Source organism: Lissotriton helveticus, chromosome 1_1, assembly GCF_964261635.1.
Source record: "Lissotriton helveticus chromosome 1_1, aLisHel1.1, whole genome shotgun sequence".
Taxonomy (NCBI): Eukaryota; Metazoa; Chordata; class Amphibia; order Caudata; family Salamandridae; genus Lissotriton; species Lissotriton helveticus.
The window spans coordinates 265,787,985-266,941,417 of record NC_136057.1 but is presented as its reverse complement, the minus strand read 5'-3'; the positions used below and the strand labels follow the sequence as shown (position 1 = coordinate 266,941,417).

Below are 1,153,433 nucleotides of genomic sequence, written 5' to 3'. Positions count from 1 at the left end.
AAGCCATGTCTTTCCCAGACCGGAATCAAGCATCCAAGGACCGGTTTCTGGCTATCAGCCTTCATTCAGCCTGGATAGCTTGACTCCAGTGGTGTGGAGAGCCTGGGACTCACGTCTGAGCATACCCAGCTCACTCGGGGTGAAAATTGCAAAAAACACCTTTGATGGACAGAATGTAGAACAATGTCATACATTCACCCCAGTACAAGGATCTGGGCCTAAATCCATCATTTTTTTTGCACTCCACACCACCCTGGGTTAGACACTAGCTATATGCAAATCAGCTCTGACCCTGTGCCTCATGGGAACAGTCCAGTCCGAACTACCAAGCCATGTCTTTCCCAGACCGGAATCAAGCATCCAAGGACCGGTTTCTGGCTATCAGCCTTCATTCAGCCTGGATAGCTTGACTCCAGTGGTGTGGAGAGCCTGGGACTCACGTCTGAGCATACCCAGCCCACTCGGGGTGAAAATTGCAAAAAACACAGTTGATGGACAGAATGTAGAACAATGTCATACATTCAGCCCAGTACAAGGATCTGGGCCTAAATCCATCATTTTTTTGCACTCCACACCACCCTGGGTTAGACACTGGCTATATGCAAATCAGCTCTGACCCTGTGCCTCATGGGAACAGTCCAGTCCGAACTACCAAGCCATGTCTTTCCCAGACCGGAATCAAGCATCCAAGGACCGGTTTCTGGCTATCAGCCTTCATTCAGCCTGGATAGCTTGACTCCAGTGGTGTGGAGAGCCTGGGACTCACGTCTGAGCATACCCAGCCCACTCGGGTGAAAATTGCAAAAAACACAGTTGATGGACAGAATGTAGAACAATGTCATACATTCACCCCAGTACAAGGATCTGGGCCTAAATCCATCATTTTTTTGCACTTTACACCACCCTGGGTTAGACACTGGCTATATGCAAATCAGCTCTGACCCTGTGCCTCATGGGAACAGTCCAGTCCGAACTACCAAGCCATGTCTTTCCCAGACCGGAATCAAGCATCCAAGGACCGGTTTCTGGCTATCAGCCTTCATTCAGCCTGGATAGCTTGACTCCAGTGGTGTGGAGAGCCTGGGACTCACGTCTGAGCATACCCAGCCCACTCGGGGTGAAAATTGCAAAAAACACAGTTGATGGACAGAATGTAGAACAATGTCATACATTCACCCCAGTACAAGGATCTGGGCCTAAATCCATCATTTTTTTGCACTCCACACCACCCTGGGTTAGACACTGGCTATATGCAAATCAGCTCGGACCCTGTGCCTCATGGGAACAGTCCAGTCCGAACTACCAAGCCATGTCTTTCCCAGACCGGAATCAAGCAACCAAGGACCGGTTTCTGGCTATCAGCCTTCATTCAGCCTGGATAGCTTGACTCCAGTGGTGTGGAGAGCCTGGGACTCACGTCTGAGCATACCCAGCCCACTCGGGGTGAAAATTGCAAAAAACACAGTTGATGGACAGAATGTAGAACAATGTCATACATTCAGCCCAGTACAAGGATCTGGGCCTAAATCCATCATTTTTTTTGCACTCCACACCACCCTGGGTTAGACACTGGCTATATGCAAATCAGCTCTGACCCTGTGCCTCATGGGAACAGTCCAGTCCGAACTACCAAGCCATGTCTTTCCCAGACCGGAATCAAGCATCCAAGGACCGGTTTCTGGCTATCAGCCTTCATTCAGCCTGGATAGTTTGACTCCAGTGGTGTGGAGAGCCTGGGACTCACGTCTGAGCATACCCAGCCCACTCGGGGTGAAATTTGCAAAAAACACAGTTGATGGACAGAATGTAGAACAATGTCATACATTCAGCCCAGTACAAGGATCTGGGCCTAAATCCATCATTTTTTTGCACTCCACACCACCCTGGGTTAGACACTGGCTATATGCAAATCAGCTCTGACCCTGTGCCTCATGGGAACAGTCCAGTCCGAACTACCAAGCCATGTCTTTCCCAGACCGGAATCAAGCATCCAAGGACCGGTTTCTGGCTATCAGCCTTCATTCAGCCTGGATAGCTTGACTCCAGTGGTGTGGAGAGCCTGGGACTCACGTCTGAGCATACCCAGCCCACTCGGGTGAAAATTGCAAAAAACACAGTTGATGGACAGAATGTAGAACAATGTCATACATTCACCCCAGTACAAGGATCTGGGCCTAAATCCATCATTTTTTTGCACTTTACACCACCCTGGGTTAGACACTGGCTATATGCAAATCAGCTCTGACCCTGTGCCTCATGGGAACAGTCCAGTCCGAACTACCAAGCCATGTCTTTCCCAGACCGGAATCAAGCATCCAAGGACCGGTTTCTGGCTATCAGCCTTCATTCAGCCTGGATAGCTTGACTCCAGTGGTGTGGAGAGCCTGGGACTCACGTCTGAGCATACCCAGCCCACTCGGGGTGAAAATTGCAAAAAACACAGTTGATGGACAGAATGTAGAACAATGTCATACATTCACCCCAGTACAAGGATCTGGGCCTAAATCCATCATTTTTTTGCACTCCACACCACCCTGGGTTAGACACTGGCTATATGCAAATCAGCTCGGACCCTGTGCCTCATGGGAACAGTCCAGTCCGAACTACCAAGCCATGTCTTTCCCAGACCGGAATCAAGCAACCAAGGACCGGTTTCTGGCTATCAGCCTTCATTCAGCCTGGATAGCTTGACTCCAGTGGTGTGGAGAGCCTGGGACTCACGTCTGAGCATACCCAGCCCACTCGGGGTGAAAATTGCAAAAAACACAGTTGATGGACAGAATGTAGAACAATGTCATACATTCAGCCCAGTACAAGGATCTGGGCCTAAATCCATCATTTTTTTTGCACTCCACACCACCCTGGGTTAGACACTGGCTATATGCAAATCAGCTCTGACCCTGTGCCTCATGGGAACAGTCCAGTCCGAACTACCAAGCCATGTCTTTCCCAGACCGGAATCAAGCATCCAAGGACCGGTTTCTGGCTATCAGCCTTCATTCAGCCTGGATAGTTTGACTCCAGTGGTGTGGAGAGCCTGGGACTCACGTCTGAGCATACCCAGCCCACTCGGGGTGAAATTTGCAAAAAACACAGTTGATGGACAGAATGTAGAACAATGTCATACATTCACCCCAGTACAAGGATCTGGGCCTAAATCCATCATTTTTTTGCACTCCACACCACCCTGGGTTAGACACTGGCTATATGCAAATCAGCTCTGACCCTGTGCCTCATGGGAACAGTCCAGTCCGAACTACCAAGCCATGTCTTTCCCAGACCGGAATCAAGCATCCAAGGACCGGTTTCTGGCTATCAGCCTTCATTCAGCCTGGATAGCTTGACTCCAGTGGTGTGGAGAGCCTGGGACTCACGTCTGAGCATACCCAGCCCACTCGGGGTGAAAATTGCAAAAAAACACAGTTGATGGACAGAATGTAGAACAATGTCATACATTCACCCCAGTACAAGGATCTGGGCCTAAATCCATCATTTTTTTGCACTCCACACCACCCTGGGTTAGACACTGGCTATATGCAAATCAGCTCTGAGCCTGTGCCTCATGGGAACAGTCCAGTCCGAACTACCAAGCCATGTCTTTCCCAGACCGGAATCAAGCATCCAAGGACCGGTTTCTGGCTATCAGCCTTCATTCAGCCTGGATAGCTTGACTCCAGTGGTGTGGAGAGCCTGGGACTCACGTCTGAGCATACCCAGCTCACTCGGGGTGAAAATTGCAAAAAACACAGTTGATGGACAGAATGTAGAACAATGTCATACATTCACCCCAGTACAAGGATCTGGGCCTAAATCCATCATTTTTTTGCACTCCACACCACCCTGGGTTAGACACTGGCTATATGCAAATCAGCTCTGACCCTGTGCCCCATGGGAACAGTCCAGTCCGAACTACCAAGCCATGTCTTTCCCAGACCGGAATCAAGCATCCAAGGACCGGTTTCTGGCTATCAGCCTTCATTCAGCCTGGCTAGCTTGACTCCAGTGGTGTGGAGAGCCTGGGACTCACGTCTGAGCATACCCAGCCCACTTGGGGTGAAAATTGCAAAAAGCACAGTTGATGGACAGAATGTAGAACAATGTCATACATTCACCCCAGTACAAAGATCTGGGCCTAAATTCATCATTTTTTTGCACTCCACACCACCCTGGGTTAGACACTGGCTATATGCAAATCAGCTCTGACCCTGTGCCTCATGGGAACAGTCCAGTCCGAACTACCAAGCCATGTCTTTCCCAGACCGGAATCAAGCATCCAAGGACCGGTTTCTGGCTATCAGCCTTCATTCAGCCTGGATAGCTTGACTCCAGTGGTGTGGAGAGCCTGGGACTCACGTCTGAGCATACCCAGCCCACTCGGGGTGAAAATTGCAAAAAACACAGTTGATGGACAGAATGTAGAACAATGTCATACATTCACCCCAGTACAAGGATCTGGGCCTAAATCCATCATTTTTTTGCACTCCACACCACCCTGGGTTAGACACTGGCTATATGCAAATCAGCTCTGACCCTGTGCCTCATGGGAACAGTCCAGTCCGAACTACCAAGCCATGTCTTTCCCAGACCGGAATCAAGCATCCAAGGACCGGTTTCTGGCTATCAGCCTTCATTCAGCCTGGATAGCTTGACTCCAGTGGTGTGGAGAGCCTGGGACTCACGTCTGAGCATACCCAGCCCACTCGGGGTGAAACTTGCAAAAAACACAGTTGATGGACAGAATGTAGAACAATGTCATACATTCACCCCAGTACAAGGATCTGGGCCTAAATCCATCATTTTTTTGCACTCCACACCACCCTGGGTTAGACACTGGCTATATGCAAATCAGCTCTGACCCTGTGCCTCATGGGAACAGTCCAGTCCGAACTACCAAGCCATGTCTTTCCCAGACCGGAATCAAGCATCCAAGGACCGGTTTCTGGCTATCAGCCTTCATTCAGCCTGGATAGCTTGACTCCAGTGGTGTGGAGAGCCTGGGACTCACGTCTGAGCATACCCAGCCCACTCGGGGTGAAACTTGCAAAAAACACAGTTGATGGACAGAATGTAGAACAATGTCATAAATTCACCCCAGTACAAGGATCTGGGCCTAAATCCATCATTTTTTTGCACTCCACACCACCCTGGGTTAGACACTGGCTATATGCAAATCAGCTCTGACCCTGTGCCTCATGGGAACAGTCCAGTCTGAACTACCAAGCCATGTCTTTCCCAGACCGGAATCAAGCATCCAAGGACCGGTTTCTGGCTATCAGCCTTCATTCAGCCTGGATAGCTTGACTCCAGTGGTGTGGAGAGCCTGGGACTCACGTCTGAGCATACCCAGCCCACTCGGGGTGAAAATTGCAAAAAACACAGTTGATGGACAGAATGTAGAACAATGTCATACATTCACCCCAGTACAAGGATCTGGGCCTAAATCCATCATTTTTTTGCACTCCACACCACCCTGGGTTAGACACTGGCTATATGCAAATCAGCTCTGACCCTGTCCCTCATGGGAACAGTCCAGTCCGAACTACCAAGCCATGTCTTTCCCAGACCGGAATCAAGCATCCAAGGACCGGTTTCTGGCTATCAGCCTTCATTCAGCCTGGATAGCTTGACTCCAGTGGTGTGGAGAGCCTGGGACTCACGTCTGAGCATACCCAGCCCACTCGGGGTGAAAATTGCAAAAAACACAGTTGATGGACAGAATGTAGAACAATGTCATACATTCACCCCAGTACAAGGATCTGGGCCTAAATCCATCATTTTTTTGCACTCCACACCACCCTGGGTTAGACACTGGCTATATGCAAATCAGCTCTGACCCTGTGCCTCATGGGAACAGTCCAGTCCGAACTACCAAGCCATGTCTTTCCCAGCCTGGAATCAAGCATCCAAGGACCGGTTTCTGGCTATCAGCCTTCATTCAGCCTGGATAGCTTGACTTCAGTGGTGTGGAGAGCCTGGGACTCACGTCTGAGCATACCCAGCCCACTCGGGGTGAAAATTGCAAAAAACACAGTTGATGGACAGAATGTAGAACAATGTCATACATTCACCCCAGTACAAGGATCTGGGCCTAAATCCATCATTTTTTTGCACTCCACACCACCCTGGGTTAGACACTGGCTATATGCAAATCAGCTCGGACCCTGTGCCTCATGGGAACAGTCCAGTCCGAACTACCAAGCCATGTCTTTCCCAGACCGGAATCAAGCAACCAAGGACCGGTTTCTGGCTATCAGCCTTCATTCAGCCTGGATAGCTTGACTCCAGTGGTGTGGAGAGCCTGGGACTCACGTCTGAGCATACCCAGCCCACTCGGGGTGAAAATTGCAAAAAACACAGTTGATGGACAGAATGTAGAACAATGTCATACATTCAGCCCAGTACAAGGATCTGGGCCTAAATCCATCATTTTTTTTGCACTCTACACCACCCTGGGTTAGACACTGGCTATATGCAAATCAGCTCTGACCCTGTGCCTCATGGGAACAGTCCAGTCCGAACTACCAAGCCATGTCTTTCCCAGACCGGAATCAAGCATCCAAGGACCGGTTTCTGGCTATCAGCCTTCATTCAGCCTGGATAGTTTGACTCCAGTGGTGTGGAGAGCCTGGGACTCACGTCTGAGCATACCCAGCCCACTCGGGGTGAAATTTGCAAAAAACACAGTTGATGGACAGAATGTAGAACAATGTCATACATTCACCCCAGTACAAGGATCTGGGCCTAAATCCATCATTTTTTTGCACTCCACACCACCCTGGGTTAGACACTGGCTATATGCAAATCAGCTCTGACCCTGTGCCTCATGGGAACAGTCCAGTCCGAACTACCAAGCCATGTCTTTCCCAGACCGGAATCAAGCATCCAAGGACCGGTTTCTGGCTATCAGCCTTCATTCAGCCTGGATAGCTTGACTCCAGTGGTGTGGAGAGCCTGGGACTCACGTCTGAGCATACCCAGCCCACTCGGGGTGAAAATTGCAAAAAAACACAGTTGATGGACAGAATGTAGAACAATGTCATACATTCACCCCAGTACAAGGATCTGGGCCTAAATCCATCATTTTTTTGCACTCCACACCACCCTGGGTTAGACACTGGCTATATGCAAATCAGCTCTGAGCCTGTGCCTCATGGGAACAGTCCAGTCCGAACTACCAAGCCATGTCTTTCCCAGACCGGAATCAAGCATCCAAGGACCGGTTTCTGGCTATCAGCCTTCATTCAGCCTGGATAGCTTGACTCCAGTGGTGTGGAGAGCCTGGGACTCACGTCTGAGCATACCCAGCTCACTCGGGGTGAAAATTGCAAAAAACACAGTTGATGGACAGAATGTAGAACAATGTCATACATTCACCCCAGTACAAGGATCTGGGCCTAAATCCATCATTTTTTTGCACTCCACACCACCCTGGGTTAGACACTGGCTATATGCAAATCAGCTCTGACCCTGTGCCCCATGGGAACAGTCCAGTCCGAACTACCAAGCCATGTCTTTCCCAGACCGGAATCAAGCATCCAAGGACCGGTTTCTGGCTATCAGCCTTCATTCAGCCTGGATAGCTTGACTCCAGTGGTGTGGAGAGCCTGGGACTCACGTTTGAGCATACCCAGCCCACTTGGGGTGAAAATTGCAAAAAGCACAGTTGATGGACAGAATGTAGAACAATGTCATACATTCACCCCAGTACAAAGATCTGGGCCTAAATTCATCATTTTTTTGCACTCCACACCACCCTGGGTTAGACACTGGCTATATGCAAATCAGCTCTGACCCTGTGCCTCATGGGAACAGTCCAGTCCGAACTACCAAGCCATGTCTTTCCCAGACCGGAATCAAGCATCCAAGGACCGGTTTCTGGCTATCAGCCTTCATTCAGCCTGGATAGCTTGACTCCAGTGGTGTGGAGAGCCTGGGACTCACGTCTGAGCATACCCAGCCCACTCGGGGTGAAAATTGCAAAAAACACAGTTGATGGACAGAATGTAGAACAATGTCATACATTCACCCCAGTACAAGGATCTGGGCCTAAATCCATCATTTTTTTGCACTCCACACCACCCTGGGTTAGACACTGGCTATATGCAAATCAGCTCTGACCCTGTGCCTCATGGGAACAGTCCAGTCCGAACTACCAAGCCATGTCTTTCCCAGACCGGAATCAAGCATCCAAAGACCGGTTTCTGGCTATCAGCCTTCATTCAGCCTGGATAGCTTGACTCCAGTGGTGTGGAGAGCCTGGGACTCACGTCTGAGCATACCCAGCCCACTCGGGGTGAAACTTGCAAAAAACACAGTTGATGGACAGAATGTAGAACAATGTCATACATTCACCCCAGTACAAGGATCTGGGCCTAAATCCATCATTTTGTTGCACTCCACACCACCCTGGGTTAGACACTGGCTATATGCAAATCAGCTCTGACCCTGTGCCTCATGGGAACAGTCCAGTCCGAACTACCAAGCCATGTCTTTCCCAGACCGGAATCAAGCATCCAAGGACCGGTTTCTGGCTATCAGCCTTCATTCAGCCTGGATAGCTTGACTCCAGTGGTGTGGAGAGCCTGGGACTCACGTCTGAGCATACCCAGCCCACTCGGGGTGAAAATTGCAAAAAACACAGTTGATGGACAGAATGTAGAACAATGTCATACATTCACCCCAGTACAAGGATCTGGGCCTAAATCCATCATTTTTTTGCACTCCACACCACCCTGGGTTAGACACTGGCTATATGCAAATCAGCTCTGACCCTGTGCCTCATGGGAACAGTCCAGTCCGAACTACCAATCCATGTCTTTCCCAGACCGGAATCAAGCATCCAAGGACCGGTTTCTGGCTATCAGCCTTCATTCAGCCTGGATAGCTTGACTCCAGTGGTGTGGAGAGCCTGGGACTCACGTCTGAGCATACCCAGCCCACTCGGGGTGAAAATTGCAAAAAACACAGTTGATGGACAGAATGTAGAACAATGTCATACATTCACCCCAGTACAAGGATCTGGGCCTAAATCCATCATTTATTTGCACTCCACACCACCCTGGGTTAGACACTGGCTATATGCAAATCAGCTCTGACCCTGTCCCTCATGGGAACAGTCCAGTCCGAACTACCAAGCCATGTCTTTCCCAGACCGGAATCAAGCATCCAAGGACCGGTTTCTGGCTATCAGCCTTCATTCAGCCTGGATAGCTTGACTCCAGTGGTGTGGAGAGCCTGGGACTCACGTCTGAGCATACCCAGCCCACTCGGGGTGAAAATTGCAAAAAACACAGTTGATGGACAGAATGTAGAACAATGTCATACATTCACCCCAGTACAAGGATCTGGGCCTAAATCCATCATTTTTTTGCACTCCACACCACCCTGGGTTAGACACTGGCTATATGCAAATCAGCTCTGACCCTGTGCCTCATGGGAACAGTCCAGTCCGAACTACCAAGCCATGTCTTTCCCAGACCGGAATCAAGCATCCAAGGACCGGTTTCGGGCTATCAGCCTTCATTCAGCCTGGATAGCTTGACTCCAGTGGTGTGGAGAGCCTGGGACTCACGTCTGAGCATACCCAGCCCACTCGGGGTGAAAATTGCAAAAAACACAGTTGATGGACAGAATGTAGAACAATGTCATACATTCACCCCAGTACAAGGATCTGGGCCTAAATCCATCATTTTTTTGCACTCCACACCACCCTGGGTTAGACACTGGCTATATGCAAATCAGCTCTGACCCTGTGCCTCATGGGAACAGTCCAGTCCGAACTACCAAGCCATGTCTTTCCCAGACCGGAATCAAGCATCCAAGGACCGGTTTCTGGCTATCAGCCTTCATTCAGCCTGGATAGCTTGACTCCAGTGGTGTGGAGAGCCTGGGACTCACTTCTGAGCATACCCAGCCCACTCGGGGTGAAAATTGCAAAAAACACAGTTGATGGACAGAATGTAGAACAATGTCATACATTCACCCTAGTACAAGGATCTGGACCTAAATCCATCATTTTTTTTTTTTTGCACTCCACACCACCCTGGGTTAGACACTGGCTATATGCAAATCAGCTCTGACCCTGTGCCTCATGGGAACAGTCCAGTCCGAACTACCAAGCCATGTCTTTCCCAGACTGGAATCAAGCATCCAAGGACCGGTTTCTGGCTATCAGCCTTCATTCAGCCTGGATAGCTTGACTCCAGTGGTGTGGAGAGCCTGGGACTCACGTCTGAGCATACCCAGCCCACTCGGGGTGAAAATTGCAAAAAACACAGTTGATGGACAGAATGTAGAACAATGTCATACATTCACCCCAGTACAAGGATCTGGGCCTAAATCCATCATTTTTTTGCACTCCACACCACCCTGGGTTAGACACTGGCTATATGCAAATCAGCTCTGACCCTGTGCCTCATGGGAACAGTCCAGTCCGAACTACCAAGCCATGTCTTTCCCAGACCGGAATCAAGCATCCAAGGACCGGTTTCTGGCTATCAGCCTTCATTCAGCCTGGATAGCTTGACTCCAGTGGTGTGGAGAGCCTGGGACTCACGTCTGAGCATACCCAGCCCACTCGGGGTGAAAATTACAAAAAACACAGTTGATGGACAGAATGTAGAACAATGTCATACATTCACCCCAGTACAAGGATCTGGGCCTAAATCCATCATTTTTTTGCACTCCACACCACCCTGGGTTAGACACTGGCTTTATGCAAATCAGCTCTGACCCTGTGCCTCATGGGAACAGTCCAGTCCGAACTACCAAGCCATGTCTTTCCCAGACCGGAATTAAGCATCCAAGAACCGGTTTCTGGCTATCAGCCTTCATTCAGCCTGGATAGCTTGACTCCAGTGGTGTGGAGAGCCTGGGACTCACGTCTGAGCATACCCAGCCCACTCGGGGTGAAAATTGCAAAAAACACAGTTGATGGACAGAATGTAGAACAATGTCATACATTCACCCCAGTACAAGGATCTGGGCCTAAATCCATCATTTTTTTGCACTCCACACCACCCTGGGTTAGACACTGGCTATATGCAAATCAGCTCTGACCCTGTGCCTCATGGGAACAGTCCATTCCGAACTACCAAGCCATGTCTTTCCCAGACCGGAATCAAGCATCCAAGGACCGGTTTCTGGCTATCAGCCTTCATTCAGCCTGGATAGCTTGACTCCAGTGGTGTGGAGAGCCTGGGACTCACGTCTGAGCATACCCAGCCCACTCGGGGTGAAAATTGCAAAAAACACAGTTGATGGACAGAATGTAGAACAATGTCATACATTCACCCCAGTACAAGGATCTGGGCCTAAATCCATCATTTTTTTGCACTCCACACCACCCTGGGTTAGACACTGGCTATATGCAAATCAGCTCTGACCCTGTGCCTCATGGGAACAGTCCAGTCCGAACTACCAAGCCATGTCTTTCCCAGACCGGAATCAAGAATCCAAGGACCGGTTTCTGGCTATCAGCCTTCATTCAGCCTGGATAGCTTGACTCCAGTGGTGTGGAGAGCCTGGGACTCACGTCTGAGCATACCCAGCCCACTCGGGGTGAAAATTGCAAAAAACACAGTTGATGGACAGAATGTAGAACAATGTCATACATTCACCCCAGTACAAGGATCTGGGCCTAAATCCATCATTTTTTTGCACTCCACACCACCCTGGGTTAGACACTGGCTATATGCAAATCAGCTCTGACCCTGTGCCTCATGGGAACAGTCCAATCCGAACTACCAAGCCATGTCTTTCCCAGACCGGAATCAAGCATCCAAGGACCGGTTTCTGGCTATCAGCCTTCATTCAGCCTGGATAGCTTGACTCCAGTGGTGTGGAGAGCCTGGGACTCACGTCTGAGCATACCCAGCCCACTCGGGGTGAAAATTGCAAAAAACACAGTTGATGGACAGAATGTAGAACAATGTCATACATTCACCCCAGTACAAGGATCTGGGCCTAAATCCATCATTTTTTTGCACTCCACACCACCCTGGGTTAGACACTGGCTATATGCAAATCAGCTCTGACCCTGTGCCTCATGGGAACAGTCCAGTCCGAACTACCAAGCCATGTCTTTCCCAGACCGGAATCAAGCATCCAAGGACCGGTTTCTGGCTATCAGCCTTCATTCAGCCTGGATAGCTTGACTCCAGTGGTGTGGAGAGCCTGGGACTCACGTCTGAGCATACCCAGCCCACTCGGGGTGAAAATTACAAAAAACACAGTTGATGGACAGAATGTAGAACAATGTCATACATTCACCCCAGTACAAGGATCTGGGCCTAAATCCATCATTTTTTTGCACTCCACACCACCCTGGGTTAGACACTGGCTTTATGCAAATCAGCTCTGACCCTGTGCCTCATGGGAACAGTCCAGTCCGAACTACCAAGCCATGTCTTTCCCAGACCGGAATTAAGCATCCAAGAACCGGTTTCTGGCTATCAGCCTTCATTCAGCCTGGATAGCTTGACTCCAGTGGTGTGGAGAGCCTGGGACTCACGTCTGAGCATACCCAGCCCACTCGGGGTGAAAATTGCAAAAAACACAGTTGATGGACAGAATGTAGAACAATGTCATACATTCACCCCAGTACAAGGATCTGGGCCTAAATCCATCATTTTTTTGCACTCCACACCACCCTGGGTTAGACACTGGCTATATGCAAATCAGCTCTGACCCTGTGCCTCATGGGAACAGTCCATTCCGAACTACCAAGCCATGTCTTTCCCAGACCGGAATCAAGCATCCAAGGACCGGTTTCTGGCTATCAGCCTTCATTCAGCCTGGATAGCTTGACTCCAGTGGTGTGGAGAGCCTGGGACTCACGTCTGAGCATACCCAGCCCACTCGGGGTGAAAATTGCAAAAAACACAGTTGATGGACAGAATGTAGAACAATGTCATACATTCACCCCAGTACAAGGATCTGGGCCTAAATCCATCATTTTTTTGCACTCCACACCACCCTGGGTTAGACACTGGCTATATGCAAATCAGCTCTGACCCTGTGCCTCATGGGAACAGTCCAGTCCGAACTACCAAGCCATGTCTTTCCCAGACCGGAATCAAGAATCCAAGGACCGGTTTCTGGCTATCAGCCTTCATTCAGCCTGGATAGCTTGACTCCAGTGGTGTGGAGAGCCTGGGACTCACGTCTGAGCATACCCAGCCCACTCGGGGTGAAAATTGCAAAAAACACAGTTGATGGACAGAATGTAGAACAATGTCATACATTCACCCCAGTACAAGGATCTGGGCCTAAATCCATCATTTTTTTGCACTCCACACCACCCTGGGTTAGACACTGGCTATATGCAAATCAGCTCTGACCCTGTGCCTCATGGGAACAGTCCAATCCGAACTACCAAGCCATGTCTTTCCCAGACCGGAATCAAGCATCCAAGGACCGGTTTCTGGCTATCAGCCTTCATTCAGCCTGGATAGCTTGACTCCAGTGGTGTGGAGAGCCTGGGACTCACGTCTGAGCATACCCAGCCCACTTGGGGTGAAAATTGCAAAAAACACAGTTGATGGACAGAATGTAGAACAATGTCATACATTCACCCCAGTACAAGGATCTGGGCCTAAATCCATCATTTTTTTGCACTCCACACCACCCTGGGTTAGACACTGGCTATATGCAAATCAGCTCTGACCCTGTGCCTCATGGGAACAGTCCAGTCCGAACTACCAAGCCATGTCTTTCCCAGACCGGAATCAAGCATCCAAGGACCGGTTTCTGGCTATCAGCCTTCATTCAGCCTGGATAGCTTGACTCCAGTGGTGTGGAGAGCCTGGGACTCACGTCTGAGCATACCCAGCCCACTCGGGGTGAAAATTGCAAAAAACACAGTTGATGGACAGAATGTAGAACAATGTCATACATTCACCCCAGTACAAGGATCTGGGCCTAAATCCATCATTTTTTTGCACTCCACACCACCCTGGGTTAGACACTGGCTATATGCAAATCAGCTCTGACCCTGTGCCTCATGGGAACAGTCCAGTCCGAACTACCAAGCCATGTCTTTCCCAGACCGGAATCAAGCATCCAAGGACCGGTTTCTGGCTATCAGCCTTCATTCAGCCTGGATAGCTTGACTCCAGTGGTGTGGAGAGCCTGGGACTCACGTCTGAGCAAACCCAGCCCACTCGGGGTGAAATTTGCAAAAAACACAGTTGATGGACAGAATGTAGAACAATGTCATACATTCACCCCAGTACAAGGATCTGGGCCTAAATCCATCATTTTTTTGCACTCCACACCACCCTGGGTTAGACACTGGCTATATGCAAATCAGCTCTGACCCTGTGCCTCATGGGAACAGTCCAGTCCGAACTACCAAGCCATGTCTTTCCCAGACTGGAATCAAGCATCCAAGGACCGGTTTCTGGCTATCAGCCTTCATTCAGCCTGGATAGCTTGACTCCAGTGGTGTGGAGAGCCTGGGACTCACGTCTGAGCATACCCAGCCCACTCGGGGTGAAAATTTCAAAAAACACAGTTGATGGACAGAATGTAGAACAATGTCATACATTCACCCCAGTGCAAGGATCTGGGCCTAAATCCATCATTTCTTTGCACTCCACACCACCCTGGGTTAGACACTGGCTATATGCAAATCAGCTCTGACCCTGTGCCTCATGGGAACAGTCCAGTCCGAACTACCAAGCCATGTCTTTCCCAGACCGGAATCAAGCATCCAAGGACCGGTTTCTGGCTATCAGCCTTCATTCAGCCTGGATAGCTTGACTCCAGTGGTGTGGAGAGCCTGGGACTCACGTCTGAGCATACCCAGCCCACTCGGGGTGAAAATTGCAAAAAACACAGTTGATGGACAGAATGTAGAACAATGTCATACATTCACCCCAGTACAAGGATCTGGGCCTAAATCCATCATTTTTTTGCACTCCACACCACCCTGGGTTAGACACTGGCTATATGCAAATCAGCTCTGACCCTGTGCCTCATGGGAACAGTCCAGTCCGAACTACCAAGCCATGTCTTTCCCAGACCGGAATCAAGCATCCAAGGACCGGTTTCTGGCTATCAGCCTTCATTCAGCCTGGATAGCTTGACTCCAGTGGTGTGGAGAGCCTGGGACTCACGTCTGAGCATACCCAGCCCACTCGGGGTGAAAATTGCAAAAAACACAGTTGATGGACAGAATGTAGAACAATGTCATACATTCACCCCAGTACAAGGATCTGGGCCTAAATCCATCATTTTTTTGCACTCCACACCACCCTGGGTTAGACACTGGCTATATGCAAATCAGCTCTGACCCTGTGCCTCATGGGAACAGTCCAGTCCGAACTACCAAGCCATGTCTTTCCCAGACCGGAATCAAGCATCCAAGGACCGGTTTCTGGCTATCAGCCTTCATTCAGCCTGGATAGCTTGACTCCAGTGGTGTGGAGAGCCTGGGACTCACGTCTGAGCATACCCAGCCCACTCGGGGTGAAAATTGCAAAAAACACAGTTGATGGACAGAATGTAGAACAATGTCATACATTCACCCCAGTACAAGGATCTGGGCCTAAATCCATCATTTTTTTTGCACTCCACACCACCCTGGGTTAGACACTAGCTATATGCAAATCAGCTCTGACCCTGTGCCTCATGGGAACAGTCCAGTCTGAACTACCAAGCCATGTCTTTCCCAGACCGGAATCAAGCATCCAAGGACCGGTTTCTGGCTATCAGCCTTCATTCAGCCTGGATAGCTTGACTCCAGTGGTGTGGAGAGCCTGGGACTCACGTCTGAGCATACCCAGCCCACTCGGGGTGAAAATTGCAAAAAACACAGTTGATGGACAGAATGTAGAACAATGTCATACATTCACCCCAGTACAAGGACAGGGCCTAAATCCATCATTTTTTTGCACTCCACACCACCCTGGGTTAGACACTGGCTATATGCAAATCAGCTCTGACCCTGTGCCTCATGGGAACAGTCCAGTCCGAACTACCAAGCCATGTCTTTCCCAGACCGGAATCAAGCATCCAAGGACCGGTTTCTGGCTATCAGCCTTCATTCAGCCTGGATAGCTTGACTCCAGTGGTGTGGAGACCCTGGGACTCACGTCTGAGCATACCCAGCCCACTCGGGGTGAAAATTACAAAAAACACAGTTGATGGACAGAATGTAGAACAATGTCATACATTCACCCCAGTACAAGGATCTGGGCCTAAATCCATCATTTTTTTGCACTCCACACCACCCTGGGTTAGACACTGGCTATATGCAAATCAGCTCTGACCCTGTGCCTCATGGGAACAGTCCAGTCCGAACTACCAAGCCATGTCTTTCCCAGACCGGAATTAAGCATCCAAGAACCGGTTTCTGGCTATCAGCCTTCATTCAGCCTGGATAGCTTGACTCCAGTGGTGTGGAGAGCCTGGGACTCACGTCTGAGCATACCCAGCCCACTCGGGGTGAAAATTGCAAAAAACACAGTTGATGGACAGAATGTAGAACAATGTCATACATTCACCCCAGTACAAGGATCTGGGCCTAAATCCATCATTTTTTTGCACTCCACACCACCCTGGGTTAGACACTGGCTATATGCAAATCAGCTCTGACCCTGTGCCTCATGGGAACAGTCCATTCCGAACTACCAAGCCATGTCTTTCCCAGACCGGAATCAAGCATCCAAGGACCGGTTTCTGGCTATCAGCCTTCATTCAGCCTGGATAGCTTGACTCCAGTGGTGTGGAGAGCCTGGGACTCACGTCTGAGCATACCCAGCCCACTCGGGGTGAAAATTGCAAAAAACACAGTTGATGGACAGAATGTAGAACAATGTCATACATTCACCCCAGTACAAGGATCTGGGCCTAAATCCATCATTTTTTTGCACTCCACACCACCCTGGGTTAGACACTGGCTATATGCAAATCAGCTCTGACCCTGTGCCTCATGGGAACAGTCCAGTCCGAACTACCAAGCCATGTCTTTCCCAGACCGGAATCAAGAATCCAAGGACCGGTTTCTGGCTATCAGCCTTCATTCAGCCTGGATAGCTTGACTCCAGTGGTGTGGAGAGCCTGGGACTCACGTCTGAGCATACCCAGCCCACTCGGGGTGAAAATTGCAAAAAACACAGTTGATGGACAGAATGTAGAACAATGTCATACATTCACCCCAGTACAAGGATCTGGGCCTAAATCCATCATTTTTTTGCACTCCACACCACCCTGGGTTAGACACTGGCTATATGCAAATCAGCTCTGACCCTGTGCCGCATGGGAACAGTCCAGTCCGAACTACCAAGCCATGTCTTTCCCAGACCGGAATCAAGCATCCAAGGACCGGTTTCTGGCTATCAGCCTTCATTCAGCCTGGATAGCTTGACTCCAGTGGTGTGGAGAGCCTGGGACTCACGTCTGAGCATACCCAGCCCACTTGGGGTGAAAATTGCAAAAAACACAGTTGATGGACAGAATGTAGAACAATGTCATACATTCACCCCAGTACAAGGATCTGGGCCTAAATCCATCATTTTTTTGCACTCCACACCACCCTGGGTTAGACACTGGCTATATGCAAATCAGCTCTGACCCTGTGCCTCATGGGAACAGTCCAGTCCGAACTACCAAGCCATGTCTTTCCCAGACCGGAATCAAGCATCCAAGGACCGGTTTCTGGCTATCAGCCTTCATTCAGCCTGGATAGCTTGACTCCAGTGGTGTGGAGAGCCTGGGACTCACGTCTGAGCATACCCAGCCCACTCGGGGTGAAAATTGCAAAAAACACAGTTGATGGACAGAATGTAGAACAATGTCATACATTCACCCCAGTACAAGGATCTGGGCCTAAATCCATCATTTTTTTGCACTCCACACCACCCTGGGTTAGACACTGGCTATATGCAAATCAGCTCTGACCCTGTGCCTCATGGGAACAGTCCAGTCCGAACTACCAAGCCATGTCTTTCCCAGACCGGAATCAAGCATCCAAGGACCGGTTTCTGGCTATCAGCCTTCATTCAGCCTGGATAGCTTGACTCCAGTGGTGTGGAGAGCCTGGGACTCACGTCTGAGCAAACCCAGCCCACTCGGGGTGAAATTTGCAAAAAACACAGTTGATGGACAGAATGTAGAACAATGTCATACATTCACCCCAGTACAAGGATCTGGGCCTAAATCCATCATTTTTTTGCACTCCACACCACCCTGGGTTAGACACTGGCTATATGCAAATCAGCTCTGACCCTGTGCCTCATGGGAACAGTCCAGTCCGAACTACCAAGCCATGTCTTTCCCAGACCGGAATCAAGCATCCAAGGACCGGTTTCTGGCTATCAGCCTTCATTCAGCCTGGATAGCTTGACTCCAGTGGTGTGGCGAGCCTGGGACTCACGTCTGAGCATACCCAGCCCACTCGGGGTGAAAATTTCAAAAAACACAGTTGATGGACAGAATGTAGAACAATGTCATACATTCACCCCAGTACAAGGATCTGGGCCTAAATCCATCATTTTTTTGCACTCCACACCACCCTGGGTTAGACACTGGCTATATGCAAATCAGCTCTGACCCTGTGCCTCATGGGAACAGTCCAGTCCGAACTACCAAGCCATGTCTTTCCCAGACCGGAATCAAGCATCCAAGGACCGGTTTCTGGCTATCAGCCTTCATTCAGCCTGGATAGCTTGACTCCAGTGGTGTGGAGAGCCTGGGACTCACGTCTGAGCATACCCAGCCCACTCGGGGTGAAAATTGCAAAAAACACAGTTGATGGACAGAATGTAGAACAATGTCATACATTCACCCCAGTACAAGGATCTGGGCCTAAATCCATCATTTTTTTGCACTCCACACCACCCTGGGTTAGACACTGGCTATATGCAAATCAGCTCTGACCCTGTGCCTCATGGGAACAGTCCAGTCCGAACTACCAAGCCATGTCTTTCCCAGACCGGAATCAAGCATCCAAGGACCGGTTTCTGGCTATCAGCCTTCATTCAGCCTGGATAGCTTGACTCCAGTGGTGTGGAGAGCCTGGGACTCACGTCTGAGCATACCCAGCCCACTCGGGGTGAAACTTGCAAAAAACACAGTTGATGGACAGAATGTAGAACAATGTCATACATTCACCCCAGTACAAGGATCTGGGCCTAAATCCATCATTTTTTTGCACTCCACACCACCCTGGGTTAGACACTGGCTATATGCAAATCAGCTCTGACCCTGTGCCTCATGGGAACAGTCCAGTCCGAACTACCAAGCCATGTCTTTCCCAGACCGGAATCAAGCATCCAAGGACCGGTTTCTGGCTATCAGCCTTCATTCAGCCTGGATAGCTTGACTCCAGTGGTGTGGAGAGCCTGGGACTCACGTCTGAGCATACCCAGCCCACTCGGGGTGAAAATTGCAAAAAACACAGTTGATGGACAGAATGTAGAACAATGTCATACATTCACCCCAGTACAAGGATCTGGGCCTAAATCCATCATTTTTTTGCACTCCACACCACCCTGGGTTAGACACTGGCTATATGCAAATCAGCTCTGACCCTGTGCCTCATGGGAACAGTCCAGTCCGAACTACCAAGCCATGTCTTTCCCAGACCGGAATCAAGCATCCAAGGACCGGTTTCTGGCTATCAGCCTTCATTCAGCCTGGATAGCTTGACTCCAGTGGTGTGGAGAGCCTGGGACTCACGTCTGAGCATACCCAGCCCACTCGGGGTGAAACTTGCAAAAAACACAGTTGATGGACAGAATGTAGAACAATGTCATACATTCACCCCAGTACAAGGATCTGGGCCTAAATCCATCATTTTTTTGCACTCCACACCACCCTGGGTTAGACACTGGCTATATGCAAATCAGCTCTGACCCTGTGCCTCATGGGAACAGTCCAGTCCGAACTACCAAGCCATGTCTTTCCCAGACCGGAATCAAGCATCCAAGGACCGGTTTCTGGCTATCAGCCTTCATTCAGCCTGGATAGCTTGACTCCAGTGGTGTGGAGAGCCTGGGACTCACGTCTGAGCATACCCAGCCCACTCGGGGTGAAAATTGCAAAAAACACAGTTGATGGACAGAATGTAGAACAATGTCATACATTCACCCCAGTACAAGGATCTGGGCCTAAATCCATCATTTTTTTGCACTCCACACCACCCTGGGTTAGACACTGGCTATATGCAAATCAGCTCTGACCCTGTGCCTCATGGGAACAGTCCAGTCCGAACTACCAAGCCATGTCTTTCCCAGACCGGAATCAAGCATCCAAGGACCGGTTTCTGGCTATCAGCCTTCATTCAGCCTGGATAGCTTGACTCCAGTGGTGTGGAGAGCCTGGGACTCACGTCTGAGCATACCCAGCCCACTCGGGGTGAAAATTGCAAAAAACACAGTTGATCGACAGAATGTAGAACAATGTCATACATTCACCCCAGTACAAGGATCTGGGCCTAAATCCATCATTTTTTTGCACTCCACACCACCCTGGGTTAGACACTGGCTATATGCAAATCAGCTCTGACCCTGTCCCTCATGGGAACAGTCCAGTCCGAACTACCAAGCCATGTCTTTCCCAGACCGGAATCAAGCATCCAAGGACCGGTTTCTGGCTATCAGCCTTCATTCAGCCTGGATAGCTTGACTCCAGTGGTGTGGAGAGCCTGGGACTCACGTCTGAGCATACCCAGCCCACTCGGGGTGAAAATTGCAAAAAACACAGTTGATGGACAGAATGTAGAACAATGTCATACATTCACCCCAGTACAAGGATCTGGGCCTAAATCCATCATTTTTTTGCACTCCACACCACCCTGGGTTAGACACTGGCTATATGCAAATCAGCTCTGACCCTGTGCCTCATGGGAACAGTCCAGTCCGAACTACCAAGCCATGTCTTTCCCAGACCGGAATCAAGCATCCAAGGACCGGTTTCGGGCTATCAGCCTTCATTCAGCCTGGATAGCTTGACTCCAGTGGTGTGGAGAGCCTGGGACTCACGTCTGAGCATACCCAGCCCACTCGGGGTGAAAATTGCAAAAAACACAGTTGATGGACAGAATGTAGAACAATGTCATACATTCACCCCAGTACAAGGATCTGGGCCTAAATCCATCATTTTTTTGCACTCCACACCACCCTGGGTTAGACACTGGCTATATGCAAATCAGCTCTGACCCTGTGCCTCATGGGAACAGTCCAGTCCGAACTACCAAGCCATGTCTTTCCCAGACCGGAATCAAGCATCCAAGGACCGGTTTCTGGCTATCAGCCTTCATTCAGCCTGGATAGCTTGACTCCAGTGGTGTGGAGAGCCTGGGACTCACGTCTGAGCATACCCAGCTCACTCGGGGTGAAAATTGCAAAAAACACAGTTGATGGACAGAATGTAGAACAATGTCATACATTCACCCCAGTACAAGGATCTGGGCCTAAATCCATCATTTTTTTGCACTCCACACCACCCTGGGTTAGACACTGGCTATATGCAAATCAGCTCTGACCCTGTGCCTCATGGGAACAGTCCAGTCCGAACTACCAAGCCATGTCTTTCCCAGACCGGAATCAAGCATCCAAGGACCGGTTTCTGGCTATCAGCCTTCATTCAGCCTGGATAGCTTGACTCCAGTGGTGTGGAGAGCCTGGGACTCACGTCTGAGCATACCCAGCCCACTCGGGGTGAAAATTGCAAAAAACACAGTTGATGGACAGAATGTAGAACAATGTCATACATTCACCCTAGTACAAGGATCTGGACCTAAATCCATCATTTTTTATTTTTTTTGCACTCCACACCACCCTGGGTTAGACACTGGCTATATGCAAATCAGCTCTGACCCTGTGCCTCATGGGAACAGTCCAGTCCGAACTACCAAGCCATGTCTTTCCCAGACCGGAATCAAGCATCCAAGGACCGGTTTCTGGCTATCAGCCTTCATTCAGCCTGGATAGCTTGACTCCAGTGGTGTGGAGAGCCTGGGACTCACGTCTGAGCATACCCAGCCCACTCGGGGTGAAAATTGCAAAAAACACAGTTGATGGACAGAATGTAGAACAATGTCATACATTCACCCCAGTACAAGGATCTGGGCCTAAATCCATCATTTTTTTGCACTCCACACCACCCTGGGTTAGACACTGGCTTTATGCAAATCAGCTCTGACCCTGTGCCTCATGGGAACAGTCCAGTCCGAACTACCAAGCCATGTCTTTCCCAGACCGGAATCAAGCATCCAAGGACCGGTTTCTGGCTATCAGCCTTCATTCAGCCTGGATAGCTTGACTCCAGTGGTGTGGAGAGCCTGGGACTCACGTCTGAGCATACCCAGCCCACTCGGGGTGAAAATTGCAAAAAACACAGTTGATGGACAGAATGTAGAACAATGTCATACATTCACCCCAGTACAAGGATCTGGGCCTAAATCCATTATTTTTTTGCACTCCACACCACCCTGGGTTAGACACTGGCTATATGCAAATCAGCTCTGACCCTGTGCCTCATGGGAACAGTCCATTCCGAACTACCAAGCCATGTCTTTCCCAGACCGGAATCAAGCATCCAAGGACCGGTTTCTGGCTATCAGCCTTCATTCAGCCTGGATAGCTTGACTCCAGTGGTGTGGAGAGCCTGGGACTCACGTCTGAGCATACCCAGCCCACTCGGGGTGAAAATTGCAAAAAACACAGTTGATGGACAGAATGTAGAACAATGTCATACATTCACCCCAGTACAAGGATCTGGGCCTAAATCCATCATTTTTTTGCACTCCACACCACCCTGGGTTAGACACTGGCTATATGCAAATCAGCTCTGACCCTGTGCCTCATGGGAACAGTCCAGTCCGAACTACCAAGCCATGTCTTTCCCAGACCGGAATCAAGAATCCAAGGACCGGTTTCTGGCTATCAGCCTTCATTCAGCCTGGATAGCTTGACTCCAGTGGTGTGGAGAGCCTGGGACTCACGTCTGAGCATACCCAGCCCACTCGGGGTGAAAATTGCAAAAAACACAGTTGATGGACAGAATGTAGAACAATGTCATACATTCACCCCAGTACAAGGATCTGGGCCTAAATCCATCATTTTTTTGCACTCCACACCACCCTGGGTTAGACACTGGCTATATGCAAATCAGCTCTGACCCTGTGCCCCATGGGAACAGTCCAGTCCGAACTACCAAGCCATGTCTTTCCCAGACCGGAATCAAGCATCCAAGGACCGGTTTCTGGCTATCAGCCTTCATTCAGCCTGGATAGCTTGACTCCAGTGGTGTGGAGAGCCTGGGACTCACGTCTGAGCATACCCAGCCCACTTGGGGTGAAAATTGCAAAAAACACAGTTGATGGACAGAATGTAGAACACTGTCATACATTCACCCCAGTACAAGGATCTGGGCCTAAATCCATCATTGTTTTGCACTCCACACCACCCTGGGTTAGACACTGGCTATATGCAAATCAGCTCTGACCCTGTGCCTCATGGGAACAGTCCAGTCCAAACTACCAAGCCATGTCTTTCCCAGACCGGAATCAAGCATCCAAGGACCGGTTTCTGGCTATCAGCCTTCATTCAGCCTGGATAGCTTGACTCCAGTGGTGTGGAGAGCCTGGGACTCACGTCTGAGCATACCCAGCCCACTCGGGGTGAAAATTGCAAAAAACACAGTTGATGGACAGAATGTAGAACAATGTCATACATTCACCCCAGTACAAGGATCTGGGCCTAAATCCATCATTTTTTTGCACTCCACACCACCCTGGGTTAGACACTGGCTATATGCAAATCAGCTCTGACCCTGTGCCTCATGGGAACAGTCCAGTCCGAACTACCAAGCCATGTCTTTCCCAGACCGGAATCAAGCATCCAAGGACCGGTTTCTGGCTATCAGCCTTCATTCAGCCTGGATAGCTTGACTCCAGTGGTGTGGAGAGCCTGGGACTCACGTCTGAGCATACCCAGCCCACTCGGGGTGAAATTTGCAAAAAACACAGTTGATGGACAGAATGTAGAACAATGTCATACATTCACCCCAGTACAAGGATCTGGGCCTAAATCCATCATTTTTTTGCACTCCACACCACCCTGGGTTAGACACTGGCTATATGCAAATCAGCTCTGACCCTGTGCCTCATGGGAACAGTCCAGTCCGAACTACCAAGCCATGTCTTTCCCAGACCGGAATCAAGCAACCAAGGACCGGTTTCTGGCTATCAGCCTTCATTCAGCCTGGATAGCTTGACTCCAGTGGTGTGGAGAGCCTGGGACTCACGTCTGAGCATACCCAGCCCACTCGGGGTGAAAATTGCAAAAAACACAGTTGATGGACAGAATGTAGAACAATGTCATACATTCAGCCCAGTACAAGGATCTGGGCCTAAATCCATCATTTTTTTTGCACTACACACCACCCTGGGTTAGACACTGGCTATATGCAAATCAGCTCTGACCCTGTGCCTCATGGGAACAGTCCAGTCCGAACTACCAAGCCATGTCTTTCCCAGACCGGAATCAAGCATCCAAGGACCGGTTTCTGGCTATCAGCCTTCATTCAGCCTGGATAGCTTGACTCCAGTGGTGTGGAGAGCCTGGGACTCACGTCTGAGCATACCCAGCCCACTCGGGGTGAAATTTGCAAAAAACACAGTTGATGGACAGAATGTAGAACAATGTCATACATTCACCCCAGTACAAGGATCTGGGCCTAAATCCATCATTTTTTTGCACTCCACACCACCCTGGGTTAGACACTGGCTATATGCAAATCAGCTCTGACCCTGTGCCTCATGGGAACAGTCCAGTCCGAACTACCAAGCCATGTCTTTCCCAGACCGGAATCAAGCATCCAAGGACCGGTTTCTGGCTATCAGCCGTCATTCAGCCTGGATAGCTTGACTCCAGTGGTGTGGAGAGCCTGGGACTCACGTCTGAGCATACCCAGCCCACTCGGGGTGAAAATTGCAAAAAACACAGTTGATGGACAGAATGTAGAACAATGTCATACATTCACCACAGTACAAGGATCTGGGCCTAAATCCATCATTTTTTTGCACTCCACACCACCCTGGGTTAGACACTGGCTATATGCAAATCAGCTCTGACCCTGTGCCTCATGGGAACAGTCCAGTCCGAACTACCAAGCCATGTCTTTCCCAGACCGGAATCAAGCATCCAAGGACCGGTTTCTGGCTATCAGCCTTCATTCAGCCTGGATAGCTTGACTCCAGTGGTGTGGAGAGCCTGGGACTCACGTCTGAGCATACCCAGCCCACTCGGGGTGAAAATTGCAAAAAACACAGTTGATGGACAGAATGTAGAACAATGTCATACATTCACCCCAGTACAAGGATCTGGGCCTAAATCCATCATTTTTTTGCACTCCACACCACCCTGGGTTAGACACTGGCTATATGCAAATCAGCTATGACCCTGTCCCTCATGGGAACAGTCCAGTCCGAACTACCAAGCCATGTCTTTCCCAGACCGGAATCAAGCATCCAAGGACCGGTTTCTGGCTATCAGCCTTCATTCAGCCTGGATAGCTTGACTCCAGTGGTGTGGAGAGCCTGGGACTCACGTCTGAGCATACCCAGCCCACTCGGGGTGAAAATTGCAAAAAACACAGTTGATGGACAGAATGTAGAACAATGTCATACATTCACCCCAGTACAAGGATCTGGGCCTAAATCCATCATTTTTTTGCACTCCACACCACCCTGGGTTAGACACTGGCTATATGCAAATCAGCTCTGACCCTGTGCCTCATGGGAACAGTCCAGTCCGAACTACCAAGCCATGTCTTTCCCAGACCGGAATCAAGCATCCAAGGACCGGTTTCGGGCTATCAGCCTTCATTCAGCCTGGATAGCTTGACTCCAGTGGTGTGGAGAGCCTGGGACTCACGTCTGAGCATACCCAGCCCACTCGGGGTGAAAATTGCAAAAAACACAGTTGATGGACAGAATGTAGAACAATGTCATACATTCACCCCAGTACAAGGATCTGGGCCTAAATCCATCATTTTTTTGCACTCCACACCACCCTGGGTTAGACACTGGCTATATGCAAATCAGCTCTGACCCTGTGCCTCATGGGAACAGTCCAGTCCGAACTACCAAGCCATGTCTTTCCCAGACCGGAATCAAGCATCCAAGGACCGGTTTCTGGCTATCAGCCTTCATTCAGCCTGGATAGCTTGACTCCAGTGGTGTGGAGAGCCTGGGACTCACGTCTGAGCATACCCAGCTCACTCGGGGTGAAAATTGCAAAAAACACAGTTGATGGACAGAATGTAGAACAATGTCATACATTCACCCCAGTACAAGGATCTGGGCCTAAATCCATCATTTTTTTGCACTCCACACCACCCTGGGTTAGACACTGGCTATATGCAAATCAGCTCTGACCCTGTGCCTCATGGGAACAGTCCAGTCCGAACTACCAAGCCATGTCTTTCCCAGACCGGAATCAAGCATTCAAGGACCGGTTTCTGGCTATCAGCCTTCATTCAGCCTGGATAGCTTGACTCCAGTGGTGTGGAGAGCCTGGGACTCACGTCTGAGCATACCCAGCCCACTCGGGGTGAAAATTGCAAAAAACACAGTTGATGGACAGAATGTAGAACAATGTCATACATTCACCCTAGTACAAGGATCTGGACCTAAATCCATCATTTTTTTTTTTTTTTGCACTCCACACCACCCTGGGTTAGACACTGGCTATATGCAAATCAGCTCTGACCCTGTGCCTCATGGGAACAGTCCATTCCGAACTACCAAGCCATGTCTTTCCCAGACCGGAATCAAGCATCCAAGGACCGGTTTCTGGCTATCAGCCTTCATTCAGCCTGGATAGCTTGACTCCAGTGGTGTGGAGAGCCTGGGACTCACGTCTGAGCATACCCAGCCCACTCGGGGTGAAAATTGCAAAAAACACAGTTGATGGACAGAATGTAGAACAATGTCATACATTCACCCCAGTACAAGGATCTGGGCCTAAATCCATCATTTTTTTGCACTCCACACCACCCTGGGTTAGACACTGGCTATATGCAAATCAGCTCTGACCCTGTGCCTCATGGGAACAGTCCAGTCCGAACTACCAAGCCATGTCTTTCCCAGACCGGAATCAAGAATCCAAGGACCGGTTTCTGGCTATCAGCCTTCATTCAGCCTGGATAGCTTGACTCCAGTGGTGTGGAGAGCCTGGGACTCACGTCTGAGCATACCCAGCCCACTCGGGGTGAAAATTGCAAAAAACACAGTTGATGGACAGAATGTAGAACAATGTCATACATTCACCCCAGTACAAGGATCTGGGCCTAAATCCATCATTTTTTTGCACTCCACACCACCCTGGGTTAGACACTGGCTATATGCAAATCAGCTCTGACCCTGTGCATCATGGGAACAGTCCAATCCGAACTACCAAGCCATGTCTTTCCCAGACCGGAATCAAGCATCCAAGGACCGGTTTCTGGCTATCAGCCTTCATTCAGCCTGGATAGCTTGACTCCAGTGGTGTGGAGAGCCTGGGACTCACGTCTGAGCATACCCAGCCCACTTGGGTGTGAAAATTGCAAAAAACACAGTTGATGGACAGAATGTAGAACAATGTCATACATTCACCCCAGTACAAGGATCTGGGCCTAAATCCATCATTTTTTTGCACTCCACACCACCCTGGGTTAGACACTGGCTATATGCAAATCAGCTCTGACCCTGTGCCTCATGGGAACAGTCCAGTCCGAACTACCAAGCCATGTCTTTCCCAGACCGGAATCAAGCATCCAAGGACCGGTTTCTGGCTATCAGCCTTCATTCAGCCTGGATAGCTTGACTCCAGTGGTGTGGAGAGCCTGGGACTCACGTCTGAGCATACCCAGCCCACTCGGGGTGAAAATTGCAAAAAACACAGTTGATGGACAGAATGTAGAACAATGTCATACATTCACCCCAGTACAAGGATCTGGGCCTAAATCCATCATTTTTTTGCACTCCACACCACCCTGGGTTAGACACTGGCTATATGCAAATCAGCTCTGACCCTGTGCCTCATGGGAACAGTCCAGTCCGAACTACCAAGCCATGTCTTTCCCAGACCGGAATCAAGCATCCAAGGACCGGTTTCTGGCTATCAGCCTTCATTCAGCCTGGATAGCTTGACTCCAGTGGTGTGGAGAGCCTGGGACTCACGTCTGAGCAAACCCAGCCCACTCGGGGTGAAATTTGCAAAAAACACAGTTGATGGACAGAATGTAGAACAATGTCATACATTCACCCCAGTACAAGGATCTGGGCCTAAATCCATCATTTTTTTGCACTCCACACCACCCTGGGTTAGACACTGGCTATATGCAAATCAGCTCTGACCCTGTGCCTCATGGGAACAGTCCAGTCCGAACTACCAAGCCATGTCTTTCCCAGACCGGAATCAAGCATCCAAGGACCGGTTTCTGGCTATCAGCCTTCATTCAGCCTGGATAGCTTGACTCCAGTGGTGTGGAGAGCCTGGGACTCACGTCTGAGCATACCCAGCCCACTCGGGGTGAAAATTTCAAAAAACACAGTTGATGGACAGAATGTAGAACAATGTCATACATTCACCCCAGTGCAAGGATCTGGGCCTAAATCCATCATTTCTTTGCACTCCACACCACCCTGGGTTAGACACTGGCTATATGCAAATCAGCTCTGACCCTGTGCCTCATGGGAACAGTCCAGTCCGAACTACCAACCCATGTCTTTCCCAGACCGGAATCAAGCATCCAAGGACCGGTTTCTGGCTATCAGCCTTCATTCAGCCTGGATAGCTTGACTCCAGTGGTGTGGAGAGCCTGGGACTCACGTCTGAGCATACCCAGCCCACTCGGGGTGAAAATTGCAAAAAACACAGTTGATGGACAGAATGTAGAACAATGTCATACATTCACCCCAGTACAAGGATCTGGGCCTAAATCCATCATTTTTTTGCACTCCACACCACCCTGGGTTAGACACTGGCTATATGCAAATCAGCTCTGACCCTGTGCCTCATGGGAACAGTCCAGTCCGAACTACCAAGCCATGTCTTTCCCAGACCGGAATCAAGCATCCAAGGACCGGTTTCTGGCTATCAGCCTTCATTCAGCCTGGATAGCTTGACTCCAGTGGTGTGGAGAGCCTGGGACTCACGTCTGAGCATACCCAGCCCACTCGGGGTGAAAATTGCAAAAAACACAGTTGATGGACAGAATGTAGAACAATGTCATACATTCACCCCAGTACAAGGATCTGGGCCTAAATCCATCATTTTTTTGCACTCCACACCACCCTGGGTTAGACACTGGCTATATGCAAATCAGCTCTGACCCTGTGCCTCATGGGAACAGTCCAGTCCGAACTACCAAGCCATGTCTTTCCCAGACCGGAATCAAGCATCCAAGGACCGGTTTCTGGCTATCAGCCTTCATTCAGCCTGGATAGCTTGACTCCAGTGGTGTGGAGAGCCTGGGACTCACGTCTGAGCATACCCAGCCCACTCGGGGTGAAACTTGCAAAAAACACAGTTGATGGACAGAATGTAGAACAATGTCATACATTCACCCCAGTACAAGGATCTGGGCCTAAATCCATCATTTTTTTGCACTCCACACCACCCTGGGTTAGACACTGGCTATATGCAAATCAGCTCTGACCCTGTGCCTCATGGGAACAGTCCAGTCCGAACTACCAAGCCATGTCTTTCCCAGACCGGAATCAAGCATCCAAGGACCGGTTTCTGGCTATCAGCCTTCATTCAGCCTGGATAGCTTGACTCCAGTGGTGTGGAGAGCCTGGGACTCACGTCTGAGCATACCCAGCCCACTCGGGGTGAAAATTGCAAAAAACACAGTTGATGGACAGAATGTAGAACAATGTCATACATTCACCCCAGTACAAGGATCTGGGCCTAAATCCATCATTTTTTTGCACTCCACACCACCCTGGGTTAGACACTGGCTATATGCAAATCAGCTCTGACCCTGTGCCTCATGGGAACAGTCCAGTCCGAACTACCAAGCCATGTCTTTCCCAGACCGGAATCAAGCATCCAAGGACCGGTTTCTGGCTATCAGCCTTCATTCAGCCTGGATAGCTTGACTCCAGTGGTGTGGAGAGCCTGGGACTCACGTCTGAGCATACCCAGCCCACTCGGGGTGAAAATTACAAAAAACACAGTTGATGGACAGAATGTAGAACAATGTCATACATTCACCCCAGTACAAGGATCTGGGCCTAAATCCATCATTTTTTTGCACTCCACACCACCCTGGGTTAGACACTGGCTATATGCAAATCAGCTCTGACCCTGTGCCTCATGGGAACAGTCCAGTCCGAACTACCAAGCCATGTCTTTCCCAGACCGGAATTAAGCATCCAAGAACCGGTTTCTGGCTATCAGCCTTCATTCAGCCTGGATAGCTTGACTCCAGTGGTGTGGAGAGCCTGGGACTCACGTCTGAGCATACCCAGCCCACTCGGGGTGAAAATTGCAAAAAACACAGTTGATGGACAGAATGTAGAACAATGTCATACATTCACCCCAGTACAAGGATCTGGGCCTAAATCCATCATTTTTTTGCACTCCACACCACCCTGGGTTAGACACTGGCTATATGCAAATCAGCTCTGACCCTGTGCCTCATGGGAACAGTCCAGTCCGAACTACCAAGCCATGTCTTTCCCAGACCGGAATCAAGCAACCAAGGACCGGTTTCTGGCTATCAGCCTTCATTCAGCCTGGATAGCTTGACTCCAGTGGTGTGGAGAGCCTGGGACTCACGTCTGAGCATACCCAGCCCACTCGGGGTGAAAATTGCAAAAAACACAGTTGATGGACAGAATGTAGAACAATGTCATACATTCAGCCCAGTACAAGGATCTGGGCCTAAATCCATCATTTTTTTTGCACTACACACCACCCTGGGTTAGACACTGGCTATATGCAAATCAGCTCTGACCCTGTGCCTCATGGGAACAGTCCAGTCCGAACTACCAAGCCATGTCTTTCCCAGACCGGAATCAAGCATCCAAGGACCGGTTTCTGGCTATCAGCCTTCATTCAGCCTGGATAGCTTGACTCCAGTGGTGTGGAGAGCCTGGGACTCACGTCTGAGCATACCCAGCCCACTCGGGGTGAAATTTGCAAAAAACACAGTTGATGGACAGAATGTAGAACAATGTCATACATTCACCCCAGTACAAGGATCTGGGCCTAAATCCATCATTTTTTTGCACTCCACACCACCCTGGGTTAGACACTGGCTATATGCAAATCAGCTCTGACCCTGTGCCTCATGGGAACAGTCCAGTCCGAACTACCAAGCCATGTCTTTCCCAGACCGGAATCAAGCATCCAAGGACCGGTTTCTGGCTATCAGCCGTCATTCAGCCTGGATAGCTTGACTCCAGTGGTGTGGAGAGCCTGGGACTCACGTCTGAGCATACCCAGCCCACTCGGGGTGAAAATTGCAAAAAACACAGTTGATGGACAGAATGTAGAACAATGTCATACATTCACCACAGTACAAGGATCTGGGCCTAAATCCATCATTTTTTTGCACTCCACACCACCCTGGGTTAGACACTGGCTATATGCAAATCAGCTCTGACCCTGTGCCTCATGGGAACAGTCCAGTCCGAACTACCAAGCCATGTCTTTCCCAGACCGGAATCAAGCATCCAAGGACCGGTTTCTGGCTATCAGCCTTCATTCAGCCTGGATAGCTTGACTCCAGTGGTGTGGAGAGCCTGGGACTCACGTCTGAGCATACCCAGCCCACTCGGGGTGAAAATTGCAAAAAACACAGTTGATGGACAGAATGTAGAACAATGTCATACATTCACCCCAGTACAAGGATCTGGGCCTAAATCCATCATTTTTTTGCACTCCACACCACCCTGGGTTAGACACTGGCTATATGCAAATCAGCTATGACCCTGTCCCTCATGGGAACAGTCCAGTCCGAACTACCAAGCCATGTCTTTCCCAGACCGGAATCAAGCATCCAAGGACCGGTTTCTGGCTATCAGCCTTCATTCAGCCTGGATAGCTTGACTCCAGTGGTGTGGAGAGCCTGGGACTCACGTCTGAGCATACCCAGCCCACTCGGGGTGAAAATTGCAAAAAACACAGTTGATGGACAGAATGTAGAACAATGTCATACATTCACCCCAGTACAAGGATCTGGGCCTAAATCCATCATTTTTTTGCACTCCACACCACCCTGGGTTAGACACTGGCTATATGCAAATCAGCTCTGACCCTGTGCCTCATGGGAACAGTCCAGTCCGAACTACCAAGCCATGTCTTTCCCAGACCGGAATCAAGCATCCAAGGACCGGTTTCTGGCTATCAGCCGTCATTCAGCCTGGATAGCTTGACTCCAGTGGTGTGGAGAGCCTGGGACTCACGTCTGAGCATACCCAGCCCACTCGGGGTGAAAATTGCAAAAAACACAGTTGATGGACAGAATGTAGAACAATGTCATACATTCACCACAGTACAAGGATCTGGGCCTAAATCCATCATTTTTTTGCACTCCACACCACCCTGGGTTAGACACTGGCTATATGCAAATCAGCTCTGACCCTGTGCCTCATGGGAACAGTCCAGTCCGAACTACCAAGCCATGTCTTTCCCAGACCGGAATCAAGCATCCAAGGACCGGTTTCTGGCTATCAGCCTTCATTCAGCCTGGATAGCTTGACTCCAGTGGTGTGGAGAGCCTGGGACTCACGTCTGAGCATACCCAGCCCACTCGGGGTGAAAATTGCAAAAAACACAGTTGATGGACAGAATGTAGAACAATGTCATACATTCACCCCAGTACAAGGATCTGGGCCTAAATCCATCATTTTTTTGCACTCCACACCACCCTGGGTTAGACACTGGCTATATGCAAATCAGCTATGACCCTGTCCCTCATGGGAACAGTCCAGTCCGAACTACCAAGCCATGTCTTTCCCAGACCGGAATCAAGCATCCAAGGACCGGTTTCTGGCTATCAGCCTTCATTCAGCCTGGATAGCTTGACTCCAGTGGTGTGGAGAGCCTGGGACTCACGTCTGAGCATACCCAGCCCACTCGGGGTGAAAATTGCAAAAAACACAGTTGATGGACAGAATGTAGAACAATGTCATACATTCACCCCAGTACAAGGATCTGGGCCTAAATCCATCATTTTTTTGCACTCCACACCACCCTGGGTTAGACACTGGCTATATGCAAATCAGCTATGACCCTGTCCCTCATGGGAACAGTCCAGTCCGAACTACCAAGCCATGTCTTTCCCAGACCGGAATCAAGCATCCAAGGACCGGTTTCTGGCTATCAGCCTTCATTCAGCCTGGATAGCTTGACTCCAGTGGTGTGGAGAGCCTGGGACTCACGTCTGAGCATACCCAGCCCACTCGGGGTGAAAATTGCAAAAAAGCACAGTTGATGGACAGAATGTAGAACAATGTCATACATTCACCCCAGTACAAGGATCTGGGCCTAAATCCATCATTTTTTTGCACTCCACACCACCCTGGGTTAGACACTGGCTATATGCAAATCAGCTCTGACCCTGTGCCTCATGGGAACAGTCCAGTCCGAACTACCAAGCCATGTCTTTCCCAGACCGGAATCAAGCATCCAAGGACCGGTTTCTGGCTATCAGCCTTCATTCAGCCTGGATAGCTTGACTCCAGTGGTGTGGAGAGCCTGGGACTCACGTCTGAGCATACCCAGCCCACTCGGGGTGAAAATTGCAAAAAACACAGTTGATGGACAGAATGTAGAACAATGTCATACATTCACCCCAGTACAAGGATCTGGGCCTAAATCCATCATTTTTTTGCACTCCACACCACCCTGGGTTAGACACTGGCTATATGCAAATCAGCTATGACCCTGTCCCTCATGGGAACAGTCCAGTCCGAACTACCAAGCCATGTCTTTCCCAGACCGGAATCAAGCATCCAAGGACCGGTTTCTGGCTATCAGCCTTCATTCAGCCTGGATAGCTTGACTCCAGTGGTGTGGAGAGCCTGGGACTCACGTCTGAGCATACCCAGCCCACTCGGGGTGAAAATTGCAAAAAACACAGTTGATGGACAGAATGTAGAACAATGTCATACATTCACCCCAGTACAAGGATCTGGGCCTAAATCCATCATTTTTTTGCACTCCACACCACCCTGGGTTAGACACTGGCTATATGCAAATCAGCTCTGACCCTGTGCCTCATGGGAACAGTCCAGTCCGAACTACCAAGCCATGTCTTTCCCAGACCGGAATCAAGCATCCAAGGACCGGTTTCGGGCTATCAGCCTTCATTCAGCCTGGATAGCTTGACTCCAGTGGTGTGGAGAGCCTGGGACTCACGTCTGAGCATACCCAGCCCACTCGGGGTGAAAATTGCAAAAAAGCACAGTTGATGGACAGAATGTAGAACAATGTCATACATTCACCCCAGTACAAGGATCTGGGCCTAAATCCATCATTTTTTTGCACTCCACACCACCCTGGGTTAGACACTGGCTATATGCAAATCAGCTCTGACCCTGTGCCTCATGGGAACAGTCCAGTCCGAACTACCAAGCCATGTCTTTCCCAGACCGGAATCAAGCATCCAAGGACCGGTTTCTGGCTATCAGCCTTCATTCAGCCTGGATAGCTTGACTCCAGTGGTGTGGAGAGCCTGGGACTCACGTCTGAGCATACCCAGCTCACTCGGGGTGAAAATTGCAAAAAACACAGTTGATGGACAGAATGTAGAACAATGTCATACATTCACCCCAGTACAAGGATCTGGGCCTAAATCCATCATTTTTTTGCACTCCACACCACCCTGGGTTAGACACTGGCTATATGCAAATCAGCTCTGACCCTGTGCCTCATGGGAACAGTCCAGTCCGAACTACCAAGCCATGTCTTTCCCAGACCGGAATCAAGCATTCAAGGACCGGTTTCTGGCTATCAGCCTTCATTCAGCCTGGATAGCTTGACTCCAGTGGTGTGGAGAGCCTGGGACTCACGTCTGAGCATACCCAGCCCACTCGGGGTGAAAATTGCAAAAAACACAGTTGATGGACAGAATGTAGAACAATGTCATACATTCACCCTAGTACAAGGATCTGGACCTAAATCCATCATTTTTTTTTTTTTGCACTCCACACCACCCTGGGTTAGACACTGGCTATATGCAAATCAGCTCTGACCCTGTGCCTCATGGGAACAGTCCAGTCCGAACTACCAAGCCATGTCTTTCCCAGACCAGAATCAAGCATCCAAGGACCGGTTTCTGGCTATCAGCCTTCATTCAGCCTGGATAGCTTGACTCCAGTGGTGTGGAGAGCCTGGGACTCACGTCTGAGCATACCCAGCCCACTCGGGGTGAAAATTGCAAAAAACACAGTTGATGGACAGAATGTAGAACAATGTCATACATTCACCCCAGTACAAGGATCTGGGCCTAAATCCATCATTTTTTTGCACTCCACACCACCCTGGGTTAGACACTGGCTATATGCAAATCAGCTCTGACCCTGTGCCTCATGGGAACAGTCCAGTCCGAACTACCAAGCCATGTCTTTCCCAGACCGGAATCAAGCATCCAAGGACCGGTTTCTGGCTATCAGCCTTCATTCAGCCTGGATAGCTTGACTCCAGTGGTGTGGAGAGCCTGGGACTCACGTCTGAGCATACCCAGCCCACTCGGGGTGAAAATTACAAAAAACACAGTTGATGGACAGAATGTAGAACAATGTCATACATTCACCCCAGTACAAGGATCTGGGCCTAAATCCATCATTTTTTTGCACTCCACACCACCCTGGGTTAGACACTGGCTATATGCAAATCAGCTCTGACCCTCTGCCTCATGGGAACAGTCCAGTCCGAACTACCAAGCCATGTCTTTCCCAGACCGGAATTAAGCATCCAAGAACCGGTTTCTGGCTATCAGCCTTCATTCAGCCTGGATAGCTTGACTCCAGTGGTGTGGAGAGCCTGGGACTCACGTCTGAGCATACCCAGCCCACTCGGGGTGAAAATTGCAAAAAACACAGTTGATGGACAGAATGTAGAACAATGTCATACATTCACCCCAGTACAAGGATCTGGGCCTAAATCCATCATTTTTTTGCACTCCACACCACCCTGGGTTAGACACTGGCTATATGCAAATCAGCTCTGACCCTGTGCCTCATGGGAACAGTCCATTCCGAACTACCAAGCCATGTCTTTCCCAGACCGGAATCAAGCATCCAAGGACCGGTTTCTGGCTATCAGCCTTCATTCAGCCTGGATAGCTTGACTCCAGTGGTGTGGAGAGCCTGGGACTCACGTCTGAGCATACCCAGCCCACTCGGGGTGAAAATTGCAAAAAACACAGTTGATGGACAGAATGTAGAACAATGTCATACATTCACCCCAGTACAAGGATCTGGGCCTAAATCCATCATTTTTTTGCACTCCACACCACCCTGGGTTAGACACTGGCTATATGCAAATCAGCTCTGACCCTGTGCCTCATGGGAACAGTCCAGTCCGAACTACCAAGCCATGTCTTTCCCAGACCGGAATCAAGAATCCAAGGACCGGTTTCTGGCTATCAGCCTTCATTCAGCCTGGATAGCTTGACTCCAGTGGTGTGGAGAGCCTGGGACTCACGTCTGAGCATACCCAGCCCACTCGGGGTGAAAATTGCAAAAAACACAGTTGATGGACAGAATGTAGAACAATGTCATACATTCACCCCAGTACAAGGATCTGGGCCTAAATCCATCATTTTTTTGCACTCCACACCACCCTGGGTTAGACACTGGCTATATGCAAATCAGCTCTGACCCTGTGCATCATGGGAACAGTCCAATCCGAACTACCAAGCCATGTCTTTCCCAGACCGGAATCAAGCATCCAAGGACCGGTTTCTGGCTATCAGCCTTCATTCAGCCTGGATAGCTTGACTCCAGTGGTGTGGAGAGCCTGGGACTCACGTCTGAGCATACCCAGCCCACTTGGGTGTGAAAATTGCAAAAAACACAGTTGATGGACAGAATGTAGAACAATGTCATACATTCACCCCAGTACAAGGATCTGGGCCTAAATCCATCATTTTTTTGCACTCCACACCACCCTGGGTTAGACACTGGCTATATGCAAATCAGCTCTGACCCTGTGCCTCATGGGAACAGTCCAGTCCGAACTACCAAGCCATGTCTTTCCCAGACCGGAATCAAGCATCCAAGGACCGGTTTCTGGCTATCAGCCTTCATTCAGCCTGGATAGCTTGACTCCAGTGGTGTGGAGAGCCTGGGACTCACGGCTGAGCATACCCAGCCCACTCGGGGTGAAAATTGCAAAAAACACAGTTGATGGACAGAATGTAGAACAATGTCATACATTCACCCCAGTACAAGGATCTGGGCCTAAATCCATCATTTGTTTGCACTCCACACCACCCTGGGTTAGACACTGGCTATATGCAAATCAGCTCTGACTCTGTGCCTCATGGGAACAGTCCAGTCCGAACTACCAAGCCATGTCTTTCCCAGACCGGAATCAAGCATCCAAGGACCGGTTTCTGGCTATCAGCCTTCATTCAGCCTGGATAGCTTGACTCCAGTGGTGTGGAGAGCCTGGGACTCACGTCTGAGCAAACCCAGCCCACTCGGGGTGAAATTTGCAAAAAACACAGTTGATGGACAGAATGTAGAACAATGTCATACATTCACCCCAGTACAAGGATCTGGGCCTAAATCCATCATTTTTTTGCACTCCACACCACCCTGGGTTAGACACTGGCTATATGCAAATCAGCTCTGACCCTGTGCCTCATGGGAACAGTCCAGTCCGAACTACCAAGCCATGTCTTTCCCAGACCGGAATCAAGCATCCAAGGACCGGTTTCTGGCTATCAGCCTTCATTCAGCCTGGATAGCTTGACTCCAGTGGTGTGGAGAGCCTGGGACTCACGTCTGAGCATACCCAGCCCACTCGGGGTGAAAATTTCAAAAAACACAGTTGATGGACAGAATGTAGAACAATGTCATACATTCACCCCAGTGCAAGGATCTGGGCCTAAATCCATCATTTCTTTGCACTCCACACCACCCTGGGTTAGACACTGGCTATATGCAAATCAGCTCTGACCCTGTGCCTCATGGGAACAGTCCAGTCCGAACTACCAAGCCATGTCTTTCCCAGACCGGAATCAAGCATCCAAGGACCGGTTTCTGGCTATCAGCCTTCATTCAGCCTGGATAGCTTGACTCCAGTGGTGTGGAGAGCCTGGGACTCACGTCTGAGCATACCCAGCCCACTCGGGGTCAAAATTGCAAAAAACACAGTTGATGGACAGAATGTAGAACAATGTCATACATTCACCCCAGTACAAGGATCTGGGCCTAAATCCATCATTTTTTTGCACTCCACACCACCCTGGGTTAGACACTGGCTATATGCAAATCAGCTCTGACCCTGTGCCTCATGGGAACAGTCCAGTCCGAACTACCAAGCCATGTCTTTCCCAGACCGGAATCAAGCATCCAAGGACCGGTTTCTGGCTATCAGCCTTCATTCAGCCTGGATAGCTTGACTCCAGTGGTGTGGAGAGCCTGGGACTCACGTCTGAGCATACCCAGCCCACTCGGGGTGAAAATTGCAAAAAACACAGTTGATGGACAGAATGTAGAACAATGTCATACATTCACCCCAGTACAAGGATCTGGGCCTAAATCCATCATTTTTTTGCACTCCACACCACCCTGGGTTAGACACTGGCTATATGCAAATCAGCTCTGACCCTGTGCCTCATGGGAACAGTCCAGTCCGAACTACCAAGCCATGTCTTTCCCAGACCGGAATCAAGCATCCAAGGACCGGTTTCTGGCTATCAGCCTTCATTCGCCTGGATAGCTTGACTCCAGTGGTGTGGAGAGCCTGGGACTCACGTCTGAGCATACCCAGCCCACTCGGGGTGAAACTTGCAAAAAACACAGTTGATGGACAGAATGTAGAACAATGTCATACATTCACCCCAGTACAAGGATCTGGGCCTAAATCCATCATTTTTTTGCACTCCACACCACCCTGGGTTAGACACTGGCTATATGCAAATCAGCTCTGACCCTGTGCCTCATGGGAACAGTCCAGTCCGAACTACCAAGCCATGTCTTTCCCAGACCGGAATCAAGCATCCAAGGACCGGTTTCTGGCTATCAGCCTTCATTCAGCCTGGATAGCTTGACTCCAGTGGTGTGGAGAGCCTGGGACTCACGTCTGAGCATACCCAGCCCACTCGGGGTGAAAATTGCAAAAAACACAGTTGATGGACAGAATGTAGAACAATGTCATACATTCACCCCAGTACAAGGATCTGGGCCTAAATCCATCATTTTTTTGCACTCCACACCACCCTGGGTTAGACACTGGCTATATGCAAATCAGCTCTGACCCTGTGCCTCATGGGAACAGTCCAGTCCGAACTACCAAGCCATGTCTTTCCCAGACCGGAATCAAGCATCCAAGGACCGGTTTCTGGCTATCAGCCTTCATTCAGCCTGGATAGCTTGACTCCAGTGGTGTGGAGAGCCTGGGACTCACGTCTGAGCATACCCAGCCCACTCGGGGTGAAAATTACAAAAAACACAGTTGATGGGCAGAATGTAGAACAATGTCATACATTCACCCCAGTACAAGGATCTGGGCCTAAATCCATCATTTTTTTGCACTCCACACCACCCTGGGTTAGACACTGGCTATATGCAAATCAGCTCTGACCCTGTGCCTCATGGGAACAGTCCAGTCCGAACTACCAAGCCATGTCTTTCCCAGACCGGAATTAAGCATCCAAGAACCGGTTTCTGGCTATCAGCCTTCATTCAGCCTGGATAGCTTGACTCCAGTGGTGTGGAGAGCCTGGGACTCACGTCTGAGCATACCCAGCCCACTCGGGGTGAAAATTGCAAAAAACACAGTTGATGGACAGAATGTAGAACAATGTCATACATTCACCCCAGTACAAGGATCTGGGCCTAAATCCATCATTTTTTTGCACTCCACACCACCCTGGGTTAGACACTGGCTATATGCAAATCAGCTCTGACCCTGTGCCTCATGGGAACAGTCCATTCCGAACTACCAAGCCATGTCTTTCCCAGACCGGAATCAAGCATCCAAGGACCGGTTTCTGGCTATCAGCCTTCATTCAGCCTGGATAGCTTGACTCCAGTGGTGTGGAGAGCCTGGGACTCACGTCTGAGCATACCCAGCCCACTCGGGGTGAAAATTGCAAAAAACACAGTTGATGGACAGAATGTAGAACAATGTCATACATTCACCCCAGTACAAGGATCTGGGCCTAAATCCATCATTTTTTTGCACTCCACACCACCCTGGGTTAGACACTGGCTATATGCAAATCAGCTCTGACCCTGTGCCTCATGGGAACAGTCCAGTCCGAACTACCAAGCCATGTCTTTCCCAGACCGGAATCAAGAATCCAAGGACCGGTTTCTGGCTATCAGCCTTCATTCAGCCTGGATAGCTTGACTCCAGTGGTGTGGAGAGCCTGGGACTCACGTCTGAGCATACCCAGCCCACTCGGGGTGAAAATTGCAAAAAACACAGTTGATGGACAGAATGTAGAACAATGTCATACATTCACCCCAGTACAAGGATCTGGGCCTAAATCCATCATTTTTTTGCACTCCACACCACCCTGGGTTAGACACTGGCTATATGCAAATCAGCTCTGACCCTGTGCCGCATGGGAACAGTCCAGTCCGAACTACCAAGCCATGTCTTTCCCAGACCGGAATCAAGCATCCAAGGACCGGTTTCTGGCTATCAGCCTTCATTCAGCCTGGATAGCTTGACTCCAGTGGTGTGGAGAGCCTGGGACTCACGTCTGAGCATACCCAGCCCACTTGGGGTGAAAATTGCAAAAAACACAGTTGATGGACAGAATGTAGAACAATGTCATACATTCACCCCAGTACAAGGATCTGGGCCTAAATCCATCATTTTTTTGCACTCCACACCACCCTGGGTTAGACACTGGCTATATGCAAATCAGCTCTGACCCTGTGCCTCATGGGAACAGTCCAGTCCGAACTACCAAGCCATGTCTTTCCCAGACCGGAATCAAGCATCCAAGGACCGGTTTCTGGCTATCAGCCTTCATTCAGCCTGGATAGCTTGACTCCAGTGGTGTGGAGAGCCTGGGACTCACGTCTGAGCATACCCAGCCCACTCGGGGTGAAAATTGCAAAAAACACAGTTGATGGACAGAATGTAGAACAATGTCATACATTCACCCCAGTACAAGGATCTGGGCCTAAATCCATCATTTTTTTGCACTCCACACCACCCTGGGTTAGACACTGGCTATATGCAAATCAGCTCTGACCCTGTGCCTCATGGGAACAGTCCAGTCCGAACTACCAAGCCATGTCTTTCCCAGACCGGAATCAAGCATCCAAGGACCGGTTTCTGGCTATCAGCCTTCATTCAGCCTGGATAGCTTGACTCCAGTGGTGTGGAGAGCCTGGGACTCACGTCTGAGCATACCCAGCCCACTCGGGGTGAAAATTACAAAAAACACAGTTGATGGACAGAATGTAGAACAATGTCATACATTCACCCCAGTACAAGGATCTGGGCCTAAATCCATCATTTTTTTGCACTCCACACCACCCTGGGTTAGACACTGGCTATATGCAAATCAGCTCTGACCCTGTGCCTCATGGGAACAGTCCAGTCCGAACTACCAAGCCATGTCTTTCCCAGACCGGAATCAAGCATCCAAGGACCGGTTTCTGGCTATCAGCCTTCATTCAGCCTGGATAGCTTGACTCCAGTGGTGTGGAGAGCCTGGGACTCACGTCTGAGCATACCCAGCCCACTCGGGGTGAAAATTGCAAAAAACACAGTTGATGGACAGAATGTAGAACAATGTCATACATTCACCCCAGTACAAGGATCTGGGCCTAAATCCATCATTTTTTTGCACTCCACACCACCCTGGGTTAGACACTGGCTATATGCAAATCAGCTCTGACCCTGTGCCTCATGGGAACAGTCCAGTCCGAACTACCAAGCCATGTCTTTCCCAGACCGGAATCAAGCATCCAAGGACCGGTTTCTGGCTATCAGCCTTCATTCAGCCTGGATAGCTTGACTCCAGTGGTGTGGAGAGCCTGGGACTCACGTCTGAGCAAACCCAGCCCACTCGGGGTGAAATTTGCAAAAAACACAGTTGATGGACAGAATGTAGAACAATGTCATACATTCACCCCAGTACAAGGATCTGGGCCTAAATCCATCATTTTTTTGCACTCCACACCACCCTGGGTTAGACACTGGCTATATGCAAATCAGCTCTGACCCTGTGCCTCATGGGAACAGTCCAGTCCGAACTACCAAGCCATGTCTTTCCCAGACCGGAATCAAGCATCCAAGGACCGGTTTCTGGCTATCAGCCTTCATTCAGCCTGGATAGCTTGACTCCAGTGGTGTGGCGAGCCTGGGACTCACGTCTGAGCATACCCAGCCCACTCGGGGTGAAAATTTCAAAAAACACAGTTGATGGACAGAATGTAGAACAATGTCATACATTCACCCCAGTACAAGGATCTGGGCCTAAATCCATCATTTTTTTGCACTCCACACCACCCTGGGTTAGACACTGGCTATATGCAAATCAGCTCTGACCCTGTGCCTCATGGGAACAGTCCAGTCCGAACTACCAAGCCATGTCTTTCCCAGACCGGAATCAAGCATCCAAGGACCGGTTTCTGGCTATCAGCCTTCATTCAGCCTGGATAGCTTGACTCCAGTGGTGTGGAGAGCCTGGGACTCACGTCTGAGCATACCCAGCCCACTCGGGGTGAAAATTGCAAAAAACACAGTTGATGGACAGAATGTAGAACAATGTCATACATTCACCCCAGTACAAGGATCTGGGCCTAAATCCAACATTTTTTTGCACTCCACACCACCCTGGGTTAGACACTGGCTATATGCAAATCAGCTCTGACCCTGTGCCTCATGGGAACAGTCCAGTCCGAACTACCAAGCCATGTCTTTCCCAGACCGGAATCAAGCATCCAAGGACCGGTTTCTGGCTATCAGCCTTCATTCAGCCTGGATAGCTTGACTCCAGTGGTGTGGAGAGCCTGGGACTCACGTCTGAGCATACCCAGCCCACTCGGGGTGAAACTTGCAAAAAACACAGTTGATGGACAGAATGTAGAACAATGTCATACATTCACCCCAGTACAAGGATCTGGGCCTAAATCCATCATTTTTTTGCACTCCACACCACCCTGGGTTAGACACTGGCTATATGCAAATCAGCTCTGACCCTGTGCCTCATGGGAACAGTCCAGTCCGAACTACCAAGCCATGTCTTTCCCAGACCGCAATCAAGCATCCAAGGACCGGTTTCTGGCTATCAGCCTTCATTCAGCCTGGATAGCTTGACTCCAGTGGTGTGGAGAGCCTGGGACTCACGTCTGAGCATACCCAGCCCACTCGGGGTGAAAATTGCAAAAAACACAGTTGATGGACAGAATGTAGAACAATGTCATACATTCACCCCAGTACAAGGATCTGGGCCTAAATCCATCTTTTTTTTGCACTCCACACCACCCTGGGTTAGACACTGGCTATATGCAAATCAGCTCTGACCCTGTGCCTCATGGGAACAGTCCAGTCCGAACTACCAAGCCATGTCTTTCCCAGACCGGAATCAAGCATCCAAGGACCGGTTTCTGGCTATCAGCCTTCATTCAGCCTGGATAGCTTGACTCCAGTAGTGTGGAGAGCCTGGGACTCACGTCTGAGCATACCCAGCCCACTCGGGGTGAAAATTGCAAAAAACACAGTTGATCGACAGAATGTAGAACAATGTCATACATTCACCCCAGTACAAGGATCTGGGCCTAAATCCATCATTTTTTTGCACTCCACACCACCCTGGGTTAGACACTGGCTATATGCAAATCAGCTCTGACCCTGTCCCTCATGGGAACAGTCCAGTCCGAACTACCAAGCCATGTCTTTCCCAGACCGGAATCAAGCATCCAAGGACCGGTTTCTGGCTATCAGCCTTCATTCAGCCTGGATAGCTTGACTCCAGTGGTGTGGAGAGCCTGGGACTCACGTCTGAGCATACCCAGCCCACTCGGGGTGAAAATTGCAAAAAACACAGTTGATGGACAGAATGTAGAACAATGTCATACATTCACCCCAGTACAAGGATCTGGGCCTAAATCCATCATTTTTTTGCACTCCACACCACCCTGGGTTAGACACTGGCTATATGCAAATCAGCTCTGACCCTGTGCCTCATGGGAACAGTCCAGTCCGAACTACCAAGCCATGTCTTTCCCAGACCGGAATCAAGCATCCAAGGACCGGTTTCAGGCTATCAGCCTTCATTCAGCCTGGATAGCTTGACTCCAGTGGTGTGGAGAGCCTGGGACTCACGTCTGAGCATACCCAGCCCACTCGGGGTGAAAATTGCAAAAAACACAGTTGATGGACAGAATGTAGAACAATGTCATACATTCACCCCAGTACAAGGATCTGGGCCTAAATCCATCATTTTTTTGCACTCCACACCACCCTGGGTTAGACACTGGCTATATGCAAATCAGCTCTGACCCTGTGCCTCATGGGAACAGTCCAGTCCGAACTACCAAGCCATGTCTTTCCCAGACCGGAATCAAGCATCCAAGGACCGGTTTCTGGCTATCAGCCTTCATTCAGCCTGGATAGCTTGACTCCAGTAGTGTGGAGAGCCTGGGACTCACGTCTGAGCATACCCAGCTCACTCGGGGTGAAAATTGCAAAAAACACAGTTGATGGACAGAATGTAGAACAATGTCATACATTCACCCCAGTACAAGGATCTGGGCCTAAATCCATCATTTTTTTGCACTCCACACCACCCTGGGTTAGACACTGGCTATATGCAAATCAGCTCTGACCCTGTGCCTCATGGGAACAGTCCAGTCCGAACTACCAAGCCATGTCTTTCCCAGACCGGAATCAAGCATCCAAGGACCGGTTTCTGGCTATCAGCCTTCATTCAGCCTGGATAGCTTGACTCCAGTGGTGTGGAGAGCCTGGGACTCACGTCTGAGCATACCCAGCCCACTCGGGGTGAAAATTGCAAAAAACACAGTTGATGGACAGAATGTAGAACAATGTCATACATTCACCCTAGTACAAGGATCTGGACCTAAATCCATCATTTTTTTTTTTTTTTTTGCACTCCACACCACCCTGGGTTAGACACTGGCTATATGCAAATCAGCTCTGACCCTGTGCCTCATGGGAACAGTCCAGTCCGAACTACCAAGCCATGTCTTTCCCAGACCGGAATCAAGCATCCAAGGACCGGTTTCTGGCTATCAGCCTTCATTCAGCCTGGATAGCTTGACTCCAGTGGTGTGGAGAGCCTGGGACTCACGTCTGAGCATACCCAGCCCACTCGGGGTGAAAATTGCAAAAAACACAGTTGATGGACAGAATGTAGAACAATGTCATACATTCACCCCAGTACAAGGATCTGGGCCTAAATCCATAATTTTTTTGCACTCCACACCACCCTGGGTTAGACACTGGCTATATGCAAATCAGCTCTGACCCTGTGCCTCATGGGAACAGTCCAGTCCGAACTACCAAGCCATGTCTTTCCCAGACCGGAATTAAGCATCCAAGAACCGGTTTCTGGCTATCAGCCTTCATTCAGCCTGGATAGCTTGACTCCAGTGGTGTGGAGAGCCTGGGACTCACGTCTGAGCATACCCAGCCCACTCGGGGTGAAAATTGCAAAAAACACAGTTGATGGACAGAATGTAGAACAATGTCATACATTCACCCCAGTACAAAGATCTGGGCCTAAATCCATCATTTTTTTGCACTCCACACCACCCTGGGTTAGACACTGGCTATATGCAAATCAGCTCTGACCCTGTGCCTCATGGGTACAGTCCATTCCGAACTACCAAGCCATGTCTTTCCCAGACCGGAATCAAGCATCCAAGGACCGGTTTCTGGCTATCAGCCTTCATTCAGCCTGGATAGCTTGACTCCAGTGGTGTGGAGAGCCTGGGACTCACGTCTGAGCATACCCAGCCCACTCGGGGTGAAAATTGCAAAAAACACAGTTGATGGACAGAATGTAGAACAATGTCATACATTCACCCCAGTACAAGGATCTGGGCCTAAATCCATCATTTTTTTGCACTCCACACCACCCTGGGTTAGACACTGGCTATATGCAAATCAGCTCTGACCCTGTGCCTCATGGGAACAGTCCAGTCCGAACTACCAAGCCATGTCTTTCCCAGACCGGAATCAAGAATCCAAGGACCGGTTTCTGGCTATCAGCCTTCATTCAGCCTGGATAGCTTGACTCCAGTGGTGTGGAGAGCCTGGGACTCACGTCTGAGCATACCCAGCCCACTCGGGGTGAAAATTGCAAAAAACACAGTTGATGGACAGAATGTAGAACAATGTCATACATTCACCCCAGTACAAGGATCTGGGCCTAAATCCATCATTTTTTTGCACTCCACACCACCCTGGGTTAGACACTGGCTATATGCAAATCAGCTCTGACCCTGTGCCTCATGGGAACAGTCCAGTCCGAACTACCAAGCCATGTCTTTCCCAGACCGGAATCAAGCATCCAAGGACCGGTTTCTGGCTATCAGCCTTCATTCAGCCTGGATAGCTTGACTCCAGTGGTGTGGAGAGCCTGGGACTCACGTCTGAGCATACCCAGCCCACTTGGGGTGAAAATTGCAAAAAACACAGTTGATGGACAGAATGTAGAACACTGTCATACATTCACCCTAGTACAAGGATCTGGGCCTAAATCCATCATTGTTTTGCACTCCACACCACCCTGGGTTAGACACTGGCTATATGCAAATCAGCTCTGACCCTGTGCCTCATGGGAACAGTCCAGTCCGAACTACCAAGCCATGTCTTTCCCAGACCGGAATCAAGCATCCAAGGACCGGTTTCTGGCTATCAGCCTTCATTCAGCCTGGATAGCTTGACTCCAGTGGTGTGGAGAGCCTGGGACTCACGTCTGAGCATACCCAGCCCACTCGGGGTGAAAATTGCAAAAAACACAGTTGATGGACAGAATGTAGAACAATGTCATACATTCACCCCAGTACAAGGATCTGGGCCTAAATCCATCATTTTTTTGCACTCCACACCACCCTGGGTTAGACACTGGCTATATGCAAATCAGCTCTGACCCTGTGCCTCATGGGAACAGTCCAGTCCGAACTACCAAGCCATGTCTTTCCCAGACCGGAATCAAGCATCCAAGGACCGGTTTCTGGCTATCAGCCTTCATTCAGCCTGGATAGCTTGACTCCAGTGGTGTGGAGAGCCTGGGACTCACGTCTGAGCATACCCAGCCCACTCGGGGTGAAATTTGCAAAAAACACAGTTGATGGACAGAATGTAGAACAATGTCATACATTCACCCCAGTACAAGGATCTGGGCCTAAATCCATCATTTTTTTGCACTCCACACCACCCTGGGTTAGACACTGGCTATATGCAAATCAGCTCTGACCCTGTGCCTCATGGGAACAGTCCAGTCCGAACTACCAAGCCATGTCTTTCCCAGACCGGAATCAAGCATCCAAGGACCGGTTTCTGGCTATCAGCCTTCATTCAGCCTGGATAGCTTGACTCCAGTGGTGTGGAGAGCCTGGGACTCACGTCTGAGCATACCCAGCTCACTCGGGATGAAAATTGCAAAAAACACAGTTGATGGACAGAATGTAGAACAATGTCATACATTCACCCCAGTACAAGGATCTGGGCCTAAATCCATCATTTTTTTGCACTCCACACCACCCTGGGTTAGACACTGGCTATATGCAAATCAGCTCTGACCCTGTGCCTCATGGGAACAGTCCAGTCCGAACTACCAAGCCATGTCTTTCCCAGACCGGAATCAAGCATCCAAGGACCGGTTTCTGGCTATCAGCCTTCATTCAGCCTGGATAGCTTGACTCCAGTGGTGTGGAGAGCCTGGGACTCACGTCTGAGCATACCCAGCCCACTCGGGGTGAAAATTGCAAAAAACACAGTTGATGGACAGAATGTAGAACAATGTCATACATTCACCCTAGTACAAGGATCTGGACCTAAATCCATCATTTTTTTTTTTTTTTGCACTCCACACCACCCTGGGTTAGACACTGGCTATATGCAAATCAGCTCTGACCCTGTGCCTCATGGGAACAGTCCAGTCCGAACTACCAAGCCATGTCTTTCCCAGACCGGAATCAAGCATCCAAGGACCGGTTTCTGGCTATCAGCCTTCATTCAGCCTGGATAGCTTGACTCCAGTGGTGTGGAGAGCCTGGGACTCACGTCTGAGCATACCCAGCCCACTCGGGGTGAAAATTGCAAAAAACACAGTTGATGGACAGAATGTAGAACAATGTCATACATTCACCCCAGTACAAGGATCTGGGCCTAAATCCATCATTTTTTTGCACTCCACACCACCCTGGGTTAGACACTGGCTTTATGCAAATCAGCTCTGACCCTGTGCCTCATGGGAACAGTCCAGTCCGAACTACCAAGCCATGTCTTTCCCAGACCGGAATCAAGCATCCAAGGACCGGTTTCTGGCTATCAGCCTTCATTCAGCCTGGATAGCTTGACTCCAGTGGTGTGGAGAGCCTGGGACTCACGTCTGAGCATACCCAGCCCACTCGGGGTGAAAATTGCAAAAAACACAGTTGATGGACAGAATGTAGAACAATGTCATACATTCACCCCAGTACAAGGATCTGGGCCTAAATCCATAATTTTTTTGCACTCCACACCACCCTGGGTTAGACACTGGCTATATGCAAATCAGCTCTGACCCTGTGCCTCATGGGAACAGTCCAGTCCGAACTACCAAGCCATGTCTTTCCCAGACCGGAATTAAGCATCCAAGAACCGGTTTCTGGCTATCAGCCTTCATTCAGCCTGGATAGCTTGACTCCAGTGGTGTGGAGAGCCTGGGACTCACGTCTGAGCATACCCAGCCCACTCGGGGTGAAAATTGCAAAAAACACAGTTGATGGACAGAATGTAGAACAATGTCATACATTCACCCCAGTACAAAGATCTGGGCCTAAATCCATCATTTTTTTGCACTCCACACCACCCTGGGTTAGACACTGGCTATATGCAAATCAGCTCTGACCCTGTGCCTCATGGGAACAGTCCATTCCGAACTACCAAGCCATGTCTTTCCCAGACCGGAATCAAGCATCCAAGGACCGGTTTCTGGCTATCAGCCTTCATTCAGCCTGGATAGCTTGACTCCAGTGGTGTGGAGAGCCTGGGACTCACGTCTGAGCATACCCAGCCCACTCGGGGTGAAAATTGCAAAAAACACAGTTGATGGACAGAATGTAGAACAATGTCATACATTCACCCCAGTACAAGGATCTGGGCCTAAATCCATCATTTTTTTGCACTCCACACCACCCTGGGTTAGACACTGGCTATATGCAAATCAGCTCTGACCCTGTGCCTCATGGGAACAGTCCAGTCCGAACTACCAAGCCATGTCTTTCCCGACCGGAATCAAGAATCCAAGGACCGGTTTCTGGCTATCAGCCTTCATTCAGCCTGGATAGCTTGACTCCAGTGGTGTGGAGAGCCTGGGACTCACGTCTGAGCATACCCAGCCCACTCGGGGTGAAAATTGCAAAAAACACAGTTGATGGACAGAATGTAGAACAATGTCATACATTCACCCCAGTACAAGGATCTGGGCCTAAATCCATCATTTTTTTGCACTCCACACCACCCTGGGTTAGACACTGGCTATATGCAAATCAGCTCTGACCCTGTGCCTCATGGGAACAGTCCAGTCCGAACTACCAAGCCATGTCTTTCCCAGACCGGAATCAAGCATCCAAGGACCGGTTTCTGGCTATCAGCCTTCATTCAGCCTGGATAGCTTGACTCCAGTGGTGTGGAGAGCTTGGGACTCACGTCTGAGCATACCCAGCCCACTTGGGGTGAAAATTGCAAAAAACACAGTTGATGGACAGAATGTAGAACACTGTCATACATTCACCCCAGTACAAGGATCTGGGCCTAAATCCATCATTGTTTTGCACTCCACACCACCCTGGGTTAGACACTGGCTATATGCAAATCAGCTCTGACCCTGTGCCTCATGGGAACAGTCCAGTCCGAACTACCAAGCCATGTCTTTCCCAGACCGGAATCAAGCATCCAAGGACCGGTTTCTGGCTATCAGCCTTCATTCAGCCTGGATAGCTTGACTCCAGTGGTGTGGAGAGCCTGGGACTCACGTCTGAGCATACCCAGCCCACTCGGGGTGAAAATTGCAAAAAACACAGTTGATGGACAGAATGTAGAACAATGTCATACATTCACCCCAGTACAAGGATCTGGGCCTAAATCCATCATTTTTTTGCACTCCACACCACCCTGGGTTAGACACTGGCTATATGCAAATCAGCTCTGACCCTGTGCCTCATGGGAACAGTCCAGTCCGAACTACCAAGCCATGTCTTTCCCAGACCGGAATCAAGCATCCAAGGACCGGTTTCTGGCTATCAGCCTTCATTCAGCCTGGATAGCTTGACTCCAGTGGTGTGGAGAGCCTGGGACTCACGTCTGAGCATACCCAGCCCACTCGGGGTGAAATTTGCAAAAAACACAGTTGATGGACAGAATGTAGAACAATGTCATACATTCACCCCAGTACAAGGATCTGGGCCTAAATCCATCATTTTTTTGCACTCCACACCACCCTGGGTTAGACACTGGCTATATGCAAATCAGCTCTGACCCTGTGCCTCATGGGAACAGTCCAGTCCGAACTACCAAGCCATGTCTTTCCCAGACCGGAATCAAGCATCCAAGGACCGGTTTCTGGCTATCAGCCTTCATTCAGCCTGGATAGCTTGACTCCAGTGGTGTGGAGAGCCTGGGACTCACGTCTGAGCATACCCAGCCCACTCGGGGTGAAAATTGCAAAAAACACAGTTGATGGACAGAATGTAGAACAATGTCATACATTCACCCCAGTACAAGGATCTGGGCCTAAATCCATCATTTTTTTGCACTCCACACCACCCTGGGTTAGACACTGGCTATATGCAAATCAGCTCTGACCCTGTGCCTCATGGGAACAGTCCAGTCCGAACTACCAAGCCATGTCTTTCCCAGACCGGAATCAAGCAACCAAGGACCGGTTTCTGGCTATCAGCCTTCATTCAGCCTGGATAGCTTGACTCCAGTGGTGTGGAGAGCCTGGGACTCACGTCTGAGCATACCCAGCCCACTCGGGGTGAAAATTGCAAAAAACACAGTTGATGGACAGAATGTAGAACAATGTCATACATTCAGCCCAGTACAAGGATCTGGGCCTAAATCCATCATTTTTTTTGCACTACACACCACCCTGGGTTAGACACTGGCTATATGCAAATCAGCTCTGACCCTGTGCCTCATGGGAACAGTCCAGTCCGAACTACCAAGCCATGTCTTTCCCAGACCGGAATCAAGCATCCAAGGACCGGTTTCTGGCTATCAGCCTTCATTCAGCCTGGATAGCTTGACTCCAGTGGTGTGGAGAGCCTGGGACTCACGTCTGAGCATACCCAGCCCACTCGGGGTGAAATTTGCAAAAAACACAGTTGATGGACAGAATGTAGAACAATGTCATACATTCACCCCAGTACAAGGATCTGGGCCTAAATCCATCATTTTTTTGCACTCCACACCACCCTGGGTTAGACACTGGCTATATGCAAATCAGCTCTGACCCTGTGCCTCATGGGAACAGTCCAGTCCGAACTACCAAGCCATGTCTTTCCCAGACCGGAATCAAGCATCCAAGGACCGGTTTCTGGCTATCAGCCGTCATTCAGACTGGATAGCTTGACTCCAGTGGTGTGGAGAGCCTGGGACTCACGTCTGAGCATACCCAGCCCACTCGGGGTGAAAATTGCAAAAAACACAGTTGATGGACAGAATGTAGAACAATGTCATACATTCACCACAGTACAAGGATCTGGGCCTAAATCCATCATTTTTTTGCACTCCACACCACCCTGGGTTAGACACTGGCTATATGCAAATCAGCTCTGACCCTGTGCCTCATGGGAACAGTCCAGTCCGAACTACCAAGCCATGTCTTTCCCAGACCGGAATCAAGCATCCAAGGACCGGTTTCTGGCTATCAGCCTTCATTCAGCCTGGATAGCTTGACTCCAGTGGTGTGGAGAGCCTGGGACTCACGTCTGAGCATACCCAGCCCACTCGGGGTGAAAATTGCAAAAAACACAGTTGATGGACAGAATGTAGAACAATGTCATACATTCACCCCAGTACAAGGATCTGGGCCTAAATCCATCATTTTTTTGCACTCCACACCACCCTGGGTTAGACACTGGCTATATGCAAATCAGCTCTGACCCTGTGCCTCATGGGAACAGTCCAGTCCGAACTACCAAGCCATGTCTTTCCCAGACCGGAATCAAGCATCCAAGGACCGGTTTCAGGCTATCAGCCTTCATTCAGCCTGGATAGCTTGACTCCAGTGGTGTGGAGAGCCTGGGACTCACGTCTGAGCATACCCAGCTCACTCGGGGTGAAAATTGCAAAAAACACAGTTGATGGACAGAATGTAGAACAATGTCATACATTCACCCCAGTACAATGATCTGGGCCTAAATCCATCATTTTTTTGCACTCCACACCACCCTGGGTTAGACACTGGCTATATGCAAATCAGCTCTGACCCTGTGCCTCATGGGAACAGTCCAGTCCGAACTACCAAGCCATGTCTTTCCCAGACCGGAATCAAGCATCCAAGGACCGGTTTCTGGCTATCAGCCTTCATTCAGCCTGGATAGCTTGACTCCAGTGGTGTGTAGAGCCTGGGACTCACGTCTGAGCATACCCAGCCCACTCGGGGTGAAAATTGCAAAAAACACAGTTGATGGACAGAATGTAGAACAATGTCATACATTCACCCTAGTACAAGGATCTGGACCTAAATCCATCATTTTTTTTTTTTTTGCACTCCACACCACCCTGGGTTAGACACTGGCTATATGCAAATCAGCTCTGACCCTGTGCCTCATGGGAACAGTCCAGTCCGAACTACCAAGCCATGTCTTTCCCAGACCGGAATCAAGCATCCAAGGACCGGTTTCTGGCTATCAGCCTTCATTCAGCCTGGATAGCTTGACTCCAGTGGTGTGGAGAGCCTGGGACTCACGTCTGAGCATACCCAGCCCACTCGGGGTGAAAATTGCAAAAAACACAGTTGATGGACAGAATGTAGAACAATGTCATACATTCACCCCAGTACAAGGATCTGGGCCTAAATCCATCATTTTTTTGCACTCCACACCACCCTGGGTTAGACACTGGCTATATGCAAATCAGCTCTGACCCTGTGCCTCATGGGAACAGTCCAGTCCGAACTACCAAGCCATGTCTTTCCCAGACCGGAATTAAGCATCCAAGAACCGGTTTCTGGCTATCAGCCTTCATTCAGCCTGGATAGCTTGACTCCAGTGGTGTGGAGAGCCTGGGACTCACGTCTGAGCATACCCAGCCCACTCGGGGTGAAAATTGCAAAAAACACAGTTGATGGACAGAATGTAGAACAATGTCATACATTCACCCCAGTACAAGGATCTGGGCCTAAATCCATCATTTTTTTGCACTCCACACCACCCTGGGTTAGACACTGGTTATATGCAAATCAGCTCTGACCCTGTGCCTCATGGGAACAGTCCATTCTGAACTACCAAGCCATGTCTTTCCCAGACCGGAATCAAGCATCCAAGGACCGGTTTCTGGCTATCAGCCTTCATTCAGCCTGGATAGCTTGACTCCAGTGGTGTGGAGAGCCTGGGACTCACGTCTGAGCATACCCAGCCCACTCGGGGTGAAAATTGCAAAAAACACAGTTGATGGACAGAATGTAGAACAATGTCATACATTCACCCCAGTACAAGGATCTGGGCCTAAATCCATCATTTTTTTGCACTCCACACCACCCTGGGTTAGACACTGGCTATATGCAAATCAGCTCTGACCCTGTGCCTCATTGGAACAGTCCAGTCCGAACTACCAAGCCATGTCTTTCCCAGACCGGAATCAAGCATCCAAGGACCGGTTTCTGGCTATCAGCCATCATTCAGCCTGGATAGCTTGACTCCAGTGGTGTGGAGAGCCTGGGACTCACGTCTGAGCATACCCAGCCCACTCGGGGTGAAAATTGCAAAAAACACAGTTGATGGACAGAATGTAGAACAATGTCATACATTCACCCCAGTACAAGGATCTGGGCCTAAATCCATCATTTTTTTGCACTCCACACCACCCTGGGTTAGACACTGGCTATATGCAAATCAGCTCTGACCCTGTGCCTCATGGGAACAGTCCAGTCCGAACTACCAAGCCATGTCTTTCCCAGACCGGAATCAAGCATCCAAGGACCGGTTTCTGGCTATCAGCCTTCATTCAGCCTGGATAGCTTGACTCCAGTGGTGTGGAGAGCCTGGGACTCACGTCTGAGCATACCCAGCCCACTTGGGGTGAAAATTGCAAAAAACACAGTTGATGGACAGAATGTAGAACAATGTCATACATTCACCCCAGTACAAGGATCTGGGCCTAAATCCATCATTTTTTTGCACTCCACACCACCCTGGGTTAGACACTGGCTATATGCAAATCAGCTCTGACCCTGTGCCTCATGGGAACAGTCCAGTCCGAACTACCAAGCCATGTCTTTCCCAGACCGGAATCAAGCATCCAAGGACCGGTTTCTGGCTATCAGCCTTCATTCAGCCTGGATAGCTTGACTCCAGTGGTGTGGAGAGCCTGGGACTCACGTCTGAGCATACCCAGCCCACTCGGGGTGAAAATTGCAAAAAACACAGTTGATGGACAGAATGTAGAACAATGTCATACATTCAGCCCAGTACAAGGATCTGGGCCTAAATCCATCATTTTTTTTGCACTACACACCACCCTGGGTTAGACACTGGCTATATGCAAATCAGCTCTGACCCTGTGCCTCATGGGAACAGTCCATTCCGAACTACCAAGCCATGTCTTTCCCAGACCGGAATCAAGCATCCAAGGACCGGTTTCTGGCTATAAGCCTTCATTCAGCCTGGATAGCTTGACCCCAGTGGTGTGGAGAGCCTGGGACTCACGTCTGAGCATACCCAGCCCACTCGGGGTGAAAATTGCAAAAAACACAGTTGATGGACAGAATGTAGAACAATGTCATACATTCACCCCAGTACAAGGATCTGGGCCTAAATCCATCATTTTTTTGCACTCCACACCACCCTGGGTTAGACACTGGCTATATGCAAATCAGCTCTGACCCTGTGCCTCAATGGAACAGTCCAGTCCGAACTACCAAGCCATGTCTTTCCCAGACCGGAATCAAGAATCCAAGGACCGGTTTCTGGCTATCAGCCTTCATTCAGCCTGGATAGCTTGACTCCAGTGGTGTGGAGAGCCTGGGACTCACGTCTGAGCATACCCAGCCCACTCGGGGTGAAAATTGCAAAAAACACAGTTGATGGACAGAATGTAGAACAATGTCATACATTCACCCCAGTACAAGGATCTGGGCCTAAATCCATCATTTTTTTGCACTCCACACCACCCTGGGTTAGACACTGGCTATATGCAAATCAGCTCTGACCCTGTGCCTCATGGGAACAGTCCAGTCCAAACTACCAAGCCATGTCTTTCCCAGACCGGAATCAAGCATCCAAGGACCGGTTTCTGGCTATCAGCCTTCATTCAGCCTGGATAGCTTGACTCCAGTGGTGTGGAGAGCCTGGGACTCACATCTGAGCATACCCAGCCCACTTGGGGTGAAAATTGCAAAAAACACAGTTGATGGACAGAATGTAGAACAATGTCATACATTCACCCCAGTACAAGGATCTGGGCCTAAATCCATCATTTTTTTGCACTCCACACCACCCTGGGTTAGACACTGGCTATATGCAAATCAGCTCTGACCCTGTGCCTCATGGGAACAGTCCAGTCCGAACTACCAAGCCATGTCTTTCCCAGACCGGAATCAAGCATCCAAGGGCCGGTTCCTGGCTATCAGCCTTCATTCAGCCTGGATAGCTTGACTCCAGTGGTGTGGAGAGCCTGGGACTCACGTCTGAGCATACCCAGCCCACTCGGGGTGAAAATTGCAAAAACACAGTTGATGGACAGAATGTAGAACAATGTCATACATTCACCCCAGTACAAGGATCTGGGCCTAAATCCATCATTTTTTTGCACTCCACACCACCCTGGGTTAGACACTGGCTATATGCAAATCAGCTCTGACCCTGTGCCTCATGGGAACAGTCCAGTCCGAACTACCAAGCCATGTCTTTCCCAGACCGGAATCAAGCATCCAAGGACCGGTTTCTGGCTATCAGCCTTCATTCAGCCTGGATAGCTTGACTCCAGTGGTGTGGAGAGCCTGGGACTCACGTCTGAGCATACCCAGCCCACTCGGGGTGAAAATTGCAAAAAACACAGTTGATGGACAGAATGTAGAACAATGTCATACATTCAGCCCAGTACAAGGATCTGGGCCTAAATCCATCATTTTTTTTGCACTACACACCACCCTGGGTTAGACACTGGCTATATGCAAATCAGCTCTGACCCTGTGCCTCATGGGAACAGTCCAGTCCGAACTACCAAGCCATGTCTTTCCCAGACCAGAATCAAGCATCCAAGGACCGGTTTCTGGCTATCAGCCTTCATTCAGCCTGGATAGCTTGACTCCAGTGGTGTGGAGAGCCTGGGACTCACGTCTGAGCATACCCAGCCCACTCGGGGTGAAATTTGCAAAAAACACAGTTGATGGACAGAATGTAGAACAATGTCATACATTCACCCCAGTACAAGGATCTGGGCCTAAATCCATCATTTTTTTGCACTCCACACCACCCTGGGTTAGACACTGGCTATATGCAAATCAGCTCTGACCCTGTGCCTCATGGGAACAGTCCAGTCCGAACTACCAAGCCATGTCTTTCCCAGACCGGAATCAAGCATCCAAGGACCGGTTTCTGGCTATCAGCCGTCATTCAGCCTGGATAGCTTGACTCCAGTGGTGTGGAGAGCCTGGGACTCACGTCTGAGCATACCCAGCCCACTCGGGGTGAAAATTGCAAAAAACACAGTTGATGGACAGAATGTAGAACAATGTCATACATTCACCCCAGTACAAGGATCTGGGCCTAAATCCATCATTTTTTTGCACTCCACACCACCCTGGGTTAGACACTGGCTATATGCAAATCAGCTCTGACCCTGTGCCTCATGGGAACAGTCCAGTCCGAACTACCAAGCCATGTCTTTCCCAGACCGGAATCAAGCATCCAAGGACCGGTTTCTGGCTATCAGCCTTCATTCAGCCTGGATAGCTTGACTCCAGTGGTGTGGAGAGCCTGGGACTCACGTCTGAGCATACCCAGCCCACTCGGGGTGAAAATTGCAAAAAACACAGTTGATGGACAGAATGTAGAACAATGTCATACATTCACCCCAGTACAAGGATCTGGGCCTAAATCCATCATTTTTTTGCACTCCACACCACCCTGGGTTAGACACTGGCTATATGCAAATCAGCTCTGACCCTGTGCCTCATGGGAACAGTCCAGTCCGAACTACCAAGCCATGTCTTTCCCAGACCGGAATCAAGCATCCAAGGACCGGTTTCTGGCTATCAGCCTTCATTCAGCCTGGATAGCTTGACTCCAGTGGTGTGGAGAGCCTGGGACTCACGTCTGAGCATACCCAGCTCACTCGGGGTGAAAATTGCAAAAAACACAGTTGATGGACAGAATGTAGAACAATGTCATACATTCACCCCAGTACAAGGATCTGGGCCTAAATCCATCATTTTTTTGCACTCCACACCACCCTGGGTTAGACACTGGCTATATGCAAATCAGCTCTGACCCTGTGCCTCATGGGAACAGTCCAGTCCGAACTACCAAGCCATGTCTTTCCCAGACCGGAATCAAGCATCCAAGGACCGGTTTCTGGCTATCAGCCTTCATTCAGCCTGGATAGCTTGACTCCAGTGGTGTGGAGAGCCTGGGACTCACGTCTGAGCATACCCAGCCCACTCGGGGTGAAATTTGCAAAAAACACAGTTGATGGACAGAATGTAGAACAATGTCATACATTCACCCCAGTACAAGGATCTGGGCCTAAATCCATCATTTTTTTGCACTCCACACCACCCTGGGTTAGACACTGGCTATATGCAAATCAGCTCTGACCCTGTGCCTCATGGGAACAGTCCAGTCCGAACTACCAAGCCATGTCTTTCCCAGACCGGAATCAAGCATCCAAGGACCGGTTTCTGGCTATCAGCCGTCATTCAGCCTGGATAGCTTGACTCCAGTGGTGTGGAGAGCCTGGGACTCACGTCTGAGCATACCCAGCCCACTCGGGGTGAAAATTGCAAAAAACACAGTTGATGGACAGAATGTAGAACAATGTCATACATTCACCCCAGTACAAGGATCTGGGCCTAAATCCATCATTTTTTTGCACTCCACACCACCCTGGGTTAGACACTGGCTATATGCAAATCAGCTCTGACCCTGTGCCTCATGGGAACAGTCCAGTCCGAACTACCAAGCCATGTCTTTCCCAGACCGGAATCAAGCATCCAAGGACCGGTTTCTGGCTATCAGCCTTCATTCAGCCTGGATAGCTTGACTCCAGTGGTGTGGAGAGCCTGGGACTCACGTCTGAGCATACCCAGCCCACTCGGGGTGAAAATTGCAAAAAACACAGTTGATGGACAGAATGTAGAACAATGTCATACATTCACCCCAGTACAAGGATCTGGGCCTAAATCCATCATTTTTTTGCACTCCACACCACCCTGGGTTAGACACTGGCTATATGCAAATCAGCTCTGACCCTGTGCCTCATGGGAACAGTCCAGTCCGAACTACCAAGCCATGTCTTTCCCAGACCGGAATCAAGCATCCAAGGACCGGTTTCTGGCTATCAGCCTTCATTCAGCCTGGATAGCTTGACTCCAGTGGTGTGGAGAGCCTGGGACTCACGTCTGAGCATACCCAGCTCACTCGGGGTGAAAATTGCAAAAAACACAGTTGATGGACAGAATGTAGAACAATGTCATACATTCACCCCAGTACAAGGATCTGGGCCTAAATCCATCATTTTTTTGCACTCCACACCACCCTGGTTAGACACTGGCTATATGCAAATCAGCTCTGACCCTGTGCCTCATGGGAACAGTCCAGTCCGAACTACCAAGCCATGTCTTTCCCAGACCGGAATCAAGCATCCAAGGACCGGTTTCTGGCTATCAGCCTTCATTCAGCCTGGATAGCTTGACTCCAGTGGTGTGGAGAGCCTGGGACTCACGTCTGAGCATACCCAGCCCACTCGGGGTGAAAATTGCAAAAAACACAGTTGATGGACAGAATGTAGAACAATGTCATACATTCACCCTAGTACAAGGATCTGGACCTAAATCCATCATTTTTTTTTTTTTTGCACTCCACACCACCCTGGGTTAGACACTGGCTATATGCAAATCAGCTCTGACCCTGTGCCTCATGGGAACAGTCCAGTCCGAACTACCAAGCCATGTCTTTCCCAGACCGGAATCAAGCATCCAAGGACCGGTTTCTGGCTATCAGCCTTCATTCAGCCTGGATAGCTTGACTCCAGTGGTGTGGAGAGCCTGGGACTCACGTCTGAGCATACCCAGCCCACTCGGGGTGAAAATTGCAAAAAACACAGTTGATGGACAGAATGTAGAACAATGTCATACATTCACCCCAGTACAAGGATCTGGGCCTAAATCCATCATTTTTTTGCACTCCACACCACCCTGGGTTAGACACTGGCTATATGCAAATCAGCTCTGACCCTGTGCCTCATGGGAACAGTCCAGTCCGAACTACCAAGCCATGTCTTTCCCAGACCGGAATTAAGCATCCAAGAACCGGTTTCTGGCTATCAGCCTTCATTCAGCCTGGATAGCTTGACTCCAGTGGTGTGGAGAGCCTGGGACTCACGTCTGAGCATACCCAGCCCACTCGGGGTGAAAATTGCAAAAAACACAGTTGATGGACAGAATGTAGAACAATGTCATACATTCACCCCAGTACAAGGATCTGGGCCTAAATCCATCATTTTTTTGCACTCCACACCACCCTGGGTTAGACACTGGCTATATGCAAATCAGCTCTGACCCTGTGCCTCATGGGAACAGTCCATTCTGAACTACCAAGCCATGTCTTTCCCAGACCGGAATCAAGCATCCAAGGACCGGTTTCTGGCTATCAGCCTTCATTCAGCCTGGATAGCTTGACTCCAGTGGTGTGGAGAGCCTGGGACTCACGTCTGAGCATACCCAGCCCACTCGGGGTGAAAATTGCAAAAAACACAGTTGATGGACAGAATGTAGAACAATGTCATACATTCACCCCAGTACAAGGATCTGGGCCTAAATCCATCATTTTTTTGCACTCCACACCACCCTGGGTTAGACACTGGCTATATGCAAATCAGCTCTGACCCTGTGCCTCATGGGAACAGTCCATTCTGAACTACCAAGCCATGTCTTTCCCAGACCGGAATCAAGCATCCAAGGACCGGTTTCTGGCTATCAGCCTTCATTCAGCCTGGATAGCTTGACTCCAGTGGTGTGGAGAGCCTGGGACTCACGTCTGAGCATACCCAGCCCACTCGGGGTGAAAATTGCAAAAAACACAGTTGATGGACAGAATGTAGAACAATGTCATACATTCACCCCAGTACAAGGATCTGGGCCTAAATCCATCATTTTTTTGCACTCCACACCACCCTGGGTTAGACACTGGCTATATGCAAATCAGCTCTGACCCTGTGCCTCATGGGAACAGTCCAGTCCGAACTACCAAGCCATGTCTTTCCCAGACCGGAATCAAGCATCCAAGGACCGGTTTCTGGCTATCAGCCTTCATTCAGCCTGGATAGCTTGACTCCAGTGGTGTGGAGAGCCTGGGACTCACGTCTGAGCATACCCAGCCCACTTGGGGTGAAAATTGCAAAAAACACAGTTGATGGACAGAATGTAGAACAATGTCATACATTCACCCCAGTACAAGGATCTGGGCCTAAATCCATCATTTTTTTGCACTCCACACCACCCTGGGTTAGACACTGGCTATATGCAAATCAGCTCTGACCCTGTGCCTCATGGGAACAGTCCAGTCCGAACTACCAAGCCATGTCTTTCCCAGACCGGAATCAAGCATCCAAGGACCGGTTTCTGGCTATCAGCCTTCATTCAGCCTGGATAGCTTGACTCCAGTGGTGTGGAGAGCCTGGGACTCACGTCTGAGCATACCCAGCCCACTCGGGGTGAAAATTGCAAAAAACACAGTTGATGGACAGAATGTAGAACAATGTCATACATTCAGCCCAGTACAAGGATCTGGGCCTAAATCCATCATTTTTTTTGCACTACACACCACCCTGGGTTAGACACTGGCTATATGCAAATCAGCTCTGACCCTGTGCCTCATGGGAACAGTCCATTCCGAACTACCAAGCCATGTCTTTCCCAGACCGGAATCAAGCATCCAAGGACCGGTTTCTGGCTATCAGCCTTCATTCAGCCTGGATAGCTTGACCCCAGTGGTGTGGAGAGCCTGGGACTCACGTCTGAGCATACCCAGCCCACTCGGGGTGAAAATTGCAAAAAACACAGTTGATGGACAGAATGTAGAACAATGTCATACATTCACCCCAGTACAAGGATCTGGGCCTAAATCCATCATTTTTTTGCACTCCACACCACCCTGGGTTAGACACTGGCTATATGCAAATCAGCTCTGACCCTGTGCCTCAATGGAACAGTCCAGTCCGAACTACCAAGCCATGTCTTTCCCAGACCGGAATCAAGAATCCAAGGACCGGTTTCTGGCTATCAGCCTTCATTCAGCCTGGATAGCTTGACTCCAGTGGTGTGGAGAGCCTGGGACTCACGTCTGAGCATACCTAGCCCACTCGGGGTGAAAATTGCAAAAAACACAGTTGATGGACAGAATGTAGAACAATGTCATACATTCACCCCAGTACAAGGATCTGGGCCTAAATCCATCATTTTTTTGCACTCCACACCACCCTGGGTTAGACACTGGCTATATGCAAATCAGCTCTGACCCTGTGCCTCATGGGAACAGTCCAGTCCGAACTACCAAGCCATGTCTTTCCCAGACCGGAATCAAGCATCCAAGGACCGGTTTCTGGCTATCAGCCTTCATTCAGCCTGGATAGCTTGACTCCAGTGGTGTGGAGAGCCTGGGACTCACGTCTGAGCATACCCAGCCCACTTGCGGTGAAAATTGCAAAAAACACAGTTGATGGACAGAATGTAGAACAATGTCATACATTCACCCCAGTACAAGGATCTGGGCCTAAATCCATCATTTTTTTGCACTCCACACCACCCTGGGTTAGACACTGGCTATATGCAAATCAGCTCTGACCCTGTGCCTCATGGGAACAGTCCAGTCCGAACTACCAAGCCATGTCTTTCCCAGACCGGAATCAAGCATCCAAGGGCCGGTTCCTGGCTATCAGCCTTCATTCAGCCTGGATAGCTTGACTCCAGTGGTGTGGAGAGCCTGGGACTCACGTCTGAGCATACCCAGCCCACTCGGGGTGAAAATTGCAAAAAACACAGTTGATGGACAGAATGTAGAACAATGTCATACATTCACCCCAGTACAAGGATCTGGGCCTAAATCCATCATTTTTTTGCACTCCACACCACCCTGGGTTAGACACTGGCTATATGCAAATCAGCTCTGACCCTGTGCCTCATGGGAACAGTCCAGTCCGAACTACCAAGCCATGTCTTTCCCAGACCGGAATCAAGCATCCAAGGACCGGTTTCTGGCTATCAGCCTTCATTCAGCCTGGATAGCTTGACTCCAGTGGTGTGGAGAGCCTGGGACTCACGTCTGAGCATACCCAGCCCACTCGGGGTGAAAATTGCAAAAAACACAGTTGATGGACGGAATGTAGAACAATGTCATACATTCAGCCCAGTACAAGGATCTGGGCCTAAATCCATCATTTTTTTTGCACTACACACCACCCTGGGTTAGACACTGGCTATATGCAAATCAGCTCTGACCCTGTGCCTCATGGGAACAGTCCAGTCCGAACTACCAAGCCATGTCTTTCCCAGACCGGAATCAAGCATCCAAGGACCGGTTTCTGGCTATCAGTCTTCATTCAGCCTGGATAGCTTGACTCCAGTGGTGTGGAGAGCCTGGGACTCACGTCTGAGCATACCCAGCCCACTCGGGGTGAAATTTGCAAAAAACACAGTTGATGGACAGAATGTAGAACAATGTCATACATTCACCCCAGTACAAGGATCTGGGCCTAAATCCATCATTTTTTTGCACTCCACACCACCCTGGGTTAGACACTGGCTATATGCAAATCAGCTCTGACCCTGTGCCTCATGGGAACAGTCCAGTCCGAACTACCAAGCCATGTCTTTCCCAGACCGGAATCAAGCATCCAAGGACCGGTTTCTGGCTATCAGCCGTCATTCAGCCTGGATAGCTTGACTCCAGTGGTGTGGAGAGCCTGGGACTCACGTCTGAGCATACCCAGCCCACTCGGGGTGAAAATTGCAAAAAACACAGTTGATGGACAGAATGTAGAACAATGTCATACATTCACCCCAGTACAAGGATCTGGGCCTAAATCCATCATTTTTTTGCACTCCACACCACCCTGGGTTAGACACTGGCTATATGCAAATCAGCTCTGACCCTGTGCCTCATGGGAACAGTCCAGTCCGAACTACCAAGCCATGTCTTTCCCAGACCGGAATCAAGCATCCAAGGACCGGTTTCTGGCTATCAGCCTTCATTCAGCCTGGATAGCTTGACTCCAGTGGTGTGGAGAGCCTGGGACTCACGTCTGAGCATACCCAGCCCACTCGGGGTGAAAATTGCAAAAAACACAGTTGATGGACAGAATGTAGAACAATGTCATACATTCACCCCAGTACAAGGATCTGGGCCTAAATCCATCATTTTTTTGCACTCCACACCACCCTGGGTTAGACACTGGCTATATGCAAATCAGCTCTGACCCTGTGCCTCATGGGAACAGTCCAGTCCGAACTACCAAGCCATGTCTTTCCCAGACCGGAATCAAGCATCCAAGGACCGGTTTCTGGCTATCAGCCTTCATTCAGCCTGGATAGCTTGACTCCAGTGGTGTGGAGAGCCTGGGACTCACGTCTGAGCATACCCAGCCCACTCGGGGTGAAAATTGCAAAAAACACAGTTGATGGACAGAATGTAGAACAATGTCATACATTCACCCCAGTACAAGGATCTGGGCCTAAATCCATCATTTTTTTGCACTCCACACCACCCTGGGTTAGACACTGGCTATATGCAAATCAGCTCTGACCCTGTGCCTCAATGGAACAGTCCAGTCCGAACTACCAAGCCATGTCTTTCCCAGACCGGAATCAAGAATCCAAGGACCGGTTTCTGGCTATCAGCCTTCATTCAGCCTGGATAGCTTGACTCCAGTGGTGTGGAGAGCCTGGGACTCACGTCTGAGCATACCCAGCCCACTCGGGGTGAAAATTGCAAAAAACACAGTTGATGGACAGAATGTAGAACAATGTCATACATTCACCCCAGTACAAGGATCTGGGCCTAAATCCATCATTTTTTTGCACTCCACACCACCCTGGGTTAGACACTGGCTATATGCAAATCAGCTCTGACCCTGTGCCTCATGGGAACAGTCCAGTCCGAACTACCAAGCCATGTCTTTCCCAGACCGGAATCAAGCATCCAAGGACCGGTTTCTGGCTATCAGCCTTCATTCAGCCTGGATAGCTTGACTCCAGTGGTGTGGAGAGCCTGGGACTCACGTCTGAGCATACCCAGCCCACTCGGGGTGAAAATTGCAAAAAACACAGTTGATGGACAGAATGTAGAACAATGTCATACATTCAGCCCAGTACAAGGATCTGGGCCTAAATCCATCATTTTTTTTGCACTACACACCACCCTGGGTTAGACACTGGCTATATGCAAATCAGCTCTGACCCTGTGCCTCATGGGAACAGTCCAGTCCGAACTACCAAGCCATGTCTTTCCCAGACCGGAATCAAGCATCCAAGGACCGGTTTCTGGCTATCAGCCTTCATTCAGCCTGGATAGCTTGACTCCAGTGGTGTGGAGAGCCTGGGACTCACGTCTGAGCATACCCAGCCCACTCGGGGCGAAAATTGCAAAAAACACAGTTGATGGACAGAATGTAGAACAATGTCATACATTCAGCCCAGTACAAGGATCTGGGCCTAAATCCATCATTTTTTTTGCACTACACACCACCCTGGGTTAGACACTGGCTATATGCAAATCAGCTCTGACCCTGTGCCTCATGGGAACAGTCCATTCCGAACTACCAAGCCATGTCTTTCCCAGACCGGAATCAAGCATCCAAGGACCGGTTTCTGGCTATCAGCCTTCATTCAGCCTGGATAGCTTGACCCCAGTGGTGTGGAGAGCCTGGGACTCACGTCTGAGCATACCCAGCCCACTCGGGGTGAAAATTGCAAAAAACACAGTTGATGGACAGAATGTAGAACAATGTCATACATTCACCCCAGTACAAGGATCTGGGCCTAAATCCATCATTTTTTTGCACTCCACACCACCCTGGGTTAGACACTGGCTATATGCAAATCAGCTCTGACCCTGTGCCTCAATGGAACAGTCCAGTCCGAACTACCAAGCCATGTCTTTCCCAGACCGGAATCAAGCATCCAAGGACCGGTTTCTGGCTATCAGCCTTCATTCAGCCTGGATAGCTTGACTCCAGTGGTGTGGAGAGCCTGGGACTCACGTCTGAGCATACCCAGCCCACTTGCGGTGAAAATTGCAAAAAACACAGTTGATGGACAGAATGTAGAACAATGTCATACATTCACCCCAGTACAAGGATCTGGGCCTAAATCCATCATTTTTTTGCACTCCACACCACCCTGGGTTAGACACTGGCTATATGCAAATCAGCTCTGACCCTGTGCCTCATGGGAACAGTCCAGTCCGAACTACCAAGCCATGTCTTTCCCAGACCGGAATCAAGCATCCAAGGGCCGGTTCCTGGCTATCAGCCTTCATTCAGCCTGGATAGCTTGACTCCAGTGGTGTGGAGAGCCTGGGACTCACGTCTGAGCATACCCAGCCCACTCTGGGTGAAAATTGCAAAAAACACAGTTGATGGACAGAATGTAGAACAATGTCATACATTCACCCCAGTACAAGGATCTGGGCCTAAATCCATCATTTTTTTGCACTCCACACCACCCTGGGTTAGACACTGGCTATATGCAAATCAGCTCTGACCCTGTGCCTCATGGGAACAGTCCAGTCCGAACTACCAAGCCATGTCTTTCCCAGACCGGAATCAAGCATCCAAGGACCGGTTTCTGGCTATCAGCCTTCATTCAGCCTGGATAGCTTGACTCCAGTGGTGTGGAGAGCCTGGGACTCACGTCTGAGCATACCCAGCCCACTCGGGGTGAAAATTGCAAAAAACACAGTTGATGGACAGAATGTAGAACAATGTCATACATTCAGCCCAGTACAAGGATCTGGGCCTAAATCCATCATTTTTTTTGCACTACACACCACCCTGGGTTAGACACTGGCTATATGCAAATCAGCTCTGACCCTGTGCCTCATGGGAACAGTCCAGTCCGAACTACCAAGCCATGTCTTTCCCAGACCGGAATCAAGCATCCAAGGACCGGTTTCTGGCTATCAGTCTTCATTCAGCCTGGATAGCTTGACTCCAGTGGTGTGGAGAGCCTGGGACTCACGTCTGAGCATACCCAGCCCACTCGGGGTGAAATTTGCAAAAAACACAGTTGATGGACAGAATGTAGAACAATGTCATACATTCACCCCAGTACAAGGATCTGGGCCTAAATCCATCATTTTTTTGCACTCCACACCACCCTGGGTTAGACACTGGCTATATGCAAATCAGCTCTGACCCTGTGCCTCATGGGAACAGTCCAGTCCGAACTACCAAGCCATGTCTTTCCCAGACCGGAATCAAGCATCCAAGGACCGGTTTCTGGCTATCAGCCGTCATTCAGCCTGGATAGCTTGACTCCAGTGGTGTGGAGAGCCTGGGACTCACGTCTGAGCATACCCAGCCCACTCGGGGTGAAAATTGCAAAAAACACAGTTGATGGACAGAATGTAGAACAATGTCATACATTCACCCCAGTACAAGGATCTGGGCCTAAATCCATCATTTTTTTGCACTCCACACCACCCTGGGTTAGACACTGGCTATATGCAAATCAGCTCTGACCCTGTGCCTCATGGGAACAGTCCAGTCCGAACTACCAAGCCATGTCTTTCCCAGACCGGAATCAAGCATCCAAGGACCGGTTTCTGGCTATCAGCCTTCATTCAGCCTGGATAGCTTGACTCCAGTGGTGTGGAGAGCCTGGGACTCACGTCTGAGCATACCCAGCCCACTCGGGGTGAAAATTGCAAAAAACACAGTTGATGGACAGAATGTAGAACAATGTCATACATTCACCCCAGTACAAGGATCTGGGCCTAAATCCATCATTTTTTTGCACTCCACACCACCCTGGGTTAGACACTGGCTATATGCAAATCAGCTCTGACCCTGTGCCTCATGGGAACAGTCCAGTCCGAACTACCAAGCCATGTCTTTCCCAGACCGGAATCAAGCATCCAAGGACCGGTTTCTGGCTATCAGCCTTCATTCAGCCTGGATAGCTTGACTCCAGTGGTGTGGAGAGCCTGGGACTCACGTCTGAGCATACCCAGCCCACTCGGGGTGAAAATTGCAAAAAACACAGTTGATGGACAGAATGTAGAACAATGTCATACATTCACCCCAGTACAAGGATCTGGGCCTAAATCCATCATTTTTTTGCACTCCACACCACCCTGGGTTAGACACTGGCTATATGCAAATCAGCTCTGACCCTGTGCCTCAATGGAACAGTCCAGTCCAAACTACCAAGCCATGTCTTTCCCAGACCGGAATCAAGAATCCAAGGACCGGTTTCTGGCTATCAGCCTTCATTCAGCCTGGATAGCTTGACTCCAGTGGTGTGGAGAGCCTGGGACTCACGTCTGAGCATACCCAGCCCACTCGGGGTGAAAATTGCAAAAAACACAGTTGATGGACAGAATGTAGAACAATGTCATACATTCACCCCAGTACAAGGATCTGGGCCTAAATCCATCATTTTTTTGCACTCCACACCACCCTGGGTTAGACACTGGCTATATGCAAATCAGCTCTGACCCTGTGCCTCATGGGAACAGTCCAGTCCGAACTACCAAGCCATGTCTTTCCCAGACCGGAATCAAGCATCCAAGGACCGGTTTCTGGCTATCAGCCTTCATTCAGCCTGGATAGCTTGACTCCAGTGGTGTGGAGAGCCTGGGACTCACGTCTGAGCATACCCAGCCCACTCGGGGTGAAAATTGCAAAAAACACAGTTGATGGACCGAATGTAGAACAATGTCATACATTCAGCCCAGTACAAGGATCTGGGCCTAAATCCATCATTTTTTTTGCACTACACACCACCCTGGGTTAGACACTGGCTATATGCAAATCAGCTCTGACCCTGTGCCTCATGGGAACAGTCCAGTCCGAACTACCAAGCCATGTCTTTCCCAGACCGGAATCAAGCATCCAAGGACCGGTTTCTGGCTATCAGCCTTCATTCAGCCTGGATAGCTTGACTCCAGTGGTGTGGAGAGCCTGGGACTCACGTCTGAGCATACCCAGCCCACTCGGGGCGAAAATTGCAAAAAACACAGTTGATGGACAGAATGTAGAACAATGTCATACATTCAGCCCAGTACAAGGATCTGGGCCTAAATCCATCATTTTTTTTGCACTACACACCACCCTGGGTTAGACACTGGCTATATGCAAATCAGCTCTGACCCTGTGCCTCATGGGAACAGTCCATTCCGAACTACCAAGCCATGTCTTTCCCAGACCGGAATCAAGCATCCAAGGACCGGTTTCTGGCTATCAGCCTTCATTCAGCCTGGATAGCTTGACCCCAGTGGTGTGGAGAGCCTGGGACTCACGTCTGAGCATACCCAGCCCACTCGGGGTGAAAATTGCAAAAAACACAGTTGATGGACAGAATGTAGAACAATGTCATACATTCACCCCAGTACAAGGATCTGGGCCTAAATCCATCATTTTTTTGCACTCCACACCACCCTGGGTTAGACACTGGCTATATGCAAATCAGCTCTGACCCTGTGCCTCAATGGAACAGTCCAGTCCGAACTACCAAGCCATGTCTTTCCCAGACCGGAATCAAGAATCCAAGGACCGGTTTCTGGCTATCAGCCTTCATTCAGCCTGGATAGCTTGACTCCAGTGGTGTGGAGAGCCTGGGACTCACGTCTGAGCATACCCAGCCCACTCGGGGTGAAAATTGCAAAAAACACAGTTGATGGACAGAATGTAGAACAATGTCATACATTCACCCCAGTACAAGGATCTGGGCCTAAATCCATCATTTTTTTGCACTCCACACCACCCTGGGTTAGACACTGGCTATATGCAAATCAGCTCTGACCCTGTGCCTCATGGGAACAGTCCAGTCCGAACTACCAAGCCATGTCTTTCCCAGACCGGAATCAAGCATCCAAGGACCGGTTTCTGGCTATCAGCCTTCATTCAGCCTGGATAGCTTGACTCCAGTGGTGTGGAGAGCCTGGGACTCACGTCTGAGCATACCCAGCCCACTTGCGGTGAAAATTGCAAAAAACACAGTTGATGGACAGAATGTAGAACAATGTCATACATTCACCCCAGTACAAGGATCTGGGCCTAAATCCATCATTTTTTTGCACTCCACACCACCCTGGGTTAGACACTGGCTATATGCAAATCAGCTCTGACCCTGTGCCTCATGGGAACAGTCCAGTCCGAACTACCAAGCCATGTCTTTCCCAGACCGGAATCAAGCATCCAAGGGCCGGTTCCTGGCTATCAGCCTTCATTCAGCCTGGATAGCTTGACTCCAGTGGTGTGGAGAGCCTGGGACTCACGTCTGAGCATACCCAGCCCACTCGGGGTGAAAATTGCAAAAAACACAGTTGATGGACAGAATGTAGAACAATGTCATACATTCACCCCAGTACAAGGATCTGGGCCTAAATCCATCATTTTTTTGCACTCCACACCACCCTGGGTTAGACACTGGCTATATGCAAATCAGCTCTGACCCTGTGCCTCATGGGAACAGTCCAGTCCGAACTACCAAGCCATGTCTTTCCCAGACCGGAATCAAGCATCCAAGGACCGGTTTCTGGCTATCAGCCTTCATTCAGCCTGGATAGCTTGACTCCAGTGGTGTGGAGAGCCTGGGACTCACGTCTGAGCATACCCAGCCCACTCGGGGTGAAAATTGCAAAAAACACAGTTGATGGACAGAATGTAGAACAATGTCATACATTCACCCCAGTACAAGGATCTGGGCCTAAATCCATCATTTTTTTGCACTCCACACCACCCTGGGTTAGACACTGGCTATATGCAAATCAGCTCTGACCCTGTGCCTCAATGGAACAGTCCAGTCCAAACTACCAAGCCATGTCTTTCCCAGACCGGAATCAAGAATCCAAGGACCGGTTTCTGGCTATCAGCCTTCATTCAGCCTGGATAGCTTGACTCCAGTGGTGTGGAGAGCCTGGGACTCACGTCTGAGCATACCCAGCCCACTCGGGGTGAAAATTGCAAAAAACACAGTTGATGGACAGAATGTAGAACAATGTCATACATTCACCCCAGTACAAGGATCTGGGCCTAAATCCATCATTTTTTTGCACTCCACACCACCCTGGGTTAGACACTGGCTATATGCAAATCAGCTCTGACCCTGTGCCTCATGGGAACAGTCCAGTCCGAACTACCAAGCCATGTCTTTCCCAGACCGGAATCAAGCATCCAAGGACCGGTTTCTGGCTATCAGCCTTCATTCAGCCTGGATAGCTTGACTCCAGTGGTGTGGAGAGCCTGGGACTCACGTCTGAGCATACCCAGCCCACTCGGGGTGAAAATTGCAAAAAACACAGTTGATGGACCGAATGTAGAACAATGTCATACATTCAGCCCAGTACAAGGATCTGGGCCTAAATCCATCATTTTTTTTGCACTACACACCACCCTGGGTTAGACACTGGCTATATGCAAATCAGCTCTGACCCTGTGCCTCATGGGAACAGTCCAGTCCGAACTACCAAGCCATGTCTTTCCCAGACCGGAATCAAGCATCCAAGGACCGGTTTCTGGCTATCAGCCTTCATTCAGCCTGGATAGCTTGACTCCAGTGGTGTGGAGAGCCTGGGACTCACGTCTGAGCATACCCAGCCCACTCGGGGCGAAAATTGCAAAAAACACAGTTGATGGACAGAATGTAGAACAATGTCATACATTCAGCCCAGTACAAGGATCTGGGCCTAAATCCATCATTTTTTTTGCACTACACACCACCCTGGGTTAGACACTGGCTATATGCAAATCAGCTCTGACCCTGTGCCTCATGGGAACAGTCCATTCCGAACTACCAAGCCATGTCTTTCCCAGACCGGAATCAAGCATCCAAGGACCGGTTTCTGGCTATCAGCCTTCATTCAGCCTGGATAGCTTGACCCCAGTGGTGTGGAGAGCCTGGGACTCACGTCTGAGCATACCCAGCCCACTCGGGGTGAAAATTGCAAAAAACACAGTTGATGGACAGAATGTAGAACAATGTCATACATTCACCCCAGTACAAGGATCTGGGCCTAAATCCATCATTTTTTTGCACTCCACACCACCCTGGGTTAGACACTGGCTATATGCAAATCAGCTCTGACCCTGTGCCTCAATGGAACAGTCCAGTCCGAACTACCAAGCCATGTCTTTCCCAGACCGGAATCAAGAATCCAAGGACCGGTTTCTGGCTATCAGCCTTCATTCAGCCTGGATAGCTTGACTCCAGTGGTGTGGAGAGCCTGGGACTCACGTCTGAGCATACCCAGCCCACTCGGGGTGAAAATTGCAAAAAACACAGTTGATGGACAGAATGTAGAACAATGTCATACATTCACCCCAGTACAAGGATCTGGGCCTAAATCCATCATTTTTTTGCACTCCACACCACCCTGGGTTAGACACTGGCTATATGCAAATCAGCTCTGACCCTGTGCCTCATGGGAACAGTCCAGTCCGAACTACCAAGCCATGTCTTTCCCAGACCGGAATCAAGCATCCAAGGACCGGTTTCTGGCTATCAGCCTTCATTCAGCCTGGATAGCTTGACTCCAGTGGTGTGGAGAGCCTGGGACTCACGTCTGAGCATACCCAGCCCACTTGCGGTGAAAATTGCAAAAAACACAGTTGATGGACAGAATGTAGAACAATGTCATACATTCACCCCAGTACAAGGATCTGGGCCTAAATCCATCATTTTTTTGCACTCCACACCACCCTGGGTTAGACACTGGCTATATGCAAATCAGCTCTGACCCTGTGCCTCATGGGAACAGTCCAGTCCGAACTACCAAGCCATGTCTTTCCCAGACCGGAATCAAGCATCCAAGGGCCGGTTCCTGGCTATCAGCCTTCATTCAGCCTGGATAGCTTGACTCCAGTGGTGTGGAGAGCCTGGGACTCACGTCTGAGCATACCCAGCCCACTCGGGGTGAAAATTGCAAAAAACACAGTTGATGGACAGAATGTAGAACAATGTCATACATTCACCCCAGTACAAGGATCTGGGCCTAAATCCATCATTTTTTTGCACTCCACACCACCCTGGGTTAGACACTGGCTATATGCAAATCAGCTCTGACCCTGTGCCTCATGGGAACAGTCCAGTCCGAACTACCAAGCCATGTCTTTCCCAGACCGGAATCAAGCATCCAAGGACCGGTTTCTGGCTATCAGCCTTCATTCAGCCTGGATAGCTTGACTCCAGTGGTGTGGAGAGCCTGGGACTCACGTCTGAGCATACCCAGCCCACTCGGGGTGAAAATTGCAAAAAACACAGTTGATGGACAGAATGTAGAACAATGTCATACATTCAGCCCAGTACAAGGATCTGGGCCTAAATCCATCATTTTTTTTGCACTACACACCACCCTGGGTTAGACACTGGCTATATGCAAATCAGCTCTGACCCAGTGCCTCATGGGAACAGTCCAGTCCGAACTACCAAGCCATGTCTTTCCCAGACCGGAATCAAGCATCCAAGGACCGGTTTCTGGCTATCAGTCTTCATTCAGCCTGGATAGCTTGACTCCAGTGGTGTGGAGAGCCTGGGACTCACGTCTGAGCATACCCAGCCCACTCGGGGTGAAATTTGCAAAAAACACAGTTGATGGACAGAATGTAGAACAATGTCATACATTCACCCCAGTACAACGATCTGGGCCTAAATCCATCATTTTTTTGCACTCCACACCACCCTGGGTTAGACACTGGCTATATGCAAATCAGCTCTGACCCTGTGCCTCATGGGAACAGTCCAGTCCGAACTACCAAGCCATGTCTTTCCCAGACCGGAATCAAGCATCCAAGGACCGGTTTCTGGCTATCAGCCGTCATTCAGCCTGGATAGCTTGACTCCAGTGGTGTGGAGAGCCTGGGACTCACGTCTGAGCATACCCAGCCCACTCGGGGTGAAAATTGCAAAAAACACAGTTGATGGACAGAATGTAGAACAATGTCATACATTCACCCCAGTACAAGGATCTGGGCCTAAATCCATCATTTTTTTGCACTCCACACCACCCTGGGTTAGACACTGGCTATATGCAAATCAGCTCTGACCCTGTGCCTCATGGGAACAGTCCAGTCCGAACTACCAAGCCATGTCTTTCCCAGACCGGAATCAAGCATCCAAGGACCGGTTTCTGGCTATCAGCCTTCATTCAGCCTGGATAGCTTGACTCCAGTGGTGTGGAGAGCCTGGGACTCACGTCTGAGCATACCCAGCCCACTCGGGGTGAAAATTGCAAAAAACACAGTTGATGGACAGAATGTAGAACAATGTCATACATTCACCCCAGTACAAGGATCTGGGCCTAAATCCATCATTTTTTTGCACTCCACACCACCCTGGGTTAGACACTGGCTATATGCAAATCAGCTCTGACCCTGTGCCTCATGGGAACAGTCCAGTCCGAACTACCAAGCCATGTCTTTCCCAGACCGGAATCAAGCATCCAAGGACCGGTTTCTGGCTATCAGCCTTCATTCAGCCTGGATAGCTTGACTCCAGTGGTGTGGAGAGCCTGGGACTCACGTCTGAGCATACCCAGCCCACTCGGGGTGAAAATTGCAAAAAACACAGTTGATGGACAGAATGTAGAACAATGTCATACATTCACCCTAGTACAAGGATCTGGACCTAAATCCATAATTTTTTATTTTTTTTTGCACTCCACACCACCCTGGGTTAGACACTGGCTATATGCAAATCAGCTCTGACCCTGTGCCTCATGGGAACAGTCCAGTCCGAACTACCAAGCCATGTCTTTCCCAGACCGGAATCAAGCATCCAAGGACCGGTTTCTGGCTATCAGCCTTCATTCAGCCTGGATAGCTTGACTCCAGTGGTGGGGAGAGCCTGGGACTCACGTCTGAGCATACCCAGCCCACTCGGGGTGAAAATTGCAAAAAACACAGTTGATGGACAGAATGTAGAACAATGTCATACATTCACCCCAGTACAAGGATCTGGGCCTAAATCCATCATTTTTTTGCACTCCACACCACCCTGGGTTAGACACTGGCTATATGCAAATCAGCTCTGACCCTGTGCCTCATGGGAACAGTCCAGTCCGAACTACCAAGCCATGTCTTTCCCAGACCGGAATCAAGCATCCAAGGACCGGTTTCTGGCTATCAGCCTTCATTCAGCCTGGATAGCTTGACTCCAGTGGTGTGGAGAGCCTGGGACTCACGTCTGAGCATACCCAGCCCACTTGGGGTGAAAATTGCAAAAAACACAGTTGATGGACAGAATGTAGAACAATGTCATACATTCACCCCAGTACAAGGATCTGGGCCTAAATCCATCATTTTTTTGCACTCCACACCACCCTGGGTTAGACACTGGCTATATGCAAATCAGCTCTGACCCTGTGCCTCATGGGAACAGTCCAGTCCGAACTACCAAGCCATGTCTTTCCCAGACCGGAATCAAGCATCCAAGGACCGGTTTCTGGCTATCAGCCTTCATTCAGCCTGGATAGCTTGACTCCAGTGGTGTGGAGAGCCTGGGACTCACGTCTGAGCATACCCAGCCCACTCGGGGTGAAAATTGCAAAAAACACAGTTGATGGACAGAATGTAGAACAATGTCATGCATTCACCCCAGTACAAGGATCTGGGCCTAAATCCATCATTTTTTTGCACTCCACACCACCCTGGGTTAGACACTGGCTATATGCAAATCAGCTCTGACCCTGTGCCTCATGGGAACAGTCCAGTCCGAACTACCAAGCCATGTCTTTCCCAGACCGGAATCAAGCATCCAAGGACCGGTTTCTGGCTATCAGCCTTCATTCAGCCTGGATAGCTTGACTCCAGTGGTGTGGAGAGCCTGGGACTCACGTCTGAGCATACCCAGCCCACTCGGGTGAAAATTGCAAAAAACACAGTTGATGGACAGAATGTAGAACAATGTCATACATTCACCCCAGTACAAGGATCTGGGCCTAAATCCATCATTTTTTTGCACTCCACACCACCCTGGGTTAGACACTGGCTATATGCAAATCAGCTCTGACCCTGTGCCTCATGGGAACAGTCCAGTCCGAACTACCAAGCCATGTCTTTCCCAGACCGGAATCAAGCAACCAAGGACCGGTTTCTGGCTATCAGCCTTCATTCAGCCTGGATAGCTTGACTCCAGTGGTGTGGAGAGCCTGGGACTCACGTCTGAGCATACCCAGCCCACTCGGGGTGAAAATTGCAAAAAACACAGTTGATGGACAGAATGTAGAACAATGTCATACATTCAGCCCAGTACAAGGATCTGGGCCTAAATCCATCAATTTTTTTTGCACTACACACCACCCGGGGTTAGACACTGGCTATATGCAAATCAGCTCTGACCCTGTGCCTCATGGGAACAGTCCAGTCCGAACTACCAAGCCATGTCTTTCCCAGACCGGAATCAAGCATCCAAGGACCGGTTTCTGGCTATCAGCCTTCATTCAGCCTGGATAGCTTGACTCCAGTGGTGTGGAGAGCCTGGGACTCACGTCTGAGCATACCCAGCCCACTCGGGGTGAAAATTGCAAAAAACACAGTTGATCGACAGAATGTAGAACAATGTCATACATTCACCCCAGTACAAGGATCTGGGCCTAAATCCATCATTTTTTTGCACTCCACACCACCCTGGGTTAGACACTGGCTATATGCAAATCAGCTCTGACCCTGTGCCTCATGGGAACAGTCCAGTCCGAACTACCAAGCCATGTCTTTCCCAGACCGGAATCAAGCATCCAAGGACCGGTTTCTGGCTATCAGCCTTCATTCAGCCTGGATAGCTTGACTCCAGTGGTGTGGAGAGCCTGGGACTCACGTCTGAGCATACCCAGCCCACTCGGGGTGAAAATTGCAAAAAACACAGTTGATGGACAGAATGTAGAACAATGTCATACATTCACCCCAGTACAAGGATCTGGGCCTAAATCCATCATTTTTTTAGACTCCACACCACCCGGGGTTAGACACTGGCTATATGCAAATCAGCTCTGACCCTGTGCCTCATGGGAACAGTCCAGTCCGAACTACCAAGCCATGTCTTTCCCAGACCGGAATCAAGCATCCAAGGACCGGTTTCTGGCTATCAGCCTTCATTCAGCCTGGATAGCTTGACTCCAGTGGTGTGGAGAGCCTGGGACTCACGTCTGAGCATACCCAGCCCACTCGGGGTGAAAATTGCAAAAAACACAGTTGATGGACAGAATGTAGAACAATGTCATACATTCACCCCAGTACAAGGATCTGGGCCTAAATCCATCATTTTTTTGCACTCCACACCACCCTGGGTTAGACACTGGCTATATGCAAATCAGCTCTGACCCTGTGCCTCATGGGAACAGTCCAGTCCGAACTACCAAGCCATGTCTTTCCCAGACCGGAATCAAGCATCCAAGGGCCGGTTCCTGGCTATCAGCCTTCATTCAGCCTGGATAGCTTGACTCCAGTGGTGTGGAGAGCCTGGGACTCACGTCTGAGCATACCCAGCCCACTCGGGGTGAAAATTGCAAAAAACACAGTTGATGGACAGAATGTAGAACAATGTCATACATTCACCCCAGTACAAGGATCTGGGCCTAAATCCATCATTTTTTTGCACTCCACACCACCCTGGGTTAGACACTGGCTATATGCAAATCAGCTCTGACCCTGTGCCTCATGGGAACAGTCCAGTCCGAACTACCAAGCCATGTCTTTCCCAGACCGGAATCAAGCATCCAAGGACCGGTTTCTGGCTATCAGCCTTCATTCAGCCTGGATAGCTTGACTCCAGTGGTGTGGAGAGCCTGGGACTCACGTCTGAGCATACCCAGCCCACTCGGGGTGAAAATTGCAAAAAACACAGTTGATGGACAGAATGTAGAACAATGTCATACATTCAGCCCAGTACAAGGATCTGGGCCTAAATCCATCATTTTTTTTGCACTACACACCACCGTGGGTTAGACACTGGCTATATGCAAATCAGCTCTGACCCTGTGCCTCATGGGAACAGTCCAGTCCGAACTACCAAGCCATGCCTTTCCCAGACCGGAATCAAGCATCCAAGGACCGGTTTCTGGCTATCAGTCTTCATTCAGCCTGGATAGCTTGACTCCAGTGGTGTGGAGAGCCTGGGACTCACGTCTGAGCATACCCAGCCCACTCGGGGTGAAATTTGCAAAAAACACAGTTGATGGACAGAATGTAGAACAATGTCATACATTCACCCCAGTACAACGATCTGGGCCTAAATCCATCATTTTTTTGCACTCCACACCACCCTGGGTTAGACACTGGCTATATGCAAATCAGCTCTGACCCTGTGCCTCATGGGAACAGTCCAGTCCGAACTACCAAGCCATGTCTTTCCCAGACCGGAATCAAGCATCCAAGGACCGGTTTCTGGCTATCAGCCGTCATTCAGCCTGGATAGCTTGACTCCAGTGGTGTGGAGAGCCTGGGACTCACGTCTGAGCATACCCAGCCCACTCGGGGTGAAAATTGCAAAAAACACAGTTGATGGACAGAATGTAGAACAATGTCATACATTCACCCCAGTACAAGGATCTGGGCCTAAATCCATCATTTTTTTGCACTCCACACCACCCTGGGTTAGACACTGGCTATATGCAAATCAGCTCTGACCCTGTGCCTCATGGGAACAGTCCAGTCCGAACTACCAAGCCATGTCTTTCCCAGACCGGAATCAAGCATCCAAGGACCGGTTTCTGGCTATCAGCCTTCATTCAGCCTGGATAGCTTGACTCCAGTGGTGTGGAGAGCCTGGGACTCACGTCTGAGCATACCCAGCCCACTCGGGGTGAAAATTGCAAAAAACACAGTTGATGGACAGAATGTAGAACAATGTCATACATTCACCCCAGTACAAGGATCTGGGCCTAAATCCATCATTTTTTTGCACTCCACACCACCCTGGGTTAGACACTGGCTATATGCAAATCAGCTCTGACCCTGTGCCTCATGGGAACAGTCCAGTCCGAACTACAAAGCCATGTCTTTCCCAGACCGGAATCAAGCATCCAAGGACCGGTTTCTGGCTATCAGCCTTCATTCAGCCTGGATAGCTTGACTCCAGTGGTGTGGAGAGCCTGGGACTCACGTCTGAGCATACCCAGCCCACTCGGGGTGAAAATTGCAAAAAACACAGTTGATGGACAGAATGTAGAACAATGTCATACATTCACCCTAGTACAAGGAACTGGACCTAAATCCATAATTTTTTATTTTTTTTTGCACTCCACACCACCCTGGGTTAGACACTGGCTATATGCAAATCAGCTCTGACCCTGTGCCTCATGGGAACAGTCCAGTCCGAACTACCAAGCCATGTCTTTCCCAGACCGGAATCAAGCATCCAAGGACCGGTTTCTGGCTATCAGCCTTCATTCAGCCTGGATAGCTTGACTCCAGTGGTGGGGAGAGCCTGGGACTCACGTCTGAGCATACCCAGCCCACTCGGGGTGAAAATTGCAAAAAACACAGTTGATGGACAGAATGTAGAACAATGTCATACATTCACCCCAGTACAAAGATCTGGGCCTAAATCCATCATTTTTTTGCACTCCACACCACCCTGGGTTAGACACTGGCTATATGCAAATCAGCTCTGACCCTGTGCCTCATGGGAACAGTCCAGTCCGAACTACCAAGCCATGTCTTTTCCAGACCGGAATTAAGCATCCAAGAACCGGTTTCTGGCTATCAGCCTTCATTCAGCCTGGATAGCTTGACTCCAGTGGTGTGGAGAGCCTGGGACTCACGTCTGAGCATACCCAGCCCACTCGGGGTGAAAATTGCAAAAAACACAGTTGATGGACAGAATGTAGAACAATGTCATACATTCACCCCAGTACAAGGATCTGGGCCTAAATCCATCATTTTTTTGCACTCCACACCACCCTGGGTTAGACACTGGCTATATGCAAATCAGCTCTGACCCTGTGCCTCATGGGAACAGTCCATTCTGAACTACCAAGCCATGTCTTTCCCAGACCGGAATCAAGCATCCAAGGACCGGTTTCTGGCTATCAGCCTTCATTCAGCCTGGATAGCTTGACTCCAGTGGTGTGGAGAGCCTGGGACTCACGTCTGAGCATACCCAGCCCACTCGGGGTGAAAATTGCAAAAAACACAGTTGATGGACAGAATGTAGAACAATGTCATACATTCACCCCAGTACAAGGATCTGGGCCTAAATCCATCATTTTTTTGCACTCCACACCACCCTGGGTTAGACACTGGCTATATGCAAATCAGCTCTGACCCTGTGCCTCATGGGAACAGTCCAGTCCGAACTACCAAGCCATGTCTTTCCCAGACCGGAATCAAGCATCCAAGGACCGGTTTCTGGCTATCAGCCTTCATTCAGCCTGGATAGCTTGACTCCAGTGGTGTGGAGAGCCTGGGACTCACGTCTGAGCATACCCAGCCCACTCGGGGTGAAAATTGCAAAAAACACAGTTGATGGACAGAATGTAGAACAATGTCATACATTCACCCCAGTACAAGGATCTGGGCCTAAATCCATCATTTTTTTGCACTCCACACCACCCTGGGTTAGACACTGGCTATATGCAAATCAGCTCTGACCCTGTGCCTCATGGGAACAGTCCAGTCCGAACTACCAAGCCATGTCTTTCCCAGACCGGAATCAAGCATCCAAGGACCGGTTTCTGGCTATCAGCCTTCATTCAGCCTGGATAGCTTGACTCCAGTGGTGTGGAGAGCCTGGGACTCACGTCTGAGCATACCCAGCCCACTCGGGGTGAAAATTGCAAAAAACACAGTTGATGGACAGAATGTAGAACAATGTCATGCATTCACCCCAGTACAAGGATCTGGGCCTAAATCCATCATTTTTTTGCACTCCACACCACCCTGGGTTAGACACTGGCTATATGCAAATCAGCTCTGACCCTGTGCCTCATGGGAACAGTCCAGTCCGAACTACCAAGCCATGTCTTTCCCAGACCGGAATCAAGCATCCAAGGACCGGTTTCTGGCTATCAGCCTTCATTCAGCCTGGATAGCTTGACTCCAGTGGTGTGGAGAGCCTGGGACTCACGTCTGAGCATACCCAGCCCACTCGGGTGAAAATTGCAAAAAACACAGTTGATGGACAGAATGTAGAACAATGTCATACATTCACCCCAGTACAAGGATCTGGGCCTAAATCCATCATTTTTTTGCACTCCACACCACCCTGGGTTAGACACTGGCTATATGCAAATCAGCTCTGACCCTGTGCCTCATGGGAACAGTCCAGTCCGAACTACCAAGCCATGTCTTTCCCAGACCGGAATCAAGCAACCAAGGACCGGTTTCTGGCTATCAGCCTTCATTCAGCCTGGATAGCTTGACTCCAGTGGTGTGGAGAGCCTGGGACTCACGTCTGAGCATACCCAGCCCACTCGGGGTGAAAATTGCAAAAAACACAGTTGATGGACAGAATGTAGAACAATGTCATACATTCAGCCCAGTACAAGGATCTGGGCCTAAATCCATCAATTTTTTTTGCACTACACACCACCCGGGGTTAGACACTGGCTATATGCAAATCAGCTCTGACCCTGTGCCTCATGGGAACAGTCCAGTCCGAACTACCAAGCCATGTCTTTCCCAGACCAGAATCAAGCATCCAAGGACTGGTTTCTGGCTATCAGCCTTCATTCAGCCTGGATAGCTTGACTCCAGTGGTGTGGAGAGCCTGGGACTCACGTCTGAGCATACCCAGCCCACTCGGGGTGAAAATTGCAAAAAACACAGTTGATGGACAGAATGTAGAACAATGTCATACATTCACCCCAGTACAAGGATCTGGGCCTAAATCCATCATTTTTTTGCACTCCACACCACCCTGGGTTAGACACTGGCTATATGCAAATCAGCTCTGACCCTGTGCCTCATGGGAACAGTCCAGTCCGAACTACCAAGCCATGTCTTTCCCAGACCGGAATCAAGCATCCAAGGACCGGTTTCTGGCTATCAGCCTTCATTCAGCCTGGATAGCTTGACTCCAGTGGTGTGGAGAGCCTGGGACTCACGTCTGAGCATACCCAGCCCACTCGGGGTGAAACTTGCAAAAAACACAGTTGATGGACAGAATGTAGAACAATGTCATACATTCACCCCAGTACAAGGATCTGGGCCTAAATCCATCATTTTTTTGCACTCCACACCACCCTGGGTTAGACACTGGCTATATGCAAATCAGCTCTGACCCTGTGCCTCATGGGAACAGTCCAGTCCGAACTACCAAGCCATGTCTTTCCCAGACCGGAATCAAGCATCCAAGGACCGGTTTCTGGCTATCAGCCTTCATTCAGCCTGGATAGCTTGACTCCAGTGGTGTGGAGAGCCTGGGACTCACGTCTGAGCATACCCAGCCCACTCGGGGTGAAAATTGCAAAAAACACAGTTGATGGACAGAATGTAGAACAATGTCATACATTCACCCCAGTACAAGGATCTGGGCCTAAATCCATCATTTTTTTGCACTCCACACCACCCTGGGTTAGACACTGGCTATATGCAAATCAGCTCTGACCCTGTGCCTCATGGGAACAGTCCAGTCCGAACTACCAAGCCATGTCTTTCCCAGACCGGAATCAAGCATCCAAGGACCGGTTTCTGGCTATCAGCCTTCATTCAGCCTGGATAGCTTGACTCCAGTGGTGTGGAGAGCCTGGGACTCACGTCTGAGCATACCCAGCCCACTCGGGGTGAAAATTGCAAAAAACACAGTTGATCGACAGAATGTAGAACAATGTCATACATTCACCCCAGTACAAGGATCTGGGCCTAAATCCATCATTTTTTTGCACTCCACACCACCCTGGGTTAGACACTGGCTATATGCAAATCAGCTCTGACCCTGTGCCTCATGGGAACAGTCCAGTCCGAACTACCAAGCCATGTCTTTCCCAGACCGGAATCAAGCATCCAAGGACCGGTTTCTGGCTATCAGCCTTCATTCAGCCTGGATAGCTTGACTCCAGTGGTGTGGAGAGCCTGGGACTCACGTCTGAGCATACCCAGCCCACTCGGGGTGAAAATTGCAAAAAACACAGTTGATGGACAGAATGTAGAACAATGTCATACATTCACCCCAGTACAAGGATCTGGGCCTAAATCCATCATTTTTTTGCACTCCACACCACCCTGGGTTAGACACTGGCTATATGCAAATCAGCTCTGACCCTGTGCCTCATGGGAACAGTCCAGTCCGAACTACCAAGCCATGTCTTTCCCAGACCGGAATCAAGCATCCAAGGACCGGTTTCGGGCTATCAGCCTTCATTCAGCCTGGATAGCTTGACTCCAGTGGTGTGGAGAGCCTGGGACTCACGTCTGAGCATACCCAGCCCACTCGGGGTGAAAATTGCAAAAAACACAGTTGATGGACAGAATGTAGAACAATGTCATACATTCACCCCAGTACAAGGATCTGGGCCTAAATCCATCATTTTTTGCACTCCACACCACCCTGGGTTAGACACTGGCTATATGCAAATCAGCTCTGACCATGTGCCTCATGGGAACAGTCCAGTCCGAACTACCAAGCCATGTCTTTCCCAGACCGGAATCAAGCATCCAAGGACCGGTTTCTGGCTATCAGCCTTCATTCAGCCTGGATAGCTTGACTCCAGTGGTGTGGAGAGCCTGGGACTCACGTCTGAGCATACCCAGCTCACTCGGGGTGAAAATTGCAAAAAACACAGTTGATGGACAGAATGTAGAACAATGTCATACATTCACCCCAGTACAAGGATCTGGGCCTAAATCCATCATTTTTTTGCACTCCACACCACCCTGGGTTAGACACTGGCTATATGCAAATCAGCTCTGACCCTGTGCCTCATGGGAACAGTCCAGTCCGAAGTACCAAGCCATGTCTTTCCCAGACTGGAATCAAGCATCCAAGGACCGGTTTCTGGCTATCAGCCTTCATTCAGCCTGGATAGCTTGACTCCAGTGGTGTGGAGAGCCTGGGACTCACGTCTGAGCATACCCAGCCCACTCGGGGTGAAAATTGCAAAAAACACAGTTGATGGACAGAATGTAGAACAATGTCATACATTCACCCCAGTACAAGGATCTGGGCCTACATCCATCATTTTTTTGCACTCCACACCACCCTGGGTTAGACACTGGCTATATGCAAATCAGCTCTGACCCTGTGCCTCATGGGAACAGTCTAGTCCGAACCACCAAGCCATGTCTTTCCCAGACCGGAATCAAGCATCCAAGGACCGGTTTCTGGCTATCAGCCTTCATTCAGCCTGGATAGCTTGACTCCAGTGGTGTGGAGAGCCTGGGACTCACGTCTGAGCATACCCAGCCCACTCGGGGTGAAAATTGCAAAAAACACAGTTGATGGACAGAATGTAGAACAATGTCATACATTCACCCCAGTACAAGGATCTGGGCCTAAATCCATCATTTTTTTGCACTCCACACCACCCTGGGTTAGACACTGGCTATATGCAAATCAGCTCTGACCCTGTGCCTCATGGGAACAGTCCAGTCCGAACTACCAAGCCATGTCTTTCCCAGACCGGAATCAAGCATCCAAGGACCGGTTTCTGGCTATCAGCCTTCATTCAGCCTGGATAGCTTGACTCCAGTGGTGTGGAGAGCCTGGGACTCACGTCTGAGCATACCCAGCCCACTTGGGGTGAAAATTGCAAAAAACACAGTTGATGGACAGAATGTAGAACAATGTCATACATTCACCCCAGTACAAGGATCTGGGCCTAAATCCATCATTTTTTTGCACTCCACACCACCCTGGGTTAGACACTGGCTATATGCAAATCAGCTCTGACCCTGTGCCTCATGGGAACAGTCCAGTCCGAACTACCAAGCCATGTCTTTCCCAGACCGGAATCAAGCATCCAAGGGCCGGTTCCTGGCTATCAGCCTTCATTCAGCCTGGATAGCTTGACTCCAGTGGTGTGGAGAGCCTGGGACTCACGTCTGAGCATACCCAGCCCACTCGGGGTGAAAATTGCAAAAACACAGTTGATGGACAGAATGTAGAACAATGTCATACATTCACCCCAGTACAAGGGTCTGGGCCTAAATCCATCATTTTTTTGCACTCCACACCACCCTGGGTTAGACACTGGCTATATGCAAATCAGCTCTGACCCTGTGCCTCATGGGAACAGTCCAGTCCGAACTACCAAGCCATGTCTTTCCCAGACCGGAATCAAGCATCCAAGGACCGGTTTCTGGCTATCAGCCTTCATTCAGCCTGGATAGCTTGACTCCAGTGGTGTGGAGAGCCTGGGACTCACGTCTGAGCATACCCAGCCCACTCGGGGTGAAAATTGCAAAAAACACAGTTGATGGACAGAATGTAGAACAATGTCATACATTCAGCCCAGTACAAGGATCTGGGCCTAAATCCATCATTTTTTTTGCACTACACACCACCCTGGGTTAGACACTGGCTATATGCAAATCAGCTCTGACCCTGTGCCTCATGGGAACAGTCCAGTCCGAACTACCAAGCCATGTCTTTCCCAGACCGGAATCAAGCATCCAAGGACCGGTTTCTGGCTATCAGCCTTCATTCAGCCTGGATAGCTTGACTCCAGTGGTGTGGAGAGCCTGGGACTCACGTCTGAGCATACCCAGCCCACTCGGGGTGAAATTTGCAAAAAACACAGTTGATGGACAGAATGTAGAACAATGTCATACATTCACCCCAGTACAAGGATCTGGGCCTAAATCCATCATTTTTTTGCACTCCACACCACCCTGGGTTAGACACTGGCTATATGCAAATCAGCTCTGACCCTGTGCCTCATGGGAACAGTCCAGTCCGAACTACCAAGCCATGTCTTTCCCAGACCGGAATCAAGCATCCAAGGACCGGTTTCTGGCTATCAGCCGTCATTCAGCCTGGATAGCTTGACTCCAGTGGTGTGGAGAGCCTGGGACTCACGTCTGAGCATACCCAGCCCACTCGGGGTGAAAATTGCAAAAAACACAGTTGATGGACAGAATGTAGAACAATGTCATACATTCACCCCAGTACAAGGATCTGGGCCTAAATCCATCATTTTTTTGCACTCCACACCACCCTGGGTTAGACACTGGCTATATGCAAATCAGCTCTGACCCTGTGCCTCATGGGAACAGTCCAGTCCGAACTACCAAGCCATGTCTTTCCCAGACCGGAATCAAGCATCCAAGGACCGGTTTCTGGCTATCAGCCTTCATTCAGCCTGGATAGCTTGACTCCAGTGGTGTGGAGAGCCTGGGACTCACGTCTGAGCATACCCAGCCCACTCGGGGTGAAAATTGCAAAAAACACAGTTGATGGACAGAATGTAGAACAATGTCATACATTCACCCCAGTACAAGGATCTGGGCCTAAATCCATCATTTTTTTGCACTCCACACCACCCTGGGTTAGACACTGGCTATATGCAAATCAGCTCTGACCCTGTGCCTCATGGGAACAGTCCAGTCCGAACTACCAAGCCATGTCTTTCCCAGACCGGAATCAAGCATCCAAGGACCGGTTTCTGGCTATCAGCCTTCATTCAGCCTGGATAGCTTGACTCCAGTGGTGTGGAGAGCCTGGGACTCACGTCTGAGCATACCCAGCTCACTCGGGGTGAAAATTGCAAAAAACACAGTTGATGGACAGAATGTAGAACAATGTCATACATTCACCCCAGTACAAGGATCTGGGCCTAAATCCATCATTTTTTTGCACTCCACACCACCCTGGGTTAGACACTGGCTATATGCAAATCAGCTCTGACCCTGTGCCTCATGGGAACAGTCCAGTCCGAACTACCAAGCCATGTCTTTCCCAGACCGGAATCAAGCATCCAAGGACCGGTTTCTGGCTATCAGCCTTCATTCAGCCTGGATAGCTTGACTCCAGTGGTGTGGAGAGCCTGGGACTCACGTCTGAGCATACCCAGCCCACTCGGGGTGAAAATTGCAAAAAACACAGTTGATGGACAGAATGTAGAACAATGTCATACATTCACCCTAGTACAAGGATCTGGACCTAAATCCATCATTTTTTTTTTTTTTGCACTCCAGACCACCCTGGGTTAGACACTGGCTATATGCAAATCAGCTCTGACCCTGTGCCTCATGGGAACAGTCCAGTCCGAACTACCAAGCCATGTCTTTCCCAGACCGGAATCAAGCATCCAAGGACCGGTTTCTGGCTATCAGCCTTCATTCAGCCTGGATAGCTTGACTCCAGTGGTGTGGAGAGCCTGGGACTCACGTCTGAGCATACCCAGCCCACTCGGGGTGAAAATTGCAAAAAACACAGTTGATGGACAGAATGTAGAACAATGTCATACATTCACCCCAGTACAAGGATCTGGGCCTAAATCCATCATTTTTTTGCACTCCACACCACCCTGGGTTAGACACTGGCTATATGCAAATCAGCTCTGACCCTGTGCCTCATGGGAACAGTCCAGTCCGAACTACCAAGCAATGTCTTTCCCAGACCGGAATTAAGCATCCAAGAACCGGTTTCTGGCTATCAGCCTTCATTCAGCCTGGATAGCTTGACTCCAGTGGTGTGGAGAGCCTGGGACTCACGTCTGAGCATACCCAGCCCACTCGGGGTGAAAATTGCAAAAAACACAGTTGATGGACAGAATGTAGAACAATGTCATACATTCACCCCAGTACAAGGATCTGGGCCTAAATCCATCATTTTTTTGCACTCCACACCACCCTGGGTTAGACACTGGCTATATGCAAATCAGCTCTGACCCTGTGCCTCATGGGAACAGTCCATTCTGAACTACCAAGCCATGTCTTTCCCAGACCGGAATCAAGCATCCAAGGACCGGTTTCTGGCTATCAGCCTTCATTCAGCCTGGATAGCTTGACTCCAGTGGTGTGGAGAGCCTGGGACTCACGTCTGAGCATACCCAGCCCACTCGGGGTGAAAATTGCAAAAAACACAGTTGATGGACAGAATGTAGAACAATGTCATACATTCACCCCAGTACAAGGATCTGGGCCTAAATCCATCATTTTTTTGCACTCCACACCACCCTGGGTTAGACACTGGCTATATGCAAATCAGCTCTGACCCTGTGCCTCATTGGAACAGTCCAGTCCGAACTACCAAGCCATGTCTTTCCCAGACCGGAATCAAGCATCCAAGGACCGGTTTCTGGCTATCAGCCATCATTCAGCCTGGATAGCTTGACTCCAGTGGTGTGGAGAGCCTGGGACTCACGTCTGAGCATACCCAGCCCACTCGGGGTGAAAATTGCAAAAAACACAGTTGATGGACAGAATGTAGAACAATGTCATACATTCACCCCAGTACAAGGATCTGGGCCTAAATCCATCATTTTTTTGCACTCCACACCACCCTGGGTTAGACACTGGCTATATGCAAATCAGCTCTGACCCTGTGCCTCATGGGAACAGTCCAGTCCGAACTACCAAGCCATGTCTTTCCCAGACCGGAATCAAGCATCCAAGGACCGGTTTCTGGCTATCAGCCTTCATTCAGCCTGGATAGCTTGACTCCAGTGGTGTGGAGAGCCTGGGACTCACGTCTGAGCATACCCAGCCCACTTGGGGTGAAAATTGCAAAAAACACAGTTGATGGACAGAATGTAGAACAATGTCATACATTCACCCCAGTACAAGGATCTGGGCCTAAATCCATCATTTTTTTGCACTCCACACCACCCTGGGTTAGACACTGGCTATATGCAAATCAGCTCTGACCCTGTGCCTCATGGGAACAGTCCAGTCCGAACTACCAAGCCATGTCTTTCCCAGACCGGAATCAAGCATCCAAGGACCGGTTTCTGGCTATCAGCCTTCATTCAGCCTGGATAGCTTGACTCCAGTGGTGTGGAGAGCCTGGGACTCACGTCTGAGCATACCCAGCCCACTCGGGGTGAAAATTGCAAAAAACACAGTTGATGGACAGAATGTAGAACAATGTCATACATTCAGCCCAGTACAAGGATCTGGGCCTAAATCCATCATTTTTTTTGCACTACACACCACCCTGGGTTAGACACTGGCTATATGCAAATCAGCTCTGACCCTGTGCCTCATGGGAACAGTCCATTCCGAACTACCAAGCCATGTCTTTCCCAGACCGGAATCAAGCATCCAAGGACCGGTTTCTGGCTATCAGCCTTCATTCAGCCTGGATAGCTTGACCCCAGTGGTGTGGAGAGCCTGGGACTCACGTCTGAGCATACCCAGCCCACTCGGGGTGAAAATTGCAAAAAACACAGTTGATGGACAGAATGTAGAACAATGTCATACATTCACCCCAGTACAAGGATCTGGGCCTAAATCCATCATTTTTTTGCACTCCACACCACCCTGGGTTAGACACTGGCTATATGCAAATCAGCTCTGACCCTGTGCCTCAATGGAACAGTCCAGTCCGAACTACCAAGCCATGTCTTTCCCAGACCGGAATCAAGAATCCAAGGACCGGTTTCTGGCTATCAGCCTTCATTCAGCCTGGATAGCTTGACTCCAGTGGTGTGGAGAGCCTGGGACTCACGTCTGAGCATACCCAGCCCACTCGGGGTGAAAATTGCAAAAAACACAGTTGATGGACAGAATGTAGAACAATGTCATACATTCACCCCAGTACAAGGATCTGGGCCTAAATCCATCATTTTTTTGCACTCCACACCACCCTGGGTTAGACACTGGCTATATGCAAATCAGCTCTGACCCTGTGCCTCATGGGAACAGTCCAGTCCGAACTACCAAGCCATGTCTTTCCCAGACCGGAATCAAGCATCCAAGGACCGGTTTCTGGCTATCAGCCTTCATTCAGCCTGGATAGCTTGACTCCAGTGGTGTGGAGAGCCTGGGACTCACGTCTGAGCATACCCAGCCCACTTGGGGTGAAAATTGCAAAAAACACAGTTGATGGACAGAATGTAGAACAATGTCATACATTCACCCCAGTACAAGGATCTGGGCCTAAATCCATCATTTTTTTGCACTACACACCACCCTGGGTTAGACACTGGCTATATGCAAATCAGCTCTGACCCTGTGCCTCATGGGAACAGTCCAGTCCGAACTACCAAGCCATGTCTTTCCCAGACCGGAATCAAGCATCCAAGGGCCGGTTCCTGGCTATCAGCCTTCATTCAGCCTGGATAGCTTGACTCCAGTGGTGTGGAGAGCCTGGGACTCACGTCTGAGCATACCCAGCCCACTCGGGGTGAAAATTGCAAAAAACACAGTTGATGGACAGAATGTAGAACAATGTCATACATTCACCCCAGTACAAGGATCTGGGCCTAAATCCATCATTTTTTTGCACTCCACACCACCCTGGGTTAGACACTGGCTATATGCAAATCAGCTCTGACCCTGTGCCTCATGGGAACAGTCCAGTCCGAACTACCAAGCCATGTCTTTCCCAGACCGGAATCAAGCATCCAAGGACCGGTTTCTGGCTATCAGCCTTCATTCAGCCTGGATAGCTTGACTCCAGTGGTGTGGAGAGCCTGGGACTCACGTCTGAGCATACCCAGCCCACTCGGGGTGAAAATTGCAAAAAACACAGTTGATGGACAGAATGTAGAACAATGTCATACATTCAGCCCAGTACAAGGATCTGGGCCTAAATCCATCATTTTTTTTGCACTACACACCACCCTGGGTTAGACACTGGCTATATGCAAATCAGCTCTGACCCTGTGCCTCATGGGAACAGTCCAGTCCGAACTACCAAGCCATGTCTTTCCCAGACCGGAATCAAGCATCCAAGGACCGGTTTCTGGCTATCAGCCTTCATTCAGCCTGGATAGCTTGACTCCAGTTGTGTGGAGAGCCTGGGACTCACGTCTGAGCATACCCAGCCCACTCGGGGTGAAATTTGCAAAAAACACAGTTGATGGACAGAATGTAGAACAATGTCATACATTCACCCCAGTACAAGGATCTGGGCCTAAATCCATCATTTTTTTGCACTCCACACCACCCTGGGTTAGACACTGGCTATATGCAAATCAGCTCTGACCCTGTGCCTCATGGGAACAGTCCAGTCCGAACTACCAAGCCATGTCTTTCCCAGACCGGAATCAAGCATCCAAGGACCGGTTTCTGGCTATCAGCCGTCATTCAGCCTGGATAGCTTGACTCCAGTGGTGTGGAGAGCCTGGGACTCACGTCTGAGCATACCCAGCCCACTCGGGGTGAAAATTGCAAAAAACACAGTTGATGGACAGAATGTAGAACAATGTCATACATTCACCCCAGTACAAGGATCTGGGCCTAAATCCATCATTTTTTTGCACTCCACACCACCCTGGGTTAGACACTTGCTATATGCAAATCAGCTCTGACCCTGTGCCTCATGGGAACAGTCCAGTCCGAACTACCAAGCCATGTCTTTCCCAGACCGGAATCAAGCATCCAAGGACCGGTTTCTGGCTATCAGCCTTCATTCAGCCTGGATAGCTTGACTCCAGTGGTGTGGAGAGCCTGGGACTCACGTCTGAGCATACCCAGCCCACTCGGGGTGAAAATTGCAAAAAACACAGTTGATGGACAGAATGTAGAACAATGTCATACATTCACCCCAGTACAAGGATCTGGGCCTAAATCCATCATTTTTTTGCACTCCACACCACCCTGGGTTAGACACTGGCTATATGCAAATCAGCTCTGACCCTGTGCCTCATGGGAACAGTCCAGTCCGAACTACCAAGCCATGTCTTTCCCAGACCGGAATCAAGCATCCAAGGACCGGTTTCTGGCTATCAGCCTTCATTCAGCCTGGATAGCTTGACTCCAGTGGTGTGGAGAGCCTGGGACTCACGTCTGAGCATACCCAGCCCACTCGGGGTGAAAATTGCAAAAAACACAGTTGATGGACAGAATGTAGAACAATGTCATACATTCACCCTAGTACAAGGATCTGGACCTAAATCCATCATTTTTTATTTTTTTTTGCACTCCACACCACCCTGGGTTAGACACTGGCTATATGCAAATCAGCTCTGACCCTGTGCCTCATGGGAACAGTCCAGTCCGAACTACCAAGCCATGTCTTTCCCAGACCGGAATCAAGCATCCAAGGACCGGTTTCTGGCTATCAGCCTTCATTCAGCCTGGATAGCTTGACTCCAGTGGTGTGGAGAGCCTGGGACTCACTTCTGAGCATACCCAGCCCACTCGGGGTGAAAATTGCAAAAAACACAGTTGATGGACAGAATGTAGAACAATGTCATACATTCACCCCAGTACAAGGATCTGGGCCTAAATCCATCATTTTTTTGCACTCCACACCACCCTGGGTTAGACACTGGCTATATGCAAATCAGCTCTGACCCTGTGCCTCATGGGAACAGTCCAGTCCGAACTACCAAGCCATGTCTTTCCCAGACCGGAATCAAGCATCCAAGGACCGGTTTCGGGCTATCAGCCTTCATTCAGCCTGGATAGCTTGACTCCAGTGGTGTGGAGAGCCTGGGACTCACGTCTGAGCATACCCAGCCCACTCGGGGTGAAAATTGCAAAAAACACAGTTGATGGACAGAATGTAGAACAATGTCATACATTCACCCCAGTACAAGGATCTGGGCCTAAATCCATCATTTTTTGCACTCCACACCACCCTGGGTTAGACACTGGCTATATGCAAATCAGCTCTGACCCTGTGCCTCATGGGAACAGTCCAGTCCGAACTACCAAGCCATGTCTTTCCCAGACCGGAATCAAGCATCCAAGGACCGGTTTCTGGCTATCAGCCTTCATTCAGCCTGGATAGCTTGACTCCAGTGGTGTGGAGAGCCTGGGACTCACGTCTGAGCATACCCAGCTCACTCGGGGTGAAAATTGCAAAAAACACAGTTGATGGACAGAATGCAGAACAATGTCATACATTCACCCCAGTACAAGGATCTGGGCCTAAATCCATCATTTTTTTGCACTCCACACCACCCTGGGTTAGACACTGGCTATATGCAAATCAGCTCTGACCCTGTGCCTCATGGTAACAGTCCAGTCCGAACTACCAAGCCATGTCTTTCCCAGACCGGAATCAAGCATCCAAGGACCGGTTTCTGGCTATCAGCCTTCATTCAGCCTGGATAGCTTGACTCCAGTGGTGTGGAGAGCCTGGGACTCACGTCTGAGCATACCCAGCCCACTCGGGGTGAAAATTGCAAAAAACACAGTTGATGGACAGAATGTAGAACAATGTCATACATTCACCCCAGTACAAGGATCTGGGCCTACATCCATCATTTTTTTGCACTCCACACCACCCTGGGTTAGACACTGGCTATATGCAAATCAGCTCTGACCCTGTGCCTCATGGGAACAGTCCAGTCCGAACCACCAAGCCATGTCTTTCCCAGACCGGAATCAAGCATCCAAGGACCGGTTTCTGGCTATCAGCCTTCATTCAGCCTGGATAGCTTGACTCCAGTGGTGTGGAGAGCCTGGGACTCACGTCTGAGCATACCCAGCCCACTCGGGGTGAAAATTGCAAAAAACACAGTTGATGGACAGAATGTAGAACAATGTCATACATTCACCCCAGTACAAGGATCTGGGCCTAAATCCATCATTTTTTTGCACTCCACACCACCCTGGGTTAGACACTGGCTATATGCAAATCAGCTCTGACCCTGTGCCTCATGGGAACAGTCCAGTCCGAACTACCAAGCCATGTCTTTCCCAGACCGGAATTAAGCATCCAAGAACCGGTTTCTGGCTATCAGCCTTCATTCAGCCTGGATAGCTTGACTCCAGTGGTGTGGAGAGCCTGGGACTCACGTCTGAGCATACCCAGCCCACTCGGGGTGAAAATTGCAAAAAACACAGTTGATGGACAGAATGTAGAACAATGTCATACATTCACCCCAGTACAAGGATCTGGGCCTAAATCCATCATTTTTTTGCACTCCACACCACCCTGGGTTAGACACTGGCTATATGCAAATCAGCTCTGACCCTGTGCCTCATGGGAACAGTCCAGTCCGAACTACCAAGCCATGTCTTTCCCAGACCGGAATCAAGAATCCAAGGACCGGTTTCTGGCTATCAGCCTTCATTCAGCCTGGATAGCTTGACTCCAGTGGTGTGGAGAGCCTGGGACTCACGTCTGAGCATACCCAGCCCACTCGGGGTGAAAATTGCAAAAAACACAGTTGATGGACAGAATGTAGAACAATGTCATACATTCACCCCAGTACAAGGATCTGGGCCTAAATCCATCATTTTTTTGCACTCCACACCACCCTGGGTTAGACACTGGCTATATGCAAATCAGCTCTGACCCTGTGCCTCATGGGAACAGTCCAGTCCGAACTACCAAGCCATGTCTTTCCCAGACCGGAATCAAGCATCCAAGGACCGGTTTCTGGCTATCAGCCTTCATTCAGCCTGGATAGCTTGACTCCAGTGGTGTGGAGAGCCTGGGACTCACGTCTGAGCATACCCAGCCCACTTGGGGTGAAAATTGCAAAAAACACAGTTGATGGACAGAATGTAGAACACTGTCATACATTCACCCCAGTACAAGGATCTGGGCCTAAATCCATCATTGTTTTGCACTCCACACCACCCTGGGTTAGACACTGGCTATATGCAAATCAGCTCTGACCCTGTGCCTCATGGGAACAGTCCAGTCCGAACTACCAAGCCATGTCTTTCCCAGACCGGAATCAAGCATCCAAGGACCGGTTTCTGGCTATCAGCCTTCATTCAGCCTGGATAGCTTGACTCCAGTGGTGTGGAGAGCCTGGGACTCACGTCTGAGCATACCCAGCCCACTCGGGGTGAAAATTGCAAAAAACACAGTTGATGGACAGAATGTAGAACAATGTCATACATTCACCCCAGTACAAGGATCTGGGCCTAAATCCATCATTTGTTTGCACTCCACACCACCCTGGGTTAGACACTGGCTATATGCAAATCAGCTCTGACCCTGTGCCTCATGGGAACAGTCCAGTCCGAACTACCAAGCCATGTCTTTCCCAGACCGGAATCAAGCATCCAAGGACCGGTTTCTGGCTATCAGCCTTCATTCAGCCTGGATAGCTTGACTCCAGTGGTGTGGAGAGCCTGGGACTCACGTCTGAGCATACCCAGCCCACTCGGGGAGAAATTTGCAAAAAACACAGTTGATGGACAGAATGTAGAACAATGTCATACATTCACCCCAGTACAAGGATCTGGGCCTAAATCCATCATTTTTTTGCACTCCACACCACCCTGGGTTAGACACTGGCTATATGCAAATCAGCTCTGACCCTGTGCCTCATGGGAACAGTCCAGTCCGAACTACCAAGCCATGTCTTTCCCAGACCGGAATCAAGCATCCAAGGACCGGTTTCTGGCTATCAGCCTTCATTCAGCCTGGATAGCTTGACTCCAGTGGTGTGGAGAGCCTGGGACTCACGTCTGAGCATACCCAGCCCACTCGGGGTGAAAATTGCAAAAAACACAGTTGATGGACAGAATGTAGAACAATGTCATACATTCACCCCAGTACAAGGATCTGGGCCTAAATCCATCAGTTTTTTTGCACTCCACACCACCCTGGGTTAGACACTGGCTATATGCAAATCAGCTCTGACCCTGTGCCTCATGGGAACAGTCCAGTCCGAACTACCAAGCCATGTCTTTCCCAGACCGGAATCAAGCAACCAAGGACCGGTTTCTGGCTATCAGCCTTCATTCAGCCTGGATAGCTTGACTCCAGTGGTGTGGAGAGCCTGGGACTCACGTCTGAGCATACCCAGCCCACTCGGGGTGAAAATTGCAAAAAACACAGTTGATGGACAGAATGTAGAACAATGTCATACATTGAGCCCAGTACAAGGATCTGGGCCTAAATCCATCATTTTTTTTGCACTACACACCACCCTGGGTTAGACACTGGCTATATGCAAATCAGCTCTGACCCTGTGCCTCATGGGAACAGTCCAGTCCGAACTACCAAGCCATGTCTTTCCCAGACCGGAATCAAGCATCCAAGGACCGGTTTCTGGCTATCAGCCTTCATTCAGCCTGGATAGCTTGACTCCAGTGGTGTGGAGAGCCTGGGACTCACGTCTGAGCATACCCAGCCCACTCGGGGTGAAATTTGCAAAAAACACAGTTGATGGACAGAATGTAGAACAATGTCATACATTCACCCCAGTACAAGGATCTGGGCCTAAATCCATCATTTTTTTGCACTCCACACCACCCTGGGTTAGACACTGGCTATATGCAAATCAGCTCTGACCCTGTGCCTCATGGGAACAGTCCAGTCCGAACTACCAAGCCATGTCTTTCCCAGACCGGAATCAAGCATCCAAGGACCGGTTTCTGGCTATCAGCCGTCATTCAGCCTGGATAGCTTGACTCCAGTGGTGTGGAGAGCCTGGGACTCACGTCTGAGCATACCCAGCCCACTCGGGGTGAAAATTGCAAAAAACACAGTTGATGGACAGAATGTAGAACAATGTCATACATTCACCCCAGTACAAGGATCTGGGCCTAAATCCATCATTTATTTGCACTCCACACCACCCTGGGTTAGACACTGGCTATATGCAAATCAGCTCTGACCCTGTGCCTCATGGGAACAGTCCAGTCCGAACTACCAAGCCATGTCTTTCGCAGACCGGAATCAAGCATCCAAGGACCGGTTTCTGGCTATCAGCCTTCATTCAGCCTGGATAGCTTGACTCCAGTGGTGTGGAGAGCCTGGGACTCACGTCTGAGCATACCCAGCCCACTCGGGGTGAAAATTGCAAAAAACACAGTTGATGGACAGAATGTAGAACAATGTCATACATTCACCCCAGTACAAGGATCTGGGCCTAAATCCATCATTTTTTTGCACTCCACACCACCCTGGGTTAGACACTGGCTATATGCAAATCAGCTCTGACCCTGTGCCTCATGGGAACAGTCCAGTCCGAACTACCAAGCCATGTCTTTCCCAGACCGGAATCAAGCATCCAAGGACCGGTTTCTGGCTATCAGCCTTCATTCAGCCTGGATAGCTTGACTCCAGTGGTGTGGAGAGCCTGGGACTCACGTCTGAGCATACCCAGCCCACTCGGGGTGAAAATTGCAAAAAACACAGTTGATGGACAGAATGTAGAACAATGTCATACATTCACCCCAGTACAAGGATCTGGGCCTAAATCCATCATTTATTTGCACTCCACACCACCCTGGGTTAGACACTGGCTATATGCAAATCAGCTCTGACCCTGTGCCTCATGGGAACAGTCCAGTCCGAACTACCAAGCCATGTCTTTCCCAGACCGGAATCAAGCATCCAAGGACCGGTTTCTGGCTATCAGCCTTCATTCAGCCTGGATAGCTTGACTCCAGTGGTGTGGAGAGCCTGGGACTCACGTCTGAGCATACCCAGCCCACTCGGGGTGAAAATTGCAAAAAACACAGTTGATGGACAGAATGTAGAACAATATCATACATTCACCCTAGTACAAGGATCTGGACCTAAATCCATCATTTTTTATTTTTTTTTGCACTCCACACCACCCTGGGTTAGACACTGGCTATATGCAAATCAGCTCTGACCCTGTGCCTCATGGGAACAGTCCAGTCCGAACTACCAAGCCATGTCTTTCCCAGACCGGAATCAAGCATCCAAGGACCGGTTTCTGGCTATCAGCCTTCATTCAGCCTGGATAGCTTGACTCCAGTGGTGTGGAGAGCCTGGGACTCACGTCTGAGCATACCCAGCCCACTCGGGGTGAAAATTGCAAAAAACACAGTTGATGGACAGAATGTAGAACAATGTCATACATTCACCCCAGTACAAGGATCTGGGCCTAAATCCATCATTTTTTTGCACTCCACACCACCCTGGGTTAGACACTGGCTATATGCAAATCAGCTCTGACCCTGTGCCTCATGGGAACAGTCCAGTCCGAACTACCAAGCCATGTCTTTCCCAGACCGGAATCAAGCATCCAAGGACCGGTTTCGGGCTATCAGCCTTCATTCAGCCTGGATAGCTTGACTCCAGTGGTGTGGAGAGCCTGGGACTCACGTCTGAGCATACCCAGCCCACTCGGGGTGAAAATTGCAAAAAACACAGTTGATGGACAGAATGTAGAACAATGTCATACATTCACCCCAGTACAAGGATCTGGGCCTAAATCCATCATTTTTTGCACTCCACACCACCCTGGGTTAGACACTGGCTATATGCAAATCAGCTCTGACCCTGTGCCTCATGGGAACAGTCCAGTCCGAACTACCAAGCCATGTCTTTCCCAGACCGGAATCAAGCATCCAAGGACCGGTTTCTGGCTATCAGCCTTCATTCAGCCTGGATAGCTTGACTCCAGTGGTGTGGAGAGCCTGGGACTCACGTCTGAGCATACCCAGCTCACTCGGGGTGAAAATTGCAAAAAACACAGTTGATGGACAGAATGCAGAACAATGTCATACATTCACCCCAGTACAAGGATCTGGGCCTAAATCCATCATTTTTTTGCACTCCACACCACCCTGGGTTAGACACTGGCTATATGCAAATCAGCTCTGACCCTGTGCCTCATGGTAACAGTCCAGTCCGAACTACCAAGCCATGTCTTTCCCAGACCGGAATCAAGCATCCAAGGACCGGTTTCTGGCTATCAGCCTTCATTCAGCCTGGATAGCTTGACTCCAGTGGTGTGGAGAGCCTGGGACTCACGTCTGAGCATACCCAGCCCACTCGGGGTGAAAATTGCAAAAAACACAGTTGATGGACAGAATGTAGAACAATGTCATACATTCACCCCAGTACAAGGATCTGGGCCTACATCCATCATTTTTTTGCACTCCACACCACCCTGGGTTAGACACTGGCTATATGCAAATCAGCTCTGACCCTGTGCCTCATGGGAACAGTCCAGTCCGAACCACCAAGCCATGTCTTTCCCAGACCGGAATCAAGCATCCAAGGACCGGTTTCTGGCTATCAGCCTTCATTCAGCCTGGATAGCTTGACTCCAGTGGTGTGGAGAGCCTGGGACTCACGTCTGAGCATACCCAGCCCACTCGGGGTGAAAATTGCAAAAAACACAGTTGATGGACAGAATGTAGAACAATGTCATACATTCACCCCAGTACAAGGATCTGGGCCTAAATCCATCATTTTTTTGCACTCCACACCACCCTGGGTTAGACACTGGCTATATGCAAATCAGCTCTGACCCTGTGCCTCATGGGAACAGTCCAGTCCGAACTACCAAGCCATGTCTTTCCCAGACCGGAATTAAGCATCCAAGAACCGGTTTCTGGCTATCAGCCTTCATTCAGCCTGGATAGCTTGACTCCAGTGGTGTGGAGAGCCTGGGACTCACGTCTGAGCATACCCAGCCCACTCGGGGTGAAAATTGCAAAAAACACAGTTGATGGACAGAATGTAGAACAATGTCATACATTCACCCCAGTACAAGGATCTGGGCCTAAATCCATCATTTTTTTGCACTCCACACCACCCTGGGTTAGACACTGGCTATATGCAAATCAGCTCTGACCCTGTGCCTCATGGGAACAGTCCAGTCCGAACTACCAAGCCATGTCTTTCCCAGACCGGAATCAAGAATCCAAGGACCGGTTTCTGGCTATCAGCCTTCATTCAGCCTGGATAGCTTGACTCCAGTGGTGTGGAGAGCCTGGGACTCACGTCTGAGCATACCCAGCCCACTCGGGGTGAAAATTGCAAAAAACACAGTTGATGGACAGAATGTAGAACAATGTCATACATTCACCCCAGTACAAGGATCTGGGCCTAAATCCATCATTTTTTTGCACTCCACACCACCCTGGGTTAGACACTGGCTATATGCAAATCAGCTCTGACCCTGTGCCTCATGGGAACAGTCCAGTCCGAACTACCAAGCCATGTCTTTCCCAGACCGGAATCAAGCATCCAAGGACCGGTTTCTGGCTATCAGCCTTCATTCAGCCTGGATAGCTTGACTCCAGTGGTGTGGAGAGCCTGGGACTCACGTCTGAGCATACCCAGCCCACTTGGGGTGAAAATTGCAAAAAACACAGTTGATGGACAGAATGTAGAACACTGTCATACATTCACCCCAGTACAAGGATCTGGGCCTAAATCCATCATTGTTTTGCACTCCACACCACCCTGGGTTAGACACTGGCTATATGCAAATCAGCTCTGACCCTGTGCCTCATGGGAACAGTCCAGTCCGAACTACCAAGCCATGTCTTTCCCAGACCGGAATCAAGCATCCAAGGACCGGTTTCTGGCTATCAGCCTTCATTCAGCCTGGATAGCTTGACTCCAGTGGTGTGGAGAGCCTGGGACTCACGTCTGAGCATACCCAGCCCACTCGGGGTGAAAATTGCAAAAAACACAGTTGATGGACAGAATGTAGAACAATGTCATACATTCACCCCAGTACAAGGATCTGGGCCTAAATCCATCATTTGTTTGCACTCCACACCACCCTGGGTTAGACACTGGCTATATGCAAATCAGCTCTGACCCTGTGCCTCATGGGAACAGTCCAGTCCGAACTACCAAGCCATGTCTTTCCCAGACCGGAATCAAGCATCCAAGGACCGGTTTCTGGCTATCAGCCTTCATTCAGCCTGGATAGCTTGACTCCAGTGGTGTGGAGAGCCTGGGACTCACGTCTGAGCATACCCAGCCCACTCGGGGAGAAATTTGCAAAAAACACAGTTGATGGACAGAATGTAGAACAATGTCATACATTCACCCCAGTACAAGGATCTGGGCCTAAATCCATCATTTTTTTGCACTCCACACCACCCTGGGTTAGACACTGGCTATATGCAAATCAGCTCTGACCCTGTGCCTCATGGGAACAGTCCAGTCCGAACTACCAAGCCATGTCTTTCCCAGACCGGAATCAAGCATCCAAGGACCGGTTTCTGGCTATCAGCCTTCATTCAGCCTGGATAGCTTGACTCCAGTGGTGTGGAGAGCCTGGGACTCACGTCTGAGCATACCCAGCCCACTCGGGGTGAAAATTGCAAAAAACACAGTTGATGGACAGAATGTAGAACAATGTCATACATTCACCCCAGTACAAGGATCTGGGCCTAAATCCATCAGTTTTTTTGCACTCCACACCACCCTGGGTTAGACACTGGCTATATGCAAATCAGCTCTGACCCTGTGCCTCATGGGAACAGTCCAGTCCGAACTACCAAGCCATGTCTTTCCCAGACCGGAATCAAGCAACCAAGGACCGGTTTCTGGCTATCAGCCTTCATTCAGCCTGGATAGCTTGACTCCAGTGGTGTGGAGAGCCTGGGACTCACGTCTGAGCATACCCAGCCCACTCGGGGTGAAAATTGCAAAAAACACAGTTGATGGACAGAATGTAGAACAATGTCATACATTGAGCCCAGTACAAGGATCTGGGCCTAAATCCATCATTTTTTTTGCACTACACACCACCCTGGGTTAGACACTGGCTATATGCAAATCAGCTCTGACCCTGTGCCTCATGGGAACAGTCCAGTCCGAACTACCAAGCCATGTCTTTCCCAGACCGGAATCAAGCATCCAAGGACCGGTTTCTGGCTATCAGCCTTCATTCAGCCTGGATAGCTTGACTCCAGTGGTGTGGAGAGCCTGGGACTCACGTCTGAGCATACCCAGCCCACTCGGGGTGAAATTTGCAAAAAACACAGTTGATGGACAGAATGTAGAACAATGTCATACATTCACCCCAGTACAAGGATCTGGGCCTAAATCCATCATTTTTTTGCACTCCACACCACCCTGGGTTAGACACTGGCTATATGCAAATCAGCTCTGACCCTGTGCCTCATGGGAACAGTCCAGTCCGAACTACCAAGCCATGTCTTTCCCAGACCGGAATCAAGCATCCAAGGACCGGTTTCTGGCTATCAGCCGTCATTCAGCCTGGATAGCTTGACTCCAGTGGTGTGGAGAGCCTGGGACTCACGTCTGAGCATACCCAGCCCACTCGGGGTGAAAATTGCAAAAAACACAGTTGATGGACAGAATGTAGAACAATGTCATACATTCACCCCAGTACAAGGATCTGGGCCTAAATCCATCATTTATTTGCACTCCACACCACCCTGGGTTAGACACTGGCTATATGCAAATCAGCTCTGACCCTGTGCCTCATGGGAACAGTCCAGTCCGAACTACCAAGCCATGTCTTTCCCAGACCGGAATCAAGCATCCAAGGACCGGTTTCTGGCTATCAGCCTTCATTCAGCCTGGATAGCTTGACTCCAGTGGTGTGGAGAGCCTGGGACTCACGTCTGAGCATACCCAGCCCACTCGGGGTGAAAATTGCAAAAAACACAGTTGATGGACAGAATGTAGAACAATGTCATACATTCACCCCAGTACAAGGATCTGGGCCTAAATCCATCATTTTTTTGCACTCCACACCACCCTGGGTTAGACACTGGCTATATGCAAATCAGCTCTGACCCTGTGCCTCATGGGAACAGTCCAGTCCGAACTACCAAGCCATGTCTTTACCAGACCGGAATCAAGCATCCAAGGACCGGTTTCTGGCTATCAGCCTTCATTCAGCCTGGATAGCTTGACTCCAGTGGTGTGGAGAGCCTGGGACTCACGTCTGAGCATACCCAGCTCACTCGGGGTGAAAATTGCAAAAAACACAGTTGATGGACAGAATGTAGAACAATGTCATACATTCACCCAAGTACAAGGATCTGGGCCTAAATCCATCATTTTTTTGCACTCCACACCACCCTGGGTTAGACACTGGCTATATGCAAATCAGCTCTGACCCTGTGCCTCATGGGAACAGTCCAGTCCGAACTACCAAGCCATGTCTTTCCCAGACCGGAATCAAGCATCCAAGGACCGGTTTCTGGCTATCAGCCTTCATTCAGCCTGGATAGCTTGACTCCAGTGGTGTGGAGAGCCTGGGACTCACGTCTGAGCATACCCAGCCCACTCGGGGTGAAAATTGCAAAAAACACAGTTGATGGACAGAATGTAGAACAATGTCATACATTCACCCTAGTACAAGGATCTGGACCTAAATCCATCATTTTTTTTTTTTTTTGCACTCCACACCACCCTGGGTTAGACACTGGCTATATGCAAATCAGCTCTGACCCTGTGCCTCATGGGAACAGTCCAGTCCGAACTACCAAGCCATGTCTTTCCCAGACCGGAATCAAGCATCCAAGGACCGGTTTCTGGCTATCAGCCTTCATTCAGCCTGGATAGCTTGACTCCAGTGGTGTGGAGAGCCTGGGACTCACGTCTGAGCATACCCAGCCCACTCGGGGTGAAAATTGCAAAAAACACAGTTGATGGACAGAATGTAGAACAATGTCATACATTCACCCCAGTACAAGGATCTGGGCCTAAATCCATCATTTTTTTGCACTCCACACCACCCTGGGTTAGACACTGGCTATATGCAAATCAGCTCTGACCCTGTGCCTCATGGGAACAGTCCAGTCCGAACTACCAAGCCATGTCTTTCCCAGACCGGAATTAAGCATCCAAGAACCGGTTTCTGGCTATCAGCCTTCATTCAGCCTGGATAGCTTGACTCCAGTGGTGTGGAGAGCCTGGGACTCACGTCTGAGCATACCCAGCCCACTCGGGGTGAAAATTGCAAAAAACACAGTTGATGGACAGAATGTAGAACAATGTCATACATTCACCCCAGTACAAGGATCTGGGCCTAAATCCATCATTTTTTTGCACTCCACACCACCCTGGGTTAGACACTGGCTATATGCAAATCAGCTCTGACCCTGTGCCTCATGGGAACAGTCCATTCTGAACTACCAAGCCATGTCTTTCCCAGACCGGAATCAAGCATCCAAGGACCGGTTTCTGGCTATCAGCCTTCATTCAGCCTGGATAGCTTGACTCCAGTGGTGTGGAGAGCCTGGGACTCACGTCTGAGCATACCCAGCCCACTCGGGGTGAAAATTGCAAAAAACACAGTTGATGGACAGAATGTAGAACAATGTCATACATTCACCCCAGTACAAGGATCTGGGCCTAAATCCATCATTTTTTTGCACTCCACACCACCCTGGGTTAGACACTGGCTATATGCAAATCAGCTCTGACCCTGTGCCTCATTGGAACAGTCCAGTCCGAACTACCAAGCCATGTCTTTCCCAGACCGGAATCAAGCATCCAAGGACCGGTTTCTGGCTATCAGCCATCATTCAGCCTGGATAGCTTGACTCCAGTGGTGTGGAGAGCCTGGGACTCACGTCTGAGCATACCCAGCCCACTCGGGGTGAAAATTGCAAAAAACACAGTTGATGGACAGAATGTAGAACAATGTCATACATTCACCCCAGTACAAGGATCTGGGCCTAAATCCATCATTTTTTTGCACTCCACACCACCCTGGGTTAGACACTGGCTATATGCAAATCAGCTCTGACCCTGTGCCTCATGGGAACAGTCCAGTCCGAACTACCAAGCCATGTCTTTCCCAGACCGGAATCAAGCATCCAAGGACCGGTTTCTGGCTATCAGCCTTCATTCAGCCTGGATAGCTTGACTCCAGTGGTGTGGAGAGCCTGGGACTCACGTCTGAGCATACCCAGCCCACTTGGGGTGAAAATTGCAAAAAACACAGTTGATGGACAGAATGTAGAACAATGTCATACATTCACCCCAGTACAAGGATCTGGGCCTAAATCCATCATTTTTTTGCACTCCACACCACCCTGGGTTAGACACTGGCTATATGCAAATCAGCTCTGACCCTGTGCCTCATGGGAACAGTCCAGTCCGAACTACCAAGCCATGTCTTTCCCAGACCGGAATCAAGCATCCAAGGACCGGTTTCTGGCTATCAGCCTTCATTCAGCCTGGATAGCTTGACTCCAGTGGTGTGGAGAGCCTGGGACTCACGTCTGAGCATACCCAGCCCACTCGGGGTGAAAATTGCAAAAAACACAGTTGATGGACAGAATGTAGAACAATGTCATACATTCACCCCAGTACAAGGATCTGGGCCTAAATCCATCATTTTTTTGCACTCCACACCACCCTGGGTTAGACACTGGCTATATGCAAATCAGCTCTGACCCTGTGCCTCATGGGAACAGTCCATTCCGAACTACCAAGCCATGTCTTTCCCAGACCGGAATCAAGCATCCAAGGACCGGTTTCTGGCTATCAGCCTTCATTCAGCCTGGATAGCTTGACTCCAGTGGTGTGGAGAGCCTGGGACTCACGTCTGAGCATACCCAGCCCACTCGGGGTGAAAATTGCAAAAAACACAGTTGATGGACAGAATGTAGAACAATGTCATACATTCACCCCAGTACAAGGATCTGGGCCTAAATCCATCATTTTTTTGCACTCCACACCACCCTGGGTTAGACACTGGCTATATGCAAATCAGCTCTGACCCTGTGCCTCATGGGAACAGTCCAGTCCGAACTACCAAGCCATGTCTTTCCCAGACCGGAATCAAGAATCCAAGGACCGGTTTCTGGCTATCAGCCTTCATTCAGCCTGGATAGCTTGACTCCAGTGGTGTGGAGAGCCTGGGACTCACGTCTGAGCATACCCAGCCCACTCGGGGTGAAAATTGCAAAAAACACAGTTGATGGACAGAATGTAGAACAATGTCATACATTCACCCCAGTACAAAGATCTGGGCCTAAATCCATCATTTTTTTGCACTCCACACCACCCTGGGTTAGACACTGGCTATATGCAAATCAGCTCTGACCCTGTGCCTCATGGGAACAGTCCAGTCCGAACTACCAAGCCATGTCTTTCCCAGACCGGAATCAAGCATCCAAGGACCGGTTTCTGGCTATCAGCCTTCATTCAGCCTGGATAGCTTGACTCCAGTGGTGTGGAGAGCCTGGGACTCACGTCTGAGCATACCCAGCCCACTTGGGGTGAAAATTGCAAAAAACACAGTTGATGGACAGAATGTAGAACACTGTCATACATTCACCCCAGTACAAGGATCTGGGCCTAAATCCATCATTGTTTTGCACTCCACACCACCCTGGGTTAGACACTGGCTATATGCAAATCAGCTCTGACCCTGTGCCTCATGGGAACAGTCCAGTCCGAACTACCAAGCCATGTCTTTCCCAGACCGGAATCAAGCATCCAAGGACCGGTTTCTGGCTATCAGCCTTCATTCAGCCTGGATAGCTTGACTCCAGTGGTGTGGAGAGCCTGGGACTCACGTCTGAGCATACCCAGCCCACTCGGGGTGAAAATTGCAAAAAACACAGTTGATGGACAGAATGTAGAACAATGTCATACATTCACCCCAGTACAAGGATCTGGGCCTAAATCCATCATTTTTTTGCACTCCACACCACCCTGGGTTAGACACTGGCTATATGCAAATCAGCTCTGACCCTGTGCCTCATGGGAACAGTCCAGTCCGAACTACCAAGCCATGTCTTTCCCAGACCGGAATCAAGCATCCAAGGACCGGTTTCTGGCTATCAGCCTTCATTCAGCCTGGATAGCTTGACTCCAGTGGTGTGGAGAGCCTGGGACTCACGTCTGAGCATACCCAGCCCACTCGGGGAGAAATTTGCAAAAAACACAGTTGATGGACAGAATGTAGAACAATGTCATACATTCACCCCAGTACAAGGATCTGGGCCTAAATCCATCATTTTTTTGCACTCCACACCACCCTGGGTTAGACACTGGCTATATGCAAATCAGCTCTGACCCTGTGCCTCATGGGAACAGTCCAGTCCGAACTACCAAGCCATGTCTTTCCCAGACCGGAATCAAGCATCCAAGGACCGGTTTCTGGCTATCAGCCTTCATTCAGCCTGGATAGCTTGACTCCAGTGGTGTGGAGAGCCTGGGACTCACGTCTGAGCATACCCAGCCCACTCGGGGTGAAAATTGCAAAAAACACAGTTGATGGACAGAATGTAGAACAATGTCATACATTCACCCCAGTACAAGGATCTGGGCCTAAATCCATCAGTTTTTTTGCACTCCACACCACCCTGGGTTAGACACTGGCTATATGCAAATCAGCTCTGACCCTGTGCCTCATGGGAACAGTCCAGTCCGAACTACCAAGCCATGTCTTTCCCAGACCGGAATCAAGCAACCAAGGACCGGTTTCTGGCTATCAGCCTTCATTCAGCCTGGATAGCTTGACTCCAGTGGTGTGGAGAGCCTGGGACTCACGTCTGAGCATACCCAGCCCACTCGGGGTGAAAATTGCAAAAAACACAGTTGATGGACAGAATGTAGAACAATGTCATACATTGAGCCCAGTACAAGGATCTGGGCCTAAATCCATCATTTTTTTTGCACTAGACACCACCCTGGGTTAGACACTGGCTATATGCAATTCAGCTCTGACCCTGTGCCTCATGGGAACAGTCCAGTCCGAACTACCAAGCCATGTCTTTCCCAGACCGGAATCAAGCATCCAAGGACCGGTTTCTGGCTATCAGCCTTCATTCAGCCTGGATAGCTTGACTCCAGTGGTGTGGAGAGCCTGGGACTCACGTCTGAGCATACCCAGCCCACTCGGGGTGAAATTTGCAAAAAACACAGTTGATGGACAGAATGTAGAACAATGTCATACATTCACCCCAGTACAAGGATCTGGGCCTAAATCCATCATTTTTTTGCACTCCACACCACCCTGGGTTAGACACTGGCTATATGCAAATCAGCTCTGACCCTGTGCCTCATGGGAACAGTCCAGTCCGAACTACCAAGCCATGTCTTTCCCAGACCGGAATCAAGCATCCAAGGACCGGTTTCTGGCTATCAGCCGTCATTCAGCCTGGATAGCTTGACTCCAGTGGTGTGGAGAGCCTGGGACTCACGTCTGAGCATACCCAGCCCACTCGGGGTGAAAATTGCAAAAAACACAGTTGATGGACAGAATGTAGAACAATGTCATACATTCACCCCAGTACAAGGATCTGGGCCTAAATCCATCATTTTTTTGCACTCCACACCACCCTGGGTTAGACACTGGCTATATGCAAATCAGCTCTGACCCTGTGCCTCATGGGAACAGTCCAGTCCGAACTACCAAGCCATGTCTTTCCCAGACCGGAATCAAGCATCCAAGGACCGGTTTCTGGCTATCAGCCTTCATTCAGCCTGGATAGCTTGACTCCAGTGGTGTGGAGAGCCTGGGACTCACGTCTGAGCATACCCAGCCCACTCGGGGTGAAATTTGCAAAAAACACAGTTGATGGACAGAATGTAGAACAATGTCATACATTCACCCCAGTACAAGGATCTGGGCCTAAATCCATCATTTTTTTGCACTCCACACCACCCTGGGTTAGACACTGGCTATATGCAAATCAGCTCTGACCCTGTGCCTCATGGGAACAGTCCAGTCCGAACTACCAAGCCATGTCTTTCCCAGACCGGAATCAAGCATCCAAGGACCGGTTTCTGGCTATCAGCCGTCATTCAGCCTGGATAGCTTGACTCCAGTGGTGTGGAGAGCCTGGGACTCACGTCTGAGCATACCCAGCCCACTCGGGGTGAAAATTGCAAAAAACACAGTTGATGGACAGAATGTAGAACAATGTCATACATTCACCCCAGTACAAGGATCTGGGCCTAAATCCATCATTTATTTGCACTCCACACCACCCTGGGTTAGACACTGGCTATATGCAAATCAGCTCTGACCCTGTGCCTCATGGGAACAGTCCAGTCCGAACTACCAAGCCATGTCTTTCCCAGACCGGAATCAAGCATCCAAGGACCGGTTTCTGGCTATCAGCCTTCATTCAGCCTGGATAGCTTGACTCCAGTGGTGTGGAGAGCCTGGGACTCACGTCTGAGCATACCCAGCCCACTCGGGGTGAAAATTGCAAAAAACACAGTTGATGGACAGAATGTAGAACAATGTCATACATTCACCCCAGTACAAGGATCTGGGCCTAAATCCATCATTTTTTTGCACTCCACACCACCCTGGGTTAGACACTGGCTATATGCAAATCAGCTCTGACCCTGTGCCTCATGGGAACAGTCCAGTCCGAACTACCAAGCCATGTCTTTACCAGACCGGAATCAAGCATCCAAGGACCGGTTTCTGGCTATCAGCCTTCATTCAGCCTGGATAGCTTGACTCCAGTGGTGTGGAGAGCCTGGGACTCACGTCTGAGCATACCCAGCTCACTCGGGGTGAAAATTGCAAAAAACACAGTTGATGGACAGAATGTAGAACAATGTCATACATTCACCCCAGTACAAGGATCTGGGCCTAAATCCATCATTTTTTTGCACTCCACACCACCCTGGGTTAGACACTGGCTATATGCAAATCAGCTCTGACCCTGTGCCTCATGGGAACAGTCCAGTCCGAACTACCAAGCCATGTCTTTCCCAGACCGGAATCAAGCATCCAAGGACCGGTTTCTGGCTATCAGCCTTCATTCAGCCTGGATAGCTTGACTCCAGTGGTGTGGAGAGCCTGGGACTCACGTCTGAGCATACCCAGCCCACTCGGGGTGAAAATTGCAAAAAACACAGTTGATGGACAGAATGTAGAACAATGTCATACATTCACCCTAGTACAAGGATCTGGACCTAAATCCATCATTTTTTTTTTTTTTTGCACTCCACACCACCCTGGGTTAGACACTGGCTATATGCAAATCAGCTCTGACCCTGTGCCTCATGGGAACAGTCCAGTCCGAACTACCAAGCCATGTCTTTCCCAGACCGGAATCAAGCATCCAAGGACCGGTTTCTGGCTATCAGCCTTCATTCAGCCTGGATAGCTTGACTCCAGTGGTGTGGAGAGCCTGGGACTCACGTCTGAGCATACCCAGCCCACTCGGGGTGAAAATTGCAAAAAACACAGTTGATGGACAGAATGTAGAACAATGTCATACATTCACCCCAGTACAAGGATCTGGGCCTAAATCCATCATTTTTTTGCACTCCACACCACCCTGGGTTAGACACTGGCTATATGCAAATCAGCTCTGACCCTGTGCCTCATGGGAACAGTCCAGTCCGAACTACCAAGCCATGTCTTTCCCAGACCGGAATTAAGCATCCAAGAACCGGTTTCTGGCTATCAGCCTTCATTCAGCCTGGATAGCTTGACTCCAGTGGTGTGGAGAGCCTGGGACTCACGTCTGAGCATACCCAGCCCACTCGGGGTGAAAATTGCAAAAAACACAGTTGATGGACAGAATGTAGAACAATGTCATACATTCACCCCAGTACAAGGATCTGGGCCTAAATCCATCATTTTTTTGCACTCCACACCACCCTGGGTTAGACACTGGCTATATGCAAATCAGCTCTGACCCTGTGCCTCATGGGAACAGTCCATTCTGAACTACCAAGCCATGTCTTTCCCAGACCGGAATCAAGCATCCAAGGACCGGTTTCTGGCTATCAGCCTTCATTCAGCCTGGATAGCTTGACTCCAGTGGTGTGGAGAGCCTGGGACTCACGTCTGAGCATACCCAGCCCACTCGGGGTGAAAATTGCAAAAAACACAGTTGATGGACAGAATGTAGAACAATGTCATACATTCACCCCAGTACAAGGATCTGGGCCTAAATCCATCATTTTTTTGCACTCCACACCACCCTGGGTTAGACACTGGCTATATGCAAATCAGCTCTGACCCTGTGCCTCATTGGAACAGTCCAGTCCGAACTACCAAGCCATGTCTTTCCCAGACCGGAATCAAGCATCCAAGGACCGGTTTCTGGCTATCAGCCATCATTCAGCCTGGATAGCTTGACTCCAGTGGTGTGGAGAGCCTGGGACTCACGTCTGAGCATACCCAGCCCACTCGGGGTGAAAATTGCAAAAAACACAGTTGATGGACAGAATGTAGAACAATGTCATACATTCACCCCAGTACAAGGATCTGGGCCTAAATCCATCATTTTTTTGCACTCCACACCACCCTGGGTTAGACACTGGCTATATGCAAATCAGCTCTGACCCTGTGCCTCATGGGAACAGTCCAGTCCGAACTACCAAGCCATGTCTTTCCCAGACCGGAATCAAGCATCCAAGGACCGGTTTCTGGCTATCAGCCTTCATTCAGCCTGGATAGCTTGACTCCAGTGGTGTGGAGAGCCTGGGACTCACGTCTGAGCATACCCAGCCCACTTGGGGTGAAAATTGCAAAAAACACAGTTGATGGACAGAATGTAGAACAATGTCATACATTCACCCCAGTACAAGGATCTGGGCCTAAATCCATCATTTTTTTGCACTCCACACCACCCTGGGTTAGACACTGGCTATATGCAAATCAGCTCTGACCCTGTGCCTCATGGGAACAGTCCAGTCCGAACTACCAAGCCATGTCTTTCCCAGACCGGAATCAAGCATCCAAGGACCGGTTTCTGGCTATCAGCCTTCATTCAGCCTGGATAGCTTGACTCCAGTGGTGTGGAGAGCCTGGGACTCACGTCTGAGCATACCCAGCCCACTCGGGGTGAAAATTGCAAAAAACACAGTTGATGGACAGAATGTAGAACAATGTCATACATTCACCCCAGTACAAGGATCTGGGCCTAAATCCATCATTTTTTTGCACTCCACACCACCCTGGGTTAGACACTGGCTATATGCAAATCAGCTCTGACCCTGTGCCTCATGGGAACAGTCCATTCCGAACTACCAAGCCATGTCTTTCCCAGACCGGAATCAAGCATCCAAGGACCGGTTTCTGGCTATCAGCCTTCATTCAGCCTGGATAGCTTGACTCCAGTGGTGTGGAGAGCCTGGGACTCACGTCTGAGCATACCCAGCCCACTCGGGGTGAAAATTGCAAAAAACACAGTTGATGGACAGAATGTAGAACAATGTCATACATTCACCCCAGTACAAGGATCTGGGCCTAAATCCATCATTTTTTTGCACTCCACACCACCCTGGGTTAGACACTGGCTATATGCAAATCAGCTCTGACCCTGTGCCTCATGGGAACAGTCCAGTCCGAACTACCAAGCCATGTCTTTCCCAGACCGGAATCAAGAATCCAAGGACCGGTTTCTGGCTATCAGCCTTCATTCAGCCTGGATAGCTTGACTCCAGTGGTGTGGAGAGCCTGGGACTCACGTCTGAGCATACCCAGCCCACTCGGGGTGAAAATTGCAAAAAACACAGTTGATGGACAGAATGTAGAACAATGTCATACATTCACCCCAGTACAAAGATCTGGGCCTAAATCCATCATTTTTTTGCACTCCACACCACCCTGGGTTAGACACTGGCTATATGCAAATCAGCTCTGACCCTGTGCCTCATGGGAACAGTCCAGTCCGAACTACCAAGCCATGTCTTTCCCAGACCGGAATCAAGCATCCAAGGACCGGTTTCTGGCTATCAGCCTTCATTCAGCCTGGATAGCTTGACTCCAGTGGTGTGGAGAGCCTGGGACTCACGTCTGAGCATACCCAGCCCACTTGGGGTGAAAATTGCAAAAAACACAGTTGATGGACAGAATGTAGAACACTGTCATACATTCACCCCAGTACAAGGATCTGGGCCTAAATCCATCATTGTTTTGCACTCCACACCACCCTGGGTTAGACACTGGCTATATGCAAATCAGCTCTGACCCTGTGCCTCATGGGAACAGTCCAGTCCGAACTACCAAGCCATGTCTTTCCCAGACCGGAATCAAGCATCCAAGGACCGGTTTCTGGCTATCAGCCTTCATTCAGCCTGGATAGCTTGACTCCAGTGGTGTGGAGAGCCTGGGACTCACGTCTGAGCATACCCAGCCCACTCGGGGTGAAAATTGCAAAAAACACAGTTGATGGACAGAATGTAGAACAATGTCATACATTCACCCCAGTACAAGGATCTGGGCCTAAATCCATCATTTTTTTGCACTCCACACCACCCTGGGTTAGACACTGGCTATATGCAAATCAGCTCTGACCCTGTGCCTCATGGGAACAGTCCAGTCCGAACTACCAAGCCATGTCTTTCCCAGACCGGAATCAAGCATCCAAGGACCGGTTTCTGGCTATCAGCCTTCATTCAGCCTGGATAGCTTGACTCCAGTGGTGTGGAGAGCCTGGGACTCACGTCTGAGCATACCCAGCCCACTCGGGGAGAAATTTGCAAAAAACACAGTTGATGGACAGAATGTAGAACAATGTCATACATTCACCCCAGTACAAGGATCTGGGCCTAAATCCATCATTTTTTTGCACTCCACACCACCCTGGGTTAGACACTGGCTATATGCAAATCAGCTCTGACCCTGTGCCTCATGGGAACAGTCCAGTCCGAACTACCAAGCCATGTCTTTCCCAGACCGGAATCAAGCATCCAAGGACCGGTTTCTGGCTATCAGCCTTCATTCAGCCTGGATAGCTTGACTCCAGTGGTGTGGAGAGCCTGGGACTCACGTCTGAGCATACCCAGCCCACTCGGGGTGAAAATTGCAAAAAACACAGTTGATGGACAGAATGTAGAACAATGTCATACATTCACCCCAGTACAAGGATCTGGGCCTAAATCCATCAGTTTTTTTGCACTCCACACCACCCTGGGTTAGACACTGGCTATATGCAAATCAGCTCTGACCCTGTGCCTCATGGGAACAGTCCAGTCCGAACTACCAAGCCATGTCTTTCCCAGACCGGAATCAAGCAACCAAGGACCGGTTTCTGGCTATCAGCCTTCATTCAGCCTGGATAGCTTGACTCCAGTGGTGTGGAGAGCCTGGGACTCACGTCTGAGCATACCCAGCCCACTCGGGGTGAAAATTGCAAAAAACACAGTTGATGGACAGAATGTAGAACAATGTCATACATTGAGCCCAGTACAAGGATCTGGGCCTAAATCCATCATTTTTTTTGCACTAGACACCACCCTGGGTTAGACACTGGCTATATGCAAATCAGCTCTGACCCTGTGCCTCATGGGAACAGTCCAGTCCGAACTACCAAGCCATGTCTTTCCCAGACCGGAATCAAGCATCCAAGGACCGGTTTCTGGCTATCAGCCTTCATTCAGCCTGGATAGCTTGACTCCAGTGGTGTGGAGAGCCTGGGACTCACGTCTGAGCATACCCAGCCCACTCGGGGTGAAATTTGCAAAAAACACAGTTGATGGACAGAATGTAGAACAATGTCATACATTCACCCCAGTACAAGGATCTGGGCCTAAATCCATCATTTTTTTGCACTCCACACCACCCTGGGTTAGACACTGGCTATATGCAAATCAGCTCTGACCCTGTGCCTCATGGGAACAGTCCAGTCCGAACTACCAAGCCATGTCTTTCCCAGACCGGAATCAAGCATCCAAGGACCGGTTTCTGGCTATCAGCCGTCATTCAGCCTGGATAGCTTGACTCCAGTGGTGTGGAGAGCCTGGGACTCACGTCTGAGCATACCCAGCCCACTCGGGGTGAAAATTGCAAAAAACACAGTTGATGGACAGAATGTAGAACAATGTCATACATTCACCCCAGTACAAGGATCTGGGCCTAAATCCATCATTTTTTTGCACTCCACACCACCCTGGGTTAGACACTGGCTATATGCAAATCAGCTCTGACCCTGTGCCTCATGGGAACAGTCCAGTCCGAACTACCAAGCCATGTCTTTCCCAGACCGGAATCAAGCATCCAAGGACCGGTTTCTGGCTATCAGCCTTCATTCAGCCTGGATAGCTTGACTCCAGTGGTGTGGAGAGCCTGGGACTCACGTCTGAGCATACCCAGCCCACTCGGGGTGAAAATTGCAAAAAACACAGTTGATGGACAGAATGTAGAACAATGTCATACATTCACCCCAGTACAAGGATCTGGGCCTAAATCCATCATTTTTTTGCACTCCACACCACCCTGGGTTAGACACTGGCTATATGCAAATCAGCTCTGACCCTGTGCCTCATGGGAACAGTCCAGTCCGAACTACCAAGCCATGTCTTTCCCAGACCGGAATCAAGCATCCAAGGACCGGTTTCTGGCTATCAGCCTTCATTCAGCCTGGATAGCTTGACTCCAGTGGTGTGGAGAGCCTGGGACTCACGTCTGAGCATACCCAGCTCACTCGGGGTGAAAATTGCAAAAAACACAGTTGATGGACAGAATGTAGAACAATGTCATACATTCACCCCAGTACAAGGATCTGGGCCTAAATCCATCATTTTTTTGCACTCCACACCACCCTGGGTTAGACACTGGCTATATGCAAATCAGCTCTGACCCTGTGCCTCATGGGAACAGTCCAGTCCGAACTACCAAGCCATGTCTTTCCCAGACCGCAATCAAGCATCCAAGGACCGGTTTCTGGCTATCAGCCTTCATTCAGCCTGGATAGCCTGACTCCAGTGGTGTGGAGAGCCTGGGACTCACGTCTGAGCATACCCAGCCCACTCGGGGTGAAATTTGCAAAAAACACAGTTGATGGACAGAATGTAGAACAATGTCATACATTCACCCCAGTACAAGGATCTGGGCCTAAATCCATCATTTTTTTGCACTCCACACCACCCTGGGTTAGACACTGGCTATATGCAAATCAGCTCTGACCCTGTGCCTCATGGGAACAGTCCAGTCCGAACTACCAAGCCATGTCTTTCCCAGACCGGAATCAAGCATCCAAGGACCGGTTTCTGGCTATCAGCCGTCATTCAGCCTGGATAGCTTGACTCCAGTGGTGTGGAGAGCCTGGGACTCACGTCTGAGCATACCCAGCCCACTCGGGGTGAAAATTGCAAAAAACACAGTTGATGGACAGAATGTAGAACAATGTCATACATTCACCCCAGTACAAGGATCTGGGCCTAAATCCATCATTTTTTTGCACTCCACACCACCCTGGGTTAGACACTGGCTATATGCAAATCAGCTCTGACCCTGTGCCTCATGGGAACAGTCCAGTCCGAACTACCAAGCCATGTCTTTCCCAGACCGGAATCAAGCATCCAAGGACCGGTTTCTGGCTATCAGCCTTCATTCAGCCTGGATAGCTTGACTCCAGTGGTGTGGAGAGCCTGGGACTCACGTCTGAGCATACCCAGCCCACTCGGGGTGAAAATTGCAAAAAACACAGTTGATGGACAGAATGTAGAACAATGTCATACATTCACCCCAGTACAAGGATCTGGGCCTAAATCCATCATTTTTTTGCACTCCACACCACCCTGGGTTAGACACTGGCTATATGCAAATCAGCTCTGACCCTGTGCCTCATGGGAACAGTCCAGTCCGAACTACCAAGCCATGTCTTTCCCAGACCGGAATCAAGCATCCAAGGACCGGTTTCTGGCTATCAGCCTTCATTCAGCCTGGATAGCTTGACTACAGTGGTGTGGAGAGCCTGGGACTCACGTCTGAGCATACCCAGCTCACTCGGGGTGAAAATTGCAAAAAACACAGTTGATGGACAGAATGTAGAACAATGTCATACATTCACCCCAGTACAAGGATCTGGGCCTAAATCCATCATTTTTTTGCACTCCACACCACCCTGGGTTAGACACTGGCTATATGCAAATCAGCTCTGACCCTGTGCCTCATGGGAACAGTCCAGTCCGAACTACCAAGCCATGTCTTTCCCAGACCGGAATCAAGCATCCAAGGACCGGTTTCTGGCTATCAGCCTTCATTCAGCCTGGATAGCTTGACTCCAGTGGTGTGGAGAGCCTGGGACTCACGTCTGAGCATACCCAGCCCACTCGGGGTGAAAATTGCAAAAAACACAGTTGATGGACAGAATGTAGAACAATGTCATACATTCACCCTAGTACAAGGATCTGGACCTAAATCCATCATTTTTTATTTTTTTTTTTGCACTCCACACCACCCTGGGTTAGACACTGGCTATATGCAAATCAGCTCTGACCCTGTGCCTCATGGGAACAGTCCAGTCCGAACTACCAAGCCATGTCTTTCCCAGACCGGAATCAAGCATCCAAGGACCGGTTTCTGGCTATCAGCCTTCATTCAGCCTTGATAGCTTGACTCCAGTGGTGTGGAGAGCCTGGGACTCACGTCTGAGCATACCCAGCCCACTCGGGGTGACAATTGCAAAAAACACAGTTGATGGACAGAATGTAGAACAATGTCATACATTCACCCCAGTACAAAGATCTGGGCCTAAATCCATCATTTTTTTGCACTCCACACCACCCTGGGTTAGACACTGGCTATATGCAAATCAGCTCTGACCCTGTGCCTCATGGGAACAGTCCAGTCCGAACTACCAAGCCATGTCTTTCCCAGACCGGAATTAAGCATCCAAGAACCGGTTTCTGGCTATCAGCCTTCATTCAGCCTGGATAGCTTGACTCCAGTGGTGTGGAGAGCCTGGGACTCACGTCTGAGCATACCCAGCCCACTCGGGGTGAAAATTGCAAAAAACACAGTTGATGGACAGAATGTAGAACAATGTCATACATTCACCCCAGTACAAGGATCTGGGCCTAAATCCATCATTTTTTTGCACTCCACACCACCCTGGGTTAGACACTGGCTATATGCAAATCAGCTCTGACCCTGTGCCTCATGGGAACAGTCCATTCTGAACTACCAAGCCATGTCTTTCCCAGACCGGAATCAAGCATCCAAGGACCGGTTTCTGGCTATCAGCCTTCATTCAGCCTGGATAGCTTGACTCCAGTGGTGTGGAGAGCCTGGGACTCACGTCTGAGCATACCCAGCCCACTCGGGGTGAAAATTGCAAAAAACACAGTTGATGGACAGAATGTAGAACAATGTCATACATTCACCCCAGTACAAGGATCTGGGCCTAAATCCATCATTTTTTTGCACTCCACACCACCCTGGGTTAGACACTGGCTATATGCAAATCAGCTCTGACCCTGTGCCTCATGGGAACAGTCCAGTCCGAACTACCAAGCCATGTCTTTCCCAGACCGGAATCAAGCATCCAAGGACCGGTTTCTGGCTATCAGCCTTCATTCAGCCTGGATAGCTTGACTCCAGTGGTGTGGAGAGCCTGGGACTCACGTCTGAGCATACCCAGCCCACTCGGGGTGAAAATTGCAAAAAACACAGTTGATGGACAGAATGTAGAACAATGTCATACATTCACCCCAGTACAAGGATCTGGGCCTAAATCCATCATTTTTTTGCACTCCACACCACCCTGGGTTAGACACTGGCTATATGCAAATCAGCTCTGACCCTGTGCCTCATGGGAACAGTCCAGTCCGAACTACCAAGCCATGTCTTTCCCAGACCGGAATCAAGCATCCAAGGACCGGTTTCTGGCTATCAGCCGTCATTCAGCCTGGATAGCTTGACTCCAGTGGTGTGGAGAGCCTGGGACTCACGTCTGAGCATACCCAGCCCACTCGGGGTGAAAATTGCAAAAAACACAGTTGATGGACAGAATGTAGAACAATGTCATACATTCACCCCAGTACAAGGATCTGGGCCTAAATCCATCATTTTTTTGCACTCCACACCACCCTGGGTTAGACACTGGCTATATGCAAATCAGCTCTGACCCTGTGCCTCATGGGAACAGTCCAGTCCGAACTACCAAGCCATGTCTTTCCCAGACCGGAATCAAGCATCCAAGGACCGGTTTCTGGCTATCAGCCTTCATTCAGCCTGGATAGCTTGACTCCAGTGGTGTGGAGAGCCTGGGACTCACGTCTGAGCATACCCAGCCCACTCGGGGTGAAAATTGCAAAAAACACAGTTGATGGACAGAATGTAGAACAATGTCATACATTCACCCCAGTACAAGGATCTGGGCCTAAATCCATCATTTTTTTGCACTCCACACCACCCTGGGTTAGACACTGGCTATATGCAAATCAGCTCTGACCCTGTGCCTCATGGGAACAGTCCAGTCCGAACTACCAAGCCATGTCTTTCCCAGACCGGAATCAAGCATCCAAGGACCGGTTTCTGGCTATCAGCCTTCATTCAGCCTGGATAGCTTGACTACAGTGGTGTGGAGAGCCTGGGACTCACGTCTGAGCATACCCAGCTCACTCGGGGTGAAAATTGCAAAAAACACAGTTGATGGACAGAATGTAGAACAATGTCATACATTCACCCCAGTACAAGGATCTGGGCCTAAATCCATCATTTTTTTGCACTCCACACCACCCTGGGTTAGACACTGGCTATATGCAAATCAGCTCTGACCCTGTGCCTCATGGGAACAGTCCAGTCCGAACTACCAAGCCATGTCTTTCCCAGACCGGAATCAAGCATCCAAGGACCGGTTTCTGGCTATCAGCCTTCATTCAGCCTGGATAGCTTGACTCCAGTGGTGTGGAGAGCCTGGGACTCACGTCTGAGCATACCCAGCCCACTCGGGGTGAAAATTGCAAAAAACACAGTTGATGGACAGAATGTAGAACAATGTCATACATTCACCCTAGTACAAGGATCTGGACCTAAATCCATCATTTTTTATTTTTTTTTTTGCACTCCACACCACCCTGGGTTAGACACTGGCTATATGCAAATCAGCTCTGACCCTGTGCCTCATGGGAACAGTCCAGTCCGAACTACCAAGCCATGTCTTTCCCAGACCGGAATCAAGCATCCAAGGACCGGTTTCTGGCTATCAGCCTTCATTCAGCCTTGATAGCTTGACTCCAGTGGTGTGGAGAGCCTGGGACTCACGTCTGAGCATACCCAGCCCACTCGGGGTGACAATTGCAAAAAACACAGTTGATGGACAGAATGTAGAACAATGTCATACATTCACCCCAGTACAAAGATCTGGGCCTAAATCCATCATTTTTTTGCACTCCACACCACCCTGGGTTAGACACTGGCTATATGCAAATCAGCTCTGACCCTGTGCCTCATGGGAACAGTCCAGTCCGAACTACCAAGCCATGTCTTTCCCAGACCGGAATTAAGCATCCAAGAACCGGTTTCTGGCTATCAGCCTTCATTCAGCCTGGATAGCTTGACTCCAGTGGTGTGGAGAGCCTGGGACTCACGTCTGAGCATACCCAGCCCACTCGGGGTGAAAATTGCAAAAAACACAGTTGATGGACAGAATGTAGAACAATGTCATACATTCACCCCAGTACAAGGATCTGGGCCTAAATCCATCATTTTTTTGCACTCCACACCACCCTGGGTTAGACACTGGCTATATGCAAATCAGCTCTGACCCTGTGCCTCATGGGAACAGTCCATTCTGAACTACCAAGCCATGTCTTTCCCAGACCGGAATCAAGCATCCAAGGACCGGTTTCTGGCTATCAGCCTTCATTCAGCCTGGATAGCTTGACTCCAGTGGTGTGGAGAGCCTGGGACTCACGTCTGAGCATACCCAGCCCACTCGGGGTGAAAATTGCAAAAAACACAGTTGATGGACAGAATGTAGAACAATGTCATACATTCACCCCAGTACAAGGATCTGGGCCTAAATCCATCATTTTTTTGCACTCCACACCACCCTGGGTTAGACACTGGCTATATGCAAATCAGCTCTGACCCTGTGCCTCATGGGAACAGTCCAGTCCGAACTACCAAGCCATGTCTTTCCCAGACCGGAATCAAGCATCCAAGGACCGGTTTCTGGCTATCAGCCTTCATTCAGCCTGGATAGCTTGACTCCAGTGGTGTGGAGAGCCTGGGACTCACGTCTGAGCATACCCAGCCCACTCGGGGTGAAAATTGCAAAAAACACAGTTGATGGACAGAATGTAGAACAATGTCATACATTCACCCCAGTACAAGGATCTGGGCCTAAATCCATCATTTTTTTGCACTCCACACCACCCTGGGTTAGACACTGGCTATATGCAAATCAGCTCTGACCCTGTGCCTCATGGGAACAGTCCAGTCCGAACTACCAAGCCATGTCTTTCCCAGACCGGAATCAAGCATCCAAGGACCGGTTTCTGGCTATCAGCCTTCATTCAGCCTGGATAGCTTGACTCCAGTGGTGTGGAGAGCCTGGGACTCACGTCTGAGCATACCCAGCCCACTTGGGGTGAAAATTGCAAAAAACACAGTTGATGGACAGAATGTAGAACAATGTCATACATTCACCCCAGTACAAGGATCTGGGCCTAAATCCATCATTTTTTTGCACTCCACACCACCCTGGGTTAGACACTGGCTATATGCAAATCAGCTCTGACCCTGTGCCTCATGGGAACAGTCCAGTCCGAACTACCAAGCCATGTCTTTCCCAGACCGGAATCAAGCATCCAAGGACCGGTTTCTGGCTATCAGCCTTCATTCAGCCTGGATAGCTTGACTCCAGTGGTGTGGAGAGCCTGGGACTCACGTCTGAGCATACCCAGCCCACTCGGGGTGAAAATTGCAAAAAACACAGTTGATGGACAGAATGTAGAACAATGTCATACATTCACCCCAGTACAAGGATCTGGGCCTAAATCCATCATTTTTTTGCACTCCACACCACCCTGGGTTAGACACTGGCTATATGCAAATCAGCTCTGACCCTGTGCCTCATGGGAACAGTCCAGTCCGAACTACCAAGCCATGTCTTTCCCAGACCGGAATCAAGCATCCAAGGACCGGTTTCTGGCTATCAGCCTTCATTCAGCCTGGATAGCTTGACTCCAGTGGTGTGGAGAGCCTGGGACTCACGTCTGAGCATACCCAGCCCACTCGGGTGAAAATTGCAAAAAACACAGTTGATGGACAGAATGTAGAACAATGTCATACATTCACCCCAGTACAAGGATCTGGGCCTAAATCCATCATTTTTTTGCACTCCACACCACCCTGGGTTAGACACTGGCTATATGCAAATCAGCTCTGACCCTGTGCCTCATGGGAACAGTCCAGTCCGAACTACCAAGCCATGTCTTTCCCAGACCGGAATCAAGCAACCAAGGACCGGTTTCTGGCTATCAGCCTTCATTCAGCCTGGATAGCTTGACTCCAGTGGTGTGGAGAGCCTGGGACTCACGTCTGAGCATACCCAGCCCACTCGGGGTGAAAATTGCAAAAAACACAGTTGATGGACAGAATGTAGAACAATGTCATACATTCAGCCCAGTACAAGGATCTGGGCCTAAATCCATCAATTTTTTTTGCACTACACACCACCCGGGGTTAGACACTGGCTATATGCAAATCAGCTCTGACCCTGTGCCTCATGGGAACAGTCCAGTCCGAACTACCAAGCCATGTCTTTCCCAGACCAGAATCAAGCATCCAAGGACCGGTTTCTGGCTATCAGCCTTCATTCAGCCTGGATAGCTTGACTCCAGTGGTGTGGAGAGCCTGGGACTCACGTCTGAGCATACCCAGCCCACTCGGGGTGAAATTTGCAAAAAACACAGTTGATGGACAGAATGTAGAACAATGTCATACATTCACCCCAGTACAAGGATCTGGGCCTAAATCCATCATTTTTTTGCACTCCACACCACCCTGGGTTAGACACTGGCTATATGCAAATCAGCTCTGACCCTGTGCCTCATGGGAACAGTCCAGTCCGAACTACCAAGCCATGTATTTCCCAGACCGGAACAAAGCATCCAAGGACCGGTTTCTGGCTATCAGCCTTCATTCAGCCTGGATAGCTTGACTCCAGTGGTGTGGAGAGCCTGGGACTCACGTCTGAGCATACCCAGCCCACTCGGGGTGAAAATTGCAAAAAACACAGTTGATGGACAGAATGTAGAACAATGTCATACATTCACCCCAGTACAAGGATCTGGGCCTAAATCCATCATTTTTTTGCACTCCACACCACCCTGGGTTAGACACTGGCTATATGCAAATCAGCTCTGACCCTGTGCCTCATGGGAACAGTCCAGTCCGAACTACCAAGCCATGTCTTTCCCAGATCGGAATCAAGCATCCAAGGACCGTTTTCTGGCTATCAGCCTTCATTCAGCCTGGATAGCTTGACTCCAGTGGTGTGGAGAGCCTGGGACTCACGTCTGAGCATACCCAGCCCACTCGGGGTGAAAATTGCAAAAAACACAGTTGATGGACAGAATGTAGAACAATGTCATACATTCACCCCAGTACAAGGATCTGGGCCTAAATCCATTATTTTTTTGCACTCCACACCACCCTGGGTTAGACACTGGGTATATGCAAATCAGCTCTGACCCTGTGCCTCATGGGAACAGTCCAGTCCGAACTACCAAGCCATGTCTTTCCCAGACCGGAATCAAGCATCCAAGGACCGGTTTCTGGCTATCAGCCTTCATTCAGCCTGGATAGCTTGACTCCAGTGGTGTGGAGAGCCTGGGACTCACGTCTGAGCATACCCAGCCCACTCGGGGTGAAAATTGCAAAAAACACAGTTGATGGACAGAATGTAGAACAATGTCATACATTCACCCCAGTACAAGGATCTGGGCCTAAATCCATCATTTTTTTGCACTCCACACCACCCTGGGTTAGACACTGGCTATATGCAAATCAGCTCTGACCCTGTGCCTCATGGGAACAGTCCAGTCCGAACTACCAAGCCATGTCTTTCCCAGACCGGAATCAAGCATCCAAGGACCGGTTTCTGGCTATCAGCCTTCATTCAGCCTGGATAGCTTGACTCCAGTGGTGTGGAGAGCCTGGGACTCACGTCTGAGCATACCCAGCCCACTCGGGGTGAAAATTGCAAAAAACACAGTTGATGGACAGAATGTAGAACAATGTCATACATTCACCCCAGTACAAGGATCTGGGCATAAATCCATCATTTTTTTGCACTCCACACCACCCTGGGTTAGACACTGGCTATATGCAAATCAGCTCTGACCCTGTGCCTCATGGGAACAGTCCAGTCCGAACTACCAAGCCATGTCTTTCCCAGACCGGAATCAAGCATCCAAGGACCGGTTTCTGGCTATCAGCCTTCATTCAGCCTGGATAGCTTGACTCCAGTGGTGTGGAGAGCCTGGGACTCACGTCTGAGCATACCCAGCCCACTCGGGGTGAAAATTGCAAAAAACACAGTTGATGGACAGAATGTAGAACAATGTCATACATTCACCCCAGTACAAGGATCTGGGCCTAAATCCATCATTTTTTTGCACTCCACACCACCCTGGGTTAGACACTGGCTATATGCAAATCAGCTCTGACCCTGTGCCTCATGGGAACAGTCCAGTCCGAACTACCAAGCCATGTCTTTCCCAGACCGGAATCAAGCATCCAAGGACCGGTTTCTGGCTATCAGCCTTCATTCAGCCTGGATAGCTTGACTCCAGTGGTGTGGAGAGCCTGGGACTCACGTCTGAGCATACCCAGCCCACTCGGGTGAAAATTGCAAAAAACACAGTTGATGGACAGAATGTAGAACAATGTCATACATTCACCCCAGTACAAGGATCTGGGCCTAAATCCATCATTTTTTTGCACTCCACACCACCCTGGGTTAGACACTGGCTATATGCAAATCAGCTCTGACCCTGTGCCTCATGGGAACAGTCCAGTCCGAACTACCAAGCTATGTCTTTCCCAGACCGGAATCAAGCAACCAAGGACCGGTTTCTGGTTATCAGCCTTCATTCAGCCTGGATAGCTTGACTCCAGTGGTGTGGAGAGCCTGGGACTCACGTCTGAGCATACCCAGCCCACTCGGGGTGAAAATTGCAAAAAACACAGTTGATGGACAGAATGTAGAACAATGTCATACATTCAGCCCAGTACAAGGATCTGGGCCTAAATCCATCAATTTTTTTTGCACTACACACCACCCGGGGTTAGACACTGGCTATATGCAAATCAGCTCTGACCCTGTGCCTCATGGGAACAGTCCAGTCCGAACTACCAAGCCATGTCTTTCCCAGACCAGAATCAAGCATCCAAGGACCGGTTTCTGGCTATCAGCCTTCATTCAGCCTGGATAGCTTGACTCCAGTGGTGTGGAGAGCCTGGGACTCACGTCTGAGCATACCCAGCCCACTCGGGGTGAAATTTGCAAAAAACACAGTTGATGGACAGAATGTAGAACAATGTCATACATTCACCCCAGTACAAGGATCTGGGCCTAAATCCATCATTTTTTTGCACTCCACACCACCCTGGGTTAGACACTGGCTATATGCAAATCAGCTCTGACCCTGTGCCTCATGGGAACAGTCCAGTCCGAACTACCAAGCCATGTATTTCCCAGACCGGAACAAAGCATCCAAGGACCGGTTTCTGGCTATCAGCCTTCATTCAGCCTGGATAGCTTGACTCCAGTGGTGTGGAGAGCCTGGGACTCACGTCTGAGCATACCCAGCCCACTCGGGGTGAAAATTGCAAAAAACACAGTTGATGGACAGAATGTAGAACAATGTCATACATTCACCCCAGTACAAGGATCTGGGCCTAAATCCATCATTTTTTTGCACTCCACACCACCCTGGGTTAGACACTGGCTATATGCAAATCAGCTCTGACCCTGTGCCTCATGGGAACAGTCCAGTCCGAACTACCAAGCCATGTCTTTCCCAGATCGGAATCAAGCATCCAAGGACCGGTTTCTGGCTATCAGCCTTCATTCAGCCTGGATAGCTTGACTCCAGTGGTGTGGAGAGCCTGGGACTCACGTCTGAGCATACCCAGCCCACTCGGGGTGAAAATTGCAAAAAACACAGTTGATGGACAGAATGTAGAACAATGTCATACATTCACCCCCGTACAAGGATCTGGGCCTAAATCCATCATTTTTTTGCACTCCACACCACCCTGGGTTAGACACTGGGTATATGCAAATCAGCTCTGACCCTGTGCCTCATGGGAACAGTCCAGTCCGAACTACCAAGCCATGTCTTTCCCAGACCGGAATCAAGCATCCAAGGACCGGTTTCTGGCTATCAGCCTTCATTCAGCCTGGATAGCTTGACTCCAGTGGTGTGGAGAGCCTGGGACTCACGTCTGAGCATACCCAGCCCACTCGGGGTGAAAATTGCAAAAAACACAGTTGATGGACAGAATGTAGAACAATGTCATACATTCACCCCAGTACAAGGATCTGGGCCTAAATCCATCATTTTTTTGCACTCCACACCACCCTGGGTTAGACACTGGCTATATGCAAATCAGCTCTGACCCTGTGCCTCATGGGAACAGTCCAGTCCGAACTACCAAGCCATGTCTTTCCCAGACCGGAATCAAGCATCCAAGGACCGGTTTCTGGCTATCAGCCTTCATTCAGCCTGGATAGCTTGACTCCAGTGGTGTGGAGAGCCTGGGACTCACGTCTGAGCATACCCAGCCCACTCGGGGTGAAAATTGCAAAAAACACAGTTGATGGACAGAATGTAGAACAATGTCATACATTCACCCCCGTACAAGGATCTGGGCCTAAATCCATCATTTTTTTGCACTCCACACCACCCTGGGTTAGACACTGGGTATATGCAAATCAGCTCTGACCCTGTGCCTCATGGGAACAGTCCAGTCCGAACTACCAAGCCATGTCTTTCCCAGACCGGAATCAAGCATCCAAGGACCGGTTTCTGGCTATCAGCCTTCATTCAGCCTGGATAGCTTGACTCCAGTGGTGTGGAGAGCCTGGGACTCACGTCTGAGCATACCCAGCCCACTCGGGGTGAAAATTGCAAAAAACACAGTTGATGGACAGAATGTAGAACAATGTCATACATTCACCCCAGTACAAGGATCTGGGCCTAAATCCATCATTTTTTTGCACTCCACACCACCCTGGGTTAGACACTGGCTATATGCAAATCAGCTCTGACCCTGTGCCTCATGGGAACAGTCCATTCTGAACTACCAAGCCATGTCTTTCCCAGACCGGAATCAAGCATCCAAGGACCGGTTTCTGGCTATCAGCCTTCATTCAGCCTGGATAGCTTGACTCCAGTGGTGTGGAGAGCCTGGGACTCACGTCTGAGCATACCCAGCCCACTCGGGGTGAAAATTGCAAAAAACACAGTTGATGGACAGAATGTAGAACAATGTCATACATTCACCCCAGTACAAGGATCTGGGCCTAAATCCATCATTTTTTTGCACTCCACACCACCCTGGGTTAGACACTGGCTATATGCAAATCAGCTCTGACCCTGTGCCTCATGGGAACAGTCCAGACCGAACTACCAAGCCATGTCTTTCCCAGACCGGAATCAAGCATCCAAGGACCGGTTTCTGGCTATCAGCCTTCATTCAGCCTGGATAGCTTGACTCCAGTGGTGTGGAGAGCCTGGGACTCACGTCTGAGCATACCCAGCCCACTCGGGGTGAAAATTGCAAAAAACACAGTTGATGGACAGAATGTAGAACAATGTCATACATTCACCCCAGTACAAGGATCTGGGCCTAAATCCATCATTTTTTTGCACTCCACACCACCCTGGGTTAGACACTGGCTATATGCAAATCAGCTCTGACCCTGTGCCTCATGGGAACAGTCCAGTCCGAACTACCAAGCCATGTCTTTCCCAGACCGGAATCAAGCATCCAAGGACCGGTTTCTGGCTATCAGCCTTCATTCAGCCTGGATAGCTTGACTCCAGTGGTGTGGAGAGCCTGGGACTCACGTCTGAGCATACCCAGCCCACTCGGGGTGAAAATTGCAAAAAACACAGTTGATGGACAGAATGTAGAACAATGTCATACATTCACCCCAGTACAAGGATCTGGGCCTAAATCCATCATTTTTTTGCACTCCACACCACCCTGGGTTAGACACTGGCTATATGCAAATCAGCTCTGACCCTGTGCCTCATGGGAACAGTCCAGTCCGAACTACCAAGCCATGTCTTTCCCAGACCGGAATCAAGCATCCAAGGACCGGTTTCTGGCTATCAGCCTTCATTCAGCCTGGATAGCTTGACTCCAGTGGTGTGGAGAGCCTGGGACTCACGTCTGAGCATACCCAGCCCACTCGGGTGAAAATTGCAAAAAACACAGTTGATGGACAGAATGTAGAACAATGTCATACATTCACCCCCAGTACAAGGATCTGGGCCTAAATCCATCATTTTTTTGCACTCCACACCACCCTGGGTTAGACACTGGCTATATGCAAATCAGCTCTGACCCTGTGCCTCATGGGAACAGTCCAGTCCGAACTACCAAGCCATGTCTTTCCCAGACCGGAATCAAGCAACCAAGGACCGGTTTCTGGCTATCAGCCTTCATTCAGCCTGGATAGCTTGACTCCAGTGGTGTGGAGAGCCTGGGACTCACGTCTGAGCATACCCAGCCCACTCGGGGTGAAAATTGCAAAAACACAGTTGATGGACAGAATGTAGAACAATGTCATACATTCAGCCCAGTACAAGGATCTGGGCCTAAATCCATCAATTTTTTTTGCACTACACACCACCCGGGGTTAGACACTGGCTATATGCAAATCAGCTCTGACCCTGTGCCTCATGGGAACAGTCCAGTCCGAACTACCAAGCCATGTCTTTCCCAGACCAGAATCAAGCATCCAAGGACCGGTTTCTGGCTATCAGCCTTCATTCAGCTGGATAGCTTGACTCCAGTGGTGTGGAGAGCCTGGGACTCACGTCTGAGCATACCCAGCCCACTCGGGGTGAAATTTGCAAAAAACACAGTTGATGGACAGAATGTAGAACAATGTCATACATTCACCCCAGTACAAGGATCTGGGCCTAAATCCATCATTTTTTTGCACTCCACACCACCCTGGGTTAGACACTGGCTATATGCAAATCAGCTCTGACCCTGTGCCTCATGGGAACAGTCCAGTCCGAACTACCAAGCCATGTATTTCCCAGACCGGAACAAAGCATCCAAGGACCGGTTTCTGGCTATCAGCCTTCATTCAGCCTGGATAGCTTGACTCCAGTGGTGTGGAGAGCCTGGGACTCACGTCTGAGCATACCCAGCCCACTCGGGGTGAAAATTGCAAAAAACACAGTTGATGGACAGAATGTAGAACAATGTCATACATTCACCCCAGTACAAGGATCTGGGCCTAAATCCATCATTTTTTTGCACTCCACACCACCCTGGGTTAGACACTGGCTATATGCAAATCAGCTCTGACCCTGTGCCTCATGGGAACAGTCCAGTCCGAACTACCAAGCCATGTCTTTCCCAGATCGGAATCAAGCATCCAAGGACCGTTTTCTGGCTATCAGCCTTCATTCAGCCTGGATAGCTTGACTCCAGTGGTGTGGAGAGCCTGGGACTCACGTCTGAGCATACCCAGCCCACTCGGGGTGAAAATTGCAAAAAACACAGTTGATGGACAGAATGTAGAACAATGTCATACATTCACCCCAGTACAAGGATCTGGGCCTAAATCCATTATTTTTTTGCACTCCACACCACCCTGGGTTAGACACTGGGTATATGCAAATCAGCTCTGACCCTGTGCCTCATGGGAACAGTCCAGTCCGAACTACCAAGCCATGTCTTTCCCAGACCGGAATCAAGCATCCAAGGACCGGTTTCTGGCTATCAGCCTTCATTCAGCCTGGATAGCTTGACTCCAGTGGTGTGGAGAGCCTGGGACTCACGTCTGAGCATACCCAGCCCACTCGGGGTGAAAATTGCAAAAAACACAGTTGATGGACAGAATGTAGAACAATGTCATACATTCACCCCAGTACAAGGATCTGGGCATAAATCCATCATTTTTTTGCACTCCACACCACCCTGGGTTAGACACTGGCTATATGCAAATCAGCTCTGACCCTGTGCCTCATGGGAACAGTCCAGTCCGAACTACCAAGCCATGTCTTTCCCAGACCGGAATCAAGCATCCAAGGACCGGTTTCTGGCTATCAGCCTTCATTCAGCCTGGATAGCTTGACTCCAGTGGTGTGGAGAGCCTGGGACTCACGTCTGAGCATACCCAGCCCACTCGGGGTGAAAATTGCAAAAAACACAGTTGATGGACAGAATGTAGAACAATGTCATACATTCACCCCAGTACAAGGATCTGGGCCTAAATCCATCATTTTTTTGCACTCCACACCACCCTGGGTTAGACACTGGCTATATGCAAATCAGCTCTGACCCTGTGCCTCATGGGAACAGTCCAGTCCGAACTACCAAGCCATGTCTTTCCCAGACCGGAATCAAGCATCCAAGGACCGGTTTCTGGCTATCAGCCTTCATTCAGCCTGGATAGCTTGACTCCAGTGGTGTGGAGAGCCTGGGACTCACGTCTGAGCATACCCAGCCCACTCGGGTGAAAATTGCAAAAAACACAGTTGATGGACAGAATGTAGAACAATGTCATACATTCACCCCAGTACAAGGATCTGGGCCTAAATCCATCATTTTTTTGCACTCCACACCACCCTGGGTTAGACACTGGCTATATGCAAATCAGCTCTGACCCTGTGCCTCATGGGAACAGTCCAGTCCGAACTACCAAGCCATGTCTTTCCCAGACCGGAATCAAGCAACCAAGGACCGGTTTCTGGCTATCAGCCTTCATTCAGCCTGGATAGCTTGACTCCAGTGGTGTGGAGAGCCTGGGACTCACGTCTGAGCATACCCAGCCCACTCGGGGTGAAAATTGCAAAAAACACAGTTGATGGACAGAATGTAGAACAATGTCATACATTCAGCCCAGTACAAGGATCTGGGCCTAAATCCATCAATTTTTTTTGCACTACACACCACCCGGGGTTAGACACTGGCTATATGCAAATCAGCTCTGACCCTGTGCCTCATGGGAACAGTCCAGTCCGAACTACCAAGCCATGTCTTTCCCAGACCGGAATCAAGCATCCAAGGACCGGTTTCTGGCTATCAGCCTTCATTCAGCCTGGATAGCTTGACTCCAGTGGTGTGGAGAGCCTGGGACTCACGTCTGAGCATACCCAGCCCACTCGGGGTGAAAATTGCAAAAAACACAGTTGATGGACAGAATGTAGAACAATGTCATACATTCACCCCAGTACAAGGATCTGGGCCTAAATCCATCATTTTTTTGCACTCCACACCACCCTGGGTTAGACACTGGCTATATGCAAATCAGCTCTGACCCTGTGCCTCATGGGAACAGTCCATTCTGAACTACCAAGCCATGTCTTTCCCAGACCGGAATCAAGCATCCAAGGACCGGTTTCTGGCTATCAGCCTTCATTCAGCCTGGATAGCTTGACTCCAGTGGTGTGGAGAGCCTGGGACTCACGTCTGAGCATACCCAGCCCACTCGGGGTGAAAATTGCAAAAAACACAGTTGATGGACAGAATGTAGAACAATGTCATACATTCACCCCAGTACAAGGATCTGGGCCTAAATCCATCATTTTTTGCACTCCACACCACCCTGGGTTAGACACTGGCTATATGCAAATCAGCTCTGACCCTGTGCCTCATGGGAACAGTCCAGACCGAACTACCAAGCCATGTCTTTCCCAGACCGGAATCAAGCATCCAAGGACCGGTTTCTGGCTATCAGCCTTCATTCAGCCTGGATAGCTTGACTCCAGTGGTGTGGAGAGCCTGGGACTCACGTCTGAGCATACCCAGCCCACTCGGGGTGAAAATTGCAAAAAACACAGTTGATGGACAGAATGTAGAACAATGTCATACATTCACCCCAGTACAAGGATCTGGGCCTAAATCCATCATTTTTTTGCACTCCACACCACCCTGGGTTAGACACTGGCTATATGCAAATCAGCTCTGACCCTGTGCCTCATGGGAACAGTCCAGTCCGAACTACCAAGCCATGTCTTTCCCAGACCGGAATCAAGCATCCAAGGACCGGTTTCTGGCTATCAGCCTTCATTCAGCCTGGATAGCTTGACTCCAGTGGTGTGGAGAGCCTGGGACTCACGTCTGAGCATACCCAGCCCACTCGGGGTGAAAATTGCAAAAAACACAGTTGATGGACAGAATGTAGAACAATGTCATACATTCACCCCAGTACAAGGATCTGGGCCTAAATCCATCATTTTTTTGCACTCCACACCACCCTGGGTTAGACACTGGCTATATGCAAATCAGCTCTGACCCTGTGCCTCATGGGAACAGTCCAGTCCGAACTACCAAGCCATGTCTTTCCCAGACCGGAATCAAGCATCCAAGGACCGGTTTCTGGCTATCAGCCTTCATTCAGCCTGGATAGCTTGACTCCAGTGGTGTGGAGAGCCTGGGACTCACGTCTGAGCATACCCAGCCCACTCGGGGTGAAAATTGCAAAAAACACAGTTGATGGACAGAATGTAGAACAATGTCATACATTCACCCCAGTACAAGGATCTGGGCCTAAATCCATCATTTTTTTGCACTCCACACCACCCTGGGTTAGACACTGGCTATATGCAAATCAGCTCTGACCCTGTGCCTCATGGGAACAGTCCAGACCGAACTACCAAGCCATGTCTTTCCCAGACCGGAATCAAGCATCCAAGGACCGGTTTCTGGCTATCAGCCTTCATTCAGCCTGGATAGCTTGACTCCAGTGGTGTGGAGAGCCTGGGACTCACGTCTGAGCATACCCAGCCCACTCGGGGTGAAAATTGCAAAAAACACAGTTGATGGACAGAATGTAGAACAATGTCATACATTCACCCCAGTACAAGGATCTGGGCCTAAATCCATCATTTTTTTGCACTCCACACCACCCTGGGTTAGACACTGGCTATATGCAAATCAGCTCTGACCCTGTGCCTCATGGGAACAGTCCAGTCCGAACTACCAAGCCATGTCTTTCCCAGACCGGAATCAAGCATCCAAGGACCGGTTTCTGGCTATCAGCCTTCATTCAGCCTGGATAGCTTGACTCCAGTGGTGTGGAGAGCCTGGGACTCACGTCTGAGCATACCCAGCCCACTCGGGGTGAAAATTGCAAAAAACACAGTTGATGGACAGAATGTAGAACAATGTCATACATTCACCCCAGTACAAGGATCTGGGCCTAAATCCATCATTTTTTTGCACTCCACACCACCCTGGGTTAGACACTGGCTATATGCAAATCAGCTCTGACCCTGTGCCTCATGGGAACAGTCCAGTCCGAACTACCAAGCCATGTCTTTCCCAGACCGGAATCAAGCATCCAAGGACCGGTTTCTGGCTATCAGCCTTCATTCAGCCTGGATAGCTTGACTCCAGTGGTGTGGAGAGCCTGGGACTCACGTCTGAGCATACCCAGCCCACTCGGGTGAAAATTGCAAAAAACACAGTTGATGGACAGAATGTAGAACAATGTCATACATTCACCCCAGTACAAGGATCTGGGCCTAAATCCATCATTTTTTTGCACTCCACACCACCCTGGGTTAGACACTGGCTATATGCAAATCAGCTCTGACCCTGTGCCTCATGGGAACAGTCCAGTCCGAACTACCAAGCCATGTCTTTCCCAGACCGGAATCAAGCAACCAAGGACCGGTTTCTGGCTATCAGCCTTCATTCAGCCTGGATAGCTTGACTCCAGTGGTGTGGAGAGCCTGGGACTCACGTCTGAGCATACCCAGCCCACTCGGGGTGAAAATTGCAAAAAACACAGTTGATGGACAGAATGTAGAACAATGTCATACATTCAGCCCAGTACAAGGATCTGGGCCTAAATCCATCAATTTTTTTTGCACTACACACCACCCGGGGTTAGACACTGGCTATATGCAAATCAGCTCTGACCCTGTGCCTCATGGGAACAGTCCAGTCCGAACTACCAAGCCATGTCTTTCCCAGACCAGAATCAAGCATCCAAGGACCGGTTTCTGGCTATCAGCCTTCATTCAGCCTGGATAGCTTGACTCCAGTGGTGTGGAGAGCCTGGGACTCACGTCTGAGCATACCCAGCCCACTCGGGGTGAAATTTGCAAAAAACACAGTTGATGGACAGAATGTAGAACAATGTCATACATTCACCCCAGTACAAGGATCTGGGCCTAAATCCATCATTTTTTTGCACTCCACACCACCCTGGGTTAGACACTGGCTATATGCAAATCAGCTCTGACCCTGTGCCTCATGGGAACAGTCCAGTCCGAACTACCAAGCCATGTATTTCCCAGACCGGAACAAAGCATCCAAGGACCGGTTTCTGGCTATCAGCCTTCATTCAGCCTGGATAGCTTGACTCCAGTGGTGTGGAGAGCCTGGGACTCACGTCTGAGCATACCCAGCCCACTCGGGGTGAAAATTGCAAAAAACACAGTTGATGGACAGAATGTAGAACAATGTCATACATTCACCCCAGTACAAGGATCTGGGCCTAAATCCATCATTTTTTTTGCACTCCACACCACCCTGGGTTAGACACTGGCTATATGCAAATCAGCTCTGACCCTGTGCCTCATGGGAACAGTCCAGTCCGAACTACCAAGCCATGTCTTTCCCAGATCGGAATCAAGCATCCAAGGACCGTTTTCTGGCTATCAGCCTTCATTCAGCCTGGATAGCTTGACTCCAGTGGTGTGGAGAGCCTGGGACTCACGTCTGAGCATACCCAGCCCACTCGGGGTGAAAATTGCAAAAAACACAGTTGATGGACAGAATGTAGAACAATGTCATACATTCACCCCAGTACAAGGATCTGGGCCTAAATCCATTATTTTTTTGCACTCCACACCACCCTGGGTTAGACACTGGGTATATGCAAATCAGCTCTGACCCTGTGCCTCATGGGAACAGTCCAGTCCGAACTACCAAGCCATGTCTTTCCCAGACCGGAATCAAGCATCCAAGGACCGGTTTCTGGCTATCAGCCTTCATTCAGCCTGGATAGCTTGACTCCAGTGGTGTGGAGAGCCTGGGACTCACGTCTGAGCATACCCAGCCCACTCGGGGTGAAAATTGCAAAAAACACAGTTGATGGACAGAATGTAGAACAATGTCATACATTCACCCCAGTACAAGGATCTGGGCATAAATCCATCATTTTTTTGCACTCCACACCACCCTGGGTTAGACACTGGCTATATGCAAATCAGCTCTGACCCTGTGCCTCATGGGAACAGTCCAGTCCGAACTACCAAGCCATGTCTTTCCCAGACCGGAATCAAGCATCCAAGGACCGGTTTCTGGCTATCAGCCTTCATTCAGCCTGGATAGCTTGACTCCAGTGGTGTGGAGAGCCTGGGACTCACGTCTGAGCATACCCAGCCCACTCGGGGTGAAAATTGCAAAAAACACAGTTGATGGACAGAATGTAGAACAATGTCATACATTCACCCCAGTACAAGGATCTGGGCCTAAATCCATCATTTTTTTGCACTCCACACCACCCTGGGTTAGACACTGGCTATATGCAAATCAGCTCTGACCCTGTGCCTCATGGGAACAGTCCAGTCCGAACTACCAAGCCATGTCTTTCCCAGACCGGAATCAAGCATCCAAGGACCGGTTTCTGGCTATCAGCCTTCATTCAGCCTGGATAGCTTGACTCCAGTGGTGTGGAGAGCCTGGGACTCACGTCTGAGCATACCCAGCCCACTCGGGTGAAAATTGCAAAAAACACAGTTGATGGACAGAATGTAGAACAATGTCATACATTCACCCCAGTACAAGGATCTGGGCCTAAATCCATCATTTTTTTGCACTCCACACCACCCTGGGTTAGACACTGGCTATATGCAAATCAGCTCTGACCCTGTGCCTCATGGGAACAGTCCAGTCCGAACTACCAAGCCATGTCTTTCCCAGACCGGAATCAAGCAACCAAGGACCGGTTTCTGGCTATCAGCCTTCATTCAGCCTGGATAGCTTGACTCCAGTGGTGTGGAGAGCCTGGGACTCACGTCTGAGCATACCCAGCCCACTCGGGGTGAAAATTGCAAAAAACACAGTTGATGGACAGAATGTAGAACAATGTCATACATTCAGCCCAGTACAAGGATCTGGGCCTAAATCCATCAATTTTTTTTGCACTACACACCACCCGGGGTTAGACACTGGCTATATGCAAATCAGCTCTGACCCTGTGCCTCATGGGAACAGTCCAGTCCGAACTACCAAGCCATGTCTTTCCCAGACCGGAATCAAGCATCCAAGGACCGGTTTCTGGCTATCAGCCTTCATTCAGCCTGGATAGCTTGACTCCAGTGGTGTGGAGAGCCTGGGACTCACGTCTGAGCATACCCAGCCCACTCGGGGTGAAAATTGCAAAAAACACAGTTGATGGACAGAATGTAGAACAATGTCATACATTCACCCCAGTACAAGGATCTGGGCCTAAATCCATCATTTTTTTGCACTCCACACCACCCTGGGTTAGACACTGGCTATATGCAAATCAGCTCTGACCCTGTGCCTCATGGGAACAGTCCATTCTGAACTACCAAGCCATGTCTTTCCCAGACCGGAATCAAGCATCCAAGGACCGGTTTCTGGCTATCAGCCTTCATTCAGCCTGGATAGCTTGACTCCAGTGGTGTGGAGAGCCTGGGACTCACGTCTGAGCATACCCAGCCCACTCGGGGTGAAAATTGCAAAAAACACAGTTGATGGACAGAATGTAGAACAATGTCATACATTCACCCCAGTACAAGGATCTGGGCCTAAATCCATCATTTTTTTGCACTCCACACCACCCTGGGTTAGACACTGGCTATATGCAAATCAGCTCTGACCCTGTGCCTCATGGGAACAGTCCAGACCGAACTACCAAGCCATGTCTTTCCCAGACCGGAATCAAGCATCCAAGGACCGGTTTCTGGCTATCAGCCTTCATTCAGCCTGGATAGCTTGACTCCAGTGGTGTGGAGAGCCTGGGACTCACGTCTGAGCATACCCAGCCCACTCGGGGTGAAAATTGCAAAAAACACAGTTGATGGACAGAATGTAGAACAATGTCATACATTCACCCCAGTACAAGGATCTGGGCCTAAATCCATCATTTTTTTGCACTCCACACCACCCTGGGTTAGACACTGGCTATATGCAAATCAGCTCTGACCCTGTGCCTCATGGGAACAGTCCAGTCCGAACTACCAAGCCATGTCTTTCCCAGACCGGAATCAAGCATCCAAGGACCGGTTTCTGGCTATCAGCCTTCATTCAGCCTGGATAGCTTGACTCCAGTGGTGTGGAGAGCCTGGGACTCACGTCTGAGCATACCCAGCCCACTCGGGGTGAAAATTGCAAAAAACACAGTTGATGGACAGAATGTAGAACAATGTCATACATTCACCCCAGTACAAGGATCTGGGCCTAAATCCATCATTTTTTTGCACTCCACACCACCCTGGGTTAGACACTGGCTATATGCAAATCAGCTCTGACCCTGTGCCTCATGGGAACAGTCCAGTCCGAACTACCAAGCCATGTCTTTCCCAGACCGGAATCAAGCATCCAAGGACCGGTTTCTGGCTATCAGCCTTCATTCAGCCTGGATAGCTTGACTCCAGTGGTGTGGAGAGCCTGGGACTCACGTCTGAGCATACCCAGCCCACTCGGGTGAAAATTGCAAAAAACACAGTTGATGGACAGAATGTAGAACAATGTCATACATTCACCCCAGTACAAGGATCTGGGCCTAAATCCATCATTTTTTTGCACTCCACACCACCCTGGGTTAGACACTGGCTATATGCAAATCAGCTCTGACCCTGTGCCTCATGGGAACAGTCCAGTCCGAACTACCAAGCCATGTCTTTCCCAGACCGGAATCAAGCAACCAAGGACCGGTTTCTGGCTATCAGCCTTCATTCAGCCTGGATAGCTTGACTCCAGTGGTGTGGAGAGCCTGGGACTCACGTCTGAGCATACCCAGCCCACTCGGGGTGAAAATTGCAAAAAACACAGTTGATGGACAGAATGTAGAACAATGTCATACATTCAGCCCAGTACAAGGATCTGGGCCTAAATCCATCAATTTTTTTTGCACTACACACCACCCGGGGTTAGACACTGGCTATATGCAAATCAGCTCTGACCCTGTGCCTCATGGGAACAGTCCAGTCCGAACTACCAAGCCATGTCTTTCCCAGACCAGAATCAAGCATCCAAGGACCGGTTTCTGGCTATCAGCCTTCATTGAGCCTGGATAGCTTGACTCCAGTGGTGTGGAGAGCCTGGGACTCACGTCTGAGCATACCCAGCCCACTCGGGGTGAAATTTGCAAAAAACACAGTTGATGGACAGAATGTAGAACAATGTCATACATTCACCCCAGTACAAGGATCTGGGCCTAAATCCATCATTTTTTTGCACTCCACACCACCCTGGGTTAGACACTGGCTATATGCAAATCAGCTCTGACCCTGTGCCTCATGGGAACAGTCCAGTCCGAACTACCAAGCCATGTATTTCCCAGACCGGAACAAAGCATCCAAGGACCGGTTTCTGGCTATCAGCCTTCATTCAGCCTGGATAGCTTGACTCCAGTGGTGTGGAGAGCCTGGGACTCACGTCTGAGCATACCCAGCCCACTCGGGGTGAAAATTGCAAAAAACACAGTTGATGGACAGAATGTAGAACAATGTCATACATTCACCCCAGTACAAGGATCTGGGCCTAAATCCATCATTTTTTTTGCACTCCACACCACCCTGGGTTAGACACTGGCTATATGCAAATCAGCTCTGACCCTGTGCCTCATGGGAACAGTCCAGTCCGAACTACCAAGCCATGTCTTTCCCAGATCGGAATCAAGCATCCAAGGACCGTTTTCTGGCTATCAGCCTTCATTCAGCCTGGATAGCTTGACTCCAGTGGTGTGGAGAGCCTGGGACTCACGTCTGAGCATACCCAGCCCACTCGGGGTGAAAATTGCAAAAAACACAGTTGATGGACAGAATGTAGAACAATGTCATACATTCACCCCAGTACAAGGATCTGGGCCTAAATCCATTATTTTTTTGCACTCCACACCACCCTGGGTTAGACACTGGGTATATGCAAATCAGCTCTGACCCTGTGCCTCATGGGAACAGTCCAGTCCGAACTACCAAGCCATGTCTTTCCCAGACCGGAATCAAGCATCCAAGGACCGGTTTCTGGCTATCAGCCTTCATTCAGCCTGGATAGCTTGACTCCAGTGGTGTGGAGAGCCTGGGACTCACGTCTGAGCATACCCAGCCCACTCGGGGTGAAAATTGCAAAAAACACAGTTGATGGACAGAATGTAGAACAATGTCATACATTCACCCCAGTACAAGGATCTGGGCATAAATCCATCATTTTTTTGCACTCCACACCACCCTGGGTTAGACACTGGCTATATGCAAATCAGCTCTGACCCTGTGCCTCATGGGAACAGTCCAGTCCGAACTACCAAGCCATGTCTTTCCCAGACCGGAATCAAGCATCCAAGGACCGGTTTCTGGCTATCAGCCTTCATTCAGCCTGGATAGCTTGACTCCAGTGGTGTGGAGAGCCTGGGACTCACGTCTGAGCATACCCAGCCCACTCGGGGTGAAAATTGCAAAAAACACAGTTGATGGACAGAATGTAGAACAATGTCATACATTCACCCCAGTACAAGGATCTGGGCCTAAATCCATCATTTTTTTGCACTCCACACCACCCTGGGTTAGACACTGGCTATATGCAAATCAGCTCTGACCCTGTGCCTCATGGGAACAGTCCAGTCCGAACTACCAAGCCATGTCTTTCCCAGACCGGAATCAAGCATCCAAGGACCGGTTTCTGGCTATCAGCCTTCATTCAGCCTGGATAGCTTGACTCCAGTGGTGTGGAGAGCCTGGGACTCACGTCTGAGCATACCCAGCCCACTCGGGTGAAAATTGCAAAAAACACAGTTGATGGACAGAATGTAGAACAATGTCATACATTCACCCCAGTACAAGGATCTGGGCCTAAATCCATCATTTTTTTGCACTCCACACCACCCTGGGTTAGACACTGGCTATATGCAAATCAGCTCTGACCCTGTGCCTCATGGGAACAGTCCAGTCCGAACTACCAAGCCATGTCTTTCCCAGACCGGAATCAAGCAACCAAGGACCGGTTTCTGGCTATCAGCCTTCATTCAGCCTGGATAGCTTGACTCCAGTGGTGTGGAGAGCCTGGGACTCACGTCTGAGCATACCCAGCCCACTCGGGGTGAAAATTGCAAAAAACACAGTTGATGGACAGAATGTAGAACAATGTCATACATTCAGCCCAGTACAAGGATCTGGGCCTAAATCCATCAATTTTTTTTGCACTACACACCACCCGGGGTTAGACACTGGCTATATGCAAATCAGCTCTGACCCTGTGCCTCATGGGAACAGTCCAGTCCGAACTACCAAGCCATGTCTTTCCCAGACCAGAATCAAGCATCCAAGGACCGGTTTCTGGCTATCAGCCTTCATTCAGCCTGGATAGCTTGACTCCAGTGGTGTGGAGAGCCTGGGACTCACGTCTGAGCATACCCAGCCCACTCGGGGTGAAATTTGCAAAAAACACAGTTGATGGACAGAATGTAGAACAATGTCATACATTCACCCCAGTACAAGGATCTGGGCCTAAATCCATCATTTTTTTGCACTCCACACCACCCTGGGTTAGACACTGGCTATATGCAAATCAGCTCTGACCCTGTGCCTCATGGGAACAGTCCAGTCCGAACTACCAAGCCATGTATTTCCCAGACCGGAACAAAGCATCCAAGGACCGGTTTCTGGCTATCAGCCTTCATTCAGCCTGGATAGCTTGACTCCAGTGGTGTGGAGAGCCTGGGACTCACGTCTGAGCATACCCAGCCCACTCGGGGTGAAAATTGCAAAAAACACAGTTGATGGACAGAATGTAGAACAATGTCATACATTCACCCCAGTACAAGGATCTGGGCCTAAATCCATTATTTTTTTGCACTCCACACCACCCTGGGTTAGACACTGGCTATATGCAAATCAGCTCTGACCCTGTGCCTCATGGGAACAGTCCAGTCCGAACTACCAAGCCATGTCTTTCCCAGATCGGAATCAAGCATCCAAGGACCGGTTTCTGGCTATCAGCCTTCATTCAGCCTGGATAGCTTGACTCCAGTGGTGTGGAGAGCCTGGGACTCACGTCTGAGCATACCCAGCCCACTCGGGGTGAAAATTGCAAAAAACACAGTTGATGGACAGAATGTAGAACAATGTCATACATTCACCCCCGTACAAGGATCTGGGCCTAAATCCATCATTTTTTTGCACTCCACACCACCCTGGGTTAGACACTGGGTATATGCAAATCAGCTCTGACCCTGTGCCTCATGGGAACAGTCCAGTCCGAACTACCAAGCCATGTCTTTCCCAGACCGGAATCAAGCATCCAAGGACCGGTTTCTGGCTATCAGCCTTCATTCAGCCTGGATAGCTTGACTCCAGTGGTGTGGAGAGCCTGGGACTCACGTCTGAGCATACCCAGCCCACTCGGGGTGAAAATTGCAAAAAACACAGTTGATGGACAGAATGTAGAACAATGTCATACATTCACCCCAGTACAAGGATCTGGGCCTAAATCCATCATTTTTTTGCACTCCACACCACCCTGGGTTAGACACTGGCTATATGCAAATCAGCTCTGACCCTGTGCCTCATGGGAACAGTCCAGTCCGAACTACCAAGCCATGTCTTTCCCAGACCGGAATCAAGCATCCAAGGACCGGTTTCTGGCTATCAGCCTTCATTCAGCCTGGATAGCTTGACTCCAGTGGTGTGGAGAGCCTGGGACTCACGTCTGAGCATACCCAGCCCACTCGGGGTGAAAATTGCAAAAAACACAGTTGATGGACAGAATGTAGAACAATGTCATACATTCACCCCAGTACAAGGATCTGGGCATAAATCCATCATTTTTTTGCACTCCACACCACCCTGGGTTAGACACTGGCTATATGCAAATCAGCTCTGACCCTGTGCCTCATGGGAACAGTCCAGTCCGAACTACCAAGCCATGTCTTTCCCAGACCGGAATCAAGCATCCAAGGACCGGTTTCTGGCTATCAGCCTTCATTCAGCCTGGATAGCTTGACTCCAGTGGTGTGGAGAGCCTGGGACTCACGTCTGAGCATACCCAGCTCACTCGGGGTGAAAATTGCAAAAAACACAGTTGATGGACAGAATGTAGAACAATGTCATACATTCACCCCAGTACAAGGATCTGGGCCTAAATCCATCATTTTTTTGCACTCCACACCACCCTGGGTTAGACACTGGCTATATGCAAATCAGCTCTGACCCTGTGCCTCATGGGAACAGTCCAGTCCGAACTACCAAGCCATGTCTTTCCCAGACCGGAATCAAGCATCCAAGGACCGGTTTCTGGCTATCAGCCTTCATTCAGCCTGGATAGCTTGACTCCAGTGGTGTGGAGAGCCTGGGACTCACGTCTGAGCATACCCAGCCCACTCGGGGTGAAAATTGCAAAAAACACAGTTGATGGACAGAATGTAGAACAATGTCATACATTCACCCTAGTACAAGGATCTGGACCTAAATCCATCATTTTTTTTTATTTTTTTTTTGCACTCCACACCACCCTGGGTTAGACACTGGCTATATGCAAATCAGCTCTGACCCTGTGCCTCATGGGAACAGTCCAGTCCGAACTACCAAGCCATGTCTTTCCCAGACCGGAATCAAGCATCCAAGGACCAGTTTCTGGCTATCAGCCTTCATTCAGCCTGGATAGCTTGACTCCAGTGGTGTGGAGAGCCTGGGACTCACGTCTGAGCATACCCAGCCCACTCGGGTGAAAATTGCAAAAAACACAGTTGATGGACAGAATGTAGAACAATGTCATACATTCACCCCAGTACAAGGATCTGGGCCTAAATCCATCATTTTTTTGCACTCCACACCACCCTGGGTTAGACACTGGCTATATGCAAATCAGCTCTGACCCTGTGCCTCATGGGAACAGTCCATTCCGAACTACCAAGCCATGTCTTTCCCAGACCGGAATCAAGCATCCAAGGACCGGTTTCTGGCTATCAGCCTTCATTCAGCCTGGATAGCTTAACTCCAGTGGTGTGGAGAGCCTGGGACTCACGTCTGAGCATACCCAGCCCACTCGGGGTGAAAATTGCAAAAAACACAGTTGATGGACAGAATGTAGAACAATGTCATACATTCACCCCAGTACAAGGATCTGGGCCTAAATCCATCATTTTTTTGCACTCCACACCACCCTGGGTTAGACACTGGCTATATGCAAATCAGCTCTGACCCTGTGCCTCATGGGAACAGTCCAGTCCGAACTACCAAGCCATGTCTTTCCCAGACCGGAATCAAGCATCCAAGGACCAGTTTCTGGCTATCAGCCTTCATTCAGCCTGGATAGCTTGACTCCAGTGGTGTGGAGAGCCTGGGACTCACGTCTGAGCATACCCAGCTCACTCGGGGTGAAAATTGCAAAAAACACAGTTGATGGACAGAATGTAGAACAATGTCATACATTCACCCCAGTACAAGGATCTGGGCCTAAATCCATCATTTTTTTGCACTCCACACCACCCTGGGTTAGACACTGGCTATATGCAAATCAGCTCTGACCCTGTGCCTCATGGGAACAGTCCAGTCCGAACTACCAAGCCATGTCTTTCCCAGACCGGAATCAAGCATCCAAGGACCGGTTTCTGGCTATCAGCCTTCATTCAGCCTGGATAGCTTGACTCCAGTGGTGTGGAGAGCCTGGGACTCACGTCTGAGCATACCCAGCCCACTCGGGTGAAAATTGCAAAAAACACAGTTGATGGACAGAATGTAGAACAATGTCATACATTCACCCTAGTACAAGGATCTGGACCTAAATCCATCATTTTTTTTTTTTTTGCACTCCACACCACCCTGGGTTAGACACTGGCTATATGCAAATCAGCTCTGACCCTGTGCCTCATGGGAACAGTCCAGTCCGAACTACCAAGCCATGTCTTTCCCAGACCGGAATCAAGCATCCAAGGACCGGTTTCTGGCTATCAGCCTTCATTCAGCCTGGATAGCTTGACTCCAGTGGTGTGGAGAGCCTGGGACTCACGTCTGAGCATACCCAGCCCACTCGGGGTGAAAATTGCAAAAAACACAGTTGATGGACAGAATGTAGAACAATGTCATACATTCACCCCAGTACAAGGATCTGGGCATAAATCCATCATTTTTTTGCACTCCACACCACCCTGGGTTAGACACTGGCTATATGCAAATCAGCTCTGACCCTGTGCCTCATGGGAACAGTCCAGTCCGAACTACCAAGCCATGTCTTTCCCAGACCGGAATCAAGCATCCAAGGACCGGTTTCTGGCTATCAGCCTTCATTCAGCCTGGATAGCTTGACTCCAGTGGTGTGGAGAGCCTGGGACTCACGTCTGAGCATACCCAGCTCACTCGGGGTGAAAATTGCAAAAAACACAGTTGATGGACAGAATGTAGAACAATGTCATACATTCACCCCAGTACAAGGATCTGGGCCTAAATCCATCATTTTTTTGCACTCCACACCACCCTGGGTTAGACACTGGCTATATGCAAATCAGCTCTGACCCTGTGCCTCATGGGAACAGTCCAGTCCGAACTACCAAGCCATGTCTTTCCCAGACCGGAATCAAGCATCCAAGGACCGGTTTCTGGCTATCAGCCTTCATTCAGCCTGGATAGCTTGACTCCAGTGGTGTGGAGAGCCTGGGACTCACGTCTGAGCATACCCAGCCCACTCGGGGTGAAAATTGCAAAAAACACAGTTGATGGACAGAATGTAGAACAATGTCATACATTCACCCTAGTACAAGGATCTGGACCTAAATCCATCATTTTTTTTTATTTTTTTTTTGCACTCCACACCACCCTGGGTTAGACACTGGCTATATGCAAATCAGCTCTGACCCTGTGCCTCATGGGAACAGTCCAGTCCGAACTACCAAGCCATGTCTTTCCCAGACCGGAATCAAGCATCCAAGGACCAGTTTCTGGCTATCAGCCTTCATTCAGCCTGGATAGCTTGACTCCAGTGGTGTGGAGAGCCTGGGACTCACGTCTGAGCATACCCAGCCCACTCGGGTGAAAATTGCAAAAAACACAGTTGATGGACAGAATGTAGAACAATGTCATACATTCACCCCAGTACAAGGATCTGGGCCTAAATCCATCATTTTTTTGCACTCCACACCACCCTGGGTTAGACACTGGCTATATGCAAATCAGCTCTGACCCTGTGCCTCATGGGAACAGTCCATTCCGAACTACCAAGCCATGTCTTTCCCAGACCGGAATCAAGCATCCAAGGACCGGTTTCTGGCTATCAGCCTTCATTCAGCCTGGATAGCTTAACTCCAGTGGTGTGGAGAGCCTGGGACTCACGTCTGAGCATACCCAGCCCACTCGGGGTGAAAATTGCAAAAAACACAGTTGATGGACAGAATGTAGAACAATGTCATACATTCACCCCAGTACAAGGATCTGGGCCTAAATCCATCATTTTTTTGCACTCCACACCACCCTGGGTTAGACACTGGCTATATGCAAATCAGCTCTGACCCTGTGCCTCATGGGAACAGTCCAGTCCGAACTACCAAGCCATGTCTTTCCCAGACCGGAATCAAGCATCCAAGGACCAGTTTCTGGCTATCAGCCTTCATTCAGCCTGGATAGCTTGACTCCAGTGGTGTGGAGAGCCTGGGACTCACGTCTGAGCATACCCAGCTCACTCGGGGTGAAAATTGCAAAAAACACAGTTGATGGACAGAATGTAGAACAATGTCATACATTCACCCCAGTACAAGGATCTGGGCCTAAATCCATCATTTTTTTGCACTCCACACCACCCTGGGTTAGACACTGGCTATATGCAAATCAGCTCTGACCCTGTGCCTCATGGGAACAGTCCAGTCCGAACTACCAAGCCATGTCTTTCCCAGACCGGAATCAAGCATCCAAGGACCGGTTTCTGGCTATCAGCCTTCATTCAGCCTGGATAGCTTGACTCCAGTGGTGTGGAGAGCCTGGGACTCACGTCTGAGCATACCCAGCCCACTCGGGTGAAAATTGCAAAAAACACAGTTGATGGACAGAATGTAGAACAATGTCATACATTCACCCTAGTACAAGGATCTGGACCTAAATCCATCATTTTTTTTTTTTTTGCACTCCACACCACCCTGGGTTAGACACTGGCTATATGCAAATCAGCTCTGACCCTGTGCCTCATGGGAACAGTCCAGTCCGAACTACCAAGCCATGTCTTTCCCAGACCGGAATCAAGCATCCAAGGACCGGTTTCTGGCTATCAGCCTTCATTCAGCCTGGATAGCTTGACTCCAGTGGTGTGGAGAGCCTGGGACTCACGTCTGAGCATACCCAGCCCACTCGGGGTGAAAATTGCAAAAAACACAGTTGATGGACAGAATGTAGAACAATGTCATACATTCACCCCAGTACAAGGATCTGGGCCTAAATCCATCATTTTTTTGCACTCCACACCACCCTGGGTTAGACACTGGCTATATGCAAATCAGCTCTGACCCTGTGCCTCATGGGAACAGTCCAGTCCGAACTACCAAGCCATGTCTTTCCCAGACCGGAATCAAGCATCCAAGGACCGGTTTCTGGCTATCAGCCTTCATTCAGCCTGGATAGCTTGACTCCAGTGGTGTGGAGAGCCTGGGACTCACGTCTGAGCATACCCAGCCCACTCGGGGTGAAAATTGCAAAAAACACAGTTGATGGACAGAATGTAGAACAATGTCATACATTCACCCCAGTACAAGGATCTGGGCCTAAATCCATCATTTTTTTGCACTCCACACCACCCTGGGTTAGACACTGGCTATATGCAAATCAGCTCTGACCCTGTGCCTCATGGGAACAGTCCAGTCCGAACTACCAAGCCATGTCTTTCCCAGACCGGAATTAAGCATCCAAGGACCGGTTTCTGGCTATCAGCCTTCATTCAGCCTGGATAGCTTGACTCCAGTGGTGTGGAGAGCCTGGGACTCACGTCTGAGCATACCCAGCCCACTCGGGGTGAAAATTGCAAAAAACACAGTTGATGGACAGAATGTAGAACAATGTCATACATTCACTGCAGTACAAGGATCTGGGCCTAAATCCATCATTTTTTTGCACTCCACACCACCCTGGGTTAGACACTGGCTGTATGCAAATCAGCTCTGACCCTGTGCCTCATGGGAACAGTCCATTCCGAACTACCAAGCCATGTCTTTCCCAGACCGGAATCAAGCATCCAAGGACCGGTTTCTGGCTATCAGACTTCATTCAGCCTGGATAGCTTGACTCCAGTGGTGTGGAGAGCCTGGGACTCACGTCTGAGCATACCCAGCCCACTCGGGGTGAAAATTGCAAAAAACACAGTTGATGGACAGAATGTAGAACAATGTCATACATTCACCCCAGTACAAGGATCTGGGCCTAAATCCATCATTTTTTTGCACTCCACACCACCCTGGGTTAGACACTGGCTATATGCAAATCAGCTCTGACCCTGTGCCTCATGGGAACAGTCCAGTCCGAACTACCAAGCCATGTCTTTCCCAGACCGGAATCAAGCATCCAAGGACCGGTTTCTGGCTATCAGCCTTCATTCAGCTTGTATAGCTTGACTCCAGTGGTGTGGAGAGCCTGGGACTCACGTCTGAGCATACCCAGCCCACTCGGGGTGAAAATTGCAAAAAACACAGTTGATGGACAGAATGTAGAACAATGTCATACATTCACCCCAGTACAAGGATCTGGGCCTAAATCCATCATTTTTTTGCACTCCACACCACCCTGGGTTAGACACTGGCTATATGCAAATCAGCTCTGACCCTGTGCCTCATGGGAACAGTCCAGTCCGAACTACCAAGCCATGTCTTTCCCAGACCGGAATCAAGCATCCAAGGACCGGTTTCTGGCTATCAGCCTTCATTCAGCCTGGATAGCTTGACTCCAGTGGTGTGGAGAGCCTGGGACTCACGTCTGAGCATACCCAGCCCACTTGGGGTGAAAATTGCAAAAAACACAGTTGATGGACAGAATGTAGAACAATGTCATACATTCACCCCAGTACAAGGATCTGGGCCTAAATCCATCATTTTTTTGCACTCCACACCACCCTGGGTTAGACACTGGCTATATGCAAATCAGCTTTGACCCTGTGCCTCATGGGAACAGTCCAGTCCGAACTACCAAGCCATGTCTTTCCCAGACTGGAATCAAGCATCCGAGGACCGGTTTCTGGCTATCAGCCTTCATTCAGCCTGGATAGCTTGACTCCAGTGGTGTGGAGAGCCTGGGACTCACGTCTGAGCATACCCAGCCCACTCGGGGTGAAAATTGCAAAAAACACAGTTGATGCACAGAATGTAGAACAATGTCATACATTCAGCCCAGTACAAGGATCTGGGCCTAAATCCATCATTTTTTTTGCACTACACACCACCCTGGGTTAGACACTGGCTATATGCAAATCAGCTCTGACCCTGTGCCTCATGGGAACAGTCCAGTCCGAACTACCAAGCCATGTCTTTCCCAGACCGGAATCAAGCATCCAAGGACCGGTTTCTGGCTATCAGCCTTCATTCAGCCTGGATAGCTTGACTCCAGTGGTGTGGAGAGCCTGGGACTCACGTCTGAGCATACCCAGCCCACTTGGGGTGAAATTTGCAAAAAACACAGTTGATGGACAGAATGTAGAACAATGTCATACATTCACCCCAGTACAAGGATCTGGGCCTAAATCCATCATTTTTTTGAACTCCACACCACCCTGGGTTAGACACTGGCTATATGCAAATCAGCTCTGACCCTGTGCCTCATGGGAACAGTCCAGTCCGAACTACCAAGCCATGTCTTTCCCAGACCGGACTCAAGCATCCAAGGACTGGTTTCTGGCTATCAGCCTTCATTCAGCCTGAATAGCTTGACTTCAGTGGTGTGGAGAGCCTGGGACTCACGTCTGAGCATACCCAGCCCACTCGGGGTGAAAATTGCAAAAAACACAGTTGATGGACAGAATGTAGAACAATGTCATACATTCAGCCCAGTACAAGGATCTGGGCCTAAATCCATCAATTTTTTTTGCACTACACACCACCCGGGGTTAGACACTGGCTATATGCAAATCAGCTCTGACCCTGTGCCTCATGGGAACAGTCCAGTCCGAACTACCAAGCCATGTCTTTCCCAGACCAGAATCAAGCATCCAAGGACCGGTTTCTGGCTATCAGCCTTCATTCAGCCTGGATAGCTTGACTCCAGTGGTGTGGAGAGCCTGGGACTCACGTCTGAGCATACCCAGCCCACTCGGGGTGAAATTTGCAAAAAACACAGTTGATGGACAGAATGTAGAACAATGTCATACATTCACCCCAGTACAAGGATCTGGGCCTAAATCCATCATTTTTTTGCACTCCACACCACCCTGGGTTAGACACTGGCTATATGCAAATCAGCTCTGACCCTGTGCCTCATGGGAACAGTCCAGTCCGAACTACCAAGCCATGTATTTCCCAGACCGGAACAAAGCATCCAAGGACCGGTTTCTGGCTATCAGCCTTCATTCAGCCTGGATAGCTTGACTCCAGTGGTGTGGAGAGCCTGGGACTCACGTCTGAGCATACCCAGCCCACTCGGGGTGAAAATTGCAAAAAACACAGTTGATGGACAGAATGTAGAACAATGTCATACATTCACCCCAGTACAAGGATCTGGGCCTAAATCCATTATTTTTTTGCACTCCACACCACCCTGGGTTAGACACTGGCTATATGCAAATCAGCTCTGACCCTGTGCCTCATGGGAACAGTCCAGTCCGAACTACCAAGCCATGTCTTTCCCAGATCGGAATCAAGCATCCAAGGACCGGTTTCTGGCTATCAGCCTTCATTCAGCCTGGATAGCTTGACTCCAGTGGTGTGGAGAGCCTGGGACTCACGTCTGAGCATACCCAGCCCACTCGGGGTGAAAATTGCAAAAAACACAGTTGATGGACAGAATGTAGAACAATGTCATACATTCACCCCCGTACAAGGATCTGGGCCTAAATCCATCATTTTTTTGCACTCCACACCACCCTGGGTTAGACACTGGGTATATGCAAATCAGCTCTGACCCTGTGCCTCATGGGAACAGTCCAGTCCGAACTACCAAGCCATGTCTTTCCCAGACCGGAATCAAGCATCCAAGGACCGGTTTCTGGCTATCAGCCTTCATTCAGCCTGGATAGCTTGACTCCAGTGGTGTGGAGAGCCTGGGACTCACGTCTGAGCATACCCAGCCCACTCGGGGTGAAAATTGCAAAAAACACAGTTGATGGACAGAATGTAGAACAATGTCATACATTCACCCCAGTACAAGGATCTGGGCCTAAATCCATCATTTTTTTGCACTCCACACCACCCTGGGTTAGACACTGGCTATATGCAAATCAGCTCTGACCCTGTGCCTCATGGGAACAGTCCAGTCCGAACTACCAAGCCATGTCTTTCCCAGACCGGAATCAAGCATCCAAGGACCGGTTTCTGGCTATCAGCCTTCATTCAGCCTGGATAGCTTGACTCCAGTGGTGTGGAGAGCCTGGGACTCACGTCTGAGCATACCCAGCCCACTCGGGGTGAAAATTGCAAAAAACACAGTTGATGGACAGAATGTAGAACAATGTCATACATTCACCCCAGTACAAGGATCTGGGCATAAATCCATCATTTTTTTGCACTCCACACCACCCTGGGTTAGACACTGGCTATATGCAAATCAGCTCTGACCCTGTGCCTCATGGGAACAGTCCAGTCCGAACTACCAAGCCATGTCTTTCCCAGACCGGAATCAAGCATCCAAGGACCGGTTTCTGGCTATCAGCCTTCATTCAGCCTGGATAGCTTGACTCCAGTGGTGTGGAGAGCCTGGGACTCACGTCTGAGCATACCCAGCTCACTCGGGGTGAAAATTGCAAAAAACACAGTTGATGGACAGAATGTAGAACAATGTCATACATTCACCCCAGTACAAGGATCTGGGCCTAAATCCATCATTTTTTTGCACTCCACACCACCCTGGGTTAGACACTGGCTATATGCAAATCAGCTCTGACCCTGTGCCTCATGGGAACAGTCCAGTCCGAACTACCAAGCCATGTCTTTCCCAGACCGGAATCAAGCATCCAAGGACCGGTTTCTGGCTATCAGCCTTCATTCAGCCTGGATAGCTTGACTCCAGTGGTGTGGAGAGCCTGGGACTCACGTCTGAGCATACCCAGCCCACTCGGGGTGAAAATTGCAAAAAACACAGTTGATGGACAGAATGTAGAACAATGTCATACATTCACCCTAGTACAAGGATCTGGACCTAAATCCATCATTTTTTTTTATTTTATTTTTGCACTCCACACCACCCTGGGTTAGACACTGGCTATATGCAAATCAGCTCTGACCCTGTGCCTCATGGGAACAGTCCAGTCCGAACTACCAAGCCATGTCTTTCCCAGACCGGAATCAAGCATCCAAGGACCAGTTTCTGGCTATCAGCCTTCATTCAGCCTGGATAGCTTGACTCCAGTGGTGTGGAGAGCCTGGGACTCACGTCTGAGCATACCCAGCCCACTCGGGTGAAAATTGCAAAAAACACAGTTGATGGACAGAATGTAGAACAATGTCATACATTCACCCCAGTACAAGGATCTGGGCCTAAATCCATCATTTTTTTGCACTCCACACCACCCTGGGTTAGACACTGGCTATATGCAAATCAGCTCTGACCCTGTGCCTCATGGGAACAGTCCATTCCGAACTACCAAGCCATGTCTTTCCCAGACCGGAATCAAGCATCCAAGGACCGGTTTCTGGCTATCAGCCTTCATTCAGCCTGGATAGCTTAACTCCAGTGGTGTGGAGAGCCTGGGACTCACGTCTGAGCATACCCAGCCCACTCGGGGTGAAAATTGCAAAAAACACAGTTGATGGACAGAATGTAGAACAATGTCATACATTCACCCCAGTACAAGGATCTGGGCCTAAATCCATCCTTTTTTTGCACTCCACACCACCCTGGGTTAGACACTGGCTATATGCAAATCAGCTCTGACCCTGTGCCTCATGGGAACAGTCCAGTCCGAACTACCAAGCCATGTCTTTCCCAGACCGGAATCAAGCATCCAAGGACCGGTTTCTGGCTATCAGCCTTCATTCAGCCTGGATAGCTTGACTCCAGTGGTGTGGAGAGCCTGGGACTCACGTCTGAGCATACCCAGCCCACTCGGGGTGAAAATTGCAAAAAACACAGTTGATGGACAGAATGTAGAACAATGTCATACATTCACCCCAGTACAAGGATCTGGGCCTAAATCCATCATTTTTTTGCACTCCACACCACCCTGGGTTAGACACTGGCTATATGCAAATCAGCTCTGACCCTGTGCCTCATGGGAACAGTCCAGTCCGAACTACCAAGCCATGTCTTTCCCAGACCGGAATCAAGCATCCAAGGACCAGTTTCTGGCTATCAGCCTTCATTCAGCCTGGATAGCTTGACTCCAGTGGTGTGGAGAGCCTGGGACTCACGTCTGAGCATACCCAGCTCACTCGGGGTGAAAATTGCAAAAAACACAGTTGATGGACAGAATGTAGAACAATGTCATACATTCACCCCAGTACAAGGATCTGGGCCTAAATCCATCATTTTTTTGCACTCCACACCACCCTGGGTTAGACACTGGCTATATGCAAATCAGCTCTGACCCTGTGCCTCATGGGAACAGTCCAGTCCGAACTACCAAGCCATGTCTTTCCCAGACCGGAATCAAGCATCCAAGGACCGGTTTCTGGCTATCAGCCTTCATTCAGCCTGGATAGCTTGACTCCAGTGGTGTGGAGAGCCTGGGACTCACGTCTGAGCATACCCAGCCCACTCGGGTGAAAATTGCAAAAAACACAGTTGATGGACAGAATGTAGAACAATGTCATACATTCACCCTAGTACAAGGATCTGGACCTAAATCCATCATTTTTTTTTTTTTTGCACTCCACACCACCCTGGGTTAGACACTGGCTATATGCAAATCAGCTCTGACCCTGTGCCTCATGGGAACAGTCCAGTCCGAACTACCAAGCCATGTCTTTCCCAGACCGGAATCAAGCATCCAAGGACCGGTTTCTGGCTATCAGCCTTCATTCAGCCTGGATAGCTTGACTCCAGTGGTGTGGAGAGCCTGGGACTCACGTCTGAGCATACCCAGCCCACTCGGGGTGAAAATTGCAAAAAACACAGTTGATGGACAGAATGTAGAACAATGTCATACATTCACCCCAGTACAAGGATCTGGGCCTAAATCCATCATTTTTTTGCACTCCACACCACCCTGGGTTAGACACTGGCTATATGCAAATCAGCTCTGACCCTGTGCCTCATGGGAACAGTCCAGTCCGAACTACCAAGCCATGTCTTTCCCAGACCGGAATCAAGCATCCAAGGACCGGTTTCTGGCTATCAGCCTTCATTCAGCCTGGATAGCTTGACTCCAGTGGTGTGGAGAGCCTGGGACTCACGTCTGAGCATACCCAGCCCACTCGGGGTGAAAATTGCAAAAAACACAGTTGATGGACAGAATGTAGAACAATGTCATACATTCACCCCAGTACAAGGATCTGGGCCTAAATCCATCATTTTTTTGCACTCCACACCACCCTGGGTTAGACACTGGCTATATGCAAATCAGCTCTGACCCTGTGCCTCATGGGAACAGTCCAGTCCGAACTACCAAGCCATGTCTTTCCCAGACCGGAATTAAGCATCCAAGGACCGGTTTCTGGCTATCAGCCTTCATTCAGCCTGGATAGCTTGACTCCAGTGGTGTGGAGAGCCTGGGACTCACGTCTGAGCATACCCAGCCCACTCGGGGTGAAAATTGCAAAAAACACAGTTGATGGACAGAATGTAGAACAATGTCATACATTCACTGCAGTACAAGGATCTGGGCCTAAATCCATCATTTTTTTGCACTCCACACCACCCTGGGTTAGACACTGGCTGTATGCAAATCAGCTCTGACCCTGTGCCTCATGGGAACAGTCCATTCCGAACTACCAAGCCATGTCTTTCCCAGACCGGAATCAAGCATCCAAGGACCGGTTTCTGGCTATCAGACTTCATTCAGCCTGGATAGCTTGACTCCAGTGGTGTGGAGAGCCTGGGACTCACGTCTGAGCATACCCAGCCCACTCGGGGTGAAAATTGCAAAAAACACAGTTGATGGACAGAATGTAGAACAATGTCATACATTCACCCCAGTACAAGGATCTGGGCCTAAATCCATCATTTTTTTGCACTCCACACCACCCTGGGTTAGACACTGGCTATATGCAAATCAGCTCTGACCCTGTGCCTCATGGGAACAGTCCAGTCCGAACTACCAAGCCATGTCTTTCCCAGACCGGAATCAAGCATCCAAGGACCGGTTTCTGGCTATCAGCCTTCATTCAGCTTGTATAGCTTGACTCCAGTGGTGTGGAGAGCCTGGGACTCACGTCTGAGCATACCCAGCCCACTCGGGGTGAAAATTGCAAAAAACACAGTTGATGGACAGAATGTAGAACAATGTCATACATTCACCCCAGTACAAGGATCTGGGCCTAAATCCATCATTTTTTTGCACTCCACACCACCCTGGGTTAGACACTGGCTATATGCAAATCAGCTCTGACCCTGTGCCTCATGGGAACAGTCCAGTCCGAACTACCAAGCCATGTCTTTCCCAGACCGGAATCAAGCATCCAAGGACCGGTTTCTGGCTATCAGCCTTCATTCAGCCTGGATAGCTTGACTCCAGTGGTGTGGAGAGCCTGGGACTCACGTCTGAGCATACCCAGCCCACTTGGGGTGAAAATTGCAAAAAACACAGTTGATGGACAGAATGTAGAACAATGTCATACATTCACCCCAGTACAAGGATCTGGGCCTAAATCCATCATTTTTTTGCACTCCACACCACCCTGGGTTAGACACTGGCTATATGCAAATCAGCTTTGACCCTGTGCCTCATGGGAACAGTCCAGTCCGAACTACCAAGCCATGTCTTTCCCAGACTGGAATCAAGCATCCGAGGACCGGTTTCTGGCTATCAGCCTTCATTCAGCCTGGATAGCTTGACTCCAGTGGTGTGGAGAGCCTGGGACTCACGTCTGAGCATACCCAGCCCACTCGGGGTGAAAATTGCAAAAAACACAGTTGATGCACAGAATGTAGAACAATGTCATACATTCAGCCCAGTACAAGGATCTGGGCCTAAATCCATCATTTTTTTTGCACTACACACCACCCTGGGTTAGACACTGGCTATATGCAAATCAGCTCTGACCCTGTGCCTCATGGGAACAGTCCAGTCCGAACTACCAAGCCATGTCTTTCCCAGACCGGAATCAAGCATCCAAGGACCGGTTTCTGGCTATCAGCCTTCATTCAGCCTGGATAGCTTGACTCCAGTGGTGTGGAGAGCCTGGGACTCACGTCTGAGCATACCCAGCCCACTTGGGGTGAAATTTGCAAAAAACACAGTTGATGGACAGAATGTAGAACAATGTCATACATTCACCCCAGTACAAGGATCTGGGCCTAAATCCATCATTTTTTTGAACTCCACACCACCCTGGGTTAGACACTGGCTATATGCAAATCAGCTCTGACCCTGTGCCTCATGGGAACAGTCCAGTCCGAACTACCAAGCCATGTCTTTCCCAGACCGGACTCAAGCATCCAAGGACTGGTTTCTGGCTATCAGCCTTCATTCAGCCTGAATAGCTTGACTTCAGTGGTGTGGAGAGCCTGGGACTCACGTCTGAGCATACCCAGCCCACTCGGGGTGAAAATTGCAAAAAACACAGTTGATGGACAGAATGTAGAACAATGTCATACATTCACCCCAGTACAAGGATCTGGGCCTAAATCCATCATTTTTTTGCACTCCACACCACCCTGGGTTAGACACTGGCTATATGCAAATCAGCTCTGACCCTGTGCCTCATGGGAACAGTCCAGTCCGAACTACCAAGCCATGTCTTTCCCAGACCGGAATCAAGCATCCAAGGACCGGTTTCTGGCTATCAGCCTTCATTCAGCCTGGATAGCTTGACTCCAGTGGTGTGGAGAGCCTGGGACTCACGTCTGAGCATACCCAGCCCACTCGGGGTGAAAATTGCAAAAAACACAGTTGATGGACAGAATGTAGAACAATGTCGTACATTCACCCCAGTACAAGGATCTGGGCCTAAATCCATCATTTTTTTGCACTCCACACCACCCTGGGTTAGACACTGGCTATATGCAAATCAGCTCTGACCCTGTGACTCATGGGAACAGTCCAGTCCGAACTACCAAGCCATGTCTTTCCCAGACCGGTATCAAGCATCCAAGGACCGGTTTCTGGCTATCAGCCTTCATTCAGCCTGGATAGCTTGACTCCAGTGGTGTGGAGAGCCTGGGACTCACGTCTGAGCATACCCAGCCCACTCGGGGTGAAAATTGCAAAAAACACAGTTGATGGACAGAATGTAGAACAATATCATACATTCACCCCAGTACAAGGATCTGGGCCTAAATCCATCATTTTTTTGCACTCCACACCACCCTGGGTTAGACACTGGCTATATGCAAATCAGCTCTGACCCTGTGCCTCATGGGAACAGTCCAGTCTGAACTACCAAGCCATGTCTTTCCCAGACCGGAATCAAGCATCCAAGGACCGGTTTCTGGCTATCAGCCTTCATTCAGCCTGGATAGCTTGACTCCAGTGGTGTGGAGAGCCTGGGACTCACGTCTGAGCATACCCAGCCCACTCGGGGTGAAAATTGCAAAAAACACAGTTGATGGACAGAATGTAGAACAATGTCATACATTCACCCTAGTACAAGGATCTGGACCTAAATCCATCTTTTTTTTTTTTTTTTTTTTGCACTCCACACCACCCTGGGTTAGACACTGGCTATATGCAAATCAGCTCTGACCCTGTGCCTCATGGGAACAGTCCAGTCCGAACTACCAAGCCATGTCTTTCCCAGACCGGAATCAAGCATCCAAGGACCGGTTTCTGGCTATCAGCCTTCATTCAGCCTGGATAGCTTGACTCCAGTGGTGTGGAGAGCCTGGGACTCACGTCTGAGCATACCCAGCCCACTCGGGGTGAAAATTGCAAAAAACACAGTTGATGGACAGAATGTAGAACAATGTCATACATTCACACCAGTACAAGGATCTGGGCCTAAATCCATCATTTTTTTGCACTCCACACCACCCTGGGTTAGACACTGGCTATATGCAAATCAGCTCTGACCCTGTGCCTCATGGGAACAGTCCAGTCCGAACTACCAAGCCATGTCTTTCCCAGACCGGTATCAAGCATCCAAGGACCGGTTTCTGGCTATCAGCCTTCATTCAGCCTGGATAGCTTCACTCCAGTGGTGTGGAGAGCCTGGGACTCACGTCTGAGCATACCCAGCTCACTCGGGGTGAAAATTGCAAAAAACACAGTTGATGGACAGAATGTAGAACAATATCATACATTCACCCCAGTACAAGGATCTGGGCCTAAATCCATCATTTTTTTGCACTCCACACCACCCTGGGTTAGACACTGGCTATATGCAAATCAGCTCTGACCCTGTGCCTCATGGGAACAGTCCAGTCCGAACTACCAAGCCATGTCTTTCCCAGACCGGAATCAAGCATCCAAGGACCGGTTTCTGGCTATCAGCCTTCATTCAGCCTGGATAGCTTGACTCCAGTGGTGTGGAGAGCCTGGGACTCACGTCTGAGCATACCCAGCCCACTCGGGGTGAAAATTGCAAAAAACACAGTTGATGGACAGAATGTAGAACAATGTCATACATTCACCCCAGTACAAGGATCTGGGCCTAAATCCATCATTTTTTTTGCACTCCACACCACCCTGGGTTAGACACTGGCTATATGCAAATCAGCTCTGACCCTGTGCCTCATGGGAACAGTCCAGTCCGAACTACCAAGCCATGTCTTTCCCAGAACGGAATCAAGCATCCAAGGACCGGTTTCTGGCTATCAGCCTTCATTCAGCCTGGATAGCTTGACTCCAGTGGTGTGGAGAGCCTGGGACTCACGTCTGAGCATACCCAGCCCACTCGGGGTGAAAATTGCAAAAAACACAGTTGATGGACAGAATGTAGAACAATGTCATACATTCACCCCAGTACAAGGATCTGGGCCTAAATCCATCATTTTTTTGCACTCCACACCACCCTGGGTTAGACACTGGCTATATGCAAATCAGCTCTGACCCTGTGCCTCATGGGAACAGTCCAGTCCGAACTACCAAGCCATGTCTTTCCCAGACCGGAATCAAGCATCCAAGGACCGGTTTCTGGCTATCAGCCTTCATTCAGCCTGGATAGCTTGACTCCAGTGGTGTGGAGAGCCTGGGACTCACGTCTGAGCATACCCAGCCCACTCGGGGTGAAAATTGCAAAAAACACAGTTGATGGACAGAATGTAGAACAATGTCATACATTCACCCCAGTACAAGGATCTGGGCCTAAATCCATCATTTTTTTGCACTCCACACCACCCTGGGTTAGACACTGGCTATATGCAAATCAGCTCTGACCCTGTGCCTCATGGGAACAGTCCAGTCCGAACTACCAAGCCATGTCTTTCCCAGACCGGAATCGAGCATCCAAGGACCGGTTTCTCGCTATCAGCCTTCATTCAGCCTGGATAGCTTGACTCCAGTGGTGTGGAGAGCCTGGGACTCACGTCTGAGCATACCCAGCCCACTCGGGGTGAAAATTGCAAAAAACACAGTTGATGGACAGAATGTAGAACAATGTCATACATTCACCCCAGTACAAGGATCTGGGCTTAAATCCATCATTTTTTTGCACTCCACACCACCCTGGGTTAGACACTGGCTATATGCAAATCAGCTCTGACCCTGTGCCTCATGGGAACTGTCCAGTCCGAACTACCAAGCCATGTCTTTCCCAGACCGGAATCAAGCATCCAAGGACCGGTTTCTGGCTATCAGCCTTCATTCAGCCTGGATAGCTTGACTCTAGTGGTGTGGAGAGCCTGGGACTCACGTCTGAGCATACCCAGCCCACTCGGGGTGAAAATTGCAAAAAACACAGTTGATGGACAGAATGTAGAACAATGTCATACATTCACCCCAGTACAAGGATCTGGGCCTAAATCCATCATTCTTTTGCACTCCACACCACCCTGGGTTAGACACTGGCTATATGCAAATCAGCTCTGACCCTGTGCCTCATGGGAACAGTCCAGTCCGAACTACCAAGCCATGTCTTTCCCAGACCGGAATCAAGCATCCAAGGACCGGTTTCTGGCTATCAGCTTTCATTCAGCCTGGATAGCTTGACTCCAGTGGTGTGGAGAGCCTGGGACTCACGTCTGAGCATACCCAGCCCACTCGGTGTGAAAATTGCAAAAAACACAGTTGATGGACAGAATGTAGAACAATGTCATACATTCACCCCAGTACAAGGATCTGGGCCTAAATCCATCATTTTTTTGCACTCCACACCACCCTGGGTTAGACACTGGCTATATGCAAATCTGCTCTGACCCTGTGCCTCATGGGAACAGTCCAGTCCGAACTACCAAGCCATGTCTTTCCCAGACCGGAATCAAGCATCCAAGGACCGGTTTCTGGCTATCAGCCTTCATTCAGCCTGGATAGCTTGACTCCAGTGGTGTGGAGAGCCTGGGACTCATGTCTGAGCATACCCAGCCCACTCGGGGTGAAAATTGCAAAAAACACAGTTGATGGACAGAATGTAGAACAATGTCATACATTCACCCCAGTACAAGGATCTGGGCCTAAATCCATCATTTTTTTTTTTTTTGCACTCCATACCACCCTGGGTTAGACACTGGCTATATGCAAATCAGCTCTGACCCTGTGCCTCATGGGAACAGTCCAGTCCGAACTACCAAGCCATGTCTTTCCCAGACCGGAATCAAGCATCCAAGGACCGGTTTCTGGCTATCAGCCTTCATTCAGCCTGGATAGCTTGACTCCAGTGGTGTGGAGAGCCTGGGACTCACGTCTGAGCATACCCAGCCCACTCGGGTTGAAAATTGCAAAAAACACAGTTGATGGACAGAATGTAGAACAATGTCATACATTCACCCCAGTACAAGGATCTGGGCCTAAATCCATCATTTTTTGCACTCCACACCACCCTGGGTTAGACACTGGCTATATGCAAATCAGCCCTGACCCTGTGCCTCATGGGAACAGTCCAGTCCGAACTACCAAGCCATGTCTTTCCCAGACCGGAATCAAGCATCCAAGGACCGGTTTCTGGCTATCAGCCTTCATTCAGCCTGGATAGCTTGACTCCAGTGGTGTGGAGAGCATGGGACTCACGTCTGAGCATACCCAGCCCACTCGGGGTGAAAATTGCAAAAAACACAGTTGATGGACAGAATGTAGAACAATGTCATACATTCACCCCAGTACAAGGATCTGGGCCTAAATCCATCATTTTTTTGCACTCCACACCACCCTGGGTTAGACACTGGCTATATGCAAATCAGCTCTGACCCTGTGCCTCATGGGAACAGTCCAGTCCGAACTACCAAGCCATGTCTTTCCCAGACCGGAATCAAGCATCCAAGCACCGGTTTCTGGCTATCAGCCTTCATTCAGCCTGGATAGCTTGACTACAGTGGTGTGGAGAGCCTGGGACTCACGTCTGAGCATACCCAGCCCACTCGGGGTGAAAATTGCAAAAAACACAGTTGATGGACAGAATGTAGAACAATGTCATACATTCACCCCAGTACAAGGATCTGGGCCTAAATCCATCATTTTTGTGCACTCCACACCACCCTGGGTTAGACACTGGCTATATGCAAATCAGCTCTGACCCTGTGCCTCATGGGAACAGTCCAGTCCGAACTACCAAGCCATGTCTTTCCCAGACCCGAATCAAGCATCCAAGGACTGGTTTCTGGCTATCAGCCTTCATTCAGCCTGGATAGCTTGACTCCAGTGGTGTGGAGAGCCTGGGACTCACGTCTGAGCATACCCAGCCCACTCGGGGTGAAAATTGCAAAAAACACAGTTGATGGACAGAATGTAGAACAATGTCATACATTCACCCCAGTACAAGGATCTGGGCCTAAATCCATCATTTTTTTGCACTCCACACCACCCTGGGTTAGACACTGGCTATATGCAAATCAGCTCTGACCCTGTGACTCATGGGAACAGTCCAGTCCGAACTACCAAGCCATGTCTTTCCCAGACCGGTATCAAGCATCCAAGGACCGGTTTCTGGCTATCAGCCTTCATTCAGCCTGGATAGCTTGACTCCAGTGGTGTGGAGAGCCTGGGACTCACGTCTGAGCATACCCAGCCCACTCGGGGTGAAAATTGCAAAAAACACAGTTGATGGACAGAATGTAGAACAATATCATACATTCACCCCAGTACAAGGATCTGGGCCTAAATCCATCATTTTTTTGCACTCCACACCACCCTGGGTTAGACACTGGCTATATGCAAATCAGCTCTGACCCTGTGCCTCATGGGAACAGTCCAGTCCGAACTACCAAGCCATGTCTTTCCCAGACCGGAATCAAGCATCCAAGGACCGGTTTCTGGCTATCAGCCTTCATTCAGCCTGGATAGCTTGACTCCAGTGGTGTGGAGAGCCTGGGACTCACGTCTGAGCATACCCAGCCCACTCGGGGTGAAAATTGCAAAAAACACAGTTGATGGACAGAATGTAGAACAATGTCATACATTCACCCTAGTACAAGGATCTGGACCTAAATCCATCTTTTTTTGTTTTTTTTTTTTGCACTCCACACCACCCTGGGTTAGACACTGGCTATATGCAAATCAGCTCTGACCCTGTGCCTCATGGGAACAGTCCAGTCCGAACTACCAAGCCATGTCTTTCCCAGACCGGAATCAAGCATCCAAGGACCGGTTTCTGGCTATCAGCCTTCATTCAGCCTGGATAGCTTGACTCCAGTGGTGTGGAGAGCCTGGGACTCACGTCTGAGCATACCCAGCCCACTCGGGTTGAAAATTGCAAAAAACACAGTTGATGGACAGAATGTAGAACAATGTCATACATTCACCCCAGTACAAGGATCTGGGCCTAAATCCATCATTTTTTGCACTCCACACCACCCTGGGTTAGACACTGGCTATATGCAAATCAGCCCTGACCCTGTGCCTCATGGGAACAGTCCAGTCCGAACTACCAAGCCATGTCTTTCCCAGACCGGAATCAAGCATCCAAGGACCGGTTTCTGGCTATCAGCCTTCATTCAGCCTGGATAGCTTGACTCCAGTGGTGTGGAGAGCATGGGACTCACGTCTGAGCATACCCAGCCCACTCGGGGTGAAAATTGCAAAAAACACAGTTGATGGACAGAATGTAGAACAATGTCATACATTCACCCCAGTACAAGGATCTGGGCCTAAATCCATCATTTTTTTGCACTCCACACCACCCTGGGTTAGACACTGGCTATATGCAAATCAGCTCTGACCCTGTGCCTCATGGGAACAGTCCAGTCCGAACTACCAAGCCATGTCTTTCCCAGACCGGAATCAAGCATCCAAGCACCGGTTTCTGGCTATCAGCCTTCATTCAGCCTGGATAGCTTGACTACAGTGGTGTGGAGAGCCTGGGACTCACGTCTGAGCATACCCAGCCCACTCGGGGTGAAAATTGCAAAAAACACAGTTGATGGACAGAATGTAGAACAATGTCATACATTCACCCCAGTACAAGGATCTGGGCCTAAATCCATCATTTTTGTGCACTCCACACCACCCTGGGTTAGACACTGGCTATATGCAAATCAGCTCTGACCCTGTGCCTCATGGGAACAGTCCAGTCCGAACTACCAAGCCATGTCTTTCCCAGACCCGAATCAAGCATCCAAGGACTGGTTTCTGGCTATCAGCCTTCATTCAGCCTGGATAGCTTGACTCCAGTGGTGTGGAGAGCCTGGGACTCACGTCTGAGCATACCCAGCCCACTCGGGGTGAAAATTGCAAAAAACACAGTTGATGGACAGAATGTAGAACAATGTCATACATTCACCCCAGTACAAGGATCTGGGCCTAAATCCATCATTTTTTTGCACTCCACACCACCCTGGGTTAGACACTGGCTATATGCAAATCAGCTCTGACCCTGTGACTCATGGGAACAGTCCAGTCCGAACTACCAAGCCATGTCTTTCCCAGACCGGTATCAAGCATCCAAGGACCGGTTTCTGGCTATCAGCCTTCATTCAGCCTGGATAGCTTGACTCCAGTGGTGTGGAGAGCCTGGGACTCACGTCTGAGCATACCCAGCCCACTCGGGGTGAAAATTGCAAAAAACACAGTTGATGGACAGAATGTAGAACAATATCATACATTCACCCCAGTACAAGGATCTGGGCCTAAATCCATCATTTTTTTGCACTCCACACCACCCTGGGTTAGACACTGGCTATATGCAAATCAGCTCTGACCCTGTGCCTCATGGGAACAGTCCAGTCCGAACTACCAAGCCATGTCTTTCCCAGACCGGAATCAAGCATCCAAGGACCGGTTTCTGGCTATCAGCCTTCATTCAGCCTGGATAGCTTGACTCCAGTGGTGTGGAGAGCCTGGGACTCACGTCTGAGCATACCCAGCCCACTCGGGGTGAAAATTGCAAAAAACACAGTTGATGGACAGAATGTAGAACAATGTCATACATTCACCCTAGTACAAGGATCTGGACCTAAATCCATCTTTTTTTGTTTTTTTTTTTTGCACTCCACACCACCCTGGGTTAGACACTGGCTATATGCAAATCAGCTCTGACCCTGTGCCTCATGGGAACAGTCCAGTCCGAACTACCAAGCCATGTCTTTCCCAGACCGGAATCAAGCATCCAAGGACCGGTTTCTGGCTATCAGCCTTCATTCAGCCTGGATAGCTTGACTCCAGTGGTGTGGAGAGCCTGGGACTCACGTCTGAGCATACCCAGCCCACTCGGGGTGAAAATTGCAAAAAACACAGTTGATGGACAGAATGTAGAACAATGTCATACATTCACCCCAGTACAAGGATCTGGGCCTAAATCCATCATTTTTTTGCACTCCACACCACCCTGGGTTAGACACTGGCTATATGCAAATCAGCTCTGACCCTGTGCCTCATGGGAACAGTCCAGTCCGAACTACCAAGCCATGTCTTTCCCAGACCGGTATCAAGCATCCAAGGACCGGTTTCTGGCTATCAGCCTTCATTCAGCCTGGATAGCTTGACTCCAGTGGTGTGGAGAGCCTGGGACTCACGTCTGAGCATACCCAGCTCACTCGGGGTGAAAATTGCAAAAAACACAGTTGATGGACAGAATGTAGAACAATATCATACATTCACCCCAGTACAAGGATCTGGGCCTAAATCCATCATTTATTTGCACTCCACACCACCCTGGGTTAGACACTGGCTATATGCAAATCAGCTCTGACCCTGTGCCTCATGGGAACAGTCCAGTCCGAACTACCAAGCCATGTCTTTCCCAGACCGGAATCAAGCATCCAAGGACCGGTTTCTGGCTATCAGCCTTCATTCAGCCTGGATAGCTTGACTCCAGTGGTGTGGAGAGCCTGGGACTCACGTCTGAGCATACCCAGCCCACTCGGGGTGAAAATTGCAAAAAACACAGTTGATGGACAGAATGTAGAACAATGTCATACATTCACCCCAGTACAAGGATCTGGGCCTAAATCCATCATTTTTTTTGCACTCCACACCACCCTGGGTTAGACACTGGCTATATGCAAATCAGCTCTGACCCTGTGCCTCATGGGAACAGTCCAGTCCGAACTACCAAGCCATGTCTTTCCCAGAACGGAATCAAGCATCCAAGGACCGGTTTCTGGCTATCAGCCTTCATTCAGCCTGGATAGCTTGACTCCAGTGGTGTGGAGAGCCTGGGACTCACGTCTGAGCATACCCAGCCCACTCGGGGTGAAAATTGCAAAAAACACAGTTGATGGACAGAATGTAGAACAATGTCATACATTCACCCCAGTACAAGGATCTGGGCCTAAATCCATCATTTTTTTGCACTCCACACCACCCTGGGTTAGACACTGGCTATATGCAAATCAGCTCTGACCCTGTGCCTCATGGGAACAGTCCAGTCCGAACTACCAAGCCATGTCTTTCCCAGACCGGAATCAAGCATCCAAGGACCGGTTTCTGGCTATCAGCCTTCATTCAGCTTGTATAGCTTGACTCCAGTGGTGTGGAGAGCCTGGGACTCACGTCTGAGCATACCCAGCCCACTCGGGGTGAAAATTGCAAAAAACACAGTTGATGGACAGAATGTAGAACAATGTCATACATTCACCCCAGTACAAGGATCTGGGCCTAAATCCATCATTTTTTTGCACTCCACACCACCCTGGGTTAGACACTGGCTATATGCAAATCAGCTCTGACCCTGTGCCTCATGGGAACAGTCCAGTCCGAACTACCAAGCCATGTCTTTCCCAGACCGGAATCAAGCATCCAAGGACCGGTTTCTGGCTATCAGCCTTCATTCAGCCTGGATAGCTTGACTCCAGTGGTGTGGAGAGCCTGGGACTCACGTCTGAGCATACCCAGCCCACTTGGGGTGAAAATTGCAAAAAACACAGTTGATGGACAGAATGTAGAACAATGTCATACATTCACCCCAGTACAAGGATCTGGGCCTAAATCCATCATTTTTTTGCACTCCACACCACCCTGGGTTAGACACTGGCTATATGCAAATCAGCTTTGACCCTGTGCCTCATGGGAACAGTCCAGTCCGAACTACCAAGCCATGTCTTTCCCAGACTGGAATCAAGCATCCGAGGACCGGTTTCTGGCTATCAGCCTTCATTCAGCCTGGATAGCTTGACTCCAGTGGTGTGGAGAGCCTGGGACTCACGTCTGAGCATACCCAGCCCACTCGGGGTGAAAATTGCAAAAAACACAGTTGATGCACAGAATGTAGAACAATGTCATACATTCAGCCCAGTACAAGGATCTGGGCCTAAATCCATCATTTTTTTTGCACTACACACCACCCTGGGTTAGACACTGGCTATATGCAAATCAGCTCTGACCCTGTGCCTCATGGGAACAGTCCAGTCCGAACTACCAAGCCATGTCTTTCCCAGACCGGAATCAAGCATCCAAGGACCGGTTTCTGGCTATCAGCCTTCATTCAGCCTGGATAGCTTGACTCCAGTGGTGTGGAGAGCCTGGGACTCACGTCTGAGCATACCCAGCCCACTTGGGGTGAAATTTGCAAAAAACACAGTTGATGGACAGAATGTAGAACAATGTCATACATTCACCCCAGTACAAGGATCTGGGCCTAAATCCATCATTTTTTTGCACTCCACACCACCCTGGGTTAGACACTGGCTATATGCAAATCAGCTCTGACCCTGTGCCTCATGGGAACAGTCCAGTCCGAACTACCAAGCCATGTCTTTCCCAGACCGGAATCAAGCATCCAAGGACCGGTTTCTGGCTATCAGCCTTCATTCAGCCTGGATAGCTTGACTCCAGTGGTGTGGAGAGCCTGGGACTCACGTCTGAGCATACCCAGCCCACTTGGGGTGAAAATTGCAAAAAACACAGTTGATGGACAGAATGTAGAACAATGTCATACATTCACCCCAGTACAAGGATCTGGGCCTAAATCCATCATTTTTTTGCACTCCACACCACCCTGGGTTAGACACTGGCTATATGCAAATCAGCTTTGACCCTGTGCCTCATGGGAACAGTCCAGTCCGAACTACCAAGCCATGTCTTTCCCAGACTGGAATCAAGCATCCGAGGACCGGTTTCTGGCTATCAGCCTTCATTCAGCCTGGATAGCTTGACTCCAGTGGTGTGGAGAGCCTGGGACTCACGTCTGAGCATACCCAGCCCACTCGGGGTGAAAATTGCAAAAAACACAGTTGATGCACAGAATGTAGAACAATGTCATACATTCAGCCCAGTACAAGGATCTGGGCCTAAATCCATCATTTTTTTTGCACTACACACCACCCTGGGTTAGACACTGGCTATATGCAAATCAGCTCTGACCCTGTGCCTCATGGGAACAGTCCAGTCCGAACTACCAAGCCATGTCTTTCCCAGACCGGAATCAAGCATCCAAGGACCGGTTTCTGGCTATCAGCCTTCATTCAGCCTGGATAGCTTGACTCCAGTGGTGTGGAGAGCCTGGGACTCACGTCTGAGCATACCCAGCCCACTTGGGGTGAAATTTGCAAAAAACACAGTTGATGGACAGAATGTAGAACAATGTCATACATTCACCCCAGTACAAGGATCTGGGCCTAAATCCATCATTTTTTTGAACTCCACACCACCCTGGGTTAGACACTGGCTATATGCAAATCAGCTCTGACCCTGTGCCTCATGGGAACAGTCCAGTCCGAACTACCAAGCCATGTCTTTCCCAGACCGGACTCAAGCATCCAAGGACTGGTTTCTGGCTATCAGCCTTCATTCAGCCTGAATAGCTTGACTTCAGTGGTGTGGAGAGCCTGGGACTCACGTCTGAGCATACCCAGCCCACTCGGGGTGAAAATTGCAAAAAACACAGTTGATGGACAGAATGTAGAACAATGTCATACATTCACCCCAGTACAAGGATCTGGGCCTAAATCCATCATTTTTTTGCACTCCACACCACCCTGGGTTAGACACTGGCTATATGCAAATCAGCTCTGACCCTGTGCCTCATGGGAACAGTCCAGTCCGAACTACCAAGCCATGTCTTTCCCAGACCGGAATCAAGCATCCAAGGACCGGTTTCTGGCTATCAGCCTTCATTCAGCCTGGATAGCTTGACTCCAGTGGTGTGGAGAGCCTGGGACTCACGTCTGAGCATACCCAGCCCACTCGGGGTGAAAATTGCAAAAAACACAGTTGATGGACAGAATGTAGAACAATGTCGTACATTCACCCCAGTACAAGGATCTGGGCCTAAATCCATCATTTTTTTGCACTCCACACCACCCTGGGTTAGACACTGGCTATATGCAAATCAGCTCTGACCCTGTGACTCATGGGAACAGTCCAGTCCGAACTACCAAGCCATGTCTTTCCCAGACCGGTATCAAGCATCCAAGGACCGGTTTCTGGCTATCAGCCTTCATTCAGCCTGGATAGCTTGACTCCAGTGGTGTGGAGAGCCTGGGACTCACGTCTGAGCATACCCAGCCCACTCGGGGTGAAAATTGCAAAAAACACAGTTGATGGACAGAATGTAGAACAATATCATACATTCACCCCAGTACAAGGATCTGGGCCTAAATCCATCATTTTTTTGCACTCCACACCACCCTGGGTTAGACACTGGCTATATGCAAATCAGCTCTGACCCTGTGCCTCATGGGAACAGTCCAGTCTGAACTACCAAGCCATGTCTTTCCCAGACCGGAATCAAGCATCCAAGGACCGGTTTCTGGCTATCAGCCTTCATTCAGCCTGGATAGCTTGACTCCAGTGGTGTGGAGAGCCTGGGACTCACGTCTGAGCATACCCAGCCCACTCGGGGTGAAAATTGCAAAAAACACAGTTGATGGACAGAATGTAGAACAATGTCATACATTCACCCTAGTACAAGGATCTGGACCTAAATCCATCTTTTTTTTTTTTTTTTTTTTGCACTCCACACCACCCTGGGTTAGACACTGGCTATATGCAAATCAGCTCTGACCCTGTGCCTCATGGGAACAGTCCAGTCCGAACTACCAAGCCATGTCTTTCCCAGACCGGAATCAAGCATCCAAGGACCGGTTTCTGGCTATCAGCCTTCATTCAGCCTGGATAGCTTGACTCCAGTGGTGTGGAGAGCCTGGGACTCACGTCTGAGCATACCCAGCCCACTCGGGGTGAAAATTGCAAAAAACACAGTTGATGGACAGAATGTAGAACAATGTCATACATTCACACCAGTACAAGGATCTGGGCCTAAATCCATCATTTTTTTGCACTCCACACCACCCTGGGTTAGACACTGGCTATATGCAAATCAGCTCTGACCCTGTGCCTCATGGGAACAGTCCAGTCCGAACTACCAAGCCATGTCTTTCCCAGACCGGTATCAAGCATCCAAGGACCGGTTTCTGGCTATCAGCCTTCATTCAGCCTGGATAGCTTCACTCCAGTGGTGTGGAGAGCCTGGGACTCACGTCTGAGCATACCCAGCTCACTCGGGGTGAAAATTGCAAAAAACACAGTTGATGGACAGAATGTAGAACAATATCATACATTCACCCCAGTACAAGGATCTGGGCCTAAATCCATCATTTTTTTGCACTCCACACCACCCTGGGTTAGACACTGGCTATATGCAAATCAGCTCTGACCCTGTGCCTCATGGGAACAGTCCAGTCCGAACTACCAAGCCATGTCTTTCCCAGACCGGAATCAAGCATCCAAGGACCGGTTTCTGGCTATCAGCCTTCATTCAGCCTGGATAGCTTGACTCCAGTGGTGTGGAGAGCCTGGGACTCACGTCTGAGCATACCCAGCCCACTCGGGGTGAAAATTGCAAAAAACACAGTTGATGGACAGAATGTAGAACAATGTCATACATTCACCCCAGTACAAGGATCTGGGCCTAAATCCATCATTTTTTTTGCACTCCACACCACCCTGGGTTAGACACTGGCTATATGCAAATCAGCTCTGACCCTGTGCCTCATGGGAACAGTCCAGTCCGAACTACCAAGCCATGTCTTTCCCAGAACGGAATCAAGCATCCAAGGACCGGTTTCTGGCTATCAGCCTTCATTCAGCCTGGATAGCTTGACTCCAGTGGTGTGGAGAGCCTGGGACTCACGTCTGAGCATACCCAGCCCACTCGGGGTGAAAATTGCAAAAAACACAGTTGATGGACAGAATGTAGAACAATGTCATACATTCACCCCAGTACAAGGATCTGGGCCTAAATCCATCATTTTTTTGCACTCCACACCACCCTGGGTTAGACACTGGCTATATGCAAATCAGCTCTGACCCTGTGCCTCATGGGAACAGTCCAGTCCGAACTACCAAGCCATGTCTTTCCCAGACCGGAATCGAGCATCCAAGGACCGGTTTCTGGCTATCAGCCTTCATTCAGCCTGGATAGCTTGACTCCAGTGGTGTGGAGAGCCTGGGACTCACGTCTGAGCATACCCAGCCCACTCGGGGTGAAAATTGCAAAAAACACAGTTGATGGACAGAATGTAGAACAATGTCATACATTCACCGCAGTACAAGGATCTGGGCTTAAATCCATCATTTTTTTGCACTCCACACCACCCTGGGTTAGACACTGGCTATATGCAAATCAGCTCTGACCCTGTGCCTCATGGGAACTGTCCAGTCCGAACTACCAAGCCATGTCTTTCCCAGACCGGAATCAAGCATCCAAGGACCGGTTTCTGGCTATCAGCCTTCATTCAGCCTGGATAGCTTGACTCTAGTGGTGTGGAGAGCCTGGGACTCACGTCTGAGCATACCCAGCCCACTCGGGGTGAAAATTGCAAAAAACACAGTTGATGGACAGAATGTAGAACAATGTCATACATTCACCCCAGTACAAGGATCTGGGCCTAAATCCATCATTCTTTTGCACTCCACACCACCCTGGGTTAGACACTGGCTATATGCAAATCAGCTCTGACCCTGTGCCTCATGGGAACAGTCCAGTCCGAACTACCAAGCCATGTCTTTCCCAGACCGGAATCAAGCATCCAAGGACCGGTTTCTGGCTATCAGCTTTCATTCAGCCTGGATAGCTTGACTCCAGTGGTGTGGAGAGCCTGGGACTCACGTCTGAGCATACCCAGCCCACTCGGTGTGAAAATTGCAAAAAACACAGTTGATGGACAGAATGTAGAACAATGTCATACATTCACCCCAGTACAAGGATCTGGGCCTAAATCCATCATTTTTTTGCACTCCACACCACCCTGGGTTAGACACTGGCTATATGCAAATCTGCTCTGACCCTGTGCCTCATGGGAACAGTCCAGTCCGAACTACCAAGCCATGTCTTTCCCAGACCGGAATCAAGCATCCAAGGACCGGTTTCTGGCTATCAGCCTTCATTCAGCCTGGATAGCTTGACTCCAGTGGTGTGGAGAGCCTGGGACTCATGTCTGAGCATACCCAGCCCACTCGGGGTGAAAATTGCAAAAAACACAGTTGATGGACAGAATGTAGAACAATGTCATACATTCACCCCAGTACAAGGATCTGGGCCTAAATCCATCATTTTTTTTTTTTTTGCACTCCATACCACCCTGGGTTAGACACTGGCTATATGCAAATCAGCTCTGACCCTGTGCCTCATGGGAACAGTCCAGTCCGAACTACCAAGCCATGTCTTTCCCAGACCGGAATCAAGCATCCAAGGACCGGTTTCTGGCTATCAGCCTTCATTCAGCCTGGATAGCTTGACTCCAGTGGTGTGGAGAGCCTGGGACTCACGTCTGAGCATACCCAGCCCACTCGGGTTGAAAATTGCAAAAAACACAGTTGATGGACAGAATGTAGAACAATGTCATACATTCACCCCAGTACAAGGATCTGGGCCTAAATCCATCATTTTTTGCACTCCACACCACCCTGGGTTAGACACTGGCTATATGCAAATCAGCCCTGACCCTGTGCCTCATGGGAACAGTCCAGTCCGAACTACCAAGCCATGTCTTTCCCAGACCGGAATCAAGCATCCAAGGACCGGTTTCTGGCTATCAGCCTTCATTCAGCCTGGATAGCTTGACTCCAGTGGTGTGGAGAGCATGGGACTCACGTCTGAGCATACCCAGCCCACTCGGGGTGAAAATTGCAAAAAACACAGTTGATGGACAGAATGTAGAACAATGTCATACATTCACCCCAGTACAAGGATCTGGGCCTAAATCCATCATTTTTTTGCACTCCACACCACCCTGGGTTAGACACTGGCTATATGCAAATCAGCTCTGACCCTGTGCCTCATGGGAACAGTCCAGTCCGAACTACCAAGCCATGTCTTTCCCAGACCGGAATCAAGCATCCAAGCACCGGTTTCTGGCTATCAGCCTTCATTCAGCCTGGATAGCTTGACTACAGTGGTGTGGAGAGCCTGGGACTCACGTCTGAGCATACCCAGCCCACTCGGGGTGAAAATTGCAAAAAACACAGTTGATGGACAGAATGTAGAACAATGTCATACATTCACCCCAGTACAAGGATCTGGGCCTAAATCCATCATTTTTGTGCACTCCACACCACCCTGGGTTAGACACTGGCTATATGCAAATCAGCTCTGACCCTGTGCCTCATGGGAACAGTCCAGTCCGAACTACCAAGCCATGTCTTTCCCAGACCCGAATCAAGCATCCAAGGACTGGTTTCTGGCTATCAGCCTTCATTCAGCCTGGATAGCTTGACTCCAGTGGTGTGGAGAGCCTGGGACTCACGTCTGAGCATACCCTGCCCACTCGGGGTGAAAATTGCAAAAAACACAGTTGATGGACAGAATGTAGAACAATGTCATACATTCACCCCAGTACAAGGATCTGGGCCTAAATCCATCATTTTTTTGCACTCCACACCACCCTGGGTTAGACACTGGCTATATGCAAATCAGCTCTGACCCTGTGACTCATGGGAACAGTCCAGTCCGAACTACCAAGCCATGTCTTTCCCAGACCGGTATCAAGCATCCAAGGACCGGTTTCTGGCTATCAGCCTTCATTCAGCCTGGATAGCTTGACTCCAGTGGTGTGGAGAGCCTGGGACTCACGTCTGAGCATACCCAGCCCACTCGGGGTGAAAATTGCAAAAAACACAGTTGATGGACAGAATGTAGAACAATATCATACATTCACCCCAGTACAAGGATCTGGGCCTAAATCCATCATTTTTTTGCACTCCACACCACCCTGGGTTAGACACTGGCTATATGCAAATCAGCTCTGACCCTGTGCCTCATGGGAACAGTCCAGTCCGAACTACCAAGCCATGTCTTTCCCAGACCGGAATCAAGCATCCAAGGACCGGTTTCTGGCTATCAGCCTTCATTCAGCCTGGATAGCTTGACTCCAGTGGTGTGGAGAGCCTGGGACTCACGTCTGAGCATACCCAGCCCACTCGGGGTGAAAATTGCAAAAAACACAGTTGATGGACAGAATGTAGAACAATGTCATACATTCACCCTAGTACAAGGATCTGGACCTAAATCCATCTTTTTTTGTTTTTTTTTTTTGCACTCCACACCACCCTGGGTTAGACACTGGCTATATGCAAATCAGCTCTGACCCTGTGCCTCATGGGAACAGTCCAGTCCGAACTACCAAGCCATGTCTTTCCCAGACCGGAATCAAGCATCCAAGGACCGGTTTCTGGCTATCAGCCTTCATTCAGCCTGGATAGCTTGACTCCAGTGGTGTGGAGAGCCTGGGACTCACGTCTGAGCATACCCAGCCCACTCGGGGTGAAAATTGCAAAAAACACAGTTGATGGACAGAATGTAGAACAATGTCATACATTCACCCCAGTACAAGGATCTGGGCCTAAATCCATCATTTTTTTGCACTCCACACCACCCTGGGTTAGACACTGGCTATATGCAAATCAGCTCTGACCCTGTGCCTCATGGGAACAGTCCAGTCCGAACTACCAAGCCATGTCTTTCCCAGACCGGTATCAAGCATCCAAGGACCGGTTTCTGGCTATCAGCCTTCATTCAGCCTGGATAGCTTGACTCCAGTGGTGTGGAGAGCCTGGGACTCACGTCTGAGCATACCCAGCTCACTCGGGGTGAAAATTGCAAAAAACACAGTTGATGGACAGAATGTAGAACAATATCATACATTCACCCCAGTACAAGGATCTGGGCCTAAATCCATCATTTATTTGCACTCCACACCACCCTGGGTTAGACACTGGCTATATGCAAATCAGCTCTGACCCTGTGCCTCATGGGAACAGTCCAGTCCGAACTACCAAGCCATGTCTTTCCCAGACCGGAATCAAGCATCCAAGGACCGGTTTCTGGCTATCAGCCTTCATTCAGCCTGGATAGCTTGACTCCAGTGGTGTGGAGAGCCTGGGACTCACGTCTGAGCATACCCAGCCCACTCGGGGTGAAAATTGCAAAAAACACAGTTGATGGACAGAATGTAGAACAATGTCATACATTCACCCCAGTACAAGGATCTGGGCCTAAATCCATCATTTTTTTTGCACTCCACACCACCCTGGGTTAGACACTGGCTATATGCAAATCAGCTCTGACCCTGTGCCTCATGGGAACAGTCCAGTCCGAACTACCAAGCCATGTCTTTCCCAGAACGGAATCAAGCATCCAAGGACCGGTTTCTGGCTATCAGCCTTCATTCAGCCTGGATAGCTTGACTCCAGTGGTGTGGAGAGCCTGGGACTCACGTCTGAGCATACCCAGCCCACTCGGGGTGAAAATTGCAAAAAACACAGTTGATGGACAGAATGTAGAACAATGTCATACATTCACCCCAGTACAAGGATCTGGGCCTAAATCCATCATTTTTTTGCACTCCACACCACCCTGGGTTAGACACTGGCTATATGCAAATCAGCTCTGACCCTGTGCCTCATGGGAACAGTCCAGTCCGAACTACCAAGCCATGTCTTTCCCAGACCGGAATCAAGCATCCAAGGACCGGTTTCTGGCTATCAGCCTTCATTCAGCCTGGATAGCTTGACTCCAGTGGTGTGGAGAGCCTGGGACTCACGTCTGAGCATACCCAGCCCACTCGGGGTGAAAATTGCAAAAAACACAGTTGATGGACAGAATGTAGAACAATGTCATACATTCACCCCAGTACAAGGATCTGGGACTAAATCCATCATTTTTTTGCACTCCACACCACCCTGGGTTAGACACTGGCTATATGCAAATCAGCTCTGACCCTGTGCCTCATGGGAACAGTCCAGTCCGAACTACCAAGCCATGTCTTTCCCAGACCGGAATCAAGCATCCAAGGACCGGTTTCTGGCTATCAGCCTTCATTCAGCCTGGATAGCTTGACTCCAGTGGTGTGGAGAGCCTGGGATTCACGTCTGAGCATACCCAGCCCACTCGGGGTGAAAATTGCAAAAAACACAGTTGATGGACAGAATGTAGAACAATGTCATATATTCACCCCAGTACAAGGATCTGGACCTAAATCCATCATTTTTTTGCACTCCACACCACCCTGGGTTAGACACTGGCTATATGCAAATCAGCTCTGACCCTGTGCCTCATGGGAACAGTCCAGTCCGAACTACCAAGCCATGTCTTTCCCAGACCGGAATCGAGCATCCAAGGACCGGTTTCTGGCTATCAGCCTTCATTCAGCCTGGATAGCTTGACTCCAGTGGTGTGGAGAGCCTGGGACTCACGTCTGAGCATACCCAGCCCACTCGGGGTGAAAATTGCAAAAAACACAGTTGATGGACAGAATGTAGAACAATGTCATACATTCACCCCAGTACAAGGATCTGGGCTTAAATCCATCATTTTTTTGCACTCCACACCACCCTGGGTTAGACACTGGCTATATGCAAATCAGCTCTGACCCTGTGCCTCATGGGAACTGTCCAGTCCGAACTACCAAGCCATGTCTTTCCCAGACCGGAATCAAGCATCCAAGGACCGGTTTCTGGCTATCAGCCTTCATTCAGCCTGGATAGCTTGACTCTAGTGGTGTGGAGAGCCTGGGACTCACGTCTGAGCATACCCAGCCCACTCGGGGTGAAAATTGCAAAAAACACAGTTGATGGACAGAATGTAGAACAATGTCATACATTCACCCCAGTACAAGGATCTGGGCCTAAATCCATCATTCTTTTGCACTCCACACCACCCTGGGTTAGACACTGGCTATATGCAAATCAGCTCTGACCCTGTGCCTCATGGGAACAGTCCAGTCCGAACTACCAAGCCATGTCTTTCCCAGACCGGAATCAAGCATCCAAGGACCGGTTTCTGGCTATCAGCTTTCATTCAGCCTGAATAGCTTGACTCCAGTGGTGTGGAGAGCCTGGGACTCACGTCTGAGCATACCCAGCCCACTCGGTGTGAAAATTGCAAAAAACACAGTTGATGGACAGAATGTAGAACAATGTCATACATTCACCCCAGTACAAGGATCTGGGCCTAAATCCATCATTTTTTTGCACTCCACACCACCCTGGGTTAGACACTGGCTATATGCAAATCTGCTCTGACCCTGTGCCTCATGGGAACAGTCCAGTCCGAACTACCAAGCCATGTCTTTCCCAGACCGGAATCAAGCATCCAAGGACCGGTTTCTGGCTATCAGCCTTCATTCAGCCTGGATAGCTTGACTCCAGTGGTGTGGAGAGCCTGGGACTCATGTCTGAGCATACCCAGCCCACTCGGGGTGAAAATTGCAAAAAACACAGTTGATGGACAGAATGTAGAACAATGTCATACATTCACCCCAGTACAAGGATCTGGGCCTAAATCCATCATTTATTTATTTTTTGCACTCCATACCACCCTGGGTTAGACACTGGCTATATGCAAATCAGCTCTGACCCTGTGCCTCATGGGAACAGTCCAGTCCGAACTACCAAGCCATGTCTTTCCCAGACCGGAATCAAGCATCCAAGGACCGGTTTCTGGCTATCAGCCTTCATTCAGCCTGGATAGCTTGACTCCAGTGGTGTGGAGAGCCTGGGACTCACGTCTGAGCATACCCAGCCCACTCGGGTTGAAAATTGCAAAAAACACAGTTGATGGACAGAATGTAGAACAATGTCATACATTCACCCCAGTACAAGGATCTGGGCCTAAATCCATCATTTTTTGCACTCCACACCACCCTGGGTTAGACACTGGCTATATGCAAATCAGCCCTGACCCTGTGCCTCATGGGAACAGTCCAGTCCGAACTACCAAGCCATGTCTTTCCCAGACCGGAATCAAGCATCCAAGGACCGGTTTCTGGCTATCAGCCTTCATTCAGCCTGGATAGCTTGACTCCAGTGGTGTGGAGAGCATGGGACTCACGTCTGAGCATACCCAGCCCACTCGGGGTGAAAATTGCAAAAAACACAGTTGATGGACAGAATGTAGAACAATGTCATACATTCACCCCAGTACAAGGATCTGGGCCTAAATCCATCATTTTTTTGCATTCCACACCACCCTGGGTTAGACACTGGCTATATGCAAATCAGCTCTGACCCTGTGCCTCATGGGAACAGTCCAGTCCGAACTACCAAGCCATGTCTTTCCCAGACCAGAATCAAGCATCCAAGGACCGGTTTCTGGCTATCAGCCTTCATTCAGCCTGGATAGCTTGACTCCAGTGGTGTGGAGAGCCTGGGACTCACGTCTGAGCATACCCAGCCCACTCGGGGTGAAAATTGCAAAAAACACAGTTGATGGACAGAATGTAGAACAATGTCATACATTCACCCCAGTACAAGGATCTGGGCCTAAATCCATCATTTTTTTGCACTCCACACCACCCTGGGTTAGACACTGGCTATATGCAAATCAGCTCTGACCCTGTGCCTCATGGGAACAGTCCAGTCCGAACTACCAAGCCATGTCTTTCCCAGACCGGAATCAAGCATCCAAGGACCGGTTTCTGGCTATCAGCCTTCATTCAGCCTGGATAGCTTGACTACAGTGGTGTGGAGAGCCTGGGACTCACGTCTGAGCATACCCAGCCCACTCGGGGTGAAAATTGCAAAAAACACAGTTGATGGACAGAATGTAGAACAATGTCATACATTCACCCCAGTACAAGGATCTGGGCCTAAATCCATCATTTTTTTGCACTCCACACCACCCTGGGTTAGACACTGGCTATATGCAAATCAGCTCTGACCCTGTGCCTCATGGGAACAGTCCAGTCCGAACTACCAAGCCATGTCTTTCCCAGACCCGAATCAAGCATCCAAGGACTGGTTTCTGGCTATCAGCCTTCATTCAGCCTGGATAGCTTGACTCCAGTGGTGTGGAGAGCCTGGGACTCACGTCTGAGCATACCCAGCCCACTCGGGGTGAAAATTGCAAAAAACACAGTTGATGGACAGAATGTAGAACAATGTCATACATTCACCCCAGTACAAGGATCTGGGCCTAAATCCATCATTTTTTTGCATTCCACACCACCCTGGGTTAGACACTGGCTATATGCAAATCTGCTCTGACCCTGTGCCTCATGGGAACAGTCCAGTCCGAACTACCAAGCCATGTCTTTCCCAGACCGGAATCAAGCATCCAAGGACCGGTTTCTGGCTATCAGCCTTCATTCAGCCTGGATAGCTTGACTCCAGTGGTGTGGAGAGCCTGGGACTCATGTCTGAGCATACCCAGCCCACTCGGGGTGAAAATTGCAAAAAACACAGTTGATGGACAGAATGTAGAACAATGTCATACATTCACCCCAGTACAAGGATCTGGGCCTAAATCCATCATTTATTTATTTTTTGCACTCCATACCACCCTGGGTTAGACACTGGCTATATGCAAATCAGCTCTGACCCTGTGCCTCATGGGAACAGTCCAGTCCGAACTACCAAGCCATGTCTTTCCCAGACCGGAATCAAGCATCCAAGGACCGGTTTCTGGCTATCAGCCTTCATTCAGCCTGGATAGCTTGACTCCAGTGGTGTGGAGAGCCTGGGACTCACGTCTGAGCATACCCAGCCCACTCGGGTTGAAAATTGCAAAAAACACAGTTGATGGACAGAATGTAGAACAATGTCATACATTCACCCCAGTACAAGGATCTGGGCCTAAATCCATCATTTTTTGCACTCCACACCACCCTGGGTTAGACACTGGCTATATGCAAATCAGCCCTGACCCTGTGCCTCATGGGAACAGTCCAGTCCGAACTACCAAGCCATGTCTTTCCCAGACCGGAATCAAGCATCCAAGGACCGGTTTCTGGCTATCAGCCTTCATTCAGCCTGGATAGCTTGACTCCAGTGGTGTGGAGAGCATGGGACTCACGTCTGAGCATACCCAGCCCACTCGGGGTGAAAATTGCAAAAAACACAGTTGATGGACAGAATGTAGAACAATGTCATACATTCACCCCAGTACAAGGATCTGGGCCTAAATCCATCATTTTTTTGCATTCCACACCACCCTGGGTTAGACACTGGCTATATGCAAATCAGCTCTGACCCTGTGCCTCATGGGAACAGTCCAGTCCGAACTACCAAGCCATGTCTTTCCCAGACCAGAATCAAGCATCCAAGGACCGGTTTCTGGCTATCAGCCTTCATTCAGCCTGGATAGCTTGACTCCAGTGGTGTGGAGAGCCTGGGACTCACGTCTGAGCATACCCAGCCCACTCGGGGTGAAAATTGCAAAAAACACAGTTGATGGACAGAATGTAGAACAATGTCATACATTCACCCCAGTACAAGGATCTGGGCCTAAATCCATCATTTTTTTGCACTCCACACCACCCTGGGTTAGACACTGGCTATATGCAAATCAGCTCTGACCCTGTGCCTCATGGGAACAGTCCAGTCCGAACTACCAAGCCATGTCTTTCCCAGACCGGAATCAAGCATCCAAGGACCGGTTTCTGGCTATCAGCCTTCATTCAGCCTGGATAGCTTGACTACAGTGGTGTGGAGAGCCTGGGACTCACGTCTGAGCATACCCAGCCCACTCGGGGTGAAAATTGCAAAAAACACAGTTGATGGACAGAATGTAGAACAATGTCATACATTCACCCCAGTACAAGGATCTGGGCCTAAATCCATCATTTTTTTGCACTCCACACCACCCTGGGTTAGACACTGGCTATATGCAAATCAGCTCTGACCCTGTGCCTCATGGGAACAGTCCAGTCCGAACTACCAAGCCATGTCTTTCCCAGACCCGAATCAAGCATCCAAGGACTGGTTTCTGGCTATCAGCCTTCATTCAGCCTGGATAGCTTGACTCCAGTGGTGTGGAGAGCCTGGGACTCACGTCTGAGCATACCCAGCCCACTCGGGGTGAAAATTGCAAAAAACACAGTTGATGGACAGAATGTAGAACAATGTCATACATTCACCCCAGTACAAGGATCTGGGCCTAAATCCATCATTTTTTTGCATTCCACACCACCCTGGGTTAGGCACTGGCTATATGCAAATCAGCTCTGACCCTGTGCCTCATGGGAACAGTCCAGTCCGAACTACCAAGCCATGTCTTTCCCAGACCAGAATCAAGCATCCAAGGACCGGTTTCTGGCTATCAGCCTTCATTCAGCCTGGATAGCTTGACTCCAGTGGTGTGGAGAGCCTGGGACTCACGTCTGAGCATACCCAGCCCACTCGGGGTGAAAATTGCAAAAAACACAGTTGATGAACAGAATGTAGAACAATGTCATACATTCACCCCAGTACAAGGATCTGGGCCTAAATCCATCATTTTTTTGCACTCCACACCACCCTGGGTTAGACACTGGCTATATGCAAATCAGCTCTGACCCTGTGCCTCTTGGGAACAGTCCAGTCCGAACTACCAAGCCATGTCTTTCCCAGACCGGAATCAAGCATCCAAGGACTGGTTTCTGGCTATCAGCCTTCATTCAGCCTGGATAGCTTGACTCCAGTGGTGTGGAGAGCCTGGGACCACGTCTGAGCATACCCAGCCCACTCGGGGTGAAAATTGCAAAAAACACAGTTGATGGACAGAATGTAGAACAATGTCATACATTCACCCCAGTACAAGGATCTGGGCCTAAATCCATCATTTTTTTGCACTCCACACCACCCTGGGTTAGACACTGGCTATATGCAAATCAGCTCTGACCCTGTGCCTCATGGGAACAGTCCAGTCCGAACTACCAAGCCATGTCTTTCCCAGACCGGAATCAAGCATCCAAGGACCGGTTTCTGGCTATCAGCTTTCATTCAGCCTGGATAGCTTGACTCCAGTGGTGTGGAGAGCCTGGGACTCACGTCTGAGCATACCCAGCCCACTCGGTGTGAAAATTGCAAAAAACACAGTTGATGGACAGAATGTAGAACAATGTCATACATTCACCCCAGTACAAGGATCTGGGCCTAAATCCATCATTTTTTTGCACTCCACACCACCCTGGGTTAGACACTGGCTATATGCAAATCTGCTCTGACCCTGTGCCTCATGGGAACAGTCCAGTCCGAACTACCAAGCCATGTCTTTCCCAGACCGGAATCAAGCATCCAAGGACCGGTTTCTGGCTATCAGCCTTCATTCAGCCTGGATAGCTTGACTCCAGTGGTGTGGAGAGCCTGGGACTCATGTCTGAGCATACCCAGCCCACTCGGGGTGAAAATTGCAAAAAACACAGTTGATGGACAGAATGTAGAACAATGTCATACATTCACCCCAGTACAAGGATCTGGGCCTAAATCCATCATTTTTTTTTTTTTGCACTCCATACCACCCTGGGTTAGACACTGGCTATATGCAAATCAGCTCTGACCCTGTGCCTCATGGGAACAGTCCAGTCCGAACTACCAAGCCATGTCTTTCCCAGACCGGAATCAAGCATCCAAGGACCGGTTTCTGGCTATCAGCCTTCATTCAGCCTGGATAGCTTGACTCCAGTGGTGTGGAGAGCCTGGGACTCACGTCTGAGCATACCCAGCCCACTCGGGTTGAAAATTGCAAAAAACACAGTTGATGGACAGAATGTAGAACAATGTCATACATTCACCCCAGTACAAGGATCTGGGCCTAAATCCATCATTTTTTGCACTCCACACCACCCTGGGTTAGACACTGGCTATATGCAAATCAGCCCTGACCCTGTGCCTCATGGGAACAGTCCAGTCCGAACTACCAAGCCATGTCTTTCCCAGACCGGAATCAAGCATCCAAGGACCGGTTTCTGGCTATCAGCCTTCATTCAGCCTGGATAGCTTGACTCCAGTGGTGTGGAGAGCCTGGGACTCACGTCTGAGCATACCCAGCCCACTCGGGGTGAAAATTGCAAAAAACACAGTTGATGGACAGAATGTAGAACAATGTCATACATTCACCCCAGTACAAGGATCTGGGCCTAAATCCATCATTTTTTTGCATTCCACACCACCCTGGGTTAGACACTGGCTATATGCAAATCAGCTCTGACCCTGTGCCTCATGGGAACAGTCCAGTCCGAACTACCAAGCCATGTCTTTCCCAGACCAGAATCAAGCATCCAAGGACCGGTTTCTGGCTATCAGCCTTCATTCAGCCTGGATAGCTTGACTCCAGTGGTGTGGAGAGCCTGGGACTCACGTCTGAGCATACCCAGCCCACTCGGGGTGAAAATTGCAAAAAACACAGTTGATGGACAGAATGTAGAACAATGTCATACATTCACCCCAGTACAAGGATCTGGGCCTAAATCCATCATTTTTTTGCACTCCACACCACCCTGGGTTAGACACTGGCTATATGCAAATCAGCTCTGACCCTGTGCCTCATGGGAACAGTCCAGTCCGAACTACCAAGCCATGTCTTTCCCAGACCGGAATCAAGCATCCAAGGACCGGTTTCTGGCTATCAGCCTTCATTCAGCCTGGATAGCTTGACTACAGTGGTGTGGAGAGCCTGGGACTCACGTCTGAGCATACCCAGCCCACTCGGGGTGAAAATTGCAAAAAACACAGTTGATGGACAGAATGTAGAACAATGTCATACATTCACCCCAGTACAAGGATCTGGGCCTAAATCCATCATTTTTTTGCACTCCACACCACCCTGGGTTAGACACTGGCTATATGCAAATCAGCTCTGACCCTGTGCCTCATGGGAACAGTCCAGTCCGAACTACCAAGCCATGTCTTTCCCAGACCCGAATCAAGCATCCAAGGACTGGTTTCTGGCTATCAGCCTTCATTCAGCCTGGATAGCTTGACTCCAGTGGTGTGGAGAGCCTGGGACTCACGTCTGAGCATACCCAGCCCACTCGGGGTGAAAATTGCAAAAAACACAGTTGATGGACAGAATGTAGAACAATGTCATACATTCACCCCAGTACAAGGATCTGGGCCTAAATCCATCATTTTATTTGCATTCCACACCACCCTGGGTTAGACACTGGCTATATGCAAATCAGCTCTGACCCTGTGCCTCATGGGAACAGTCCAGTCCGAACTACCAAGCCATGTCTTTCCCAGACCAGAATCAAGCATCCAAGGACCGGTTTCTGGCTATCAGCCTTCATTCAGCCTGGATAGCTTGACTCCAGTGGTGTGGAGAGCCTGGGACTCACGTCTGAGCATACCCAGCCCACTCGGGGTGAAAATTGCAAAAAACACAGTTGATGAACAGAATGTAGAACAATGTCATACATTCACCCCAGTACAAGGATCTGGGCCTAAATCCATCATTTTTTTGCACTCCACACCACCCTGGGTTAGACACTGGCTATATGCAAATCAGCTCTGACCCTGTGCCTCATGGGAACAGTCCAGTCCGAACTACCAAGCCATGTCTTTCCCAGACCGGAATCAAGCATCCAAGGACCGGTTTCTGGCTATCAGCCTTCATTCAGCCTGGATAGCTTGACTCCAGTGGTGTGGAGAGCCTGGGACTCACGTCTGAGCATACCCAGCCCACTCGGGGTGAAAATTGCAAAAAACACAGTTGATGGACAGAATGTAGAACAATGTCATACATTCACCCCAGTACAAGGATCTGGGCCTAAATCCATCATTTTTTTGCACTCCACACCACCCTGGGTTAGACACTGGCTATATGCAAATCAGCTCTGACCCTGTGCCTCATGGGAACAGTCCAGTCCGAACTACCAAGCCATGTCTTTCCCAGACCCGAATCAAGCATCCAAGGACTGGTTTCTGGCTATCAGCCTTCATTCAGCCTGGATAGCTTGACTCCAGTGGTGTGGAGAGCCTGGGACTCACGTCTGAGCATACCCAGCCCACTTGGGGTGAAAATTGCAAAAAGCACAGTAGATGGACAGAATGTAGAACAATGTCATACATTCACCCCAGTACAAGGATCTGGGCCTAAATCCATCATTTTTTTGCACTCCACACCACCCTGGGTTAGACACTGGCTATATGCAAATCAGCTCTGACCCTGTGCCTCATGGGAACAGTCCAGTCCGAACTACCAAGCCATGTCTTTCCCAGACCGGAATCAAGCATCCAAGGACCGGTTTCTGGCTATCAGCCTTCATTCAGCCTGGATAGCTTGACTCCAGTGGTGTGGAGAGCCTGGGACACACGTCTGAGCATACCCAGCCCACTCGGGGTGAAAATTGCAAAAAACACAGTTGATGGACAGAATGTAGAACAATGTCATACATTCACCCCAGTACAAGGATCTGGGCCTAAATCCATCATTTCTTTGCACTCCACACCACCCTGGGTTAGACACTGGCTATATGCAAATCAGCTCTGACCCTGTGCCTCATGGGAACAGTCCAGTCCGAACTACCAAGCCATGTCTTTCCCAGACCAGAATCAAGCATCCAAGGACCGGTTTCTGGCTATCAGCCTTCATTCAGCCTGGATAGCTTGACTCCAGTGGTGTGGAGAGCCTGGGACTCACGTCTGAGCATACCCAGCCCACTCGGGGTGAAAATTGCAAAAAACACAGTTGATGGACAGAATGTAGAACAATGTCATACATTCACCCCAGTACAAGGATCTGGGCCTAAATCCATCATTTTTTTGCACTCCACACCACCCTGGGTTAGACACTGGCTATATGCAAATCAGCTCTGACCCTGTGCCTCATGGGAACAGTCCAGTCCGAACTACCAAGCCATGTCTTTCCCAGACCGGAATCAAGCATCCAAGGACCGGTTTCTGGCTATCAGCCTTCATTCAGCCTGGATAGCTTGACTACAGTGGTGTGGAGAGCCTGGGACTCACGTCTGAGCATACCCAGCCCACTCGGGGTGAAAATTGCAAAAAACACAGTTGATGGACAGAATGTAGAACAATGTCATACATTCACCCCAGTACAAGGATCTGGGCCTAAATCCATCATTTTTTTGCACTCCACACCACCCTGGGTTAGACACTGGCTATATGCAAATCAGCTCTGACCCTGTGCCTCATGGGAACAGTCCAGTCCGAACTACCAAGCCATGTCTTTCCCAGACCCGAATCAAGCATCCAAGGACTGGTTTCTGGCTATCAGCCTTCATTCAGCCTGGATAGCTTGACTCCAGTGGTGTGGAGAGCCTGGGACTCACGTCTGAGCATACCCAGCCCACTCGGGGTGAAAATTGCAAAAAACACAGTTGATGGACAGAATGTAGAACAATGTCATACATTCACCCCAGTACAAGGATCTGGGCCTAAATCCATCATTTTATTTGCATTCCACACCACCCTGGGTTAGACACTGGCTATATGCAAATCAGCTCTGACCCTGTGCCTCATGGGAACAGTCCAGTCCGAACTACCAAGCCATGTCTTTCCCAGACCAGAATCAAGCATCCAAGGACCGGTTTCTGGCTATCAGCCTTCATTCAGCCTGGATAGCTTGACTCCAGTGGTGTGGAGAGCCTGGGACTCACGTCTGAGCATACCCAGCCCACTCGGGGTGAAAATTGCAAAAAACACAGTTGATGAACAGAATGTAGAACAATGTCATACATTCACCCCAGTACAAGGATCTGGGCCTAAATCCATCATTTTTTTGCACTCCACACCACCCTGGGTTAGACACTGGCTATATGCAAATCAGCTCTGACCCTGTGCCTCATGGGAACAGTCCAGTCCGAACTACCAAGCCATGTCTTTCCCAGACCGGAATCAAGCATCCAAGGACCGGTTTCTGGCTATCAGCCTTCATTCAGCCTGGATAGCTTGACTCCAGTGGTGTGGAGAGCCTGGGACTCACGTCTGAGCATACCCAGCCCACTCGGGGTGAAAATTGCAAAAAACACAGTTGATGGACAGAATGTAGAACAATGTCATACATTCACCCCAGTACAAGGATCTGGGCCTAAATCCATCATTTTTTTGCACTCCACACCACCCTGGGTTAGACACTGGCTATATGCAAATCAGCTCTGACCCTGTGCCTCATGGGAACAGTCCAGTCCGAACTACCAAGCCATGTCTTTCCCAGACCCGAATCAAGCATCCAAGGACTGGTTTCTGGCTATCAGCCTTCATTCAGCCTGGATAGCTTGACTCCAGTGGTGTGGAGAGCCTGGGACTCACGTCTGAGCATACCCAGCCCACTTGGGGTGAAAATTGCAAAAAGCACAGTAGATGGACAGAATGTAGAACAATGTCATACATTCACCCCAGTACAAGGATCTGGGCCTAAATCCATCATTTTTTTGCACTCCACACCACCCTGGGTTAGACACTGGCTATATGCAAATCAGCTCTGACCCTGTGCCTCATGGGAACAGTCCAGTCCGAACTACCAAGCCATGTCTTTCCCAGACCGGAATCAAGCATCCAAGGACCGGTTTCTGGCTATCAGCCTTCATTCAGCCTGGATAGCTTGACTCCAGTGGTGTGGAGAGCCTGGGACACACGTCTGAGCATACCCAGCCCACTCGGGGTGAAAATTGCAAAAAACACAGTTGATGGACAGAATGTAGAACAATGTCATACATTCACCCCAGTACAAGGATCTGGGCCTAAATCCATCATTTCTTTGCACTCCACACCACCCTGGGTTAGACACTGGCTATATGCAAATCAGCTCTGACCCTGTGCCTCATGGGAACAGTCCAGTCCGAACTACCAAGCCATGTCTTTCCCAGACCGGAATCAAGCATCCAAGGACCGGTTTCTGGCTATCAGCCTTCATTCAGCCTGGATAGCTTGACTCCAGTGGTGTGGAGAGCCTGGGACTCACGTCTGAGCATGCCCAGCCCATATAGATTGGCCAGACTAGGAGCAAAAACGCTTCCCATGCTGGTCCCAGATGTTTGTAAAAAAATGGTCCCCTCAAAACGAAAAAAATTCTGTTTCGTTGCCAAGCTGGCACAGCTCATTATAAAATAAACTGGGGCTATAGACCCAAGAACCCTTCCATGCTATAAAGTAGCTATTACCTCCAGGGTGTCATCCTGGGGAATCGAGGTGTACAACGATTCGACATCGAACGACACCAAGAGATCGGTCATGATGTTAAATTCGATGTCTGGTAATATTGTAAAACATTATTGGTATCTTCAAGGAATGTAGGCTTTTCTTTAACCGTAGGGCGAAGAAAAAAGACTACAAAGGTAGACAGTGGTTCTAGGACAGAACCGATCCATGATATTATGGGACGCCCTGGAGGAGGTCCCTGTTTCTTATGAACTTTAGGAAGAACATAAAAGTACAGCATCGTAGGATGGGTGGTCTGCAGGTAGTTTCCTTCTTGAGATGTGATCCAACCTTCAGAAAGTGCTTCTTCCACCATATCGCCAATATTAGGTAGACACGACGCATGCATGATAAACCCAAGACAATATAAACAAATGACAGACCATACTGAATATAGAAAATGCACCCGACGGACTGATGCTGCCAGCCATCTTAGAAGTCTGTTCTATTAATCAACTGAAACATGGCTCGAGATATGCTTGAAAACTCCATATTATCAAATCATCCTAAAACATACTATATCGAACAACAACAAAAATAAAAAATAAAGAAAAATGAAAAAAATGAATGAAGTGCATTATGTGACGTGTCAACAAATATGTACGATGTAACCACAGTAATATCACTGACAGTATTAATGTACATGAAAACACATTGCAACTTAATGCGATATTAATGAACTAACCTCAAACCTTGCAAGTCTGTATCCTAAAGTGCAGATTCTATAGGTAACATCCGAAATCTACTCTTTCATTGATCCCTTTGGGATCTTTTGTATCTAAACGCCTTATCCAGAAAACTTCCCTCTGGAGAAGAATTTTAGTTATGTCTTTTCCTGGTGCGGACCCCACTACTTCGAGGACCTGAAATTTTAACTGAGCAATGGTATGTCTGTTTGTGGTCCAATGTACTGCTAAGCTACTATTTAGGATTGTTATTCCGAATAGTGCTTTTATGCTCCGAAATGCGAATCTTTATCTTGCGTTCAGTCTTACCTATGTATAATAGGCCACAAGGAAATTTTATCGCGTAAATTAAATTGTTAGCATTGTAGTCAGCATTATGTTTCGTGATAATAGTCTCTCCTGTATGGGTATGTTTAAAAACATTGCTGACTATGACATTATTGCAATGCACACAGTTCTGGCACTTCCTGGTAATAGATATCTCATCAGTGGAAATAACCAAGCAACAAACAAATGTTTTGAATAAAGGTTTAAGATATTTACCTACTTACCACACTAATTCTTTGGAAATTGAGATAGATTTTTTTAAGTTCATGAGAGTACTACGTTTGAAATATTTCTTTTCCACTTTGCCAAAAGAAAGCATTGAACATACGGAACCCGAGTTTCTAGAATTTAAACCCAAATCTACTTTTCAGGCTCCAATAACGCACAAAATCCTAGATGCTTTTGAGAATCTGGTCTTAAATGACTTGAAGAAAATCCAAACTAGGAAAACTATTTCCACCAATCTAACCAGACAAGAAAAACAAACTTTTTATAGCAAAGGATGGTGCACCAGAATTTAGTAGTCCAAACAAGCTGTTGAATTTTTCAAAAAAGTCCTTTATTATTTTCAATCATTAAAAAGGCCATCAGCCAACGCGTTTCGTTCCCATACGGGCTAGAGAAAAAACCTGGAGACAAGTAAGGCAACCAAGCGCAGTTTATATGACTTAAGACCTCCACGTCATCAGAACGTCAAGATCTCCCAATATATGGATGAGACGTATTAAGAAAAATTCCTTAGCGCCAATAGGCGTCACTGGGTAGGAGACTTTATGATCCGGACACGACAGGACCACACCGTGATGACATGTGTCAATCCAAATAACAAATTGGGCCAAGTTCCAATGTTGTGCCAGGTGTGAATCAGTGGGACTGCTCTAGTAAAAAGTGGAGGTCATCCCTCATCAACTTTTAGAATAGCACATAGAGAACTGGTATTAATAGGGGGTAGAAACTGCAAATTTTAAACAGGCGCTGTGGTAGAAGACATATATAAAGACCTGAACCACTAGTAATGATCTCCCCAATAAGACAGATCGTCATCTCCGTAATCGCCGAGTCCGTGTCTCCAAACCCGTTCGAAAGGAACGCGTTTGGAGACACGGACTCAGCGATTACGGAGATTCAGTTTTTGTGCACACTGACTTAACATGCAACAGACGATGTAATTTCTTTAATCATCATATAGAATGTTTAATTTTCGTAACATGTACATGATGTTTCTTTGAGATATGTATTGGTTTTCTTTTTTGGACATTGAAATGTTCACACAAATGCGTATGTATAAGAGAGTTTATGTTTATCTTTCAGATTGAGCCCCGGACGAAGGGCCTCATGGCCCGAAATGCATAGGGCAACATTTCAAATATGTCATGGAACCTAAACATGTTATGGAATCCAAGTGTCATAAACGATTTGTAATTGTTTAATTATGTTGTTCATATCGTATAAGTAAAAATCACCAGTCGATGGTTTACTACTATGATCTGGGTTTGTGTTGTTAATTACACAGATTGATTATCGTTTAATTTTGTATAAAAAAAGAGAAATTTGTAACACCTGAGGGTGGATTAGAGACAGTGCGCTCAGGTCAAGTGGTTTCACTTGTTTTCATTATAGTCTGATATACACAATTGGGACATTGTGTACGCCTAGGCAGCACGCTGTGTTTAAAGATATTTGAAAAGGTACATTTATTTAAAGTTAGTGAATACAAAGGTGTGCCCCTCCTTATATGTAAAATATAGCTCTTCTAGAACCAGCCACTCCAAAAGAGAAAACTCAGAGGATGACGTTTGTAAACACATATAGCACAATGTCCAACCAGATACAGAAGATCGTTAGGAGATATTGGTTCATCTTGAATACTGGCACAGACATCTTACTGAAACCACTGTTTGCATTCAAAACAGGCCCCAATCTGAAAGATAAATTGGTGCACACGAGACCAAAAAGTAAAATGGCTTGCGCTGTCGGTACCCTTTGGGATTTACCGGCAGTGGAAGGTCACCATCCTTGTGGTACGTGTGCTGCATGCCCACAAACCTACAAATCAGTGAGTATAGACATTGGGATTAACCGCACTTGGCAACAGAAAAGATTCACCAATTGCAATAGCGAGAAGGTGATTTATCTGATAACATGCCCTTGCCAACTCAAATATGTTGGCATGACAACAAGAAAAATTAAAGTTCGAATCTCTGAAAATAAGAGCACGATTCGATGTAAAAAACAGGCTACTCGTCTCACGAGCCGTTTTCTTGAGGCAGGTCATGGCCCCACAGAATTCACATGGGCCGTAGTGGAGCAACCTTTTATTCCTGAACATGTAACTGATATTGGCAAGTACCTATTTGCAAAAGAACAGAAGTGGGTATACAGACTCAACACAGACAAAGATGGTTTAAACGAGGATATCCCGTGTATGTCATTGTAATGGCACGGAATTACAGTTTCTTAGCACCTGATATATGAGTCTAGATATGCTCCTCAATGTCACCCATGCTCCATATACTTATATATAAGGCTTTAGTGGGCAATCACGCACCGAGATAATCAGGTTGCGGACAATCTGACCCACGGCACTAAGATCCATACAGTACACAAATTCGTTTATGTTTGTTATTGAATTTAGACATGGAGATACACTGTAATTCTCACTAAAACCCTCACTGATCCTTATCGTGCTGCTTCGTGTTTTACATGAGCTTTCTGCTTTATATGCTATATACTTCGCTTTTACTTTTAACAAGTGCAGTAATTTGATCAAGCATATTTGCAGTCATGAAACTCCACCAGTTGTATAGCTGTACTATAAAGAGTGAATGCAGAACAATATTACTTTTCTCAACTTGCTTTGGTTTGAAAGCGTAATCCGATATACTCCCGTGTGATGAGTACAAGCTAGATCGTGTAACCATAGTGGCTTCAATCGCGCGATGCAGGCATGGCTAGTACATCTCAACATCCTGACATTGTGACATCACTATACACATGCGAGATGGTGAAGTCTGCCGCCGCTTTTTTAATATGAGTTGTTTGCGGTATTGAAATTGAGCGTTTCTGCGTCTATTACATGTTTTGGGTCTATCCCATTGCTCTTATCGTTACAAATACGGATATTGTATAAACACACAGATGGTTACGATACACCTTGCGGTCTTGATCTGTACTCTGAAACAACATGCTATATAAAAAATCTACATTTCCCTAGTTGCCCTGCTTTGGGACGTAATACGGCGCACCCACGTGACACGGGTATACGTCGGTTCTCAAAATAAAGATGGCGGCAGCTCTGCACTCCTCACCTCCCTGAATCGGCTCGGAGGGACGCCCGGAGTACCAACGGAGAGGTAGGAGAGTTTGTGTAGACATAGTCACTGAGTTACGCTGTTTGTCCTCCCCATTTCCGAGTTAGTGTGCCTTGGATTTGTTTATGCTCGTTCATTTTGCATAAACGACTGCACGAGCACCATTGTTCCTCGGATCAGGGTAAAATATCTGTTTACTTGTATTGACACCCTCGGCGGCGTTAGGCGAAGGAGGCTGCCCGGTGAGATGCTTTTTCACATCCGTATGATCTCAGATGTGATAATCAGAGACTGCATAAATAATAAGACTCATAAGAGACTCTCGTTTTATCCACATCAGTGTGCAGTCTTCTATGTATTTTAATATGTCGAGAGTCACTGGGCTGACGTTGTGTTCTCTGATTCCTTGAAGCTGCCAGCTTGAATCAAAAGCTTTATTTGTTTTTTTCATGCAAATTACAGCAACAAATTATTATGACAATTTTTCTAGAGCCTATAACAGTTTAATACATCCTGAATAATCTGGAATGCCAGACTGTGTTTGCTGTAAACATATTTGCTACGTTTACTGTTCGCCCCACAAAGATCATATGTGTGTGTGGATGTACTGTGCATAGTTGAGGTTATGTGTGGTGACTCTATGATCCCTCACATTCCTCCTCATTTGTTCTTACTAGAGCAGTGCTCCAACTTACCTGAGCCGTAGCCAGGTGGTGCGAAGCCTATTCCTCCTACCTAATAGGTAAGAGCGTACATGAGATTCCTGTACACATATTTGGAACTATCAGCTTTTGCTGCAGTTTGTTGATGTTATGAAATTTATGACACCAATGTTTTTTCTTTTCTCTTTCTTTGTTTCCTGACAACTTTGGCATGACTTCTTCTGCTTCTGGACATGATCCAGTAATACGGCGGATATACCCTATGCACATAGGGTTCCAGGTGACATGGTTGTTAAACTTATTTTTCCTTTTATTGCACCTTTACAATATTCTTTTGCAGTAGCGAGTAATAGGTCCTGAAGAAGGCAGCGGACAATCCAGTCCCCTCACTGCTGAAACATGTTGAGCTTTAGTTCTTATTAGCAGATATTTGTTAAACCTGCCTAATTCTCTGCTTTGTTTTATATATTGGAAGACAGAGGGGCATCATTAAAACAATGTTCCCTCTCATCTATCCAATTTTATTCACATCATCTAATACATATCACCTCTTTCTCACTATTTCTTACGCACTGCAAATCAGTTATCTTTACACATTTGCTCAGATACCCCCATACTCACCTGATATCACTGGCCCAATAGTACCCACTTTCACACATAGTGGCTACAATCATATTCTCCTTAGTGTGAGGAGACCCAGATGATGACAAGAGCGGTATCGTAAGGTAACTGATGGGTATATTTCATGCCCTAGAGACATCTTATTGTGCCATATTCACATGGGATAGACTTTCTTCCTCCCTTACAGTTTAATATCTGTTGATTTCATGCCATAGATAGGACTATCTGAGACCCACAGGCACCTTTTGTTGGTTTATGTTTCTGATAGGGGGCTGTGTCGTTGTGCAGGTCTATAAATATGCCCTGGGACCCACTTCTTATCGTATGTTCTAGACATTTTCATTAATCAACATGGCGTTTGGGTCTCCTTGAGCATTTCTTTCACACCAGGTGAAGGCTGTGTGGGACTTTCACTCCCTGAATAGTTCTCTATCAAAACGCCTGTCTCACACTCTTTGAAATCTGTTTGTGGCCATAAGCACTTCATGCAGTACAAAATAATTTCTAGAAAGCATTTGTTTGTCTCTTGCTCTAATGCTTTTGCTGCGAGAGGGTTCGTTTTGTAGAAATGCAGCATTTAGAATACAACTGCACAGCTACTTGTACTTCCTGCAGTTTATGAACATTTTTCAGAGTGTCAAAATACTTGCATTATTTAATTTACCTGCTAAAGATAAATCAGAGGATTTAGGATTGGCAGTAATAGTTGATATAATATAGCGCCGAGGGTTAGTATACCTGCAGCTAACAACATGTACAATGCCGTTCACAGAATATGGCCAAACATGCAAGACCGTGAAAAACAGTAATAAATGAACCATACAGAAAAGTGATTATGTTCCCTGTTTTTTGGGGCAGAAAATAAATTGGTAACATTGCATTCCTACAAGCATCCTGTGGCATTCGATGTTAATGCCTGAAAACAGATAACACATGATCCATATTATTAAAGTCTATCTTGGGCGGACACGTCAGTGAAAATAGCTCACACCTTCCATTTGATCAAACCCAGATGGCTGCAAAACAAAAGAGTGTAAAATGAAGGGAAATGTCAAAAGGAACAATAAAGAACGCTGTCTCCATTGTGACCAGATGTGTACGTAATTCACACACAGTCCTAAAACACAACAGAAAAGTCTTCCAAACGAGAATAGATACTATTTCCCAAGCTTGCGAAATGTTTGATGTAACTACAAAGCAACATCTGTTGTTGTTTTCTTTTTTTACATTGAACATAAAAGACAAAAACATGCTCACTAGAGAACCCCTTAACTAGACTAATAAACTGCACAACGCTACTATATGCCAGTTGAATATATACAGTTTACTATACGCCACTAAACTCTGCACCACTTCACTCTACTGTAAACAACTCTACACCACTTTGCATCAATATACTTACAACACTCAAATCTACAACATTCACTACTGGACTTTTACACTACGCTGCTTTACTCTATTATCAACCACTCAATGATAAATGCCATTTCACTTTTACCCATTCAACTGTATACAACTGCACTCTACATAACTACCCTATAAACCCCTACACTCATCACCACTCAATGCCACACTACACTCTCTGCCTCTACACTCTATACATTCCACTTTACACTACGCCTCTGTACTTTACACAACTGCACTCTACGCTATGCCACTCTACTCAAAGCCACTGCACGCTACAACACTTCACTCTACACCACTTAAAATAAATGAACTCCACCCCACTATACCTACACCAACTACATTGCACCACTACACTTTACATCAACATACCCTACAAGATTCTTCTATATGCCACTGCTACCTACGTCACTATACACTATTTCACTCCACACCACTACAGTCTACACCACTTCACCATAAAGTAAAGCAAACTACTTTACACCACAGCACTCTACAACTACAAAACATTCAAGTCTATGCCACTGCACTATACGCTTCGTAACTCTATGCCTCTACAGACTACTCTAATCCACTACAGTCTAAAACTGCACTCTAAACCAAAACACTCAACATGAATGTACTCAAAACTAATATATCCTATGCCACTGCACCTACACCAACTACTCTGTTCCACTGATTGCATATGTAACTTTATTGGTTGGTTAAAATAAAAAAAAACATTTACAATTTAAACCACAACTAATTCATACAATAAAAGTGACAAAAACTCCCTAAAAATTAGGGAGATTGTTATGAGCTAATATTGTTCCACTGAAGGGCCTAACTCTGGTTTTCTGATATTATTGTCTTTAATTTAATTGTTGAGCCTTTTACCTAGGCCGCCTTGCTAAGATGAGGAAAGTTTGGATGCGGTTGTGGCTTCCAGTAGTTTTGATGCTTTGTGGACAAATTCTGTAAGCCCAATGTTCAACTTAGTGTTGTCAGGATTTAGAGCAACCATTATTGCTTGGCGGCAAGATCGAACTCCCAACCCGATCCATTGGTCCCGCAATAATGATCGTCTGGCCATGAACAATGCAGGGCATACACAAACGATGTGTTCCATTGCTTCACAGAGATAGCCACACAACCTGCATTCGATACTGCTACCTAGATGACGCCATTCGGGAAGGTTCTTCAGAAAGGGCCAGTCACCCATCCTCATGGCTAAAATAAAGTGCATATGTGCTTGGTAGGTAGGGCAGCTGAACACCCAGTTTAAAAGTAGAGATTACAGCCCAAGCGTGTTTCCTTTTTGACAGTATTGCTCTGTCCAAGTGAAAGGACCACAGTCTAACAGTTTTTTTTAATGGCGATCTTTAACACCGGGTGGGTGGGATTTGTTTTCCAAAGGTCATTTACTCCTAATAAATGTAAACTGCGATCCAGGAGTTGCCTATACTTTTGGCTGGTCTGATTTTTCTGTATTTCCTGCCATAGTCGGGCCTCCAGGGAACCCTCCCGAGCACAACACAGTCTATGACACAGTTTTAAAAAAGGCCTGCCTCTACTCCATGTAGATCTTGTAGTCCCTGTTTGAGTCTAACTTGGGCTGGCGAGGCAGAACTTGACAACTGGAAAGCTTGTTTAAAGATTTTAGTTGTTAGTTTGTTTAATGTACTGGTTGTGCTCTTGGTGATCTCGTGCCCTTACGTCAAAGAATGAATTACCTTAGCCTTCATCACTTTGAGCATGGGAGTTATGCTTGGGCCAAGTAGCTGTTTTGATTGTTTTGCGGCAGCAGCTTCTAACGACAGGGCTTTAGTTTTTAACGCTTCTCTATGCTTGATGAATGTACATCTGGTGTCTAAAAAGATGCCCAAATATTTATAACTGGAGGTTGGTTCTAGCTTTGTGTCATTGAAATACCACATTTCTGTTCACCTCTTTTGCTTCCCAAAAGATGTTAATTTGGTTTTTGACAACTTCAGTTCTAAGCAATTCCTTGTCGTGTAGGGAAGCAGTTTGTCCAATAACCTCTGGAGACCTACCTTTGAGTAGCTTAACAACACCAAGTCAATGGCGTACAGCAAGTTGCTGATGCGGGTTCCATCTAATTGAGGAGGATGGCAATTTATACTGTCGAGTACTGGAGATAGGTTGGACATAAACAAATTAAATTAAAATGAAATGGGGCCATCATGCAACCTTGTTTGACGCCATTTTCAGTTCGTATCTTCCCGGAGACATGAGGGCCTTCACCCAGCTTGATGCTAATCTGTGTGTTGGAGTTGTACTATTGCATGTAGAAGAGGCAGGGGTATGCCCGACGTTTTTAATTTCTGCCATAACAGATTCCTGGGCACACGGTCGAAGGCCACTTTAAAGTCTACAAAGCAACAATGCTGCTGGGTTTGTTGGACTGTTGCTTTCTCCATCAGGACCGTTAGCGTTAGTGCTAACAAATTGGTTGTAGTACCAGAGTTAGCCACACTGCCCATCTTATTAAAAGGAAGGCGCAAGGTTATTTCAGCCCAAGCCTGTAACTCTTCCAATAGAATGCTTGCATAATACTTGGACTCCACGCCGAGAAGTGTAATCATTCGATAATTTGTAGGCTTGTTTCTGTTCCCTCTTCCCACTTTTGTAGATAGGTTGAATGATTCAACCTCGCCAAGACTCTGAAACAGTGTTATTTAGTCAACAATAGAGAAACAAGTGGGTCAGGTAGTCTGACCCTAGATTGACATTGAATTTAAACATGGCCTGGGGGGAGACCATTAGGGCCTGGGGCTCCTTCAGCTCTGGCTTTCATTATAAAGCCCGAGAACATATTTTTTAAGTCGTCTGGTGTCACCGTGGTCTCTAAAATTATATTGTTCTTTTTCGCTGGTGCCTTATGTGTTGGTTCTTCAGACGGTATTTTTACAGGATGAGCTCGTCTCGGGCTTTCCAGTCCCTAAGGCAAGATGGTAAATGTAACCGGACTGGGGGATTTGGTGTAAACCTGTTTTATATTGATGTCCCTAAAGTGAAGTGATAAAAACGTACTCCATACGGCTCCACTGATATTTGCACTGCCGTAACCACTTGTACTTTGTGGGCTCCTATTTACGAGGGACCAAAATTGCTTTGAGTTAGGATGTTTACTTTCATAGATGAGCTTCAGCCAGAATTGATCCAAGGCCACTTGTTTTTCCCTTTGTGTTGAGATCCTAAAAGCTGCTTGAGCTAGCTTATTGTTGTTAAAGTTGATTTTATTACTGGGGTTCTTTCTTGTCAATCGAAGCACTCGGTTTCTGTCAGTTCTTAATTTCCTTGTGGCTTTCGAAAGGCAGAATTGAAGGATTTGTTTTCTTGGGCCCCTCCTAAGTGGCAATTCATTGAGTAGTTGATTTATAAGGGCGGTGCAGCCACTGACAACATGGGTATGTGATTCTAGGGATTGATGTATTAAGGCTTTACTTTTTTCAATCAAAAAAGGAGCCGTCGTGTCCGACCACTTTATCTGCTTTAGGTCCTCTGTATAGCTGCCTGAGTGAGTATGAGCAAGTTCTTGATAGCATGGGGTGGAGGTGGATAATGTTATGAATGTGCTCGGTGATCACTCTCACCTTGTGGTGCAATTGATAACTCGCGATCAGAGGCAGTGTTTCTCTACTCCCTCGAGTGAAGCCCAGAAACGAGTAGGGTCGACCATCTAACTCGGTCCATGAAGGTGGGATGTCAGTGGGGAGCCACCTATTCAATACTGTAAATCCATACCTGCTAAACTGCATTACCACATATTAACCTGATGTTGAAGGTTTGTTTCCAGCAGGAGTCGACTGAGGTGTGAAGTGTGAAGGAGCTCTTGGGGGATCCAACTCTATGTCTTCAGCAAGATTACAATAGAGGTTGGTGTTACAATCTCCTAAAATGATGCTTGGTATGCTGCTGTACTTGCCAAGTAAGTTACAGAGCATATTAATCAAGCTGTCCATTTAGGATTTTTAGTGGTGCAGGGAGATATATAGACGTTGAGGATGAGCAACTGAGTATCCATAAGTAAACTTCCCAGCATAAAACCAGAGAGCCAATCCTCCTCAAATTTAATCTGTTTAATGCATTGGGATAATTTTGTTGATGCATATATCGAGAGGCCGCCACTTGGTCTACCAAACTTGGACTGTCTTGTAGAAGGTGTCATAAACTCCAGGTAGCCTACTATTGGGATGCTTTCTCCTGCCCATGTGTCCTGTAGAAGGACGATGTCATATTCTTTTAAAAAGTCCAGAGTGGCAGCAGATTGTTTTTCCTGCCCAAATCCGTCAATGTTCCAGGAGCATATTGTTAGACCGTGATTAACGGTGGTTCAATCGGTCCAGTTTCTGGATAGGGCCCCTGGCAACCATAACCAATCTACTCCGTCAAGGTTTTGCTGATCAGTTGTAGGCTCTGGTATTACTGTTGGGGAGCTGCTACTCGCAGACCTCTGTACTGAAAAGGGGGCCGAAGAGGTGCTAGAAATACAGGCCTGATTCATTTCCAGTATTGAGGGGTAGCGAGGAGTGCTTAGTGTTGTGGTTGTTATACCCCAGGATTTAAATTGATCTGTTTTTGTCAAAACCAGGTCCCGGGTTGCCGGGGATGCCAGTGTTACTTGCGTTGCTTCACCCGTTTTGGATCCAGTAGTTGGAATTAATTCACTAGCAATTATGTCTCTCGATTGTAGGTGACTTAGGTCTGGAAGTGATTTAAAGAGTCTTAGTACTATATTCCCTCGATTCAGGATGTCATGAAAGCCTCTGGAGGTGTATTCTGGAATGAGCAACAGTTTGGCACTTTGGCTGTTGCTTAAGTGCTCACAGAACTCATTAGTCGTTACCGGCTTTATTTGCTTTGGTTTTTCTTCGATGGGCTTTTCCGATGTAAATATGGCAAGCGATGGAAGGGACGATTCTCTATGATGAGGCAAAAAGACTTGTGACAGCTTGATAAATTCATGGGGTTCTTACAACCAGATTCTGTGGCTAAACACTGTATGTGCAATGTGTTGTCCTCAGCAATAGGGAGACCGGAGGAACAAGCTTCTCAGACTGGCATCTGGGAAGTTGCGGGTTCCTATTGCCCTACTTCGAGTACTTTGCCCCACTGCAATCTACACCACTATAAGAAACTGTGTTCTACTCTACACATGATCACTTCACACCACTGTGCGCTTCATCACTCTACACCATTATGTTATGTTATGTTATGTTATGGGGCATTTGTATAGCGCATTATCACCAAATGGTCTCTAAGCGTTGTCAGAGAGGAGCCCATAAAGAAAGAGAAAAAAAACAACCATGAGGGGTGCTTTAAGGGGATCTCCAGAATTCAAGGAGGAGGACAGTTTTTAGCCTCCTCCTGAATGTAAGGAGGTTGGTTTCTTTACGCAAACTTTCCGGAAGCCTGTTCCAAACTGGCGCTATTGCGGTTGAAAGAGCTCTTCCACCCATCGATGACCGCTTGAAACACGGGCATACCAGATGACACGCTTCTGTTGACCGGAGCCTCCTGCTAGGTACATATTTGGTCAGTCTGTCCTTAATATAGCTCGGGGCTGAGCCATAGATGGCGTTGTGAACGATACAGAGGCCTTTAAATTTGGATCTCTGTAGTATAGGAAGCCAGTGTAGGTCCTGCAACAGAGGAGTAGCGCGGGTCCGCCTCGGTTTTTTGAAAATTAGTCTGGCTGCATCGTTCATGACGACTTGTAGCCTGGCCAAGGATTTTTTTGGAAGCCCTTAATATAGGGAACTGCCATAATCCAGGCGAGCCAGGATTAAGGCTGAGACCACAAGCCTGAGAGTAGAGAAAGACAGCAATGGGGATAATTTACGCAATTGACGCAGTAATCCCACGCAGGTTCCCAACACTGCTGAGACCTGTTGAGACATCGGCAACAATGGTCAATTTTGATACCGAGACTTTTTACTGTTGACCCTGGTTCAGGGAACTGCTCAAGTTCAATAGGCCAGAACAGCTCATTCCAGGGGTTTGCCACCGTGGTAACGGCCAACACCTCCGTTTTAACTGTATTCAATTTTAATGAGTTTGCCGACAGCCAATTTACGGTAAATCTCAAGATATCTTGCATTCTCGCCTGTGAAGTTGGCGACTGGTCAATTTGGATGAGAATTTGGGTATCATCAGCATAGTTATATACCCTACATTACACTATGTCACTACACTTAAAAAACTGCACTACTTAGCATACTTAGCTATTGTCCAGCACAGTACTCTACCACACTTCTCTCTTCACCACAATACTCTACAACACAGCACTGTACAAACATAAACTTTACTGCTCTATTCTGAATAACTACACTCTACCACTATATTCTATATTACTGCACTCAACACCTCTCAACTCTAATGCACTCTATGCCACTGCACTCTACACCACTACACTCTACCTTGCACTACTCCACTCTACCCTGCCGCACTCCGCTCTATACCACTATTTTTCACTTTACTGCACTCCACTCTACACCATTGCACTATATGAAACTGCATTATACTCTACACCACTATAGTCCATACCAAAGCACTCTACTCTAGCTCACTATTCAAAAACATTAATACACTCTACACCGCTTTACTCAAAACAAATGCTCTATACACCACTAAGCCCTATGCCAATATAATGTGCAACACGGTACTTTAGGCCACTCAACTCTAAGGCAGACTGCTAAAATATACAGCACTCTACAATACTAAACTCTATAATACCATACTCCACTATAATCCACTATACAACACTCTATGCAGCTCCATCTATACACCACATATCACTTTACTCCACTATATTCTATAACACTATACTTCTGCACTACATAATAATAGAATCCACTCTACGTCACTGTACTCTACAATACTCTAAACAATACCCTTTACACTACTACACTATACTCTATACCACTACACAATACTATGAAACACTCCACTCTACAACAATATACTGAATTCTAATACTATACTCCACTCTACAACACTATACTCCCCCCACAACACCTCATAACATGTTAAGCAACTTGATAACACTACTCTTTAATCCTATCCACACCACTAAACTCCAAAACAGGGCAGACCTATTGTTTTTGCCAATGCTTGTTGTTGTTTGCTGCAGTTATACACCAGTACATTTACATACATTGATGCAGTATTGCACACAACTGCATAATTTCTATTGTTTGCTTAATTTTTTTAATTCTATTATTAAACAAAGCGTACTGTCATTGTTATCTGTTTACACATCTGTTGTGTTTTGTCTGCATTTAGTTATGTTGCTATATAATGACTTTGCAATTTGCTTCTGCATATAGTCTTACTGCTTCTATAATTCTAATACACGGTACTCGCTTTTTACTGTGTCAGATGTAAGCCTTCCCCCAAAAGTGCTCCTTATTATTGGATTAGTGTATTGATTCACTTATAATATTATGAAATGTTATTAAAGTTTTAGCTCAATATATTTATAGACTCTGATAATGGTATGCGAATTTTCACATGAAATATTACATTTAATATGCATGTCTATAGGGAAACACACTTCTTTGTGTGGAATAGCTTTTTGTGGCCAATCTGCTACAGCATTCGTGCTACAATTTTTCATATATAGAAGGACAGAGGACAAGCCAGCATACATACTGTTGATATGTTCATCATCGTTACTTAGAGAGGTTGTAGTGCAAGAATGATTAAACAAATCATTTTTTATTCATTTACATGTGCATGTCCTTCAATATATTAACACATTCAAGATTATACAATGGCATTGCTATGTTCATATAACAAAATGCAACACATTGGATGACACATTTAAATGTTCTATGATGATTTTTATTGTGTTACGAAATTAAATTCAGATTCTGTGTCAATGATGAGAGGGACCGCCCCCAGTCAGTCATTTATAGTGCATTGACAGGATCCTTTGCAATGCATTTCACTGTTTGGCATTGGGCTGTGTCATGCTTACCCACCCCTGAACCAAACAGGATTTCCTTTTTGAAAATAAAAAATGTAATGCTTCCTTCGCCATTGGAGTCATCACCCAAGTTGGTCAGGGAGCTCATGAGATATGTTTACGAGGTATTTTTGCATGTTTACTGGTGATACTACTGGTTTGTAGGGGTTGCTAATGTGGATAATAGACCAGTACCTCAAACAATAGATTTTGGTGCATCTTTTGTTCATGAGGAAGTAGTAACTGGTTTTAGTGATAGATATAATCCATTTCCTCTGGTGTGTTTTTCACTGGTATATGTGGCGCTCTATATTACATTTGCTCTCTCGTTTCGTGTTTGCTGGTCTTCAGTCATTTGTATTTTGTTTGCAGACATGCGGCTTAATTTCTAGGTTTCTATATTGCTTCCAGTATACGATCCCTCCTTCAGGTGTTTTTCACGTACTGTATGCACCCAGGAGATGGATCCTGCGTGTTTTGGACTCTAACCAAGTCAAACCATTTCAAGTGTTGTTATTGGATGAGTGGCCAATACTCTTTTTATCACATTGCCCAAAATGTGGGATGGGCTTCAACTGCTGACCTCCAGTACTCTGTACCCTTCTGTCCAATGCCCCAAAATCTAGGAACCTGGGGATAGTCTTTAACTTCGTACGGTTGTTCGTGCTACAGGTCATTGCATTAGTCAAATATATCAGTCTCCAGCTAGCCATGCTCCCCTTTCCATGATTACTGTTGCACTGGTCTCTCCAAACACAATGCTTTACGGATTACAAAAGCAAGCTGCTGGTGTGTGTTTTAGCATGCGTAAATGGGACCACAACAAATAAGCTCCTAAAGCGCTTCACTGGCTATCAGCAGAAAACTCGAAGCAAAAATAAGGTTTTATGCACTATTCGCAAAGTGTGCAGGAAAAACTTTACAATTTGCTCTAGGCCAAATCACAGCTAAGAAACTCAGGGGCATATTATCAAGAGAAGTATTGCTGCTTTTTCGGCACATATCGCCAAAAAGCGGCAATGTTTCTATTGCTCTATTAACAAGGACTTGCTAACAAGCATTAGCGCTTGTTACCTTGAGTTAGCAGCCGTTTTTTTGCCACTTTGCATGTCAGCGTTATTTATCGCTAATGACAGTGGGCATTCCTTCACACAACTTCATGACAAACACTCACTAAGACAGCTTTGGGATATTAACAAGGCTGCACTGGACCCGCGATGCGAGAATGAAAGCCGCGCTAAGCCCCCTTTATTGCAGGTTTTTAACTCCTGGTAAAAATACAACTTAGCCATCTTTTATATGGGAGGTGGATTGCAAAGCTTAGTCCAAACCTGCCTATTAGCAAGGTTTCACTATCGCAGAAAAATTATTGCTTGTTTTCTCACGATAAAGCATGTTCTCACGGCTATGGCTGGATTTTATATCGCCTTGGAGCAAAGCGTTGTTAATACCGCGCTACCACGGCAATGAAATCCAGCGATAATAAAAAACACACTAAGCGCGCTTTGCGATAATTATCGCAATCTGTTGATAATATACCCCTCAGATCTTCTGCTGCTAACTCAAAACATGTTCAAGTGGGAAAAACGAAACTATTCTGCTTGCTTAATAACAGACCTTCACAAACCTCCAAGGACCATGACCACAGAACACCCTTCTTAAAAGATTGGACAAGCTCTTCCCCTTCATATATTTTTATGTTGTCCAGAGATATCTTGGTGCAAATGTACATACATGTGAATGTCAAATAAATGAAGTTCATATGAAAACCAAAATCCAATTAAAAATCCAAATCGTAAATGTCGTTTTAGAAAAGGATTTGTAATTTCAGCTTAAATCACTGTGTGATACTGAAAAACCTAAGTGGATTAATATAGGGGTGGGCAGCCCAATAATGGCACCAACTCACTAGGTTAAAGCCCAATGGTCAATACATTAGCCCTGGTAGGTACGTCATAGGGCACTCTGTAAAGTGTTTATCCATTGGCAAAACAGTCATAAAGCTAAAACACCAACCAATAGAATTCTCAAATGTAAATATTAACACCGAAATGACAAAAATCAATAAGGGAAACCGAAGATATTAGTATTTAACGGATATGTAGCATAGATTCGGAAATTTTGTGGCACAATAAATAGACTTTTTGTGGAACAATACTCAGTTTTGTTGCCGGACTTCATACTGCACTTTAATTTTCCTAAATTCATTAGTTATTACAAAAAAAATTCTTTGTTTATATCGGTAACATCATAAAAACTAGTTTTATCTTCAGTAAAAGACATGAACACAAACAATGCATAAAACAGCATAAATAATCTGATAGATAAAAACGAATAATATATACATTAGGGGGTCCATTAGGATGTCGGGCGGATTGCCTCCGCCAGGGTGACGGTGGCCACCGCCACCCTGGCGGAGGCAATCCGCCCGACAAGCACTCCCGTTTTCCCCTCCGCCAGATTAGGATGGCGGAGGGCACAGCGGCGGACGGAAAGACCGTCCGCCGCTTTACCGCCGCGGTCGCAGGGCGACCGCGGCGGTAATGGATTAATATGGTGGTGGTGTCCAATGGACACCGCCAGCCATATTACAATGGCACAAAGTAGAGGCCTTTCCGCGGCGGCAATGCTGCCACAGAAAGGCAGGCGGGGATTGTTGTGGGGGCCCCCTGCAGGGCCCCCAGGTTCACACCACTGTCAGGGGGCACATGGGGGGTACCTATGGTACCCCCCCACATTTGCATATGCAAAGCGGCAGGCACCGCGCGGTGCCTGCCGCTTTGCATATGCAAATGCAAAAAAGCATTTTTAGCATTGTGGCGGGCGGTGCAGAGTGCACCGCCCACCACAATGCTAAAACTACAGGATGTGCCCGCCACTGTGGCGGGCACATCCTAATTCCCAAAGTCCGCCCGTCATCATAATGACCCCCAAGGACTTAATCAGAGAGTAAAATGTTGCTTTATTGTCCTTACTTTTTCTGGATTTTCTTTCCCCATGTCAAAAGGTGTCACACATGAAAATGGGGTGCTTTGCAGCTACGTAGATTGCAAACCAAAAGGATATCTAATAACAAAATTGATTTTAACGCATTGTGAAAAAACACTGCTGTACTGAACTTTGAGAACGTGACAAGGATCCACTGGAAGTGGTGGTTGCAATTTTGTTTGGAGCACTTTGTCTGCTGGGGAAACACAGTATCTACAACCCCATGCAGTTTAGATTAACACCGACCAGGTGCAGCTCCTCAATAAGGGCGGAGGAGCGTCGCCCCACTGCTTTCTCACAGTGCAAGAAGCTGAAACATATAATGGTATTTTAAATACCATTTTATGTTCTGCTTCTCGTGCTGTGAGAAAGCAGATGGCAGGGTATGCCTGGCAGGGAGCGGGTGGGGGAGTATGCCTGGTTGGGGGCGGGCAGGAAGGCGGGTCTGGGAGAAGTGGCTTGCCCACTATTGTGGGCTCTGACTGTTTGGTCGACCCTCTGGGGCTGAGCAAACCGGTCATGCGCACTCTACATTTTCTGCAGCCTACATAGAGAAAATGGCCTCCCTACAGGTGCCCGGCTGACCGCTTTTGTGCACTAATCATAACGCTGCTATTGCAGCATTGTGAGTGGCTTAGGGGAGGGGAGGAAGGTTGATGCTTCCTGTTCCAGGAAATGGGACCCGACGAGGGTCAGAGGCGGCGTGGGATCCTGTAAGGTCCCAACCCTGCGCGACCCTCCCTCTCGCCCCCCCCTCACACCCGCGGTTCATGCAAGCCATGTGTCCAGGGTCCATCAGAGGCATAAAATGGCTGGTTCTGACCTCTTTGATTTGAAGTGATTTGTTGTTCATTGTCTACTTACCCTATGGAGAAATGCAAGGCTACATCTCCCCGACCAGAAGCAGCAGATGGTAACAAGCATTTGCAATGCAATCGGTCTTGCCTTTGGGACCGTATAAGTATTTAGCGGTGCAGTGGGACCACTCCAGGGGGTTGTGGACGATAGGGATGCACATTGTTTGATAGGAAAGTTGAGGAAGGGCAACCCACAGGGGCTACAGGTAGTAGGGCTCATAGAGGCATTGCAAAGTGTCAGAGGTGCAAAGAAAGGCTGGACGTGCAGGTAGGCAAAAAAGAAAGTGCTGAAGGGGGGTGAGAGACACAGAGTAGCATCAAGACAGTTGCAGGGGCGTAACACAGGCCCCCGCAGCCTTTGCGGTGCAGGGGACCTCAGCATGGTGTACCCCCTTTTATGTACTTTATCATTTAAGCACGGCATTCATATAATAAGTGTCAGCTCGTTAAAGAAGCTTAATAATGCAGTTAGTTTGCTCTTAATTTGGATCTGTGCTTGCTTGTCTTCAGCACAGTGATATCTCTAGGACCGGATCCGACATGACAGCACTAACCATGTGAATATTTCAAGGGTGCCTCCGCAAGCACTGTTACTGGTTCTGGCAGCCCTCACTATACATTCCGAGCTCTTCAGAGTGAAGCAGTTTATTTGAGATTTCAAACCATAACAAGAGATATGTCATTGAATTAGCCCCTCTGGGGAAATGACTGGCAAACACATTATACCTCGGGCTTCCTCTAAAATAAATGGTATCCTTCTGAGATGAAATCATGGCTTCCACGTAATATTCCCATTGTAGTGTAGTTCCTATATTCCCAAAAGGCTCTGCGCATTGGAATAATATAAACAGCAGTGTAGACTTAGGACTGAGGTCGACTAGGTCTTTGCTGACTATATTAGACTTCATTAGTTCTGCCAGCTAGCTCAGAGGTCACTAGAAACTTTCTCGAATGTTCAGGAAAGAGTTAACTCTCCTGATTTAGACAAGAAGGGATTAGTTTCTGACAACCGCATAAACATGACAACTTTGCTCCCTCAGAATAAAGAGTATATCTCTAGAGTCGTGTGAAAACAATAGACGGTTATTTCACTAAGTCAATCGTGCATACTTAGTTTCACCAGAGTGCAGAGAAATAGAGAGACGGGCGTTTTCAATAAAAGGTGTTATTTATTGAGCAGTCTTCTTTCTCATGCAAGAGAAATGAATTGCCACAATTGCAATATTTATCATGAAGTAAAGTACGTACAGTAAAAGTAGTATTATGAAATAATACTGTGAAAGCATTGATATGGTGTCTTAGCCATATGATACTTTAAAATGGATAAAATATATACATACATAAAACATTGACTAATGTACTCAACTGGTGCTTCTAAGATACGCCTAACCCCGGTGTACCTGACCTAAGCCTAATACGTGGGAAGGAGTAAGTAAGTAGCAGTTTAAGTTAAGTTGTTTTTTGTCAAGGAATCTGAATCAAGAATTCTCTTAAGGGTTTAGTCAGCTCCGTACTGTGGTAATAGAATGTAGGAGGTCTTGTATCTCTCACTCAGGACTCGATCTCCCAGCAACCCGCAAGGTTGACTGGAAACACCGGAGCTGGAATTTTCTCAGCTGGAGAAAAAGACAGCGTCTTTCTCAGTGCGTTAAAAGGGAGGGGCGGCTTCCTTCGGCTCTCGCATCAGCTGGGCTTCGGGTAAGTAGATAGCCGCTCTGCTCCAAACCACCGTGTGTTTGCTTAAGGCAATGTTGGTATATTTATACCTGAAAGGTGCCGGGTTTGACGTAAGGTTGGACATAAGACGTCACTAAGAACTAACAGTTCTTTCTGGACTCCAGGAGTTCTTGTGCAAATCAAAACAAGAGCAGGGGGATTTCCCGGGCTCCTGGAGGCTTGGTTTGTTTAAAGAACGCGTTGTACTTTCTAGGAGTCTATGGGAGTAGCCTTGCCGTATTTGGACTGCATGGGCTATTACTAAATATGGATATGATTCTTATGCCTTTATAAGGATATTATTTGTTATAACCATATAAGGGCATAAATCGGGAATATCGAATTAGGGTCCTAGATAGAATCACAACACCCACTCCACGTATTAATGTCTATCATTACTAAAAACTAAGCAATATTAAACATATAACGATGCATGTGTGTTTCCAACCCACCCCAAAATACATAATTCGCATTTAAAATGGTATATGGTAAATACACGAAAATGAGTATTGGTACTTTACGCTTTTCAAGCAGTGTTATCATTCAGGTAAATGCATATATATATCAGCTGAATGAATTGCGAAAATTACACATGAAATGGCTCTGAATACAGAGAAGAAAGTCGAGACCATTTCATCACATATGTATACAATACTGTACATATGCTGGAGGCTAAGGTAAAATATTGACTCTAGAGTTCCTAAAATAGAAGCTCTATTCTCTAAGAATAGTTCTACTTTAAGCAGAGTACCATGTGCCAGAAAAAAAGGTAAATATTTTGGAAGTGAATTTTTTTTTTTCGCTTTCAGGGGAAAAAATAGTTCCAACTGTTTTCAGTAGCTGTGTTTATCAAAAACTGAAGGCCGAATTCAGAGTTCAGGGAACGCTGTGTGCTCGTTGTTTTAAAAGTTATTCTCGTTGACTGGAGAGAACATCATATCAGACAGGCTTGCAAAAAATTGGTCTACTACATCACGTGAAAGTTCGACCAAGTTCGAAAATGCTGAAACAGTGCATATGTGAGAGTGATTGCTATCATCGATGTCAGGATCAGCAATGCTCACAGAAGGTTGTACCTGTTTGGTGCTGCTTTCCTCTCGTACTTCACCGCCACCTACTCGTAATGGTGAAGTCTCAACGAATGCCGTCATCAGAATAGGTAGCCGCTGGTGACAACACGTTGCATGAGTCGTTACCGGACCTAGCAAAGTATCGATATCCATTGGTACTGCTGATGGTAGTGTAAGACAGACGTCCAACACGCATTCTTCTCCACATAGCAGACATCGAAGCACAGGTAAGATGCAATTTTGCCAGATTGGTCTGAATGAAAGAAACCAAGTTGCACTCGGATCTCTTAGCCGGGCTAATCCCGGCTAAGAGACCGAAACCAGGGAGACGGTCACCCAGGCCCTTGTCACCAGCTGTCTGGACTACGGCAACTCCCTCTACGCCGGAACCACAGCCAAACTCCAGAACAGGCTCCAGCGCATCCAGAACGCCTCAGCACGACTCATCATGGACATCCCCCGACGCAGCCACATCCCCGGACGCCTGAGAGACCTGCACTGGCTCACCGTCAGCAAGAGAATCACGTACCAACTCCTCACCCACGCACACAATGCTCTCCACAACCAAGGACTCAGATACCTCAACGACCGCCTGACCTTCTACACCCCCACCCGGAAACTACGATCAACCAGCCACGCCCTCGCCGTCGTTCCCCGCATCCGAAGAGCCTCAACGGGAGGAAGATCCTTCTCCTACCTGGCTGCCAAGACATGGAACTCCCTCCCCATCCACCTCCGCCTGACCCAAGACCACCTCTCCTTCAGGAAGCAACTCAAGACCTGGCTGTTCGAACAGTAGAGGACCCCCCCCGCCCCCAAGCGCCTTGAGACCCTCCGGGTGAGTAGCGCGCTATACAAATGTCTGATTGATTGATTGATTAATCAAAGGACTTTAGTTATCTGGTCTCGGTAGCGTATAGCTAGGATCGTTTCTTCCATCATAGCTGGAGTCTTGTCTGTGGCTTGGCTTGCCATATCGGAGCAGAAGTATCAAAAATAAAATTCCTGCTACGATTCCCAAAAGAAGAGGCAGGCCGCCGAAGAATGAATGAACAAAATTCGGGAAAATGCCTAGAACTGTTTCAAAGGGTGCTAACAGTCCAGAAAAAATTGTCTTAAATACATGTGCGATGCCACTGGTATCAGACATGTTTAAGATTTGACTTAACATTTCTACAAAATGCACGGGGCAATTTGTTGATAATAGGGAATGTGTCTCTGCAGCTGTCCTTGCAACTTGCAGATCATACGTTTCTTTGGACGAGGTTAAAGGCACAGTTGTCTGTAAAAGAATAGACTTCATTATCAATTTGAATAGAAGAGATATTCAAAGAAGGCCATATTGCCGCCTCCATGTCTGGATTGCTGTTTGGATACAATACTTGCATACAACAAGTGACCATGGAAGTAACGCTCACGAGATAGGCTTTTCCTGGCACCATGCCACAACAGCTGTGGTCACTTATTAGAACATAACTGCCGTTGGAAAGCTGTCTAAAGAATGGTTCTATCTGTGTTGCAGGAGTGCCATGCAGGTGACATGAAAGGTTATTTGAAGACCCTTCGCAGGCTCCATGCAAGTTAATACCTTGACACAGAAGTGTACCGCTTAGTGATTTTTTACAATTGTTACCACTAAGGAATACCTCCTTTTTTCCTTCACTATAACATTTGTGTGTATTAGGTAAGCTCCATGTTGACTTGATGTATCCTTTACTCAACCTTTCATACAGGCCTGCTGGTATATATTTTTGGCAATACTTAAACTGGAAAGTTGTTATCCAAATTGTAATTGTTCCGTGTATTATCCATTCATTGACAGGTCTCTCTGACATTGTCAATGGTAATCTCTCAAGTTTTTCAATGCTCAGAATCGTATACTCTGCTCCTTTTTGTGCCAAACTGATACATCTATCTCCACATCTGTAGTGCTATTACTATCAGGTATGGGCTTCGGAATAGACGGTTTATTTAAGTCTTTTATCTTGGCTAAACCAAGACAGGTTGTTTGCTGAATTGTGTCATTCAGGAATATTATCTGTTCTCGGATCATGCAGGCTCTAAATATTGCTTCTAGACCTTCTACCTGCCAGTCTTTGGAACCCCAGATGGTTTTTGTTTCAATGTTGTTTTTTAAAAATTCAAAACCAAATGTAGACATTTTGTCATAACATTCTTCAGATTAAATCAATTTAGTATTTGTCAACATTGTTTTCATTCCTGTATTATTTAACATTTTAAAATAAAATGTTTCTGGATCACTGTTGTTAAACCCTGAGAAGTATGGGAATTTCTCATAAAATGTTTTCGAGCTGCCTTTTGGCGGAGTTGGACAATGTTCCCATTGGTTATAATTAAAAACATTTCTAGGTTGTGCAGATTTATGCAAATAGTGATGACCAAAATGATTATAACAACATAACTCTTCATAATTTGATGAACCCTGTAAATAATCATGTTCTGTGAATTTAGCTGACATTACTAAGTCTGACATAATATTATTAATGTTTTTAAAGTCCCAATCATCAGAGAAAGTACTTGGTGTCACAAAGTCACTTAAGGAAACCTTAAACTGGTGTGGATATTTCAAGAGCTCAATCGGGCCATAGATTTCATAATCCGTTTTGTCCCATGCTACCCCACCGGGTATTGGATTGGCTGTGATGTTCACTGATGACAGTTCCCTTTTCTCGATGTGAGAGGATGTGTGAGGCTTTAGGACCAAGTTGATGTTCTGACTTGCTGTGTCCATTGTACTATATTTTCCATCAATGAATCTACCCAAACATAAAACCATGATGAGCCAAAGCAGGAGGAAAAGTACACCTAACACAATCCAAAATTCAATCCATGTTGAAATCAGATATGTTTCTTTCAGTTGATGAAAAAGTTCAGTCATTTTGTCTTTGAAAGTTTTTGTTGCTGGCGTTTCTTCATGCTCGCTTGGATCTTCAGAAAAGTCATCGAAATTGATGAAGTAGCCAGATGCAGTTCTGTCAATTGTTGGAATTGCTTCCGGATTTTCATTTGCTTTTGGATTTGTCTTTGTTTCATTAGCATAGTCTGAGGCTACATTGTTGTAGACAGGTGTTTCTTGACGAACTGTTGCAATTTGGGTTTCAAGAGGCACAAGTTCCATGGCTTTGTTGCATAGTGCTTTTTTATTCACTGCAGGTTTATCAAATGTGATTAGTCATTCAGTTTGAACCTCTTGGATTGTAGCAAGATTTGGTCTTCTTCTATTTCTTGGGAGTCCACTAGGTCTACTACTTATTATTGGCCACATGATTGTGGTTTTACCAGGTCGATGGATACAACTCGGTTCTCCTTTTTACCAACAAGGGGCGGTAGTACTACTGATCTTGTTCCGCTGACAGCTAAGACAGGTACTGCTTTTCTGTAAGAAGGCCCAAATTCCTTCTTCACTGCGATCTTCTCTCTGACTAGATCCCCAATCTTTGGAATCCAGAGAGGTCTTGCTGGGACAGTTGGTTTTTCTTCAGTGGCTGTTGGCTTTAACTTTATATTACTCAGACTTCTTCTTGTTTCATTTAAGTCCTGTAAAACAGCCAAACAGTCTTTGATACCAAAGGCTTTTTCTTCTACCACTGAAGTGTGACTATCTGAGTCCTGAATGTACATTCTAGTACCGAACAATAGTTCGTAGGGAGTGATACCTTTTAGAGTATTTCTTGGCAGATTGTTAAGACTACGTTTGACACTTGTTAAATGTTCGACCCACCCATCACCTGAACCTAATACCCTCGCCGTTAAAGATTGTTTTATGTCACTTTTTTTTCTTTCCACTACCGCATTTTTCTCAGGATGGCAGGGAGAAGAGTACTGCAATGCAATACCCATGCTGGCCATTGCCTCCTTGTAAGCTCGAGAGCTAAACGCAGGACCCTGGTCAGAATGTAGAATGCCAATTGCGTATGTGCCGATAAAGACTCGCAAATCTTTTATAACAGTTCTGGCGTCAGCCGAGTGCTGGGGTTTACATTTTAAGTGAATATAGTCTTAATTTTTATGGGAACACGTTTCTCCGGCTGGATTTTTTGCTTATAGATAGCCTGATGCTTTAAAGGAAATAAAGGAGTCCTGGCAGTAGTCTGGTGCGGTTCACAACTGTGATCTCTGTTGCAGTCTGGACAATCCTTTGCAAATTTGTAATTTTGCAGGCTCATCCCCGGCCACCAGTATTCTGATTGTAATTCTTTTAGAGATTTCACGATCTCTTGGTGCCTAAGACCCTCTCCCATGTGTGCGTCTGCTATCAATAAGACTCTCCTGTTCGTGTTTGGAATTACTCTGTCCCCCACTCCAGGGATTTGAGCAAAAGGAACGGAGTTTGCATTATTTATGTATGTATTATTGAGTGGATAGTCGGGAGGTAATGTTGCATAGTCGCCTTTTAATGAGGCTTTTACCGTCAGCATGGTTTCTCTATCTATGTGTTTTTTAGAACGCTTTTTTGTGGCTACGGAAGCCGGTTGAACCGCTTCCGCTGTGGCTCTGTTAGCCAATAAATTCCCTGCAACGTGAACGCCATCACGTCGATGACTCAGTGTATCTATCACATGAGTCTTTCGTAGTTCTTTCTGCAAAAGAACTACTTGTTCCCATAGCTTTGTATGCTTGATTGTGCCACCTTTTGCATCTTTGAAATCCGTTTTGAACCCAGTTCTGCAAGTATTCATTATAAGACTGAACGCAGTAATAGGAATCGCACACTATTAGTGTGGAGAATTCGCGATCAGTATTTTCAAGCGCCATCTTAAATGCTAGTAGTTCAGCTCGCTGAGCTGTACAATCTCATAGAGATTGGGTTTTAGTGACCAGTGGTCTAAATTTTCCTTCGTGCCAACGACCTTTAACAATCGCGCACGCAGTACTATATGCTTGTTTACCCCCAACTGTGGGTTGTGCTGATCCGTCTGTATATATTATACAGCCGTAATGTTCCAGAGGCAGAATTTCAGTCTGCAGAGGACATTCATATTCATATTGGAGAAATTCTTGTGTTTTTAAATTAAGTTCAAATTCGTATACTACGTCTGTTGCAGCAAGAGAATTAACCCATTGTATCCATCTCGGATGTAGAGCTTTAGCATTTGGAATGCTTGCTCTTGTTACTGCTTCTAGGGCAGGTACTGGTGTAACGATTATTATTCGTTTACCTTGTGCTAGGGCTCTTTCTTTTGCTACAGCAGTTTGAACCGCAGTTAGAATTTTTTCAGTAGAACTGATTTTCATTTCAGCTTGCGTGTACAAATGTGATTTGTAAGCTATTGGTACCGTTTCTCCCTCATTAGAGGTCAGGTATGTGAATCCGCATCTTCCTGGGATGACTCGGATTACAAGGTTGCGTATGTTTTCGCGAGTTTGCAATTTTGTTTTGGTTAACATGTCTGTTTGTAATGATCTTTGAATTTCTGTGTGTTTCGGAGTCCAATTTATTGGTTTGAAATCAGGTTTTATTAATTCATAGAGAGGTTTCACCCTCTCTGTATAATTTAGAATGTATGTTCTTCCGAAATTCAGGAAACCTAGTATTGATTGTAAATTCTTCAGCGTTTTAGGTGCTTGGAGTACAGCGCACTTCTCTAAGAAATTGTCTGCCAGGCTTTTGCCATCACTTGATAATTCATATCCTAAAAACAGGACAGTTAGATGGGCAATTCGTGACTTTTTAAAGTTGAATTTGTACCCATCAGCTACGAACCCAGTATTATGGTGTTCACTCTTTTCAAGTGTGTCTCCAGGTCATCATCTGTGAGATAGGTGTCATCGACATAGGATAATGCCTTATCATCATATATTTGTAGTAACTCTGTTACCCTTGCTGAGAATAATTCTGGGCTGTTCTTGAATCCCTGTGGGAGTCGACAGAATTGTTTTTTTGACCCCATTATTGAGAAAGCGGTTAAATACCTGCTTTCAGGTGCAATGTTTTGACAAAAGAATCCATTAGAGATATCTAATGTCGTTTTATATTTTTTGCGCATGATGTTATTCATTAGTGGTGCACTGTGTGAGTTTTGTACTGCAAATGTTTTGCATCAGGAGTTTAGGTGTCTGTAATCCAAAACTAGATGATATGAGTCCTCTGGCTTGGAGACAGGAAACAAAGGATTGTTCATTTGTGAGGAGCATGTTTTAATCACCCCCTGATATTCAAGTTGATCTAAGATCTCCCTGACTTGCTTTTTAGCTTCTTGTTTAACTGGGTACTGCCTTTGTGCAGTGGGTTGATTTTTTAACTGGATTTTGTGGGGAGGAGAATCCTCATCCCATCCTACATGATTTTTATATAATGCAGGGGCTTGGGCCACTGCCCATTTTCTTGCAAATGTATATTTTTTTATGGATTGGAATATGATTCGAGAAGGCAGGCATAATCATTTCTTCACCATGAGGGCACTCCCTGACAAACTCTGGTGGCCAGTCTTTCTCAGCCAACAGGATGTCATAGCTTTTCGAAAGGTTATCCCAAAAGTGACCCCTTACTTTCCTAGTTTTTTCCCCCTCTATACGCAATGTTATTTCGTATAATTTATGAGGTTTGCTAACTCTGGTGTCTGCAGTTTCCACTTGAATGTATTCATTCGTGTCCACTGTCTCCAGAAGATTCATCAGGATCTTGCGAGCTACGGTCACCTCCGCAGCGCTGTCTAGCATTGTCTGGGCCCCTCTCCGTTTTTCAGTTGTGTCCTCAGTATCCTCGGCATGTTTTATTCTAATACTTGCTACCTTCTTTTCTGGAAATTGTAATTTTTTACTTTGGTGAGCAGGTTCCTTGTCTTTGGACTTGACGTGCTCTTTCTTGTGTTCTGACCGCCCTCTTCTTTCTGATTTCTGTGAGAAAGTCTGAAAAGATCGAGAGGGACGTGTATCAATATCTTGATATCTATCAGGTTTTCTCAATTCATCCCTATCTCTAAGGTTGTATCTTTTCTCAGAGGGCTCCCTCTGGGGAGAGTTGTTTCCTTGGTCTGGAGATCGAACTCTCCGTTGAGGAGACCTTCCTCTGGACTGGAATCGTTTTTCTCTGGGAGTGAATTGTTTATTACCATCCCAACTCTTTTTTGGAGTATTCAGATTATTTTTAATAAAGGTTTTTTCAGGATTTTCAGTTAGTTGGGGTTTTACTGGTTTCCCACCCAAACTATGTCTACCTAGTTCTTAATAGGATTTTTCTATGATTTTGGCAAGTTCAAATGGTTGTTCTGCTATATCTGTTTCTTTCAATTTCTGACGGATCGCCACAGATGCTGCTTCTCCTTTTATGTTGGGTAATAATATAGCCGAGACCTGCTTGAAGTCTTTCAGTTATTTCATACCCAGGGTTAAAGCAGGTTCTGGACCGTATTCATTTTGAATCTGTCTTAGCACATCTGGTATTATCGCCATAGACCGAACACCATGTGTTTTTGTGTATATTGAAGCAAAGACTGTGCCCCAAGTGTCACAGTCCTCCACATGTGGTGCGGCCCCCATTGGACGACAGATAGTCAAAATTCTGTGTTTCTCATGAGGTGTTGTATCAGGAAATACTGCCTCTATCTGAGTGATTTTTTGTGCTAACCAGAATGGAATTTGTTCCCGTTTTGCGGGTATTTTGCCAATGGCTGATTGTATATTCTGTGGTGTGATTTTATTTGTGTTCCCCTGGTGAGGGGTTTGTTGTGGAATTTTTATTGCTGGTTGGACTGTTGAAATCCGCATTACATATTGGACCAATTGTCTATGTATTTTAATTAGTAGTTTTAGCTGAGCTAAAAGTTCCCGGTCTGACATTGTTTCAATGTCTGGATGTGGTGTGTAGCTGGCTAAACCGGCCACGTGGCTCCTGGTCTACCTAGTGGGCCGAGCCTGGTGATGTGATTTTGATGTTTTAGGGCGCCATTAAACCAGAGCAGGTGCTCTTCGTAAGTTAGTGGGATTTCAACATCCTCGAAAGGAGCGTATTCATCCGGAGGTTCCTCTATTTCATAATAGTGGAAGTCTAGTGTTACAGCGTTTGCTGCTGGAACGTGTATCCATGAAAAGAATACCTCTGTTTGCCGATATTCATGGGCCTCTACCACAAATATCACGGTACCAACTCTTGGTGATAGTCTATTTGCTATAAGTTTAAGAGTTATAGTTCTTCTTACATTGACCGGAATGAGTGTAACATTCGGGTCATTTTGCTGGATAGTTGTGTCATCCGCTAGGAGTTGAGCTGCTATTCTAGCTCTCTCCCTTTCTTCTCCATTATCTGACATTTTAATGACAGAAAGCTTTTTGCAGAGCAAGTTTAAAGGAAACAAAGATTAGGTGCACAATATTTTGGAACACTGTATCCTTCAACGTTGACTAAACCAAAAACTAATACATAGGAATCTCTTCTTACTAAGTTCCGGCGGATTTTATCCTTTTACCCACTCCAGACGTCTTTTGGAGTTTTTACGGGAAAAAGGGTTCTGTGTGAAAAAGCACGACTGAGTTACTCCAATGTCTTGCGTTCGATTATCGACTTACCAAACGTTAGGCGCCATGTAGTGTAGTTCCTATATTCCCAATAGGCTCTGCGCATTGGAATAATATAAACAGCAGTGTAGATGTAGGACTGAGGTCGACTAGGTCTATACTGACTATATTAGACTTAATTAGTTTTGCCAGCTAGCTCAGAGGTCACTAGAAACGTTCTCGAATGTTCAGGAAAGAGTTAACTCTCCTGATTTAGACAAGAAGGGATTCGTTTCTGACAACCGCATAAACATGACAACATTGCTCCCTCAGAATAAAGAGTAAATCTCTAGAGTCGTGTGAAAGCAATAGACGGTTATTTCACTCAGTCAATCGTGCATACTTAGTCTCACCAGAGTGCAGAGAAATAGAGAGACGGGCATTTTCATTAAAAGGTGTTATTTATTGAGCAGTCTTCTTTCTCATGCAAGATAAATGAAATGCCACAATTGCAATATTTATCATGAAGTAAAGTGCGTACAGTAAAAGTAGTATTATGAAATAATACTGTAAAAAAATTGATATGGTTTCTTAGCCATATGATACTTTAACATGGATAAAATATATACATACATAAAACATTGACTAACGTACTCAACTGGTGCTTCTAAGATACGCCTACCCCGGTGTACCTGACTTAAGCCTAATACGTGGGCAGGAGTAAGTAAGTAGCAGTTTAAGTTAAGTTGTTTTTTGTCAAGGAATCTGAATCAAGAATTCTCTTAAGGGTTTAGTCAGCTCCGTACCTTGGTAATAGAATGTAGGAGGTCTTGTATCTCTCTCTCAGGACTCGATCTCCCAGCAACCCGCAAGGGTGACTGGAAACACCGGAGCTGGAATTTTCTCGGCTGGAGAAAAAGACAACGTCTTTCTCAGTGTGCCAAAAGGGAGATGCGGTTCCTTCGGCTCTCGCATCAGCTGGGCTTTGGGTAAGTAGATAGCCGCTCTGCTCCAAACCACCGTGTGTTTGCTTAAGGCAACGTTGGTATATTTATACCTGAAAGGTGCCGGGTTTGACGTAAGGTTGGACATAAGACGTCACTAAGAACTAACAGTTCTTTCTGGACTCCAGGAGTTCTTGTGCAAATCAAAACAAGAGCAGGGGGATTTCCCGGGCTCCTGGAGGCTTGGTTTGTTTAAAGAACGCGTTGTACTTTTTAGGAGTCTATGGGAGTAGCCTTGCCGTATTTGGACTGCATGGGCTATTACTAAATATGGATATGATTCTTATGCCTTTATAAGGATAGTATTTGTTATAACCATATAAGGGCATAAATCGGGAATATCGAATTAGGGTCCTAGATAGAATCACAACACCATGACATCTCCATTGCATCATTTTAAGTGCCGGTTGAAAATAGAGCATTGCTTAGAAAAAGTAAAAACTGGAAATTGCCCCACAGCAGGTACCTCCTCGCAACTATTGCTTCAGTCGTCTGTGTACGTTTTCCTGATGCAGCCGGTGGTGGTTCAAACCCTATTAGCTCTCGTCTTTTCCATCTTAGCAGCATCAAAGTGAATCAGCCAGCTTTTCGCACAGTGATCCATTTCAAACTGTGACATGAATAGGAAAATAATACTCCCACCTATGTGAATCCAGCTAGGACAAGCAAGTACCAATGTCCACAAGCATATCCATAGTGAAGCCTCAGGACACTTCAGTCTTCCACCACGCGACCCATTTACCCCACAAACGTTTGAAACTTTTTTGGACAACATACATTGGTCGTTTCTCCACTGCACACCAGTCCACCCCCCCTGCGCCACAGTGTCATGGAAGGGACAGACGAGTCCAGCCAAAGGGCTGCTATATATATTGTTTTGCTACCATCAGTGCCGTGTTGAGACAGAGCTTCTCAGCCCTATTCCCGTCCAAACCATCAGTAACACCTAAACGTATGGTCATCGGGTTACGCGGGGCCTCCCAGCCCAGGAACTCAGTAAGTTCAGCCATCACTAGTTCCCAATAGCGCATAATAGCGGGACAGAGCCATACCATGTGACAAAAATCTGCTTGGGAGCAGTGACAGTGGGGACAGGCGTGAGGTAAGCCGCATCCAAATAGTATATTTAAACGAAGCGGAGCCGCGCCGAAGCTGTAACAGTTTTAGGGGCCATCAATGCGTCTCTCCAATCTGCGTCATCTAGTGAGCCTATCCAACCCTACCACTTATCCCGGAGAGAGGCGAGGGAATTGTGGGTGTTGTTTGTGAGGGATCAATAAATGCAAGAAATCCCCCCCTTACCCAGGTTGCCAGTTATGACCTGAGCCTCAAGTGGGCTATATGTCGGCAAGGAGTTCCCCTCTGAGATGTGTATATGAAGTGCATGGCGCAGCTGAAGACAGCGGTAGAACTGCAAAGCGTGGAGGGAGAACCGGGTCTGCATGTCTGAGAATTCGCAAATATGGCTTCTGTGCCAGACATCTCCCAGCAGAGAAATGCCATTGAGATCCCCGGATTTAAGACCAGAGAGAGAGCCATGTTCCGCACCACAAAAGGGTGCATTGAGTTAGTCTGCCTGACCAGCGTGTGTGGCGCAGGGCAGCTCACCAGGCCAAAAACACCCCACCTGTAATCTCTGGCAGGGTGTGAGGGATAGCCGTTCTGTACAGAATTTCATGAATACTGGAAAAACCCAGGGCATTTAATTCCAGGCGTAGGCCGGGTCCGTCCAGCCACCATTAAACCAGTCATACAAGGTGAGAAGCCTGGTCGCCAGATAATGTAGATGGAGGTTCGTCATTCCCCATCAAAGGGCGGAACACTACCTTGATTAAGTGCCAATCTCGGCCTCCGACCCCCCCCCATAGAAATTTAGTGGCCAAACCATCCATCTCTCGGAACCAGGACAGCGGGAAGGCGAGGGGCGTGTTTTGGAGCATATAGAGGAACTGCGGTAGGACCATCATCTTATAAAGAGCAATCCTGCCCATAAGGTTCAGTGGCAGAGTTTGCCATCGAAGGAGGTCAGCGCGTACCCGCTTCACCAGGGGTGCAATGTTAAGAGACCAGGCGAGATCAGGAAGGAGCGTCACCCAGATTACCAAGTATTTAAATGATTTTTCGTCGGAGAGGAATCGAGGACTGCCAATCGAAGCATCCTCTCAATAAATTTAGGGGGACCAGGACGGACTTGGCCGCATTCAATCTGAGACCAGAGACACGCTCAAAGAGACGAAAGGTGCAGAGACACCGAGGCCGTGAATGAGGTGGGTCCAACAGAAAGATCAGGAATTCGAGGGCAATCTTGTCCTCCGCCAGACCGGGCCATCACCACCGCGTGAGCAGCGGATCAGCATGGACAAGAGAGGCAAAGGGCTCCATCGCTAACACGAAGATGAGGGGCGAGAGGGGGCAGCCCTGCCTTATGCCCCTTCCAATGGGGAAGGGGTGGGAAAGGGCTCCATTAACCATCACCCAGGCCCGCGCCTTGCAGTAAAGGGTCTTGATCAAATTACGAAATGGGGATCCAACTCCCATCTCTGACAACACTGCCTCCAGATACTGCCAGTCCACAGAATCAAATGCATTCTCGAAATCCACGAGGAGCAAGGGGAGATAAGGAGTTAGTTGTTGTCGGTGTGCCAGAGCCAGGTAGAGCCGTGTGAGGCAGTGCCTGGTGTCCCGGGCACTGCCTCGTAGAATGGTGGTTTGGTGACTCTGCTACCCTTCCCTCTCTCCAACCAGACCAGAACGAGTGGAGTACGGACAGATACCCACTATGGTCCACACAAGAGGAAGAAATGTGGGAAGGCTCCTTTAACTAGGCGTATGAGGGAGAAGAGGACACGCCCCCAGCTGACGTATGATCAGTAGGATTGGCCAAAAGGGAGGAAGACCAGAGAACGGTGTGTGAGATCACCCAGGAGGAGTTTACAGCGTGTAGCAGAGTTCGAATGGCATTCAGAGAAGGAAAAGAGTACCGGAACAGAGAGGCGAACGGAGAACCACGCGAGGGAGTTGCAGCGCCAGGAGTCCAACGTCCCCACGAGTCCCCGAGCCACACTCCAGGAGGAGTGTGGCTTAAGCAGGTACTGCAGTGGGTGTCGGGCTGGGAGGCAGGGTGACTCGTCTCGATCATAACACAACCGGCCTGCTAGTGCCTGTTTTCCCTTTGCAAATAATCTTTCCAACCCTCCTCTTTCCCGTTATCCCTATCACGCTCTCGTCACAACCGCTTACCTCACTCCTCATGTATATAGCTTTGCTGTGTAATTACATGACCTCAGCGGTGCTCCCATCACTCCCTGGTACCCCCCGGGCATTTTCAAGAAGAGAATCGTGTCCTGACCGGCCATTTTATATTTAATTTCTGCATGTCCTACGGTGTGGAAACTGAGGAGGAGCCGTACTCATATACCGGAGGGAGAAGAGTAACGCCGAAGAGACTCCTCAGAGGGCTTTATCTACGCCCGGAACCATGATGCGGGGACATGGAGTAAACTAGAACTACCATGAAACGCATCTAGGTCCCTAACCAATGCGCGGTGACAAAGGAAATGACCCTAACCAATGGTGGGCGATAAGGCATTAACAATAGTGACGCTAGTACCTTAACAACAGTATCTAGCACAGCTTATATTTTAGCCTATCAGAGACAGCGAAAAATGCGCCCAATTAGAACACGGTTTGCATTTAAAACGCAGGGACATGGAGCAGACTAGAACTCCATGGAAACGCATCCAGGTCTGTAACCAATGCGCGCTGACGAAGGAAATGACCCTAACCAATGGGCGGGTGTTAAGGCATTTACAACAGTGACGCTTGTACCTTCACAACAGTATTTAGCACAGCTTATTGTTCCACCTATCAGAGACAGCGAAAAGCGCGCCCAATTAGAACACGGCTGGCATTTAAAACAGGAAAGGAGGCGGCAATCACTCATTTCATTTTCGGGAAATCTACCGGAGGTGACTGATGTGACGGGCTGCCAGGAGAAAGGAGCAGGGAGGCCGACCATAATCTGAAAGGTAATAAGGAGAGCAATAATGACTAACCTAACTTAGGTAACATGTCCTGAGGAGGCTGGCATTGTGCTATTAATATAGATCGAGATGGGGACAAGATAGGGAACCCAAGTATAGCGCGCCGAGCTCTGAAGGGTGGCGGAGTAAGAAGAATAGACTACCTTCGTGATAGACTAAACTAAAAACGCAGACAGGAGTAACCACATAGGATATAGTAGGAAGATCTGATTACTAATATCTGAACGATATATTCACAGATAACTACACAGTCACGTGATCATCCTCAAGTCAGGTGACAAGTTGTGCGCTGTCCTACGATCATACCAAAGAAGATCGAGATATCAGCGGGGTTCGATTCCCTATTTACCTGGTAAGGGAAATGATGCAAGCAAAGTTGATCATAGTGTACAACAAATACTGAATAAGCGAGTGATCAATTAAATTTTGCAGGTAAAGAACCGCTCCATTTAACGGTGGCTCCTCCTGGCAGCGATACCCAACAAGAACAAAACAGACCAACAGGTATATGGTTAATTGTAATAACACCTTCAATAACAGAGGGAGGATAATCTATATAAAATATAAAGCACTAAGGGTTAAACGTATGCCCCTAGGCCCAGAGACACGACCTGAAGCACGCCTGTCAATACAGATGGCTAGTTAATGAACATTGGTCCAGTACCCAAACCAAAGAGGTAGGGAACCATGACAAAACCGATCTGGGAATCATGAATAACCAGGTAGAACTTAAAGTAAAAACAAAAAAGGATGAATGACTAAAAATAAAAATAAATGTCTTTTATCCAGGGCTTTCACACCTGTTAATTGAACACGGCAGATGGTGATTTTTCCTTTCTGGGATAGTCAGTACCCTCCAGCAGAGCCATTTTTACTTGTCTGAAATAAGGTAGGCTGACTCTAATAGTTGTTTTGAACAAGATAATGTAACAGCAGTGGAATAGTGAATTCCAAGGGAAAGGCAAACAAAGTTGATAGGTTGAAGTTGTGTAAGATAAGTCAGTAGATGTTGATAACCCGAATGGGAATTTGTACAGGATACCATGGAAAAACATTGTTTGAATGTTAAAAAAAGAAGGGCTAGCATGTCTGGGCAAGATGTACAAAAAGGCTGATAAAAAACAGATGCAACTATGACTACATGTAGAGTATAAGATTGCATGAAGATACAGTAATGTGACAATGTATGGTAATTTTGTGTTTCTTAACTGTTTAGAATCAGTCCTGAAGAAGGTGTTCAAAGAAAAAAACCGAAACGCCGCGTCGACCTTTGTGATTCTTTGTGTTTTTAATGATGTTGCATAAAAGTTTAAAAATTTTTATGATGAGTAAATAATTGCCTATATGTAATATGGGGTTTTAACCTGTTTTTTAATGGTGTTCATAAATTACAATTGATTGTGTGAACTGTTTTTGATAATAAAAATATCTTTGAAACAAGATTTTTACCAAACAAGTGTTACTATATGCCTTAAAATACGACTACAGCCTAAATTTTCTATGTAGTGATATGTCTCAGACATTTTTATAGCCTGCTACACACCGATGAACCTTTGTCCTATATGTGCATTTGTACCTTTGCCTTTCCCGCCTATTGAATGGGCATGCTGTCTATAGTGAGATACCTTCAGGAATTATACTGAGTTTGGATATACTTTTGGATGTCCATTGTTTTACTCAGGACAATTTTTTACCTTTGACTCCTCAGAGGGCACCAGTAACCACGGATCCAGCATATTCCCGAGAAAGACTTACTTCAGGTAGTAAAAGGACATTTACTAAAATAAAGCTGTACATATCCAGATCCAAGCTCCGACTCATTTCTGCAACCCCGCCACACATTGTTAATTTCTTCCGGAGTATTCAGGAGATCAAGGTCCTTTGCCTCATTGTCAGTGAGCTGTGGGAGGGAGAATCTTTCACTCCGGAGGAGTTCCGACAGAGCGAGGTCTGGAGGCCGGGTAGATTACAGAGAGGCGTAATATGAGGCAAAACACTGGGCCACCACCATGGGGGTCTGGTGGGTCCCCCCCTGGGAGTCCATCACTTCTAGAATAATACGGTTAGCCATAGGATAAGTGGCCAAACGGTGGAGGAGCTTCCCATTTTTATCCCCCCATCCATACACTCTCGCCACAGAGGACCTCCACAACAGCTTAGGGGATTCCATTGAGGCCTGTCTGAGCTAGTCTCTGAGAAATGTGAGTCTCTGATCTTGGCATTCCGTTCTGTCCCCTGGCGGGTGGGCCTCCAACTGGGCAGATTGGGCCTCCAGGAGTGCGAGCCGGGCCTCCTGCTTCGTGCGTTGATTTTGAGTTGGCCTTGGGCAAAGCTGCAAATAGTTGCCTTAGCGGCCTCCCACAAGGTACTAGGGGACGAAACCGAGTCTTGGTTAGTGGTGCAGCTCAAGCCCTACATGTTTCCTGAAGTCTTTGTCCTGACAAAAACAGGCGTAAAGACTCCAGATCTGTCATGAAGAGGCCGGGAGGCTACCCAGGTGCCTAGAATGGTCCGATAGGCCTCTGGGAAAGATAGTGATGGCTTTGATCGAACGACAATCCAGGGCAGGGAGAAACAGATAGTCCAGTCTGGCATGAGTGTGGTGGGTGGTTGATGTGTGAGTGAACATACGAGTGGAACCAAAGTCGCCAAGCATCACCAAGCCCCAGAGTTGCAGCCCAGTTCGAAAGGACGGTGGATTTGGAAACCCGAAAGGCAAAAGGGGCTGCAGCAGAGTCAAGGTCTGGGGCCATAATGGCATTATATATCCCCCCCCCACTACGGTGTCCCCGGGGCAGGGCGGCAACTCGGGTGGGTATTTTCAAAGCTTTTTTCTGTTGTAGTATATCAAAGATCTGCAGATGTGTCCAAAAATCACATATGCTCTGTTTTGTCTAACCTCTTTGACGCTTATGATGAGCTGAGCTCGTCATGAGCCATGGCGCTCCGGTGCTCATGACGAGCTCAGCTCGCCATGAGCCGTGGAACGCTCAGGTGCGGGGAGAATTCCCCTCCTGTGCTGAGCGTTCCACGGGAGGCAATGCACCTGTGACGAGCTGAGCTCGTCATGAGCACAGGAGCGCCGTGCCTCATGACGAGCTCAGCTCGTCATGAGCATGCGGGTGCTGTGCGCGCCCCCCTCCCCCCCAGCACAGCGGGGGAATAACCCCCGCAGCCAAGGGGCTAAAGTCCAATCCATTGATCCTTGTATCTTTTGCTAGAACTGCTTGACAAAAATATGTGCTTCATACGTCAATCGGAGCTCTTGATTTAGCACTTTCGAAGAAGCAGAGAAACACATCAACAAGTTGTTCCTGTTTCTCTTAGGTTTTGAACACTGAGCAGTTACATTTGTAATTGCATATATTATGAGTATAATAGTAATGATAGACTTAGCAAGTTAAAGTTGATTATAGGGGTACGTAATATTTCTGTCTCTAGTATCTTGGAAAGAAATGGTAAATTGTGAATCTTTCTTCAACCACTGTTGAGGGGGAGAAGATGTGTAAGTCTACTCTTTTGTGAAACTTTACACTCAGGATTTGTGAATAGTCCAAAGTAGTAAAATACAAAGTGAAATGGTAAACTTATATAAGTAAGGTACTCACATGTGTAAGTTACCTTTGTGAATAGCCCCCTGTATGCTTCAGGCTGGGGGAGTTCAGAAGGTAGGATAATGCCATCATCCTGCAGGAAGGTATCATATCTAGCTTTCAATCGCAATCTAAGCCTGCTGTGTAGGAAGATAGGTGGACTTCTTGTTTTTTGTGCCGCAGATAGATTTGATGGGATAAATTGTTTCTCTCTGTAAATGTCCCTTAATGTTTGCATTTCAATGTTTTTGAGTTGTTGGCATGCTTCGTCATCCATTGTGGGTGAAATGGATGCAGTTTTCTAATTGGCATATGAGTTGAATACATTACTAAGGCCTCCCAACGTTTTCCAGGCAATTCTTGTGCAGATAGCAGGACTTTCATCTCAAGTGCCCCTGAGATTTACATTATAGCCTGCTGCGGAGGACTATACCGATTGTTAAAGGCCCTGAACCCGAGTCATTGGCCTGAGCCATAGGCGAGAACATGGGCGTAACACAGGCCCTACAGCCCCCGCATTGTGAGAGGTGGCCTGAGCTCCAGGGGCCACCTTGGCTACCAACTATTTGTAGAACCGACCTATTGCTTTCTTATAGATGGCTTAATGAAGTCTGCTTACATTGATGTGAAAAAAAGTTTATTATTTTGTTTTTTTAAAACAAAATTCTGAATTTTGCCCGAGGACCTCTGATTTCCCTGGCAGGATAGCTATAGTTAGTCACAAGTTATTGTGAATGTGCGTCTTGTTTAGTTTGCTACTGCTTCCATGTTTGGGCACTTAATATTGGTAACCTGTAGACATCATACGAGCTGTCACATCCCCCGTCTGAGTCAACGTAGGTGCAGTCTGTCGAGGAATGCAGATCCAAAGAGAATTTTTGTGGGTCCTTAGCCGGCTGCGTTTTTGCTAATAGCTAATTCCAATACCAAACCACAGCCAACTGTTTCCCTTATCTTGAAATTCTGCTTTTATAGCCACAAAGAATGGAATTCCAATACCTGCCTTTCACATCAGGTAGGCATGTGGCTTACCTAAAAAGGGCCCTGATAGTTGGTTTTTTATTGTTTTCCATGATGAGGATAAACTAAAGACACACTTTTATGTAAGGCAATGGAAAAACGATTGATGCAGTTAATCGGTGGTACTTTCCATGGCTTAGACGTCTGCACCAAGAAAGAAAGAACAGTTACATTTATGGCGGCAAAGAACAAGTGGGTTTTGTTTATCATTGATCAGGGCTTGGCATTCAGGACATACTCTTCTTGCCAATGGCTGACCGCACAGTGTTCAGCGCTTTGACAGAGAACACTCTATATTAACACCTACAGCGTATGCCAGAACTGTTAACATTTGGAAAATAGAAAGAATAATGTTAACAAAAATGTGAAAAAAACATGAGTTTGCAAATACTAAAGTAACTCTTGAACACCTTAAATGGTTTGATTATCTCACACACGTTTATTGTCAAATTATTCTGGGAGAGAATAACTTTATAAAACCATACACAATGTGAAGACTGTACTGCATGTAAAAGACGTGCCTCTGTTCCAAGGTCATCTCTTTCTAATCCCAGTACTGGTTCTGGATGTAAATTAGAGCACTGATTATGATGAACACATGTTCCATGACAATGACACATCTCTGATGGGCACGTCTTCCCGTGGATGTGTTTTGATTATTTGTAGGTAACAGACTGGATCCACCTACTCTTTACAAAGCAGTAGCTTTCCGTTGCTGCCAGATGGCGCTGTGGGTCTCCAGATGTGACAACATTCTGCCTTATAATGCACCATGGTACACCTCATATCTGTTTCTTTCTGGCACTACGTTCTTGAAGTTAAAAATCAGCTTCAAAGGAGTAGAACCAAATGTTTCTGTTGTGTTGTATTGAAGGATTTATATTGTGCTTACTACCCCTATATATGGTTCTATAGTGCTTACCTACATGGACAGCAAGCTACGTCATATAGGATGTATGCCTGAAAGGGCGTTATCTTTGTTGCACCCCATGCCTGAAATCTTGGTGGCGGTCTAGGTGTTCTTAGCCAAGCATGAATACAAGTCTTATTCTGCTAAGTTTCCAAAGGTCAAGCAAGGGACACAGTCCCAGAAACCATGGGACCTGAACAATGCATGGCTGCACAAGGTAACTGACTCACATCCAGCCCCTCCGCCCTGCCTGAAGGCAAGAGGTTGACTGGAGCCAGGAGTTATGCAGTCCACCTTTTAATGGGAATGGTGTTTTGCAATGCTATACCTTCGTAGTGACGGATCCAATGTTTGTTGTTTTGTTCCTGTTTTAATCACAACATATTTTCTGATGTTACTAAATAGATCTGGGATCATTTACTGAGAGATTTTTTTATTCTGCTGTTGTGCTGATACTACTAGTCAATGACAAACATGTTCCAAAGTAGCCTACCAACTCAAATTTTCACTATTAAGGGGTAGACAAAGCTGTCTTAGAGAAATAGTGTTTGCCTGACTATGGGCTAATTTGAATTGTGGCTGGAGAATTTGCCCCACCAAATGCACGGCTTCCTAAACATCTTATACTACGTAGTTGTGTTGTTTTTTTTTGTATTGTGAAAAGGGTTTTCCGAAGACCCAATAATTTGACCTTTCAAGTGGACTTTATCTCAGCTTACCTGATAGTTATCTCCAGCTTGTGCAGAACACAGCAGCCAGTTGAACCAGGGCATTACCTGGAGAGATCATATATCTCATCTGTGAAAACTATGAAGCTCTACTGTCCCTCGATTCCATCAGTCAAGATGTGGAAGTCGTTCATGCTCTGTATTGCAGGGAGTGGCTTGGGATCGACTTCCCCATGGGCTGCGTAGGATCTCACATGATTTAGCCATCTGTAGCAATTTCTTGTTTTCCCTTCTGAGGTCATAACATAAGTGTTTGGAATTGTAGCTGATGCCAGCATGAAAATCTGTGGTGCATGCACTAATCACATCCAGATTGGACTTTGCCAATGGACTTTATCGCAGTTTACCTGATAGGTTGATCTAAAATCTTCAGGTTGTGCAGAATGTTTCTGGCCAGTTGATCCTGGGCACTTCCTGGTAGAAATCATATTTCTCATCATCAGTGAAAACTACAAAGCTCCACTCCAGTTATGCTTCCCTTGGTTCCTCAATTTCATCGATAACGATGTGGAGGTCATTCCTGTTCGGTACTGCATGGGGCTGCTTCGATTCAACTTTCCCTTGGGCTGCATAGGATATCACATGAATTAGCCTTCAGTGAAACCTTAAAAACTCACCCATTAATGTATTACCTCGGGGGCTATTTCCATTCTCCTCATGTTCCTGCACTATAGCACCAGGACACTCCTTGGAGTAGCCATGCACTTTATAAATCTCTTTATTCATTCATTCATTCATTTATTCATTTATTCTCTATGGTCAGAAACTCATTCCCCCAGGGTCAATCTCTACAAGGTGCACAGTCAATCTCTTAATCTTCATTTATAACAATTGTGAGATCCTGATCTAAGAAATAGGTGCCAACCTTGAACAAATGGATCTGCACTTCAAAACCCATTATTGATCTCTAAAAACCCCCAACCCAGCAATGTCTCCTAACACTCCTGCCCCCTGAACTTTTATCCCAACTCCAGTCCCTACTCTTTTTGCACACATCATCCACCTCTAATTTCATAATTCCCAATGCACAGATTATTAGCTAATAGGAAACAAATGATCTCCTTGTTACTAACACAGGCTGCTTAAAACTCTTAATAAAGCTTAAATTGTCCCCCTCTTTACAACTCACACTATTGCAAGTACTTCTTCTTCCTGGTGTGTGATCTGATCAACAATTACCTACTCCACCCACCCACCTCTGTTCTTCTAATATTACCACTAATTTCACCCCACTACCTTATTCTAAGTCATTCTAGCCCCCCAACTTTGCAATCCAAACAAACAGTCAATATACACTGTCTACAGGCATCCAATAGCTGCTCATCTACTACTAACTCATGTGTCCACCTCCCCTTAACATCATGCCTAGCATGAAAAGTTCCAGACCATCACAATGATGGGATTGCCAATGGTTTTTCTAGTTTTCATAAAGAGAGAGCATCTGCCCTCTACAAGTGAGCATAGTAACACGTCTAGACAACCCAAACCATCTGCTTGAAGCTGCTACATAAAGACGTTTAGAGATTTTACTGAAATACACATGCATCAAAGCCAAATTGGCCTATTACGTGTGGAAGGGCTATCTTCGTAAGAGATACTTAGTACAGGCAAGCCAGGCCTGATTGTATGTAACATGAGCGCCACTAAATATGTAGAGTGAACTTCTGTAAGGTTTGGGGCAATAAAACTAATGTACCAAATGGTGAAAGGTCAACATATTATTCTAGCTGCAGCTTGACAATAGTCCCACTAACATAAATTACAAACTCTGCAGAAAGGAATCCTGCATTCTTTCACCTGAAGCACTATGTGTGTTTGTATTGATTAGCACTGCAAGGTTATACAGCCTCACACGGAACAAGCTTGGAAGAAAAAAGTTATGAAAGCTGACTACAGTCAATTTACTTTTGAGTGTAACTCTACCAGAGACATTGTTTGTGCAGATAGGTTGTACACAAATGCCCCCTCTTCTCTCCATATAGAAGCATTGGGAAAAAGGTATAAAAAGGCTTGGGACTTTGGGTGAGACAGACATAGAGACTAATTGCAAGAAAGGACGGTATACAGCCATTACAACGAAACTTTTACAACGACATACCATTACAACGCAATTTTTACAACGCAAACTCTTACAACGCATTGCTCTGGGGGCGCTCTATGATAGGGAATAGGTTAATTTACTATCCAATAACCTTCCCTACTATCCTCGGGGACTGGAGTTGGAATAGTAAATTAAACTATTTACTATCCAGCGCCTAAAAGCATTATGCGTTGTAAAAGTATGCGTTGTAAAAACTGCGTTGTAAAAGCATGCGTTGTAAAAGCATGCGTTGTAACGTCATATATCCGAAAGGACATGTAAGCACTCCATTATCTGACGGAAGGAAGGTCATCTTTAGGTGGTAAGTGGTAATAGTTACATGGCTTGTCATAAAATAGCTATGGAGAGTACTAATAGCTCAGCCTATACCATAACAATGAGGCTAACATCATATATTTATAGGTCCTCGGTAGGAGTTACATTTATTTATTAGGGATGTGTGGTGAAAATTGCTTTGGATTTTTTAAATATTAATATTTTTTATACAATGACGGCTGAGATTGCCATAATAATTAGCATCATTCGGATACATGAGATTTATGTGCTGAGACTATATAATAAATAATCTACTATTGTGCAATTCGCAATAGTTGTATGTGTCTTTGTTATTGAGTGCCAGGGTAAAGGACTTTCCACCTGAAGATAAGAGATTCCCTTGCCAGGTTGTATAACTCATAATATTCTCAATCTGGATGAGCCTAACATCTCCTAGAGAAACGTGAGAGACACATGTCTATTGTAGTTTTCTCCAAAGATGGTCCAGGACACATTTTCTCATGGGTGGGCCCCCTCTAAATTGGCAGGTTTTAGGCCTACCAGATATATTAAGAATTAGCAATTTCAACTTTTTACACACTTAGGGGCATATTATCAAGAACGGCGTTACATTTTCGCCGGTTTAGCGGCAGAAAACTGCAGCTAGAATGGCGAAAATGGGCTTGATAATATGCCCTGGAGAATTCCAATAGAAGTTCATGTTCTAGTGTGCACATGGGCTTCTATTGGAATTCTCCACGGCATATTATCAAGCCAATTATCGCCGCTTTAGCGTCAGTTCTCTGCTGCTAAACCGGCGATAATTTTAACGCCGTCTCCTAAATCCACATTCAAAACTAGACCCTACATGAATATAGAACAAAAACTGAAGAGAACAATGTAACGAATACCCTACTAATAAGGGCATAAGAGACCACCTAAAAGAATTTGATTTGAACATGAGTTAAGATACATCTCTAGACGTTCATTTCATCCATACAATAACAAGCAATTTTAAAAAGGTCGACACCAACCAAGAAGAAAAGGGATTTACCTGGAAACATTTGCTCTAATCAAGGCATTTTACTCTCTTTTAGCATGAATAGTCAATTCACTCTTACAAACCCTATGCATAAATGTTGAATGGCTGTAAACAGGAAAAGCGAGATTTCAAATTTAAACATTTCAAATGAGTTATTTCTTATATTCTTTACTGAAACATTAGTTGAATGAATCATCGCAACTTGCCAAAGACATAAAAGTCCTTTCAAAATTCGCTGTCACCCTCTTGAACAGATCAGCCAAGATACAGACAGATAAGATGGATGTATGACGTTACAACGCATGCTTTTACCACGCATGCTGTTACAACGTAAGTATTACAACGCAAACCTTTACAACGCATTACACTTGGTGGTGCTGGATAGTGAATAGTTTAATTTACTATTCCAACTCCAGTCCCCGTGGACACTAGGGAAGGTGTTGGATAGTAAATTAAAACTATTCCCTATCCTAGAGCGCCCCCCAGTGTAATGCGTTGTAAAGGTTTTCGTTGTAATACTTGCGTTGTAACAGCACTGTGTGGTAAAAGTTTCGTTGTAAAGGATGTGTCCCGATAAGATAGATGATAAGAGCAAAATCAATCAAGATGCACAGATCAATTGTCATTTTACACAATGCCAATGACTCTCAATTGCCATAAAGAACACTGATTCTCACGCACCAAAAGATTTTACATTTTTTTGAAGAACAACTGTTTGAACCCAGCACGAGTTCCCTATCCAGGTAAGAATACAACATTTTCTTCCGAGACCTTATTTTCTATTGGGTAGATGAACAAAAATGTCATACCTCCTCCATTACTGTGTAGGTTTGTATCATTTGGTGTCACTCACCTCTCCACAAATTCCACATAAATTTGACAGTTTAGACTTTGTCATCCCGCAAGACATTATACTCAAGATCGCCCCTCTTCACAGGTTCATTGCTAAGACTGCATGCTCATCCATTTTTCTCCACAATTCTTGTTACTGATTATGACTGAGTAACCTAGAAGACCAAAACATCATGTTATATTACAGACTTAGCAGAGATACTCCCCCAAGGTAAGAAAACATTATATCCGATTATAGACATACAAGCCCAAAAAGCTACTAAAGAACTAAAAGATGGCAAAGTAACTCCTAGAACCTGGAAAAGAATATTATATGAAAACCCAAAGTCAAACAATCAGTTGTGAGTTGAAAGAAGTAAATAATGCACTAGATAAAATAAAATAATCTCAAAGAAAACTATAGGGAGTCTCCCTGCTCCTTTGTAGGGACAATGAAAAAGATTGAACTCTCCTTCACTCAGCCTATGAATCCACAAATGTACAACAGGAGTCTGCATAAAGCAACATGTTCCCGGGCTAAAATCATTGAAGTCTCATGTTCAGAAATAGCTGAACTTATTGCCAAGATGAAACAGACTTCCCACACCTCGTTACCCATCCCCACAACTCTTATTTGTTCACCTTAGTTATAACCAGGAACCCAGGGGATGAGGACTGTTTACAGTAGGATTACCTAGGTTTCCATTATGATCAAGAAGAGATTTCCAGAGCATATTTGAATTGTTTGCATGATTACTAATAGCTCTTTTCAAGTGTTTTGTGTACCTTGGATAATCAGTATTAAATGCCAATTTCAGTCACTAAGATTAAAGAAGAATTTACATTTTTCTGTGTTTCTGCCAAGGATACTTTCCTTACATTTGGCACTGAGTTTATTACTTAGTCGTCTCTGTTGATTGCCTCTGGGTCCAAGCACAAGATTATGGATAGGGGTGACACTGCAGCTTTGCTGCTATTGGATCTCAGTGTGGCCTTCCACACCACATCTAACAACTGACTGTTGGAGAGCCTGGGAGGTTATGGGGTTGTCATAGTGCTTTAACCCCTTGCATGCGCCGGACGCGGCCCCTGGCCGTCCGACGTCACAGTGGGTGTGTGCAGAGGACGGCCGGGGGCTGTCCGAACCCCGCCCACTCATTATTTCCCCAGCACTGCAGTGGAATTTGCACCGCGGTCAAGGAGTGGTTGGTGTCTGTTAGAAATGGGTTAGCTAGGGTATGCACCTAAGCCAGGCTGAGTCCACCACTCTAGTCAGGATACAGGGATTACAGGTCTAAAATAACTCCTTCTCACCCCCTTTGTAGCTTTGGCCGAGCAGTCAGGCTTATTTCAGAGGCAATGTGTAAGGCATTTGCACATAATAAACATAAAAACTGTGAAAGCACTATAAAAGAACACCACACCAGTTTTAGAAAAATATCCAATGTTTATCTGTGTAAACAAGACCAAAGCGATAAAAATCCAACATACAGTAATCCATAACACCTATACACCAAAAATAGACTTTATATACAGTTTCTTGAAGTTGCTTTCGAAGTCCATTCCGAGCTATCACAGTGTCATGAACAACGAATCCATCAGTTCTGGTTGACCGTGGCGTTGCAGGCCTGCTACAGTGTCAGGGACACCTATAAAACAGTACCTTTGGAGATGCAGGATGTTGAACCATGTAGTGAGCTCTGGAGGTGTGGTGTCGGCTGGTGTCAGTTCCGGAAGTCGGTGCAGGAGTCCTCGGGTCCTCGAAGTCACACACGTTACAGGTCAAACTCTGAAAGTTTGAAGTCAGGAGCAACGGCAGGTGTCATAGCTGTGGTATGAAGCAGAGCTGTGTGATGTGCTGTGCCCTTAGGTCATGGTACAGGCAGTGGCTCGTGACAGTTGTCCAGCAGTGTCAGTGAGGCCAGGGCTACAGTGCAAAGCCAAGTGGTGCTCAATGCTGTGCTGACAGCTCATGGCGCAAGCAGCAGCATTGTCATTGCTGAAGCGCTGTAGTCTGTAGACCCAAGGCTGCCTTGTGAGATGGGGCAATGCAGTGTGCAGGGCCCACAGGCCGCGGTGCAGGTAGTGGTGTCGGTTGACAATCTGTAGTCAATGGAACTGGTGTTGGTAGTCCAAGGCTGCATAGTGGGAAAGAGCAGTGCATCTTGTAACTTACAAGCGGTGCCTCCAAAGCACAGTGCAGGCAGGTGCATCGATCATCCTCTTCAACCTCTTCTCGAAACCTCTAGCTAGAGCATTAAACTCCACGAACATTTTCCTTCACATGTATGCCGATGACATACAACTCTACCTGAGAATTTCATCCCTGGAAAATATTATCTCGCTCAATACTATCATTTATTTATTATTTTTGGTTTTGTATAGCGCCTGATTCAATTCCCGAAGGGATATCTCTGCGCTTGTGCTTCTACTGGTAGTCTCTGACAGAGTATTGTGGTTGGTTGATTATGGCTGTGGTATGAGGAGGCTATGCCTATGGCATGGTGTAAAGGTAGGTTTTTAGATTTTTTCTAAAGGATTCAAGGCTTGTGATTTGTTTCAGACCTGGTGGTAGGGAGTTCCAGAGGGCAGGGCCCTTATAGGAGAGGGGCCGTCCTCCCTGTCTGGCTCTTCTGAACTTTGGAACCAGGAGTAGGTGATGGCTGCTGGATCGTAGCGTGCGTCCAGGAGTGTATGGAATGAATTTTTCCTTTAGATATCTGGGACCGGAGCCAAACAGGCATGTATGGTGACACATATCTTGAATTTTATGCGTTGCTTTACTGGTAGCCAGTGAAGTTGGTGAAGAAGGGGGCGGGAGGGGGTTCTGGGAGGGGCATTGAGGATTAACCTTGCTGCAGTGTTTTGCACTATTTGCAATTTCTTCAGTTGTTCCTAATTAGCTGATATATAGAGGCCATTGCAGTAATCCATCCTGCTTATTATTAGGGTCTGAACAAGCGTTTTTCTGTGGTTGTCTGGTAGAAATGGGAAAACACGTCGGAGCAGCCCAACCACACGGAAACATGCCCCTGTGACTTGGGTAGTGTGTTCCTTAAGTAGGAGAGCCTGATCCAGACGGATGCAAAGATTTTTAACTATTTGTTTCGGGGTAGGGACAGGTCCCAGCTCTAAGGGCCACCAGTCAGGGGACCACGTTAGAGTTGCCCCTCCAAACAAAATAACCTCAGTTTTGGACACGTTGCATTGTAGGTAGTTTTGTGACATCCAGTGTGCCTCTGCTCTCATACCGTCCGCAAATGATTTTTGGACTGCAGGTGTGAGAGTGTGGAAAGGAAATAAAAGCTGTGTGTCATCAGCGTATGACACCAGGGTCATAACATCTACTCAAAATTGGTTAACCAAGAATCATCTTCTACTCAACTCCGCCAAAACAGAGTTCCTGCTCATCTCCCCTCTGAAATACATCCCCAAACTAGATCTCTGGCTGACTCACTTCACTGCCTTCAACAGCACTCCGATTATCATAGATTCAGCCAAATCGCTCGGAATCACTATGGACAATAACCTGAATATGAACAATCACTCAGCAATGTTTGTAAAGGGACAGACTGCTTGATAAGGACTCTTAGAAATATCAAACCTTTCCTGTCACAAAATTACTTCAATCAGGTGGTACAAGCGCTTGTCCTGCCAAGGTTAGACTATGGCAGTGCTACTCTCCGCAGCCTTCCCAAATACGCCTTGACGCCACTAAGGGCCTCACTGAACTCTGCGGCAAGACTAGTTACTGGCCCCAAACGAAAAAAGCACATTTCACCAGTCCTTACATCTTTAAACTGGCTACCCTATGAAGCACAAATTCAGCTGAAGATTGCAGTTCTAGCATACAAAGCCCTTCACTTCCATACTCCCAGGTACTTGGCTCAACAACTTGAACTATCTTGTGGGTGAAGAGCATCAAAAAGTACCTCTACTTGAAACCTTGCATCCTAAGCAAAAAGAGAACTGTCTCCGAGCTTTCTTAGGTGCTGCCCCAAAGATTTGGAACTCTCTACCACCGGAAGTATGCAAACTCACTTTGACGACGTCATTCAAACTGGAAACCAAAAGATTCCTAATGAGCAAATTCTTACCCTAGTGGGTTAGATTCACAGGATCGTGTGACTTTTGTTATTATTACAATGGTTCCTTCATTTGATACAGATCTTCTACTATGCATATTACTGCCGCCCCCTCATGGCCCGCTTACTCCTGTTTATTATATGATCCCTGTTTTTTTTTTACTATGCATATTATTGGCCCCCTCATGGCCCGCTTACTTCTGTTTACTGTATGATCCCCGTCTTTTACTAATTTGTTGTTGTCATAACACTCTTGGTCTCTCTTGTAAAGCGCTCAGATATCCTTCGGGATCTACTTTGCACTATATAAAACTTTATAAATAAATAAATAACATAAATCAATGTTAGCTTTTAGCATCATAATTTTTGAGATCAGGGCGGCATCAGTGACGGTGTTGCGTTGTCGTCAGGGATACCAGGGCAGTAGTGTGAAGTGAGGCGGAGAGGAGTGCGGTGCAAGCAGCAGCTCAGTGGCGGCATTGAACTGCATTGTCCGAAAGACAAGGGTTGGGTGAGAAGTGCAGTGGTGCCCTCTGCTGTGCCCTCAGGTCACGTAGCTTGCAGCTTCATCGTTGACGGCGTCAGGTTATCTTTTTCCTCTGTGGCAGCTGAAACATCCAGTTCCAGAAGCCAGTACCCAGAAGATGTGCAAGTCTTTGATTTCCCAGAGATGCAAACTCTACATCGAGCCCTTGGAGACACTTAGAATCCAGATAGAACAGTCCAATCCTTTCCCTGCCCAAGACAGAAGCAGCAGCTGCAGGCCAATCCAGCAAAGCACACAGCAAAATGGCAGTTTCTCCTCACAGTTCTTCCAGGTCTTCCTCTTGGCAGGTCCAGCAATAATCTAAAGTTCTGTGGGTCAGGGCCCCAATATTTATACCACCTTTTCTTTTGAAGTTGGCACAAACAAAGTTCCTCTGGCACACATAAACCAGTTCAGCCTGGCTCAGCCTAGGCTCACCTCAGGAGGTGGAGACAGCATTGTGAGAGGCAGCCACAGTCCATTCAGGTGTAAGCAACACCTCATCCTACTGTAAATGCAGCCAGGTCTATTCAGCATGGCTATGGGTAACCCAGGAAAAAACAGGACACACCTCAATCCTCACCCCCTTGTGTCCGTCTGGTGTGAATGCATATCCCCGGTCCTGTCACTCTTAACCCAGGTGGTGAATAAACAAATGGCAGAGGCACACCTGATTATTAAGCAAGAAAATGCACATTTTCTAAAAGTGGCATTTTCAAACGCACAATATAAAAATCATCTTTACTAAAATATTTATCTTTAAATACAGTAAGCCTAAACTCCATTTCTCTATCCTGTCTCAATGGCAAGTTATGCTTGTAGTGAAAAATGAAATACACTGTATTTCACTATCAGGAAATGTAAAACACACCAGTACATATCCTACCTTTCACATACACTTCACCCTGCCCAGAGGGGTTCCTTAGGCCTCCCTGAGGGGTGCATTACATCTAAGGGAAGGTTATGGTATGGCAAGTGCACTTGCCAGGTCGACAAGGCAGTAGAAATGCGCACAGACAAGGCAGTGGCATTTCTCAAACATTTGATTTACAGGCCCTGGGCACACACAGAGCACTGTACTAGAGACATAGTAGTAAATCAAATAATTCAATAATGGAAACACCAATCTATAAACACAATATACATGGAAAGCACTGAATAGCAGTGGTAAAGTGCCCAAAGTGCTAAAACCAACAAAAAGAGGAGGGCAAAAATCAAACAGTCTGCGGCTGAACCCGCTGACAAAGCCAAGTCCAACAGTGTCCTTTTTACTAAGCTGCACTAGCACTATCTCCTCCAGAAGCTTTTCCACTCACAGGTTGCTACACTGTCGCAGGGGCTGCCACAGGGCTCCTTGCTGAGCCCTACCCTTTTTAACCTTTACATGCGCCCCCTGGCTGATATCATCAAGTATTATGGTTTTGATATCATATCATACGATGATGATACTCAGCTGATTGTCACCATATCACAGAATTATGCTACTGGGACCACATGTCAGAGGTAGTTCAAGTGCCTGAAACTAAATTCAGGTAAGTCTGAGGCCCTGATCCTTGGCAGGCAGCCCTCAATCTGATCTCCTAACTGGTGACCGGCATTATTTGGGTTCTTTTCCACTGCCAAAGCCAAGGGTTAGACATCTAGGCATTTGGTTTGATGAAAACTCACCCTTGACAGTGAAAACACAACCTTAGCAGGAAGGTACTTTTGGATCCTGAAAATTCTCAAAAACACCATTATCCCTCTATCTGTACCTGCCCAGAAGAAAGTGACCCACGCTTTAGATATCTCTCAGCTAGATTACTGCAACATCTTATATGTGGGAGTATGAGGCTCAAATGTGTCCAGAACGCTGCAGCCCAGCTTTTGTTAAACCTTCTGAAATGCGCATGCATGGGCTTGGCACTTCACATACTCCAATGGCTACCCAAGACAAAAACACCATGCTTTCAAAGCCCTCTGTTTCTGTTACAGAATCTTTAGGAAGACAAGTGTGGCTTATTTGCAACCATTTATTATACTCTATTCTTATCTGACAAGTCTCAGGTCTTCTTATGCCTTGTTAGCGCAGGTCCCGAGAGAGAAGAAAGTTTGCACTGGTGGAAGCTCTTTTAGATTCTTTGCATCCAAGTTATGAAACTCTCTTCTGCTTGAGTTGAAACTATCTAAAACAGAGTTTCTGTTCCAGAAACATTTAAAAACCTGGCTCTTCAGATAGGTTGTTTCCCTTTCCTTGGGTTTTGCAACCACTTTGGGAGTTCTACCTATTAGCGCAGTCGGAGTAGCTGAGTGCTTGAAAGTTTCTTTTATTCATTAACTTTGAGTAAACCTCTAGACAGCAATATGGGGGCCGTAATGTGGTAGCTGTAATGATTTTCTCCACACCGCCCTTCATGATGATGTGATTATCTGCTGGTTTTACACCCCCCAAGGACTATGATTATGAGGAATTGAACCATTGTTACTTTACTTACCAACACAGGCATTTCGAGCCAAACAGGAGACTGTGTGGGCTGTGGCACATCTATTACTCACAGGAAGATGATTTTTGTGGAGTGTGGTGTAGCAACTCCAATGCAGGTTTGACGCGATGCCTCCCAAGACCGCAAGGGGTAGGAAACGCCATAGTAAAGACTCAGACGCTGCGGGCAATCTCAGCCACTCAGCCTGCTTCTGGGAACTATGGGAGAAAAAATGACTGCCAAAGCTATGTCTCTGTAGCCCAGGATAGTACAGAAACACAGAACAAGCCTGAAAAATGCTTTGCCAATGTTTTTGGCCAAATCCCCTTCTTATGGCGACCGGCACAAAAAGAATATGACCGTTTGGGTGGAAAGCAAAAAGGAAGCTACTGATCTGAAGGCTGTGGATTTCCCTGAAGCTCTTTCTGGAGACATTTCAGCATGTACGGAATAGGGGCCTAAAGGGTATACTGAACTGCTGGTTACACTTCCCACTCCCTTGACTGTTGAGAGAGGGCTACCTTTAAGTAACATTAGTCTTAATAATAGTTCAGAGGTGGGGACTGGCCTTAATAAGGGAAATTATCAAAGATTCTGACGACAATGGGAAATTAGCACAATCTCCTGCACAGACTCAAGCACCAGAGGGAGCTGGATTATTGATTAAATCTGGGGATACTGTTTTCTCTCTCTCAGATCCCTCCAACAGATCAGAGGAAGAGGAGCTGGAACTGAGTGATTACTCTTTTAAGAAAAGCTCCATAGGAAGTATAATAAGTGATGAGAGCTACCTGGGGGGAGAGAAACATTCATATAAGATCTCAGAAACATCAGGGAAGCAGTCTGGCACAGTAAGGAAAAAGAAAGCTAAGATAATGGCAAAAAAAAAAAGTCAAATTCAGAAGTCAGTTGGACAAGACCTACTGTGGAATTATTTGGCTACTCTGTCTTTGGGGGGGAAGCCACTGGTGAAGCTCCCACAGAAGACATAATTTTGGGGATGATAGATCGAAGTATCATGTCCCATCATGAGGAGTTTAAAATTGAGAGCCGATGAGTACTAAGTGCCTGCCATAAATTGCAGGGGAATGTTAGGCAAATATCTAAATCATACTCTAAATTTGTTAATAGAATGGGAGAGGTTGAAACTAGAACATCCAAACTTAAAGATGACGCCTCAGCTCAGAAAAAAACAATTAGGATGATGAAAGTTTATGAAAAAGATACCCAATGGAAACTTGAAGAATCTTAAAATAGAATAAGGAGACAGAACTGAAGGGTTTTGGGTATTCCAGAAAGGGAAGAAGGGTCAGATATTCAGAAATATGTGATTGAGGTATGTAAAGCGGCTTTCCCAGAATTGGTGCAGTGGAACTGGGAAAATGAAATTCAAAGAGCGCATAGGTTCCCATTTAAATTAAAACCCCAAGCAGGGCAAACACAGGTTAAACTAAGGGCTATCTTGGTTTTCTTAGGCAATTTTTTGGCATGGCAGGCTCTCCATGATTTTGCTTGGCCAAATTGGAAACAATCAGCAAAAGGGCAGGAGTTTTTTGTCAGGCCAGATTACTGCCATGTAACTGTAGAAAATAAATTGCGCCTGAGCCAATTTATACCGCAGTATAAATTGACATTATATGGAGACTTCAAAATTAATTTAGATATGGGTTACAAATATTTTAATGAACAGGTGTATGTACTGTGGAAGCCAAGGGTTTACAGGCCTTGAAAGCGTGGTGGAAGATTACGACTTTGTAGATGTATGGGATGAGTGCAGGGCACCTGATCCGGCCTTTACCTTTTATTCTCATTCACATATTAGGATAGCCCGAAATTGCTAGAAAAATACATTATATGTAGAAAACAATTTTTAGAGGTCACTAGAGGAACAGCTTCTAAGAGGGTGGTTTGGAACACCTTGAAGGTGGGAATTAGGGGGAAACTTTCAGTTTTAATTTACACCTTCAAACAGTGAAAAAGAGGAAATACAAGATATGTAGATTGGCAGAATATGATGAGGAATTGACACAGAACCTCAGGAATGGCCAGGACTTTCATAAAGCCCAGCAGGAAATAGCCAGAAGGAAATCTAAAATGAATAGATATTTTAGCAAACAAATGGCACTCAAATATCATACTTAAAACTAGACTGCTACGAGTATGTGAAGGCAACTGGCAGGTTACTGGCCAAATATATCCGATCAAAGCAGGGCAGAGGAACTATAAAAGCCATCAAGTATCCTCAAGGAAAAATCATAGAAATGCTGGTAGACGTTATTAAAGTTTTTAAAGATCTGTGGCTAAATTCAATGCGAAAGAGGTCGGATCCTCACCAGTAGAAATCGGAAATTCCCATAGCCAATTAGGAGGTTGTTGAAAGTGAAGAAGATCAAATGGCACAGCACAGTAATTTTCAGATGCCATAATGTTGATGGCCTCAGGAAAAGTTTCTGGGCCTGATACTCCCCTTTGGAATGAATTTAGATATTTTTCTCTGAGCTATGGGAAGATATTCAGCTAACGTTCAAAGAGGCACATCAGGGATTTATCCCTCGCTCATGAAAAGATGCACATTTTTTTATTTTTTTTAAATAGATAAGCCACCCCTGTTACTTGGTTCCTATAGACTTATATTGCTGCTAAATTGTGATGGCAAGGTATATGCAAAAGTGCCGGTGAATAGGTTGGGCAAGGTCATAGCTCCTCTGTTTTAATGCAAACAGTATGGATTTACCCCTGGGAGGGGGACCGTAGACCATGTACGGAGAGTACACTTTTGGACTTAGCAGCAGCCCAAAAGACACCACTTGGACTCATATTATTGGACGCTGAGAAAGCGTATGACTGACTGAAGTGGGAATATCTATGGTTAGTTCTAGAAGGGTCGAGTTTTGCAAGTGGATGTATGCAGGCCATTAAGGGATTATATAAAAAACACTACTGCCAGGATGCAGATAAATGGTCTTCAATCAGAAACTATATCCATCTCTAGGAGAACAAGGAAAGGTTGCCCTGGTTCCCAATTATTATTTGCACTTCATATCAACTCATTTTTGATCCAATTGGAGAAGAACAGGATTAGTAAACCAATAATTCGTGATAAAGTGGATTACACTGATGATGTGGCAGTGACCAATATAGAGATAACAACTGCTCTAATGGAAATAGAAAATTAGCTGAACAGTTTGGCCATCAGTCAGGATAGAAACTAAAGAGTGCCAAAACACAGATAGTCTGCACAAAGCAAGCTCATATAGGTGATCAGTGGGTGGTCACAAGTGCAAGTTATTTGGCTATAGAAATCACGGCAGCTATGGACCATAAGCTTGGGAGTACTTTGGGCCCAATGACAGTTACATTGGATCGTATTAATCATTTGCACCTCTGATTAATAGGGCGATGTAATGTATTGAAGATAAACCTTCTTCCCACGTTATTATATTTATTCCTTTTTCAAAAAAAAATATTTTTATTGGTATTTTTCCCCCTTTTTTGTACAGGGCACAGTAAGTCATGAAAAAAAAAAGTGAAATCAAAAATGCACAAGGACATCCACATTTAGAGACGAACAGAAATAAATCCATGTTGGAATCTTCATCTTAACTACATATATGTACATACGAAGATAAATAAAGTCAAATCCCACATAGAGTTCGTACATATACTCTCCAGGAAGACATTACAATGTACACAAATTTTCCTAAAATAACAGAAAATTAAGCACTCATACAGTGGTCTAGAAGGTTTAACTAATCAGTGGAAGCTTGCCTTTCTCTCCAGTTGTGCATAGGCTCCCATATGTGCAATCCTAATGTTCTTCCCCTTTTACCCTTCCTAGCGTATATTCCCTTCTCGAGATTTAAACAGAGAGCAGTCTGGCCAACCACTGATGAAAGGTGGGTGGTAATCGATCAAGCCACGCCGAAGCAATACATATTCTTAAGACTGCCATAGCCAAGAATATAAAATGGCCTGATTGAACCTGCGTGCCTTCACCATTTACCCCAAGCAGAATTCTTGCTGGGGTTAAAGTTGTTTCTACACCCAATGATCTCTTCAAAAATAATTCTATTGCACCATGCAGTGTCTGCAAATGGGGGCATGTTGCAAAAATATGTACCATATCAGCGTCTGAGCTGTCACAGCTCGGGCGGTTAATTCCATCTGTTCCTACCCATTGTGCAATCCTGGCAGGCGTATGATATAATGAATACATTGTTTTGTAATACTGAGCCTTAATGGCCGCTGAACAGAGAGTTTTTCGACCTAGGTCTAGTGACATGCGAAAAGATTCCTGCTCTATCCCTAACTTGTCTACCCATTTGCGTTTGTACTTCTCGAGGTCCTCCTCTTTGCTATCGATCAGCTTAGCATAAAAACTTTTAATCTTCCAACCAGCTCTGCATTGGATTATTTCCATAATTGGTTTCTTCCCAAACCCAGCCGGACCCCCTTTTTTTGTAACTAAAAAACTCCTAACCTGTAAGTACTTAAAAAAATGTCTTGCTTCAAGACCATATAACGACGGAATATCAGAAAACTGGTGCACTCCCTCGGCCCCCATGAAATCCCCCACCTTTGTTATCCCTCTCCGTCCCCACTCAACGAACACTGTGTCTGCAAATATTTCTAGCGGGAGTGTGGGATTCTCGAATAACCTGGTGTATATATTAACCCTCCCTAGCCCAAATTTTTTCATGAATGCTAGCCAAATTCTATGCGCCGCAGTTACTCCTTTAAACGTTGTTCTCTTAAAGTAACTAGGGTCAGTGTATTTCAGAAAGGCATTCTCTACCTCCTCCCCGAGGACCAGTGTATATATAGCTAAAGATCCTATTGTGTCCTCTGTTTCCGCCTCTGCTCCTCCTATTAATTCAGTCATGTACTGCAGAGCTGCTGCCCAGTAGTATAATTTCAAGTCGGGTAAAGCCCACCCGACTCTTTGCCTTGGAAGTGACATATACCTCAAAGCCCTTCTGGTCTTGCCGTGTGCCCAAACAAATCTGTTTATCATTTGTTCTAATAGAGTGAACCATTTTGCCTCAAACATAAGCGGAATTGCCCTAAAAAGGAAGAGGAACTTTGGCAGAAGAATCATTTTAACTATATTAGTACGCCCTACGATAGACAAATGAAAGTTATGAAGTCTATCCAAATCCTTCCTGGCTTTATTAATTGGGCCAATATTTGCCTCTACCAGACTATCCAGGTCTGCTGAGATCCTTACCCCCAGGTACACTCCGGACTGCACCACCCTAATATCCGAGCAAGCTGCTTTCTGGTTCTTGATAATCTGGGTCTTTGACCTGTTCAATGCATATCCTGAAACCTTGCCAAAATACACAGCTTCCAGCTCCACCTCTGTAATGGCCTCTGTGGGTGCTGGGGTGATGACTGCCACGTCAACGGCATAAGCTAGAATCTTACAGTGTCCTCTATGTGTCTCTACCGGGGGATTCTATCATTCACCTCCATTCTGCGGATTAAGGGGTCTATATACATGGCAAAAAGAAGCACGGACACCTCTGCTTTGTGCCTTGTTTGATTTGGAGCGGCAGCGTATAACCAGCAGTATAACCAGCATTCACACGGATTCTAGCTGTGGGCGCTATGTAAAGTGCTTGTAATGCTCTGATAAAATCCTTGCTGAAACCAGATCTTCTCAGGACTGACCAGAGGTATTCCCAGGAGACCCGATCAAATGCTTTCTCAGCATCTAATAACATAACTGCCATCTGGTCTCCTGGTACCTCCTTGGCGTCAAACAGAGTAATTACTTTACGGTTATGGTGCGTGGTACCCCTTCCCAGGATAAATCTGTGCTGATTTATGCTAACCAATGCACCAATTACCCTTGAAAACCTGTTTGCTAAAGCTTTAGAAAATATATTCACATCAGAGTTCATGAGTGGCACAAGAGGATGACCAGGGCTACATCTTGAGTATCCATCCCACTTGTGTAGCTGAGGCTGTAGAAGGAGAAGCTTATTACCAGCCTTGACTTACTTGGAAGCAGGGGCATCAGTGGAGTGGATACCATAAGAGCTCCAAAATAGGAGGTCACCTCATTACAGACATTCCATGTGCTAATGTGCATGCATAGGGTAGGATGAAAGTAAGAATAATGTCTTCTGACATGGTAGACTCGATTGGTAAAGAGGAGTATTAGATGGCTGCATGTGGCAATAATTTCCACAGGATGCTTCATCATTTGACACACACAAAGGTTGCCATCCACAAGGATACCAGCCAATGGGGATGGCGATAGAAAGGTACATGATGAGACGAATGGACGTGCCAGGCATGGACTGATACTACCATCCAGAATACCTGTGCAAGAGCCAGGGCGGCCCTGGAGGGTGAGCCTGCCTAGCATGTTAGAGGGTGACCTTGCTAGAAGGGGGCAAAGAAAAGTAATTTTCGAACTAACATACAAGTTCCAGAATTAAATCTGGCACTGAGACATACTTATGAGTATAACAATACATTCACCCAAATCCACATTGTCCTGCTGAATAGCTCAAATAATGCACTGCTTGTAAACGTAGCACCCAAGACATAACTAATGGTCAGGGACTAAGAAGATTAAATTTGCACGGTAGTTATTAGCTTCTGTATCTACATCTGCAAATATTTAATCTAAAGGGCTTTACCAAAGCCCATGAAACTGTCAGCACTGACATTTCAGTACATGTCTGCCTCGAGACCCTGAGGGACCAGTGACATTTCAATTCAGTGATAACAAAGTAGTTTGTCTCCGGTGACTCATTAGTGATTCATTAGTATCTAGGAGTAGCCAACATAGGTGTCACGGTACAACCTCTGCTCCTTCTGATGACTTGTCCCCTGAGTCCACTAGAAGACATTTAAACCGTCTTACCCGGTCCCTGCAACTGTCATCAACTTCACAATCAGGAAAGGAAAGGCTTAGTGAAAATGTGCAGGTAAGTGTCTTGTACCTACTACAATGGCGTCCTCCTAGTGACTGTTGTTGCTTTGTTGCCTTGAATAGCTGTGTTGATTTTAAAGTAACAACTCTTAACATGCTTGGTCTATTTCCCTTCGCATTTGCAGTGGAAATTTCCCATACATGATTTTGCATGTCCTAGGTCAATATGAAGAGGTGACAGAACCCATGGTGTCCCATCTGCCGTTTCGTTTGGGAGTTTGATGACAGTTTCGGAATTCCTGCAATAGTTTGTTCTGAGCTAGAAAGCCAGAGAGCCATCTTTATCCCCATGACTGTTTATTGGGTCTTGATGACAGCGACTTGATGAGATTATAGAAAAGCCCAGGCTGCGCCTTATTCATAGGTGAACGTCTTATACTGACCACTCTTAAGATCACATGCAGACGTTTTGATAGTAAAGTAAAGACATTGATTCATCAATTATGCAATCAAAGAAAGGTTCATCGCCCTACACGAAAAAGGAATGTTAGGCAGTGCAGTGCATGTGAGAAGGGGTCCTTGTTATGAGGAAAATGTCATTGTCAAATAAACTCACGGGGCCAGGCTAAGAAACCTGCAACACAGGGAGTGCTGCATAGTAGCCTTTGACCCAAAGCGAAGACATTATCACATACAAGACTGCGATGTGTGCTCAGTTCTGAAGATTTTTATTCAGTGCTGAAAGAAAACCCGGATGTTTTCAACAGACAACGTATGAAACTTTCTGAAATAAAGTTTAGATAAAGGTTCTGTAACTTTCTGAAAGTGAGGTTAAAAAAAGGTTTCAGAAATTCTGAAGGATGTTTCAGTAGTATGTTGTACATATTTTAAATCCCTCTCGTCTATTTAAATAGATGTTTTTTGTTTAAAATGCTGTGAACGGGACTTTATAAAAGATCTCCAATACATGGCTGTTCCCGCATTAAGGCTCCTGTGACCTTCTGACAAGGTGCGGTTGCTGAAGATTTCCTGTAGTGCTTTTAGCAGGGCTGCTGCAGACCTGTACCTGACACGTGCTCAGTCGATCTGAGCAGCCACACGATACACGCTGGATTTCTCATTTAACTTACTGTCTGGCTTTCAACATCCCCTGTATGAAGGAATACTCTAGCAAAATGAGTTACACCAACTTACTTCACCCAGTCTTTTGCTCTTGATCACACAGTTTTTGGACCTTTACTGTGGGTGAGTCGCAGTGCTCGAGCCTCACTCTCAGTAATTTCATAGTAATTGGGCTAGGCATGTTTACGACTAGGGTCCTTCTTTCAAGTTAAGGCCTCTGCAGTTTACCTTGGGCAAGGGGCAGAGGACTTGTTTCATGTGTGTACACGGATTTGCGGACTGAGCTTCTTAAACTAGCATTGTGCCCAGCCTGGTAATTGTGCACAGGTAGCCTATCACTGAAGAGACTCTGCCAGGGATAAATGGGGCAGGCCCTATATTATAGAGCTGAAGTGTGCAACAAAGTAAAGTAATGGATGGAATGCTTGAATTCATCTCAGCCACTAATGATTACCTGGGCTGCAACTAGCCATATGCAAATCAGTCTTCACTCTTCTCCAATAGGATCAGTCCATTGAGAACTGCCAGTTCAGGTCCTCCCTGAATCAGAACACAAGAAACCCAAAAGCAGTTTGCCATTATTAGGGTTCATCAGTCATGCATAGCTTGGACATACCCATCCCACGTATGATGTTCCATGGATGTATACAAAAAAGTGCAAGCTGGAATGCTTGCATTAATCTCAGCCATTGGTAATTACTGGTGATTGTGTTTCAGTCCATCCTTATTTTGTACACAATGCCACCTCCATTGGAACCCAGTCATATGCAAATTAGTCTTGACCTGGCTCCAGTAGGAGAAGTCCAATCTGAACTGCCAAATCAGGTCCTCACTGACCTAGAACACAAGTAGCATGAAGGAAACTCAATGAGGATTAGACCAAATGAATATTGCAGACTAAACACCCCAGCTTACATATTTTCTCCTTTGGAAATCCTAATAGTTTCCATACCTTTTTCCACTGTTTTCTGAAGGAGCAATCACTAAAATAGAACACACAGTTTAAACATTATCAAATATAAAATACTTTATAGTGAGTCAATGATGAGAGTTTGTGAGTAATGTAAAGGGTTCTATTTTATAAGTTAAGATAGCGGTTTCTCTGAGTCTTTATTCATCAGTCAAATATCAATCAAGTAAGAGAAAAATATAATTTGTGCAGATCATATTACAGTAAACATACAGTGCGTTCCATTTAGGAAATAATCCCTATTCTAAGAATTAGGGCAAAACTGATGTCAGTCAGAACCCATGAAGATTTACAAAATGACGGCAAGATTGAGATTAGCATGAAGCTAATTATTCAATAATTAATCATTGCTGTGTTTTCCCATAATGAGAACGTTAAGTCTAGAGCAAATAAGCCTTGGTTAAGACAATTAGTCAAAACAGAAAGCTTGGGGGTTTAATAGATGTCACATGGACATAAAGCTTGTCATATTGCACAGCAGCTCTGCCTCCCACTCTCCAGCTGAATATGTTCTCCGTCTAACGGTATCTCTGTTCTCCCCTGCTCTTGTCTTCATAAAAGTCTGCACTGCATCTCCTCTCCTCAAAGGCAGTTTTCCCACTAGCCAGTTGTCTCCCATCCAGTTCAAGTTCTGAATCTCCTAATCTAGGAACATGCTTATAAATCTGTACATGTTGCATAAAGTATGACATGTTTCTTCATTTCTTTCAATAAATATCCAGCATTCACCAATTGCACTTCTTGAATGTTATTTAAAATCATCTCATTACCTAACCTTCTGATAGAGAACTTGTTATTCTAACTAAACACTTTTTATTAGCTGTTTGAGGAACATATTATTTACTCAGGAAAAACATTATAAACATATTGTGGCAATGCTTTTTAAAATATGTATGCTGTTTGTCACTCTACAGCAAACAAATAAAATTTTAAGTCAGTTCATGAATAGAGCTCTGTTTAAGATAACATTCTACCAGCAACTAACACAATATCAAGAAGAGCTCTGAGGTCACATTCTGAGCTTCTCTATTTCACAACACATTTCTACTGTTTAGGCAAGGTCAAATGAAGCTTCTTCCTAGCAAGCTGCAAGATTAATCCTAACTTTAAGACTTTTGGTATTCACATTTCTGCGGACAGGATATGTGTAACCTTTGTGATGGAGTAACCCATCCGTCAAGATCTAAATCAGGCCCTTATTCACTTTATGGAAGTTGAAAAACTATTGTGGGATGAGGCAAGTGGCTAAGCCAATGAGAGATTCAGGAGACCAGATACTCCTTTGGCGAAGAACCCCTGAACAGGAGTTGGTGCTGCACGAATGAAGGAGTAGCCACAAAGTTATGCCAATCGGCTATGCACTTTGGATGGATAAACAACCAGGTTAGACCTGGTCTTCCCTCCATTCTCAGAGCAGTTTTTAGCCAAACATTTTCCCAAGTTTTGGACTTTGGCTATTTGGGCACCTTTAACATGTCTGGAGGGGTACCATTTGGGTGGTTCGGACTCACTCAGGTTGGGTCCAGGTGCAGGTTGAAGATAGTGGGAGCCTGTTATGTCCTTGCGGCTCTGAACAGGATGCCATAAAACAATTCCTGGTGTCACTCTCATAGTCCTGGGTTCAGGTGGAGATTCAGGGCTCAAGCTGCTGGGCAGGCCTCTGAGGGGTCAAGGCAGGCTGAAGGTAGCAAAGCAGTCTTTCAAGGTGCAGCAAAGCAGTCTTGTGGAGTAGGCAGTCCTCTGAGAGTCCTTCCATCGGTCCAGAAAGAGAACTGAAGAGTGGGTCTGAGGGCCCTATTTTTATAACTGTTGCCTTCTTTGACGTTATAAGTTTCTCCTTGAAATGCATGGAATTTCCTGTGTACCCTCCACTGGCTCCATGCTGGCTGCAGTAAAAATGTAGTATCACTACATTGTGTGAAGGCAGAACATAGCTATGCAGTTGCAAGTGGGGCTGACCCCAACTCCTCCCCCTAATCCTGCCAGCAGATGGCCCATTCGGGCACATCAAATCTCCCTATTGTGTAGCTGTCTGCAAAAAATGTAAAAAGTCCTTACTGTCAACTACAAACAGTCATGTGAACAAGGGAAGGCTGCAGGCACCAAATGGCGGAGGACAGGAACATTTCCACTTTCAAATTAAAATTCCGACTTTACCATTAAAGAGGATTTTTAATTACAGTTTCATACCAAACATGAAATGGTTATCTGCCCCAATCAAAAGCTAGACACATATTAAATGTAATAAGGCAACCCAATGTTATCCTATATGACATGTAGACCTCACAATACTGCAAAACGATTTTAGGAGTTTTTCACTACAAGGACATGTCAAACTGAAATGAAATTACAGTGCACGCTGCCCTATTGGCTACCTAGGGTAGGGTTGATGCATATGGAATGAAAGGGGAGTTTAAGCTTTGGCAAAGGATTATACTGCTAAGTCAAATTGGCAGTTTAAAACTGCATTTAGACTGCAAAGGCAGAGGTGGGACAGGTTTTACCTCTTTTACTGCTAGTTCTTTTCCCCTGCTGTGCTAATCCTTTGTTGGGCTATTTGGGGTAGTTCTCACTTAGGCCTCCATACCTTTTTTTCCACATGAGACATCCATGCCAATTTGCTTCCTTTTTCCAACATCCCTGGGATTCTAAAGATAACTAGGGTTTTTGGATTCTCCCGGAGGGGACCAAGAAATAGAGCAACATGTTTTTTTAGGAAAAATTTGGATAAAAGTGCTGCAAATGGCATCAAAGAAGGCTTTGTGGTGCCAAAATGACCATCTTCTCAGCTTTCAGGAACAGGCAGACTTTTGTCAAAAAACACATTTTTCAACACAGTTCTTGCATTTTACTGTGACATAGGCGATTTTTATTATTTTATGTGCTTTCGACCTCATTCCAGGTTGTGGTAGAAATGGATGTGAAACCAATGGTGGAACCCGGAAATCTATACATTTCTGAAAAGTAGATCTATTTCTTAATTCAGCAAGGGATCATTTGTGTAGATATTTCAAAGTTTTCCTATAGAAAGTAACAGATTAGGCGCCTGGACACCTCAGGGCAGCTGTAGCGCTCAATAAAACCCCTTTTCATTTCATTTCATTTCAAATAAATAAAATATTGAGATTGAGTTAAAAGAAAACAGCCATTTGTGACAACGTTTTCATGTATAATTTTTTCAAACTATGGCAGACTTTCAAAAGCAATATACCGTTACGCCTGCTGGATCCTTCTGGTTGTGGGGATATATAGGGCTTGTAGGTTAATCAAGAACCTCCAGGTTTTCCTATAGAAAGTAAAAGTTGAAATTAAAAAATATTGATATTGAGTCGAAAAAAAACAGCCATTGGTGTCTATGTTTTCATCTATAACTTCTTCTAACTATGACAGACTTTAAAAAGCAATATATCATTAGGTCTGATGGACCCTTCTGGTTGTGATGATATATAGGGCTTGTAGTTTCACCAAGGACCCGAGGTACCCTGAGCCAATCCCAGAGCTGCACCTTGCAATGGTTTTTCATTGTGTACAGGTTATACAACAATTCATTTGGAAACATATCGAGAGGTAAAATAGGTATCAAGGAAACCAATGCATTTCCAAAATGAGCACAAGATATGGAGTTTAGAAGCAGTGGGTACCCATATTAGCATGTGAATTAGAGGGCATTTTTCGAAATAACTTCTTTTGTACACACTGCCTTGCATTTGGAAGGCGTAAATGCAGAGAAAGACAATTGGTAATAACACTAGTTCTACTATTCTGGTTTTCCCTTAGTCTCCAAATAAAAATGGTACCTCACGTTTGTGAGTAGGCATTATGCCCGCAACAGGAAATGGCTCAAAATGCTACATGGACATGTCATATTTTTCCACTGAAAACTTACACTTTTTCTTCAATGTGCCTACCTGTGGATTTTGGACCCTAGCTAAGGGGGAACCTAAGAATTCTAGCAATTCATTACATTTTTGGAATCTAGACACCCTGAGGCATCCCGTATGTGTGACTCTTGTGGCTCTCACCAAATTATGTTACCCAGAATCCCCTGCAAACCTCACAATTCATCAAAAAAACACATTTTACTCTTATGTCTGTGATGGAAATCTGAGGAGTACCACATACTTCCTTCCACCCAGCATTCCACCAAGTCTGTTAATAAAAATGGTACCTCATTTGTGTGGGTAGGCCTAGGGACCGCAAGAGGAAATGCCCCAAAACTCAACATACGCACATCACCCTTTTTATGTCGAGCTCTGATCGATCTGTTATATCTCTTCTATGGAGTTTGGCAAACACATCCATTGCTACTGGATACTCCCTGTGGCATTCAGAAATGCTGGCTTCTTATTGGTGTATTTTTGTAAGAGTCCCTCCTTTGTATGTTTAGTTCTCTTTTTGGCGATTTTACTCAGAGCATTTTCGTTGGCCATCACACAGTACCAGTACCGGATGGCCTCTCTGTCCTCCTTCCATCTGGCTCTTGCAGGCCAGGTGCTTTTTTTGTTGCACTTTTATATAGCCTAAATTAGACCCGAACGTATTGGAGAGCTTTACATGAGCACCAGTTCCGTTACACGAGGACACATTCATTTTTGGGTATGAAAGAGGAGAGTAAGTGATTTGCCCAGAATCACCGATGTTGAGCCGACGCTGAGGTACCCCAGCTCCAAAGCTGGCAGTTTTGGACGTAAGGCCACATCATCTCTCCTCACCCTCTTTTCAGCAACAGAAACAAAAGCGCTCTTTCACGCTGATTATTTTCTTTAGGCTTGTTAGGTAAGCGTCTTAACAGACTCCGTCTGCAACATATTCTTAAATATTTTATAGCAAGCTCTCTTTATCTCCAAGGAAAACCAAAGCACCCATGCACTGATTCAAGTTCGTTCACATTTAGTTCCCGGTGTTTCTTAGAAGGCATAGGTCATCATTTAGTTTTCACGCTTTGGTACTTATGAGAACTTACTGCATGCAGAACATCTGTGCATCTTTCCGAGGCATATTCATGGAATCCTCGATAACTTAGAACAGCTTCCCGTTCTCTGCGCTACGCACGCTGAGTTAAAGACGAGGATGTGCCATGAAGTGAAGAGAAGTTATTAAACATGAATGACTTGTGTATAGTGATATTTGTGCAATTAGTGTCTGACTGACACAAAAGCTGCATTAATGAATCGTTGGTGGGGAGGCTACAGGTTCAAGTCTCTTAGGGGCATATTATCAAGGGGGTTTATCTCCGCTTTTTTGGCTTTAAAAGCCAAGAAAGCGGAGATAAAATTATCTCCCTATTACCTAGCTGTCGCTAACACCAGTTAGCGACAGCTAGTAGGAGATAGCGACCATCTTGGGCCCCACTTCGCATGTCAGTGATATTTATCACTAATGACATGCAAAGTGGGCTTGCCAAGATGTTAGCGACTGGAAACAGTCGCTAACATCGCTATCTCCTATTACCAACTTTTGGAGATATTCGCGCTAAGCGCGAATATCTCCAAAAGCTAACACCTGCCCTGAGCAGTTCTTAGCCATGTTATCCAATGGGAGGTGGATAACATGGCTAAGAGCATTAGCTCGGTAATGCATGAATATCGCTGACTTTTCAGCGCTATTCATGCATTGCGGCTGATTTTTATCGCATTTGCGATAAACCTTGGTAATAACAAGGTTTATCTGCGATAAAAATCGCCGCAGCTCAGCGGTAAATTTTGTCTCTAACCAAGCAATAGCGATAATTATCGCTATTGCTTGGTAATATGCCCCTAAGTGTTATTTATTTATATAGTTTTATATAGCGTGAACAAGATCCCGAAGGATATCAGAACGCTTTAAAAGAGGGTGGAAGGAAGGTCATAAACCCAACATCGACATCAAGTACGAATACACAACATGAATAATCGCATGATTCACAGACAAATGACACAAAGGATTGTAATAGTTAATTTCCTTGGATGGAACTATCCAGTCTTTCTCTTTTTCTTGACTGCAGAGAGAAATCACCTGTAGGCTGTAGCTGAGTTAATAATTTAGTTGTGGCTTAATAATTCATATTTGCAGCATACATGCTACCTCTTTTTTGCATTGTATAATTATTTTTTTGCTATAGAGTGGGACACAAAGTAAAGCATAATGCATAGAGTTTAGATCTTGTGCTCTGCTATTGTGGCATTCGCTGTTGTATGTGAGGTAATTAAAGGGCTCCTGTCTGGCAAGGACCTATTTGAAGCCAGCTCCTTGCAGTGACAGAAATTATAGATGCTACTGTCTTACTAGACTGGAGTAAATCAGTTTTAAAGTGGCACACCTTGTCTTTTCTGCCTTACTACAAAGATGTATTCCATCACACCCATCTCATCTGTAAGGAAATGTAAATGCAGGGTTATCAGAAAGTTTGAGAAATGTGCAAAGTAAAATAATTTGGTAAGCAAAATAACTTTTTTCATTTGCCATTGGAAATTAAACGTAATTCCTTTACGGTTAGAAAATGAAAATATGTGAAATGGTCAATATCTTAAACACCAAACATATCTTCTAATTAAAAAACTTAGCCTGTTAATGTTGATGCATGTAGAACGCATTGTAACTATGATCACCAGATCGCCCTCATGGAAGCACAATGGTTTAAGTATGCGCTTTGAATCATTAATTGTACTCTGGGATCAGCCGCCATCGGTAGTGGGTGTACCTGCGGGGCGGTGACGTGGGCGGGGGAGGGGCAGGGTGTGGGTAAGTAATCTATGGATTACGGAGCTTTACAGGTAAGTAAACATATAAATGAATAAAACGAATTTGTTGCGCACACTACATCACATTTGGGGATGCAGTGCATGCAACAAAATTAGTTTTATTTATTTATATGTTTACTTACCTTTAAAGCTCCGTAATCCATACATTACTACCCCCCACCCTGCCCCTTCCCCTCCCCACGTCACCACGCTGCAGGTACTCCCACTACCGACCGCAGCTGTATGGGATTTTTTAGGCTTTGCTTCAATTGACTTAACTCATCTAATAACATTCGTTTGTGAAAGCTCCTATCTGGGTACATGGAGTGATCCAGAATCCCTATGGGTTACTATTAAAGAGATACTGATACTGGATAGCAGTGCTGCTTGAACCCACTTATACCAGGTACACCAGTGATTGAATGGGCATGGTGAGGTTTGTTGCTTCCAGGTGATCATTTCAGAGAGTGTGAGGCATGGATGGGCATTGAGACCGAAGCACTCCATTTCCCTGTAGAAGGACTTCTACCAGTGACAATTTAAATGATGAATGGGTGTTCTCTGCCTTGGAAACCATTTTCCATCAGCCCCGCACCAATGTTGAATACATTAGCTGTCCATTCATGTTTCCATCCTTCGTATCGCTTTTTGTGTTCAAACCTACCATCTATGAGTGCCTGTATGTGGGCCTTTATCAGTGCTTTATGTGAGCAGATGTGTACAATTCTGTGTCGTGTCTATGGATGTTGTGTTGCCACGCTTTTTTGTTCTCTCTGTGCATAGGTACATCTATGCCTGTTGATAAGTGTGCAACAATTCCTCTATACTGGGTGCATGGGTGCCAGATGTGTGTCTGATTATGCGTGGAACTACATTTAATGTTTGTGGGAGTAAGTACCTATTTGTCATGCATGGAGGTGTTCTTGATTATCTGTTGGCTTCTATGTATGGTTGAGCACCTGCATGTTTGTCTCTGCACATGGATACTTGAATGCTGAATGTCTGTGTGTCCAGGTGCTTGTCTGACTGTGTTTGTTGGCCTGTATGCAGAGGTGTCTCCAGGCATGTTCATCTGCATGTGTTTATAAGTTGCCTGTAGATGTGTTATCACCACCAACCCCCTCTCCATTTGCTCAACTGTCAATCCATATCTGCTTTATTATTGTGTTTGTGAATAGACGCGTAATGTATGTTGCAATATGTCTTTGTATGTGTGTTTTTAGGTCATGCCTGAGCAGGGCATGCACTGCTCTGCGAAGCATGCTGTATTCAGGTAGGGACTTGATGCTCCACCCACTTTCTGCTCATATTTTTTATTGGCTTGTGTCATTGTCCACTGTAAACTGTGGCTGCTCATTGGTCAACAGGCTTGGTAGTCCCTACTTAGTCCCACCTTGTCCTATTTTGTAACCTCCTGAGGCAACATCCCCCGTTACATGTGTTGTTACTCAGTGGGCTTTGAAGCAGCAGCCTCCGAACACTATTTTCTTAAATTGCTTTGTAATGCCTGCAACTGCAGGCAGGACATGCTCTCTCCTGATGCTTTATTTTTTATTTTTGTAGCACGGGCGCAGGATTTGCAATGCATTAGCTCTCGCATTTGCGAGAGTTTAAGCTATTGGCATTGTAAATGACAATGCCTTTCATTTATCTGTTTTAAAAGCAACACATAGATAAAATGCATTGTTATTTACAATTGGGAAAACAAATTTGCGGAGGGTCAAGAGGAGAAATAGTTTTATGACCTGTCAACTCATGCCCCTTACAACAACATGAAAAACACAGAAAGAGAAGACCAGGTCAAAGGTGGTGTACTGACTTGAATAGTGAGCGGGAATCACACGGGTACAAGTGTGAAAAAGAGTATTGAGTCTAGCTGGGCTGAAAAAATCCCATCAGACCACCCTTATGGCGGCATATCATCATATGGGGATTGGTAGTCGCTCCAGCCTCCGCCTAAACCTTCAAGTGGCGGTGCCTAAGTGGAGAGCGGCAACTTTAGCCACAGTAGTGCTCAAAGAAAAATGTAGAAAAAAGTGCAGTGCTGTGGAGAAAGTGCTTGTTAAAATTGGCTACCTAGATTGAAGGAATTACTTGCAGGAATTCATCTAGGTGTCAAAATTAAAAACACGCCTGGTAGTGGGTAAATAAGACTACATTATGGCGCTGTGCAAAGTGGTCGACTAGTTTCAGCTAGAAGGAGGATTGCTCCAGCTTTCATCAGGACCTTGAAAAAAATAATAAGCTACTGCAACACAGTGTAGGGGGTGTATACACATGTAAAAGAGAATACGTTGTATCAATATCATGTAATATACTCAAGAGAGTCATGTCTCCCCTTCAAAACTTGCAACCCCAGTGTCCACTGATAACTGGAAAAAATCTTCTTCCTGTCAAAAAACAAGAAATAAAAATACAATGTATTCATTTGCACACATGAATCCATATAACACCACAAACACCACCAAGACAGAAAACACCTGCAAGAACAATTTGCGTTCTGCACAAAAATTAAGCATGCTGTGGGGCCTGTATCTGTGGCTGGTGGAACCTAATGACATTCTCTATGGTATGGAGGTTGCATGCCAGAATTTTGCCTTGGAAGTGTGCCCATTACCGACCAATGTGAGGGTTATGGTGTGGCTGGTAGAATGACTGCTTAAGATGCAGTGGACATTCACTGGAAAGTCTGACACACCACAAAGCCTATTTTTGAGGAATACTTTTAAGCCTGAGTCCCCAGCTAGACATTAGGGGTTGCATTGGCTGGATGAGGATATATCCTTCTCTTCAGCTAGTTTTTGCTTTTGCTGAATGCCACTATGGTGTGGACCTGTGTGTGCCATAGTTTGTGGGAAAGGACTGTGGTTTCACCTGTATGTCAGTGAACATTGGGTGTGTTTGTGGGTCAACTTTTGGACTCATCATAGGCTGGTGAGGCTTGACTGGGGAAAGGGGGGTAGACGGCTCTCTGCTAAATGCTGCATACAATTGTATTTGTGATGGAATACTGCAGTACATATCTAAGGGAACCTTGCCTGATGCCTATGTCAGCCTAAGTGTTGAAGTTACAGTGTGATCTGGCTTTGTGATATGCTCTGGTGCCGTCCTTGGCCTTTTCACTGTTCCTATTCTACTTCTGTGCCACAGTGGACAAACTAGACTCAAGACAATGAAAGCTTTCATTTCATCCCGGAAACTCCACTCATGCAGCTGATAGGAATCAGGGTCCCTAAATGGGATGACTCAGGACCCTTTGCCTTTTTTAGAAGATCACAACATTAAAAGTATTCTGCAGGATATGAGGCACAGTCTTAAACGATTGGTGGGAAAAGTTACTGTAGCAAGGTGGATATCTGACTATGGTTACCCCCAACGTTTTGCCTAGTGTTTTGCTGGTTTTCGACTTAGTTGGCCTGGGATCCTGCTATTCAGGACCCCAGGCTTCCTGCTCTCTCTGTTAAAATGGACACCATGTACCTTAGGTGCATCTACCAATTGGTACTGGGCCACCTTATCAGTCCCTGTACAGTATACCTTAGGTATCCAGGGCATAGGTGTACCCAGGGCCTACCAGGGGCTGAAGCATGTATTATACCACCCCTGGCTGGCCATCTAAACAGACACAACTGGCTGCACGACAGCTGGGGCAAGATGGTGTAATCACCCTTTGCTTTAGATATAGTTACCTATATCTAAACCTAAAATGGACACATATATTCCTATCAGTCACTCCTATGGAAGGCCTTATCAATCCCGAAACTGGAAGAAAATAGGGGGGTTTGGCCCATGGGACAGGGGGCGGGTAGGGCCTAAATATCAAGGAAAAAAAGATTTACCCACACCTCCTATTGTTTGGATCAAATTTATGATCACAATCGAAAGATAAACAAAAAGTTACTATGCTTATCTTGGCAATGATTTTTGCCCATTAATCTTTTTATTTTTTAGAAAAAAGTACTTTTTTTTGTCCGAGATGAACGCACTATCAACTACACAAACATCACACATGAATCAGAAAATGCACAAAAAAATTAATTATATGACTCAAGACACCTATGTACAATACATTTTACATATACAGTGAAAAACCCAAATACATTTGTGAGCCTTATTCTAAAACATTCGGTGTGTCAAAAACAATTAATATACACATGGACTAAATGTCAGAAAACAATATCAAGAGAACAATAAATGTCTTGTTTCTCAGACTGAAACTATGGATGTAATCAAGCAATTTTGTGACACATTCTACGCCAGAGATCAACTAATTCAAATACTCTGCGCATTCAAAAATTGTTACAGAGGATTAAATCACACATTGCCGACGCGTTTCGAGTTATGGCTGTATGGATTGCCAAACTCTCCTCAGGGCTGAATTAATCTGTAGGAACTGTTTCTGACAACAAAAAACAAAAAATGAAAAATCTTATTAGTATTTAGCTTCCCTAAAACCCTTCAGCTCAACTTTTAAAAGACAAGAATGGAAAGGGTAACTATGTACCTGGGACTGAAGCCATTAGTTCATATCTGTACAGACATTTGTACGCAGTGGCTGCCGTTCTGCAAAAAGATACCAGGAAAATTCAATGTGTCATCAGGTCAGCGTTGGATGTGACAGACAATTGGACAAAGGGCGCAAAGTTACCTTTACGTGCGGCAGGTCCCCCGCTTGCTTTGGATTGAAGGTGCTACTGGATCGTTAATCCTAAAAGGACGAGTGATCACAGAGTTATTGTGAAACTCTGTGGGCATTTATAATATTTTGAAAGTCTCTTAGGGAGCACACCAACTACTTACTCGGCTTGCAGCCCATGTTTGCAATTCGATGGCCGGGTATGCTGTGATGCACGCAATCAATGTTGTCTTCTGCAGCGTTAGCTGGAAGAAAGCAACAAAGCCTATGTTTTAGCTTTACGGTGCAGTGATGTTGGACGCGCTTTCAGTAGCGGCATAGCTCGCGGAGACTCACCCAACTAATCTTTGCAACTGTTCGCGTATTCCAGTGAAACCGCTCCGTGTGCAACTCCGCTTTAGACAAGTGGAGCAACCAAGCTTGATTGTGCGAATGCTGGTCGGGTCCTCGGGACACGTGATGGTCACATGTACCAATGAACATACAGGTGCATTAGACACCTCCCTTGGTGCATTCTGGTAGTTGTATTCACATTAATTAACGCGAGCATTTCAGATGAAGGAAATGCAATGTGGTGCTTGGGGACCGATAAATACGTGTAAGTTCATGTTCAGGGGCATAAAATTATGTTAAGGGGCACAAAATTATGTCCTGCTCAACTCACTCATACAGTTTAACCCGTTATTAATACTGTCAAATTTCATTATGAGATACGCTTCCTTGCGTAACAGTGCACTGTCAATGTTGGGAGATTTGTGTTTCGGATCTATCCCTGTCAGAATTGTCCAATTGAAATCATTTTCAGTGTGGTTAGCGGACACAAAATGGTCGACCATTGGTGCAGTCGATACTTTTCGCTTGATACGTGATCTGTGCTGTGTAATTCTTGTGTTGATTTGTTGGCAAGTCTTGCCAATGTATATCTTTTTACACTTGCAAACCACTGCGTACACAACGTTTCTTGTCTTACAGTTTGTGAAACTGTCATGTCTCCATTTGGTACCATTGTGCTCGAACACGGAACCCTCCAACGTGGTGGGACAGGCCACACAATTGCCACATTTGTGATGGCCACACACCGGTTTAAGGTTCCACTGAGTGATTAAATCACTTTTGGGTTTAGGAATATAGCTGTCTGCTCGTACCAGCTGCTGTCCTATGCTCTGGTTTTTTTTCATTGCAAAGATGGGCTTCTCAAGTGGGTATTCCAGAGACTCCAACAGGTGCCAATTCTTTAAAATTATCTGTCGAAATTTGTTGGTGTGTGCACCATAGGTTGTCACACACACGAGTTTGTTGATTTCAGCCTTCTCTCTTTTCAGCAATAGGCTTTCTCTCGGGGTGAATCTAGCTCTTTTCCTACAATGGTTAAGCAATTTCTTGGGGTATCCCCTCATCCTCATTTCGCTACAGAAAGATTGGGCATGAGTGTCGAATTCAGATACTTCAGTACAATTTCTCCTGATCCTTAACATTTGGCCAAATGGGAGGTTCTGTTTCAAACACTGTGGGTGTGCACTATTATAGTGGAGGATGGTATTTCTGTCCGTCCCCTTCTTGTACAGTGTTGTGCTGAGTCTCTGGTCCACGGGGCTAACAGATACATCCAGAAATGTCATCTTGGATGTGCTTGATTGCATGGAAAAATCAATGTCAGGATGTCTAGTGTTGACCCAATCAACGAAACCATTCAACTCGGTCTGGCTCCCCTGCCACAAGAGCCAGACGTCGTCTATGTATCTCCACCATTGGATGATATTATTGAAGAACGGGTTATTGTTGTAAATTAACCTTTCCTCATATTGGGCCATAAACAGAACCGCCATTTCCGGCGCATAAGGACAACCCATTGCTGTGCCCTTGACTTGTACAAAAAAGTCGTTCTCAAACTTAAAATAGTTGCTACGGAGTGATATCTCGGCCAATTGTATGATAAAGGATGTGGGTACCCGATGAGGTCTCTCCCTTAATTCCAAATACACTTCCATTACTTGTAATGCCTCATCTTGAGGGATTTGGGTGTATAAGGATTTAACATCCAGTGTGGCCATGATTTGTGTTTCTTCATTGAACTCGGAGCCCTCCACTTTTAGGATGAAATCTGTCGTGTCCCTCAGGTATGATCGAACACCGACAATAAAGGGTTTTAAAAAGAAGTCTATGTACTTCGAGACTGGCTCCAAGACCGAGTCACACCCCGAGACAATCGGTCTCCCTGGTGGTGTTTGGCTGTTCTTATGTATTTTCGGTAAACAATACAAAATGGGTGTCCTTGGTTGTTTTCTGTTTAAGTATTCAAACTCCTTTGTGCATTTTCTGATTCATGTGTGATGTTTGTGTAGTTGATAGTGCGTCCATCTCGGACAAAAAAAAGTACTTTTTTCTAAAAAATAAAAAGATTAATGGGCAAAAATCATTGCCAAGATAAGCATAGTAACTTTTTGTTTATCTTTCGATTGTGATCATAAATTTGATCCAAACAATAGGAGGTGTGGGTAAATCTTTTTTTCCTTGATATTTAGGCCCTACCCGCCCCCTGTCCCATGGGCCAAACCCCCCTATTTTCTTCCAGTTTCAGAGCGGGTAATTACCCGAGTGGGTGTGGACTGACATTAAGGTCCATCACATATTTATAACAATTGAGTTGCTAGCAGTGGTCTCTCCACTGCAGAATATGGCCGAAAAGGACACATTGTCCTTCACAGAAACTCACATCCAAAATCTTATTGGTTCCAGCCCCTTTTCAGCGTTATCATTAAGCTCCTCGGCAAAACAACAGAACGAGGCAGACAAATTAACTCGACTACAGAAAAAACATATAAGAACTGAACTCCATGGGTACTTTTTGCTCCAACATCTACGCGCTGGCACTATTCCTTGGGGCCTTCAAATTAAAAATATTCCTGTGATATTCACAGAAGATTCGGAGTACAAAAAAGGCTTCAGTTTCATCAACACGAAGTGCAGTCGGGACCTTATGGTCCACACCATAGAGACTGCTCAGAGACTTTGTAGTCAGGAAGAGAAGGAAATCGAGGCACTCACTAAGGCTATTTCAGAGAATCCATCGATAACAGATGCCAAGGCTCTAATTGATAAAATAGAAAAAGAAATCCAGTCCTTTAAGGATTATACGGTTAATGCAAAAACTGCACAGTTTGAAAGGGACTCTAAGTCTTTCAAAATTGAGCAGGTGTACCCATTCCTAAAGGAAGATTACTACACTGCGGCTGACTCTAGAAAAGCTCTTACTACCTACCAAGGCCGATCTAAGAACAGATTCATAGGGTTTTCAGACACCTCATCATCAGATTCCTCACCAGAGTCTAGACCTGGGAATTCGAAAAAACAGGGAAATTCCAACCAGTCTTTTTTGGCAAAGGGAGGTCAATCAAGGGTTCGCTTCAAGCAACCATGGGAAATGAGGACACGCAGCAGGTATTACAACAACTAGATTCGTCCACCATCGTGAACCTTTCAGCTAAACAACTTACCCCCGATGAAACAATGATCCTCAGCTTGGGGCTTAAATTTGTTCCCACACGTCGCACTGACTTTACAAAATTGAAACTAGAGGCATTAGAGTTTTGCCGTAAGATCAGGCTTAAATCATATTTTGCTGGGAGTGAATCATCATTAACAGAAGAAACAACAGGCCTTCGAGTCAAATCGAGATTCACTCCAACCCAGAATATACCTAAGCAAATTTATGCCTTTGAGCAAACTGTACTATCATCTATTAGTAAACTTGAAAAATCGAAATGCTTTGTCCAGAACAATTTAGGCAGGGATCACATTAAAGCCATTCAGGATCTTAAAGCTGACAATTCTATTGTTATAAAGCAGGCGGATAAAGGTGGGGCGGTGGTGATCTGGCCACGCTCGATGTATTTAACTGAGGGTAAATCACATGTTGAAAACCGAGAATGGTACAGACCGGTTAGGGAAGATCCTGTTCAAGAGATACAAGACAAAATTGCCAAAATTACCAAAACAGCCATGGACCAAGGCTTTCTAGGGCTTAAGGAGTTTGAATACTTAAACAGAAAACAACCAAGGACACCCATTTTGTATTTTTTACCGAAAATACATAAGAACAGCCAAACACCACCAGGGAGACCGATTGTCTCGGGGTGTGACTCGGTCTTGGAGCCAGTCTCGAAGTACATAGACTTCTTTTTAAAACCCTTTATTGTCGGTGTTCGATCATACCTGAGGGACACGACAGATTTCATCCTAAAAGTGGAGGGCTCCGAGTTCAATGAAGAAACACAAATCATGGCCACACTGGATGTTAAATCCTTATACACCCAAATCCCTCAAGATGAGGCATTACAAGTAATGGAAGTGTATTTGGAATTAAGGGAGAGACCTCATCGGGTACCCACATCCTTTATCATACAATTGGCCGAGATATCACTCCGTAGCAACTATTTTAAGTTTGAGAACGACTTTTTTGTACAGGTCAAGGGCACAGCAATGGGTTGTCCTTATGTGCCGGAAATGGCGGTTCTGTTTATGGCCCAATATGAGGAAAGGTTAATTTACAACAATAACCCGTTCTTCAATAATATCATCCAATGGTGGAGATACATAGACGACGTCTGGCTCTTGTGGCAGGGGAGCCAGACCGAGTTGAATGGTTTCGTTGATTGGGTCAACACTAGACATCCTGACATTGATTTTTCCATGCAATCAAGCACATCCAAGATGACATTTCTGGATGTATCTGTTAGCCCCGTGGACCAGAGACTCAGCACGACACTGTACAAGAAGGGGACGGACAGAAATACCATCCTCCACTATAATAGTGCACACCCACAGTGTTTGAAACAGAACCTCCCATTTGGCCAAATGTTAAGGATCAGGAGAAATTGTACTGAAGTATCTGAATTCGACACTCATGCCCAATCTTTCTGTAGCGAAATGAGGATGAGGGGATACCCCAAGAAATTGCTTAACCATTGTAGGAAAAGAGCTAGATTCACCCCGAGAGAAAGCCTATTGCTGAAAAGAGAGAAGGCTGAAATCAACAAACTCGTGTGTGTGACAACCTATGGTGCACACACCAACAAATTTCGACAGATAATTTTAAAGAATTGGCACCTGTTGGAGTCTCTGGAATACCCACTTGAGAAGCCCATCTTTGCAATGAAAAAAAACCAGAGCATAGGACAGCAGCTGGTACGAGCAGACAGCTATATTCCTAAACCCAAAAGTGATTTAATCACTCAGTGGAACCTTAAACCGGTGTGTGGCCATCACAAATGTGGCAATTGTGTGGCCTGTCCCACCACGTTGGAGGGTTCCGTGTTCGAGCACAATGGTACCAAATGGAGACATGACAGTTTCACAAACTGTAAGACAAGAAACGTTGTGTACGCAGTGGTTTGCAAGTGTAAAAAGATATACATTGGCAAGACTTGCCAACAAATCAACACAAGAATTACACAGCACAGATCACGTATCAAGCGAAAAGTATCGACTGCACCAATGGTCGACCATTTTGTGTCCGCTAACCACACTGAAAATGATTTCAATTGGACAATTCTGACAGGGATAGATCCGAAACACAAATCTCCCAACATTGACAGTGCACTGTTACGCAAGGAAGCGTATCTCATAATGAAATTTGACAGTATTAATAACGGGTTAAACTGTATGAGTGAGTTGAGCAGGACATAATTTTGTGCCCCTTAACATAATTTTATGCCCCTGAACATGAACTTACACGTATTTATCGGTCCCCAAGCACCACATTGCATTTCCTTCATCTGAAATGCTCACGTTAATTAATGTGAATACAACTACCAGAATGCACCAAGGGAGGTGTCTAATGCACCTGTATGTTCATTGGTACATGTGACCATCACGTGTCCCGAGGACCCGACCAGCATTCGCACAATCAAGCTTGGTTGCTCCACTTGTCTAAAGCGGAGTTGCACACGGAGCGGTTTCACTGGAATACGCGAACAGTTGCAAAGATTAGTTGGGTGAGTCTCCGCGAGCTATGCCGCTACTGAAAGCGCGTCCAATATCACTGCACCGTAAAGCTAAAACATAGGCTTTGTTGCTTTCTTCCAGCTAACGCTGCAGAAGACAACATTGATTGCGTGCATCACAGCATACCCGGCCATCGAATTGCAAACATGGGCTGCAAGCCGAGTAAGTAGTTGGTGTGCTCCCTAAGAGACTTTCAAAATATTATAAATGCCCACAGAGTTTCACAATAACTCTGTGATCACTCGTCCTTTTAGGATTAACGATCCAGTAGCACCTTCAATCCAAAGCAAGCGGGGGACCTGCCGCACGTAAAGGTAACTTTGCGCCCTTTGTCCAATTGTCTGTCACATTCAACGCTGACCTGATGACACATTGAATTTTCCTGGTATCTTTTTGCAGAACGGCAGCCACTGCGTACAAATGTCTGTACAGATATGAACTAATGGCTTCAGTCCCAGGTACATAGTTACCCTTTCCATTCTTGTCTTTTAAAAGTTGAGCTGAAGGGTTTTAGGGAAGCTAAATACTAATAAGATTTTTCATTTTTTGTTTTTTGTTGTCGGAAACAGTTCCTACAGATTAATTCAGCCCTGAGGAGAGTTTGGCAATCCATACAGCCATAACTCGAAACACGTCGGCAATGTGTGATTTAATCCTCTGTAACAATTTTTGAATGCGCAGAGTATTTGAATTAGTTGATCTCTGGCGTAGAATGTGTCACAAAATTGCTTGATTACATCCATAGTTTCAGTCTGAGAAACAAGACATTTATTGTTCTCTTGATATTGTTTTCTGACATTTAGTCCATGTGTATATTAATTGTTTTTGACACACCGAATGTTTTAGAATAAGGCTCACAAATGTATTTGGGGTTTTCACTGTATATGTAAAATGTATTGTACATAGGTGTCTTGAGTCATATAATTAATTTTTTTTGTGCATTTTCTGATTCATGTGTGATGTTTGTGTAGTTGATAGTGCGTCCATCTCGGACAAAAAAAAGTACTTTTTTCTAAAAAATAAAAAGATTAATGGGCAAAAATCATTGCCAAGATAAGCATAGTAACTTTTTGTTTATCTTTCGATTGTGATCATAAATTTGATCCAAACAATAGGAGGTGTGGGTAAATCTTTATTTCCTTTATCAATCCTGAAGGCAGAGTGCTTGCAATTATGTGAGATGGCGCTCTGGCATGAGCTGAGCCCATTTTCAGCTTGTGGAATCAAGTCTTAATAGCTGTTCCATGATAACGCTATACCATATACTCGAAGCCCCAGCCCCGAGCAGCGCTTGCACCGAAGATCACCCCTCCAGCATCCACGAGATCTGCGTGGGGCCCTTCTGCTTGTCTGCTGCTCGACGCGTTGTCTGGTCACTTGCCGGCTGGCTAGTGGCCTTCTAGACGACGAACTTTGAAATCTTTGCTGCTGGTCTGGTTGCTCCAGACTGGCCCTTGCTCCCTTCCAAAAGAGGGGCACCTCGGACTCTCCTAGTCCGCACCAGACGCTTTTCCTCCTCACCGCGTGGGTTGCCTTTGCCAAGGCCTGTTGACGCCGATTCTGGATCCAACACCGCCGACAGCGAGAGCCTGCGTGGGACAGGTCGTGCCTCCATTCTGGTCATCGAAGACACCTCCTGGTCCACGTGGCTGCAGAGTCAAGCGTCCACTCTTCACCTGATCGCGACGACGACATCTGGTTCCCTCCTGGTTCCACTCCAGTCACTGGCTAGTGACTGTGAACATTGTCCCCTCTGCTTTCAGGTCCTCTTCTTCATCAATCCACCCTTGGATTGCACCGGGCATCTTCCTCCTGGTCGCCTGCAGCGTCTTTTCTTCCAGGCTCCATAGACTTCAACTCGAGAACCCGACACACTTTGACACCTATGCACCCGCAGCCCGTGGGTGAGGTAACGAGAGAAATTCGGTGCTCAAGGGTAGTTTAACTGTCCTAGTGTCCAGTTCCACAGTCGTTTTAGTCCTAACAAGTCAGGATTGTCCGTACTCACCTTTAACTTGAACTGTACTGTCCATAGACGTTGGTACGCATCTCGTGTGTGAGTTCACACTCTGCACACGCGTTCCGTGGTTCTCCTATTACTTACCTAGAGTTAGTGTAGCGTGGTCCCATCGATCCTACAGCCTTTGGACAGCTCCATTCTTTCTATCGAATTTCACATTCCACTTACTTAGTATATGGTTTGTCGTGCCCCTATGGCACCATTGTAATTTTGTGCAACTTATCGTATTTTTCCTAAGAGATTGTCATGTGCTTAGCCCTCTGACCTCATGAAGAGTTCAGAGGTGTTTGTTATTAATAAATATACTGTTTATTTTCATAACAACCTGTGTGGTGTCCTTTCATCTGGTATTCAAGGGGTTATATTGTGGTAAAACAGCTGGCTTCACATGCCAAAAGAGTTTAGCCTAAGACTGCTTTGTTAATGCTACCACTAGGATAGCTGGTCTATAAGGTTGACTTACAACCAATCACCATAAGGGTTGTTTGGACTGATACAAGGTGATCACTAGAACTAGTGAGCATCATATATCAGGCCAACTTCTCACATTGGTGTGCAGCGGGTGGGATTTGAGCTTGCTGTTGTTTTTACCAAATATAATCTTGAACTATCAGTTGAAAGATCACATAAGGTACATATAACAAGCTTAGAAATACTCTGAGTTCTACTGAACCAGCTGTTGTAGTAGAAAGGGCCTAGCACACCCTGACTACAACTCTTAGCAAGGGATTAGTAGGAAAACCCATAGTGTAGGCACCTCACTAGAAAGCATGTCTACCCATGGAAAGTCTTCAGAGACTCCCCTAGTGGTTAGTGACCCTCCACAGGTCTTTTCCAGATATGCAGCTCTCAGTTTCCAGGAGATGAGACAATTGTGTACCTCCAGGAAATTGAAACAGGGTTCTAACCCTACCACTCCTTTTCTGTTAGGTCTCTTAGAAACATATGATGCAAGAAGGGCTGCTAACACAGACCCCTCTAATCCAGATAGGAGCATGCCCCCCTTAGAAGGTACTCTTGGTGATCCAGACCTCCCTGAGACAGAGAATGTAGCGGAGGAGGAGGAGGAGGAATCATCTGGGGATGAGGCAGACAGAGGGCCTGTAGTAGTCAGCAGGCTCACCAGGACCAACTTAGACCTACATAGGGAAGGATCTGGGGGACCCCCAGTACTGACCCTGAGCAGGCCTAACTTTGGAGCTAGAAGGGATAGGTCTCATTCTAGGGACTCCAATAGATCTGTGCACTCTCATGGCTCTGCTCAGAGGAGAATGACTTCTCCCCAGAGGAGAATGACTTCCCTTCAGAGGAGAGAGCATGAAGCAAAGATGAAGGAAGTTAATCTGAGGATCCAAAGGGAAGAACTTTCCCTTGCCAAAGAGAAGCTTGCCTTTGCTAGAGAGCAACAGATGAGTGGGTTAGCACCCACTGGTGGCAGCAATATCCCTAAGGATAAAGACAGGAGTTTTGATAATAGACACCTGAGTAAAATAGTGCCCTCCTATAAGACAGGAGATGATATCCACAAGTGGATAACTGCTCTGGAGAGGGCCTGCAAAGTACAGCAGGTACCCCAGAGTCAGTGGGCAGCTATTTTGTGGGCTCTCCTTTGAAGGTAAAGGCAGAGATAAGCTCCTCACTGTTAGAGATGAGGATGCTAACAACTACCAAGTCCTGAAAAATGCACTGGTTGATGGGTTTGGCTTAACCACTGAACAGTACAGGTTAATGTTCAGAGACACCCAGAAACCTCAGGCTCAGGATTGGACTGATTTTGTAGATTGTGCTACTAAGGCTCTGGAGGGCTGGTTATTGGGTAGTAAAGTTACTGATTACACAGGATTGTACAATCTCATTATGAGAGAGCAAATATTACTTAACTGTCAAAACCAGCTTTTACACCAGCACCTGGTAGACTTTGATCTGACCTCTCCACAAGAATTGGGTAAGAGGGCAGACAAATGAGTCAGAACCAGGATTAGGCCTAAGAATCAGGGTGGTGACCTAAAGAAAGAGACTACCAAGCCTCAAGAGAAAGGTGGGGATAAATCCACAGATAAGTCTTCCCCAGGGCCCCCAAACTCCAAGAATGGGGGTGGGTCCCAAGACACTTCCTCTACCCAGAAGAAACCTTATTGCCATGCCTACAAACAGGTAGATCATTGGCAAACTGACAGCAGTTGCCCAAAGAACCACAATAAGGAGAACATACCCCCAAGTAACATTCCCAAGCCTCCTGTTACTACTAGTAGTAATTCCCCAGGTGGTGGGAGTGCCCCCAAGAATTTGGGTGGTTTTACTTTGGGAGTTCCTGGGGACTCTGGCCTAACCAGGTCCCCTAACTCAGATACTCTTGTCTGTGAACCTGGCATGGGGTTTGCTAACTTTACTGATTATCCCAATACTTTGGGCAAATACAGACAAGAACCCCTCATCAATGGTTTGAAAGTTGAGGCCTATAGAGACACAGGGGCTAGCATCACCATGGTGACTGAGAATCTAGTCCCCTCAAGGCAACTTTTACCTGGTGCCACATACCAGGTGACAAACATTGATGGAGTGCAGAAAAATCATCCCATTGCAGTGGTAAATCTCAGCTGGGGAGGTGTCACTGGCCCGTAGAGAGTGGCAATGTCAGCAAACTTGCCTGTAGATTGCCTACTGGGGAATGATTTAGAAATCTCAGCCTGGGCTGAGGTAGAAGAAGAAACCCATTCTAAAATGGTAAATCTTCCTGAACAGGTTAGGAGGGCTGTGCCAGTCTCAGCCCAATCTCAAATAGATTCCTTCCCTGAAAAGGTTAGAAGGGCTATGATGGTAACAGCCCTTACCCAAACTGAGTCCCTTCCTGAAAAGGTTGGTGGGGCTGTGATGGCCACAGCCCAAACTCAAACTGATTCCTGTGTTGTGAAGCCTGAAACTATGGATCACTCCACACAAACAGAGAGCATTGAGGAGGAAGAGAAATCTCCCTCCCCCCAGACATTAGGAAAGGATCAGCCTCCTCAGGGAACTGATCTTACCCCTTGTGAAGAAACTGCCACAGAGGTAGTCAGGCCTAGCCTGGCAGAGCCCCTGATGTCAGTGGACCCTTCCAAGGTGGGACCCAGTCTGGAGCAGGTAACCTGCCCCTCTCTATCTTGCCTCAGGCAGCCCAGGGCTACAGAGGTCAAGGAGGCAGTGAGCCCCAAAGGGCCCCCTGTCCAATAAAACAACCCCATCAGCAGATTAGGGACACCAAAGCTAGTAGCCCTAGCAAGGTGAAAAAGTTAGAAACTCCTGAGGGATCCCCTTAAACTTAGTTAGGGACCTCCCCCAGATGGACTCTGTTGGGCACAGCCAAACTTGGGACCTAAGGGCCCCAGACCTGACCTGTCCCTCCAGTAAGCCAAACAGAGGGACCCAGCCTCCAGCTTTAGGTAGCCAGAGGTTGACCCTGAGAGCTCAACACAACTCAGTAGTGGAAAGAAAGGCATATATGGTGGATGATGATTGGAGGAAGTTGAGCCCAACAGTAGTGGAGCCTCACTTCAGTACTCCATCTCAGCACCAGCCTTTTACTTTGCCAAGACACACCACAGGTAGAGATTCCCTATGGTGGAGACCCTCAGATACCCTTAGGGTGAGGGATTGCTTAGTGGACCATGAGATAGGGGGTAACCATGCCAGTGCATGCACCTCCTCATATGGCCACTCAGGCAATATAGGCTTGCCTGGTCGAGGATAGCCTAATCTCCTTTCGTTTGGGGGGGGGGTTATGTAGGAAGGTGGATATCTGACTATGGTTACCCCCAACTTTTTGCCTAGTGTTTTGCTGGTTTTCGACTCAGTTGGCCTGGGATCCTGCTATTCAGGACCCCAGGCTTCCTGCTCTCTCTGTTAAAATGGACGCCATGTACGTTAGGTGCATCTACCAATTGGTACTGGGCCACCTTATCAGTCCCGGTACAGTATACCTTAGGTATCCAGGGCATAGGTGTACCCAGGGCCTACCAGGGGCTGAAGCATGTATTATGCCACCCCTGGCTGGCCATGTAAATAGACACAACTGGCTGCACGACAGCTGGGGCAAGGTGGTGTAATCACCCTTTGCTTTAGATATAGTTACCTATATCTAAACCTAAAATGGACACATATATTCCTATCAGTCACTCCTATGGAAGGCCTTATCAATCCTGAAGGCAGAGTGCTTGGAATTATGTGAGATGGCGCTCTGGCATGAGCTGAGCCCGTTTGCAGCTTGCGGAATCAAGTCCTAATAGCTGTTCCATGATAACGCTATACCATATACTCTTAAGTGCATTATAATCCTCGCGGTTAAATGCTAACTCTGGTATAACATTATCAAAACATGTCGAGTAAGGTGTCATACGAATTGGAATACTACCCCCTCGCCAATTCTGGTGACGGGGGTAGCATTCCACCCTTCTAGAGGGACACGACATGTATGTAACTGAGAACCCCGGTTAAAGTAAACTCGAGCCTTGGCATCAAAAAATGGATGCTGCCACCACAGACACAATACTGACCTCCTGCTGCTGGGAGTCCTTCCAGCGAGGGAGGCTTGGACAAAGGGTTTCCTGCCTTGGGAGGTGCTAGCACCACCCCAGGCAGGATTTTGTGTATTGGGTAGGATAGGCCTGAAAGGAATGAGACATGCCCGGGGCACACAAGGTGTCCTGTGCATACACCGGTTCAAACCAGTTGCTGGGGCATACCTGCCCCAGCTCAGGCGGGAAACCGGACAAAGGATAGGGGGTGTAGCCACCCTCCTTCCTGGTCCCACCCAGGGGAGGGACCTAGTCAGTAGTGCAGCCCCCTTTAGCAGGATAAAGGTAGGAGCTGGTCCCGTTCCAAATTAGATTCCTGATTTGAAACTTAACAAGAAGAAACTCTGGACTTCGACGTTCTGCTCCACAGAAGACTTAAGAAAATATCCCTTGTGGACAAGGAGTGTCCACCCTGCAACTGCAGGCACCATCAAGCGTCCAGCGGCTTCACTTTTTCGTCTTCCCTCGAGGATCCAGACTTCAGAGCCCGACGAGACCCGGACTTCCAGACCTCTCCGACCTCAACTCACATCTGCAGCACAGCTGAGATCCGTGGGTGCGACGAGACACGTGGGACCGGCCATCTTGAACGAACCTGCACTTCGCATCCACCACGACTCCCGAGGTAAACTCGACCAAGTGCTTTGGGGACTGAGAAGCCCCAGCCCCGAGCAGCTCCTGCACCGAAGATCAGCCCTGCAGCATCCACGAGATCTGTGTGGGGCCCTTCTGCTTGTCTGCTGCTCAACGCGTTGTCTGGTCACTTGCCGGCTGGCTAGTGGCCTCCTAGACGACGAACTTTGAAATCTTTGCTGCTGGTCTGGTTGCTCCAGACTGGCCCTTGCTCCCTCCCAAAAGAGGGGCACCTCGGACTCTCCTAGTCCGCACCAGACGCTTTTCCTCCTCACCGCGTGGGTTGCCTTTGCCAAGGCCTGTTGACGCCGATTCCGGATCCAACACCGCCAACAGCGAGAGCCTGCATGGGACAGCTCGTGCCTCCATCCTGGTCGTCGAAGACACCTCCTGGTCCACGTGGCTGCAGAGTCCAGCGTCCACTCTTCACCTTATCGCGACGACGACATCTGGTTCCCTCCTGGTTCCACTCCAGTCACTGGCTAGTGACTGTGAACATTGTCCCCTCTGCTTTCAGGTCCTCTTCTTCATCAATCCACCCTTAGATTGCACCGGACATCTTCCTCCTGGTCGCCTGCAGCATCTTTTCTTCCAGGCTCCATAGACTTCAACGCGAGAACCCAACACACTTTGACACCTATGCACCCGCAGCCCATGGGCGAGGTAACGAGAGCATTTCGGTGCTCAAGGGTAGTTTAACTGTCCTAGTGTCCAGTTCCACAGTCGTTTTAGTCCTAACTAGTCAGGATTGTCCGTACTCACCTTTAACTTGAACTGTACTGCCCATAGACGTTGTTACGCATCTCGCGTGTGAGTTCACACTCTGCACACGCGTTCCGTGGGTCTCCTATTACTTACCTTGAGTTAGTGTAGCGTGGTCCCATCGATCCTACAGCCTCTGGACAGCTCCATTCTTTCTATCGACTTTCACATTCCACTTACTTAGTATATGGTTTGTCGTGCCCCTAGGGCACCATTGTAATTTTGTGCAACTTATCGTATTTTTCCTAAGAGATTGTCATGTGATAAGCCCTCTGACCTCATAAAGAGTTCAGAGGTGTTTGGTATTAATAAATATACTGTTTATTTTCATAACAACCTGTGTGGTGTCCTTTCATCTGGTATTCAAGGGGTTATATTGTGGTAAAACAGCTGGCTTCACATGCCAAAAGAGTTTAGCCTAAGACTGCTTTGTCCATGCTACCACTAGGATAGCTGGTCTATAAGGTTGACTTACAACCAATCACCATAAGGGTTGTTTGGACTGATACAAGGTGATCACTAGAACTAGTGAGCATCATATATCAGGCCAACTTCTCACATTTACACCTTGTCTTCTTGCCTAGTCTGGATGTCTTAATGTTTTGACAAACATGCATCTAGGAGAGATCTTGCAAAACATCACATCTCAGGCATTAAGGATGTCGATGAACAGAAAAGGGCCTTAAAGTGGAATGAGTCTTTGAGGCTATTAAAGATAAAATGAAGATTTTGAGGCATGTTCCAGTTGCAACAATTTCAGGATTACTTGTATACTGGAATCAAGTAACACGGGCAACATATAGTTCTTCCTGGAGAACCTCCTTTCTGACTTACTTGATAGTCTCAGTTTTTGTATGTATGGGTAAGCATATGCAAAAGTCACTGGCACCTGGACAAGTGCCTGGGGTTCCCTCACGGCCATGAGCCCCCTTCATGTAAAGAAGCCTGCTGTAGTCCTGAGGGTTGCTCTTCAAAAGCATTATCTTAACTATGCAGAGGCTAGAATCTCACTCTTCTTAGATATTACAATTAGATCATTGAATGGTCTCAAGTAGAAATACAAGCTCTAAGTATTCCATATGCCATGCTGCAACTGGCTTACCTCAGTTCCCCATGTATGACTAGGTCCTCATATTATGAGATCCACTGTCAGAATCTTAATTTCTTGATAAATGTTCTAGAGACAGGTCTAATGACCTGATTTGGAAGTTGGCAGGACTTTAACGAATTGACCTTTTTAGGCGTTTTCCCACCTGTTCTTTTTAGATGTTGACTGCCAATGGGAGAAAAGATCACAGCGGTCCCTTACGACTCCACCAGGACTTCACTCCCCACTCCTACGGTGGGATGGGGTGCAACAGGCAGCAGTGGGGCTCCAGGCAGGATTTCAGCCTTCCATATTTCGATGTGGTCTTTTTCAAGTGGAATTCCAGTGGGAATCGCTTCTACTGCAAATGGTAGGAAAAGGGGTTAAAACTCACCTTTTTATGGGGGTACAGGCTGCTATTTGGTACTCTTTGCCGTTGTTCAGGTCCTCCCTGTCCTGTTGCACCTTGACCACAACTGACCAGCATCCCATTTTGACAAAATTGAAGTTAGGTGTTCGTGGTGTATGCGGGTATACAATGCATGGTGTGTATTTGTTGGTGCAACGCACAATGTACAAATGTACAAAATATGCTGACCCAAATACAAGGGGAAGGAGGAGCACTCAACTACTCGTAATAATAATCTCTAAATCCTAACTTAACTAAAGGGTGCATCAATATTCATTGTGTTGGCTGCACAATCTGTGAATACTAAGCAAAAATGTAGACAGCGGCCTACATGCAGTGTGCACTGTTCCTGGAGAATCGAAATTCTCAATAAGTAAACTATACTTTTTCAATCTGAATAAGTAACACACAAAAACAATTTATATGCTTTCAAATTCTTTTTTTAGTGATAGATAAAAAATCTCACTAATTAAGTATCACACTTCTGTTATGTTCATTAACACAATTATTAATTTTGTAATTGACAGATCTATACAAGTATCACTATACATTAAACATCATGACATGATACTGAAGGCATTGGCATTAATCCTATGTATAGTCCATAACATACTGTACATCACATGTTATCTCATTTATGTACAACAAATCTGATTTTGGAGAAGCGCTGCCCAATGCATTTCGGCAACCGACGTTCCCTTCTTCAGGGGAAAAACCTAAAAAAAACAAATAAATCAAGTAACCATCTATACTATGTGCGTAATTTTACCTGGTAGATAAACACAAGGGGTATAATTCTCTATGACGTATTCAATAAACAACCATGTTAAAATCCCAAGGAGAATCAGTCTTGTAAATAACATATCACAGACCTACGAGATACTATTATCGTGTACTACAATTAAACTACCATGTACACTCTTTCATGTGTCAGATAATCATCACTTGGAATACTGTAATAAAAATTCTAACATAGTTATAATGAAAATTATAACGTTATAGTATACTCAATCGGTAATAATAAAATTATCTAACCATTAATTTTCACGATGTATATCCCTATGGTTCTACTCCATACTCAATTTGCCATATGACAAACTTAAAAGTTATCATATTACTCGTTGGTACTCTTACATTCACTTTAAAACTGTAACAAATGAGCATTGAAATTCCACACTATCACTGACCTGCAGCGATATAATGTCTCAATGGTAGTAGATGTTCCGCTCAATGAAATGTACTGGACGGTTCTGCAGCAATTAAACCTATTAAATATTAATATATTTAACTTCACCAGTCCTTATGCCATAGATACTTTCAAAGAGATTAGCGGGTAAGTATATCAACATACCTACTAACGTGAAAATGGCCCAAGATTCGTCTTTCAATGTCTTGATAGAAGTTCCAAGTCTCTGTTTATTTCTACAATAAACATATATGTCAAAATGAAATGTATTATATATATAGTTCCTTTTAGAAAATTAACTGTGAAAGGCATTCTAATTATTACTACGCGTACCTTCAAGGTTTCGTATCTCCAACTTGAACGTTTCTTGCTGTCTAGAGGATAGTTTATCGCGCTGATAATATCTAGAATAAATGTAAAGGACTCATAAATAATACTGCCCTGTCATGTCATAGATTCCAGTACTGACGTTAATATTACCAGAACCTTTCGGATATTTAATGTAGCAGGCTTACCTCCTTCCCTCCTGTTTTCTTGTTGTAGTTGTCTTCCGTGGTTCTCCCAAAGGAGCCGCGGAAGGATACCATACAACGTTAAAGGAGTTCCTACCTTCATTACCATCACATGATGTGCCGGTATCTATGGGACTTGTAGTTTTAATAAACTAGCTATCACTGTGCGCACACAAGGTTTTCTAATTACCCAGTGACTTTTACCTGAGGATTGAAATATTCGTCAATTGCTAAGAATGAGCCTACCCCTACCACGCTAACGCCGTGATGGATTTTAATCAATGAGTCCCTTAACTGTATACCTCCATTGAGAGGCCCCACGTCCGTCTAACCTGGAATAACCTTCCTCCTGGGTTATTCTCATTCTGAGACAATGTCAGTCATTTAATCATTGCTAAAAACATATGCTAAATACTGTGGCTATACGCGTAACCATATTTGAACTGTGGTTGGTATCTCAACCTCCATAATCTACATCATCATTGTCGGTGGTTTATCCAATACAATATTACTAGGTGGTACCTTACAGTTATAAAAGTCATGTAAACACTAGCTTCCTTACAGCATCACTGATAGTGAATAATAAATGAAATGATAAACTAGTGAAATGTAGATCAATAATTGCAATAGGTGTTTGCCCGAAGTTCCAGTACAACTCACTGTGAGGAACCCACAGTATTAATAACTAGTGACATATGTTGTATAACACAAATATTCTGTATAAACATGGAGTGAATAATGATGTACATGTAACCTTACCAACACTAACTGCCCTTGATAATAATATACATAACATGTTGACATGCACGTAATGCTATATTATAATCCTTTTGTCACACCAGTTAAGAGTGAAACTATTATCATCATATTTCCTGTGATAATATTCATGATGACCTCATTTAAATACATAAATTGACATACAATATACAGTTGCTGAGTCATAAGATATTAAACAATCATAGGTGCTAGTGATTAGACAATAACAACTGACTATTGTTGTATGTTCATGGTCTGTCAAAGTCATAGTACATATCATTAATGGATCATAAGAAGCAACTGAAATCTACTCTGTCATTTAGACCTCGTGGTATCAATATACACAAATAATAAATCCAGAATACCTCCCTTTGAAGTAGTTTGGCACTATTGTCCTGTCCCTCTTTTCTGACAACCACCTCTACTATTTGTGCTCTTAGTTGAGCAATATTGTGTTTCTCATCCAACCAATGACTTGCAATGGATGTTGTTCTTTTCTTACACCTGAAATTGCTTTTATGTTCTGTCAGTCTGGTTTTAAGTTTACGCTCAGTTTTCCCTATATATAACTTTCCGCACGGTCATTTTAGGCAGTAAACTATGTTGGTAGTGTTACAATCCGATGAATGTTTTAATGCTATTCTTTTGCCTGAAGTGGGGTGTACAAGAATGTTGCCCGTTATTATGTTATTACAGTGCACACAATTTTGACATCTCATGGTTCCCTTATATTCTTGCGGTTCAAGAGGTTTACTAGGAGTTCTTACTATATCCATCAGATTCCTACCTCTAGTGTAAGCAAAAATCGGTTTGTCCATAAATATACCCTTGAAGTCATTTTCGTTTTGTAATAGCTCCCATCTATTCAAGATGATACTTTTAATTTTGTTGGATGCTGTCGTGTACTTGAATACAAATGTGATCCCTTTTTTTGTTGTTGAGAAGTGGGGGATAATAATGATTACCTGTCTCGGATTTCCAGTCTGTCAATGCTTTGATCAAGAATCTCCGTGGAGTACCCTCTCTCTTCAAATTTAGTGCGATGTGTCTGCAAGTGTCTGGCAAATATCCCTTCAGTCGCACAGATCCTTTTGATCCTCAAGAAATGAGAATACGGAAGGTTGGTAATGAGACTTTTCGGGTAAAAACTTGTGAATAGTAATGTGCTGTTGCGATCAGTCGGTTTAGTATAAATATCTGTTACTAATCTCTTCAGTTGGTGATCTTTTTGGATTTTCACATTCAGGTATGTGACTTCACTCGTACTGATAGAATATGTAAATTGGATTCTTGGGTTCTTCTCATTTAACTGTGTTATCAGTTTTGGTAGATCCCTCTGTTCCTTGGCCCAAATCAAAAATATGTCTTCTATGAAGCGACAGTATTGAACAAGACCTTTGTTCCACATATCATTAGTTAATATATAGTCATGCTCAAATTTGGACATAAAAATATTCGCATAAGCTGGTGCCCCAGAAAATCCCATTCTTGTTCCAGTCATTTGTCTGTAGAAATCATCCTTCCATTTAAAATAACTGTTGTTCAAACAGAAGTGCAGTAATTTCAGGATAAATATGCTTTTTTCTTGTGGAAGTTCAAGTTGAAGTAATGCATATTCCGTGGCTTCCAGTCCCTGTTCATGGTTTATTGATGTATACAACGCAGTCACGTCTATGGTGCACAGTAACCAATTTTGACTGTATACATCTTGAATGGTCTCGATTTTATTGAGAAAGTGCGTTGTGTCCTTGATATAGATGCACCATGTTTGAACGAACTTTTGCAGGTAGTAGTCAAGATACTTTCCAAGAGGATCAAATATAGAACCACACCCTGCCACTATGGGGTGGAATGGTGGATCTGATGGATGCTTGTGGATTTTTGGAGTCATGTAAAGCTTGGGTCTCTTGGGATTATGCGTGATAAGATAGTATTGTTGATCATCTGTGATAATTCCACCATTTTTTGCAGTATTTCATGTAGAGTAGTAGTGGGATCCATATCTAGCATTATGTACGTGTTGGTATCATTAACATGTTCATCCACTTTGTGTGTGTAGTAATCAGTATCCATGATTACTAGGGCGCCGCCCTTGTCAGCTGGTTTCAAGGTTAGGTTTTTGTTCTGTATTATAGTTTGGATCGTTCTTTGATCATGTTTAGTGAAGTTTGTTTTTTTGGTTGATTTGAACTGAATCTTCATTAAATCACGTTTCACTTTTTTCCTCAAAGAAATCAATTATTTTGTGTGAGAAAGGTGCCTGATATTTGTTTTTAGGTCTAAAAATACTGTCAGTAGTGTCTCTTGATTCATCTTCCTGTAGTTCCAACACATTAGAAAAATAATGACGAAGTCTAGGTTTTCGTGTAAACTTATACAGTGCCACATTAGTTTCTAGCATGGTAGTATCATTGGTTGGTACGAAACTCATCCCTTTATTTAAGGTCATAAGTTGTTGCTTGGTTAACAACGTTGAGGAGATGTTGATAATCAGGCTACATTCTTTCCACTGCGAAGTGTTCTTCCCTTGTCCTCTCCTTGTGGGCCGCTTGCCTGCTCTGGTGCAGACTGTTGTTTCTGTGTTGGGGTGGTTGCCCTGATGTTGGGAAGGCACTATATATAATACATTTCATTTTGACATATATGTTTATTGTGGAAATAAACAGAGACTTGGAACTTCTACCAAGACATTGAAAGACGAATCTTGGGCCGTTTTCACGTTGGTAGGTATGTTGATATATTTACCCGCTAATCTCCTTGAAAGTATCTATGGCATATGGACTGGTGAAGTTAAATATATTAATATTTAATAGGTTTAATTGCTGCAGAACCATCCAGTACATTTTATTGAGCGGAACATCTACTACCATTAGGACATTATATCGCTGCAGGTCAGTGATAGTATGGAATTTCTATGCTCATTTGTTACAGTTTTAAAGTGAATGTAAGAGTACCAATGAGTAATATGATAACTTTTAAGTATGTCATATGGCAAATTGAGTATGGAGTAGAACCATAGGGATATACATCGTGAAAAATAATGGTTAGATCATTTTATTATTACCGATTGAGTATACTATAACGTTATAATTGTCATTATAACCATGTTAAAATTTTTATTACAGTATTCCAGGTGATGATTATCTGACACATGGAAGAGTGTACATGGTAGTTTAATTGTAGTACACGATAATAGTATCTTGTAGGTCTGTGATATGTTATTTACAAGACTGATTCTCCTTGGGATTTTAACATGGTTGTTTATTGAGTACGTCATAGAGAATTGGGACAGAGCTCTTGAGGCGGAAAGCCGAGAGCAAGGACGCAATTTTTTAAAGATTACTTTTAAATATTGTGACTGCGATAACCTGTGATTTTACGCAATTTTAAAGATTACTTTTAAACATTGTGACTGTGATAACTTGTGATTTTAAAAAAGTTCTTACTGATTGCCTCCCCGCGCAGCCGAGTCAGGCGCTGAAGCGGGTCGGAGGACAACCGCCGTGACCCCCCGGGCAACGCCCACTGACTTAGGCCACGCCCCCCCCTCGCTATAAGTAGGCGCGCTTTGTTGACCAGCGCTCGTATGGGACAGAGCTCTTGAGGCGGAAAGCCGAGAGCAAGGACGCAATTTTTTAAAGATTACTTTTAAATATTGTGACTGCGATAACCTGTGATTTTACGCAATTTTAAAGATTACTTTAAACATTGTGACTGTGATAACTTGTGATTTAAAAAAATTCCTACTGACTGCTCCCCTGGTGATTGCCTCCCCGCGCAGCCGAGTCAGGCGCTGAAGCGGGTCGGAGGACAACCGCCGTGACCCCCCGGGCAACGCCCACTGACTTAGGCCACGCCCCCCCCTCGCTATAAGTAGGCGCGCTTTGTTGATCAGCGCTCGTATGGGACAGAGCTCTTGAGGCGGAAAGCCGAGAGCAAGGACGCAATTTTTTAAAGATTACTTTTAAATATTGTGACTGCGATAACCTGTGATTTTACGCAATTTTAAAGATTACTTTTAAACATTGTGACTGTGATAACTTGTGATTTTAAAAAATTCTTACTGATTGCTCCCCTGGTGATTGCCTCCCCGCGCAGCCGAGTCAGGCGCTGAAGCGGGTCGGAGGACAACTGCCGTGACCCCCCGGGCAACGCCCACTGACTTAGGCCACGCCCCCCCTCGCTATAAGTAGGCGCGCTTTGTTGACCAGCGCTCGTATGGGACAGAGCTCTTGAGGCGGAAAGCCGAGAGCAAGGACGCAATTTTTTAAAGATTACTTTTAAATATTGTGACTGCGATAACCTGTGATTTTACGCAATTTTAAAGATTACTTTTAAACATTGTGACTGTGATAACTTGTGATTTAAAAAAATTCCTACTGATTGCTCCCCTGGTGATTGCCTCCCCGCGCAGCCGAGTCAGGCGCTGAAGCGGGTCGGAGGACAACCGCCGTGACCCCCCGGGCAACGCCCACTGACTTAGGCCACGCCCCCCCTCGCTATAAGTAGGCGCGCTTTGTTGACCAGCGCTCGTATGGGACAGAGCTCTTGAGGCGGAAAGCCGAGAGCAAGGAGGCAATTTTTTAAAGATTACTTTTAAATATTGTGACTGCGATAACCTGTGATTTTACGCAATTTTAAAGATTACTTTTAAACATTGTGACTGTGATAACTTGTGATTTTAAAAAATTCTTACTGATTGCTCCCCTGGTGATTGCCTCCCCGCGCAGCCGAGTCAGGCGCTGAAGCGGGTCGGAGGACAACCGCCGTGACCCCCCGGGCAACGCTCACTGACTTAGGCCACGCCCCCCCTCTGACATTTAAGAATGTGCTGCTTCCGGAGGCGCAGCGGACGGGCGCAGCGGGCGTGCCGGCGGTGCGCCGAAGGCATGCCAAAGGCAAGCCCGTCAGCGCCCGTCCGCGACCAGACGGGACCAGGGGCCACAACCCCTGCCCCCCACTCCACCCAGGTCAGGACATATAGCCCGGCGGCCATCAAAAATATAAGGAACTCCACCACTGCACAATGTCCGCTCTCCTACCACCCAGCTGAACTTCCCACTCGTTGCACCGGCTGTAAACACCCCTTTGACACCACTGCGCCGCCAGCCACGTCCCAGAAATACCATATGTTTATGTTAAATTGCCGTTCCCTACCACGGCACAGCACACAAATGTTCCTATTATTAGAAGAATATAATCCAGATGCTATCTTCCTGACCGAGACATGGCTCATGTCTCATTCAGAGCCAGACATCGTCTCAGCCCTACCCCCCGGGTTTCAAATCCATAGACTAGACCGGACTAAGGGGAGAGGTGGAGGCCTGGCCATTATCCTAAAAGACAAGTATCGTTGCCGCACCATTATCGAACCTATCCCTGAGTGCGAGAGCCTAGCATTTAGCATAGACTTCACTGCGAACAGCTCCTTCTCTGGCACCTTGATATATCGCCCCCCAGACCCAGGGAAGCTGTTTCACAGATCTCTCCCAGGTATTATTGCTAATCGAATTCTAACCTCGGCTAACTACACGGTCCTAGGAGATCTTAATTTCCATTTCAACTCCCCCACAGATCTTGCCGCCGGGGAATTAACAGAGGACCTAGCAGCCCTTCAGCTGATCCAGCTGGTTAAAGCCCCCACCCATGAAAAGGGCAACCTCCTTGACCCGATATTCAGTAACTGCACTGAATTAATGGTAGGGCAACCCACCTGCCTTCCATGGTCGGACCATTTTTTAGTTCCACTTACCTGGTCTACCCTCAAGCCCCCTTCATCGACCCCCCAACCCATAACCAAGAGAAACTGGAAAGAACTTCCCATAGAACCATGGATAACCAACCTAGAATGCTCTTGCCCACTACCCTGCACAGACCCCAACCAAGCAAATAAAACTATGAGGGTTGGATCAGGGAGTCATTGGACACGATCCTCCCTCTACGGAAATCCATCCCTACGAGGTCGCATAAATCTGTGCCCTGGTTTTCAGACTCCTTGAGAGACCAAAAACGCCTCTGCATGAAAAAAGAGAGAGCTTGGCGACTCGATTTTCTTCCTGGAAAAAAATCCCAATACAAAAAGGCAATCAAGGACTACAGAAATGGGGTCAGAGCGGCCCAGGCATCCTACTTCGCAGACCAAATAATGGCAGCCAAATCAAAACCTAAGGAAATTTTCCACTTAGTTAAAAAATGTATTAACGTGAACACTGCTCCCCCTGTTACAAAAACGCTAGAACAATGTAACGAACTCGCAGACTTCTTTCATAATAAAGTCACTCAGATCTACTCCTCCTTTCCGACAGTAGCCAGCAATTCAGAAATACCCAATCATATTTCTCCGAGCAACCCTCCCCCCCCCAGGGCAGCCAATTCTGGAACGTTTCCCTCCATTAAACCTGGACACACTGCACCAACTGGCACGTCAAGTTAAATCCGGCTCTCCCCTTGACCCTGCCCCACCAGAGATACTGCTCCAGGCAAGCCAAGCCACTCTCCCCGTGGTGTTGGACCTCCTTAACGCCTCCATATCCTCTTGTACAGTACCCACTGGATGGAAGAGAGCTCTGGTACGGGCACTGTTGAAAAAACCCACCCTCAACCCAGAAGATAACTCCAGTTACCGCCCAATCTCACTACTTCCTTGGGTAAGTAAGGTGCTGGAGAAGCACATAAACACCCAGCTTGTACAATTTCTGGAAAACAACTCACTCCTCGACCCAACCCAGACAGGATTCAGGCCCAAGCACGGCACTGAAACTGCCCTGCTCGCGGTCACCGAAGAGTCACGAAAGATACTAGATCAGGGAGGATCAGTGGCAGTGATCCTCCTTGATCTAAGTGCGGCCTTCGACACGGTCAGTTGTGCCACCTTGCTGAACCGTCTGTGCAACATCGGCGTCACAGGTGATGCTTTAAGATGGCTTGACTCATTCCTGAACAATAGATCCTTTCAGATCTTTGACGGGGACACAAGATCAGCCAGTAAACCCCTGAACTGCGGGGTACAGCAGGGCTCTTCACTGAGTCCTGCGTTGTTCAATGTATACATGAAGCCGTTGGCTGGGATCGTCGAACCTTATGGCATAAAAATTGTATCATAAGCTGACGATACCCAGCTAGTGGTTATACTGGCTCAAGAGGGTACCAGACATACTTCAGGAAGTCTGATGAACTGCCTAGAGGATATCAAGAAGTGGATGACATGCTCCTCCTTAAAACTTAATGGAGACAAAACCAAGCTCTTGCTCCTAGGTCCAGCATCACCAATGTCATTCACCTCCCTATGGCCTCCGTGCCTGGGCCCCCCTCGCACCCCCAAAGAAAGCGTAAAAAGCCTAGGAGTATGGCTTGACAAAAAACTCTCCTTTTCCACTCAGGCCACCAAACTATCCGCCATCTGCTTTGGCCTACTAAGAACACTAGGGAAAGTCCTTCACCTCCTCCCAATGGAAGCCAAACAAGTGGCAGTACAGGGCCTGATTCAGTCCCGGCTGGACTCGAACAACGCCCTGTATGTTGGAGCCCCCGAGACAACCCTACGAAAGCTACAAGTGGTGCAGAATAGTGCAGCCCGCACCCTGCTACAGATTACACGGATGCAGTCTGCCAAACCCGCATTGAACAGCTTACACTGGCTCCCAGTGAGACAGAGAGTGGCATTTAAGGCACTATGCATTGCCCACCAGGCCTTCTGGAAGACAGGTCCAGCTATCACTGATAAGCTAGTCACCCAATATCATCCGAAAAGAAACCTCCGGTCCACGGAGGCCTTCCTGGCCGTAGTACCCAGAGTAAGGAGAGCCAGGACCGGAGGAAGGCTGTTCTCCTTAAACACCTCTAGGATGTGGAATTCACTCCCACTACATCTCCGGACCAATTCAAACTTGCTCTCGTTTCGCAAACAATTGAAAACCTACCTGTTTGCGAGGTCCACTGAAACCTAATCCTCCGTCACTCCCAGTTCTGTCTTCATGCTTCAGCGCTTGGACGCCCATTGGGCAGCAACCGCGCTATATAAATAACAATACAATACAATACAATTATACCCCTTGTGTTTATCTACCAGGTAAAATTACGCATATAGTATAGATGGTTACTTGATTTATTTGTTTTTTAGGTTTTTGCCCCTGAAGAAGGGAACGTCAGTTCCCGAAATGCATTGGGCGGCGCTTCTCTAAAATCAGATTTGTTGTACATAAATGAGATAACATGTGATGTAGAGTATGTTATGGACTATACATAGGATTAATGCCAACGCCTTCAGTATCATGTCATGAGGTTTAATGTATAGTGATACTTGTATAGATCTATCAATTACAAAATGAATAATTGTGTTAATGAACATAACAGAAGTGTGATACTTAATTAGTGAGATTTTTTAGCTATCACTAAAAAAAGAATTTGAAAGCATATAAATTGTTTTTGTGTGTTACTTATTCAAAATGAAAAAGTATAGTTTACTTATTGAGAATTTTGATTCTCCAGGAACCGTGCACACTGCATGTAGGCCGCTGTCTACATTTTTGCTCAAAATATGCTGACTACACATAACCTACATACACATATGCACACACACACAACATATATCTGTTTTACGTTAAACTTAAATATTTGAAACTGCATATCTTCGGCTCTACTGATTGGAAATGTGTCATTTTGTTGTCAAATATTTACTGGATTTTCCTCTATTTTCTGAATTGGTGTTGCATTGCCTCTACCTTAAGCCTGACTGTTTTTGTGCCAAGCGCCCAGCCAATTATGTACAGGTAATTAATGAGTTTTTGTCCATCTCAAGAATCGTAGCTGTTGCTTGAGTAGAGTTTCATTACCCTCAAACATCAACCCAATTTCTCACTCTAGGAGAGAAGAAACTGTACGCACCTGTCTCAGCATCAAAAATGTAAAGAAGTTGCACCACACACTAGACTCTGGTACCAGCGCTTAGCAGCAGATTCGTAATAGTGCTGGAAATGGAGTGTCCATCATCCCTGAAAGTCCATGTGGTCAGTATCAGGGATCGTTGCTGTACACAAGAGGTGAAGTGCCACAGGTGTGTGTACTGATCGTGGACTCTGGTTGTCATCCTCAAATGGGTCAGTTGATCATTAGCTACAGTAATAATGGGGCACTTTTTGTTCAGTACATCAGTCACACTGTGCTATCAAAGTGCTGACATAGATGAGTTAAAATAGCTTTCAGTGGTATACTAATAATGAAGCTGTGGACATTTTTAGTGACAACGAGAAACTTACACCAGGATATGGGGCAGAGGTGACATGGGCAGGTGCATGACCCTAGGCCACATGCGTAAAACAGCAAGAGAGATAGCCGGGCACATACAACATTTAGAATGTGACAAACAAATGTTTTTGTATGGAAATAAAACAGCAGTAACCAGAGTGGCCTGAGTGCAGCCAATCTAAGCAGTTATCAGTAGGGACTTCGATGTATATTGAAAAATAGGATGACTGCAGAGAACAGTGGTATAGACAAAGGCCCTAAAGGAATTAAGGAAAATACTCCTCCTAGTCCTTAGTTGGGTATTAAATAGCTGATGGGGCATGGCCGCACTGATGTCCACCTCCTAGAAGGCCATTTCAGGAGAGGTGTTGCTTGCCTCCCGAAGGACTGTGCTGCACTCAGCTCATGCTTGACAGCGCTGCAGCTCTTTGAACTCCTCCTGCCCTGGGCACTTTCTTTATTTTGGCACAGTATGCAGTTTTTAACCGCATATTCTACATAGTTTTTGGTGTGCACATTACCTCACTGGAATTGTGCCCGCCATTTTGTTTTCTCATTTCTACATGTCACTGCACTTACAGTCATTCTCAATGGCGGTTTTGACTACTGCCTGTTCTTTTATTGACATTTTTCCCTGCATGTTACCTGGAGCATCTGCAAAGGCACCGGAAGCAGGATTATTGTTGCTTTAATGCTGAAGTATCTCCATAATTACAGCTTTAATACTTACCTGGAGGAATTTACATCACTTCTAATACAGTGCATAATTGAGAATCAACAAGTTTTCCATCTTCTTCATCACTATTTTCAGCAGCTGCGTGTATTCATTCAATTATCTGATCTATATTCGCCTAATGTACTATTTCTGGGACAGTCTTTTGTTCTTATCTTGATAGTGCACTTGACTTTTGCAATCCTGTCAGAAGCTTTGCAGAGAGAGATGGGTGCTCTATTGAACTTGCCACAGCATCATTGCTTTTTACCACATCACCTCCCATGCAAATGAACTGCCATATTTATTTCTCCTCACATGCTGACATATCTATAACTTATTATGAATGACTAATATCCCTGCTAATTTAGCCTGTTCACGTCACTCAACATATTGTTAACTCTTGAAGGTTTTCTTTTGGGTGCTAGTGATTCCCTTATGCTTTAGTTGACACAATAGCTCGCTAGGTGTGAGTGAAACTCTGCCACATGATTTCGTGTCGTTGTTTTAACTGTCTAGCATTTTAAACATGAGACTTTTAACTGGGTAATGAATTTGGGGGGCTTTTATTGCTAATTCCTAAGCGCATTTGCACTTTTCCTGATTCTCCGACGCGGGCGGCCATTAGCGGGCTATCACTCAGTCAGGGAGTCAGCAGTCTATCTTTGCACGCTGCCTGGTACTTCCTCTATTTTAGAGGTTTTGGAGCGTTCGCACAGCGGGCGCGCCGTAGGCGCGCCAAAGGCAAGCCCGGCTGCGCCCGTCAGAGCCAAGATCGCGACAGGCACAGGACATTATGCCCAAAAATGCCACAATTACACTTATGATGCAGCCACACTTAAGGACTTAAATACCGGCAGCCATGCTAACTGTGGCCTTGCCATGGACAAGATCTGGGGGCCTCTGAACCTGCAGAAACTGCGCATGGCAAATGACCAAACGTCTGTTGCATGCTCCCGACCAAATGCCTGTAGCCGAAACTAGGATCAGGCCTGTTTGATTAACGCTAACTCTCTGGGTAAACATAGCCATGATATTAATGATCTGATTACTGATAATAATCTTGACTTCCTTCTGATAACGGAAACTTGGCTCAAGGAACAGAGTAATTCCGACTTAGCCGTCGCTCTTCCCCCTAATGATGCCATTTTCCGTGTCGATAGGAAAGCTGACAGGGACGGCGGAATTGCCATCATAGTGTGTTGTTCACTTTGTTGTACCTCTTTTCAGCTTGACCAACTTAAAGGGGCGGAAAATATTGTTTTTTGTGTTTCCCTAAATGCCTCCACTACATTCGCGGGAGTCCGGATCTAACGTCCTCCGGGGAATGCCACATTGTTTTTGGAATCCTTAGGAGAATCATTAAGCCACCTTGTGCTCAAATACGCGAACTTCACACTTTTGGGTGACTTTATTTTGTACCTTGACTCACACACCAATCCTAATGGGGAGAATTTTGTCCACACTATTGAAATGTTTGGCCTTACCCAAAGGATTGGGAAAGCTACTCATCAAGCAGGCCACACCCTTGATGGTGTGTGCTCTAACTTTGCATATCTTAAGACCTCTCTGCCTACTCATTATTTTATCCCTTTCCAGATTATCCTCTCCTTACTACCTAAATCTGATAAAGTCAAGCGGCTCATGACATCTAGTCATAATTGGGGAACAATTGCTAGGAACCCCCTTTTGAACAAGCTTGCAGTCTCCCACGTCCCTATTTTTACAGGTAAAGTGGAAAAAGGCTCTCAATTATTCCATGACTGGATGAATACTGTAGTTTCTGAGTGTGCAGGGCCTGAGGTTACAAGCAAGGAACTTAAATCTAGAAAATGCAAAAACAAGCTTAATGCCCCGTGGTACACTCAAGCCCTCACTGAATCCCACTTGCTCTGTAAAAAGAGTGAGCGCAAGTGGGGGAAGACATATGACCCTAGGGCCAAATCGTCCTTCATTGAACTTAGGAAATCTTATCATTCACTCATAAAAAACACCAAGAGGGAATATTTAAAAAAAAAAAATAATGATGCACAGCATGGAGAAAAAATATCTTTTCTATAGTGAAATCTTTTAATCACCCAAAAATTATTTAGCCGGTAATACCCCCTTCTCAGTCCCTCTGTGATCAAATCGCGGACTAATTCGACAATAAAATAAAAAACATTCAGAAGGTTTTTCCGCCTAATCACACTACAGCGGTGTTGGACTCCGGTATATGGGCCGTGGCTCGGCCGGATACGTTAAGGTGCTTCCAACCGGCAAGTAAATCAGGATTCCCCGACGACGCCTGCCCCCCACTTATTCTGCATCAAATTGTGGACATCGTCAATCTGATTATAAATGATTTAGTTAATCTATCCATCCAGTCCGGTATTGTGCCCTCTGATTGGAAAAAGGCGTCAGTCATACCTCTTATGAAAAACCTCAAATTTGAGCACACTTCGCTCTCTAATCTTCATCCCATTTCACTTTTACCGGTTCTTGGTAAAATAACGGAACGTAAGGTCCATCAGGAATTGTCTAACAATGTCGAAACGCATAATATCCTTCACCCCCAACAATCTGGGTTTTGCGCGGTGCACTCTACTGAGACTGCCCTGATCGAACTGACTGATACCATTAAATTTATCCAGGATGAAGGCAAAAATGCTGTCTTGATTCTTTTAGACCTCTCGGCAGCGTTCAATACTATCTCACACCCTATTCTCCTTGAAAGACTAAAGGCGTGTGGGATAGGGGGTACCGCCCTCAACTGGATTAAGTCATTTCTTTCTGACTGAAAGCAAACAATCTCTCTTGGTCCGTTCACCGCGCCTGCAAAAGAAATTACGGTGGGCGTTCCTCAAGGCGCTTCTTTAAGTCCTCTTTTGTTCAATATATACATGGCCCCTTTGATAACATTGATTTCCTCTTATGGCATAAAAGTAACTTCCTATGCCGACGACACTCAATTGGTCATGGCACTGGATAAATACTCAGCATTGGCTGAACAAAACTTTCATAACTGCCTAACCAATGTTTTCATCTGGATGAATGAGAATCATTTAAAGTGCAACCCAACAAAAACTGAAATCCTATCTATGGGTAAAAACACCCAATTCCTACCACAGGATTGGTGGCCAACGGGCACATCCCCCCGCCCCCCCGGAAACTGTAGAATCAGCGAAAAACCTGGGTGTCAAATTTGACTCGGCTCTGGCCTTTGATTCTCATGCACGAGCCACTGCTGGGACATGCTTTGGCATTATTTAATCCCAAAAAAGACGTGAGTGAGTACCTTGCTCACTTTGCCACTGGATTCAAGCAAGGCTGGCTGAAGACGGCTGAAATGCTAGAAACCGGTCCTCGGAAGATGGTTTCCGGTCCAGGGAAGGCATGGCTTGGCAGTTTGGGCTGGACTGTTCCCATGAGGCACAGGGTCAGACTGATTTGCATATGGCCATGTCTGAACCTGGGTGGCAGAGTGGGCTAAAGAACGGTGATGGATTAAACCCAGATCTGTTGCCTGGGTGTGGGTGTTTGATTGATTCAGATGCTCCGTCCATCACCACCCCCTTTTGTACCACTTTGTTCACCATAAGTTAGCAGGGTATGCTCAGACGTGAGTCCCTTGCTCACTTTGCCACTGGATTCAAGCAAGCCGGGCTGAAGACGGCTGAAATGCCAGAAACTGGTCCTCGGAAGCTTGTTTCCGGTCCAGGGAAGGCATACCTTGGCAGTTCGGGCTGGACTGTTCCCATGAGGCACAGGGTCAGACTGATTTGCATATGGCCATGTCTGAACTGGGGTGGCAGAGTGGGCTAAAGAACGGTGATGGATTAAACCCAGATCTGTTGACTGGGTGTGAGTGTTTGATTGGTTCAGATGCTCCGTCCATCACCACCCCCTTTTGTACCACTTTGAATTTAATCCTAGCAACAAGGGGTTTGGCCCTAGGCGTGTGGACGGGGCCATATTAAACTAAGAGCAAGAAGTCTCCTAGCATGCCAACCTCCAACTGCTCCGGCCACGCTCTAGGGTAGAGAGGGATAACACTACCTCTCTACATCTTTATGGTTAAGGACCTGCTGTGACCTGCCATGAATGTCATTATGATGCATGCTCACCGAACGGTAAGAGTCATAGCAAACTACTAAAAGTTATAAAATAGATGTTAAGATTGCCAACAGAATAAAAGTAAAATCTAGTGAGTTTTAAAATAGCAGCATTTCTCTTGGTACATCTCTCTTCCTGTGCCACCTATAGTGAATTTCCGGAGTGCTCATTGACTAGGGCATAGTCTATGCACCACCTCTTCTTCTCATAAACCAAGACGTTTCATACTCACTTTTTTGAGAATATACTGACTGATAGAAAGTCCTGCAGGCAGCTAAACTTAAAGTTTGAATATCTTGGCATTGATCTTCCCTGTTCTTTTTTCATGACCTTCCCAAGACAACAGCAGACATGAGAAAGAAGTTTCTGGATATGCAAGCAGCTCTTTGGAACCTTAATGCTAGATTTGCCACCTTTGTCTTTTGAAAGTAACTTATAAAAACAAAACTAAGACAATCTGAAGGCCCCCTAAATACCTATCGGATTCGTCTACTGATTCCTCGCCTCTTTGGAAAGATATTGAATTATCTTTTCCTACTCCTTTCTCTTTTCACCTATTCACAAAATTACGTTTAAGTAACTAAGACCAATACTCTTCTCCCATCTCTCAGATGAAGAGCAATTTCTTCAATCCTCTATTTGGCATAACAAGCTCCTCCGAATGAATAATAAACCTATTTTTGGGGAAACCTTGTAGAGATAAAGATTAAGTTTGGATTCACCAGCTTCTGTCAAATGACTCTTTTCTTACATTTCCACAAGCACAACTACTATACAATCTCACAAAAACATGTTTTAGCTAATTTAGGGACATATTAGCAAGAACCTCGTTAAAATGATCGTCGTTTTAGCGGTAGGAAATTGCCGCTAAAATTGAGATAATGGGCTTGCTAATTATAGAATTCCAATAGAAGCCCAGGTTAGATGTCCTGCACATCAAACCTGGGTTTCTATTGGAATTCTATAACGCATATTAGCAAGCCCATTATCGCCGTTTTAGCAGAAGTGTCCGGCTGCTAAAACGGCGATAATTTTAACGAGGTTCTTGCTAATATGCCCCTTAGTACTTTCATTCAAGCCATCACTCATACTTTAACGACAGTGACTTCACATATTCCTACCCCAATTTACGATACTCACCTCACTCCTTTACTTTCCAATTCCCCCACTGCTTCATCTGTCAACAAAATACCTACCGAGGCCCCAGACAACAGAAATAATTTGGCAGTTGAAGCACAATGGGAAACAGATCTCCAAGTATCATGGCCTATCAACCTTTGGGATAAAATATGGTTAAAACTGTGGAAAACATCATGATCTGATAACACCACTAAAATGAATTGTTTTAAATATAGAATTGACCTTTAAAGAATCCAATTACTTTACACAAGATACATCCTGAATCCTTTTCACACTGCTGGAAATGCAGTGTCCTCCTCCAGATTTATCCCATTGTGCCTTCTCCTGCCTATCCACACATCAATTATGGCTGAAAGTTTGGCCCAAATAATTTTCTATTTTTCCTAGAAACATTATTATGTTTTTTCAAATGATTTTCTTGGTAAAATACTGCTTGTAAAAGTGTTATACTTGATTTATTAATTTCTGTTACTTTTCAGCAAATTAATAAACACTGGAATATCCCCTCAGAACTTGCCTGGTGGTACAGCGTTTGTTATAATCACAGATTCGACAGAGCATAGCTCAACCCCACTTCACTCGCTATTAAAAGGGACATTATTTGGTCTCCTATTACCAACTATTATTCTGCTTCAGGTCGAAATTCTATCACCTGCCAGCCTCTACTGAAAGAAAAACCTGAAGCTCCATGAACTATATTGTTGTCCTACCTCAATCGTGATATACATGTTTTTTTGCTGATAATGTCTTGATATTGACAATCTATTTCTACACTAGTCCTCCCACTCTCCTTCCTTTTCCTCATATCAAATATTGTTTTACATCTATCATGCTTCCTCTTATCTCTCTCTATTTCTTCTCTTACTCATAGCCACTGAATATTCATTTGCAGCTTATTTTATGCCAATATGTTATTTTATTTCGTCAATAATAACCTTGTTGACTCCTTGTGTTCATTACTGTTGCTACAATTATGTAACACCTGTTGCAACCTTGTTTAATAAACTTATTCTTTTTAAACTCAAAAAATGTATTAAAAAGCTCTCATGATCAAGGTGCACTTTATTGCAGTGCCACTGCACCGACTGCACTAATGATAGCTATGCCCTTGGTTACATATTTCATCATCTCTAATCCTCATCAGCAAGCAGAGTGAGATCCAGGGACTAGAATGACTCTATTCTCCCTCCTAAATATGAGGATTATCAGGCAGACTCTTTTGCTTGTTAGGACATGCCCGGTACGCGGGAAAAAGGTCACCACTCAGAATGATTGCAGCAGACCGGTTGTTGCTGAAATGTGGCTCTATAACTCCAGAATCCTCTGTAGAGGAATCTATGGCACACTTGATATTTTCTGCAAAATAGTTGATAGCCCAGGGACAAATTCTAGAAATAGCCTAAAAATTCCTATCAGCCACTTCCATGTTTTTTTTTAAATAGAGCCAGTGATATTTTATCATACAATCAATTATGCTGCCTCAATTTGTATGATACTTCTTTACTTTCATTTGAATATTCCTGCTGCTCGTGTTTCTTAGGCTCTGTACTTTTAATTGTGTGACCCACAACATTGAGAACAAGCCTGGTTTCATGTCCCTGTCCCATGCGGCACATATATGATTAAGGTACTGTTCATCTCTTTAGGATTTTGAAATACAACATCATTATAAAGAAGATCCGGACACCAATAGGACCAAATGCACACTTCACATTAGTGTCAAAACATGGATGTCTATGGAATAATTTAATTTAAAAATGGCAGACATAATTTGACAATGTTTTAATTGTGAACCTGACAGACAGTTAAACTGCGGAGCCCTTTTTGGCTGTATGAGGTAGTTTGTGCTTAGGAGTCTATAACTTTTTTCCAAATAATGCATCCACACAAAATGTATGTCCATTTTTTCCAACATCCTGGGGATTCTAAAGGTACCCATGGTCTGTGAATTGCCCTTGAGGAACCTCTGCTAATGAAGGAGCAACTGAAGAGACTACGGTGGAAAAAACAATCTTTGCTTAGTGATCTGGTGCTGGTCTGCAGTTTGTATAAAAGTGCCTGTTTTGTTTTCCTGAAAAATGGCATCAGTGAATGGTGTGCCATCTTCCAAAACTATTTTTTTACCACAGTTTTTGTATTTTTCAAAGAGGTAGCTCATTCTCAATATTATTTTTTTGTGCTCACAGCTTACTTGCAGTTTGTGGTGGAAACTACTATGAAACCAATGGGTCATTCAGGAAGCTATACATTTCTGGAAAGTAGACAAAACTTGAATTCATCAAGGGAAATATGTCAAGATTTTCCCAAAGAAACGATGGACACGATTAGGATGCCAGGTGGACCGCTACCGACAGTCACATTATGATGCAGTCGGTTGGAGTGTAGCACTCAAAGGGGCCGACCAATGCCTCTGACTGGCTTAAGGAGCCCTTTGGGGCGTTGGCCAGACCGTAATCCCTACAATGGGGGTGATGCGTGCGGAGGCACCAACCCATGGATTACAATGTCCCATTTCCCTGTACCTTTACATGGTGGTCCATCCTCCTTGGGTCTCTGCTATGGGGCAAGGGGGACACATGGGATGCCCACCAAACATCCATGTACTATGTGCCAGGTACCACAGGGTGATTGGCACACAGTGCATTATGTTTGGAAAATGCATTGCTGCAGTCCATTTCTCGGCTGCAGCACAAGGCGCAATGGAAAAGGGCATTTTCCCACCCCACCTGCACAGCGGTCACATTGTACTTTGGCCCGTGGAACTGCCTCCTACATGCAAGGTGGTTTTATTCCCATGGCTAACTAGTGAAATAAAGAAATATTGAACATGAGTATGAAAAAAAGACAGTCATTTGTGATGTTTTCATCAATAACGTTTTGGCACCATTGCTGATTTACAAAAGCAATATACTCTGGCAAAAGGACTCTCATTGACTTCAGTTAGATCGATTCCTGTTGTATGCCTTATTACTAACCACAGCCTTTTTATTGGCATAAGTGGAGCAATACTGGGTAGCAGGAATTTTTTATTGGAATCCTGTGGATTGCGGAAGTTTCCATCATAGAATTGTACGTAAAATGTGTGATTTCAGGCAAGGTTTGTGGTATGCAGGGCATTGTGGGTAAGAAAACCTTGTGGGATTTATACAGTGCACACCATCCGGGAATCCACTGGTAGTCTAATTTAAAAAAATGTATGTGTTGCTCGGTTTCAATGGGTGGGAGCTGAGCACTGCCTCAAATCCTGCAGCTACCCCTAATACTGATCTTTCCAGGGAGCAACTTAGGGACTTTTATGTCGAGGTGTCTTAGCCCATACACACATTTGGCAGCATTTTTGTCAAAAGGCTTGGGAAAATGCTGTGTGGTAAGAAATATGTGGTTCCCCACATTTTCCAGACATTTTTCTCGTGGGTATGGAAAGGAAATGAATGGTATTAGTCATAGTTTGAGGTTTGCATGGCACTGTGGGTAAGAAAATGGAGTGGGATGCATGCAATTCACACCATACTGGACTCCCCCGGATGTCCAGTGCTCAGAACAATCTGGGTCTGGTAGGTTTACCAGGTGGAAGCCTACCCAAGCCCACAAAAATCAAATGTCCTCTCACTTGCTGTTGTGATGGGATGCTTTAGTCAACATGAGAGCAGAAGGATTGCTGAGGTCTTAGGGGTGAGGGGGGCCTGGTGTTAGAAAGGCCAAGACCCACCCCAATATTTAAAAAATATATATAAATTACTATCATGCAGTTGGCTTTGTGCCCCCCACAGGCAAACTGGGGGCACACCTCCGATTTGTCCCTGGGAGGGAAAAAAGACAGGTTTGCCCCTTCTACAGTGGGATGTGGGCTATGCCAGAGTGTGACAGTCACATCAATATCTTTTGCCCCAAAAAGCAAAATTCCTGGTGTCAGGTGGATTTTTATCCCCTGAGGGCAAGCTTGGGGCGACTGCATGGGGCAGAATGACACTGTTAAACCCACTGGTGTAGGGGTATGTATCAATGGTCAGGTAAGCCTCCCTATCCTTTTATTTTGGTGCCATTTTCAAATACCTGGTGTCTAGTGAGGCTTCTGCCTCCCGGGAGAGGGTAACAAAGCAAACACAAGAGAGTGGCAGTTTGGGGTGAATATCCCTGGGGTGGAGGGCATGGGTCCATGCCCAGAGAGTGCTGCTCTCTCCCCACAAAGATTGCATGAATTCAGTACGTAGTGTCCAGTGGCCTTTCTGCGGATGCGATCAGGGGAAACTACCACATTTGCCACCCAGGGAGCAGAAAGACTGCTGCCCCATTTAGTTGGGGTGGGGAAATCGTCATGCCCATGGTGGGCAGCCCCCACCCTTATATTTATAAAGAAAACTTTCTCTGGCATCTAGTGGGATCTCTGCCCACCCTGAGGGTTAGATCGAAAGTGATTGCCCATATGTGCCTCCCCCGGGGGAGCAGAAACACTGTAACCTAATTTACTTGGGATGGGGTCATGGTCATGCCCATGTTGGGTGCCCTACTACATTTAAAAGTATAGGAACACTCCCTGGTGTCTAAAAGGCTTTCTTTGCTGTTGGGTACAGATCGGGGTAATTACCCCGAATGTTGCCACATTTAGTTACGGTGGGGGAATATCCATTTCCATGGTAGGCATCCCCCCTATACTTTTCCTGGTGTTTAGTGGGCTTGCTGCCCCTCATGGAGGGAAAATCAGAGGTAGTTACCCCAGCAGGGAGAAGAAAGACTGGTGCTCCATTAACATGGGGTGGGGACATGGCCATGCCCATGCTAGACAGCATCTATGTCTATATTTGAAAACATTAAAACACCCCTTAGTGTCTAGTGGGCAGATCAGAGGGACATTCCTCACCTACTCCCCAGAAGACACAGAAAGTCTGTTGCTTCATTTAGATTTGCGATGCTCCGCTCGGGGAGTTTGCGAAATTCAGGCACTCCTCGTGGAGTTTCAGGCACTCTGCGTGGAGTTCCTAACTCTGCCTTCCAGGCATGAAGCAGCAGTTTATTTCCCATTCATGCTCTTGAGATTTGTTTTGGCGCTCTCTTGCAAGTGCCACAATATCCTCTAGCTGCTAGCAAGCCTGTGTAAGCATTTGTGCCGGCTCTTCCAATGCTGATGGCGTTAATGTAGTACCCATCATGATTGCAAATGTACCACTCGAATAGCTTTTCTGCTCGAGAAGTAGCTACATCTACAAAAATAGTTTTTTCAAGTGGATTTTCTTCTCCAATGAACCGTTTGAGTTGATTTTAGTGCAAGCAGTCTGAAAAAAAAATCTAAGAGGAAGTGCCCCAGAGACTCCAACTTCCTGATGTTATCCAGCAGGCTCCTCCCAGTTCTTTGTCCATCTCCTGGTCAGTTTTCATTTGGATTTGGAGCTGGAAAGATCACTCTCTTTGTCTGCTGCATACATACCATTAGATTTAAAAAACTTTGCATTTGAGATTTCACAGGTTAGTTCAAAATCTCTTGCATAAGGGTGTTTGTAAGAGGGCATGTACCAGTATGTATTTGTACATTTATTCACATTTCCAAATGTATTGTGGTGGGTGGTCTGCAGTTTCAGTAGGGCCCTGGTTATATGTTTGCATGTATTTGTTCTTTTTTTGTAAAGCAACGGTGTTGAACAGTTCAGTACATTTTCTCTATGTTTGTTAAATTTGCAATATTTATTTATTTGACAAATTGCCTAGTCTGCCAATGGACAATCCAGTCAGTTGGCCCAGGTCAGTACTAGTAATGGGTGAATTACAACAAATCTTTCTGTGGTATATGTTGTTTTAAAACAGCTATGATGGGTGGGGTGGCATTGGATAAAATTAAAAATGTAGTGTTTTTTTTTCATTTCATGCATTTCATGTTTTCTTTAACAAAAAGAGTATATGTGGGGGGATATTTGATGCCTTGAGAGGATATGTGTTGTTGCAAAACTTTTATACCCCAGTTAATTTTCGTTTTTGGTACTGAATTAATGGCAGTCAAACTGTTCTGGACTTTGAATATGAATTTGCGTTCATATAATAACATGGAGTGTGGTGCCCCACTATCTATCTATCTATCTATCTATCTATCTATCTATCTATCTATCTATCTATCTATCTATCTATCTATCTATCTATCTATCTATCTATCTATCTATCTATCTATCTATCTATCTATCTATCTATCTATCTATCTATCTATCTATCTATCTATCTATCTATCTGTCTATCTGTCTATCTGTCTATCTATCTATCTATCTATCTATCTATCTATCTACCTACCTATCTATCTATCTCTCTATCTATCTATCTGCGCCTTGAGACCCTCATAGGCGAGTAGCGCGCTCACAATTCCCGGATTGATTGATCTAGTATTACTGTAATGTCCTTTTCAAAGGTTGCACCTTGGCAGCATGTGCTTTAAGTAGTGCTTGCAGATAGGAATTGAGTTGTGGATGTCTACTTTGTTGGAACAAAAGGTAGGTACGATGGCCTTTGGTCTGCTGCCTTTTGTTTTTGGTGTATTGACGAACAAATGTTATAGGTGCTCACATATTTGGCATTTTTCAATTAGATCTAGGTCTAACTTGCACTGTCAAATGAACATATGTGTTCATATGTAATTAATGCAACTCAGTCTTGTCAGGATAATAGCATCCTATTTGCACCTATGTGTGAAAAACTAAAGTACATGAATGCATCTCTTTTTCATGTGCCATTACTGTTTGAGCACTTTTTAGCCCAAACAATTACTACCAAGAAACCAGGGTTTTAAGTGCCTAACGGCATAGACGTTTAATTGGTGCATAGATTGTATATCGGGGACAATATGCATCCACAGGGCCTCTAGTGAATTTAGTTCATTAATCATAAACCAAATTTCTATAAATGCAGGTATAAGAACACTACAAATCAGGCAAACATGATTCTGTTTAAAGTCAACAATGAAATAAGTAGTCTTAGAACAATGGAATGTTGAGAGCCCCATTGAAGACAAGTGGAGTAGCTCCTTGGTTATAATGGGTGGTATAAACCTTGATGTCAATCCAATGCTTGTCTTCATGTTTCTCCCTTTTTGATTTAGAACACTCTACAGGTCGTTGGTGGAATGTTCTAATAGCCTTATAGACCATCTGCCTTCGGCTATATGCTTGTAAAAGGCCCTCTTCAACATCTGTGGCTTGGGCCGCTGCAGTTTCAGGCATTTAGCAGCCGGTATCGCTCTTGGCATATGACTATTAAAGTATATTGAAGATTCAGGTACTTTAATAGGAGTTAATGACTTTTGGATTGAGGACAATCAGGCACTGAATTGGTGATCTGCCTGACATTTGAAAGAAAGAAGACTATGAATATTATGGATTTACACCTTCATCAATGACTTAAAATAACCACTGTTAATATTCCAGCACTCTAGATAATGCATCAGATAACCAGAAGAAGACTGAATGAAACCCTTGCATCTGAATTCCTTCTCCTTGGTTTCTCTGATTACCCACGTCTTCAGTCCACATTTTTCACCTTGTTCCTGTTGATCTATTTAATAGCCCTCAAAGGTAACCTTTTGATTATCACCATCATAGGTGCTGATGCTCATCTGCATACACCCATGTACTTTTTCCTGGGGAACCTTGCTACCTTGGACATCTGCTGCACCACTTCCATCATCCCCAAGATGCTGGAGACCTTGCTGTCAGAGACAAAGTCAATTTCCTATTCGAGCTGCCTCACGCAGCTTTTTCTTCTTTCATCATTCCTTGGCACAGAGCTTCTCATTCTGGCACTTATGGCCTTTGATAGGTATGTGGCTATCTGTCTCCCTCTTCGCTATACCAACATCATGAGTATGAAGTTCTGCACCACTACAGTGATGGCCATGTGGTTTTCTGCTTTGGTTTGCTCCATTGCCCTCACCACCCTAATCACAAGGCTGTCTTTCTATGGAAGGATTGCCCTGGACCACTTCTTTTGTGAAATACCCCCAATCCTCAAGGTTTCTTCCTCTGACACCCACATTAATGACATTGTGATAGTTGTAGCTGATGTGTTTTATGGCATGTTTTGTTTTCTACTCATTATCCTTTCGTACAGCTACATCCTCTCCTCTGTTTTGAAGATGCGCTCAGCTGCCAACAAAAGAAAGGCCTTTTCCACTTGTTCATCCCACCTCTTGGTGGTTGCCTTGTTCTATGGAGGCGTTATCTACACCTATGTGCGTCCTGCCCTCAATGTCACTGGTGAAAAGGACAAGGTGGCATCTGTTGTATATGCTGTTGTTTCACCAGTGATGAACCCAATAATCTACGGTCTAAGGAACAAGGAGGTGAAAGGGGCACTTTCTAAAATGATGTTTATGAAAAGACGTTCTTTAAAAATGTAACATGCTATGAAAAAGGGCAAGTTATCCAACAATCGCATACTGTTACATTTCACAGACCTTGTTCTATCAACACCATATCACAAACAAATATATATACATAGGGAGGCAGGAAGCTACAGTGCCTATCTAGATTTGGTCATTACATTATATTTTTATTTCTCGATACCTTTCGCTTAGTTGGACACAGTGACATGAAAACTTTTGCAGCCATAAGAGTGACTTTTTACAGTTTAATTAACATAAGATACTTAGCACACAAAGAAACAGCTGAATCGAATTACACCAAACTTGGCCTGAAAGCGGAACTGTCCTCAAGAAAAGGTCTTTATTTAGTTCGGCGTAAGTCAGTTCAGTGTATTTCGAGATATCAGTATATTGTTGCTCTGCATGAAGAACTTAAATTATAGCTATATATGGACCATCACTTTGCAACATTGCGTGGACCTTTATAGACCCTGACATTCAACAGTCATTGGACGAGGAAGCTTCTTTTCCTGTGGTGCATTTCAGATCAACAAACTGAAAGCCTGGCCTGCTGAACTTGAGTTATGATTGGCTGGCTGCACATTCAGAAAAAAATATTGTTGCCACCAGGAAAGAATGTAGGCACTCAGTCCTGCATCCTGATATAAAACCTAAACGCCAAATAAGGGGCAGGGTAAGTACACCCCAAAGAGACCCTCCTGTGAATAAATGATTAAAAAATCATATTTTACGAGAGCTTTAGGGAAAGGGTAGTGGCTTTGGGGCCTGTTGTGCACCTCCAAGTGATATGTGGAATTGACTAGGAACCAAAAACCTGGAGAAGCTGATAAAGCTTCAGGAACGGGAACTGCAACCTTTGGCCAGGCCATATGCCACACCCCACTACACACAGCCAAAAGCCAAACACAGAAGGGGTTGAGCACCTGTGGCGGATTGGGTGCAGGACCTGCTGCACACATCTGCAAACCATGTGCAGTTAGGCATGACTGCACACAGCTGATTGGAAAACTATTGGGAGTGGTATATGATAAAAAAGAAAATACTGATAAAACAAATGTGTACTTATGGTTAGCTATTACTGTGACAACTTAATGTAGGCATACAAAAGAAGCAGCTATTTATCTAGCCACTAGGTAAATAGTGACTTTTCTGTGCTCTTTACTTAGCCTCTGACTAAATAGCCGAAATTATTTACTATTTGGCCAGGAGCCTTGAAAATAGAAGAGGAACATCACTGCACACCTGGTTGTTGGCTAATTACTAGAGATTCTGCACGGTTTAGTCAGCGGCCAAGCCAACAGCAGTCCTGGCTAACTAGCAGAGATCCAGCACTTTTTAGCCAGTGGCTATGCCAATAGCAGAAAAACGTCACTATTTACCCAGCTCCTGGCTAAATTGTCAGGATTCTGCATTGTTTGGCTGACAGCCAGGCAAATAACAATGCAACTTCACTATTTTCTCAGCCATTGACTAAATAGAAGTGATTGTGCACTATCTAGCCAGAAGACATGCTAATAGCAAATAATCTGTACTATTTACCTGATCTGTGGCAACTATTAGACTTTATGGACTGCTTGACCAGCGATCAACCAAACAGCAAAAAAACGTCACTCATTTCCTGGCTGAAGGGAAAACAGCCAACATTACATACAAATTAACCAGCAGCCATGCAAATAGAAAATAAACTTTATTTACTCGACTGCTCATTAAATAGCAGAAATAATGTGCCATTTGCAGGTGTGCCGGTAAGTGATTGTCATTTCTCATACGATCAATCCTTTTCGATGACTTAGAGGCTAAGGGAGTCAATATTATTAAAACAATGTAACTTCCCTGAAGCCAATGTGGCCACACAAAGAGGACTAGGAATCAGTAAGGAAACTAATTGGGTTTATTACAAGTTAATAATCAATCCAATATATACGCAAATCAAAAACATTATACAGGTACTGAATTAAAATGGGCAAGGCGAAACAACGGAAGGGATTCTGATTCAATAGCAAAAGACATGCAATGAATGCATTCACAGCACCACAGATAGTGAGAAATAGAAATTGGTATCTTAAATAAACTCCAATCATACTTTCTAAACATGAATAGATTCTAAAGTTATCTAACCCAAGTTCTTAGTCTAAGAGTCAAGTGAGGCATTGGGGAAAGGCCTCAAGGTATATCAGAGGTGCAGCAAGGTTTCAACATAGTGAATCCTCCAGTAGAGGTTTTCTAATAAGTGGGTAGCATAAAGGTACACACTTGCAAAGGAAATAGAGAAGTCTGTACCTGTCAGAGTCGAGAACGATCTGATTTGAACTATAATGATGTGAGACTAAACATAACCAAGAATTTTGAAGAACAGCATATGTTTCCACACGTCACCAGAAACCCAGTTATTCTCCTCCCCACAGTAAGAATCAGCAGCATCTTTTGACTTTCCCCGCCCATGAACTTGGACAATGTCTGCAACCTTGAATATCTTCTTGTTCCTGATATGTGATGAATAGGAGGATTCGTCTGCTCATTAGTTCTTCATGTCCTTGCCAAGATTTCTCTTCTCAGGCTTCGGTATCAGTAATACAACAATATTCCTTTCACTAGCTATCAAACCATGAGAACACATCTGCAAAAGAAAGAACATACAAGGCCAGCAAAATACATTTTAAAATTAAGGCCTTTTACCAAGCTAACTTTAGTCAAGTATTTCAATGTGGATTTGGATATATGATTATATACTTCAAAATACATGCAAACGTGAATAAATCGGTTCATGATTACATATGCAGTGCATGTTAATAAATGCAGTATAACTGGAAACAAAGTGTAAATGTGAATAAGAATTATGTCTTCACAGTTTTAACTTACATTAGTTTATGAGTCTCTAGGTTCCACAATGAATACATATCAATAATGTAGTTAAATGCTTCTTTTCATGTAAATAAAGCTAAGACGCACCATGTATATTGTGTTAGGTGCCCCTCTGATGACGAATTTAGCCATCAAATCTTATTAGATTGACCAAGTCAAAAGCCCATGGTTTTAATAAAGTCTCGTATCGAATCCTCCAGATGTTTCATGTCATCATTCTATCGACACCAACTCTCTTCTAATTCGACATCCTAAGCAGAACAACGGTAGATAGTAGGTTATAGGCTTGCGCTCAAATGTAATATGTAATTATGGAACATATAAGGCTGCTTCTAGGGATAAAGATGACGTCTATCAAACCGTCACCATTAGATGTAGACAATCCACATCAACAAATATATACACGTTGTATCCCGAGCAAAATGAAAAGTGTAATAAGGCAAAATATGAGTCCAAAAGAAACATTACAGTCCGCATGAGTGTTTTATCTTCTTCTTTAATGTTCAAAACAGCATCCTTGTGAGTTCTAGCCTTCTAGCCAACACGTGTTTCATCTATTTAGCAGTATATGCATACAGACTTCATCAGGGCAACTCAATGTAGTGAAATACTGGTATCACAAGTAAATACCAGTTGCTCAAGGCGCGTTAAGAAGTAAAATATTTTTTTTAATGGAAATCCACATAAAATTCAAAACTCCAAATGTAAAACTGGTAATCCCCCATTAGGGAATGATCAAGTCACGCAATCAAGTATATTGCAGGCTCAAGTGAGAGTGACCACAAGAGTTCAGCGTCTAAATGCTTCTTTTAATGTAAATAAAGCTAAGACGCACCATGTATATTGTGTTAGGTGCCCCTCTGATGACGAATGTAGCCATCAAATCTTATTAGATTGACCAAGACAAAAGCCCATGGTTTTCATAAAGTCTCGTCTCGAATCCTCCAGATGTTTCATGTCATCATACTATCGACACCAACTCTCTTCTAATTTTACATCCTCTCTTTTTTTCACTGCCTTCCTTGCTCGTATACTCTTGTACCCCTCAAAGAACATAACCATGGATATTGCACAAAGAGAATTTATCACAAGCGGTTTCAAATTGGAACCCAATATTCCACTTCTCAAGTTTCCAAATCATCTGCCAACTGCCGCTAATCAATTCCTAATTGCTTCCCAAGCGCCTGCAGCTTCCAAGTCCTACACCTCTTCCTTCAGATCAGTAATATTTTTGATATATTTCTTCAAGCATTTCCTTTTGTCAGGTATATATGTGCAGCATTCCTGGACTCTTAACATCCTGCAGACTCTGCCCTCTTTCATGAGGAGTATGTCTGAAGCAAGGCGATTTTTGACAACCATGGATCTCATAGCTACTATAACTACAACCAGTAAGGCACCTGCTGTACTCGTGGGCCTGTGCAAATGGCAAATCAGATTTGAGGCAATATATAATAAAACAATTTAGAAGATCCTTTTGAGACTTTCCCAGCCTGACTTTCCTAGCCCTACTCCATACTCTGCTAAATGACACCGTTACGCTCCTTCAGCAGCCTCGGGCCTTGGTAATCTTCTTAACTCTTTCGACAAAGTGTATTTACATGTCTCTAGTGAATGCATAGTTTAAAGTTACATGAGCAATCATGTCAGTGATAAATCATGTCAGTTTGTTCAATGGCAAGGGAAATTCACAACGCAGTCCAGCCACAATATTCATTTCATGGAGGTTACGTTGGATTTGCAATATTATCCTCCGAATCCCAAACTTTTCTTTGTCTGTCATCAGCAACAAAGTGTGTCCATTCGATGAAAGTGTACCTTCAACAGAGTACTCTTGCTCTCTTCGACCTCCTGAGTGCCGATCCTTCGCCTTCACTGTCACTCAAGTCAGAATTCTCAGTATCCTCCAGAATGGTATGGGGCACATGTACCTCTGGCAAACTCAGTCTCTATCTCTCTTGTCTTCTTGGCCAACTTTCTCCCGCCCCCCCCACTCATGCCACTGCATCACTAGTCCCTTCCTTAGCTTCAATGGTTGATTCAACAAGACTCCCTCAGGCCACACATGTGCTGTTTTGGTCCCCTACACCTTGTCTGACCTGCTCCTGCTGTCTCTCAGTCACAGCTGGCACTTCTGGAAGAGTGCTGGCACATTGTCAAGGGGACCATCAACTCTACGAGCATGGGCAGCATGGATCCGGTTAGGAGAACCTCCAAATCTGACAGCCATGGTTGTCACGAGAGTCACTTGGTAAGGGCGACACCATAGAGATTCCAGGTACATTTCCCAAACATGTTTCTTCACCAGAACCCAGCCAGCTGGCAATCTAATCCCTATGCCCACGATTATCTCATGGGGGATTGACCTGTCCTCTGATCAGAAACACTGTGAAGACTGATCAATAGAAGAGGCAAAGCATCCGGCCACTTCAATGATGTTGCAGCACACACTTCGGCTAGGATATACTTCAGCGCGCCATTCACTTGTTCAACTGTGCCAGACGTCTCTGTCCGATAACTGCAATTTAGTCTTTGCTCCACTTGTAATGCTGCACACAGCAATTTTAGGATCTCATTATTGAAATGATTCAATTGTTCTCACTCCAGAGAAGTAGGGAAGCCAAACCTAGGGATCAGCTCCCTCAACAACAACTTGGCTACAGTAAGACTGTTGTTTCTCCTGGTCGGGTAAGCTTCGACCCAATGCAAGAAGATGCCCACAACCTCCAGGACATATCTCAACACATTACACATAGGCATTTCAATAAAGTCCAACTGCATCATATTGAATCGACCACCTGGTCTGCCTATGTAGCTTAGTGTCACCGCAGTTCTTTTTCCCTACCTTTTTTTGTTGACACACAACACATCTGTGACACAATCCTTCATCCATCAATGTAAGTCTAGAAACCAAGCCTGTTGAAAAAGTCTGACCATGGCACCCCTTCCTACATGAGTGGGACGATGATGATGTCTAGCCTCCTCCCATGTACCTGCTGTTGTTAACGAAAGGTTGTAATTAGTCTCATCTGCAGTCTCATTGGAATATTCACCAATAAATGTGCAAGCTTTATGGGCACAATATCGTGCAACTTCAACAGTGTATCTGTAGCCGAATGTCACAAAGTCATCTCCACCCCGGTATGCAGAACACTTCATAACTGCAACCTGGGCAGGCAACTGTAATGTATCAAGTGACCTCATAACAACTTCACGATTACAGACAGAAGTCATAAATACCCTTTGAGTCCATTACTGTCCGAAATCACGAACAACACCACTGCCATACTGACTATCAGGGAAAATTGCCACTTTCAGCTGTTCAGAAACACAGCATGCCCTAGTAAGAGTGATCAATTCAGCCACTTGTGCACAGAATACTCTTTGAAGCCAGAAAGCTTTGATTATGGTTGAGACTGTGTAAAATGTATATCCAGCTCTCAGAATTTCCTTCAGTGTCTCGCTTCAACAAACAATATAAAATCAGACTCAGGCAGTGGCTCGTATTGTATATCTTTGTCTAGGCTTGGCACACAGCTCAGTAACATCGAAACAGTCATGTTGTACTTCCCCTTGCTCAGCCTCAACTTCAGGTAAAGGTAAAAGTGTAGCAGAGTTCAAGGAAATACATCTTTTCAAAGTAAAATTCTTGGCTGCCAGTATGATGTGCTCCTGGACAGACAGCTATTATTCAAGTGTTGAATATGGGTACGGGTCAACAATATCACCACAGAGTGGGGAACGAACACAGTAAGGGGATGACCCATCGCAATACTTTCACACTGTTCTATGCTGACACTTATGGCTCTCACTGCGTTAGGGCATCCAGGCAGTCCTGTAGCTACGGGGTCAAGTGTAGCAGAAAATTAGGCTGCTGGCCTCTGGGCACTTCCCTATAATTGTTTAAGCACTGAGGGAGTGCAGCCCTGCCTCTCTCTGAAGAAGAGAACAAATGTTTTAATGTAATCGGGTATTTCTTGTGCTGGGGCATGACAAATTATTTTTCTCAGCTCTAGGAAGGCAATCAAGCAATCTTTTTCCCAGGGTACCGGACAAGCTAGACTCTTGTGTGTCAGCCTCTGTAAAGGCTTGGACACTAGAGAAAAGCTGACAATCCACTGATGATAGTAGCCCAATATTATCAAAACATTCTGACTTCCCTCTGAGTTTTAGGAATTGTGAGATTCTCTTTTGCAGCACCTTCCTCTCTCCCTTCTCAGTGTGATGTCCAAGATACAAGACTTCCTTCTGACAATAATGTAACTTACTCAGGAATACGTTATGTACATTCTCTGGCAAGTAGTTCAACAGAACAATGATGTCTTATTCGCAAGCTTCTTGTGTGTTTGACGTGATCCGTAGGTCAGCAATGTACCTGCACTAAAACTGAATTACAGGGCATAATTCAGTACTCAAGATTCTTTTTGAGGATCTGAATAAAGATTGACTTCTCTCTGTATATCCTATTGGGACTCAGGGCCCTGCCAAAACAAAGTTCTGGAACCAAAAAGCAAAGAGGAACTGTCCATGTGCAAAGGTGTAGAGAATAAGGCCTGACACAAATCGATGACAGTTAACCACTCAGCCTCACATGGAACTTAAAACAAAATGACAGCTAGATCCAGTTACTAGGGGACAACAGGGAACAACTGTTTTGTTTATCTTTCTGAAATCTTGGACATTGCGGTACTTACGGCAAGGCTACTGTAAGCCCATAATGGGTGAATTACATGGACTTCCCATTATTTACTTCAAAAAGCCTTGTTGTATAATTGAGTCAAGCACAGGAGTAATCCCAGCAGTTGTGAGGGAGTCAGAATATATTGCTAGGTTCTTGGATACTCAACATTTGGTTTCATTTTTCTGCAGACTGGCTCAACTCCCTTGATGAGACAAATATCCTTTCCTGAAAAGTCGCAGACTTCAAGCTTCACCGTTTCCCAAGATCTGGTGGTAAATCATAATTTTTCACTAAAGAGTACAATACAATGGTTGTTCCTAGACTCACTACTTTAAAAGTGACATCCTTGTCATAGGTTTGAAATTCCACTCCTTTCGGAGTACAATAGCTAGTACAGTTTAAGGTATCCCAGAGATCATGCCCAAGTAAACTCACTTGACTTTAATAACTCCCCACAAACTGGTGATTCTCCTCAAAGGGCCCTACTCTAACAAGATACTTCTACTGTCACAGAGTATGTCATGTGTTTATTTGAGAATACTACAACTTTGATCATTTTTACCAAGAGGGGTAGGTTTGGAACATACACTGTTCCAAACAGAATGGCTAGCACCAGTATCAATGAAGAGGAATACGGGTGGCCATTCACCTCAGGTTCTATGAATGGACCACTCTGGTATACCTCCAAGACTGCGCCACAAATGCAATCTTCCTCCCTCCTCAGGCACCATCATAATGCCTGGTCAGAACTGTAATCCTTGAATGATGCTTCAAGCATAAGACATTGTTTAACCACACCCAGAATCCAAAGCAAATTCTGATTTAAATTTAGAACTTGATTTGAATTAAACTGGGGATCACCAGCATTTTGCTGTGGCATCGGGCTTGTGGAATGGAACCTGCATCACTGGAGCTTGGGACACATTGAAGTTCTGCATTTTTGATCTTGGCACATTCAATGACTTTACAAAGTTATTACCCTCAGGTTGTGAAAACCCTGAATTCTGCATTTGATTCTCATTCACCATTCAGTTGGGATTAAGACGGCACTCCTGCTTCTAATGCTCCAACTTATTGTATAATGACAAGTATTCATCTTCTTCAAAGTTGCCACTTCAATCCCTCTACGCGGGTCAGTTGGAATACCATGTCCTCTACCCTGTTGTGAAAAAACCTGTCCAACATGCATCACAGGGGTTCCCTGCTAATACACTGCTTGCAGAGTACTAGCATTCCCTCACTAAAGGCTAACCCTAACCTCCTCTCTATGAGGTTTTCATCTGTGCCACCATCAATTTTTCATACATACTCTTCTGCTTCATTTCCAATTCATTTCTACAGTATTTCTCATATTTCAAAATACCATCAACTGATCCATTCTGCAAACAAATCAATTGCTGCTGAATCATCAAGATCATTTCAGGTCTCAGTCCCACCACAAACCGGGACACAAAATTCCCCATGCCATTATGTTGAGAGTATCCTTTCCACTGTGCTATTTAAACACCTGCAACAGTCTTTCATAATAGGTATGCACTAACTCTTTGGGCTCTTGTGTCGTTGTGTCAACCTTAACCCAATCAATGTCTTTAGCTGATATTTTCCCTTTCAAAAGGTTGTCACCTGTTCATACTTTTCCATCGCTATCGGTGACAGAGCATTCAATACCCCTTGGCTGTTTTTGCTCTTACTTATTTGCCCGTTTGCCTTCCCACATATCTAGCTCACTCTATTGTCGGATGTTACTGATTATTTCTTTAAACTACACTTTCATTCCTGATTTGCTATTTATGACATTCTCATCAAAACATATCTGGTAACTTTTCTGTAGGGACTTTGTCCTATTCAAATCAACCTCATATTTCCGAGCTGATTGAGATAGCTTTTCATGGGTTAGCCCCAAGCGTTTGGTAACATTTTTACATATAACTACAAATACATTTTCCTATTTTGAATTAATTCGTTTTTATTGTCATTTTTCAACATGAATACATGAACAAAATGGCATTTATGATATGTCAATATTGCAATATTCAACAATTCTGGGATTGTCAAAAATAGAGATATAAAAGAAAAGTTACAAAAACATAAATATGATTAATGTCACATTTAACTAAATACAACAAATATACTTAATTAAAAAATATATAAACACACAAACATAATAGTTTATACATATATTTACTTAAAAATAATTTATTAGCTATTATCTTTATTTAATTTTTAACTGTTAACATTATATATATATATATAAAAAAAATATATATATATATATATATATATATATATATATATATATATATATATATATATATATATATATATATATATATATATATATATATATATTACCTACTGGTAGTTATAGTTAGGACCTAGTTTCCTAGTTTCCATAGGAAATTCGCAATATTCTATTTGGAATAACTTTGGCGCCGGTTGACGAATCTTTGCCAAATTCTCAAAGAAGATGCGGCACTCCGCTCCTTCCCTTAAGGTTTCGGGGTGATTCGTGAAGTGGAGGCCAAAAAAAAGGGGGGTTCCAAAACGTGTTTTCCCCATGCAATTTTCTATAGGGACCTTTATACACGGCTACAGTCCGAACTGCTGAACGGAATTACACCAAATTTCGCAAAAAGGTAGAGTTTGGTTGGTAGATTGTGCTTTTTGTTAAATGGTGTAAATCCGTTCAGTAGTTCCTGAGAAAATCAAAAGTAAAACCATAGATATATTTGCAAAGTTGTACTGTACGTGTGCCGTCTGAGGATTATACGCGTACCATTATGAGCACGAGCTGCATGCTAATTGGCTGTAAACTGTCTGTCCAAACCAGGAAGTGTTGACAGGGGACCTCAGGATTGAGGAGGAATTAATTCCCCAACTTAAAACGCACCACAGGGTGTGTTTGCACAGATGTCACCTCAGGCCCCGCCCCCTTACTTCACTATTGAGCAAAATATTCCTTTAAAATCAGCCGAACTACGAAATTTTACTCACCTGTCATCAGGAGAGACCTCAGTGCTGCATCTTTCAGCCCACTACTGATACTGAAAAGTAATTCTAACCATACTTCAGTAACTTGAATTTCCTTCCATAGGCTAACATTGACTGGTTTCACTTGGAAATTCTTCTAAGTGTGAAGTTTTGGAACTGTAAAAAACTCCTCTAAAATCAGCCGAACTACGAATTCCGATTTACTCACCTGTTATCAGGAGAGACCTCGAGTGATGCATATTTCAGCCCATTACTGATTCTGAAAAGTAATTCTAACCATACTTACAGTAACTTGAATTTCCTTCCATAGGCTAACATTGACTGGTTTCTCTTGGAAATTCTTTTAAGTGTGGAGTTTTGGAACTTTAAAAAATTCCTCTAAAATAAGCCAAAGTACGAATTCTGATTTACTCACCTGTTATCAGGAGAGACCTCAGTGCTGCATCTCTCAGCCCACTACTGATACTGAAAAGTAATTCTAACCATACTAACAGTAACTTGAATTTCCTTCCATAGGCTAACATTGACTGGTTTCACTTGGAAATTCTTCTAAGTCTGGAGTTTTGGAACTTTAAAAAATTCCTCTAAAATCAGCCAAACTACGAAATCCAATTTACTCACCTGTTAACAAGAGAGATCTCAGTGCTGCATCTTTCAGCCCAGTACTGATTCTGAAAAGTAATTTTCACCGTACTTACCAGTAAATTGAAATTCCTTCCATAGGATATCATTGCCTGCTATATAAAATATATATAAATTAAAAAATATATAAAATAAAACAAAATATATTACAATTTCAATATTTTTTAAAAAAAATGTTTTCAATTTATATTAAAAATATGTAATGTAATTAAAAAATACAATATCTACAAATAAATACTTTAAAACAATGTAGTAAATCAGCATAAAAAAATATAACAATTAATACATTTAAAATTATCATTTACAAAACCTTTGAAATTACCTGAAAAAACCATAGGTTTCAGCCACGTTATAATTAGGAATTAGCATTTAAAAAACCTTAGAATGTCACTAAAAAAAACATAGGTTTCACACATGTAATAGCTGGACATTTCACTCATACAAAACAATTGAAATTTCCCCGTTATAAATAGTTCAGCTAACTATAACTCGTGTGCCCGCAATGCACTGCTGATGACATCACATATTACATCACTCATAACATGTTCAGTGACATCACTCATGACATCACTCATGACATGATGACATCACTGATGACATCATCCTTGTGAAAGAGTGGCAGATCTCCTCTCACCCTATTATAACCTTTGATACACACATTCAAAAATAGAAACTAAAACTTATTAAAAAATGGAGATACCAATACCAGTTACAACAACCTATTAGGTAATTCCAACATCTACATACACATCCACTAATTCACCAACAGTTCTATATAGTCACTCATACATGTACTCACTCATCATATGTACTCATACACCTATTCATCCTGTAACACACCAATACTCATCCATAGAGTTACTCACACACATACTCACACATGCAAATACATTATCAAACATCCATTTACTTTCATATACAGCTATACACACACCACTACACTTACTTTTACAGAAACGTACACATACTTACTCTCTTAAACAATCACTTATAGAAACATATACTTATTTATACAGGAACTCTTCCAATCTCTCACTCTCACATATACTCACTTATTTACATCAATACTCACATATACTAGTTTAAAACATATATAGTTACTCATAAAGATACTATTGGGACAGTCATTCACTCACTAACACATCCATACACACACTCATCCACCCATACAGTCCTGCACACATGCTGTCTTCAAAACACATACAAACAGTGAGTCAGTCATTCATGCATCTGTGCTCTAAGTAATACCCCCCACCAAACCATGAAGACACTCATTCTGATACTCAAAAAACCAACTAATAACCCATATATACACTCATGTAGCTACTCACCAACCCATGCAGCCACTTACACACAAAGTGAGACACTGATACAGATATTTACATATTTAAACATTACTCGCTAATACATGTATTCACTAAGATATTCTTAATAAGTCAGTTATACAATCAATTTTACAAAAACATCCATTTAGACACGTATTTACCCATTTATGCTTCCATCGACCTTTAGATATACATATATAAAAAATATTTATTTTTCAGAAAGACACACATTCACTGGATGATGTCATCAGTGATGTCATCAGTGATGTCATTTGTCACTGACCATGTCATGAGTGATGTAATATGTGACGTCATCAGCAGTGCATTGCGGGCGCTCGAGTTATAGTTAGCTGAACTAAGTATAACAGGGAAATTTCAATGGGTTTGTATGAGGGAAATGTGCAGCTAACTATAACGTGTGAAACCTATGGTTTTTTCAGTGAATTTCTAAAGTTTTTTAAATGCTCATTCCTAACTATAACGTGGCTGAAACCTATGGTTTTTTCAATGATTATATATATATTTTTATATATATATATATATATATATATATTCACTGAAAAAACCATAGGTTTCACACCAGTTATAGTTAGCTGGACATTTTACTCATACAAAACCATTGAAATTCCCCTGTTATAGTTAGTTGTACTCACTATAACTCGCGCGCCCGCAATCCACTGCTGATGATGTCACATATTACATCATTCTTGACATGGTCAGTGACATCACTGATGACATCACTGATGACATCTCAAATGACATCACTGATGACTGATGACTTATGTGCATTTCTGCTGCGAAGGTATGAATAGATTACTTAGCGGCACGTGGGGGTATCAATGCCCCGTTCCTGGTAAAAATATTGGTTGTAGCCATTGGAAGGAGGATGGAAGGAGAGTAGCCAAGATCATTGGTGGTATGAAATATGAAGGTGGGGCAGGTGTGAGTAAAGAGAAAGAGTGAGTAATATGAGAGGAAGAAGTTGAATACATTACAATATAAAAAAAAGTAAATACTATTAAGAACAGGTTCATAACAGACGTCCGGTCAAACAAGTAAAATGTAAAAGCGAGAACTGGCGTGAAAGGACCAGTCTGGGGTCTGCTAAAGCAAGGTAGGTGATGGGGACAGCTAGTGTCTCTTATAATTTAATTTGCGGCAGTCCGGGCAGTTACCCGAGTCTCCACCAATGGGGAAAACCTAGCAGCCACAGGGAGTGTACTCAGGGGGTCCATTAAGAAGTTCAGGACATGACGCAAACAGGAGGGTAGTGTCATGTATCTATTGCAACAAGAATATATGAGCACATATCAAACAAGTAATGCAGCATGTAGAAACAAGTCATAGGAGTACAAAGTTTTACCTTTTTAAAGGATATCATGAGAAGACTGGTGAGTCATCACAGGCATCCTGTCTGCACTTCGGGGATGACATGAGGTATGGGAGATCCATCGTCGTCCAAAGGTTCAAGTCCATGTCCGTCTGCTGGGGATTGCTGCATCACATTTTATAGTTCAGCAGCCACCTGCAGGGCCCTGTGGCATTCTTGAATGAGGTCTTCCAAATTGGTAGAACTATGCATCCCTGGGGCAGCAGAGCACGAGTGGCAGGCATGTCTTCTGCCTTGCATATCCAGCGACGGTGATCCCTTGTGTGGTATTGATGTGGGGCCTGTGGCGGCCAGTCCCTTGAGTTCCATCCATGCCCAAACTTCTTTGGGATCAGTGAAGATGGAGATTTTTCCCTCATAATTAATACAAAGATGGGCTTGGAAGAGAAGTGTGTATTGAATGTGATGTTTACACAATTTGCGTTTCGCTTCCAGTGTATAGTCAGGCAACACCAGTATTCGGGAGCTATCAATTTCCAGTTTGTGGTTCACACAGGCTTCCTTGTGTCCAGAGAGTGTCCATGTCATGGTAATTCTGGTGGGCATTCTTTGGGCAAGTTCCAATGAGAAATAGGGTGACAACAGCTCAGCGGAATCGAAGGTGAGTATCCAAGTGTCTATGTAGGACTCTACATCATTGCCTTCCGTACCTACCCTTACGCGACGTCCCGAGGCGGAAGCCGGGACTTATCTGTGAGCATATGCTTGTATTGTAGATATTTCCTTTGTATTTTTAGCTTACTTGCACTAGCAACTTCACTTTGCACCGCTAGTTAATTTAAAAAAACTTGGGGCTACTGAGGCTATCGCGCTCTCTGTGCTAACTTACCCACGAAAATACGTTGTTGCTGACCCCCATCGCAGCCGATTAGGTGCTGCTCGGGGTGTTTTCACTCAGGCGCCATCTTAGGAGAGGCGAGGAGCAGGCGAGCGGTCTAGTGCTTGGCCCCTCCCGCCCTCGCAACCATAAAAATCTGACAGCAGCAGCGTTCTCCGATTAATAGGTGAACGCGACGTCCTGAGGCGGAAGCCGGGACTTATCTGTGAGTGTATGCTTGTATTGTAGATATTTCCTTTGTATTTTTAACTTACTTGCACTAGCGACTTCACTTTGCACCACTAGTTGATTTTAAAAAACTTGGGGCTACGGAGGCTATCGCGCTCTCTGTGCTAACTTACCCACGAAAATACGTTGTTGCTGACCCCCATTGCTGCTCGGGGTGTTTTCACTCGGGCGCCATCTTAGGTGAGGCGAGGAGCAGGCGAGCGGTCTAGTGCTCGGCCCCTCCCGTTCTCACAATCATAAAATGGTCCCCTTACCCAGGAAGCGCAGCGGACGTGCGCAGCGGGCGCGCCCGTCTGCGTCCCGGGGCGAGGCATGCTGCCCGGTTGTGCCCTTATTCTCGCTCTGACCTTCTATCCTATAACGATGGCCATGGTCATATATCAAGACACACTCACAACAGAGCTAAGAACTTGGGGGTCCTGGCGGGCTGCCCATCCTCTGGAGAGATGCCTTTTACATCTGGCTCGGACCACCTCAGTCGGGCGGAGCCCACTCCCCAACCTCGCTCCCTGACCCTCTTCTATTTAAATACACGCTCTCTTGTTAAACACCAGCAGGACATTTTTCTATTCTTGACTACGGAGCACACTGATGTGCTTCTACTAACGGAGACCTGGTTGGCTCCAGACTCTGCGCCCGATATAATAGCTGCTCTTCCCCAAACTACTATATCATACACGCCGATCGGGCCGCTGGCAGGTCTGGTGGGGGGGTGGCAGCAATTATTCACTTCTCCTTAAAAGCTACTACTCTTACCGGTATGAAACTGAAAGACACTGATAACCTAGTCCTAAAGTTTGAAACCCCTAACACTACCATGCTGTGTGTCCTCCTGTATAGGCCTCCTCATTCTATGCCATCTTTCCCCTTCATGCTCAGTGAGCACATCGCGAACCTAGCCATGGAACACTCTAAGATCCTCTTTGCAGGTGATTTTAATTACTGGTTCAATGACCCTGCGGAAGGCCCCCAATCTTGCGAGCTCACTGAGCTCCTTACAAACCTGAATTTTTCCCAACAAGTCCTTTCGCCTACCCACTGTAAAGGTCATATCTTGGACCACATCTGGATCAACTTCCCGCTAACCTCAAACCCAGTCACTACTCCTTGCCTTTGGTCAGACCATTTCCTTCTTATTGCTTATACAAATTGGCTCCCTTGAGCTTTGAGCCGACGGGCTCCTGGACGACGCACCTGCGTGCCGGTTCGGGCATCGAGGCCATTGACGGTTGTTTGGCGGCCTTCTCTTCCACCCCTAACTATTTTCTCTACTGATGAGGGAAGTTATCCCGAAACCCGAGCCATGTCTCGGGCGATATCCAAAAACCCGGGACATGTATCGGGTCTAGAGATCATCAGTTTTACAAGTACCTACTTGCACCCACATGGGTGAACCACTCAAGAACACCATGTACCAAATTCCCGAGGGGCGATCCGGAGGAGGGGCTAGCGGTGTGCGCTCCATTGCGATTGCTTATACATTTCCTTCTTAAGTTTAAACTTATCTGGTCTACCACGAAGCTACCTACTGTCTTGACCCGGTGCAGAGCAAGGGAATGGAAAACCCTGGATAAACCAGATTTTATAAAAACACTAAACAACACGGTCCCACTCCCCCACTCTGATATTAATTCTGCTGAATCTAACTTGGCCGGCTGGCTTCAAAACGCAAGCGATATTCACGCACCCTATAAAGATATTAAACTGGCCCGGCGAGCGGACGCTCAACGTTGGTTCTCCCAAGATTTAAAAGATAAGAAACTATCCCTGCGCCAAATTGAGCGAAAATGGCGCCACTGCTATTCGCCCGATTTAAAATCTGAGTATACCAAGGCTAGGAAGGTGTACATGAAGGCCATACTTGCCACTAAATCTGCTTATTTTTCATCACGTATTCTTAATTCAGCAGACAGACCCAAGGAGGTCTTCTCGATCTTAAATGAGCTGACTGATCTAGACAGTGTTCGCCCTAGGGTGAGTCCAACCCAGACCTTCTGTGATGCCCTCAACACTTATTTTATTGATAAAATTGTGGACATCAAGATGAGCATTCCCAGTTCCCCTGGCGATGCCCCCTCTGCTTTCTATACTACCACCAAGACCACATTAAACAGCTTTCCTACTATGACCTCAGAGCAATTCTTAGAGTTATTGGCAAGAGTCAAGTCAGGGGCACCTTCCGACAAATGTCCACCCTACATCCTTAAAGAGTGTCTGCCTTCCGTCCCGACCCCGGCCTATACTCTGTTGAATGACTCTTTAACAGCTGGTCTAGTACCGCTTGCTTTTAAGGAAGCAACAGTCATCCCACTTTTGAAGAAACCTGGGTCAGACCCCTCCTGCATGGCAAACTATCGGCCAATCTCTTTGCTCCCTTTTTTGGCAAAAGTTTTGGAAGCCCATGTGGCGAAACACCTGTCCAACTTTTTGGAGGGCTCAAATGGCCTTGATCCCCACCAGGCAGGTTTCCGCCCCGCCCATTCAACTGAGGCAGTAGTAGTCGTGGTTCTAGACTCTCTCCATGACTACGCTGATAGACACTCTCCTCAGGCCCTGGTGCTTCTGGATCTGTCGGCCGCGTTTGACTCGGTCGACCATGATATTTTGATCGACCGTGTCAATCAGGTTGGCATCAGGGGCCTTGCTGCTGAATGGCTGCGGTCCTTTTTGGAGAATCGTTCCCAGTCGGTCCACCTTGGCAACCTGGTCGGCCCTAAACGGCCCATCTTCTGTGGAGTCCCTCAGGGCTCATCACTGTCACCCCACCTGTTCAACATTTACATTCTCCCCCTAATCAAGGCCCTAAGAGAAATGCAGGTATCTGTGTTTAACTACGCAGACGACCTGCAACTGCTCTTTACTGTTGACAATTCCACCCTCTCGATCTCTCATTTCCAGACCACCATGAGGTTCATCCAAACTTGGATGAACCAAAACCATCTAAAATTAAACCCTGGAAAAACCGAGTTGGTGCTTACAGGTGACAGTGTAAAATATTGGGGCACCCACTACTGGCCATCAGACATGGACCAAGCCCCTACTCCTACCTCCTCTGCAAAGACACTTGGAGTGATCCTGAACAGTGACCTCTCGTTAAATACTCAAGTGGTTCAAGAGGTCTCCAAGTGTTTTTTCCAGCTGAGAAAAATTCGAAAGGTACGACACTTCTTTACTCCAGAGGCCATTATCCAGGTGGTGATCAACACGGTACTGTCCCACCTGGATTATGCAAACTCCATATATCTAGGCCTACCCCTATATCTATTGAAGCGCCTCCAGATGGTCCAAAACTATGCGGCCAGACTCATTACTGCTCAACCCAGATGGCACTCTGCATTTCCTCTGCTTAGGGACCTGCTCTGGCTACCTATGGCCCAACGCTGTTCCTTTAAAACTGGCTGCATGATTTTTAAATATCTCCACTGCAAAAGTCCCGGATTCATTGACAATCTCATCGTTAGGCACACCCCCTCCCGTAATCTGCGCTCTGCCCACCAATTCCTCCTCCAGACACCCGCTTTCAATCGCAAACGTTCTGGTGGCTGCAGATTTGCTGTTCTTGCACCTCGCCTATGGAACACTTTCCCTCTTGAGATCAGGGCCTGCTCGGACCTCATGTCATTCAGGAAAGCTTTAAAAACATGGCTCTTCAGACAAGCTTTTCACTAAATCCCCATCTTTTTACGTCCCCAGGTGTCGCTCTCTGTTTTTCTTAGCGCCAGGAAACCAATCGGTGGCAGTGCGATCAAGAAATATTTTTTAGCATAACATAACATAACATAACATAACCTTCTGGAAGTGCCACTACCCGGATGCTGTTGTGCCTGGATCTGCCTTCACAATCTTAAGTGTCTTGAGTTTGTTCTTCCAGGAGGTGGCTCTTGTCCTGCAGGGTGGTGTGGTATTTCCTGTGATCCGATGTCTGCGGTTGGGGGTTCTTGATCACTTGCTCCATAGAGTGAACTCTGTCTGAGAGTTTTTGATTGGTCATCCCGCAACAGGGTGAGGTCGCTAGCAGCAGCATACATTTTTGCCTCCATGGAGGTGCATGACTTTTCTATTGCTGCCAGCACCACATCTAGTTTACCAGTAAAGTAGTCTATGTCAATCTGTTGGCCGGCGGTATCAATAGACTGGTTGGATACCAGTGGGAGTGTGGGCAGGCAGGAGCATGTAGTTGCTGTGGTAGTCTTGGGAAGCATCATTGTGGCAGTTTCCTCACAGTGCAGGTAATGTGCCAGCTGCAGTGATGATTGCGGACCTGCTTGTGAGTGTAAGTCAAGTTCGACTCGCAGCATGAGCAGTCCAGTGCATAAGTCTGGTCCTGTTTCATAGAGGAGGTTATTTAGGGGTATGGGTCTCCAAACCAGTACTTAGGACACAGAAAGACAATGTAGTCAACGATCAAGTAGATGGAGGTGTGCTTGAGCCACAGGGCCAAATAGTAGGGGTGAAATCCAGGAAGGAGGTTCAGTAAGGTCTAATGCTAGCAATGACAGATGTGCCTCAATGGGAAGTCACACTGTAGACTGGTGGACATATCCAGATGGTCTGCCAGTTCGGGTATTATGACCTTTACAGGGCACCACACAGAAGATATCAGATGATAGTTGAGGCTGTTGAAATCAATTTAATATTGTGACAGCATTGAAATCAGGATTACAAAAAAGTAGGGGTGGTCTGTTGTATGCAAGGAAATCATAATATGCAGTTACCCATCAAGTGGGCGAGTCACTGTATCCTGAAACACTCACGCCAATGCGATTAACAAGCTTCCAGAGGCAATGCACTGCTGGTAGTGATCGTGCCCCCAGGGCGTGCAGGTTGATGTTCGCCTATGTCTAGTAGGGCATGGCAGCATATGTGGCCAGGTCCTCCACTGGACTGGACCAATCAATGAATAGTTCTCTCCAGGGCCTGGCAGGGCATGAGGGATGGGCCTAGCACACAGTCCATCTCCCGGTACACACCTCACTAGCATGGTGCAACAAGGGAGAGTAGGCTGCGGTCACAGAGCCAGCAAGGCACTGTCTTGTGCGTCAACAACTCACAGGCAGTTGACACAGGAGTCGGTGAATCATACGTCTCCGGACACTGGGTGGAAGCGCAAGGGTATGCTTCAGTTCTCTGACAGTAGGTAGGAAAGGCAAAGAGGCACAAGGAATGGTGGCTTCAGGGTCCAGCAACCGGTTGGAGTTGCTAAATAATGGTGGACATTTGTGAGGGCTTCCCCCGCCGCAGGCGGTTCAACACGCTGCACATTTAAAACCCACTTTAATGGCTTTATCAGCTATTAAGATACAATTTTCAAAATGACACTGATAGAAAGTTGGCGTGCTTATGCATCACCATAATCTACCAGAGGCCTCCCTGCAGCTGCCCAAACACTGAACCTGCTTGATCAACGCTGCAGGCCTCTGCTGGAGTGAGTCCTGGTCCCCAAGAGGTGCCTCCTAGGTCCAGAACCCTTGCTGGCATCAGTGAAAAAAATTGAAAATCCTAAAGTATGGGCTCCTCACGATCGAGAAGTGACCTCTTGGCACTGTGAACCGACCTCCCAAAATGACCACCAAAACGAAGCTCCAGCGGGACCTGTACATTACGCCAACAGTGACCATACGTGATGAACAAACACTGGGAACTCATGCTAAGACCTGCTCTTTTTGTGCGAAAGCAGCGTCCGTCAAGTGCGCACAATTTCAACAGAACTTTTCATGCCAAACTTGAGAAGGCAGGACTAACATGGTCCCTGTCTCAATCCGGTGGTCATCCTGAACTTGTGACCTTCTCCCAGTCCACTATGACCAGACAACTGTGAATGGTTGCTTGAGGCTATTTTTACCTAAAACATTAAAACTAATATGTACGGTTCTTTTGATTTTTCCAAATTGGTTTGCGATTTTTCTTGTGTTGTGTTTTCTCTTTCTTACTCTTTGCGTGCTGCATATATGCGTTGCACATTGCTTCAAGTTAAGGTCAAGCTACCAAAGGATTTTTGTGAATCATCCTTACAATAGTTGGGATTGTTGCTTGAGTGGGTCATCCACCCCCCTTCAATCAAGGACCTCATTTCTTACATTTATCCTCTCGTTATTTGTTACATACATAAACCATTTTTCCCATTTGGTCACTGAGCTGAATGCATTTCATAATACCAGAGAAATTAAGGCTCATTGTGAAACCTAGACCGTGGGTCTAGGTCAGCACTCTCCCCTGCAGCTCCACCTCACCGCCGCTGCTTCCAGTCCCCTGCAGTCAGGGTGCACGCCTGCAGCCAGACCTGCCTCTGGGTGATTTTTCTTGTTGCTGTGTAAATAGTGTAAATTGTGCTCATTGTTTCTTTTCCCTGTGTTACATCTGGGATTGTATTATACTTGAGAATGAGATCACTTCTAACCCTGCCAGACTCTCTGAGTCTTTTTTCTTCTCCCCCTGCTGCCAAGCCCATTTTCCATGGCCCCACCCACCCTGACACAGTCCCTGCTCCCGCCTCCCTACCTGGTACTGCCCCCTCCCCCACTTAATGGCAACCACTGCGGGAAGCACCTGTGAAACCTAGACCGTGGGTCCAGGCCAGCAATCTCCCCTGCAGCTTCACCTCACCACCGCTGCCTCCAGTCCCCTGCAGTCAAGGTCCACGCCCGCAGCCAGACCTGCCTCGGTGTGATCTTTCTTTTAGCTGTGTAAATTGTGTTCATTGTTGCTTTTCCCTGCGTTACTTCTGGGATTTTATTATACTTGGGATTGTTATCACTTCTTTCCCCGCAGGACTCCCTGAGTCTTTTTTCTTCTCCCCTGGCCGCCAAGCCTGTTTTCTGATGCTCCTGCCCCAGAAGCCAAGAAGCAGGCCTCAGGCTCACATGCCTCAAAATCAGCACCATCCAAGGACACTCCTAGCCCAAAGGTGTCTCCCAAAGACAGGCAAACAGTTGCCGTGCATGCTGTGAAGCTGGTGCCTGGTAGGAGTCCGCAGAAAAAGCCCTCTAAGGTAGGTTCAGCCACAACCTCAACTCCCACCACACCCCTGTGTAGCTGGGGCAGGAGGGACTGTGGGGGGTTCACATGGTCTACAAGGGATGTAGGGGAAAAGGCAAGGACAGGCCAAGCGTACCGCCAGATCCAGCAGCTCCCCAGAGGGTGGGCCACCACTTGCACCTTTGGTGGAGAGTGTGTCTGTTGTGCCTTCCCCACTTCCCACTCTGCCGAAGACAGTTCTGGGATATTGAATTCCCATGAAGTGGAGAGACAGCCCTCCACATTCACCCTCACACACTGTGTCTCAGGGCAGCATGTCTCTGCCTCCCCGTGCCACCACGTCACCCGGTCCAAGTAGCCCTCCGGCTACCAAAGCCACTGATGCCTCTACCCCTACCGACTGACAGCCAAGTCTGAGGCAAAGTCCCCCTCCCAAACCTATCTCTCCCACAGCAGTGCCTGGACTGCCCATAGTTATCCCCCTAGCTGTGTTGCTGACCCTGGCAGTGTATGGTGTCATCCATTCCCTGTGCAGGTTCTCATGCACACAAGTCCTTCCTTTGCACTATGGACTGGTCACTTGCCTTGCTGTTTGTAATTTAGATGCCCATTCCCTGTGCAGGTTCTCTTGCACATATGTCCCTCCTATGCACTATGGACTGGCTACTGGCCTTACTGTTTGTAATTTGGATGCCTATTCCCTGTGCAGGTTCTCATGCAAACATGTACCTCCTTTGAACTATCAATCAATCATGGGTTTATAAAGCATGCTACTCACCCGTGAGGGTCTCAAGGTTCTACTATGGACTGGCCACTGGCCTTGCCCATGTCTAATTTTGATGCCTGTCTTGGTGATATGTAATAAAGACAGTTACTCCTGTAGTCTGCTTTGTCAGTGTCCTTGCTAAATAAAAACTTTTCTGTATGGATATGGTTTCATGTGACACATGCTCTATATGCCACTTTAATATTGCCAATTGCTTGTTTTATTTTTACAGAGTTTGCCAGAGGTGACAGGCACTTTAGTTTTCTGGACTCTGAGTCTTGAGGATGCAATGATGGATGTTTGTGATGATCTACTGTTATCCTTACCATTCTATGGGCAGGTTTGCAAAATTGTACACATGTCATGTTAGGAGGATGCACTACCAGCACAGAGGGGAATACTATCCACAGGATTATATGCGGGCTGGCCAGGGTCCATCATGTCTGTGTGATCTTTCTTAATGTGTGGACAGAAGTGTTGATGTATGTTCATCGTGCAATGGCTTGTCTTCCTAGTCACATGGGTACATTTGAATGTGTGCACTTGAGTGGTCATGAAGTGTGAAGGGGTGACTTTGTCAGTAGTGTTGATGTGTGTGTGCCCCTGTAATGCCAATTGCACACATGTATGACCCAGAAGCTGAGTGCCTGTTTGTTTGAATTGTCAGCCATGGGCTTCATATTGTGGGTACATGTAGGAGTTGTAGAGTGTGCACTGTGTTGGTGTGTCCTTGGACTCCTGGGGGACACCTACTTGTTGCTGCTGCCAATCGTGAGTATGCAGAGTGTATGACTGCCAAGTCTGTGTTGTATTTTGTTGATCAGCCATGTGTCTTGCTACTGCTTGTGCTCACTGTGCAGACCTGCTCAGCCACACTGACATTGTAGGTGAGTTTTCTCATGCATTACTGTCACTTAATCCATTTTTGGCTCCAGTATGGTATGTGGGATGTGGAGTCATACCATCCCCTTTCTGTGCTTCTGATGCCTACCCATTGTGAGTGACTCCTCTATGTGTTTGAGTACAATACACTCCTGACCTATCCACTACTGACGTACACACCACTTCAATTTCATGTCACCTGTCCCTTGTGTTTTCAGTGTGTGAGTCTTCCTACCACTTCTTTTGTTACACTATGCTTTGTGGTGCTGATGAACAGGACCAATGTGCCACTCAGGACAGTTTCACAATTAGTTATGTGTGATTTGCTTGTACTGGTTTGCAGTCATGGTTGCTCATGCTCAGTGCAATTGTTTGTGCTGCACAGTCCTCTGGTCATGTTGTTTTCACCTGAGTGTCCCCGAGTTGTTCATCTGTGGGTGTTGGGTAGGCTGTATATGTGTTTGCTGAGGTACTGCTATACTTCCTGAGTGTGATGCTGGCTGTGTGCTGTGCTGATTTGTGTTGTGGGAGTACATGTTGTGGCACTGAGATGTGTGTGCTACTGATTTGGTTGGTGTGCACACTCTAATTGCCCTGCATGCTGAGCTGTGAGTGTATGTTGCCTTGTACTTGCATAGTGTGCATCCCCCTGATGTCCAGCTGAGTTTGCAATGTGATGGATTGGTATGTGCATATGCGGTGTTTTTGTTGTGTTTGTACGAAGTGTTTGGGCTGTGTTGGCTCTTTCTGCTGACAGATGCTGTGTGTGTGTGATGTTCTATTTGCATGACATTATGTGTGAGTAGTTTGTGCATTGTGATACATTATGATGTGGGATGCAAGTGTAGTGTTCATTATGTGTGTGTCTGTCACATGCAGCAAGGTGTATTCTTGTTACTGGGCTTGTTTTGGGTGCAGAATGGTGCTATGTCCTCCAATATTTGACCCGTCACTTGTTTGTATTGTGAATGCTTGTGGTACACTATGACACCATTCTGCCTTGATGGTTGGTGTGGTGTCTCTGTCTGTGTTAGCTTATTTTCCTATTGTTCTCAGTTTGTGTTTGTGATTGTCTTGAGATGATTCAATTCTTGTTGGTGTTAGGGTATGGTGTCTGTGCATTGGCATTGAGTGACAATGGTGTGTTCTCCTGTTCTGTCTAGGGAAACATTGCCTTTCCACTGTTTGGCTGCACATGGCTAGGCTTGTTAGACCTCTGTGTATGTTGTTTGTGACATTTGTGTTTGGCTGTTGTTTTTGTGTCAGCATTGGTTCAGGTATCCCTGAGTGTGAGTCTGACATTTGTAGATGCACCCCAGGGTGTGTGATTGGTTGTCAGTGAACTCACAGGACATCATTTGCACCATTCTGTGTGTTTAACACTGGTGTTGAGTGCTGCAGATGTGAGTTGGGTAGGGGGGGTATGTGTGAAGGTCCAACTTGGGGTTGACAGTCAGGGAGTGTGACAATGATCAATGTGTGCTGTGCTGCTGACATACACATGCCAAGTAGGTTGACACAGATGTATTGCTGATCACTGTTTGACTTCAGACACTTATTATCATTCCTGTGCTTATGCATGGCTTGCTTTGATGTCTCCCTGAGTTGTTGCACAGAGGTCACTTTGGTTTAATTTCACTCACAGTGCCACCCATGGCTGGTTGTTGGCCTAAGTGTGGTGTGATAGGTTCCTTCTCTTGCATGCTTTGTAGCTTGCTCCATGGCTTTCCAGCACTGTCCACTACACTTTTGGCTATCTCTTTTCTTGTCCTCCATTGCTGCTGACATCTGGTATGTGTATGTTGTTGTGTGTCATTGTGGGGTGTGTCTGAGTGACTTGACAGGCAGTGTGGACAGTTCAGTGTATGTTCATATGCAGTGTGAGTCTTCATTTTCTGATTCGACTCAGTTTGCTAGACATTGGTGGGAGGTAGGTGTGAGGAGGATGGATGCCCTGCCCCTGAGCTTCTGTGCAGCGTGTTCCTCTTCCCTCCCATCTTCTAAGACAGGCTCACTGGATCTTTGGTGTGTGGGTTGCAGGGTATGGCTACACCTGGAAGATGAAATGTGCAGGGGGGGCACAGGAGGAGCACACAGCATGTCCCCAAATGTGTATGGGGGTGTAGTTTTTCAGAAGTAGAGGTGGGGCTCTGTAAATCTTTGTGGACAGCCCAGGCCTGAGGCCTGCCTTGCCTACTACATTGTGTGCAGGTTTTCCTCTATCTGCACCACTTGGTTGACGTGACCGGGACATTGTAGTACTTTCGCGGTTGATGGGTGACCCGGATGCAGAGGGGTAATTTTCTTAAAGATAGGACATGTGTGGGTACACTTGGAGATGTGTTACTGTCCCTACCAGAGTGTCTGATGTGGACAGGAACCCTATGTCAGCACAGGAGTTGTGTGTTGTGTTTGTGTGCAGAGTTGTGAGATTGTGTACCTGCGGTAATGTCCGCAACGGTCCATTATTTGCTGGTAGTGGAACAGGTACTGCACCGGAAAGGCTTGTAGATTTGAATCTATTGCGGTCGGGACCGGGTGGAGGAGACCGGGGGTCTGGTTCGGTGCTCCGCTGTCGTGCTTCCACAGTCTCTGGTTGGGTGGTTTCTTAGCTGCGGTGCGACTGGCTGTTTTGGGTATCCTGATTTGTACGGCCGACTGGACGACATTCCGCACGGCAGTGGGTCTCTATTGGCTCAAACCGCTGGAAATGGACTATGTGTGCCCATTGAAATATGGCGGCCGCGAGGACCGGTGCTGGTGCGTGGAAAAATACATTTTCCGCCACCGCCAGCACCACGGTTGTGCCTCTGCCCGCCATGCTAATGAGCCCCCAAGTTAGAAAAATAGAGGAAAATCTAATACATTTTTTTTCATACAAAATGACAAAAATCAAATCAGTAAAGCAAGAGTTATGCATTTTTAATGTTTTTGGTAAAAACTAGCTTTAAAAGATCAAAGCGACAAACCCAGACATCTAATTGTGCGATATCAGGTGAAAGTTAAAATATGGCCAACCAGGATAGAGCATGGTTTGGATACAAGAAGTGGACTGGTCCCAGTCAGCACTCACCTGTGGACTTAGAAGAAATTCTGAGAAAAAGTGTCTGAGAAGATAAAGTTCTACGGGGTAAGGCTGCAGGAGGTGTCTGCGGAGGGAGCGTTGTCGTCTTATGGCCAAGGGTCAAAGCCACGGTGATGGTTTCCACATTTGGACTAGTGTACAGACATAATATCAAGTTTTTATTTTCGAAGTACATCAAGAATATCGATGGCCAGAATATCGACATGAAGGTAAGAAATATTGTTTTTGTTAATATCGAAGCCAGTAATATCCTTTGTAAAAATATCGTTGTTAATAATATCGATGTTTATATTAATGTTATGTATTTTAGTATGTATTTTAAATGTATGTGTTCTACATTTTTGGTTAAGTATTGTATTTTTTTTAACATACGTATTACATTTTTAGAAGCTATTATTTTTTTTAAGTAAAGTTCACGTTTTAGTTCCATAGCGGGCTGTGGGTTTATAGGGGAATAGGGTATGAAGTAATTTAATTATAGTAAATCAAATAATACTTTTTAGAAATTAGGAATTATTTTTAATTAAATTTAGCATTTTTATTCCATAGCAGGTTGTAGGTTTATAGGGTAATAGGGTGGGAAGTAATATAATAATAATTAATTAATTATAATGTTTTATTAATGTATATATTTAATATTCACTGAAAAAACCATAGGTTATAGACCATATATAGTTAGGAATTAGCATTTAAAAAAACTTATTTTACTCACACAAAACCATTGAAATTCCATATATAGTTAGTTGCACTAACTATATATCGCGCACCCGCAATCCACTGCTGATCATGTCACATATTACATCATTCATGACATGGTCAGTGACATCACTGATGACATCACTGATGACATCTCAAATACAAAACTAGTGAGATGAACTGAACTCCACACAATGATGGCTGCAAAACAGCTTGGCTCCGCCACCCACCCCGCCCAAAATAACGATAAAGAGCGGCTGCCATGATTGGTTGCGGAATGGCCACGACGGAGCTACGAAATGGTGCTGCTCTCATGCTAACCCCAGCTTCAGTCTGAATATCCAGAAACACTGTAGACTACCAATTCGATCAGTTCCGGTAGCGCCCCAATGTAACCCGGTAGAGAAGAACTAGCCCTCCCCTCTTTGACTGATGGTTCTTGTTGCCTGTCCCTTCTGTTGTCATTTAACAGAACTATTTAGCCTGCTGAAAGGGGTTGTGTTCCAACCGCTGGTTGGTGGAGACATTTTGACTATATTCTGGACCTGCGTTGTCGCGTAATGCGTCATATGACGCGCCGCGTTAGCGCATCCGGAAGTCATCCGGGGCGCGCAGCGCGTAACGTAAGCATAACAAGTCATGTGACTTGTTAATAAAACTTTTCATTGGTTCATTTTACTTTTCTTATTCTAATGATGAAAGGCTTGGTCATATGACCTAAAAATTACCCTTTTTATTACTTCCGAACATTATTTTTTCTTAAATATATGTTATAATGTTCCAGGCTAATGTACTTTCCCGGAAAATTTACAACTGTCCTGCAAGTAAAATATATTCTTTTTTCGAGAAAAAGAGCGTTTCTTCGTCCCATGACGGAGCCGTTGAGCAAAAGAGGGTCGACCTGCTGTCTTAGTCGCCGATACGCCTGAATATGAGATTCTTATCGATCACTTTATGTTGCAGGAGTAGAAAACACAACAGCCCTTGACCATTTATCTTTACTGCGTTCCTTCGAATTATACCTTTTACCCTTCATGTAATTGGTCTGCTTTATTTCACTTGCCTTTTACTGATTCTAAAACAGTGACTATTATTAAAAACTTTACCAATGTATATACTACTACCATGTTTTCTTTTAAAAACCTTTATTGTGAAAATTTCATTATACAAATACGAGCCTATAACCACGTGGGCCAGCCACGGAGCAAACTGTAATCGTATATGATGAGTAGACATTTACACTGTAGAGGAACGTAACGGGCGGGCCATTAGGTTGCCAGAACTAAGGTGTCTAACAGTTACGGAATCGGTGGACGTACATTTTATAATTAAAATACGACAGGGCCAGTTACAATAAAATTATCTAGATATACATTTGCGGGCAAGTACCATGGGTGACGTTAATTCGAACTTTCAATAGTACAGTAATCAATAACACATCAGAACTTAATATCAATAGGGATGTCGAAATATTCAATCAATTCTCGTCCCCGCCCGCCATGTGTTTCAAAACTGCATACGTATCTCGTGATTTCAAGGTTCTGCAACCAGTACACAACAAGGAGTTACGAGTCCCATTTATTCCGGCGCCATTTTGGGCGAGGACGGGCAGGTCCAGGATATAGTCAAAATGTCTCTACCAACCATCGACTATGATGATGTTCATATGCTGTATTTATTAGAGTAACACTCATCTGTCCACATGAAATTAATTTGCCACAATCTAAACATGTCATTTTAATCTTTCCAAAGTTCTTCTAAATATTTGGGACCGTTTCCCTTGCCTCTGATGCTGTCAGTGCCACTTCTTTGATGAATGTACTAGCAGGTCAGGGGTTCTTCTCCAAATCTCTCTTTTATGCAGCACTATAATTAATTGGTGCCACCTCTCCATATGACGATGCATGGTATAGTTACCATAACTATATTTTTTTTCGGTTCCTCTGGAGAGTTCATCGTGGCAGATGAAGCGTGTAACGTACCGGGCATTTACCTTTTTTTGCATGTACGGGAAAGGAAAAAAAAAATCGAGCGTCCGAGTTCTAAGGTGTCCCAGGGCCATTTTAGTGGACCAGGCCCAAATCCAAAGAACAGGCCGCCATTTTGAGAGTCCTGTTGCAGCCGCCTGTCGCTGTAGCATCAAGAGCAGCCGAAACTCAGCTGAATGGCAACTGAAACGGTAAAGGGGCGCCCCACTACAGCAGATGAGCCTCCACCTAGGAAGGCCCGTTCACGCCGCCTCCCCCCCCCCCCCCTTCGGGCACCCCACGCCGTTATTCGGAGCAGTATTGTAGGATGGCCACACCAGTGCGGCAACTTGCTAGACATCACCTCGGTGGTAACCGAATCTCAACGCCTTGTGGTGTCTTCTATTCAGAAAACATTGTTATGCTGCCTTCGACCTATTCGCCGCAAGTGCGCACACAACTCAACTGCATAGCTTGCTAGACACCACCTCGGTGCCATCCGGATCTTGGAATCCCAGCGCCTTTTGGTGTCTTCTCTTCAGAAAATATTGTTGCGCTGCCTTTGGCCCCATTCGCACATCGGTCCGCTACTGACGCCATCTCACAGGCTAATGGGGCGCCCCACGCCGACTTTCAGCATTGTAGGATGACCACACCAGTACAGCAACTTGCTAGACATCACCTCGGTGCCATCCGGATCTCGGCGCCCCACTGCAGATGAAGTGCCTCTCAACTATGAAACCACCACGGTGACATCCGGATCTTGGCGCGTTGTGCTGCCTTCGGCCTATTCGCACATCGGTCCGCTACTGACGCCATCTCACAGGCTAATGGGGCGCCCCACGCCGACTTTCAGCATTGTAGGATGACCACACCAGTACAGCAACTTGCTAGACATCACCTCGGTGCCATCCGGATCTTGGCATCTCAGCGCCTTGTGGTGTCAGTCAGAAAATATTGTTGCGCTGCCTTTGGCCCCATTCGCACATCAGTCCGCTACTGACACCATCTCACAGGCCAACAGGGCGCCCCACGCCGACTTTTACCATTGTAGGATGGCCACACCAGTGCCACAACTTGCTAGACACCACCTCGGTGCCATCCGGATCTTGGCATCTCATCGCCTTGTGGTGTCTTCTATTCCGAAAATATTGTTGCGCTGCCTTTGGCCCCATTCGCACATCGGTCCGCTACTGCCGCCATCTCACAGGCCAACGGGGCGCCCCACGCCGACTTTCAACATTGTAGGATGGCCACACCAGTGCGGCAACTTACTAGACACCACCTCGGTGCCATCCGGATCTTGGCGCGTTGTGCTGCCTTCGGCCTATTCGCACATCGGTCCGCTACTGACGCAAACTCACAGGCCAACGGGGCGCCCCACGCCGACTTTCAGCATTGTAGGATGGCCACACCAGTGCTGCAACTTGCTGGACACCACCTCGGTGCCATCCGGATCTTGGCGCGTTGTATTGCCTTCGGCCTATTCGCACATCGGTCCGCTACTGACGCCGCCTCACGTGCCAACGTATTTTCTCCGCATTTTATACCCTATGCCGCATAACAGGTCATGTGACTTGTTTACAAACCTTTTAATTGGTTCATTTTACTTTTGGTTTCCTAATGATGGAAGGCTTGATCATATGACCTAAAAACAACACTTTTCATTGGATGAAAACTTTTTTTTTTCCCAAACGATGAAAGCCCCACCTTGGTTCTGGATGTTTCAGACTGAAGCTGGCTTCAGCATGAGAGCACCACCATCTCGTAGCTCCGTCGTGGTCATTCCGCGAGCAATCATGGCAACCGCTCCCCACCAGAAGCCTACAGGAGTCGGGGGCCCCCAAAACTTTTGATAAATCCTCAAGGCGGAGGGGACGCTTTCGAGAATGGGGTCCAAGACCTAGCAGACAAGCGTCCGATTTCCAAGGTGTCACAGGGCCATTTCAGTGGACCAGGCCCAAAAAGGAAAGAGCCTGCCGCCATTTTGAGAGTCCTGTGACAGCCGCCTATCGCTGCACCGCAAGAGTGGGCGCAACTCAGCTGAATTGCGGCTTTTGACACAGTGGACCAAAAACGGATGGAATGGCAACTGAAACAGTAAAGGGGCGCCCCACTACAACAGATGACACTCCACCTGGAGAGGCCCGTTCACGCCGCCTCCCCCGGGGCGCCCCACGCCGTTATTCGGAGCAGCATTGTAGGATACCAAAACCAGTGCGGCAACTTACTGGACATCACCTTGGTGCCATCGTTCTGCTGCCTTGGAACTATTCGCACAACAGTTTGCTACTGATGACCCACCCCCCGCGACGCCCCACGCCAGAAATCTGGACGTTGTGCTGCGTTGGGACTATTCGCACAGCCGACCGCTACTTCGTTGTTTTTCCCTAAAAATGTTTATATGTTATTACTGTTTTTGTTTTCTTGTATATATTTATAAGTTATTAAAGTTTTATAATCTTACTACTTTGTTGGAGTGCTATATATTTTTAATGTGACACATAATTGTAAAAACTTTGATGTACAAAGAGTCATCCCTGGAATCTTCCGCTTCAGGCTCGGTCCCCTCCCCAATCACAATACAGGATGGTTTTCAGATAATAGGAACGCGTCTGCTGTGACGGATCTCATCGAGTGTGGGCCTTGATCTACTATAACTCCTTTGAAGAGGGGTGATTCTTTACAGCTGGGGCCATAAACTACATCTGCAGGGCTAGCTGATACCCTAGGACCGGCCTGGACAATCGGACACAGAGGAAAAGGAGTGTCAGAGGGTGCGGTAGTGAATAGGGCGAAAGGGAGGTGTCGGGCGGGCACAGGGTGTGATTCTCAGGGAAGAGCAGCGCAGATGGGGGGTGGTTTATTACCCATGCATAAGACAGAGAGCGGGGGTGACCACTGCCTGGGGGAGATGCTTGCGAGGGTGGGGAGCCATGCTAAGGATCGACAGCGTGCACAGAGTGGGTCTGGTCAAGGCATCTAAAATGACTGCCGTGCACGACAAAAGTGTGGCATTTGAAAAAAGGCAAGATGGCGCAGACAATGTTTTTCAACACTTCCTGATTTCCTTCGAATCGAACGTTAACAGACGTTGGGGCATATTACCAAAGTTAAGCGATATTTATCCCTAACGATGCTTAGCAACGATTTTTTTACCGCTAAGCATCGTCAGAAATTATCGCAGATAAACCTTGCTATTATCAAGGTTTATCGCAAATACGATAAAAAACGACCGCAATGCATTAATATCGCTGAAAACTCAGCGATATTCATGCATTACCGAGCTAATGCTCTTAGCCATGTTATCCACCTCCCATTGGATAACATGCCTTAGAACTGCTCAGGGCAGGTGCTAGCTTTTGGAGATATTCGCGCTTATCGCGAATATTTCCAAAAGTTGATAATAGGAGATAGCGATGTTAGCGACTGTTTCCAGTCGCTAACATCTTGGCATGCCCACTTTGCATGTCATTAGTGATAAATATCACTCACATGCAAAGTGGGGCCCAAGATGGTCGCTATCTCCTACTAGCCGTCGCTAACTGGTGTTAGCAACAGCTAGGTAATACAGATATAATTTTATCTCCGCGAAGCGGAGCGCTGTTACAGATATATATCTTTTTTTGAACGTTAATTTCTCAAAATCCACTGGAGCACATATATTGAGACCTAGCAAAGGCACATCGGACTACCAGTCCCTACAATTTTGCCAAGTTTCGTGCAAATCCATTCAGCCGTTCGATTATTATTATTTTTTTTTTTTTTGCCTCGCGGGGCCCTTTTAAAACCTCCACATCAAACCTAAGAGGTCAAGGAGGATCTACTATGCCCCCTTATGGTCATTTGCCCCTTCGCTTTGGCCTCCTCTTGTCTCTCGATCCTACCGAGAGACAAGATGGCGGCCGCTACGGACTGTTTGCAATGTTTACAGACGCCGGAGAACCAATCAGCTTCGCAAACCTCCGTTACGCGAAGCGGAGCGCTGTTACAGATATATATCTTTTTTTGAACGTTAATTTCTCAAAATCCACTGGAGCACATATATTGAGACCTAGCAAAGGCACATCGGGCTACCAGTCCCTAATATTTTACCAAGTTTCGTGCAAATCCATTCAGCCGTTCGATTATTATTATTATTTTTTTTTTTTGCCCCACGGGGCCCTTTTAAAACCTCCACATCAAACCTAGGGGGTCAGCGAGGATCTACTATGCCCCCTTATGGTCATTTGCCCCTTCGCTTTGGCCTCCTCTTGTCTCTCGATCCTACCGAGAGACAAGATGGCGGCCGCTACGGACTGTTTGGAATGTTTACAGACGCCGGAGAACCAATCAGCTTCGCTTCACAAAGCTCCGTTGCGCGAAAAGTACGCGAACTGGAGCGCTGCCCGGTCCGCTGTTACAGATATATATCTTTTTTTGAACGTTAATTTCTCAAAATCCACTGAAGCACATATATTGAGACCTACAAAAGGCACATCGGGCTACCAGTCCCTACAATTTTGCCAAGTTTCGTGCAAATCCATTCAGCCGTTCGGGCTAAAAGTGAGGCCAACCGCCCTATGGAAAACTCAATGTTAAAAACACGTTTTGGGACCCCCCTTTTTTCTCGGCCCCCCCTTGACGAACCCCCCCCAAATTTTCAAGGGCTGCTCAGAAACAAAATGTGCCATTTTCCTGAAAATTTCAGCCAATTCCGTCCACAAACGCCAAAGTTATTAGACATAGAATTTTCAAAAATCCCATAGGGAAAAAATCCTAACTATATATACCTACTGGCGACCGCCAGTAGGTAATTATATATAGTTAATTGTGGTAATTAATTTATTATCAATTACTTATGAATTGGTTGTTAATTATTATGAATTATTTTGCAAATATCTTAATTGTGTTATTTTTTAGGAGCGGGTTGTGGGTTCATATGGGAATAGGGTGGGATGTAATTTAATTATAATTAATTTCAAATTATTCATAATTAAGTATTTATTGTTATATTGTTAATTGTGGTAAATAATGTATTATTAATTAGTTGTTAATTATTAATAATTAGTTGGTAAAGGAGCATGTTGTGGGTTTATAAGGGAGTAGGGTGGCAAGTAGTTTAATAATAATTTATTTATATTTTTAATGATTTAATGTTTATGTATTTAAACATTATTATTGTAAATTGTGGTAAATAATATATTGTTAATTATTTAATAATTGGTTATTAATAATTAATAATTAATTATTAAGTATGTTGTTTGTGTGATGATAGGGGAGTAGGCTGGGAAGTCATATAGGGACATATGTATCAACATTCCGTTTTGCGATTCCTAAATAGCGATTTTTAAGGAATCGCTATTTAGAAATCGCAAAATGGTATATATGTAGGAAATCGCTTCTTTTTAGCGATTCCTTAAAATTCCTAAATTGCGATTAGCAAATTGCTAATCGCAATTATGGAATAATTTCCCATTCATTTCTATGGGCCAGGAGGCCCATAGGAATGAAGGGGAAATTTGCGATTCGCAATTTGTTAATCACAAATTGTGAATATTTTCAAGGGTGCAGGTGTGTCTCAAGAACACCCTGCTGCACCCCTGAAAATGACATGTGTGCACATATGGCGCACATACATGCCCTGAGGGCATGTATGAGCGTCACATGGCACTTTTTGGTGTTTAAAAAAATGCTTTTTTAAAAGAATTCGCAACTTACCACCAACTAGAAGTTGGTGGTAATTTGCGATTCCTTAATGGCATTTTGGAATGTTTTTTTCCTTGATACATTGCATTTAAGGAATCGCAAAATTTGCAATTCCTTAAATGCAATCGCAAAATAAGGAATGGCAAATTTAGCGATTCCTTATTTTGCACCAAAAATGTTTCATACATACCATTTAGTCAAAAATGGGTTCGCAAACGCCGGAATTCTGCGAATTTCGGCGTTTGCGAACCCATTTTGCTTTGATACATATGGCCCTTAATATCGAGAATTTCTTTTATTATAAAATATATTTTACATTGATTTATGCTGTTAATTGTGTGAATTAAATGATTATTCATTGTTTTTAAGTTGCTTGTTAATTTTAAATAATTGATTAATTATTATTAATGAATTATGTTAATACTTTCATGTTGTACAACATTGCCGTGGTCATTTATAGGGGAATATAGTGGGAGGTAATTTTTTTTTTACATTAATTAATTATTTGGTAATTATTTTGAATTATCTTACTGGAGTGGGAATAGTAAAATATTCCTGTCCACTATCCAACACGTTCCCGACTGTTGCACCCTCAGGCGTGGGAATAGTAATTTTTACCCCTACGCTATCCAACACTTTTACTACTGTTGCACTCACTGGAGTGTGAATAGTCATTTTTACCCCTATGCTATCTAACACTTTCCCTACTGTTGCACTCACTGGAGTGGAAATAGTAATTTTTACCCCTCCACTATCCACACTTTCCCTACTGTTGCACTCACTGGAGTGGAAATAGTAATTTTTACCCCTCCGCTAACCAACACTTTCCCGACTGTTGTACTCACTGGAGTGGGGATAATAATTTTTAATCCACCGCTATCAAACACTTTTCCGACTGTTGCACTCACTGGAGTGGGAATAGTAATTTTTACCCCTCCGCTATCCAACACTTTCCTGACTGTTGCACTCAGTGGAGTGGGAATAGTAATTTTTATCCCTACGCTATCCAGCACTTTTCCTACTGTTGCACAGATTACAAATATTTATATATATATATATATATACATATATATATATATATTCACTGAAAAAACCATAGGTTATAGACCATATATAGTTAGGAATTAGCATTTAAAAAACCTTATTTTACTCACACAAAACCATTGAAATTCCATATATAGTTAGTTGCACTAACTATATATCGCGCACCCGCAATCCACTGCTGATCATGTCACATATTACATCATTCATGACATGGTCAGTGACATCACTGATGACATCACTGATGACATCTCAAATGACATCACTGATGACATCTCAAATGACATCACTGATGACATCATCTAGTGTCTGTGTGTTTTTGTAAAGTTTAAATATGTTTTACATATTGAAGAATGAGTGGATGTATAAGTGTCTGGATGAAGGATTTAGTAGGTGCGTGACTGACTGTATGAGTGAGTGATTAAATGTGTCTCACTGAATGCATGGGTTAGTGACTAAACTGTCTTAATTTGTGCATCATTATGTCTGTTGTTCTGTAAACTGCTGCATGTGTTGATCATTAGCTATACGAGAGGCTATATGTGTTATTAATTGGTTGCCCAAGTATTTCTATGGGAGATTGAGTTTGTGTAGGGGTGGCTGGAAGGTGTGTGACTCTATGCATAGATGTGTGAGCAGTTTATTCACTAGGTGTATGAGTTCAAGAGTGCATGTGGAAACAGCTACATGGGCAGTTGACTGTGTGCATGAGTGTATTGATGAGTGAATGGATATCTCAATGCTACATGTCATAGTAAGTACATATGTAAAACACAGTACATGTGAGAGTTGGCATATATAAATAACTGTGCATGAGAGCCACTGAATGAGTGAGTAGTTGTATCGATCATTGTGAACTTGTATCAGGGATTGTATAAGAGAGTAAATATGTGTTAGTATATGTTTCAATAAGTAAGGTGTGTTTAACTGTATAGTTGAAGAAATGGAGGTGAGATTGTTTCTTTGCATGACTGACTGGGTGTGTGAGTAACTCCATGGATGAGTGGCAGTGTGTGAGTGTCTGTATACACTGAGTGTATCTAAGGTTATATTAGAGTCTGAAGAGGTTTATCGTATTAGCACAAGAATGATGTCAAATGAGATGTCATCAGTGATGTCATCAGTGATGTCATTTGAGATGTCATCAGTGATGTCATCAGTGATGTCACTGACCATGTCATGAATGATGTAATATGTGACATGATCAGCAGTGGATTGCGGGTGCGCGATATATAGTTAGTGCAACTAACTATATATGGAATTTCAATGGTTTTGTGTGAGTAAAATAAGGTTTTTTAAATGCTAATTCCTAACTATATATGGTCTATAACCTATGGTTTTTTCAGTGAATTTTCAAGGTTTTGTAAATGCTAATTCCTAACTATATATGGTCTATAACCTATGGTTTTTTCAGTGAATTTCAATGGTTTTTTAATAGCAAATATCATAAGCTGTCGAATGTCAAGTACGTGGTAAGTGAAAACATTTTCGTGTTTATGCACACTGATCTGCTTTGAATGGTGCCCCCCCCCCTCATTTCTATTAGGTGTACTCTCTCTTTGCAGATAGTGAAAGGTAGTTAACGCAGGCCTTTGCCCCCATTGTAATCCGTCGTGCCTGCTTCTCTCTCCATTTGATTGATTGTTATCCAAGTATTTACTGTTTTAGAATTAGTTCTCTTTGGTTCATTCTCTATTTACAAACAAACACAGAGTCGCAATACTCTGTTTAGTCTTTGCAGATAACGAAAAATCGTGTAAAAAAAAAGAAAAGGAATCGAGCAAAATCAGTAGGCCACTAATGGGATCTCTTTTTGACCTCGCTAAAATAGAAACATTAGGAACAACCCCTCATGACAAATACAAAACTAGTGAGATGAACTGAACTCCACACAATGATGGCTGCAAAACAGCTCGGCTCCGCCACCCACCCCGCCCAAAATAACGATAAAGAACGGCTGCCATGATTGGTTGCGGAATGACCACGACGGAGCTACGAAATGGTGCTGCTCTCATGCTAACCCCAGCTTCAGTCTGAAACATCCAGAAACACTGTAGACTACCAATTCGATCAGTTCCGGTAGCGCCCCAATGTAACCCGGTAGAGAAGAACTAGCCCTCCCCTCTTTGACTGATGGTTCTTGTTGCCTGTCCCTTCTGTTGTCATTTAACAGAACTATTTAGCCTGCTGAAAGGGGTTGTGTTCCGACCGCTGGTTGGTGGAGACATTTTGACTATATTCTGTACCTGCGTTGTCGTGTAATGCGTCATATGACGCGCCGCGTTAGCGCATCCGGAAGTCATCCGGGGCGCGCAGCGCGTAACGTAAGCATAACAAGTCATGTGACTTGTTAATAAAACTTTTCATTGGTTCATTTTACTTTTCTTATTGTAATGATGAAAGGCTTGGTCATATGACCTAAAAATTACGCTTTTCATTACTTCCGAACATTATTTTTTCTTAAATATATGTTATAATGTTCCAGGCTAATGTACTTTCCCGGAAATTTTACAACTGTCCTGCAAGTAAAATATATTCTTTTTTCGAGAAAAAGAGCGTTTCTTCGTCCCATGACGGAGCCGTTGAGCAAAAGAGGGTCGACCTGCTGTCTTAGTCGCCGATACGCCTGAATATGAGATTCTTATCGATCACTTTATGTTGCAGGAATAGAAAACACAACAGCCCTTGACCATTTATCTTTACTGCGTTCCTTCGTATTATACCTTTTACCCTTCATGTAATTGGTCTGCTTTATTTCACTTGCCTTTTAATGATTCTAAAACAGTCACTATTATTAAAAACTTTACCAATGTATATACTACTACCATGTTTTCTTTTAAAAACCTTTATTGTGAAAATTTCATTATACAAATACGAGCCTATAACCACGTGGGCCTGCCACAGAGCAAACTGTAATCGTATATGATGAATAGACATTTACACTGTAGAGGAACGTAACGGGCGGGCCATTAGGTTGCAAGAACTAAGGTGTCTAACAGTTACGGAATCGGTGGACGTACATTTTATAATTAAAATACGACAGGGCCAGTTACAATAAAATTATCTAGATATACATTTGCGGGCAAGTACCATGGGTGACGTTAATTCGAACTTTCAACAGTACAGTAATCAATAACACATCAGAACTTAATATCAATAGGGATGTCGAAATATTCAATCAATTCTCGTCCCCGCCCGCCATGTGCTTCAAAACTGCATACGTATCTCGTGATTTCAAGGTTCTGCAACCAGTACACAACAAGGAGTTACGAGTCCCATTTATTCCGGCGCCATTTTGGGCGAGGACGGGCAGGTCCAGGATATAGTCAAAATGTCTCTACCAACCATCGACTATGATGATGTTCATATGCTGTATTTATTAGAGTAACACTCATCTGTCCACATGAAATTAATTTGCCACAATCTAAACATGTCATTTTAATCTTTCCAAAGTTCTTCTAAATATTTGGGACCGTTTCCCTTGCCTCTGAAGCTCTCAGTGCCACTTCTTTGATGAATGTACTAGCAGGTCAGGGGTTCTCCTCCAAATCTCTCTTTTATGCAGCACTATAATTAATTGGTGCCACCTCTCCATATGACGATGCATGGTATAGTTACCACAACTATATTTTTTTTCGGTTCCTCTGGAGAGTTCATCGTGGCAGATGAAGCGTGTAACGTACCGGGCATTTACCTTTTTTTGCATGTACAGGAAAGGAAAAAAAAATCGAGCGTCCGAGTTCTAAGGTGTCCCAGGGCCATTTTAGTGGACCAGGCCCAAATCCAAAGAACAGGCCGCCATTTTGAGAGTCCTCTTGCAGCCGCCTGTCGCTGTAGCATCAAGAGCAGCCGAAACTCAGCTGAATGGCAACTGAAACGGTAAAGGGGCGCCCCACTACAGCAGACGAGCCTCCACCTAGGAAGGCCCATTCACGCCGGCTCCCCCCCCCTTCGGGCACCCCACGCCGTTATTCGGAGCAGTATTGTAGGATGGCCACACCAGTGCGGCAACTTGCTAGACATCACCTCGGTGGTAACCGAATCTCAACGCCTTGTGGTGTCTCCTATTCAGAAAACATTGTTATGCTGCCTTCGACCTATTCGCCGCAAGTGCGCACACAACTCAACTGCATAGCTTGCTAGACACCACCTCGGTGCCATCCGGATCTTGGAATGTCAGCACCTTTTGGTGTCTTCTCTTCAGAAAATATTGTTGCGCTGCCTTTGGCCCCATTCGCACATCGGTCCGCTACTGACGCCATCTCACAGGCTAATGGGGCGCCCCACGCCGAGTTTCAGCATTGTAGAATAACCACACCAGTACAGCAACTTGCTAGACATCACCTCGGTGCCATCCGGATCTCGGCGCCCCACTGCAGATGAAGTGCCTCTCAACTATGAAACCACCACGGTGACATCCGGATCTTGGCGCGTTGTGCTGCCTTCGGCCTATTCGCACATCGGTCCGCTACTGACGGCATCTCACAGGCTAATGGGGCGACCCACGCCGAGTTTCAGCATTGTAGGATGACCACACCAGTACAGCAACTTGCTAGACATCACCTCGGTGCCATCCGGATCTCGGCGCCCCACTGCAGATGAAGTGCCTCTCAACTATGAAACCACCACGGTGACATCCGGATCTTGGCGCGTTGTGCTGCCTTCGGCCTATTTGCACATCGGTCCGCTACTGACGCCATCTCACAGGCTAATGGGGCGACCCACGCCGAGTTTCAGCATTGTAGGATGACCACACCAACTTGCTAGACATCACCTCAGTGCCATCCGAATCTTGGCATCTCAACGCCTAGTGGTATCTTCCATACAAAAAATATTGTTACGCTGCCTTTGGCCCCATTCGCACATCAGTCCGCAACTTAGACATCACCTCGGTGCCATCCGGATCTTGGCATCTCAGCGCCTTGTGGTGTCAGTCAGAAAATATTGTTGCGCTGCCTTTGGCCCCATTCGCACATCGGTCCGCTACTGACGCCATCTCACAGGCCAACGGGGCGCCCCACGCCGACTTTCAACATTGTAGGATGGCCACAGAAGTGCGACAACTTACTAGACACCACCTCGGTGCCATCCGGATCTTGGCGCGTTGTGCTGCCTTCGGCCTATTCGCACATCGGTCCGCTACTGACGCAAACTCACAGGCCAACGGGGCGCCCCACGCCGACTTTCAGCATTGTAGGATGGCCACACCAGTGCTGCAACTTGCTGGACACCACCTCGGTGCCATCCGGATCTTGGCGCGTTGTATTGCCTTCGGCCTATTCGCACATCGGTCCGCTACTGACGCCGCCTCACGTGCCAACGTATTTTCTCCGCATTTTATACCCTATGCCGCATAACAGGTCATGTGACTTGTTTATAAAACTTTTCATTGGTTCATTTTACTTTTGGTTTCCTAATGATGGAAGGCTTGATCATATGACCTAAAAACAACACTTTTCATTGGATGAAAACTTTTTTTTTCCCCCAAACGATGAAAGCCCCACCTTGTTTCTGGATGTTTCAGACTAAACTGGCGTCAGCATGAGAGCACCACCATCTCGTAGCTCCGTCGTGGTCATTCCGCGAGCAATCATGGCAGCCGCTCCCCACCAGAAGCCTGCAGGAGTCGGGGCCCCCAAAACTTTTGATGAATTCTCAAGGCGGAGGGGACGCTTTCGAGAATGGGGTCCAAGACCTAGCAGACAAGCGTCCGATTTCCAAGGTGTCCCAGGGCCATTTCAGTGGACCACGCCCAAAAAGGAAAGAGCCTGCCGCCATTTTGAGAGTCCTGTGGCAGCCGCCTATCGCTGCACCGCAAGAGTGGGCGCAACTCAGCTGAATGGCGGATTTTGACACAGTGGACCAAAAGCGGACGGAATGGCAACTGAAACGGTAAAGGGGCGCCCCACTAAAACAGATGAGACTCCACCTGGAGAGGCCCGTTCACGCCGCCTCCCCCGGGGCGCCCCACGCCGTTATTCGGAGCAGCATTGTAGGATACCAAAACCAGTGCGGCAACTTACTGGACATCACCTTGGTGCCATCGTTCTGCTGCCTTGGAACTATTCGCACAACAGTTTGCTACTGATGACCCACCCCCCGCGACGCCCCACGCCGTTATTTGCTGGGTGGCAACTTACTAGACATCACTTTCGTGTCATCTAGATTTCGGCGCGTTCTGCTGCCTTGGAACTATTCGCACAACAGTTTGCTACTGATGACCCACCCCCCGCGACGCCCCACGCCGGAAATCTGGACGTTGTGCTGCGTTGGGACTATTCGCACAGCCGACCGCTACTTCGTTGTTTTTCCCTAAAAATGTTTATATGTTATTACTATTTTTGTTTTCTTGTATATATTTATAAATTATTAAAGTTTTATAATCTTACTACTTTGTCGGAGTGCTATATATTTTTAATGTGACACATAATTGTAAAAACTTTGATGTACAAAGAGTCATCCCTGGAATCTTCCGCTTCACGCTCGGTCCCCTCCCCAATCACAATACAGGATGGTTTTCAGATAATAGCAACGCTTCTGCTGTGACGGATCTCATCGAGTGTGGGCCTTGATCTACTATAACTCCTTTGAAGAGGGGTGATTCTTTACAGCTGTGGCCATAAACTACATCTGCAGGGCTAGCTGATAGCCTAGGACCGGCCTGGACAATCGGACACAGAGGAAAAGGAGTGTCAGAGGGTGCGGTAGTGAATAGGGCGAAAGGGAGGTGTCGGGCGGGCACAGGGTGTGATTCTCAGGGAAGAGCAGCGCAGATGGGGGGAGGTTTATTACCCATGCATAAGACAGAGAGCGGGGGTGACCACTGCCTGGGTGAGATGCTTGCGAGGGTGGGGAGCCATGCTAAGGATCGACAGCGTGCACAGAGTGGGTCTGGTCAAGGCATCTAAAATGGCTGCCGTGCACGACAAAAGTGTGGCATTTGAAAAAAGACAAGATGGCGCACACAATGTTTTTCAACAATTCCTGATTTCCTTCGAATCGAACGTTAACAGACGTTGGGGCATATTACCAAAGTTAAGCGATATTTATCCCTAACGATGCATTGCAAAGATTTTTTTACCGTCAGAAATTATCGCAGATAAACCTTGCTATTATCAAGGTTTATCGCAAATACGATAAAAAACGACCGCAATGCATTAATATCGCTGAAAACTCAGCGATATTCATGCATTACCGAGCTAATGCTCTTAGCCATGTTATCCACCTCCCATTGGATAACATGGCTAAGAACTGCTCAGGGCAGCTGTTACTTTTTGGAGATATTCGCGCTTATCTCGAATATTTCCAAAAGTTGATAATAGGAGATAGCGATGTTAGCGACTGTTTCCAGTCGCTAACATCTTGGCATGCCCACTTTGCATGTCATTAGTGATAAATATCACTCACATGCAAAGTGGGACCCAAGATGGTCGCTATCTCCTACTAGCCGTCGCTAACTGGTGTTAGCAACAGCTAGGTAATACAGATATAATTTTATCTCCGCGAAGCGGAGCGCTGTTACAGATATATATCTTGTTTTTGAACGTTAATTTCTCAAAATGCACTGAAGCACATATATTGAGACATAGCAAAGGCACATCGGGCTACCAGTCCCTAGGAGATAGCGATGTTAGCGACTGTTTCCAGTCGCTAACATCTTGGCATGCCCACTTTGCATGTCATTAGTGATAAATATCACTCACATGCAAAGTGGGACCCAAGATGGTCGCTATCTCCTACTAGCCGTCGCTAACTGGTGTTAGCAACAGCTAGGTAATACAGATATAATTTTATCTCCGCGAAGCGGAGCGCTGTTACAGATATATATCTTGTTTTTGAACGTTAATTTCTCAAAATGCACTGAAGCACATATATTGAGACATAGCAAAGGCACATCGGGCTACCAGTCCCTAATATTTTACCAAGTTTCGTGCAAATCCATTCAGCCGTTCGATTATTATTATTATTTTTTTTTTTTGCCCCGCGGGGCCCTTTTAAAACCTCCACATCAAACCTAGGGGGTCAGCGAGGATCTACTATGCCCCCTTATGGTCATTTGCCCCTTCGCTTTGGCCTCCTCTTGTCTCTCGATCCTACCGAGAGACAAGATGGCGGCCGCTACGTACTGTTTGGAATGTTTACATACACCGGAGAGCCAATCAGCTTCGCTTCGCAAAGCTCCGTAACGCGAAAAGTACGCGAAGCGGTGCGCTGTTACAGATATATATCTTTTTTGAACGTTAATTTCTCAAAATCCACTGAAGCACATATATTGAGACCTAGCAAAGGCACATCGGGCTACCAGTCCCTACAATTTTGCCAAGTTTCGTGCAAATCCATTCAGCCGTTCGATTATTATTATTATTTTTTTTTTTTGCCCCGCGGGGCCCTTTTAAAACCTCCACATCAAACCTAGGGGGTCAGCGAGGATCTACTATTCCCCCTTATGGTCATTTGCCCCTTCGCTTTGGCCTCCTCTTGTCTCTCGATCCTACCGAGAGACAAGATGGCGGCCGCTACGGACTGTTTGGAATGTTGACAGACGCCAGAGAACCAATCAGCTTCGCTTCACAAAGCTCCGTTGCGCGAAAAGTACGCGTCCTGGGCCGCTGACCGGTCCGCTGTTACAGATATATATCTTTTTTTAAACGTTAATTTCTCAAAATCCACTGGAGCACATATATTGAGACCTACAAAAGGCACATCGGGCTACCAGTCCCTACAATTTTGCCAGTTTCGTGCAAATCCATTCAGCCGTTCGGGCTAAAAGTGAGGCCAACCGCCCTATGGAAAACTCAATGTTAAAAACACGTTTTGGGACCCCCCTTTTTTCTCGGCCCCCACTGGACGAACCCCCCCCAAATTTTCAAGGGCTGCTCAGAAACAAAATGTGCCATTTTCCTGAAAATTTCAGCCAATTCCGTCCACAAACGCCAAAGTTATTAGACATAGAATTTTCAAAAAACCCATAGAGAAAAAATCCTAACTATATATACCTACTGGCGACCGCCAGTAGGTAATATATACATAGAGAAAAAATGGGATATATTCCCATAGAGAAAAAATCCTAACTATATATACCTACTGGCGACCGCCAGTAGGTAATATATATATGTATATATTACCTACTGGCGGTCGCCAGTAGGTATATATAGTTAGGATTTTTTCTCTATGGGTTTTTTGAAAATTCTATGTCTAATAACTTTGGCGTTTGTGGACGGAATTGGCTGAAATTTTCAGGAAAATGGCACATTTTGTTTCTGAGCAGCCCTTGAAAATTTGGGGGGGGTTCGTCCAGTGGGGGCCGAGAAAAAAGGGGGGTCCCAAAACGTGTTTTTAACATTGAGAAAAACACGTTTCAAAACATTGAGAAAAAATCCTAACTATATATACCTACTGGCGACCGCCAGTAGGTAATATATACATATATATATTACCTACTGGCGGTCGCCAGTAGGTATATATAGTTAGGATTTTTTCTCTATGGGATTTTTGAAAATTCTATGTCTAATAACTTTGGCGTTTGTGGACGGAATTGGCTGAAATTTTCAGGAAAATGGCACATTTTGTTTCTGAGCAGCCCCTGAAAATTTTGGGGGGGTTCGTCAAGGGGGGGCCGAGAAAAAAGGGGGGTCCCAAAACGCGTTTTTCCCATGTTAATTTCCATAGGGCGGTTGGCCTCACTTTTAGCCCGAACGGCTGAATGGATTTGCACGAAACTTGGCAAAATTGTAGGGACTGGTAGCCCGATGTGCCTTTTGTAGGTCTCAATATATGTGCTCCAGTGGATTTTGAGAAATTAACGTTTAAAAAAAGATATATATCTGTAACAGCGGACTGGGCAGCGGCCCAGGACGCGTACTTGTCGCGCAACGGAGCTTTGTGAAGCGAAGCTGATTGGTTCTCCGGCGTCTGTCAACATTCCAAACAGTCCGTAGCGGCCGCCATCTTGTCTCTCGGTAGGATCGAGAGACAAGAGGAGGTCAAAACAAAGGGGGAAATAACTATAAGGGGGCATAGTAGATCCTCGCTGACCCCCTAGGTTTGATGTGGAGGTTTTAAAAGGGCCCCGCGGGGCAAAAAAAAAATAATAATAATAATAATCGAACGGCTGAATGGATTTGCACGAAACTTGGCAAAATATTAGGGACTGGTAGCCCGATGTGCCTTTGCTAGGTCTCAATATATGTGCTTCAGTGGATTTTAAGAAATTAACGTTCAAAAAAAGATATATATATCTGTAACAGCGCTCCGCTTCGCGTAACGGAGGTTTGCGAAGCTGATTGGTCATTCTGTCACTGGGCTATAGTTGGGCTACATCTGGCTGATATTTGGGCTACATTTGTTTTTTTGTGTGTCTGGCGGCCATCTTTGGGCTACATTGGGCTACATTTGGGCTCCAACATATATATAGGCCAATGTAGCCCAATATATATTTTTCAAAGTTAATTTTCGTAAAAACCACTGGAGCATATATCTTGAGACATAGCAAAGGCACATCGGGCTACCAGTCCCTACAATTTTGCCAAGTTTCGTGGAAATCCATTCAGCCGTTCGAGCTAAAAGTGAGTCCAACCGCCCTATGGAAATGAAGGAAATGAATGGGTAATTTGTAATTAGCAAATAGCTCATCGCAAACTAGGAATGGTAAAGAATCGCTATTTATTCCTTAAAGTTCGCTATTTAGGAAATGCAAAAAACTTTGATGATACATATGGCGGTTCATCTCTAACAAGATAAGAAGCATAGGGATACATTTATGATGACTGGCGCATCACCAGGGATGTGTTAGTCATTCTGTGCCGCTGTTCCGTCACCTATGGTGTGCTGCATTTACAATGCGGCGCATCATGGGGCAAAAACAGCACAGATGCGTGATGTATCTGTGCCGTAAAGGTGGCGCATTGCTGGAGTTGTATCGCAAGTGTGATGAAGCTCCAGCAAGGGTCGGGGGTGCCCCTGTCGCAGGGTTTCTGTTCTCACACAGAACTGTGGACAGAGGATTGGAACCTCGGCGAATTAGGGTGTCCCAAAACTCACGTTAGTAATCAAAAACTCCTTAGCAAGCTAGGTACAGTGTCACATTGGATATAACAAACTCTCAATGTTTAGACAATCCAGAATATGAACTTATAGTACCTCAGGATACGTGGAACTCATGAACAGTCGGTCGTTATATATTTCTTAGAAACCAGAACATGGAGTTAAGAAGAACACATGTGTATTTGAAATGTTTATTTACTAATGCCGTCTTCACAGGCGTAGTATCTTAGATAATATAAGTACACATATTATCAGTAGCAAAATTACCAGCATAGTTACTAGTACATAAAAAGCGAATGGTGATAGTATGTTAACATGCTGTAAATGAATAAGAGTTAGCAACACTTATAAGCAGCCGCGGGCCGTGGAGGGAGTTACGGTGGGGCAGGGAGGCGGGGAGGGGGAGGGGCAAGGTAGAGAGGGCTCCACCCTGCTTCTCCCCCTCCCCGCCTCCCTGCCTCACCGTAACTCCCTCCACGGCCCGCGGCTGCTTATATCTCACCCTCCCTAATACACATATTATATTATTTGCTAAGAAGGTCTCTTTGTGTTGGTTTAGGGCGTGCCCATACTTTAGTGTCTTAGATTTGAAGGAATCACATCAGCATACACCAGCTCTCTCTTCATGTGAGCCGCATCAACTGTTGTGTATGTGTGTTCGGCAAAGCAATATAAAACCCGCCTCATGCCCAGAATTGGCAGAAGTTGCACTTATGTTATGAGTATGAAGTCGTGGAGATCAGACCTCATAACAATTCTGTATCGTGTTGTTCTTGAAACTTTAGCACTCGCTGTACAGATATAGTTTAACAAGCAAAGCAGATAGTAGAGCAATAACATATTATTCTCATGTAAACCACGATGAACTACTAGGTGGAAAGCTAAAGCAACAACTAAGTGTCGTGTGCAGAAGTTGCAAAAAAGGAAAAATGGCGTTTAAACCGGTAATGAGCCCATGCTAACTTAACACGGTGTAAAGATATCCAGGACCTAGATGACACCTCCCCATGATCCGGAAACGAACTGAATAAGATAATAGAAGTGCCATCTCATGAGAGCAGATTGCAAGTTTATATGTGGACGGTCCGCAAGGTAAAGCATTAAAAACTAGGAAAATTTAATGCTAAAGAAAAATAAAACAGCCAAGTACTTTATCGAGTCTTAAGCCAATAGGCAAGGTAAATAATAAAAACTTGACAAATAAGTCAATGAATTGTCAATGAAATGCTAGTACTCAGCATATCAAACATGAAAAAGGTCTATGACATAACTGTGTATGCAAAATAAGCTGCAACAGCCTCCAATAGGAAGTCACCGTCTTCATCCGAAAACAGTTCAGCCATCCAATTTAAAAGCGGAAAAGAACATACGTGCTCTCCCAGCACCGGATCCTCTGTCACCATCAGAGGACAGCTCGGTGGGTTTTCAAGAAAGCTCTGTTCCAAGAAAGACTGTGCTGCCGCCAGTAAATTCCAGGGACCAAGTATTCCATGCATCAATGCCACAGCCATAATCCTTTCGCCAGGACAAACCAACTCGTGAGTAATGATAGGAGTCATCAGCTGATTAAAGTCGACGTCAGGAGAAACCGGTCCGCAGAGACACAAATCAATGGCCCAATCGAAATCACAGGTCAGGCAGTGAAATACAGGCTGGACACAGGTGAAGTAGGAGAATCGAAAAGATAATCCATATGCCGTGCTTAATATCGCCAACGGCATTGTGCCATAATATTCTAGCATGCGATTGCGGAACAGTGTCAGCAGCTGCAGGGTGGGAGGTTGCATAGGAGGGACATCCATATTTAAAAATGTAAAAAAGCACAAGAGCGTCCGCTGGTAATGCAAGTAAAAATGCCAATCCACGAACCAGAGTGGAGAAAATAGAATGAAAGGAAGCAGGGATGAGTCCAAAGATTTTCTCAAATGAAGTCACGAGACCACTGGTAACAACTTTAAAAAAGTGCGCCAGGGACTTTGCGGAGGATGCGTTAAAGATAGTCGGAACCATCTTGCTGAATTTGAAAGGCAAATCTGAATTGAAAAGTGTGTGCACCTCTGTACGGGTGTTCGCTATGTGAAGCACGAAAGTTTCACGGGCCGAACTCAAGGCCACCTCTCTCTGAGACAAAAGAGCTCTTATTCTTGCCATGCCGTTGAAATCTGTCCCAAGGTTGGTATTTGTGGCCAGATTGAAAACTCCCTATGTTCATGTGTGGGAGGAAATAGAACATTTCTGCAGCAAATAACCCGTTCACTTACTGTTACGATAAAAGGAATACTTTTAACTAACTCAGAACAATCTTCATTATTGAGCATCAAATAACTACCATTTTCCAACAACTTGAACGTGGGGATGATAGCAGGAACTGGCGTGCCTTGCAACACGCAAGCCATATTTGGTCGGTGTTTGTTGCATGAACCGTGTAACTGTATGTGCCTACACATTAGTGAATGATCTGGCGTCTCAGTGCATTCCTCTCCATTCAGATAAACTTCTTGATCATCTTTGAAACATCTGTATGTGTATGGAAGCGACCAGACCTCATGAAGAAAAGCACTACCTAAAGGTTCATAACGACCTATTGGTATATATTTCATACAATTTGAAAACTTATATAAAGCAAAAGGCAGCGTTATTAAACCGTGGATAAGGCACGTTGCCAAAAAACCCGCAATCCTCTGCTGATGATGTCACTGAGCATGTCATGAATGATGTAATATGTGACATCATCAGCAGTGGATTACGGGTAATAGTATCTCTAGTTTACTCCCCTATAGCTGTCTTTCTTTTAACATAAGTGTCTGTTTCCTTCCCTTATACTTACTGTTTTTGGTTTGCTTCCGGTTCGCGTACCGGGGAGCGAACTGGGAAGCGAACTAAGAGAAATAGAGGTTGGCACAGTTCCAAATATTGTACCAATTTTTTAATAACGGGGAGGTAGTTCTGAAAAGAACTTTTTTTTTTATTTTTCAGAATTTTTTTTTACTTTTTTTGAATTTTTCTGAACAGTTTTATATTTTTTTGGGTTTTTCTTGGAGGGGGCAATGAAAACGATTCATTGTAAAGGGCTCAACAGGAGCAACAAAACAAAAAAAAGAAGTATTTATTATTTTGGGCGTTTCGTACAAACTTGCATATGATAGTCAATAGCTCTGTTGATCAGAGTGATGCTTTTTTCTCCGTAGGAAATGAATCCATCGCAAAATACGCAGATGTGTTTTACATCACCAAATCTCATTTGTATATTTGGCACCATCTCCCTGCCCTCTGGTCCCGTTACTTCCGGTACAACAGATCTTCTGGCCATAATAGGGAGATTATCTAGGTCGTTCCGAAACTGTGCAGCACTGTAGTTGTTAGGATGCCACCTAGTCATATGGCGATGCATTGTGTAGTTTCCGAAACTGTATTTTTTGTCGGTCCCTCTGGACAGTCTATCTTGACATATAAGGCAAGTTACGTATCTTGCATTTACTTTTTTCTGACCTTTGGGAATTTTAAAAAATTGCCAAATGAAGTTTTCTTTCCGGTGAGACGTCCTGGGCTGCTCAGGCAAAAACTGCCTCTCTTCGTGCTCGTCCTCCTGTTCCTCTTCTTCCTCTCCTTGTTGAATTATAACTTGAGCAGGTGGTCCACTCTTCCTTGGATGTGGTGGAGGTGGTGGGGAAGCACCAGCTGAAGCTACTAAAGAAGCCATTGCTCAGTGATCACAAAGGGTCTTTCTCTCACAATGATGAAAGTCAGAGTGAGGAAAGAAGGAGGGATTTTCATCATTTGGGAAAAACAAGAGTTCTCAACCAATCAAAAGTGTTCATTTTAGATTATATGACCTAGTCTTACATCATTAGGAAACCAAAAGTGAAATGAACCAATGAAAAGTGGTATTACCAAGTCACATGACTTGATGTGTTTACGTTAAGCGCTTTGCAGGGCCTCCCGGTTTGCTTCCAGAAACCTGCGCTTTGCGACTCGCTTCGCGTACCAGTTCGCTAACGTTGTACGTCATATGACGTATCACGCGACAACGTGAAACGTCATGCGGACGGGAGGCGTCACGATGTTGTTTTCTAACGCGGCACTTGCGGTAAAGAAACGTTTACCGGCTCGCGGTCTATTTCGCGGCATCAAGGTCAGCTAACGGGAAGCTTCCCGATTCGCGAAGCGGGAACAAAGAAAAAAAAATATTTAAAAAAAAAATTATTCATAAACATATAAAATATATTTTTGGATTTAAAGAAGAATACATTTTACAGCTACAGATATTAGCTGTTAAAAAACCAATGAAATTCACAGAAAAAACCATAGGTTATAGACCATATATAGTTAGGAATTAGCATTTACAAAACCTTGAAAATTCACTGAAAAAACCATAGGTTATAGACCATATATAGTTAGGAATTAGCATTTAGAAAACCTTATTTTACTCACACAAAACCATTGAAATTCCATATATAGTTAGTTGCACTAACTATATATCGCGCACCCACAATCCACTGCTGATGATGTCACATATTACATCATTCATGACATGGTCAGTGACATCACTGATGACATCTCAAATGACATCACTGATGAAATCACTGATGACATCTCAAATGACATCACTGATGACATCATGACACACCAATACCAGTTACTACATAAGCACTCACTGATTCCTACGTCTACACACACATTCACTCATTCACCCATACAATCACTCATACATACAGTCACTTATTATTACAACACTATCATATGCACTCATACACCTATGCAGACAGTCACACACTGCCACTCATCCATGGAGTTACTCACACACCAAGCCAGTCCTGTAAAGAATCAATCACACTTCCATTTCTTCATCTATACAGTTAAACACAGAACACCATACTTCAGTGACATCACTGATGACATCACTAATGACATCTGAAATGACATCACTGATGACATCTCAAATGACATCACTGATGACATCATGACACACCAATACCAGTTACTACATACACACTCACTGATTCGTACGTCTACACACACATTCACTCATTCACCCATACAATTACTCATACATACAGTCACTTATTATTAGAACACTATCATATGCACTCATACACCTAGTCAGTCCTGTGAAGAATCAATCACACTTCGATTTCCTCATCTATAGTTAAACACAGAACACCATACTTTTCACACATATACTAACACATACTTACTCTCTTATACAATCACTGATACAAGTACACATTGATATGCACAGAGTCACACACCTCCCAGCCAGCCACACACACACTCAGTCTTCCATACATCCAGTCATTCTTCAATATGTAAAACGTATTTAAACTTTACAAAAACACACAGACACTAGATGATGTCATCAGTGATGTCATTTGAGATGTCATCAGTGATGTCATCAGTGATGTCACTGACCATGTCATGAATGATGTAATATGTGACATCATCAGCAGTGGATTGCGGGTGCGCGATATATAGTTAGTGCAACTAACTATATATGGAATTTCAATGGTTTTGTGTGAGTAAAATAAGGTTTTCTAAATGCTAATTCCTAACTATATATATATATATATATATATTCACAGAAAAAACCATAGGTTATAGACCATATATAGTTAGGAATTAGCATTTACAAAACCTTGAAAATTCACTGAAAAAACCATAGGTTATAGACCATATATAGTTAGGAATTAGCATTTAGAAAACCTTATTTTACTCACACAAAACCATTGAAATTCCATATATAGTTAGTTGCACTAACTATATATCGCGCACCCGCAATCCACTGCTGATGATGTCACATATTACATCATTCATGACATGGTCAGTGACATCACTGATGACATCACTGATGACATCTCAAATGACATCACTGATGACATCACTGATGACATCTCATTTGACATTACTGATCACATCACTGATGACATCATTCATGTGATGATACAATGAACCTCTTCAGACTCTAATATAACCTTAGATACACTCAGTGTAAACAGACACTCACAGACTGTCACTCATCCATGGAGTTACTCACACACCTAGTCAGTCTTGCAAAGAATCAATCACACCTCGATTTCCTCAACTATATAGTTATACACACCTTACTTATTGGAACATATAATAACACATATTTACTCTGTTATACAATCCCTGATACAAGTTCACAATAATCCATACAGCCACTCACACATTCACTGGCTCTTATGCACAGTTATTTATATATGTCAACTATCACATGTACTGTGTTTTACATATGTACTTACTTTGACATGTAGCACTGAGATATCCATTCACTCACCAATACACTCATGCACACAGTCAACCGCCCATTCAGATGTTTCCACATGCACTTTTGAACCCATACATCTAGTGAATCAACTGCTCACACATCTATGCACAGAGTCATACACCTCCCAGACACCCACACACACACTCAGTCTCCCATACAAATACTTGGGCAACTAATCAATAACCCATATAGTTAGTCATATAGCTAATGATCAACACATGCATCAGATTACAAAACAACAGACACAATGATGCACAATTTAAAACAGTTTAGTCACTAACCCATGCACTCAGTGAGACACATTTAATCACTCACTTATACAGTCAGTCATGCACCTACTAAATCCTTCATCCAGACACTTATACATCCACTCATTCTTCAATATGTAAGACATATTTTAACTTTACAGAAGCATACAGTCACTGGATGTTGTCATCAGTGATGTCATCAGTGATGTCATTTGAGATGTCATCAGTGATGTCATCAGTGATGTCACTGACCATGTCATGAATGATGTAATATGTGACATCATCAGCAGTGGATTGCGGGTGCGCGATATATAGTTAGTGCAACTAACTATATATGGAATTTCAATGGTTTTGTGTGAGTAAAATAAGGTTTTCTAAATGCTAATTCCTAACTATATATGGTCTATAACCTATGGTTTTTTCAGTGAATTTTCAAGGTTTTGTAAATGCTAATTCCTAACTATATATGGTCTATAACCTATGGTTTTTTCTGTGAATTTCATTGGTTTTTTAACAGCTAATATCTGTAGCTGTAAAATGTATTCTTCTTTAAATCCAAAAATATATTTTATATGTTTATGAATAATTTTTTTTTAAAATATTTTTTTTTCTTCGTTCCCGCTTCTCGAATCGGGAAGCTTCCCGTTAGCTGACCTTGATGCCGCGAAATAGACCGCGAGCCGGTAAACGTTTCTTTACCGCAAGTGCCGCGTTAGAAAACAACATCGTGACGCCTCCCGTCCGCATGACGTTCCACGTTGTCGCGTGATACGTCATATGACGTGCTACGTTAGCGAACTGGTACGCGAAGCGAGTGCCAAAGCGCAGGTTTCTGGAAGCAAACCGGGAGGCCCTGCAAAGCGCTTAACGTAAACACAGCAAGTCATGTGACTTGGTAATAACACTTTTCATTGGTTCATTTCACTTTTGGTTTCCTAATGATGTAAGACTAGGTCATATAATCTAAAATGAACACTTTTGATTGGTTGAGAACTCTTGTTTTTCCCAAATGATGAAAATCCCTCCTTCTTTCCTCACTCTGACTTTCATCATTGTGAGAGAAAGACCCTTTGTGATCACTGAGCAATGGCTTCTTTAGTAGCTTCAGCTGGTGCTTCCCCACCACCTCCACCACATCCAAGGAAGAGTGGACCACCTGCTCAAGTTGTAATTCAACAAGAAGAAGAAGAAGAGGAACAGGAGGACGAGCACGAAGAGAGGCAGTTTTTGCCTGAGCAGCCCAAGACGTCTCACCGGAAAGAAAACTTCATTTGGCAATTTTTTTAAATTCCCAAAGGTCAGAAAAAAGTAAATGCAAGATACGTAACTTGCCTTATATGTCAAGATAGACTGTCCAGAGGGACCGACAAAAAATACAGTTTCGGAAACTACACAATGCATCGCCATATGACTAGGTGGCATCCTAACAACTACAGTGCTGCACAGTTTCGGAACGACCTAGATAATCTCCCTATTATGGCCAGAAGATCTGTTGTACCGGAAGTAACGGGACCAGAGGGCAGGGAGATGGTGCCAAATATACAAATGAGATTTGGTGAAGTAAAACACACCTGCGTATTTTGCGATGGATTCATTTCCTACGGAGAAAGAAGCATCACTCTGATCAACAGAGCTATTGACTATCATATGCAAGTTTGTCCGAAACGCCCAAAATAATAAATACTTCTTTTTTTTGTTTTGTTGCTCCTGTTGAGCCCTTTACAATGAATCGTTTTCATTGCCCCCTCCAAGAAAAACCCAAAAAAATATAAAACTGTTCCGAAAAATTCAAAAACAGTAAAAAAATGTTCAGAAAAAAAAAAAAAAAAGTTCTTTTCAGAACTACCTCCCCGTTATTAAAAAATTGGTACAATATTTGGAACTGTGCCAACCTCTATTTCTCTTAGTTCGCTTCCTAGTTCGCTCGCTGGTACGCGAACTGGAAGCGAACCAAAAACAGTAAGTATAAGGGAAGGAAACACACACTTATGTTAAAAGAAAGACAGCTATAGGGGAGTAAAGTAGAGATACTATTACCCATAATCCACTACTGATGATGTCACATATTACATCATTCATGACATGCTCAGTGACATCATCAGCAGAGGATTGCGGGTTTTTTGGCAACATGCCTTATCCACGGTTTAATAACGCTGCCTTTTGCTTTATATAAGTTTTCAAATTGTATGAAATATATACCAATAGGTCTTTATGAACCTTTAGGTAGTGCTTTTGTTCATGAGGTCTGGTCGCTTCCATACACATACAGATGCTTCAAAGATGATCAAGAAGTTTATCTGAATGGAGAGGAATGCACTGAGACGCCAGATCATTCACTAATGTGTAGGCACATACAGTTACACGATTCATGCAACAAACACCGACCAAATATGGCTTGCGTGTTGCAAGGCACGCCAGTTCCTGCTATCATCCCCACGTTCAAGTTGTTGGAAAATGGTAGTTATTTGATGCTCAATAATGAAGATTGTTCTGAGTTAATTAAAAGTATTCCTTTTATCGTAACAGTAAGTGAACGGGTTATTTGCTGCAGAAATGTTCTATTTCCTCCCACACATGAACATAGGGAGTTTTCAATCTGGCCAAAAATACCAACCTTGGGACACGTTTCAACGGCATGACAAGAATAAGAGCTCTTTTGTCTCAGAGAGAGGTGGCCTTGAGTTCGGCCCGTGAAACTTTCGTACTTCACATAGCGAACACCCGTACACAGGTTTGCCTTTCAATTTCAGCAACATGTTTCCGACTATCTTTAACGCATCCTCCACAAAATCCCTGGCACACTTTTTTAAAGTTGTTACCAGTGGTCTCGTGACTTCATTTGAGAAAATCTTTGGAGTCATCCCTGCTCCCTTTCATTGTATTTTCTGCACTCTGGTTCGTGGATTGGCATTTTTACTTGCATTACCAGCGGACGCTCTTGTGCTTTTTTACATTTTTAAATATGGATGTCCCTCCTATGCAACCTCCGACCCTGCAGCTGCTGACACTGTTCCGCAATCGCATGCTAGAATATTATGGCACAATGCCGTTGGCGATATTAAGCACGGCATATGGATTATCTTTTCGGTTCTCCTACTTCACCTGTGTCCAGCCTGTATTTCACTGCCTGACCTGTGATTTCGATTGGGCCATTGATTTGTGTCTCTGCGGACCGGTTTCTCCTGACGTCGACTTTAATCAGCTGATGACTCCTATCATTACTCACGAGTTGATTTGTCCTGGCGAAAGGATTATGGCTGTGGCATTGATGCATGGACTACTTGGTCCCTGGAATTTACTGGCGGCAGCACAGTCTTTCTTGGAACACAGCTTTCTTGAAAACCCACCGAGCTGTCCTCTGATGGTGATAGAGGATCCGGTGCTGGGAGAGCACGTATGTTCTTTTCCGCTTTTAAATTGGATGGCTGAACTGTTTTCGGATGAAGACGGTGACTTCCTATTGGAGGCTGTTGCAGCTTATTTTGCATACACAGTTATGTCATAGACCTTTTTCATGTTTGATATGCTGAGTACTAGCATTTCATTGACAATTCATTGACTTATTTGTCAAGTTTTTATTATTTACCTTGCCTATTGGCTTAAGACTCGATAAAGTACTTGGCTGTTTTATTTTTCTTTAGCATTGAATTTTCCTAGTTTTTAATGCTTTACCTTGCGGACCGTCCACATATAAACTTGCAATCTGCTCTTGTTAGACTTGGGCCTTAGGGCAGGTTCACCCCGAATCTTTTTTGCCTTTATTTGTGACCCTGTGTAGTGATTTTTGGGTCTTGGCGCACTTTTTCCCTGTGTCCCAGAGTGAAAGTGCGTGCGTGTAGTATGGCTGGCCTGCCCTCCCATAGGAATGCATGGGGAATGTGTGTGCCCTGGTAGTTCCTGATGTGTGGGGAGTGCAGGCTCGAGTTTAGTATGTATGAACTCGTGAGAATGAATGCTGCGCAATGGTATGTGCGGCTTGTATGTGTCTAGAAGGGAAGTGCTACTTCTGGACATTGATGTATGTGTGCAGTGAGGATAGTGGAGCGTGATTGGCTGGAGCTGGCTGGCATGCCAGGCTCCAGGAAGTCTGGATGGGTCTGCCCGGTGGTGAGTGTGAGATCAGCATGAGTGATGTGTGGGAGGAGTAGATCTGTGTCCTGGATGGGCTGGGTTTTTCCCCACACAATGCTGGCTCCGCCCTCCTGTGGTTTGTCTAATGACCCTAGCCTCCCCAGTGAATGAAAGGGGTGGTTGGGCCATCAAGGGTACTCCCAAGCCAGCTGCAACTGGTTTCCCCCCACCCTGCACCTCCTAACAAAGGATTTCTCTGTATAAATATGGGGCTGTGTCCCCACAGAAATGGTTCTACTTGTGGATCCTTGCCAGAGGGGGCTGTTGCTGCTGCTGGGGCCAGGAGGACCGCCACTTGGCTTGTCTCCCTGCCTGGAGACCCAGTGTGCTGGCTCTGGCCCTGCCTTGCCCCCCTGTCTGCCTCCAGACCTTGCTGGAGCTTTGCTGTGCTGGGGGAGCGCTCTCCCTTGTCCCCCAGCGCTGGGAGCGCTTCGTTTTACTCCTAGCGCTGAAGAGCGCTTTATTTTCCCCCTAAGCGCTGGGTGCGCTTTATTTTGATTATAGCGCTTTGGCGCGCTTTGTCAGGCATAGCGAGTGCCTACCTCGCTTTATATTTTGATTTGGAAGCCGGTGCCCACCCGGCATTGCCCCGTTTTTGGATATTGTAAATACCTCGAGGGAGCCCACTCCTCGGGTACTGGGAGCCCGCCTGCCTACCTGGAACGGGCCGCCGCGCTGCCCGCGACGACCCGGAAGTGTTCTGGCCGACCGGCCAATCGCAGCGCGGCCCCTGAGAGGCCGACCGGAAGTCCCGCCTCCGCAGCCAGGCAGCGAGGAGAGAGGCGCCGCCAGCGAGGCTCCGAGGAAGAGGAGCCCCGCGCTGCAGAGGAGGAGAGCCGGCAGTGTTCCTGCCCCCGCAGCACCAGCGAGATACCGGTGAGTGCGGGGACAGGGTCCTTTGTTCGTCGAGCGGCCCCGATTGGCAGCGGGCCGCTCCAACGCTGCTGCATTTCTTTGAGGAGCCCCGAGGCTCCTGGGGGCATTTCTTCGAGCCCAAGGCTCCGTGGGGCATTCTTATTGATCCCGAGTCCCCCGTGAGGGACTCCAACGCCCCCATTTGTGTTGGCGAGCCTGCAAGGCTCCTGGGCCCCCTTTGTTCATGTAGAGCCCAGCGAGGCTCCTTGCCCCCATCGTGATTTAGAGCCCTGAGAGAGGCTCTGGGGCATTATTGATTATTTTAAGAGCGCTGGAGCTCTAATGTGCACATTTGCTTTGCGAGCCACAGAGGCTCTAGGGGGACACAGGCAGTGAGTTGGTTGCAGCCCCGAGGCTCCCACGCTGTGTCTCCCCACCATTGTTCTTGAGCCCACCTGGCTCCAACGTTGCCTACTCGCTATTTACAACTGTCCAGCACTTAGTGGACAGTTGCTACGTTTAGGCTTTTGTGTCTGTGCTGCCTGCGCAGACCCCTGACTTTGAGACTCAGGGCATTCCGCCCCTTTCGAGGCCAGTTGGCCTGAGGGACATTTTGAGTGTTGTGCTACATGCACCCTGCGCATTGTGATTTCTTTGCTATATGATTCTTGCGCAAAAGTTCTAACCTGCACCTCTGAATGTGTTTTAATGTTACATGTGCAATTCTTGTTTATTATTACCTTTGCTAAAAGTGACCTGCTTAGGTAATTCTTTATGTGTTTATCCCCTTTGCTAAAAGTGACCTGCTTAGAGGATTGTTGGTGTCATTACCTTTGCTAAAAGTGACCTGCTTAGGTAATGCCTTGTTCTTTTATTCCCCTTTGCTAAAAGTGACCTGCTGAGAGGAATGTTGATGTTTAATGGCCTTTGCTAAATGTTACTTGCCTAGGTGATTATTTTAGGTTTCCTTCCCCCTGCGTGATTTCCCTACAGAGACTAGGGTGGCGTAGGAGGTGATAGGTTTTCCTTCCATAGGTCCTAGCTCCCTGCGTGATTTCCCTACAGAGACTAGGGTGGCGTAGTAGGTGATAGGTTTTCCTTCCATAGGTCCTAGCTCCCTGCGTGATTTCCCTACAGAGACTAGGGTGGCGTAGGAGGTATTTTCCCTTTACCAGTAGTTACTGGTTGTATGCTACATTTACTATTTCTGTGTTACAGTCATTGTATGTTGATGTGCTAAAGTGTTATACCTACAAGTATTATTTCTAACAAGTGCATACCCCTGACAGTGGTCCAGGTGGCCCTGTCCTGTACATAATCCCTTGTAAATCTTGCCCGTGCCTGTTGGCACATTGTAAAGTGTGTGTGTTATCTAATGTGTTTTTATTATTATAATACAAAGGCTATTTTTGATATAACCTTGTGTGGAGTTTCCTTTGTGGTGGGCCTTTGGTTGTTGTCGCTGGGGTGCGCGCGCAAACGCTTTACACATCGCCTCTGAGATTAGCCTTGCTGCTCGCGCCACGTTACCTAGAGGGTGAGCGGGGGTTATCTTGGTGTGTGACTCCCTAGCCCTGACCTTAGAAATGGTGATCCCTGACTGACCTCGACGCGAGTCTTGGCCGGCCAGGGTCCCGTTTCTAACATTGGTGGCTAGCGGTGCGGATTGGACTTGCGTTTGCGTTGTACCACAGTGGCGACAGGCCACACTTCAAAACTCTGCAATTTTAGATAACCACATTTTTGGGATTATTGTTTTTTAGGGAAGTTCAGTTTTGCTTCTCCTGAAAGGTGTCATTTGTATTTTGTCCAGTACCTTGTTCCCCGCCCTGCTCCCAGAGTTTGGTACCTGTGTCGCTAGTGGTCAGGTTGAGATAATCAGGGGTGGTAGAAACTGCCTTACCGGTCCGAGGGGAGGGTGTGTGTGAATGAGTGGTGTGTTACACTGGACAGTGGAGTGCAAGTTCTGAGATAGGAATCTTGCTGAATTTTGTTGATTGTATACTCCTGTTTAGCTCAGACCCCCAGGTTCCCTGTGTGATCTCATCTCTAGAACGTCTGCCAAAATGGAGCCTGTTTTTGATCTCAGTGATCTAGTTTGGTACAGTATGCAGGAGTTGGAAAGGTTCTGTAGAGAGAGACACATAGGGGTGGATGAGTCAGATACTGAGAACCAACTTAGGAACCACCTGGTCCAATGGTATAAGGATCAAAGGGATCTTGAGCGCAGCGAGGAAAGGGCCCAGGCCACATGCCATGAGGGTGGTGAGTCTGTGGGGAGCCCTGAAGATTCTGATGAAGAATGTGAGTTGGATGATGACAGTGGTTGGGCCCCAGCAGATAGTGAGGACCCCAGAGATAGGGAGTCCCTTGCTAGGCCCAGTGTCAGTACCAGCGCCCCATCCCTTGTCCTGTCCCCAGAAGAGTGGGAAGATAGGGAGAAAGAAAGGGAGCATCAGTTAGCGATGGAACAGCTCATGTTAGAGCATGCCCAGGCTATGGCGCAGCTAGAGATCGAAAGACTCTTAGCGCAGGAGAGGATAGAGGTGGAGAGAAGGGCCATCATCCGTGAGAGAGCAGCCCTAGAGGATAGACTCTTCCCTGCGCACAGTTGTAATTGTCTGGATTCCCCAGGGAGGGTGGAGTCCAGTGGTGGCAGCTTTTTAAATGTCAGTGTAGACAGTCCCACTCCCAGTTCCCCGAGTATGGTTCCTGTTTCCCCAGAGGAGGAGAATAGGTTGAGGTTTAGGAACCTTAAGAAACCATCTCACCAGAAGTGGGGGTATTTTGTGGATGACTGTTCGGATGCAATGTGGGGTTGGCTGACGGCTAACTCGGACAATGAGGTGGACGGTGTGGTAAATATGTTCCTCAAAGAGCAGTTGCTCAGTGTTGTTTGTCCAGAGTTGCGCCAGCACCTGCTGAAGTTGAAGTGTTTTTGTCCTTGGGACCTTGCAGAGGAAGCAGAACGCTGGGACAGTGCGAGAGGTTCTTTTGAGTCACTAGTGAGTGATTCCAACAATAGTGGGTCAGGTGTCTTCCAGCCCAGTGTGGTGGAGGAGGGTGAGAGTAGCCCAGCTAGGTCCTTGGTTAGTGAGAAGGGTGTAGGGGCTGACTGCCTGTCTCAGTGGAGCGGGAGTGAGTGTGTGACCGAGAGTCCCCAGACGCCCGAAGCCCTGTCACAGAGCCTGGATGGTTTCTTTAGGGAACACCAGGAAAGGAACCTAGACTTGCCTGTTAGTTCACTTGAGGGAGATCTCCTAGTGTGTAGAGAACCTGGAGCATCTGTAAGCGGAGCTTCTATGGTCCTAGAAGCTGGCAGTACCGCTCCAGGAGGGAGAGTACAGAAGTCCAGTGAAAGGAGTGATTTGGGGATGTTGTGTGAATCCCCAGAAGTCCTGGAGTGCCAGGCATTGGTTCCACCGAAGGTTTTAGACCAGAGGTTGGATGGCCAGGTTCAGGATCAGCCTGACCTGAAGGGTGGGACTACTGTAATCAGTGTCCTGACCAGTTCTTTTTCCAGATGTACCGCCCCGGTTGGGAGGGAGCAGGACTCTGGAAGGGGGTGCAGAGGGTGGGAGAGCCCACCTCTGACCCCGGTACCACCTGAGGGGTTAAACCCTAGGTTGGGAGAATGTTGTTTAGAGGGGACCCCTCGCAGGAGGAGGAGGAACCCTAGGAGAAGAGGTAAGGGGAGGAGAGCCTTCCCTGAGACTCCTGGTCCACCTAAGGTTGTAGACCCTAGGCTGGAGAACCAGTGGAAGTCTAGGCCTGTCTTACAGACAGGAAGAGTGGAGCATGGCTATTATGTGCCAGGGGTTACTACCCCCCACTTTGTGAGTATACAGGATCCAGTGGTACCTGGGTGGCCTAGGGCCTGGTCCTGGCCGAGGGCAGCTGGAGAGTATCAGTGGGGTACCCCAGTTAGTCCCTACAGTAGTTTTAGAAGGAACCCTAGGGGTTCACCGTGGCGTAAAACAGGAAGGTGTCCCTGCAGTTGTGGGCCCGTGTCCTTGTTTTATCGCCCCAAGCAGGGAAGTCCATCACGGTGGTGATCGGTCTGCCCTGCGTTTTGGCTGGAAGGGGGTCGTGTTAGACTTGGGCCTTAGGGCAGGTTCACCCCGAATCTTTTTTGCCTTTATTTGTGACCCTGTGTAGTGATTTTTGGGTCTTGGCGCACTTTTTCCCTGTGTCCCAGAGTGAAAGTGCGTGCGTGTAGTATGGCTGGCCTGCCCTCCCATAGGAATGCATGGGGAATGTGTGTGCCCTGGTAGTTCCTGATGTGTGGGGAGTGCAGGCTCGAGTTTAGTATGTATGAACTCGTGAGAATGAATGCTGCGCAATGGTATGTGCGGCTTGTATGTGTCTAGAAGGGAAGTGCTACTTCTGGACATTGATGTATGTGTGCAGTGAGGATAGTGGAGCGTGATTGGCTGGAGCTGGCTGGCATGCCAGGCTCCAGGAAGTCTGGATGGGTCTGCCCGGTGGTGAGTGTGAGATCAGCATGAGTGATGTGTGGGAGGAGTAGATCTGTGTCCTGGATGGGCTGGGTTTTTCCCCACACAATGCTGGCTCCGCCCTCCTGTGGTTTGTCTAATGACCCTAGCCTCCCCAGTGAATGAAAGGGGTGGTTGGGCCATCAAGGGTACTCCCAAGCCAGCTGCAACTGGTTTCCCCCCACCCTGCACCTCCTAACAAAGGATTTCTCTGTATAAATATGGGGCTGTGTCCCCACAGAAATGGTTCTACTTGTGGATCCTTGCCAGAGGGGGCTGTTGCTGCTGCTGGGGCCAGGAGGACCGCCACTTGGCTTGTCTCCCTGCCTGGAGACCCAGTGTGCTGGCTCTGGCCCTGCCTTGCCCCCCTGTCTGCCTCCAGACCTTGCTGGAGCTTTGCTGTGCTGGGGGAGCGCTCTCCCTTGTCCCCCAGCGCTGGGAGCGCTTCGTTTTACTCCTAGCGCTGAAGAGCGCTTTATTTTCCCCCTAAGCGCTGGGTGCGCTTTATTTTGATTATAGCGCTTTGGCGCGCTTTGTCAGGCATAGCGAGTGCCTACCTCGCTTTATATTTTGATTTGGAAGCCGGTGCCCACCCGGCATTGCCCCGTTTTTGGATATTGTAAATACCTCGAGGGAGCCCACTCCTCGGGTACTGGGAGCCCGCCTGCCTACCTGGAACGGGCCGCCGCGCTGCCCGCGACGACCCGGAAGTGTTCTGGCCGACCGGCCAATCGCAGCGCGGCCCCTGAGAGGCCGACCGGAAGTCCCGCCTCCGCAGCCAGGCAGCGAGGAGAGAGGCGCCGCCAGCGAGGCTCCGAGGAAGAGGAGCCCCGCGCTGCAGAGGAGGAGAGCCGGCAGTGTTCCTGCCCCCGCAGCACCAGCGAGATACCGGTGAGTGCGGGGACAGGGTCCTTTGTTCGTCGAGCGGCCCCGATTGGCAGCGGGCCGCTCCAACGCTGCTGCATTTCTTTGAGGAGCCCCGAGGCTCCTGGGGGCATTTCTTCGAGCCCAAGGCTCCGTGGGGCATTCTTATTGATCCCGAGTCCCCCGTGAGGGACTCCAACGCCCCCATTTGTGTTGGCGAGCCTGCAAGGCTCCTGGGCCCCCTTTGTTCATGTAGAGCCCAGCGAGGCTCCTTGCCCCCATCGTGATTTAGAGCCCTGAGAGAGGCTCTGGGGCATTATTGATTATTTTAAGAGCGCTGGAGCTCTAATGTGCACATTTGCTTTGCGAGCCACAGAGGCTCTAGGGGGACACAGGCAGTGAGTTGGTTGCAGCCCCGAGGCTCCCACGCTGTGTCTCCCCACCATTGTTCTTGAGCCCACCTGGCTCCAACGTTGCCTACTCGCTATTTACAACTGTCCAGCACTTAGTGGACAGTTGCTACGTTTAGGCTTTTGTGTCTGTGCTGCCTGCGCAGACCCCTGACTTTGAGACTCAGGGCATTCCGCCCCTTTCGAGGCCAGTTGGCCTGAGGGACATTTTGAGTGTTGTGCTACATGCACCCTGCGCATTGTGATTTCTTTGCTATATGATTCTTGCGCAAAAGTTCTAACCTGCACCTCTGAATGTGTTTTAATGTTACATGTGCAATTCTTGTTTATTATTACCTTTGCTAAAAGTGACCTGCTTAGGTAATTCTTTATGTGTTTATCCCCTTTGCTAAAAGTGACCTGCTTAGAGGATTGTTGGTGTCATTACCTTTGCTAAAAGTGACCTGCTTAGGTAATGCCTTGTTCTTTTATTCCCCTTTGCTAAAAGTGACCTGCTGAGAGGAATGTTGATGTTTAATGGCCTTTGCTAAATGTTACTTGCCTAGGTGATTATTTTAGGTTTCCTTCCCCCTGCGTGATTTCCCTACAGAGACTAGGGTGGCGTAGGAGGTGATAGGTTTTCCTTCCATAGGTCCTAGCTCCCTGCGTGATTTCCCTACAGAGACTAGGGTGGCGTAGTAGGTGATAGGTTTTCCTTCCATAGGTCCTAGCTCCCTGCGTGATTTCCCTACAGAGACTAGGGTGGCGTAGGAGGTATTTTCCCTTTACCAGTAGTTACTGGTTGTATGCTACATTTACTATTTCTGTGTTACAGTCATTGTATGTTGATGTGCTAAAGTGTTATACCTACAAGTATTATTTCTAACAAGTGCATACCCCTGACAGTGGTCCAGGTGGCCCTGTCCTGTACATAATCCCTTGTAAATCTTGCCCGTGCCTGTTGGCACATTGTAAAGTGTGTGTGTTATCTAATGTGTTTTTATTATTATAATACAAAGGCTATTTTTGATATAACCTTGTGTGGAGTTTCCTTTGTGGTGGGCCTTTGGTTGTTGTCGCTGGGGTGCGCGCGCAAACGCTTTACACATCGCCTCTGAGATTAGCCTTGCTGCTCGCGCCACGTTACCTAGAGGGTGAGCGGGGGTTATCTTGGTGTGTGACTCCCTAGCCCTGACCTTAGAAATGGTGATCCCTGACTGACCTCGACGCGAGTCTTGGCCGGCCAGGGTCCCGTTTCTAACAGCTCTCATGAGATGGCACTTCTATTATCTTATTCAGTTCGTTTCCGGATCATGAGGAGGTGTCATCTAGGTCCTGGATATCTTTACACCGTGTTAAGTTAGCATGGGCTCATTACCGGTTTAAACGCCATTTTTCCTTTTTTGCAACTTCTGCACACGACACTTAGTTGTTGCTTTAGCTTTCCACCTAGTAGTTCATCGTGGTTTACATGAGAATAATATGTTATTGGTCTACTATCTGCTTTACTTGTTAAACTATATCTGTACAGCGAGTGCTAAAGTTTCAAGAACAACACGATACAGAATTTTTATGAGGTCTGATCTCCACGACTTCATACTCATAACATAAGTGCAACTTCTGCCAATTCTGGGCATGAGGCGGGTTTTATATTGCTTTGCCGAACACACATACACAACAGTTGATGCGGTTCACATGAAGAGAGAGCTGGTGTATGCTGATGTGATTTCTTCAAATCTAAGACACTAAAGTATGGACACGCCCTAAACCAACACAAAGAGACCTTCTTAGCAAATAATATAATATGTGTATTAGGGAGGGTGAGATATAAGCAGCCGCGGGCCGTGGAGGGAGTTACGATGGGGCAGGGAGGCGGGGAGGGGGAGAAGCAGGGTGGAGCCCTCTCTACCTTGTCCCTCCCCCTCCCCGCCTCCCTGCCCCACCGTAACTCCCTCCACGGCCCGCGGCTGCTTATAAGTGTTGCTAACTCTTATTCATTTACAGCATGTTAACATACTGTCACCATTCGCTTTTTATGTACTAGTAACTATGCTGGTAATTTTGCTACTGATAATATGTGTACTTTTATTATCTAAGGTACTACGCCTGAGAAGACGGCATTAGTAAATAAACATTTCAAATACACATCTGTTCTTCTTAACTCCATGTTCTGGTTTCTAAGAAATCTATAACGACCGACTGTTCATGAGTTCCACGTATCCTGAGGTACTATAAGTTCATATTCTGGATTGTCTAAACATTGAGAGTTTGTTATATCCAATGTGACACTGTACCTAGCTTGCTAAATAGTTTTTGATTACTAACGTGAGTTTTGGGACACCCTAATTCGCCGAGGTTCCAATCCTCTGTCCACAGTTCTGTGTGAGAACAGAAACCCTGCGACAGGGGCACCCCCGACCCTTGCTGGAGCTTCATCACACTTGCGATACAACTCCAGCAATGCGCCACCTTTACGGCACAGATACATCACGCATCTGTGCTGTTTTTGCCCCATGATGCGCCGCATTGTAAATGCAGCACACCATAGGTGACGGAACAGCGGCACAGAATGACTAACACATCCCTGGTGATGCGCCAGTCATCATAAATCTATCCCTATGCTTCTTATCTTGTTAGAGATGAACCGCCATATGTATCATCAAAGTTATTTGCATTTCCTAAATAGCGAACTTTAAGGAATAAATAGCGATTCTTTACCATTCCTAGTTTGCGATGAGCTATTTGCTAATTAGCCGAATGTAGCCCAATGAAGCCCAATGTAGCCCAATGTAGCCCAAAGATGGCCGCCAGACACACAAAAAAACAAATGTAGCCCAAATATCAGCCAGATGTAGCCCAACTATAGCCCAGTGACAGAATGACCAATCAGCTTCGCAAACCTCCGTTACGCGAAGCGGAGCGCTGTTACAGATATATATCTTTTTTTTAACGTTAATTTCTCAAAATCCACTGGAGCACATATATTGAGACCTAGCAAAGGCACATCGGGCTACCAGTCCCTAATATTTTGCCAAGTTTCGTGCAAATCCATTCAGCCGTTCAATTATTATTTTTATTTTTTTTTTTTGCCCCGCGGGGCCCTTTTAAAACCTCCACATCAAACCTAGGGGGTCAGCGAGGATCTACTATGCCCCCTTATAGTTATTTCCCCCTTTGTTTTGACCTCCTCTTGTCTCTCGATCCTACCGAGAGACAAGATGGCGGCCGCTACGGACTGTTTGGAATGTTGACAGACGCCGGAGAACCAATCAGCTTCGCTTCACAAAGCTCCGTTGCGCGAAAAGTCCGCGAACCAGAGCGCTAACCGGTCCGCTGTTACAGATATATATCTTTTTTTAAACGTTAATTTCTCAAAATCCACTGGAGCACATATATTGAGACCTACAAAAGGCACATCGGGCTACCAGTCCCTACAATTTTGCCAAGTTTCGTGCAAATCCATTCAGCCGTTCGGGCTAAAAGTGAGGCCAACCGCCCTATGGAAAACTCAATGTTAAAAACACGTTTTGGGACCCCCCTTTTTTCTCGGCCCCCACTGGACGAACCCCCCCCAAATTTTCAAGGGCTGCTCAGAAACAAAATGTGCCATTTTCCTGAAAATTTCAGCCAATTCCGTCCACAAACGCCAAAGTTATTAGACATAGAATTTTCAAAAAACCCATAGAGAAAAAATCCTAACTATATATACCTACTGGCGACCGCCAGTAGGTAATATGTATATATATATATTGCTTCGAATCTTCTGATTCCCACCTTGTATACAGAAGTCACGGCACCACTGCAGCAGTAGGTTTCAGTTATTTATTCTTTTTATAACACCTTGTGCATTTAGCAACAGGACGGCCTACGCGTTTCGACTATACTTAGTCTTCAACTGGACCATAGAGTCCTCAGTGTCTAGACAATTTATACAGTGCTCTGTGTAAGTACCCTCATCAGTTTCCAAACATTTTTTTAAAAAAACAGCTAGACTAACAATCCTGAGCATTTGTACAAGGCCCTATGTTGACGCCATTTTACACTAAGTTTTCAATTCCAACATTCAAGTTCCATAGTAAAGTACTATTAAATGATTTATGCGGAAGAAAAAAACTGTATGAAGTGCAGGTATGTGAACAAAGGTAAAAAAAAAATTTGTCATCCATAGATTTTCCGTTATTCCTAATAACATGTTTAAAGTGTGGTTCTGGAATTCTGTGTTGGTTGCAATCATCTACACATTTATACATTTTTGCATGTAAAACTATCGAGTCCATGTGAAGTACACATATATATTATGAATAAACACAAAATGAAAGGATTTAATTAAGTCCTCCAATTAAATGGTCTACGGCAACCGAAGTCTATTTTCTCGTTGTATATGCAGTTACACTTATCTCTAATTATTTTGTTAAACAACATTATTATTATTATTTCTTCTAGTAAGATACAGTGTTAGGAAAGTGCTAATGTGCATAAGACAATGTGTGTCCTAAGGATATATGTATCTCATATATCACATTTCTACTACAATCCATGCCAGGACCAGCGAAAAAAGGAGTTCATTCACTTGTTAGGGAGATTGCAACTACCAGAATTCCTATGAATTGTAATTATTACGATGATTGGCACAATACTGGAAAACAATGACCAAAAGGTAAAAGAAGTGAAAGGCTCGAGAGGAAGAGAGAGAGAATTGATGAATGCTAAAGTAGACTAGTTCAATTGAGTCCCAATCTAAGATGGTCATGGTCTATATTACTGGACACGATCAATAGTTCCTCAATCTCATCACAAATGGGACTTTGTGTCCTTTCTGGAGTTCCAATATGGTTTTGATTTCAGTATCTTGCCACTTCCTTCTTGTTGCTTTGCAAGGACCTCTCCAGCCATATGTTCAGATACAATAAGTACTCTTCACTCTTATCTCTCCATCTTGTCATTTCTTAGGTATAATTTCTAGTCATTTGTGTCACGACCGTGTATCCTCAGGATCAGAGCGATGCTATATAGGGGTCCACCTCCAGACTACCCTATCCTCTGAAAACAAAATCCACAGAGAATAAGGAAATCAGGCGAGGGAAAAAAGACCAGGAAGGGACTGGAACGGGACAGGAGGCTGTAAGGAAAGAAGAGACAAGAAAACAAATCTTTCATTAGTACATAACACTACTAACTACTCTCAGTATATCTCGCTAGGACACCACCTACCACGGGCACTAGCTATACTTTCTTCTCCCTCCCGGTAGGTAGTGTGGCAGCCCTCTTCCGTTTCAAAGCACCACTCTAGAAGGCAATGAACAAGGTCAGCTTTCAGTAAACCTCCTCACACCCCAAAACACTCCTCCAATGCGGTTTTCACACACACACACACCTTCCAGCCTTCCTGGGTCAACACCAAAATGATAATCCCTATAACCCTACGTGAATCCAAATACAAAAATTAGAGTGCTCCAAAATAAATGACGACTTGAATAGTCTGTACAGTCTCTCATGTGAAACACAGCTAAGCACAGTCTTGGGTTTACTATTCCACAATCCGGTTCTACTGATAAAGTTCCAAGAGTCAAAGAAAAACGCTATCGCCCAAATCGCAGCAAACAAGTTCCAAATGCTTTGTGCGTCTTATCATAGACGCTCTCGCGCTCACCGGTTCCTATTGTGTACACAACTCACGGATCCGAGGTTTTCAATGGAAGTCCAATCCTCAACTCCTCTCAAGGACTTCCTAACACCAGCCGGTGTCAGAACCGCGTACAGCAGCCGCTGTACGCACTAAAAGAGAGCTGCCACTCCCCACTCGTATTCTCTCGGCCGAGGGAACAAGGACCTGTAGGAAAGGCCGCCACAGGAATCAGCCGCGGTTCCGCACCTGTAACGCCGGGAACTTTCCAACCGGCGAAGCTGAGAATGTCAAAAAACACCGCTACAACGCTGAGGCACACGGCAGCCGCCGCACGCCCTTCTACTCGAACGAGCTCCGCCCTTGACTGACATAGCCTAAGCGAAAATCCTCTGGTTCCGAACTCCGGTCACAAACAAAATCACGTACACAGCGCCTCAGGAGGCAGGCTACTAAATAGACTATGACTCCTCCCTCCTGCTTAGCCTTCTGGTAGTTGCAGTTCTTAGTATAGGTATTCTCCAACAGAGATGGCAACCCCTCCGTAGTCCTGCTCATGACAGTATATCCCTCCTTACCAGCGCCTACTTGTTCCAGGCTTCCCCGGATGACTGGCAAAGAAGCGGCAGACAGCAATAGGAGCATAGACCTCAGAACTCAGCTCCCATGTATCTTCTTCAGCCGCATACCCCTTCCGGGAAACCAGAAACCATAGCTTCCTCTGTCGGAATCGTGAATCCAAAATCCGACGTACCTCATTCTCCCTTTGTGAGGGCAGCAATTGTTCAGCGATCTCACTCCTCGTGTTATAACAACAAGCAACCTTCTGTGGCAACCCAGCCTTTTCTTCTACTGTAGAGGCTGAAATGCTCCCTTGGGCTAGAGAAGACACCCAGGGTTCAGGGGAAAATAAACAACAAGTCATACACTCTTCAGACTCAAATCTCACTGTTCTCGCTCTCCAATCAATAGAGAGGTTGTGTTGCTTCAACCAAGGCATCCCAAGTATTAACTCATGATGAGGTGCCTCAATGATGTTAAACACAATCCTTTCTCGATGTTTACATACCACCCCAGGCACGATTAATTCTATCTCCTCAGTATGCGCGGTAACAGGACCAGACTTTGAGTGTGTGCCATCTATTGCCATAACTAGCTCTGGTTTCCCAATAGGCACCCGCACCAAACCCCATCTCTCTACCAACCTCTGAGCTATAAAATTACCTGTAGCTCCAGAATCAATCATGGACACCACAGGGTAGTTGTTGTGGCCAGTGTTCACAATCATGGGCAACTCCAGGTGGTTTTCGGTGGTCCTACACTTGGACACCTCCAATACAGGTATTTTCCACTCAAGAGGGGGTTTATGCTCGAATAATATATCATTACCACTATGAAGACCTACATGACTAGCTCCTATGTTAGTAACTGCTAACTGTTTAGCGGGAGACAAACTATTCGACTTATTAGGCCTCAAACTGCATTCCCGGACATAATGCCCCTTTTTACCACAATACATGCAGAGACCTAAAGATCTTCTGCTCTCTCTTTCTGCCTTCGTTAAAGGAGGTCGAATCGCCCCTATTTCCATGGGTTCTGGGTCCGTGTCCTTCCCACTAGAATGCTCCGCTAAAGGCCGCCCGCTCCCGATTCTATCATCTCTGTTACTATCACCCCCTCTGTCTGTCATACGGTGATCTAATCGTAAGGTGAGATTGATCAAGTCAATGCAGGTCTTAGGCTGGGGGTCTATCTGTGCTAACACATCCTTAAGTTTCTCGTTCAAACCTTAATAATACAAAGCCATCCGTTTATCTTCAGGCCAGGACGTCTCCACCACTAACCTATTGAAAGCAGTCATGTAGGTAATGAGGTCCTTCCTACCCTGACGCAACCCTAACAACTCCTTATCAGCACTAAGCGTTGTGGCACGTCTATCAAAAACTCTTTCGAACTCCGTACGGAATTCGTCCCAGTCCGACAAAAGAGCATTGTCAGTTCGCACTAGAGGCACAGCCCAGTTAGCTGCATCACCTGTCAAATACGAAATTGCAAAAGCCACCCGAGACAGATTGGAAGGAAAGGAGGCTGGTCTACACGAGAAGTGTAGAGTGATCTGAGTCAAGAAGGTCTGTATTTTATCCGGATCCCTTGAATACCTTTCCGGGGTAGCCAATGGTATAGGAGGAGACACAGTAACCTGTATAGGGGAACCGCTGACATTCGAATCAAATGGATTGCGTGTTTGTCTATCAAACCGTTCTTTTAATGCCGCAGTTTCAGCTCTAGACGCCTCTAATTCCTGTTGAACCAGACTCAACGCATGCAGCACGTCATCCATAGTGGCCATCTATATAGCACCCCCCGACCGGGAGGATGTTAATACGTGGGTACGTGATTCTGTCACGACCGTGTATCCTCAGGATCAGAGCGATGCTATATAGGGGTCCACCTCCAGACTACCCTATCCTCTGAAAACAAAATCCACAGAGAATAAGGAAATCAGGCGAGGGAAAAAAGACCAGGAAGGGACTGGAACGGGACAGGAGGCTGTAAGGAGAGAAGAGACAAGAAAACAAATCTTTCATTAGTACATAACACTACTAACTACTCTCAGTATATCTCGCTAGGACACCACCTACCACGGGCACTAGCTATACTTTCTTCTCCCTCCCGGTAGGTAGTGTGGCAGCCCTCTTCCGTTTCAAAGCACCACTCTAGAAGGCAATGAACAAGGTCAGCTTTCAGTAAACCTCCTCACACCCCAAAACACTCCTCCAATGCGGTTTTCACACACACACACCTTCCAGCCTTCCTGGGTCAACACCAAAATGATAATCCCTATAACCCTACGTGAATCCAAATACAAAAATTAGAGTGCTCCAAAATAAATGACGACTTGAATAGTCTGTACAGTCTCTCATGTGAAACACAGCTAAGCACAGTCTTGGGTTTACTATTCCACAATCCGGTTCTACTGATAAAGTTCCAAGAGTCAAAGAAAAACGCTATCGCCCAAATCGCAGCAAACAAGTTCCAAATGCTTTGTGCGTCTTATCATAGACGCTCTCGCGCTCACCGGTTCCTATTGTGTACACAACTCACGGATCCGAGGTTTTCAATGGAAGTCCAATCCTCAACTCCTCTCAAGGACTTCCTAACACCAGCCGGTGTCAGAACCGCGTACAGCAGCCGCTGTACGCACTAAAGGAGAGCTGCCACTCCCCACTCGTATTCTCTCGGCTGAGGGAACAAGGACCTGTAGGAAAGGCTGCCACAGGAATCAGCCGCGGTTCCGCACCTGTAACGCCGGGAACTTTCCAACCGGCGAAGCTGAGAATGTCAAAAAACACCGCTACAACGCTGAGGCACACGGCAGCCGCCGCACGCCCTTCTACTCGAACGAGCTCCGCCCTTGACTGACACAGCCTAAGCGAAAATCCTCTGGTTCCGAACTCCGGTCACAAACAAAATCACGTACACAGCGCCTCAGGAGGCAGGCTACTAAATAGACTATGACTCCTCCCTCCTGCTTAGCCTTCTGGTAGTTGCAGTTCTTAGTATAGGTATTCTCCAACAGAGATGGCAACCCCTCCGTAGTCCTGCTCATGACAATTTGTACATGTTCACAATGTTCCTGCACCTCTCACGGGCTTTGTTGCTGATAAGATTTTCCTATTTTGCTTGCATATCAAAGACAGGGGAAAGAGAAATGAGTTCATATGTTGTGCATAGCATTTGGTGTAATTGGCTTGCCAATGTTATTGCATAAACTGTGCAAATTGCTTGTTCTTTTATTAATCCAAGTGTACATATAACTCTGCATCCAAGTTGTGACCATGTGGGTATTCAGTTCCCATCCCAAGAATCATCCTGCTTTCCATCTTTCTTAGTTTTAAGGTGCGGTCTCCTCCTCTTTCGGATATCTTGGCAAGTTTCAACCCCGAATATGTCCATTTGGTACAATCCCCTTTACGGTGTTCATTAAAATGTTTTGCCATGGGGTAGTTCGGGTCATTGTTCTTAATTGCGCGCAGGTGTTGGAGGATCCGCAATTTCAGTATATTGATGGTGCTCCCGATGCATTCTTTTCCACATGGGCATCCCAGTCTGTAAATAACAAACTTTGATTCGCAGGTGCTATGGTCTGAGATCTTTTCAATTTTCCCATTTAGCAAAGTATATTCCTTGATGTTCTTACCATGTTCACAAGCTTTGCACTTTCTACATTTCCAAAAGCCTGGTGTGCTCAACCACGGTATTTTTTCTTTCTCTAGTTGCTTTCTCTCCAGATGGCTTTGTGTCAGGATGTCTCTAAGGGACAATGTCTTCCTATAGGTGATACTCAGAAAAGGGGTTAAATGTTCTCTAAGAGTCTCGTCTAGTAGAAGAATATTCCAGTTCTTTCTTATGATCTTCTTCAGATTTTGGCTTTGATTATCAAAGTCCATAATGAGACGTGTTACATTTTCCGATTTTTCCGTCTGTAGATTTCGCACGATCTCTTGGGCTTCCATAGTTCGTTTTCGTTCTTTCCGTGAGATCAAGAGATCTGATCTATTTTTTAGGTGCACCTTGGTTTTTGCTGACATCAGAACTTCGAGCGGGTATCCTCTGGAAAGGAACCGGCTAAACATTCTCTCTATTTCTGCATCCAAGTCTTCTTTTTCGGAGCAGTTCCTTTTCACTCTTAACATCTCTCCATACGGTATACTCCATTTCAAGTTGGAAGGATGACCGCTATTTGCATGGAGGATGCTATTGCAGGATGTGGGTTTACGGTACATCTTAGTGCATAGTTTGTTTTCCCGTATGCTCACTTCTACATCCAAATAGATTACACAAGTGTTGCTAATGGTTGATGTGAAGTGTAGGTTGTACCAGTTGTTCTCCAGAGAGTCTATGAATGTCTGTAGGTCTATTTGGTTCCCATCCCAGACCACAAAGAGGTCATCAATATAGCGACTCCAGCTTTTGATCTTCTGATGTTTTTTGTTTTCTTCCAATAGCACCTCTTTCTCCCAGATGGCCATAAGTAGGTTTGCATACGTGGGAGCAAAAGATGTTCCCATCGCCGTCCCTTGTCGCTGTAAATACAGCTTACCCTGAAAGAGGAAGATGTTGTGTGTCAGGCAGTAGGTCAACATCTCGATTAGCATGGCCGAGTGTTCTAGAAAGCTGACTGATCTTTCTTTTATAAAGGTCTGAACTGCATCTATACCGTCCTGGTGTCGTATCGACGTATAGAGCGATGAGACATCAATGGTTGCCATTAGGTAGCCCGTATCCCATTTTATATTGTCCAACTTATTCACAAAGTCCATAGTATCTCGCAAGTATGAGGGAAGTTCCATCACGTAGTTCATCAGGAAAATATCTATGAACCTTGACGTTGTTTCTAGTAGGGAGCCGATTGAGCTGACTATCGGTCTACCTGGTGGTTTGTTTGTTGATTTGTGCACTTTTGGCAAAAAGTAGATTGTTGCCGTAATGGGATTAACCGTTTTCAAGTACACATACTCGTCTAAGTCAATTAACTCCCTCTCTTTCCATCCCAGTAGGAGGGTATGGTATTCTTCCATCCATTTTTCACTCGGATTCTCATTCAAGAGTTCATAATGTTCTATAACTTCCAATTGCCGGTTAGCTTCCTCCGCATAATCTGAAATATTTTGGACCACAATATTGCCTCCCTTGTCCGAGGCTTTGATTATTATTGTGGGGTCATTGTTTAATTCAGTCATAGCTTTGTACTCATTGGGTGTTAAGTTCCAATTCTTTTTGTTTTTGGATTAATTCGTGTTGTTTTTGACTGATCTCACTGCCATTTGTGTAATTTCTTCCACCATGATTTCCTGGAACAGATCTATTTTGTTGCCAGTTTGTAGCTATGGACAGAATCTGGACTGTTTTTTGAGTCCACTCTCTCCCCCCCTATTGGTGGTTATTCCTATTCTATTGCAGAATTCTATATCCGAGTCAATGGAGTCTTGGGTCTCTTCAAAGTTGGATGCCGCCCCTCTCTCTAACGGGGTTAATGTTCTAAGGGCAGGTAGTTCTTTTTGTAGAACAAGTGATGGTTCTGATTTTTCTTTATGTCGGTTCTCGGGTAATGGTTTCTTCTCCAGATGATATTTCTTAAGTTTTACCTTTCTGCAGAATTTGTAAAGATCTATCCGTGCGTATATATATATATATATATATATATATATATATATATATATATGTTATTTTTATTTTTATGATTTTCTTGTATTTGTATATATGTATTTATAATTTTTCATATATTTGTAACATTGTATAATGTAATACAATAATCATGTATTAATATTATTAAGTATATATATATATACATATATATATATATATTATATTTATGAATGTTTGTTTTGATAATATGTGATACTTATATTTTAAACATTTTCTAATAATTCTGACTATGTTTTTTAAATTATATTTATTATTTCCTTTATTTTACATTATGTTTTAAACATAAAAAAACAATATTTTTAACAACGATATTTTAGACAACAAGATTTTTTTCTGAAATTTTTGCACTCACCATTATGTAGCTAGGACTTCGATATTCTGGACAAAGATATCTTTGCATTGATATTTTTGTGCCTCGATATTTTTGATGTTGTTTTTCTGTCGGTGATCCTTTGGACTTTGTCATTGAAATGAAAGTTGGCAATCTCCGGCTGGACAAGGCAGAGGGACATAGCCAAAGACAGTTCCTCAATATCAGATTACCCTGTGGCGAAGGTCCGCTGAAAAGGATTTGCTGCTGCAGAGAAGAACGTAACGGGAGAAGCCTCAAAGTCAATCTGAGGGCGATGCACCTCTGGGAGATAGGCAAGCAGGTTGGTCATGGAGTCCTGGTCTCCTTCTCGGAGCTGCTTTTGGCCAAAAATGTTCTATACCTCAGTTTTGGGATGTGGCCATCTGTGCACCTTTAGCATCACAATCAAGGGTCCAGGACTGGTGGGACACCTGTTGGGTTCAGGACTCATTGAAGTTGTGTCCAAGTGCTGGTTGAAGATGTAGGAGGCTTGTATGCCCCTGTGACCCTGAACAGAATGTGAGCAATGAAGCCCTTGGAGTCACACTGCAAGTCCTGGTTTCAAACGAATGCTCAATAGTAAAGGTGGCCTCTGAGGATTCAAGTCAGGCTCTATGCTCAACAGCAATGGTGGCCTCTGAGGATTCAAGTCAGGCTCTATGCAGCAAAGCAGTCCATCCAGGTATAGAAGCAGTCTGGAAAAATGTGCAGCAGGTCACAGAAGCAGGCTGTCCTCTGTAAGTCCTTCCACAGGTCCAGTAGTGAACTGAAGAGTGGTTCTGAAGGTCCTATTTTTATACGTGGTAGTGAAAAACAAATTTAGGAGTATTTCAGTACCAGGACATGTAAAACCCAGAAATACATGTCCAACCATTTAAATACACAACACCCTTCCCTATGCACTACCTAGGGCCCACCTTATGGGTGCCTTATATGTACAGAAAGGAGAGTTTAAGGCTTGGCAAGGGAGTTTTAATGCCAAGTTGACATGCCAGTTTTAAACTGCATTCAGGATGGAATGGCAGGCCTGCAACATGTTTTCCAGTGGTACGTAAGTGTGTGGCACAATATGTGCAGCAGGCCCACTGGTAGCATGTAATTTACATGCCCTGTGTATATGGTAAACCACTCGACAACTCTACAAGGTACTTAACAGAAAATGTATTCAACCAATTAGGTATATACCAATCAAACCAGATTTAGAGGAGTGAGCACAGGCACTTTAGAAATATTTAGCAGTGGTAAAGTGCACAAAGTGCTAAAACTAACAAAAACAATGTTTTGCAAATATAGGAGGTTAGTAGCAACAAAGCAACTGCACATTCACATACACATACACAATCCCTCCACACAACACACCTAAATCTTCTACCTTCAACACCATTTTTACACATAATTTTGGTGAATGTTCTATACCCTTGATGTGTTTTTAAGTCCCGTTAATAGATGCACAAGGAATTAGAGGATCATTTATAGTATACCATGCATGCAGCCAGCCTGCTAGGTCAGCAGTGTACCATGCTCCCTTGGAAGAGAACCACCCACCCTATTGCGAGAATTCCACTTACCTAATGAGGATCTTAGTGCCTTCAAGCAAGAAATGATGAAGTAAAGATCCTGTTTTGCTTGTCATTGCCATAACAAATAAAGACCCCTCCCAGTAGTCATGGTGCCAACCTTCACTTGACAAATATGTGATAGGTGTCACATGTCTCCTTCAGAGAGCCTCAGTTAGGAAGAAAATGCTATACAAACCAGAACAACCTCCTTGGCAATATGAGTATTTTGATTGAAGGTGAATAGCTTTCAAAGAGTTAGGAAATAAGACATCGAAACTGCCCTGAGTCAGATCCTAGATAGACCCTACAGTACTATTCCTGGCTGAGTAATTCAACAGTGAATACAGCTACAGGAAAAACACACAAATGAGAGTCAAAAGGTATGCAGACTGGGGGAAGAGTAATCACTGCAATGCTTCATTCTCAAATCCAAACGTCTTTCTATATGAGTGCAACATGAAATGGCCTTACAGGAAAATTATTCAATACAATCTTGGACAGGGAAGCTCTGACAACCAAACTGGGAAGAGGGCCACCTTACTTCGACTGAATATTACCCTAACCACGGCCACCTTCTCAGGATCTGGCATTCTCCTTGTATTGCAGTTTAAAAAATAGAAATTGATTGCTCTTCATCTTGCATTTGTTTCATCGAGCATCTCTAATCCACCATGCCGCTCTATTCCCTCCTCTAAACTCTCAGCCCAACATTGTATCCATGGACAGAGAAGCCCACTGCAAGGACTACACTGACCATGCCATTGCTCGAGGTACAAGTGAAATGAGATCTTCCTGTACACTTAAGGGCTGATTGTGGAGAAGTGTGACCCTGATGGCGATGTCTGGCCCGGGACCAGGGTTCAATTCCCGCCTCGGCAGGTCTTGGGCTCAATTTCCTCGGACCTGATAATTCTCGCCTCGGTGCCTCTTCTAATCATGGGTCCCACTCTGCAACTCTGGGCAATAGCTTGCTTAATCTCCACAACGGCCCCAACAGTGCTGGGATGCCTGGCTTCACCATGGGGGTGCCCAGGAGTGGGCATTTCACAGGGAAAATCCAGGAAGGTTTCCACAGTGGTATGCGTACAGCGCCAAGACACCTCAGGGTATAATTGCGCTATACAAGTGCGAATTCATTTCATTTCATTTCATTCATTCCGATGTCGTACAGACATACATTGGTCAGGAACCGGAACCGACTGACCTACTGTTGTCGGTTCCGGACCTGCAAGTATGATGCGACCAAAACCTGTTTGGTCGCACTCGTATACTTTACAATGGGAGCATGCATTCTAAATGGAATGCATGCTTACATTGTGAAATGCAGGGGTGCAGTTCATCCCTGCACCCTGTGGCAGGCACCCCAAGGTGCCCGCCACAGGGTGCAGTGTTCAACAGAGGGGCACCTATGGTGCCCCTAGGCCACCATTTGGTGGCCTCGCACCCATGGGGGCCCTACTGGGGGCCTCCAAATACAGTTTCTGACTGCCTTTTCGTGCAGGAAAGACCGAAAGGGCAGTGGGAAACTGCCATCGTACACCCTTGGTCAGAAAGAGACGGCCAGCCGAGTACTGAAGGGGTTCCGGATGGCCTCTGCGAGCCCGTCATAAGCCATGCGGGAATCCGAGTCAGAGTCCTATCCGACCGAGCCCATTGGAATGGCTCAGTCAGAAAGGAATCGGTACACCACGTTCCGATGTTCCCTGGCAACCTGCTCTTTGCTGTTGCAGGGTTCTAGAATGTGAGAGGAGGAGCAGTTGCTGGAGGGAGCTGCTGGTGTTTGATCAAGGGTCATTTTAACTTACTAATAAAGTTTCTTTTAAACATCCAGAGGGGGTCATGTCTTCAAAAACTGGCAACGAGGATGGGATAAAGACTATTCATGGAGCCCAGGACGTGTTGTGAGATTGTGCTGTTTTGTGATGACTTTTCATTGAACTTTTGTCCAACCCTTAATCGTAAAAAAGAAGAAAGAACTATGCTGTTTGTGATCTAGCAAGTGGCTTGATTGATGGTATGTGTGCAGTGCAGTTCGCATGATACCTCTTAAATACTAGCGGTGTGAAAGCGGGCATCTTACTTGTTTGGGCAACTGTCTATTGATCGCATGCTAAGTCTAACACTTCCCTGGGGGCTCGAGCTAGCCAGTGCATGTCCTGCTTGGATCTTGTCTTGTATGTGTGACTTGGATGACGTCCGCCTTTGAGAGACATTGAGCATGGGAGCATGCCGCCACCGTGGAAGTAGGGAAGCGTATATCCTTGACTGGTGAGTGCTGTCGCAATACGCACAGTTGTGTGTTCCACCATTTTAGGAGATACAAAGCTGATTTGCTCATGATGGACTAGTTGGTATGCTCGACATTGAGCAAACAGTCATCTGATCAGCCTGCTAATTGTGCACTATCCAGAGAAGTGATGCGCACACCTAATAGTGTAAGCCGGTAATACATTATCACAGCGTGTCACCAAGGATGTCCGGGGTCAGTGACACGCACATCGCATTTTGAAGTGTTGTCATGGTTTGTCAATGGATAAATATAGGACATTGACCCGGCTGACATGCCCACGGTTTACTAGTCAAGGGCACTGCATGTCCCACATTGTACTGGAATTGCTTTGGTGACATGCACACCTTTCAAGTTGCGAGGAGCAAGTACTGAACTACATTGTATTTGTTGTATTTCCACTGTCTTTCTATCTGTGTCTAGACACATGACAATGCAGTCTATTCCTGCACCACCTTTGTTCCTACAGAGTCCTGCCAGCCATGTATGGTTTGGGAGGTTTAGAGGGAAACGTTTGAGACTCATTTAAAGGCCATTGGGGATGATGTGTACATGGTGAGAATGAAGTTGGCCATCCTCACACATTGTTGGGTCTTAGAAGAGAGAAATGTTTTGAAGACATTACCGACCATAGAAGGAAGTAATGTAGATGAAAATTCAGATAAGAATGGTGGGAATGGTGGTGCTGGGGTGTGGATGTGTATGAGGTAGCTTGTAAGGCTTTGGAAGAGAATTTTGGTAAGAAAGTAAGCGTGGTAGTGAGGCCGTCCACCCCGTTCACCCCGCCACAAGCATCTCTCCCAGGACTTACCGTTCTGGGCATCGGGGGGCTCAAAAAGGACGTCCCTGCCTCCTGGTCTGCCCGGGAACCTGGAGCCGCATCGGCGCCTCCCAAGGCCGGAACAACTTCACACCGACGGAGCTGCCCGGCACAGACCTGTCCTAGGTGTGACCAGTATTCAGCCCCGCAGAAGACCGGAGCTGCAGCGGAGACCGGAGCTGAAGAGGAGACTCCCGGGGCTCCTACCAGGGATTGGCGAGATCGCACCTATCGCTGCCGAGGTGAAGGACCTTGAGTGATTGAGCTAAGATCACACAAGGCTGTTCCTGCTCAAGCTGGGGCGCGTCTCACCATCCCTTGCCCCCCATATTAAGTACCTTGATCTACCCAGAAAGTCGATTTACAAAGAGCTGGAATCCCTCACAGGATCGGCTCGGTTGATGATGCCTGGCCCTAAAATGGCTGCCGCTTGGGACCTGATTGATCACTGGATGCCACTTGAAGCTGTCCTTGCCCCCTTTCAACTCATTGACTAAACCGTAGTTGTAAGCTGATGAAAGCTCCCCCCCTTGTGACCTGCTCAATAGAAAGCACATAAATGAGCCTGTACATGCTCCAGACTGGCACGGCCCGATGCCTGGATTGAAAAATTTAAGGGCATACCAGGACTCTAAGCCAAGCACGACCTGATCTTCATATTTTCTGTCTTGATGAGAAATCAGGCCAGCCTCCCGAAGTCTAGTGATTGCCGAACCCTTTGATGGCGACCAGTAAGACTACCCTCCGCCTGCTCTAATGACGCTAGCGACTCTTGGCCCACTTTAAGGTACCAGACTGTTCCATGTCACTTTCACCCCCTGCAGTAACCACTCCTGTACCTTACCCTACTCTTTGCCCTCCCCACTACCTGCTTAATGACGCTGTCTCCCACCTGCAACAAACACTCCCATACCTTAGTCTGCTCGGTGCCCCCTCAATCACGGCTCCCATAGCAGGGTGGACCCCTAAGTCCCCACCAAACATTCGTTGTGAGTAGTCTCCCATAGCCGATGCTACTAGACCAAAGGAGTCCCGCCTCCCTATCAATCATCTCATCCCGTCTCTCCTTCACAATTCGCAATAATGTCACCAGGCACGACATTTTCCGTCGAACCTCCTATATCGATCCACATGAAACCACACATCGCGAATTCCTTCGCGATTAGCTTCCTCCCTAACCTCTCTCCGAAAGCGAGAAGAAACCACAAACATAATCTAACCAGAAACGCTATTTGTAGACACATACCACTGCTCCTCTAAAGGACAGGTTAAGTTGGATCTCATCTTCCACACAGATAGACCTGAAAGCTGGAACACTACTTTGAGAATGCAACTTCACATATCTAAAACGACGACCACCTCACACAGCTGTAAACTGACGACCTCCCTCCTCAACCAAGCAACTAGAAAAGGGAACACATCAGTGACCATTTACTCAAATGGCACAGCTTTGATACAGACAAATAATGAGAACTTAGAGGCTTTTGACTCCCTCTTCCCTAATCTTTACTCCGCACATCCTCACTCTCTTTTTCCCGCTCCTCCCCAGCCTCCTTCCCCGATCAACCTGCCCCAGCAGGAGAAGCAAATATCTACTTCCTCTCCCCTGATGAGATCCCCCAGCCTCCCCCTCAGAAACTCCTCCCACTTCTCCGTCCCCACGAACCGTGATCTTCAATCTTCCAAGGACGATCAGTCCCCTCAGCCCCCTCATTCCTATCCTCTTCAACATCACTCCATCATCCCACGGGCTCAGTTGACTGACCCCCATCAATCTGTCGATGAAGATCAATACCCATCGCCCCCTCAATCGTATCCACTTCAACAACATAACACCATCCCAAGGGCTCGGTCTATTGACCCCCTAATCACTCCAGCAGAATCACAGAGGAAAAGCCCACAACTAAATCCCCTACCGAGGGCTACTAACAGAGACTGCCAGGCTGACCTACTCAGCATTAAACCTCACAATGCAACCCTGGCCCCAAACCACACGAGATGTTCCTACTCAAAACTGCTCGCCACCAGCCCTGGAAAATATGGCCCACCGGCTGGCCTTACTAGAAAGTCAGTTAGAAATTATATTCAGTGGCCTGGAAGAAATCCTTTCTAACCTAGACAAGGCTCGAAAGCCTCATTATGCCCTATTCAGGGCGTCCTATCGGACTGACTCTACTCCTCTTAAACCCCAATTCAGGACCTCACCAACCCTCGAGAACCGGCTGCTCAGGCCCTCTAGAACGGACGCAGTGATCCCACTACAATCTCCCACAAGAATCAAAGCCCCCGCATCTGGAGCTCATACCCACACCAGTAAAGATGTGGAGATCCAAACACAAAGACCTTTCAGATCTATTGCAGCAATGTCTGATAAAGAAGCTATGGACCTAGCCTCCACCTATGTCTCCCCTCTTCCAACTGCCACCAACTCCAAGATTCAAGTGATCACGGGCTTCGGAAGAGACTTCCCTCCCTTGAAAAACACTAGACCCCCGCCCTCCCTCACCTCCATACCGAGGGCCCCTCTAGGAAAGAATATGAACAAAAATAATCTATCTACTAACTACATGCTCATTAACTGCAGATCAGCCCCCAAGCATGCAATGGAATTAGCTGAAGCCATCCTCTCCCAGGACTTAGACATTGCGTTCATCATGGAGACATGGCTAAATGAAATCTCCCCACCCTGTTTAGAAATGTTGGTGCCCCCAGGATTTAACGTCATCGAACCCATGCGAATATAGCTCCTTTGAGTGCCTATCTGTCACAAACAAGATTAAGGACAACAGCCCTTTAGTTGGTCACCTTCTCTACACCCACCGGGCAACACCCCTACTTTTGGTGAACACCTATCCACCTGATGGCCCAATGCACACTCAAAGACATTAACCACATAATCCTGGGTGATCTCAACTTCTGTTGGAACGAGGCCAACAACACACTAATTCAATTGCTCGATACTCTCCTTTGTGACAATAACCTTTCCCAACACTGTTCTGAAGAAACCCACAACAAAGGAGCCACCTTGGATGCCATCATTGCTCATCAAGACACAATTACGATTGACAACATCCTCCCAGTGGATTGGTCGGATCATTACATGATCTTATTCCACATCAACCAAAGAGCCCTATCCTTGCCTCCTGTTCAAGACCCACCCAAATGGTCCAGAAATCTCTCCCAGATCCCCCTGGACGTCATGGAAGATAGGTTAAAGTTGCTCCTACCCAGCGAAAAAGCTCTATCCACAACTGACCTCACCTCGCTCTATATCACGAATATGGTAATCCGTCTTGACCAACTAGCACCGTTGAAACTTAGAAAAAATCTAGCCATTCCGTCCAGATCTTGGTTTGAATCTGACACTAATGAAGAAAGGAGACAACTAAGAGCTGCAGAAAGATGATGGAGCAACTCGCCCACTACCTTCCATCGCGACAAACTCAGAACTATCCGGAAGAAATACAACAATCATATCAAGAACAAAAAACCAATGTGTTTCCGCTCTGCTCTGGATAACGCCAAAAAACAGACCCAAGGAGCTCTTCTGTATTATTAGACAGCAAACTTACAAACCAGATGCTTACCTTGGGCAGGTCTCTAAAGAACGTTGCGACTACTTTGCCAACTTCTTCAATGATAAAATCTCCAAGATCGAGCGCTCTCTGGTACAAACTGCTCATCCCCTCCCCTTATTAGCCTGGGTGGGGTGCTTGGTATCGCTCCCCCTCCCATTACCAAATCCTGGTCACTCTTCCAGCCCATTCTAGAAGAAGAGATAGTCAAACTTATCTCCACCTCTAAACCTTTATCTCACACCCTAGATCCCCTTCCTGCTCAACTCACCCAAAAATGTAAACTCTCCTTAGCCCCACTGTGGTGCAGGATTATTAACAGCTCCCTAAAAAACGGATTTGTCCCAGACTGTCTGAAAGTGGGACAAGTCACCCCATTGCTAAAAAAACTAGGCCTGGACATAAATGACTTAAACAACTTCAGACCCGTCTCTAACCTTCCTCTCCTTTCCAAAATCCTAGAAAGATGTGTACTCCAACAACTATCTCAGCACAGTCAGGATTCAGGAAAGGGTGCGGCACGGAAACCGCAATCCTCAACGTAATTGATGACATACACAAATCACTGGACTAAGACCAATGCTGCCTCCTCATTTTCCTTGACCTATCGGCGGCATTCGACACAGTTGATCACAATCTTCTCCTCATAGCCCTCGAAGTAAGGGCTGGTCTAGACGATGTGGTCCTCAACAGGCTCTCCTCATTCCTGCACAACCGCTCCCAAAGAATCAAAATCAGAAGCTTTGAATCCGACTTTCACCCAGTCAAGAGGGGAGTGCCCCAAGGATCAGTGATCTCCCCCCAACTCTTCAACATTCACATGGAACCCCTCTCCACTCTACTCAGAAAAGCTTACATACCCTTCTACCTCTATGCTGATGATTCCCAAATCAACTTGGAAACCTCCTCTTCTAAAGACATTCACAGACTCAATGAAACACTAAAGGAGGTGCAACGCTGGCTGTCAAGCAACCACATAAAGTTGAACCCGGACAAAACTGAACTACTCCTCATCTCGAACAAAGATGAGAATGCACAAATGATCGAGTGGTTAAAAGATATCGACACCCTCAATGGGAACCTCACCCGGGCTGACTCCGTCAAATCATTAGGCATCACGCTAGACTTCAAACTAGACTTGACCAAGCATATCAAGATCTCGGCAAAGAGCGCTTTCCTTAACCTGAAGCTACTAAACAAAATAAAACCTTTCATTCCATCCAAAGATCTCAAACAAGCCACCCAAGCATTGGTGCTGTCAAGACTTGACTATGGAAATGCAATCCTTTTGGGAATAGCCAAAACCCATCTTACTCCTCTGAAAACAACCCTCAACGCGGCTGCCAGACTGGTCACTGGAATAAAGAAATTTGACCACATCTTCCCAGCACTAAAAAACTTAAATGGCTACCATTAGAAATGCGCGCGAACTTTAGAACAGCCTGCCTTACCCACAAAGCCCTTCACACAGGCAAACCCGAATATCTGGCGTCCAAACTTAAAAAAGCAGGTCAGAACAGGAACCTCAGAAGCTCTAATACCCTACTTTTGATCCCACTAAAAGCTCAAAAACAAAAAACCACGGACAGGTCCTTTGCCAGAAATGCGGCCAAAATATGGAACTCTATCCCCCCGTCAGAACTATTCCTTCCTTCCCTAAATTCAAAAGTCAGCTCAAAATCCTTTTCCTCGATCGCTCATTATCTAACAGATAGGAGCAGCTCAGAGTGTCTAAAGTGATATTGCTCCTCTCCCGGATGCGGAATGCCAGGACCCTGTAATGGAACTCATCATCATTCTTATTACTATGATTTGTATCCTGAATGTCTCGCTTTACTTTATTGTGTTTTGCTTTCTTTTGCACTGCTCTGTAATTGTGTGAAGCACTCCGATACCTTCCGGTCAGGCTAGCGCTATATAAAACTTCCTAAATAAAATGAATAAATAAATAAATAAATGTATGCGCTCAATTACAGGGTGAGTCTATTGAACAGTACATTGCTAATCTGAGGAGGTTAGGAGTTACGTGCAAATTGTAGATCTGAGGGAGTAAATAATTAGGGATTAGATGATAAATAGAATGTTTAACATTAAGGTTCAAGAAAAGTTACTGGGCATGAAAAACCCCACGTTATATCAAGCCATAGAGGTAGCGAGAAGAATGGAAAAAATCTCTAGGTATGTGAAGGAGTTGGGAAGTGCTATATACCAGAAAAGATAACCAGGAAGAAACAGCTCACAATGTGAACAGTATAAAGTAGGGGGTTAGGAAAGGTGACAAGGCTAGAAATAGCGCACGGAAACAAGAAGGGGCGAAAGTCAACATCAAGGTTTGCTTTCAGATGTGGGAGTTCGAGGAACACGGCTGAGGCAAACCATTGTCCTGCAGATAAAGGCAGGTGTTACAAGTGCAAGAAAGTGGGGCATTTTGCAAGGGCATGCAGAGTCAATGAATTGCCTAATGATAAGAAATCTGTGAATTTGGTAAAAGAGGCAATGCTGTCTGAAAAGGAAGACATTTTGTGTGAAAGTGAAGAGAAGGAAGTGGAGAAACATATGATTGAAGCTGTCAAAGTCCTTAGTTGGGATGGGGCAGGATTAAGAGTGAAAGCTATTGCCCTCTAAAGTGTGTGATCAAGGTTAACAGGAAGGAGGTAGAGGTCTGGGCAGATTTGTGTTCCCCTTTCACAATTATTGACATAATCAATTGGGAGCGTTTGGGCTTAAATTTGGAAGGGTTGGGTACTACCGATGTGACACCTGAAGGCTATTGTGGAGACAAATTACCTGTTTTGGATTATGTCACGACAAAAACGTGCTTCCAGGAGAGAAATACTATAGGCAAACTTTATGTCATGGAAAAAGGAAGATCCCTACTTGGTTGGAGGGAACAGCGAGCATTGGATATCATTTTGGATTGGAATCATCTAGAGCAAGTATTAATGATGTCATTTCCTGACACCAACATTTGGGTTACCAAGTTTCCTGAACTTTGTAAGAACAGTTTTGGTTGTTTGAAGAAATTCAGATACCACATCATATTGAAAGATAATGCTGTGCCTAAGGTGCGCAAAGTGAGAAATGTTCAGTTGATGTTGAGAGACAAGTTAAAAGAGGAGTTACAAAGGTTGTGCAGAGAGGGGGTAATAGAGACTATAGAGGCGTTCGAGTGGTTAAGTCCAATAGTCATAGCAAGGAAGCCTAATGAGAACATCCGAATGTGCATTGATCTGGGGGATTTGAATAACAACATCCGGATCAATCGCCATCCTCTTCCTCGCATGAATGAGATGTTGGCGAGTGTGAGGGGGGTACGTTTTTTATCACTTTAGATCTGCCCAGTGCATATTATCAGATGTTATTGCATGAAGAGTCAACACACCTGTCCTCGTTCATCACTCCTGGAGGAGCTTTTCAGTTTGACTGTATGTTGTTTTAGCTAGTTTTTGCTTTTTCTGTGTTCCAAAGAGTCATGATGAGTTTATTGATGGACCCGGAAAACATCTTGGTGTTTCAGGATGACCTTTTATTGTTGGGTGTGACAAGGGTCAACATGATGAAGTATTGAAAAAGGTATTACAAAGACTATTGGATGCTGGTCTCATGATTGGCCTTGAGAAGTGTAAGTTTGGGTTGAAGGAAGTAGAGTATTTAGGTCACACTCTAACCAGTAAGGGAATCAAACCCAAGCTTAGCTTAGTGGAGTCCATTGAGAATGTACCTTCCCCAAGAGACATGGATCAATTGAGGTCTTTCCTTGGTCTCGTGGAGTATTACTCTAAGTTTGTACACCATTTTACTGATAAGGTACAAGAGTTAAGGAATCTAATGAAGAATGATGTGAAATTTGAGTGGATGGGCAATTGTCAACAGGACCTTGATGAGGTGAAGAAAAGCATTGCAGGTGAGGTCACTTTGAAGTCTTTTGATCCAGCCGATGAGACCAGTATAGTAACTGATGCAAGTAATCATGGTTTAGGTGCAGTTCTCATGCATGTTCATGAGGGCAACAAAAGGGTAGTAGCTTTTGCCTCAAAAGCTTTAAGAGGAGCTGAACACACCTACTCCACAGTGTAGAAGGAAGCATTGGCATGTTGGGGGGTACAATATTTTAGTATCTATGTGTGGAGTACTAAATATCAGTTACGCACTGATCACAAACCATTGGTAGATGTATTCTCAATGAGAGGTACGGGTATAGCCAATCCCAGGTTTGTGAACTGGCTTTATCGCCTTCAGGAATATTTGTTTGAGGTGAAGTATGTACCTGGTGGGAAAAACTTCAACGCCGGTTGTTTATCCAGATTACTGTTGGAGTGAGGGCAATATGAAGAGGAAGATGAATGGATGGTGGCAGAAGTGAAGGATGTGTGGTGTGCCATTGGTGAGGAAAAGTAGAAATTGGTGGTGGCTGAGGACAGTGTCTGCGTTAAACTATTGTAGGCATTGCACCATAAGCAAGGGTGGAAGTTGAGAAGGACTTGGAATCGTTGAAACTGATCTGGTCTGAATTAGCGGTTATTGAGGGTGTTGTGAGAAGAGGTAGTTGGTAAGTGGTGCCCACTTCGCTGAGGAATAGGTTGTTGATGCATATGCACAAACTGCACGGTGGGATGTCAGCCAGGAAAAGGAGAGTCTGGGAAGATTTCTGGTGGCTAGGAATGGACAGCCATATTGAGAGGTATGTGCAGGATTGTATTGCTTGTGCATGGTGTGGCAAATCTCATTCTACAGAAGAGATGACTATAAGTTCATCACCCTTGATGAAACGTCCATGGGAAATTATTGCCATTGACATTTGTGGGGCTTTTGAAAACCTTAATGTGAGTGAAAAAATGCCATAGACATGGTTGATTACTTTTCAAAGTGGCCTGAGGTTGAATTTGCAAGAGAAGTTAAACTAGTGTGATGATTACTTTTTGTGAAGACATCTTCCGGAGGGAGAACTGTCCTGCGGAAATTGTGACTGACAATGGCCCCCAATTTGTGTCTGAAGAATTTGACAGGTTTTTAATCAATTGGGAAATCAAGCATACCAGGGCAAATGGTTTGGTTGAACAATTTAATATTGTGTTGGTGGAATGCATCCAAATGGAGTGTGTCGATAATGTGCTGGAAACGTCAAGTCAAAGACATGTTGTGGAAGTACAGACCCCCACTCTCTATTCAGTGAACAAATAGACACCTTTAAGTTTGCTCAAAGGGAGGGTGCCGTGCACTGTAGCTGTCCCAGTATGGCATATAGTCAGGAACACAACAGGAAAATCATAAAGCCTGGAAAACGGTTTAAGATAGGCATGTCCATGAGGGTGTTTCAGGGTTACAGAGTAAGGAAAGGTTTGTCGAGGTGGTCTTGTCCCGAAGTAGTGGTAGATGCAAGAGGAAACAGTGGGAAGTTGTCTGATGGCAGATGGTGGAATACCAGAAAGGTATCCGTGTGTAGTGCGACTGAACAAGCTGAGCTTGAGGTCTCAAGGCTGTGTGGGTGTGTCTCTGAATTCAGAAGGTATCGGCCCTGCCATTAGAGAGCGAAGTAGGCACACAAAAGCAAAACCCAACAATTGGACGACTATGTGTGCACATGGAGTCCAAATAGTCTTGTATTGTAACACTCGCATTTTGTTCTTATGTAGAATGTCTGGCATTCCCTGGCAACCTGCTCTTCCTTGTTGCATGGTTCTGGAATGTGAGAGGAAGAGCAGTTGCTGGAGGGAGCTGCAGGTGTTTAATTGAGGGTTGTTTTACCATATTAGTATATTTTCTTTTAAACATCCTGAGGGGGCCCTGTCTTCCAAAACTAATCATCTGCATTACCATGTGCTAAGGCAGACCCACATGACCACACTACCACCTTCAGACAACTAAGGTCACACTCAAAAGAGATTTGGAGTACCAAGTTCTTCATTGTTTGGTTACTCTACCTGGAAATAAACAATGTCCTTTATATCAGTCCCAGATATAGGACAAGGATCTGGTGGGCCTGTGGAGAATGGACCATTATGTCAGGAGTTTCCATCATTGGAGCCAGCTGACGCTACGTAGTTCGAGATGCTGCTATCCCCACAACTGTAAATGAAGTTTGAGGGGTTTGTGAGTCGCAGATTTATTGCACCTCACCCACTTTTCAAACACTTAATAGACCCTCATTTGAGACATTGTATAATCACAAGAGGGAGGTAGAAAGACTGATCCATTCAGTTTCCTAAATTTATATACTAATCAAGTGGGGAAGGATCACTTGTCCTGCACAACCTTTGGTATGCAGGAGGAATGTGGGGTGTCCCAAATAAAAGACCCTCATGCACGTGATGGGTATGGTGGTAAACTAAGCGGTATATCTTGGTTTTCCGCTTCTTGAATCACGTGTGTGCATAATCATCAGGTCAGTGAAGTTATGCAGCCTCCACCAGGAGGTTCTTACCCAAGGTTGGTACAGTAGTGAGCCAGTGATGGGGGGTGAAGAGGGTTTAAGACAATATAAAAAGTCCCGAAAAGTCAGATAATGATTTTATTGGTACTGTATTTGGGACCAGTAAGCTCCATGGTAGTGCATCTTGAAAAACTTATTTATGAGTAATAGATGCACTCTGAGTATAGAAGTTTGTTTTTAAAAAAAGTGAACTAAAAAGACGGTCGACATGTTTCTGCCTTAACAGCCTTAGCTAGGACTTACAGGCATTCATCAGGACCTACAGGTGAATAAAGTGAGAAAGATATATACATATGGCAGTGCTCTGAAAATTGTGGTAAGAAATAGGGATATATTAAACCTGTTTCTCTGTTGGGGAGGTCGCAATGTACCTGTGAAAAGTAAAAATAAGGAAGGTTGCGTATCAACAAACAAAGGGCGGGGTACACTGGGACACATACAGAGCAGAAATCTGCTTCAACCGTCTATTCAATGATAGACACATTCACAACTGAAAAAATGGCAATACTTTATAGATCAGACAATGTATGGCAATGTCGACTCATTCATCTCCAATCCAAACTCGTGAGTGGGAACATAACATGCTTGCAGTTGGAACAGCATGCGTATACCAGCCAGTGATCCACTTATATTGCGGGTGTGCCTCGAATTATACAGATACCAGTGAGCATGCGTTTTGTCCACACTACTCGTTTCACAAAGTGAATGTAGCTAGATGGTTTACTATTGAATTATGTATGTTTTATCATACGTGGGTCCTAAATCGATCAAAGATTCCTAGGGAAGGCGGTTACCTCACGCGCTATGTTGACGCGCTCCAATCAGGTGGGGAGCTTCAGGCAGACTGAGGAAAAGAGGTATCGGGTTAGTGGTTTGTTTTTTCAGAATATACTTGCGGTTTTTTGTATATGGGGCTCGTTGTAGCTTGCACCTCTTGCGTCTAGCACCGGCAGCTTCTTTGCGCGTACTGCTCTCCCTGACCCGGAAACGGTGAACTGAGTTTCCAGGTTGGGATAAAAAACGCCGCTCTGGCGTAGGCAGAGCTGATTGGCCATTCGGGGGGTTACTATGGTAATCGTTACAACGAAAGTGACTCTTATCTTTGTATGAGTGTTTTGATCGATGTAGACATACAAAATGGAAAGAGAGGGTTCTTCTGTTATGTTAGTGCTCGTTCCATGTACAGACTACTGCGTGCTGAGTGGGGACGTAGTTCTGGTGAAGCCCTTTCTTTATCGTTGCGATTGGATTTTGGGAGCGTAATTTTAGGAGGCTCCCCCATTACCCCACTAATGTCTCTGGGAGGCAGATTTTTGGAGTGTGTTATATTTCACAGATGAATATTCGGACACTCACTTAGCTTCGTGTGAGACTGAGCCATGGAATATTATCGTTCAATCCTTCACCAAGGGTGTTAAGTCTATGTACCCATCTCTGCTCTTTTTCAAAGAGAATCTGTTCGGCATTTCTGTCTTTCGTGGACAAGGTCTCGAGGATGACCCACTGTAGATCTTCGGTGGTGTGGCCCTTCTCTAGATAGTGATTCGCCATTTTAGTGGTGCTTTTTTTGCACTTCACATTGCTTCGGTGCTCACATATTCTCTGTTTAATTTTCCTGCAGGTCATTCCGATATATCGGAGATGGCAGGGGCATGTGATCATGTAGACCACATGACTGGTGTTACAGTTTGTGTGACTCCTTAGGTACCATTTGAAATCAGGTCGTAGTTGTAACTCTTTGGTGGCTTGTGTCAGATTACAAACTGAGCATGACCCGCATGGGTAATGTCCTGTCACCTGTGGATTCCCCCATAGATTCATCATGTCTCTAGATTTCTTCGGGGCGGGTCTCGTGTGGACCAGGATGTCCTTCAGGTTTCTACTCCTTTTATTGGCGAATCTGGGTTTTGGCCAAGTCAGATCGCCCGATGTCAAAATTCTCCAGTTCTTATCAATCATTTTCTTGATATCATTCGTCATTGGACTGTATGTTGTCACACAAGTCATTATTCCTTCAGCAGGTTCCTTGTGACACAAAACCCAGATTCGCCAATAAAAGGAGTAGAAACCTGAAGGACATCCTGGTCCACACGAGACCCGCCCCGAAGAAATCTAGAGACATGATGAATCTATGGGGGAATCCACAGGTGACAGGACATTACCCATGCGGGTCATGCTCAGTTTGTAATCTGACACAAGCCACCAAAGAGTTACAACTACGACCTGATTTCAAATGGTACCTAAGGAGTCACACAAACTGTAACACCAGTCATGTGGTCTACATGATCACATGCCCCTGCCATCTCCGATATATCGGAATGACCTGCAGGAAAATTAAACAGAGAATATGTGAGCACCGAAGCAATGTGAAGTGCAAAAAAAGCACCACTAAAATGGCGAATCACTATCTAGAGAAGGGTCACACCACCGAAGATCTACAGTGGGTCATCCTCGAGACCTTGTCCACGAAAGACAGAAATGCCGAAAAGATTCTCTTTGAAAAAGAGCAGAGATGGGTACATAGACTTAACACCCATGGTGAAGGATTGAACGATAATATTCCATGGCTCAGTCTCACACGAAGCTAAGTGAGTGTCCGAATATTCATCTGTGAAATATAACACACTCCAAAAATCTGCCTCACAGAGACATTAGTGAGGTAATGTGGGAGCCTCCTAAAATTACGCTCCCAAAATCCAATCGCAACGATAAAGAAAGGGCTTCACCAGAACTACGTCCCCACTCAGCACGCAGTAGTCTGTACATGGAACGAGCACTAACATAACAGAAGAACCCTCTCTTTCCATTTTGTATGTCTACATCGATCAAAACACTCATACAAAGATAAGAGTAACTTTCGTTGTAACGATTACCATAGTAACCCCCCGAATGGCCAATCAGCTCTGCCTACGCCAGAGCGGCGTTTTTTATCCCAACCCGGAAACTCAGTTCACCGTTTCCGGGTCAGGGAGAGCAGTACGTGCAAAGAAGCTGCCGGTGCTAGACGCAAGAGGTGTAAGCTACAACGAGCCCCATATACAAAAAACCGCAAGTATATTCTGAAAAAACAAACCACTAACCCGATACCTCTTTTCCTCAGTCTGCCTGAAGCTCCCCCACCTGATTGGAGCGCGTTAACATAGCGCGTGAGGTAACCGCCTTCCCTAGGAATCTTTGATCGATTTAGGACCCACGTATGATAAAACATACATAATTCAATAGTAAACCATCTAGCTACATTCACTTTGTGAAACGAGTAGTGTGGACAAAACGCATGCTCACTGGTATCTGTATAATTCGAGGCACACCCGCAATATAAGTGGATCACTGGCTGGTATACGCATGCTGTTCCAACTGCAAGCATGTTATGTTCCCACTCACGAGTTTGGATTGGAGATGAATGAGTCGACATTGCCATACATTGTCTGATCTATAAAGTATTGCCATTTTTTCAGTTGTGAATGTGTCTATCATTGAATAGACGGTTGAAGCAGATTTCTGCTCTGTATGTGTCCCAGTGTACCCCGCCCTTTGTTTGTTGATACGCAACCTTCCTTATTTTTACTTTTCACAGGTACATTGCGACCTCCCCAACAGAGAAACAGGTTTAATATATCCCTATTTCTTACCACAATTTTCAGAGCACTGCCATATGTATATATCTTTCTCACTTTATTCACCTGTAGGTCCTGATGAATGCCTGTAAGTCCTAGCCAAGGCTGTTAAGGCAGAAACATGTCGACCGTCTTTTTAGTTCACTTTTTTTAAAAACAAACTTCTATACTCTGAGTGCATCTATTACTCATAAATAGGTTTTTCAAGATGCACTACCATGGAGCTTACTGGTCCCAAATACAGTACCAATAAAATCATTATCTGACTTTTCGGGACTTTTTATATTGTCTTAAACCCTCTTCACCCCCCATCACTGGCTCACTACTGTACCAACCTTGGGTAAGAACCTCCTGGTGGAGGCTGCATAACTTCACTGACCTGATGATTATGCACACACGTGATTCAAGAAGCGGAAAACCAAGATATACCGCTTAGTTTACCACCATACCCATCACGTGCATGAGGGTCTTTTATTTGGGACACCCCACATTCCTCCTGCATACCAAAGGTTGTGCAGGACAAGTGATCCTTCCCTCATTTGAGACAGCCAGGAAGGTGAAAATTCATGGAAAAAGCTCAGAAATTAATGAACAAGAGATTTGAGGTTGTACCAATAAACCTGGTAAGAGAAACTGAGACATAACCTTATAAGATCAGTCACAGATCTGGGTTGAATCCATCATCATTCTTTAGCTCAGTTCGCCACCTCAGTTCAGACACAGCTATATGCAAATCAGTCTTGACCCTATGCCTCATGGGAACAGTCCAGCCCGAACTGCCAAGCAAGGTCTTCCTTGAACCAGAAGCAAGCAACCTGGGACCGGTTTCTGTATAACACCCTTCATCAGCCAGGCTAGCTTGGATCCAGTGGCAAAGTGAGAAAGGGACCCACGTCTGGGGAATTGGGCCGGAACTCCGTGTTACAAGTTTAACACAGAGTGACCAAAATTCCTCCAATTCCGCTGGCGGAATGGGATATATCACCCATCCCTAATATTCATGCCGTTTAGGGTCTTGTTTTTCAGATCTTGTTCAACCTCTCAACAAGCCCACTGGTCTGAATGTGATAGAGCATGGAGAATTTATAAATTACCCCACACTCATCCCACATTTACTTGCAGACACTGGTTCTTTGGAGAACCCCAGTTGGTTAAAAAAAAGAAACATCAGGGCCCACCAAACCAGGACAAACATGTTGCCTAGGACAGTTTATTGGTCCAAAAATGTTGATAACCACATTTTCAAAGGGGGTGCCTTTAGCTTTTTTCCTTGACTTCCCACTGGTTGGCAGGTGGGGCGTGACCTACAGAATGCATCTGAAGCAGTCTTTATCCGAGGCCAATAAAAGTGGGTGAAGTAATTGGCAAAGGTCTTGACCTCCCCCAGAATAGTACCAGGGTTGTATCATGAGCTAGAGTCTGTTTTCTTGTCTGCCAACTCTTCAGGGGACAGGCCTTCAGAGGACACACTGCTCTCTTTCTTGGCAGGGGGCTCCATTGCTGCCACCACATTGCCCTCCTCTTTCTAATGCTGCTACAGTTCAGGGTCTGTGGCTAGGTTGTCCTCCTTCTCAAGGTTTTCATCCCCTGGCTCCTGTGGGGTGGACTTAATCCTCTCGTCTTCCTTCTAGGCATAGAGTGCCACCTAGAGTTTCCCCTTCGTGGCCTTCCACCCTGCATATAGCCCCCTCTTTTTGCAGAGCCTGTGAAGCTCAGGCTTAATGAGATCAACCACCTTGATCAGATTCATCTCCATTGTGAGCAAAAAAGAAAAGTAAATACAATTTTGGAGAAATTAGAAAAATGGCCATTAAAAACTAAAGAGAAAATAAAAGAAGACTAAATCTGGTATGACATTGCTTTTCTGGGATTTTAATGTTACAGCAATCATTATATGGTACTGCACAAACACAAATACTGAATCCCGCCACTGAACACCAATGCTGGAAATTGGGTTTTTGTTTGAAGAACCACAAAAGTCACTAATTTAACCTAGGCTTAATTAGCCCATATAGAACTTGTGGAGTTTAACTTCTTGCAATTATATGAAGTTACAAATAACTCCAGAACATTCCTCAAAATTCAGGGGAGGGGCAGAAATAGCATGTACCACTGCTTGCACTGTTATTTAGCGCTCAAAGCTTGTTCAATGCTGAAATATCAACACAAACAGCACCAGGCAGGGTATCAGCGAGCTCGAGTAGATGTTCAACTTGAGCAGCAGGTTTCTAGCCACGTCAAGTTAAGGACATTTGTATCGCGCACAAATCACATCCGAGGAGTCTCATGGCGCTTGCAGATGGCTCTGACGAGATAAACAGAATGGTCTAGTATGCAAATAGCCACGTCTTTAGCTTTTTGCGAAAACAGCTGTGTTCAGGAACACTACGGAGATAAAGAGGCATTTTATTCCATGAGGCAGGGGCAAGGAAAGAGAACGCACGCCCTCCGTTTCTGGAGGTCGATATTTTCCGAGGCGTCAGTCGTGACTCAGTTGCTAGATCTCAATCCTCCTTGGGGCACATACCATGTTAGCTTTTGAGACCAGTATTTGGGCCCGTTTTCATACATGTGTTTGTGGACCAAACATAAGGTTTTAAAGAGAATTCGCTTTTTCACCAGTAGGCAGTGAAGGCTTTTTAAACAGGGGGCCGATGGGGTTCTTTGCGGGAGATTGAGAGTCAGCCGGGCTGCGGTATTCTGAAGGACCTGAAGTCTGTTCAAAAGATGTTCATTTATGGATAAAAGAAGTGCATTCCCATAATCCATTCTGTTTATGATTAGACCCTGGACTAGGGGCTTCTGGGCCTCAACGGGGATCCACTTAAAATCTTTCCTCAAACCAAGCATCAGTCCAAAACAGGTGCCCACAATGTGATTGATTTGGTTTTTCATGGATAATTTATTATCCATGTAAACACCCAGATTACGGACTGATTCCTTGGGCGTTGGACAATTTCCCAGGATGTCTGGCCACCAGTCGTTGGTCCAGTGTTCTGCAGCTTTACCAAAAAGCATAATTTCTGATTTTCCTGAAAATGGCTGGTGTAGATCCATTTCTCAACATGGATCAGGCAATGTTTGAAACCTTGTTTGGTTTCATTTGGGTTTGGGCCCAGTGTGACTAAAATCTGGGTGTCATCAGCTTAGGACAGAACATCAGAGCCATAGGCTTTGATCACTCAGGCCAAAGGTGTCATATAGACATTGAAACGCGTTGGGCTCAAAATTGAACCCTGAGGTACACCCATCTTTACAGGTCTTTCATGTGCAACGTTCCTTTCGATCTGGACAGCTGTTGTACGTACTGATAGGTAGCTAGAGAACCATCTTAAAGCGGCATCTCTGACACCAATCTCCCATAGCCGTTGAATTAAAATGCGATGGGAGATGGTGTCAAAGGCTGCCGACAGGTCTAGCAGGACAAGAATGGCTGATTGGCGCTGATCTGGAGCCAATCTGATATTGTCGGCTGCCTCGACCAGTACTGTCTCTGTGCTGTCAGATGCCCTAAAGCCCGATTGCGAAGGGTCTAGCAGTCCTTGATTTTCGAGGTGACTCATGAGCTGTTTGTTAATGAGGAATTCTAGCATTTCTCCAAAATAAGGGAGTAGTGAGATGGGCCTATAGTTTAATAAGATGTTAGGATCGGCCAAGGCCTTTTTTAGGATTGGTCTAATTCTAGCTGCTTTCCATATGGTAGGAAAGTCTGCTTCCAAAAGGGATTTGTTAAAAAGACCGGTCAGGTGTTCTACCAATACAGGAGCGAGTATAGAAAAGAGTTTAGGGGTGACTTGATCAGTGGGGGACTCAGATTTTATGTTCAGCCCAGCCAACATGATCACATCACTATCTAGTCTTTCAAACTCATTTAGAACATATGGTGTGTTTGGAAGCAAGTTTGTCAGAGCTTCAGGCTGCGTTGTGTTAGAAAGAGGAGGAAAGGAGTGATTATTGGCAGTTGTTTTATCTTCAACAAATTTCGAAAGAGTGTCTGGCCACTCTTGTGAATTCGGTATTTCTAACGAGATTCTGGAAGTGGTGAATTCTTTCAGAATTTGGTAAAGTTCTCTGGAAGAATTTCCAGCTTTGTTTATCTGTTCCGTAAGGAAAGCCCTCTTTGTCGCCTTTATATCACTCATATATCTAGAATGCAATATTTTATATGCTTTTCGGTCGGCCTGATCTTTACTTTTTCGCCACTTTTTCTCAGCAGTTCTGCACAGAAACCAAGGGGCAGTTCTAGTCTTACACTTGACTTTACTCAGCGGGGCAATTTTGTCGAGTGCTATCTCTATAGCCTTTCCAATATTTCGTGCTGCTACACTTGCACTCATGGACGGGGATGCCAAATCAAAATGGAAATGTTTAATAAACATGAGTGATGTGATTTTTTTTAAAGGCCTGCGTAATATGAGCTTGCTCTTCGGTGCTACTTTGGTTTGGGCCATGGAAAAAGTAAATTTCAATAAATAGTGATCCGTCCAAAGTAATGGAATAGGGGAGGCCACCATAATGTCAGGGGAGTTTGAGAAGAGAAGGTCCAGCGTGTGGCCGGCCTGATGTGTAGGGCCTATGACCTTTTGAACAAGATCCAGGGTGTGCATGTTAGAGATTAATTTTTCAGTATCCAGATTAGATTGTATTTCCGCATGGTAATAAAGTCACCAATTAGAAGGAATTTATCGGAGGCCAGGACATGTGGTGTGATGATCTCAAGTAATTTATTTGCAAAATCACCTTTGGCGGCAGGAGGTCGGTATATTAAGGCTCCTTTCCAGACGTTGTTTGGAGATCCCCTCAATTTTGAACACAATGATTTCTAAATGGTTGGAGACAAAGTTTTCTAGATTAAGAATGTTAATCTTGTGAGCAATTAGTAGTCCACCCCCTCTACTATCAGTCCTATCGAGTGGTGTTATTTTGTACATAGGAGGGAAAGCAGGGTGGACATCGGGAGAGGCATTTTCGTGTAGCCAGGTTTCGGAGACCAGGCAGATATGCGGAGCTTCAGAATCAAGAAGACTCCAGATTTCAAGTGCATGTTTTGAAATAGATCGGGCATTAAATATATAGCGTTAAGTTGTTTGGTGGATTTGAAAGTGCTAGACAAGTTTATGCTGAGGGGTACAAAGGTCTTAGTCTGGTTAGGAGGGTGAGCAAGACGAGCGATTTCAGGACACCTAACTATTTCTGCTATTAGGGTCTCAGAGGGTTTAATCAGGGTTGTATTTATTTTATTTATTTCTTCGCTGGAATATCAAAAATCAGTCATGATTTCGAGTGTATGAAAAAAGCAACACTACATTACCAGATAGATAGGTGCAGGGGTCCTGGCAGCTGACTGCGTTCGGGCGCGGACGGGCGCAGACGGGCTTGCTTTTGGTGTCCCTCCGGCGCGCCGCTGCGCGCATCTGCTCCCTGCTCCTGTTTAAATAGGAGGTGAGCAAAAAGGACTGGAGTGTTAAATTATGCTTCTGGTAATGTAACCGGAAGTGTGGTGCCAAAGAGTCGACCCGCCGTACAAACGGCACAAGCCGTGACGGAATGGGGTCTATGGCAGATGGAAGAGGCAAAAGAAATAGAGGTGATGCTCTTTGAAGGATGCAGGATTAAAACAGTAAAAAACGTGAGTTGAAAACAGTTTCCCTCTATTTTATAAGTCTCATATAAACATACCAGCATTATCTCATCCGATTTTAAGCAAGGAACAAACAGCGAGAGCCTCAGTTAGAGGCGCCGCTGCACACGTCCGCTTCCTGCTCCTTTTTAAATAGGAGGTGAGCAAAAAGGACTGGAGCGTTATTTATGCTTCCGGTAATGTAAACGGAAGTGTGGTGCCAAAGAGTCGACCCTCCATACAAACGGCACAGGCCGTGACGGACCGGGGCATATGGCAGATGGAAGAGGCAGAAGAAATAGAGGTGATGGTCTTTGAAGGATGCTGGGTTAAAACAGTAAAAACGTGAGTTAAAAACAGTTTCCCTCTATTTTATAATTCTCATATAAACATACCAAAATTATCTCATCCGATTTTAGGCAAGGAACAAACAGCGAGAGCCTCAGTCAGAGGCACCGCAGCGCGCGTCCGCTCCCTGCCACGCCACGAATGGTCATGACCTCCTGCAGTTGCCCAGGTTGGAAAAATCTTGCCGGGTGCATTCCTAGTGACTGAAAATTGCACTATGAGATGCCAAATCTCACTCTTGCTTGCCAATGAGCGGTGCACAAGCAAAATTCCACCACAAGGTGGTTGGGGGAATTTGGCCAGAACTCGGCATTGCAAGTGTAACACAGAGTTGACAAAATTCTTGCATTTCAGCTGGCAAAACGTAATATATGAACCACCTCTAGGCTTAACCCTCTGGTAGCTAATTACAAAAGCAGTTATGCTTAACTTAGAGGCAACGTGTAAAGTATTTATGGAGCACGTAAAGAGTAATAAAGTGAAAGTACAGCGCAGGAAAAACCCCACACAATTTTTAAATATTGACCGAAATATAATGAATTATTTGACACCGGCAGGCGGGTTACTCCGTCACAAAGGTGGCGAATATCCTGTTCGCCGAAATATAAATCCCATAATATCCTTTGCCATTTTATATTTTGGTGGACAGGATATCTTTCATTGTTGTGACAGAGTACCCTGCCCGCTGACATCTAAATCTGGCCCTACCCTAAATCTCTTATAGAAGTCGAAAATCTCCAGTGGGATGAAGCGTCAGTCCTCAGCCACATCCAGTCATGTAACCCAATCAATCAATCAATCAATCACGGCATTTATATAGCGCGTTGCTCACCCGGGAGGGTCTCAAGGCGCTGGGGGAAAGGGGTGTGTTACTGCTCGAACAGCCAGGTCTTGAGTTGCTTCCTGAAGGAGAGATGGTCTTGGGTACGTCGAAGGTGAGTGGGGAGGGAGTTCCAGGTCTTTGCTGCCAGGTAGGAGAAGGATCTTCCTCCGGCGGTGGTTCTGCGGATGCGAGGTACGGTGGCGAGTGCGTGGCTGGTAGATCGTAGCTGGCGCGTGGGCGTGTAGAAGGTCATTCGGTCGTTGAGGTACTTGGGTCCCAGGTCGTGTAGGGCCTTGTGTGCGTGGGTGAGGAGTCTGAACGTGATTCTCTTGCTGACGGGGAGCCAGTGCAGTTCTCTCAGGTGTCCGGTGATGTGGCTGTGTCGGGGGATGTCCAGGATGAGTCGTGCGGAGGCGTTCTGGATTCGTTGGAGTCTTCTCTGGAGTTCGGCTGTAGTTCCGGCGTAGAGGGGGTTCCCGTAGTCCAGTCGGCTGGTGACGAGTGCCTGGGTGACGGTCTTCCTGGTTTCAGTGGGGATCCATCTGAAGATCTTACGGAGCATGCGCAGGGTGTTAAAGCACGAGGAAGAAACGGCGTTGACTTGTCTGGTCATTGACAGGGAGGAGGATGAAGCCCAGGTTGCGTGCGTGGTCTGTAGGTTTGGGGGCGGTGCCCAGGGCCGGGGGCCACCAGGAGTCATCCCAGGCGGAGGGTGATGATCCCAGGATGAGGACTTCCGTCTTGTCTGAGTTCAGTTTAAGACGGCTGTTTCTCATCCAGTCGGCGACGTCTTTCATCCCTTCGTGTAGGTTGGCTCTGGCGGTGGTGGGATCGTTGGTGAGGGAGAAGATCAGCTGGGTGTCGTCGGCGTAGGAGATGATGTTGAGGTTGTGTTGGCGTGCGATGGCTGCGAGGGGGCTCATGTAGACGTTGAAGAGGGTCGGGCTGAGAGAACATCCTTGTGGTACGCCGCAGATGACTTTGGTGGCCTCAGATCTGAACGGAGGGAGGCGGACTCTCTGCGTTCTTCCGGTGAGGAACGAGATAATCCATTCCAGCGCTTTCTCTCGGATTCCGATGTTGCTGAGGCGTTTCACTAGGGTTCGGTGGCAGACTGTCTCGAACGCTGCGGAGAGGTCCAGGAGGATGAGGGCCGCTGTTTCACCGTTGTCGATCAGGGTTCTGATGTCGTCAGTGGCTGCGATCAGGGCGGTCTCGGTGCTGTGGTTGGCCCGAAATCCGGACTGCGAGTGGTCGAGGGATCCGTTCGTTTCGAGGAAGGCGGCAAGCTGTATGCTGACGGTCTTCTCGATGACTTTGGCCGGGAAAGGAAGGAGCGAGATGGGACGGTAGTTCTTGAGGTCGGTGGGGTGCGCTGTTGGTTTCTTCAGGAGGGCGGTCAGCTCGGCGTGCTTCCAGCTCTCCGGGAAGGTGGCGGTGTGGAAGGAGGCGTTGATGGTGTCTCGGAGATGGGGTGCGATGGTGGCGGCGGCTTTGTTGAAGACGTGGTGTGGGCAGGGGTCGGTTGGTGATCCGGAGTGGATTGAGTTCATCGTGCGGGTGGTGTCTTCGGTGCTGATCGGGGTCCAGTTGCAGAGGGTGGTGGTGGCGGGCGTTGGTTCGGTGGTAGGGTGCGTGGTCTGTGAGTCGAAGCTGTTGTGTATGTCGGCGATCTTGCGGTGGAAGAACGAGGCGAGGGAGTCGCAGAGGTCTTGCGTGGGAGTGATGTCGCTGTTTCCGGCGCTGGGGTTGGAGAACTCTTTGACGATGCTGAAGAGTTCTTTGCTGTCGTGGGCGTTGTTGTCCAGTCGTTCTTTGAGTGCCGTCCTCTTGGTGGCGCGGATCAGTTGATGGTGTTTGCGGGTGGCGTACTTGAGGGCAGTCCAGTTGTCTGTGGTGCGGTTGAGCCGCCAGGCTTTCTCGAGGGTGCGGCAGTTCTTCTTGGATTCCTTGAGTTCGTCGGTGAACCAGGGGGTTTTCTTGCTGCCGGGTCTGCTGGGAGGGTTCTTGAGTGGTGCGAGGTCATCGGCGCAGGCGGTCAGCCACTGTGTGAGGTTGCTGGCTGCTACGTTGGGGTCCGTTGTGCTGGTGGGAGTGTTCTGGCTGAGGGAGGCGGTGAGTTACTCGGCGGTGATCTTGTTCCAGCTGCGGCGGGGGACCCGTTGCGGATGGAGGTGGGTCGTAGTTCTACTGAAGCTGAAGTGGACGCAGCTGTGGTCTGTCCAGTGGAGTCCGGTGGTGTGGCTGAAGGAGACGTGCTTGCTGGATGTGAAGACAGGGTCAAGCGTGTGTCCGGCGTAGTGGGTGGGGGTGTCCACCAGTTGCTTGAGTCTGAGGTTGGCGAGGTTGTCCAGCAGGGCGGTGGTGTTTCTGTCGTTGTTGTTCTCCAGGTGGAAGTTGAGGTCCCCTAGGAGGATGTAGTCGGCGGAGGGAAGGGCGTGCGGGCTGATGACGTCTGCGATGTCTTCGCTGAACTGCGTGCGTGGTCCCGGTGGTCTGTAGATGAGGGTGCCTCGGAGGGTGGTTTTGGGGTCGGTGTGTATCTGGAAGTGCAGGTGCTCGGGGGCGGAGGTTTTGTCAGAGTTAGTCGAGATGCGGATGGTGTTCTTGTGTACGATGGCGATGCCTCCTCCGTTCTGGTTGATGCGGTCCTTCCGGGTGATCTTGTAGCCGTCCGGAAGGGCTGTGGCGATGTCGGGCGCTGAGGAGGCGTTCATCCAGGTTTCGGTGAGGAAGGCGACGTCCGGTGTAGTTGCGTCGAGTAGGTCCCAGAGTTCCACGGTGTGCCTGTGGACGGATCGGCGGGGGCGGTGCAGGTCCGGTGGCAGGTGAAGCGGCAGGCTTTGCAGGCGAAGGGTCCGTTGGTGCGTCTCGGGGTGGCTCGGTAGCAGGCAGGGTTCCGGCCGGTATTGAGTGCGTTGAGAGTGGTGGCGTCGTAGGTCTGTCGTTGAGTCTTGCATCAGCGGTGGGGACCAGGGGTTCTGGTGCTGGGCGCGGTCCAGGCACAGACGGGCGAAGACGGGCTTACCTTTGGCGCTCATTCGGTGCTCCCGCTCCGCGCGTCCGCTGCGCGGTCGCTCTGGGGGCGTCATAAGAAGGGAGCCAGGAGGGAGGGTCCGCTGGGAGGCGGGAGCGTGGGAGCCTATCTGGGCCGCAGGCAGGCAGCGGCAGGAAAAACGAGTGCAGGCTGGCGGGCGGCCCTGCGGCGGCTGGGGCGCTTGTGGAAGAAGCAGTCGGCGTAGGCGAGCAGGAAGGCACAGGAGTGGGCATAGTCAGCAGGAAGGCACAGGCAGCAGGAGGCAGGTAAGGCACAGGGAGCAGGAGGCACGAGGAGCGTGGGGGCGACCAGGCCGGTGAAGGTGAACCCATGAGTTAGACTGCAGGCAATACATGGTTTGGACAAGATAAGAAAATGTCATCTTTCTAAAAAGAGCATTTTGAGAACTGTGACTTAAAATCCAACATTGGATCGGTTAGACCTGGCATCTTTTGGCGTGTTTCCCCTGTCTTTTTGCGGTCTGACCTCCCAGTTTAAACTCTGTGTTAATGTCTCTGTGCACGCTCTCACTGCTGTTCAGTGTTACAGTGCAAGTGCTCTTGGTTTAAAATGTGTTATGGATTGGTGTTTCCATGATTGGCATATTTGATTTTCTAGTAAGTCCCTAGTAAAGTGCACTGAGTGTGCCAGGACCTGTAAATCAAATGCTGCTAATGGGCCTGCTGCAACTAGTTGTGCCACCCACACAAGCAGCCCTGTAAAGGGTTCTCAGACCTGCCACTGCAGTGTCTACATGCTGTTTGTAACTGCCATGTCAACCTGGAAACTGCACCCACTTACCAGGTCCTAACCTACCATTTTCGTACATGTGAGTCACCCCTAAGGTAGTGTCAGGGTACCCTTTTGGGCAGGGTGCAGTGTTTGTGAAAGATAGGGCATGTCCTGGTACGTGTGACTGGTCCTTATCGTGAACTACAGCATCATTCATTTTTCACTGTTGAAAGGCTATCTGTCTCATAGGATAGAATGGGAAATACTCCTTCACATTTAAGTATAGCTTCCCACTGGGACGAAATAGAGAAATGGAGTTTAGTATGCCTGAGCTCAGAATGTGAAGATGCATCCTTTAGAAAAGATGATTTTTATATTCTGAGTTGGAAAATACCACCTTTAGAAATTAGATGTTTTCTTTCTTAGCCATCCTGTGTGCCTCTGCTGGGTTGTGGATTGACTGTCTGGCTTTGGAGTTACAGGGGCTTGTGATGAACATTCTCTTCAGACAGCGACTGTTGGAGTTGAGGTGTGTCCTGCCTTTCCTGGATGAGTCAGGGCTGGGCTCAATAGACCTGGGCTGCATTTAAGGCAATGGGAGGAGATCTCCTTGGACCTGAATGGGCCGGTCTGCCTTGGATAATGTTGTCTCCAGCCCCTGCAAGGAAGCTGGGCCCGGGAGGACAGAGCTGGTTTGGCCTGGGCACAGACACCCTCTGCCCAAAAGAACAAAAAGTATAAATATTGGGTCCCAGACCCCAGAATTGTAGAACTCGCTGGAATCAAGGAATCTACCAAGAAGAATAGCTGAAAGAACTGTCAGGAGGTGTACTGCCCCACTTTTGTGTTGTTGATGTGTTGGGTTGGCCTACCATTGCTGCTTCTGCCTTGGGGCAGTGAAAGCACTGGACTGAACTTTCTTAACTTGTGCTGAGTATCTTCAAGGGCTTGAAGTAGAGCTTGCCTCCTGTTCTGAAGTCTCAGGGACCGCAAAGATTTCACCGCTCTCTGGGTACTGCCTCTGGAACCATGGTTTCAGTTGCCACAGAGGGGTGGAACCTGATGGCACTGTAGAGGGCATCGCCACAACTAGCACCACAACCCTGATCTCACTAACGACACCAACACTGCCGACAATGAGCCGCTGCATGCACCTTGACCTGTTGGCACCGCACTGCCTCACTTCACTTCGCCACCCAGGTCTCACTGACTAGGTCGCTGCCTGCTGATTTTCACACCCCGAATAACATATACCTGCTGGTTCTGCCTTACTACAAGTACTGCCTGATATTCAATGCATGTATAATTTAATAATTAGATTAGGGTCAGATATATTTTGACTGTGCATCCCATCATACTCCCTGGGTATAGGAATTACCACCATCTTTGTGGTGTATCCCTGGATGTTTGCCTTTGCGTGTAAGACTACCAACTTGCACACAACGTTATCTGCACACAGGTAGTCTGTCACAGAAGTGACTCTTAAGGGATTGCCACTGAAATGAGCATTCAAAGAGTAGGTCTGTGGCGCTTATTGAAGATCCATGGTGCTTTCTTAGTATTACATAGTATAGGCAAAATCTGCACTAAAGAACAGATTTGATCCGCTTAGTCTACAGGGTTCAACATTCCACACACATACCTTAAGCCACTTTAAATGTTGTCGTATTACTTCTCTGGCTCAACTCATAATCCGATTCTAGGCCTTTGTCCCCCACTATTGGGCCAATCTAATTACTATGCTACCCAGTAGAGGGATCATCTTTCTCCCTCCCCCCCATGGAGTGATTAGCAGTTTCTGGAAAAGGATGGGGTGGAGGAAAAACTTCATTGGTAATTAACCAATGAAGATTTTCCCCCACCCCATCCTTTTGCTACACTGCACCTTTTCTGGGACAGCCTAGGCCCATAGAAACAAAGGAGGAGGGACAGATCTCTGAAGCAAACACAGGAGGAGCTCACCTTCAAATTTCTGGGTAGCTCTTTCCACCAACAACGTAGCCATATTGGAGTGTCCCAGAATGTTTTGCAGGAGGGTTGACACAGGGGTAGAAGGATGATGTGGAATCCTAGGACTGGCCTAGGATGCCTAGCTTCTTGAACATTTCACCCCCACTTGAAAATCCTTGCACACAGGATAGAGACTAGAAAACCCTGAAAAGAATGCCCAGGTGCATGAAGAAGACACCGGATGCCCTGGAAGGATGGGCTTTTACTCTAGCTGACCCCAGGGCTAGGATCGGTCATTCCAGAGACAGTGACACTGGCCCCTTTATGCCTCTGAGAAATGGACCTGCTGGGGGTCCTGGATGGTTCCCCGAGGGCTTCTGTGGACTGGTCCTTCGCTCTGCTGATACACAGGTTCTCTTCAGGGACCCAGGCTCTGGGGCCCAGGAAGTGAATCCAGGAGGGTGCCCAGCTGAATGGCAGCATAGGGGTTGCACAAGATGCTCCCATACACAGAAGAAGATCACAAAGAGCTAGTCAGAGAACAGGCCTGGCAAAGGATGTACTCAATCCAAGCTACCCAATTAAAAGAGGCAAATTTAGAGGCCAGGAGGCCTTATGGTAATACTCCTGGTAGCTAGAGATCACTGTCAGGCGCAGAACAACACCTTCAATAAGGGAATGAGCTCTCACTAGCCCTAAATATAGTCTTCTAAAGCCAAGGACCAGGCAAAGCGGAAAGAGAGATCTTGAAGTTTCTTTGGGGAGGGCCAAGACCCAGGGGTCAACACAGTAATCTTTTAAAAACGTTCTGGGGGAGGAGGCATGTGTGGTGCCCTTCTCCCCCAAATCTTTACTGTATCCAGCGAGGTACCCATCTCCTAAGGGACCATTGGAAATGTTTTCCTGTCTCAGGTAAGGCATCCCCCGTGACAGGGAACTGATTTCTGGGTGAGCTGCCTCTACCTGTAACTATGTCTGGGGGACATGCGTGCCAAGAAACCATGGTTACTGCCAATAACCGTGACATTGCCACTACTGCCACAGGTGGGAGTAGAAGATGTTGATGTTCTCTCAAGGGAGCAGCAAAGACGTGCCAGCTCCTGCAGTCTGCACCAGAGGTTAGTGTGTGAGCGGTGAGTCGACGAGTCAGCACAGGAGTTGGTTCTACGCGATGACCTAGCTTTTTGCACAACTCGGGTGCCCTGTGGGCATGAAGACCCTGTATTCAAGGTATTGAGAAATATAAATAGAAGCACAACATACATTCACACACTCACCAAATGTCTTCTGGTGCTGTGGTGGAAAGCCACGGTTTAAATATTCAAGCCTGGGGCAAGGTATGTCTATACTGCCCTGCAAGGAGACTAGAACTGGCATATTTTCCCCATTGTCTCCAAGGTGGGGCAGGGCACCACCAATGTAAATGTACTACCCAAGTGTTGTGTTGGCTGCAGAGGTTGCAGCAGTCTCCCTGAAGATGTTTCTGGAAAGTACTCCTGTAGGAAGCTGGCTCTTTATGTGGTATATCAATAATTGATCATATAGGGCCCGATTCACAGAACTAACTTAAGACAAAATCCTAAACGTACTACTTTTGGTATTCACAGAAGTTAGGATTTTGTCTTAAGACAGACTTAAGACAGACTTAAGTTAGGATTTTGTCTTAAGTCTGTCTTAAGTCTGTCTTAAGACAAACTTAAGACAAAATCCTAACTTCTGTGAATACCAAAAGTAGTAAGTTTAGGACTTTGTCTTAAGTTAGTTCTGTGAATCGGGCCCATTGTGTAAAGAGTCCAGAGATTTCCCCAGAAGTGTACATGGCTTCTATGCAAACCCAAAGTGCTCTATTTCTGGTAGTGTGGTCGAGCAGCCGTAGGCCTAACACAGAAGAGCAAAAGACATGTGCAATACACAAAGTGATTAATAAATGTCAAACAACTCAAAAACGAGATCAACATGATTTTGGAAAAATACCCTTCTTTCTAGGTGTTTTTAACATCAAGAGCCACGTTCAAAGGTAAGTATGTTTTCATAAAAACACTTCTATAAAGCGGCCATTTAGGGTCTGATTATGACTTTGGCAGTGTGGAAGTGGGCCACCATGCCAATGCCTCGCTGCCACACCGCCAAACTTGTTTGCACACCACCCACCAGATTATACGTTAATTTGTGGTCTGGCAGGCGGTGTTTGGCGATATCAAGACGGTGCCTTTTCAAAGGCTCATCACTGAGCCTTAGAAAGGCACCACAATGGGAGCACAAATCCATCAATCAATCAATGAAGACAATTGTAGAGCACGCAACTCACCCGTTAGGGTCTCTAGGCGCTGGGGGGTGGGGGTGCTGCAACTGCTTGAATAGCTAGGTCTTGAGTAGCCTCCTGAAGGTTAGTAGGTCTTTGGTCTGCCGTTGGAGAATGGGGAGGGTGTTCCAGGTCTTGGCCACAAGGTAGGATCGGACACCGGAGGTCGCTCTTTGGGTGCGAGGGACGGTAGCCAGGGCGTGGTCGGTGGAGCGGAGCTGACAGTTTGGGGTGTAGAAGGTAAGTCGTCTGTTAAGGTATGCTGGTCCGGTGTCGTGGAGTGCTTTGTGAGTGTGGGTGAGAAGCTTGAAGGGGATCCTCTTGTTGACGGGAAGCCAGTGCAGGTCTCAAAGGTGGGGGGTGATATGGCTGTGGTGAGGGATGTCAAAGATCAGGCATGCAGAGGGGTTCTGTATGCGCTGCAGTCATTTCAGCAGTTTGGCCAGGGCTGCCGCGTAGATGGCGTTTCCGTAGTCCAGCCTGCTGCTGACAAGGGCCTGGGTGACCATTCTTCTTGTGTCGGTCGGGATCCACCTGTTGGTCTTGTGGAGTATACTGAGTGTGTTGAAGCAGGAGGATGAGATGGCGTTGACTTGCTTGGTCATGAAGAGTATTGAATCGAGGATGAAACCCAGGTTGCACGCGTGGTTGGTGGGTGTCGGTGCTGCTCCCAGGGCAGTCGGCCACCAGGAGTCGTCACCGGCTGAGGGGGTGTGGCCGAGAATGAGGACCTCCGTCTTGTCTGAGTTTAGCTTGAGACGGCTGTTTTTTATCCATTCAGCGATGGCTGTCATTCCTTTGTGGAAGTTGGTTTTGGCGGTGCGATGGTCCTTGGTGAGGGAGAGGATCAGATGTGTGTTGTCGGCATAGGAGATGATGTTGAGGTTGTGCAGTCTGCGACATGAGTGAGCGGGCCATGTAGATGTTGAACAATGTCGGGCTGAGAATGATCCTTGGGGTACACCTCAGATGATCTTGGAGGCTTTGGATCAGAAAGGGGGAAGCAGTCGCTCTGAGTTCTGTCGGATGAGGGTGGAGATGGTCCAGTCCAGTGCTTTGCCTCGGATTCCTGCGTCATGGAGGCAAGTGCGTAGGGTGCGGTGACAGACCGTGTCGAAGGCGGCTGATAGGTCCAGGAGGATAAGGGGCACGGTCTAGCCGTTGTCCAGCAAGATCCTGATGTCATCGGTGGCAGTGATGAGAGCCATTTCGGTGCTGTCGTTGCTGCAGAACCTGGACTGGGACGGGTCCAGGATGTTGTTCTCCTCGAGGTAGCGGGTCAGCTGTTTGTTGACGGTTTTCTCGATGATCTTCGCCGGGAAAGGGAGTAGGGAGATGGGCCGGAAATTCTGGAGGTCCCTCGGGTCTGCCTTGGGTTTCTTGAGCAAGGCATTTCTTGAGCAAGGCCCTGATCTCAGCGTGCTGCCAGCTTTCCGCGAAAGCACATTCCTTTACGCCATTGACTGTGAAGGCTATGCTGTATGGGAACGGGGGTGTAAATAGAAAGAGGAGCACACCATGTGGCCTCCCTGAATGCATCCCAGAGGCAACAGGCAGTTTCTTCATGGCCACACTTTTGATGGTGGGCTCACCACCATGAAAACTGTGGCAGTAAAGAAACTTGTAATATGTTCGGCATTGCTGCAGTGGCACTACCAGCACATTGCAGCCTCAGACTGCTGTAAGTCTGCCACAGGATCACGGATCCCCGGTGGTTGCAGTGGTTTTGTGGCGGTACAATCACCCAAATCGCAATAGGGCGGATGGACCGCCAGTCTGGGAGGTCCCTTGGACTGCTGTAGTCGTAATAAGGCCCTTAGTGCAATTTTAAATTCAGCACTGTTAACCTATGTGAGGAAAAAACAAGAATGTAGTTTTAGAGGTAAGTACAAAACTTACACATCCAGTCTTCTGGACTCAATGTTAACCAATGAAGACTGGGGGTAATCGAAGAATCCTTGTTTACAGGCAAGTAAAAATGGTGTTGGGAGTCAATCGCTGGGGGCCACAGGACAAAACCAAACATGCAGTCAAACATGCACCTTCAGCAGCACAGTGGCAGGCAGGGTGCGGAGTGCCAACACAGTTCCGGGCACCCAATACAAACCAGTAAAGAAAACCAGTTTTATAAAAAGGCTGCAGGCCCTGGTCAGGAGGCAGGACAGCAATAACCAACACCCACCGAGGTAAGCACTCATGCTTGGAGATGGAAGGCCTTGTTAGTCAAGCTCCCCAAGTCCCAAGGGCTTTTGGTGCAAGGATGGCCATTGATGTCGGAAAAAGCTTACCGGAGCATATCGAGGTTAGGGTGGTCTTCGGCTTGAGGCTGCAGGCATCTGTGTGGGCCCAGGAAGGGTCAACGCTCATTGGACTTGGGCTCAGGACCACTGGGGAACCCTTTTAGGATTGTTGGGAAGTGAATTCAGGCCGGAGGCATTGTGTGCAGAGGTGTGTCCGATGGTCAGGTTTCGTAGTATCACAGGACTGAGAAGTCTTTGGTTGTTGGTTTCTTGTTGACAGGTCCACTGTCCTTGGAAGTTTTCAGGCATCCCTACCAGGCTTTTGGAGGTCACTGGGCTTGCAGGACAAGTTGACTTTTGTAGCAGGGGCAAAAGGCAGCAGACAGGCTGGCACGGTTGGCACTGAGCCAGTCACTGGTCCTTTTTTTCTTTCATGCTGTTGCGGCTCTTTGGTGTCTGGGCTTTGGAGGTCATCATGAATCTTCCATTCTGTGTTTTTGGGTGCCCGTAAATGCTAGATTTAGGGGCATATCAGGGGAGTGACAAGTACGGACCAATGGGTCCCTTGCCTCCTTTGGGAAGAGAGCCTAGTCCTATTCCTGATTGCATATTCAAGATGGTGGGCGCTAAAAAATATGCTCACTTTGCCTTCAGAACCTGAGAAGTGGTGTTGGCAATTGGGGGCACACCTACTATTCTCACTTAGTTTTCCTGTTGGTGGCTTAAAACTGGGGGCTTCCATCTGCTGCTAGCAGTGTAGGCTGGGGTTGCACTATAAAAGCAGCAAGGCTTTTGAAGATTCCTCTCTTGTGCATGGTGTCTGCCTGATGTAGGAGATGTGACAGGCTGCCAAAAGCTAATTAGAGACCACACCAGGGTTGGAAGGTTTTTGGGGGAACCACTGAGGCAGCCACGGCCACTGCAAGTAAGAGCGGTGGGGCCGGCTGGAGGGGGGGGGGGGGGATTTTGTGAAATGACCACAAGGAGAAGTTGAATAAATAAATAGTTTTCCCTAAGTGGTCGTCTATCAAAATCCCCCCCAGCCGGCTCACCGCTCTTACCTGCAGCAACAGCAGCTGCTCTGAGGTGCCCTCTGGGTACATGTTTTAAAATATCCAACACTGGCATCTGTGTGGATTTATTAAGAGGAGTTGTGTGGTACCAAACACTGCTGGGTTGAATGAAGCCATTATTGTGCTGGGGAACTTGAGTTGTCGAGTTTCCAGCCCATATACTCTATAGCTTTCCTGCCACTTACAACATTAAGAATAGACTTAAATATTGTACGGGCATATCTGCTCATACAGATATGCCCACATCTGATATATAGTGCACCATGCCCCAGGGCTTGTAAGGCCTGTGATGGGGGTGACTTACCTTTACCTTAGGCAGTGCTGGTTGACATGGCATACAGGCAGTGTGCCCTGTCAAATTTGTCATTTCTCTCTGGAACGCAGGCTGCAGTGGCAGTTTGCATGGCCTTGGTCCCTAGGGGACCCTCTTCAGTCCCAAAGGTCTACGTACCAGGGGTACCATTTATGAGAGACTTATAGGGGGATCTGAAGTTGTGCTAATCATGGTATAGTTTTAGGGAAAGAACACTGGTACTGGAAACCTGGTTAGCAAAGACTCATTACTCTACAGTCAAAATTGCATCAACATTTAGGCAAACATGAGCGCTACTGCAGTAGAAAGACTCTTTCCTACACACCCTATATCTCCAAGGGGCCCTGAAGCCAGCAGAGGTTTGTCTTGGTTACAAGTATTCCTGGCCCTTCAGCTTTTGCTCTTGGGCTCTGGGATGTGGGAACTCCTTGCTGTTAATCATATGACTACAGCAGCAGTCTGAAAACTTTAAAATAAAATCTGGCATGTTTTGAAATGTAATTACTTGTTTAACAAGTTGATATCCAACTGTAGAAAAGTTTACATTATAATCAATTTAGTTGATTATTAGGAATGTTCCTATTTATTTAAAGGGCGGTGAAATGCTGAACCATAAGATTTGGCTGCTTTTATTGATGTGGTGGGATAGGTGGTGGGTATTGTGATAGAGTATTCGTGACCTACTAGTGGTAAAACATGAAATGAGGGTGCTACTAAAGATATTTACACACAACTAATGTAAATATTTGCAATTTAATGCATAGTATTTAGTGGTAGTGTTTGTGTAATTAAAGTAATTTTCCTTCAAATGAAAAAGCACTGAGAATGATTTAGTGAGTGCTGTTTTTTTAAGAAAGACCGGAGCCAGGACAAGACCATACCCTGTAGTCCAAAATGCCTAAGTCTCTCCAGGACAATCGAATGGGCCACAGTATCAAAGGCTGCGGATAGATTGAGCAGCACCTGCATAGCTGTGTTGCCCTGATCAATGGTTATGCATACACTTTCTGCAACTTCCAAGAGTGCGGTCTCTGTACTACATCCTGCTCTAAAACCGGATTGAGAATCATGTAGCAATAATTAGATTCCAGAAATACAGAGTTGACTCGGAACTACTTGCTCAAGAATTTTTGAAGGTTCCGTTAGCAGAGTGATGGGTCGAAAGTTTTTTAGTTCTGCAGGATCGGCATCCGGCTTCTTGAGGATAGGCAGTAAGAATGCCTTTTTCTATGGCCTTGGATATAGACCTGAATTCAGGGAGGTGTAGTAGCGGTCTAGTGTTCCGTCCCCGGAACAGGATGTGCAGGGACGGGAAGCGGAAGGCGGCCATCTTGTCTATTGGCGCCGACCGCTGAGGGTAGAAGGCAGCTCCCGGCGCTCCGGCAATAAAGGAAATAAATACATTTTTGGCGTCAGTGTTGTGCATAATTAACACCCTACAATGGCGACGAGGAGTGGTCTCTAGACCCGCGCACGCACGCCGCCGCTCGAAGACGCATCAGGCAAGGATAATAGCCGCCGACATCCGGAGCGTGGCAGAGGAGCCACAAGCCAGCCTAGAAAAGAGCGCGAAAAGACGCCAGCGCTCCCGAGGGACATCTACATATCATTGAACCAGACGCCATCCCTGAGGGGAGCCCTGAGGCATCTATGGCCAAGGCACAGCATAGGTGAGGGTACAGCAGCGCGGTGCTACACGGGGAAAGTGCTGGGCACACAGAGCCACGTGAGGCACTCCCCATCCTTGGCTGCGGTGAAAGAGCGTCCGGCAACCTGGCGGAACAGCAGGTGGCGGAAGAAGTGCCTGGCTCGACGGACCTATCACACGGGAACAGCCTACTGGCGCTACCGGGTCCCTCAGTGACAGAGAGGGGTGTGGATAGCGACAGTGATCGCAGTGAAGGGGGCACAGCGGAGCAGCACACGCCGGGGAGTCCTCCTGGTCGGACGATTCCTGTGTATGCCAACAGGAGAGGTGCACCCAATATGGCTGCCCAGTCTTCATCCCTCACCCAATTGGTGCCTTTCCTGACGAAATGCGGAGAACCAGAGATGAAATGGGAAGACTGGAAAAGGTACTTCCTCAACTATCTGGAAGCCCTGGAAGAGGAAGGCGACACGCCGTTCTCGAGCAAAAGGAGAAAAAAAATTCTGTTACACAACTTGGGCCCAGAAGGGATCAGAGTGTATGATACCATAGTCAAAAGCGAGAGAGGTGACACGGATACAGATGTCTTCAGTCATGCCATTGCAGACCTAGACGCTCACTACAGACCGGTCGTCTGCGTCGCGATTGACTGATACAACTTCTTTCAGAGGAAGCAGAGGAGCGGAGAGACGGTGGACGAGTATGTCGTAGCCTTGCGGAAGTTGGCCCTCACGTGCAAGTTTGACACGCTTCATGACGACCTAATCAGGGACCAAATTATCATGCACACATCCAGCTCCCACATCCAGGAGAAACTGTGGGTGAATGGAGACGCCCCACTCAAAGAAATATGGGCTATGGTCAAGAAGGCGGAATTGTCAAAACGTTGCGCGCAAGCAGCCAAGAAGGAGGCGGGAGAAACACAAACGGTATGCAGGATAATGACACCGTCGAGAGGCGAACGACCTAGGCAGAAAGACACGCAAAGAAATCAAGATAGTAGAAGACCCAACAATAACTACAACCACCAGATGGACAATAGGACGAATAAAGGGAGTACGCCGAACTGCTACAGATGTGGCAGCACTACACACCTGGGTAACGATAAAGCATGCCCTGCGTTCAGGGCGAAATGCTCATACTGCAGCGTCTTCGGGCATTATGAGAAGGTGTGCCGCCGGAAACCCAAAAGTGCAGTGGTCCGTTATGTGGACCAAGAGCGAAGAGATGAGACAAGCGACCATGAAGACGCCGAAGACCTGGAGGAGTTCCTATATATCGATGTCCAGGTGTTGGAAATGGAAGGAGCGGACACGGACAAACCCAGACTGAAAATGCACCTAGGCGGGATACCAATGGAAATGATGGCGGACAGCGGAGCACCCATTTCCATCATCCAAAGACAGGTATGGGAAGATAAGTTCGCACCTAGGATCAAGGAAACACTGCAACCGATGGATTTGCGGCCGGTCACATATACTGGTCAAAGAATTCCCATGTTGGGATACTGCCCCCTCCTGTTCGAGTTCAGGGGCCGCCACGCAAATTGCAAGTTATACGTCGCGGAGAAAGGCCCCTCTGTACTGAGCTGGAAAGACCAAGGGGCGTTGGGTATACAACTCAACCCAGGGGGGCATAGAAAAAATTCTGCTAATGGACATGGAGGGGAAAGATGACGTGGAATCATGGCAGAGGGCATACCCCAAGGTATTCAATGGGCAAATTGGGGAACTAGATAAATACAAGCACCTCATAAAACTAAAGGAAGGAGCGAAACCCGTTGTGCACAAGGTGAGGAACATCCCGTTCCGCAGCAGGGAAGCAGTGCAAACGGAGCTGGACAGACTAGAAAAGGAAGGAGTGATCAGAGCCATAGAGAGCGCAGAGTGGCTTTCGCGTCTGGTGGTAGCCCAAAAGCCCAATGGTAAAGTACGGCTGTGTGTCGATCTCAGGGAACTGAACAAAAACATTGTCATTGATAAATTTCCCCTGCCCCGCATAAATGAGATGCTAGCGAAAACCAAGGACATAAAATGGTTCTCCACGGTGGATTTGTCGTCAGCATACTATCAAGTAAGACTACATCCATCGTGCAGCCATCTCACTTCTTTCATCACGCCTTTCGGATGCTATGAATTTGTGAGGATGCCGTTTGGCCTGGTATCGGCAGCGGCGGTCTTCCAGAAGTTGATGCACAGACTTCTGAAGAACGTGAAAGACGTACAGTTCTTTCAGGATGACATCCTGGTAATTGGAAGAACCAAACAGGACCACAACGAGAAACTCCACAAAGTGCTGTGAACATTGCAAGACAATGGCCTAACAGCGGAATGGTCAAAGTGCAGGTTGGGTGTGCAATCCGTCACGTACCTAGGTCATGAGGTGAGGGAAAAAGGGATAAAACCTAAAAGTTCCAACATGAAAGCCATTCTGGAAGCCCCCACTCCGGGCAAGAAAGAAGATGTTCGGTCATTCCTGGGAATGGCCGAGTACTACAGTAAATTCATTCCCCATTTCGCCACGAAAACACATTTCTTACGCCAATTGCTGAAAGAAAAGAACAAATTCCTGTGGGGCCAAGAGGAACAGGTGGAATTCGATGCCCTTAAACAGGAGATGAGCGTCACCATTCCCCTTAAAGGATTTGACCCGAGTGCGGAGTCCATCCTCACTACGGACGCCAGTGACCGTGGCCTGGGAGCAGTCCTAATGCAGAAATCGGAAAATCGGGACACATCAACGATCAGCTTTGCCTCAAGATCGCTTGCTTCCAACAAAGAGAAGTTTAGCGTTATCGAGAAGGAGATGCTGGCAGTGGTCTGGGCGATGGAGAAATTTAGACAGTACTTGTGGGGAGCGAAATTCCTAGTGAGAACGGACCACAAACCCTTGGTCCGAGTACTGACTTCCAGTGGCCATGATCACGCGACCCCAAGAATTGCCAAGATGACTCTGAGACTTTTGGACTTTGTGTACGAAGTGGAACACATTTTAGGGCCGCAGAACAAAGTGGCGGACTTCCTGAGCAGAGCAGCAGCCATGGATGAAGCAGAGAGCGGCGAGAAACAGAACTGGGAAGGATATGTGGTAGCCACCATCCAGGATACAGAAGAAGTGATCAGTGCCCAAGAATGGGAAGAAGCTTACAAGGAAGATGTCGACTTGGAGGCCATAAAGGGGTACGTGATCCATGGGTGGCCGGAAAAGAGACACCTCAAGGAAGAACTGAGGAGGTACTGGGAAGTAAGGGATGAGCTATCGCTGGCGGAGAACCCTATTTTCCTGCTCAGAGGAGACAAGGTAATTCCTCCACAAGGCATACTGGATCATCTGATGACTTTACTGCACGAAGGGCACCAGGGCATCACAAAAACAAAGGCCCTTGCCAGACAAGCATACTGGTGGCCAGCCATCGACGCGCAAATAGAACGTTATGTGCGACGATACGAGTCATGTGCCAAAGCTGACAATTCACAGAGCAAGTTGAGACCACCCCTGGGAAAATTCCCAGTACCAGATGGACCATGGGAAATGATATCGGTGGACATTATGGGCCCCATCCTTAACAAAGCAGGAACTCAGAAGTATGCTGTAGTTCTCATCGACAAATATTCAAAGTGGCCAGAAGTAGAGATCATGGAGAATGTGGACACAGATGCAGTAGTACGCTTCCTACGCGCCACGTTTGTCAGAGAGGGAATCCCAAAATTCATCACGTGTGATAATGGGCCCCAATTCACCTCGGCGAAGTGAATTGCCTTCACTGACAGGAATGGTATTGAAGTGAAGCACACGCCCATCTACCACCCAGCGGGAAACGGTCAGGTGGAACGTTTCAATCGAGTGATCATGTGCACCATTCAGGCGGCCATCAATGATGGACTGGACTGGGAAAAGGAATTGGAGAAGATGATCTGGGCCTATCGGATCACCCCGGGAAGCACGGGATACAGCCCATTTAAGGTCTTGAGGGGAAGAGAGGCCTTCACCAAGGACAACATGGCATGGAGGAAATTAGTGGTGCAGAGTAAGTGGTCACCAGCTGTGGTCAGAAGGAACTTGGAGAAAGCACAAGAAGTATACACGACACACTATAACAAAAGACGGAACACTCAGGAAGCAGGACTGGAGAAGGGCGACTGGGTCCGAGTAAAACTGGCCATCCTAAAGAAAAAGGGAGAAAGCAAATTTTCACCACCTTTGAAAGTGGTGGAGCTCTATGCCCGTTCAGCCCTGCTCAGCGAAGGGAAAGTGTGGTCACAGGACAGAATGGCTAAATGCAGCAAGATCTTGAAGTGGGGAGATGAGACTAATGAAGGAGCAGAGATGTAGGCGATGAAGGCGAAAGTGAACGTAGCGGAAGGTGCGACGAGAATGTAGAAGAAGGAGTGCAGCAAGTGGAAGACAGTGAAGGAGAAGGAGGTGCAAGAGGAAGAACGAGGAGCGGGAGCAAGGAAGAAAGCAGTGAGGACATGATAGACAGAGAAAGAGGAGGCGCAGGAAAATGGTCGGATGGAAGGGAACCGGAAGAGGAAGGAAACATTGAGGTGGTGAGAACCAGAGTGGGAAGGAGTGTGAAGGTACCAGAGAAGTTCAAGGACTATGACATGAACTGGAAGTAAGGACTGCATTATACAATGTTTGGTTATTGCATAAAGGGGGGAGATATGTAGTAGCGGTCTAGTGTTCCGTCCCCGGAACAGGATGTGCAGGGACGGGAAGCGGAAGGCGGCCATCTTGTCTACTGGCGCCGACCGCTGAGGGTAGAAGGCAGCTTCCGGCGCTCCAGCAATAAAGGAAATAAATACATTTTTGGCGTCAGTGTTGTGCATAATTAACACCCTACAGGAGGAGTTCCAAATTAGATTCCGGGGGCCTTTAAACAAGGGGCCAGCAGCCTGAAGAACTGAGCCGGGCAAGGGTCGCCCGGAGAGCCTGATTTACAGCTCTGCAGTTTCTTAAGGGACGCATCCAGAGGAACACGGTGAAACTCCGCCCAAGTAGCATTGCAATCCGGAGTGGGATTAGACTCAAGCAGAGACGTGTAAAATGGGAACGTGGAGTAAATAGATTGAATTTTATCCTGAAACAGGTTAGTTTAAAATTAGCACAAAGCGAGGATCCAATTCCATTGAGAACAGTAAATAAGATGATTATTATCTAAAACATACACAGCGTTTAAAATTGCCAAAGCTAAAGTGCACAAGTGCAAAAACAGCAGCCTTACGCTCCCCCGCTGCGGCCCCGCTTTTATGATTCCCCATGGCCGAGAAACTAGAAGGCTGCAGTTTTTGCACTATCAGGCCCCTGAGCAAATTTGAACAATGGTTACTCTCACGGGAAAACAGCAAGCAACTAATATCCGATCTATACAAACTGTTATCTCATAAGAATATTTCTGTTAAAGCATCAGGCCAACCGCGATGGAAAGAGAGACTGGAATAGTTATGTCTGAGAAAGAATGTGGGGAAGTCTACCAAAGGATGTAACATGGCCAATACATCTGTCTCAGGTGAAGCACAACATTCCTCCGTACAAGTAGAACACAACTCATAAGAAATAGAAGCTGGAAGCTTGCAGTCCGAATACATGCTGTAAAGGTTGTAAATCAAATAGTATCTTATTTCACATCTTTTGGGAATACCCCAAATTGCACAGGTATTGAACAATGCTCTAATCTAGGGCCATATGTATCAAGCCGTTTTTGAATCGCAAAGGCCGAAATTCGCAGAATTTCGGCCTTTGCGACTCGCAAACGGCCGTTTTGCATGTTTTGGAATGTATGAAACATTCCTAAAATAAGGAATTGCAAACTTGTGCGATTCCTTATTTTGCCATAGCATTTAGGGAATCGCAAATTTGCGATTCCTTAAATGCTATGGGGCACATGCATCAATATTGCATTTTGCGATTCCTTAATTGTGAAAAATAAGGAATCGCAATTAAGGAATAGCAAAATGCAATGCATCAAGAAATCACTAAAAAAATAGCGATTTCTTAAAATTCCTTAATTGCGATTCTCTAATTGAGAATCCAATTAAGGAATACCTCCCCATCCATTCCTATGGGCCTAGAGGCCAATAGGAATGAATGGAAAGACATTCTTAATTTGCAATTCACCATTAGAAATTTGCAAATTAAGAATGCAATTTCAAGGGTGCAGGGGTGTCCAAAGGAACCCTGTTGCACCCCTGAAATCTGCCTAGAAGTAAATTTTGCACACACACATGCCCCAAGGGCATGTATGTGGGTAAAATGGAACTTTGAAAAATGCACTTTAGACCTTCATGGTAATTTTCAAAGTTTTCGCAAATTACCATGAAGGTCAACTTCATGGTAATTTGCTCCCCTTATTTGCGAATTCGCAGATTTTTAAAGTTTGATGCATTGCATTTAAGGAATCTCAATTTGAGATTCCTTAAATGCAATCGCAATTTAAGAAATTGCAATTTTGCAATTTCTTAAATTGCGAAAATTACAAAAATGTTAATGCATCCCAAAAATTGGAATTGCATTCGCAAACGGCCGAATTTTGCGATTCGCACCATTTGCGAATGCAATTTCCAATGATGCATGTGCCCCTATGTATGTAGCAATTTTGGCTTGCGAATTTTGTTTAGGAATTCGCAAATTACCACCAACTTTTAGTTGATGGTAACTTGCGAATTCTTCCAGAAATGCACAATTTGGCATTTTTAAAGGTGGCATGTGATGCACACACATGCCCATAGGGCATGTATGTGCGCCATATGCACACACATGTTCTTTACAGGGGTGCAGCAGGGTATCTTTGAGACACCCCTGCACCCTTGTAATAATTCTCAAATTGCGATTAGCAAATTGCGAATTCGCAATTTAAGAATTATTTAGCATTCATTCCTATGGGCCTCCTGGCCCATAGGAATGCATTGGAAATTATTCCTTAATTGCGAATTCGCAAATTGCGAATTCGCAAATAAGGAAGCTTAAGGAATCGCAAATAATAAGCGATTTGTTCATACATACCATTTTGTAATTCCTAAATAGCGATTCCTTAAAATTCGCTATTTAGGAAATGCAAAATAGTTTGATGATACATATGGCCCCTAGTCACTATAAAATGAACTTTTCGGGTCCTAAGGTTGCCTGCATGTTTTCGTAGGGGTAGCCAACTCTGAGTCTGACCCGTTATCCTCTAGAAATGGCGCATGTATGTCCCTTATTTTATGTGCTCCAACCATAATGATCCTAATGATCCTTTGGTGGAAAGAAAGACCACACAATCTTGATGACATGGTGCTCTGGACCTGTCATATACTGGGTATGGAGAAAATATCTACCTCTGTAACAGGCGCTACTAAAGCATATGAGATCGATTGGCACTGGTTCTACACTACTGCTTTCCACTCCAACAAGATGAGGGAACTCACATGCCAAAAATATCTGTGAGCATCGACAGCTATCCCATTTGACACTGACCATGCTTGAAATATGTATGTTTACACTGATGTGAGTCGCTAAAATAATCCACAGTCCTGGTATCAGAAAAGGGAGAATTATTGTTTATTCTCATTGTTTATTGGGAAGTAAATCCTTCCAGCTGCTTGCAGGCAAGCGTATGAACTAAAAGAGTTTGAAAAAATAAAACTGCATTTGAACCTGAAAATAGAATTGAAAGCTGAATTAGTGTCAAATAATTTCTTTCACACCACATTGTGTTGCAGATCATATTGAGCAAAATGATTACTTGGATGCTGGACTGGTGGCTTTACTTGCTGCTTGTGTTGGGCAGCAACACTCCAAACCTGCTCACCCTGGGTTTCCTTCAGGGAGGGAAATGCTGGCTGTCATCGTGGATTATCAACACTGTCTCAACCTAAACTCTAGGCGAGAAAAGAATACGCTATGTGGGTGCACCCGACAATTGACTGCAATTCCCAGGTGTTAGAAATCAGGACCTTTTTGCAGTGTCCCCCCACATTTTCGCCCATTTGAGACCCCTTGTTGCCGGTTTCTGACAATGAGAGTGCCCTGGGCTCTACTGGGCAGTCCCTGAGCCAGTATTTTTCTTTTAAACTCTTTTTATTAAGCAACATAACAAGTAACACAGCAATACAAATCATCAATGACATACAATCAGATGTAATATACAGGCAGGTTATTCTCAGCACATTGTTACAAAAGCGATTCATGAATCAAGCATCTGGAACACGATATTAAATGGGCCATGCAATTCTTCTTCACTGCGTTGGAGCTCCAAAATGGGAGACAGGTAAATCTCCCCCATACATATTCCAAGCAGCCTACTTACAATCTCTTTTTTTGGGGCATCCTCTATTTTTAAAAATATCCTTCTCAGCAATCATGGCTCTATGCATGTCAGCTACCCAGTCCCTGACAGTGGAGATGTCATCCATGCCCCATTTTTGTGCAATGTTTCGTTTTGCAAGGGCCCATCCCAGTGAAACACATGTTTTCTTGGTCTGGGTAAGGTATGTGGCTTCCCGTATGTTCAATAGGCATAGTTTTGGGGTAACTGTAAATGTTTTCACCCCAGCACTCTCCAGGTGATCTGCAACTGTAGGCAGTAGGTTTGGGCAACTGGGCACTCCCAAAAAGTGTGCAAAAAGTTCCCTCCTGGCAACACTGTCTGGGGTAATGAGTCAGCTCTCCTGCCCAGTTTGAACAGAACTCCCGTGGCCAGGTAAACGTGGTGCAGGACTTTGAGTTGGGCAAGCCACAGTTTCATAGGGATGGCTACCTCCCTTGGGGAGGCCAGAGTGTCTTGCCAGTCCTCCTTCTCTAGTGCTCCCAGATCCACCTTCGAGCGCTGCCACAGGAGCGTTAAAAGATCCAGGCAGTTGTTGATCAGTTTTTTATATGTTAGGGATATGGCCTTATTGACCATGGGGTCGAGTATCAATCTATCTTCTAGTGAGGAAGCCTCAGGAAGTGGACCACCTCCGGTATTGCTGATTTGAGTGCTTGGCTAATCTGCAGGTACCTGAATGTTTTGGTTGGTGCAAGGTCATACTCTTTTTGTAAACCTGCGAATGTGACCAATCCCTTAGAATTCCACCTGTCCCCACTGTTGAAATCCCAGAACGGTACCACTTATCAAACCTGAGACACACCCTCAGACAATCCAACTGCTCGGGTTCCTAGAGAGGAGTTGCACATTTGATTTTATTCTGCCAGGCCAATCTTTTACATGCCAGATATCAGTTGTATGTGCCGTCGGGCCCGTAAGGCCCAGTTTCCTAGGGTTAGTGTACAGTGCTTTTTCATATATTCACCTTGTTCCATAAGCCACCAATTTTTGCGGAACTTTGGATCACCCCGATCCCTATATGCGCAGCGATTGATCGCCACGAGTTGAGATGCTCAGTAGTATGACCTAAGGTCGGGCAACACAATTACCCGTCATACCATCCTGCCGATAATTTCTGGAGCGATATAAGCGTTGCCCGTTCACCCCACAGAAGGGTACACACTGCGCTATCAATATTAGAAATGTAGGCGTCAGGGACCCTGTATGTAGTATTTTTTAATGCATAGAGAAAGCAAGGCAATGCCAACATTTTGAAAAGGGCTGCTTGACGGGAGAGTAGGAGGGAGGGAACGTCATTGTTTTACATCGCGCTCGGAAGCGCGTCAAGGGTCCTAGTAAATTTGCCTCCTAAAAATGAGTGGGGTCAAGCGTTATATAGATTCCTAGGTAGCGGAAGCCCTTTGAAGCCACAGGGATGTCATACTCCCTAGATATACGAGGCTGCGGGCCCCGCAGTAGGTATATTGTGACTTAGACCAATTTATTGTGTTTCCTGAATTATCCCCAAATAAACGGAAAATATGAAGGATACGATTAAGAGTAATTGTTGGAGAGGCCATATAGAATAATATGCCATCCGCATATAGTGAAATTCTGTCTTCATGATTTTTTATCTATTTATGAGAGGGTCTCTCCTCACCCATATCGCCAAGGGTTCAAGCACTAGGGCAAAAATTAAAGACGACAGGGGCAACCATGCCGAGTTCCCCAACCCAATTGAAACTGTCTGGACGTGCGTCGGTACACCACCACTTGAGCAATCGGGCTAGCATACAGTAACTTGTTCCATTTTGTGAAATTGGGTCCGAAGCCCATTCTGTCTAGGACCGCACATATGTAATTCCATTCAATGGTGTTGAAAGCCATTTTGGCATCCGGGGCAACAAGGCCACCTCTTTCCCAATTGTGTTTTGTCTATACAGCTCCCCATGTAGGCGTCTCAAGTTGAGGGCGGTGATACAGCCAGGCATAAAGCCGGACTGTATCAGCCCTGTGATCAGATGGATAAGTCTATTGGCTAATAATTTTGCTAGTATCTTAGCTTCGGCCATAAGAAGAGAGGTCTATAAGCCTTACAATCGTTGGTTGGCTTGCCCTGTTTGTGTATTACTAAAATCGTGGCTAACAGGATATCTTCTGGTAACAGTCCTTTCTCATAGCTTTCTAAATACATCTGACAAAGAGTGGGGGCTAACCTAGAGGCCGTTGACTTAAAAAGCTCCATTGGAAGTCAATTGGGTCCCATATCTTTACCCGAGTATATGTCATGTATGGCGTGCCTGATTTCTTCTACTGTGGGTTCCCCTTCAAAGGAGTCTCTTTCCTCTGGCAATAGGTAGTTAACTTTGATAGTGGAAAGAAGCTCCCACGCTGGGTGCGGCGGGACTGTCACAGTTTTTGTATATACTGAGTCAAAGTAAGTAGCAAATGTTTCTGCAATATTGCGGGGATCAGTGATCTCTTCCCCTGTGGGCACAAGCAATTGGCGTACACATCTTGATGCCTGCTCTCTTCTTTCCAGCAAGGCCATTTTCTTGCGCATTTTCTACCCGTGCTCATAGATCTTATGGTAGGTTGCCTTTTGATTTGCCTTAGTCACTTCTGTAAGGAGTTGTCTATAGTCTAAGGTCTTAACAGCCAATAATTGCTGAGCAGCATGGTCAGGGGACTGTGTCGAAGCTTTTTCCCCCACTCAGAATTTCTACTTCAAGTTGATCGATACGTTTCAATAATTCCTTCTTATGACATATCATCAAGGCGAGAGAACTACCCTTAATAGCTGCCCCAAATGAGCCCCATAGGATTGAGCTGCAGCTACTGAGCCAATATTTTTAAAAAGTATATAATTCAGTATTTTCGATAAGGGCCGCCTTGATATGGGGTATTTTAAGCATCCATGGGTTGTTAGTCAGGGTTGTACACCTGGGTTGGGAACCCACCTTCATCTTAGTCAGGATAGGGGAATTATCTGAAATCCCCTGGGCCAGGCAACCAGCTTCACTGAATTCCTACAGGTCCTCAGCAAATGTGAGCATGTAGTATATTCTAGATTGGGTGTTATGTGCCCCCAAGTGGAAGGTGAATTGTGTGGTGGTAGGGTTGAGGTGTCACCAAATATCTACAAGTCAAAGCGCCACGAAGAATTCAGCCAGTTTAGATTCAGAGCCAGGGTCTCTACACGGGGGCAGTCAGTCAAGTACATCATCTACAATAAGTTTAAATTCTCCCCCTATTGCTAACGTGCTAATTGGGAGGTCAAGGATACATTTGCTGAGGTCCTGTATAGTAGACTGTGGCAGCGCAGGGGGGACATAGACAGAGAGCACATTAAGTGTTTTCCCTTCCAAAGAGCCAGATACTGCCACAAACCTGCCCTGTTTGTCAGTCCATGTTTTCTTAACCAGATAGGGGCAGTTTCTATGCAGAAACACACCTGTCCCACGATAGCCAGAAGTAAACCTCGCATGCGCTATCAATTGATAACCCCATCTATTTAGGGCCTTGCACGTATTCCCAATCAAGTGGGTTTCTTGCAAGAGGACTATATCGGGAACCTGCCTCTTTGGGTGTTGGAGGACTAATCCTCACTTGAGTTTGTCCCCAAGCACATTTACATTCCATGTTAGAAACGAAAGTTCCGCGCTTGATCCCATTAATGGTGGAGTAAGTGTAAGCCCTGTGTATCAGTAGCAACGCACCCGTCACACAGACAATCCAATGATGGTTAACTTTTTGTGCGTTCGTGGTGTGTATTAGCCACTGGATTAAGCACGTATTGCTACATGAGAACGGGTAGGGGAGATGCATCCCATACTCGATTAGGAGGTCCTGAATACCCAGAAATGAGAATCTAACACCAGGTTTGATCTTCTATAAATGTTGTATTGCTGTGCTGAACTAAAACTACAAAACAAACTACTAACCCCCCACCCAGAACTCTCTTCAGCCCCATCCCAGCCTCCCTCCATAAGAGAATCAAATGACCACCTTCCTCAACAGTGCAGATTGCCAGTCGCCCTCCCAACCCTGAATTGGGGGAAAAGTAGGCTCTACCTACCCCACCCATCCCATCCCTGTATAATCATAGATTAAGCCACAGCAGTCATTATAAATGATAAGGTATACTCATCACAGCCCAGGACAAGATTACTCAATCTTTGGTGCAGTTCTACTCTATCTCCACCAATGGACGGCCGTATTTACCACCATTTTGTTAACAGATCCATGGCAATCTCACAGTCCATCTTGTCCCCCCAAGTCAGAGCCAACACATTTGGACATCAGAGTGATGTTCCGTAAGTTGAGTCCTGGTTGAAAATGCCAGGTGGTTTCAGGAGCCACCCGTCAAATGTTGATCTTCCAAGTCAAGGGTGGAGTCTTGTCTATTTTGCATCTTTATCCCTCGTCATTCTTGCCGCTCCGGTCCTCCCTTCTCTCCCACATTCTGCCAGTCATCGAGCCAGTTCATTGTATCTGCGGGGTCCATGAAGAACCAACATTTGCCTTCATCTTCTACATGCAGTTTTGCAGGAAACAGCATAACACACTTAATTTCTCTGTCCCTGAGGGCCTAATTTACTTCCAGAAAAGGTAGTCTTTGTTTCTGGACTTTAGCTGTGAAATCAGCAAAAAACATGATTGTGCTATTTTCACACTTGAGGGGGAGGGGGGCACATTGGGCCGCTAGGAGAACATGGGCTCGGTCTCGAAAGTTGAACACTTTTGCCAGGATAGGTTAAGGGGTCGCCCCCGGCTTGGGCCTGCCAATTGGAATATGGTGGGTTCTCTCAATAGAGAAGTAGTTGGAAAGGTACTTAGACTGCAGGTGCTTAGTCACGAGATCTTCAACTAAGAGGTCCACTACTGGACCATCGTCCCTTTCCTGCACCCCGAGGATGTGGACATTATTGCGCCGCGATCTCTCTTCATAGTCGTCAAGTTGCATCACAAGGAGCTCGGTACGCAGTTGTAGTTCATAAATGTGTTTTTCCAGATGGAAACGTTGGCCATAAGTTCTTGTGTGACATTCTCCATCTCCTTTACCTAGGGAGTCCATTTTACACAGGTCTGCTCTGAAAAAGGATATGTCTTTTTGTAACCGAATCAATGCGACCCTTCAGTGATGTACGTACGCCGTTGATGGCTGCCAGTACATCTTGGAGCATGGGTGGCTCTTGAACACTCGCCTTCTGTTGGGTGTCCTGATCCGAGCCCAAACTAGGCAGTCCCCCATCCTGTGTCTTCTGCCATGCACATTAATCAATCTTTTGCTGGTGCGCATCATGCTTCCCTTGGCCGTTGCCATTTTGGACTTGTATCTATGGGCTCCACAGTAAGGGGTACTCATCGCCGCCTACTGTGGTGAAAACCACGTGACCTGTCGGATTCCTCCTACTACTAAACCGCAGACCCCGTCAGAAGGCCTTTGGGTCTAGGCACCAGGGCAAGGGACTTTGATGCCCGGTTTTCGCTGCCAGGCAAAGGGTTGATATTATTATTATTATTATAAACCATTTTATAGCGCGCTCCGCTACTGGGGAGTATCCTGGCGCGGGAAAGAGAAAGGCAGACAGCAGAACATAGGAAGGAGTCTTAGGTTACACTTTTAAACAGATGTGTTTTCAAATGTTTTTTGAATGCAGCTACTGTAGGTGTGGAGCGCAGATGAAAAGGAAGCGCATTCCAGGCGCGCGCCACAACCACCGAGATCGACTGGCTGCCAAGTCTGGCACGTTTAAAGTGGGGAAGGGACAGTTTAAACAGAGTGGAGGATCTCAAGGTGCGTGCAGGGACATAGCTAGTAAATCTTTTTCTCAAATACTGGGGGCCTTGATTATGGGTAGCACGAAACGCTAAAACCAAAGATTTAAACAGGATGCCCTGTGCAACCGGGAGCCAGTGGAGTGTGCGCATCTCAGCGCGAACGCTCTTCCATCTAGGAATATTAAATAGTAGACGGACAGCCGCGTTCTGGATAATTTGCAGACGTTTTACCAGGTAAGAGGGGATTCCACTGAACAATGCATTTGCGTAGTCCAACCTGGCCAGTATGAGCGCTCGAGCAACAGACTCCCTGGCCTCTCTTGGGAGCAGGGGAAAAAATTTGCGGAGCATTTTTAAAGTCGCAAAGCAGGTGCCAGTAAGTTTTTTAATGTGGTGTTCAAATCTTAAATCCTCTCCGAACCAGATGCCGAGATTTTTGGCGGGTCTCCCCATCTCTTTCGGGCCTGGAATGTCAGGAGGCCATAAAGTGCTCATGAACGAGGGGGGAAAGGAGCCATAAAAAAGAACTTCAGATTTGTCCTCATTGCATTTCAACTGGGCCTTCGTTAGCCAGCGAAATACAGAGGACAAACACCGATGGACTATAGATGTATCAAGGTTATCATCTGGCCAGGTGAACAGCAGTTGGGTATCATCTGCATACCCTATGATCTTAGCCCCGAACTGTTCCGCTAGATAAACCAGGGGGGTAATGTAAACATTGAACAGTAAGGGGCTAAGAGTGGATCCTTGCGGGACACCTGTAAGCAGAGGTTTGGGCTCGGAGGCATGGGGAGGCAGCCAGACCTGCTGAGTCCTATCAGAAAGGAAGGAGGACAGCCAGTCTAACACAACCCCTCCAATGCCTATATCAGCCAGCCGGCCAAGAAGAAGCTAATGAGGGACGGTATCGAACGCGGCAGAGAGGTCCAATAGGATTAGGACCGCTCTGCCACCTCCGTCTAAACAGTCCCGAATGGCCTCGCTCATCTCCAACAGGGCTGTCTCGGTGCTGTAAGCAGCCCTAAAGCCCGATTGGGCAGGGTGGAGGGCGTTGGAGGTTTCAACAAAGCTCTCTAATTGTCGAAATGCCACCTTCTCACAGATCTTCCTGAGTGCCGGTAGAAGGGAAATGGGTCGATAATTCCCAGGGGCCGTCCAGTCCAGTCCTGGTTTCTTTAGGAGCGGCAGAAGCTTAGCCTGTTTCCAAACAGGGGGAACCTCGCCCGTAGCCAGAGAGAGGTTCACTATCTGCGTGATCTCAGTGCAGACTATTTCTGCTACCTCCGAGAGCACCCGGGCTGGACACGGATCGGCTGGAGAGCCAGATTTCAGGGACTGGATTAGAGGGAGAGTAGTATCCTCCGCAATTTGCTCAAAGTTCATGAACTGCTGTTCAGAACTAGGGCATATGGAGGGACACGTGCCCGCTGTTAGGCAATCGGTGGAAAGAGCTGCTGCGAGGTCTTGCTGGATCCTCGTTATTTTGGTAATAAAAAAGGAGGACAGTTCCTCGCACCATTGCATCGAGGATGGGTGGGAAACGGCCTCAGCGACGGGTGCCACAAAGCTTTTAACAATGGCAAAGATCTCTCTGCTACTGTTGTCTGCCTTGGCGATGCGCCCAGCATAGTAGTTCCCTTTAGCACCCTTGATGGCTGTGTAGTAATTTTTTTGGGCGAGCCGTAAAGTAGATTTAGCCTCAGGGCTATAGTCACGCCTCCACGCTCGTTCAAGCTTTTTACACCCCAGTTTTAGTTCCCTCAATTCTGGGGAAAACCAAGGTTGGGAAGGGGAACGTCTAGATCTGGTCAGCGTGGTCTGCTTAGTGGAGGCGGTAGCCGCCTGCTGTAACCACACATTAAATTCACAGACCGCATCGACCAGAGGCAATTTAGATTTTGGGCGCGTATTAGCCAGAGCCTGTCTAAACGCAGGTAGATTGATCTTTTGGGAGTGGCAAATAGATGGCGGGGGAGAGAGCTCCGCGATCTCCCATTTAAATCTGACCAAATCATGGTCGGACCAGGTCGTATTTTCAACAGCCACAGACTGAATGGGGAAATTAGAGCATACCAGGTCAAGCAGATGGCCACCCGAATGCGTCGGGGCAGTCACCCATTGCTTGAGCTGAGCGAGCTCCAGAATTTCACCAAGCCTGTGGGCATCGGGGGAGTCAGGAACATCCATATGAATATTTAAGTCCCCAACCAATAGGAACCTAGGAAAACCTAGGGCCCGTGGGACCAAATATTCTTCTAAGGAGTCCAAAAAGCGAGTAGCCAGACCCGGGGGTCTGTAGATCAGAGAACCTCCTAAGGTAAAATGGGGAGAGGTTTTGATGGAGAAGTGGAGAACCTCACCCCCTGCATCTGCAATCGGAGGCTCAGAAGCAAAGATCCACTCCTCCTTGAAAACAACCGCTAGTCCGCCCCCTCTACCCAGGGGTCGGTCCACCCTCTCTACCCAGGGGTCGGTCCACCCTAGCGATCTTAAACCCCCTGGGGACAGCAAGTTCTACGCTAGGTGCGGAGGTGCTGGTCATCCATGTCTCCGTAAGGAACAACACCTCCAGCTGGCCGTCCACCAATAATTCAAAGATCTCGGCGGCATGCCTAACTGCAGATCTGGCATTAATCAGTCCCGCCCGAATGTTCGTAACAGAGGCGTTATATACCAAATGTTGCTACACTGGAGAGGCAATGTTTATTTATTGCTCGGAATGGACACAGCACCCTTATTTGGACCCTGTCGCTTCCTTCGGGTCCCAATCCAATCTCGTAAGAGCGAACACAGTGTGGGCCCAACAGGTGACTGACTGGTGTTCAGCCACTATTCGGTGGCTCAATGCTCGGTACCTTGGGCCAGGCCATCAAAACACGCCGATGATCTTCCATCCCCCGCTCCTTTTATGATTATGCAAGTAGTCCACATGTAGGTCACTTATCACCTTGGCAGTTGAAGACTTTCTTTCTCGGGGGAAGATGGCGGCTGCTAGTTAATTGCAATCGCAGGCTCGGCAGTATGTCCAGGTGTATGCTTGAGTATACGAACGGATGAACTGTAGGTAAAAAAAGCAAAAAAGCGCCACATTTTTGATAGTGGGCTCACCACCATGAAAACTGTGGCAGTAAAGAAACTCGTAATATGTTCGGCATTGCTGCAGTGACACTACCAGCACATTGCAGCCTCAGACTGCTGCAAGTCTGCCACAGGATCATGGATTCCCGGTGGTTGCAGTGGTTTTGTGGCGGTACAATCACCCAAATCGCAATAGGGCGGGTGGACCGCCAGTCTAGGAGGTCCCTTTGACTGCTGTAGTCGTAATGAGGTCCTTAGTGCAATTTTAAATTCAGCACTGTTAACCTATGTGAGGAAAATAAGAATGTAGTTTTAGAGGTAAGTAGAAAACTTACATATCCAGTCTTCTGTGTTTCTCACATGGGCAGGGCGATGCAGAGGTCAAATTCGGAGTCGGGACTCAATGTTAACCAATGAAGACTGGGGGTAATCGAAGAATCCTTGTTTACAGGCAAGTAAAAATGGTGTTGGGGGTCAATCGCTGGGGGCCACAGGGCAACACCAATCATGCAGCCAAACATGCACCTTCAGCAGCACAGTGGCAGCCAGGGTGCAGAGTGCCAACACAGTTCCGGGCACCCAATACAAACCAATAAAGAAAACCGGTTTTAAAAAAAGACTGCAGGCTCTGGCCAGGAGCCAGGACAGCAATAACCAACACCCACCCAGGTAAGCACTCATTCTTGGAAATGGAAGGCCTTGTTAGTCAAGCTCCCCAAGTCCCATGGGCTTTTGGTGCAAAGGTGGCCATTGATGTCGGAAAGCATTACCGGAGCATAGTGAGGTTAGGGGGGTCTTCGGCTTGAGGCTGCAGGCATCGGTGTGGTGCCCAGGAAGGGTCAACCCTCATTGGACTTGGGCTCAGGACCACTGGGGAACCCTTTTAGGACTGGTGGGAAGTGAATTCAGGCCGGAGTCATTGTGTGCAGAGGTGTGTCCGATGGTCAGGTTTCGTAGTATCACAGGACTGAGAAGTCTTTGGTTGTTGGTTTCTTGTTGACAGGTCCACTGTCCTTGGAAGTTTTCAGTCATCCCTTCCAGGCTTTTGGAGGTCACTGGGCTTGCAGGACAAGTTGACTTTTGCAGCAGGGGCAAAAGGCAGCAGACAGACTGGCACGGTTGGCGCTGAGCCAGTCACTGGTCCTTTTTTTCTTTCATGCTGTTGCGGCTCTCCTGTGTCTGGGCTTTGGAGGTCATCATGAATCTCCCATTCAGGGTATGGGGTGCCCCCTAAATGCTAGATTTAAGGGAACCAACAGCAGCTGCTCTGAGGTGCCCTTTGGTTACATGTTTTATAACATCCAACACTGGCATCTGTGTGGATTTATTAAGAGGAGTTGTGTGGTACCAAACACTGCTGGGTTGAATGAAGCCATTATTGTGCTGGGGAACTTGAGTTGTCGAGTTTACAGCCGATATACTCTATAGCTTTCCTGGCACTTACAACATTAAGAATAGACTGAAATATTGTACGGGCATATCTGCTCTTTCAGATATGCCCACATTTGATATATAGTGCCCCATGCCTCAGGGCTTGTAAGGCCTGTAATGAGGGTGACTTATCTTTACCGTAGGCAGTGCTGCTTGACATGGCTCAGAGGCAGTGTGCCCTGTCGACTTTGTAATTTCACTCTGGCACGCAGGCTGCAGTGGCAGTTTGCATGGCATTGGTGAGGGGTCCCTAGGGGACCCTCTTCAGTCCCAAAGGACTACGTACCAGGGGTACCATTTATGAGGGACTTACAGGGGGATCTGAAGTTGTGCTAATCATGGTATAGTTTTATGGAAAGCACACTGGTACTGGAAACCTGGTTAGCAGAGACCCATTACTCTACAGTCAAAGTTGCATCAAAATGTAGGCAAACATGAGGGGTACTGCAGTAGAAAGCCTCTTTCCTCCACACCCTATATCTCCAAGGGGATTGCATCCCTGAAGCCAGCAGAGGTTTGTCTTGGTTACAAGTATTCCTGGCGCTTCAGCTTTTGCTCTTGGGCTCTGGGATGTGGGTACTCCTTGCTGTTAATCATATGACCACAGCAGCAGTCTGAAAACTCAAGTTGATATCCAACTTTAGAAAAGTTTACATTATAATCAATATAGTTGATTATTCGGAATGTTCCTATTTATTTAAAGGGCGGTGAAATGCTGAACCATAACATTTGGCTGCTTTTATTGATGTGGTGGGATAGGTGGTGGGTTTTGTGATAGAGTATTCATGACCTACTAGTGGTGAAACATGAAATGAGGGTGCTACTAAAGATATTTACACACAACTAATGTAAATATTTGCAATTTAATGCAGAGTATTTAGTAGTAGTGTTTGTGTAATAAAAGTAATTTTCCTTCAAATGAAAAAGCACTGAGAATGATTTAGTGAGTGCTGTTTTTTTATCAAAGACCGGAGCCAGGACAAGACCGTACCCTGTACTCCAAAATGCTTAAGTCTCTCCAGGAGAATCGAATGGGCCACAGTATCGAAGGCTGCGGATAGATTGAGCAGCACTAGCATAGCTGCGTTGCCCTGATCAATGGTTATGCATACACTTTCTGCAACTTCCAGGAGTGCGGTCTCTGTACTACATCCTGCTCTAAAGCTGGATTGAGAGTCATGTAGCAATAATTAGATTCCAGAAATACAGAGCTGACTCGGAACTACTTGCTCAAGAATTATTGAAGGTTCCGGTAGCAGAGTGATGGGTCGAAAGTTATTTAGTTCTGCAGGATCAGCATCCGGCTTCATGAGGATAGGCAGTAAGAATGCCTGTTTCTATGGCTCTGGATATATACCTGATTTCAGGGTGGAGTTCCAAATTAGATTCAGGGGGGCATTAAAACAAGGGGCCAGCAGCCTGAAGAACTGAGCTGGGCAAGGATCGCCCGGAGAGCCTGATTTACAGCGCTGCAGTTTCTTAAGGGACGCATCCAGAGGAACACGGTGAGAAGCCGAGAAGCTAGAAGCCGAGAAGCTAGAAGGCTGCAGTTTTTGCACTATCAGGCCCCTGAGCAAATTTGAACAATGGTTACTCTCACGGGAAAACAGCAAGCAACTAATAACCGATCTATACAAACTGTTATCTCATAAGAATATTCCTGTTAAAGCATCAGGCCAACCGCGAGGGAAAGAGAGACTGGAATAGTTATGTCTGAGAAAGAATGTGGGGAAGTCTACCAAAGGATGTAACATGGCCAATATATCTGTCTCTGGTGAAGCACAAAATTGTTCCGTACTAGTAGAACACACCTCATAAGAAATAGAAGCTGGAACCTTGCAGTCCGAATACATGCTGTAAAGGTTGTGAATCAAATAGTATCTTATTTCACATCTTTTGGGATCACCCCAAATTGCACAGATATTGGAACAATGCTCTAATCTAGTCACTATAAAATTAACTTTTCGGATCCCAAGGTTGCCTGCATGTTTTCATAGGGGTAGCCAACTCTGAGACTGAGGGCCCGATTCACAGAACTAATTTAAGACAAAATCCTAAACTTACTACTTTTGGTATTCACAGAAGTTAGGATTTTGTCTTAAGTTTGTCTTAAGACAGACTTAAGACAAACTGAAGACAAAATCCTAACTTAAGTCTGTCTTAAGTCTGTCTTAAGACGACAAACTTAAGACAAAATCCTAACTTCTGTGAATACCAAAAGGAGTAAGTTTAGGATTTTGTCTTAAATTAGTTCTGTGAATCGGGCCCTTACCCATTATCCTCTAGAAATGGCGCATGTATGTCCCTCATTTTATGTGCTCCTACCATAATGATCCTAATGATCCTTTGGTAGAAAGAAAGACCACACAATCTTGATGACATGGTGCTCTGGACCTGTCATATACTGGGTATTGAGAAAATATCTACCTCTGTAACAGGCGCTACTAAAGCATATGAGATCCATTGGCTCTGGTTCTACACTCCTGCTTTCCACTCCAACAGGATGAGGGATCTCACATGCGAAATATATCTGTGAGCATCGACAGCTATCCCATTTGACACTGACCATACTTGAAATATGTATGTTTACACTGATGTGAGTCGCTAAAATAATCCACAGTCCTGGTATCAGAAGAGGGAGAATTATTGTTTACTTTCATTGTTTTTTTGGTAAGTAAATCCTCCAGCTGCTTGCAGGCAAGCGTATGAACTCCATGAGTTTGAAAAATAAAAACTACATTTGAACCTTAAAATAGAATTGAAAGCTGGATTAGTGTCAAATAATTTCTATCACACCAAATTGTGTTGCAGATCATATTGAGCGAAATGATCACTTGGATGCTGGACTGGTGGCTTTTCTTGCTGCTTGTGTTGGGCAGCAACACTCCTAACCTGCTCACCCTGGGTTTCCTTCAGGGAGAGAAATGCTGGCTGTCATTGTGGATTATCAACACTGTCTCAACCTAAACTCTAGGCGAGAAGAGAATACGCTATGTGGGTGCACCCGGCAATTGACTGCAATTCCCATGTGTTAGAAATCAGGACCTTTTTGCAGTGTCCCCCGACATTTTTCCCCATTTGAGACCCCTTGTTGCCGTTTTCGGATTATGAGAGTGCCATGGGCTCTACTGATACAAAAGGGGGTGGTGATGGACGGAGCATCTGAACCAATCATACACTCACACCCAGTCAATAGAGCTGGGTTTAATCCATGTACCGCTTTTTTGCCATAAGTTGGCAGGGTATGCTCAGACGTGAGTCCCTTGCTCACTTTGCCACTGGATTCAAGCAAGCCTGCCTGAAGACGGCTGAAATGCCAGAAACCGGTCCTAGGAAGCTTGTTTCCGGACCAGGGAAGGCATGGCTTGGCAGTTCGGGCTAGACTGTTCTCATGAGGCACAGGGTCAGACCGATTTGCATATGGCCATGTCTGAACTGGGGTGGCAGAGTGGGCTAAAGAACGGTGATGGATTCAACCCAGATCTTTTGACTGGGTGTGAGTGTTGGATTGGTTCGGATGCTCCGTCCATCACCACCTCCTTTTGTACCGCTGGGCTCTTCTGGGCAATCCCAGGGCCAGTATTTTTCTTTTAAACTCTTTTTATTAAGCAACATAACAAGTAACACAGCAATACAAATCATCAATGACATACAATCAGATGTAATATACAGGCAGGTTATTCTCAGCACATTGTTACAAAAGAGATTCATGAATCAAGCATCTGGAACACGATATTTAATGGGCCATGCAATCGTTCTTCACGGCGTTGTAGCTCCACAATGGGAGACAGGTACATCTCCCCCCCATACATATTCCAAGCAGCCTACTTACAATCTTTTTTTTGGGGCATCCTCTATTTTTAAAAACATCCTTCTCAGCAATCATGGCTCTATCCATGTCAGCTACCCAGACCCTGACAGTTGGGATGTCACCCATGCCCCATTTCTGTGCAATGTTTCGTTTTGCAAGGGCCCATCCCAGTGAAACCCATGTTTTCTCGGTCTGGGTAAGGTCTGTGGCTTCCCGTATGTTCAATAGGCATAGTTTTGGGGTAACTGTAAATGTTTTCACACCAGCACTCTCCAGGTGATCTGTACATGTAGGCAGTAGGTTTGGGCAACTGGGCACTCCCACAAAGTGTGCAAAAAGTTCCCTCCTGGCAACACTGTCTGGGGCAATAAGAGTCAGCTCTCCTGCCCAGTTTGAACAGAACTCCAGTGGCCAGGTAAACGTGGTGCAGGACTTTGAGTTGGGCAAGCCGCAGTCTCATAGGGATGGCTACCTCCCTTGGAGAGGCTAGAGTGTCTTGCCAGTCCTCTTTCTCTAGTGCTCCCAGATCCACCTCCGAGCGCTGCCGCAGGAGCGTTAAAAGATCCAAGCAGTTGTTGATCAGCTTTTTATATGTTAGGGATATGGCCTTATTAACCATGGGGTCGAGTATCAATCTATCTTCTAGTGAGGAAGCCTCAGGAAGTGGACCACCTCCGGTATTGCTGATTTGAGTGCTTGGCTAATCTGCAGGTACCCAAATGTTTTGGTTGGTGCAAGGTCATACTCTTTATGTAAATCTGTGAATTTGACCAATCCCTTCGAATTCCACATGTACCCACTGTTGAAATCCCAGTCAGGTACCACTTATCAAACCCGAGACACACCCTCAGACGATCCAACTGCTCTGGTTCCTAGAGAGGAGTTGCGCATTTGATTTTATTCTGCCAAGCCAATCTTTTACTGCCCACATGCCAAATATCAGTTGTATGTGCCGTCGGGCCCGTAAGTCCCAGTTTCCTGGGGTTAGTGTACAGTGCTTTTTGATATATTCACCTTGTTCCATAAGCCACCAATTTTTGCGGAACTTTGGATCACCCTGATCCCTATATGCGCAGCGATTGATCGCCACGAGTTGAGATGCTCAGTAGTATGACCTAAGATCGGGCAACACAATTACCCGTCACACCATCCTGCCGATAATTTCTGGAGCGATATAAGCGTTGCCCGTTCACCCCACAGAAGGGTACACACTGCGCTATCAATATTAGAAATGTAGGCGTCAGGGACCCTGTATGTAGTATTTTTTAATGCATAGAGAAAGCAAGGCAATGCCAACATTTTGAAAAGGGCTGCTTGACGGGAGAGTAGGAGGGAGGGAACGCCAATGTTTTACATCGCGCTCGGAAGCGCGTCAAGGGTCCAAGTAAATTTGCCTCCTAAAAACGAGTGGGGTCCAGCGTTATATAGATTCCTAGGTAGCGGAAGCCCTTTGAAGCCACAGGGATGTCATACTCCCTAGATATACGAGGCTGCGGGCCCCGCAGTAGGTATATTGTGACTTAGACCAATTTATTGTGTTTCCTGAATTATCCCCAAATAAACGGAAAATATGAAGGATACGATTAAGAGTAATTGTTGGAGAGGCCCCCACTCAGAATTTCTACTTCAAGTTGATCGATACGTTTCAATAATTCCTTCTTATGACATATCATCAAGGCGAGAGAACTACCCTTAATAGCTGCCCCAAATGAGCCCCAAAGGATTGAGCTGCAGCTACTGAGCCAATGTTTTAAAAAAGTATATAATTCAGTATTTTCGATAAGGGCCGCCTTGATATGGGGTATTTTAAGCATCCATGGGTTGTTAGTCAGGGTTGTACACCTGGGTTGGGATCCCACCTTCATCTTAGTCAGGATAGGGGAATTATCTGAATTCCCCTGGGCCAGGCAACCAGCTTCACTGAATTCAAATGTGAGCATGTAGTATATTCTAGATTGGGTGTTATGTGCCCCCAAGTGAAAGGTGAATTGTATGGTGGTAGGGTTGAGGTGTCACCAAATATCTACAAGTCAAACCGCCACGAAGAATTCAGCCAGTTTAGATCCAGAGCCAGGGTCTCTACACGGGGGCAGTCAGTCAAGTACACCATCTACAATAAGTTAAAATTCTCCCCCTATTGCTAACGTGCTAATTGGGAGGTCAAGGATACATTTGCTGAGGTCCTGTATAGTAGACTGTGGCAGCGCAGGGGGGACATAGACAGAGAGCACATTAAGTGTTTTCCCTTCCAAAGAGCCAGATACTGCCACAAACGTGCCCGGTTTGTCAGTCCATGTTATCTTAACAAGATAGGGGCAGTTTCTACGCAGAAACACACCTGTCCCACGATAGCCAGAAGTAAACCTTGCATGCGCTATCAATTGATAACCCCATCTATTTAGGGCCTTGCACGTATTCCCAATCAATTGGGTTTCTTGCAAGAGGACTATATTGGGAACCTGCCACTTTGGGTGTTGGAGGACTAATCCTCATTTGAGTTTGTCCCCAAGCACATTTACATTCCATGTTAGAAACTTAAGTTCTGCGCTTGATCCCATTAATGGTGGAGTAAGTGTAAGCCCTGTGTATCAGTAGCAACGCACCCGTCACACAGACAATCCAATGATGGTTAACTTTTTGTGCGTTCGTGGTGTGTATTAGCCACTGGATTAAGCACGTATTGCTACATGAGAACGGGTAGGGGAGATGCATCCCATACTCGATTAAGAGATCCTGAAATACCCAGAAATGAGAATCTAACACCAAGTTTGATCTTCTATAAATGTTGTATTGCTGTGCTGAACTAAAACTACAAAACAAACTACTAACCCCCCACCCAGAACTCTCTTCAGCCCCTTCCCTGCCTCCCTCCATAAGAGAATCAAATGACCACCTTCCTCAACAGTGCAGAGTGCCAGTCGCCCTCCCAACCCTGAATTGGGGAAAAAGTAGGCTCTACCTACCCCACCCATCCCATCCCTGTATAATCATAGATTAAGCCACAGCAGTCATTATAAATGATAAGGTATACTCATCACAGCCCAGGACAAGATTACTCAATCCTTGGTGCAGTTCTACTCTATCTCCACCAATGGACGGCCGTATTTACCACCATTATGTTAACAGATCCATGGCAATCTCACAGTCCATCTTGTCCCCCCAAGTCAGAGCCAACACATTTGGACATCAGAGTGATGTTCCGTAAGTTGAGTCCTGGTTGAAAATGCCAGGTGGTTTCAGGAGCCACCCGTCAAATGTTGATCTTCCAAGTCAAGGGTGGAGTCTTGTCTATTTTGCATCTTTGTCCCTCGTCATTCTTGCCGCTCCGGTCCTCCCTTCTCTCCCACATTCTGCCAGTCATCGAGCCAGTTCATTGTATCTGCGGGGTCCATGAAGAACCAACATTTGCCTTCATCTTCTACATGCAGTTTTGCAGGAAACAGCATAGCGCACTTAATTTCTCTGTCCCTGAGGGCCTAATCTACTTCCAGAAAAGGTAGTCTTTGTTTGCTGGACTTTAGCTGTGAAATCAGCAAAAAACATGATTGTGCTATTTTCACACTTGAGGGGGAGGGGGGCACATTGGCCCGCTAGGAGAACATGGGCTCGGTCTCGAAAGTTGAACACTCTTGCCAGGATAGGTTAAGGGGTCGCCCCCGGCTTGGGCCTGCCACTTGGAATATGGTGGGTTCTCTCAATAGAGAAGTAGTTGGAAAGGTACTTAGACTGCAGGTGCTTAGTCACGAGATCTTCAACTAAGAGGTCCACTACTGGACCATCGTCCCTTTCCGGCACCCCGAGGATGTGGACATTATTGCGCCGCGATCTCTCTTCATAGTCGTCAAGTTGCATCAGAAGGAGCTCGGTACGCAGTTGTAGTTCATAAATGTGTTTTTCCAGATGGAAACGTTGGCCATAAGTTCTTGTGTGACATTCTCCATCTCCTTTACCTAGGGAGTCCATTTTACACAGGTCTGCTCTGAAAAAGGATATGTCTTTTTGCAACCGAATCAATGCGACCCTTCAGTGATGTACGTACACCGTTGATGGCTGCCAGTACATCTTGGAGCATGGGTGGCTCTTGAACACTCGCCTTCTGTTGGGTGTCCTGATCCGAGCCCAAACTAGGCAGTCCCCCATCCTGTGTCTTCTGCCATGCACATTAATCAATCTTTTGCTGGTGCGCATCATGCTTCCCTTGGCCATTGCCATTTTGGACTTGTATCTATGGGCTCCACAGTAAGGGGTACTCATCGCCGCCTACTGTGGTGAAAACCACGTGACCTGTCGGATTCCTCCTACTACTAAACCGCGGACCCCGTCAGAAGGCCTTTGGGTCTAGGCACCAGGGCAAAGCACTTTGATGCCCGGTTTTCGCTGCCAGGCAAAGGGTTGATACCAAATGTTGCTCCACTGGAGAGGCAATGTTTATTTATTGCTCAGAATGGACACAGCACCCTTATTTGGACCCTGTCGCTTCCTTCGGGTCCCAATCCAATCTCGTAAGAGCGAACACAGTGTGGGCCCAACAGGTGACTGACTGGTGTTCCGCCACTATTCGGTGGCTCAATGCTCGGTACTTGGGCCAGGCCATCAAAACACGCCGATGATCTTCCATCCCCCGCTCCTTTTATGATTATGCAAGTAGTCCACATGTAGGTCACTTATCACCTTGGCAGTTGAAGAATTTCTTTCTCGGGGGAAGATGGCGGCTGCTAGTTAGTAGCAGTCGTAGGCTCGGCAGTATGTCCAGGTGTATGCTCGAGTATACGAAGGATGAAGTGTAGGTAAAAAAAGCAAAAAAGCGCCACATTTTTGATAGTGGTCTCACCACCATGAAAACTGTGGCAGTAAAGAAACTCGTTATATGTTCGGCATTGCTGCAGTGACACTACCAGCACATTGCAGCCTCAGACTGCTGCAAGTCTGCCACAGGATCATGGATTCCCGGTGGTTGCAGTGGTTTTGTGGCGGTACAATCCCCCAAATCGCAATAGGGCGGGTGGACCGCCAGTCTGGGAGGTCCCTTGGACTGCTGTAGTCGTAATTAGGCCCTTAGTGCAATTTTAAATTCAGCACTGTTAACCTATGTGAGGAAAATAAGAATGTAGTTTTAGAGGTAAGTAGAAAACGTACATATCCAGTCTTCTGTGTTTCTCACATGGGCAGGGCGATGCCAGGTCAAATTCGGAGTCGGGACTCATGTTAACCAATGAAGACTGGGGGTGATCGAAGAATCCTTGTTTACAGGCAAGTAAAAATGGTGTTGGGGGTCAATCGCTGGGGGCCACAGGGCAACACCAATCATGCAGCCAAACATGCACTGTAGTGTAGTTCCTATTATCCCAATAGGCTCTGCGCATTGGAATAATACCTTCAATAGTATAGACCTAGGACGGAGGTTAACTAGGTCTTCTACTGACGATATTAGACTTAAAGTTTTGGGTTTGCCAGCTAGCTCAGAGTTCACTAGAAACTTTCTCGAATAGGCAAGGAGGAGTTTAACCTCCCTGGATAGACAAGAAGGGATTTAGTTTCTGACAACCATAGAACATGACAACTTTGCTCTCCCCTAATCAAGAGTGTATCTCTAGAGTCGTGTGAAAACAAAAGACAACTTATTTTACTCAGTCAGTTCAGTGCATTCTTAGTTTCACCAGAGTGTAGAGAAAAGGAAGAGACGGGCGTGTTCAATAAAAGATGTTATTTATTGATCAGTCTCTTTTCTCGTACAAGAGAAATGAATCGATATTATTGCAATACTTATGGTTAAGTAAAGTGCATACAATAAAAGCAGAATTATAAAATAATACTGTAAAAGCATTGATATGGTTTCTAAGCCATATGATATTTAAAATGGATAAAATAGATACATACATATATACATTTGACTAATCGTATCCAACTGGTGCTTCTAACTACGCCTACCCCGGTGTACCTGACCTAAGCCTAATACGTGGGCGGGAGTATATAAGTAGCAGTTTAAGTTAAGTTTGTTTTGCCAAGTGACTGACTCAAGAATTCTCTGCAAGGGGTTATTCAGTTCTGTACCTTAGATCTAGAATGGTTGAGGGCTGGTATCTCTCTTCTTTGGTCTTGATATTCCAGGCTGCCTGCAAGGGCTGCTTGGAAGCGCTGGAGCTGGATTTCTCAGCAGGAGAAAGCAGCGTCTCGTTCTCAGCGCGTCAGGAAGGCGGGGCAGCGCCAGCGGGGTCTGCTCTGTGCTGGGCTCCTCGGCAAGTCTCGCTGCTCCGATCTCGTCACCACCGCGTGTGTTTGCTTAAGGCAATGTCGGTAATATTTATACCTGTAAGGTGCCGAGCTTGACGTAAGGATGGACATAGATACGTCAATAAGGATGTTATACGAACTGGTCGTTAGCACATTCTTTACTGAAGTTCTTGGTGAAATCAAAACAATGGCCGCAGGGATTTTCCCAGGTTGTCATAGGTTTGATTTGTTTTGAGAACTCCGTATGCCTTATCAGGGGCTGAAGGAATAGTGCTTGCCTAATTAGATGGCAAGCGTTATGACCTAATCAGATAACGCGTTCCTGTGCCGTGGTGTGGCTTAATCAGATAACGGTTTTTGCATCGTGGGATGGCTGCTAGTTAATTGTTAACCAGAACAGGGTCAGGAATAGGGGGATCGATACAGAACCTATAGGAATACATCACACCCACTCCACGCAGACTATGTCCATGTTTACAAATCTAGGCATAGTAAATATACAGTGACGTATGTGTATACCGTACCACCCCAAAATACATCCATATGCATTTCGAAATTATGTAATACACGAGAAAAATATAATCCTATGCACTATATGCACATAAGCAGTAGAGGAATGCTAAATTAATCACGCATATTTATACATCATTATTAATAAGCTATGAAAATAACACATGAAATGGCTCTTAATACAGAAGAAAAAAAAAATGCGAGACCATTTCATCACAAAATAAAATATCCATGAACATGCCAGAAGACAGCTAATGTCTCTAAAGTTCCTAAAAATAGAAATTTAATTCTCTAAGAATAGTTTCTACTTTAAGCAGAAGATAAGTGTCCCGAAAAACCATAAAAATATTTTGGGAGTTTGTGAAAAAAATCTGCTGTCCGTAGACTGGAGAAAAATTGTTCACGTTACTTTATCATTAAAGTTGAAGGCCAAATTCATGGTGGTTGGAACGCCGCGTGCTAGCTTGCTCAAAAGTCATTATTTCTGCTCTGGTGAGAACATCATATCAATTAGACTGTCGAAAAAGCTGTCAACAGCTTCCTGTGAAAGTTCCACTAACTCGGAAAAAGTGGTCACCATGCATTCATGAGCATGATTGCCTCCATTGATGTTTGGATAAGTATAGCTGACAGAAGGTCGTACCTGATCGATGCTGCTTTCATCTTGAACCTCACTACCCCTCAATCGTAGTGGTGAAGTTTCCACGAATGCCGTCATCAGGATTGGTAGCCGCTGGGGACAGCACAATGCATGAGCCGTGACCGGACCCAACAAAGTTTCTGCATCCATTGGCGCATCCGATTGTAGCGTCAGACAGGTGTCCAACACGCATTCTTCTCCGCATAGCAAGCACCTTAATACAGGTAAAACACATCTTTGCCACATTGGTCTAAATGAAAGAAACCAAGTCATGTTCAGGTCTCTAAGCCGGGATAGTCCAAGGATCTTAGATATCCGGTCCCGGTATCCAATGGCTAGGATTGTTTCTTCCCTTGTCGCAGGTGTTTTGTCTGTGACACTGTCTGCCATAGCGAAATAACAGGATCAAAAATAGGATTCCTGCCACTATTCCCAAAAGGAGAGGAAGTCCACCAAAGATGGAATGGACGAAGTCCGGAAAAATACCCAGAATGGCTTTAAATGGTGTTAAAGCCCCCGAAAACACTGTCTTAAATACATTTGAGACTCCACTGGTATCAGAAATATTTAAGATTTTGTTCATGATTTCTGCGAAATGTATGGGGGAATTAGTTGATAACAATGAATGAATCTCTGCCGTTGTCCTTGCAACTTGGAGATCATACGTTTCTTTTGATGACGTGAGCCTGGTCGGCGTCTGAAGGAGCACTGTTTTCATTCTGCTTAAAGTATCAATTCGAATAGAAGCAATTTTCAAATTCGGCCATAACCTTGCCTCCCTGTCTGGCATTGCGCTGGGGAACAATACTCGTTCACAGCACATGACCTTCGCAGTCGTAGTTATGAGATAAGGTATTCCGGGCACCAAACTACAACATCTGCGGTCTACAATTACAATGTAACTCCCGTTCGATAGTCTCCTAAAGAATGGTTCTATTTGTGTTGCAGGTGTGCCTAGCTGGTGGCATGAAAGGTTGTTTGAGGACCCTTCACAGGCTCTGTGTAAACTAATACCATTACACAGAAGTGTATCGCTTAGTGACATCGCACAATTATTGCCACTAAGAAACACTTTCTGGCCTTTATTACTGACACATGCATGTGAATAGGGCAAGTTCCATGTTGACTTAATGTACCCTTTACCCAATCTTTCGTACATGCCAGCCTGTATATATTTTTGGCAATATTGAAACCTGAAAGTAGATATTGGAATATTAATTATCCCATGTATTATCCATTCACTGACAGGTCGTTCTGACATTGTCAATGGTAATCTCTCGAGTTTCTCAATGCTCAGGATTGTATAATCAGCACCCTTCTGTGCCATACTGATTTGTTTATCAGTAAGGTTAAAGATATCGAATAGTGACGTTGTGTTGATTAAACGCCAAGGCACATAGCCTGAACGCAGATTTTGTAATGTCCAGCCAAGCTGTACAATAGAACGCAATTGGGACTGACCGTGTTGTAACAACAGTAAGTCTTGCGAAATTATGTCGATTGCTGAAGACACAATGCTGTCCAAAGAGTATATTCTGGAGGACAGAGTCATTAACCCATTGTCCACTACAGAAAGTGATTTTTCCAAATGAATACGGTCAATTTCCCGTATTCTCTCTGATGTTTCAATTTGAGTTATTTTCCAGGCTTCGTTATAAGCTGCATATACAGAGGCTGCTATGAAGCGTTTCTGACGCTGTTTGCGCGGTCCCATAATGAAATCACGCAAGTCAGCACCATCAGTAAGTAAAGTTAGGTGTTGCTTAATTTCTGCCAGTGTGGATGTTTGTAGCCATTGAAGGCAGAGCTTGCCCACACTGTACGTGGTAATTATCCCTGGGTGTTGTCTTTGGGAATATCTAGGGTCTGGCCTGGTCAATGTGAACCCCTGTATTTTGTTCAGGAATCTGTCTTGACAGTTATTAGTATCTGTGGGCCAGATCAACCACTGTTTCCAATCAGGATGTGTTCTGTTTTGGCTTAATATATGGTTTACGTCTATCTCCTCATTTACAGAGCTATTACTGTTCATTGTTGGCTTTGGAATAGACGGTTTGTTTAAGTCTTTGATTTTGGCTAGGCCAAGACAGGTAGTTTGTTGAATAGTGTCATTCAAGAATATAATTTGTTCTGGGATCATGCAGGCTCTAAACAATGATTCTATACCTTGTACTTGCCATTCTTTTGTACCCCAAACACTTTTTACTTCAACATTTTTGTCCCAATAATCAAAACCAAATGTACTCATTTGCTCAAAAAATGAGTCTGAATATATCAATTTAGTGTTTGTAAGCATGGTCTTTGTACCTGTCTTATTTGACAATTTGAAATAAAATGTTTCTGCATTACTTGTGTTGAACCCTGAAAAATATGAATATTTGTCATAAAAAGTTCTTGAGCTACCTTTTGGAGGGGTTGCACAGTGTTCCCATTGATTATAATTTAAAACATTTCTAGGTTGTGCAGATTTATGCAGATACTGGTTACTAAAGTGATTATAGCAGAACATCTTATCATAATTAGACGAACCCTGCAAATAATCATGTTTTGTAAATTTAGCAGACATCACTAGGTCAGACATCATATCATTTATACTTTCAAAGTCCCAATCATCAGCAACTGAGCTTGGTTTTACAAAGTCACTCAATGAGATCTTGATTTGATGTGGATACTTCAGGATTTCAACCGGACCATAGATTTCATAATCAGTATTGTCCCATGCTACCCCACCGGGTATAGGATTGGCTGTAAAGTTGACTGAAGAAAGTTCTCTTTTCTCGACGTGTGAAGACGTGTGTGGTTTGAGGACCAAGTTGATTTTCTGGCTTGCTGTGTCCATTTTAGCATATTTTCCCTCAATGAAATGTCCCAAACATAGTACCATGATGAGCCAAAGTATGAGGATAAGTGCACCTAAGGCCACCCAGAATTCAATCCATGGAGAAATCAGATAGGTTTCTTTCAGTTCTTTAAAAAGTTCCTTAGCTTTATCTTTAAAGGTTTTTGTTGATGTCTGTTCTTTTGATTCACTCAGATCTTCAGATGAATCATTGAAGTTGATGAAGTAGCCGGATGCCGTTCTGTCTATTGTTCCAATTGCTTCAGGATTACTGTTTGCTTTATTAGTGTGTTTTGTTGCAGCAGCATAGTCATTTGTTACTTCATTATAGATTGGTGTGTCTCTGCTAAATGTTTTTATTTGGGTTTTTAGAGGTTTAAGTTCCATAGCATTGTTGCATAGTCCTTGTCGTTGTTCTGTAGGCATTTCAAATGTGAGTAGCCTCTTAGATTGAACCTCTGTGTTTGTAGCAAACCTTGGTGTTCTACTACTTATCGGGAGTCCACTTGGCCTACTGTTTGTTATCGGCCACATGATTGTGGTTTTACCAGGTCGATTGATACAACTCTGTTCTCCTTTTTACCAGCAAGGGGCGGTAGTACTACTGATCTTGTCCCGTTGATAGACAAGACAGGAACTGCTTTTCTGCAAGAAGGCCCAAATTCCTTCTTTACCGCGATCTTTTCTCTGACTAGATCCCCGACTTTTGGAATCCAGACAGGTCTTGCTGGGACAGGTGGTTTTTCTTCAGTGGTTGTTGGCTGTTGTTTCAACTTTATGTTGCTCAGGTCTTTCCTTGTTTCGTTTAAGTCCTGTAAAATAGCCAAACGATCTTTGATATCAAAGCTTTTTTCTTTTACCACTGAAGTCTGACTGTCAAGATCTAAGACCATCATTCTAGTCCCAAACAATAATTCGTACGGACTGAATCCCCTCAGAGAATTTCTTGGCAGGTTGTTTAGACTACGTTGGACACTTATTAGATGTTTGACCCACCCAGCTCCCGAACCTAATACCTTCGCTGTTATAGATTGCTCTATGCCTTTGGTTTTTTCTTTACACCATCCCGTTCCCTGAGGTAGGAAGTGAGAAGAGTCCCGCTATGCTATGCTCATTTGGCCATGTTTTTCCACACGCTTTAGGGCAAGAGGAAAAAACATTTGTCAAACGTAGCATGCTTCTAGCGTATATGCCATTATAGACTCGCAAATCTTTTTATAACAGTCCAGACGTCAGCCGAGTGCTGGGATCTACATTACAAGTGGAAACTAGTCTTTATGTGTTAATTGGACGCATTAATTTTTATTGTTGACCCATTCTGGAGTGAAACGCCATGGTAATATACCGTTTCTCTCGCCACTGCGTTCTCTGTTGCAGTCAGGGCATTTCTTTACAAAAATGTGATGCTGCAGGCTCATGCCTGGCCACCAGTACTTTGATTGTAATTCTTCCAGAGAATCTTTTAGTTTGAGGTGTCTGAGACCCTCACCCATATGTGCGTCTGCTATTAACAAGCCTCTCCTGTCCGTGTTTGGAATTACTCTATCCCCCACTCCAGGGATTCGAGCAAAAGGAACGGAGTTTGCATCGATTATGTATGTATAATTGAGTGGATAGTTGATCGGTAGCGCTGAGCAGTCGCCTTTTGATGACGTTTTCACCGCCAGCACTGTTTCACCGTCAATGTATTTTACTGCACGCTTTTTTCTAACTACGGAAGCCGATTCAGTTGCTACCGTTGTGGCTGTCTCAGCCAATGAATTCCCTGCAACGTGAACGCCATCACGCTGATGACTCAGTGAGTGTATCACGTGAGTCTTTGGTAGTTCTTTCTGTAAAAGAACTATTTGTTTCCAAAGCACTTTTTGCTTTATTGTTGCACCTGTGTCATCTTTGTAACCGTTTTGAATCCATTTCTGCAAATCGTTGTTATATGATTTGACGCAGTAATATGAATCGGACACTATAAGTGTCGGGAATTCGCGATCTGCATTATCTAGCGCCATTTTCAATGCTATTATTTCAGTTTGTTCTTCTGAATTAGTTTCTACTGAGTGTGTTTTTATTAGCAGAGGTCTCAGTTTCCCTCCGTGCCACACTTCTTTTGTGATTTCACATGTGGGGTTATATGCTTGTTCTCCCCACCCTGGTGTTTGAGCATGGCCGTCTGTATAGATTACACAGGCGTACTGTCGTAAGGGCCGAATGTCGATTGGCAGAGGGTATGTCATTTCATATTCTAGATATTTTAATTCTTTTAATTCTGGATCAAAGTAGTATTTTACTCTGTCCGTTGTAATTGAATTCACCCATTGTATCCATTCTGGATTCAACGCTGTTGTTGGTAAATTACATGGGGTTGTTAATGCCTCAAAGGTTTTTGTTGTCTCCTGAGGCAAAATAGCCGGGAGTGCTAGTTTTTTAATCAATTTTGTGTAATTTGTGAACAAATACTTGTGCTTTTAACTTACCTGGACTCCCACTGCTAAATCTCATTTTGGAGGGCGCCGTGCAGCGGATCAAACGCTCACGTGACCCCCTCCCCTCGGCCTGTTCCACGCTCGGCCACGCCCACTTTGAGGCCACGCCCCCTTCCCGCCCTTTATAAGCGCTGAGACGCTAGCGCTGGGGTGTTTGTTGTCTCCTGAGGCAAAATAGCCGGGAGTGCTAGTTTTTTAATCAATTTTGTGTAATTTGTGAACAAATACTTGTGCTTTTAACTTACCTGGACTCCCACTGCTAAATCTCATTTTGGAGGGCGCCGTGCAGCGGATCAAACGCTCACGTGACCCCCTCCCCTCGGCCTGTTCCACGCTCGGCCACGCCCACTTTGAGGCCACGCCCCCTTCCCGCCCTTTATAAGCGCTGAGACGCTAGCGCTGGGGTGTTTGTTGTCTCCTGAGGCAAAATAGCCGGGAGTGCTAGTTTTTTAATCAATTTTGTGTAATTTGTGAACAAATACTTGTGCTTTTAACTTACCTGGACTCCCACTGCTAAATCTCATTTTGGAGGGCGCCGTGCAGCGGATCAAACGCTCACGTGACCCCCTCCCCTCGGCCTGTTCCACGCTCGGCCACGCCCACTTTGAGGCCACGCCCCCTTCCCGCCCTCAAATCCCCTTTATCAAATGTGCTATCCTAGGGAGCGCAGCGGACGTGCGCAGCGGGCGCGCCGATTGCGCGCCGAAGGCGCGCCTAAGGCAAGCCCGTCTGCGCCCGTCCGCGGCCGGACGGGGCCTGGGGCACGACCCCTTGCCCAACATACCCTGTATTCATCCAAGCAGCTTACCACCCTCCAAGGAGACTGGCCTCTCCCAGAAACTATACTAAGGCACATTGCGTCCTTAGGCCTTGCCCATTCCCCCACCTCTAGGCCACGGTCCGTCCCCTCGATCCCTCCACCGCGGAACCCGCCCCTGCCTGTCCCTCCCTCCTCGCCTCCACCGCTATCTTTTCTTTTACTCAACACAAGGTCAGCGGTCAAGCACCATCATGAGTTGTTTACCCTGCTTGACACTGAGAAGCCGGATCTGTTGCTACTAACCGAAACCTGGTTCTGTGACTCCTCCCTTCCTGTTCTCCTGGCTACTCTCCCCCCTTCCTACGTTGCCCTGCGCGCCGATCGCCCGGCGGGCAGGGCCGGCGGCGGCGTGGCGCTTATCGCCCGTTCAGAATTACAGTTTCAACTTCTCTCCTATTCTCCCATTGCTCCTACTGAATTCCTTGTGGCCCGTTCCCTATCCTTCTCTCCCCCCATCACTTGTCTCCTTATGTACCGGCCCCCCCAGTCTTCTTCTTCATTCCTGCCGGCATTTCAAGACCTGTTGGCCAATTTGGTGGTCAACTACGCCTCGGTCTTGGTGCTAGGCGACTTCAACTATTGGCCTTCGGACCCCTTTGAGTGCACCGCTTCCAAAGAGTTCACCGAATCTCTCTCTTCATTGAACTTTGTCCCGCACATAACGGTCCCCACCCATTCCCACGGCCACTCGTTGGACCAGGTTTGGTCCCTCAACCTTCAATTATCCCCGGTTATGGTATCCCCCTGCTGTTGGTCTGACCACGCTCTTATTTCTTTTTCTATCTCTCACCACTCTGTACCTAAAGTTCCACATGCCAGAAACACCTGGGCGCGGAACTGGAACAGAGTTGATCTTTCCTCTTTGTCCTCCCTGCTCCGTAATTCCACCCCGTCTCTCTCCGGTCTCTCCTCCCATTCTCAGGCCACTGTCATGAACACCTGGCTGACAACAGGCTGCAACACTGTGGCCCCCTTGCGTCGTATTTCCATCCGACGGCAAAAGGACTCCAACAGATGGTTTAACGACCACCTAAAAGAGTTAAAACTATCGGCCCGACAGGCGGAGAGACAGTGGAGAAGAAACTATTCCTCTGCAGCAAAAACCCTCTATCTCAAATCACTTGCTACTTACAAAATTGCTATTCTCTCTGCTAAAACCACCTATTTTTCCTTAAAAATAGAGGCAGCGGAAAATAAATCCAAAGAAATATTCAGCATAGTTAACAACTTGGCTTACTCTGACAGAGCTTCTTCGCAAATCCTTCCATCTCAATCATTTTGCGATCAGCTCAATACCTATTTCACAGACAAAATCATTACCATCAAGGCCAACATCCCCCCCCCTTCACCTACTTTTGTGGACCCCTCTTCCCCCACTGTTCTCAATCGCCTCACCTCTATTCTTCCCCTCACTGAGGCCTCATTTCGTGAGATACTTCCCAAAGTCAAGTCGGGTTCCCCGGCAGACACTTGTCCAGCTCGTATCTTGCAACACATTTACTCCTCTTGCCCTGAAGCCCCCATCACTTTCCTCAATAACTCACTCGCTCAGGGAGTAGTGACCCCGGCACTCAAAACAGCTTTCATAGTGCCCATTTTGAAAAAGCCCGGCTCTGACCCTACCATCTCAGCCAACTACCGCCCTATCTCCCTGCTGCCCTACCTGGGCAAGGTGCTGGAACGCCATGCCACCGCGGTCCTCAGCGCCCACGTAGAGGCCAACGGTGGGTTGGCTTCCCGCCAGGCCGGCTTCCGCCCCAGACACTCGACCGAATCAGTCGTGGTATCAGTACTGGACACCCTCAGGACGGGCATGGACAGCAATAAACACCAGGCGCTGGTGCTTCTCGATCTCTCCGCCGCCTTTGACACGGTTGACCACACCATCTTATTGTCCCGTGTCAGGGCGGCGGGAATCGAGGGCTCAGCCCTGCTCTGGCTGTCCTCATTCCTGAGGGACCGCACCCAGGCGGTTCGGTCGGGTGACTTCACGTCCACTCCCATCCCTGTCACTTGTGGTGTCCCCCAGGGATCTTCTCTTTCCCCCTTGTTGTTTAACCTTTACATTTCTCCTCTTATCTTTGCTCTTCAGCAGCTGGAGGTCACCGTGTACAACTACGCGGACGACCTCCAGCTCATCTTCGATCTGTCTACTTCCCCTTCTTCTGTCTCTAATTTTCAGTCGACTATGACCTTCATCAGGGACTGGATGAACCACAACCAGCTGAAATTGAACCCGGACAAAACCGAGCTGGTTCTCACCGGTGGTTCGTCCAGTCCGTGGAACTCTCATTTCTGGCCACTCTCTCTAGGCCCCCCCCCCCTCTCCGTCACTCACAGTTAAAACATTGGGGGTTAAAATCAACAACCAGCTCACCCTCCACTCACAAATTAGCACCGTTGTATCTTCCTGCTTTCTCACCCTTCGTACTATCCGCTCTGTTTCCCGTTTTTTTTCCCCACAGGCACTTAAGGTGATCATGGCTGCACTGGTTATCTCGAGGCTAGATTACGCTAATGCCATCTACAACGGCATCCCATTATACAGCCTGCGGAGACTCCAGTTGGTCCAGAACCAGGCGGCTCGTCTGGTCTATGGTCTCCCACGGTACCACCACTCCACACCCCTCCTCAAAGAGCTTCACTGGCTCCCGGTCAAAGAACGTTCCCTGTTTAAGACCGGGTGTATGGTCTTTCAGGCCCGACAAGGCACTGCCCCTGCCTTTATTGCCTCATTACTAAAGGAATACGTTCCCTCTAGAGAGCTTCGCTCTTCCTCCAAATCCCTCCTCCTAACCCCACGTTTTAAACGTAAAAAATGGGGCGGAACCAACTTTGCCACTCTTGCCCCCACTTTTTGGAATTCCCTCCCTGATCACCTCCGTTATTCCACCCATTATCTTTCGTTCCGCAAGGATTTAAAAACATTCCTCTTCAAACAAGCCTTCCCTGTATAATGCCCCTCCCTACCCAAGACCGGTCTTATTTTCTTCCGGAGTCAAACGAACTACTAGCGCCAAGAAACCGTACGGTATACGCTGCGCTCTACAAATGTTTTAAATTAGAAATTAGAAAGGCTGACTCTGCTGTTCTGACTGTGATACGTCTACCGTCAGCTTTGTCTTTTTCTCTTGTTATAGCCGTTTGAACTGCATGAACAATGTTTTCTTTAATACTGAACTTCTTTTCAGCTTCTGTGTACACGTGTGATTTATATGCAATAGGTACCTTTTCTCCCTCATTAGAGGTCAGGTATGTGAATCCGCATCTTCCTGGGATGACTCGAATCACAAGATTGCGTGTGTTGTCACGTGTTTCTAATTTTGTTTTAATTAACATGTCTGTTTGTAAAGATCTCAAATTTTCTGTGTGTCTTTGAGTCCAATTGATTCTTTTAAAATCTGGTTTTATTAGATCATAAAGGGGTTTGACCCTTTCTGCGTAATTTGCAATGTATGTTCTTCCGAAATTTAGGAAGCCTAGAATTGATTGTACGTTTTTTAGTGTTCTAGGTGCTTGGAGTACAGCACATTTCTCTAGGAAATTGTCAGGCAGGCTTTTGCCTTCACTTGATAATTCATATCCTAAAAACAGGACTGTCAGATGGGCAATTCTTGACTTTTTAAAGTTTAATTTGTAACCCTCTGATGCGAACTCAAGTATTATGGTGTTCACTCTCTTCAAGTGAGTATCCAAGTCATCATCTGTTAGGTAAATGTCGTCGACATAGGATAATGCCTCGTCATCATATGTTTGTAGTAATTCTGTTACTCTCGCTGAGAATAATCCTGGGCTGTTCTTGTGCCCCTGGGGTAAACGGCAGAAACTTTTTTGCGAGCCATTTACCGAGAACGCAGTCAAATATTTGCTCTCTGGTGCTATATTTTGACAAAAGAATCCATTAGAGATGTCTAATATTGTTTTGTATTTTTTGCGCACTATGTTATTCATTAGCGCAGCACTATGCAAATTTTGTACTGCAAAAGTTTTGCAACATGAGTTAAGGTGTCTGTAATCCAAAACAAGACGATATGAATTGTCTGGTTTGGCGACAGGAAACAAAGGGTTGTTCATTTGTGAGGTGCAAGTTTCAATCACCCCCTGGTATTCAAGTTGATGTAGGATCTCTTTTACCTGTTTTTTAGCTTCTTGCTTAATTGGGTACTGCCTTTGTGCAGTAGGTTGTGATTTTAACTGGATTTTATGAGGAGGAGAGTCCTTATCCCATCCTACATGATTTTTATATAAAGCAGGAGCTAGAGCTACTGCCCACTTTCTTGCAAGTGTATATTTGTTATGAATTGGAATATGATTTGAGAAGGCAGGCATAATTATTTCTTCGCCATGAGGGCACTCCCTGACAAACTCGGGTGGCCAGTCTCGTTCAGCTAGAAGGATGTCATAGCCCTTGGAAAGATTATCCCAAAATAGACCCCTTATTTTTCTAGTCTTATCCCCCTCTATACGTAATGTTATTTCATATATTTTGTGAGGTTTGCTAACTCTGGTGTCTGCAGTTTCCACTTGAATGTATTCATTCGTGTCCACTGTCTCCAGATGATTCATAAGGACTTTGCGAGCTATGCTCACTTCTGCTGCGCTGTCTAGCATTGTCTGAGCCCATTCTCCGTTTTTCAGTTGTGTCCTCAGTATTCTCGGCATTGTTGATTACTTTAATGCTGGCTACCTTCTTTTTGGGAAATTGTAATTTTTTATTTGGATGAGCAGGTTCCTTGTCTTTGGACTTGACGTGCTCTTCCCTGTGTTCTGATCGTCCTCTTCTTTCCGATTTCTGCGAGGAAGTCTGAAAAGATTGAGAGGGACGTGTATCATTATCTTGATATCTATCAGGTTTCTTTATATTATCCCTATTTCTAAGGTTGTATTTTTTCACAGAGGGCTCCCTTTGGGGAGACTTGCGTCCTTGGTCAGGAGATCTTTCTCTCCGCCGAGGAGACCTTCCTCTGGTCTGGAATCTTTTTTCTTTAAGATAGGATTGTTTATTTCCTTCCCAGCTCTTTTTTTGTGTTGTTAAATTATTTTTAATAAATATTTTTTCTGGACTTTCAATTAGTTGGGGTTTCACCGGTATTCCACCCAGACTATCTCTTCCTAGTTCTTCATAGGATTTTTCTATGATTCTGGCAATTTCAGTTGGTTGGTCTGCTATATCTGTTTCTTTTAACCTTTGGCGGATCGCCACGTTTGCTGCTTCTCCCTTTATGTTGGCTAATAATATAGCCGAGACCTGCTTGAAGTCTTTCAGTAATTTCATACCAAGAGTTAAAGCGGGTTCTGGACCATATTCATCTTGAATTTGTTTTAGCACATCTGGTATTACTGACATGGATGGTACACCATGTGTTTTTGTGTAGATGGAAGCAAAGACTGTACCCCAAGTGTCACAGTCCTCCACGTGTGGTGCGATTCCCATTGGAAGACAGATAGTCAGAATCCTGTGTTTCTCAAGAGGAGTGGTGTCTGGAAACACCGCCTCTATTTGAGTGATTTTTTGTGCTAGCCAGAAAGGTATTTGTTCCCGTTTTGCGGGTACTTTACCTAGACAGGACTGTATGTTCTGTGGTGTAATTTTATTTGTGTTCCCCTGATGAGGGGTCAGCTGTGGAATTTTGATTGCCGGTTGGATTGTTGAAGTCCGCATTACATATTGGACTAATTGTCTATGTACTTTTATTAATTGTTTTAGTTGTACTAAAAGAGCTGCTGCAGACATCCCTTCGATGTCTGGATGTGGTGTGTATCCGGCTAGGACCGGCCACGTTGCTCCTGGTCTACCTAGTGGACCGAGCCTGGTGATGTGATTATTATGTTTTAGGGCACCATTAAACAAGAGCAGGTGCTCTTGGAATTTGAGTGGTACTTCCACCTCCTGGAAAGGAATGTACTCTTCAGGAGGTTCTTCTGTTTTGTAATAGTGGAAGACCTTTGTTACAGCGTTTGCTGCTGGAAAGTGTATCCATGAATAGAATACCTCTGTCTGCCGATATTCGTGTGCCTCAATTACGAATATGACTGTGCCACCTCTAGGTGTCAGTCCATTTTCTATAAGTTTTAAAGTTACAGATTTCCTTTTGTTGACCGGGATGAGTATTATATCCGGGTCTGCTTCTTGCATAGTATTATCAGCTGCTTCTAGTTCAGCTGCTATTCTAGCTGTCTCTCTTTCTTCTTCACTGTCTACCATTTTACCGACAGGAAGGTTATTCCGTTTATTTGCAGATCAGGTTTCTTATGGAAACAAAGATTTGTAGTGTAGTTCCTATCTTCCCAATAGGCTCTGCGCATTGGAATAATACCTACAGCAGTAAAGGCCTAGGCCAGACGTTAACTAGGTCTATTACTGTCGATACTAGACTTAAGTTTTGGGTTTGCCAGCGTAGCTCAGAGTTCGCTAGAAACTTTCTCGAATGTTCAGGAAAGAATTAACTCCCCTGATTAGACAAGAAGGGATTTAGTTTCTGACAACCATAGAACATGACAACTTTGCTCTCCCCTAATCAAGAGTGTATCTCCAGAGTCGTGTGAGCACAAGGCAATTATTTTACTCAGTCAGTACGTGCATTCTTAGTCTCATCAGATTGTAGAGAAAAGGAAGAGACGGGCGTGTTCAATAAAAAGGTGTTATTTATTGATCAGTCTCTTTTCTCGTACAAGAGAAATGGATCGATATTATTGCAATACTTATAGTTAAGTAAAGTGCATACATTAAAAGCAATAGTATAAAATAATACTGTAAAAACATTGACATGGTTTCTGAGCCATATGATGTTTAAAATGATTAAAATATATTTACATACACATATACATTTGACTAAACGTACTCAACTGGTGTTTCTAAATACGCCTACCCCGTGTACCTGACCTAAGTCTAATGCGTGGGCAGGAATAGAAAGTTACAGTTTAAGTTAAGTTTGTTTTTGCCAAGTGAATAGCTAAAGAATTCTCTGTGAGGGGTTGTTCAGTTCTGTACCTGGAAGTTAGGATGAATGAGGAATGGTATCTCTTTCTCTGCTCTCGATATTCCAGGCTGCCTGCGAGGGCTGCCCGAAAGCGCCGGTGCTGGGTCTCTCGGCAGGAGATAGCAGCGCGTCTCTCAGCGCGTCAGGAAGGCGGGGCTGCTGCCAGCGGGGTCTGCTCTGCTTCTTGGCTTCGGCAAGTATGGCTGCTCCGTCTCGTCACCACGCGTGTGTTTGCATAGGGCAAGATCGGCAATATTTATACCTTAAAGGTGCCGAGATTGACGTAAGGATGGACATAGATACGTCAATAAAGATGTCATACGACTTGCTCGTTAGCTCATTCTTTTACTGAAGTTCTCTGTGAAATCAAAACAATGGCCGCACGGATTTTCCAGGTTGTCATAGGTTTGATTTGTTATGAGAACGTCGTATGCCTTATCAGGGGCTGGAGGAATGTCGCTTGTCTAATTAGATCTCAAGCGTTATGACCTAATCAGATAACACGTTCCTGTGCCGTAGTGTGACTGCGTCAGATAACGGTATCTGCATCATGGGGGCTTTTCTTGCCTCATGGGCTGACTGTTAGTTAACTTGATAGTTAGTTTAACCAGAATAGGGTCAGGAATAGGGGAATCGATTCAGAACCTATAGGAATACATGACAGATTAGATGCACAATATTTTGGAACAGTGTATCCTTCAACGTTGACTAAACCAAGAACCATACATAGGAGTCTCCTCCTGCGAGGTTTGGCGGATATGACCTTTCACCCACTCCAGACGTCTTTGGAGAATTATGGGAAAAAAGGGGTTCTGTGTGAAAAAGCACGACTGAGTTACTCTAATGTCTTGCGTTAGTTTTATCGCCTTTCCAAACGTTGGGCGCCATGTAGTGTAGTTCCTATTATCCCAATAGGCTCTGCGCATTGGAATAATACCTTCAATAGTATAGACCTAGGATGGAGGTTAACTAGGTCTTCTACTGACGATATTAGACTTAAAGTTTTGGGTTTGCCAGCTAGCTCAGAGTTCACTAGAAACTTTCTCGAATAGGCAAGGAGGAGTTTAACCTCCCTGGATAGACAAGAAGGGATTTAGTTTCTGACAACCATAGAACATGACAACTTTGCTCTCCCCTAATCAAGAGTGTATCTCTAGAGTCGTGTGAAAACAAAAGACAACTTATTTTACTCAGTCAGTTCAGTGCATTCTTAGTTTCACCAGAGTGTAGAGAAAAGGAAGAGACGGGCGTGTTCAATAAAAGATGTTATTTATTGATCAGTCTCTTTTCTCGTACAAGAGAAATGAATCGATATTATTGCAATACTTATGGTTAAGTAAAGTGCATACAATAAAAGCAGAATTATAAAATAATACTGTAAAAGCATTGATATGGTTTCTAAGCCATATGATATTTAAAATGGATAAAATAGATACATACATATATACATTTGACTAATCGTACTCAACTGGTGCTTCTAACTACGCCTACCCCGGTGTACCTGACCTAAGCCTAATACGTGGGCGGGAGTATATAAGTAGCAGTTTAAGTTAAGTTTGTTTTGCCAAGTGACTGACTCAAGAATTCTCTGCAAGGGGTTATTCAGTTCTGTACCTTAGATCTAGAATGGTTGAGGGCTGGTATCTCTCTTCTTTGGTCTTGATATTCCAGGCTGCCTGCAAGGGCTGCTTGGAAGCGCTGGAGCTGGATTTCTCGGCAGGAGAAAGCAGCGTCTCATTCTCAGCGCGTCAGGAAGGCGGGGCAGCGCCAGCGGGGTCCGCTCTGTGCTGGGCTCCTCGGCAAGTCTCGCTGCTCCGATCTCGTCACCACCGCGTGTGTTTGCTTAAGGCAATGTCGGTAATATTTATACCTGTAAGGTGCCGAGATTGACGTAAGGATGGACATAGATACGTCAATAAGGATGTCATACGAACTGGTCGTTAGCACATTCTTTACTGAAGTTCTTGGTGAAATCAAAACAATGGCCGCAGGGATTTTCCCAGGTTGTCATAGGTTTGATTTGTTTTGAGAACTCCGTATGCCTTATCAGGGGCTGAAGGAATAGTGCTTGCCTAATTAGATGGCAAGCGTTATGACCTAATCAGATAACGCGTTCCTGTGCTGTGGTGTGGCTTAATCAGATAACGGTTTTTGCATCGTGGGATGGCTGCTAGTTAATTGTTAACCAGAACAGGGTCATGAATAGGGGGATTGATACAGAACCTATAGGAATACATCACAGCACCTTCAGCAGCACAGTGGCAGCCAGGGTGCAGAGTGCCAACACAGTTCCGGGTACCCAATACAAACCACTAAAGAAAACCGGTTTTAAAAAAAGACTGCAGGCTCTGGCCAGGAGCCAGGACAGCAATAACCAACACCCACCCAGGTAAGCACTCATTCTTGGAAATGGAAGGCCTTGTTAGTCAAGCTCCCCAAGTCCCAAGGGCTTTTGGTGCAAAGGTGGCCATTGATGTCGGAAAGCATTACCGGAGCATAGTGAGGTTAGGGGGGTCTTCGGCTTGAGGCTGCAGGCATCGGTGTGGTGCCCAGGAAGGGTCAACCCTCATTGGACTTGGGCTCAGGACCACTGGGGAACCCTTTTAGGACTGGTGGGAAGTGAATTCAGGCCAGAGTCATTGTGTGCAGAGGTGTGTCCGATGGTCAGGTTTCGTAGTATCACAGGACTGAGAAGTCTTTGGTTGTTGGTTTCTTGTTGACAGGTCCACTGTCCTTGGAAGTTTTCAGGCATCCCTCCCAGGCTTTTGGAGGTCACTGGGCTTGCAGGACAAGTTGACTTTTGCAGCAGGGGCAAAAGGCAGCAGACAGACCCATGGTTGGCGCTGAGCCAGTCACTGGTCCTTTTTTTCTTTCATGCTGTTGCGGCTCTTCGGTGTCTGGGATTTGGAGGTCATCATGAATCTCCCATTCAGGGTATGGGGTGCCCCCTAAATGCTAGATTTAAGGGCATATCAGGGGAGTGACAAGTACGGACCAATGGGTCCCTTGCCTCCTTTGGGAAGAGAGCCTAGTCCTATCCCTGATTGCATATTCAAGATGGTGGGCACTAAAAAATATGCTCACTTTGCCTTCAGAACCTGAAGAGTGGAGTTGGCAATGGGGGGCACACCTACTATTCTAACTTAGTTTTTCTGTTGGTGGCTTAAAACCGGGGGCTTCCATCTGCTGCTAGCAGCATAGGCTGGGGTTGCACTATAAAAGCAGCAAGGCTTTTGAAGATTCCTCTCTTGCGCATGGTGTCTGCCTGATGTAGGAGATGTAACAGGCTGCCTAAAGCTAATTAGAGACCACACCAGGGTTGGAAGGTTTTAGGGGGAACCTCTGAGGCAGCCACGGACACTGCAAGTAAGAACGGTGGGGCCGGCTGGAGGGGGGGATTTTGTGAAATGACCACAAGGAGAAATTAAATAAATGAATAATTTTCCCTAAGTGGTCGTCTATCAAAATCCCCCCCAGCCGGCCCACCGCTCTTACCTGCAGCAACAGCAGCTGCTCTGAGGTGCCCTCTGGGTACATGTTTTAAAACATCCAACACTGGCATCTGTGTGGATTTCTTAAGAGGAGTTGTGTGGTACCACACACTGCTGCGTTGAATGAAGCCATTATTGTGCTGGGGAACTTGAGTTGTTGAGTTTGCAGCCCATATACTCTATAGCTTTCCTGGCACTTACAACATTAGGAATAGACTTAAATATTGTACGGGCATATCTGCTCATACACATATGCCCACATCTGATATATAGTGCACCATGCCTCAGGGCTTGTAAGGCCTGTGATGGGGGTGACTTACCTTTACCTTAGGCAGTGCTGCTTGACATGGCTCACAGGCAGTGTGCCCTGTCAACTTTGTCATTTCTCTCTGGCACGCAGGCTGCAGTGGCAGTTTGCATAGCCTTGGTGAGGGGTCCCTAGGGGATCCTCTTCAGTCCCAAAGGCCTACGTACCAGGGGTACCATTTATGAGGGACTTACAGGGGGATCTGAATTTGTGCTAATCATGGTATAGTTTTAGGGAAAGAACACTGGTACTGGAAACCTGGTTAGAAGAGACCCATTACTCTACAATCAAAGTTGCATCAAATTTTAGGCAAACATTAGGGGTACTGCAGTAGAAAGCCTTTTTCCTACACACCCTATATCTCCAAGGGGATTGAATCCCTGAAGCCAGCAGAGGTTTGTCTTGGTTACAAGTATTCCTGGCCCTTCAGCTTTTGCTCTTGGGCTCTAGGATGTGGGAACTCCTGGCTGATATTCATATGACTACAGCAGCAGTTTGAAAACTTTAAAATAAAATCTGGCATGTTTTGAAATGTAATTACTTGTTTAACAAGTTGATATCCAACTGTAGAAGAGTTTACATTATAATCAATATAGTTGATTATTAGGAATGTTCCTATTTATTTAAAGGGCAGTGAAATGCTGAACCATAACATTTGGCTGCTCTTATTGATGTGGTGGGATAGGTGGTGGGTATTGTGATAGAGTATTCATGACCTACTAGTGGTGAAACATGAAATGAGGGTGCTACTAAATATATTTACACACAACTAATGTAAATATTTGCAATGTAATGCATAGTATTTAGTGGTAGTGTTTGTGTAATAAAAGTAATTTCCCTTCAAATGAAAAAGCACTGACATTGATTTAGTGAGTGTTGTTTTTTTAAGAAAGACCGGAGCCAGGACAAGACCGTACCCTGTACTCCAAAATGCTTAAGTCTCTCCAGGAGAATCGAATGGGCCACAGTATCAAAGGCTGCGGATAGATTGAGCAGCACCTGCATAGCTGTGTTGCCCTGATCAATGGTTATGCATACACTTTCTGCAACTTCCAAGAGTGCGGTCTCTGTACTACATCCTGCTCTAAAGCTGGATTGAGAATCATGTAGCAATAATGAGATTCCAGAAATACAGAGTTGACTCGGAACTACTTGCTCAAGATTTTTTGAAGGTTCCGTTAGCAGAGTGATGGGTTGAAAGTTTGTTAGTTCTGCAGGATTGGCATCCGGCTTCTTGAGGATAGGCAGTAAGAATGCCTTTTTCTATGGCCTTGGATATATACCTGAATTCAGGGAGGAGTTCCAAATTAGATTCATGGGCCCTTTAAACAAGTGGCCAGCAGCCTGAAGAACTGAGCCGGGCAAGGGTCGCCCGGAGAGCCTGATTTACAGCTCTGCAGTTTCTTAAGGGACGCATCCAGAGGAACACGGTGAAACTCCGACCAAGTAGCATTGCAATCCGGAGTGGGATTAGACTCAAGCAGAGAGGTGTAAAATGGGAACGTGGAGTAAATAGATTGAATTTTATCCTGAAACAGGTTAGTTTAAAATTAGCACAAAGCGAGGATCAAATTCTATTGAGAACAGTAAACAAGATGATTATTATCTAAAACATACACAGCGTTTAAAATTGCCAAAGCTAAAGTGCACAAGTGCAAAAACAGCAGCCTTATGCTCCCCCGCTGCGGCCCCGCTTTTATGATTCCCCATGGCCGAGAAGCTAGAAGGCTGCAGTTTTTGCACTATCAGGCCCCTGAGCAAATTTGAACAATATAATATTAATAACAATCCACATTTGTAAAGCGCACAATCACCCGTAAGGGTCTCTAGGCGCTGTTGGCCGTCGGGAAGATTAAGCAAGCTATTGCCCAGAGTCACATGGTGCTGGGCTAACCTGCCACCGGTGCTGGGGCTCGAACCGTGATCTCCAGATTCCGGAGTCAGTCGCCCTGGCCGCGGCGCCACACCTCTCACGGGAAAACAGCAAGCAACTAATATCCGATCTATACAAACTGTTATCTCATAAGAATATTTCTGTTAAAGCATCAGGCCAACCGCGATGGAAAGAGAGACTGGAATAGTTATGTCTGAGAAAGAATGTGGGGAAGTCTACCAAAGGATGTAACATGGCCAATACATCTGTCTCAGGTGAAGCACAACATTCCTCCGTACAAGTAGAACACAACTCATAAGAAATAGAAGCTGGAAGCTTGCAGTCCGAATACATGCTGTAAAGGTTGTGAATCAAATAGTATCTTATTTCACATCTTTTGGGAATGCCCCAAATTGCACAGGTATTGGAACAATGCTCTAATCTAGGGCCATATGTATCAAGCCGTTTTTGAATCGCAAAGGCCGAAATTCGCAGAATTTGGGCCTTTGCGACTCGCAAACGGCCGTTTTGCATGTTTTGGAATGTATGAAACGTTCCTAAAATAAGGAATTGCAAACTTGTGCGATTCCTTATTTTGCCATAGCATTTAGGGAATCGCAAATTTGCGATTCCTTAAATGCTAGGTATGTAGCAATTTTGGCTTGCGAATTTTGTTTAGGAATTCGCAAATTACCACCAACTTTTAGTTGATGGTAACTTGCGAATTCTTCCAGAAATGCACAATTTGGCATTTTTAAAGGTGGCATGGGATGCACACACATGCCCATAGGGCATGTATGTGCGCCATATGCACACACATGTTCTTTACAGTGGTGCAGCAGGGTGTCTTTGAGACACCCCTGCACCCTTGCAATAATTCTCAAATTGCGATTAGCAAATTGCGAATTCGCAATTTGAGAATTATTTTGCATTCATTCCTATGGGCCTCCTGGCCCATAGGAATGCATTGGAAATTATTCCTTAATTGCGAATTCGCAAATAAGGAAGCTTAAGGAATCGCAAATAATAAGCGATTTTGTTCATACATACCATTTTGTAATTCCTAAATAGCGATTCCTTAAAATTCGCTATTTAGGAAATGCAAAATAGTTTGATGATACATATGGCCCCTAGTCACTATAAAATGAACTTTTCGGATCCTAAGGTTGCCTGCATGTTTTCGTAGGGGTAGCCAACTCTGAGACTGACCCATTATCATCTAGAAATGGCGCATGTATGTCCCTCATTTTATGTGCTCCAACCATAATGATCCTAATGATCCTTTGGTGGAAAGAAAGACCACACAATCTTGATGACATGGTGCTCTGGACCTGTCATATACTGGGTATGGAGAAAATATCTACCTCTGTAACAGGCGCTATTAAAACATATGAGATCCATTGGCACTGTTTCTACACTACTGCTTTCCACTCCAACAAGATGAGGGAACTCACATGCCAAAAATATCCGTGAGCATCGACAGCTATCCCATTTGACACTGACAATGCTTGAAATATGTATGTTTACACTGATGTGAGTCACTAAAATAATCCACAGTCCTGGTTTCAGAAAAGGGAGAATTATTGTTTACTCTCATTGTTTTTTGGGAAGTAAGGGGCATATTACTAAGCATGGGCGGATTTTGCGAATTGGCAATCCGCGAACTTGCGTATTTACGGATTCGCAATCCGCAAAATCCGCGAACTCTCGCGAATTTGCGGATTTTTAATTTTTTTTTGTGTTCGCAAGGGTTTCTGCCAGTTCGCGAGGGTTGTGTACCAGTTCGCAATTGCGAACTTACTTGTCGGCTCGCAACGGCCGCGACTATGTTGTTTCTACGTCTGGTTCATCATCACAGGTTCACAGCACCCTCTGTTTCACCACTGCCACCCTCTGGTACATCCATGCCACCCTCTGGTACATCACTGCCACCCTCTGGTTGGTTTATCACTGTAGATTATGGGGGTGAAAAAAAGCAAGCACACCTGCCCTGCTTCAACTGACATGAATTAATTTGGGGTTGATTAATGTGTCACTGAATTTAAACTTCCAGTCTGGCTGGCACCTGCTTCCTTATCTGTAATTTGCTTTCTGTTGCAGTGCAATTTTTTTTCACAGGACCTTTGTGGCCTACTTGTAGCTATTCTCTGAGCCTGCTGTGAGGGTCAGAGCAGGGTCATAGAATAGTTGCAAGTACCAACTTAACTCTGAAGGGGCCCCTCAGGAAGCACTACAGGGAATGGTTACTAATGATAAGATTGAACTTTTGCACCTGCTGAGTGCTTTCAGTTTTGTCTGTAATTGCTTTCTGTTGCAGTGTAATTTTTTTAACAGGACCTTTGTTGTATACTTGTAGCTATTCTCTGAGCCTGCTGTGAGGGTCAGAGCAGGGTCATAGAATAGTTGCAAGTAGGCAAATGAACTCTGAAGGGGCCCCTGAGGAAGCACTACAGGGAAAGGTTACTAATGATAAGATTGAACTTTTGCACCTGCTGAGTGCTTTCAGTTTTGCAAAAATCCAAATATCCAGCAGCATCCACAAAAAGTAACCCTTCCAGGTCAAGATCCAAATCAAAGTGACTAGCACATGAAGAAAGCACTGGGAGGAGCCTGCTGGACAGGAACAGGAAGTTGGAGACTGTGGGCCACTTCCTTCCTCCCCCCCCAAAATGGACTCCTTGCAAAGAAAAAGTGCAGGCAAATGTCAACCTGAGGAGTTATTCTGATAAAAATCATAATTTTCAAGGTTTATGCTGCCTGCTGGTGGATTTCTTGTGCGAAATTGCAAATTTTGCAATCTCGCAATTGCGAGATTGTCGCTGCCCGCCGCATCTACGTGTTCACAAGTGTTTACTCCCGCGAAATTGTATAGTATTCTAGTTGGCAAGTGCGACCAAGCAAAAAATCCGCTTCGCACGGATTTTACGAATTTTCGGCAAGTTCGCGAGAGTTCGCGGATTGCGAATTTACCGAAAATCCGCAAAATCCGCGAGCGGAACGGATTTTACGCCCATGCTTACATATTACCAATGTTAAGCGATATTTATCGCTAACGATGCTTAGCAACGACTTTTTTAACGCTAAGCATCGTCAGAAAATATCGCAGATAAACCTTGCTATTATCAAGGTGTATCGCAAATGCGATAAAAAACGGCCGCAATGCATGAATATCGCTGAAAAGTCAGCGATATTCATGCATTACCGAGCTAATGCTCTTAGCCATGTTATCCACCTCCCATTGGATAACATGGCTAAGAACTGCTCAGGGCAGGTGTTAGTTTTTGGAGATATTCGCGCTTAGCGCGAATATCTCCAAAAGTTGGTAATAGGAGATAGCGATGTTAGCGACTGTTTCCAGTCGCTACCATCTTGGCACGCCCACTTTGCATGTCATTAGTGATAAATATCACTGACATGCAAAGTGGGGCCCAAGATGGTCGCTATCTCCTACTAGCTGTCGCAAACTGGTGTTAGCGACAGCTAGTTAATTAGGGAGATCATTTTAACTCCGCTTTCTTGGCTTTTAAAGCCAAAAAAGCAGAGATAAACCCCCTTGATAATATGCCCCTTAATCCTTCCAGCTGCTTGCAGGCAAGCGTATGAACTAAAAGAGTTTGAAAAATAAAAACTGCATTTGAACCTGAAAATAGAATTGAAAGCTGAATTAGTGTCAAATAATTTCTTTCACACCACATTGTGTTGCAGATCATATTGAGCAAAATGATTACTTGGATGCTGGACTGGTGGCTTTACTTGCTGCTTGTGTTGGGCAGCAACACTCCAAACCTGCTCACCCTGGGTTTCCTTCAGGGAGGGAAATGCTGGCTGTCATCGTGGATTATCAACACTTTCTCAACCTAAACTCTAGGCGAGAAAAGAATACGATATGTGGGTGCACCCGACAATTGACTGCAATTCCCAGGTGTTAGAAATCAGGACCTTTTTGCAGTGTCCCCCCACATTTTCGCCCATTTGAGACCCCTTGTTGCCGGTTTCTGACAATGAGAGTGCCCTGGGCTCTACTGGGCAGTCCCTGGGCCAGTATTTTTCTTTTAAACTCTTTTTATTAAGCAACATAACAAGTAACACAGCAATACAAATCATCAATGACATACAATCAGATGTAATATACAGGCAGGTTATTCTCAGCACATTGTTACAAAAGCTATTCATGAATCAAGCATCTGGAACACGATATTAAATGGGCCATGCAATCCTTCTTCACTGCGTTGTAGCTCCAAAATGGGAGACAGGTAAATCTCCCCCATACATATTCCAAGCAGCCTACTTACAATCTCTTTTTTTGGGGCATCCTCTATTTTTTAAAATATCCTTCTCAGCAATCATGGCTCTATGCATGTCAGCTACCCAGTCCCTGACAGTTGAGATGTCATCCATGCCCCATTTTTGTGCAATGTTTGTTTTGCAAGGGCCCATCCCAGTGAAACCCATGTTTTCTTGGTCTGGGTAAGGTATGTGGCTTCCCGTATGTTCAATAGGCATAGTTTTGGGGTAACTGTAAATGTTTTCACCCCAGCACTCTCCAGGTGATCTGCAACTGTAGGCAGTAGGTTTGGGCAACTGGGCACTCCCAAAAAGTGTGCAAAAAGTTCCCTCCTGGCAACACTGTCTGGGGCAATGATTCAGCTCTCCTGCCCAGTTTGAACAGAACTCCCACAGCCAGGTAAACGTGGTGCAGGACTTTGAGTTGGGCAAGCCACAGTTTCATAGGGATGGCTACCTCCCTTGGGGAGGCCAGAGTGTCTTGCCAGTCCTCTTTCTCTAGTGCTCCCAGATCCACCTTCGAGCGCTGCCGCAGGAGCGTTAAAAGATCCAGGCAGTTGTTGATCAGTTTTTTATATGTTAGGGATATGGCCTTATTGACCATGGGGTCGAGTATCAATCTATCTTCTAGTGAGGAAGCCTCAGGAAGTGGACCACCTCCGGTATTGCTGATTTGAGTACTTGGCTAATCCGCAGGTACCTGAATGTCTTGGTTGGTGCAAGGTCATACTCTTTTTGTAAACCTGCGAATGTGACCAATCCTTAGAATTCCACATGTCCCCTACTGTTGAAATCCCAGTAAGGTACCACTTATCAAACCCGAGACACACCCTCAGACGATCCAACTGCTCGGGTTCCTAGAGAGGAATTGCGCATGTGATTTTATTTTGCCAGGCCAATCTTTTACTGCCCACATGCCAGATATCAGTTGTATGTGCCGTCGGGCCCGTAAGGCTCAGTTTCCTGGGGTTAGTGTACAGTGCTTTTTGATATATTCACCTTGTTCCACAAGCCACCAATTTTTGTGGAACTTTGGATCACCCCGATCCCCATATGCCCAGCGATTGATCGCCACGAGTTGAGATGCTCAGTAGTATGACCTAAGGTCGGGCAACACAATTACCCGTCATACAATCCCACCGATAATTTCTGGAGCGATATACGCGGTGCCCGTTCACCCCACAGCAGGGTACACACTGCGCTATCAATATTAGAAAAGTAGGCGTCAGGGACTCTGTATGGAGTATTTTTTAACAGATAGAGAAAGCAAGGCAATGCCAACATTTTGAAAAGGGCTGCTTGACGGGAGAGTAGGAGGGAGGGAACGCCAATGTTTTGCACTCTCCAGGTGATCTGCAACTGTAGGCAGTAGGTTTGGGCAACTGGGCACTCCCAAAAAGTGTGCAAAAAGTTCCCTCCTGGCAACACTGTATGGGGCAATAGGAGTCAGCTCTCCTGCCCAGTTTGAACAGAACTCCCGCGGCCAGGTAAACGTGGTGCAGGACTTTGAGTTGGGCAAGCCGCAGTTTCATAGGGATGGCTACCTCCCATGGGGAGGCCAGAGTGTCTTGCTAGTCCTCTTTCTCTAGTGCTCCCAGATCCACCTTCGAGCGCTGCCGCAGGAGCGTTAAAAGATCCAGGCAGTTGTTGATCAGTTTTTTATATGTTAGTGATATGGCCAGATTGACCATGGGGTCGAGTATCAATCTATCTTCTAGTGAGGAAGCCTCAGGAAGTGGACCACCTCCGGTATTGCTGATTTGAGTGCTTGGCTAATCTGCAGGTACCTGAATGTTTTGGTTGGTGCAAGGTCATACTCTTTTTGTAAACCTGCGAATGTGACCAATCCCTTAGAATTCCACCTGTCCCCCACTGTTGAAATCCCAGAACGGCACCACTTATCAAACCCGAGACACACCCTCAGACGATCCAACTGCTCGGGTTCCTAGAGAGGAGTTGCGAATGTGATTTTATTCTGCCAGGCCAATCTTTTACTGCTCACATGCCAGATATCAGTTGTATGTGCCGTCGGGCCCGTAAGGCCCAGTTTCCTGTGGTTAGTGTACAGTGCTTTTTGATATATTCACCTTGTTCCACACGCCACAATTTTTTGTGGAACATTGGATCACCCCGATTCCCATATGCCCAGCGATTGATCGCCACGAGTTAAGATGCTCAGTAGTATGACCTAAGGTCGGGCAACACAATTACCCGTCATACAATCCCGCCGATAATTTCTGGAGCGATATACGCGGTGCCCATTCACCCCACAGCAGGGTACACACTGCGCTATCAATATTAGAAAAGTAGGCGTCAGGGACCCTCTAAGGAGTATTTTTTAACGCATAGAGAAAGCAAGGCAATGCCAACATTTTGAAAAGGGCTGCTTGACGGGAGAGTAGGAGGGAGGGAACGCCAATGTTTTACATCGCGCTCGGAAGCGCGTCAAGGGTCCAAGTAAATTTGCCTCCTAAAAACGAGTGGGGTCCAGCGTTATATAGATTCCTAGGTAGCGGAAGCCCATCTGAAGCCACAGGGATGTCATACTCCCTAGATATACGAGGCTGCGTGCCCCACAGTAGGTATATTGTGACTTAGACCAATTTATTGTGTTTCCTGAATTATCCACAAATAAACGTCAAATATGAAGGATATGATTAAGAGTAATTGTTGGAGAGGCCATATATAATAATATGCCATCCGAATATAGTGAAATTCTGTCTTCATGATTTTTTATCTATTTGAGTCCCTGTATGAGAGGGTCTCTCCTCACCCATATCGCCATGGGTTCAAGCACTAGGGCAAAAACTAAAGACGACAGGGGGCAACCGTGCCGAGTTCCCCAACCCAATTGAAACTGTCTGGTCGTGTGTTGGTTCACCACCACTTGAGCACTCGGGCTAGTATACAGTAACTTGTTCCATTTAATGAAATTGGGTCCAAAGCCCATTCTGTCTAGGACACCACATATGTAATTCCATTCAATGGTGTTGAAAGCCATTTTGGCATCCAGGGACAACAAGGCCACCTCTTTCCCAATTGTGTTTTGTCTACACAACACCCCATGTAGGCGTCTCAAGTTGAGGGCGGTGATACAGCCAGGCATAAAGCCGGACTGTATCAGCCCTGTGATCAGATGGATAAGTCCATTGGCTAATAATTTTGCTAGTATCTTAGCTTCGGCAATAAGAAGAGAGGTCTATAAGCCTTACAATCGTTGGTTGTCTTGCCCTGTTTGTGTATTACTAAAATCGTGGCTAACCGGATATCTTCTGGTAACAGTCCTTTCTCATAGCTTTCTAAATACATCTGACAAAGAGTGGGGGCTAACCTAGAGGCTGTTGACTTAAAAAGCTCCATTGGGAGACAATGTGGTCCCATATCTTTACCCGAGTATATGTTATGTATGGCGTGCCTGATTTCTTCTACTGTGGGTTCCCCTTCAAAGGAGTCTCTTTCCTCTGGCAATAGGTAGTTAACTTTGATAGTGGAAGGAAGCTCCCACGCTGGGTGCCGCGGGAGTGTCACAGTTGATGTATATACTGAGTCAAAGTAAGTAGGAAAGTTTTCTACAATATTGCGGGGATCAGTGATCTCTTCCCCTGTGGGCCCAAGCAATTGGTGTACACATCTCGATGCCTGCTCTCTTCTTTCCGGCAAGGCCATTTTCTTGCGCATTTTCTACCCGTGCTCATAGATCTTATGGTAGGTTGCCTTTTGATTTGCCTTACTAACTTCTGTAAGGAGTTGTCTATAGTCTAAGGTCTTAACAGCCAATAGTTGCTGAGCAGCATGGTCAGGGGACTGTGTTGAAGCTTTTTCCCCCACTCAGAATTTCTACTTCAAGTTGATCGATACGTTTCAATAATTCCTTCTTATGACATATCATCAAGGCGAGAGAACTACCCTTAATAGCTGCCCAAATGCGCCCCATAGGATTGAGCTGCAGCTACTGAGCCAATGTTTTTAAAAAAGTATATAATTCAGTATTTTCGATTAGGGCCGCCATGACATGGGGTATTTTAAGCATCCATGGGTTGTTAGTCAGGGTCGTACACCTGGGTTGGGAACCCACCTTCATCTTAGTCAGGATAGGGGAATTATCTGAAATCCCCTGGGCCAGGCAGCCAGTTTCACTGAATTCCTACTGGTCCTCAGCAAATGTGAGCATGTAGTCTATTCTAGATTGGGTGTTATGTGCCCCCAAGTGGAAGGTGAATTGTGTGGTGGTGGCATTGAGGTGTCACCAAATATCTACAAGTCAAAGCGCCACGAAGAATTCAGCCGGTTTAGATCCAGAGCCAGGGTCTCTACACGGGGGCAGTCAGTCAAGTACGCCATCTACAATAAGTTTAAATTCTCCCCCTATTGCTAATGTGCTAATTGGGAGGTCAAGGATACATTTGCTGAGGTCCCGTATATTAGACTGTGGCAGCGCAGGGGGGGACATAGACAGAGAGCACATTAAGTGTTTTCCCTTCCAAAGAGCCAGATACTGCCATAAACCTGCTCTGTTCGTCAGTCCATGTTTTCTTAACCAGTAAGGGGCAGTTTCTATGCAGAAACACACCTGTCCCACGGGAGCCAGAAGTAAACCTCGCATGCGCTATCAATTGATAACCCCATCTATTTAGGGCCTTGCACGTATTGCCAATCAAGTGGGTTTCTTGCAAGAGGACTATATAGGGAACCTGCCTCTTTGGGTATTGGAGGACTATTCCTCATTTGAGTTTCTCCCCGAGCACATTTACATTCCATGTTAGAAACGTAAGTTCCGCACTTGATCCCATTAATGGTGGGGTAAGTGTAAACCCTGTGTATCAGTAGCAATGCACCCATCACACAGACAATCCAATGCTGGTTAACTTTTTGTTCGTTCGTGGTGTGTATTAGCCACTGGATTAAGCACGTATTGTTACATGAGAACGGGTAGGGGAGATCCATTCCATACTCAATTAAGAGGTCATGAAATACCCAAAAATGAGAATCGAACACCAGGTTTGATCTATTATAAATGTTGTATTGCTGTGCTGAACTAAAACTACAAAACAAACTACTAACCCCCCACCCAGAACTCTCTCCAGCCCCATCCTAGCCAACCCTGAATTGGGGCAAAAGTAGGCTCGACCTACCCCACCCATCCCATCCCTGTATGATCATAGATTAAGCCACAGCAGTCATTATAAATGATAAGGTATAATCATCACAACCCAAGGCAAGATTACTCAATCTTGGTGCAGTTCTACTCTATCTTCACCAATGGACGGCCGTATTTACCACCATTGTGTTAACAGATCCATGACAATCTCACAGTCCATCTTGTCCCCCCAAATCAGAGCCAACACATTTGGACATCTGAGTGATGGTCCATAAGTTGAGTCCTGGTTCAAAATGCCAGGGGGGTTTCAGGAGCCCCCGTCAAATGTTGATCTTCCAAGTCAAGGGTGGTGTCTTGTCTATTTTGCATCTTTGTCCCTCGTTGTTCTTGCCGCTCCGGTCCTCCCTTCTCTCCCACATTCTGCCAGTCATCGAGCCAGTTCAAATATATCTTCGAGGTCCATGAAGAACCAACATTTGCCTTCATCTTCTACATGCAGTTTTGCAGGAAACAGCATAGCGCACTTACAGCCTGATTCATCAAAGACCCGTTTTGCGAGTCTTTAATAGCGATTCATAAGGAATCGCTATTAAGGACTTGCAAAACGGGATTCATGTAGGAATTGCAAAAAATATTGCGATTCCTACATGTTCCCTATTTGCGAGTAGAAAACTGCTAATCGCAAATAAGGAATAACTCCCCATGCATTCCTATGGGCCTACAGGCCCATAGGAATGCATGGGGAGTTATTCCTTATTTGCGATTAGCAATTAGCTAATCGCAAATAAGGATGCGATTTCAAGGGTGCAGGGGTGTCCAAAGGACACCCTGTAGCACCCCTGAAATGTAATCTACATTGGTGTTGCACACACCCATGTCCAAAGGACATGTGTGTGTGTAACATGCAACTTAGAAAAATGCATTTAAATGCATTTTTCTAAGTTTTTGCTATTTACCACGAGGTCTGACCTCTCGGTAAATAGCGGCCCAAAATTGTGATTTCGCAATTTTAAAATGATTCATGAATTGCATTTAAGGAATCTCAAATAGAGATTCCTTACATGCAATTCTTCGCAAATGTGCGAATTCTTTAATAGCGAATTTTGCATTTGGGATGATGAATCCCAAATGCAAAAATTGCACTCGCAAAAGGCAAGATTCTGAGAATCTTGCCCTTTGCGAGTGCAATTTAGCTTGATGAATCAGGCTGTTAATTTCTCTGAGGGCCTTTTTTACTTCCAGAAAAGGTAGTCTTTGTTTCTGGACTTTAGCTGTGAAATCAGCAAAAAACATGATTGTGCTATTTTCATACTTGAGGGGGAGGGGTGCACATTGGGCCGCATCGGAGAACATGGTCTCGGTCTCAAAAGTTGAACACTCTCGCCAGGATAGGTCATGGGGTCGCCCCCGGCTTGGGCCTGCCAATTGGAATATGGTGGGTTCTCTCAATAGAGAAGTAGTTGGAAAGGTGCTTAGACTGCAGGTGGTTAGTCACGAGATCTTCAACTAAGAGGTCCACTACTGGACCATTGTCCCTTTCCAGCACCCCGAGGATGCGGACATTATTGTGCCGCAATCTCTCTTCATAGTCGCCAAGTTGCATCACAAGGAGCTCGGTAAGCAGTTGTAGTTCAGAAATGTGTTTTTCTAGATGGAATCGTTGGCCATAAGTTCTTGTGTGACATTCTCCATCTCCTTTAATCGGGAGTCCATTTTACACAGGTCGCTCTGAAAAAGTTTATGTCTTTTTGCAACCGAATCAATGCGACCCTTCAGTGATGTACGTACGCCGTTGAAGGCTGGCAGTACATCTTGGAGCGTGGGTGGCTCTTGAACACTCGCCTTCTGTTGGGTGTCCTGATCCGAACCCAAACTAGGCTGTCTGCCATCCTCTGTCTTCTGCCATGCACATTAATCAATCTTTTGCTGGTGCACACCATGATTCCCTTGGCCGTTGCCATTTTGGACTTGTATCTATGGGCTCCACAGTAAGGGGTACGCATCGCCGCCTACTGTGGTGAAAACCACGTGACCTGTCGCTTCCTCCTACTACTAAACCGCGGACCCCGTCAGAAGGCCTTTGGGTCTAGGCACCAGGGCAAAGCACTTTGATGCCTGGTTTTCGCTGCCAGGCAAAGGGTTGATACCAAATGTTGCTCCACTGGAGAGGCAATGTATATTTATTGCTCAGAATGGACACATCACCCTTATTTGGACCATGTTGCTTCCTTCGGGTCCCAATCCAATCTCGTAAGAGTGAACACAGTCTGGGCCCAACAGGTGACTTACTGGCGTTCCGCCACTATTCGGTGGCTCAATGCTCAGTACCTCGGGCTAGGCCATCCAAACACGCCGATGATCTGCCATCCCGCGCTCCTTTCATGATTATGCAAGTAGTCCACATGTAGGTCACTTATCTCCTTGGCAGCCGGTAGCGCCCCGCGCTGCAAGCACTCGGGTCTAGGAAGCACTCAAGAGAAATGGCACTGCAGGAGCACACAACTATGGAGCCTTGCCTTCACTTCTCTTGCACCTACGCACTCGTGGCCCCGGGTGGAGCAATTTATGTCTCCTTCCGTGCAAGGTTTTATTGTCTGGGGGCCTGACCCAGCATCATGTTTTCTGCATCATGCCAGCACCCCACGGGGAGAGGGAACCCAGCTCGCTCGCCGAACCGACAGCTGATTATGCCCAGCCGCTTTCCAAATCCCACCGGATGCTTCCTCACATAGGGTTGATCGGCCGAGCCCCCACCAGCACAAGTCGGCTCTCTCCGTCACCGGAGCAGGACAGTTCTAGATTATGTGCCCGGACCCATCTCCATACGTCCGGGCACTCCTTTACTGGAGTTCATGGATGCTCCGCCCCTACTGGCCGCAATGTCGCAGACTGCTCCTCAGGCTTGCTGAGCGCGTTCAGGACAGGGAGAATCACCCAAACTGCCTCTGTGGTCTTGAGGAATTCTCCTCCTGTAGCCGGATAGATGGCAGGATTGATTAGGGGCTGAGAGATGCCAGGGCTAGAGCCGTGAAGTGAGCGACCTTTTTCTCCGGCAGTTGGCCAGGCCTCCCCCAAGGCCAGTTTTATGTTGAAAACACGAACTGTTATATTGAAAACGCAAACATGCACTAGGGTACTTTATGTGTTACGGTACACCAATAAGTGGCATGAACTATCCTATAAATCCCTGGGAGATAATAGGGCAAGGGGGATTAACACTACCCTTACATTTCTAGTATATAATAGGGCATGGAAGTTTAGAGGCCATCAGCCTTTGTTGCATTTGCATGTGTGCACTGCTTAGTGCCTGGGGTCCTTTTAAAAGCCTTCCTACTCTGTGGCACTGCTTTTAAATGTAAATTGTGTCCAAACTCAACTCTGGTGGTAGGGGCATTTGATAAGTGATAATCTACATTATTTTTACATGTTAGGTGGCCCCAGGGTTTCCCAAAGGGGTGAGGTGTAATTATAAGCAGGGTCGTTATAAAAGATGTTTTGTATGCCCTCAGGATAGAGAAATTGCACATTTCACTTTCCCCATTGTAGCAAAGTGCCTCCCAAAATCGAATTTTGTGCTATTAGCACTGTGGATTGAGGAGCTACATTATGTTTGCATATTCAGGACCCCCAAGGTCTCCCGTAGGAGTCTCAGGGGTGCGGTGTTATGTAACAATAAGCAGGGCCATTATATAAAATATGTATATGCCCTCGTGATGGAGAAATTGTACATTTCAGCTTCCCCATTGTAGATGCCTGGCCCCATAGGATAGCGTTGCAACAGTTTATGAACACATAACTATTGCTAGGAATTGAATGAATATTGTTCAAAGACTTAGGAGAATGGTATTGACAAATCCAACAATATGCTATTGGTGAATTTATTCTAAATTGTATTAAAAAAGTTATAAGGCTTTCTTGTTTGTAAGCCAAAATTCAGCCTTCCTGAAGTCTCTCCTGAATGGTCAGAGTTAACAGGATGAGCCAGTCTGCTTTGGTGAAGTAATAAGTGGCTCACCAGGATAGAGGCTATCTAATGGAGAGAGCTCTGCTACATTGGAATGCCAGAGCGGAGGAAGGGGGGATGAAGCATGAGGATTCATAGGGGAAATAGAGCAGGCAGGGAATGACAGGTCTGCCTACCCCCACCCCCTCTGACCCAGGCAGATAGGAGGATTAAGGAAGTAATCTGCAAATGTTAGAGGGTAGGAAGCTATGAAAATGAGCCATACTGACAGTTGGTTTTGTTAGTTCTTTATTCCCTGCTTAGATTTCTGCCATGATGAATTTCGGAGGAATAGTGCTTTTTGGGAGAACATGATGTCACACTTTGATGGAAGTGGTCATTCTCTGGGGTGTCACCTTGCACCGCATTGGACAGGAGTTCTCTTCTGCTTGACCTAAGAGAACACTGAATACATATGTGAGAGGTACAGAGCCTCTCAGATCTGCTCATTGAAACTAAGAGAAGAAGAAGGATTGCCCAGCTGGAAACTGGATTTGCGCCTGCTGCACTATCTGGAACTACAGCCCGGGGATGTACCTTCCCTCTAAAGGATTAAAGAGAGTACTCCATGCAAGCTACAGGGTAACAGAGATGACCTGCATCATCACCACCAAGAGTCCATTGCCTGGAGTGCGTCAAGTGGACTTTTAAGGGTTTTGTCCAGGGGCAATATGAGAATTGTGGTCTCAGACTTTCAAGGACCATCTTGGAGCTTCCCAACCCTTGTATTGTGCTTTGTTCCCTCTGGACCCTCAAGAGGACCTTAAGGAAGAAGTTCCAGAAGTTTGGAGCAACTTTGGAAAAAAGTTCCATAAGGTGACCAACTCAATTGTGAGGAGCAAGGCAGCCACCCATACCGCGACTCTACCAGATTCCAGGTTTGTACTGCTGAAGAGCTCTGGAGATCCTGATGGAGCAAGGATTCACACGTTACGCGACTTGCTTGTATTCATGAACCTCAAATAACGTTAATTGAACTAAATCAATATGTTTTTGTTACTAATATTGCATATTTTACACTACACGGGGTGTCCTAGTGATGCTTGCCTATGTGTTTACTTATCCTAATAGGATTGCCTCTAAAATAGCCACTGCTTTGCGGGAATTTAGACTGTGCATGCGCGGTCATACCCATGTGATGTGACGTACTCGCAGTTCTGGTGGGAAAGTGTTTGCTCATGCGCAATACAGCTAAAATGGCCGCTTTGTTTCTCATATGCTCCGAGCTTGCATTGCCGCCTTCGCAAAGCTGTCTGTTCTGCACTTATCCTAATGCTATAGTTATTATGAAGTAATGGATGTAGAGTAGCCATTCATGGTATACAGTGTAATAATTTTTTCTGTATTTCTAAATTTTTTCACTTGCTTTTCATGTATTGTATTCTTTGGGCCTGGGAGGCGCTTGCTACTCCATCTTGAAGAGCCCGTATGGTACTTATCACGTGATGAGGGAAAGAAACCCATGCAGCAGTGGAACTCAGCCAGCTGGCAGCCACAACCAGGATGCTCCTGGGAATCGACCTAAGACCCAGCCGGCGAGGCTGAACTCTACCTGATTTCGATACATTTGTAATAACTGCTGTATACTCTATTGTTCACTGTACATCTTGTGTCATGGGAAACTAGAATTTAAGGGGTGGGTACGAAAATTGAATATTAAGCCTGAGAAAGTCTAAATTTTAGGTGGTGTTATGACTCAACCTTTCCCCTTGTCCAATCAAATTTGGGAATTCTTACACTTGCAACATTGGTGGGTGGTACACTGACCAGAAAAACAGTATAACTAGCCTAGGTGTAGCTAGAGAATTTGTCCGACTTGTCCGAATAGCTGACCTGTCACTGACCCAACGCACTCTATAGGTGACTGATACAGAGAGCTGAGGAGCACTCTGTCCGAATTTTCCACAGACCCAATCAGGGTTTTGAAAACCTTAAGTGCTGGCGAAGCACTTTGCTGGGAGGTTCGAGAACCCAATCGGGGATACTGGCAGATTCCTTGCAGAGAGGGAGTAGCGCAGGCGTTGCAACCGAAGCTGCAGGTTTTGGTCGTACCCTTTGGTGAACCCGGTCCTGATCCAAAATCTTGGGGTTATCCTGTCCTGACTGACCATGAGCTGCACCTGCTCGCCTACTGGCACCTAAGTCCTTGGGGTTCCTTCCTGTCTTTTCCAACTGACCCGTGGCCAGGGTTGGTCTTCACTCTATCCTAGGTAAATATAAGTCTGTGTGGGTGTTGATATATTATCGTGTATTTCCTTTCTCTTTCCCTACCCTAAATTGTGCTAGGCTGCTTAAATTGCAAATGTTCCTTCTTTTTCCCCCGTCCTTGGGTAAATGCATATTTTCGCATGTTTTTATTGATACTAGCGTGTTCCATTTTCCCCCACCTTTAGTCAATTGATAAATTGTTTCCATATAGTATATGTTCCTTTTCTTACCTTCCCTTTAGAGAATAAGCTGAGTTTGATAGTATGTTCCAAATCTTACCTTCCCTATAGTGATTTAACTGACTCTGAATAAACGAATTGCATAAGTTTCATTTCCTTTCAAACTGCTAGTAAAATTGCGATAGTCTGCTTTGATTTAGCATGTTCCTTATTTTCCCTTCCCTTTAATTTCTGAATTCTAAATGATTGGTATTCTCTGCCTTATCCATAGCTATACATTATTCCTAATTCTAGTTATAGATAGTTTAATCTGTGTGAATTTTATGCTCATGACACATGATGATGATGATTAGATAAAGCCTTTAAAAGAATCCTGAGTCTGTGGTTATTATAAAAGTGAAACATTTTATTAAAGGTTGTATTGTATGTATTGCCTTCCTTTACAGCTAGCTCCCTGATCCATGGTGATCATAGGTACCTGTGACAGTGGATTGGTAAGTCGGGTACCTCAGAAATAAATAGGAAGGAACTGGGTTACTGGTAGTAGAGTGTAGGTTACCCGATTTATAATGTATGGTGAATTGAATTTATGGGCCCAATGTGCATATGGTAAAATTATAGTCGGGTGACCTGCGCGCTCTATCAGTAATATCCTGGTAACAGAATGCTGGTTATGGACTAGTTAAAGGTTATGGACTAGTTAGGATAGGTAGGTTAATAACTGTATGAAATAAAATTGCTGCAAAAAATTCTATTGCTGCTAAAAGTATTGATCGATCAAATGAAAGTGTTTTAATTGTTTTGAAATGTTATGAAATGTTTTGAAAATTTCTCTGAAATGCTGCTATATTGATATATGTATTAACACAACTCGTTAGTGATTGTTATATGTTTGTCTGGAATCCCCTGGGGCAGAATAGCGAGTGGTGAGGAGAATCCACTTTGCAGAGAGGTCACTTACGTCGAGGAAAATTGGTGCAAGTTATGTAGAACTGGAAGCACTAATTAGGGTTTTCTGTATGAATAATTGAATAAATGATAGCAAAGAGTTCACCGGCAAAACTTCCATTGTGATATAACCTAGTAAGGATCACACCGGAGGAGTAGCAGGTTCGTCTGAGCTTGACTGATAGCAAAGGAGTTTACTAGTGAAACTTTAAACTTAGTATATATCCCGAAAAGAGTGGATGAGTCGAAGAAGTAGCAGGTTCTCTAATACTTGAATGAAGGGTAGGCAGAAGAGGTCTATCTGTAGTGTATGAAAAGTAGACAGAAGAGGTTTACTTGCAGTGAAACAAATCTTTCCTTTCTGGACACTCGAGTACAGTGGCGAATGTATTTACGTTGTAAATTAAATAAAGCACTTGCACTTTAAGAAAAGAAATTGAGTTTCCGTTACCTTGTGAAGGAGGGAGTCAGTTGCGAAGCTGCGCTGACGTCACTCTGTGCCGCTCTGGTATTGGTCGAAACAGCGGGTGGGTAGGGGAGCCGGTATTGTAAAGGAGGGGTGAGCACAGAAGCTTGAGAACTTGTCTCACGAAAAGGCCGCGCACCCATTGGTCAAAATTGTTTGCAACCACAGAGTTGATTGGTTGGCGAAAACTAAAAGACGCGCTAGCATTGGAAGAATATAGTAAACAGGAGTACCTGTTCATGTACGAACTAGGTTTACGAAGTATGGGGCAGATGTATCAAGATACCATTTTGCACTTCTCAAATAGCGATTTTTAAGGAATCGCTATTTGAGAAGTGCAAAATGGTATGTATGTAGAAATTCGCTATTTTTTAGCAATTTCTTAAAATTCCTTAATTGCGATCAGCAAATTGCTAATCGCAATTAAGGAATAATTTCCCATTCATTTCTATGGGCCACGAGGCCCATAGGAATGAATGTGAAATTATTCTCAATTTGCGAGTAACAATTTGCTAATCGCAAATTGAGAATAATTTCAAGGGTGCAAGGGTGTCTTAAGGACGCCCTGCTGCACCCCTGAATTTTGACATGTGTGCGCATATGGCGCACATACATGCCCCAAGGGCATGTATGTGCGTCATATGGCACCTTTAGAATTTTAAAAAAGTGCATTTTGAAAAGAATTCGACAATTACCACCAACTACAAGTTGGTGGTAATTTGCGAATTCTTAGTCAAAAATCGCAACACTGAAATGCTTAATACATTTCAAATAAGAAATCGCAATTTGCCATTTCTTAAAAGCCTCGCAATATTAAGGAATCGCTAAATTTGAGATTCCTTAATATTGCGAGGCTTTTTACATGATACATTCCAAATCCCGTTTTTTTTGTCGCAAACGCTGCTATTTTGCGAATTGCAGCCTTTGCAACATAAAAAACGGATGATACATCTGCCCCTATATGTGGTATCCAGAATTCTTACCTGATCCGAAGAACTTAGGGTTTGCTAAAGCGCAGATGTTAAAAGGCAGACCTTATAATATGTACGGAAGCAAGAGAAAGATGACTTTCGAAGACAAAGTTAAAAATTATTTCAAGAAGGATAAACCCATCAAAACTAGAGAAGGTATAATTATTCCAACACCTAATACTCCCGCATCATTTATGTTATTTGACAAAGGGTATCATACCTGTGTATGGTTGGAAAATTGGGTGGAATATACCAAAGATGACGGAATTTTAGCATTTCCTTTAGACAGTACCTTTAATGGTAGAATTTTGTTTATTTTGAGGACTCGAATGAATGATTTACATCCCAGACCCAGACTGACGCAATACGAGGCTTTAGAAGAATGGGAGATTGAGGCCTTTGAGCGAGATAGATCTAGAATTGACAAAGGAATAAGTAAATGGTACCCGAAAATGCATGGAGAAGCAAAACAGAAAAAGCAGTGGAGACAGAACATGATGATAGAAGGACTGTTCCCAGTATTTACTGCAGACGAACCCATAGGAGGTAAAAGGACATAGAAAACTAGACACTTAATGACTGTTGGTGATTCTGAAGATGAATACTTGGAGGATTTATTAATGAAAAATCCACCGCCATATAATGAGGAATCTAGGTCCCTGACTACGAAAAATCCATTCTTTAGGCCTCCTTGTAATAAAGGAGCGAGCACATCTGATCCGCCTGGTCCGTGTTATAGGCCTATCGGTAATGAAGAGTTGAGCACGTCCGAGTTGACTGACATATTATAGGCCGTCCTGTAGTGAGGGACCAAGTATGACAAATCCAAGTGCACCGAATCTTTACCCTCCCTTGATTCCCCAAGTAGTACATGAAACCACCATGGAAAAGGTATTACAGGATCGAGAAAGAGAAGCTTTAGCTAAACAGATAGCTGAACTCATTCAGAACATATCCCAATTAAATTCAAGTCCTGAATCCCTGACAATTCCGGTAACTATCGGTCCAGTTGTTCCTCTATATGGGGATAAACAGGCTAGTCCAAAAACTCCAGTTATTACACCATCTGTAGTGCAGCCAAGAAAAGAGCCCTTAATAGTGGATGATCAGGCAAGTGAATGTGAATCTGGAATTTCTCTTATGGATCTACCCATTAGGGAACCAGAAAACCGTTCACAGAAAAGGAACACACCTGTTAGGTCAAGAGAAGTTCAGATTGAGTAATCTTCAGGTACTAGAAGTGCTACGGTAGTGACTCCTGAAGCAATCGAAAGATGGTCAAGAGAATTAGAAAAACCAAATCCTCAGCCAAAACCATTAGATATATACAAATTAAGAATAGAATTGGAAGAACTTATGGCTGGGAATGTGGGGTTGGACAGACTAAACACGCTTAGTGAGGAGGAGTTACTCTTCATTTGAAAAAGTATTACCCGAAACACCAGAGTGTTCCATGAGAAATTAATGGACACTGCAGCTAACATGGGAATAGGTGTCAGCAAATCTAAAGTGTTGCAAAAACCGTATAGAGCAGAATTTTCAGACAAAGATTTGGAAAACATGAATGTGTCAGGAAAAAAAGGTACAGATCAGAGAACTGTTAAACCTGTTGCAAAAATGGGGAGATTTAGAAAAATGGAAAACCAGGTGGGCCGAGAAAAAGGAAGAGAGTAGATCAAAGCAAATAACATCTGAATTTGTTCTAAAGGAAGCCGATCAGGTGGAAAAACTGTATCCTATGCGAAAGTGCCAGGTGGAGGATATGTACATGTGCCATGGTCCAGACAGGATATTGTGTCATTTACAAATGACTTCCCAAAATTACGAGAGAAACCTGTAGAATGGTACAGACAAGTTGAGAGATTTATTAAAGTCCAAAAGTGCCTCCTGAAAGATCTAGATGGGTTCTTTGACATTGTAGTTCCCGTAGATTTATGGACAGAATGTAAAATTGCTGTTGATTGGCCAAGTGAAGAATATGCCAGAGACCCAAAGACAGGAGCTCCTTCAGAAGACGTAATGAGGAAATACAATCAGGTCATACTGTACTTGAAAGGAAAGGTGCCTGCAAAAGAAACTGATTGGACCCGCATACATAGAACTACCCAAAATCGTGATGAAACTGTACATTCATACTATGAACGACTTTTACAAGTGTTCCAGACATACAGTGGGCTAGACAATATTGAGATGAAGGACATGACCCACTTCATCTATCGATTCGTGTTAGGGTTAAGACCTGAGATTCCGCAGTGGATCAAAGACAATAAAATCTGTTGGCAAGCTAAACCTATTGATGAAGTCCTAAAGTATGCCAAAGATTGCGAAGTTGAGCTGGAAAATAAACAAAAATAATTCAAAGAAAAGGTCATGTAGGCACAAGTAAAATTAGCAGAGCACCAAGAACAGCAGTTAAGTAAAATGGCAAATAATCAGAATCAAGGCACTGGGGGTGGAGGAAAGCCCAGAGTAAAAATGAGCCGAGAAGAAGCACGAAAAAAGTTCCCCTGTCACGGGTGCGGAAAGATAGGGCACTGGAGAGACGAGTGTAAGGCTGTGCAGAATGATAACGTGCAAATTAATGATTTAAATCCGCAGGCGCAGAATGAGGGACCTCGAAAAGACACAGCAACAGGTAAACCCGCATCAGTTGCCTCACGCACCTAGGCCGAATTATAAGAATAAAGCACAACAGGGGGAGGAAGCAGAGGTTTGGGAAAGAAAGGAGGATAGAAATGCAGCAACTTCGCAATTTCTGTTGAATGATACGTTCCTCTGTGATGAACCTTACTGACGGTGCCTGAGGGGGGAGGACGAGGAGTGCGTGCTTGGCGCCTCCTTGCCGGTGGACCAGTCAGGGCCATACATTGAAGGAAAGGTTGAGGGAAATGACGTCACCTTTCTGTTGGACACTGGTGCTACCCGTTCTACTGTGAGAACAGCAGACGTTCCAAACCTACCCCTCTCGGGAGAAGCATACAAGTAGTGGGTGTTTCTAATTAGTTAATTAGTACTCCAGTTACAGAACCTATGGAGATCAAAATTGGAAATTTCAAAGAAATGCATAGATTTGTTGTCTGTGATTCCAGACCAGTGAATCTATTAGGACGAGATTTGCTGTGCAAAATGAATTGCACCATCTTTTGCACACCAAAAGGCGTCGAAATTCAAACCCCAGATGAAGATGGAATATACAAATTAATGTTAATAAGACCTGACTCAGAAATGAAAAGACTGACAATACAAGACTTACCTGAAAAGCTCCAACAGACAGTGAAACCAGAGGTTTGGGATTTTACTGGAAAATATGTAGGATTTTTGGCAAATGTTGACCCAATTAAAAAAGCCATAAAAGAAGACGCAGTCTACCCGAATACCAAACAGTATAAAATGAGTGCAGAAGTAAAAGCAGGGGTTGCCATTAAAATAAAAAGATTGTTAGAAGCAAATATCATACAAGAAGTGATGAGCAGTCCTTGTAATTCGCCCATAATTGGAATCAAGAAACCTAATGGGAAGTACAGGGTAGTACAGGATCTGCGCAAGGTTAATAAAATTGTGGTTCCTTGCTGTCCTATTGTTCCAAACCCTGCAGTGATTTTGTACCAAATTCCATGGAATGCTGGATGGTTTACTGTCATTGACCTATGTCACGCATTCTTTTCAATTCCATTACATCCAGACAGCAAATTTCTTTTCTCATTTGAATTCGACAGTAATGTCTACGTCTGGAATCGTGTCCCTCAGGGGTACACAGAGAGTCCTTCAATTTTCGATCAGATTTTGAAAAAGTGCCTTGAATCTTTTGTTTTACCTGGAGAATCAGTGCTGGTGCAATACATAGACGACCTCTTGGTGGCATCTAAGAGTCGGACAGACTGTGTTGATGACACCATTGCTTTACTGAACCATTTAGGTGAAGGGGGACATAGTGTCGCCAGACAAATTACAATCTGTACCTCCTCAGTGAAATATCTGGGGCACCAGATAGAGAGAGGTATCATGAAAGTCACCACAGAAAGAATTAGAATAATTTGAAACATGGAACTACCCAATACCCAGAAAGAAATCAGAATGTTCCTTGGAGTTGTAGGATACTGCAGGCAGTGGATTGTGGGATTTGCAGTCCTAGCAAGACCATTGATAAAAATGACAAATAAAGGAGCAAAAGACCCAGTGGAGTGGGATGACGAAAGCATGACAGCTTTTACAAGAATGTCTGTGTACAGCTCCCGCATTGGGAATGCCTGATTACTCGAAAGAGTTTGCACTGTTTTGTGACACACGAGACAATTGTGCACTTTCAGTCCTGACCCAAATTCATGGTCTAACCAGACGTCCAGTGGCATATTTTTCTGCTACTTTGGATCCAGTGGCTGCTGGATTACCTGGATGTTTGAAAGCAGTAGCTGCAACTTGCATGAGTCTTGAACAGAGTGAATCCATCATTATGGGACATCCTGTAACTGTGTATGCTCCACATGCAGTTGTAATTTTACTGACCAGAACTAAAACCCAGTATCTCACACCTAGTCGGCTGACTAAGTATGAGAGAATCCTTGTAGGTGAAGCAAATGTAACCATTTCTCGATGTAATATTTAGAATCAAGCTACCCTATTACCGAATTCACTCATGGCAGAAGTGAAGGGAGAGGTAGAGCATGATTGCCTTGATCTGACTGAATTTAGTACAAAACCACGCCCAGACATAAAGGAAATACCCTTAATTGACGAAGAGTGTGAGCTGTTTGTAGACGGCTCATGCCTGAGACATGAGGATGGAGGCTTAAGTGCCGCCTATGCTATATGTACTCTAGGAGGCCCAGTAGTAGCATCCTATTTATTTGGAGTCAAGTCTGCACAAATAGCCGAATTGGTTGCTTTGACGAAAGCCTGTAAATTTGGGAGGAACATGACAATAACCATATACATTGATAGCCAGTATGGTTATGGGGTTGTGGATGACTTTGGCAAGTTGTGGCTGCAAAGAGAGTTCCTGACTTCTTCAGGTACTCCTATCACAAATGGAAATTTCGTAAAAGAATTACTGGAAGCAATCCAGTTACCAAAAGAAGTGGCAGTGGTAAAGTGTGCTGCTCACAAATCTGGTAATGACAAAGTGACAGCAGGTAATCGGTATGCTGACCAACTAGCCCAACATTGTGCTAAACATAAAATATCAATCAATACCAAATTGGGGGTAGGCGGAAACAGCTGCCAACTTATGGTGTTTGAAGAAATAAAAACGTGGGAAGAACTGAGAGATTTGCAGAATGCAGCAGGACCAAAGGAAAAGAAAAGATGGAGATATTCTGGTTGTCGAAAAAGGGATGAGGATGGTGTCATTGTTTACATTGATGATATGCCTTTGGGGAGAAAGTTCTAAACCTGGGGGGTGTTTGTTGCGCCCTCACCTTGGTCTACGAGATCACCGCCGCAGCTAGCAGCCTGCCGCAGCTTGCCGCCGCATTTCCTGCTGGCCGAGCGCCGCTCTGAGGAAGGCAGAGCCCGTGGACCCCATTGCCCAGGATCCTCAGCGGCCGGAAGCCGCGCAGCGTGAAACCGCGCCAGGAGGCGCATAAAGATCAGCGCTTCCCCCGGCAGAGCGGGGGAGAAAGTTCTAAACCTGGGGGGTGTTCGTTGCGCCCTCACCTTGGTCTACGAGATCACCGCCGCAGCTAGCAGCCTGCCGCAGCTTGCCGCCGCATTTCCTGCTGGCCGAGCGCCGCTCTGAGGAAGGCAGAGCCCGTGGACTCCATTGCCCAGGATCCTCAGTGGCCGGAAGCCGCGCAGCGTGAAACCGCGCCAGGAGGCGCATAAAGATCAGCGCTTCCCCCGGCAGAGCGGGGGAGAAAGTTCTAAACCTGGGGGGTGTTTGTTGCGCCCTCACCTTGGTCTACGAGATCACCGCCGCAGCTAGCAGCCTGCCGCAGCTTGCCGCCGCATTTCCTGCTGGCCGAGCGCCGCTCTGAGGAAGGCAGAGCCCGTGGACTCCATTGCCCAGGATCCTCAGCGGCCGGAAGCCGCGCAGCGTGAAACCGCGCCAGGAGGCGCATAAAGATCAGCGCTCCCTCCGCGTCGCGGGAGCTGCCCGGGAGAAGCCCGGGATAAGGGCGGGACAGTCTATGACAGTCATAGACAGGAAGAGGCAGGGCAGGGCCATATTCCCTGGCCTATCCTACAATGGACCTCTCGGACTTTAAAGACTCTCAAACCCGGTAAAGTGTTCCCTTGATATATTATCTATATCCCAGGTTGCATTGTATTGGATATATTTGTGGCTTCATCTTCACCTTAGTACATTAACCAAGGCCCAGGACAAACCATGCCAAGTTGCTCCAAGGAGAAATTCATATCTGGGTCAGGCCCTATTGACAATTACCTGGTAAAGATGGTAAACAAAATCAATAATGATAGGAGGGCCTCCTTGGGAAGGGACAGTTTCTCTAACAGTACACAAGTCCCCCCGATTCCTGTGGAGAGCCTTCCAGAGTCTGCTACCCCTGATTCGGATCCTACAGTGCTTACTACGGTTATTGCCCAGGTTCACACTGAGCCACCAGATGTAGATAGTCACATTGTAAGCGATGACAATGAAGAAGCTCCGCCTGTTGCCAGACCGGTTAGAAACTGCAGGAAACAACTAAACAAAAGGGGGGGGAGCATTAAAAAAAGGGTAGATACCCCCTCACAAACACAGACCAACACAGATGAGCATAATAAAGTACAGATTGAAAGCATTGTGACTAACAGCACTCTAAGTCCTGACCAATTTTCGCATCTACTTCACTCCCTGGAAGCAATGTTTGAAGCCAAAATAGAACAGTTCGTTCAACCTCTAGTGCGGAAACTCGACAGTGTTACTGCTGAAGTTAAGAGGTTAGGAGAGTTGCTTTCAAAGCATTTAACAACGGCTGACAGTACTAAGGAGGTGGGGACAAATACAGGAGGGTCAGAGCAGGTAGCTCGAGTGGGAAATCAGCTGCAAGATACCCAGCATTTAAATAATATTGACCCAGACATAACAGTTCCCACCACTGTAGCGAGTGAAGCTACACAAATAACAACAGGGCCTGCTTGTTCACCCAGTAAGAATTTGGTAAGAAGAAGTGGATCTATGAACCTACCCCCAGCGTGTTCCCCCTATGTTGTTGTTTTAACAAATGTCCCGCCACTAGAAACGCAATTAGCCCAGACACATGAGAAATCACATGATGCCCTTAAAAACAAGACTGTGTCATGGTTAAACCGGAACTGTGGTTTCCCTACAAAATTTGCCCCGGATATCATAACTACTAGGAGGGCTAACTGGATCGGGTCTTCTAAGAAGACCTGTAAAGGGGACTGTATAATCATTAATTTCAGACTTCCACAACATGTGGCCATAGTCCTGTTAAGGGCAGCCTCATTGACGCACGATGCTAACAGTATTTGGGTGCGTCCTCTTGTTTTTTTTTATAACCATTTATCTGGGATGCCCCCACATAGTGCGAGAAGGAGACCCTATACTTCCGTTATGGCTCAGACGCGGATTTCAATTCCGGGACCTGGTGGAGAGAATTATTTTAATTTTGGTATGAGAAGGAGACCCTATACTCCCATTATGGCTCAGATGCCGGCTTCTTTTCAGGGACCTGGTGGAGAGAATTATTTTAACTTTGAGCCCAACATTCCTACACACAATAGATTTGATGTGCTTTCTACCCTGGAGCTGTGCGATTGACGAGAGGCCAATAAGGGAACTGGGGAAGAGTCACATCTTGTCTCGGTCCCTCTGGTACAGGACCACCCTGGTTTGACCCCTCCCGCTACTCACTGTAACCCTGTAATTCTGTGTAATGCTAAGGGGGTAACGGTTAAGATGATAAGTTGGAACGTCGCTGGCCTGCGTTCAAAGAGAGATGATACCAACTGGTTAAATTTCGTGAAACAATATGACATTGTGGCTCTTCAAGAAACCTGGGACAGAGACTGTGACTTCTGGTTAGATGGCTTCACCTCTTATTTTGTCCCTGCATTAAAATCGACGGCCGGGAGAGATAAAGGGGGACTTGTGCTACTGGTCTCTGTGAATGTAAGAGGGACAGTTAGCAGGGTAGAATGTGCCTCTAATAATTTCTTAATCCTGGAATTGAAACTCACTAATGACACTAAATTAATTTTAGTAAACTGTTACAATTCTCAGCAAGGGGACTCCCCAAATGTATATTTGTTGTGGCTGTCAGATTTTTTAAACACCCATACTGCTAAGCAAACCCCTTTCTGCCAATTTATTTTGTTGGGTGATTTTAATGTCCATTTATGTAGTCATAATTGTTTATTAGCTGATAATGATGGGCCAGATTTCACATCCCCGCAACATTTTGAGCATACTAGTAAGGGGGAAGCACTGGAGAAACTCTTATCTAACAATGATTTGTTTGAAGCAGGGTTTTTTGATAAAAGTTCTCGTGTTCTCACATTCACAGGGAGGTATTGTGAAACCATTATTGACTACATATTTCTTTCTTCTGGACTTTTAAAATATGTTGTTTCTTATAATGCTATACCCTCCTTTTTTAGTGATCATAATCCTGTGGCAATTGAACTGGTAAACGTTTTTTCGCTTTTTAACAAAACCATCCCATCACTGGTGGTAGCTTAAGTAAAAGTAAAAGACCAGGGGAGGAGGTTAAATTGGAGCAAGGTCGTGCCAGAGGAGTTCTTTAATATCATTACTGCCAAGGCCGTTGAGATCCCCACTCATCCGGGGAGCAAGTAATATCCTCCTATGAAGCTATCTGCTCCCAAGTGGCCAAAGAACTCACGACCAAAAGTCGTCCAGCCAAAAATAATCTGGTTGCGGGCTGGTTTGACCATAAATGCACTAAATCCCATAATCTTCTGAAAAAAGCTCTCCAGGAGCGACCAAGGAATAAAGCTCTGGTTGCCCAGCTCAGAAGTGAGTACTCAAGAGTAGTCCAGGAAAGGAAAAATAAAATCAAACATGACGCGTGGGTTGAGCTTATGGACAAAGCAACCCTAAAAGATAGTGCAAAATTTTGGTCTAGTATTAATACAACCCTGTTTTCAAATAGCAAAAACAAAGTTTTAGAAGTAAACATCGCAGAGGAGGACTGGTTGAGCCACTTCAAACACATTTATGGTAGCCATTTGGAGTTAGAAATCTTTGTGGCCCCAGCCTCAGAATCTTCTGTCTTCTTCTGCAGGGAGGAGCACGGAGGACCAATGTTTGACCTTACACTTAATAACAGCTAAGTACACCAAGGCTGCCAGGGGTTCCATTTATTTGGGTTTCATGGACTTGTCCACAGCTTTTGATTTAGTTAATAGGTCAAAGCTGTGGACCATGCTCCTGGAACTGGGACTTGATCGGCCCCTTGTGTATTTTCCGGCCGAGCTGCACAAGGATTTGAATGCCTCAATCAGGAAGACAAATGAGGGGAAATGTACGTCCAGTTTTAAATCCGGCAGAGGGGTGCGCCAGGGATGCATCTTGGCCTCTATGTTATTTACACTATATGTAAATTCACTGGAGGTAAACCTGTTAACAGCGACTCCAGACATTCCGCGTATGGGAGGAACACCGGTTCCGGTACTCCTATACGCCGATGACGCTGTCCTGTTGGCAAGGACCCCGTTGGGCCTGCAAAGATTGCTGGACTCGTTTGGGGTTTTTATGAAAAGCCTGGATCTGGTAGTAAACAACGGCAAATCGCATGTTATGTCTCTGGGGCCCTCAAAAAACAAAGTTAAGACCTTTTTTTGTGGTAGTGAAGAAATCACCAGAGTGAAGGTATTTACCTACTTGGGAGTAGTCTTTGATGATAAAGGCTCTTGGTCCCCTCAACTCTCAATTAAGGTAAATTTGGTGAGAAATTCTTCAGCTGCAGTGCTAGGCTTTGCTAAAAGGCTTGGGGGGAAACCCTGTGAGGCAATTTTAACAATCTACAAAGCCAAGACTATTTCCATCGCAAGGTACGGGGCCTCAATTTGGGGATACACTAAACCCGACGCTATCCAAACTGAAGAGAACAAATTCCTACGGTCCCTCCTTGGCCTCCCTCAATCTACTGCTACCCACTCTGTACACCTAGAATTGGGGATTGGTTATCTAGCAGATACAATCAAAATTGCCCCAATGCTGCTATGGATTAAAACTTGGTTAAACCCAACCTCTCCCTAAATCATAAGATCTTAAAGGACTGCATTATGCTCGACAATATGTATAAAATCCAATGGTTGTCGTACATAAAAATGTTAGCAATGTATATGGGGCGACCAGAGATCTTTTTCAATCCGGAATCTCTTTGTAAGGCAGACCATGAGTGGGTAAAAACTAACTTCATCAAGTTAAGGGAGGCAGAACGGGAAGGAGCAGAACTATGTAAACCTTTGGTTAGGGGCCATGTTCTGGTTACCCCGTCAATAGCAATGTCACCTTATTTGACCATAGTGACAAATTCTTTTCATAGATGGTTATTGACGAAACTTCGGTTTAACCAAATTTACACAGTACTCTGGGATTTGGAGGGTTGGAGTAGACTTGAAGATGCTGCTCCATGCAAATGCGATAACTTTTTCCCGCAAGACACTATGCACTTTATGATCTTTTGCCCATTGTATCAAGATGCCAGGAAAAGGTTTATTCTTCCATTACTGAAAAAGATGAATTTTATTCAGTGTAAACCTGCTTTATTGTTTTTACAATTGTTAGAATCCCCGGTAACAATGTTTTGTGTCGCCAGCTTTCTTGCCGCGTCTGTCAGAAGCAAGAGGGTCAGACAGAAAGCTATTCTAGAACTTGAATCCTCTTAATATACAGACAATGTATTTCTATTAATTGCCCAAACATGGGATTGAATGAAATGTGTTTTATCCGATTTAGAACTGTATTTTTATCTTGTATACTACATTTTTTTTTAAATATATTTTTAATGTTTTGGTATTTGTATAGCATACTTTTATGATTTTCAATAATCGAATAAAGTGTTTTTTGACTTGACTTGATATGCCTGTGTTGCCAGATTGCTTGCTTGCTCCTATGGCCAGATTGATACATGGGGGTGCACATGTAGGAAGAAATGCAATGGTCCGTGTCTTCAGACAGACATGGTTTAATTCGAAATTCAGAAACATAGCAGAGGCTCTCTGCCAGAGATGCTTAGTATGTCAGCAATTCAATCCCGGAAAGAAAACAGTAGTGTTACCAGGTACCATCGGAAAAGCTGAAGGTCCTTTCATAAGATTACAAATTGACTTTATTCAGTTACCCCCCTGTCGTGGAATGAAGTACGTCCTTGTCATTGTCTGCCTATTTTCAAAGTGGGTAGAAGCTTATCCTGCACGCAGAAATGATAGCATCACTGTAGCTAAGTTGTTACTGAGGGAACTGATACCCAGGTACGGTTTTCCAGTCACAATTGAATCAGACAGAGGTGGGCATTTCCAAAACGAAATAATAGGCCAACTCTGTGAAGCATTCAAAATTACACAAAAACTACACTGTGCATATCGCCCAGAGGCTTCTGGAGTGGTAGAATAACTGAATGGAACTATCAAGTCACGATTGGGAAAAATGTGTGAATCTACTGGAATGGAATGGCCAGATGCTTTTCCCCTTGTCCTGATGGGACTTAGAAGTATTCCAGATCGGAAGACAGGCCTGAGTCCCCACGAGATTCTGATGGGAAGAGTAATGCAGCAGGCATGGGTGCCAGGACACAAACTGATAAACATTTCTGATGATTTAGTGCTAGAGTACTGCAAGCAACTGGGTGACCAAGTGCCTTCTATCTCTCGCCAGATTGGGGAAGACGCTGTCGCCAGGCCAGCAGCTCCAGCCTATGATTTGCAACCTGGTGATTGGGTTGTAATTAAGAAACACATTCGGAAGAGTTGCCTTGCACCGAAGTGGGGAAAGAAAAGACAAGTGATTCTTGTTACCACAACAGCGGTGAAGTGTGCAGGTGTACCACAGTCGATCCATGCCAGCCATACGAAAAAGGTGACCGAAGACAAAGAAATTGGGGCTGAAGGTTGTGCAGCTGAGGGGTCTCCAGAAGCGGATCCTGACGTAGCTGAAGAAGAACAGCCGTGCACCAGTCAAGATGATTGGGTCCCAATTATTGACCTAACACTCGATCCTATAAGCACCAAAATACAAACCAATTTAGATAGAGAGTGGGATAGTGAGGATGAGACAGGAATAGAAGGAGATAATCAGATCATCGAAATACAAGTTAAATCTGATAATGAGGAAGGTCAGATAGGGACAGAACAAGTTATTGACACACTGTTAGAAGGTGGTTCTGACACTATGGGCCGCCCTGATTTTTCGCTTTTTGAGCACCCAATTGTTGAGCTTTTACTGTGGGGGAGCCTCATAATCTGGGACTCACCCAAAGTGAACTCATAATGAAGGAGACTGCATGGAGATTTTACTGGTGTCCGCCTGGCTTGACTAGGCCGCTGCGCAGCAGCTGGAGTATGGGACACTGTGCTGGTTACATGCAGACACGGGTGTACATGCGTGTGCACATGTGTAGGAGCTGCGCAGGGGAGATTCCTACTGTGCGCAGTCCAGGAGCAGCTACAGAGTGAATGGCGTGGCCAGCTTATGCAGAATTGGGCGGTGACATGGAATAGGCTTTATACCCTGGGAAGGAACATGCCAGGGAAAGTCAGTGTGTTTTACTGTGTTTTTACTTCATTATTTCCCTATGGGGATGTGGGACCCATGGCTAAAATGACTTCCACAAAGCCTATAGATTCCAGACACGCACAAATGTCCAGTGTAGCAGATGTGAAAATGAGTATTCTGCAAAGTCCAAAGTCATATTTGTACTGCTTTTGGGTCGTCCAGAAATATCATATTTCTCTGAGTCCCTGGCTGGGGTCTGGCCATGGCAGGTTAGATTAATGACCTTTCTTCCCAGAGCAAGATCTTCCCTCCAAGGAGAAAAGATAGGTGGAGCTAAAGCCAATCCATCAACTGCTGTCGCTGGGTGCCAGGCACCAGTTTGCACCCAGGAGAGAAGGCAGTGAAGGGGGAAGGAGTTGGGTTTCAGAGGCCATGTGGCCAGAGACACTGGACGACTCCATTTTGAACAACCCAGAGGCTGGACAAGAAGGAGGGAGGGGGCATGGAAGTGATGTGTCGCTGTGTGATAGGACACAGAGACGTCCTGCCAGCCCCCTACTCAACTTTTAAAAAGTACTTGCACAAGAAGAGAAGGGCTCTCTGGGGTGTGGTCTGCGGAGGCGAAAGGTGCTGGAGCCTGGTGCAATGGGCAGTTGGAAGGAGAGACCCCCTGACTGCCCCCCAGGGCACTAACAGCGCCAGGAGAAGAGCCCAGGACCGGTGCGCAGAAGAGGCCTCTGCACAGGGAGAAGAGAGGCGCAGGGGGAGAGGCAGGTGAAAGGCTGGCGCAGGGAGCCAGTGCAGACAGCTCCCTGCAGAATGCACCCTCTTGGAGGCCCGGAGGGGGGTGGAGAGTGCTCCCAGTGGCTGGGGGGCGCCACCAGGAGCAAGAAGATGTGAAAATGGGGCAGATCGGACCTCCAGGGGCAGAGATATGGCCCCCAGAAGGTGAGCGACCTTGGACCTGTGGCCCCCTGACGGCGAAGCACGTGAGGCTCCGCCGCTGGTCCCGGAAAGGCCCCCGGGGTGGGTCAGGTCCCGTGGACTGCCCTCCAACATGGAGAGCCTGCGGGGGTCCCGGGTGGGACCGGGGCCCTGAACAAGGAAAGAGGAGCCAGGGGCCCAGGTGGGACCGGGCCCCCGACCAAAGCACGGAGCGGCCGGGTGTGGGCTCCCCGCATCACATGCCCTTACCCAGGGGTCCGGGTGGGACCGGGCCCCCCCACCAAGGCCCCAGAAAGCGTCAGGAGCTTGAAGCGCCCCATGATGCCTTGCAAGGCATGAGGAATGGATCCTTTTGGGCGTTTTGATGGCCCCCAGAGGAGAGGGGTCACCCTTGAGTGTGAAAAGGTGCTGGGGGAGCTGCTGGAGCAGCGCAGTCTCTCCCACAGCACAAAGCTAAGTCCCACCCTAAGTTTCTTGAGGATTTAAAAAGAATAACCCCTCAACTCTCAGCGAAGATTGCATCACCTCCTAGGCTGGAACTTTTGTTCTACAGCTGGGGGTTCATGGAGAAGTGCATCAAAGATTGAAGGGCTGAGTTGGAGATGTCTCGAGAAGGGCATCCCCTGGAGGTGAAATGGCGTAATTGCACTGAAATGCATTTATTAATGGTTATTTCTTTTAGAGGGACAAATGTTCAATGTGATGTACTGGTGTAAGGTGATGTCACAAGCAAAGTGGATTTAAGTGGCTAGACACTCCTGCTAGGGTGTCTGACGGTATTTACAACTTAATCCTGTGATCATCTGTGATGCCTTTAGGGGCTGTAATTGCAATGCATTTTTAATGATATCCAAATGTGCTGAGTACTGTCATTCTAAAGTGTGCGTAAACATGTAGTCTTGCTGCTGCGCTTAGGTGAAGACCCCAGACTGTTAGCCCTTAAGATGTAGAGGTGAAAACTTTACGCCCATTAATGGACACGTTGATCCCTGTTATAACCCAAATCTGCAACCTAATGTTCTGCACTGGAATCTTCCCCACTTCACTAAAAAAAACCTTACTGAAGCCACTTCTGAAAAAATCTGGCCTAGATAAAATGGAGTTAAAAAACTACAGGCCCATAGCTAACCTTCCATTCCTAGCCAAAGTGGTAGAAAAGGCCATGAACATTCAACTTGCGGAATTCATCGAACAAAACCATCTGCTCGATGAAACACAATTCGGATTCCGCAAGTTTCATGGAACGGAAACGGCGCTTATTAAAGCGGCGGACGATATCCGACTAATTCGAGATCAAGGGGGTTCAGCACTACTGGTGCTTCTAGACCTATCGGCCGCTTTCGACACGGTCGACCACAAGATTTTGGTCGACCGTGTCGAGGGGATGGGCCTGCGGGGCCTAGCCAAGAACCTATTGGCATCGTTTCTGGCAGATAGGTCCCAGGCAGTCGCCTTGGGACAATTTGAGTCAACGGAGTTGTCCTTGCCATGTGTGGTACCTCAAGGTTCATCCCTTAGTCCGACACTATTTAATATCTATGTGTCGGACCTCGCTAAAACCATCAAAGCGCACGGGATGAACCTTACCTCATATGCGGACGACACCCAGTTGATTCTGACCATCAGAAATGATGGGGAAACAGTAGCGGAGAGTTTTAAGGCAGGAATGTTGGCTATCGGACGATGGATGTCAGCAAGCCGCTTAAAACTGAACTCCGAAAAAACCGAGGTGGTAACTTTTGGTCACCTTAGCCCCAGCTGGTCTTCGGCATGGTGGCCTCCATCCTTTGGAGCCTTGCCTAAACCAACCCCGAAGGTGAGAAACCTAGGTGTCATCTTCGATGATAACCTGAATTTTGTGGCTCATGCCAACCAGACGACTTCGGCGGCATTCCATAAATTACGCCTGGTAAAAAAGATCTTGCCATTTCTTCCCAAATCAGTAGGCAGGACATTAGTAAGCGCTCTTGTCCTGTCTGCATTGGACTACTGTAATGGCTTGTTCGCCAATGCCCAAATCAGGGTCATCAGGAAAATGCAGCTAGTACAGAACGCTGCAGCCAGACTTCTCACGGGTGTCCCCAGATTTGAACCAATAACTGACACCTTGAGAGATCTCCACTGGCTTCCAGTAAGGAATAAAATCAAGTTCAAGACCTTGTGTATTGTGTATAAATCCTTGCACCAACAAGCCCCACAATTTTTGAGAGATCACCTCACGCCATATCAGCCTCCTCGGCCACTCCGTTCTGCTAAGATGAACGATCTGGTAGTGCCACGGACCAGATTAGTTAATTGGGGAGATAGACGTTTCCTGGTGGCTGCTCCGAAACTATGGAACACACTTCCCCAATCCATCAGAGCTAGCCCAAATCTCCTGTCATTCAGAAAACAGCTGAAAACATGGTTGTTTAATCTTTAAAGAGCTTGAAGCCAAAGTTAGGAGAGTCAACTAGAGTACAGCGCCGAGACGCCTGCGGGCAATTGTTCGCGCTTTATTAAATGTTAAAAATAAATAAATAAATAAATACTTTAGGGTCAGTAGGAGATGCTTAGTCGGGGTCATGTGTCACCAAGGCAGGTGTATCCCTGTTTAATGCTTGTTGAGGTAATGGGGGGGGGTCGCCACTGGGATGGTGCCAGTGCGCAGGGCCCTCGCTCCAGGATAGGTTCAACTAATTGCATTGGGGGCAAGATGATGTGCATACATGGGAGTGGTGGTACTAGACCCCACCCCCCCTGCGGGAGGGGTGGAGATGTTATGCAATGTCACAAAGTAATTCCAACAACTTATGTATATTTGTAAATTGGTGTATAGTATTGAGTGGTGTGTGTGTGTTTAATAAACGTACTCTTACTTTTATAAAGTACAGACTGGACAATCAATTATTTTTGCGAACCTGCAAATGGCGATTACTAGCCCACACCACCTCCCTTGAGTAAGCCTCAGACTGCTCGGCAACGCTACCCTCTGAGAGTCAGGCGCTGCCCTAGGGTGTTTGGTTCCCAGTGAAGGACAAATGTGTCATGTTATTTGTGCAGGCCTCACAGATACTGCCTCGTTTTCCAACATTGGTGTCTAGCGGCGGGAAACATAGTATCCCATTCTAGTGTGCAATTATAGCATTTGATAAGTCCAGTTTAGCCACACATTACCTATGCAGTAATGAGCAAATGGAAGAGCGCAAGGCTCTGAGAAGGGTCCAAAGTTTTGGTTATGTGAACTAAAAGTATGGGAAAGGAAAGCCCCGCGCCCTTATGTGTCATGGTTTAAATGTAAACTTTATTGATATGACCGCGCTATGTTGATTATCATGTGCTAGCGGGATTCTGCTTTCCAGCAAATGATTACAAACAAATGTTCTAAACCATATTGTACATCTTTGAACCCTAACACTACACGCACTACACCTGCATGAGGAGGGTGTCACCTCAAGAGATAGGGACAGCAACTGATACCTACATCACAGAGGGGGGTGTAGGGGTGGATTGACCTTTATGGGGGTCAGGTGAAAAAGGGGTCCTGGGAGGTTCCTGTGCTTTTTAAGGGCAGGGAGGGTTTCCACAGAAGGGGCCCCAGCTATCCTTCCCCCGCTGAAAGTTTCTTGCTATTGGCCACTGGAAGGGTGGGGCAGGAGGTTTCTTTACCCCAGGTAGTAACCCCCAGTGGTTCCCATGGTGGGGGACCCCAACAAACTTTTCCCACAGTGGGAGGAGGGTGTGGTAGAGTTCAGTGTCCGGCAGGTCCCCCAGGTTAACTGGTGGGGAGGTGAGCAACCCAGGGGTGGCCCCTGGTAGTGGGTGGCCCCAAAGGAGGGTAGTTCTTGAGTGATGGTGTGTAGTGGTAGCCCCTAGGTGGGCTAGGTAACTGACCCAGTGAAGATCTGAGTGGGGGGTTTGTGCTCCCTAGTTTTCAGTTGAAGGGTTAGTGGTGGACGGTGACCAGTCCGGTAGTTCCTGTGGGACTTGAACCCCAGGACCTGGAGCTGGTAGAGGGAACCTGAAGTGGTGGCTGGGGCAATGCCTAGCCGGTAACCAGTCAGGTAGGTCCTGTGGGACTTGGACCCAAGGACCAGGGGCATGGGGATGTTCCCCTAGCTCGTGGCAGGAGGTGGACTTCTGCAAGGTAGTACCACCCTGAACACAGGTGGGGCCTATCTTCAGTGAAGGGACCCTGTGTTTCGCGAAGGGGTGGTGCAGGCCTAGCCGGGATCTTTAGTGTCCCTGGCTGAGAGTGGTAGTACTACCCTGAAGGCAGGTGGGGCCTATCTTAAGTGAAGGGACCCTGCTCTTCAGAAGGGGTGGTGCAGGCCATCCAGGGACCATTTAGGTCCCTGGACGGTCTCCCAAGGCGCTGCCGGGAGATCGGGGAGAGCCATGAGAAGTGGGTCTGGGTCTAGCTAACTCGGGGCCCACAGGCTCTCTAAGGGTACTCCGGGAGGAGAGCGCGCCTCTCGGAGGGAAGGGTGCAGAGGCCCTGTTCTCACAGCGGAGAACAAGAAAGGGGTCTAGGTTCCCGGGGTAGTTTCCGTGGGGAGCTACTGACAGGGGGAATGAGCTGTAGGGGGTCTGACAAGGCACCCTCAGTGTTCCTCCCTAGCACTGCCAGTGGGGTAGTGAGACCGGTCTGAGGTCCTATTGTTGGAGTCAGGCTAGTGGGCAGAGGAGCTTTTCCGTGTGGGAAAAGCATGAGTGGCTGTGCTTTCTTTAGGGAAGACAGTCATCCCGAAAGGGTGGTGGCAGCAAATTGACCTCAGCTGCAGGCTGAGGGTGAGGGTCCAGAGAGGTGGCATCTTTAGGGTGCAAGGACCAAAACGGAGAGAGGGTACTGGTTGGAACAAACTCTGGAAGGGAGACCAGCTAGTGACCCGGGGATGGGGGTAGACCTATCCCGGGAGACCGCATCAGTGCTGAGGCACTGTCCCCTTGTCCAGAGAACGGGTAGGCATAGTGTTGCATGCCCACGGGCACAGGTGGGCCTAGTTAGGCTGAGTCAATGTAGACCATGAGTGACCTGGAGGTATCTAACCTAGAGCCTGGAAGGTTCTCAGGGTAGTGTGGGATCCCTGTCATGGGTGGAGATTTCATGGATGGGAGAAGCAGGTGGTCTGAGCGGATAACTGGTGAGTAAGGGGGGTCTGGTCAGAACCCCTTATAACTAATTATCGCTGACTACGGGAAGTGTACCCATGTAGAATGGCTACTTCTTCCCTGTAGGAATCAGCTGGGCGCGGCGTGTGTTAGAAGGTGGTTCTGACACTATGGGCCGCCCGGATTTTTCGCTTTTTGAGCACCCAATTGTTGAGCTTTTACTGTGGGGGAGCCTCATAATCTGGGACTCACCCAAAGTGAACTCATAATGAAGGAGACTGCATGGAGATTTTACTGGTGTCCGCCTGGCTTGACTAGGCCGCTGCGCAGCAGCTGGAGTATGGGACACTGTGCTGGTTACATGCAGACACGGGTGTACATGCGTGTGCACACGTGTAGGAGCTGCGCAGGGGAGATTCCTAGCGTGCGCAGTCCAGGAGCAGCTACTGAGTGAATGGCGTGGCCAGCTTATGCAGAATTGGGCGGTGACATGGAATAGGCTTTATACCCTGGGAAGGAACATGCCAGGGAAAGTCAGTGTGTTTTACTGTGTTTTTACTTCATTATTTCCCTATGGGGATGTGGGACCCATGGCTAAAATGACTTCCACAAAGCCTATAGATTCCAGACACGCACAAATGTCCAGTGTAGCAGATGTGAAAATGAGTATTCTGCAAAGTCCAAAGTCATATTTGTACTGCTTTTGGGTCGTCCAGAAATGTCATATTTCTCTGAGTCCCTGGCTGGGGTCTGGCCATGGCAGGTTAGATTAATGACCTTTCTTCCCAGAGCAAGATCTTCCCTCCAAGGAGAAAAGATAGGTGGAGCTAAAGCCAATCCATCAACTGCTGTCGCTGGGTGCCAGGCACCAGTTTGCACCCAGGAGAGAAGGCAGTGAAGGGGGAAGGAGTTGGGTTTCAGAGGCCATGTGGCCAGAGACACTGGACGACTCCATTTTGAACAACCCAGAGGCTGGACAAGAAGGAGGGAGGGGGCAGGGAAGTGATGTGTCGCTGTGTGATAGGACACAGAGACGTCCTGCCAGCCCCCTACTCATCTTTTAAAAAGTACTTGCACAAGAAGAGAAGGGCTCTCTGGGGTGTGGTCTGCGGAGGCGAAAGGTGCTGGAGCCTGGTGCAATGGGCAGTTGGAAGGAGAGACCCCCTGACTGCCCCCCAGGGCACTAACAGCGCCAGGAGAAGAGCACAGGACCGGTGCGCAGAAGAGGCCTCTGCACAGGGAGAAGAGAGGCGCAGGGGGAGAGCCAGGTGAAAGGCTGGCGCAGGGAGCCAGTGCAGACAGCTCCCTGCAGAATGCACCCTCTTGGAGACCCGGAGGGGGGTAAAGAGTGCTCCCAGTGGCTGGGGGGCGCCACCAGGAGCAAGAAGATGCAAAAATGGGGCAGATCGGACCTCCAGGGGCTGAGATATGGCCCCCAGAAGGTGAGCGACCTTGGACCTGTGGCCCCCTGACGGCGAAGCACGTGAGGCTCCGCCGCTGGTCCCGGAAAGGCCCCCGGGGTGGGTCAGGTCCCGGGGACTGCCCTCCAACATAGAGAGCCTGCGGGGGTCCCGGGTGGGACCGGGGCCCTGAACAAGGAAAGAGGAGCCAGGGGCCCAGGTGGGACCGGCCCCCGACCAAAGCACGGAGCGGCCGGGTGTGGGCTCCCCGCATCACATGCCCTTACCCAGGGGTCCGGATGGGACCGGGCCCCCCCACCGAGGCCCCAGAAAGCGGCAGGAGCTTGAAGCGCCCCATGATGCCTTGCAAGGCATGAGGAATGGATCGTTTTGGGCGTTTTGGTGGCCCCCAGAGGAGAGGGGTCACCCTTGAGTGTGAAAAGGTGCTGGGGGAGCTGCTGGAGCAGCGCAGTCTCTCCCACAGCACAAAGCTAAGTCCCACCCTAAGTTTCTTGGGGATTTAAAAAGAATAACACCTCAACTCTCAGCGAAGATTGCATCACCTCCTAGGCTGGAACTTTTGTTCTACAGCTGGGGGTTCATGGAGAAGTGCATCAAAGATTGAAGGGCTGAGTTGGAGATGTCTCGAGAAGGGCATCCCCTGGAGGTGAAATGGCGTAATTGCACTGAAATGCATTTATTAATGGTTATTTCTTTTAGAGGGACTAATGTTCAATGTGATGTACTGGTGTAAGGTGATGTCACAAGCAAAGTGGATTTAAGTGGCTAGACACTCCTGCTAGGGCGTCTGACGGTATTTACAACTTAATCCTGTGATCATCTGTGATGCCTTAAGGGGCTGTAATTGCAATGCATTTTTAATGAAATCCAAATGTGCTGAGTACTGTCATAATAAAGTGTGCGTAAACATGTAGTATTGCTGCTGCGCTTAGGTGAAGACCCCAGACTGTTAGCCCTTAAGATGTAGAGGTGTATACTTTAGGGTCAGTAGGAGATGCTTGGTCAGGGTCATGTGTCACCAAGGCAGGTGTATCCCTGTTTTATGCTTGTTGAGGTAATGGGGGGGGTCGCCACTGGGATGGTGCCAATGCGCAGGGCCCTCGCTCCAGGATAGGTTCAACTAATTGCATTGGGGGCAAGATGATGTGCATACATGGGAGTGGTGGTACTAGACCCCACCCCCCCCTGCGGGAGGGGTGGAGATGTTATGCAATGTCACAAAGTAATTCCAACAACTTATGTATATTTGTAAATTGGTGTATAGTATTGAGTGGTGTGTGTGTTTAATAAATGTACTCTTACTTTTATAAAGCAAAGTACAGACTGGACAATCAATTATTGAGTGTTATTTTTGCGCACCTGCAAATGGCGATTACTAGCCCACACCACCTCCCTTGAGTAAGCCTCAGACTGCTCGGCAACGCTACCCTCTGAGAGTCAGGCGCTGCCCTAGGGTGTTTGGTTCCCAGTGAAGGACAAATGTGTCATGTTATTTGTGCAGGCCTCACAGATACTGCCTCGTTTTCCAACACACACCTACAAAAAATCCTGAGCCTGGAAAGGGACAGTTAGGGCCCGATTCACAGAACTAACTTAAGACAAAATCCTAAACTTACTACCATTTTGGTATTCACGGAAGGCACTTACTACTTTTGGCATTCACAGAATGAACTTACTACTTTTGGTATTCACAGAAGTTAGGATTTTGTCTTAAGTGTGTCTTAAGACAAACTTAAGACAGACTTAAGACAGACTTAAGACAGACTTAAGACAAAATCCTAACTTCTGTGAATACCAAAAGTAGTAAGTTCATTCTGTGAATGCCAAAAGTAGTAAGTGCATTCTGTGAATACCAAAATAGTAGTAAGTTTAGGATTGAGTCTTAAGTTCATTCTGTGAATCGTGCCCTTAGAAATTAGGGCGGAAGTTCAAGCAGAAGGAGATACAGAGTTTGAAGTGCTTGAACAGGATCAGATAGAACTAGACGAATGCGTCCAGGAAGTAGAAGTTGAAACAACCAAAAGTCAAAATCAGCACACTCCTGAACCAGGCCAGCTTAGTAACCAGGCAGAAGAAGCTGAAGTAAGACCTGGAACTAGTCAGACAGGAAAAGAAAAGGAAGACATTGAAGCAGATGTGCCACAACTGACCGAAAATAAGAGGGCCAAAGCACAGTATCAGTTAAAAGGTTCAAGAAAAAAGACAGAGCACCTAGATTCATGAAAAGACTGAGATTGAGACTAAAGACAGACGAAGAACTTGAGCAAGAAAACCAAAGAAAATTGGATCAGTCTGAAACAAAAGCCAAAAGAAGAAGTGCCTGCATAAAAAGACTGAACAACAAGTATCGGAGTCCTGAATGGACTTATCTGGTGTTGGAGGAATTTGAAAATCTCGATATAAGTGACGAAAGTGATGAAGAATTGATTGCTGTCCAGACTGCCGAAGAAGTAGAACCAACCTGAACGTTGCCCTGTGTAAGCAACTTGTGCAAAGTTACAAAGAGGGGTTGAAAACTTCTTTTAAGCCAAAATGTCTGATTCCACTGTGAATGGAAGATCTAGACGTAATTGTTGTAAACAATGCTGCAAAGTATGTTTATGTAGTATAGCCTTAGTACTTATATTATGGATAGGACTAACTATAGCTATTCGTTACATGATGAGTCAAGATACTAATTTGTACCATACAAAGACAGTGACAAAAGACACAGAAAAGCTGCAAACGAAAGATACACCACAAAATATAGAAGGACACGAGAAAGTACTTAGCCTTAGACGAACTAGAATGGACCTAGATGCACCAGATGAGGAAAGACTACATTATCACAGAATAAAGAATAGAACTCATTTAAATGTATTTGCAAACCTTTTAGTATATTATGTAGAAGCAATGGAAATAGAAGACTGTTATGTCTGTATGAAGCTACCTACTTCTGTAGCTGAGGGAGTGACCTACCATCACTTGCGACTAACATATGGAATTTCTTGTAGTATTTTAGCTAGTTTATTCTATAAAAGAGGACCGTTACAGTACTATTATTCTAACTCAGATGTAGTATTTTCTGAACTTCCTATACGTGGAAATCTAAACCCTGTACATACTAAGAGTGATGTAACACGTTATATGGGAGATTATTTTCTAACTATAGACACAATAGATTTAGGAGAAGCTCATAGAGATAACTTGACCTGTTCATTACACGAACAAGAGAAAATGTTTCTAAATATGGCAGAGAAGAGAAGAGAAAGTTTCCAAAGAAAAGCGAATGATAAAAGGCAGAAATCTCCTAAGTGGGCTGAAAACATGGGGAGCACCTCAAATGGTGGCACAAATGCTGCATTGTTGCTGGATTTCGAAAAGAAAGGAAAACTTTGTCTTCACCGAGAAAGGACTAGTTATTATAATAACATTTTCATTGGTTCCAGTCAATGCGAACACAATTACAAAGTTATTGGAGGTTGGGGTTTCAAAAATGGGTCAGAACCTGTGTTTCCCAGAATTTATTATATATGTGGGAACAAGGCCTATTTCAAATTGCCAGATCACTGGTATGGAAGCTGCTATTTTGGAATTGTCTTCCCGAAAATATACCATGTGAGTGAAGTTTCTGGAAGCAATGAAAACACTAATGAATTAGTACGTAGTAAAAGAGAAAGTGTAGGAGAAATAATGGGTGATATATTTAGCGCATTGATACCTGCAGTGGGAGTGACTCTGAATACACACAGAATCTGCAAATTGTCTACAGTTGTAGATCGGTTATCAACTGACACTGCTGCCGGTTTTCTGTTGGTCAATACCGAAATGGTTGCGATCAGATCTATGGTTTTGCAAAATAGACTTGCTCTTTATACATTATTGGCAAAAGAGGGCGGAGTCTGCAGAATGTTGAAAGGGCAACATTGTTGCACTTACATACCTGACAAAAGTGTGGAGATCAAAGGGTATGTGAGGAACATTACAAATTTGGAAAAAGAGCTCAAACCACTGGAGGTTGACAGTGCATGGAAGAGACTTACTGATGGTCTCTCCTCTATAGCTAGTTGGTTTTCTAACCTAGGTAAAAGTCTTGTGAGTAAAATACTAATGCCAATAGTGGGAATAGGTTTATTTGTACTTACTATAATTATTTGCTGCAAATGCCGAAAACACAAAAAGAAGTATGCTGTGAATAAGAGAGGAGTGAAGAGAAATGTTGATGAACTCGAATTAGAAGAGCTGAACAATCAGATTTACAAAAGAGCAAAGAATTTCCATCCTAATAAGGATAATGGAAAAAGACATAATAGAAAGTTTGAAGAACTTGAATTGGGTGAAATATGAAAAGTTGGCATCTGGTTCCATTAATAGTGATGATAGTAAATATCATCAAAGAGGGTATTGATGGAGCAAGGATTCGCACGTTAAGCGACTTGCTTGTGCTCATGAACGTCAAATAACGTTAATTGAACTAAATCAAAATGTTCGTGTTACTAATATTGCATATATTACACTACACGGGGTGTCCTAGTGATGCTTGCCTATGTGTTTACTCATCCTAATACGCTTCCCTCTAAAATGGCCACTGCTTTGCGGGAATTTAGACTGCACATGCGTCGGTCATACCCATGTGATGTGACGTACTCGCAGTTCTGGTGGGAAAGTGTTTGCTCATGCGCAATACAGCTACAATGGCTGCTTTGTTTCTCATATGCTCCGAGCTTGCATTGCCGCCTTCGCAAAGCTGTCTGTTCTGCACTTATCCTAATGCTATAGTTATTATGAAGTACGGGATGTAGAGTAGCCATTCATGGTATACAGTGTAATCATTTTTTCTGTATTTCTAAATTGTTTTCACTTGCTTTTCATGTATCGTATTCTTTGGGCCTGGGAGGCGCTTGCTACTCCATCTTGAAGAGCCCGTATGGTACTTATCACGTGATGAGGGAAAGAAACCCATGCAGCAGTGGAACTCAGCCAGCTGGCAGCCACAGCCAAGATGCTCCTGAGAATCGACCGGCGAAGCTGAACTCTACCTGATTTCGATACATTTGTAATAACTGCTGTATACTCTATTGTTCACTGTACATCTTGTGTCATGGAAAACTAGAATTTGAGGGGTGGGTACAAAAATTGAATATTAAGCCTGAGAAAGTCTACATTTTAGGTGGTGTGATGACTTAACCTTTCCCCTTCTCCAATCAAATTTGGGAATTCTTACACTTGCAACATTGGTGGGTGGTACACTGACCGGAAAAACAGTATAACTAGCCTAGGTTTAGCTAGAGAATTTGTCCGACTTGTCCGAATAGCTGACCTGTCACTGACCCAACGCACTCTATAGGTGACTGATACAGAGAGCTGCGCAGCACTCTGTCCGAATTTACCACAGACCCAATCGGGGTTTTGAAAACCTTAAGTGCTGGCGAAGCACTTTGCTGGGAGGTTCGAGAACCCAATCGGGGTTACTGGCAGATTCCCTGCAGAGAAGGAGTAGCGCAGGCGTTGCAACCGAAGCTGCAGGTTTTGGTCGTACCCTTTGGTGAACCCAGTCCTGATCCAAAATCTTGGGGTTATCCTGTCCTGACTGTCCATGAGCTGCACCTGCTCGCCTACTGGCACCTAAGTCCTTGGGGTTCCTTCCTGTCTTTTCCAACTGACCCTTGGCCAGGGTTGGTCTTCACTCTATCCTAGGTAAATATAAGTCTGTGTGGGTGTTGATATATTATCGTGTATTTCCTTTCTCTTTCCCTACCCTAAATTGTGCTAGGCTGCCTAAATTGCATATGTTCCTTCTTTTTCCCCCGTCCTTGGGTAAATGCATATTTTCACATGTTTTTATTGATACTAGCGTGTTCCATTTCCCCCCACCTTTAGTCAATCGATAAATTGTTTCCATATAGTATATGTTCCTTTTCCTACCTTCCCTTTAGGGAATAAGCTGAATTTGATAGTATGTTCCAAATCTTACCTTCCCTATTGTGATTTAAACTGACTCTGAATAAACAAATTGCATAAGTTTCATTTCCTTTCAAACTGCTAGTAAAATTGCGAAAGTCTGCTTTGATTTAGCATGTTCCTTATTTTCCCTTCCCTTTAATTTCTGAATTCTAAATGATTGGTATTCTCTGCCTTATCCATAGCTATACGTTATTCCTAATTCTAATTATAGATAGTTTAATCTGTGTGAATTTTATGCTCATGACACATGATGATGATGATTAGATAAAGCCTTTAAAAGAATCCTGAGTCTGTGGTTATTATAAAAGTGAAACATTTTATTAAAGGTTGTATTGTATGTATTGCCTTCCTTTACAGCTAGCTCCCTGATCCATGGTGATCATAGGTACCTGTGACAGTGGATTGGTAAGTCGGGTACCTCAGAAATAAATAGGAAGGAACTGGGTTACTGGTAGTAGAGTGTAGGTTACCCGATTTATAAATTATGGTGAATTGAATTTATGGGCCCAATGTGCATATGGTAAAATTATAGTCGGGTGACCTGCGTGCTCTATCAATCCGACTTCCAGTTTGACTGAGAGCTCCCTGAAAGTCTAATTGGTAAGCTCTCACTGAATCTGGACTGGTGTTGAGCAGCGAGGGCCCTCGGAAGAAAAAGTTCCAGAAATGTTTCTAAGTGCAAAGGTAAACTTTTGAGCAGGGCATCCCACCTTGTGTATCCAAGCAGGGTTACATAATAGCCTGAAACTTTGATTTTGTCCCGGGCCACAGTGACCAGATTTCTCAGAATGGCGCTATATCTTTCTATATGCTAGAAGGTGTTTAATCTTTGAACATTCATATCTCAGGTTCCCTAAATTTGATGTTTGCTGTCATTTTAAAGATAACAATATTTTCTATTTTCATAAGCTGGTGTGGGATTTTTATTATGTGCTGTGTCTTAATTATTTACTGAATTGGTGTTTCTTAATGCTTCTCATACCTGTCTCCTAAGTTAAGTCTGACTGCTCACAGCCAAGCTTCCAAGAGTTGAGCATAGGAATAATTAATTGAGATCTATCCTAGACCCTAGACTGTGATGGTGGCCTTTTTGCCAGCGGTAGATGCAAATTTACCACTACTAATAAGCCACTTTACAACACCAGCAGGCCATCGATTCGTGCGTATTCAGGAGAAAAAGCAGCCCTCTTGATATCTAGCCATTGCTTTGCTCATCAGCCATGTGGTTTTCGCTAGGAAATTATGATAAAATGCTGCTGTTACCAGACCCTTAACAAACAGATCTCCGATTTTCTTGCCAAGACACATTGCTTTTTCTAAGGATTTATATTTAAGGACATTATTAAAGTATTTATTTTGGTTATGGAGGCTAACGTTTAACTTTCTATGAACATTTTTATAACTTCTTCTAAGACTAGGGTTGTTACGTTTGTTAAGGTTTATCAAGTTTAGGACTATGGTTTGTACACTCAACTGTGTTGCTTTTCTAATGTATGAATAGGTATTATGATTGTAGTATGAAAATACAAATTTTCTGGACAAGGAAGCAAATGCATATCAACATTGTTGTTTATCTTACAGTTCTACAAGAGTGAAATATAAACTATAACTCATTTTCCACTGAGAGTGCATGACAGCAAAGCTTGGGAAAGTAATACACATCATAGGGAGAAGTGTTATTGAATGTATACTTGAGATAGTCATTTTTTTGTGTTTAGTTTCAGACATTGCAAGTTTGACATCAAAGTACAGACAGAGATATTGATAAGGTTAACCCATTCAATATTATAGTTAAGCAAGGAACCTATCATGGCAAGTGTTAGACCTGGGGTCACAGTCCACATAGGGTAGCCTGGTACCGAGTGGGAAGATCTAACTTAGAGGCAAAAGTGTTAAGCTTGCGTCACACTCTTACAGGAACTCAGCGTCCATCCACTCAACAATAACGACACTACACCAGTTTAGAAAAATACGGGCTGTTTTATAAAATTCTCTTTGTGGTTCCTCTTAATTTCTTAGCAATATTTAGTTTTTGTTCATAAAGGAAAAATACTCTGCATTTGACTGTTAGCGCAATCACATTTACAATTAACATTAATGTCACATTCCCCTCTAGACAGAAGGAACTTAATGGTAATTCTTGGCCCTCATATGTGCACTGAATATTCCACAGTTTTACTTGAAGCAATTATAAATAATCAGGGGGCATATTATCAAGGGGGTTTATCTCCGCTTTTTTGGCTTTAAAAGCCAAGAAAGCGGAGATAAAATTATCTCCCTATTACCTAGCTGTCGCTAACACCAGTTAGTGACAGCTAGTAGGAGATAGCGACCATCTTGGGCCCCACTTTGCATGTCAGTGATATTTATCACCAATGACATGCAAAGTGGGTGTGCCAAGATGTTAGCGACTGGAAACAGTCGCTAACATTGCTATCTCCTATTACCAACTTTTGGAGATATTCGTGCTAAGCGCGAATATCTCCAAAAACTAACACCTGCCCTGAGCAGTTCTTAGCCATGGTATCCAATGGGAGGTGGATAACATGGCTAAGAGCATTAGCTCGGTAATGCATGAATATGGCTGATTTTTCAGCGATATTCATGCATTGCGGCCGTTTTTTATCGCATTTGCGATACACCTTGATAATAGCAAGGTTTATCTGCGATATTTTCTGACGATGCTTAGCGTTAAAAAATTCGTTGCTAAGCATCGTTAGCGATAAATATAGCTTAACGTTGGTAATATGCCCCCAGGTTCTTAGCTAGGTAAATATTCCCAACATTAACTTTAAATAAAGCAAGACATTTCTGTTTCATTTGCCGTAACACCTCCTCAAGCAATATTCAGTAACCAGTTCAATGTGCCCTGGGTAGCATTTTATATATAATTGCCACACGTCTTTATGGTCAATGGCTCACATAGCAGGCGTGCATGTTCAGAAAAAAAATATGACCTAACTCCTCACCCTCCTACTCAACATTAGATCATACAGGTTCATAAGCTGAGGGAACTCTAAAGAACAGTTCCTGGTACCACGCTGGGACAACAATACAAAGGAGGAAATAAGATAACTCCACCTCAGGCAGGAGGTCAGGCCCAGTTCATAATTGTAAGAAGGGCCGGTAAATATAAGCGTTATGGGTCAATTCCTTTGCTGCAGTCACTCATCAAGGTAGCTGATCCACACAAGATGCCTCATGAATCTATGCCACTGCCGAGTCACCTGAGGATCTCAAGATAACATCCACCCTTGTGATGGCAGGTTTACTCCCTTCGTTCCTTCAAACAACCGGTGAGATCTCACCCCCTTCCGACTAGCAGATTCCGCTCACGTCTTGTTAGCTGGGAGAGCAGTTCCCTCGATTTCCTCAAGACTGTGGCTAAAGCGCTAACTACGCACTTCAGCTTCGGCACGTTACCCCAAGCGCCTCACCTGTAGGTTTCGTTTCCTTCGTTAACATGCAGGAAGAAGGGCCACAGCCGCTCCGCCACTTCACCTGCTGTCCTCTTTCTGTTTCCCGGGGTGGTTTGGGCTGGCAGCAGAGGCACGGGAGAGTGACGTGACAGGGCAGAAGCCTCAGACTCCCGGTGACACTGCCCCGCGTCTCTCCCAGCACTGCCTCAGTTTCCTGTCAGCGCGGCCCGGCTTCCTCTCCACAGGCCGGTCCGCTGTGCCAACTGACTCGGCCCTGAAGCAAGACCACCGGCCGCCGCACTTCGGAACCCTCCCCCGGAATCCCGCTCATCAGGAAGCTGCTGCGGTGAGTGGAAAAGACTTGTTACGAGAGGAAGGGGGGAGGGGGTTGATACTTTCCCGCTTTGACTGCGGTGGTTACCCCGAGGGGCCCCGGCAACCTGCGTAGAACCCCAATTTCTTAGAGACCATACATGGGGACACTCAGTCTCACCGTCGCTCCGGGCAACAGTAGGGCGTCAAGGGACAACTTCGCTCAGGCTACTCTTCCAGTGGGGGCAACAGCACTCACCACCTTGACAACTGTCCTGGCTTCCCTCGCACGTCCTGGTCAGGGAAATCTCCCTCCTGTGACATAGGAGAGTGGTCCAGTGGGTCGATTAATAATCGGGTCAGGTCAACAGATGGGGGGCAACATCAACTGCAAGAGCAGCAGCCTCGAGAGGCAATCAACCCCTTTAGTGCGACATTCTCCACAATCAGCAGCCTGGACTCCAGTCCACCTCTTCAGTCGGATGTCTTCACAAAATGGCCGCCCCACAGTCCTCCTATATATAGCCTGTGTCCAAGGTTCCAGAGTGGACCAGAAGGTTCCAGAACCTCTCTCTAGACTATGGGTCAGTCCCTGAGGTAAACAGTTATGGCAGTTACTGGCCACCATTTTGTGTAGCTAAACTTGCCCTAGAAAAGGAGGGATTTCAAGGCCTATGAGGAACTATAGGGTCAAGGAGTACCTAACCCCCAGGACAACACCTAAAAATTCCAGTGGTCATCAAAATGAAAGGAATTGAGGGACAAAAAGGGGACAAAAATAAATAAATAATAGGAGGGACCACCCAAAGGGCTGACTGGTCTAATACGGGTCCCCCCCAGCTGAAAGTGGGGAGAGCTACCCAACCCCTTGGGAGTCCTCATCACTAAGGCGGAAATACCTAGAGAGACTGTCTGCATTGGCGTGGTCCACTCCAGGCCGATGTTCCACCCGGAAGTCCATTCCCTGTAGGGAGATGGACCATCTCAACAGCTTGGGATTCTCCCCCTTTATTTGCATCAGCCAACGAAGGGGTCGATGGTCGGTCTGAACCAGGAAGTGCGAGCCAAACAGGTATGGCCGCAACTTCTTCAGAGCCCAAACCACTGCACAGGCTTCCCGCTCAATTGCACTGCACTTCTGTTCCCTGGGGAAGCAGTCTCCTGGACAGGAAGACCACAGGTTGATCCAGACCCTCTTCATTGAGTTGCAATAACACTGCCCCAATGCCATGCTCTGATGCGTCTGTCTGGACAATGAATTCTTTAGAAACATCCGGAGCCCTCTGGACCGGTGCTGCACACATTACTTGTTTCAGCTTCTCAAAGGCTTGCTGACAAGCCTCCGTCCAGACTACCCGTCGAGGTTGCTTCTTAGATGTGAGCTCAGTCAGGGGTGCCACAATAGTGCCATACCCCTTTACAAAGCGACGGTAATAACCTGTGAGGCCCAGGAAGGGTCGGACCTCAGTTTGGGTCTTGGGGGGCTCCCATGCCATGATTGCCTCAATCTTTGCCTGGAGGGGCTGCACCGCTCCTCTGCCCACCAAGTGGCCTAGGTACACAACCGACCCCTGCCCGATCTGACATTTACTGGCCTTGATCGTCAAGCCAGCTTGTTTCAGGGCTTGGAGAACCGCTTGTAGATGACACAAATGATCCTCCCAACTGCTACTGAAGACAGCAATGTCATCCAGATAAGCAGCGGAGAAAGCCTCCATCCCAGAGATGACCTGGGTTACCAGCCGCTGAAAGGTGGCAGGGGCGTTCTTGAGCCCAAAGGGCATTACGCAGAACTGGTAGTGGCCCTCAGGCGTGGAGAAGGCTGACCTTTCCTTTGCTCCATCTGTAAGGGAGATCTGCCAGTACCCTGAAGTAAGGTCAAAGGTACTCAAGTATTGGGCAGCTCCCAGCCGGTCAATAAATTCATCCGCCCTAGGGATCGGATGTGCATCAGTTTTGGTCACTGAATTCAGTCCCCGGTAATCCACACAGAACCTTAGTTCTGGAGTGGTGCCCGTGGGGCAGCTTTTGGTACCAAAACCACCGGACTGGACCAGGGGCTACTAGAAGGTTCAATTACTCCTAGCTCCAGCATCTTTGTAACTTCACTGTGGATGCTGGCCTTCACCTTGTATGACAGCCGGTAGATCTTAGACTGGTGGGCTGTCTCCTGTGTCCATGGGTACACAGGTGGGTCCTTCCCGGGACAAGGGAGAACAGTGAGGAGTACTGCTCCAGGACCTGGCGGCAGTCTACTCGCTGCTCAGGAGTTAGGGATGGTGAGAAAATCACTCCCTCCACCAACCCATCCTTTTCCTGAGACGAAAAGAGATCAGGGAGAGGCTCGCTTTACGCTTCCTCTGCTCCATCAGTCACCATCATTAAGATGACCTCGGGCCTCTCATGGTGGGGTTTGAGACGATTGGCATGCAGCACCCGTAGGGGCTGTCGAGGGGTCTTAAGATCCACCAGATAAGTGGCCTTACCCTTCTTCTCCATCACCTCAAAGGGGCCTGTCCAGCGATCCTGGAGGGCACTAAGCTCTTCTGGTTCCATCACCCACACTTTCTGGCCAGGCTCCAACTCCACAGGGTGAGCGTTGTGGTCATACCACTCTTTCATCACTGCTTGGCTGGCTTCTAAGTTGTCTGAAGCTTGCTTCCACAATTTAGCCATTTGGCTCCGGAAGGCCAGCATGTAGCTCACCACATCCTGGGGAAGCTTCCTGGGAGACTTTTCCCATCTGTCTTTCACCAGGCTGAGAGGTCCACGCACAGGGTGCCCATACAGAAGTTTGAAGGGGCTGAAGCCCACTCCCTTCTGTGGAACTTCCCTGTAGGAAAACAACAGACAGGGTAGGAGGACGTCCCATTTCCTCCGCAGGCTCTCAGGCAGACTTCTTATCATGCCTTTCAAGGTTTTGTTGAACCTTTCCACTAGACCATTGGTCTGTGGGTGATAAGGAGTGGTAAACCGGTAGGTAACTCCACACTCCTTCCAAATAGCCCGCATGTATGCTGACATAAAGTTGGACCCCCTGTCGGACACAACCTCCTTGGGGAAACCCACTCGGGTAAAGATCCCCATCAGGGCCCTAGCCACTGCAGGTGCAGTAATGGTCCTCAGAGGAATTGCCTCTGAGTACCGTGTGGCGTGATCCACCAGAACCAGGATAAACCTGTGACCAGCTTTAGTTGGTGGATCCAATGGCCCCACAATGTCGATGCCCACCCTTTCAAAGGGGGTGCTAACGACAGGAAGTGGTTCCAGGGGAGCTTTCAGCTTCACCCCTGTTTTCCCACTGGCTTGGCAAGATACACATGTCCGACAGTATGTGTCGGATGCCACTCTCATCTGAGGCCAATAAAAGAGGGGGACAAGCCGGGCAAAGGTCTTGTCCTGTCCTAAGTGTCCTGCCAAGGGTATCTCATGAGTCAGTTCTAAAAGAAAGGCTCGGTAACGTTGAGGGACAACCAAGGCCCGTGATGAATCGTGCACGGGTGCCTTAGGTTCACTGTAGAGGAGTCCATCCTCCTAGTAAATATGGTAACTCCCAGTAACGTTCCCTGCTGCCTGGGCTTCAGCCTGTCACCTCAGTCCCTCAAGGGTAGGGCACTCCTTCTGGCCCTAACAAAACTCCTCCCTGGTAGGCCCTCCCTTCACATGCCACTCAACAGGGATAGGTTGGTCCTCCAGAGAGACAACTTCCCCCTCCACGGACTCCTGGTCCACCACCGCAGGTGGCCTATCTGTCTCATGGGGCGTGGAAGCCAAGGCAGGCTTCTCCTGTCCTCATTTCTTTCCCTTTTTGGCAGCTGGCTGGGCCTTTGTTCCAGGCTCCAGTCCAAGCGAACTCCCCCTCCGGGTAGTCGCGGACCTTGTGCTAGCACAGGCCCAGTCAGGTGTACACAGCATCTCAGAATGAGTCCAGTATTCCACCTCCTTCCAAGCATTGTGCTCCATATCATTCCCCAACAGACAATCGACTGGCACGGCAGGGCTTGCGGCAACTCGAAGTGAACCTGCAACCCCTTCCCACTCAAATGGAACCTCGGCCACAGGGTAGTGGCCCAATCTGCCGTCAGCCATCGCAGCGGGGTGGAGTACATGTGGAATCACCTGCTCTGGAGAGACCAGTTGACTCCTTACCATAGTCATACTGGCTCCTGTGTCTCTCAGAGCCTCCCCTCTTTGGCCATTGATGGTGACCCACTGCCCATACTTGGTAGTATTTGAGGGCACCTGGATCTTAGGAACCATCTCCTGATCTCCCAAGGACACTAAGGTGATACCCGCCCACTCCCCCCCCTTATCTAAGGGCAAATCCTCCCCGAGCACTACACTAGCTACTCCCGGGGCATTTCCTCCAGTGGGAGGGGGTGGTCTCTTTGGGCATTTGACATCTCCCTTATAGTGTCCAACGCCACCACACTCGAAGCAGTGGACAACCCTTGGCTGCTGACTTTGGCCAGGATGAGGGTTTCTGGGCGGGTTAGCCTTAGGGGTGAATCCTGTTCCCTTTCCCTGGAAACTGTTTTGGGGGCCTTTTGAGAACTCCCTCTTTTTATCTCTCCCCTCTTTCTTCTGGGGGGGCGCCCTGTCCGGTCCTTTGGGAATCCCCTCCAGTCCCCTTTGTGGACACCCGGGTACTAGCCCAGATGTCCGCCTCCTCAGCAAGCTTCCGGGGGCTGGTCAGCTTGCTGTCCACCAGGTGTTGTCGCAGCTTGGGAAAACATTTCTCGAGTAGGTGCTCCTTGATAATAAGGTCATACAACCCCTCATAGTCCCTCACCTCGCTGCCTTGCACCCAACCCTCTAATGCCTTCTTTGCGTAGTCCAAGAAATCCACCCAATTCTGTGTGCCTAGTTTGTGACTTCCCCTAAACTTCTGTCTGTATTTTTCTGGAGTCAGTCCAAACTTTCTTATTAGCGCCACTTTCATGGTGGGGTAGTGGGTCTGCTCTCCCTGCTCTAGGGCCAATAGTGTATCCCTTCCTGCAGGAGGCATGTATTTATACAAGCCACCCCCCCAGTGTTTCTCCAGTATCCCATGGGCTCTTAAGGAGACCTCATAGGCAGCCAGCCACTTGGCGATGTCATCCCCTGCGCTGTAGCTGGCGACTACATCCTTTGGTAAATAGGGTCTGGGTTCCCTGGATGTATCTTTGGATTCGCTGCCACCATTAGGAGTACTGGGAGTCCCTACTTGCAGGGCTTTAAAGTCTAACTCTCTGAGACTCAACTCATGAGCTAGCCTCTTCTCCTCCCTCTCCTTCTCTAATTTTGCCAACTCCCATCTTAACTGTCTCTCCTCCCTCCTGTCCGCTAGTTCGGCTTCAGTCAAACCTCTCACGGAAACACTGCTGCCCTCCCTTGAGAGTGTCCTAGGACCCGTTAGTAGGTTCCCCACCTCAGCTTGGTACAACACATCTACCCCGATTCTCTTTGTGGTTCCTCTTAATTTCTTAGAAATATTTAGTTTTTGTTCATAAAGGAAAAATACTCTGCATTTGACTGTTAGCAAAATCACATTTACAATTAACATTAATGTCACATTCCCCTCTAGACAGAAGGAACTTAATGGTAATTCTTGGCCCTTATATATGCACTGAATATTCCACAGTTTTACTTGAAGCAATTATAAATAATCAGGTTCTTAGCTAGGTAAATATTCCCAACATTAACTTTAAATAAAGCAAGACATTTCTGTTTCATTTGCCCTAGCACCTCCTCAAGCAATATTCAGTAACCAGTTCAATGTGCCCTGGGTAGCATTTTATATATAATTGCCACACGTCTTCATGGTCAATGGCTCACATAGCAGGCGTGCATGTTCTGAAAAAAAATATGACCTAACTCCTCACCCTCCTACTCAACATTAGATCATACAGGTTCATAAGCTGAGGGAACTCTAAAGAACAGTTCCTGGTACCACGCTGGGACAACAATACAAATGAGGAAATAAGATAACTCCACCTCAGGCAGGAGGTCAGGCCCAGTTCATAATTGTTAGAAGGGCCGATAAATATAAGCGTTATGGGCCAATTCCTTTGCTGCAGTCACTCATCAAGGTAGCTGATCCACACAAGATGCCTCATGAATCTATGCCACTGCCGAGTCACCTGAGGATCTCAAGATAACATCCACCCTCGTGATGGCAGGTTTACTCCCTTCGTTCCTTCACACAACAGGTGAGATCTCACCCCCTTTCGACTAGCAGATTCCGCTCACGTCTTGTTAGCTGGGAGAGCAGTTCCCTCGATTTCCTCAAGACTGTGGCTAAAGCGCTAACTACGCACTTCAGCTTCGGCACGTTACCCCAAGCGCCTCACCTGTAGGTTTCGTTTCTTTCGTTAACATGCAGGAAGAAGGGCCACAGCCGCTCCGCCACTTCACCCGCTGTCCTCTCTCTGTTTCCCGGGGTGGTTTGGGCTGGCAGCAGAGGCGCGGGAGAGTGACGCGTCAGGGCAGAAGCCTCAGACTCCCGGTGACTCCGCCCCGCGTCTCTCCCAGCACTGCCTCAGTTTCCTGTCAGCGCGGCCCGGCTTCCTCTCCACAGGCCGGTCCGCTGTGCCAACTGACTCGGCCCTGAAGCAAGACCACCGGCCGCCGCACTTCGGAACCCTCCCCCGGAATCCCGCTCACCAGGAAGCTGCTGCGGTGAGTGGAAAAGACTCGTTACGAGAGGAAGGGGGGAGGGGGTTGATACTTTCCCGCTTTGACTGAGGTGGTTACCCCGTGGGGCCCCGGCAACCTGCGTAGAACCCCAATTTCTTAGAGGCCATACATGGGGACACTCAGTCTCACCGTCGCTCCGGGCAACAGTAGGGCGTCAAGGGACAACTTCGCTCAGGCTACTCTTCCAGTGGGGGCAACAGCACTCACCACCTTGACAACTGTCCTGGCTTCCCTCGCACGTCCTAGTCTGGGAAATCTCCCTCCTGTGACATAGGAGAGTGGTCAAGTGGGTCGAGGGTCAGGTCAACAGATGGGGGGCAACATCAACTGCAAGAGCAGCAGCCTCGAGAGGCAATCAACCCCTTTAGTGCGACACCCTCCACAATCAGCAGCCTGGACTCCAGTCCACCTCTTCAGTCCGATGTCTTCACAAAATGGCCGCCCCACAGTCCTCCTATATATAGCCTGTGCCCAAGGTTCCAGAGTGGACCAGAAGGTTCCAGAACCTCTCCCTAGACAATGGGTCAGTCCCTGAGGTAAACAGTTATGGCAGTTACTGGCCACCACTTTGTGTAGCTAAACTTGCCCTAGAAAGGGAGGGATTTCAAGGCCTATGAGGAACTACAGGGTCAAGGAGTACCTAACCCCCCAGGACAACACCTAAAAATTCCAGTGGACATCAAAATGAAAGGAATTGAGGGGCAAAAAGGGGACAAAAATAAATAAATAATAGGAGGGACCACCCAAAGGTCTGACAGGTCTAACAGCAAGTAACTGAACATATAATTGTGCACACATCCACTACACCCTACAGCCATTGTATCTCACCACAAGTGACGGGACATGTCTGCTTTTCACGTAACCCTTTCTCCATGTCTACTACTGACCCTCTTGTTACTGTGGATGTGATAACTCATAGGGATGGTGAAAATTGTAATTGTGTATTAATCTTTCTGAATTCTGCACACAAAGTTAGTGCTTTCTGACAATGGTGCCTTTGACAGCTTGTTTGGGTCATGTTATGACTAGAGTACAAATACTTTTGGAATAGAACCAAGAAATGATAATAAAGAATAAAAACAGCTCTATGGAGTTCTAAAAGTGAGGAAAAAAAAGAGAAATGACTGGCATACCAGTAACCTTGAGAAAATAACCAAAGGAGGTTAAGCTAGGAACTGACATCTACCTGTCAATTCAGATATTCCTGTAATTTCCATTCTCACTCCTTGTAAGCTTTAAGTTCCTAAGGGAACAGTGTAATTTAGATAAACGTTGAGCAATAAGCCTCAAGCGAGCTATGCGTAACTAGGAGTAATCAACCAACAAACACCTTACTTCATGTCCATGTACTTTAGGGAACTGATAGAAACACTAGAATCAACATTGATGCAATTAAGAAATCTCTGTCTCTCCTTTCCCTGTGTTCTCTTGAAAGTAATATAAATCAGCCTACCCTAGCTATGCTCCTGCCTTCACTATCACAATCAGAAAGGAGCGGCGTAGTGGAGATATGTATGTGTAAGTCCCTTGTGTGAATTTCAACTGCTTAAAAGTTTGTATTTAATTCCTTTCAACCCTCAACCCTCAAATGTTTCAATATTTAAAAAGTAACAAATACTTTCTGCAGGAAAATAGCTCTTATGAATATGTTCAATATATTTATATGGTAATCTTGTATAAAAGAAATGACATATTTGTCAATAAAATGAGGTGAGAGAATGATGACTTCCCAAGCCATATCTTGTTTGCTAAATTATGGATTCAATGCCAGGTTCTAGAGCAAATCCAAGGAATATCTCCCATGGAAAACCAGAACCATGGGTAACTGTAATTGATTCACATAGTTACCTTCTATCGTACAGCTGTTTACTGAATTTGGTGCTATTACAGTAATTCTGTGATATATATCTTGTTTAAAGCCAAATGTCTTACCCCGAACACCATCATCAGTTGGAGCTAATGGAACACATTTTAGTAGATCACCATTCAATCAATCAATTAATCAGGGATTTGTGAAGCACAGCTACTCACCCGTGAGGGTCTCAACCACTGAAGACACCAGTGGTAACATACCTGTATTAACAGGTTCGTCACCTTCGAGCCAAGAGTAACTCTACTGCCTGGAGTAGTATTACCACACTTGTATACATGACTGATTTGTTTTGATTTGGATTCTTGTTTTGGTTGTGCCACATGCCATCAAAGTTGCTCCAGAGTAAAGAAAACAGTATAAAATGTATACTGAAATGGGTGATGAAAACTGAGTATCACGCTTGCTACTACTCTGTTTTCCAAACTTTTTTTAACTTAACTAGACTTGCTCAATCTATTAACTAGGTAGCAAAAGCCAATAAACCAGATTGTCCTCAGCCTATAATTTTCACTGAGGTATACTGATTAGAGTTTCGCTGCAGACCCTAATGATTGATTTTGTGTGATTAAGGGCCTCATATATGGAATTTTAGTTTAGGGCAGAGTAGCAAGGTTCCTTGCTGCACTGCCTTATGCCAAAGTGATAGGGCAGTGTACTGCTTTTGTTTTAGCAAGCCAGGGCCATTGTACGTACACTAGCACCATGGTGCAACGGTACCTCCATTGCAGGCACGATTGGTTTCGTGTTGTAATCCTACGAGGAAAAAGGAAAAAATTAGGAGAATTAAACAAATTTCTCCATGTTGCGCCTCACCTCGGGAGGCTTAGGGATTTAATGCTTGCCCAGGTTTACATCATCTCTGGGACAGTGTCAAATTCCATGCATGTTATGTGGGAAAACCCACCTCTTGGGTGCAGAATAAGGCAACACAGCCATTTGCTCAGATTTAGTCATGAATAATGAGGCCGTCTCAAAACCACGCACTTTATGAGAGTCGTGTACCATGCATGTACCACTTTATGTAGTGCAAAAGTGATGCAGGGCTCTCATGATTATAATATGTATAAAGTCATATAGCACGTCTACTCCAAAATGAGTGACATGAATAACAAATACTGCTTTAAATGTATAAATGATGGCAACTGATAGCCAATGTTTGGAAAAACACGTTTCCAATCCTAAATGTTTATCTCCTTTATTTTGCACCCATTGTAGATGTTGGAGGTTAAATAATGGTGCATGCATGTTCAAGAAGAACTTGTCAGATTCTCCTAAAATCCTATATCAAACATAGATTAAAGTGAATAGCGGCTGCATTAGAGAAACAAAATAGCTTTGATACTTATTATCGCCATGATAACATGTCACAATTTTTCTTGGCAAAAAAACCTCAGTTGATCAGTAATTTCTGCTGATAGATTCTGAAACACCATGTGGTAAAAATGATCTGGTCTTTCCCTGGAACCAACAATACTCATCATGATATTCAGGCCAGATTCGCACCACTTCATAGTACTGAGCCAGTGCTGGTAGCAGCCACTGACCACCGTGTATATTTACAGACTCCTGAAGTGTCAATACCCTTATTTTCTATGACATATTAGTGGCATTTGACACTGCTGACTACTACCTCCTGGAGGCTACTACACGAGAGGTCAGTTTGAGCAGGCAAGTGTTCGCTTGAATATCATACTTTGTTTCCAGCCAGCTTAGGAGAGTGTTAACAGGATGTCAACTCCATCGTCTAGGCCATCTAGTGTTGGGTTTCCAAGGCATCCATGTGCCTATCCTACCTATTTGACCTCTAATTTAAGCCTCTTTTATCTCTCATCGAATACCATTGTTTCTATATTATGCTTACACCAATTGTTTATTGTTTATTGGGCGTTTTTGTAAAGCGCGTGGTTAACAGAAGGCATCCCAGCGCTGCGAGAGAGTCAGACTCAAGAGGGGAAAGGAGACAGGGAGATCATTTCGGGAAGAGGAAGGTTTTTAGTGTCTTCCGGAAGCGCATATGGCCAGGTTCCGCACGCAGCTTCAGTGGAAGGGAGTTCCATAGCGAGGCTGCGTTCACAGAGAAACGGCGGCCTCCTGTGCATGCTTTCTTGACTCTTGGCACTGTCGCCAGGAACCCCTTGTCGGAACGCAGGGGTCTATTAGGTTTATAGGGCGTGACTAGATTTCTCATCATTGGGGGTCCTTTGCCTTGCAAGAGCTTGTGCGTAATACATAGGGATTTGAACATAATCCTCTCCCGTACGGGGAGCCAGTGAAGCGATTTAAGAGTGGGTTTAGCTGAAGACCTGAGGGAGATACCCATTAAGAGCCTAGCTGCGGCGTTTTGGATTTGTTGAAGCTTATTGATAGTAGCTTCAGGGGCTCCTAGGAAAATAGTGTTGCTAAAATCTAATCTAGAGAGAACTAGACCTTGTATCAATAGCTTCCTGGAATGCTGTGGGAGGAGAGGAAGGACTTTCCGGGCAGACCGGAGTAGACCGAAGCAGGTCCCTGCTGTCTTTTTCGCTTGTGTTTTGAGTGAGAGGTCCTGCTCCAACCAGACCCCTAAACTTTTAATTTCTTTTTTTGGGGCAGGTGGGTCCCCTAAGCAAGCAGCCAGATGGAAGAGGGCATTGAGGCCGACTTGTGGCCTAGTAACATGATCTCCATTTTTGACCCATTTAACTTAAGTGAGGAGTCACACATCCAGGGGTATATCTTCGTCAGGCATAGATGGAAGCTGTCAGGACATTGATCAAGTTGGGAGAGTGAAACGACCAGTTGAGTATCGCCGGCGTAACTTACTATTTTGATCCCAAACGGGGCAACCACGTCCTCCAGGGGGGCCATGTACACATTAACAATGTGGGGCTTAAGGATGAGCCCTGCGTCACTCCACACTAGAGGGGACTTGTGGCCTGGTAACATGATCTCCGTTTTTGACCCATTTAACTTAAGTGAGGAGTCACACATACAGGCGTATATCTTGGTCAGGCATAGATTGAAGCTGTCAGGACATTGATCAAGTTGGGAGAGTGAAACAACCAGCTGAGTATCGTTGGCGTAACTTACTATTTTGATCCCAAACGGGGCAACCACGACCTCCAGAGGGGCCATGTACACATTAACAATGTGGGGCTTAAGGATGAGCCATGCGGCACTCCACACTGGAGGGGTATTAGGGCAGATCGTGAGTTGCCTTCCCAGACTTGAAAGGTACGGTTGGAGAGATGATGCCTAGCTGCTGTTGCACCTCAGTGTCAGATCACCGACTGACACTACTATGTGACATTGTTGTTCAATCTATAAACCAGTTCCTTTTCTCATTTTTCCCTAGCCATATGGGCAGCTCCTCCTCTATAAATTAGTAGTTTACGGGAGTAGCGTAAAATCTCTTCTTGTAACCGCTGGGCTGTTTTTCTGCATCTGTTGGTTGTCTTCCTAAAATCAAGAGACATTTAGTCAAATAAAGTTTTTTGCAAAATCTCATTGAGATACCAAAATAAATCAATATTAACGGCAGCTTGCATTAAAAAAAAAGTCAAACAAATATAAAAGTGCCGAAGCACATTATGGATATTCATATTATGTGACTGGAATTCCAATTATTAGACACAAGCTTTTACCTCATGTATCCTATTCAAACCCACACATCCCATTTTTCCCAATATGAGTATTCATAAATTCAGAACAGACAAATGCAAAGTACTAAAAAAACACTTTGTTTATAAATACAAAGAAGTTGGCGTTTGCCAATTCACAGAGGGAGGGTTCTTTTGAGAGTTACTTGATTTCGACCAAAACAGTTGGGGTTTGCTGACATTCGTTTTATCAAACACAGTAGAACATCTTAAAGTATGAGAGAGTCCTAATGTAGCAGAAAACTAGTGTATATACCCTCCTGTAAGTCCCTTACCTAAGCCCACCTCGAATAATGACCATCCTGCAGCTGAAAAAAGAGAGAATGGAGCAGGGTACAGATCTGAAGATCCTCCCAGAATCCTGGACTCTCCTGTTCAGGCTCGAAAGTGCTAAAATAAGTTAAACTAACTTTTACCTTGCTTTACTCTTTTATGTTTGTTTTATTAATACCGTCTCTTAACTTGGTTTAGAGAGCGTTGCGACCCTATTCATGAAATATTATTTACTGCATTCTTGTTTTATTAGCAAAGTACCGGCTACACTAACTCGCTTTTTCTTTTATGTGTAATTGCAAAATATCATTTTTTTTTAGACATCTAGGGCCATATGTAGGTAATCCAGGTTTAACGATTCTAAAATACCGAATTTTACCGATTTGGTATTTTAAAATCGGTAAATGGGATATAGATATTCATTCGGTATTTTTTACCGAATCTGTAAGATTCATTTACCAATTCTGTAGTTCCCATTCATCCCTATGGGCCTCCAGGCCCATACGAATGAATGGGAATTACCGAATCGGTAAATACCGATTCGGTAAAAGGGGGAACACATTCAAGGGTGGCAGGGTGTCACTTTGACACCCTGTTGCAGCCCTGAATAGTGCATGGGTGCACATGTGGCACACATACATGCCCCAAGGGCATGTATGTGTGCCACATGGCACTGTCATAAATTGCAATAAATTGCTTTTTATTGGGTTTTCGATATTTACCACCAACTTGTAGTTGGTGGTAAAAAACGAATCCTGAAATGGGAAAAGCACTCATTTCAGTGCTTCCTGCATTAAGGATTCGTTAATTTACCGAATCATTATTTTAGGAATTCGGTAATTTACCGATTCCTTAAATTACCGATTCGGTAAATTACCGAATCCTTCATTTAGGCCTCCTACATCGAAAAAGCCTAATACCGGTCAGTAACGGCCGAAATTCGGTAATTTTGGCCGTTACCGACCGGTATTAGGCTTCCTTCATCTGGCCGATAATGATTTTAATGAATAGAACATGGATACAAATTACTAAAAACATACAGATCTGGTTAGATTAGACAAATACTAGGATATTGGGGATTTCTTATGGATATGGGATCACTCCTAAGAGGAGGACCAACAGCATCTTCCATGTCGGAATACATGTGAGCCATGTATCTGACTTGCATGCTTCTAATGCTGACAGACAGAGAGCTTACATAGATAAGATAAGATACAGTTGTTGCCGATCTCTGGTTTCTGCTCTTGATTCGATGGCTTGCCTCCTATTGAGTGGGAGCATTTAGGAATAACAGTGTTCTGATTGGATGAGGTTTACCTTTCCACTGCTGCACTGAGGGGACTCTTTTCCTCTGTTTATGATGTGTCTCATAGCTACCAGGGGGCTGAGCTCAGGTTAACTGGGCGATCAGACAAAAAGAGTTATTTTTCCGTGAGGTGGGCAATCCAGTGTTCACATTTACCGAATGATTATTGTTTTTCTGACAATGTATAAAAGTCACAACTTTGGGAACAGAGCATATTCAATGGTGAAAGAAGGTTACATATTATAGGTAAGGATGAGTGTCCCTGGCCCTCCATGTGGCTGTCCCACCACTGCCATTTTCCCATTTAACCTAATGGACCTCCTGCATCTTTTTTCTGTTTTCCTTGTTTGAGTGCCTTTGCTCTAGTCCTAAGGGATCTTTGGTGGCATCCGATCTGGCTAGAGACAATTTGAGCTGAATGGCAGCTCTCCGGTGATCAAGAAAAGAAGACACACAAAGGGGCTTTAGCTCGCCACCTTAATTGACAGTAAATTAGGGATTAATTGCCTAGTACATTTTGTCTGCCTTTCTATTGGTATTCTTTGAGTCCTCTTTGATGATAAAGTGGAGAGCGCCCCTTTAGTATTGGTTGTTGTCAACACCTGTTTAGTAGCCACTGAATGGAAAAAGCTGTGCACGACACATGTAGTTTAAGGGCTGCTTTTATTTGTGGAGCATTGAAAATCAGCCAGCCTGAGGAGGAGCTCCATTGCAATGGGTGGAAGTGGGACTTGGTCTGGCAGCTGTGGGTGCTGCGTGGGTGTAGTATTCTGAGTTATATTTATGTTCATGCATTTCACTGCATCTAGCTACTCAGCCAGTGTGAGTGTTCCAGGTTAGAATGTGAGTGTGATTGACATGAATGGAATGCTTGGGTGACTGGTGTGAGGTTTGACAGTTGGAGTATGGGCTGAGTAGCTAAGAGGCTGCTCCTGGTGGGGCTGCTAGTTCCAGCCTAATCCTTCATGTAAATCTACTTATGGCTTAATAAACCCCAATTTTGCCTAATTGGAAAGAGGCCGACATGGTGTGTGGAAGTTATCGCTAAAAATTGTTTTGAATGTTCGACGTGTATCAGCAGAGGGCGCTTTGGAGTTGGATTTATTTTCCACATGAGGAAGCTGTCGGTGGTAGCAAATATCACAAATTATGTTTCTTTTAATGTCGGTGGTTTTCCTTATAGTAAGACCAATAACAAAAAATAAACTGTCATTCAACGTTTAAAACTTGAAGGTTGCACGCGCTCCTCACCTCTTAGCTCCAGCCTCTGTGGAACGGTCTATGACGTTTTGCCTGCTTCGTGCTTGTCTCTGCTGCTGTCGGACGCCTTACAACAGAGACGTGCCTGCAGCCACCCGGCTAAGCGTAAGTTACGTACCTCCATTTTACGTGCCTCCATTTTATCTTCACGCAGCTGGAACGCTTTGAATCGGAGGTCCTTTGAAGCATTAATTTCCACCGCGCTTGGTTCTTCGAGCCATTGTGCCTCAGATGTCTTGTGCTACTGCGTTTTCTTTTCCACTTGTTCATTGCTGACCCGTTTTCATCCACCGTGAGGAATCCTTCCAGCAAGGTACTGTCTTTACTAGCTTTGTCACGCAAAGTACTGTTTCCTGTTTCGCCAGCAATGTACTGTATTGACTAGCTTTGTCACAAGCTACATTCTCCTGCAAGCTCCGTTCAACATCGAACGTTATGTGTTTAAACTCCTGCATTTTCCTACATGGAATATTTCACCAAAGGTTTACTTCGCTTATCCTTGTGCCACGTTTCATCTTTATCCCACATGGGCAATTTTTAATGCTTCAAAGTGCTGCAAAGTTTTATGTTTTCGTCGACATGGTTTTCATTGCTGGAAATTTTCATGCAACTTACATCTTGCCTGTCTATCATCGCGGTGACAGGCACACCTATGACTGTGGTTAATTAATTGCATATTTTTGGCACACCTATGAATGTGGTTAATTTATTTGTATATTTTTGGCATACCTATGACTGTGGTTAATTTATTTGCATATTTTCAACTTACAGTATGTTCATTTTTAAGATGCACAAGAAAAGTATTGTTTAATTTATGATGGGTTCTCTCACCCTTATGTCTACACTGCATTTATGCTTGTGTCACTCTTCACGTGTGGGTTCCCTCACCCTCTTCGTCATTATAATGTATGTGAGTTCTCCCACTCATGTCTGCGCAAAGTTTGGTTAAGGGTTCTCTCACCCTCATTTGCATCATTGATCCCTGTCTTGGGATGGGTTTAGGTTGTGATCCTATTTCCCCTCATGGTTTTACCATTAGTTAACCCTCATGTCTGGGTTATTGGGTTCTTGTCTTTGTTTAGGACTTTTACCTTCTCTACCTGTGTTGGACACCTTGCGTGCATTTCGCACTGTGCGAATTTCTCTTTTGTGTCCAGTGTGTAAGACGCCATGTGCATCACAATTTCGTTGTGCGTGTAGTCATTATTTGACTCACTATGTCTTGTGTAAGCTGGTTGTACTTCACTTCTTACCTATGTGTTAGTTTGACACATCGTGCTGCACCTGTCCGTACTGCGTGTATGCTTGGGTCCTGTCCCTTGTCACATCTCTTTCCTTTTTGGTCATGGGTAACCCCATATTTTACTGTTCCTCACTTAGGAAGTGGAATTGTTGCCACGTTGTGCTGCACAATTTTGTGCTGCGTGTGTTCTTAGGTCTTTCTTTTGTAACACACTCATTTATGAGTAACCTCATATTTTCTGTGTTCCTCACATGAGGAGTGGAATTGTTGCCACGTTGTGCTGCACAATTTTGTGCTGCGTGTGTTTTTAGGCTTGTCCTTTGTACACCTTCTCAGTTCCTCATTTGAGGCGTGGTTTTTGTCTGCCACAGTCTACCTTTATGAAGGTCCTTCCTTCATTCTAGGTCTTACTCACTTGCTTTGTGAGTATAATTTTATCTTTTGCAATATTAAAGGAGGAGGATAGTGTCAGTGTTTGTATTTACTGACTCTTTCTTCCTTCTTTACCTTGTTTGTCTGTTTTCCCTCTCGTGGTGCGGTTTCCTCCTCATCCCTGGGTTTACAGACTGTTATCTTCTATTGTAATTTTATTGTCTATAGTTTTCCTCTTTGCTGATTATTTCTTTTTTTTTTTTCTTTTTGTAAGGAAGAGGATAATGTAGTATTCTGAGTTATATTTATGTTCATGCATTTCACTGCATCTAGCTATTCAGTATTTACTGACTCTTTCTTCCTTCTTTACCTTGTTTGTCTGTTTTCCCTCTCGTGGTGCGGTTTCCTCCTCATCCCTGGGTTTACAGACTGTTATCTTCTATTGTAATTTTATTGTCTATAGTTTTCCTCTTTGCTGATTATTTCTTCTTTCTTTTCTTTTTGTAAGGAAGAGGATAATGTAGTATTCTGAGTTATATTTATGTTCATGCATTTCACTGCATCTAGCTACTCAGCCAGTGTGAGTGTTCCAGGTTAGAATGTGAGTGTGATTGACATGAATGGAATGCTTGGGTGACTGGTGTGAGGTTTGACAGTTGGAGTATGGGCTGAGTAGCTAAGAGGCTGCTCCTGGTGGGGCTGCTAGTTCCAGCCTAATCCTTCATGTAAATCTACTTATGGCTTAATAAACCTACTTCTCAACTCTACCTCATCTGCCTCGGCTACATCTCTTCAATGTATGTATGACAAAGATACTACAGTGGGCCTATGATGTCTGTGTGTGTGTGTGTTCGCTTTGCGACAGGCATCCTCTTTTTCTTTTGGGGAGCTGAAATGCCTCCAGGTCACAGTGCTGTCTATTGCTGGTGCACCGCACTGCTTACCTTGGGCTTTACCATGGCTGCGCTTCAAGACAAGATGTGTATCACTACTCACTAGCCCCTGGCGTAGGCACAGAGGGTATCAGGGCGTGAAGGTGTGGGACAAAGACTGCAGGCAAGTGTAGCAGCCAAGGCTGGAAAAGCAGCATTCCATGAAAGATGATCAATATCTGAGTAGCGCCTCATATTGTCCAAGGATGAGAAGATGTGACCCTCTTCCCATGATTCCATCTGCAGTGTGTGTGAGAGGGCTTTGTTGCTGGTGAGGTGGGCTATCTCTGTGAGTTCTTCTCATGTGTATCCTGAGTGTTGGGGTTTGATCCATAGTGTCAGTGGTAACCTGTGGCTGCCGTCTCCCTTCTCCCAACATGTTCTCATTCCAACCTCTCTGAAATGTTTGCTAAAGCTGCATGAACTTTGAGAAGTAAAGGCATTTTCTTGATGTCTAGGTCTGGTCAGAACAGTTCCAGCATACCTACCCGTGGCATGGTCAGAACAACACCTACAACAATGAATGTCCCACAGGGAAGACCAGGTAGGAACAGATGCAGAACTGGTGAACTGAAGACGGCCCGCCTTCTCCTTTCTGCATCTTGTGCGTGTGCTGCTGCCTGACTAGAAATATACAGAGACGTGTTAAGGCATTTACAAGGTGGGCTCTGGCCCAAAGCCCCTGTTTATCTGGAGCCCCCTTGAAACAGCGGCTCTGTTTTGGGGCCCCCTTGAAACAGCGGCTCTGTTTTCCACATATTTCTGCGAGGATGACCTTGAATGCCACCGAAAAATAGATTGCTTACATTTATTTCTAATTGGAGTGATGTGTGGGAGTTAATTACAGAAAGTTTGGAGACAAATGTTTGTTTTTCAACAACATGCTACATCCATGAAAAGAAAGTTCCTTTTAGATCTAAACAGCACCTCACAAATGAGAACTGGCAGTGGGTCGCAGAGATTATTTGCCATAATATTAGTGAGCTTCTGCTATGTCACAATTTTAAAAACACACATCACAATGCCTGAATAGTAGATTAAAGCATATTTAGAATTTGGACCAGTGTGCCTCTGCAGCATGGAAAAACTACTACTGGATCATACATGCAAAAATGTTCCGAACAGAGGCCCCTGAAATACGTTTGTCCCAGGGCCCAAAAAAATCCTTAAGATGTCCCTGGAAATACACAAAGGGCCTCATTTATGAAAGCCTTGCGCCACTGGTGCGTCACTTTTTCCCATGTTAAAAGTGACGCACCGGCGGCGCACGGCCTTCATAAATAAGGCCCAAAGTGAGGAGGACAGTTTCATCTCCAATTGCCTACTGGAGAGACGTGGGACACTGAAAGGTAAGTCATATTGAATCAATAGCCCAGCACAGATTGTTGGTAGACCTCTGGTTAGCAGATCCTCCTAGGACCACCCCAAGCACAGTTATGGGCAAAAATGCAATGCCAACCAAAGGCCCAGCAATGTATTATAGAGCGAGATTCTAGAGTTTAGTGAATATTATAGTATTAGCTCTCAGATGAGTCGGAGAGCATGGCCTTTGAGGAATGGTTTGATATTGGATTGAATATTTACTGAACCCTGGAATATTGTCCCATAATGCTTTGCACGGCCTTTGGTTGGGAGTGTATCTTTTGCTCATAACTGTGCTTGGGGTGGTCCTAGGAGGATGGGACCACCACCACATGTTCAGCAGGATGTGCTCTTTGTGATAAAGGTATCTGCTTGGTTCTCTCCCTAAGTTAGTGAGGACATCAAAACCATCACCTCGAAACTGCTTGTTACATTTTTATTTTCACTTGTGTGAAATGATTATATGCATTTTAGCATGTGGTGATAGATTTACTTGTCGTTTTACCAAGGGTATGTGAGGTTTCTATTTTATTAATTGTGGTGAGACGGAATGGAGTTGCGGGGTGGAATTCACTGAGTTTTTGATCAATTCTGCAGAATTCCGTGTAGTGGTACTCTGCCAACTATGCCCACCCTTAGTAATAAGGAAGGTTTAGGACTGCCTAAAGGTTACAGTGTCATATTAAAATAGCAAATTACAATTGCACTACAATCTGCAGTGACAGGCAAGAAACATGTTTGGCAATGATAGGTTAGGAGGTGGCACAATGAGTACACCAGCCCCATGGGTTAATGTATTCTAATATACAAGGAAGCTATAAGTAAACTAATTGTGATAATGGCATTTTACCATGTTTTAGTGAGAACGTAAGCACTGGTTAGTGGTTGTAAACTGCCTAGAGCACTAAAAGACAAACAAAAATGGGTTCAGCAGAGGAAGGGAGTCAAGGCAAAAAATTTGAGGTGACTCTGCAGACAGGGCCAGATCTGACACCCTCTACTTAGGAATTACTGAGGTCTCTCATACAATGTATTCAAGGGATTCTGAATACAGCAAGCAGCTTCAAGACAACTTTACATTAAACAAGCATTTGCAATGCATCAGTATCACCTTTGGGACCTTATATCTATTTAGCTATGCAGCACATTAGCCTGGGTGTTAAAACATCTACTGGTCTTTAATATGGAGGGAAAGTGAGCACTAAACTGTGTGACACACCAGGTATGGAAACACATGGAGAAAAATGTTGCCTTTCATTGGGAAATGGTATAGTCCAAACCTCTGTTTTTAATATAGAATCAGGGCCTTCGGTGGCCATATCACTCAAAATACAAGATTTGAAAAAAATATTATTATCTACGTGCAGTGTGGTATTTGTGAGAATTTCAGCATTTGGCATTGTAAATGACAATGCTTTTTATTTACATATTGGCCCCTTTACTTTCAACACTATATTCTTTCCGTAACTCCCCTCACCGAGCTCCATAAACACACATCAGACTCAGATGAATAAAAAGGTTTATCCAATTCCATGAAATTGTCAAGAATTGAAGACTTTATAATTTGTGTTTGAAAAGGGTTGACCCTAGTTGCACAATAAGCTAAAAATCTACAAATGACCTCGATTTTACAGTTCAGCAAGGGGGATTGAAAGATTACAAATTGTGCAATCTTTGAGGATTAATAAAACAGTTCAAATGTATATTTCACTGTGTGTATAATGCATAGTGTTAAAAAAGTGGACTTCTGATAGATTGAGATTAATTAAGTTTTCAAGCCGTACCTTTGTCGGACAGTTGAACCAGCCGGTCTGGGCGCAATAGCTTTACTGGGAAATCAGCTGGATGCACCAACATTAGTAGCACTTGCAGCAGGACCAGGCTACACAAAATAAATAAATGATAAGTAGTGCTAATGAAATGCCATAACTTCAGCAAACTGAAGAAAATATTGACAAAAGCATTAATGTAAAAAAAAAATTAACATGGAAATTGCTAGCAGTGTCACTTCAACGATAACATTATATTTTTAGCAAGTAGAAGACATGGGTTTACGCATACATTTAAATATATTTTTTGATACATCATTAAAAAAAGGTTATCAAAAGTAGGAAGAATATTTTAACCTGAATGAGGCACAATTTCACCAGGTAAACATCACCCAACTTACTATGTCAGATGGATTGCAGTACAAGGATATTTAATGTAAGTAATTAATGGTATTTATACAGTGCAAACCTAGGATGGCAATAAAGTGCAGAACAATGGGAAAACCCATTGAAACTTTAGTGACAACAGGCACATTGATGTGCGTGTGCTCAATTGTGGAGAAGTTACGGCATGAGCATTGTAGGGGAAGGGAAATCCTTTAAAGAGAGTCATCTTCTGTTTTTGAAACTCAGGAGCAGCAACTTTGTGGTGGTGTCACCAGGGCTTTAAGTGGAAGCTTTTTTCAATAGTATGTACAAGCTATAGTTGCTGCTTATTTATCTTATGAAACTAACAGCCATTGACAAAGACAATAGTCCTGACTTGTGGGTATGATGTTACTTGTTGTATCATATCTGGATGGAATAACAGAAACAGCAAAATACAAGTTTTGTCGCACACTATGTTAAGCGCAGATTTTTAGCTTACATGTTTTAAGCCACTCCCTTAATTACATTAGCCACGCCCAATTGAGAGACCCCCTAGTATTTTTATCCCACTTAAAGCCCTGGTAGTGGGTCCATTGCAGTCTGTTGGAGGCCGGAGAGGGGCTGTCCTTAAGCCCATAGGAGGAGTTCAAGGCGCCCCAACCAGAGTTCTGCAGAGCTCGGAGGCTTCTCGCAGAGGACGAGGGAGCTCGCTGCAATCTCCCAAATCACATATAAACAATGGACACGAGTCCCAAATAACGGACGATCACCCTGCTGGCAAATACTTTTTAAATACTTTTTAACTGCTTTCTTTATTTGTTTGCTGTTTGGAGTTTAAGAAAGACGAAAACACCATTTCCACTGCTCATCCAAATATTTAACCGCCCAGACTTAAACATACAAGTTAAATAAAATAAAACTCATCCAGATCGCAGGGCTAGTTTAGCCTGATGTGTTATTGCTTGGATGAAGGGTCCACACTACCAGCTCAGTAGTCTTCCATACTCTAACTAAAATAGGATTTAGAAAGTCAGGGCAAAGCTGGTAACAGGGCAGGAAACAATTGTTACCTCTTCCCTGAATAAAGACCAGGAGCCAGGAGTGAGGTACAGACACGTCTTTATTTTATTCGTGCCTACCTGGAACTAACTTCGCTCCTTCTCTTCCGGCGTTACCCCCGCCCTTCATGGTTCCGCCTGCCCTGTCTGTGTCCAGGGTCAGGCGATGACGATACAACACCTCCCCCTTTTGTACAAAGAGTCTTACTGTCTCTCAGATTTCTTCAATGAGGCGGGCTGGTCGTCTGACATGCTGCCGGGGGCGGCTGAGCTGTGCCGGTGTCCGGATTCGGTGGCTTGCAGCCTCTTCATATCTTACTGGACTGGAATGGTCTCTGTCACTGTTCTCACTTTGACTCACTGACTCAGTGGTAGACTCATATGGCTGAGCCTCATCATGATCGTTAAAATTACACTTCTTGAAGTACATGTGTGTTGCGAGTTATCCGTTTGTGATCTGCCTCTGCTGTGATCATTGTCCCTTTCCGGCTACTGACTCTCAAGGAATGGGCAAGATAACGACTATCCGCTTTCATGCTTCGATCACGCCTAACTATCACCCAATCTCCTTCTTGGATGTCTGCATGTCTCGCGTGTCTGCGTTGGCCGGCATAGGTCTTCATTTTTAGTTTCTTATCATGGTCCAGTCTGACCAGTGTGTCATGATCAATGTTCACAGCTTGAGGCTGTAGAGCACAGCCTAGTGTAGGCAGCCGTGTGCGAGGAATTCTCCCTAGCATCAAGGTGGCTGGGCATTGGTTGGTGGTGCGTGAGGTGTGGTGCGATATGCTCGCAGTACTTCATTTAAGGCTTGTTGTATGTCTCGATGAGCTAGTTCTGGTTGTTGGACCGCCTTCTTGAGAGTCCCCATAAAACACTCTACCATGCCGTTACCTTGAGGCCATAACGGTGTGATCTTTTTATGCTTAAAGTTGAGGTGCTTTGCAAAGTCCGCGAATTCGTGGCCATTGAACGGTGGTCCATTGTCAGATTTCACTCCCAGCGGAATACCCCACGCTGCAAAGGTCTCATCAAGGACTGGGATTACTGCAGTCGCCTTGGTGGATGACACTAGATGCGCAATCGGGAATCGGGAGTACTCATCCATGACGACGACAATGTACTTGCCCGATTTTAGGGGGCCGTAGAAGTCAATGGCTATTTGCTGCCATACTCCATCTGGTAGCTCTGACATTTGCAAAGGAGCTGGCGGTTCATCACGGCTCACCAGTTGACATGAGACACAGTCTTTGAGGGTGGCCTCCACCTTCTGATCGAGAGACGGGAAGCAGACACTCTCCCGTAGAGCCTTCTTGGTGGCACTTATTCCTCTGTGGCCTTCATGGGCGAGGTTAATCACTCCTTGCCGTAGTCTTTGTGGGATCCCTATCCTCCCCCTCTCAATAACAAACCCTCCACACTGATGGACAGTTCTTCTTGGATGTTATTGAATGCTATGAGTTCTTGGATACACTGAGTAGAGTTCTGGGGGCTGTCTTTTACGTGTCTCCACGAGTTGTTGCGTATACGAGCCATGACATCTTGGAAGACAGGGTCTTGACTGGACGCTTCACGGATCGCCTCCGGGGGCACTGTGGGCGGACATGCGGTGTCAATGACGAAGTGGATATACTCCTCAGCCAATGAGCACCTTTCACTGGTGTATGTCTGAGAGTGTCTGGACATGTAGTCCGCCGGATTTTCCAACTTCCTTGACTTGTGGATGATAGTGTACACGTAGTCCTGAAGACGCAGTCCCCACCGTTCAATGCGCGGGGGCATTTTGGCTTTGGGATTACCAAATATGGTGAGGAGGGCTTGGTGGTCCGTGATGAGAGTGAAATGTTTGCCATATATGAAGAGATGAAAATGCTCGCAGGCCCAAACCACCGCAAGACCCTCCTTTTCAGGTTGAGAGTATGCCTTCTCGGTGTCGGTGAGGCTGCGACTGGCATAGGCGATGATGTGGCGTTGGTCTGAGTCTTCATGATATTGGGCCAAAATGGCGCCCAGGCCCACCGGGCTGGCATCAACGGTAATTTCAGTTTTCTTTTTAGTGTCGAAATAGGCTAGATTGATGGCAGAGCTGACAGCTTTCTTAATTTTGTTGAAGGAGTGATCACAGGCTGGTGTCCACAGAAATTGCTGACCTTGACGGGTGAGTTCCCTGAGGGGATAGCTGATGGTAGCGTAATCCCGGATGTAACGTGCGCAGTAACTCGCCATCCCCAGAAACAATCGAAGGTCGCTGACGTCTCGTGGTGTCGGGGTGTCTGCGAGAGCGGACACTTTCTCTGGGTCTAGCTTCATGCCGTCCTTGGAGAAAATGTGACCAATGAACTTCAGGGTCGATCTGTGGAATTCGCACTTGTCTGGGTTCAAAGTTAGGTTAGCGTTCAGTAATGCGTGGCATACTCTGTCCAGAGCGGTGTCATGCTCAGTTTGATCTTTCCCGAACACTAGGATATCATCGCTATAGTTGAAAGCGTTTGGGATCCCCTGGATTACTCGCCGGATAGCCTCTTGGAAAATCTCGGCAGCCGAGGATATACCGAAGTTTAGGCGTTTGTAACGGAAGAGTCCTTGATGGGTCATGAAAGTCGTAATATAGCGTGACTTTTCGTGCAATTCCAGTTGATGATAACCCTTATTGAGGTCGAGCTTCAAGAAGACAGTAGCACCATTAAGACGAGCGATCATGTTGCTAATGTGTGGTCCTAGATGGTGCTCCCTCTCGATGGCCGTGTTGGGCGCGCACATGTCCACACACAGACGTACTTTGTTGTCCATCCCTTTCTTGGGCACTACCACCACTGGTGATACCCAAGGGGTGGGCCCTGATGTGCGTTCGATGATGTCTGTCTTCAGCAAATCTTGGAGTTCATCATCCACTGCCTGTTGTAAGTGAAAAGACACTTTCCTGTGGTGTTGCGCCACTGGGGTCACTTGTTCGTCGATACGTAACTTTACTATGAATTGGTTGAGTTTTCCTATCCCTTTGAAGAGATTTGGAAATTTGCAGACAATGTCTGGGGCATCCTCTGTCATGTAAAGGAGTTCCACAAGTCTCAGGCATTCTGCTGTTGGCAGACTAAGTAGGCAATCGGCCAGATCTGGGCCTTCAACTACATGAATATAGGCTGGAATCTGTCGATCCTTGTAGGAGAGGGTCGTGCTAAAACGACCTAAGCATGGCAGTGGTTTTCTGGACATCCAGGTGTATACCCGGACAGCTGCGGGTTCTAGTTTCGGCTTTGGCTTCATGCTTTGGTATTCAAGAGCACAGATGTAGTTCAAAGAAGCTCCTGAGTCCAATACAAACTTGGCAGGGTGATCTCCTATTCGAATATCCAATTTCGGGTACCTTTTCAGTCGGTCTGGATCTGATACCATGCAGATGTATTCGTCACTATCCTATGACACAGGTGTGGGTGATGATGACTCACTAGATGTCGATCTTCGTGAACGATATGAACTGGCGGAGCGTACACTCGATCTGGACGAGCTAGAAGAACGCCCTTCTCTTCCTTTTACTGCTCGAGCGTGGTGTTGTGTGCTTGACCGCGACGTGGACGACCTTCGCCGTGATGGTCGAGTTTGACAAGCTACTTCAAAGTGGTTCTCTCTTCCTCAACGATGACATCGTTGACCAATGGCTGGACACTGTCCCGAGTGGGGGTATTCTTGGCCGCAACGGTAGCACGTTGGTGCCGTCTTGCTGTTCTTGGTATGTCGCGACTCCTGACGTGATGACGTCTGATGTGCACAATGAAGTCACACATTTGTTCATCTTTTTCTTGGGACGCTAGGTTAAATGTGTAGCGCTCATAATCCAGGTTGCATTTGTGTAAGAATCTCCGATCAAGGGCCCCTTTTACGTCATCATAGGAGGTAGCATTTGCAGCAGGCAGTTCTTTGATGATCTGCGCAATGTCTTTTCCAACTAAGTTTCGCAAGGCTATTAGTTTTTGCTTAGGGTCTTGCACCTGAGACCCAGTCATGTAGTCTTCGAAATCTTCCGCCCAGCTTTTCCACTTGGGCCCCATGCTGTTTCCGGACGTCAGCTCTAGTGGGTCTGATGGCCGCAGGTATGGTACCCCCATGAGCACTTGGGGAGGTGGTGCGAGAGATGGTGGGGTCGGAGCCGCTGCTCCTGCTCCTGTAGCGCCTGTCGGGTTGGTGTTTGACATTGTGACTTAGGTCCAGTCACTTAACTGACTGTTGCTTGATTTATTTGGCAGTTTGGGTGCAAATTCAGGGTTGCCTCACTTCAAGATGGCCGACCCAAAGGATTCAATGGGTGTCTATGGCTGGCGCCTGACCTCAAGATGGCCACAGCTTGGAACGACTGTTTCCCACTCGAAATTAAATTTTTCTTTTTTTTTCCCGTCTTCAGCCCTTGGAAATCTATTGTGGCCGGTTGTTTCAGCGAGCGGGACTCATCCTCATGTACTCGGCTGCAGCTGGCAGGGTCAGGGACGCTCTCCGGTGCCTTTCTGTGGCTTCGCGCCGTTTTCAGGTCGGGCGGGCAGATCAGAGTCAGCTTTCAGGTCGGGCAGACTCGAGGCAGCGATCGGGGCTTCGCAGGCAATTTTCAGTATTTAGGAAGTCGTTGTGCTTCCAGGCAGCTTCAGATGTGGAGCGCAGAGCGTTCTTCACTTTTTGCGCTCTTCCACGCGATACCGATGGCAGGCTGCAGGCTCACCGTGTTTCTGGCAGTGCACGGGCGGCAGGGGTTTCCGAGGTATGAGGGGGTTTGAGGATCCCACCCTCGTCGCCAGTGTTACCTCTTCCCTGAATAAAGACCAGGAGCCAGGAGTGAGGTACAGACACGTCTTTATTTTACTCGTGCCTACCTGGAACTAACTTCACTCCTTCTCTTCCGGCGTTACCCCCGCCCTTCCTGTTCCGCCTGCCCTGTCTGTGTCCAGGGTCAGGCGATGACGATACGACTACAATGTTCTGATAAAAGAGCACTTAAGCCTGATCGCAACAGCCTGCACTTTACATACAGAACTAGGTACCCCAAAAGGTGCTCGAATAATGTGGGGGAAGCCCCCTTGTATAACGGCTGCTGCCGCACCCCCGAGTGAGGAGTCCGGGGATTAGTGTTACTCACCATGGCTGATGTCGGGGTTCATCTCTCTGACGAGACAGATGCATGGCTGCTCCTCACTTCTCTGCGCCACGGAAAAGCAGAACCCACTGTGGTGATGACGTGCCATATAGCCGCACAGTGGGGGCCCACCCTGTCCACCTCTCAGTGTGGCTGCCAAGCTAAAACAGGCGTGTGGACTTAGGAAACCTCCTCATGAATGAGAAACAACAAGCATTGCAACAGCTAGTACTTTTAACCCGTCTATGGATGTTTTTAGCTATAACGCTGGCGTGCTGCTGTCCTGTTTCCCGATTTATCCCCGCCCACAACCAGGCAACTGCTGACTGACTTTTGGCACGCATGCATACGATGTAAAGCATAGGTGCACACTACTTTAAACAACAAGCATTTGTAATGCAATAGATCTCGCATTTACATGAGTCCTATTGCATTTTAAAATGGAGTAGGGGTGGGCAAAAAGGCACAAACGGGAGTGTAGGGGGGTTAGTGGTGTCCCGAGAAATCATGGACTGTGGGAGGGGATGGGGGTGGCACGGGAACAAAATAGTGTTTACAGAAAAGGGGTAATAGCCATGGAAGGACACAAATTACAACATGCCCGTCAGTAGGAGGGACTAACATGGCTAAAACCAATGAGAAGGCTGCATGTAGGACCTAAGCCAATACAAAAGATGGTACGTGAAGTATGTGTCAGTGTTTACTTATTTCAAAATGCAAATGCTTGGTTAAAAAAAATAATAATAATTCTCAAGTGCTCACCATCAATATATTTCACTGTTCATATTTAATCATCATAAAGTTCAGGGAGAAGCAATACAAATCTTGTAGTTCCCAGGTGTATGGCTCAAAACATTTAGTTCGGAAAAACCAAAATGCATCAATAACTTTTATCAATCAAAATCATCTGTGTTACATTAAGATTGAGCATGCTCTCAGTGACAAAGAAAAGGGTATTAAGGTGAGATAGGAGTGATGAGGTAAGTGGGGGACTGGGTAAAGGTGGTGTGACAATAAAACAATCACAACGCAATTCGTAAAGATCTTTACAGTCTAGTGAGATCCATAGTTCCCTAGATCTCTTCCAACATAGGCTAGAATTACTCAATTGGATTTGCTCCTATGTTGTGAGAGGGTTGTGTAGGCTACGTTTCGACCCCGCTAGGTACAAGTGTTGTTCTACACCTCATTCTGGGTTAGGTATGTAGTGCTGGGACACCCTCGAAATAGTTTCTGTGCTTTAGAAATAATATTTCATGCATTCATTAATGATAGGTTATCATTCGGGTTCAGGCATTAGATCTGAAGCGTGCTTGCTTGTGGTTCCCAATGAACCATTCTGATTATCCCATTAAATAGTTAAAAAATGTGACGTGCCTACTGATGGACTTGGTCTCATGTTTTTCCAGAAAGCCGGAAATTAAAATCTGGCAAGAGCAGAAGAACAATGGTCCAGGTGTGACATATTACAATGGTCTATTCATTCCTATTCATCGGAGGAATATGTAAAACCTGAGAGCCTTTACATGCCGACTCAGAGATCAACAAGGAAGATAGGCATATGCCTTGTACTGATTGTCACTGAAACAGCCAGAGGATAGTGTGGTGTCAAACAGAGAGGCCATATAATTGCCTAATCCTGAAACCACCTCTACTGTCCCACCAGAACCCTTTGCCCACCCCATTGAAGGACTCCAACATGTGAAACTCAAGTCTCCTTAGCACATGGCACCTCAGCGTTCCCTCTAGAGTTTCTCTTTCCTCTTGCACAAGGAATGTACTATATGGGAAGCAAGCACTCTTGAGGGCCATTGTTGAGCTCGTTGAAGAGATCTGAGAGGGTTTTACCACTCTTTAGGAGGGACAGACTAGACTACTCGGCTCAGAAATATCACATCTGATACTAATCTCATTCAAGCACCCTTTACCCATAGCAAATGAGCAGTCATGGCACTGTGTTCACCAGCCTTCTTCCATTGTCTCTTGCTTCCATCTGAAAGTGTCGGGCCACGGTCCCCTGTACAATTCTCTGTACCTGGTGACTGCAGAGGCATGTGCATTTTAAAGGATACATGCAGCATATTTGACAAATAACAAGCTACATGGTTTATTCTTGATACAGCTGCAGGCATTTCATGCCTAACATCTTCATTTCTGGGCCTTCTTCCTAACCGCTAGCAATTCAAAACATAATGTTCTACAGCTGCTTATCTCACAGTAGCTATGGGCCATATGTAGCAAAATCCTCATTTGCGATTCTCAAATAAAGATTTCTCGTGAATCGCTATTTGAGGATCGCAAAATGCTATGTATGTAGGATTTGCAATACATTTTGCAAATCCTACATATTCCTTAATTGCGAATCTCAAATTGTGATCCGCAATTAAGGAATACTTGCCGCTCGTGCTGCGTGGATAACATTGGATTGTGTTTCTGGCCGTTCTAGGGGCATAATCTGCAGCGGAGCCCTGTGACTCTTCCTCTTACTGACCTGGGAGCATTTCGGCTCGGTCACCTCGGCTGGGGGAGTAATTGACACGCCACCTGCATAGGGAGCGGGACTGCGAGGTCCAGCAGTGCTTGCGCCGTCCACCGCGCGCACCTGGTTCCTCTTCCCGCCCCCTTCTCCCTCCGACCTCCCTGGTCCTTCCTGGAAGCTCATAAAACTCCTCGTGGCCCCCGCTGGCGCGGGTGCCGCTCGTGCTGCGTGGATAACATTGGATTGTGTTTCTGGCCGTTCTAGGGGCATAATCTGCAGCGGAGCCCTGTGACTCTTCCTCTTACGACCTGGGAGCATTTCGGCTCGGTCACCTCGGCTGGGGGAGTAATTGACACGCCACCTGCATAGGGAGCGGGACTGCGAGGTCCAGCAGTGCTTGCGCCGTCCACCGCGTGCACCTGGTTCCTCTTCCCGCCCCCTTCTCTCCTCCTCTACTTCAACCCCGCCTCGAACGCGCATGCGGGACGCGCGCGGACGAGGAAGCGGGCGAAGACCGGGCTAAGAGCGGGCCGTTGTGTGGCCGTTAGGTGGCTGGAGAGGCTGGGCTGGGCCCCGTCCCTTTGCTTCATGTGTGTAATCTACACCCGGTCTTCCCACGGTATACATTTCTTTGCATATCCTGTTTAAGTGTTCAATTGCGTCTCTGACCTACCATCGTGTGTTGGTAAAGCTCCCTTACTATTGTTGGTTAGCTTACTCTAGGATAGTTATCCCGGTATAACTATCACAGTTTTGAATACTCTGCAAAATGGACATGGCCTCTCCTGGGACAGTGGGGGCTAACCCTAATAAGGGCACTTTAGACAACTATTTTAAGAAGTCCATCTCAGAAATTGAAAAAGAAGAAGTCCTAGCGGAGAGGAGGGTGGAGCGTCGACGCTCCATCGAGGGTTATAAGGCAAGACCCCCCATGGCTACGTCCCCACATATCGTAATACCCAGTACAGAGGTGACCCCTATTACTGAGGATCCCTTTACATCCCAGGGAATCCCAGAACTTTTTAGGGATATTACCTCTACACCACCTCTCTCTGGGGGCTTATCTAACTCGCTCACTGTCGCTTCCCCACCCCCCTGCAATCCTGATGTAGCCCAGAAATTTACGCCAGCTCCCATCCCCAAGGGCAAAACCATCGCTAAAATCCAACTGAGGAAAACTGAGGCCCAGATAACTCACGGTCCTCCGCCCAATAAGAGAATGAGGAAGGGGGGTATAACACAAAAGGACAAAATTAGCCATTCTGATTTTGGCAAGGGGAAAGGGGGGGGTGCAGCCTCGGTTCCCAAACCAGCTGCAGGTACTAAACCCACTATATCTACAGTGACTGTAAGACAAACATCATCCCCTACTCTAGTTACTACCCCTCCAACTGCAATCTCGGAGGAGACTCTCCCAGTTGCCCCTACTCTGGAGTTCCTTGGGCAAATGCTCAGGACGCTCACGTCCCCTATTGTAGATAGATTATTGGCCATTGAACAACGGCTAGGGAACCTGGAACAGGCTATTTTAAATAGACCAGTCAATCAGAAGGTCCCTTTAACATCTAGTATAGCCCTTACTGCAGACAGTTTGCTTAATTGCTTAAAACCCTCTACCTCTAAGACGCCCCATTCAACTTCTATCAATCCAGCCAAGGCAGCCCAAACTAAATCCACTACCATCACAACAGCTTCATTTCCCATGCCTAACCTTCCTACTAAAACAGTGCACCATATCCCCCTAGGCACTACAACTTCCGTCACTCCCTCTAGAGCCTCTAGCAACAAGAAGGACACCAACTCGAAGGGTGGAAATAGTACAGTTACAAGACTAAGCCACCCGGTGGGAGAGAGGGTACCCCCTGGCAACACACATAAACGTAGGATCCCCCAGGTTGAACTTCCCCCAGAATCACTACCTTATGTAGTGGTACTCACGGGTGTGCCTACTCTGGACCCTGATAAGCGAGAAGGTCCAGAGCAACTCAAAAACAAAACCATGTACTGGTTGTCTAAAAATAGACCACTACCGGCTAATGTTGATGGGGACATAGTGCATGTGCGTCGACTCTCCTGGTTAGGGGGGCGGGAGAAAGATATAGAGGGTGACTTGATTGTGATTAATTTCAGGGACCCAGAAGTTGTTAGGCATATTTTGAGCAGGATGCCGGGGAACCTAGGCAAATCAATTATGCCGTGTGATCTCACCTATTTTTACCCAAGAGCCCTAGTTGCTCCCCTGTCATGCCCATGGCCCCCCATGCCCCCGGTAGGAATTAACGGCCCAAAACAGACTAACCACTATCCCCCTTCACATCCAGGCCCCATGATCCTAAAGAATGCTCATGGGTGGGAATCTGTACCACAAAGGGGCTATGGCACTAATTATAGGAGTATGGACCACTCTTCTCAATCAGGGGGGATGGATCATTTGCTTCCTTTTACACCTTTGGAAGTTAATAATAGATTTTGAGTCCTCTCTGGCCTGGACTCCTGTGATTGACGCCTGGGGTCCCCTCCTGGTTATCTCTCTGTAGAGAGGGCCCTAAGTGGACCGAATGGAAATTCTCACGTTCCTGGTGTCAATTCCCCTCGCCAGCTGTCAGGAGACCCTTATGGCACGATCCAACCCCTTCCGGTCACGCCTAATTATAGTTTACCCTCCCCTCTAGGGGTTTCCATCTCAAATGCACGCAGAGGTAGTAATACCTCAGGGGGCCAGGGTCCTAATCTGTACACTCCTTCTAGAGCCCTGAGGGTACTATCTTGGAATGTTGCAGGTATTTTCAACAAAATACACACGGAAGAATGGGACTCCTTAATAATAGACAATGATATCTGCCTCTTTCAAGAGACATGGGCGAGGGAGTCGGTCCTTAAAACTGGCTATGCCATATTTGAAATAAATGCTTCCTGGAATGGCAAGGGGAGGCCCTCGGGTGGTTTGGCAGTGTGGATAGCTTCTCACATTGGCTGCAAAGCGGAAACCATAGCCACGTCTTCTCAAGACATCCAGTGCGTTTTATTAAACTGGAAGGGCGCCCCTAAGTTAGCAATAATAAACGTTTATTCCCGCCCAGTAGGACCAACGGCGGAGTCCATCACATTAGAAGATCTTGCGTCCTTCTTGGGCCAGTGCCGACAGACATCAAGGTGATAATGGGCGGTGATTTTAACTGCCACTTCGAGCCCCTAGAGGGCTTGAGGGAAGGGGCCCTCACTAGAGAAGACGACTTTTGGGGTATACCTGTGTGTCACTCGCCACATCCTAGATCCTGGTCTCCACTTGCGGTCCAAATCATGTCATTAACTCTTAATTTTGCGTTAAGAGCTTGCAATGGACGCACCCCTTCAGACACCCCTTCTAAGTGCACATTTAATAGACCCAATCACGAGTCACGATTGGACTACATTTTTGTTGACACCAGTCTATGGCCAAAGGTGGAGGATTTTAGTATAATCCCCCGTACTGATAGCGACCACAACGCTCTCTTACTCGTTATCGCTTATCCCCCCGAACCTGCAGGACCCCCTCCCCCAGAGGAAAGAGATGAACGGGGAAATCTGGTACTAACTTCAAACAGGCGTAGGGTGAGATGGCAGAAATTTTCCAAATCGGAAGAAAATATTGGGAAAATTTATCATCTGGTGCTGCCCAAATTTGAGGCCTTGGAAGAACTAATTAGTCTATCTAGTACCCAGGCTTTGCAGAAAACCCTACCCTCTATTCACGAAGAGTTAGTGGGAGCACTGGGAGAGATCCTCTACCCAGTGGTGCCCAAGCCCAAGCACAATACTAGAACATCTACTTGGTATAACTCTGACTGTAGAAAGGCCAAAGCTGACCTTATCAATGCAATTAAAGAGGGCCTACCCCGGACCAGTGTGTCCACTTTGCGGCGACAGTACAAGGACTCAATGGCTCGCGTGAGGTCAGACTGGGACTGGGACAGATGGCAGGACCTCTCAGCAGCCCTAATAACTAGGGACTCAAAAAGATTCTGGTCCTTAGTTACTACTGGCTCAGGGGAACCCAAAGCTGCAGTTGAACCTAACATAGCAGCACAAATATGGGAAGACCATTTTGGGAAACTCTATGCAGATGTTCTTGAGAATACTGATGCCACCGTTGCAACACTCCTCTCCCTCCCTGGAGATTTTTTGGAATTCACGTTAGGGGAAGTGGCAAGCGCAATAGATGGCTTAGCGATGGGCAAGGCCCCCGGCCTTGATAAATTACCTGGTGACCTTTTTAGGTCTCATCCAGAGATCTGGGCGCCTTACCTTCACATCCTTTTTAACTCAGTTGCACGTGGTATGGCGATCCCCTGGACTTGGCTGGGGGCAGAGATAGTCCCCATCTTCAAGAAGGGCTGTCCTCTGCTCCCATCCAACTACAGGCCGATCAGCCTGATAGATGTTCCCCAGAAGATCTATTCGCGACTCCTACTGGACCAACTGTTGGACTGGATGGAGGAAAATGAAATTTTAAGTCTTCTCCAGGCTGGCTTTAGGAAAAATACGTCCACCATGGACCAAATCTTCCGCCTAGTTCTCCTCTTTTGGAAAACGGTGACCATCGAGGGCGGGAGATTGTACATGGTGTTCGTGGACCTAAGGTCAGCATTCGATCTGGTACCGCAAGGAAAGCTCTGGGAGGTCCTGAAGGAGTTGGGAGTGCCCATCAATTTACTCCAGGCTATAATCAGACTGCACCAGGGCAACTTCGCCCAGGTACGCTGTGGGCGGGGCGGCGCACTGACAAACAGGTTTCCTGTCTCCCGGGGTGTTAGGCAGGGCTGCGTCCTTGCCCCTACTCTTTTTTGCCTATATGTGAACAGCGTCATCTCACACTTAGCTAATGTTGGGGATAATGACGCCCCAGTCTTGGCAGGCAGGAGGGTACCAGCAATCATGTTTGCTGACGACACCCTCCTGCTTTCCAAATCACCCATGGGAATCCAGAGAATCCTTGATGGCTTCGACCTCTTCTGCAGGCAGCATGGCCTTGAGATAAACGCCGGGAAGACCAAATATATGATTTTTAACCCTTCCTCTACAACCAGACCTAACCCATCCCTAAATTCTACGGTCCTAGAGAGGGTTAAAACATTTCAGTATTTGGGTGTAACCCTCCAAGAGAACCTCTTATGGGGCCCTCAGATCGCAAGCTCGCGATTAAGACTCTCTCAACTCTCCGGGGCTATTTTAAAGGTTACTAATACCTCAACATATAAACCTATAGCTCCTGCAGTTGAGATGTACAAAGTGCAAGTGAAACCTTCTGCACTTTATGGGAGCGAGCTATGGGGGCACCAAGCGGCAACTGAGCTGGTAAGTGCCGAAAATAGTTTTATGAGGCGTCTTTTGGCCCTTCCAACTGCAACTCCCCTGCTCCCCTTACGTCTTGACCTGGGCTTACCTTCCATTAGGGAGGATCTCAAATCCAAACCTATAAGATTCTGGCATAGACTCTGGTCAACAAAGGAGCTTAGTCACTACAGGCAAGATCTTGCACACGTTATGAACTTAAACTACAATGACAAGATCCCCTGGCTAGCCTTTGTTAAAAAAGAATTGTATAGGCTTGGCTTTAATGAGCTGTGGGTGACTCCAGAAATTGGTTGTAACAAGGTCTCCAGGAAAAGACTAGTGGAAGTATACAAGGAACAAAATCTTGCATCCCACATGACTGCACTTAATATTGGCACCCTAACTAATTGTTTTACCCAATCCAAAAACTCTTATAAATTTGAATTTTTTTTGGATTTTATATATCCGATCATGGCAAGGAAGCTGTTCATACAGTGGCGCTTTGGCTCTCTACCTATTAAATCCTTCACTAGTAAATGGACCAACGGAGGGGATAAACTATGCCCTGGCTGCAACCTGTGTGATGAGGAGGAAATCCATGTTCTGTTTTTTTGCCCCACCTATAAATCCCCAAGGAAATACTGGTTGGTGCCCTTATGCAGGAACATGGCTATAAGGAACTGTTTGACATCTTACAGAATATTGAAATCTGACCCCTCCCCCCACATCGTTTTTGCAGTTTCAAAATTTCTCCTTGCAATGTGGCGTATTAGGTCCAAGCTGGTTAAGGATAAACCAATATAGAATGAATGTCTTTGCCTTTGCCCCACTGTAACTCATGGCTTCTGTTGGTAAATGCCTTTTATTATATTGTCTATTTTATTCTCATGACATGAACTATGCTGTTCCCTGTTTATGTATTTTAACCACATGACTTTTTTAAATATTGTTGTATATATCTGCATGTATCTTTTATGGTCTAAACGGCCGAAATAAAGATTTTTGGATTGGATTGGATTGGATTGGAATACTTCCAATTAGAGAATCGCAAATTGAGAAAGCAATTTCAAGGGTGCAAGGGTGTCAAAAGGACACCCTGTTGCACCCCTGAAATAAGCATGGGTGCACATGTGGCGCATGTATGTGCTTCACATTGCACTTTGAAAAATGCAAAAAAGTGCCTTTTTCAAAGAAATCGCAAATTACCACTAACTTCAAGTTGGTGGTAATTTGCAATTCCTTAAGGCCAAATTGCACTTTTTTGGTGATTTATACATTGCATTTAATGAATCACAAAATTTGTGATTCCTTAAATGCAATCGCAGAAATAAGGAAGCGCAAATTTTTCGATTCCTTATTTTGCACGCAGATTTGCCTCATACATACCATTAAGCAAAATTGCGATCCCAAACGCTGAAATTCTGCATTTCGGCATTTGCGATCGCAATTTTCTTGTTTCTTATGGCCCTATGTCACTACATTTTTGGTATGTCAGTGTACTCTAGCAGTAACTATGTCACTTCTAAATTGGGAACATTTCTTCCTCCTCCTTTTTGAAAAACAAAACACCCAAAAATATAAAATGTAACGATAACAATTATAAAAAGTAAAAAAATAAGTAGTTAACAATGCTCAATTACTTGTTGTGATTGTAAAGGCTCTTTCTTCCTGATTACCTGAACTAGTTGTTTTGCACTCATGTTATTATGTGCAAGCAATTCAGATGTTACTTCATCATGTAGGTCCTGTCTATTTACTGAGCCTCTCTTTCCAAGCAGTTTCTTACACTGTGTTTCAGCACACAGGTTCTAAATGGCTTCAAATATGTTTAATTGATAATCTGTGTTCTGTTCCCATCTTGTGCTGTCATTGCTGATCCTTGGATTACCGTTATTTTCAATGGGGGCGAGTGAATTCTACATTCTGAGTTCATCATTTGTTGCTCTTTCACTAAACCCAAATGCCCATATTGATAACTTTTTTTTTGTACATCTTTAATTGTTTCTACATATTTCATTGTTATTTTGGACTCTATTTCTCTCTGTACTACTTCGTCAAACTCTTCTGGGTACTTTGGAAATGTGTTTATAACGAGTTTGTCAGGATTGTCCATACATCAATTCTGCGGGAACTGCCCCAAATTGAGTTGCGTTTCTATAATCCTGTAGAATCGGACATGGTGCCTGATTTATAGATGTTTGATACAATGGGGGATATGTATAAGGAAGTGGCGGAGAGAGGAGTTAGCCTTCCTGGCTTAACGCCTCTCTCCGCCACTTCTGAAACACAAGGTTGCACCATATTTTCAAGAATGTGGTACAGCCTTACATTTCCCCCTGAGATGGCACTACGTTTAGCAACAGCACCAAAACATGCACCCTTGCATTAAAGTGCAAAGGTGTTTACGTGCAGAGGAGGATTGTTTATGTGTAGGAAGGTGTCCCTTCCTGCACATAAAAAATCCTAAAATGCCATTTTATCACTGTCATGTGTGCTGCTTTGTGCAGCACGAATGAAAGTCACAAAATGGCATTTTGTTTTAAAGGATTGTTTATGTACAGGAAGAGACAGCTTCCTGTACATAAACAATCCATGGATTTCTCTTTGTTTCGCCAACTTAAGACCAGGTTTTCCCAGGTCCTAATTGTTGGTGCTGCCTCCTTTGTACGCCACCCTTGTACGTAGGGGGCAACGTAAAAATCAATGGGTGTTGAGGTGGAACGCCCATCGCAACACCCACTGCCCACCCCTCTCACGCTAACCATAGCGTGAACAGAGGTCTTGTTTACAAGGCACCGTTCAACCACCTTATGTGGCTTAACGCTGCCGTGTAAATAAGGCTAAACCACTATCGCCACCACAACATCAGTAAAAGTGATGCTGTGGTGGCGATAGGGGTTTGTACATATTCCCCCATGTTCCTCTCTCCAAGGTTTTACTAACAGTGCGGAATAATCTTTCCACTATTGAGTTCTCTTCTGCTACTTGTTATTTTCCTGTGCATTACTCCCATATACTTTGTATTTCATCTCATAGGTGATACACCACACCTACAAGTCTTAGTTGATAGATGAAATGTATTTCCAGTAAAAAGTGGGACATTGCCTATTTTAATGTACCTGATTTGGCTTATGGTGAAAAAATATCGTTCAAGACAGAAAGTGCTACTGAGGCTGAAGTTGATGACGACAATTTTGCAACTAGGAAAAGTGAATATTGATCAATTATAACAAATAAATAATGTCCAGAATATAATGTCCCTAATCATTTGCTGCTAAAACTGACCACTTGGCATTGGGCAGTTCAGACGTGCAACTCTTCAGTATTTCTTTCCCTTGTAGTACGTTGACATAGATGACACATTTGTACAACTTCTACAACTTGAGTACCCAGCATTGGAAACCATACTCTTGTGGAAAGTGTTTTGTTGCTGATATTCTGCTGTGGCTCTCGAGTGCTATGTCAACTGCACACCCTTGCAAAACTCATTGAACAATATATCTGATACCCCCTAAAAGTATATCAGACTATCTCACAGTTTATGCAAACAGGAAATGTTTGATTTTTCTCACTCTCTCATATTGTGTTACAACACTGTACAGTGCTATACGCCCAAGTTGTCTGTCGCCCCAGATGTGTGGACATGGCGGACACTTTGATCATGGGACATAAATATGAAATTGTGTTCTTTTTTCTCATTTTTTACATTATTCTATAGTTGTTATAAAGAGTTATTTTGAGTAGTAAAACATTCTTACAAGTGTAGATAACCCCATCTACTGTGTTATTTTTAAAAACTCTGAGTTTGTGTGTCAGATTTACTACCAACTTTCACCACCTGGCACAGTGTTGTTTTTGACCTAGTACTTCATGAGATTTAACCTCTTGCATTCTTGGTACACATGGTCTCTGTTTTTCAATTAAAGTGATAAGGACAGTGGATCAGCTCCCTCTATTGAGTCAAAATGATTTCTTTATTTTACAAACCTCTGTTTTGCGATGTGCCAGTCACTGTGGCTGCGTGACAAACATGTGACCAGGACCACTCACAATAGTTTCTGGTGGCACCAGTCACATCTGGCAATAGGACAGTTTATGGTTATACTAGACAGTGACTTCAACAAGCAATGTTTCCAGATCTGTAAGTCCTAGAAAAATGGTTACAGACTACTTCCTTTAACTTGTGAAACCAGAACATGTGCTGGGGATTTGACGCCTGACTGCCTTCTAATCCCTTGTAGGCTGAAGAAGGGGGAGATATGGTTACCTTTTAAAACATGAAATAGGCTGGGGAAGATGCACTCTTACCCTTACATCAAAGTCAACCAAGGTCTAGGAATCCAACAGAGTCAGCTTTGCATTGGGATTTAAGAAAAATCTGGATGGAGAAAAGCAATCAAGCAGAGATTCTGTCTTCAGCCACAGTCTTCTCTCCTCATGCAGGCCTCCTTGGTGTCCAGATAAGAAGAAAGGAACCAAATGCAGTACTTATTCTCATGTTGCAGGGTAGATCCATCCAGAGGATCTGCCACAATGAAAAGTGTGTAGAAGGCCCTAGTCCTGAAGAAGACAGCTATCCCTGTTATTGGTTCAATCTATCACATCTGTGTCCACAGTTCATAGTCCAAGCAGTTCTGACTCGTCAAAGTGGTGCATTCATTGGCTCAGAATGAGACTTCCATCTCCACTTGTTGCAAAAGGAGATAAGCACAACATTGTACATGAGGATGGGTGTTCCTTTTCCTGCATGCATATGTGTTCATTGATGCAAGCTAGTTAAGTGCTATTGAGGAAAGCAAATTCAAGTTAGAATAAGTTACAAGATTGGATTAGGACAACAATCTAGTTCATGCTCAATTACATTTAACTTTTCTGAAATACACTAGCATAAATGTACACAAAAAGTGTGATTGTTATGTGCTGGTGGCAGCAAATTTGATGTTCTTTTGTAATGATATCATTAATACTTCTTCATGATAATATCTCCGGTACCATCATCGATTTTGAAGGCGGATGGAGGACTGGCAATGGCTAGCCAGTGATCAGTCTTCGCAGAAGAGGTAGGCACTAATTGTGTGCTGGTAGCATATTACTTGGGTTACCATGTAGGGAGATGTAATTGATGTGTACCCATTACAAAGCATTGAGTCTATCAAGTTGAAGCACTCTATGGAGCCTTTGTTGCAATTTACCCTGTTTTAGTTGATACTAGTGGCCAAATGTGCTTAAAAACACATTTGGCAAATATAGCCCCACATATTTGTGGGAGGAGAATCCCTCTTCTGTTACAGAGCTTTTTCAGCTGGACATCACAAAGAAGGTACCCATCATTGTAGAGCCTGTTTGGCTACTACTTTCAGCCTGCTCTGCTGAAGGAATCCAAACTCAAAGAAAGTGACCATTATAAAAATCTTCATCCAACTAACGCTACAAAAGGATCCAGATGGTGATAGGTAAAATGGTTGGTTTCATAAGAATCTTTCACAATATGTGCCATCATATTTACCCACAGTGAGTGGGTAAAAACCCTTGATACATGAGCCCCCAGTTTTTAGTCAGTCAGTGTTGATAGTAGGTGAATTGGCAACACCTCTGTCTTTAAACATTCAAAGCAAGGTATAGTGACCTCAAAGCAGACGCAGCCATCGCACCCCAACTACGGAAGGTCATCAACATCTCCTTCGAAACAGTGACATTCCCGGGAAAGCTGAAAGCACGCCAAAATCAACGCCCTCCTCAAGAAGCCCAAGGAGGACTCCAAGGACCTCAAGAACTTCCGGCCCATCTCCCTGCTCCCGTTCCCGGCGAAGGTCATCAAGAAAATCGTCAACATGAAATTGGCCCACCACCTCGAAGACAACAACATCTTGGACCCGTCCCAGTCCGGATTCAGATTAAACCACAGCACCGAGACAGCCCTCATCGCCGCCACAGACGACATCAGGAGCCAACTAGGCAACGGTGAAACATCAGCCCTCATCCTCCTCGATCTATCAGCCTCCTTCGATACGGTCTGCCATCGCACTCTAAAGACACGCCTCCAAGAAGCCGGAATCCAAGAGAAGGCCCTTGACTGTACCACGTCCTTCCTCTCCAGTAGAACCCAGAGCGTCCGCCTCCAACCCTTCCGATCCGATGCCATCAACATCATCTGCGGCGTCCCCCAGGGCTCATCCCTCAGCCCGTCGCTGTTCAACGTCTACATGGCCCCCGTCGTACAAGTGGCCCGCAATCACGAACTCAACATCATCTCCTATGCCGACGACACCCAGCTCATCCTCATCCTCATCCTCATCATGGACCCACACACATCCAAAACAAACCTCCACGAGGGAATGAAGGCCATCGCCTACTGGATGAGGAGCAGCCATCTGAAACTGAACTCGGACAAGATGGAGGTCCTCATCCTCGGACCCGCCCCCTCAGTCTGGGACGACTCGTGGTGGCCGAACATACTGGGAACAGCACCGACACCCACCGACCATGCTCGCAACCTAGGATTCAACCTCAACTCCTCCCTCTCCATGTCTAAGTAGGTCAACGCCGTCTCCTCCTCCTGCTACAACACCCTCCGCATGCTCCACAGGATCTACAAGTGAATCCCGACAAAACAAGAAGAACGGTGACACAGGCACTCGTCAGCAGCACACTGGACTACGGCAACGCACTCTACGCAGGAATCCCAACCAAACACCTACGACGACTACAACACATCCAAAACGCCTCCGCCCGACTGATCGTCAATGTCCCCTGCCGCAGCCACATCACCCCCCACCTGAGAGACCTACACTGGCTCCCCGTCCACAAGAGGATCACCTTCAAGCTCCTCACACACGCACACAAAGCACTCCACAACGCCGGACCAGCCTACCTGAACAGCAGACTCAGCTTCTACACCTCCGCACGCCAGCTCCGCTCCGCCAGTCTCGCCTTCGCCGCTGTCCCCCGCATCCAACGAACGACCTCCGGTGGCAGATCCTTCTCCTACCTCGACAACATCCTCCCTACCCACCTACGGCAGACCCAAGACCTACTCGCCTTCAGAAGACTCATGCGATTGATAGTCCTACTGCATGGTTCCTGAGGTGTGAGCCGGGAACAGTGGTTCATTTTTAAGACGAAAACGAAACTTTTTAAAAATGTGTAAAATTTTATTTTTTTGTGCCACTTTATTGGAAACTACCCCCTGAGCACCCCCTACCTCCGGTTCAGACCTGCGTTTGCAGCGGGGGCCACAGCAGCTGATTCGACGCTGCTCAGTGTAACATCGCCGCCATCTTGGGTGAGTGAGAGGGCGAGCAGATTACTTGCTCTGCCCTCCCACCCCGATTGCTATAAAAGCTCATCTGCTCGCCATTTCCCCATTGATAGTTCTACTGCATGGTTCCTGAGGCGTGAGCTGGGAACAGTGGTTCATTTTTAAGACGAAAACGAAACTTTTTAAAAATTTGTACAATTTTATTTTTTGTGCCACTTTATTGGAAACTACCCCCTGAGCACCCCCTACCTCCGGTTCAGACCTGCGTTTGCAGCGGGGGCCACAGCAGCTGATTCGACGCTGCTCAGTGTAACATCGCCGCCATCTTGGGTGAGTGAGAGGGCGAGCAGATTACTTGCTCTGCCCTCCCACCCCGATTGCTATAAAAGCTCATCTGGTCGCCATTTCCCCATTGATAGTTCTACTGCATGGTTCCTGAGGCGTGAGCCGGGAACAGTGGTTCATTTTTAAGACAAAAACAAAACTTTTTAAAAATTTGTAAAATTTTATTTTTTGTGACACTTTATTGGAAACTACCCCCTGAGGACCCCCTACCTCCGGTTCAGACCTGCGCTTGCAGCGGGGGCCACAGCAGCCAATTCGACGCTGCTCAGTGTAACATCGCCGCCATCTTGGGTGAGTGAGAGGGCGAGCAGATTACTTGCTCGGCCCTCCCACCCCGATTGCTATAAAATGGCACCTCCTTCCCGGAAGCGCAGCGGACGGGCGCAGCGGGCGCGCCGGCGGCGCGCCGAAGGCGAGCCAAAGGCGAGCCCGTCTGCGCCCGTCCGCGCCCAACTGGAACCAGGGGCCACCGACCCTGCGCCTTTTCTCATGTATACTTCTGCGCAGCTCCTTGCCCTTCAGGGCAATTGGTTCATCAGTCCTTCTACGCTGGAAGGTATAGCAGCCCTTGGAATTTTGATCCCTTCCCCCGTCCCTGCCAATATCTTACCACTTAAGTCCAAGCCTGTTCCTCACTTGGTATGCCCTTCCACTCCCCCCTCTCCCACACCCTCCTCGGCTTCTGCTTACCTTCTTAACACTCGCTCAGCTGGCAAACACCAACTGGAATTGTTTAATCTCCTCGACACTGAGTCCCCTGATTTTCTGTTCCTGACGGAAACGTGGTTTTCTACTGCCTCCGCGCCCGACATTCTATCCGCACAAACCTGTGCCCTACTATGCCCTTCGGGCAGATCGCCCTGATGGGAAAACTGGTGGAGGTGTGGCCATGATTATCCGGTCCCACCTCCAATTCCAACCCTTGGTTTACCCACCTATACCTAATGTGGACTTCCTAGTTGCCCGCTCAACGAACCTTTCAGCTCCCCTTTCTATTGTCCTTTTATACCGACCCCCCCAAACCATGCCCCACTTTGTGCCCGCTCTACAAGAGTTACTGGCCACTCTTGCCATTAACAATTTGTCTGTTCTCCTACTGGGTGACTTCAACTATTGGCCTGGTGACCCCAGGGAAGATCAAACTTCCAAAGATTTTTCTGATACTCTCCGCTGTTTTAATTTCACCTCCCACATTCATGCCCCGACTCACGTCCATGGCCATATTCTCGATCAAATATGGTCGGCTGGTCGAACCTTATCTCCCACTATCATTCTCCCCTGTACCTGGTCGGATCATTCCATCATCTCCTTCTCAATTGATCTTTCAGTCGTTGACAGGCCCCCTCTGCCCAAGAACATCTTAGCACGGAATTGGAACCGAGTGGACTTTAACATCCTCCACTCCTCCCTGGCAACTTCTCTTCCCAAGCTATCTGACCTTCCCCTCGATTCTCAAGTCGACGCGCTTAATTCCTGGCTGTCCTCTTCCTGCGACCTGGTTGCCCCCCTCAGAGTGGTCAAGGCTTGTCGCCTCCACGAAGCCAATAAATGGTTTTCTAGTGACCTTAAAGCACTCAAACTGGCCCTTCGGCAGTCAGAGCGCCAGTGGAGGCGCAACTATTGCCCCCTTCTGAGGGACCGATACAGGTCTCTTCTTAAAAACTATAAGAGAGCTATTCTCTCAGCCAAGTTGGAATATTTCTCGGGTAAAATTCTGTCGGCAGCTAATAAATCTAAGGAGATTTTCTCCATTGTCTATAATCTGGCCGCTTCAGACAGAGTTAATCCCAATCCCGTCCCTTTCCAATCTCTTTGCCTTTCCCTGAACGACTTTTTTCTTGAGAAGATTGCTGATATCAAACTAAACATCCCCCTGCCATCTTCTCTTCTTCCTATTGCCCCCCTTCCTCCCTTGCTTTCCTCCCTTGACCATTTTCCTCTCATCTTGCAGGAATCCTTCCTTGCCCTTCTTGGGAAGGTCAAGTCAGGCTCCCCTGCTGACTGTGGTCCGGCCCGTATCTTACGGGAGCTGTTCTCTGGCTGCCCTGACCCCCCTCTTTCCCTCCTTAATGCATCTATTTCCCAAGGTAAAGTACCCCCACTGTTTAAATCAGCTGCAGTCATTCCCATTCTAAAAAAAGCAGGTTCTGACCCCACCCTTCCCGCTAATTTTAGACCCATTTCCTTGCTCCCCTACTTAAGTAAGATCCTGGAGAGCCACATTACTTCGTGCTTATCGACTTACATAGAGGAAAATCATCTCTTAGCCTCCCACCAAGCTGGCTTTCGTCCAGCCCATTCGACCGAATCTGTGGTCATCTCCGTTCTTGATGAGCTGAAGAGCAAAGCGGATTCCAATTCTCCCCAGGCGCTGGTGCTCCTTGATCTTTCCGCTGCCTTTGACACGGTCGACCATTCCATCTCCTCGACCGTGTCAGGGCAGCGGGCATCCAGGGCACCGCCCTTTCTTGGCTCTCCTCTTTCCTCAAGGGCAGAACGCAGGCCGTCCGTCTTTCCGGTTTCTCTGCTCCCCCCGGTCCGTGCCTTGTGGGGTCCCCCAAAGCTCGTCCCTGTCCCCTCTTGTTTTTAATCTTTATATCTATCCCCTCATCATTTCTCTACTCAACATGGAGGTCTCTGTGTATAATTACGCAGACGACCTTCAGCTTGTTTTTGACCTCGCCCCTGCCTCTGATTCTCTTATCAAATTCCAATCTGTTCTTATTTTTATTTCTGACTGGATGAATCAAAATTCCCTCAAGCTTAACCCGGACAAAACGGTGCTGGTCCTGACTGGTGGTGCCAACAGTCCCTGGACGTCTGCCTTTTGGCCTCCCACCTTCGGCCCCCCTCCGGCTCCTTCAGGGATAGTTAGAACTTTGGGTATCAAAATCAGTCAGGACCTCTCCATGCGTCCCCAGGTTAGCTCTGTTGTTTCATCCTGTTTTCTTTCCCTCAGGATTATGCGCAAGATCTCCCATTTCTTCTCTACTGATGCCCTCAAAATAATTGTCTTGGCCATGATTCTCTCACGGCTGGACTATGGGAACTGCCTTTACGTGGGCATCCCTGCCTACGAACTCCGACGCCTTCAGACCATCCAGAACCAGGCCGCCCGCCTTATCCATCGGCTTCCCAAGTCCCACCATACCACCCCTCTCCTCAAATCCCTTCACTGGCTTCCCATCCTACAGAGATCTCTCTTCAAGATGGTATGCCTAGTCTTTAAGGCCCGGGACCGCACTGCCCCCGCCTTCATTAACTCCTTGATCACTCACTACCACCCTCGTCGCAATCTTCGCTCCTCCAGCCAGGCCCTCCTCTGCGTTCCCCAGAATTTGTGCTGAGTGATGAAGCCAAATGCAAGAAATGTGAGGATCGTTGGTCGCATTTTGCTAGTGATGTGAAAAAAGTACACTCTACTGCTTTCTTAGATTTGTACAGGAAAACATAACCGCTGTACCGGACAAAAAAAACTGAGTCTGAAAAAACCCTTGTCTGCCAAGTGTTTAGCATAATTGGTGTAGATGTGAAACATCTCCTTGAGAGTAGGCTGGCCAGCAACTTTAGTGACTTTAGAAATGCAACATGTTCCATGTTAGAGTGCTTGCCACTTGGTAAGCAAGGAATGTTCAAGAGCAATCCAGGAACTTTTATTTTACAATGTATGAGAAATGGCTGCAACGATGCAAAGAAATGTCCCTTCACTATCCATGGCATTTGGAGTCAATGAAACGTCACTGTGGCTCCCGCCTCCCGACCTCTGCTCCCGCCCTCTGCTCCCACCCCCTCCCTATATATGGCGACTGCAGCACGGTCGCGCCGCTGGCGCGCTGAAGGCACGACTAAGGTAAGCCCATCTGCACCCATCCGCGCCCAGCGCCAGACCCCCTGGCCCCATGTGCGCCAATGCTGCAACGAAGCCAATATTCTCCGCGCACTCAATACCGGCCAACCCTCCACCTGCTTCCGGGCCACCCCAAAGTTCACCCAGGGACCCTTCACCTGCCAAAAGTGCAGCTACACCAGCTAAGGCACACCAGCACGTCCTGCCCTTTCCACAGCAGGCCACAACAGTCTCAGATGCATACTACTCAACTCCCGCTCAGTCCATAAGAACGCCGTCAAACTCTGGAACCTTCTCGATTCATTGTCCCCAGACGTCGCTTTCCTGACAGACACCTGGATGAATGCCTCCTCGGTGCCCGACATAGCCATAGCCATCCCGGACGGCTACAAGCACACCCGCAGGGACCAAAACAACAATCCAGGAGGAGGAATCGCCATCGTCCACCGGAACACCATCAGAATTTCAACCAACATCGAAGACTCCCTCAGCATGGCTGAACACCTAACTTCCAGATCCATGTCAATCACAACACCATCCTCAGAAGAACCCTTGTCTACCAACCCCCTGGACCCCGACCGCTCCATCGCTGACCTCAGCACCACACCCTCGCCTACACAGACTACATACACCTCGGAGACCTGAACTTCCACCTCGAGAACCCCAACGACAGCAACTCAACAACCGCGATCGACAACCTAGCCAACCTCAGACTCAAACAGCTTCTCACGATGCCCACCCAGTTCTCTGGACAAGCACTCAACCTCATCTTCCCCGCCAGCAACCAAATCACCTTCAGTCACACCACCGAACTCCACTGGACTGACCACCACTGCATCCACTTCTCCTTCGAGAAACACACCACGCACGTCCAACTGCAAGGAATCCCACATCGCAACTGGAACAAAGTCACTGAATACCAGCTCCTCACCATCCTTGCCTGAGACCCTGCATACGAGCCCTCTGACACCAGTGCAGCCGCCCACAACTTCAGACAATGGATCGACGACTGAGCCAACACCGTCTCCCCAATCAGGAAACCCTCCAACAGGCGCACCGACACAAGAGCCATCTGGTTCAATGCCAACCTCCATTCTTGCAAACAAACCTGCCGAAGAACCGAGAAGCAGTGGTGCCAAGATCAGACAACTGTGCAGCCCTCAAGAATGCCAGACACCAGCACCACCAACTCTTCCGATCCGCCAAAAGGACCTCCTTCAAGGAATGCATCGACAACAACGCACACAACAGCAAAGAGCTCTTCAGCATCATAAAAGAACTCGCCTCCCCCAGCTGCAGCACGAATGACGTCCTGCTGTCGCAAGAACTCTGCGACTCCCTAACCACCTTCTTCCACTGCAAGATTGTAGACATCCACAACAGCTTCGACACCCAGACACCGATGACAGACGCCGACATTCCTGACCCAACACCCATCGAACACACCAACCTTCTGCTCTCCTGGAACCACGTCAATGACGAAGACACCATCGGAATCATCAACACCATCCACTCCGGCTCTCCTTCCGACACCTGCCCCCATCACATCTTCAACAAAGCATGCTCCATCATCGCACACCAACTCCAAAAGATCATTAACAGCTTCTTTGAGACCGCCACCTTTCCGGAGAGCTGGAAACACGCCGAGATCAACGCCCTTCTCAAGAAACCTAAGGTGGACCCAAAGGACCACAAGAACTTTTGACCCATCTCCTTGCTCTCGTTCCAGGTGAAAGTCATTGAGAAGACCGCCAACAGACAACTAACCCACTTCCTGGGAGAGAACAACATCTTGGACTCCACCAAAGCTGGCTTCCGCAGCAACCACAGCACCAAAACCACCCTCATCGCCGCCACCAGGATACTACTGGACAACGGCGAAACCGTGGCCCTCATCCTTCTGGACCTGTCGGCGGACTTCGACACCGTCTGCCACCACACCCTACGCACACGCCTTCACGATGCAGGGATCCATGAAAAAAGCCTGGACTGGATCCCCTCCTTCCTCACCGGCAGAACTCAGAAAGTCTGTCTCCCACCATTCAGATCAGAAGCCACCACGATCACCTGCGGCATACCCCAAGGATCATCTCTCAGCCCGATCCTTTTCAACATCTACATAGCACTGCTCGCCAACATCGTCCGAGCACACCACCTCAACATCTTCTCGTATGCTGACGACACCCAGCTACTCCTCTCCCTCACCAAGGAGCCGGCCACCACCAAATCCAACCTCCACGAGGGAATGAAGGCCATCGCAGAGTGGATAAAGACCAGCCGTCTGAAACTGAACTGTGACAAGATGGAAGTCTTCATCCTCAGCTCCACCTTCTCTGTATGGGACGACTCTTAATGGGCAGCTACGTTGGGAGCTGCCCCGATACCCGCCAACCATGCACGCAACCTGGGTTTCATCCTGGACTCGTCGCTCTCCATGACCCAGCAAGTCAGCAGAGCATGCAGAGGGTGTTGAAGTAGGAAGAAGAGACAGGTTTGACTTTCAGGGTCATGGAGAGCGTTGAGTCCAGGATGAAACACAGGTTGCGTGCATGGTTGGTGGCTGTCTTTTCCTCCTGCTTCAACACCCTCCCCATACTCCGCAAGATCTACAGATGGATCCTCACTGACACCAGAAGGACGGTCACCCATGCACTCGTCAGCAGCCGGCTGGACTACGACAAGGCCCTCTACGCGGGAACGACGGTCAAACTCCAGAAAAGACTCCAACTCGTACAAAACGCCTCCACACGCCTCATCCTCAGAATCCCCCACCACAGCCACATCACCGCCCACCTGAGAGACCTACCCTGGCTCCCAATCAACAAGAGGATCACCTTCAAGCTCCTCACCCATGCCCACAAAGCACTCCACAATGCTGGACCGGCATACCCCAATGAACGACTCACCTTCTACACTCCGAGCCGCCAGCTTCTCTCCCCAGACCTCACCCTCGCCCCCATCCCATGCATCCACCGAACGACCACCGGTGACAGATCATTCTCTCACCTCGCCGCCAAGAGCTGGAACACCCTCCCTATCCACCTGCGACAGACCCAGGACCTGCTGACCTTCAGGAGGCTTCTCAAGACCTGGCTGTTTGATCAGTAGCTGCTTCATCCCTCCGTCTAGTGCCTTGAGACCCTCACAGGTCAGTAGCGCACTCTGTAAATGTTCTGATTGATTAATACATGTTCTAGATCCTTTCCGTAAAGGGAAATTTTCTCTGTAGTGCTACTTCATTTTGGACCACTTCAGTAACTCTGAGGACATAAGTGCCCAGTTGAAAGCAAATGTTGCAGAACCTGCCCAGAGAATCACAATCTTCAAGTGCACCAGTATTGGCACGGACAGAGTTAGCAAATTGTGTACTAGCTGTTTCGACGTTGCCTGTCTCAAGTGCCAATGTTGAGAGGGCCTTTTAACAGATAAAAGTTTACATGGGAAGGAAAGAGCGAGCGCACATGACCAAAGACTCACTGAAGAAGTATTGTATGGTGTACTACAGTAAGTTTGAGTTGGAAAAATGTATTTGGACCTCATATACACTGTACATATACTGTCTATATGTGCAGAAAGCAAGCAATAATAAAATCAAAACTTTCCATAAACTCCATAAACAGCTGAAAAACACTGTTTCTGTTATTTTTAAAGGCACAAAAATGTGTAACAACAGATAACTAATGTTCTTTTAAGGTATTGAAATCACTTGAAAACAAAAAAAAACAGAATTTACCAAAAACAGAAACAGAAAACAGGTTTACACGATATTGATCCGGATGCTTTTTCTTATGTCAATGACATTTATTTGACTGATGACGAGTTGATATTGCATCTAGTAAGTGTTGACCGCATCATATTGTCCTTTGCTGACTTAGGATACAAATTTAATTTCGCGAAGTCTCATATCGCATATTTGGCGGTTCTCTTTTGCGGTTACGAACTCAATAATGAAGGAAAGGGGTTAGCCCCCACTTTCTGGAGAAATGTGCTCAATTCCAGCCTCCTTCCACTCTTAAGAAGTTACAATCTTTTCTGGGTAGTTTTGAATTTCGGGAGGACATATATTCCTGATTATGCTCACCATATGCTTATCTCCAATTGCTTTATGAATTGATCCAACCCTCTTTTTCATCTTCCAGCTGGCTTCCGGAACATACAGAAATTCTACGGTCTTTGCAGTCTGTTCTGCTTGCGACCAACTTCTTGTTAACTTGTGACAACACAACTAAGTCAGTCATACGGATTGTAACGGGTACAGTGGGTTTTATTTACCTGACATTCAATGAGGGAGATACAGTTCCCATTGTCTACAAATCACATTTGGAAACATCAGCAGAAATGCGTTTTCCCCCCGTACAGATGGCGAACCCGTAGGAATGCCCTTGGCTCAGGAGAAACTCATTCTTATAGTATCGCCTGTGCCTACTCTAGAGGCAAAGCACTCCACAATGCTGGACTGGCATACCTCAATGAACGGCTCACCTTCTATACTCCGAGCCGCCAGCTAGAGGCAGTCACAAAGGTGAGTGCACCGAATTCTAAAGCCTAACACCCGCGTTGGATTCAGTGGGTGAGTTCTTTGACATCGGCTGATGTTACTTTTATCTTTGACCCATCCTTGCAGATGCAGGAGTTTTTACAGTACGAACAAGTTCATCCTGCGCCAGAATTTATGCTTCCTCTTGAACAATACAAATTAATAGTTTATACCAACGGATCGACGCAGCCGGCCGGTTTGTTCCAAACCTGCTTACTCGGCCGCCTGTGCTATTGTGGTGGGCACTATGGTTGACAATGAGTTTAAGGGGGATATTCACAATGACTTATCTCCAATTTATCCCCACCTTAACACATCAAAAGTGGAGATATATTTAAAACCCCATTCACAAGCTAGTGTAAACGGCAGACGTTGCCAGTATTCCTGCGATAACTGCCCCAAAATGTATCTCCGCGGTGGACACCACCAACTAACCCTAATGAGATGCAGAGTAGGCGTTCCCGTGCAAATACACACGGAAAAACCACAACACCACTTTCACAACAAACTGCCAGATCCATGATGCGAGTCAAAACCAAACGATAAGCCGCGGTACCAGCTGGTATTTAACACCTGCCTCCAGCAGGTGTAAAACCGGAGGACTACCTGCAGTAGGCAATGGAGCCCCTGAAACAGCCACACCCGAAGATCAAAAGACGCCATGGAGCTACTCATCATGCAGCTTGGTGCCCCAACAGAGCCACAACACCCACCGCCACCACCCCCAGGACCGCCACCACCCCCCTGGACCCAGACCCCCCTCTCAGACCACCACAGAGGCAGCGCAGAGTAAGACAGCGGACCTACCAAAACCGCACCTGTCTTACAGACCTAACGCCCTAGGAAGTCACTACAGGTTCAAAAGGACAACCATCATCCGCATCATGACCCACATCGCCCACAGGTTGATGGTTCCAACACAGTGGAGAACCAACATCCCTCCGAATACAAAGCTGCTGGCTGTGCTGCACCTGTTGACCTCTGGTACCTTTCAACCATCAACTGCCAGAGTCAGAGGGGTCTCACAGCCAGCCCTATCAAATGTATTCACACCTGTCCTGGATGCCATCTTCAGCTTCATACCCCAGTACCTTCACTTCCCCCACACTGCGCAGGAACAGCAGGAGACCAAGCAAGGCTGCTACGCCATAGCTGGAATCCCTGCCTGGTTGGGGGCAATAGACTGCACACATGTCCCACTTGTGCCCCCTGCAGATACTGCACACGACTACCACCAGAAAACACATGCATTCTATCAATGTGCAGGCAATAGTGGACCACCGATGACTCTTCACCAATGTCCTCGCAAACTACTCCGGCAATGTGCACGATTCCTACATCTTCTGACAGTCCATCATCAATCAGCGATTCCAGGATGGCACATATGGCAGTGGACTGCTCGTTGATAAGTGCCAAATCAACACACCACACACCTCAAAGCCACCATCACACAACACACAACTGTGGAAATGCACATGTGACCAAACCACATACAACATATCAATCAACATGCCCACCTACCAGACACGACAACACTACTCCATGGTGATCCTGGGCTACCCCTGCACAATACAGCCATATCATGGCACCACAGCCACACAACAGCTGAACGTGTGTAGATTTGGAATGCAGCCATGTGCGAAGGATGCAAGTGACCCGTGAATGGGAATGCACACAACGACAAGGTAGGCGTGGATGTGCAGGACAGACATGGGTATGCAAACCACAGATATGTCCATGCAGACCACAACTGCTGGTGACTGGAGAGTAGTGAACAGTGTATGCAACCATGTCGCCCCAGGCTGTGGGTCAGATAGCGGAAATGTCCCTCGCTGTGTCCCCCCCTGTGTGAGTGAGTGTAGTGGGTTGGCCCTGAGTACGCCAGGGCTGCGCAGGGGTGTGGACAAAAACCCCATGGTGCAGAGCGTGGTTCTCTCCCGGAAAGGCAAATGTCACTGACAGGGCGGCGCCCCGCAGTCTGCCACAAGGCCGACGCTGTGAGCAGCGGGGCCTGCGACCCTGTGCGCCTGCTCACCCCATGACGCTGATACCCAGACCAGGCCTGCTCAACTCAGTGCCCCCAGGCCGCACTGCTCACCTGCCGACACCGTCGTGTGTCAAAGGGTGCCCACCATGTTCCGGTGCAAGCCCCAAGCTCCAGTCCCTCGACCTCTGCATCCTTGGCAGACCATCGCTGGCCCCCACGACGCTGGCCCACATTACTCCTTTCTCATTGACATACTCCACCGGCGTCCTCATCGTTCCAGTAGGTTCCACATGTGGAACTCAGTCCTGAGTCATGAATGGCAGTGACCCTAAGTCTGTGGCAGCGGTCACAGCACCAGACTCCCTTCGATCAGTGAGGCATATTTGCATGTGGCACACCGGCGACACATGATGCCACTAACCCTGTTCAACTTAAGCTAGCGACACATGGTGGCACCAATCCTTTTCAACGCTAGCCGATGACACGTGGTGTCACTGACCCTGTTCAATGCAAGCCGGCAACACGTGGTGCTACTAACCCTGTTCAAGGCAAGCCGGCGACACATGGTGCCATTAACCCTGTGCACTGTAAGTGGGCATCAGCCTCTGGTAGAACATCATTGGTGTCTGAGCCTGTGGCCCGGGGGTTGTCATCAGCAACAGGCAGGTACAGACTTGGTCTCTGGCATGAGTATGTGGCATTCATGTCTGCCATGTTGCCGGACACAGCTGGTATGTGCCCTCTGCATCGTGCCCTGGGGGTAGACCTCCTATTCTCCCCAAGACACTCTGCGGTAGGCACCTATGACACATACAAGACCTTGCTCTGTCTTGATGACCCTACCCTAGTCTCCCGCAGGTCAATGTCCCATGGCGGTGGGCTCATGCCAGGCGCCGTGCATCTGGGGCCACCAACCCTGTGCGACTCAAGTCCTCCCCCCTTGTTGTTCTGACATTGCACTGATGAGTGCCTGATAACTGTTGGAGTTTTTGCCAGCACAGCTACTCCCTGAGGGCTGGCTTACACTTACCCCACACACAGCCTGCACAGGTGTGACTGGATTAGTGGGCCTGCCATCACATCCTCCGGACCAAGTATTGACTCTTTTCTCCCTGCACTGTCACAAGTGATCAAGGATATGCACTCTGCCCTTGGATGATGACAGGCCTCCGAGACCCGAACACACCCGCCCAGAGGCAGTTCAGTGGGGCCCACATATGCACCAGGGGCATTGTCGAATGCACATTTGGCATGTTGAAGTCACGTTTCAGGGGCCTCTACGGCACAGGTGGAAAGCTCCTGTACAGCCAGGAGATTGTGTGTAAGATGATAATTGCATATTGTGTGTTGCACAACATTTGTGTACGCACCAATGCACCATGGATCCCCGTACCAGAGGTACTGGATGATGATGGGGACGATGGGGCCGGTGTCCCACATCCCACTGCAGCTGCGGCAGGAATGGCCCATAGGAACACCATCATTGACAATTACTTCTCATGAGCACGTGACATTGTGGCCGTCCCTGGCAATCATGGGACAGTACAAAATGCCCAAAAGCACAGCATGTGTGAATAAAACATATTTGCAGGTTACAGGTTGTACTTGTACATTGTCATGTCACAGTTTCCTGATGTGCCAGATGTCATTTGCCATGTTGTGCATCCGTGGTACTCCGCAGTTGATGTCGTTTTTACTGGCATTTTCCGTATGCTGTTTTTGTGCTTTTGCACGCATTACGCGTGGGTATTGCTGGCCTCTTGCTGGTTCGATTCAAAAAGGGGGGTGGTGATGGACAGAGTATCTGAATTAAGCAGAACACTCCTACCCAGTCAAAAGATCAGGGCTTGATCCATCACCGTTTTTTAGCTCACTGCACCATCCCAGTTCAGAACCTGGCTATATGCAAATTAGTCTGGCCCTGGCCCAGTGCATCATGGGAACAGAGCAGACCAAACTACCAAGCCAATTCTTTACTGGAAAGGAAACAAGCTTCCGGGGACCGGTTTCTGGCATTGCAGCCGTCTTCGGCCCGGCTTGCTTGAATCCTGATGGTGCAGTGAGCAAGGGACTCACATCTGAGCATACCCTTCCACACTTGTGGTGGCTAAAGCGATTCAAAAAGGGGGGTGGTGATGGACAGAGTATCTGAATTAAGCAGAACACTCCTACCCAGTCAAAAGATCAGGGCTTGATCCATCACCGATTTTTAGCTCACTGCACCATCCCAGTTCAGAACCTGGCTATATGCAAATTAGTCTGGCCCTGGCCCAGTGCATCATGGGAACAGAGCAGACCAAACTACCGAGCCAATTCTTTACTGGAAAGGAAACAAGCTTCCGGGGACCGGTTTCTGGCATTGCAGCCGTCTTCGGCCCGGCTTGCTTGAATCCTGATGGTGCAGTGAGCAAGGGACTCACATCTGAGCATACCCTTCCACACTTGTGGTGGCAAAAGCGATTCAAAAAGGGGGGTGGTGATGGACAGAGTATCTGAATTAAGCAGAACACTCCTACCCAGTCAAAAGATCAGGGCTTGATCCATCACCGTTTTTTAGCTCACTGCACCATCCCAGTTCAGAACCTGGCTATATGCAAATTAGTCTGGCCCTGGCCCAGTGCATCATGGGAACAGAGCAGACCAAACTACCAAGCCAATTCTTTACTGGAAAGGAAGCAAGCTTCCGGGGACCGGTTTCTGGCATTGCAGCCGTCTTCGGCCCAGCTTGCTTGAATCCTGATGGTGCAGTGAGCAAGGGACTCACATCTGAGCATACCCTTCCACACTTGTGGTGGCTAAAGCGATTCAAAAAGGGGGGTTGTGATGGACAGAGTATCTGAATTAAGCAGAACACTCCTACCCAGTCAAAAGATCAGGGCTTGATCCATCACCATTTTTTAGCTCACTGCACCATCCCAGTTCAGAACCTGGCTATATGCAAATTAGTCTGGCCCTGGCCCAGTGCATCATGGAAACAGAGCAGACCAAACTACCAAGCCAATTCTTTACTGGAAAGGAAACAAGCTTCCGGGGACCGGTTTCTGGCATTGCAGCCGTCTTCGGCCCGGCTTGCTTGAATCCTGATGGTGCAGTGAGCAAGGGACTCACATCTGTGCATACCCTTCCACACTTGTGGTGGCTAAAGCGATTCAAAAAGGGGGGTGGTGATGGACAGAGTATCTGAATTAAGCAGAACACTCCTACCCAGTCAAAAGATCAGGGCTTGATCCATCACCGTTTTTTAGCTCACTGCACCATCCCAGTTCAGAACCTGGCTATATGCAAATTAGTCTGGCCCTGGCCCAGTGCATCATGGGAACAGAGCAGACCAAACTACCAAGCCAATTCTTTACTGGAAAGGAAACAAGCTTCCGGGGACCGGTTTCTGGCATTGCAGCCGTCTTCGGCCCGGCTTGCTTGAATCCTGATGGTGCAGTGACCAAGGGACTCACATCTGAGCATACCCTTCCACACTTGTGGTGGCTAAAGCGATTCAAAAAGGGGGGTGGTGATGGACAGAGTATCTGAATTAAGCAGAACACTCCTACCCAGTCAAAAGATCAGGGCTTGATCCATCACCGTTTTTTAGCTCACTGCACCATCCCAGTTCAAAACCTGGCTATATGCAAATTAGTCTGGCCCTGGCCCAGTGCATCATGGGAACAGAGCAGACCAAACTACCAAGCCAATTCTTTACTGGAAAGGAAACAAGCTTCCGGGGACCGGTTTCTGGCATTGCAGCCGTCTTCGGCCCGGCTTGCTTGAATCCTGATGGTGCAGTGAGCAAGGGACTCACATCTGAGCATACCCTTCCACACTTTTGGTGGCTAAAGCGATTCAAAAAGGGGGGTGGTGATGGACAGAGCCTCTTGCTGGTTATCACTGTTTTCTTATCGCGTTTGGGTACATCGCGACTTGTTTACGCGTTGGGGTTTTGTTTTTATCTCCGTCGCATTGGTTGTATCGCGGACATTGACTGCGTTTTCGGCAGACTATCGCATCGTACCACTGTGTTGTGAATTCCACGTTGACACAGGGTTATTTTCCCAGAATAGGCAGCGATGTGTAAAATTGCGTTAGCATTTTTCGGTGATGTTTAGCACACGTTCTTGTGAATGTACCCCTAAGTCTTTCTCAGTACTCACAGAGTCTCTTGGTGAGTGCACGGCTCAGTTGGCTGAGCTGCAGGCTTTAGTATTGGCTCTGGAATTCACTGATCCAGATGTACTTACACTTGCAATGTGTGATTCTTTTTATTGTGTCCAGTCTTTTAATGACATTTGGTCTCAGAACGATTATCGGGACTCTAAAGGTAGGGAAATCAAGCATGAAACGCTTGGATTCGAGTGGCAGCTCTTAAAGAAACTTGCTGCTCACACATGTTATACATACTCTTGCCGATCAGTTTTTGGGAGCATATGCTGTGGGTAATTCTTTGGCTGATGAGGCGGCCAAATCTGCGCGTTCAGTAGCAGCAGTTACAAGGTCCATGACTAAAATTGATCATTTCATTCTGACAGCTATAGCTGCTACAAGGGATGGGACGACGTTCCCACAATGTTTCCCTTCTAAGTATTCTTATAATTTACCACCAGAACAAGTTCCCTTCGCATCCATTCCACCTGTTGGGGATCGGCTAATTCCTAATGAGGACCACAGGCTTCCGTTAATCATCACCACACAGAAAGGCATGACATCTGCACATGCTGGAGTTTCAGCGACGGTGTCTCTTTTGCAGCAGCATTATTGATGGTGTTGTCTGTATAGACAGACTCATAAGTATGTACTTTCTTGTGACATTTGTCAACAGCTTAGACCATCCACAATTGCACGTCCACTTCATACGCAGCTATACATTTTCAAATCAACCATTTGGATGTGTTTATCTTGATCACTGATGTCATTTGCCGTCCGACACTGCCTATAAACATATTCTCGTTGCAGTGGATTTCTGCACTATATTCATCTGGGTTTGGCTGTTACGTAGTGCTGGCGCTCAAAATGTCATTAGATATTTTTGTTTAAATTTGTTTTTATTTATTGTCATATTTGTATTGCATATCAGGTCATGCTTCTACATCACGATTCAATTTGTACACAGGGATGCTCCTGAGCAGATTTGCAACATAGTTTGTCTCAGTGGTGAACACCAGAGTCACGCTCAGCCTATTAACAGTAGCGGCAATGCCCTAGTGGTTTACATTTATAATTATTTGCTTGTCATTATCGGAACATTTGCTTGTGGTACCTTCCATTCTGTCCAAGGTCCTGCATTCGCCTCTAAGGCTTACAAGGATGCAATGAGGTCAGTGGGGGTACTATGGCAATTTTGGATTACAAACAGGCCTCAGGGCGTTTCTATAGTGGAGCGAATGAACCATGATTTCAGGTAATCTTAGACAGCTAGAGTCTTATGTACTGGAAGGGGTTAACTGACTCATTCATATGGGGTTCAAAGTACACTAAATAATCTCCCAAGAAGATCTCTAAGTGGGTGGACCCCATACAAAATACTCTTTGGCATCAAAATGTTTGTGCCAGACCTTGATGGTCTAGACATTGTGGCGACCTAGATAACCATTGTGCTATGTTTCAGAATCTACAAAAGACTCGAGACACTCTTGCTAAAGCTGAGTTGCACTCATCCGAGGACACAGCAGTGATGATCCCAGTCACAGGGTGCCTTCCTAAAGTTGGAGATCCGGTTCGGGAGAAGATAGAAAACAAAAAGGAATTTGGTCCCTCCTACTATGCACCATTCTCTGTTCTTGGATTAAAGGACATCTGAACTGTGATTTTGCCTCCACTACCTGGACGCAAGGAAAATCGCTACATCTCCATTGAACATGTCAAGGTGCAACATTTGGCTGATACTGAATAGTATGCCCAAAACCTTCCCTCCAAGAGAAGTTGCACTTCCTGTGAGGTCCTCGGCGGAGAATACCATACACCAAGTGGTTGAAGTGGAAACCTAACTTGATGTGCTGCCTGTTTTGTCATCGCCTTCAATGACTACACCTCATAAACATGTCTCGCAGCCTATGGAGCCTACTGTGGACATTTCTGGACTTGCCCTTCAATCAACTTTTAATGCTGGCCGACCACCTTTCTAATATTTAGGATCTGTGGGTTATTACATGGACAGAGATAACTTTTCTTTAACTTAGTGTTCCCCATCGAATTCTACAATGGAGGAACCCCCCCACTCGTTTTTTTCATTTTCCTTTCCTGGTTTTGCAGAGTTTATTTGGTTCCTTCTTGGACCTACATTTGGATGGTACTTACAATGGTATTTCTCTCCATGTGGATTGGGTTTGTCACTGTCTTTTTTCTTTTAACTAATGGACATTATTTTTCTGAACGCTCTAGTTTCCACTTGGTTGATGGTGTTTTGGCCCCACACACCACATCTCATATAATGAAAAGAGTTCACTCCCATGTTAACATTTCAGCTGTGCAAGTAGTAGATGGCATCGTTTGGGATAAAGTTAAAAGATTTTGATGTCCTCACTAACCTAGGGAGAGAACCAAGCAGATGCATTGAACACAAAGGGCGCATCATGCTGAATGATTGGTGGTGGTCCCATCCTCCTAGAACCACCACAGGCACAGTTATGGGCAAACAATACAATCCCAACCTGCCAAGCACTATGGGAAAATCTTCTAGGGTGCAGTGAATATTATAGTATCCAATATCAAATATTCCTCATGGGGCAGGCTCTCCGGCTCAGCTGGGAGCTAATACTATAATATTCACTAAACTCTAGAATCTCGCCCCATAATGCTTTGCTGGGCCTGTGTTTGGCCTTGGAGGATGAGACCACCACAATCATTGAGCATTATATGCTCTTTGTGTTCAAGGCACCTGCTTGGTCCACCCCCTAGGTTAGGGGGAACCCCAAAATCATCACCTCTCTCATTAACTGATATTTTTTAAGCTCACTTTTGTGCATTGGTGACATGCTTTGTAGCATGTAAAGGTCAAATTACTTTATAAATGGAATGTGGATGCCATAGCATCCCAGAGTTTTTGTATGAACTCTGTTCGGCGTGTATTAATAAAAGCTTTAAACAGAAAACTCGCATACCTTTAGTAACAAAAAAAATAATTATCGTTGCATGCTAAAATACATGTAGCCATCTCACAAAAATGAAAACATAACAAGTAGTGTCTTTAGTTAAACACTAAATAATGCTATCTCTACATGCTAAAATGCATATAGTCATCTCACAAAACGAAATGAAAAATAGCGAGTAGTGAGAGACTTGATGATTTTGGGGTCCATCCTAACCTAGGGAGAGGACCAAGCAGATGTCTTGAACACTAGGGAGCACATCATGCTGAAATGATTTGGTGGCGGTCCCATCTTCATAGGAACTCCCCAAGCACAGGTATGGGCAAAAATACAATCCCAACCAAAGGCCTTGCAAAGCATTATGGGACGAGACGAGACGAGAAGTGCAGTATGCAATATCAAAACATTCCTCAAGGGGCAGGCTCTCAAGGCTCAGCTGAGAGCTAATACTATAATATTCACTAAACTCTAGAATCTCGCCCCATAATGCTTTGGTGGGCCTTTGGTTGGCATTGCATTTTTGCCCATAACTTTGCTTGGGGTGGTCGTAGGAGTACGGGACCACCACCAAATCGTTCAGTATGATATGCTCTTTTTGATCTGCTTGCCCTCCCTCTAGGTAAGGGGTGACCCCAAAATCATCACCTCTTTCATTGCCTGATGTTTTACAAGGTTCACTTATGTGAATTGGTTATATGCTTATTTGTTTTTTTTTTGCATGAAATGGTACAGTCTATTTATCAAAGGGTTGTGTGTACAGTCTGTAACTTCCTTGCATAGTGGAGTGGCAATTCTTCTATGAATTCCGTGCTTGAATGAAATGTGTGGTTATCAAATCTTCGCAACTTCCGCTAGTGGAGCAGTGTACATTGCCCAGGGTTACCATTAGTAAATAGCTGCTTCTTGGGCTGAGGTGTTTGGGGCCTTGCTTGTGGACATATGTAAAGCTGCCACTTAGTCTTCACTATCTATGTTTGTTTCTCATTATAGAGTGGATATGGAAAATGCTGAATCCAAGAATTCTGATTTCAGAGTATTTGTGACTTCTGAACCCTGAGAAATGTATTTTTGTTTGTTATTATGTCCCAGGAAACTGGGGGGCATATTATCAAGGGGGTTTATCTCCGCTATTTTGGCTTTAAAAGCCAAGAAAGCGGAGATAAAATTATCTCCCTATTACCTAGCTGTCGCTAACACCAGTTAACGACAGCTAGTAGGAGATAGCGACCATCTTGGGCCCCACTTTGCATGTCAGTGATATTTATCACTAATGACATGCAAAGTGGGCGTGCCAAGATGTTAGCGACTGGAAACAGTCGCTAACATCGCTATCTCCTATTACCAACTTTTGGAGATGTTCGCGCTAAGCGCGAATATCTCCAAAAGCTAACACCTGCCCTGAGCAGTTCTTAGCCATGTTATCCAATGGGAGGTGGATAACATGGCTAAGAGCATTAGCTCGGTAATGCATGAATATCGCAGACTTTTCAGCGATATTCATGCATTGCGGCTGTTTTTTATCGCATTTGCGATAAACCTTGGTAATACCAAGGTTTATCTGCGATAAAAATCGCCGCAGCTCAGCGGTAAAATGTTGTCTCTAACCAAGCAATAGCGATAATTATCGCTATTGCTTGGTAATATGCCCCTAGGTTTTTTAAATTTTTTATCACATATCTTTGTAAATTAAGCAGTAGAATGAGAATTCAGGCTGAACAGTTAATGATTTAATTACTTATTGGTAATCCTCACTAATTTCTTTTACTCATAACAATACTTATAGTCCTCCCTCCTGGTTCCCATTTCACAACCTGAGTCACGTTATTTTGCTTGGAGATATACTGGAAGTGTAATGGGTTTAACCCCCCTTTATCACCATATTGGTAGGAAGAGTTTAAGGAAGGGACAGAGAATTTTTTAACTATGATATTCGATTGACTACATCTAGGTCACATGGTACAAGGGCAGAGATAAGACAACTCATAAAGTAAGTAATGGGACAAGAAAAGGGTATTCATTGTAATGAAGATCACATGTAAGTAATTGAATCATTAATGCTCAATATTAGTGTTGTTTCTTGGAGCGAACAGTGGAATGTGGAATAATGTGCATTCTACTAGTTGTTGATGTAATCCTAGTGGAATGTTACAGAGACAGATGTTGTTGGGACGGATGTATGACATTACAACGCATGCCTTTACATCGCATGCTTTTACAACGTGGTTTTTACAACGCATACCATTACAACGCATAGTGCTTTGGGGCGCTGGATAGTGAATTGTTTAATTTACTATTCCAACTCCAGTCCCCGAGGATAGTAGGGAAGGTGTTGGATAGTACATTAAACCTATTTTCTATCCTAGAGCGCCCCCCAGCGCAATGCGTTGTAATGGTTTGTGTTGTAAAAGTTGCATCTTAAAGGCACTGCGTGGTAAAAGTTGCGTTGTAAAGGATGTTTCCCTGTTGGGACACTGTTAGAGGTTAAGCTGTGCATTGAGTTTTTATATTCTGGTGACGAGGAAAATACTTTGATTTACTGTTTATGCTCCAACACAGCAATTTGTATCTGCCTGCCACTTTCTGCGATGATTTCTTGCAGCGTAAAACTCCCCATGGCTGGCGAGACTGGAGGTGAGACTCGAGTAAATAATCAACTACTCAACTTAGATCTTGTAAGTGATGTCGGATTTCGGGATTTCTTCATGATCCCACAGACTTTCCAAACTTAGGGGCATATTAGCAAGCCTCAGCGATAATCATCGCTGAACACGCTTGGCGGGTTTTGTACTAATGCCGGCAATTGCAGGAAATTCTCACCAGGCTAGCGCTGTATCAACACCGCTTAGTGCTTTGGCGATAATATTTCCAGTGATAGCGGTGATATGGGGCGACATTGCTGGAAAACTAGCGATAATCCAGCAGAATTGGAGGTGAGCTTGCTGATAGGGCCCTGTGGCCTCAACCCTAGAATCCACCTCCAATAGTACACATACAGCCACATGCATCAAGTGATTTAGGAATCGCAGACGGTGCGAATCGCAAAATGCGGCCGTTTGCGATTCCTAAATCACTATTTGGGATGCATCAATCAAAAATACAAGAAATCGCTATTTTTTGCGATTTCTAAAAATGCGATTGCATTTAAGGAATCACAATTTGCCATTCCTTAAATGCAATGCATGACACCTAAAAAAATTGCGAATTCGCAATTAGATGAAAAAAATTATCATGAGGTTGGACCTCATGGTAATTTGCGAAAAAAATGAAAAATTCAATTTTGTGCATTTTTCAAACTGTCATGTTGTGCACACACATGCCCTCAGGGCATGTGTGTGCACAACATATGTGCATAGATTGATTTCAGGGGTGCAACAGGGTGTCCTTTGGACAACCCTGCACCCTTATAATCGCAATCTCAATTTGCGATTAGCTAATTGCGAATCGCAAATTGAGATTGTCTTCCCATTCATTCCCATGGGCCTTTTGGCCCATAGGAATCAATGGGAAGGGATTCCTTAATTGCGATTCGCAAATTGTGAATCGCAAATTGAGATTGCGATTTTAAGGGTGCAGGGGTGTCCAAAGGACACCCTGTTGCACCCCTGAAATCAATCTATGCACATATTAAGGAAAAATAAGGAATCGCTAAAAAAATTGCGATTTTTTGATGCATTGCCGTTTGCGATTCCTTAATTGAGATTCCTTAATTTTCGCAATTAAGGAATCGCAAACGGCAACAATGATGCATGTACCTGATAGTGTAGTCAAGAAAAAACCAGACGTTAGGATCGAGCGTTAAGGGGCATTATCGCAACTATTACCGGCGCTTTGCGGCTCTGAGGCATCCTTGTTAATATCGCAATGCTGTGTCAGCGATGTTTTACATGGATTCTATGGGCCCGATTCACAGAACTAACTTAAGACAAAATCCTAAACTTACTATTTTTGGTATTCACAGAAGTTAGGATTTTGTCTTAAGACAGACTTAAGTTAGGATTCTGTCTTAAGTCTGTCTTAAGTCTGTCTTAAGTCTGTCTTAAGACAAAATCCTAACTTCTGTGAATACCAAAAGTAGTAAGTTTAGGATTTTGTCTTAAGTTAGTTCTGTGAATTAGCCCCTATGGAACTCCTACTTTGCATTTAATTAGTGATGCGAGGCATTCGGAAAACGGCATCTAACATGCGATATTGCCTTGATGATCTTGCGTTATTAGAATCGCCGCTTTTTCGGTACTATGTGCCGAAAAAAGCGTCGATATGTGTCTTGATGATATGCCCCTTGGAGTTATTTGGCAAAGACAAGCAGGTTTGTGTGCTGCAGCTCTCAGCAAGCACATTTGCTTACGAGCAGCATTGATGTATACGTACAGAAAGCCAGAGGGTGAGACTGCAGTTGCATCTCAGAGGTTCTTCACACAATAGGGATCTAAGAACCCATCAGTGCACACATCTCATCATGCATTTCATATTGCATATCATCATGCAGGCCATGCACAGCAGCCATCTTTGATTGGGGAGTTCTATATTCAGTATGTGAAAATCACCACGACCTGCATATCTTATAAACCTATTTTATTAGGAACTTGCTTAACTGTAATTCACACACCAGCACAGGCCATCGTGAGCCTGTTTCAAACATTGGTGATTTACACACCTATGCTATTGGATATTGACGTACCTTACTTTCAACATAGTAGAGAATCAACTGCGATTTGCGCACCAACTGGATGGAGTGTAGTTGTTTAGATTTAACAGTCCTTTTCATGGACTGTGTAATGTACTTTAATGGTTCAGTGGTTGAGTCTACTAATTTGATAGCAACTGTTATATTTAATGAGAGACTAAAGGTGTAACAGCTGTTATAAGAATCAAGCAATTAACATTCAAAACGTGTCTCCCCCACCATTTTTCCTATCATCTCCTGGAGAACCATTGATTATGTGTGAAAAATGGAAACATTTATTTTCGAGATATGTCAGAGCATGTGGACCTAGTTTGAGTGTGGAGAGGAAAGGACCATTGTTTTTCAGTATTTGGGTCCTGAAGGGCAAGAAATATTTGATCATCTTTCACAATTGTCAGGTTAAGAAATTGATGCTAAGCATGAATTTTAAGTGTGTTTAAAGAAATGGGATGGTCTTTTTGGCCCAAAGTTTAATCAATGTTAGAAAGATTTCCTTTTGGGAAATGTATGCAAGTCAAAGGGGAGAAGGTTGAAGAATAAGTTACTGCATTACAAAAGCTAGCTTGCTTGTATAAATTTAGAAATATTTTGGTTTAGTGGATAAGAGACCAAATCATGCTTGGATGTATTACTGATAAAGTCAGAGAAGAATTGTTGTCACAAGATGATCCATCATTAACAAAAGTTTTAAAGTTGGCTACAAGATTAGAACATAGTCTAGCATGTGTGGATGTAATGCAAAGAAAATCTACCCATAGTGGAACCAGCAGTGCAGTGTCTACAATAAATAAATCAAGAGCTGGGGTGATGTGGGGCAGTAGGCGACATGGCTCATCACAAGAAATGTTCAGGGTGGAAGATAAGTTGTACACTATGCTTACGGAAGGGACATATGAGAAAGAGTTGTAGGAGTAAGAACAGTGATTTGGAAAGTGAATGAACTAATGCATGATGAGGAGGAATGTGAAGAAATAATATTACAAGTGACTAGTAAACAAGGTGATGGACCACATGATGATGTGATGGTAGAGGGACAGAAAGTAAAGATGTATTTGATTCGGGAGCAAAACGTACAATCATTTCACAAGAAGTATTTCTGAATAACATTAAGAACAAAGTACTTTTTAAAGCAGACATAAGACTGACTGCTTATGTGGGTGCACCCATAAAGTTGGTGGGGAAATTTCAGGGTGTGTTGGACTGTTTGGGAAAATTGGCTGAAGGCAAGATTAATGTGGCCGGTAAAGGTGGGGTGGTGATGAGCTGGTTCCAGCAACGAAATTTAGGATCCATGTTGGATCTCAATTCTGACTCATCTATTTGATTGAGAGATGATGTAGATTTGAAAGTGGTTAAATAAAATGAGTTTTGCAAAGGAATTCTGGAAGTTTTCAGTGATTCATTAGGCTGTTTGAAGGGAAATGCACATACAATTCAAATTAGAGAAAGTTCCAGTCCCATGGTTAGCAGGATGAGGAAGCTTCTTTTTGAGGTTAAGAAAGTGTGTCTTAAAGAACTGGGAACTTGAAGCTACGGAAATGATTGAAAAGGTGGAGGTAACATATTGGTTTTCTTCAGTGGTGATAGCATGGAAGCAGAGCGGGATATCAGTGTGTGTGTGTGAAATGAAATGAAATGAAATGAATTGAAAGGAGTCTTATAAACGCACGACTTAGCCAGATGGCATCAAGGCGCCTAACAAAAAGATCAAAAAGCAATAGAACAGTGACTACAAATACGCCTTTGCAAACAGCCAGGTTTTTAAAGCTTTACGGAACCGCGGGACAGAAGGGTGGGCTTTAATTTCACAAGGAAGAGTGTTCCACAGCCTAGGGGCGATTGAGGAAAAGGCCCTACCCCTGTGTCCTTAAGGGGTTTGAACAAGGCGGTAGTATTTCATTGGTTTGTATTCTGGGTAATGTGAGAAGGTTTTCCATGCTAGACCTAGCCTCTGAGTATCACCAGATTAGGTGGTTCTCACAGGTGGTTCTCACAGGGGTTCAATAAGCACACAGATTAAATAGCAAACACGGTTGCTGCACTCACTACTTACCTTTTTACTAAATTTTTGTTTAAAAGAGAGAACACACATTTTTCTTTCTTCTTTCCCACACACAAAGAGAGAGAGCAGCCGATGATGATAAGTGGGTATACTGGCAATTACTAGCCAGCAACCCCCTTGGGTGTCGCTACCGTGAGGTACTCTCTCTTTTCCTTCAGATTTTTTTGATGAATGTGGAATTTAGCCTGTTTGATGTTGTTTTTAGAGTAGATAATAAGACACCGTGACATATCAGAGTAGTGCAAGTTGACACACTCAAGGGAATTCGGAAATTATTGAGAACCCTTAGATTGTCATTCCTGTTAGGTGTAGGTGTGATAGAGGTGAGATCCTTATTGTTTATAGGGGTGAAAGTGTACCAGGATGATATTTTAATTTTTGGAAGCACTCTCGAAGAATATGATGAAAGATTTTGTAAGGTTTTGGGAAGGTTACAGGATAAAGGATTGATTCTCCGAGTTGATACATTTCAAAGAGATCAACTTGACTTTTTTGGTCACACGTTGACTAGGGAAGGGTCGAGACCCAAACAGGCACTTATGCAAAGCATCAGATTGATACCTCAGTCACAAAACAAGGAGGAGTTAGCATATATCTTGGAATAAGTGAAAAGTTTTCAGAAAAGACGTTTGTGATGAGGAGTTTGATAAGAAAGAATGTTTAATTCAAGTGTGATAAGAAGTGGTGAGATGAATTTTTGTGATTGAAAGGAGAACTACAGAATATACCAAATTAAAAATTTTATTGTACAGAATTTAAACATGTGATATGTATAGATGCAGCATGGCTTTGTTTCAGAGACGAGGTGGGGTTAAGAGAACTGTAACTTTAATTTCACGTATCCTTAAACCAGCTGAGGTCAGTTACTTAGTTATTGACAGCAGCACACTTGTAGTTTTCTGGGCAGTGAAGAAATGGAAAAACATTATATGGGGCCAGAAATTTACAGTAAGAATGGGCCATAAACTGATAAGGTAAAATGGTATCAGATAAGGAATGTATAATATTTCTAGCAGAAATGTGATTTGGATAATGACGCTATAAGAATTCAATGTCCAGGTTGTTCACATGTGGATTGATTGTCTAGAATGGTCAATTAAACTGATGTGGAATAGGATGAGGCAGTAGATGATAAAAAAGTGTGTGTTGTGAGTGAAGGTGCTGTGGAAAGGAAACAGTAGAGGAAAGAAGTTGGTGATGATAGGGTGTTGCTAAATATGACTATAAAGATGGAAAAAGTTGGGGAGAGAAGAGGTTAATGGATGAAGAGGTGACGGATGAGTTGTCATTTGATGAAGGCATAGTGTTCAGAAAAACAATGTTAATTCCTCCTGAGTCGATTCAGAAGAAATTGGTCATCAAAGCATTTCCAGAACTAAGGAGCACTTATGTTTGAGTCACTGGTGGTCAGCAATGGATAAGGAGATAGAGCGAGAGGTGAGGGAGTGCATGGTATGTTGTCTGAGTGACAAAGCATGTAAGACCAGAGAACAACCCGAGAAAGTCTGAATAAAGCATGGGATGACATTGCTGTGGATAAAATAGGACCATTGAGTGGGGTGGCACAAGGGAAGTTCATCATTGAGCTAATAGATCTGTATTCAATATGCCAGAAGTAAAGGTAGTGAATGAGGTTAGCTCTGAGAGAGTGACTCTGTTTTTTGCTGCAGTTTTGGCAGGAGAAGGTTTGCCAGGATCTGTATTACCAGTAAACGGTGTGCAGTTCATGTCAAGAGAAATTAGCAATTTACTCAAAGAGAAACTAATGATACAGTGGGAAGACTAAATTGAACTTTAAAATATGCTTTACAGGCAAGAAAGAGTGCTGGGAAGATTGGGAAAAGGAACTTATGAATTGGTTAGAAGAGTATAAACTGTCACCTCATGCAACCACTGGTAGATCTCCTTATGAATTGTTCTGAGGGATGAGGGCTAATTCCATGTTTTCACCACCTTAGCTAAAGGAATATAAGGGTATGGCGGTAGGTGTTAAAGAGTTGAAGAGTAGAGTGAGGAGAACATTGGATGAATGGAAAAGTAAGACAGGCAAAAGATAATAAGTCAAGGTTCTGTGTGTTAAAATGTTAAAATGGTGATATTGTGAAGGTCAGAGCTCCTGTTACTCTTGGGTTGTATTCCAAGTACAGGAAGCCTCTGAAAGTCATCACAGTATTTAAAAATGCTGTGCAAACAGAATATGGTCGTATGTGGAACTTGAATACAGTTGCGAAGTTTACAAAAGGCCTTGATAAAAAAAAAATATGGATGAAGAAATTATGGAGTGAACAGAACCAATTGAGAGGATGGAATACAAATCAGAGGAGTCCTGAAAGATTCAAAGATTTTGTTATGTATAAATGAACTGTTTAGTGTATAGTATTATGTTTGCTACAGAAAGGGAGATGTGTGGTATCTTGGGGTAGAAAGTGGAATGTGAAATATGTAGATTCTACTAGTTATTAATGCATGATTAGTGGAATGTTACAGAGACAGTTGGTATTGGGACACTGTCGGAGGTGAGGTCATGGACTGAGCTTTTTCATGGAGTGCACATATACCACCAAGGTAACTGCCTCTTCTTTTCTATTCTAGTAATTGCCATAAATTGTCAACAAGAGTAAATACTAGAATCAGTGATAAATGAAATTGTGTAAGAACAGTAACTATTACACGAATGCCAGTTGTTGGCTGCCACTGTTTGCTATCACATAGCATCAGGAAGATGAGTCTGACAGTAATGTAAAATTATGCCTAGAACATTTACATCTAGAATGCAACTTTATACAGGATTCAGGGGCTGGCATTCATGAGCCTATTTTGGGAACAATTTGAGGAAATGAGCTCATTTTGATTGTTACCATGTTTTTTTCTCCATTTGCAGCAACCAAAAACAACGCCACAAGCTGGAATTTCGACAAAGAATCAGTGCTAAAGGTAGGATTATATTGAGTCAAAGTGGCATAATATGGCATGACACATACTGCAGAATGTCATCTCTTCAATGAGAACATGGGAGTTAATATGAGCATTTTAATGACACATCCAGGGTTGGTATCAAATCTGGTACTCAATTCAGGAGGACAAAATCAAGATAATAGCATATTTGTTAACAAAAATCAGGCACATGAATATACATACAAATGTTAATCACATGACTCATGACGTCGGCCTGATGAGTCTTTGTCGATGTTGTAACAAGAAATTGCAGTGGCTATTAATGAATTCCAAGTTGTTGTTTTCTATGTTTTAGATGACATTCCTCAACCTGATGGAATACCCAAACCAAACCTCGGCTGTGGAGTTCTTCATTATGGGGTTCTCCAGCTACCCCCAACTACAGACCATTTTTTTTGCTGCCTTTCTTTTGATCTACCTGCTCGCTATTTCAGGAAACCTACTTATTACGATTGTCATACATTCAGACACTCATCTTCACACTCCCATGTACTTCTTTTTGGTCAACCTGGCCCTCTTGGACATCTGTTTTACCTCAACTGTTATTCCCAACATTCTGGCCATCCTGCTCTCTGAGACCAAGTCCATGTCATATTGGAGCTGCATGGCACAAATGTTCCTGCTGTCCGCTGCTTTGGGCACTGAACTCTTGCTTGTCACAGTCATGTCTTTTGATAGGTATGTGGCCATCTGCAAACCTCTACATTATCCAATCATCATGAGTAAAACAGTATATATTTCACTGGCAGCTGCAGTATGGATTCTTGGCATTTTAAACTCCATGCTTCATGTTGGCTTGATCTTGAAGCTGTCATTCCCTGAAAAAAATGTTGTGGACCACATTTTCTGTGAAATACCAGCTGTAACCAAGGTTGCCATTTCTGATACTTATGTAATTGATCATGTGACAATGGTTGCAGATATCTTCCTTTGCATGGTATGCTTCGTCTTGATAATCATAACATACACCTACATCCTCTCATCAATTTTAAAAATGCGCTCTGCCGAAAAAATGATGAAGGCCTTTTCCACCTGTGCTTCTCACCTATTGGTGGTCTGTTTGCTCTATGGCACCACTAGCTACACCTACCTACTCCCTGCTATGGGTTTTGGAGGTAAGAAGGATAAGGTAGTGTCAGCTCTATATGCAGCTGGATGTCCAGTTTGTAACCCAATGATCTACAGCTTGAGAAACCAAGATGTTAAACAGGCCTTCCTCAAGATCTATTCCAGGTATTTTTCTTCATTTAAAAAATAGTAAGAGTTATGGGCAGCTATACTTATTAGAATTCCAGGCGTTCACATTCTTATGAATAGTATACTAATATTGTCAAGCAATGGACGTTTTAAGGTAGTATGTTCGAAGCCATGATAATGAGTGCCCAATAACATTTAGGAACTACTCATCTGTGTGGGTAATAAAGTTATGGAGAAAACATGTATAGAAACCAGTTTTAAGAATATAGGCCTGATTTAAATGTTGGCAGAGTCGAACTCCATTGCATCAGCGAACATTATAGTGCAACCCCCCTGAGTTAGAATTGAGCAGACCAGACGTTTGGTGACAGCAGGGACTACTCCGTCACCACTTTGGTCAAACCCCTCCAGTGGCCCCACTGAGTAAGGGCTCTTGGAGGTTTAGCTGTATGTCTGCCCGCCTAATTATCTGGGTGGACGTCCAGCTGATTTTTAATGCCCATCACTGCCATGAAAAGTTTGGAGGTAAGGCCATTGAGAAGAGATCAAAGCCCCTCTCGCCATAGGAGGAAACTCCCATAGAAAGGGGGGATCATTGTGTTTTTATTATCAAAAAGAAACTCCCACTTTGGGAGTTTCATTTTGAAAATAAAAAAATACATAAGTAAGTTTTCCAGATGCATCCTCTGTGACAGCAGTTTCTGCCAATGCTAGAATTGTCACTTCTGTCAGTCCCATGGGTTAATATACTCGGTTGTCCTGGGGAACAAACAAGCCACCCATCAATATTTAAATTGGGCCCTATGCTCCTATTGAGTGCTAAAGTGGCTATACTACAGTATCACAGAAAACCTCATAGACGTTATAGACCAAAACATATTTTCAGATGTTATTACTCAGATTTATCAAGATGTCCCACAGCTTAGGGCAGTAATCAAGTGTCTGCACTCCATTAATTGAAAGGGAGAGAGCAGGACAGCACCATATCTGCAAAGATGTGACGTTGTTTTTCACACTCCCTGCACTTGTGCACATTAGGTAGTCATGCGCCAATACAGACAGCCTTGTGCCATAGTGCATGGGTATCTGCATTGCATGACGCATAGGTTTTGTAATGGAAGGAGCCTCTTCCAGTAAAAACCTAGGGCCTTATTTATGAAGGCCTTGCGCCGCCGGTGCGTCACTTTTAACATGGGAAAAAGTGACGCACCGGTGGCGCAAGGCCTTCATAAATAAGGCCCCTATGCTTTAAGAGTTTTATTCCGATTGTGTGTGCTGTACAAGGTCAAGTGGAAAAACCCAATGAAGACACTTCTCCTTTGTGCGTCTATCTTGATGAGGTGTAGGATTTTGGTGGTAGTCCTTTTAGATAGGGATTTGTAACAAAACATGCGGGTGGGTGCATGGGAACGCCCATCCACCACCCATTGAATGCCCTCTAGACTCAAAGTAATGCAAGGCAGCACTTTGTGCAACAGTGCATTCATTTGGGTTACTATCAAATGCAAATCACAATTTGTGTTTTATAGTAAATCCCAACTGAACACTTTGCATCAGGTTTAAATCAGAAAAGTAACATAAACCACAGGCAAAGTATCTGTAAATCTAGGCCTATGTGTAGTCCTTTATTTGATATAGAGCGTGATGTGAGAAGATAATCTGTAGGCATTGATATGATTGTGAAGTGCTGGCTGTATTATTAAAAAAAAAATTAACGACTGATGGGCATCACATAAATTATGAACCATCACAATTCAGAGCCGAATCTACCAGTGGTGTAGCTGGTGCAATACTCAGGGGCCTAATTGGCCAGGAAAGCCAGTCTGCCCTTCACAGGCAAAGTTATGAGTTATTTGAGTTGTTTTTGAATTCTATTTTTCAATCAATCAATCAATCAATCAGGATTTAAAAGCATGTTATACACCTGATAGGGTACCCAGGCACTTCCAGGCCGTGTAGGATTATTCAAACGGCCAGGTCATGAGGGCTATTCGGAATTTCGAAAATGAGCTGGACCGGAGTTGCGTATGGAGGCTGTTTCCGGTCTTTTCTGTGATGTTGGAGAAGGACCATGCTCCACTTCTACATCGCTAAATGAGGGTAATATGCACGAGTGAAAGGGATGCAGAGCGTAGTCTTCATGATGGTTGGTGGAAGTTCAGTGGGTGGATAATGTATGTGGGTCCTTGGTTGTACAGAGCCTTGTGTGCTTGAGTCTGAAGCTTGAATTGGCATCTCTTCTATATGGTGAGCCATTTTAGTTGCCTGAGGTATGGTGCAGAATGGTTTTATCGGGGAAGGCCGAGGATGAGTCTGGCTGCAACGTTCTGTATGGTCTGAAGTCTGTGTAGGAAGTGTGTGGCGATTCCTGCGTGGAGTATGTTGCCGAAGTCCAGTCAGCTGGTGATAAAGGCCTGTGTCACGGTGTGCCTCGTGTACAGGGGTAGCCACTTGAAGATCTTACATAGCATACACAGAGTGAGGAAACAGACAGAGGAGATTGAGGTAATCTCTGATTTTATGGTGAGCTTGTTGTCAATGATGATTCAGAGTTGGGGTGGGCGGAATTTGCGTAGTCGCGCAACGCAAAGCTCAGCGAAACGGTAAAAAATCTCTGTGAGCATGCAAAAATTCCGCGAACACGTGGAACACTGTTTCTGTGCTCGGGGGGAAATATCTCATGAACAAGCATTTTGAAGGCGCGAACAAGCAGAAAATTCTGCAAAGCTGTGGATCGCGAAATTTTAGGCAATTCCATGTTCTCCGCGGGATACAAAATTATCCGAATTCCGTGAATGGAATTTACTGCCCAGGCCTAATTCAGAGGTTTCTGGTGTGTCTGGAGGGAGTGGGTGCAGGTCCTAGGTCTGATGGCCACTAGGAGTCATTCCATGTATTGCTGCCGTTGTTTGTGTTCAGCTGCACACAGTTGTTCTTCATCCAGTCAGTGACGTTTGTCATGCATCTGTGGTGGGGGTGGGGTTGTCAGTGAGTGAGAGGATGAGTTTGTGTTATCTTCATAGGAAATTATGTTGCGATCTTGGGATCTGATGATGTTTGGGTCATATATGCATTGAACAGCATGGGGCTGAGGGTTGAACCCTGAGGGGCACCACAGGTAATCTACTTGGGTTCATCATTGAAAGGTGGATAATCTGGATTCCAATGTGGTGGAGTCTTTTGATCAGTGTGTGGTGGGATACGGTGTCTGCTGAGGAAAATCAAAGATGCTATTTCTCCTCAGCTGAGGAGGGTTCGGATGTAGATGGTAGCTGCCAAACGGGTGGATTTGGTGCTGTGATTGCTGCAGAAGCTGGATTGAGCGGAGTCAAGTAGCTTGTTCTGCTCCAGATGTGTCATGAGCTGATTGTTGATGATCTTTTACAGTACCTTCATTGGAAATGCGAGCAGGGAGATTGGCCTGTAGTATTTGAGTTTACAGGGGTGGCCGGAGTTTTTTTTTTAGAAGTAGTCTGATTATGCATGTTTGCAGGTGAATGGGAATATTGAGGTGATGATAGAGGTGTTGAGTAGGGTTGTGAATTCCTTGCCGATCCTTTGGTTTCCGAGGTTGAAGATGTTGTGTGGGTATAGGTCTCTGGGAGCTCTTGAGTGGATGCATTTCATGGTGAAAGTTGTGTCCTGGGTGGAGAGGATGTTCCAGGTGGTCAGTGTGTTGTTTATATTGGTTACGGTGGTGGCTTATCTGTCAAGGAATGCTTTGGTGTGGCTTGGGGTACGATGTTTCTGTATATGATTGTGTTCTTTTTTCGGAAAAGTGGGCGAGTTTGACGCACAGCTCCTGTGAGAGTATGATGTTGTTTGCGATAGCAGCGGGGTTCGAAAATACCTTAACGATGTTGAAAAGTTCCTTGATGTTGTTGGTTCTGGTGTTGATGCATGCAGCAAGGGCTGTCTTCTTTGCTGCCTTCAGCATGTGGTGGAAGAGGTTGAGGGAGGTTTTGAAGGCTGCCCTGTCAGAGGTGAAGAGGTGATCTGCAATCCCTGCTTGGTGAACGTTGCCGTAGCCCAGTCGGCCGGAAATGATGGCCTGGGTAATGGGGCTTCTTGAACTTTGGAGTACCTGTTTGAATATCTTATGAAGAATTTGCAGGATGAAGAACCAGGAGGAGGAGATGGAGTTGACCTGAGTTGTCAAGGTTAGCGACTTGTCAAGAAAGATGCAGGGTCTTAGTTTGCACTTTGGGGATAGGAGTAGGTCTGAGTTCTGAGGGCCACCAGGATGCACCTCATGAGGAGAAGATCAGAACCTCTGTTTTGTCCATGTTGAGCTGCAGGCAGTTGTCCTTCATTCAGTTGGTGACGTCCGTCATGTAGTTGTGAAAGTTGGTCTTAGTGTTGGTGGTTTTCTTTTGGAGAGGGAGAGGATGAGTTTTGTGTAGTTAGTGTAGGATAAAATGTTGAGTCCATGGGTTTTGACGATGCTGGCCAGAGGTGTCAAATAAGTGTTGAAGAGGGTGGGGCTGAGGATCCTTGGGGTACAACACAGATTACCTGCAGTTCAGATAAAAATGCGGAAGTGAGACTTTTTTTGTTCTTCCAGTGAGTAATCAGGTGATCCATCTGAGACCAGCTGCTTGGATGCCTATGTTGTGCAGCCTTGTGATGATTGCGTGGTGGGAGACAATATCGACGACTGCCAAGAGGTCTAAGAGAATCAGAGCTGCAGTCTCTCCTCCGTCAAATAGGTTTCGAATGTCATCGGTAGCCACTATGAGGGCTGCCTCAGTGCTGTGGTTGCTGCAGAATCGGAATTGAGAGGAGTCAAGTAGGAGGTTCCATTCCAGATGTGGGGAGAGTTGTTGGTTGATTGCTTTTCCTAATATTCTAGCCAGAAACAGGAGCACAGAGATTGGTTGACATTTGGAGTTTGTCGTGGTCTGGTGATGGGTTCTTTTGTAGGACGTTGACTGCATGTTTTCAGTCCTCTGGGAAGGTTGTTGTGTCTATTGAGGCTTTGAACAGTGTGGTGAGTATGTGGCTAATTCTGGCTTCACCTAGATTGAAGATGTGGTGAGGGCATTGGTTAGTTGGGGCCCCTAGAGGACTGAGTTCATGGTGGAGCGTGTGTCCTGTGGGGCGAGCTGACTCCATTCAGGTAGTCAGATATCTGTAGTAGGGGTGGGTCATTGTGTTGTTTGAAGAAATGGGTGGCCCTGGGGCTGAGGTTTGAAGTTTCTGTAAAAGTTAGTGATCTTGTCATGAAAGAACTTTGCAAGGTTTTTGCCAAGTTCCTGTAAGGGGGTCATGTTGTTTGTTGAAGCTGATGAGTTGGAGAATTCTTTGAGGATGTTGAAGAATTCTTTGCTGTTATTGGAGCTTGATTTGATGAGTGAGGCTAAGGCCTTTTTCTTCTATTCTGTCAATTGTCTGTGATAGAGGTAGAGGGCTGTCATGAAGGCGGTCCTATCGGCGGTGTCTTGCTGGCGTGCTAACTCCTTTTCAGTACGTGTTTTAGTTTGTCATTTAGTGGTTCTAAGGGCTTGCTTGGTGGACTTTCGGTGAAGATAGGAGTGAAGCTCTTGGTGCAGTTAGCAATCCAATTGTTGAAGTTTCTGATGTTCTGGTATAGGATGTTAGAGGAAACGGCGTGGCTGGGGTTGAGGGCATTGAGCCATTTGTCCTTAGAGACTTTGCTATAACTGCGGTGGGGGCATTGGGCAGACTGGGTATGGGGGTCCATGAGCTGGTGATGTTGAAGTGGATGATGGTCGGTCCAGGTGAGAACAGTGGTGTGTTTATACCTGATGCGGTTGTTGTAAGTGAAGATGGGGTCTAGAGTGTGGCGTTTGGTGTGTGGGGTCATGGCTGAGTTGAGTGAGTCTCATGTTGCTTACGATGTTGATACGTTTGGTAATGTTAAAGTAAATGTGGTCATCGAGCTGGAAGTTGAGGTCACAAAGGAAAATTTAGTTGTTGGTTTCTAGGGGACGAGGTGGTTGATGATGTTTCAGAAGACACCTTCACTTTAGGGACATCGTTAAAAGGGACTTTTACTGCCTCTGTGCATTGTATAATTCATTCTCTCAATAGTCTTTTGCTGCAATGTGGATCCTGCTCTTTTACTGATCAGCATGGCTTATTCCATTAGCTTTTTAACTTTTCATGCAAATAACACCTCATATTTATCAGTAATGTATAGCATGGATGCCCCACTGCAGAGAGTACATTGCTTAAGGAATAAAGTGCTGAGAGTGAAGTCATCAGATCACTGAACCCTGACTGAGGACTGCATGAGGCTCAAGATAGTCAGATCTCCATATTAGTTTAGAGAATGTTGCATCCCCAGATTTTAGGCTGGAGTGCTGTGTAAAGGGAAGCATGATGTCTACCGCCCGCCTGGTGTGGCGGGACAGTTTGGCAACCAGCTCTTAGACTATATTACTCAGCCAGCACTCCGTTACAAACAATTCATCATTCTAGGCGATCTAAATCTCCATTTTGATGACAGGGAATGCAGGGAGGCACAGGATGTGGCTGTAGCATTGACATCTTTGGGACTCAATCTACAATCTACTGCCCCCTCACATCAACTTGGCCATCTCCTGGATCCCATCTTTGCTAACTGGGAGGGTATTAAAGTCTCCCCTCCTGTTAAAATAATTTGGTCAGATCACTATATTATCCCATTCTCTGTAGAAAACACCCCTCCAGAAAATAGACTCTCTAATCCCCCCCAGAACCGGAGAAAATGGAAATTTTTTAATCAAGAAGCATTTAGATGTGCATTACAAAAAAATCCTCCTCCACAAAGTAACTCTCTTCAGGAGGCCTGGAATAGCTATGAAAAATGGGTGACCACTGCATTGGACGAGATAGCTCCTTGGACATCCAAGCCCCCTGCTAGGCAATCCAAAACCGCCCCCTGGTTCTCGGAAAAACTTAAACTTGCCAGAGCCAGATGTAAAAATTTAGAGCGTAGCTGGAGAAAACATTATCATCCTGAGGATAAGTCACATTATAAAAGGGAACTGAACAAATACCATAAATTTGTGAGATCTGAAAAAAGCTGCCACCTTAAAAGCAGAATTGACTCAGCGGATAACCCCACCAGAGAACTTTTCACCATCTATAGAGAGCTTACGGTCCCAACCAGACTGGAAGCTCAAGACACCTACTCAAAAGAACTGTGTGACTCTATTGCCGATTTTTTTGTAGGCAAGATCGATACAATCCATGCCACCTTCACGGTGGATGAGACCCACCCGAGTAAACATACAGAAGCCAAAAACACCTATACGGGGAACTCTTGTCTCACTAGTTTTATTACACCTGAAAGGCAAGAGTTATTAAGCATCGTCAACAGCATACAATCTGGCTCACCTTGCGATGTCTGCCCGCCGGCTCGCTGTAAAGGAGTCATGGAGACTACAATAATCGACCAGATCAGCCTTATTGTGTCACTCTCCCTCCAAGAATGTCAGGTACTGGATGCGTGGAAAACCGCCCAGGTAATCCCCCTTAAAACGAAACCCAACATCTACATCTCCCATTTCCAAAACCTCCGTCCTATTTCCCTCCTCCCCTTTTGTGCAAAGATTGTGGAAAAAGTGGTGAATAGGCAGCTCATGAGTTATTTGGAGGAACAATCTCTCCTGCACCCCACACAATCGGGTTTCAGAGCTGGATACTCCACAGAGTCATCCCTTCTCTTCTCCACCGAGAGCCTAAGGCGCATAGTGGATGAAGGAGAGACAGCAGCGTTGGTCCTATTAGATCTCAGTGCAGCCTTTGACACCGTGCTGCACTCAACGCTGCTGTCTCGGCTCTCTGACATGGGAGTGAAGGGACGGGCTCTAGCCTGGATTGAGTCCTTCTTGGTCAACAGGAGCTTTCAGATGCACTGCCCCCCCTTTAAATCCTCCCTCAGGAAAGCAAGCCATGGGGTTCCTCAGGGCTCGAGTCTGAGCCCTACTTTGTTTAATATCTATATGGAACCCCTGGCTCGCATAGTTGAGAAATTTGGGATGGGCATTGTCAGCTACGCTGATGACACCCAATTAATGTTCAAGCTTACGCCCGACCACAGAGAAGATGCCACCAATTTCTCTAACTGCCTTTCATCAGTGGCAGCTTGGATGAACAGCAATTGCCTACGCTTTAATGGCGATAAAACCGAGCTGCTGGTGGTAGGGGAATCAGCTTCTGCATGGTCACACATGTGGTGGCCGGCGGAACTAGGCAGCCCACCTCGTCCTGTGGATTCGGTGCGTAATCTGGGCATAACACTCGACTCAGATCTTTCCTATAAGTCTCATGTCAGTAAAGTGACAGGCAGGTGCTTCAGCATACTGAAAGTTCTCCGTAAGGTTTTAGATCTCCTTCCTATCGACTCTAGAAAGACCATAGTCCACGACTTAGTAACCCCCCATCTTGACTACGGGAATGCCCTGCTTCTGGGCTAGAGCAAAAAAGGACTACACCAACTCCAATGTGCTCAGAATGCGGCTGCTCGCCTCGTGCTCAAACTCCCTTGCAGAGCATCAGGGAAATCTGCTCTGTCTAAACTTCACTGGCTCCCTGTTAAGGAGCGAATTAAATTTAAGTCCCTCTGCTTTGCTCACCGAATCGCCCATGGCACAGGTCCGGACTATTTACAAAGTCTTCTTACGAGTCATCGCCCCATTAGAAATCTGAGATCATCCGGAACGATGATGTTTAAACTCCCCAAAATCACTAGAGCTAGGATGGGTGGATGTTCGTTCAGATACTTGGCTGCCAAGTGCTGGAACGAACTCCCCCTCGATCTCCGGATGGAACCCTCTGAAAATAGGTTCCGGGGAAAACTTAAAACTCTTCTCTTTCCCCGGGCATAACCTCTGTTCCTTCTTTCGCTCCCTTTTGGCCTACCCTTGTTCTTTCCTTTGAGCAATTTTGCAGTATTTAGCGCGGGGACACACTGTTTTTGCGTAACCAGGCGCTCTATAAATGGTTTATTATTATTATTATTATTATTATTACAGGTGAGTCGAGGGTTAGGTGTGGTCTCCTTATTGTTTGTGTGGATATTTACTTCCCTCCTTCCTGGCCCCTTCTTTTGTTTGTGATTTTGTGAGATGGGAATGAATTCAATAGTACATTTCCTCACGCTATGAGCAGCTACTCCCGACTTATTCTGGTACTTGGCATTGGGGCATTGAGGCATAGAAAAACAGAAGATTTTGTCAACCTACACTGCAGCCCCCGTTGGCCAGGTAGAGATGCCTGTCATAGATGATTTCAATGCCCCTCACTCGTTACCTACATGGAAGACTACTGGTGCAGGTACCTGGCACCAAGGCTTTCAATGACTTTCCCCATTGCAGAGATAGTGGTATCTCTGGCATTGATTGTTTCTCACCCCCTTGCCATGTCCTCTTAGAAGAGTCCTGCTGAAGGGTACCTGGCACAGCATTTAATGCCCCTTTGGTTATTTGCTTACTTGCCTCTGTACCCATTACACAGATGCAAATAACTTGTTTCCTTTTGCGGTTTCATGACAAAAAGTAATGTACAAAACTATTGACACAGGAAAATCCAACCAAACCATATTGTTGATATAAATAGCAACTTCTTTTACTTATAACAAGAATGATAAACTGATTTTTAATGAATTTAAACATTCAATCAATCATTCAATCAATCAGGGGTTTGTAAAGCGTGCTACTCACCCGTCAGGGTCTCAAGGTGCTTGGGCGGGGGAGACGGCTCCGGATCATTCAAAGAGCCAGGTCTTGAGGTCCTTCCTGAACGTGCGTAAGGTAGGGGAGCGCCTGATGTTCACCGGGAGCTCATGCCAGGTCTGGGCTGCGATGTAGGAGAAGGCTCTTCTTCCGGTTTTGTTTCTGCAGATGCGGGGGACTTCTGCCAGGGCGAGTTCTTGGAGTGGAGGTTTCTCTTGAGTGCGTGGAAGGAGACTCTCTCCTTAAGGTATTTGGGTCTGATGTTGTTGAGGGCTTTGTAGGCGTGTGTGAGGAGTTTGAAAGTGACTCTCTTCTCTACGGGGAGCCAGTCGAGGCTGCGTAGGTGTTGTGTCATGTTCTCATCTAGGACTATAAAGTAATATTTTTAAAATACATTCTATCACTCAAGTATATATTCGCAGACATATACATATATATAAATATATTAAAAGGTGCATCACGTGTGAATACCTTTTGCAAACATCATCAGTAACTAGTTCTGTTATGAGAAGGAACTATGGAATAAGATAGCATTTTACATGTCGCTCAACATGCATTATTTATGTGATTCAGTTGCCAACGCCAAAACTGTAAAAAACAATATGTAGGCCAAACAGTGAATGACATCCGCACATGATGCAGGAACACAAATTGGCATTAATCAACCAAAACCTTGATCATCCTGTAGCCAATCATTTTAACCTTGTGGATCATTTACTATCGGATTTGAAAACTTTCCCTGTGGAACATGTATTAAAGGAAAAACTACTGGACTTCAAAGAAAAATCTGGATGTACCGTTTAAAATCACTGCATCAAGATGGACTGAACATTACTGACAATACCACCTGATTACTGCATATCTCAAGAACTTTCAGGACGGCATTGATTCCACATTCCAAATGGAATCTTCACTCATGATGTTTTCTGAAAATGTTGCTGTGTCATCTATGCAGCCATTGAGCAAACCATCTTGTACTACCTGAGGAAGGCAGAAGTTGAAACATTGTAGTGGAAATATATTTTTGTTCTTTGGTCAATCCATCTGATGGAGTCAGGGTTGCCAGATGGCAAAGTATAGGAATAGTTATAGTAAAGGATAGCATTTTTTGTTTTTCTAGTAACTTTTGGCGCTGCTTGACGAAGCATCACAAAGTTTTCATAAAATGTCCCATTTCTCGTATCAGTAGCTTTGGTGAAAGTTTCAGGGGAAACCGTCAAGCAGGGTCTGAGAAAACGAAGGGGGTTCCCAAAACGCATTTCACCTATGAAGATTTGTTATTTTTTTAACACGACTATAGCCCGAACAGCTAAATGGAATTACACCTAATTTGGCAGAAAGCTAGATATTGGTTTCAAGCACATATTTTTGGTGATTATTTGCAAACCTATTCAGTAGTTTTAGAGATATTTATGTTTACAAAATATAAATATCTGGGAGCCTAAATACCCACTGAAATTTGAATGGCTACCAACACTTCAACCAGGAAGTTCAGAGCCATCTTGTGACTTGGGTTTGAAGCTGAGTCCAACAAAGAAAAGGTTTTTAAAAGTTACAATAAAGAAAACGGAGCAGGTTGGAAATACCCTGATCCCCTAGTCCTCTTGGGAGGGGGGTCCCACAGGAACTCCAAAGGGTAAAACAAAGCATTTTTTTAAAAAAAATTGCCGGATCCGCCGTTCCGGTCAAAATATTTTTTGAAAGAAAAAATGCTTTACTCATTTTTGGCTGCCAGGTGGGCCAGGTCCCGGGGGCATTATGCAAATATACAAGGGGGCTCATGGCTCCCCCTCCTGGGGCTTACTAATGCCCCTGGGATGACCACCTCCCCAGGGCTTCTGTCCAAAGAAATTGGGGGGCCTGTACGGGGCTCATAATTTTATAAATGTGTGGCCCTCTTGGACCCATCCGGACCACCACCTCCCAGGGGCTTTACTTGAAAAGAATGCGGTGGCGCTCCGACTCCCCCACATCCCAGAGGGCCACCACCTCCCTGGGGCTTTAATTGGACATAATTTGGAGCCCACAGAGATGCCACTGCAGCCGTGGGGACTGCCATCTCTCCTGGGTGTTTGGTGTATTGAATTTAAGGGGGCACACCGCCCCATAGGCCATAGGAACCACCACCTCCCTGGGGCAAATAGTAAGAAAGGATAAGGGCCATGCAGCCCCTCTCTTAGAGGCAACATAGCCCTGGGGACCACCATCACCCAGGGCTGACACCTGCTATGTCCCAGGGTGCCCACACCTGGGACATAGCTGATTGATATTGCGTGGCTGGAGCATTACCATTCCTGCCAAGCCATAGCAAACGCTGCTCCGGTTTCAGCAAGCAAGAGCATTAAAAATGCTTTTGCTTGCTGAAAGCAGACCAGAATTGCTCCTGGACAGAGGGAGCTGCATGTTCACCACCTCCCTATGTCCAAAAGCAATGCCAGCTGCCGCAGGATGAGGGGAGCCAGCAGGGATGGCGGGGATCCCCAACAAAGTGTCTGGGTGCCCTGGGGGGCCCAGGGCATGCAGACTAGAGGCCAGGCCCCTGAGGATGTGGTCCCCGCAGCAAAAATAAGCCAGGGTGCGCACATCCCCCTCTCCCATTCTAAATATGATTTTCCCTTGGGGGATGGGGTCCCTGGCCCAGGGAATTGGACCATAGGGCCCCTTCCCTGAAAAAAGGAAAACATTAAACAAAAATAAAAAGACCAGCAAGACACCAGAGGCCCACCCCTTTTCTCCTCCACTATGCAAACGCGCCTCCTGGAGCACTGCTGGTTGAGGGATGACGTTCCTTTGGGTTAAGAGGGTCATTGGGGGCCAACACGCTTTCCTGTTACATCCAGTCCCACACAATACAGTACAGTGTCCTAAATCTGCATATTTACAGAAGAAAGGAGGTCTCAAGGTGTAATTAAATGCCCATGAAGGAGAAAAGTGATTTATGCTTACGTAAACATTCTAAACAAGGTGCATTGTGCATATTTCCTGTAACGCATAAAGAAAACTGAGGGAAGGTTCCTCTGGGTGGTATTCATCAACATTGAATTTATAACTAGTGTTGAGTGTGATTCTCATCCTGAGTAGATAAAAAAAAATGGCTTGAGCTCCTACTAGAGTAACCATCTTGATGAAAATGCATTCATGCCCAAGACATAAAGGTCAGCATCTGGTTGATACCATATCATTCTATCCCCAGAATTACTCATTCATTGATAACGTGCGTAATGCAATTGTACCATATTTAGGAGAAAGTGGCTTGTGCACATGTTAAAACACAGTTAAGATACTTTTCATAATGAAACATACATCCCATTAAAAGCCAGATCACGGATTCAAAAATGCAATTGAGAAATCATGTCAATGGAGTAAAAGCGAGACTCCAACTGCTGCTACGGGTTATTGGCCATGAATGACTAAATTTAAATTTAGATGTGGAAAGAAGATAAAAACACAAACACATAAAGAATTATCTATATAAGATTATAGAAATATCGTCCTCCCTTGATCCAATGTTCCCAGAGTAATTTCAGATGTCTTACAGAAAGGCATATAGTTCAGCATCTGTATTCAGGCCCCATGGGTTTTCTGTGTCCAGAGTCACTATCCATCTCGACTCTACGTGCCTCAGGGCCAATTCTCTATCCCCTCCTCTGATCTTCACCGGGATATGTTCTGTGCCAGAGAAAAAAAAGTTGTTTTTATATAAAATGCCTTCATGCTCTTTCCAAATATGCTTGGCCATCACATACGTGAAGTCCTTGTTGGTCACAGACCGCAAATGCTGGAGGATATGTAGTTTTAATTTGTTCACAGTACTTCCAACATAGCAGTGAAAGCATCCACACTCCAGCAGATAAACCACATGTGTAGTTTCATATGTGATCCTCTCTTTCTTGGGTTTCTTACAATCTTGCATAGTTGTTATATCCACCATACTGTGGCCATAGTTACAAGCTTTACATTTGGGTCATTTGACGAACCCCTTGTGTGATAGCCAGGTGTTTTTTGGGCATTTCTGTTGACAAAGTAACTCTGGGTCAGCAAGTTGCCCAGCAACTGTCCCTTTCTGTAGGTAATATTAGCATGTTCTGGAATAAAAGGTTTAAGATCTTGGTCTGGCTATAAAATATTCAAATTTTTGCTTATTACCTGTTTGACTTTGGTGTTGGACCTATTAAAAACTGTGATAAACCTCATTATTTCAGCAGTAGATTCAGTTGGTGTCACAGTACGTTTGGGCAACAGTAAAACCTCTCTTTTTAGGTTGGTGGCCCTTAAACGTGCATTTTCCAAGACATTGACTGGATATCCTCTCCTCAGAAATTGATCAAACATCGCGTCTACTTGTCTTTTGTACTCCCCCTCCTTGGAACAGTTCCTGCAAGCCCGCGGGAACTCTCCGTGTGGAATGCTCCACTTTTGGGTGTGCGCTGTTTGCTGATAGAATGCTGTTGTACAATGTGGTCTTGCGGAAAAGGGTGGTACATATTCTCTCATCCTCAATGTAGATCTGTATGTCTAGGTAATTGACAGAGGTACTACTGGATGCATAGGTAAATTGTAGGTTAAGGGCATCATCCTCTCCCTACCATTTGAGGAAGAGGTTTTCGATATAAAGGATCCAGAGCACCACAATATCCAAATTGATGTTGTTATTTTCTGACCACAAGCATTCTGCCTCCCAAAAGCCCATCGTTAGATTTGTGTATGTTGGAGTTAAAGAGTCCCCATGTCAGCTCCTTGATTCTGCCTATAGAACTTGCCATTGAAGATAAAGACATTGGGGCAGATTTACAAGCCCCTTGCGCCACTTTTGCGTCACTTTTCCTATGTTAAAAGAGACGCAAAAGTGGGGCTTCTAAATCTGCCCCATTGTTTGTGAGACAAAATGACATCATTTCGAGGATCATTTTGGTGTGACTCAATAGGTTGAGGGACTGTGATCTCATAAAGTATTCACACACTTTTAGACCATCCTCATTAATTATTGAGGTGTACAAGGAGACCACGTCGATCGTGGCCATGATGTAACTTAGTTTCTGAGGGGTATTGTTGACCCGATTTAGAAAATCAATAGAATCGTGTATGTAAGATGGTAGATCTGCAACGTAGGGGAAGATGAAAATATCTTTGAATTTAGAGGTGTTTTGAAGAAGAGATCCACACGAACTGACAAGTGGGCGGCTGGGGGATTTTCAAGATTCTTGTGTACCTTGGGCATTACATAAAGGGTCAGCATCATTGGATGATTAATCTGTAAGTATTGTAATTCATCATCATTGATAAGACCCTCTTCATGCCAATGATGCAGCTTCGCATGGTAAATGGACTTTATATTGTGATTGGATTGTTCTTTATTTTCTCATAGTTAGTTGGAAATATTTATGTATGCAAGAGGACATTGATCCCCAAACCTGACGGGACAAAGAATCCAGCCACACTGCATTTAGTAATGCGATTTTTTATTTTCAAAAGACAAACAATAATGCCTTTTGACTCCAAGGAGTCTTGATCACATGAACACAGAGGTTCTTCTGGCACATAAATAATGCATCAGGACAACGCAACAGACTTATTGAAGAAAAAGAAAAGAGTCTTGTTTAATTTTCACAAGTGTTTGCAAACAAAACACATTCACACATAGTATTAATCCTATTATAAAAAAATCATCAAATCACAATATTCTAAATTAAATCATGAAACTGGTTAGACAGCACGGCTCTGGGTGTTATTAGACCTGGTATCTGGCTGGTACTACATTTCCCATAAAACCTCCCCTCACATAATTGTGATAAGTTGGGTCAAGAGTAGTCATGTTCAACATGGGAAAAAGTCCCAAACACCATTGAGATCTCTAAAGTGGTAGGGTGTGAGCCTCAAATGGCAGTGAGTGTGTCATATTGTTATAACTCTGGGGCCAGAGGTAGACAAGAAGGGGGAAGGAAATAACTTCCTGTGCCTTTTTAGGGTAAAGTACCCAGGCAAAACATTTGATTACCAGGGGTTTAAGAGGTGAGTACCTTTGTTTCCCTCTCGTGGTTAGGACCAGCATGTATATATCTTTATAGACATCTATCAAGCACCAAGATGGACTAGGGGCTCTAAGTTACTATCTGGCATACAGAGACCCAGACTTTGTGCAACACAATGCCATGTTGGTTAGCATAGTGAAATTCTGCCTTAATAACAATGTCTTTATTTTTGAAAACTCTCCATACCAGCAACAACTAGTGGAGTAGCATTGGGGGCCAGCTTCTCTCCCAGTTATGCCTGTATGCATATGGGATGGTGGGAAGAGCTAGTCCTCCATATAGAGCACAGAATTGTGATGACTAACAATGTCAAAACATGGTATAGATATATTGATGATTTATTTTTGGTTTGGAAAGGTGCCAGAAATTATGCAGAGATATTTGTGCAAAAGTTGATTGTTAACAACTTAAACTTGAAATTTACTGCCTCACTCAGTGCAGAAACAGTAAACTTTTTGGATGTACAGATTTACATAAAAAATGGACAGGTACATACCACATTGCACAGAAAATCCACCGCGGGCAACTCCGTACGACATGCTAGCAGTGCCCACCCGCAACACTTGATTCAAAGTATTCCATTTGGAGAAATGTTGTGGTTGAAACGTGTATGCAACAGTGAGGATGACTTAAGACAGGCACATATGGCTAGTAGAGATAGATTCCTAGCACAAGGTTATTCCCGTGAATGTCTGAATACCGCCATCAGAAAAAGCAATGAGATCAGCAGAGAAAGCCTCCTTCAACACCAAACTAAGGGGCCTATTACGATGGCGGATTTTCCGCATCCAGCGGGCCGACGGAAGCCACCGCCGGCCCGGAGGATGCGGGAAAACCGCCGCGGAGGCTGAAAGACCCACCGCCAAATTAGGATGGCTGGTGGGTCTTACAATCTGTCCTCCGCTTTTCCGCCGCGGTCGCCTTCCGACCGCGGCGGGAAAGCATTAACATGGCTGGCGGTGTCTATCAGACACCGCCAGCCATATTAGGATGGAGTACAAAGTATGCTTTTCCACGGCGGCTTTTCCGCCGTGGAAAAGCAAACGGACCTTCACTTTGGGGGCCCGTTGCGGGCCCCCTGGGTGAAGGGGGGTTGGGGGAGCACATGGGGGGTACCTATAGTACCCCCTGCATTTGCGTGGACACAGCGGCAGGCACCGCGCTGTGCCTGCTGCTTTGTGCACGCCAATGCCGTGCATGCATTTTTAACATTGCGGCGGGTGCAGCTTGAAGCTGCACCCGCCACAATGTTAAAGATTGAGGATGTGACCGCCACCCTGGCGGTCACATCCTAATCTGCACGGAGGGACCGCCGCAGCCCCTGCGTATGGTCCCTCCTACTCTATGGTGGCGGACAGACTCAGGTCCGTCCGCCATCATAATCGGCCCCTAAGTCAGACTTAGAGGATAGGACCACAGATGGGACTTTCAGGTTCATCTTTGGCTACAGCAAGCAGGCCAAAACAATCAAAAACATTATAGATAGAAACTGGCCCATACTTTTGGGAGATCCCATGATTGGACAGATCCTACTAAGTAAATCTGCTATTACTTACAGTAGGGCACCCTCCATGAGGGATACGTTGGTTCGAAATAGACAATATGCCACATTACAGATGTTTTCTAAACTGGGACCCAGAATAAACACCTTAGAGACCATAGCTCATCTCACAGAGTCAGCACCAAATTGCGGCACATCGATACCTACTTCCTGCATGACCCAGCGGAACCTTCAAGCTATGGTGAGGGAAGAGAGTGCTTTGTAACATTTCTTGAGGGATATTACAAGTTGCCTCTCACCCAGAGGCTGCAATTCCTCCATCATACTCTTATATGCCTTTCGGTACCTCACCACAAACACTTTCAGCAATATAACAAATGCAGAGCAAGAGACCACCCTTGAAATAGAATTTGTTCTACAGGAAATATGGAGAGTAACTTCCTCAAGGGTAAAAACGATTCCTGTGCCATCACAGGCTTAATCATTCAAGACTTAGCAGCAGGAAACCAGACAGAGTAGCATGGCAATTTTCCCCGAAAGCTCTTTGCGAGATAAACACTTGTTTCTCTGCCAAGATTAGAAGATATGTAGGATTTTATTGACATCACATATGGAGGACTATCTAGGGTCTCGCAGCAATACCAAACCCCTCGTCAGCTTACTTACCAGCAGATATTATCTTACCTGTTAACCTTGTATCGGAACGTGCCCTGATGAAATAACCAACCTAAAGGTATTCACCGTCCTATAGGCTAGCCCCTGAGATGCCAAAGATGACAAATTCATGAACTGTACGCAAGGGATCCTCACCTTTTTGTATACACCAATGAACCCATCTAAACCACACTGATTTGTATCATTTGGCAGCACCTTCGGCCCATGCTGTTGCCAACATCCGCTCATGATCTTGTGAAAGTCAAGGGACTTTTCATCTTTCCCTGTAATCCTCCACGCCATGAGAGGCAGCTGTACCGGAAGGGTTAACAGGTGAGAGCTGCCTAGAGGATCACCAAGAAGATCTAGAGCGTGGGGTAGAAGGACTGGAAAATCGGTAGAAAGTTTCAGAAGAACTGGAAACCAAACTTCTGTGCTCCAAAATGCAGTGATGAGGGCTAACCTCACTTGTTACCACCTTACCTAGGTTGACAACCTCATAAACATTGCAAAAGGGGGAAAAGCATATCCACGCCTCAAAGATTAGTCCTATAGAAAGGCATCTGTCACTGCCTCCAAGGGGCCAGATTCCACCTGAAATATCTGTCTACCTGGTGATCCAGCCATGAAGTGAATTGATCCACCATGAACCGTCTCCACCGACTATTGATCCTATTGAAAATCTGAAAATTCAGCTGCCTTAGGCTCATACGTGACCATTCCCTTGAGCACCAATCAGCTACTTTGTTGGAGACTCCCAGGCATAGATATTGTTGGACAGGCAGAACATCCAGAACTCCTTGGCTAGGTCCATCAAGACCTGGGCCCCCCACAGGGACCGTATTACGCATTGGCATTGTTTGCACCCGGCACACCTTTCAAAAGGTGCGCTGGGCACAAACAATGCCAATGAACCCTATTATGAATTATGCGCTACCCCCAGGGCAGCTGTGACCCCGCGGTGCCCTGGGGCTAGCACTTTCAGGTGAAAACATAGAGCAGCCTTTCTCTTTTTGCAGACCCCAGGTGGCAGCCACCTGCACTTTCAAAGAAGATTAGAGATCCCCTTGCAGGCGATTGCAGTCAGTGACTCCACCTGCCTGCAAGGGGCTGTCTGAGAGGGTTTATGGGACCATGTTTACAGCCTTCAGGGGGCTGCTGTGAGAAGGCGCACTGAGAGTGCGCCACCTTTTAACCTTTTAACTGTCTCAGTTTCCTTCAGGTTTTTGTCATCTTCCGAGAAGGTAGACTGTGAATCTTGTCCAATGAGTTGAGGACAAAACTAGGGAAAGCTGTCTGTTTGGACAAGATCAAGATAGACTACTTCTTGTTTCTAACAAAAACAAGCCTTCCAGCAAATGAGTTGTCATTTGCAATTGCTCCCTCAATCTGTTGAAACATTGATCCATCAGAGGAAGGTCATATGGTAAATGATGAGAAGGAAGTCCTGAGCATGGAGGCACTCTATTGATGGCTTTAGCACCTTGGGGAAGCACCACAGTGCAGAGTAGAGTACATTCCGCGTATTGTGGGTGGACCAGAGCATCAGGATCTAGCATGTCCAAGGGATCCTCAGTCTCTTGGGCGTTGTGTGGGTGCACTGTGGGAGTAGTGACAGGGGATGGGCACCAGAGCCTAGAAGGGCCTGCCTCATCATTCAAATTCCAGTGGGAATCATCGTCCTCCCCATTTGGGAAGAAGGGGGAAAAGGTCAGGTCTTAGGGAGCAGAGCCATTACTTCTGCCAGGTCTCCATCAAGACCATAGGGGAAAGACCTGGAGAGGAACACCTTTTTTAGCCTCAACTCCTGAGTCTGCCTTGTGCCTAGAAGTGTATGTTGGCTAGGCTCTTGAGCCCTAATCAGGCGAATGGGGCAGTTGAAGCAAGCGCCTTTCTTGGGGCTCAATTGCCAAGGCTACCTCCTGGTGAATTGGGGCATCCACTGCCTTACCGAGGGAGGACCAAGATAGATATTTCCTCTATGTACTCTTTCTCCGTTCTTGCCTACATATATTGAACTCACTTTCATATATAGAGCACCACTTGGGGCTGCAATTTGGCACTGAACTAAGGCCAGTTTCCAAGGTTGCGCTAGATAACGCACACCCTATTTGCTTTATATAGGGTTGATTCAATTTCACCCTATGAGAACAGACCCGAATACACTCAGGCATCATGCCGCTATGATTTTTAAAATAATACAGACCCCTCAGGGCATTTTAGCTTTAAGGCATCAGGGGGGAACAAAGCACAGGGTTTGTGGAGGCATCAAGCTGGTTGGAAAACTTCCAATAATGAGCGCGTTCTCCATGTAGCAACAAGATGCGGCAGCTGCATGCCCCCTAGTGGGCTGCCTTGTGCACTGCACTCAAGCAATTCCTGTTTCAGTTAAGTTAACACTGGCCATAAAAGGAGCACTGACGTACTCCCACAGTGGTGATTTAGCTGCAGAGAAAAAACACCTGTTACCATAAACTCACACATTAAATAGAGGGGCACGCTCAATATGAGGGACAAGGATGACTGTTGATTGGATGATTGTAGTTTTTTTCTCATGGCTTGTTAGGAAAGGTTGTTTATTTGAATATGTTAAAGACTGCAGGAATGAGAAGAAAGGACGAAAGCAGTACACAATCCTCGACCTAAGTCCTGGCATAGAATTAAATAGTTTTGGAGCCAGGTAGGCAAAAGATCTTCTACCACTTCTTGCTTTGTTGACTTTAGGAAATGTCAGTGGATATAGAGTGGAAGAACACTATGTTCACTTAGGAAAATAGAGTTGTACCAGATTGTGTAATATCATGAGGTCCTTACTATGTGGGACCCGATGAACTGCCCATAGGGCCTTCAACCCTGTCATCTTAGTAGCAGGGAGCCAGTGTAAAGAGGTCAATGCTGCATAAACAGTGTTATGTTTGGACATTTTCTGCAAGACACAAGCAGTAGCATTTTGCACCACTTGAAGCCTTCTTACAATATACTGGGGGCTACCAAGGTGAAGAGAATAACTGAATTCTAATCATGATAGGACTAAAACTTGCACCGCCAGTCTTCATGTGGACAAAGGTTACACTTTTAATATTTTCCAAGTGTCCTCAGCAGACTAAAGCAACTGACTTCTAGCTTTCTTGCCTTTATCTCACAAAAAAGCTTGTTATCAATCAATACCCCCAGGCTTTTTACAGCAGATTTGGAGTTGGGGTGGCCACATAGTAGATCTGGCAAGTGCAACAATTGGGATCATTCTCAACCACATCCACTCCAGGTTTGTCCCCTTGAAGCTTTAGACAACTGGCTGACATTTTGCCTACCCAGGAAAATTCCTGCAGGCCATGGAGGAGTGGCCTTTGCTTGTTGGACTTTGAAAGGAAGCCTTGGAACAGGTCAGAAAAAAAGTGGTCGAGAAACACTATTTTGGCTGGGAGTTTGGCTGGTAGAGTGTCCTGGTTAATCCTTAGATAGTAACTAGCAGGAAGCTAGTGGTTCCATTGGTGGGCAGGAACTTCTTGTTGTCACTGTCCCATGAAGTGCCCTTAGGAGGGCACTTAGGGATTGGAAAAACCCATGACAAGCTGGACCCTCTGTTCTACTGTCATGAGATGCCAAGAGTCACAGAGGGGTTATGTAGAACCTTCCCCACTTGCCAAATGCGTAGTAAGAAAGGAGGGGAGATTCAGGCAAGTTAGTGCATCTACCATTTAAGGGTTTTCCATTTAAGCGGGTAGGAAAAGACATAGTTGGCCCATTCGACACCCCTTCGCAATTATGTAACAATATAACTTGGTTGTGGTGGTTCACGCCACCAGGTACCATGAAGCTGTAACTTTGAGGAGCATGACTACATGGCTGGTAGCAAAAGCTATCCTGGGGATCTTTTCCAGGGTCAAATTTCCAAGAATGGCAATTTCTGACTAGGGAAACATCGTCATCTCTTCTTAAATTAGAGAGAGGTTGTAGCAAGCTGCTGTGCTATACTACTTCTCCATAGCATACCGCCCACAAACCAATTGTTTAGTGGAGTGGCTTAACATGATACTAAATGATGAGAACTCCACCAAAGAACCTCATGAGGAAGTGGGAATCTCTCCTGTCATGTCTCTTGTTTGTCTACCAAACATATCTGCAGAAGGTGGTAGGGTTCAGCCCCTTTGAGATTATGTATGGACACTTGTTTGGGGTCCACTTCAAACCCCAAATAAAATGTTTTGAACCTTAATGGCAAGGATTGGGTGAGGGTCAGGGATGAGCTCAAGGGGAGTGGTTTATTAGATCATTTCAGGGATATTTTCTCTTGAGTATAATCCCCAAGAAGAGTGAGACTTATAAAAGAGCAAATTCATCACAAAAAAACATACGTTGTCCACAAAAACTCTGTTCCCCATGCCTGGGGAGTTGTGAGCCCATTGCACTTCTCCAGCAACTGCGGAAGTAATGATATCCATGTTCCCTCTTTCCCACTAATCCTGATCATTCCAATCTTGAAACAGGCTTGCTGTGCCTTTTTAAAATTGTTATATACTGCAAACACAGCCCAATACCCTTGGGGCACTTTATATGAGCATCAATTACATTACACAAGGTCAGACTTTTTAAGGCTCATCGAGATTAAGTGAGCTGCCTAGAATCACAGGATGTTGAGCCAATGCTGGGACTTGAATCTTCAGTTCCAAGGTCAGACACTCTCACCATGAGCCACATTTCCTCTCTTTCAGAAAATGAATGAGCTCCCATGTGCTGCGCCCCCCTCTTTAGCAGCACAGCTACGTTTCCTTCAGCCCTAATGATAGCAAGGAAAATGAGCCCCAAATCTTTACTTAAAAAAAAGACATAACAGCAGGCCTCTTCAACCCATGGATCCCAGTGCCACTGCACCTGGTTTACTGATGATAGCTACAGCCACGCCAAGTGGGATGTCTCCTTTGCCCTATGTCAAAAACATGGGCTCCCATTTTGCCCCATCCCCCTCAGTGCCACCTCTTTGATGCCAAAATTAACATGTCTCCTCTGCTTAATTTTTCTCCACCCCAGGACCATTACTCAGAGGTCCAAAACGACCCTGGCAGAGCAAGTGTGCACAGGGCCGCAATGCAAATAGGAAAAATAGTAAAACAGACAAGGAGAGCCCATCATCCCTGTGGTACCAGCAGCACCAATCAGCTGTCAAGCAGGCTGTCTATTCGGTGCAGTCCTCCGGGCCATCACTCCTAGACTTGAGACACCAAAAAGGCTTTCTGCCCCTTTATGTAAAGAAAAATAATGGCCCTCATCTCTGCAACCTACTAGGATAAATGTGTGCAATTGGTTGACCACCAAATATAAAGAGTGCTTGGGAGCCAGTACAAACTTTAACTGGTGGTATTGTAAGGATGCTACCAGATGAGTTCTACAGTGTTTCCTTTCAATGGACACATAGCATGTGTTGATTTATAGTCTGATTACTTATCAATGAAGTATATATAGATATAAATTCTGACTGACATACTCACAGTTCTTTTTGTTACTCTCTGGGATCCCGTAGAACTATAAATATACAGCCACTATTTTCCACTTCACAACTAGGATTACTTTGTGTCAAGGTCTTGTCACACACAGGGACTCTGTAGTGATTACATTAGCCAACTGAGGCTCAACATCACAAAATAGTACATATTCCATTCATTAGTGTGACTTGCATTAATGTTCATCTATCATGTGCTTGTTATTTTTATATGTGGTTACTTGAAAGTGAAAACATACCAAAATACAGATGATGTTGCTCTTTTAGCCATTTTTGACCCTATCAACCCATTCACTGACCCTGCCTCATGGCACTCGATTCAAATGCATTTTATGTAGATAAAGACAGCTTGGAATTACAAGAAATAAACAAAATCATGCTCCCAGGCCATCTTCATGTACAACTAGTTGAACGCACATTTGCGCCACCTGCAAATGCCGCCACGGAAACCCAAGGGGGGATGTGCCCCTCAGTTTAAAGAACTCTGACTTACTCAGAGAAGTGTGGCAAGGAACCTCAGGGTTTCCAATTAAGGATGTGGTGGACAATGTGATTGGACTCAGAAAGTTGAGGATTCAATAAATGAGGCAGGCAAAGGAGAAGCTTCAGGCTAAACAATCGGTGATGAAGGAAGCATACCACCAGAAAGCTACGCTTACTGAATATTAGTAAAGTTGTGAGGTGTTAGTGCTAAAGCCTATTTATCAAAGGGTTTTGGAGAACACATGGTGTGGTCTTTACAAGATAGTTCAGAAGGTTTCTGATGAAAACTATTTGGTGGGCATAGGTGCAGCAACGGAAACCAAGAGAGTGTTCCATTTGAATAGGCTGAAGCCTTACCTCCAGGCAGATTACATAGTGGATTTAATGGCTATGGAAGAGGAAGTAGAGGAAGACAGTGAGCATCTTCCTGAATTGCTGCATAGGGATATGAATGATAGCATTATGAAAGGGGTTCTGTTAGCCCATGGGTTAATGCCTGAGCATGCAGAGGAAATCTAAAGAGGTGTTGGAATGGTGTGCCAACCTCTTCTCGATGAATCTAGAGTTGACATCTGTCTGTGTGTATGACATAGACACGGGTGACAGTCTACCAATAAAAGGCAAGATATAAAGAATGTCTGATTGGGTTCAGAGATGTATTAAGGCGAAAGTTGCCAAGATGTTGGTCGATTGGGGTCACTGAGAGATCATATAGCCCTTGGTCCAGCCCTGTGGCTCTAGTACCAAAACAAAGGTCTACTAACTTACAGTTCCTTAAGGACTACCGAACTCTCAATGAGGTAACATAAACCAATGTTTATCCTATTCCAAAAGAGGATGAGCTTGTGGATCTGCTAGGTGTTATAAAGTTTGTGAACACCTTGATTCTGACTAGTGGATATTGGCCAATCACATTTGCACCAAATGCCAAGAACAAAACTGCACTCTGTATGCCAGAGGAGCTGTATCTTCATCAAGAAAGATTTATTTGGATACAATTGAAAAACCATAAAAGCATACATCACAGCACACACGTAAAGGAAAAGAAAACCACACAATAATTAAAAAGTAAAAAATACATCAGGTGAGCAACAATTCATACACTGGGAATCCAAAGAAAAATTTCTTCATCAAATCCGCTGATCCCACAGCTGCTTTTAAGAAACTGGCAATATGAAAAATGAAATCTATAGAGAGCATGCGTAAGAATTAAAGAGCTGGTTGCACCTATTTAAAACCATGCTCCTTGAGAAGCAGGATTAAATATGCCTTTATCAGGACCCCGTAATATTTTACTGAAACATTTAAAGTGCATAATGTTCTGCTGAGACTTTTGGTCACAGCGGCAGGGTGCAAGGGATAAAGGATCACGCCACCTCTAGGAAAGCCCAAAAGCGGAGGCAACAAATTCTGCCTAAATCTAATAGGCAGAAATTGTGCCTGGTTTGAGGTTACCACTGTAAGGTAGGGCTCTATGAATAGGTAAGTTTCAACAATAAATACTTTTTCCCCAAAACCTTTTTAAGAACCTCATATTCTCTTGCTGTATCATTTCAAGGTGAAGCCATTTTGGGTCGAACAATGCTCCAGTCACTTTTCAGCACTAGGAAAATGATGTTCTCCTAGTGCTAAAAGTCTTCTGTGCCGCCTACCTGGATGACACTCTGGTGTCTTGCCTTGTGGCTCTGCACTGCGCACGGCCGGCGAACCTACACAGTGTGGCTTTGGATGCATGTTGGCTGCAGGCGAGACCCTGTGGGCAACCCCCAGCTTTGCATGACCGAAGTCTCTGCACAGTGTGGGTTGGCTGTCTTTAGGGGGGTTGACTCCATGTCAGTCGTGCACAGCGGAGGGTTGGATTTATGTATCGGAATTAAATATTACTTTAGTTTAACAAAAAACATTCATAAAAAAACAAAAGTTAAAGTAACATTATAGTTTGGTGTGATAAAATGATCTGTTTTTTCTTTTAAAAAACACTTTAGAAATGCACTGAAAAAAAAGGTTAAAGTAACATCATAGTTAGGTGAATTTGTAAATGACAACATAACGCTTTGAACTAAAAAAACACAGAAATTCACCACTTACAGTCAGCAAAGCTAACTACAACTTTTGCCTCTGCCATGCACTGCCTATGACCATACATAGCATATCACTCTTGAGAACTTAAATAACACCAGTGATGACATCACTGATGACATCATTCAATGAGTTTGTTAGTTGATGGTTAACTACCATATTACTTTTCTACATAATTTAGTACAGCCTATGTCCAGCTAATTGGTATATATTTTTACAAAACGCATGTGCTTCTAAAGTACCTTTAGCCTTAGTTTTTTTCAGTGAATATCTATATCTATATGTATCTATATCTATCTATCTATCTATCTATCTACATATAATTATATATATATTTATATATACATATATATATATATATATATATATTTATTCACTGAACAAACCATAGGTTTCAGCCACGTTATTGTTAGGAATTAGCATTTAAAACACCTTAGAAATTCACTGAAAAAAAACATACCTTTCAGCCGTGTTATAGTTAGGAATTAGCATTTAAAAAACCTTAGAAATTCACAGAAAAAAACCATAGGTTTCACACATGTTATAGTTAGCTGGACATTTCACTCATACAAAACCATTGAAATTCCCCCGTTATAGTTAGTTCAGCTAACTATAACTCACGCGCCCGCAATGCACTGCTGATGACGTCACATATTACATCACTCATGACCGTCGAAAAGAGGATCACCTTCAAACTCCTCACCCACGCACACAAAGCACTCCACAACGCCGGACCAGCCTACCTGAACAGCAGACTCAGCTTCCACACACCCTCCCGCCAGCTCCGCTCTGCCAGCCTCGCCCTCGCCACCGTCCCCCGCATCCAGCGTGATACCTCCGGTGGCAGATCCTTCTCCCACCTCACCGCCAAAACCTGGAACACCCTACCTACCCACCTACGTCAGACTGAAGACCTACTCGCCTTCAGAAAACGCCTCAAGACCTGGCTTTTTGAGCAGTAACGGCGCCACCCCCCCAACACCTTGAGACCCTCACGGGTAAGTAGTGTGCTATACAAGTCCTCTGAATGATTGATTGATTGTACGTACAGTTAGAATTACTTTTCGGGGTCAGTAGTGGGCTGAAAGATGCAGCACTGAGATCTCTCCTGATAACAGGTGGGTAAATCAGAATTCGTAGTTCAGCTGATTTTAGAGGAATATTTTGCTCAATAGTGAAGGAAGGGGTGTGGCCTGAGGTGACATGTGTGCAAGCACGCCCTGTGGCGCTTTTTAAGTTGGAGAATTAATTCCTTTTCAATACTGAGGTACCCTGTGGGCCAACTAGCCCACCAGGTACCTCCAGTGTGCGCCAGGGGGCTGCGTTGCAGAGAGCTGTATAAAGGGGCGTGGCCTCCTTATACCTCTCTGTAACGCAGCCCCCAGATGCATACTGGAGATTCCTGGTGGGCTACTTGGCCAGAGGGCGCGTTTGTGGTGCAGGGAGGGGGCGTGGCCTCCTCCCCATCCCGTTTTTTAATTTTTTTAAGAAGAGGGGCTGTGTAGCCCCCCTCCTTTTTCTTTTTTTTGGGCCCTGGGGACCCCATCCCCCAGGGCCTGATCCCCAAATATATATTTTTTTATTTTTTTAACGGGAAGGGGGCTGCGAGGCCCCCCTCACAAGGTTCACTCCAGGCCCCGGGGACCCCATCCCCCGGGGCATGGCCACATTTAAAAAAAAAAAAATTAAGGAGGGGGGCTACATAGCCCCCCTCCTCAGGCCACTTAAGGCCCCGGGGACCCCATCACAGTTAGCAGTTTGCTATGGTAGGGTGGGAGCCGCGAGGCTCCTGCCCTACCCTAGCCAACTACAGTGTCCCGGGGTGGGCACCCCGGGACACTGCAGGAGCCAGCCCTGGGGGGTGGCGGTCCCCAGGGCCACCACAAGGCTCCAGGAGGGGGGCCGCGAAGCCCCCCTACCAACATTTGAAAGCCCCGGGGGTGGTGGTCCCCGGGGCTGAGGGGTCCATCACGGACCCCTCAATTTAAATATGTAGTGCCCCGGGGAGGTGGCGGTACCCGGGGCTTGAGCCTCCCACACAGGTTTTTTTTAATTTTTTTTTTTTAAAAGAAGCCTCGGGGGATGGCGGTCCCCAGGGCTGCGGGAGGGGGGCTGTGAGCCCCCCGCATACCTCATGTTAAAGCCGAGGGGGTGATGGTCCCCAAGGCTCGGGGCCTTAGAGGCCCCCCTCATTATACATTTAAGCCACTGGGGCGGCGGTCCCCGGGGCTGTGGTGGTGCCATGTGCCCCCCGCTATAATACATATATACTATGGGGCTGATTAGGATGGCGGTTTTTCCGCATCCTCCGGGCCGGCGGAAGTGTCCGCCGGCCTGGAGGATGCGGAAAAACCGCGGCGGAGACTCCAAAGACCCACCGCCAAATTAGGATGGCTGGTGGGTCTGATAATCTGTCCGCCGCTTTTCCGCCGCGGTCGGAAGGCGACCGCGGCGGAAAAGCACTAACATGTCTGGTGGTGTCTATCAGACACCGCCAGGCATATTAGGATGTCTGAAAATATATGCTTTTCCGCGGCGGCTTTACCGCCGTGGAAAAGCATACGGACCTTCACTTCGGGGGCCCGTTGCGGGCCCCCTGGGTGAAGGTGGGGTGGGGGGTGCACATGGGGGGTACCTATGGTACCCCCCTGCATTTGCGTGCACAATGCAGCAGGCACCGCGCGGTGCCTGCCGCTTTGTGCACGCAAATGCTGTGCATGGATTTTTTACATTGCGGCGGGTGCAGCTTGAAGCTGCACCCGCCGCAATGTTAGAGATAGAGGATGTGACCGCCACCCTGGCGGTCACATCCTAATTTGATCGGAGGGAACGCCGCAGCCCATGCGGACGTTCCCTCCTCCTCAGGGGTTGCGGACGGACTCAAGTCCGTCCGCGATCCTAATCGACCCCTATATTTTTATAAAGCCCCCGGGATTTGGCCCCGGGGGGCTAATTAACATTAAATCGCGGGTGCCCATTTTTGGGGGGATCGGCAGGGTACACGTACCCTACACGCATCCTGCAATTTAAAAAAAAAAAGGGTGTCAGGGTGATTCTACCCTGCCCCCTTTTCTTCTTTTTCGCGTTTCTTTTTCTGTTGTCTTGTGCCTTGGTTCTACCGAGGCACAAGATGGCTGCCGACACTTCCTGGTTTGGATTGTTGACAGTCAATTAGCATAAAGCTCGTGCTCGGGAGGATACGCGTACGATACTTCATCTATAGATATATCTATGAATTTACTTTTGATTTTCTCAGGAACTACTGCACGGATTTAAACCATTACCAAAAGGCATAAACTGCGAACCAAACTCTACTTTTTTGCCGAATTTGGTGTAATTCCGTTAAGCAGTTCGGTCCGTAGCCTCACTTAAAGGTCCCTATGGAAAATTGCATCTGGAAAACACGTTTTGGGACCCATTTTATTTTTGGCCCCCACTTCACAAATCACCCCGAAACTTTCAGGGAAGGAGCAGTCAAACGAGGTGCGGGGGAGTAGAAAACCGCTCCCTTTATGGTGTCATCGTGCTCCTCCTCCAATAGGTAGCATGCTGCCCACTCGTGCTTTCAGCCTGCCAGGCAGGAACATGCTGGTAAATGCAGTCCAGAAAGGTGTCTGTACAGTGACAAAGACACTCCTCACATTAAGTGATGTCCCAGATTGCTGGATACGGGCCGCACTCCAGCTCAAGTGCCCAGCAGTTCGACTAAAAGCCTCTCACCTGGCTCCTTAATCAGGCGAGCGACATCACCTCCTCTCTCCTCAATGCAACATATCACACTTGAATGGCAATCCAAGCTGCTAGGGGGGGGCTCCGTGTTTTTACATTTCATGCAATTGCTCCAAAAGATGTGCTGGTGTTAGCACGGTGCACCAGACCGAGAGGGTGTGCCGTTAGTCAGCGACCTGCTAGCTGAAAACACATACCCCCAATGCCTCCTCCAAGATAGGAAAAAGCATGGCACACTCCGGAGTTAAAAGCAAGAGCTTTATTAAAATATTATGCGCGCGATGCTGGCAGTCCCTTGACACGCTAAGGCATATGCGTTTCAAGCCTTCCAAAGGCTCTCATCAGTGCCTGTTCCAGGGGCTTCGTGCTCTTATGATGGTCAAAACGAGGTGCAGGTGAGTAGAAAACCACTCCCTTTATGGTTTCATTGCGCTCCTCCTCCAATAGGTTGCATGCTGCCCACTCGTGCTTTCAGCCTGCCAGGCAGGAGCATGCTGGTAAATGCAGTCCAGAAAGGTGTCCGTACAGTGACAAAGACAATCTTCACATCAAGTGATGTCACAGATTGCTGGATATGGGCCGCACTCCAGCTCAAGTGCCCGGCAGGTCGACCAAAAGCCTCTCACCTGGCTCCTTAATCAGGCAAGTGACATCACCTCCTCTCTCCTCAAAGCAACATATCAGACCTGAATGGCAATCCAAGCTGCTATGTATGATTTTAATTTTGATTTTCTCAGGAAATAATGCACAGATTAACACCATTTAACAAAAAGCGTGATCTGTGAACCAAACTCTACCTTTTTGCCATGTTTGGTGTAATTCCGCTCAGCAGTTCGGGCTGTAGCCGCGCTTTAAGGTCCCTATGGAAAATTGCATGGGGAAAACACATTTTGGGACCCCTCTTTTTTCTCGATCCCCACTTGATGAATCACCCCGAAACTTTCAGGATAGGGGTGGAGCGGAGCGCCCCAACTTCTTGGAGAATTTCACGAAGATTCGTACTATATATATATTACCTGCTGGCGGTCGCCAGTAGGTAGTCATAGTTAGGACCTAGTTTCTATAGGAAATCCACAACATTCTATTTGGAATAACTTTGGCGCTGGTGGACGAATCTTCGCGAATTTCTCCAAGAAAATGGCCTGCTCCGCTCCGGGGTGATTCGTCAAGCGGGGGCCGAGAAAAAAGGGGGGTCCCAAAAGATGTTTTCCCCATGCAATGTTCCATAGGGACCTTTAGGAAGGGCAACAGCCCGAACGGCTGAACGGAATTACACCAAATTTGGCAGAGAGGTAGAGTTCTGTTCGCAGATTGTGCTTTTTGTTAAATGGTGTAAATCGGTTCAGTAGTTCCTGAGAAAATCAAAAGCGATATCTAGAGACGAAGTACAGCACGCGTACGGAAATCCGTACAATTACGAGCACGAGCTGCATGCTGATTGGATGTCAACTGTCTGCCAACACTCCAAACCAGGAAGTGTTGGCATCCATCTTGTGCCTTGGTAGCACCGAGTCACAAGAAAACAGTAAAACAAAGTTGAAAAATAAGGAAAGGGGGTAGGGTAGAAACATGTTGACCCTCTAGGCCTGCTCAGGGGGTCTCACATGGATGGCGCAATTTTTTAAATTTTTTTTTTAAATGAAAAATCGCTTTGTACGCGTATTGTACTCTTACGCGGTGGAAAAGTTTAAAAAAAACGACGTTAGTTTTATTCCTACTTGGCTCCCATGGGGGCCAAATCCCGGGGCAATTTTTTTCTATAATGGAGGGCTTGGTAGTGTCCAACAGGAAGAAAATAATGGAAAAAAAAATAATGTCGAGGACAGTGATGCTACTGCTTCCTGCGTTTTATCAGGTCAATAGACTGTTTACCTTAACACAAAAGTTTATTGCAATAAATGTATAGAATTTTAACTTGAGCAAAACCAGGATGAATTTGTGTGCGTGGACAGCTTGCTGAAAATGCTGGTGCAGCAGTTGATGTGCTTGGTGCAGTAGCAGGTGGGTTGTCTTTCAACCTCCGTTTTGCAGCTCGAGCAAAGTTGTTGGGGTGTAAGTTCTTTACGTGTCGCTCCATATTTGCTATGCTAAAGGAGTATTTTTGAGATGGATCCCCCCTTGAAAGAGTTTGGAAAATTTTACAGGTTACTTTTGGAGCATTAACCTTTTTTTGCCTTTCTGGAAAAGTAAAAAACCGCCAAATTAGATCTTCTTTCCTCTTCTTTAGGAATTAAATATTCTTCTGAAGAATGGCTGGAAGATGAGTCCATTGCTGTTAATATCGTAAACTTCGTTTTATTTGACAAGATTCTCAGAAGAGATGTTTCTTTTTAGAAAGTCAAAGTAGAATTTTTAAAATGGGACGGAAGTTTCAACAGTTGTAATAGGAAGTGTTATGAACCAATAAAATTTCTTCTTTTAAAGTCACATGGCTTTGCGTGCGGTTACGCTGTTATTACGGTGTTCTTAGGAAGCGAGTACGCATGACTTTTCACCGCGATTGGTGTAATTGCTTTTCAAAGTAATGTACGATTATTGGAACTTAAAAAAAAATGTTTTCATAATTATCCTAGATAATGTGTTCTGTTAGTATGTTCAATAAATACATAAATATATGTTTTTAAACAATTAAAAACATTTGCGTCTTTGCGTACGGAGCGCCGTACATGACGTCACATGGAAGCTTTGATGCGACGCGTAACGTGAAAGCGTATTCGTAGCATGTGGTGAGAATGATTAGCAGTACAAACTATGGTGCGATCACTCTCTCACTGTCAAATCAGAGCACAGGGCACGCTATGAGAATGGTTAGAAGTGGTCACTCTGTGTGGCTTATCCACGGTATCATAACGTTACTTTTTAACCTGTTTAAGTTCGAGGTTTGCATGTAATACTATGGTATAGGCAGATATGGATGTTTAGGCAGCGCTTATCTCCATTAGCTTGGTTATTATCATTTAAATATAGGTGTCTGAGGGAGGGAAAAGAAGTCTATGTGAATGGCGAGGATTGCACAATAACACTGGATCACTCCTTAATTTGTAGACATATACAATTGCATGGCTCTTGAAATCAAGATGTGCCTAATTTGGGGTGAGTTTTCAAAGGCACTGCGACACCTGCTATCGTACCATTGTTCAGTTTACTGGAAACGTGAGTTATATAATTTGAAATAATGCAGATTGTGGTGCAATGTTACCAGGCATCAGTTACATGATTACGGTAACTGAGCGTGTGGTTTGCTGAAAAAAAGTTGTGTTTACTCCTCTGCATGGGAAGCTGGATGTTTCCATCTGGCCGTGGATAAAGACCTTGAAAGCAGAGTCAACCAAGTGAGCGGTATAATTTATTTATTTATTTATTTTTACCATTTATTAAGCGCACTGTTACCGGGCAGGTGTCCTGGCGCTGAAATGATGTGCTTTCTCCATGCGATGTTAGTCCCTATAGATTGAAAAGCCATGTTTTAATGTTCTTCCTAAATGTCATTAGGTCAGTGCTTTGTTTTAGGGGGAGGGGCATCTTATTCCAGATATCAGCTGCTCCGGAGATAAAACTGCGGCCTCCCCATCGAACTTTCCTAATACGATCAGTCTTGACAAGCCATTTGTTGGATGATCTTAAATGTCGGCCTGGCTTGTACAGCTGGAAGTGTTGTTGAAGGAAAGACGGACCTAGTCCATTCACTGCCTTGAACACTATGCACAATGCTTTGAACATCATACGTTTCCGTACTGGGAGCCAGTGCAATTTGCTCAGTTCCCCAGAGACGGAGGCAAACTTGGGTAGACCCGTGATTAAGCGAACAGCAGCATTTTGCAGCGTCTGTAGCTTATTCAGGATCCCTTGCTGTGCTTGTAAATACAGACTGTTGCAGTAGTCGAGGCGTGACAGCACTAATGCTGTCACGACAGTTTTCCTACTGCTAATGGAGAGAAAGGGGAGAATTTTCCTTATTGTTTTTATTATCCAGTGGACTGAGGATGAGAGGGCATTGACTTGTGCCTTAAAAGTAAGTTGTTTGTCAATGAGTATCCCTAGATTTTTTACTGTCGTGGCAGGTGTGGGAAGATCTCCCATTTCTTGAGGCCACCAGTTGGGGGTCCATAAGTTGGTCTCATTGCCAAAGAGAAGAACCTCCGTCTTCGAAGAGTTCAATTTAAGGCAATTCCTGGCCATCCATGAGCTTACTGCGGTCATGCAGTCCTGAAATCTTGCTGCTATTCCCTCCTCTCGACCTGGGAGCAGAGATACCACAATTTGTGTATCATCTGCATAAGATGTAAGTTCAAAGCCAAATGACCGAATCACCGGGGCGAGGGAGGAGATGTAAATATTAAAGAGGGTAGGGCTCAGGGAGGAGCCCTGAGGAACCCCTCCTGGGAGTGTAAAAGGAGTGGATTCAAAATCTCCCAGGGCCACCACCTGAACCCTGTCCGAGAGGAAAGACTTCAGCAAGCTCAGCGCAACTCCCCGCACTTTGCAGCCTTCAAGGCGGTCCACCAAAATGCTATGGTGGACCGTATCGAAGGCCGCGGACAGATCGAGAAGCACCAAGACCGCCCGTCCGCCCATATCCATCACCTTCCTAATTTCTTCCGTGGACTTAATGAGGGCAGTCTCAGTGCTGTGGCCCTCCCTAAATCCATGTTGCGCCATGTCAAGCCCCTGAGAGGATCTGAGGAAATCACAGAGCTGAGCATTCATGGCCCTCTATAAGAGCACTAATGTCTCAAAAAGAGGTCGCTGCTAGAGAAACATTTGTCCTTTATGGAGTAAACACCTGCACAGAAGTGTATTATTTATTAAATACAGATGTGCCTTTGTATTTTGGGGAGATAATTCAGAGTATCTTTAATGCGTCCTTGACTACGGGGTTCTTGCTTTTTTAAAGTTAGAAGCAGTGGTCTTGTGAGTTCTTTTCAAACTATAATTGGTGTCTTTTCGGCGTTTTTTCATTCGATGTTTTCCAGCATCTTTGAGATTTGAGATGTCATCAGTGATGTCACTGAACATGTCATGAATGATGTAATATGTGACATCATCAGCAGTGGATTGCGGGCGCGCGAGTTCTAGTGAGTCCAACTAACTATAACGTGGGAATTTCAATGGTTTTGTATGAGTAAAATGTTCAGCTAACTATAACTGGTGTGAAACCTATGGTTTTTTCAGTGAATTTCAAAGGTTTTTTAAATGCTAATTCCTAACTATAGCGATTGTGAAACCTATAGTTTTTTAATGAATTGCAAAGGTTTTTAAATGCTAATTCCTTACTATAACGATTGTGAAACCTATGGTTTTTTCAGTGAATTTCAAAGGTTTTTTAAATGCTAATTCCTAACTATAACGTTTGTGAAACCTATGCTTTTTTCAGTGAATTTCATAGTTTTTTAAAAGTTAATTCCTTTGTATATCGACTTTGTTACCTACGATTTTTTTTTTATTAGCTGTTTTTATAACTATTAATTATAATTTGTTTCTTTTTTTTTAAAGTATTTGTTCACTGTATTTTTCTTTTTTTTTTAATCATTTTTTCCTGGTGCGCTCAGGGTGCGTGCACCGGTAAGCTTACCCGTATCATTTTGTCTTGGAGCGCTCAGGGTGCGCGCACCGGTAAGCTCTCCCGAGAGCGCAGCGAGAGCGCTATTTCTGCGTTCGTAAAAAAAATATGTATGAAAACTAAATAATAATGCAAGACATTCAGTACCATACTTATAAAAGCAGTATTTTTGATTTTCCGAATTAAAATGATTTTGCATTTCCGTAAAGCTACCAAAACGTCACTCAGGCGCGCCGCGTAAGCGCCCCCGGAAGCGCCTACGTTCGCGCCGCGTAAGCGCCCCCGGAAGCGCTCCAGTGCGCGCAGCGTAAGCGTGTCAAGTCATGTGACCTTAAAATAACTCTTTTCATTGGTTGTTAACAGTTTTTTTTACAACTAATGAAAACCCCACCCTTTTCCTTCACTTCTTCTTTCACTTTGGTGAGAGCAAGACCTCTTTTTTTCTGTGCTAACAATTTGTGGATAGTATGGCTGCCAGAGCATCCAGCAGCAGTGAGGAGTCAGATGGATTTATTGATGAAGAGCCTCCTCAGCCGAAGGTGAAGGAACATTTTATCTGGAAAAAAAATTCTGTACCTGAGGGGCATAAAAAAGTAAATACACCAAAAGTTGAATGCAAAATCTGCCAAACTGTACTTTCTCGAGGAGACCCCAGAAAGAAGTACAGTTTTGGTAATTCAACTATGATTCGTCATGTCCAGAGGAGGCACCCCCAGAACTATGCCCGGGAGAGTGTCAGGGCTCTGGTACGAGAAGCACCAAGGGATGGTGCTTCTACTTCAACTGGAGGAGCAACTGTATCGGTGAGGGGGCGACCAGAACAGCTGATCCCAAATATTCAGCCTGTTTTTAATGAAGCCTCAATCAAATGCAAACATTGTGACCAACTACTTTGTTATGGGGAACAAAGTATTTTAAACATTGTTCGAGCATTAGAGAACCACCGCTGCCGTCCCCAGCCCTAATTTTGATACATTTTTTTTGCTCCTGTTGAGCAGTTTGCCATTCCCTGTTTTTGTTTTTGTTGAAAAAAAGAAAAAAGAAGAAAAAAAAAGTTCTTTTCAGAACTACCTCCAATTCTCAAAAAAGAGCTGTATTCTTAAAAAAATGAAAAAGAGTAACTGAAGTGGAGTGCAGTGAGAGAGGAGAGGAAAATGAGTGAGAAAGCAAAGAAAGAGACGAGAGGGGGAGGGAAGTGAGGTAGGGGGACTGAAAGAAGGTGAGTGTGGGGAAGGAGAGTGAGAAAAAGGAGAGTGAACATGGGGAATGAGGATAAGTGAAGAAAATGTAGAAAAGGAACGGGGGTGTGGAAGGATAAGAAAAGAGCAGTGATGTTTAGGAAAGAGTGGAGATACAGACTGGATAAAGACAAGTGAGTGTGAGACAAGGTGAGTAAGGGAGTGAAGAGACAGAGAAGGTGAAAGAAAAAGTGAGAGTAGAAGACTGAGGGCCTCATTTATGAGACAATGCATCACTTTTACGCCGCTGGTGCGTCACTTTTTGTGACGCACCAGTGGTGTAAAAAATGCACCTTGTTGAGTCTTATTTACAAAGTGACGCATCTAGGTAGATGCGTCACTTTGTAAACCCCTGCGCCATATTATACCTGCGCCAGGTGTAATGTATGCAAAAGGGGCGTATTGACGCAAGGAAGGGTCGTAGAAGTGACACAGTGAAATCTAAGAGATTTCACTGCGTCACTTTTAAGATACCGGTGGGTCAAAATCTTGCGCCTGCCTCACAGCAGGCGTAAGACTGACGCAGGCCCTTTCACATGGGGCTGGCCCCATGTGAAAGGATGCATTGCTGGAGTTGCGTCACTTTTGTGACACACTCCAGCAATGCATGACTTTTGCGCTTACAGATACGTCAGAAATACTGACGTATCTGTAACTCCTTGCGAGAGGGGAGATACAGACTGGATAAAGGCAAGTGAGTGTGAGACAAGGTGAGTAAGGGAGTGAAGAGACAGAGAAAGTGAAAGAAAAAGTTAGAGTAGAAGACTGAAGGCCTCATTTATGAGGCCATGCGTCACTTTTATGCTGCCGGTGCGTCACTTTTTGTGACGCACCAGTGGTGTAAAAAATGCACCTTGTTGAGTCATATTTACAAAGTTACTCTATTTTTTTACACTGTTTTCCCCCGTGGTGCGCTCAGGGTGCGCGTACCGGAGAGCGTACCCGGGAACGCACCCAGCGCTTACCCCACGAAAATAAAAAAAAATTAAAAAGTTTTTTTGCCCTTCAGGGTCCTTCTAGGCCCCCCTCAGAAAACCTAGGGGGTTAGAGGGTGTCTACTCTGCCCCCTTTTAATTATATCCCCCTTTCTTTTTCACCTCTTGTGTCTCGATTCTACCGAGACACAAGATGGCGGACTCTCCGGACTGTTTAGAATGTTGACAGACACCCGACAGCCAATCAGCTTTCTGCTCGTGCATTCTCGGGTGGGTGCGCTCCCCGATACGCGTACCGGTGAGCGCTCGGAGCGCGCCTATAGATATATATGTGTCTTTGAAGTTAGGTTTTCAAAAAAACCACTGGAGCAATTTTCACCAAATATAGCAAAGGCACATCTGCGTACCAGTCCCTACAATTTTGCCAAGTTTAGAGTAATTCCGTTCAGCGGTTCGGGCTGTAGACTTGTCAGACAGTCCTATGGAAATTAACATGGGGAAAACACGTTTTGGGACCCCCCTTTTTTCTCAGCCCCCACTTCACGAATCCCCCCAAAAACTTCCAGGGAAGGAGCGGAGCTGACCAAAAATTTGGAAAAGTACACACAAATTCCTCAACTGGCGCCAGAGTTATTCCCAATAGAATGTTGCGGATTTCCTATGGTAGCCAATCCTAACTATAACTACCTACTGGCGACCGCCAGTAAGTAATATATATATATTTCAAATACGCAACTGCCCATACCAACTAACGCTTTGGGGAAGGCGCACGCAGGCTCGGGTGCTACCCGCTACTTGGACAACCCCATGGAGCGTAATATATATATATATATATATATTTCTAACAAACACCACACAGAATTCCTCCTTTGTTGTCACAGGAAAAATGCGGAAAGCACGTTGTAAAATCTGTTGTTTTTTCGGCGCTTTCCACACCACACAGACAGAAGGACCTCCAGAAGCAGGAAAATTACTGGTGAAGATTTTTAATAGCTCGCAAGAAGTAGTATTTTTGGCATGACGCGTTTCGGTTAACAGATAACCTTGATCACAGAACGACATGGCAGTTTCGTTTGTTTTTAAATACCCATGTTTTTCAAACATTGCGATCATGTGATGAATAAACAGTGAAAAAATACTTCTGTCCATATTATGTCCTTAAACAATATTGATCTTTAGTTGTGGAATCAGCCAGTAACAAATATATATATCACTAGTCATGTATGAGTACAAATTTCCTGCATTAATGCATTTGCTTTAAATTTAAATTCAATAATTTTGCATAATAAATATTTTGAATAAACCCCTATAGATGCCTATTTAAGAGAATTAATTTTCTTTCTCTTTACAATCTTTTGCATACTTTGTATAAGCATCTGATATATAAAAAAGCGATGATTCATATCATTACAATTGTACAATATAAAAACATTTCAGCTTCAATGCCTATACAATTAATATGTGCAAAATTATGCTTATTAGTGCAAATTGAATTTTCTGTGCAAAATACCGCAAATTGTTGGAGTAGTACTCTATACATTATTCCAATCAGAACCAGCATTCCCATTTCAACTATCATGATTGTATCCCATGAGTTAACGCTGGGTTATACAGTTATGAGGATCCAAGCCTGGATATCCAACATTCACCCCACTATATAAACTCACAAGAAATTATGGTTTATAGACTAGACAGAAGGTGCATAGTGCTGTACAAAATGAAAAAATAAGTGAATACATAAATACAAAAGATTGGTATATGCGGATGCAGATATTTGATCAAATGACAATTTTTCTCACAAATTCTTTTAGCAGAAATTGTAGATTGAGTGTTTTTTGTTTTCAACTAAAATTTCTTAGAAGAATGTGTGCATATCCTCAGTGGTGTTTAAACCATTGGGAGACTTGCTATTAAGGTTAAGTATATATTTTGTCTCCAGCTGCCTTAACATGTTCTCCCGATCTCCACCTCTTTTCGGGGTTTGAACCGCATCGATAACAAACCAGGATAGACACTTGAAGTCTTTATTATGTTCAGTTTTAAAGTGTCTCGCCACCGGATAGGTGGAGTCACTATTAATGATTGCTCTGATATGCTGTAAAATTCTCACGTGTACCGGCTTGATCGTACTGCCTACATACCTTAGGCCGCAGGTGCACGTGAGAATATAAACAGCAAAATCAGTGCGGCAGTCATAGTTCCCCCTTATCTGTTGATCATTTTTACCAAAGGGTGTATTGTATTTACTGGTATTGACACCAATAGTGCAGGCTCGACATGTAGAGCACTTAAAAAATCCTTGCTTCACTGGCATCCAAGTTGGAGCAGCTGCCCCTGCCCCCGAAGGTGGTGCCAGTTGAGCGGCCATGTTTCTACACCTCCTGAATGTTACTTGTGGTTTATTTGGAAGGTCTTCTTTTAAGGGGTAGTCTGTAAGAACAATTGGCCAGTTTTTGTTTATTATGGCTCTAATTTTGCGCTCCTGCTTGCTAAATGTGGTTATTAACCTGGGCACACCATTTTCTTTAGTTGAATCCACTTCAACAGTGGATCTTGTTTGTGTAGGTAACAAATCTGATCTTAATTTTGTGTCAGCTCTATCTATAGCTCTTTTGAGTGTGTCTTCTGAGTATCCTCTAGCCCACAATCTTGCTGCGCTTTCATCTCTACACCTTTCGTATTCACTGGGGGAGCTACAGATACGTTTGAGTCGCAATACTTCTCCATACGGTATACTTGATATTAAGTGCTTTGGATGGGCACTAGACGCATGGAGAATTGCGTTGCCAGCTGTTGGTTTCCTATAGGCTGTTGTAGTTAGTTTATTGTCAACTATAGCCACCTGAACATCTAAGAACCAATTTTGCTGGTACTCTGATGTGAGGTAAAGAATAAGTTGTAATCATTTACATTGATTCTTTTTACAAAATCCACAGCACTTTGGATGTCTCCCCTCCAAATGACGAAAACGTCATCTATAAATCGTCGCCACATGCAGACTTTGCTAGTCATCTCACTTTGGTATTGGCATTCGAGGACCTGCTTCTCCCAGAACGCCACGTGTAAGCACGCATAGCTCGGGGAGAAGCAGGCCCCCATTGCCACTCCTCTTTTCTGTCTGTAGTATTCCCCGCCAAAGGTAAAGTAATTATTCTCAAGACACCATTTGATCAATGATAACAACATCTTGTTGTGAGACACATATTCAGCTGGACGACTTTTTAGAAAATGTTCAACTCCCTTCAGACCTTGTTCGTGATTTATACTAGTGTACAATGACTCTATATATTGATCTTAATAGTACCAAGTCCTCACACCAGTCAAATTCCTCAATTCGTGATAAAAAGTCCCCAGTGTCTTTTAAGTATGACGGCAAATCTTTCACTAGTTCTTGTAAAAAATGATCTATATATTCTCCAATGTGCTCTGTCATGCTTTTAATAGCTGATATTATGGGTCGTCCAGGTATAGGTATTTTGTCCTTGTGTAATTTGGGTAGCAGATATAAAAACGGCATTACAGGGTGGGTGTTATATAGGAATTTAAATTCCTCTGTTGTTATTAGGCCATCCATTTTTCATTTTGATCATTCTTTTTTGATGTTGTCCTTTGCTTTGTAGTACATTTTGAGTGTTGTTTTCTCATAGCAATCACCATTATCCAGTTGCCGCTTGGCTTCAGCCTCATAGTCTTTTTTGCTCCATAACACAATATTTCCTCCCTTATCCGATTTTTTTACTATCACGTTAGGGTCTTTTCTGATTTTTTCCATTAAATTGTTGTATTTAATTTGATGTTGATTGAAGTCTGATTTCTCACGATTTGTTTGACAGTGGAGTTTCTTTATTTCCTCGATTACGCGATCATGAAAAACGTCTATTGCATCCTTAGGCATTAAAGGAACAAAAGTGGATCTGGGTTTAAAGGGGCTTTCTCCCGCACCCTTTTGGAGTAGATCTAATTCTCTCAATTGTGATTGAGTCGATATTTCAGAATTTTCTTCCTCATTGACTAACTCATGTAGTACCCATAGTGTAGGTATATCAGCAGCTTGCAAGGCTGATTCGGCCATCGTTCTTGTTTTTGTTTTTGTTTTTGTTTTCTTGTCTTCCCAGACCTTTTTCATGGCATAGAATTTTTTCAGCTTTAATTTTCTTATAAATTTAAAGATGTCTATCCTAGTTGTTGCATAGTTAAAGTCTGTATTTGGACAATAGTTAAGTCCCAACGCTAATAGTTGTTCTTCAGCTTGTGTCAGAGTTATGGTGGTAAGATTTATTACAGTTTGTTTGTTGTTCAATTCTTTTTGCGCCAGTAGTTCTTCTTCGTTTTGCTTTTCGCGCCTGCATTTTTGCCTGTTTGCACGCCTGACTGTGTTGCGCTTTTTCCGACCTGATTTCTGTTGTTGCGAGGTCTCAGGGTTTTCAGCCTCGCTTCCACCAAAAAATCTACTTCTTCTTCCAAACTGAAGATCATATTGTCAACGTCTTTATTGCTGTTGTCGCTTCTACAGTCACTGGAGACGCTCGACAGCGACTCACCATCGGTTGTATCTTCGTGTTCCATTGCATTGGGTGCGCCACTTGGCAGCGTGTTAGGTTTTGTATTTCCTTGTCCTTTCACTTTGCGCAAGTTATCATATTTTCTAGAGAAGGTATAAATCCTCCCTCTTTGATAGTCATCCTTATCTCTTGCAAACTTTTGTACCTTCCTTGCAATGATTTTTTCCTCATGCTTTTTCAGACGCTCTTTTATTTCCTTTTTCTTTGTCGTTATCCAGTCTTGTTTGTCAGATTTACCTAAATCTTTCTCAATCTCTTCAATTTCAGCTATCAGAGCTGCGCGGTCGATATCTGCATATCTTATTAACAGGTGAATTAAGTTCATTGATGCTGATAGATTTAATTCGCCCCATTCTCGCAGCATATATATATATATGCTCTCTTGTGCCCAAAATCCATGAAACACGCTCTCCGGACAAAACGAGGTAGTCACCAAATCCAAACAGTGCTGTTTATTTCACAACGCGTTTCGCCGAAAAACGGCTTGATCACGTGAAAGAATGCTGTGACAACATTGGCTTATACCATTGTGTATACATGAACATAAACAGAGGACTGACGTTGTAAGTTCCTACACACAATATCAGTATATACGTCTAACTGTAGATGCAAAATTGCATATTGTCCCATATTATCATGAACACTCCTAATGCAAACAATAAATTATAAATTATGTCTCTGTTACACAAAATAAATGGGTAGATCAAACTCATATCCAAAACATTATTGTAAATAAAATGTCTCGAAATGAACGATATTCACAAAATAGGATCAGTTCCACATATAAGTATGTGAGACTTATTTCATGTAATCCAAATACATTTCCATGGAGCATGCCGTTCAATCCGAACCTAGCTACCGAACATGCCATAACTCCTCCCCTTCTCACACTAGATGCGTGTGGGACCGCATGTAAACTCACAATGTCAATAAAACTTGAGAGTCACGTTAAAAAAACCCACATTGCGGGTAGAAAGTTCTTATTGGCAAGTGCCCAAGAGTTCCAAACTAGTCCGTAACCACAGAGACACACAAAAGAAGGAGTGTGGGTAATGGCAAGTGCCCAAATACCAAAAAAGTATATTCACGATCAGTTACAAGTTACCGTCCATCAGTCTGCCAAACTTTCCAGCATAGAAGTGCCCATGTGATAAGGAGACAGAGATGGGGAGAAGTCCCGTGAAGTGAAGTGCTGATGGAGTGGGCCCCCTCTCTTGCTCTTGAAACATAAACAAATACATAAAATGATTAAAAACATATAATCGATGTCAAAGTACATCTATCCCTATATTTGTTAGACATAGGACTAAAAGCATCTTTAAGGTATGGAAGAATAACGAAGAGACATATGTATGTTATACAGGTTCAAATTAATTCTTTAAATGCAGGGCTAATTCCTCGTCTTGATTCAGGCCTCCAGGGACCTTACTCTGGAAGTCGATAATTAATCTCGACTCCCTCTGGCGCAGTTTAAGAACCCTATTACCCCCCCTCGGGTTCTTGATATCTGTTCCAAAATAATGAAACTCAAGTTCTTAACATTGGAGAAATGTTGTTCTCTAAAATGTCGTGCAACCGGATATTTGGGGGTCAAAGTTTGTGATGGCTCTGGTATGTTCCAGAATCCGTTTTTTTGCCATACAGGTTGTGCTGCCAATGTACCATTTGTTGCATGTGCAAACAATTGCATAAACAACAAACGTGGAACTGCATGTAAGAAAATACATGATTTTCTTGTTGACTCCATTGTACGTGACTTCTCTGCATGATTTGCTATTTGCACAGGCCTTGCAGTGCCCACAAGGAAAGAACCCTCTAGACCTTGCATGTTCGCAGAAGGATACGCTGTGATATCACTGCGAACTAGCATGTCCCTGATGCTCCTCCCGCGTCTATATGTGATGCTAGGTCTATTGGGTAATTCATTTCCAATGACATTATCTGTTTTAAGTACGTCCCAATTTTTTGTTATTATTTTCTTAACGGCTTGGGAATCAGTACTGTAGGTGAGGATGAGTCTCGTAACATCCTCTCCTTCCTCAGCTTCATTGGGTTTGTCACAGATAGTGTCAGATCTTTTGATGGTATTCGCTCTCTCCCTGGCTTTCTTGAGCACCCAGTTAGGATATTCTCTTGTTTTAAATCTGCTCAGAATGGTTTCACTTTCTTCCATATATGCACTCTCATTATTGCAATTGCGCTTGGCCCTCAGCAGTTCCCCAAACGGAATACTCCATTTTAGATTGTCTGGATGACTGCTGAGGGCATGCAATATGCTGTTCCCAGCAGTGGCTTTGCGAAAAAGATTTGTATGCACCTTGTTGTTCGCAATCTCAATTTTGACATCTAGATATTCTATGTCTGTCCTACTCTTGGTGCCACTGAGAACAATATTCAAGGCATTATGGTTTAGTCTGTCAATGAAAATGTCCGCCTCCTCCATGGTACCCCTCCATATAATGAAGAGGTCATCAATGTACCTCAGCCACATTGATACCCTTTCAAAATCTTGTTGGAGAGTAGGATCTGAACGAATGTCTTTTTCCCATTTGCCAAGGAACAAATTGGCAAAACTAGGTGAAAAACATGAGCCCATGGCAGAGCCGCTGACCTGTCTGAATAGCTCGCTATTGAATAGAAAGATGTTATTCTTTAAGCAGTATTTTACCATGTCCAAGAGCATGCGTGTATGTTCCCTATACTTTATAGGCCTCTCTTTAAGAAATTCCTCACACGCCTCTAAACCTTGGTCGTGGTCAATTATGGTGTAATTTGAAAAAGATCAAAAATTTACAGTGGGAGGCAGATTGTGTACTGATAACCCTGGATGTTCAGAGCCTTTACACCATAATTGACAAATAAAAGAAAACTGGGAAGGATTGCTTTTGTGAGTGCTGACTTTTTCCCTTAATTTAATTGATTTGTGCAATATATATATATATATATATATATATATATATATATATATATATATATATTCACTGAAAAAACCATAGGTTATAGACCATATATAGTTAGGAATTAGCATTTAGAAAACCTTATTTTACTCACACAAAACCATTGAAATTCCATATATAGTTAGTTGCACTAACTATATATCGCGCACCCGCAATCCACTGCTGATGATGTCACATATTACATCATTCATGACATGGTCAGTGACATCACTGATGACATCACTGATAACAACATCCAGTGATTTTTTGTTTCTATAAAGTTTAAATATGTCTTACATATTGAAGAATGAGTGGATGTGTAAGTGTCTGGACGAAGGATTTAGTAGGTGCATGACTGACTGTATGAGTGAGTGATTAAATGTGTCTCACTGACTGCATGGGTTAGTGACTAAACTGTCTTAATTTGTGCATCATTATGTCTGTTGTTCTGTAAACTGCTGCATGTGTTGATCAGTAGCTATATGAGTAACTATATGGGTTATTGATTGATTGCCCAAGTATTTGTATGGGAGACTGAGTGTGTGTGTGGCTAGCTGGGAGGTGTGTGACTCTGTGCAGATCAATCTGTACTTGTATCAATGATTGTATAAGAAGGTAAGTATGTGTTAGTATATGTTTGAAAATGTAAGGTGCTCTATGTTTAACTGTATAGACAAGAAAATGGAAGTGTCATTGATTCTTTACAGGACTGACTAGGTGTGTGAGTAACTCCATGGATGAGTGGCAGACTGTGAGTGTCTGTATAGGTGTATGAGTGCATATGATAGTGTTGTAAAGATGAGTGATTGTATGTATGAATGATTGTATGGGTGAATGAGTGAAGGTGTGTGTAGACGTAGCAATCAGTGAGTGCGTATGTAGTAACTAGTATTGGTGTGTCAATGGTTTCAAAAATTATACTCTCTTTTTAACACTGGGTGAAACAGAGGTTATATTAAAATGTGAGGAGATGCATTGTATTGTCACATGAATGATATCATCAGTGATGTGGTCATTGATGTCAAATGAGATGTCATCAGTGATGTCATCAGTGATGTCATTTGAGATGTCATCAGTGATGTCATCAGTGATGTCACTGACCATGTCATGAATGATGTAATATGTGACATCATCAGCAGTGGATTGCGGGTGCGCGATATATAGTTAGTGCAACTAACTATATATGGAATTTCAATGGTTTTGTGTGAGTAAAATAAGGTTTTCTAAATGCTAATTCCTAACTATATATGGTCTATAACCTATGGTTTTTTCAGTGAATTTTCAAGGTTTTGTAAATGCTAATTCCTAACTATATATGGTCTATAACCTATGGTTTTTTCTGTGAATTTCATTGGTTTTTTAACAGCTAATATCTGTAGCTGTAAAATGTATTCTTCTTTAAATCCCAAAATATATTTTATATGTTTATGAATAATTTTTTTTTTAAATATTTTTTTTTCTTCGTTCCCGCTTCGCGAATCGGGAAGCTTCCCGTTAGCTGACCTTGATGCCGCGAAATAGACCGCGAGCCGGTAAACGTTTCTTTACCGCAAGTGCCGCGTTAGAAAACAACATCGTGACGCCTCCCGTCCGCATGACGTTTCACGTTGTCGCGTGATACGTCATATGACGTGCTACGTTAGCGAACTGGTACGCGAAGCGAGTCGCAAAGCGCAGGTTTCTGGAAGCAAACCGGGAGGCCCTGCAAAGCGCTTAACGTAAACACAGCAAGTCATGTGACTTGGTAAGAACACTTTTCATTGGTTCATTTCACTTTTGGTTTCCTAATGATGTAAGACTAGGTCATATAATCTAAAATGAACACTTTTGATTGGTTGAGAACTCTTGTTTTTCCCAAATGATGAAAATCCCTCCTTCTTTCCTCACTCTGACTTTCATCATTGTGAGAGAAAGACCCTTTGTGATCACTGAGCAATGGCTTCTTTAGTAGCTTCAGCTGGTGCTTCCCCACCACCTCCACCACATCCAAGGAAGAGTGGACCACCTGCTCAAGTTATAATTCAACAAGAAGAAGAAGAAGAGGAACAGGACGACGAGCATGAAGAGAGGCAGTTTTTGCCTGAGCAGCCCAGGACGTCTCACCGGAAAGAAAACTTCATTTGGCAATTTTTTAAAATTCCCAAAGGTCAGAAAAAAGTAAATGCAAGATACGTAACTTGCCTTATATGTCAAGATAGACTGTCCAGAGGAACCGAGAAAAAATACAGTTTCGGAAACTACACAATGCATCGCCATATGACTAGGTGGCATCCTAACAACTACAGTGCTGCACAGTTTCGGAACGACCTAGATAATCTCCCTATTATTGCCAGAAGATCTGTTGTACCGGAAGTAACGGGACCAGAGGGCAGGGAGATGGTGCCAAATATACAAATGAGATTTGGTGAAGTAAAACACACCTGCGTATTTTGCGATGGATTCATTTCCTACGGAGAAAGAAGCATCACTCTGATCAACAGAGCTATTGACTATCATATGCAAGTTTGTACGAAACGCCCAAAATAATAAATACTTCTTTTTTTGTTTTGTTGCTCCTGTTGAGCCCTTTACAATGAATCGTTTTCATTGCCCCCTCCAAGAAAAACCCAAAAAAATATAAAACTGTTCAGAAAAATTCAAAAAAAGTAAAAAAATGTTCCGAAAAATAATAAAAAAAATATAAAACAACAAAAACAATAAAAAAAAAAGTTCTTTTCAGAACTACCTCCCCGTTATTAAAAAATTGGTACAATATTTGGAACTGTGCCAACCTCTATTTCTCTTAGTTCGCTTCCCAGTTCGCTCGCCGGTACGCGAACCAGAAGCGAACCAAAAACAGTAAGTATAAGGGAAGGAAACAGACACTTATGTTAAAAGAAAGACAGCTATAGGGGAGTAAACTAGAGATACTATTACCCGTAATCCACTGCTGATGATGTCACATATTACATCATTCATGACATGCTCAGTGACATCATCAGCAGAGGATTGCGGGTTTTTTGGCAACGTGCCTTATCCACGGTTTAATAACGCTGCCTTTTGCTTTATATAAGTTTTCAAATTGTATGAAATATATACCAATAGGTCGTTATGAACCTTTAGGTAGTGCTTTTCTTCATGAGGTCTGGTCGCTTCCATACACATACAGATGTTTCAAAGATGATCAAGAAGTTTATCTGAATGGAGAGGAATGCACTGAGACGCCAGATCATTCACTAATGTGTAGGCACATACAGTTACACGGTTCATGCAACAAACACCGACCAAATATGGCTTGCGTGTTGCAAGGCACGCCAGTTCCTGCTATCATCCCCACGTTCAAGTTGTTGGAAAATGGTAGTTATTTGATGCTCAATAATGAAGATTGTTCTGAGTTAATTAAAAGTATTCCTTTTATCGTAACAGTAAGTGAACGGGTTATTTGCTGCAGAAATGTTCTATTTCCTCCCACACATGAACATAGGGAGTTTTCAATCTGGCCACAAATACCAACCTTGGGACAGATTTCAACGGCATGGCAAGAATAAGAGCTCTTTTGTCTCAGAGAGAGGTGGCCTTGAGTTCGGCCCGTGAAACTTTCGTGCTTCACATAGCGAACACCCGTACAGAGGTGCAGACCCTTTTCAATTCAGATTTGCCTTTCAATTTCAGCAACATGGTTCCGACTATCTTTAACGCATCCTCCACAAAGACCCTGGCACACTTTTTTAAAGTTGTTACCAGTGGTCTCGTGACTTCATTTGAGAAAATCTTTGGAGTCATCCCTGCTTCCTTTCATTCTATTTTCTCCACTCTGGTTCGTGGATTGGCATTTTTACTTGCATTACCAGCGGACGCTCTTGTGCTTTTTTACATTTTTAAATATGGATGTCCCTCCTATGCAACCTCCCACCCTGCAGCTGCTGACACTGTTCCGCAATCGCATGCTAGAATATTATGGCACAATGCCGTTGGCGATATTAAGCACGGCATATGGATTATCTTTTCGATTCTCCTACTTCACCTGTGTCCAGCCTGTATTTCACTGCCTGACCTGTGATTTCGATTGGGCCATTGATTTGTGTCTCTGCGGACCGGTTTCTCCTGACGTCGACTTTAATCAGCTGATGACTCCTATCATTACTCACGAGTTGGTTTGTCCTGGCGAAAGGATTATGGCTGTGGCATTGATGCATGGACTACTTGGTCCCTGGAATTTACTGACGGCAGCACAGTCTTTCTTGGAACAGAGCTTTCTTGAAAACCCACCGAGCTGTCCTCTGATGGTGATAGAGGATCCGGTGCTGGGAGAGCACGTATGTTCTTTTCCGCTTTTAAATTGGATGGCTGAACTGTTTTCGGATGAAGACGGTGACTTCCTATTGGAGGCTGTTGCAGCTTATTTTGCATACACAGTTATGTCATAGACCTTTTTCATGTTTGATATGCTGAGTACTAGCATTTCATTGACAATTCATTGACTTATTTGTCAAGTTTTTATTATTTACCTTGCCTATTGGCTTAAGACTCGATAAAGTACTTGGCTGTTTTATTTTTCTTTAGCATTACATTTTCCTAGTTTTTAATGCTTTACCTTGCGGACCGTCCACATATAAACTTGCAATCTGCTTTCATGAGATGGCACTTCTATTATCTTATTCAGTTCGTTTCCGGATCATGGGGAGGTGTCATCTAGGTCCTGGATATCTTTACACCGTGTTAAGTTAGCATGGGCTCATTACCGGTTTAAACGCCATTTTTCCTTTTTTGCAACTTCTGCACACGACACTTAGTTGTTGCTTTAGCTTTCCACCTAGTAGTTCATCGTGGTTTACATGAGAATAATATGTTATTGCTCTACTATCTGCTTTGCTTGTTAAACTATATCTGTACAGCGAGTGCTAAAGTTTCAAGAACAACACGATACAGAATTGTTATGAGGTCTGATCTCCACGACTTCATACTCATAACATAAGTGCAACTTCTGCCAATTCTGGGCATGAGGCGGGTTTTATATTGCTTTGCCGAACACACATACACAACAGTTGATGCGGTTCACATGAAGAGAGAGCTGGTGTATGCTGATGTGATTCCTTCAAATCTAAGACACTAAAGTATGGGCACGCCCTAAACCAACACAAAGAGACCTTCTTAGCAAATAATATAATATGTGTATTAGGGAGGGTGAGATATAAGCAGCCGCGGGCCGTGGAGGGAGTTACGGTGAGGCAGGGAGGCGGGGAGGGGGAGAAGCAGGGTGGAGCCCTCTCTACCTTGCCCCTCCCCCTCCCCGCCTCCCTGCCCCACCGTAACTCCCTCCACGGCCCGCGGCTGCTTATAAGTGTTGCTAACTCTTATTCATTTACAGCATGTTAACATACTGTCACCATTCGCTTTTTATGTACTAGTAACTATGCTGGTAATTTTGCTACTGATAATATGTGTACTTGTATTCTCCACCCTGCTTCTCCCCCTCCCCGCCTCCCTGCCTCACCGTAACTCCCTCCACGGCCCGCGGCTGCTTATAAGTGTTGCTAACTCTTATTCATTTACAGCATGTTAACATACTATCACCATTCGCTTTTTATGTACTAGTAACTATGCTGGTAATTTTGCTACTGATAATATGTGTACTTGTATTATCTAAGATACTACGCCTGAGAAGACGGCATTAGTAAATAAACATTTCAAATACACATGTGTTCTTCTTAACTCCATGTTCTGGTTTCTAAGAAATATATAACGACCGACTGTTCATGAGTTCCACGTATCCTGAGGTACTATAAGTTCATATTCTGGATTGTCTAAACATTGAGAGTTTGTTATATCCAATGTGACACTGTACCTAGCTTGCTAAGGAGTTTTTGATTACTAACGTGAGTTTTGGGACACCCTAATTCGCCGAGGTTCCAATCCTCTGTCCACAGTTCTGTGTGAGAACAGAAACCCTGCGACAGGGGCACCCCCGACCCTTGCTGGAGCTTCATCACACTTGCGATACAACTCCAGCAATGCGCCACCTTTACGGCACATATACATCACGCATCTGTGCTGTTTTTGCCCCATGATGCGCCGCATTGTAAATGCAGCACACCATAGGTGACGGAACAGCGGCACAGAATGACTAACACATCCCTGGTGATGCGCCAGTCATCATAAATGTATCCCTATGCTTCTTTTCTTGTTAGAGATGAACCGCCATATGTATCATCAAAGTTTTTTGCATTTCCTAAATAGCGAACTTTAAGGAATAAATAGCGATTCTTTACCATTCCTAGTTTGCGATTAGCTATTTGCTAATTACAAATTACCCATTCATTTCCTTCATTTCCATAGGGCGGTTGGACTCACTTTTAGCTCGAACGGCTGAATGGATTTCCACGAAACTTGGCAAAATTGTAGGGACTGGTAGCCCGATGTGCCTTTGCTATGTCTCAAGATATATGCTCCAGTGGTTTTTACGAAAATTAACTTTGAAAAATATATATTGGGCTACATTGGCCTATATATATGTTGGAGCCCAAATGTAGCCCAATGTAGCCCAATGAAGCCCAATGTAGCCCAATGTAGCCCAAAGATGGCCGCCAGACACACAAAAAAACAAATGTAGCCCAAATATCAGCCAGATGTAGCCCAACTATAGCCCAGTGACAGAATGACCAATCAGCTTCGCAAACCTCCGTTACGCGAAGCGGAGCGCTGTTACAGATATATATCTTTTTTTGAACGTTAATTTCTCAAAATCCACTGGAGCACATATATTGAGACCTAGCAAAGGCACATCGGGCTACCAGTCCCTAATATTTTGCCAATTTTCGTGCAAATCCATTCAGCCGTTCGATTATTATTATTATTATTTTTTTTTGCCCCGCGGGGCCCTTTTAAAACCTCCACATCAAACCTAGGGGGTCAGCGAGGATCTACTATGCCCCCTTATAGTTATTTCCCCCTTTGTTTTGACCTCCTCTTGTCTCTCGATCCTACCGAGAGACAAGATGGCGGCCGCTACGGACTTTTTGGAATGTTGACAGACGCCGGAGAACCAATCAGCTTCGCTTCACAAAGCTCCGTTGCGCGTAAAGTACGCGTCCTGGGACGCTGCCAGGTCCGCTGTTACAGATATATATCTTTTTTTAAACGTTAATTTCTCAAAATCCACTGGAGCACATATATTGAGACCTACAAAAGGCACATCGGGCTACCAGTCCCTACAATTTTGCCAAGTTTCGTGCAAATCCATTCAGCCGTTCGGGCTAAAAGTGAGGCCAACCGCCCTATGGAAAACTCAATGTTAAAAACACGTTTTGGGACCCCCCTTTTTTCTCGGCCCCCCCTTGACGAACCCCCCCCAAATTTTCAAGGGCTGCTCAGAAACAAAATGTGCCATTTTCCTGAAACTTTCAGCCAATTCCGTCCACAAACGCCAAAGTTATTAGACATAGAATTTTCAAAAATCCCATAGAGAAAAAATCCTAACTATATATACCTACTGGCGACCGCAGTAGGTATATATAGTTAGGATTTTTTCTCTATGGGATTTTTGAAAATTCTATGTCTAATAACTTTGGCGTTTGTGGACGGAATTGGCTGAAATTTTCAGGAAAATGGAACATTTTGTTTCTGAGCAGCCCCTGGAAATTTGGGGGGGGGTTCGTCAAGGGGGGGCCGAGAAAAAAGGGGGGTCCCAAAACGCGTTTTTCCCATGTTAATTTCCATAGGGCGGTTGGCCTCACTTTTAGCCCGAACGGCTGAATGGATTTGCACGAAACTTGGCAAAATTGTAGGGACTGGTAGCCCGATGTGCCTTTGCTAGGTCTCAATATATGTGCTCCAGTGGATTTTGAGAAATTAACGTTCAAAAAAAGATATATATCTGTGACAGCGTCCCGGGTAGCGCTCCGTTTTGCGTACTTTTCGCGTTACGGAGCTTTGCGAAGCGCAGCTGATTGGCTCTCCGGTGTCTGTAAACATTCCAAACAGTCCGTAGCGGCCGCCATCTTGTCTCTTGGTAGGATCGAGAGACAAGAGGAGGCCAAAGCGAAGGGGCAAATGACCATAAGGGGGCATAGTAGATCCTCCCTGACCCCCTAGGTTTGATGTGGAGGCTTTAGAAGGGCCCCGCGGGGCAAAAAAAAATTAAAACAAAATTTTTTTTTTTTCGTGGGGTGCGCCCGGTTCGCGAACCTGGGAAGCGGTCTGGGGAGCGTACTACAAGGAAACAAGAATGATTGACTTTTAACTTATTGTATGTTGATAGACTTTTTTTGATGTTTTTTTTTTTTCTGCCGAGTGACGTCTCAGCCTATCTCCACGGGATGCAGTCCCTACCATCTCGGCGTTTGAGCCCAGGGGGACCGGTAGTGTGGGAGAGATAACGTCTGTTAACGTTCGATTCGAAGGAAATCAGGAAGTGTTGAAAAACATTGTCTGCGCCATCTTGCCTTTTTTCAAATGCCACACTTTTGTCGTGCACGGCAGCCATTTTAGATGCCTTGACCAGACCCACTCTCTGCACGCTGTCGATCCTTAGCATGGCTCCCCACCCTCGCAAGCATCTCCCCCAGGCACTGGTCACCCCCGCTCTCTGTCTTATGCATGGGCAATAAACCTCCCCCCATCTGCGCTGCTCTTCCTTGAGAATCACACCCTGTGCCCGCCCGACACCTCCCTTTCGCCCTATTCACTACCGCACCCTCTGACACTCCTCTTCCTCTGTGTCCGATTGTCCAGGCCGGTCCCAGGCTATCACCTAGCCCTGCAGATGTAGTTTATGGCCCCAGCTGTAAAGAATCACCCCTCTTCAAAGGAGTTACAGTAGATCAAGGCCCCCACCAGATGAGATGCGTCACACCACACGCGTTCCTACTATCTGAAAACCATCCTGTATTGTGATTGGGGAGGGGACCGAGCCTGAAGCGGAAGATTCCAGGGATGCCTCTTTGTACATCAAAGTTTTTACAATTATGTGTCACATTAAAAATATATAGCACTCCAACAAAGTAGTAGGATTATAAAACTTTAATAACTTATAAATATATACAACGCAACAAAAACAGTAAATACATTTAAAAAATTTTTTGAAAAAGAAGCAACAATGGTCAGTAGTTGTGTTTTGTGCGAATAGTCCCAAGGCAGCACAACGTGCTGAGTTCTGGACGGCACCCAGGTGATGTTACCTGGGTGCCGCACTGGTTTTGGGTATCCTACAATGCAGCTCCGAAAAACGGCGTGGGGTGTCCCGGGGGGTGCGGGGGGAGGCCTCGTCAGTAGCGGTCTGTTGTGCGAATAGTCCCAAGGCAGCAGAACGCGCTGAGATGTGGATGGCACCCAGGTGATGTCCAGTAAGTTGCCGCACTGGTTTTGGTATCCTACAATGCTGCTCCGAATAACGGCGTGGGGCGCCCCGGGGGGGGGGGCTATGGTGAGGCGGCGTGAACGGGCCTCCCCAGGTGGAGGGTGATCTGCTGTAGTGTGGCGCCCCTTTACCGTTTCAGTTGCCATTCCGCCCGCTTTTGATACACTTTGCCAAAATCCGCCATTCAGCTGAGTTGCGCCCACTCTTGCGGTGCAGCGATAGGCGGCTGCCACAGGATTCTCAAAATGGCGGCAGGCTCTTTCCTTTTTGGGCCTGGTCCACTGAAATGGCCCTGGGATACCTTGGAACTCGGTCGCTTGTCTGCTAGGTCTTGGACCCCATTCTCGAAAGCGTCCCCTCAGCCTTGAAGATTCTACAAAAGTCTTGGGGGCCCCCGACTCCTGCAGGCTTCCGGTGGGGAGCGGCTGCCATGATTGCTCGCGGAATGACCACGACGGAGCCACGAGATGATGGTGCTTTCATGCTGACGCCAGCTTCAGTCTGAAACATCCAGAAACAAGGTGGGGCTTTCATCGTTTGGGAAAAAAAAATGTTTTAATCCAATGAAAAGTGTTATTTTTAGGTCATGTGATCAAGCCTTCCATCATTAGGAAACCAAAAGTAAAATGAACCAATGAAAAGTTTTATAAACAAGTCACATGACCTGTTATGCGGCATAGGGCTATAAAAAGCGTAGAAAATCCGTTGGCACGTGAGGCGGCGTCAGTAGCGGACCGATGTGCGAATAGGCCGAAGGCAGCACAACGCGCCAAGATCCGGATGGCACCGAGGTGGTGTCCAGCAAGTTGCCGCACTGGTGTGGCCATCCTACAATGCTGCGCCGAAAGTCGGAGTGGGGCGCCCCATTGGCCTGTGAGTTCGCGTCAGTCAGTGGGGGCTGTTTGAGGATCTGACTGCATTGGAAAGCAATGTCATGCTGTGCGTCGCCCCCAAGATGGAGGTTCCTCGGCTGCAGTGGGGCGCCCCTTGGTGTTTCACTCGCTATGCAGCTGAGTTGCGTGCGTACTTGCGGCGAATAGGCCGAAGGCAGCACAACGCGCCGAGATCCGGATGACACCGAGGTGGTGTCCAGCAAGTTGCCGCACTGGTGTGGCCATCCTACAATGCTGCGCCGAAAGTCGGCGTGGGGTGCCCCGTTGGCCTGTGAGGTGGCGTCAGTAGCGGACCGATGTGCGAATAGGCCAAAGGCAGCACAACGCGCCAAGATCCGGATGGCACCGAGGTGGTGTCCAGCAAGTTGCCGCACTGGTGTGGCCATCCTACAATGCTGCGCCGAAAGTCGGCGTGGGGTGCCCCGTTGGCCTGTGAGGTGGCGTCAGTAGCGGACCGATGTGCGAATAGGCCGAAGGCAGCACAACGCGCCAAGATCCAGATGGCACCGAGGTGGTGTCCAGCAACTTGCCGCACTGGTGTGGCCATCCTACAATGCTGCGCCGAAAGTCGGCGTGGGGTGCCCCGTTGGCCTGTGAGGTGGCGTCAGTAGCGGACCGATGTGTGAATAGGCCGGAACCAGCACAAGGCGCCAAGATCCGGATGGCACCAAGGTGGTGTCCAGCAAGTTGCCGCACTGGTGTGGCCATCCTACAATGCTGCGCCGAAAGTCGGCATGGGGCGCCCCGTTGGCCTGTGAGTTCGCGTCAGTCAGTGGGGGCTGTTTGAGGATCTGACTGCATTGGAAAGCAATGTGATGCTGTGCGTCGCCCCCAAGATGGAGGTTCCTCGGCTGCAGTGGGGCGCCCCTTGGTGTTTCACTCGTTATGCAGCTGAGTTGCGTGCGCACTTGCGGCGAATAGGCGAAGGCAGCACAACGCACCGAGATCTGGATGGCACCGAGGTGGTGTCCAGCAAGTTGCCGCACTGGTGTGGCCATCCTACAATGCTGCGCCGAAAGTCGGCGTGGGGTGCCCCGTTGGCCTGTGAGGTGGCGTCAGTAGCGGACCGATGTGCGAATAGGCCAAAGGCAGCACAACGCGCCAAGATCCGGATGGCACCGAGGTGGTGTCCAGCAAGTTGCCGCACTGGTGTGGCCATCCTACAATGCTGCGCCGAAAGTCGGCGTGGGGTGCCCCGTTGGCCTGTGAGGTGGCGTCAGTAGCAGACCGATGTGCGAATAGGCCGAAGGCAGCACAACGCGCCAAGATCCGGATGGCACCGAGGTGGTGTCCAGCAACTTGCCGCACTGGTGTGGCCATCCTACAATGCTGCGCCGAAAGTCGGCGTGGGGTGCCCCGTTGGCCTGTGAGGTGGCGTCAGTAGCGGACCGATGTGTGAATAGGCCGGAACCAGCACAAGGCGCCAAGATCCGGATGGCACCGAGGTGGTGTCATAGTTGAGAGTTCTGAGACGCGGGGGGGAGGCGGCGCAAACGAGTCTCTCCCTCCATGTGGAGGCACTTCATCTGCAGTGGGGCGCCGAGATCCGGATGGCACCAAGGTGGTGTCTAGCAAGTTGCCGCACTGGTGTGTGTTGAAAAGATGAAAGGTCCACAGCAAGTCTATGTTCCTTCAGTGGAGCGCCGTCTAGCTGAGTTTCGCCCGCTCTTGCTGCTACAGCGACAGGCGGCTGCAACAGGACTCTCAAAATGGCGGCCTGTTCTTTGGATTTGGGCCTGGTCCACTAAAATGGCCCTGGGACACCTTAGAACTCGGACGCTCGAATTTTTTTTCCTTTCCTCTACATGCAAAAAAGGTAAATGTCCGGTACGTTACCTGCCTCATCTGCCACGATGTACTCTCCAGAGGAACCGAAAAAAAATATAGTTATGGTAATTGTGGCAAATTAATTTCATGTGGACAGATGAGTGTTACTCTAATAAATACAGCATATGAACATCATCATAGTCGATGGTTGGTGGAGACATTTTGACTATATCCTGGACCTGCCCGTCCTCGCCCAAAATGGCGCCGGAATAAATGGGACTCGTAACTCCTTGTTGTGTACTGGTTGCACAACCTTGATATCACGAGATACGTATGCAGTTTTGAAGCACATGGCGGGCGGGGACGAGAATTGATTGAATATTTTGACATCCCTATTGATATTAAGTTCTGATGTGTTATTGATTACTGTACTATTGAAAGTTCGAATTAACGTCACCCATGGAACTTGCCCGCAAATGTATATCTAGATAATTTTATTGTAACTGGCCCTGTCGTATTTTAATTATAAAATGTACGTCCACCGATTCCGCAACTGTTAGACACCTTAGTTCTTGCCACCTAATGGCCCGCCCGTTACGTTCCTCTACAGTGTAAATGTCTCCTCATCATATACGATTACAGTTTGCTCCGTGGCCGGCCCACGTGGTTAAAGGCCCGTATTTGTATACTGACATTTTCACAATAAAGGTTTTTAAAAGAAAACATGGTAGTAGTATTTACATTGGTAAAGTTTTTAATAATAGTCACTGTTTTCGAATCAGTAAAAGGCAAGTGAAATAAAGCAGTCCAATTACATGAAGGGTAAAAGGTATAATACGCAGTAAAGATAAATGGTCAAGGGCTGTTGTGTTTTCTACTCCTGCAACATAAAGTGATCGATAAGAATCTGATATTCAGGCGTATCGGCGACTAAGACAGCAGGCCGAGCCTCTTTTGCTCAACGGCTCCGTCATGGGACGAAGAAACGCCCTTTTTCTCGAAAAAGGAATATATTTTACTTGCAGGACAGTTGTAAATTTTCCGGGAAAGTACATTAGCCTGGAACATTATAACATATATGTTTAAGAAAAAATAATGTTCGAAAGTAATAAAAAGTGTAATTTTTAGGTCATATGACCAAGCCTTTCATCATTAGAATAAGAAAAGTAAAATGAACCAATGAAAAGTTTTATTAACAAGTCACATGACCTGTTATGCTTACGTTACGCGCTGCGCGCCACGCCCCGGATCGCTTCCGGGAAGCTGCGCACCGGAGCACTTCCGGATGCGCTAACGCGGCGCGTCATATGACGCATTACACGACAACGCAGGTCCAGAATATAGTCAAAATGTCTCCTCCAACCAGCGGTCGGAACACAACCCCTTTCAGCAGGCTAAATAGTTCTGTCAAATGACAACAGAAGGGACAGGCAACAAGAACCATCAGTCAAAGAGGGAAGGGCAAGTTCTTCTCTACCGGGTCAAGTTGGGGCGCTACCGGAACTGATCGAATTGGTAGTCTACAGTGTTTCTGGATGTTTCAGACTGAAGCTGGCGTCAGCATGAGAGCACCACCATCTCGTAGCTCCGTCATGGCCATTCCACGAGCAATCATGGCAGCCGCTCCCCACCAGAAGCCTGCGGGAGTCGGGGGCCCCCAAGACTTTTGTAGAATCTTCAAGGCTGAGGGGACGCTTTCGAGAATGGAGCCCAAGCCCTAGCAGACAAGCGTCCGAGTTCCAAGGTGTCCCAGGGCCATTTCAGTGGACCAGGCCCAAAAAGGAAAGAGCCTGCCGCCATTTTGAGAGTCCTGTGGCAGCCGCCTATCGCTGCACCGCAAGAGTGGGCGCAACTCAGCTGAATGGCGGATTTTGGCACAGTGTACCAAAAGCGGGCGGAATGGCAACTGAAACGGTAAAGGGGCGCCCCACTACAGCAGACGAGCCTCCACCTGGGGAGGCCCGTTCACGTTGCCTCACCCCCCCCCCCCCCGGGGCGCCCCACGCCGTTATTCGGAGCAGCATTGTAGGATACCAAAACCAGTGCGGCAACTTACTGGACATCACCTGGGTGCCGTCCACATCTCAGCGCGTTCTGCTGCCTTGGGACTATTCGCACAACAGACCGCTACTGACGAGGCCACCCCCCGGGACGCCCCACGCCGTTTTTCGGAGCTGCATTGTAGGATACCCAAAACCAGTGCGGCACCCAGGTAACATCACCTGGGTGCCGTCCAGAACTCAGCACGTTGTGCTGCCTTGGGACTATTCGCACAAAACACAGCTACTGACCATTGTTGCTTCTTTTTTCAACAAAATGTTTAAATGTATTTACTGTTTTTGTTGCGTTGTATATATTTATAAGTTATTAAAGTTTTATAATCCTACTACTTTGTTGGAGTGCTATATATTTTTAATGTGACACATAATTGTAAAAACTTTGATGTACAAAGAGGCATCCCTGGAATCTTCCGCTTCAGGCTCCGTCCCCTCCCCAATCACAATACAGGATGGTTTTCAGATAGTAGGAACGCGTGTGGTGTGACGGATCTCATCGGGTGGGGGCCTTGATCTACTGTAACTCCTTTGAAGAGGGGTGATTCTTTACAGCTGGGGCCATAAACTACATCTGCAGGGCTAGGTGATAGCCTGGGACCGGCCTGGACAATCGGACACAGAGGAAGAGGAGTGTCAGAGGGTACGGTAGTGAATAGGGCGAAAGGGAGGTGTCGGGCGGGCACAGGGTGTGATTCTCAAGGAAGAGCAGCGCAGATGGGGGTGACCAGTGCCTGGGGGAGATGCTTGCGAGGGTGGGGAGCCATGCTAAGGATCGACAGCGTGCAGAGAGTGGGTCTGGTCAAGGCATCTAAAATGGCTGCCATGCACGACAAAAGTGTGGCATTTGAAAAAAGGCAAGATGGCGCAGACAATGTTTTTCAACACTTCCTGATTTCCTTCGAATCGAACGTTAACAGACGTTATCTCTCTCCCACACTACCGGTCCCCCTGGGCTTAAACGCCGAGATGGTAGGGACTGCATCCCGTGGAGATAGGCCGAGACGTCACTCAGCAGAAAAAAAAATAAATCAAAAAAAGTCTATCAACATACAATAAGTTAAAAGTCAATCATTCTTGTTTCCTTGTAGTACGCTCCCCAGACCGCTTCCCGGTTCGCGAACCGGGCGCACCCCACGAAAAAAAAGATTATTATTTTTTTTTTTGCCCCGCGGGGCCCTTTTAAAGCCTCCACATCAAACCTAGGGGGTCAGGGAGGATCTACTATGCCCCCTTATGGTCATTTGCCCCTTCGCTTTGGCCTCCTCTTGTCTCTCGATCCTACCGAGAGACAAGATGGCGGCCGCTACGGACTGTTTGGAATGTTTACAGACACCGGAGAGCCAATCAGCTGCGCTTCGCAAAGCTCCGTAACGCGAAAAGTACGCAAAACGGAGCGCTACCCGGGACGCTGTCACAGATATATATCTTTTTTTGAACGTTAATTTCTCAAAATCCACTGGAGCACATATATTGAGACCTAGCAAAGGCACATCGGGCTACCAGTCCCTACAATTTTGCCAAGTTTCGTGCAAATCCATTCAGCCGTTCGGGCTAAAAGTGAGGCCAACCGCCCTATGGAAATTAACATGGGAAAAACGCGTTTTGGGACCCCCCTTTTTTCTCGGCCCCCCCTTGACGAACCCCCCCCCAAATTTCCAGGGGCTGCTCAGAAACAAAATGTTCCATTTTCCTGAAAATTTCAGCCAATTCCGTCCACAAACGCCAAAGTTATTAGACATAGAATTTTCAAAAATCCCATAGAGAAAAAAGCCATCACACCATCCCTCGGGGGCCTCCGTCAAGCGGTTCAGGGAGGCACCGCATCACATTGTTTTCAAATGCAGTCACGTCCTCAAACAGCCCCCACTTACATTGAGAATAGTGAAGCTGTAGCAGGTGCAAATAAGCTTCAGACAGTCTAACAAGCACTCCTCAAAACTTTGAACTATCAGAGTGCATGAGTTTCATGCTCGATCGATTGAGCTAGCTGGATCGGGCAACAAAAAGTATAAAATAGTTATGTAAATAGTTATTTAATAAAATGTTTTACCCTGTTACTTTGCTGGTGTGTTGTATATATTTGTAATATTTGCATAGAGTTTATCGTTATTTTGGGCGGGGTGGGTGGCGGAGCCGAGCTGTCTTGCAGCCATCATGGTGTGGAGCTCAGTTCATCTCACTAGTTTCGTATTTCTCATGAGGGGTTGTTCCTAATGTTTCTATTTTAGCGAGGTCAAAAAGAGATCCCATTAGTGGCCTACTGATTTTGCTCGATTCCTTTTGTTTTTTTACACGATTTTTCACTATCTGCAAAGACTAAACAGAGTATTGCGACTCTGTGCTTGTTTGTAAATAGAGAATGAACCAAAGGGAACCAATTCTAAAACAGTAAATGCTTGGATAACAATCAATCAAATGGAGAGAGAAGCAGGCACGACGGATTACAACGGGGGCAAAGGCCTGCGTTAACTACCCTTCACTATCTGCAAAGAGAGAGAGTACTCCTAATAGAAATGAGGGGGGGGCAGCATTCAAAGCAGATCAGTGTGCATAAACACGAAAATGTTTTTACTTACCACGTACTTGACATTCGACAGCTTATGATATTTGCTATTAAAAAACCATTGAAATTCACTGAAAAAACCATAGGTTATAGACCATATATAGTTAGGAATTAGCATTTACAATACCTTGAAAATTCACTGAAAAAACCATAGGTTATAGACTATATATAGTTAGGAATTAGCATTTACAAAACCTTGAAAATTCACTGAAAAAACCATAGGTTATAGACCATATATAGTTAGGAATTAGCATTTAAAAAACCTTATTTTACTCACACAAAACCATTGAAATTCCATATATAGTTAGTTGCACTAACTATATATCGCGCACCCGCAATCCACTGCTGATGATGTCACATATTACATCATTCATGACATGGTCAGTGACATCACTGATGACATCACTGATGACATCTCAAATGACATCACTGATGACATCACTGATGACATCTCATTTGACATCAATGACCACATCACTGATGATATCATTCATGTGACAATACAATGCATCTCCTCACATTTTAATATAACCTCTGTTACACCCAGTGTTAAATATAGAGTATAATTTTTGAAACCATTGACACAACAATACTAGTTACTACATACGCACTCACTGATTCCTACGTCTACACACACATTCACTCATTCACCCATACAATCATTCATACATACAATCACTCATCTTTACAACACTATCATATGCACTCATACACCTATACAGACACTCACACTCTGCCACTCATCCATGGAGTTACTCACACACCTAGTCAGTCCTGTAAAGAATCAATCACACTTCCATTTTCTAATCTATACAGTTAAACATAGAGCACCTTACGTTTTCAACCATATACTAACACATACTTACTCTCTTATACAATCATTGATACAAGTACACATTGATCTGCACAGTCACACACCTCCCAGCCAGCCACACACACACTCAGTCTCCCATGCAAATACTTGGGCAATCAATCAATAACCCATATAGTTACTCATATAGCTACTGATCAACACATGCAGCAGTTTACAGAACAACAGACATAATGATGCACAAATTAAGACAGTTTAGTCACTAACCCATGCATTCAGTGAGACACATTTAATCACTCACTCATACATTCAGTCATGCACCTACTAAATCCTTCGTCCAGACACTTATACATCTACTCATTCTTCAATATGTAAAACATATTTAAACTTTACAGAAACACACAGTCACTGGATGATGTCATCAGTGATGTCATCAGTGATGTCATTTGAGATGTCATCAGTGATGTCACTGACCATGTCATGAATGATGTAATATGTGACATCATCAGCAGTGGATTGCGGTTGCGCGATATATAGTTAGTGCAACTAACTATATATGGAATTTCAATGGTTTTGTGTGAGTAAAATAAGGTTTTTTAAATGCTAATTCCTAACTATATATGGTCTATAACCTATGGTTTTTTCAGTGAATATATATATATATATATATATATATATATATATATATATATATATATATATATATATGTCCAAAAGAAATCCTCAAACCTCCAACCGCACGGCATGGCGAAAGAAGGAGACAGACCCCACGGCTTCAGGCAAGATGTTGTATTTATTGGTAACCTTTCTGGCGACGCGTTTCGAGTACCCTGTACTCTTGATCACACACCAATTGCTCAAACAGCCTGTTATTTTTAAATGCTTAGATTCCCTGACCCCTCCTATGGGCCACACCTCCTAACGTGCATCACATGACCATTAGACCGTAGGCATAGAAAAGGTGCAAATTACAAAATGGAATACAAAAACAGACAATTATTCACATTTGTGTTCAGTTTAAAAAATGCTTTTTGTCTGAAACTAATTCAAGTTCTGAAACAAGTCAATCCTGTTTTCAAAATTACAGTCCGTTTTACGCATTTATGATGAATAAAATAATACATCAGAAAATTATTCCTATTTAAAAAATTGCACATTTCTCATAGATGTCCTTGACAATATCATAACTGCATGAATGCAAATGTCATGGAACTACTAAAGTGACTAGTGCTTTATCTTTGCTGCATGAATGCATATACCCGGAGGTATGTAAAGTGACTAGTACTAATTCATATACAATAACAATTTAGAAAAATGAAAAAAACGATCAAATCATGTGACAATTTAATATGTATGTGGTGGCATACCACCCTGTTACCCACAAGCTCATATCCTAAATATTTATTAAAAATTAAAAAAACCTAGAATTATATACATCATAAATTTTAAGACCTATTTGCAGTTCAAATACTCAAAATCAAAAATATATCTGCTTTTCTATACATGTGCTTACTAATAAGTGAGAAAACAATGAAAAAATTGGAAAAGAAGCCCGCTGTGAAAAAAATTAAAGCTAATGCAAAATGTATGGTTTACGATCTATATACAAAATTTACAAAAAGAGAGATAAAAATCCATTTCACACGTACAGTACTTAGTCCGGTGTGTTAATATCATAATACACCCTTCATATGTACCTGAGTGTGGCTTGATAGGTAATGTTTAAAAGACACAAGTTGGTGGTTTCGCTTTGACATACATATCAAAAGGGCCAGGACTAATAAAAATCGATACTGACCAAGTGAGAACTGCCACTGGACAATATAAAGGTGATATTTAAAGAAAGTTGTGGAGATCTTCAGTCGCGTTAAGCCCATAAGGCTGTTTACTATCCAACGCGATGATGTATTGTGTTTCCAACTTTCTTAACATTCTGTCCCTGTCTCCTCCCCTTCTTTGTGCAGGCACTGCATCTATTACATAATAACTCAAGCACGACAGGTCCCTGTCGTGTGTTGAATTAAAATGCCGTGCCACGGGGTAGGCTGTATCATGGTTCACAACCGGCCGGAGATGCTGCAAAATCCTCACGTGCACCTGCGACCTCGTGCTTCCCACATAACACAAGCCGCAGGTGCACGTCAGGACATACACAGCAAACTCCGTGCGGCAGCTGTAATTACCTTTGATTGCAATTTTGGTGCCTGAAAAGGGATTGACATAGTGTGTGGTGTTTTGCCCAAACTTGCGCGCACAGCAAGAACTGCATTTATAAAAGCCTTTTCTAATGAGCCAGTCACTCCCACTGACCAGCTCTGGACTAGGTTTAACCAGCTTGCTGTGCATGCTGAAGGCTCTTCTGAAAGTGATAATTGGCCTGTCTGAAACTCTTGAGCACAGTACACCGTCAGTTTTAAGGATGGACCAGTGTTTATTTATGATGGACTTGATCTGACGTTGTTGCTGACTGAAAGTGGTGATCAACCTGGGAGATTGGTCACCGATCTCAGCTTCAGCGGGCTTGGGCGTGAGGAGAGATTCTCTTGATCTTTCCTTGCTTTGGATCATCGCTTTAGACAGAGTAAACTCACTGTACCCCCTAGCCCCAAGGCGTTTTAAAATCAAAGTTGCTCCCTCATCAAACTTTTCAGTGCTGTTACAAATTCTTTTAAGACGCAAAAGTTCCCCCAGAGGTATACTCTCGATTACATGACGGGGGTGTCCACTGCTGGCATGCAATATGCTATTGCCAGCAGTGGGTTTGCGATATAATGATGTTATGATGTTAACTCCTTCAATATCAATTTGGACATCCAAAAATTGGGCTGTTTGTCTGCTTACATTGGATGTAAAAAATAAATTGCAAAGGCACATCTGCGTACCAGTCCCCTACAATTTTGCCAAGTTTAGCGTAATTCCGTTCAGCGGTTCGGGCTGTAGACTTGTCAGACCGTCCTAATGAAATTAACATGGGGAAAACACGTTTTGGGACCCCCTTTTTTTCTCAGCCCCCACTTTACGAATTCCCCCGAAACTTTCAGGGAAGGAGCGGAACGGAGCTGGCCAAAACTTTGGAAAATTACACACAAATTTCTCAACCGGCTCCAGAGTTATTCCCAATAGAATGTATATATATATAATTCACTGAAAAAACCATAGGTTATAGACCATATATAGTTAGGAATTAGCATTTAAAAAACCTTATTTTACTCACACAAAACCATTGAAATTCCATATATAGTTAGTTGCACTAACTATATATCGCGCACCCGCAATCCACTACTGATGATGTCACATATTACATCATTCATGACATGGTCAGTGACATCACTGATAACATCACTGGTGACATCTCAAATGACATCACTGATGACATCACTGATGACATCTCATTTGACATCAATGACCACATCACTGATGATATCATTTATGTGACAATACAATGCATCTCCTCACATGTTAATATAACCTCTGTTACACCCAGTGTTAAATACAGAGTATAATTTTTGAAACCATTGACACACCAATACTAGTAACTACATACGCACTCACTGATTCCTACGTCTACACACACATTCACTCATTCACCCATACAATCATTCATACATACAATCACTCATCTTTACAACACTATCATATGCACTCATACACCTATACAGACACTCACACTCTGCCACTCATCCATGGAGTTACTCACACACCTAGTCAGTCCTGTAAAGAATCAATCACACTTCCATTTTCTAATCTATACAGTTAAACATAGAGCACCTTACATTTTCAAACATATACTAACACATACTTACTCTCTTATACAATCATTGATACAAGTACACATTGATCTGCACAGAGTCACACACCTCCCAGCCAGCCACACACACACTCAGTCTCCCATACAAATACTTGGGCAATCAATCAATAACCCATATAGTTACTCATATAACTACTGATCAACACATGCAGCAGTTTACAGAACAACAGACATAATGATGCACAAATTAAGACAGTTTAGTCACTAACCCATGCACTCAGTGAGACACATTTAATCACTCACTCATACATTCAGTCATGCACCTACTAAATCCTTCATACAGACACTTATACATCCACTCATTCTTCAATATGTAAGACATATTTTAACTTTACAGAAACATACAGTCACTGGATGTTGTCATCAGTGATGTCATCAGTGATGTCATTTGAGATGTCATCAGTGATGTGATCAGTGATGTCACTGACCATGTCATGAATGATGTAATATGTGACATCATCAGCAGTGGATTGCGGGTGCGCGATATATAGTTAGTGCAACTAACTATATATGGAATTTCAATGGTTTTGTGTGAGTAAAATAAGGTTTTTTAAATGCTAATTCCTAACTATATATGATCTATAACCTATGGTTTTTTCAGTGAATTTTCAAGGTTTTGTAAATGCTAATTCCTAACTATATATGGTCTATAACCTATGGTTTTTTCAGTGAATTTCAATGGTTTTTTAATAGCAAATATCAAAAGCTTTTTTGTGGAAAATGACTAAAATTAGGTATACATAAGCGGCGTTCATTTATGTTCACCACAGCCACTGTTGAAAGTAAAGTGAAAGTCGCGAAACAGTGGCCACGCCATCTAGTCCCTTTTAGGCCCCATCATGCACGTAAGTGACAGCCATTTTGTGTGTCATGGCCTCTCTGCCCACTGCCAATAGCCTATGATCGTTCGGAATTGGTTCTCTTTGGGTGATTCTCTATTCACAAATAAGCACAGAGTCGCAATACTCTGTTTAGTCTTTGCGGATAGTGAAGGATAGGTAGTGCAGACTTTTGTCCCCTTTGTAACCCGTCATGCCTATCTCTGCCCCGTTTGTTGGTAGTTGGTTCAACCCGGACCGTTTATTAGAGGTAGATCATCCGACTCCACCGGAGGACACCCCTAATAAAAAGGACATATATATAAAATGCGAACTAGCCGCTGTATCGTGCAAGCAAACTATAACATAAAAATCGTTAGAAAAAACAAAAGGAATCAAGCAAAATCAGTAGGCCACTGATGGGATCTCTTTTTGACCTCGCTAAAATAGAAACATTAGGAACAACCCCTCATGAGAAATATGAAACTAGTGAGAGGAACCAAGCTCGACGCCATGATGGCTGCAAGACAGCTCGGCTCCGCCGCCCACCCCGCCCAAAATAACGACAAACCCTATGCAAATATTATAAATATATACAACACACCAGCAAAGTAACAGGGTAAAACGTTTTATTAAATAACTATTTACATGGCAGCCTGCTGCAACATCGATCCAAATGCATGACGCTGTTCCTGTCCCTCCTTCCTTAAAGTAGCATTGCTGGGCTACTTTGGGCTACTTTTTAGTAGGATGTGGGCTTTAGAAAGTCTACAAAGGCCATCAGCCGGCGAGGTAGCGGCCTAGGAGTGGAGGACCGTTGTGCAAATAGCCCGGGGGCGACACCACGCGCCAAGGCTCGTCCCCAATACACCCAGAGATGATGTCCAGCAAGTTGTGTGGGGGGATGCCGCCACCCCCCCCACCTTCTTGTTGCCTGATCCGGCCAGCTCAATCGATCGAGCATGAGACTCTTAAACCCAGGGTCGTAGGCCTGGCCATCTTAGTGATGTGTAATGCATGCCGCCGTTCCCGGGATTTCTCCCCGACTGCTCTGCGGCCTACGAGATGGAGAGGCCGGGGCGTTGACTAGGCGGGGCCTCCGGCCGCAACCACAGCGCCAACGATCGCTGCTGACGGAGGGGAGCCTTGCCGGTGAGAGCCACTGATCTGAAGAACCGCTGCCTGCGGTGCCTCCCTGAGCCGCTTGACGGAGGCCCCCGAGGGGCGGTGTGGTGACGCGGACTCGGAGGGGGCGCTTGGCTCCTGCCCCCTCCCCAAGTCTTGTTGCACTGGTGTGGCCTGAGATCGCCCCCGACATAGGCGGCCGGCTCCCGGGGTCCGGCAGGACTTTTAGCCTTTTGGTGACTCTTCCATTCTGGACCTTGTCCCACAATCCGTTTGACCTGAAGACACGTCCTGCGGTGCCCACGCAATGCGGCCTGGTCCCTGAATGTGTGCGGGGGGACGGTATTGATTGGATCAAGATGGCGGCTTCACACAAAGCTGATGCAAGTGTTGCTGCTGATGCTATGCAGACAAAAACTGGTTTTCAGTTTGTACATTCTTCAGGATTTTTCCATCCAAGGCTGGTTGAGAGTTTGTAGAACGATGGCTTCAGATTTTCAACATACTACTCTTCAACATTCTTCATAAATGTAAGAATGTGAGACTCACTAGGAGAACGGCCGTTTATCTTTCCTTTCAAAATGCTGCCAACAATATTTTCTGTACGGAAGACACCATCTTGTAGCATAAAGGGCTGCGTCAAGGGTGGTATTGCCCAGAATGTCTTGTGCTCGTAATGACGAAGCCAGGACTGTGGCAGAGCGTCCAAAATCTACAAAAAACACCACTGCCAACTCTTCAATAACTTCCATCACCCTGCACCGCATTTCCAAAGAAACAGCATAGAAAGCTTTCGTAGCCTTTAGAGTTTTCGGAAGCAGTTTCCCAAGACCATCACTGCAGCCATTGCAATCCAACAGAGGAACTTTTTCCAAGATCGGCATATTAACAGGGCTGCTGGTGTAATCGGGGCTCTTGCAGCCATTCAACTTAATTGAAGCTTTCACAATGACAGACCGCCCACTGAACTTCGTGCCATGACATTTACTTATAACATTCTGCTGGGTCTTCGCCGAACTGAAGTCTACAAATGCAAAGCATTTCATTCCGCTTTGACATTTCTTGACATGTAGTGGGTTGAAGTCTTTAAAGAGGTCCACAATTTGCTCCTCAGTCACATCACTTGAAAGATTCCCCAAGCCAGGCAGGTCCCACACCACTTGAAAGGACCTGCCTGGCCTCGACCAAAATGGCGCCAGTATGGGAGCGACTTGCAACTGCTTATGACGTTCTAGTTACTTAGCCTTGACGTTATGGGGGATGTATGCGGTCTTTGTGCACATGGCGGGCGGGTAAGGGTACTGACTGGGCATACGGACAACCCTATTGATGTCGGTTTTTCATTATTGATTATTGTATTATTAAAGCTTCGAAGTAATGTTACCCATGATACTCGCCCTTGGTGTGCGTATGGACGATTTTATTGTAACTGATCCTGTTATACTTTCGAATAAAAAATCAACCTTCACTGATCCTGCAACCGTTTGTCACGTTTATTTTTTTCAATTAAATGGCTCGCTTGTTACATACTCCTATACCCCTGGCTTTTGACCCTTTCCTACGCGCGGTCTGTACTACCGCCCTCGGGCGATCTATGTAATGAACAGACTACCATTGCCGAGACACAAGGGAATGCATCTCAGAGAGATAAGTCAAGTACGTGGTAGATAAAAACATTTTCGTGTTTATGCACGCTGATGTGCTTTGAACGCTGCCCCCCCCCTCTTTTCTTTTTCTGCAGGTTACATTGGAATTTCAGCTAAAGTATGGAGAAGACCTAAACCGCACCGTGTTCCACGCGAGGAAAAATAGGCTAGCTCTGTGAGACGGTACATTATATGTACGAGCTATCTCTGGGAGCGTGAAAGATTGTATGGTATGAATGTGCGCATGGGCCCTGATTTGTACGGTATGAATGCGTATGTGTGGCGCACGACTGGGTCAATAAAAGAATGCTTTTTGTATGACTGAGGCGTTGATCGAACGGTTAATGGAATGAGAAAAATAAGCCCGAACATGGTATCCGCATGTGAAGGACGAAAAAGAATATAGCACTTTCCTTACTTAGGAACGACTCTCTCTGGAGCTAGTGAATGGGAGAGTAGCCTACACCAGAAACTTGAAGGGTTATTTCAGTACGACGAACCCGACCCCAACCGATATTCCAAATGTACACCCAAAATAATGCGCACCAGTAAGTCAATTTATGTGCTGACTAAATAAGAGAAGTTAGCTCGGCTCCGCCGCCCACCCCGCCCAAAATAACGACAAACCCTATGCAAATATTATAAATATATACAACACACCAGCAAAGTAACAGGGTAAAACGTTTTATTAAATAACTATTTACATGGCAGCCTGCTGCAACATCGATCCAAATGCATGACGCTGTTCCTGTCGAGGTAGCATAGGTGGCAGCCTAGGGGTGGAGGACCGTTGTGCAAATAGCCCGGGGGCGACACCATGCGCCAAGGCCCGTCCCCGCGGTCAGCTGCAGCAGGGCAACCCTTAGCGTGTCACTCCCCGGTCAGCTGCACCATGACTGCCATTGGCGTTCCACTCGGTTAGATGGCCGGGTACCCGCTCCGGTGGCCGGGGTGAAGAGCGGCTGTTGCTGCGGAACGCTCAAAATGGCGGCCGACTCCCCGGATTTGGGCCTGGTCCACTAGAACGACTCTGGACTACCCTGGAACTCGAATGCTTGCCTGCTCGGGCATGAGCCCCACTCTTGAAGACGTCCTCTCAGTTTTAAAGGTTCTACGAGAGTCGTTGGCCCTCGACTCCCGCGGGCTTCCGATGGGGGCAACCGCCACTGTTGCTCCACTATCCCCCATGGATATACCGCTGCCACGGGTGTCCGCCGCCTTATCCACATCTGGTGCCGTGAGGGAGGCTGATTCAGTGCATCGGCGGAGAGATACTCCTGCTGTCCCCCTCTCCGGAAGTGGCCACAACATTGTCACAGGATGGTAGTGCTCTCATGCTGACGCCAGTTTTTGTCAGAATTACTAAGAGACACTGTAGACTGCCAACTTGATCAGCTCCGGTGGGACCTCAGCGTGACCCGGTAGGGAAGATTTTGCCTCCCTCGCCTTTGAGTCATGATTCATGCTGCCTGTTCTTTCTGTTGGCGCTAACGAACTTTTTGAACTGCCGAAAGGGATTCTGGTCCTGCCGCTACTTATTGGAGACATTGAACTATACTCTGGACCTGCCTGGCCTCGACCAAAATGGCGCCAGTATGGGAGCAACTTGCAACTCCTTATGACGTTCTAGTTACTTAGCCTTGACGTTATGGGGGATGTATGCGGTCTTTGTGCACATGGCGGGCGGGGAAGGGTACTGACTGGGCATACGGACAACCCTATTGATGTCGATTTTTCATTATTGATTATTGTATTAATAAAGCTTCGAAGTAATGTTACCCATGATACTCGCCCATGGTGTGCGTATGGACGATTTTATTGTAACTGATCCTGTTATACTTTCAATTATAAAATCAACCTTCACTGATCCTGCAACCGTTTGTCACGTTTAGTTTTTTCAATTAAATGGCTCGCTTGTTACATACTCCTATACCCCTGGCTTTTGACCCTTTCCTACGCGCGGTCTGTACTACCGCCCTCGGGCGATCTATGTAATGAACAGACTACCATTGCCGAAACACAAGGGAATGCATCTCAGAGAGATAAGTCAAGTACGTGGTAGATAAAAACATTTTCGTGTTTATGCACGCTGATGTGCTTTGAACGCTGCCCCCCCCCCTCATCATTTAGATTACCACCGCCCATTGCACAAAAGCGTACCGGGCGCTCCCCACACAAAAAAACCGTTTTTTTTTTTTTTTTGCCCCGCGGGGCCCTTTTAAAGCCTCCACATCAAACCTAGGGGGTCAGGGAGGATCTACTATGCCCCCTTATGGTCATTTCCCCCTTTGTTTTGGCCTCCTCTTGTCTCTCGATCCTACCGAGAGACAAGATGGCGGCCGCTCCGCACTGTTTAGAATGTTGACAGACACCGGAGAGCCAATCAGCTTCCCTTCGCGAAGTTCCATTACGCGTCAAGTACGCGAACCGGAGCGCTACCCGGAGCGCTGTTACAGATATATATATTTTTTTGAACGTTAATTTATCAAAATCCACTGGAGCACATATATTGAGACCTAGCAAAGGCACATCAGGCTAACAGTCCCTACAATTTTGCCTAGTTTCATGCAAATCCATTCAGCCGTTCGGGCTAAAAGTGAGGCCAACCGCCCTATGGAAATTAACATGGTAAAAACGCGTTTTGGGACCCCCCTTTTTTCTCGGCCCCCCCTTGACGAACCCCCCCCCCAAATTTTCAGGGGCTGCTCAGAAACAAAATGTTCAATTTTCCTGAATATTTCAGCCAATTCCGTCCACAAACGCAAAAGTTATTAGACATAGAATTTTCAAAAATCCCATAGAGAAAAAACTCCTAACTATATATACCTACTGGCGACCGCCAGTAGGTAATATATATATATATATATATATATATATATATATATATATATATATATATAAATATATATATATATATATATATATATATATATATTCACTGAAAAAACCATAGGTTTCACACCAGTTATAGTTAGCTGGAAATTTTACTCGCATAAAACCATTGAAATTCCCACGTTATAGTTAGTTGGACTCACTATAACTTGCGCGTGCAAAGCACTGCTGATGACGTCACATATTACATCACTCATGACATGGTCAGTGACATCACTCATGACATCACTGATGACACCATCCAGGGAATGTGTGTCTTTCTGAAAAATAAATATGTGTTATATATGTATATATAAAAGTTGATGGAAGAATAAATGTTTAAATAAGTGTTTACATGGATTTAAAAAAAAAATAATAATTGGTTAACTGGTTTATTAAGTGTATCTTAGTGAATACATATATTAGAGAGTAATGTTTAAATATTTTAATATATGTATTAGTGTTTCACTTTGTGTATAAGTGGCCGCATGGGTTGGTGAGTAGCTACATGTGTATGTATATGGGTTATTAGATGTTTTTCTTAGTATCAGTAGGAGTGTTTGTATGGTTTGGTGGGGGTATTACTTAGCACATAGATGCATGAATGACTGACTCTCTGTTTGTATGTGTTTTGAAAACAGCATATGTGCAGGACTGTATGGGTGGATGAGTGTGTATATGTGTGTGTTTGTGAGTGAATGTGTGATTATCAGTAACTACATATGTTTTAATCTAGTATATGTGAATATTAATGTACATAAGTGAGTATATGTGAGAGTAAGAGATTGTAAGAGTTCCTGTTTAAATAAGTATGTGTTTCTATAAGTGATTGTTTAAGAGAGTAAGTATGTGTAACTTTCCTTAGAAGTAAGGTGGTAGTGTGTGTATAGCTGTATATGCAAATAAATGGATGTTCAATAGTTTATTTGCCTGTGTCAGTATGTGTGAGAGCAGTGGATTGCGGGTGTGCGATATATAGTTAGTGCAACTAACTATATATGGAATTTCAATGGTTTTGTGTGAGTAAAATAAGGTTTTTTTAAATGCTAATTCCTAACTATATATGGTCTATAACCTATGGTTTTTTCAGTGAATTTTCAAGGTTTTGTAAATGCTAATTCCTAACTATATATGGTCTATAACCTATGGTTTTTTCAGTGAATTTCAATGTTTTTTTAATATCAAATATCAAAAATGTCAAGTACGTGGTAGGTAAAAACATTTTCGTGTTTATGCACGCTGATGTGCTTTGAACGCTGCCCCCCCCCCCTCTTTTCTTTTAAGAGTATTCTCTCTTTGCAGATAGTGAAGGGTAGGTAATGCAGGCCTTTGCCCCCATTGTAATCCGTCGTGCCTGCTTCCCTCTCCATTTGATTGATTGTTATCCAAGCATTTACTGTTTTGGAATTGGTTCTCTTTGGTTCATTCTCTATTTACAAACAAGCACAGAGTCGCAATACTCTGTTTAGTCTTTGCAGATAGTGAAGGATAGGTAACGCAGGCTTTAGCCCCCGTTGTAATCCGTTGTGCCTATTTTTATCCCTCATTTGATTGATTGTTTGGCCGAACATTGATCGTTCAGAATTGGTTCTCTTTGGGTGATTCTCTATTCACAAATAAGCACAGAGTCGCAATACTCTGTTTAGTCTTTGCGGATAGTGAAGGATAGGTAGTGCAGACTTTTGTCCCCTTTGTAATCCGTCATGCCTATCTCTGCCCCGTTTGTTGGTAGTTGGTTCAGCCCGGACCGTTTATTAGAGGTAGATCATCCGACTCCACCGGAGGACACCCCTAATAAAAAGGACATATATATAAAATGCGGACTAGCCGCTGTATCGTGCAAGCAAACTATAACATAAAAATTGTTAGAAAAAACAAAAGGAATCAAGCAAAATCAGTAGGCCACTGATGGGATCTCTTTTTGACCTCGCTAAAATAGAAACATTAGGAACAACCCCTCATGAAAAATATGAAACTAGTGAGAGGAACCGAGCTCGACGCCATGATGGCTGCAAGACAGCTCGGCTCCGCCGCCCACCCCGCCCAAAATAACGACAAACCCTATGCAAATATTATAAATATATACAACACACCAGCAAAGTAACAGGGTAAAATGTTTTATTAAATAACTATTTACATGGCAGCCTGCTGCAACATCGATCCAAATGCATGACGCTGTTCCTGTCCCTCCTTCCTTAAAGTAGCAATGCTGGGCTACTTTGGGCTACTTTTTAGTAGGATGTGGGCTTTAGAAAGTCTACAAAGGCCATCAGCCGGCAAGGTAGCGGCCTAGGTGTGGAGGACCATTGTGCAAATAGCCCGGGGGCGACACCACGCGCCAAGGCTCGTCCCCAATACACCCAGAGATGATGTCCAGCAAGTTGTGTGGGGGGATGCCTTGCTGATGCCGCCACCCCCCCCCCCACCTTCTTGTTGCCTGATCCGGCCAGCTCCAACGATCGCCAACGATCGCTGCTGACGGAGGGGAGCCTTGCCGGTGAGAGCCACTGATCTGAAGAACCGCTGCCTGCGGTGCCTCCCTGAGCCGCTTGACGGAGGCCCCCGAGGGGCGGTGTGGTGGCGCTTGGCTCCTGCCCCCTCCCCAAGTCTTGTTGCCCTGGTGTGGCCTGAGATCGCCCCCGACATAGGCGGCCGGCTCCCGGGGTCCGGCGGGACTTTTAGCCTTTTGGTGACTCTTCCATTCTGCACCTTGTCCCACAATCCGTTTGACCTGAAGACACGTCCTGCGGTGCCCTCGCAATGCGGCCTGGTCCCTGAATGTGTGCGGGGGGACGGTATTGATTGGATCAAGATGGCGGCTTCACACAAAGCTGACACAAGTTTTGCTGCTGATGCTATGCAGACAAAAACTGGTTTTCAGTTTGTACATTCTTCAGGATTTTTCCATCCAAGGCTGGTTGAGAGTTTGTAGAACGATGGCTTCAGATTTTCAACATACTACTCTTCAACATTCTTCATAAATGTAAGAATGTGAGACTCACTAGGAGAACGGCCGTTTATCTTTCCTTTCAAAATGCTGCCAACAATATTTTCTGTATGGAAGACACCATCTTGTAGCATAAAGGGCTGCGTCAAGGGTGGTATTGCCCAGAATGCCTTTTTTTCAAGTGCTCGTAATGACGAAGCCAGGACTGTGGCAGAGCGTCCAAAATCTACAAAAAACACCACTGCCAACTCTTCAATAACTTCCATCACCCAGCACCGCATTTCCAAAGAAACAGCATAGCAAGCTTTCGTGGCCTTTAGAGTTTTCGGAAGCAGTTTCCCAAGACCATCACTGCAGCCATTGCAATCCAACAGAGGAACTTTTTCCAAGATCGGCATATTAACAGGGCTGCTGGTGTAATCGGGGCTCTTGCAGCCATTCAACTTAATTGAAGCTTTCACAATGACAGACCGCCCACTGAACTTCGTGCCATGACATTTACTGAAGTCTACAAATGCAAAGCATTTCATTCCGCTTTGACATTTCTTGACATGTAGTGGGTTGAAGTCTTTAAAGAGGTCCACAATTTGCTCCTCAGTCACATCACTTGAAAGATTCCCCAAGCCAGGCAGGTCCCACACCACTTGAAAGGACCTGCCTGGCCTCGACCAAAATGGCGCCAGTATGGGAGCGACTTGCAACTCCTTATGACGTTCTAGTTACTTAGCCTTGACGTTATGGGGGATGTATGCGGTCTTTGTGCACATGGCGGGCGGGGAAGGGTACTGACTGGGCATACGGACAACCCTATTGATGTCGGTTTTTCATTATTGATTATTGTAATATTAAAGCTTCGAAGTAATGTTACCCATGATACTTGCCCTTGGTGTGCGTATGGACGATTTTATTGTAACTGATCCTGTTATACTTTCGAATAAAAAATCAACCTTCACTGATCCTGCAACCGTTTGTCACGTTTATTTTTTTCAATTAAATGGCTCGCTTGTTACATACTCCTATACCCCTGGCTTTTGACCCTTTCCTACGCGCGGTCTGTACTACCGCCCTTGGGCGATCTATGTAATGAACAGACTACCATTGCCGAGACACAAGGGAATGCATCTCAGAGAGATAAGTCAAGTACGTGGTAGATAAAAACATTTTCGTGTTTATGCACGCTGATGTGCTATGAACGCTGCCCCCCCTCTTTTCTTTTTCTGCAGGTTACATTGGAATTTCAGCTAAAGTATGGAGAAGACCTAAACCGCACCGTGTTCCACACGAGGAAAAATAGGCTAGCTCTGTGAGACGGTACATTATATGTACGAGCTATCTCTGGGAGCGTGAAAGATTGTATGGTATGAATGTGCGCATGGGCCCTGATTTGTACGGTATGAATATGTATGTGTGGCGCACGACTGGGTCAATAAAAGAATGCTTTTTGTATGACTGAGGAGTTGATCGAACGGTTAATGGAATGAGAAAAATAAGCCCGAACATGGTATCCGCATGTGAAGGACGAAAAAGAATATAGCACTTTCCTTACTTAGGAACGACTCTCTCTGGAGCTAGTGAATGGGAGAGTAGCCTACACCAGAAACTTGAAGGGTTATTTCAGTACGACGAATCCGACCCGAACCGATATTCCAAATGTACACCCAAAATAATGCGCACCAGTAAGTCAATTTATGTGCTGACTAAATAAGAGAAGTTAGCTCGGCTCCGCCGCCCACCCCGCTTAAAATAACGACAAACCCTATGCAAATATTATAAATATATACAACACACCAGCAAAGTAACAGGGTAAAACGTTTTATTAAATAACTATTTACATGGCAGCCTGCTGCAACATCGATCCAAATGCATGACGCTGTTCCTGTCGAGGTAGCATAGGTGGCGGCCTAGGGGTGGAGGACCGTTGTGCAAATAGCCCGGGGGCGACACCATGCACCAAGGCCCGTCCCCGCGGTCAGCTGCAGCAGGGCGACCCTTAGCGTTTCACTCCCCGGTCAGCTGCACCATGACTGCCATTGGCGTTCCACTTGGTTGGATGGCCGGGGACCCGCTCCGGTGGCCGGGGTAAAGAGCGGCTGTTGCTGCGGAACGCTCAAAATGGCGGCCGACTCCCCGGATTTGGGCCTGGTCCACTAGAACGACTCTGGACTACCCTGGAACTCGAATGCTTGCCTGCTCGGGCATGAGCCCCACTCTTGAAGACGTCCTCTCAGTTTTAAAGGTTCTACGAGAGTCGTTGGCCCTCGACTCCCGCGGGCTTCCGATGGGGGCAACCGCCACTGTTGCTCCACTATCCCCCATGGATATACCGCTGCCACGGGTGTCCGCCGCCTTATCCACATCTGGTGCCATGAGGGAGGCTGATTCAGTGCATCGGCGGAGAGATACGCCTGCTGTCCCGCTCTCCGGAAGTGGCCACAACATTGTCACAGGATGGTAGTGCTCTCATGCTGACGCCAGTTTTTGTCCAAATTACTAAGAGACACTGTAGACTGCCAACTTGATCAGCTCCGGTGGAACCTCAGCGTGACCCGGTAGGGAAGATTTTGCCTCCCTCGCCTTTGAGTCATGATTCATGCTGCCTGTTCTTTCTGTTGGCGCTAACAAACTTTTTGAACTGCCGAAAGGGATTCTGGTCCTGCCGCTACTTATTGGAGACATTGAACTATACTCTGGACCTGCCTGGCCTCGACCAAAATGGCGCCAGTATGGGAGCAACTTGCAACTCCTTATGACGTTCTAGTTACTTAGCCTTGACGTTATGGGGGATGTATGCGGTCTTTGTGCACATGGCGGGCGGGGAAGGGTACTGACTGGGAATACGGACAACCCTATTGATGTCGATTTTTCATTTTTTAAAATTTTTTTATTTTTTTTTAATTTTTTTATAAACCTTTATTTGTACAGAAAGGATATACAAATCTGGGCCTACAACCAGTCCGGCCGGCCACGACACGATAGAGCAGTCAAGAAATCCAGAAGGAAAAACATACAGAATCAATCATAATGGAGCGCAGTCAATACAGCCCAAAAAAGGGGAGGGGGGGGGGATCTGGACGGCCCGCAAACAGGAACAAAGAAGGTTAATTTTTATAATATTACGATAAGGAGTATAACAGGCTCGGTTACAGCATAAATGAATCCGGGTTCCCAAAGCAAACCAGTGGCTACAAGAAAGCTAAAGGGCAGCAATGCGGAGGAGTGTCACTACAATATACATCAGTATGAAGACAGATGCGGTTAACACAAATCAATATTCAATTAGACTCATCTTATGCACATCCGCCACCCAGTAGTACATCGGAAACAGAACAAAGGAACCGGACTATTGACATCACTAGAACTAACCCGTCATACTAACCTTTGGGAGAGAAAAAAGGAGGAGGGGAGGGGAAGGAAGAGGGGAAAAAGAAAAATACAGACTGAAAGACAAGAGCGCCGTGCCGATACAAGCACCCCGTAGCAAGGACACATAGAAGAGCAGGAATATTAGCAACGAGGAGGGGATGGGAGTCGCAATTGAAATGCAGCATAGCCACAAGAAGGAGAGCAGCGACGATACAGACCCCACCCCAATCACACCATGGGAGGCAGGGACAGACGCGGCGCTCCTATAAAGAGACACAAAAGGGCCATAGAACTAAGGAAAATAAAACAGCAGATAAGACCCATCCCACCCATCCCACCCAGCACCCCTGCAAAAGGCTACGGCCTACCCCCCCAGCAGCGTGCCTGTCGCCCTAAATCAGAACCCGAAATGTAGTAGAGACAAGAGAGAGAAGAGGAATAAAGAGACAAAAAGAAGGACATGAATACAGAAAGAAGTAGGAGGGAGGAGTAAAGGAGCAGAGACAAAACGGTCGGCCTCAGCCCTCCGCCCAACCACACAATCGTAATACGTTTAAACGAAAACGACACAATCTTGAGTGTCATAAAACTTACAAGGGGGTCACTCACAGCAATATGTATACGGGCAACTTCGCCACGGATCTGTATACCAGCAATCTACCAGGAGCAATGTATCTCACCCCAGGCCTTTCTTAGCTACAATTACCACCCACCACATGACAGCGGGAAGTGAGCAACTCGGTGCGGGGCAATCACACGAATGAAAAAAATTCTGATAAAAACGTAGGCCAGGGAGGTCAATCCATAGGCAAGAGAACAAAAGTCCGGGTATGCAGTTCAAGTGTCCCAACAACGTTAACAAGGGCAGTAAAAGACAGGAGTTCAGTCTCACCGTTCAGGAAAGCGGGGGTTCCCCTGCAGTGCAGAAACCCGATCTCATCAAGGCAAAGATATGCAGCAGTCCACCATGCTTCTCGGGCACTCGGGTAGGATCGGGCCCCAGCACGATATCCAAGTCCCCAAACTCCAAACATTGAAGCGCAGGAGGTTCCAAAGCCACTTGCTTGCAGACCTGTCGACGGACAGCGGTAGTAACCCTCGTCGCGACCGAGGGGGGCGAGGTAGTGGCATCACTGAGACGAGAGGAGACCATGAAGAACCGTCCATCTAAAATGGCGGCGGACCGCACCGATCCCCCAGGGGCACCGGGGGCCAAGGCCGCATGCAAGGATCGTAATGCTTCAAGAACGTCGCCAATTGTAGGCTCACGCTCACATGTCCAGGCCCCCGTGCAGTCCATCAACACAAGTCCGCCGTCTTGAGGATATCCACGGCCTAGTTCGATGGCCGCCATTTTGTAGATTCAGCCTCATCACCACCCTCCGCGACTCTCGGATCAGTCCCACAGATGCGGACCCCCTCAGGTACTAAGGGGGCCCCTCTAATGACACCCTTGGTGCAGAAAGGAGAGCCGCCAAAGTCGGGGGTCCGCCTGTACTATCGCTGGCTTGTCTGACGAACAGAGCCCGGGCGCGAGGCTCCAGGGTGGATGGACGGAGCAGCGGCGGGGGGACCCCTTCACACGAGCAGTCCTCGGAGCACCGCGCTCCGCACCAGCCTCACGGCCGCCAAGGCAAGCCCGGATCAGGACCACCGGGATGCTCGCACAATGGCCTCTCGCCCGTGGCTCACTCCCTCGGCCGGGGCCAACGTTCACAACAACGCCAGGCTGGGTCCAATAGGCGAGGCCCCGGTCTCATCACCGCGGAGGCCCCGGTCCCTCCGGGGGAACAACTTCGGAACCGCGGCACGCAGGAGCCTCCAGGTCAGATGGTGAGTAAGAGCAACACGTTACGTTTCTGTTTCTTCTCGAGTGTGTCGTCTCGGGGCAGGAAATGCAGCAGGATATGCGAGTCAGGCCGGAAGGCTGACGGAGCCGAGCTACAAAGCGACCATTACGATCGCGAGCTTGGCTCCTCCCCCCGATTTTTCATTATTGATTATTGTATTAATAAAGCTTCGAAGTAATGTTACCCATGATACTCGCCCATGGTGTGCGTATGGACGATTTTATTGTAACTGATCCTGTTATACTTTCAATTATAAAATCAACCTTCACTGATCCTGCAACCGTTTGTCACGTTTAGTTTTTTCAATTAAATGGCTCGCTTGTTACATACTCCTATACCCCTGGCTTTTGACCCTTTCCTACGCGCGGTCTGTACTACCGCCCTCGGGCGATCTATGTAATGAACAGACTACCATTGCCGAAACACAAGGGAATGCATCTCAGAGAGATAAGTCAAGTACGTGGTAGATAAAAACATTTTCGTGTTTATGCACGCTGATGTGCTTTGAACGCTGCCCCCCCCCCCTCATCATTTAGATTACCACCGCCCATTGCACAAAAGCGTACCGGGCGCTCCCCACGCAAAAAAAAGTTTTTTTTTTTTTTTACCCCGCGGGGCCCTTTTAAAGCCTCCACATCAAACATAGGGGGTCAGGGAGGATCTACTATGCCCCTTTATGGTCATTTCCCCCTTTGTTTTGGCCTCCTCTTGTCTCTCGATCCTACCGAGAGACAAGATGGCGGCCGCTCCGGACTGTTTAGAATGTTGACAGACACCGGAGAGCCAATCAGCTTACCTTCGCGAAGTTCCGTTACGCGTCAAGTACGCGAACCGGAGCGCTACCCGGAGCGCTGTTACAGATATATATATTTTTTTGAACGTTAATTTATCAAAATCCACTGGAGCACATATATTGAGACCTAGCAAAGGCACATCAGGCTAACAGTCCCTACACTTTTGCCAAGTTTCATGCAAATCCATTCAGCCGTTCAGGCTAAAAGTGAGGCCAACCGCCCTATGGAAATTAACATGGGAAAAATGCGTTTTGGGACCCCCCTTTTTTCTCGGCCCCCCCCTTGACGAACCCCCCCCAAATTTTCAGGGGCTGCTCAGAAACAAAATGTTCCATTTTCCTGAAAATTTCAGCCAATTCCGTCCACAAACGCAAAGGTTATTAGACATAGAATTTTCAAAAATCCCATAGAGAAAAAATCCTAACTATATATACCTACTGGCGACCGCCAGTAGGTAATATATATATATATATATATATATATATATATATATATATATATATATATATATATATATATATATATATATATATTCACTGAAAAATCCATAGGTTTCACACCAGTTATAGTTAGCTGGAAATTTTACTCGCATAAAACCATTGAAATTCCCACGTTATAGTTAGTTGGACTCACTATAACTTGCGCGTGCAAAGCACTGCTGATGACGTCACATATTACATCACTCATGACATGGTCAGTGACATCACTCATGACATCACTGATGACACCATCCAGCGAATGTGTGTCTTTCTGAAAAATAAATATGTGTTATATATGTATATATAAAAGTTGATGGAAGAATACATGTTTAAATAAGTGTTTACATGGATTTAAAAAAAAATAATAATTGGTTAACTGGTTTATTAAGTGTATCTTAGTGAATACAGATATTAGAGAGTAATGTTTAAATATTTTAATATATGTATTAGTGTTTCACTTTGTGTATAAGTGGCTGCATGGGTTGGTGAGTAGCTACATGTGTATGTATATGGGTTATTAGATGTTTTTCTTAGTATCAGTATGAGTGTTTGTATGGTTTGGTGGGGGTATTACTTAGCACATAGATGCATGAATGACTGACTCTCTGTTTGTATGTGTTTTGAAAACAGCATATGTGCAGGACTGTATGGGTGGATGAGTGTGTATATGTGTGTGTTTGTGAGTGAATGACTGTCTCACTAGTATGATTATCAGTAACTACATATGTTTTAATCTAGTATATGTGAATATTAATGTACATAAGTGAGTATATGTGAGAGTAAGAGATTGTAAGAGTTCCTGTTTAAATAAGTATGTGATTGTTTAAGAGAGTAAGTATGTGTAACTTTCCTTAGAAGTAAGGTGGTAGTGTGTGTATAGCTGTATATGCAAATAAATGGATGTTCAATAGTTTATTTGCATGTGTCAGTATGTGTGAGAGTATCTTTTGGATGACTGTCGGTGTGTAACAGGATGTATAGGTGTATCACTACATATGATGAGTGAGTATATGTATGAGTGACTATATAGAACTGTTGGTGAATGAGTGGATGTGTATATAGATGTTGGAATTATTGAATTGGTTGTTGTAACTGGTATGGGTGTCTCCATTTTTTTGAAAATTTTAGTTTCTATTACTGAATATGTGTTTCAAGGGTTACATTACAGTGAAAGGAGGTCTGTCACTCTGTCACAAGGATGGTGTCATCAGTGATGTCATGAGTGATGTCACTGACCATGTCATGAGTGATGTAATATGTGACGTCATCAGCAGTGCATTGCACGCGCAAGTTATAGTGAGTCCAACTAACTATAACGTGGGGATTTCAATGGTTTTATGCGAGTAAAATTTCCAGCTAACTAGAACTGGTGTGAAACCTATGGTTTTTTCAGTGAATTTAATAGGTTTTTTAAATGCTAATTCCTAACTATAACTGGTGTGAAACCTATGGTTTTTTCAGTGAATTTCAAAGGTTTTTTAATAGCAAATCTCTATAGGTATGAAATGTAATATTTTTTATAATGAATTTTATATTGTATATTTATGTAATAATATATATATATTTTTTTTTTTTGCCCCGGAGCGCTCCCGGGGTGCGTACCGATGCGCTCACCGGTAAGCGCAGCAAGGCCGCGCCCCGATGCGCGTACCGGTGAGCATCCCGTTAGCGCTATTGCAGCGAACGAAAACAACATCGTGACGTATCGCGTAGCCGCGTGATGCGTCTTATGACGCACGGCGTAAGCGCACCCGGAAGCGCCCGAGCGTATACGATCGCGCAACGTAAGTGCCGCCGGGTGCGCCCCGGGGCGCACGGGGGCGTGTAGCGTAAGCGCGTCGGGTCATGTGACCTGAAAATAACACTTTTCATTGGTTCAGATCAGTTTTGGTTTCCAAATGATGAAAGCCCAGATCATGTGACTTGAAAATAACACTTTTCATTGGTTCAGAACAGTTTTGTTTTCCAAATGATGAAAGCCCCCACCTTTTTTCCTCATTCTCACTTTGTTGTTTGAGTGAGGAAGACCTGCTTTTTTCTTAGAGATATGGCTACAGTACTATCAGCAGCTGGAGCATCTGCCCCACCACCACCACCACCACCACCACAAGGTCCACCAGAACGTCACATTGGTGGTCAAGAAGAAGAGGAGGAGGATGAGGAAGCGGAGGAAGAGAGAAGGCAGTTCCTGCCAGAAGACAATCCCCCATACAAACCTAGGGAGCACTTTATATGGGAGTTTTATAAAATCCCAAGGGGTTTCAAAAAAGTAAACGCTGCAAAGGTGACCTGTCTCATCTGTGGCGCGGTACTATCCAGGGGGAACCCTGCCAAAAAATATTCATTTGGCAATCACACAATGATTCGCCACATGGAACGAAAGCACCCCAATAACTATTCTGCAGCAGAGGTCAGGGAACTGACCAGAAACCCTCCCCAATCTTCTCCGAGCACCTCCAAACAACCCACTCCATCGGGTCCAGAAACTACAGAGATGGTTCCAAACATCCAACGCAAGTTTGGAGATTACAAGATTACTTGTATATTTTGTGGGGCTTTAATTTGTTATGGGGAGCAGAGCATAAAACTCATAAATCGTGCTGGAGACAACCACCAGTGCCGAAAGAAGCCTTAATTTTTTCCTGTGTTTTTTTGCTCCAGTTGAGCCGTTTATAATTCCCTGTTTTTTGTTTGTCCCCATAAGAAATACAAAAAAAATATAAAATTCTTCATAAAAGCCCAAAAAATTAAAAAATGTTCAAAAAAACAATAAAAAAATATAAAACAACAAAAAGAATAAAAAACAGTTCTTTTTAGAACTACCTCTAATTTATAAAATAAATGCTACATTTTTTGAAAGCTCTGTCATTCTTTTTTCTCCAGGGTACGCGTACCGGTACGCTTCCCGGTGCGCGTACCGGGGCGCGCACCAAAAAAATAAATAAAGGAGTGAGCATGAGGGAAGGACACAGAGAAAGTGATGTTAAGAGAAAGAGAGCTAGAGGGAGCAACACAGAGGGACTGTTTATTACATAGTAAGACAGAGAGAAGGTGTAATAAGGTGTAAGTGAGAAAAGGAAAATGAATAAGGGAGCAAAACAAGGGAAGAGAGAGGAAGAAAACTAAAGCAGAGGTACTGGGAGAATGTGAGTGGGTGTTGAAAGTAAAGGGAAGGACAGTAAAGGATGGGGAATGAGGGGTAGTGACGGAACCGGAGTAAAGGAACAACGGTGAGGGAGGGTGAGAAAAGAGCAATGACTGTAAGTAAAGAGGGGTGAAAGAGGGTGGATAAAAGTGAATAAGGGTAAGACATGGGGAGTGACAGAGAGAAAGGAGAGAGAGAGTAAAGGAAGGAGTGACTGAAAGGGAGTGAATGAAGCAGCAAAGAAAGGTAAGTGAGCGAGTGTGGGTGAGTTGTAGGGACTGAGCATGACGAAAGAGTAGTGACAGAGTGAGGGGACAGAGACAGCGACGGTAAGAGAGACAGAGTGAGGGAACGGAAGTGAGGAACTGTGAGGACAGACAGACTGAGAGAAGGAGTGAGAGGAGTGAAGTAAATGAGTAAGGGAATGAGTGAGGGAGCGAGGGAAGGGAACAGGGTAAGGGAAGTAAAGCAGGGGGACTGAAAGAAGTTGAATGCGGTAGGAGAGTAAGCATGGAGGATAAGAATAAGTGAGGGAAGCAGAGTAAGGAAACAGGAGTGAGGTAGGGTGAGAGAATAGTAGTGAGATTAAAGCAAAGGGTGATGACAAACTACATTTTTTTAGTCACACTTACCATATAATTAATGTAAATTTAATTACATGTTTTTACTACACTTTGTATCTGTGAAAGAGAGAAAAAAAATAAGTTATAATTAGTAAAATATATATTTTAAAATAGAAGAGACAAGTCAAGAGGTTACAAATCATAAAGGTGTACTAAGAAATAAAGTAAGAGTGAAGGACACAGAAAGGGAAATAAAGTAATGTAGAAGGACAAAAAGAGGGAAAAAAAATAGAAGGAGAGCAAATTACTAAGAGTAAGGCAGATACATTCAGTGACAGAGAGGAAGAGAAGAAGAGAGAAATAAACTGAAGGTAAGAAAGATACTAAAAGAATGTGAGTTAGCAAAACTAAATCAGAAAACAGGAGTAAGTAAAAAGGGAATGACTGAGAGGGAAAGGAGTCTGATTGAGGATGCATTTACAAGAATGAGGAATGGAAGATGACTGATAGTGAGTGAAGGGGAGTCACAGGGTGACGGAATGAAGGGAGAGAGGATAATATAGAAGGATTGAGGGAAAAGGAGTGAGGAAGTTAGTAGACAGAGGGACTAAGGGACTGAGTGAAGTGGAGTACAACGAGTGAGGAAAGGAAAATGAGTAAGGGAGCAAAAGAAGGAAAGAGAGGGGAAGAGGACTAAAGCAGCGGAACAGAGAGAATGAGAATTTAAATGACACAATACAAACTATAGAATAACTTGTACAAAATGTTACATAGTTTATTTTTGCTGTTGTCAGAATATATTGAATTTCACTAAAAATAGTGACTTCAAACTACTCATCATATGACAGCGGGGAAAAAAAACCACAATCTAAATGATTGTCTTCAAAAAAAACATATAAACTTGCAAATCACATATGTACACTAATCTTTGATTCACGTACTTTTCTTTTAGGCCAAATAGTACATCATGAAGGTCCTTTTCGTTGGAAAATACTCTACTGTTCTCTAAAACTTCCATTTCATCGACTTTCTATAAAAAAAATTCCAAGAACATGTGAAATATTTTTCAATGTTTTCATTTCCTTCTTGTGTTCAGTCATGACTCTTTGCTTATTCCTTCACTTTTCCATAAGGCCAAATAGTGTCAGATGTACCAGTATGTTTTCAAATAACTCAAAACAAAGTTGGAAATGACCGTTTTCCCAACGTTCTGAAAGACAAGCTCCTACAACATTTTCACAATGTTTAAATATGCATATTTCCATCTCTGGCTCACTGTTATTCAACATTTCCTATAATACTGATATCACTTTCTATGAGATCCATTTACAGTACCTATATGACAACTAGAATTTTTATATTATCTTGAACACTTTTACTCACAATATAATTTTAAACAGCAGGCTAACTTTTATAAACTGCTCCCGTCTTCATAGGCCAATTACCTTAAATTAAATTTTGTTTCAAAAAACACTAGGTATGAATTTTTTAAGTCAAAAGGCAAACGTTGTTTGAAAGTCAAATGAGTATCATTACAGGTAGTCCAACCTTTTCGACATTTTAAATAAATTGTATAATGCCCTGATGTTGTTGAAGGACTGTCATGATAAATAATAGCTACAGTTGCAAAAGTTCTTCCTGAAATTGATAACTGAGAAGCCATGAAATTTTGAATAGAAGTTGTCAATTTAGTTCCATAAGGTCTACATCGTTGGAACATTAAAATGACATACTGACCATAATTTTGTATAAATAATGTGGACAGCATTGCAGACTTACATTGGGTACACACCATATTGTGATCAGCTGCTTTAACTAGATTATTAAAAGGCACTGATTTGCAGTCTGGTAAAGTCAAATATATAAATCTTTCGGTGTCTATTGTAGTAGTACTTGATAAACTACAGTTATCGCAGTCATGCTGCCATTGATAAGAAAGGCTAAAAAGATTTCTTATATCTACACCTTCATCTTCCAATACATCAAACATATACATAAAAAATTCCTGACAATCTTGCTGAATATTCTGTGAAAATTGTTTTTGACCAGAACATATGTCTAAAAAATTTCGAATTTCTGAAACACTTTCTATTTTTGCTCTATCACTGCTACATTTCTCAAACACAGAATTCAACAAACAACAGAATCTTTGATCCCGATTTTCAACAATCTGTTCTTGTAAACTTTGAAGAAAAAAACAACATTAACCACTACATTAGCATAGCAGTTGACACCAGAACTGTTTTCAAATTGAAATCCAACAACATCTTCAACAGAATCCTTTTTCTTTCTGCTTACAATTACAGTTTCATCTACTTTTTGTCTTGTTGCTACTACCTCACTGCAATTATTCTCATTTCTTCTTTTTCGGCCTACCACACGTTTTTCAAACAGAGGATATTGAGGCAAATGTGGAGCATACTCTCTTCTTAACCTATTGTATTCTTTAACACAATCTAGATCTGCACAAATCTTTGTTTCATCACACTCAATCAAGTACAATCCTGATAAAGTTCTGACTCGTGATAATGCCACATATGCCATACCCTCTTTAAACACGGAACTTCCAATGTTCACCAAAGCGCTATCTACACTTAAACCTTGAGATTTATGAATTGTCACCGCATAAGCCAAACAAACAGGAAACTGTTTTCGGCGAACATATAAGTCTTTCACAAGCAAAAATCTAGCTGAACAACGACAAATTTGTTCTATTTCGTCAATGCCATCAAATTTAATTTTTTAAATTTCAATTCCATCTCTATTTTTGTAATTCACAAAATCAACAACATGACCCATTGCTCCATTTACCAGACCTCTTTCAACATTTAAATTCCTTCTCAAAATGATACGACAATTTAAACACACATTCAGAGTCTTTTCAAAACCAGCAGTTTTAGATATAGTCTTCTCTAATGAATCCAATTTTGATTTTAAATTTTCAGACAAAATAATTGTTGCTCCCATATACTCTATTTTATCTATAGCTTCCAGTTTCACTATCTCTTCATTTTCTAACTTTAACATTTTGTTGTTGAAGATGGAACATTCTTGCAGAGTTGGCATCAAACATATCCCAGATTTGTTCTCATTAATTTTCTTAAAAATATTCTCTGGAAGAATGTTTTCATTTGGGTACAAATTTGAAATTAATCGTGCATGTAAAGCTTCTTTCCCATGCTCACTTACTTTTCCGATTCTTACATATTGTAGAATATTTTGGAGTAGTTCTGCATATTTGAAATTTAACCATATATTAACGTTTCCAATGCTTCCTAGGCACTTCCTGGTATCTTCATGCGTGACCATTTTAAACATTGGTTGTCCTTTCACTGGAGTCAACTGCAGTAGATCTCCAAAAACAATAATGTGCTTCCCTCCAAATAACACATCATACTCTGTTCTAAGAATTTCTTGCATTCTCAAATGCACAAAAGCAAGCATTAGATTTGAGACCATGCTTACTTCATCAATGATAAGAAGTTTCATTTTCTTCAGGACTCTGGAAACTTCGGAACACGCATCTCCAGATAGCTTGTGGTATTGCAATTTGTTATCATGCTCGACTGGTAGCATCAGTAAACAATGTAAAGTAATCCCTTTAATGTTATGAGCTGCCAGCCCAGTTGGAGCAGTAAAAACACAAGATAGCGGTGATTCAGTCCTTTTCTGCAGATAAGTTGCAATTGCTTTAATCAGAAAACTTTTTACAGTTCCCGCTTCTCCACTCACGGACAGTTGGACAGGCTTAAATGATGTACATGAGCACTCTTTTTTCTCATGACTGAATCCATGTTTAATCTGTTCTGTGACTTCGTCATATATCTGTTTCTGCTCAAGGTTTAGTTGTTTCACCAAATCTTCTAAGTTAACTTCTTGAGCTTGTTCCATAGCTCTTTCCACCTCATCCATGGCAGTGGCAGCTTCATTTTGGATAATTGGTCCTCCTAGTGGATCCTGACTCAATGAAGTAGAACTCTGACTATCTTGAGAACTGTCTCTAGCAATCTCTACAGCAAATGTGGCTTCTTGCTCTATTTCTTCGTTCAACATTTGCAGATAATTTGGAAAAACAGGACATTCTATGGTATCCTTGGTTGCATTAAAAGAATCTTCGTAACAGAGAAAATCTCCAAGTAGTTCCTCTTCTGTACGCCATGGCTTAAAGAGTTGCAAAAGAGCTAAATAGTAAAATTCCCTTTTATCAGGAGATTCGCAACAAAATTTTCGAATTTGCAAAACTACCCTACCTCTAAGCACTTTAAATTATTATTTTACTGTTTCACTGGGTTTTCCCCTTGGTACGCTCCCCGGTACGCTCCCAGGTGCGCGTACCGGGCGCTCCCCCCGTGAAAATCGGATTTTTTTTTTCTGCCCCGCGGGGCCCTTTCATGCCCCCCACATCAAACCTCGGTGGTCAGGGGGGTCTACCCTGCCCCCTTTTGGTCATTTCCCCCTTTGTTTTTGCCACCTCTTGTGTCTCGTTCCTACCGAGACACAAGATGGCGGTCGCTCCGGACTGTTTGGAATGTTGACAGACACCCGATAGCCAATCAGCTTTCCGCTCGCGAACTCGAGTTACGCGCTGGTACGCGCGCTTATAGATATATATATTTTTTTTAACCTAAATTACTCAAAATCCTCTGGAGCACATATCTTGAGACATAGCAAAGGCACATCGGGCTACCAGTCCCTACAATTTTGCCAAGTTTCCTGGGAATCCATTCAGCCGTTCGGGCTAAAAGTGAGTCCAACCGCCCTATGGAAATTAACATAGGGAAAACACGTTTTGGGACCCCTCTTTTATCTCGGCCCCCGCTTAACCAATCCCCCCCAAACTTTCAGGGAAGGAGCGGACCGGAGCGGGCCATCTAATTTGAGGAATTCACAAAAATTCCTCCACCGGCGCCAAAGTTATTCCCAATAGAATGTTGCTGATTTCCTATGGAAACTAGGTCCTAACTATAACTACCTACTGGCGACCGCCAGTAGGTAATATATATATATATATATATATATATATATATATTCACTGAAAAACCATAGGTTATAGACCATATATAGTTAGGAATTAGCATTTACAAAACCTCGAAAATTCACTGAAAAAACCATGGGTTATAGACCATATATAGTTAGGAATTAGCATTTAGAAAACTTTATTTTACTCACACAAAACCATTGAAATTCCATATATAGTTAGTTGCACTAACTATATATCGCGCACCCACAATCCACTGCTGATGATGTCACATATTACATCATTCATGACATGGTCAGTGACATCACTGATGACATCACTGATGACATCTCAAATGACATCACTGATGACATCACTGATGACATCTCAAATGACATCACTGATGACATCACTGATGACATCTCAAATGACATCACTGATAACGCTTTTGCGGCAGAAAACTGCCGCTAAAACCGCTTTTGCAGCAGTTTTCTGCCGATAAAAACAGCAATAATTTTAATGGCTGTGTTCATAATATGCCCCTTAGTGTGCTTCAACTACACAGAGAAAGCATAATGAACAAGTAGTGAAAGAGTGATCAGTCAAAGACACTAAGAGTAATAGAGACGGAGTGAGTGAACAAGAGTGAGGAACTATGAGAAGAGAGGGACTGAGAAAAGGAGTGGAAGGAGTAGAGTAAGTAAGTAATAGAGAAGGAATGAGGGAAGTAGCAAAGGCAGGAAAGTGAGGGTTAAAGAAATGAAGCAGTGGAACTAATAGTAGTTAAATGTACAAAACATTTACCTTATAATTGTCGTTAACTTAGTCACTTGTTATTTTTATACTTTCAATCTGTGAAAGAGAGAACAAACATTTGAAAAATATTAAAACATGTATTTAAAAATTAGAAAAGACAAGGGAAAAGATTGAAGGACAAACAGTTTTTCAACAACTTTGACACTTACAGAAGCTTCTGCTTCTCCAGGCCCCCTACACAGTCCTGAAGATATACATTTTAAACTAACAGTATCTTGATGCAGATGAAGTGAGGCCTATCTTGGAACATGGTGCATCTTTTGCACTGCTGTTGTCTCACAAAAGTGACGCAATGGCAGCGCAAAAGAGGTGCACAATCATCATAAAACTGTCCCTAACATTTTAAATGATTGTTTCAGGATGGCAATAAGGTGTGTCCTATCCAGACGTTTGTTTCAGGTGAGGCCTACTCAGGGTTGCAGATCAAATTTAGGGTTGTTGAAGAGTACAGAGGAGATAATACATGTGCAGGCCAACCAATAAAGTTCAGACTTCCTCTGTTTCCCTGGACAGGCCTAAACTTCATCTGCACAATGTGATTCGTAATGTATTTGAAAAACGTGCAATTTCTTTTGCTCATTTCACAATCACATCACTTGTGTTTCCTTTGGTTAGGTATCTCATTGTGCAGATGTAGTCCAGCATATGAAAGAGTACGCACTGCATGCAACAACTTTGACACTTACTGAAGCCTCAGCTTCTCCATACCCCCTACACAGTCCTAATTATATACATTTTAAACTGACGGTATCTTGCTGGAAATGAACTGAGGCCTATCTTGCAACATGGTGCATCTTTTACACAAAAGTGACGGAACAGCGGCGTAAAAGAGGCACACAGCCTTCATAAAACTGCCCTTAACATTTTAAATGATTGTTTCTAGATGCTGATAAGGTGTAACCTATCCACAGATTTGTTTCAGGTAAGTCCTACTCAGGGTTGCAGATGAAATTTAGGCTTGTTGAAGAGTATAGAGGAGATAATACATGTGCAGGCCTACTAACGAAGTGAGTCATGTCCACTGCACTCTTGAACAAATGTCAGACCTCCTCTGTCTCCTGAAACAGGCCTAAACCTCATCTACACAATGTGATGTGTAATGTTAGGAAACACAGGTAATATAATTGAAAAACGTGCAATTTGTTTTGCTCATTCCACAATCACATCACCTGTGTTTCCTTTGCTTAGGTATCTCATTGTGGAAATGTAGTCTATCATATGAAAGACTATGTAGAATGTGAGCACTGTATGCAACAACTTTGACACTTACAGAAGCCTCACCTTCTCCATGCCTCCTACACAGTTCTAAATGTACATCATAAATACAAACAGTACAGAATTAATTATACATGTTAAATGGTTTATTTTTGCTGTTCTCAGAATGTATCAAATTTCACTAAAAACAGTGACTTGAAGGTATTCATCATATAACAGCGGGGAAAAAAAAACACAATCAAAATGATTGTGTTTAAAAAACCCATATAACATAACCAATCAGAAATCAGAACTCCTCAAAAGTAACTTACTTTCCATGACGTCGAAGGATGTCCTATGAACAGCTTACACTCGGTTGTGCTGTTTTTATTTTCAGCCCGCCACTTTCTGAAAGAAAACCTCCATCGTTTTGAAAAATATGTTACATACAATAAATGACTTCTCGCTCTCTACCACACGTTTCCACAAGGCCAAATCATGTAAGAGCCATTTATAACTCTTGGAATTCTTGTAAGCAAATCCCGTCATTTTCTATTTCCGCAACTTTCAGAAAGAAAACGTTCAAGATCACTTTCACAATCCTGGACTAGTAATATCTTACCCTTCTTGCTCACTCATGTTCTACATTTCCTATGACACTGATACTGCTTACTATGAAGCAGACTTACACTACCTCTATGACTACTACAATTATTTAATTCTCTAGATCACTTTTAATCACAAAGCAATATAAAACAGTAGATAAAATTATATCAACCCCTAGAATCATTATACGCCAGTTACCTACCCTAAATTCTCTTTTCTGAAAACAGAAAGTAAGAATATTTTTAAGTAAAAAGGCAACATTGTATCGTAGTCAAATGGGAATAATTTCCGAAACAGCAATTTTTTTTACATTTTCAATAAGCTGTGTAATAAGCGGATCTTGTCAAATGACCACCATGCCATATAATAGCTGCAGTTACAAATGTTCTTCCTAAAATCAATGACTGTGTAGCCACAACATTTGTAATTAAAGTTGAAGACTTACTTTCATCAGGTTTATATAGTTGGATTTTTAAAATGACATTATAATCAAAAGTTTGGACCAATAATCTAGACAGCATTGCAGACTTACATTCCCTGTACTCCATGTTTTGATTGGCTGCTTGAATTAGCTTATAAAAAGAAACAGTTTTTCTGAACTCATTCAAAGTGCAGTTATTTTTCCATGACGTCAAGTGTTATGGTAAGAACACCGTTTGCTTTGGGAAATACTCTGTTGTCCTTCAACTAATCTCTGCCCACCACTTTCTATAAGAAAATCTTCTTTTTTTCCAGGAACTATTTAAAACTCAAAAATAACTTTTGACTCTGTACTACACTTATCCTCAAGGCCAAATCGTGTAGGAGCCATTAGAACCTCTTGAAATTCCTCAGAGCAAATCCCGAGATTCCTTCTCTAAAATTTTGGTTTTAAAAACACCAGGTAAGAATTTTTAAGGTCAAAAGGCAATTTTATTTTGAAAATTAAAACAGAATCGTTGCAGAATGACCAGCCATTTCTAGACTTTAAATAAGCTGTGTAATGTCCTGATGTTATTGAAGGACCATCATGATATATAATTGCTGCAGTTACAAAAGTCCTTCCTGATATTGACAACTGCGAAGCAACAACATTTTTAATTAAAGTTGTCAATTTTGTTCCATCAGGCCTACATCGTTGGAACATTAAAATGATATACTGGCCATATGTTCGTATAAATAATGTTGACATCATTTCAGATTTACATTGGCTACACTCCATGTTGTGATCAGCTGCTTTTACTAGCTTATTAAAGGAGACTGATTTACTATCTGGCAAAGTTAAATATATAAATCTTTCTGAGTCTACACTAGTAGTACTTGATACCCTACAGTTCTCGCAGTCATGCTGCCATTGATAAGAAAGCCCAAACAGGTGATCTACATCTACACCTTCAGCATGCAATACATCAAGCATATACATTAAAAACTCCTGACAATCTTGCTGAATATTTTGAGAGAATTGTGTTTGACCTGAACATCTGTCTAACAGATTTCGAATTTCAGACACACTTTCTATTTTTGTTCTATCAGTGCTACATTTCTCTAACACAGAATTTAACAAACTGCAAAATCGTTGATCAGAATTGACCACAATCTCTTCTTTTACATTTTCTAGAGAAAACAAAACATTAACCACTACATTAGCATAGCAGTTGACACCAGAACTGTTTTCAAATTGAAAACCAACAACATCTTCAACAGAATCCTTTTTGTTTCTGCTTATAATTTCAGGTTCATCGACTTTTCGTCTTTTTGCTACAACCTCCCTAGTATTGGTCACATTTCTTCGTTTCCGGCCTACCACACGTTTCTCAAACAAAGGATATTGAGGCAAATGTGGCGCATACTCTCTTCTTAACCTATTGTATTCCTTAACACAATCTAGATCCGCACAAATGTTTGTGACATCACACTCAATCAAGTACAATCCCGATAAAGTTCTAACTCGTGACAATGCCACATATGCCATACCCTCCTTGAACACAGAACTGCCAATATTCACCAATGCACTGTCTACACTTAAACCTTGCGATTTATGGATTGTCACCGCATATGCCAAGCAAACAGGAAACTGCTTACGGCGAACATATAAGTCTTTTACAAGCAAAAATCTAGCAGAACAACGACCAATTAGCTGTACTTCCTCAATGCCATCAAATTTAATTTTTAAAAATTCAATTTCATCTCTATTTCTGTATTTCACAAAATCAACAACATTACCCATTGATCCATTTACCAGACCTCTTTCAACATGTAAATTCCTTCTTAAAATTATACGGCAGTTTAAGCACACATTCAGAGTCTTTTCAAAACCTGCAGTTTTAGATATAGTCTTCTCTAATGAATCCAATTTTGTTTTCAAATTCTCAGACAAAATAATTGTTGATCCCATATGCTCTACTCTGTCAATAGCTTCCAGTTTCTAAATGCAACATTTTGTTGTTGAAGATGGCACATTCTGCAAGAGTTGGCATCAAACATATTCCAGATTTCTTCTCAGTAATTTTCTGAAAAATATTCTCAGGCACAACGTCTTGTTCTGGATATAAATTTGACAGTAATCGTGCATGTAAAGCTTCTTTCCCATGCTCGGTCACTTTTCCAATTCTAACATCTTGTAGAATATTCTTGTAATCTTCATCCTTCGCCTGACGCATATTTTCATGCAGTTCAGCATAATTGAAGTTTAACCATATATTGACGTTGCCAATGCTCCCTAGGCACTTCCTGGTATCTTCATGCGTGAGCATTTTGAACACAGGTTGTCCTTTCACTGGTGTCAGCTGCAGAAGATCTCAGAAAACAATGATGTGTTTGCCACCAAATAACACATCATACTCTGTTTTGAGAACTTCTTGCATTCTCAAATGCACAAAGGCAAGCATGACATTGGAAACCATGCTTACTTCGTCAATGATAAGAAGTTTCATTTTCCTCAAGACTCTTGAAACTTCACAACAAGCATCTCCAGATAACTTGTGGTATTGTAATTTGTTGTCATGCTCCACTGGCAGCATCAGTAGACGATGCAAAGTAATACCTTTAATGTTATGTGCTGCCAGTCCAGTTGGAGCGGTGACAACACAAGACAGCGATGACTCAGTCATTTCCTGCAAATAACATGAAATTGCTTTAATGAGGAAACTTTTTCCAGTTCCCGCTTCTCCACTCACGTACAGTCGAACAGGCTTCAACGACGTACATGAGCACTCTTTCTTCTCATGACTTAATCCATGATCAATTTGCTTGGTAACTTCGTCATATATTTTCCTCTGCTCAACGTTGAGTTGTCTTTCCAAGTCTTCTAAGTTAACCGCATCCTCCTGAGCATGTGCCATGGCTCTTTCCACTTCATTCATGGCAGTGGCAGCTTCATTTTTGATAACAGGTCCTCCTAGTGGATCCTGACTCAATGAAACAGAACTCTGACTGTCCTGAGAACTGTCTCTGGCAATCTCGGCTGCAATCGTTGCTTCCTGCTCGATTTCCGCATTCAACATTTCTAGATATTTGGGAAAAGCAGGACATTCTATGGTCTCCTTGGCGGCAGTGAAAGAGTCTTCGTAACAGAGGAAATCTCCAAGCAGTTCCTCTTCTGCACGCCAAGGCTTGAAAAGTTGCAAAAGTGCTAAATAGAAAAACTCATTTTTTTCAGGAGATTCGCCACTCAATTTTCGATGGTTTACCAAGTGGCATTTTCTTTGCTTGACCAGACATCCCTCAATTCCAATTACAGCATACACTCCTTTCTCAATATCTTCTTTGATGTTCCTCTTGAATATGTAATTTTGTAGAACCTCATACAGACAAACATTCTCGAGGTGACTGCTTCGATTTGGATAATATGTATCCAACATGTTGGTCTTCAAAATATCGGTACTGTTCGGCTCCTTTTCCGCCAAATACTCAATTTCCCGCACAGGTTTCAGAACTCGATTACGCGTTGCAGCAAGACCAAGACTCGCCCAAACGATACTCCTGGATTTGGCATAGAGACTTGCTGAAGACAACCGGTCAGAACATTCGTAAGCTCCAATTTCTCGATGTGACAACATCTTCAGACTGAAACTGTACAACTTCTTGCTGAGGCTCTTTTCATGGGAAATGTCCTCCCACATATCCTTCAATTCTGTCTTTTCTTTTTTGGTGATGTAAGATGTCACATACCGAGCCACAGCCATACAGTTATCAGCCACAAACTGTATATCCATGTTAGCATTCCACATGGACAAAATCACTGGGTTGTAGTCGTTGATGTACTTGGACTCTTCGTTCCTTTTCAAATTGTATGTGTTTTTAGGTGATTTCTTCATCACATTATGTCGCAGCGAAGACATCAAACTGTTTACTCTTCCTTTAGAAATCACCGGTCGTGGAAAGCCGAAACGACATTTGGTGTAGAACTTGTCCTTGTTTCTGAATTTACGACGACAGTACTTTCCACAACGATGGCTTTGGAAACGTAGAACTTGTTCTCTTAGGCTTTTCTTCTCCTTTGCGTTTGGAACAGCACACGTAGAATACTGTTGTATGAAACTCATCACTAAGTCTTCTGGATCTGTTCCAAATTTAGGTGCATCCTTGATCCACAGCAGCATATGTATATGAGGAGCACCTCTTGCTTGGTACTCCTTTCTCCATAAGAAATCCAACACCTCTCCAAGAGGTGGATTCTTCTTATTCATGATGAAAGACATCATAGCTTCAAATATATGATTGAAGTACCTGCATACATTCACTGGATCCAAAGAGCACAGTTCTCCGGGTGTCTTGAATTCGATATTTTCAATGTTTCCATTTGCCTCTCGTAGAAATTCAAGTAAGTCTTCCCAGCCATACTCGGCACAGCTCAGAGTGAGGAACCATGTGGGAGTTCCTAAGTTCCTCAGCATACATTTTAAATCACCATGACGACGGTACCAGTACTCATTAGTACCACGCTGACACGCCATGAGATTAATCAGGTGAGAATCCAAAATACTGTCTTGCACATTGACTTTATCCATAAAGTCACTTGCCGAGATGTTTTGCATCTGTATACCACTTTTCAAGATGTGGTTCACTGCATATGACAGTCCAGACAGATCGCTTTCAAACAGGAGATAAAACAAATAGGGAATGCATTGTCGGAACCTAGGATCTTCTGCATACAATCGTAAAGTCCGGTATTCAGAAGCAGGAATTTGATGAGATCGCTCATCATATCTTCCTCCTTGACCTGTTGGAAATAGCTGTGGGAAACACCGAGCTTCCAAACTTTCCTCCCAAACACTAATGGGACTCCCTTTGGCTTGTTTCATTTGAAACAACTCAATAGCATTCCCCATGACTTCCTTGGAATGCAAAGGATGAACACTATAATGTTCATATATTTCTTCACTTTTAGAGGGTTCTACTTTCTCAATTTGACCAGCACACAAATTGCTATCCTCTTCTTCACTTACTTCCTCTTCTGCAATATATACATTCCTATAGTACTTATTATTTTTTTTCAAATACAATGTTGCCTTTTTGACTTTCCTAACATCCACTAAATCTTGCCATTTTTTCTTACTCTTTGTCGGAACCCCATTAACTAAGATAACCAGAGGTTCCTCTTCCACTTTTTCTACTCCAATTGTATTAATGTTTTTCTTCAAATCTAGAGGCAAATAAACAACTCTTCCCTTTAATCCTCTCTGTAAATCTGATGGAGGCAATTTCAATGTATTTGGCTCCATTCTTACAATAGCCTGAAAGGGATGGATACTTTGAATCAAAATAGATTCATAAGTATTTAAATCCTTCAATTCAGAAGGAATCTCAACCAATTCCAGATTATTATGAACCGCTCTAGCAGGCATCTGGTTTTGATTTAATTTGTTACAACAATAAGTACACACACGTTGATCTGATCCCAAATCAAAACAATTTTCTACCATCAAGTATGTTGCAAAATCCTTCCATTCACTATTATTTTCCCTTTCACTTTTTGCATATAAATTCACTAACTTAGTCTGATTCTTATAATAAGTGCGTCGACAACACACACAAGTGAAATTAGGCCTCTCACTTGATTTAACCTGAAACGTGGCAATTTCCTTCTGAAAATTATCTGTACTGGAAACCTGTACACTGTCTTCCACATTACCCTCTTCTTCTGGGTCAATTTCAACATTCTCCTCTTTACTTCCAAAGTAACAAAACTCAATTTCTTCACAAATATTCTTCACATCTATTTCAGAACCATGCAAAAGAGCAGCGCATAATTGTTTAAGCATAATTGCTGGACTCTTAGCATAATACAACATTCTAACTAATTTCCTCAATTTATTATGATGCACTGCTAGCATCCTGAAATGATGAAAAACACTCTGGCATACTCTCCTGGAAAGACAAGCCAGTGAATGACCATGCAAACCTGTCACTTCTCTCACTCTGCAAGGATCTAATTCTTGCAACCACATCATTTTCTGCTTCAAACTTTTCTTATTAAATGTCCGTACAAAATCACAAAGCAAATTGATGGAATCCTGTCGTACACTGCAAATACTACTACACTTCCAGGTGTACACAGGACCCTTAGGACGTCTTCCTAAAACCTCATTACCTAACACCTCTTCTGTCTCTGTTGTCACAAGTTTTTCTTTTTCAACTGGACAACCATCTTTCACCTCATAAGCTCGACCACTGGTGTCAACTGCATGCACCAAATCATTATCCTGGAAATAACTCTCCTCATTAAAAAATGCCTCACAACTTGAACTATGCATCCATTCTCCGGAAAAAAACTTCACAAAAATTACTACGATTAACTATTCTCTTCCATCTACTATTTCTTTTGAAATCATAAATTGCCTTGTTTAGCTTCCTAATTCTATTGATTATCAAAATAAATAACTTTCGCTTTATTTCAAATGCCTGATCAATAACTTTCTCAACTTTTTTTTTTCTCTTATAAAAAACTACTTTCTGTTGACCTTTCTTAATATTTTTTAACAAATTGCCAATTATCCTGTTGCGGAACATTCGTCTACGAATGTCCCTAAACTGTTGTTGCCTTCTACTATCATGCACAGAGTTATCTCTTGCTCTAGCAGTAACATTTTTGATTGGCCTTTCCTTTCCGTTTAAAATGCTTCTCTTTTTCTGGACTGAAACATTTTCTGTAGTAATACTTTTTGTTCTACAAATGTTTCTTATGAATGATTTAGTTGTCTTACCCGGTGCTTTCTTGGTGACTTGACGATTTTTTTTTGTAGAGGACTGCTGCAAAATTCTGTGAACCTGCTGTCTTTGACGTTTTGTAGCCTTTCTGATTCTATCCTTACTCGGCATTCTCTACTTTTGAAATGATCTGCAGTTGAATCTGTGGTAAAATATAATAAAACATTTTATTAACCACTATTACCAAACAGTAAATCAATAACAGTCGTCAAAAACTTAACACACTACTTGTCATTTTCACTTAGAATAATTTTTAGTGCATACGCAAATTTAGTATTCACAAATAGTAGCAAAGAAATGGAATGCTTCTACATTTTACCTGTGCTGTTTTATATATGAATCTGATCTCATTTTATGAGCATATTATACTATTTTATTAAAGACACTACACATAACCTGTTTTTGAAGTTGTGTTTAATTTTAAATGAACCGGTTTACATTTTTACTTTTTATTTCCGTTAAATTTTAAAAATAAATGTTTATAGTTCCATAGGCTCAAGCAGGTCCGCTTCCCACCCTATGTCATACAATTCTGACAAATCGGCATCCTCATCATGTTCTTCATCATCCTCAGGATTTAAATCATCTAAGGGATCTACTTCCACTGACGTTTCAATGACAAGTTCAACGATAAGATCGAGATCAACTGATTGCTCATTATCACTCATGCTTGATGTTGTTGTTATCTTTAAAAAAAGAGAACAACAATGAGATGTTGCAGAGTAAGACACAAATCTCAGAGACTATAATAGTAAATTTGTTTAACAAGAGTAACATTTTGCAGCTATTATTTAGCCATGTCCAGCGATGCTGAGGAGGTGAGGCCTATGTCCAAGTTTTCAGTGAACAGGACTCATCTCTTCTTAACCTTGGATAAGCCTCACCGACTCTGTGTCCCCTGCACATACTTAAATGTAAAGGGGCAGATTTATGTTAACTGGCACATCCCCAGGGATGCACCAGTTAACGTGCACCGCTGCTCTGCCACCCATGGTGTGCCGCATTTACAATGTGGAGCACCATTGAGTAAAAACAGCACAGAAGCGTCACGCATCTGTGCTGCAAAAGCAGCACATTGCAGGAATCACGTCATAAGCACGACATGTCTACTGCAATGCACAGGAGGAAGCCACACATTGCATGGTGCATCACTCCTTAGGCTATTTCAAACAGGGATAAGGATTTGATTCAGCAATGCTATAAAGCTGACTCAGTGAAATCTTCTAAATTTCACTGTGTTAGTATCACAGGGCTTTCATACAAATGAATGCCCACCCTGCAACAAAACACCTATATGAAACCTGACGCAGGTTTCATGTGGCACAGGACTTTACAGCATAACACATCTGCCTAGATGCATCAAGTTGTAAATATGTCACAACATAGCAAATGTTTTGCACCGCCGCTGCATCACAAAAGTGACGCACAGCGGCACAAAAGAGGCACACACCTATCATAAATCTATCCCTAACATTTTAAATGATTGATTCAGGATGACGATAAGGTGTAGCCTATCCAGAGGTTTGTTTGAGGTGAGGCTACTCAGGGTTGCAGATGAAATTTAGGGTTGTTGAAGAATACAGAAGAGATAATACATGTGCAGGCCTACCAATGAAGTGAGTCATATCCACTTCACTCTTGAACAAAGGCCAGACCTCTTCTGTGTCCGTGGACAGACCTAAACCTCATCTGCACAATGTCATTCGTAAACTTAGGAAACACAGGTGATGTAATTGAAAAATGTGGAGTTTCTTTTCCTCATTTCACAATCACATCACCTGTGTTTCCTTTGCTTAGGTATCTCATAGTGCAGATGGAGTCTAGCATATCAAAGAGTACACAGAAGTTCAGCAGTGTATACAACAATTTTGACATTTACAGAAAATTCAGCTTCTTATCTTGTTGGAGATGAAGTGAGGCCTGTCTTGCAACATGGTGCATCTTTTGCATCACTGCTGCATCGGTTTCATGTGGCACGGGACTTTACAGCATGACACATCTGCTTAGATGCATCAAGTTGTAAATATGTCGCCACATAGCAAATCTTTTCCACCGCCGCTGCGTCACAAAAGTGACGCACAGCGGCGCAAAAGAGGCACACACCTATCATAAATCTGTCCCTAACATTTTAAATGATTGATTCAGGATGACAATAAGGTGTGGCCTATCCAGAGGTTTGTTTAAGGTGAGGCCTACTCAGGGTTGCACATGAAATTTACGCTTGTTGAAGAGTACAGAGGAGATAATATATGTGAAGGCCTACCAATGAAGTAAGTCATATCCACTTCACTCTTGAACAAAGGCCAGAGCTCTTCTGTGTCCGTGGACAGACCTAAACCTCATCTGCACAATGTCATTCGTAAACTTAGGAAACACAGGTGATGTAATTGAAAAATGTGGAGTTTCTTTTCCTCATTTCACAATCACATCACCTGTGTTTCCTTTGCTTAGGTATCTCATAGTGCAGATGGAGTCTAGCATATCAAAGAGTACACAGAAGTTCAGCAGTGTATACAACAATTTTGACATTTACAGAAGATTCAGCTTCTTATCTTGTTGGAGATGAAGTGAGGCCTGTCTTGCAACATGGTGCATCTTTTGCATCACTGCTGCATCGGTTTCATGTGGCACGGGACTTTACAGCATGACACATCTGCTTAGATGCATCAAGTTGTAAATATGTCGCCACATAGCAAATCTTTTCCACCGCCGCTGCGTCACAAAAGTGACGCACAGCGGCGCAAAAGAGGCACACACCTATCATAAATCTGTCCCTAACATTTTAAATGATTGATTGAGGATGACAATAAGGTGTGGCCTATCCAGAGGTTTGTTTAAGGTGAGGCCTACTCAGGGTTGCACATGAAATTTACGCTTGTTGAAGAGTACAGAGGAGATAATATATGTGAAGGCCTACCAATGAAGTAAGTCATATCCACTTCACTCTTGAACAAAGGCCAGACCTCTTCTGTGTCCGTGGACAGACCTAAACCTCATCTGCACAATGTCATTCGTAAACTTAGGAAACACAGGTGATGTAATTGAAAAATGTGGAGTTTCTTTTCCTCATTTCACAATCACATCACCTGTGTTTCCTTTGCTTAGGTATCTCATAGTGCAGATGGAGTCTAGCATATCAAAGAGTACACAGAAGTTCAGCAGTGTATACAACAATTTTGACATTTACAGAAGATTCAGCTTCTTATCTTGTTGGAGATGAAGTGAGGCCTGTCTTGCAACATGGTGCATCTTTTCCATCACTGCTGCATCGGTTTCATGTGGCACGGGACTTTACAGCATGACACATCTGCCTAAATGCATCAAGTTGTAAATATGTCGCCACATAGCAAATCTTTTGCACCGCCGCTGCGTCACAAAAATGACGCACAGCGGCACAAAATAGGCACACACCTATCATAAATCTGTCCCTAACATTTTAAATGATTGATTCAGGATGACGATAAGGTGTAGCCTATCCAGAGGTTTGTTTGAGGTGAGGCCTACTCAGGGTTGCAGATGAAATTTAGGGTTGTTGAAGAATACAGAGGAGATAATACATGTGCAGGCCTACCAATGAAGTGAGTCATATCCACTTCACTCTTGAACAAAGGCCAGACCTCTTCTGTGTCCGTGGACAGACCTAAACCTCATCTGCACAATGTCATTCGTAAACTTAGGAAACACAGGTGATGTAATTGAAAAATGTGGAGTTTCTTTTCCTCATTTCACAATCACATCACCTGTGTTTCCTTTGCTTAGGTATCTCATAGTGCAGATGGAGTCTAGCATATCAAAGAGTACACAGAAGTTCAGCAGTGTATACAACAATTTTGACATTTACAGAAAATTCAGCTTCTTATCTTGTTGGAGATGAAGTGAGGCCTGTCTTGCAACATGGTGCATCTTTTGCATCACTGCTGCATCGGTTTCATGTGGCACGGGACTTTACAGCATGACACATCTGCTTAGATGCATCAAGTTGTAAATATGTCACAACATGGCAAATCTTTTGCACCGCCGCTGCGTCACAAAAGTGACGCACAGCGGCGCAAAAGAGGCACACACCTATCATAAATCAGCACACTGCAGGAATCACATCATAAGCACGACATGTCTACTGCAATGCACAGGAGGAAGCCACACATTGCATGGTGCATCACTCCTTAGGCTATTTCAAACAGGCATAAGGATTTGATTCAGCAATGCTATAAAGCTGACTCAGTGAAATCTTCTAAATTTCACTGTGTTAGTTTTACAGGGCTTTCATGCAAATGAATGCCCACCCTGCAACAAAACACCTATATGAAACCTGACGCAGGTTTCATGTGGCACAGGACTTTACAGCATAACACATCTGCCTAGATGCATCAAGTTGTAAATATGTCACAACATAGCAAATGTTTTGCACCGCCGCTGCTTCAAAAAAGTGACGCACAGCGGCACAAAAGAGGCACACACCTATCATAAATCTGTCCCTAACATTTTAAATGATTGATTCAGGATGACGATAAGGTGTAGCCTATCCAGAGGTTTGTTTGAGGTGAGGCCTACTCAGGGTTGCAGATGAAATTTAGGGTTTCTTTTCCTCATTTCACAATCACATCACCTGTGTTTCCTTTGCTTAGGTATCTCATAGTGCAGATGGAGTCTAGCATATCAAAGACTACGCAGAAGGTGAGAACTGTATGGAACATGGCTATGTAAGTCAAATAATCAAAATCTAAATTTGCCAAGCACACATGGGGGTGTATTTACAAGGACCTTCCACCACGAGGAAATGTCTTTAATTAAAATGAGAAAAATAACATCAAAGGGACTCAAATGCCTTTTAAATATACCCCAAGCAACCTATGAAACTGTAGCACTACATATCAAGAAACCTAATTGATTTCAAAAATCGTTTTTAAACACATCATCTAAATCAATTATATACCTACATTCAAGGGGAAATGACTTAAAATGGCCTAAGACACATGAAATCGTTTTTTAAAGCCCTTGCACCATTTTTGCGTCGCTTTTAACATGGCTATGTTAGTCAAAGAATTAAAATCTAAATTTGCCAAGCACAAATGGGGGCATATTTACAAGGACCTTGCACCACGGGGAAAGGTCTTAAAGTAAAATGGGAAAAATAACATCAAAGGAACTCAAAAGCCTTGAAAATATGCCCCAAGCAACCTATGAAACTCTAGCAGTACATATCAAGAAACCTAATTGATTTCAAAAAACGTTTTTAAACACATCTTGTAAACAAATTATAATCAAACATTCACGGGGAAGTGAGTTAAAATACCCTAAGACACATGAAAGCATTTTTGTAAGACCCTTGCACTATTTTTGCGTCACTTTTAACATGGCTATGTAACACAAAGAAACAAAATCTATTTGTAAAACACTTGACACAAAGCAACATTTTAAATACACAACTTTCTTCATAATTTCCTCCCTAAAGCATACTATTCTCTATTTAAATTAAATGAATCTTTTCTCACCTTAGCAAATACTTTATGAGTTTCAAAACAGTCTCAGAAACACACCAATTTGTCTTTAGCAGAGCAAAAGGTATGCACTCCAGAGTCTGCAGCCATGAAAAGCACAGAAATGCTGTAATTCATCACACATATCTCTCATGTCACCCAATCAAAACTCTTCCCTCACTTTTTTCAAATCAACACCCTTCCCCCCTCTGCCCTTTCTGCCTTTTTTGCATAGCAACCACCTCCTGAAAGACCTCTGATGTTTGCAAGTTCACACAACAATGTTTCAATTGAACTCTGAACTCTCAGTGCACCTGCATATCCAGTGCAATCTTTCATAAAATGATTTTTTCTTGACCATTCAAATTACATCTTTCAAAGAACTCATCCATGCACCCTAACTTTCTGTTTTCAGCAATCAAAATCCACCAATCACTGCTACTGCTTCCTTAACACAGAAACTCCACCGTTTTTTTCATTTTAAACTCTTATTTTTTCAACTGCCATTTCATTGCCACACTTCATCTGACTGCAGCAGAGCCTTCTCTCACCATGTTTTCTGTCTGGATTGTTGGACATAGTTACATCTACTGGGCTCAGAGGTATGCTGATAACAGAAATTTACCTAACCTCAATTTACAAAATGTGGAAATTAAGTGGATTGGCAACAGAGGATTAAAATGTCACCAATTGATACCATTGATGAAAACCTTTATGCATTTGCCTAAACCTGACCTGTTAATTTTGCACTGTGGAGGTAATGACTTGGGCACTTTGACTGGGGTAGGTCTGGAAATGCTTTTAAAGGACACCTTTGAGCAATTGATGGCACTTTTTCCTCAAACTGCCTTGGTATATTCAAATATATGCCAAAGACAGAAATGGAGGTGGTCAAACCAATTTTGTCCACAAATTGAGAAATCGAGGAAGCATGTAAACAAATCTGTTTCAGCTTACATGAGAGACCATGGAATGGGCTCCATGTACAACAATAACTTGCGTTACTACATGCAAGATATCTACAGAGGAGATGGAGTTCACTTCTCAGATGAAGGGAACAGAGTTTTCATTCTGAATTTAAGACTGTGCATTGGTACCTACTTATAAGTACCTAAATGTACCATAAACCCAAAAGCTCTTCTCAGAGCTACCCTACATCTGATCACTCACAATTATTATTTTACTCTAACTTTTTTCACTAATTTTCAACAAAGTACGCTCCACGGAGCGCTACCCGGTACGCGAACCGGAAGCTAACCGTGCGAAATTTAAAAAAAAAATGTTTTTTTTCCCGCACATATGGGCCTCCTCAGCCATCCTCAGAAAACCTAGGGGGTCAAAATACGTCTACCATGTCCCCTTCTACCCATTCTGAACATTATTTGCCCTCCATCTTGTATCTTAATTCGACCGAAACACAAAATGGTGGACTCCCGTAACGCTGCAGGTTCGCGTACCGGGGCGCTCACCGGGAAGCGCTCCATTAAAAAAGGTGGGAAAGTAATTTACAGAAGAAACCCTGGACACACTTTCACCAAATATAGATTTGCTCATACTACATACCAATCCCTACCATTTTCACAAATTTGGTTGGAATTCCATTTAGCCATTTAGCCTGTAGACCTCTCTAAATACCCTGAGGTAAATTACTTCACAAAACACATCTGAAGTGTTGGAATTGACAACCAATTAAAATGTTACTTTCATTTTCTACTTTTTTTACCTGACATTTGATTGGTTATGTACCTGAATATAAAAAAAGAGAGAGAAACACAGCCATTTTGACTACTACTTCCTGAACTACATTGCAAGATCATTTTCACTCACAACTTAAACTTGTTTTTAAAAGGTAAGATATTATTTCATAAATTTGAAAACTTTTTCAGATAGTTATATACTATCCCTCTGTAAGAGTTAGACATTGAGAAAGGCTTGTTTATTATAATTATGGATTGATTTAGGTTTCTGTGGTATAATTATGAATTTACATAGGCTTTCTCACAGGCACTTTTTAATAGTACTACTTCATGCCTCAAAAGTACCTGTCTGAACTTAAACCCAACAGTGCCCTATCTCTACTGATATATTTATTTTTTATTCAAATTTCAGCACAAAAATGCAAGGAGAACAGAACGTTTCCTTTGAAATTGTCCTAGACATGAATAATGAGGAAATAATTGAACCCATTGACTTGGAATTCATGGATGAATCATGAGACCATGAACTTCTACAATGTGTAGAATCTGTGGATTATTTACTTCATTATGATGACGGTCAAATGTGGGAAGTTATGTTCACTCAACAAGAGGACATATCGGACAGTCAAATGTTAGACTATTAAATTTTGAAAAAGAATCAGAAAAATAAAATTATATTTAATATTAAAAAATTGTTTGAGTCTTTAATCATTTTTATATGTAATTCATAAACTAGTACCAAATTGATTATAATGTAAAGTCAGACTTATAGTATACTGTGCACAATTCCAAAAATACATTTATATTTAATAATCATTAATACTGCGACTTAAATAAAAAATAAAAAAAAACAACAAAAAGAACAATCAATAAACATACAATTTTTCAAAATATCATAGTCTATCATTCTTTTTTCCTTATAGTACGCTCCCCGGACCGCTTCCCGGTGCGCGAACCAGGCGCTCCCCACGCAAAAAAAAAAAATAAACATTATTTTTTTTGCCCCGCGGGGCCCTTTTAAAACCTCCACATCAAACCTAGGGGGTCAGGGAGGATCTACTATGCCCCCTTATGGTCATTTCCCCCTTTGTTTTGGCCTCCTCATGTCTGTCGATCCTACCGAGAGACAAGATGGCGGCCGCTCCGGACTGTTTAGAATGTTGACAGGCACCGGAGAGCCAATCAGCTTCGCTTCGCGAAGTTCCGTTACGCGTCAAGTACGCGAACCGGGGCGCTGCCCGGAGCGCTGTTACAGATATATATATTTTTTTGAACCTTAATTTCTCAAAATCCACTGGAGCACATATATTGAGACCTAGCAAAGGCACATCAGGCTAACAGTCCCTACAATTTTGCCAAGTTTCGTGCAAATCCATTCAGCCGTTCGGGCTAAAAGTGAGACACACCGCCCTATGGAAATTAACATGGGAAAAACGCGTTTTGGGACCCCCCTTTTTTTCTCGGCCCCCCCTTGATGAACCCCCCCCAAATTTTTAGTGGCTGGTCAGAAACAAAATGTTCCATTTTCCTGAAAATTTCAGCCAATTCCGTCCACAAACGCCAAAGTTATTAGACATAGAATTTGCAAAAATCCCATAGGAAAAAAATCCTAACTATATATACCTACTGGCGACCGCCAGTAGGTAATATATATATATATATATATATATATATATATATATATATATATATATATATATATATATATATCCAAGATTCCTACTTCTTGTTTTACAAAAGAAGAAACAGCACTCTCGGGAGGAGGATCACGATTTTATTTAGACCCTCTGAGCACCAGACGCGTTTCGGCTACTGCCTTTGTCAATAGTACATCGGCGCGCCATTTTATCTCTTTTTTAAATACCTCTCACGTGTTAATTTGTCATGGAAGTAGAGACAAGACTGATACATTTATCGCGTGACATGTTGGAAAGGTTTTCAACATATTTACGTCATTAAACATTATTCCTATACATTTGTTTCATTTCGCCCTGTGTGGGCTCTTTGTAAATTATACAATGTATCAAAACTTATATTCCCATTATTACACCCTATATGGATAATAGCGCATGTTTTGTGTCCATTATTTCGCCCTGGATGGGCACAACCTACAACCTCTACTTCTCAGGACTTAATTCAAAACCCACACAGTGTAAATCATAAAATCCATCACCAAAACAAAATACTTATTTTTTTTTAATTATTTTTAAAACCTTACAGTTTTCCTAGAATAAATGTAGTAACTTGGGTCCAGACTGAAGGTAGCTTTTAAGTAGATTTATTAGCTTAAGTTACTAGTATACAAAAACCCCACCAGGAGCGCCTGGCTAGGTGCTCAGCCCAAGACCAACTGTGATGAATCAGGTCATATCATTCTAAATGACATCACATTTACAGAGTTCCACTGGTGGAGTAGAGGAAGACATGTGAACATATTTATTAAGATATTACATATCCTCCTTTCTCAAAAAAACACAAAGAAAGAAACTTAGGTAAGAAAATAACACACCACAGAAAAGCAAAGAGTGTGCAGAACCAGAAGTAAAAACGTACAAAAGAGAATCAAAGAGAGCTGAAGAACTAGCAGTAAAAGTAAAGAGAATAGAAGAGAGATGAGGAAGCATACTGAAGACAAATAGAGATTCCATATCAGATCCCATTATAGACATATTACTCATCCTCCTCTCTAATCACGAAAAAGAAAGGAAAGTTAAAGAATAGGCAGGAAAACCATCAATGGCAGTTCAAATCACACCTACTGGCCAGGTAAGCTAGAAAAGGACAGCACAGATCAGGGGGAAACGAATAGACAGTAAAGGAAAAGAGTAAACTCACTCAACCTTCACTATCACATACAAGAAGAAAAAAATACACAAGAAATATTCAAACTGGGCTATAGTGGAAAACACAAAACAAGTATTAAGAATAAAACGCCCAGAGTAACTTAACCCATGCGTTACGGCGACAGAGACCATACACCCATAAAGGGTAGAATTTACATAAACATGGGTAATTATGCATAGTAAAGAGAACACCCCGTGAAGAAGTCTATTGCATACTACAGAAAACTAAATTCACTTGGTATGTGAATAGACACTGGGTGTGCATCGTTGAAATCAAAAGGGAATGTAACCCTATGTGTACGGACAACTGAGATACACTAGTGCAACTTAAAGGGACTAAACCCCCACCCACCTCGAGTGGAGGTCACTAGAAATGCACAAAATATTGGGGAATACCCAAAAACACCTCACGGAGAGGAAAAACACCTTGCGGGGAGGTAAAGAGACAATGTGCATAATAAATGCGGGAAAAACCACGCAACAAGAGACACATGAAATAGGGGAAGACCCCACAACACACCTCGCGGAGAGATGAATAAATTGTGTCAATGTGAGTGGGACATAAGTCCACATAACACTTCTTGAATCTAATGAAAAACACTATGTGTCAACCATAGAATGTAAAAACCCAAAAGTCACCAAATGTCATCCATAGAACAAAATCTTCACGACACCCTAAGCAGGGTATTTCCGTAGAACTAAAGTTTGCGCACGTGAAGAAAGAAAAACACTGTGGAGTACTACAGATTAGTGTGAAAACATATTAAATGTGAGGAAAAGAAAACATTATGCACTGTCCCAAACCAAACACAACAAAAACGAATATTAATGTGAATAATTATTCCTCAAACCAACATAAAGTGAGAATAATTGCAGTTTTCACACACATACAAATATTGATGAGCAATAAACACAAGCTCTGAATAAATAGGTTTGCCAACTTGAACAAAGGTTGAATAACCTTCACTTTTCCCCAAATTGTACCACTGAAATTGCAAGCAAAACGGACTGAAAAGGGTCTATAACTAAAGTGGTGAAAATACAAAATACCAACTTGACCCAGAAGATGGCAGTAAGGTACAGTGGAATGAACACTCTAGAAATACCGGAAAACTACATTTCGACTTGACAATCGTGGATTGCACTTATGGTTTGTAGTTAATGAAGAAGGGCTCAAGTTTCATATGCTCTTAAAACCCCGGAGCTCGATCTTTGCCCCCGAGTAATGTATCTCCATTAAATAGAAGAATAAACAGCCACAAATTGCAGAGCCACAGTACCTTAATCTGAATAATGCTTGCTGTAAAAGAGAATTAAAATTTAAAACGTCCAGCTGTTCCCAAAGGACTTTCATACATGCCGAACGAATGTTCCCAGCCAGGATTGAAGGATGCACGCTGGAGAAGCATGACGAACATAGCGACACGTACAGTGACGCAGAGCCGGGTGGCTCACGGCGCTTCCCCACACCAACAGCATCGGAGGATCCGGGAGGGAAGGCAGCACGTCTTAGGAGCTCCGTGAAAGGAAGCAGGTGAGTGTGCGCAGCAAAAAGGCACGCACTGTATTTTTCAAATGAGGAAAGGCAGTTTAACTGACGCTGGGTTATGTGGCTCGATTTTTCCTCAAATACGAATAAAATATTTTAAGTGGTGCTGTCAAACAAAATGTCGAACTCGGATAACAATATACAAAGTTCAGCAGCCAAGTGTCTCCTCACTGATTGAAGACTGGAGCAGGGCAGAGTAGACTCTGGGGAGGTGCCAGGAAGCAACGTAGGTCAAATAAAAGTAACTGTCTGCTCACGATGTCAGGGAGAACTGCTTTTGAAGATCGCATGACATAAATGAAATGCCTGAAGCTGGAGCAGACGTTAAGCATAAAGACATACCTGGCAGGTTACAAACACTGCCTGTCACTCTGTGAGGGACGAGCAAATCTGAGCAGCAAGCAGGGTCACATTGGAGTTAAAAGCAGGCAGAACTGGCATGAAGGCAAGTAGAAAATAACGTCTTTGCACAAAGTAAAGTCTTTGGTAATGTGAAAGTTGGCAGAGACACAATACTGAGTTCATGCATCCAAATGATGAGTGACAGCTTGACACTGCATGCAGAAACAGGCTCACCCTCACAGAAGAGGCTGGAACAGGAACAGGAAAACAGAAATGTAGGTAGACTCACCCTGTTTTGTAGATTCAGCACGTTAACATCATAGTTGAGGAGTGGCTTGTTACCCTCATAGAAACCATCGCTGAAGACAGGGGTTGAGGAGTGTCTTGCTTACTCTCGCTGGGAGCACAGCACGGGAACCAACTTGAAGGCTGATGAGGGCGACCGGTGCAGAGGTCACTGGTGGGGCTAACTTGACAGTTGGTTGACAGCAAAGAAGATAACTTGAGGTTTCCAGACACTGCCACTTGAACTTGAGAGGTAAAATTCGCAGGTTCTTTCTTGAAATCGTCGCCAAAATAAATGTAGTAACTTGGGTCCAGACTGAAGGTAGCTTTTAAGTAGATTTATTAGCTTAAGTTACTAGTATACAAAAACCCCACCAGGAGCGCCTGGCTAGGTGCTCAGCCCAAGACCAACTGTGATGAATCAGGTCATATCATTCTAAATGATATCACATTTACAGAGTTCCACTGGTGGAGTAGAGGAAGACATGTGAACATATTTATTAAGATATTACATATTCCTAATGATCCATCCACCCACACAACTCAATGGAGCAGGGAGCCCCCTACCCCAGGTGTACTGTCATTTCCTCGTGACTATTCAGACCTCCTGGCACCTTGGTCCCTATGTCTATTATGTGCCTGGATTCTAGCCTCCTTAGTTTTAATAATCTGTCACCTCCTTGTGCACTAGCTGGTACATGATCCAATGCAAAATATACCAGTAGTTCACTATTGCTCTTATGTTTTTGCTTATAGTGCCTCGCTACTGGATATGAGGGGTCAAAGTTTTTGATTGCCCTGAGGTGCTCCAGGATACGCATCTTAGTGGGATTTACTGTGCTTCCAATAGAGCGCAGTCCGCATGGGCATACAAGGCAGTAAACTGTATACGGGGTTGAGCAAGTTAAAAACCTTTTGATTTTCCTCCTTACCCCTCTTACTTCATAAGCCAATACCTTTTTGCTGTGTTTACAGGCTTTACATCAAACCCAAATGGTTGTTCTACTGGGCGTGTTAGGTAACTGCTCGTCAAGGTATTTTTTAGTGCTCTCGCCCTTCTATATGTTACCATAGGTTGGCTTGGGATGTCCATTCCTATCACTGGATCTGTTGTTAAAAGTTTCCAGTTTTTCCTTAGAACTGTTCTCAACTCCCCTGCCCCTTCCGAAAAGGTAGTAATGAATCTGCACTTGCTCTCTTTTTCTGTATCCTTTTCTTTGTGTTTCAGCATCTCTGGTCATGAGATGTTTTTCACATTTTTCTGTGCTTCTTCCAGACACCTTTCTCCATAGCCTCGTACTCTAAATCTTTCTACACTCACCTTAGCATTTCTGATATAATCTTCTTCTGATGTACAATTACGTTTAATACCTAATAGTTCACCATAAGGAATACTTTGGATTAACTTTGATGGATGACTGCTGCTAGAGTGTAGGATTGAGTTACCAGCTGTTGGTTTTCTGAATAGTTGTGTATATATTTTCCTTTGCTCTATTCTAATCTCGAGGTCGAGGAAATTTACTTTGTTGCTGCTTATTTCCGCTGTGAAGTGTAAGGTGTGTGTGTTGGTGTTTAGTTTTTATACAGGACAGTGGTCCCTAGACAAACGCAATTTCTGAATGATAAATATAGACTAAATGAGTACTATATTCTTTGTCCAGCCGGACAGTTTTTATTTGAATAATAAAAAGTTTCAACAAATTACAAAAAATGGCAGCAGGACACCAGCCGATGTCCGACTAACACACTAAGAAAAAGACAAACAAAAGTTTCAGGCAATATGAACAGTCTGTGTAGTACAATTCACAATCAGACAATATTGGTTACACACTATTGTTGGCATACAGTAGCACAGTTCATACACATATAGTGTGACACAGTCGACGACGTTTCGAACCTATAGCAACTTAGAGGTTCATCTTCAGGACATCAATTATATGCCTTGTCTTTTATCAGAAAAAAGTCACAATTTAACTTTTTTGCCCATAATATGAGCGCTATTGCCATAACACATATAAATTACACCAAGAAAGAATTCAAGGGAAGAAAGAAGAGAACAAAATACAAGGATTAGGGCATTTTTCTTAAATGTTGGTATCACACATTTAGTATTGCTAAACAAATTAATAATCATCACGGACCAAACAAAACCTTTCCATTGTTACAAATCATTCATTTACAATTAGGCAATGTGAAAACCAAAGTGACCTAAAAGCGATAGTCGACCACCGTGAATTAATTAAGCATGACGCAGTGCACAAAGGGGACAGTGATCATGCCCAACAAGGAGGGGCCAGCCAACAATAAGAATAGGTCAGGACCGGGATACAACCTCCACCATAGACGGACACCTTATCTATGAATGACAAAAGGCGTGGGTGTACCTGCAAAACTGGTATACAAGCCGATAACCTGAATAGTTCGGAAGGCCTGTATCATAAAGTTAGTGATTAATATAGTAACCATACTAAAATCCAATGGCCACAAGACTCCCAAGAGTTATACATGCCAAATAGTTAGCTTACCGAATAACAATAATTGAAACAATTGAAACCTCCACTGAAGGGTAGGGCACTGTAGAAGGAGTAATATCGTAATTAGTATTACGTTACCCCCATCGTTTTACGCAATAGTGTTTAGAGCAGCAGCACAATTGAAACCGCTTCCTTACCGAATAATTACGGCAGACGGGCCAACAATGGGTTCCTCGTCCACACAAGGGAAATCGTCCTCCCGGATCTGAATCCGGAAACCAGGAATTACCGCGAACGAAGTCACGTGATGCGTGGACGGCCAATCACGCTACAGTATAGCGTGGCCATCTTGGAGCAGTAACCGGGCTTAGAGTAACCCAAGAGGTTAATGTAAAACCACCAAGGCCCGTACTGCCTATAAATGGAAACGGGCGTCATGTTCAATTTAAGCCTAGGAGATCGTATGTAATGAACTACCAGGGAACCAGGAACAGAATCACGTGATTCCAGGGCAGCCAATCACGCTACTTATAGCGTGGCCATCTTGGAGCAGTCACTTGGCTGATATAAACCCACCAGAGCCTGTACTACCTATAGATGGAAACCAGGCGTCATGTTCAATGATAAGCCTAGGGGGTCGATTATGAACCACCAGGGATCATAACCAAGCGGACATATTTAAATGTTCTGTGGACAAGACCCGGTGCATGCAAAAGACGTGAAATTAGGAAAGTGTGTTAAAAGTGAAGGCCTATTTATTAAAATAACAATTGAATAACAATTTAGCAATGTATCAAATTTTCAGTTAAGGAAAGTCAGAATGTATTCGGTTCTTTTTAGAATATTAAACAGCAACAGCGTATTACTTAAAATGAGGACTACATGATTTTAGTGTATCATAACCTTAGTTAAAACACGGGAGCACTGAATATCATCAAGCAGATTACAACGAGTCAGACATTGCAAGATTGACCAATACATCATAATAATGACGTCCAATCCTCAGCCCGGTTGAGCCCATTCTGAATACTTTTTGTTTTAAGTATCCAGTGCAATTCTTCCTTATTCAAAAGTTGTTGTAAATTGGCCCCTCTTGGAGGTATTTTAATTTGAGTAATAACCGTCCATTTAAAGTCCAATTCTGTGTGGGCCAGTGCATCAAAATGGTCAACCAAGGGAGCATTGGGCGTCTTACAGTGTATGCGACTTCTATGTTGACACATCCTAAGTCGTACTTTTTGGGTGGTCTGACCTATGTAGATCTTAGGACATGGACAGAGAATAGCGTAGATAACATTTACGCTGTTACAGTTTGTCAAAAAACTGCGTGTAAATTTTACATCCTCATAAATGAATTCTTTGCCATCTATACTGGCGTTGCACATAGAGCAATTGCCACATTTCACATGACCTGTCACGTTGGGAAGATGCCATAAGTCATTCAATGTGTTACTGCTGTTAGTGGGAGGTAGAGCAGCCCTCACCAAGTGATCCCTAATATTCTTGGATTTTCTGAAGGCAAACAATGGTTTATCCACATTCAGTACCCCTGCATTAACAACTGGCCAATGTTTCTTGACACTTTTAGTTACGAAATTCGATGCTGGAGAAAAAGTGGTGACACATATCAGTCGATTTTCAGTAATTTTAACTTTTGGCTCTAGTAAAGTGTCCCTCGGGCAATACCAAGCCCCTTTGAGAGAGCTCCGGATGAGTTTATGAGGATAGCCTCTAGTTTTAAGTTTCATGCTGAGACAATTTGCTTCCCGAAAATAATCCTCTTTCATGTAACAATTTCTGCGCAACCGCAAGAACTGTGAATATGGAAGAGAATCGCATAATGCACGCGGATGGTAACTCTGATAATTTAACAGAGTATTGCGCTCCGTAGGTTTTCGGTACAATCCTGTGATAAGTCTACCTTCATAGGCCTGAATATTAAGATCCAAGAAGGCAATTGACGAACGACTAGTAGATAGAGTATAAGTCAAACCGCTGCAGTTGCTATTAAGCCAATGCAAAAACTGCCCAAGAAGAATTTCTGTATCATGCCAAATTAAGAAAATGTCATCGATATACCTCTTCCATAGGGCAATGCCACTATGGAAGGGGTTAGATGAGGACAAAATCCGGCCACATTCAAGATGGTCCATGTACAAAATAGCCAGATTAGGGGCAAAAATAGCCCCCATAGAGGTACCCCTAATCTGGCCATAGTACTGTTCGTCAAATAGAAAAAAGTTTTTTGTTAAACAAATCTCAAGTAACTGTAAAATAAAAAGGGTGGGAACCTGATGGGGCCGAGGACGGTGATCGAGGACTTCCTGGATTACCAAAATCGAATAATTCTGGGGAATGTTGGTATATAATGACTCCACATCCAGAGTACAAAGTACTCCGGATGTGGGGTCATATTGAAGATCCTCGATTAAATTAATCATGTGCATACTGTCACGAATGTAACATTCAGTGACAGGCACAAAATCCTTAATAAAATGATTGACAAAAAGACCAAGAGGCTCTAAGACCGAGCCACAGCCCGATACTATCGGCCGTCCTGGTGGTCTTGCAGTGTCCTTATGAATTTTCGGTAAGGTATAAATAACCGGTATTCTGGGGGTTTTCTTATTCAGAAACTGATATTCATTACGATTAAGAAAACTGAGTGCAAGACCCTCATCAGTAACTTGAGTTATCAGTTGTTGAATATCTTTGGTGGGATTTTTACACAGTTTACAGTAATGTTCAGGATTGTTTAGTTGGCGAAGGACCTCGCACTTATACAAATCAATATTCTGCAAAATAATCCCACCACCTTTATCCGCCGGCTTGATTACCAATTGAGAATTGGTTTTCAAACTGGCTATGGCATTTAGTTTGTCAATATATTCTACAGCTTTGCTTTCTGACCCTCGCCAGACAATTATCAGATCGTCTATATATCTATACCAGGTCAGTATATGTTGGGTCCAATCTGCATGACATGTGTTCTATGCTACATTTTCCTCCCACCACCCCACAAAGATATTTGCGAAACTGGGGGAATAACTCGTGCCCATTGCCACCCCAACTAATTGTTTATAATGCTGATCCTGATATAAAAAGATGTTATTGCTAAGGCTGAAGTTCAAAAATTCTAAAAGCATAACATTGTGTTCTGCGAAGTTAGCCTCTCTGGTTGATAGGACATTCTCTATTGCCTTCATTCCATCCTCATGGCCTATACTTGTATAAAGGCTCGTGATATCCATCACTATTAATAGATCTCCTTCTCTAGGCGTTAGCTGTTCTAACTTGCATAACAAGTCTTTAGTGTCCCTTATATAACTTCGCAGAGTTTTCACATGATCAATCAGAAAAGTATATATATATATATTCACTGAAAAATAACTTAGGTTTTAGATATCTTACCGTTAGGAATTAGTATTTAAAAACCTTATTAGAGGATAAGCCTGAGCTTGCCATACCACAGGTGAAGAAAGATCAATCCCGCAAAGTAGAATCCCCCCCCACTTCGCAGTGTAAAAATCCTAATATCTCTTCCAATACCTCCTCCAAAACAACAGATAAAATTGATCTAGAAACAAAACAAGCTGAAAAACAAGTTGAAAAGTCCAGAATCCATTGCTCTCCCCAAGATATGGATGAAATAGCCCCAACAACCGGCACAACAGTCGTAACAACAGGTGAAATAGAAGATATAGAAGAGTGGGAAACCTCTAAGGAAAGAGACATTGAGATGCAGAAGAATCAGGAAATCGGGAGGGCTGGAAAAACAGGAGCTAAAAGCACTACTGATGAGTTTTTGGAGAAAATATGGACCGAAATGAGAGAAAAATTCGCCATATCTGAAGCAAAACAAGATAAGATTCAAGAAGTCTGCGAAAAATTAGACTGTAAACTAAATGCTTTAGGAGAGAGGGTTACAGCTGTGGAGGGTGAAGTAAACAGACTGAACAGCAGGGTGGAAAACAATAGGAAAGAGCTATGCACACTGAGACAGGAGGGAAAACATATGAGTGAGAAACTGGAATCTCTCGAAAATCAAGCAAGGAAAAACAATATAAGAGTCTTAAATGTTCCAGAAAATGAAGAAGGTACCGATATAAAGAAATTTATTGTAGATCTCCTGGTGGAACACTTCCCATGGAGTGACGCTGAAACTTTGGAACAAGACATACAGAGAGTCCACAGAGATCCGTTTGGAAAAGCCAAGGAGAGAAAAACACCAAGGAAGATTCTTATAAATTTCAAGACGTACACATTAAAAGAGAAGATTCTTGGTGAGGCTTTGAAAAAAGGAAATTTAAGTAAAGGCTCATGGTCCTTCAGAATTAGATCTGATATGTCCAAAGCATCCCAGGACAGGCAATGGGAGTTGGGAAAACTCATGCCAGAGTTACAAACATTAGGGGCTACAGTACAAATGAAATTTCCGCCCTCCCTACGAATCATGTGGCGCAACAAAATGAGAAATATCAGAGACCCGAAAGAAGTGAAAAATCTGCTCATTTTAATGAGAGACATAGGGCCCGATTCACAGAACTAACTTAAGACAAAATCCTAAACTTACTACTTTTGGTATTGACAGAAGTTAGGATTTTGTCTTAAGACAGACTTAAGACAGACTTAAGTTAGGATTTTGTCTTAAGTCCGTCTTAAGTCTGTCTTAAGTCTGTCTTAAGACAAACTTAAGACAAAATCCTAACTTCTGTGAATACCAAAAGTAGTAAGTTTAGGATTTTGTCTTAAGTTAGTTCTGTGAATCGGGCCCAATGTCCGGATGGAAAATCCTACAAGTTGATATGGTAGTAAAGATCAAGAAAGGAAAAAACACAACAAATATTCGTAAATAATCGTGACTAGGCGACGGCGCAGAGTATTAAAATAGTCATTCCAGGTCTAGTTTGAGGAGCCCAAAGGGGTCAAGACGAAAGCCCCAAGAAAAGAAAAAGGAGGCTTCCTCAGGGAGGGTAAGAGCGAAACACAAAATCAAAAAAGTAAAAAAAATTCACAAAATAAAAAATGGGTGGGGAGCAAAATGGGGGAAAAAAAAATAATAATAATCCTCAAAATTGGGAAAAAATGGAAAAGAATGGAACATCAATATTTCACTATCCAAGCCATTAAAATCGACAAACAAAAGTTAAAGTTAAAAGCATTAAAAATAAACAAAATTAATGGGAGACACCAGCAGAAGCGTTAAAATATTATGCTGGAATGTTAATGGCATGAGAACGAAAAGTAGGAGGAACAAAACACTAGAATACCTTAAGGCATCTGAAAGTGAAATCATGATTCTGCAGGAGACACACCTAGTGAAAGTGGAGTGGGATCAGATAATGAAAAACCAAGGATGGGTGGATATGCATATTTGCACAAATCAAGGATGCAACATCAAAGGAGTAGCCATTGTTTTTAAAAAATCCCTAAATGCAATTATGGAATTTTCAGAGGTCGACAGTAAAGGTAGGTGGGCAATAGCAAGAATAAAAGTAGGGAACACCGCTTTTACAATAGCAGGCTACTACGGCCCCAACCTTGATGACCCTGAAACCTTACAGAAACTGTATACGCAACTGCTACTAGCCAATACTCCAATAATTCTAGGAGGAGACTTCAATCTCATTTTAGATCCAAAAACTGATAGGTCTCCCCCAGGAAGAAACTCCAATTTCCCTAATCTACCAAAAATGAGGGAGTGGATTGGGTTTTATAAGAGAGATTTAGAGCTTGCAGATATATGGAAAGAAAAAGGAGACAAGAGCCAACCCTTCACACTGTATAATAAAAAACTAGGTCACAGATCTAGAATTGATTTCTTCTTAATAGACAGAAGCCTTTCTGAAAGTGTAACAAACCTGAGCCACATTCCAGCCCACCTATCAGACCACTCCGCTGTACAGTTAACACTAAAAAATAAAGTATCTCACATACATAAAAGGTTTACGGTGGAAAGAGCCATGTTTTTGGATCAGGAAATTGTACAAGCACTCAAAGAAGAAACAGAAAACTTTTTTGAAAACAATAAATCAGGAACATCAAAACAAATTGTATGGGATACGTATAAGGCCGTATTAAGGGGCAAGCTACTTAACCTTCGATCACATAAATCAAAAAAAATGAAACAGGAAATAACAGATTTAGAAAAAATTATAAACACCCTAGATACTCAAATACTAGTGGAAAAAGATCCCGACAAGAAAGAAAGCTTGCTAAAAGACAGACAAAGACAGAAGGATTCCCTAAGTGACAATTTGGAAGAAAGGGTAAGAACAAAGTGGGAAGCAAGCAAGCTAGCAAACCATGAATATGGAGAGGGATGTGGAAAATGGCTTGCATGGAAACTAAAAACCGATGTAGTAAGAAACTAGATAAAAACCCTAAGGAAACAAGATCAAACAAGCCTGACCTCAGCGGAAGAAGAAATCAGAAGCGAATTTAAAACCTTCTTCTCGGAACTGTATACTGAAGACGTCAACCCATCTAAGGAACAGATAGAGGAATATCTAAGAGACACGCCAATGTTAAAATTATCTGAAGAGGAGAAAAACGAGCTCAATATGGAAAATTCACCAACTGAGGTTAAAAACATAATAAAAACCCTGAAGAAAGGGAAAGCTGCAGGCCCAGATGCATTGCCAAATGAGTTGTACCTGTCACTACTGGAAACCCTGGTTCCACATATAACAGAGCTGATAAACTTATCCTTTAAACACAAAGAAAAGATGCCAGATACATGAAACGATGCAGTAATAACAATCATTTTAAAGCCAGGAAAAGACCCCAAAAAATGTGAATCATATCGGCCGATATCTCTGCTCAATGCAGATTATAAAATATTTACTAAAATAATGGCAAAAAGGCTGGGAAAGCTCACACCGAAAATCATACATCTAGACCAAAAGGGCTTCACAAAAGGAAGACAATTACATGAACTGTCACACGAACTCATTAGCGCTATAGACATAGCCACGTCAAAACACATCCCTCTCACAATATTAACTGTCGATGCCGCAAAGGCATTCGATAGAGTAAACTGGGCATTCCTGAATAGTATAATGATTAAAAATAACTTAGGGGACTCCTTTCAACACGCAGTAGGAGAAATCTATAAAAACCCTAGATCAAGAATCCTGGTTAATGGCAGCCTTACGAGCAATATCAAAATTGGCAGAGGCACTAGACAGGGGTGCCCACTCTCTCCCCTACTTTTCAATCTATACATAGAACCCTTGGCAAACAAACTTAGAAGTTGTAAGGAAATAACTTCATTCAAATATCAAGGGTGGGTAAAAAAGTTAGCACTATATGCTGACGATCTGATGCTATTCACTGACAATTATGTAAAATCTAAACCAGCTATCGAAAAAATCATAAATAACTTCAGACAAGTGTCAGGATATTTAGTCAACCACACAAAAACAGAAATAATGACATGGAACACACAACTTAACAGCCCCAACATAAAACAAGAGATAAAATACTTAGGTATCTTGGTAAATCAAGATTTAGATAAAATTGCACAAAACAATCTAAATAGTGTGGCCCGAGATGTAAGAACATTGCTTAAAGTATGGTCTAGCCTACCTCTCAGCTTTATAGGAAGGTCTAACATCATAAAAATGACTATACTCCCAAAATATACCTTTTTGTTCAATAATATTCCATTGGAATTCAAGAAAGTCGCATTAAAAAAACTGCAGGGAGAGCTCACGAGTTTTATATGGGCTTCCAAGGGAACCAGAATTTCGTGGAAAAAATTAAGGAGGAAAAAGGAGAAAGGAGGAATAGCAAGTCCAGACTTAACAGAATACTATAGAGCCTTTCAATTTAAAAACACACGATCTCTTCTAAAAATACACCAGTACTATCCGGAACACCTCCAAGCAATGACCCAATCTGAGGACCACTTTCTTTTTAAATTTGGTCACCAAAAATACTTCAAGAAAATCAAGCTAAAGACAATAAAGGAAGCAGTTAAACTTTGGATACAAATTAGAACAATCCTTAAAATCCCTTATTACTGTACAATAATAATAATAATAATAATCATTTATTGAGCGCCTGGCTGCACAAAACTGTGTGTCCCCGCGCTGACTGCAAGTTCAACCCGTCCAGAAGCCAGAGAACAGGTAAAGGAGCTAAACTGTGGGAAATAGATGCGTTTTGAGTTTGGCTCTAAACCTGGTTTCCGATGGCTCCATCCGGAGCTGTATCGGTAAGGCATTCCAAAGCTTGGTAGCTAAGTAGCGGAAGGATTTTCCTCCCATTTTAGCTTTAGTGATGCGAGGGATTTTAAATAGCATCGTGCCTGCTGATCTAAGATCTCTGACCGGCCTATGGATGGTAAGGAGGCCTCTCAGATAGCTAGGACCTTTGTTTTGGGCAATGCGATGTGCATAGCAGAGAGTTTTAAATATGATGCTCTCTTTAATAGGTAGCCAGTGAAGCTTGGCAAGCGCATTTTTAGTGGATGCTCTCCTGGGGAGACCAAGCACCAGTCGTGCAGCAGAGTTTTGTATGCACTGTAACTGGTGTAGACTCTTTTGATTAAGACCAAGTAGGAGAGCATTGCCATAGTCCAAATGGGATATTAAGGCATGGACTATGGTCTTTCTTGCTTCGGTTGGAAGAAGGTCTAGTACTTTACGCAGTACTTTTAAAGTGCTATAGCATTTGCCTGTCACTTTGTTTACCTGAGTTCTGCCCGAGAGATCAGTGTCAAGCATGACTCCGAGATTCTTCACTTTCTTTACAGGCATGGGCACTTCTCCCAACTCACTAGGCCACCATGCTTGCGACCAGATCGAGGTCTCCTTCCCAACTATCAATACCTCTGTTTTATCTCCGTTTAAACGGAGGCAGTTGGCGTTCATCCATGTCGCTATCTTTAACATGCAGTTAGAGAAGTTGGAAGCTAGGTCTCTACTGTCTGGCGTTATTTTGAACACCAACTGGGTGTCGTCAGCATAGCTGACAATGCCCACCCCAAATTCCTCCGCGATGTATGCCAGGGGTTCCATGTAGATGTTAAATAAGGTAGGGCTCAGACTAGAGCCCTGTGGAACCCCATGGCTGACATCGCGAGGAGATGATTTGAAGGGTGGGCAATGAAGTTGGAAGGTTCTTTCAGTGAGGTATGACTGAAACCAGGTGAGGGCAGAATCTTTTACTCCTATGTCTGAGAGCCGAGACAGCAGTGTTGAGTGCAGCACGGTGTCAAACGCTGCACTTAGGTCCAATAGGACCAGCGCTGCTGTCTCTCCCTCATCTACCAATTTCCGAATCAGTTCCGATATGGAACTCCCCCGGAACACCGGACTGTTTAAAAGACGCCATGGCCACCCCCTTAAAACTAAACAATATCAAATACTGGGGTCAACTTCTAAACGGGTCAACATTAATCTCATGGGAAGAAATGCATAGGATCTCAAATGGATCAATATCAAAATTTAAGTTTTACCAATTAAGCAGTTGGGCAAAGACAATACCAACACATGACAAGGATAGCAAGACCTTAGAAAAAGAAATGATAAAAATCCTACCCGTAAACAAGGAGATAGCCAAGTGGTACTGGTCCCTGATAACGGAAGAAGATGAAAGTTCCCAGACGGCAGATCAAATCTGGGGGAAAGACCTGATTATAGAAGATCTAATAAATGTATGGGAAGACTCAATAGAGAAATGCTGGTCAACATTAAAATCGGCAGCATTGAAAAGAAATCATCTTTACACTTTGCATAGAGCCTATTGGACACCGAAAAAACTTTCAAAATTCAAAAACGCAGGTATCAAAAAATGCCCTAAATGTGGAGAAGAAAGGGCAGATGATGTCCATGTGTTCTGGAGCTGCCCATCCCTAAGAATATTCTGGGAAGAAGTTGGTAAGACGTTAAATTCGATATTTCAGAAACATCTAAAAGTAAGTACAACTCTTATTCTCTTTGGTATTGGTAACACAACAGAGAATGTTAAATTAATGGTAATGGAAGCAAAGCTACTTTTTGTATTAATGGTGATCGCTAGAAGAGAGATCTGCATTAAGTGGATTGGCCCATCACCTCCGTCACATGGAGAGTGGATGAACTCAGCTATTAAGACAAATAAACTAGATAGAAGGGGAAAAACTAGCAAGAGGTTTAAATATTGGGAGATTATGGAAAAACATCTGACCTCTGAGGAACACACCGTCCTATGATTAAAGCGAAAGCATAATCTGGTTAAATGAGTATGATACTCATAGAGTAGCCAAGGTGGCTAGCTCCCCTCCTTTCGACTACAGATATGTTTATATGTAAATGGCAAAAGGAACTCCTCTGACTGATCAAGATAAGGGAAAACTCCCCAGACAAGAGAGAACATGGGGCAGTGACGGTACAAAAGCTTGAGAGGCAGAATCCAAATTTTCCATACACATAAAGTTTTTCGCAATATGAGGATTAAAAAAAAAAAAAAAACCTTGAAAATTCACTGAAAAAAACATTGATTTTAGCCTCGTTATAGTTAGGAATTAGCATTAAAAAAAACCTTAGAAATCCACTGAAAACACCATAGGTTTCACAAATGTTATAGTTAGGAATTAGCATATAAAAAACCTTTGAAATTCACTGAAAAAAACATAGGTTTCAGTCACGTTATAGTTAGGAATTAGCATTAAAAAAAACTTAGAAATTCACTGAAAAAATCATAGGTTCCACACATGTTATAGTTAGGAATTAGCATTTAAAAAACCTTTGACATTCACTGAAAAACCCATAGGTTTCAGGCACATTATAGTTAGGAATTAGCATTAAAAACCTTAGAAATTCACTGAAAAAAACCATAGGTTTCACACATGTTGTAGTTAGCTGAGCATTTCACTCATACAAAACCATTGAAATTCCCCCAGTATGAGGAGGAGCTACGCTAGCAGGCAAGATGGCAGCATAATCTCCCGGCTCCGCCGACCTCCGCCAGCAGCTCGTATATCCTGCAAGTTATCCTGTTTTCCAACCGCACTCCCGTATATATGAGGAGTGACTGACTCTGAAGGCGCAATCCCGAACTTTTTATCACACCGGATGACGGAGATACGCCGTGTTTCATTTTCGGCCTACCTGGGAGTGGAAGCCGGGGCCTCGATTTCTAACCCATCCGGGCTGGAATTGAACAACATCGGCTGTGAACCTTGGGCTTTGTCCGGTCTCCGGAACGGGGACATAATCTACCTGTTTTAAACGGCGATTTCGTATCCTGCCTGCAACGCACACGCCACGGCGTGACACATCGTTTGCTGCGGCCCTGTATCCGACGCCCGGAGACATAGTAAGCTTGTCGGGGGGGGGTGCGGACGGGAGCCCCGACCAGCGGCGAAGGTGCAAAATTGTGAGGTGAGAGCGCCCGTGGTTGGTGTCCGCTCCAGATTTGTCTGCTTCCCCGGAGTAGCCGGCCTCCGGGGTCTGCATCCTGATCTGTTGCTTACAAGAGGAGATGGAGGGGACGAAAGACACACCACCGCTGCGCGCCGTAATGGCGGCCATTAGAGCGCTCCACTCACAGATCATCGTCAACTGCCAGGCACTGTCGGTAACAATGAATGATCTTTGCCGGAGACCGGACAGCGGCTTTTTGCCATCATCGCAGCCAGCGGTGCCACTAGTGAAACATCGTGTATCCAACTTCGGGGTCCCTGTGCAGACGCCGGATCCCTTTCGCGCTGCTGATTCCTATGAGACAGATCGCGCGCCCGTGGACATTGTCAGCGTCCCTTGCTTGAACCCTATCTCGCCGAATATCACTATGGACAACCTTGACTGCCTTAACAAGATCACCTGTGACTATTGGAAAGTTTTATCATCCTTCCACGCTTTTCCTCACTTGCTCTGTGGAGATCGTGAACTGTTATCCTTTACTTGGCTTGCTCATACTGACTTGAACTTTCATGAAAACTTTACCTCTCTCATTGTTGCAGTGGCCTGGGTTATAAGTGCTCCAGTGGACATTCGTACTGGCCAGGGTTAACTTGTGGGACTTTTTAGGATACGTGAAAATAATTTAATCTGCTGCTGGGATTGTGACCTGTGAAATGCGGGAGTCGGGTGGTTTGTTTCGTACTTACCCGGATTGATTGTGCATCTCGCTACATTTATTTTGCACTTGTTTCCGGGTGGTCGCGTCTGGTGGAGAGTAAGGGAGTCCGGGAGTGTGTTTTTTTGTCTCTCCTCCTCCCCTTCTTTCTCTCTTTTAGGGACGTTTCTGGGCGACAGGCACGCTGCTAGTGGGTTAGGCCGTAGCCATTGCAGGGGTGCAGGGTGGTGGGGGGGTTTGTTATTTTGCCTTTGTTTTGTTCTATGGCCCCTTCTTTCTTCTCTTTCTCTCTCTTTAGGGTATTCCTCTGGGCGACAGGCACGCTGCTAGTGGGATAGGCCGTAGCCATTGCAGGGGTGCAGGGTGGGGGGTGCGGGGGGTTTGTTATTTTGCCTTTGTTGTGTTCTATGGCCCCCTTTCCTTTTTTTTGCAGGGTCCGGTAGCGATACTTTCGATCTCATCCTGCAGCATATGAGTGGGCGGGGTTTGGGGTGGGTGGTTATGATGATAGATAGGTAGCTTTGTTCTTCTCCCTTAGTGAACATACTGGCGCTTGCATTTTTACTGTTGGGCTATCTTGATCCATGACTGCCTTTTAACGCCTACCCGCATTTTTTATACCTCCAGTGTGTAGCTCCGGATATCCTGTATCTTCTTCTTTATCTTGTTTTTGGGGGGGGGGTTAAATATAAAATGAAACCTTAGGCATATCCTTGATCTCGAAATGTTTTCAATACATCGTCTATCCTCTACCGCTGCCGGACCCATGGGTTGTCGGCTGAAGAGCTGTGTTATTGGATTTCCTGATACGTTCTGCATACATGTGGTGACCGGCCCCTGTCGATGCAGGGCTACTTCTGTATCTTGTGTTGAACGATATAATAAAGGTTTTCCAAAAAAAGAAGAAAAAAAAAAAAGAAATTCACCCAGTATAGTTAGTTCAGCTAACTATAACTCCCGCGCCCGCAATGCCCTGCTGATGACTTCACATATTACTTCACTCATGACATGGTCAGTGACATCGCTCACCCACAGATACTCCTGGACCTGGCCAGCCTGGACAAGAACTAATGGCCGAACTCATTCATTTCTGGACTTTACATTAGGAAACTGTGAAATACTCCCCTTAATCAAGTGCCACTACATCGCAGCACAAGGGGAGAGTGAGCATCAACCCCAAATTATAACTTTATCACTCAACAAGCCCGACCATCAGGCAACCACTCACACACTATCAGCAAGTCACACAGAGAACCTAAGGAGAATTAAATGGTTGTCCAGTGCTGTCCCCTCCGTTTTGGAGAAATGCAGTGCTTTTCTATGTTTACTAAGCGAAAAAGACATGCCCATCATCGATGGCTGGGAAGCACTTGTAAACAGTTTAATAAAAGAATTTCCATCAAAATCTTGCACCTGGCAGGACACACCACAACCTCGCATTTTACCTGCAACAACAAAGTTAAAATCTCAAAGAAATTCGTCCCTACGCTGGGCCAGAAAAAGCCCAGAAAATGCAATCCTATTCAACCACTACCAGCAAGCTCAAAGAGCTTTCAAGGCATCCGTGCATAGAGACAAACAATCCGTGTCAGACCAGTTCTGGGTGAAGTTAGTCTACGCCAGCAAAAAGTCCACCTCAAAGCTATCTGGTCTCTCATAAATAGAGGCCCACTAGGAGGCAGAGGACACAGCAGCACAAACATAAGCACTGGTGACTGGACCGAGTTTCTATGCAATCACTTTGGTGAACATTCAAACAGGATAGAGCATCCCAGCGCCCATTCAACATCCAAATCTTGACCAGCAGTCACTGAAGCCCGCTTCACAGGTAACACTGGGTCTATCCCCGGATGAAACAATAATCGAGAGAATGGAGGCACAAAATAATCGAACAACTGAGACCCTGATGACACCATGAGTTTTAAGAAACACCATTGATCGGATAATTAGGAAAGGCAGGTCAGAAGGAGCTCCCAGCCCAATGGACAACCCCAGCGTTGTTCAAGTCAGACATAACGTCGTAGTCAGGTCTCCTCGCACCCCTGTTTTTACATTGCATGCTCAACCACCACATCCCGGATTCCTGGAAAGGCGCTATGATCCACCCCATCTACAAGAGCAGTAAAAGAAACGACCTGAAAAAATATAGAATGATAGCCCTCCTGGGCGTTGAATCTAAATACCATGCTAGCATTTTACTGGAAGAGCTGTCAACGTTGGCTGAATCAACACAGTGCCTCCCCTTCAATCAGACCGGCTTCGTGGCTAGAAGTCTGTCATATCCAACTATACTGCTGCTTCGTCGACTTCAAGGTGGCTTTTGATCGGGTGCCACGTGGCAGCCATCGCAAAAACTAGAGAGCTGGGGCATACTCCCCCTCTTTTAAAAGCCATAATCCAACTAAATACATGAAACTACATAAATACATGAACCTGGATAAGAATAAAATTGGGAGACAGTTCTCATGTCTCAAAAATGATTCAAACAGGAAGCAGTGTTAAACAAGGTTGCGTGTTGGCGCACCTTCTTTTTAATCTGTTCATCTCGGACCGATCCTCCACACTTGATAAAGTTAATTCATAAAAACTAGATGGAACCCGCATCAGCAACCTTTTATACGCTGACGATCTCATGTTACTGAGCACACAAAGGTAGGCCTGCAGAGGCTACTCGAGCCTATACAATTGACAAGGCTCTTGAACTGAATTTGTCAGAAACAACAATAATTCATTTCAGCAAACAGAAGCAGCAGAAATGTGGGTGGTTCTTCATCAATAAAATCATCGGCACAGTGCTACACTATAAATACCTGGGAATCTTCCTTGACTCCAGTGGTTCCTTTACTAAGCAAAGAGATGCCGTTAAGGCTACAGCACTGTCGCTGAAGGTTGCCTTGGCAGAACTATCAAAACATCCACTTGGGCCAAGCCTAACTCCACTGCTCAAGGTGATAAAAGCTAAGTTCACCAACTCTCTATCATATGGACATGAGATTATGATGGGCGCTGCAAGCATACTATTAAATAAATTAACCACCAGCATCTTCAAATGAGCATGGCGCCTTCCTAGGTCTTCATCCCCAGCACAGGTTGGACTATATCTTGGCCTGCTAGACCATAACAGCATTGAGGCAGGCACGTTTATCAAGATCTGCAATAGACTGCACAACTTCCGGGATGGCAGTCTGGAATGAAATATCGACCAGTACATTTAGTCAAAAATATCAGCATCACCTGGCACACTCCCTACAGCTGCTTGGAGTTATGGAATATTGGGGAACAAACCCATCACAAAACGCATTGAAGATCGTAATCAAGAGAAGGGTCTTTTCATTCCGACAGAACAAAACTATCTAGAAGGAAACTTTCCTGAGCTGTTATCTCCGAACTCAAACCGGGGGCGAGTAGTGGTGTGTGAGTATCTGTATAGGTATATAGGTGCATATATCAGTGGCTGTATTGGTTAGTGACCGTGTGTATAATTGGCTGTATGGGTGATTGAGTGGATGTGTGTAGACTGAATCAGTGAGTGAGTATGTACCAACTGGTATTGGTGTGTCTATGGTTTCAAGAATGTTAGTCTATATTTTAGAGTGGCTGTATGAAAGGTTATGTTAGGGTGTGAGGAGGTGCATCAGCTTTTAAGCAGAAGGCATCATCAGTTATGTCATCAGTGATGTCATTTGAAATGTCGTCAGTGATGTTATCAGTGATGTCACTGACCTTTTCATGAGTGATGTAATATGTGACATCATCAGCAATGCATTGTGGGGGCATGAGTTATAGTTACCACAACTGGTTTTGTACGAGAGAAATGTCCAACTAGCTGTAACGTCCCTGAAACCTATGTGTTTTTCAGTGAATATATATATATATATATATATATCTAATATACAATATATTTGATAGACAGACAGACAGACAGACAGACAGACAGACAGACAGACAGACAGACAGACAGACAGACAGACAGACAGACAGATAGATAGATAGATAGATAGATAGATAGATAGATAGATAGATAGATAGATTTACTCTCGGTCGCAGATAGATAGATAGATAGATAGATTTACTCGCGGTCGCCAGTAGGTAGTTATAGCTAGGTCCTAGTTTCCATAGGAGGAGCGTTTTTTTTTGCCAAAATCTTTGGCGTCATTTGACGAATTCCTACAAAATTGTCAAAAGGAGGGAATCCCAAAACGTGTTTTCCCTATGCTAATTCCCATAGACATCTTAGACACAACTACAGTATGGTCTGCTGAATAGAATGACACAACATTTGGCAGAAAGGTAGCTGTTAGTCCAGAAAACAACCTTTTTGTAAATTGGAAGAGATACATTTAGTAGTTTTTAAAATATTAAGGAAAATCCAAATCCAGATTTGTATGTATGGGGACATGAGGATCCGAAACCTGTCACGATCTCGTGTTGAGATCTGGTTGACTGCCAACACTTCAAACCAGAAAGTATTGCTAGCCATCTTGGGACTTGGCTTGAGACGAGTCTCAGGAAAAAACATTAAAAAAAGGGAGCAGGGTAGGAATTCCCTGATCCCGTATGCTTCCAGATGGACACTGCCAGGTAAAATAAAAAGTAAAAAAAGAAGTGCTGACTCCCGCACTTCTTTAGTAATCTGCCCTAAGGTGGGCCAAGTCCAGGGGGCATTTTAAAAATAAAGTATGGAGGGCACATGTCCCTCCCCCCTCCTGGGGCTTATTAAGGCCCCAGATACCACCACTCCCCATGGCTTATTCATTGTTAAATGGGGGTATCCCGGATACCACAGCTTCGAGGGAACCACCACCTCCCCAGGGCCACTTTCCAAATATAAATCAGGGGACCTCAGGGACACCTACATGCCCAGGGTTTATGCCATGGTATGAGGGGCCTCTCTGACCCTCCCTGGGCCCAGGGGACTGCCCCCTCCTCGGCCCAACTTCTTTTTTTTAAATGGGAGGGGGCTGCAAGGCCCTCTCTCCTGGGCCGGTATCGACCCCCAGGACTGCCACATCCCCTTAGCAGGCCCTACAAACAAGAAAGAAGGGGGGCGTGCGGCCCCCTCCTGGAGCCATAGATGACCCTGTTGACCCTATAGAGCCTGCTATGTCCCAGGTGCCCCAGGATCAAAGCAGGAGCGATTGATGACATCTCATTTGAGAAGTCATGAGTTATATCACTGATCATGTTTATGACTGATGAAATATGTGAAGTCATAAACAGTGTATTGCTGGGGCATAATTTATAGTAAGCTCAGGTAACTATAACTGCAGAATTTCCATGGTTTTTAATGAGTGCAACCATTGCCTAACTGTAATATCCATGTAACCTTTGTTTTTTTCAAGTGAATTCCAAAGGTGTTTTAATTCTATTTCCTAGCTAAAAGGTCCCTGTAACCTGGTTGTTATACTTGGGCTCACAGTTTACAAGCACACAGCCATACACATTGAGCAATTATAGTTGGAGTCATCACAAGAAAGCATAACTCATGCCCTAAAGTTACAAGGGCCTGCGCTCCTGCACTGCAAATCTTTCTCATCAATAGTTTTACAGCAAATGTTGCAGTGATATTATCAATGATGTCATAGAAGATGTCATGTGTGATGTAATATGTGGTGTCCAGATGAGAAAAACTGAACCAAATACAGTACGTATTATCGTATTGTTGCATAGATCCATCTAAAGCAGAGGTCTTCAAACTTTTGGATGCTGAGACCCCCCTGTCAACATTTTCAGGCGTGAGGACCCGCTCCTGACAAAAATGTCTAAAGCTGTAGGCAGGGCTACTGGAATTATGAGGAAGGTGAGGACCAAATTATGCGACCGGCTTGACTAAATTGTGTGGGTGGGAAATGTAAATAATGTTCTGTGATGCTGCGTATTTTGGGATAGCATTGATTTATTATTTGAAATTTTTTAAACACAGTAACACTGAGGAAAGATTTCACCCCATCACTACCAGTTTATAACGAAAATACAGCAATTAACATCACAAAGATGTCTAGTCAACCTTTGTGAAGGGCCTCCCACTCTGCCGGAATACGCGCTGCCACATTAGAAGCTCACCTGGCCCTAGCCGGGAGCAGCCAGGGTCCCTTTAAACCCTGGCAGTCTTGTGCAGAGTTAAGCAGTTTACCCATGCCCCTTGCCTCTCACCCCCTTCCTTCCATCCCTCTCTTCTCTCCTCTCCCAACCCGGATCCCTCTCTGACATTGCAGGCCATTTTCTTTCACCCCTTTTTACAACCTCTGAACTCCCCAGATTCAACCTCTCACTTCTTCTTTAATTACCTCTTGCCATTCTGTCTTTTCACTGCCCTCAACTCTAACAGTCTTTCGCATTTATCTCATGGCCTCTCTGGCCCGTCACCTCCTGTGCACCTCAGCACTTCTCATTCACCTTGAGTCTCTCCATTCAAATTTTTGTCTATTTGTATCTTACACCTCTGCAGTCCCCCCATTCATCTTTCACATCTCCCCTTTGTCTTCCACACCTTCTTGAACCAACGTCCCTCTCCCCAGTTACCTCAGCACCAGGGCCTAAATTAAGCAGGTGGTTTCCGGTGCTCCCCACTGGCACCTAATCATGCACACTGGCACTATGATGGTGGCTCTGTCTGTGTAATTTAGAGATGAGCCGAACAGCTGTTTATTAATTCAACAAACACTAAAAATGATAACCTCCTGACCCCCATGCCATTCTTTATAGCTTTAGGGGCTTAAAATAGTTTGAATAGTCGCACTTGTGCAAGTGTTATGGTTGGTCGTTGCATAGGTATTGTCATTGGCCGCACAGGCCAGGCAATGGTGGGTGGTTAAAGTTGCAGTGGCCTACTGGTGACAATACTCCCTCTCTTTCCCTATCGCTGCTGTCCCTCACCCATGTCGCATCAAATTATCTTTTTAGGTCACAGATCATCTCTCAGCTACCTTATCTCACAGTTTAACAGTAGCCCTCATCTTTTGCTCACACTCACTTCTTGCATGTTCGCGCTTTGCTTCAGAACTTCACATTTCTCCTCATCCCTGACCTCTTCAATCTAATTCTCCAACTCCCTTGCTGTTCTCTCATCTCTCCTCATGGAGCATGCGGGACAGACCCGTATGCTCCTCTCGCCCTGTGCCACTCTGCTTATTGTTCCCTAATTCGGGAAGGCATGAATTGTCTGTCTCGCTGTTTTGGTGCAGGCCGTGTAGTTATGGAACTTGCACCCTCCTTTGCTTCGCTCCTCCAAGAATCCATTATCCTTTAAGAAGATATAAAACTTCGGGGGGTTGGCGGGCAACAAAGGAAAATGAGGAATAAAACAAGACCAGGAGCACGAGCAGGAAAATAAAGTCAGTACAACAACATCTTGAGAGTAATACGGGACGGAGATCAGGCGCAAATCATCCGGCTCTGAGTTGAAAGAGAAAGCGGTCTTTCACAGTCAGGCGTGGGGTTCTTGTTACGATCGTTTTGGCCACTATAGGAGTGGCAGGGTATGCTCGGATGTGAGTCCCTTGCTCACTGCACCATCAGGATTCAAGCAAGCCGGGCCGACGGCGGCTGCAATGCCAAAAACCGGTCCCCGGAAGCTTGTTTCCTTTCCAGTAAAGAATTGGCTTGGTAGTTTGGTCTGTCCTGTTCCCATGATGCACTGGGCCAGGGACAGACTAATTTGCATGTAGCCAGGTTCTGAACTGGGATGGTGTAGTGAGCTAAAAAACTGTGATGGATCAAGCCCTGATCTTTTGACTGGGTATGAGTGTTCTGTTTAATTCAGATGCTCTGTCCATCACCACCCCCTTTTCTGAATCGTTTTGGCCACTATAGGAGTGGCAGGGTATGCTCAGATGTGAGTCCCTTGCTCACTGCACCATCAGGATTCAAGCAAGCCGGGCCGAAGATGGCTGCAATGCCAGAAACCGGTCCCCGGAAGCTTGTTTCCTTTCCAGTAAAGAATTGGCTTGGTAGTTTGGTCTGCCCTGTTCCCATGATGCACTGGGCCAGGGACAGACTAATTTGCATGTAGCCAGGTTCTGAACTGGGATGGTGTAGTGAGCTAAAAAACGGTGATGGATCAAGCCCTGATCTTTTGACTGGGTATAAGGGTTCTGTTTAATTCAGATGCTCTGTCCATCCCCACCCCCTTTTCTGAATCGTGAGTGAAGGGTGATCAGTGTGAGTGCATTGTGATCAGAGTGAGTGCATTGTGATCGCTGTGAGTGCATGGTGATCAGTGTGAGTGCATTGTGATCGCTGTGAGTGCAGGGTGAGCGTGAAAGTGAAGGCGAGAATGAGGAGTGAGTTGTCTGAATGCAGGGTGCATTCCCAGAAACTTGAAGCATAGGGTTTCAGATAAAAGTTAAACTATTGCTATAATGGCATTAATCAGGGATCGAGGGTGGAGGAAATAAATAATGTGCTGATCCTGCAACAAATTTCCAGTCTTATGATCAAGGTCACCAGCTCATTATTGTGATGGCCCAGGAATAAGCAGTCACCTCAAGCTGTATTTTTAGCACTTATCTGTGAATACTTAGAATAGCCAATATAAATAGAAAGCACTTTTAATTATGTTCTAGGCTATTAGAGACCCGTGTTCCTGAGCTGTCACACCAGTCTCAAAACTGAGTATACCGGTTAGTGAAAGAGCAGGCTGTAGGTCTGGCTGCACAACAGTAACCTGAACCGGGATGGCCAAAGTTGTATTTATTACGCCATTTTTTCTTTCGTCGTCAGACCCAATAGCTGGTCTCACACCGCTACCAAGACCAGAGTTAGCCATCGTCCCAGCTACCAAAAACAGTTTTGCTACTGAGGTTTGAGAACAACCCCCATTCTTAGGATGTCCCCCGCCAGCAGATTTGTTTTTTGTTTTTTTAAGGCCCCCCAGTCTCTTGTCTATTTTTAGGAGTTGGTTCGATATCAGGAGGGGGTGCTGCATTAGATGGGCCAGCGCTGGAATTAGGTGGAATTTAAATTTTTGTGCACCGGACCCCACGGGACATCATGCTCCACTCACCCAGGAAGGAGAGAGCCAACAGACCGGTCGAGTCCTGAAGATTCCTTGAGGGGCAACGGGCCACCACAGAAAGCAGCCAAGCAGCAAAGAGTCAGAGCAGGTAGACAGGTTTGCTCCAGCAACCAGGGAGAGAAAACAATATTTTCAAAAGGGGGGCTCCGCGCTTTGTAACACCTGCTTCCCACACCGTCTCCGGGAGCCGTCAGGTTTCTCAGCGTTCTCGGAGCACTTCGCGTAAGGCAAGAGCATCCACAGCTGCACCTGTTACAGCAATCCGGCACAGACTGATCGCAGCACAGCAGTGTCTCCGAGTCAGGCCGCATTTGCCGATGGCCTAGTGAACTCGTGGCACAGGTGCCAATGAGGCAGGGAATCAAACAGGCACCGTCTTCCCTCATGGGATGAAATTGCCAATGCTCTGACTAATCTACCCGACGGGAAAGCGGCCGGACCCTACTGCATTCCAGTAGTATTTTATATAGTTTTTCTTTTCCAAATCAAAGATATTTTGAATGCTGTAGGGACACAACTTTTCTATTCCTCTTCAATTGTGGTCCATTGCTAAGATTATTGTCCTCCTTAAAAAAATACAAATTGCCAATAGAAATGGGTTTGTACAGCCCAATCACCCTCATTAACGGTGATTCAAAGATTTACGCCAAAATACTTGCCTCACGACTCTTGGCTAAAATTGAAAGTCTTGTCTCCAGGTGGCAGCACGGGCTAATATCCACCAAGGGCACCACTGAGCATATTCGGAGCGTCATTACTCTGCTTGACACAGCACAGGTTTCAGGGGACCCGAAGGCTGTAATACTCCTTCATGCTGAAAAAGCATTCGATCCAGTCTCCTGGAACTTTAGTTGGGGCGTCATGCGGAGAATGAACTTTGGCCTAAAGCCATCCAGGCCATTAAGGCGTTATACCTTACTCCTATGGCTAGGGTGTCTATTAATGGGTCATTGACAGAGCAAGTTAAAATCTTGCGGGAGACCCGGCAAGGATTTCCTTGCTCGCCACTACTTTTTGCCCGTTTATTAAAAAATGTTAACGAAACCAGGCCATACCGGCAGTTAGCAGATTTAGCCTAGTAACTAAAATCATTGCCTATGCCGACACTTTAGCCCTGGTTACACCGGATCCTGAGAGAGACATCCCTGTAATCGATGCAGGGGCTCATATATTTGGTGCCAGTTCAGGATACAAACTAAATAAAGGAAAAACCCAAATTATAATTGATAAAAATGTCCCCTGGAATGAGAAAAGAGTAGTAGGTGTACTTATATAGCGCAAACCTGTCACCCAAAGGGCATCCTGGCGCTTGCTTAGGGAACCCGTCCTGGTATTCCCCTGTGAGAAACCCCGGCAGGGTGTCCACAAGGTGAAAGCCAGGCATCCCGCCGTGAGGGGCCGTAGTGGAGATTAAGCAAGCTATTGCCCAGAGTTGCAGAGTGTGACCCCGTGATTCGAGTAGGCACCGGAGCGAGAATTGTCGAGTCCGTGGAATTTTGAGCCCGAGACCCGCCGAGGCGGGGAATCAAACCCTGGTCCACGGTCGATCTCAGCTTCCGGGTCTGCCGCCTATAACCACTGAGCCACGCTTCTCCACAGTAGTGGCCAAAGCTAAATACCCAGGTGTTAAGATATTGGCTGATACTGACCTGATTCTTGGCCGAAATATGGATCCTCTTGTTACAGAGACAAAGAAAGCCTTGAGCCATCTCAATAATTTACACCTTTCCATTGTTGGTTGTTGTAATGTGCTTAAAAATAATTTTTTCCCCAGAATGTTGTACTTTTTTTAGATCCATTCCCCTTGAGTTTAATAAGGCAACACTTTTAAGATTTGATAGGTTATTTTCTCACTTTGTTTGGGCATTTTCCCAACCTAGGAGGGCGTATACATGTTTGTCTTTACCCCGGGAAAGTGGGGGGAGGGCTTAACCCAACCTAATAATATTAAGGGGCTACTGTTCTGCAATCGTGTCCTATATTTATGCAAGAGCTACCCCCAACTCCCGCTTCAGGTTTACCCTCACCCTTCGAACTTTTGTTAGGCCCGATTAAGGACCCTTTAAGGAGCTTATGAGGTCTTCTCTGCCATACATAGGAATCTAGGAATAGGTAGACTGAATGTTTACTCTCCTATTAGGAATAATTCCAACCTACCGGATATCTTTGGACCCTCATACTTTCGAAATTGGGCAGATAAGGAGGTAAAGAAATTAGGCAACCTTTGTTCATCCGAAGGGGTTCTGTCCTTTGAGGAACTCCAATCCCTTTTCAGCCTGAACAATGGGGACTGCTTTAAATACCTTGCTATTAAGTCCTTCTTCCTACGTAAGACAGGGGGACCCACAGGCTTTGCTAAATGTGAACTAATTTGGAAACTTTGCGCAACTGCCACCCAACGCATTGGAGCAATTTATGAATTCCTTAATAGCTTAGTGCCTGACTATCTGACAAAGGTTTCCACTAAGTGGCAGCAAAAATTGGATATATTTAACAATGTTTTCAGCCTCACGCTTAAATCAGGCACAGTTCTAGAAAACTTGTCTTTTCTTATATCTCAATCCTTCCAGGATAGTGAAATGGGGGACTGGGAAGGGTACACTCTGTCCGCGCCGTGCTGAATTCAGTGCTGACTCAAACCACATGTTTGCCACCTGTGTAAAGCTGGGGCCATTACTAAATAAGGTTCAAGCTTTCTTTGGTCAAGTGTTATTCCAAAACATACTCTTAACGTCCACCACCATCTTCCTTGGAATTCAGGATTCGATAAATAGAAAGAACAGGGGGCCCTAATATTTGTAGCCATGGCAACTGATAGGTTATGCATTGCGACTGCCTGGTTAGACCCTAACTCCTATGCAGTTCTACGCAATCTTTTCTTTTGAAAAGGCAATTTACTCAAAAAAGGGTAACCAAGCAAAAAGAAAAGGGCTAGTCATTTGGGTGCCTCTTTCTCGCTGGCTTAATTAGTCAAATCCTTTAGTAAGCGGGGAAAGCGCTTAAGCCTTGATTCTTACTCAATTTCAGACATTTTCCTCATTTAATTCTGTGTTACATATTCTGCTGCTGTGGTGTTGTATTTAATGATGTACTGTTGCACTGGTCACTTTATTCCATGCTTAGCTCAACAGAATATTTATTACTGCCCAACTGTATGCTGTTGCACTTTATATTTCTTATGGATATCCTGGACTGTGATTCTCTTGTTCTAACATGAAGCATTAGTATTGGTTTTTAAAAAAAGAAACTTGCACTCGTTGGATCCTCCCCAAAAAAAATGGAAGCCATGGGATTGCACATCCCAGACCCAACAAGGATCTAAAAAAGGGGTTGTTAGACCTGGCACCATTGGCGTGGGTTTCCCTCACATTTTTGCTGTGCCTCAGATGTTTTTGCTGGTGTTAGATGCTTTGGGCACTGCGCCACTGCTGTCCAGTGCCACAGTGCGAGTGCTCCCTACTGTAAATTGATGTATTGATTAGTGGTTCCATGATTGGATGTGTGGTTTACTTGTCAGACCCTAGTACAGTGCACTGAGTGTGCCCAGGGCGTGTAATTCCAAATGCTGCTAGTGGGCTTGCAGCACTGGTTGTGCCACCCACAGAAGCGGCCTTGTAAAATGTATGAAGGTCTGCCATTGCAGAGCCTGCATGCAGTCTGGTACTGTCATGGTGGCTGGGCAAATGCACCCACTTGCCAGTCCCTGAACCTTCCCTTTTCTTCATATCAGACACCCCTATGGTAGGCCCAAGGGCAGGGTGCATTGTAAGTATAAGGTAGGACAAGCCCTGATGTGTTGGCATGCCCTAATAGTAATTTACAGCCATTTTCGTTTTTCATTATTGCAAGGCTACCTGTTCTCCATAGGCCAGAATGGGCTGTTAGAATGATTACACTTTATAATCCTAGCAGACTCAGAAACATGGTAGAAATTTGAGTTTAGTGCTCCTGGACTCAGAATATTAAAATACATCTTTTAGTGAAGTTTAGAAAGTGGGTATTTGCTTGCCTAACCATTTAAGCCTGCCTCTGCTGGGTTGTGTATCCCTTTGTCTGGGACTGTGAGTGATAGGGCTGGGGGATTCCAGAAGACAGGCAGGGGCAGCCCAGTGGTGAAGAGAGAGATCTGCAGCTAGATGGGAGGGATGAGTTGACCTGGGACCTGAATAGGGCTGGGTCTTCCCTCTACAATGCAGGCTCCACCCCCTGTGGTGCGTCTGATGTCTCTGCCCTGCACACTGAAAGAAGAGAAGAAAGACTGTCAACAAAGTGCTCCCAGACTGTACTTGCCTTCCACAATGCTGGTGTTAGGAAATAGCGGGCCGTTTTGGTCCAGTCTCTATGTCTATGTACAAGCAGGTCACATGTCTAATGGGCGTATAAGAACTGCACCTACCTTCCTCTCGTTGCTTGGTTTTATTCCCTGTGACTTTTTGCCTGGAATCGGAAGTTACCCCCTCCCACACCTCTCTGTCTCCTTGGATCCCTGGAATCCTGCTTTGTCCCGTTTTTTCTGTTTCCTGGTTTCTTTGAGGTTCGGCGGCTGCCGAACCTGCTCTCGAAGGTACCATCTATTTTTAGACTTGGACGGGTGCGGGGCATTCTGCCTCTCCCGGGAAGTGTCTCTATAGTCAAGCTGGGACTTGCAAATATGCGGCTGCGTATTGGATTCGAATGACATTTCCGGGCGTTTTGGGTGCAATTACGGAACTCTTGAATTCTTCCGTGGTTTGGAACACTTTGAGCAGTAAACACTGCAGGGAATCTTATTTTTGTTTGCTTCCCCGGATATTTGGACTTTAGAAGGGGTTTTTTGAGTTTGATGACTCTTTTTCCCCTTAAATGACTGACGTGGGTTTTTTTTGTTCGTTTTACTGAGCAACAAATCTTGTGATTGGACTACTGTATTCTGTGAAGCTCAACTTGATGTTCCTGACAGTTTTTTTTCATACAGCCTGTTATTCGGGTAAGACAACTCCATTGGGGGATATAGGAAGCTGTTTGTACATGTTCATAGACACTGTTTATGTATCGAAGTCCCTGTCCCTAGTAATAGGCTTGTATATTTTCTTTTCTCCCCTAAACACTGCAGGTGCCTTGGCCTATTGAGACATTATCACCGCTGGGGCTATTTTATGGCAGGAATCCGTTGTCTCTCAGAAGACAAGTCAGAAGTCAAGTCAGAAATCCAGCTATCCTATTGTTTTGTTTTTTCCCCACCCTCTTCCGACGCCCTAGTGAATCGTGCGCTGTATTACTCCTTCAGTGCATTTCATGTGGGTATTGGTAGGGGATTGGACTAATCTTCGCCTCTGCAGCATTGGGCATAGCCAGATGGTAAAAGGTAACAGCAAAACCAAGCCCACAAATGTATACGCTGCCCGGGCGAAGATGAATGAGGCTGGTACTGCAATGAGTGAGGACAATGGCCCAACTATGCAAGATTTAATGGGAGCAATCAATTCACTACAGTCTCAGATGCAGGATTTAAGGCAAGAGAATGTACGTCTGAGACAGGAACTAATTGCCGTAAGAACAAGGGATCAGTCTAGGGGCCAGGGACCGATTGTACAGCCTGCGACCTTCCAGTTTGACAGAGGGCCGGGACCAGGAGCTAGTGGAGGAGCACCCATAGCTGTTACTGTAATAACTCCCGTTCCGGTGCCTTTGGCGGCGCGAGAAAGTTTTTCTGGTGACTGCAATAAGTACAGCACGTTTATGAATCATTGCAATTTGCATTTTATGTGTCGTCCAAATGCTTTCCCAGGCGATTCTGCGAAGGTGGGGTTTATCATTTCATATTTAGCAGGTACAGCGGCGTTGTGGGCAGTTCCATTAGTAGATAATGATGACAGACTGTTGTATAACTATCAGGCCTTTAAAGAGCAGATGCGTTGTCTGTTTGCCAAACACGCCTTTATGCAGGCAAGTGATGTAGAATTATTGAAACTTCGACAGGGCAAGCAGTATCTATTGACGTATATTGCTACATTAAATCGTTTGGTGTCGGAGACACAATGGCCTATGGAGAAGAGGACCTCTTTGTTTTATCAGGGTCTGAATGAAGATTTGAAAGATTTTGTGTCTCAGGTTATTGATCCGCCTATTGACTGTGTAGCTTTCATTGACTTGGTGGTGAAGTTGAACCATCGGCTTTTAGAAAGACGTGGTGAGCGGAATCGGTTTCAATACTCTCGGGCTGTTTGGGCAAGGAGTGAAGGAAAACCCTCTGTTGAGTCCAAGCCAGGGCCTCAACCGATGGAGATTGGTGGCATACGAGGTCCTTTAACGTTTGAGGAGAAAAAGAGAAGACATGAAATGAATTTGTGTTTATATTGTGGAGGAGCTGGTCATTATGCACATGAATGTCCAACAAAGCCTTCCAGTGTGACTTCACCCAAGAATACAGTGGCATTTGTAGACAAAAAAGGAATGGTTACAACATGGGAAGAACATAATATGTCCTATGAGGTAATAGGAGCCGTGCAGAGAGTCTCTAGACACTTTACCATCTCTGCATGTCTTGTGATTTCTAGTATGAATCGTGCAACTGTTTCAGTATTACTTGATTCAGGAGCAACAGGTAACTTTACGGATATTCAGTTGGCTTGTGTGAACACCCAAGCCAACTGACCTGTTGTGAACAAGGAGCAGCCAGAACCCGTACGGGCTATTGACGGAACTGAATTGTCATCTGGGTCCATAATACGACAGACTGAACCACTATGCCTATTATTTGATAATGGTCATTAAGAGTATATCTGTTTTGATTTGATCGATGCTCCTTCGTTTGGTATGGTTCTTGGTGTGCCATGGCTCGGTGCGGAGGTTCACTAGGAAGTTTGTTCTCACAAAAGGGCACGATGCGACGATCTTTGGAGTTGCGACGATCTCCGGGACGACGATGCGCGGACCAGCGGTGATCTTCTCTCTCGCAGCTCCTCGGCGCGATGGTTTCTGCGACGACACTCGCAGCGACGTGATGCGGTCCGCAAGCAAGCGGAGCGGCGATCTCACCCAGCGACGACAGGCTCTGCGACGACACTCGCAGCGATGTTAGACTTTCCCGCACCGGTCTGGTGCGTTCCGCAAATGAAGGATGCGACGGCTCTGGCAGCGGCAACAGGCGCTGCGACGATCTTGACCTTCGTAGCGGCAGGAATCTTCTTGCAAGCCTTGTCAAGCCACATGCCAAGATTCTTGGCCTCCAGACTGGGAGTGGGGGCCTCGCCTAAGCAGGGTGGCCACCACGCAGGCGACCACGCAGAGGGCCCGCCCCCCACCACGATCACCTCGGTCTTGCTACCGTTCAGTTTTAAACAGTGTGCGGACATCCAGGCTGCGAGATCTTGCATGCAGTTCCTGAAGATGTCCGCCGCAAGGCCGGGGGAACGAGACAGGGAGACGACCAACTGCGTGTCGTCGGCGTAAGACACCAGGTGGAGACCGTGGCCCTCCGCGATGGCTGCTAAAGGGGAGACGTAGATATTGAATAAGGTCGGGCTCAGGGACGAACCCTGTGGTACGCCCTGGCCCAACTCGATCTCCCTCGAATAGCATTCTCCCATCCTGACTTGGAAGCACCTGTCAGACAGGAAGGACTTGATCCAGCCAAGCGCAGCGCCTGTGACCCCACCTTCACTCAGACACTGTAGCAAGATGGTATGTGCTACAGTGTCGAATGCTGCACTTAAGTCGAGTAGGATCAGCGCCATAGTCTGGCCCTCATCCACACCCTGTCGGAGTGCCTCCACCGCCGCAAGAAGTGCAGATTCCGTTGAGTGGCGGGGACGGAAGCCAAATTGCGAGTCGTGGAGTAGCGATGCCTCCTCCACGAACTGCATCAATTGAGTGTTAGCAATTTTCTCCGCTATTTTAGCCATGTAGGGCAAAAGGGAGATGGGGCGGAGATTGTCGAATTTCTCGAAATTCACATTGGCCTTTTTTTGCAGGGGGAGTACAACTGCCCGCTTCCAAGCCTTGGGGACACTCTGGGACAAAAAAGAGGAATCGAGTAGATTGCGAACATAAGGTTCAAGCACCTGCAAGCTACCCTTAAGCCGACTAGGGGTCGTCGGGTCTCTAGGAGAACCAGATTTAATTGACCCGCAGATACGGATTAGCTCTTCTGTGGGCGGGGTGCAAAAAGAGGTAAGCTGTCGTACTCCCATCGTTTTGACACCCTTCCCCCATGTGGGAGCGTTTAGTGCCTGCCGAGGAAAGGAATTGTAGAGGTGAGTGACCTTGTTAGTGAAAAACTCTGCAACACGGTCACAGCCCTCCACCGTGCAGAGTTTCGAGGGGCATGCAGCAGACTTGCCTATGGTGATGGACTTGTAGATTGAAAAGAGCTCTTTAGTGGACTGCTCAGCTCCTTCAATCCTAGCGCAGAAGTACGCCGTTTTGCCCTTCCGTAGCAGTTTATGGTAGCTACGCCTGCAGTTAGTATACTCTACTTTAGCGGAGGCGGAATATGCTACTCTCCATTGTCTTTCAGCCTTTTTGCACGCTGCTTTTGCCACTTGCATATCAGCATTGAACCAGAGAGCAGATCTTTTTGCTCGGCCCCCCCAATTTGGCCGCACCAAGTGAAGCAACCAGATCCAAGGCCTCTGTAATACGTTGGTCTAGGTTGGAGTTGATGTCTACCACACCTATTCCGCCTGGATGACCTTTGGCAGTTAAGGCCAGATTGAATGCGGATTGGGAGAATGCTGCCCATCTCCGCCTAGGGTGTTTATCGGCTGGAGGGTCAGTCGGAGCAGGTTCTTGACTCCCTATAGTAAAGGGAATAAGGTGGTGGTCTGTCCATGGGATGGGTGTGGTATATAAATAAATAATACCCTATTTTTGACTAGACATATATCATAACAGATAGCTCAATAAATAAGAGTCAAGATTCGAGGTAGTAGGAGTTTTGCAGGTTTAATACAGCATAAGGACAGGAACAGGACAACCCGCATAGGAATAGGATGACAGGGCCCAGCAGCTGCTGGGGCTGGGTCTGGGATGAGCGCGCTGACTTTTAATAACAATACACGAGCATATATACATAACGCAAACACATAGCATTACATTGCAGTAGGCGTTGCAGTGGGTGGAGCAGAAGGCGTGACGCGTAGCAGTCGCGAAAGATAAGGGATAAAGAAGGCGTAACTCAGACATGTGATGCGAACGTAGCAGAATATGTCATGAATGGGGCGGAAACCATGGAGGGGGCTACCTAAGGAGCCGGGACCTCTAACCTGGTGGTGCGCGCAAACTGGCAATGACGTGTTACTAGGAGAAGCTGGGGGCTATGAACTCTGTGCTAGGAGCAGAGACTAAAGTCTGGAGGGTCGGAGCGACATGTACCTAAACAGTATCTAGTATCTGATGTTTAGGGAACATGTTGATATAAACTAGAAGTCATGAGGGGAAAAGCTAACTTGATTCTAAGACTGGACCATGCATTATTCTACATGTAGTGGTGATGAAGAATATTAAATGACCATTAAATACAGTATTTCTCTGAACATGGAGCCGCATAGGCTAGACAATGACGGAAACTATTGATGCAGTTCAGTAGTTTAAGAATGCAGAGAAGGAGGACTAAACTGATAACGGGAATCATAACATAGTCTTGGCAGACTCAGAGGCAGAGCCAAGCTGCACCGGGCACTGCGAGGCAGGAAGTAAGTGAAGGGTCGAGGATACAGGTGGGGGCTGTATCGCTCCTCAGCGAGGCTTCAGGAGAAAGGAGCTGAATCTGATGTCCGGGCCCTGTTGAGGCCTGGAAACGGGGACTTTATAATGAAATAACGTGCACACTGAGAAACGTGGCAACGTAGCTTTACATAGGCCTGATATTCGTAGTATTCACGAGGACTGGAAACTGGCATACTAGAGGAGGACACAACTGTAATTGCGTCTTGAATCGGACATGGGGAATAACATATGCATATTGGTCATGCACACATAACATATGATGGATGACACGTAGGGACACAGAACATGACAAAATTTACTTTTCCACATTCCCTCCTTGTCACTACGTTTCCATCAGGAAACATCAATACTCATGATACCATCTATCATTTCATACAGTACCATTTGTTCATCTCGAATTGTCTTGGAACGGGATTTAGAACGGGGCTTGGGACTAGGAATACAAGAGGTAGCACACATGCCGCAAATCGCAGGGCCACATTGTATACAGAGGCAGCAGCTGAATATGATCGCTACTGCGATACCTAGAAAGGACAGGACTTTCCATCCCCAGGCGGAAATTATATTCCAGAACCAACCGGACCATGTCCAGGTGCCTGGATCTTGGTGTAATAGATGGGCAATTTTATGAAGTCTGGTTATAGCTGAATAAACAGACGGCGCGTTATTTGGAATGAAAATGCAGCAACTGGATCCGATGACTCTACAGGCCCCGCCCCTATCGGCCAGTATGACGTCAAGGACGAGACGATTCTGGAGCACAACAATTCTCATAAAGGATTGCTCTTCGGTTAAGTTACCTAGAGCGGAGGCAGTCTCATCTACTACTGCTTCAAGGGTTCTTGTTAACCTACGGATTAGCTTACTGTTTACAACTGTACCTAAATAAGGGAACACACCTTTATCAATATCAATGAATTGCTCTGCAGCAGTTTCAGTATAATCGACAATCGGGAGGTTTCTCTTGTGTCTAGTATGTACTAGGAAGGAATTCCTATGGTAGTCAGGTGGGGCTAGGAAAACAGGTGGCAGTAGGAAGGCAATGTAACAGGTTCCCTCCCAATCGAGGGGCAGACGAACATATGCAGTATGACCACAAACGAAATAAGAATGACGTGAAGCTTTAAAAATAGATTTCCCACTGTCACTATACCTGATAATAGTAGTACAATCACTATGTCCTACGTGTACAGAACCATAATTACGGATACATAATTCGCCTTTGACTGGTAATACTGAAATAGCAGGTGAGTCTGGAGTAGTATCAGACTGAACATTCAGGACCATGAAATTCGAAGAATAGTTACCTAAATTATACACTTCATTTTCTAGATCTAAACCTGTTCTGTGGGGGAAACCTTGCTTGTCTGGGAAACATGTGCTGTTAAGAAAAGACATATCTGTTAAGGATGACGTTAACGTGGACCATGCTCCACACGAACCATTATGTGAAAAAGGATAAGGAAAGAGTGGCAGAACTCCCTTTGACGTCTGGAAAGGGGGGAGTCGACCACACACCCAACAATTAGTGGCATTGCTGGTCTGGTGTGAGTAATGTAACATGCGGATAAATGTATTGTTACGCATAGCGAGGCGGTATGAGTATTCGTGAGGAGGCAGATCACTAAACGTGTGCTCTACTGTAACATTAGAAGGCTTATTTACATGAGGAACTGGAAAACACAGGAAAAATGCGTAACTAGTGCAGGAAATCATTATGCTGAGAAATAATATGAAACTTAGAAAAACGATACATCGGTTTGAGTTTTGACTAACTCTCTCACTATGGGGGTCTATTTTATACATGTCAGAAACAGTCTAACCGTTTCACCTAGGGGAGGACTTAGACAATCAAACTGACTGACTTATTTTACTAGACCGGAGTTTCTGTTTATACTCCTGCTGCGGAGTTTTCTCTACCAAGGGAGGGGTTGTATCAATGTCATTTGCGGGACAGTCCTTAGGAACAATGTTTTGACAAGTCTTGATATCCTGGGAAATGTTTTTAAAGACCGGCTTTAATCCGTAGAATTTCTTGACGTGCGAAAGGTGCACCCAGCCGCGGCGTCCTTCCAATTTCACAGCTGTACGGGTGGTGAGGAGGACCTGACGGGGCTCCTTCCAACGTGGCTCCAGCGGACTTGATCTGTCAAAGTTCCGGACGAGCACCATCGAACCTGGAACGATCTCATGCGGTGCCACCTCGGTATTGTCTGGAAATGCGGCGGCAACCTGTGAACGACATGAGTTGAGGGCAGACATCAAGGAAGCTAGGTAATCTGTCAGCATATTACATGAAACATCGGTAATACTTCGGGGTCTAGGAGTACCCCACATGTTAGGGGGGCGGCCGAATACGACCTCATACGGGGACAGACCTGATCTGGAATGTGCGACCATGCGCATATAAAACAAAGCAACTGGCAGAGCTACTAGCCAGTCCACACCCTTATCTTTACATATTTTGGCAATTCGAATTTTCAGAGTCTGATTATGTCTCTCGACTAGACCGGCTGCTTCAGGATGGCGTACACAATGAAACTTCCACTGGTACCCTAACAACAGGGAAACGTGCTTCATCAACTCAGATGAGAATGGCTGACCGTTATCAGAATATACGACTCTAGGGAGTCCATATCGAGGGAAGAATTCACGAACCAACTGTTTGGCAGTGGTCGCGGCTGTGTAATCTGGGACTGGATATGCTTCTGTCCATCTGGACAAAGCGCATACAACTACAAGAACATACTTGAAACCTCGACATCGCTCCATCTGAATATAATCCATCTGGAGGACCTCAAAAGGGTGGTCAGGAGGCTGGAATCCACCTTGTTCCACCGGGACACTTTTACCTGGATTAAACTGACAACATATCATACAGGTACGGACTTTCTGCTTGGCTGCAGCTCGTAAATGCTTGTTGAACCAAATGTTCTGGATACTGTCTAACATTGCTTTTTCTCCTAAATGTGCTGGACTATGTGCGGTATTAATGATGACTTGAACCATAGAGTCGGGGAGAAACCATGCGGTTCTACCCTTCGTTAACCATCCTTGATCTGTCTGGACCCCTCCTTGTTCAGACCATTTCTTGATTTCATCGGGAGTAGCATGTAACTGGATATCTATGACATCTTGAGTAGGGTCCTTAACTGTCATACATGTAGTCAGATCTGGAGTGTGTGTCATGTTAACTGGACTGTCTAGAGCCTGGGCTGTAAGCTTGGCTGTGCGATCTGCTAGATCATTACCTTGAGAAATAATGTCAGTAACTTTCGTATGTGCTTTGCATTTCATGATAGCGATAGATGTCGGTAAGTGTATGGCATCTAACAGAGCTTGAATAAGGAGACCATGCTGAATCTTGGTTCCATGAGAAGTCATGAAACCTCTCTCCTGCCAGAGCACTCCAAAGTCGTGTACAACTCCAAATGCGTAACGTGAATCTGTGTAAACATTAACTTTCAGGTTCTTGGCGTGTATACAGGCTTGTGTCAGAGCAACTAGCTCTGCTGCTTGAGCGGACAGGGTATCAATACGGTGTGTTTCAATAACTTCGGTGTCAGTAGTCACTGCATACGCGGCGACTAGTTCTCCTGTACTAGTTCTCATACATGAACCATCCACATAAAGTGTCAGGTCAGGATCTGGTAACGGAATATCTGTCAGATCTTGTCTTGGCTTTGTCGTAATGTTAACTACTTCCACGCAATCATGTGTGGCTGGATTTGAATTAACTGATGGTAACAGTGTAGCAGGATTCAGGATGTTGCAGCGTCTAATTTCTATGTGTGGCTGAAACAGTGTCAATTCATAACCTGTTAAACGTGCAATTGTCAAGTGCTGTGTTTGTGTTCGGTTTAAAAGAACTTCCACGGAATGTGGAACTTGTACTGTCAAGGAATGTCCTAAAACTATGAAATCACTTTGTCTGATAGCTAGGGCTGTGGCTGCAACTGACTTGAGGCACGCAGGCAGAGCCTGGGCGACTGGATCTAATGTGCTAGAAAAGTAAGCACACGGCTTGTATTGTCCTGCTTGGTCTTGTGTGAGAACAGATAATGCTGTACCTTCACGTTCTGTGACGAAAAGTGTAAAAGGCTTACTGTAGTTCGGTGTAGCTAGAACTGGAGCTTGGCATAAAGCTTTCTTTAACTCGTTGAAACTAAGTGTATGTTCAGATGTCCAAGGGAGGACAGTCGATACGGCTGCCTCCTGTGTCGTTAACTGTATCAGTGGCTTGGCTAGAAATGCATACCGGGGAATCCATTGTCTGCAGTAAGAAGTAAGGCCGATAAAGGCACGTACCTCCTTCTGGGTCCTGGGCTGAGGAAGACTCGCTATTAACTGGATACGGTCTGGTGTCAACTGCCTACCCCTCTTGGACAGTAAGTGTCCTAAGTAGACCACTTGCTGGACACAGAATTGAAGCTTCGAAGGGGACACCTTGTGCCCCATCTCGGCTAGGAAATACAGAACCGTCAGTGACGCTCGCTCGCAGTCACGTTCAGAACGGGCTGTGATCAATAGATCATCAACATACTGGAGCAGGGCAGTGTCAGTTGGCATGTGAATATTATCTAGTTGTCTCTTGAGTGCTTGACTGTAAATACTAGGGCTTTCTGTGAAACCTTGAGGAGCTCGTGTAAACATATAGCTCCTTCCATTTAAACAAAATCCGAAAAGAAACTGGCTGTCTGGATGAATAGGAACACTAAAAAATGCGTTCTTAAGGTCGATTACTGTAAAGAACGTGGCTTCGGAATCAATGGCTGTCAATAGGGAAGAGATATCTGGGACAACTGGGTACTGCGGAATAATACATTTGTTAAGTTCCCGTAAATCAATCACTAATCGATATACTGGGGGTGCATTTGGATCAGTACGTTTCATGACTGGAATGATCGGAGAGTTACATACATTGGAGTCAGTTTCTACAACTACTCCTTGAGCCATGAGCTCGTCAACAATTTTGGATAAGGCTGCTACAGCCTCAGGTGGCAATCTATACTGCCTGATTCGTGGTAACACTACACCTGGTTTCAGGGTCACACGATGGGGTGTGATTTGCATGTAACCTACATCAGTTGGACCTTGCGCCCATAAATGCTGCGGAACTTTAGACAGTCTGGAATCAAAATCTCGTAATACATAGTGACCCTTAAAGTCACGTAGGAACAGACGTATTCCCTCTGGGGAACAACATATAACGGCACCTAACTCTTTCAGTGTTTTAATGCCTAATAGATTTTCTGGACATGACTTAGTAAGTAACAGATCAGTAGTGCGGGACAATAGACCTACTTCTAGAGTGACTGGCTTTGAAATCCCATTAACGATAGGCTTTCCTGAAAATCCAAGGGAAACATTTCTTGAGCCTGAGAGCGGAGCCCCTGGAACTTCGGCATGACTAATTGTGGTCCTACTTGCCCCTGTATCAATCAAAAACTTTCTGTCTTTCCCTAATACTTGACTGTGAACATAGGGACCTTCTTGATCTACAGGTATCTCGATGAGAGGCAAGCCTACCTCCCTCTCTAGGCTGTTTCATGAATATGGCTGGTACTCTGGATACTCAGACTGTGCATACTGGTACATCTGCGATGTAACATGCTGTGTTGCAGCAATAGGCTGCGGTGCTGTAACTGTCTGTGGTGCATTCTGTGACTGAGGAGTCTGTGAAACTTGTTCTTGTCTAGGCGGACGTGGTCTTTCTTTAGTCTTACCAGTAGCTATGTTATGTTTCAGAACTGCACACTCATTTATAAAATGACCTGGCTGTTTACAATAATTGCAGTTCCCTTTAACGGGAGCTGCAGGATGACTGGCTTGATTCGGACCCCTCTTCTGACTGTCTTGAGGAACAGATTGTGCAACTAGTACTTTCATTTTCGTGTCTTTCATACGTTTTCTCTCGTGTTCTTGCTCTTCCCTGATTCTATTCTGGTGGTACTGGAGCATCTGGAGCATCTGGGACGGAGTATTTGCTTGCCAGGTGCTTTCGACTTTCAAAACTCGGTTTTTAACTTGTGGGCTTGAATTCTCGACTAATTTAGTAACGAAAAGGTGAGGGTATGACTCACTACTTGTCTTGAGGCCACTGTTGATACTAAAACACTTTTCAAACCTAGAATAAAAATCACTAATATCTTCATCTTGTTTCTGTTTACAGGCTGAGATTGCATCCCAGTCTTCTTTTCTCGTTGTTAATAATTTGGGTAAAACTTGAATTAATAATTCTGGTAATTCTTTACATTTCTCTCCAAGACCAGTACCTGGTACACGTATCTTATCTTCTGCTTCTAGGACTGCCCAATCTATCTTTTTCTCTCCCACCTCCCATTCTTTTTCCTTTAGCTTTTCATACACCCCTGCGGGCAGCAGAACCTTTAACATTTTAATGATATCTGGGTAAGTGTATTCTCCCATACGGAGCATGTCTTTTAATTCTCTATGGAACCCTGCTGGATCTTTATCATGACAGGGAATTAATTTCTTCATTTCGAGGAGTTCCATCTTTGTGATCGGAGTGTATACAAACACTCGTTGCATTTCGCCACCCGCTCCTCTGACTGGGTGGACTTCTCGTAACGGATTCTGTCTGTCTATGTAGAATGATTTACTTTCTGGGGGTGAGACATGAACAAAATGCGGGTTCAAGAATGTTCTATATTTGTGACGCTGTTCTAGAATGACACTAATTAAATCGGTACCTAGACCTCTCCATCTATACTGGAGTAACTCGTTCAAGATATCGTGTAACGGACCTGGATCAGAGTGCTGACCCTCATACAGAGTAATGAGGTGCTGAATCATATACATACCCACCAGTCGCTGCTCGGCTGGGGGCATTTTCAGAAACATTTGTGCCACTATTTCGTCTGGAAAAGTGGTAGAATCAGTAATCCATCTGACTGCTGATCGGACTAGTTCCTGTTCATGCATAGTACTTAACTCGCTATAACCGATTCGTGATTTCAGAATGTGATCGGTAGCTTGAAATACTTGTTCTAGGGAACCTTGTTCTGGTGCTGGATGATGGAAAATAGACTTGTGTTCTAGACGTAAATGGCGATCTGGAAATCTAGATTTTCCTACATACGCTATTCTGGCAGTATTCTCGTCGTCTTCCTCTTCAGGATCAGAGATGCTTTCTTTCTCGCTTACTTGTGCTGCTTTACGCTGTTCGTGTATCTTTATTATTTCTCTACGGATTTTCTTGTACATACTTTCCATGGCACCAATGGTATTGTGCTTTCCTTCGGCTATATTATCACTCCACTTTGTTAGAGTTTTCATTTCTTCCGGGTCTTTAGACGGGTAATCCTGTTCTCTTATTAGACAGTTAATTAAGAACTTTAATATCATGCGCTGAATCTCGGCTTTCCTTTGAGACATGGCATCACTAATACTTTGTGGGTCATCCCCTGTACGGATGAAACGATATATCCTGTCTAGGTCTTCTTTCATATTTGGTAGGGTGACTAGATACTCGGTCACTCTCCTTACGCGTACGGAATATAAAACCATATTAAACTCGCCTGGGACTGGGTCATAGACACATTCGCCAAGGGTTTGCCGGATCTCTGCAACAGACTTATTACTCTTGGGAGTACGCTGTGATGCTTGAGCATGTAATTCAAGTGCTGATAAACGCTTGTATGGCGGCGGGGTTTGAGGAAGACCTCCTCCTGCGGCCCCTAAACTAGAATCATCAACTGATGCTTTCCGTCCTGGCAGGGTCGGTAATTGTAACGTGGGCTGGACTTGTATGGCGGACTGACCCGGGGGGGCTGTTAAGGGCACCCCGGTGTCTGGAGGAGCAGGAATTACCTGATTTACAGGGACTGGCGGAGTGCGAACAGGATTTGCATATTCGGGGACTGTGTCGTCCAGATAGGACGAAATAAAAATATCAGCTGCGGTCGGTTTGTGACGTAGCTTGGTCGGAACTAATGGTGGCGGGAAATTACTGGATGCCTCCGGGGTCGCTTTTGGCAAGCCTTCGGCAAGAAGAGGATACATACCCTTAATGAGGGCACTCCTCTGTCTGTCTGATTGCTCAGTTCTAACTCGTTCACCTATCTCGATTAATTCTCTTTCTTGGGCTCGTTCTTGGGATTCTCTACTTAGTTCTGACTTTCTGATTTCTCTTTCGGTTCTTTTATGAGCTTCTTTGCGCCATAACTCGATGGCATCTTTCTGTGATTGTCTGGCTTTCTTTTTCCATAATGCCTCCTCTACTCGCATGATGCATTCCGCATCCCATGTACCCGATACGGGCCATCTATACTTTTCTTCTAACTGTTTGGTATACTCTACCCATAAATCTAGATACAATATGGCACTTATGCCATGTTTCTGATACATAAAGTGACCTGGACTGTCCCTGGGCGGGACGGGAACTGCTGCTTCCAGCAGACCCTTTCTAGTCTTTAACTGACGTAACTTGGAAAATATAGGCATGACTGAACTGTAATCTAGACACAATACAATACACAATAAACACGATACTTATTTCCCATTCATACCACGACATTAGAATACATGAAAAACATTTAAAATAACAGTTCGGACAGAATACTACCTGGAAATACTTGAAATTTCTCGAGAACAGAACTGACTAGAACAGAAACTAGATGCACTGCTGAAACAGCACGAAACTTACCGGTCTCTTTAAAGAGACACGTCAGGACCCGTATCCACCGAAGTGGACACTTCGTTTGTGGGACTGTGTACCACCAACCCACAGACCAGAGTCAATTTAATTGACCCTGTCTAGATACCACCCCAGTAACGGTACTCACCGGGCAGCAAGAACGGAAGGCCTCGGACTGGACTGGACTGCTACGACGACGAACTTCGGACTTCAGTTACGGGTGGACCTCCGGATACCTCGGACCTTGGACTCTTGGCTTGGGCTCTGGTCGGGACTCGCCGCGTTCCTCCACCGTCTCGTCTGGATGCTGGACCGCCTCCTCCGTCTCCTCCGTGGGCCTGAGGGATACTTGAGCAGAAATATCTGCCACTGCGCAGAAGAGTTCCGTCACGACTGCAGAGGGTCAGGGGTCGGCGTGGCTTCACCGACGCGTGGGGAAAGGGCAAGTCCCTGTTCGGGCGCCATTATGTGGTATATAAATAAATAATACCCTATTTTTGACTAGACATATATCATAACAGATAGCTCAATAAATAAGAGTCAAGATTCGAGGTAGTAGGAGTTTTGCAGGTTTAATACAGCATAAGGACAGGAACAGGACAACCCGCATAGGAATAGGATGACAGGGCCCAGCAGCTGCTGGGGCTGGGTCTGGGATGAGCGCGCTGACTTTTAATAACAATACACGAGCATATATACATAACGCAAACACATAGCATTACATTGCAGTAGGCGTAGCAGTGGGTGGAGCAGAAGGCGTGACGCGTAGCAGTCGCGAAAGATAAGGGATAAAGAAGGCGTAACTCAGACATGTGATGCGAACGTAGCAGAATATGTCATGAATGGGGCGGAAACCATGGAGGGGGCTACCTAAGGAGCCGGGACCTCTAACCTGGTGGTGCGCGCAAACTGGCAATGACGTGTTACTAGGAGAAGCTGGGGGCTATGAACTCTGTGCTAGGAGCAGAGACTAAAGTCTGGAGGGTCGGAGCGACATGTACCTAAACAGTATCTAGTATCTGATGTTTAGGGAACATGTTGATATAAACTAGAAGTCATGAGGGGAAAAGCTAACTTGATTCTAAGACTGGACCATGCATTATTCTACATGTAGTGGTGATGAAGAATATTAAATGACCATTAAATACAGTATTTCTCTGAACATGGAGCCGCATAGGCTAGACAATGACGGAAACTATTGATGCAGTTCAGTAGTTTAAGAATGCAGAGAAGGAGGACTAAACTGATAACGGGAATCATAACATAGTCTTGGCAGACTCAGAGGCAGAGCCAAGCTGCACCGGGCACTGCGAGGCAGGAAGTAAGTGAAGGGTCGAGGATACAGGTGGGGGCTGTATCGCTCCTCAGCGAGGCTTCAGGAGAAAGGAGCTGAATCTGATGTCCGGGCCCTGTTGAGGCCTGGAAACGGGGACTTTATAATGAAATAACGTGCACACTGAGAAACGTGGCAACGTAGCTTTACATAGGCCTGATATTCGTAGTATTCACGAGGACTGGAAACTGGCATACTAGAGGAGGACACAACTGTAATTGCGTCTTGAATCGGACATGGGGAATAACATATGCATATTGGTCATGCACACATAACATATGATGGATGACACGTAGGGACACAGAACATGACAAAATTTACTTTTCCACATGGGGACCGGTGCGCATGCTTCCACTTGACTCCAATTTGCAAAGATTGGGTCGAGAAGATGACCCAAATTGTGGGTTAGCCATTGTGAGACAAAGATCGTTAACTGTCTTATCTGTTAGGGTGTCCAGATGTAGGTTCAAATCACCTAAGACTAGATACCTATCAGTGCTCAGAGCGGCTTCGGTAACTGCTTCCACTAGTTTCTCAATGAAAGCTGTGGGGGAGCCCGGTGGGCGGTAAATCAGGAGGCCTCTTAAGGTGGACTTGCCATTCAGTGAAATGGAAAAGGCACCTGCTTCACTACCTTCAATAGTGGTGCGTTCCAGCTGGCACTGGTATTCCTGTTTCGCCACTATGGCGATACCCCCACCTCTCCCTCTAAGTCTGTCTAATCTTTGAAGACAGTAACCCTCTGGGATGGCCCCAATAATTTCTGGCATGGAATCCGAGTCCAGCCATGTCTCTGTGAGGAAGAGTAGGTCCCATCGCTTTCCAGCAAGGAGGTCATGGATGTCGAGACAGTGCTTTCGCAAGGAGCGGACATTCAACAGACCGCACATCAAAGGATGGTGGGCACTAGTTTTGGTTTGCCCTGAGCAGAAGGTGAAGCCGCAGTAATTGCAATCCACGCTCTTATCCGCCTCCATGCCATGTAAGCAAGGTGCCAGATGGCCATGGCGGAGGAGAAGTAGTTCCTCTCGACTCCAGCGAATATGTGCTGCAGGAGGACCAGGGGTTCTGGCCCTGGGCCGCAATCGGCCGCGGACGGGCGCAAACGGGCTTAACTCAGGCGCAACTCCGGCGCGCCTTCGTCGCGCCCGCTGCGCTGCCTGCAACACATCCGCCTTATATCCCCCCTAGCGCCCAACAGCTAGAGCGCTGCAGGCAGCTTCCGGAAGTGCTGGCTCGGACCCTCCACGCCCTCTGCTCGAACGGTGCTAGTCACCGGCGTCAGAACGAGGCGGGAGGGAGGGACGAGTCCAGCACTCCGTTGCTAAGTGATGGTAAAATGTCTCCCAGCTATTGAAGCTCAGCCGAGCAGATTACAAATGGCGGGATCAGAAAGAGCGCAGTGAGGCTTGTGCGCGCTATCACACCGCTATGCCAGGTCAGGACAAATGCAATCTAATTTTCTGTTGTCAGGGGTGCTGTACTTATACCCCTAAAAGTCTTTGTTCTCTTTGTGCAAGTGGGCCCTGAGCCCGGTCTGACCAGTTCTGGGGGTTGCCTGAGTACTTTGTTTTTCTGGCTTCTTCTTTCCTTTCAGAGTGAGGGGCAGGGTTGTCAGCCGCCCAGCAGGAGGTGGAGCCAAGCCAGCATTGTGCAAGGCAGGCATAGCCCTATTCAGGCCCAGGTGCTCCTCCCACCACTCCAGCTGCAAATGCAGTCATTCAGCCTAGGGCTGACTCAGCCAGCCTCCTGGGGAATCCCCAGCCCCTGTCACTCTCAAACCAGACAGTCAATACACAAACAGGCCAAGGCACACAGAAGGATCAGACAAGAGTACAGCAACTTTCTAAAAGTGCTGTTCTCAAACACAGGATTTAAAAACAACCTTTCCTAAAAGATGTGTTATTAAATTCTGAGTTCAGGGATACTAGATACTTATGTCCTATCTTGTTCCTATGGGAAGAAATACTGGAAGCCACTGTAGCCAGCATCCCCCATGTTAATCTATAGAGCAAGATAGCCTTACAATAGTGAAAAACGAAAATGGCTGTAAATCACTACCAGAGCATGTTACCTGCACCAGTACATGCTCTACCTTTCACATACACTGCACCCTGCCCAGGGGGGTACCTTGGGCCTTCCATAGGGGGGACTAATGTGCATGAAAAGGGAAGGGTTAGGGCTGGTCAGTGGGGACACTGACCAGGAGGACATGGCAGTTTCTAAACTGCACGCAGGCACTGCAGTGGCAGGCCTGAGACACCATTTTAGAGCTACTCATGTGGGTGGCACAATCAGTGCTGCAGGCCCACTAGTAGCATTTGTCATCACCAGCCCTGGCACACCCAGTGCACTTTACTAGGGACTTCATGGTGATACAAATAGGCCAAACATGTATATCCAATCAGAATAACAATTTACATAGGGAGCACTTACACTCTGGCACTGATCAGCAGTGGCAGAGTGTCCAAAGCATCTAAACCAGCAAAAACCAAATCCAGCACAGCATCAAAAATACAGGAGGTAGAGGCAAAAAGATAGGGGGAAACCACACCAAAGATGCCAGGTCTAACAGTGACATTAGATTCTGTTCACTGTTTACAAGATTGTTACAAGGTAGCTACGGATTGGATATCTCCTCTAACTTGTGCTGGTAGTGAGGGTGGAGAAGTGTCACCACTACCTGCCCCTTATTCCATATTTAGGGAGGTGTTTGACAAGGGCCAAGCAGATAGTATTCCTCCTCATCGGTCATTCGATTGCCGTATTGATTTGGTGCCTGGTGCTACATTGCCATGTAGCCGCATCTATGCTTTATCTGAGCCAGAGGAGAGACATCTGAAGGTATATGTGGATGACATGTTGGCTAAGGGCTTTATCCGTCCATCTTCTTCACCTGTATCATCAGCTATCTTCTTCATACCGAAGAAGGAGGGTAGTCTGCGGGCATGTGTGGACTACAGGGCCCTTAATAAGGTCACTGTGAAAAATAAATATCCCCTTCCATTAATTCCAGTACTGTTGGATCAGTTGAAAGATGCCACCATATTTACCAAGTTGGATTTAAGGGGAGCATACCATCTCATTCGGGTAAGACTAGGAGATGATGGGAAGACTGCTTTTCGGACAAAGTTTGGTTTGTTTGAGTATTGTGTTATGCCTTTTGGTTTATGTAATGCTCCGGCAGCTTTTCAGTTTTTTATCAATGAGGTGTTGACGGATTTTTGGGATTTAAGTGTTATTGTTTACATTGATGATATTTAGATTTTTTCAAAGTCTTCTGTTGAACATGAGTCTCATGTAATCCAGGTCTTGCGGAAATTAAAGGAACATCGGTTGTTTGTTAAATTGGAAACGTGCCATTTTCATGCCTCAAGTATGGAGTTCTTGGGGTTTATTGTGTCATCTAGTGGTATCAGAATAGATCCTAGAATGATCGAATCCATTATCACATGGCCTCCACCTACATGTGTTAAGGATGTACAGGTCCTGTTAGGTTTGGCAACTTTTATCGGCGTTTTATCTCGCACTTCTCTGTTGTGGTGGCTCCCATGACCGCCTTGTTAACCCCTTCCATGCTCATGACGAGCTCAGCTCGTCATGCACTACACTGCTTGTGTGCTCATGACGAGCTGAGCTCGTCATGAACAATGGGATTCAAAGTAGTCCAGCACCCAGCAAGAATTGCTGTAGCATTGATAGTGTTAAAGAAGGGAGTTCAATTTGTTTGGTCATCTGCGGCTCAAGATTCCTTTAGTCAGCTAATAAACAGATTCACTTCTGCCCCAGTGTTGGTACATCCTGATCCTGCCTTGCAATTTTTTGTGGAGACTGATGACTCTTTGTGTGCTGTAGGAGGGGTGCTTTCACAGAGAGACCAGGAAACTGGTTTTATGCATCCTGTCGCGTTCTTTTTAAAACCTTGTTGCCAGCTGAACGCAATTATACAGTTGCAGAACGAGAACTGCTTGCACTTAAATTGTCATTTGAGGAATGGAGGCATTATTTATGGGGAGCAAGGCATTCAATAACCATTTATACTGATCATAAAAACCTAGAATTCTTCCGCTCTGCGCAAGCATGAACACCTAGGCAGATGCGTTGGGTCCTGTTTTTCAACGAATATGATTTCGTTATTACATATAGCCCAGCAGCCCAGCAGGTGAAATCAGATGCCCTGTCTCGTATTCATGTGGAACAGATTGAGGCAGGATCAGAGAAGGATATACAACCTATGATTGCTGGAGAAAGAATAGTGGGGGCAGTGTCTGCTGATGATTTCATTGCAATTGTAAAGAAAAAGATGGAAAACGTAGATCTGATACCATGGTTGTCACAGCCGCTATTTAAGGTCCGAGATGGGTTACTGTTCTGAGAAAGTCGCTTGTTTATACACCCTGAATTGAGAGAAATGGTTCTTCAATGGTGTCATTCTTCATCTTTGGTTGCACACCCTGGCATCCATATAACTAGGGAGTTCTGCTTGAGATGGTTCTGGTGGGATACGTTGGCCATTGACATACAGGTTGTTGTGTCATCTTGCCCTGTTTGTGCCATTAGTAAGCCTTCACATTTAAGCCCTTCAGGTATGTTACATCCATTGCCTGTCCCTTCGGCTCCGTGGCATACTATCAGCATGGACTTTGTAACAGATTTGCCTTTTGTTGCAGGTTATACCACGATGATGGTAGTGGTAGACCTTTTCACAAAGATGGCTCATTTTATCCCTTTGCCTAAAATCCCTACTACTAGAGAAATGGCAACTGTGTTTATAAACTCGATAGTGAAGCTTCATGGGATACCTAGTGAGTGATACCGAAATGTGTAAGTGCCTTCTGTGAATACCAAAATGAGTAAGTGCCTTCTGTGAATACGAAAATGGTAGTAAGTTTAGGATATTTTCTTAAGTTAGTTCTGTGAATCGGGCCCTATATGTCCAGATGTCCGGCATGAGAAGCGCGTGATCACTCATTGTGGTGTGCACGCCACGTCCTGATTAGGTGTTCCTATCTTCATGTGTTATCTAACTTTCTTGTATTTTTGGGAAAACTATCTTTTGACCAAATCTGTTTTATTGGGGCCGATTTTCTCTGACCTGTTTGTGGTGCAACTATCTACCTGTGTGATTGATCAGGGGTTTCCCTGGGTGTGCGTTTGTCTTTGGGCTAAGAAAGACCCCATCTGTGAACAGTTATTCGATAATCGTGGTTGTGGGTCACAGGGCCAGTCGAACAACATATCTCTGATGCAGGGTTGATGGGGAGGTTACCTTGGGTTAATCAGACAGCATTGGTTTAAGGTATCATTTTTATTGGCATTCTCAACATTGTGTGTACAGTTGCCATGGTGTACATTGGTGTTGTCTTTGCTGATATTGACATAGTTAATAATTCCTGGCTCATGTCTAAATTGACATTGCTTTTACTGGTAACAATATTGTCATTCATTGATTATGACATACATTGATATTGTTTCTGTTGGTATCAGCACAGTTGTGCGGGCTCAGTTGGTGGCACATGCTGACTTTGCATTTATTGGAATTGCCGTTGTAGGGCATTCACATTTCACAATATTCATTGATGTTGTATTTACCCATTCCAACAAGCAAATAATAATGAAGCTATAGGTAAATATTTAAGTCATAGTGAGAAGTGTTAGTGATCATATAACTGTGATACTCATTTTTTATGTTTAATTTTCAAAAGATGCACATTTGACATCAATATAAAATCTGAGGATTACGCAGAGATATTGTTGATAAGGTACATCCATTCAAAATTATAGCTAATCAAAGAATATAATATGGGAAGATACTCAAAATATCTCTTGGACTTGTACAGATCCACTGCATTCTGTGACATTGTGGATTAACAGTTGTGAGGAGTCAGATTAGTGAAGTCCGGTATTTCTGCTCATTAGCCCTCATATTAGAGAGCATGTGATTACTAAGAGGTAGAAGAGTGAATCGCTCATGCTGAATTCTGCTTGCAAAGTTAGTCAAATCTGACAGTAGTGCATTTGACTGCTTGTTGAGACAATATTATAACTGGAATATGAATGGTTTTGAAATAGAACGAGGGAATGATAAAACACATTTAAAAGATCTGGGTCAATGGTTCTAAAAGTACAGGAAAAGATGATAAAGCATTGGCACATCAGTGTTTGTTTTATTTCTATACATTTTTAAAATATAACCCGAGGAACCAAGAAAAAAACATCTTTCAATTCAGAAACGTCAGTAATTTTCATTCTCACTCCTTGTAAGGGTGGAGTTCTTAAGGGACCAGTGTAATTTCCTATGTATGGTGAGCGATAAGACTCAAGTGAGCTATGTGCAACCATGAGTAAACAATTAATATACACCTTACCTTATATTTCCATACTTTAGGGAACTAATAGCAACAATAGAATCAGCATTGCTGCAATTAAAATAAATCTATGTCCCTCCTGAGGGCTCTTCCCCTGTGTTCTTTTGAAAGAAATTTAAACCAGTCTACCCTAGCTATGCTCCTGCCTTCACTATCATGATCAGAAAGGAGCAGTGTAATGGGGAATGTATGAGTAAGTGTCTTGTCTTGATTGCAATTGTTTAATAGTTTGTATTTGTTATTTAATTTCAGCTACTATTAGTATAAATATTCAAACAGTAAAAGTAACATTACTTTCAGCAAGAACAGATCTATTTTTAATATGTTTAACATATTGTTTGTAATTCGCTCCCAACAAATATTCAAATCTGTTGTGAATAACATTAGGTGACACAATGATGGCTTCCCTAGTCATATCTAGTAAGCCAAAGTAGGAACTCTATGCCAGGTGCTATAGCAATATCAAGGCTTGTCCCTCATGGAAATCCAGGACATTGGACAACCTCACCTGGTCATTTTCTATCATAATGGCACTTACTAAGCTTGATTCTGTTACAGCAATTTAATGAGCTAGACCTTTTTTTACACGAAATATCATAATCTTCACACAATTAGTAGTTGAAGCTAATCGAAGACTTATTAGTAGATTAACATTGAGGAGAGCAGTGGTAATATAAACAGGTTAATCATCTAGAGTAACGAGGGGCGTGGCTTGCGCGCCGACGGATGTGGCCGCCATTTTAGCCGCCGACCTCGCACTTGACTTTTCCTCTGCTTCCAACTTTACTGCTGTTATGAGGGACTACTAATATGATAATATTCCACTGAGATGTCCTTCAATGACTACTGGACCCATTTCCTTGACTAAACGGCGCTGCATGTTTCTTTTTTGCCATTTTTTCTCACATTTGGTGTGTGCCTCATTGAAATGCTTGCCGCCATCTTGGGAATGCTTCATCTCCTGCTGTTGAAGTTCCCTCATGAGTACTCCTTTTCTCAACTATATCTTTCCTAAAATTGTTGTGCCTCAGGAGTTGTCACTTAATGAGTTTTCGCCTATGCTGAACCCTATGGTGGCGGTCACGATATTTAATGCCCTTTTCTGATCATTTAATATGATACTTCCTCATAATACTATTTCTACTGCGCCAGTGCTTTGAGACTTTTTGCTCTACAATTCCTGCTCTACACTACATGGTTCTAGCGGCTTGACTGAGGTGCCAGTGTTGGTGGTCCTTTGCTCTTAGTCATACCACATCCAACCGGGGCTGTGTCTACCTTGCTTCTCCAGCCTGTACGGTTCTCTTTGCTTTATTTGGTGTTGCAGACATGGCGATGGACTCTCATACCTCGAAAATGTCTCAAACAGGTACCAAGCCTAAATGACTCAAAAATGACCCGCCTTCTCCCATAAAATCTTCACCAAACCCGGTGTTAGACTCTATCCTTGAGGAGGTACGTGGTCTCCAACCATTTATGTCCGCTACTAATGATCGCCTTAAGCAAATTGAGGATCGTTGGGTGCTTATGGAGGGCAAGGTCCTAAACTTAGAGCAGAGAGTGAGTGATATCCAGGATGCTTCAGTCAAAATTCCAATATTAGAGCAGGAGATCCATAAACTTAAGCTACACACGGAGGATTTGGAAAATCGAAATCGTAGAAATAACCTACGTGTTTATGGTGTTCCGGAAAATTTGGAAGGGCCGGACATGGTGGCTTTCATACGTAAATTTTTACAGGAACTTTTGAACCTCCAACCTGCGTCACACCCTCTTAATATCCAGAGGGCTCATCGTCTGGGCCGACTTAACTCGAACTCTAATAAGCCTCGTGGCATTATTATGCTTTTCCTAGAATTCACGGAGTTGATGTCTGTCTTAAAAGCCGCTAGACTCAAGAGACACCTCCAATGGTCCGGCCATAACATTTTCATTTCACAAGATCTTTCATCAGCGACGAATGCCCGATGCAAGGAATTTCTGAACCTTCGGCCTCTCATGAGACAGCTCAACATTCAATATGGCATCCTACATCCATGCTTTTGCAAGATCACGCATAATGGCCGCACCTCTTCATATGATGATCCTCAGAAGCTCCATGAATATCTTCAGAGTATCACGCCTTCGAATATGGACAGTGCCATCTGATGTTCCGCATGCTGGCTTTCTCTTCTGATGCTCTTTCCTCCATACTGCAGCTATTCTCTTCTTCTTCTTATCCTCTTTTGTTCTTTCTTATGATCTTTATTCTCATTCTTGAGGTTTAGCTCTTACATTATGATATCTTTTTCTTTCTGTGTCCTTTTTCGGTTGCTCGTGGGGACATATCCCCTGTCTGGTGTATCCATGCCTCTTTCGTTTCGGTTCTCCTATCTTTCTCCGATCAGGCTTCTGTGCCTTGATCTGTTTATTCTTCTTTCATTTTTATTTTCTATACTTCTTTACTATCCACTTTTTTGTCTTTCTTTCCCCTTTTCCTCTTTTCTAGCTTGCTCTTTCTTCTTCTTATTCGTTCCAAGTTCCTTTGTTCCTATGCGATCTTTTCTTCAATTGTTTTCTTTCATGTTGATCTTTTTGGAATGCGGTCTGTTATGTTTTTGTACAGAGAGTTTTATGGGAATTTACATCGCATGCGTTTTTTGTCTCTGTTATTCTCATCTCCGTAGTTGCTCCCTTACCGTGTGTTTCATTCACGTGTTGCCCATCTCCTCCTCCCTCCATGGTGTGTAAATTTGTCTCATGGAACGTGCGTGGGCTTGGTCATCCTGTCAAGCGTCAAAAGGTATTGTCTCATTTATCTAAACTCAATTCGCAGGTTGTTTTCCTTCAAGAAACACATTGTTCTGATATAGAATCTTTAAAGTTGAAAAGGCAGTGGGTGGGCCAAGTTGTATTTTCTCATGCTGTTAATAAGAAAGGGGGGGTCGCTATTCTATTTCATAAAGCTTTAAATGTACAGATTATCTCTACTCAAACTGATGATGAAGGACGCTGGGCAATGGCTAAGGTGACTATCCATAATAAGACACTGGTGTTGCTCAATATTTATGGTCCGGTACGTCCTGACCCTAACTTTTGGACCGATATTAAAACACTGATTTCCTCCATTGATTCCCCTGACTTTATTATTGCCGGTGATTTTAACCAATGGTTAGATCCTTTTTCAGACAGACTTTCTTCCAGTAAATTTCAACCCGATAAATCCCATAAGAGTTTTCAATCTGCCATTGCCTCGCATCCTTTATTTGATTCATGGAAACTGTCTAATCCTGATGTGTTGGAATATACCTTTTTTTCTAATGTTCATCACACCCGATCTAGAATTGACTATATTATGGTTAGTAAATCATTAATCCCCTCCATCCAAAATTCTGTGATTGGTTCCATATTTATTTCTGACCACGCTCCTGTTTTTACCTCACTTGACGGCTCCCTTATTTCCTCCAAATTTAATCGTTGGAAATTTAACTCCTTTCTGTTATCTGACCCGGTTTTTATGAAGAAAAGTGTGGAGTTCTTTGAGGAATTTTTCTCCTTTAATATTCCTTCCGACACTTCTGTTCCTAACAATTGGGATGCCTTTAAAGCTGCTTTTAGGGTGTTCACTATCTCCTATGTTGCACACAAAAAGAAACTCAATAGGAAAAAATATGAGGAGAAACTTCTGAAAATCAAATCCCTGGAACACTTATATTTTTCCTCTAAATCCCCTTCCTCCCTTCAAGATTCAATTTCAGCCAAAACGGACTTGAATAAGATTATTACGAATGAAGCTTGTAACACCATTCTCAAAATCAAGTCCAAATTTCACGGTGGCCAAAATAAAGCGGGGAAAATGCTAGCAAATTATTTGAAAGTAAAGTCAGAACGTAAAAATGTAGGTCCAATCTTTAATGATTCTCTAAACAAACTAGTTTCAATGGATGAAGATATCGCTGACGTTTTTCACAATTATTACGAGGCCTTATATACTGATGATACGCGTCCCTCTAATATTAATTTAACATCCTTTTTTGCTGGCCTTCCTTCTCCCCCATCCATTCCAGATGAGTTTGCTCTCTTGGAAAAAGAGATTACTATCCAAGAGATAACTCGGCCATTAATTCACTTAAAAAATCTAAGGCACCAGGTCCAGATGGCCTTCCTGTGGAATTTTATTCTTCTTTTCATGCCATTTTTGCTCCAAAACTCTTACAATTATTTAACTCGTTTATTTTGGATGCAAAGGCTTCTGGATCCTTTTTGGATGCGTTAATAATTATCAGTCCCAAACCTGACAAGGATCACTCCCAATGTAAAAATTATCGCCCTATATCTCTAATTAACTATGATTGCAAAATTTTCGCAAAAATTTTGGCTTTACGTCTTGACTCCCTTATCCCTTCTCTAATTAAAACCGATCAGGTAGGTTTTGTGAAAGGTAGACTTGCCTCTGATAATGCCCGTATGTTCTCCATTGTCATTTCCCACAGTAAAAAACTTCAAATCCCTCTGGCAGCTCTTACCTTAGACGCAGAAAAGGCGTATGACCGCATCAACTGGCAATTCTTGTTCCATACCTTACAATGGTTTGGCTTTGGTCCCTCTTTTATATCGCTGGTCAAACTCCTGTATTCCTCACCACGTGCTAGTATTTTTGTTAACAATCAATTTTCTAAATTCTTTTCCCTCTCTACAGGTACCAGACAAGGATGCCCCTTGTCTCCCCTATTATTTATTCTGTGTCTTGAACCTTTTCTAGAAAGAATTAGATCTAATCCCAAGATTTCTGGTTTTAAATTATCTACTACCGAGACTAAATTGTCAGCTTATGCGGATGATGTGCTGGTTTATATGTCCAACCCTGAATCCTCTCTTCTTCCTTTTTTGGAGGAGGTCCGCTTGTATTCCTCTGTGTCGGGATATAAGCTGAACCTCTCCAAGACTGAAGTCCTACCACTTAATGCGCTATGTTACCAATACATGTTTAGTAATACTGATTTCGCATGGTGTCCAACCAAAATTAAATATCTTGGTATTTGGTTCGCACCATCCCTGAAAGAAACCCTCAAGCTTACCTTTGCTTCTCTCATACTGAAACTCCAATCCCTTCTTCAGAATTGGTCTCCTTTATTCCTCTCATGGTGGGGGCGTTTGGATACAATTAAAATGATGATTTCTCCACATGTTTTATATACTGTATCTATGCTCCCATTTAAAATCCCCTTTCCTATTTTTCCCGTATAACCTCTATTTGCTCCAAATTCCTATGGAATAATAAACACCCTCGTATAGCTATGCATAAGCTGATGCGCCCCAAGTCTGAAGGTGGCATTCACTTTCCCAATTTTAAAACGTACCATTTAGCCTTCCTGATTAGACAAGCTTTTTCTTTGGCCTATGATTTTAATGAAACACCCATACCTGCCTGGGTTCTCCTTGAACGCTCTCTATTGAAGGATTTTTCTTTTCAGCATACTGTTTTTTATGTCAAATTCTTCTTTTTTGACTAAATTCCCTATTTTAAAGTACTCTCAAAATGTGCTATCTAATGTATTTTTTTCTCACCTATCCCCATTGCAATGTTTTTTAGCCTCCGTTGTGTGGTATAACAAATTCCTTCGTTACAAAGGTAAATCGTTTTACTTCAAACATTGGAAGGAAAAGGATATTGTATTCGTTGATCAGTTTTTTGTTGATGGCTCTCTCCTTCCCTATTCTGAATTGCAAACCTTATTTGACTTACCCTCTTCTTCTGTCAATGAATACAACATTATTACGTCTGCCATTTTATCTCACTTAGCCTCCTTCTCACCTCCTGCTATTTTTCCTTCTTTTGTCCCTGTCTCCCCTTTATATCCTTTATTCTCTTGCCATCGACCTAAGGCTGCTCGTGTTTATACAATTTTGACTTCGATTGTTGGTAATCGTCCCAAATCTTCTGTTGAGATTGCATGGGAATGTGACCTGGAGACTGAATTCCCTGTTTTGTTGTGGGATCGTATTTGGTCCAAACTGTTTAAAACATCTATTGCTGCTCGAATTACTCAATCTTTGTTTTTTATTTATCATAGAGTCGTTATTACACCTGTTATAGTTCATACGTTTTCCCAGACTTCTTCTGCAATGTGTTGGTCATGTTCTAAAGAGACTGGAACACTTACACACTTATTATATGCATGCCCCCTTGTCCTTTCATTTTGGAAGGAAGTTTGGAAAACCTGTATGAGTATATTTTCTTGTTCCGCTCCGTTATCTTTACAGAACATTTTTCTAGGCTCTTTATCCGGTGATATTGATATTATATCTTCTTCTGTCAAATTGTTAGACCTGTTGATCTCTATTGCATTCAAAGTCATTCTATCGTGTTGGAAAGATAATTCTAAGCTTTCTGTTCATACTTGGTGGAATTTTGTATGCGATGAACATAGGATTTCTATTGCTGCCTCTTCTTCTATTCCCCTAAAAATTAAATCGGATCTTTTATGGCTTCCTTTCACATCATATCTTTCCTCTAATTCTCCTTCTTGACTGCTTTCTATTTACTCCCACATTCTTTTTCCCTTTTCTTTTTCTTTTTCTTTTTCTTTTCTTCTCCTTCTTCTCTTTTTCTTGTTCTTTGTCTGTTTCTTTCCCTATTTCTTTCTTTCTCTTTCCTCAATACCCCCCTTATTAATCTATTTAGTTTTTTATTGCATATGTTATGTATTTCTTATTTACTCATATTATATATTTGCTTTCTATGAATTCATAACGTATGTACTGTTATTATCTTTAAAAATGTAAAAAAAATTCTTAAACTGAAAAAAAAAATCATCTAGAGTAACTTCACTGTGTAGAGTAGTACTGCCACACATGTACAAGTGACTGATTTGGTTTGCTTTCATGTTTAGGTTGTGCTACATGCCATAAAAGTGGTCCAAAAGGTGAGAAAAAAGAAAACAAATGTCATACGAAAATGGGTGTTGAAACCCGAGTTAAAATGTTTGTTGAGTTTAACTAGGGCTGGCTCAAGCTGTTCATTCAGTAGCAAGAGCGCAATTTAGTCATTATAAAGCCTGATTGTCCTCAATCCATAATTTTGAGTGAGGTATAGAGGTTATGTTTTCTCTGCAGGGCCTTATGCTTGACTCATGAGATGAGGATTGTATATTCAGATATAAAAAGTTGTATATATTCCAAAACAGGTAATATGAATAACAAATAATGCTTTAAATTTAAAAATGATTGCAGTAGATAGGCAGTGGATGGGCACACATATTTTTCAATCTTACATTTTTATCTCCTACATTTAGCACCCATTATAGAGGTTGCAGATAATTGATGGTGAATGCATGTTCAAGAACAGTTTGTCAGGGAAACCTCAGACCCTTATCACACATAAATTAAATTGAATAACAATAGCCAAATAAGTAAAACAAAATAACTTAATTATTATTATTATTATTATTATTATTTCTAAAGCGCACTGTCACCTTGCAGGCATCCTGGCGCTACACTAACTCATGGGCAGAGGACATGTATCGGGCAGGGCAGAGACCACATATCTAATTACTCAGGAAACAGCCAGGTTTTAATCTTCTCCTAAATGGGAGAAGCTCCGCGGTTTGTCTCATATCGAGTGGGAGCAGATTCCATAATTTAGCAGCTGCCACCTCAAAGGATCTGCCTCCTGTTCTAACCTTCTTAAATCTAGGTACTTTCACCAGCTTGGCCGCTGACGACCGAAGGTGTCTGGTTGGGTGTACCAGGTAAATTTGGATTGCATGGAGGCAGGGCCTATTCCGTGTAGAGCCCTGAACACCAGACAGAGGGCTTTGAATTGTATCCTCTGTCTTACAGGTAACCAGTGCAACTTCGCACGGGCAGCCGGTCCATGTGCTCTTCTGGGGAGCCCCAGAGCCAGTCTGGCAGCTGCTGATTGCACCCTTTGGAGCCTATCCAAGAGAAACTCAGGGGAGCCCAGTAAAAGAGCATTGCTGTAATCCAATATACTGAGGATTGTGCACCTTGCCACTTGAGCTCGTGCGTGGAATGGTAAAAGTGGCAAGATTTTCCTCAGAGATTGAAGAATAGCAAAACAGCAGGCGGTCGTTTTGTTGACATGAGTCTCCATACTAAGTTTATGATCAAGCATGACCCCTAAATTACGACTGAAGCCACAGGTCGTACATTAGTCACTGTTTCAGAAGGCCAAAAGTTTTCTGGAAACGGCCGGGAGATCTTATTCCCAGCGCTAAAAAGCACCTCCGTTTTAGCAGCATTAAACTGAAGAGAATTAGCCTTTAACCACCGTGACGTATCTCGCAGACAGTTGTGGAAAACTTCCACTGATGTTGACTCCTCTCCCTCAAAGGAGAGGATCAGCTGCGTATCGTCGGCATAATTCACAGTCTTGATGTTATGAGTCTTAATAAGCGAGATCAAAGGCTTGAGATATAAATTAAAAAGTATGGGACTAATCGCCGAGCCCTGTGGGACTCTATGAGGCACCTGATTAAACACAGACTGAAAAGGGGGCAAAGACACTGCCTGCTGCCTAGCCTGAAAGAAAGATCGAAACCATGCCAGAGCGCTGCCCCTCACCCCAGCATCAAATAAACGGTTCAATAGGATCTTATGGTTTACCGTATCAAAGGCGGCAGACATGTCTAACAGAATCAGAAACGCTGTCTGTCCCTTGTCTGCACGCTTCTGAAGTTCATCCACGGCCGTCACCAGGGCTGTTTCATTCCCGTGAGCTGGGCGAAAACCAAATTGATCGTTCTCTAATAAATGATGCTGTTCTAGATGTTTCGAAAGGGTTGCACTGACCAGTCGCTCAACCACCTTAGCAGGAAAAGGCAGCAGAGAGATAGGCCTGTCATTTTTGGAGCAGTCCGGATCCAAAGAGGGCTTTTTCAGCAAGGGGGAGATCACAGCCTGTTTCCACTGAGCTGGAACAATACCAGTAGCAATAGACTGGTTACAAATTAGGTGGAGAGTGGGAAACAGTTCCTCTTTGTGCTCCTTCCAAATTTTGCATGGCACCGGATCCAGAGGAGACCCAGAGGAGATCCCCATAGCCAGCCCGCGAAATACATCATCTGTGAGAAGAGGGAAATCAGATAGCGGTTCCCCCAACACCCAGGCTGAGTCATCTAAGTACTTACCATTGTCAAAATAACATAACACAGTATTTCTTGTCAAAAAATGCTCAACTGGTTAAAAATGTCTAATGATAGATTCTGAACCGTCAGACAGCTTAGATCTTTCCTTGGAACCAACAATATTCATGACAATGCTCAAGCCAGCTTCCAACCACTTGAAAGTATGGAGCTCTTGGTAGCATCCATTAAACATCTTATTCACAGATATCTGAATTGTTAATAGGTTGATACTGTATGACATATCAGTGGCATTTGACACTGTAGACTACTACCTCCTGAAAGAAACAACAGGAAAGGTTAGACTGAGCAGGCAAGTGCTTGCTTAAGTTTCATACTTTCTTTTTAGTCATGCTAAAAGAGAGTCAGTAGGATGTCACCTCCAACATCTCTGGCCATCTGGTCCAGGGGGTTCCCAGGCTTCAATGTGCCTGTCCTATATATTTAACTTCTATTTTAAGGATCATACCCCTCTCATTGTGTATCATTGTTTCTAATGTTATACTTAAAAGGGAGCAAAACACTTAACCTTATGGACCTAGAGGCATATTTACAAGAGGAGATGCATCACTCTTGCACCACACAAGGTGGTGGTGCAAGAGAAATGCAAGCACTAAATTGGATATATTAACCAAACAAGCCAGTCTATAAATCTGCAGTAAAGTGACACCTTACGCTGCGTGCTCCTTGGGCATTGCGTGAGTGTTTCCACACAACTCCCATGTTTTTTTACGCACCCCAAGACTTACCAGAATTGGTAAACCTGGAAATGCACCAAAAAGAAATTCCTTCCCAGGCAGGCGTAATGTATCTGTGGCAAACCTTGAAAGAGGAATATATTTCTCACGTTTTTTTGTGCAGGAAGATCCTCCTACCTGCACAGAAATGATCCTGCCTGCAACACAGGCACTCTTGCACCCCTGTGCAAGGGTGCCTGCGTTGGTGCTAGGCTAACAAAAGGGCACCAGCGCAGGGGGAAAAGGAGGAATGTGCCATATTGTCTTAAATATGGTTCATTCCTGCCCATTCCAAGTGGCTTGCTTTGCTGCACTGCATGCCTAGTTTGTAAACAGGCCCCCCTAATTTGTACTTTCAACACGGTCCAACTCTGGGGCATTGTGGAAGGCATAAGATTAGACAGAGTCCTGGTTGATTTACTCTACCGATTGCATGCCCATACCTCAGCCAAAATCCGTTACAGTAGGGATGGTGATATTTCACAAAACATGTACTGTACAGTCGGGGTACGTCAAGGCTGTGTATTTGCTCCCTTTCTGGTTTTTTTAAAATTATATTTAATGGTTTAGTCCCTGAGATCTAAAGGTGAAGATCTGCTTAAGATTGTCTCCCCCCTGGTACCAGGATTAGTGAATGCGAATGATGCAGTATGCAGATCTAGAACTGCTAATGGCTTGCAGTTTCTTTTGGACGCCTTCACTTCAACACCTTCATGAGTGAACTTGGGATTAAGACAATTTTGCGAATTCATTTATACTGAAGTGCAGATCCAAGCTCTCTATATCCGATTAATTCAGGCTTTCTGGTGCAGAAATTATTAAAGTCCCTCATTTTACTTATTTGGGAATCCCGTTTGATTCTGCTTTTAACAGGACTTTTAGGAAAAATAAGAGCCCTACAATTTCAGTGATCTGTCGACTCAATCTTTTGATTTGCTAAAAAAACACAAAACTGTTAAAGAACTAGTCCATATTTTAAAATGTAAGGGGCACTTTCAGAGCAAGAGTGTGGGGTTTACACGAAGACTCTTGTCTGCCCCCATTCAGCAACTACAATCTCAGTTTTACAGAATATTCCATTAAATTACAACCTTTGCTACTATGACTTAGATCATGCAGGAAACCTGAAGCACACTTGCAGAGCTATATTGTTGGGTTGTGTTTCTTTAGATAATGTGACAGACATGCAGGGTTATTGTATGTTCAAAAAAGTGTTATTGATTTAGGGACACTAGCGGTTTTTTCTTATAGAGAATTCTTAGCATTTGCCCCCCTTTGCAGCTAAATAGCTTTTCTATAGGCGATGTTTCTTTGTGCCTGTGTCGTAACCTGGTATAACCTATTGGAATGTAACTGTGAATTCCATGCCATTATCCAGCGTATTGCTAATACGTTTACTACACTTTCTGTTGGCCTTTCCTACAGATGCGTCGTGGTTTGCTTCTCTTTCCATGTGCCCTTCTGATGGTTACTCCGCACAAAGCACACTGCACTTTATACTATCCTGCTCGCTTTACCCTGCACAAAGAAAAAGCTTTTCGCTCCTAATTGTCTGCAAATTCAATACAAGATTTTACAAGATGGGTTTTGCCTTTTTACAGCATCTAGGGAGACCTGAGTTTGCACCACAATTAACTTAGCTTAAAAGGTGCTTTTTTGATTAGGAAGCGATTCTGGAAGTCGTGCTGGCTCTTAATGCACATAACGTGCATGTTATTGTAAATTTCACTGTAATTACATTGTATAAGGGGTCTACAACATTTTCTGCAGTGAGAGCTACTTCTGATCTGTGAAAATCATTGTGAATTACTAAAGGCCAATCAACTTGTGCATTATTCCCAAAGTCCCTCCACAACCATCGTTATTGACAAGGGATAAACAGATACCCATAATGTCTGCAATGCACAATATGAAACCAGAGAGCCTGGTATTAGTCTCAGCTTCCCTCTTCAACAATCTGCGTACTCCTGACCTCTGCCATAATCAGCTTAGGAGACTACAATCATAAGGAATCATATGGACATGCATTGCTGTTGAAAGCTGCAAGCATACTAGCATACTAGCAACCATAATCTGCACATCTGTCTCTCATACCTTTTCATCAACCACACTAGTACGTTCCATAACTCGGTAATCAAACCTCGTGGTCATCACACACAACATGGAACACTTCCCACATAGGCTCACAAAATAAAGACAAGACCTTTCCCACCACAAACCCTACATAAGTTGGCTTGCAGGGTAGTAAGCACTATATACAAATACTGCGATACAATTTCTTTATTACATCATGCCTCCTTTTTCTATGTTATCACATGACTGGACCTTGAAATGCTCGAACTCAGGGTGTGCACTGTACAAATTTTCTCCTAGCATACTATACATTTGTTCCATATAATTATAACCTATTCCACATGTATGGTGCACATGCCTTGCCACTCAGTTCATTAATATAGAATTGGCCTCAGGGATGGTGGGAGTCCATTATTGTTTCATGTTCAAAAGCTATTACTTCTAAAAATGCCTCTCAATGTAGTACTATATTATGCTGTTCATGTGAAATGCATATGCATGTGGGAGAAATAAACGTGATTTTCGAAAACATTCCATCATATTTTTGAATGACTTTTGGAACACTATTTGCATTATTTTCAAGTCTTTGCTCACGCAAGGATGGGGCCACAGACCTTAGCTTGGCCCATGCTCAGCTCTCCTTGTTAATTTATTGTCCTTGTTTACAACAGGGTGAGGTACATTTTTTAAATGGGATACATTTAAAGTGAATTGGTAAGCCTTATGATCTTTGTGCTTAAAATGAACACTTTAAATTGCTCACATGATATCATGAAATTAAAAGCATCATTTTACACGTATTGTGTTTTTAAAAAAGCACCTCTTGCATATAAAACAGCCAATATGGAGGAAAAAGGAACGTATTATAAAAAAATCTCAGAGGCACTTAAAACTTCCAAGGAGCTATTCAACATCGTGAATTTTCTTTTTCCGCCCACAGCCATGGATTCAGTGGAGCCGTCACAGGAGATCTGTGATAGACTCTCTACCTTCTTTTGCTCTAAGATATCTGATATATATGTCCAGCTAGAAACCTTAAATCGGAACAAAATATTGGATGCTTGCCGGAAATCCACCTAATGGATAGCCTCAGTAAGGTGGTGCCCCCCAGTTTACTTGTTTTTCCAAATTGGCCTCCTGAAACTGTGGAGCACCTATTAGAAGGAGTTAAGTCGGGATCGCCCTTGGATCCCTGTCCTTTGAAGGTTCCTAAAACTGCCAAAACTGCGATCATTCCACATCTCACCCCAGTCCTAAATGTTGCTATTTCGGAGGGACAATATCCCTTGGCTTGGAAGGCGGCAGTAATTAGGCCACTTTTAAAAAAACCCTCATTGGTTCCGACAGAACTTAACATTTTTCGTCCTATTTCCCTTTAGCTGGTTCCAGCAAAGATTTTAGAAGCCCACCTGAATTTTCACTTAAGTGCCTAATTGAGGGACCACCAAATTTTGGATGGCTCTCAACATGGGTTTAGAAGCTGTCACAGCACATAAACTGCTCTCACTGTGGGCACAGGTGGATGCAGGTCACACCACGCTTCTAATTTAATTTGATCTTACCGCAGCGTTTGACACCCTGTCTCCCCTGAGTCTTTTGGAGTGTCTCAGGGAGATAGGTGTTTGGGGCTCGGCTTTGGATCTTCTCGCCTCCTTTCTTAGCGAGCGCTCTCAAACAGTAAAATTGGGATGTTTCTACTCTGATTCTGCCTCCCTTGTTTGCGGAGTGCCACAGGGCTCTTCCTTGAGCCCTACCTTGTTTAATAGCTCTGTGGCCCCGCTCACAAGGGTGGTGAAATCCTAAGGGCTGGATGAGTTGTCTTATGCGGACAACACTCAAATAATGGTGTCCATCAATCACAAATTCAGTTATTCCGCTCGAAATTTTTAAAACTGCATGCAAGCAGTCTCGTCATGGATGGTACAAAACTATCTAAAACTGAATGGCGAGAAGACAGAGGTTCTGAACTTTGGGGACAAGCTTGATACTTGGTCTGGGAGTGGTGGCCTGACTCTTTGGGCACGTACCCAACTCCTGTCTCCCATGGAAAAAACTTGGGAGTGGTGGTCGATAATTCCCTTTCTTTGAACTTGCAGGACAGTGGCTACCTGCTTTGGGCTAATTTGGCTCCTAAGGAAAATCTCACAGTTCCTCTCTTTTGTCGCACACAAACAAGTTGTAGTTGCATTAATACTGTCCAGATGGGAATATTGTAATGCCCTGTATTTGGGCATTAACAAAGGACAGCTAGGCAAGATGGCGGGCACGGCAGTGTCCAAGTGAGGTGGGACACTACCGCTCTCCATGATTTCCCCCTCTGCTCGCCCCTGCCCGCTGATTCCTGCGAGGAAGCTAAGGAGGCTCTAGAAAGCGTGGTGCTCGAGCTGTGAAGTGAAGTGAAAACAAACAAGGAGTCCGGCATGCTGAGGCTGTTGCTGTTGCTGTTGCTATTAACCCCCCGTCACAAATGCCGACTCTACTTACTCACCGCGGGGATCTGTGGTTGCCGTCCCGGTGTCAGCGGCGGCGGCTCTGTGACTATACAACGGCAGCTGGAGGAGGAGAAGGGGGCTGCGGCTATTGGTTTGCAGTGTAGGAGCTATCTGGAAGGTCAAGAGCGGAGCGGTGGTTCAGCCAGGATGGGGCCCAAGAATGCCAATTCCAGTGCGACTACCAAGGGACCAAAGACTTGTGCAGCGGCTGCTGTGAGTACGTCGACCACAGTGCTACCTGTTTCTTTGGCGCAGGCCTCTGGCGATTTCCACAGATTGGGCAGAATGCACTGAAAAAAAACTGGCCCCAAAACAAAGTTGGATCAAGCACTGATCCTATCTGCTCCACATGGTAATAGCACTACCTCTGCCACATTAAAAATGGTAACAAACTCTGTGGAGATTCCCCCCTTAGCTTTTCCCACTAGTGACCATTTTAATTCACTGAGTGAAAGTAGCGGAAATCAGCAGGCTAACAATGCTCACGGTTCAGTCTCTCCAGATGTTGCCACTTTGAGTGCTGCTCCTCTCCAGCCCAGAGTTGACTGTGTACCTGATAATCAGATCCACTTAGCTGAAGTGGCTACTGAGGTGGACTCCTGTGGGTCAGGGGGGAAATCTTATTCCATGTCAGATGTCTCCGTCATCTCGGAGGGCGAAAGCAAAAGTGTGGATCTTGACTGGGCAGACGATAGAAGCCTAGCCAGCTCTGCGCCTCTTGAGGAAGAGGAGAACAGCCTGTTATTGTTAGGGGGGAAAATACGGTGCGAAAAGCACAAGAGGTGTCTCGTCTATTTAATGCAATGCCAGGGCAGGTAACAAGCAATGATGGGTCACCAATCTTAGACTCCTCTACAACAGCTCAAGTTGGTGTGATAAATGACAGTAGAGGTCCTAACTTTGAAGAATCTGATAATGCCATTACCCTTACTACGATATACCAGGCCATCATGCCTCACCAAGAGGAGACGAAGGCGGAGAGCCTGCGTGTCCAGGGCACAGTGCGTAAACTACAGAACACGGTGCGACGTGTGGCTAAATCTTGTACCGAGCTGTCAGCAAGAATTGGAGAAGCTGAAGGAAGAATAACCTCAATGGAGGATAAGTTTGTGTCGCAGAAGGCTGACGTCTCCGCCCTTCACTCGATCCGTGATGACGTAAATTAGAAGCTAATTGACATTAAAAACAGGTCAAGGAGAAAGAATTTGCGTATACTGGCTATTCCTGAGGGATTAGAAGGGAAAGACATTCGTCAGTTCGTAATTGAATTATGTACTGATGCCTTTCCTGAGTTAACCAAGTGGAAATGGAAGCTCGAGCTCCAAAGGGTGCACAGATTTCCGTTTCAGGTGCGGGGGGGATCCAGAGGGGCAGAGGCCAAGCCAAGGGCAATACTGATCTCCTTGAGCAATTTCCTACTCCGTGAGCACCTATATGATCTAGCACGGCTTGATGGTAAGCGGAAAGCTAAGGGCTGTGAGTTTTTCGTGCGCCCTGACTACTGTCAGGCCACTGTACAACTTAGGTGGCATTTGCGTCAACTTATCTCGCCATTGCAAGCGAAAGGGGCGCAAGCTTTGTTATTAAATCCCTCCAGGCTCAAGGTTATATATAAAGAAAAAACCCTATTCTTTACTTCCGAGATAGCTGCAAAGGAATTTTTGGGGACACTGTAAGGAAGAATGTGCTTCTGTGGTAGCATTGAAAGTTTCCTCCATGATACCTTATTTTGGTGCTTATTCGAGGAAACAAGGGGGTGGGGAGGGCGCTTACTCCTTTCTCTCCATCACCAACAGGGACTATTCAGTCCCTTTGCCTCATTTAGGTGGGTTCAAGGGAAGGTGGGGGATAGAGGGAGCAGTAGGGAAAGGGGTGTGGGGGGCGTTCTTGGGGCAAGGAATGTAAGGAACACAGGTGGATGCACCTGAAAGTGGGCAATTCATGGTCCAATAAATATACCTCAGCTACAGATTGCTTTTTGGAGTTTTTAGCTGCAGCAAGCTTCATATATATTAACATGTGGGGACAGAAATCGTGGGGTTTCTAAGCTACGATAAAACAATTTTTGTTTAAAAATGGGTACATTCGCCATTTGCTCTTGGAATGTATGTGGACTGAATAATAAAAAAAAGAGGAATTATGGCTCAGATCCTCAAAACAATGAAGGTAGAAATCTATGTGTTCAAGAAACACATATTGCTTGGAACAACAGGGCCTGGATGAAACATTTGGGCTTGGAACTTTTGAGCTGTACACGTCAAGAATCGAATAAAAGAGGGGTTGCTATTTTGAAGAAATATGGGTGGGGCGAGTGTAAACTTGTTAAGGGGGATCAATTTGGTGGGTGGGTGATTATCGAGTTGAGGATAGACGGCCTACTAGTTACTATATGTTCATTGTACGGTCCCAATTCTGACGATCCTGATATGTTGAACGATATTAATATTGAATTGGCCTCCTTCCGTCTCCTGTAATCCCATGTGGGGACTTCAGTCTACACATGCGAGAAAATGAAGACATTCGTAGTAATATTCAGAATGAAGGGAAAAAGAATAAGGTTTTTAAAGCTACCAAGGGTCTTCTTAATGATTTTGGTCTAATAGATGTTTGGTGGCTGAAAAGACTGGGTGACCCAGGTTACACATTTTATTATTCCCCTCACCAGAAAACATGTTCGACTGGATTCTTTTTTTACATCTATAGAACTTTTGACTAACGCTAGGATCGACACTCAACCTGAAATAATATCGGATCACAATCCGATTATTTTGGAATTAGAAACAGAAACACTGTACAGACCCTCTAAAAAACCTTGGACATTTGAGGGTCATTTGCTAGTTGACTCTGCCTTTCATGAACAAATGTCTAACTGGATAGCGGAGTTTTTTTAATTCAATTGTGGATCTGCCCCAGTAGGTTTGGTATGGGACGCGTTTAAGGCCGGGGTGCGGGGAGAGTCCCTTAGCTATTCCATTAATAAACAACGCAGCTTGAGGGCAGAACAGGTTGATGAGATGAACAAACTGCGGGGTTTTGAAGTTAAGTTTATTTTGGCAGTCAGCACCAGTCAGGATTATGATCAAATAGCGACAGATTTGGCTGTTCAAAAAATTAGGGTGTATCAAAGCTTTGCCACTGAGTTAGTTGCCCAAATTGCAGTACATTGCTCTGTCCTTTATGAGCTGGGAGAGATTTCGGGCTGTTTACTTGCTACAAGGTTACAGCAGAAAGAGGTAGCTAGGAGGGTTGACTCAATTCAGGATGAGCATGGGCAAATCCACACAGAACCCGCAAAAGTACTGGAGATTTTTAATCAATTTTATAGTCAGCTGAACCTAAATGAAGATACCATTGACATAGAAAGGAAAATCGCAGGGTTTTGGGGAGATAAGGAGTTTCCTAAAGGAACTCCCGAACAAAAAGAAGAGCTACAGGCCGATATCTATTATGAGAAACTTGAGGCAGCAATTTTATCGCTCGCGGTAGGTAAGGCGGTGGGACCAGATGGGATCCCGCTTGTATTTTTTAGAACTTTCCTGTCGGCCTTAAAAGAGCAAATGTTGGTGACGTTCCTGAGTGCACAAAGGGGATCAGCCCCACTATCCTGGCGGAAATCAATAAAAATGGTGTTCTTAAAAAAAGATAAACCACCCCTTTTATCATCCTCTTACAGACCTATATCATTAATCAACGCCAACAGTAAAATCTATTCCAAAATCTTAGCTGTCCGTCTTTCGAGTATTATTTCTACCCTGGTATCACCATTTCAGCATGGGTTTATCCCCGACCACGACACGACTGACCACGTGCGGCGTGTGATAGCTTTGATGGACTGGGCAGAAGCTACGAAGACCTCTATTAGAATCACCCTGTTGGATGCCGAGTTTTTTCTATTCTAATTTGATAAAGCTATTACCAGATGATTTACAGCAATGTCAAGAAAAGTGGGAATTGATTGAAACACTTCTATCGCCTTGGCAAATGAAATCTTGTTGACCGGTAGGATGCGTACACAACATTACATGGCTATTTACGATTTATACTATGCCCCGGGCAAAATTTCTAAATGGGGCACAGGAGCTGGAACTAAATGCAATAGGTCTGGTACTCCCGCTGCAGATGCTGTGCATATGTTCTATATTGTGTTGTAAACTGGTGGACTTGTTATCTTCAATTCAACGTTTTCTTGCATTAATATTGGGATCACCTGTTTGTATCACAGGGGAGCTGGTACTGATAGGAGTCAAATCAGATTCTGAAGCGCAAATAAGATCTAAATCTATGACCTCTTTTTTGTTTATTTGCATGGCGATTTTGCGCGCTTGTATCACGAAAGATTGGATCTCCCTTGATCCTCCGTCATTTACCTCCTGGAGGGCTAGACTTCTGGCGATGTATAATCTTTAATCTGCAATTTATAAGACTAAGAGGAATAGTAAGAGAGTAATGGGGTGAAAATATGGGCTCCAGTGGATTGAAGAGACTGTGAGTTAAGGTATATTTTTATCGTAGCCTTGGTTGATTGTTCTCCATTTGTATGATTTGTCCCATCTCTTTACCTGTTCTTGTATGCTCTGTTGCTTTCTTGATTTTCCTCAATGCACTTTCTTTATTTGATTTTTATGTATTTGTGGCCATATCTGGTAAATATTGTCTTTTGTAATGTCTTGATTTTGCTTCCACTTACCCACTGCTGTATATGTTAAAGTATGATTATTCCTTGCATAAAATTTTAAAAAAGACAAAAAAAAACAAAGGACAGCTACGTCACCTGCAGCTGGTGCAGCTGGTGCAAAACGCCGCTGCAAGGCTGGTGATGGACCTTCCTAAACAACACTCAGTCTCGTCTTCCCTTCTTTCACTGCATTGGCTCCCTATGGATCGCAGAATTATGTTGAAAGCCCTGTGCCTCACTCACAATGCCTACTATGGCCTTGGCCCGGTGGGCGTTAGGGCTTTATTTCAGCAGGATGCTCCCACGAGGAATCTCAGGTCAGCAAGAAAAAATCTTCTCATTGTCACAAGGTTTAAAAGGATGAGATGGGGCAGGAGAGCTTTTTTATTTTCGGCTGCTGATTTGTGGAATTCTCTCCCTGATGAACTTCCGGGCCAATGTTCACATACATTCTTCCGAAAGACTTTCAAGACATGGTTGTTCCCTGAGTGTGACCTCGTTCGCCTGCATATTGCTCTGCATTCAGCGCCTTGATGCCCTTGGGCTGAGTTAGAGCTTTATAAATTGTATATTCATTCATTCATTCATGGAAGTTCCCCCAGGGAACACACTGGAGCCAGAACTTAATTGTGCATTACATTTCTCACATTATTTCACTCAAATGTAATGAAGAGACATATAAAATATGTTCTATGTTCTGTTTTTTTGGCTTTTTTGTGATTAAATTAAAGCAGTATTTCAGATTGATTTATTACTTATTTGAAGTATTGTTCATGTTGCCTCAAGTGACGCAGTGCACAGGCATCTTTTAAAAAAAAATAAAGTTCCTCTTACCCACAAACCTGATGCATGTCTAGTTGTGCTTAAGGTGGCTGCCACTGAATCTCCTGTGGGATGGAGACCCAATTATGCCTTCAAGACACAGAGCAAAAGGCACGCATCACTGTGGGCAGCCAGCACTGCCAATTCTGGGCAACGTCAACCACTTCGGCCCTCTCCAGATAGGTTCAAATTGCATCTGGTTCCTACGGCGGCAGAGAAGCACCAGAAAAAGGCCTGAAAAATAAACAAAACAACGTCAATAGAGTACTAAAGTGAAAGTCAGGCCGCGAGATACAGAGAGGGCGTCTGCAAGCTACCAGTAGCTCGCGATTGACTGGTTGGAGACCCCTGCAATTATTTTATTATACTTTTTACTTTTGATGGTTTTTATACTAATGTACTTTTGTCTTTGCTATGTACTTTTATGGCTCAATGTAGCCGCATAAAGTATTTTAACTGATTGACTACTTAAAACAATGATACCTAGATGCTGTTTTTCCATCTCAGTGTCAGCTCACCAACTGACCCTACTGTAAGGCATTTCTGTTCAATCTGTGATACTCTTACAACCTTGTCAGGAACTTATTATTTTATCCTGGTCTATCCTGTTCTTCCTTACTTAATCAGTTTCTTCACTAGCAGAGTTAAGAGACAGTTTCCCGCAAACAGCAACTTACATTTTAAACAAACATTAGAAATGCAAAAGAGCTATTGGTGTTGTAAATGGCAATGCCTTTTACCCTTGAGTTTTGAAGTTGATGTACGTGGTTTGAGTGGAATTATGTGGGTTCAATCAATCAATCAGGAAATTGTGAAGCAGGCTACCGTGAGGGTCTCAAAGTGCTGTGAGGGGTCAGTCAAAGAGGCATGTCCTGAGGGTCTTCCTGAAGATGTGTAGAGTAGGGGCACATCTGATTTTGATCAGGAGCTTATTCCAGGTCTTTGCCGCGATGCAGGAGAAGGCTCTTCCACCCGTTCTGGCTCTGGGGATGTGGAGGGTTTTGGTGAGGGTGAGCTTGGCAGATCAGAGGTTTCGCTTGGGTGCGTGGAAGGAGATTATTTTGTTGAGATATTGGGGCCCGGTGTTGTTCAAGCATTTTTAGGCGTGGGTGAGTATCTTGAAGATTAATCTCTTCCCGGCGGCGAGCCAGTGGTGGTCTCGCAGGTGCTGGGTTATATGTTCCTGTCAAGGGATGCCGAAGACGAGTCTGGCTGCAGTGTTCTGAATGTTCTGGAGCTTGCAGAGCAGGGATTTGTTGATCCGGGCGTAGAGGGAGTTTCTGTAGTCCAATCTGCAGTTTATGACTGCGTGGGTGACGGTCTTTCTTGATTCGGTGGGGATCCATTTGAAGGGCTTGCAAAGGAGTCAGAGGGTGATAAAGCAGGTGGAGGTGACGGCATTGATATGTTGGGTCATGGTGAGGGACAAGTCAAGAGTGATGCTAAGTTTCCAGGCATGGTTCGTGGGGGTCGGTGGGCTGCTGAGGGCGGTGGCCCACCAGGTTTTGTCCCATGCAGAGGGGGAGGGCACATGGATGAGGACTTCTGTCTTGTACGAGTCAAGCTTCGGGCAGCTGCTGCTCATCCAGGATGCAGCATCCTTCATTCCTTCCTGGAAGCTGGTGGTGAAGGGGTCCTTGGTGAGTGAGAGGATGAGCTGGTTGTCGTCGGCATAGGATACTATGCTGAGTCAAGGCAGTCTGACGATGGCAGTGAGAGGGGCCATGCAGATATTGAAGAACATGGGGTTGGATGACGATCCTTGGGATACTCTGCAGTTAAATCTCTGTGGGTCCGGAGAGGAAGGGGCGAAGTCTGACTCTTTGGGTTCCGCTAGTGATGAAGGACTGGAAACAGTCGAAGATGGCTCCCTGAATGCCGGCATCATTAACTCTGGTGGTAAGGGTGTGATGGGAGACGGTGTTGAAGGCCGCAGATAGTTTGATTAGGAAACAGGGCTGCAGTGTGGCCTTGGTCGAGGAGGGTGTGTATGTTGTCTGTGGCGGCGAGTGGGGCTGTCTCAGTGCTGCGGTGCTGTGGTTGCTGCAAAACACAGATTGGGAGGGGTCGAGGATGGAGTTCTCTTCGATGAATTTCGTTAGTTAAGTGTTGACAATCTTCTCGGTGACTTTGCACGTGAAAGGGAGGAGAGAGATGGGTCGTAGTTCTTGAGGTCTGTAGGGTGTGCTGAGGGCTTCGTGAGGAGGGGTTTGATTTCTGCATGTTTCCAGACATCGGGGAAAGTGTTGGCTTCAAAGGTTGCATCGATGGTGCGTAGTAGCTCAGGTGCAATGGTGGCTGCAGCTCTGTGGAAGATGTGGGGGGGGGCAGGGGTCCATGGGGGCTCCTGAGTAAATGCCTTTCATGGTTGATGTGGTGTCTTCGGTGGTGACTGGGGTCCAGGAGGAAATGGTATGCTGGCTGTCATTGCTGGGGGGAGGAGTAGGTTCGGTGTCCGTAGTCTGTTCATTGAAGTTGTCATAGAAGGATATTATTTTCAGGTGAAGGTAGGAGCCGAGTTTGTTGCAGAGGTCCTTGAAGGGTGTGACATCCATGGCTTCGCTGACGGGCTTGGTGAATTCCTGAATGATGCTGAAGAGTTCTTTGGAGTTGCTGGTGAATCTGATGATTTGGTGGTATTCTGTCATGGCGTCCTTGTAGGTGGTGCGATCGTCCAAAATGGTGCAGTTTCTACAGATCTTCTTGAGACATCTGCATGTGCGTCTAGATTCTTGGAGGTCGGCTGTGAACCAGGTGGCCTTCCTGGGGCTATGTCTGTTGAGGTTCCATAGGGGGTGAGCTGGTCTGCGTAGTTGGTGATCCATCTGTGAAGTTCTTTGGCTGCGGGTTGGTCGAGGTGGTGGGGCATCAACGTTGAGGGTGCAGATGAGGTGCTCCTCAGTGACCTTGCTCTATTTCCTTTGTGGAGGGTGGGTTGCAGGTTTGGGGATGGTGAGTTTGTCGACATTGAAGTGTATGCAATGGTGGTCCATCCAGGGGGGTTGCTTGGTGTTGGTGAAGTGGATGTTATTACCTCCTGCGAAGATGGGGTTGAGGGTGTGTCCTGCCTTGTGGGTAGGGGTGGTGACGAGATGTTTCAGTCCGAGGTTGTCCAGGAGGGTGGGGGAGTTGGAGTAGTTGAGGTAGTCGAGGTGGAAGTTGACGTCTCCGATAAGCATGTTGTCTGTAGAGGTAATAGCATGGGGTGCAATGAGGTTGGCGATGGTGATGGTGAACGCAGTTCGAGATCCAGGGGGTCTGTAGGCAAGGGTGCCACACAGGGTCGTTCTGCAGCTGGTCTGGATCTAGAAATCGAGTTGTTTGGTTGTGGACGGTGAGTCGCTTGTGCTGGAGGTAGTGAGTCAGATGGAGGTCTTGTGTGCAATGGCGAATCCTCCTCCTGGGCAGTTGGGCTGGTCCTTCCTCTGGATCTTGTATCCGTCAGGGATGGAGGTAGCAATGTCGGGGTGGAGCAGGGTTGGTCCATGTTTCCGTGGGTTAGATCGGAATTGTTAGTTGTGTAATTGTGTGGTGTAGAATTGTGCGGTGTGGAGTTGGTTTGTGTAGTGGATTTGTGCAGTGTAAATATGTGGTGTGCAGTGGAAACATGTGTATAGCAATTATGTGATTTAGAGAACAGTTGTGTAGAGTAAAGTCGTGTATAGTGGCACAGAGAGGGGATGCGTATATTGCAGTGGAATAGAGTACAGTGGGTTGGACTGGCACAGATTGTAAAAGAGTAGCTTAAAATGATGTAGTGTGAGTGTAGTGGCGTACAGTAGATTTTTTAGAGTGTGATGTGGTATAGAGTGGAGTAGTAAAGAGTTGAGTGGATTGGCCTAGAGTGCAGTGCCACATCTGAAGTCTTTAAAAAATAACACATAAACTCAGTGATTAGATATAACCCAAAAATTAACAATCACAAAGCAAAACTTGATATAGCTAAAGCTATGCAGCTTCTCTTTGATGACCTACACCCAACCCTAGTGCTGCTGACAGTGACCACAGTTAACCTGCTGAATGCTGCGCTGTGACAAATGTCTCAGAGAATTCTCCTGCTTTTAATGCTTAATTTAAGTGGAGAAGTAGGTGGGTGGGGGGAAGAAGGATTTGGAGCAGCGGTCATTGTACAGAACAGCCTACTTCAGGACCAAGGAACAAAGGGTTTGAGTCTCGGCTAATGCCTCAACATCCTGTGATTCTGAGCAAATCACTTAATCAAGTCCTATTAGTAAGGCCATTGCAAAAACAGTTTTTTGTCAAAGTGCTATTGCCTAGTTGTGTGTACTACCGAAAAAAGTGATGGCGTGTAATAAAAAGCTGTCTGCGTACATTTTTCACTTGTAGAAGCCTGGTTGTTTTATTCAGTCTGCACACCTGGTGTAGTATGGGATTTACGTCCGGGGCACTTCACTACTCTGAGAGGAGCTTAGTGATGCCAAAAGCTGCAGCACTGAAGAGTTTTGAGTGCATGCTGAGGCTGCTTGCAGCCCACTGCACCCGAGAGGTGCAAATTCAGTCAGCTAAAGATGTATGTTTAATGCAAGAGAAACCAACAGCCCAGAAGACCCTTCTTAAAAAGCTGTAGGTTTTTTTCTATAATGCCTCTCTGGAGTGTTGTAATCTGTAATCTGGAAGAGCGCTTTCATAAGTGGGCTTAGTATTGCTAATAAAGTTTGTTTTCACAGTAGAAAAACTCCTACATAATATAGGACTTCCTGACTTCCCAAACATGTTTGACTTACTCTCCAGGGACGTTTCCAGCAGACAAGATACTGTGTGTTTGATATCTCCCTCACAAAAAATGAGGGGCATATTACCAACCAATAGAGATAATTTTTGTCTCTAACTTGTTTAGAGACAAAAATTATCGCCGCAAATCAGCGATTTTTATCGCAGATAAACCTTGCTATTAGCAAGGTTTATCGCAAATGCGATAAAAAACGGCGGCAATGCATGAATATCGCTGAAAAGTCAGCGATATTCATGCATTATCGAGCAAATGCTCTTAGCCTTGTTATCCACCTCCCATTGGATAACATGGCTAAGAACTGCTCAGGGCAGGTGTTAGCTTTTGGAGATATTCGCGCTTAGCGCGAATATCTCCAAAAGTTGGTAATAGGAGATAGCGATGTTAGCGACTGTTTCCAGTCGCTAACATCTTGGCACGCCCACTTTGCATGTCATTAGTGATAAATATCACTGACATGCAAAGCGGGGCCCAAGATGGTCGCTATCTCCTATTAGCTGTCACTAACTGGTGTTAGCGACAGCTTGGTAATAGGGAGATCATTTTATCTCCGCTTTCTTGGCTTTTAAAGCCAAAAAAGCGGAGATAAACCCCCTTGATAATATGCCCCTGAGTTCTGACCTCCTTGTGAATAGGTCAGGTGGAGACATAGAGGAAAGTGAGAAAAAAAGAACATTTGGTTCATGGAGCCAAAAAAGGCAGATTTTTAGGATCTTTCTCATTTTGTTATACACAATTTCTAATTGAAAACAAACCTCTCTGTAAAATACATTCTGGGCTATCTTCTCTCGATGTTACGTACGCAGTTCACACCTTGTGCCTCTCGGATCAGAAAAAAACTGAAACAAATATTTTACTGTGTGAGAATGTGGAAAAAGTTGTGATGTTGCTTTGTCGAAAGTGGGATAAAGTGTCAAATTGTTACATTCTATTTGTTACCACAGTATGAAATGTTTTCGATGTCCATCCATACAGAATACAAATTGTTTTTTTTACCATCATTCATATGCAGTGAATGTACCACAATTAGACAGTGATTGCTTGCAGCTATTTATATTGTGAACGCTGCCAATGGGCACTGGAGCGCTTTAAAGGAGCACAAGTTACATTACACACAGGGGCATATTATCAAGGGGGTTTATCTCCGCTTTTTTGGCTTTAAAAGCCAAGAAAGCGGAGATAAAATTATCTCCCTATTACCTAGCTGTCGCTAACACCAGTTAGCGACAGCTAGTAGGAGATAGCGACCATCTTGGGCCCCACTTTGCATGTCAGTGATATTTATCACTAATGAGATGCAAAGTGGGCGTGCCAAGATGTTAGCGACTGGAAACAGTCGCTAACATCGCTATCTCCTATTACCAACTTTTGGAGATATTCGCGCTAAGCGCGAATATTTCCAAAAGCTAACACCTGCCCTGAGCAGTTCTTAGCCATGTTATCCAATGGGGGGTGGATAACATGGCTAAGAGCATTAGCTTGTTAATGCATGAATATCGCTGACTTTTCAGCGATATTCATGCATTGCGGCTGATTTTTATCGCATTTGCGATAAACCTTGGTAATAACAAGGTTTATCTGCGATAAAAATCGCCGCAGCTCAGCGGTAAATTTTGTCTCTAACCAAGCTCGCTATTGCTTGGTAATATGCCCCACAGTTATTTATTCATTTTTATTTTAGGCGAAGTTATTTGCCTAGAATCACAGGATGTTGCGCCAACGATGGTACTTAAATCTAGTCCTCCAGTTCAAAAGTCAGTACTTTGGTGGGAATGCCACAACCTTTCTCACATTGAGCCTAACTGGTGAAAATAAAAAAATAAAAACCGGCTTTTTCAGTTCAGAGCCAGTCTGCACATAGCAGAGTACAGAGCAGACAGTGCAAAGTGGGCCCAACTAGCACTACTGGGGCCTCTCTGTAATTTCAGGAGGTGGGGATCTGATGTGACAAAGGCACAATCATTAAAGGAGAAATAGACATGACGCCTGTGTATGCTCTTCGCACCACTGTGGCATACACTGTTCAGTAAAAAACTTCAAATCATTGTTATAGCTGTGGTTAAAGGAAACAAACAGTGGGAGCAGTGTAAAAATGAAACAAAATAAGAATATTTACTTTCTTTTCTTGGAGGCGCCATTATTAGCAATAGAATGTTCCTGCTGGGGGGGGGGGGTGGCTAGGCACCCAACGAACATGGTGGCGTTCCTGTGAGGCTCTTGGGACCGGTGTGGCGGAATCGCGCTTGAGAACCATTTCGCGCTAAGGCGCCCGGCGGTAGACCTCTCTGAGGAGCTGCTCAGCACGATGTGATCCTCCCTGCAGCCCTAAACAACGTCCCAGCGACTTATCTTTAAGGTAAACGCCCGCATTGGCAGGCGCCATTTTGGGAATCAGCATCGTGCCGCGATCGTTCCTTTCCCTCATAGCTGCGAAAATGCTTCACTTCTACAAGTACCCCAGCCTTTTCTATTGTAAGGAACTCTAATAAATATATAGCAGCGGCTCATAGTGGCACGGCAACCCTGTTTCAACTCTTTATTTCATGCACTATGTGGAGATGTGGTTGCAGCCGCGATTTTGATGAGTTTTCTTTATTCTTCTTCTGAAGAACATTCATGTTCCTATATGAATTGCAGCTACTCTCTCTGCATCTCTTCCTACACAGTATTTAAACAAGAAATTTCTCTTCTATTCCTGTGTTTCTCCAATTTGTACCTGAAATATATACCAATATGAGGATCAAGGTCCTTCAGAGAGCTTAAAAGCCATTAATGCTACTGTGGTTACAGACGCCTCAGCGTATATGGACTTCAACTGGCTCATGAAACTGGCTGTATAATTTTATCCAAGTTGCTTCATCTTTTTGACTAAACTTATTTCTCCTTTTATCAAGTCCACCTCATACACCTTCTGAGTCCGTTCTAACAAGTCCCACTTCATCCACTTGTCAAATTGATGGGTAGGACGAAGGGATCCCTCTTTATTGCATCCAAGCCAAAACGCTCTTTTATCAAAAACTCTAAGCTCTTTTCAGAAATTTCCAAACTGAAAGACTCCAGTTTACTCTCGTCGGAGAGCATTACTACAACAATGGATCCAACTCAACCACTACCAGGAAAGTCCAATGTGAAACGCTTGAAAAAGGATCCTCCTTCACCACATAAATCAACCTCTCCAGTTTCATTGGAGTTATTACTACAGGAAATAAGAGCCCTCCAGCCCTTTGTTGAGGAAACCAAATCCAAATTACAAATCCTTTCAGACAACTGGTCGCAACTTGATACGAGACTTACAGCAGTTGAGCAAAACATTTCCTCCTTTAACGACAACACTAAAAGCGTTACTTCCCTGCACTCTCAAGTATCAACACTTCAAGAACAGATTGAGGACCGTGAAAATCTAAATAGAAAAAACAACATGCGTATATACGGTCTGGTGGAAGCCGCCGAAGGTACGGACTCCCTTGCATTTTTCAAATCTTTCCTTCCCAAGATTCTTCATATGCCCGAGGACACTGTGCTGAACATACAACGCGCCCACAAATTGAGTCGCGTTCCTAACAAGCTCTTCATCCACACAGAGACCACAAGGAGTCATCCTTTACTTTCTAGAGTATACAGATTTGTTGAAAGTTTTGGCAGCTGCCCCGTCTCAATCAGCCTTGACTTACTGCCTAAATTTAACGCCCCTAGAAATTGTGTTTTAATAACTCTCTTTTTCTAGACCCAATGCTCACCGCTTCCTTCACCACCTTCTTCAGTAAGTATTTTGCAATGAACCAAAGTGAATCCATGTCATTTTTAACTATATGGGATGCTTTTAAATCTTAAGCAAGAGACTTCATTATTGGTTTTACTGCCAAAAAACAAAAAAATACACGCAAGCTTGCCAATAATTTCCTTCATGACATCAATGATATTATACTTCCCACTCGAAAGAATGTTTAACTGCTCTTATTTATGCCAAACTGCAATTCAATATAAAAAATCTACAGACAATGCTTCCTTATACTTGTTAAAAGCCAGCACAAAATTCTATGGAGGCAAAAACAAAGCAGGTAAAATTTTGGCTAATTATTTGAACATTCGACATAACAAGTTAAATATTGAATATTGAATCCATCTATGATGAACATGCTGATTTAAAATTTAAAGATGTAGAAATATTGAATGAATTTTCTCTCTTTTATAAACCAGTATATGCATCCGAAACACAATCCATAGAACACTCATTGTCACACTTCTTTTCCACAATTCAGAAACCACAACAAACCCTTCTTGATTTGTCTTCTCTGGATTTAGATCTAACATAGCAAGAACTTTTCAAAGCGCTCTAATGCCTTAAAACGGACAAAGCACCAGGTCCAGACGGTTTTACCATTGAATTTTATCTCCACTTTTCTAAACTCTTTTTACCCAAATTGCACTCCATGATACATTCTTTTTGCTCCTTCAACAGTTCCATTGGTTCTTTTTCAGAAGCTCACATATGTCTCATTCCTAAGAAGGGCAAAGGTTCTAGATATTGTAAAAACTACAGGCCTATATCTTTGGTAAACATCGACTACAAAATGTATTCCAAAGCGCTAGCCCTTTACTTAGATTCTTTTTTACCAAACTTGTTGGGTAAAGAACAATCTGGCTTACTTAAAGGCAGACTTATAACTGATAACACACAACTTTTTTTCAATGTTCTATCAACATCTTAACACCTAAAACAACCCCCTGCAGCAATATCATTAGACGCGGAAAAAGCGTTTGATAGAATTGGAATTATTTGTTTTATACTCTTAAGTGGCTTGGTTTTGCTTTATTATCTCTCCTTTATTCTAATCCACGTGCTGCAGTCTACGCTAATGGCCTGATTTCCCCGTTATTTGATTTAGGTAGAGGAGTACAACAAGGATGCCCTTCCTCTCCCTTTCCTTTCAACTTGGCATTGGAACCATTTCTCTCTAAATTACGTCAAAACCCAAATCTACATGGTTTCCTAACATCGAACTCTCACATCAAACTTGCAGCTTATGCTGATGATATTTTACTTTTTATGTCAAAACCAGATGACTCAATTCCTTCTTTCTTAGCGGAAGTGAGATCGATCATTCTCCCTCGTTTCTGGTTACAAATTGAATAATGATAAGTGTGAGATTCTGCCCTTAAGTAAATACACTTTTAAATCGGACTGTAGTACTTCTAATTTCACATGGAGTCCTAATTATATTAAATATTTAGGATTACACTTCACTTCTTCAATTACGGACACAGTAGCACTATGTATGAATACATGCATTCATACAATTTCAGAGTTAACCATTAAATGTCATTCTCTCTATTTATCCTGGTGGGGGCGCTTGGATATTATAAAGATGATGTTGACTCCCATAGCTTTATATACTATTACCAGCATTCCAGTTCCCATTTCTGCTGAACTTTTTAAGAAAGTCAATTCCATCCTCTCTTCCTTTTTATGGAATAACAAGGAATCCCGAATGTCTTTATTAAATTGACTCGCCCTAAAGCATAGAGTGGAGTTAATTTTCCCAATTTTCTGGCATACTAGAAAGCATTCCTTCTATGTCAAGCTTCTTTTTGGTTGCTTGATTCCACAGAAGACTGCTCACTTTGGACCTTAAGGGAAAGTAAATTTTTATAACCTTTCTCCTTTCATGAATACCTTTCCTTCTCATGTAAACCACAGTCCCGCTCCACTCCCATAATCAAACTGACCCCCAAACTTCTGGAATCAACCTCTTCCCCATCTCACAAAACTATAGACTCCTTCCACAATTCAACAATTTGGCACAACAAAAACTTGCTCATTCACAATAAACCCTTCTACTGGAAGACCTGGAGGCAAAAGGTATTATTATGGATACATCAATTTTTTTCAGGGTCAGACTTCTTGTCCCTTTCTTCTCTCAGTCATTCATTCAATTTGCCTGCCTCATTTCGTCATAAATATAACTTACTTAAGGACGCTGCAATGGATACATACAGCCAACTCATTAATACATCTGATATCTCAAATATTCTAGACACCTATCCACAACTTCATACCTTGTTAAACACGAAACCTAAAGCATCTACCATATATAGTTACTTACAAGGTAAGCATATTATTAGACAGAAGTCTAAAATAGAGGAGGCATGGGAGACTGACTTCAAGACATCTTGGCCACTATCATTCTGGCAGAACACATGGACTAAGATACGCAAGACTTCCAGCGCAGCAAACACAACGCAAACATTGTTTTTTGTATATAATAGGCTTTAACTAAGACTGATTGTTTTAAATAAAAGGGTTTTGACTATGTCAGACACTTGTTGGGCCTCAAATGCAGATTTATTTCATATGTTATTCTCTTGTCCATGTTTACATACTTTCTGAAACAAGTTTAGAACCAAATTAATTTAATTTTTGGTACTAAATTTTCTTTTGCCTTCATTCATATATTCTTAGGAAGTCTCTCATCTATTTGGGAAAATATTATGCTTAATGTCAAAATCATTGATTTGTTGCTAGCAGTTGCTTTTCAGCAGATCACCATGAATTGGAAAGATTCTACAAAAATCTCTTACAAGGCCTGGTGGTATGCTGTTTGTCATAATCACAGGTTGGACACTTCCTTTGTTTACCCTTTACAATTGGCAACGAAACGGCTAAGCTTGTGGCCACCCATTACAATCTACATCGACGCAAGTGCTAAAAGAAGTTCCCAGCTACAACCATCTCAACAAGAAGTTCTTAAACCACCTTGATTTATATTCTAGTGATGTTAGTATTGCACTTATATTGCTTTGCTTTATCTAATGTTATTAATTAGTCCAATTCACGTAATTTGAATGCAATGGTTTTATTTTGTATTGATGTGAGTTGTTATTATGTATCGCATATGGACACCTTTATTCTTCTTAATAACGTTTTTTCTTGAACTTAAAAAAAAATGTTTCTGCTAGAGTCAACACCAAATGTCCTGCTGCTACCATATGTATAACAGAGCAGGGGACCGTCAGACCTTCTGCAAGAGCCAAGTGGGAGAACGCCACTATCCCAGGTGAAAGTTCACGTCATATGGCCCAAAAATGTCACAGTATCACATCGCTGCCTAGTCCCATTTGCTGGGTCATTGCCCGCTCTGTCCCTTGTTTTGTGACAATGCCGTTCACAGATGTGTTGCTGCAGTCTCATTAGAGCGATATTAGAACTGTATCAGAGAGCATGTCAGCCTAATTGAGTGGTGCCGAGTTTATTATGGGGGAAATACATGAACAGAACCTTGCTCCATGAAACAGCCTGAAAACCTAAAACTATGTTAATAGTCAATACAATAAAAAAACACAGGTCAAGGACCGAGAGAATGCATGTCGTGATCTTGCAATATAAGATATGTCCACTTAGTTTGTGAAAAGCAGAGCTGTGGCCAATATGTGGGTGGTGATAGGGCGGGCAAGCAAGTGCTGTTGGAGTGGTGAGGGGGAAGCACGGGGAAAGCAAGTGAAGTGCGGCTATCTGGTGACTCTGCGTTGGGATGGCTGACCAGCAGGAACTGTGCGGTGGACGTGCTGGGATGGACAAACAGAAGCAAACAATGAGAGAAATCGCCTGCCGCGTGAACTAAGCACCCAAAGGCAGTAGAATCCGAACCAATGCACTAATAAAAAAACTGCATTTCAAAATGCACAATAAGAAACAAATGACAAGTCATGGGCATGCCAAAAGCCCACAGAGGAGATAACATCAGGTCTTGCAGACAGCGCATATGCGCTTCCTAGGCTCGATCTAAAAGGGGGCAGATAAAGGTTGATGTGCTAATACACAAAAAGGCTGTGGATGGAATTGCAATGACACAAGCTTTCACCTCATGTATTCTACTCAATCCAATAGAACCCTCCTTTCCCAATAAGAGTGCAATGATAAATTTTGAAGAATTGCAATGGAAGACAAATTAAAAAGCACTCTACACAATCACTTTGTTTGTAAACGAAAATAAGTTGGTCTTAGCCAATCTGCAGAGAGTGGGTCTTTTGAGAGCTTCTTCGTTGCGACTAAAAATAGATTATGCAACGCAGAACAGCACCCAGCAGCAGAGATTCCTCTGGTACGACACAACTAGTTCAGCTATCAGCCAACACTAAGTAGTGAGAATACCCTGTACTGCAGCTCAAAATTGAAGAGTAGAGCAGGGTACAGTTCTGATGATGTGGTCATGGACCTGTTCTGTATAGGTAGTTGGATTATCTGGGGATCACCAAATTAGATGATGCTGTGTATTTCTCATGGAAGTAGGGCACAGGATTTTAATATATCACTATAAGAATATGAACTTTATACTTACCTTCATGATATGCTGTAGTCTAGATGCTGGCAACAATATTTTATAGCAGAATATTCACAACTGTATATTGATGCAGCTCTGGGGGTCTACCCTATATATTTATTTATTTTGTTATTTATTCAGTGTTATATATACTGCAAACATGACCCAATTGGGTATCAGAGCACTTCACAATTCTATAGCATTATACTTTCGACATATAGTTTGACTAGTCCTTTAACCCCTTGGGCGCGGCCGCGGTTCTGCGCCTGTGCGGCGTTTTTCAAAGTGGGCGGGTTTATGATGGCCACCAGCCGTCATCAGCACACGAGCCCCGTGATGCATGACGGCTGGGGGCCGTCATAAGCATCGAAGGGGTTAAGCAAACTACCAAAAATATAATAAATAAATGTCCTAAAGATGACTAGAAATCAACTTGCATTACAATAGTATGTGTCCTAAATATTACAACATGTCCTAAGAATACCTAATATCATTTAGTACAGGGACTGTACATAGCAAACAGACTGGTTGTAGAATTTACAGCTAAATCCAGGAGTATGATCATTTCAGTCCTACAAGTTCTCCAATTATCCTACATTTATATATTCTTCTGGAGAGAGCAGATTATACAAAATCGAGAGATTGTCGGTTAGTCTGTGGATGTATTCAGTCTGTTGTTAGTTATGGGAGAAATGTGTTCATTACTCTTTCCATCGTTTATTCAATAGACCTTTTTTGCCGACTGAGAGGTTAAGGGAGTCAATCAATAAATGTAATTAACAGTGCAACCCATTTGGCTACACAATAAGGACTAGAACGCAATGACTATAGTTAAGAAGGTTTATCACAAGTTAGAAGTAAGGTTAAGATAAACACATCTTAGTACCATTCTCCTGGGATCCCATTCCACAGATGCCTGCCCAGGACGCTCACCACACTGAAACAATGTTTAGCTATCCCTGGGCATCGCATTTTGAACCCCTGGTTTTATCTTTTTAGAACAATTCACGTTTGGACTCGAGCATCCACCAGCTCTAGCCAAGACGCCTCTGGCCGCTTTAGGGTGAGTAACGCTGCCCTACCCCTTTTGTGCATCATCATAGAGCACACAGGCAACCTCTGGCTTACACACGCCTTTTCCACTTCTAGGCTGTCACCATTGTCCTGATGAAGACCCGTCGTGACCACTAATCGGGGCACACTTAGGGTTGAAACGTCGACGCTCGTTCTAGGTCCAGACTAAACCAAGACTCCGTATTATGGAAGATAGGAGTCGCTTGTTCAAAAGCTTCATCTGGCCTACCCCCTCCCCCTGTATATAGAAACCATAACCACATTGTACATAGCGCACACTTGTATAACACTGAGCACTTATGTCACAACATCACTTAATGTTTATTTCATGTTGACAGTTTATGTTCATTGTAATTGTAACTATCTAAGAATGAAATAATTCTGATAAAAAGAAACAGTACAAAGCAATTATCTCCTGTTTCCTTTCAATCAAATTATTGTTCTTTTTCCTCAGGCTTGTTACATAGGTCGCAAACTGATCCATTTGCATAAATGCACTATGAGCATCATAAAGTAACTTTTTTCTACCCGACAGAACCAGTTGTTTATACTTTTGAGATAATGGGGTGGCCCGTCACTTGGATGGTGCTAGTGGGAAGGATCCTTGCACTTCATTTGGGTGCAAGATTATGTGCATACATGAGTAGTGGTACTAGACCTCCACCCGTGGGAAGGGTGGGGATGATATGCAATGTAATGAAGTATTTCAAACAGCTTATGTATATTTATAAATAGATACATAGTTTTGAGTAGTGTGTGTGTAACAAATGTACTCTTACTTTTAAAAAGCAAATGACAGACAGGACAATGAATTATTGAGTGTTATTATTGCGTACCTATAAATGGCGATTACTAGCCCACACCGCCTCCCTTGAGTAAGCCTTAAACTGCTCTGCATCGCTACCCTCCGAGAGTCAAGCACTACAATGGGGTGTTTGGTTCCCAGTGAAGGACAAATGTAGACATATTGTTTGTGCAGGCTTCTCAATAGTGTCTTGTTTTCCAACAATGGTATTAACTCTCTTAACAACAGCTTAGCAACTGTAAGGCTATCAGTTGTATTGGTCGGGTACGTTTTACCACACAATCACTAGAGCATATCTCAACCCCTTGCGCATAAGCATTTCAATAAAATCCGGTTGCATCCTATTGAAGTGACCACCAGACCTCCCTATGTGACTCAGGGTTACTGCAGTTCTCCTGCCTATATTCTGTTAATGGCACACAGCACATCTATGCCACAACCCTCCAGCCATCAATCTGAAACTTGGGCTAATCCAGGTCTGCTTGAACAAATGCATTATGGCATCTCTACCTACATGTGCAGGTCCATGATAATGTCTCGCCACTGGAGGCAAAAAGCTATCTGGCAACACTGGTCTTCCATCTCCTGAAACCCAAATGTCATCCTTATCTCGTTTGATACAAACATCTCTAATCCAGCCTTGCTTTTCTGCTTCTGACACTTCCTCCTGCAACCTCTTAACTTCCTCTCAAGCGCATAAAGTACCAGCGTATTTGCTTTCCGAGTGTGTGACTGAGGACATTAGTATCTCAGTGAGTGTGTGAGTGAGTGCATGAGCTTCTGAATGTGTGCGAGGGGGCATGTGAGTGTTAGAGTGGGCCTGGGAGTAGCTCCATTAGTGTCTCACTGGGTGTGTGATTGGGTGCATGAGTGTCTGAGTGGGTCTGTGAGTAGGTGTGTGAGTGGGTAGGAGAGTGTCTTAGTGGGTTTGTGAGTGCCTTTATGTGTGTGTGAATCAGTTTGTGAGTAAGTGCATGAGTATCTAAATGGTCTATGAGTGGGTGTGTTAGGGTCTCACTGGGTCTGTGAGTGGGTGCACGAGTGTCTGAGTAGATCTATGAGTGGGTGCATGAGTCTCTGGGTGGGTCTGTGAATGGATGTGTGTGTCAGAGTACCTGAGTGGGTCTGTGAGGGGGTGGGATGAGTCTCTGAGTGGGTCTGTGAGTCAGGGTGTGATTCTCTAAGTAGATCTGTGATTGGGCGAGAGAGAGTACAAATGATTCTGGGGTCTAACTGGGCCTGTGAGCGGATGCGATAGTGTCTGAGTTGTTCTAGGAGTGAGTCCACAGGTGACTGAGGCGATTCTGCGATTCTCAGCATGTTTTCTGCTGTTTAATGCTCACTTCTGACCCTTATTTTGCCTCTTTCTGCTTGTTACTGGCCTTTATTGTGCCTCTTCTGCTCACTTCTCGCATTTATTTTGCCTTTTTCTGCTTATATCTGACCTGTATTTTGCCTCTTAACCTTCATCTTATCTCTTAATGCTTGTTGCTGACCTTTGTTCTTCCACTTCCACTTTCTGCTAGTTTCTGACCTCTATTGTGTCTGATTCTACTTGTTTATGATCTGTCTGCTTGCTGACGACCTTTATTTTGCTTCTTTCTGCTCATTGCAAAACTTCATTCCACCTCTTGCTGCTTGTTTCTGACCTTTATTTTGCCTCTTTCTGCTCACTGCTGAACTCAGTTTTGCATCTTTCTGCTTGTTGCTGGCCTCTATTTTGCCTCTTTCTGCTCATTGCTGACCTCTATTTTGCCTCTTTCTGCTCGTTGCTGAAATCTATTCTAACTTTTTATGTTCATTGCTGGCCTCTAGTTTGCTTCTTCCTGCTCTTTACTTCCCTTATTTTTCTTCATTCTGCTCGGTACTGACCTTTATTTTCCTTCTTTCTGCAAATTTTTGACGTTTATTCTGCCTCTTTATGCTTGTTTCTGACCTTTACGCTGCCTTTTACTGCTCATTGCTGACCTTGCAGCTCGTTTATGGCCCCTATTGTGTCTCTTTCTGATAATTTCTGACCATTATTATGAAACTTTCTGCTCATTTCTCACCTTTATTTCCCTTCTTTCTGCTCATTGCTGACCTTTATTCTGCCTCTTTTTGCTCATTCCCAACTTTATTCTGCCTCTTTCTGCTTGTTTAGACTTTTATACTGCCTGTTTCTAATGTTGTGTTTGCCTCTTTCTCCTCTTCCCCGCAGCTCCTTGCTTGCATGAACAATCTTTTCATCTGTTTTCCTGCACGCGTATTTTCATGCAAGGAAACAGATACAAGCTTCTGCTTGCTTGAGAGAGTTATGTTTGCTTTTGCTTGGTGGGAGCTTTCATCTCCAACCAAACAAAAGCAAATAGCTATCTCCGGAAGGTGTGCACCTTGGGAGATCCGGCTGTCCTCGAAGAAGTGCTGTACGGTCCCCCGCCAATGTTTATTTTAACCCCGGGAGGTGATAGTTCCCGGGGTCAGAGGTCCGTGTTGGACCCCCTTCTTTATTAGCCCTGTGAAGGTGGTGTTCTCCAAGGTATGGGGGCCCTGAACCCCTTACAATCTGAAGGGTTGCCCTGGGAAGGTGGTTGTCCCTGCAGCTGTAGGGGGCTACGTGGGCCCCCACAGCCCCAGAATTAATTTATTAACTTTTGTCATGGTGAGGTGGTGGTCCCCAGGGCTACCACAATGCCTAGGAGGCGGTCCCCATGCGTCCTACCATTCTTTCAGCTCCCGATGCCCCTGGGACCTGGCCCCCCTAGAGACAAAGTAAAGGAACTGCTTATGACTGAGTGTTTTTTCTTGTGTCAGACAAATTTGCCATAGCACCATGGTGTAAGGATGCCTGCGTCGCGGGGAGATTGTTTTGTGCAGGAAGGGGCACCTTCCTGCACAAAACAATCACTACAGGCATTTTCCTCCTTCAATGTGTGCTGTAGAATGCAGCACACATTGAAAGAGGAAAGAATGAGGCGAAATAAAAACATTTCTCCTCATCGCGCCTCGCTATGCCACCTCTAGGGTGGCGTAGCATTCACACACATCTCCAGATTCACAATTTCTCGTAAATCTGGAGATGTGTCTTGTTCCATGGGTGTTGCATGGGACAACCCACAGCAATACCCATGGAGCGCCCCTTCAACGCAAAGTGCTGTGTGTGAAGGGGCTGTATTTACAAGGAGAGGAAAATCCACATAGGGTAGCTTTTCATCTCCTTGTAAATCTGTCCAAAAGAATTCAATTCGATCCATATAACTGTTGATATCTTTACAAACTGGTCAGCCTGTCAGTACCATTCCACTGGGTTTCTCTCAATTTCTGAAAATCATTTGTGAATGATTCAAGATCATTCCTGCTCAAAGGTATGTGGACATAACCCCCAAGGCACTTCTCTTATTGGAAGCATGTGCATATCCTCATCCGTCACCTCAGTTCCATTCAGAGGCAGCTCTAATCTGACTTTCTTTGGTTCTTTGTTCTTAGCCCACCTGCATCCAGCTCACTCCATTTCCAAACTAATGCAATAAATTCCTTAAGATGTAATTTCATTCCTGATGGTCTCATGTTTGCGAGATCCAAAACCAGGGGCGGTGGGTGACATTTGAAAGTGGTGGGCCGCAAAGTAATTAGCATCCAGCACCGTAGCGAGCGTGCGCAGCGAGCGAGCCCGAACCCCAAAAGGGGGGTTTGGGGGGATAACCCCCCCCCCACGAAAATTTTGAAAAAAAAGAAGACAAATCGTGCATTTTCAAGCAAATTTGAGAAAGCAGGAAGGTTACTAAAGCAATTGTGAAAGCAAATTTGAGAAAGCAGGAAGGTTAATAAAGCAATTGTGAAAGTGCAGTTATTACATTAATAGATGGCATAACATAGGTAGCTGCTTATTCAGTATAACCACAGAGCTTCATACATTCCGTCCTATTACGCTCAGGTGCTGAATTCAGACTATAAGACTTTCATGAAAATCTCAGATCTAAGAGTAGAAGAAGTTGCTCAGCAGTTGGGAAACAGCCTTCACAAGCATTGGGAAAATGAGAGGCAATTACTTGAAAGCAAACTGAAAGCAATGCATCAAGTAGTAACTTAAAGCAATGCATCCAGCAAAACTGTGCATGCAGTCAACCATACAAAAGTAAACTAAAGCAAGTGTGAACCTGTGAACCTTCACTTTGAAAGCAGGGTGCTAGTCAACAGGCCAGTCACATACATTTAAACTGAAGAAGAGTACACCTCAGCATGCAGGCACCAACATAAAAGCACCAAGCAAGTCAAACAGTTTAATGAAAGAAAAATGAAAGCAATACATCCAGCAAACTAGACAGTGACTCAAAACGTAAACTGAAGCAAGTGCACACTGAAAGGAATGCGCAGTCATTAGTCAGACATTCACATAAAAGCAACTTACCAAGACACCTAATCAATTACATGGGAAAAAACTTGAGCCAATGCATCCAGAAAACCAGACCAGCACACCAAAGCATCCCACCACTGATAGGATGGCAGCTGTGCTCTTAGGGTCACCCCTCAGTTTTTTTGGCAGGGTTGAGCACCCCCCACTTTTATGCCCTGTGTGTCTGAAGGGGAGACAGGCAAAAGGGGTCATAATGGGACATCTGGCACAGCCACTTTGTAATCGAGGTCACCCACCCAGCTCAAGACTGAGTTACAGGCTGATCCTAAATCTTTAAACAACCACAAGGGTCTCCAGCTAGTTGGTTCTTGAGCCAAAAGAGTCCTCAGCTCACTGGGAGTCTTTACATCGCGCCTGAGATGACATGACAATGTCCCTTAATCCGGAGCAACTGTGGGGACTGGTCTGGGTCTGGATCTGGATCTGACTTGGTACGAGCAGGATACAAAAAGTAATGGGTAGGTGGTAACCCACTTCAAGTGAAGGAGCTGTAAGGAACCTAAGCGCACTGGTGTTGATACCACTAACAGGGCAGCTCTGGCTTTCTCAGGGTGGGTGTCAGCTGTGTGATGAAACCAGCATGTGAAGCAGTTACCTCAAACAAACTAAAACCAATGCACTCATCAAGACAAGGATTTACATGAAATCAAATAGAAAACCACCATCAAGCCAGGTAGTCACCTAAAGGCAAATTGAAGTGACTGCACACTATGGCACTTCACCAGCCAGCCTATTACACTAAAGGAAAATAAAAGCAATGCTCCCAGTAAACAAGACAACATAAATTGAAAATGTTTCCCCACAGGACCAACAGTCACAAAAAGTTAAGAAACAGAACGAAGTCAGAGGCACTCCAGGAATCCAGGTAGTCACACAAAATCATAACTGATTGAGCAAACTGTGTACTGAAAACTATTGCAAATAAGACAATTATATCAGAACAAACTAGTCACAGGAAAACAAACGCATGCACCCATCAAGCCGTGCATCACAAGTCAGCAAACTGAATCCAATTAAACCAGCAATACTTGGTGTCACCCAAAAGCAAAGTATAAAGTGCACTTCAGCACCCGAGATGCAATATGTACACACAAGGTAGTGGCACTCTTACCTGCAATAGGCGTACTTTTTGCCCTTCTTGCCCTGGACGGTTTTCGGGGAGTCGTTGGAAGCGGGGGAATGCTGCAGGAAGTAGTTCATGCATGCTTTCCAATCTTTCAAACTAAAAAGGAAGACTAAAAAGGCACGTTAAAAACATGTCCCTCTTGGCAAAAGCAAAACAAGTGTGACAACGAACTACAGTAAGCATGCACAAAGAATGACAGGGGTCACAGTGGGGGATGGGCATGCACAAGATCACATGGCGCGGCCGCAGCGCTGGAAGCAGCGTGCATCTAATTTTCACACACCCACTCACTCGCGCTCTCAGACACCCCGGACTTTTCTAGTCTATTCCAGAGCCAAGTATGCGGCACAAGCTCGAAAGAACCACCACAATCCCGGAAGTGACCTTTACACCAAGGTGCGGTGAAGGCGTCTCAAAGTAAAGCTGATAATCGCTTTTCTGCATTCTACATATCATCGCGTATTTACAGACGTTTATGTTAACCCTTTGTTCGGCTCATTTATCGGGCACTGATGGGATTTTGGGAAGGAAGGCAATGTACCCAGATGTGGGTATCGGTCGCAAAAGATATACTCGCCCCCTTAGTAAAAAAAGGAAATCTTCCTAAGTACAGAAGAACGAACCTCTTAGTCAGCCCTCTGGGGCACTTCAAATCGATCTGCACTTGCATATTTCTGCAGCAGATGTATTAACCCGCTGAGCTAAATAAAAGGGGATTTCACACCAATTTAAGTGCACTGGCGAGAAAAAAAACACCTTTCTGTTACAATGTTCTTTAGGACGACTTTGGAAATCATACAAATTCTGCTTTTCGCAGTCAACGACTAATCGATTCCATTATCATTTTAATTACATAAAAATAACTAGTTATACAGCCGCCATCGAATGCCGGGGTAGCCTAGCCAACAAGGATGCTACGTTGAGGACGGTAGTCGGAACAACTGGATACTCGCAGTGAAGCGCGCCAACGAATGGCCAGGGGTAGTAGGCGCTATATAAATGCAATTCCCAGTTTCCCTCGTAATACAATAGGTACTTTCCTGGGATTCGGCAGAACTCCCTTCCCATCCAAAACTGTTTAATATACATTTGCAACAGAGGTCAACTGACAGCAAACATGACGTACATATAAACACTGCGCAGACAGGGCTTACAGACAACTCTCGCCAGTAGTTCTGCAAACAAGAACACACCAAGCCCAGACTACTGCATGTGATCACTTTCAGATGCTGGTAACATTCCTACTCCCATGGGTCCAGCTGCCCCTGTTCCTTTAACCCTACTGCAAGACCCTCCTCCTGCCTCACAACACATGGATTTGATCAACCTCATCGCTGGTACACACATCTGCAAATTTATTTTTGCACTGCCATGTTGAAAGGCCCTGAAACGCTCTACCATAAAAATGTTGGGTATGGGGTGCGGTAGCTACAACAGCATGATGTGTGCTGAGAAGGTTCAATGGATGAGACGCAGTAACATGTACTTGGCATATAACTCGGCACGTAACTCAAAGCACATCAACATATACATTTACAGTTCTGTGCACATTGAGATAGATATGCCCCAAATCACATAATGTCACAATGGAATCTGGACCCATGTCTTGCTCAAACCAGCAGCTTTGTAGTCGCATCAAGTCGGGGCAATGGCATGACCTGGAAGTCCGTGCCCTCGCACCCGGTATTAGCGTTGCCAATATTCTGCAACTCTTTGATAACTCTAAGCCACCAGCTAGCAGCACATTTGTTAAGGTCATGTGTTTTCATTTGGCCGCTTTAATAGGGTTTGAGTAAACGTTGACCTGTAGCAGCGGACACGAGGACTCGCGCAAACGGCTATTGAGGGGAGCATGTGGTTTTCACCTTTAAGGAGGTGAAGCACAAGCATGCCTACAGAATGGTGGCTTAATCACCTGGTGTAAGAGGAAAGTGCTTTGAGGCATTCGGATCAAAGCCATTTTTGTAAACGTATCATCTGTGTACGTTCAAAATGCCAGCTTTTATCTATGAGCAGACATAATCACTTATTCTTTAAAGTCAAATTAATATTTTTTCCCTCCCCTGAGATGTTGGTCATATTATAAACATGGACATACCACAGTGTAGAAGAAACCTATTTTTTCAGTGTAATAACCATAATTTCCTTTTAATAAAGCGCTTCATACCTCCCTTGTGCTGTTTCTAAGCCGCTGTAAATACCAGCTGTTGCCATTACCCAGTTTAGTAATACTGTATTACTCACGTAATTTTTGTGCAACTAAAAGCAAACTGTATGTTGTCAAACAAACAACCTTATGTACTAAAATTTGCTCACATGCCCTATGGTAATTGTTGGGATTGGTAGAAAGAAATGATTTTTAAACCACGCTGTTAAAATCTGGCAGAAGTCTGCCAAGAGTCTCTGTACTATATATGAGATATACTATATAATATATATTCATTATTATCTAGAGGGAACATGTACTAAAACCCCTCAAGAAAGAAACCTGTGTTGTTATTTCTGCTGTCATTTCAATCATCATGTATCAGACATAAAATGCAGTGACCGAGGAAGCGGATTGATTTTACAGTGTGCTTTCCTCCACCCGTCCTAACATGTCGGTAATGGAAGATCCTCACGTGGGCTCCAGATAATCATGTTTTATCGCTGCAGAGAGCAGGCATCCGAGTGATGGCTGCCTGAACCCCAGCCGGATCAATAGCCAGCAGACAGGTCATCGAACGGGTGGAAGGCTGAGTCAGCCTTGCAGGTTTGAAATCATGCCATCCAAATCATCTCATCTCAGCAGCAGTCTTTTATTCACCAAGCAGTCCTGACAGCCCAGCCCGTGTACAACAGGCGCTACATAGGGTAGAAAGTTCTTATCCATGGAACTGCCTCGCAACAACGGACATCAGGAATATCTGTAAATGTTGGCAACGAAGGTGACTGTGGACAGTACGAACAAAAGAGGCTCCAGACAAACTGACCACCAATCCCAACAAGCAGACACACGAGCTACGAAGCGTCTTGTAACACTCTGTTTGCTACCTCGCACATTTTGTTTGCTTTAGATACTTGCACCCGGCCACCATTGCCTACGTAACGTTTGTTCTTGTGCTGGAGTGTCTGCCTTTTATTGCAGTATTATACTTCTACTTGTATTTTGTACGTTTTTGTAACCTGCACACATCACTTTTATTTCTCCTGTAATGCACCGATTGCTACCTCATGTATTTTGGTCGTTCACTAGTGTCACTTTTGATCCATGTAACTTAATGTTTGCTTTTATATTTTGTTACTCGTGTATCATTATTGGTCCTTTTGTGAAGCGCTCTGACACCTTCGGGTAAAGTCCGCGCTATATAAAATTGCATAAATAAATACATTTAAAAAGCCGGGTCAGCGCCAAAGCGATGGTGCATGCAGGGAGCAGTTCTTCATCATCCGCCGGACACTTACATGGAACCTAGTCATTATTACCGTCTAGCCTTTGCGAGCATCAATACCATCCTTTCCTGTTTTATTGCGTTTCAGAGTAAAATAGAGAGAGGCGCAGCCGTTTTTTTTTTGCTGAGCGCAGGGAATTTGTGGCACGACGTGTTCATTTATTGACGCTTAGTTTGTGTGACCTTTTCCGTCTCCGTGGCTGACTGACATAGAGGGCCGGCGTCTTCTGAGCTATGGGATTCTAATGAATAGGAGGGCCGAGCAGATAATGAAAGTAGCTGAACATTAACTTTCAATTTCATGAGTGTCTAAATGCTGCAGAGGAGATGAATAACTGGCTCTTCCTGCACTTTCCCTTTCTCGCTGTACAAAACGAAGCACTTAATTCTGCTGTACAATGGACGACGGGCTCGAGCAGCTTACACAACAGGCTGTACGTTATGGCTTTAAAAAGCATTGGTAAATGCATTAGGTTTTGGAAATACAACATTTTTTACAAGTCGTCCTGAAAAAAAAAACAATAACGGGAGAAAGGTTCCCAAAGTTTTCTTACCGCGGCGCCGACATCCTAGCAGTGCGTGCGTCAGACGGTGTGTGTGCCACCCCCAAGCGCGGCATCCAATGGGATGCTGCACCGGTGGACCAGCCAATCCTGATTGGCTAGCGTGGCATATTTGCTGCTCGCCCTGTCTCCCTCTGTAAACCCGGGCTGTGGCAGGCGAACAGCACCCCTGGGTCCCGCTGGGGACCTTACAGTGCGCATACTTGGGAAAGTTTTCAACTTTCCCAAGCATGCGCGCACTATAAGTTCCCCAGCGGGACTGCCCACTACGGTCTGCTGCAGCCTGAGTGTCTGTCACTCAAGCTGCAGCAGGCCACACCCCCCCCTGCGCATTCCCGGCGGCTGATTGTTCAGCGCAATGTCTTTTATTTAGATAGGCCGGCGGCCGCGATGCGTCCATGGTGGCTGGTGGGGCTAAGCCCCTACGCCTACGCTGCTGTCCAAAACATTACAGCTTAAACGGCAACTTCTCTGTAAAGCATTAGATTTCTAAAAGTCAATTTTATATCTGTGAGCCAATTCAGAAAATCTTTCACAAGCGTGTCCTTCCTGTCTAGTAATATGTTTACAGATGAACAATAGCTCATCATCCCTATGGACTTTTAATTGATACATGCCAAAATGTCCAGGTATCATTTCTTTTCATTCTGGTTTCAGTTTAGACACATCTATAGTCTCTTCCCTTCCTAGGGGTTGAAAATTCCTTCCACTTAATCTGTGATTCCTCTATATGTAAAACGAGTACATGCTTGATATACATAGATACGGCATGCATTTAGAATTGTCCATGGTAGAAAATTATAAGCAGCTGTCAGCAGATTGATAGTTCCAGCAATCTATGATAGCATATTGAGGAAAATAATATCAAGATTAAAAAATATTAAGAAATATTGAAAATCCTAATATTGCTTTTCAACACACTAAACAAAAGCACCGCAATACCACCTATACAATATTGCATTACAAAACGTATGAACACATAGAATATTGAGAACAAAAATGTAAAAGCCCTCAATAATGAGCACATATTAAATGGATACACCACCTAAAAACCCTCAAAAATATAGCCAACCAACATGTTCCTAAACATGCAATGTATATATGTATGCATAAAAACAGCAGCAATACTACATAAAAGCATGAAAATGAGGAATAGAGTTTCAGCCTCGTAGTGCTTCCCATCTCACTCTCAATATGCCATTCACACCTGGGAGCATGGGAGCATGATGGGAGCGTGCTTAATGCTTAATGCGCCTAGATGTGTTTCAAAAAGTCTGAAACTGCCTCAGTATTTGGCAAGTGGTCATTTTTTAATGAAGTTTCACTTTCTAACTTACTAAGGGGCATTTTACCAAGCAATAGCGATAATTATCGCTATTGCTTGGTTAGAGACAAAATGTTACCGCTGAGCTGCGGCGATTTTTATCGCAGATAAGCCTGGTATTACCAAGGTTTATCGCAAATGCGATAAAAACACGGCCGCAATGCATGAATATCGCTGAAAGGTCAGCGATATTCACGCATTACCGAGCTAATGCTCTTAGCCATGTTATCCACCTCCCATTGGATAACATGGCTAAGAACTGCTCAGGGCAGGTGTTAGCGTTTGGAGATATTCGCGCTGAGTACATATTAAATTACATTTAATGATCCTATAAGAATGAAAATAGGGAAGGGTAGTGCTGGGATAGTGAAAGAATAAAGACTAGGAAAAAAGGTCATTAAGACCAAAATACAACAGACTTTATAAAAAATTATCACAATGGAACATTTAATTAAGCAAATACTGTGGACAATCATGCCTCAGAGGAAATCAATAATAATAAATGATGAAGGAGGCTGAACACAAGAGAGAGTGTCGACGTTTCGACCCAGTTGAGATGCAGGCGTGGATAAACCTTGCTAGAGGGTCTTCATCAGGACAGGGGTTGTGGGAGGTGGGGCAATGGATCTGTATAAAAATTAAAATGTAATAATTAATTCATGGGTCACAAGGGATCCCAGAGGACTTGAATAAAATAAAAGGACGAGGGGGGAACATGCTCATAGGATGGAGAAGAGGGAATACATCATTGGTAATGCAAGTAATCTCTCTCCAGGCTAGATGATGGAAAAACCCCAAGAGGCACAATCGATCATTTAGTCATAAGGACTAATTCAGATAATATTAGGTAGTTAATACTCTTCAGGTCACAGGCTCAAAAAAGAGACAATCAGGGATACTTGCGAAAGAGCTTGTAATTCACTAAGGACCCATATACAAATGACTGATTTAGGCCCCATTGGTGACAATAGTTGCATTGATAAAAATGATATCTATGGCCCACGTTTGAAAAATTCGGCCGTTTGAGAGGTTAAAAGATCAAGCCAGCAGACGAATAAAGGCTAATCTTTCAAAAATAAACTGCTAAACAGTTACAAAACCTACAAGTGCTTAAAAACAACAGCAAATTTACCATCAAATATACGTGAAATAGGCATACCTGTCAATGAAAATGCTGGCAGTAGGGGCTATCGAGCTGTAGACAATGAATCAGTGTGTGGATTCTGTGGGGCAGCAAGGTAATATATTACGGCCCACACTATCAAAAACAACAGGCTAGTATGGGTATTAAATAAATGAATGAGCATACCTGCCGAATGCAGAGAAGGGTTCAACTGCAATTGTAAAAACAGGATATGCGAGGGGCAGTCCTCTTTGCTTCAAATTAGCGGGAATCTAAGAAAATAACGGGACAGCATGTAGGTATTCTTGTCCTCGACAATAATAGTACAAGCATGTAAACATGCCTGGATAGGTCTAACAGCATAATTGCACCACCGTTGCGCGTTCAAATAAACATACCTGCCCATGGCAGAACTGCAGCCGGAAAAGGTTCAGCTGTTGTAATGTACGTGTGGATATCACCGCTTGGTTGTCTAAAGGCGGTCGTCGTCACGCCCACAGGGCAAAATCTATGAGGGTAGCGGGACAATATATTAATACTGCTCACCATAAGGGTAAAAGACTGCTCACACAAGAATGGTATACACCTACCTAACAGAGAATTGCTGTTGAAGCACGTGGAGTTGCAATCATAGGCGTAGTGCAAGCTTCAAAACGCCCGTTAATTGCGTGGTTCTGACTTCATATACAATCAAAGGGACGTGATCTGTAAACAGCAAAATAATAATCCCTTCGTCAAAAAACGCGTCAGCTACTCATAAATTGAGTGTGCTACTCATAAAACATAAGGGGGAAAGTCCTCCCAAGCACGTACCGTGAAAGTAGAAGGGGAAGGTTCTATCCGACAACCGTCATCACTGGTCTCAGACAAAACCACTCGCAAGAGACACTTCCTATAAACTTCCGATCACGTGACCAGGACCGATCATGATCACAGAAAGGGGACTGATGTGAAAGTCGATCCATCTGTGTTAATAACAACTCCAAGATGAAGCTGGATGTAAATAATATTAAAAATGCTTCACAAACGAAGGGAGAATAGGTGAATGTACTATGTCAAGACACCAGATAAAGGAACCCAAAGTACAATTGTGTTAATGAATATTATTAGGGAGGCAAAATCAAAAACAATTACCTGCGCATAATATATTGATACCCTATAGTCTACCATTAGATGTATTGGTCCTGGAGTTAGTCTATAGATGAACATTATCATAGTCTGCATGTGCTACAGCTTGCATGTTATAAGCATAATACACATCTCGTATTGAAAACATTGCGGCGTACCTATCAAACATGATGGTAAAGGCCGTCACTGCAGGAAAATTACAAATTCAGAAATATTAGGGCAGATAACACTGACATGCAATGGCCGGTATTCACATTCACAGATTGGCCATTTGGGCAAAGGTGCTATCAGTTTCATTAAGCCCCGTTTTTACTGAGTCAAATAAAAACATCCATTTAGCTTCACGGGTATTCAAAACATTCGAGATACTGCCACCCCTCGCACCTAACGTAATCTTCTCAAGGATGACCCACCTCAGACTCTCTGGTGTATGTTGTTTGATTTTAAAATGGTCCACTAGAGGGGCTCCCACTGCCTCACAACGGATTCTGCTAGTGTATTGTAGGATCCTGACTTTGGCCTTTTGCTGAGTTTGGCCAATGTAAATGAGGTTACATTCACATAAGATCGCATAAATTACATTTTGAGTATTACAGTTAGTAAATGATTTCAGTGAGATCTTATGTTCCTTATACTCAAACACCTTTGTCTGAATTGTGTTGTCACAGGCTTTGCATTTGGTGCATCTATGGTGACCTACAACAGGTGGAAGATTCCACAATGATAGAACAGTTGTACGTTCTATTGAAAGGAGAAATGATCGAACGACATGATCCCTAATGTTCTTCCCTCTTTTGAAAGCATGTAGGGGCAGGGTTGGGTATCCAATATCATCGGATATTAGTGACCAATGTTTATTGATAATCTTTTTGATCCTATTGCTTTCTGTTGTAAAGGTGGTGACACAGACCAAGCGATTATCTTGTTCATCATTCTGTTGTTTAGGTTGTAATAAACACTCCCTAGGATTGTACCACGCTCTTTTTTTGTCCCTCTTTACCAGACGTCGGGGATATCCTCTCTGTATAAGCCTATTCATCAGATCATCGGCCTGCTCCATGTAGTGCGATTTATCCGAACAGTTTCTGCGAATTCGCAAGAATTGTCCGATAGGTAAGTTATCCCGGAGGGATCTGGGATGATGACTCCCATACTGGAGGAGCGAATTCCGCTCAGTGGGTTTACGGAATAGGGTCGTCTTCAGGATTCCATCATCATTGTAGATCGTGAGATCCAGGAAATCAACATTGGATGGGTTAGATTTAAATGTGAATTTAATATCAGCAGACTGTGAATCCAACCAAGCCTGGAAGGCAGAAAGCTCGATATCCGTTCCCTTCCAAATGAGTAAGATGTCATCTATATAGCGGACCCACACTCCAAGATGGTGTTTGTATGGGTTCCGCTCGTTAAGAATAATGTCTTCTTCGAATGCCGCCATATAGAGAATAGCCAGGTCTGGAGCAAAAGTGGCCCCCATCGCCACTCCTTTAGTTTGTAAATAGAAGTGGTCCTGGAACATGAAAAAGTTGTGCATCATGGCCAGCCTTAGGAGTCCTATGATGAACTCTGTTGGTACGGGTACTGGAGCAGTCCTCTGTTCCAAGTACCGTGTCATGATGGTAAGGGCTTCTTCTTGCAGGATGCTTGTGTAAAGCGAGGTTATGTCGCAAGTGACCAGTATTTCTTTCTCTGCGTCATAGGGTAGGCCATCTACAATACTTATAGTATGCATAGTAACGCGGAGATAAGTTGGTGTCATCTCCGCTAGAAGTTTCAGGAAAAAGTCGATATACCGGCCCAAAGGTTCCAGCATCGAGCCACATCCCGACACAATGGGTCTGCCAGGTGGTTCACTCAAGTTCTTATGTATCTTGGGCAGGGTGTATATGGTCGGTAGCCTTGGAGTCTGTTGATTTAAGTAATCGAATTCCAATTCAGTAAGGAATCCTTCATCGAGACCCATCCTGGTCAGATTTAGGATATCGGAAGCAAGGGCCAATGATGGATCAGTGTTGAGTCTTCTGTATCTGATGCCGTCATTCAACTGTTTGTAAATTTCATTTTTGTAGTTTTTAATGTCTTGAACGACAATGGCGCTGCCCTTATCTGCCGGTTTGATTATTATTTCTCTGTTGTTCCCAAGAGATTGAAGGGCCTTCTTCTCATTCCTATTGATGTTGAAAGATGGTATTGACGTTTGTCCACGATCTGATTAACATCACGTAAGACCACTGCCTCATATGCTAAGATTTTATGTGACATGCTACTCGCAGGTGGTACAAAAGTAGAGGGGATCCGTAAGCCAGTGTATGATTTGCATTGGTAAGATGGTCTGTTTTTAAAGACATATTTAAGTCGTACTTTTCTGAAAAATTTGCAGAGTTCAGATCTAATGGTAAACTGGGTGGGAATGTTGGTCGGTACATATGAAAGTCCCTTGCCCAGCACGCTCAGCTCATCATCAGAGAGTTGATAATTTGAGATATTGACCACTGGATTGGACAGATTCACCAACGATATACCTTGCGGCGGGTGGATATCTCCCCGTGCTGTTCCGACTGGAAGTGTACCTGCTTCTGTGGCCTGCCACGGCCGCGTTCCCAGTTCTGGTTCCCTGATTGCTGGCCTCGTTGGTATCCTCTTGACCAGTTGTTGCCACGATTCCTGGGGGGTTGCCATTGCCCCTGACCCTGTTCTAAAAAAGGCTGCTGGCAGGGTTGGTAGCCGTAGTCCTGTCCACTATTGGATTGACCGGATCCGGACTGGTCAAAGTCACCGTCCGAACTGTAAGAGGAGTCGGAGAATGTTTTATAATTGCGCCTCCCTCGTTGTTGACCCGCGCCCCTGTTGGTGAATCGACCCTGAGTGTCTTGATGGTAATAATCCTCCTGTAAATAGGGGTAGGTTTTCTTCTTATCGTAGAGTCTTAGGACGCGGGCCAATTTCTCGAGTTTTCTATTTTGTGTTGTCAATTCAAAATCTTTGAGAGTAGCCTCCAGAGAGGTTAGGGCTTCCTTGGCGTTCGTCAAAGCCTTGTCACCAATGATTTCTGCTCTGAGTGCTGCAATTTCTTTTGAGATGGACTGTACCTGTTGTCCTGCAGTCTCAACCCCCAGCACCATCCAGTGCCGAGAGCAGTTGTTAGCCAGGTAACTGAAGCCTTCTTTAAAGTTGGGGACTTCGACAAAAATGGCCGGTTCGATCTTATTTTGAAGACCCACTGGTATAATGTTTTCTTGAAGGTAGCGGGTAAACAGGTGGCCGTGCCACCTTGTTCGGATTAATTTCTTTTCTAACCTTTCCAGACGGGCTACCTTATCCTTCAAAGTAAAATCGATTGTCGGTACATTGGAGGAGAGAAAGGTGTGGCTGGATCTCCAAACAATTGTGTGATGTATTCCTCAGAGTATGAGAGTAGTTCCCTCTCGACCATATTAAAATGAGAGTTAATCTCACAGAATGAACCTCACAGGTATTACCTGTACAGGAAGTGTTACAAAAACACGGGTTAACCCAAGAAGTCACTGGGACCTGGGCGACGTATTGATACAAACAAAGTGGCCCCAGATAAAAATGCAATAGACACAATTGTAACAAGGATAAGTACATACACAGGTGATTAGAACAACATTGTTTTTAATCACAACGTGTTTTATATAAGATTCATTCATAAAAATGAGTAAATATTAAATTACATTTAATGCCCCTATAAGAATGAAAATAGGGAAGGGTAGTGCTGGGATAGTGAAAGAATAAAGACTAGGAAAAAAGGTCATTAAGACCAAAATACAACAGAATTTATAAAAAATTAACCCCATGGAACATTTAATTAATCAAATACTTTGGACAATCATGCCTCAGAGGAAATCAATAATAATAAATGATGAAGGAGGCTGAACACAAGAGGGAGAGTCAACGTTTCGACCCAGTTGAGATGCAGGCGTGGATAAACCTTGCTAGAGGGTCTTCATCAGGACAGGGGTTGTGGGAGGTGGGTCAATGGATCTGAATAAAAATTAAAATGTAATAATTAATTCATGGGTCACAAGGGATCCCAGAGGACTTGAATAAAATAAAAGAACGAGGGGGGAACATGCTCATAGGATGGAGAAGAGGGAATACATCATTGGTAATGCAAGTAATCTCTCTGGAGGCTAGATGATGGAAAAACCCCAAGAGGCACAATCGATTATTTAGTCATAAGGACTAATTCAGATAATATTAGGTAGTTAATACTCTTCAGGTCACAGGCTCAAAAAAGAGACAATCAGGGATACTTGCGAAAGAGGTTGTAATTCACTAAGGACCCATATACAAATGACTTATTTAGGCCCCATTGGTGACAATAGTTGCATTGATAAAAATGATATCTATGGCCCACGTTTGAAAAATTCGGCCGTTTGAGAGGTTAAAAGATCAAGCCAGCAGACGAATAAAGACTAACCTTTCAAAAATAAACTGCTAAACAGTTACAAAACCTACAAGTGCTTAAAAACAACAGCAAATTTACCATCAAATATACGTGAAATAGCCATACCTGTCAATGAAAATGCTGGCAGTAGGGGCTATCGAGCTGTAGACAATGAATCAGTGTGTGGATTCTGTGGGGCAGCAAGGTGATATATTACGGCCCACACTATCAAAAACAACAGGCTAGTATGGGTATTAAATAAATGAATGAGCATACCTGCCGAATGCAGAGAAGGGTTTAACTGCAATTGTAAAAACAGGATATGCGAGGGGCAGTCCTCTTTGCTTCAAATTAGCGGGAATCTAAGAAAATAATGGGACAGCATGTAGGTATTCTTGTCCTGGACAATAATAGTACAAGCATGTAAACATGCCTTGATAGGTCTAACAGCATAATTGCACCGCCGTTGCGCGTTCAAATAAACATACCTGCACATGGCAGAACTGCAGCCGGAAAAGGTTCAGCTGTTGTAATGTATGTGTGGATATCACCGCTTGGTTGTCTAAAGGCGGTCGTCGTCACGCCCACAGGGCAAAATCTATGAGGGTAGCGGGACAATATATTAATACTGCTCACCATAAGGGTAAAAGACTGCTCACACAAGAATGGTATACACGTACCTAACAGAGAATTGCTGTTGAAGCACGTGGAGTTGCAATCATAGGCGTAGTGCAAGCTTCAAAACGCCCATTAATTGCGTGGTTCTGACTTCATATACAATCAAAGGGACGTGATCTGTAAACAGCAAAATAATAATCCCTTCGTCAAAAAACGCGTCAGCTACTCACAAATTGAGTGTGCTACTCGTAAAACATAAGGTGGAAAGTCCTCCCAAGCACGTACCGTGAAAGTAGAAGGGGAAGGTTCTATCCGACAACCGTCATCACTGGTCTCAGACAAAACCACTCGCAAGAGACACTTCCTATAAACTTCCGATCACGCGACCAGGACCGATCATGATCACAGAAAGGGGACTGATGTGAAAGTCGATCCATCTGTGTTAATAACAACTCCAAGATGAAGCTGGATGTAAATAATATTAAAAATGCTTCACAAACGATGGGAGAATAGGTGCGTGTACTATGTCAAGTAATTAAAGAAAACAAGGGTACCCCATTAGTAGAACCTGGGGTGAATGTATTTGCAAGAATTACAATGGTTTTTAGTGGCCCCAAAGGGGTCCTGGGGAGGATACTTTAGATTATGAAGTTAATTCATGAAATTAATTCAGGGAGAAGGTCTTGGCAAGGTACCATATAGGTAAATTTTATTACAATATTATGCAAAAAATAATAACGATAATTACTTCCTTTTACAAGTGCTCACATATGTGACAAAAAGTGCTCAAAGTGACTTTAGTGAACAAATATATTAAAAAACAGTTATATACACTTATATACAAAGATGTCACCACAAGGTTATTCCCACAAAAAATATATACAATGAAAATAGGGAAGTTTTCCTTGAGTTTGTCGACGGCGTTTCGATCTAGAGTATTTTAGATCATCATCAGGACGTGAGCTTCCTTAAGGAAGTTTCTCAACAGTAATTCAAAAGCGGTGGAGAAATTAATTCTGCCGGTATGATGAATCACACTTTACGGTATCTGTGCAATAGACGTTGGGGATTGAAGAGACTAGTACTGTTTACATGTGAAGTCTCCGTCTCCAGAAGGTCATCGTGGCCGTGTTATTTCCTTAAGCCAGACGTAGTTTTCAAGGAGGGAACTGTTACGCGATGTGTAGTCCGGTTAAGTCGTGTGGCGGCGTCAGGGCGGGAGTTAATCACCGCAGGGTTCTGTGCCGAGGGGTGCCGACCGTTGTCTCAGTATTTCTGCGTTCTTCCGAGCTCGGAAATAAAATAAAATAAAATAAAATAAAAACATCCATTTAGCTTCACGGGTATTCAAAACATTCGAGATTATCAATAAACATTGGTCATTAATATCCGATGATATTGGATACCCAACCCTGCCCCTACATGCTTTCAAAAGAGGGAAGAACATTAGGGATCATGTCGTTCGATCATTTCTCCCTTCAATAGAACCTACAACTGTTCTATCATTGTGGAATCTTCCACCTGTTGTAGGTCACCATAGATGCACCAAATGCAAAGCCTGTGACAACCCAATTCAGACAAAGGTGTTTGAGTATAAGGAACATAAGATCTCACTGAAATCATTTACTAACTGTAATACTCAAAATGTAATTTATGCGATCTTATGTGAATGTAACCTCATTTACATTGGCCAAACTCAGCAAAAGGCCAAAGTCAGGATCCTACAACACACTAGCAGAATCCGTTGTGAGGTAGTGGGAGCCCCTCTAGTGGACCATTTTAAAATAAAACAACATACACCAGAGAGTCTGAGGTGGGTCATCCTTGAGAAGATTACGTTAGGTGCGAGGGCTGGCAGTATCTCGAATGTTTTGAAAACCCGTGAAGCTAAATGGATGTTTTTATTTGACTCAGTAAAAACTGATAGCACCTTTGCCCAAATGGCCAATCTGTGAATGTGAATACCGGCCATTGCATGTCAGTGTTATCTGCCCTAATATTTCTGAATTTGTAATTTTCCTGCAGTGACGGCCTTTACCATCATGTTCGATAGGTAAGCCGCAATGTTTTCAATACGAGATGTGTATTATGCTTATAACATGCAAGCTGTAGCACATGCAGACTATGATAATGTTCATCTATAGACTAACTCCAGGACCAATACATCTAATGGTAGGCTATAGGGTATCAATATATTATGCGCAGGTAATTGTTTTTGATTTTGCCTCCCTAATAATATTCATTAACACAATTGTACTTTGGGTTCCTTTATCTGGTGTCTTGACATAGTAGACGCACCTATTTTCCCTTCGTTTGTGAAGCATTTTTAATATTATTTACATCCAGCTTCATCTTGGAGTTGTTATTAACACAGATGGATCGACTTTCACATCAGTCCCCTTTCTGTGATCATGATCGGTCCTGGTCACGTGATCGGAAGTTTATAGGAAGTGTCTCTTGCGAGTGGTTTTGTCTGAGACCAATGATGACGGTTGTCGGATAGAACCTTCCCCTTCTACTTTCACGGTACGTGCTTGGGAGGACTTTCCCCCTTATGTTTTACGAGTAGCACACTCAATTTATGAGTAGCTGACGCGTTTTTTGACGAAGGGATTATTATTTTGCTGTTTACAGATCACGTCCCTTTGATTGTATATGAAGTCAGAACCACACAATTAACGGGCATTTTGAAGCTTGCACTACGCCTATGATTGCAACTCCACGTGCTTCAACAGCAATTCTCTGTTAGGTACGTGTATACCATTCTTGTGTGAGCAGTCTTTTACCCTTATGGTGAGCAGTATTAATATATTGTCCCGCTACCCTCATAGATTTTGCCCTGTGGGCGTGACGACGACCGCCTTTAGACAACCAAGCGGTGATATCCACACGTACATTACAACAGCTGAACCTTTTCCGGCTGCAGTTCTGCCATGGGCAGGTATGTTTATTTGAACGCACAACGGTGGTGCAATTATGCTGTTAGACCTATCCAGGCATGTTTACATGCTTGTACTATTATTGTCGAGGACAAGAATACCTACATGCTGTCCCGTTATTTTCTTAGATTCCCGCTAATTTGAAGCAAAGAAGACTGCCCCTCGCATATCCTGTTTTTACAATTGCAGTTGAACCCTTCTCTGCATTCGGCAGGTATGCTCATTCATTTATTTAATACCCATAGTAGCCTGTTGTATTTGATAGTGTGGGCCGTAATATATCACCTTGTTGCCCCACAGAATCCACACACTGATTCATTGTCTACAGCTCGATAGCCCCTACTGCCAGCATTTTCATTGACAGGTATGCCTATTTCACGTATATTTGATGGTAAATTTGCTGTTGTTTTTAAGCACTTGTAGGTTTTGTAATTGTTTAGCAGTTTATTTTTGAAAGGTTAGCCTTTATTCGTCTGCTGGCTTGATCTTTTAACCTCTCAAACGGCCGAATTTTTCAAACGTGGGCCATAGATATCATTTTTATCAATGCAACTATTGTCACCAATGGGGCCTAAATCAGTCATTTGTATATGGGTCCTTAGTGAATTACAAGCTCTTTCGCAAGTATCCCTGATTGTCTCTTTTTTGAGCCTGTGACCTGAAGAGTATTAACTACCTAATATTATCTGAATTAGTCCTTATGACTAAATGATCGATTGTGCCTCTTGGGGTTTTTCCATCATCTGGCCTCCAGAGAGATTACTTGCATTACCAATGATGTATTCCCTCTTCTCCATCCTATGAGCATGTTCCCCCCTCGTCCTTTTATTTTATTCAAGTCCTCTGGGATCCCTTGTGACCCATGAATTATTTATTAAATTTTAATTTTTATACAGATCCATTGCCCCACCTCCCACAAACCCTGTCCTGATGAAGACCCTCTAGCAAGGTTTATCCACGCCTGCATCTCAACTGGGTCGAAACGTCAACACTCCCTCTTGTGTTCAGCCTCCTTCATCATTTATTATTATTGATTTCCTCTGAGGCATGATTGTCCAAAGTATTTGATTAATTAAATGTTCCATTGTGTTAATTTTTTATAAATTCTGTTGTATTTTGGTCTTAATGACCTTTTTTCCTAGTCTTTATTCTTTCACTATCCCAGCACTACCCTTCCCTATTTTCATTCTTATAGGGGCATTAAATGTAATTTAATATGTACTCATTTTTATGAATGATTCTTATATAAAACACGTTGTGATTAAAAACAATGTTGTTATAATCACCTGTGTATGTACTTATCCTTGTTACAATTGTGTCCATTGCATTTTTATCTGGGGCCACTTTGGTGTTAGCGACAGCTAGGTAATAGGGAGATAATTTTATCTCTGCTTTCTTGGCTTTTAAAGCCAAAAAAGCGGAGATAAACCCCCTTGATAATATGCCCCTAAATGCTTAAACAGGGGGTGGTGGACTTCTCTACAACAGGCAGAAAAACTGCCATTTCCTCTTCAACTTGTTACAATTTTGTTTCACACTGATGATGAATAGGTTTTAAAAAAATAATCTGATTTCACTGACTGTGATGGGTGGAAAGCAAAGCCACAGCTGCTGAAGTTGTAGTTCACCTAAACAAGAAAAAGAGCACTCCCTAAAACGAGATTAGGAATTCAAGCAGAAGGTAACTAGTTGGTCGGTGCTGCACTTAAATAAAAACCATAAGGTTTCAGTGCGTGAATCATTCAGGAAGCAGCAAAGAAGAGCAACACTGCACTGAACTAATGGGAAGGGAGCAGGCAGGAGTTACGCCTTTCTCAACAACAGCAGGTCTTCCAGACTTCGGGGTCTATTAGGATGGTGATCCGCCCGCCAAACATCCGTTTTCACCACCTGCCATATTAGTATGACGAGGGGCACTGCAACGGATAGAAAGACCATCTGCCGCTTTTCCGCCGGTCGCATTGCCGGCCCGGCAGAAAAGGCAGCCAATATGGTGGCGGTGCATTGAAGGCACCGCCAACCATATTAGCATGCCTTTCCATGGTGGAGACTCCGCTATGGAAAGGTCATGCAGAGAATGGCTTTGGGGGCCTGCCAATGCACAACATGCATATGCACAACATGCATATATGACATTGTGGCGGGTGCTGCTGACAGCACCGCCCGCCACAATGTTATATATGCGTAGCACCGCCCGCCACAATGTTATATATGCATATATGACATTGTGGTGGATGTTGCTGACAGCACCGCCTGCCACAATGATATATATGCGGGATGCAACCGCCAGGGTGGCAGTCGCATCATAATTGCCATAGCGGGACAGATGCACCCCTGGCAGTCGGTCCCATTTACCATTAATGTGGCGGGCAGACAAAGTTCGACCGCCATTGTAATAGGTCCCTTAATATCTAAACATTTTTCCAAATATTTGTATTCACAGATCCCGAAATATCTGAAACTGCTACATTTGTAATATCCCCTAAAGGAAACACTTTTTTAAGCTACAAGGGCTACATTTACAGCAAATAAAGCAGCACTGATGAGAAAACAGATTGGATAGATATTAAGTACTACTCAAAAGGACATCAGAGGAGAACAAAAATAATAAATATTAGAGAAGACAATGTCAGAGAAAACCACAATCCTATAATTATTACTGATGTTCAAATATTAAACAATGTTGAAATAGACTTCAGAGCAGGCACAGCCAGTTCTTCTGCACTTGCACTTGCAGGACATATACTGAAGGGATCACTGAAATATTATCGACGGACAATATATCGACTTGCCAAAATATCGTTGAAAAATTATCGACAGCAATAATATCGAGTTTCTACACTTATTTAACAAACTACTAAAATATCGAGTAAAAAATATCGAGTCTAAAAAATATCGACATCACTAATATAGACAACCAATATATCGACTACAAATATATTGTTTTTAAGCTATTTAAACCTAACACTACAAAAATATCGACAACAAATATATAGACAACAAAAATATCGTCTTTTGATGATTATCGACTTAGGATTCTAAACATTAAATATGTAAAATACAATATAAATCTTCTTGTAAAATACATTACACAATCCAAAATAAATATAACATGTTAAATAACATTTTTTTAAGACATTTAAATGTGTAAACATTTTTCCAACATATCATGAAAACATTGCAATGAATATATAAATATTTCTAAATTATTCTACATATATTATCACATTATTATTACATATATTTAAAATTAATTAAATAACTAACCTGCTTTAATGCAGAACTCTTCACAGATCACCATTCCCACATCAACAAACAAACCAATTAATTGTAAAAAAATTCAAACTAGCCAATAAAAAGCTCCCTTTCTTAAAACATCCAATAAAATGAGAGAACACAAAAAATACACACTATGGTGCGATTCCGATCCGGTAAAAAGCGTTCCGAATTGCGGTTCGGAGCGTTTTTCCCAGTACGAATCGTACCTGTAGGCGTCCCCGTACAAATCTGCAAATACGATCACAATCTAAAGCGTCACTCCGTACGCCTCGTAAAAAACGCCGTACGAATCGAAAGTCCATACGATTTGCAGTCGGCTGACGCTCCACGCTACGTCCGAACGTAAATAGACCGCGTCTTCCGAACCAGGAAGTACGATCCGTGTAGAACACACTCCGTACAGCTCTTTTTCTACGAGAGCTAAAAACTACCGTAAAACCACACTCCGGCACGAACCGCACCCCGGTACGCGACAAGCAGGACATGAACGCCATCATCCGTCTCATCCCTATCCTGTACGGCCACCACCTCGTACTTAGAAACCGACGACGGCGCAGAAGGTGAATACAACGAAGTCCAACATACCTGTACGTGTTGCCACACGTGCACATCTCCATTGCACAACTGTAATGTCTGGGTATGTTGCGCCACACACTCCTGCACTTCACCAGTGTAATACGGAGACGTGCCGCACCTACGTCATCGACCTCGGGGTACGGTATGTCACCGAACTCCACCAGTGCAATACGTGCCGCACCTACGTCATCGACCTCGGGGTACAGTACGTCACTGCATTCCACCAGTGTAATACGTGCCGCATCTACGTCATCGAGCTCAGGGTACGGTACGTCACCGCACTCTACCAGTGTAATACATGCCGCACCTACGTCATCGACCTCGGGGTACGGTACGTCACCGCACTCCACCAGTGTAATACGTGCCGCACCTACGTCATCGACCTCGGGGTACGGTACGTCACCGCACTCCACCAGTGTAATACGTGCCGCACCGACGTCATCGACCTAGGGGTACGGTACGTCACCGCACTCCACCAGTGTAATACGTGCCGCACCGACGTCATCGACCTCGGGATACGGTACGTCACCGCACTCCACTAGTGTAATACGGAGACGTGCCGCACCTACGTCATCGAAGTACGTCACCGCACTTCACCAGTGTAATAGACGTGCGGGACATACGTCTACTATGTCAGTGTAAGTGTAAATGGTGTGTAGAAAACACACCCACCAGTGCCCAGCATCAGAGTGTGTGTGTGGATAACACCCCCACCAGTGCCCACCAGTGCCCACCAGTGCCCAGCATCAGAGTGTGTGTGTGGATAACACCCCCACCACTGCCCACCAGTGCCCACCATCAGAGTGTTTGTGTGGATAACACCCCCACCAGTGCCCACCAGTGCCCAGCATCAGAGTGTGTGTGTGGATAACACCCCCACCACTGCCCACCACTGCCCAGCATCAGAGTGTGTGTGTGGCTAACACCCCCACCACTGCCCACCAGTGCCCACCAGTGCCCTGCATCAGAGTGTGTGTGTGGCTAGCACCCCCACCACTGCCCACCAGTGCCCACCAGTGCCCAGCATCAGAGTGTCTGTGTGGATAACACCCCCACCAGTGCCCACCAGTGCCCAACAGTGCCCAGCATCAGAGTGTGTGTGTGGCTAACACCCCCACCACTGCCCACCAGTGCCCAGCATCAGAGTGTGTGTGTGGATAACACCCCCACCAGTGCCCACCAGTGCCCAGCATCAGAGTGTGTGTGTGGATAACACCCCCACCACTGCCCACCAGTGCCCAGAATCAGAGAGTGTGTGTGGCTAACACCCCCACCACTGCCCACCAGTGCCCACCAGTGCCCAGTATCAGTGTGTGTGTGTGTGCGGATAACACCCCCACCACTGCCCACCAGTGCCCACCAGTGCCCAGCATCAGAGTGTGTGTGTGGATAACACCCCCACCACTGCCCACCAGTGCCCAGCATCAGAGTGTGTGTGTGGCTAACACCCCCACCACTGCCCACCAGTGCCCAGCATCAGAGTGTGTGTGCGGATAACACCCCCACCACTGCCCACCAGTGCCCACCAGTGCCCAGCATCAGAGTGTGTGTGTAGCTAACACCCCCACCACTGCCCACCAGTGCCCAGCATCAGAGTGTGTGTGTGGCTAACACCCCCACCAGTGCCCACTGGTGCCCATCAGTGCCCACCAGTGCCCAGCATCAGAGTGTGTGTGTGTGGATAACACCCCCACCACTGCCCAACAGTGCCCACCAGTGCCCATCAGTGCCCACCAGTGCCCAGCATCAGAGTGTGTGTGTGGATAACTCCCCCACCAGTGCCCACCAGTGCCCAGCATCAGAGTGTGTGTGTGGATAACACCCCCACCACTGCCCACCAGTGCCCAGCATCAGAGTGTGTGTGTGGCTAACACCCCCACCACTGCCCACTAGTGCCCACCAGTGCCCAGCATCAGAGTGTGTGTGTGGATAACACCCCCACCACTGCCCACCAGTGCCCAGCATCAGAGTGTGTGTGTGGATAACACCCCCACCACTGCCCACCAGTGCCCAGCATCAGAGTGTGTGTGTGGATAACACCCCCACCACTGCCCACCAGTGCCCACCAGTGCCCAGCATCAGAGTGTGTGTGCGGATAACACCCCCACCACTGTCCACCAGTGCCCACCAGTGCCCAGCATCAGAGTGTGTGTGTGTGGCTAACACCCCCACCACTGTCCACCAGTGCCCACCAGTGCCCAGCATCAGAGTGTGTGTGTGGATAACACCCCCACCACTGCCCACCACCGCCCAGCATCAGAGTGTGTGTGTGGCTAACACCCCCACCACTGCCCACCAGTGCCCAGCATCAGAGTGTGTGTGTGGCTAACACCCCCACTAATGCCCACCAGTGCCCACCAGTGCCCAGCATCAGAGTGTGTGTGTGGATAACACCCCCACCACTGCCCACCAGTGCCCAGCATCAGAGTGTGTGTGTGGCTAACACCCCCACCACTGGCCACCAGTGCCCACGAGTGCCCAGCATCAGAGTGTGTGTGTGGCTAACACCCCCACCACTGCCCACCAGTGCCCAGCATCAGAGTGTGTGTGTGGATAACACCCCCACCAGTGCCCACCAGTGCCCAGCATCAGAGTGTGTGTGTGGATAACACCCCCACCACTGCCCACCAGTGCCCAGAATCAGAGAGTGTGTGTGGCTAACACCCCCACCACTGCCCACCAGTGCCCACCAGTGCCCAGTATCAGTGTGTGTGTGTGTGTGGATAACACCCCCACCACTGCCCACCAGTGCCCACCAGTGCCCAGCATCAGAGTGTGTGTGTGGATAACACCCCCACCACTGCCCACCAGTGCCCACCAGTGCCCAGCATCAGAGTGTGTGTGTGGCTAACACCCCCACCACTGCCCACCAGTGCCCAGCATCAGAGTGTGTGTGCGGATAACACCCCCACCACTGCCCACCAGTGCCCACCAGTGCCCAGCATCAGAGTGTGTGTGTAGCTAACACCCCCACCACTGCCCACCAGTGCCCAGCATCAGAGTGTGTGTGTGGCTAACACCCCCACCAGTGCCCACTGGTGCCCATCAGTGCCCACCAGTGCCCAGCATCAGAGTGTGTGTGTGTGGATAACACCCCCACCACTGCCCAACAGTGCCCACCAGTGCCCATCAGTGCCCACCAGTGCCCAGCATCAGAGTGTGTGTGTGGATAACTCCCCCACCAGTGCCCACCAGTGCCCAGCATCAGAGTGTGTGTGTGGATAACACCCCCACCACTGCCCACCAGTGCCCAGCATCAGAGTGTGTGTGTGGCTAACACCCCCACCACTGCCCACTAGTGCCCACCAGTGCCCAGCATCAGAGTGTGTGTGTGGATAACACCCCCACCACTGCCCACCAGTGCCCAGCATCAGAGTGTGTGTGTGGATAACACCCCCACCACTGCCCACTAGTGCCCACCAGTGCCCAGCATCAGAGTGTGTGTGTGGATAATACCCCCACCACTGCCCACCAGTGCCCAGCATCAGAGTGTGTGTGTGGATAACACCCCCACCACTGCCCACCAGTGCCCACCAGTGCCCAGCATCAGAGTGTGTGTGCGGATAACACCCCCACCACTGTCCACCAGTGCCCACCAGTGCCCAGCATCAGAGTGTGTGTGTGGATAACACCCCCACCACTGCCCACCACCGCCCAGCATCAGAGTGTGTGTGTGGCTAACACCCCCACCACTGCCCACCAGTGCCCAGCATCAGAGTGTGTGTGTGGCTAACACCCCCACTAATGCCCACCAGTGCCCACCAGTGCCCAGCATCAGAGTGTGTGTGTGGATAACACCCCCACCACTGCCCACGAGTGCCCAGCATCAGAGTGTGTGTGTGGATAACACCCCCACCACTGCCCACCAGTGCCCAGCATCAGAGTGTGTGTGTGGATAACACCCCCACCACTGCCCACCAGTGCCCACCAGTGCCCACCATCAGAGTGTGTGTGTGGATAACACCCCCACCAGTGCCCACCAGTGCCCAGCATCAGAGTGTGTGTGTGGATAACACCCCCACCACTACCCACCACTGCCCAGCATCAGAGTGTGTGTGTGGCTAACACCCCCACCAGTGCCCACCAGTGCCCTGCATCAGAGTGTGTGTGTGGCTAGCACCCCCACCACTGCCCACCAGTGCCCACCAGTGCGCAGCATCAGAGTGTCTGTGTGGATAACACCCCCACCAGTGCCCACCAGTGCCCAACAGTGCCCAGCATCAGAGTGTGTGTGTGGCTAACACCCCCACCACTGCCCACCAGTGCCCAGCATCAGAGTGTGTGTGTGGATAACACCCCCACCAGTGCCCACCAGTGCCCAGCATCAGAGTGTGTGTGTGGATAACACCCCCACCACTGCCCACCAGTGCCCACCAGTGCCCAGCATCAGAGTGTGTGTGCGGATAACACCCCCACCACTGTCCACCAGTGCCCACCAGTGCCCAGCATCAGAGTGTGTGTGTGGATAACACCCACACCACTGCCCACCACCGCCCAGCATCAGAGTGTGTGTGTGGCTAACACCCCCACCACTGCCCACCAGTGCCCAGCATCAGAGTGTGTGTGTGGCTAACACCCCCACTAATGCCCACCAGTGCCCACCAGTGCCCAGCATCAGAGTGTGTGTGTGGATAACACCCCCACCACTGCCCACGAGTGCCCAGCATCAGAGTGTGTGTGTGGATAACACCCCCACCACTGCCCACCAGTGCCCAGCATCAGAGTGTGTGTGTGGATAACACCCCCACCACTGCCCACCAGTGCCCACCAGTGCCCACCATCAGAGTGTGTGTGTGGATAACACCCCCACCAGTGCCCACCAGTGCCCAGCATCAGAGTGTGTGTGTGGATAACACCCCCACCACTACCCACCACTGCCCAGCATCAGAGTGTGTGTGTGGCTAACACCCCCACCAGTGCCCACCAGTGCCCTGCATCAGAGTGTGTGTGTGGCTAGCACCCCCACCACTGCCCACCAGTGCCCACCAGTGCGCAGCATCAGAGTGTCTGTGTGGATAACACCCCCACCAGTGCCCACCAGTGCCCAACAGTGCCCAGCATCAGAGTGTGTGTGTGGCTAACACCCCCACCACTGCCCACCAGTGCCCAGCATCAGAGTGTGTGTGTGGATAACACCCCCACCAGTGCCCACCAGTGCCCAGCATCAGAGTGTGTGTGTGGATAACACCCCCACCACTGCCCACCAGTGCCCAGAATCAGAGAGTGTGTGTGGCTAACACCCCCACCACTGCCCACCAGTGCCCAGTATCAGAGTGTGTGTGTGTGTGGATAACACCCCCACCACTGCCCACCAGTGCCCACCAGTGCCCAGCATCAGAGTGTGTGTGTGGATAACACCCCCACCACTGCCCACCAGTGCCCACCAGTGCCCAGCATCAGAGTGTGTGTGTGGCTAACACCCCCACCACTGCCCACCAGTGCCCAGCATCAGAGTGTGAGTGCGGATAACACCCCCACCACTGCCCACCAGTGCCCACCAGTGCCCAGCATCAGAGTGTGTGTGTAGCTAACACCCCCACCACTGCCCACCAGTGCCCAGCATCAGAGTGTGTGTGTGGCTAACACCCCCACCAGTGCCCACCAGTGCCCATCAGTGCCCACCAGTGCCCAGCATCAGAGTGTGTGTGTGTGGATAACACCCCCACCACTGCCCAACAGTGCCCACCAGTGCCCATCAGTGCCCACCAGTGCCCAGCATCAGAGTGTGTGTGTGGATAACTCCCCCACCAGTGCCCACCAGTGCCCAGCATCAGAGTGTGTGTGTGGATAACACCCCCACCACTGCCCACCAGTGCCCAGCATCAGAGTGTGTGTGTGGCTAAGACCCCCACCACTGCCCACTAGTGCCCACCAGTGCCCAGCATCAGAGTGTGTGTGTGGATAACACCCCCACCACTGCCCACCAGTGCCCAGCATCAGAGTGTGTGTGTGGATAACACCCACACCACTGCCCACCAGTGCCCACCAGTGCCCAGCATCAGAGTGTGTGTGCGGATAACACCCCCACCACTGTCCACCAGTGCCCACCAGTGCCCAGCATCAGAGTGTGTGTGTGTGGCTAACACCCCCACCACTGTCCACCAGTGCCCACCAGTGCCCAGCATCAGAGTGTGTGTGTGGATAACACCATCACCACTGCCCACCACCGCCCAGCATCAGAGTGTGTGTGTGGCTAACACCCCCACCACTGCCCACCAGTGCCCAGCATCAGAGTGTGTGTGTGGCTAACAACCCCACTAATGCCCACCAGTGCCCAGCATCAGAGTGTGTGTGTGGATAACACCCCCACCACTGCCCACTAGTGCCCACCAGTGCCCAGCATCAGAGTGTGTGTGTGGCTAACACCCCCACCACTGGCCACCAGTGCCCACGAGTGCCCAGCATCAGAGTGTGTGTGTGGATAACACCCCCACCACTGCCCACCAGTGCCCACCTGTGCCCAGCATCAGAGTGTGTGTGTGGATAACACCCCCACCACTGCCCACCAGTGCCCAGCATCAGAGTGTGTGTGTGGATAACACCCCCACCACTGCCCACCAGTGCCCACCAGTACCCAGCATCAGAGTGTGTGTGTGGCTAACACCCCCACCACTGCCCACTAGTGCCCACCAGTGCCCAGCATCAGAGTGTGTGTGTGGATAACACCCCCACCACTGCCCACCAGTGCCCACCAGTGCCCAGCATCAGAGTGTGTGTGTGGCTAACACCCCCTCCACTGCCCACCAGTGCCCAGCATCAGAGTGTGTGTGTGGCTAACACCCCCACCACTGCCGACCAGTGCCCACCAGTGCCCAGCATCAGAGTGTGTGTGTGGATAACACCCCCACCACTGCCCACCAGTGCCCAGCATTTACATCAAAAACATACCATTGTTAACCACATTACCATCAGGAGATTGACACATGTTAACATACCTATATTTGAACATCACACCAGCTCCCAGGCACACAGCAGTCACAGACATTATCACACAAACTAAAGTTCAGAAAATGAAAAGAATTGCTTTATTCAGCTGGTTCAAAATAGAAACGCAAATAAGAGTCCTTGCTCATTAAAGGCCAATGGCCAGTCCAAAAAAGTCTGAGCAACAGTTTGTGCCTCCATGGGTGCTCACACCCAAACTTGCCTGCACATGGTGTTTAATCCGCAGTGGAAACTACGGGGGCACCATCTGTGGAGTCCTCCTGCACCGCATGGACAGGAGAGGGAAGGACAGGTGGAGTGGGTGCAGCTGTAGTGGATTCATCCACACTGGTTGGTACATCGCTGAAAGTAGCTTCAAAAATCTGGCTGCACACCTCAGCCAGTGCGGAAAAACTACCACCTAAACCCGGGGACAAATTGGGGGTGGAGGTAGAGGGCTGTGAGTCTGTTCTCCTGGGTGTGTGGATGCGTGTGTGAGGTGTCTCCCCTCTCCCTGTGGGTGTGCCTACATCCCCTTGAGATTGGGTGCGTGGAGCTTTGATCTTTTTATGCTGTGTGGGTGTGCTGGGTGTGTCTGACCTGTGGCGTCTGCGTGTATGCTGTGTAGGTATGTGAGCGGCAGAGGTGGATGGGTCTGAAGGATGGGGGTGACACATTCTGCTGGGTGTACAGAGCTGCCGTCAGTGTTGACTCTATGGCAGTCACACTCCGACGTAGATCAGACATGGCCGATGACATGCTCTCAATGAACGACACCAAATGTGTAATCAGTTGTGTATGTCCATGGAGGACAGTCAGCATGGATGTCTGACCTACTGCAATCTGCCGGAGTAGGTCCACAGTCTCAGCACTGAGGGCAGCAGGGGACACAGGGGCAGGGGCTGCGGTGCCGTGAACAAAGGAGACACGGGGGCTAGCACGGACCCTAGGGACACTAACGACTGGGAGGGTGGAGATGGTACTGGAGGAGGGGAGGCCAGCCAAAGATGAAGAAGTGACCATTGCTGCATATTCCCCCTCCTCCTCAGAGTCTGACTCGGAGTTGTCGGCATGGTAAGATGTGTCAGTCACATGTCGTCCGGCCTGCAGACTCTCCTCACCCTCCGTGCCACTGCCTCCCTCTGACTCCTCAAAGCAGGTGGCACTGTCGGTGTGTCCCTCTGCCTGGTCCGCGCCTGTGTCTCCTCCAGATTCAGATGATGATGCTTGTGGGCAAGGAGAACAACAAAAACATATCAGTCACCTGTACACATCAGACATATCAGCTACAAATCATTTGGGCTCATTTCTAAACATGTCATGCATCATGAGTCACATGACACTGAACTCTGCACAATGTCTAGTTGTGGCCAATTGTGAGAGACACAACGCTCAATGTATAGTAGGATACAAGCAACAGTCAAGGCAATAACTATTATGATCGACACAATGATGATCCACTGCCTGACAACAGGATAGCTGATGATGCATCACAGCTCATTTACCCACCCTGCCACCCAAACCCAGACCTGGACATGTTTGATTTGCTTAGACCTTGTGCCACATGGGAAAAGTCCTGCCTGAACTGACATGTGATGCCATCCTGGGACCTGAACCAAGTGTAACATCACCTCACACTGGCATCACAGCTGTTGACACCCAAAGCCGCATTGTGTGGCTGACCATCATTATTAGTTACAAACAACATTCTACTTATTTGGCGAATATGCACACACTCACTGCCCAGTGTGAGTATGCATAGGCCCAAAATATTGCACATGTACATTGTGCACCTGTAGCCAACACATAACAATTCGAAAGAGTACCATGGACAAAGTCCACTGAGGCTGACTCGTGCAGAAAACACATTTTGAGACTCAAGATCAGTGCCAAAATATGAAGAATGGCAGACACAGTTCACATGTGGTGCAGCATGTAATGTACCAACAGGTGTCACAGACCCCCTCCAACATGATGATGTGCAAAGGAAGATGCATACTGAGACATTGCACCATAGGAGTACATGTGAAAATACAACCATCAGCCAAAGGTCAAATGTGGAGTAGGGCAAGGCATGTAAAGAAGCAGCTGCAGAAACTGGGACATTCTAATGCCAATGCATGGATTGCATGTCTGACCACACCACTCAAACTATGGGAGTGTTCACATGCCTTGGAGCACTGCAGGGAGCATGTGACACACATGACAACAAACAGACATGTACCTACCCCCTACTTGCTGCTATCCCTCCTGCAACTGCCTATGGAGGTCTGGGAACACCACTTCCAGGACCCGGAGCATGTGGGGGGTGAGGTGGCGGGTGCCGCCATGCCGGCGTGGAGCTTCCAGCTTCAGCTGTACTCTGGCGATGCGGCGGGTCCAGCACCGGATGTCCTGCCACCTCTTCTTGATGTTTCTGAGCCTTCTGTGAGGCCCCCCCCCTCACTCCTGACAGCCCTGGCGATGTCCAGCCAGATTTCACCCTTCTCATAGGCAGATACCTGTCACAAATGTAAAGTAAAAGAGCATCAGTACACCTGGTCCATGTTCCAAAGACACATATATGTGCACAAAATACTTGATGACAACAGGGCATCATAGGCTCCACACATTTGCATCATTGTCCAGGAGTATGTGGCCTGTGAGCAAACACTACTGCATTACATGCCATTGAAATGCTACAGATGACATGACGGGTGCTAAACACTCTTAGAGCATGGCACTCACAGAGCAATGTATGCTACATCTGGGTGCACTGCAGCACACTACAACAAAGAACCCTCTTGAAACAACACTGTACACCCTGGCACTCACTCCCAACAACATTGCATCTATACACTATACATACACAGTGGCTATAATGTCACACACACAACAGGTGCACACTCCAAGGTATTGCACACATCACTCACCTGATCCTCTGGTCTCCCATACAGCTTGCTGTAGTTGGGCAGGAGGGCATCCAGCAGGGCCTTGTTCTCACCATCAGTGAATGCAGGTGCCCTCTCCATGCTCAGCTAATCAGGGTCCAGAGGATTCAGAGACAGCAGCTGTGGTCACCACACCAATGTTGTGCAGGCAAGTGCCCTGCCACAGCCACATGCTGCCTTATATCTGTGCTGCAGAGGGTCTGTGAGTCCAAGGAGTAGTGTGTGATAGGCCACCATAGTTAGCATCCTATGTTCCATCCAATCACATCACACATAAGGCCATTACACACATATGCATGGTTTGAAAACTGAGCCTGAGCTGAACAACAACTTTTGCAACATTGTATACTTTTGCCAAACTGAATTTTCTAGAACACCTGTAGGAGGCTCAAAAAACTCTGTATCCATGACAACCTGGTTGCATTTTGATCAGTCCACTGTTCCCCTAGATGTTCCCTATGTATTTATTCAAATACCCACACAAGTACGGTGACATTGCCGTTGCTAATGCAACCCATTCAATGGTTAATGGCTCGCTTAAAGGTAATATCGGGGACTTTATGCTCAGCGCGAGTGTGATTGCGCTTTCAGCATAATTCTTGGCGCGATTTTAAAAACATCCTGTTTTGTCATTTTATTTTAATTATTTTGACTTTTCCCCTGTGTTTAGCTTGTCCATTCCGCATACGCGCATTATAATAGTTTATTTCACCGCTCTTTAAGCGGGTCCCCTCCCTTGCACTACCGAATCTGATTCAGCGGCCTTATTGGGGACAGAACGGGACGCCTGGAGGCGCCATCTTTGTATGCGCTCTAGTGGCCAGTAGGACACTCGAGAGCTGTATTTAAGGTGGACAAGATCAGTGTTAGCCCTCGCTTAAAGGTAATATCAGGGACTTTATGCTCAGCGCGAGTGTGATTGCGCTTTCAGCATAATTCTTGGCGCGATTTTAAAAACATCCTGTTTTGTCATTTTATTGTAATTATTTTGACTTGTCCCCTGTTTTTAGCTTGTCCATTCCGCATACGCTCATTATAGTAGTTTATTTCACCGCCCTTTAAGCGCGTCCCCTCCCTTGCACTACCGAATCTGATTCAGCGTCCTTATTGGGGGAAGAACGGGACGCCTGGAAGCGCCATCTTTGTATGCGCTCTAGTGGCCAGTAGGACACTCGAGAGCTGTATTTAAGATGGCCTCGCTAGCGCGCAGCGGTAGCGCGCAGTGGGTGCGCCGGTCGCACGCCGGAGTCACGCCTGAGTCCAGCCCATACGCGCTTGGACGGGCCCAGGGGCTGGACCCTCTGGATTAATTTCCGTCTCGGATGCTACTCCCACTTATGTCTACACATACACCGGTGAAGAACTCCAACTATTGAGGCAAGTTCCTCGCGCAGATTGCATTCAGTGTGTCCTACCAGCACACAATTTTATGTGCTCGGGCTGTGCTTTTTCTATGGGGAAAATGTCAAGGTGCAAAGGAATGTCTCGTACTCAAGCACGCGGTAGGCCGAGGAAAAATAAAATTACAATGGCTCGCCCCCCATTGAAGTTTTGGAACATCAACTGCAGGTCCCTCCCTAAGCATAAGTTTAATATCCATGACTTCCTTGTCGACGAGAATCCGGATGCTGTCTTTTTAACCGAGACCTGGCTCCATGAGAGCTCTGGGCAGATATTGCAGCTGCTATCCCGAATGACTATGTAATAATGAGAAAGGACAGAGACACTGGTAAAGGGGGGGGGTATAGCTATAATTTTTAAATCAATGTACACTTGCCAACTTGAAGCTTTCCCTCTCTGTGGATGTGAAGCCACCCTCTTTAAGCTTACGATCAATGCTCAATTTACCTTGTCGGGCATCTTGATATATCGCCCTCCAGGCAATGCTAATCTGTGGGTGTCTTCCCTGGTGGAAGCACTAGCCCCTCTGATGCTGAGGGTGGCTAACTTCACTATTCTTGGAGATTTGAATCTTCATCTTGAAGACTCGTCCTGCACTATAAGTCAACACTGTTGGACAGGCCACATGAAGGGCCGCTCTCCCCCGGCCCAACCAGGCCCGAACCAGCCACGCAAGTACCACACACCACCATTACACGTCCACCGTCCCCGCAGGGACCCCTACACTCGAACCTGTTGACCGCGTAGGCCGACCCACTACCGGCCTGCGCGCCCATCCTGGGCGCCATCTTGGACACTCCACCACGAGGCCGCCTGGCCCCCGATCGACCTCAACCCTGGGCCCGGCCAGGCCTCAGACATTCCGGCACCAACATCCACCCAGGAGGTGAGCGGGCTACTTGGTCAGTCAATGGGAGCAAGAGGTGTCGATGGCTCCCCCCCGCCAAGTACCGCTCGCCCATCGCCTCCCCGGGCGCTGGCTCCACCCCCCTGCTGGGTGTCTGAACCCCCTCATCCCGGACCTCCCGACCTCCAAGTGCGAGGGTCCGGACATCAAAGCACACCAGCCCTATAACTGGGGCAGCTCCAGAGCCGGACGGGAGTTGTATCTTGGAGTCGAGAGACGCAAAGAAGAACTCATCCTTGACGGACTACTGGCGCTGCCGTAGCTCTGTCTTGTGCACCTTCGTCTTGCCTGGTGGCGCTGCCGCGGCTTTGGGAACCACCCTATCCTTCATCGTCGTCGGGACCTGCTGGCGTGGCCGCGGACCGTTTGTAACCACCACCTTCATCGGGACCTGCTGGCTCTGCCGCGGACCGTCGTCTTCCTTCATCCATCTCGGGCCCTGCTGGCTCCGCCGCGGCCCGTTCATCTACACCACCGAGCTCGAGGATTGAGAGCTATTTCCATCTCTTTGGTAACAAGACTGTCCCGCTACCCTTTTCCCAAACAGAGACCAGAATAGAGGGGACCCCTGAGTCCAGACCTCCTTGTACCATTCTACCGTACCTGAAGAATTACCTATAAAGTATCGTTGAACTTTATCATTGTGTGGTGTCCGTCTGTGGGGGGGGAGTTACTTGTCTGTACGATTCACTGGAGACGGCTCTCCCCGGAGACCTCTCCCCTTATCCTCGGCCGACCCTCCCGGTCCGTCTAACATTGGTGGCCAGCGACGGGATCCGAATCACCGCATAAACCGTACAGAGAGTAGCTCACCCCACGGCGAATCACGATGTCAACTAAAGACAGCGGATCAACGGAGAAATTCCAGATGGAGAAATTGGACGAGTACAACCATCGTGAACTTAAACAGTTCTGTATCGAATTAGGTATCGCTACCACCGGACTAAATACCAAAGATGACTTTAAGCAGGCCCTGGAATCTTGGGCAGAAACCGGGGCTGCCGGAACCCCCGATCAAGACATCGCAGCACAAACCCCCATGGCCCCTGAAGAACGAAGAACGGGTCTCTCGCCAGACGAGATCCAGGAACGAGAAAGAACCCGACTACACGAGCTGGAAATGGCCCGGCTCAAAATGGACGTTGAACTAAAGTTGGCCGAACAGAAAATCAACTTAGAGCACCTGCGTCCCCGAGAAGAAAGAGAGGAGAAACAGAGACAAAGGGAGCTCGAGGAAAAGAAACTGGCATATGAACATGAGCGGAAATTAGCTGAAATCGACCTACGCAAACAGAATAAAGAAGCAGGGGTGCCCGAGCAACCCCACACTCCAGGGGCAACAGAGAAGAAGGTACACATCCCCAAGGATGTCGTTCGAGAATACTTCCGAGAGGACGACATCCAGCAATGGTTTAAGGCCTATGAAATCGCTATGACTGCACACCGGATCGATAAAAGCGATTGGGGGGCCGGTCTGTGGGGGAGATTCCTCAATGAGGGCCGCGACGCCCTGCTGCAACTCCCGGACCACCAGATGACCTCCTATGACCATATGAAAGCTGCACTCCTCACCCGCTATGGCCTCACACCCGAGATGTACCGTCAGAGGTTCCGAGACTGCACCCGCATCCCAGGTACAACTTGGGTGGACTATGTCAATTACTTTAGCCGAGCCTTCGAGGGCTGGATCAAAGGAAGCAGGGTCACAACCTACGAACAACTGTTCAATCTTATGGTATGGGAGCATCTGTCGAACAATTGCTTCATTGAACTTCGTCAGCACCTCCTCGACAGCAAGTTAACGGATCCCCGGCAGCTCGCAGCTGAAGCAGACCGGTGGGAGATCACCAGAGTGAGTCGAAATGGGTCCTCCGAACAGAACCGGAACAACAATGGTCAGCACCGTCCCCGAGGAGGTGGAGGCCAAGGACGCGGAAGAAGCAACGCTCCGGTCACCCTCACTACCAGCCCCACCCCCCCGGCCAACCGGGGCAGCACCCCAGCGCGACCGGGACATCGAGCCAATGTTACCTGCCATCGATGCCAACGAGTCGGACACTATGCAAACGACCCAAACTGCCCCCAGTACCAGAGCCCAAGACCCCGCCAAGTAGCCGCTGCTGCTCTGGGGGAGGAACAGATCTCAGAGGAACAAGAAGAATATGAACAGGACCACCAAGAATGGGAGCCAGCCGCCATGGCTCTCGCCTGCCTAGGGGGGAGAGACATGGTCCCGCGGGTCCCCCTACCCGCTAATACCCAGAAGTACAGCCAATGGGTGGGCATCAATGGACGCCGGGCTGAAGCCCTTCGTGACACTGGGGCCAGTGTAACAGCCGTCCGCTGTCACCTGGTGACCCCCGAACAATACTTACCAAACATTCTCTGCCCTGTACGTTCAGCCGATAACTCAGAAAGCCTGTGTCGGATGGCCTGCGTCCCCTTCGAATGGGGAGGGGTCTCCGGCATGTTGAAGGTGACGGTCCGAGATGATGCCCCCGTAGACTGCCTCCTGGGTAATGACCTGGAAAGCTCTCCATGGGCAGCAGTCGAACGAAAAGAGCACCTGGGGATGCTGGGCGTCCCGGACTGGGCGTGCGTCACCACCCGGTCCATGACCGCCCGTGCCAACACCCGCCCAGAGGAACTCGAATGGCCGGCGCCACCGCCTCCGGTCGCCCCCGCCGAAACCACCGACCGTGACGTCCCCCCCGAACCAGCTCAACCTCCAGACCTCGCTAACCTCGACCAGTGGCCTCAAGAGGGGGGGCCCACGCAAGAACAATTTCGCCAAGAACAAAAGACCTGTCCCTCCCTCGAGGGACTCCGCCAGCAAGCGCTAGCCCAAAGCGCAGGGGATACCTCCGGAACTCACTGGGTCTACTGGGACAATGATCTGCTGTACAGTGAGCAAAGAATCGCGGAGCTGGGGGCCAGCCGAGTCCTAGTGGTACCCCTCCGTTTTAGAGACTTTCTGCTAAACCTGGCCCACGATGTCCCCCTGGCAGGACACTTGGGTCAAGACAAAACCTATAGCCGCCTGGTGACCCACTTCTTCTGGCCCAAAATGAGGGACAATGTACACCAGCATTGCCGATCTTGCCCCACGTGCCAAGCCAGTGGGAAGAGCGGCCGCAAACTGAAAGCCCCCCTGCAACCGTTTCCCGTGGTCACCACCCCGTTCGAGAGGGTCGGAATCGATATCGTAGGGCCCCTGGACCCGCGCACAAAACAAGGCCATCGATTCATCCTGGTGCTAGTGGACCACGCCACCCGCTACCCGGAGGCTGTTCCCCTGCGGACTGTGACAGCCCCGGTAGTCGGCCGGGCTCTGATGGGGATCTTCTCCCGGGTGGGCTTCCCCCGGGAGGTCGTCAGTGACAGGGGCACGAACTTTATTTCGAAATATATGAAATCTCTCTGGCAACAGTGCGGGGTTACCTACCGGTTCACGACCCCTATCACCCTCAAGGAAACGGCCTCGTTGAGCGGTTCAACCGCACGCTCAAAGGGATGATCGGGGGGTTGGAAGAGCCCCTCCGTCGCCAGTGGGATGTGCTGCTGCCGTGCCTCCTCTTCGCATATCGAGAGGTTCCCCAGAAGTCCCTGGGCTTCAGCCCATTTGAACTGCTATATGGACACCCCGTGCGCGGGCCGCTCAGCCTAGTTAAGGAAGGCTGGGAGATGCCCCCTCTAAAGAACCCACCAGATGTTTTCCGCTACCTCCTAACACTCCGCAACCAGACCCGGCGATTCCGAGAACTAGCAAAAGCCAACCTAGAGGCCAGTCAAGAGGACATGAAAAGGTGGTATGACCGGAATGCCTCCTCCATCGAATTTGAACCTGGGCAACAGGTATGGGTGATGTCCCCCACCGAACCCTGCGCCCTACAAGACAAGTGGACCGGGCCCTTCAAAGTGGTCGAGCGCAAGGGTCCGGCTACCTATCTCATCGACTTGGAATCTTCCCGGAACCCCCTCCGGGTCCTCCACGCTAACAGACTGAAACCGCACTTTGTACGGACAGAACTCAGCCTCCTGATGGCCACAGACAATGGGGCTGAAGAGGACTCCGAGCCCCTCCCGGACCTCCTACGAACGCGGGAGAAAGATGGTTCCGTAGAGGGGGTCCGACTCTCAGAGGCCCTCACCCGAGAGCAACGCCAGGAGTGCCAAGTTCTCCTGTCACAATTCGCCAGCCTGTTCTCCCTCACCCCAGGTGTCACTTCCTGGTGTACGCACGATGTGGACACGGGGGACAGCCCCCCTATCCGCCACCGGGCCTACCGCGTGCCAGATCGGGTACGGGCCTGCATCCAGGAGGAAGTAGCCAAAATGCTCACGCTCGGGGTCATCGAGCCCTCAGACAGCCCCTGGGCCAGCCCTGTAGTACTGGTCCCCAAAGCAGCTGCCCCCGGCACCACACCAGAACTCCGGTTCTGCGTCGACTACCGGGGCTTGAATGCGGTCACCAGGACAGACGCACATCCCATCCCCCGGGCAGATGAACTAATCGACCGCATGGGAGCTGCCCGCTACCTCAGTATCTTCGACCTAACGGCGGGCCACTGGCAAATCGGCCTCACACCCCGGGCACAAGAACGTTCTGCCTTCTCCACTCCCGATGGCCATTTCCATTTCACAGTCATGCCCTTCGGCATGAAGAATGCCCCAGCAACATTCCAACGACTCGTCAATCAGGTCCTGGCGGGGCTCGAAGGATTCAGCGCCGCCTACCTAGACGACATCGCTGTATACAGCAACCAGTGGTCCGAGCACCTCCGCCACCTCCGAGCAGTGCTGCACGCCCTTCAGCAAGCTGGCCTCACTATCAAGGCCAGCAAATGTCAAATTGGGCAAGGGTCTGTAACCTACCTCGGGCACCAGGTGGGAAGCGGCCTGGTGGCCCCTCTGCAGCTAAAAATTGCCGCCATCCAGTCCTGGCAGCCCCCCATTACCCAGACCGAGGTACGGGCCTTCCTGGGCCTCACGGGCTATTACCGAAGGTTCGTGAAAGACTATGGTACTATCGTGAGGCCCCTCACAGAGCTCACGTCAAAAAATCAGCCCCAGAAAGTCAACTGGACCCCAGAGTGTCAAGCTGCATTTGAACAATTGAAAGCCGCCATGTGCTCCGCCCCTGTGCTCCAGGCCCCCGACTACAGCCGGGAGTTCATCGTCCAGACGGATGCCTCCGACCATGGCATTGGGGCAGTCCTGTCTCAAGTGAACACCGAAGGCCGTGATCAGCCGGTGGCCTTCATCAGCCGGCGACTCCTGCCACGGGAACAACGCTGGAGCACCATAGAGAGGGAGGCCTTTGCAGTGGTATGGGCCCTCAAGAAGCTCCGGCCCTACCTTTTTGGCACACCCTTTCGGGTACAGACCGACCACCGACCCCTGCAGTGGCTGATGCAGATGCGGGGGGAAAACCCGAAGTTACTACGCTGGTCCATCTCCCTACAAGGGATGGACTTCACAGTTGAACATCGGCCTGGGCCAGATCACGCCAACGCAGATGGCCTGTCCCGGTTCTTCCGCCTCGACGAAAAGAGTCCCCAAGAGAATGGGTAACTCTCCCCGCCTTCAGCTGGGGGGGACGCATGTTGGACAGGCCACATGAAGGGCCGCTCTCCCCCGGCCCAACCAGGCCCGAACCAGCCACGCAAGTACCACACACCACCATTACACGTCCACCGTCCCCGCAGGGACCCCTACACTCGAACCTGTTGACCGCGTAGGCCGACCCACTACCGGCCTGCGCGCCCATCCTGGGCGCCATCTTGGACACTCCACCACGAGGCCGCCTGGCCCCCGATCGACCTCAACCCTGGGCCCGGCCAGGCCTCAGACATTCCGGCACCAACATCCACCCAGGAGGTGAGCGGGCTACTTGGTCAGTCAATGGGAGCAAGAGGTGTCGATGGCTCCCCCCCGCCAAGTACCGCTCGCCCATCGCCTCCCCGGGCGCTGGCTCCACCCCCCTGCTGGGTGTCTGAACCCCCTCATCCCGGACCTCCCGACCTCCAAGTGCGAGGGTCCGGACATCAAAGCACACCAGCCCTATAACTGGGGCAGCTCCAGAGCCGGACGGGAGTTGTATCTTGGAGTCGAGAGACGCAAAGAAGAACTCATCCTTGACGGACTACTGGCGCTGCCGTAGCTCTGTCTTGTGCACCTTCGTCTTGCCTGCTGGCGCTGCCGCGGCTTTGGGAACCACCCTATCCTTCATCGTCGTCGGGACCTGCTGGCGTGGCCGCGGACCGTTTGTAACCACCACCTTCATCGGGACCTGCTGGCTCTGCCGCGGACCGTCGTCTTCCTTCATCCATCTCGGGCCCTGCTGGCTCCGCCGCGGCCCGTTCATCTACACCACCGAGCTCGAGGATTGAGAGCTATTTCCATCTCTTTGGTAACAAGACTGTCCCGCTACCCTTTTCCCAAACAGAGACCAGAACAGAGGGGACCCCTGAGTCCAGACCTCCTTGTACCATTCTACCGTACCTGAAGAATTACCTATAAAGTATCGTTGAACTTTATCATTGTGTGGTGTCCGTCTGTGGGGGGGGAGTTACTTGTCTGTACGATTCACTGGAGACGGCTCTCCCCGGAGACCTCTCCCCTTATCCTCGGCCGACCCTCCCGGTCCGTCTAACAAACACCTTCTATCTGACCTTGAAGTCTTTGATCTTTACTGTGTAATTCCGGACCTACTCACTACGCGGGTCATCTGTTGGATCCAATTCTTTCAAATCTTCAATATGATTGCTCACAGGAAGCTCGCCCTCTGGAGTGGTCTGATCATTATGCTGTCTTTTTTTCTTTGCCACCTAACAAGATCAAGGCCAGGAGCAGTAAGGGCAAAGATGAGCAGATACGTCGCTGGGGTAGACTTGATGCCATTAAGTTTAATCAGCATTTTTTAGGGTCTCTTCCAGAGGCCAATCTGCCCATATCAGAGTTAAATGAGGTGGTATCTAAATGGTTGAGCAATGCAGTGGACTCCATGCTCCCTTTGACATCAAAGTGTTCCATGTCACATCGTCAGCCTGTACCTTGGTTCTCAGAGGGGTTAAAGCTTCTTCGGGCCAACTGCAAGGCACTTGAAAGGAGATGGAGGCGTAATTACTCCGTCTCGCGGAAAGTGGCCTATAAGGAAGCCCTTAGAGGTTACCATAAGCAGTGCAAAAGTGCGAGAGCTGCCTATACCACGAATACGGTAACGCAAGCGCAAAATTGTCCCCGAGTTCTGTTTTCCGTTGTCAGGAAATTAACAGGAGCTCATACTACTCCAATTCCCCCTTCCTTGGATGAGGCTCAATGTCAGTTGCTGACGGAGTTTTTTATTTCAAAGGTTGAGCGCATCTATGATTCACTGAGTTCTACTCGTTCGGCAGAGAAATCCCAGACTGGATTTTCGTTTTTGCCTGAAATTCCCGTCACCTCAGTGAAGCTCACGGAATGGCAACTGTTTGATGATGCCTCCTTCCTTTCATGCTTGAATAGTGTGAAATCAGGGTCTCCCCGCGATCCTTTACCTGCCAAAATCCTGAAGACGTTAGATCCTAACTTATATCAAGTATTTACAAAATTGTTAAATGCCTCTTTAAAGGAATCTCATGTACCCCAGGCATGGAAACATGCAATGGTGGTGCCCCTTCTAAAAAAGGCTGGTGCGGATGTTTCTAATTTTTCTAATTTCAGGCCCATATCCCTGTTGCCCATCTTTTCGAAAATCCTGGAAAGGCACGTTAACACTCAACTGAACAATCTAGTGGAGAGTTCTGGTTTTTTACACTCATCCCAGTCCGGCTTCCGGGCTCACTACTCCACAGAGACAGCACTTCTCGGAGTTACGGAGAGTCTACGACACGGTATCGATCAAGGTGAAACATCGGCACTCATTCTGCTGGATTTGAGTGCCGCGTTCGATACCGTGCCCCATTCCATCCTTTTGAGATCTCTCCGCTCCCTGGGAGTGGCAGGCCCGGCTTTAGCCTGGATTGCCTCCTTTCTTAGTGGGCGTACTTTCCAGGTTTTCTCAGCCAAAACTACATCTACAGTCTGCTCATTGGCTTATGGTGTTCCCCAGGGGTCTATACTCAGCCCCTTATTGTTTAATATCTACGTAAGACCCCTGGCCACCACTGTAGAGGAAGCGGGGCTGACGCTATTCTCCTACGCCGATGACACCCAAATTGTCTTCTCTCTGTCAGGCAGAGATGAGAACAGCCCCTCTGCTCTAAAGCTCGGCCTGGTACGCGTGGCCGAGTGTATGCAGAAGAACTGTCTGAAATTAAACGGGGAGAAGACAGAGGTGGTGATATTGGGCAAGAATAAAAATCTATGGGGCCCCCAACATTGGCCTAGTGATATGGGACCACTTCCACAACCAGCCACAGTGGTTCGCAACCTTGGTTTCCTTGTTGACGACAAGTTATCTATGAGGCAGCAGGCTACAAAGGTTGCAGCGATCTGCTTTTCCATCTTAAGATGGCTCCAGAAAATGTTATGGATGCTGCCCCTATCCACTCAGAGAACTGTTGTCCAGGCGTTGGTTGTCTCCCGCCTGGACTACGGTAATGTTCTCTATTTGGGAGCTGATGCTGCAACCATTAAGATTCTTCAGGTAGTCCACAATGCGGCTGCCCGCCTGCTTCGGAAGGTTCCTAGGAGATCTTCAGCATCTTCTGCTCTGCGTGACTTACACTGGCTTAAAATCTCAAGCCGGATTAAATTTAAAGCCTTATGTTATCTGTTCAAAATTAGGCAGGGCACAGCCCCTAAATACCTACAGAACTTAGTTCAACCATACAGGACTCATCGAACCCTTAGATCTTCTGGGAATGGAGACTTTGTTATCCCAAGATTCAAACTTGCCAGAATGGGCGGGCGGTCTTTCGCTCATCTAGGGCCCAAGCTCTGGAACGCATTACCAGTTGCTCTAAAATTGGAGAATAACTTGCTGCGGTTCCGGAAGGGACTTAAGACCTTGCTTTTTGAGTGATCTGCCCGTTGTCCTGGTCTGCTCGATATTACCTGATACTTCTTTCTTCTTGAGTCTATCCCTAGCGCCGGGAAACCCACTGCGGGTAGCTGTTGCGCGTTACAAGTTAAATAAATAAATAAAAATAAAAATAAATGGTGTAACGAGGCGTACACACGCACGTACCATTGGGGTACGCTTTGCTTGCGTATGGCTGAAATGCAATAGGGAAACGAGGCGTACACACGCATGTACCATTGGGGTACGCTTTGCTCGCGTATGGCTGAAATGCAATAGGGAAACAAGGCGTACACACGCACGTACCATTGGGGTACGCTTTGCTCGCGTATGGCTGAAATGCAATAGGGAAACGAGGCGTACACACGCATGTACCATTGGGGTACGCTTTGCTCGCGTATGGCTGAAATGCAATAGGGAAACGAGGCAATACACAAGTGGCGGATTTACTATAGCACAATCAGCACATCACAAATATCTCCCTTGTTAGATTTTATAGACCATGTCTGTTCATATAACTTTGTTGGAGTGCAACCCAATATGGTGCTCATCCACCTTATAGCACCAATCAATGATCCCCTACCCACCCACGGTGTGGTGGGGTATCATATACAGTACAAACTAACACCAGGGCACATCCTTTTCAGTCACTGTTATCCAATGGGCATCCAGCCAAGTCAGATTCAATATTTCAAAAAGTCTTTTAGATCCAAAATATACGTGCACAATGTTCATTGATATTCATTGTTCTTTTATTGATATTTTTCTTGTCGCATCCGTCACAGCCGACGCGCGTTTTGCCCTCCGCGGGCTTTTTCAAGGCTGTAATTGGCACACAAGACATAGCACCATATCAGGTTTATATATTCTGGGCCACCTATTTTTGTTCATTACATTTTAAAAAAATGTTTGATCCACGAGTGGATCGTGCCACCACCACCAATGAGGTTTGCGTGTGAATCTCATCCTGATTTATTTGCTTATCAATATTTTTTAGTCAGTTCACTTTTATTCCCTGTTTTGAGGGCACACCCTCTTAGTGCGACCACCTTCGTCATGATATTGTCTTATTTTATAAACACCCATAGTGTCTAGTTAAAAAAAAACAGTTAAACAATAAGTAAGGATTTAATATTGACCAAAGGCCAATTGGAGCAAGCTATTTACAAAATGTTGTTAATCTCATTAGGATCTCTGTAAATAAACTTACCAAACTGCTATCAGATGAGTAGTATGTGTATTGCGAGTCAATACTGGTGAAGATCTTTGGTCATTAAACCTAAAATGATATGTATATACGGACGTCATTTCATCATTATAGTCAATATGTGGCTAGTAAGTCACTCGAATTGTTATTTGCACATTGATTAATCCAGGCTTACCTTCAAGCCTTTCTGTTGTAATTTCTGTATTGAATCCGACCGTGTACTCGCTATTTCAAGGTTTAGGCACACTGTATGGAGCCTTTATAAGTTCCATCTGTATTGTCAAAAAAGGTTTTTAGGCCATCAGTTTGATTTTTTATTACATACCACTCTATTTATATATTATCTTAGTCAGGAAGCGTAAATCCTCACACAATTATATCCACTATGTTTTACCTCCAATGCTCACTAGTCCACTGCACATTGCAATAGCGTTATTCCACAGCCCTAGGCGGCTGTTTGTACACTTGATAGCAATAGTTAAAACGGTATACTTCAATATACTCGAATATATAAAAACGACTGTTTCAACAATTCTATTTCATGCTCAGAAAAAATATTTCCTCGCACATAGTGCAAAAATATATCCGTCATACTTGAAACCACGTTATTGGTAACCGCGGTTTACACGTTACCACATAACAGTGATTGCGTGATGTTTCATTTTTCTATGGAAGCTTTAAATCACACATTTCGTGTGCTGGATAATCCCCACTTCTTAGTTTCGGTTAGATAACTTTGACCCAAAAGGATTTAAAGCCCAAGCCTACATCATTCTTGTTTGTTCGACTTACCGCCATTCGGCGTGTCTTGAGGTCGAAGCCGGTAGCCTACTTCCGCGTTCCCTTTCCTCGGCCCTCTCAGTATCCACTCCCATGTGTTCATGATAGAAAGCGAGGACGGACCTACTTGTGTATTTTGTATTAGATTCTATGGTAGCGTTGCGTCCATTTTAAAGAGTCCTCGTTTAATGTTGGGCTATTTTAGAGATCCTTGCTCCCAGGTGTCTTTGTTAAAAAAATATTTAAACCCTAAGGCAATGTGACTAAAAAAGAGCCATTATTAATATATACCTTGGTTCGTTCTACTCGCCCACATCCTCACTACCTTGTGGAGTGCCCCAGGGATCATCGCTAAGTCCGACACTTTTCAACATCTATGTGTCGGACTTGGCGAGGGTCATCAAAACTTATGGGCTGAATCTGACCACCTACGCAGACGACACCCAACTGGTGTTGGCGGTCCATAAAAATGGGTTGGCAGTGGCATCTAGATTCCAGGAGGCTATGCTAGCCATAGGCTCCTGGATGATGATGAACTGCCTAAAACTAAATTCTAATAAAACAGAGGTTATGACCTTTGGCAATCTGTCTCCGGTATGGTCTGACACCTGGTGGCCCATTGATTTTGGCCCCCCTCCCGTTCCGGTTGCCAAGGTGAAGAACCTTGGAGTCATATTTGACACAAAATTTACATTTATCCATCATGTTAATACAGTGACTTCATCCTCCTTCTTCACCCTTAGGAAAATTAAAAAACTTCTCCCCTACCTACCTCCGGCTGCAGGAAGAACATTGATAACTGCACTAATATTCTCAAAATTGGACTACTGCAATGCCCTCCTGATAAACGCCCAACAACAGGTTGTGGACAAACTGCAATTAGTCCAAAATGCAGCAGCTAGAGCACTTCTTGCTATTCCCAAACATCAATCTGTTTCTGCGGCCATACGTCAATTGCACTGGCTCAGAGTCAGGAGCCGCATAAAATTCAAGGCCCTCTGCATTGCGTATAAGGCTATTCACAATTCAGGCCCTCAATTTCTGATAAATGCCTTCAGGATCTATACCCCCACGAGGTCTCTCCGTTCGGCTTCCAACTACCTTCTTCCTCTTCCTCGCACCAGAACAGTTGCCTGGGGAGACAGACGCTTTTTGGTAGCCACGGCGAGACTGTGGAATACTCTCCCTCTTACTATTAGGACCAGTCCTACCCTCTGTATTTTTCGAAAACAGCTGAAAACATGGCTCTTTGACCAATAGTACCATTCTTCATTCTCTGTTCACTGTATAAATCCTCTGTGCCGAGACACCTCCGGGTATTTGTTGCGCATTACAAATCCAAAAAACATAAACATAAACATAAACATAAACATGTGTCAGGTGATCGCACTCGGTTGTTGCTCTCTTTAAAAACAACATATATCAGCCCAATGATATGTCAATTACATTGTAGTTCAATTTCTCATTAATCACCACTGATGCATTGAATATTGCGAGTTCATTTTTGAAATCATATTATTATTCAGCACAAAAAACTATTACTACCCGCCTATTGTGTATATTCAACATAGACATATTATATGTCCCATTGATCATCATCCAGATATAACCCCAAACCAAGATTTTTCTGATTAATCACAGGGTATATTTTGCGTCTTTTCATAAGACTAAATGACAACTCATTCTTACAGAAATTCATGCATCTCTTTGTCGATGTTAGCCCCCTTCTCTACAGCTCTCAGAGATATAATCCATTTGCTTTCTAGCTGGCGCAGTTGCGCTCACGATTACCTCCCCTATTTCCTGTCATTGCCACATCAATTCCATGAAATCTAATCCTATGTAGTTCATTCTGTTGATGCGTCGCATTAAAATGCACTGCAAATGGATATTGCATATTATTATTGCGTATGGCGCGAATATGCTCTTGTATCCTTTCTTTCAAAGGCCTTATTGAACTTCCAATGTATATCCAGTCATATATGCATTTAATGTAATACACTGCATGTGTCGTATTGCAATTTATGAATTGATGTATGGTGTATTGTTTCTCACTATTATATTTGAAATTGATTGCCCTGTTCTGTGCAAAGCAACATATGCAGCAATTACCACATCTGAAGAACCCTTTCGGTGTTATAGGCATCCAGTTCTGTGCTCTCTTCGGGGGAAGATAACTCGGACATAATTCCTGTCTCAGAGTTTTACCCCTACTGAAAGTGAAGGTCGGTTTCCTTCCCACTTTTGCATGTAGGCTAGGATCCTCCATTAATAGATGCCAATGTTTGTTTAGTATTTTATACAAATCAGTACTTACTGAACTGTATGGTGTTATAAACCTTATGTTTTTCCTCTTTTGGGGAGTTTTACGTTGTTTATATTTCAATAATGAGTCTCTGTTGATTTTGTCTATTCTACTCCTAGCATTGGTGACCATTTCCTTGTTATAGCCCCTAGAAAGGAATCTGTTTTCTACTTGTTTTAGTTCTGTGTCCAATCTGTCTCCATCACTGCAGTTCCTCTTGATTCTTAACATTTCCCCAAAGGGGATTGCGTGTAGCACCGAATTACACGCGGTTTCCTTTCTATAGGGAACAGTATGCAATTTGTCTTTTTTTACCACAATGGTGATGTCTAGAAAGTTGATTTTCGACACACTCTGGGGCATATTACCAACAACTAGCGATAATTTTTGTCTCTAACTTGTTTAGAGACAAAAATTATCGCCGCACATCGGCGATTTTTATCGCAGATAAACCTTGCTATTAGCAAGGTTTATCGCAAATGCGATAAAAAACGGCCGCAATGCATGAATATCGCGGAAAAGTCAGCGATATTCATGCATTATCGAGCAAATGCTCTTAGCCATGTTATCCAACTCCCATTGGATAACATGGTGAAGAACTGCTCAGGGCAGGTGTTAGCTTTTGGAGATATTCGCGCTTAGCGCGAATATCTCCAAAAGTTGGTAATAGGAGATAGCGATGTTAGCGACTGTTTCCAGTCGCTAACATCTTGGCACGCCCACTTTGCATGTCATTAGTGATAAATATCACTAACATGCAAAGCGGGGCCCAAGATGGTCGCTATCTCCTATTAGCTGTCACTAACTGGTGTTAGCGACAGCTTGGTAATAGGGAGATAATTTTATCTCCGCTTTCTTGGCTTTTAAAGCCAAAAAAGCGGAGATAAACCCCCTTGATAATATGCCCCTCTGTTCTTTTGTAAACTTCAAGTTGAAGAGGTTGTCATTTAGATGTTCAAAGAACATGTCCAACTCATCCCTACTACCTGTCCAAAACATCAATAGATCATCTATGTATCTCCCCAGATATAGGATATGTTCTGACAAGTTCACCGGGCATTTTCTCCATATGTGTATTAATTCAAAGTAGCCCATATACAGGTTGGCCAGTGAGGGCAAAAATTTCGCCCCCATTGCCACGCCCTTTATTTGACGATACCACTCCCCATCGTGCAAGAATATGTTGTTTTCAAGTACTACTTGTATCATTGCAATCAACATATTGGAGTGTGCAAAAGTTTCAATGGGTCTGCTGTCCAAAAAGTGACGTACCGCTTGTAGTCCTTTGTCACAGGGTATGCTCGTGTATAACGAGCATACATCCAGTGTTACTAGGAAGTGTCCCTCTACCCAGTCTACATCTCCAATCTTATTTAGGACATCCCCCGTATCTCGTATGTATGTGGGTAGATTGATGACAAGTTGTTGCAAGAAAAGATCGATGTATTCTGAAATTCTTTCAGTTGAGGATCCAATGTCCGCTATGATTGGCCTACCTGGAGGGAAGTCACTTTTTGTATGTACCTTAGGTAGGCAGTATATGCAGGGATATGTGGGTGAGTCATTAAACAGGTATTTCATCTCTGTGTCTGAAATTAGGCACTGTTCTTTCCAGATTTTAAGATGATCCAAAATTCTCACCTTAGTTTCTTTAATTGGATTGCTTCTCAGCTTGGTATATGTAATAGTATCCCCTAGCTGTCTATCAATCTCCCCTGTGTAATCACTGCGATTCATCAGTACTATGTTACCTCCCTTGTCAGCCTCTCGGATGACAAGGGAGTCTCTGTTTTTTAAATCCCTAACCGCCTTTGGTTCTTCAAGGGTTATGTTTTGAGTTTTATACTTTTGTGAGCTAAGATATTTATCTTCTAATCGGTACAGGTCCTGTGCTACACTCTGTTGGAATCTATCTATGTTGTTTCCTCCTTGTAGTTGTGGTGTGAATCTGGATTTCACTTTAAGACCACTATTGATTTCTGTAAATAAAAATAAATGGTGTAACGAGGCGTACACACGCACGTACCATTGGGGTACGCTTTGCTCGCGTATGGCTGAAATGCAATAGGGAAACGAGGCATACACACGCACGTACCATTGGGGTACGCTTTGCTCGCGTATGGCTGAAATGCACTAGGGAAACGAGGCGTACACACGCACGTACCATTGGGGTACGCTTTGCTCGCGTATGGCTGAAATGCACTAGGGAAACGAGGCGTACACACGCACGTACCATTGGGGTACGCTTTGCTCGCGTATGGCAGAAATGCAATAGGGAAATGAGGCATACACACGCACGTACCATTGGGGTAGAGTGCGTCAGACATGCTCAAATGAACAATTGTGTAGGCTGCGTCCCTGTCCTCCTTCATGTCACCATTGGGAGAGTGACTCCAGGAAATCACATAGCAGGGATGTAGTCTACCCACATGTCGACGATGTGGATGCATACATCAGCATGGCAGCCTTACATCAGCATGCCCCAGGTGTGGCAGACATTGAAGAAGCACAGGGACTGTGACCTTGTGCCTCAGTTGATGTGTGAAGAGCTGGCGAGACATGTCATTAATCATTTTGCACATGTGCATCACATGCATTCAACACTTAGCACCGGAGTAACGTCTGCAGCATATTGTGATGCACATCAACACTGGAATAGCACACTATTCAGTACAGGGAACTGGCACATGATGACAGCAACATGCCCACTGTCACAGAGGTGTAATAGATGCACAGCATGACCCTGTGTGACCACGTCATGTGTGTGCCATGTGCGACATTGTGCATGCTATTTGCATATGAAATGAACAGGTCAGTATCATATTACTCACCTTAGAATATCCCCACGTGTCATCCTGGATATGGCAATCTCCTCTCAGCAGTACACTTGTGTGTCGGTAGGCATGTCCTGCGGCTCAGCGTGTGTCGTTGGCATTGTGTGTGCCGTGATGACGTTGTCTAAGTACTCATACCTTACCTCTGCGTGCACACGTCAGGTCCTCTTTTTTCACAACCCCAGCGCTGGTCCCGTATAAGTGTAACCTTACTCATTTTTGGCCCAAAATTATAGTACGACCACTTCTGACCATTTCACTTGGATTGTCTGACTCAGGACGGTGCCAATAGGGATGTCCGTTTCAAAGCCTGTGAGGAATGCGACTGACTCATGTTGGTGACTGACACTCACCGTCGGTGTCTCCACTGTTTTCACGTCAAGCACGACAACAAGAGCTGCTCCGACTGCCGGGACCAGACATATGAATCCAGGTGTGATTGGTCCCACAAGCCGCTCAGACTCCAGCAGTTGGCCCTACACCACAATAGCTCATGGTCTGGACATAGGACGAGTGCCTGGGCGTGGGTGTTGAGACATCAGAGCCCCGGATTTGACATCAGTCCTCCAGGGATAAGTCAAAGATATGTCATCCCACTTCCAAATCACCACAATGCACGTGCAATGCTGCATGGGATTCGGGTGACACCGCCCACGCGGCTCTGTCAGATTTGCAGGCGTCGTAGCCTGCACCACGACCTCCGGTCCCTGCCCTGCATGTGACGCAGGAGGACTAAGTGCACTTCCTCATGTCCATGATGTCCCTCACCCCACCAACGGCCTACGTGGTGGCTTCTGGCCCAGCTGACCCGTCTGGGGGCACTAGCGCATCTGGTGATTTGCCCCTGACGCCATCACTCGCTTTGTCCCTGACGCAGGCGGCGCATTGGTCCCGGAACCGCTGGGACAGACAGGATCTGAATGTTCATCCTGGTCCTCGCTGGTTCACCTCACAACCTCACTGGCAACTGTCCCCCAGGTGTCAGCCTTGGCGCCGTTCTGGGGTGGTGCTGTCCCCGATACCACACACTGTACGGCTCCGGCGTGGGAACTGTGCGGCAGAACACCGCTATTAATGCTGCATGGGGAGTTAAACTTCAACGAGCCGGGCACAGCTCATGACAACCCTGAATATCAGGGAATGGGTGTTAATGAGTATTGGGAGGGTTATGAAGACCCACTGACACGTGAGTGTCAGTCCCAAGACGACAGGACAGGTGGACTGGGGGATGCGAGTGGTCTGGACACCTAGACAGACACTGGTGATGTCTCTACTCCAAACGTGTTTTTGGATGAGCGGGCAACGTACAGTGTTGTGTTTACGTGGGCGGCCGGAGCCTTGCCCCTTCATCTCCCCGTTGCCGCCGTGAGGACCAACCTCCTCACTGAGGCCCTTAAACTCCAGTCACGCTCCGCTGAGCCTCTGCAGGCCTATCTTGAGGAATGTACTGTATCTATATTGGCCACCATGTACAGGCACGCTGCATGTTTGGCTGTAGATAGGCACGTTGTCAGACGCCCACACCCCTACCCGGACTGACCATGTTCCCTGTCCTCCCACCCCACCCCAGAGAGCATGGGCATCCAGGCCTCCAAATCACAGACCACTTTCCCGTTAGCTCCGCTGTAGAGGGTATCCAAGAGGTATGAGCAGTACAGAAAGATGTCATCATCCTCCCTGATTCTGGGACTGAGGTCTTCCAACATCACATGCCTCCTTGTCCGCTACCCACACTCTCTGTGGGACATGGTTGTGTAACTGCTGGCAGAGTGTGCGTTGTAGGTACGGGCAATACTTGGCCAAGCCCTTGTAGGATGCCAATCAGCGTCACCGTATTTTATCCGGTGTGGGCTGGATAGCCCCGACTCACTGGGCAGATCAATGGCATCCAGGGAGGCAAATTTTTCAAAAGCTTGGTATGTATTCAAAGTCAGGAATATGCTACTAAATACTGTTCCTTACTGATATTTTGTTACAAAAGGTAAGTAACTAGTTCATACAGTTCAGTACATCTGCTGTAGGAGCATCTATGTTGTGTCCTTGGCGTGATGACAGGGTTTCTAATGTACGCACACCATGCCACTTGTGTTAATGAACCGCTCAAATGTGTGATGGCATCACAGACCATTTGTGAAAAATCAAACATTTATGCTGTATGATGATGTTCATGTAATAGTTAGGGAAATTTCACACCGCAACATGACTATGTCAGAACTGCGCAAATGATGGCACATGTGGTGTGTGTGTGTGTATTGCTGTCAGCTGTCTGGATGTGCAGACAACCTCCTACTGACATTCACATGACGTGTGTCACTGACATGATACATTGTCATGCTCACTAAGACCTTTCCATCAGATCATTTGTATGCATGTCATATCCATTCCACAGACCACAGGTCTTTTACTTTTCATGGAGGAGTGGCTGGGAGTGGCATGTTACATCAGTGTGTATCCCACGCCACACTCAAAATTGTCTAGATTTGTTGAAGCAGTGTTGCTTGTGCCATGTACATTGTTATTGTCTTAGTCAGACAGTTGAAGACATTTTCAAAAAATTGTGTATTGCAGGGCACCCCCTCTGGAAAGGCCGTTGCCTGACTTGGAAGCCATGAGGGAACGCAATTGCATCTGTCGTTATCGCTTCAACAGACAGTTGATCAAGGACCTGACGGACAGGCTGGAGGCTCACCTACAACCACGACACAGGTATCCAACTGCGCTGACACCCAATGTAAAGGTGATGGCAGCCCTCCATTTATTTGCCACAGGTACGTTCCAATTTACCATAGCTGATGTGGGAGGGATGTCTCAGACAATGTTCAGCCGTGTATTGACGGATGTATTGGCAGCTATGTTGCTCCACCTTGATGAATTCATCACATTTCCTACTCCAGAACAGTTGACAGATGTCAAGGGGGAATTCTATGCCCTGGGACGCATGCCACATGTAATTGGTGGAATTGATGGTACACATGTTACTCTGGTGCCACCACAGGCTCAGGAGCAAGCGTATCGCAACAGGAAACACTACCACTCGATAAATGCCCTGGTGGTGTGTCTTGCCAACATGATTATCTCACATGTTTGTGCACGTTTTCCAGGATCGTGCCACGATGCTTTCATCATGAGGCGTAGCAGGGTACCACAGATGATGCTGCAGCTGCACAACCACCGGGCATGTCTTGTTGGTGATCATACCCTGTCAGCTATGTATGTCAGTATGACACAACTTCAAGATCTGCATCATATTACACACTCATTTCCATGATGTCAATTTACAGGAGACGCTGGATATCCAAACATGCCGTGGCTAATGACTCCGCTACGCAACCCCAGGACAGCTGCAGACCAGCGGTACAACAATGCTGATGGGAAGACCAGGCGGGTGATCGAGCGAACATTTGGACTCCTGAAGAGCCGGTTCAGGTGCCTGGACAAGACAGGCGGAGCCCTCCAATACAGCCCACGCAAGGTGTGTGACATCTTCACCGTGTGCTGCATGCTACACAACATGGCAGTGGAGAAGGCAGTGCCACTCTACCTTGATCCTGATGAGCTGGAACATCCGCCCGTTGAGGATGAAGGCCTTGCCCAGGATGCCAGTGACGAGGAGGATGAAGATGATATCCGGAGTCACCTCATCCGCACTTCTTTTTATAAAGGTGAGTCATAGCAGCTTTTATGTAAAACATGTACTATAGAGTTGCATGGGTAGCATGCTGTGTATGCAATAGACTGTATGAAAGGTCACTTGGATGTTTTTTGTGCAGTGTCACACAAGTGCAGATGTAATGCAACACACATACGTGCCATGTGTGTACTTGGAATGTACAGGTGTACTACAACATCTGGATATTCAACAGGACATTGTCAAAATGACATTATACAGAACTTGACCCCTTGTGTGCCACTCTCATCCACAGCTTGCCCTGCCTGTTGTCCGTTGGGGTCATCGTGGTCATCCTGCTATTGGTCATTATGATTGCACCGTCAGCCGAATCAACGGAGCATGCATGGATATGTGGAGGAGTCAATTTCGGTAAGGACTCATATGAGGCTGTTTAGCGTTGGTATGTTTTGAAACGTGTGGTACATGTTCATGTGCATGTAGTGAGACCATGCATACATGCAACAACATTATGTTACTAATTACATGTATGCCCACTCCCATGACTGGATAGTCACCCCATCTGACTGTCATCTGTTGTAATTTTAGACTCTGGTGAATGCATCAATGTGTGTAGACATTGACACTGCAACATTGCATATACCATGGTTTGCCATTGTGTCAGAGGTCACAACCAAAGATTCTGTGGGGGATTGCAGACTTACTGTGCATTAGAATGTGACTGGATCCTCACCTCCACCTTGTGGGCCAGTCCAGTTTGATTGCCATCAAACCATGTCGTGTAGGTGTGGCCCAGTGTATGTTCCACATGTTAAGACAACTGTCCTGTGATTCTGTTTACATGGATGCATTGCTCTTGTTGCAGTATATCATGTCACTGTCATGTCGTTACCTCAGTGCAGGTTGCAAATACTGCTACGCCAGCCTTCACAGTGAGTAGCAGTTCTGTTTTGATTCACATGATGCCATGTATGTTTTGCATGAGACATGAAAATGTTGGGATGATGCATATGTGATTTATTGTGTTGCACCAGTGGAGTGCGGTCATTCACATGATTCTCTAGTCCTGTGCAGCATTTCTGTGCAATGGTAGGGTCTCATTATGTGGCTTGGATCAACATCACTTGCAGTTGATATTTCTTCTACCTGCATAGCATGTTTAGCATAGTAATGCAAAGTTGATAGATCAAAAGACTGGCTACAGAGTGCCTTCATTGCACGTAGGTCATTAGCTTCCTCATCATATGTGATTCTTACAGCTGTTGTGGGTGAAGTCAAGTTTGCCTACATGGCCCTTATGGGTACCCATAATCGAATACAGATATTACAGTTTGCGTAAGTAGCATTGCCATATGTTTTCATTTGTTTGTAAGTCCACCTCATCTGAGCCAGTGAATGAGTTTTTAACAACATAGATCTCATTGCATGGTAACTCACTTGTGAGCGTTACACAAGACTCTAATGGATGACAGACTGTCCTAGGTTTTATGTGTCCGTGTCATAGCATCGGATCTCATGTGATAGCATGATGACTAATCTAAAATTGTCTCCAGTCAGTACACTTCACAGGTGTGACTGGTACAGTGTATCAAATGAGGTTTTTGTAGTGTCAGTGACATGAGAATGTACTCCTAATGGTTATTTGCCTCTGTTTCAGGTCTCCCTCTCAGCAGTTCCCATCCTCTCCTTCCCTCGCCTGATCACCCTTTTGTGTCTGTCGTTTGTACTCAGACCAAGGGGCTATTTGGAGGTGGAACCCTTTGAGCATCACACCACTCTGATGAAGAAAGGTACGGCCAGTCCTTGACAGGCTTGTAGCTAATAGTACTGCTGCATTACAGGTGACATCATTAATAGTGTTATTTGGACTTCTTGCCAATGCACATGTATGTTTGATAATGCTCCATGGGCTCACAATGTAAATAATCATGTTGTGCATGATGTCTGATTTCTACTGAATATTGTGCCGCCTTGATGTCAACGCACATGTCCTTCTAATGTGCATGTATACTATTTGGCATGATGTAAGCTTATGCTTGTTATGTGTTTACGTGTACAGTGACCACATGCATGGTCTTGGGGAAGGCTAGAATACTATGTTGTGTGTGAGGTAGATGGCTTTGTAGCTGCTGTTTAGCTTTGAACACACTAGCTGTAGTCTACACCTGCTGACGCTGTGTGTCCTGTGCCCCACTTGTCCGTAAGGGCCCTGATCCAGTGACTGTGATCTTTGGTGATTACTGTGCCATTTTATTTGCAGTGACCCTGAGTGAGGCAGACACTCCTGCCTTCACATGCACATGTCACTTTGTGGCTTGCCAATGCCCTTGTGATATGTGCTTGTTTTGCAAGTTGTCACACCCCTCCTGCCATCATGTCTTCACTCATTGCTGCTGCTGCATACACAGCCACCATGCAGCGCACACTATCCAGGAACACAGACACCTACAGGATGACCCTCCTTCCATCCATTTGTAGAGCATGCTCCTGCCACCCTACACACAGACAACACCAGACAATCACCCTCCTGGTATCACAATGCTTCAAACTCAGCCATTGCAGCTTCTATGCCTGTGTGTGCAACACATACTGGCACGACTATGCAGATTCACATGACATTTGGTCTACGTACCACCAGGTCATGTGCCATGTAAAGCACACACACACACCTTCCATAGGCACAATATTGTACAGTGTTACTTTGTCAACACCACAGCAGCAAAAATCTGCTTGCTTACAGTCACGTGGCAGTACACAACCTGCTCACACCACTACAACATAGCTGTCACAGTCAGTCAAGTAGCCACAGGGGACCCACACCATGACCACGTCTCTTGGGTGTGGTGTGATTTCCCCGTTCTGGTGTAGGTATTTGTCAGACGTGGGTAGTTGTCCTGTATGCGTTGCTCCCATAACAGTAGTATAGTACTTGTAGCTACATAGGGGTAGGTCACCTATTCAGGTGTGCTTATGTAGAGTGCTACAGCCCATTGCCCACAGTCTGTCCTGCCACCCTTGTCCTGTGCGCCATTCATCACATCCACAGTACTGCATCATGATGATGACAGTTCACATACCTGAGGACACAGTTGTAGGTACTCCCTACGTGGACAACTAGTTTTGTCACACTGATCTGTACACCTCAAAGTGACTCGCCTGGGCCTGCCTGTGATAGCAGTTTTGGGATCCAAACCCCCCTCCAGGATTTACTATCCCACACAGGTGTGTCTTTCCATCCATGTATCTAGTTGTTAGGAATTTCTGACCAATGTGTGTCCTCATTCAGATTCTGATCCAAGTGTGTGAATGGCTGCTGTTTGTTGGATACCCTTGCATTTTAGACATTTGCACACACATATCAATTTATGCTGTGGTTCAAAGGTAACTCACCAAATGCGTATGAGGTTTAGAATATTTATTGGGTGATCTTGTGCAGGATACGTGAATAGGTGCTGTACAGAAAGGGGTGGAATCCAAAGTTAACTGCTGGAGATGAGATGCCTTACAGTTTCAGTCAGTCCAGGCCACAGTGCTTGGTATCATTGGGCAGACTGTGACCAGCAAGTCCATGTGGGAGAGTCTCATAGGGGATGCTGTTGCACCCAGGGGCAATATGCCAGGTCCAGTGTCCTGGGAGATGTGCATGGCCTACTGCCCCTCAAGGTCTTAGCCGTGGACGACCCACCTTCCTTGGGGGACCCTCACGTGCAGGCATGGACGATGCATGGGACGCTACGTCAGAGAGTTCCTCCTCCTCCTCCTCCCTCCCTGTGGCTGGTGTCGCACTTTGTCGTGATGTTGCTGGCCTTGTGACACAGGGAGGGTGCTGCATGTTGGCAGCTATCTGACGTAGCGATTGGCTCATTTCCCGATGCACCATCAAGAGCTGAGCCAGACTTGCCTCCACCCGTCCATAATGTAGGTCTTGCCTGGCTATTTGCTCTGCCTGCTGTTGTTTCACTTGGTTGAGGGCCTCCGCAAGCTGGCTTACCTCCCTGGTGTCCCGCTGGTATGCCTCCAGGATGTTAGCGAGTTCAGGCATACCGGGACCTGCAGCTGACTGGCCAGAATCTCGCCTCCGCCTTGCGCCACTCCCACCACCCTGACCCACACGAGCACGGCCTGCGCTTGTGGGCACATCCGATCGACGGCCCCCCTGAGTGCTGGCAGGGTGGAGGTTGTCTACAACCTCAGGGGCACCCGACAAAGGGTGTCCCTCATTTTCAGACAGTCTCTCTTGTGGATCATGGGCAGGGCTCTGACCTGTCTGCTGGGATGTGGTGGGAATGGGTCCTATGGTTGGCTGAGATGGTCATCCACAGTACGTTGAGTGCCGTCGCTGTCGGTGGGGTCTGGGTCCTGCTGAGCCAGGGACTGGGATCCTTTTCCCCCCTGGTTGGGGGGGGCTCCACACGTTGCCCTGTGTGTGGGAGAGACAGACACTGTTAAGGCACTATCAAGTGACATCTTATTTAGTTATCCATTATCAGCATCACAGTTTCACAAGCTTTACATTGTTGACATTGTTCAGTTGTGTATGTAGTGGTAGTAAATTGACATGTACTCTGGGGTATTTTCATTCTTCCATTCTCTTGACAATGACTGACACAGCCATTGCTGTGTCTTGTCTTGCCAGCACAACACATGTAAAGCATTGCTCAGGTTCACGCAACATCCAGGATACGGTGTAAATCCTTATGTCTGCGTCAAGCATGCACAGAGTTTAGATGCAGCATGTTCATGTAAGAGACAGAGCATCATTAATTTGCATACCATCTACTACTTTGGATGTCTTTTGCTGTTCCGTGATGGCCAAACAATGCAAACACCCCTGGACCTGTACACACACTTATAGATTATGGCTTTTGAACTTGGCACTTCTGAAAGACGCATCACCTTGTCAATACCCATGTCCATGTTGGTACTTAAGTGCATCCACAACGTTCATGAGATGGGGCACGTGCATTGTTTGAGAGGCACAATGGACTGGAGCATCTGCAATGCGCATGTATGAGTTGTATGTATATTCATATGAGTGAGTGTTTTGTTGTGGTACATGACAATTGGGACAGTGTTGCACTCCAATGCCTGTCCCCCGGGGATGTGTTTCTGTAAGGGGGGTGTATGACAGGCCATGCTAGTAGTTTGCATGTGATTTGCAAGCGTCCATCGTTCATGATTTGGCTGCCCCCTGATGTAGCATGCTGGCATAATCATGGTTTTGTGTTCATGCACAGGATGTGTGACCTTGTCCTGGTGTTTGTGTTTGCAGTGATCACAGGAGGGACTTGTGCTGCCTACACCTGTGCCCATTTTGTACTACAGAGCTTTCCGAGATGTGTGTCCTGACACAGTACAGTGTCGCCTGCAAATGGTGGGTGTGTTGCAGGCACTTAGTAGATGACTGCTGGTAATTAGGAGACATCCCTAAATATTCTGCTCTATGGTGTTTGTAAGGCCTGTGCAGTGTTAGGGTGCAACTGTGTGTGTGCCCAGGGAGCTGGGGTGAGGTGACAGTGGGAGGAACACTGAGGGATGGATACAGAGGGAGGCTGGCAGACAGAGGGAGGGAGGGCGACAGAGGGAGAGGGCGACAGTGGGAGAGGGTGACAGTGGGAGAGGGTGACAGAGGGAGTGGGCGACAGAGGGAGAGGGCGACAGAGGGAGAGGGCAACAGAGGGAGAGGGCGACAGAGGGAGAGGGCGACAGAGGGAGAGGGCGACAGGGATAGAGGGAGTCAGAGGGAGGGAGGGAGGGAGACAGAGGGAGGGAGGGCGAGAGTGCGACAGAGGGAGAGGGCGACAGAGGGAGAGGGCGACAGAGGGAGAGGGCGACAGGGATAGAGGGAGTCAGAGGAAGGGAGGGAGGGAGACAGAGGGAGGGGGGGCGACAGAGGGAGAGGGCGACAGGGGGAGAGGGCGACAGAGGGAGAGGGCGACAGAGGGAGAGGGCGACAGAGGGAGAGAGCGACAGGGATAGTGGGAGTCAGAGGGAGGGAGGGAGGGAGACAGAGGGAGAGGGCGACAGAGGGAGAGGGCGACAGAGGGAGAGGGCGACAGAGGGAGAGGGCGACAGAGGGAGAGGGCGATAGAGGGAGAGGGCGACATAGGGAGAGGGCGACAGAGGGAGAGGGCGACAGGGATAGAGGGAGTCAGAGGGAGGGAGGGAGGGAGACAGAGGGAGGGAGGGTGACAGAGGGAGAGGGCGACAGAGGGAGAGGGCGACAGAGGGAGAGGGCGACAGTGGGAGAGGGCGACAGAGGGGGAGGGCGACAGAGGGAGAGGGCGACAGAGGGAGAAGGCGACAGAGGGAGAGGGCGACAGAGGGAGAGGGACGACAGGGATAGTGGGACTCAGAGGGAGGGAGGGAGGGAGACAGAGGGAGGGAGGGCGAGAGGGCGACAGAGGGAGAGGGCGACAGAGGGAGAGTGCAACAGGGATAGAGGGAGTCAGAGGGAGGGAGGGAGGGAGGCAGAGGGAGGGAGGGCGACAGAGGGAGAGGGCGACAGGGGGAGAGGGCGACAGAGGGAGAGGGCAACAGAGGGAGAGGGCGACAGTGGGAGAGGGCGACAGAGGGAGAGGGTGACAGAGGGAGAGGGAGACAGGGATGGAGACCGGTTGTTTGTGCTTGCTTGCTTGCTACACTGCCTTACTGTGTCACAAAATATTGCATCTCTGGAAGGTGTGTCCGCAACATGAAATTGTTTAGAAGCTGTGGTCTACTATCTTGTGTGATATTTCCCTATCCCTGTGCATTGGGCATGGTGCTTGGGTAAGGCCCTGGGACATATGGGATGAGAGCAGCCTCCTACCCTCCACCTTCCACCCTTTGTGGCTCCCCCCTGCAACAAACCCCATTTTGTTGTGTCCTGCTGGGACTCATGGCCACCCACCCCATGCTGCTGGGCACTGTTGTAAGGCCACCCATGTAACATGTTTGTTTTGTACACTCACCAGACTCAATGCTCCTTCTATTCCATGTACTCCCACTGGTGGCAGCAGGGCCATGACTTTCTCCTCCCAGGGATAGTATACAGGAGGTCTGCGGAGACCACCACCTCCAGTGTGGTGTGCAGAGGCGTAGTCCTGGTCCATCTTCTTCTTGACTATCCTGCGCAGATCATACCACCTGGACTGGCATTCCCCCTTGGTGCGCCTGATGGGTGCAACAGCATTGACCCGGTCTACGTTCCTCTCCCACAGGCGTGTTTTTTCTGCCATGCTGGTCTGTCTGGCCAATGCGCCAAACAGCTGTGGCTCGACCCTGATGACTTCATCTGTAAGTATCTCATTCTCCGGGTTAGTGAACTTTGGATTCTTGGGTGTGGTCATGGTGTGGGGTGTATGTGATTGAGGGGGTGATGGTGTGTATGGATGAGGGTAAATGGTTCTGATTGTGAAGGGGGTGGTGTGGGTGTAGATGTGATAGGGTGTATGTGAGAAGGTATGTGGCTGCAATTGTTGGTGTGCTCTCTGTTTCTTCGCAATAATGGGTATGTTGCAAAGGATGATGGGTTGTATGTGTGGACCCTTTTATTTGTGAAATAGTTGGTGTGGCTTAATTTGAATTGGCTGTGTGTGTGTTATATGGGGTGGGTGTTAGTGTTGACCTCTGTTTGCCTGTTTGGCTGTGACCAGGACATTGATTCTCAATGGTGTGTACACAGGAGACATGTTCAGTGATGTTGTGCGACTTGTTTGCAAAGGCCTTGTGCTGGTTTGGGTGTTGGCGTTATGTGTGCGTGTCGTACTTGTGCGTACGATCGACTTGTACGGGCCGTTGGCGGGTGGGGGGGTTCGCGTAGGGGTGTGTGCGTGTCGTACTTGTGTGTGCGATTGACTGGTACGGGCTGTTGGCGGGTGGGGGTGTTCGCGTGGGCTTGTTGGGGGGTGCGTGTCGTACTTGTGCGTGCGATCGACTTGTACGGGCCGTTGGTGGGTGGGGGGGTTCGCGTGGGCTTGTTGGGGGGTGTGCGTGTCGTACTTGTGCGTGTGATTGACTGGTACGGGCCGTTGGCGGGTGGGGGTGTTCGCGTGGGCTTGTTGGGGGGTGTGCGTGTCGTACTTGTGCGTGCGATCGACTTGTATGGGTCGTTGACGGGTGGGGGGTTCGCGTAGGGGGGTGTGCGTGTCGTACTTGTGTGTGCGATCGACTTGTACGGGCCGTGGTGGGTGGGGGTGTTCGTGTGGGCTTGTTGAGGGGGTGTGCGTGTCGTACTTGTGCGTGGGATTGACTTGTACGGGCCGTTGGCGGGTGGGGGGGTTCGCGTAGGGGGTGTGCGTGTCGTACTTGTGCGTACGATTGACTTGTACGGGCCGTTGGTGGGTGGGGGTGTTCGCGTGGGCTTGTTGGGGGGGTGTGCGTGTCGTACTTATGCGTGCGATCGACTGGTACGGGCCGTTGGCGGGTGGGGGTGTTCGCGTGGGCTTGTTGGGGGATGTGCGTGTTGTACTTGTACGTGCGATCGACTTGTATGGGCCGTTGGTGGGTGGGGGGTTCGCGTAGGGGGGTGTGCGTGTCGTACTTGTGCGTGCGATCGACTTGTACGGGCCGTTGGCGGGTGGGGGGGTTCGCATAGCGGGGTGTGCGTGTCGTACTTGTGCGTGCGATTGACTGGTACGGGCCGTTGGCGGATGGGGGGGTTCGCGTGGGCTTGTTGGGGGGGTGCGTGTTGTACTTGTACTTGAGCGAGGGGTACATGTGTGGTATGTGTTGACGCTGCTTGATGTGAGCCGAATATTGCCGTACGAATCATTATTCAAGCACGAAAACTTTGTGCCGTACGAATCGCTGTCAGGCTTCTCGTACAGGATCGTACTAGTGTGTTTGTACGGCCTGGTTACGAATCGTACGGTAGGATTCCCGATGCATATTCGTACGGATCATCGACTGTGATTCGTATGGTTCGATGATATTCGTACGGCATTCGACGGAAACGGATCGGAATTCGCAGGTCGGACGGAAAGTTCCCATTCGTACGGATTCGGATACGAATTCGAATTGTACGGCGGAATATTTAACCGGATCGGAATCGAGGCCTATAAAAGAAGTACATGCCTGCTACCATTTGTTGCTGCTAACTCTATAGAAAGAAAAACGCAACACTTTGGCCAACTTGTTCCTGATGGATCTACATGACAAATCAAGATTGCTACCAAATTAATCAAGTAAGTTACACTTCCTTTTTATAATACACAAGTAAAAGGCTAAAAATGTAACTATATCTCCTATCTGTTTAAATAACATTTATTTCTCTCATTCAACATTTCTCATATAGACATCTCCTAAACACATCAAAAAACCTACTCCTATTTCTTTACCACTAATTACTGATTGTAAGTATATATAAATGTTCTGTAATACACCAACTGCTGTTGTTAAAAACTATGAATAGCCATTCATTATTTACTGTATCTTCTTAACAGATAATCAGAAAACATCCTAATTCTACTCAACTAAATTTAAAGACTACACAAGTTAAACAAGTAAGTATATGTGTACATTTCCTAAAAGGCCCTAAAATACTAAAACAATTTTCTAAACAGCATTTCTTGTTTATTCTATCTTCCTTACAGATATTCTAAACACATCCTACATCTACTATACCAAACGCAAAGAGTACACAATTTAAAAAAGTAAGTATGTTTGTACAATTCCTAAAATACCCTAAAATGCTAAAGCTATCTTCTAAACACCATTTAATATTTATTCTATCTTCTCTACAGATATTCAGAATACATCCTACATCTACTCTACCTAAAGCAAACACACCACAATTTAAACAAGTAAGTATATGTATTTACTTCCTCAAAGTCCCTAAAATTATAAATCTATTTACTAATAAGCATTTCTTGTTTATTCTATCTTATCTATAGATATTCACATTACATCCTTCATCTACTCCACCAAAGGCAAAGACTCAACAATTTAAACAAGTAAGTATATCTAATAATTTCCTAAAATACCCTAAAAAGCTAAATATAATACAGCTTTCTCCTAGAAAAAATTCAAAACATTTTTTAAAAATCGCTTATAATTTTTTACTTTTCATACCAACAGGAAAACAAGAAGAACATACAAGAAATAACTTAAAAACACAGTTTCTGCATTTCTCAAAACAAGATTTACCAACTGTAAGTATAAACAGTGAAATATAAATGTGTAAAACACAAACAAATGTTTTTTAAATTTAAACATGTTTCTTTCTAATCTTTCCTAGAACAATTAATACAAAATGACTGAAGGTGCAGAATTTGTAATGTCACAGAAAAATAAATTGCTGTTATGTTATATGGGGTATGTTTATAATCAAGAAAGAAAAACAGGAAGAAAAGTATTCTGGAAATGTACAAAATACTATTCAAACAAATGCTATGGTAGGGCTACTACTGAAGAGGCAAATGTATTATTTACCAGGGAACACAATCACCCCCCCAATGTCACAGAGATAGAGATAAGGGATGCTTTGGAAACTATAAAAACAGCTAGCACAGGGAGTGACAAACCTACCACACAAATCCTAAAAGAAGAACTGTTAAAAATTCCAGCCCATGCTTCAGGACAGCTACTCTCAATTGACTCCCTTAAACGCACAATAGCACGCACAAAAAGACTAACTACCACAACACAACCTAACCCTACAACCTTTGAAGAAATTGTAATTTCCCCAGAAATGAGCGTAACACAACTAATTTAAGGAAAATACAACAATGCGAACAATGGATGATGGATGGGACTTTTAAACCATGTCCCAAACCATTTTATCAGCTATATACGATACATGGATTATACCATCACTACAATATCCCTTTTATTTACTGTTTGTTACCTAACAAACAACAAAATACATATACTGAAATATTAAATGTAATCAAAAATTAAATCAATAATTATTTTCCCCAGAAAATAATTATTGATTTCGAGGTAGCTATGATCAATAGCATTTTGAAAACATTTCCACACACAGCAATCCAAGGTTGCTACTATCACTTCAATCAAAGTATATGGAGACATCTCCAGAAATCCACCTTAAGCATTCAATACTCAAATGACAGCAACTTTGCATACCAAATAAAAAAATAAATAGCACTAGCATATGTTCCAGTTACTGATGTAGCGGAACACTATAACTTACTAATTGACAGCGCATACTACAAAAAGTATGAAGATAAACTGGCCCCACTACTAGACTATTTTGAGGATACTTGGGTGGGAAGGTTACATAGATCTGGGCACCGACGCCAACCAAAATTCCACATACCTTGGTGGAATGTATATCTAAGTACATTAAACCAAGAGGCAAAAACGAATAACATTGTTGAAGGATGGCACAATGCATTCCAAGCTACCACTAGCAGAGCCAAACCCACCTTCCAAAATCTAATAGAAGCTTTACAAAAAGAACAAAGCTACCAAGAGCTAAGGATAGAACAATCTGTTACACAAATTGGACCTAAACTAACAAAACAAACCAAACAAATGTTCAGACTCCTGCAAAGCCAAGTGACACTATATCCTTCAACCAGAGGTCTAGAATACCTATCACTAATAGCTAAAAGCCTACTATAAAGTATCAGACCAAAATTAACTGATAATTACTTAAAATGTAACAAAAATTACCATTTTGATTTAATAATAAATAATACATATTTGTTTAACATATTTATAAAAAATTTAAAAACATTTTGTTGACAAATATGCAATATTTATAATAACATCAAACAAGCCAATGACATTTAAATCAACATTTCCCACCCAAATAAAATAAATTATAAACACTTACAATTTATGTAGCAGAAGAAGACAAGTATAATCCATAGAATCCCTTCCAATCCAGTACAAATCCAATGTTCGAAACCGTAAAAAACCCCAAAATATTTAAAATTTGTAAAAAACGATCCAGGAAATCCCGATAAAACAAGTGTGGACACTTTTTAATTTAAAGTAATAGACACACACCTTGTAAAAAACTCTAACGCATATTCTTCTCCCAATCCAATGCGACACCCTACAAAAACCCGAAAAATAGTAAAATATTACAAAATTCGCTCCAGGAAACGCGGACTAAACCAAGTGTGTTGAATTCATTTAAAATATGAACATATACACATTTAGTTTAAAAAAAAACGCAGTATGTTCTCCTAATCCATTCCAAAGGAACAACCATATAAACCCGAAAAATAGAAAAAATAATAACATTCGCTCCAGGGAATCACGAAAAAAGGCGAGAGATGTTAAAATATTACATTTATGAGTAATGTCCTATTACTTACCGGTAATCCCATTCCTTAAAATATGGAGATGACCATCTCCACGACAGAAAAAAGAAAAGGAGCATGCTGGGATACCCTACCTGCTCCCTCCCACTGGGAGTACTTAAGCGGTACCAACCCAGCATGCAGCCTGAAAACACCAAGCCAACAACAGGAAGGCCGGCCGCAAGGGAGGGAGCGAGGGAAGTAAGGAATGGGACGAGGTCAACGGGACCAGGAGTAATGAAGATTACCGGTAAGTAATAGGACATTGCCCCCAGGTCCCTCCTGACCTCGTCCCATTCCTTAAAATATGGAGAATACCAAAGCAGAGAAGCCGGCCTTCCGGAACCCCAGCAACAACAAGGGCAGAGACCTGAAAACAGAACCCCAGAGACCCGAACCAAGACCCCCAAAGGCCAGAAGGGGACTGCCACGAAAACAAGAACCACCAACCCGGCAAGCCGGAAGGGAGGTACAGAGGTAGAGCCAAGCCCCCAAGGGAGCAAGCAGAGGGGCCAAAACCAAGGACCCCCCCCCACGACCAAAGGAAGGCCAGGAGAAGCGCGCACGACCCAACGGAGAAACGAGCCAGGAAAGGCTAACCAACCCGTGAGAATCCCCCAGGGGCAAAGCCCCCGGAACCAGGCCCCAAACAACCAGAGACCAACCAGAGACCAACAGGCCAACCTAGCCCAAAGGACAAGGGCAGAAAGAACAGCCCGCACAGGGCGGAGAAGCCGAAGGACCAGGAAGGAACAAAGCAGAAGGACGACCCCCACACAGCAGGGGAAGCCCCCAGCAGAACCGAAAGACGGCAGCAACAAGGAACCAGAAAGGAACCAGGCCACAGGGCAGGGCAGACCAAAGGCCAACCGCAGCAGAACCAACCCGTCGAAGAACCCGGAGCCCCAGAAACGACCAAGACCGGGGCAAACCCCCAAAGCAGGAGACACCAGGACAAAAAACCAGCAACCACCCCAACAGAGGGCAGGGAGAGCATAAAGGCCAACGAAAAACAGACCCAGCAAAACCCAGGGCACAACCAAGAAAGACAATAAAGGTCCACACGGAACCAGGGAAACCAAAACCCCAGAACCAGAAAAGGAGGGACCGACCCCCATGAGGAAAAAGGGGGACACCACGGAACCACCGAAGGCGAAACCCAAAAGCAGAGGACCAACAACAAGGCCCACAGCCCAACCCCAAGAAACCAGCCGCAGAAGAGGCAGGCCAGCCAGCCAGGAGGCACACAACAGCGGACCACCAGGACCCAGAAGGAGAGCCAAAAAGGAACCTCCAACCAGGAAGGAGCCCAGGAAAAGCACAACAGCCAACCAGAGCCAGACCGCTCCAGAAAGCAGAACCAGAGGGAGGGAGCCCAGAGCCCACAAAACGGACCCAGTGCCAAAGCCAACCGAAGGGAGCGGACCCGGAAAGGACCGAAGACCATCCCAGGACCGCGACAAAGCACAAGAGAAGGAGCAGCCAGGAAAGGACCCCAGCAGGGACCAAAAAGGACCCAAGCAAAGAAGGGCCACACAGCACAAAGCCCAACACCACCAAGGGAGAGCACCAGCGACCCAACCGCAAAGCGAACGGGACGCCAAAACGGAGACCGGGAGGCAAAACCACAGAGGCAGAGCCCGGCCCCCAGAGCACACGGGGAAAAAAAAAGCGGCACCCGAAAGCAAAGGAGAGGAGCCCCAAGAAGCCCAAGGCGCACCACGCAAGAAGGGGGCGCAAAGGAACACCTCAGCACCAACAAGAGAGCAAAGGCCGAAAACAGCCCACGCGGCACAAGGCCAAACGCCAGGCCCACAAAGCCCCTGACCCGAAGCAAAAATCCACCGCAACCCAAGGCAGAGTGAGAGGGGCGGGAAGCAGAAACCCGGCCACACACGAGGAAATTGCAAAAAACACAGTTAATAGACAGAATGTAGAACAATGTCATACATTCACCCCAGTACAAGGATCTGGGCCTAAATCCGTCGTTTTTTTGCACTCCACACCACCCTGGGTTAGACACTGGCTATATGCAAATCAGCTCTAACCCTGTGCCTCATGGGAACAGTCCAGTCCGAACTACCAAGCCATGTCTTTCCCAGACCGGAATCAAGCATCCAAGGACCGGTTTCTGGCTATCAGCCTTCATTCAGCCTGGCTAGCTTGACTCCAGTGGCGTGGAGAGCCTGGGACTCACATCTGAGCATACCCAGCCCACTCGGGGTGACAATTGCAAAAAACACAGTTGATAGACAGAATGTAGAACAATGTCATACATTCACCCCAGTACAAGGATCTGGGCCTAAATCCATCGTTTTTTTGCACCCCACACCACCCTGGGTTAGACACTGGCTATATGCAAATCAGCTCTGACACTGTGCCTCATGGGAACAGTTCAGTCCGAACTACCAAGCCATGTCTTTCCCAGACCGGAATCAAGCATCCAAGGACCGGTTTCTGGCTATCAGCCTTCATTCAGCCTGGCTAGCTTGACTCCAATGGCGTGGAGAGCCTGGGACTCACGTCTGAGCATACCCAGCCCACTCGGGGTGAAAATTGCAAAAAACACAGTTGATAGACAGAATGTAGAACAATGTCATACATTCACCCCAGTACAAGGATCTGGGCCTAAATCCATCGTTTTTTTGCACTCCACACCACCCTGGGTTAGACACTGGCTATATGCAAATCAGCTCTGACCCTGTGCCTCATGGGAACAGTCCAGTCCGAACTACCAAGCCATGTCTTTTCCAGACCGGAATCAAGCATCCAAGGACCGGTTTCTGGCTATCAGCCTTCATTCAGCCTGGCTAGCTTGACTCCAGTGGCGTGGAGAGCCTGGGACTCACGTCTGAGCATACCCAGCCCACTCGGGGTGAAAATTGCAAAAAACACAGTTGATAGACAGAATGTAGAACAATGTCATACATTCACCCCAGTACAAGGATCTGGGCCTAAATCCATCATTTTTTTGCACTCCACACCACCCTGGGTTAGACACTGGCTATATGCAAAGCAGCTCTGACCCTGTGCCTCATGGGAACAGTCCAGTCCGAACTACCAAGCCATGTCTTTCCCAGACCGGAATTAAGCATCCAAGAACCGGTTTCTGGCTATCAGCCATCATTCAGCCTGGCTAGCTTGACTCCAGTGGCGTGGAGAGCCTGGGACTCACGTCTGAGCATACCCAGCCCACTCGGGGTGAAAATTGCAAAAAACACAGTTGATAGACAGAATGTAGAGCAATGTCATACATTCACCCCAGTACAAGGATCTGGGCCTAAATCTATTGTTTTTTTGCACTCCACACCACCCTGGGTTAGACACTGGCTATATGCAAATCAGCTCTGACCCTGTGCCTCATGGGAACAGTCCAGTCCGAACTACCAAGCCATGTCTTTCCCAGACCGGAATCAAGCATCCAAGGACCGGTTTCTGGCTATCAGCCTTCATTCAGCCTGGCTAGCTTGACTCCAGTGGCGTGGAGAGCCTGGGACTCACGTCTGAGCATACCCAGCCCACTCGGGGTGAAAATTGCAAAAAACACAGTTGATAGACAGAATGTAGAACAATGTCATATATTCACCCCAGTACAAGGATCTGGGCCCAAATCCATCGTTTTTTTGCACTCCACACCACCGTGGGTTAGACACTGGCTATATGCAAATCAGCTCTGACCCTGTGCCTCATGGGAACAGTCCAGTCCGAACTACCAAGCCATGTCGTTCCCAGACCGGAATCAAGCATCCAAGGACCGGTTTCTGGCTATCAGCCTTCATTCAGCCTGGCTAGCTTGACTCCAGTGGCGTGGAGAGCCAGGGACTAACGTCTGAGCATACCCAGCCCACTCGGGGTGAAAATTGCAAAAAACAAAGTTGATTGACAGAATGTAGAACAATGTCATACATTCACCCCAGTACAAGGATCTGGGCCTAAATCCATCGTTTTTTTGCACTCCACACCACCCTGGGTTAGACACTGGCTATATGCAAATCAGCTCTGACCCTGTGCCTCATGGGAACAGTCCAGTCCGAACTACCAAGCCATGTCTTTCCCAGACCGGAATCAAGCATCCAAGGACCGGTTTCTGGCTATCAGCCTTCATTCAGCCTGGCTAGCTTGACTCCAGTGGCGTGTGATGGATTAAACCCAGATCTTGTGACTGGGTGTGAGTGTTCGATTGATTCAGATGCTCCGTCCATCACCACCCCCTTTTGTACCGCTTTTGGCCGCCATAAGTGTGGCAGGGTATGCTCAAACGTGAGTCCCTTGCTCACTTTGCCACTGGATTCAAGCAAGCCGGGCTGAAGACGGCTGGAATGCTAGAAACCGGTCCTCAGAAGCTTGTTTCCGGTCCAGGGAAGACATGGCTTGGCAGTTCGGGCTGAACTGTTCCCATGAGGCACAGGGTCAGACTGATTTGCATATAGCCATGTCTGAACTGGGGTGGCAGAGTGGGCTAAAGAACGGTGATGGATTAAACCCAGATCTTTTGACTGGGTGTGAGTGTTCGATTGATTCAGATGCTCCGTCCATCGCCACCCCCTTTTGTACCGCTTTTGGCCGCCATAAGTGTGGCAGGGTATGCTCAGATGTGAGTCCCTTGCTCACTTTGCCACATGATTCAATCAAGCCGGGCTGAAGATGGATGGAATGCCAGAAACCGGTTCTCGGAAGCTTGTTTCCGGTCCAGGGAAGACATGGCTTGGCAGTTCGGGCTGGACTGTTCCCATGAGGCACAGGGTCAGACTGATTTGCATATAGCCATGTCTGAACTGGGGTGGCAGAGTGGGCTAAAGAACGGTGATGGATTAAACCCAGATCTTTTGACTGGGTGTGAGTGTTTGATTGATTCAGATGCTCCGTCCATCGCCACCCCCTTTTGTACCGCTTTTGGACGCCATAAGTGTGGCAGGGTATGCTCAGACGTGAGTCCCTTGCTCACTTTGCCACTGGATTCAAGCAAGCCGGGCTGAAGACGGCTGGAATACCAGAGACCGGTCCTCGGATGCTTGTTTCCGGTCCAGGGAAGACATGGCTTGGCAGTTCGGGCTGGACTGTTCCCATGAGGCACAGGGTCAGACTGACTTGCATATAGCCATGTCTGAACTGGGGTGGCAGAGTGGGCTAAAGAACGGTGATGGATTAAACCCAGATCTTTTGACTGGGTGTGAGTGTTTGATTGATTCAGATGCTCCGTCCATCGCCACCCCCTTTTGTACCACTTTTGGCCACTATAAGTGTGGCAGGGTATGCTCAGACGTGAGTCCCTTGCTCACTTTGCCACTGGATTCAAGCAAGCCGGGCTGAAGACGGCTGGAATGCCAGAAACCGGTCCTCGGACGCTTGTTTCCGGTCCAGGGAAGACATGGCTTGGCAGTTCGGGCTGGACTGTTCCCATGAGGCACAGGGTCAGACTGATTTGCATATAGCCATGTCTGAACTGGGGTGGCAGAGTGGGCTAAAGAACGGTGATGGATTAAACCCAGATCTTTTGACTGGGTGTGAGTGTTTGATTGATTCAGATGCTCCGTCCATCGCCACCCCCTTTTAGTACCGCTTTTGGCCACCATAAGTGTGGCAGGGTATGCTCAGACGTGAGTCCCTTGCTCACTTTGCCACTGGATTCAAGCAAGCCGGCTGAAGACGGCTGGAATGCCAGAAACCGGTCCTCGGACGCTTGTTTTCGGTCCAGGGAAGACATGGCTTGGCAGTTCGGGCTGGACTGTTCCCATGAGGCACAGGGTCAGACTGATTTGCATATAGCCATGTCTGAACTGGGGTGGCAGAGTGGGCTAAAGAACGGTGATGGATTAAACCCAGATATTTTGACTGGGTGTGAGTGTTTGATTGATTCAGATTCTCCGTCCATCGCCACCCCCTTTTGTACCGCTTTTGGCCACCATAAGTGTGGCAGGGTATGCTCAGACGTGAGTCCCTTGCTCACTTTGCCACTGGATTCAAGCAAGCCGGGCTGAAGACGGCTGGAATGCCAGAAACAGGTCCTCGGACGCTTGTTTCCGGTCCAGGGAAGACATGGCTTGGCAGTTCGGGCTGGACTGTTCCCATGAGGCACAGGGTCAGACTGATTTGCATATAGCCATGTCTGAACTGGGGTGGCAGAGTGGGCTAAAGAACGGTGATGGATTAAACCCAGATCTTTTGACTGGGTGTGAGTGTTTGATTGATTCAGATGCTCCGTCCATCACCACCCCCTTTTGTACCACACACCAGGAAAGGCAGACACCCAACCCTACAAGCAGGGAAAAGGCACCGCCAACAGGGCAGGGCACAAGAGCCGAACAACCCAAGAACAAGAGGCCACCCAAAGCAAAACCCAAGGACGACAAACAAATCTCAGCCACCACCGGAGGGAAACAGGACGGCAGGCGAGGAGAACCCCGAGCCAACACGACCAAAAAGGCCAAGGCCCACCAGCACAGAGGAAGGGGCCGACAAACCCACCCCCCCTCCCAGAAACCCGGGGGGGGGAGGGCACCACCAGAAGGCAGACACCCCGAGCACAGGGCAAGCAAAAGCACCCGAAGGGAGCAAGAAGCTCCCAACAGCGAAAAAACTGCAGGCAGGCAGGCAGGCCGGCACCCAGACAGGCACACACCCCGGTCGAACCAACAGAAGGGCAGGAACCAAGGGGCGAAAGGAAGAAGCAGAGAGGCCATACACCCGGGGAGACCGACACCCAAAAAGCCACCAGCAGGGAAAGTGCCCAGCCCAGCCAGGACCGGCAAACAGGGCGGGGCACAGGAGCCAGGCACACGAAGAACAAGCGCCCACCCAAGGCAGAGCCACGACCCAGCCACCACCGGAGGCAAGAGCGGCCAGCCAAGCAAAGCCCCAAAGCACAAACTAGCCAGAGAGACAAGAGGGGAGAAGGAAACCACAAAAGGAAACCAAACCCCACCAGGCAGAAGGAGAAAAGCAAATCACCCAACAACAGGACCCAAAAGGAGCCCAACCCGTCCGGCCCGGAGCCAACAGCCGAACAAGGACAAGGTGCCACCAGAACAGAGGAAGGGCCCAACAGCTCCGCCACAAGGAAACAAGGGGAGGACACAGGAACCCGCCCAAAGCCAGAAGCCCCGAGCAGAGCCCAAGCAAGGGCATCCCAGAGGGAGCAAGAAGCGACCAGCAGCGGAAAACCGCAGGAACCAGACAGGCACGCACCAGGACTGAACCCACAGGAACGCCAGGAACCAAAGGGCAGCAGGCCGCAGAAAGCGAGCCACGGCCCGCAGGAAGACACCCCACCAGGGACGGCCAGGCAGCAGGATGACCAGAAGCCAAAGCCACAGGGCAACACAGCCGCAGAGTACAAGCGGCAAACGACCAACACCAAGGGACAAGCACCAGCATGCCATACAGAAACAGGAAAGCAGAGCAGCAAGAACCCCGGAACCAGAAAGCACAGGGAACCGCAGCAGCAGGAGAAGGCCAGAAACAGGAGCCCGACAAGGGCCAACCCGAACCCCCAAAACAGCACGCAGGCCAGGGGAACAGGAAGAAACAATCCATGCCACAAGGGCAAGCCAACCAAAGAGGCACGCCAACGGAACGCAGGAGAAAACAGAGGCGACCCAGGAACACAGAGAACCAGGGCGCAGGCAGGAAGGAAGAACCGCCCAACCCCAAAGAAAAAAAGGGGGAAGGCCACCACACCAAGGGCACAAGCGCACCCCACTCGGGGCAGAACAACCGCAGAGCAGAGGGGTCCAAGCAACAGGGAACCCCCCCCCCCCGGCAAGAAAGACGGGCCGGAGAACCCCCGAGAGAGCCAAAAGGAGGAGGCCCACCCGAACCCAGGGCCACTCCAAAGCCGAAACACCAGAGGAGGAGAAAGGACTCCAAGGAGGCAGCAAGAACGCACCCCCAGCCTACCGCCTTGACCAACAGAACTCAACCAGCCGAGGAGGCACGGGGAAGGCAAACCAAGGCAGCAAGCACGTAACAGCAACCCCAGCAGCAGAAGAGCAAGGGCAGCACAGGTGACCACAGTATGGAGGAAACAGAGGAAAACAGCACACACCCCACACGACCGGCAGAGAGACGCCCAAAGGACGACTCCCACCAGCAACAGTCACGGACAACAGGCCAAAAGATGGAACCAAGCCCATCAAGGCCAACCCGTCCATACACAGCCCAACCGCCAAACAGCAAAGAAGGACAACGAACAGGATGGAAACAGGGACGTACCATACATGGCACTCACCAGGAGGGCAGGAAGAGGGCCCCAAAAGCACCCCCCCCTACCCCCAATAGACAGGCCAGGCGCCCACCAGAACACCAGCGCCGGGCAGAGAAGTCTCCCCCCCGCAGAGGCCACAGCAAGAACCACACCGGCCTCAGGGAGGGAGCCCAGGACCAGGCCCAGGAGGAACCTGCAAAAGAAAGACAGCAGGAAACACGGGACACAGCAAAAAAGAAAGAGGAACCGCTACGCGGTACTAACCAGGAGGGCAGGAGGAGCGCCCCAATGGCCCACCGCCCTCCAAGAGACCGCCCAGGCGCCCTCCAGGACATCAGCAGACCACACCTCGGAGGAAGGTCGGAAAGAGACTGCAAAGGCTCCACAGCACAAGGGGATCGCAGCACATTGGAACGGCACTGCACCTCCAGAATCCAGGTTGCCAGCCAGCCACACGGCCAAGCAGCACCAACACAGCCAGAAATGTGCGGGCGGCAGGCACAGCAAGGAAAACGCATCCAGCAATGCCAGAACAAAAATTAAGCCAACAGGACCTCGAAGACCAGCAGGCGGATCTCCATCCAGTCGAGGACACAACACGTTGTATGCGTCTCCTGGAAGTGAACCATGTGTCACCAGAACCACATGAAATGTCAGCCGGCGGCACGTCCACGACGTACTGATTGCATGTTGTGTATTCGGCATTCCAGGACAAGGCAGCATGTCAGGCACCCCACCAAGCAAGTCCCGCAAATGGCCGGAGAAACATGCTTGGGGATTAAAGGTGTAAAGTCATGGAGGCCGGAAAACCGAGGAGCAAAGCCCGGCAGAGCCCCCCAGGAACCAGCAACACTCCAGCAGCAGCGCGTCTCCCACCACCGACCAAGCCCCAGGGAGACGCGCAAAGCAACCCGGAAGTGGACCGGCAAAACCAGCGCCCCAGCCGCAAAGTGCCGGGCGGCATCCAACGCGACACCCGGCAAGCCCGGCAGGCCCGGAGACCGCGGAGCAGGAGGTCGAGAAGCCCAGCAGCCCAACGCGTCCCACAGAGAGGAGAACTTCAGGGACGGAGAGGACAGCCCAGCAGCCCGACGAGACGACCCTGAAGCCACCGCAGGCAAGAGAACAGTAAAACTCCATCCATTCTGTCGGAAGACAGAAAAAAGAACAGGCTGTCGTGGAGATGGTCATCTCAATATTTTAAGGAATGGCACGAAGTCAGGAGGAACCTGGGGGTATTACACTCTTTTCTCCCAAAAAAAACCTGCATCCTTCCATGGAATTATACTGCGATGTTCCAGAACCTGTCAAAAAGCATACATAAAGTAACCCACCCACACAAACCCCCAAACATTTCAAAATACACATTAAAAGTAATGTAAAACATTTTAAAACACATATCCTAAGCATACAATAACACTAGGTCTCAAACAAACACGACGCCTCCGTAACAACAAAATTTCACCTAAAACAGACCAAAACCACGACTACATACACACAATAACACTACAAACTTCTAATATACTCTCAAGCACTACTACTCTCTAAGAAATATTAGTTAAAATTCACCTTACCTTTGTCAACGCGAAGCAGCTCCCAACCGCGAGCTTCTCCAGTCCTGAATGAAGCAAAATAACCTTACGCGGTAAAAAAGTAGTCCCCTTAAACCATATTAGAAACGTAAACATACTAAATACAATGTTCTAATAAGAAATAAAATACATACCCACACTTATAATTTCTAATTAAATTTTGTAACACAAATTACAATTTAATTAGCTTAGATATCCTTTCTTAATTAATATTAAATAATATTTTTAGAATATTATTTAATATTAATATTACAAAAAATATAAACTTAGTAATAAATATATATTCAATATTTAATATTAATTTATATGTATTATAATTAAATTTTCCTTTATTTAAGTGAATGTAGATTTCTATTGCATTTGTAAATTAATATTATAAATAAATAAAAAATATTATTTATTTTTATTATTAATATAATTTAAATATGTCAATAGGAAATAAATAAAATTACAACTATAACATTGAGTTACTATTTTTTTAATTTGTAATTATTTTTATAAATAGTTAACAATTGTAAATACATTTTAATAATTAATATTAAATTATTAATTATTATTATTAATTATTCTAACCATGTATGTAAATATTAAAAATGTAATCAGAAACATTATATCCAACTAAGTCATTGTTTTACTATTTCATATATTATTAGGAATAATTTGTATAAATATAACAATAATTAATGTTTATTTATTGTTTATTAAGAACATTGTATTTAATATGTATCAAAGTATTTTACAGTGTTTTTTGTATTAAATCTTTAAAACTTATATTTACTTTCTTATTACTTTCTAATAATTTATATATCAAACATGTATATTTAATAATATTAATATATAATATATTAACATTATTAAATAAATATTTAACAGGCTGTTTACAAATTTGATTATAATTTTTTATAAATATTATTAATTGTTACCCAAATATAATTATGAAAACCTTTCATATTTTTTGTATAAATACAGTGAAAAATATACTTTTTGAAAATGTGCAACATTTATGAATCAAAATAAATGTAATTCAATACATCCTATTTTCCTAACTACTTATATTAAATGTTAATTTTTTTTAACATTGTACTGTGCATGTTATAAATACAATTGACAATGAACATTTTTAAAACATCCATGTGTACTTATTTTTCTAAGATTATGACACAGTTATGTTAAAATTTCTGGGAGGGTGCTGGACACTGACCAATTATAATTAACTATTCCAACTCCAGTCAGGCAAATATCAGGGAAGGTGCTGGCCACTGACCAATTATAATTTACTATTCCATCTCCAGTCAAGCAAATATCAGGGACGGTGCTGGACATTGACCAATTATAATTTACTCTTCTAACTCCAGTCAGGCATATATCAAGGAAGGTGCTGGACACTGACCATTTATAATTTACTATTCTAACTGCAGTCAAGCAAATGTCAGGGAAGGTGCTGGGCACTGACCAATTATAATTTACTATTCGAACTCCAGTCAAACATATATCAGGGAAGGTGCTGGACACTGACCAATTATAATTTACTATTCCAACTCCAGTCAGGCGTATATCAGGGAAGGTGCTGGACACTGACCAATTATAATTTACTATTTCATCTCCAGACAGGAAAATATCAGGGAAGGTGCTGGACAATGACCAATTATAATTTACTATTCCAACTCCAGTCAAGCAAATATCATGGAAGGTGCTGGACACTGACCAATTATAATTTACTATTCTAACTCCAGTCAAGCAAATATCAGGGAAGGTGCTGGACACTGACCAATTATAATTTACTATTCCAACTCCAGTCAGGCATATATTAGGGAAGGTGCTGGACACTGACCAATTATAATTTACTCTTCCAACTCCAGTCAGGCAAATATCAGGGAAGGTGCTGGACACTGACCAATTATAATTTACTATTCCAACTCCAGTCCGGCATATATCAGGGAAGGTGCTGGACACTGACCAATTATAATTTACTATTCCAACTCCAGTCAGGCAAATATCAGGGAAGGTGCTGGACAATGACCAATTATAATTTACTATTCCTACTCCAGTCAAGCCACTCACTTGACTGCTGTTCCTGTTGTGCTTAGCGAGGCAAGTCGAACATCTCTGCTGTACTCTGCGCTGCCAGAGAGAGGAAACACAAACTCTCTGTGTTCCGTGCTGCTGCCTCCCCGGGGACTCGCTGGTGTGAGCGGGAGCTGCTGTCGGCGCGCTCTGACCTTCGCTCCCAGCTTGAGTCTCCAGGGTTGAGGCCAGGGCAATATTAAGAACTGCACCTAGCCCGGGGGACTGCGAGGACCAGCAACCCCTGCCTGGAGCAGCTGGTGCCTCTTCCCCCAGGCGACACGCCCACAGACACGCCCACCGGCGATTCTACCACTTAAAATTCGTGACACCCGCTTCGCGGGCGCCACTCACTTGACTGCTGTTCCTGTTGTGCTTAGCGAGGCAAGTCGAACATCTCTGCTGTACTCTGCGCTGCCAGAGAGAGGAAACACGAACTCTCTGTGTTCCGTGCTGCTGCCTCCCCGGGGACTCGCTGGTGTGAGCGGGAGCTGCTGTCGGCACGCTCTGACCTTCGCTCCCAGCTTGAGTCTCCAGGGTTGAGGCCAGGGCAATATTAAGAACTGCACCTAGCCCGGGGGACTGCGAGGACCAGCAACCCCTGCCTGGAGCAGCTGGTGCCTCTTCCCCCAGGCGACACGCCCACGGACACGCCCACCGGCGATTCTACCACTTAAAATTCGTGACACCCGCTTCGCGGGCGCCACTCACTTGACTGCTGTTCCTGTTGTGCTTAGCGAGGCAAGTCGAACATCTCTGCTGTACTCTGCGCTGCCAGAGAGAGGAAACACGAACTCTCTGTGTTCCGTGCTGCTGCCTACCCGGGGACTCGCTGGTGTGAGCGGGAGCTGCTGTCGGCGCGCTCTGACCTTCGCTCCCAGCTTGAGTCTCCAGGGTTGAGGCCAGGGCAATATTAAGAACTGCACCTAGCCCGGGGGACTGCGAGGACCAGCAACCCCTGCCTGAAACAGCTGGTGCCTCTTCCCCCAGGCGACACGCCCATGGACACGCCCATCGGCTACACGTATAAAGCAATAAGTAGTCTCACGCGGGACGCGCGCGGGACTAAGCGCGGAGCTAAGCCCGGGCAAAGGGCGGGCCGTCTGTGGCCGTCCGAGGACGTGCCAGGACGGGACGGGCCACCCCACTAACATCGGCTCACAAAAAGTAAGGTTTACTTATACCCGATCACATCACCAAAGTTCTTTCCGGCTACTAATTACACGAGAAATAAAGCTTGAAAATAACGCCACTTGCGTGAAAGGAAATGGGGCTTAAAAAATTACGTTCACGGACCATTTTCATGAAACGTATGGGCACAGAGGATGCTGTACGGAAAACAAAAGACAAATCGGTCAAACAAGGTCGCATACTGCGGACCCCTGCCATCAGTGAATATTTTTCTGGTCTCTCAACTAAGGATGACACTGACAAAATTATAATAGATCCAGAAGCTACAGATATCTCCGTAGTACCTGTAGGGCCTGAAACTCATTTTGAAATAACACCCGGACCCAACTTGAATCTTCATCTCAGTAATGTGGTCCCTGACAATAAGCAAAAATCTATCAATTCCCTTAATAAATCAGAACTCCGGGATCAAGAAGAGTTTCATCTTGTATCCTCTACTCCTAAAAATAATACTGGAAATAAATGTCAATTACAAGAACTCTGGGCTAATAAATCAAAGATATCAGAAAAACTATCAGAGCCCAAAATATCTAATAGTTTCCCTCAGTTACTAAACCCAGCGCAACCTCTCCCACTTGAATCATCTGTTGACCCATTTAATATAAAAACTAACTATTCAGCCAACATTGTTACACCTATGTCAAAAGCCCTTTTTACACTGCAAGAGATACTTGAGTCAGTGCTCTCCTTTTTGGGAAACATATTAGAAAACTCGGACCAAACCTTGGACGTTCAAATTGGGATCCTTAAGCATCTAGTGGAGGAAAAAAAGAGAAGAAAATCACCTGAAATGGAAAACAAACATCCGGAATACAACAATGATTTGCAAAAGAATAATAATATAAGGAATTGTAACATTGAAAAGGAGACACAAAAACACGATTGTGGTACTCAGACATTAAATGCAACAAAACGAAAAAAAGGAAAGCTGGAAAATCAACTTGAAACATCAATAATCTCTTTAAAAAAACTATTCATGGAAAAACCTCCAAGTGAAAAGGAATATCCAATTTTCAAAAAAACGATCAAATCTAATAGACTAAACAACGATCTTTTGATTGAAAATACTCAAGAAATCAGTCTCAATAATACGTCTGAAAATAAAAAAGGCGGGAAATCCTGTAGTAAGATAGAATCTGAGCAAGTAGAAAGAAAAAAAAAGAGGAAAAAGCCATTAAGACGTTTCCATAAAAGAAAAAATCGCAAGTTGAAATTCCAAAAGTCCATATTTGTCAATGAAATACAAGAAGTACAAGAAGCTGAACCCGTAAAATCAGGATTGATTGAGAATATGGAAACTAGTAACAAAAAAAAGGAAGAGAAATTACAACCACTAGACCCGGTAGCAAAAGAATTTTATCCATACAAGCTCTTTGAAAAATCAGTACACCATGACATTTGTGAAAGAAATAATGAAGGAAAACACTATTATGGAGCAGAAATACGATACTTCAAAACATTACAACTTGAAGAACTTTTTCCAACGGATACGGTACCTCTCAACAGAAGTAGGGTCGTTAATCTCCTTCACTATATAAAGCCATTAGAAAGTTTAACTAGCAGTGAAATCGATCTAGTAACTTTCCCGCAAAGAGATAATACAAAAAAAGCTATAGTATCGTTTTGGTCATATGTTATCCCTGAGATCATACTCAAAGAAAAAGAGACATTGCACAAACACGGGTATGATGTTATCCCAGTAATGAACCCTAAGGAAGATAGAAACCACACAGGGTACGATGAGCAAATACGATCAATTTCTAATTCCCAATATGAAAATCAATTTAGACACACTGATTTGACTGGAGAGTCGATTTCAGGAACTAATCTCACAGGGAAAGACTTTCTACAAATAAAAATAAAAGTGGAAAATGGAGAAAGGGCAGTATGGCACCATGACTCTAAAGGAAGAGATTTTAGTGAAAGTATAAAGTCTTGGTCACGGGTATCAGGGAATTGGAACAGTAAGAGATTCTCTACATGTCTTGGGCAACTTGTTTAACAACGGCCTAAAAATAACATCGTGGAATATGGCGGGGGAAGATACGATCAAACTAAAGGAGGCCATAAGTAATCATCCAGACATCTTGTTGCTACAAGAAACCTGGGCAACTGACTAATTTTCTCTGAAAAACTATTATGTCTATGTCACCCCTGCCATACCCACAAATCGGGGCCATGCAAAAGGTGGTTTGGCCATTCTACTGTCAGAGGAATATCTGTGGGGCCAAGAAGTTATTCAAACTAAATCATACCACCTGCAATGTATAAAGGTCTCGTTAAAAATACATAACACGGCATCCGAAAAGGCAATTTTGCTCTTCAACGTATATGCCCCTCCTGGCCAGAATGAAGATCTAACGTTTGTGGAGATAATGGAAACCATTGCGCAGATAGTAGAGGACCAATTACATATTCCATACATAATAGCAGGTGACTTAAATGGCAAAATTTCTAATCTTGAAATTAGAAAATGGGCTGAATTATATAAAGAGGAATCTGTTGAATTTTCAGCCCCACAATTCCCTAAAGGTTCGAAATCCGATAAAAGAGGAAAACTACTATTATCAATATTGCCAACTTTAAATGGTGCAATCTTGAATGGCAACTTGGAAGGCGATATCCCGGCATCCTACACTAGACGGGGTAATGGAAGTCCATCCATTATAGACTACATCATCTGTAGTATGAATCTATTGGAGACTGTTACCCACCTACAAGTAAAGCTAAGCCAAGAGAGCGACCATGCGCTGATGAATTTAACTACGGAATGGAACCCTCAAACTGCACTAGATGGGCAGTTAATTTTTCATAAAAGTTCTGTCTTGATAAATGGAGAACAGAGAAGAATTTTCTGGAGCTCTAAAATTCTGGACAGAATATCGACATTGATTGAGCACACTGATCTCCTAACAACAATTTTCTCGGAGGACCCAATAGAGAATTTTGAACACATGATTAATGAGCTTAGGAATTTTCTATTGGATAAATTACATCGTGCTCCCTCAGGAGTTAACAGGTGGAATAATCAAAATTTCAATAAAAACAACCAAAATTCCATTACGAAGAAAAAACTGAACAAACTCATTCGTGTCCACTATATGAATGCCTCTATATCTACTGAGAAAGAAATTAACAAGCTAAAAAATAAACTCAGGAGAGAGAAGCTAAGAAATAAAAAAGATATTCAAGACCGCAATTGGATTGACATTCAAGTAGCAGCAAAAGACTCTAATCAACGCAAATATTGGTCCCTCATAGCAAAATTAACAGGGACGAAAAAGAAACTTCAACCAATACCTGTCCCCCCAAAGGAGTGGGAAACTTATCTCACTGATTTGTACAAAGCAAACCTGACTATATCAGACGGGAAAAGTCGGGAAAAAAGTAAAAGTAAAGTTAAAGTCGACTTACAATCTCTTAGAGTTACAGCTATTTCAGTGGAAAGGACAATTAAAAAAGCAAGAAAAACAGGTGCCTCTGGCCCAGATCAGATCCCTATAAAGATTTATCAAACAAATCCAAGGGAATGGGGTAAATCGTTATCGGATCTATTTAATTTTATCCTCAAAATCGGACAAATACCTAAATCCTGGCAGGGGAGTACGATTATTCCAATATATAAAAAGGGGAGCAAGACAACTGCCGGAAACTATAGGCAAATTGCGCTAATGGACGCTGCGGGTAAAATCTTTGCAGCAGAAGTTCTACAAAGACTAAAGGACTGGGCTTTTTCACTGGACAAAATTCCAATGTTCCAAGCTGGCTTTAGGCCAAAACATTCGGTTACAGACAATATTGCTATTATCCAAACAATATTAGATAAATATGTAACAGGAAAATCTCAGTCAGTATATGCAGTGTTCATTGATTACTCGACTGCGTTCGACCGTGTCGATCGACCAACCTTATGGCATAAACTCAGGGAACTTGGAATTTCAGAACAACTACTGCAAACCATCGAGAATCTTCACACCAATACCTGGTGTCATGGACAAATGGGGGGAGAAAAGGGACTAACAAAAAGGATACAAACAGCTAATGGTCTAAAGCAAGGGTGCTTACTGGCACCATTATTATTTTCCTTATATCTCAGCGACCTGCCTAAACAGTTACAGCAGGGCCTATGTTTATCACCTAAAATTGCTAAGCAAAGCATACAAGTACTAATGTATGCTGATGACATAGTAATGCTTGACCTAACCCCTTTCGGTTTACAAAACTCTCTGGATATACTCCATGCATATTCAAAAGCAAACTTTTTAACCCCGAATTTAAACAAAACACAAATTGTGGTTTTTTCAAGGAAGAAACTTAGAAATAAATACAGTTGGAATCTAGGTGGAAGAAAAGTAGAAATAGTGAACGAGTATCCCTATCTTGGCAGGATACTATCAAAGAACATCTCTAATGCAAAACATATTGAAAATCTAATGAGGAAATCTGATGTTCACACTGAGGCCCTTTTAAGACTCTACCGTTCCACTGGAAGTCAGCACTTCTCTTCTCTAATTAAAATTTATAAAGTAAAAATTCCACCTGTACTATCATATGCAACAGAGTATATTCCGATAAAACAGTGGACCTACATGGACCGTAAAGAGGGGAAAATCTTAAGAAAAATAATGAAGGTCTCTGATTCTGTACCTGTTCAGGCATTACGTTTGGAGTTCTCGATTACAAGTTCTTTCGCCATAGCAGTAGCCAATGTAATCAGGTGGAGCTACAATCTACTTAATGCTAAGGAGGGCACATTAAGACACCTACTGAAAAAGGAAGTCTTCAATAGTGAAACAAAAAAACAGACCTTCTCAAACAATATGAAAATTATATTCCAAATGGCAGAAATCACCTCGGATATTCTATGCAGTTGGTCAGCAGCTCAATTGAAACTGTTTCTAAGATGTTACACCCCGAAACTAAGCTATGAATTAGACTATGACCACTGCAAAAAACTGAAAACATATAAATCCTTTGTGGACTCTTTGGAATATAAGCAAATTCAACCATATATCAGGTATTCCCTGATTCATGGTGTAAGGAGGACAATCACTATGCTAAGACTGGGTATCCTACCAGTAATAACTTACACAGCAAGGTGGTCGCCAGGAGGATCACTCCTATGCCCCCTGTGTGAAGGGGGAGACCAAGACATTGAGCACTTGCTGTTTGTGTGTCCCAACATAAATGTAACTACTGCACGCACTAGATATCTTGCCCCGATCTATCAAACTTGTAGAATTGTCAAAGTGAGTGAACTATTGCAGTTGTGTAAATATCCGTCAAATGAATTTGTTTGTTATAATTTCTTTAAGTTTTTAAAATCTTTTATACCATTGTATTGATTATATGTGAAACTTATCTTTTCTTTTTCCTTGTAAATTGTATATTTGTGGTCCTCTGTCGAGTACCAATACAAATAAAATCTTTTTGACTTTTGACTTTGACTCCAGTCAAGCAAATATCAGGGAAGGTGCTGGACACTGACCAATTATAATTTACTATTCCAACTCCAGTCAAACATATATCAGGGAAGGTGCTGGACACTGGCCAATTATAATTTACTATTCCAACTCCAGTCAGGCATATATCAGGGAAGGTGCTGGACACTGACCAATTATGGAAATGGAAATGGAAATGGATGTAGATTTGTAAAGCGTGAATTGCTGCCCGGAGGCGTCCAAGCGCTAGAAAATAACCAGGAGCCTTCATGGGGAGGCTACTTGAGACTTAATGAGGCAGGTTAAAAAGGAAGGTTTTTAACTGCTTGCGCATTGCGGAGAGATTGGAGTTGGCTCTGAGATGAAGGGGAAGGGTGTTCCAGGTCCGGGATGCATTGTAGGCGAACGTCCTGCCACCAGACCTGGTCCTTTTTATTCTTGGGGCCATAGCCAGAAAGGTCTAGCTGGAGCGGAGGTTTCTGCTGGGAAGTTAATGGGTGACTAGGTCACGGGTAATTCTGAGACCTGTGTCCCAGAAGGCCTGATGGGCAATGCACATGGCCTTGAAAAGAATTCTCTGGCGCACTGGCAGCCAGTGATGGCTGACCAGCCCGCCCTCACTGATTGTCTGCGAGGGAGCTCGAGCAGTAAGCGGGCCGCGCAGTTCTGCACTGTCTGGAGTCTGCGCAGAGTGTACTCTGGGGCGCCGAGGTAGAGCACGTTGTTAAAGTCTAGGCGTGACTGTATTAGACCCTGTATAGCCACCTGCTTGGCTTCCATGGGAAGGAGAGGGAAGATTTTCTTTAGCATCCTCATGAGGCCAAAACAGGTGGCTGAGAGTTTTGTGGCCTGAGTGTTGAATGAGAGGGATCTGTCCAACCAAACCCCGAGGCACTTGATGTTGTCTTTAGGGGTTGGAGGGGGGCCTAGACAGGGGGGCCACAGAGAATTAGAGAAGCAGAGGTCAGGGGGGCCTAGGAGCATCAGCTCCGTTATGTCCCCATTCAGTTTGAGGGATGATGAGGACATCCAACTTTTTACTTCTTCTAGGCATTCTCTAAGTCCACCTGACGCAGGCATGTTGGCCTCCTGCGCCAGTGAGACCACCAGCTGCGTGTCGGCCGCATAAGAGATAATCTTGACCCCAAATGGGCGGATGACCTCAGCCAGTGGCCTCATATAGATGTTGAAAAGTGCGGGGCTTAAAGAGGAGCCCTGGGGGACTCCGCACTTTAAAGGTCTGCTGGTGGACACAGACTCACCCTCGAAGACTCGAAAGGATCTGTCCTCCAGGAAGGACTTGAACCACAGCCAGGCTTTGTCCTTGATTCCGGCGCTAGACATACGGTACAGCAAGGTGTCGTGGCTGACCGTGTCAAATGCTGCGCTGAGGTCAAGGAGGATCACTGCCACTGATCCTCCTTGATCCAGGATTTTTCTGGATTCCTCAGTGACCATAAGGAGGGCGGTCTCGGTCCCGTGTTTAGGTCTGAAGCCCGTCTGGGTGGGGTCTAATAAATGGTGATCTTCTAAGAAGTTTACCAATTGGATATTTATATATCTTTCCAGAATCTTACTCACCCATGGGAGCAGGGAGATGGGCCGGTGGTTACCAAGATCTGTCAGGTCTAGATTGGGTTTCTTCAATAATGATCTGACCATGGCCCGCTTCCAGACAGTCGGGACAGTGCCGGAAGTGATGGATGCGTTTAAGACATCCCTGATAGTAGGCAGAATGATCTGGGAGGCTGCCATTATGATGTCTGGCGGGGCTGGATCGTCAGGGGAACCGGATTTTACTTTCCGAGCTACAGATTCAAGGGTTGCAAGGTCTAGGACGGGGGAAGTGAGTCAGAATGGGTTGAGGCTGAGGGGAGGGGGGAGCTGTGACTTTATTGGATTGGGCTGAGGAGGTGATGTCTCTAGGGGGGAAAGCTGAGTAGATTGTGTTCACTTTTTGGTGGAAAAACTCAGCAACGTTATTACAGTGAGTAGTGGATTTTGTAACCTGCAGGCTGGGAGGAGGTTTTGTTAATTTTTTCACGATTTGAAAAATTTCTTTAGGTTTTGACTTGGCAAGGAGAATTCTGTTCGAAAAGTATGTAGCCTGGGCAGCTTTAACTTCTGCTTTGTATTCACTGATTGACTCTCGGTAACAGGTTTTATTATCTACAGAGTAATCTGAACGCCATCGTCTTTCAGTTTTCCTGCATTGGCGTTTCTTATCCCTGAGAGCCTCCTTGTACCAGGGGGCAGTTTTGTGGGGGCGTTTTAGCGTGATTTTATTTTTGGGGAGCGTGGCATCGAGGGTTTGTGTAATCCAGTCAGCGTAAACCTGGTTGGCTAGACCAGGATCCTCGTTATAGAGGGGTTGATTACTGGCAAGTTTGATAGACCAGTCGTCAAATGAGAGGCGAGACCAAGCTCGCATGAATCTTGTAGTGGGTCCAATCGGCTGGGGCTTAAGTGAGGTCCAACTGATGGGGACCAGTGAGTGGTCTGTCCAAGGGAGTGGGATTGGCGGTCCGGCTACAAGATCTGCACAATTGCTGAACACAGGGTCCAGCAAATGGCCCTTGACGTGTGTGGAAGTCTTAACGTGTTGGGTGAGTGGCAGGGCTGCTAGGTCGTCTGCCAAGGTAGTGGCTGTGTGATCTAATAAGGAATCGGAGTGAAGATTAAAATCACCTAGCAGAGTAAAATTGGACGTGGTGCTGACGCGTTCCGCCAAACTCGAAGGTAGGCACTCGTGGAACTGCTTCGGGGGGCCAGGGGGGCGATAAATAAGAGTACCTGAGAAGCAGCTATTTGGTGAGAGATCGATTCTAAAAGCAAGGCTCTCGCAGTCAGGGATGGTTTCAGAGGTAACTCGGCAGTGGAACTGTTCCTTATGAATAATTGCTAGGCCTCCTCCTCTCCCTTTAGGTCGGTCTTGCCGAATGATTTGGAAGCCTGGAGGGAGGGCGTCAACTAGGGCAGGGTCGGACTCAGAGGTGAGCCAAGTTTCCGTCAGAAACAGTATGTCTGGCGTATGTTCCTCTATTAAAAGTGCAATTTCAGCCCTATGTTTCGGCAGGGAGCGGCAGTTTAACAGGAACATACGAAAATCATGGGTGAGTTCAGCGGCGGGCTTGGGTTTGAGGAGAGACTTGCATTTGGGGCAGGCTTGTGGCATGAGATCAGCGCGATAGAGATGCCGAGTGCAGAAGGTGGCAGGGGGCCTGAGGCTGTAGAGGGTTTCAGCACTGTAATACCTGGGCTCTGGTGGCTGTGTTACAGGGAGTATGGCCCTAGGCCCGGACTCGGCGCGGACGAGCGCAGACGAGCTTGCCTTAAGCGCGCCTTCGGCGCGCAATCGTCGCGCCCGCTGCGCTCGTCCGCTGCGCTTCCGGTAGATGCACATGTTTATGGGACAGGGGGAGGGTGACGGGGCGTGGCCTCAAGATGGGCGTGTCCCTAGTCTCAGCGTGGGTAATGGCGGCTGGAATTGGCCCACAAAATCTCCCTCTCAGCGCTAAAATCCGCTGAGTAGGAGTGCTTGCAGACAGTAAATCGGGTGCAAGGAGAGCTAGGTGAGTGGTATTTAAAAACAAACTAACAAGATAAAAAAGGTGCAGTGAGCGATCGTAACTATAATTTACTATTCCAACTCCAGTTAGGCAAATATCGGGGAAGGTGCTGGACAATGAGCAATTATAATTTACTATTCCAAATCCAGTCAAGCAAATATCAAGGAATGTGCTGGACACTGACCAATTATAATTTACTATTCCAACTCCAGTCAGGCAAATATCAGGGAAGGTGCTGGACACTGACCAATTAAAATTTACTATTCCTACTCCAGTCAAGCAAATATCAGGAAAGGTGCTGGACACTGACCAATTATAATTTACTATTCTAACTCCAGTCAAGCAAATATCAGGGAAGGTGCTGGACACTGACCAATTATAATTTACTATTCCAACTCCAGTCAGGCAAATATCAGGGAAGGTGCTGGACACTGACCAATTATAATTTACTATTCCTAATCCAGTCAAGCAAATATCAGGGAAGGTGCTGGACACTGAAGAATTATAATTTATTATTCCAACTCTTGTCAAGCATATATCAGGGAAGGTGCTGGACACTAACCAATTAAAATGTACTATTCCAACTCCAGTAAGGCATATATCAAGGTAGGTGCTGGACATTGATCGAATATAAATGTTTCCACATATTAATTTTTCTTGCAATTTTTTTAAATTGTATTACATTTATTTATATATTTATCTATACATTTTTTACATTTTAAAAATGTAATGTTTATGTTTTAAATTAAAAATTATTTTTTTCTTAAAATTCTAAATTTGTTTAAATATTTTTAAAAAATTTTAAAAAGAGAATTAATTAAGAAATAAATATTTATAATTGTATTAAATATGATAAATGTATGTATTTATTTTAAAATATCTTAAACTTTTTATTAAAAATTAATATATGTATATTTTGTATTATTATTTTGTATATGTTTACTATATTTGAATAATACAAATAATTTTTTTTTGTGTATTTATATATTTATTATTTTGAGAATTTTAAAATTATTATTAAATTTAAAAAAAAAATAATTTAATATACATTTTATAATTTTTTTTATAAATGTTATTACATTTTTAATTTTTTAACAATTAAAATATATTTTGTACATTTATTTTTCAAAAAAAATTCTATATTTTTTATTTTTAATATTTTAAAATTATAAATTCCAATTTTTATTCAATGTATTTACAAAATTAAAATACCTAAATATTTATTTTCTTTTTTTTTTAAAGTATTTTTTTATTTGAAAATATTTAAATATTAAAATAATATTTTTAACATTTCTATCATATTTTAAATTCCTCCCCACCCTTATCCCCTATTAACCCAGCATCCCACTCCTAAACATTGACATAAAATCCAATATTTATATAATTATTATTTAAAAAATTTAAATCATTATTAATATAATTTTCTTAACATTATTCTTTTTAATTTTTTTACAATTTTAAGATTTTTAATATTTTTTTAACTTCTTATTTACATTTTATCACTACATTTTCGATATTTTTTCCTATTACTAAAAAACGATATTAATACTACTCGATATTTTTGACACAATATTTTTGTACTCGATATTTTTTTACCATTAAATATAACGATATTTTCTACCTCGATATTCTTACTGTCGATATTTACATATAATCGATATTTTTTACTTTATATTTTGTCCATTCGATATTTGGGATTCGATATTATGACTAGTTACCATACTGAAGATGTGTTATCCCAAGGTCCTGAGGATGCACTAGCTAACCTTAAAAGACTGATCAGCAGAACAGTAAGAGTAGCAAAAGGGCCCCTAAAACATTTGAAGATATAGGCATCACAGAAAACCTAAAACAAACCACACTAATAAAGACTTTGGGGCATATTACCAACAACTAGCGATAATTTTTGTCTCTAACTTGTTTAGAGACAAAAATTATCGCCGCACATCGGCGATTTTTATCGCAGATAAACCTTGCTATTAGCAAGGTTTATCGCAAATGCGATAAAAAACGGCCGCAATGCATGAATATCGCTGAAAAGTCAGCGATATTCATGCATTATCGAGCAAATGCTCTTAGCCATGTTATCCACCTCCCATTGGATAACATGGTGAAGAACTGCTCAGGGCAGGTGTTAGCTTTTGGAGATATTCGCGCTTAACGCGAATATCTCCAAAAGTTGGTAATAGGAGATAGCGATGTTAGCGACTGTTTCCAGTCGCTAACATCTTGGCACGCCCACTTTGCATGTCATTAGTGATAAATATCACTGACATGCAAAGCGGGGCCCAAGATGGTCGATATCTCCTATTAGCTGTCACTAACTGGTGTTAGCGACAGCTTGGTAATAGGGAGATAATTTTATCTCCGCTTTCTTGGCTTTTAAAGCCAAAAAAGCGGAGATAAACCCCCTTGATAATATGCCCCTTTATTTGTTATGATAGTGACAATAACAAAAAATGCATAATTATTTGTGTCACTACTAAGAACCTGCTCATAAATTCACCCAAAAGTTAAACTGAATGATACATTGTTCTTCCAAATGTCCCTCACCATTGCCCTAAATGTAGACCATCCACAGACATTTCCACAACATGTTTCCTCAATATATCCCCTATTCCATAACAAACAAGCAGCAACATCACATACTCCTAGCAGTAGTGAAAAAAAAATCAAGCAACTGTAACCACCAAAAATAATGCTTTAAATACATCACTTAAACTGCACACAGGGATGCTATTTACCCTTTAACCAAGCAATATGGTGGTATCTTCCAAAGTGAGATGAAAGCATAGGTTTTCCTTCAAATGCACAATTTGATTTTCAAACATACAAAATGCAGTAACCTATGCTCCAACTACAGGACAAACAAAATGGTTCTGTGACTAAATATCGAGGGACATAATATAGAATGCCCAAAATATCGACTCCAAAATATCGTAGTACAGAATATAGAATCCCTATCTACAAACAGGTAAGTACTAAAATATTGAATCCAAAATATAGATAGTTAACATATAGTTATTAAAATATCAAATTTTTTAAATGTATTAAAAATGATATAAAAGTATTAAATATTAAAAACAATTAAACAAAACACTTAAAATAATGTAAAAAAGCTTAAAATGTAAAAATAATAAATGTAATGTTAAAAAAGTAGAGAATTTGTTGGATAGTGAGAGGGTAAAAATTACTATTCCCACTCCAGTGAGTGCAACAGTAGGGAAAACGTTGGATAGAGTAGGGGTTACAATTACTATTTCCACTCCAAAGTGTGCAACAGTAGGGAAAGCGTTGGATAGCGGGAGGGTAAAAATTACGATTCCCACTCCAGAGAGTGTAACAGTAGGGAAAGCGTTGGATAGCGGGAGAGTAAAAATTACTGTTCCCACTCCAGTGAGTACAACAGTAGGGTAAGCTTTTGATAGCGTAGGGGTAAAAATTACTATTTCCACTCCAGTGTGTGCAACAGTATGGAAAACGTTGGATAGCGCAGGGGAAACAATTACTACTCCCACTCCAAAGAGTGCAACAGTAGGGAAAGCAGTGGATAGCGGTAAGGTGAAAATTACTATTCCCACTCCAGTGAGTGCAACAGTAGGGAAAGCGTTGGATAGCGTAGGGGTACAAATTACTATTCCCAATCTAATGAGTGCAACAGTAGGGAAAATAATGGCTAGCGTAGGGGTAAAAATTACTAATCCCACTCCAATGAGTGCAACAGTAGGGAAAGTAATGGCTAGCGGGAGGGTAAAAATTAGTATTCCCACTCCAGTGAGTGCAACAGTAGGGAAAGCATTGGATAGCGTAGGGGTAAAAATTATTATTCCCACTCCAGTGAGTGCAACAGTAGGGAACATAATGATTTAATATTAAAATAAGATTAAATTAATTATCAAACAATTAATTATGAATACATATAACACAAATACATATTTACTTTATTACAATTAAATTACCTCCTACCCTATTCCCCTATAAACCCACAACCCGCTCCAAATAATAAATAATACAATTAAGATAATTATCAATTAATCAATTAATAAAAAATTAATTAGCAATTAATAACAATTAATTAACAATTATTACAAATAATTAACAATTATTAATTAATTATCAATCAATAAATTATCAATACATATACATAAAACATAATATTTAATGTACTATGATTCAATTACTTCCCACCCTATTCCCCTATAAACCCACAAACCTTTAAGGAATTATATTACGCAAAAATTAAATTACATAACATTCATTACTTTAAAAAAATTAAACATACATTACAAAAATAATACATAATTTTATCACATACACTACACGATATTATGGAAATCAATATTTTAAATTCGATATTATGAAAATCGGTATTTCCTACCCCAATTTCGATATTCTAACTAACTATATTTTGGTGATTCGATATTCTGGCATATCTATATTTCGGAGTTGATATTCTGGCCTGTCTATATTTTAGATTCTATATTGTGGGCGTTCACCAAACAAAACACTATAATTGACTCACACAAAAACCCTTCCATCAGAAATATAACTTGAAACTTTAGCCACTACTTGACTACTTCAAAAACACTCGGTTGGGTACTTGCATTAATCAGGACATGTGGAAATCCAATTTTCAAATACCATGGAGGAAAGTGTACAACAACACAATATCACAAGAAGCCAACACAAATAATGTTGTTGAGAGGATGGAAATAGTTCCAAGGAGCACTTTGAATGAGCAACAAAACACTCTCTTAGTTTATAGAGATTCTAAAAACATAACAAATCTGCCCAGAGCTTGGAATCACAGAGTGCCTGACACTATACAAATTTAAAATTTAAAATAAACACAGATGCTTTTTGATAGTAAAGTAATGTGATTCCCAAATAATCAAGGTATATGCTACCAGAATCAATACTATAACAGTCTATAAACATATACTATCAAACAGTACTAATTCAAAATGGAAAATAACTAATTTCCCCAAAAACATTTTTTGGTTATAATTCTGAAATGCATAATACACTGCAAGTAAAAACAATAAAACATTTGGAGTAATTAAAATAAAAAAATAACATTTAGAAAAAGTAAATATTAACAACATACTCAATGTAGACAAAAAACATTTGGGCAAATAAATACATAAAACAATAATGTAAATCAAGATAAGCAATACATTTGCAACAAATACACAGTTCACTTTAAAGGCACACAAATAAAAAAACACTGATAACATGATAAATAAATGCACAAACATTTAAAATAAACACAAAACCCCAGCCCGAAATGTAAAATAATAATAATACAAATAGTTATTTTACTTTGATCAAGAATCTGTATTGGCAGTCAAAAACACAATTCCAAGGAAAAAGTGTAAAGCAAAATATATTCCCAAAAATACACAGCTATTTAGCTAAAAATAGACAATGCAAAATAAATCCATATCAAATCTATAGAAACCCTCAAGAATCAAAAAAGAATTACAAACAATCTAAGGGAAATATATCTCCTTTGAATGTAAGAATAAACACTAGCTGCATCCAAAAGCATTTGCAAGTATTATATAAAGACATTTCTATAGAATATATCCATACACCCATAACTATATAGTTTTAAAAAAAACATTATAATTATGTTGCATTTTTAAAAATATATCAAAAAAATAGTTTTATTATATTAAAAAATCATGTATATAAACAAATGCACAAACCAATCTAAAACAAAAAAATATGTTTCTATTTTACAAAGAATTAGGTTATATTAATATTTATAAATAGTGTCCTTATAAAATAATGACTTAAATATACTATAATACAATACAGATTAATTTCATGATTCAATATACAATTAATCAGTCATTATATACAAACATACAATTTAAAATACCTTCCACCCAAATCTCTAACAAACCCACTAATCCACCAACAACCACCATATTGAGCACAACACATTAATTAATATCAAAAATGAAAAACAAAACCTTGCAATATAAAAAAACTTAAATAATTACAAATGTTTTGATTAAACATTGATAGTAATTATTCAAGAAAAAAAACTTGACAATGCAAACTATTACTTTTATGTTCCTATGAATTCAACAACCATAAACATTTCCAAATATTTAAAAGAATAAAAACCATATAAAAACACCATTTACAAACAAAACTATAACCAACGCATAACAACAATAGATTTTATGGTGTATAGAGCTGTATCATCATAGTTGTAGCTCTATAGCACATAGTACCCTTGATGAGGCGTTTAAATGCTTTAAATAACACAGCATAGCTCTTTGTGACTGTAGGATCGCGGATAATACAGAGGTTATTGGGATTAGATTAATGCTCTCAAGCAAGCATTTCAAGCATTTAGTTCATTTTCTTTGTAGTAGATTACAGTATTAGGAGTTGGGTGTGATCATTAGTGGTGCGATAAGGAAGTACCTGCAGATAATTTGTGGGAATAATAGATTAACTAAATAAGCTAAGGAATTGTTTGGTTGCAGGGAAATGACTTTCAAAGAAGGAGAGGTAATCTTTGAAATCAAAGGCGGCCAATTTCCAGAAAGGAGAGGAGTTGGCCTGACGGCTAGGTCAGCTAACCTCCATTCCGGGGGAAATGGGTTTGAGTCTTGGCAATGACGCTGAACATCCTGTGATTCTGGGCAAATCACGTAATCCCTCCGTGCCTAACAAAAATGAATGTGTCCTCATGTAATGCAACTGGTGCTATGTAAAGTGCTCTGATACCCGATTCGGGTCAAGTTTGCGCTATATTACACTCTGTAAAAAAAAGAAGTACAATGACAACAGAAGTGAGATTAAGGTAAAAATGCATGTGGTTTAAAGTAATCTTTGCTGAGAGTTGGGAGGCATGACGCGGAGAGAAAGTAAGGAAATAGTAATTCAAAAGAAAAAAGGGAAAGACAACAATTGGAAGATTTAAGTCAAGGTCGATTTTAAGAATATGGAGAAGGTTGTTTGAAATATCATGGTCTTGTGCGTGTGTGTGGTACTGCTGTATTGGATACGTATATCCAGTACCCTGAAGGGCTACCCCTAGACAATGGTTTTAGCAAAGACAGCTGATCCACTCAGGGACTGAAATACATATACATTAGCCAACAGACAGCTCCTGAGGCGGAAGTCGGGAGAAACGCTTGCACTTTTAAAGCATTTAAATTCCTAAAACTGTCATTTTTACCTGTGTTTTCACTCTGCCCTGAGCACTCCCCCCTCCTCTAGAATCGCCGATCTTACCGCGCAGCCGATGTTAACGCTGCCGCGGGTCTGACCAATCTTTTTGCCGCCATTAGCGAGGGCAGTGAGGCCACGCCCACTGTCCTGAGGCCACACCCCCCGACTGCTACTTAAGTCGTGCTGTTCTTCAAGCACGCATTAGCCAACAGACAGCTCCTGAGGCGGAAGCCGGGAGAAACGCTCGCACTTTTAAAGCATTTAAATTCCTAAAACTGTCATTTTTACCTGTGTTTTCACTCTGCCCTGAGCACTCCCCCCGCCTCTAGAATCGCCGATCTTACCGCGCAGCCGATGTTAACGCTGCCGCGGGTCTGACCAATATTTTTGCCGCCATTAGCGAGGGCAGTGAGGCCACGCCTACCGTCCTGAGGCCACGCCCCCCGACTGCTACTTAAGTCGTGCTGTTCTTCAAGCACGCATTAGCCAACAGACAGCTCCTGAGGCGGAAGCCGGGAGAAACGCTCGCACTTTTAAAGCATTTAAATTCCTGGAACTGTCATTTTTACCTGTGTTTTCACTCTGCCCTGAGCACTCCCCCCTCCTCTAGAATCGCCGATCTTACCGCGCAGCCGATGTTAACGCTGCCGCGGGTCTGACCAATATTTTTGCCGCCATTAGCGAGGGCAGTGAGGCCACGCCTACCGTCCTGAGGCCACGCCCCCCTGACTGGTACTTAAGTCGCGCTGTTCTTCAAGCACGCATTAGCCAACAGACAGCTCCCGAGGCGGAAGCCGGGAGAAACGCTCGCACTTTTAAAGCATTTAAATTCCTGAAACTGTCATTTTTACCTGTGTTTTCACTCTGCCCTGAGCACTCCCCCCTCCTCTAGAATCGCCGATCTTACCGCACAGCCGATGTTAACGCTGCCACGGGTCTGACCAATCTTTTTGCCGCCATTAGCGAGGGCAGTGAGGCCACGCCCACCGTCCTGAGGCCACGCCCCCCGACTGCTACTTAAGTCGTGCTGTTCTTCAAGCACGCATTAGCCAACAGACAGCTCCTGAGGCGGAAGCCGGGAGAAACGCTGGCACTTTTAAAGCATTTAAATTCCTAAAACTGTCATTTTTACCTGTGTTTTCACTCTGCCCTGAGCACTCCCCCCTCCTCTAGAATCGCCGATCTTACCGCGCAGCCGATATTAACGCTGCCGCGGGTCTGACCAATATTTTTGCCGCCATTAGCGAGGGCAGTGAGGCCACAACTACCGTCCTGAGGCCACGCCCCCCCTGACTGCTACTTAAGTCGCGCTGTTCTTGAAGCACGCATTAGCCAACAGACAGCTCCTGAGGCGGAAGCCGGGAGAAACGCTCGCACTTTTAAAGCATTTAAATTCCTGAAATTGTCATTTTTACCTGTGTTTTCACTCTGCCCTGAGCACTCCCCCCTCCTCTAGAATCGCCGATCTTACCGCACAGCCGATGTTAACGCTGCTGCGGGTCTGACCAATCTTTTTGCCGCCATTAGCGAGGGCAGTGAGTCCACGCCCACCGTCCTGAGGACACGCCCCCCTCCCCCAATAAGTATGTGCCTGAGCTGGACGCGCAGCGGACGCGCGCCGCGGGTGCGCCGCCAGCGCGCCGAAGGCGCGCCGAAGGTAAGCCCGTCTGTGCCCGTCCGGGCCCAGCCGGGCCTTTGGCCAGAACCTATGCCCAATTTGACAGGGGGACGCTTTATCTATACACGAGGGGACCTCATGCTACTCAGATCCTCTAAAAACACGAACTGTGATCATATACATAAAGGAGAAAAGGTATTCCTCAACTGCGACTTATGCAGCTTACCTCCCACTATTAATGAACACTACTCCCTCCAAATGGCCCTCCTGAATTGTAGATCCCTCCCTAAACACTCCTTAGAGATTCATTTCCTACTTCAGGACCAGAAGTTGGATATCCTGTTTCTCACAGAGACCTGGCTGACACTCAATTCTGAGGCCGATATCGTACGTGCTCTCCCCCAAGGATTCCTAATCCACTATCAGAATAGGCCCGTTGGCAAAGGAGGTGGTCTGGACATATTATATAGGGATAAATTTGTATGTATGGCAAAAGATAGCGGCATCGCAGACTGTGAGAGCTGTCATTTCTCTTTACAAATATCACCTACAGTCTCCCTCTCTGGCCTACTCGTATACCGTCCACCGGGATGCCCTAACCACTTTGCTAGTGCCCTGATAGAAACAGTTACCGTACTGGCATCCTCACTCCTAATTTCATGATTTTGGGAGATCTCAATCTCCACTTTAATGACCCTCTGGACTTCGTGGCGACTGACCTCCACCTCGACCTTTCATCCTATGAGTTGGGACTGATCAATACAGGGGCTACACACAACAAAGGACATTTGCTTGATCCAATTTTCACCAACGCCCATGCATTGAAAGCCATACCACCCTATCCTCTCCCATGGACATACCACTTTCTGGTCCCTTTTTTCTGGCTAGTCAGGACCATGCCACAACAACCCCCCAAGACGCATGTCATGGATAGGGCCTGGTCCAAACTCTCCGTAGAGAATTGGATCTCCAAACTAGAACATTCCTACCCCCCTCCAGCTCTCGACCCTGTGGTTGCAGATACGAACTTTGAAAACTGGCTTACTAACTCTCTTGACTCTATTCTCCCCAAGAAAAACATTCAGAAAAAGGAGAAGAGAGCTGATTCTGCCCCATGGTACAAGCCCAAGCTAAAACTCCTTAGAAAAGGATGTAAGAAGCTGGAGCGCTCCTGGAGGAAAGACTGGGTGGGATCCAGCAAAGCTGAGTATCGCACCGCCATAAGAGCATACAAGGCTGCCTTGCGCAGCACCAAGAGACAATTCTTCGACGAAAGAATTAAAAACTCATCCAACTCTTCTAGAGAAACCTTCCTTATCATCAAGGAACTGCTCAAGGTGCCAGAACCCCCTCTGGCTCAAGACATCTCAGGGACCAAATGCAACGAATTGGCGAATTACTTTGACGCCAAAATTTACAACATCTTAGCCACCCTGCCCCAAGTCGATCATGGAACAGACATAAGCTGTCTGCCAGCAACACCCGACACTCAGCTCGATGCCTTTGGTCCAGTGTTTAGTGGACGAGGTACTCAAAACCCTGGCCATCATCAAAAGTGGTTCTCCTAGCGATCCGGTACCCATGCGGATCCTGAAACAGATTGCAACTACCATTGCTACACCAGTTACTGACCTTATTAATGCCTCGCTTCAGCAGGGAGTGGTCCCACCTGGCTGGAAGAGAGCTATTGTGAAAGCCCTTCTTAAAAAGCCTCTCCTAGACCCGGCGGAATTGGCCAATTATAGGCCAATCTCACTACTCCCTGGACTTAGCAAGGTTACGGAAAGACTGGTTAATCATAAACGTTCCCATTTCCTAGAGTCCAATGGCCGTCTCTGGAACTCGCAAACTGGCTTTCGTCCTGGACAGGGTACGGACACCGCCCTTCTGGCAGTCGTTGAGGAGGCCAGATGCATTTTGGATTCAGGAGGATCAGTGGCAGTGATCCTCCTGGACCTAAGTGCAGCTTTCGATACTGTTAATCATCAGGTCCTTATTCAGCGACTGACAGACATAGGTGTGGTAGGGACAGCCTTGTCCTGGCTTATTTCATTCCTTAGCAACCGCACCTTCCAGGTCTGGGAGAGTAACTCACGATCTGCGGCAATTCCCCTCCAGTGTGGGGTAACACAAGGCTCATCCTTAAGCCCCACATTATTCAATGTGTACATGGCCCCACTGGAGGAGGTGGTCGCCCCGTTTGGAATCAAAATCATGAGCTACGCTGACGACACCCAACTGGTCGTCTCTTTATCCCAACTTGCCCAGTGCCCGGACACCCTTCACTCCTGCCTATCAAAAATGTACATCTGGATGTGTGACTCCTCCCTCAAACTGAATGGGTCTAAGACCAAAATTATGCTACTAGGGCATAAAGGGTCCACTCTGCCTCCAAACATCTGGCCCACCTGTCTGGGGGAGCCCCCCTCCCCAAAAAATGAGATCAAAAGCCTGGGGGTCTGGATGGAACAGGATCTTTCATTCAAGACCCAAGCTAAAAATATGTCGGGAACCTGTTTTGGCCTCCTCCGATCGGCTCGGAAAGTTCTGCCACTTCTTCCACAGCCTTCTAGGAAGCTGCTTATCCAAGGACTGATCCTTCCAGATTGGATTATAGTAACGCTATCTTCCTTGGTGCACCGGAAACCACATTTAACAAGCTCCAACAGATCCAGAATGCTGCAGCACGGCTTCTCACGGGCACCTCAGTCAGAATGTCAGCTAAACCAGCACTTAAGCTGCTGCACTGGCTTCCGATACGAGAAAGGGTAAAATTCAAATCCCTATGTATTGCACACAAACTGCTGCAGGGTAAGGGGCCCCCCATCCTGAAGAAATTAGTCGTACCCTACAAAGCCAACAGACCACTCCGTTCAGACCATGAACGTTTGCTCACTGTACCCATTTGAAAACCCCTTCTCTTTCCTTAATCCTTTCTTTCTTTTTTTCTCTGGTATTTGCACTGGTCTCTCTGTTTTGGTTTAGCGCTGGGATGCTTCCGGGTAACTACGCGCTCTATAAATCCTCTTCATCATATACAACTTGACACAAACATAAGAAAATTATGAGAGCTTTTGGCTGTGTTCAAAGCAAGAATTGGACTCATGACCACACCAAAGTGTGAGAATATATGGGGGAAATAATTCAGACATTTAAAATTAGATTCTGCCAATGTTGGAGTAAATGTCTTCTGATCTTCACACTTTAAGTCTAACTGACAGTATTACTTAAGCTGGTTTGTGTTCCTTTCCCTGAACTGTGCCCTCAGGGAAGAAGAGTGCATGTTGGACACTCAAAGGTAAAAATGACTATTCTATCTCCAGTCCTAGAGTATTTGGGGAAAGAGAAACGTTACCCTAAATATTCCAGGAGGCTTATTCACTATTCTACCTCGAGTCCTGGAATATCTGGGGAAGTTATAAATTCCCCAACTATTTGAAAAGTAGTAATTTTGAATGGGTGAAAGAGCTGCAATGAGGGCGCTGCTCAGGGCAAAAATCGAGAAAAAACAATTATTGCCAAACAAAGTGGCATTTATTTTGCATGCCCTTGGTTTCATATGGCACAAGATGGGGTGAGAATAGCGTCCACAGACAGTGGAAGTTTACTTCTTGTATTTATAAGGTGGAAGGGTGGAGATCAAGACACTGAAGTGAGGAAGATGGAGACAGGGCAACATATAGAAATCCCATGATGACATTGATATCAAGGGGATTCTATTAATGTGAACTGTAATTGGTTGGTGGTGAGTGAGGGGTGGACCTAATAGTTCTACTGTTGAAGCTGAGGAAGTCTCCAGGCTAGGCCTGCTCCTTTTTTATCCCTCACTGTTGATAGCTGAAAGCTAAGGAACAACCAGGTACAGAGATCCCACACCCCACTGCGCCCACGCTGTGGGCAGTCCAACTGGGAGCCAGCACCAGTGCCACCCACTGTGCGAAGCCCACTATGAAAATCACCATCTCTCTTAAAGCCTGCATCCAGAGGGCAGTTCAAGAAAGGGTACATGAAAGAGAACCAAACATGTCCTGCAATATGATATTGTAGGTGTACTCTCTTATTCATGCTTTTTGCGGTACTGTGGCTGACCTGTCTCTTAACTGTTGCTATTGGGCAAATTGCTAAAGTTGTAGATGTGACAAATCCATAACACTGTGGACACAGAATCACCTAACTCTAGCAGCTTTTATCACATCTTCTATCATTCAAAGTAATGAGCATTTACTTTGTCAACTACAAGGGTCTACCTCAGCCTCTGAAAAGCATAACAAGGAAAACTACTAATAACACATGGTTGTCGGGTGAACCTTTTGCTCAAAGAATAGCTATGAAAATATTAACTTAAACAGATATTTTGTTGTGACCAGGCATCATTTTGCACTCACTAATATGATTCCACAGCAATGCTCACCTACAATGAACTGACAAGCATTCTGTATGCAGGCGCCAAAGGTGCACTTACTCATTGTGTGATAATTTCATTGCCTTCTTTCCTTATTACATGATGTTCAGTACCTGGTCTTACATCCCTTCCATTGACCCTTCTCAGCATGTACACTTTTCAGGTATGAATACCAACACATCCATATTGCATGACTTCCTAAGAGGCAGCAATATTGTAAATGATCAACTCACCTGAACCACCTGACCTCAAACCAACATCGTCAAACTGTGTCCACACACCATGACACCCTCCTTGGAAGAGGGGGACACATCCCAACATTTGAAACATAGATATTTCCACGAATAGGGAACTGAAACTGCCCTGGCTATCAATCCGGTCAATATGCAAAGTGCAAAGAAACTTTCTTTCTGATATTTCTCGACCTGAGAGCTTTTGACAGTGAAGAAGTTCAGTCTTGTCAGCATTTAGTTGAAAAATGTTATTACTCAGCCAAGTGGGGATGTCTGTGAGTAGTTACTGAAGGAGGCAGAGAGGACGAGTGCAATTTTCCCAAACATAGAAGGATCTGGGTATCATCAGCAGTACAATAGATCCCACAAACAATGAACAGATGAGGATGGCGAGTAACTGCTCACACACATCGATTTATAATACAGAGAATTTAGACCAGATGTGTTGCAGAGTAAAGGTCCGAAATTGGTCAGATAAGAACGACTGTAACCAAACTGCAGCAATTCATCCAATCCCCATGGATGACAAGCATTCAGTAACTATGTTATGATGAAATATGTCATGCCCGGCAGATAAGGTATTCTGTAAACACAGAGTTTTCAGTTCTCACCTACACTAAATGAAAACTCAGCAATAGTGCCAACCGACATATTATTAGGGTAAGTACATGTGGAGTGGGGAATAATAAATCTATACGTGTCTGTATGGTTACCTTGATGAAATGTTGGTGGCGACATAATTGAGTTGATCTGTACGGATTGATATTACTGACCTTAGTATGAGGACATACAAGATCGGTCCAGAAGGACCAATCCACAGCACCACCGCATCCTAGATAAACTGTGGGGCATATGTGCAAGCCCCTATCGCCAGCACAATGTCACCTATATTGGCAATAGGGTCTACGCCTTATGTACAATAGAGCAATAAGCCACTTAACGTGGCTTAACTCTGCCTTGTACATAAGGCTTCCTTTCACGCTGTGGGCGTTCCACCACAAGACCCATTCATTTTGATGCTGCTCCCTATGTACAAGGGTGGCATACATAGGAGGTAGAGCCAAAATTAAGACCAGGTAAAAACTGGTCTTAAGTTGGCGAACGAGGAGAAATGCATTATTTCTCCTTGTTTCTGCTTTTTCCATGTGTGCTGCCTTGTGCAGCACACATGGAAAAAGCAAAATGTCATGATTTGTTTATGTATAGGAAAGTGTCCCTTCCTGTACGTAAACAAACTTTATTAAAAAATGCCATTTTGTCACTTTCATGGGAGCTGCATGAAGCAGCACGTATGAAAGTGACAAAATGGCATTTCTAGGATTGTTTATTTGCAGGAAGGGACACCTGCCTACACATAAACAATCCTCCCTTGCACGCAGACACCCTTGCACCAGCCTTGCACTCTGGTCAAGGGTGCCTGCTTGGCGCTATGTTCCTAAACATAGCGCCATTGCAGAGGGAAGTGCAAGGTTGCACCATATCATTGTAAATACGGTGCAGCCTTGCATTTCAGAAATGGAGGTGAGAGGTGTTAAGCCAGGAAGACTAATGCCTCTATCCATCACTTCCTTGTACGTATCCCCGAGTGTCTTCTTATGCCTATGTGCTCATCTCTTGCAGTATGTTGGTAGGAACGCACCAGTGAATGTTCAATGCACACACGTGATTGGAAGAGACCTAATTCGTGCGATTCTAGATGTGTTCTGATATGCTGCAGGGACACAACTAATGTAAATCTGCATGCATGCTGCTTTGTGGTGGGCTGGCTTTAATTTTTTTTAGACCTTCTTGAGAGCTAACTCATAAATGTTTTAAACACTTGTTTTTTATCATCAATGTTATTAAAGTTTTTATGAAGGTGCGTGCATATATTTCCATTAAATTAGAAAGGAGGGACGGAGAGCCGGGTTTGGGAGGTCCTGCATATAGGCTCCGGGGTAATGTTAAGAACTATATCAGTGTGTGCAGTTCCTGTAAGGGGATGCAGAGAAAGACAGGTCTTTCTTCGTGATACCCTCACACACCCTGAGAGCGGTCATGCTTCATTACTGTGCTGTTCCCCTCGTCAAGCCGGCGCTGCAATGCCTGATGGGCTCCAGAAACCGGGGCTCTTTGGCAGGGATCTTTTGAAGAAGAAGCCGTAAGGTGGTGCGTGTGGGGGGGGCTAGGTAGTGCACAAGGAAGTGAGATAGTTAAAATAGGTAAAAAGCAGTCTTATTGGGATAACATTTTAATAAACTAGGTAGCTCCCGCCTAAATAAAAATGGTGTGCATGCCCCTGTGTGGAAGATAATGTTCCTCAAGGGTCAGTTATGTGTGAAAGGTCAACATGTTTCGTTCCTGGTTTGCCCCTAATGGGTCAATTGGCACTTCGTCAGGACCGGTAATGTGTAAAGAAGTGCACTACCACCTGGTATTCAGTATCCATACTAATATAATAAAGAGAGAGCCCAAACCTTTAAGGCAGGTAATCTCAGGAACCACAGCACCAATCACAACACCCAATACAGCGTTGGAAAGGGCAGTTGCAGCAGAAGGACATAGGCTATGCAGACACCCACCATATACATTTAAAAGCTAAAAGAACCGTGCCAGCAAAGTAGTTTCTTGTGGGCGTGTCTGCGTTGTGCTGTGGGCGTGTGCTGGGGGCGTGACAAACGCTGGGGCATGTGGTACGTTCTGCCCTTCATGCCATGTCTCATATTGTGTGCTGTGGGCGTGGGCGTGTGAGGGGCGCGGGATTACGGAAAAACAAAGCGAGCGCTTTGCCCAATATTTAATAGTTTTTTCTTCCCAGGTTCTGTACATTCCAGCTCCGGGTGTCCACCCTGCTCCCTTTAAATACCCCTGCACCCCATAATCATAACCCACCCTTACTCCTCAAAATACCCCAACACCCTTAAACACTAACCCATCTTAACCCTATAAATATACCCTGTACCCCAAAATCGAAACCTATCCCTAAACCCTAAAAATACCCCTGTACCCCAAAACCCAAACCTAGCCCCGAACCCTATAAATACCCCTGTCCCTCAAAACCCAAACCTACCCCTGAACCCTAAAAATACCCCTGTACCCCAAAACCCAAAACTAGCCCTGAACCCTAAAAATACCCCTGTACCCCAAAACCCAAACCTACCCCTGAACCCTAAAATACCCCTGTACCCCAAAACCCAAACCTAGCCCTGAACCCTTAAAACACCCATGTACCCCAAAATCCAAACCTACCCCATAACCCTAAAAATACCCCTGTACCCCAAAACCCAGACCTAGCCCTGAACCATAAAAATAACCGTGTACCCCAAAACCCAAACCTTCCCCTGAACCCTAAAATACCCCTGTACCCCAAAACCCAAACCTAGCCCTGAACCCTAAAAATACCCCTGTACCCCAAAACCCAAACCTAGCCCTGAACCCTTAAAATACCCCTGTACCCCTGTACCCCAAAACCCAAACCTACCGCTGAACCCATAAATACCCCTGTACCCCAAAACCCATTCCTATCCCTAAACCTTAAAACTACCCCTGTACCCGATAACCCAAAACTATATCTGAACCCTTAAAATACCCAAACACCCCAAAACATATACCTCAGTACTCCAAAACACATACCCCTAAACCCATACTTACCTTATCCAAACATTAAAAAAACATGCTTTTACCATTCATGCATTTACAACGAATTTCGTTGTAAATGTATGCATGGTAAACGCATATAAAATGTAATGCCATGCGTTATAATGGCAATGCGGAGTCATGGTACTTTCGTAATGAAAGTATGCGGAGTGATGGTATGCGGAAAGAAAGTTGCGGAATAATGGGTGTTTACCCTCCCCCGGTAAGTACATTGGTGGCACGGCGGCCCACATCTCCAGCAACATACTCATATTTTTTCACCACTGATTTGAAAAATGCACAGGTCTCTCTCATTGATGGCCAGCATCGACATACACAATTAGACACACCTCCCGCCACAAGATCTAGAATTGCGAACTTTAGAGCTGGGGAGCTACGTTCGAATCTCGGCATCAGCTCAACATCCTGTGATTCCAGGCAAATCGCTTTGTCTCCCCGTGCCTACCAAAAATGAATGTGTTCTTCTGTAATGTAAATTGTGCTCATGCCATGTTGTCGAGTTCGTGCTATATAATATTGCAAGGAAAAATAAAATAGGGAAACTCGAGTTCACACACTACTGAACGCGCACTCTTAAGTGCATCAGCAGTGCACTGTGAATCGGAGCGTTTCACAGGCCTGTCACAGATAAGAAATGCTATAAAAATTAAATCCTACAAAACAATATACTACTGGCCGGCAGCAATTCATACCCGGACAACGTCGGGACGGGCTGCTAGTATTAACATAAATTACAAGGAAGGTAGCAAGGCCTAGTAGACGTATACTGGGGCGATCAGTAAACCCCTAGTACGAACGTCTATGCAGGCCCGGACTGGCAATGCCGGGCACCGGGCAATCCCCCGGTAGGCTGCCAGGGGTGGGGGCCGGTTTTTCGGCCGGGGGCCGGTTTTGTTGCTAAAGGCCTATTTTTTGTACACTCAGTACAGTAGTACTCACTTACCTACTACTGTACTTTGCTGCGTGCCTGCGTTTCACTTTCTCCTAGCTCCGAGTCCGTGTGGAAAAAAGTACAATTTAATGAATCAATCTCTGCTGGATAAATAATGCATTGCAAGCAACAGTGCCATTTTAGGGGGGGTGGGTTGCGTGCGCACGCAGCGCGCAGATGACTCCAACGCAGCGTCTGCGCGGCCTTCTCTATATCTTCAGTTCACCCACTTTAGGGGTGTGGGGCGGGCCGGGCGCGGCTGTTGGAGGTGACTCATGCGCATTGGGGCTCGCACAGGACCGTGACGACAAGAGGCCCTCTCTCGCCACCCATAATTTAATTATTTCTAGCCCCCCCTACCCTGTCCCAGTGTCCCAGCTGCCGAATGTCTGCTATTGCCGGCCGCCCGCCGCCAGGTGAGTGTTGTTTCCATTTTTGCAATCTCCAGTGCCCTGGCCTGGACTTGTACTAGACTGTGAAGGAGGCAGTGGGGCCTCATTACCGTGCGAGTCGAGTCCCGGACTGCACACATTCCCAGGGGAGTGTCATCGCGGCTGGAGACCTGTAAAGGTCCATCACAGCACTCACTCAGGTATATCAAAATGTATACCTTTTAGAGGCAGAGCGCATCATTATTCCGAAGCTATAATAGTACACTATAGCTTAGTCACAGCATGCTGCTCCCAGTTGAGTTCAGGGTCAAGGCTGCGCTTCAGTACCAGGCAGGGGCCAGGTAGGCGCTGTTGCGGGCAGAGTGGATTCAAATTAAGCACTGGATAGACTTTTTGATATGACAGTGTACTACTCTGCGCTGTGTTGCCCTTAATACATTTAGGAGGCACGCGAAGGTCAGGCCGCCTGGGGGAAAGAGGGGAGGAGGGATTGGGGCTGCTGAGTATTCCCTGCCCTGGGTTCACGTGACAACGCGGCGTCACTCATGACTGCTAAAGTGTGTTTATTTTATGAGAGAGGGGAGTCTGGTAGTTAAGTTTCTCCTGAGCTGGGCGGGGCTGCGGTGGAGTTACACATGTTTATTTAGTTTTATTTCGTTTTAGTGGCAGCCACTACTCTCACCGTGCTGCCTGTGCCCACTTGGTCAGTGTGCCTCATCATGCTGCTGCCCTGCGACCGGACTTAGTCGAAAACGAAAGGTCGCATTTACCATTATAGACTGACAGTGTTATCATGGAGAGTCTGCTGTGTGGCTCACTGAAGTATTAATCGTTTTCAAACTTTACAGCCTGACAGACACTGAGCCTGTAGCTCTGCTCACTGCTCTCCCAGGCTCAGGGTGGTACCGCGGCATGTTAGGCTCCATTCATCTCTTTATTCATTTATTTATTTAAATCACTAACTACAATTTAAATATAATTTCGTGCCCAGACTGAGGGCCTCCAGTCCATGGGCGACCTCTCAGTGCTACTCTGCTGTGGAGGAGATCGCTCGCACTGACACCAGGCAGGAATGTTTTTAAGTCCTGCTGTGCCATTGCTGCCTTCCCAGTCCCTGGTCCCCAAGCAGAGATTCCCGTGGTCTGGGCAGGCCTGTAATACAAAGCATTCTTAACCTGCTCTGGGCGAGCGCTGTGTTGAATTATTTGAAGAGGCACAGCAGACCAGAGCCTGTGACTTCTTGATGACCTGAACTAGCAGCTGGGAAGGTGGATTCTGCAGCCTGTCAACTCTTTAATGCAGCACTGAGCCCCCAAAGTCAAGAGAGGCCCAGCGTCTGCTGCTATCAGAGCAATGCCAGCACCAATTCAGGCGATTGACAATTTAGCAGAACCCATTAATCCCAATAGTTGGTTAGTGGCCTGTGCAGAAGAGCTCTCAATCCGTACCCACAGAGTGACGTCTGCAGTTGGGAGAGTGATGTATAGCTGTGAAATGGTGCACGCAGTACTTTAAATGAACACATACAAAAAGTGCTGTTACTTATCCACAATCAATATTTCCTCCTCTGGAGTGGTTCTCCCATTAAATCTTACAGCACTGCTGAGAATTACAGATGCTCTGTCTTTTAAATGCAAGTAGTGCAGGTACTCAGTACCACTCATCATCTGCCCAGTTACAGCAATAGTTTACAGGGGGACGTCTGGAATTAATGATCACTCTGGTAAGGTATTGTAGCATGGAATGGCAGTTTTACACTGGGTGGAGACAAGTCCGTGATCTGCTTTACTGTAGTGCTAGCAAGTATAACGTGTAGGATTAGAGGAAATTATGCTAGTGTATGAGAGCGTTTTGAAGAGTAGAGTTGGTGTTTTGAAGGAGTATGTGCGTGGTAGAAAGCCTAAGGATGTGGTATTGCTTTTGGCACATGTTGAGGAGAACTGACCCTCCATTACCGATGCTTTGCAGGAGTTTAAAGATAATCCTAGAGGTTCTCATTGCTCAAATGGGTGTAATTTCTGAAATGTATATATTTCCCTCGTCGACGTTGCTTGATTTATGTTCGCGAGAAAGTGTCACTCATAGTCGTTGAATGTCACTCATAATTACTAGTGAAATTCTGAAAATGTCACACATATGTAATCTGAAACCTTGGCAGCTATGCATGAATGGTACTGAGTACGAATGTATGTGTAAAAATATGTTTGTGACTGCTACAGCCTGTGAGTGGAAGTGTGAGAAAATGGGAGTCTGTGGGCCAGTGTGAATGAGGGTGCGGGCCAATGTAGGAAAATGCCAGCATGCCCGAAAGCCTCCGTGTGTGTGTGTTGTGTGAGAGAGGTATTGTCTGCACGGGCGCAAATTTGTGAATGTTGGTGTTCATGAATGGTACTGAGTGCGAATGTATGTATAAAAATATGTTTGTGACTGCTACAGCCTGCTGGGAGTGGAAGTGTGAGCAAATGGGAGTGTGTGGGTGAATGGAAGTGTGATTGAAGTGAAGTGTGCTCACACTGAAGGGTAGTCGTGTGTAAGACAGCTATTGAGTGGGAATGTGAGTGCGTCGTGTGAACAAATGCAGGCGTGAGAAAGTGATCTGTAAGAACGCAGGCATCGGGCCTGCGCTTAGGCATCAGGGAAGCAGTAGGAAGCAGGGGAAGTGAGAAAGGGGGTCCTTGCACAGGAACTGACATAAGGGGGCTCATGCTGCGGTACCATCTATCATTAATTGACATACTTGCTACCATCATCAGGCTTTATGAGATGACCCTGATGAAAGCAGATAGTTTTCTCCTCTCCTAAATGATCACACCACTACAGCGAATGCTGGTTCACACAATAATTCTTTATCAGTTCACTAAGAAAATAATACCCTTGAAACCTTGTGAACGCCCTGCTTGCCCAGGTGCATACCCCAGGAAGGCAGAAGCAAGTGTAGCTGAAAGGGGCCCCCTGTCGAGGTATGGGGGTATGAAGGGCTGCAAGATTCAAAGGGTCCCTGATTCTCAGGTATGAGTACCAGAAGTCATGGGTGGGGGGTGGTTAACGTATGGATTGGACTCTTGCCCTTCTGAAGCAGCAGAATGCCTTTCTTGCCTAGGCTGGTGTCCCTTTGTGGTGCGTGTTTTCCGGCGCTCAGCACGTGCCCCTTTCGGTGCAGTCTCTCAGCACATATTCCTGAGGGTGCTGCAGGCAGAGGGTCATTGCCCAGGTACACTCAGGTATGGACACCATGGAGAGCTACAGCGGATAAAGGAAATGAAGAGTTCTTCTGGCACAGGTATGGACAGCAGCAACACTGCAGCAGAATGGGACACACAACCGTATACTGGCCGTCTATGACATACTGTGTTGCCCCCCATTCTCACATACACCACCAGGTTGGTGCTTTCTCTGACTGCCCTCAAAGTAGACCTCCCCAGTAGATGTACTACCATCAGTGTACGCTTGCCCTGCCAAGGCTGCAGCTGACCCTGCACGGGCGGATACGCACTCACGGCGCCTGCCTCCTGTGGCTACCTAGCCTGTCTGAGGCACACTTGGCATGCACAGTGCGAACGCTCAAAGTGTGACGGGGCTGTGAGGATGAGTCCTGCGGGTGGTGCTACACACTGCGAGGAGGGTTATGCGGTTGTACATGCTGAAGCAGCTCATTGATTGATTCAACAAGATAATCTGTGATCTGCCCCGAAACAGTGGCTTCTATTTCCGCACTGTTGTTTATCTCATGAGTACTGCTATCTCGCTCAGGCCGGCAGTCAAATATGTAATCAAACAAATACGCGAAATCTATAGCAATTTTACACTGACTCACTCCATTTTTGCCTCCCACTACAAAATGATATAAAGAGACCATCATGCTGCAGTAAGGAGAGCCTGAGGCCAGAGCACATTCATCACTTAAGAGGCATTGATTGGTACAGGCACCGTACAGTAGCAGAAAGCATGCAGCCTCGTAGAAATAACACTGGCCTTCCGCGTTGTAGTTTCTACCTAACTTTTCAAAACGTTCCCATTACAGTTTGCATTGCATTGCCTGCTCAGCAATCTCGTTGCTATCTCTGAATAATTGTAAAACGGATCTGTTTAGAATGGGACCAGATTTACCATACCACACTAACTGCCCACTACTGCGACCCCCCCCAACACACGAGATCACTGAATTGTACTGATAAAGCAGAAGATAATTCTATGTTATGGTTACAAGGTGTCATGTGTCTAAAACCCAGTTACGCCATTAAAGCCAGGAAATGCTGGGGAGGAGGGAAAGGAAAGGGGGGAATAATGGAAATTTGGGGGGAGGAAGTAGGGGGGAGATAACAAGAAAGACATTGTGTTCACTCATAAGCTTGATAATGGATCCATTTTTGCCCTTTATGAGAAGGTCCATGTACACCATTGTACAGTAACCCAGGTCTGTGAGGTGCAGCACTCGTAGATATTTCGTGCAAGAGAGTTCTCAAAATGCATTTGTGAGAAAATTCATGCTGGGGCCTCACTGCTTCTCAAACTGTTGCGGCTAATGTAGCTGAGTTCTTCTCCATGATCAGGGTGTGGTACAGCTTATGAAGCCAGTCAATATCTTCCGGCATGTCGCCCATACCCCAATGACCGTTCACTGTTTGCATGTGAATTACAGATGCCCAAGTTGTAGGCGTTGAAACAGCTGGGCGGAAAAGGAGAAGCTCCAGAAAAAGTCCCAGTGCCAGTAGCACATGTAAAATGTTTTGTAGATACATATTGTTCATATTGACTGCTGAGACTTGGTTAGATAAGTCCCTGTTGCCCTCAGATTCCTCCAAATTAAAATCCGGTTTCATCTGCTGTATTACATCAAAACAGGCCATTGTTGTTGGCTCTTAGGGCTCAGTGCACTTTTCCACCACTAACCAGTGCTAAAGTGCTTGTGCTCTTTCCTTTCAAACATGGTAAAATTGGCTTACACCGAATTGGCAATTTTAATTTACTTGTTAGTCCCCAGAATGTGGTTTTACATGTACCCAGGGACTGTACATTAAATGCTGCTAGTGGACCTGCAATACTTATTGTGCCACTCACTTAAGTAGGCTATTTAAAGATATGTCATGTCAAGGCCAGGGCATTTGTGTTAATTTTTCCTGCTTTCTGGCCAGGGTGTCATTTGAGACATTTCCATGCCTTCTGTCAGCCTGGGTGCTTATGTGTGACGTTCCCATGCTTTCTGGCCAGGGTGCTTAATTATGTGTGCTATTTCCATAGTTTTTTGCCTCAGTGACCTGGAGCTAGAGGCTCATGTGTGACATTTCCATGCTTACGGCCTGGGTGCTTATGTGTTACCTTTGCATGCTTACTTGCCTGATGGTGTGACCAGGCCTGGGTCAGTGCCTAGGTGCTTATGTGTGACATTTCCACAGTTTCTGGCCTCAGTCAGTGGCCTGTGTGCTCATGTGTGACATCACGTCAGTGCTTAATGTGTGACAACATGAGTGACAATTTACTATGCTTTAAAAGTTAATACAATCTAATATATAATAAAAATATGTGTTGAAAAATGTTTTGTTTTTGGCCTTTCTATCTCTCAAATAGTTTTTGGGGGGGACAAGTGCAACCCCCCAAACTCCCCCCTAGTAGTGGTTGCTCACTGCACTTGCTCGCTACACACCATGTGGGGTGCTGGTCTCACTTTTACTTTGTTCTCTCTGATTCACTACTTGTGTCTATTTTTGGTGCTTTCTGAAAGAATGTCTATGGGTACATATGAATGGGTGGGTAACCTGGTGCTCTTTAAGGTCATCATCTACTATTTACTGTGCTTTGAAGTTGATATAATTGAATATGTAATGAAAAATGTGCTGTAAAATTCACCATTTTGGTCTGTTGTTTTCCAAAATTTTCTTGGGGGGAGAACCCCCCAAATCCTCCTAGTAGCGGTCGGGCTCGCGCGCTGCGCACACTCGCTACGCGCCGGACGGGGGCTGCTCTGCTGAAATTTGCCAGGGCTGCTTTCAGTTCCCAGTCCGGCCCTGCGTCTATGGCTGACGGAGCGCGCCGGAGCACGTCGTTGCCCCGGTGATATGTTACTGGAGGCAACTTGCCTGCGTCTTACTCCTGCTCCGGGACCCGGAGCCAGGGTAGGACTGACGAAGAAAGACCTGTCTTTCTCCGCATCCCCTTACAGGAACTGCACACACTGTTATAGTTCATTCATTTCCATTGACATATGTTACTGTAACTTTGGGAGAATTAATTCTAATTAAATTAGAGTTAATTCTAATTAGATATTGTGCACCGTTTGTACACGCTGCCTTGTCCTGCAAATTCTGTCAGGTGCAGCTTTTCGAACAGATTCTCTAGGCCAAATGCGTTACTACTGGGCATACCCGCAGGGAGTGCATCCTTTCTGCAACTAGCATGCATACGTTAAAATTGAATAGGTGTGAAAAGTACAAGCCCTTTAAAGCAGGAAGTCGACACGTTCCAGTTTTCATAATTAATTCTCACAGAGCGACAAATACATTCTTCGGCATTCTGTTAAATTAAATAAAAGTGTTAATAAGATTTAGCAACATTTTAAAATTTTTCTAATTCTCAAATCTATTTGCCCATGTGCCTTAAAATATACTTCACAGGGCTATCTGCCTGAAATGATTTTCTGATCCTCTGCCACAAACATTTCTTTTTTTTTAAAGCTGACTTTGTTTTTCTTTATCACATAGGGGCACGCTAAAGAGGACCGATGGACAGGTACCCGACTAGGATAAAGGTCTCCTGGTTTTTCGCACAATGTAATGATCGTCAAAATCACTAAAAGAAGGCTATTTGAATCAGTTCATCAGTCTGGGCACGCTTAAGATGTAGAGCAGGTGGAAGACAATCACAATCGGCGTTGAGTGATCAGATGACTGTAATCTAATGTTTTGGGGGATTGTGGGCCCGATTCACAGAACTAACTTAAGACAAATTCCTAAACGTACTACTTTTGGTATTCACAGAAGTTAGGATTTTGTCTTAAGACAGACTTATGACAGACTTAAGACAGACTTAAGACAGAATCCTAACTTAAGTCTGTCTTAAGTCTGTCTTAAGTCTGTCTCAAGACAAAATCCTAACTTCTGTGAATACCAAAAGTAGTAAGTTTAGGATTTTGTCTTAAGTTAGTTCTGTGAATCGGGCCCTCACTTATTTGCTAGGATTCATGCATATATATCTTTTGTCATTCATCAACAAATCGGACAAGGTTCTCCAACAAAATAATTCCTTTAGGAATTACTTTCAAGCACAATGCTCTGCCGGTGCCTTACTTTTTTGATGCACCGGCTGCGCAGCGTGCCTGCACATATTTACAAGGCCACGTAAAGTCACTGTGCATGACTTTTCATGGCCTTGTAAATATGGGTCCCTCTCATGCATTACTTTGAGTGAAAGTGCGTTCCATCGGTGTTGCTGTGGGTGTTCCCACTCAACATCCACAGACCTTGACACATTCCTAGGGGCCTTATTTACAAGTCCGTTGCACCTCCAATGAATCACTTTTTTTGTTGCACCGGCTGCACAATGTGCCTGCCCATATTTAGGAGGCCAAGTAAAGTCCTCCTGCATTGCTTTTCATGGACTTGTTAATATGGCCCCCTTTCTTGCCTTACACGTCGTGAAAGGGGAGTTCCATGGGTGTTGCTGTGGATGTTCCCACGCAACATCCATGGAATCTGACATAATTGCAGATTTACAAAGTTTTTTAAAGCTTGGAATGTGTCAAATTCCTGCACCTAGTGAAGGCGTAAAGAAGGCGCAACGAGGAGAAATACATTTATTTCTCCTCGTTTTTCCTTTATCTATGTGTGCTGCATTCTGCAGAACACAGAGAAAGAGGAAACTTCTCTTATGATTGTTTTTGTGCAGGAAGGTGTGCCTTCCTGCACAAATACAATCACCCCCACAACGCAGACACCCTTGCACCAGGTTGCAAGGGTGCCTGCATTGGGTCATGGGAGCCCATTGTGCGCCAGAGGAGGAGAAAAGGACAGGAATGCTTTGTATCTTGTAGATATGGCACATTTCTGCCCTTTTCTTTTGATGTACGGCATCCAGCAGGAAGGCTGGCTGTGCTGCCGTGCTTCAAAATATTGTACATGAGGCACCTAATATACAGGGCCTTTACACAGGTAGAGTTTTGCACAAGGATTGTGGACTGTGTGTCAAGATGTAATGAAGCATATACATCTCGTGTATAGTGTGTAGTGGGCACTCATTTGGTGAACACCGCAAACACTGTGATTAAATATCATAGTACAGGCGCGCATATATTTTTGGGCCCATTGCACTCAAGAAATTAACCTGCCGAAAATGAAGAATATTTTCTCTTACGTTGCATAAGATCTTGTGAACTGAAACCTGGATTGCGCTCAACTTTACTTGTAAAAGTGGTGAAATTTACTTTAAAACTTTGACAGAAAAACGCCTGACATGGTTTAAGCCCAAATCCGATATTGATTCCTCCAGGTAAGTAGTAACAATAGTATTAATACATTTGTTTGCTTAACGCAAAAGAGATGGTAGCTCAAATGATTCCTTTAATTTAGAAGTGATTGGCAGCTTTTACAGCAATTGTTTGATTTAAAAGTCAGACCTTAGAGTATGATAACCACACCTGACAAATAATGGCAGTGGAAACAAAGATTTAAGCCAACGGTTCTTTATCTGTTCTCATCAAGAAAAACGGCTGCCTTTGAAAAAAAACTGTGAGCTTTATCTAAAATTATTCAAAAACATGGTGATCTGCTGACCCAAGCAGGCCAGCATCACTGTGAAGACTGCAAATCCTAGTGGGTTACAAATTGTGGCGTACCTCGCTAATATTCATGATGTATGTCTATTTGTGACACCTTAGGAAATACCGATTTGGAAATCAGGGCTAGATTTTACTTTAGTACATTAGTATTAGCAATTACCAAATAGCGATCCAACAAAAATCGTTATTTGGTAATCAATATTACTAATGTGTATACATCTAGCCCTTAGTTTTTTAATTCTAAAAGACGAACCAATATGCTAGACTCTATGATATCACTTTGATTATTTTCAGCCTGATTCATCAAAGACCCGTTTTGCGAGTCTTTAATAGCGATTCATAAGGAATCGCTATTAAGGACTTGCAAAACGGGATTCATGTAGGAATTGCAAAAAATATTGCGATTCCTACATGTTCCTTATTTGCGATTAGCAAATTGCTAATCGCAAATAAGGAATAACTCCCCATGCATTCCTATGGGCCTGTAGGCCCATAGGAATGCATGGGGAGTTATTCCTTATTTGCGATTAGCAATTAGCTAATCGCAAATAAGGATGCGATTTCAAGGGTGCAGGGGTGTCCAAAGGACACCCTGTAGCACCCCTGAAATGTAATCTACATTGGTGTTGCGCACACACATGTCCAAAGGACATGTGTGTGTGTAACATGCAACTTAGAAAAATGCATTTAAATGCATTTTTCTAAGTTTTTGCTATTTACCACGAGGTCTGACCTCTCGGTAAATAGCGGCCCAAAATTGTGATTTCGCAATTTTAAAATGATTCATGAATTGCATTTAAGGAATCTCAAATAGAGATTCCTTAAATGCAATTCTTCGCAAATGTGCGAATTCTTTAATAGCGAATTTTGCATATGGGATGATGAATCCCAAATGCAAAAATTGCACTCGCAAAAGTCAAGATTCTTTGAATCTTGCCCTTTGCGAGTGCAATTTAGCTTGATGAATCAGGCTGTTTGTTCCTAATGCATGCTCTAATTTTTTTGAACAGAAACAAGGTGATGGATCTCAGCCACTGGCAATTGCTGGGGCTGCACCTGAATTAATAATTTTCACCCACCATGCCACCTCAATTTGGACCCAGCCATATGCAAATCAGTCAATAGGAACAGTCCAGCCCACACTCCTTGGCCAGGTCGTCCCTGAACTGGAACACAAGTAACACAGGTTAGATTTAGCCCTCATTAGGGTTCATCAGCCAGGTATAGCCTGGTTCCAGTGACACAGTGAAGGAAGCTGGCTCTTTATATACTGTACCAAAGTGAGGTATAGTGTGCACAGAGTCTAGTGGAAGCCAATAGGTAGGCAGAGGTAAAGTTAGATAGCATCTCACTCTCTGTTTGTGGTAGTGCGGTCAAGACTGAACTTCAGACCAATTTATTTTGTATAAAAATATTCTTTTAGGTATGTTATTTCTTAGAACCATGCAAGCCTGGCCCAGGTAAGTGATAAGTAATTTGCAGTAAATATAGAATTGAAATACAGTATGGATTGAAATGGTATATGCACGTAGTTTTGTCTTACAGTATTGTGGCAGAGAAATGCAATCCTTTGTAAATACAGTACATAGACTTGAATAGGCTTTTCAGTAAAATACCAGGTAAGTTACTTTTTAGATTACTTTTTGTACTCAGTGTAGTATACCTGGATACTACCATGGGACATTGCCTGTAAACAGGTAAGTAAAAGTGTTTTTGTTGAACAGTACAATTTTAAAGAATTTATTTAGTTTTTCAAACTCCACACTTAGAAATGTTTCTAGGAGAAACAGTCAATGTTATCCTATGGAGGAAAATAGTGTTATCAGTTTTAATGTATGTATTTGGTAGTAGGAGTTGAGGTCTGGGGGTAGACTCAGGGGTCCCCCAGGGTCAAGGAAGCACTCTTGTTACACCCTCAGCGACACTAGGCCGGTCGGGTGCAAAGTGCTGATACCCAATGTTATAGGGATAGGGGGCCTCCGGTTGGTGGCTGCTGACGAGCAGGCCATTTGGTTGTGGGAGCAAAGCTCCTGGACTTTAGCTCAGGGCAATTGGGGAAACAAAGTAACATCTAACGTGTACCCTCAGCGGCACCAGGACGGCTGGGTGCATGGTGCTGTTTCGACTTCGAGCGGCCAGTTGTGTGCAATGGGGAACCTCCGGTTTGCATAGGCACTGCAGGCTTGGGGATGAAGGTCTTCTGGGTGCGACTACCACTTACAGAGGTAAGTTAGGGGTTGGTTAGGCACCGTTGGTTTGGCCATCCAAGGCCTTGGGGCTTTGGGTACAGGGGTGCCTTTTTATGATTGGATCTTCTTATCAGCTCCTGGTCGCGGTTGGGAGGAGCTTCCGGTTTAAGGCTGCAGGCATTGACTGGAGGTTTGAAGCAGGTCAGGGGTCACAGGATCTTGAGTTAGGATCGCTAGGGAACTTCCTTGTGGTGTTTGTCCACTCGAGTTTGGGCAGTACACGGCAGGCGCAGAGTGATGAGGATTTGCAGTGTCTGGCCAGAACCAGAGGTTACATATGAACAAATCCATGTTCACGGGAGACACAGTCTTTGTGGTTGAAGGCAGGCAGGTCCTCTAGGGTTTTCAAGGTTGCTAGCTGCAGGACACACCAGTATTTTGCAGGTTCAAGATGGAAAGAGGCTGGTAGGGCTGGGGCCAAGTCTATGGGGGTCTTCCTCTTGTTAGCTTTTGCACAGATGTTCGGTCCTTTTTCTTCTTTTCTTGTAGTCTCTTCTGGTCTGAGGAAGCAAGGTACAGGGGTGCCCCTAAATACCAGATTTTGGGGCTTTACTGGTAGATAAAAAGATTGAGACCAATGGGTCCCTTCCCTGGGATAGGAACACCACCTATTATGCCACCCTCTATTGGGAGGGGGGCATAATGGCCACAGGAGCTCCTGGCCACAGGAACTGTACAGGGATTGCGCTCGTGAAAGTGAAGGATGCACTTTGCTTCCTTCACATTCACGAGCGCAATCCCTGTGCAGTTCTTGTGACCAGGAGCTTCTTTCTCCTCGTCTGCTGCTCTGATCGGTCTCTGAACTTTTATACACACAAGAGGCATGTGAACTCGCATACAAGCCTCCCCCCCGTTTGGCCCACCACAGAAACGGTAGCCAGGGGAGAAAGCTCACCTGCCCAGCCTCGACAAAGCTCACGATTATTTTTGGGCTGATGAATGCGTTACTGAATTTGAGCATCAACTCGGGCACCTGCCTTATTTATATCTTAAGTGCTTTCTGTTGAGGTTTAATTTTTGTGACAGGAGCATCGTGCCAGAATGAACCCTGCCCTTCATATTTATCCAAGAAGGCACCATCGTTTTGTGCGATACCTCTACTCAACTGGGGTACTTTCTACTGGCTAATCAGTAAGTGCTACCTTGTTGGATAAATGTATAGTGCTTTTCCTACACTACAGCTGCGTAAAGTGCCGGAATAATTGTCTCCAGTGACCATGTGTGTGTTACTATGCCATTGCGCCGAAGGGCGCAGGGGTCCCTTGAGCTGGCCATAAAAAAAAATAATAATCCGCCCGCTCGCCAATTTGCGAATTTATGGCAATTTTGCGAGATTCGCAGACCACGAAATTCCACAAATTGCGCAAGCGTAATGGATTTTTGGCCCATGCCTAGTATTTAAACATGGTACGCTCTTAGCTCTCTGTTCTAGCTATCATATATTCGCTGAATAAAGTCCAAATGTCCCATGGCCTAGATGCACTCGGCAATTCTTCAGCATAACATGTAAGTTGGTCGCAACAATATGCTATATTTTTTTTACCAATGTTCATGCTTGGGCGCCGGTCTTCCACCCCAATGAATTGAGACTCTACGTTCTGCCAGAAGCAGAGCTATTTTCACCAGTCGCCGAGGGATTCCTGTAAGTTTGAGCACTATTCCTAACAAACATACTTTCATATTACATTTTATCCATTCACCTACCATTTTTGTCAATGTGCATCTGACTCTTCCCCAAAACGCCTGTACCCTTGATCAGTTTCACGCTAAATGCTGTAAGCCAGCACACTCCACACCGCACCTTATACAGCAATGTGAATCCCTCAGACCTTACTTATATAGTTGCGCTAGCGTATAATACATTTGGTGTATATATTTGTATTGTATGAGCCTGAGATTCCCATTTGCGGTTAGTTGGCCTGTTAGCTTACAACATTCCAGCCATTCATCTTCTACTAAGGGCTGTGGCAAAAGAGTATTCCATTTCTCCATTGGTCCCAATTTAACATTCCTCTCTTCTGCTTGTGATATTCTATATAATCGAGTAAAAAGCTTGACCCGTGTCTGAGTACTAGTAGTATATATTAACTGCAGTGCCTCTAATGTCAATGGTTCCTCCGGAAAGCATGGATATAATGCCCGCAGTGCCGCTCGCCCCTATTATAAATGAACATTAGCATTATTGACCCCTTATTTTCTCCTACAAAGTGCGGGAGCTCAATAAACTTTCCTTCAGGAAATAAATCACCTATCTTACATATACCTGCATCCTGCATAACACGTAGTGAACCTGTCTCACTTGTTACTGAGAGCGCTGCATGATGTAACAGTGGCATTGTTGGTGCGCACAGCGGCAATCACCGCGCCCTCTTCCCCAGCTCTTGCCATGCACGAGTTGTACAGCACACTGCATCTTCTTTGCCTTTCTCAAATACTGTAGTGGTGTTTACAATCATTGCTTTGAGTGGGAGTGGATCAACCGTTCCAGCCTCCACCGCCACAAGTGGGATGAATTGCGGCTCTTGCTGCCAATAGTAGGCATACTGCGCCTGCGCACAAAGATAATATAGTTGTAGATCTGGCACTGTAAAGCCACCCATCTCTAACAGTAGCATTAGCACTTCCCATTTAACTCAGGGTTTGTTACAGCCCCAGGCTAGCGTAATTAGAGAGGTGTTTAAGTGTGTTAAAAAAATGCTCCATAAGCTGCATGATTGCTGGTCCATAGTTGGCCCGTATAATCTCTTGTAGATCCTTATGAACCCAAACACTCAAATTTTAACTGGGTCCGTTCCCCATTCTAGTGGATAGCCCAACTCAACCCATTTATTGCATGCAGTCTGTCAAGTAGAGAACAATTGACTTACTTCAATTTATTCCGAGGCCTGGGTGCCATTCAAAATGAATATATTCTCCAATTAGCTGCTCTAGGTGTACCGCTTGTTTACGCACATATAGCACCATGTCATCGGCGTACATGGATACTGCCAGCGGCCGCTTGTGCATGTTGTTGCCGCAGCACACAGGCCAATGGTTCCAAGATCACCGCAAATAATAAAGGTGACAGGGGGCAGCCCTGCCGCGTACCACGGCAGATTCTGAACGTGTTGGATTTTTGGCCATTTACCCGGACTCGTGCCTCTGGGTCTGTATATAACAGCTTGATCCAGTTTGTGTAGATGAATGGCACACCCATGCGGTGCAACACTGCAAACATATATCTCCAAGAGATAGAGTCAAATGCCTTAGTGGCGTCAAGAGCCATCTCCAATCTACACTTATCTTAAACTGTGCTGTTGTTTATTTACCAAGTGTCCACTCCGAAACAGCCTAATGAGACACGGGTCATTATTTCATTTACGTGGATAAGGTTAAATAAAGAGAAACGACAATACCAGTCAGATGCACAGATGAATATGCTAATCTTCATTGTCTTCATCGTCACCAGCAGCTCTAGTAGATTCTTGTCAAATAATCCAGCTGCCGCACAAATTGCAAAGCATCTTTAGGGGAGGTGAAGATATTGGCCTTGCACCCGTGCTGTATCCTCAGACGCGCTGGGTACAACATAGCGTATTGCAGCTTCAGCGCTTGCAGTTTTTTCTTTACTGGTTGAAATTCACGTCTCACCTGCTGTACCACCATCGTGAAATCTGGAAACAAGCAACCTCCACCCCCTGATATGTGGTTGTGACTTTTTCTCTCGCCAGATGTACTGTAATGTCCCTGTCACGATAGTTAAGGAGCCTGGCAATAATTGGACATGGCGGCACTCCTGGGATGGGTTTAGGTGCAAGAGAGCGATGCGCTCTTTCAACTACTAATATATCCGAAAAGCGTTCCGCTCCCTACATGGTTTTAAGTATCTCCTCCACATACAGCTCCATTTTACCTGCATTCGTAGTCTCGGGCACACCTGTAATGCAGGGGTTATTGCGTCAGGACCTGCCCTCCAAGTCCTTGCTCTTCGTTTTGATGACCACTAGCAATTTTTCCATCTGGCTGCAGGATTCTGCGATGTTCTCCACCTTGTCCTCCGCGTTGGAGATGCGTTGCTTCATCTCTGTTATATGTGTGCCATGTTTGTCCAGCTTAGCCACCATATTATCCATGCATAGATTTAAGTTATCAATTTTGCTGTCTATAGTTTGGAGACTCTGTTGCATAGCCATCATCATGCGTTGCAACTTGGTACTGCTGCCAGATTCCAGATCAGTCTCAGTATCTGAAGTGGCTTGCATCTGCAACTTCTTCAGTCTTTTAGATTCAAAGGAGAATTTAGTCTGCTACTGCTTTCCTGGCTTGTCCATCATCAAATATGCGGGTTGTAGCTGAACACAGTGCACACCGTTAGCCCTGGGTGCCTGTAGGGAGGGGTCGAAACGGTGATCTCGCTATCTTCACAGGAGTGATTACCGTCTTATCTGACACAATGTGCGCACTTCACCTGAGAGTATCACTGCCCCACCACGTCGCAGTTCTACAACCTGCCCAGGGATCACTGAAAGAATATCGACTACCACAATATCGAGTACCCAAAATATCGAGGTGAAAATATCTACTACAAAAATATCGAGTTTGTATGTACAAACAGGTAAGTACAAAAATATCGACTACAAAATATCGTTTACAAAAATATCGTTGTAAAAAATATCGACTTTACTAAAAACAATGTTTAATTACATTAATATAAAAAATTAATTACTAAAATATAATTAACAATACTTAAAATAACTTTTAATAATTAAATATTTAATGAAAGTAAAAAAAATATATATTTTTAATCATATTTCTTAAAACATATATATATAGTAACAACATTTAATTAAATAATAGGCAATATTGTATATGTACCCCAAAAACCCAAAACTGACCCTGAACCCTAAAAATACCCCTTTACCCAAAAACTAAAAACTGACCCTGAACCCTAAAAATACCCCTTTACCCAAAAACTGAAAACTGACCCTGAACCCTAAAAATACCCCTTTACCCAAAAACTGAAAACTGACCCTGAACCCTAAAAATACCCCTTGACCCAAAAACTGAAAACTGACCCTGAACCCTAAAAATACCCCTTTACCCAAAAACTGAAAACTGACCCTGAACCCTAAAAATACCCCTTTACCCAAAAACTGAAAACTGACCCTGAACCCTAAAAATACCCCTTTACCCAAAAACTAAAAACTGACCCTAAACCCAAAAAATACCCCTTTACCCAAAAACTGAAAACTGACCCTGAACCCTAAAAATACCCCTTTACCCAAAAACTGAAAACTGACCCTGAACCCTAAAAATACCCCTTTACCCAAAAACTAAAAACTGACCCTGAACCCTAAAAATACCCCTTTACCCAAAAACTGAAAACTGACCCTGAACCCTAAAAATACCCCTTTACCCAAAAACTAAAAACTGACCCTGAACCCTAAAAATACCCCTTTCATTTAACATAATTAGCAATTAATCAATTAAATAAAATTAATTACCAATTACATTTTAATTAATTAACAAACATTTTTTAATTAACAATTAATTAAATATTACTACCAATTATTACATTAACATATTTAATTAATTATAATTAAATTACTTCCCACCCTATTCCCCTATAAACCCACAACCCGCTAGAGAAAATACATTATTTTAATTGACATAATTAGCAATTAATCAATTAAATAAAATTAATTACCAATTAAATTTTAAATAATTAACATATATTATTTAATTACCAATTAATTAATTATTACTACCAATTAATAAATTTACATATTTAATTAATTATAATTAAATTACTTCCCACCCTATTCCCCTATAAACCCACAACCCGCTAGAGAAAATAAATTATTTTAATTGACATAATTAGCAATTAATCAATTAAATAAAATTAATTACCACTTAAATTTTAAATAATTAACATATATTATTTAATTACCAATTAATTAATTATTACTACCAATTAATAAATTTACATATTTAATTAATTATAATTAAATTACTTCCCACCCTATTCCCCTATAAACCCACAACCCGCTACAGAATTAAATTACACAATAATTAAAAAAATAATTAATTAAAAAATATAATAAAATAAATTGACACTTTTCACACATATTATAACATAAACACACTATAAATAATTAAATATTATTTAAAAAACTATATTTTTTACTATCTAGATTATATACTTGGATATTTTCACTGTCTATATTATTTACAGTCGATATTACTTCACTTACCTTAAAAACGATATTTTGGCTGTCGATATTCTGTCTAGTCGATATTTTCTCCAAACGATATTTAAAACTCGATATTCTGTCCAGACGATATTTTGGAGTCGATATTATGTCTGTGCACCCCTGCCCAGATGTAATCCGCGCCTCTAGTAGCTGCACCTCACTGCGTCTGTCTGTCAGGTTTGCCGCCTCCTGCTGAATTTAGCACTTTTCATGCGCATCTTGTGTGGCAAAACGCTCTGCGTAGGTGCACTTATGGAGGTGCAGTTATAAATGTCTCCCACCTGTTGCATCCAGTGCTTACTTCTGCCACAATTCCCAAAGATGCCGCCACCACCAGCAATGCCTTTAGACTCCTGGCCACTCTCTTTCTGCTGTCTGCTGCGTTATTCTCACAGCTTGCACAGGTTTTGCTCCAATTCCTCTATCATACAGGTCTGCCAGTGTGACGTCCTACCGTCTAAAATGGTAGGCGCAGGCACTTCACCGAGTATACAAATATGAATCCATGGCTGCCCAGACTAATGCTTGCTTCTTAGTACCCACACTGCTAGTAGCCTCCAAAAGCGGCAGTATGTCCCCAGCAGTAGTCCTGCTGAACACTGAATCACTCTGCCGCTTACTAGCAGTAGCTCATAGCCCCTCCCTCCAATGCCTGTCCTCACCAAGTTGGCAATAACGGGCAAAGAGTCAGAGGCACCACAGCAATAACGCTGCAGCGAAAGTCCGGAATCGTCGCGCGAACAGGGGTGATAGTAGCACACAGCCGCAGCTCCAGCCCGCCCTCCCCTATCCTTCCAGAACCGCCGCCAGACTCTCCAGACACTCCGGGCCCGATTCACAGAATGAACTTAAGACTCAATCCTAAACTTACAACTATTTTGCTATTCACAGAATGCACTTACTACTTTTGGCATTCACAGAATTAACTTACTACTTTTGGTATTCACAGAAGTTAGGATTTTGTCTTAAGTCTGTCTTAAGTCTCTCTTAAGTCTGTCTTAAGTTTGTCTTAAGACAAACTTAAGACAAAATCCTAACTTCTGTGAATACCAAAAGTAGTAAGTTCATTCTGTGAATGCCAAAAGTAGTAAGTGCATTCTGTGAATACCAAAATAGTAGTAAGTTTAGGATTGCGTCTTAAGTTCATTCTGTGAATCGGGCCCTCCAAGTCCTGCTGCAGCAGGTGATCAAGGCCGCCGCAGCGCTCACCGCCAATGTACTTCAGCACGTCCCCAGTATTGTAATGGCGGCGTGGGCAACAGGTGATCAAGACCGCTGCAACGTTCACCGCCGATGTACTTCAGCGTGTCTTCAGTATTGTAATGCCAGCGTGGGCAGCAGGTGATCAATGAGCCACAGCGCTCACAGCTGATGTACTGCAGTGGGTCACCAGTATTGTTATGACAGCGTGTATGGGTCCACCTTTCCCAACATCCGAGGCACACAGATATATGTTATTTCAATACCTCCGTCCGCCTCATGGGAGTTCAGCATTTCACAATGGCCACCATGTTGTCACCAAAGCAATCAGCCTTAACAACTTAACGATATTCATCACCAATCGCAGTGGCACTCACAGTTTCAGGTGCAGAAGGCGCACAGGCTGTATAATCATTGTCCCCCGTGTATGAATGGCTGGAAGAAATGCAGGATTTTTAGCGGATATTGGCCCGGTCCAGCAGAGCAGCACTAATGTGTGGCTATCTTGCTTTGGGCTCACTAGCGCCCCCCATGATGGATAACAAGCTCTAATCGATTTCAGTCACTGGCAATTGCTCTGACCACATCCCAATCCATCATTTTTTGCCTACCATGCCACCTTGGTTTTGAGCCAGCCATATTTAAATAGTTTTTACCCTCCTTCAGTGGGAACATACCAGCCCGAAGTGTCAAGCCAGGTCCTCCCAGAATAGGAATACAGGCAACCTAGGACTGGTTTACCCTTTTCAGGAACTATCAGCCAGGTATTGCTTGAGTCAGTGACAGAGTGAGCACTGGTCCCATGCCTTGACATATCCATCCCACTTAAGACAACAAAAACAAGGTGATGGATAGAATGTTTGAATTATTTTCAGCCACTGGAAATTGCTCGAGCCACATCCATATCCGCCATTCATTGCCCAACAATCCACCTCTGTTTGGTCACCCCTATGCAAATCAGTCTTGACCCTGCTCCAATAGTAACAGTCCAACCCAAACTCAAGGACAGGTCCTCCATGAATTGGAACACAAGCAGCCCAGGACCAGCTTCATCCTTATTAGGGCTCATTAGATAAGTATATCTTGGTTTAAGTTACACAGTGTGCATGGGACCCACTTCTGGGCATGCTTATCAAACCTTCTAGAACAAAAACAACGTGATGGCCCTGCGTGCCACTCCCCTGTGAGACATGAAATGTTAATAAATATGCCCCATTGTGCGCATCAGGCTACAATAATGCTATTACTGTCCATTGCTGGTTTTAAACAACAATTTCTACATTTCTAGCACTGTCTCTCCTAAACTGAGCCTTTCGGAACTTAGGGCCAGATGTAGGTAGCTAAATACCGGTTGGTAACGGCCGTAAATTGGTGCATTTCCCGTTACCGACCGGTATTTAACCCTTCCTAATGTAGGAGGCTGTAAGGAAGGATTCGGTAATTTACCGATTCCTTATTTTAAGGAACCGGTAAAATACTGATTCCTTATTTTAAGGAATGGGTAAATTACTGAATCCTTAAAACCTATGTAGGTAGCACTTGAGTGAGTGCATTTTTGCTTTAAGGATTTGTTATTTACCACCAAGTACAAGTTGGTGGTAAATACCGAATACCTTTAAAAAAGCAATTATTTGCTTTTTTTTAAATGCCATGTGGCAGACATACATGACCTTAGGGCATGTATGTGCACCACATGTGCACACATGCACGATTCAGGGGTGCAACAGGGTGTCAATGTGACACCCTGCCACCCTTGAATATGCTCACGCTATTACCGATTCGGAAATACCGAATCGGTAATTGTGAATGGCTTCCCATTTATTCCTATGGGCCTCCAGGCCCATGGGAATGAATGGGAAGGTATTCCTTATTACCGAATCGGTATTACCGATTCGGTAATAAGGAATATTACAGAATCAGTAAATTTTACAGATTTTTTACCTACATCATATTTACCGATTCCTAAATACCAAATTGGTAAAATTCGGTATTTAAGAATGGGTAAATTGAGATTATCTACATCGGGCCCTTAATGATAGTCCAATATGTTAGGCAAGTAACATAACATAACATAACATGTGTATTTGTAAAGTGCACGTTCACCCTTGGGTATCTTGGCGCTGAATAACAGATGTTTACTTTTACCCAACTCAACGGTAATCAAATGAAAAAACATTGTATTGAGGCTAACACAGTTGTCTGCTATTACCATTATTAGATTTGATTTCATTGTGATGCTGTTCAGATCTTTTAAAAAAAAACAACTTTATTCATGCTAAAAAGAATCATGCATTATAGGAATCATTTCCAGTATAACACAGTTGGCAGCAACGTATTATCACCTTGCATCATTATCACATACAATAGTCTATGCAATGTATTACACCCACATAACACAATTGGGTGCAATTGAACTATAACATTGAGGGGTCATGAAACTTTGTTGTATACAGCAAGGGTCATGAAGGGCACTTTGACCTAGGCAGCATGCATCTTAAGGGGCCAGCCAAGTTATCAGGGGGTGTGGGACCAAATGTGTCAACTGCGACTGTGGTGTGCTGACAGAGATATTTTATGAATGGGTCCTAGATATTTTGAGGGAAGTTTGTCAGAGGCATAAGGTCACAAAAAATAGTCAGCTGTGCTTGGCAGTATGAGACATCAGCCAGCCATGATTTCACTGTGGGCACTGGCCTACGGCCCCAACGTATCGCCACCCTGCGCTTGGCCAGCAGCAGCAACATTGTGACAAGGTGGTGGTACTTGTCAGAGGTCTCGCTAACATATCCAAGGGAACACATCCGGGGGTCTGGTGGAAAGGACTCTCCTGTAATGGCACTGACAGTCTCAGACACGGTGTGCCAATAGTCTGCCACCCTCAGGCAAGTCCAGGCAAGATGCACAAATGTAGCCTCCGGAGCAGAGCAGCCTCAACACCTCGCAACGCCAGCAAGTGTACAGGGGTACAATACATTCTATATAAATATTATCAGTTGCAGTCTATAGTTAGTAGAAATGCATTATGTTTGGCTGAAGTAGTAAAGCCATTGCTTTTCTAGTATTTCCAGACCTAAGTCTAGTTCCCAGGCCAGGCGGGACATTAAGGTGTCCAGCAGGGAAGCAGTCAGCGATAGAGTCTGATGACGGCAAAGTGGTTGTGTGGATATATTCTAATCCTGTGGAGACTGGGGGGGCAGGAAACATGCTGTGTGCACACCAACAGGCCACCTTGATTTTATAATTTGATAGTGAGTCTAGTAGTGTGACCTCATGCCCAGCATTACAGGTGAATGGGGAGAGAAACTGGTAGGGTTATTAATCTGCAAACGTTTTCACTCCCAATTCACCAGCACATAGCGCCATGCTATCTTGCAGAGGGGAGAAAGGGGTATTCTCCACCAATGTAGTGGATGGCGCTTATAACGAAGAGGTGCCAGTTTGTTTATGAATGCCTTCTAATGCCCAACGCACACATTCCACCATATTGATGTTGGTCTTGGGTGCTTTATGTGGCTGGAACAAGGCAGTTTTTAGTGGCGATGGAGACGTTTGTTCACCCTCAACCGCCAGATGCAGTTGAAACGGTGTAGGGTATAGCCATGAATGTACAAAGCTTCAGGTCTGGTGTACCCAGTCATCCGTGTGATGGAGGCAGCGTGAGGATTTCATATGATATTCTAGGCACTAATGGAACCATGTCGGAAAGCTGTCTGAGGCAGACACAGGGCGAGTTCAGGAACATGCGTATTTATTACCCTGTGAGCGCCGGGAACAACTCTCTCTCTCTCTGCAATAACTCGCGGCCCTCTAACATGGCCACCCGGCGCTCCCAGCAATCCCTGTCATATAAGGTGACGGAAACACTAGAGAGCTACACCACAAGGGGAACCAGAAGATTGACAAATAGATATAAAAAGTTTGATAGGACCACCTTTTTCGCAATTGATATGCGCCCAACCAGAGCTATCGGTAATTTGTTCTATATCTGTTTACGTGCTTCGAGCCAATCTACAGATAGGGTGACCAACTGGCATAGTTGCAAATTCAGGACAGTCGGCCCGATTCACAGAATGAACTTAAGACTCAATCCTAAATGTACTACTTTTTTGGTATTCACAGAATGCACTTACTAATTTTGGCATTCACAGAATTAATTTACTACCTTTGGTATTCACAGAACTTAGGATTTTGTCTTAAGTTTGTCTTAAGACAAACTTAAGGCAGACTTAAGACAGACTTAAGACAAACTTAAGACAGACTTAAGACAAACTTAAAAGAAACTTAAGACAGACTTAAATCCTAACTTAAGTCTGTCTTAAGTCTGTCTTAAGTTTGAAATCCTAACTTCCTGTAGAGAGTGTACTTCTTTATGGAAGGTTTGTATTCGTTAATTCTATATTCTGGAATTGTTATGGTGCATCTTTCAGTCTACTGTTTTACTGTTCAGTTACTGCCATACTCTTGATGTACCAGGTCGTGGGTCCTACTTATGGAATAAATCTAATTCACTACAACAACTGTTCTCGGATTGTTACTTTCAAGGAAATAGTGGATTTTACTTCCTACATTTATTGGCGACGCTTTTGAAGACTCACCGACTTTGGAAAAGAACTATTTTGTGATTTCATCGATTAATTCAAGAAATCTATCTATTATTTTCCCCACACCAATAAGGTACTGTACTACTAAACTTGTGTGGGAGTATAAATATTCATCTAGCAAATGTTAGAGTTTGATTTATCTCTTGCTAACTAGAACTTCTCTGCCTTTTTGTGCGAGTATTTTCTGCACCAACTTTAATTTTTATCGTACGGAGTGAAGCGTTGTGAAACTTGCCATTCTGTCATTTATTTATTCTGGAATTCAGAAATTCAGCGCTTTTCATTTTGTTTACAAAACTTATTTGTCTGTTACAGTGCCATTCACGCAATGCATTTTTTGAAACTCCACTGAAATTCTAACTCGTGCATTACCTTCTTTCCGCAAGCCGATCTTCAGTGTGCCTGCATGCGTTCTGCTTCTTTGCTTCCTGCCTGTGACGTTTGTGTTCGTTCTAAAAGGTCAATCTTCTTCGTCAACACACTACGCACAGCACGTCATGGTCACGCTTATCCGCCATTTTGAATCTTTCGTGAGGAGAAACTTGGCAAAACTGACATTGGATGAGAAATGAACACTAAATTTGGCACTTTACTGCATTCGGATGGGAAATTGACACGATTCATGGAGACTTCATTTTCTTCAGTGCTAATTCTTCCTTGATAAGCACACGTTTTCAACTGCATTTTATTTTGGGTGACTTTATCCTTATATTGTATTTTCTAGTCTGCAATTTTAACAGCTGTACATATTATTTTAAATATGTCGTCTGCTTCCTCTAATAACGTTATGCAGCCTCCTCCTTTTTTGCAGGTTCCGGGTAAACCTACAGTATCTTGGCATAAATGGTTCAGAGTTTTTGATAATTATTTAGAATCCATTGATGCTACTAAGTATTCTGCATCTAGAAAAAGAGCTTTATTATTCAATCATCTAGGTGGTGCTGGTCAGGATGTTTTTGATAATTTGCCTGTCGCAACAGCGCCATCTGGTGATGAAACATGGAACGTTTACAAAGAGGCTTTAGACAGACTAGGAAAGAATTACTTCGATGAGCCTTCTATTATGGTGGAGAGACATGTTTTCTTCAAAAGAAAACAAATGCAGGATGAGTCCATAGAAGACTATCTCGCAGTGTTAAGAGTTTTAGCTGCTAAATGCCAGTTTGGAGAGTATTTAGACACAGCTCTTAGGGATCAGTTGGTTTTCAATTGTTTTAATAAAAAAATCCAAGAGCGAATATTGACCTGCAAGAATCCGCCTTTGGATGAGGTAATGGACATCGCTCGCAGCATTGAAAGGTCTGTAGTACCTTCGAAGATGTTGACACAAGAAGTTTCTACCAAACTTACATCTACGGATTCTTCAGAGTGTGTTAAGGGTAATGATCCCACTGTAAATGTTATTTCTGCTAATGCTAAATCTTTTAGTTCACATTCTGATGGTAAGACAACACATTCTGATAGTAAAGCAGTTTGTTATAGGTGTGGTTCAAAATACCACTATGGTAACAATCCTACTTGTCCAGCTTCACTGGCAAGAAAATTGGACATTTCAATACAGTATGTAGAGTTTCTAAGTTTAAGAAAAAAGTGAATGCTGTTGAAATTGATGAGGATGAATTGTGCCAAGCTATGAGTAACACCCTATGCACAATAGAGATTAACACTCTGAATAATGATACAACAAAGTGTAAGGGTCCTCTATGCAATATGATGATCGGAGTAGTCAACATTAATGTCATGGCTGATTCTGGTTCTCCGATCACCATCTTGGATCTTAGAACTTTTGAGAAATTTTGGTCAAATGTGTTACTCAAGCCTACTGACGTTAATCCAAAAGTGTTCGGTGAGTTTGATATCACCATGTGTGGCTATTTTTCAGACTCTGTCAATTTCAGGGGAAGACAGATTTACACCAAGGTATATGTGGCAGTTAATGGCCGCGATATCTTAGGTTGGCAGGATCAACCCAAATTGGGAATTATGCTTAAAATTGGGCATGCAGATCCAGTTGTGTTGGGAGAATTTCCTATTCTCTCCATATCGGATGATGTTCCTTTAACACCTGATGACCCCACTTTGTCGCAGTTACTGGGAAAATATTCTTCACTGTTCTCTGACAAAGTTGGCTTAGTCAATTTTTTTCAGCACAAAATTATTCTTAAGGATAATGCTATTCCAGTTATTCAGAAGTGTAGACCTATCCCGTTGTCTGCTCGTGATGATTTAAAAAAAATGCTTTCAGATTTATGTTCTCAAGGCATAACTCCTGTGGAATCATCTGAGTGGGTTTCGGCTAGTGTCGTGGCACGGAAGAGTTCTCGCGAGATTTGTCTCTGTGATGATCTGAGGGCTCTAAACCGTAATATTCTGGTCGATTGTCACCCATTGCCAAGAAAGCAGGGATTGCTGGCGAATATAGGTGGTAGCAGATTTTTTACTACTATTGACTTAAAATCTGCTTACCACCAGATTCCCCTTGCAAAGGACTCTCAACACCTAACCACCTTTATTACTCCGTTTGGAGTTTTTACGTACAAACGCTTGCCGTTTGGACTGGCTTCCGCAGCCAACGTGTTTCAACATCTTATGGATAAATTGTTTTCTGATATTGATGGCATACAGGCATTTCAGGATGACATTTTAGTTCATTCTGCCTCTCTTGAATCTCATTATAGATTTCTTGAATGTGTTTTACAAAAGCTTGAGAGTGTTGGCATGACTGTTAACAAGAAGAAATGTAAATTTGTCACTCATTGTGTTGATTATTTGGGTCACAATATATCGGCTGAGGGTATAAAACCTAAGATATCTTTAATTAATGCAATCAAGGATGCGCCAAGGCCTCAGGATAAGGATGCTTTGCGTGCGTTCTTGGGACTCAGTGAGTATTATGCTTGTTTTGTGCAGGGATATGCGTTAATTGTACAACCCGTCCGTGATTTGCTGAAAAAACATGCTAAATACATTTGGTCAACTAGTACGCAAGAAGCTTTTGTTAATGTTAAAAAATTGATTTTGGATGCACCTGCCATTAGAGCTTTCTCTCATGGAGAGATGACAATCGTCACAGTTGACGCTAGTTCAAAAGGCTTAGGAGCTGTGTTGAGCCAAATGATTGGAGGTCAAGAATACACTATAGCCTTTGCCTCTAGAGTTTTAAATGGTGCTGAAACTAACTATAGCACAATAGAACGTGAGGCTTTAGCATGCTGCTGGGCTGTTGAGAAATTCTGCATGTATCTTTGGGGCTCTCGTTTTCAGCTTTTCACCGATCATAAGCCTTTGATTTATATGTTAGGGGATAGCTTTTCTAATAGAGCTTCTTCCAGGCTGGTCCGATTGTTGGCTAGATTACAAGAGTATAATTTCGCCATAAAATACATTCCAGGTGGAAAAAATGTCAGGGCGGACTGTTTGTCTTGTATTCCTTTAGAAGTGACGGATGGTGTATCTGAGGTGAAAAGTAATGATTTTGACGTTGTTTTTACCATATCTGATTTGGCTGAAGGTGGTAAGCTTTCTGAAGCTGACTGGTTAGCTGCAGATGACAATGACCCTTGTCTCAGCAGGGTTAAAAATTCTTGGTGCACGGTTGGCCCTGTGATAGAAGTTTGTCAATGCAAGATAAGTGTTTTGCTCAGGTGGCTGCGGATTTGTCTATTGTAGACAATGTTTTAGTGAGGGAAGATAAAGTGGTTTCTCCTGAAGGTATTCGTTCTAAAATCATTTCACTTGCTCATGAGGGGCATTTAGGGACTTTAAGCAATGTCAGGAAAATTAAGGATTCGTACTGGTGGCCTGGCATTGATGGACAGGTGAAGGAATTTGTTAACAAGTGTCCAGAATGTTTATGTTCTGATAAGCATTGGCGTTTATCTACTTCACCTTTGTGCCCTGTTGATTGGCCCGCTGGTCCTTGGCAAAAATTAGGATTGGATTTTTCAGGTCCTTTTAATTTGCTTGGTTCTGAGAATAAATATTTGGTTGTAATCATTGATTACTTTTCAAAATAGGTTTATTTTTCTTTTGTTAAGAGGCCTGATTTTTCTTCTGTAATTACTTTTCTGCAACGTTTATTCATGGTGGAAGGTTTGCCTATTGAAATTGTAACAGATAATGGTTCTCATTTTATTTCAAGTGAATTTGAGAATTTCTTAGATGGTGCCTCGGTGAAACATGTGTTAGTACCCTTATATAGTCCTTCGTCAAACGGTCTGGTTGAAAGGGCTAACCGTCTGTTGAAGGAAGGTGTGAAAAAGTTTGGAGTTACAACACTGCTCCGCATTCTACCACGGATCTTTCTCCTTATTTTTTGCTCAGGGGTAGAAAACCTGTTTCTTCGCTTAACCCTGGTTGGTTGAAAGAGAAAGTTGGAGAGAAAAGTTCTGGTTTGGATATTCACAAAGTCAGAAAACAGGTTGAACTTAAACAAGCAACATATAAGAAAAATTTTGATTTAAGAAAAAATGTTAAAATTACTTGGTTGTCTCCTGGGGATTGGGTGATCATTAAAAAACCTATAAGAGTTACGAAAGGTGAATCAAAGTTTTCAGCGCCCACTAGAGTTTTGAAAGTTTCTAAGATGGCTGTGATGTTGCAGGGTCATGGTTGGTGGAACACAAATGCAGTTGTTAAAATTACGAAAGAACAGGCGAAAATCATTTGTGACAGATCTGTTAAACAATCTGATTCTAGTTGGCAGGTTTTTGAAAATCTGGCTCAGAAGAATAATTTTGGGCATTCTACTTCTTCTCAAGCTTCATTGAATGTTGGGGGTGGTGATGCTGGAACTAATGCTGTCAATAGTCAAAATTTTGAAAATGTAGATAATTTTGTTGGGAATTCTGGGAATCATGCAGCAAGTAGATGCAGTTCTCGTGTTAGAAATCCTGTTTGTTCTCATTATTTTGTTTATTATTGAATGTATTTTATTTTATTTATTTATTGTTTTTTTTATTATAAGGATAGGGGTGTGTAGAGAGTGTACTTCTTTATGGAAGGTTTGTATTCGTTAATTCTATATTCTGGAATTGTTATGGTGCATCTTTCAGTCTACTGTCTTTACTGTTCAGTTACTGCCATACTCTTGATGTACCAGGTCGTGGGTCCTACTTATGGAATAAATCTAATTCAATACAACAACTGTTCTCGGATTGTTACTTTCAAGGAGATAGTGAATGTTACTTCCTACACTTCCGTGTATACCAAAAGTAGTAAGTTCATTCTGTGAATACCAAAAGTAGTAAGTGCATTCTGTGAATACCAAAATAGTAGTAAGTTTAGGATTGAGTCTTAAGTTCATTCTGTGAATCAGGCCCAGTGAGTTTAAAAATTCAGGACAAAGGGTCAAAATTCAGGACAAAAATTCAGGACAGAAGGTCATTATTCAGGACAGAAATTTCCGACAAAAAGTACGTTTTCGGACACTTCAGAGGAGGTCGTACAATAGTGTAAAAGTAAGTAAATAGACAACCAACATGACTACATGTCAAAATAAGTTTATATTAAGTTGAGACAATCGTGCACCTCACCGTTTTGGTATGTGCACAGCTTTGAGCAACTGTGCAGGACTTTTTGTGGTATTTCATATGATATTTTGTTTACAGTTTGGGGTTCCTTTGAACTGTTGTCCCGCCCGCACTGTAGGGGATGCAGAGGCCTTCATTACACCCCTTCACCAAAGACCTCCCTCTGCACAGACTCCCTCACTACCCACCTCTCATGGTGCCCCTCATCTCTATATAGACCCTCGCTCATGTATATGTCATTTATTTTACAGTGCTGCTCAGCCCAATGTAGGGTTTTGAGCGCTTTAGCTCACACACTTATTGTTCAGAGATAATGACTCATAATTATGTAAATCAATGTATAGGAAATGCTGCTTAAGACAAGGAGGGCTACAAGGTGTAAGAGCCACATGGCATCTATACTAATAGGTACTAAATGCAGGGCCACTGGAATTATGCGGCAGGGAGGGCCAAATTGTGCTGCAGGGTTGACTAAATTATTTGGCAAGAAAAGGGAATTTATGCAGCGGTATTCGGCACATTTTGTCACAGTATTACCATATTATTTTTACACATTTTAACACTTTCTGGTCATAGGTTGCACCTCATTAGTATGTGGAAAAGTAAATTTTGCCATGTTCTGTGTCCCTACGCCTCATCCATCATATGTTATGTATGCATGACCAATATGCATATGTTATTCCCCATGTCCGATTAATGACGCAATTACAGTTGTGTCCACCTCTGGTATGTCATTTTCCAGTCCTCGTGAATACTACGAATATCAGGCCTATGTAAAGTTACGTTGCCACGTTTCCCAGTGTGCACGTTATTTCATTATAAAATCCCCGTTTCCAGGCCTCAAAAGGGCCCGGACATCAGATTCAGCTCCTGTCTCCTGAAAGCCTCGCTGAGGAGCGATACAGCCCCCACCTGTATCCTCGACCCTTCACTTACTTCCTGCCTCGCAGTGCCCGGTGCAGCCCGGCTCTGCCTCTGAATCTGCCAAAAGTATGTTATGATTCCAGCTATCAGTTCAGTCCTCCTTCTCTGCATTCCTAAGCTACTGAACTGCATCAATAGTTTCCGTCATTGTCTAGCCTATACGGCCCCACGTTAGAGAAATACTGTATTTAATGGTCATTTAATATTCGTCATCACGCACTACATGTAGAATAATGCATGGTCCAGTCTTAGAATCAAGTTAGCCTTTCCCCTCATGACTTCTAGTTTATATCAACATGTTCCCTAAACATCAGATACCAGATAGGGTTTAGGTACATGTCGCTCCGACCCTCCAGACTCTAGTCTCTGCTCCTAGCACAGAGTTCGTAGCCCCCAGCTTCTCCTAGTAACACGTCATTGCCAGTTTATGCGCACCACCAGGTTAGAGGTCCCGGCTCCTTAGGTAGCCCCCTCCTATGTTTCCGCCCATTCATGACATATTCTGTTACGTTTGCACCACATGTCTATGTATACTCCCAGTTACACCTACTTTTACTGTTATCTTTCGCGACTGCTACGCGTCACGCCTTCTACTCCACCCACTGCTGCGCCTACTGCAATGTAATGCTATGTGTTTGCGCTATGTATATAAGTTCATGTATTGTTATTAAAAGTTAGCGCGCTCATCCCAGACCTAGCCCCAGCAGCTGCTGGGCCTCTTTTCCCCTGCTGGGCCCCTGTTTCTATGCAGGTTGTCCTGATCCTGTCCTTATGCTGTAATAAATCTGCAGAAACTCCTACTACCTCGAATCTTGACTCTTATTTTATTGAGCTATCTGTTATTCATTCATTCATTCAAAAATAGATCCGGTATTATTTATTTATATACCACATAATGGCGCCCGAACAGGGACTTGCCCTTTCCCCACGCGTCGGTGAAGCCACGCCGACCCCCTGACCCTCTGCAGTCGTGACGGAACCATACCGTGCACTGGCAGATATTTCTGCTCCAAGTATCCCTCAGGCCCACGGAGGAGACGGAGGAGGCGGTCCAGCATCCAAACGAGACGGTGGAGGAACGCGGCGAGTCCCGACCAGAGCCCAAGCCGAGAGTCCAAGGTCCGAGGTATCCGGAGGCCCACCCGTAACTGAAGTCCGTCCGTCGTCGTAGCAGTCCAGTCCGATCCGAGGCCTTCCGTTCCATGCTGCCCGGTGAGTACCATTGCTGGGGTAGTATCTAGACAGGACCAATCTAAATTGACTCCTGGTCCGTGGGTTGGTGGTGCCCAGACTCACAAACGAAGTGTTCACCTAGGTGGATACGGGTCTTGATGCGTCCCTTTCATGGGACCGGTATGTTCCGTACTGTTACAGCAGTGCATCCAGTAACTCTAGTCTGTTCCGTTCTCGAGAAATTCTTGTATTTCTGTTCTCAGTATTCCAGGTAATATTCTGTTCGAACTGTTATTTATAATGTTGTTTAATGTATTTCCGATGTCGTGGTATGCCTGAAATTGTTTTCCCAATTGTTATTGTTCTTCGTGTATTGTATTGTGTTCCGATTCAAGTTTACAATGCCGCTCTTTTCAAGATTACGTCAGCTAAAAACTAGAAAGGGTTTATTAGAAGAAGCAGTTCCTGTTCCGCCGAGGGACAGTCCAGGTCATTTTATGTATCAGAAACATGGCATAAGCGCCATATTGTATCTAGATTTATGGGTAGAGTATACCAAACAGTTAGAAGAAAAGTATAGATGGCCCGTATCGGGTACATGGGATGCCGAATGTATCATGCGAGTAGAAGAAGCATTATGGAAAAAGAAAGCCAGACAGTCACAGAAAGATGCCATCGAGTTATGGCGTAAAGAAGCTCATAGAAGAACGGAAAAGGAAGTCAGAAAGTCAGAGTTAAGTAGAGAATCCCAAGAACGAGCCCAAGAAAGAGAATTAATTGAGATAGGTGAACGAGTCAAAGCCGAACAGTCAGACAGACAGAGGCATGCCCTTATTAAGGGTATGTATCCTCTCCTTGCCGAGGGCTTGCCAAAAGCGACCCCAGAGGCATCCAGTAATTTCCCGCCACCATTAGTTCCGACCAAGCTACGTCACAAACAGACCGCAGCTGATATTTTTATTTCGTCCTACTTGGACGACACAGTCCCAGAATATGCAAATCCTGTTCGCGCTCCGCCAGTCCCTGTAAATCAGGCACTTCCTGCTCCTTCAGACACCGGGGTGCCCTTAACAGCTCCCCCGGTCCAGCCCGCCATACAAGTCCAGCCCACGTTACAATTACCGACCTTGCCAGCACGAAAGGCATCAGTCGACGATTCCGGTTTAGGGGCCACAGGAGGAGGTCTTCCTCAAACCCCGCCGCCACACAAGCGTTTAACGTTAGCCGAATTACATGCACAAGCGTCACAGCGTACGCCTAGGTATCAGTCTGTTGCAGAAATAAGAAAATCCCTTGCCGAATGTTGCTATGATCCAGTCCCAGGCGAGGATAATATGGTTTTATATTCATTCCGCGTAAGAAAGGTGACCGAGTATCTAGTCACCTTACCGAATATGAAAGAAGATCTAGACAGAATATATCGTTTCATCCGTACAGGGGATGATCCAGAAAGCATTAGCGAGGCTATGTCTCAAAGGAAAGCCGAGATCCAGCTCATGATATTAAAGTTCCTGATCAATTGTCTAATAAGAGAACAAGATTACCCGTCTAAAGATCCCGCCGAAATGAAAATCCTGACCAGGTGGAGTGATAATATAGCCGAGGGTAAGCACAAGACCGTCGGTGCTATGGAGAGTATGTACAAGAAAATCCGTAAAGAAATAATAAAGATACACGAACAGCGTAAAGCAGCACAAGTAAGCGAGAAAGAAAGTATCTCTGATCCTGAAGAAGAAGAGGACGAGAATCCCGCCAGAATAGCGTATGTAGGAAAATCTAGATTTCCAGATCGCCATTTACGTCTAGAACACAAGTCTATTTTCCGTCATTCAGCACCAGAACAAGGTTCTCTAGAACAAGTATTTCAAGCTACCGATCACATTCTGAAATCACGAATCGGTTACAGTGAATTAAGTACTATGCATGAACAAGAACTAGCCCGATCAGCAGTCCGATGGATTACTGATTCTACCACTTTTCCAGACGAAATAGTGGCACAAATGTTTCTGAAATTGCCCCCAGCCGAGCAACGACTGGTGGGTATGTATATGATTCAGCACCTCATTACTTTGTATGAGGGTCAACATTCTGATCCAGGCCCATTACACGATATCCTGAACGAGTTACTCCAGTATAGATGGAGAGGTCTAGGTACCGATTTAATTAGTGTCATTCTAGAACAGCGTCACAAATATAGAACGTTTCTGAACCCGCATTTTGTTCATGTCTCACCCCCAGAAAGTAAATCATTCTACATAGACAGACAGAATCCGTTACGAGAAGTCCACCCAGTTAAAGGAACGGGTGGCGAAATGCAACGAGTGTTTGTATACACTCCGATTACAAAGATGGAACTCCTCGAGATGAAGAAATTAATTCCCTGTCATGACAAAGATCCAGCAGGGTTCCATAGAGAATTAAAAGACATGCTCCGTATGGGAGAATACACTTACCCAGATATCATTAAAATGTTAAAGGTCCTGTTACCCGCAGGGGTGTATGAAAAGTTAAAGGAAAAGGAATGGGAGGTGGGAGAGAAAAAGATCGATTGGGCAGTTCTAGAAGCTGAAGACAAGGCACGAGTACCAGGTACCGGTCTTGGAGATAAATGTAAAGAATTACCAGAATTATTGATTCAAGTTTTACCCAGATTATTGACAACGAGAAAAGAAGACTGGGATGCAATCTCAGCTTGTAAACAGAAACAAGATGAAGATATTAGTGATTTTTATTCTAGATTTGAAAAATGTTTTAGTATTAACAGTGGTCTCAAGACAAGTAGTGAGTCATACCCTCATCTTTTTGTTACTAAATTAGTCGAGAATTCAAGTCCACAAATTAAAAATCGAGTCTTGAAAGTCGAAAGCACCTGGCAAGCTAATACTCCGTCCCAGATGCTCCAGATGCTCCAGTATCACCAGAATAGAATCAGGGAAGAGCAAGAACACGAAAGAAAACGTATGAAAGACACGAAAATGAAAGTACTAGTTGCACAATCTGTTCCTCAAGACAGTCAGAAGAGGGGTCCGAATCAAGCCAGTCATCCTGCAGCTCCCGTTAAAGGGAACTGCAATTATTGTAAACAGCCAGGTCATTTTATAAACGAGTGTGCAGTTCTGAAACACAACATAGCTACTGGTAAGACTAAAGAAAGACCACGTCCGCCTAGACAAGAACAAGTTTCACAGACTCCTCAGCCACAGAATGCACAACAGACAGTTACCGTACCGCAGCCTATTGCTGCAACACAGCATGTCACATCGCAGATGTACCAGTATGCACAGACAGAGTATCCAGAGTACCAGCCATATTCATGAAACAGCCTAGAGAGGGAGGTAGGCTTGCCTCTCATCGAGATACCTGTAGATCAAGAAGGTCCCTATGTTCACAGTCAAGTATTAGGGAAAGACAGAAAGTTTTTGATCGATACAGGGGCAAGTAGGACCACAATTAGTCATGCCGAAGTTCCAGGGGCTCCGCTCTCAGGCTCTAGAAATGTTTCCCTTGGATTTTCAGGAAAGCCAATAATTAATGAGATATCTAAGCCAGTTACTCTAGAAGTAGGTCCATTGTCCCGTACTACTGATCTGTTACTTACTAAGTCATGTCCAGAAAATCTGTTAGGCATCAAGACACTGAAAGAGTTAGGTGCCGTCATTTGCTGTTCCCCAGAGGGAATACGACTGTTCCTACGTGACTTTAAGGGTCACTATGTATTACGAGATTTTGATTCCAGACTGTCTAAAGTTCCGCAGCATTTATGGGCGCAAGGTCCAACTGATGTAGGTTACATGCAAATCACACCCCATCGTGTGACTCTCAAACCAGGTGTAGTGTTACCCCGAATCAGACAGTACAGATTGCCACCTGAGGCTGTAGCAGCCTTATCCAAAATTATTGACGAGCTCATTGTTCAAGGAGTAGTTGTAGAAACTGACTCCAATGTATGCAATTCCCCGATCATTCCAGTCATGAAACGTACTGATCCAAATGCACCCCCAGTGTATCGATTAGTGATTGATTTACGAGAGCTTAATAAATGTATTATTCCTCAGTACCCAGTTGTCCCAGACATTTCTTCCCTGTTAACTGCCATTGATTCCGAAGCCATGTTCTTCACTGTCATAGACCTCAAGAATGCATTTTTCAGTGTTCCAATTCATCCAGACAGCCAGTTTCTTTTCGGATTTTGTTTAAATGGAAGGAGCTATATGTTTACACGTGCTCCTCAAGGTTTCACAGAAAGCCCTAGTATTTACAGTCAAGCACTCAAGAGACAACTAGACAACATTCACATGCCAACTGACACTGCCCTGCTCCAGTATGTCGATGATCTACTGATCACAGCCCGTTCTGAACGTGACTGCGAGCGAGCGTCACTGACAGTTCTGTATTTCCTAGCCGAGATGGGGCACAAGGTGTCCCCTTCGAAGCTTCAATTCTGTGTCCAGCAAGTGGTATACTTAGGACACTTACTGTCCAAGAGGGGTAGGCAGTTGACACCCGACCGTATCCAGTTAATAGCGAGTCTTCCCCAGCCCAGAACCCAGAAGGAGGTACGTGCCTTTATCGGCCTTACTTCTTATTGTAGACAATGGATTCCCCAGTATGCATTTCTAGCCAAGCCACTGATACAGTTAACGACACAGGAGGCAGCCGTATCGACTGTCCTCCCTTGGACATCTGACCATATACTTAGTTTCAACGAGTTAAAGAAAGCTTTATGTCAAGCTCCAGTTCTAGCTACACCGAACTACAGTAAGCCTTTTACACTTTTCGTTACTGAACGCGAAGGTACAGCATTATCTGTTCTTACACAAGATCAAGCAGGACAATACAAGCCCTGTGCTTATTTTTCTAGCACATTAGATCCAGTCGCCCAGGCGTTGCCTGCGTGCCTCAAGTCAGTTGCAGCCACAGCACTAGCTATCAGACAAAGTGATTCCATAGTTTTAGGACATTCCCTGACAGTACAAGTTCCACACTCCGTGGAAGTTCTTTTAAACCGAACACAAACACAGCACTTGACAATTGCACGTTTAACAGGTTATGAATTGACACTGTTCCAGCCACACATAGAAATCAGACGCTGCAACGTCCTGAATCCTGCTACACTGTTACCATCAGTTAATTCAAATCCTGACACACATGACTGTGTGGAAGTAGTTAACATTACGACAAAACCAAGACAAGATCTGACAGACATTCCGTTACCAGATCCCGACCTGACACTTTATGTGGATGGTTCATGTATGAGAACTAGTACAGGAGAACTAGTCGCCGCATATGCAGTGACTACTGACACTGAAGTTATTGAAACACACCGTATTGACACCCTGTCCGCTCAAGCAGCAGAGCTAGTTGCTCTGACACAAGCCTGTATACACGCCAAGAACCTGAAAGTTAATGTTTACACAGATTCACGTTACGCATTCGGAGTTGTACACGACTTCGGAGTGCTCTGGCAGGAGAGAGGTTTCATGACTTCTCATGGAACCAAGATTCAGCATGGTCTCCTTATTCAAGCTCTGTTAGATGCCATACACTTACCGACATCCATTGCTATCATGAAGTGCAAAGCACATACGAAAGTTACTGACATTATTTCCCAAGGTAACGATCTAGCAGATCGCACAGCCAAACTTACAGCACAGACTCCAGACCGTCCAGTTAACAAGACACACACTCCAGATCCGACTACATGTATGACAGTTAAAGACCCTACACAAGATGTCATAGATATCCAGTTACATGCTACTCCCGATGAAATCAAGAAATGGTCCGAACAAGGAGGGGTCCAGACAGATCAAGGATGGTTAACGAAGGGTAGAGCCACATGGTTTCTCCCCGACTCTATGGTTCAAGTCATTATTAATACCGCACATAGTCCAGCACACTTAGGAGAAAAAGCTATGTTAGACAGTATCCAGAACATTTGGTTCAACAAGCATTTACGAGCTGCAGCCAAGCAGAAAGTCCGTACCTGTATGATATGTTGTCAGTTTAATCCAGGTAAAAGTGTCCCGGTGGAACAAGGTGGTTTCCAGCCCCCTGACCACCCTTTTGAGGTCCTCCAGATGGATTATATTCAGATGGAGCGATGTCGAGGTTTCAAGTATGTCCTTGTAGTTGTATGCGCTTTGTCCAGATGGACAGAAGCATATCCAGTTCCAGATTACACAGCCGCGACCACTGCCAAGCAGTTGGTTCGTGAATTCTTCCCTAGATATGGACTCCCTAGAGTCGTATATTCTGATAACGGTCAGCCATTCTCATCTGAACTGATGAAGCACGTTTCCCTGTTGTTAGGGTACCAGTGGAAGTTCCATTGTGTACGCCATCCTGAAGCAGCCGGTCTAGTCGAGAGACATAATCAGACCCTGAAAATCCGCATTGCCAAAGTTTGTAAAGAAAAAGGTGTGGACTGGCTAGTAGCTCTGCCAGTCGCTTTGTTTTATATGCGCATGGTCGCACATTCCAGATCAGGTCTGTCCCCGTATGAGGTCGTATTCGGCCGCCCCCCTAACATGTGGGGTACTCCTAGACCCCGAAGTATTACCGATGTTTCATGTAATATGCTGACAGATTACCTAGCTTCCTTGATGTCTGCCCTCAACTCATGTCGTTCACAGGTTGCTGCCGCCTTTCCAGACAATACCGAGGTGGCACCGCATGAGATCGTTCCAGGTTCCCTAGTGATGGTCCGGAATTTCGACAGATCAAGTCCGCTGGAGCCTCGTTGGAAGGAGCCACGTCAGGTCCTCTTGACCACCCGTACTGCCGTCAAGTTGGAAGGCAGGAAGGGGTGGGTCCACCTTTCTCATGTAAAACTTTTCAATGGATTGAAACCCGTTTCTAAAAACATTTCCAAGGATTCCCAAGATTTTAAAGACTGCCAAGACATTGTTTTAAAGGACTGTCCCGCAAAAGACATTATTACAACCCCTTCCTTGTTAGAGAAAACTCCGCAACAGGAGTATAAGTTAAAGCTCAGGTCTAGTAAAATAAGTCAGTCAGTTTGATTGTATAAGTCCTCCCCTAGGTGAAACGGTTAGACTGTTTCTGACATGTATAAAATAGACCCCCATAGTGAGAGAGTCAGTAATAACTCAATTCAATGTATCGTTTTTCTGAGTTTCGTATTATTCATCAGCATTTTGATTTCCTGCACCAGCTATGCGTTCTATCTGTATTTTCCAGTTCCTCATGTAAATATGTCTGCTAATGCTACAGTAGAGCACACGTTTAGTGATCTGCCTCCTCACGAATATTCTTACCGCCTCGCTATGCGCAACAACACATTTATCCGTATGTTACATTATTCACACCAGACCAGCAATGCCACTAATTGTTGGGTGTGTGGTCGACTCCCCCCTTTTCAGACACCGAAGGGAGTTCTGCCACTCTTTCCTTATCCATTTTCACATAATGGTTCGTGTGGAGCATGGTCCACGTTAACGTCATCCTCAACAGATATGTCTTTTCTTAACAGTACATGTTTTCCAGACAAGCAAGGTTTCCCCCACAGAACAGGTTTAGATCTAGAAAATGAAGTTTATAATTTAGGTAATTATTCGTCGAATTTTATGGTCCTGAATGTTCAGTCTGATACTACTCCAGACTTACCTGCTATTTCAGTATTACCTGTCAAAGGCGAATTATGTGTCCGTAGTTATGGTTCCATACATGTAGGTCATAGTGAATGTACTACTGTTATCCAGTATAGTGACAGTGGGAAATCTGTTTTCAAAGCTTCACGTCATTCTTATTTTATTTGTGGTCAAACCGCATATGTTCGTTTGCCCCTCGATTGGGAGGGAACCTGTTACATTGCTTTCCTACTGCCACCTGTTTTCCTAGCCCCATCTGATTATCACAGAAACACACATCTAGTACACATTAGACATAGAAGGGAGTCCCCAATTGTCGATTATACTGAAACTACTCTAGAACAGTATACAGATTTCAATAAAGGTTTCTTTTTCTTTGTAGGACCTGTCCAGAATAGTAAACTGATCCGTAGGGTAACAAGAACCCTTGAAGCTGTAGTAAATGAGACTGCCTCTGCTCTAGGTAACCTAACCGAAGAACAATCTGCTATGAGATTTGTCGTTTTGCAAAATCGTCTCGTCCTTGACGTCATACTGGCCGATAGGGGCGGGGCCTGTAGAGTCATCGGATCTAGTTGCTGCATTTTCATTCCAAATAACGCGCCGTCTGTTTATTCAGCTATAACCAGACTTCATAAAATTGCCCATCTGTTACATCAAGATCCAGGCACCTGGACATGGTCAGGTTGGTTCTGGAATATAATTTCCGCATGGGGATGGAAAGTCCTGTCTTTTCTAGGTATTGCAGTAGCGATCATATTTAGCTGCTGCCTCTGTATACAATGTGGCCCTGCGATTTGCAGCATGTGTACTACCTCTTGTATTCCTAGTCCCAAGCCCCGTTCTAACTCCCGTTCCAAGACAATTCGAGACGAGCAAATGGTACTGTATGAAATGATAGATGGTATCATGAAAATTGATGTTTCCTGATGGAAACGTAGTGACAAGGAGGGAATGTGGAAAAGTAAATTTTGCCATGTTCTGTGTCCCTACGCCTCATCCATCATATGTTATGTATGCATGACCAATATGCATATGTTATTCCCCATGTCCGATTAATGACGCAATTACAGTTGTGTCCACCTCTGGTATGTCATTTTCCAGTCCTCGTGAATACTACGAATATCAGGCCTATGTAAAGTTACGTTGCCACGTTTCCCAGTGTGCACGTTATTTCATTATAAAATCCCCGTTTCCAGGCCTCAAAAGGGCCCGGACATCAGATTCAGCTCCTGTCTCCTGAAAGCCTCGCTGAGGAGCGATACAGCCCCCACCTGTATCCTCGACCCTTCACTTACTTCCTGCCTCGCAGTGCCCGGTGCAGCCCGGCTCTGCCTCTGAATCTGCCAAAAGTATGTTATGATTCCAGCTATCAGTTCAGTCCTCCTTCTCTGCATTCCTAAGCTACTGAACTGCATCAATAGTTTCCGTCATTGTCTAGCCTATACGGCTCCACGTTAGAGAAATACTGTATTTAATGGTCATTTAATATTCGTCATCACGCACTACATGTAGAATAATGCATGGTCCAGTCTTAGAATCAAGTTAGCCTTTCCCCTCATGACTTCTAGTTTATATCAACATGTTCCCTAAACATCAGATACCAGATAGGGTTTAGGTACATGTCGCTCCGACCCTCCAGACTCTAGTCTCTGCTCCTAGCACAGAGTTCGTAGCCCCCAGCTTCTCCTAGTAACACGTCATTGCCAGTTTATGCGCACCACCAGGTTAGAGGTCCCGGCTCCTTAGGTAGCCCCCTCCTATGTTTCCGCCCATTCATGACATATTCTGTTACGTTTGCACCACATGTCTATGTATACTCCCAGTTACACCTACTTTTACTGTTATCTTTCGCGACTGCTACGCGTCACGCCTTCTACTCCACCCACTGCTACGCCTACTGCAATGTAATGCTATGTGTTTGCGCTATGTATATAAGTTCATGTATTGTTATTAAAAGTTAGCGCGCTCATCCCAGACCTAGCCCCAGCAGCTGCTGGGCCTCTTTTCCCCTGCTGGGCCCCTGTTTCTATGCAGGTTGTCCTGATCCTGTCCTTATGCTGTAATAAATCTGCAGAAACTCCTACTACCTCGAATCTTGACTCTTATTTTATTGAGCTATCTGTTATTCATTCATTCATTCAAAAATAGATCCGGTATTATTTATTTATATACCACAAGTACCCGTATAAAACCCAAATATAGTAATATGCAAAGGAAGGCGACCAGTCAACCTTTACATAGGGCCTTTGCAACACATTTTAGTTATTTTTTAACCATTTGAGGAAGAAACTTGTTAAATTAGAATCTTCAGCTATATTTAGCTAATGATGGATTATGTGGCAGATGTGGCAAATCCATAATCATGGGGAAACTGTTGAAGCCGCACAATCACATAATTCCAGTGACCCCGAAATACAAACTGTGGGTATAACACAGAACATAGTGGTTGGGGTTGTCTTTACAATTATTATACAAATTAATACTTTGCTCTACATGTTACACTTTGTGCTTTACAAGAGGCGCATAAAGCCTCTATGCTTCTTTATGATGAGCCACAACCGGGATTAGTGAAACCTCAGATCTCTCCAGATCTCTCTAAGAGATACATTAATCACCAGATTTAAATAGACATTTTTGAAGACGCGCAAAGCACTCAGAAGGTTTTGCCTTTCATTCTGACGGATATTTCAAAATGTAGTTAGGTCCTCCAGCACGGCTCCTCCACAAAAGCAGCATGCTGTGCCCTAGAACTATGCAGAGGATGGCACACCACATGCTGGAAGGGAGAGGCCAAAAAACCAAAATATCTCCCGCTTTATATGGCACTAAATAAAGGAGCAAAGGGCCAGATGTAGGTCACCAAATACCGGTCGGTAACGGCCGAATTCGGCCGTATCCAACCGGTATTTGGTGATTGAGATGTAGGGGCCATTATTTTACAGAATCGGTAAATTTACCGAATCGGTAAATTTACCGATTCTGTAAAATACCGAATCGGTAATTTTACCGATTCGGTAAATCCATATGTAGGTGACACTCCTAAGAGTGCCACAGGCCCTTAAGAGTCGGTATTTTACCAGGTGGTAAAATACCGAATTCACGTGTGCATGCACATCTGTGCATGCACACCTGTGCAATGTGACAGACAGACATGCCCTTAGGGCATGTATGTGTGCCACATGTCACACATGCCTGTACTTGGGGTGCTAGAGGGTGTCAAAGTGACACCCCCCTGCACCCTTGCAGGATTCTTTATTTACCCATCCGGTAAATACCGATTCGGTATTGCCCATTGATTCCTATGGGCTTCAAGGCCCATAGGAATCAATGGGCAATACCGAATCGGTATTTACCGATTCGGTAAATACCGAATGTTACCGATTCGGTAATTCAAAAATAAAAATTACCTACATCTCCCTCCTTCAAATTTACCGATTCATAAATACCGAATCGGTAAAATTCGGTATTTATGAGTCGGTAAATTGAAGTGAGCTATCCCGGCCTCGCCTGTGAAAATTGTTCCCCTGATGAAAATTTGCAAAAGTATGCTTTTTACAGCAGGATAGAAACTTGGCCAAAATTGCATTTACCTATATTGACGTTTGTCTTTTATTCTTTCTGTCTTGTCATGTTCTTTATTTCCTTATGTCCTTTCTAGCCACCTTTGTTCTCTACTTTAATCTTTATATCCTCCACTTATTTTTCTTTCCATCTTTCTGTCTGTGCATCCTTTCAGTTCATCTCACTCTCGCTATTCTTTAATGTATATTTCATTTTCTTTTCATATTTCCATATTCCACATTAACATTCATTTTGTGTTCCTTTTTTTAATTTGGTCATCCTCTTGTCCTTCCTTCCATTATTAAATCTAAATCTTTCTCTATCTTTCCAGCTTTCTTTCATTATTTGCTTTCCATTCTTCCTTCGCTTTCTCACTCCATTTGCCTTGTGCTTCTTTTTGATTTACCAAGAACCAGATACCACACATTATCATTATTTCTCTTTCTGTCGCTGCTTTTGGCTACTTCAGGACCGTCTGACCCCCCCACCCCACACACACACACACTCAAATCTGCATCACAGTGATCATTCCTGCTTTTATTTATTTTTTTGTTATTCTGCCCTGTGCTGATCTGCAAGTCACAGATCCCTTGGCCCGATTCACAGAATGAACTTAAGACTCAATACTAAACTTACTACTATTTTGGTATTCACAGAATGCACTTACTACTTTTGGCATTCACAGAATGAACTTACTACTTTTGGTATTCCCAGAAGTTAGGATTTTGTCTTAAGTTTGTCCTAAGACAAACTTAAGACAGACTTAAGACAGACTTAAGACAGACTTAAGACAAAATCCTAACTTCTGTGAATACCAAAAGTAGTAAGTTCATTCTGTGAATGCCAAAAGTAGTAAGTGAATTCTGTGAATACCAAAATAGTAGTAAGTTTAGGATTGAGTCTTAAGTTCATTCTGTGAATCGGGCCCAAAGTTAGGAAGGGCCTTGGAACACTGATCTGCACCCCCAGCCCCCACCCTTCCTCCGGTGCTTCTCCAGACCTTTGGCCCATTGTCATTCTTTAGTTGATAATCATCCACATCAGAATGACAATGGGCCCGTACTGGAAATGCAGCCCCGAACGTTACTTGCGGTGATGAAAACTCTCTGCCTGAGCAACAAAAAAAAAGTCAACAAGGGGCACCTAAGACCCGGCTGACGACAGCGACGGCGTCAGTTTTGGAATTGTTGGTGAAAGCGGGTAAGGAGAAGGGGGTTAAAGACATGGGAGAGAGCAATGCTCCAGTTGTAGCTCACAAGCTGGGTGCCCACTGTATCCCCCCCCATTCCAAATTCCAGAAGAAATAATTTTGCCAGACTCTGAAAATAAAGCAGAGGCAGAGGCGGCAAATCCAGCACGTCTACCATTAGAAAATGAAAACTTGGTGGTTACTGATACTCCACCAGCTTTTGAGCAGCAAATAAATACCTTGCACCCTCAGGCTAAAAATGCAAGGGAGGATATTATTAATGCTGAAGGGGAGGCAATTGTCTCTTGAAATCCCCCTGTAGCCAAAGAGGAACTAATATCAAACGGGGCAACAGGAGGGACTGGAGGCGATAAAGAAAATGATCCAAGCGAAGCCTTCTTCTCTGTCTCCGATGGGGGTGAGTGGTCCGAAGAAGATGAGGAGCATAGTTCTTGTGTTGAGACTGACACTGACCTGGAGGATAATGCGCCGGCCACCACCATGAAGGCAAAGAAAGCTGTTTGGGGTCAAGAGATGGAGCAACAGGAACTAAGCTGGGATCATTCGTCAGCTCAGCCCCTATTAGGTAGTCCCTTAATAGAGCAGGCCAAATGTCACTACTTGAGACAATACATCAGGAGATATTGGCACATCGTGAAGAAACACGCCAAGACAGCCGGAAATCACAGGCTGCAATAAGGAAAATGCAGGGAGTAGTACGGAAACTTTCAAAGGCATGTGCTACCACCAGGGACAGAGTGTCACATTTAGAAGAGAGGGTGGTTGCAAAAGAGACTGAGATGGCAGCAGCCACATTCAAGGTAGATGCTCAGAGCTCCCAAGTGATAGATATGCAGTGGAAGCTGGAGGAGATGGAGAATAGGCTCCGGAGAAACAACCTGAGAGTCCTAGGTATTCCTGAGGGAACAGAAGGGACAGATATCCGAGCCCACACTATCAAACTCTTCCAGCAGGCTTTCCCCGAACTGCCCGGCTGGGACTGGTCAAAGGAGATACAAAGAGTGCATTGCACTCCTTTTAGACTAAGAAGAAATGCTAAAGAGGGGGATAAACCTAGGGCGGTGTTGATATTTCTGGACAATTTCATTCTTCGCCAAGCAATCGCGGAAAGGGCTAGACCTGATGCCAAGAAGAACTGTGATGGGGTATCCTTTTTTGTTCGCCCGGACTTCTGCCATGTGACAGTAGAAAGGCGCTGGCGCTTAAGGGGGCTGATAAAGCCCTTTCAAGATAGGAAACTCCAAGCGTATCTAATAAACCCATCCCAGCTAAAAATCATTAATGAAGGGACAACAATATACTTCTCATCTGAAATTAAGGCCAAGGAGTATCTGGACAGCCTTGATAAATAGACATATATAGTATCTGTTCTCCTTTGGCTTAACGGACAGAGTCCTTATGCGCGCTAATGCTTAGATTGTTGTTGTTTAATCTTTGTTTTCATTATCCGTTTTCTGGTTTTCTTGGGTTGTTTAGTAATTGAGTTAAGGTGTTTGATATCCTCATCGCAACTGCACGTCAATCACATGCACAAACTAGAGTTGTGCGCCTCACAGTGTTGGTGGGCGAGTAGGGAGGTTGGGTGGAGGGAAGGGAGTGTGGGGGGGTGGAGGGGGGTGGAAAGATGAAAAATGAAAAAGGGAGTTCAAAGTGCGTCATCTCGGTTTTGAGTATATTCGGACACAGGGAGCAGTTGAGAATGAATAACAGGATTAAGTGGCAGAACAGGATGGTATGTCAAACTAAAAGCAAGGATGTCAGACATTAAAATATGTACAGTGAATACGGGGGGATTAAATGATTGGAGGAAGAGACAAAGACTGGCCTACTTTGCTATGTTTAATAAAATTGATGTGTTATGCCTCCAGGAGACACACCCCCCATGGGCAAAGAGGAACTTCTTGTTAGTGAATGGGTTTGACCTGGTCGCCTGCTCACTACAAACTTCAATGATTAGAGGGGTTGCCATTCTGGTAAGGAAGTCTCTGGGAGGGGTTAAAAAGATGAAAGCAGATAATTGCGGTAGATGGGTGATTGCAGAGCTTGAAATGGGCTTTACCATCTGCGTAATCTATGGTTCGAATGGCGATGACCCAGAGATTTTTGATTTTCTAGAGATCGAATTGGTGGGCTGGTTGGCACCCGTAATAGTTTGTGGAGACTTGAATATCTCAGCCAGCTGGGGGGAGAACGTAAACTATATTGGTCGGAAGCCACGGGTTTATAGGGCAATCAAAGCTTTGATGGAATCAATAGACTTAGTGGATATTTGGCGGACTAAGGATCCCCTTAACTCTGGCTTTACATACTTCTCAAACCCAGCTCAGAAGTATTCTAAGTTGGATTATTTGTTTATTTCCTCTTCAGAGATTAATAGAGTAGCTATATCTAAACTACCGAGGGTGCTTTCAGATCACAATCCCTTAGTAATTACTTATCAGAGGAGCTATAGCAGAAGAGCTAGACCCCCATGGTCTTTTGAGAGGAGACTACTGGAGGATGTCAGATTTATCGCCCACATCAAGAGCTGGTCCGATGACTTTTTCTCTGCTAATAGATATAGCTCCTCCCGTAATATAGTATGGGACTCCTTTAATGCGGCTCTGAGAGGAGAAACTATTAGTTATTCGACAAAACTAAGGAACGAAGACAGGAAGGTTGAACTGAAACTATTAGAGAGACTTACAACTATAGAAGAAGAGCATGTTAAGGTTATTGCTTCGGGCGGGGATGGTAGTAATAGTCATAAAGCACTTATGACCATTAAGGCAGATCTTCAGAAAATGACTACTCAGAAGGCGATGGGGGAATACCAGGCCTCAAGAACTAATCGATATGAAACTGGTGAACATGCTGGTAGAGCCCTGGCCCTCCGACTTCGGCAAGAGCGGTCTAAAAACACTATTAAGAAGATAGTAGAAAGGGGCAGAGAATATACAGAAACCAAAGACATCTTGCATGTTTTTAGAGACTTTTATCAAAATCTATACGATGAGGAAATCAGGGATGGAGAAAAACAGACAAACTTAGAGGATTCAGGCCCTTGCCTCGATGCTTCTCTTCAAGAGGAATTAGACAGGGACATTACGGAACTGGAAGTCAAAGCTGCCCTTCAGGAGTTAGCCCCAGAGAAGGCCGCCGGTCCTGACGGCTTCCCCCTGGAGGTTTATAAATGTATCGAATCAGAAATCGCAGGTTTGTTGGTAGACCTCTTTAACGGGATAGTATATACGGGACAGACCGCGGATTCGTGGGAAGAGACAAACATTATCATCTTTCATAAAAAAGGGAAACCTAGTGAGAATCCGGGGTCTTATAGACCGATCTCTCTGTTTAACTCTGATACTAAGTTATACTCCAAGATATGGACCTCGAGATTGGGCAGGATTATTGGCGGCCTTGTCTCCCCTTGGCAGCATGGGTTTGTTCCCGGACGTGGCACGAAGGACCATACAAGCAGAGCAATAGCTATATTCGACGCCCATGCTGCCACGGGGGGCGAGGTCACCATGACCCTGCTCGACGCGGAGAAGGCTTTCGACCGTGTGGTTTGGAGCTATCTCTGGGACATTCTGCTAGGAAGAGGCTTTGGGCAGAAAACTATTGGGGCATTGAAAGCAATGTATCAAGATCCTGTAGCCAGAGTCACGGTCATGGGTGAAAAATCTAATACATTCTCTATTAAAAGGGGAACACGCCAAGGATGCCCATGCTCCCCAATTCTTTTCTCCCTATATATTGATCCTCTTATTCAGGCTATATTGGGGTGTCCTAGGCTAAAGCCGGTGATAATTATTGGTTTTGAAAACAAATTATTAGCCTATGCAGATGATCTGGCTGTATTTTCCTCCGACCCCCAGCATGCAATTTTGGTTGATCTGACAAAACAATTTGGTGCTAATTCAGGATACTTACTGAATGAAGCAAAGACTCAGATTATATGCACAAAGAATATAGTAAAGACAGATTCCAGATATGTGGATGCTGCAGTGTACTTAGGGGTAACAATTAATGCTGCAGTAGAGAAAATAGTGGAAGGAAATTATGTACAGCTCATTAAAGCAATAGAGACCGATCTGAGAAGATGGGATGGTCTGCATCTCTCATTGATTGGAAGGATAAATGCGGTCAAGATGTCAATGTTCCCCAAGGTATTATATCTCTTCCGGGCCATACCACTATTCGTTGAGGAAAAAATAATGCTGAATATGGAATTTGTGTTTATTAAATTTATTTGGCAATATGGTAAGGTTAGGCGGTCTACAAACCTCCTCTCTCTCCCAAGGGAAAGGGGGGGATTAGCACTTCCTAACCCAAGGCTATACCATTGGACTTGTCTCTTAACCCAAATGACGGTACTCTTCCAGTCAGTTGCCCCTAACAATAATGTAAGTCTCAAAGCTTACCAACCCCCCTCTATTTATGAGTTATTGTTAGTAAGAAAGGCGCTGGGCATAATGCTATGTGAGGTAGATCGAAGATTTTATAAAAAAAGCAAGATACAAGATCATTGACAGTGTCTGGAGGGTATGGAAGTCTAGTAGAAACCTGTGCAATAGTCCCCAAATTATTCCATATATCCATATTTGTAATTTTAGTCTTTTTTCAAGATTAGGGATAGAGAGGACCCTAAACATTTGGAGGGGGGTGGGTATTAAGACTCTACGGGAATTAATGGATGGGGATGGGATTATAAGCTTTGAGGCCTTACAAAAGGGCTTTGGAATCCCAGACAATCATTGGTTTGTATATACCCAACTGGCTTGTTCCCTGAAGGCTATCAAACCAAAGCCGCCACCTCCAGGTAACAGTCCCCTCCTCGGCGCATTGACTAATGGGTGTAAAAAAATTAGGTCTATATATAACATTCTCATTTTAGAGATTCTAGATGATGTTGACAAGACCGAGGTAGCATGGTCCAATAAACTTGGAAACCCAAATGCAGACGTTGACCTGGCTCTGGCGTTGAACAAAAGGATATTTAGATCCACAAATTTAAGAGCCCAGCATTATAAAACGGTGTTTAACCTATATTATACCCCAGTTAAATTATTTGCATGGGGGCTAAGAGCAGATGATACTTGCCCAAGATGTGGGGGGGCACAAGCAGACTTACTGCATATGTTTTTTAATTGCAGACTCCTGACCCCAGTGAAGAATGAGATCGAAAAATTTTGGGAGGGGCTGCTAGGTCACAAGATCGATCTATCCCCTACCCTGATGATCTTGGGCACTGACTCTAATCTAAATTTGGGCAAGGAAGAAGAAGCTCTCGTCTTTATATCTGTGGCTGTGCTTAGGATTCTGATATCAGCGGGGTGGAGGGATACTGCTGCACCGTCATTCCAAATGTGGCTATCCAGGTTTCTTGGAATACATAATATCGAGACCTGCCTATATGGGCGAAAGGGGGTGAAAACACAGGACTTTGGAAGAAGGTTTTGGACCCCGGTCACTAATTGGAGGCAGACTAATGCAATAATTGTATGAATTGCTACTTTGCACAGTCTTTGAATATTTATTGGAAATAGGCTTTTTATAACCGAATATTGATGGCTTTATGCACTTTTTTCAGTTATTGGACTTAAGTATTTATTTAATGAACCTGTTGATCAATTGGTGGGTTTTTTTTCCCTTTGTTTTTATGTCCGGATTAATCTAATAATGAATTTTACTCAAGTGATGTATTTTTGACTCCCAATAAAAAAAATTAAAAAAAAGACAATGGGCCCGTACTTAGACTGAGCGAGGTCGGGGAGGAGCTGCTGTAGCCTCAGAGAAGTGCGAGCTGACTCTGATTGTATTGTATTGTGGTATTGTGGTATTCTTATATAGCGCAAAACCTGTCACCACCAAGGGCATCCTGGCGCTTTGAACAATGAACCAGCAGATTTAGCGCTTAGCCTATTCTGGGGAACAGCACAGCTGGCTGCCTTCCCCAAAATTACAGACAAATGGCGACTGTGAAAGAAAGGCTCACAGACAACGGACAAGGGGCCCAAATAACGGGCAGTCCGTGAAATTTACGGACGGTTGGTCACCCTATCTACAGCACATCTGTAATTTACCCTACACAACTCTTGTGGGTCCCTACTCAACCATATGCCCAGATATCTGTTTGGCTCAGATGCCCATTTTAGTTGATACTCCGTCTGGTATGGGCGCACGGCTACAGTTAGCGGGAACAGTATTGATTTATTCTAGTTAACTTGAATGCCCGAGTAACCCCCAAATTGTGAGCAATCAGAGTGATATCGTTAGCGTACATAAACACCACAAGTCCTTGCATACTAAAGCTGAAACCCTGCTCTGTGTGGTGTTGATGCAAGCTAGCTACAAGAAGCTCCCATGCTACCATGAACAGGAGCGTGGAGAGGTGCAGCCCTGCCTAGTGCCACATGTGATATCGATGTGGTGTGAAATATGGCTATTTAGTTTAATGCGCACCGAGGGAAGATCGTATAGTAACCAGATTTTCTGAAGAAACCTTGAGCTGAACCCCAGGCGTCCAAGAAGAGGGAAATGGAACGACCATTTGACTTTGCAGCATCAAGACAAGCCGCTACGACTGGCAGGGAGGGATGCATGTGATGCATATTGTAGAATATCATTGAGAAATTGTGCAATGTGGCCCTCCCTGGTATGAACCTGAAGTGATCGTGTCGCACAATTTAAGGCATGCGAGGCAATAAACGGATTGCCAGAATCTTCGCATATATTTTGTTATCTATATTTATTAATGGTAGGGGGAAATATGAATCACAGAGGTTGGGGGGGCTTTTTCTGGTTTGAGTATAGTTATAAGGATTGCCTCTCGGAGAGTTGGGGGGAGGTGGCCCAACAACAGTGAGTTGTGGTACATCTTGATAAGATGCAGGATCAGTATAGTGGCGTATTCTTTATAAAAGGCAGGCATGAACCCATCTGACCGGGGGCTTTATCCTCAGGAAGGTTAGCAATAACTTGTGTGATTTCTTCTGCTGTGATCGGGCATCAAGGTATTCCCTGTGTCCAGGATCCAGCCTCTCCCCAGGTACTCTACCTCCCTATCTGCCTCAATTTGATAGTCATTGAGTTTAGCTCTGATATCAGCCAATGTGGCTGGTTTGGGGTCACAGCTGTATGCCTGCTCTAGCATCTAAAGTTCCGCCTCCTCCCTCCTCAAGATCCCCTGCACGCCTTCAGCATTCCAGAATGCTTTGCAATGTGTGTGCCCCGAATTCCTAATATAAATGCCTCCCATAGTGAGAAGGGTGGATTTACTGACATGACTTTAAAAGCAAAATAATCTACGATAGCTCACTGGTTCTCTACCCTAAATGCCACATCCCGCAGTTCATGCGGTAATAGTCGCCACAAAAAAACATCCGTGGGATCTGAAGGACCAGACGCACTGGTGAGTGGTCAGAAAGAGTGTGTGGTAAATGCTCCACTGACGTTGTCTATGTAGATACATCACTAGATACTAGCCAGACATCAATGCGGGACCAGTGAGAGGAGAAAAAATAAATGCCATTGTGCTTGGCTTGGTGTGTTTGCCGCCTGACACCCAGAAGTGTGTTGTCTTTAATGAGTGTGTTAAGGACTTCCACAGACCGCAGGTGTTGCAGTCTGGTGCAAGAATGGTCCCTGCAGTGTGACGTTAATGTAGCCACCCCTCAACACTGGACGAGAACCGTAATCAAGATATTAAGGAAAAATTTGGGGTCATCTTCATTCGGAACTAAAGTGGCTACCATAATCATAGGTTGGTGTAAAGTGTATATAACAACCATAGAGTAGACCAAGTCTAGAAAGTGGTGTGTATGGCTGAGCAAGTGAACATGCAACCAACGGAAATGCATGCAGGTGGTGCCCACTAAATGATGAATCTCCGCCAAATGGGCGGTCTGATGGGTTTTATTCAAACCTCGGGTAGTCAACAGTAGTGGGCACCACCTGCATGCATTTCCGTTGGTTGCATGTTCACTTGCTCAGCCATACACACCACTTTCTAGACTTGGTCTACTCTATGGTTGTTATATATTCGTATTCTGGGGAATGAGTAGACAGGTCGGTAAACTATCCCCTTGACCCTCCACACTGTTTGTTTCTTGGTGTAAAGTGTACCCACCAGGATGACATATCTACTGTCTTTGTCAATAAGGGAGTGAGTAATGACATGGTAACACCAGGCAAGCAACATGACAAGAGGCCAGAATGGCCAAGCAGTAGTTTAATGCGGGAAATGTCGGGGTGCAGTGCACCATGGTTGTGGCCACCAACCCCTCCTAGGTCTCACCAGTTATGTGGAATAATCCTACATTTCTCCAATCAGCCCAGCTCAGCGTGCCATCATTAGAGTCAGTGTTCCTTTGATGCCAGACCTCTGCCATTTCCCCAGTTTCCGCAGGATCACATTGCAGTAATTTAACAATTATGGGGCGTGCAGGTGGTGGTCTCGGCCCCAAGTGATTGATGTACCTGTTCCACTATGAAGACAGTTTTGTTCCAAAGAGCTCATGGAGCACAGATTTCAAGTAGTCTTTCATCCTGGAGATCGGCAAGGATTTGGGAATTCCAGTGATACGAAGAATATTCTTCTAGAGCGGGAGTCGAAGTTTACTTTTTGCACGGATGAGCTCCAGCATTTTATCCATTTGTAGCAGGCATTGTTGATCCTCAGTGAGTGTATCACTGCATCAGCCACTCTGGACTATAATTATGTTATCTGGGTGTCGTGCATGTCAACCTGATCTAGATGAGCAGTGATGTGGTCTGACCTTGACTGTATAGTTTTTACGCTGGATTCAACCTCCATCAAGAGAGATCAGATGCACTCCTATCACAAACTTGTGTCTTCAGTCTGTGTGGACTGTACTTCTAAATCCTTAGGCAGTACCCGATGACGTCCAATGTGCCTGCTTTCAAAGGATAACTGGGGCAGCTTTGCACCCATGTTCCCCATAATGTCAGGTGTGGTGGCCGTGTGGACGCCGGGAGGTGGGTATTCAGCTGCATGTCAAACTGGTGCAGGTCTTCTAATGTTCTTGCTGCTCACACACTACCTCCCACACACTTCTTGTAGGAAAACATCCACTCAACACAGCCTGATGATTGTCTCATGCGTGCCAGTGCTGCCACCAAGGCTGCTAGACCTTCACGCAGGTCGCAGCATCACACTGGATAGAGGGGAGCGCCAATCATCCGCATTTTGCCACACAAGGCTGAGCCCAGACATGTGCAGGGCCACACCAACGTTGTATACAGACAACCACACTTCGTTGTCACACAGGCATGGGACCCCATAAAAAAGCTGAGGGTAGGGATGAGCGGGGATACTCTTTGCATGCAGAAGAAGCCTTCCACACATAGTGATCCGGCACACCACATGCCAGATATCTAGACACATGCTCCACTGGCTACACTGTGTCCACGTAAGGTCGAGACCCACCTTTAGTAACAATTTGACCCTTAAATGTATGATTCTAAGGCAGCAACTAATATCCCTCACCACATATGGTATGCCTAAACTTGTATTGCTTGTTGTAATATGATATATAAGATGAACTCAAACCCAATTTAAATTGAGACAGTCCTCAGACCTCATGCCTGTAACTGCTCTCCCAGTCGAATTGTTTACTTAAACAAACTGTTCCTGTTTTGCCAAACACTTCTTGTCTTCTGTTTTTACTAAGAAATTAAAACCCCAGCAACATTTTGGTGAGCCAGCCAAGAAAGATTGGGGCCTTGTGCCCAGCTGTAGCCGAAGGAAGATGACCCCACCCAGATGGATTTACATTGTGCAACGACAAATGTGCATAGGCACTGCAATTGATTGTAAGTTCTGTCTTGAAGCAGCCATCAAATAGGGTAAGAGTACATCTCAACTAGGCCTGAACGTGAAATTTCACACTGCTCATGGAGTTTGCAGAGTTTTCTAACTCCGCACGACATGTAGAGGATGCTAGTTCCGAAAATGTTTTTCGTCTCCCATGAATCGGCAACATTAATTTGGTGAGTGCGAGAGAATAAAGTCATGCTCCAGACCACCTCCAAGCAAGATTTCTCAACGCTGCCAGACGTGCTTGTCACTACCGCTTGCGTTGAAAACCCTTCAGCTCGAGTTGAAGAAACTGCTGCTCAAATAGAACATCTACTCGAGCAGCAGAAAGAAGCAGCTCCCTCTTAAAATGCAATTGGTGACATTCATGCTGATTTTACAGTGTGGGAAAAATACCCTGCGCTAGAAATCAGCACAAGCAGCGTGAAGTAATGCATTATGCCGCTTGCAGAACTACACATAGTGCATTGGAGTTTTTGGGTCACTTTGTGAAGTTCCACATGGCGGAACAGAGCGAACTATATCCAGGCCTAACTGAACCTGAAACAACGTCTTCTAAAGCATTTGGCATATGGCAAACTTAGAAGAAGCATAAAACGATAAGCTGAGTTCCCTGCCACTGACAGGGTCTGGCATAATATTCTATTTTATAGGTCCCAACTGTATCAGCCGTAAGGCAGCCTTAGAGGCGTTCCCACCGAAGTTGCATAGTTGATCGCTAGTTAAAATGAACATAGTACAATATTTATTTATGTAGCCCTTTATGGCTCCTATAACACTTATTTTTGTGATACACCTATCCTGATTGGGCAGAGATGGTACCTCAGTCTCATAGTTTTTTTAGCTAAAAATGAATCCGTTAGTATCGGAAAGGAGTGAGAGGTGCTGCTTGCTTGGACCTCTCACACATGACCCTGGGTGTAATGAGGGAAAACGTGGACCTAGGAAACCGTGCATAACTTGTGTGTGGCCAAGAGAAGGTAGTTGAGACCAAAAGATACAGGCCAGACTGCACCAGGAAGTGGGGCATGAACTCCTGCTCAAGAGAAAAAGGGCATGTAACCATGAATTAGACCAAAGGCACAGGATATCATGCTCGTCACATGAGGGAAGTGTAGATGTACAGGGGAAAGCAATGGGACAAAACTGAGGTTAATAGAAGTCTACTAGCAGGGATCATAGTCACCCCGTCCAGTTATGAAGGGAGAATGGCTGACCGGATATCAGGGATCAAGGAAGTCTGGTGTTCACCCACGACGCAGGTAAAATAACATGGTACCTTTACATACTAACGATGAGAGCAGCAGCAAGAACACACACTGCTCCACACGGGGGCACGTCAAAGATAGACCTATCCTCAAGGAAATAACAGCAAAAGAGGAAGGCAAGCGCTGTGTGTACCCATTTTGCCACCTTTAAGCAGACTGGACTGAGGAGAGGGACGATTATGACTGGTTTTGGGGTAGGGAACAAGGACATGGTTGTAGTGGGAAACTGCATCCAACTGGATCTTCCCCAACATGCAGCAATGCCTCCCTAGGTCGGAAATCTATGTTGAAGATAAACCCACATGGTCATCCAGGTCGAGAATAGGCCACTACTGCCAAAGGGTGGGGCGGGGGTTGTAGATGTGGCATGGTCCCAAATGGACATAGAGGAACTAAGAACAAAGCAACTGTTGTTGCTTGATATGACAGAAACATTGTTTGTATTAACCTAGTAATAGATGACATTAAGAGTCTGTCAAGTAGCCTAATTGGGGAATAGACAAACACGGTGTACCTATCAGCCCGCATTCCAGAAATAACGCTAACAGAGACCCAGCATGACAGGCCACATTTAATTTGTAGTAGCACCCGATATGGACCACCTTGAGAGAAATATTTCGGACCTCCCCAATGTAGGAAGGCTAATGACAGAGACCATGAAGCGAGAGGAAAGAATACGGGATTTCATGAATAGAATGAGGGAACCATCTGGACAAAAGACAGGACAGCCATGGACTGATATGGCCCCACAAGTCACATTTTTCTGCAATATTCTCAAAAAAGGGTTACCCACTGAGATACAGAGAGGGCTGGACAGTGTATTTGGTTTAGATACCAAGCTCTGGTAGGAGATACAAGATCATTTAATCCACTACTGCAAGAGGACACAATATAAGGATAGGGAGAGAGAGAGAGATAGAGAGATAGGAAATATTGGGAGAAGCTGGGACAGAACCAGGAACAACTGCAAAATCCCCGCAAAAAAACTGGGTACGGGTCGTCGTGGGAAGAATGGCTGTAGCCATATTGGCACAGAAGCCGGCCGCTCCAGTGGTGGTACCACCGCAGAGGCTCAGAAAGGACGAAGTACATAGTGGAGAGACTCAAGGAAGTAATACAGAAAAAGGTGGCAGACATCACAGGACTCTCAATGGCAGGACATGGTCGCAGTTCCTCCTCAGCTCTCAGTAGTAGATAGATTGCGGGACAACAATGGACAATCCAATGGGAAACACACACGCAACCACTGATCCTCTTTAAGTGACATGTCGCTCTGAGGAAGAACTCACCATAACAGTGCTAGTAAATAACATGCCTTACAGCTTCCTGATAGACATGGGGGCAAGGAAGTCATGCCAAAGAGGAGGGACCTTCCCATTATCCAAAGACACTATAGTCAATCAAAGTGTTTTCGGGTACAATGACAAGGATCCCATTCACAAAACCCTAAGAACTGGACAAAAGAGGTAGTCAAATGAGCGTACAGTTGTTATATTATCCTTTGTCCCCAACTATTCTTTTGGGATGAGATTTAATGGCAAAGCTAAACATGACTATTCAGTTCTACGACAATGGGACCATGGCCTGCTGCTCCACTAGTTTTTTTTCCACCCGTCACACCTGTCACACCTGTAATAGTGCCTACCATCCCTCTAACCAGCTCCAGGGGGAAATCCTTAGCCTGACATACAATCCCAGCCTTGCACTCGGGCGGACATTCTGCACCCAGCCCTGAGTAAGTATAAATACATACACCTGAAAATTAGCAACACCACCTGCAGTCCCAGAACATCAAACCACATAGAAGCAGCACACATTCAAGGTCCTGGTTTAGCCACACAGACCTTTTGCCTGACTGCCTTGTGCCTTGTCTCCACCATGATACCTCCCTCAGATGGCAGAGAGAATTCCTGGGATGCACTGTATAGGGATCAGTGTGTAAGGGAGCCACCACATCTGGCCTGGATATGAGGGCTGTGAGGGAGTGATGTCTGTGTTGGGTGTGTGAGAGCTATGGCTGGTTAGTGCTATGCTGAGTACAGGCATTCATGGCTTTTGGATGTTGAGGCACTTTGCTGAGCTGAAGGGGGTGGCCTTACACATTTTAGCCAGTGTAACAAATGTTCTGGTCAGGGCATCTTTCTCCTCCTCCTCTGTGAGAAAGGCTAGATATTCTCCATCCTCCTCCAATTCAGCAGCCTCCTCTGGAGCTCCCTCCTCCTCTACCTCCTCTTGCGCACTGCTGGCAGCTGAAATTGCTGCTTGCAAGAGTAGTGGATTCTCCCCTTTGATTGCCCGTTGCCCACCACTGGTGGAATGACCATTGTTCTCATCATCCTCATCACCTGGAAGACAGAGTTTGCAACAGAATAAGTAACTGACCTAATAAATGATGTGGTGCAACACAAGGGTTGATTCTACTGTACTTTGCATCAACAAATGATGCATATGTGATCTGGTTTGGGTACACCTACACTTGACAGCTCACACCATAGCACTGAAGTGTTGAATGTAGATGTACAATGCAAGAGCAAACTCACCAGCTCCAGCCACAGCTCTGTGTTGCGCTATGATCCCCCCCTGATGTCAACTGCTGAACGTGGCTCCTCATAGATGTATCTGACAAAGTGGTCCATGATCCAGCTGCTGGAGAGGGAAGTGACACCATACTTTATGATCTGCATGACTAATTTGCAAACAGGCACACATGACACTCACATAACTGAAATAGTATGTATGTAACCTTTTATACAAGAACTACAGATGCTATGCAGAAGGTTATTTGAATCTTTGGAATGATTTTGGAATCCATATTAGGGAAACACTTTAAGGCACGTCTACCCGATGGACAGATGCAAGTGGGTTTCACTGCTGCAGCCAGGATGTCTTGCATACCCTGGGATGGTGTTGTCTGCAGCACTGATGTTATCCTACCAGCAGCTGTTATGTGACATACATGTCCATATTTAAGTGCACCGGATGATAGCAATGAGTTAACATGTATATGTCATTGCCTTAGACTATTGATATGGTATTTCTGGCTAGTGTGCAGCATGTTTATATCCTGAACTTTACATGTGGGCCCCTGATCACCAGTAGAAGTTGTCAGCTGTTACCTCCACACAGCACTGACATCAAAGAGATAACACATTAAAAGACACATGTGTATGAGAAGGTAACTGATATTTGAAGGTAGGGGGTAATTATACTGAACGCCTCCACCTACCTTTGGTGGCACCTTCATTGTTAGGCCCTCATGCCGTATGAGCATGATGTTGTCTGTTGACAAATCTAAAGGAGTATGGATCATCATGCAGACCAGTTTCACATTTGTACATCAGAGCATATCATTGCATTTGAAAGTTAATAAGTAAGATGTCCAATAGTCAGATACATTTTTTGGCACAGTTGTGCTTCCCTCCCCAGGAAGTCACAACGCCCATTTAGTACTGTGTGATCACACATTTGTTATGTTCAATCATTGTGTGTCCTCTGTTCCCATTATACATGTACAATATCATGGTAGAACTTAGTTGTCAATGGTTGGTGTCTTGTACAGAACACACCCTAACCTCATATGTTATCCTGTCACTTCAATATGACAATATGGTAGGAGAGGTGGCACGCTGAAATGCATATTGTGCTAAAGTGTAGAAGCTTGGATGTTTGCTGCCTACACTGGATTAGTGTTGTACAGTTCAGCCACCTGATATATATTTTTCACTTCCTCTACATCCACCTTAGCAGCCCATACACCCCTTCCCAAAACAACACAACCTAATTGGCATCAGTGACACCCTCATCCTCACTAATTCCAATACATTTTGTGCTCTGTGAATTTCCTTAAAAGTTTTCATATCACTGACTTACAGTCCAGTTGTGTTTACGACACTTCATATGACACAATATACTCTATTGTGTACATACTTCAATCACTTTGCCTCCATCTAGTGTCATCCTTTTCACTAGCCACCATGAAGTGATATGGTATGCGGTAAAATGTCATATGTGGGCTTGTTGCGATGAGGGACCACAGTGATGTTGAGCACATACAGCACACTGCGGGCATTAAATCCACATTTTATGAGCATTCCAGTACATCATTCTTGGGTTTACTTACCATGGTCCCCCATCTGCCAGTGTGTTGTTCATGACCAGATGTCACAGCCAACCTTGTAGCAGATGTCACTGTGGGGACTGGAATCCTAGGCGACATCAATGTACATCCAAAGATATGTGTGTTTGCCAATTAACATTGATGGAATACATGTAATGGTCCCAATTCACAGAGGTAAACTGAGACAGAACCTAACTTTACGACTTTCGGTATTCACAAAGAGCATTTACTACTCATAAATGTCCTTTCTGAATACCGAAAGTCGCAAAGTTAGACTTTCGACCCAGTTTACCTTTGTGAATCAGCCCAATATGTCAAACTGTTGTCTGCTGACAATGTAGGCTGTTGGACCCTCTACTGACTAGTTTTACTTACCAGTTTGTAAGAGTGGTGTGCCTTGCTTTGGATTATGTTGTTTTCTCCCAGCAGATGCAGGGACTGCTGCTAAAGTGGATGACTGTACTCTGGCTGAGTTTGTCAATAAAGGAGAACAGAAAAGTCAGCAGAGCAAAAATGTATGTGTGCACTACATCTACATGCTAACAGTAACGCTAAGTGCAGCAGCGGCCAGTGCAGGTAGGAGCAGTGGGGCGGTGGGGGGGGGCATGGTGGGGCAGGGGAAAGTTAGACAGACGACACAATAAGGAAAATCAATTTTAAAAAAAAGAAAATCACTCACCTTGAGCAAGGTAAGTGGTTTAGATTTTCTGGCAATTTTATTTTCCCTATTATGTTTTCTGGTGATTTGTGTCTGCTGTACCGACCACAGCAGGCTAAGTGTATGGGGCACTTTGTCTATTGTCTATTGCTATTTACCAGTGTTAGTTATACACACCAGCAGTGCTTGCCTCATGTTTTCGATAGTGGGAATGGGATTTGCATTTCCATCTCAAAATATTCTCTGACTTGTGATGCAACCGACAGAAGGAGACACATGAGGTTCTGACTCACTAAGACATTTCTTCATACTTGGGAGAACTTCCTTAGTCACAATTGTGGTGCAACACAGTCAGTTCACATCCATGTTCATGTCATCACATTTTCCTGATACCAAATTGCGGACATCGCTCAACAGGCAGCCCATAGAGAATTTGGGGGTTATGGTGTTGAGGACATCCTTCTCTACTGTGGTGAGATGGAGGCGAGGTCCAGGTTGTACTCCAGGGATAATTCTGGCCACCTCAACCCTGGCGTACTTTTCCTTCAGCTGACTCTCATCGTCCTGCCACTTCTTCTTTAAGTCATTGACAGTGCGGGCATCCTTCTTCCAGTGATGTGACTGCAGTGGCTAAATGCTGTTACAGGGTTGCCTTCTGTGTGCCACTGTAAGGGGGGAAACCATGGAGCCATTTGTGGTGCCTCACAATAAACCCCAAGATCATGGTGGTTCCCTCCTCTGTATAATTTTTCTCCTTCATCTGGGGTAGCATTTTCCTGAAGTAATGCGCAGAGCAGGCAAGCAGGAACACTATGTGGACAAACCTGGTCCTTGTTTGTGTGCTGCTTTTATACGGCTTGTAGTGCAGATCTTGCAGGTGGTTTCAATTGACCTCATCTGGTCTAAGCAGTGGAGGGTGGTAAGCACTTACACATGTGTTCAGCATTGAGGACAATGGCCATCTGGCCTGGGTCTGGAGATTCCAAACAGTGTTTGGAAATTTCGGCCCGGGTGCGGAGATTCCGCCCGAATGTGAAGGTAAAGATACAAGTCGGAAATGACTTCTGTGAATACCAAATGTTGTAAGTTACTTCTGTGAATACCAAAGGACGCATAGATAGAATTTTGGCTCAGGTTACCTTGGTGAATATACCCAATATGTATTTTTTTTTTTACGTCATGAAAAACATATGCATCAGCTGCCAGCCAAAAACCAATAAACCAAACTGGGTTTAAGTTCCAGCTTCTCCAGTAAGGAGAGATGATATTTGGAGTATCTCTTGAATCATACATGCAAGAGGGACTACAAAGGAAAGGTTTAGCAATACAAATATTAGGACTAAACACTACACTCAAAAGGCCTGATTATGAATAACCATGGTACTGAATGTGATAATTGTCCTACCTGATAAATCCAACACTATGGGGTTACGGATGTGTTGGGTGCAATGCTTATTGCCTATTCTGAGTTTAGCCACCCTGAATGGGGCATAACAAGTAGATTCTGGTGCTTAAGCCACCAAAATGTACATGTTTTGTTATTTATCCGGTTTTATTCTCCCATTGACTTGTGGCAGGTTTGACCTAACGAAATGTAATGAAGGGTGAAGATTGTATAGCACAGGACAAATTCTGGATGTGATAAACATCAACTTGTAACGACCCCAAAAATTAAACCTTCTTTACTATGAATATACACTTTCAGTGCCAATAATTACCATAATTTGGCAACGAAAATATCCACTGGAGTCTGTGATAAATTACATCCATAACTGTATTATGCTAATGTGTGTTGTTGGCTGCTGGTTTTTGGTACCAGATAGCAGATATTGCCTTTATAAGAAAGATGGGTCTGACCGTAATTTGCAAATAGGTCAAGAAATTACAAACTTGAACAGAATTCAGGTGTTGTAAATCGAGGTGAGAAACAAGTTTAAAAATATTTAGGGGAACAAATAGATATGAGGAGCCTATTTCTCAAATCACTGTGTTTTTTTCACTTGCAGACACCAAAACTAACACCGAGAGCAGGAAGTTTAACAATGCAAGAGTGCTTGAAATAGGAATAAACTGTCAGAGATAAAAAAATGGGGTACGATACATACCAAAGAAATTCATCTGTTCAATAAGGAAATGAACGTTAATATGAGGATTTCTAAATCAGATCGAATACTAATATAAAAGAGGAAGGTTGTAGCATATTTGATCAGAAGACAGGGACAGTATTTTACTTTCAAATGGTAGTCACATGAATGATCAATTTTGCATGGTGAGTCATTGTTGATTTTGTGACAAGAACTGCACTGTTCCTCTTATATTAAAAGATGGATCCACATCTTTCTCTTGGCCGGGAATTAATCATAATGTTTTGCTTTTCATGTTTTAGATGGCTCTTTTAAATCCAATGCAAAACCAAAACCAAACCTACGACGTGGAGTTCTTCTTTATGGGTTTCTCCAGTTATCCACAACTGCAACCCCTATTCTTTAGTGCTTTCCTCTTGATCTACCTGCTCGCCATTTCAGGAAACCTACTTATTACGATTGTCATATATTCAGACACTCATCTTCACACTCCCATGTACATCTTTTTGGTCAATCTGGCTCTCTTGGACATCTGTTTTACCTCATGCATTATTCCCAACACCATGGTGATCCTGCTCTCTAAGACCAAGTCCATGTCATATTGGAGCTGCATGACACAAATGTTCATGCTTTCCTCTGCTTTGGGCTCTGAACTCTTGCTTGTCACTGTCATGTCTTTTGATAGGTATGTGGCCATCTGCAGACCTTTGCATTATCCAATGATCATGAGTAAAACAGTCTATCTTTCCCTGGCAGCTGCAGTATGGATTCTTTGCATTTTAAACTCAATGCTTCACGTTGGCTTGATCTTGAAGTTGTCTTTCCTTGAAAAAACTGTTTTGGACCACATTTTCTGTGAAATACCAGCAGTTAGTAAGGTTGCCATTTCAGATACTTATGCAATTGATCTTGTGACAATGATGGCAGATATCTTTCTTGGCATGACATGCTTCGCCTTGATTATCATAACTTACACCTACATCATCTTTTCAATTTTAAAGATGCGCTCTGCTGACACAAAGAGGAAGGCCTTTTCCACCTGTGCCTCTCACCTATTGGTGGTCGGTTTGCTCTATGGCACCACCAGCTACACCTATATTCTTCCTGCTATGGGCCTCAGAGGTAACAAGGACAAGGTAGTGTCAGCCTTGTATGCTGCTGGATGTCCGGTTTTCAACCCAATGATCTACAGTTTGAGAAACCAGGATGTTAAGCAGGCCTTCCTCAAGATCTGTTCCAGGCATCTTTCCATACGTCTAAAGTAGTAGGATTTAGGGGCAGCCATATTTATTAGAAGGCCGGGAGTTCACGTTATTACGAACTATACTAATGTTGTGAAGCAACGGAATCCTGTGATTTGTATTACCTATAACAACTTGAGGATGCATTTCAACACAGTTTAAAGAGAGCCCAACAGCAATTAGAATAGACTTATGGAGAACTAATATATAGAAACTATTATTTAAGAATATGTTTGAATTAATTGCAAACTGATTATGTACGAGTTACACTGATAACATCCCAAAACAATGTAGAACAAAAATATTTTTAAACATTATGTGTAGTTCATGATTAGATACTGAGCACATGGTCATAACACTTAACTATTTTAAGGTATAAATATCCCTCAATGAACCCACATAGGTAAAAATGCAAGGTGATATGATAATCAGCAGGAAGTGTTATGACTGCACAGTGCAGGTTGTAATAATTGCAGAAGTAAACAGTATAACATCTGATGTACATGACATGATTATGAACAGCTATTGGGGTTTTTGTAGTGGAAATTAGGAAAGGAATGCATGTTAATCAAAGTGTATAGTGTGACATGGTCTGCCAATGTTCATCAGCATACATTTAATCATGTTGAAGGGACTGATTTAATTTCAGATTATGTATAATGCTCCCTCTCCCCAGCAGGGGCTTCCTGGTACTGTAAGGTAACATAATAATTGAATGATCTACTCCATCATTGTGAATAAGTGAGTTTTCAGCTGTTTGCAGATTTTATTGAGGTTTTCTCTGCCCGTTATTTGAGAAACGTTTATTCCTAGCCCTAGCTGTGACCCACCCAGTCTATTTTTTATAAATTTGGGAATCACCTCAAGATTAAGGGAAGTAGAACAAAAGAAAGAGTGGTTAAATGTACCTTAAAACATTGCAGACATGTGAAGGGGCAACAATGATTTTGTGGCAGGTACACACATCCTCAAATAGACTCCTTATCAGAACTGTACGCCAATGAAGTTGGCACAGGTGTAAGTAAATTGAGGAACATTCATTTAGACTAGGACCAGATGTGTAGAGGCACATTCTGAAATATTTTTAATATTTGGACGAGATAACAGGTAAAACACACAAACAGGTAGCTACAGAAGTCAAGCCTGGACTAGATGAAAGCCAACACTTATAGAATAGTTTATCTAATAATACTAAACAGATGGAAACAGGTGGAATTAAAGGTGTTAATATGATCCTCAAAGGAAAGCCTGGGACCATAGATGTCCCTCGGATTTCTTACCTGTTGGGCTGGAGTGGAAAGGAGTACTATAGTGGTAGGTCGCCACTCAGAGCTCTATTATGAGTGGTTATCAAAAATATTAACTATTGTTATTGTATAGGTTTAAGAAAGTGCTGATCCTCGAGTGAGTAAGTTGTTGGTTAACAATCTACTCAGTTACTTTTGCCACCAAATTTAGGGGCCGATTTAGGGGCTGATTATGATGGCGGACGGACCTGAGTCCGTCCGCCACCATAGAGCAGGAGGGAACCTCCGCATTGCCTGCGGAGTTCCCTCCTGTGCAATTAGGATGTGACCGCCACCCTGGCGGTCACATCCTCTATTTTTACCATTGCGGCGGGTGCGGCTTCAAGCTGCATCCGCCGCAATGGTAAAAATGCATACATTGCATTTGTATGCAGAAAGCGGCAGGCACCTGGCGGTGCCTGCCGATTTCTGCATACAAATGCAGGGGGGTACCATAGGTACCCCCCATGTGCACCCCCGACCCCCCCTTCACCTAGGGGGCCCGCAACGGGCCCCCGCAGTGAAGTTACACATGCTTTTCCACGGCGGAAAACCCGCCGCGGAAAAGCATTTTTTAAAGCCCATCCTAATATGGCGGACGGTGTCTGAGAGACACCGCCACCATATTAGAGCTTTTCCGCCGCGGTAGTAAGCCAACCGCGGCGGAAAAGCTGCGGACGGAAACCAGGACCCACAAGCCATCCTAATGTGACGGTGGGTCTTTGGTGGGTCCACTGTGGTTTTTCCGCATCCTCCGGGCCGGCGGTGGCTTCCGCCAGCTCAGAGGATGCGGAAAAAACACAATCATATTAGGCCCCTAAGTAGGGAGGTGGGCCTTCAGTTGGAGAGAGTTGAGCGGTCAGCCTTAGGAACATTCTCAGACAAAAGTGAAGAACAGCACATCATGGTAAACACAGGGGCCTCTATAGCAATCACCTTCTTTAATTAGGGTAATGGCGTTTGGGTCTAATGGAGAGCCTGAGGAGAAAAAAGTCAGTGTGTCTGTTGTTTGATCACCCGGTACTAGATCTAAAACAGACCAGAAAGGATTAAGCAAGAACAATTAGTCTATACGTAGCCAGGTGTCCCTATAATGAACAGGTCTAGGCTCTTGGCAAGTTTCACAATTTTTTGATGGAAACAATCAGATCTGTCCATGCAAGCTCCTGGGGTGCGTCAGTCAGGGAGGCGTCTCCCTTGGGATATACCGTACAATGATAGAGTGCAACTACTTAATGAATTAGCTTTTGGACAAAAAAAATGCATTCCTAAATATAATTGGATCCAGACACTTTTATTCGTTTTGTAACTTGATGCAATTATAGTCTACATCACACAAGCTTTATGGGATTATAATTTTTCATTTATTTTTTTCCAAGCTTTTTGCTCACCGTTTAGTGTATGTAACTCCTTGTAAACCAAGGGAACGAAGGAAATGGATACACAGTTTACAGATTTTTTAAGGACTCATTTTTTAGTCAAATTTTAAACATCTGTGTTCTTCTCCGAGTCATGAGTAGGTATAACAGGACACCAGTTATTAAGGAAAATCAACTATTGATCTGAATATAGTTTGGTCCAAGGGGGACCATAAAAAGTAGGATTGAGTCTTGTACGAACCACTCATTAGAAACATTATGGATAAAAAGACTAACTTATGGTTTCTTCATGTAAATGTGTTTCAGTAGCACAAAACTAGACAGAAGAGGAGGAATGAAAATGTGCGTAAGTAGGGTCTGTCGAGCGTAGATCTAAATTAATTACCAAGCATACTTTGATTTGTTTCTGGGCATCAGCATTGGATAAGTCTTCAACCTGCAGAATAAAATATCCTTAAATGAATACAATGTTTGCGTTAAATTGATCTGCTAATATAATTGCATCAATAAAAGAAGAGGCAATGACAGCTGAGGGATCAGGTGACCAAAAAGCAAGTCTGTATTTACAAGCAGAGTTGGGTTGTACATTTACTGTCAATGATAGACATACAGGGCCCGATTCACAGAACTAACTTAAGACAAAATCCTAAACTTACTACCATTTTCGTATTCACAGAAGGCACTTACTCATTTTGGTATTGTGGAGTGGCTCACTGGTTAGAGGCGGCAGACCTGTAAGCAGAGAACGGCCTGGGACCAGGGTTCAATTCCCGACGCGGCAGGGTCTTAGACCAGGGTCAACGGACTTCTTGCCTCAGTGCCTCAGTGCCTACTCCAACCAGGGAACACACTCGGTAACTCTGGGCATTAAGCTTGCCTCATCTCTACAACGGCCCCCCACAGACGCCGGGGATGCCTGGTTTCAACCTGGAGATACCCAGAAAGGGACCATCTCACAGGGAAAACCAGGACGGGTTCCCCTGCGGTCTACACCGCCAGGACACTCAGGTAGAGTAACAGTGCGCTTTACAAGAATCCCACATTTTATTCACAGAAGTTAGGAGTCCTAACTTTAGGACTCCTAAATGCCTTCTGTGAATACCGAAAGTCTTAAAATTAGGACTTTTCTCAGTTTAGTAGTAGTAAAGTTGAGAAAATCCTAATTTAAGACTTTCGGTATTCACAGAAGGCCTTTAGGAATCCTAAAGTTAGGAATCCTAACTTTCCTACTACTAAATTGGGAAAAATCCTAATTTTAAGACTTTCAGTATTCACAGAAGGCATTTAGGAGTCCTAAAGTTAGGAGTCCTAACTTTACTACTACTAAATTGAGAAAAATCCTAATTTTGAGACTTTCGGTATTCAAAGAATGAATTTAGGAGTCCTAAAGTTAGGACTCCTAACTTTACTACTTCTAAATTGAGAAAAATCCTAATTTTAAGACTTTCGGTATTCACAGAAGGCATTTAGGAGTCTTAAAGTTAGGACTCCTAACTTCTGTGAATACAGAAATGAGTAAGTGCCTTCTGTGAATACCAAAATGAGTAAGTGCCTTCTGTGAATACCAAAATGATAGTAAGTTTAGGATTTTGTCTTAAGTTAGTTTGTGAATCGGGCCCACAGACTTCTTTTTTTTTTTTTTTTTATTGAAATAACAACAAGAAACACAACAAACATCGCAAGGCATTAATGACAATTGAGCAGTTGGTCATGGGTCCGTACAGAAGGCGCTCCGGCATATAGTATACAGTCAGTAACCATAAGAAAAGGGGGGGAGGGGGGCAGCGAGGAGAAAAGCAATAATACCTGTAAAGTCAATAAGTGGAATGTCAATCATTGGGACAAAGCGACATCAGGGAGTAAAGCATGTGGGGGGGGTTCAAACATCTCCACGATAGGAGTTCCACTGCGACCAAATTCTACTCCATTTCTTGGGTCGACCCCGTGACAGGTAAACAGTTTTCTCCCTAAACATGCACCAGTCCATGTTTTCCTTCCAGGACAATACAGTAGGCGGCCTGTTGGAACCCCACAGCTGTGCAATGTCTCTTTTCGCAATCATATTGCCCAGGGTCGCCCAGGTGGTCTGAGCCGTAGTATATTCAGTGGGCTCCCAGACATTAAGGAGACAACGCCTGGCTTCGGGAGGTAATGCAACACCAGTCACCCGTTCCATTACAGCATGTACACGGGACCAAAATTCACACACCACCGGGCATTCCCACAGAATATGGAGAAAGGTGCCAACCATGCCGCATCCACGCTTACACTGATCATCCACAGAATAACCCATGCGAACCAGACTCGGACCAGTGACGTACACATAATGGAGGATCTTGAGTTGAACGAATCGAAGGCGGGCTGGTATGGCCACCTCCTTGGGCGAGGACAAGGCGGACTGCCAGTCCTCATCATCCAATTCTAGACCATCTGCGGTCCACGAGGCCCTGAGGCGCACAAGCAGATCAGCCCTATTGTTTATGAGATTCTTATAAATCAGTGAAATTGTGCTATCGGGTACATGTCCATCAAGGATACGATCCTCGAGGGGAGAGGACTCAGGAAGATCCATACCCACGGTGAAAACTGACAATAGGGCATGCCGGACCTGGGCATATCGGAAATATTCCCTATCCCCCAGGTCGTATTCAGCCTGTAGCACCGCAAAGGACTTAACGTCCCCTTTGGACCAGAGATCCCCCACCTTGCTGATACCAATCATGTCCCATTTATCAAAACCTTTAGTTCGCCATAGATTACCCAAACATTCTGAATCATACAGGGGGGTCGCACAGGTAAATCTGTCATTCCATCCAAGAGCCGCAGTCGCATCACGCCACACTCGTAACGCAATTTTAGTGGGTCCTGTAAGCGATTTACAGAGCCTCCGGGAATAAAGCGCCCTGTTGAAGTTTCCCCCCGGCAAAAGGTGCTTATCCATTGCAAAGGCCGGGGCCGGACCGGGGGCATAAGTCGCGTGGTTAACCGCACTCAGCTGGGAAGCCCAATAGTAGCGCCTAATGTCAGGGAGGGCGATACCTCCGTCGTACCATGGCAATGTGAGTTTAGACAGAGCGATGCGTACACGCCCATCCCAGACAAGACGCCTTTGTAGACCCTCCACCTCAAGAAAGTACCGAGAGGGAACAAGATCAAACGAGTTCTGGAGAGCGTACAGAAATCTGGGCAGCGACATCATTTTAAAAAGGGCCGCACGGCCCAGCGGGGACAACGGCGATTGACGCCAACGAGCGACATCTAACTTCAGCCGTTGAGGAGGAGGTAGCAAGTTACGTTCATAACGGACGGCGGCATCCAAGGAGATGTAGATCCCCAGGTATTTAAAGCCGGTCTCAGCCACTTGAATTGGACATCTACGAGGCAATGGGGGGATTCCCCCAGCCAAAACGTAGACACAAGATTTAGTCCAATTAATAACGAGACCCGAGTTCTTCCCGAAGGAGGTCAGAACATCGAAAAGCACATTGAGAGATTTCCGAGGGGAGGTAAGGTACAGGAGGATGTCATCCGCGTAAAGCGAGATATGATCCTCAAAGTCGGGAGTCCACCGAATGCCCCTCATGGAAGGCTCCCAACGGAGCCACTCAGCCAGCGGTTCCAAAGCGAGGGCGAAGAGTAACGGAGAAAGCGGGCAACCCTGCCGGGTACCCCGCCCGAGCGCAAAGGCCCTGGAGACCTTACCATTACCACCACCTGTGCCAGGGGCTTCTCATAAAGAAGCTTAACCCAAGCGATAAACCCCGAGCCAAACCCAAACTTCGAGAGGGCAGCCCAAAGGTAGGGCCACTCAATGGTATCGAAAGCCATCGTAGCGTCAAGGGAAACCAAAATGGCCGACTCAGTGAGAGTCGCAGCCCTCGCGAGAACTCCATGGAGTCTCCGCAAATTAAGGGCGGTGTTACAATGAGGAATAAAACCGGACTGATCCGGATGGACCAAGTCCCCGATAACCGTAACCAAGCGGGTAGCCAACAGTTTGGCAAGAATTTTGCGTTTGGCGTTAAGCAATGAAATGGGTCTATACGAGGCACAGCGATCACGAGGTTTACATTCCTTGTGAAGAACCACAATGGTAGCAAACCGCTGATCCGCGGGCAAGGAACCAAAGTCCAAAGCCTCCAGGAACATCCCCTTTAAATAGGGTGCCCACGTGTCGGGTCGCAGCTTATACAATTCGATGGGTAAGCCATTGGGGCCCATTGCTTTACCAGAGCGGAGGGAGCGGATAGCACCCGCGATCTCGTCTACCGTGATGGGCACGTCCATGAAGTCTCTGTCGTCCTCTGAAAGACAGGGCAATGCAATGTCCCGAAGAAGTAACCGGGAATCCTCCTCGTCTCTCACAGAGACCGAGGCATACACAGTTTGAAAGTGGTCAACAAAACAATCAACGATCCCAACAGGATCAGTAACACGCTCACCATCCAGCCTCTCGATCACAGAGACAACACGATTCTCTCTCTCTTTCTTATCCAGCCACGCAATCAATTTACCAGCCTTGTCCCCCACGTCATACAGCCGGCCCTGTTGCTCATTCTACATCACCGTAGCCGCATCAGTAACAAGGGTTTTGTAATCAGCCTGCTTCAAACTGAGGGAATGCGACACCAAACGGGACACCCCAGAACCAAGGTCATTCTCAAGTGTAGTGATATCCGTTTCAATCCGCACAATTTCCTCATTTTTAGCCTTCTTTGCAGTAGCAATAAGTGAAAGTGACTGCCCACGGATAACCGTCTTGAAAGCCTCCCACAGCGAAACAGAAGAAGAAACAGACCCCACATTGTCATTGAAGTTGTGGTCAATAGCTTTAACAATTTCAGAACGAGTCTTAGGATTACGGAAATACCAAGGATTGATGGGGGCCATCCTACCCGCACTGCCAACCCCAACTCGAAACCGAAGCCACAAAGGAGAATGGTCCGATATACCCCTGGGAAGATGACGAACCTCATCAATGAGGGAAGATTGGGCTGAGGGCATCAGAAAATAATCTAGCCTGGAGAGACTACCATGCGCCCCAGAGTGGAAGGTGTACTGAAGCTGTGTGGGATGCAGCAGTCTCCAGCTATCAATGAACCCAAAAGTTTCAAGCAGATCACTTAGCCACATCTGAGATCTGGCCAACTCCCGGGGCGGAAAACGGTCAGAAGTACCAGAGACAACGGAGTTAAAGTCCCCACCAAGGATAAGAAACCCCTCAGGCAACCCCAGCACAACCTTACCCACATCAGCATAAGTAGGGGCCTGTAGGCCCGGAGGGACATAGATCGAGAGAATGGAGAGAGTCTTCCCCTCCCATCTACCCGTGAGGGCAGCATAGCGCCCCCTATCATCAAGTATCACCTCATCGATCTCGAAAGGGAGAGAGGCCCGGATGAGAATGCCCACCCCCCGGGAGCCAGAAGTGAAACCAGAGTGAGCGACTAATCGATAACCACGCCTATTCAAGGCCTGACAAGCGTTACCAATCAGATGTGTCTCCTGTAGGAGAACAACATCGGGAGAATGGCGCCTGGGGAACTGCAAGACCACCCCCCGCTTATTCTGTCTCCCAACCCATTAACATTCCAGGACAACAGTTTCAACTCACCACCCCCCATCCCCGAGAACGAAGCAGGGCACCCCACACACGAACCCAAATGACACGAGCAGAAAGGAGAATCAATATGAAGCCTTGTGACAAGAAAGAAACACACACAGTCCCCCCACCACCTCCCAACTGAAACCCGTTACAATGCCCCCCACCCTGCACCCCTGCATAGGACTCAGAAGTCATCCCAACTTGCAGTGTGCCTGTCGCCCCATAGTGAAACTACACTACACAAAGAGCCCAGGAGGAGAAAGAGTCCCCAGTAACCCCCGCCACCCTCAGGCCCAAGCAATAAAACCAAACTCCAGACTCAGCCGAGAAAGTAGAGAAGTTCAGACGCCAGGGCCCACGGCAACATTGCTGCTCCGACAAGCCACCTTCAGCACCACCAGGGTGCTCAGTTCGATCATCACTTTTGGGCAAAGAGTCAAGCCAGTCACTGACACTGTCCGGGCGATCAAAGAAAAACGTTCGTTCACCACGCTCCACACGAAGTCGGGCCGGAAACAGCATGGCATATTTGAGTCCCAGGTCCCGCAACCGTCTCTTAACTCCCTGAAACCCATCCTCTGCCGCTGTACAAATGGAGTAAAGTCGGGATAGAAGTTCACAGTAGAATTCTCGAACTTCACCGGGCCTTTGTCTTGGGAGGCTTGCAGGATAGCGTCTCTGTCCCTGAAGTGGAACAATCTGGCAACAATGGGTCTCGGGGGAGACCCGGGCTGTGCCTTCCCTCCCAGAACCCTGTGAGCTCGCTCAACCGCAAAGAATTTGGTAAGCCCGGGGGGAGCAAGATAATTCGAGACCAGATCTTCCCCTAGGAGGTCAGTAGCAGAGGGCTCGGGAGTCTCTGGAACGCCAATAATGCTCACGTTATTGCGACGGGACCGATTTTCGTAATCCTCCAGACGACGTGCCATCATGTCACGAGAGGAACGCAGGTTCCCGATCTCCGTTTGGATCTCTGTAACATCAGTAGTCAGGCTGGAAGTCTTCAAATTTAACTCCTTAACCCTCTCATTGGTCTTCGCCAAGTCCGCTCTGATTAGCGTAACATCCACAGCCACCGTGTCAATCTTGGAGGCAAGCGCCTCATATTGCTGTCCCATAGAGGTCTGAAGGCCGGTGATGGCGCCCATGACATCCTGCAACGTTAGTTCCGGTACAGCCTTAGGATCGTCAGGTGAACGGCTAGCACTGCTGGGGGACCCCTTTAGTTGAGAATAATGGTCCATAATATTCGTCTGGGATGGGCCCTCACGAAGCGGTGCCTTGGTCTTACGTTTCTCCGGCTCTTGTCTAGCGGCCATACTGGAATAGGGACCCCGGAGGGGCCCGCGCGCCCTGGTGAAAATGGCCGAATGCGATGAGGCCAAAAAGCCACGAAACTGGACCAAATGGGCAAATGTCAACAACGTTGAGGACACGGTGGTCAAATGGAATGGCTGGAAACAGTGCCGCAACTACTCCCCGGCCAGCAAGTCAACTGAGCCCCTGGTGTCGTCTCGGAGCGGGCCGAAAAAGGTCCAGACGATGTAAAAATGGACCCAAGCGTCCGATTTCGATTTTTCGAAGAATGTTGAAGTTAGCCAGAGTCTGCCTTCAAAAGCCCATCGGTAAAATCAGGATTTAGAAAGGATAGATGCGAAGGGCGGCGCGGGTCTCGGGAGCTCCTCACTCACGCGACCATCTTGGATGCCCGCGAAGCTCCTCCCCCCCACAGACTTCTTAACTTGAAAGTCATATATTGACACGAAATATAATGAAACATTTAGCTGACCTATTCAAGCAACTTCTCCCCCAGCTAGTCTCCCCAATAGGAATACTAAACTGCAAACTTAGTGGGAGTAGTGACTGAGATTTCACTTCATTCATTTAATATAATTAGTCAACTTCTGAACTTCTTTGACTAAAGAGCTGTCATTAAGTACTGCCCATTTTAAATATTTTCTAGAAAAAGGGGATGTTAAACCCACCTCATAGCTGGATATTAAGTTACAGATTTCTCTGCCTCCAGGTGATGGCTACTAACCGGATTGAGGAAGGAAAGGAAGAGTAAGCTAAAATAAGCCCATTCAGGGATAGACCTAAAGGTCAAAGATGGTTTGAAAAACAAATCTTGTCTAGCCCGGGCTTTGAAAGTGACTCCAGATTAGCCAAGGTGCAGATGAGTTATGACAGCCTTGACCTGGGCACTCGTTTGGCATGCTATCATGTAGTGTTTGAGGTGACTTCATTGCAAGCCATTATGGCTAATGTAGTTTTGTATGCAAATGCCCTCATGTATATCATTTCTTGGTGGTGGTAAAAAATACTGTGTCACATCCAATAAGGGACCTAGCTATAATTATATAGTCCCTAATAATTAATTCTCTGAAATGAATTGGATAGATTGTGTACAATAATCACTACACTTTGATCATGGCAATATGTATTCAAGCATGTTTTTACATCTATGATAAGTTTGCTATTTCTTTCGAATGCATGACAGTATTGTAATTTACAAAGGCTTTACAGCTGAAAGATGTTTACCCACAATGGAATGCTGCTCTCAATGGAGTGCCGCTGTCATTTATATTGTTGGTTTGGTTTAACATTATTGACCAGTTTCGCAGCTTGCTATAGGCACTGACATCTTGGAACAATATATACACTAAAAAAAGCTAAAGGTTACAGGGATGTTCTAGTTAGGTCCAGATTTTACATGCATAAGCCATAGAAATTCAACATTTATACTTATGTCAAGAAACTATAAATCGTGCCCTAAGGTAGCTATAACTCGGACCCCTGCTAGGCACAATTTTCTCATATTTAAATTTATCGCAAATGTTGCTTTGATATTCTGAATGATGTCATAGAAGATGTCAGGACCAATGTAATAGATTGGGTAAATAATAGTGCATGACAAGGGTACGAGTTATAGATGACTTAGGGCACAATCAATAGTTTCTTAAGTTCAACATAAGTATAACTGTTGAATTTCTATGGTTTTTGTGAGTTATAACTCAACCTAACTATAAAATATGTTTTATTGAATTCCCAAGATTTAATAAATTCTGTATCCTAACTATAATGGCTGTGTAACTTTTGTTTTTTTGAGGGGAGTTTCTAGGGTCTTTTTAACATTAAGAAATATTTGATTACCTTACGTTAATCCAACTCCCACTGATAAATTCACATACCCTCTTCCACAGCCACTCACATCCTCAATCACTCACACAACCACACTACCACTCACATATACACTCATGCACCCATACTGCCACTCACACACCCACTCTCACAACCATACAGCCACTCACACACCCAATAAACCACTCAGACACCCACTCATAAACCCACACAGTCACTCCTCCACTCGATTACACACCCACACAGCCACTCACATATCCATATAGCCACTCATACAACTACACAGTGGCTCACACAGCCAGCTACACACACCCACACTCAGGCAGTGATACGCCTATAGAAATGGCAATAGCATTTATTTGTATTAAATGTGTTGTTGTTTTAGTATTTAATGTGTGCAACATAGTAAGCAGACATCTTATTTGTCCAAAGATTTGTGATGGATCAGTGGATCCATAAAATAAATACAAATAAAGAAGGTTTGGAGCATTACATTTATAGAACGACTGCATAAGTTACCTTACCTTAGTTGTTTAATTTTAGTTTTAAAATATATAATAAAATAATTGTGAGAATAAAATGTATTTATCAACTTGTAAAAATGTATATTAGTAAATGGATCTGATGGGTCGAATTGTAGTACAATTTATATTTTAAAAACTGGGAAATACACTAAAAAAACACAGTTTAAAGGGGTGTTATAATTAGGAAATAGAATTATAAAACATAGAAATTCACTGAAAAAAAACAAAGGTTACATGAACGTTATAGTGTAGAAAGAGAATTTAAAAAATCTTTCTATTTTAAACCAGCAAAGAAATATATTCTCACCCAAACCAAACTAATATATACTGATATGGTTGTCACTCAATTAGGCATGAAAAGCTATGACTATTGGAAGGATACTTTTGACATGAAATCAATTTGGGGTACCAAATATTGGCAAGTTCAGATGACAGACACCTTCTTCAAAGTCAGCTTAATTTAAACACAGATGATTTTTTTGAATGATGCAGTTCAGCAGTCTACCTGCCTGGGACGGGCAAAAATTAAGGACATGAATGCATCAAACATTGCTTCCATTGCCTAATTTTACAACATCTCAGTAGTATTGTCACATGGGTAGAATAGGCCCGGTTAGAAACACCACCATTTTACATCTTCTTGTTTCTAAATTGCCTTCTTTCTCTAAACACAATGACATTTGACATATATTTGCTTGCATGTCTGTGCAGCATAATATTCTCCGAAATTGCATTGCTGACTTTTCCATTTCTTAGGTACGTTATCACAGTACCTTCAACATTTAGTGCAAGGGATAAAGTTTACTAGACAAATACTTTTGTCTTGCTAATGGCTTTAGCATGGAAACATGGGGGTTCTTAATTATATAATAAACAATATCTCCAACTTGTTTAGACAGAGGAGCATTTTGCTGACACTGCAAGGCTGCCTCATACCGGAATTCCAGTTATCTGATTCCTGTTTACCTCCACAAGGGATGTCCAGCTCTACACCAAGATGGAAAGCCTGAGGACACTTACCCACAGGTAATGGATTTTGGCAGATCACCCACCCTAGACATCCTAGGTTTGGTAGCGCTAGGTAATAGTACAATCCAATACAGTACTTATATGCCCACATATATTTACTGTTACAGCACAATGGTTGAGCTATTCATTTTCCTCACCATTCACATAATGCTAAGTACTGTATTCTGTTTCCTTCTATTGATTATTGCAGCACATGACTTTTACACAAAAATCAAAATGCTTCAGTACATATTGAAACGCCTTGCTGAGTATATCTTGTGTATCCCTTTATGTAATGCATCAATGACCAACAGAGAAGGTTCTACATCTGTTACCGTGAATTCCTTGAGGAGTCAGAGTTGTCTTGTTATGAGGTTCCATAATCTTTCCGCTATCTGGTAAGGTTAGGGGTACAGATGGTGCACTGTGAGCTAGCAGGACTTAGGCTAACATATCCTGATGGTGTGCGTAGAATAATTCTTACACAATCCTGAGGTTTATTTTGTCCAACAGGCAGATAGTTTTACTTGGAAAAACCGTACTACTGTATGTTGCAAAATGGTACATTTAACTCCACACTTTTGGGTTCAAATGGGTGGGATTGAGGTCTGTGGACGAAAAATGGTTGTTATGCTTGTTTTTCGAATTCCATACCTGACCTTTGTTATTAACATTCTCAGCAATCAGGAATAGTCTCCACCAGTAATACAATTGCACCAACAACGGTTGGAACATTCCACATTGTCTGCAATAAAACAATTTGTATCTTTTATTTTGGAAGACATGACCTATCTGACATTTTATAAGGTCCTGTGTCACCACTTTCAAAAACATGTATCTATGCCGCATTTAATGAAATTTTGAAACTTTCAGAAATTGAAGCAACTGCACGTTTAAGACAAATTGATCAAGATAGTTTGGATTAAGTGGTTGCTGTTATTGATGATAGTATTAATACGTTGTCTTTTTGTATATACAACTTGAATAATATTGTGTCATCTGTTGTAAATATTATGCAGAGTGACGTCTTCATTAAACCATGGGAAAAGGCTGCTTAGATCTGAGACAACTATCTCCTGAGGCGGAAGCCGGGAGAACGATCGCCAGCATTTTTTTAAAATTTGAGTGTGATATTGTGATTTTACCTATCTGATCTCCTCTCCCTGGGCACTTATTCTTTGCTTAGCACGCACTGGGCATCCCCGCGCAGCGGATTTTAGCGCTGCCGTGGGCCACAAAATATTCTTGCCGCCATTACCTGCGACCCCTGAGGCCACGGCCACTATCGTTAGGCCACGCCCCCCACCGAAGGTACTTAAGACGCACTGAATACAAGCGCGAGTCAGAGACAACTATCTCCTGAGGCGGAATCCGGGAGAACGATCGTCAGCATTTTTTAAAAATTTGAGTGTGATATTGTGATTTTACCTATCTGATCTCCTCTCCCTGGGCACTTATTCTTTGCTTAGCACGCACTGGGCATCCCCGCGCAGCGGATTTTAGCGCTACCGCGGGCCACAAAATATTCTTGCCGCCATTACCTGCGACCCATAAGGCCACGGCCACTATCGTTAGGCCACGCCCCCCCACCGAAGGTACTTAAGACGCGCTGAATACAAGCGCGAGTCAGAGACAACTATCTCCTGAGGCGGAAGCCGGGAGAACGATCGCCAGCATTTTTAAAAATTTGAGTGTGATATTGTGATTTTACCTATCTGATCTCCTCTCCCTGGGCACTTATTCTTTGCTTAGCACGCACTGGGCATCCCCGCGCAGCGGATTTTAGCGCTGCCGCGGGCCACAAAATATTCTTGCTGCCATTACCTGCGACCCCTCAGGCCACGCCCACTATCATTAGGCCACGCCCCCCCCCCCCTACGTCCCCTCTCTCCTATAAACCATGTGCATTTCCCGGACGCGCAGCGGGCGAGCGCAGCGGGCGCGCGGTTTGCGCGCCGAAGGCGTGCCTAAGGCAAGCCCGTCATCGCCCGTCCGCGCCAGTTCCGGGCCTAGGGCCAGCCATGCTGCCGGTTCCCATCTCGCACAGAGGCAGGTCTGGTCTAGATCGCAGCTTCTGGATTTAAGAGAGAAAATTTGCACTCCATCGGCACGGTGCAATCTCTCACTGACTAGCCCCCGCCATTTTAAATGTAACAGCTGTCCTTTTTCCTTTACTCCTCACATAAAATGCTCCCATTTGTCACTTAAAATCCATCCCACACCTATACGAACCTATTCCATAGGATTATTGAATTGTCGCTCTTTGCCACGCCACTCTAGTGACATTTGGCTGCTGCTCTCATCAATGTCCTGGGACTTACTCTTCCTGACTGAGACGTGGATTAAGGACTCTTCCAACCCAGACATTTCTTTTGCCTTGCCCCCGGGATACCGCCTCACAGGAGTAAGCCGTGAAGGCTCCAAGTCCGGAGGCGGAATCGCGGTTATTTTACAGACTCACTTGACGATCACGTCCAGGAAAATCCCGAATTTAGGGCCCATAGAGGCACTATACTTTTCCATCTCGGAGGCCCTTACGGCCATCTTTTCGGGGGTCCTGGTATATAATCCTCCCAATACCCCACAGCCTGCTATTTCTGCACTGATAGCAGTTATTGCAGATTTGTCTCTTAAACACCCTCACTTTACGGTACTAGGAGACTTTAACCATCACGTGGATGTAAGTGACTGTACTCGTGCCAATCATCTTTTAGATTCCATGCAAAGTTTGAATCTGATTCAAGGGGTTAGTGGCCCCACACACTCTGCTGGACACACCCTCGATCTGATCTTCTCTAATTGGACGGAGCTTAAGATTCTTCCCTCCATACCTCTGACTTGGTCTGATCATTTCTTGATCCCGTTTGAAGTGTCTCTATCCCAGCCTCCTAAGAGGGAATCTGCCATCAGAGAACAAGGCAGAAAATGGCATAAGGTCTCATGTACTGCCTTGGAGCAAACGTATAAGAGTAGTTTATACTCACTCCCTGACGATCTCAATACAGCGGTATCCATATTTAATAAAGATCTCACGACCGCCATTGAGCAAGTCAGGCCCTTGCAGACCCTCACCTCCCATAGATCAAAACCGTCAGCTCCCTGGTTCACTCAGGAATTAAGGGAACACAGAAGCAGTTGCAAAAAATTGGAGCGCTTATGGCGCCTGACCTATGACCCGGCAGCCAAATCCCGTTATAGACTGGCTCCTAAAGAGTTCCATAAACTCAAAGGCAGTACCATGAGTCAACACTTTGCAGAAATAATCATTAGCGCGAAAAACTCTACTAAGACCCTCTTCAACATTGTTAAAGAGTTCACCAATCCTACTGCTTTGTCTGCTCCCGTCCCCCCCAGCCAAGTACTTAGTGAAGGCCTGTCTGATTTCTTTTCTGAAAAAATTGCTAATATTACGACAACAATTCTTCAGAACCGTACAGAAGTAACCTTAGATCTTGACACTGCCTGTGCCAAAGTATTTACTTCTTTTAAACCGCTGACTAAAGAGTATGCCGTGACTCTATTTCTAAAATGTAAATCAGGCTCACCGCTTGATCCAGCCCCTGCACTGATCCTGAATGATATTGCCCCGTTAGTAATTAATCCCCTGCTTGAAATCTGGAACTCCTCCCTGCAATCGGGTGTGGTCCCTTCTTTATGGAAACACGCGTTGCTGATTCCAATAAAAAAAAAAGCTGTTGTCGACCCAATGTGTTTTAGCAACTACCGACCGATCTCACTCCTTCCCAAGCCAGCCAAAGTACTCGGGAAGGCGGTACAAGAACAACTGTCCGACTATCTAGAATCAAACTTGCTGCTCCATGACTCTCAGTCAGGATTCAGGCCGGACTTAAGTACTGAATCAGCTTTACTAGAAGTATCCAAGTCTATTCGTGAGTGCGCGGAGAGGGGAGAGGAGGCCATGCTGGTCCTCCTCGACCTATCCGCAGCATTCAACACCATCTTCCATGAAACTCTGTTAACACGTCTTCAGGAGGTGGGAGTTGGTGGGGCCCCACTGGTTGGGTCAAATCATTCCTGACAAATCGATTTCAACAAGTGATGCTGGGCTCTTTCTTTTCCACCAAGATACCGTTGACATGGGGGGTTCCGCAGGGATCTGCTCTCAGCCCACTCTTGTTCAACGTATACCTGAAGCCTTTGGCGAAGGTGGTGGAATCATAGGGCGTCAGAGTGATATTTTATGCTGACGATACTCAGCTTGTGTTCTCCTTTAAAGATCACTCCGAAAGCTCCCTGTCAAACTTTCGCCACTGTTTGGTGAATATCGCCTCTTGGATGTCCTCAAATAATTTAAAATTGAACACGGATAAGACGGAAGTCTTATTTTTTAATCAGAAATCCCCTATTTCCACTGGCCTCTTGTGGCCGGCTGAATTGGATCCTCCCCCGGTACCTGTCCAAGCTGCCCGCAATCAGGGCTTCCAATTTGACACAGCCCTCTCCTGCAAAACCCAAATTAGTAAAGTTTCGGCGTCCTGTTTCGGAAAACTTCGTATGATCAAAAAAATTATCCCTTTCCTACCATTTGATTCACGCAGGATAGTAGTCCACGCCCTCATAACGTCCCATTTGGACTACGCAAATAGTCTGTACGTTGGAGCCCCGGCGTACCTCATTAATCGATTGCAGACAGTACAGAATTCAGCGGCCAGGTTGATCTGCAATATCCCCTACCGCCACTCCATCTCACCTTACCTGATCAAACTTCACTGGCTCCCAGTGAAACTACGTATTCAGTTCAAATCTCTGACCCTTGCTTTTAGAGCTCTTAATGGTCGAGGCCCTGCCTACTTGAGACACAGACTGAAGATCTCACAAGCAACGCGGAATATCAGATCTAACCATCTTCGCCTAATGCTCTGCCCCCCATTTCGTCTTGCGCGTATGGGAGGGAGGGCCTTTGCAGTGGCCACCTCCAGACTTTGGAATCATCTGCCATTGGAACTCAGATTTCTGATATCAGAGCCTTTCTTTCGAAAGAAACTTAAGACCTGGCTTTTGTCTCTGATCTAGCCCACTCTCTATCCCCCCTTGACGTCACTGAACCTCATGAGATGTTGTCTTCAGCGCCGGGACACCCCCGTTGGGGGTAGCTGCGCGCTTAACAAGCTTCTAAAAATAATAATCTATCATGAAACGTAGTTGGACACTTCAGGTCCTCATAAATGGCTGCATGCCATGGTGTTACCTCAATTCTATGCAGCTATTCCTGACACATTAACAACAACCTATGGCTAAAAAAGACGCCACTGACACAAAATGCAAATTTGACTTGAGACTTGACTTGCTTTAGGACCAATTTTGGCCCGTTCTCTAAAAGGCATATCAGCCCCTTCAATTCCCCTTCAATTCACTCTCATTTAAAATGGAAGCTATTTAATGTTATCCGACCAAAACTGTTGCAGCATGAAGGAGGGATCCCTTATATTTTATTGGTCTCCCAGATAGTGACCTTCTGCAATAACAGGCTTTTTCCACCTACACATACGGTTTAAGACAGTTCATTATGGCCTTCAATTCAAACCTTTAGTAGGTACCTGAGCCCTAAATAGATGCCAGCCATATTTATTGATTGCAAAAAGAACAAATGATGCCCACAATGCAGGACAATGTCATAAATTCACCCCAATACAGAGATCTAGGCCTAACACCATCGTTTTTTGCTCCCCATGCCATTCCAGTTTGAACACAGCCATATGCAAACCAGTCTTGACCCTGCACCCAATGGACACAGTACAGCCCAAACTGCCAAGCCAGGTCCTCCCTGGACTGGAAACAAGCATTCTAGCCCCTCATTAGCCAGCTTGAGTCCAGTGGCATGAAGAGCACAGGACCCACATCTGAGCATACCCATCCCACTCGGGGTGACAAATGCAGAGAATGCAAAACAATGTCATTCACCCCAGTACAGAGATCTGGGCCTAAATCCATCGTCTTTTTTTAATTTTTTAGGGTTTTTAAACTTTTTTTTCTTACTCACTTTCCAACTGGTTTCAAGCTAGCCTAGCTGATGAGGGGTGTTACCCCGAAACTGGTCACAGGATGCTTGTGTCTGGTTCAGGGAAAACCTGGCTTGGCAGTTCGGGCTGGACTGTTCCAATGAGGCACAGGGTCAAGACTGATTTGCATATAGCTGGGTCCGAACTGAGGTGGCGGAGTGAGCTAAATAATGATGATGGATTCAACCCAGATCTGTGATGGGGGTGACTGTCTGAAAACGTTCCCGCCCAATCCATCAACGCTTTGCTCGCCCTGAGATGGCAGGGTATTCCATGACGTGGGTCCCTTGCTTTCTTTGCCACTGTATTCAAGCTATCCTGGATGATGAGGGGTGTTATCCCGAAACCAGGCCCAGGATACTTATTTTTGGTTGAGGGAAGACGTGGCTTGCAGTTCGTGCTGGACTGTTCCCATGAGGCACAGGGTCAAGACTGAATTGCATATATCTGGGTACCCTCTGAGGTGGCGAAGTGAGCTAAAGAACAATGATGGATTCAACCCAGATCTGTTACTGGTGGTGAGTGTCTAAAAAGTTTCAGCACTCTTTCCATCATCTCTTTATCTTTGCTTTGTTATCCCTCATTTGGCAGGGTAAGCCCAGACGTGGGTCCCATGCTCAGCTTGCCACTGGATTCAAGCTAGTCTGGCTGATGAGGGGTATTACCCCAAAACCAGTCCTGCGATTCTTGTTTCCAGTTCAGGAAAGCCCTGGCTTGGCTGTTCCAGCCAGCCTGTTCTCATGAGGCACAGGGTCAGGACTGATTTGTATATATATCTGGATCCGAAATGAGGTGGTGAAGTGAGCTAAAGAACGATGATGGATTCAACCCAGATCTGTGACATGGGGGGAGTGTCTGAAAAGTTTCAGTTCTCCGTTCATCATCTCTTTGTGTTTGCTTTGTTTGCCCTCAGTTGATAGGGTATGCTCAGACATGGGTCCCTTGCTTTCTTTGACACTGTAGTCAAGCTAGCCTGGATAATGAGGGGTGTTATCCCGAAACCAGGCCCAGGATACTTATTTCTGGTTGAGGGAAGACGTGGCTTGCAGTTCGGGCTGGACTGTTCCCATGAGGCACAGGGTCAAGACTGAATTGCATATATCTGGGTACCCTCTGAGGTGGCGAAGTGAGCTAAAGAACAATGATGGATTCAGACCAGATCTGTTACTGGTGGTGAGTGTCTAAAAAGTTTCAGCACTCTTTCCATCATCTCTTTGTCTTTGCTTTGTTATCCCTAATTTGGCAGGGTATGCCCAGACGTGGGTCCCATGCTCACCTTGCCACTGGATTCAAGCTAGTCTGGCTGATGCGGGGTATTACCCCAAAACCAGTCCCGGGATGCTTGTTTCCAGTTCAGGAATGCCCTGGCTTGGCTGTTCCAGCCAGACTGTTCTCATGAGGCACAGGGTCAAGACTGATTTGTATATATATCTGGATCCGAAATGAGGTGGCGAAGTGAGCTAAAGAACGATGATGGATTCAACCCAGATCTGTGACATGGGGGGAGTGTCTGAAAAGTTTCAGTTCTCCGTTCATCATCTCTATGTGTTTGCTATGTTTGCCCTAAGTTGATAGGGTATGCTCAGACATGGGTCCCTTGTACACTTTGCCACTGGATTCAAGCTAGCCTGGATAATGAGGAGTGTTACTCCGAAACCAGTCCTAGAATGCTTGTTTCCCCTTCAGAGAAGACCTGGCTTGGCAGTTCAGGCTGGACTGCTCCTATGAGGTACAGGGCCAAGACTGATTTGCATATAACTGCATCCCAAATGAGGTGGCAAAATGAGCTAAAGAACAATGATGGATTCAACCCAGATCTATGACTGGGGGAACGTCTGAAAAGTTTCAGTGCTCCATCCATCATCTCTTAGCGTTTGCATTGTTTGCCCTAAATTGGCAGGGTATGCTCAGGCGAGGGTCCCTTGCTCACTTTGTTACTGGATTAAAGCAAGTCTGGTTGCTCAGGGGTGTTACCCCGAAACCAGTACCAGGATCGTTATTTCCGGTTCAGGGAAGACCTGGCTCGGCAGTTCGGGCTGGGTTGTTCCCAGAAGGCACAGGATCAAGACTACTTTGAATGTAGCTGGGTACATAGAGAGAGGTGGTCAAGTAAGCCAAATAATGATGATGGATTCAACCCAATTCTGTGACTGGGGGTGAGTGTCTCAAAAGTTTCAGTGCTCGGTCCATCATCTCTTTGTGTTTGTTTGGTTCACCCTAATTTGGCAAGGTATACCCGGACGTGGGTCCCTTGCTCACTCTGCCACTGGATTCCAGCTAGCCAGGATGATGAGGGGTGTTATCCTGAAACCGGTGCCAGGATGTGTGTTTCTGGTTAGGGAAGACGTGGCATGGCAGTTAGCGCTAGACTGTTCCCGTGAGGCACAGGTTCAAGACTGATTTACATATATCTGGGTCTGCACCGAGGTGGCAAAGTGAGCTAAAGAACGATGATTCATTCAACCCAGATCTGTGACTGGTGGTGAGTGTCTAAAAAGTTTCCGTACTCCGTCCATCATCTCTTTGTGTTTGCTTTGTTATCCTTAAGTTGGCAGGGTATGCCCAGACGTGGGTCCCTTGCTCCCTTGCCACTGGATTCAAGCTAGTCTGGCGGCTGAGGGGTGTTACCCCAAAACAGGTCCCAGGATGCTTGTTTCCGGTTCAGGAAATACCTGGCTTGGCTGTTCCAGCCAGACTGTTCTCATGAGGCACAGGGTCAAAACTGATTTTCATATATCTGGATCCAAACTAAGGTGGCAAAGTGAGCTAAAGAACGATGATGGATTCAAGCCAGATCTGTGACTGGGGGGGGGGAGGGTCTGTCTGAAAACTTTCAGTGCTCCGTCCATCATCTCTTTGTGCTTGCTTTGTTTGCCTTCATTTGGCAGGGTATGCCTAGACATGGGTCCCTTGCACACTTTGCCACTGGATTCAAGCGCGCGTGGATGATAAGGGATGTTATTCCGAAACCAGTCCTAGGATGCTGTTTCCCCTTCAGGGAAGACCCGGCTTGGCAGTTCGGGCTGGACTGTTCCCATGAGACGCAGGATCAAGACTGATTTGCATATAAGTGGATACCAACTGAGGTGGCAAAATGAGCTAAAGAACAGTGCTAGATTCAACCCAGATCAATGGCTTTGGGGAACTGTCTGAAAACGTTCAGTGCTCCATCCATCATCTCTTTGTGTTGGCTTTGTTTGCCCTAAGTTGGCAAGGTATGCTCAGACTTGGGTCCCTTGCCCACTTTGTTACTGGATTAAAGCTAGCCTGGCCGATGAGGAGTGTTACCCCAAAACCAGTCCGAGGATGCTTATTTCCGGTTCAGGGAAGACCTGCCTCAGCAGTTTGGGCTGGACTGTTCCCAGAAGGCCCAGGATCAGGACTAATTTGCATGAAGCTGGGTACGGAGAGACGTGGCCAAGTAAGATGATGGATTCAACCCAGATCTGTGACTGGGGGTGAGTGTCTCAAAAGTTTCAGTGCTTGGTCCATCATCTCTTTATGTTTGTTTTGTTCAATCTAGGTTGGCAGGGTATACCCATACGTGGGTCCCTTGCTCACTCTGCCACTGGATTCAAGCTAGCCAGGATGATGTGGGGTGTTATCCCGAAACCGGTCCCAGGATGTTTGTTTCTGGTTCAGGGAAGACGTGGCTTGGCAGTTAGGGCTGGACTGTTCCCATGGGGCACAAGGTCATGACTGATTTACATATTTCTGGGTCCGCACTGAGGTGGCGAAGTGAGCTAAAGAATGATGATGGATTCAACCCAGATCTGTGACTAGTGTTGAGTGTCTAAAAAGTTTCTGCACTCTGTCCATCATCTCTTTGTGTTTGCTTTGTTATCCCTAAGTTGGCAAGGTATGACCAGACGTGGGTCCCTTGCTCCCCTTGACACTGGATTCAAGCTAGTCTGGCGGATAATGGGTGTTACCCCAAAACCGGTCACAGGATGCTTGTTTCCGGTTTAGGAAATCCCTGGCTTTGGCTGTTCTGAACAAAGGTGGTGAACTGAGCTAAAGAACGATGATGGATTCAAGCTAGATCTGTGACTTGGGGGGACTGTCTCAAAACTTTCAGTGCTCTGTCCCTCATCTCTTTGTGTTTGCTTTGTTTGCCCTAAGTTGGCAGGGTGTGCACAGAAATGGGTTCCTTGCACACTTTGCCACTGGATTCCAGCTAGCCTGGTTGATGAGGGGCGTTACCTAAAAACCGATCCCAAGATGCTTGTTTCGGTTCAGGGCGACCTGTCTTGGCAGTTCAGGATTGTTCCCATGAGGCACTGGGTCAAGACTGATTTGCATATAACTGGATACCAACTGAGGTGGCAAAATGAGCTAAACAACAATGATGGATTCAACCCAGATCTGTGACTTGGGGGGACTGTCTGAAAACTTTCAGTGCTCTGTCCATCATCTCTTTGTGTTTGCTGTGTTTGCCCTAAGTTGGCAGGGTATGCTCAGACATGGGTCCCTAGCTCACTTTTCCCCTGGATTCAAGCTAGCCTAGCGGATAAGGGGTGTTATCCCAAAACCGGTTCCAGGATGCTTGTTTCCGGTTCAGGGGCTACCTGGCTCAGCAGTTCGGGCTGGACTGTTCCCATGAGACACAGGGTCAAGACTGATTTGCATATAGCTGGATCCAAACTGAGGTGGTTCAGTGACCTAAGAACGATGATGGATTCAACACAGATCTATGACTTGGGATAGTAGCTGAAAAGTTTAATTGCTCCTTCCATCATCTCTTGCCATTTGCTTTGTTTGCCCTAAGTTTGCAGGGTATGCCCAGATGTGGGTTTCTTGCTCACTTTGTTACTGGATTCAAGCTAACCTGGTTAATGAGGGGTGCTACCCCGAAACCAGTCCTAGGATGATTGCTTCCAGTTTAGGGAAGACCTGGCTTGGACATTCGGGCTGGGCTGTTCACAAGAGGCACAAGATGAAGACTAATTTACATGTAGCTGGGTCCGAATTGAGGAGTCGAAGTAAGCTAAAGAATGATAATGTATTCAACCCAGATATGTGAATGAGGGTGAGTGTCTGAAAAGATTCACTGCTCCGTCCATCATCTCTTTGTATTTGCTTTGTTTTCCCTAAGTTGGTAGGGTATGCCCAGACGTGGGTCCCTTGCTCACTCTGTTACTGGATTCAACCTAGCCTGGATGATGAGGTGTTTTATTCCGAAAGTGGTACTGAGATGATTGTTTCTGGTTCAGGGAAGACGTGGATTGGCACTTAGGGCTGGACTGTTCCCATGGGGCACAGGGTCAAGACTGATTTACATATATCTGGGTCCGCACTGAGGTGGCGAAGTGAGCTAAAGAACGATGATGGATTCAACCCAGATCTGTGACTGGTGGTGAGTGTCTAAAAAGATTCCACAGTGCGTCCATCATCTCTTTGTGTTTGCTTTGTTATCCCTAACTTGGCAGGATATGCCCTGACGTGGGTCCCTTGCTTCCCTTGCCACTTGATTCAAGCTAGTCTGGTGGATGAGGGGTGTTACCCCAAAGCCGGTCCCTCTCACTTGTTTCTGGTTCAGGAAATCCCAAGGTCAAGACTGATTTGCAAATAGCTGGGTCCGAACTGAGGTGACAAAGTGAGCTAAAGAAGAATGATTGATTCAACCCAGATCTGTGACCGAGGGTGAGTTTCTGAAAAGTTTTAGCGCTCCATCCATCATCTCTTTGTGTTTGCTTTGTTTGTCCTAAGTTGGCAGGGTATGCTCAGACATGGGTCCCTTGCTCACTTTGCCACTGGACTCAAGCTACCCTGGCAGATGAGGGGCGTTACCTGAAAACCAGTCCCAAGATGCTTGTTTCGGTTCCGGGGCGACCTGTCTTGGCAGTTCAGGCTGGACTGTTCCCATGAGGCACAGGGTCAAGACTGAATTGCATATAGCTGGATCCGGACTGCAGTGGCGAAGTAAGCTAAAAACGATGATGGATTCAACCCAGATGTGTGACTGGGGGTTAGTGTCTGAAAAGTTTCAGCGCTCCATCCATCATCTCCTTGTGTTTGCTTTGTTCACCCTAATTTGGCAGGGTTTGCCCAGACCTGGGTAGCTTCCTCACTTTGTAACTGGATTCAAGCTAGCCTGGCTAATGAGGGGTGTTTCCCCAAAACCGGTCCCAGGATGTTCGATTCAATTCATGGAATACCTGTCTTGGCAGTTCGGGCTGGACTTCTCCCATGAGGCAAGGGTCAAGACTTATTTGCATATAGCTGGGTCTGAACTGAGGTGGCGAAGTGAGCTAAAGAACGATGATGAATTCAACCAAGATCTGACACTGGGGGTGAGTGTCGGAGAGGTTTCAGCCCTAAGTCCATCATCTCTTTGTGTTTGCTCTGTTTGCCCTAAGTTGGAAGATGTTAGAAATGGGATTTCTGGTTGGCTAAGGCTTGAGCCAAAGCCAGGCAGAAACCACCACTCCAGTCAGGGCAAGGGAGTTACACGCCAAAGATAACCCCTGCTCACCCCCCTAGTAGCTTGGCATGAGCAGTCAGGCTTATCCTGGAGGCAATGTGTGAAGTATTTACGCACACACACAGCATCAACATCCCAGGCACACCACAAAAGATACCCGACACAATTTTATATAAAAATAGCCTTTGTATTCTGATAACACATTAGAATAGTAAACACATAGCATACAGTGTGCCAACTGGCACGTGCAATATTCACAAGGGAATATTTACACAGGACAAGGCCACGTGGGCCACTGTCAGAACCATCACAAAGCAAACTTGGTAAATGTAACATAGATCATAAACATACAACCAGTAACCACTGGTAATAACTGTACTCCACGTCAACCTGTAATACAAACTACATTATGCACAGTCACATCAGGTGCGAATTACATCCCGTGCCAACCTCACCAGCATAAACACATTATACAATCTCTCACTAGTCTAAACAGGTAAACAACCTTTACAACGAAACTTTTACAACGCACTACCATTACAACGCGGTCATTACAACGCAAACTATTACAACGCATTGCTCTGGGGGGCGCTCTAGGATAGGGAATAGGTTAATTTACTATCCATAACCTTCCCTAGTGTCCACGGGGACTGGAGTTGGAATAGTAAATTAAACTATTCACTATCCAGCACCCCAACACCCCAACGCGCTATGCGTTGTAATGGTATGCATTGTAAAAACTGCGATGTAAAGGTAGGCTTTGTAAAAGTATGCGTTGTAACGTCATACATCCGTCTAAACACCTTAGACCCTACCTCCTAATTATAACTTACATTAGGGGCGTAAATCACAGAGTGAAACATAATCTCGATAGCATAAACCATAATATGCTACACAACCTCATAATCATAAACCACAGTTTAACCCCTTCGCTCCTAAGCCTTTTTTTGGCAATTTGGGTTAGTGCCCGCTTAGGCCCCTGTAACTTTTTGACCACATAAGGTATCCACGCCAAATTTGCGTCCTTTTCTTCCAACATCATGTGGATTCTAAAGGTGCCCAGGGTTTGTGTGTTCCCTTGGAGGGGTCCCAGAAATGAACCAAAATACAGTGAAAGTTTTTTTCTGAAAAATGCGAAAAACGGGCTGCAAATGAAAGCCTCTGGGATTTTCCCTGCAAATGTTTTCAAAAAAGGGTTTGTGGGGCTGAAATCACCATTTTCTCAGCTTTTAGTGAATGACAGTCTTTTGTCAGAGAACCAACATTTTTTACACAGTTTTGGCATTTTTCTGGGACATAGCCTATTTTTGCTATTTTTAGAGCTTTCAACCTCCTTCCAGTTAATGGTAGAAATGAGTTTAAAAGCAATAATGGATCCTGGAAAGCTATACATTTTCGAAAAGTAGACAGAATTCTGAACTCAGAAAGGGGTCATTTGTCTAAATCCATGGAGGCTTCTTTATAGAAACTAACAGTTTACTATTGGAATAATTGAAAATTTGTTGAAAAAAAACAGCCTTTTGTCTCAACGTTTTCACCTATAACTTATTGTAATTTTGACAGCTCTTGGACAGCAATATACTATTACATCCGTTAGACCTTCCTGGTTGTGGGGATATATAGGACTTGTAGTTTCACCAAGAACCAGACGAACCTAGATCCAAAAACTGAGCAGCAACTTGCAATGGTATTTTATTATTTACTGGGTATAGAGCACTTATTCTTGGAAAATGTATACATGGAAAAATCTGTATGAAAGACACCTATGTATTTCCGAATTGGGTACAAATTATAGAGTTTAGAAACAGTATATATTTGCACATTTTCAAAATTGGGAATACTCATACTAGCATGAGAATTATTGGTCATTTTTGAAAAAGATTTTTTTTTTTACACAATGTCTTTCATTGGGAAGGGAGAAATGCATGAAAAATCAATTGGTAATAACAGTTGATTTACCAATATGAATTACCCTAAGTCTCTCGATAAAAACGGTACCTCACTTGTGTGGGTCGGCCTTGTGCCTGCGACAGGAAACGGTGCAAAATGCAACGTGGTCACACCTCAATTTTGCAGTTAAAAATTGACCCTTTTATGGCAAAGTGCCTAGCTGTAGTTTTTGCACCCTAGCTCTGCCGGCACCTAGGGAAACCTAGCAAACCTGTACATTTTTGAAAACTAGACACCCAGCGGAATTCAGGATGGGGTGACTCGACTGCCTACCACCAGGTTCTGTTACCCAGAATCCCTTGCAAAGCTAAGAAATTGACAAAATAAACGCATTTTCCTCACATTTCTGTGGTGGAAAGTTCTGGAATCTGCGTGGATCAACAAATTTCCACCCACCCAGCGTTCCCCTAGGTCTCCCAAAAAAAATGGTACCTCACTTGCGTGGGTAGGCATAGTGGCTGCAACAGGAAAAGGTCCAAATCGTACGGTGGAGGATTTAAAATAACCTATAGCAAAACTACCTTGTTTTTGGGGGGGGGGCACCTGAGTTTTTGGCCCGGTGCTCGGCAGCCATCTTTGGAAACTACCAAACCCAAACCGTTATGAAAACTAGACACCCGGGGGAGTCCAGGGAGGTATGGCATGCATGAGTCCCCAAATGTCTTCCTACCCAGAATTCCTTGCAAACCTTAAAATTAGGTAAAAAATCTCTTTTCCAAACTTTTTTGCGTGGGATTTCCGTGCCGACAAAAATGTCCTACCACCCAGCGTTTCCCTTGTTCTCCCGAGTAAAATTATACCTCACTTGTGTGGGTGCCCCAAAGCAGAACAGGCTAAAAATGAATTTTTTAAAATTGTAGTATTTAGGATTGACAAATTAAGCACCTCACCTTAGTCACAGGCCTTTGGCCCACCCACACAAGTAAGGTATCATTTTACTAGGGATATCAAGGGGAACGCTGGGTATGAGGACATTCGTGCCAGCACGGAGATCCCACGCAAAAATGTATGGAAAAGTGTTTCTTTTAACCTAAATTTAAGGTTTGCAGGGATTTCTGGGTAGGAAAACATTGGGGGACCCACGCATGCCATACCTCCCTGGACTTCCCGGGTGTCTAGTTTTCAGAAATATGTGGGTTTGGTAGGTTTCCCTAGATGGACGTCTAGCACGGGGCCAAAAACCCAGGTAACCCCTCTTGCAGAAGCTGGTGGTTTTGACATTGTCAAAATCACCAGTTTCTGCATTCTGAGCATTCTTTTGCATTCTGGGCAGCCCCCACCCCCACACATAAAAAAGCCAGTGTAATCGTTGGCGTCAAGTGGGCTTTTTGCCCACCCGGGGGGGCAGATTCGGGGCTACTGCCCCCATCCTCCCTCCAGGGGGGATAGAAAGGCTGTCATTGTTGCGGGTGGGGGGTGGGGGCATTGGCATACCCATTTTGGGCAGCCTCCAACCTAAGACAAATGTGCCCACAAATCCTGTGTGTCTGGTGGGTTTTTTGCCCCCTCGGGGGGGGGCAGATTGGGGCTACGGCCCCATCTGTCCCCGGGAGGGGCAGGAAGGCTGTAATTTTAGCGGGAAGGGGGTGGGCATGGGCATGCCAGTTTTGGGCAGCCCCACCCTATTTCAAATTTGTCCCCCCAAAAAATCCCTGGCGTCTAGTGGGCTTTTTGCCCCCCCCGGCAGGGCAGATTGGGGGTACTGCCCCCATCTACCCCCAGGGGGGTCAGAAAGTCCGCTAGACGCCAGGGAGTTTTGGGGGTATATTTTGATTGAATGCCCCCACCCTAATAAAAATTTGCCTAAAAAAAATTCCCTGGGGGGACTTTTTACCCCCCCAGGGATGCAGATTGGAGGCTACTGCCCCATCAGCTCCCAGGGGGGGCAGGAAGGCTGTTTTTTTTGTGGGGGAGGGGGTGGGGGCATAGGCATGCCCGTTTTGGGCATCTCATCCAAATTCAAATTTGCCCGCAAAAAAATCCCTGGCGTCTAGTGGGCGGGGCAGATTGGGGGTACTGCCCCCATATGCCTCCCCGGGGGGTCAGAAAGACCACTAGACACCAGGGAGTTTTTTGGGTAAATTTTAATTAGGGAGGGGTCTGCCCAAGACGGGCATGCCAATGCCCCCACCCTAATAAAAATTTGCCTAAAAAAAATCCCTGGTGTCTAGTGGACTTTTTGCCCCCCTGGGGGGGCAGATTGGGGGCTACTGCCCCAACCGCCCCCCAGGGGGGGCAGGAAGGCTGTTTTTGTTGCAGGGAGGGGGTGGGGGCATGGGCATGCCTGTTTTGGGCAGCCACACACTATTTCATATTTGCCCCCTCAAAAAATCCCTGGCGTCTAGTGGGCTTTTTGTCCCCCCTGGCAGGGCAGATTGGGAGCTAATGCCCCCAACTGCCTCCCAGGGCGGGCAGAAAGCCAACTAGACGCCAGGGAGTTTTAGGGGCAGATTGGAGGCTACTGCCCCATCAGCCCCCAGGGGGGGCAGGAAGGCTGTTATTTTTGTGGGGGTGGGGGCATAGGCATGCCCGTTTTGGGCAGCCCTTCCAAATTCAAATTTGCCCGCAAAAAAATCCCTGGCGTCTAGTGGGCTTTCTGGCCCCCCGGGGGGGACAAATTGGGGGCTACTGCCCCCATCTGTCCCCAGGGGGGGCAGAAAGTCTGTAATGGTGGCGGGGGTGGGGGCATTGGTGTGGCAGTTTCGGGCAGCCCCCACCCTAAAACAAGTGCACACAAAAAATCCCTGGTGCATAGTGGGCTTTCTGCCCCCCGGGGGGGGGCAAATTGGGCGCTACTGCCCCCATCTGTCCCCCAGGGGGGGTGTCGTGTATTTCTATAGGTTCTGAATCGATCCCCCTATTCCTGACCCTATTCTGGTTAAACTACCTAGCTAGTTAACTAACAGTCAGCCCATGAGGCAAGAAATTCCCCATGATGCAGATACCGTTATCTGACGCAGTCACACTACGGCACAGGAACGTGTTATCTGATTAGGTCATAACGCTTGAGATCTAATTAGACAAGCGATATTCCTCCAGCCCCTGATAAGGCATACGACGTTCTCATAACAAATCAAACCTATGACAACCTGGATAATCCGTGCGGCCATTGTTTTGATTTCACAGAGAACTTTAGTAAAGAATGTGCTAACGAGCAAGTCGTATGACATCTTTATTGACGTACCTATGTCCATCCTTACGTCAATCCCGGCACCTTTAAGGTATAAATATTGCCGATCTTGCCCTATGCAAAACACACGCGTGGTGACAAGACGGAGCAGCCATACTTGCCGAAGCCGAGAGCAGAAGCAGACCCCGCAGGCAGCAGCCCCGCCTTCCTGACGCGCTGAGAGACGCGCTGCTATCTCAAGCCGAGAGACCCAGCACCGGCGCTTCCGGGTAGCCCTCGCAGGCAGCCTGGAATATCGAGAGCAGAGAAAGAGATACCATTCCTCATTCATCCTAAATTCCAGGTACAGAACTGAATAACCCCTCCTAGAGAATTCTTTAGTTATTCACTTGGCAAAAACAAACTTAACTTAAACTGTAACTTTCTATTCCCGCCCACGCATTAGACTTAGGTCAGGTACACGGGGTAGGCGTATTTAGAAACACCAGTTGAGTACGTTTAGTCAAATGTATATGTGTATGTAAATATATTTTAATCATTTTAAACATCATATGGCTCAGAAACCATATCAATGTTTTTACAGTATTATTTTATACTATTGCTTCTAATGTATGCACTTTACTTAACTATAAGTATCGCAATAATATCGATCCATTTCTCTTGTACGAGAAAAGAGACTGATCAATAAATAACACCTTTTATTGAACACGCCCGTCTCTTCCTTTTCTCTACATTCTGATGAGACTAAGAATGCACGTACTGACTGAGTAAAATAATTGCCTTGTGCTCACACGACTCTCGAGATTGACTCTTGATTAGGGGAGAGCAAAGTTGTCATGTTCTATGGTTGTCAGAAACTAAATCCCTTCTTGTCTAATCAGGGAAGTTAATCCTTCCTTGAACATTCGAGAAAGTTTCTAGCGAACTCTGAGCTTAGCTGGCAAACCCAAAAATTAAGTCTAGTATCGACAGTAGTAGACCTAGTTAACGTCTGGCCTAGGCCTTTACTGCTGTAGGTACTATTCCAATGCGCAGAGCCTATTGGTAAAATAGGAACTACACTACATGGCGTCCTCGTTAGTATAGTGGTCAGTATCCCCGCCTGTCACGCGGGAGACCGGGGTTCAATTCCCCGACGGGGAGCCACATGTAGTGTAGTTCCTATTTTCCCAATAGGCTCTGCGCATTGGAATAGTACCTACAGCAGTAAAGGCCTAGGCCAGACGTTAACTAGGTCTACTACTGTCGATACTAGACTTAATTTTTGGGTTTGCCAGCTAAGCTCAGAGTTCGCTAGAAACTTTCTCGAATGTTCAAGGAAGGATTAACTTCCCTGATTAGACAAGAAGGGATTTAGTTTCTGACAACCATAGAACATGACAACTTTGCTCTCCCCTAATCAAGAGTCAATCTCGAGAGTCGTGTGAGCACAAGGCAATTATTTTACTCAGTCAGTACGTGCATTCTTAGTCTCATCAGAATGTAGAGAAAAGGAAGAGACGGGCGTGTTCAATAAAAGGTGTTATTTATTGATCAGTCTCTTTTCTCGTACAAGAGAAATGGATCGATATTATTGCGATACTTATAGTTAAGTAAAGTGCATACATTAGAAGCAATAGTATAAAATAATACTGTAAAAACATTGATATGGTTTCTGAGCCATATGATGTTTAAAATGATTAAAATATATTTACATACACATATACATTTGACTAAACGTACTCAACTGGTGTTTCTAAATACGCCTACCCCGTGTACCTGACCTAAGTCTAATGCGTGGGCGGGAATAGAAAGTTACAGTTTAAGTTAAGTTTGTTTTTGCCAAGTGAATAACTAAAGAATTCTCTAGGAGGGGTTATTCAGTTCTGTACCTGGAATTTAGGATGAATGAGGAATGGTATCTCTTTCTCTGCTCTCGATATTCCAGGCTGCCTGCGAGGGCTACCCGGAAGCGCCGGTGCTGGGTCTCTCGGCTTGAGATAGCAGCGCGTCTCTCAGCGCGTCAGGAAGGCGGGGCTGCTGCCTGCGGGGTCTGCTTCTGCTCTCGGCTTCGGCAAGTATGGCTGCTCCGTCTTGTCACCACGCGTGTGTTTTGCATAGGGCAAGATCGGCAATATTTATACCTTAAAGGTGCCGGGATTGACGTAAGGATGGACATAGGTACGTCAATAAAGATGTCATACGACTTGCTCGTTAGCACATTCTTTACTAAAGTTCTCTGTGAAATCAAAACAATGGCCGCACGGATTATCCAGGTTGTCATAGGTTTGATTTGTTATGAGAACGTCGTATGCCTTATCAGGGGCTGGAGGAATATCGCTTGTCTAATTAGATCTCAAGCGTTATGACCTAATCAGATAACACGTTCCTGTGCCGTAGTGTGACTGCGTCAGATAACGGTATCTGCATCATGGGGAATTTCTTGCCTCATGGGCTGACTGTTAGTTAACTAGCTAGGTAGTTTAACCAGAATAGGGTCAGGAATAGGGGGATCGATTCAGAACCTATAGAAATACACGACAGGGGCAGAAAGTCTGTAATGGTGGTGGGGGGGTGGGGGCATTGGCGTGCCAGTTTCGGGCAGCCCCCACCCTAAAACAAAGTGCACAAAATAAAATCCCTGGTGCATAATGGGCTTTCTGCCCCCCGGGGGGGGCAAATTGGGGGCTACTCCTCCCATTTGCCCCCCAGGGGTGGCAGAAAAGCTGTAATGGTGCCGGGGGTGGGGGCATTGGCGCGCCCATTTCGGGCAGCCCCCACCCTAAAAAAAGTGCCACCAAAAAAATTCCCTGGTGTATAGTGGGCTTTCTGCCCCCCGGGGGGGGCAGATTGGGGGACTATAGCCCCATCTGCCCCTCAGGGGGGGCCGAAAGACTAAATACTATAAATTTATTTATGGGGGGAGTAAAGGCCCTTGCCCAAGGGGCCGCTCCCCCCTCCCTGTTGTCTAGTGGGCGGATCCCTGCTTGGGGATCGCCCTCCTGGGGCAATCCACAAGCAGGGATCCACTCGGGAGGGGTACCATTGGAAAGGGGAGATTCTCCCCTTTCCAATGATACCTCTCCCGTCTTTCTACGTGCTCAGGGGGCTGAGATAGCCCACTGAGCATGTAGAAAGTGAAACTGAAATGAGCCTAAATGCTCATTTTAGTTTCGGTTTGTGTTCAATGACGACAGCGCGACGTGCGCGCTGATCGTCATTGAACAGAAACCAGGGAGGGGGCCTCGGGAGCTGGGGAAGCTCTTCCCCAGCTCCCAAGGGCAGAGGGGTGAAAAGGAAATCCCTCTGCTGTCTGCAGCAGAGGGATTTCGTGCCCCTGGCCTCATGACGGAATGGTTCCGTCATCAGCACAGGAGCACCAATGCTCATGACGGAACCATTCCGTCAAGAGCATGGAAGGGGTTAAAGGTATAAAACACAGGGTGCGCAAAACATACTAAATGCATTACATTTCCTAGCACCACATTGCATGAGCACATCAATCGCATTAGGGCCTTGCGTCCTATACATCTACCAGCCCCCCTGGCCAACTGGCCTTTCAAAAAGGGGCTCGAATGCCCTGAGTCCAGAATGTCAGGGCGCGCTTCCTAGGCAGCGCCAGCCTAGGCAACGCCAGTAAAGGTTGCAGCTGCCCACTACTTGCTGGGGAGCTGAGAACAATAACAAGGCCCTAAACGCTGCTGCTGGCACTAAGTGCTGTGCAGCTGTGGAAGGCCTGGCACCTCTGTGCCACCTCTGTCCATCTCAGGGACTCTCACTCAAATGAAGCCTAAATGGTGCAGCTGCCCACTAATTGCTGGGCAGCTGTAAATAGTCACATGGGCTCTCGCTGGCCCCTGGGAATAAATTGCGCCAACCGTTGGAGCCATCTGGCTCTGAAATCAACTGTGCCCCTGGAGCACACTGGCTCCTTACATAATCAAATAGGGCCCCAAACGTTGGAGCCACAAGGCTCAGAACCAATAAACATGCCCCACGCTGGAGCCTCCAGGGGCTCTGGAAATAGATATGCCCCCAAGCGCTGGAGATCACACAAGCCCTCAACTGCGGCAACTACGGGCCCCTCTGGCCCAGGAAACAACCATGCTCATCGTTGGAATGGCCCACTGAGCACACTGACTCTAAACTAAAACACCCAAAAGCTGTCCCCCCCTCCCCCCCCCCCCCACGGAGGCTTACTCACCGGTTTCTTGGTGGGACTCCAGTCCAGCTTCCGATGTCGGGAGGGGGATCCGAGGGGCTCTCTCCTCCTTCCGAGAGCCCCGCCTGCAATTAGGATTGGAGCGGGGCTCCCTCCTCGCACCGGGAGCCCCGAAGGACCATGGCTGCATTCTTTCGTCACCCGGGCCCCCTTCTGGGACCCGGGACTCCTCGTGGCCACTCGGGGAGGCAGGGTAGGCTCCCATCCTCCCCTCGCAGCACCAGCTTCCGGCCCCACTTCCCCTTCCGTCTGGCAGCCCCACCCACAACCAGGCAGGCCACGGATGGCGATCTCGGGGGGAAAAAGAGGGGTAGGCTCCTTCTAGCTTGAAACCCGCTAGGGATGCAATTAACAAAGCGGCCATAATCGGGGTAGGCAACCGAAATATAAATAATTCAAGAAGCGGGGTGGCACCCGCAATAAGCACAAAGTGGGGGGATCCCCAGACAGGGGGAATCCCTCGCACACGCTGCAGCCCAGCGCTGCAGGGTTAAAATAAAGCGCTCCCAGAGGGGAAAATCAAGCGCTCACCAGGCATGCATTTTAAAAGTATAGCAAAGCGCTCCCATGCTGCCAAAGGTCCTGGGGGCTGGGAAGACAGGTGAAAGGGTGCAGGGAATCATTCCAGCAAAACAGGAGGGTCCCCAAGAAGTCCTTCAGGCATCTAGGGGCTGGGCAGGGCCCAGGGAGGCAAGCCTTCCCCTGGGTCCCCAGCAGCAGCACGCCCCTGGTAGATTCAAGTCAGGAACAAGAACAACATCTTGGGGTCACAGCGCCTTTTTTATACACATATAATCCTTTGTCTACAAGGTGCAGTCAATGGGAGAAACAGCTACAACTGATTCAGGGGAACTCCTGAGCACTTTGTTTTGCTCAGCCCCTCTCTCCCTTTCACTGGCCAGGCTAGGCACATCAGACACACCACAGGGGGGGAGCCAGCATTGTGGAGGGAAGGCACAGCCCTATTCAGGTCCCAGGTGCAACTCTCCATTCACCACCGGGCAGACCCATCCTGGCTCCGGGAGCCAAGTACACCAGCCAGCCCCTATCACTCACAAGCCAGACAGTCAATTCACATTCACTGCACACAGACATGCCAACTTCTAAAAGTGGCACGTCTACACTAGACACATTAAATCTGCGCACACCGTCGCGCAGTGGAGAAGCGTGGCTCAGTGGTTAGAGGCGGCAGACCCGGAAGCTGAGATCGACTGTGGACCAGGGTTCGATTCCCCGCCTCGGCAGGTCTCGGGCTCAAAAATTCCACGGACTCGACAATTCTCGCTCTGGTGCCTACTCAACTCACGGGGTCACACTCTGCGACGCTGGGCAATAGCTTGCTTAATCTCCACTATGGCCCCTCGCGGCGGGATGCCTGGCTTTCACCTTGTGGACACCCTGCCGGGGTTTCTCACAGGGAAATACCAGGACGGGTTCCCTAAGCAAGCACCGGGACGCTTACGGGCAGCCGTGCGCTTTACAAATCCAGGACATTTACATTTACATTTAATCTCACGAGTTCGCACATACCAAACTCGCCCCTGCACTCCCCACACATCAGGAACTACCATGGACACACATATCCCCATGCATTTATATGGGAGGGCAGGCCACTCTCACCACACATACACAGAGAGCGCATGCAAAACTCCACAAGCCCACAATATGGCCTCTTGGTTGCAACCTTGTTTTTAAGATGTATGGATGAGTAAGCATCTGTGGAGGTAGGGTAGTGTATTGAGTGAAAAATGGTGTCTTAAAATTGCCTAATGGGTACCATCAGGTTCTTTAATGTATGATCCTCTTGGCAGGGTTAAAAACAAGAGTGTAAAGGTGTTCAATGGGTATAATGGGCTGTGAAAATTTCTCAGTGTGTGATGAAATGGTCAACATGTTTAACACCTATATGGTCCAGGGGGGATCTGTGGCGTTTCTCCAGGACCGAATAAAGTTAGTGAGTAATCCCTATACTACACTAATGAGATCTCAATATCCAACCAACACAGAGTGAGAAGAGAACCTATACAATATAGTGAGAGTCACATGAAAGCAGTACATATGGTAAGTACCTTCCTGAAAACCTCCTAAGAAATAAAGGTAATTATTCATAGTCATATTTCTCATGCTGTAAAACTGCATTTAAAACTTGCTAGGAGTGCAATAGTAACTCCTTTCTGATCAGTGAAAATAGAGTGCACACATACCTGGCAAGTGACATAAAGGTGCTGTACAGACGTTATCATACCAAGACAAGCAGCTGTCATTGAGAGGTTTATACACACTGATGCTTTTGCCCAGCAGCTGGCTGATATCTCTGTGAAAGGTGTGCAGCTTAAGAGCAAGATTGGGTCCTACACTCTTTTTGATCAGGTAACGGGGTGGATCATCCAACATGGGGATTCTTAGCAGAAAATACATATACACCCTAGACACATAGGTTAGGGAACGCATAGTAGGAGGACACCTGATTGTTATAGTGCTTCATCTGTTTGCATACATATGTTGTTTCAACAAGATGGTGGAACCTTATTTTTTCACTGTCATGATACTGCTCATAACTTACATCTGCTTAAGTCTATTGATCATTGCAGCACAGACATTCCAAACCAGAATCACACTTGTTAAAAAAACATTGCAAACGTCCCTCTGTGTATTCTTTGCATATTTCTCTGAGCAAAGGGGACCACGGGTGTTCGAGCGAAAGGTTCTAGATCTGTCAACATGATTCCTGTGGGATTGGGGTTGTCATGTTAAGTGGCTGCCGTAACTGTTTACTCCCTGTCTAGGTTTAGGGCAGCTTTTGGTGGCACTGTGAGCCAGCTGGTCTATAGGAAAACATATCCTGAGGGTGTGCATGGAATCAGTCTGGCACCAGCCCAACATTTATGTTGGGTTAACTTTCAGAAAACATTTTCTTTTTTAGGGGTGTGCCTTTACATTCATATGTTTTATTTCTAGTGGAGCTTTGGAAGCTGGCCCCCAATCAGAGTGACTACTTTTTTTTCAGGAGACAATGGTTGTTTAGTCATAGGTTAACTTAATTCTTTCTTATGAGTCATTGGTTCTTCCCCCTTCACCATGACAGGAGAGAATATATTTTGTTAAGGGGTGGTTTTCATAAGCATGAGGATGGTCTGGGCTCTCTAACTAATGTTTTATGGGTGTTGCTAGATGCCTAATATCCAACCTGCGCTAATGAGGGTGTGCCTTTTGATCTACACATTTGTGAGTTGATGTAAGAAGAGAGGGCATGCCATGATTAGATATTGTGAGTGATCGCAGCATGCTCTGGGGTCACGTCTACCCCTCCAGTCCCAACAGGTGGCATGCAGTAGGACCATTCCTAATGGTGCCTGGTGTCTGACTATGCCCTTTTTCTAGAGTGTTCTTTTTGGCACAGCTTTGCAGTTCTTTTAGCTGGCATCTTGGGCGTTTCCCTAGTTTCTCATGTGTGTTGGTCATTTCCATTGTTGTGTATCCGAGGGGGTTGGAAAACTGTCCCGCAGCTTCATATGTTTCTGATGTTGTGGTGTCTAAGATTGGCCTTATTTGCTTTCCTAAATGGTATGTGTAAGGCCTTGTATGATGTCAGCTTCATCGCTAGGCCAGATATGACGGTGAGCCAATTTCTGAGTACCTGACACAGAGCTGTAATGGATTTTTGCAGACTCTCTCCTTCGCTGGCCCCCTTATCTCTTCAACTAAGTCCCATCCAGGGCTTTCACCAACTGTGGCCAGGGACTTCCAACTGGCAACACACCAACTTCATTGTTTTGGAAAGATATGACTCAATGAGCAGACTTTGGGTGTTTGGAGAACTTTGACGGAAAGGAGAAGGCAGAATGTTGTTAAATGGAGAGTGCGCTGTGAGCGCAGAACTTCACCTGATACAGGTAATAAACTGAAATGACCGATGTTCAGGTGAACTACCCTACTGACTCAGTGCAATGTGTTGGGTTGTGATTGGTAATATGTAGGCAGTGGACATTATCAGAACTGTGTGGGAAACCTGTCTTCAGACACTGGAACCTTGCCTCATTTTGGAACTGAGAAAGGGCCTCCATTGGCCTGGAGACTGTTGGCTTGGTTTGGAAGCACACACCATGAAGGGATTCTGGTCCCTGTCTAGCGTTCCCTGAGCAGGGTCCTTTTGATCTGGTCATTGGAACCCTTCCCTATTGGACTTGGATGAGGGGACTCGGGTCCCTGCTTTTAAGGAGTTAAACAGGAGCCGCTCTGCCCCCTTGTCAGACTGTCCTCCCCCTGGGCATGGCTAGCCAACCCTGCACTGGGGGATCAGCAGCAGAGAGGGGCCTAGGCTCCTACGGGCACCCGACTGACAGACTCTAGTGTGGGCTCTCGATTGACTCAATGCACAGGAGCCCTGAGTTACCTGAACGCGTGCAAAGAATTAGAATTCCTAATGTTGTCTTACTAGTCTTTATTTTGAAATGTGTTTTGAGGTGTGCTTGAAGTGTATGTTCTGTATTGGTGGTTTGAACTTACTGCATAGGTGGATTTTGCAATTGTGTAAAGGCATTGCATTTCCAGTTACCCGTCCCTGCTGCAACCCCTGTTGGACTGAGGTCCCTGTCTGTTGCTGATGTTACCACGTATTTGACCAACCACCTGCTCCCTGCGGCGGTGGTGCAGTGGCTGTCAGCCCTTTATGTGGCTGTGTGTACGGTGCATTCGGATTACCTTGAGCTTCGTTTTGAGGATGGGGATATTGTGGGGACTGGCCCAGATTTAACGATCTCTGCTCATGATATGCATTTATGTGGCATCGGCCGGCCACATGGCCAAACTGGCGGCAATAATAACATCCAGCCTCCCTTATTTCTGCTCCTATAACTGGGTTGAAACCCACAGAGGTTTTGCGGTGGAACTTCCTTTAAGAAAGGTGCCATTTGTATCTTGTTACTCCATAAAAAAGAAGATACAATGGAATTGAGCCTTTTAAAATATTTTAAGGGAATGGACAGTGGGATGTTATAAATTGTATATAAAACTATAGGCGAAAGCATAATTTTTATGGTGTCTAGACGACCCCACCAGGACAAATATAGGGGATGCCATTTCGTTGTTAAAGAGGACACCTTTTGTATGCAATTTTCCAAACACCGTGAAATCGTCCCTGATATAGATGGAGTAAAATGCATCGACAAGAAGGTGGGACAAGTTTTCCTGATTTCCCTGCTTATCATAAATCCTTCCTACTACGCCAGGCACACGACGGCTTTCTGAAAAGATTTTAAACTGCCCTCTTTAGACTACGCTTGAACAATCTTTTATCTCACCATTCTCTTACCAGGAGTATCTCTCCTTCACATGCAAACCGCAGACTGTATCCACCCCTGTAATCAAACATACTTCCAAGATTATTCCGCCTGCCTCCTGGACCTCCTTTCTCAACTTTCCTATATGGCATAGCATTTATATTTTAATAAACAATAAACCTCTATTTTGGAAATCCTGGAGGCAACGAGGCCTGATTTGGGTCGGTCAATTATATCATCAGGACAAAATGATGTCTTTTGCACAGGCCAGCACCATTTTTGCCTTACCTCCAACCTTTAGTTCCAAATACTCTCTTCTACTGAAAGCTATTCCCATTGCACATACACAATATATAAATTCCCCACATAACTCTTCCCCTGAACTTGATCATAAGGATAATTTCCGGGCCCTTATCCTTCATGACTCTAGAGTTTCCACTATGTATATGTTTTTACATAGCTCACCTAGTCCGAGAGACAAAACTAAGGTAGAAACATTGTGGGAGAAGGATTTGGGAAGCTCTTGGTCTGTAGACTTTTGGGATAGCATCTGGCTTAAACTTAGAAAATCCTCTGGAGCTGCAAATACCACGCATACACTCTTTTTCATATACAATAGGCTCCTACTCTCTTCGCTCATTCTTCATGCAAGACATTCTAATCTTCCGGATACATGCTGGACTTGCCCGTCACCACACGCTGACCTTTATCATCTACTCTTCTCATGTAAACTTGTCCAGAATTTTTGGGAAAAGGTGTGGTCTCAAATTAACTTTATCTTCAATACCAGTCACTCTTTCTCTACTTCACATATCTTTTTAGGCAGTTTGTCGCCTATTTGGGAAAATTGTGATTCCAATGTTAAGATAATTGATTTATTATTGGCAGTGGCCTTACAACAAATAACCAGAAACTGGAAGGATTTCACCAAATTATCATATCAAGTATGGTGGTACGCTATCTGTTACAATCATAGGCTGGACACAACATCGGCTGCATATGGCAAAAAAAGGTTTAGACTTGTGGGCACCTGTTACATTGTTCATCGACACATATGCCAGATGTTCTCTGTCTCCTACTCCTTCACAACATGAAGTGACTAAACCTCCATGACTTCCTTCATGTTGATACCATATCGTTTCAATTATATTCTATTTTGTACTATGTATTTTTGTATATCATAAACGTTCCTTTTTCATACCGATTTTCCATATAATATTGTTCATTTTCTCACACATGACATGTTTGTCTGTTTTTAATTCACACCTTTTATGTCTATTAATTCCGATTGATGTATTGTATGTAATTCTTTCATTTTCACTGCTTTTATATTTTCTGAATTAATGTATTCCTTTTCCTCAATAAACTCATTTTGAACTTAAAAAGGAGGGAAATGGGGCGCAGATTAGACAGGGTAGTAGGGTCAGGAATTTGTTTCTTTTGCAGAGGCTTTACAGCTGCAAGATTCCAATCTGCTGTAATCTTAGAAGTAGAAAGAGAGGAATTTATTATGTTGTTTATATTAGGGTTCACAATATCAATAGAAGCGTGTAATAATAATGGGGGGCAGGGATCAAAAGGGGAACCAGATTTCATAGACAGAATTGCCTGGCGTGATTCTTCAAGGGAAACTGGTTTGAAAGTATGCATACCAGTTTTTTCCAGATCTGCAGACAAATTATTAATGATAAAGGAAAGGGTAGGCGGCGGGAAGTCTTTTTGTAGTGTGCAGACTTTTTCTTCAAAGAAATCTTACAATATCATTACAGAGACTCTGGGAGGGAAAAATCTCCTGTTGTAAACTTTTAGGGTTCGTGAATTGATTGACTATTTTAAAAATCACTTTCTGGTTTGCCTTGGTTAATCGCCTCAGTATAGTAGGCTTTTTTTGTGGTTTTGATCAGGGCATGATATTTCCTGGGGCTACTTTAAAATATTTTGCTCTGTATCCTCATAGTTTCGGCGCCATCTACGTTCTAATGATCACACCTGGCTTTGCAATTCCTTCAGAGCTTGCAAATACCATGGGGCAGAAGGTTTCTTGTTTGGTCTGCAATGATGTGGAGCCAGAGGTGTCAACTGATCTTTAAGGTCATGTATCCACTGGTCAAAAAGCAAGTATCTGCAATAGGGTCTCCTAGCAGGTCAGGTCTACACATCTGTGCTTCTGATAGCAGATCTGGGTGAGCAGTTAATTCCCTCCATCTGGGTTTTACCTGTTTAGGGGCTTTGATATTATTTTCCCTAGAGGGTAACTTATTATTTGACAAAATCTCGAAAGAGATAAATGTGTGATCTGTCCACGTTTGCTCAAATTGGGAGCTTACCCTTAAGGGATTCAAACACCAAGGGCCTCATTTATGAGGCCTTGCGTCAGTTTTGCGCTTCCGATGCGTCACTTTTTGTGACGCATCGGCGGCGTAAAACATGCCTCCTGATGCGCACTATTTACAAAGTGACGCATCTAAGCAGATGCGTCACTTTGTAAACCCCTGCGCTACATTATACCTGCGTCAGGTATAATGTATGCAGAGGGGGCGTTCACCCGCAAAAAGCCTCGTAATAGTGACGCAGTGAAATCTATGAGATTTCACTGCGTCACTTTTAGGACGCTGTTGCTTCAAAATCTTGCGCCTGCCTCACAGCAGGCCTAAGACTGACACAAGCCCTTTCACATGGGGCTTTCCCCATGTGAAAGGAAGCATTGCTGGAGTTGCGTCACTTTTGTGACACACTCCAGCAATGCGTCACTTTTGCGCCTACAGATACGTCAGAAATACTGACGTATCTGTAACTCCTTGCGACATGATGCGTCATATTATAAATATGACGCATCAATCATGTCGCATGGAGAGCGCACTGAAAAGTGACGCATCGCTGTTTTCACGCAACGATGCGTCACTTTTCATAAATGAGGCCCCAAGCATCCTCATCTGTAGGGGATATGACAAAAATACACACTGTGAAATGGATGGAAGTAAATTCAATTTTAGTTCATATTGTGTGAGTCTATGAATCAACCGTTGGAGAAGCCTGCACTACTCTAAGGATCTCAGTGGATTTCTGTCATTTCACTATCTGTGCATTCCGGGAGTTAGCCAACTCTTATGCTTAAAAGGAAACAGTTGGACAAGCAACCTGTTGAGATTGCTTTGTGTAACGAAAGTTCAACCTGGGAAGTTGATGTGCTACCAAGAGTGATCTGGGGCTCTTTTGTGAATTATGAAAGGTTTTGCTTCCCAGATAAGTGACTGGATGACTTCTCCTCTATGGGAGCAGTAGAAACGAAAACCTTTTTCTGGTTTGCATTTTGATAGAGTGATTAAAACAGAAACACCTGTTCAGAGAGACCTAATTAGCTGCGTGCCTGCAGTGTGTCTGTGTAACAACAAAACCACAAAGTAAAATGAAAAAAACGGCCCGCATATGAGCTGTTGTGATTTTTTAGATTTTTTTTATTGACTGCTAAAAATTTGAGGAAGCTTGCAAATGGCAGACTTGTACCAGCAGGTTAATGTGTGTTAGTTTCTGCCCAAAAGGTATACAGTAAACCGTGTGTGAGAGCAGAGCCCAATGCAGGAGTGTGTGGGATGTGGCAGCCCTCTCTGGGCCATGTGTTTGTTATTTAGAAACACGCAGCTTCAGTGTTCAGTCACCCACATTCACAGAGGTGACACAAATCATTTAATAAAGGGTGCCATATTTTGTCTCTTCTTGTGTGTGACTCCACATCACACTGTTTTTATGGTGTACTGCTGTGTTTTCATTTGATAAAGACACAGTCTTTGGGGGGAGAGATGGTCACCGATAGTGCCTTAGCACATATCAGAGACCTGCGGTAATCGCGCCATGGGCCCTGGTCTCACCTTCCAGGATGAGCACCAGCCAAGAAGGCGTCCTCCTCAGCCTCTAGCAATGACAGGCTGGGCCCACGTCAACCCACCACCAGGAGGCAACCCACCGCCAGGTCTGGCAGCTGCAGTGGGGTGAACAGGGCATAGTGGGCCCCAATAGCCGAGGAAGGGAGAGGGGAGACTCTCTTTTGAGCCCCCCTGATGCCCGAGCCTAGAAGTCAAGACACCCCCCAGTGATGTGGGATCAAATGGTTGCAGGAGTTCCAGTTAGGGGCTGGCTCCCTCTTTCCTGCTCTCCACGTTCCACTTGACCCGCCAGGCCCCGAATCAGAGCAAGGCCACTGGGCCCGGATCCCAGTCTCTGGTGTCGTTCAGGCTGCGGGGGCGGTCCAAGTCAGGCAATGTTGGCCCACGTGACAGAAGGCCTCCGAGGCCCGGAGGAGGCACTGTAGGAGTGGGAGAAGGGGATCAGTGGAGGGGGCCCTCACCCATGACCCACACTGCTCGATGGACACAGCCAGTTCGGTATGACGCAGGAATATCGACGTGGAAATATCGACAAACAGAAATATCGAGGTAAGAATATCGAAATACATAAATATCGTTATAAGAAATATCGATGCATAAAATATCGTTTGTTTAGAAAAGCAGAAATATCGACATTGTTAAATATCGTTGTAGTAAATATAGTTGAGATAAATATCGAATTAAATAATATCGATATAATTTTTATATTTTAATAGGTTGTATATTATTATGTATTAATGACCATTATTTTCTTATATATTATTAATTTAATTGAATATTATAATTTTTTAAAAATATTTTTAATGAATTAATAGTAAATATTTTAGGAGCGGGTTATTGGTTTTATAGGGGATAAGGGTGGGTAGTAATTTAAAATGTGTGTGTTAAGTTCGAAATTTTTACATTGTAATTCAATTTTTTTTTTTATTTATATTTATATTAAATTAAGTATGTGAATGTTTTAATAGCGGGTTGTGTGTTATATAGGGGATAAGGGTGGGTAGTATTTTAAAAATTGTGTGTTAAATGTTATGTTATAATAATATAGATAAAATAAAATTTAAATTAGAAATTTGAAATTCGAAATTAAATTAGATATGTTATAAATTTATAATTATTTAAGTGTGTGAATATTTTTAGTAGTGGGTAGTTGTATATATAGGGGATAAGGTTGGGTAATATTGTATACTGTGTGTATTTTGTTTTGGTAATTATTTAATTTGAATATAAAAATTTAAAAAATTCGAAATTAGAATTTTGAATTTCGAAATTTTTGAAGAATTTTGAAAAAATATTTAAATTATTAAGTGTGTGAAATTTTTAGTAGCTGGTTGTTGTTTATATAGGGGATAAGGGTGGCTAATAATAGTAAAAATTGTGTAATAAATTATTGTAATTTATTAAAAGTTAGGGGAAAATATTGTATTATTTTGAAAAATGTAATTATAATTTCGAAATTATGTGATATATTTATAATTTAGATTTATTCAAAATTTTGAAAATGTAGTAGGAGTTGGTTGTTTAGTTTATAGGGGATAAGGGTGAGTTCTAATAGTAAATTATTATGGTTTACTATCCAACCCTTTCTTTGAGTTATGCAGTATTTGGAGTTAGTATAGTAAATTGTTATGGTTTACTGTCCAGCACTTTCTCTGAGTTATGTTGGATTAGGAGTTAGAATATTAAATATTATGGTTTACTGTCCAGCACTTTCCCTGAGTTATGTTTGATTTGGAGTTAGAATAGTAAATTAATATGGTTTATTGTACAGCACTTTCCCAGAGTTTTGTTGGATTAGGAGTTAGAATAGAAAAATATTATGGTTTACTGTCCAGCACTTCCTCTGATTTATGTTGGATTTGGAGTTAGAATAGTAAATTATTATGGTTTACTGTCCAGCACTTTCTCTGAGTTATGTTGGATTTGGAGTTAGAATAGTAAATTATTATGGTTTACTGTCCAGCACTTTCCCTGAGTTATGTTGGATTTGGAGTTAGAAAAGTAAATTATTATGGTTTACTGTGCAGCACTTTCCCTGAGTTAGGTTGGATTTGGAGTTAGAATAGTAAATTATTATGGTTGACTGTCCAGCACTTTCCCTGAGTTATGTTGGATTTGGACTTAGAATAGTAAATTATTATGGTTTACTGTCCGGCACTTTCCCTGAGTTATGTTGGATTTGGAGTTAGAATAGTAAATTATCATGGTTTACTGTCCAACACTTTCCCTGAGTTATGTTGGATTTGGAGTTAGAATAGTAAAATATTATGGTTGACTGTCCAGCACTTTCCCTGAGTTCTGTTGGATTTGGAGTTAGAATATTAAAATATTATGGTTTTCTGTCCAGCACTTTCCCTGACTTATGTTAGATTTGGAGTTAGAATAGTAAATTATTATGGTTTACTGTCCAGCACTTTCCCTGAGTTCTGTTGGATTTGGAGTTAGAATAGTAAATTATTATGGTTGACTGTCCAGCACTTTCCCTGAGTTCTGTTGGATTTGGAATTAGAATAATAAAATATTATGGTTTACTGTCCAGCACTTTCCCTGAGTTATGTTGGATTTGGAGTTAGAATAGTAAATTATTATGGTTTACTGTCCAGCACGTTCCCTGAGTTATGTTGGATTTGGAGTTTAGAGAGAGAGAGAAAAACTTGTTTATTTAGACCTTGGTCTTTTAAACAGTACAGAACATACACAATCAGGATCAAAAAGAGTACGAACAGACAAAATTCTACATCATCTTAAATAGATGAAATTCAATGCTTGTTATTGGAAAGTTAAAAGAGGATGGTGCCCTCAGAAATGCAACATACAATGCACCCTATTTTTACAGAAATCTCATAATCGCTAAAAGAATAAAATTGAAAATTTGCATTTTATAAAACTTTAAAATGACTTAAAAAATCAGTGCCCCTCCTTCAAAATCTCCCTTCCAAATTCTTTTAAACCCTTCAAAAATTTATCCAATCCAATTGCAATTTCTAATGTGGGCATATCTGTAAGTAGGCAGAGCGCCTGGGCACGTGAGGTTATCTTATGTGATAGAAATATAGGACGTAAAAACTATTTCCTTATATCGTGTACAAATAAGCAATCAAGTAAAATATGCAGCATATCATGTCTTAGGCCACGCCCATAGTTACAGTTACCTTCTGGGCCAATCAGAGCAGACTTTAATTTTCCATCTATCTTCCAAGGGTTAACCCCAACCCGGGTTCTAAGAATGTCATGTCTCAGAACTTGGTTGGGCAGTATGTCCAAATACGGGAACCAGCCATCGTTAACCCATGACTTTTTTAACCACTGGACTGATTTTTTTCTCTGACATATAAACTAGGTCCTGCACCTTGGAGAGTGACTGGCCTTGTTCCCTAAGAGTTTTCTTAGTAAAATCGGCTATTAAGGCGTCCTGGGAGAATTTCACATTAAGACGCCCTGTTACTTTCTGGAGAGTTTTACTCACATCCTTTGCCCAGACAAGATTACTTATTTGGATCTCATCTCTACACCACTGTGAGACCTTTAGTGTCCCTCCTGGGTCTTGGCTCTTCCAGAATCTTACCAGAGCCATTTGGGATTGTACAGTCCATAAGGTTAGCCCTAGCTCCATTCTTTTTGCTTGAACCGTAGTACAGTTCGGTAAGGACAATAGCATTTTTAAGATTTTTCCCTCTTCCTCGTCCCACTCATGTTTACCGCTCAAGTATAACACCTCAGCCCCATACAATACTTGGGGGGGGATCATTGCTCCAAATGCCTTTAACATTGGTTTATGAGTCATGTCACCATATTCTTTGTTAAACCTTTTCAACCCACATGTGGATGAAAAAGCTTTGGCTCTTTGAGCCTCCGAATGAGTGCGCCATTTGAGCGCACTATCAAACCAGAGGCCTAGATACCTATATTCCTTGACTGCCTCTGGTTTGTCATTACCCAGAAACCAGTTAAAGTTCTTCTTACTCTTTCCAAAACATAAAACCTTTGTTTTTTCCATATTTACAGTCAGAATTTTCCTATCACAATAGCTTATTTGGAGTTAGAATAGTAAAATATTATGGTTTACTGTCCAGCACTTTCTCTGAGTTATGTTGGATTTGGAGTTAGAATAGTAAATTATTATGGTTGACTGTCCAGCACTTTCCCTGAGTTCTGTTGGATTTGGAGTTAGAATAGTAAATTATTATGGTTTACTGTCCAGCACTTTCTCTGAGTTATGTTGGATTTGGAGTTAGAATAGTAAATTATTATGGTTTACTGTCCAGCACTTTCCCTGAGTTATGTTGGATTTGGAGTTAGAATAGTAAATTATTATGGTTTACTGTCCAGCACTTTCCCTGAGTTATGTTGGATTTGGAGTTAGAATAGTAAAATATTATGGTTGACTGTCCAGCACTTTCCCTGAGTTCTGTTGGATTTGGAGTTAGAATATTAAATTATTATGGTTTACTGTCCAGCACTTTCCCTGAGTTACGTTGGATTTGGAGTTAGAATAGTAAATTATTATGGTTGACTGTCCAGCACTTTCCCTGAGTTCTGTTGGATTTGGAGTTAGAATAGTAAATTATTATGGTTTACTGTCCAGCACTTTCCCTGAGTTATGTTGGATTTGGAGTTAGAATAGTAAATTATTATGGTTTACTGTCCAGCACTTTCCCTGAGTTATGTTGGATTTGGAGTTAGAATAGTAAATTATTATGGTTTACTGTCTAGCACTTTCCCTGAGTTAGGTTGGATTTGGAGTTAGAATAGTAAATTATTATGGTTTACTGTCCAGCACTTTCCCTGAGTTCCATTGGATTTGGAGTTAGAATAGTAAATTATTATGGTTTACTGTCCAGCACTTTCCCTGAGTTATGTTGGATTTGGAGTTAGAATAGTAAATTATTATGGTTTACTGTCCAGCACTTTCCCTGAGTTATGTTGGATTTGGAGTTAGAATAGTAAATTATTATGGTTTACTGTCCAGCACTTTCCCTGAGTTATGTTGGATTTGGAGTTAGAATAGTAAATTATTATGGTTTACTATCTAGCACTTTCCCTGAGTTAGGTTGGATTTGGAGTTAGAATAGTAAATTAATATGGTTTACTGTCCAGCACTTTCCCTGAGTTATGTTGTATTTGGAGTTAGAATAGTAAATTATTATGGTTTACTGTCCAGCACTTTCCCTGAGTTCTATTGGATTTGGAGTTAGAATAGTAAATTATTATGGTTTACTGTCCAGCACTTTCCCTGAGTTATGTTGGATTTGGAGTTAGAATAGTAAATTATTATGGTTTACTTTCCAGCACTTTCCCTGAGTTATGTTGGATTTGGAGTTAGAATAGTAAATTATTATGGTTGACTGTCCAGCACTTTACCTGAGTTATGTTGGGTTAGGATTTAGAATAGGAAATTATTATGGTTTACTGTCCAGCACTTTCCCTGACTTATGTTGGATTTGAAGTTAGAATAGTAAATTATTATGGTTTACTGTCCAGCACTTTCCCTGACTTATGTTTGATTTGGATTTAGAATAGTAAATTCTTATGGTTTACTGTCCAGCACTTTCCCTGACTGATGTTGGATTTGGAGTTAGAATAGTAAATTATTATGGTTTACTGTCCAGCACTTTCCCTGAGTTATGTTGTATTTGGAGTTAGAATAGTAAATTATTATGGTTTACTGTCCAGCACTTTCCCTGAGTTCCATTGGATTTGGAGTTAGAATAGTAAATTATTATGGTTTACTGTCCAGCACTTTCCCTGAGTTATGTTGGATTTGGAGTTAGAATAGTAAATTATTATGGTTTACTGTCCAGCACTTTCCCTGAGTTATGTTGGATTTGGAGTTAGAATAGTAAATTATTATGGTTTACTGTCCAGCACTTTCCCTGAGTTATGTTGGATTTGGAGTTAGAATAGTAAATTATTATGGTTTACTATCTAGCACTTTCCCTGAGTTAGGTTGGATTTGGAGTTAGAATAGTAAATTAATATGGTTTACTGTCCAGCACTTTCCCTGAGTTATGTTGTATTTGGAGTTAGAATAGTAAATTATTATGGTTTACTGTCCAGCACTTTCCCTGAGTTATGTTGGATTTGGAGTTAGAATAGTAAATTATTATGGTTTACTTTCCAGCACTTTCCCTGAGTTATGTTGGATTTGGAGTTAGAATAGTAAATTATTATGGTTGACTGTCCAGCACTTTACCTGAGTTATGTTGGGTTAGGATTTAGAATAGGAAATTATTATGGTTTACTGTCCAGCACTTTCCCTGACTTATGTTGGATTTGAAGTTAGAATAGTAAATTATTATGGTTTACTGTCCAGCACTTTCCCTGACTTATGTTTGATTTGGATTTGGAATAGTAAATTCTTATGGTTTACTGTCCAGCACTTTCCCTGACTGATGTTGGATTTGGAGTTAGAATAGTAAATTATTATGGTTTACTGTCCAGCACTTTCCCTGAGTTAGGTTGGTTTTGGAGTTAGAATAGTAAATTATTATGGATTATTGTCTAGGGTTTTTATATAGAGTTTGGAATTAGGTTAGTCTATTTAAATTGGTATATAGTGTTTTATTTATTTTATTAGTATTTGGAATAATTATACAGAAATATTTTTTTGTGTAATTTTTAAAAAAAAATTACATTTATAATAATTTTTTAAAAAAAAATATATTTGTTTGTTATATAATTTGAAATATTTAAGAATATATTTAATAATATTTGAATAAAAAATAAGTACACAATTTTTTTTTTTTTTTATTTATATCATATTCATGTACATTTCTAAAGTATAATAGCAATAAATGATTGTAAATTAAATTGTATTTATTGTGTTACTTTTGTTTGTAGGTGCAAACATTTAAACATTTTCATAAAAAAATCATTTTGTTTGTAGTGATGTATAACATTGCAGTTTTTGTAATATATACATTGTAATGTTTTATTAATTAGCATATTATTTTTTTATTACAAATAATTTTAATATGTTAATTAATGTACAAATATTTGGTATTTACAAAAGTATATACATAAAATTGTAAACATTTGTATGTTATACATAAATAAACATTTCAATGAATAAACATATTTTTAATATGCATTAGTTTTTTTTGTAAATTAAAACAAAATCATGTATATTTTACAATATTCATATGTTTATTTAAAACATTTATAAAATAAGAACCATTTTGTAATAAACATTTGCTTATTTTTAATACTTTTTTACAGTCATTTATATGGGGATTAAGTCCTATTTTTGTTTTAATTATGCTGCCATTTTGTTTTCTTTACTTCACTTTTTAGACTATCTACATCGTTGTTTGGGTCATTTGTGAAGACGAAACCTCGCGGTTGGGAGCTGCTTCGTGTTTGTGAATGTAAGTTTAATTTTAATTACTTTTAAGTTATTTTTAATGAATTATTTAGTTAGTACTAGATATATGTGTTGCTATGTATTTTATTTGACGCCTAATGTGAAATGTACGTTTTTTTTTAAGTACGTTAGTGATAGCGTACTTACTAAATATCTAACATGAATGTACTGTTAATGTTGTGTGTTTAAGTATGATTTAAGTATTTAAGTAGGTGTTATATATTATTTATAGAGTTTGTGGGTTTTATTATTTGTTTAGGGTGGGTTTTGTATTTACTTTCTTTACAGGTGCCGGTTTAGGTGACCAGATGGATTTGCTCACGTTTTTTTTTTAATATAGGAAATTGTTTTATACATTTCCTTATTTTTCGGGATTTTGGAGCGTTTTTTTATCGTGATTTATTTTCGGGTTTTTATGGTTTCGTTAACCAGAGGATTGGTACGTTGGAATCTTTTTATACAGTTGTATTTTGGAATTTTTTGGGCTTTAATTTGACCATGTGGATTGTTTTTTGTTGGATTTGTTTTGGAAGCATCTATTTCGGAAACATTCTACAGCTACAGTACTGTAAGTAAATAATTATTTATTTTTTGGGGTGGTTTATGTTTATTGGTGATTTTATATTTTATTTAGTTATATTATGCGTTGTGATAATAGTTGCTAATTTATATTACATCACATAATTTAACAAAAAAAAAAAATTGGTATGTGCTATATATGTTTTAATGGTATGCTATTGGATTGTATTAAAGGATTGATTTAGCAATTAGGTCTATGTATTCTAGACCTTGTATACTTGGGTACATTCTTGTTTTTTGTTGGAGGTACTCGTACATATTTATTGTTTGTTTGTCTAGTTTTGGTCCTATTTTAGATAGAGATTGTTCCATTCTTAACTCTTGGTAGCTTTGTTCTTTTTTGATACATTGGATTAGTTTATGGAGTGTTGGTTGTGTTCTGCCTACTGTGGATTGGAAGGCATTATGCCATCCTTCTAACGCGTTGTTGGTTTTGGCTTTTTGGGCTATAGTGCTAGCGTAAACATTCCACCATGGAATTAGGAATTTAGGTTGTCTGCGGTGGCCAGAACGATGTAATCTTCCTACCCAGGTGTCTTCAAAATAGTCTAGGAAGGGAGTTTATTTTTTTTCATTGCTGCGGTAGAAAGGACTGTCAATTAATAAATTGTAGTAATTAGCTACTTCAGTTGTTGGGACGTATGCTAATGCTATCAATTTTTTTATCTGGTAAGCTATTTGTTGAGTATTCTACACTTAAGGTAGATTTTTGTAAATGTCTCCAGATGCTTTGATTGTAGTGATAATAACATCCTTGTATTGCACTGTGTGGGTATATTTTTAGAATAGCTTGTATCATTGCTATTTCAAAGTCAATTATTATTCTTTGTGGGTAGTAATTATCTGTCCTATCTTTGATTGCTGTTAAGATTTCTATGTAGGTAGCATTTGTTTTATTTGGCAGCAATGTATAGATTAAGGGGATATTAGTTTCCTGGTATTCACCGTGGATCGTATAAAGTTGATAGAAAGGTTTGGGACACACTTTAAAAGTTCCGTCCTTCATCCAAGTTTCACATGATTTTAGTTTTTGCAAGTTGTTATTTGTTGCAAAAAGTAGAATTCTTTTGTCATGGCTTTTGTTATCGTACAATAAAAATGTATCTTCTTTATGGGTAATTGTATATTCAGAATATATGTTAATTTCTTCAAAAGTTTGGGGTGCAGGTGGAGTTGGGTCAGATGCTCTTTTAGTTTTAGCTATTAATCTTTTTAAGTTGGGGATTGAGGGTAACTGTCCTGTTACGTGCTCTGGGACTTTGGTCACTACATTTTTTAGAATTGTGGTGCTTGTTTCTTGGGAGCCTGTACTTGCTTCTCTCAGAGTTTCTAATGCTTCTCGTACTTCAACTTCAGTGACATTTGGAGGGTGGTAATGCCCACGTACATTTACAACATTATTATCCACAGTAGTAGCTCTACCATAGCATACAGTAGAATAATATTTGCTACATTTCCAATGTATTTTATTTTCTTTCACTTTTTCTTGGGTGTAGGTATAACCCATGTAGCTGAGCATTACTTTTCCTTTTTGAGATGTAATAAAAGTAGCTCCTTCTGCCATTTTTAGGGTAGATCTGTGAAGACATATATGTGTTTTAAGTACATATGTAAATGATTTATTTCAATGTGTAGGTGAAAATAGTAATTTTAAAATGTACTTACAATGTTGTATTTCCAGTTATTCTGTTGTATTTAGTTGTTATATTTTGAGTTTGAAAGTTGAAATTCCTGTGGTAGTGGTAGAGAACAGTAGTAAATAATAATATAGTTTGATACGTATTTTTATTGTTTTTCTTTTAATTAATTAAAACAGTTGGTATACTTACTTAATATTGTAGAAGCAGTAGTTAGCGTAGATGCAGTTTGGTAGATGAGGTTTGTAGAATCTGGAAAAATAAATGTTTGTATTAGTTGTATATTATATTTGTATATATGTATAGTTCATACAATATTAAGTTAATTAAAAGTTTAGGTACCTATAATTGTTTTTGTGAGTTAAATTCTATGTAGATGCTGCTAAGCCACATTATTTAAAAATAATTATTTAATTGTGGCTGTTGTTGGTCGGAATGTATAGTTTAAATTAAAAAGAGAGAGGATTTATTTAGTTTAAGGAGTTTAGCTAAGTCGTTTGAGACTTCTATAGTATATAAAATGGGAGTTTACTTACTTGTGTTGTATTATATATTATAATCTTTTGTAGTAGTTGTTGTAGGTGAGTATTCTCTCCTCTTCAACAAAGTAACCGTTTTTCTCCCAGTTTGGTCCAAAAAAGGTAGTTTTAGTAAAGTATCTAATTGTTTTTATAGTAGTAAGTTAAGTGTTGCTGCAATTTGATTGGTTTAACGAAATTTATTTTAAATTCATTGGTTGACAAGTGTAGTTTGAATTTGAGAACCGTTATTTTTGTATGAGTCACTTTATTTTGTTATTTAGTAGTAGTATATATATTTAGATATTTTGTATGTGTTTTATATTATTTTGTTTATAATTATAAAAAAATATATATGTGTAAAGTGTTTAGTAAAATAAAAATAATAATGTAAATTTGAAATAATAAGTTTGTTTATATTTTTTATTGTTTTGAGAAAATATTAATATATTTTTAAGTACATACTCACTTTATATTTGTCAATTAAGCCGAATTTAAAAAGTAAAGATCATAAAATAATGTTTATGTTGAGTGGATTGTGTGTTTAATTTGTAAGAAAGAAGTCGATATTTTTTGTATTTAAAAAATAGGCAGTCATTAAGTCGATAATAGTGTTATCGATATTTGTGTTGGTTGTAACTTTGTTTAAAGAGTAGTCGATAATTTAGTAGTCGATATTTATGTAGTCGATAATTTTTTAAACGATATTAAAAGTGTCGACATAAAAATTTCGATAATTGTGTACGTCCTTGTTTAAGTATATGGTGACGATATTTATGTATTCGATGTTTTTGCAACGATATTTTTGTGGGTCGGTGTTTTAGTTGTCGATATTTCATCAGGGATCCGCCAGTTCCACCCCTCAGCCCCGCCGCAAGCAGTCCACAGGTCACAAGGAGCACTGTTTCAGACGGGTCCCGACCCCACCCGCCGCTACCTCCACACTCACTGGGTACTGCAGGAGCTGCAGATCTCTCACAGGTCGCTGGAGTCGTGCCCATTGGGCTGGGACTCTGCTGGTTAGTAGTCACTCTCTGGATCTGGCAGGGCTGGTGGGAGGGGGGAGCAGGTGATACCATAGATGATCTTGCCCTCCGCCGCCCGAAATCGCAGCCGGAACTGCAGTCTTGCTGCAGTGCGGCCCATGGTCAGTCCCCCGTGGCACCAGGCTACACCTCCAGCACAAGGACTCAGTCGATAGCCGGAGTGTCACCCCCGGGCCTAGGGCCATGCGCCACACCTCTGATCTTCAGCCTACGAGGGGCCGGTCACAGGCCTCCTAGCATCCTCCGCTGGATGGCCAGCAAGCCACTGGGTCACCAGGCACTGTGTTGGGCCTCTCCTGCTGGTGCTTGATCTTCAGGAAGGGAACAGCACAAGACAGCCCCGGCTGAGGCCCGCAAGGCCTACGAGTCCCTGGGTCCCACTGGGGGGAGGAGGCCTCCTTCATGACCATGTGAGCGGGAGACCCGCGTCGGCCCACAAGAGAGTGGGGGCAGCTCCGCCGTGAGTGGATGCCTCTTTGTGTTGTCCGGCCACCGTTCTCCGCAGTAGTCTCAGGCCACAGATGGATCGAGTGTGGGTCACGGTCCCACAGCGGCAAAGCAGGCTGGGACGTCACAGTCCTGGGAGCGGGTGGCGCCATTTTGAAGAGCAGTGGTGCCGCGGTGATCTGGTTGGCATAGGCTGCCAGTACAAGTGGATCGTGGCGTGGCTGACGGAGGGGAACGGAGCACTCTTAGAGGCCAACTGCCATCTTGATGCGCCAATCCACGCCCCTCCTATTTTCCAATTTATGAATAGTTGTGTGGTAGACATATTCCAATCCCTCTTCTTCTTCTTCTTCTTCTTATTTTTCTCTTTCTTCTTCTTCTTCACTTTTTGAATCCGCTAAATGCTCATCCACCTTTATTCGCTGGGTACCTAAGTTATGCAATAGAATATGTTGCTTTCTTATAGCTGGAGATTTTTCGCCTCCTATTGTAATTTCTCCCCACAATTTCTCCCCAATCTTTCCAGGGTATTATTTTCTATCCCCACCTTGTCTAAAAATGGAGGAGACTGAGTCCTGTTTGCTTTAGCCATGGAATCTGTTCAGATTGATAAAATATCTATATTTTATTTGCAATCAGGTTTTATCTTAATAGTCTTCACTGAAAATGTTTCAGAATGGGGAAATCACCATTAACTATAGTGATTAAAATTCTTAACCAAGGAATCAAAATATACTTGAAAAAGCATAACATGAAAATGGTTTTGTATACAGAGTCTTATTTTTGTGTTTTTCAACCACAAAATGTGGGTGGAGGTAACCAGTGCTTAATTTGTAAAAAAAGAAGTGCAGGTGCTGAAAATGTTGACAAGGAGGCCACAGCTCAATTCTTCTTCCGGTGAGCCCCACTTTCAACACTCTCACTGCCTCAGTCTCTAACTTCTAACCTTGATCTGTTGTCTGTCCCCTAAGTGTTTGCTCTAAGAGTCTATCCTCCCACCTCTCTAAGTGTTTTCTATATTCTTTGTCACACCTGGTGTGTTACCTTATTCCCTGTATTTCTGATTTGCCCTCCATTCATTCTAACCCTGCCCTTTTTCCTCTTCACTTTTATCCGTGCTCTGCTCTCTCTCCCCTCGATCTTTGCTTTTTACTACCACTCTTCTAGCAGTGATTAGCTGTGACTACGTTTTATTATTTGCTTTTTTTCCTTTGTCCTGTCCTCTACTTCCTTTCATTCTATCTTCTCTCTCCTTAATGCTCTCTTCTTCAGATCATGGCTGCTTTCTCTTTGTACCTGATTTGCTCTCATTTTCTATAAAACTGGAGGGGGTTTCAGAATTTGACTACTTGGGAGTTCGTTTTTCAAGCAGTAACTCTTGAGCTAGGCAAATTTCAAAGAACACTCTCTCGCTCAATCAAAGTGCAGTAGCAACATTAAGTTTTGCAAGGAAAGCCACATTCCACTCAGTATCCCCTCTCTTGGAGATCTGGAGAGCCCAATGAGTGGCTGTTGCCATACACAGCTCTGAATTGTGGGGTCATAGCAACTTAGAGCCACTGGGGATTTCTGAGAATAAATTTTTGAGGTCTGTACTGGGACTCCACAAAGCAACCCACTAGTCCTTTTCAGAATGTAACCGAGTACCTAAATATAGAACTGATAATTGCTAAAAGCAGGTGCAAACTTAGCATATACTGGCTGTGGATTTGGTTAATTGACTAAATAGAATCATACAGGGTAGTGCTAAGAGACATATTGGATAATCAAGGCACTATGACACTTCCCTGGTTAAAATATGTCAAGTAGGGAAAAGGGGGAAATCAACACACTAGGGAAGACTGACTGATCACTTCTTAGAAATCAAGCCAACACCAATGTTTATGATGTTTCTTTGTGAAATCGATCGCCCTTCACTAGGTCCCTTACAGAAGATTTAGGCTAGGGCAGTGGGGGCCGCGGTGCACAGATTGGGAACCCTTTACCACTTTACCACAAGCAAAGTTCAACAATAAATGGAGGTCTTCCCACAAAGGGTCATTAATTATGCCTTGTGAGTGGGAGGCAAATAAAACAGAGGAACATCTCTTTTTTTTGCCCCATGTAGACCAGATAATGCAGGCGATGGATTGGGCTGCTCTGTTGATTCCTGAGAATCTGTTATTATAAGAAGGCCTTGAGAATCTGCAGATCTGTCGCAAGACGGTGCATAGTCTTCTCAGTTGCAAAATACCTTGAGTCCATAAGGACTATCAGAATCAAGACCATGATTAAAATAGAATCTAATGATGATTCAGCCTAGAAGTATCATTGGCTAACAGATTGTTGTTGGGTGTATTGATAACTAACCAGAACAAATCTGCTATAAGAGCTTTATTGCCATGATATAACACTAGTTGTCCAACGCGGGGGGTTGTTAATGTTACTGATTTCAAAATATTAAAGCTCTTTCGTATCGCCTTTCTATGGATTAATATTTTAATCTATTTTAGACTGTATCTTACACATGATTTTTATGTACATATATATTAACAATGCTATTAGAACTTTTTTGGGCTGCACATGAATTATGCAATTAAGCGTAAATTGTGACGTTATGAAAGAAAGCAAGAATATTGTACTTTTGACAACTTTTTTATGAAAATGTTTCTTTTATGGGCTTTGACAAAATAAATTGCTTTATGACTTTGAATGCATGAGTGAAATTTTAAATTGGATGCTTCCTCTAAAAAGTTAGAAACCAATCCCAACTCCAAAATTCTTCTCGAAGAAACTTTATGATGAATGGAAATCATGGTTAAATATATATAGAAACTCTCACTAATCTGTCAACATCAAAACTTCCAGCCCAAAAAGCACATCTTCATGAAAATGATATACCTGACAAGTCTCTCATCAATACAGCTAATAACCAACTAGGAACATTTGTTGAAACCTTAGAGAAATTAATGAAATTAAATGAAATGAAATTAGGTATTTGTAAAGCGCACAATACTCACAAAGAGTGTCCCGGTGCTAATCTCAAAAACTGAAACAGAAAGAGCCCCGCCCGGTCACCATAGTGTTATTGTTGGAACAACCAAGTTTGAAGTTGTTTCCTAAAAAACAAGGCTCCTATATCAGTCTACGGTAAAGGGGCAATTTGTTCGACAGACGAGCAGCTTGTACCTGAAAAGACCGTCCTCCTATCCGAGATCTCGTGATCTTTGGAATCACCATCAGGGATTGTCTAGGGGATCTTAAGACCCGTTGAGGCTGATAGTACTAGATCCTATTTCTCAGGTAAACCGCACCCATATCATGGAAGGCACAATAAGCGAGCACTAGGGCCTTAAACTTGATCCTCTTTCTCACCGGGAGCCAGGGCAACTCCTTCAGATGGGGCGACTTGCGCGTTTTGGGGTTTACCATAGGAATAGCTCTGGCTGCAGCGTTCTGGACAACCTTCAGCCGGTTGAGCAAATACCCTGGCAGCCACAGATACAAGATATTTACGTAGTCCAGCCTTGATGTAATTAAGGCTTGTACTACGATCTTACGGATCTCCACCGGGAGAAGGGGAAGAACATTTTTTACCATTCTTATGAAGCCGAAGCAAGTGCCAGCGACAGCTTGAATTTGGGACCTCATTGCTAGACTAGTGTCCAACTTGACTCCCAGTTTTTAACCGTGCTGTCTAAGGCCGAAGAAGGGGACATGTCACCGGGCCACCATGATTTCCAGTTTCCTGGATTACACTTGAGTTGGTTGAGTCGCATCCAGAAAAAGTCCTCCATTAGACATTTATTTATCTCCATTCCACAAAAACTCGCACTTTTGTCACAAGTGAACAGGAGTTGAGTATCGTCGCCGTAGGAAATAATATTTGCTCCGTACGATTCTGCCAGATGTGCAAGTGGGGCCATATAGATATTAAAGAGTGTGGGACTCAAAATAGAGCTCTGAGGGACCTCCACTTGCATTGGGGGAATGGCAGCTGTAAAGTTTCCTGCTGCCGCTCAGTATGGAAGGAAGCAAATCAATTGTACACCATGCCCCCGACACCGCTTCCGCTAACCTGCACAGGAGCCGGTCATGGGGCATGGTGTCAAATGCTGGAGATAAATCCAGCAGTATCAGCACAGCACTGCCCCCTTTGTCCATTTGAGTTTTGATGGTTTCTGAAACCTCCAATAAGGATGTTTCTGTGCTTAGAGTGGTTCTAAAGCCAGACTGGCTGTCATGAAGCACATGGTTTTCTTCAATATACTCTGTTAGCACTGAGTTAACATACTTTTCCAGGACCTTTGAGAAGAAGGGCAGCCGATAAATGGGCCTATAATTGGATGCGACCGCAGGGTCAGGGTTCTGAGCAGCTTAAAGCTGATAAACTTGCTCTTCGGCAGGCAGAGCGCCGGTGGAGACGCAACTATGATCCTCAGCTTAAACTGGTTTATGTAGATGCCCTGAACACCTACAAAAAAGCTATTCTATCTACCAAAACAGCCTATTTTTCCCAAAAAATCTTGGACTCCAATACCAAAGCCAAAGACATTTTTTCTATTGTCAACGAGCTTTCCCTGCCCGATAGGATCACTCCCCAACCCCAACCTACCCAAATCTTGTGCGATTCTCTGAACTCTTACTTTATAGATAAAATAACCACTATCAAAGACAACATCCCCTCCCCCTCATCACCTCTTCCGTCACCCCCCCCCCCATGAATCCTAGCCGGTTGACTCACTTTCCACCAATCTCTCAAAATGATTTCTCCTCGCTTCTTCTCAAGGTTAGCTCAGGTTCCCCTAATGACTGCTGCCCCCCTCAGATCCTTAGAGAGGCTTTCCTGGCATGTCCTGGCCCCCTATTAGCCTTGCTCAACAACTCTCTTGCTACCGGGGAGGTCCCTCGTTCTTTCAAACAGGCAGCTGTCATACCCATTCTAAAAAAAACTAATGCTGACCCTACCATTCTGAGCAACTATCGTCCCATTTCCCTCCTTCCCTATCTGGGCAAAATTTTGGAGACTTACGTCACCCGCTGCTTGAGTACCTTTATCGAGAATTCCTCCTTCCTGGATGCCCAACAAGCTGGCTTCAGACCCCTCCACTCCACCGAGGCGGTCATAGTGGCCGTCATGGATGCCTTGAGGAAAGGTGCCGACAAAAACATCTCTCAGGCCCTTGTCCTCTTGGACCTGTCGGCTGCTTTTGACACGGTCGATCACTCTATCTTGATCGACCGTGTCAACAACGCCGGCATCCAGGGGGTGGCCCTCGACTGGCTCAGATCCTTTCTGAGCCATCGGACTCAAGCAGTACACTTATCTACCTTTTCTGCGCCCTACTCACCTCTCACCTGCGGGGTCCCTCAGGGCTCCGCGCTCTCACCCTTACTGTTTAATTTGTACCTACAACCCCTTCTTGCTTCCCTCTGTAATTCTCCGGTCACTATTTTTAACTACGCAGACGATCTTCAGTTAATTTTCCCCATTGACTCTCTCCCTTCTTCCCGTTTTAACTTTCAAACCACTCTGCTTAACATCGCTGAATGGATGCTCCATAGTCAGCTAAAATTGAACCCCACAAAAACTGAGCTGGTACTTGTAGGGGGCTCCACTAATCCGTGGAATTCCACATTTTGGCCCTCCTCCCTGGGGATTCCACCTAGCCCGGTCAGCACTGTGAAGAGTCTGGGGGTGGTCATCTCTGAGGACCTCTCTATGAGACCTCAAATCAATGCAGTCACCTCATCCTGTTTTTTTCATCTAAGGCGGATTCGTAAAATCAGCAGGTTCCTCACTAGAGATGCCCTAACTCTAGTCATCCTAGTGATGATCACTTCCAGACTCGACTACGCCAACGCGTTGTATGCCGGAATTCCATCAATCCATCTTCACCGGTTACAACTTATCCAGAACCAGGCAGCCCGTTTGATTTTTCGCCAGCCAAAATATCAGCATGTCACCCCTCTTCTGCGCAGCCTTCACTGGCTCCCCATCATTAAACGCTGCACTTTCAAACTGGGCTGTATCACTTTTAAAGCCCTATCTGACTTAGCCCCTGCATTCATTTCCTCATGCCTGACACGGTATGTTCCTCACAGAGACCTTCGTTCTGCAACTCTCAATCTTCTTGTCATTCCCAAAACCAGACGCAAGAAGCACGGCGGTCTGAGTTTTTCTGCTATGGCCCCCACCACCTGGAACTCCTTTCCAACTGCACTCCGCCTCTGTTCCAACTACGATCACTTCCACAGACTGTTAAAAACCTACTTGTTTCAGTCAGCATTTCAGTAACTCCTCCACCTTAGCTGCCGTTATGTCAAGAGCGCCATGAAACCGTTGGTGAACGCGCGCGGTACAAATATTTTTAACGTAACGTAACGTCTGCTGTAGGCTTCTTCAGGAGGGGGATGATCTTTGCCCTTTTCCAACAGCTAGGTACCATTCCCTGTCCAAACGAAGAGTTAAGAACTGAATTAACTGCAGAATTTAAAGGTTCCGCAATATTCTTCAAGATTTTTGCCGGACAGAGGTCAGAAGAAGAGCCCGACTTCAGAGTTACCATGATGTCCAAGGATTTTTCTAAAGAAATAGGGGGGAACTGAGTAAATGAGCAACTAACTCCCGAAGGAGGGGCATTCACAGTCTCATCAGTTTCGGCTGTGCCCATAGGGGCAAATGACTGTTGAATCAGGTAGATTTTTTCATGAAAGAAACAAGCCATCTGATGAACCCAACTGAAGGTAAGAGTAAATGCCTTTCTCACAGCACTGGAGGAGGAGAAATCCTTGACAATTTAAAAAATGTCTTTGCTTTTATTAGCACCCCTGTTTATTTTGAAGGTAAAGAAAATTTTCTTTTCAGAGCTCACATCGTTAAAATAAGCTTTCAAGACTTGGTTAGCCACACTCTCTCTGATCGTTTGCAAGCACTCTTGCTTTTCCTGAGAGTCTCTGTAAACCATGGCACAGAGGTGCGGCCAGTTGTGGCTTTGCGAGTTGAGGGGGGCGCCAACACTGCAACCTGTCCTTCAAACCACTTCTCTAGGTCAGGGGCATCGGTTTCTGGGTTTCCGCTAAAGGGAATCGGGTGCATACCCAGAATATCAGGCGTAACCTGATTAAAAGGTCTGAAGATGCAAGGATGGCGCTTATCCCTAGGTTGAGCATGGGATAAAGACCTAGAGGTTTTAAAACTCAAGAGAAAGTGCTCCAACCATACCATTGGTTGAGGAACATCAGTTTCCATACTAACGATGGAGAATAATTGGTCTAGCATATGACCCTTTTCATGAGTGGGAAGATGAATATAAGGGAACAGTCCAAACATTGCTAAAGAATCCAACAGCCAATTAGCCTCGGAGTCAGAGGGATCATCTATATGGATATTAAAATCTCCTAACAAAAGGTAGTGCCTGTATTTAACGGAAATAGGCGAGATGGCTTGAGTAAGTGAATCAATAAATTTGGAACCCTGACCCGGCGGCCTATAAACAGGAATGCCTGCAATAGATTGATGATCCAATAAAGTAAGCACAAAACTGAGGCTATTAACATCCACATTATCATGTGCACGAAGAATAGAGCAAAACAGTGAAATTAAAAAAATTATACCCACTCCGCCCCCTCTTCCTACAGGCCGATCCTTCCTTATGATCCGTTAGCCCAGTGGGATAGCTTCTGCTATTGTAGGGTTCAAGCCATCATTCAACCAAGTTTTAGTTACAAACATAACATCAGGGTCGGACTCAAGTAATAAATCGTACAATTGGGCTTCATGTTTTTGCATGGAGCGGGTATTCAGGAGGAGGATTTTTAGAGGGTTATTATCCCGTAAGCCCCGGACTGGAGCCAAACCCTTCCTAACATTGATTGTGCTTCCGCCCCTCTGTTTGCTGCCCAGGGGAGCAGCTACCCAGTTACACACACGGCATGAGAGCGGGGTCTCTGTTATGCTGGTAATACCTTTATAACAGCAGTCTTGCACCTGATCCCCAATATCCAGGACCTCTGACTTGCTGTAGACTACAGAATTCCCAGGTAAAGGCGAGTAACTGGCAGCATATCCGGCTCCCGCTGCACGCATTGGTTGCGCACGAGAGCAGCGTCTCATTTTGTAGTCACCTGCGGCCTCATTTATGAGGCCTTGCGTCAGTTTTGCACTTCCGATGCGTCACTTTTTGTGACGCATCGGCGGCGTAAAACATGCCTCCTGTTGCGCACTATTTACAAAGTGACACATCTAAGCAGATGCGTCACTTTGTAATCCCCTGCGCTACATTATACCTGCGTCAGGTATAATGTATGCAGGGGGGGGCGTTCCCCCGTAAAAAGCCTCGTAGAAGTGACGCAGTGAAATCTATAAGATTTCACTGCGCCACTTTTAGGACGCTGTTGCGTCAAAATCTTGCGCCTGCCTCACAGCAGGCGTAAGACTGACGCAGGCCCTTTCACATGGGGCTTGCCCCATGTGAAAGGATGCATTGCTGGAGTTGCGTCACTTTTGTGACACACTCCAGCAATGCGTCACTTTTGCGCTTACAGATACGTCAGAAATACTGACGTATCTGTAACTCCTTGCGACATGATGCGTCATACATTAAATATGACGCATCAGGTATGTCGCAAGGAGTGCGCACTGAGAAGTGACGCATCGCTGCTTTCACGCAGCGATGCGTCATTTCTCATAAATGAGACCCCAGGTCTTGACAACTAGACCCCGTGGAAGTAAAGATGGCGGACTCAGTCAAGTCAGGATAACCACTAGTGTTCCGGTACCCCCAACCGCACTGAGTTTCGAGTTATTAAATTCAATTCCCCCACATTAAAGAGTGCCTAAAATCAGTTTAGTTTTCAGTGTAAATTTTAAAATAGCATGCACACTGTTTTTCGCACGCGATAACAGCATAGCAAATTTTAAAATAACACGCACACAGTATTACACACACAATAGCAGCAGAGCGCTGTAATCAATGTTATAACACTAGCCAAGAGCGCCATATCCATTTTTTCTAAGATTCTGACACCAAATGCAAAATAAATATTGCTTAGATTTTCATGAATAAAATTAAATCTAAGCAAGTGCCTCAGCATCACACTCCCTACACTCTGGCAATGTCTACTTTGAATTGAAAATCAATGGAAATGAGGCAGGAGTTCAGAGAAATCTTCCAAGTTTATCTATTTAAAACTATTGCTAAAACATCAAACCAATGCACTGATCCCCTTCCAGGTGCTATTTCTAACAAACTGCATTATCACCTTTTACCTTATTGAACAATTATGTTAAACATCTCTTACCTAAAGCATTTTCCCTGCACACTATGCACTACACTACTCTAAGTACTGCACTGCACAATAGTTTCACTCAGCTAATCTTGCAGCAGTGCCTTTTCAAAAGTCAATCTGAAACTTGTGGATACAGATATATTGAAGGACATAGGCCAAGTGCAGATAGAGAGGCCATGGAAAGGGTAGGAATTCAACAAGAAAGGAAAGATGTCTGTAGCTTCACGCTTTGTGAATTTTGCATCATCTCAGCTGATTATGTTTGTGCCATATTATTAATTAGCCACTTGTGGTTACTGGCGTGTTAAGCATTGAGAACAACTGAGCTGTGGCAGCTCCTTTGAGACATTAGGTTACTAATTCAGTGTTATTAGCAGGGGCATTGCCAGGAAAGTGATAAGCACCAGACTTTTATAAATGTTCCTGTCTTCATCAAATTGAGCTTCTCTGTGGCTCTGCATGACTGCACCATTGTAAGATGAAGATGCTCTCTGACACTGACCTTCCCCTCAAAGCATAAAACAGCTCTCTGCTTTCAAGTGGAAGGAGTTCTGTAGGGTTATATATTGACAGTTACTGTGGAGCATCAGGACACTGTACCTAGAATAGGTGACATGAATCCTCCATAAGAAGAGGATGTGCTGACCATTGACCTTTCACTCACAAATGCTGACAATGGTCAGGTGTCTGGGGAGTCTATTTAGTGCAAGGCAGAAGAGGATCTAGGGGGCTCAGGCAGCACCCAGCCGCTTTTGAAGCTTTGTGCTGCTCTTTCTCATGAAAATATGTCAACTGTGCGGTTCATGAAGCTTGACTGAAGGATACTAGAGGTAATAAAAAACTCCACATCGTGCCCTGGACAGGGTTTCTTTGGTGTGATGTTCTTGTACACTATACATGAACGTGGTGAAACTGGTAAATGCATACGTTTAAAAAGGAAGGGTATTTGCCTTATTGCTAAGGCCACCTTCAGCTTCTGTTATCTGTGCAAATGCTGTTTTTGTCAGCAGAATTACAATCTTTGATTTTTCTTATAGTTTCCAAGGAGCACACCACTGTCCTCGCAGATGCATGCTACTTCGAATCCTAAGGGTGGACACTTTAATATTGATTGTAGCTCAGGAGGACCTCAAGTTGGACATTTTATCTGGTTCTCTATTATTGCATCTAGGTGCTTTTTGCCTTGCCAATTATGAAATATTGGGAAATAAATGTGTTGTGTTCTTTTTCCAGGGATACCCATATTAGCTGCTTTGTATTCACATTTAATTTTCTTGAACCGTCATTATATTGAAAAGGTGTTGTCTGGCAATTATTTATTTTTACCAGCTTTATGCACAAATGTATTTTACTGTCACTTTGCACATTCTTGATTATATTTTATAATGTAATACATTCTTTCGACGTTAGTAAGTAAAAGTGATTTGATTTTTAGAAATTGTACTCAATCAATCAAGACAGAAGGGCTTGGAATCACCCCTCAGTTAATCTATAATGGAGACACAGTAGTGCAATGCATATGTAAGCAGTGCTTATAAGGCCCACTAGAAGGTGAGCTGAACAACTTTCAGAATGTGTTCAATCACTTTTGTAGTATATTTGTATTTATGTGGTATTTCTATAGTGAAAACCTAGGTGTAAAGGAAGTGGATTCTTAGTAACAGGAGGTGCCCATATAATCCATGGGCATAGTCATTTCCTGAATAACATTAGTTAGCATAAAGTTGATCCTTTGGGGTAGGAGCTACATGGACAAGATTCTTCAAAAGCGGTATAGATATTAAAGTGTGGTTTTGCGAAATTGTTCACTTACTGGAACATGAACAGCTTTCCATGAACAATAACACCCAGGTTAAACTTATTATGAGACCTATTTAGCCAGAGCCCAAACGAGGTGAGCTGGCTGAATGGGAGTGAGGGGGTGTCATGGTACATAAAAAAAGAGAGCCACATTTAGAGATGCTTGTTCATGCTGTTTATTGAATTGCTCTCCTTAGTGCCTAGAGATTTTGAGGAATATGTAGGAGTCATCTGTATGGATATGGTACCCGGCACCACAGATTTCACAGTGAGATATGATCAAGGATGACACAGATGCCAGAAAGAGATTCGATTTCACGTTGGCCTTCTCTGTAGATATGTGTAAGATGCAAACCGGACTTCATGACTGAGCACAAGTTAAGGCTCACGTGTGGAGACCTTAGAGAAGGTAATATTATGCATCTGCCATAAAGGAAAGAAGGATGATTTAAGCAGTGTCAGTGAAGTGCATGTTGGGATCAGTCACACGGTTACTGCTGCTATATGACTAACTTACTGTGAATGCATGTAGGTTTTCGAGTTTGTAATCTACTCTACACGGTATGAGTAATGGATAAAGTAGAGACCATATTTTGGGGCCATTTTCAAAGGATCATGTCATGTCATGCCCAACATAGGAGGTTAGGAAGCAGCAATGTCCCTTTCAGGGTTATGTTCGTTTGGCTAGAATGTCCACAAAACACGAAGAGGTACATGTGGTGTAACAGAACATGTTTCTCTGTACTGTGAACAAGTGTTTTCTTAAGGACGAAAAACCTCCCCCACCCTTAGGTGCTTCATCATCGGGTCCCTCCTAACACCAGAGGTGCCTAGTTTGGGCTGCAACACTCCATAACAAGGTGTTTTCATTAATCAATATTTTGAGTTTTGATACTTTGGTCACAATATTTTGGTTACTCTGTTTTAATTCCAGACTACAATAGATTTTTAGAGTGTCGTGTCATGTGTTTGGAAGGATTTTCCACCAACTCTTTTGAGTTTATATGGCTGAATAGAGAGCAGTTTTTTGTGGGGGAGTATTTTAAAACATCTTTAAGCTGGTATGGTTGAAGAACTTTGTTAAGGTATGATGGGCTCTGGACAGCATTGGAAGACCCTACCCCTGGTGGGAAGGCATACCTCTATAAAAAGATGGTGTTATCTCATTTCTTATACATCTACCACAATACATCATCCTTAGTCTTGCATTCAAATTTTCTAGCAGTGGAAACTGTGGTGTGGCGCTCCTTTGGGACGGGGGGCCCTAGAATAGCTTTACAAAACCTGATGAGGAGCTGGTATGAAGGGGGAATTGCACTTCCTGCACTTCAATACTATTACTGGGCAGCACAACTCACAGTAGTTAACCACTGGATCCATCTACCACAGGATGGACCAGTCTACAGAATGGACAGGCATGCTACCAGTGGGCATGCTCAAGCCATTTATGACACACCGTAGATTGCCCCATCTTCAGTGACCATCAAAATCTGGCATGCAGCAACAGTGGCACTGGCATGGAGCGGTAATATCACCAGAGTCACATGAGGATTTGATAAATGGGATCTTATAGGCCCTTTCAGATGTTGTAACCTTTTGGGAAATTGGAGGTAAAATCCTTTGCTGATCTACAGAAAGAATACCAGTTGGCACCCACAGAAACGTTTCACTACCTCCAGATACGACATGCGCTGAAGGTCAAAATTCCAAAAGGGGAAGACCTCCCTGAATTTTCCCCATTGGAATATAGGCTACTGGATGATTTTATGCAAGGAAAAGCAATGTCTCTAACTTATCCAAAAATATTGTATAACTCTCCTGATACCCTGGTGAACATGCGTGATAAGTGGATGGGAGACCTGGGACAATTGGAAGATGATGAGTGACAAGAGACGATGGCGTCCCATAGGGACGTGGCTATGTGCTCCCATTTTAGACTGGGGCAAAATAAAATTCTGCATTGAACGTGTTATGCATTCACACAACACAGTTTAAAATGGGCAAGCTTTAGTCGCCACAGTGCCCAAAGGCTGTGGCCGACACAGCACATTTTTTCACATGTGGTAGGACTGCCCGGCGATTCACAAGTATTGGATGGCAGTGATATCCTGTATGATAGCAATGTCTAAAGAAACTATAGCGACCTCGCCACAATGGTGCTTTTTGAATGTTTGGGAGGCAACAGACTTAACAGCAGGGGAATGGCTATGGGTCACAATAGGCTTCATGGTGACTAAACGTAACATCAGCAGGAAATGGAGGGCAGTCGCCGTACCTACATTGAGAGATTGGAAGGCAGATATGGATGGGTGCATGCAAGTAGAAAGGGTGATATTTGAGGGTAGAGGATGCCCAAATAAATGGACAAAGATCTTGGGTAGTTGGAATGAAACTAGGGGAATGCTTTACGCACCTGTTAGCAGAATTACTCAGATGAAAGAGGACTGTGTGCGAATGCGGGAAAGTTCCACCCCATGAGATAGAGTAGAGAGGGATGAGTAAATTGAACAATAAGAGGGGTGCAGATGACCTGATGATTGATACGTTGTACCATATTATTCTATATGCTGAATGTAACTACCAGAACTGTCATTTGTTTTCTATTGCAAAAGAAAGATTTCTTTTAAAAAAGAGTTAAAGTGTTTTTATAGACAAGTTGAAAAAACATAATATCATCACATGTTAGAAGTGAATTCATTAATTATTAAGTAACATTAAGAATATATGCAAAAAAGTAAAAGAAGAAAAAAAAAAGTGCTATATATATTGTTTCGAGAGGTATGTAGATATGAACATTTTGACAATAATTGATATACTTAGATGTTGAAAATTAGATGCATTTAAAAAAATAGAGTAAAACAGTGTTAACATGTTTAATTGAAGTACATTTGCCCACATTGCAAGACCAGAAGTGAAGGTTAAGACCCTTGGAGAGAGGACCCAGAAGATCCAAACAAAGGCAGTCTCTTCTTGTCTTACCCCATCCCCTTCCCCCGGTCCAGTAATGACCTCCAGTTATTCTACTTGGAGAATAGGAGCGTTCCGGAAGAGGTAATGAGATTTAGTCATCATTCTGCTCTCGTGTAAGTATGGTGTTATCTCAGTGTCCCCCTTGACACGTTGCCCTCCCCGATATATAAATTAAGCTTATACGCTGCATCAACATTCAAGCATGCCAAATGTATTTTTTAGAAAGCCTTAACATTCATCACTTTTGAGTACAGATTTGGTAAAGGTTATGGTTTAGTATGATTATGCTATCCCTTTTTCATATATAAATATTTTATTGTTGGATGTCTCATCTTTACTAGCATCATATTATTCTGCCCAAATTTATATGTATGATGATGGCTAATATCATTCAGATTATTCTGTCAAATTGTAAACCTGCAAATAATATGTTTTAGAACGCTTGGTAAAATTCAAAATGAAAAACCCAAAGAATGATTACATATAATGGTAGATCAGTGAGCCACCAAAAGATATGGCAGCCTCTGACAGATATATGTCTAAATCATCCCGGATGAATGACAGTAATTAGATTCTTATTGTAATAAGATGCATGTGATATTATTTTCAGGCACACATATCGATGAAATATTTGTCCCCCATTCTAGGAACTGGTATTACTTGTCTGTACTTTATAAACTTATGATTAATTATTTTAATCCTCTCTTTCAAGCACCATATTACATACAGATTGCTTGGCTTTTGCTTTTAGACTATATCTCTGCTTCAACTGACTCACAGAATGTACTTACGACTCAATCCTAAACTTACGACTATTTTGGTATCCACAGAATGCACTTACTGCTTTTGGCATTCACAGAATGCACTTACTACTTTTGGTATTCACAGAATGAACTTACTACTTTTGGTATTCACAGAAGTTAGGATTTTGTCTTAAATCTGTTTTAAGACTAACTTAAGACAAAATCCTAACTTCTGTGAATACCAAAAGTAGTAAGTTCATTCTGAAAATAGTAGTAAGTTTAGGATAGAGTCTTAAGTTCATTCTGTGAATCGGGCCCTACACATTTTGTTTACAAGTGCATTCAGCACTGTATTTAATATTATTTATTTTTGCTATGATTTTGATGTACAATATTGTATTTAAAAGTGCTGTTATTTATTATATGTATAATTAAGTTTTCTTCTTTTAGAACAACAATACAAATTTGTTAACTAAAAAAATAACATTTTGGCTGTAGTATAAGCCCCTGTGTTTCTTTATTTTGTAACATAGTGAACTGCTGAAATTACATGAAAACATATATTTTATTTCTAATGTTACTGCAATTGTGCAATTTTAATGAGTCATAGCTTGCTGTGCTGCCCAATAGTGTCATCTCAGATATTGCAATAGAGCATAGGGGCAACCTGACTAGGTCACTTGTGAGGGCTGAACATGGGAGACTTGTTGTGTTGAGCCCAGGAACTGCGCACATATAGCCTGGCACAGATGAGACTCTGCAGGGTTTGGTATTGACCTTGGATAGGCCTTATAATGTTGGTGTACACAAATAGGGAAAGTAAGTGTGCTTTACTAATGTATCCTATGTGGAAAGGGTGCCATAGAATCAAGCGCCACTTTTCTTGATCTAAAGACACAAGGGTCATAACAATGCATGCCATCAATGGCACCAGTAAAATGTTTAAACAATTATGTCAACCAAAAACTCAACATTACTACATATTTTTCAATCAAATGAGGCACTACCAATTGCCCAAAATAATCATCATGGAAAATATTAACATAAAATAAATCATAAATCCCACCATACACAAAAACCATCCGATCCCAAGTATGTGTTCTAAATAAACATGCACAAACCAAATTTTAAACACACACTTCGGATCAGAAAGTTTTGGCATGTCCTTTTGTAGCGGCTAAACACATTATAAATTGTAACTACTATTTGCCGTTTAGGCACGAGCATGGGTTGTACACAACTAATTTGGTCTGCAGACATAGCATGTAGGCTGTGGGAGTTTAAGTTCTAGAGCACAATGTTTATGTTTATATACTGATTATTTTGGTCGATTGGTAGTGCTTTGTTTGATTGACAAAATATGTAGTAATGTTGATTTTTGGAGCACATCATTATTTGGGAAGTCCACATAAAGTGGTGATTCCGTAATCAAATCTTGCTAACACTAGGGCTTGTACAGCCATTTTTAAGTCGACCTGTAGGAGGAAGGGTTTAAGTTTCCTTAGGATACTCATCTGATGATTATCTTCTTTGGTGGGGTTACTGATATGCACCTGCATATTCAAGTGTTTGTCTAGGGTGATTCCCAAGGATTTCGCAGAGTCAATGATGTGGGGAGAGCAGTTAAAGGTTGTTAGATGTTTCAGCCAGAGGTCTAACTTGGGTGTGTGGTTGGTGGAGTAGATGAGAAGTTATTCTGTTTTGTTGGTGTTGAGCATGAGGTGGTTGCCAGTGAGCCAACTTTGAGTGTTATACAGAATAGCTTTGAGGGAGATGAAGTCCTCTGGGGAGGAGATTTTCTATATACAATTGTGTGTTGTCGGCATACATGTGATATAGAATATTCGCAGAGTTTAGTGCATTTGCCAGGGGTTCCATGACTAGATTGACAAGAATGGGTGTTAGCGCAGAGACCTGTGGAACCCCTAGGGTGACCATGAAGGGTTGAGAGAGGAATTGCTCCATCATGATTCGTTGGGTTCTGTTGCTAAGGAAATAGGTAAACCATTGTAGCACGGGACCAGATAAACCTATCGTACATTCCAGTAAAGACAATAGGTTGTCTTGTTTAACCATGTTAAAAGAGGACGATAAGTCAAGGAGTATCAAGTGTGTAGGGTACATATGTCCTCATTATTTTGAGTTTTTATACTTTGGTCCCAATATTTTGACAAATCTGTTTTATATTCCAGACTACAATCAATTTCTAGAGTGTTGTGTCATGTGTTTGGAAGAATTTTACACCAACTCTTTTGAGTTTATATGGCTGAATAGAGAGCAGATTTTTTGGGGGGAGTGTTTTAAAACAGCTTTAAGTTGGTATGGTTGAAGAATTTTGTTACGGTATGATGGGCCCAGGACAGTGGAGATATTTGTGGACTCATGAAATGTTTTGATTTGTGGTCTCTATTGTACACTGAGCTAGTGGTGTGTAATGAGGACATGTTTAATGTGGCCAATGCATTTCAGCAGTGCCAGTTGGGTAGCATAGTTCCTCATTGTAGTTTAACCAAACATTTCTACATGAAGCAATAATCAAGCAGGATATAATTACACCTTTAATTTTGGCAATTTTCCGGTGGCGAAGCACATTGTCAAGAAGCCAAAAGTGACGAGAAGCATACTTGGTGACAGCCTTTATTTGGAGGGTTTTAGAAAGATTATTGTAGCCAAGAACAACAGTGGTTTAAGGACCCATGAGTATGACTGCAGAGGCAAATGGAGTTTTCCAATGTTGAGGTCCAGATTTATTAAAGACATCATGCTACTCATGAAAAAGCTTTCTATTTAATTTCAACATGGATCACTAAATTTTCCACATATTTCTGATAACTGCTGTTGGGAGCTCCAAATATACTTGACAGGTTCACCATTTAGATATTGAAGGTACTCAATGAAAGAGTAGATCTTGGAGGAACTCCAAGATCTCACTAGTTGTGACTGTTAATACTTGATGAGCCCAATAGATTATGAAGGGTCTGGCCAGGACAGTCATGTACCAGTTATTATAACATTGTCTGATAATCTACAAGTAGTATTTTGTAATCAGTGGTTCCAAATGTTTCAGACAAAACCTGCAATATTAAAGCACAGGTGTAGCAGTTAAAGAGGGTGGTTTCAGTGCTATGTTGAGCGTGGACCCAGACTTAATATCATCCATCAAAACATTTGTCTCAATTATTTAAGCTTCACCCCATGCTGCTGAATGGTATGGTTGCTAAATACGAAGGGTGTCTAGCTCTCATTCCTCTTTCACCTACCACGGCACACTCATACAGCTTCTTTTTCATTCTTGCCTTATTCCTTTGTTACTGTTCTACCATCTTTCTGTTTTTACTGGCAATCTCCCTTTTCTACCTTTCAATATTATAGCTGGTGAAAAACTGATAAGGAAAATACACTCCGGTCCCTAAAAATGAGCGGTGGCAGGCCCCACCTACAATCATCAACTCAAAGTAAGCACTGTGTTTAGATAGCTCTTTGGAGTCAAAGACTTCTCATGCTTTAGGTATACAGAGTAAACCAGGTAAAGACCAGTAATTAAAAGTGATTTCTGTTGATTATGTAGATTTGTTTAGTGGACTATGATGACATGTTTCTATTTTTGATGGAAATCACCAAAGGCAAGATATTGGTGGCATGATATTGGTGGTTATGGATGTCACTTCAGTGAGTGTTCAGGCGACTTTTGTGTACTTCAGCTATCTATAGAGCCTGTCTATTATGCAGTAAAGGACTATCAGTAGTTAGCTCACATGCTTTTACCACTAATGCCTTTACAATACCTGTAAGACAGTGTTGGCCTTTACAACATGTTCTATTGCATTATTGAACTGTGCCACACATTGTTTCTAATAAATATATTTTTTATAGAAAATCCTTTCTCCAACCCTAAAATAACCCTTATTGTCCTATAACCCAGCCCACCCTTAAGGACTAAAAGACCCTTAGTGCCCTCTACCTCTACTCTTCCCTGAGCCATAAATGTTCCTTAATAGAACATACCCATACCCACCCCCGAAACTTAACAATCCTTTACTACCCCTTACCCCACTCATTCTTGACCCCTAAAAAACCCTTTCTACCTAGTACTCCTACCCACCCCTCAACCTTAAAACCCTTTAGTAACCTTTCCCATCCCTGAATCCTAAAAATATCATACCACTCAACATCCCCACCTTTCCTTGAACTCTAAAGACTACTTCCCACACATCACTCCTGCCCACCCCTGAGTTCCAAAACTCATTAGTACACCTTACCCCTACACATCCTGAAAACCTAAAACACTGTTAATAACCCTTATTCCTACCAAATTCCTGAAATCTTAAAAACCCTTACTACACATTATCCCTACCCATCACTGCACCCTAAAAGCCCCTTACTACGGATACCCCTATCCATCCCTGAACTCTAAAAAGTCCTTACCGGCCCTTACCCTTAGTTGTCCCAGTGCCTAAAACCTCTTATTACCCTTACCCGCCCCATAACACTTGAAATCAACATACAATATCCTACCTCTACCCACACCTTAAAAACCCATTACTACACCTAGCCGCCCTGACAACTAAAAAACCCAAATGTATGTATCCTAATCACCTAAAAAAAAAGCAAAGGTTAAGGTAAAGTTATAGTTAGGTGAAAATTTCACTGACAACGTATCATTTTAAATTAAAAAAAAATACTGTAAGCCACCAGTTATAGTTATCTCTAGTAACTATAACTCATGTCCTAAAGTAAATATAATTTGTGCCCTGCCATTCATGGTGTTGTCATCAGTGATGTAAATGATCATCAATAAAATCAATCAATTATGTAATTTCAGATGGTACAGTAGTGTCATGAATGGTGTCATAGAACATGTTGTGATGTAATGTGTGGGATCATTAGCAGTGCAAAATAATTATCAACAGCAAACTGGACATGACTGCACAAGTCAATGCCATTAATACATCCTGCTTCCTCAATCTAAAGATGCTTAGGAAGCTCTTCAAATGGCTCCCAGGTAGCACAAGAAAATCTGTTACTCACGCCTTAGTCACCAGAAAGTCAGATTATGGGAGCACCCTCTATGCCAGGATCACCAAGCAACTCACTAGAAGACTACTGACCACCCAGAACTCGGCAACCAAACTGATTCCCAACCTCTCTCACAGAACTCACATTACACCACATCTCAGGGATATACACTGGCTTCAAATACACAAACACACTCAATTCAAACTTCTCACACACACATTCAAGGCACTGCACAACTCAGGCACCACCTACCTGAACAGGCGCATATACTTACACCAACAATCCAGACACCTCTGCTCCTCAGGGCTTCTACTCACCAACATCTCATGCAAACCCAGAACCACATCAGGTATGAGTGTTCTCTTACATCTCTCCTAAAGCGTGAAATGACCCCCTCTCAACATTAAGCCTCCTCCACTCTTCTTGAATTCCCCAAGATGCTAAAGACCTGTATTTTCAATTAACCTACCTAACATAGTCTCACACACCTGCTCAATGCCAGGATATCTTTGTGGGTGATAGCGAGCTCTACAAATTAACATAATGTAACATGACATATGACAACACTGTGCGCGGACGAGTTCTAATTACTTTATGAAATGAATTGTAGTAACTTATAAATATAGTGAATTTCAGTGGTTTTGATCATTTAATAAGTTCGCCTAACTAGAACACCCCATTAACCTTTGTTTATTTTAGTGAGTTAACTCTAAATATTTCTTTAACCTTTTTTCAGTGATATATACATGTATTTATATCTGACTCAGTGCAGTCTCCCTTTTTGGTCATAGTTAGATTATAGTTATAATTAGGCTTGTCAGACTTTCAATAGGAAAATTAACAAGCTATAGATATAGTTAGACATGCCAGACTTTTCATAGAAAGAGTGTTTTTTGTTTCACTGATTTCCTTGATTTTGGGGCCACTTGAGAAATCTTCATGAAACTTTCTGTAACCAAAATGTGTCCTTCCTCCACAGTTTTGCAGGGGCCGAGACAAAGGGGAAGCCCAGGACAATTTTTCCCCCTGTAATTTCTATAGGGAACTTTAGGCAATCTTGATGTAGCTGAATTTAATGCTCTGATGTAATATCAACTCGTGCTTGAGCTAACGTTTGGGAAGTTTTATTGCACCATGTGAACAGACTTGCACTTTCATGTCTCACAAGAATAAAATATTTATTTCACCAAGAGAAGGACAGAGACCTTCACAGACTGTTCTAAATAAAGTCTACACATGCAAGGTTAAACCTGGTGAAGCCAGGGAAAAACAGACTATTGAACTGTTACTGTTCTATGCTTACACGCTTGCTCATGACGAACCTCATATAATAGGATTATGGGAAACCTAACGATTGTATTTATTTGTAATGTTTCTATTTTACTTTACTTTGATTGGTCCAGAACTTGTGAACCATTTACTACTGTACTGAATATATGAAATCATTTGTTTTGAACCCTATACAAGAGTCTGGTTTCTTGATGCAGACTGAGCCCCTTTCCACTCACATTAGAAGGTGAATCTATGCTGGAATTCTGTCTCAATTACCACTCTGCATTTGATGATCTGATCTTTAGTGAGTTCTTGATTTATTCTGTACCTTAACCAAGCTTTGCTGGCTAATGGATTGTGATTATTTTTAATTAACTTCTGTATGCCAACATTTCTTAAAACAAAACCTTTATGTTTGAGTCTTTTTAAATTGAGATGAAACCAACGAGGAGCACCAAAATCCATCTAGGGACTACAGTGCTCCCTATCCACAGAGACATGTTTTGGAGACATATTGGATGGGTGATGCATGCTGTCAATGAAGTACAAAAAACAGCTGACCAGAATTACACCACATTTGGCAGAAAGCGAGATCTTTACCCCAAATGTGATCTTTTTTTTATTTAGTGTAAATCTGTTCAGCCAATTTTGGGGCCTGATGTAGGTAAAATAGAAATTCTTAATTCTTAATACCGAATTTTACCGAATCGGTATTAAGAAATAGGTATTTCCGATGTAGATAAAAAATTGGAAAAAAATACTGAATAGGTAATATTCAGTAAAATTTACTGATTCCTTAATACCGATCGGTATTACTGAATCCTAAATACTGAATCGGTAAATACCAAATCGGTAATTAAAAAAAACAGCAATTGAAGATTCAGCCAATCCTGTGCATCCACATCACCTCCCAACCAGGAAGTGGCCAGACCCATGCAGCTGCACCAAATCAGAATCTGCTGGAGAGGCAGGGAGTGCAGAGGAGAACACAGGATCAACTGAAAGAACATTTCCTGATACAAACCGGAGAATGGCCAACAAGGAGAGTGAAGATGATGGCGCAGAAAGGAAAAGAAAACTCAAATTTAGTGAAAGGGAGCTGGAGGTCCTGATTGAGGAGGTGGCAAGAGAACACACAAAGTTGTTTGGGAAACAGTCACTGCAAGTGCCAGAATCCCAGAAGAGAAAAATATGGATTGGAAAACGGGAAAATGTAAATGCCATTGGAGTGCCCCACTTGAAATAGACGTACTCAAGAAAAGGTGGTACAACGTCAGGAGCCTGCCAAAGAAGAAGATGGCAGAAAGGAAAAAACAAGCCGGCCTGACAGGTGGAGGAAGAAATAGAGCACCGACTGCATTTCAACTGTTGGTGGAGTCCACCATTGAGCCTGAGAGTGTCAGCGGGGTCGGGGATACAGACAGCTCAGCCAGAGCTGACAACAAACAAGGTAAGATGCATGCACACCAAGCTGCGCCCCCCACTCCCTGACCCCATTCCCCAAGGAGGCAGTGTGAATCCCACTCCATTACATGTTTTCGTAAACTCCAGCAATGCATTATGGGAGATGTAGTCAGTGTGACACATATCATAACAGTCTTCCCACTGAACACAAAGGCATATGACACACATCAGTGATAAGCAAGCAGAGTACAGTCAGATAGAGTGGCAGACATGAAAATTTATTTTTTCGAAATGCGGCCAGACAAGTGAGATAATGTACAATTTGTCTCCACAGGTGAGACATCGCGCAGGTCTGCACATGACAAGGCAGTAAAGGCACCCCGGCGGGAGAGAACAGAGGAGGTCATTTCAACTGCAGGTCACACCACACCACAACCACGGGCATCAACCCCACCACCGGCATCAACACCACCACCGGCATTAACAACACCACCAGCATCAACACTACCACCTGCAACAACACCACCACCGGCATCAACACATCAACACCACCACCTGCATCACCGGCAACGTCACCACCCGCATTACCAAGACCCAGGAGGCATGCAGTTGCCAGACTCCGAGAGATGGAGTTGTCATTGGAAGCCTGCAGGGGTGGAGAACAGTCAACGGATGGCAATAATGCAGAATCACAGTCCCCCACAGAGCGATCACACACAGGTGCCAGATGCCACAGGGCTAGGGAACCCAGTCCACCTTTGCAGGGCGAGGAGCATGGTGTGTTTGCAGATCTGGAGGTGAACATTTTAAAGGTCCAGCGCCTGCAAGGGAAAGCAATCCAATCACTTCAGCAGCAGATGAGACACATAACAGCAAACAGGCAGAATATAGAGAAGGGCATCTGCTCAATGAACACAACAGTGGCTGAGGGCATGAGGGACATGGCTAAGGGCATGAGGGACATGTCCCAGTCAGTGAGGCTGCTGTGCAGCAAGCTTGATGAGGACAGGATGGCACGACACAGGGAGAGGCAGAAAATGGAGCATTATACCAAAGCAGTGAACCGCCTCTCCACTGCCACTTCTCTGCTCTGCAGGCACTCCGTGGCCATGCAAGAAGGGATAAACAGCAAAACACACAAGATGATGGACGGAATGTTGCACAATGGCAAAACATTCGCCCCCAGTCACAGATCTGGGTTTAATCCATCGTTATTTTGCTCACCAAGCCACCCCAGTTCAGAAATGGCCATATGCAAATCAGTCTTGACCCTGTGCCTTATGGGAACAGTCCAGCCCGACCTGCCAAGCCATGTCTTCCCTGGACCGGAATCAAGCATCCTAGGACCGGTTTCTGGCTATCAGCTGTCTTCAGCCAGGATAGCTTGACTCCAGTGGCGTAGTGAGCAAGGGACCCACGTCTGGGCATACCCTTCCCACATAGGGTGAACAGCAAAACACACAAGATGATGGACGGAATGTTGAACAATGGCAAAACATTCAACCCCAGTCACAGATCTGGGTTTAATCCATCGTTATTTTGCTCACCAAGCCACCCCAGTTCAGACATGGCCATATGCAAATAAGTCTTGACCCTGTGCCTCATGGGAACAGTCCAGCCCGAACTGCCGAGCCATGTCTTCCCTGGACCGGAATCAAGCATCCTAGGACCGGTTTCTGGCTATCAGCCGTCTTCAGCCAGGATAGCTTGACTCCAGTGGCGTAGTGAGCAAGGGACCCACGTCTGGGCATACCCTTCCCACATAGGGTGAACAGCAAAACACACAAGATGATGGACGGAATGTTGCAAAATGGCAAAACATTCACCCCCAGTCACAGATCTGGGTCTAATCCATCGTTATTTTGCTCACCAAGCCACCCTAGGTCAGACATGGCCATATGCAAATCAGTCTTGCCCCTGTGCCTCATGGGAACAGTCCAGCCCGAACTGCCAAAGCCATGTCTTCCCTGGACCGGAATCAAGCATCCTAGGACCGGTTTCTGGCTATCAGCCGTCTTCAGCCAGGATAGCTTGACTCCAGTGGCGTAGTGAGCAAGGGCCCCATGTCTGGGCATACCCTTCCCACATAGGGTGAACAGCAAAACACACAAGATGATGGACGGAATGTTGCACAATGGCAAAACAATCACCCCCAGTTACAGATCTGGGTTTAATCCATCGTTATTTTGCTCACCAAGCCACCCCAGTTCAGACATGGCCATGTGTAAATCAGTATTGACCCTGTGCCTATCAGAGTTTCCACCCCTGGTCACTTAAACGCCACCTACTGTACAGTCAATTTTTACGCATTAAGCGGATACATTCGAATGAGCAGACTGGCATGCAGACAATTGAGAAATTCAAAGATAAATACCTAGCAAGAGGGTATCCTTCTACATTAATTCAACAAGCAGCAAACAGAACCCAGATTCTTAAAAGAGAACAACTTTTAACCAAATCCACTAATGCTCATTCTCCTAAAAGAGAAGTTTTTGTTTCCACTTACTCCACTCAATCTAGAATGCTAAAAACCATTATACAAGAAAATGGTCTTTACTAAGATCAGAACCAGACTTTAAAGGCATGTTTCATGAAACTCCTATGTTTGCGTACAAACAAGCATGTAACCTAAAAGAAATTCTGAACAAATCACCGAGCCCTCAAGTGGTACACAAAGGAATGCTCACCTGTATGAACTGTTCAAATTACGGCAACATTATCAAAGGCAACACCATCAACCATCCAAGATCAGGGAAACCCATTCACCTCGAGTTTAATGCAACTTGCAATAGTCATCATCTGGTTTATTTCATCAAATGCCCATGTGATTTATATTATGTAGGCAAAACAGAAAGAACACTAAGAACCCGGATCACCGAGCACAAAAGCCGTATCAGAACAAACACCGCAAGCTCCCCCATAGCAGAACACTGGCGCAGCATGAGACATAATATTGCGCAACTTAAATGTGGGGTACTGGAAACTGTTGATCAACGTCCAGATAGAGAGAACAATACATTTTTGTCTCAGCGTGAAACATATTGGATTTGGTTCATGCAAACACTTACTCCGTTAGGATTGAATGACAAATTTGAATTAGTATGTTTTCTCTGATTGATGTTCCTTATCATATTGATGTATCTGACCTATGTTTATGCTATTGAATATGTACAATGTATCGTCTTGACTAACAAATTATTCTCACTACTATTTATTGACGTTCATTATATCTGCTGCCACTGGACCCCTTCACCTTTTCTTTTCTATTCAGTCCACCTCTGTATATTTCCTAAACTAGTTCACCTCTGAACATCTTGATTTACGACTGTTCACACACTCCAAGATGGCCGTCACCTTTTCATTAAGTTCTTGTCCACTCATAGTTTCTGTTTTTACAACTAATAGAGCCGCCTACATACAAGGCCCGTTACACAAACTACTTTCGCATTGCTGAGCTGCTATCACTGGGTTCCCGGCACGCCGTTTCACTCTCGAGTATCGGTAAGCAGGCTTATGGTTAATATTATTTTAAAGAGCACGCGAATGCACTTAACTCCTATCCTCATCACCGGCATGTTTATTTCAGAGTAAAGAATTTTTACGAAGATGTATACCTCTGTGTCTTCACGAAGCCAGTTTTGGTAAACCTGACTTTTACCCTTCGGTCATCGCACTTCTGATAACTCACAGATATGTGCTTCTCACCTATGCCTCCATTTTTAACAGATTATGAATTTAAGCTTACCGCGATGGTAATGACTCGTTGAGCATTCTGCCCTGTTCAGTAAGTTTATATATTTTTATGTATATGTTTTCTTTACACATGAGCACACGTCACCCTAGGGGGTTTCACCACTAATAATACTATCTAAATTTGTTACCATATGTTTTTTATCGTTTTTTTCACCGTCCGCTCTCTTAACCCTCGCTGCCTGCATATTCGATGTCACCACTTTGGCACTCTTTCATATATCACAGCACGCATTACCGAGCACAATTTGTCCGTTCATTCGGATGTTCATACGTCACTCACCAAGGTTCAACAGTCACCTTACATAATTCTGATTTTACACTTTCTCTAATGGTTGTCAGGTTGAGCACCATCTCGATCTATTAAATCTTTCTACGGCCTACTTTTCTAGTCTTTTATCTTGCTTTACCTAATCTCGTTCACTTTCACTCCAATTCATCCTTCTGCTCTTCTGTACCCCTCTATCGCCCCCACTTACCTTCCCAGCATCCCCTTGTGCTTAGTAGAAGGCTGCAGTTAAGACATTTCTTATTAAAACAAAATATTGTTTTCTCATATTCCCCTGATGAAGGGCTGCTGTCATAAGCCCGAAATGCATTGGGACTGTTAAATTGAACTGATTTTGAAGAATTGTCCACATTGTGATTTTGTGAACTTTGAACATTTTCCTCGGATAAACTTTTGACTCTATATAAAGAAATACTACTACAACAAGCAAGAACCTGACGTCGTTTATTTTACTGATGTCTGAATATTGAGCTCAATCACTATTCGAATTGTTTAACTTTATTGATAACTACTAAAAAAACTTTCTGTTTTACACTCCTTTGAGTGATTAGCGCAGTGCATTAGGCTATCTAGACCTATGTCTAGCGTACTTTCTCATGGGACAGGGAAGGCATGGCTTGGCAGTTCGGGCTGGACTGTTCCCATGAGGCACAGGGTCAGAATGATTTGCATATGGCCATGTCTGAACTGGGGTGGCAGAGTGGGCTAAAGAATGGTGATGGATTTAACCCAGATCTGTTGACTGGGTGTGAGTGTTTGATTGGTTCAGATGCTCCGTCCATCACCACCCCCTTTTGTACCGCTTTGTTCGCCATAAGTTGGCAGGGTATGCTCAGACGTGAGTCCCTTGCTCACTTTGCCACTGGATTCAAGCAAACCGGGCTGAAGATGGCTGTAATGCTAGAAACCAGTTCTCGGAAGCTTTTTTCCGGTCCAGGGAAGGCATGGCTTGGCAGTTCGGGCTGGACTGTTCCCATGAGGCACAGGGTCAGACTGATTTGCATATGGCCATGTCTGAACTGGGGTGGCCGGGTGGGCTAAAGAACAGTGATGGATTAAACCCAGATCTGTTGACTGGGTGTGAGTGTTTGATTGGTTCAGATGCTCCGTCCATCACCACCCCCTTTTGTAATGCTTTGTTCGCCATAAGTTGGCAGGGTATGCTCAGACATGATTCCCTTGCTCACGTTGCCACTGGATTCAAGCAAGCCGGGCTGAAGACGGCTGTAATGCCAGAAACCGGTCCTCAGAAGCTTTTTTCCGGTCCAGGGAAGGCATGGCTTGGCAGTTCGGGCTGGACTGTTCCCATGAGGCACAGGGTCAGACTGATTTGCATATGGCCATGTCTGAACTGGGGTGGCAGAGTGGGCTAAAGAACGGTGATGGATTAAACCCAGATCTGTTGACTGGGTGTGAGTGTTTGATTGGTTCAGATGCTCCGTCCATCACCACCCCCTTTTGTACCGCTTTGTTCGCCATAAGTTGGCAGGGTATGCTCAGACATGAGTCCCTTGCTCACTTTGCCACTGGATTAAAGCAAGCCGGGCTGAAGACGGCTGTAATGCCAGAAACCGGTCCTCGGAAGCTTGTTTCCTGTCCAGGAAAGGCATGGCTTGGCAGTTCGGGCTGGACTGTTCCCATGAGGCACAGGGTCAGACTGATTTGCATATGGCCATGTCTGAACTGGGGTGGCAGAGTGGGCTAAAGAACGGTGATGTATTAAACCCAGATCTGTTGACTGGGTGCGAGTGTTTGATTGGTTCAGATGCTCCGTCCATCACCACCCCCTTTTGTAACGCTTTGTTTGCCATGAGTTGGCAGGGTATGCTCAGATGTGCGTCCCTTGCTCACTTTGCCACTGGATTCAAGCAAGCCGGGCTGAAGACACCTGTAATGCCAGAAATCGGTCCTGGGAAGCTTGTTTCCGGTCCAGGGAAGGCATGGCTTGGCAGTTCGGGCTGGACTGTTCCCATGAGGCACAGGGTCAAACTGATTTGCATATGGCCATGTCTGAACTGGGGTGGCAGAGTGGGCTAGAGAACGGCAATGGATTAAACCCAGATCTGTTGACTGGGTGTGAGTGTTTGATTGGTTCAAATGCTCCGTCCATCACCACCCCCTTTTGTACCGCCAAGCAGGAAGGGATGGCACACTGCAGCCGTGATGTGTCAAGGGGGCTTGTGACAGTGACCACTGCACTTGAAGTGCTCCTAAATAAGCAGGCTGCCAATACTGGTGCAGATGATGTGGGGGACAGTGAGGAGACAATAAGTTGCAGCTCTGTAAAGCCCCCTGTAACTGAGTCCAGGAGGAGCAGCAGACGTCAAGGTGCTGGCACTGGAATGACTGCCAGTGACGACAGTCTGCAAAGGGAATACAGCAATGTTTTGTGTGGTCGCAGCAGGTAATGCAAGCCACACTTAGTCTAGCCAACATGGGTGACTTAACCCATGACATCTTTGTAGGGTGTTTACAAATAGGACTGCCATATTGAGCCCTTCACGTGGTGGCATAGTGCCAATATATTAAACTACTTTTTGAATCTTAGGGGTCACGTACGTTTCGGCGGCCGGGTAGGACGTACTAAACTTGTATCACATAGAAATTACCTGGACTCCAATTTTAATTACTGCTTATTTATTCATCAGATTCCAAATACATTACATATAGTTATTGTACCTCACTTTAACATTTGTGTATATTACAATGTCCTTTCTGAAAAAAGAAGAAGCCACTTTCACGGAGGAGTGCAAGCCTTTATTTAAAACGAACAAGAAAAAATACATTGGAAATATGCAATGAAACACAGATGAAAATATTCAGTTCACGTGAGCAACAAAAAGATTGTGCACCGCAAGAGTGAGTAAAGTTAATGAATCTCAGATTAACCCGTGGTCCAGCCCTGACGAAAATCCCTGACTTCAGATCGGGATTGAAAACGCGTCGGCCTTTTTCCTTTTTCACCTAGGAGGGGACCTTATTAAGTGGGACTCTTGTGAGGGTGCAAGAACATAAAAACACACCCCTAGAGAGAATGCAAAGGATATCTAATTCCCTGTAGCGAGTCTGTTTGTGTGCTTTACAAAAGAATGAAGTGTGAATAACCTTAGAACAGGCAGGCAGACATTGTATAATATTGACTGGTGTAATTATTGTAGAATCTACAAAAGAATCTATGCAATGGTATGCTTTACCGTATTGATATGCTTTTAATGTTTTTTTCATTATTGTTTGCACAAATTGTTCTTAAGAATGAGCTGAGTATCCCTAAATGCACTTAAAATGTATAACTGTTGCTGAAAGGAAATTGTAATATACACAAATGTTAAAGTGAGGTAGAATAACTATATGTATTGTATTTGAAATCTGCTGAATGAATAAGCAGTAATGAGAATAGGAGGCCAGGTAATTTCTATTTGATACAAATATATTAAACTACGTCATTCAAATGCAACAACTGGCTGTATCATCTCCCCTACTCAAAAATAGATGTGTGGGATCTCAGCCCGTCTTTGTCTCCCATCTGGTGCTGGAGCCACTCCTGCTGCGTTGGGCTCTGGCTGTGCAAATTCATCATCATCATCGTCATCATAGTCAGTTAATTTAACTGATGTACCTTTCTTAGTGGCAAGGTTATTCAGCGTAGCACAATTTTATTTATTTATTCAATTTATAAGGCGCACAGCTACCCGGAGGTTTCCCGGCACCATAGGACCATGCACGACAGATGGAATCACGTCTATTGATTAAATAACCAGGTTTTTAGACCTTTACGAAAAAACTTGTGGCTGATTTCATGCCGGAGCAATGAGGGTAGCGAATTCCATAGTTTGGGCGCTAAATAGGAGAAGGAGCGTCCGCCCATGCGGGAAAGTTTGAACTGTGGGACTTGAAATTTGGCTTGTGATATGGAGCGAAGTACACGAGTTGGACAATAGGACTGGGCTAACGAACATAGATACATAAGTACTGTTCCTATTTTAATTTTATGCATATAGCACAGAGCCTTAAACTTAGTCCGGCTCTCAATTCTAAGCCAGTGAAGGTCCCTGAGAGCACCTGAAATAGATGATGTTTTAGGCACATGGGAAAGCACTCTGGCCGCCAAGTTTTGGACCACTTGTAATTTGCGAACTGTCTCTTTGTTGGCTCCCAAGTATAGGACGTTACCATAATCCAGCCTAGACATAATCAGGGCTTGAATTACAGGTTTTTGGGTAGGACCAGGCAACATCCAGAGTATTTTGCGGAGCCATTTTAAGATGGTAAAGCAAGTCGATGCAGTTTTACTTACTTGCTGTCGCATAGACAGCTGATCATCAAGCATCACGCCTAAATTGCGTGCTGCTTGCACTGGTTGAGGTAGTGTGCCCATTTCTGGCGGCCAATAAAGTGGACCCAGATATCTTTATTTTCCCCAGGATCAAGACCTCCGTCTTTCCAGCATTCAACTTAAGCCAGTTAGTGTGCATCCAATTAGATATTTTTTGTAGTCCTACCTTTAAGGGTGACACAGTGACAAGTTGCGATGATCTTGCAGCAGATGATAAGTAGGTACTGACGTGTGCTTCCGCTTTTGTGGAGGCAGCGGAACCTGCTTTTCAATAGTCCAAACGTGCGCTCCACAACGTTGCGTGTTGGTTTGTGCACCAGATTTTATAGTCTCCCACTTCGGGTTGATGGGTTTAGGTATGGTGTGAGGATGAATAACCCCACAGCATTTGGGCTATCACCTAGGTGGGGAAGACAGTGCCATTAATAACAGTCACCAACACATTCATCTGCAGTATACATAAGGCTGTGTCACAGTGATTTACCTAGCAGGTATCCTACTCCACTGTTCTGGAAAATGTATGAGTCGTGGGTGCTCCCTGGAAATTTGGCCACAATGTCGATGATTAAGTTGGCTGCATCGCAGATTACATGCACATTAATGGAGTGGGTGGATTTTCTGTTTCGGTAGATGTACTCAGTGGCTGTAGGTGGGCAGGTTGGAATGTGTGTCCCATCAATGCACCCTATAACAGGTGGGAACTGTGCCTTTTGGTAAAAGTGTGTCTTGGTTTTCTGCAGTTCCGCCTGTGTGGTTGGGAAGCTTATGTAGTGATGTATTCTCTGCATCATGGCATCCAGGAACTTGTTAAAGAAACGGGACAGGCAACTCTGTGACACACCACATACAGCAGCTATCACCCCCTGGTAACTGCCAGATGCAAGTAGGTGTAGGCTACGGAGCACCTGCACATGTGGTGGTATAGCGTGCGCCCTTGGTGTTGGATGCTCTAGGAGTGGGTGCAGGTCCCTTATCAGGTCCAGGATGGTTTGGGTGTAGCCTGTACCTTTCTTGGATCTCTGCCTCAGTCAACTGGAAGAGTGTGATGCGCTGTCTGTATATGCGCTCCTCTCGTCTCCTGATCCTCACTCCTGCTGCGTGGAGCCGCAGCCGCTTTGCAATACCATAGAGGGCTGCCATAGTGATCACACTGTTGCATTTTGGGGCTGTTTGAATACAGTGCACCTGATTACCACCTGCTTTGAGTCAGTGGTAATTACCGACTCTTAAATACCGAATTTGTGGAAATTCGGTATTACCGAATTTTTCTACATCTCTTATCTCGTTTTTACCATTTCTTATTTACCGATTCGGTATTTGGGGGTTCGGTAACTCAGATTCGGTAAATTAGGAATCGGTAATAAGGAATCGGTATTTACTGATTCCTTATTACCGATGCCTTTCCTACATTGGGGTTTGCTAAATAGGGATCGGTAACGCTAATATCTACCGATTTTCAGTTTTACCGACCCTTATTTAGCTACCTACATCTGGCCCTTTAAGCTTAAAATGTACAGCTATTGACTGTTGAAGTCCAAATATGCTCTGGTTGGCCACATTAAAGATGATAGTCAAGTCTGAATGGTTGGACACCTAAACAATATGTTGTGACAGCAATTACAGGGATATGGCCCCTGTGTCCTAAAAATGAAGTTAAACATCCAAAAGGAGGCAAGGTGAGAATACGCATACCCTAAAGAGCATGGGGGGGGGCAAAAGAACTCCCCCCAGGATTAGCTGGCCACAAGATTGACAACATATTGGAGCAGCCATTACAGGCTGTGCCGGGCAAGGGGTTGGCCGCAGAAATGTCAAATAATAGGAAGTTTCATTACATTTAAAAAAACAAAGAAATTAATTTAAATAATAAAACTTAATGAGGGCTTATGCGTAAGTAAGGTTGTTAAAGCAGAGCTATACATAGGTCTTCTAATATTAAAAAATATGTAAAAAAAACACTTTTAAAACTTCGAGTAGTATTATTATGAATAATGAACATTTTAAAATAAGAAAACTGAAATTCACTAGTTACACGTAAAGTAGTTATAACTTGAACCAAAATGATGCACTGCTTCTGGCTAGGCCAGGGTTCAATTTTGATTACACCAGAGTAATCATAGTAATTTTGCCAAATTCGCATTACTCGTTGGATTTAAATTTACTGAAAATGTTACAATTATGCCCATTCCCATAATAATGAGTAATTTGCCACAAACATTCTACTGCAGGAGCACAGGAACAACAATCTCAGCAATCACGAGTTGCTGCTGTCTGCTGCTGTTCGCATTTAGCTGTATTTTCATAGCACAAAATGAGTTCCTAGGTACATTTTGGAGACAAGGGTTCATTTTGCACTGAGAAAATATTGTTAAATACTTGGTTATGCTCCTTCCGGAATTTCCATATAATCTTGCATAATTTTGACCTAATTTTGCGTAATTACACTTCAGCAAATTTGCAAGTTATGTCCACTTATTGTATCAGTAATGGCATATAAAATCTATACACTTAGGTACACATATAAATAACTTGTTTACATATAAGCGTGAATTTTAGTATTTTTTATTTTTAGACTGTTTTATATTATTGGAAGACCTGTGTATAACTCTACTGTAACCTTCTTTTTCTCAGGGTTAAATATCTTGCGTAGTAAAATATGTGTTTGAAAGGTGCTATACTGATGCTAAGACTGCATATATTCAGTCCTGCTTTTGGTGTACATTTGATGACTGGAAGTGGAAAGTTCCATTTTGTGACGGTATTTGAGGAGATATTAAGAACTTGTGACCTAATGCTTATTTCAAAAGTATACATTTTGATTTAAAGAACAATTTCAGGATATCACAGCGCTTTTCGAAGGTGATGACTTCAGTGAAGTTGTATACTATATGCTATAATATTTGGAGGGCTTTGAATGTAAGAATGGGGCTCCATAATTTGGAGCATTTATGTTTTCTGATATTTCTATATGTGTTTGTGCATATTTATATGTTCTCATTTTATTGGTATTGATCCACAAGTACGTATCCCCTGGGGAAAATCCAGTTGTAACTATGCATGTACATATCCAGTCAAGCTAGTCAACAGTGGAGCACTGAAAATGGGGGAGGAGGTGGCACTCTGATACAATTTATGATTGTTTCCAGGAGGCAGAATGATAGGGGAGGAGTAGTTCTATCGTTTGTAGATGTAGTGTCCTCTCTTTAGTTATGTTATTATTTTTATTGTTACAGATCCTGAATACATAGGTGGAAAAGGACTTCCATGGTTTTTCGTTGCTGTTTTTTTCTCTCCAACTCAGTAAGATCCAGGCACCATTGGTCACGCAATGCTCCTTCTTGTTATTTTGCTTGTAATACCTTTAGTAGTAAAGATGTTTGGATAAAAAGTTCATTTAGTTGGTTAATTGTTGGGGAAATGTTAACATTTTTCAGTTCCTTGGTGAGACATGTTGCGGCACATAGGATGACTTTTATGGGCTCATCATGGTATCAGGCAGTCTGTCCATTTGAGAATTGCCTCCATCAGGTGGGAGAGGACTTACAATTCAGCTTTTGATCATAAGACAATTTCCAGCCTGCTGAGTTTCTACTATTTCAGGCATTAAATACTGTGGGCCCATTAGGATGGCGGGCCGCCTTACGCCCGCCCACCACCCTGGCGGTGCTAGGACCACCTGCCAGTGGTGCAGCGGGCCCGCACCGGCGATTAGGATGCCACCGCCACTGTGGCGGTGGCATCCTCCATTCTGAGCATTGTGGCGGGCGGTGCTCACAACACCGCCTGCCACAATATTGGGAATTCACTGTGTGCATTGTCATGAACACAGTGAATGCCACCATGTCCATCACATTGCAGGGGGGTAACACAGGTACCCCCCATGTACACCCCCAGTGCCCTGGGGGCCCACAACGGGACCTCGTATGCGAATTCCACATGCCTTTCTGTAGCTGCGTTGCCGCTACAGAAAGGCGTGTTCCCGCACCCATGCTAATATGGAAGCCACCATAATAAACCCTTTTCCGCCCGGTCAACTTGTCTACTAGGCAGAAAGGTGGTGGACAGTATTCCCGTCCGCCGCGGTACCCCTCGCCATATATTAGTATGGCGAGGGGTACCGCGGCGGGGGGAAATGGGTGGCAGGCGGGGAAGGATGTAGGACAGATCGCCACCTCCATGCGGGCGGTGGCGATCTGCCCTACATCCTGATGGACCCCTTAGTTTCTTGTCTTGTTGGCATGTTCTTGGAACAAAGGTCTGTGGCCCAATGATTTTGCATAGGGTGTCAGCGGGGTGGGTGAAGCCATGGTGGTTCATTTTGATACCCAGACTACAATCTGGCTGTTGTTTAGAATGGCCGAGCAGGAAGCATTTTTTATCTTATCTGAGGAGAGTATTAAATAGATATCAGCTAGTGGATTTCGATATAAACCTAACTTATAAATGTATTCTTACAATAAAATGCGAGTGGGGTTTTAGTGCACTAAATAGTCATACAGCAAAACAATGCACTTGCTGAAAGACATTCAAAACGTAACACTGGTACAGCTGCAACAATTTATTTCATTTAAAGATCATTTAAAATTCGCATCAGTTTTCTTAGCAACTCAGTGCTTTAATATGCATTGCTACATTCCTGTCCGTAATGAATACCTGCATAGAGATATGAAGATCTAATTTTTTATTTTTTTTCTTAACAACATATACAGAAATGTATACACTGTTATAGAAACTCTGGCATATGTAATTCATGATATTGACCAAACTTCAATGTTTTGTGATGATTGATTGGCACTAGTACTGTATGTTTTTGTTATTAATGAATGAAGTAAAAAAAAAATATATAAATCAATGCTTTAAAAATTGGTAACAATGCAAGACAGTGTGACCTTTCCATGAAATCTTTTGACAATTGGACTAACTTTGGCGCACTCCTGACTTACTTCTCGATTCCATCGGTAGGCCAAGAGAATGAAATACCTACTCACAGTAAAATCTTTGTGAATCGTGTCTAAATGATTTATTGATATCAATCAATCAGGGATTTATAGAGTGCGCTACTCACCCGTGAGGGTCTCAAGGCGCTGGGGGAGGGGGTGCTGTTCTGGAGCAGTTGAAAAGCCAGGTCTTGAGGATCTACCTAAAGGTGTGCAGTGTGGAGGAGCGTCTGATGTTGACTGGGAGCTTGTTCCAGGTCTTTGCTGCGAAGTAGGAGAAGGCTCTCCACCTGCTCTGGTTCTGCGGATGCGTGGGGTCTCTGCTAGGTCGAGGTTGGCGGAGCAGAGGTTCCTTTTGGATACGTAGAAGGAGACTCTTTTGTTGAGGTATTTGGGTCCGATGTTGTGGAGAGATTTGTAGGCTTGGGTGAGTAGCTTGAAGGTTACTCTCTTCTCGATGGGGAGCCAGTGGAGGTCTCAAAGGTGCTGGGTCATGCGCTCTTGTCGCGGGGTTCCGAGGACAAGTCAAGCTGCGGTGTTCTGGATGGTTTGGAGATTGTGTATCAGGGTCTTGTTGATTCCGGCATAGAGGGTGTTACCATAGTCCAGTCTGCTAGTTATGAGTGGTGGGTGATGGTCGTTCTGCATTCGGGGGGGATCCACTTGAAGGTCTTACGGAGGATGCTGAGGGTTTTAAAGCCGGTGGAGGCGACGGCATTGATCTGGCGGGTCAGGATGAGGGAGGAGTCCAGGACGATTCAGAGGATCTGGGCATGGTCTGTAGGGGTGAGGGGGTTTCCGAGGGCAGCGGGCCTCCAGACGCTGTCCCACGCAGTGGGGGTGTGTTCAAGGACGAGGACCTCCATCTTCTCTGAGTTCAGTTTTAGGCAGCTATTGCTCATCCAGGCTGCTATGTCTTTCATTCCTTCTGGGAAGCTGAGTCTGGTGTCTCCTGGGTTCTTCGTGAGAGAGAGGATGAGCTAGGTGTCATGTGCTTAGGATACTAAGCTGAGCCCATGCTGTCTGACGATGGTGCGAGGGGGGCCATATAGATCCTTGGGGTACCACACAGTTGATCTCTGTAGGTTCAGAGAAGAAGGGAGGAAGTCTGATCCTTTGGGTTCTGTCGGAGAGAAAGGAGCGGATCCTGTCAAGGGTGGTTCCCTGAGGACCAGCGCTGTGGAGTCTGACTGTGAGAGTATGGTGTGAGGCGTATCAAAAGCTGCAGAGAGTTCTAGAAGGATGCGGGCCATGGTGTGGCCCTGGTCGAGTAGCATGCTGATGTTGTCGGTGGTGGCAAGGAGGGTAGTCTCGGTGCTGTGGTTGCCTCGGAAACTTTGCAAGGGGGAGTCAAGGATGGCATTCTCTTCGATGAAGGTGGTCAGCTGGGCATTGATGAATCTCTCTTTGGCTGCAAAGGGTAGGAGAGAGATGGGCCGGTAGTTTTTCCTGGTCCGTCAGGTGAGGTGAGGGTTTCTTGAGGAGGGGCTTGACCTCTGCCCTCTTCCAGTCGTCGGGGAAGATGCCAGATTTGAGGGAAACATTGATGGTCAGGCCTAGTTCGGGTGCTATGGCGGCGGCGGCTCTGTGGTAGATGTGTGGAGGGCAGAAGTCAGTGGGGGCTCTTGAGTGGGTGTTCTTCATGGTTGTGGAGGTGTCTTCAGTGGTGGCAGGTTTCCAAGTGGTGATGGTCGGCTGGTTGTTGGTGGTGGAGGGGGGCTGTCTGGCATTTGTTCGCTGAAGTTGTCGTAGAGTGCCTTGATTTTCCGGTGGAAGTAGGAGCTGAGCTTGTTACAGAGGCCCTGAGGGGAGTTTGGTGAACTGTTGTAGGACGTTGAAGAGTTCTTTTGCGTTACTTGTATTGGTGTGGATTTTGTTCTTGATTAATGTCCGATTGGCGGTTCATATGCGCTGGTGGTATTCTTTCATGGCATTCCTGTTGTTGTTCTGGTCTTCGGTGGTTTTACTATTCTGCCAGAGTTTCGCACGGTTGTCTGAAGGAGCTTCTGGCTTCTTGGAGGTCAGTGGTGAACCAGGCAGCCTTCAGTGGGCGTTGTTTGGCAGGGTGGCAGAGGGGTGCAAGCTTGTCAGCGCAGCCGGTGATCCAGCGGTGTAGTGCTTTGGCTGTGGTGTTGGCCTCGGCCGTAGTAGAAGGGGGTTGTGGAGGAGGGTGGTTTTGAGGTGTTCCTCCATGATCTAGCTCCAGTTCCTTTGTGGCAGGTTTGAGTACGGAGGTGGTGTTAAAGGTGAATTGTTTGCAGTTGTGGTCTGTCCAGGGTGGCTGCATGGTGTGGCTAAGTGGATGTTCATCCCTCCTGGGAAGATTGGGTTGAGAGTGTATGCGGCTCTGTGAGAGGGGGTGGAGACGAGCTGTTTCAGTCTGAGGTTGGCAAAGTTGTTGAGGATGGTGGTGGAGTCAGGGTGCTGCAGTTGTCAAGGTGGAAATTCAGGTCTCTGATGACGATGTAGTCCGTGGAGGCAATGGGGTGGGGTGCAATGAGGTCGGCAATGGTGGTGACGGAAGAGGTGCGAGGCCCGTGTGTCTGTAGATGAGGGTCCCATGCAGTGGGGTTCTGGGTTTGGTCTGGTGCTGGAAGTGGAGGTGATTTGTGTTAGAGAGCGGGTTGACCGTGCTGGAGGTGGAGAGTCAGAGGGAGCTCTTGTGTGCGAATACGAGTCCTCCTCCTGGACGGTGGGGGCAGTCCTTTCTTTGGATTTTGTATCCGTCAGGGATGGTGGAGGCAATGTCGGGGCGGAGGAGGCGTTGGCCCAAGTTTCTGTGAAGAAGGCAACATCTGTGTCAAGTAGGTCCCAGATTTCTACGCCGTGTTTGCTTAATGAGTGCACGTTGAGGAGGATGCATGTCACGGCTTCGGTGGTACGGCCCTCCGGGGTTGGTTCGGGGGTCGTGGGGGTGCTGTCGATGGTAAAGGATTGTCGGCAGTGTAGACAGGAGACTGGCCATGGGTGGTGTTCGACATCAATCTCTGGCAGTTGATGTTCCTTCCGGGGTTGAGTGTGAGGAGGGTGGCAGATTTGTAGCGGTGGGGAGTCGTAGGTCCAGGGTTTCTGGCCCTGGCCATGGTCGGCTCGCGATATGTGTATGTGTGCGTGTGTTTGTGTGTGTTTTTAAAAAAAAAAATGTTTGTGTGTGTGTGTGTGTCTGTGTGTGTGTGTTTGTGTGTGTGTCTATTTGCCTAGGCATGCATTTATTGGTTGTACATTGGTCCTGAATATATGCATCTATGTAAGTAGTCATGTTAATGTATTTACACTTTTGTTGACGTTGCCTCGATGTATGACTACTCTAAATGTTTATATGGAGAATGGTAGGTCAGAATATATGTATGCAAATTGATCTATGTTTAGAGGGGACTTTGGATGTATACTTATGTGAAGAGCTATGCATATTTCTTTCTGAAAATCCATCATGAGCAACTTGTGTGTGATATACTATTAAGTGTATTTGAATGTTTGGTGTGAGATCTCAATATGGGCTGAAAAAAAACACACAATCGCAGGATGTGAATAATGTTTCAAAGCAACGTCCTTGCTGTCCTGACGCCTCGCTACCCTGCTGGATCTCCGTGTGCTACAGCCTGCCCTCCCGCCTCCCACTGCCCGACTCCATTGACATCTAGGAGTAAAGAGGTGGCTGAGTGGAGCGTGGTCGAGTGGGTCTGGACTACAGTACCCAGAAGCCCAAGCGGCGCACGCCGCGTCACCTGCGCGCCTGGAGGCGCTGAAATAGTGCATCACCCCGGTCGAGGGGGGGAACCTGTTTCAAAGCAACGTCCTTGCTGTCCTGACGCCTCGCTACCCTGCTGGATCTCCGTGTGCTACAGCCTGCCCTCCCGCCTCCCGCTGCCCGACTCCATTGACATCCAGGAGTAAAGAGGTGGCTGAGTGGAGCGTGGTCGAGTGGGTCTGGACTACAGTACCCAGAAGCCCAAGCGGCGCACACCGCGTCACCTGCGCGCCTGGAGGCGCTGAAATAGTGCATCACCCCGGTCGAGGGGGGGAACCTGTTTCAAAGCAACGTCCTTGCTGTCCTGACGCCTCGCTACCCTGCTGGATCTCCGTGTGCTACAGCCTGCCCTCCCGCCTCCCGCTGCCCGACTCCATTGACATCCAGGAGTAAAGAGGTGGCTGAGTGGAGCGTGGTCGAGTGGGTCTGGACTACAGTACCCAGAAGCCCAAGCGGCGCACGCCGCGTCACCTGCGCGCCTGGAGGAGCTGAAATAGTGCATCACCCCGGTCGAGGGGGGGAACCTGTTTCAAAGCAACGTCCTTGCTGTCCTGACGCCTCGCTACCCTGCTGGATCTCCGTGTGCTACAGCCTGCCCTCCCGCCTCCCGCTGCCCGACTCCATTGACATCCAGGAGTAAAGAGGTGGCTGAGTGGAGCGTGGTCGAGTGGGTCTGGACTACAGTACCCAGAAGCCCAAGCGGCGCACGCCGCGTCACCTGCGCGCCTGGAGGCGCTGAAATAGTGCATCACCCCGGTCGAGGGGGGGAACCTGTTTCAAAGCAACGTCCTTGCTGTCCTGACGCCTCGCTACCCTGCTGGATCTCCGTGTGCTACAGCCTGCCCTCCCGCCTCCCGCTGCCCGACTCCATTGACATCCAGGGGTAAAGAGGTGGCTGAGTGGAGCGTGGTCGAGTGGGTCTGGACTACAGTACCCAGAAGCCCAAGCGGCGCATGCCGCGTCACCTGCGCGCCTGGAGGCGCTGAAATAGTGCATCACCCCCGTCTCGCGGGACGCCGGGCGAAGCCCGGGCCAAGGGCGGGCCTGTTTTAGCCTGTTCTAGACTGTGAGAGACTGGACTGGGCCACCCCTCTTTGCCCCAACATCCAACTCCTTTTGGGGTAAGGTGACATACTTCTACATTTCCTGCGGTCTTTCTATAACTGGTCTATTATTGCAACATCTACTACCACGGCTCCGTTGCCCAGAGTTGTCCGATTGTCATGTCGAAGCAAAAAACACCTGTTACCCCGGCCAACACAATGGACAATTATTTGGTCCAGGTAGTGGCCAAAATCAATAACGTCCGGAGGTCTTCTTTGGGACTTATGGACTCTCCACCCTGTGCCCAAATTAATTCATCAGGGGTATTCCACCCTGCCAGCGACGAAACAATCACCACCGACTTTGTCGAGGACTCTAATGATTGCCCTACAATAAATGTGTCCACGGCATCTATCGACCAACAACCTGATTTTATTGCCAATTTACTCATTACAGAAGAGTTAAATAAATCCGATACAATTGTAGAGCTAGACTCAGAGAGCATTTCCCCTCCTACCCCTGTGCCCGCACCTAGAGTCAAAAGAGGGACCACTAAGGCTCCACCTAGAAGAGGTGGCCCTCGTTCTTGTAAGAATAAACCTGCAACTCCACCTAGAAGAACAAATAGAAGGGCGGAAGAAGGGATAAGGGAGGAAGAGAATGAAAGTATAGCCTGGGAGGATATGTTTTCAAATAAGCTCTTGGGTATACTGGAGTCCAAATTATCAGGACTAATGAAACCCCTTATATCAAAAATAGACCAACTAGCAAACAAAGTAAATACATTAGAGACCCTCTTGAGAAAAACCAATGAGGGGGTGGGGGAAATACCAAATTTAATAATACGTAAACTTGAAGATATAGAGGCTGCAGGGAAAACGCTGGGGGGGAACCCGAACGTAGGCCCACAAGTCTCACCTGACCAAACTCAGCAAGCCAGTTCTAGATCCGGTGATATTCCTGACATTGCTCCAATCTTAGATCTAGCGCAAACAATAGATAACACTACCTCTGAGATATCTAACCTAGAAACCGGCCCAGTTGAGCTAATTGTTGAAGCTTCTCCCCTGATTCTAGTGCTCGCTAACATACCACCACTGAAAACAGGGCAGATTGAGTCTTTAGATTCCTTACGAAATAAGGCCCTGCAGTGGCTTAGTAACAACATGCATATATCTCCCTGGGGCAAGGAAAAGCTATCTGATGATTTGCTTACAGCAAGAAGGGTCAAGTGGATAGGCACTAAGACAAAGAAATTTAAAGGGGATTGTGTGGTTTTGAATTTTAAGGGCCCTGATGTATTACCTGATGTCCTACGGAACATCTTTCCACCACAACTTAGAACAGCAGACATAATACCACTGACATTGGACTTCTTCTATAGTAGAAGAGGCCTAGTAGCTAAACCTAGTATACTAAGAACAAAGTGGACAGTTGTGGGAAACAGAAGGGTCAGGAATGGCCCATTATGTGAGTGGGGGTTAAATCTGGAAAACCACTACTCTGCGCTATCTGACTTAAACGAGTGTGACTGACTCGTGGGCTCTCCTCCTGCCCCTCCCAAAATTCAGTTGCACCAGGGGCGCGATAGGACACTTACCCCACATGAGCGCTTACCAAAAATACTGACCCTGGTCTCCAGGGAATTCTACACTTCTGCCCCAGAGGATCAAAGCGTAGTTTTAGAGGGACAAAATAGAGTATTAGAGGTGACTGAGAATTTACCAACACTGAGTGGAGGTCTAACACCAAGTACAGAATTTGAAGAAGCAGTAAACACTCCTGATAATGACCAGCCATATCATCAATTGGACATCCTGCCCTTATCTCTTGTCTCTTGGAATATAGCTGGCATTACAAACAAGCTAAACATCCCAGATTGGGTCGATTTTATCGACCAGTATGATATTATCATGCTGCAGGAAACTTGGTCGCTTACCCCAATTTTCCGGCAAGGGTACCTGAACTTCTGTATCCCAGCTGTAAGAAATCGAGTAGGTCGACCCTCCGGGGGCCTGTTAATTTGGGTACGCCAAACATTGAACTGCATAGTTAAGCAAAGGTCTATACCCTCTAATGATATTCTAGCTCTTGATATTACTTGGCAAAATGGCCAACAACTTGCCCTGTTTAATCTTTACTCCAGGGGAGTTGGTGGGGGTAAATCATCAGAGACTATAATGACTCTTGAGCATCACATTGAAATGCTACCAGTGCCACCTCATGTAATAATAGGCGGGGACTTTAACACCACGTTTGAACCTCTGGGTGAAGAGGATAGGATCCTGGCCGAAGATGAGGATGCCAAGTGGAGAATTCCTCAACTAGACGTTCCAGTCATTAGAAAATGGAGCACAGTAGCAATTCAACTAAAGAGCTTTTGTCTCTCAAGAGGACTTAGAGCAGTCAATGGACGGACACCCTCTGATGTAATGGGGAAAAATACATTTGACAATGGCCGAGCAGCCAGCAGAATAGATTACATACTACTGGATGTAAGGGCTTGGAACAAACTGGTAGATATGGAAGTGAAAGATAAAATGGAAAGTGACCACAATCCTTTGTGCCTGACACTCCATCCCTACCAAGAAGTGTTTAAATATCCAAGAGGAAATGAAATGATAACGCAAGATCTTGTGAGTTCAAATAACCTTCGCCACTTGAAGTGGAGTATGCTCCTAGAAGACGCTACTAAACTAGAGATCCTCGAGGAATTAGTGGTGGACGAAGTCTCCAAGATCAAGTCCCATTATGGGATGACTGACTTCATTGGTTACATGATGGAGGCCCATGAGAAACTATTCTCCAAAATTCAAAGTTTCTTTGTTAAAACGGTAGCCCCAAACAAAAAGAAAAAGGTCCAAGAGAGTAAAGGGTGGTATGACAAAAGTTGCAGGATAGCACGGCAAAACCTTAGCCTGGAACTGAGAATAGGAAATGCATCAACAGTTAGGCTGGCGAGAAACCAGTATAGACAGACCCAAAAACTGGCAAAGAAGCGTTGGGACGAGGATTACTGGCGCGAACTTAAGGAGGCATGTGCCTCCAAGGATTCCAAGCATTTCTGGGCTACAGTAAAATGGGAAAAGGGTGGCGTAGCCCTTCAGCCGATGAACTACGTCCCGAAAAGCGATTGGGTAGAATTTTTCCAACCACAGTATGCCCGTAACCCAACATTCACCCACGATTGTCCACCTCCACCTGTCTATTACAAATCTCCAATATTTGTTGAAAAGGATGTGAGTATTGTATTGGATTGTGTAGCAGGGGGCAAAGCTCCAGGTATGGATGGAATTCCGGCTGATATCTTTTTATCGGATCGGAACTCCTGGTGCAGTTATTTTACTATGCTGGCTAATGCGGTGGCAATGGGAGGGAAAGTACCTGCTTCATGGAAGGGAGCCGAAATTATTCCCATATTCAAGAAAGGTGATAGAACTCTGGCTAAAAACTACCGACCCATTAGTCTGATCGATACAGCACAAAAACGAATGGGCCGCTTAGTCCAGAATAAACTGCAGCAATGGATTGATGAAAATAATATTTTGTCATCTTACCAAGCTGGGTTTCGCCCTTTAACCAGTAGCGTTGATCAAGTTCTCCACTTTCTAACCATCTACTGGAGAAACGTTACGTTAAAGAAGGGGACATTGTATGCAGTCTTTGTGGACCTAAAAGCCGCTTTCGACTTGGTCCCCAGAGAAAAACTCTGGCAGACCCTGGCGGACGTAGGCTTAAGCCAGGAATTGCTTACACTCCTTGTCCGTCTCCACGAAAACAATTTTGCAAGAATAAGATGGGGCAAGCAAGGAGAAGTAACTGATCCCTTTCCGGTAGAACGTGGGGTGAGACAAGGGTGTGTCCTAGCGCCGACTCTCTTCTCAATTTATATAAATGGTATTGTTGAACACCTAGAGAAGATTGCTAGTGACGCCCCAGTAATTGCAGGCTCTCGTGTCCCCGTCCTTATGTTCGCGGATGACACGCTCTTACTTTCCCGCACCCCCAGTGGCCTCCAAAAAGTGGTTGATGCCTTTGGTGAGTTTTGCGATGGTAGGGGCCTTGAACTGAATACCACCAAAACAAAATTCATGTGCCTTAACCAGCAGTCCACCTTTAAAGGTGTAATAAAATATAAAGGTACACCCTTAGAAAGGGTGGACTCTTTCTCTTACCTAGGCATCATCCTACAGGAAAACATGAGCTGGAAATCACATATAAACACAACCCTATTAAAGTTTAGGCAGTTAGCAGGTGCAATTACCCTAAAACATCGAACCTCGCTAACAAAGCCGGTAAACTGTGCGTTGGAAATTTACTCTATGAAAGTCCTGGGGGCTTGTTTATATGGCTCTGAATTATGGGGGTTTTCTAATTTGGGAGAACTGGGCCGAGCAGAAAATAGATTCCTACGAGGTCTTGTGATGGTTCCCCAAAGCACACCTATAATCCCATTAAAATTGGATCTCGGAAGAAAAGGTATAGAGGACACAACGAGGCTACGGCCTCTTCTATATTGGAGACGGATCATGGTGACCCCAGAATTGAGCCACTATGCGGCGGCCTTGATGGACGTCATTAAGTTTGACCGTTTCCATAGTATCCCATGGCTAAATGAGCTCCGGGGTCTCCTTATAAAACTGAAATTGGGTTACCTATGGGACTCCAAAGATGTGACTTGCTTCCCTACGAAAGCAAAGCTGAAAGAATTATATTGGGAGATGGTGTATTTTACAATGTTCAGTGATGGTACAAGTTCAAGTCTAACATCTCGCTTCTTGGATATAAAAATTTACCCTTCATACGAATCTTTTTGGGATATCATTGAAAAACCTTATGATAGAAAACTTTATTTCCAATTTCGCATAGGTACACTCCCGGTGAATGCTTTCAAGAAGCATTGGTCCTCAGCTTGGGACGAACACTGTCACCACTGTAATGAACAAACTGAGCACATTTCCCATTTTTTGTTCTGTTGCCCTCTGTACTCGATCCCCAGACGTAAATGGTTAAAACCAGTGTGCTTAATTATGGGAACCCGCAGCCAATCTGTAGCTCTTAGGATACTTGAAACAGATTGTTCCACTATGCTCGTGGTTGGGGTAGCAAAATTTCTGGCCTGGGCATGGACTATTCGTACCCGATCACTAATGGCAATTACATCTCAATGAAATTATGTTTATTATTAATTCTGCACTTTGCCATATGAATTATTGTATTTTAATTTTTAGAACAATTTACTTCTTAAGAAGTGTGATAATCCAGTGTATTTTTATCATGTATTTATTCGACAATTCATGTTTAATATCTATTTTATTTTAGCAAGTATTTTATGTGTAGTATTTATTGTATTAGGGTTAGGTGAATGCTTTTATGACAAATGTCGAATAAAGCTGTAAAACCGAAACCGAATAATGTTTCAGTCGCATTTTTATCACGCTTTTGCGACAGAATTCTTATGCAAACGGAATCTCAATTACCCAATGTGGTGTTATAATAATAATAATAATAATAATAATGGGATATTTATAGAGCGCTAGAGGAACTTAGCCCCAGAAGGGCATCAAGGCGCTATCAGATGGAAACAACATAGACATAACCACCAGCAGAACATAAGAGAGTGGAAAGACTGGATGAATCAGGACTAATAGGATAGGGAGAACAGCCACGTTTTTATATGTTTACGAAAGATTGTCAGGGACGACTGTCTGGCGATTTCGGGCCAGAGTGTTATCATGTACTCATGGGGATTTCACATAACAGCTCTAATCTGAAATGCCCAAAATTATTGCAGCACAAACAAAATTTGACTCGGGCCTTGTTAAACGCAAACTGCACTTTTAAGGCTATGGACAGCTCGAGTACACATGTCCCTTGTGACCTACTGGGTAGAATGTTGTGTGTGGAGGTTTCAGTTTTATAGCATGTTTGTTTATTCCCCAAAGAGTCAATATAGACTGTACTACAGTCCTACACACACAGACACAAATGGGGCGTATTTTCAGCTGTATATTTAATTTCATTTGCAAAATAAGTTCGTGAATAGGCCCGTATATTTGTACCTAATAACATCCATCTTTACCAGCTACTCACACACAATAATGAATGAAGCTGGTTTTGAATTCTGTCTTCTAAAGAAATGAAAGCCAGGTGGATTATTTCATGATGTATTTTATATGGACATATCTGGAAAACAAGAGCAATTCAAATATAAAGGCTTCATGCTACACTTCGAAGTAAAACATTTGTACTGTGATATATTGGAGCAGTTTTCATATATATGTTCCTAATGTAGGCATTTTGTGTAAATGCTTAATGTACAAATCTGACACCAAAAGTATGCACCAGAGTATGATGTATTAAATCTTTCAAGCTAAATCTAAAGCATATTGTTGGTTGCTAGCCTCTGGCAACACAAAGCAGGCATTTCCTTAGTAGGGAAGACGAGGATGCCTTTAATTAATATTGTACCCATAACACGCACGGTAAGCAGTATTCAGCAGCTGTGATTTTTGTTATTAAATACGTTTTAATTTATACAGAGAACAGAAGTAGATAAGTTGTCTATTCATGTGACTTCAAAATTAAGAGCTTGAAGTCAAAAAGAGATGCTGAAGGTAGGATTAAAGTGAGTCAAAGTGACATAATATGACAATGTGACATGGTGTAAAGACAAAGGTCTATTGTATGTGTACTTGGTCATAATACAGAGAGGGAAACATATTTATAGATGCTTGTCCATGACTAAAAAAGATTGCATGATGAGTTATTGTCACTGTTGATGAAGTAATTGTCCATGATATACTACCACTTGCGTAACTGATTGCTACACATGGCTAATAGTTAATTCCAAGTGCTTTGCTTTTCATCCCATAGATGACCAGTGCCAGGCCAATGGAACATTCCAACCAAACATCCACAGTGGAGTTCTTCATTATGGGTTTTTCCAATTACCCACAACATCAGTCCATATTTTTTGCTGCTTTTGTTTTGATCTATCTGCTTGCCATGTCAGGAAATCTCTTCATTATTGTTGTTATATATTCAGACACTCATCTTCACACCCCCATGTACTTCTTTTTAGTTAATCTGGCTCTATTGGACATCTGCTTTTCATCCAGCATCATTCCCAACATTCTGGCCATCCTGCTCTCTGAGACCAAGTCCATGTCATATTGGAGCTGCATGACACAAATGTTCCTGCTGTCCGCAACTTTGGGATCTGAACTCTTGCTTGTCACAGTCATGGCATTTGATAGGTACGTGGCCATCTGTAGACCACTGCATTATGCAGTCATCATGAGCAGGCCAGTCAATCTTTCCCTGGCAGCTGCAGTGTGGTGGCTTGGCATTCTAAACTCCTTCCTTGATGTTGGTTTGGTGACGACGTTATCCTTTCGTAAAAAAACTATCCTGGAGCATATTTTCTGTGAAATACCAGCAGTTAGCAAGGCTGCTGTTTCTGATACTTATGCAATTGATCGTGCAACCATGGTGGCAGACATCTTCCTTGGCATGATATGCTTTGTTTTGATATTTATAACTTATGCCTACATTCTTTCATCAATTGTCAATATTCGCTCTTCTGCATCAAAGAAGAAGGCCATTTGCACCTGTGCTTCTCACTTACTTGTGGTTAATTTGCTCTATGGCACCACTATCTACACTTATATTCTTCCTTCTATGGGCCTTAAGGCTAACAATAACAAGGTGGTGTCTGCACTGTATGCTGTTGTATGTCCAGTGTTCAACCCAATGATCTATAGTCTGAGAAACCAGGATGTTATTCAAGCCTCGCACAAAATCTGGTCCAGGATTGTTCCCTCATTTAGAAAGTAACAAAATAGTCACGTTTATTGGATTGCTCACAGCATTACAAATACTAACCTAAATACCAAATACTAACCTAACAATCAATTTCTATTAATTCACACTATCTGAAAGATAACTTAATACATCAAAAACATCAGAATATGGATCAAAACCTTGAATTGGTTGCAAAGAGTAAATCTGATTTCTCATCCAATAAACCATTTTCCTTCTCAGGACTTCGATTAAATATCGTGCTATAATGGCATTCTTAAACATGTGATATTTATAATAGACAGAGAGGCATATCTATAATCTTTTTAAATATACACAGAATACTGGAAGTCTGTATCCTGAGAGCAAGCTAAAACCATCTGTTTTATAGACAAAACAAAGAAATTGTTTTAATCACATTGTCAAATTCAAAGTTATGATGATGCATATCAGCTAGTGTTACTGAAAGCACATCACAAAACAATAAAGGACAACAAACATTTTTTGACATTAATGGCTTCATTCACTAAAACATTTTAGATGTTGTATGTAATAATTCTCCATTATATCATGTTTACATGCTCACAAAGACTATTCTCAATCAGGAAGAGATCTCTGCCGAGGACTACCCTATCCTTTATGTGCAGAATTCTCCACCAGAAGTTCAGAAATCTCTGCAGTCACATTTTGTTTAATTGGTAGTGGTTAGAAATGAGAGAATACCTATTGGAAAATGGGTGGAGTAAAGCAGAAATAAGGAGGGACTCATGCTAGTACATTGAAATCGATGGAGACAGAGAACAACACTAACAGTAATCATGACACCAACAACACGCAGTGAAAAATAGAAAAAACTAAAAGAAGTTTAACACATTATAAAATGCTATTTTTTAATAGATTTAGACTGGCTCAACTTACAATCGATCTTACATGGTTTTTAATACAATTCCTTAAATGCCATAAAATAGTTCAGGAAATCCTTTTATTTTAGTAATGAATGTGAACCCCTTTCTTTGGAGCTGTAAATTAATGTATTTGATGAGGAATCCAGGTGGGCCTCAACCTTTCATGGACACAATGCGGCCAGTGGGTAATGTGTCCAGATATTTGGCATGGGGAGCGCATGAACTCAGAGCGTACTTTGTGTGCTGTGTCCCTATTGGCCATGTGTTCCTAACTTCATGTATCATATGACTTGATGGTTTTTTTGGAAAGCGCGTACCCTTCCAGCCATGTGAGCTTCATTGAGGCCAGCATCCCTGGACCATTGTGGTGTCGCTGCCCCTATCTGTGGAATTGATCTGGGGTTTCCTGTTCACGTGTTTGTCTGCCAGGTACGTGCTACCCCATCTGTGACCTGTCAATCAGTGACCTCTTGCAGTTTATAATGGATGAATTTGTCAATAAAGATGCAACTTCATTTTTACACATGATTGTATTGTTATTCATATGACAGTTACTTTCTTGGGGGCATGTTGTTCTTGATTTTTGACAATTACTACTTTACTAGATACTTGCATTCTACCTAATTTGAATACTACGGGCCTCATTTATCAGGCCTTGTGGCAGTTTTCCGTTTCCGATGCGTCACTTTTTGTGACGTGTCGGGGACGTAAAACATGCCTCCTGTTGCGCACTATTTACAAAGTGAGGCATCTAAGCAGATGCGTCACTCTGTAAACCCCTGCGCTACATTATACCTGCGTCAGGTGTAATGTATGCAGGGGGGACTTTCCCCCACAAAAAGCCTTGTATAAGTGACGCATAGGATGTATGGGATTTCGCTGCGTCACTTCTAGGACGTCGTTGCGTCAAAATCTTGCCCCTGCCTCACAGCAGGTGTAAGACTGACGCAGGCCCTTTCACATGGTGCATTGCTGAAGTTGCGTTACTTTTGTGACACACTCCAGCAATGCGTCACTTTTACGCTTACAGATACGTCAGAAATACTGACGTATCTGTAACTCTTTGCGACATGATGCGTCATACATTAAGCATCACATATGCCGCAAGGAGTGCACAATGAGAAGTGACGCATCGCTGCTTTCACGCAGTGATGTGTCATTTCTCATAAATGAGGCCTTACATGTTTACAGCAGGAAATCCCCAATAACACGGAACCACACAAAAACAAGAACACAATGAAAACTGGCAACAACAATGAGCACAGACCGGGAAGCCATCAGTGGAGCCAGGAGAACCAATTGTAGAACCTGCTCAGGGGCACCTACCACCTCATGTATGTCTCTTTGTAAATGGTGCAGTGCTTGAATAGCAAAAGTCAGTGTCCCATTATCCATGTTGTTCCCTTTTATAAACGTGCAGCAGGACACACCAAGTTTGGCATACACCTCTCCCTCCAACGCGGTCATTAAGTCTAATACATACTAATGCAGCATCACCATGAGGCAGATAGCTCTCAGTCATTCCTTGATTAAATTAAGGCCAAGCTCAGTGCTCATCATCATTTAAGCATTTCCCACTTGGGTATTTCGAACCAGCTGGCATTAGTTTAATCTGCATGGTGAAGAAGGGTATGGACCCTCCCGCCAAAATGCCTGTGTCCATGAATAGTCTGAAGTCTTATGGAATGTTTTTGTACTGAGCCCAGCCAAAATATTCTGCAGTTCTTTTTTCATGTGTCTGATGCAGAAAGGTTTTCCTTAGCGGGTTCTAGTACAAATAAATAGTTCTTCTCCAGGAATGACCAGTATAGGGGTCAAACCATAGTCAAGCTGAATATAGGCAAACTCGCCGCACTGCCAGTACATATCCATCAGCGTGGAGGTGCACCAATACATATCCGGAAGGTGCAGGATCGTGACACAGTTTTTATTCATGCCCAGTGGATGCATTCCTTTACCTCTGAAACATAAGGAATACAGTGTAGGTTTCTGTACAATAAGGAGTTGCCACTTTCCTTCTAGCGAAGTGTTTCCACCCACCTGGCTATCCTAGATTTCCTGACATGGGGTGCTTTTGTTAAACCCTCCCTTATAAGACTTATTTCCCTTTGTATCTTCGGGCTTGATGACCCTATACAGGAACTCCATGTCTTGGGACTACATGCTGTTAAAGAAAACTAACCCAGATACGCTAAGGAGGCAGGAGAAGATGAGTTTGTGCATTGAGTTGGTGGTTTCACTACCTCCGAGAATCTCTTTTCTGAGAAGTCTCATAGCCAAACAGTATCCTCCACTATGGTGCAGTTCCTGCCCATCCTGTCTATATCAGTTGGAATATCGTTAGGCTCTGTAAAAAGGTATAGAGCCACTGGTTTGGTCTCATACCGGGTCAGATTTACTACCATTCTGTGGGGCTCTACCTTGTTCATTTGGATTTTGGCCCTAATTCTGCATTTGTATAATCGGGGAAGGCATTTTGCTTTTTCGGAGGCTACCTCTTGGGACAAGTAAAGACTGTCTGTGCGTACTGCATGCACTATCAGTGAACAGACGTAACACAACCTGGCTGATGACTTAGAGCCCACGGTGATCATCTGCTGATATTGCATGTTGTGTAAAAAGGAGCTGTGCAGTGCATGCGTAATGTTAGTCTTTGGGTTGGTGTAATTGTGACATTCCCTGCGCCAGCACTGTGCGTTTTTTAATGGACTCCATTTGACCAAGCAGTTCCTTAGCGGTGAATACTTGTATATGGTGGGAGAGGTGCTGATGCTTTGCTTGCTATCTATAGTTCAGGACTGCCAATCTGGGATTTCTAGAAGATATCCCATAGTTCTAATAATGCCCTTCTTCTGTCTTTCTTTTGACCTAGGTATGTTGTTTGTAAGTGTATTTTCATATGTTAAATTGCATTAGTGTCACACATTCCCTTTTTTGGCCTGGGAAAATGTATGAGCCTTTGTGTGTGCATGCCATTCTTGGCAAAACCTATTACATTTTTTAGCCTCTGTGGGGAACTTGGTTTGCACATGTTTTAATGGTGACTCCATGATAGTTTTCGTAGTTTTAGATGACAGGATAAACCTGTACTTCTTTGTTTTAGGGAATCTTTGGTTTTGATCTAATTGTGGGGAATATATAAATGGGGTTACTGCTTATAATTATGTTACTACGAGCTCAGTACCATCTACTGATGCATCAACAATTCAACATGAACATTTCATAAACACAAATAACAATACATGTGAAGTGTTGCAACGTAGGTGAAGTGCAATTGTCAATAGAAACAGTGTCTGAACGATTTTGACTCTTGGCATCAAATACAGTATGTGAGAAATAGCAGCATCCTCTTATGAAACAATGGGTCATCAGCAAAAACACAATACTTAAGACAAAACAGGATGCAGTAATTAACAGAACCACAACGTCACATATACCTTACGCCAATTGCAACAATAAAACCTAACAGGGAAAAAATTATAACTTTGTCAAACATCCCTCAGCTCGCTCCTAGCTCACGCTATCCTGTGACCAGGGAAAGCTTGGCCAAACACAAGTTACACCTAATCTCCCAGGTCCAAATGTTTTTTCACTAAATGTCCAAATCGCACCCTGTATCACACCAAGGGGCCAAGTGTTCCATCTGTGTTATGCCCAGTGGTACAAGCGACCAACTGCTCCCACTCATTTCAGATACCAACAGGGTTAAGAAACCAATGGCTCTGAGAACGCCTTTTAGATTAATGTGAATCCGTCCAGGCGGGGTCTCCTTCCTTTGGCTTCAGTCGGATTTGCGGTACCAATCAGCTCCTGGCAGGGTCGCCTAAATGTTGCTTGAGCATGGACTACTTTGAAAAAACAAGAGACAAGAGGTGTTTGCCAAAACAGGAATAATTTGTATAATTAAACAGTGACATTGGCAGAATAGTTGCAGGCATAGGGTCTGAGAAGTCTCTCAACTTGCATTCGATCTGTCATTGGTTTTTATACAATTCACTGAATGCCATAAAATAGTTCTGGTGATCCTTTTTTGGTAAGGAATGGTAATTTTTGATTTTGGGGCCATAAATGAATGTATTCAATGAGCAATCCAAGTGGGCCACGACCCTGTGACTACGCAATGCGGCCAGTGAGGAATGTGTATAGATGTGCAGCATGGGGAGCAAGTGATCACTGCATGTACTGTGTGTGCTTTGTCATGATTGGCCATGTATTCCTAACTTCATGTGGCATTTGACTTTATGGTGTTTTAGGAATGCATGTTGCCCTCCAGCTATGTGAGTTTTAATGGGGCCAATCTCCTTGGACTATTGTTCTGTCGCTGCATCTATCTGTGGGTTTGATCTGGGGTTTCCTGTTCAAGTCTTTGTCTGCTGGCTACGTGCCACCCCACCTGTGACCCGTTAATGAGTGTTCTCGGGCGTGGATCTCAGAGCCTGACTCACTTCAGATTTCTGAGTTGGGGTTGATGTGGAGTTCATAACGGTGAATTTTTCAATACAGATGTAACTTCATTTCTATACATGAATGCATCATTATTCACATTGACATCGACTTTCTCAATATTAACAACTGTAACCACTTGATTTATCTGTACATGAATAACCAATTACTATGGAAGGATAGGTCCTGAATGGGACTAAATTATGTTTAATAATTACTAAAATATGTGATGTCTAAATGCATGCAAAACCTACTGCAGATATATATTTTACATATCAAAGGTGTGTATCCCATCAGATATAATATACCCTTTGATACTTCTCATATTAATAACATTTTTATTTTTGTTGTGAGAAATGGTAACTGTGCCAATTCATGTAAAATGGTAAGAAGAGAATGTTCTGCATAGGTTTGTTTAATAAATTATACTGTCATGTAAAGTTTGAAATAATTCAGTTTTTTTTTTGTAAATTAAATGTTGTGCAAAATCTGACAACTGGCCATGCTCATTGATCCGTTAGCTGCTGAGGCTCCACCACTCCTTCCACCCTGTGATTAGTGCTCTTATATATTTGGGGAACTTTGGGGCATATTAGCAAGAAGCTGCAAAAAATATCGCAGAGCGTGCTTAGCACAAATATTTCCATCGCCAGCTATCGCTGGAATATATCACCTTGCTAACACTGTATTAGCAACAATTAGCGCCATGGTGATATATATTCCAGCGATAGCGGGAGGGAAGGGCCAACATCACGAGAAAACCAGCGATGTTGCATGGGGAAGGTGGAAAACATTGCTGATACGACCCTGTGGTTGTATCAGCATAATTCATCCCCCCCATGTTAGGTATTGCTAACTTTTGATATTAGCAGGTGTTAAACAACCGGCGATGACCCCGGTTAGCGCGACTTTTTACGTCGCTAACCGGGGCTAGGGCCTCCTTGCTAATAGGCGATAGGCCTGTTAGGGGCTGTTTCTCAGGTCTGTTGGTCGGGAACGCCTACTTTGCATGTCATTAGTGATAAATATTGCTGACATGCAAAGCTGCACCAAACCTGTCGCTTTTGTCAGAAAGATGTCGCTAACCGCTGTTAGCGGCCGCTTGCTGATAGGGTGATAATAATATTGCCGCTTTAGTGGGAAAAAGTGATAAGGCCCTTGGTAATATGCCCCTTTGTTCTTAAGTCTCCATAATTAATTTTTCCTTTTTCCATTGGCAGTAACTAAGGTAAATTTGTATATCTTTCCTCAAATGTTGGGGATTCTGAGGATAGTCAGCGCTTCTGAATTCCCCATAGGGAGTAAAGTAAGTGACTAACATTTTCCAACATTGGGGAAAAGGCTGCTGTGCTGGGAAGCTTATTTTTGTATTTCTTCAAACTATTTGCTGTGCTGTAATCACCAGGCCTAGGCGAACTTTCTAATACATAGGTATAATTTGTCTATGCGAGAAAGTGGATTATTAGTTGGGGTGGATTCTAGTCCACTACAAATAATAGTGACATTATCTTTGTTAGGCCCTGTAATTTAAAATTGAGGTCAACGCATAGTAGCTATTGCACAGAGTAGACAGGCTTAAATTAAGAAAATGTGTAAAGCATGTACAGGTACCAAAAAAGTAAAAAACAAAATACAATAAAAATCCCACTTCAATGTATAACAATAATTGAGGATATTTTAATGTAATGAACAAAATTCTATCGAACTGAGAAAATCCAATAGGGGGAACTGGTAATGAGAAATTTAGAGGTTTAAATAAAAATTGCACCAAAAAGCATTAAAACCAACCATGGTCTGCTGGTTGTATTTCCGATTATGATTTAAGATCGACTGCGGTGGAGTGCTGGTCACAGGGGCGTAACAGATGCCCCTGCAGTCCCCACTGTGCAGGGGGCCCCTGCACCGTAGAGGTCAGAGGGGTCCCCCTACAGATCTAGCAGCTCAGCTTCAAAGTATCTATAGTATTTTAAACAATGAAACTACAAAAATAAAAAAGCTACAGAGGCCTATTAGTTGCGGATGGGGTCTTGGAGGGTTAAAAAATCTTTCACTCTTCCTGCTGCACTTCCAATTTGCACGTGCAGGGCCTCAGAGATGAGCACAGGAGAGGAAAGTGGAAAGCAGTGTGGTGTGTCTTTAAAACAGGTCGGACTACAGGGGAGACATACGCAGTCTGCGGAGATCTTAGTGTGCCCCACATTTTTCAAGGTGCAAATAAAACAGGAAGAAAACGCTGGTGAATAATGTACTTGCTGAATAGAGCTGTTTTTGGTCTAGTCATGGTTTTGACTCATAAAGTAGTACAAAGAGTTAATGAGCCTCCTGCAAATTTGTAACAAGCAGAGCACATATTTGCATTTTGTGGTGATAGCTCAGTAGGCTACTGCTTTTCTCAAAGAAAATGTTTTGGTACTTGCAGTCCGTAAGCTATAATCCTAATAATAGAGCACTGTGCGCTATGTAGCGTTATCAAGGAGCTGCATACAAACTGCAATTCATAAGATTAGAACCTTATTTTTTTCTCAAACTTTTGTTATTGTAAGGTTGTTAAAAACTGTTCCTTTCAGTAGTATAAAACTTCTGATTGATATATACAACCCCAATCACTGTTACATTTTTTAATTCTGAGTTTGTGTTTCTCCAGAGAAATCACTCTTAACATATAGGGCCACATGTTCCATAATTTACAACAGCGATTCCCTAATTGCGATTCTCTGCAAATCGCAATTAGGCAATCGTTATTTGAATTCATGAAACTCAATGAGTTTCATTTAGCTTTTCCTAAAGGGTCGCACATCGACCTACCACATTAATATTAATGAGGCGGTCGCAATGTGCGTTCCATTAGGAATCTCAAAAATCACAGGAATGGTGGCCTTCTGGGGTCAGCAGACAACCATTTCTGTTGATTTTTTTTAAATAAAGCAATCATTTTTGTTAATTGCAGTCCATTTTCCGTAAAGGAAGATGGGTTGCAAATAAAAAAGAAAAAATCAAAGTTTTCTTTGCATTTTATAAAGAGCAGGCAGTGCTCCATTGGACGACTGCCTGCCCAGAAAAACGTTTTTTATGAACATTGACCAAGAAGAAGGGTTCCCTTGGGGACCCATTCCCGTTTGCGAATGGGTTACCACCTACTTGAAGTAGATGGTAACATGCAAATGTTTTGTGCCTGCATTTCAACCACTCAAATTCCTATATACCGCTGTGATTTAATATTAGGAAGGGATGCCCTGTACACGCCCCTTCCTAATACAGAATCGGTATGTATTCGCAATTTCAAATTGTGATTTGGCAACATGTTACTGAAGCGCACATTGGAATTCATACATACCAAAAATCATTTAACTGCTCTCAAACGGCCCGATTCTGCGAATCCAGACATTTGAGACTGGTAAAAAATTCATGATGCATGTGACCTATAATGCCTGTCAGTATGGCAGACCTGATTCCTACACCTTGCAGCTCACGTTGTCTTATGTAACATTTCCTAACATTGGCTAATACATGTGTATGATTTATTGTCTCTGTGTACTATGTGTGGGTGACAAAGCAGGCTCTGACACAATACGCTGGGGTTATGGAGAGATGAGGTGCACCGTTAAAGGGAGGTAGTGAGGGAATCCATGTAGAAGGAGGTCATGGGCAGTGGGGCAGAGTGTCAGCAAAGATTGCCGTACTGGGCGCCAGTAATGCGAAACCCAGCCCTGGTAGTGTGTGTGATCTGCCCTGGATTCAGAAAGTGAGACAGAGCCAATCACCTATCCATATTTCATTTTCCATGGTGCAGAGTCCCCTGGCTTACCTGTTTACTTGGCTCATTATGAACTCCACAAACTAAGTTTTTTCATGGTCATTTAAATGGCCGGAAAGGATGAAAATAATATACAGATACCAAAAAACACATAGTGAATTGGAACAATTGGTAAAATAAAAAGATATTATCTTTAAAAGACATATTGCATCATGCAGGTATCTCTAAAATCTATATATTATAACTTTGAAAGCTACAGTCTAGGAAACTCCTGAGGCAGAAGTCGGGAGCTGTGTTTTTAATCCTGCACTGTTTTTCTTGGTGATCGCACTTACGTTTAAAAACTTGCCAAGTTAAACCTCTGACATCTCTAATTACTGCACTCACCCACCACCACTCAGCCGATTGAGGCGCTGAGTGCTGCATGACCTCAGAGGCAGCCGGGAAGCAAGCAGCCATCTTGGGAGTCACACAGGGTGGCGGGCCAGTCTTTTCCGTGCACAGCGGACCCATAAAAGAAGGTGGGAACGTGCAGGCGCTAGACTAGGAAACTCCTGAGGCGGAAACCGGGAGCTGTGTTTTTAATCCTGCACTGTTTTTCTTGCTGATCGCACTTACTTTTAAAAACTTGCCACGTTAGACCTCTGACATCTCTAATTACCACACTCACCCACTACCACTCAGCCGATTGAGGCGCTGAGCGCTGCACGACCTCAGAGGCAGCCGGGGGAGCAAGCGGCCATCTTGGGAGTCATGCAGGGTGGCCGGCCAGTCTTTTTCGTGCACAGCGGACCCATAAAAGAAGAAGGTAATGTAGACGTGCAGCGGACGTGCGCAGCGGGTGCGCCAAAGGCAAGCCCGTCTGTGCCCGTCCGCGCACAACCGAGCCCAGAGGCCACCGACCCTGCCCAAATCAAGGTAAAGACCACCCATCCTACATGCATATCATACTCTGCTGACAAACTGTACAATATCATAGCCTATGAACTAGCTAAACGCCGAGCAGACACATGTTGCACAGAGAAGTTCCCTAGCACACTGGTAGCTTGCAGACACTGAACCAGATTGTGGCCTATCCCTCAAGACACTCTTATGTTTCAGTTATACTGCAGGATCCATGTAGGTGTGTGCACAATAGTATCACTCCCACTTCCCCATTACATCAGGACTCTTAGTTCCTGCACAAGTGTCACTCTTTGTCAAAGTACACACAAGGTAAAATTAAAAATGCCAAACAACCATCACCCAGACCACAACAAATTGTGGAGAAAGAGAGTGAGCCTCTCACGGTAGAACCGCCAATGTGGTTATCTGGCTAGCAATTACCAGTGTACCCACTTATCATCATAGGTTGCTCTCTCTCATGAAAGTGGAAAGAAAAAGACAAAAACACACAGAAGAAAAGGACAAACACTATGTAACAATCCTTTTGCTTCACAACAGTCAGACAATGTGCTGAATGCTTGTGAAACAGCAAGTAACAAGTACCAGTCGCTGTTTAGTGTACACATTCACCATTAACCCCAGTGAGAAAAAGAAAAAGTGAATCTCACACATTAAAATTGCTGGACTCACTGGCCACTCCTACTTTTATTCTGGGCTGTGAGTACTCCAAACTAAAACAGGCTCACATTAAACCGAGTTTTGTGTGAGTCTAGGTCGCCGACATGTTTCGTTGCTGTATTTTATGCAACTTCATCAGGGCAATCAGGGGTTCACCGCTTTTAAATTCCACTCATATATTATTGTAACCTGTGATGGTGTAGAATGACAAAAATGTAAAATAAAGAAAATGTAAGCCAATATGTCCTGACCCTCAATAGCCAACCGCCGAGGTCAGGTACAGAACATGAGTTAAAAGAGTTAAAAGGTGTGGCACTTAGATCGTTTGCAGCATATTCACTTCGGTGTTGCATCTCTACTGCATACCTGCTACCTCTCTCACAAACTTAAGACAAAATCCTAACTTCTGTAAATACCAAAAGTAGTTTAGGATTTTGTCTTAAGTTAGTTCTGTGAATCGGGCCCATCATGTTTTGCAAAAGTTGAAATGGCAGCACTGAGGCTGAAAGTGCAAACTAAGTACAGTATAGTGAACAGAAACATGGCTGCGCCTAAACATAATATGTGTTTATCATGTGCAAAAGGAATATGTTTTGTAATTTGTACACGAAAAATATTTAAACCAGCGCTTAAAGAGAATGTGTGGAGCATTTGAACGCAACCAATGTTAATTTTCTTTTTAAGATAAAGCCATCGTTCGCGCAGTTTTAACAAGAAATCAAACGCATTGCCAACAATGTTGTAAAATAATGCAGACCTATAAGAAGATTTTTCTCTAATAAATGTAAACAGTACAAGCATGCGTTTAAATCCACTTTATCTTTTGTTTGGGGGTTCCTAGTTTAGTTTTCTAAAAGATAGGAACGTAGATAATGATCAAATAGGTTCTGACGAGCAGATTCTTTTTTATTTGCAAAAATGTTTTCCACAATCCCAACACAATAGCATCTCAGTGCACGCTGCACATCAGCCTTCATGAAAGATCACCACCAATTACATGATTGCCGTTCAAAATTCAATGACGATTGGCCCAATCAGAATACACAAAGCAAATAACCCATACCTAGAATGTAGAAAGACACAGCCTTGAGGCATGGGGACATGGATATATAGGGTTATAGAGAGAAAGTGGCATAGCGCAGTAGTCCTAGGGACGGTGAGGATAGAGAAGTATAATTAAAGATAATGGATACCGAAAAAAATGTATGGAGGTCACTGTACAATATAAAGTGAACCGAGGGATGTGTAATACAGATAGAGCATATAACAAGGGACATGGGAGAGAGTACAATGACAACAGTGAGCAGATGTGGTGCGCCATGCATCAGCAAACAAATATCTTTTTTTAAAAACATGACTAAAGGTTTAAGTGGGTCGCACTACAATTCAAATCAAGGTAGTCCAACGACAATAATGAAATAAATCACCTTACTGCCTATAACACAATATTACAAATCAGAAATCACAACCATAGAAACTGATTTTGATCATTGCAGACATTCTCCCCACCAAAAAATGTCTGCAGCCTAGAATGCACCACCACTAACATGACAAACTCAAAGGTCTTATTTGACAGAATTGTTGACCATCTTATCTCCAGGAGAAACATACTGGAAGGCTGCCTGGAACAAAAACCCACAAAAGACAAGAACCCATGGAACCAAAACAACCACCAATCCTTAAGCTCCTTGAAATTGTTGTCCAAAACTGAATTCAATGAACTGGTTAAAGCAAGTAGACCATCTGGCTCTCCAGCATCCCTTGCAGCAGCAAATGTTTTCAAAAGCATTTGTCTCAAGCCATGTTCTGTGTCCAAATCCAGATCAAAACCTATCATTCCAGACAGGTTACATTGGACTGCAGGGTGCAGAACTGACCACAATTGACTCTCCAGATGTGTGAAAAAGGGTTCTTTATTGAAGACAGGTACATCTTAAAAAAACATAATCTTGGTCTTTGCTTCACAAAACTATAACTAGCTATAGAGGCTTCATCTATATATCCTCTCTTAAGGTTTCTCCAAAACCCAATTACAATTTATTTGACATACCCCAACTTGATCAAAATCTGTCATCCCTTTAAAACCTTGTGATCTGTTCTCAACCTGTCTACAGATCTATCTACTTGATCAATAACCGATAACCCTTTAAACCCTTTAACCTCTTGTCTACCTGTCTACCTGCTTGTCCCCAACCATAAAATGAAACAGTAAAACTGGAAGAAATAGCTACCCAACGCCACCTGCTTCACACGACACCTAAAATACTTATCAGTTGCCCCTTGATGCTCCCGTACCCAATGAAAAGGCCGGAACAAATGACAATCCCCAGAAAACAGGACCCCTCTTAGTCCCCTAGGGTGGGCGGGAGGGACAGGAAAAAAAACCTTTCCCTATGCTGTACTGAAATGGCTACTGTGTCACCTTCCAAATGGTGACACGGATAAGGAAATGGATGGTTTTATCCCCTGCCCGAGAGCCAAAAGGAGCCCAACCAGAGCCCAATTGGTGCCCAGACCACACCACCTGGCCCACAAACCCCGGGGGTGCGAGCCTCCCTGCCAGTCGCTGTCCCCCCAAAGCCCAATTGGGCCGTAGGACGCAGAACAGACCACAATTGACTCTCCAGATGTGTGAAAAAGGATGCTTTTTTGAAGACAGGTCGACCGTACAAAACCATAACCTTGGACTTTGCCTCACAAAAATATAACTAGCTATATATCCATCATCTACTATCCTCCTCCTCCCCACCCCTAAGGTTTCCCCCAAACACAATTGCAGTTTATTTAACAGACCCCAACTTGATCAATAATTTTCACCCCTTTTAAACCTTGTAACCTCTTCTCAACCTGTCTAAAAATCTATCCGCTCGATCAATAACTGTTAACCCTTTAAACACTGCAACCTCTTCTCTACCTGTCTAAAGGTCTATCTACTAAGTATGTCCTATCCTAACCTCATTAGCTGTTTGTCCCCAACCATAAAATGAAACAGTAAAACTGGAAGAAATAGCTACCTGACGCCACTCAGAAACAGTCCATATGACTTTTCTGACCCCCCCCTCCCAACAACCAGGCCACTTTTAGAGTACCATATTATATCCAGGGCCACATCTAGGACTTCCTTAATTTGTATCAAGTACAGATCCATCCAGAAGTGAGACAAATGTACCCCATCATCCCTAAAAAAAAATTACACAGCAGAATACTTTAGCTCTGGGTGCTCTACCCTGCCAAGACCTGCCTCTCTGAAAAAAAAACCCTCATTTCTCTTTCTACCTTCCTCCTGGCCCTATCAATGATGACAGGCCCCTCTCCAGTGCCTTCTGGGAATACATTCACTCCAAACCACAAAGCACCCTGACCACTGATTCCTAATCTCCTTCAAATCCTGTTTCCTCTGTTTCAGAAGTGACAAACCCTTACACACCACTAGATTGGTCCCTCCCAAATTAATTGTCAGCACATCCAGAAAAACATGGCGTACCTTATTTAAAAGGGGGAAAAGCTTGTGCCAATGCATGCCCCCTTTGCCGTACCAACTTTAAACAATGCTGGGTCAAATCCTAGACTTACGTCTTTTCCTATTCTCTTTCCACCCATTTCATGAAGAGTGCCCTACTATCCAGATTGATTGCGCCTCTGACTCTGGCCCTCCTACTGCACCTGAAAAGACACATGCGTGAGAAAAAATCACATATCCCATTCCTCCCAAACACCCCACTCCCAGCTTTGACACAGCGTTTATAAGAGTCGGATGGCCAACGTCCCAACTGCTTCAGCCTCTCTGAGTCCCAAACCATCTTGGTCGCTTGAGAAGTCACCCCTATCCTGAAGGAATGAGTTCCTAACACCTTTGGCATCACCCCAAGGGATTTTAACACAATCCTCATGACCCATAGCAGATACGCTGCCTTCACTTCCTGCCCGAGGTTCTGGGGAAAACGTCCCCGATCTTCCTTCTTGTTCCTCCCCACAAAACACACCCCCATTGCACCAGGCATATCAGGGGATCCTTACTAGCCCACAGCACCACTCACTTCCCCACCCCCCTTTAATCCCTCGCCGAGTGCCAGAGTGAGATGTAGACTGTGTTGCTCTCCTTTTCGCACCCCTGTAATTCTTTCCATTGCAGCCCTGGAGCCCCTTTCCTTTCCAACAACGCCAAAACTCAGAATGTTCCGCAATACAACCAAGATATTAACACAGCAAATGAGACTGCCTCCTGCCGGCTGATGCATAAACTTAGCAACACCTCTATCATTCTGCCCAACATCCCCCCAGTCACCGGTAACCTAACCCGCTGTCCCCTACCCAAATCTCTGGCCCAACCCCCTAGCAACCGCTTACCCAGCACGCCTGCTGTTGGGGCATATCCCTTAAATGCTATCCCTCCCAGCTCTGCCGCTATGGTAACCTTCAAGAGGAGTTGGCCTAATGGCAAGGGCGCTTGACCTTGGACGTGAGGAACTGGGTTTGAGTCTCGGTAATGACACTAAACATTCCGGGCAAATCACTTAATATCCCGGTGCCTAACAAAAATGACTGTGTGTCCTCATGTAACGTAACTGGTGCTATGTAAAGTACTCTGATACCTGATTTGGGTCAAGTTCACGCTATATAAAACTCTGCAACAAAACAAAAGTCCAAAATGAGGTGAATTACGTCCTCTTTCCTGGCCCACATTCCAGGCCTCCTCTTCGCACCTCCCTGCAGAAATGCCTGCCACACAAGTACGTAAGCCATCCTCGTGGAAAGCGCTAATGACCCTACCACCACTTGCAGCATAATTTTTCTCCAACGGACCATATCCCTTCTTGTACTGGTGTCCTGTGAGATTCTGCCTCCGTCGCCAGCCCACGGAACCTCTCGCACTGCAAACGAGACAAAGCATCTGCAATGTTATTGTCTACACCTGGGACATGCTTTGCCCTAAAGTGAATGCCGTACTTTAAGCAACTTAACATGAATACTCTCAATAACTTTAAGGCCTGCTCATCCTTTGTGGACTGCCTGTTGACCACCTGCAACACTGCCATGTTGTCTACCCTGAATGTGACTCTTTTGTGTGCTAGTCTCTGCCCCTACAGCATGACCACTACCACTAGGGGAAACATTTCTAAGAAAGCAGTGCTCCTGCCCCCATTCTTCCAATAAGGTGGCCACTTTTCCGCAAACCATTTGCCCTGCCTGTACAGACAGAACCCTCATGCTCCGCCGGCATCCTAGAATATCTGAACATCCCATTCCCACTCCTCTGGTGCGGACATGGTATCCCATTGAAATCCTCCAGGAACCTGCACCACATTCGAAATCTTCCTTTGTCCCTGCCGACAGGCGCATGTGGTGGTGGTGGTGTGGCAGTGTGAGGCCTGCCAGTGACCTGCTCATTCTCTTGCAAAATGTCCATCTCGCCCTTACTACTTTGCATGCGAAGTTCAAATGCCCAAGTAACACTTGCACCATCCTCACTGTCACTTTCTTTTTGGCCAGAATGTCATCAATCAACAACCTCGTGTGCAATTGTTTATCCTCCGGCAACCTGCCTTACATAGCCACGGAGTCTAGTTCAATCCCCAAAAATGACAACACAGTGCTTGGACCTTGTGTCTTCTACGGTGCTAAATGGACACCCAGTGTCTTCATGAGCTTCTGGAAACTGTCCAGCTGCTGCTGGCAGTCCGTCAAACCAGGCTGGTCCACCAGGATAAAGTCATCAAGGTAGTGTTTCACCGTCTCTATCTCAGTTTTCCAAGAGAAAACCGACTGCAGGAATTAACTGAATGTTTCGAACAACGCATATGATACTGAACACCCATGGGTAAAGCCTTATCCACAAAGATGTTCCTGTCCACTTGAATGTCCAGCAACTGAAAATCATCCGGGTGTACTGGCAACAGCCGGAAGGCGGCCTTGATGTCACATTTTGAGAATCTCGACCACTTTTCCTACCCTTTCCCCCAGAGCCTGGGCTATGTCTACTGAGGAGTACGACACTGACATCTAGTCATCAGGAATTAAATCTTTTAAAGACCCCCCTTGCCATGACAAGTGCTGAACTAGATGATACTGGCCTCTCTCCTTTTTTTGGCACTACACCCACAGGAGAAATAATCAATTCCTTTAGCGGGCTAACTGCAAATGGCTCCTCCATGCGTCCTTCCTGTACCTCTTTTTGCAATTTTGCAACTGATTTGTGGTACATCACTGACGTCAGGTTCTCTGCCCATCTCTCCAATCTTGGTTAGCTCGTATCCCAATATAAAACCTTCCTTGAACCTCGCACTCATAGTTACCGCTGACTGTTCCCATGGGTAATGTGCTAGCCAGGCCTCTAATAATACAGCTTAAACCCTTCAGTGCTGCGCGAATTTTGCTGCAGTGCTGAAGGGTTTAAAAGCGTATTGGCTCATGACGGAAATGTTCCGTCATCAGCACTGGAGCACCGACGCTGATGACGGAACCGTTCCGTCATGAGCATGGAAGGGGTTAATGGGTGTATGAGCCTTTGCCCATGTAACCCTGTGCCCTTGACCTTCCTAGCCTCCCATCCCCTGCTCTCTGCTATTGGCATTCAGATGTTGTAGCCCCTGTTCCCTGGACCAATGGATGCCTTCCTGTGCATATTTAGCATTTTTGCCGAAATCTGTAATATTCCCGGGCGCAAGCGGCTTTGTTTTAGTCCCACAAGGCCCCTGGGCCTCCTCCTGATGGTTTCGGAGTGTATCTCACCCCCCCTGGGTGGGACGAATTTGAAAGGGGTGATAGACTAAACACTTTCCCGCTTCCGAGTCCTTCTGTGCCTTGTCGTTCGTCGTCCCCCTTGTCTTGTCCTTCACCACCCCTTTCCCATCTTCTGCCCTTCTGTACCCACCCCTGTGTCCCTAACGTAACTTCCCTTGCATAATTTTATCTTGCTGTCCCCCTTGTCACTTCTGGCATCTGTCCCTGTGGAAACTCTCTGTTGTGGGCTAACAGCACTACCTCGCCCTCATTTCTTACCTGGCATCAAGGTCGGTGTCCTCACCGGATCCCATGGGGCCCGATTCACAGAACTAACTTAAGACAAAATTCTAAACGTACTACTTTTGGTATTCACAGAATGCACTTACTTCTTTTGGTATTCACAGAATGGATTTACGACCACTAACTTTACGCCGCACTCAGGCTGGAAATTCCGACCTGGAGGCGGAGCTTCCGGCTTAGAGGCAGAGCTTGCGGCCCGGAGGTGGGGCTTCCGGCCCGGAGGCGGAGCTTCCGGCCCAGAGGTGGTGATTTCAGCCATGGCTACATCCCCACCTCTGAGTCGGAAGCTCCGCCTCCAAGCCGCGAGCTCCACCTCCAGGCCGGAAGCTCTGCCTCCGGGCTGCAAGCTCCACCTCCAAGCTGGCCCGAGTGCAGACGTAAAGTTAGAATTCGGAAATCCATTCTGTGAATACCAATAGTAGTAAGTGCATTCTGTGAATACCAAAAGTAGTAAGTTTAGGATTTTGTCTTAAGCTAATTCTGTGAATCATGCCCATCGTCTTCTACTCTTGTGACCCATGTGTGCCTTGCTTCCTGTGCCTTCCGCTTTCCTTTTTTTCCCGCACTCTGTCACTGCCGCCCTGGAGGGCACCTCGGCCCAATCAGGCTGTCGCCCAGATATGACCATTTCCTTTTGTACCACTCAGTGCCTTGCCTCTGGTATACATTTTTCTATAGTTGCCCACACACTGTCACCGCTGCCCTAGAGGGCACCTCCGCCCCACTGGGCTGTCACCAAGAAGTGACCCTTCCAGACCTCCGATCATCTTTGCCACCATGGTCCCTGGCCGTGTTCCAGCTGGCCACCCTGAACCCTACTTTCACTTCCTCCTGATATCGAGTAGCCTCACCCAAAATAGGCGCATCCTGCACTCGTCACTCCTGTATAGCAAAAGGAAGGTCCGGCAGGCCGTGGTCAGTGTCCCTATCTGTCCCTGCCTGCGCTGGGTCGGGCACCACTGCGAATACCCCCCAAGCTAGGAACACCTGAGGGTGCCTGAGAAGACCCCCTTATACCCCCAAACCGCCTGCCTGACCAACCCCTCCCCTACCCAGACCTGTTGATTGTCCCCCCTTCTGGTCAGGCCCGCCCCCACCCTCTCCCCCTTTTTCAGGTATGCCTGGGCTGGCAGTGATTTCTCCCTCTTACCCCCAGGCCACTCCTACTCTCCCTCTCTCCAGTCTAGCAGTGAAGCTAGCCTTCTGCCTGCCAGGCCGGACACCTTCTATCCTGTCAAACCTCCTCCCCAGGCCCACCCCGCCCTTCCTGGGGTCACCCTCTGTTGCCAACCACCTATCTCTCATCCCCCAGGGGGCCCTGTCTAACCACCGTCTGATGTCCAGTACCGCAACCGCCTTGCCCCTGGACCACACCCCCTCCCCTTCTTTCTCCTCTCTAACCATGCGGGGATCCCCAGCCTTCCTCTCCTGGGTGACACCCTGCCTACCCCACCTCCTTTTCTTCCCCGGTCCTCCTACCCCCTCCCCAGGCCCATTATCTGGCTCCACCTGAGTCTTCCCATGGGCCTCCCCGACATACCTCCCCTGGCCCTCCATCTCAGCAGTGCCTCCCAATGGCCCATGCTCCCTAGACGCCATGGGTAATATCTGCTTTCTAGCGGCACCCAAGGTGGACACTAATGCGGGGCCCTCATTGCGCTTACTTTTGTGCACCGCCCCTTTCTTCCCTTCTATGAAGGCCAGGGGTGGGCTCCTTGTGACGCTCCTCCCCCTTTTTCCCCTCGTCTCAGGGGCCGCCTTCGCTCTGCAGCACTTGCCGCGTACCTCAACTGTTTTTTCCGCAACTGCTACGGGAAGGGGAACAAGCCAGGTTTGCCGTGGCCACGCCACCTGCCCGCGACGTGGCAGCCGGGATGATGTTTCCACATGGCCTCGGACGAAGTTAATGCGGCCGGACTCCGCCAGGAGCCTCGTGGCTTCCTGCACTCACGCGTCATTTGTTGCCATGCCCAATCGAAATCTGCTGCCGAAAATGCACCAAAAGCCCACATGAAAAAAACTTTGCCCTACACTGCACTGAAACAGCCACCGTGACGGATCAGGCAATGGACGTTTTTAACCCCTGCCTGAGAGCCCAAAAAGGAGTACAACCAGAGCCCAATTGGGCCCAGACCGCACCAGCTGGACCAAAAACCCCAGGTGTGTGAGCCTCCCTGCCGGTTGGCCACCCCCACAAAGCCCATTAGAAAAACTATAGAGCAATATGTGAGATCTTGTGCACATAAGCCCATGTTCGTTGTCTGTGTTCTGTCTGTCAAATATATGGCACATTTTAGAGATGGTGAACTTTGCAGTAGCCATTATATTTGACAATATATTAATTTCTAGTGATGGAGTTATGCAATAACCAGGATGTTTCAGTGTGTATTTTACAGTTTATGTTTTATAGATGAGTAAGAGTGGTCAAACGTGACATGCAATAAAAATGTAAATGATCCCCATTTATTTCACTTTGCAACCTGCATTTTAAGTGTTCACCCTTTCAATCTGTTTTTATGAAATATTTACTGTCACAATCACAAATACATAACTGAGTCACAGGCCTAGTTGCACACCACAGTATTGCAAAATGAATTAATGATCGCTTCTAACCACACCGATATGCATTAATACTGACATACTGCCTTGCACAAAATGTACCTACGCCGGTGTTGTTCGTGCCTGACAAGCACTGAGTAAACAATATGCTGTCTTCGCTGGCAGGAAGTGGGGTAAATAACCTGTGGAATGAGACAATTAGAGCTGGCAGAAGTGGCCCATTATCAAACTAGCTGAAACAAGATATGTTTCCCTCATCATGCTTTTTCTCTGTTTAGATGGCAAACAACCGTAAAATAATGACCAACAGATACAAAGCAGGAGAACATTTTAAAATAACCCAGTCTCTCCAACTCCGCAAATAGATGTGTAAAGTGAAAGTAGGCCATGCGTCTAACAACCTCACACCCGTTACTGTAAAAAGAACTTAGTTCCACAAACTCTTTGCAAAAATTGACCGACTGCTAATTGTTAAAAAGAAAAATTGTTGTAAACGTACGTTTTTGAAGTTCCAAAACGTATTTCTCACAGACACGTGTCCTCTTTAGCAGCACTCCTGAACTGATACACAAAGCGCGAATGCTTCTGTGGGAGGGATTGTCTGAAAAGAAGGCGTACCTTGAAAGCCTAAACACGGATGCGAGGAACTGGCCTCAGGCACATATTTGTGAGTCACTTGAATTACAGGAGGGTTGGTTGCAAGGATTTCTGCTCATACACAGAACTGTGCACAGAGACCTAGGTGTACCAGAAACTCATCTCAGTACCTAGAACATCCCAACCAGCTAGCATCAGTGTCCCATTGGCTCTGCGTCCTATAGCAAAGTAACCAATGATTAGACAACCTAGAACATGCGACTTAGGACCATCTCAGGAATGGTGGGAAGTGAGAACACTCTTTTGTTATACTCTCATACCAGTCCACAATAGGAGTAAATAGGAGACACGGTAAGGTTAAAATATTTATTTTAAGAATGTGATCTCATGTGCGATATCTTAGCCAACATAAGCAGACATATGAATAACAATAAAATGGTCAGCATGGTTACAACTCCATAAAATACAAAAGGATAAATCATTTTACAATGATGGTGGAAACAGAACATATGCCTAGTGCCTAGTTTTAACACCCCTCCTATATAGGAACATTGAATTATAAATTAAAGAAGGTTTCTTGGGCTTTGTTTGGGGGACCCCATTACCTTTCCGCTCAGTAAGAGTAAATTAAATCTGGAACAGCAAGGCTCTCTGCATCCCTGCAAAAGGAATATTCCAAGTGTGTGAAATCATGGCAAGTGTGCTATTATAAGTGCGCCAGAATCTTACTTGACTCACAGCTGCCAGACATGCCGATAAACAGGCTCACATGTTATGATACCCTTGACTGCTCAGCACTCACTGTTCAGACTAGGGGCACAATGTATTTCTAGAGATGTCGAAAAACAAACCTTTTCTCATGTGTAGACCTTCGTGAAGGCTAACGTACAAAAACAGCTGTGCAGTGTTGTGTGCAAAAGCAGCAAATGGTAAAATGGTGTTTAAACTTCCAATAAGCCATGCTAACATAACATGCATGCAAAAGTAGGCCCTAAACCATACTACACCCTCCCTTGTTTCGGGGAACGCACAATAACAGAGGCAAGCTTCATAGAACATAGAGTTCAAGTTCGAATGAGACAGAACCAAGTTCAGCAATTTTGCCAAACTTGAGAATTGGGAGTAAAAATCTGAATTAAAAAGTAACCAAGTCAGTGAAACAAATCACGGGTGGCCATGGTGTGAAAAAAGACCTCAAAAATGAAGAAAAACATTAAGGCAGTAAAGAAAAAATATTCATGAGTTCAGGTCGTGTTTATGAGGCAGAAAAAAAAATCCACACTTCAATCCAACAGTGTATAAGCACCATACCTTGCAACTGCCTCCAACAGGAAGTCGTATTATCATCCATGAACATTTCAGCCATCCAATTAAGTAACGGGAATGAACATACATGTTTCTCGATTGCCGGAGCCTCTAGTACCATTAGAGGACAACTCGGGCTTACTTCAATATAACTGAGCGCCAGAAAGTCATTGGCCACCGTCCAAATGTTCCACTTGCCTAGAACCCAATGAGCCGCTGCGCAGGCCATAATCCCGGCACTAGAACAATCTATTTCATGAGCAACTAAGGGACTCATTAGTAGATTAAAATCCAGGTAAGGAGACACCGTGTTGCAGAGACACAAATCCAGGGCCTCTTCAAATCGATAATCCAGGCAATGGAAAACAGGCTGCACTCAAGTGAAGAATGAGAACCAGAAAGATAAACCATGCACCACACTCAGAGTCGCCAAAGGCAGCGATCCATAGTATTCTATCATCCGTTTACGAAGCTGGAGCAGCCGGGATAGATCATCGTGGGGCATAGACTGTGAATCCATTTTGGAGTAAACAAATTAACAGCAGTATGCCTGCGCCTAAAGCAAGAAGTAACGGGAAACCGCCAAATACACTCGAAAGAAACGAACGAAAAAATGCAGGGATCACACCAAATATAGTCTGGAATGAGGTCACAAAGCCAGAACTTACTAATTCAAAAAAGTGTGCCCGGCCCGTGGTTGATGAGGCATTAAAGATTGTGTGAATCAAAGCACCAAAATGCAGGGGCTGGTCTGTGTTTAACAACGCATGTACCTCAGTAAGAGTATTTGGAATGTGAAGGACAAATGTCTCACATGCAGATGTAAGGGGGACTTCCTTCTGGCACAAAAGAGCACTTATTCGACTCATCTTGTTGAACTCTGTTTTCAAGGTCAGAATAGAAGGCTAGCTGGAAACATTGAGCCTCCCATGTGGGGGAGGAAATAAGACATTCTTACAGCAAACTACGCGCTGGGAAACCGTAATGATATAAGGAATACCAGCAAGCATACCACACCAATCTTCATTATTTAATAACAAATAACTACTGTTTGCAAGCAATGTGAATGTTGGGGTAATGGCCGGGGCAGGAGTGCCTTTTAAAACACAGGCATGGTTCGGTGCAAGGACATTACAAGAACCGTGCAATTGCAGATTTCTGCAGACTAAAGAGTGATCTGGTGTGGTGGTGCAATCTTCGCCTTTCAAATAAACTTCCTTCCCTTCACACAAACACCTGTATGTGAATGGGAGATTCCAAACTTCATGAAGATAAGCACTACCTAAAGGTTCAAATCTGCCTATTGCATAGTGTTTCATGCAGGACTCACATTTGAAAAGGGGAAAAGGTAGAGTTATTAACCCATGGATGAGCCAAACTGCCGAATTGGACTCGGCCACTGAAAAAGGTAACGGTTCTAATTTCTAAGTATGAAACAGTGAAAACGTGGCATCCTACATGAACATCAATTGTTGTTTAACAGTCAAATTAAAAGGCAGAAATACCAAACTCGTGTTCATGTAATCCCATGGCACCCTGCCATTTTTCAACGTTTGTAGAGTCCATGCAAACTGCATAACAGAACGCAATTGATTTTGCCCATGATACAAAACGGCATCATCTTCTTGCACACTATCAACAAAGGATGATACAATATTATCTAATGTGTAAATTAGGGAAGAAAGGGTGTTAATGCTATCATCTACAACGGCAAGCACTTTTTCTAAATTGGCCTGATCAATAGCTCCAAGCCTAGAAGCAGCCTCAATTTGCGACAGTTTCCAAACCTCGTTGTAAGCAGCATATATCCATCTTTTTGATTTGCCTGCTGCAGGACCTTTAAAAAAATTATTTAAGTCAACGGTGGCAGTGAGTTTGGATAAATTTAGCTTAACAGATGCCAAGGATGAATGTCTGAGCCAACTTTGGCATAATTTCCCTACAGAACAGGTGGTGACTGAATGTTGAGTCTGAAAGCGGAGATCAACTCTAACCTCTGTGTATCCAGGGGTCAGTCCCAGAAAACGGTGATGGCAGGAATCTGCACTTTTTAGCCCTAGCAACCAGCCTTCGGGATTAATGCTGGAAACATTAAAAGAGGAATTTCTCAACAGGGCTTGTAAGTCACCTAGGGAAGTACTGGTGTAATTTTTCCAATGGGGAAATGTGCCAAAATCAGGAAATGAAGGAGCATTTAATTTTTTAGAAGTAGCCAATCCAAAGCAGGTGGTTTGTGAAATAGTGGCATTCAGAAACAACATATGGTTTGGGATGAGACATGCACGATACAAAGCCTCAGCTTGCACTTGCCAATTTTTAGAATCCCAAACAGATTTAAGATCCATAGTATCTTTCCACAGTTCATAGCCCCTGACAGCCAACTGGTCAATAAAGGACTTCGAATACAGTAATTTAGTGTGGGTAAGTATAACCTTGGAAGATGACTTCTCAGTCATCTTAAAATAAAATGCATTAGGGTTTGATTGATCAAAATCAGAAAACTTTTTCAAAAGTGTTTTCGAGCTGCCTTCCACAGCTGCGGGATAGTGCTCCCACTGTGTGTAGTTAACCACGTTTCTAAATGAATTTGTCTTATGCAGAAAGTGATTGCCATAGTACTGGTAACAGTACAAATCACCATAATTCGTAGAATTCAAATATAAATCTTCAGCATTGAAAGCAGCATATTATTTTAAATCAGAAAATAAAGCCTCTACGGCTTTAACGTCCCAAACATCAGAGCGAATATTTTGTTTTATCACATCCCCCATAGAAACACAGAGTACATTGGGAACATTAATAACCTCTGGGGCCCATGTATCTGGAACTTTACAGCCTCCCATACAATCCCATCTAAAACGGGCCAAGCAGTAATATTCACAAAAGTCTGGTCCCTCTTCATGATGTGCGAAGAGGAGTGGGGAGCCAAAGTCCCATCAATCAGTCTAATTGGAGTTCTTTCTTCAATGTAGTGTCCATTTATAATACGAAAAAAATACACCACAAGTTCGATGGACATGAATAAAAAATTGCAAATAATACCAGCCAAATGTAAGTCCAAGGGGGAATCAAAAAATGTTTTTTAAACCAGGTAGCAAAAATTGAAACTTTTGAAGGGGACTTGGATTTGTATGAGCCAGTGTCAAATGAAAAATAGGACTGATTAGCCACACAGGTCTCCAAATCAGGCATTGACAAGTCAGTGGGGTAAGCATATTCAGTGTCATAAAGAGGATCACCAGCAGGTATATTCAATGAAGCATTCGTAAGTGGACTCATTTCAATAACAACATCAGTCCCGATGGCAGGATCCGGGGCCAAAACAGAGTGTCGCACCATTGCTGGACACGAAATCGCAGGCGTCATACTATATAGAATAACCCACCCTGTGTGGTTTGACATTGTCAATGGAGATGTACCTGTTCCTCTTTTGCCCAGGAAAAGGAGGTAAAATTACTGTTCTTGTACCCTGCACACCAAGCACGGCAACTGGAGCTCATTAGGAAGGACCAAATTCTTTCTTGTTGTCGATCTTCTTTCGGACCAGTTCTCCAACTTGGGGTAGCCAGCCGACTACCGGAATCTGCAACACAGCTACAGATGTGGAGGGCAAGTGATCCTTTGCAAGACTGTCTCTGGTCTTTTGTAGGTTCTGCAAAACAGTAGAATGTTCATCTACGTCAAAGGACGCGGCCCCTGCCACCATGTCTAGACCATCAAGGTCCGGGAATAACATTTTGATACCAAAGAGCATTTTGTATGGGGTCTGCCCACCCAGAGACCTTCTAGGGAGATTATTTAGTGCACGTTGACCGCTATTGAGGTGGGTTAGGCAGTCTCTGCCAGCACCTAATACCTTCGCTGTCAAGGATTGCTTTAAGTCACGGTTCATTCGCTCCACAACACTTTTACCCTCAGGCCGGTATGGAGACGAAAATTTGACCTGGAGCCCATCCTTGTATGCCCTAGAGGCAGACGCTTGACCCTGGTCCGAATGGAAGGTACCACACGCAAAAATTCCCACAAAGACACGCAAATCCCTTACGACAGTTCTAGAATCAGTGCTCCTTTGAGGACACACCCAGACAAAGCGCGTACAAGAGTCAACTGCTACTGAGATGTACTTATACGCAGTATCAGAGGAGAAAGGACCGCCGTGTTCTAAATAAGCACACGCAAGTGGTTTATTAGATATGTACAACTGAGTATGGGGCGGGCATGCAGCAGAGGAAGGTTTAATTTGCTGACACATGTCACATTGAAGGACGAATTCATGTGTCTGTTTGTACAAACCCCGCCACCAATATCCTGGTGTGGGCTGCTGTAATCAAAGCCTGCCTGCGGTCCGCGTTGTGAATCAACCTGTCACCAACATTGTTAATTCTCACATAAGGAACTTTATCAGGACTAAAATGATAACAGTATTTAAAAGGGGAACCTCTAGGGCAATTACCTCCCTTCTCTGTTGCAGCAATTTGGAACGTGTAACCGCTGCCACTGCATATGTTGCAGCGGCTATCTTCGCAGCCTCGTTCGCGAGACAGTTGCCAACAGTGTGAACTCTGACACGCTGGTGACGCAGAGTATGAATTACAAAGACAAGTGGGAGCTGTTCTTTAAGCTCAGCCACTCGAACCCAGATCATTTTATTTTTTATTGTGCGCTCCTTGGCGTCACGATAATCATTTTTAGTACAAATGGGTAGATTGTCATTGTATGACAGAACACAGTAGTAAGAGTCACTCACAATAAGAGTAGTCACAATGGGGTTGGTGTACTCTAATGCAAGCATCAGAGCACGGAGCTCTGCCAATTGCAGTACATCCCCTGATGTCTGGGGGAACATCCTTTACAACACAACTTTTACTCCACACTACCATTATGACGCAGCTATTACAACGCAATTCATTACAACGACTTGCGCTGGAGGGCGCTGTAGGATAGGGAATAGTTTAATTTTCTATCCAACACCTTCTCTACTATCCATGGGGACTGGAGTTGGAATAGAAAATTAAACTATTCCACTATCCAGCGCCCCCCAACGCAAGTTGTTGTAACGACTTGCGTTGTAAAAACTGCATTGTAATGGCATGCGGAGTAAAAGCATGCGTTGTGATGTCATACATCCAATGTCTGTGTATGCACGACATCGGACTTGAATTCACCATCCACCATAGTAGCAACCACAATTGCGCAGGCCGAAGAATATGCATGCTTTGAAACCATAGCCGCTTGAGCGCGTACGGAAATCCTCAAGTGGGCGCTTAGTCAGAGGGGCAGGATGAACAAATTCATTCTGCAAGATCTCTTGAGTCTGCAAAGAGGCATAAAAAATGAACGTGACATCCGGGGTTGTCAAGGATGTGGCCCATTGTACCCACCGAGGGTGCAAAGCTTTGGAATTCAGTACACTGGCTGTCGTCACTGCCTCCAAGGCAGAATACGCAGTAACAACCAAAATGCGTTTTCCCTGTGACCGTGCGCGTTCCTTAAGAATCGCGATTTGCACTGCTGTCAAAACTTTTTTCACAGTGTAAAACTGCAACTCAGCCGAAGTGTAGAAGTGTGACTTGTAAGCGATAGGGACTGTGTTACCCTCATTAAAAGTGAGGTACGTGAAACCCACTGCCCCTGGCACGATTCTTATCACCAGGTTGGTTTGGTTATGACGAGTTGACAAGAATTTAGATTGAAGAATATCAGTCTGCAAAGATTGCAAGATGGCTGAATGTTCAGGAAGCCAGCACGATTTGGAAAAAGTAGGTTGTATCAACGCGTAAAGCGGCTTGATACGCTGGGCATATCCGGGAATGTAGGTACGACCGAAATTCAAAAATCCCAGTAAAGATTTTAGCTTTTTCAGTGTTGTGGGAGCTCGCAAAAGTGTGCTTTTCTGCAGGAAATTAGGAGCTAAACCTCGACCTTCATTGTTGAGCTCGAAGCCCAGAACTCAGGAACAACACTGTGTACTCTGCAATGTGTGATTTTGCCAAAACGGCAGATTATGGGGTCAACACAGCACAGATGCTGCCCTAATTTGTCGTCTGTGAAATAAATGCCATCCACATACGAACATGCATCTGCGTCGAGTCTCTCCAGAAGACAGACAATGCGGGTGGCAAAAACGCCTGTACTATTCTTGTAGCCCATAGCCAAACGAAGGAAGTGACCCTGTTTGCCACCACTTGTAAAAGCTGTCAATTGACTACTAAGAGGGGACAGATTGTGGGTAAAAAAAACATTGGATATGTCAAGTGTGGTTTTAAACCTTTTACGCATGAGACTATCCAGTAGAGGAGAACTGTGAGTATTCTGCACCGCGCACATACGACAATGTGAGTTTTAGTGGCGGTAATCCAATACCAAACGGTACGACTTATCTGGCTTTGTCACAGTAAAAAGTGGGTTATTCATCGGAGATACAGACGCTTCAATTACACCTTGATATTCAAATTGTTCAAGGATTTCTGCAATGGAGGCTTTCGATTCTCATTGCATGGGGTATTGGGGTTAAAGCTGTGGCAAGGGGGGAAAGTTTGTACCATCCACAGTGTGTACGGTGCAACGCTGGCGAAGCGCCTTAGCCTAATCTTCTGAAAACTGCAGAGCCTGCTCCTTCGGCACTGTGTGTGTGAAAGCAGGGAGGATTACCTCCTCCCCTTGTGGAGCAGCTAAGACAAAGGGTGGGGGCCAGTCGACCTCCGCCAACAAAATATAATAGGTAGGTGTTAGATTTTCACAAAAAAAACCTTTTATGGTATGTTCTATGTCACCTTCAATTATTAGGACAATTTCATAAAGTCTATCAGGGGGAGCCCCTCTTGTGTCAGCTATCTAAACTACAATGAAGGTGTCAGTCGCTGTCACCTTCAGTAGTGGACGCAACGCCTCTCAAATGATGGTAATCTCCACCGCGCATTACAGCAGCATCAGCGCCCATGTCAGATTCCGAAGCTGCGTTCTCACTATCTGTGGCATATCTCACTGTTACTGCAGCAACTTTCTTCTTCTGAAACTGGGGCTGTTGACGCGGTGTCTCGTCCTGCTTGCCTTTTCTGTCAGCCTCGGGAGGCTGCTAACGTCTCTGTTGGGCACTGTTAGACCTGGCACCTTGGCGTGAGTCTCCCTTCCACTTTTTGCTGATGTGCCTCAGATGTTTTGCTGGTGTTCGATGCTCAGAGCACTGCGCCACGTCCAATCCGCGCCGCAGTGCAAGTGCTCCCAATGTAAAGTGTATGCGTAATTGATTTCCACAAATGGATTATTTGGTTTACTGTCAGTCCCCAGTAAAGTGCACGAGGAGTGCCGGGGCTTGCAGATACAAATGCTGCTAGTGGGCCTGCAGCGCTGGTTGCGCCCACCACAGAAGCGGCCTCGTAAGATATGTCTCGGGTCCGCCATTGCAGACCCCGCGTACAGTCTCATACTGTCACGCTGACTGCGCAAATGCCCACACTTGCCAGTCCTGGAACCTTCCCTAACCTTCATATCAGTCACCCCTATGGTAGGTCTACGGACAGGGTGCATTGTAAGCGTAAGGTGGGAAAAGACTGGAGTGTGGCATGTCCTAGTAGTGAATTACCGCCCTTTTCGTTCTTCACTATTGAAGGGCTACCTGTCCTCTTAGGCCAGATGAGCTGTCAAAGCTATTACACGCTATAGTCCCGGCAGTCTCAGGGAACACGGTAGCACGTCGAGTTTAGTATGCCTCAACTCAGAATAATAAAATACTTCCTTTAGTAAGGTTTATTTTAATATCCTGTGTTTGCAAATGCTACTTTTAGTAATAATAATAATAATAATAGGGGGTTTTATAAAGCGCTTGGTGACGCACAGCGGCGTGTCCTCGCACTAAGGAGCGAGTGCTGTGGGAGAAGTACTAGGCGGAAACCTGTTACCGGGTAAATAGTAATGTTTTTAACTTGGCTCTGAAGATAAATTCTGATGGTAGTAAGTTAGCCTTTGCTCGCCTAACTGTTCAGCCCGCCTCTGCCAGGATGTGTATCGCCTGTCTGGGCTTGTGTGACAGGGCTGGGAGATTCCCGGGGACAGTTGGGTGCTCCAGGTGGTGAATGGGGTGCTTACACCAGGGTGGGTGGGCGGAGTAGTCCTTGACTCTGAATAGGGTTGTGCTCCACCACCACAATGCTGGCACCACCTCCTGCGGAGCATCTGATGTCTCTGCCCTGCACCCTGAAAGAAGATTGCAGCGTCCTGTCAACAGAGTACTCCAAAACCGGGTTGAACTAGGCTCAGGCCCCCTGGCCTGCAAAGACAAAAGAAACGCAGTATAAATATAGGAGATCCAGTTTTGACCACGACGAACCTCTACCTGACTAGAAAGACCAAGAGATGCTGAAGGACGGAAACCAGTCTGTATCCTGCTAGACTGGCCTGCAGTGGTGCCTTGCTGAGAACGGAGAGGAAAGGACCAGAGAGGACTTTGTAGACTTGTGCCTGAAACGATCTCCAAGGGCTTGATCGAGAGCTTGCCCCCTGAACGGAACCCCAGGACCATTGGGTTCTATCTGCTTGTGCCCGTCTGCTGTTGGGCCTTAGTTTTTATTCCCTCGCCAGAGTTGTGACTCGGGTGCCTTCGCCCACTCCCAGGTCGTGACAGCTCGGAGCCTGGTCGCCCCGCCGCAGAGAGCCCCGCTCATCCCTGAGTCGCTCTCCGCTCCAGTGCCGGGCCGCCCGCTCTCCTGTCACCTCGCCGCTAACAGAGCGCGTTGGGTACCTCTCATCTTCTCCAGCCGGAATCTGCACGGAGAACATTCCATAGCCTCGGACGGTCCGTGCGTTGTAACGTACCCGATGGTCTCGCTTTGCCCTCCTGCATACCAAGGCTCGTGCCGCACCTCAAGAAAGGCTTCCCTGTACAGTGGTACCGGAAGTCTGGTGCTGCACCCGTCTGCCCGAGAACGCGACGCCCCTCACAGATCCACGAGTACGACCCGGCATGCTAAGAAGTAGTACGTCCCGCAGGCCTGAACGGCGCCTCGCCCCGTGAGCTGCATCGACCCCGGATCGCCGCAACCCTCCATAGTCTAGCTCCCCCGCCTCGCTCCTCGAGGAGGACCGAGCCAGAGAGATCCTCTGGAGAACCGTCGGCCTCGTCCAGGGTCCGCCCTCACCAGTAGCCGCGCCTGAAACGCCTCGGACTTCCACCAGCAATGTAAAATGTAACTCCGTCCCGAGTTCATATCGGATCCAGGGTCCGCAACGTTCTTATTTCCCTGTCATCGTACCTTGCTGAACAACGAACATTCAAAGACTAATCTTGCCTATTGTAATCTGGTGGCCTCCAATCGTTAAACGTTATTTTGGTCTTGTGATGATCCTGCTTGAATCTATCTTTTATATAAAGTATACGTATTTTTGATACAACCATTTGACTGGTGTCCATTTGTGGTGGGTCAGTGGGTTTACTGTGTGTGATCATAAATGCTTAACCTACTATCGCCCTGAGGATTAGCTCACGCCACACTACCTAGAGGGTGAGCAGGGGTTATTCAAAGGAGTAGTTACCTTGCCCTGACGTGGAGCTGAGGGTCCCCGCTTGTCACAAGTGCATACCTGTGCCAACCAGAGACCTCCGGTTCCAACAGGCACCTTGACCTCTGCCACTGCCTCTTCCACCGGTGGTTGTTACCTATGTTTCCTGCAAAGAGCGAGGAGAACGGTGTTCAGGAACCTGAAATCTATCAGGTGTCTTAATAGTACTGCAGTCACGCAACTCATGTGTACGCTCAGCAGGGGCAGGTGTAGGTGAAGCATGATGGGACCCCTGTTTCTGTTGCTGTTTCCCCCGTTTCTTGTTCTTACTCCAATTTTGTTTCTTAACTTTTGGGCGGTCATCTTTATCAGATGACGCTTGTTGAGTTTCCTGCTGTGTTTGTTTTTTAGCAAAAGGATTAACACTCAAACTATTACGGCCAATGGTCTTATAAGCCGCCGTAATAATTTTCGGTAACTGATGGGGTTTGTCGGGGATATTGCGCAAAACATTAGAGACCTGGAAACTTACCGCATCCCCTATGACATTAGCAAGGACGAGATGGCGTACCATGTCAAACGCTCCCACGAGTTGCATTCCCAACTCTACAGCCGCCTCTGGCCCATGTTCATCCTGAACACGCTTGATCACAGAGGGCAGGACCACCATTAACGGGGTACCAAAGCACCGCAAAAATCACACCCCAAGTTGTACAGTCATTTACCTCAGGCACTACTTCTTTATGCAAACTAATTGTAAGGATCCTGTGTTTCTCCACAGGAGAAGTATTCAGGAATACTGCATCCAGTTGGAAGAATTACTCGGCAAGCCAAAATGACGCGACTAAGCTTCAGGCCGCCCCCGCCAACTGGATGCGCCGCACCACCCGGGACCCCACCCGGGATGTTGCGGGTAATGGAATGTACCAGACCACTAATAACCTCAAGAGCATACAGAGGTCTTAGTTATGGAGCTGGTAATGCACCCACCCTGTAAGCAGCTAAAACTGGCCAAGTAGCGCCTGGGATCGACAGCGGCCCTTGTCTGACCACTGTTATAATGTGTGGGAGGACGCCATTAAAACCAAACGGCATGCTGCCAAGCAGAAAATCGGAATTTCTACTGTCCGATAAGGAACATATGCTGCAGGAGCATCAGCAGGGTTGTAAGTGTTAAATACACCAGACACAGCATCAACTGCAGGAAAAGTAACCCATGAGTAGAACAACTCAAACCAAAATGTTGTGTCTAGTACGTGTTACACGGACATGCCGATAAACAGGCTATGATAACCTTGACGACTCAGCACTTACTGTTGGGACTAGGGGCATGATGTATGTTTAGAGATGTCGAAAAACAAACCAGTTCTCATGTGTAGTCCTTCGTGAAGGCTAGCGTACAAAAACAGCTATGCAGTGTCGTGTGCAAAAGCAGCAAAAGGTAAAATGGCGTTTAAACTTCTAATAAGCCATGCTAACATAATATGCATGCAAAAGTAGGCCCTAAACCATACTACAGGTTAACCAAGGAGCGTGACGTCTATCTTTACAACCTCACACCAGTAACTGAAAAAACCTTCTACAAACACTTCTCAAAATTGACTGACTATTAATTGTTTAAAAACATGGTATGAAATAATATTTTTGAAGTTTCAAAGCAACGTGTTTCCCACACACCAGTGTCCACAAAAATTAACCGACCGTCAATTAAGGCTTTTTGTTATATAAACGTATTTTTGAAGTTCCAAAAGACACCTATTTCCCGTGGACCCGTGTCCTCTTTAGCTGATTCACAATGCCGGAATGCTTGGGGTAGGATTATCTGAAAATAAAGCGTGCCCTGAAAGCCAGAACACTGTTGTGAGGAATGCGCCTCAGGCAAATGTTTTTGGGGAGAGAACTAACTTAGCTGAAATAGGGAGTTCAGTGCCTCTGTTTATATAAAGACGTCTACTAGTTTTTTTTCACTGTATAATGAATTTTATATTACCTCCAACCTTTCCACTCATTGAGGGTGAGAGTGCAATGGGAACCACCCAAAGTGACGAGCCTTCTCTGCAGTCCAGTTGCTTGGCTGTTCAATCTTAAACACTGGTGCCTGAGCACTGAGGTTGCCCTGCACAGAAGCAAAGGGGTGGGGCACGCTCTCATTACCAGGTGCCCAGTGCGCATCCCTTTAAAGCATGCTGCCTGTACACAGAAAGCACTGCAGCATCAGCTTTCACAAGAGAAACAAGCCCAATCCTCCTTTGAACAAAGCCCAAAACCAACTAACATCCTACTAAAAAATCCAAAGTAAAGGTTGACAGCGAAAATTGGTAAAAGCCTAAAAAATATAACCAATGTAGAGGGATACATGGCGAAAGACATACCTCCAAAACAACTGTGGAATTAGGAGGAGGTGGGAGGGAGGAAAACTATATTTAAATGTAATCAGCTATGGTGCCGAAACTACACACAGGCAAACAGAAACAGAGCAGGAAACCAAGAAAAAAGGTAATCACCCAGAGAACAGACAAAGAAATGTAGGGTGATGAGACAGTACTTAGTCCCTGCTTCATAGGAGGAACGGAAGAGAAAAAGGATAGACTGATAGGCAGGACTGACCACTGGTAAACAAGGATTTTTGAAGAACACTGAAACAAACAAATCAAAAGTAGGAGGATGGCTTTAACCCAACATAAGAAATTACAACAGGTCTTGAATGCTCGACCTAACAATCCCGTAAGGTATTTTCCTATTTCTATGTGTACTGCAAAATGACGAAAGAAGAGGACAAATTAGGAGAAATAAACCTATTTGTCCCAGTTTATGACCCACCTGGAGAGGCGTAGCAGTTTTGGCCATTTCCCATGTCTACCACTTATGGTGAATGCCAGAATGTGCCAAAATCTATGAGTATTGCGTGGGTACACTCAGGCTCCACCATGGAACGCCTGTTTGGGGCAAAATAATGCAATGCATTGATTTGCTCTCTGTTGCGTTACTCTGGATTGATCAAGCCAATCAGTGCCACTCAAGGTGGGCTTGTGTAACCTCATAATTACACTTAACGGTAGTGTCGCACAACCACTCCGTTGCACAGTGCAAACGTGATTCAAGCCTTTAATAAATTAGGCTATCAATGAATATTTTGAATAGGAAGAAATATTCTAATTTTACCAATATATCTCTAGTAATAACACTGTTGTTTGCCCCCTAAATCTAGGTACTATTCTAGCTCTAGCATATTAATAAGTAGCAAACCGATCGCAAGTTTCAAGGTAGTACACACTTGCACACCTATTTCAGAACAACATGACTATGTACCCCAACCACTCATCTCAAGGCAACCTTCAATAAAGGCGGGTCCTGAAGGCGTGGCAGTTCTATCTTCGAGGTGCTGGGGCTAAGATCTCCTCTCTACTTCTAAATCTTTAAACTCACTTTTGTAATGCTTGATCAGAGCCATTTGAACATTTGTTGCAATAAACAATCATTGTGAAGTAATTGAACGTCCTCTTGGCTATTTCATATTATTAAACACTGTTCTATGACAGTAAACTAAATGTGACACACAATAACTAACCTTCTAGAAACTCTGATGAATGTATACCAATAAGCTTGATTATCATATTTGGATGAAACAATTGAAGAAGCAGATAATATGTGCATGTTATGAAAACATACTTGTACGTTTCTTGATTATATGACTAACACTTATTCCATATCAAAATGAAAAATCCTCAAAGGAAAAATCCTGAATGTTTATGATATCGCTTCTTTTCTAAAACTCCCCATGTAAGGTCCTAGACCTAGGGGATCCCAGCAACCCCATTCAATTATGCAAGGGAATAGGTTCTGCCCAAAAAATCTGCCTGGATAATTTGGATATTTTGCTTTTTGACCACCTGGTATGTGACTTTTTACTGTGGGTGAGCCCTATCACTGGTGACTCATCTAAATGGACTGCAGGTGTTTACTGCCAGTGTTTGCCTTTCAAGATAAGGTTGCTGCAACATAGCCAGGATGAGGGGCACTTGGCTAGTTACACATGCGCATATTTGCACACGTGTGCACACATGTCACGGTTGTGCAAGGGAGACTCCTGTTGTGCGCAGCCTGGTAACTTCCTACAGGTAGCTTGGTGCAGAGGGCACTCTGCAAGATTGGATATTGACCTGGAGTAGGCCCCATACTGTTAGTTTATACTTATAGGTAAAGTCAGTGTGGTGTACTGTCTTGTTTGCAGCAATACTCCATTATATATCCATGGGGAAGACTGCCTTAGAGTGCAGCTTTGCTACCCCTTAGCCTACAGAGACCGATGACATATCAAACTGGGGTAGAGTCTGTATGTCAAACCCAACTATCAGAGTTTCAAAAAGATATCTGTACATCTTATCGGTCATACAGGATTGTAATATTTCGCTGTCCCAGCTCAGGATCAAAGTCCAGGTCTTTTGTCACCCTGTTGTGCTACATTAATTACATTTTTCTCCAGAAGCAGGAACACAAGCTTCCACAGATAAACGGAGCAATTAACAGTGCTTAACTGAGCTCTTGGGGAGGAAAGTGGTGGGAAGGAATGAGCTGAATCAATCAATCATCTGTCACACTGTCCTAGGGATGGGCCTGGCCATGCCCACTGTGCAAAGAAGAGAGCCCAGACCTCTAGAGACAACAAAGGAGGGGGTTTCTATTAGGATTTGGTGGGAAAGGCCTTTGCAATTATGTCAGTGAGGTGCAGATCTGAGGCACTCCAGAGCAGATGTGACTAGTGACTCCTGGGTGGTGCCATTTTGAACTTTACCAGCAGGCTGTACAGGAAGGTAGGGACAGGGCGGAGCAATGATGTGGCACCCTAGGATAGGCCAGAGGTGCCTTGTTTTTGGAACCTCCCGCCCCCACATAAAAGGTATTGCACAAGGGGGAAAGCTCTATAGGTTGTGATTTTCTGATAGACAATGGGACTGGAGATGGCAGCCATGGACAACTGGAAGGAGGAACTCCTTGATACCATCCAGACTAAAGAATCTGCTACAGTTGTGCCCCAGGAAATCCTTGACTCTGACCACAATAACATTTCCTTTAATCCACTTGGTTGTTTGATTGGTGGTCTTCAACACATTCTCTACACCCTCAAATGTTGTTCATGAGTGAATCCATACCCAAGTTTTATTTAGCTAGTTCAAAAACACAAAATGTGTTGTGAAGAATAACATACAGAGCATTTCTGTTCCCATCCTTCTAGGGCATTCAATAATAACTGTGTGCCATAGGAACAACAAGGCAGAAACAACATTTTTGCAGGAACTTGGGGGTCTAAATAGAGTGGCTAAAATGACTGTGGTGGAGTATAGTGATTGCTCAAAGAAAACCATAATCTTCCTGCTCAAGTCTGCAATGAAGTCCAGAAGATGACTCAGGTGGGAGACCTAATTATGCAATGCTCTTTTATGTTTATGTTTATGTTGAGTATGTTGCTGTCACCTGTGCCTGTGTCTGGAGAGGCAGGCTCACTGAGAATCATGGCTCGTGCGTGCTACCGGGTGCACTGGAGACCTAGTGTGCAAGAAAACCGGGAAAGATGTGCCATCTCAAATGCACTGCACAGAGGTTCGACTCACACAAAAGGAACAGGCACGGTGACAGGGGCAGCCAGGATTCTCCCCTATGCCATCCCCAATGAAAATGTATCTGTGGGTGCCCTGACTGTAACTGGGGCACCCATGAAAAAATTGCAAGTGAGGCTTGAAACCACTTTGGCATCAACAACAAAAAGGGACGATCCTACCTACCTGAGGCACGAGGTCGTTCATATAGTAAGTAAGTAATCATCTTTATTGCTCAGTTAATTAAAACCATTGCAATTATTAGCAAATAAAACCATTAGTTAAATACAGTTAGTGTGTAAAAATATAAAATAGGAATGACTACATATAAAAGTAATAATTAGTACAGGAATTTGAGTTTGTTTCGGGCTAAGCGTAGAAGAAAGAGGTGAGGCACTTATATACCGCCTTGCTATTTAGCCTTCAGGAGGCGGTCCAATACTCATAACGAGTGATTGATCCCTTGTCAATGTCCGTTTGGGTTTCACTTCGTAAGTTGGCGTCAGCTTGATTCTGCCCTCTGTCATTTTTGTTTCTTTTCTGCTTTCTCCAAGAATTTGACAACGTGACTTGCTAGCTGGGTGTTTGTCCCATCAAAGCAGGCCTTTACCGCCTGCCAGGTCGTTCATATAGTATTCATGCCCAGGTGATGGAGTTCCCCATAAGCCCTACCAAATGTGCATATTTATCACCTTCAATGCTAAGGCAATTCTCCCCTGGTGCTAGTGTCTCTTAAATCCCATTGTTCATGACGAGCTCAGCTCGTCATGAGCACACGAGCAGTGTACTGCATGACGAGCTGAGCTCGTCATGAGCATGGAAGGTGTTAAATTGTGGTGCGCCAGGTGAGGGCAGGGGCCCCACCAATGGTACTGCATGTATGTTTGGAGACTACAAGAAGTACAGCAGCCCCCTAGAATGTTTTATATTAACTCACCCTACCTTTTCCATGGGATTGAATCCCTGACTCATAGAGAAGTTTGCCCTGAATTTAAGGCTCTCTGGACACTGTGCGTTTGCATATGGGCTCTGGAGGGGCTTATACTAGGTTCTAAGCCTGTATAAGCTGCACATTAAAGGTCAAATAAAGACTTTCTCAGTGAGTTGTTTTTAATGTACTTTATTGATAATGATAATGCAATGGTATATGCTTAAATAAAAGTCATAAGAATGTTTATTGGTGAACATAAAGTTAGCAGTCAATCATTACATGTTTTAATGATGGTCTTTGGCATATTTTGAATTGCTCTTAATGATAACCCCAAGGTTAACAGCTAGTCATGGCAAACCCTAATGAATGTTGTTGTAACAAGATACCATCATAATAACATCAATGGTGTACTGGCTTATTACACCATATTTCAAATGTTATCAATGTGGATGCGCCCTGACAAAGAGAGTAGGCCTGCCTTATTGATAATTATAATACCACCCATTATAATATAATATTGTCTCTAGTATAGGTAAGGAGAATTTGGTGATAGATCTACGAGGGGGTGTAACATAATATGAGGGTGTCGCTATGGGTATTTGCATCTACCCGATTGTATATTTTTGTAACTTAATGCATAGTATTTAGTAGTCTGTGTGTGTAATAAATGTACTTTCTTTTTTATTTAAAAAAGTACTCACTGGACAGTGATTTATTGACTGTTGTTTTTGCGTTCCTGTGAGCTGGGGTTACAGGACCACATCAGATTGCAAGAATATTTTTGACTTCTCTGCTTCACTATCTTATTCTAATCTTGTGAATTTCTTTTTTCCCCTTTTTTTATTTTTATTTATCTCCGGGAATAAATCAAAAAGACCATATGCCAATAAGAAATAATATACAAGCATATATCAATAGAACAAAAAAATGTGTATATCTTATACAAATGCAAATACATAACAGAGAAGGACTATGAACACAAAGAGCAAATACATATACCAATATCTATCTTTTCTATTCTATGTTTGACATAGGCCCCCAAATTCGATAGACTTTCCTCCTGGAGCGACTTCCCCTAGTCTTGGCTATAGCCATTTCTCTTTCGTACGTTTCTCTTATCATTGCCCACCATTCCAATGCCCTAGTAGGCGTCCTAGAAATCCTTACCCGAGCGATGCATAATTAAGCTGTTACTATAATGACAGAAAAAAGGTATCTTAAACCAGAGTCAGGTGTCACTTTATATCCCAGCATCCTTTCTGCTTCTGTTAGTTGCATATCAATACCTAGACGTTCACCCACAAAGTGAGCAACTTCTTTCCAAAAGAGTGTCAAGCATGGATGGGCAGCAAACATATGTAGGATATCTGCAGCAACCAATCCACATTCAGTACACATGCCCTTGTCACCTACCACTGTCCCACTGTCAGTAGCCCACCTGGTTATTCGTTCCGAAGTATAATATAGCATACATATGGTTATAAACTGTTGCAGCTTTAAATTAGTAGAGTACACTGCCTCATCCAAAGTCCCTAATGCATCCTCAATATCTACAGGGCTGATATCCTCACCCAGACGCTCACTTCATTTAAATGCTAACTTCAAGCTATAATGGTCCCAAAATTGGGAAATTAGTTGATAAACCTTGCTGATAGTCAACTTTGTAATTGAGTGCAAGTAGATCAGTATGTCAGATTCTACAGGTATTCTCATATCTATACGACCCCATAGACAGGCTCTAACCTGTAGATATTTATAAAACATATATTTTGGAAGACCAGTTGCCCTCTGAAAATCTTCGCAGGTTCGAAAACCATTAGTATTGTATAGATGTCCAAGTTGGTTCATCCCACATCCAATCCAAAGTTTAGCTTGAGTATCATGAAATATATCCGGGAGCATAGCGTTACCCCAGAGCGGGACGCTACCATGCATTAAGGGCAGGGAACATTTAGCTACTATCTCTCGCCAAATATATAGGCTATATCTCTAAGAGTCTTAAATCGTACTCTTTCAAAGTACATCCCCAATGACACTTATATGGTACATATCATACATAATCGTTCTCATAAAAGGAATTAAACAAAGCTTTAATGTTTTTTAGAACTCAACTGGTACGTCATCGTCCCCTGCTGCTTTACCAGAAGGGAGGACTGCTATAGCATGAGATATTTCATCATCCATAATTTCTTGATCAAGCGACTCTGTCTGTTCTTCCTCAAGACTTGGTAAGATACACCTTCCACATATACAGCAAATGTACTTTCATCAAACAAACTAGTACTGTCATACAGTTTTTCATAATACCAGGCAAATTGTTCTACTATCAACTGTGGCTGCATATAAAATACACAGGGTCAAGAATGATTTGCGTGTAGGTGTGTCTGAACTGGGGTGGCAAAGTGAGCTAAAGAACAATGATGGATTCAACCCAGATCTGTGACTGTGGGTGAATGTCTGAAAAGTTTCAGTGCTCCGTTCATCATCTCCTTTTGTATGCTCTGTTTGCCCTAATTTGGCAGGGTATGCCCAGACATGGGTCCCTTGCTCACTTTGCCACTGAATTCAAGCTAGCCTGGCTGATGAGAGTTGTTAGCCCGAAAACAGTCGCAGGATGCTTGTTTCTGGTCCAGGCAAGACATGGCTTGGCAGTTTGATCTGGAGTGTTTCCATGAGGCACAGGGTCAAAACTGATTTGCATATAGCTGTGTCTGAAATGGGGTCACCAAGTGAGCTCAATTATGATGATAGATTCAACCCAGATCTGTGACTGAGGGTGAGTGTCTGAAAAGTTTGAGTGCTCCTTCCGTCATCGCCTTGTATTTGCTTTGTTCACCCTAAGTTGGCAGTGTATGCCCAGACGTGGGACCCTTGTTCACTTCTCCACTGGATTCAAGCTAGCCTGGCTGATGAGGGTTGTTAGCCCAAAACCGGTCCCAGGATGCTTGTTTTTGGTACAGGGAAGACATGGCTTGGCAGTTTGGTATCATCTACTCCCATGAGGCACAGGGCTAAGACTGATTTTCATATAGCTGTGTCTGAACTGGGCTGGCAAAGTGAGCTAAAGAATGATTATGGGTTCAACCAAGATCTGTGACTGGGGGTGAGTGTCTCAAAAGTTTCAGCACTCCGTCCATCATCTCCTTTTGTTTGCTCTGTTCTCCCTGAGTTGGCAGTGTATGCCCAGACGAGGGAATCTTGCTCACTTCTCCACTGGATTCAAGCTAGCCTGGCTGATGAGGGTTGTTAGCCCGTAACCGGTCCCAGGATGCTTGTTTGCGTTCCAGGGAAGACATTGCTTGGCAGTTCAGTCTGAAATGTTACCATGAGGCACAGGGTCAAAACTGATTTGCCTATAGCTGTGTCTGAACAGGGGTTGTGAAGTGAACTAAAGAACGATGATGGATTCAGCCCAGGTCTGTTACCGGGGTTGAGTGTCTGAAAAGTTTCAGCGCTCCGTCCATCATCTCCTTGTGTTTGCTTTGTTCGCCCTAAGGTGGCAGGGTATGCCCAGACGTGGGCCCCTTGTTCACTTTGCCACTGGATTCAAACTAGCCTGGCTGATGAGGGCTGTTATGCCGAAACCCGTCCCAGGAGGGTTGTTTCTGGTCCAGGGAAGACATGGCTTGTGAGTTTGGTCTGGACTTTTCCCATGAGGCACAGGGTTAGGACTGATTTGCATATAGCTGTGTCTGAAATGGGGTGGCGAAGTGATCTAAAGAACGATGATGGATTCAACCCAGATCTGTGACTGTGGGTGAGTGTCTGAAAAGTTGCAGCGCTCCGTCCATCATCTCCTTGTGTTTGCTTTGTTCTCACTAAGTTGGCAGGGTATGCCCAGACGTTGGTCTCTTGCTCACTTTGCCACTAGAATCAAGCTAGCCTGACTGATGAGGACTGTTAGCCAGAAACCGGTCCCAGATGCTTGTTTCCAGTCCAGGGAAGTCATGGCTTGGCAATTTGGTCTGAACTACTCCCATGAGACACAGGGCTAGGACTGATTTGCATATAGCTGTGTCTGAACTGGACTGGCAAAGTGAGCTAAAGAACGATGATGGATTCAGCCCAGGTCTGTGACTGGGTGTGAGTGTCTCAAAAGTTTCAGCACTCCGTCCATCATCTCCTTTTGTTTGCTCTGTTCTCCCTGAGTTGGCAGTGTATGCCCAGACGAGGGAATCTTGCTCACTTCTCCACTGGATTCAAGCTAGCCTGGCTGATGAGGGTTGTTAGCCCGTAACCGGTCCCAGGATGCTTGTTTGCATTCCAGGGAAGACATGGCTTGGCAGTTCGGTCTGAAATGTTACCATGAGGCACAGGGTCAAAACTGATTTGCCTATAGCTGTGTCTGAACAGGGGTTGTGAAGTGAACTAAAGAACGATGATGGATTCAGCCCAGGTCTGTTACCGGGGTTGAGTGTCTGAAAAGTTTCAGCGCTCCGTCCATCATCTCCTTGTGTTTGCTTTGTTCGCCCTAAGGTGGCAGGGTATGCCCAGACGTGGGCCCCTTGTTCACTTTGCCACTGGATTCAAACTAGCCTGGCTGATGAGGGCTGTTACGCCGAAACCCGTCCCAGGAGGGTTGTTTCTGGTCCAGGGAAGACATGGCTTGTGAGTTTGGTCTGGACTTTTCCCATGAGGCACAGGGTTAGGACTGATTTGCATATAGCTGTGTCTGAAATGGGGTGGCGAAGTGATCTAAAGAACGATGATGGATTCAACCCAGATCTGTGACTGTGGGTGAGTGTCTGAAAAGTTGCAGCGCTCCGTCCATCATCTCCTTGTGTTTGCTTTGTTCTCACTAAGTTGGCAGGGTATGCCCAGACGTTGGTCTCTTGCTCACTTTGCCACTAGAATCAAGCTAGCCTGACTGATGAGGACTGTTAGCCAGAAACCGGTCCCAGATGCTTGTTTCCAGTCCAGGGAAGTCATGGCTTGGCAATTTGGTCTGAACTACTCCCATGAGACACAGGGCTAGGACTGATTTGCATATAGCTGTGTCTGAACTGGGCTGGCAAAGTGAGCTAAAGAATGATTATGGGTTCAACCAAGATCTGTGACTGGGGGTGAGTGTCTCAAAAGTTTCAGCACTCCGTCCATCATCTCCTTTTGTTTGCTCTGTTCTCCCTGAGTTGGCAGTGTATGCCCAGACGAGGGAATCTTGCTCACTTCTCCACTGGATTCAAGCTAGCCTGGCTGATGAGGGTTGTTAGCCCGTAACCGGTCCCAGGATGCTTGTTTGCGTTCCAGGGAAGACATTGCTTGGCAGTTCAGTCTGAAATGTTACCATGAGGCACAGGGTCAAAACTGATTTGCCTATAGCTGTGTCTGAACAGGGGTTGTGAAGTGAACTAAAGAACGATGATGGATTCAGCCCAGGTCTGTTACCGGGGTTGAGTGTCTGAAAAGTTTCAGCGCTCCGTCCATCATCTCCTTGTGTTTGCTTTGTTCGCCCTAAGGTGGCAGGGTATGCCCAGACGTGGGCCCCTTGTTCACTTTGCCACTGGATTCAAACTAGCCTGGCTGATGAGGGCTGTTATGCCGAAACCCGTCCCAGGAGGGTTGTTTCTGGTCCAGGGAAGACATGGCTTGTGAGTTTGGTCTGGACTTTTCCCATGAGGCACAGGGTTAGGACTGATTTGCATATAGCTGTGTCTGAAATGGGGTGGCGAAGTGATCTAAAGAACGATGATGGATTCAACCCAGATCTGTGACTGTGGGTGAGTGTCTGAAAAGTTGCAGCGCTCCGTCCATCATCTCCTTGTGTTTGCTTTGTTCTCACTAAGTTGGCAGGGTATGCCCAGACGTTGGTCTCTTGCTCACTTTGCCACTAGAATCAAGCTAGCCTGACTGATGAGGACTGTTAGCCAGAAACCGGTCCCAGATGCTTGTTTCCAGTCCAGGGAAGTCATGGCTTGGCAATTTGGTCTGAACTACTCCCATGAGACACAGGGCTAGGACTGATTTGCATATAGCTGTGTCTGAACTGGACTGGCAAAGTGAGCTAAAGAACGATGATGGATTCAGCCCAGGTCTGTGACTGGGTGTGAGTGTCTCAAAAGTTTCAGCACTCCGTCCATCATCTCCTTTTGTTTGCTCTGTTCTCCCTGAGTTGGCAGTGTATGCCCAGACGAGGGAATCTTGCTCACTTCTCCACTGGATTCAAGCTAGCCTGGCTGATGAGGGTTGTTAGCCCGTAACCGGTCCCAGGATGCTTGTTTGCATTCCAGGGAAGACATGGCTTGGCAGTTCGGTCTGAAATGTTACCATGAGGCACAGGGTCAAAACTGATTTGCCTATAGCTGTGTCTGAACAGGGGTTGTGAAGTGAACTAAAGAACGATGATGGATTCAGCCCAGGTCTGTTACCGGGGTTGAGTGTCTGAAAAGTTTCAGCGCTCCGTCCATCATCTCCTTGTGTTTGCTTTGTTCGCCCTAAGGTGGCAGGGTATGCCCAGACGTGGGCCCCTTGTTCACTTTGCCACTGGATTCAAACTAGCCTGGCTGATGAGGGCTGTTACGCCGAAACCCGTCCCAGGAGGGTTGTTTCTGGTCCAGGGAAGACATGGCTTGTGAGTTTGGTCTGGACTTTTCCCATGAGGCACAGGGTTAGGACTGATTTGCATATAGCTGTGTCTGAAATGGGGTGGCGAAGTGATCTAAAGAACGATGATGGATTCAACCCAGATCTGTGACTGTGGGTGAGTGTCTGAAAAGTTGCAGCGCTCCGTCCATCATCTCCTTGTGTTTGCTTTGTTCTCACTAAGTTGGCAGGGTATGCCCAGACGTTGGTCTCTTGCTCACTTTGCCACTAGAATCAAGCTAGCCTGACTGATGAGGACCGTTAGCCAGAAACCGGTCCCAGATGCTTGTTTCCAGTCCAGGGAAGTCATGGCTTGGCAATTTGGTCTGAACTACTCCCATGAGACACAGGGCTAGGACTGATTTGCATATAGCTGTGTCTGAACTGGACTGGCAAAGTGAGCTAAAGAACGATGATGGATTCAGCCCAGGTCTGTGACTGGGTGTGAGTGTCTCAAAAGTTTCAGCACTCCGTCCATCATCTCCTTTTGTTTGCTCTGTTCTCCCTGAGTTGGCAGTGTATGCCCAGACATGGGAACCTTGCTAACTTCTCCACTGGATTCAAGCTAGCCTGGCTGATAAGGGTTGTTAGCCCGTAAACGGTCCCAGGATTCTTGTTTCCGGTCCAGGGATAGACATGGCTTGGCAGTTTGGTCTGAAATTTTACCATGAGGCACAGGGTCAAAACTGATTTGCATATAGCTGTGTCTGAACTGGGGTTGCAAAGTGAACTAAAGAATGATGATGGATTCAGCCCAGGTCTGTGACTGGGTGTGAGTGTCTGAAAAGTTTCAGCGTTCCGTCCATCATCTCCTTGTGTTTGCTTTATTCGCCCTAAGTTGGCAGGGTATGCCCAGATGTGGATCCCTTGTTCACTTTGCCACTGGATTCAAACTAGCCTGGCTGATGAGGGCTGTTAACCCGAAACCCATCCCAGGATGCTTGTTTCTGGTCCAGGGAAGACATGGCTTGTCAGTTTGGTCTTGGCTGTTCCCATGAGGCACTGGGTCAGGACTGATTTGCTAATAGCTGTGTCTGAACTGGGTTGGCGAAGTGAGCTAAATAACGATGATAGATTCAACCCAGATCTGTGACTGGGGGTGAGTGTCTGAAAAGTTTGAGTGCTCCGTCCATCATCTCCTTGTGTTTGCTTTATTCACCCTAACATGGCAGGGTATGGCCAGACATGGGTCCCTTGTTCACTTTGGAACTGGATTCAAACTAGCCTGGCTGATGAAGGCTGTTAGCCTGAAACCTGTCCCAGGATGCTTGTTTCCGTTCCAGGGAAGACATGGCTTGTCAGTTTGGTCCGAACTGTTCCCATGAGGCACAGGGTCAGGACTGATTTGCATATAGCTGTGTTTGATTTGGGGTGGCGAAGTGAGCTAAAGAACGATGATGGATTCAACCCAGATTTGTGACAGTGGGTGAGTGTCTGAAAAGTTGCGGCGCTCCGTCCATCATCTCCTTGTGTTTGCTTTGTTCTCTCTAAGTTGGCAGGGTATGCCCAGACGTCAGTCTCTTGCTCACTTTCCCACTGGAATCAAGCTAGCCTGACTGATGAGGGCTGTTAGCCAGAAACCGGTCCCAGGATGCTTGTTTTTGCCACAGGGAAGACATGGTTTGGCAGTTTGGTCTCAACTATTCCCATGAGGCAAAGAGCTAAGACTGATTTGCATATAGCTGTGTCTTAACTGGGCTGGCAAAGTGAGCTAAAGAACGATGATGGGTTCAACCAAGATCTGTGACTGGGGGTGAGTGTCTGAAAAGTTTCAGCACTCCGTACATCATCTCCTTTTGATTGCTCTGTTCTCCCTAAGTTGGAATTGTATGCCCAGACGTGGGACCCTTGCTCACTTCTCCACTGGTTTCAAGCTAGCCTGGCTGATGAGGGTTGTTAGCCCAAAACTGGTCCCAGGATGCTTGTTTCCGGTCCAGGGAAGACATGGCTTGGCAGTTCGGTCTGAAATGTTACCATGAGGCACAGGGTCAAAACTGATTTGCATATAGCTGTGTCCGAACTGGGGTTGCGAAGTGAACTTAAGAACGATGATGGATTCAGCCCAGGTCTGTGACCGGGGTTGAGTGTCTGAAATGTTTCAGTGCTCCATCCATCATCTCCTTGTGTTTGCTTTGTTCTCTCTAAGTTGGCAGTATATGCCAAGACGTCAGTCTCTTGCTCACTTTGCCACTGGAATCAAGCTAGCCTGGCTGATGAGGGCTGTTTGCCAGAAACTGGTCCCAGGATGCTTGTTTTTGGTCCAGGGAAGACATGGCTTGGCACTTTGGTCTCAACTATTCCCCTGAGGCAAAGGGCTAACACTGATTTGCATGTAGCTATGTCTGAACTGGGCTAGCAAAGTGAGCTAAAGAACATCATGGGTTCAACCAAGATCTGTGACTGGGGGTGAGTGTCTAAAAAGTGTCAGTGCTCCGTCCATCATCTCCTTGTATTTGCTTTGTTCTCCCTAAGTTGGCAGTGTATGCCCAGACGTGGGACCCTAGTTCACTTCTCCACAGGATGCAACTTAGCCTTGCTGATGAGGGCGGTTAGCCCGAAACCGGTCCCAGGATGCTTGTTACCGGTCCAAGGAAGACATGGCTTGTCAGTCTGGTCCGGACTGTTCCCATGAGGCACTGGGTCAAGACTGATTTGCATATAGCTGTGTCTTAGCTGGGGTAGGGAATTGAGCTAAAAAATGATGATAGATTCAACCCAGTCTGTAACTGGGGGTCAGTGTCTGAAAAGTTTCAGCGCTCCGTCCATCGTCTCCTTGTGCTGGCTTTGTTCGCTCTAAGTTGGCAGGGTATGCCCAGATGTGGGTCCCTTGCTCACCTTGCAACTGGATTCAAGCTAGCATGGCTGATGAGAGCTGTAAGCCCGAAACCGGTCCCAGGATTCTTGTTTCTGCTCCAGGGAAAACATGGCTTGGCAGTTCGGCCTGGACTGTTCCCCTGAGACACAAAGTGAATACTGATTTGCAAATAGCTGTGACTGAACTGGGGTGGCGAAGAGAGCTAAAGAACCACAATGGTTTCAACCTAGATCTGTGACTGGGGTGAGTGTCTGAAAAGTTTCAGCACTTCGTCCATCATCTCCTTGTGCTTGCTCTATTCACCCTAAGTTGGCAGGGTATGCCCAGACGTGGGTCCCTTGCTCACTTTTCCTCTGGATTCAAGCTAGCCTATCTTATGAGGGCTGTTATCCTGAAACCGATCCCAGGATGCTTTAAGACATGGCTTGTCAGTTTGGTCCGGACTGTTCCCATGAGGCACAGGGTCAAAACTGATTTGCATATAGCTGTGTCTGAACTGGGATTGTGAAGTGAACTAACGAACGATGATGGATTCAGCCCAGGTCTGTGACCGGGGGGTGAGTGTCTGAAATGTTTCAGTGCTCTGTCCATCATCTCCTTGTGTTTGCTTTGTTCGCCGTAAGTTGGCAGGGTATGCCCAGACAAGGGTCCCTTGTTCACTTTGCCACTGGATTCAAACTAGCCTGGCTGATGAGGACTGTTAGCTCGAAACCCATCACAGGATGCTTGTTTCTGGTCCAAGGAAGACATGGCTTGTCAGTTTGGGAGGGACTGTTCCGATGAGGCACAAGTCAAGCCTGATTTGCATATAGCTGTGTCTGAACCGGGGTGGCGAAGTGAGCTAAAGAACGATGATGGATTCAACCCAGATCTGTGACTGTGGGTGAGTGTCTGAAAAGTTGCAGCGCGTCATCCATCATCTCCTTGTGTTTCCTTTGTTCGCTCTAAATTGGCAGGGTATGCCCAGACGTCGGTCCCTTGCTCACTTTGCCACTGGAATCAAGCTGGCCTGGCTGATGAGGGCTGTTAGCCAGAAACCAGTCGCAGGATGCTTGTTTTTCGTCCAGGGAAGACATGGCTTGTGACTTTGGTCTCAACTATTCCCATGAGGCACAGGGCTAACACTGATTTGCATATAGCTGTGTCCGAACTGGGCTGGCAAAGTGAGCTAAAGAACAATGATGTGTTCAACCAAGATCTGTGACTGGGGGTGAGTGTCTAAAAAGTTTCAGCACTCCGTTCATCATCTCCTTTTGTTTGCTCTCTTTGCCCGAATTTGTCTGGGTATGCCCAGACAAGGGTCACTTGCTCACTTTGCCACTGGATTAAAGCTAGCCTGGCTGATGAGTGTTGTTAGCCCGAAAACAGTCCCAGGATGCTTGTTTCTGGTCCAAGGAAGACATGGCTTCGCAGTTCAGTCTGGACTGTTCCCATGAGGTACAGGGTCAAGACTGATTTGAACATATTGTTGTGTCTGAACTGGGGTGGCGAAGTGACCTAAAGAACGATGATGGATTCATCCTAGATCTGTGACTGTGGGTGTGTGTCTGAAAAGTTTCAACACTCCGTCCATCAACTCCTTCTGTATACTTTGTTCTCCCTAAGTTGGCAGGGTATGCCCAGAAGTGGGACCCTTGCTCACCTCTCCACTGGATTCAAGCTAACCTGGCTGATGAGGGCTGTTAGCTCAAAACCCGTCCCAGGATGCTTGTTTCTGGTCCAGGGAAGACATGGCTTGTCAGTTTGGGCTGGACTGTTCCCATGATGCACAGGGTCAAGACTGATTTGTATATAGCTGTGTCTGAACTGGGGTGGCGAATTGAGCTAAAAAACGATGATGGATTCAACCCAGATATGTGACTGTGGGTGAGTGTCTGAAAAGTTGCAGCGCTCCGCCCATCATCTCCTTGTGTTTTCTTTGTTCGCCCTAAGTTGGCAGGGTTTGCGCAGACGTGGGTACCTTGTTCACTTTGCCTCAGGATTCAATCTAGCCTGGCTGATGAGGGCTGTTAGCCCGAAACCGGTCCCAGGATGCTTCATTCTGGTGCAGGGAAGACATGGCTTGTCAGTTTGGTCCGGACTGTTTCCATGAGGCACAGGGTCAAGACTGATTTGTATATAGCTGTGTCTGAGCTGGGGTAGGGAATTGAGCTAAAGAATGAAGATGGATTCAACCCAGTCTGTAACTGGGGGTCAGTGTCTGAAAAGTTTTAGCGCTCCGTCCATCATCTCCTTGTGCTTGCTTTGTTCACCCTAAGTTGGAGGGTATGCCCAGACGTGGGTCACTTGCTCCTCTTGCAACTGGATTCAAGCTAGCATGGCTGATGAGGGCTGTAAGCCCGAAACCAGTCCCAGGGTTCCGAGTCTGGTCCAGGGAAAACATGGCTTAGCAGTTCGGTCATGACTGTTCCCTTGAGACACAAAGTGAATACTGATTTGCAAATAGCTGTGTCTGAACTGAGGTGGCGAAGAGAGCTAAAGCACGGCGATGGTTTCAACCTATATCTGTGACTGGGGTGAGTGTCTGAAAAGTTGTAACGCTCCGTCCATCATCTCCTTGTGCTTGCTCTATTCACCCTAAGTTGGCAGGGTATGCCGGGAAGTGCATCCCTTGCTCACTTTTCCCCTGGATTCAAGCTAGTCTGTCTGATAAGGGCTGTTATCCTGAAACCGATCCCAGGGTGCTTGTTTCTGGTCCAGGGAAGACATAGCTTGGCAGTTCTGTCTGGACTGTTCCCATGAGGCACAGGGTCCAAACTGATATGCATATATCTGGGTCTGAACTGGGGTGGTGAAGTGAGCTAAAGAACGAAGATGGGTTTAACCCAGATCTGTGTCTAGGGGTGAGTGTCTGAAAAGTTTCAGCGCTCCATCCATCATCTCTTTGTGTTTGCTTTGTTCGCCGTAAGATGCCAGGGTATGCCCAGACGTGGGTCCCTTACTCATCTTGCCAATGGATTCAAGCTAGCCTGGCTGATGAGGGCTGTTAGTCCGAAACTGGTCCCAGGATGCTCGTTTCTGGTCCAGGGAAGACATGGCTTGGCAGTTCGGTCTGGACTGTTCTCGTGAGGCACCGGGTCAAGAATGATATTCATATAGCTGTGTCTGAACTGGGTTGGCAAAGTGAGCTAAAGATCAATGTTGAATTCAACCCCGATCTGTGACTGGGGTGAGTGTCTGAAAAGTTTCAGCGCTCCGTCCATCATCTCCTTATGATTGCTTCATTAAAATTTGGCCCATAGACAGTGCAGAGTGCATATTTATAATCATGGATCAGTACCTGTATGATTATCCACCTGCCTCGAGTGTCATTGGAAGTTTGAAGCAAAGTACAATCAAACGATTTGTCAACTAAGATAGCAATGCCTATAATAATCACTGTTAGACCTGGCATCTTTGGCGTGGTTTCCCCTATCTTTTTGCCTCTACCTCCTATATTTTTGATGCTGTGCTGGATTTCGTTTTGCTGGTTTAGATGCTTTGGACACTCTGCCACTGCTGATCAGTGCCAGAGTGTAAGTGCTCCCTATGTAAAGTGTTATTCTGATTGGATATACATGTTTGGCATATTTGTATCACCATGAAGTCCCTAGTAAAGTGCACTGGGTGTGCCAGGGCTGGTGATGACAAATGCTACTAGTGGGCCTGCAGCACTGATTGTGCCACCCACATGAGTAGCCCTAAAATGGTGTCTCAGGCCTGCCACTGCAGTGCCTATGGGCAGTTTAGAACTGCCATGTCCTCCTGGCCAGTGTCCCCACTGACCAGGCCTAACCCTTCCCTTTTTGTGCACATCAGCCACCCCTATGGAAGGCCCAAGGTACCCCCCTGGGCAGGGTGCAGTGTATGTGAAAGGTAGAGCATGTACTGGTGCAGGTAACATGTTCTGGTAGTGAATTACAGCCATTTTCGTTTTTCACTATTGTAAGGCTATCTTGCTCCATAGATTAACATGGGGGATGCTGGCTACAGTGCTTAACAGCATTTCTTCCCATAGGAACAAGATAGGACATAAGTATCTAGTATCCCTGAACTCAGAATTTAATAACACATCTTTTAGGAAAGGTTGTTTTTAAATCCTGTGTTTGAGAACAGCACTTTTAGAAAGTTACTGTTCTCTTGTCTGACCCTTCTGTGTGCCTGGGCCTGTTTGTGTATTGACTGTCAGGTTTGTGAGTGACAGGGGCTGGGGAATTCCCCAGCAGGATGGATGAGTCAGCGCTAGGCTGAATGACTGCAGTTGCAACTGGAGTGGTGGGAGGAGTTAGCACCTGGGCTGAATAGGGCTGTGCCTGCCTTCCACAATGCTGGCTCCACCCCCCTGCTGGGCGGCTGAGGACCCTGCCCCTCACTCTGAAAGGAAAGATGCAGCCAGCAAAACAAATTGCTCAGGATCCACCCAGAACTGGTTCAGGCCGGGCTCAGGGCCCACATGCACCAAGAGAACAAAGACTTTAGTGGTATAAGTACAGGACCCCTGACAACAGAAAATTAGATCATCCTGGAAATCAAGAAGGAACCTCTGCCAAGGAGAAAGCTGAAACTGAGGAAGGAAGATTGTCCTGCTGTTGCTCTGCTGGACTGACCTGTTGCTTTGCTGCCAAGGAGAGGGGAAGGACTTTGCTGTGTGCTGTGTCCCCTGTCTTGAAGGAATCTCCAAGGGCCTGAGAAGAGCTGGCTCCCTGTTTTGAAGTCCCAGGAACAAAAGGACTTCATCCCCAGCTTCCCTGAACTCTGCTGAGAGAGTTCTGTCCCTCCTAGAGTGCTTGATCCAGTTGTGGGGCCTCTGGAGGCTGGACCTGTGCTGGGAAGCTTGAAACTAAGCTTGAGTGACTTTTGAATCTGAAAAGTGTTGCATCGCTCGCTTGCGGAGCGCATCCCCGACAGTGCGAGAAGTTTCCCGCCGCTACGGAGGTCGAGATCATTGCAGCGCCTGACGCCGCTGCCAGAGACGTCGCATCCTTCGTTTGCGGGACGCACCAGACCGGTGCGGGAGAATCGAACATCGCTGCGAGTATCGTCGCAGAGCCTGTCATCGCTGGGTGAGAACGCCGCACCGCTTGCTTGCGGACCGCATCACGTCGCTGCGAGTGTCGTCGCAGAATCATCGCATCGAGGAGCTGCGAGAGAAAGGATCGCCGCTGGACCGCGCATCGTCGCCCCGGAGATCGTCGCAGCACCTACGAGATCGTCGCATCGTGCCTTTGCGAGAACAGACTTCCTACGGAACCTACGCACCGGAATCCATACAAGTGGCCTTCCTCCCCATACAGACCGGATTCGTCGCAACACGCCCGCTGCTGCAGCGGGGCTGTCGCATCGCCTCCCCAGGGTCTCAGGAGCAACGCATTGCTTGTTTTCCACCGCACCAGCTTCTGCTTTTGGAACTTTGTTGCAACTAAAGGTACTGTGAGTAAACGTGACGCAACTGTGAACTTTTCACGCAACTGTGGTTATTTTTGCCGCAACTTGAAGAATTTTAACGCAACCTTAAGAACTCTTTTGAAACCATATTCTTGAACTGTGTATGTTGGATTTTTGTCGTTTTGGTCTTGTGTAGTTTAGATTAAAAATACCTTTATTTTTCTAAACTGTTGTGGAGTCAGTTTGTGGTGTTTTCACTGTGTTACTGTGAGTGTTGGTACAAATACTTTACGCATTGCCTCTGGTTAGCCTAGACTGCTCGCGCCAAGCTACCTAGAGGGTGAGCGGAGGTTATCTCAGAGGGTTATCTCCTTGCCCTGACTAGAAGCAAGGGTCCCTATTTGGACAGTGGTACCTACCTCTGCCAACTAGAGACCCCCAGATCTAACATTGGTGGTCAGGCGGTGGGATTTGAACTTGTATTTGTACTTGACCCACAGTAATTGTTGTACATCACTAGTGAGTGCAGACCACTATGCCACCGCATACTACTGATTTTTTGGTTTTTGATTTTTTTCTATTTTTGAGTAACTCTTCAACACATCATGTCTGTGCATGGGAAGGCACCCAGTAAAGAGGCAGAAGTAGAGATGGAGTTTGCCATTGGAGATTTGTATTCATACAAAGTTGAGCAACTTAGGAAATTCTGCCTTGAGTTTGAGTGCCCCATAAAGAGCGCCTACAGAAAGGAGGAGCTGCAGAAGATCTTGAAGACCCATTGGGAGGCACAAGAGGGAGAGGATGATGTGGATGTAGAAAATGGTTTTCAAGTCAAAGATCTGCCAGTGGGCAGAGTAGGCTCAGGAGCTGGCAGCAACCACTCTGGTAGGGGCCTCACCCCAGAAGAGTTACAAGAAAATCAGAGAGTAAGAGTATATGAGTTGGAAGTCATGAAAATGAGAATGCAAATGAAGCAATTTGAAATGTATAAAGAGAGAGAAAAGGCGGCGGAGGAGAGCAAAAGTGCCCGCGCCTTGGAGGAAAAGAAATTGCTTTTGGCTCATGAATTGAGCATGAGGGAACTGGATCTTAAAGCCAAGGAGGTGGAAGCCAGTTCAAATGGTGGCAGCGCGCAGCCAGTGCATGGGGGTAAAGTATATATTCCCAAGGACCTGGTACAGAATTACCATAGGGGTGAGGATATTTATGCCTGGTTCACTTCGTATGAAATTGCATTGAAGATGAATGGTGTGCCTGATCAGCATTGGGGGGCGGGCCTGTGGAAACATTTTGAGGCTTCTGGGAGGAGTGCTCTAGAGCCCTTAGAATTAGCAGGTGCCATGACCTACCCCAATATGAAGGAGGCCTTATGTCTCAGGTATGGCCTTACCCCAGAGCAGTACAGACTGCAGTTTAGGAACTCCAAGAAGAAAGAGTCTGAGACTTGGATGGAGTGTGTGAATTTGTACTCGCGTGCACTGGAAGGTTGGATGAAGGGCAGTAAAGTAACTGATTTTAAGGGGTTGTTGCATTTAATCAGTTGGGAGCACTTGAGTAGTCTTTGTGTTCCAGAGCTGCGCCAGCATCTTTTAGACAGCAAGCTGACAGACCCCATTGAGCTTGCTAAGGAGGCGGACCGCTGGACCAGTACCAGGGTCCACAGAGGAATTGTGGGTACCACAGCCAAAGGTGGGCAGGGTCCCCAGCAGAAGAGTGGGGGGGACAAGGGTAACCAAAAGGAGTTCTCAGAAGGGCCCCAAAATAGTTCCCAGGGAAAGGAATCCCAACCCCCCAAACCTAAGCAGCCATGGCCCTCTAAGGGCAGGCGGGACAATAAAGACAACAGGGGCCCCCCTACCTGCTATCACTGCAATGAGGTGGGCCACATAGCTCCAAAATGTCCCAAGAAGAAGCAAGCACCCACTGGTGCCCCGCCCCAGCGTTAGCTAGTGTAGCTTTGGGAGGGGATTTGGTTTCTAGTGACTGGGGGGAGCTAGCAGTCATGACCCTTGTCTCTCTAGGAGACCAAGAGATGGTCCAGGAAACCTTGCTGCCCTCTAACACTAATAAATATGGGCAGAAGGTGACCATCAATGGGAGGGAGATTGAGGCTCTGAGAGACATGGGAGCCAGCGTGACATCTGTGAGGTGTCAGTGGGTGTCTGACGAGCAAATCATCCCTGGTGTACTCCGCCCTGTAGTGGCAGCTGACAGCTCAGTGCGCCTCTGCAAGCTGGCGAAGGTTCCCTTTGCATGGGGGAGAGTCTCTGGTCTTTTGGAGGTAGTTGTCAGTGATGCCTTGCCTGTAGACTGTCTGTTAGGCAACGACCTGGAGAGTTCTCCATGGAAGGATGTAGAACACAGAACTCACTTGGAGATGTTGGGTCTGCCTGCGTGGATCTGCGTGACCACGCGTGCTATGGCAGCCAGTAAGGGTGATTCAGCAGAACTGGAGCCTGAAACAGTGGCCCAGAGACCTGCCAGGAGAGGAAGAGGCAGAGGGCGCGGGAAACCAGCCCCAGCCGTTCCCACGGTCCAGGAAGGAGCAGAACCCGAGGGGGATGCCCTGGAACCTACAGGGGAACAGGTAGCCGAACTGGGAGAATTGCCTGAGGTGACCCATTGGCAGCAAGAAGGTGGTCCCTCCAGGGAGGAATTCTGCCAGGCGCAGAAGGAATGCCCTTCCCTCGAGAGTCTGCGGCAACAGGCTGTAGACCAGGCAGCAGGTGGAGCAGCCAGAGATCACTTTATCTACTGGGAAGATGACTTGTTGTATAGTGAGCCTAAGTTTGCTGAGCCCGGTGCAGCCCGTGTGCTGGTGGTACCCGAGCGCTTCAGAAACTTCCTAATGGGTCTGGCTCATGACGTGCCTCTTGCAGGAAATCTGGGGCAAGACAAGACCCTAAACCGGCTTGTCACCCACTTTCACTGGCCCCAGATGAGAAAGCACGTTGGTTCCTTTTGCAGATCTTGCCAAACCTGTCAAGCCAGTGGCAAGACTGGAATGAAGCTGAAGGCCCCCCTTCAGCCCTTCCCAGTGGTGAGCACCCCTTTCGAGCGGGTGGGCATAGACATCGTAGGGCCCCTGGACCCCAAGACGGCCTTAGGCAACAGGTTCATCCTGGTCTTGGTGGACCATGCCACTCGGTACCCGGAAGCAGTCCCTCTCAGGACAAACACAGCACCCGTGGTGGGCCGTGCATTGATGGGGATCTTTTCCCGTGTGGTGTTCCCCAGAGAGGTGGTCTCCGACCGGGGTACCAACTTCATCTCTAGGTATATGAAGTCTCTGTGGGAGGAGTGTGGGGTAACTTATAAGTTCACCACTCCTTACCACCCCCAAGGAAATGGGTTGGTTGAAAGGTTCAACCGGACCCTGAAAGGCATGATTATGGGCCTAGCGGAGCCCATGAGACCCAAGTGGGACGTCTTGTTACCATGCCTGTTGTTTGCCTACAGGGAGGTGCCTCAGAAGTCCTTAGGGTTCAGTCCCTTTGAACTCCTGTATGGCCACCCTGTTAGAGGACCTCTCTCACTGGTGAAGGAGGGTTGGGAAAAGTCCCGTGGGAAAACCCCCCAGGATGTGTTCAGCTATGTGCTGGCCATCCGCAACCAGACACAACGCTTCAGGAAGCTCGCTCAGGCGAACCTGGAAGCAAGTCAGGAAGAAATGAAGAGATGGTATGACCAGAATACCACTCTGGTCGAATTTCAACCTGGGCAGAAAGTGTGGGTGATGGCGCCAGTGGAGCCTTGTGCGCTCCAAGACAAGTGGACTGGGACATATGAGGTGGTGGAAAGGAAGAGTGAGGTAACCTACCTGGTTAACCGGAGGACTCCCAGGCAGCCCTTGAGAGTCTTGCATGTGAATCGCCTCAAACCACACTTTGAGAGGTCTGAAGTAACCATGCTCATGGCTACAGATGCAGGAATGGAAGAGGATAGTGATCCTCTCCCTGACCTCCTGGCAGTTAAGGAGCAAGATGGGTCAGTGGATGGTGTGGTCCTCTCGCCCACCCTGACCCCAGAACAGCAGAGCGACTGTCGCCAAGTGTTGGGTCAGTTCTCCTCCCTGTTCTCCCTGACCCCAGGAGTCACCAACTGGTGCGTCCATGATGTGGACACTGGAGACAGTCTGCCTGTGAAACAGAAATTTTACAGGGTAGCGGACAAGGTCAGGGCCAGCATCAAGGAAGAGGTTTCCAAGATGTTGGCGCTAGGGGTGATTGAGCCCTCCAGCAGCCCCTGGGCTAGCCCAGTGGTCTTGGTGCCCAAGAAAGCTGCTACCCCCGGTGGCCCTCCAGAACTCCGGTTTTGCGTGGACTACCGTGGGCTCAATGCGGTCACGAAGACTGACGCACACCCCATCCCCAGAGCTGATGAGCTCGTGGATCGGTTGGGAGCTGCCCAGTACCTCAGTACATTTGATCTGACCTCGGGGTACTGGCAGATTGCCTTAACTGATGGGGCCAAAGAGAGGTCTGCATTTTCCACGCCAGAGGGGCACTTCCAGTTCCGTGTCATGCACTTTGGGTTGAAGAATGCCCCTGCCACATTCCAGAGACTGGTTAACCAGGTACTGACCGGGCTGGAGGAATTCAGCGCCGCATACCTGGATGACATTGCTGTGTTCAGCTCCACGTGGGAGGAACACCTGCAACACCTCTGCGAAGTGTTGAAGGCTCTGTAAAGGGCAAGCCTCACTATCAAGGCCAGCAAGTGCCAGATAGGGCAGGGATCTGTGGTGTATTTGGGACACCAGGTGGGGAGCGGCCAGGTGGCGCCCCTACAGGCCAAGATTGATACCATTCTGGCTTGGGAGCCCCCCAAGACCCAGACAGAGGTGAGAGCCATTTTAGGACTCACCGGGTATTACCGGCGTTTTGTCAAAGGATATGGCACCATTGTCGCCCCTTTGACAGAACTCACTTCCAAGAAGTTGCCCAAAAGAGTTGACTGGACTGACGCCTGCCAAACTGCTTTTGAAACCCTGAAAACTGCTATGTGCACAGCACCGGTGCTCAAGGCACCTGACTTTTCCAGTGAGTTCATAGTTCAGACAGACGCTACAGAGCATGGTGTGGGAGCAGTACTCTCACAAATCACTGAGGAGGGAGGAGACCAGCCGGTAGCCTTCATTAGCAGGAGACTACTCCCCAGGGAACAGAGGTGGAGTGCGATTGAGAGAGAAGCATTTGCTGTGGTCTGGGCTCTGAAAAAGTTGAGGCCCTACCTGTTTGGGACTCACTTCCGTGCTCAGACCGACCACAGGCCCCTCAGATGGTTAATGCAGATGAGGGGTGAGAATCCAAAGCTGTTGAGGTGGTCCAGGGAATGGACTTTACGGTGGAACACCGCCCTGGTACAGAACACGCCAACGCTGATGGTCTGTCCAGGTTTTTCCGCCTTAGTGAAGAGAACGCCCAAGAGGGTGGGTAGTTCTCCCCACTTTCAGCTGGAGGGGACACGTGTTAGACCTGGCATCTTTGGCGTGGTTTCCCCTATCTTTTTGCCTCTACCTCCTGTATTTTTGATGCTGTTCTGGATTTCGTTTTGCTGGTTTAGATGCTTTGGACACTCTGCCACTGCTGATCAGTGCCAGAGTGTAAGTGCTCCCTATGTAAAGTGTTATTCTGATTGGATATACATGTTTGGCATATTTGTATCACCATGAAGTCCCTAGTAAAGTGCACTGGGTGTGCCAGGGCTGGTGATGACAAATGCTACTAGTGGGCCTGCAGCACTGATTGTGCCACCCACATGAGTAGCCCTAAAATGGTGTCTCAGGCCTGCCACTGCAGTGCCTATGGGCAGTTTAGAACTGCCATGTCCTCCTGGCCAGTGTCCCCACTGACCAGGCCTAACCCTTCCCTTTTTGTGCACATCCGCCACCCCTATGGAAGGCCCAAGGTACCCCCCTGGGCAGGGTGCAGTGTATGTGAAAGGTAGAGCATGTACTGGTGCAGGTAACATGTTCTGGTAGTGAATTACAGCCATTTTCGTTTTTCACTATTGTAAGGCTATCTTGCTCCATAGATTAACATGGGGGATGCTGGCTACAGTGGTTAACAGCATTTCTTCCCATAGGAACAAGATAGGACATAAGTATCTAGTATCCCTGAACTCAGAATTTAATAACACATCTTTTAGGAAAGGTTGTTTTTAAATCCTGTGTTTGAGAACAGCACTTTTAGAAAGTTGCTGTTCTCTTGTCTGACCCTTCTGTGTGCCTGGGCCTGTTTGTGTATTGACTGTCTGGTTTGTGAGTGACAGGGGCTGGGGAATTCCCCAGCAGGATGGATGAGTCAGCGCTAGGCTGAATGACTGCAGTTGCAACTGGAGTGGTGGGAGGAGTTAGCACCTGGGCTGAATAGGGCTGTGCCTGCCTTCCACAATGCTGGCTCCACCCCCCTGCTGGGCGGCTGAGGACCCTGCCCCTCACTCTGAAAGGAAAGATGCAGCCAGCAAAACAAAGTGCTCAGGATCCACCCAGAACTGGTTCAGGCCGGGCTCAGGGCCCACATGCACCAAGAGAACAAAGACTTTAGGGGTATAAGTACAGGACCCCTGACAACAGAAAATTAGATCATCCTGGAAATCAAGAAGGAACCTCTGCCAAGGAGAAAGCTGAAACTGAGGAAGGAAGATTGTCCTGCTTTTGCTCTGCTGGACTGACCTGTTGCTTTGCTGCCAAGGAGAGGGGAAGGACTTTGCTGTGTGCTGTGTCCCCTGTCTTGAAGGAATCTCCAAGGGCCTGAGAAGAGCTGGCTCCCTGTTTTGAAGTCCCAGGAACAAAAGGACTTCACCCCCAGCTTCCCTGAACTCTGCTGAGAGAGTTCTGTCCCTCCTAGAGTGCTTGATCCAGTTGTGGGGCCTCTGGAGGTTGGACCTGTGCTGGGAAGCTTGAAACTAAGCTTGAGTGACTTTTGAATCTGAAAAGTGTCGCATCGCTCGACAGTGCGAGAAGTTTCCCGCCGCTACGGAGGTCGAGATCGTCGCAGCGCCTGACGCCGCTGCCAGAGACGTCGCATCCTTCGTTTGCGGGACGCACCAGACCGGTGCGGGAGAATCGAACATAGCTGCGAGTATCGTCGCAGAGCCTGTCGTCGCTGGGTGAGAACGCCGCACCGCTTGCTTGCGGACTGCATCACGTCGCTGCGAGTGTCGTCGCAGAATCATCGCATCGAGGAGCTGCGAGAGAAAGGATCGCCGCTGGACCGCGCATCGTCGCCCCGGAGATCGTCGCAGCACCTACGAGATCGTCGCATCGTGCCTTTGCGAGAACAGACTTCCTACGGAACCTACGCACCGGAATCCATACAAGTGGCCTTCCTCCCCATACAGACCGGATTCGTCGCAACACGCCCGCTGCTGCAGCGGGGCTGTCGCATCGCCTCCCCAGGGTCTCAGGAGCAACGCATCACTTGTTTTCCACCGCACCAGCTTCTGCTTTTGGAACTTTGTTGCAACTAAAGGTACTGTGAGTAAACGTGACGCAACTGTGAACTTTTCACGCAACTGTGGTTATTTCTGCCGCAACTTGAAGAATTTTAACGCAACCTTAAGAACTCTTTTGAAACCATATTCTTGAACTGTGTATGTTGGATTTTTGTCGTTTTGGTCTTGTGTAGTTTAGATTAAAAATACCTTTATTTTTCTAAACTGTTGTGGAGTCAGTTTGTGGTGTTTTCACTGTGTTTACTGTGAGTGTTGGTACAAATACTTTATGCATTGCCTCTGGTTAGCCTAGACTGCTCACGCCAAGCTACCTAGAGGGTGAGCGGAGGTTATCTCAGAGGGTTATCTCCTTGCCCTGACTAGAAGCAAGGGTCCCTATTTGGACAGTGGTACCTACCTCTGCCAACTAGAGACCCCCAGATCTAACAATCACCGTCTGAGATGTGCACTCAATTACCTCATAGTCTAACAGTTTAATCAGCAGCCTATCTTTATATGCCGAATGTGTTTCAATGAGAGCAACAATATGAGGTTTATAAATTTGCAGCTCCTCTCAGACCATCTGGCGGTTGTTAGCAGAATTCAGCCTAGCAACATGCCAGCTGAAACATTTGATTATCTCCTTTGTATAGTAGTTAGAAACCCAAAGAACAAGAAATCCTGTAATGTCTGTCTACCTCTTCTACCTTTGTTGGCACCTGAACGAAAAAAGAAACATCCCAAAATATGAAATCTTTGTCTGAATACCATCCTAAGACTAATATAATACATTCTAATGATAACTCTTGCTTTCATTCCCTTTGATACTTATTTAATTTCCTCCCCCACCCGCATCCCAAGACCTCACCAACCCTGAAGGACCCACCCTCCAACCCCAGTTCCCAATTGTGCATTTCTAAAGCACATGGCTTCCTAGAAGGGCCTCTCAGTGTGAAGACAGCATTCAGATTGCAATGCTCTGGCTTAGTTGAAAAGGACAACCTTTTGCACTTTTCTGAATTTCACAGACTCGGTTATCCTTAATTGCAGTGGGAGAGCGTTCAAAGGTTGATGGCAAGGGAGGTGAAAGAGTTTCCTCCATTTCTGGTTTTCTTTATCATGGAGTCTGTGAACGGTAGCTGGCTAGTTGACCAGAACGTGCTGGTAGGGAAGGAAGGTGTTAGCAAATGTCGTATCAACAATGGTCCTTTTATACACATTGCTCGAAGAGCAAGTCAAAGTGCCTCAAACTGTATTTATTGAAGCACTGGGAGCCAGTGCAAGGCTGCTAGTGCTGCAGTAGCCAATTGATGTTTAGGAATTTTCAATAACATTGGGGCTGTAGCCTTTTGCATTACATTAAGTATTTTTACGACTGACTTTTGAATCCCCAAAAATAGGGAGTTCCCATAGTTAAGTCATGAGATAACTAAGCCTTGTACTACCACTCTGCGCAAGGGTTCTTGCAGCCAACCCAGTGGCTTACTAAGAGACCGGAGAATATCAAAACAGGTTGACTCTAATTTCTTGGGTTGAATTTCCGTTGAAAGCTTGTTGTCGTGAGAAAAGCCCGGACTCCTATATAGGGGTGGGTTGAGTGCCAAGAAAATCTGGCCAGTTCAGCTCCATCCCTCTGGCAGTTTTGTTTCCCACCACCAGCCCATTTAATTTCAAACTCCTTGCAGCCATCTAGTCTACTTCATGCTTTAGGCTGTTTTTCAGACCATGAGAGAGTCAAGTGCTACTGTGAGGTACTTGGTTTACAGTAAAAAGTACGATATAGGGCATACTACTTGTGAAGACTCACACCCTCCACAACTAATAATCTAATATTTTATCACCAATATAGTAATAGAGATCATAAACCTGTTTAAAATCATGTTGTTCTAGTCCATAATAGAATAATGATTTTAGATTGTGAATTTTGCAATCTGCCTTAAGGTTGCCAGCACATAGATAGCTGCCTAATCATTATTGGAGGCCTCCTTGCAAAAAAAGGCCACACAATATCTGTCATTCTGGCATCCTGGCCCAGATTTACTTAGAATGAAGCAACGCAGTGTGGCAAATAAAGTTGCTGTGCTACGTTGCATGAACAGGAGAGAGTAGACTAACACCATTTATTCTACTACGCACCAATGCACCATTACTCAGTTGAGTCTACGTTGCTGTAAGCATAGGTTTTATAGACGAATGGGTTCCTTTCTGTACAAAAGGTATTTTATAGGCATTTCCTTCTGCAGAATGCAGCACACAGGCACAGAGGTAAAAATGATAAGAAACTGAACATTTCTCCTCATTATGCCTGCCTCAAGGACACGCAGGATTTTGGTGCAAATCCCTAGCTAAAATTCTCCCTTGGTAGGGATTTGCATCAAAACCCATGGATAGTTGCATGGGAATGTGCACCCTCTTGATGCAAAGTAATTTAAAAAGTTATGCTCTTCTGACCCAATGTGCTTGTAAATCTGGGCCCCAATGACTCCAACATATTTAGCTTCTCTCAGCCTTACTGATGGTACTTCTCACATACGTTAATCCGCATGGATGTTATAGGTCAAAAATAATGTATCTAAAGTACAAATTAGGAGTGACCTGATGACAAATGTTCTTCAATCTGAGCCCACTATTTCCATGCATGAAGTCATACACATGAGAATATTCACATTTGTAGATATCCGTTTCTAAAGATAGATTCATTTTAAGTGGTTGTTCAAAGATGGTTGTCGTCTGTTTACTAATTCTAATATTTGCTCAGCAATGGTGATCCTCTCCTTCTCTGGAAGTTTCCTTTTCAGAATTGGATCTCAAAATGTGTTGGTTTGTTGTCAGTATTTAGTATTAAATCTTATACCTTCCTTAGTTAAATTATCAGTTATTATAACTGTTTATCCTTAGTTAATTTCTCCTGCACTTTCTGTGTTCTTGTGTTAATTGTAATTCATGGGGTATTGTATTGTTTCATCTTAGTTCATTTCTGTGGAAAGCTTCCACTTCTATACTTGCTAATTTTAATATTGTAGTTTACAGGGTACTGTTTGACACTTCAATTGTGTTGCAAGAATCCCTTTTGTGTGCTAATTATAATTTAGAGGGTACATTTATTCCACCGCAAAATTTAGCTACTCACTCCACAGCAACCCTATTTGACTTGCCATTCTAATTGGCAACAATAATTCATCATATTGATTTACATCTATTCTATGCCTTTGATGGGAAATCTGGCTAAATAGAATAGAGCTTGATGAGGTGCCAGTCCTAGAATGATCACGTAATTACCAACACGTATATGTCGATCCGATAATTCTATCAGATGAGATGTATTTGTGCTATTAAACTGGAGGCACCAAAGATTTTGATTATACACATTTTCTTGTACCATATTTTTTCCTTCATGGATGAAAATGTCATCTTAACCAGATTTGTGAATCTTTGGTATATAGTTCAAATCGGGGGCTCCTAGCATAGGTATATTTAGAAAAATGTCCATACCTTTGCATATTCTAGAGCATAAACTAACACTAAGGCCATACCAAAGAGCATCCATAACACAACCCAAACTCAAAGTAGTACTTAGTGATTTTTCCACTCAAGGAAAAAAATATATTTCATTATGAAACCACTACCAGCACTCAATACCAAAACATCCTAGTCCTTAACATCCAGTCAACTCCATGTGCATTTTGATCCAAACTTGAAAGGCAAGTTAATGTTTCTAGATCTTTTGCTGGAAATAAAGCTCTTTCTACATCAGTGACAAGTACTTTTGCTATTAAAATGTTCAGATGGATTTTAACAAACTTTTTTTCAGACTTAGTTATTTTTGTTTTGCGGCCTTCCTCCGATATCTTTTACTTGTATTGACACCCTTTCATTCTTTGACCCTCTCCCTTCCTCCTCCTCTTTCTTTGTTGAAACAAGCCAATCAGACCCTCTTGCTTCCTTCAAACGGGATCTCACTTTTAGTATAGTCTATTTCAGCTGAGCTGGGTGTATTCTGTCTAGTGTAATCATCTGTTCAACCAGCTTTTAATTTTTATGGATGCAATCACATTTTCTGACAAACATATGCATAGAGACAGTGTTACATTCTTGTGGATTTTTTTTTTCCTGCTGCTTACATATTTTGGTTTTTGTCCAAGTTGGCTGTTATTTCATTTTAAAATTCATTGATTGCTTAGTTTGGAAGCACAACTGTTCACTTTTATTGCAGTGTATTAATCACGGTTTAATAAACATCTCTTTCTCCAGATTAGCAGGTTTAACAAAGGTTCTTAATAATCTTATTAATGTAGTAGATGCATTCAGCTAGCTTTATTTCCCACATTTTATACAACTCAAGTTGGCTATATGCATAGTTAGAAAACAGAACTATAAACATCCGTCTTCTAAATAAATGTTTTTATTTGAAGTGATGTCTCCTCCGACCAGTTTTTTACAGTGATCCTCTGTATGAAGAGTGTCCTGCACAATAGTAAGATTAATTGGGATGAATAATGCTGCTGCCTATGTTCTCTTTTGCTTTCAGCACTCATCATATAAAAACAGACATGTAGTCCACAAGAAAGTAAAAATATAATGTGGCTCAGAATAAATTCGAGTTCTCAAGTTCTTAAAGCAGGCTTATTCAAATCATTCATTCAGTTCTAATAGGAAAATGCAAAGAAACATGTCACACTGGGTCAGGTTGTTTTGGCGGACTATTAAGGTATTCTTGTCAGATATTCAGCTTTGAGAGGCTCTTAGAATTAGGCCTTTAAAATCTTTAAAGATACATGCAGGTTCTTTATGTGATATGATGTCCATTATATGAGATGTCAATAAATGCACAACTGATGATATCATTGAATGCCCAATCAAACAACAGTTGGAAGTCATAAGGGTCAAATAAAATAACAGCATTGTTTCTATAATAATAGACAATGGTGACCTACTCTTCAATTTAGAGGACTTCTAAGAAAATCCATTATAAATAAAAAAAAGCTAATTTGGTAACTCTAACTATTCAAAATATTTGTAATCAGTGTGAGATATACTTGGAGTAATGTTGGTCACCTGAAGATTGTGTAAGTAATCATTATCTTGATATCGGAAATTCCCTATAAGAAATGTGGTGACTGCAGCACCTGTAAGAAAGTAAACATGTAAGATGTTACTAGACCAATACTACCACCAAATTGTGCTACTTTATTCATGGGAAAATGTGCCTGGAAAGTATCTTGAAGAAAGCTTGCTTCACATCAGTATTCCTCATGCTGTAGATCATTGGATTCAATACTGGAGAGATAATTGCATACAAAGCAGATGCGACTTTGTCTCCTTTACTGCCATGAGTCACTGAAGGAAGTACATATGCATAGATAGTGCTAACATAGTACAATGTAACCACCAATAGGTGGGATGCACAAGTAGAAAAGGCCTTCCTCTTTTTCTCTGCAGAGTGTATTCTCACAATAGATGCAAGAATATATGTGTATGATATGATTATGCAGAAGAAGCAGAATATTCCAAAGAAAAAGTCTTCCACTAGGGTCACGCTCTTGAGTAGGTGGATATCGGAGATGGAAGCCTTAAGAAGTGCTGGTATTTCACAGAAAAAATGATCCAAAATAATGGTTTCAGAAAAGGAGAGGTTCAGGAGTAACCCAGAAAGGAACATGGAATTAAGCATGCCAACCAACCACACAGCAGCTGCTAAAGAGGTATAAATCTTCTTGCACATGATAATTGGATAATACAGTGGCATGCAGATGGCCACAAACCTATCAAAAGCCATCACTGCAAGAAGAATGAGCTCAGAGCCCAGTGTGGAAGATAGCAGGAATTGCTGTGTCATGCAACCAATATAAGAGATGGACTTTGTCTCAGACAGCAGGATGTTCAGAATTTTAGGACTAATGCATGATGTAAAGCAGATGTCTAAAACAGCAAGGTTGGTTAGAAAGAAATACATAGGAGTATGAAGATGAGCATCCGAGGATATGATGGTAATAATAAGGATATTTCCTATCACAGCAAGTAGATACAACAACAGAAAAACTGCAAAGAACGCAGACTGTAATTGTGGGTAACTGGAAAATCCCATAAGGAAGAACTCTGAGGATGACGTCTGGTTTGTTTGTTCTCTTAGAATGAGAGGCATAATCTAATGGATAGAAATAGAAATCATTATGTTTGGTATTACATTTTGAACCATATCCTTAAATCACTTAATACACATTCTTCTTAATCCCCCTAAATCCATAATAACCTCATAGCACTTCTCCAGACATTACCAGAGAAAATAATTCTAACCACCCCAAAAAAATCTGAATAATTTCATTGCTAGTTTGACTCTGAATCATTTCCAAAGCCCACTCACATGGATCATACCAAAATAATTGTTTCTTTTGGCCAGAGGTGTCTCCTTTCTATTTTTGTTAATAAAACTACTATTCTAATATTCTTCTTGGTGGCAGTTAGTGTCACTTGATGTCTATCCTGTTTGTGCATCCATGGTTTTCCTTTTGTGATATCACATTTTTGCATATATATACACACTGATGAGCATATTTTCTAATGTTTCAAAGAACGCAGGGCAGCAAAGAAAGTTGGTGCACTGCTTTGTATGAAATGGAGAGGGCTGAAATGTGCCATATTTAGGTAGATTTGGTTCATGGTTGCTGTCTCATAGCACTGTTTGCTCGTTACTGCCAACACAGGCAACCTTATGCCATGCTGGAGGAAATAACTGCATCACAGGCAGGATTGTCTTTGTCCAGGAAGGCAAACCTTCCTCCACACAAATAATCCAAAGAGTATTTTTCTCAATCAATGCATGATGCAGAATGCATCACGCATAGAATGAGGAAATAAAGAGGTAACATTTTTTTCCCTCCTTGTTATGCTATTATCATTACTGATCAGTCCCAGATTTATAAACCTTTGTAAATCTTAAAATGCATCTAATCCATGGGTGGATGCATGTGAACACCCATGTTCTACCCATGGACCACCGACTACCTCGAAATGTAATGCAAAGCAAAAAAAGCCGGTGCACTGTGTTACATTTTTGTACAACATCATGCAAGGTAGTACAAATAGCCTCTTGTGATGCAAAGACAACACAACAGTTTAGTAAATCTGTGCTTAAATGCTATACCCGCAATGTTCAATTTGGTCTCCTAATCTATCATTTGAGAATTAAGGACTCAGAGGGGAGTGAATTGCTCTAGCTGCATGTAAGATCAGAAATGTCTACCAGAGTGCTATTATTCGGTTTACTTCAGAAGGTCTGTCCAAATATTGTGACCTTTCTGATGTACATTTATCTTGCTAGGTCCCAAACATGAAAAAACACAAAGGACCTCCATGCCCTCAGAGAAAATTTCGAGCAGGACAGGGGCATTCCACCTCTACATTAGGAGTTTGTTATAAAAACAATTGTATACATTGTGGACCTGGAGAAACAAAAATGACACACTGAGCAAAGTTTTCTCTCTTTTTGTGCATATGTCACACTAGCAACTATAGTTAAGGCTTTTGGAATTAGACAACTTTCTGCACAAAAACAATCCTTAGTGGCATATTCTTCTTTCGATTGGTACTGCGCAATGCAGCTCACATGGAAAGAAGAAGTAATGAGGAGAAATATAAATATTTCTCGCTGTTAAGCCTCTGTCGTATAGGCACACTATTTTTCACAAACCCAGGTTTACGCGTCTTGATAGGCAAGCCTGTCTGCGACCGTCCGCGCCTGGACCGCACCCAGCACCAGAACCCCTGGACCCCGTGAACGCCACAACACCAGAATCCACTACGACGCAAGCAGCCTCCACGCACTCAATGCCGGCTGAAACCACACCTGCTTCCAGGCTTTCCCAAAACTGACCCACAGACACTTGTCCTGCCGCACCTGCAGCTTCACCTGCGACAGAACCACCAAACCCCCAAGGACTGGAACCAAAAAGCTCTACTGCATAGTCCTCAACACCCACTCCGCACGCAAACACGCCGTCAAGCTCTGGGATCTGCTCGACACCTCCGCCCCAGATGTGGCCTTCCTGACCGAGTCCTGGTGGAACGACTCCTTGGTGCCTGACATCGCCATAGCCATCCCGGACGGCTACAAGATCACCTGCAGGGATCACACCAACGGAATCGGAGGAGGTATAGCCATCGTCCAAAAGTCCACCATCAAGGTTACCGCCCATGCAGACAACACCCTCAACACCGCCTAACACCTGCACTTCCGGATACACACTGACCCCAACACCACCCTCAGAGGAGCACTCATCTACAGACCCCCAATTCAGCGGCTCAATCCCCGACCTCGCCAGCACTCACGCACTCGCCTCAACGCACTACATCCTCCTCGGGGACCTGAACTTCCACCTCGACAACAACAATGACACCAACTCCGCCACCCTGATCTACAACCTCGCCAACCTCGGCCTCAGACAACTCGTCACCGCACCCACCCACGCTGCCGGCCACACGCTGGATCCCGTCTTCTCCACAGGCTCCCACATCGCCTTCAACCCAATTGGTCGCACACTGCTTGTCCTATCAGCGTGTTGCCCCAAAGCATTGTGGTCCATGAAGTAAGCCTCAGCGGGTGCGCCTCTGCCAGGGTCTTGAGCAAAAAATCACTGTCGCGTTGGCCATCCCTGGACACGTGTTTCGAGGTTGTTACCTCTCTTCAGCAGGGAATAGGCATATATGTAGGGGTGCTGCGTAGGCTGCCAAAAAATATCCTCAGGTCCAGTACCACTCAGGTCCGGTACCTACATATATGCCTATTCCCTGCTGATGAGAGGTAACAACCTCGAAACACGTGTCCAGGGATGGCCAACGCGACAGCACCCGCTGATGCTTACTTCATGGACCACAATGCTTTGGGGCAACACGCTGATAGGACAAGCAGTGTGCAACCAATTGGACTTTCTTTTGTATTCAAGCTCCCATGAGCTGGTGGGGCTGACGAGCCCGGGTTACGCACCTGCGTGCCACGAGTGGTACCGGACCTGAGAATATTTTTTGCCAGCCTACGCAGCACCCCTACATATATGCCTATTCCCTGCTGATGAGAGGTAACAACCTCGAAACACGTGTCCAGGGATGGCCAACGCGACAGTGATTTTTTGCTCAAGACCCTGGCAGAGGCGCACCCGCTGATTCTTACTTCATGGACCACAATGCTTTGGGGCAACACGCTGATAGGACAAGCAGTGTGCGACCAATTGGACTTACTTTTATATTCAAGCTCCCATGAGCTGGTGGGGCTGACGAGCCCGGGTTACGCACCTGCGTGCCACGAGTTGTACCGGACATGAGAATAATTATTGGCAGCCTACGCAGCACCCCTACATATATGCCTATTCCCTGCTGATGAGAGGTAGCAACCTCGAAACACGTGTCCAGGGATGGCCAACGCGACAGTGATTTTTGCTTAAGACTCTGGCAGAGGCGCACCCGCTGATGCTTACTTCATGGACCACAATGCTTTGGGGCAACACGCTGATAGGAAAAGCAGTGTGCGTCCAATTGGACTTACTTTTATATTCAAGCTCCCATGAGCTGGTGGGGCTGACGAGCCCGGGTTACGCACCTGCGTGCCACGAGTGGTACCGGACCTGAGAATATTTTTTGGCAGCCTACGCAGCACCCCTACATATATGCCTATTCCCTGCTGATGAGAGGTAACAACCTCGAAACACGTGTCCAGGGATGGCCAACGCGACAGTGATTTTTGCTTAAGACTCTGGCAGAGGCGCACCCGCTGATGCTTACTTCATGGACCACAATGCTTTGGGGCAACACGCTGATAGGACAAGCAGTGTGTGACCAATTGGACTTACTTTTATATTCAAGCTCCCATGAGCTGGTGGGGCTGACGAGCCCGGGTTACGCACCTGCGTGCCACGAGTGGTACCGGACCTGAGAATATTTTTTGCCAGCCTACGCAGCACCCCTACATATATGCCTATTCCCTGCTGATGAGAGGTAACAACCTCGAAACACGTGTCCAGGGATGGCCAACGCGACAGTGATTTTTGTTTAAGACTATGGCAGAGGCGCACCCGCTGATGCTTACTTCATGGACCACAATGCTTTGGGGCAACACGCTGATAGGACAAGCAGTGTGCGACCAATTGGACTTACTTTTATATTCAAGCTCCCATGAGCTGGTGGGGCTGACGAGCCTGGGTTACTCACCTGCGTGCCACGAGTGGTACCGGACCTGAGAATATTTTTTGGCAGCCTACGCAGCACCCCTACATATATGCCTATTCCCTGCTGATGAGAGGTAACAACCTCGAAACACGTGACCAGGGATGGCCAACACGACAGTGATTTTTGCTTAAGACTCTGGCAGAGGCGCACCCGCTGATGCTTACTTCGTGGACCACAATGCTTTGGGGCAACACGCTGATAGGACAAGCAGTGTGCGACCAATTGGACTTACTTTTATATTCAAGCTCCCATGAGCTGGTGGGGCTGACGAGCCCGGGTTACGCACCTGCGTGCCACGAGTGGTACCGGACCTGAGAATATTTTTTGGCAGCCTACGCAGCACCCCTACATATATGCCTATTCCCTGCTGATGAGAGGTAACAACCTCGAAACACGTGTCCAGGGATGTCCAACGCGACAGTGATTTTTGCTTAAGACTCTGGCAGAGGCGCACCCGCTGATGCTAACTTCATGGACCACAATGCTTTGGGGCAACACGCTGATAGGACAAGCAGTGTGCGACCAATTGGACTAACATCTTGGACCCGTCCCAGTCCGGATTCAGCACCGAGACAGCCCTCATCGCCGCCACTGACGACATCAGGACAACAGCGAAACATCAGCCCTCATCCTCCTGGACCTGTCAGCTGCATTCGACACGGTCTGCCATCTCACTCTAAAGACACGCCTCCTAGAAGCCGGATTCCAAGAGAAGGCTCTCTACTGGACCACCTCCTTCCTCGCCGGAAGAACCCAGAGCATCCGCCTCCCACCCTTCCGATCCGAAGCCACCAACATCATCTGCGGCATCCCCCAGGGCTCATCCCTTAGCCCAACGCTGCTCAATGTCTACATGGCCCCCCTCGCACAAGTGGCCCGCCATCACGACCTCAACATCATCTCCTAGGCCGACGATACCCAGCTCATCCTCTCCCTCAACAAGGACCCACAGACCACCAAAACCAACCTCCACGAGGGAATGAAGGCTGTTGCCAACTGGATGAGGTGACACAGGCCCTAGTCAACAGTAGACTGGACTACGGCAACAAACTCTACGCAGGAATCCCAGCCAAACACCTACGAAGACTACAACGCATCCAAAAAGCCTCCGCCCGACTGATTGTCAACATCCCCCGTCGCAACCACATCACCCCCCACCTCAGAGACCTACACTGGCTCCCCATTGACAAGAGGATCACCTTCAAGCTTCTCACCCACCCACACAAAGCAATCCACAACACCGAACTAGCCTTACTGAACAGCAGACTCAGCTTCCACACCCCCACCTTCCAGCTCCGCTCCGCCAGCCTCACCCTCGTCGTTGTCCCCTGCATCCAATGGACGACCTCCGGTGGCAGATCCTTCTCGTACCTCGACATCAAGACCTGGAACACCCTCTCCACCCACATACGGCAGACCCAAGACCTACTCACATTCAGAAGGCTCCTCAAGACCTGGCTCTTCGAGCAGTAGCAGCACCACCCCCTACCCTCAGCGCCTTGGGACCCTCACGGGTAAGTAGCGCGCTTTACAAGTACTCTGATTGAGTGATTGATGAATCTAGGTTTGAGTTAAAATACTCTGGTGAATGCATGGGAATGCACATGCTCCACCCATGTAATGTCTACCTGATGCAAAGTAATGCAAGGCAGCTCTATGCTCTCCATTGTGTTATTTTATATTGACTAAACCACACAAACCCATGCTAAGCTAAATTGCTCAAAAATGATTTTGCTCTTGGGCTGTTCAACAATAGTGACGCAACCTCAACACAAAATCATTGTAAATCTGGGCCTTAATTTGTGTCCGGCATGCTGGGGCATTTCTGGTTTTTACTTTGCAACTGATGCAGCAGTTCTAGAAGAGGATCCCTTTGTATACGGTGCCACCTGGGTGAAGCCGTGGATGCTGCTAGGTGAGAGTTTTGCCAAACCTCTACGAAACTTTGATTCTGACTGTGGAGTGCAGGACGCCTTTCATTGAAGATATTGTGGAATCAGGAATGGGACCTATTTTTTAGTACTGACCTATTTTGTCAGGGAGAATCAACTTTAAACTAATGAAAGTCAGTTGGTAACAAGTATTCTTAGTGTTTCTCTGCAACTTTAGCGCTAGATTAATGTCAATAGTGAACTCAGAATTTTGTTGCATGCAGAAAGTTATGCTGAGTTATAATTTCATTTAAGACATTTCTAGATTTGAGCACTATTGGCAATGAATTCACAAAGAAAAATAATTGCTGTTTAGTCAGATCTGGGGGAGTGGCTTGGCTGTGCTGCGAGATGGCTGCTCACTAGAGAGGTTCTGCTTGGCGAACGTCTAACCTGACATAGATCCGCAAAAAACAAGCTGCCCATACTTGCAAAATACCTGCATAGTGTCAACGACCCGCTGGGGGCCTGCTGGTGCATTTTGAGAACATTTCACTGCAGTTAGACCCCACGCCATAGAAAGGGCTGGTGGATGCCATATGCCACTGGTGAGACAGCCTGCTCTCGATGATGAAGGGAGCAGTGAGCGCTGGCTCTGGGGCTGACTAGGTTGTGCCTCTTACAGGGGGCTCCCGCAACTGAGCTCTTGCTGCATCGGGTGGCCCTCTTCCACACTCTCTAACCCTGCTCTGCATTCTGGTGGACTTACGGGGACAGCCTCTGTCATGGGCCTGGGGTCACATAGTCCCTGCTTGGCCACTTGATCACTAGAGGTGCTTGAGGCCTGGGTCCACTTAGGGACTGCTGGCATTCCCCCCAGTGAGGGCGGGGGGGGGGCTACCAGGTATTAATAGGCCAGCCAGTGGAGAGGAGCTGAGCTGCCTGACCTGTGTCTTACAGCAGTGAGTTGGGACTAGGATCAGAGAAGCTTGAGCTCACCCCGTGTCAGGCAGGAGGCTGCTGGGCATCTGGCAGCTCCTGTGATAAAGTTCTACCCACCACGCTGCCCTCGCTTACACACAGTGTGCATTCGCCCCCTCTACAGAGATACACCTGGATCCGCACACAGAACATTGGAACAGTACTGCCCCTGTGGAACCTGCTGAATGGGGTGTGGGACCACCTTACCAACTGCCCTCTGGACCTGCTCTGGTCTGCTTGGTCCTCTTACCTTGGGAAGCTATCACTCTTGCCGCTGTGTGCTGTGCTGGCCTGACAGCACATGTTGGGCTGTCCTGTGGGGTGCCTGCTGCTGCCATTGATTCTGCACTCTCCCCGTGCTACCATACATACCTGGGTGCATGATGGGTGGCACCCACCTAAGCTGACTCTTCAATTGATTGAGGCCTTAATTTCTCTGGGGACAGCAGGGCTTATTGGCACCAGGATTCGGGCCATGCCCTGTGTTGGGGTCCGGTCAGATACTCCTGTGCGGCCAGCACAACTGCTCACAGCCTGCTGCTGGGTGCTGTAGCGCCAGGTGACCGGTGTTCGGGCTGAGTTCTTAAGCCTGCTCATGCCCCCTTACAGGGAGTTAGCCCAGGGTATGGCAGGGCTCCAGTGATCCTACACCCTAAGAAACAGCCTATTGCAACTGGGACATCTATTAGTGGGCAGGCAGTAAATTGCACTTTCTTCAGACTGCGACTATGCCTCAGGTACCATACCCTGCTTCTCGGCTGCAGTCCCACGTGCACGATGTGACATCGGCCCACCCTGACCATGAGAAAACACAATGCTAAGCACCAAAAACTCTTATTCGAGACCAGAAGCCTCAACATATCGACCTCAAAGAAATCCTCATGGATGTCAAGATTAGTTTGAAGGCCATTTATTCCAAACTGGATCTACTCACTAGCCGACTGGAGCATGTTAAACGGTGCATCTATAAACACAAAAAAATACTGGACCACCTATAAAATCTAGTCTCAGACACGGTGGATGCCCAAGCTGACTCCATAGAACACCGATTATGGATGGACAGAGTACTTGAACTTATTAAATCCAAAAATGTAGACCTTAAAGTATGCTCCAGGCACAATAATCTTTGGATCATCGGGTTTCTGGAATCAATGGCGATCACCAAGATGGGGGACTTTATCGAAATGTTGCTTAGGGACCTGATTGGGGAGGGCCTGTCCGTGGTCTTCATGTGGAAAACGTTCATCGCTTGCTGGGCTGTGACACCTCCAGGGGCACCCGCACATAGTTGCCCACCTTCTGAAAACAACAATCCTGATGCAGTCCTACAACTGGCCCATGAACATGGCTCCATCCAATATCAGGCCATTAATATCTTCTTCTAACGAGATGTCACATGTACTGTGCATGTGGCCCGCCGAGAGTTCTTAGCCACGAAGGGGACCCTACAAAAGGCCGGCATACCCTATGCTTTACTATACCAAGCCAAACTTAGAATCTTCCTTGAGGTCAAACGTCACTTTTTCACAGATGTGAAGGCAGCCATGAAATTCGCGAAACATGGCACCAGGTGAGAGGATTCCCAGCTCATCTCGGAGGAAGCCCAACTCAGTGACAACGATTCAACTCTCGCCGCTGTGATGTGATCTGTCCTCAGACACTCTGCGCTGGTCTTCATTCTGTTGTTAATATTGTCTTTCCTGTGAGTTGCACCATTACATGCACTGCAACTGGACAGCCGTTGTTGTCTTTCATTTTGCTACCCAGCCATCTTGGCAGGGTTGTATGTCCGGTTATTCCCCACCCCCAATGACAATCCAAAATATTGTTGCCAAACCTACAGTAGCTCTGTGGGGTGGAGGGTGGGATTGCATGCCTCAACTGAGTTTGAGGGTTGGAGTGGGAGAGGGGTAGGATGGGTTGTTTAATTGGATGATCAGATTTGGGTATGTTTGTTTTTATACTTCGTGTTTCAGCCACAGTACACCATGCCTTCTGCCCCTGCTTGCATATTAGATGACACACAGCTTGAACCCTCCAAGCACAGTGTCTATCACCTTAAGGTAAGATTGCCAACACAAAATACATCACTTGGAACATATGTGGACTTAATGACTACAGAAAAAAAGATTAGAGCACACTTACCTTAACAGACACAAAATAGATATTTGCTTTCTACAAGAGACCCACCTGACTAGCACTTCTGCCTCCAGGATACATGCTTGTTGGTGTGGGGAAGCGTACTCCTCATTCTACTCAAACTATGCCACAAGAATTGCAAAACTATTGCATAGGGTTTTCCTTGGCAGCTATCTCGCTCCCTCATTGAGGAGGTTGGTAACATCATACTGGCAGCTACACTGCACAAACAACCAGTGTTTCTAGGTGCTGTAAATGGTCTAAACACATATGACCCCGAGATTTTCTATGAGGTATGAGATTTTCTCTGAGGTATGGAGACTGATGTCTGGCTTTGGACCCGCCATTCTTTGGGGTGGCAACTTCAATGGTGTACTAGAAGACCGATTAGACCACTCTGGCATATCCAAGCTCCTACACCCCATGCTGCATGGACCAATAATTCAAGACAACTGCCTAGAGGACGTTTAGTGGCACACACACTTAAACACCCTAGAAGGCACTTGACTTTCAGCACACCACAATGCAGGGTCCAGGATAGATTTCTGGCTGCTGTCTTAGGATGCCTAGATTTGGACTGCTGCAGTGGCTCATCTGCCTTGCACCCTCTTGGATCACACACCGGTCAAGTTGTTATTGGATATCCCCCAGCCAATACCCTAAACATTCACCTGGTGGCTACCGCCAGGAGAGCTACGTGAATTGGCATTCCACAAAGAGATTCTTGCGGCAATAATCGAATACTTCGCAAATAATGAGGACTCCATACAGTCGCCTACCATTCCACTTTGGGAGGCATTTAAGGTAGTGTTACAGCGTTTTCTGCATTGCCAAGCAATCAGAAGTTCTTAACACTATTCATGGGACGTTATCCAGACTTGAGAAGGATATCCTATCCCTAGAAATGGCGCACTTTCACTCCAAAGACACCACCACATTGGCCAGTATCCGATAAAAAATGTCGGCATATTAGGAGGAAGACAATCGCAAGATTCACTATCTACAACGAGTTCCTCGGGCCTGCCGGTTTGGAGAGGGGGGCTGCCCGGGCAAGACCACAAAGTGCATGCCTCTACCTATCTGGCAGAACTTTTAAACACAGACTCCCAAGTCATTTCATCCCCGTCAGAGGTAATGGACGTCATGATCTCTTTCTACTCACAGCTATATGAAGCCACCCAATCCTTGGTGCAGGTGAGCTTACTGCACAGCTTGACACTATACAATTGCTCTGGCTGGACCAGTTCCACTGTGCCTATTTAGATTCAACCATTACTGCAGAGGAAATTGAGCAGGTAACTAAGAGCCTTCCTGGGGAAAAGGTTTTCCCCCTTATTGGCTCCTCACTTTCTGGCAATGTCCCAGGATTCCCAAGACACAGGCTCACTCCCTCTTCTTGCTAAGAGAGACAGTCATTTTAACGCTCCTAAATCCAGACAAGCCGACTGAACACTGCGACTCATATGAGCCTCTAAACATTGACAACAAGATCTATGCAAAGGAGCTCGTCAATCGACTGCGACCTCTTTCGCCATTAATTGTGAGGCTGGAACACTCTGGCTTAATTCCTGGCCGCTCCACTGTATCCATCGTATAATCTCCGCATCAGATTTGTGGTCATTCATCACCTAGATCACCAGGTCTACGCTATTGCTGACTTTCTGGATGCCACAAAGGATTTTGATTTTCTAGAAAGGGCAAATCTCTTGCCGCTGCTCACACGCCTTTGTTTCAGCTGCAATTCGTTAAACAGATGTTGCTCCTATACACTACCCCACTGCTCCTCCACATATGAATGGACTTATCTCAGATCCCTTCCTGATCACCAGAAGACCGAGAGAGGGCTGTTTGCTATCGCCTCTTGTAATAAAGCGGTCTTCACACAGATGCGTTTCTAGTAAGAGCTAATCATTCAACAACCTCATCCAACAGCCAGCAGTGGTCAACTGACACTTTTAGAACACTACACTGACCTGGTTCCATGCTGCAACACAGGACATGGAACCAGGTCACATCATCACACTCCTTCCCTTTTACATTTGAAAAGATACGTTTAAAATGGAAAATTACCAAAGAGCAACAAAAAGCAGAGTTAGAACACATATTAAATCATTACTTTGCAGATAAAAGAATACATAATAAACCATTATTTCACGTAATCATGCACATAATTAGGAAGTTTGCGAACCCTCACACTCTTGCGATTGAACCCAGAATTCAAACAAACGTCAGATGAAAACCCAGTAGATAAAACGTGGTCCGGGTCAAACATATTGTTCCCACCAAAATGTACAACACGACTTTTAAGAACCTCGAAGCACAAGCAATTAACTCCTCATGGCCATTATGTACTTGGTAAAGAAGTGCCCCAAGTCCCTTTTTACTGGCATCCGTGACTATAAAGTTAGCATCACCCGGTTTAAAAGCTTGTAAGTTAAGTGGATTCTTAAGATCTTTAAATTTGTTTGAATGCTGCACTACATTCATTAGACCACACAAACTCGGCATTCTTACACATTAAACACCTGAGATGAATAGTTTTGTCTGCAAAATTCTTTACATACTGATTATAAAATTCGGCCATGCCCAAAAATGAAGAAACTTCTTCTTTTGAACAAGGTTCTTTTAGCATCTCAATAGTCTCAACTAGCTCATTCTTAGGTCTAATACCCTGCCTTTAAATATGATGTCCCAAATAATCAAGTTCAGTAACTCCAAACTTGCACTTATAACGTCGTAAAGGTAATCATGCCTTAAGCATTTTTTTGAGGACACGAGTTACCCTTTCATCATTTCTTTTACGTCCTTCCCACAGATTAACACATCGTGCTGATAACACATTCAATAATTCTTTGGAACACAAATGCTGCGGAAACTAGCACAAAGGGCATCCTCAAAAACTTGAATGCACCCATGGGAGTTATAAAAGCTGTCAACTCCTGCGAATCTTTACTGAGTGGAACTTGGTGATAAGCTGACGCCATATCCAAAGTGGTGAAGTAACATGCTCCATCCAACGTTGACACCAGTTCCTCAATATTGGGAAGTGGGAATTTATCAACCACCACCTCTTTGTTTAGTGCTCAAAGGTCCACACACAAACGAATTTCAATATTAGGCTTATGCGCTACTACAATGGGGGCTAACCACTCAGTAGCCTCTACAGGCTGAATGACACCGGTGGATAACAATTTATTGATCTCCTTTTGTAACGCTTCTTGAACACAGATAGGAATACATCTGACCTTAGCCGCAACTGGCTTTGCACCAAGCTTCAATTTGATGCGATGATTATAACCCTTTAAACAGCTCAAAGTGTCACTGAACAACTCTGCAAATTCCTTCACAAATTTATTCTCCACATTACCTACAGACTGTAGTTGTACGGAAGGCTCTGCATTAGGGTTAAGAATGATGCCTATTCGAGCTTGGTGAGTCCAGTTCAATAAATTATCACCCCTTTCAGCCACATACATTTTTGCATCAGTAAATCTCCCATTACATGCAATCAACAAAATAACCTAACATTTTAATGGGTAAACCACTGTACCCTGTAAGCCTAATATCTGGTTTCATCAATTTCGTCTTGTTAGAAAACTCTTTTTGAAAAAGTTCCTTAGAAATGAAGGTGATGTGAGAACAAGAATCAAATTTCATCTTAATTCTGACATCACCCACCATGACCCACTCTGAAGGATGTTCCACCCCACCTTCACTTACTTGAAAACTAACCTCTTTTATTTCAGTCTTAAAATCTCTTCTGTTGCGTAAGTGGCAATTCTTCCAGTAATGCCCTCTTTTGCCACAAACACTGCAGTTGACTCTGAGTGCCGGACACTCCTTCGCATTCACCATATGCCCAAACCTGCCACATCTGTAACAATTTCCTTGAAAAGACATCACACTTTTCCTCCTCTGTTGTAAGTTATCAGTCCTACATTCACCCTCAATGCCCTTTCCCTGAGCATTCTCGTCATTCTTCTTTTTACAGTCAACTTTTTGTACAACTTGACACTCAACTTCCTCAACTTTTTGGTTAGGTTTATATTCTTTACTCACTTTGCTTAACTCTCCCACACACTTGAGCATGTGCTCTACATGTTTGGCAATTCCCATAACCTCGTCCAAAGGTAGCTCATCTTTCAGCCAGAGTTCTTCTCTTATTTTATCACTAGAACATCTCAGAACAAATTGGTCCCTAATCCTCTCCTCCACTAACTCACCAAATTTACAACTGGAAGCCAATTTGCGTAAAGAGGTAATAAACTCCTCAACACTTTCATCCTTGCCTTGTTCCCGCAATCCAAAATAATATCTCTCCATGATGGTACTAACTTTAGGTAAATAATGCAAATCATATTCGTTTAGTCCCCTTTGGACTGCTTGGGTAAGCTGTGGTAAATTCTCTAAGACTACCTGTCCTTCGCCCCCTAGACAGTGTAGTAAGAGTGCCTGTTTCTTCTCTGCACTCAAATTAGTCCCACACACCCTTGCATAATTTTCAAAAATCTTCTTCCATTTTTTCCATCTTATAGGCGCCTCCCCTGGATCAGATAGAAAAAATGGTGGAGCTGTTACGTTTTGCATTTTTTTCACTGTACTAATTAAAAACACCAAACCAAAAAGACCTCCTATGTATACACCTTTTCAACACCCATTGCTAAACGTCAGATAAATTAACACAAATGAAATATATAAAAAAAAACAAGCCTGTCTGTCACCAAATTTTGAACAGGTGTGCTTGTCACCATAAGTCCAAGCACTAACGTAGAAAGAAGAGAAAAAAAACACAACTTGGTTCTTTGTCCTTTTCCACAAGATAGGTGTGCTTTTAACCTCAAGAGTACACTTCTGACAGCAATGACCAGGCTGAGCTTGTCACCGCGAGGACAACTGCCCGGGTGTGCTTGTCACAGTGAGGACAAGCTTTACCAGCTCCCACCCTCCTTGTAGGCTATGCACCACAGCTGCCTACTCCAACAACGATTGAGCAGGTGTGCTTGTCATCGTGACGACAAGCCTAAACTGCTTTTCTCTCCGCTAAAATTCCTTGGCTCGTCTTCACACCTAAGATGGCCGATGTGCGATGTCAACAAACCATTGGTTCACTTTCCATAGGCGATTGGGCTTGTTTCGGACAACCGGGTCTTTTTCTTTAGGAAATCGAGCTTGCTCCTCTGCCACCAGACAAAACAGCTTTCGGTCTTATTTCTTGAGGAGCGTATCCCGTGTTATCCTGCTTCCAACGCAGTGGAATGCAGGCAGCCTTTGCGTGTCACTGGAGATCCTTCACTTCTACGAACAACTCGCCAGCAGCACCTTCACGGCCTCACCATCAATCTCGCCACTACGCGATCGCCGAGGCTGTTTTCTCTGCCCAGATCTCACCGCCACGCTCCTCATGCAATGTCTTGCTTCAAATGTCAGGTTATCCAATTTTCTTTTGCCCAGCACAAGAGAGAATGTTGTTGTTGAGATTGTTTTCTATCGTGAGAACTCTTCACCACCAATCGTCGCCAGTGTATTAAAGCGGTCTTCACACAGATGCGTTTCAGGTAAGAGGTATTTATTCATCAACCTCATCCAACAGCCAGCAGTGGTCAACTGACTACACTGACCTAGTTCCGTGCTGGAACTCAGGACATGGAACCAGGTCACATCATCACACCTCTCTTGTTCGCTATCTCCATGGATTGGGGGCACCTGACATGATGATGTATGCACTGTATTTCCAAGCTCACTTTCTCCACTACTGGCTTCACTCAACACCATTTCAGCCACAGCTTGCTGTAGTGAAAGATCTGGCTTCCCAGGGTGGAGATCGACAAGGTTGAGTGCGTGCGGTGGGCATGGGAGGGTTTGAGAAAGTGGACAGGATTATTGCTCCTGTTTCTTCCTTCCGTCCCTCTTTCTAAACATCCCACTATAGCTCCACTACAAGACAAGGGTGCCATAACACGGGCAAGTAGATGCAATATTAGAGTATTCTCAGAACTACATCCTGAAGACCAGTTCATTCCACCATTTGATGGCATGTCATCCCGACCCCCACCTCACTGGACACTATATTATAATATCAACTACAAGCCACTTGCCCCGCTTCGCACACTTTCCCTGCCCCCACCACCCCTCCCGTCACTGCGCAAAGTATAAATTGCTTACACAATCATTTGCAGCTCTCTTCGCCACTTAACTCCTCAAAGGTGTGTGAGACTTGGTTTGCGGATATAGATCCTCCCCTGATGGGCAAGCAGTGGTCTTTCTGCTGTAGTAAAATAGAACAGCTCTCCCTAGACCTTTAGGCTGCGTCCAGCACATTTTGAATTTATTCACAGATTGTACAGCATGCCCCTACAATTTTTCGAAATTGGGGTGTCTTCAATGCCACTCGACACAGGGCATCTTTCTCCACCTTGCATGGTACTGTCCAAAGTTGGGGGACTTCTGGGGGGAGGTCTGTGCTACCATACACTCAATCACTGGCTCTTCACTCCTGATCCCCTGATGCCCCTACGGTTGGCTTGCTGGGATATGTGAAAGACACACCCACTCCACACCACCGACTTACCGCCATACTGATTTTATTAGCCAAATGCAGAGTGGCCATGCACCGTAGCAGGTACCAGACCCTACCATTCAAGCATGGCTGAGCAACGTGTCATACTGTCAGGAGCAATTAATAATTACTAGGACCTCATGCTGATACAATCTTTTCCTAAAGACATACAGGAGCCCTTCACCTTTTACCTTCTTCAGAAAGACTCCACTTTGATGGTGGCTGAGGGTGCGGGGGAAGACACTGGCCAGATTGGCAGGTCACCACGCGATCCGATGCTCTCAGCTCCTAGTGGTTACACTGCTAGCATGTTGTCCTTGGTGAGTTTGGGAAGCTCCTAACTAGATGTCTGGCACCTCTATTGTCTCAGTGTCAGATCCCTACCTCGCTGTGCTCATGTTGCCTTTGTAATAATGCTTTAGGGTTCACACCATTTCCTTTTTGAGTGAGATGCCATTGGTCCAGATCTGTTCTTTATGTGGCTGTTCTTCTATTCAGCATGGCTGTTGATGTTGTATTGTTTGTTATCAATAAATGCCAATAAAAACAATTAGTAAGATCCTAATTCAAAGGGGTAAAGAATGTAATGCATTCCCTCAGTCTGTGTGCCTACGTTTCACAGTTCCTTTCGAGCAGTGCTAAGTGAAGCAGTTCTGTAGTAAGTTTAAAATCCAAGATGTGTTACTTATGCTGCCTACCTGAGTTTCTATGGGACTTTGTGCCTGGATGTTGACATAATCTTAGTTTCTATCCAATAGGCAAACAGTGCAAAATGGACATTCAGTTTCCAATTTTGATGTGTTTCCCCCTGCCTGGTTCTCCTGACAGGCTGCTCAATGTTCTCTGTCATCCTTGCATTCTGCTTGAAATGACTGTGGGTTTTTAAAAGAAATATATACAGGTAAGTATAAGGAGGTCACTAGTTGAGAGCAATTTTTCCTATTGTTTTAAAAAAGTGTTTATTTATCATTTTAATTCTGCCATTTCCCCTAATTTGGACTGCTTGTCCTTTTCTGAGGTATGCCTTGTGAGGTATATAATGGAGGGTAATGAAAAATTGGCTTTAAAAATCTGTCTGTAAACTATCGTGAGAGAGGTAATTCAATCTGTTGTCACTGCATCAATTCCATCAATGCAGGAAGCCATCCATCATACAAATGCAGTTTTATTTACTAAGATAATTAATCATCTATCTCCATGTCGTCAAAAAAAGGATCATACCACTCAGGGGTGCAATTCTAACTCTTCCACTTATAAAAATAATGCTTCTAGACAACAAATGCAGTTCTGAGGCATCTCATGCACCAATGTAGTCTGTGTCCATTTCTAATTATGCTAGTTAAAGAGTCTCATGATATAGCTCTACAAAAATCAAGAAGGTTACATTTGTAGGAAATGCATTCCTTACATGTCAAGCCGATACAAAAGCCTTACGTGATTCAGGCCATCAAGGAGATACTCATGACAATTAGAATCCCCACAATCCTCAAGATATTAGGGAATCTCCTTACATTACTCACAGTCCAAATCCATCCTCAAGTGGAGTCATCCTAGATGATTTAAGTACTCTTTTTTTTATCTAGAAGTTATATCCATCTTCCTAAATATCAGATTTGGTGGCACTCTGTATAAGAAAAACCATGGAAATGACAAATAGGAACTACCTCCATGTAGAATGTCATATGCCCTTACTTCATATTATTTAGGATCTATGCCAGATGTGGACCCAGAAATCATGACCCTCTAATCTAAAAAAGACAAAGAACCTAAACACGGCACATGCAAAGATATTTGCCTCTGTCAAGACAAACCTTCAGCTATTCTGGGGCCAATGGTGTAAGGAAACCTTGGGGAGGCCTCCTGCGAGGAGTGGTGAGGGGGTCAATCTCAATACCCATGCTAACAAGCTGAGGGGGCATCCCATTATGTCTAGATGACTGGGGGCCCTACTGAAGGGAATATGTGGATGTTTGTTACATCCCTTCTTGGGCCTTTAATTCAAGCAAAAGAAATAAATGAAAGTTGCACTTTCCAGTGGACCAAATATTCTGCCCCTCCTCAGAGGCTGAAGTCAACGAGCTAGGATGGAGCCAACTGGCTATTTACCTGTTGGGCAATGATGATCATCAGAAAGAAGAAAAACTCTCCTCATGGAAAAAGACCCTAAGTTGGCAAAAAATGTAGAAATTGAGTTGAGCCAGAGAGCAGGATGTCATCTGTTCAGTGATTACTTTGTTAAGGACATTTCTTCAAATACACAGACTTTTACTTTTTTTTAAGAGCTGATCAAGGATGAGCATGATGTTCCGGCACCCTGCAACAGAGCTCATACGACCCTTTTTTATACCCAAAGAGGTAGGCCTTTTGCTGACTTCTGTGACAGAGCAGGATACACACCTTTATTTAATCAAAGAGGAGGTCAATATTGTCAAAGGTTTTAACATGGCAGAGTGTGATACATGCAATTAAGGTAGGTTAAATAAAAAATATTCTTTATTTCTGGAGAGGTTTGAATGGTAGACACACCGGGCCCGATTCACAGAACTAACTGAAGACAAAATCCTAAACTTACTACTTTTGGTATTCACAGAAGTTAGGATTTTGTCTTAAGTTTGTCTTAAGACAGACTTAAGACAGACTTAAGACAAAATCCTACCTTAAGTCTATCTTAAGTCTGTCTTAAGACAAAATCCTAACTTCTGTGAATACCAAAAGTAGTAAGTTTAGGATTTTGTCTTAAGTTAGTTCTGTGAATCAGGCCCTATATCTCTTGCCACAATTGAAGGCTCATTACACCAGACCAATCTACTTTGCAAGAAATACAATTCACAATAGTATTCAGCTTTATGTAAAAATATTTGATAACATAGAATGTTCAAAGATTGCTTTACAAGGGTCTCATTCTGAAATGGTGACTGCATTATCACTTCAAAATGCAAGGGTACAATGTTTCAGGGATGGGAAAAATCTGTCCTCATTCAACAAATGTACAGACTATATCAGTAGTTTGTGTGGAAAAATGAAATATTCCAATTCAAAACACTCCCACTTCACCTTCCCTCAGCCGCCTGGTGTTTCACCAAGCTCCTAAAATCAGTAGTTGCATAACTGAGATTATAGAGGTATATTGGATGAGAAATTAATAATGACACATTCCAAGTAAGTGAGTCAAATAGAGTGGATGGTTTACTTCCTCCAAGGGTTTAGTTTTGTGATAAATAAAAAGGAATCATCATCTACAGATAATTAATATTTCCAGGTTTGCAAAATCTAGACTATATTAAAGCAAATGTCTTTCTACCACCAAGAATATCAAATTAATATAAAAAACAATAATTGATAATTCCTAAAATTGAACAGATTTTCCACATGGAGGTTAGCAAATTTAGCAGGAATTTTGCCCAAAACCATACAATAAAGTTTCTTCGCTCTTCTTTGTTCTACAACATCTTCAAGGCTCTTCATCTTCATAATGCTCTACATTATTTTGTTGAAGTCCCCTCCAATAAATAACAGTTCTTGAGTGGAAGTCAAATGGGACTTCTCCAGGTTCAGGATCCACCCAAACCACTGAAGGAGACTGCAGACATCCTGAGTTTGAGATTGAGCTTGAAAATGGAAAAGTTTGCTGCCCACACAAAACCTCAGAAACTTCTGCGAGTCCCTGTGTACCGGCACATGAAAATACGTCCCCCTCAGAACCAGAGATGTGAGAAAGTCACCCACCGTCAGGAGGGGAAGAATCAACTGGAGCGTCACCAACTTGAAGGACCGGTGAGGAATGCACAAATTCTTGGCTTTCAAATCCAGCACAGGTCAGTAATCACCATTTGGCTTTCTGATCAGAAATAGGATAGATTAAGCCCCTTTTCCCTGTTGTGCCACAGGGACCTACAAAATGGCCCCCTTTTTCAACAGGTCCTGAACCCCGTCCAACAGAGCCCGACACTTCACCTGTGAACCCAAAACAGGGATGGAACGGGAAACTTGCACAGGAGGTTCCACGAACTCTATACGATACCCCAGTCTGAAAATCTGCAGGACCCACTGATCCCTGACAAATTCCTCCCAGACCTGTAAAATGTTCCGGATAGTCATGATTTCTTATAAGCAGAATCAACTAATCTGGGTGCCAGTCTTCAGTTACTTCAGCAGCAGGGTAATAAGAAGTATCTGGCTCAAATAGAGACGGTGAGCTGTGTTCTTGTGGCGCTGAGTGCCTGCAGGAACAGTGGCACAAACATGCAGACATGTTTTTGCTGCATCTCTTTTTGTCAGTGTTTCATACTTCAACAGCTATGAAATTAGGAAAATATGCAAAGGTCTGAATATATATCTAAAGATGTGAAGCATTTGGTTTTGCAACTTCAATGGCACAGGCGTGCAAAGAAATAGCATGTTAGGCAATGCAAAGATTAAACTGCACATTGATTACAAATGTAGATAGAAGATACATGATTTAACACTATTGATCACCATCTACGTCCTGCCCCCGTCACACGTGAATGTTGTAGCGCTCCCAAAAAAGGCACTTTTTGCTGCTAAAGCAGTCATATTCTTATCGCCCTTTTAACAAGGCAGCGCTAACATGCATTAGCGCATGTTAGGAGCTGAATTTCTAACGCTACGCATCTTAGCGATATACATCACTAATAAGATGCAAAGTAGGCGTGCCATCCTGAAACAACATGAGAAAGGTCAGTAACACAACATGTGTATTTACAATGCGGCGAGCAACCGCGTAGAGATTAAAAAAAAGTCCTGCTAACCGCGGTTTTCACCTTTTTAACACCTCAAAAAAATCAGACTTAGCCATCTTGTCAATGGGAGGTGGATTGTCAGGCGAAGTCCACCATGGCGTATTATCGAGGATTTCCTTATCGCTGAGGCTTTATCGCTGGATTTCAAGCAATATTCACCTCTGTCTCTGGATTTTTTATCGTCTTGGAGATAGGTGTTGATGATAACGGCGATGGAATCCAGCGATAGCCGTCGATAAGTAAAACAGCGCTGAGCAATATTTATCGCAATTTCTTGATATGTGCCCGCAGTGTCATATGCAAAAAAGTAACACCAGTAATACTATCTACTGTTCACTCTGTCCTTGGTCTGACATCCCACTCCTCCTGGTATCCTACCATTAATTCCATGTCTTATAAATATTATTTATTATCCATGACCCTCTTCTTGTCGGGGAGGTGGGGGAACCACGCCGTCATGAGTCATGGGCGGCATGTGCTCATGACGGCGTGGTCCGTCACAGCCCCGCCCGCTCATTAATTCCCCTGCACAGGCGGTAGCAGCATGATGGAACCACGCCGTCATGAGCACACTCCGCCAGTGGCTCCTGACGGCGTGGTTCCGTCATAAGCAGGCAAGGGGTTAAATATTCATTTTCAAACTAGCGTACAAATATTGGCTCATAAAGGCAAAAAACTTTACTCTTAAAAAATATTAGCAACGTTTCCTGACTACTCCCAAGACAGTGTGCTGCTCCACACACTGACCTATTTCCCCGGAGTCTGAAGACGAATGCTGGACCTCGTGCTACAGGGAATTGTTTTGCTGTAGATACTCAGGGATTATTTTAGCTGGAAGGCACAAGTGAAACACATTTGTCACAATCCCAAGTGCTGGATAAGCAGCATTATTATTCTAATTCCTACTCTGATGAGCTGAAGTTGTAGACGATCATTGTTGGGCCCTGAGTGGCTGCATAAACATTGACACAGTGGCAAAGACAACTTGTTCCTGCATCCTTTTCTTTTGCTCGCTCTGCAACTTTGTGAATTCTGCAAATGTTACAAAAAATATGCGAAGTTGCAAAGCAGTGTCTTAGCTACATCCCAAAATTTTAGCTCAATTAGATGAATACTCAGGGATGAACCATGTTGTTGTGTACAGGTAACATGTTGGATTCTGTTGTGGCCTGTAGATTGTTATCTATGCCCATGTCTCTTTAACAGTCAATCCCAATAGAGTCATGTCGACATCATGCAGAATGTGAGGTGCTCCTGGCAATGTGAGGTCCAACTGCTGAAGAGATATAAAACTGACTGTGCTGTTACTTGGTGGGTGATACATTAAGGAGAATTGAACAAACTGAGTAGCTTTTGACCTTTCTTAACAAAATCCAATAAAGGTCAAGTCAGCGTTCCATCCTATAGAGGTTAGTGAACTGAGAAAATTGGGTCACAGTAAAATCTGTTATTGACAGTACATAGAAAGGGCTGGAGTGTAGTATGCAGCACTATCGCAAGAACATATTCATGTTATGGATACAATGACCAAGGTGCGCTGTAAAAAACACAGGTTAAACTATAGGAAGTTAAAGTGATATTTTTGATTAATAATATTAAAATCAAGACACCTGCTTGTCCAGTAACTGTACCTGCTCTACATACACTCCCCTCGTTGTAAATGTACCAACTCTTTATTATACTTCCAGTTGGTTTCCTTTTCCTCTACACTCTTGAATTATCATATCATATATCCAAAGTACATTACAGTGTTCACATATATGAAACATCTTGGCCTGTGCTGACCTTAAATTCAGCCTGCAATGAACTCATCTCCTCAACTGTCGCTCACGGCTACCCTTAGTCATGAATGTGTGCTGCAAACCACCATTTTCACAGCTCTAGTGCAAAGGACAAGAGGCATTAGTGTCTTGCCATGCTGCTGCAAATAAACAATAACGATAAAAATAGGAAACACAGCTTTAATGACACACTCTCACTTGACTCACACTGCTGTCAATTCTATAAACGGTGGTGCGGGGGCTGCCCTCTCAGTCGATGCTACTGCCTGGCAGTCAGTGGCACTGCACACCATGGGGGCGCCCGGGATATATCCGGATGTGTGCAGTGCCGTCACATCCGGCGTGTATCGTTAATGGAAGTAGTATTCACCTCCACCTCTCTGCGGTTAACTTGAAATAACACATTGTAAACCATCATATTCAGCCTGGCTGGGAGTGTAAGCCTTCCAAAAATCACTTTGGAGAACGGTAGCATAAACAATGGTTCGTGATGGACCATAGATTTAAAATTGGAAAGGTATCAAGTGGTTATAACCTAAATGAAACCACAGTAATGAAAATACTTTTCTGGAGAGATCTAGTACACTAGTATTAATAATTGTTTTAAACTCCTACAATTTGACAGTATTCAAAGAATAGTGCATTGTGCCCAAGTGATCACACAGTGGGATGCAATAAGCCAGTGATGTGCAATAGAACAACAAGCAAATATACAATTTACAAGTTTGTACATTTCGAGGTTCTCAAATAATCTGACTCCAGTACAACTGATAGGTGTATTTTAATCACGTGACCTAAGGTGTTGACTTTATTTTGACCCGTGGTGGCTTGAGGGTCGTCATCAGGACTAGCGTATAAATATAGACGCAAGGACAGGGAATCTGTGAAAAAAAAAGGAATGAAAGAAGTGCAGCACGAGAGATTGTGGAATGCAGGTCCCCCAAAACATAGTTGAGTTAAAATAAATATATATATACTAGCAGCCCGTCCCGATGTTGTCCGGGCACTTACATGTCACACACCGCGTCAGTGTCCACTCCCGCCCGTCGCGGCGTTGTCCGGGCACTTAGACGCCACACACCGCGTCAGTGTCCGCTCCCGCCCGTCCCGATGTTGTCTGGGCACTTAGATGCCACACACCGCGTCATTGTACGCTCCCGCCGATGCTAGAGGCACACAAACACGGCGCGGGGCACGTGAATTGAGTAATGTAGCGTGATTGAGTGCTTGTGAAAGTCGCGCCCCTTTCTTGAAGCCTGCCCCCTGTGAGAACCGAGGCTGACAATGTTCCAGCGAGTGAATTGAGTAATGTAGTGTGATTGGGCGCTTGTGAAAGCCGCGCCCCTTTCTTGAAGCCTGCCCCCTGTGAGAACTGAGGCTGACAATGTTCCGGCGAGTGAATTGAGTAATGTAGCGTGATTGGGCGCTTGTGAAAGCCGCGCCCCTTTCTTGAAGCCTGCCCCCTGTGAGAACGCCTAGGCTGACAATGTGCCGGCGAGTGATTGTGCGCTTCTGAAAGCCACGCCCCTTTGTTTATGCCTGCCCCCCACGCTACTTTGACACGCCCATCGCTGACAGCAGAACGCCAACGCCCACAAGGGACTATTTTACCCCTAAGGTTGTATGACCTTTGTAATGTATATCGTGGACAGATGTATAGCCTATGTCCATCTACTGCAACTCCCCTTTACAATGCTGTATTGGGTGTTGTGATTGGTGCTGTACTTCTTGAGATTACCCACCTCAAAGGTTTCAGCTCTCTCTTCATAATAGTAGTATAGATATATATATATATACTCCAATACCAGGCTTCCGGATGTCAAGTATATGAAATGGATTCAGTAATGAAGTCATGAAGAGATCAGGAACAATTAAAAAAAGAAAAGGTACGTTTTGGAATCGCAGTATGGGTTAAAGTTCATGGATTTTTTTAAAGGAGTTGGATACTCACAGGGCTTCACGCAAGTCAGCAGGAAGAGCTTGACAAAAGCTTTCTGGGTTCATCAGAAGCCTGACTGAGAACACCAGTGCTGATTTGGAATTGATCATACAAAGTGTGAACAGGTTTAACCCCTTCCACCCTCATGACGAGCTCAGCTCGTCATGAGTTACGCCTGTCGTACGCTCATGACGAGCTGAGCTCGTCATGAACCGCGGCTTTTCGAAAAAGTCAGCGCACAGCGGGAAAACCCGCAGCGCGCAAGGGGTTAAGGAGCAGGGCAAATCTAGATTTTGTATGCATTGTGCAAGGAACATTCACTTCAGTGTAGTTTATCTCATTAGAATCAAAATGCCAGCAAGGAGTGGGAGAATCTTATCAAAGCTATGCTATGGTGCACACCCTTGCACTGTCCTGAAGAGGCCTAGACTCGCAAGGCTGAAATGCGTCGACCATCCATTCATTGACCAACCATCCATTCCAGGAATCTTGCCTCGCAGGAATAAAAGCATTCACATTGCCAATAGGTTTCTCTTTTGGGACCTTATAAGTATTTAGTTATGCAGCACAACAACATCAACTGTTGCATGATAAAACACTTAAAAGGTCCCAAAGGCGAGACCTATTGGCTATTCCAATGCTTCTTTAAAGACGACTTCCAGACAGCTTTGCAGTCATCCTAATTTGTGGTAAATACATTATTTGATACCAAAATAAAAAGAATCCAATTAGTAGACAAAAAGTTATACATTTTTCAAATTTAAGGTGAAAACTAGAATCAGAGATCAAAGCACCAACAGCGGACATCGAGTTGCGCAAGTCAAAGCTGAAATTGCCTGGTCTGATAAGTCCAGCAGGCAAGACTGCAGGTGGTGTCAAAGGAGTGAGCATCGTCGTAAGAGAGCTGCTGTTAGAAATCAAAGTGAAAATGTCTCCGTTCTGACTATGTCACTTACTTAGGAGTCCAAAATCTCCTCTGGGACATTGTAGCTGATGAGAGTTCCACGAGGCCAGATGCATCTTTGGCCAGACCCTCCAGGATTTCGCGATTTTGCGTTTTACCACAAAACTGGCACTTTTGTAAAAATGCAGCGATTTTTACAAAAGTGCCAGCGAAATCGGCACTTTTGTAAAAATGCCGCAATTTTTACAAAAGTGCCTACAAAATCGGAATTGGCAAAGGACTACTGAGCAAGATTTGCTGCTACAGAGAAGACCTTAGCCGAACTTCCACAAAGTCAGGCTGACCAGGGATGCGCCTTGAGCAGATAGATGAGTTGGTTGCTCCTTGTCTCCTCTTGGCTCTCATAGAAGTTTTTAGCCAAATAAGTTCTAAGTCCCAAGCTTTGGTTTTTGGCTATCTCAACATGTTTAGCACCACTACCAAGAGTCAAGGGCTGGCGGGGCACCCTTTAGGTGGTTAGGGCTCATTCAGGCTTTGTCCAGGTGCATGCCCAACATAGTTGGGGCCTTTTCTGTTCCTGAGGCTATGATCAGGAGGCCATCCCTTGAAGTCACTGTGATATTTCTGGTTACAGGAGTAGATCACTGCTCAAACAGCGGGGCACGCCTCTGAGGGTTCAAGGCAGGCGTCAAGCAGCAGAGCAGTCCTTTCAGATGCAGCAAACCAATTTTCTGTAGGCTATTGCATCGGATTGAGTTACTTTGAATCATGAATTACACCAAACCTATAGCCCAAATATCTTAAGAAAATAGAATAATCAGATAAAGATGGCCCTAAACCACACATAAACCTTTCAACATTTTCTATAGAGTATGCCAGTCAAATTGTTCAAAAGGGTCCTTGATAGTAACAGTACTGCAATATAAGTCAAACTACTTTTTATATAGGCAAAACTACTATAGTAACAAATTGGTCACTTGTTGAGTTCAAAATTTTTCATTTCAGAGAATTTTCATAAACGTGTACATAGGTAACAGAATTTATCTCAGAGTCACACCAAATAAACTATTCACAATTTTTATTCAAAAACCTATGCAGAGTAAAATAGTAATGACACTATCATCCTCATCTGACACCAACAATAATGCACTGTGCATCCTTACATAAGCCCAAACAGTGCTTATTCTTGAGCCTCTGTACACTTTCTTATATATACATGCATTGCTATTTATTTCTATTAATTTTTTGTCCTAGATAACAATACACATAATACAATCTAGCATATAACAAACATGGAGTTTAAATAATAAATACCATAACAGAACTAAACATGACAAATTCAATTGTATTTTATTACTGCTTTAAATGTGACAGAGAGTAAAAAACAAGGGAGGGCGCACATAGGATCCAATTAAGAGCTGATAATTCCTATTCCTAGAATATCTTTCCATATTTTACCAAATAGGACAATTATGATTTGGCCAAAACAATCTTGGAAAGCAGTGCTCTGAAAAGAAACAACCTTCTGGATCTATAGGTCTGATAGGGTTTTTATGCAAAAATCTCAGAAAAATCAATTAAAAAACATACTTTTATTAAACATACTGTCTTAGCCACTATCAGACTAATGGTGTCCATGACATATTTTCAAATATATTTGTGGCACATTATTATCATATCTACAGTTTCATGTCACTCTTCTACATTTCTAACATTTCTCTGAATCAGTTAATTCCAATGTATTCACATTTAATATTAACTGGCTAGCTATGCCAATTTGAACTTTTGATACTGAGGAAACAAAATGGATTCCATTCTTGGTCTGTTATTTTTACTCCAAATTCTTAGACCAATCTGTATTGAAAGAAATGAGAAAGGATGTAAATGGATTTTTGAGTAAGGTTGACATAAAATGCACTGAACACAAACTGAAGATCCCATTGAGGATTGCACAGTATTTATTTTATTGAAAATGTGCCCACTGGGCATGTATGAATTTGTCAGTGGCAAGTTTAAATATACTTTAAACTGACGTCTGTCAGATGGATACAAAGTTCATATATAGAACAGAAGTGGCTATCTTCAATAAGCTGTTTAATTTACAATGTTACTTCAAGTATTCCAGTGAACTCATTAACAATCCCTTTGAATTGAAATGTTATTCTAAGTAAGAGAAAAGTTACATATAATATTCCCACTCATATGATTGTGTTCAATGAAACTTATCAGCATGACTATTTGTATATTTTTCCCATCTAAGTTTGGTACTATGACTATGAAAGTAAGGCTGTAGAGGGCTTTGTCTTTAGCCAGATTCACCAAATCATCTGTGAATAACGAAATGAGTATACTATGGTTTCACAAAAAAATCTTCTTTTAAACAAATATCAGAGTTGTGTGAGATAATTGATAGTTTTGGAGACACAGTGCAATTATTTTTCATTTGTGTTTAATGACTTCTGAGAAAGTCATCCTTTTTACCCTAATCCCCACCATTTTTTGACTGATACTGGTGGGAACTAACCCTGTTTAACAGACCCAGGGCCAGTGCTCTGATTATAAGACATATATTAATTAGGTTTAATTACAATTAGTACTGACATATATAGTATATAATAGTATATAATGTGGCATGCATGTGTAGAGGCCAGCAGACGTAATGCACTTACATGTGCACTACTGTGTTGCCTGCTGTCATTTTAAAGGCAGCTCTACCTTTACATTAAACTACATGCACATTCAACTTTGAAATTAAAGGTACTTCCAAAGTCTCAAACTACTTTATGTTTACAGAAAATTCACCACTAACGTCTCTCCTAAATGCCCCAGAGGAAGGGTGCTTTGTAGCTATAAGCATGGACATTATAAAAGCTGTTTTATATACCCCGGTGATGGAAAACTGAGAGTTTCATTTTTCCCCATTGTAGCACTGTGGCTCCGTAAGCTAACATGGGACTACTTTATTAAAGTAAAACTATTGAAGAACGGAGCTAAAATGATACTTCAAAGTATCAAATTGATAGTTAGAATAAATCCAACTACTTCCCACTGTTAGATCTATCATAATTATTTCAGAAACAAATGTATGGAACTTTCTTTTCTGTAAGCCAAAATCCAGCCTTCTAACTGCCCTTCCCTGATTGCCCATGCTGAGGAAGCTGTCTTAATGAGGTGTGAAGTGGCCTGATAAAAGACAAAGGATTTATTGTGGGAGGAGAACAGCCAGCCACAGAGCACAAGGCAGGATGAGGGTGGAGTTACCAAACTAGTCTTCAAAAGGAGAATGACAGTTTTGGGAAGCAAATGATTACCTCCACATCCTGCACCCTCAGTCAAACAGGAGCCCAAGCAATTAGATTAGTGGAGGTGCAGGATCGAGAGTGTTAGGGAATATTAGCCACACCAGTGTGTTGGCTTAACTAGATCTAACCCTACGAGATAGAGTTTCTCCATTTTGAATTGTAGAAGAAGAATGTTTTTTGGGACAAGGATATGCCACACTTTGGGGGAAGTTTCCATACCTGAGGCTGGCAGCCTGCATCCCATTGGTCAGGGGTACACCCCTGCTTAACACCCAGGAACACTTTAGAAATGGGAGAGCTCTAAGGCGACACAGATCCCTGCCTTAAACAACAAGGAGAAGAAGGACTCCTCTGCTGGAACTCTGATCTGCACCCAAATGATTGCACTCTGAAGGACTGCACCTGCTGCACAATCTGGAACTATAGCCCAAAGGACTGTGCCTGGCTTGACAGGGATTATGGAGTGGACTCCCTTAAAGCAACAGGCTAACAGAGCTCCACCAGGAGGACCCATCTGGAGTGCATCCGGTGGACTTTTAAGAATCTGGCCAGGTGCATTCTGGGAAACTTAGTCCCAACATCCAAAGGACCATCTCAGAGTTTCTAGACCCTTAGATTTGTGTTGGGGACACTCTGGAATCCCAAAAGAAGTTTCTAGAAGGAGATCCAGGAGTTTGGAGAATTTTTGTCAGAAAGCTCAGTAGGCAACCGACTCGACGATGAGAGTCAAGCCGCTGATGCCAAACTGCTACCCAGCCTGGATTTCAGGTTCATCCCGCTCAAAGCTGCGGAGCTCAAGTCTTCAAGGATTTCACCGAGACCTAGCACTGAACCAAGCCACAGTTGTTGACTTGAACCTCGCTCAAGAGAAAAAGCTCCAGAAAAATGACTAAGTGCGTAGGTAAAGTTCTGACCTCGGCCTTCCACTTAGTGTATCCGACCACGGCTCCGTTGTAGGTGGACTCAAACTTTGACATTTTAGCGGTCAACGACCGGACATCCCAAAATGGTACCTTGGCTTTTGAGCACTAGAATGTGTTTATTCTTTATAAAATCAAATCTCTGGTCCCCTACATTGGATTTTGCCGCTTTGTTGTCTGTTCATAAAAATATAACTGATTTTTAGCAATTGGTGTTGGATTTATATTGTGTATTGTGTCTTACTTATTTATTGTATTGGTGTTTTTAAATGCTTTTCACACCTGTCTCCTAAGTTCTGTCTTCCTATTTGTTGCCAGGTAGAAAGGATTGAGTAAGGGAATAATTTATTGAGAGCTTGACTGAATCTTTTATTGCATTTTAGGCCTTATCACTAGTGGTAGGTCCCTACTTATCTCTACAAATAACTCACTTTACAATATTACTTGTTAATTATTAACATGAATAATCAATTCAATTCAATTCATTTGCTTTATTCGATTTTTCAATATAAAAATCATAAAAGCAGCAACAGTACATAAATATACACCAATGGATTTCATTTCATAATAAATACATTTGAAGAACGATTCCTTACGACGTACAATTAAAAAACTATCATGACAATATACATGCAATAGCACAAAGTATCAACAAGTTAAAAAATTTCTCCCAGCCTGTGGGGATAATTTCCTTATTGTTTGCGTGGTTATCACAGGATTGACATTCACGGTTCTACCATTACATCAGGTTATCACTTGCTAGAAGCAAATTAATATAACTTTCCATGCTTATAGCTATTATGCATTGATTCAATTTGATTAGATGCGAAAAAGCTACTACCATTCAGTGCACAGACGCTTCTGCCCATAGAATAATTGTACCCTGTATTTGGTCTTGGTACAGGGGTATATGACGCACTGGGGTAGAAGTCATGTAAATCCCAGGTGGATATAGGGCCGTCACCTTCTTGAGGCCGCCAGGTTTGCAGGTACGGGACAATATGTGGGTTCCTAAATTTAACTAGCACTAGATCACCAGGAATATTTTTTGAAAGAGAGCCTAACCAGCCCACCCTTCTGACACTCACTATTCTTCCATTAAGGTTGGTTGGCAAAGGTCTATTTTTTGCTAACCAAAACATGTTTAATAGATCTTCTTGTCTTTCCACTTTACCGTATGTGGGTGCTGGTACTCCCGAGAGGACACACATGAAT

At 45.3% G+C, this 1,153,433-nt stretch overlaps 4 protein-coding genes, 2 long non-coding RNA genes and 1 other non-coding gene across 8 annotated transcripts; 4 read left to right on the top strand and 3 right to left on the bottom strand.

The window, feature by feature from the left end:
* Positions 1–232,460: 232,460 nt before the first annotated feature.
* LOC144791676 (uncharacterized) lies at positions 232,461–401,915 on the bottom strand. Its single transcript, XR_013602450.1, has 4 exons — positions 401,810–401,915; positions 401,442–401,557; positions 251,687–251,761; positions 232,461–232,597 (listed from the first exon to the last, which is right to left on the bottom strand). It is a non-coding gene; the product is annotated as an uncharacterized LOC144791676 (long non-coding RNA).
* On the top strand, positions 300,347–301,306 carry LOC144814998 (olfactory receptor 13A1-like). Its single transcript, XM_078674188.1, has one exon. It carries the CDS (start codon positions 300,347–300,349, stop codon positions 301,304–301,306), a length of 960 nt encoding a protein of 319 aa, XP_078530314.1.
* Positions 401,913–585,295, top strand: LOC144791482 (olfactory receptor 13C9-like). 2 transcript variants are annotated; one of them, XM_078666219.1, is made up of 4 exons: positions 401,913–402,095; positions 530,749–530,834; positions 582,434–582,486; positions 582,803–585,295. In XM_078666219.1, exons 1-4 carry the CDS (start codon positions 402,031–402,033, stop codon positions 583,763–583,765), a joined length of 1,167 nt encoding a protein of 388 aa, XP_078522345.1. In that variant the 5' UTR covers positions 401,913–402,030; the 3' UTR covers positions 583,766–585,295. The 2 variants fall into 2 exon arrangements, with proteins under 2 accessions (XP_078522345.1, XP_078522408.1); XM_078666282.1 differs by lacking the exon at positions 401,913–402,095 and adding an exon at positions 527,923–528,056.
* LOC144791619 (uncharacterized) lies at positions 522,448–793,542 on the bottom strand. Its single transcript, XR_013602444.1, has 6 exons — positions 793,427–793,542; positions 793,235–793,344; positions 786,381–786,491; positions 593,376–593,756; positions 533,437–533,534; positions 522,448–524,704 (listed from the first exon to the last, which is right to left on the bottom strand). It is a non-coding gene; the product is annotated as an uncharacterized LOC144791619 (long non-coding RNA).
* A 172,024-nt stretch (positions 793,543–965,566) lies between these two features.
* Positions 965,567–1,056,890, top strand: LOC144769270 (olfactory receptor 5V1-like). The gene is made up of 2 exons (XM_078653331.1): positions 965,567–965,650; positions 1,055,560–1,056,890. The coding sequence occupies exon 2, from the start codon at positions 1,055,560–1,055,562 to the stop codon at positions 1,056,520–1,056,522; it is 963 nt and encodes a 320-aa protein (XP_078509457.1). The 5' UTR covers positions 965,567–965,650; the 3' UTR covers positions 1,056,523–1,056,890.
* TRNAD-GUC (transfer RNA aspartic acid (anticodon GUC)) lies at positions 984,228–984,299 on the top strand. Its single transcript has one exon. It is a non-coding gene; the product is annotated as a tRNA-Asp (tRNA).
* Positions 1,056,891–1,122,041: 65,151 nt separating the features above from the next.
* On the bottom strand, positions 1,122,042–1,136,379 carry LOC144761874 (olfactory receptor 2B6-like). The gene is made up of 2 exons (XM_078647094.1): positions 1,135,777–1,136,379; positions 1,122,042–1,122,995 (listed from the first exon to the last, which is right to left on the bottom strand). The coding sequence occupies exons 1-2, from the start codon at positions 1,136,377–1,136,379 to the stop codon at positions 1,122,042–1,122,044; spliced, it is 1,557 nt and encodes a 518-aa protein (XP_078503220.1).
* Positions 1,136,380–1,153,433: the final 17,054 nt, after the last annotated feature.

Excerpts from the sequence above, each read along its gene's own strand:
- LOC144814998 (XM_078674188.1), top strand. The coding sequence starts at position 300,347 with ATGCATCAGATAACCAGAAGAAGACTGAATGAAACCCTTGCATCTGAA.
- LOC144761874 (XM_078647094.1), bottom strand. The coding sequence starts at position 1,136,379 with ATGGAGAGATATTATTTTGGATTGCGGGAACAAGGCAAGGATGAAAGT. Across the intron at positions 1,122,996-1,135,776 it reads TAAAAGAGGTTAGTTTTCAA|ATTATGCCTCTCATTCTAAG; the intron begins GTAAGTGAAGGT and ends TCTATCCATTAG.
- LOC144769270 (XM_078653331.1), top strand. The coding sequence starts at position 1,055,560 with ATGACCAGTGCCAGGCCAATGGAACATTCCAACCAAACATCCACAGTG.
- LOC144791482 (XM_078666219.1), top strand. The coding sequence starts at position 402,031 with ATGGAAGAGGCAGAAGAAATAGAGGTGATGGTCTTTGAAGGATGCTGG. Across the intron at positions 402,096-530,748 it reads TGGGTTAAAACAGTAAAAAC|GTCTGGTCAGAACAGTTCCA; the intron begins GTGAGTTAAAAA and ends CTTGATGTCTAG. Across the intron at positions 530,835-582,433 it reads TGTCCCACAGGGAAGACCAG|CAACCAAAAACAACGCCACA; the intron begins GTAGGAACAGAT and ends CTCCATTTGCAG.